The 1,153,433-nt window shown below is 43.7% G+C and overlaps 4 protein-coding genes and 2 non-coding genes across 18 annotated transcripts; 4 read left to right on the top strand and 2 right to left on the bottom strand.

Annotated features, from left to right (window-relative positions):
• The first annotated feature begins 10,290 nt into the window (after positions 1-10,290).
• CCK (cholecystokinin) lies at positions 10,291-15,835 on the top strand. Of its 2 annotated transcripts, XM_005891072.3 has the most exons (3): positions 10,291-10,323; positions 11,376-11,591; positions 15,442-15,835. In XM_005891072.3, exons 2-3 carry the CDS (start codon positions 11,378-11,380, stop codon positions 15,573-15,575), a joined length of 348 nt encoding a protein of 115 aa, XP_005891134.1. In that variant the 5' UTR covers positions 10,291-10,323; positions 11,376-11,377; the 3' UTR covers positions 15,576-15,835. The 2 variants fall into 2 exon arrangements, with proteins under 2 accessions (XP_005891134.1, XP_070216215.1); XM_070360114.1 differs by lacking the exon at positions 10,291-10,323 and having other exon boundaries at positions 11,282-11,591.
• Positions 15,836-27,195: 11,360 nt separating this feature from the next.
• On the bottom strand, positions 27,196-128,366 carry TRAK1 (trafficking kinesin protein 1). Of its 7 annotated transcripts, none has more exons than XM_070359275.1 (17): positions 124,406-124,618; positions 101,023-101,217; positions 67,184-67,260; positions 60,781-60,897; positions 57,961-58,061; positions 57,031-57,139; positions 55,107-55,185; positions 54,004-54,134; positions 53,054-53,128; positions 52,382-52,519; positions 49,823-49,899; positions 48,150-48,386; positions 46,302-46,618; positions 40,446-40,787; positions 33,045-33,147; positions 32,162-32,252; positions 31,152-31,924 (listed from the first exon to the last, which is right to left on the bottom strand). In XM_070359275.1, the coding sequence occupies exons 1-17, from the start codon at positions 124,494-124,496 to the stop codon at positions 31,859-31,861; spliced, it is 2,346 nt and encodes a 781-aa protein (XP_070215376.1). In that variant the 5' UTR covers positions 124,497-124,618; the 3' UTR covers positions 31,152-31,858. The 7 variants fall into 7 exon arrangements, with proteins under 7 accessions (XP_070215375.1, XP_070215371.1, XP_070215372.1 ...); XM_070359276.1 differs by having other exon boundaries at positions 31,158-31,924; positions 40,569-40,787; positions 124,406-124,616; XM_070359274.1 differs by lacking the exons at positions 31,152-31,924; positions 32,162-32,252; positions 124,406-124,618 and adding exons at positions 27,196-30,034; positions 128,104-128,366.
• An 83,033-nt stretch (positions 128,367-211,399) lies between these two features.
• ULK4 (unc-51 like kinase 4) lies at positions 211,400-713,563 on the top strand. 3 transcript variants are annotated; one of them, XM_070359559.1, is made up of 37 exons: positions 211,401-211,579; positions 217,257-217,450; positions 221,120-221,219; positions 222,831-222,970; positions 226,266-226,428; positions 229,360-229,461; positions 230,027-230,110; positions 231,721-231,796; positions 233,992-234,084; positions 236,343-236,458; positions 236,611-236,680; positions 238,297-238,393; positions 245,457-245,561; positions 247,338-247,398; positions 248,740-248,921; positions 249,789-249,835; positions 259,134-259,212; positions 296,137-296,244; positions 304,705-304,788; positions 315,667-315,828; positions 325,071-325,253; positions 336,963-337,090; positions 360,786-360,919; positions 362,304-362,425; positions 362,541-362,597; positions 368,030-368,081; positions 368,183-368,277; positions 377,397-377,448; positions 377,546-377,690; positions 397,275-397,373; positions 434,155-434,203; positions 489,848-489,953; positions 552,885-553,051; positions 563,600-563,698; positions 596,060-596,245; positions 711,919-712,004; positions 713,393-713,563. In XM_070359559.1, the coding sequence occupies exons 2-37, from the start codon at positions 217,313-217,315 to the stop codon at positions 713,454-713,456; spliced, it is 3,831 nt and encodes a 1,276-aa protein (XP_070215660.1). In that variant the 5' UTR covers positions 211,401-211,579; positions 217,257-217,312; the 3' UTR covers positions 713,457-713,563. The 3 variants fall into 3 exon arrangements, 1 of the variants encoding a protein (XP_070215660.1); XR_011461930.1 differs by lacking the exons at positions 563,600-563,698; positions 596,060-596,245; positions 711,919-712,004; positions 713,393-713,563 and having other exon boundaries at positions 211,400-211,579; positions 230,048-230,110; positions 397,275-397,368; positions 552,885-552,916; XR_011461929.1 differs by lacking the exons at positions 563,600-563,698; positions 596,060-596,245; positions 711,919-712,004; positions 713,393-713,563 and having other exon boundaries at positions 211,400-211,579; positions 397,275-397,368; positions 552,885-552,916.
• Positions 536,715-536,787, top strand: TRNAG-CCC (transfer RNA glycine (anticodon CCC)). Its single transcript has one exon. It is a non-coding gene; the product is annotated as a tRNA-Gly (tRNA).
• Positions 713,564-718,281: 4,718 nt separating the features above from the next.
• Positions 718,282-765,886, bottom strand: CTNNB1 (catenin beta 1). 4 transcript variants are annotated; one of them, XM_070359563.1, is made up of 16 exons: positions 765,736-765,886; positions 732,627-732,687; positions 731,953-732,180; positions 731,506-731,759; positions 731,136-731,374; positions 730,845-731,046; positions 729,571-729,715; positions 726,510-726,613; positions 726,092-726,430; positions 725,676-725,834; positions 723,337-723,456; positions 722,590-722,740; positions 722,381-722,502; positions 721,358-721,418; positions 720,263-720,483; positions 718,282-718,678 (listed from the first exon to the last, which is right to left on the bottom strand). In XM_070359563.1, the coding sequence occupies exons 2-15, from the start codon at positions 732,637-732,639 to the stop codon at positions 720,275-720,277; spliced, it is 2,346 nt and encodes a 781-aa protein (XP_070215664.1). In that variant the 5' UTR covers positions 732,640-732,687; positions 765,736-765,886; the 3' UTR covers positions 718,282-718,678; positions 720,263-720,274. The 4 variants fall into 4 exon arrangements, with proteins under 4 accessions (XP_070215664.1, XP_070215662.1, XP_070215663.1 ...); XM_070359561.1 differs by lacking the exon at positions 718,282-718,678 and adding an exon at positions 719,200-719,960; XM_070359562.1 differs by lacking the exon at positions 718,282-718,678 and adding an exon at positions 719,200-719,801.
• A 51,011-nt stretch (positions 765,887-816,897) lies between these two features.
• LOC138984818 (U6 spliceosomal RNA) lies at positions 816,898-817,004 on the top strand. The gene has a single exon (XR_011462102.1). It is a non-coding gene; the product is annotated as a U6 spliceosomal RNA (small nuclear RNA).
• The last annotated feature ends 336,429 nt before the right edge of the window (positions 817,005-1,153,433 follow it).

The raw sequence follows: 1,153,433 nt of genomic DNA, 5'->3' as shown, positions 1-1,153,433 counted from the left end.
GTAGTTAATTTTGGGAGATGACCCCAGGAACCACAGGGATGGAAATAAGGAAGTGAGACAGGGCAGGGAAGACACGCAATAAAGGTTGCATTACTGAGCATGACACCACCAAAGGCTATTATGACTGGACTGTGCTGGGAACCTATGAAGCCGGTGTGAAACATGGCTCAGTATCAGAGAGCTGGGGAATATGGTCACCACTTCCTGCCAGTTGCTGGTTGAGGGCTGCTCCTCTGGGCAGTCATTCCTCAGCCCTTGAAGCAGGCTCCCCTTGATCAGAGAGGACATTCTGGCAAAAAGTCACAAGGGCTGGGAGCTGGAAGTCAGAACAACCCACATAAAAGTGGGAAAAGTAAGTGCTAAACAGACTTGGGCAAGGCACCCTTGGCATCTGATAAAGTAGCTACAGTAACACTTGAGAGCCTGGTCCATGAAGGCAAGTTCTTTCCAATCACAGTGCTGATCACCTGGGCCTTTTTAAAGCACGAAAGCAAATTTTTATGGGCAGAAGAAAAAGAAACACAACCATTGCCAAGAAACCAGCAGCATTTCTCTAGGCAAATCCTTGAGACCCATCTGTACCTTTCCAAGGAGAGCAGATTGCCTTGTGAGTTCTAGGGTTTTGGCTGGTAACAAACCCAGCTCCTCGCCTCTGATTTCCCAGCTGTGTGTACAGCACAGGCGAATGCCTTTAGCAGCCTGGCAACGCTTGTAGCAATTAGGATCGCCAAGAAATAGCTACGCGTTCACTCCTGCTCTCTGAATCCATGATTTTCCATTAAAATTAGCATATTGTTATGCAAGGGGTCGTCCCCAGGGAGCCCCAAACAAGCCTTCTAAAACTTGAAGCTTTCAGTGGACTTGAGCCTTGAATGCTGTTCTCTGTCCGCTCTGACATCAGTGGAGCCACTGTTCTCAGAAAAGAGAGTGAGTGTTAAAACTCCAGAGCCTTGGATCTGGAAAAATGCCAAGACATCTTTCACCTCTGCTTTTTCCATCCCCAAGGACTATCTCCTCCCCAGTATCCCATTCTGAGATCAATATTTTTGTTCCAAGAATTGCTGATTGTGGAAAAGGGCTGGAGATGCCAGTTTCCTCATCCCCAAGCCCTCACCTCACACAGCTAAGGTTTATCCCATTGAGGGTTTACATCCTTCTAAGAAGTGGTTCTTGGCCAACTTGGATGCTTGTGCAAATGTAGGGTCATGAGACTGAAGTGGCTTGTTCTGCATGATACAAACGGTGGGTGTGAGACCTGAGACTGAGATCTAATATTATTTTCATTACAAAGTTCCCAGGGTCAGAGGAGAAAGGAAAAAGTGCCTGCCATGACAAAGAGGACAGGTTGCTTGAACATTTCTCCAGGTCAAAGTATTGGTACCTACAGGTGCCTATGTTCCCCAAAGAATAAGAACAAAATAGGGAGATTTGTGTGTCTTTACAGTTCGAAAAGGTAACGGGGTCTTTCCTGAGGTTTGCATTTAGGGGCTGCAAGAGCTGCTGTTAATGCTTCACCTGATATAACCTCCACCCCCCTGAATTCACCTGCAGCTACGGGGGGCACTTCCTGTATCCACTGATGGCTTCCCAGGCCAAATACCTGCATCTCTCTTCTCTGCCTGTTAGGGCCTCCTCTTTTCCACCTGCCAGGGTAACCCTCAAACAACAGGATATGGGAGTCATAGATAAATGGTCCAGTGGAAAATTCTGAAGTGTTTCTTATACAGTTCTCTGAACCCCAGTTGCCCCCAGCAGTAGCCTGTTCTTTAACCCACGTTGTAATCAGCTACTCTCTCTTTCCTGTCTTCTCAGATCGGTTGCCTGGAATGGTACAGCCCAGACACACCACCTGCATCTGGACTTGGTCCCAGGGTCTGTTTGCAGGGAGACCCAAACTAAGGGACCCCAAATATAAGGCAACATTCTTGACTGAAGATTGAGCCTCATTTTCCTCCCCACCTCAAGCTCTGGAAACTTACATAAGTAAACCAGCCTGGCAGCTACCGTCATATTCTCACCCTCTATGTCCTCAGTGCCCCTGGACCCAGCACCCTGATGCTCCCCACTCAGCTGGAGGCCTGTCTGTTGCCAGCATCTCTGGGGGAGTCTCAGAATCTGGTAAACAAACTCCTTCCTTCACTTGACATCATGGGTGCTAGGAAAATCTAGGCACGAATCCTTCATTTCCGGGCTGCCAATTTCTGCATATACTGCAGCTTTGTGCCATTCCTTAAGGACTGGATGTTGTGAAAAATCTAAGCATAACTTTTACTTTCATGGTAAAAAACCCTGCTGCTTTTTAGCACACAATGATTTTCTCTCTTCTTTTTGGCTCCCTTTCTTATCAACATGTCCTTCACACATTGCTCAGCATCATCCCTAGGCAAAGTAGCCCCAAACTTGCTGTTCCCAAAACCCTGAACCTCAAGAGCACTTCAGCTGGCTCTGCCCACCTCTGCACTGAAACTTGGCAGCTCCCTTTCCACCCTCAGGTCTCAGGCTTGTCTGAGAGAAGCTAGTGCAGATGCAATGGTGTTGTCAGGCCCAAGGGTCAGCAGCATGGTGAGATGGAAGAAGAGCTGTGTATTCAGTGCTGTTTGTGCATCATCTCTCTTTTTTTTTTTGGCAACCATGTCCTCACTCTCTGCCCTCTACACACTCCACCCCATCTTTCTGGAGTCCCTGCCTTCAATCCCTGCTCCCAGTGTTTCCCCAGATTCAGTTAGGAGAGCAAGAAACAGGTGGAGCAGGATTAAGCCTTAAACATCCATGTTCTGAAGACTTGGATTCCCAACCCCATCTGACCTGCTCTGAAATCAAAGATATTTCACATTCTCCCTTTATTGGCCTAACATACCATGTATAGTGCTTCCCTGTGGCTCAGATGGTACAGCATCTACCTGCAATGCAGGAGACCCAGGTTCGATTCCTGGGTTGGGAAGATCCCCTGGAGAAGGAAATGGCAACCCAGTCTAGTACTCTTGCCTGAAAAACTCCATGGACTGTCGCCTACCAGGCTCCTCAGGCGACAGTCCATGGAGTTGCAAAGAGTCGGACATGACTGAGTGACTTCACTTCACCTTGTATAAGTCTTATAACACACCTCTATGTGTGTGCATGCATGCTCAGCTGCTTAGTCGGCTCTTTGGGTCCCCATAGACTGTAGCCCATCAGGTTCTGCTGTCCATGGGATTCCCCTAGCAAGAATATTGGAATGTGCTGCCATGTCCTCCTCTAGGGGATCTTCCCGACCCAGGGCTCGAATCTGCTTTGACAGGTGAATTCTTTACCACTGAGCCACCTGGGAATTTCATAATACACTTCTACACACAATATTTTAAAAATCAATATAATGTTCTCTATATAAGATAATATAAAGTATATTCTCTAATATAAAAAGAAAGCCATTTAGAATACAATGATATGTATCTCAATATCTAAATGGTTAGGCACAGCTAACTAGAAGACAGTTGTCAGATGTTTATGTAAACTTAGAATGAATAAGTTTGGATTTAAAGTAAGCAACCCAGGATGCAACTGAATTTTACAGACATTTTCCCTTTACATTTGATAACTTGAAATAGAAGTTAAATAATATAAACACAGGATTTTGAGTGTGGGCCAATACATGGGCCAATAGAGGTGTGAACTCAAACATGATAAGCAACACTGGGGCTGGCAACACAAGTTTTCAGAATGGTGGCCATTTACTCTTAAAATCACAAACAAAACAAAGTACGATCCTTAGTGGATTTAACATTCTTGGAAAGTTCAGTTCAGTTCAGTTCAGTCGCTCAGTCATGTCCCACTCTTTGCGACCCCATGAATCGCAGCACGCCAGGCCTCCCTGTCCATCACCAACTCCTGGAGTTCACTCAGACTCACGTCCATCGAGTCAGCGATGCCATCCAGCCATCTCATCGTCTGTTGTCCCCTTCTCCTCCAGCCCCCAATCCCTCTCAGAATCAGAGTTTTTCCAATGAGTCAACTCTTCGCATGAGGTGGCCAAAGTACTGGAGTTTCAGCTTTAGCATCATTCCTTCCAAAGAAATCCCAGGGCTGATCTCCTTCAGAATGGACTGGTTGGATCTCCTTGCAGTCCAAGGGACTCTCAAGAGTCTTCTCCAACACCACAGTTCAAAAGCATCAATTCTTCAGCACTCAGCCTTCTTCACAGTCCAACTCTCACATCCATACATGACCACAGGAAAAACCATAGCCTTGACTAGACGGACCTTTGTTGGCAAAGTAATGTCTCTGCTTTTGAATATGCTATCTAGGTTGCTCATAACTTTCCTTCCAAAGAGTAAGCGTCTTTTAATTTCATGACTGCAATCACTATCTGCAGTGATTTTGGAGCCCCAAAAAATAAAGTCTGACACTGTTTCCACTGTTTCCCCATCTATTTCCCATGAAGTGATGGGACCGGATGCCATGATCTTTGTTTTCTGAATGTTGAGCTTTAAGCCAACTTTTTTACTCTTCACTTTCATTTTCATCAAGAGGCTCTTTAGTTCCTCTTCACTTTCTGCCATAAGGGTGGTGTCATCTGCATATCTGAGGTTATTGATATTTCTCCCAGCAATCTTGATTCCAGCTTGTGCTTCTTCCAGCCCAGCATTTCTCATGATGTACTCTGCATATAAGTTAAATAAGCAGGGTGACAATATACAGCCTTGATTAACTCCTTTTCCTATTTGGAACCAGTCTGTTGTTCCATGTCCAGTTCTAACTGTTGCTTCCTGATCTGCACAGACGTTTCTCAAGAGGCAGGTCAGGTGTTCTGGTATTCCCATCTCTTTCAGAATTTTCCACAGTTTATTGTGATCCACACAGTCAAAGGCTTTGGCATAGTCAACAAAGCAGAAATAGATGTTTTTCTGGAACTCTCTTGCTTTTTCGATGATCCAGCAGATGTTGGCAATTTTGATCTCTTGTTCCTCTGCCTTTTCTAAAACCAACTTGAACATCTGGAATTTCATGGTTCATGTATTGCTGAAGCCTGGCTTGGAGAATTTTGAGCATTACTTTACTAGCATGTGAGATGAGTGCAATTGTGCGGTAGTTTGAGCATTTTTGGTATTGCCTTTCTTTGGGATTGGAATGCAAACTGACCTTTTCCAGTCCTGTGGCTACTGCTGAGTTTTCCAAATTTGCTGGCATATTGAGTGCAGCACTTTCATAGCATCATCTTTCAGGATTTGAAATAGCTCAACTGGAATTCCATCACCTCCACTAGCTTTGTTCGTAGTGATGCTTTCTAAGGCCCACTTGACTTCACATTCCAGGATGTCTGGCTCTAGGTCAGTGATCACACCATCGTGATTATCTGGGTCGTGAAAATCTTTTTTGTACAGTTCTTCTGTGTGTCCTTGCCACCTCTTCTTAATATCAGTGGAAAAGTTAAGTTATGTTAAAACTGTGGCAAAATGCTTTTTACTTAAGTTACATGAAATTAGCTTCTAGTCTTGAATAACTAGAGACAAGCTTTTCACACATGTGAATACCCAGGGGGTCATCCCACATTATGTACTTGTCCATCTAGCAGGTGGCCAGACACTGCCTTCTGGCACCCTCCCACCAAATGCCAGCAGGCACCACTTGTTATTTTGCTCACCCCAAAATTCTTCATAAATGTCCAAAATGTCACCTAGAGAGCAGTGTCAGTCACACTGAGAAGTATCACCCACCCTTTGCTCTCTACACACACAGGCCACAGATTTAATCTTTGGTGACCCAAAGATTAAACTCAGTGGTTTATTAGGGTCAGCTCTCTACCACCTCAGAACTAATGTTCTCTGGTAGTGAGCTTAGCTAGGGAGCTGGCCAAGCATCTAGAGCTGAAGCATTAATAAACAAGAAAAGATATATATGCTGTCTTTGACAGCTGGGAACCATTGCCTGAAGGGTAACTTGGCAATATTTATCAAAATTTTAAGTCTACATACTCTTTCAGCAAGTCCACTTCTAGGAACCTGTGCATGAGCAGTATGATATATATCAAGGAGCCTCAGTTATAATTAGAACATATTGGAAACTATTTAACTTTTTATCAGTAGGGCACTGGTTAGATGAATTAAGACACATCCATCCACTGGAGTTTCTATAGACACTGAGGTAGAATTATGCCAATAGTACAAAGCGACCTCTAATACATATCTTAAATGAAAAAAGTAAAGCAGAAAACATTGTATATTTTGTACTTCCAAGTGGAAATTATTTGTGTGTGTTTGACACATTTGATTTGCTTGTGTGTTCATGGATTCTCTGTGGAAGAATTCACTAGAAACTAGAAGCACTCCTTGCCTCTGGGGAAAAACAGGGATGAGCTGGAGACTTCATTTTAACTACATACCCTTTTCTATCTTTAAATTAATAAATTTAATTTAAATTAATAAATTTTTGAATTATGTGCCCTTAGGCCTATTATTGAATTTAATAACCACTTGAATTGATAAAACTAAGAACCTTCCCTGATAAGGCTGTCCAGCAACAGCTGTGTCCTCTGGCATTAATTTAAAGGAGGGGAATTAATTTAAAGGAGCAACCAGGGTGGTAGGTAGGACATGTCTCCGCTGGAGGCTGGGATGTTGCAGGGACATATGCTTGTCCTTTGCTGCGAGAGGCCCCTCTTCAGAGGGAATCTGTATCAGCAGGACCACAAAGATTTCAGACTTCCCCTGAAAGAACTTAAGTCTCCCTGTTAACTTTTCCCAGTTATGGACAATAGAGGCTGCTCTTAATACTTCTACAAAGGAAAGTGATACTAAAGACAAATCTGAAGACACCGGTGAATGGTCTCCCTGACAACTGCCATTCCTGCCAGCTTTTCAGGATTGGTTTGAAAAGCAGTGGCTCATTCTGCATGTGAGGATCAATGGGCTGGCTGCTGACCTCTCCTCTTTCCTGTTACTTATTCAGGAGACGACCTTTCATTTCTGGTGGCTCTTACATCCCTGGCTAAAAGAGATTGTGTTAAAAACAATTCCTATGGTTATTTGAGAGCCCAAAACCCAAGCAGAGGCCAACAAATGGGTTTTTCACTTACTACTATACACCTAATCAATCCAGTCAACTGAACTAAGAGTTGTTTCCTTGGTGGACATGTATTGATCACTTAGCATGTGTCCAGGATAATTCTTGTATTGGGTGAGTAAATCATGGTTCCTATCCTCTGGCATGTTGGCAGATAAGATGTTGAAAGAGATAAAGAGTTCAGTCAACAAATATTTATTCAGGAGCTGTTGTCCTTCTAGGCTTGGGGGTGCTGGTTATGAGATGTGTCCCTTGGGTTATCTCACAGAGACCTCAGTGGGATTGAGTCCACAACAGTATCCCCCTCATTAACATGCACTTGATTTCCTTCTCTCTCTTCCCTGCTCCCTTACTCTTACTTCCTTGAGATCACTCCCAAGTAATCTCCCTGCACCCAGGTTGTCTCAGCCTTGCTTTTGTGAGCACTTCATCTTAAGAGATTCTGAGGGAACTCATCATTGGTAAGAGGAAATGGTTCACCACCACAGCTCCTTCTTTCTTTTCTGCTAAATTGCTCCATATAATGGCAGATGACATTGGCTATGCGGGCCTTTGGAAAATTCCAGGACAAATAATGGCATTTTCAATACAAGTTCAAGAGAGAAAAAAAAATTCAAGATCCCAAACACAAGACTTAAAGCACATTTCTAATCACAGCAAACAATCTCCTAACCTCCTTTAAATGGAGATCACTGTAACAAGTTTAAATTCCATGAAAAATAAAGTAGGAGGATCTAGTGTGTTCCTGGAAATTTCACTCAGTTTTCTACAAACGAAAAATGGACATATGTCTTTGAGATACTTCCCATGGCTTTAAAAAAATCCTGCATGGAAACTATCACATCCCTGTCTCAAGGGCTGCTTTGGGGGGATGCCTCTCCAACTCTGAATGGGATCTCATTAAATTATTTTCAGCACAATTAGATGGAAATTTCCAGATTCCAAATCAGAAAACAGTTACAGGTTTTCACTCACCTCTGCTGTCTACAGTGACACATCTGGATGTGGTTCCCACCCTTTCCATTTCCTGGATGAAAGTAGAGACCTTTCACATCATGTGGCATTTATTTTCTGTCTCCTGACTAGAATGGAAGCACCACGAATACCGGCATTTTGCCTGTTTTGCTCCCTATTGTGTCCCAATAGTGTCTGATAGACAGTTGGTGTCCTTGGTAGGATTATGCTGAAATTAGACAAAACCTTGGGGGCACGTGATTTATTAGGGAGATGATCCCAGATACCAGACTTGAGAAAATGAGAATACAGGAGGAAAAGCGTTCAATAAATATTAACTAAATGGATGGAGGGGAGGGAGTTCAGTAACTGGCTTAGGAAATTCTGTAGCAGTGGTTCTCAAAGTGTGGTCAGGAGACCATCACCACCAGCAGTAGCCTTAGGGAAATCATCAGAAATGCAGGTTTCTGGGCCCCATCTCAGACCTACTGAATTAGAAACTCTGGGAGGTGTTTGAGCAAGCCTCTTAGGTGATTATGCTCCATAACAACTTCATGTTCTCAGACATGCCTTGACCACAGTCACAAATAAAACTAGTTTCACCAAGTGAACTACACAGTAGCCTCCTGGGAAAATCACTGGGAAACATCTAACCTGAAACTCTGTTTCAAAAATGATGCCTATAGATTGCAGAAATGCAGCAGCCTCTAGGTGATGGCACCCCACTCTAGGACTCTTGCCTGGAAAATCCCGTGGACGGAGGAGCCTGGTAGGCTGCAGTCCATGGGTCGGTAAGAGTCAGACATGGCTGAGCGACTTCGCTTTCACTTTTCACTTTCCTGCATTGGAGAAGGAAATGGCGACCCACTCCAGTGTTCTTGCCTGGAGAATCCCAGGGACTGGGGAGCCTGGTGGGCTGCCGTCTATGGCGTCGCACAGAGTCGGACACGACTGAAGCGACTTAGCAGCAGCAGAAGCTAGAGTTTAGAAAGGGGACAACAACCAGAGGCATCTCCCCACTAAGCATCCCAGGCTCCCCACCCACCTCAACACCACAGTCCCACCAGATTCTGATTTGAAAGAATCAGGTCCAGATCTTTCTTCAGGAAGGGAAAAGGGGAGAGGGGCGGGTGGCTACCCTCAAGTCTCAGGCTGGAAGGTCTCAGTCCGCTGAGGCTCCAGGAACTGTGGAGAAGCCTTGGCCAGTTGCTGCTTCTGTTGGCTCCCCGGTTGCTGAAATGGGGTTGTCAATAATTTTGCAGCACCGGGAGAACTGGAGCACTAACTAGATGACTCTAACCCAAACGGCTTCAGGGCGGAGGTGGGTGTAGACCCCTGTGGCGCACTGGCCAGGAGCGCGACCCCACAGGGAAGGGCGCACAGCTGCCGCGGCCTCCCTTGTCCCCACTAGGGGGGTGAGTGACAAGAGCGAGGTCTTTATTTCAAAGACGGCGGGGACCGGCTCAAGTGTGAAAGCTGGGGAAGATGGGACTGGCAGATGCCGATGCCAGAGGGGAACGGCGATTGGGGGGCTTTTGGGGACACTCGCTGGCGTCGCTTGGCGACAGGAGCTGAGGGCGCCGCGGGCAGGACGTAGCTCCGCTTGGAAGAAAACACAGCCCTTTCCCAAACTCCGGGCAAAGCCCAATAGACTCATCCTCGTTTTACAACTACGTAAAGCAGGGTCCGCGACGCCCGCAGCCAGCCGTGGAGGAGCCCTTTCGCTGACCCAGGGACCCTTGCCCTCGGGATCCTGGGATCAAGGGGCTGAGAACAAAATTAAAAGACCAGAGCAGAGCAGTCTGGGACGCTCCAAGAGGGGCCGACACTGCCACCGTCTCAGAATTACACTTTGCTGACACCCAGCACTGTCCAGTGCCACTCCATCCTATCCCGGGTTTCTTTTCCGGCCCCTCTGGTCCCCAAAGCGAACTACAGGCGCGCGGGCAGCTTCTCCATCCCGCAGGAGAGTCCCATTCCTAGGTCTCCCATCCTGAAGACGGGGAGCTTCGCGCTGGAATGGGCAAGGGAGAGGGGGTGCACGGAGCTGGGGGAGGAAGTCCCCCCGACCGAGACGCGGCTGACGCCACCCACCCCGCCACCCACCCGGCTCCACATGGCCATTGCCCCCTCTCTCCCAGCAGCCACCTCAATCTATTGTCGCCCCGGCGGCCGCCCTCGGAGCACGTGCCGCTACCCCTCTGCGTCAGTACTGGGTAAACAGATGACTGGCCAACGACTCAGGCGGGGCTATTTAAGAGGCAGCCTTCTGCCCGCCTACCTTGAACTTCTGCTCTGGCTGGAACGCGAAGCCGGCTGCGTCCTATTCCGAAGGTAGGTTCCCGGCTCTCGGGGATCCAAGTGTCCTCGACGAATGGGTCTTCACTTCTGTTCCCCTTCCATTTCATTTTACCGTTTTCTGTTTCTTCTTTCCGACAGCTCGAAAGACACTTCTCCAAGTCACAAAGGACAGTGCGGTCTGGGTGGATAGGGCTGGTTTACAGACTTGTACTCGCTTGCTTTGTTCTCCAGCGCAGGCAACGCTGGAGCATCTATTTGCTCGGGTTAGCGGGCAAATTGCGATTCGCTAGATGTTACTACACAGCGGTCCAGTGTACTTTGCAATCTTTTCGAATAAACTACCGAGAGGTTTTCAATTTAAATTCATTTTCTGAATACTGCGGGAAAACTCAAGGTTTGGGGGATAGAACCATCCCAGTGTTTTATCTGCGCGGATCTAAAACGCAGCGGTGCTTGGCGGACGCCGGAGGACTGAGCGCAGATTTCTGATTTTTTTAAAACCCTGCCTGCGTTTTACATAGTTGTTCATTGCCAATTCCCATTAGCACCTTGAGGAAACTTGAAAAATACGGCGTTTATGTATTGGTCTCATATTTTAAACCGTGCTTCTCAGTTTTTCACCATTTATTTCCCTGTTTGAAGCGTCTGAGCTCTCTGGTAAGGTGCCTCTTTTCTTCAAGGTTCTTATTTTTCCTACAGAGTAGTCCCTTTCGGATAATTTTCACCTGTCTTTAATCTCTTGTTTTTCCAGTTAGGAGAAGAGAGACAACGCTGTAACACTTCCTCAAACTAAAGGAAAACAGAAGACATTCCTTCTGCTAAACAGGGCAGAGGACAGGGTCTCTCTCCGTCCCCCACACCACTCCCGGGCCCCGACTGCGGTTCACCCCAAAGAGGAACGCGGTGCGCCCGAACGCGCGTGCTGCGGTCACCGGCTCCCTAATGCTGGCACCTGCCTAGCGGATCCGGAGCCCCGCGCCTTTGGGCTGAGCCCCCTTCTCTGTACCTTGGGTGTCCGACCCTCCTCAAGAGCCCACGGATGCCCCACCTTTTCGTTCACGTCCCCTTCCCTCTGCTCCCCGCAGCCATGAACCGCGGCGTGTGCCTGTGCTTGCTGATGGCGGTCCTGGCGGCGGGCGCCCTGGCGCAGCCGATGCCTCACGCGGACCCCACGGGCCCTCGGGCGCAGCAGGCGGAGGAGGCGCCCCGGAGGCAGCTGAGGGCGGTGCCGAGGGTGGACGACGAGCCCCGAGCACACCTGGGCGCGCTGCTGGCCAGGTACATCCAGCAGGCTCGGAAAGGTACGCAGGCTGCCTCTCTGTCCCTCCCTTCTGTCTCCAGGCCTGACCCTCTTCTCTACCATTGGGCTGGTGAAGGCGGGTGACTCCTGGGGAGCCAGGGGGTACCTGGGCAACAGGATAAGGTGAAAGGTGTTTCACTTTCTTTTCTCTGATTCTGCTTGCCCCAGACAGTGCAGTTTTCTGTACCTCCTTTGTAGCAAACGGAGAGGGAAGGGGCAGGACTTAATTTAGTAAGAGAAAGCTTTCTTTAAACTAATTTTTGGTACTGTGTTTGCTGTTTAGGTTCAACATATTGTAAAGATATTAAAAGATGATTACTGAGCAAATTACTAACTCAGAAAGAGTTTGCAGATCCACTAAACACCCTCTACTGTGAATATAAAGGACAGGAGCTGCCCAGCTACTGCATTTGGAAACCCTCTAGCAGGCAATGGTCAGCGCTAAGAATACTTGAGAGCTGACAGCAACAGTCTAAGAAGTGACTATGTGTCGATTTTCATGGAAGTATGTAACAGGAAGAAAGAATCAGGAGCAGTTTTGAGTCCTCTTTTAGCAGTGGTTTAAGATGATGACCCAGCAAGAGATGTGTTTATTTTCACTTTGCTGTTGGAGACACAGACCCAACTGCCGCAGGAGCTAAACAAGTCACACTTTCCTCAGCATCAGAGTCTTTCTCTAGGAATAAAGTAATTCAGCAGCTCAGTAGCTGAGTGGCATACGGACAGCCCTGTCCCTTTCCGGGGCCTGACCGTCTCATCTGTAAAGAGGGCATGAGGTGGGGTTCCCCTCGGCTCTTTCTAGCTCTTCGTGAGGTTCAGAGGGAGGCTCGTTCATCTCTAGGGTCCTTGGAAATCATGATTTGAACTGGGACAGATTTTTTTTTCCTATCAACTTTATCTAAAGTGACACTAATGGTGAAGCCGTGTTTTAAATTGGACCAATATGGCTGGATGAAAAACTAGCAAATGCTGCTGGGAGAGGTGGGAGGTGGGCTCCTTTCCCACAAGTCTCTCTTAACGTTAACTGCTGGAGTTCCGGGGCCTGGATTTGAATTTTAACTTGTGGCTTGATAAAATGGGGAGAAAATAAAGGGTTTGGCTGTCCAGAGTCTCCTACAATTCCATAGGAAGGTGAGAAGGGACCTTTTTGACCAGGGCAATTCAGAAGGGAAAAAAATAGAAGATGATGCATTACATTTCATCCTCTTATTGGGGGATTGTCCCAACTACCATCTTCTATTTTGCTTTCCTCCTAATTATATTGAAAGATGTGGAAATATTAGACAGATGACAGAGAATGTCTGAAAATTTGGAGGTTCCTGCTGTCTGTCTGTCTGAAAGTAGTTTAAAATCTGTCCTTGGATATGGGTTGAATATCCTAGGTTTTTCGTTGACCATAATCTGGAAGCCCCTTCCTACCTTCAGGAAAGATCCACCAGAAACAGTTCTGGGAAAGAAGCCAGTTACCAAATGATTTCCCAACTCTTAGCTGGAAGGGCCTTCCTGCTGTCTTTTCTCAGCCCTTTGCCTTCAGCCTGCAGTGACAAACAAACCCATATGGGAAGAATCGTCACTTGAAACTTTAGCTGCCAACACCAAGGATCAGTGCTAGCTGGAAAAAAAAATCATTCTCTTCTATTTGACAAATATGAACTAGAAATAAGTATCTCCATCTATACAATTTCTTTGTTTTATACATTTTGAGATCACAGTGAATATTTACTCAACTGTAGTATATGCCATGCTTAAAGATTCTAAACAAGATAATGCACCCTTTGGGGAGAGCCCAAGAGTTTATCATTAAGAACTGTCTATGGAGATGTCAGTGATGTGAAGAGAAGGAATTCTATTAGTGTACACCTGCCCCAAGCCCAGCACAGTCCAGTGCTCCATCTGTGTTGTTTCTCTTTGTCCTCACAATAACCCTGTGCAGTAGGGTCTCATTGTGTCAGTGTGGAAGCTGGGATTCTGGAAGATTGGATGCCTAGATGGGTAGCACATCTCGGCAGCATAAGGGCTGGGAATTTACTCAAGTCCTGCCCTCTCCAGAGGGTCTGGAAGCCATTCAGCTTCCCAGCTGTACTGCTCATTACAAGTTTTAAAGTTTCAAGGAGCTAGGCCCTTCAATTGTGTGAGTTGGTTGTAAGTGCCTGCTCTGTGTACGCGATGGGGAAGCGAGTGAGGACTCTGGTAAATGCACAGAAACATGTGTGCAATGGGGAAATTATGGGTGATACAGACACAGCTTCCATACTGTACACGATGCCCCCGACCAAAACCACGGAGGTTGCTGCTCACACTGAAGCTGCCATGTTGCTTCCATTAGGTGGCATTTCCAGTGGTGCCCAGCCCTTGGAGGGGGCATTCAGCAGCAACAGGCAGGAGGACGAGGCATATTTTGGTGTGACTCTGTACAGATAACTGGGTCTGAGAGTTTTACTGAATGCAGGGACTAATAGTTCATCTGAAAGGTGTTGAACAGCAAAGGCTGATTTCCTCTGCATAGACTGGCAACCCCTGCAAAAGAGCTGGAATGTGCTGGGGTGATGCTTAGTCCCAAGGCTGAGAAGTAATGGGGAGGGGAAAGAGAGGGAACAGGAAGAAAGTGTGGGGACATTGCTCCATAGGGTTGTTTCTGATTTTAAATTTAGCTAGCTTTATTTGATTATCAGGATACCTGCTTCTGCAGTGTCATCAATAAATAAGCTGTGGTCCGACTTAATGCAGCTTGGGCAGCAGTTGGCAAGGTCAGCCTTGTACAGAAGGGCTCAATGCCAGCATTGTGAGCAGTGGGGACACAGTGGCCCCCAATATAATAGTAACCAATAAGTGAGCCTCTACCCCTCTGCTCTTGAAGCCACTTGGGCTTTGCCCAGTGAGATCCCTGAGGGACTGTTCTTGCCCCTTGGTTTGTACAACAGAAGGTATGATACTAATTTTATCCCCAGGATGCCAGTGTCTATGATCTGTGGGCCAGAACAGTCACATGCCTCATCATGGCCCTGCCCACTCAACATGAATCATACCTGGACTCCTGTTCCGAAGGACTCAACTCCCATCCCCATGGGCCCATTTCAGGTTCAATGATTGCATGTTGGTCAAAATGGCTGAACTAAACTACCTCTGTTCTGCCCACCCTTCTTTGAATGTTTCTGAGATGCTAAGATTTTAATCTGCTGGTGTGCCTTTTTCTCAATATAATTTTTTTTTTTTTTAGAAAAAGAAGGTACCTTTCAAATTAATAATTTTAAAACAGCATTTATCTAGCAGTGAGATTGGATTCCATTCTAGAAAAGCCATTCTAACATCAAAATATTTTCATCACATTGCCTTGACAAGAGTCAGGTAGGCTCAGGGATATTAAGGGGTAAATTTTATTTTTTTGCCCTGTAGGATCTTCGTTCCCCAACCAGAGAATGAATCATGTCCCCTACCTTGAGAGCATGGAGCCTGAACCACTTGACCACCAGGAAAGACCCTTAAAGGATAAACTTTAGAGATGGGTACTACTGGGGAAATCCTGCTACATAAGGGAAAACACCCAGAGCAGTAGGAAAACCTAGGCAGGTCTCAGCTATGAAAGGCGAGAATAAATTAATTAACCTAAATTCTTACAGATTGCAAACTACACCGCAACTAGAAAATACTACCCTCTCTCCAGTTACACAGACATGGGTCTTTCTTTTCTCTTAGGTTTTGGCCCAGCAATCTCACTCTCTCGATAACTCTTTGATACATTTAAGAGGGTGTATGTTACATATTGCCAGGCCTTTTCTATTATTTGCCTTTACAATAGGAACTAGTGATGCTCTTAGATATAATTATCCTGTTTCCTTCCTCTCTGCCCCTAGCTCCTTCTGGCCGAATGTCTGTGATCAAGAACCTGCAAAGCCTGGACCCCAGCCACAGGATAAGTGACCGGGACTACATGGGCTGGATGGATTTTGGCCGGCGCAGCGCTGAGGAGTTTGAATACACCTCCTAGAAGATCTGGCCTTCAGCAGTGTGATAGGAAGCAACCTTCTGACTCAAAGGAGGCAGAATAAGAAAACAATCACACTCATAACTCGTCTCTGATGTCTGACATTTAAAGTATCTATTTATTAAGTTTTCAATGTGAAAAATCTGTCTGTATCATTGTCCAACACAACCTCACACCTTGGCAGAAATGTATAAAAGGATGACAAAATGTTTTCCTTATCTGTGACCCCCAGTCCTAATGTGTTACAATGCTATTAAAGTGATTTTCTTCTGTTCCTCATTCTCTGTGTCTACAAATGGCAAAAAGTCCTTTAGTCTTCAGAAAGTTCAAGGAGGGATTCCTGATGTATGGGACCAAAGGATGAATCCCTGCAGTCGATGATCAGAGAAAAGGGACCTGGGTTTTATTCAGCAAAGGCCCCAGGTGGCCTGATGCAATAGGAAGCCCCAAAGGAGACAGACATTGGAAAGAACGGTGGTTAATTCACTTTACAAGGAACACTGCATTTTGGTTCCATATCAGTTGGACACCATCCAGTGACAGTCTGGGAAGTAGATGGTAGTCTACGTATTACTTTAGTTCTCAGTCTTTGATACGCCAATTAGGACCAGATCCGAGCATGCATGGCTTGAGGTTGAGGCCTGGAGTTCATGAATGACTATATGGGGTTGCCTTCCTGAGCTACTCTCTCTCTCTCTCTCCAATCTCCCCAGAACTTTCCAGTTTCCTGGGACTCTTCTTTTTGGTCCTCCACCCAAAAACTTGGCTCTGGTTATCCTGTTCTGCCATACACTCTCATACTTGGGCCCATGTTTGAGTCTGAGTAACGGAAGAACAGTGAGTGAAAAAAAGCAATAGGGGTTGATGAGACCCTCTTGAGATCATAACTCCTCCTATCTAAGAGCCAGTTGCCTCTTCCTCAGTTTTGGCCTTGGCCAGGCTCATGACTGACCTTTAACCACTGTGGCTATGTGTTTGCCAGGGGGCTGTGGCATGAAAGAGAAGAAAAGAAAAACAGGAAATATTTACGCTCTCTGGCCATTAGGAATTCCCTCTTTTACTCCTTGAGCCAGAACTAAGGGATGTCTCCTGGAGATGGGTTTGCTGTGCCCCAGATTGCACTTTTAGTCCTAGGTTATGTTAAGTTCAAGAAAAGTCCCCCACACAGTCTTCCAGGCCTACTCCTGCATCCTCTTTGACTATCAGGATCTGGTAGTTTCTAATGGAACCCTAGGATTTTGATGAAATATTATCTCAAGATGTGATGAAATTAAAAAACCCAAGTCACTCACGCCATCAAGGTATTCTCTAAGATTGGGTGGCTTATTTTATTATCTTAATTCTGAATACTATAACTCCCAAGAGCCTTCTGGTTTGGAAAAATCTCAAGACAGCACGAGAAGTTTCTGACAAGTGGGATATTATATCTAATTAAGCTCCAAGACTAGCAACTTTTCTACCTTTTCGTTCCCATGGCTCACATGCTGGTCTGGGCACATGGCAGGCAGAATTGGCACGAGTTCAAGCCTTTCCTGCCCTAACACTTCGGGACTGTAGCCAGAGTGACTCACATTGTTTGATCTTTTTCCAAGTTCCATTCTGAAAAGGATTCAACTGCTCTCTTTACCATCTTGTGTGTACTGTTATAAGCCCTTCGCTGGCCCAACAACATGCATGGAACACACTTGTATGTCAGGTACTATGCTGATGTGGCTGGTACAGCTACCAAGAGCTCCAGTGGGAGATTCACAAAATCACAGTACAGTGCTTCAGGAATTATGGCAGATACTAATAATATTCAAAGGAAGGGACAGAACAGAGCAGCAGAGCTGGCTGAATTAAGGGGCAGGACAGCTGGGCAGCTGCCCTTGGAGCCAGTCTCAAAGGGACATCTAATCAACGCAGCAGCAGATCAGGTGTCAGTGAATTTCTTTATACTTAGTAACTTAGTTAACTGAAGAAATGGGCATCCATTCCTCCCCTACAGAAGATTACAATGCCCTCAAGTGGACAGTTTTTTTTAAAAAAACCACTCCTGTGGTTGCCAGCTCCTCTTTGTAGAAAGTCACACTGAAATCTGCAGAATTCAGGCCCACTTCTTTGCCAACCTGCTGGTTAACCCTCCCAGTCAGCTGAAGTTTCAAAACTGGATAATTCAGGGCCCTGGACTGTTTATTCTAAGAATGGGTGATTTTTTTAAATCTTAATATTGGAACTTTTAATATGACTGCCAAATGGCTCCAGGGTTTGAAAAATCACTCAATGAAACTGAAAAGGGAACAAGAGCCACTAACAAATTCTTTTTGTAGAATTAAACTCAAGGAAAAAAAGGAACTCTTAAATGTATTTTTGAAGACAAGTTGGTAACTATGGTTACCTCTAATTAATGAGCAGCTCATGCTTTCCAGATTTGAGTGGAGGAAAACTGAAATGAAAAACAATTCCAAATTAGTAAAAATGCTAAGTTCCATTGAGTGCATGTAATGTACTTTAGAAATGTAATTTAATGTCTGTTGAGTCTAGTAATTAAGAAGTTGGTCTTGCATTTTCGATTATTTAATTTTATTTTTTTCTGTAAATTATCATTATTGCATGTTAGAAAAATATTGGCCCATGACAGATCAGTTTGAAAAATAAAACCAACCAACTGATCCTTCACCATTAAGGGTTGAGAAGTACCACAGTGCTGCTGCTACTGCTAAGTCACTTCAGTCGTGTCCGACTCTGTGTGACCCCATAGACGGCAGCCCACCAGGCTCCCCCATCCCTGGGATTCTCCAGGCAAGAACACTGGAGTGGGTTGCCATTTCCTTCTCCAATGCATGAAAGTGAAAAGTGAAAGTGAAGTTGCTCAGTTGTATCCGACTCTCTGCGACCCCATGGACTACAGCCTACCAGGCTCCTCCGTCCATGGGATTTTCCAGGCAGGAGTACTGGAGTGGGGTGCCATTGCCTTCTCCGAAGTACCACAATACATGTTCTTAAAGTCCCAGGGATTTGCCACCTGGCTAAGCCCCTTGTCTTCACCCCTGTGTAATCTGCTTGTCAGAGCTCTGGCCTTGACAGCAGCCTCAGAGGGGGCCAGAGATTGGGCATCAGCTGATGCAAATGAAGGGATCTTCCTACCCAGTTCCCGAGCCAAACAACCATTTCTGTGGTGGGTCAGCCAGTCATACAGCTGAGCACACAAGGCAATAGCTTCTCACAGACTAGTGACCCCAGGGTGATGAACACAGCCGGTGGCTAGAAGTTAGGTAACCAGGAGAGTGAGGAATCACATGCATGCTGTTGCTGTTATTCTGCTAGTCTACTTAGTGTCACAGGTGACAAACAGAAGTCTCTGGGAAGACCAAGGATTTATATACTGGGGGGCTTGGGAGAAAACACCTCTCTGGCTTTTCTCTTCTGAATAAGGTCGCTAAACATTGGCCTGCACTTGTGGGTCTCTGCTACCAATGGCCCCCAGTGCTGCAGTTGCCTGCCCCTAGAAAACCCTGTTGAATTCTGCCTTGCCCTGTGCCTTCCCTCAGACTGGGGGTCCCTAAGGGAGGGCTGTGTCTCCCCTTATTTTCTGGTTTTGTGAAGGGAGGCTGTTATCTCCTGCCCACTGTGGTTCTCAAGGACAGGGTTGTGTTTCTTCAGAGTGGGCTCTCTGAGGCAGGGCTGTATCTTGCCCTCAGACTGTGGCTCTTCAAGAACAGAGCTGTGTTTCTGTTTCCATCATAGGAAGCACCCTGAAACAAGGCTGTGTCTCTCCTCAGACTGTGCTGTTTTTTCTTCTTCTTCTTTTTTTAAATTAACTAATTGATTTATTATTATTATGTTGGCTGCACTGGGTCTTTGTTGCCGGGGCTTTCTCTAGTTGCAGAGAGCGGGGAGGCGGGGGGCGGGGTGGGGGGGTGCTACTCACTGTTGCGGACATGAGGCTTCCCATAGCAGAGCCGTGATTCTGGCGTAGGGAGGGAGGTGACGCTCAGTATTTGTGGCGCCTGACAGTGAGATCTTCCTGTGTCTCCTGAATTGGCAGGTGGATTTTAAACCATTGGACTACCAGGAAGTCCAAGAGCTGCGTGACTGTGAGTGGTTTCCAGAGGCAGGGCTGTTTCTGTTATCACACTGGGGTCCCAGCAGTCTTGGCGGTTTTTTTTTTTTTCTTTTCTTTTGGCCGTGCCCCTCGCATCTTGCGAGATCTTGGTTCCCGCACTACCGGTTGAACCCCTGTGAGGGCAGTGAAAGAGTGAAAGCAGCGAGCGACCCTGAGGGAATGCTGTATCTCCCCCCTTCCTGTGTCTCCTCAAGGGCAGAGCTGTGTTTCCTCAGACTGAAGCTTTCTAAGGCAGGGCTGTATCTTCCCTCAGACCGGGGCTTCCTGACAAACAGCTGCTCCCCTCAGACTTGGAGTTTCTGAGGCAGGGGTGTATCTCCTCAGAATGGCTCTTCAAGAGCGGGGCTGTTTTGCCTCATAGTGAGGCACCCTGAATGAAACAGGGTTATGTCTCTCCCTCAGACTGTCCTGTGTTCTTGTTTTAATTAACTAATTTATTTATTATTACTATTTTGGCTGTGTTAGATCTTCGTTGCTTGGGCTCAGGCTTTCTCCAGCTGCAGAGAGCCGGCCTGCTACTCTCCCTTGAGGAGCACCTGGCTTCTCATCGTCTGAGCGGCGGCTCTAGCGGGAGGGACCTGGGTAGGGGCGCTCAGTATCTGTGGCACACTGGCACGTGAGATCTTCCTGTGTTCCCTGCATTGGCAGGTGGATTCTTAACTACTGGACCACCAGGGAAGTCCAAGTGCTGTGTGACTGAGAGTGGTTTCCTGAGGCAGGGCTCTTTCTGTGATCACACTGGGCTGGAAGAAGTCTTGGTGGTATTTTCTCTTGGTCAAGTGCCTCACGACTGGCGTGATCTGAGTTCCTGTACTAACGGTTGAACCCCTGTGAAGGCAGTGAAAGAATGAAAGCAGCAAGTGACCCCTGTGGGGGCACGCTGTATCTCCCCCTCCCTGTGTCTCCTCAAGGGCAGAGCTGTGTTTCCTCAGACTAAAGCTCCCCGAGGCACTATTGCATCTTCCCTCCGACTGGGGCTTCCTGAAGAAGAGCTGCTCCCCTCAGATTTAGGATTTTGGAAGCAGGGCTGTATCTCCCCCTAAGACTGTGGCTCTTTGAGAGCAGGGCTGTGTTTCCTCAACGTGGGGTTCCCTGAGGGTAGGTGTGTGTTTCCCTCAATTTTGGGCTCTCTGAGGAAGAGCTGTATCTCCACTCAGAATGGGGCGCCCTGAAGGCAAGGCTGTTTTAACCCTCAGATTTGCCCTCCCTGAGGCAGAGCTATATATTCCACTAGACTGTGACTCTTGGAAAGCTGGGCTGAGTTTACCTCAGAGTGAAGCTCCCTGAGGTAAAGCGGTCTCTCCTCTCAGCTTGGGGCTCCCTGAAGGAAGAGTTGTGTTTCCCCTCAGATTTGGGCTCTTCGAGGAAGGGTTTTATCTCCCTTCAGAATGGGGCTTTCTGAAGGCAAGAATGTATCTCCCCTCAGATTCGAGTTCCCTCATGCAGGGCTGTCTCCCCTCAGACTGCGTGTCCCGGAAGGCAGCGCTATGTCTCACCTCAGATTCGGTTTCCCTGAAGGTGCACTCACTCCTTTCACTCCTCAAGCTCAGGGCTGTGTTTGGTCAGAGTGGGCTCCCTGAGGCAGGGCTGTTTCTGATCTCAGTATCAGGCTGTGTGGCAGGTCTATGTCTCCCTCCCAGATTTGGGTCTCTTTGAAAGCAGGACTATCTTTCACAACAGTTGGGCTCCTTGAGGTATGGCAGTGTCTCCCCTTCCAGTTTCCTGAAGGATCATTATATCTCCCCTCATTGTAGCTTCTCAAGGGCAGGGCTGAGTTTTCTCAGAGTGAGCTCCCTGAAGCAGGGCTTTATCTCACTCAGACTCTGTCTCTTGGAGAGCAGGGTGGAGATTTCCTCACAGTGAAACTCCCTGAGGTAAAGCAGTCTCTCCTCTCAGCGCTTGGAACTTCCTGAAGGAAGAGCTGTGTTTCTCTCAGATTTGGGCTCTCTGAGGAAGGGCTTTAACTCCCTTCAGAATGAGGCTCCCTGAAGACAGGATGTATCTCCCCTCAGATTCGAGTTCCCTCAGGCAGGTCTGTTTCTCCCCTCAGACTGGGGCTCCCTAAAGTCAAGGCTGTGTTTCCCTTAGATTCATCTTCCCTGAGGCAGGGCTGTATTTCCCCTCAGATTCCACGTCTCTGAGGGAATGCCATGTTTCCCCCTCACTGTGGCTCCTCAAGCTCAGGGCTCAGAGTGGGCTCCCTGGGGCAGGGCTGTTTCTGATCTCAGTATCGGGCTCTGTGTGGCATGTCTGTGTCTCTCTCCCAGACTGGGTCTCTTTGAGAGTAGGACTATCTTTTCTGCTAGTCACTGGGGCTCCCTGAGGTAGGGCATGTATCCCCTTCAGTGTCTCCCCTTCCAGTTTCCTGAAGGATTGCTATATCTCCCCTCACTGTGGCTTCTCAAGGATAGAGTTCTCTTCCCTCAGATGAGGACTCCCTGAGAGTAGGGCTGATTCACTTAGATTCCAATTGTGGAAGGGCTATATCCCCCCTCTTAATGGGGCTCCCTGAAAGCAAGGCTGTGTCTCCTCTCATTCTGGGGCTCCTTGAAGACAAGGTTGTGTCTCGCCTCATATTTGCGTTCCCTGATGGAGCTCAGTATCTCCCCCTCGCTGTGATCCTTAAGGGCAGAGCTGTATCTCTCCACAGATTGGAGCTCCTTGAAATCAGTGCTGTGTTTCCGCTTAGCATGGGGCACCCTGAGGGAGGGCCATATCTTCCTCTCAGGCTGTGGTTCTTCAAGAGCAGGGCTGTGTTTCCCCATAGTGAGGATCCCTGGGTAGGGAGGTGTCTCCCTTCAGACTAGGGCTCCCTAAAGACAGAAATGTCTCCCTTCTCAGACTCAGGTTCTCTAAAGGAGCTCTGTATCTCCCTTTCTTTGTGGATTCTCAAGGGCAGGGTCTCCATCTCTCTTGAGGCTTGTGCTCCCTGAAGTCAGGGCTGTATTTTCCTTCAGACTGGGGATCCCTCAGGCAGAGCTGTATCTCACTCAGGCTGTAGCTTTTGGAGAGCAGGGCTGAGTTTTCCCCACAGTGGAGCTCCCTGAGGTAAAGCTGTCTCTCCTCTCAGCTTGGGGCTCCCTGAGAAAGGGCTGTATCTCCCTTCAGAATTGGGGTCCCTGAAGGTAAAGCTGTATCTCCCTTTAGATTCAAGTTCACTCAGGCAGGGCTGTGTCTCCCCTCAGACGAGGGGTCCCTGAAGGCAGAGCTGTGTCTACACTCTAACTGCAGCTCCTTGAAGACAGGGTGATGTCTCACCTCAGAATCCTATTCACGGAGGGAGGGCTGTGTCTCCCCCTTACTATGGATCCTTAAGGGCAGGGCTGTGTTTCCTCAGAGTGGGCTCCCTGAGGCAGAACTGTTTCTAATCTCAGTATTGGGCTCTGTGTCTCCCTCTCAGACTGGGTTTCTTTGAGGTCAAGACTGTGCTTTTTCAGGGTGGGGCTCCTGAGGGCTGTATCTCCCCCCTCAGACTATGGCCCTTTGAGAGCAGGACTGTATTTCACGACAGTGGGGTTCCCTGAGGTGGGGCATGCTTTCCCTTCCAGTTTCCTGAAGGATTGCTAGATTTCCCCTCACTGTGGCTTCTCAAGGACAGAGTTGTCTCCCCTCAGATGTGGACTCCCTGAGGGTAGGGCTGTTTCACTCAGATTCTGGCTATGGAAGGGCTATATCCCGTCCTCTTAATGGGGCTCCCTAAAGGCAAGGCTGTGTATCCTCTCAGTCCGGGGTTGCTTGAAGAGAGGGTTGTGTCTCCCCTCAGATCTGAGTTCCCTGATGGAGATCTGTATCTTCCTCTCACTGTGATCCTCAAGGGCAGGGCTGTATCTCTCCACAGACTGGGTCTCCCTGAAGCTGGTGCTGTGTTTCCCCTCAGAGTGGGGCTCCCTGAGCCAGACTCTCCTCAGACTATGGTTCTTTGAGAGCAGGGCTGTGTTTTCTTTTAGCAGGGCTCCCTGCAGGCAGGACTGTGTCTGCCCGCAGATTTAGGCTCCCTGAAATCAGGATTACATTTCCCCTTAATATGGAGCTCCCTGAGCAAGACTGTATCTCCCCCTCGGACTGTGGTTCTTAGAGAGAGGACTGTATTTCCCCTCAGATTCTGGGTCCCTGAGGCAGTACTGTGTCTCCCACTCACTGCAGATTCTCAAGGGCAGGGTTGTATTTCCTCATAGTGGGGCTCCCTGAGGAACAACCGCATCATAGAATGGGGCTCCAATCTTAGAATGGGACTTCCTGAAGACAAGACTATTTTCCCCCTGCTTCACACTCCTTGCTGCAGGGCTGTCTCCCCTCAGATTTGGGTTCCCTGAAGGAGCTCTGTATCTCCCCCTCTCTGTGGGTCCTCAAGGGCAAGGCTGGGTTTCCTCAAAGTGGTCTCCTTGAGGCAGATCTGTGTCTCCCCTCAAACTTAGGCTCTTTGAGTCAGGGTTGTGTCTCCCTTCATTTTCGGTCTCCTCGAAGGAGTACTGTACTCCCCCTCACTGAGGTTCCTCAAGGGCAAGGCTCTGTTTCCTCAGTTTGGGGTTCCTATGTGCGGGTTCAGTTGCTGTTATGTCAGACTCTTTGTGACACCATGGACTGTAGCCAGCCATGGAATTTTCCAGGCAAGAATACTGGTGTGGGTTACCATCATCTACTCCACAGGGTCTTCCTGACCCAGAGATTAATCCTGCGTCTCCCTCATTAGCAGGTGCCACCAGGGAAGCCCCTGATGAAGGTCTATCCTCCTGTCAGACTTGACCTTCTGAAGTCAGGGCTGCCTTTTCCCTCAGAGTGGGTCTCCCTGAGGTGGGGCTGTGTCTCATCTCAAATTCAGGCTCCTTAAGGTAGCGCACTGTGTCCTCTCAGACTCGGCTTTCTCAGGTATCCATCTTGCTTTCTTTCCTGGGATCTTTCACTTCTGCTCCAGGCATTGCCGAGTCTCCATGTTGCTGGTTTAAGCTGAAGGCCCTGCTTTCCCTCTCTGGTTTTCAGTTCTTTGGAACTTTAGAGTTTGATCAGCCTGAACCTTGGGATTTCATGTGGTGAGATCCTCAGTACCACTGAAAAAGTACTTACCCCAACCCTGGATTCAATAACAAAGAATAAAAAATTATTTAAAAGAAAGATGTATTAAAAGGGGGTGGGTTTGTTTCAAAAGATGGAAATACCCTAATATAGAATAGTTTTTTGTAAACTGTTTTTTAAAATTGCTTTCCTGTGTCTCCTGGGAGTGGCAAGAGGCTATTTGGGGTGGTTTCTTCCCCATCCTATGCTCAATTTTTTCACTAATACCCTAAACCTGTGTGTATGCCATCCCCTGGTTTATGAATGCCTCCCTTCAGTTCGCCTGGCTTCATTACTTTCGTCAATATTTCTACTAGGACAGTTGCCTGCCTTGAATTATTGATAATTTTCAGGGAAACACATACCCATCTGATTTTAGGATTGGACCATCAGGACAGGTTCCATCGGGTCTTCTGCTGTCTCCAAGTGCCCTCTACAGGCCAAAGAAAATAAATCGTCCTAGGATATAGTGTTTTCCAGCCAGGAGCCCAAATGTGCAAAAATTTAATTAAAAAAAAATGTTTTTTTTACTTAATCCCTATTATGACCTCCCAGTCAGTTCAGGTAATTCATAACTTTCTACCTCCACCAATTTCTCCTCAGAAAGCATCTAAGTTCTGTGACCAGCTTTCATTCTAGCTTGTGGGAGGCATATGTCCTCCTGTCTTATTTATCCTGTCTTACCCAATGGTTTTAACATCCACTGTTGTCTGAATAAGTTAGTTCTGCAAAATAGTGGTTTCTCTAACTCTATTGTCCTTCTATTCACCTTTATACTTAGAAGTATGCATTCTAGGTTCCTTTTCCCATCTCTCCTCCATACCTTTACCCTCTGTTTGGAATGCCTTCCCCACTTGGCAAATCCTACTCATCCTGGAAACCCAGATACAGGGTCACCTTGTCTCAGAGGCTTCCTGTACCAGTCGGTAGAGTAACTCATTCGCTCTCTCTCCCCTTCAAGCATGGTGGCTGTAGCTACAGCTGCCTGGCTTCCCTGAACCTTTGAGACAGAGGCCCCTCCCATGGCAGGACACCCAATCAAACTCTGCCTGATCTGGCACAGTGGTTCTCAGAGCTTAGTGAGCCCCAGGATCACCTGGAGGGCTTAGTGAAACGTACCTGGGCCCTAGCTCCAGGGATTCTGATGAAGCACCCTAAAACTTCACTGGCTTAACGAAAGTTGGTTTCTCCTTCAGAGCATATGTCAAATGTTGGAGGGCAGGTCTCATGGGTCCTTGGAGACCCCGGATGATGATAGCTCCACCAACTTGTGACACTACCATTTCAATGCTTGAATTTAGAGCAAGAGAGGAAAAATCATGAATGGCCTTTTCTCTGCTCACAGCCCACTGGCCAGAAATAATCCTGTGCCCTGACCACTGCAAAGTGGCTGGGAAACATTGGCATCACATGGACAATTTGATGAACACTGGTTTCTCTACCATAACCACTCGCCCCTTATTTACTGGCACACACACACAGACCTGCTCTCTGATCCTCAAACACGCCAAGTGCGTTCCTACCTTTGAGCCTTTGTAGTAGCTGCTCTCTCTGCACTAATGCTCCTGTGCCAGAGCTCACATGGTCGATTCAAATACCACCTCCTTGGACAGGCCTTACCTGACTGCCCAAAGCAGCCACCTAGTCCCTCAGATCAGCCTATTTCAATTCTCTGTACAGCCCTTATTATGCCATGTTTGGTCATCTCTTCCCTGTTCAAAGACTGTATGTATGCTCCATGAGAGAAATCAACCACTTATCACCGTGTCCACACTACCTTGAACAGTGCCTGGTCCATCACAGATGTTCAAAATGTATTTCCTCAGCTCAGTAACCTAAGGGATTTCCCATTTACAGGTTGAAAAAATGGAAGACCCAAAGAGAAGTGGCTTACCCAAGGTCACAGCACTATTAAATGGTAGCACTTGACTGAAATCCATGCCACTGGAACCACCAACACTATGTTTGCTTGGGTCACTTCACTGCTTCCACACGTTTAAGTGGCAGTAAGTTTTGTCATTTTCTTCTCCATCTAGTGATCCTCCACTGTCCTTGGTTTTTAAATCTCAACCAAGTCCTATGGAAGGCAATTTGACAACATCTATTTGGGAATTTATTCTATAGGTAAGTTCATGTGTGTGGAAAATTACATATACGCAATATTTTTTCATTTCAGTGTTGTGATAGTGAAAGTTTAGAATTAATTTAAAGGTTCATGGGGGTGTACATGTATTCACAGTGGGCATGTACACGACAGAGTAGTATATAGCCCTGAAAAGTGAGAGAGTGCTTCCAGCTCTGACTAGAAGTTTGTCTAAGGGAAAGTATTACATTAAAAGAAAGGCGGGATACAACAGAAGTATATGTCTTTCATTTAAGTTCCCCCAAGAGCTGAATCCCTCATGTCTTTCAGAGATCAACTCCTCAATGCAAAGAACAAAATACAAATCAGTAGCAGTGTGGTTTCCATCATTTGATCTTATTTTATTGGTATTCATCAGCAAATAAAATTTTATTGTTGATTTTGGATGCATTACAACACACTTTTTGGTAGTGGTTGCACAATGTTGATCATTTATTAACTATACTAAATACTGCAACCTCTCAATTGCTGAATTTTACATGGGTATTTCCTTTGTGATGATGGGTGGCTCCTCTCTCTGAATACATAAAATGGTCCATTCCATCCATGGTTTTCATATTCCTTTGTTATTCTACCTACTGCTTTAAAATACATTCAAATAAAAAGATATAAGTTCCGTGCAGTGAGTGCACACATACCACAGAGAGGAGAGTTGAAAACATAATTAACCAACACCCTCGTGTTCAGAGAATAAATAGTCTGAAATCATGGGACTGAAGCTTGCTCCTGGGAACTTTCTCAAAGTATCTTCTGTGGACAAAAGTTCACACTCACTCAATTGAAGGATACATCTTTTGCCAAGGGGGTGGAAGAAAAAGGGAATGGGGGGTGCAAAATGATGATTTTACTTGCATATGATGTTATCCTTCCATAAACATCTGGAACAAATGGCCACAGAGCACCATGATGTACAGTCCCCAGCTCAGAATAAATAAATGGTCTGCTTGGACTGGAAAGCCACAGACACACTGTGACCAAGCTGGATAGGACAGAGAATGTTTAAAATATAGCACACACAAACAATAAATAAAAGTTTGAAACTTGGTGGATGACAGGGATGGGACCAGGCTCCCTGTTTGTTCATGGTTCTTCTCACAACACCTCTACCTTTTCCTAACGATAAAAAGTGGCACAAGGACACGAAGGGCTTTTCTGGGACCGCTCTTTTCTGAAACAAGAGGGCAAAACATGTGGATATTGAATGGCTGCAGCAGAAGACCACAGATGTGAGAATACGCTCAAGGGTGTCGGGTCTAGAGTAAAGACCAGAACTAGCGGACCTCCAAAGCCTTGTTTCTCTGTGAACTGGTTTGGTGTTACCTTTGGCCGTGTTTCTACTCTTTCACTGTTGACAAGTTTCATTCACCACCTTTCTCCTGACCCCTTTGCCTTAAGGTCCTATTGTTAAAGTCACGTTGGCTCTGGTTTTAATCAATTGGTTGTGACACTGGGTCCCAGAAATAAGCTGCTATCTCACTAGCTGCTTGGTGTGTCCGAAACTTGTATTTTGGTGTCACAGAACCATAGAGAGAACATTTTACTGCGACTTCCCATCTAGTACCATTACTTCCCTGCATATATTAAAAAAAAAAAAAAGGAAAAAGTAAATCACACAGAACACACAGGGGCTGCCAAACGGTGCAGCAGGAGTGTAAATACATTCTCTTTCAGGTCAGACATCTGGCCTGACAGTGGATTACAAAACATGGAAGGATGACTTCGCATTGAAGGCATGAGAAGAAAAAGTCACAGGTCAAAAAAAAGAAGCGACCGTCCGTTGGGGCCGAGCAGTGAAGGTCTTAAAGAAGCTGGGGCCCCAGAAGGAAAGAACAACTAACTCTTCCATCGTGAAAGCTACGGCAACTGCACGTGGCTGCGGACGGAGGCCCCTTACGCTCTTACGGGCGGGAGAGGCGAGGTGCCCAGTGACGCCAGCGCGGCAGAACCACTGTGCCACCTGACAGCTCAGGAAGTGTGGCTCTGGAAGGCAGCCACAAATTCACTGGTTTCCTATCCATGGGATAAGAACACACTTGGGGGTTTCAGTGCTTCTCAAAGGAAAGAAGGAAAGACACCCGGCTGCTCCTGCCCTCGGCCGCCAGCATAGGCTAGGTCCTCAAGAGTGATGTCGCTGCTGGGGCGCTTCCTGCAGGATCTGAAGGAAGGGCAGGGCAGATACAGGTTTCCAAGTCCTATGTACACATTTTACAGAGTCTCCACTCTGCCCCCATTAGGCACGAGGTTGATTTGTCTAGCTCAGGAGGGGATGGACAGAGGAGGGCAGAGGGAGCGTGCGCAGGGCAGGGGGAGGAGAGGGAGGCGGGAGCCAGCCTGGTCTCCTCTAGGGGAAGGGCCTCTTCCCAGCCTCACCGTAAGCTAGTTTGTTTGGGGAGCTTAGCACCCATCAAGATGCCCGAGGTGAGTGTCACAGGGGCTTTCATCTGCATGCTGGACCCCACCATGGTGGGGAAGCTGCGGTTCCGTCGGATGCCACTGTTGAGCTGGAGCCCACCGATGGCACTGGTGACAGTAGGGCATCCGAGGGGCAGGCCTTCGGGTACCAGGCCTCTGGGGACAAGGGCCTGCGCAGGGCCTGGGGGCCCACAGAGGAGAGGTCCCTGGTCCTCAGTCAAGGTGGGGACATGGGCTCGCCCTGAGTTCACCACTTTGGCCACGCCAAACCTCCTGACTTTGTCCACGAGGTTGAGGTTGGAGACAGACACGTCAGTCTGGCTTTCACTGCTCCGGACCACCTTCTTCTCCCTCACCTCCCTCAGGATGGAGCTGGCTGGCTTGGAAGCCAGGAAGTTGTCGTAGGGAGGGCTTGTGCACTTGAACTCGAAGGAAGGTGGAGAAGATGTGGGCGTCTGCATAGGCGAGTTGGGTGGTGTGGAGGGGATCACTGCCATCCTGGGGGTATAGGAGTGCAGGAGGGTGCCCCGACCGGCCCTGTCCCAGCTCTGGGGGTCATACACAGCCGCGGAAATGCCCCGCTCCTTCAGCAGCCACACCAGCCCCAGGGACGTGCTCATGGTGGTCGTGGACTCACGGACGTTAGTGAAGGATTCGGCCAGGCTCAGTCTCCGGGGAGTGCACGGCGTGGCCACTGGTGTGGATTTCAAGTGGCTGGCGCTGCCACAAGCCGGAGTCGGGGCCGAGTTAAGGCTGATAAGAAAACACAACAGGTCACTGATCAGAAAATGCCCAGGAAAACCAAGGAAAGGGTCCGGGCCAGCCTCCTGCAGGGGCGCAGGGCAGGCCTGGGACATACTGAGGGGACTCCTCCAACCCAGGTTCCCTGGATGCCTCTTTTCATGTCTGATCCTCCCTCTCATCTGTAGAGGCCGTGGAGTCTCTGAATTGGGGGGGCTGGTTTACATCAATAGGAAGCTGCACGTGATTCCCTTCTCTCAGCCCTAGAGGGTGAGTACAACTGTTGGCTTTGCAAGTGAGGAAATTAGGCTCAGATTAGGTGACTTACTCAACATCACACTCAGCTACTCAGTGGAAGATCCTGGATTCGAACCCAAGTCTGAGTGACCCCAAAGATAAGACAGGAAGCCCTGCAGCAGAGAGGCGCTCTGTCTCTACCAATTTCCTCAAATTTCTGCACTCCTTCCCAGTACCCATTTCCTTGAGGTAAGATGTTAACCAGGGCTCTGCGGTATGAGTTGATTCTGGGTGTGGCTGAAGCAGGTGGAGAGGGCCCCTGGGCAATGGGGAGACTGAGGCTTGAAGGTGCACATCAAGTCAGCAGCAGATCCCAGGCTCCTGACTCCCACTACAGTGCTGTTTCCTCTGCACCCTGCTGCCCTTCAGTACTCTTCCTGCGGGTGCTGAAGTCCACTTTGATGAGTGGAGATAGGGGGACAGATGATACATGTCATGTATCATCAGATCTTCATCTAAAGAGCCACCTAGAAAAAGGCCCACTGGGTGGTGAAACCTGGTTACTAAAGGGAAAGTGGAGAGATTCTTCTGTCCACTTACATATGACTGAGGGCCCACTAGATTCTAGAAGCTGGGATTCAGCAGTAAGGAGAATCAAGGCAGAAAGTGTAACAAAAGGGCAGCAGTGGGAAATGCATTGCTGTCTGCCTGGAAACCAGAAGGGTCCCTCTTTTCACAACTGCTACAGGGATGGAGTGAGGCACCCCCCGACCCCAGGCACAGAGCCCCTAAGCTGTTGCTGGATGAGCAACTGAGGGGCACAGAAACATCCCTTCTGACGGTCTCATAAGACCTGCCCTGGCACCTACCTAAGGACGCAGCAGGGGCTTCGGGTGCCCCTGGGAACAGGCAGCTGGGTGGTCCCCAGTAACTCGGGGATAGAGCCCTCTCTCCCCAGCCTGGCAAGGGACGGGCCACATACCCTGGACAAAGCACCAACTTAGGGAAAGGGGAGGGAGGGGACAGGCTCTGGGGCAGATCCCCAGAATGAGTAGAGCAGGGACTCCTCCTGTGGGAGGACAGGTCAAAAGCCAAGTACAAGTTGCAGCATCATTTGGCTCCACACTCAAGTGACCTCACTGCTGGTCAGTCTATACATGGTAAGGAACCCAGAATAGGCCCGTCTCACACAAGCTTAGGAGTGGGGATGCTGGTGGGTGGGGAGCACTCAGAGGAACATGGGATTAGAAACCACAGCAGATCCTGAAGCTTAAAAGGTGGGTCTTCAAAAGGCACAGGTGGATTTCCACAAAACTGATCTACAAGCAATCGAGGGTGGAAAAAATCTGTACTTGGTCACAGAACCACTTCTAGAGAGATTTTCCATTTTTGTTTCAGGCTGCCATTCTTTCAAACTCAGGCAAAAAGCCTTCTCCTGCTACTTACTTCTCAGGCTTTTTCATCCCTGATGAGGCCATAAGGACTTAGAGAAGAAGGCAGGGGTGCAGTGTTGAGTCCTACAGCTGCCATCAGAAGAGTGCCAGGGCACCAGCCTCTCCCAAGGGGAAGCTCTGTCCATTGCTTTTCAACACAATCTCTTCAAACATAAAGCTGGGGGATGGGGAAGCCAGGTTCTCCAGAGGCAGGAAGGGAGATGGAGACAAGCTAAAATTTAGAGATCCCCTTCTGGTAAGAACCTTGGTTAGACCTGTATTAGTGTTGGCACTTGGCTTGACTGGGGTGTTTAGACAGGTTAGGGGTATCTGCTGTCAAGGCCGAATTAGCCAGGCACAACCACAGAGACACATCCACGCCCACGTTGCGGGTTAGTGGCGGCCACACGTGCACACACAGCTCCTTCACAGGGCCCTGCCAGGCAGGCCCTGCTGGCGGTGTGCTCACCCCCTGCCTTGCCTGTGGGCTCACTCTCTGCCCTACATCTGCTCTCAGCTCAACAGGGCCTGGGGCTGCTTCGTCGTCCTCCTCACATGACCTGTGGAGAATTATTCATAGTTGAAGGTGCTCCTTGGGGTGGCTGCTCCCTCCGAGCTGGCCCAACTCGCCTCCCTCCTGTGAGATACTTTCCACTCATCCTGGCACCTCGCACCACAGAGAAAATGGCTGAGGGGGGTCACACCACCATGTTGTGGGAGACCATTTTCCCTTTCACCAGAAGCTCTGGGAAGCCTGAAATCCAGTCAAACAGACCCTTCCCCCAACCCTGCCAAGGCCACACAAATCCTCTCGTCAGATGGTGCTAACTTCTATCACTTCTTGGAGGCATCCAAGGGAAATGGACCACATCAAGCATGTGGTTCTGTTCAAGTTTTATCATTTCGGCTGTTACAGTGTGGCTGTGATGCATACATGGTTCCTGAGACCATTTCCAGGGGCATAAGGGCTACCACAGGGTTCAGTAACTCCATTCTGTGAAAGAACATGTTCTACTGGCAAATTTGGGGGCAAAAAGCCAACAGACTTGGCCTTAGAGCCTGCGGTAGTGCCCTGAACTTCAGCTGGTTGAGGCAGGGCCTAAGAATCTTTCATGGCCAATACGAAAGCAACTTAAAGTGGGTCCAGGTCTCTCTATTCTGTGCTGGCTATGAATCAATAGGGGTCTTGATTCAAAAAAAGAGATGGGACTTGAACAGGTGAGAGATGCTTCCACTGGCTGGAGTTGGTTTTGAACAACCCTCTTGCTACTTCAGCTTTCCTTGACATTAAGTCTCGCAGGGAGTGTTCCCACCTCACCCCACCCTGCCCACCCCACGGCTGGGTCCCTTACCTTGGTGTGACCCGCGTGAGCTCGTCTGAAGGATGCAGGATGCGACAGGTGGTGAAGGTGAAGGTGGAGTTGGTCTGTGACATGCACTTCCCAGGGTGGTGGGCTAAATTGGGGGGAGGGGAGGAACAAAATATAGTCCTTGCATCCAAGTACACCCACGAGAAAAGTCAGAGTCCCGCATGGCCCTCGACAGATGCAAGAAGCGATGAGCTACCTTGTAAACTGGATCTGGGCGAGGAAGGTGAAACACGAATGTTCTGGGTCGAAGGTGGTCCCTCAAAAACAACCACACTTTTGAGCACTGGCATGCAGAGCATCGAATTCCAGCTTCCAACCCAATCCAGACAGGGTTTCCCATCAGCGTTCTTTGGCCAGTAGTGGATCCAGTTTGAAGGGCCAAAGGGCCCTTGGGGCTAAATTTGGGTTCCCTCCTCAGAGATTTGAACCGGCTTTCTTCTTTTGTTGCTTTACTTTTCATTGGCAGATAGGTGCCAAGCTCTGCCAAGGGGAGGGGAGAGGTGCAGGGCAGGGAGAGGCACTTGCACCTAGAAACAGGGCAAGGCTCATGGGCTCCCTTTTCAGTTTACACAAAAAGGGGCTTGAGGAAGCTGGCTCCACTACTGCCTATCTGTGGTCGGCAGGGAGGGAGATGGGGCCTCAGCTGCCTCAGCAACAACGTTGCTGGCAAAAGTCCCAGGGCCCAGACTCTCTGCCAGGACTGGGCTGGTACACAGCACTATAAGCAGCACCAGTTCCCCTGAGCTGCTTTCTTGCCATTTCTAGGATGGCTGGTTTCTGATGAAAATGAGTATGTTGTCCTCAACTTATTTCCTTTGAAAGCTCCAAAGAGTTGTTAAGGCAGCTGAAGACTAGGATCTGGAGCAAAGTAAATCACAGAAGCTTTAGGACCATGCATCAGAAAACCGCAGGTAAGAAGTAGGAATAGAGTCTACAGGAGATATCATGATTGTAGAGGTCATCCTCATTCATAACTCAAATGCAAAAGAAAAAAAAAAAATGTTGCTCCCAATAGCATGCATGGTGAGGTCTAGGGTCATCCCCTCCTCCCCACCAACTCCACCCCTGCAGCCTCTCAGCCCCCAGAGACCTCCTGGGAGAAAAATGATTAGGATATTGGAGGCCATGAGCACGCTGAAGATTCAAAAGTCTGGAACTAGAATCTTCTAGCTCTTTATGGCAAGTTTTCTCTTGGATTTGACAAAAAGGAAATCAAACCAGAAGAGATCAGTGCCCCAAACCTACAGATCCACACACAGGTGACTGTGTCTTTAAAAAAGAAAAAGGAAAAACAAGAAACTAGATGAAATAAAAAAAATATTGGAGACACGCAAATTGAAGGCAGGCAGGACAAAGCCAAAGCACAAAAATGGTGGCAGTGACTCAGGAGCTGTGCAAGACTGGTTTGCCCTGATGACTGTGGTCCAAGTCATCTCTGTGTGTCAAGGAAGGCTCTGATAGCCGCTGGCATGGCAGCCAGCACCACAGCCACGAGAGCAAACTCTCAGCCTCAAGGAGCTCCAGGCAAAGCAGGAGGGGTGTGGGAAACACATGTAAAAATAGCCTTTATGCATCTTTGTTTCTCAATCAAAAAAGTAATGGTTTAGGAACTCAGATAACTGAAAAATGACTGTGAGCAAAACAAAAACGGAAGAAACTATGAAGAAAAGGCAACCGACCAATCACGATTCTCTGACTGCAATAAAGTCTGGAAACAAAAGCAACAGAAAACCTGAGAAAAGCATCCCAAATAACAGGCATGATGGGTTATTTGGGAGGGAGGGAAAAAAAATGCAGTAAGTAGAAGTAATTAGGACAGAACAGTTATAAGAGAGAGAACATTTTTAAAAAAATCAAACAAAAGCGAGGCTGGATTTAAACTTAGAAGCATACTCCATTTAAACGCATGGCCAGAATATCAAATCAAAAGGTCACACACATTCACCTCCTCCTCCACCCCATTACGTATTGGATCTTCAATCACAACAGCTAGTGTGAGATGGGACATTTTAGACACTGTTGCATCAGCAGAAGCAAAACCCATCTTATGCAAATGGGTTTTGGGAAGAGGAAAAGGCTGCTAAAATTCAGAGGTCATCATTCCCCCGAAGCGATGGACAGCTTGAGAAGACTGAGGTAAATCAACAAGAATCAAAAGTGCCAAAGCCAGAGGTTCAGCCCTTCTGCAATACCACTGGGACGCCTGGACCCGCCAGCTCTCTGAGTCACCACTGCCCGCCGGGCCGCTGCAGCGTCTCCCTTCCTTGGGACACAACACAGAGAGAGTGAGTCGCCACAGAGCCGTCAGGGGCTGATTCCTACAGTTCTGTGTACAGGAGAGAGCAAATTCCCAAAGCAGGAGGTGCTAACAGAGTCTTCAGGGCAGAGAGCAGGGGCTCAGGGAGAAGGCCCAGGCCCTATTGCACCCCAAAGCCCTGCCTTAGGTGCTGTGAGTTCACCTTGTGCTGTTCACATGAGGCCTCCAAGGACGGGGTTTCCTGGATTTAATGCTCTGACTTCCTACTTAAATCCTCCTTCTTTTTCTCAATCTGATTGGAGGACCGCAGTGTTGTGAGCTAGAAGTACAAACACTGACAAATACTTTCATCAAGTATTTTATTTAGGAATGAACTTGCATTTCTCCCCCTCTCCTCCCCCAAGCCCCTAATTCTTTATTATTTTTATTTGTTCTTCCTCCTCCAGGTTCTGAAACTGGTACAAAATCCTAATCTATTAAAGCGAACTTTTATACTTAGTTAATCCTTGATTATTCAAGATTGTCTCTGCATGAATTTTTCTGGGGAAAAAAAGTTCTGTGATGAGTCCATGTGGGAACAACTCCATAAACCTTTGTTTGCCCTGTGCTTCATCATTAACATAAATGCTGTTTGGGACTAATGTAGCTTTACCAGGTGTTTTTCTCTGAGGATTAGGGAAACAAAGGCAGTTTCAGATACAGCAGAACCGCTTTTTATCTTTTCTTTTTTTAAAAAAAGATGAAAGTGATTTTAAATTACACAGTGTTACAAGATGACATTTGAAAGCCCTTAGTACCAGGCTTAACATGGGCCTGTAACTCTCTTTCTCTGCTTCTTAAGCATTTCTTCTACACAACCCCATCTACAGTTTGAAAGACCCATGAGTCCCCAATGCAGACATTCAGCCCATTGGTTCTGGGAAGGTTTCTAGCACAGAGACTGAAAACCACATCACAAGATCTTATTCTGGCTTCTGTACAACTTTTGGTTCCTGCAAAACTTAAAAAAATGAAAAGTTAAGTTGACCCACCGCAACACGTTGTCTACTCTCTGTTTCATCTAAAGAGTGACTTAACAGAGGAATAATCTCATGGTGTGGCAGACAGAACCAGAAATTCTTTCAAGTGGCTTCTGGGGTATCTTCAGGAGATAAAGTGACTTTTTGGAATGCTATTAAAAAGTCAAAAGTGCAAATGTAAAAATCTCTTTGGAGTCTTAAGATGCCAACAGAGCTGGATCCCATTCCCTCTTGCCTTCTTGTCTGTCCTGTGGCAACCACCGACACGTGTGGGGAGCTGGCCTGGCTAAGTTGCCCCAAGTTCATCCAGCTGGTGCTCCTGGAGCCAGTTTAAAGGTGTACTTCTCCAGGGCATCACTAGGTGGTGCAACTGGACAACAAACCTGAAACTCAGTTCCCGCCCACGTGCTCCCTCAAGGGCCCTTCACTTTAGAAAAGGCTGAGTGCAAATATCCGCTCAGCAGTCCACGTGGGTGCCCCTCCCAGCACTAGAGCACCCTCCTGTGGTTTTCAGAGATGAGGATCCTAGAGAAAGCTTTCAGAGAGCAGGCTTATTCTGGAAATTTTAAGTAGGGTTGACTCCATGCTGTTTGAGACAAGTCAATAAAGCAATTCTTCATTCATTTTTCCATTTCAGGCTGCCCTGGCCTGTTTTGCTGTTGTGTAGTATATACTTTGATGCAAGAGCACAGGACTTCCTTAACATCTCCTAATACAGGGGTGCGAGCAGATCCTGGTTCTGTCCACCATGACCAAACTCCTCTAACTGCTATACACCAGAGCAAGGTTGAAAAGTCTGGCCATCTGAGTGGGAACTCCCTCAGCTCTCTAGGCAGAGACAAGAAGGAACATTCCCAGACCCAACGGTCTGTGAATTGAATGTACCAGACTTTTCCTTTCAGATTCCTCAGGTCTCAATGGCCAACGTTCCCTCACAAGCCCCTTTGGTTCCTGCTTCCCCAGTGGGACTGACCAGTGTGAGAGAATGCCCAATGGAGGCTTTGTTCACACCAGCCCCGCCCCAGAGGAGGCTGGAGTGACACTCAGTTCCTTAATCGTCTGCTTCTTTCAGCTGTTCCCTTCCCTTCAAGTAACTCGCCTGAGCAGAGCCTGTGCCTGTGTCACAAATAAGAAAGCTACAAAGGAAGCTAGTTCTTGGCTTTTGCTTCTGAGGGGCCGAAGACCTGTACCTTCAGGGATTTCCAAGGGTACTTTTGACCAAATGAGATTTTTACTTTCAACACTTACTTTAGGACCTCAGCCCCATAGATAATACAGCTCTACTGCAGAACCACTGCCAGGTAGGCTGCCATGATGTGTAGGAGTCTGTTTTAGGAATTTCTCCCACTGGAAATGGTCTCCATGTGTATGAGTATTAAATAAGCTGACCTTTACTTTCTTATATGTTGCTTTAATCCTGCCTCTGTCTTCCCTTTAAGAATCAAGGCATCCAGGTAATTCAACTGGACTGTCCATCCAAACCACCATCTGCTGACCTAACTGTGTGATTTTAAACTCTAATCTTTAACCTTTACCACATGCAGGCTCTTCGCTACACACAAATACCTAAAATTCGAAACACTGACGGTATGAGATTATTTCTGATAAAAGTACACTTTATGAATTAAAACAAAATATGTTACTGAAATAAAGTAAAACTAATAATCTAAAAGTTGTTTATCATAATCCATTTTAATCATCTAAATTATTTACATATATAACAAGGATTCATCCTTTTTAAAGACATGGGATTATAAAAATCAAATAATGATACAATAATACATTAAAATATATTAATAAATATTTTTCAGCACTCAAAATGTTTTCTCCATGAGAAAGCAGGCTCCAGACAAAACTGCCTAATACACAAGTTTTCCCAATTTCCTCCCATAATACCAGTTGTTAGAAAAGAAAGGTTAACCACCTTCTGTCTTCAAAGGTTCTGCCTACTAAGTCTTCCCAGGCAGATGGCAGCTCCTGGAATTGTGCTGTTTGGCAACAGGAAAGGGGAGACCAAGGCAGAGAGCAGGCCAGCCTGAGTACAAATCCCAAGACGGAGGATGCCCCAGGCCTCCCCGTGGAAGCTTATCTGTCTGCCCATGACTCCACGATTATGTGCATAATGTCACTCAGGGTCCCTGGGCTGATTTACACCGAGTGATGTGCTTCTTACGTTCCAAGAATCAAAATGGTCCCATCATTCCCCACAGGGGAAAAACAGCCAAATCATTAGCCAAGCCTTTCCCTCCTGCACAGAACTTTTGACACACCTTACTCTGAAAACAATCTCAGAAGAACCCTTGTCTAGATGATCAGACCTTCTCTAAATTCCCTTCAGCAATCTCATTCTTTTTGGCCGCACACTTCCAATGTGACCCCTCTACAGTTTCCACTGGCGGTTTGTGTGCTCTTCTCAAGAGGTGTTGGGATGGATTTGTTCCAGGTTTGAGGAAGGAGGGAAGAAGCAACAGACATGCCTTTGTGTGTGGTTAGGAAAGTGGTCAGGACTTAGCTCCTCATACCTGGTCCCCTTGCCCTCGCTGCTCTCAGAGGGATATTCTTAGCTGACTTGATAAGCTTTATTCCTTCTCTACAATTTTTCAAAGATGAACCTAATGGTGCTTCTTTAAACTCACAGCATTCACTTCTGTTTCACCTGTCAGGCTGCAGGGAGGGGTCACCACACTTGACACAATGCCTGCCACTTCAGTCACAGAATCAGCAGACACAGCGTCTCCTACACCACTGTCTGCTTTCCAGAAGGGCACCAATGCTGATGACAAAAGGAGGTAACAATACCTAAGCTGGTTTCCTCTTTGTGAGAAGATTCTAAATAATGAACATTTTCATTCCATTGCAAGCTTAATCTGGTAACTTAATGGCTAAAAGATAAAAATATACCTAGGTGTTAAACAATCTTTTTACTTGATGATACCTAAAGTTTATGTCAAAGGAAAAAAAAAATTTTAAAAAGAGTCCCTTGGCCACAGGTGTGTGAACTTACCCAGGGGATGGGAGACACCACCATGAACCTCAGCTCTCACCTGCTCTGTACTATAAGTGGAGTGTTGAACCTTCCATGAATGAAAATTGTCAGTCACAAAGATGAATGTGCTCTTCTCAAACCTGGTGACTTGGAAATGTCATTAGAATGATGACATTGGGTTAATTCTTCTTTATCTGGGTCTCTCCCCCTCAGCCCAAGCAATGAGGAGGTCCAGGAAGTCTGGGTAAATAGTAACCCATGTGATCCTGTGATCCCAGGGCCCCCGAGCACAAAGCTTTGCATCCCAGTGACCCCTAGGATGTGTAATTCTGCAAACTCATGGTCATAACTTTAATACTGGGGGTGGGGGAGTGGGTGGGGAGAACACAGAGATCAGGCACAGCTCTTTTTCCAGATTCATCTAGAATTCTCTCTCTAAAAAAGCTTACTAACATCCTCTTAGGGTTTGCTGGATTAAGGAGAATTGCTAAAGCACTTTTAAAAAATCCATTTTGAACACATGTATTAGCTGGAACGAAAACACACGTATCTTCACTACAGTTAGGAAATGGACAGGCTGATCTCTGAAGTGCTGTCTGAAATCCTGAACACTTTCTGGGCTTCTTCCAATTTTAATATATCATGCAGGTAACACATTCTCTCATTAACCTTTTGAACATTCCAGCACTCAAAATTTCCCCTAAAATTGCCCAGCTCAGCTCAGTTTGGAGGTCATCAGGGGACTCGAGAAGCTGCCCCTTAGACGTGGGAAGCAACCCAGAACAGAAATGGGGAGCTGATGCTCAGGACTGAGGGGGAATGACGGGGCAATAATCCACTTCTTTTTAGCAGCCTTTCCTGCTCCCCTTTAAGAGCCTGCTGGGCCATGCACCTCCAAGATGGGCGAGGAGCCGCACCCATTTGTTACAAAAGGAGGCATCAGACTCTATTAACAAACGGAACCCCACGATGGGAGTGCTTTCATCATCACCCACACAGACGAGCAGAAGCTACAGACAGAGAGCCACTACGGATGGTGCTCGGAACGGAAGTGAGAATGGCCTGGAACTCTGCCTCCGGTAGAGGTGCCAGGTTTACAGGACTGATGGCGGTGCCCTCACCAGACCCCTCCTCCTCCTCCTCCTCGGCCGCTGGCGGCTCCTGCATCTCCTCTGGGAAAGCCTGAGGCCGGCTTGGGTAACTTCTGCTGCCTGAGACAGTCACACGTGCTCGGGACCTCTCACCTGAGGTCTCTGGGTGCTGAACTGGCGTGGAGGTAGCTAGGCCTGGGAGGGAAATGTGGTCACCTGTGTCGTCTTCTTCAAAGTCGTTAAGGCAGTACACTTCGTCCAGGTCAACATCCAGTGTCCTGAAGCCCTTGGTGACCACACCAGGCCGGGGGTCCAGAATGCCCCCGAGGTGAGGCTGGGCCAACTGCTGCCAGTGGTGAAGGGTGGCAGAACCTTGCAAGGAGAAAGGGCGGGGGGAAGGGGGTGACAGGGAGAAGAGAGGATTAGGATGGGAGTCTAAGCTGATGGCTCTTCACCACCCTCCAGCATGGAGTGCGAGCCCAGGGGGCCCTGGGCGCTGCAGGTGGACTCAGGGAGGGACACCCACGGAATTGCCTTGCCCCTCTCCTGCTGTGTGTCAGGTGCCAACCCCCTTCCATGCCCAGAAGGAGCACCAATCCCAGGGTAAAAATCCATTTTTTTAACAAAGTAAAATTAACATCATACTATGTGTCAAGGATGTTGGGTGACAAACTCTTTATTTTAAGCAACTAATGTCAACCCCCAAATTCAACACAGAATCACTTTGGACATAGAAGAGGAAAAAATAAGCACGACAAGCACAGAAAGAGGGGCGGGGAGCGGGGGTGGATATGTGTGGATTCTACGCCAAGCACACAATGCTGGGAACAGGGAAGACAGCAGAAACAGAATAAGATGATGCCAAACCAATTCTAGGCACCCACAACAAGAGAAAAGCAAAAAGAAATGATCACAGCACACGGATAAATGGTGGGCACGGCCGTCACCTCCTTTACCTAAGTTTTCTGTACGCTGCCAGCAGCCCTCATGGGCTGCAGGTTTGGGGAGTGGGAATTGGCTTAAAGAGATGTGATTTAAGAACATGCAAGTCCACCCAGAGGTCTGAAGCAGAGAAGCCAATCTCCTCAATGACACCAGACCCTGAGACTCAGATGACATGGTGTAAGGTCTGTAATAACACCAGAGTATGTCCCTGAGGACCTTGAGGATGCCAGGTATTCACAGAGTAACAAGACCAAGCCTTCTTAGGAAGCCTGGGCTAAGAAGTGTATGTACTGAAGAACAACATCTCAGATCCTTTAGCATGTTGCTCTGTGCCAGGATTCTGCCCAATCCACCTGCCAGAACAACTGTTTCCCCCTTAGGACATTATTACCCCTCACATGGCTCTGAGTGCCCGGCCCATGAGGCTGGGCATGCTATCCCCATTCCACAGATGAAAAAGCTGGCCACACTGAAAACATGCCAAACTCAACAGAGAGACTTTGAAAGTGGTGCTCAAGCATGAAAATGTAAGAGTCTTCCTGCACAAATAACCTCTCAGACTGTCACTGATGGTTTCCTGAGGGCATCCTCTGTGAGGAGGGCAGGGATCCCTCCATGCTGCCCTGGGGAACATCAGAAAGGGGAACTAGGGAGGCCAGGAGCCAGCAGCTCAGGAGTCAAGATAAAAGAAGAGGGAAAGGCAGGCAGGCAGGCAGTGGGGCCAGGAAGCGGTCCAGGAATGTAACTGCGCTCTCCAACCCTCTGCTGTGCCCAGTTGAGTGCACTGCCTCCAAAACACTGCTACAAAATAATTTCTCATCGGATAGTCTCAGCCTAGGAGTCTTAAAAGGGTTTTGCAGATGGATGACTTGAAATCCACTTAAAACAGAAAAAAGTCATACACACTTTGGAGTTTATCCCGGCATTAAGTGTCACAAGTACAATAGCAACCTACTTAACTGGAATCTACTGAATAAAAATGGAAAATATTCTAAACGCAAAAAAGAAAAGAAAAAAGACCAAAGGTGCATATAATGAAATAAACCTGTCCATGGGATTCTAAGTCTTAGGTTCCATGGCACTATTTCTTAAAAAGATACCCTGTACAGAGACATGTCAGCAGGGCAGCTTGTTTTATATGTATCACCTCAACTCATTCCTCAAAACCACCCGTCATGGTTAAGTATTATGACCCGCACTTTCACAGACAGAGGTTCACTGAAGTTACCTAACTTCCAAAGTCACTGAGTTAGTTGTAGCATAGCCAGTGTTCAGTGCTAAAGGCCTAGTTCTTGCCACAAACTCACCCCACTTCCCTCCCCAAACCACAGGTCTGAAAACAAGCAAGGCCATCAGCATTCCAGCCAGGAACCTGGGCTCAATGAGAATCTGGAGGAATACACAGTGGGCAGTGGAACTTCCTCATGGGTGTCCAGGGCCTGCCAGGAGATGCAATGGGGTTTCCGGCCACTGGGGTTTCTCCTGCCACTCCTGGGGACCTCCATGCATAGTAATCCAAAATGGGCCCACTGTTTGTGTTCACTCTTCACACATCCACATTCCTGGTAACAAAATTGTACTGGGGAGAAATTTTAAACACAGAATTTTGATACCTAGCTTGGAGCAGCACAACCAGGGCTCAGAAGGAAGATGAGAAATCCCCAGGTGCAATGTGGCCACACCACCTCTACCTTTGGAAGGGGACAAAAGGCAAAGCAAACACACTGGAAAGTGAAGAACTGTGTCAAGGAAGTGTCGGGTCTCCCCATCCATCTGAAGAGGGTTCTAGACATTTACGATCCACCAGGAAAGAACCCAGTGGGGCTGGAGGTCTAGGCCCAGAAAAGAGTCCGGTGGGCCTCCATCTTCCATCTGTTTAACAGGCTGCCCCATTTTCCCCACCCCGTGCATGAGTCCAAGACACCAATGAGGCTACAGAGAGTTGCTATTTGGAGTTAAATAGCCTACAAAGTACACCGAGTTATTTGCATTCCCTGAAAATGCAGAGCAAGGAAATCTAGTGAGACTGCAGTGGAAAGATTATGCTGAAAGATGCATAATACTTGGCTTTTTACCCCACCTCCCATTACCATCACCTTCTCCCGCCCACATGTTAACGACGCTGGGGTCAGGCAGGCAAAAAGAGAAAATGTTGTGCTCCTAGTCAGCACCAAGATGAAGGCCTATGGAGCAGGGTGTGGATAGGGCAAAAACATAATTACAGTTACTACTCTTTTCCTTCTGTGTGCTTTCTTTCCACACCCCATTCTTTTAACTAAAAGGTTTTCATGTCACCAAAGGAGAAGAAGACTCAATCCATTTATGTCAGCAGGGCACCTGAGGCTTAAAAGTTAGAACTAAACTTGCTGGATAATGGACAGCTTGGAAGTGTGTGCTTTTCCCTAAACATATTAACTTGTTTATTTGGAAATGCTATCTGGTTATAATTAGAAAGGAAGAGCAAAATAGAGGGGAAAAAAATACTGTCCGACTCATCGTTTTAATGCAGATATATCTCTCTCTAGGTTGAATGTTTTGTTTGTTCTTCACCTACTTAAAACGTGTAAGGTAAGGTGAAGAGACAAAACACCTAGCCCATCTATTTTGGCTGACACCAATGAGCAGATAGCAAGATTAATTAAACAGGTAAGGAAGACGGAAGACATAGATTGGCTATCTGCTATGATCCCAGCCAACATTCTCCAGAGGCCTCACCCCAGGTACATTTACCTGGGTCACTGGAGAACATGGGAATCCTATCAGCTTCTTGGTGGTCCAATGAAAAAGGATGTAAGAACATGGCACCAGCACAATGCTGGTTGGTCTCAACACTGGTGAGGATAGCCTTTTTACCTGAGTTAACGGAACAGGGACAAGTTCGAGGCGCCTACAAGTTAATAAGTACCTAACAGATGCTGAGCATAATACAAAACACATCACGTTTATTCCTTGCCACAATCTTGTGTGGCAGATGTGAGCGCTATTTTACAGTATGTGAAACAGGGCTCAAAAAGGTGAAGTAACTTAGCCAGCACCACAGTTAGAGCTATAATGAACCCAGCATCAGGCATACTTCTATGTCATTACTCCATCATATCAAATTAAACACAGTAACACAAAAAGGTAATTGCAGAGGAAGAAAAAAAGTTGATTGTATTGTAAACAGTTAAGAAGTCAGAGGACTATAAAATGGAGCCAGAAGGATAGACTCTATCATGAGAATACCTTACAGCCCATATTGATAAGATACGACTTTTTAATGGTAGTAATACAGGTTCCTGGTGAACAGAGTTCTATAGATGAAATTTATCTTGCAAATCTAATGGGATTTCTTCTTATTCTATTAATTTATCATAGAAATACTGCTATCCATGTCACAAGACTAAAAGAGAAAAGAATGACTTGGTCAAAATAATTTCTTAAAAAAACTCTTCTAAAATATGCTTGGAAAACCAGTCAAAAACATATCCTTAGATGATCAATGAAACACAAAGTAAAATGTAGAAAGCAGACAAGATAGAGATGATAAATTCCAATGACCTTTGAGAGACAAAGGAGAAAAAAGAAAAGAAAGGCAAAAAGTAAAATTCCAGAAATGAAAAATTTTATTGAAAGAAAAACAGACATAATAGTGAATCAGAAAACAATCACCAAGCTTACAACTGAATAAATTAAATAAAAAAGGATGAGCTATCCCTCTTCTGAAATCTAAGAAGGACCTACATTATACAATTAGAAGTAATCATGAAAAAGAATGTTTGCCCACCCTCTTCCTTCCTTTTCAGAATAGGGGACCCAACATTTCTTGGATCTTTAACAAGTACAAGCTCATCTTACAGCATGCATCCTAACAGAGGTGACACTCCAGCCCCCACTCCAGGGCTGAAAACTGGTTCTTTTGGGGTGAATAACTGTACTCTTTTAAGGCACAGATACACGTATAATACATAAACAGTATATCTATCACATTAAATTTTCTGAGGGAATAGATTAGGAATTAATGTCTAAAATGGGTTCTTAAAGAAGTTGAGAAATACTGCCTTTACAGAAATTTTGATTTGGCTTTGCATTAGATATATAATACAGAATATAATACAGAATTAAAATATCTTCTCAAACTCCCATAGGTTTTCAAACTAAAGTAGGGGAAAAAATGAATATTACAAACACCTGATGGTTCTTAGCAGGGCAGTGATAAGTAAAGGGAACATACTTTATAATGCTGAAAGCAGAAAGAAAGAAAAGTGCTTCCATGAGTTTAATCATCTAGGGTGTTCCTGATACCTAAATCTGAATGGCCCCTGGAAAAGGTAGGCTTAAGGAGGTACAGAGCTCACTCTCCTTCACAGCCACCCCCTTCCCGGCCCCCAAACTGTGGAGGTCTAGAAGCCTTGCTCAGAACACTCTGCATCTGAAGAAAGCCACACCCTTTTTATTTGAAGATCAAAGCAGAACATGTGAGTCAACAAACAGGAAACTGCTTTCTCATGGCTACTGAATAAACAGCTTAAAACACCGTTTGCTTTGCACCCCCTCCCTGACACCTAATTTTCTGAAAAGTCAAAGCATCAATTCTCTACACTCCTCAGAGCCCTCTCACCTGACCTAACTGACTTCTGAGGATGTCAGGAGCGCCTCTGCCTTCCCTAACCGTTTGTATTTCAAAGATTCTGAATGCAAAAGAATTAGGAAACCAGGGCCAAACACGTTTTCTTTTCTTTGGCTTAGCTGATGGAGGTTAGTCTGGGCTGTATTTCCAAACCTGCAACGGGAGAGGTGGAGGCTGGGGCCCTCAGAGGAACTCAAACCAGCAGCGGGGGTGGCTATCGCGGAAGAAAAAGGAGTAGGCGTTACAGAGGTTGCCCGCTTTCCGGTGGTGGATCAGGGACCACAGGGAGTCGCTGAGGAGGGCAGAGAGGGGCCGAGGCCCCTTGTGATCACCTTCCAGCGGCTTGACGATCTGAAGCTTCTCCGGCAGGTAGGAGCGGCTGCTGAACGACATGCCGGAGAAACCGGTGAACTCAGAGAAGCGCGAGTGTGTGCCCAGGGACATGATGCTCTCGGTGGGCGTCAGGGAGCCGCTGAGCAGCTCGCCCTTCTCCGCCAGCTCCCTGAGCTTCCGCTCCTGCTCCTCCTCGAAGAACCTCCTCTCTGAGAGGTAGTTCTCCCGGCGGAGGGACAGCCGCCGCAGCGCCGTCTCCAGGTCGTGGGAGCCCGGGGTGCCCGGCGTGCCAGGCTTCTTACTCCGCTCCTCGTTTCTAGAAGGAGGGGAAACGGGGGTGAGCGCGGAGCAGCCAGCAGGGGGCGCTGGAAAAGCACTGTCCTTACTACTAGTTTCCCGGTGGCAGCTGGAACTTCTAAGGAAACCAAGGCAAGCGGCTGCTGCTGCTGCTGCTAAGTTGCTTCAGTCGTGTCTGACTCTATGCGACCCCACAGATGGCAGCCCACCAGGCTCCCCTGTCCCTGGGATTCTCCAGGCAAGAACACTGGAGTGGGTTGCCATGTCCTTCTCCAATGCATGAAAGTGAAAAGTGAAAGTGAAGTCGCGCAGTCGTGTCCGACCCTCAGCGACCCCATGGACTGCAGCCCACAAGGTTCCTCCGTCTGTGGGATTTTCCAGGCAAGAGTACTGGAGTGAGTTGCCATTGCCTTCTCCAAGGCAAGTGGCTAAAGGTAGGCAAAAATGGGGAAACGAATGCCTGTCCAGAAGAACAATTCCCTCTGTTGGTTTTTTCTTCCTCAGGGAGGTGAGGAGGGGCTACTAAGGTGCAAGGAAAACTTGCAAACACTACATAATAAACCCAGCCCCTACAAACATCTCCCTTGTGACACCTTGGGAAGAAACCTTCTTCAGGCTGCAATTCCTGGTCTCCAACAGGACAGTTGGCTCCAGGGATGCGCCTTTTTCTTCTTGAATTTAGGGATCTGAGAGCTCTAAGAGAGTTCTGATCTAAGCTAGTGGTTATCAGTGTGGAGGAGGCGATATACAGGCAGGGGATTAAGAGGTACCAGTACTTTGTATAAAATAAATAAGCTACAAGGATATATTATACAACACAGGGAATATAGCCAATATTTTATAATAACTATTAATGGATTATAATCTTTACAACTGTGAATCACTATATTGTACATCTATAACTTACATAACATTGTTCTGCAACTATACTTCAGTAAGAAAAATAATAATAATTAAGTCCAAAAAACCCTCAGAGTTCTGATCAAGAATTTTCCAACTATCTGACTCATAGGTCAGAAAAACCAATTTTGTTAAGTCATAGGAAAAGGATGGACAATGAGGGTTGGGGTGGGGCTCCTGCAGGGCTTGAGGAGCAGAGGGAGAGACCACCGCCAAGAAGGACCCACCCCAGGCATGCAGAGTGTGGTAGGCACTTGCCAGACACGCTGCACCCTGCTTTCTGAAGCAAACCAGAATTCTGGTCGTGAGACAGAGCCTGAGTCCTCCTCAGTCTTTCAGAATCCAAGCTACAAAGGGGTTCATGAAATAAATGCCTAGCAGATAGACATTAACATAAAAAAAAATATTCATTTAAACTCCCCTCCAACATTTTATAGAAAAGCTGACTTCTGGCGTGTCCTGTTACACCCCTTTAAACTGGTTAACATAACAGCATCAAGATAAGCATTAGCTCAGCCGGTTGGTGCAACAAATTTGAGAACTGAAAGGTCCACACTTTTCAGGCCTCCCTCTTCTGATGACTGGAACTGTGTTCACTCACCCCCTACCTATCCCCCAAACAGAAAGATAAAAGTCCCCGGCTGGCTCACCCCAGCTCGGCTGACTCTGTTTCCAGGATGATGCTGTTGGTCTTGTTGTCCAGGACCACGTTGCTGACGTCGCTGCCGTAGAAGCTGGACCGGGGGGTGCTGACGCAGCTGGACAGGAGGGAGTTCATGGCTGAGGACTGGTTGGAGCCAGGGATGTTCATGGGGGACGGGGTCAGAGACCGCTGCTTGACGACCTGGTTGATGTTTCTCACGGTCTCAAAGACTCGTTTCTGGTGACTAGGGAGAATGCACAACATCATCCAAGACTAAGCAGTTGTAGGAATGACCCTGGAGTTCAACCCTCCCAACCCTATTCACTGAGGACCCAACAGGCAGCAGGTCCACTGTGACCCCCAAGCAACCTGCCACCCTGTACCTTCCATATGTTTCTTAGGGTGTTGGGTGGAATTCAAGAGATTCAACGCCCACAGAATTCAAGGCTTCACTACATGGTTGTGTCCTAAAGGTGATGCTAGCAAGAGTGATACTGCCTCCTACTTCCCCTAAGCTTGACCTACAAACATATTTAACACTAACTTTTGTCTCCCACCTACTTTTCTTCTTGATAGTCTCTAGAATGCAAACTTCAGGAGGGCAGTGTTTACTGCTCAGCATATAGCAGGGCTCAGAACATTTTTATAGAATGAGTCTTTGTCAACCATTCATATTTTTTAAAAGAGTAAGACTTCAAGTTAGTCTTAAACGTCTATAATGAGATGATAAACACTAGACGAGTCTCTTTTCCGCCCCACCCCCCCACCGGAAACTGCCATCTCTAAGAGCAGAACTGCACTGATGTTCACTTGTTCCCTTTTAAGGAGAAAATGGTAGGTGTGTTTCTGTAATGGCTGCTTCTTTTTGGGTTGCAAAGGGCTTCAAACATGCACTGAGGTTTAGGGACACTGGTTGCTCCCGGGGTTCCAAGTTCTGTCTATGGCATTTGGATACAGAGAAAACTTGATTAAATCAAACTCCAGGTTTCTTACACCTCTAAGCAGGTCAAGTGCAAGGTCTCAAGTTAGCAAGAGAGATGATAAAGGCTGACACCCCTAAAGGTATGCAGAAAGGAAATGGAAGCCTTGCTCACACCTTCCCAAAGAGCCCTCTGTACCTCACACATACATGCATGTGTGCTCAGTCGTGCCCGACTCTTTGTGACCCCACGGACTGTAACCCACCAGACTCCTCTGTCTATGGGATTTTCCAGGCAAGAACACTGGAGTGGGTCGTCATTCCCTTCTCCAAGGGATCTTCCTGACCCAGGGATCGAATCCGAGTTTCCTGTGTCTCCTGCATTGGCAGGTGAATTCTTTACCACTGAGCCACCTGGGGAGCCCTTCTCTGTATCTCATACTGCATCTTATTTTTCTTTCCTTAACAGATGTTAAAAATATTTTAAAGTAATGTTTTCCATCAAAAAGAAAGATAAAAGTGAGTGGGGGTGTCAAGACAGAGCCTGTGTGACAAGAGATGGGAAATACATCTGTCCTTCCCCAACTTTCCACAAGTTCATAATATGTATTTAAAACCCAACCAGAGGAGCCAGTTGGAAGGAGGATGTTGTTGTTGGCTTCATTCTCTAACTTCCCTTAATATGGATCATCTGTGGAAGGACCACAGTGCACTTTGGTGCCCATCCCACAGCCCCTGGGAGCTGAGAACCAAGGCCTTACGCAATGTCTGGCGACTCCGACTCTTCCAGCTGCAACTCCTTGCGCATGGTTCCCTCGATCTCCGCCGCCAGGGAGTCCTGGGAAAAGCCGGGAGACACACAGCGAGTGAGCAATTCAAGTGCTCTGTCTCTGGAAAAGAATACGAGTGTGTGGCCCCTGCAAGGGTGGCCAGGGAAGAGACAGCAGCCAGGTGCTCCAGGGGAAGGGAGACCAGAGCAGGTAAGCACATGGGGAGCTCCGTCCAGCCCTTCAAAAGGGGACTTCAGAGTAAAGAGTCAGGAGATGAAGGAGAAAAAAAAAAGACAAGCTAGTGGGAAGGTCCAAGGGTGGAGGCAAGGAGGGGAGTGCTGGACGCTATGGATTAGGCGATGAAGCATCAGAATGATGTTTATAAATGAATGACATAATCAGGATTAAAGAGGAAGCCAGATATATTGAGTTAATTACTAAAATGTTAATAACAGAAAGTGTGATAGAGTAACTGGTAACAACTGTCGCTCTGAGCAGGAGATTAGCACAGGTGGTATTTTGGGACATCTGTGGCAACTGACAAGTGCTATTATGATAAGACCTGTGAATTTGATGGATGACAAAGTCCCAGAGATGACTGTGCTGCTGTGCTTGTTACCGCAGCTGCTGTGGTTTGTTACCTACCTTCATAAGGGAAGGAAACACCAAGTGCAATTAGGGATTAATGAACAGAAAAAATAAAATCTTCCTCTGAAGTTCACAGGCCCCCTGAATCCTGTCTGTAGATCCCAGATTAAGAACTATTGCCATAAGGTGAGAGAATTGGGGACATACTTGAGAAAAACTGCTACTCACTGTTTTATTCAGCAGTTAGAAGGGGCTGGGAGCAAGGGAAGCAGATCCGAGTGTTCTGCTCCAGAAGCATGGGCATGATGCAAGCTTTAGATTGCCTTAAATACTTTTCATGCATAATGCACTTTATAAATAGCCGTCTTCAAAAACTGAGCTCTGCCAACAGCAGAAAAAGGCAAACAAAAGCTCCACCTCAGCAAATAATACAAGCTGAAACTCAATCTCTCAAAAAGAAATTCATGTAGACCTTCAACTCAGCTTTTCTTGTGGCATGGTTTAGTTTTAAAATACATCTGTCCTTGAGAGCGGGGAACGCAGGAGGGTGAATCCCAGGAATACAGGAAACAAGATGGCCCCAGGAGACGAGAAGCCGGGAAGAAGGAGAAGCGAGGCAGGGGATATACAAAGCCACATGGGGTGTCTGTGAGCCGAGCGTAGTGAGTGCGAGATCAGCGGATTCGGGGGACAGAATGTCCTTGGCTGCCTTCACTGGGATCACTGAATCACCCATGTGCTCCTGGGAAAGGTGACTGCTGATGTTGTGTCTTTCTTTTTGGTTTTACTTAGATTTCAGTCAGGCTGAGAGAGAGTTCCAGCCTGACTTTATATGTGAAATCAGAGGAGAAAAAAGGAGACTATGATTTAGGAAAACTGGGCCAGACAGCAAGGGGTCGGGGTAACAACATCAGCAATGGGGTGGAGGTAGGGAGGAATAAGAGCCCCGAGTAAAGGCCAATTCAAAAGGGACCAAGTTTCACAAATATTTATACAGCCCTCCATGCCTGTCTCATTTTAGGGGGCTTTTCCTCAAAAGTTATTCTCAGAGAGAACTGGTATTTCATCAAACCATTGAAACAGAGCCTGGGAACTTCTTGGTGGTTGGTTTTTCGGTCTGTGATTCAGCCACCCAGATCTAATGTCTAGTGAGGACCTGTGACTCTACCACATGCCAAGCACTGTGCCAGGTGCAGAGTATTAAAGAGAGGGAAAGAGGAAACAGAAAATAAGACACGGGCCCCCACCTTCAAGGGGTCCTAGTTTGACAGAAGAAGATAAAATGAGAAAGTTCCCCAACCAAATATTACTGGGAAATGACCAGCAGAGGGGCTCTACCCTTTGCCACCCAACCACCCCTACCCAGGGAGAGGTCAGCCTCCTGGAAAGCCCTCTTCTCAACCACATTCCCCTAAGGAATAAACACGAAACAGATCAGGCCAGAGCTAAAAAAAATAAGATTGTGGGGAAATAATATAAAAAATATAAAAATACTGCACAGAGCACAAAGGGAAATATTTTTTCATATTACAGATACCAGAAGTAGTTGGGAGAGTTGTTAATAAGCATACAAAGAACTAGTAGAACCAGAAGGCAACTTAAGAATTCTGGAATGCACTTGGGGGCCCAAATAGCACATACTCTACAGAAAAAAATAACGTAGAAATAGCATCTTCCAAATATTTGAGGTGCCTACAAAATCCATTTCCTACTAAATTTATCTTCTAAGGGCAGGGGTAAAAAAGATAGATTCAGAGGGATGGAAAATAAAGAACCAACTTGTCTCATGTGGTTAAGAAGCTACTGGCTGGGCTCACAAGCCCTCAATTTGGATCCAGATCCAAGCTGTAAAAGGGAGAAGCCAGCCACCTGTAGACTCAGCTCCAGACCTGCCCTCCTCCCAGGAGCGCCTGCTAGCCTGAGGGTGGGAGGCGGGTGGCCAGGCGGCAGGCGGGCACTCACCATGGGAAACAGGCCCAGCGAGTGGTAGCGCCGGGACGTGGTGTTGGGCATGGTCTTGTTCCGGAGGTTCTTGAGCTCCTCCTGGGCCTCGTGGAGCATCTCCATGCACTCCGCGTACTTGTCCTCCAGCTCGCGCAGCTGCAGGAGACCAGGAAAGAGCAGAGAGGGCTGGAATGGTGAGACCAGGTACCTCCCACGAGCCCGGAAGACCCAGGATCACTAACAGATGTCCTGGCCCCCCAGCAGGACCAGCTGTCCTGTGGCCTGAGGCCAAACAGTCCTCAAGGCATGGTTTCTCTAGAACTTGGGGAAGGCTTGCAGACTCAGAAATCTCCTGAGACAAAACAAACAAGAGGGCAAACCATCACTCCCTCATTTCCTGCCACATCTTTGAATGGAGTTCCTTCTGCACACCATGTTCGGTGTCCTCTCCCTTATTGGAATGTTTGTCAGGAGCCCGTGCACGCCAGGCTCCAGGCTGGTGAACAGCCCAGCCTCCCAGGTGCTCGTGACCAGCGTCAGTGGAACTGGGAGCTGCCTTAGGAGTAAGAATGACATTCAATTCATAATCAAAACAGTCGCTAAGAAGGATGGGACCCACAGCCTGTCAGAGGGAGGCTGATGCGCCCCAACTGGGATGGGGGCCTTATGAAATGAGGGAGAGCCACTCACCTCGGCCGTGAGCTGCCGCTGAGCATCCTTGGCAGCCCCCAGGTGCTGGACGAGTTCTTCATTTTCCACTGCACACTAGAGTGTGGCAAAGGGAAGTCAGCTTCTCTTTTAAGACACTTAGCAAAGTCTAACATTTTCCCTCTTATTAACTGATCCATATGATCCTATCATATATCCACAAGGAGATTTTTATCTTATACTGGAGTAAAATTTTGTCTTTCAGTTTTGAAGGCAACGTCTTTCCTGTGTCTGTATTCATTCCCTATTGCCCACCTCCACATCCATAGTTGGGCTTCCCTGGTGGCTCTGGGAAGAATTCTGTAAAGAATCAGCCTGCCAATGCAGGAGATGCGGGTTTGATCTCGGGAAGATCCCCTGCAGAAGGAAATGGCAACCCACTCCAGTATTCTTGCCTGGGAAATCCCCTGAATAGAGGAGCCTTGGTGGGCTACAATCCCTGGGGTTGCAAAGAGTCAGAGATGACTTAGCGACTAAGCAAGAACTTCCATAATCACAGCTGCTTTTTGGAAGTCTTTCACCTTGGGGTTCTAGCAAAGGCCTGACGTGGGAAACAATTGGTTTTTTGCTGCTTCATCTTAAATCAAATGGGGACATTGTTCTGTGCAGAACATACAGGTGCCCTGTGTAAGGAGAAATGCTAACCTAGATGATTTATACCTTAAATTCCCAAACTCTCTATTTATAGCACCTTTACATGTCTTAATGAATTCTATTCATTTGCAGATTTTTCTTAGGAAAATAGATAGTGATAAATATAATCCCCTTGCCAATTCAGGGTAACCAGTTTTATGCTATTGAATCTGCTAAGCTTTAACAAAAGTTCTCAATGGACAGCACAATTTCCTAAAATATGAATCCAAAGGGCACTGTCTTTGGGGTAAATGGCCCCCTTCTTGATCTCAGAACTGTCAGAGAAACAGAAGCCTTACAGCTTTCGCCTTCTTCTGCAAATCAACTATTTGGGAGAGGAGGTGTGTGATCTCTTCCTGCTGGCGAGCAGCATCCTCTGTCTTCTTGGCCAGTTCCTCAGAGATGCTGGCAATCTGTACGTTGGCGTCCCCTTTGACCAAGAAACAACAATCACAAGAAACAGAGACAATGGTTTCTTTGTGGTTTGTACAAGGAAAAAAAAAAGTCATTATTACAAGACAGGGGGAGAAGTGGAGAGGGTACATGATGATGAGCTTGGAGGGAGAGTCCCCATCTTCCTCTATGGTTTGGTCTGTCCTGAGGAGGAACCAACCCCTAGCTGTGGCTCCTAGGGTCAGAATGGGAGCCTCACCTCACTACCTAGAGTTACCTCCCCAGAGAAAATCAGGCAGGCTTTGGCGGTCAGCCCGGAGGCACCACACCAAACAGAAGGCGACTCTGACCAATTCCACGTGTTCTATACAAACACATCACCAGTGACAGGGGCTCCTGCTGCACTTTGTTCTAGAAAGGAACTATTGTGTGCATAACGCAATTCCCCTGGGCGTTTTCAGCCCATATTCAGAGCCATAACTCATTTTACTAGATTTAAACATAGGGTGTGTTTCACTGATATTTTGCTGACGCTCAAAATATTCTGTTTGCCTTTTTGTCTGATCTTAATGTGTAAACTTATCATGGAGAGGGTGGGGGAAGGCACATAATATTTGCAAAGCTGAGAACTCTGCCTCAAGGTTCACACATCAAATGACTAGAAAGTTATTTTTCCACATCTCCAGTTCAGGACTCTAAAGCTGGACCTAATTTAGCCATTAAATAACCAAGATTCCTGCAGAAAGCCACAATGAAAATTAAATAGCCATTTTGGTGAGAGACTGAGAATGTATGGCTGACAACCTCTCACCCAGTTTGTTGTAAATGAAGGTGAGGAGTGTCACACAAGATCAGGGGAGGCCTCTAGTGTTCAGGAAAAAAATGCTAATGAACCCAGGCTGGCAGGAAGACCACATTCTGTCAAGTGATGCAAATCCATCCAGTCTTAACGACAGCCGATGGGAAAAGTAAAAGGTGGGGGACAGGAGAGGCAGGGGGTGGGCCATACTCAGCTCCTTCACACAGTCGTTGACCAGCTGCTGCTCTTTTTCTTCGTAGGTGATGGTCTCCGTCTTTAGCTGGCAGGCCTGTGGACAGGGCTCAGGTCAGAGGCCCCACAGTCACACCTGGACAGGCCAGGTGAGGCAGCAAGGGCTAACCTGGGTCTGGAATGCTGCCCTTCAGCATTTCCCCAGCTGTCACCATTGCGCCCTCAGATACAGAAAGTCAATCCCAACCACTAGAGGGCACCACGCAAAGCAGTTACTGAAACTGTGAGCCCCTCTATTAAGTCCACTTGTCTGTTCATGTGTGTCTGTCCGGGCTCACAGTCACGGATCCCTTTGTGACCCAAAACAGCCTATGACACATCCCTGCCTACAGTGGGCATTCTAAGGATAAGCCCCACAATAAGAAGCGTTAACAATTATCACACCTGCTATGTGCTAGGTATGGTCCTCTGAGGTTCACAAGTGGGAATCTGTCCTGTTGTTTTCAGGGGAGCCAAAACAAGATACAATATGAAAGCATTAATGTTCAGAGACCTAGGAGCTATGCTTGGACTCTGGATGGCTTTGCTCCTGGGTGTAAAGGTGGGAAGACAGAGATCTGAAGGCTCCAAGAAAATGCCCCAGGTAGAGAGGTATCTCTGAGCTCTCAGGTCCTGGCCCCAGAGACATCACCATCCTAAAAGCTAGGTGGAAGAGTCAGAATCTATGGCTGGGATCAGATTCCCTCTGCTTGCTTTACGTGACAACTCCAACAGAGGGCCCACGGACTGTGCCTGGGGCCAGAGCATTTACTTAGGGTGGATGCTGGAACTCAGAATGGGGAAAATTGGACTGGAGTCTTGGTTCAGCTGCTGGCTGGCAGAGAAAGCTTGGGTAACTCTCTTGATCACTCTGGGTTTATGTCTCTTATCAGTAAATGAGGGGCTGAAAGAGATGAGGGCTAAGAGACATGACCCTTTTCTCAGGCATAAGAGCATCTTGTTAAGCCCAGACATGAGGCTCTTTGCAACAAGTGAGGCAAGTTCAAGGTGACAGGTGGTCTGCCATTTTGAGGGACTTTGGGGAGCCCTGGGCCAGCTTAGGTGAGCTTGCAGCTCAAACTTGACAAACCAAGGGCCTGATAACAGGGCTGAACCAAACCTCTAGCTGGACAGCAAAAGCTCACTGATAATTAAACAAAAAACACTAAATCTCCACGTATCTGTGTTTCTGGATAGGGGCAGTGGGTAAAGGGAAATTATGTGGGTTTAGAGTCAGAGACGTATAAACTCTGGCTTTGTTGTTCACTAATTTGCAACATCTTGGGCAATCAAAATACCTAGCAGCCTGGGTCCTGGTTTTCCCAATGTTTTTCCAGCCTTGTTATGAAGACATTATTTTTTTAAAAGAAAGCAGGCAAAGTACCCACCACAGTGACTAGCCAATCAGAAATACTCAAAAGCATGAGTTCCCAAGTTGCTTCGGCTCAACCTTTTAAAGTTAGTTGTCTAAGAAATATGTCTCCAAGTTCCCAAGTACTATTTTCTTTGAGCACACCTGACCTGCAGTAGCATGAGAACAAGGCTCTCACACCAGGCCTCCGAGCTGCTTCTACATCCGAGCTGGAGACCACCAGAGCGAGGCCCCACCTTCCAGAAGCTTTTGCCCTAACCGTGAAGGAGGAGGGTCTGCCACTCTTACCCATCCTCACACTGCACAATTCACCTGTCCGTCTGCCGCAAGCAGGATGGTGTGTGCTGCCTGGCTCATAAATGAGGCACGCCCGCTGGGCACTTGGTGTGGCCGTGACCCCGGGCCAGGTGGCCCTTCCACAGACCGTCACCCTTGAGAACAGCAGGGCTGTAATTACGGCTCTACTTGCCAGATAAGCACGCAGGGCCACCACCCTTGCAGAGGGGGGACAGGGCAGGGACTGCACTTCACCTCGGATCGAAGTACAACGTTCTCTTCTTCAAGGTCCTTCAGCTTCTTTTGCAGAGAATCCAGGTGGAAGTAATTCTGGACGGAGGAGGACGACTCGTTCCTCTTCAACCTGGGGGAGAAAGTCCACTTTGTAGGGAGGGAGACACTGCCTCCCGCCACCTGGCAAACCACACGGCAGCACACAGAGGCGGCTTTCAAGGAAGGCTCGTGCGGGTGTGGGTGTGACAATGATCCATCAGGCCTCTCCCTCGCCCCCAGGGAAACAGCACAGCTCGCATCACTTCAGTCCCGCATCCCAACCCTTGGCTGCCACCTTGCCTCAGATTTCTGGGCAACCAACTCTATTTCAAGCCTGCATAACTCTGGGATGCCTTCTATCTGTCAGGAACTATTTTAAGTACTCTATATGTATGAACTCAATCAGTGCTCACAGCCCTAAGTACTAAGTTACTATTATTACCCCCATTTTACCAATGAGGGGGTAAAGCACAGAAAGGTTAAGTAACTTGGCCATGGGCACACAGCAGTGAGCCCCAGAGCCAAGATCTGAACTCGGGTCATTGGGCTCTAGAGTTCATGTTCCTTATAGGAGACTCTGCTGACAGAGAAGAGGACCCCAAGAAGCCCCCACAGCACTGCTGGCCTCCGTATTCCCTCCAACAGCAGAGCCCAGCCTGTTACTCATTCACAGCCAGGCCTGATCAATCCACACTGACAACTAAGCTGTGAAAGACCCAGGAAGAGGAAATCTAAAATCCCATCAGAAAAGCAAAATCAATCTGTCTGAGGCACTCAGATGCTTGGCCCGGAGAAGGCCAAGGGCAGCTGGCTTGTGCTGCCAGTGAAGGTGACCCTGTCTGGGCAACTCCAAGGTCATGGACCACAGCCAGCGGTGCTTTGGCCTTTGGAGACAGGCCCTCTGTGACTTACGGGGTGGAGCACACAGATTCCGGCTCACTCTCCTCCGCGGCGCTGGTGTAGAACTGAAGCAACTCATCCTTCATGGACAGTTCATGCCGGAGCTGTGACACCTGCACAGACCCAGTTGAGGCCCATCACACACTCTCCAAACAAGACATCATCCCCACTCATGCTTAAACACCTCCTGCCCAGTGACAGTATTTTAAAATTCCTCATTCAAAGTGAAGGCACATCATTGATTTTGTGCTATTCAAGGGAAACAAAGGGTTGAGTTTGATCCTATCTAAGAAACATATGATCAATTACTCTGTGGCAAAAAACCCCCTCACTTAAATTTGTAGTTTTTACTCTGGTATGGAGAAGAGGTGAGAGGGGACAAGAAGGTGCTAGAATGATGGATGGGGTCGGGGTGGGGAGATGAGACAGCATATGGGCTTTGCAAGTAAACAGATGACAACTGGGAAGATACCCAGAGAGGTGGACCGTGTTATCAAATGAAGGAAGTCATTTACTTCTGCCCAAACCAAATCCCACCTCAGATCAGGAACCTGGCGAGGCCAGCTCTGGGTGGGCAGCCAGCTAGGTGGGCAGCAAGCTGGTCGGCCCTTGTTCTTCCACCTGGAAAATCTCACAGCCCCATGTTGTGACCGCTACACCCTCATGGGAATTCTGGCCAAGCATAGCCAGATCTTGCTTTGCACTCAATGCTTACAAGATAGGAATTCCAGATACAGGAATAAAAGAGGCAACCATCAGGAACTGGCCATACCAAGTACTGCAGGCACGGTTCTACAAATCACACTTATTTATACTTCAGGTTTAAAGTAAACCTGAGTCATAAAATTGTTCACCTGCCCTTTCACTATTCAGCACTGATGAACAGGCAACCAGCAGGAGAATTGTAACTGTTTTCATTCTTTCTTGTTTCAAATTTGATTTGGGTTCTATAGCTTATTCCAACTTTTCCTACATAACACAGTAAATATATTTTATCTTCTGCGGTAAAGCCAGTTTTAGGTGCTTAAAGGCTTCAGCTTCAACACCTAGACATCATTTAATGATGTGCTAAAGGAAATCAGTTTTCAAAGTCCAGGGTTCCCCAAAGGAGAGAAAGGCACTTCCACCCTCATAGGGCAGGATGTGCTCTGTGGAAGGTGAGGAAGCCCCAAGCAAGGGCAGCAAAGTGGAGAAACAGCACGTGAGGGCAATGGGGAACCATTTCCTAGTTCCTGATGGCATGTCTCTCTGCTCAGAAGGGGCCAAGGAGGGGGGCAGGCTAACCTTCTCTCACACGTGGAAGACAGGGGATTCAGATCAAGGTGCTGGAGGCAGGGAAAGCAAGGGTTAACTTTATTTCTTATACCTTATCAGTATCCTACCTCATCATCTTTTCTTTTCATTTTTTCTATTTTTAAGAAATTTTTCATTGGGGGATAATTGCTTTACAACGTGGTGTTGGTTTCTGCCGTACAACAACACGAATCAGCTATGTGTATACATATATCCCCTCCCTCCTGAGCCTTCCTTCCACCCCACTCCCCACCCCACCCCTTTAGGTCACCACAGAGCACCGAACTGAGCTCCCTGTGCCACCAGCAGCTTCTCACTAGCTATCTGGTTTACACACGGTAGTATATACGTCTCAGTGCTACTCTCTCAGATCATCCCACCCTCTCCTGCCCTCACTGTGTCCGCAAGTTCATTTTCTAAGTCTGCGCCTCTATTCCTACCCTGCAGATAACCTACCTCATCATCTTTTAAAGAGAACCCAGGATTAAAACCTGTCTTTATACAGTGCTGTATGTCAATTGTATCTCAATAAAACTGGAAGAAGAAGAAAAATCAGTAAAAATGTCAGTAAACCCTTAAAAACCTTTTTCTTACCTAGTGGCTACTCTATTTCATCATACGAAATGATGATTAAACCAAGACAATAGCTGGGAATAGCTTTAATAAGGAATAGGTCTCAGTACATCTTAGGGACATGCATGAGAGCATCCCTTCCCACTAGGAAAGTTTCTGATAGAAAATAAGGTAGAAGAAATGAGAAGAAGGAAAGCAAATCAGAGTCCTCACAGTTCAAACGCCCTGTTCAAAGAACAGTCAAGATGATGGCAAAGACGCTACCAAATGGGACCTGGTTCTAAGTTTCTAACTCTTGCTGCAGCAACCCCACCTGACCCTGCAGCCTTCCTCCTCCATCGACACCACAATCCTGCTGGAAAACCAGGGCTGCTCTGCTGTGACCTCAGCCCCCAAGTTCCACATAAATTGTTCACAATGATGGGGGCTGATGACACCCACCGGGATCTGTATCATTGAAATGGTAGAGTTTCTACCATGAAAACAATGGGCCACTTTTCGTTTTGTCTTACAAACACAAAATTATACTGCTGTACTGACGAAGGGGCCATCACTGCCTTGCTCTGCGGCATGATTGGCCTCCGGCTGCGGTTCCTTTTCCTCCCACCCACACCCACCCCGGCTCAGGGAGCCCCACGCCTTGCTGGAATAGCCTGTGTGCGCTTTCGCCAAAGCTCTGAGTACCCTTCTCAGCCCACAGGGTGATCTGGACTCTTGGAGGATGGGGACTGCAACTGGTCCATACTGTGGGCCTACCGACCACACGAGGGCGGGTCCAACTTGGGCCATCCCGTCCTCATTGTCAGAAGGCACAAATGATCAGAAGAGGCGGCAGAAAGTCAGCCCTGTGTGTCCGGGCTGGACTTTCCCCAACAGGACCCTGTTCCATCATCACTTTCTTCAGCTGTACCCACGGCACCCAAGCCCCTGCAGACGGCTGTCCTGCGGAGGCCGCCAGGACCTCACCTCCTCCCTGATATGCTCCACCTGCTCCTCCAGCAGCTCGTTCCTCTCGGTTAGTGTCTTGTTCTTCTTCAACAACGACTGGCCAATCCGAGCAGCCAACTCTAGATCCCGCTCTTTCTGTGACAGACAGAAGCGAGGACAGAGATTGAGAAAACCCATGCATCCAGCAGGAGCCCATAGGACTCCGTGTCAATGAAAGAAAACAAGGGCGTTTAGCAATAATAATGGATTACTGATTCACCATCCAGGCACTGGCCTCTGATACATGTTCAAAGAGCAGTTCACTCAGTGACACGGACCCCAAACAATGAAAAGGAACCTTCCAATCTAATGAAAACAAGTCTCTCCCTGCAGGAAAAAAACGTGCTTCCCAAAACCTTTCTATGCAACTGCTTTTGGTCTTTGTGTAATCATTTGATAACCTGTCTTCCTACCTGTGGGCTGGGCTACAGTCTCATGAGTGCCCAGAGAGGGAAACACTTGGAAACTATTTACAGGATGAATGAGTGAATCCAGAAATTCCAAGTGTGCTAAAATAGCCAAGGCAGCCTCTTTGGCATACTTCAATTAAGATGGAATTTACTGAGTTCCTTAGATTCACTGCGTATGCAACAAAAATATTTAAAGTGACTCTAAAATAGAATACAGTTATTTTTTTTTTAACTTATGGTTACTTAGACTTTATTTTTTAAAGAAACAGTTCTAAGAATGGAGAAATAATGCATAAAATCACCCTACTTCAGAAACAAAGACTGTTGCAGACATAGAATTTTCTGTTAGCTCAGCGGCTGACATTTAGGGCACAGCAATGCAGAGGAAAATCTTTAGTGGCATATAAAGGTCCAGCTGGGTTTATGGGAGGAAAGCTGGCCCCAGACAGTGGAGACAGTGGGGTGGATGCCATCACCAAATGCAGACTTACTGATCCTTGCTGATGAAACCCCTGGCCACCAAGTGAAGATTCACTCGCTCACTTATAGGTTGGCACGGGGAGGAGAACTCTGGGAAGTGAAATCCTCTTAGAAGTCTATGCTAATTATTCTGCTCATTTGGTGTAAAAAAGCTGAAGACCAGGGACATGCAGTTTGAGCAGAAAAAAGCTGGGGAGGAGTCCTAGCTTCTGATAACCAAGTGACCTTATGGTTTATACTTAACAAGGATCCTCTAGATCCATTCTTTCCAAACACAGATTATAAATCATCAGTAGGTTGAGAATCATTCTAGTCAAGGCAACTGACATTTTGTTTTAAACAACATTCAACAGCACAGAACTGACATACCAAGGTGCATTCCACAAAGGAAAGTTATTATCTCATGTTTAAATGTCACTTGTCACGTATTTACCTACAACCTAAGAGGCATTTCTTAGAGTAGGTACCTGTCCAAAGTTTAACTGCTTCATGTGAACTGTTCTACTCTATAATTTGAGAGTCTGGGTTCCGGTTGAACATCCCTGGGGCCTGGTTCCCTTGTCTGTGAGAAGAGGTCGGGTGGAGGGGCAGACTAGCTGAACGACTCTTTCAAAGAATCTTCCAGCTTTATGATTCATTGAGTTGTAAGACTTTTCAAAAAGCAGCTTTTAATTCCAACTTTTTCATACCCACCAAATTATTTCATGCAATGGAATACGAACACACCTTCCTTCGCTCATCATGGGAGTTTCAATGAATTATGAGCAAAGCATAGTGTGGGGGGACTGGATGCAATCGTGATTTAACTCTCTGGAGCTCTTACGTGAACGATGGTCTCTGTCCCCTAAGTCTTTCATGGTCTTGAAACCTGTAACTGCTGCCACTACTGTCCCAGAAGGCAGCTGGGGGTCATGTCAAGTGAGCCATAAATTCTTCCAACTCCTTCCCCATCTGTGCCTCTGCCTCATGCCCTCCCAGGGAACAAAGGGGACCAGTGAGTTTGCCCAACCAACCGAGACGCCCCTCTCTGTGCATTCATCTGCACTGGCTTCCACGTCAAAGCAGAGTCCTTATCTCAGTGGCCCTTTATCATTTCTCAGATGCAACAGTTGTGCATAGTTGGTACTGGGAGGAAATGACCCACAGGGATTGTGTGAGGTCCCACTTCTCCAGAGGCTTTCCCCAAATTACCAACCAGTGCAGGTGGTTTCCACTGACTGCTGCTGTTTAGCTGCCAAGTCACATCTGACTCTTTTGCGACCCCATGGACTGCAGCATGCCAGGCTCCTCTGTCCCTGAGATTTCCCAGGCAAGAATACTGGGTTCCCATTTCCTTCTCCAGATAATCTTCCTGATCCAGGGATCAAACCCATGTCTCCTGCTTGGCAGGTGATTCTTTACTGCTGAGCCACCTGGGAAGCCCTTCAGCTGGCTACGTCTCAGTGAAAACTGTAGCCCCACTGTCCAAAAAAGCATGGTCTCCATAACTCTCACTCCAGTCTATTAAATCTCTCTACTAGAACAAGCCCTCAGACTGAATCCCCAGCAGGTGTTTTATGCTCTTCGGCTCACTGCCTACTGTTCTGTGAGCTGCTAAGATCCTGTGCACAAAGGCATTTCATACACAGATTTCAGTGCAAACAAATCACGCCAAAATCATAATAGATAAAGACAAGCTCAGCAAGGCACTGCTGAGCACATGAAGGACACTGAAGGCTTCCCACGGCACACAGAAGCCAGCACCCAAGAGGAATGGGGAGCAGGCAGGGGAAGGAAATAAGTGGGGGTGGGCTCAACCACAAGGCCCCCAGCCCTCCCAACCTATGCTGATACACCCCAAACCTCAGACCTCAGCCCTACTAAAGGGACGACTCTCACCTTGACTACACCCCAAATCTAATCTTCATAGTAACATAAATAAAATGCTCTGCTGGGGAAAAAAAAGGAAGTTACAACAAAAATATTCAGAGATGAAGTGAAAACCTTAAACAAAAAGGTTGTGAGAAGGTCTCTGGTTTTGCTCAGGCAAAAGGCTGGCTGGGCTTCTCTTTAAGAATTTCAGGAACGAAAAGAGTCTCATTTCTTACAACCAGCCAACACATGATAAATATTTACTTCTAAAACCAGGAAAGCAGGTAGGAAATGACCACTGGCCAAACTACAGTGAGAAAAATGAGACTGTACCACACTGTGACCCTTGGAAACAAGATATTAAAATAACTGGTTCTTCGATTCCGCAGGAGATGGCAGCCAGGTGGGGCTCAATCTGGCTCTCCCTACCCCTATCTACATCAAAGTTTTCCTGAAAATTTAAAAGACTGTGACTTGCGTCTCAGCCCTTTTTACCAATGAGCATTTGAGCTGCCTGGCATGGCCCTGGAGATGGAGAACCGCCGGCCTCCCACACTGAGCAGTTGACTCATCTCATTCACCCATTTAAGGATGAAAACCATGACTAAGAGGCCCCCAGAATAACCTTCTCCGTAACTGGGGAGGAGGCAGCTTTGCACAAAGGTAAATTCCAAGCAGCAGCAAGCCAGGGCAAGCCGTGGAATCCTCTTCCCCTTCAATGAGATGCAAACTCTTTGGGCCAGCTGAGGGCTGTGCGTGGCATCCGTGCAGATCCTGCTGGTACCCCATCTGCATGTGGCAGGCGTGCAAAACCAAAAGAAACAGAACCAAAGCCAGGAAGAGTACAGCCTGGGACAGCTGTCACGTGACTGGGGCAATCAGACTTTAACCAGGAAACCCTGCCTAGTTCCAAAGAAAGGCGGCAACTCAGACATGATTCTTATCAGGAGAAGGAGAGGAATGCCGTATACAATGTATACAGTGCTGTTGTATACAAAACACACAAAGGCACCCAGACCATGGCCATGGGGAGCTGCTAAAAATAAAACAAAGAGGGCAGAACAAAGAGTTACCTGAAGAAACTGCCCCACAGATATTCTTTTCAACAACCCAAACAATTTTTTAAAAAACATGACAACATACTTTTTATACAGTGACACTCATTTAGGAAATTAGCTGTGAATTGTTGATGACCAGAATCTAAATACTGGGCTGGAGTCCCAGTCTCCTCTGAACACAATCCTCAAATATCCAAGAAGAGATGGGTCTGGCCCTGTGAAAGCCTCACCCAGCCCTCCCAGCTCACACTCACCAGCAGCCAGGAACCCTGGGCCCTGGACACTCACTGAAACAGCATCCCATTAAAACAAAAAAGTCACCCAGTTCATGTTTTTAAAGTAAAAATGTCTCACTGACAATCAACTAACCATACTCTCCAGAACTAAATAAACAGAGCAATATACAACTATAGCCAAAAGCAACAGGGCCACAGCAGCTAAGGGCTCAGGCTAGAAAACAGCTGTACCACGTGGGCGGGCGTCTTCTGTTCCCTCAAGAGCAGGTCCCTCCACTGTCGGATGGGGCAGCAATGGCACCTACTTCTGAGAACTAACGTAGAATTAATGAGATGATGCACGACAACAGCTAATTCTCAAACTTTACTCTTATGAATCAGCATGACCACAGAGGCAGGCATTTATTGAAGGCCTGTCATTTCCAAGATTAAAATGGAGAAGGAAATCATCCAACAGGGTTCCCGCCTTGGAGAAACTTCTAACCAACCCAGTTGGAAGAGCAAAGCAAACAGAACAACAGGATGGCTTACAAACTCAGGGCTGGTGGGGGCATGGACTGCCTGTGGCTGGGGGTGTGTGGCAGCTTCAGAGGTCCCCAGTGAGCCCTGCAGTACGACATTCAGAGGCAGGAAGAGACAGAGGGGCCAAATGATGCAGAAGGTCCCAGGTAGGAGAGCAGGAGGAAGGTACCAGGGAAGAGGAAAGAAGAGGATTCAGGAATGGGGTTAAGTGGATGGCCTTGAATGCCACGCCAAGGAGTTCTGAGTGTCGGGTTTGGGGGTGGACCAGGTGATTACAGAGGGTTTGGGAGGGTGGCAGTTGCAGAGAAGAAAGGGAGAAAACTCAAAATCTCATGCCAGGGCTCCAGGAGCCGTGATAGTAGTCTTGGGAAAAAAATAATAAAGGCACAGACACAGGACCACCTTCAGAAGACTAACTGGATATGGGGTGAGGAGTGGATTCAGAAACAGGGCACTGTTGCGGAAAATGGACACAGCAGAAAGGGGCCTGTAAAAAGCATTTTCGAAAGTTGGTGATGTTAGCCAAGCTAGCGTACGAGGCGGCTAATGCCAGCTGCCCAGATGGATGTAACTGGAGAACCACCAAGAGGCCAGTGCCCCTAAAATGCCTCATCAAGGGCCCTGTCACACAGCCAGAAAATCTAATCTCACTTATTTGGGGCTGAGGAATTTGGGACTTTCCTGACATGCAGATGGTCAAGTGGGTCTCAGCTCCTGCCCTGTGTCAGCTCCAGTGGATCTACCAGGGGGTAGCCTTCAGGAGAATGAGAGGCAAGTGGGTAGCTGGGGAGGTGAGCCCTCAGGAATGGGGCATGCGGGTGGATCAGAAGGGTCCTGTCCTCAGAACAGGTAGGAGAAAACTGGGTGTACAGAAGGGAAGAGCACAGGGAAAGAGAGAGACATGAAAAATGGGGTGAAAAGACCCTCCCCAACCCAAGAACAAAACCTCAGGTCCCACACTTCTGCTTTGTCCTGCCACTGACTGAAAATGAGGATTTCTGTGTCCCTTGTATCTTTCTACTCTATTCCTCAAGAAGGGCTAATGAATAGTCACATGACTCATATCATGCTAGATTCTAGAGCACAAACCAGGATCTAAAAGTTAGCACCTCTGCATTTGAGGCCTGATTTTGTGGGGAGAGTGGAAGAAGTTTTAAAGATGGGCATTTATTCAGCAAATACTGAGAACTACCATGTTCTGGCCTATTCTAGGCATAGGGATACACACAGTATACTCATCTGCTTCTAGATACCATCAGAGCACCTTAATTTTCAAATGTCAACAGGATGCTGAGAAGAAATTGAGAAAACCATAGTCTCTAGTATGCCTGCAGCTTGTCTGATCCTAAGCAAGTTTCCTAAATTTTTCTTCCCATGCTTGTTTTGGTTATTTCCATGCTGACACTGCATAGTAACATTCCCTTAACTTAAGTAAAAACATCACACAACAAAACAAAAACATTACAAAGATATGGATAATGATGTCTTTTTTCTGAAATTTTTATATACATTTAATATATATCATTAGTATATATTTTAAGAGCTTATAAAGCTTCAACTGGGTATTCTATAGCAAGTATTTAAATGTTACCCTATTCCGTTATTAATACATTCCTTTTAAAATCCAAAATATCTTGTACAAAATTACAGTGACTAAAGCCAACATAGCTACCAGCTCAAAAAATAAAAAGCCACTGAATCATACTTTGAGAGGGCTCAATTTCTGACATTCTTCACCAAGAAAAATAGTAATGTCTGCTTTAATCAATATAAATTATAATCAGTCAATTATAAACGACTCTTTGCCTTTCCCCGAATCACTTACCTCCTCAAGAAGCCGAGTTACAGCATCTATGTCATTATATGTTTTAGTCATCTGGCCAACTCGTTCAGCACATAAAACTGCAAGAAATAAAAATGACCATGTCACTACTGATGCTACAAGTCTGCCAGACAAAGTCTGGCCAGGTTCAGCCTTACTGGGTTTGATTCCAGAGAAAAGCCCCAAGCTGTGTGGGGTGAGGGAACAGGGGTCTACTAATCACTGCAAAGTCTTGACACTGCATATGTGTGTGTGCATGTGTGCGTGCACATCCGCACGTGCACACTCGGGGGTGTTGCTGAGGGCAAGGCGCTGGAGTGGAAAGGGGTCTGGCTTCATATCCGGTCAGCAAACCGAAGTGGATCAGCAGCACAGAGAGTAATATATAAACCGCCAGAAAGAGCCCTAGGATCTAGACCCCACTTTCTGCACAGACCCAGTGGGTCCTTTCCAAAGCAGTTCTTGGTATTAATTATTAAACAGTCTTAAATTAACTGATAATTTCATAATGGCCCAGCCTCCTCTTCCCCAAATGGCCTAAATTCTAAGTCTCTGCAACTAGTTTCCAAACCATGAAAACCGAGGTGACAGATTTTTTTTTTTAATCCACACACACACAGTCATACACATGGTATTTCGTAACATATGCCATTTGCTTAAGAGATCTTAAGAGGCTGCCTCCAGGCCACTTCAGGACTATGTCTTTGTTTCTCCATTGGAGAAAAAGGGTGTGCACTGAAAGAAGGCTTTCATCTCCAGAAAAATCTCAGGGTTGTTTTATTTTAAATCAATGGCAAGGAAATGATTTGTAGTCCAAACACCGTGAGGTAGCGTGGCTTTCATTCTGAGGAGGAAGAAGTGAAAGCAAATGGATTTAGAGCCAGAGCATAAAATTTTTTGACACCAGCCATTTAGGGGCCAAATAATAACTTGTTAGTAATTCCTCATAACTAAGACTCTAACAAACAATTCTTTTAAGAGTAAAAGACTTAGTTCAGCTTTTGCAACAACCCACTTGCAGTCACAGCCCAGGCAAGGCCTTTGGGAATTGAAGTGTATTTCTAACCAAACTCAGTAGCATCACTAATGGCTAATTGCAGCTGGAAAGCAATAGGTCTCTAAATATTTTATAAATGCAAGCAGAGATCATCCTAGTGGGTGAGCTCAGAGAAACTGGATCTGTTGGAATGATTTTCTAGTTTAAGGAAGAGACCTAAAATCTGGTTCCAAATCTGAAACCCTCCCAACACAGGCCCTCGGAGCCAGGATGGGGGAGGGTTCTTCTGCCAGCCTCTCCGCCCAGAGCTTTATGGTAGAAACCCTCCGGGCGCTGGCTGGAGGAAAAGCAAGGGAAATGTACAGGGTTGGTGAAAACCAGAATTTAACTTGATGGAGATGGAGTCCAGCTCAAATTGCTCTAAGCAGTTCATCAGCTCGAGGTCACAAGAAACCTTAAGTGCAGAGTTCGAGGGTGCAGACAGGAGTTGGTTTTCATGCTGCACGGCTGTGATGCTCTGCAACGGTGCAGACAAGACCCAGAGGGCATCCAGCCAGCTCCCTCTAGCAGAGTATGGTGAGCCGGGGCATCAAAGGGCAAAAGGCCGCTATGCTGAAACCTATGCTGTGCTGACACCAGGGCCAGCTAACGCCCACCCTAGCTCTCTTCAAAGGACCGGGTCCTTGGCTTTTCTGGAAAGAAAGACAACCAGGCTACATTTTAAACTCATCTTGGCTCTATGTTACCCTAACGTAAGAGAATAAGACTCAGAGCAGCTTTTTGCTCTGGGATTGAATTAACTGAAAATTATATTTACATTTTAAAGCTATTTTTTTGAATTGAGATCACTGTAGTTAATTATGTGTAGATAATCATATGCAGATGTAAGAAATAACACAGAGATTCCATATACCCTTTATCAAAGTTTTACCCGATAGTAACATTTTGTAAAATAATATCACAACCAGAGTACTGACATTGCTATAATCTAGGAATCTTACTAAGATTTCTCCATTTTACCTGAACTTGTGTGTGTGTGTGTGCACGCACGCACGTGAGTGTGTGCACCTGCACATGTGAATATTAAGCTTTATATGATTTTATCGCTGGTGTAGGCTCATGTATCCACCACCACAAGGACCTGTTGTATTATTGCCCTTTTATAAAGCTATTTTTTAAAGATTTAACATGCTCTAACAACTGAACCCAATAAAACCTACACCTGGACCAGGGTTTTTTCCAGCATGAACCAGTCAGGCATATGTCATCACCACGTACATGGTGACAGGAGGCGAGGGGTACAGAACGATGCAGAGCCTTCCAGGAGGCTCTGAGGTCCCTGAGAGCCCAGCCACAGAAGTCAGAGGCAGAAATGAAAAGCTACTATGGAAGCATGTGCGCTGTTATTCCAGTTACGTTTTCAAAAATACATATAATCCCAATGGTGAGGGGGTAAGGGGGTAGATTTATAATAAAAAAATTGAATAGCCATTCAGTTCAGTTCAGTCGCTCAGTCATGTCCGACTCTTTGCGACCCCATGAACTGCAGCACGCCAGGCCTCCCTGTCCATCACCCAACTCCTGGAGTTCACCCAAACCCATGTCCATCAGTCGGTGATGCCATCCAGCCATCTCATCCTCTGTCATCCCCTTCTCCTCCTGCCCTCAATCTTTCCCAGCATCAGGGTCTTTTCCAATGAGTCAGCTCTTCGCATCAGGGGGCCAAAGTATTGGAGTTTCAGCTTCAGCATCAGTCCTTCCAATGAACACCCAGGACCGATCTCCTCTAGGATGGACTGGTTGGATCACTTTGCAGTCCAAGGGACTCTCAAGAGTCTTCTCCAACACCACAGTTCAAAAGCATCAATTCTTCAGCACTCACCTTTCTTTATAGTCCATACTCTCACATCCATACGTGACTACTGGAAAAACCATAGCCTTGACTAGACGGACTTTTGTTGACAAAGTAATGTCTTTGCTTTTTAATATGCTGTCTAGGTTGGTCATAACGTTCCTTCCAAGGAGTAAGCGTCTTTTAATTTCATGGCTGCAATCACCATCTGCAGTGATTTTGGAGCCCCAAAAAATAAAGTCTGACACTGTTTCCACTGTTTCCCCATCTATTTGCCATGAAGTGATGGGACCAGATGTCATGACCTTAGTTTTCTGAATGTTGAGCTTTAAGCCAACTTTTTCACTCTCCTCTTTCACTTTCATCAAGAGGCTCTTTATTTCTTCTTCACTTTCTGCCATTTGGAGAGAACTGCAAATTTTAATTTTCTTTTTTGTACTTTATTTTTTTGTAATGACCATGCCCTGATGGGAAAAACATTACTTAAAATATTTTCCAGGAAATATTTGACTACAATATACAGTACTCCTTGAGGTAACTTTTAAGAGTAATTCATAATGGCACCATCTTACATTTACCAAGCATGCTAACTACAGCCTGGCCTTGTTCCTAGCCCTCTAGGTGGATTACCTCATTTACTCCTCAGAGCAAAAAATACTACAGGGTAGGCACTGAGGCCTAGAGAGGTTAACTAACTCACCCAATGTCACACAGCTAGCAAATGGTGAATTTCAAAGTAAGAGGAGACTCCTAGCAGAGGCAGCAGCTAACACTTAAGGAGTCCCTGTTATGTCCAGGAATTTAATGTGCTTTTCTTGTTTACCCCTCAGAACAATCTTTCAGGGTAGGCACTATTATGATGAGTATTCTAGGATGAGGAAACTGAGGCTCAGAGAAGTTAAGGACCCGATCCAAGGTCACAGCAAACGAAGCTGCATGTGCTGGGGACTGAGCCAAGGCCAGTCTGGCTCCTGTACCAAATAGGGAGCCATAGAGGATTCCAGGGCATGGCTGAGGTCACACAAATCAACAATGTTTAAGAAGCATAAAGAAAGCAAAAAGTGCCCGTGCTTTAGGTCAGATCTGTGACCCTGGTGCCTCATGAGGCTCAGGTTTTCATAGGAAAATCTACCAAGGCCATGAGGTCCTGGGCAAACCCCGTAATTATGTCTCGGGCTTCCTCTTCCAAGAAATGAGGACTAACAAATGATGCTTTAAACAGTATAAGCAGTCTGCACTTTTCAAGCACCAATTTTCCAGATACTCAATCTACAATAAACCATCTCAAGTTTCTCTCTCCATGAGAACAGTATTTCAAACAGAAGTTCCACTTCTGAACAAGGAAGCTCTACCAAATAAATCTACTTCCCCCCAAAAGGTATTGAAAACAAATGAAAACTTTATGCTCAGTAGGAGCCAGACATAAAAGACCATATATTGTATGACTCCATTCATATTAAGTATCCAGTATAGGCAACTTATAGAGACAGGCAGCAGATCTGTGGTTCCCTGGGATGAGGAGTGGTGGTACTTTAGTCGATGAGTCATGTCTAACTGTTTGTGACCCCATGGACAGTAGCCAGGCTACAGTCTGTGGTCATGGGATTCTCTAGGCAAGAATACTGGAGTGGGTTGCCATTTTCTTCTCCAGGGGATCTTTCCGACCCAGGGATTAAACCGGGGTCTTCTGCATTACAGGCAAATTTCTTTGCCGACTGAGCCACCAGGGAAATCCAAGATGAGAAGTAGGAAAGGGAATTAATTATAAATAGACATGAAGGATCTTATGAGGCGGGATGGTAGAGGGCAAGATGTGAACGTTCTAAAACTGAATTATGGTGACTGTTGCCAACTCCGGAAATTTACTAAAAAACACTATAAATTGTTCACTTAAAATGGGTGAATTTTACAGTATGTAAATTATACGTCAATATTTTAAGTTATCATCAAATTATATGCAAACAAGCATCCCTGGGCTACATATGTCACAGCCAGTCATTTCAACAGAATATGACAAACGCATTCTTTCTTGATCTCATGATGGAGCCTTTCTCCAGCCAAAAGAATGTTCTCAAACAGCAAAAGTGTTTAGGAGTAGCAAATCAGTGATTAGAAAATCAGCACTGATAAATGGCACATAAATGAATGAATCCACATGGACTAGACTATTTTCAATTAGATAATTGTTCATAGCATTTGCTTAGATGGCAGAAGTTCATGATACATCCATAATGCCCACTCGTTCTAATTTTCACTTTTATACTTTCCTCAAGTCACAGCCACTTCTTGGAGATTCAGCCATGCCCTTCCCTTGGCTGTTGCCCTTTATTATCTATTTTCAAAATAATTTAGACTTGGCCCAGAAGCCCAAGTGTATTAACTACTAAGACCTATAAGACACACATGCTGCTGCTGCTAAGTCGCTTTAGTCGTGTCCGACTCTGTGCGACCCCAAAGACGGCAGCCCACCAGGCTCCCCGATCCCTGGATTCTCCAAGCAAGAACATTGGAGTGGGTTGCCATTGCCTTCTCCACACATGATTTGGCTTTAAAAAAAAAAAAAAAAAGTAAAACCTAACTATTTTCATGCAGCCCTTGATGTGTGTACAGGAATAGAGTGAGGTCCACAGTACTACAGTACTTGGTAATAAAAAACAATGCTCATTTGTCCGCAGTTAGAACAAAATGAAAAAAGAACAAATTCCTTGTTATTTCTGTTTAAATGGCTCCATGTCCAAAATGACAGAAGCATAATGAACCTAATTCTTACAAACCTACGTCCCTTCCCACCTGTACAAGTCACATGGTGGCCTACGTCCCTTCCCACCTGTACAAGTCACATGGTGGCCTACGTCCCTTCCCACCTGTACAAGTCACATGGTGGCCTACGTCCCTTCCCACCTGTACAAGTCACATGGTGGCCTACGTCCCTTCCCACCTGTACAAGTCACGTGGTGGCCCGACACATAGTTGACGCTCAAAAAAACGGAAGAGGTTGTTTTACTCCCAGACCAGTGTTTGCAAAGAAAGGCTCATTTCTAACCAACCAGAGGGCCCGGAGAGGGATGAAAACATGAAAGCCTGGTGTATATCTCATCACCTCCAGATGAACATGTATCTTAGAAAGAAATCCCCTCCCCACCAGGCTTCCTGCATAAAAAAAGAAGACGTCTGGAAACAGGCCAAGTTCAAGTCCAGTGTGATATGATGAGGCACAAAGCTGCTAAGAAAGAAGCTGCATTAACAGAAAGGCATCAACTAATAAGCAGTTGTGGTCCTAAGCCAGAAGCAAACAGGCAGACTGCTGGCCACGAGTCCTCACAGGTGAAAGGTGCTGGCTGATCACGACAGCTTTAGGGACAGTCTTGGAGATGGCATGGTGGCAAAGGCCAACCCAGAGCCCAGTTCATTGCTAACGGCAGTGTGTTTAGTCATGACCAGCATCTGCATGGTGCTGGGTCTATGCACTGGGAGGTGGGAGCGAGGTGTCACTTGCCAAGAGTAGAGACCTGACAGGGCAGTCTGGCTACATTTGCCTGCTCATCAGCATCACTATCAGTTGAGATCAGGGTGTGATGATTGTACTGGCTCACTTTCCTTTGCCAGGGTTGTCTGAGAGCAGGGCACCAGAGCAACTTACTGAAGAGACTGGGAAGAAAAAGAAAATTACTATCAAGTATTTACAACTGGCCCACTCCAGTACTCTTGGCTGGAAAATCCCATGGATGGAGGAGTCTGGTAGGCTGCTGTCCCATGGGGTCACTAAGAGTTGGACACAACTGAGTGACTCACTTTCACTTTTCACTTTCATGCATTGGAGAAGGAAATGGCAACCCACTCCTGTGTTCTTGCCTGGAGAATCCCAGGGACGGGGGAGCCTGGTGGGCTGACGTCTATGGGGTCACACAGAGTCGGACACGACTGAAGTGATGCAGCAGCAGCAGCAGCAGCAACAGCTACCAGGTGGAGAAGGCAATGGCACCTCACTCCAGTACTCTTGCCTGGAAAATCCCATGGGCAGAGGAGTCTGGTGGGTTGCAGTCCATGGGATCTCGAAGAGTCAGACATGACTGAGGGACTTCACTTTCACTTTTCACCTTCATGCACTGGAGAAGGAAATAGCAACCCACTCCAGTGTTCTTGCCTGGAGAATCCCAGGGATGGGGGAGCCTGGTGGGCTGCCGTCTATGGGATCGCACAGGGTTGGACATGACTGAAGCAACTTAGCAGCAGCAGCAACAGCTACCAGGAGCAGTTTACAAATACTATTTCACTTAAAACCAGTATAACACGGTGACTCAGATATGACCTCCATGAGACACTGTGAGGCAGAGAGAGGGTCCAAGTGACTTGTCCAAAGTCAGACAGGACATAAGTATGGACTTGAACCTGGTATGTTGGAATTACAATCATCCACCCTGCCCTAGACTGAAACACTCAGAGATGACCTATGGGGCCATTCATCACCAGGGTATTTAATGAAGGCATTGTTGGTGATAACCAAATGGCTCACTCATGGACTGCTCACCACGTGCCCAGCAATCTGCTAAAGTGCTGGATGTCTACCACCTCCTTCAATGTCTACATTTATCCTAGGAGGGAAGTGCTACCATAGCCCACATTTTAGACATGAAATTACACAAGGTCACAAAGCTATGAGAGGGTCTCATTCTATTTGACACCCAAATTGGGGCTCTTGGCAATGGCACCCTACTCCAGTACTCTTGCCTGGAAAATCCCATGGATGGAGGAGCCTGGTGGGCTGCAGTCCATGGGGTTGCTAAGAGTCCGACACGACCGAGCGACTTCACTTTCACTTTTCACTTTCATGCATTGGAGAAGGAAATGGCAACCCACTCCAGTATTCTTGCCTGGAAAATCCCAGGGACGGGAGAGCCTGGTGGGCTGCCGTCTATGGGGTCGCAGAGTCGGACACGACTGAAGTGACTTAGTAGCAAGCACAGCTGAGTAAACAAAATAAATCCTACCCTTGAGGAATTTAAGCCCTAATTGAGAAGGTTAAGACAAATTAGCACAATACAGAGGAATCAGCAGGAAGCGCCAGGCAAGAAAAGCTCTTAGGGAGTTCAGATGGCTAGGGACTGGGGAACAGGTACCACAAAATGCACAGCTTGCCCATTGCCAGCCCTGGGGTGCTGCTGGTACCTCCACCCTAGAAAGAGCCCTGAGCAAGGGACATGCATGGTGCATCCATGGATACTATCAAACAAACCCAGGCTGAAACCAAGGTGACAGAACCAATGGGCAGAGAGACCTTTGTAACAGAGGTGAGGTCAGTGCTGATAAGCTAGGCCAGCTCCTTTCTCTAATGTGACCCTACAGGGCAGAGTCCTATAAGCCACCCTGTATCAGTACAGACCCCAGAGCCAAGGCCTGATGGCGCTTTCTCTCTGGGGTGGACGTTCCCACCCCATAAGACATCACAACCACCAGCAGGCCACTGCACATCCCCCACACGGCCCAGCCCTCCTCCTCTAGCCCCAGAGATCCCTGGGGCTCTGAGAAATGAGGAATCCCTCTCAGACTGGAGGAATGAGCTCCACTGGTGCTGCTCCTGTGCTTCACCTTGGAATTCTTCACTAAAGAATCTGGACACCTGCCCGAGGCACTCCATCAAGCTCTGGGTTCCCACTGTCTAACAGCATCATTTGCATCTCGGCTTTTTGCAGATGATAATTACTGGGTAGTGCTCAGCCCCTGAAAACTGGCCTGTGTCCAAAAGACTGACTACTGACTGGCAGCAGCCACCTCTGATGAGGGGATGTGCACTCTCTCGGTCTCAGGGCTCAGTAAACCCCAGACCACGCCACATGCTCTTTTCAAACCCTGCCACCCGAAGGCCATCCTGAATATACCTGCCAGGAAATCAGTGACCAATCTGGTAATTGAGTGACAGCCACAGAAGCATCCAGGTGAGAAAACATGACAAAGACCCCTCCTCGAGAAAGCGGGAGGAAACTGCCCCACAACAAACCACAAGGATGTGATGAGAAAACTCCACTGTTCACCAGTGTCTTCCTGGAGCTGGTATCATAGCTCGGGCACAGAGGGGTGTGACCACTGCATCATCGCTCAGCAGCACTGTGACCACCCTGCTCCATCTCAGGGATTCGGGGAAAACAAGAAAGCCCACCTCAGAGAATACCGCTCAGCAAGAAATCACTTGAGATCAAGTCAGTTTCTGCACCACACAAGCCTCCAGGGACCAGAAGGACACAGAACCTAGACATTTTCTCTCCTGAAGACAAAAAGAGCCATGCTGCCTCTGACAGCTGTGTGATCCAAGCAAGCTGCTTCTCCGGGTGCCTCGTGGGTTAGGAAGATAATGTGAGATAATGCAAGGCAAGGGCCCACGGCTCTACTAGCTGAGAGCCAGGTGTGGTAGAGGGCAGACCCCACAGCAGGGTGAGGGCCCTGTTCTGTGCTTACAGTGCTGGGACTCTGGATAACCTATCTGAGTCTCAGTTGCTTTGAATGCAAAATGGAAATAATGCTTATTTCAAAGGCCGCTTTGAAGATGAAATGGGTGACATGAGGAAGTGCCTATCACTCCCACAAGATGACCTGGGGGGACCAACATATGTCTCCTGTATCCTTGGCTGCCAATATTAGTGTTGCTGTTCAGTCACCAAATTGTGTCCAACTTCTTGTGACCCCATGGATTGCAGCATGCCAAGCTTCCCTGAGCTTCTCTACCTCCTGGAGTTTGCTCAAACTCATGTCCATTGAGACAGTGATGCCATCAACCACCTCATCCTCTGTCACCCCTTCTCCTGCCTTCAATCTTTCTCAGCATCAGGGTCTTCTCCAATGGGTTGGCTCCTTGCATCAGGTGGCCAAAGCACTGGAGCTTCAGCTTCAGCATCGGTCCTTCCAATGAATATTCTGCTGCTGCTGCTGCTAAGTCGCTTCAGTCGTGTCCGACTCTGTGCGACCCCAGAGATGGCAGCCCACCAGGCTCCCCTGTCCCTGGGATTCTCCAGGCAAGAACACTGGAGTGGGTTGCCATTTCCTTCTCCAATGCATGAAAGTGAAAAAATAAAGTGAAGTCGCTCAGTCATGTCTGACTCCTAGTGACCCCATGGACTGCAGCCCACCAGGCCCCTCCGTCCATGGGATTTTCCAGGCAAGAGTACTGGAGTGGGTTGCCATTGCCTTCTTCGAATGAATATTCAGGGTTGATTTTACTTTAGGATTGACTGGTTTGATCTGTTACACCAAACTGATTTTATCTTTCAGTTTTCAATCAAAAGCATCTCTTTAGGAACTTTTAACAGTGTAGGAAACCACCTCAGAATCCAGGGAACACAGTTACATCTACATCAAGCACGTATTTTCACTATTCACAGAGACTTCTCTTGCACTTGTGGTAGTGTGACAGGATCAGAAGAAAACAGAGTTGTGCCCAGTGAACTCCTTGTTTCCAGCAAAAGTGGACACAGAAACCAAGCATTCCAAACCAAATCCCTATCTTCCTGATCTACACCACACACTTCTTTCAGGCTGGGAGCAAGTCTCGTGAATTTTATTTTCCAAAGAAAACTGAGCACATTGACAATGAAGTGTGCCTTCCATATCCATGGGCTCTACATATGCAGATTCAACTAACCCCAGATTGAAAATATTCAGAAACAAAGAAAATTCCAAGAAGTTACAAAAAGCATAACTTGAATTTGCCATCGCTGGCAACTATTTGCATAGCATTTACAAAGTATTAGTCATTGTATCAATAAGTAATCTAGAGATTTAATATATACAGAAGGATATGTGTAGGTTCTATGCAAATATTGTGCCATTTTATATGAGGGACTTGAGTATCCATGGGTTTTGGTACCTACAGTGGTCCTGGAACCAATCCCCTGTGGATACCGAGGATCAACTGTATCTTTCTTTTGCAGTTACTGTCTTGAAAATATTATTTTCACCTTCTGGAGAGCTAAAAGTTTTTTTTATTAGAGAAAAGAGGGAAATTGGATGGGAACAAATAAGAGCAGGAAGAGAACTATAACAGACTATCTTAAGAGGGCAAATACAGAGCAGGTCCCCAGTCCTCCCCTCCGTCAAATATGATCACAAAGTGGAGACCCTGGCATCTGTGAGACATGGATCAGCACGGGGCAAGGCACACCAGAATCATGCAGAGGGTACGTTACAACCCAGACTGCTGGGCCCCACCCCAGTATGTCTGATTCAGCAGATCTGGGGCTGGACCCAAGAATGTGCATTTGTAACATGTTCCTGGGTGATACTGATGCTGCCAGATGGGACCCCACCTTGAGAACTGCTAGCACAGTATTTAAGAGCAGTCTCTGTAGGGTCCTAGAGCCAGTTTACATAGGTTGAAATCATCTACGAGCTGTGTTACTTCAGATGAGTTGCTTACATTTCTTCTTATAAACCTATGAAATGGAAAATCACAACAGTCCTTAAACTCCTATGCTTATTTTAAAGATTAAATGCATGAATCTACTTAAAAGTACTTGGAATAGCGCCTGGAACATAGTAAATACATAATAAACAGAGGCTATCATCATCATTATCATCTGGCTGTCAGTTTTTTTTTAAAAGGTTCAAAATATATAGATATATGAAATATATATAAAATATGTGCAATATATTTTTCCTTCTCTTGACAAGGATATATGCTACTTTTCTAGAACGTATTATAACCTTTCATTTAGAACCATATAGCTCAATAATTGATTTGAAAAATCATCTTACTATGGTTTAAGACAGCAACTCATCTCATATTTTAATGTGCACAGGAATCCCCTGAAGGTATTGTTAAAATGTAGATCCTGACTCAGCAGGTCTGCGGTGCTGCCTGAGAGTCTGCATTTCTAACAAGCTCCCAGGTGACATGGGCACCCAGTCCACATGCTGAGTGGCCTGCCTTTAAGTGACACAAGCTGATATAGTGAGGTCTGGGCCAGCCCTGGTTCTGTTAGAACAGATAGATGCCTTTCTCCTGATCACCTCCAGGAACCCAATAAATGCACAGTCCCCATGGAGCTGTCACACCTCTCTCCTTTCACCTCCATCATCTCCTTCAGGGAAGGACTGGGTGGAGCTCGGGGCTTCAGCACTGCTCCCACCTAGTAGTAGTAGTGAAAGCCGCTCAGTCATGTCTCTTTGCGACCACATGGACTTTACAGTCCATGGAATTCTCTTGGCCAGAATACTGGAGTGGGCAGCCGTTCCCTTCTCCAGGGGATCTTACCAACCCAGGGATCGAACCCAGGTCTCCCACACTGCAGGTGGATTCTTTACCAGCTGAGCCACAAGGGAAGCCCCTGCTCCCCACTCCCCTTTGCCAATTAAACACTTTTAACTGTCCTATAATATTTTCAGGGTAGTAACCTCAAAAGACAAACACGTTCAGTATACAGCCAATTATAAACTCTTTAAAGAACAAAAGTTATTTTAAGACATGGAAACAGGCCATCAGAGAGCAGAATTTTGAAAAAAATCTTTTGATTGCTTTTACTCAAAACCTAAAGAACTTCCCACAGTTGCTCTTTAAACTTTCTGTTTTACCCCACCTCCCCACTCCCCTGCAAAATCTCTTTTTCTAGGCTCTGAGTGAAAACCCCAAAAGTCCGACTAAGAAGCTCACACTCAACATTTGGGTGTATCTTTATTTAATACCCTTCCTCTTCTCAAAAAGCAGCACCTCTTTGATATAGCCTGGTGGTTAGGTTCCCAGGTAATTCCAAAGTCAGCTCTTATATTTTTCTATTAGAAATATTTCTCTCTATACATATATTTTAAAAACCCCTATTTCAAATTGGCGATTAATCATTTTTTAAATAAACAATTTCCTAAAATAAACAAAAACATTTAATAATGACTCAAGTTTCTATTAACCCACCAAAACTCATTCTGTCAAACGAAAACAATGAAAACTCTTAAAACAGAGTGCTGCTGCTGCTGCTGCTGCTGCGTCACTTCAGTCGTGTCCAACTCTGTGCGACCCCAGAGATGGCAGCCCACCAGGCTCCCCGGTCCAGGCAAGAACACTGGAGTGGGTTGCCATTTCCTTCTCCAATGCATGAAAGTGAAAGTGAAGTCCCTCAGTCGTGTCCAACCCTCAGCGACCCCATGGACTGCAGCCTACCAGGCTCCTCCATCCATGGGATTTTCCAGGCAAGAGTATTGGAGTGGGGTGCTATTGCCTTCTCCGAAAACACAGTGCTAAGATGCCACAAAGAGGGAGGGCACTACTGATACTTACAACAAGTATGAATTTCAAAGATATTAGTTAAGCAACAGAAGCTAGACAAAATAATACACACTGTTGATTCCATTTACATAGTCGAGAACAGGCAAAACAAACCAAAGAGGATACAAGTTAAGACAGTGAGTGGTCTTCCAGGAGGGAGGTGTAAACTAGAAAGAAAAAAGGGGACAAGGGGATGTCCCAGGATGCTGGAAACACAGCTTCTCTCCTGGTGGCTTGACAGTCACCATGTAAGACATGCGTACTTGACCTTACACTCCGCTGAGGAAATAAAAGACTGCTGTGAGACCAGTAAAACAGCCAGTTTATATAGATGCTAACAGGGAAAGGATCAGACTGGAGCAAAGAACACAATTTACCCTCCTCCAAGAGGTCCAGGGTTTCCTGCTGCTCCAGGGTGGGCTTCCTCTCTTCATTCCGGCAGTCATACTCAAAACATTCTTCTTCTCCCACATCTCTTAGGGACATTGCTGAAGTCACCCCAAAGCCAAAACATCACCCTAAGGAGCTGTCCTTGAGGGAGCTCCTGGCTGCCTTCCTGGAGGAGGCATTGGGGCCGGGGCCCCTGGGGCGTACGCAGGGGCCTGGTGGGGGCCACAGACATGCCCGGGCTCAGCTGAAATGGAGGGTGTGCACAGGGCCACTGGCCCATCGTCATCCAGATGGACCCGGAAGGGGGTGGCTCCCAGAGCCAGGAGGTGGGGCGGAGGGGGTGAAGCACCTATCAGGAATGGGAAAGCCCCGCCCAGTCCTGGGGCGGGGCTGGACGGAGGTGGGGGGCGGGGTGGCTCTGACAGGTGCTATGGAGTCAGATGGGAGGGGAGTAGGCAGGTGCATGGTGTCAGGCCAGCTATCTGGATCCAGATTCTTCTCCCACTTTTCCTCCCCCAGAAGCAATGAGGAATGGTGACTTCCTGGAAGTTTCACGGAGCGACTGCAAAGGGTAATTTACCTATTATGCCTCAAGCAGATACATACACCTGTCCAAAGTTCGGGCTCTGGCAGAGGAGGTGCCCTGGTGACTGATTGCCCAATACTCTCCGATGAGAGAGCTTCTGTGGGTGTGCCTCAAAAGGGAAACAAATCTTGAGTGTGACAACAGTATGACACAGTGCTGGACAGGGAAGGAAAAGACCATTTGGGTTTCTAGCAAGAGGAAAAGGGTAAATTGCAGGAAACATTACTTGTGTTAAGCCTAATTCATCCCAGTCTTTTTTTGGTAATAATACATTACATTTGCTCTTTTTAAACTGCATTTTATAAATTCCACTCTTACTTAATTTATAAATATATTTTTTCTAATTGCAGGATAAAAAGGGAAAAATCTATAGCCTAAAAGTTTGCAAAGTTGCCTGAAAAAAAGAATCCAGTTTTATTGCATATCTCATAATCAATTCCTTTGCACTATATGATTTTGCCTGTAACGGTGAAATGGCAGGTCCTTCTATCAAATCCTCTGAAAGATAGCCTGAAGCACTGGTGTCTCAGAGAATCACAGCATATTCTACAATTCCTGGGCTTTAGCCACCTCCCCGCTACACTGTGGCAGTTCTCTCTGCTCCTAAAAGCTTTAGCAGGAGGCCTAAAATACCTCTCTGCCCAGTCACCTCCCTCAGGTAACCAAGAAGGCCTTTAGCAGAGGCAAGATTGTCAGCAAGAATTCTCTGCACAAGTTCAGGAACTTGGTCTTGTCCATCTTTGAATCCTTAAGGCTGCAGATCCTTCTTAGGCAGCTAAAAATGTACTCTACACTGAATCACTACCTCCATAAAAATGAATAGAAGACCATAGACCAGTGCCTATAGACAGAAAATGAAATAGAATAAAGATTTTATTAAAATTAATACCTAAAGACATATGCCTTGACAGGTTACTTTTCTGGAACCTGAAAAGAATTGCTACATTTTACAATGGTAAAAATGTGTTGTTTATAAAAATTTGGGTCAGTAGGAATTCAGTGGCAGGAAGCACAAAATCACATTTGAAAATCTTCATAAGTTTAAATACAATGTTTATAAAGGCATACACTCTGGGAAGGGGATACTTTCTTTCATCTCATTGACGTTATCAAATTGGGGCTTGTTAATTCAATTCAAATGACAGTGAGTCTTAAGGCCTGGGAAGGGAGGGAGGGAGAAATCTCCACTTTGTACATACTTAATTCGTGAGTATCAGATGGACTATGAGATGTGCAGGTTACTGGGTGGGGCTACAGTATATACAAATGAAAACAAGAGCTGATTTCATATATTTGAAAATACTATTAAGTGATTTTACTCATTACCAGTTGGTTATACTCATCTCTTAACTCAATCCTAGGCTACCCTTAGTAAATGATGTCCAAGTCTCTTTGTATTATGTAATTTAAAAAATATATATGCAAATTAAAAATACATCTAGGACATGGTGTCATGAACACAAGACCACTCTAGCCTGCCCGTGTCACCCCTGTTCTCTCACTTCCCTCATTCTTCAGGGTACTCCCCACCCCCACCTCAAACCCCTTCCCCTTCCTTTGCCCCACTTCCTCTGCAGGAATGTGAGGGAATTCTCCAACCTCATCCACCTCTGCATTCGCTTCAAGGTTAAAGGCAGAGATGGGCCAAAGTGCATCTTGTCTGAGAGAACAGTTTTTCCAAAAGTCAAAACACAATGACACTTAAAGGCCAGCAAGAAGGCCTGGCCATCCCTGTGCCAGGTGACAGATGGACCATGGGACATGGACGCGGGGTGTGGAGCTGAGGGTGGCCCAGCCCTCCCTCGGGAAGCTGCTCACCCCAGCAGTCAAGCAGCTACACTGTGTGCTGTCCAGCAGTGAGGACCAATGCAGGGGCTCAGAGCAAGCAGGAAGGGAGTGGTTCTGACCCAGGTGCAGGGAAGTTCAAGGCTATGGGAGAGAAGTGTCACTTGCCTCCCAGTGGGCAGAGGGACCTCTTCCTGTGAGGGTCCTCTCCAGCTCTGTTTCACATAACCTCCACGGATGCATCTCCCCGAAGCTCCATCCTCCTCTGTCCAAAGAGTGGTTGCAAGCCACTAGAGCTACCCACTTACATTGAAATCTCAGCTGATTAAAATGAAATGAAATCCAAAATTCAGTGACAGTAGCCACATTTCAGACACTCCACAGCCACAAGGGGCTAGTGGCTACCAAACTGGACAGCGCAGAATGCTTCCATCAATACAAAAAGTCCCATGGCACAGGCACACCCAAGGCTGCCCCTCGTCTTTAGACAGGAGCTTGGCACTCCTGGACCTGCATCTCCCGTGTAGCCTGTTCCTGCTACAGCTCCTCCTGCACAGTCAAGAGTCTCCTGCCCCTCTGTGTCCCGTGCACTTTGCTCCACTCTCCATGAGCCTCGCTGTCCTTTTACTTCCCTGACCACACAGAGCAGGTGGCCCATCGCTGAAGGTCACTTCCCCAAGGCCCTTGCTTATGCTATTTAAAAAACAGAGAGAGAAACACAGAGCTCTAAAAACTTGGTCTCTATGCTCCCTCTGACCCTCTCTCAGCTCTTGAGCCCTTTGCTTCTACATCTAAGGGAGGACATTATCTCTGCTTTACTAAAGTTGCTGATAAAAATGTACAGCTACATCATATATTTACATTTAACTCTTAAAAAAAAAATATCCTCTTAGCAGTCATTCAGAAGAGAGCTATGCCTGGAAAGGGAAAGTCAGTGTCTACCTCCAGGGGTACACTCCACAAGAAACATGAAAAATGGGGCCTGCTTACCTATGTTCGACACAAGCGCAGGAAAGTCAGAAAATCATCTCAAAAGCCTTTTAACAGTTTCTCAGTGAATGCTTAAAATATCTGACAAAACTTCACTCACAAACCAGTCACCCTGACTCTGGGTGACATTTTAGAGGTCACTGCAATCGCGGAACAGCGTATGTGCCACCTAAGTGTAATGCCATGGACTTTCATCATGGATAAGAAGTTGTAAGAACAATCACTGTGTAATCTGCCTGAGTGTTTCCATTTATAAAATCAATATGAACTACCCTCATCTCCCACCCCGACATTCAAATCTATAATGTTGCAAAAAGGGACACAAGGGTGGATGATTATAAAAGAGACTACAGCAAGAAACAGGGTAAAGACACTATACCTTGTTCAACAAACCAGTTACCTTTTCAGAGGAATTTTTAAAAAGAACTTAGTAACTAGTACTGTTTCTGAAAAGATAATATTAAGTACTGGCCTAGCACTTAGCTGATCACAAAGAGCTTTTACTTTATTTTCATGCTTTTACCATCCTATGAGATGGCCCAGGGGGGTTGTCCCCATTTTCCAGGTGGGAGAGTTGGGTTTGCTGGAGGCTTATGGGGTCCCAGGATGTGCCTAACTGCTGGCAAACAGAGACAACAGGCCTCCAATGGAGTCGCTTGTGCTAAGCCCCGGGGGCAGTCAACCAAGACTTAATACCTGACCTAATTGCAGCTTCAGCCTCTCCCAGGAATGAAGTCTTAGCCAGACAGTCTGGAATTTCCTGGTCAGCAGTAATGAGGTAATCGGCCTGAGAGACCCCACTCGTCCCCCAAAGAAAGATGAGATAATCCTTTTTCTTGTCCCCGCTGCCTTCTGTCTACAAAAGCCTTCCATTTCATACAGCTCCTCCAAGTTCTTTCTACTTGCTAGATGGGATGAGGCTCAATTCCTGAATGGTTGAAGAACGCCAGTTTTATCTTTATCAGTTGAGTTTTGTTTTTAAATACCACACAGCCACAGAGAATGCAACACGGGCCTCAAAGGCAGACTCCGGGCCCTGCTTTTCCAGCCATTCTGCCTATTTCTAGAATAATTACGAAAGTGCACTCCGTTTCTTTAACTCAGGGACATACAACCTAAGATTTCACGACAGACAGAAAGAATCATCTTCCAGACCCCTGGGCCCCAGGATGGTCTCCATGGCACTGTTCTCCAAGCATACCTGCTGCAAAGAATCACCTACAGCATGCACTAAAGATTCCGATTTCTCAGGGCCTCTCCTGGTCTGGAGTTAGTCTGGGAACATGCTTTTTAAATAATGGGGTGACTCATGATTTGCCAGGTTTTAGAAGTTCCTGCAATTAAGAGATGGGACACAGTTAATGTGGGTAACCAGGAACCTGTTTGATGCTAGAATTTTAAGCTATAAACGCTGAGTGCACATGTGCAAATTCTGCACAGGCCACTGCTGTACTACTGTGTTGATCATTGGTTATTTCAAACCTCTAAAAATCACTTTAGGGTACTGGGCAATCAACCTCTCCAACTGCTTACTATTCTAAGCTCCTGCACCATGCCCCTGTTATACCCTCTGGAGTCTGAATGTGTTTGGGGGGCTGAGGGGATGAGATAGAGTATTAAGACTTCACAACTAAAACTCATTATGGGGGCAGGATACAGTCGGTAGACTGAATAAACCTCAAAAGAGAACAGCAGCCGTTTCTTAAGTCCACATTTAATAGAGCAGTCCCTAATTGTCCTGCAGTCTATATTTCCACCCTTATGTATTACTTTTTCGGTGCTAACCTTGCAACTTAAGTGCAAGTCAGTAACTATGACATAAATGATGATTTTGCATCTTTTTTAAAACATTTGACTCATCTTTTGTTATTACTATGGAAAGCTCCCTGGAAGTTTCCCACATTAAAGATTGCAATGACAAATAATAAGAGAGACAAAGCAACACTCTGTGTGTCCAACTCCTACCTGGCCTCCTCACCAGGAAGTTCAGAACCAGGAGCTGAAAGGGCTATTCAAAGACTGCTTTGCAGTTCCAAAGCTGCATAAAAACAAAGGCGCACTGCCTCCATTTCCAGACTAACCTGGCGAGGTCAGGAAAGAACTAGTCAGACGTGTATAAACAAGCACCGTCAATATTAGCGTATCCCTGAATTCCCCACTCCCTTTGGGGCTTTCCTAAACCACATTAGTTCTGAGCTTCCATTCCTTTGATTCCCTGTTTTGCTAACTATCTTTAAAATGGGATTATGAAAATGTCAGTTGTCCCAGCAAATTCTGTCCCAGTGGCCTTTTCTATTTCATCCAAATTGGTACGGAGGAGAAAAGCAACTATTTCATTCAGCGTACACTTAGACAGTAACTGCTATCAACATTTATTTACCCTTGGACAGATGAGCTGCCTCTTTTTCAGTTTTCCTTTTCTTCTGGAAGAAGAGAGATCTGGCTGCCTGGGGCCAAAAGATTCAACCAAGACAGGGCTGGGTAAGAAAATCCTTCTGAGAGACACCCAGACAAGAGCAGGCCTCTTCTCACCCTTCAGATTGAGCACCTCGAGTGACTGCCTTCATTTCCTCAGACAAGGGTGTAAATAAAGCTGGACGGTGTCACAATTAGGGCAAGATAGTAAGAACCCTTCCCCCGTCACTTCCGGGACAGCTCCGGGGGAGCCATGGCCACACCCAACACGTCCCCTGGGAGGTGGAGGTGGCACAGGCCCTCCACTGTAACCAATGTGCCGTGCTCCAGTGGTCCACACTCTAAAAAGTTATGGAGGGTTCAGTGAGTCACAGATCACCAAGGAAAATTCAAGAGGTCAATGATGGAATCTGAAAAGAAGCACCCCTATAATTGCCGCCTGGAGTTGGGTAATAGGATAGGAACTTGCTTTAAGAATAATATACCCCAAAGAAAACAACTGAGTCATCTTTCCCCCTCACGACCCTGGGAGCTGCCCACCATCATCATCACTCAAGACGTTTACAGATGCACAGGGACGCGACATGGCAATGTCTGTATCTAACGCTCGGGGATGGTGGGGCTCAGCTGGGGAAGTTTCTCAGTGCGTTTAAATACCCACCCACCCCCTCCAACAAAAGCTTTTGGCCTTTCTTCTGTGGCTCACAGTCAAGGCTGAAATTAGCAAATACAGAGATAATTATGCAGTTCTTCGGCTTATTAATGAGGCCAGGTCCCAGCCAGTTACATCATTCAGGTTAATCAAATGTAGTCATGTTAGAGTGATCTGAAACTCCCAATTCAATTAAAAAGCAGTTACTTTACCTATTACTGGCTCGTGTGGGCTGAGAACATTATGATCACCAGGGAATGGACCCTTCAAGTATACAGATATTGGGTCCTCTTGTGTGTGTGTTTATGTAAAGGCATGTGATAGAGGGCCACTTTAAAGAAGAATTAAAGACGACAGGTTAACTGTGTCATATACAATTTGATGCCAACCCCACAGGCGCCCGAGGCCCCTCCCCTGTGGCCTGAGAATGCACCTGAGTGCCATTTCCTGGTGTCTGGAATCTCCCAAGGCTGCTCCAGCCACAGAAACTCTGCCTAGTCTCCTCTGGAATGAACCACACCCTCCCTGCCCAAACACGAAGGATTCAGACTCTTCCAGCCCCTCCCAACATCTCCCACCCCCATCTCTGTGGGATCCCGCAAGATAACTCGTTTGACTTGACTGCCAGGTGGGAAGCTGCTTCTGCCTTTTTTTCCAGCCTCCCCTGGGCTCCCAGGTCTGGGCCCAGGAAAGCTGGATTCTCCAAGGCCAGAGGACCACTTCCTGAAGACACTAGTCCCTGGACCATAGATGATGACATCTCCACTTGCACACACACACATGCACACACACACACGCATCACCCCAGAGAGAATTCAATCCCACTTAAGTGCAATGCTCACAAGCCCAGCACGCCAACACCATCTCCAGACTGCCAAGGAGCCTCCCCCCATCACGAGCCCTGCCCACCTGCTGTCCCCCTTCACCACGCCTTCGCAACGGTCAGAGCCATGTGGTGCCACTCCCGTGCCCCTCCCTCCTCCTGTCTGCCCAGGAAGGTTCCAGGACACCCCCTCCCCCGAAGGGACAATGGCCCTACACATCCCCGCTCTGTTTTGCAGGAGCCATAATTACCGTCTGAGCATTCTTCATAATACCAGTCTAGTTCATAATAATCCGCTTCGATAAATTTCTGCATAGTCAGTATTCTGGCAGAGGAAAGAATGGACTTCACGGCACCATCGACGTCAGGTGAAACGCTGCCATGCCCCCCTGCCCTTCCAGAATGCCGGGCAGAAGAGCATCTCCAAACATGCCAGAATTAAGCTGTGCATCCTTAATGACAGTCTGGAGCCAGGACGGAAAAGGGGCAGTGAAAAGGAAAATCATGGAGGGGGAAGAGGAGGAGCACAGCTATCAGAGACCCTGGCAGTCCTGCTAATAAAGCGGCAGCGGCCAGCAGCCCTGAATGGGAGTAGCCAGAGCCGTCCTATCCGGGAGCACAGAGGGTGACGTCAGGGACACACACCACCACCCTGAGGTCTCACTCCAGCCTCGCCGCCCAGCTCCCGCTCATCTTTCAATCTAACAGTTGCCATAGAAACAGGCCGGCTGGGGGAAAAAAAATGATGCAGAGATGGAGGAAATGTCTTCCAAGGATGCTGGTAGCGGGGCTGAGAGGTGCCACGTTAGGAGAAAGGAGGGCGTGCAGGCAGGGAAGGGGGTGGCGCCAGGAACATTATCACCATCATCTCTTCCAACAAATGTCAGGACAAGTTTATCTATCTGCTTAATTCTGGGTCACTATGGACTCTGCATTTGAAAAATAACCCCTTTAAAAATCTGCAACTTCTTTATTAAACATCTTTCCTTAAAAATTTTGACCGCCGCCTAAAGGAAATGTAAATTACTCAGAAAAGGGAACCATTTTCATACAGATACAGTCCTGTTCTCTGTTCATGCCTTGGCTCAAACTCCTGGAAAAACAGCCTGCAGCATACAAATAGAGGAGAAAGCCATCACAGAAGGGGCTTGTGCAATAAGATAGGCTGCTTTCACGGACACTAAAATGTGTTATCAAAGTACAAAAACATACACCAGAAGGAAACAGCCCACCCTCAGGAAGGTGGTTCCCTCTAGGAAAGGAGTGAGGGGATAGGACTTTGAAACTGTCCTTATAAATGCATTGTGAATGTTTTATTTGGGCTTCCCTGGTGGCTCAATGGTAAAGAATCCGTCTGTCAAGCAGGAGACAAGGGTTCTATCTCTGGGTCGGGAAGATCCCCTGGAGGAGGAAATGGCAACTCACTTCAGTATTCTTACCTGGAGAATCCCATGGACAGAGGAGCCTGGTTGGGCTATAGTCCATGGGGAAGCAGAGTCAGACACAACTCAGCGACTAAACAACAATGTTTTATTTCTTTCCAAAAAAAAAAAAAAAAAGTGAAGCTAACATTTATTAGTCCTAATTATTTAGCATGTTTGAAATATTTAAATGAGTAATGGATAATTAAAAAGATTTTAGACTTGCTATAAGTTAAACTCATCTGCTAAACAGGGTTGCTCAACCTCAGCACTACAGACGCACAATTAGGGTCAGATTGTTCTCTGTTGCAGGCGCTGTCCTGGGCATGGCCTCCACCCATTTAGGTGCTAGAAGCACTACCCTGTCTCTCTGTTGACGTGACATCCAAAAGCGTCTCCAGATGGTGCCAAATGACTCTTGGGAGCAAAATCTCCCTTGAAGACTGCTGCCCTCGAGCAAAACTACCTATGGAACCTCACCAGCCTGTTAGCTGGGTATTGTAACCATCTGTTGGTGTCAGTGGCAACAAATGTGCCAGCTTGGTCCAGCTTCCCTCTTAATTTTCTACTCAAGACTGTATAATGTGGGAATGAGTAATAGTAAAGGGACTTTTTTCCACTACTGGGAGGGCAAGCTTCTTTCCTTCCACAGTGATCAAACAGGGAGGCTTTCCCTCTATCCTTCCAAAGCCACATGATGCCCTAGTTAATGAACTTGGAGGAAAAGGCATCCCTCTAGGGCAGGGCTGCCCAGGCTTTAATGTGCATGTGAATTATCCAGAGCTCTTGCTAAAGTGCAGATTCTAATGCCTCAAGTCTGCAACTGTGCACAATTTTCTGCATTTCTAACAAGCTCTCACATGCTAGCAAGGCTGCTGGTCCCCAGATGACACTTCATGACAAGGCTCTTCAGTAGCAAAGATTTGGGGGTAGATTTTATAGTGTGTGTGTATGTATATGTATGTGTGTATCTGCCTAACTGTATGTATGAGTAGCAGGTAATTTAGAGGAAAACTATTTGAGTGTGTATGTTGAGGGGGTGGTGGTTTATATATGCCCTTCCCTCTCCCTGACCCCAACTTGGATACACATTTAAAATTTTCTAGGACATTCACCTATTTAAAGTCAGCAGCCAACAGTTTTAATTCCTGCTGTAACTGCCCCCATTATCTGAACACATCTCTCTTCCTTTGGTCCTTATCATGTCTCTCCACCATCGATGGCAGCTCTCAAGAACACCACAGCAAACCACCAGGCAGCCTCTCGGATGTCACTCCTCAAGACAAATGAGCTGAAGCTGGTGTCCTAAGGTTTTCTGAGGATTTTGTTTGTTTAAAGTGAATGGCACCCCACTCCAGTACTCTTGCCTGGAAAATCCCATGGACGGAGGAGCCTGGTAGGCTGCAGTCCATGGGGTTGCTAAGAGTTGGACATGACTGAGCGACTTCACTTTGACTTTTCACTTTCATGCATTGGAGAAGGAAATGGCAACCCACTCCAGTGTTCTTGCCTGGAGAATCCCAGGGACGGGGGTGCCTGGTGGGCTGTCATCTCTGGGGTCGCACAGAGTCGGACATGACTGAAGTGACTTAGCAGCAGCAAGGTGCTTCTGAAAGATGATTATAGGTCTCATAAATAAACTGATGGAAAGTTAACAGTTTCCTCAAAATCAGCATGTTTAACAGGTTCAATCCAGTACAGGGGGTGAGGTCTAGTATGAACTTTCAAAATGAAGATGGAATGAAGGAACAAAGAATGCAAACTCCATAAAGCATCGTAGAAAAGTCAGGTGCAGTTAGAAACCTCTTCAACAAAGGCTTATGGAGGAGACTTGGGTTTGATCCCTGGGTTGGAAAGATCCCCTGGAGAAGGGAATGGCAATCCACTCCAGCATCCTTGCCTGGAAAATTCCACGGACAGAGGAACCTGGAGGGCTACAGTCCATGGGGTCGCAAACAGTTGCACACGACTGAGTGACTAACACTTTTCAACAAAGGCTTGGCACATTTACCTCACAGTGCTATGAATTTTTAAAATATTTTATTTACATACCATATCACCCCAGAAGCAAAAACCAATGAATAGAGGGATGGATGGATACATAGATGGATGGAGTACTAATGGCAGGCAGTTTAATATCATAGCTCAGAGCAAGGGCTTTTGGAGTCGGACGGCCTGAAGTTTGGTTCAGGCTCCTCATTTGCCATCTGTGACCTTCTTAGACACCTGAGTCTTACCTGCTAAATGGCATGACTATTATACCTGCCGCACAGACAGGATGAGGCATTAATTAATGCACGGGAGAGCACTCAGCACAGTGCCCGGGACAAAGTGAGTCTACAACCAATGTTAGTTGCAATCATCTTCATCACTCTAATTCTTTAAAAAAGGAAACAAGCCAGTACGAGCAATTAAAAAGATAGCACAATTTTCTAAGCCATAATTAGGGAAATGAGGTAGAAACGTCATTTATTAGCTTTTTCCAGCAAAATAAAAGGCCTTGAGTTCACAGTAATGAGCAGGAGTGGTAATCTAGGGGTGGGAAGGTGCCATTTCTAAATAGCAACATATCACTGAATGTGACTTTTATCAAATCCAAAGACTGTATACATCTAATTTACTTTTTAAGAAAATGCAAAAGAAAGAAATGAGTAAAGAAACAGCATCATTTATGGGTGAATTTTATGGGCCTTGAGCAAGTTTTTTTTGTTTTGAGCAAGTTTTAAATCAAATGTCTATATCAAAATTGCTGTGTGATAGGCTCCAAAGGATAAAGTAATCCATTCACAACTCTGCAGAGATGGTTCCAAGGTGTGTATGCATGCTCAGTGGGGTCCGACTCGTTGCGACTCTGTGGACTATAGCCTGCCAGGCACCTCTGTCCATGGGATTTCTCATGCAAGTACACTGGAGTGGGTTGCCATTTCCTTCTCTGGGGATCTTCTTGACCCACCCCCGGATCAGGAATTGGGACAGGTCCCAGAAGCAGCCTGAGAGAAGCCCCTGTCCATTCACTCAACACTATTTAAGGAGTGCTGACTGCACATCAGGCCTCAGCCCTTTACCGCTCACTCACTCCTCAGACCCCTGCTACTTAAGACCCCCCTCGCTGGGCAGACGAGGGAAGGGGGCTCAGAGAGCTGAAGTCATTTGACCAGGATCGCTCAGCGAAAACCAAGAGCAACTGAATACAAACGAGGCACCAACCACCTCCAAAACTTTTTCTGTCAATAGCTGAGAAAACACTGAGGGAGTATTTACAAAATTTGAAAGAAAAAAGGGGGTTGGAATTAAAGGGATATTTCTCTACCCATCCCCAGCAGATCAGCCTTCTGATGCCAATTTTAACACGGCTTCTTGGAGAGTTGTTGATTCCATGTCTCGGGGCAGGAAAAATCAAGAGAGGCCTGCAATAGCATGCTGCACAAAAGTAAACAACCGCTCCAGAAGGTCCGGGGTAGGAGCGATCAGGCGTCAGGGCCCACTTAAAAGGACATCACACTGCCAGCTTGTGATAATTCCAACATCAAAAAGAAAATACAATCAATAACAGTTAAAGGTTGGATCTGTCAAGACCATGAATATCAATGAACATGAAAACAAAACGGGCAACCAAGTGAATAAGGCAACTGACATAAAAAGGAAAGTGGAATATAATAGGGAGATATTTTAAATTTATCTTAAGCAAGGGAGGGTAGGTGTGTGTGACTGTTCTATTTCTGTCACTAATATTTTTCATAAAGCACTGCATGAACATCATTCTAAGGAGGGTGGCTATGAATAAGCCAACCGGATATGGAATGAGGAGGCAGGAAAAAGAATAGGAAAACCTGATGCTGTGGCCATAACTACCCCCAGGTAGAAGGAGGATCAGCTCCTGAGCTGCAAAGTTAGTTACGTATCCTCTTTTGTAAGTATATAGGAGAATCTAATAGATTGGGTCTGCCAAATTGAGAATCTAATTACGAGAGGACTCATAATCAAACTTAAATGTTTGCTGTTCGGTCACTAAGTCTTGTCTGACTCTTTGTGACCCCGTGGACTGTAGCAGGCCAGGCTTCCCTGCCCTTCACCATTCTCCTGGAATTTGCTCAAACTCATATCCACTGAGTCAGTGATGCTATCCAACCATCTCATCCTTTGTTGCCCCCTTCTCCTCCTGGACTCAATCTTTCCCAGCATCTGGGTCTTTTCCAATGAGTTGACTCTTCATATCAGGTGGCCAACTTAAATGATTAAAAGAATATAATAAAATTTCTAAGTTTTAAACTATTAGCTGTGTAGTAATTCACGTACACATACATAATTTTATATACTCATATGCATACATATGTATGCAATAAGAATTCAAAATAAATTATTTACACATTTTAAAAATGAATATGTGCTAACAATTTTGGATTAAATTACAACTGATACAGTTATGAGTTTGCCTTGAAGTGTCTCAGATGTTACATGCCACATGCCACCTTCCTCTGTACTCCAGATGATGAGCACGGGCCACACCAGGGCCCCCGCGTGGCCAACCAGACAAGCAGGTGGGAGAAGGGTGGCTCCCTGTGTTCCTTCCTCTGGTTGGAAGCAGAACCACTCAGGGCCCCAATCCTCCTCTGCAACATGCCCCTGGTCTCCAGAGCTTTCCTCCCTTCAGGAAGTACTGCAAGCCTTCTACCTACATCCCAGGGCAGCCAGGACAGAAGAGGGGAGGGCTTCCTAATCCTCCATTCTTGACAGGGTCAGGGGGACTTGCATGAAATACAGGCTGACAAGCAGACCTTCCCTCTACCGGCTGCAGAAAATTAACTAACAGGATGCTTCTGCAGAGTTTTCTTTCTAATCTTTATTTTTTAAAACACTGCCATTGCCAGTCACCGAGCTCCCGCGGCAGAAGGCAGGCTGCTAACGAACAGCTTGCTGTCAACTACCCCCTCCCAAACCATCTCCACCTCATTTCAGGCACAGGAAAAGCAGGCACCCAGGCCACCTCCAGGGAGAAGGTGGGGACAGAACAAAGGAGGGAGACAGCACCCAACAAAGCACTACAGAGACAAAAAGTACCCCAGCTTGGAAGCAGTCCTCATTAAAATCACTCATACACCTGAGGAGGATACAGAGAAGAAACAGAGTTCTGATGTGTTGCTGGGGTTCCCAGTTTGCTTCCTGTACCCTGGGAGGGCTGCATGGCGCATCTCATTCGTGGGACCAGCAGGTCACGTAGCAGATGTTCCAGGGTTCAAAACATAAATCTGAAGTGCAGAACACAAACCATAACCCAGAATCACTATGGCCTGAGCCCATCACTGGTGGGCAGCGGGGTGTGGATGGGCTAACAAGCTGAGCTGTCATGTCAATTTCCCACCTGAGTCTGTTCCAGCTTTGTGTTAGACATGCTGGATTCCCTTGAAAAGGAAAACAGTCAACCCGTACAGGATTGCTTGCCAACCATTTTTGTTCTTAAAAGAAAAAGCGAAGACACACCAACACTGGAATCTGGATTGTTGAGAAAGAGTGGAAGCTGGCAGGCGCCAGGTGACAAAGCAGGCCTAAGGTCGCAGGGTAATCTGTCTCCTGGTATGAGCACCCAGCTGCCTTGCTCACCAGATCCTGGGGTTCCTGGTACCGTCGGCACCTGGTGTGGTATGGGTGCGGCTGCTCTGGACCTTCAGAGATAAGCATTTTCTATTCCCCCTCCGCACCGACGCCTGACACCCTGGCAGGGGGTGGGGAGTCGCTGTGTGTGTAGACTGGGTGTCACTGACACATGAGAAGTGACTGTGCAGCCAGAGCTTCTTTGTCTGCAGAAGTCCACTTGCAGACTTCTGCTAGAGCAATGAAAATGGGCCCAAGGAAGAACCTGCTCACATGAGGAGTGAGCGTAAGAGGGGAGAAGGCACAATTCCAGGGCTCCCTCAGGTCCTCACCTGCAAACAAAATGGCCTGAGGTCTTGAGAATGACAGAAAGGACCCAACTAGTGCCATAGCATTTACATGAGAAAACGCAAGGCAACTGTTTATAAATCTACCATAACGTATACATTTTAGTGTTATTTATTAGCAAAGGGTAATGAAACGCTTTCCCCAGTCATTAGATCCCTTCTCCATCCTCTGTACAACCTTCCCTGACACCCATCATTCATCTTGCCTTCCTTCTTTCAACCCCACCCACCACGATGTTTATCCGTGTTCCACACGCATCCCTCCTACACACACAAACACAAATGCACCATGTGTTCTCTTAGGTCACACCTCACATAACTTGTGATCCCTCCCTTTAGAAGGTCAGCATTGTGTGTAATTTAATTCAGTTTGCACAGGTTCAGTGCATACTGTGGAGTCTTTACTTTTGTTTCACTTAGGATTTTGGACTTCCCTGGTGGCTCAGATGGTAAAGAATCCACCTGCAATGTGGGAGACCTGGGTTCGATCCCTAGGTTGGGAAGATCCCTGGGTTGAGAAGGGAATGGCTACTCACTCCAGTATTCTTGCCTGGAGAACTCCACAGACAGAGGAGCCTGGTGGGCTACAGTCCCTGCAGTCACAAAGAGTCGTACAGGACTGAGCGACTTGCATCCAGTCCTACAGGACTGAGTGATTCACTGTCTTTCACTTCATTTAGGATTTGAGTTAGATGAAGGCAGTCTCTGGAAAGTGGCAACAAAGTGATCTTTCTATACTATACATTGTTTGTAATTTTGCTTTGTCTTTGCAAAAAAAAAGAGGGAGAAAAACTTGTTTTTTAACTTAAAAGATACTTTTGCATGTTATTTAATTAGCACTTGTTAAGTACCTATTTCATGCAAGGCACTAGGCGGACTTCAGCCTTTTTAAACATGAAGCAGACATGGGCTGTACAGTAAGAGTTGGACTAGATGAATGGTCTTTGATTCTTTGTTGTTGTTGTTTAAATTAAATTTTACAAAATTAAAATGGGACGGGGAGCTGGATTAACTGCAGTTGCCCAGACCCCATCCACTCCTTCCACACAAGCAAGGTAGACAACTCGGTACAGGATGCCAGCCAAGGGCCTTGAGAGCATCCTGTGTCGGCCCCACCCAGTGCAAAGTCCTAGGTTAGGTAGTGAAAGAAAATCAGTAATCAGATGTTTTCACTTCTTTAGCCAGAAAACATCAACTTGAACTCAAACAAAGTCAAGCTCATAAAAGATTACAGGTACATACTAGTCATTCAATAAATACTTGTTGACTGATTCATTAATAGTACTTTATGGCAAAAGGAAAAAATTAGGTGATGTCTTGAAACTCTCATCTGCTTTACAACCTCTTCTTGGCGTTTCCCTGGTTGCTCAGATGGTAAAGAATCTACATCTGCAATGCAGGAGACCTGGGATCAATCCCTGGATCAAGAAAATCCCCTGGAAAAGGGAACGGCTACCCACTCCAGTATTCTTGTCTGGAGAATCCCATGGACAGAGGAACCTGGTGGGCTACAGTCCATGGGGTCACCAAGAGCTGGACACGACTGAGAGACTAACAACACTTCTCTTCTTAGGGAAAGGATTGTTCTGTTGAAGTTGTCAGCAGATCACTTGCACTTGAGACACGGAGAGATTTCGTTTCTTAACAAATGCTCTTTAATCAAAAAGTTACCAAAACCATGGTCCTAGGAAAAGGAACCAGAAGAAGCCCATAGCTATCTACATACCAACATAGCAATCCTCATGGCTGGTGTCCACTGACTACTTTGTGACTAGAAAAATCTATAGCACACAGTCATTTCCACCTGAATTCAGGAAGCATGATCTAGAGACCACAGGATGCAGGGGGGAAAATTGCAGGAAAGAAGGAAACCTCATCTTGAAACTAAGCTATATCAGGCTAAGTGTCACTTGGGACAATGACCTTTTGAAAAAAAAAAATCAATTTTCAATATGTCAGACACATTTTTATGAACAAAATAAGCTACTGACATATTCTAAAACAGGGTTCGCATTTTTCATGTTTACTAAATGAACTTTATTCTTAAACTGAATTTTTTTCTTATTTAGCTTCTCTGAGAGATAAGACATAAAGTTAGACTAGACAATCCAGGTTGGAAACTCAGACTCCCATCATGACATATGTATACCTCTGACTGATTCATGTTGATATTTGACAGAAGAAAACAAAATTCTGTAAAGCAATTATCCTTCAATTAAAAAATAAATAAAATGGGGAAAAAAAGACCCCACCTTACTAGCTGTGTGATTTGGAGCAAACTTAACTTCCCTGGGCCTCAGTGTCCTCATCAGTAATATGGGGGACAGTGGGAGTTTTTATTTAGTGGTCTCTGTGGGAAGTAACCGAGGTATCTGTAAAGCATTAAAAAACTGTGCCTGGCACGCTAGTAAGACTATCCTTTCTTCTTGCTGGACCATCGAATCTTAATTGTCCCATGTTTATGGGTTGATTTGCTATGTAGGAAGTTTTCACTTTGTGTGTCCCTCAGAGGTGAGGGACAGGGGTGAACATCCACTGGACTGTTGAAATCTATCTGCAAAGATCATTCTACCACCAGGGAAAGGTGGATACCCAAAGCCTTCTTGCCCCTCCTTAACAAGCCAGGCAAGGGCCAGATTTAAAAAATGAAGCATAGCTTGTCTTCTTTGAAGGATGACATGTGGGCAAAGGAGATGAGTATTAGCCCATCTAATACTAATGGGTGTCCCATGAGTATTCTGATCTCTGAAGCAATGGTGTAGGTGAGCCTATTATCCAGGGAGTCTCACCTGGGGAGTGTATCAGAACCCCCTGGAGAACCCCTTACCCTGATTCCCACCCACTGCCCTGACTGATGCAGAAAATAAATCTAAAATGAAGCGACAGTTTATGTCGTCTTACGCTGGTGATGGCAGAAACCATCATAATATTGTAAAGTAATTATCCTCCAATTAAAAATAAAATAAAATTAAAAAAAAAAAAACAAAGAAAAACACATGGGTGAGTCACAGTGGTGTGAACCATGACATCTCCTGGGTTACACATGTAAACACACAGGTGAAATCCAGAAAGGATACCAAGTACAGAGCAGGGCTCTTAACCTGTGCTTCCACGGACCTCTGGCTCAGCAAGGCTCACAGACCCCTCCTCAGCAGAAAGATTTAAAGACATAAGATACAAAGGACTATAAAGAAAGCAACTGTATTACAATGCAGTTATTAAAACTTCGAGAAAAGGTCTGTGATAAAAATGCTTCTTTATCAATGCACATTAAATAACAAGATCAGCACATCTACTAATGAAAGTAATTTCAAAGCAGAGATGAGTAAAGATCTTATTTCTTCCGTATCTACTTCTTCTGTAGCATGACATGAAAATATTTGTGATTTCTACTGGTGACTAAGTCACAGGTCTTAGTAATACCACTTTCTTTTCCATGTTTATAATGAAAGTAAACGCTGCATTTCAGTTAGACGTTTATGAAATTAAGGATGTAAATTTTTTTTTCCTTTACAAGTTAATAGAACCCCCAATTTCTCTCTATAGATCTCTTGGAGGGTGGTTCTAGGACCTTGGGCTTCCCTGGTGGTTCAGACAGTAAAGACTCTGCCAGCAATGCAGGAGACCTGGGTTCGATCCCTGGGTTGGGAAGATCTAGGACCTCAGTTTGAAAGCCCTGCTCTATGGGTGCTGTATTTAAAAGTTAATGCTTGATCATTCAATTAACTGATATTTAGCAAATACCCACTTTACCCTCATCACATGTACCACAGAAGAAAATGTAGAGTTAAAGTAAGACTTAAATGCAACCATGCTCTAAAAATTTTCAGAATATCTGGTCAACATATATTTTCGGTTCTTGTAGTTTTATTATAATTTGTGTTATGCACTGCCAGATTCCACCAGGATGCTTTTTTCTCTCTCTCCTTTACATATATCACTAGAAGTAAAACAAATAACAACAAGTCACAATGTCTGTTCAAGTCTACTGAAAAGAATTTTAGAAGCTATAGATCAGTGCTATTGAATAAATACAATGAGACTTCGCACTTGAATTTCCTTGGTAATAAAATCAGCCTGGCCCAAACAAACTATAGACATTTTACAGGGATGAGAAGAGGCCATTCCTATGAAAGGTCTCTGACAACAGTGAAGTGTTACCCTTGGGTGGTGTTCCAATCACACTGTGATTATAAGTGATTAATCAGTGTGTATGTGAGGGACCTAGGAGCCTCCCTCAGCAAAAATGGCCAACCAGGATCCTATAAAATCATAGGAGAGTCTGTTAAAGAAGAGTAAGTAACAGGCAGGGATTTCTAGAAAAATAATTCTACTGTGAAGCAGTCTGAAGCAAACAAATACAAAACCTACCTGAGAGGTCACCCAGGACCCGGTTTTCCACAATACCACATCTCCTTGGGTGTACCCGTACCATGAGTAAACAAAAGTGACTTGTAACGGGCCTCCTCTAGGCTATAAGATATACTAGAAGTTCTAAAGCATCAGCTTGGACATTAGTGCAACTCTAATGTACTTCATACTGCCCTGGTGTAGATCATTCTATTTTTACTCCTATCGAATATGATTATCTGCAGTGCTCACAATGAGACTGCAGGATTTATACTAAGTATTAAAACACAGGCCAATTTAAACAAAATTCCTTTCTTATTAATATCTAATAGATAAAACGTGAAAACAGCCCAGATACATGCTAAAGGAGAAACTTACGAGCTCTCACTTGTTAATTATTAATGATTTCACAAGTTCAAGAATATTGGAAATTGGTTTGTATTAGAGAAAATAATTATAGAAAACTTTACAGATGCACAATAAGCTAGTTATTACTAAGTAGAAACAGGATTGTTGTATTTTTTTAAAAAAAGGTGATATGATGATACATGGATACATAAATAATGTCACACTACTTTAGACTGGGTTCAAATCAACTTGAATTTTAAGTCAAGAGTGTCAAAACAAAAGAGAACTGGTCTCACCAATCTTACAAAGCTGCCATGAATTTCTAAAGAGAAAAATTACATCAAAACTACCTCTTTTGATGTTCTGAATGAACATCAGAAATATTACTGGTATGTTGTAAATCAACGTCAGTTTAAAAAGAAAAAAAATATCATTGGTGTGAATTTTTTAAATTATCGTATATTTTTCAAGTCTGCAAAATCAGGTTTCACGCCCTTGTCATCACAAACACACTGAAAGAGTCCCACCTAGTATACTGCTCACCCTACCAGGCGTCAGCTCTGTAGCTCACAGCAGGACCAGTCTGCTGTTGCAGCAACATCTTGCCTCTCCAGACTAACCAGCTGAGTGGACTTCCACGCACAAATCAGCAGCCTTGGCATGTTGTGTTATGTCTTATAAACACTGAGCAGTCTTGAGGTTTCCAATACTTTGGGTTTTAAATGCAGATAAGCTCCTCCTCAATACAAGCTGCTAAGGACTCACATGGTACTTCTGGTAAGGAGGGAAATGGGAGCATCTTCTAATCTTCTGCATGGTTAAGAGAAAGTTGGTTCAAATGAAAACTCATACTTGTTCCCACTACTCCAACATTTCTCTCCAGAAGACTCAACGTCAAGTGAGGCCTTTTATGGGGCTAAACCCCACAGCCACATTTCTGCAAGAACTTTCCACATACAGCAGGCTAGAAGACACAGTAGCCAGGACACGCACACATGTGTGCCCGTGGCTAAGCAGGGAGGACAGGGCATTCCAAGAAAGGGGAATCACTCACGGAAGTACTTCAGCGTCTCCTCAATCTGCTCGGTCGTGAGGTCAATGTTGACATCTGGAGAAATGAGAGGGGTGTGAAGCCAGTCGTCGTGGTCATAACCGTAGATGGTGTCGGCTCTTAGCTTGTAATGGGGCAGCTGCTCCTCCAGGAGGCTGATGATCTCGACTTCCGGAAGGTCGGTGCTGTTGCACACGTCTGGAGGGAAGAAGACGGACAGATGAGAGCCAGGACCTGGTCATGGCCTTGCTGCCGCAGTGACCTAACCCTGGCACTTGTAGCCAGAGTCTTGGGCTACTTACGTGCAGCACAGAGAGGCCAGATCGGGCCATGTCAGAGATCTTTTTCCAATTTAAATTCTACTCTTGAAACTTAGAGTTAGGCATGTTTGTTGCCAGACCTACCTGAAATAGCTCCCGCTGGTTAGCTGCCCACTTTCTGTGAAGTAAAGCCAAAATTCTTGCGCCTTCATTATTTGGGCTTTCTTCCCAACCTTCTCTGGCCATTCTCTCTCAATCACCCTACACTTAGGTCAAACCAGTTATAAGTTCAGCAATATGCCAGATTCCTTCCTGCCACTATTTTACCATTCAAGCCATGTCCCTACACAGGTAGGACTTTGGCCTTCATTTAATTCATTCATTCACCTGTTTATCCTCCGACATTTCCTTCCTTCCATCCATCCATCATCATCCAACTATATCCTGAGTCCTACAGTCACAGGAGACACGACATAAACACAAGAGTCACACCGTTGCCTCTGTAATTCTTATATTCTCATGGGGATTCCAGCCACTAAACCAATAGGTACCCCTCCGTCAAGGCACAGTTTGAATACCACCTCTTCTCGACAGCATGGTGTTTTGAGCTCACCAGGCTGAATTAATCCGTCTTCCTCAGGGAGAATGTGGACACCTGTGCCCAGAAGAAAGGCTACACCATAGACATAGCATCTTCTTGTTTAACAGGAAGGCCACGCAGCAGACCAAGAAAAAAGGCATAGAATCGTAGGTAAACAAGAGTGTTCAGTGGGCAACTTCACCCCTTCTTGGGCAGGAGCCCATGGAAGGCACTTGCTAGCCCCTCAAATCTCCCACCATCCCATGCTTACCCCTTGTTACTTAAGTCAACATGCAAAGCTTCACTGTAGAAGGACATTATGACCCAAAAAGTCCGCATGGTGTTTCAAGTGCTGAGGAAAGAGTTATAAGTGGAAAGTGAAGACATTTCGAATTTTACTTGGAGCTCTGGGGACTGGAGAGGGAACACGTGAATGCTCTGGATTCTCTGTCTCATGTGGGAAATGTCACAGCTAGCACACTTGGCATTTCAGCCAGCCCCCACCAGGCCGGAGCTGCTCCGCCACCCTGCAAAGGTCTGCGGAGAACTGAGTGATGTTCCTTCCCTTCTCCTTGGCCACAGACAACAGCCCACCCTCAAGGCAGATGTCTCATATTTCTTTACCATCTCCCACTAGTGACAAAACCCCCTGTAAAAGCTCCAGATGGGCTCCTAACTAAGGAACTACTTGCCCATCTTGCAATCAAGTGGGGAGTAAGTTCCCACCAACCTCATCTCCAGGGGAGGCCTCAGAGCCATAAAATGACCACCATCTAGCTGAGGGCATTCGGGGCCAAGGAGGGCTGACGCCTGACCGATGGCAGCTCTTGACTAAACACAGACCTGCTGCACAAATGTTGAGCCAGCCTGGCTGCAGGAGGATGGGCAGGGTACCAACACATTCCTGCACGATGTCCCCACACAAGGGGCTAGAATCTTATGGTGTCACTGCCACTTGGTGGTGGGCAAGGCAACGGACTCCAACAAGAAATAAAAATAAAATCCCTTCTAAGAATACCGGGTCACTTGTGAGCACCCTGGCAGCTGCTCGGACCCTGAGACTCCCCTGTCCTTCCACATTCTCAGGGCTGAAGGTCAACATATTTACAGTGTGGGTCCTCATGCCCAGGAGGTATCGTTTTCCTTAAAGCATATGATGACCAGGAGATAAAGTATCAAAGGTGAGGCTGTGCCAAAAAGCCTTTTGAAAAACATTCTGTATATTTGACTTTTCCGTAATGTGACTTGCCATATAAACTTCAGCAAGTCTCATAGCTGCCCGGCAGGCCCAGAGAATTCGGAAGGGATGATAAAGACCACCCAGGGAGATCTCTGTGACCTTGGGTGCAGGGCCAGGTGCCCCAAGAACCTCCCAAGAAGGGAGACACCACCTCTGCCGCGTGGAGAAGACACATCTGAGGCCTCAGGTTGTGTAAACATGAGAGCCTTTGAGAATTCCCCAGGAATGCTTTCACAGTGCCAAGCACCCAGCCAGGAGCCTTCAGTGCATCCTCCCAGCAACCTGAGACGTAGATAATATTTGCTCTGACTTATATGTGAGAAAGCAGATTCACAGACGCTGTGGAGTACCTTGTAGGTCAAGGTCACACAGTTAAATAAGCAGCAGATCGTGTGTGAGAAGCCTCGGCCATCTGACTGTAAACTATATCCTTCCCTCTTCCATCTGCCTCCCCTCTCCCAGCAGGTGCGCTACAAATGCTGGAGGATTCCCAGGCTCTTCTCAACAGGAAGTTTTTGTTCTAAACAGGTAAAGATTTCACAAGCATGTTAAGTAGAGATGTTCAGCTCGACACACTGACAAATCAGCAAAGTGTCAGGATGATTTTCCCATCCAGAGTGCAGGAAGGAGAGCCAGGAACTGAAGCAGCTTGTCAACAGACCCGCCCTCTCTCTTGGTGCTGGTGTGTGTGTGTGCTTAGTCACTCAGTCGTGCACAGTTCTTCAAGACCCTTTGGGTTGCAGCCCACCAGGCTCCTCTGTCCATGGGATTTTTCAGGCAAGGATACTGGAGCGGGTTGCCATTTCCTCCTCCAGGGGATCTTCCCGGCCTAGGGATTGAACCCGCATCTCCTGAACTGAAGGCAGATTCTTTACCACTGAGTTACCAGGGAAGCCCCAGGAGGAAGCCCCGTGGTGCTTACTAAAGGTCAATGTGTGAAAGGGCACTGCTGGCCCCGCCTGGAGGAAAGGAAACATCAAGCTCTCTACAGTCCTCATTTCTCCACAGCTCCAACCACACTGTTAACCAGCTATAAGAAGGGTGGGAGGGACACTCAGCAGGGAGGGGATAAACATCTACACATGTCTGATTCACGTTGTTGTAGAGCAGAAACTAACACAACATTGTAAAGCAATTATACTCCAATTAAAAATAAATGATTAAAAAAAGAAGCTACAATATGCAGTCCTGGGAAGTCCCAGATGAAGGACATCCACTTCCTGATTGAACCCAGACCCTGACAGGTCCATCTATGGATTCCAGAAGATCTTCAGCAACAGCAGCCTGGCATCCACTGACCCTCAGCTGGTCAAACCATCCAAAGGCCAGGTTTATCCAGGCAGTCAGGTGGACTCACCCTCAACATCCTTCCCCTCATCAGTCACAGCAGCCCTGTGCTTGCTGGCCCCATCTGCAACAGACACATTTTTTGTCGTGTGGCATGTGGGATCTAGCTTCCTGACCAGGGATCGAACCTGCGCCCCCTGCATTGGAAGTGTGGACTCTTCACTACTGGACTGACAGGGAAGTCCCATGAAAGACACTTTTTAAATCACAGTATTGCTCTGCTTTAAAAACCTCCCCACTCCCTACAAAGTACTTCATGATTCAGCCCGTACCTTCCTAGGGCAGAGTCTACTGACTCCTTCCCAGTATCAAATTTCTGCTTCTTTCTTGTAGGAATGTAACCTCCAAGGTATGGACGGGCACACAGCCACACAGCTAAAAACTACATTTTCCAGCTTTCCTTGCAGTAAGGTCTGTTTATATGCCTGGTTAACAGGATGCAAACAGCACTTCCAAGTCAGACCCTATCCAACCGTCCAAATGCAGAGATGGGTCTGGTACTGGAGTCACCTTCAACTGTGAAAGTAAAGGCAGCACCTAGGGGGTTACCAGAGCAACCCTGGGTGCCAGGGACAAGCTGGCAGGGAGCACTCCTGGGCCATCCTCCATTTGGATTTTCAAGAGAGAAAGAAACACACATCTACCTTATTAATGCCACTTCTCCAATATCCCTTGTGAAGCCACATTAACTTTTCGCCATTCTCCAAACACATTTTTACACAAATATTGGTTTTGACACCAGCTGCTCTAGCTATCTGGAAGGCCCTTCCCTGCCAGCAAACTCCATCCTAAAATATCACTCAAATGTCACCTCATATCAGGCTTCCCTTGACCTCTCGCCTCTGGCTATGTATTTAGATTATTTCAGGACAATGTTACACACATTTTCTAAGTCTCTCCTCTACTATCACTGAGGCCCTCAGGAGGAGCTCTGAATTACTCCCTTAACATCCAATCCAGCCCTCAGCATCGAGTTCGGCAACAGGAAGTACTCAGGAAGTGCTGGATCAATCGTGGGACAAAGGGAGGAAGAACCAGCAATGGGTGGCAAGTCTAGCCTTCAGCACGGGGGAGGTAGAGCCCTGTAGTGCCAAGGTCTTTTTAAGCTCACTCTGTATCAACCAAGGTCTTAATCAGCAAGGAGTAAAGTCCCATGGGGGAACAAATGTCCCCTCAACCACTCAGCAAACGCTGATCTGATCTAACGTCCACCATTCTTAGAGTACCACCTGCCTGGTGGGTTACACTCCAAGGGGTCCTAAAGAGTCAGACCCGACTGAGCGACTAACTCTTTTTCTGGGAGCAGAACGTGAGAGTGCTTTTCACCTCTTCAGAACTATCACCCTTCCTAGGTTTCTCCATAAGGTTTGAAGTGGATCCTCCTGTCCAAGGATGAGGGCTGTGGGAGGTGGGAGAGGGTCCTGATGGCAGGGGCTACCGGTTCAGCTGTGTCCACTCTACAACTGCCTTGGGTTAGATCCATAACCCCAGAGAGGGGCTAGAAGGAGGCACTTCCTTCTAAGCATTTGCACTGATGCAAAGCTTCCCTGGTGGCTCATGGCAACAAATCCGCCTGCCAATGCTGGAGATGCAGAAGACATGGGTTTGATCCCTGGGTTGGGAAGATCCCCTGGATGAGGAAATGGCAACCCACTCCAGTATCCTTGCGTGGAAAATCCCATGGACAGAGGAGCCTGGTGGGCTACAGTTCACGGGGTCTCAAAGAATCAGACACAACTTAGCAACCCATCACCATGGGTCACATGCCAGGTTCATGAAACCTACTAGGGACCCCAGACGATGCCGACATTTTACAGCAGAGCTCATGGCTCTAAATACTAATTTATATTAAAATTACTATATACTAATATATATATATACTATATATATTAAAAATACTATATACTATAGTATATTAAAAATACTAATTTTATATTAAAAATATAAAAAATCAGAGAATCTCATGTAAAAATACAGATCTCTGGCCTCAGAAAAAGTCAGCATGTCTAAAAGGACACAGTTATAGACTCTGAGTGGTGGCTGCCCCAAATGCGAGGGGAAGGGAAGGTCCAGGGGGATTTCTGGGCATTCTGCCCACACCCTGGAGCAGAGGGCGCTGGGGCCAGGAGAACAGAGAGCTGCAAGGAAGTGGAAGACAGCCTCCTGAACACTCCCCCAGGCTCCAGAGAGCCTAAAGAAAACAGCGGTGTGGGGGAGAGGCAAGGATAAAATGGGGCAGAGAGCACAGTGCTGGACAAAGAGGAAAGGCCTGGCCAGAGAAATGTCTGGCAAAATCAAAACAAGAGAGGAACAGAAGGGCACAGGATGGGAGGAAGGAGGAAAGCCAGGACCCGAGGCAGGCTGGCCAGCAGGGCCACGGCTGCCACCTGCTGGCCGCACCGGAGGCCCGGGTTCCAGGCGCTGCTCCAAGAGTGTGGAAACCAGGCTCCCAGCCACGGCCCTGTCCCCAACTGCGCCATGACACCCAACAGTCACCTCGTGGTTTATCTGGTCTTTGTCCCTCCATCTGTAGAACAAAGGCATCAGGTTGCACAAAAGCTCTCTTTCTACCCAAAAAGTCTCTGGGCCACCACACCCAGCGCATCCCTCCTCCACAGAGCAGGCCTCTTAGCACCTGGAAATGAGAGGCCAGGGATCTGTTTTTTCACATGAGATGCCCTGATTATCAAATGTGGCACGATGGTTTAGAATTCTGTTAAATACCTGAGAGTCAGATCAAACATGTGTGAGTGCCTGCAGTTTGCATGTTGGGACTTCCCATCCTGGTGCCTCAGTATGGGCCTCGGGAGAAAGTTCTAGGCTATACCAAAGGTGACAGTCAAAGAACATGACCCCAGTTTGCGCTTGAGGAGGTTCTGGAAGGGGCAGTAAGCCCCTCTCATCACCCATGAACCTTGGCAGTGACAGCAAACCCAGAGCCACGTTCTAAAGTTTTCCCAAGACTGCTGGCCTATGAGCCGCTCACAAGTCATTCTGTACAGACTTGGAAACAAAGCCTTTTCCTTGAGTTATTGGGAATAAAGGGCATGGGCTCAGAGACTCACACACAGGCCATACTGGTGCTGGAGACACATGTGACACTTTGCAACTGGTACCTGTCATATATCCTTCTGGAAAGTTCTTCTCTATCGTGGGGTTACATAGTTTAGAGCCTTACCTAAGGAACTCAGTGTTAGTGATTACTCCCTAGAATGCCATGAAAGATGTGGTTTCAATAACTACAGAGGGACCTTTAGAACTAAAAATTACTGGCTCAATCACTTCATTTAATAGAAGAGGATGCTGCACACAGGGAGGTTGAGGAGGCAGCTGAACATCCCAGAGCTGCCTGTAACAGACGCGAGACCCTGTGTGCATGGCCCCCACACCATGAGCCATCCCGGAGGCTGACATGCTCCACTGTTGACCCAGAACCCTGCCTGGTAACCAGCAAGGGCTCAGTAAACATTTTGCTGAACGATGCAAACCGCTGGTATCTATTCCTACATTTCACTTACTCTCAGAAACCAGTGGGCAGTGCAGGGTGAAGATCAGGAACACATTTGCAAACCAGGAAACCAGGGTCCGAAGGTTATAAGAGGAATTCAAGGGGCTAGGAAGGGGCTGAGCCCACTGCACACGGCATCACCCGGTCCCTCCAACTCTAATCCACACACGACTCACTGCCGCTCTCTGTGGCCCCCTGAGAGGATCCCCTAGGGAAGGAACTTGCACAAGAGCATTTCTCCTGCCTTCACTTATTTGTGGGCATTTCAGCAGAACTGGGGGACTCTCCCGAGAACTGAGCCCGGGGTGCTGGTGCCCTGGGGCAGGCAGCAGCGCACTGCACACCCTGCGCTTCTGTACTGGGCTCCATAGATGCTTCTGTGGCTCCACCTCAGACCTCCTGCACCAGGAGCTACAAGGCTGGGACCCAGGAGCTGGCTTCTACAGCAAGTCCTTCAAGGGGGTCTTGCCCATCAACATTTGAGGGTTGACAGTCCCTTGTGATTATAATTAACTAAATTTGCTTTCTTTACAAAAAAAACACAAAAACACATAAATGTGGCTCAACACTCATACAGTCCAAAAGGGCAAGGTCCTTCCCCCGCCCCAGCCCCTCCCACACACCTGCCCTCTCCCTGCTTTCACCAGACACAGACTCCACCCCGGAGCTGATCCAGCCGCTCCCATCTTTTCTGCTTACAGAAGGGGACACTGAGGCCCTGCCGAAGTGCAGCAAACTGGGCGAGGTCTCATGCTGAGCAGTATTGGGACTGGACGCCAGGACCCCCGATCCTCTCCTGGGCCCCCATCCTGAGCCCACCTCCTGACACATACCCCCGCTCACATTCCAGCCCCACAGGGATGGGGACAAGCGCCAGACTTCTCTTCTCATCCTTGCTGCCTCGCTGTGGGCAGTAACCTCGGTCTCCAGGAGTGGGGAAGGACAAGCAGAGACACCCACACAGGAGCAGAAAGAAACTGCCAAAGAAACTAGGATTTGGAGACAGAAACAAAACTTGACACTGGAAGGGCCATGGCCTTACCTGCCCCCAGAAGCAGCTCTTTCTGAGAAAAAGGACAGACAATGACCCCGGTTCAATTCCATGCAGATGGGGTGTTAGGTTCTGAGCTGTTGCTTGATCACACAGGACACCAGCTCCTGTGACAGGAGCACAAGCAGAGATGGCTGAGCCGCCCGGCGGCCACCTTGACAGGCAGAGTCTCTGATGCGAGGTTAAAGTGCCACCTTGTGCAACTGAACGTGGCCCCGTCCACTCAGGCACGCCAGAGCGCTGTGCAAGCAGAGGGCAGGAAGAGGCGGGACAGAGCGAAGCCAGAAGGACCCTGCTATGGAGGCCCCAGGACGTCAAAACTAACTGCAGTGTTCTGCAGAAATAGTGACTCCAACAGGCTTGGCATAGAAATCCACAAAAACAGACGATAGCACATCCCAGGTTAGACTAATTCTAACACAAAGACATAAAGCTAGAACTGCACAGAAATTTTATCTTAAAAGAAAAAATTAATTTTAAGAGATAAACCTCCAAGAAAATGCTCAAAAAATGGGAAGGGGTGGGGGGTGGGGTGGATTACTATTCATTTGAATTTGTTTTAACTAGGTTTCCCAGGTGGCACTCTGCTGTCAATGCAGAAGACCCAAGAGACACAGGTTCGGTCCCTGGGTTGGGAAGATTCCCTGGAGCAGGAAATGGCAACTACTCCAGTATTTGTGCCTGGAAAATTTCCACGGACAGAGGAGCCTGGCGGGCTACAGGCCACGGGGCCGCAAAGAGTCGAACACAACTGAGTGACTGAGCACATATTAAGAAATTTAAAAAAAAAACACAAAACACTTTGGTATTCCAATTTTCTAGATATTTCTTCTTAAAAGTGTATATATTACATACAATTATTAAATCATCAGAGGAAAATTTTTTACATGAAAATAGCCAGTGTCATTGTGATTGTAATTAATGTGCTCACAGCTGAATTAGTATTTAGACAGATGGAGCTGGTGGAAATTGGAACAACACTTGGAGTAAACAGTTTGACAGCATGTTTGGAGAAGCAAAATTCTGTCATGACCCTCAAACCAGTAACCTCCCACATGGGATTAAATATAAGAGAGGAATCCAAAAAATCTGGAATGCAAAATACATAAGCATGTTTATAGTACATATCTGATAAAGCTAAAAACATGCATAGCCAGGTTCTTTGAAAAGTAAAACAAAATTACCACGTGTGTGTTAGTTGCTCAGTCATGTTCAACTCTTTGGGACCCCATGGACTGTAGCCCACCAGGCTCCTCTACCCATGGAATTTTCCAGGCAAGAACACTGGAGTGGGTTGCCATTTCCTTCTCCAGGGGGTTTTCCTGACCCAGGGATTGAACCCAGGTCTCCTGAATTGCAGGCAGATACTTTACCACCTGAGCTACCAGAGAAACTGGATCAAATTACCTTATGATCCAGCAGTTCCATTTCTGGGTATATACCCAAAAGAAGCGAAAGCAGGGACTTGACCAGATATTTGTACACCACGTTCACAGAGGCATTATTATAACAGCCAAAAAGCAGAAGCAACCCAAGTGTCCGCCAGTGGATAAACAGGTAACAAAATGTGGAGCTGCAATAACATTGGGATATTATTCAGCCTTAAAAAAAGAAGAAAATTCTGACATATATTAAAGTACGGATTATATGCCAACCAAAGTAAGCCAGTCACAAAAGAGCTGAAACTCTATGAATCCTGTTAGAGGAGGCTATTAGATTCAGATTCATAGAGACAGACTGTAGTAGGGTGATTGGCAGGGGATGGAGAGAGAGGGGAACAGGGAATGGGTGTTTAATGGGTACAGTTTCATTTGCAGAAGATGATAAAGTTGACGTAATTTATGGAGGTGATGTGTGTGCAACAAAGTGAATGCACCTAACACCAAAGAACTGTACACTTACTGATGGCTAAAATGGTAAACTTCATGTTATGTGTATTTCACTTTTTTTTTTTTTTGGGTACACGGCATGTGGGATCTTAGTTCCCCAAACAGGAATCAAACCTGCTTCCCCTGCAGTGAAATCACAAAGTCCTAACCACTGAACTGCCAGGGAGCGCATTCCTTTTATTTTTTTTTAATTAAAAGATGCTGCTGCTAAGTCGCTTCAGTCGTGTCCGACTCTGTGCGACCCCATAGACGGCAGCCCACCAGGCTCCCCCATCCCTGGGATTCTCCAGGCAAGAACACTGGAGTGGGTTGCCATTTCCTTCTCCAATGCATGAGAGTGAAAAGTGAAAGTGAAGTCACTCAGTCGTGTCCAACCCTCAGCGACCCCATGGACTGCAGCCTTCCAGACTCCTCCGTCCATGGGATTTTCCAGGCAAGAGTACTGGAGTGGGGTGCCATTGCCTTCTCCAAATAAAAAGATGACCACCCTACTATTGTTATCTCCCAATGTATGGCTTTCATTAGTGTTCCAGCTACAAAGTTGCATAACTCCTGTTATTTTTAGTGTCCAATTTTGCAGAACAGTAAGTTGTTCAGAAGCAAGTATTACTGTGTTACAGCAAGAATGCCTATATAAAGTTTAATTTTCAGGTAGTCAAGTTTTTTTTTCCACCAGGGTTACTGAGATATAATTGACTTACAGCACTGTATGTATTTAAAGTGTACAGCATATTGATCTGACCTACATATACCACTGAAATGATGACCACAATAAGTTTAGTGAACGCTCATCATCTCACACTGACAAAAAATTAAAGAAAGAGAAAAACTGTTTCCATGTGATAAAAACTCTTAGGACTTGCTCTCTTAACAACTTCCATATATAACATCAGTTCAGTTCAGTTCAGTCGCTCAGTCGTGTCCGACTCTATGACCCCATGAATTGCAGCACACCAGGCCTCCCAGTCCATCACCAACTCCCGGAGTTCACTCAGACTCACGTCCATACATGCAGCAGGGTTAATTCATCATGTTGTACAACATTTATGTATTTATACACATCATTCATGTTGTACATAAATAAGTACAGTACTTATTTATCTTATAACTGGAAGGCAGTTTTAACAGCCTTCATCCAGCTCCCCCCTTCCTTGACCCCTTTAATAACCACAAATCTGATCTCTTGTTCTATGCCTTTGTTTTTGAAAAATAACTGAACTATGACACTATGTTAGTTCCTGTTACACAACATAGTAATTCAATATTTCTATATATTTCAAAATGATCACCAGGATAGATCTAGTTAGAATCTGTAACCAACCAAAGAGACTACATAATTATTTACTATACTGCCCACATCATACATCTCATACTGTGACTCATTTGTTTTGCAACTAGAAGTCTGTACCACTTACTCTCCCCCTTGATCATTTTCTTTATAATCTTAAGTCTTTGTGTCATGCTTAGGATGGCCTTCCCCATCTCAAGATTATTAATTTAACCAGCAAAATTTACTTCCAGCACTTTTATGGCTTCATTCTTAACATTCTATCTTTGAACCACCTGGATTTTATTGGGTTTGAAGGAGCTGCTTCCTTGGTGCATCAGATGGTAAAGAATCTGCCTGCAACATAGGAAATGCAGGTTCAGTTTCTGGGTTGGGAAGATCCTCTGGAGAAGGGAATGGCTACCCACTCCAGTATTCTTGCCTGGAGAATTCCATGGACAGAGGAGCCTGGCAGACTACAGTCTACGGGGTTGCAAAGAGTCAGACACAATTGAGTGACTAACACATACACACTTTTTATAACGTATCAAGCTGTACTTTTTATAATGATAACAAACAGAAGCAATAATAATGGCAAATATTTACAGATGCTACTATCTTCAAGTATTTATTTCCACTGATGCATTTAAACCTCCTAAAAGCCCTAAGAGTAGAAATTATTATCATCCCCATTTTCCAGAAGGGGAAACCTAAGGCACAGAGAGGTTAAATAACTGAACCTACATCACACAGTAAGTATTAGACCTGGCTTTCTAACACAGAGTCTGGACCCAGTGGCCACAGCCACACCCGTGCTACCTCTGATCCTCTGGTCTCACTGATTAAATAATTCCTCTGTATACCTCTCTTTTCTCTAAATTGTCCTCCTCTTCCCAACTTCCACTCCCTGGAGTACTTTGCTTTGAAACTTCCTGAGACAGAGAACATCACTAAAGCTTTACTTGTGACCCATTCAGAGACGTTGTCTTTAAAAAGGAGCACGTCAGACATGACTGATCTTACTTTTGTCCTGCCTCCTGGTGGTTCTGCTCCCTTGAGGTTTCATTAGTTATCTGTCTTTTGTTTTATAGACTATGTGCTGCCAGATTTTTTTTTTTTGGTAATGATTTAGGGCAGAATTTTCTTCAAGTGTTGGAAATAGAGGGTGCCAAGCAATGTGCAGGGTGGCCTCCAACTCTGAGTTACCATCACCATTCACCCTTTGAGCTATGCAAACAGTATCATTTTCTTGTGGGGGGTCATGATGTGAAAGAGAAGGAAACACTGATTTGAAAGGTCCACATTCTGTCGCTAAAATATGACATCTTATGATGCCAGTGGTTTCCCAGCTACCCACACTCTCTGCTTTCCTTAGTATCAAAGACCTGGGAAGACTCATTTCTTAGCCTCCCTTATAGCAAGGTGTGACCAAGAATGTTAAGTTCTGGTCACTGAGATTTAAGCAGTCATGTGGTGAGGCTTTTCTAAAGGCTGCCTTTCTAGAGCCTGGAATTTGGACATGACAGCTGGAACTTCAGTAGCCTTCTGAGAACATGAGCTGCCTTTGAAGACAAAAAGCATGAGTGTGGTGGAACTGAAGGACCGGAGAAGCCTGGACCTTTGAGGACAGAAGGGTTATACCAGCACTGCAGAGCCTCCCTCTGAACTTCTTTTATATGAAAGAAAAAGAAATCCTGTGATGTGAAGGCACTGTTCTCTGCAGCAAAGCCTAAGCCTTATTGATGAAGGTAGTTTCCATTAAATTATTAATACTAAGAGATAAATCTGTATTTCTCTCATTATCCATAGCAAAAAACAGAATAATTTGCTTATACTTCATCTCACTATTCTTGCTCCTACCTCGGGTTTTGTTGCTCTAATCTAGGGGTTCAGATCCAATTTCCTGTTTTCAAATTAACTCTTTACACTTACATTTGCTTTCTGATTTCCAAATATGTTTACAAACTTGGTATCTATAGTTAAGACTCTCTCAGACCCTCACCCTGAGCAGCTGCCAGAGTTCACAGCCCAGGCCTTCTGTCTCTCTTCTCCTTCCCAAAGTCAGCCCTTTACCAGGGAACAGTGGAAGTCAGTTAGCATAGGTGATAAACTTTGAGATAAAGAATTATGTGCCAGATCACAGAGACTTTATTAATAGAACAAAAGTTTGTGATCCCAAAATACCTACAGTGCCTCTACCATTCAATGCAGTCAACTGTTTTATTGTTAATCTAAATTAACTTCCTGAACAGGAAATTCTGTTTATAAATGAACAATGGTTAGTTTTTCAAAACACCACATGAGATCATGGGGATATTAAAAGACTCCAAACTCATCCCTAAACAGTTCACTACAGCCTGATAATAAGCAAATAGACAAAACAATACAACCTAAGCATGAAACAATTCCATGTTACTTGAACCAGGTTTCAAACCAACACAAACATAAATTCAAAATGCATTAATAGAAAATTACAGAAGATAACTTTTTACAAAGCAGAATACAAATAAAGAAATATAAAGCTTTGATAAATATAATAAAGGAAAAAATTTTAAGTTATCTTATCAGGTGACGTTGGTATGATACACAAGTACCATGAGCAGTTAAAGTTTCTGTTAAGTGTGCACTTGAATAGCACAGATGACTGCTCAAGAAGATCTCTTGTTCTGCTCTCCAAGGCCAGGGATGAGCAAAGAAAAACAAGGACAGCAGAAACCAAGAAGTGACTTCCTGAAAGCTCATTAAAAATGCAGCCCCACTGGGGGACACGTGAGTGCATTGGTGGGTGACAGCTATAGGGCATGGAGTGTCTTTTTAGGGCGATGAAAATGTTCCAAAATTGACTGTGGTGATGACTGCACAACCCTGTGAACATACTAAAAACCATCAAATTATATGCTATAAATGGGTGAATTATATGGTATGTGAATTCTATCTCAATGAAGCGGTTACTCACATACAAAAAATGTAACCACAAAGAATGTTTAAAAAGGGCACTAGGCACACCTACCATCTTTGGACACATCTCCAAATCTTCTACCAAACACTGTTCATAAAAGATGCATCTGACTCTACCTAAAAGGTTAATCACCTTTCCCACCATTCTAGCAAAGCCCAAGGAATTTCTAATACCCTTCTAGCCATTTCTACTGAAAACGGGTCAAGTGAAATAAGAGCTCATGCTTAAAAACAATAAGCTCTGGCTGCCTGGAGAATCCAACCATATGGACCAACTGTTCGTGGCTTAACAATGCTGAGTGGGTGGGGTATTACTAGACCCACCAGAAGCCCTTTGAATTTATTTATTTGGCTTCTCAACTAAAAAGGGATATTTCTCTCTTGTTAAGTTGACATCCTGATACAGATCAGGGCATGAAGGTGTCGACCAGGAGTCCACCAAACCATGGTCCACTGAAAATTCAGTCCCCTGTCTGATTTTATAAATAAAAATTCCACTGGAACAGAGCTACACCCATTCCTTAAGGTACTGTCTGTGGCTGCTGTCAACTACAACAACAAAGACCACAGAACCAACAAACCTGAAACATTTACTCTCTGGCTGGCCCTTTAGGGAGAAGTGTGCCAACCCCTGGCTCTAGGCCATTGGGGTCTACAGCCTTCCCCTACCCACATCCACCCAGTTCCCTAGCCCAGCAGAGCTAAGAGACAACGCCAAGGGCCTAAAGGTCACTGATACCTTGGGGTTTTCCTGAAGACCACCTACATGCCTCTGCCATTCAAGGCCACTCCAGCTACCTGAGGATCTTCTAAAATCCAGGCTGATCTTCCCTCACTTCCCACCCTTGCTGTGGCTCATTGTGAATGGAGTATCATTTCCCAACTCTGTGACCTTGAGCTGGGCCATGGAACTTCCCTTGGCCAGTGGAATGTGAGTGGACATCACTTACTGCATATCCAATCAGAGGCTCTGAATATCCCTGTGTGGTTATATTTGTCCCCTTGAGCTCCTGTCCTCTGCCAGGAGAAGAATGTGGCCCTAGACAGCTGCCGCCCTAGGGCCAGACACGTGGAACAAACCTGAACTGAAGCCCAGGCGTGGAAACTTAAGACCAGGAGCAAGGAATAAGTGTTGCAGTAGCCACTGTAGAATTGGGAGTTGTTTGTTACCCAGCATTTCTACAGCAAAACCTGACTAATACACACCCAATTTAAAATCATGTAAAGTACGGCCACTGATAACTAGGAGGATGAAGTTTACTGCATAGGCCTGAAATTCCATCACCATCAAGATCTCCTAACAAGTAGTCTAAGCAAGAAAGATGTGGCCATACTTGGCTTTCATAATACCCTCTTGTACAAAAAATGACTTCTGGAACTAACTCTAGCAAAGAGCAGATGGGAAGAGAATACAGGTGGGACAGACCAAGGCAGAAGAAGGGATAGGGGAGGATTTCTTCTGTTCTACACATCTAAAGTTGCCATCCCTATCTGCCAGACTCTCAAGACAATTAACTCCTCTTTTTTCCAAACCCTTTCAAAAGGTGCAAACCCTGGACTGCTGCAGGTGGCTGGTCTCCAGATTAAGGCTGCCACTCCTGCTGCTAGTGCTTCCCTGACCCACTAGGTGGAGCTGCATCCGCACCCGGGCAGGCCTGCACCCTCTCTCAGGTCCCAGACAAAGGAAGGAGAGATCAGAATACTTTCAGGCTTCTTCAAACCTAGACTTGACCCTTCCCACTTCTACTCACCACAAACCCCTACTTAAATAGAAGTGAAAAAGCTTTGAGCCATGGAATTCAAACCTGAAGTTATGACAACCTGAGTTGTCTCTTGTGAGGTTTTTTTCAATACAGAAAAAAAAAATAGAGTAATATTTATCAGATTCACTGAAATCTAACATGTTGGACTGGGCGTGAGAACAGAATTTCTACCAAAAGAGAAGGGAAGTCAGGGTCCTCCTACCCACTGGCTTTGCCTCCTTATCATCTTTCTAACCATTAATCTGCAAGACCTTCCTTCTCTCCCGCCAAGAACATGAGCCAGGTGCATGGTCCACCACACAGATCAAAATCCAGCTAGGGCTGAAAACCGCCTGGAAGAGGACCATTTGAGTCTCACCCTGAGCAGACTCTCTGGGGGCCTGGGCTTTGTGTGGGCATCCTCTGGCTCCTCTAGCCACACTAGTTCATTTCCTTCCATCTGCTTTTCAAAGTCCTTGCTCATTTGCGACTCACACTATGCCTGGCGTGTGCTCACTTGTCTACTGTCCAGCCCGTGGCATCAGGTCCGCAGTCACCTTCCCCACCGTGCCCATCACCTCCCAGTCAGACACCATCCAACTCCCCGCTCTCCACTCCTGGACCATCCCCCTCCTGGATCACACGCCGGTCCTCCCAGCTCTCAAGCCCTCCACTCTTTGACTCCTCTACCACATTACCTCCAGTGCCTCTGCCCATCAGCTTTATTCTCACAGCCCTTCCTCCTTCTGTGGTAAGTTCGTGGCATCCACAGGACAAAACCCAATTCTGCACAAAATCAAATGGTCCACCTTACTCTGCCCTGCAGCTGGGCTGGGCGGGCCAGGTGGAGGAATTACAAGCACGCTGGGCAGACAGAGAGCCCTAGAACACTGTGGGCTCCCAGGCTCACCACCCCATGTCCCCCTCCAGCATGGTATCCACAGAGGCCTTCGGGCACCAGGGACAGAAGTGAGATGGGCTGGATAGGGTCTGAAACAGCCTCTCCCTGGACAGTGAACTAGGGTAACACAGCCTCTGCACAGCTTCCAGGTGCCCAGCGCAGGAGCTGGTTGGTCCTCTCTCTTTCCTCCTCTCCCAGAGGTTGGTCGTTCCCTCTTGAAGACGCCCAGAACTCCCGGCCTGCAGGCCTCTTCTTCACTCCATTCCCCTCTCTGCCCAATTTACCTCCATACAAGAATTCAGAGGGGTTCCTTGGTAGCTTAGCTGGTAAAGAATCCTCCTGCAATGCAGCAGACCCTGGTTCGATTCCTGGGTCAGGAAGATCCCCTGGGGAAGGGATAGACTACCCACTCCAGTATTCCTGGGCTTCCCTGGTGGCTCAGATGGTAAAGAATCCACCTGCAATGCAGGAGACCTGGGTTTGGTCCCTGGGTTGGGAAGATGCCCTGGTGGAGGGCATGGCAACCCACTCCAGTATTCTTGCTTGGAGAATCCCCAAGGATAGAGGAGCCTCGCGGCCTGCAGTCCATGGGATCGCAGAGTCAGATACAACCGAGCGACTAAGCACAGCACAGCATAGCACAAGAATTCAGAAGAGGTCCTGCATGGGCACTGCAGGCAGGGTGAACGGAGGCCCTCTCCACTCCATCCTCTCACCTCCAAGGTGTTTCTAGCTAAATCCCGGTGTTTCCCAATGAGCAGTCCAAAGCCCTTCATCATCACAGGAAACATGTTACCCAGCACAATAGGAAAAGGGGCCAGCTTTTTACAACAGGCCAACTTCACCCCCTCCACATGCTGGAAAACACCAAAGAACATTAACCCAGCATGGCCTGTAACCTGTTGTCTCTACCTAAGAGGTCTTGAGTCTTGGCCAACCTAGATCTATCTTGGTTGCAAAAACTTTCTACAAAGGGGGGAAAAAAAGAACTGTGTTTGTTTTTATGAAGTGGAGGATGGGAAGAACTGGGAAGGGAGAGGAGGAGAAGGGAGGAGAAACACGTGGCAAGGAGGAGAGAAGAGGGGTGGGAGGGAAAAGAGATGGAGGGAGGGAAGGGGATGAAGTGGGGAGAGGAAGAGAAGAAGAAAAGGGGGTAGAAAAAGAAAACTGAAAATGAAAGTTCTCCAAGAGCACCGTCTGGCACCAGAGAGCCCACTGACCCCAGTCTCTGTGGCATTCCCTGTTCTGCATATGAGACCTTTTATGCCTGGCTTCTTTTACCTCGCATGCTGCTTCCAAGTGCTATCCATGCTATATAGCACGTATCAGTACTTCACCCTTTTTTATCCCTGAATCCTACCCCATGGTATGAATATACTGCATTTTGTTTATCCAATCATCAACTGATAGACATTTGGGTCTCCTTTCTGGCTACTGTGAATAATGCTGCTTGGAACACACATATAAAGTTTTGTGTGGACTTATGTTTTCATTTCTCTTGGGTACATAACTTGGAGAAAAACTGTTACGTCATACAGCAGCTACTATGTTGAACCTGAGGAACCACCAGACTGCTTTCCATGGGGCAAGCTTTGGGGAAGTTTGTTACACAGTGAGAGATGACTAATACAAGAGAATTAAACAAAGTTAGACACAAGAGGCATTGAGGACCGTGTGAGGCACACAGCAAGCACTCTGTTGGTGCTAGCTACTATTATCAGAGCACCTTCCCCCTCACGGCCTTTGCTCATGCATTGAGGACCGTGAGAAGCACACAGTAGGCACTCTGTTGGTGCTAGCTACTATTATCAGAGCACCTTCCCCCCCAGGGCCTTTTCTCACGCATTGAGGACCGTGAGAAGCACACAGTAGGCACTCTGTCGGTGTTAGCTACTATTATCAGAGCACCTTCCCACCCCAGGGCCTTTGCTCACGCTATCCAACGTGTGGATTGCTCCTTCCCTCTCTCCTTCTCTGCCGACACCTACACAGCCTTCAGATTTCTGCCTAAATATGGCTTTCCTACAGGAGCCTTCTTAGAAATGCTACTTCAGAAATCCCCTTTACATAATCTCTAAGCACCCTGTACTTCTGTGAATTATGGACATAGTCATAGTTAAACAGTAATTTGTGTAACTATTTTCAAGACATTTTTTCCTCTTCTGAAATATAAAAGAATCTCACCCTGGCACACCACCCTACCCTCTGTACACACAACAGAATCTCCAGAATACCTCTTAAAGGCCAACAACCCACTAGAAAAATGAGCAAAGACAAAAAGCAGGCTGTTTGCAGAAAATGAGACAAAAGAGAAAGGAGGAACAGACTCATTCATAATTAAGAAGAAACAAAATAAGATGAAATACCGTTTTGTATGACTATCTGATTAACCATGATGAAAATGGTCGATTAAACCCAAAGACCCCTGCCTCCCCACATGGACGCTGGGCACTTAATAGGTGCAGGCTCTTTGGAGGGCTGTGCTGCGATGCACAGCAAATCCTAAATTATTAGCCCACAGACATGTGAAATAAGTGACCCAAAAGACATACATGCAAGAATGTTGTTCCTTGGGGCACTGTTAAAAAGCAAACACTGGGAACAAAGCAACTGTCAACAGGGGACTGACAAAAACAGTGGCTCATTCTTGGCCGCTGAGAGGCCAGTATGGTTAACTGCAACCCTATCCACAGGGGCAGCGCCTGCCTGCTCACTGCATACTCTAAGGAGGCCAGGTTTGTGAAGCTACAACCAGAACTCAGGCTCCATTATTTTACTTTAGTTTCTCCTTTACATTACAATAAGGCATTCCATTGTTATTTCTAAGATGATGTATTTAGAAGGATTCATTACCTATTAACCTGGTTAATAAAGGAGGAACTGCACAATGTTTGTTACAAAAAAAAACCCCATATGTCTGAGAACATAAATAAATGGAAGATGATAATGATACAACCAAACAACGAGCAACTATGAAGCCATTTCAAAGCATAAGGCAACATCCTATGTACTGCAATGAAGCAATCATAATATTGTTAATTTTTAAAATGCAGATTTGGGTATACAGCATGGTCCCGTTAGTGTATTTTCAGAAAAAAAGAATTAGTTGCATAAAAACTTACTGGAACGATTTTTTAATGGTTAAACTGTACAGATGGAAGGGTGATTGCTACTCACATTCACTATGCTTTGGTACACTTTTGAGTTTTACTATTTGCATGTGTAATTTTTATCATTAAAACTCTACTTAAATGAACTTAATAGAAGAGAAAAACACACAATGAAGGAGGTTAAATAAGGTCAGAAAGCAACACTGTTGGGTCCAGACCCCAAGGATGCCTGGTTTACAGGAGAGGACAGGCCTCCCCACTCTGCACCTCCTTAAAGATGAGGGGGATATCAGTCCTTGCCCGGCAGGGTTGTGCTGAGAACAAAGTGAGTTTCCAGAGCAGTGCCTGGAAGCCTGCCAGCCACAGAGCAACTACCCAGTAAGTGTCAGCCTTTGTTAGGATCTGTGATGGCTAATTGTCAACTAAACTGAGCCGTGGGGTACCCAGATATTTGGCCGAACATTACTCTGGGTTGTTTCTGTGAGGGTGTTTTTGGATAAGATTAAGATTTAAATCGGTAGACTGAGTAGAGCAGATTCCCCCTCCATGATGTGGGAGGGCCTCATCTAATCCATAGCAAGGTCTGAATAGAACAAAAAGGCTGACTCTCCCTAGGGTAAGACAGAATTCCTCCTGCCTGACTGCCCTCCAGCTGACATCAGCTTTTTCCTACCTTTGGACTCAAACTGAAACACTGGCTCTTTCTAGGCTGTTAGTGTTCGTTGCTCAGTCATATCTGACTTTTTGTGACCCCACGGACTGTAGCCGACCAGGCTCCTTTGTCCATGGAATTCTCCACGCAAGAATACTGGAGTGGGTTGCCATTCCCTTCACCAGGGGATCTCCCTAACCCAGGGATCGAACCTGGATCTCCTGCATTACAGGCAGATTCTTTACCGTCTGAGCCACTGAGCCTGCTAATTTCTGGACTGGAATTACACCACTGCCTCTCCTGGGTCTCCAGCTTGCCAACTGTATATCTTGGGACATGTCAGCTTCCATAATTGCATAAGCCAATTCCTTAGAATATGATATATAAACATATATAATATAATAAAAATATCCTGTTGGTTCTGTTTCTCAGAAAACCCCTAACACAGATCTATGAAATTTGATTTATTCCAAGTCCAATTACAGCTATAAAGTTCCTGTTCATGACAGTTTCTGCTTGATTTGCTCAAGTTTGTCTGAGATCAAGATCAGAGGTCAGAGAAGAAAGTCAAGGTTCTTGGGGCCATGAGTCCCAGAATCACCAGTGAACTGTGTGGCTGGGAGAACATTCAAACCCACCTGCAAGCCACACCCAGCACTCTCTCTTGCTGAATCCCTTTCAAGTCCCTACAGCAAACCTCAGCAGAGGGGCACAAAAGGATGCTGAGGACAAAGGCGCACGTCTGGCCCTTCCAGTCCCCCTAAGGAGCAGCTTGAACACAGCGTGTGTGAAGCGACAACTGCTCTGATACTTGCAAAACAAATCAAAGTAAATCCATTATGAAAACCTGGTACCTAAAGGAACACCCTTAGGAATGCTTTTTGTGGCTGGGGACTCAATGTACTGAAGCCCTTGCAAAGCACCCCTGATCAAATCTTTAATAACACTACTCTTTATTTTTTATTTTATTTTTAAATTTGGCCACGCCATGTAGCATGTGGGATCTTCATTACACCACAACTAGGGATCAAACCCGTGGGCCTTGCATTGGAAGTGCAGAGTCTTAACCACTGGAATGCCAGGGAGGTCCCTTTATTTTTTTATTTTAATTTATCATTTGCCAGCTTCCTAAAACAGTTTGAAACGGGCAAAGACTAACACCAATACATCAGATACATTAAAACTTGTCTCAAATTCAGAACAAAAATGAATTATGAAGATAAGAATATATCAGGCATCTGTAACTATAGCCTGTCAATCATATATCAGGACTCTTACTAATAATTTTAACTAAATTTTACAGTACATGTCAAAACCCTGTCTAATAAATATTCTACCCACTCACCTAAGGATGAGGAGTGGAGGAGAAGCAAGGTCAGCATGTTTAAAAGACAAAAGTGAGTGTTTTTGTGTTTTGCTGAAGATTAAGTGTTAGCCCTAAAACCAGCATAACAGGGCCCTCCTCCTGCACTGCACTTGCAAAAAAAAACCAACTGCTAAACCGGGGCCTTTCAACTGAGAGAAGCAAAGATCATTTCTAAGTTACGAATTCAGAAAAAGATGTGCGGTTCCCTAGACTCTAATTCACATTTTCCCACTCTGTAAAAGAAGGGGTGTTTCATCGTCCATTTTTTTCTGTTTCATTTAGCCAAGTAAACACCATTAACATTATACATTTTCAATGGAAAACACAATAAAAATTTTATACTAGACAGGAATTGATAAGCAAGACTTCACATTTAATCATAAAAGATGTCCATAATATTTTATTTGAGCATGTTTTCAGAGGATACGTCACCAAGTCTGATGGCTTAAATTGGTGACAGAAGAGGACCAAATCTGAAATGGTGGCCCTGCAATGACAAGGACAGTTCCCATGAGCATAGTGGGAGCAATCCTGGCTGGCTCACAGCGAGTCACTTCCGCCTCTGCCCACCTCCAGAGCTCTGGAAGGGGAGACCAGATCTCACCTGTGGACACCATCAAAAAGCTGGCCTCAGATAGATGCTAGTTGAACAGAATTACTGACCAAGCCTGAAGATATTTTAAGTACACACACACCACAGCATCTCTATAATCTCCCATCCAGAGTTCTCACATGTCTTGAAACCTATAACTGAATGGAACAAGAAGAGCTCGCGCTTCCGAGAAACTCACTGGTGTGTGGTCCCAGACAGACCATGAGTAACAGCATATAGACAACAGGACAGAAACTAGATGCACCAACCGTCGCACTCTGATCAGCTTAGAGGAAGTGAGCAGAAACGTTAGCCCCACAACATGAGACAAGCCAGAGCAGAACCGATTAGCAAGCGCACCATCACCGGGGTGTGGACGGGAGGGACAGGACCAAGCACATTTAATAGAGGGGAAAAAAAAAACAGGGTAGAAAAAGAGGAAAGGATGGGGGGAGACGCTGTCTGACTGTGTTCCTCACCTTCTGAAAAATCCCTTGCTGACCCAGACATCAGATGAGGCTTTAAGAAACCAGGATAAGACACAGGATCAGTAAAGTCACAGAGGAGGAGAGGTCAGAGAGGACCTTGGAGACCTTGCTCAGCCGCTTCAGAGATTTCAGAGGGCAAGGTGGTGGGAGTCCTGAAGCCTGGTCCCAACTCAGACATGCTGCTCACGGCCCCACGGGGGTCACCCACCTCTCCTGAGCCTGGATGAGGGACTAAGAGGGGTGTGAGCGGCTTCCAAGGTCCCTCCACTCTGCATGTCAACAAGTCAATACTGCAGTTTCCCATCCCAGGTCCAAGGACAACCTGCCAAGCTGAACAGAACAGGAGAGAAACAACTTCTCCTGCGGCCTTTCGCCTCTCTGGCCACAATCTTCACAAAGAAAAGCACAGTGGACACGCCGGGCAAACACACTCACCACATGAGCTTGTCCGAATGAGCCTGCCTGGGCAGAGTCCCGGCAGAGGCTGGGCCCTCACGGGCTGGCCGAACTGAAACACCAGGGCCATGTGCAGAAAGAGACTCCAGCGGCAGTTCAGAGCGAAGAGCGATCCCCCATTAGCACCCAGCCTGGGCAGCACCTCGGCCCAGCCACCTTCTGTACCTACTCAGCATTTCTCTGAGTTTGCTTGTCGGGGCAAATCCTAAGACTGTGCACTGCCCTGGAAGCACAATGGGTTACGTAACTCCAGGCAGCCTGGGCACCCTATCGGCTCATCTCGTTAAACCACCCCAAACCAAAAAATGACGCACCCCAAAATGTGATATCCCTGGGGAGGAGGAGGGAGAGGGGGAGCGGGGCTTTGTGCTGGGCAATTTGGCTTTGCCTAAAAATGAGAGAGGAACAAAAAGCCTGTTGTTCATCTCAGAGCTCCCTGGGAACCGGGGGTGGCATGGATTTATCTGAGGCTGGATGCCAAGCGGTCTCCCAGGACTGCGCTTGGGCAAAGCCCTTGGAGTCCACATACATGTTCTTGGGGATACTCAAGAGGGTTTTCTGGTTTGTGTCTTCCTCCCGAAGACCAACATATAAAGCTTTAACCTGAGCGTGTTCTGCACTGTCTGGCCGCCTTAAGCACATAACAATGGCTGTGTTTACACTCTTGTTTACCAAGCCGCTGCCAAACGTGACAGCACTGAGCTGTTTCTCAGCTGTCCCATGGCGCCTGCTACGGATGTTCCAGCAAAGAACCGCCAGCTACCACGCCCCATAGGGCTTGACGTTTCAGCACTGCCATTCTGCCATTACTCTGCGCTCGTTCGTCACGTTCAAAGTGAAACTACTTTAACAAGTGAAACGCTTCCTGGATTTCACTGGCAAAATGCCACTAGAATCCCAGTGGTGAGCTTATGTGTTCAGACAAATGAAAATGCAGCTGGGACACTGCCTCCTCGGAGAAGCCCTCCTGGTCTCCCCCATCCTCGCCTCTTCAAGGCTCAGCCAGGCACCCTCCGTGGTGTTCTTCCGTGTGCCAGTGCTTATCATTGGTCTAACCATGCCGCATAGCCTATTTCTACTCGCTTATCTGTCTCCCCACCTGGACTGTATTCCTGGCAGAGGTGGGGCAGGGAACACGTATCTTGGGGTCAGGATCTACATCAAGCCCCACCCCTTAGAGCTCAGGTATCTTAGGCAGGATGCTGAGCCTTTCCTGATTTAGTCCTTTTACTTGGAAAAAAAGGGACAACATTCCCCACTTCATGGGAATGCAGTAATAATTAAAGAACACATTTCATTCACTCAGCAAATAGTTACTGAGTAACGGCCACATCCAGGTGCTCTTATAGTCATGAGACTCAAGGACGCACAAAATCCGTGCCCTTGCCTTTGTGATTACCCTAGCAGTAGCTTCTATTTAACTGCAAGTTTGGTCAACAAAATGCAACCACGGTAGTGCATGGCTAAATCTGGGGAGGAAGCTAAAGCAGGTAAGGGAGATGGGGAAAGGGGTAGACCATTCTGTCTTCAGGGAACTCACTAAAGGCCTCCAAGGACTGCCATTTGGAGAAAGTACAGTAGGAATCAGGAGGCCACCTGCGGTTAAGGCCATCCAGGAGCTGGACAGCAGCAAGAACAAAGGCCCTGAGATGGGATGATGTTCTGGGTCTGTCCAAAAATTAGTGAGGAGGCCAGTGTATCCGGAATGGAGTGAGCTGAAGAGGAGATGGGTCAAATGGGCACAGGAAACCCTGTCACTTAAGCCATGGACAGAAGGGAGCCCAGGGGAGGTGTGGAGCAGAAGAGTTAAGCCATCCAACTTTGTATTTACTGAGTCACTCCTTTGGATAGGCAGAGACCGGACTGCACAGAGGCAAGCAAGGAAGCAGGAGGCCCAGTCAGGAGGCCACTGCAACAATCTGAGCGTGAGATGAAGGTGGCTTCGACCAGTTACTGTTGGGGCTGGCGAGAACCAGTCAAACTCTGGACACAGTGTGAACCATGAGTCACTAGACTTCCTAGTGAACCAGGATAGGAAAGAGATACAGAGGTCACGAGTGCCTCCAAGGCTTCTGGTCTGAGCAGCTGAAAGGGCAAAAGGACCATTTAGAAAGACTGCAAAGAAAGCAGGTGGAGGAGGAAACCAGGAGCTCACTAAAGGCCAGGGTAGTCATAGGCATCCACGTACAAATGCCGTGCTGTGGAGTCAGACCCTCACATCTGGCCTTCAGGGAAAGTCCAGCATGAGGGCAGGCACTGGTAGCAGTCAGCGCAGAGGCAGGTTCCAACTCCTGGAGCCTGGGAGAGATCACTTAGGGAGTCACAGACCCAGGAGAGAGAAGAGCTGAGCCCCGGGGCTTCCCAGTTCCTGGAGAGGAGCAGCCAGCTAGGTCAGGACCCAAAGCCAAGGGAGGACCACATTTTTAGGAGAAGGGGGTGGCCGGCAGTGTCAACTCCTGCCGAGAAGGCTGAGGATGGACTGCCGAACTGCACGAGGCCATCAGTACTAGGGGTACGGTGGGGCCCAAGCCTGTGCATAGTGGACACATGAGAAAACAGGAGAAAAACCAGAGTCAGCAAACCAAAGAGCAGAGACAGGGATGCTGGCTGTGGGGAAAAGAGCAAAGAAGGATTCCTTTTAAGAAGGAGAATGTGGTCACCTGTTTTTGTGCTAATAGGAGAGACACAGGAGCAAGGAGAAACGGATGGTGTGATAGAGACAGGACAGGTGCTGGACGCGTGTCCTCTGGGGGCCAGGCAAGTAGCAGGAAGATTCAGCTCACAAGTGGAGGAAGGGCTCGGCACCCAGGGGTTCGGCGGCATCTCCACGCCCCTTTTAGCCAGGAAGCTTTTGACGTGGGGTGGGGTGGGGTCCTCAATGCTTAACTGGTGAGAAAACGGTGAAAACCAACTGGAAGCCAAATCTGCATATCTGAAACTGTCAACGAACATTATTTCCAACAAGAGTGTGAAACCAAACGGCGCAGACAAGGTGAGAGCTGGGCAGAAACTTCGATAAAAACGCAACTAGATGCATTACGAGGCTCCTTGCTGCTGTTGCGCACACCAGCCCTCACCGTTCCCACTCGCAGCCCCTCCAGTGCCAGCTCCAAACACTTGTCCTGAGGATCCCTCAAGGAGAGAAACAAGCCAGAGCTCCGTTACAATGCGCCTGAAGAGCAGGTGCTACCAGTGCACTGGGTGGGTGGGGCGTGGATCCCCCTGTTCCCAGGACACTGGGAAGGTGTGACTGACACAGGTGTCTATGAGAACTTGAACTTGACGGTGTGCACAGGGCCCTGCGGGGAGTTCCCCGCTGCTGCAGCCCACAGCACCATGGCATGTTATTTTCATTACACCTGTTTTATGTCAGAAGAAACAGAGCCTCAGGGAGAGGGGCGAGGGACCAAACTACCCTGAGCATCGCTACGGGCCGGGCGCACGGCTCAAGACTCAGTGCTCCCATCTCTAACCTTCAGGACAATTCTATTACACAGTGTGTTCATCTCAGACAGTTCAGTCCTGGACGATAGGTCTCACAATCCCAAAGCTGCGACTCCTTGCCCTTTGGTGGTCTCTCCTCAACCTCCAGGTCCCTCCCCAGACCCCCTCCTGCAGCCCCACCATTCCCCAGTCCTCACTGACTCCCCCATCCCCGGCAGGGAGAGGCCCCTTACCGGTGATGGTGCAGGCATCTCGGTACCCTCTGCAGCTGGGCGCATCTTCCACGGCCTCGCTCACATAGTGCTCCTCGGGGATGCCCAGGCCGCAGGCTAGGACTGCATGGTTGCACGCCTCCGAAGGGGGCACAGAGTTGGCCAAAGCGTCGTCGTGCAGAGCTGTGGCGTCCAGCTTGGCAGGTTTCACGGGGAGGTGCCCACTGCCATCGGTGGCCCCGCTGCTGGAGTCTGGGGCAGTCGGGCAGACAGCCCCCAGGAGGTCGGGCACACTGGCAGCGGCTCCTCACGGGGAACCTAAGGGACAAGCCAGAGAGAGGAGCCCGGTGACTTAGAATCTCTGAAAAAAATGAACAAAATCTTCAGAAAATAAGAGCCCTGAGCTGATGAGTGATCACATTGCAAATTCTGTTTCCTTCGAGCCAAGGTATTTCCAATTGAATTCTTCAGTTCCGATAAAGAATTACAAGTGAAGTTCTACTCAACCACTCAGGGACCAGTACAGACTGAGATACAGGGCATGTGGCTTCATTTACTAACTGAAACCTGTCTGAAAGCAGCTCTAAGCAAATGGACAGACTGGACCACAGCTAAGATGAGGGCGCCTACGCTGATATGGGGCTCCCCAGGTGGCTCAGCAGTAAAGAAATGCCTGGCAGTGCAGGAGATGTGGGTTTGATCCCTGGGTCAGGAAGATCCCCTGGAGAAGGAAATGGCAACCCACTCTAGTATTCTTGACTGGGAAATCCCATGGAGAGAGGGGCCTGGTGGGCTACAATCCATGGAGTCACAAAGAGTTGAACACGACTTCGCAGCTACACAACAACAACCCTGAAATGACCATACCCAGGCCACTTGGCAGCCACACGGAGTGTGGGAAGAGCTGGGTGTGAGCATTCTGTACAAGACACAGATCCATCTCTCTGTGTTCGCTCAGTCACCCAGTGAGCATCTGACTCTTAGTCCACCTCATACCAGTCTCATTTTTACAGCTGAAGGACAGGGGTCCTCAGAGAGCTTCAGAAGTTTCCAAAGGTCACGGAGCCAGGTGTGAACTAAGAAAAGGGATAGGAACTCCGTGGGAAAATGATCCTAGGCACCTGGCCACTGCCCCTCACTCTAGTGTATGCAGACATTTCCAAGACTTCACACGGGGTTCAGGAACAAAACGGTCGCAGCCCTGGATGCTCTCTGGCTCCAGCCAACCCTGGCACACCAAGCAAAAGGCTTCTTTCAGGCAGAGGAAACAAACAAGGCTTAAGCAAAGTGAGGGTGGACAGCCCTGAGAGATGAAAGCGCCTCTGTCTTACTTGGTTCTACTTGGGGAGCCTGCGGGAAGCAGAGATTTTTCTTAGCAGAGGAGTGAGAAATCCTGCAACCGGGTCAAATTGTCAGCAAAAGAGGGGCCAGGAAAGGAAGCAGGGAAAAAGAACACAAGCAGGCCAGCGGTTTTGCATTTGAGCTGAGGGGGTTATCCTGCCTCTCGCTGGGGCCCGTGGCCCAGGTGCCTGCCTCACTCTTCTCCTCCACTCGTGGTCCACGATTCCAGCCCCCAGGCTGTCAGAGAAGACTGGAGTTGCTCAAGCCTAATCCAGTTTGCTGCCAACAGAAAACATGTATGCATCTGCCTACAGTTTCCTTCTTCTCCAGCATGGGATTTTTTTTGCAGCTCAGAACTTGAGCTAATACCCCCCAGAGCTGTGTGACACTGTGGGGATAGTGTTGCTCCTCCAGATCTCAGCTGCACCATCATGAACAAAGAAGGGACTGAATGAGCATCAGAAAACCAGTGGCCTTGCAGCTGAGCCACACCAGGAACCACAAATGCAGGTAGGCGGAGCTGCAGGAGGGCGTCTGTGTCCTCGTCAGCCCTTGCCCCAATCCCCAGTGATATTAGCATGAACCTTCTGCCACCCACGTGGAGGTGACCTCTGGCAGGAGAGTCAAGTGACACTGTGCAGACAGAGCTGCCCTCTGTGAACACGAATCACCGATTTCCCAAGAGATAAAGGAAGAAGTTCCTCAAGGATAAACTTCCTCCAGGCTGTCAGAAGGAAACCAGAACAGAACTTTGGGGCTGGAGGCCCAACAGGTGACAAGGATAAACCCATGCTGGAGGATGGGGGAACCCCTCCAGGATCAGCCAGGTTCCTGAGCTTTCAAGGTTTATGTTCTGTGGGGGGGCAGAGGCAGCCAATATATCCAGGGACTAACTTACCGTCACAGTTCAGCAATTCTGAACCAACAGGTCCCAGAACAGCAAAAGTTTTCATTAAGGGACAAATTGTTTACCAGGACCATATAGCCCTCTACTTCTACTGTGACAAACTGCCACAAATTTAGTGTTCTGAAATAGTCATTCATCAAGTCAAGACTGCTATAGGTTATAGCAGTCCAATAGGAGCCTTGCCAGGCGGGCTCCAGTCAAGGCATCAGCAAGGCTGAGCTCCTTCCTGGAGCTACAGGGAAGAACTCATATCCAGGCTTATTCAGATTGTTGGCAAAAATCAGCTACTTGTGGCTGCAGGACTGACGATCATATTTCCATGTTGGCTGTCAGCCTGGGGCTGGTCTTTGTTGCTTGGGGCTGCCTGTGTTCCTTCTCATGCTTTCCATTGGCTCCAAAAGGCCTGTCTCCAGTCCCTGCACGTGACCCCTACGTCTCAGAGCCAGCAAAGGCGTGTTGAGTCCACATGCTCTATCTGCTTCTGCTGCATCTTTCTAACCTCCTCTCCTGTTCTTTTCTGTTTTCAAAGGCTCATGTGATTACACTTACATAATCCAGGACAATCTCCCTATCTTAAAGTCATGTGATTAATAACCTTATTTCCATCTGCAAAGTCCGCTCATAGCAGTACCTAGATCACTGCTTGACTGATTAACCAGGGGATAGGAATCTTGATAGAACAACTTGAGATTCTGCCTCCCTCAAGGGCCTTTGGTTCTAAAAGAAACAGTGTGCTTTAGAAGCCCCCACATTTCCCCAAGGCAAACCAGTCAGCCCACAGCCACTCAGACCCTTTTGGTCCTAGAGGAAGATTTAGATCCAATGATGGGTACCACACAGGACTGGGTGTGGTACCCAACCATTCCCTACAGACTGCAGGGGTCAGGTCCTAGATAGACTCATCTATAAAACGTGGGTACCACCAACCAGTTGTCAAGTTGCTGGAAGAAGTATACACAACAAAAGCAGATAGTCTGCCAGGCCTAGGACAGCAGGCCTGAAACTGAATTAAAAGTTAGGAGACCTGCCCTAAGGATCATAAGCATTTAAGCACCTGAATGCACAGTGGAGGCATTTTTTCAATACTTATTTTTATCTTAGGAATAATAACATTAGGCCAGGGAACTTGCAGGCTGTGGATGGTCCTAAAGGAAAAGAGTCATTTGAAATCAGGGTGAACACTCCAGAACCTTGACACCTGCTTCAGGATGACTTGCTTACAACCTATTAATATCTTGACTATGGCATGACTGGCACCAGGGCTTCCCTCTCTCTGGCCAGGGCAATGTGCTTTGTTGCCATCTTCAACTACTTCTCTGAGCAAACTGCTGCCTGCTTCAAAGGTGGTAAGATGAACATGTGCTTTTTCTAAGTGCAGAGAGCCCCAGCATTCCTTGCAAAATGAGCTGCAGGTCTGGCACTGGGCTTGGTCTTTTATATACAGGACCTTGTTCAAGGTTCACAGCCTATAAAGTAATATCAGTATCTGCTTTTTACAGGAGAGAAAACAGGCTCAGAGAGATTAAATAACTTACCCAGGATTTGAACCTAGATTTTTTTTCCCTTTATCATATTTTTTCATTGAAGTTTAGTTGATTTACAATGTTATATTAATTTCTGATATACAGCAAAGTGATTCAGTAATACATATATACATTCTTTTTCATATTCTTCTCCATTATGGTTTATTACAGGATATTGAATATAGTTCCCTGTGCTACACAGTAGGACCCTGTTGTTTACCCATTCTATATATAAATGCTTACATCTGTTAACCCCAATGTCCCACTCCATTCCTCCCCCAACACCTTCCCCTTCGGCAACCATAAGTCTGTTCTCTATGTCTCTGAGTCCGTTTTGCAGATGTTTGCGTCACATTTTAGAGTCCAGATGTATGAACCTAGATTTAAATGGCTCCAAAGATGCTGCACTATTAGAGGTGTGAATATATCGTGCTTATGTGTTTAAAGTTGTTCTATGTCCAACGGAGAATCAGATGTTTCATGGGATCTTGACCAATGATCGTTCTCTTGCATCTGTCCACTGTCTTTAAAAACAAGGCTCTTGCCATAACAGAGGCAAAGGGACTCAAAACCCCATTGAGACCACTCAATTCCTTATAAGAAATACATATGCCTCAGATAGCCCAGAGATGGGGTCTGGCCTCCAGGGTCATGCCGAGCTGGCTCACAGCTGATGGGCGACCGTACTGGTTTGCTCCTCTTCTACCACCTCATCTGACCTTTCTGGCCAGCTCCTTAAATAACGGGACAGGGGGCTAAAGAGTGGAAAATATGATGTAAGAGTTGAACAGCTGGAGAGGGAGGAGATGAGCTGCAGTTTTGCAGCAATAGTGCAGAACTAGCCAAAAGCAGCCACTGGCCGTACAGGAGGATACTGCTCACTGAGGGCTTTCACATGGGCATAATGCCCTTTGTCCTGTAAAATAAATCTACAGCATAGCTTGGTAGATCTCCTCATTTTGTGAGGTAGGGGTGGGGAATGGGGGTAGGGAAAAGTTAAGTGACTTGCTCAAAGTTTTCTTCATATAACTGGCAAGAAGCAGGACTGGAAGCATTTCTTATTTACTCAAAAATTTCAACTACTGCTACACCATGACGCTGCACAAAGAAGGAGCAGTTTGGGAGAGGGCATATGTGACTACCCACAGAACGAGTAAGAAGACTTGGAGCAGCTAATATCAGCAACTACGGCTTCCCTGGTGGCTCAGAGGGTAAAACGTCTGTCTGCAATGCAGGAGACCTGGGTTCAATCCCTGGGGTTGGGACGATCCCCTGAAGAAGGAAATGGTAGCCCACTCCAGTACTCTTGCCTGGAAAATCCCATGAATGGAGGAGCCTGGTAGGCTACAGTCCATGGGATCGCAAAGAGTCGGACACGACTGAGCGACTTAACTTTCACAGCCAGAAAGTCGGAGCCATGTTGGGAACCAAAGGCACAGGAAAGGAGATGCCCTATGGTCTCCAGGAGGGCTATGGTGGCCTTCTGTGAAGTCCTATGAGACCCCTGAGGGTCCCTAGAAAAGGAGAGGCCGGGACAGCTGGAGACTAAGACTAGAATGACTGAAGGAAGAGCTTGAGCGTGGAATGGGGGCTGCACACTTGTACCCATCACATGTGACCACCGCCTGTGCTGTCACATGTACACAGCACTTGCACCTCACACACAAACCCAACAGGCATGCCCGACACATGTGCAGCTGCCGTCACGTGCCCTTGTCACGTGTCCCGCCACGTGTTGCTGACCCATGCAGCAGAGATGTGCGCCCATCACATGCCCCTGACCCATGCACGGGATAGGTGCACCCATCACGTGAGCGGCTCTTATATATGCACCTAGTATGTGTGGGATGCCTCTGTGTCTTTCCTCCCTTGCTCTCTCTCTCTCTTCCACACGTTCTCATGCCTAGGCACCCACATACACATGTGAAATAAATTTCATTCTTAAGGCTATACTGTTCTCCAGCTCTGAAGGTGAATCTCACCCCACCCCACCCACCCCACTATTTTTTTTAAATCAAGAATCACTCAAAGAAAACTTCCGTCACTCAAGGCAATGACTCTGACCAAGCTTAGTCCCATAACTCAATCTTCTCTTTCTAAACTGTGCTAAGGACAGAAACAAATCCACCAACAAAGCCACTGTCCCCTACAGATCCCTAAGAAGTAAGGAGAAATCTATTTCATCCATCAGGTCTCACTGAATGAAAACTGTCATGTGACCAAATTCCCTGGTTTCCAAAAATAATTCTGCTGCAACCCACAGAACAGAAGTGCCCAGCTACGCTGCCTTCTGCAAGCCCTGCCACATCTCCTGAAAAAAGGAGAATAAAAAGGCAGCACGCTCTAACAGTCTTACGTAACAGTCCCGGTCTATCTGGCTGGCGGCAGCAGATTTATAACGCACCATAAATAGCTCCCTCTCTGGGGAAAGGAGACCAAGTAGGGAGGCTGTGCTGTGGAGCCTCTCCTCTTTCGTCCCCAACGGAACCTTCATGTGTCTTCCAGCACAAAGCAAGTTCAGGGAGACCAGCTGGCCCACGTCCAGCACAGATATAAGTTACCTAAGAGACCCTAAAAGCTGAGCAAGATGTTAAGGGAGCACTGTCTCCCAAGTTAGCATAGGAACCACACGCTCCCCTGCAGACAGGCTCCCCAATACGCCTACAGGGCTGCTCTGTGCTTCCAAGCCAAACTGGGGGGATACAGTGCTCTCTGGACATTTCATTCTGCCAGCCAGGGAATGTAAGGCCAGCCTGATGGGTGGCAGGTAGGCTGGAGATGGTTCTTGGTGGAGCATCCCCACCCGTATGCTCCCTGCCCCAATTCTAACCCCCTGTCAGAAAATTCAGATCTGCAGAGGAGTCCTCTCCATATCTCCAAGTCCAGGGAGGAGTCCAGCCTTTGACTAGAGGCTGGTCAAAGTCAGACAGGGTAGCAAGAATGAGAACTTCATCCCAAGCCCCTGTAGGGTGGCTTGCTGGAAATCTCTGTGATTCCAGAATAGAAACATGTTGCTATGAAGAAAGAAAACATCCCCTGAGAAAACCTACACGTCCCAAACAAGGAAGCCCTGCAGTCAACATTGTGTGCGCCGCCACTTTGAAGGGGTGAGGGATATCTGGGGAGCAAGAAATGGGGAGAGAGAGAGTTGGGCTCCACGGGCAAGGCAAGTGCATGAGGCCAGAGTCAGTAATAAACCATGTACAGCTAGAACAGCAGCTGTGGTGCTGTCACGCTTGGGGATAAAGTTAATACAATAACCAGAGTGAGAAAGAGGCCCAGGAATGTGGGGCAAGGGTGGGAGAGGAAGAGGGAAGAGAACAGGTCTCTGTACATGACCCCTCCTTGGGTCCTGTCTCTCACTGCACTCACTCCCCAGGTGGAGTCTGGAGTTTAAAAACTCATAATGACTCCAACAAGGAAAAGAGCACGAACAGTTCCCATTTATTGCAGTGACTGTGGCTGTGAGCCCGGCCAGGCCTGGGTGCATTACCCCAGGGAATGCTGACCTAAAACTCACAAGACCTGCAGGCCGGCATCATGCCCCTCCTGCAGTTGTTGGCAGGGAAACTGGGGCTGGAGGTTTCTCCCCACAGTCCCAAGAACCTAGAGGTGGGGCTGGTGTTGAACCCAAGGGTGTTTCATGCCTTAGCACATGGCAAACATACCAATAAATACAAACATCAATTTAGTTCATGGTATCCTTCTCTTGGGCTTCCATGGTGGCGCTAGTGGTAAAAAAAAAAAAACACACAACCCACCTGCCAATGCAGGAGATGGGTTCAATCCCTGGGTCAGGAAGATCCCTTAGAGGAGGGCATGGCAATCCATTCCAGTTTTCTTGACTGGAAAATACTTGGACAGAGGAGCCTAGTGGGCCATAGTCCACAGGGTCACAAAGAGTCAGACACGACTGAAGCAACAGCACATTCAGCACATCCTTCTCTTACCACTTATATAGATCTGAAATTTTTCAAAAAACCAGGTGGGATATAAAAAAGCAATCCTACGTGAAAAATAAAAATTTAAGATTATAAGAGAATGTCAATAACAAGACAAATGCTTTCAAAGAAAGTATGAGGATTATTTTATACTGAAAAAATGTTAACTTCCCCAATAAAAATGCTCATGTAGGGAATCATTATGAGAGAAAATTCAAATAGTAGTTTTCAGGAGAAAAATCACAAGTAATCAGAGAAACAAAAATGAAAACAAGTATGAGACACTCTTTTGCCATCTATCCCGCTGCACTCTTTTTCCCCCTACTTATAATCTGTGCTGCTGATCATGCAGGTTATGAGGTGGTTCATGCTCAGGAGTGTGCATCAAAAGCAGTTCCAAATGCATTCTTTTTAATGGCTGAGTAATACTCCAATGTGTATATGTACCACAGCTTTCTTATCCATTCGTCTGCTGATGGACATCTAGGTTGCTTCCACGTCCTGGCTGTTATAAACAGTGCTGGGATGAACATTGGGGTACACATGTCTCTTTCAATTCTGGTTTCCTCAGTGTGTATGCCCAGCAGTGGGACTGCTGGGTTGTATATCAGTTCTATTTCCAGTTTTTTAAGGAATCTCCACACTGTTCTCCATAGTGGCTCTACTAGTTTGCATTCCCACCAACAGTGTAAAAGGATTCCCTTTTCTCCGCACCTTCTCCAGCATTTATTGTTTGTAGATTTTATGATAGCAGCCATTCTCACTGGCATGAGATGGTACCTCATTGTGGTTTTGATTTGCATTTCTCTGATAATGAGTGATGTTGAGCATCTTTTCATGTGTTTGTTAGCCATCTGTATGTCTTCTTTGGAGAAATGTCTGTTTAGTTCTTTGGTCCATTTTTTGATTGGGTCGTTTATTTTTCTGGAATTGAACTGCAGGAGCTGCTTGTATATTTTTGAGATTAATTCTTTGTACACCCATGGCTGATTCATGTGAATGTATAGCAAAAACCACTACAATATTATAAAGTAATTAGCCTCTAATTAAAATAAATAAATTAATTTACAAAAAAGAGCAGTTCCACTTCTGCAATAATTTCCTAAGGAAAAACCATAACTGTGTGCAGAGACTGACCTTTCCCCCTTCAGCACTAAGTCACAATGAGGAACCAGAAAACAAAGTTGTCTAATAATACAGATTTCAATAAAATAAAGCATGGTCCAACCATATAACAGGCCTGCACATGTCCCATTTCTAATGATACTGCAGAGAAACCCAGGCAAGCCAAGAAGAGATGCTCGGGATAAAATGAATGGGGGAAAAGGCAGGTCACAAAACAGTGTATAGAATATAGTGTCTCTGTTTTAATAAAAACAAGATGCATAAAATATAATTGAAGTGTATGTCCAGTAGAATTTTATCTCTGCAAGCAGCCTTTCCCCATCCACAGAACTACACCCAAACAATCTTGTCATCCCTCCTTATTAGGTCCTTGGCTGTCCTCCAGCACGACAGTCCAGCCCCGACCTCTCCATGCTTCAGCACTGACTGTGGCATCATCTGACCAGCCCACACATTTAAACAGCCTGGCTATGAGCACATTTCCTCACCCCAGCCACACAGGCGCAACTGCATTTCCTAAAACACACCCACTATAAGCTCAACCCCTCCGGGGACAGAAAGACACAGCTGCCATGAGTCACCATGGGATGTTAGACAAGTTAAAGTCAGTTAAGCCTCAGTTTTCTCATCTACAAAATGGGAAGTAATATTAATTCCTAACAGTGCAAGGCTCTCATGGGGATGAAAGGAGCTAATACCCTACAGTCAAAATGCCCTCTAGTGAAAGTGAAAGTTGCTCAGTCGTGTCCAACTCTTTGCAACCCCATGAACTATACAGTCCATGGAATTCTCCAGGCCAGAATACTGGAGTGGGTAGCCGTTCCCTTCTCCAGGGGATCTTTTCAACCGAGGGATCGACCCAGGTAGCCCTTAGTAAACGCTCAATAAATAATAGCTCTGCTCAGAAACCCTCTGAAAGTAGGGGTGAACCTGTTGAGGAAATGGGGACTCTATGTCAACAGGCATTTTCCACAATCAGGCTTTATAAAAAGTCCAAGGACACACAATTTGTATTCCATGCCTTGTATGGTTTGGGAAGAAATGAGTAAAAGAGAGACTTATTTCTAATTTTTCACTGTTGTGTCCCCAGTACCTGGGAAACAGTAAAAGCTGGGGTGTAGACTTAATTAAATGATGTGGCCTTTACGCTCAAACCTACTGAACATAACCAACCCAACTGTTCTGTCTTAGCCACAACTACACGACAGGCTACTCACAATGCTGATGACCAAAAAGTATAATGGCTTTCCACTGAGTCAGCCATTATATCAGGAAATGAGAAGGAAATGTTTGAGGGGCTTCCTGAGTGACAGAAATACCATCAACCAGGATCATCGCATGGTCAACCTCTGAAATTAACTCGTAAAACTTAAAGGGGGAAATTGCATCTAGATATCAAAGGAGGACAGGAAGTTTTTGTTTTAAATTGTGTCTTGAAGAAAGATTCTTTCCATTTCCATATCAGCTTCTCCATGTGCGCTGACCTACAGTGAAATCATAGCCTTGTGTTTTTGAAAACAGATTCCGCAGCTATGGAAACAGAAGTTGTCGCTTACGCTGACTTCACTGTAGGATCAAGTAAGAAGAAACATCTCAGCTTGGACACGGCTACTTAGCTGCAAATATTGTTCTTTGCAATAAAATGCGCTTAACTGTAATCAATAAATAAAGCCCTTAAATTCCTAATCCTCTAGATAAACTGTACCACATAAAAGTTCATTTGGCTAACAATTCATACTTCAGGCACATGTGTAGTCAAAAGGTGTCCCATTCCTAATTTTATTAATTCTAAATAATCCCCAAGAGGCAATTGGGCCCCACTTGGTCCACACTCAAAGTCAGATTCTAGACTCAAACCAGCTTGATGGCAAAGAACAAATTTTCCACATAGCACTGATGCAGGCATGTGGAAATTGCAAGAGAGAAATGGGGCATCTTAGCTCAATTTTCATCATCTTAGCTCAATTTTTAATATCCACTTTCAGTAAGTAACCCAAGCAGACCTTGCTATTACTCATGAAGTAGCAAAAAATAATTAGGAATGCATGGTATTGAGAGCAGAAGCCAAAAGTCTCTATATAAGAACATCCCAGGAAGCAATGAGGTCAGAGATCAGAGCCACCAAGGGGCTGAATCAGGAAACACACTCTCCCCTCCCAGAAAAAGGCACTCAATTAGTCTTTCTGACTGAAATTAACAAGGCTGTTACTAAGAAACTGGTCAAAACAGACAAGCAGTCACTGAGTGAATTTGACAGTTGTGCCTTCAGTCACAGAGCTTCATGGGATGGCAGGAGGTCCCTAGGGTGAGGGACCATGATAAGCACAATGTATAAATGCAGCAGCAAGACAGGAAGTGAAAAGAGGAAACACGCCCGCTAGGAACGGGATGGTGGGGGGCGGGGGATGGGGCCGGAGGTGGGAGGGGGGTGGGAGGGGCAGGAGCAGGGAGGACTGAGTCATCCCTAAGCAGAAGAGGGCTGGCGCCTCACTAGTCCCCACCAGACACCACCTTCCAAGGTGCAACTGCAGGAGGCCGCAGAGAGGCACCACTTCTGCCTGCTCAGGACCTTGCTCAGAGGGACCAATATCCACATGCAACTTTATTTATCAAGTCCGGTTCTCTTTCTGCCCCCATCATCTTTCCAACACAGAGCACGCAGCATCTCTCGACAGCTGTGGCGCGTCTAACACACCTCACAGCTTCTTCTTCACAAGTGAAAGTTGAACAGCAGACCCAGCTAAGATGTTTGATGCTCAACGTCAAAACGACACCACTTGCATGACCTCAGGAGAACTGATGGGGCCACACTTTTACAACTGTGTCACGTTTTGCCTACATTGTGCTTTCAATTTTTGAACTAATTGCCAAGTCTTAAAAATCATTAAGTGTTAACACCAAAAAACAATCTGGATTTCTCAGCTCCTCTTGATAAATCTGGAGAGCTGGCAACTTCAGGCTCACGTTCCTGAGATTTTACTGAGAAGGAACAGTTGGTTAGGAGCTAGAAAGTACCATGTACCGCTCCCTAGTACATGGTACCCAGTTGGTCTCATTCCTTTGTGTTATCTACCTGGCCTCTATTAGCATGTTCTATAGAAAAAAAGAGGGGCAGTGTCCTGGAATCTTTGCTTCCACTAAGACAGAATGACTTCCCTCTTTTATACATCATTTTGCAAAATTCCAGTTATCTCTGGAATACAGATAGGTTTTAGATAAAGTTGCAATTAGCTTATTGTTTATACTTACAATTATGACATATAACCCAACATACAAGATTTTTTAAAGAAATCCTTAAGCTTCACATAATGAGACTTTTCTCCAACTAATTTTACTGTTCAATTTACAGTCTGAATTTTACAGGAGAATTGTATTAGACCTTCAAACACTAGATAATTCCAATTATAGTTAAATTGTTTCAGAGTATAGGAAATAAAAAAAATCAATCTTATTAAGCAAATATAACACTGACATCTAAGCCAGATAAATATAGCACAAAACAGTGCTGCTATGGAACAATGGGGCATGTGTCCTTTTCAATTATGGTTTTCTCTGGGTATATGCACAGTAGTGGGATTGCTGGGTCAGATACTTTTATTCCTAGTTTTCTAACGAATCTCCATACTGTCTCTGTCAATTTACCTTCCCATCAACTGGGCAAGAAAATCCCTTTTCTCCACACCCTCTCCAGCACTTATTGTTTGTATATTTTTTGAGGATGGCCATTCTGACCAGTGCGAGGTGATACCTCATTGTTGTTTTGATCTGTATTTCTCTAATGAGCAATGTTGAGCATCTTCTCATGTGTTTGTTGGCCATTTGTATATCTTCTCTGGAGAAATGTTTAGATCTTCCTCCCATTTTTAGAAGATGCAATGGAAGATAAAATGCCAAGTAAGACAGCAAAGTATAATACTCAGAAGTACATGGAGCAAGGTATAGGTAAAACATAGGCAAACATTTTAAAAATCACACAAAGTTATTCATTATGACACAAATTAATTGTAAGAGTAAAATACTGGAAGCAATCTCAGTGTTTCTGTATAGGAGTTCGTTCAACCAAACAATGGAATACCATGCAGCAGTAAAGAAAAAATATAGCGGGAAAGTGAAAGTAAAGTCGCTCAGTTGTGTCCAACTCTTTGCAATCCCATGGACTGTAGTCTACCAGGCTCCTCCGTCCATGGGATGTTCCAGGCAAGAGTACTGGAGTGGGTTGCCATTTCCTTCTCCAGGGGATCTTCCTGACCTAGGGATCAAACCCAGGTCTCCTGCATTGCAGGCAGATGCTTTACCCTCTGAGCCACCAGGGAAGCCCAGAAAAAATATGGCAGGAAGAGCTCCATAAACACATTCTAGAACAGTTGCTGGAATATACTGTTAAGTGAAAAAGAAAAACATGAAAACATTATTACTTTTCTCTATAAGGAAAAAGGGAAACAAAATATTCACATATAAGTAACCATTTATTTTTACAAAAAGAAACACAGCATAAACTAACAACTGGAAATGGATTCCCTTTGGGAGAGGGTAGGAATACGGTGAAAGAATTAAGAATGTAATGAGCCACCTTTGGGTATAGCTTTTCCTATACTTTGGACTTTGGAGCATGCTAATGTTTTACATAAGCTAAAATTTTAATTAAGTCAATGAAGATGAAGGCTCTAATATTGCATGCAAACAGAAAGAGGTGAACATAACCATAGAACAAACAGTAGCAACCTTAGCACACAGAAGAAAAGAAAGCATTAATAAAAAAAAATCAGAAAAAAGAAGTGTCAGTGACACTCTTGCACACAATCCTCCATACTGGCTTGATGAGATACATCCTTTATGAGTAAAAAAAGAACTGCAAATAGTAAATTTTGAATTTTATTTAGAAGGTGTGTTGATGGTAGTGTTACTGTTGTTCAGTTCGCTAGGTTGTGTTCCTACTCTCCAACCCCATGGACTGTAGCACACCAGGCTTCCCTGTCCTTCACTATCTCCCACAATTTGCTCAGCCTCATGTCCACTGAACCAATGATGCCATTCAACCATCTCATCCTCTATCTCCCCCTTCTCCTGCCTTCAGTCTTTCCCAGCATCAGGGTCTTTTCCAATGATTCTGCTCTTCGCATCAGGTGGCCACTGTATTGGAGCTTCAGCATCAGTCCTTCCAAGAAATATTCATGTAGTAGAATGAGTACAGTCAATTTTTAAATTATTTGGGGGTACAATGTGTAAATATATTGGTGTTGTTTAGAACAAGATTTGAGGGTTGTTAGTTTAGTTGTAAGGGAAGGGAAGGAATTTTTGGCAGAAGCCACAAGAAAACCCTAAAAAAGTTCAACATGGGTGGAACTTAAGATTCAGAGGGTAAAGCTGGAGAGGAGGGGGCAGACACAGGGTACTTGAGCATACAGCTCCACACGGCTACTACTCACACTGTAATCTATGTAATTGTACGCTAAGGTGGCCCTGGTCTCGTACCTCATGCTAAAAAGAGCTTGGCCTTCATCCAGGAGGCAAATAATCCAGCATGGCAGACGTTGTCTCAGCTGCAAAGTTCACTGTGAGATACTCATGAGTTAAAGGAAACCATGGGCTCTGATATGAGCCCTTCATGGCCCGGAGGCCAGGAATTCTCAGTATAAACCAGCACCACCAACTGAGATCTGCAGAAAGGCACATGTTTTAAAATCTACTCCAGAACTTTCATAGTTCTGTGACCTCTGATTAGAATCAAACAGCAGTAAAATAAGCAGCCTTTACCCAAAAGAACTACTGAAAAAAATGTGGCTACTTAACCCATTGAAAATGTACCCATTAATATTCTAAGGTAAAATCAATTCATAGATCATTTTCAGAACAGCGTTTTCATTTCTAAACAGTCTAGCACAAATATTTTAATTTCAGTATTTTAGGAAACATTCTGAAAGCTTCTTAAACTGTTTATTTTTTGCTTTTGCATGATGAGTCCATAATAAAGCAAGATACATCCTGCCCTTATTAGTCTAGAATCACATGGTAGCTTCCCAGATTCCAGTTGATAACATCCTAAGAGTTCTTAGGAATTACATTTGGGTAATTCACCAAGTTCAGTGTTACAACTAAAAGTCTTCCTGCACTGACTTGGGTCTGACTGTGAGAGAACTCATTTTTTTCTGATGTACCACTACCCAGTCCAGAAGGGTTCTATGACATGTCCCCCAGGTCCTATCTCACCTTGGTCTGGGGTATTTCAGTTATCTATCATGAAACAGCAAACCAGTGCCAAACGTAGGTGCTAAAAATAAAAAAAACAGTGACTCTCACATTTCTGTGGGTGTGGCAGAGGCTCAATTGGACGGTCCTTCTGCTGGTCTCACTTGGGGTCCCTCATGAAGTCGATCAGGTAATAATAGGGTCAGAGCATTTTAAATGAGTTCCCTCACGTGTCCAGTAATGTGGCAGGGATGCCTGCAAGACTGGGACCTCTCTCAGGTGGAAACGTGTTGTTTGCATCACTGGGCGAGTCCTCCAGTGGAGGCGGGAGTGTTCAAACTATGAGGCAGAATTCGCAGATCTCTTTAAACTTGGTCTTGAGAGTTACTCTGTGTCACTTCTGCTACAATCTATTGGTAACAGTAAGTCTCAAGGCCACCCCAGATTCAAAGGGAAAAGATACAGACTCTACTTCTCCACCAGAGAACAATCTGTAGCCCAGCTCAGGGCAAGACATCAACCTTCCCCTTAGACAAAAAGGCACAGCTGTGTGGCTCCTGTCTGCCTTCTGTGTTCACCACATGGCTCACAGTCTTTCCAAAGAGCAAGAACTCACATCGCCACAGAGGCTCTCGCTCTCCTAGAAGAAAAGTCTGATAGCACAGAGAATCTGAATGCTTCTTCAGCTCATGGTCAAGGACAAGGGTTGACAAACTTTTTTTTGTAAAAGGAAAGGAAGTGAGTATCTCAGGTTTTGAAAGCAGTACGATCTCTGCACAACTACTCAACTCTGCCACAGCAGCAGGAAAGAAGCCAGCTGCTACTGCTGCTAAGTCGCTTCAGTCGTGTCTGAGTCTATGCGACCCCATCGATGGCAGCCCACCAGTGTCCTTTGTCCCTGGGATTCTCAAGGCAAGAATACTGGAGTGGGTTGCCATTTCTTTCTCCAGTGCATGCATGCATGTTAAATTGCTTCAGTCATGTCCAACTCTGTGCAACCCCATGGACAGCAGCCCACCAGGCTCCTCCGTCCACAGGATTCTCTAGGCAAGAATACTGGAGTGGGTTGCCATTTCCTTCTCCAAAAGAAGCCAGAGATAATACGCAAACAAATGGGTTTGGCTGTGTTCCAATAAAATTTTATTTACAACAGCAGATCAGAGGGATGGAGTTGGCCTACAGAACGTGATTTGAGCCCTGGTCTAAGAGAATGAGTGTTGGATTTGAAATTGGAAAATCAGGCCTGGAATTCTGACTTCACTACTCACTACCCATGTGACCTCAGTTGAGTTTCTTCAACTTTCTGAGGTTACATTCTACATCTAAAATGTAAAGATAATGCCATTTATCTTTCCGAGGTGTTTGTAGGCAGGGATACACAAGAAAGTGCAGAGCCCCCTCCCTCAGTAAGACAACCGTGCCTTAGTTCTAGCCCTCGGGGCCTGGAGAACAATTCCTTTGGAGGGGGCGGGTCCCAGGGAAACCTAGCTAGCAGGACAGAATGACCATCCACCACTATTCTCCAATGAAATGGAACCTTCACTGATGAAAATTATATTTCACAGAAGACTGAACAGTCTTTGTTAGAGACCTGGCCCTGTTCTGCCCTTTCTCAATAGCAAACTCTCTTGTTTTGAGCCATACAGACAATATGCACACAAATGGTTTTTCACAAACAAGGAGCATACGTGGTCAGTGAAAAAAAAAAAAAAAAACAAAATAAGCAAGCCTCAAAAGTGTGATGACTCAAACAGAAGTTTTTTCAGTGGCACAGCAGTAAAATCTTACTGTACACACATTTTTTTTTAATGCTAAAGGTATAACTGGAATTTTTTTTTAACATGGGAATGCAAGCTTTACCTTTTTAAAATTGACACTGATGGGGGGAAATATATTCAAAAATTCAAAAAAACAAAACAAAACTATCCTTAGCCCAAAGGAATTTAAAGCATTAAAGTATTTTGTTTGCATCTCCCCTAATGGGGCAGCACTTTGTAATACCCATAGTTCTTTAAGAAAGTAAGAGATTTTTACATCAATAGCTGGCAGCGGTCTACTCCCACTTTTGGAAAATTCCATTCACCCAGAGGAAAGTGGATATATCAGAAGGTGGGTGACTCGTCCACTGTCAAAACCTTGTCCACTGTAGGATTCTCCTGCAGCACCCACGAGAGCAGGATCCTGGCCACAGCTCCTCTCGCAACTTCAATGTCCTCTTCTCCCACGGCAGGGCGGCCCTCGCCAGGAGCAGCTGTCCCTAGTCTCAAGAAGAGACAGCTGCGCCCTGGAGGGATGGCGTTAGAAGGGTGCAGGTTCCCTCCTAAGCCCCGGAGTGAGTGCCAACGGCTGTCATCATCTGGATTGAATGTCCCCTTCCAAAGCAGTCTGGACCACTTCCAGAGTGAAATAAATAAAGCTAAAATCCAGGCAAACTGATAGAAGGGTCGTGGCTTGACGGATCGATGAACATGTTGCTTCTAATTCATAAATTAATAAGTGGATACAGATTGTGGGTCTCCTGACTCAGATATCAGAAGGGGAAGGAGTAAGATGACTTAGCCTGAGACAGGCAGAAGCAAACAGTCCCAAATTCCCTTGTACTTGTACTAGAGCAGAATGGAATTCTCACATGATAGCTGGGATGTCTATATTAAGGATCTCGGGCCAGGCCTCTACTAAATAAAGTTCAAGTGGCACTGAGTTCACATGCTACCCAGAGCGCTCCAGACAGCTGATTGTTCTCCCCGTATCTCCTGCTTTGGAACTTGAGCTTCAGAGTAGCTCCCCGCCTGCTCTTGCTGTGGCCAGAGTCCACAGTGTACCGGGAGGTGTGACTGTGATGAGCTATCAAAGGACCAACAGATAACAGAGCTGCCTCCCTCACACCCCATATGCGTGTGTGTGCATGCGTCTCTCTCTGCCTGCATATGTACACACAAACCCATCACTGGAGGTCAATGGTTATGTAAGATGCTATCATCAGGGGAGGCTGGATCAGGGTGTGTGGGAACTCTCTGAACTCTCTTTGCAATTTTTTTGTAAATCTAAAATTAAAGAGATTTAAAAAAAATAAATAAATAAACTTTAGGTCAACTTGAAGGGCTGAAGCAAATCATTCTAGTTTCCAAAGCCGCCTCCTGCATAAGTCATCAACTCCTCCAGAGGGTCAGTGTATTTAGCCCTGAAATGAGGCTGATCAGGTTCCCAAAGGACCGCAAGACATACCCGACATTCTGTGACTATTTAACATTAAGGTGCTTTCTCCTTCCAGGGTGATAGTCTGCAACTGTACACTGGTCAGACTGTGAAGTGGAGCCAGGCAGGACAGGCAGTCAGCTGCTGATTATGCTCCAAAGCCTTCTCACACTGTCACTGCGTCCCTGCCTCCACTCTCCCAAACGCAAAGGGACGACAAACACAGAGACGTGACGGTGCCCAGGGGAAGGAGAGGGACAGTCTCCACAAGTCTCCTTCTTACCTACAAGAGAAGAACCTTCCTCAGGAGACAGAAGCAGACTGGTCCTACCTGCAATGGCAGTGTCAAAATCAAGGCCCGGGTGGTAGGGAGTGAGTGGGGGGATGGGAAGTGGGAGGGTGATGGTCAGTGGGGGTGGGGGGGTGGGGTGACGGTCAGTGGAGGTGGTGGGGAGAGGGTGGGGGGGTGATGATCACTGAGGGTGGGAGATGAGATGAAGAGGTAGGGCTGGGGGGCTGGGTTGGCGTGAAGAGGTGGGGGATGGGGTGGGGTGGTGATGGTCAATAGGGGTGGAAGATGGGATGAAGAGGTAAGGATGGAGAGCTGGGGTGGGGTGAAGAGGTGGGGGGCTGGGGTGGGAGATGGGGGAATGGCAGTGAAGAGGTGAGGAGTAGGGTAGGGGGAGGTGGATGAAGAGGTAGGAAGGGATGGGACCACATGATGGGCCTGGACCAACCAATGCCAGCCCATGACTTCCCCTCCCACAGCCCCACACGTGGCTAAAGAGGAAGCTGAAGAGTGGGACAAAATCCGGATTCCATTAGGAAAAAGGTAGACGATGGATATGAGAGTTGGCAATCAGTTTTTGCTACTCCCATCATTCATTCACTCATTCATTTGTTCATTCATTCACATTCATTCAAGTAGTGAGTCTGCTGACAGTCCATGTATAGAAAACCCTTGCCCAGAACTGGATTCTAGCCGTCTTGGAACTTAGGGTACAGCCATATTTACAGAAGAATATTCCATTTCCCTGATTTTTCAAAGTAGCACCGGATATCCCAGTCTAAATACCAGAGAGTGAATTACAGTTTCAGAGTGATTTTAAAGTGCACCAGGGCCCCAGTTCCCTGGTCACTGCTGACAGGGAAACTGCTCTGTCCGAATCGGTTGAGGCAGTAGAAGGTGCCCTTCACCAGCCCGGTCCTAATAATAGCAGCTGTGCATGACTCAGGTTACAGGTTGGTTCAAATCCATATAAAACTTGCTCCTTTGACTGAGGCAATTTTGGTACTTAACTTTGTCTCTTACATGAGATAGTTATTTTTAAAACCTGAGTACTAGGAATAGAAAAGTCGATGTCGAAGTATGTTAGAAGGGATACAGAGCAGTCTATTATTATAATCAATGCCAGAAAAGATTAAGGACTTGTGATTTTTGGAAAAAAGAAATCCCAGGTACTCAATGTTATATCCTCACGTGGCACACATTTAAAGCTTAAGGTAATAGTGTGAAAAACGCATACTATTATGTTGCAACTGGGACATTAAAAAGCAGGATTTCTTACCTTGTTTCTACAAGATTTCTGAGTGAATGGAGCAAAAGAATGCTTTAGATTTTACAACTTCTAATACTCATCTGGGTGAAATACTCTATTTAATGTCAGTTAGTGAGTATACTAACTAATTTTTAAAATCAATAATATGAGATACAAGGGTATATTTCTACTTACCTTGAAATACTGTAAGCATGTATCACAGAATACTTAGCCCAAGATATATTTCAATTAAATAAAATAACTTCAGAAGTTTGCATGACACAAATGGCCAATAGGTGCATGGAAAAATGTCCAACGTCAGCAGCCATCAGGGAAAGCAAATCAAACCCACAGTGAGACACCAATTCACACCCACTATGATAATGCAAATAAAAAAGACATAATAACAAGTGCTGGTAAGGACATGGACAAATTGAAACCCTCATACAGTGCTTGTTGAAAAAAGTAAATGTGGACTGCCCTGGTGGTCCAGTGGCTAAGACTTCACAGTCCCAACGCAGGGTGCCCAGGTTCAATCCCTGGTCAGGGAACAAGACCCCACATACCGCGACTAAAGATTCCACATGCTGCAACTGAAGAACCCACACACTGCAGTGAAGATCAAAGATCCTGCATGCTGCAACTCAGATGCAGTGCAGCCAGATAAATACATATTAAAAAAAAAAGAGTAAAGGAGGGCAGCCACTTTGGAAAGCAGTGTGGCATTTCCTCAAAAGGTGATCATGTTATCCAGCAAATCCACTCCTTCCAATCTGACCAAGAGAAATGAAAACCTATGTCCACTCAAAACCTTGTCTATGAATGTTTGCAGCAGCATTATTTATAGGAGCCCCAAAGTGGAAACCATCCGAAAGTTCATTAGCTTATAAATGGATAAATAAACCGTGGTGTACATCCACATGTGGAATATGATATGCCAATAAAAAAGGAATGAAATGCTGATCCAGGCTAGGACACGGATGAACTCTGAAAACATCATGCCATGTGAAAGGAGCCAGACACAAAGGACCGCATGTTATACCATTCCACCTACATAAAAATGTCCAGAATAGGCAAATCCAAGGAAAGTAGATCACTGGTTGCCTGGGGCTGGAGGGTTGGGGGAAATATGGAGTAATGGTAATGGGTATGGGGTTTCTTTTTGGGGTGATGGAAACCGTTCAAAATTGATTATGGTGATGGCCACACAACTCTATGAATACACTAAAAACCAGTGAATTCTGTACTTCAAAGGGGTGAATTGTATGGTATATGAGTTATATCTCAATAGAGCCTTTTTTTGGAGAAGGCAATGGCATCCCACTCTAGTACTCTTGCCTGGAAAATCCCATGGATGGAGGAGCCTGGTGGGCTACAGTCCATGGGGTTGCTAAGAGTCGGACACGACTGAGCGACTTCACTTTCACTTTTCACTTTCATGCATTGGAGAAGGAAATGGCAACCCACTCCAGTGTTCTTGCCTGGAGAATCCCAGGGACGGGGGAGCCTGGTGGCCTGCCATCTATGGGGTCGCACAGAGTTGGACACGACTGAAGCGACTTAGCAGTAGCAGAGCCCTTTTTAAAAAGCTTTTTAAAAAGTCTATGGGAGGGATTTCTCTGGTGATCCAGTGGTTAACACTTCAAGTTTCAATACAGGGGGTGCACATTCGATCCCTGGTCAGGAAGCTAAGATCCACATGCCTCCTGGCCAAAAAAAACCCCAAAATATAAAACAGAAACAATACTGTAACAAATTCAATACAGATTTTTTTTTAAGTCTATGGGAAGGGGGTAACAGTAAAGAGACAGGCACAAGGACATTTCTTAGGAGTGACAGAACTATTATATTGGTGGTGGTCACACAACTCTATACGTAAATGGATGCAAAAAAAAAAAGCCTGTTACTCTGTATGAAAATATGAAAAATAAACATTTTCCCATAAGTCTATGGCTTTGAGTATCCACAGCTGATGTGTGATGGACGAATGTTCAAAGATAATCACATCAATGATTAATCTATGAGACAGGGAATGACTGACCTCTTGCTGACTTGGCTGTATTTGCATCAGTAAATAAAATAACCAAGTCACCTCCACCTAGCACCATGCATAAACTGTAACATCCTTTCAAATATTTTAACCATGCTGGGAACAGGTATGATGGTGATAAAAACAGCAGAAGGCCATTTTGATGGGGAATAATGGAGTCTTCCAGATAATGATGCTCTTCTTCCAGACACTAGGTGAGGAATGGGACTTGCTGATATAACTGGTGAGCAGGTGACCTGGGGCGAGTTATTTCAGACCCTGCTGCTGAAATCTTCCCACAGCTCCCCATCATTGCTAAAATAGAACCCAGACTCCTGATTCTGTCCTGCAAGGCTCTGCCTGTGAGCATGTTATCTGGCTGTACCAGGCTGCGGACCAGGACACGGCAGGACGGCAGGACGGGCCATGAAACCAGCAGCCTGACACTTCAGACAAAGGGCCAAGGAGGCCATTCACTCCAAGGGATTCATTGATGACACTGCCTTGGTACTCAGGACAGTAACTGGCACATACAAGCCCTCGATAAACAGCAGCTACTGTTCTTGTTATAGACACACACGTTCTATACAGAGACACGCACACACACATCAATGTCAGCTTCCTAAGCACAGGTCGTGGCCGCCTCTGTATCTTCAACACTCACAAAACCGATCTTAGAGGACAGAGGAAAGATTCAGGAAGAACCCGAGTGTTTGGAGAAAATTCTAAGAAAATGGAAAGCAGACCTTTCTGTGTCCCAGGAACTTTATCACGTCTTACCTAAGTGTCAGGGTAGGGCAGGCTGTCTGCAGGGAGAGAGTTTTTGGTTCCTACCTAGAGTGAGATGAGCAGTAAGTCCATCACTGGTCATTAAAAAGGCAAAGGGAACCCTTGGCAGAGTTTCATTTCACTCAGGGAAGACAATGAGGGATGCAAGGCAGTGTCCCTGGATTTGCAATACTTCTCTGCTCGGGCTCGTTCAGGCCTGCTTACCTGACCAGCCAGGTCAAGCCTGGTCAGTGTGAACCTGGCTCAGAGCAGGCCCTTGGCAGGGCTCCTCTGGGCCTAGATCCTGGGGGTGGTGGTGGGGAGGCAGTGGCTCCTCTGACAAGGATTTCTCCAGTTTTCCCCTGGGTCCAGGAAGAAAGGAGACTATTCCACAGAATGGGGGCCTAAGCACAGTACACCCAGCTCCCCCACGAAGAGGAGAAACTCCCCAGCTCCCCCCAAAGCAGCCAGTGGCCCCAAGGGTCCCCTTTTACCCTCTTCTTTTGCCACCAACAGAGTGATCCCTAATTCTGAATGGAACTGTGATATTTCCTGTCTCACAGAGTGTTTGGAGTTTTCTGGGTTTTTTTTTTTCCCAGGAATGATGAGCAAGGGGGGGTCATCACCCACTCTTTCTTTCTCTACATGCAAAGGATGAGTTCAGTTATCACACTACACAAACTGTAAACATTCACTAAAAGTCAATCAGACAGGGTCCATAAGGTCCACCAGCTTAAACAAATGGAAAAGAAAAGATTTCATTGTGTGGGGCATTGCCTGGGAGAAGCAAGAACTCATAAAAACGGCCATTGTTGGGGAGGAAAGAATCTGACAGCTTTATTCCGGGCAGCACATGAAAAAGCAACATTCAGCCGGCTTGCAGAGTCAGGGAATCTAAATGGCAGTGGAGTGGCTGGTCAGCCGGCTCCCCTGACTTTCCCCCTTGGCAGAAGGCTTGAAGGGAGCCAGGCCCACCGACAACTCCAAATGCCAAGGGAAAATGACTCCTTGAGGGCCAAGGAGTGCACCTAACCCCCAATTTTCTCATGGTGCAGGGATTTCTGATAACTGGAACTTAAATCCTGGGGCTCCTGGCCACCCAGTCCTTAGCACACTGGTGTCTGGGGCTCTTTTGTGATGGGGGAGGGTCAGAGGAAGACAATGGAGAACAATGCATACAGTGTGAACTCAGCTAGGTTAAACACACATCCCGTACCCATATGCACACAGAATAAAGACTGGAAGGAACCCCCGGAATGCCAGCCGCTGTTATCACTAGTATCCACATGCACAGGCCTTGTTAGTTCTTCACATAATGTACAATAAGACAAGTTATTTTTTCCTTCAAGATTTAATCATGCTTTGGGTCCACTTGGCTACTTTCCTAAATCAGAGGCTGAAGTTGCCAACAATGGCACAAGAAGCCTTAGGCAGTGATGTTCCAGGGCCATTTCCCTCATGAGTCCTCAGATGAGATTATGGCTACCTGCGGGGACAGCTTGCCAGGTTTTCTGGGACTAAACCCCAAACCAACAACAGCTGACTTCTCTGCGTGTCTACAAGATCATCTGAACCAGTTAGCATGCATTAGAAGCTTCTGGTGTGTGTGTGTGTGTGTGTGTGTGCGTGCACTCAGTCATGTCAGACTCTTTGCAACCCTATGTACTGAAGCCCAGCAGGCTCCTCTGTCCATGGAATTCTCCAGACAAAAATACTGGAGTGGGTTGCCATGTCCTACTCCAGAGAATCTTCCCGACCCAGACGTTGAAATTGTGTCTCTTGTGTCTCCTGCATCAGCAGCCAGGTTCTTTACTATTAGTGCCAAGTGGGAAGCCCCAGAAGCTTCTGAAGGGCGTGTGAAAATACAGTCTGCTGGGCCCCAAGCCTGAGCTTCTGTGGTCTGGAATAAGGTCCAAGAAAGAACATTTTAGACAAGCTCCCAGGTGAGGCTGATTCTGCTAGTTAGGGACCATTATGAAGCCATCATATGAAATCAACAGGTAATTTCAGGCCAAATGCATCCCTAAGACACCAACACACTGAACTCCAGCACAGGGCTGATGCCATGCCCCTTAGAGCCCTACCTGAGATAGGTGTTTCTGATTTGGAGCCTCCCTTTAATTCGTGTGAGTCTGGACGTCACTGATCACTCCCTGCTTCTGATGGAACCTACAGATTTAATCATCCAAAAATTGGTCACATCCTAAGTGGGCTATCATAACAGAGGCCACAGGGCAGCTGCAAATCACAAAAGGCTTCCAAATGAGCCACCGGGGTGTCGCCAGGCAGTAGAGAACACAGGGTTAGAAGGGGAAAAGGCAATCCTAATGAGCAAGAAACAGTTATTTTAAGGTCCTCAGAAAATACCAGAATTGATCACCAAAAAGTATACATTTACTGGAAAGGAGGAAGAAATCAATTAGCGCCAGAAATATGACTTAAGTGTTTTATGGATTTATGATGGGAAGTTAGTCTTTGGGCAATACATTTTTATTTCTTCTTCTTGAAACAAGTATTGAAATTCCAGCAGACACTGTACCTTTTAGCCTAAATCCAAAGTAACAACTCTGAACACATTGCTCCATCTTCCCCAGTCAGTCAGGCTCCAAGCAAGCAGCAGACATCCTCTGAATTCCATCTTCCTAGGAGTGGGAACCCCAGCAAGAGCTGGTTTATCCTCTGGGCCTGTTAGATGAGCTACAAACTCCTCTAAAGCAGGAAGGTCTTGTATAAGCAGCAGGACAAGGTAGCACAGAGGGAAGCAACCAGAACCTACATCAGCTGCTGGAGCTGGCTAACTCCACCCTGCCTTCCCAAGTTATAGCCTTCTGAGGGGCTCTCTTAGGAGTTCTGGATTGGTGCAAAATTATGTGATTTTTTTTTTTTTCCAAATGTGCTCTATGGCAGATCTGAATCTATAAAAAGAAACACAACTGTAATAGTTGCTCAATCAAAACACAACGCTTCCTGTGTCAAATTTGGCATATGCTACCCAACTGACGCCCCAGTGTTTTACCTGTTTGCCATTCAGTTTGGAGACCGCTGCCCCAGAACACACGTTACTGGCTTAGGTACTGGCCTGGCACGGAAGGGAGGGTGACAGGGAAAGAGGACTAGTCTCTGCAGGCTCGGAGACGGGGAAGCACAAGCGCTCCACTTACAGGATACACTAAATCGTTCAATTACCTGAAGTTCACACAACTGAAAAGCTCCAATGAACAGATTTTTTAAAATTACCTTTATACGTAATAGGCACTGAAAACGATGGCCCTGGAACACGGCGCTGATTCTGAAGAATGTCTGAATAAAGAGTACACTACGCAGTGTTTCAATTTATTAAACACAAAGGCCTGGGAATTCCCTGGTGGCCCAGTGGATAGGGTTCAGCGCTTTCACTGCAGTGGACCAGGGTTCAAACCCTGGTCAGGGAAACTAAGATCCCGCAAGCCAAGTGGTGCGGCCAAAAAATAAAAGTAAAAAAACATAATGGCCTGATTCCTAACCCTCCCAGGTGAAGGAGTCTTGACTGAGGGTGGAAGACACATGCCAAGGCCTTAGGATCACAAGACAAGCATAGGCTGGGCTGAGATGTGGGGCCCAGTGGGGCGTTGAACCAACCAAGGCAGTGAACTGAGAGGAACAGGGGCCTCAGAGGCCCTGTCCTCACTTTAAGCAACAGCATTAGGCAAAGGGTGTCTGGTCTCCCTTATCCCACATTAGGCCCACGGCTATTCTCAACCTCACAGAGAACCTTCAGATTTTGTTGAAATGAATTAAATGTGATTCCACCTTTAAAACTTCTACCCTGGAACAGTTTCCATGGTGGGTTTCCTGTAAACAAGCATGAGTATGGCTTCTAAATAAAATTATAAAATGAAAATGTATACATTTATAGAGATAAAATATACTGTTAAATGTGTCCTCATAAGCAGAAGTTTATGGTAGCAATAGGTTTCTGCTTCGAGAAATCTTAATCATCCTATTTCAAAACTGCCACCTCTTACAAGATTTTTTTTTTTTTAACAGAAATACACAGGTATCAGCTGGTAAAGATTTTATTTTCTCCAGGGAAAGTGGCTTTAGAACTCTTAATTTCTTAAACTAGACCAACTTAAAAATCCAGAGAAACCACGTAATTCAAGTGAAAAAACAGAGGGCCCAAAAAACTGGCAGCAGGCTCGAGGCTGCTTCATTGGCTGACCTTCACTACTAAGTATGTTTAATAGCCGATAAATAATATTTATTAATAAACACTTGGGCTTCCCAGGTGGCAGCAGTGATACACAACCGCCTGCCAACGCAGGAGACCTAAGAGACGCGGGTTTGATTCTTGGGTCACGAAGATCCCCTGGAGGAAGGCATGGCAACCCACACATTCTTGCCTGGAGAACCCCATGGACAGAGAAGCCTGGCGGGCTAGAGTCCATAGGGTCGTAAAGACTGAAGCGATTTAGCATGTGGCATGTCCCCTCACCCTCACCACCTGATGAAGGAAGCACCCCATCTCGCTCCTACCAAGGAGGAGCCTGCAACTTTAGAAGCTTAGGAAATGGCTGTACAGCTGGCAAGGCGCACAGAGGGGCAAGAATCTGGGCGGTCTGGCTGCAGAGCCCGAGCTCTTGGCATCACAAGACCAAACTTGTACTGGCAAATCCAATTTATTGACTCCACTTTCTAGGAAAGCTGCCCTCTTACACAGAGAAAACTCCTTCCACACAACACAAATGATATCCAAAGAGCTTTAAAAAAACAAACAAAAAAAACCCTGAAGAGTAGATGAGAATGAGGTAGGAATATACTGTAGAACTGAAAAAACAGTACTTTAAAATACCAACATCAGTTTTATTATAGTCCCCAATCTAAGACAATCCAGAATGTGGGGTCACCTGAAAGATGGGTTTGTACTCAGGCCAGGGGACAGGGGCATCTGGGCTCCAACAAGTGAAGAGAACTAGCTGGTCACGGGCCACCCTTTCCATCCCAAAGCAATCCACTTCCGGAGATCAGGACAAGGAACCACAACCGGAAGGCAACGAACATTCGAGATTCCATTTTCAAAATATTAAACTATGATCACAATCATCATTTTGCTTTATTTAAACTATACTGCCTCCTGCTAACCAAAGTTATTTTAAAGGGCCAGGAAGAAGGCTGTCCATATAGTCATCAAGAGCCCTAAGAGGTCAAAGCATTGTCCTCTTCCACATCCCAGTCCCCTGGGGACAGAGGGAGCAGGGCTCCTTCTCCCTAAACGCGCCATCGTGAGAACCGGGGACAGCAAGGAGCAAAGCCAGGGATTAGTTCAGAAATGGCCACGTCCTGCAGACACAGCCTATCTGAGCTCATGAATGCTGGGATCCCCTTTACTCCCCACCTCCATGGAGAAAATAGGACACGGGGTCTCAAGTTGGAGAAATCTACAGGCAAAAAGCCAAAGACAACATCCACCTAAAGCTGGATTCGCTCACAGGGCTGGGGGCTTGGGGCAGAAGAGGGGGGCTGGGTCACAGGACAAAGGATTTCCAAGCCAAGGGCGAAGGGGGAGGGCAGGGGTCAGGAGGAAGGGACTAGGGAGAGAAAAGAAGGGGCCAGGAGAGAAGTGGGGAGGGAAGGGGGGATGAGGGAAGGACCCGCAGGAGAGGCCATGGGGAGGGGACTAGACGGAGAGAAATGGGAGAAAAATAGGAGAGGGGCGAGGCGGAAGATGGGGGATGGGGTACAGGAGAGAGAAGAACAGGCAGGAGGAGCGCTAAGAGCAAAGACCAAACGAGACAGCCGAGTGCCATGAAACGGTTGCTAAGCTGCTGCCCATAAACCCAATAATAATGGTCACGGATACACTAATCCTTGCCCCAAAAGGGGGAGGAAAGGTCAGAAAGAACTCTAAAGCAGGGTTCCTGGGATCAAATTCCACAAAAGCATCCTTCCTAATGTATTCTTCACAAAGGAGACCACATCCTCTGGTAACAAGAACCCAGGATCATCATTCTTTTTAAAAGATGAGTCAAAGAGATCAGTATAACAAGCAGCACTTCCAGACCATGACTGGTCAGGGTCTACTTCAGTATCACAGATAGTAATCACAGCAGTAGCAATGATACATAATCAGCCCTAGAGAGTGGAACAGCCCTTTCGCCATCAAAATTAAGAATTGTATTCCTTGTCTGGGATGTATACGGGTGAAGTGATCACTTTCATGGGTTCATTTTCTAGAAGAAAAAAAAAGACAAAGAACTGTAGTTCAATGAAAAACAGTTTGCAAGCATAAGCAATTGTTACTGAGTCTGCTTCATTGAAAAGAAAAGATATTTTTACTTCATGGCAGTTCTGAAAAGTATGAGAAAGTAATGAAGTAATTTCTGAAAATCATGTATTATATCATATTAATAAAATAAAGGACTAAGAGTATATGATCAGCTCAAGAGATGCAGAAAATGCGTTTCACAGGATTTCAACCAACTTTCATGACAAAACATTCAACAAATGAGAAATAAAAAGAAACTTCCTCAAGCTGATAAATAGCACCTATGAAAAACTTACAGATAACATCAGACTTAATTGGGAAAGTGACTGTTTTCCTACATGATCAGGAACAAGACAAGGACATCCACTCTAGCTACCTCCACTGAACATTATCCTGCAAGTTCTAGTCAAAGAAAGTAGGCAAGAAACCTACTTGCCGGCTGGGCAACCTCTAACTGGTTTCCATTGTATATCTCCACTGGTATACTATATACTATACTATACTATACACCTCCTTATGGTATATCCATCACTGGGAGGATAAAATGCTATAATCCATTGTTGATTGGATTGATATTGATAATATTGATAAATATTATCCATTGTTATCATTAAGATAGAAGAGAAAGGTTAGTCCAGATCAGTTCAGTCGCTCAGTCGTGTCTGACTCTTTGTGACCCCGTGGACTGCAGCACGCCAGGCTTCCCCGTCCATCACCAACACCCGAAGCCTGCTCAAACTTATGTCCATTGACTCAGTGATACCATACAACCATCTCATTTTCTATAATCGCCTTCTCCTCTTGCCTTCAATCTTTCCCAGCATCAGGATCTTCTCTAATGAGTCAGCTCTCCGCATCAGATGGCCAAAGTATTGGAGTTTCAGCTTTAGCAATAGTCCTTCCAGTGAATATTCAGAATCTATTTCCTTTAGGATTGACTGGTTTGATCTCTTTGGTGTCTAAGGGACTCTCATATGTCTTCTCCACCACAGTTCAAAGGCATCAATTCTTCTGTGCTCAGCTTTTTTTATTGTCCACCTCTCACATCCATACAAGACTACTGCAAAAACCACAGCTTTGACTATAGAGACCTTTGTAGGCAAAGTAATGTCTCTGCTTTTTAATACGCTATCTAGGTTTGTCATAACTTTTCTTCCAAAGAACAAGCATCTTTTAATTTCATGGCTGCAGTCACCATCTGCAGTGATTTTGGAGCCCATGAAAATAAATTCTGTCACTGTTAGAGCCCAATTTTGGAGACTGAAAGAGATTATCTAGATCTTGCTTGGGTTGGTTCCTCTTGGTTACTCTCCCAACACAGATCACGCTGCTTCCTCTGCCTGAAGGGCCTTGACCCCTCCGTTTGGCTGGGTACTTCTCCTTTAGCTCTTGGGGCCTCAGGGGAGCCTTCCCAAACTCCCTAAGCCAAAATATCCTATGACAGCCTTCCAAGCACAGTGGCCTCTTGGTCACAGTTACAACTTTACATTTGTTTGTGAAACTGCATTATGTTCATCTACAAAACCATACTATAAATTCCAGGGGGCAGGACTATGTGCCCACTCACCATCCCCAGCAATCTGCCTGCCATTCACTCTACAAAAACACTGTGCCAGTTATCTAGAATAAACTTTACTTAAAACCGAGTATGGAATTTAATCAAATTTACAAAATCAGATCAGATCAGATCAGTCGCTCAGTCATGTCCGACTCTTTGCGACCCCATGAATCGCAGCACACCAGGCCTCCCTGTCCATCACCAACTCCTGGAGTTTACCCAGACTCACGTCCATCGAGTCAGTGATGCCATCCAGCCATCTCATCCTCTGTCGTCCCCTTCTCCTCCTGCCCCAATCCCTCCCAGCATCAGAGTCTTTTCCAATGAGTCAACTCTTCGCATGAGGTGGCCAAAGTACTGGAGTTTCAGCTTTAGCATCGTTCCTTCCAAAGAAATCCCGGGGCTGATCTCCTTCAGAATGGACTGGTTGGATCTCCTTGCAGTCCAAGGGACTACCTTTAGAATAACAGCTAGATTGACTGATTGCATAACTGAGGACTATAGCCTGGCCAAGTCGACACATTGAACTGTCTGTATTCCTAAAAAAATAGTCACAACCTAAAAGTTTATTTGGTGGGAATTTTTAGGACTTCAAGCCCAGGAGACAGCATCCCAAGTGACGCTGTGAGAACTGCTCTGAGGAGGCAAAGGGAGCAGCCAGGTTGTATAGAAGTTTGTAACAAAGGGCAGGTAGTCTGAACATCAAAACTATTTTTGTGAATTAAAGAAAACAAGATATCTCAAGTTAAGAAATTTAGTGCCTTTCTATGTATGGGAAGATGCAAGAGTCTGGGGTCACTGAAATAATTTCTTTAATAAACATCTGAGTTCTCTGGGGCTGGTTATCCCATGTTGTCCTTCAGGGCTCACTGAAGGGAGTGGCTGCAGCCTAATGGCTGCTGGATTGCAGGTGTTGGTCTCCTTCCTGGTTGCCCTGGAGGGCTGGAATTGGTGAGGACACTGACATCTTTGTTTATTTATATTGCAGGAAATAGTCCATTTCTCAGAACTGACTATCACATCCCCTAAGATCAGAAACCAGGCAAGTAAGTCCCATTTAACACAGTGCTGGAAATTTTAGCCAGGGCAATAAGGCAAGAAATGGAAATGAAAGGCCTATGGATGCTAAAGGAAAAATAAAACTGTCTCTATTTGAAAAAATAAACACTGTGCCAGGCACTCTGCTAGTTAGGTCCTCAGCATTCCCAGCACACATCATATATGATGTCCCTGACTTCCAACAGCTTCCATTCTGTTTAGGGGAAAGGCTGAAAACAGAACCCATAAACCAGTAAGATTGTAAAAGAGAATCAGCCCCCAAAATGGGCATGCCATAAGTATTTGTTCAACAAAAGAAAGACAAAAAACCTTCTTTAATTAGGTACTTGACTCTGAAAACTATCAAAGCAGCTTCCACTTGTATCAGAGCACAACAGCACAGCTCTGCTCCACAGTTCCGCAGGACTATCAACTGCGCTCTGCCAGGCTCACTTCAAAGGAGCTTAAACTCCCCCAGACGGTTAAAAGTCACTTCAATAGCCAGAGATAGATCTGGTCTGAAAGTGAGGAGACACTGCTTCTAATTCTCAGAACCAGAAACACATCAATTTTTCCCAGTGGTGCCATGAGTCAGAGCAGCCTCAGCTATCTCATGACCCAAGAATTCTGTTACACAGCTCTGGTGATTACAACTTGTGATTTTAAAAGGTGCGATAAAAGAGAGCACAGGGAGGCTGCAGGGAGTTGGCTCCTTTAAGGCTGGCTCCTGTTTCCAAGCCCACGCCCTTCTATCACCTGGCAGAGGGGCAGAGCACCATGAAAACTGACCAAGTTAAGATTGAAAAGCCCAGTTTTGCTCTGCAGGCATTCAGTAATATTTACTGAGCACTTATTTTCTGCCAGGCACTATTATGGCTCCTGCGTGCTCACTCAGTCATGTCCAACTCTTTGGGACCCTGAGGACTGTAGTCCACCAGGCTCCTCTGTCCATAGGATTTCCCAGCCAAGAATACTGGAGTGGGTTGCCATTTCCTTCTCCAGGGGATCTTCCCAACCCAGGGATTGAACCCAAGTCTCCTGCATTGGCAAGCAGATTCATTACCACTGTGTCACCGGAAGCCCCTCTATGCCTCCCTAGTACCGGTAATATAGCAGAAAATGAATCCAACAAAAAGCCCTGCCCTCATGGAACTGGCGATCTGTGAGGAGTAATTATCTCAACAAGCTCTCTCCCCTACACCACACAGACAAGAACAGCCCTTTGGGTCAAGAGCTGAATGCCAAGTCAGATGTCTGTATGCCCTCCACTGTCCAAGTGAAGCCTCTCAACGATCCTCTTTACCCTCACGGGGCCACAGACAAAAATATCAGCAGTGAGAGGCCACTGGGGAAAAAAAAACTGCTGATACAGATGGGTAACGTGGTGTCAAGAAAGGTTTCCGAGGCCAACCTCAGGCCAGAATGAAAAGGTGAGTGGAATCAGCCAGGATGCCATATCAGGGTGTGCAGGGATGGGAGAGGGGTGCTCTACAGGGGGTGTAACAACAGAGACAAAGTCCTGGAGGAGAAAGAAAGCACAGCTCAATTAGGGAGCTGAAAAAGCTCTGAATGACTTCAGCAAGGGAAGGAGGGGCAGCAGTCACTTTGGCCTCATGAGGAGTTCCTGAATGGTTTTAAGCAGGGCAATGATGGTATTCGATTTGCACTTTAGAAAGGTCACTTTAGCAGCAGAAAACATTGGAGCAGCCGAGCCCAGCAGGGTGTTCAGGGAAATCTGGGAGGCGACTGCCTGGAAAGGGGGGAAATGACAGAAATGTTGAGTCAGGAAAAGGTCCAAGTTCCTGCCAGAGTAGCTGGAAACAGTGGTCCATATAAGCTAGTAAGACCCTTTCTTTGCTGGGAGGAGGAGGGGGTGAGGGGGAGGATGTGGTGGTGTTCATGCGTCTTGAAACGAAGGTGTGCAGGGGGCAGGCAGGTAGGTAAAAGGGCACAGAGCTCAGGAAAAAGATTTGGGCAGTGGCGGCAACCAAGGCCATAGGCGTGGTGGCGTTCAGGGCAGAGAGCAAGGCAAGGTGCTCACCTGAGGTGACACCCTACCACTCAAAGGCTACTCGGGGACAGAGGCGGCTGCAGGCTGCCAAGGCAGGGTGGTGGAAGGAGGAGGAGGGAGGCCTTGCGGGTGTAGCCTTCCAGAAGACAAGGGGAAAGAGAATTTTAGATGCAGGTAATTTTAGTCTGTGCTGTCAAAGGTCAAGGACGCCAGGACTGGAAGGTGTGCACTGGACTTGGCACCAAATTCACTGTGCTGGTGGTGGAATCACGGGCTTGGGTGCCCGAGCGCAGTAGGGCCAGGGACAGGAGGAAAGGACGGTTCAGTGAGACTGGCAGCAAAGGAAAGGAAAGAATTAAGGCTAGAGGGAGAAGCGGGCTCTAGAAAGAGAGCAGAGAAGCGAGTATGATACAGGATAGTGGGTGGGATCCACGGAGAAGATGAAGCTCTCCTAAGAAACAGAAAGGAGGGCCAATCATCAAGAACCCACCCTGAGTAGGTGGGAGAGGATGGGGTCCAACAACAGAGTGCAGAGCAGCCTCGGGGATAAAGAGGGTCCTTCCCTCACTTGACAGAACAGAGGACAAGAGACGGGCACACCCACAGCTGGGCATGTGAAGGCTGGGGGGCAGTCAGTCTGCCGGCTTCAGCTCACTCTATTAAGAGGACCTACTAAAAGCAAGCAGTCAGGTGTTTGAGAAAGACATGGGAAGTCTAGAATAGTCACTGCGGCAAAAGACAGAGCAAGGAAACAAGGGAACCACTGAGCAGAACCCATGCCCCATCTGAAGGTGCCTTACAGAGTGACAGGTGATTATATAATTTCTTCAGCCATACCCAAAAGAGGCGGGCAGAGTTCTGCCAGGCGACACCAAGGAAGGGCAGCAGGTACTCAGTGATAACAAGCTGGGGTGAAGAGGAGAAGCCAGGACCATGGACGGGGCAAGGAATGCGGGCAAAAGACTAGGAGGACTGAAGTTCAGAGAGCAGAGAGGTTACACTTAGGATATCAGAGGTGGAACACGTCACCCCAGGAGATGACATAGCCTAGCTGTGACCGGGAAAGTGGGTGAAGCAGGGTGGAGAAGCCACTGCTGGAGAGGAGATAGGCAAGGTGCTAGGTGAGTCATCAGAACCCAGAATGATTCAGAAGTCAGCCAGGCCAAGATACGTGTGTGCGTGAGTGTGTGCGTGCTCATTCGCCAACTACAGCCTGCCAGGCTCGTCTGTCCATGGGATTTCCCAGGCAAGAATACTGGAGTGGGTTGCCATTTGCTCCTCCAGGGGATGTTCCCAACCTACGGATCGAACCCACGTCTCTGGTGTCTCCTGTACTGCAGGAGGATTCTTTACCTCTGAGCCACCTGTTCCACCCCTGGGGGAAAATGACCTTATGTCAAATGCTTAAGTCTTCCCCAGTAGAGGCAGAGAGGCTTGGAGTAGAAGGAGGAAGAAGGGGATAATACATTGAAATTCACCAGCTCCAAAGGAACAGGCTCAGAGCTCCTTTACACAGCAAGAATAAGGCAAACCTTTCTGTGCATCACCTTCTTTATTGCACAAGCACACTACACAGTCTTATTCTACAGATGGAAAAATAGAGGCTCATGGGCTAAGAATTTCCCTAAGGTCACAGAGCCTGAACATGCTGGACCCAGAATATGAGGTTCTGACTTCTGAACATCAAATCAGTTGGGCCTCATCACATTCACAGACAGACAGGGTAGATTGCATTATTTATGCCCCAGCAACCACTTATGCCCCTTCCAGGGCTCTCTAATTGTGCCTCACACCATCTTCAAGGAGGAGGGGTCAGGGGCCACCCGCTGGTGGCTAATAAGCGACCAGCTGTCTTCCTCAATGGCTCAGTGTACTGGCTGAGAAGGGAGGCCCCAGTAATTACCCAGAGCCCATTAAAAAGAGCCCAGAATGGGATGTGCTAACAGTTCCAGAATAAACACATCAAAATATCAGTTTTTAAGGAAACACTAGTCTGGAATTTATATTCCTAAAAGAGCTAACTTGATCCTACTCAACAAGAAAAATCCCTTCCTTCTCACATTTCCAAACAAAGCAGCCAGTGTTTTAATTCCATGACAGTGGAGTTTCATTTTTAGAAGGACAGCAGCCTACCTCACTTGTTTTAGGGAGGTAAGAAATATTGGTGTCATAGTCTCAGAGTGATTTAAAACAAAAAACTCTTCCAGAAGGCAGCATGCCTTTCTGTCCTCAAATACTTCAGATTCTAAGAGAATGCACCCTCCAAATTCTTTACCCATAACCTCAGCCTCTGACCCACTTGAAGCGCCAGCACCTGCTTTACAAGGTAACCTGTTAAGTGTTCTTAGCTCAGACCCACCAAGGCTGCACGTGGACCGCCAAGTCCCCTCGCTTCTCAGGAACTATGGTCGTGTTCGGTTTCTCTCCTATGCCACGCCTGAAGGCCAGTCTTGCGGGGAGGGAAATAATCTCAGACTGCTGAGGTGAGCGACAGTGATAATGATAAACCCTGGGATCAGCTGTTTAATCTTTTTAATCTCCCTGGTCCCTGAAATTGTGATCCTCCCTGGGGGGAAAATGCCATCATCCACATCCATCATAAGGAAATCGGAAAGGCACCTCAGCCATCCTCACTCTAATGTATGAGAGAAACATTTCCAAAGCCAATGGCAGCAACTTGTCTGGATCTAGAGATTATCATACTAAGTGAAGTGAGTCAGACAGAGAAAGATAAATGCCAGAGGTATCACTTATATGCAGAATCTAAAAATGGTACAAACTTATTTAAAAAACAGAAACAGACTCATAGACGTAGGGAGCAAACTTAAGGTTACCCCAGAGGAAAGGGTCAGGGGAGGGATAAATTAGTTTGGGATTAGCAGATACATACTACTAGATATAAAATGTATAAACAACAAGGTCCTACGGGATAGGAGAGGGAGCTGTATTCAATATCTTGATAAAGATGGAAATGGAAAAGAATTTGAAAAAGAATCTATATATTAAACGTATATATATATAAAATTGAGTCACTTTGTTGGACTTTAGAAACTAACACAACATTATAAATCAACTATACTTCAATTAAAAAAACATGAAAAATAAAATAGCAATTTCCAGGAGGGCACCGTTTCCAGACACAGGTTAAACAAAGATGCATAGTATACTGAGACAAAACTATCAAACCTTTAAAGAATCCTTGGAACTTTTTCAATCTTGAAAATCCGAACTCCTAAGGTTAACTAGCATCAGCTGTTAACTGATACTGTGCTCTGAGGGAAACTGCTCCTCTTTCTCTGTCATCTGTTCGTGTGGTTTCTTCATGCTCATTGGTCTGGGATGAAGTCTGAGATGTACCTTCTGACGCCTGCCATGAAGACTCATTTCCCAACCATAAAAGAAAATAGCACTCTGGTCCTTCTCCCTCTTTAGCTCCCATTTGAGATGAGGATGCCTCTGCTCACTTCCGTGGTGTCAGGAAAGCTTATACCCTGGTGTCCCTACCAAATACTTGACTAACAAGTTACATACAACGATTTTCAACACCAGGATTTTTTAATTGTGTAAATGCTTTAAGACGTTAAAAAAATCCCACTTAGAATACATGTAAGATGGAAGGCATCACACTAGACTTTCCTTGCTCACGGCTCCCCTCACCCACGGCCAGCTATCCCAAACTGCCAGCCTCGGGGCCACATCACATCCCTCCACTTCTCCGGAGCTGCCACCACTCTCCCTGGGCCTGTACCAACCTCTCCCCTCTCCCTGCTGTCACTCCTGCCCCCAAGCCCTGGCTCTCCACACAACAGCTGGGGGATCCCTGCAAGAAGTCCATCAATTCATGCGTGCATGCTAAGTTGCTTCAGTTGTGTCCGACTCTTTGTGACCCTATGGACTGTGGCCCATCAGGCTCCTCTGTCCATGTGATTCTCCAGGCAAGAATACTGGAGTCGGTTACCATGCCCTCCTCCAGGGGATCTTCCCAACCCAGGGACTGAACCTGTGTCTCTTTTGTCTCCTGCATCAGCAGGCAGATTCTGTACCATTAGCGTCACCCCAGCAGCTTTCTTCCAATCAAATTCGGATTAAAATTTCAATTCCTGACCAGGGTCTGGAAGGCCAGTGGAATGCAGGCCTGCCCTGACCATCCCCTTACCTGTGTCCACTTGCCCCAAGGAGGCCCTACCCTCCAGCCACACTGGGCTTTTTGCAGAGGCCTGGGCACTTGCATTCTGCCCTGCCTGGGACTGACTCTGTGTCTCTGTATTTTCCCATGGTTCAATCCCCTCCCTGCACTATTCCTGGGTCTCTGCTCATCACCTCTACTCCCTAACTGGCATTACATCTTGCGTCTATTTCTCCTTGATGTCTCTCTCCTCTCTCACCTGCCCCCAGGCGTACAGTGTCTCATTTACTGTCAAATCTCAATTCCTGGTCCAGGGAAACCAGTCAACACACACTTAGCAATCATTGTTCTAAGTAGACCACCAGTTCCCTCCTCTGCCAAGAATGCCCTCACTCCAACCAAAGGTGGCATTTACCTGCTAAAGACGGATGAAATCGCAACCAACCACCTTCCTGGAATAAGCATAAACCGCTCAGCAAAGACCTGGGATGCAGGCATGCACACATCTCTGCCCACAGTCCAGAGCTCCAGTACCTGTACCCACCATCTGTGAGATTCCTCTTCTCCAGATAAGGTTAGGAAAACGAAATAAGGCTGCTCCTGTTTTTCTTTCCCAGTCTCTCAATTAGCAGAGAAATCAATATGAATAATTAGTCACCCAGTTCAGTATCACTTTTCTTGTGATCTCACTCTATAGTTCGGGTTTGGGGTGGGGTTTTTAAAACTTTTTTTCACAACTAAATACTTTTTTACATTGAAAAGAAGTACTTTTCCAAAATAGTTATACTTACCCTCACTCAAAGAAAAATGCCTAGGTTACAGAAGGTTTTTCTTCAAATCTACTTCTGAAAGTTATAGCCATCATGAGAGTAAGAAATGATGCTCATGTATGTATGTATTATCTCATTATCTTTGAAATAAGAATACAATGTTGTGCCATAGCTACAAAATTAATGTAAATATTTCAAAATATCAGCACACAAACAGGAGGAAACTTCTGTAATGAAGCTTGCATGACTCTGAGCTTTAAAGAATACACACTGAAGTCATATCACATAAGAGCACATTTCCTATTGGAAATTCAGGCTCCTAGAACAATAATTCAACTCAATTTGATATTGATTCTACCCTGTGATTCCAAGCTGAGATGTAGGTTACTCTAAAGAGAAGGGGAGAGGGGAGGACCACGTGGAAGCCGACCGATAAAAGCTGGTCAATGAGATGCATGAGAGGTCCGTCAGCAGAAGCAACAAGGCACAAACTGTGTGCCAAAGAAAACAAAAACCTCCCGCGCTCCAGGCTGGCTCATCGATCTGTTCGGGTTTAGAGCAGCCCTGTAGCTACCACTGTGCCCCAGGAGTGAAGAAGGCGTTAAGCCAAACAAGCTCCAATGGAACATCACCCTCGGCCTTAAGGGCATTCATCATACTTTCTAGAAATGCCAAGGTTCACTTTAAACCTAAAACGGGCAAGTTTTCTTCCTATCCTACTGTGTCTTTTTTAAAGTCCACACAGGGTTAAATAAAAGGGCCTAGAAGTAGTAAAGAAGGAAGTATGGGAGGGAGGGACAGAGGGAGCGCCAGGCAAAACAACACAGAAATACAAAGAGGAGAGAGACAGAGGGAGGGGAAAAGACACAGACAGGGAACACACAGAGAAAACAGAGACAGAAGGAATAACAGAGAGAAAATGACACCGAGAGAGTAACAGAGAGAGAAAAGGAAAAGGTTCATGGGAAAAGGGAATAATGTGTTTCATGGAAAAGTTATTTGTTTCCAAGTCGCTCTTTTTCCATGTACTGTATTATGCCATATGTGGGAAGTGAGGGCGGCTGGAACTCGGCCCAAGAACATCTGCCACAGACCTTAAAAGCCCTAATAATAGCACAGCTGGTGTCCCCAGTCTAATGAGCTCATTGCCCACGTGACCCTCTCTCCTCCCGGATACCTCCTGGGAAACGAGGGGCCAAGGGCAGGCCCAGGCACGCCCCTGCCCTCCCCCACGTCCAGGCTCTCCCACCTCCTCTGCCTCCCTGCTCCCTTTCCTGAAACCACCCCCACCCAATTTCCTGAGCTAACTTACTCTCATCCAGCAGTTCCTCAGGACAAGACATGTTCTGAACATGAAAGGTAGATATCAGAAATAGCAGATGGGGACATCTCTACAGATCTTCTGGACATTAAGTGGGCAACGGTTATGCCAATAAATAATTCAACAGCTTAAATGAAATGGACACACTCCCTGAAATATGCATCTTGCCAAAACTAACACCAGAGGCAAATAAAAAGATCTGAAAAGCCTACTAAGGAAATGGGACTCCTAATAAGAAACCATTCCACATCCAAGGAACAACCAGGATGCCACCAAGTGGGCTTTCCTGCCAGGGTACAGGCCCCTTTAGGAGCCCTGGCAAGTCACTCTCTGGGACAGGGAGACTCTAAGCCAGCTTGACTTTCCCGAAACAGCAAAATCAGAAAGGTGGGTGCTGGGGGTGAGCAAAGAAATGAGGCTTTACAAGTTCAGCAAGTTTTAACCCTCTCTGGTATAATTTTTTGAAACTAATTCTCATCACGGTACACTTTCAAAAGCCCTCTCGCACTTGAACAAATGGCCCCTTAATATCAGGATGGACATGGATTTAAGTGCCCAAGGGGAAACCTATCTGAAATTGACAAAAGGAGACCTCAATAGCACTGACACAGTATCCATAGCAATTGGAAGAGAAGCTGAAAAATCTGGTATCTCTCTCAGTCCAAGCAACACATCCTGACCATAACAAAGAGCCAAATGAACATGATACATGGGGCTTCTTCAGCAGAAAAAGACAAAGAGGGCCACATTTCAGAAACCGCGCTTGGGGACACACAACAGCACGAATGTTTGTAAGCATGCAGCGCCAGGCTAGCAAATTACATGATTCTATCCCTGCCTACCAGGTAATTATATCAACAGCAATCACATGATTAGCTGAAAGGTGGGCAATCATTAACTTTTCCTACTGTTCAACACTGTTACACACCAAATTATACCTTGTTAATGCCATGAATAAGTTATCTAAGCCTTGACAGCTTCCTGTTTCGATTTAAAACACCAATGCCATGCCTGCTGTAAGTTAATACGGCAAAATCCACAAAACTTTAAATAATAATTGTGGTATTTTAAGGACTATCATAAGTACTTTTATACATTATTCTCTTTTGTTGAAATGTTTAATATACTGAGAATCCTTTCCAAAAATAAGAGTTGTTTCTATTCACAAAGCACTAAAAGCATTAACAGAATCAATTTAGTCTTCATCAACCTTGTTCTTTCACTTTCATACTTTTTATGTCATACAGCCAAGGTCAAGCCTATGGTTCTCAGGTCTTAGAGACTCCCCCGGCTCATCTTCAGGCCCACAACGGTACAGCTGGCCAAACCATATTAGGGCATCAGGCAAAACAAAACTCAGTAATACCAATTCTGTCTTTATTTAAATTTTTTATTTTTTTTAAAGATTTCTTTGCATTAGTTTTTTTTTTTTTTTAGAAATACTGCACTAAAATACTGTTTATCTTGATTACTTAGATTTTTGGCAACTACCTCATCCTTAAATGTGCTACCTGAGGCAAGCGCCTCAGTGACTTCACCTTAGCCCAGGTCCAAGCCCACAATAGTAACAATATACCCTGGGTGTACCAACCAAGAATAAACACTCAGGTTTCCCAACTACCTCACAGACTGCACAACAGCTGCCTGATGGCCCATCTACTAGGGTATGTGTGTATATGTTCTTCAAGGTTGGGAGGTTGGGTGGGGCGTGGATTGGGGAATGGTATAAAACCCACAAGTTTGAGCACAGTTAAATTCTATGGAGCAAATATTTTATACCATGTTGCATTAAAATCTAACAGTTGCCAAATCACCTAGAACCTTTAATTATCTTACACATTTGGCTCCATTAATTTTTACTCATATATATTTTATACAGTCAATACCTCCTCAAAAGTAACCACCACTATTCAGATCCCTGTTATAGGATAGTTTTGCCTACTTTTGACTCCACTGTGTTGTTTTGTGTTTTCTGGCCCCACCAAAGTGGCATGTGTGATCTCAGGTCCCCAACCAGGGAGAAAATCGGCACCCCTGCAGCAGAAGTGTGTAGTCTTAACCACTGGACTGCCAGAAAGTCTCTCTCTGGCTCAACATTTGCCTGTAACTCTCATCCATTCGTTGCATGGATTAGTATTTCATTCCTTCGCATTGCTGAGTAGCATGCCGTTGCATGGACATACCAATCTGTGTGCACAGTCAATGGACATTTGGGAGTTTTTCTACTTTGGAGCTACTGTGAGCAAAGCTGCTATGAACTAAGTCAAGAATACTGGTTTCTGTTGTGCACATATGGAGAAGTGAATCACTGGGTTGCAGTGGATATGCTCAGCTTTAGTAAATACTGTAAGTGTTCCCAGTGTTTGTTCTTCTTCAAATGTGGTGCATGAGGCTTCCAGCTCTTCCACGTTTTCACCAGTGGTTGATATTGTCAAATTTCTTTTTGTGTCCATTCTGATGGGACTGCAGAAGCATCTCTGCTAAAACAAGCAATTTCTAATTCCTTCCAATTTTATCACAATCCTATAGCTCCAATACCACAGACTGTAAAATCTCAAGTATGGTGTACGAAGATCACAAAGTGCAGAAAAATCTCTTGACTCAGAGCTGTTTCCGGACTTCATAAAAATACAGACACAAACAATATGTGACACAAACCCACATGATGTCTGGCAAAGAAACCTGCAAATGTTCACAAATACCAGAAGAATTCTTATAGTCGACGTGTTACTATAAGAGTACAAGGCTAAGCCAGCATCTCTTCTGAACCACAGAGAACCATAGAGTGACACAACTCTACAAATAAATGCACACCTATTATGTATAAACAAACACAAAGAACATTTTAGCCCTTAGCCTACTTGGCCTCTCACAGAAGGACTCATGAACCCCACCTACCGCCACAACAACACTTTCGCCCAGCACTTCCGGTCTCCTGGCCAACCTGTGTGAGTGCTTCTACACTTGATATCATCACTGTCCACACAGGGATGGCCATCAGACCCTTTGCTCATACTCAGATCTCTCTTCCAAGCATCAGCCCCAGATGTCCCCCAACCCAAAATCTCCCCTCGTAGCTCAGGGGGTGAAGAATCTGCCTGCAATGCAGGAGACCTGAGTTCATTTCCCGGGCCCGTTAGATTCCCTGGAGAAGGAAATGGCAACCCACTCCAGCATTCCTGCCTGGAGAATCCCATGGACAGAGGAGCCTGGTGGGCTACAGTCCATGGGGTCACAAGAGTCAGACATGACTTGGTAACTCAACCACCAATCTCACAAGCACACCACACACAGCACCTTCACAATAGCATCCTCCAGGTCTTCACCCCTGCATAACTGAGAGACGTTTATACAATTTGGAAATCTCAGCCCCATCCTTGACTTTGCCCCCTCCAACCCTACCGCCATCTCCTCAAAGTGAGAACAGGGCTCATCCTCCCAACATCACTCAAAGGAATCCACTTCTTTCCACCACAATATCATTTACAACCCCAGGTGAAGTCACCTCTCTCTCTCCTTGCGTAAAGCCAGAGTTTCACAGAAGGTCTCAGTCAACCCAGAGGTGGATGGGGCCTTGGACCACAGACTGCGCTGGGCACATTCACCAGGGCAAAGCCAGTCGCCTCCCCTACCTCACCCCTGCCCTGCCACAGCCTTCTCTTGGGAGAGTCTACAAACTGCATCCCTTTGGCGTCCTTGTGAACAAATGTTGCTGCAACTTCTGAGTTTGTGAGGGAATTTCTGAGACTTGATTATCTTGATCATTCTCTATCATGCTGTCTTTTGCCAAATAGAGAATTCAGTATCTCATAAATGATAAAGGTCTGACTAACAAGATGACCAAACTCCCAGGAATATTTACTTTATTCCCTTCCACATGAGTATCATTTCTCTTTTAGTATCAAGAGATTTAGTCCACCTAAAATTCTTTCATGTTAACATTTAATAGCTGCTATGACGTTCCTCTTGTACATCATAAAAAGTAGATCCTTCATCTAATCAGTTCAGTTCAGTTCAGTTGCTCAGTCGTGTCCGACTCCTTGCGACCCCATGAACCGCAGCATACCAGGCCTCCCTGTCCATCACCAACTCCCGGAGTTCACTCAAATTCACGTCCATCGAGTCAGTGATGCCATCCAGCCATCTCATCCTCTGTCGTCCCCTTCTCCTCCTGCCCCCAATCCTTCCCAGCATCAGAGTCTTTTCCAATGAGATAATACAAACTATTTCTTGTATTGCAAGTACAGTATAACTACATCCACTGCATTAGTCCACATTTTAGTCTATTTTGCCAATGATTTGCTTGTCATTCCTTATCTACTATGGTAGTAGAAAGAATATTCTGCTTATTTTCTCAAATAGAAAGGTATTTTCTCAGAATTTTAACACCAAACTACACTTCTCCCTTTAAGAGACCTTTGAAATGTCTTGATATTTGTTTCCAAATATCACATCCAAAGGGATTTCTCTGGGATCCTTGCAAAGTTAACCCCTCCTCCTCAAAGCCAAACGAGGGAAGATAAGCTGTCATTTGAACAAAAGCCATAGCCTCATCACTGCCTTAGGTCACTGGGGTCATTCCTGTTAGTACCACAAAAATGAAGGCCAGCATATACCCTTAGGGCATGGTACAGATATGTGTTCCAAAAGTATCTGTGGATGAATGGATCATAAGGAGTTCAATAACAGCAACAATAACAATGGCTAACACAAAATGCTTACTGAGTCAAGCTTACATATTAATCTATGTGATCTTCTTAATAACTATATGAGGTTATCATACAAGGTAATGATTCAGGAACTAGCTGTCACAAACAAGCCTGGGTTTAACATATCTGTCCCTGACAGAGCATCAACCTTAAAGGATGCTGGGAGGGGAAAACACATCAAGAGTATGCTAGGGAGTTCCTTGGTGGTCCAGTGGTTAGGACTCCCTGTTTCCAATGCAGGGGGCACAGGTCTGATTCCTGGTGGGGGAACTGAGATCTTGCATGCTGCATGGCATGGCAAAAAAAAAAAAAGAAAAGACAAGACAAAAAAGAGTGCAGGATGCCTATCTAGTATTCATAAAAATAGACAAACAAAATAGTATGTTAGTTTATCCAGACAGATTGTTACATCTGCACGTTTTTATTTTTTAACAAGTCAAAAAAACAAGGCTACATCCTACTTAGGTCCATAAAGCAGAACTGTATAATCCCCATAGTGCTCAGCATTGTATTTAAAACATTCTAGATGCAAAGGTTGGAATGAAATACTCGTCTGGATAGGACTCTTCTCCGCAATGAAAGCCTGCACCCGGATGTACCACTCACAGAGAGCCCGTGAGTCATACACGTAACAAATTGCTCATTTTCCTGCTCCCCATCTTTCCTCTAAATCATCATGCTGCCGTTCCAGAATCATAGGTTTGGATTTCTGTTTGTTTGTTGATGTTTTTAATCCCCCAGCATAAAGCTTACCAACTCCAACTTTGGTCCAACATTGTAACTTGACAAGAATCTGCCTGTCCCTTTAAGTAAACCTTCAATTTTCTTCCCAGGCTTGAAATTCTCCCGTGTAAGCAGGGCTGACGTCTTTGGACTCTTGTTTTAACTAGGAGAAAAATGCCCTTAACATTCTAACTGTGCTGCCAGATCTCTGTTGATGTCAGACCACCAACCCCCACCCCACCCCCACCCCCCACTCAAAGTCAAGCCAAATTAACTGTTGGAACCCTGTGTTCAGAATCACAAAATGTAACAGACTGTCTTACTGAGCTATCCTTCTATTTTCATCCTCTTTGGTCCCCAGCTCACACACAATTTCCATTCAAAATAAAAAACGTGAGGGAAGAACGGAAACAAAGATCATAAAGACACAGACGCTAAAGCACTAACAGCTTCTAGAAACCTTATTAACCTGAATCCCACTACACTCACTAAATAAATTAAATGTGACACCCCTCGAGTTAAACAGCAACTAGCAGCAAGGGTTGAAGCGAGAGCTCCTATTATCAACCACTTTTCAGGAATTCCCTGATCAAAGCAAGGCAAAGACCCTGGTTAGTGCTAGGAGGATAATAGAATGCAGGAAGAGTGACTTGAAATCACCATGCCGTGCCCAGGAAGATGGCGATTATCAAAAAAAAACCCCAGAAAACTGGACTTCCCTGGTGGTTCAGTGGTTAAGACTCTGCGCTTCCAATGCAGGGGTCTCAGGATCAATCTCTGGTTGGGGAACTAAGATCCCACATGCTATGTGGCCAAAAATAATAATAATTAATTTAATTAAATACACACAGCATAAAACTGTAAGAAACACAGAAAATCACAAGTGTTGGTGCAGATGTTGAAAAACTGGAACCCTTGTGCATTGCTGGTGGGCATACAAGATGCTGCACTCACTGAGAATGATGGTATGGTGATTCCTCAGAAATTAAACACAGAACCGCCACAGGATCCAGCAATTCCACCTCGGGATACATACTCAAAAGAAATGAAAGCAGGGGCTCAAACAGTGGTTTATACACCCACATTCAGAGTGGCATTATTCACAACAGTCAAAAGATGCAAGCAACATGAGTGTCCAAAGAGAGATGAATGGATAAAATATTTACATACACAGCAATGGAATAATATTCAGTCTCAAAAAGGAATGAAATTCTGGTCTATGATATAACATATTAAACCTTGAAGATATCAGGCCAAGTGAAATAAGCCAGATACAAAAAGACAAATACTGTATGATTCCATTCATATGAGATTCTTAGATACTCAAACTGATAAGAGACAGAAAGTAGAATGGTGTTTGCCACGGGCTGAGGGGAGTGGGAGGGTGGGGAGTTAGTGTTTACTCAATACCGAGCTTTTTTGGGGTAAAATATGAAAGTTCTGGAGGTAGATGGTCATGATATTTGCACAATATAAATGTACTTAATGCTACTGAACTGTGCATTTTCAAATGGCTAAAATGGTAAATTTTATGTGACATTTACTTTACTAAAATTTTTTTAAAGAACTAAAAATGGTCATTGCATTAGGGATTTCCCTTCATCTCTCAGACTGGGGGACTTGGGCACCTCTGGGGAAAAAACAGAATTTGGCAAAGATAGGTAACTTGCTCCCACCCCCGTAGGAGGTTATGAAAGGAGCATGGCAGCCCTACAGCCCTGTACCTGCTGGGGAAGCAGCAGGGAAGAAGGGAGGGTGGAGAAAGTTATCCTTACTGAGGTTAGATCCACTTACCTTCCATCTGGCTCCCACTCTGTCATCTTTGAGGTCTCCCGTGTTCACAGTGCACAGGACCTGACATTGAAGAGTTACTCTTCATGGGGTAGGTGGGTGGATAGATGGATGGATAGATACATGGACCTTTCAACTACTTGGCTAGAATTTGGGAAGAAAACCCAATTGACCACTCTGGCATATTTTTAAGAGCTCAAAACACCTCTCAATGTGAGGGTAAGGAGGGTAAATCACTAGCTAAGTTTTAGGATGCTTTTCCTCACTTCTGATCAGAATGCTAGTTTGTCCCTTCCCTCTTGGGTCCTCCAAGTTTAGGGCTCCTTGCATACAAATGAAGGAAGGGGAGAGGAGGGCACTGGGAAGGGAATGGGTTCAGCACTCTTCCGGCTTGGAGCACCAATCCTCCCCGGCAACATAGGGAGCAAGGCTGTGCTGGCCATTTACTCTTCCCAACATACTTGAAATCTGGCCTTGTGCTTCTAAAAAGAACACTCTGTGTAACTATGAAGGAATGTCTGACAAGTAACACCACCTCGGGAAGTGTTTACAAAGCAGATTCGGATTTAGCAGGTCTGGGCAGGGTCTCCCACTTTGAGGGCTTCACAAGCTCCCAGGTAATGCAGATGCTGAAGGCTGGCCCACCACACGTTGAATAATAAGGCTTTACACTCCTGCAAGTACATCATGAGTGGTTCATATGAAATGCCAGGATGGATGAAACACAAGCTGGAATCAAGATTGCCAGGAGAAATATCAATAACCTCAGATATGCAGATGACACCACCCTTATGGCAGAAAGCAAAGAGAAACTGAAGAGTCTCTTGATGAAAGTGAAAGAGGAGAGTGAAAAAGCTTAAAACTCAACATTCAAAAAACTAAGATCATGGCATCTGGTCCCATCACTTCATGGCAAATAGATGGGGAAACAATGGAAACAGTAACAGACTTTATTTTCTTGGGCTCCAAAATCACTGCAGATGGTGACTGCAGCCATGAAATTAAAAGACGCTTGCTCCTTGGAAGAAAAGCTATGACCAACCTAGACAGCATATTAAAAAGCAGAGACATTACTTTGCCGACAAAGGTCCATCTAGTCAAAGCTATGGTCTTTCCAGTAGTCATGTATGCATGTGAGAGTTGGACCATAAAGAAAGCTGAGCACCAAAGAATTGATGCTTTTGAACTGTGGTGTTGGAGAAGACTCTTGAGAGTCCTTTGGACTGCAAGGAGATCAAACCAGTCAACCCTAAAGGAAATCAGTCCTGAATATTCACTGGAAGGACTGATGCTGATGTTGAAGCTCCAATACTCTGGCCAACTGATGCAAAGAATTGACTCATTAGAAAAGACCCTGATGCTGGGAAAGATAGACAGCAGAAGGGGATGACAGAGGATAAGATGGTTGGATGGCATCACCAACTTGATGGACATGAGTTTAAGCAAGCTCTGGGAGTTGGTGAAGGACAGGGAAACCTGGTGTGCTGCAGTCCATGGGGTCACAAAGAGTCAGACACGACTGAGTGACTGAACTGAACTAAACACTCCTGCAATCAGCTGGGGCCATGACAGCAGTGACCAAGATCAGACAGAAACAACAACAGTCAAGATCTCCCTCTCATGAGCATCCCCCTCCTCCCACTGCCATTCTCCATCCAAGCCACAACCACTTTGTTCCACCATGAATCTGGACCCTTAGCCACTTTGGCATAATTAGCCAAGGCATCTACAGTGACACACTCCCAGCTTTTCTCATTACACTGAAGATAATCAATGCTCCTGAAAGTCAAAGAAATTTGTCCTCCCCAAGAAAAGTGGTCCTCGAACAGTAACTTGAAGACAGTGTCTGCACTCACTGCTTACCTGCTTCTCCTAGTTAAAATGCATAATTCAATACTACAAGTGAAGCCAAACCATTTCCAGCACCCTAGAGAGGCATTTTAGCTTTGGCCACGTCTCAAACTGGAAACTATTTGTTAAGGACCATAATAAAAGGGCTTCCCTTGTGGCTCAGCTGGTAAAGAATCCGCCTACAATGCAGGAGACCTGTTGGGAAGATCCCCTTGAGAAGGGAAAGGCTACCCACTCCAGTATTCTGGCCTGGAGAATTCCATGGACTGTACGGTCCATGGGGCCGCAAAGAGACTGAGTGACTGGCTGAGTGACTTTCACTTTCATAAAAAAAGGAGGTGAGCTGACACTCTACTAGATCATGCCTCCTCTACTTTTTGTGAAACTGACAGCTTGCAGAACACTACTATCCAAAAAAAAAAAAAATCCAGGCCCACCCAGAGCATATGCTGCTGATAATAAAGAACTGCCTGGAAGGACTTTGATTTTACTAGAACATCAGAGGAACTGATGGACATCTTATCTAAGTCCTTCAGTTCTCCACATGCATGGATGTTTCTTCTCTGCAAACCTGGAGAGAGAAAAATAAAATCTCATACTCTATTCTAATTAGTATCTATTTTAAGAGCTGCAGATACACCTGCATCTACGTTATCAAATGTAGAATTTACCAATAGCTAATCTGTGTAAACACAATCAGGAGACGGCGGCATTTTTTTCAGTCAACATATTCACTCTATCTACTAACTAAGCCCAGGCATTAGGAGGAGCACAATGACGAGGGGAGAGCTCTGAATGGTATGCTAAGGATGGGACATCCCTGGGCTCAGTCAGTATAAAGAATCAGCCTGCAAAGCAGGAGACCACCTGTAACACTCATCAGAAAGACAAACAACTTACTCCACGTTTGAAGTGATTTTCAACTAATTATTTAAAAACATTTTTTTTCAAAGTCCCCTGAACACCCAGAGCAGGGTGTTCCTTAACATTCAAATACAGATAATTCATATTCTAGTGGTTAATTTACTCATATACCTATTTCCCCCCCAAAATGGAGCATCCTTTTCAGATATCAGTACAAAATCCATTTCCTCTAGGAAGATTACCTTCTGCTTTTAAATGTCCTGGCATAGCATAAAACCTGCAACTTGAAAACAGCCTAGAAATAATTCAGCTCCAAGACTGTCACACTGGGGACTTCTCTTGTGGTCCAGTAGTTAGGATCACTTACTTCCACTGAAAGGGGCACAGATTTGATCTCTGGTGGGGGAAATAAGTCCCACAAACCACACAGCAGGGCCAAGGGGGAAAAAACCATCAAACTGGGGTACAAATGCTTACCCTGCAGGGAGCCCCCAAAGCCCCAAGGAAAATAAGCGCATCTTTTTGAGCGCTTTTTGACTCCAGGAAGCAATTTAAAGTCTTTTTATACTAAAACAAGATGAATTCTGCATTCTATTCTTCAAAGGAATATTGGAAATAACACCGAAAGTTCACTGGGAAGTGCTGGAAGCCTCAGGCTGAGCCCCCAATTCCCCTTCCAGGGTTCCTTCAGCCCTGAGGGTTATGAGGGTAAGTTTCAGACTCTCTGGGACTCTATGGACTGTAGCCTGCCAGGATCCTCTGTCCATGGGATTCTCCAGGTAAGAATATTGGATGAGGGTTGCCATTTCCTTCTCAAGGGACCTTCCTGACCCAGAGATCGAACCCGTGTCTCCTCTGTCAGCAGTCAGATACTCTACCTCTGAGCCACCTGGCAAAGTCCAGCTTCAGAAGCATCAGTAGAATCCTTTTCCTGTTGAGACCCCGAAGCCATAAGACATTCCCAAGGCTGTGAGTGGCTGCCTGAGAGGTCACTGCCCCGTTAGTCTTCAAAGAGATTTACAGTGCTTCTCACCATCACCCAGGCGAGGCTGGGAGCAGTCCTTCCTAGAGCACTGGACCAGAAGCCCAAACAGAGATTTTAAGAGCTCACCTTCCACCGTGTTCCACTCTCTTCTATTTCAGGTGGACTATTAACAAATACGTCATTAAAAATGCTTCTCCATGAATAATGAAGCCACGCAGTCCTTCATAAAACACATGTCAAATCCCTTCGTTAACCAGCTGCACACCATTTGGTATTGTATGTAGTTCAGAGGCACCCAGATTGACACACATGCGATTATTTTCTGTCTCTTCACTAAAACTTTGAACTTTGCAACAGTGCAGGTGGCCTCCATTTGGATATACCTAATAAAAAGGCGAGTCAAACTAGGGAAGATTTATTCAAAAAGAAGGAAAAAGAGCGGGGGAGGAACCAGAAGACCCATTCAACAGTGTTTCTGTATACAACGGACACTCACCCAGGTTAAAAATCTAAGAACCCACGGGAGCCCTGGCGTTGGTGGAAATAGTTGTTCCCTAACATCTTAATCACCTAAAAGGCCATCCCTTTGTCCTCCCACAGAAATCCAAATACATACCAAATACAGGTGAATTAAATACATCAGGGTTCACTGCCAAAACCAAAGGTCATGTGATCATACATTTGAAGAGGCTGGCTGTTGTAACATTATCCTCGTTTACTAAACTGAAAGACAGGTGAAAGACTTGATTTAATGTCAGCAACCCTCAGTCAGTTTAAATGACTCTTCACCCTCCAAGGCCTTTCCCACTGGAGCCCTGCAGGAGAAAAGAAGCGCCTCTTTCGGCAAAGCAGCCACCTGCCTTTCTCAGCTGTTTTCTAGGCTATATGGTGTAACAGAATAATCAAGTCTAGGAAAACACCAACAGCTGCTGGGCAGAGAAAGCGCAAGGTCGGCTCTCCACCTTGGGAGCAGACAGTCACGAGGGGAACCCAGAGGGTTAATTCCAGCCTCATCGAACAATTACAGAGACCTACTATGTGCAAGTTCAGGGATAGGAGCTCAGAAGGAAGTCCACATCACATGGAAAACAGTAAAATGCGGCTAATCTGGAAACAAAGTTTAGAAACTCCTCTCAATGTGAGCAATGCTGTTTCATTTTCAAAGTCCTTTTACAAAATCTGATTCAACCCTCCCAATAAACCTATAAGAAGGAAAGTAACTTCTATTATGTTTGCTATCTCATACCCATTAGGGCTCAAAAACCTTCAGTTCAGTTCAGTTCAGTCACTCAGTCGTGTCCGACTCTTTGCGACCCCATGAATTACAGCACGCCAGGCCTCCCTGTCCATCACCAACTCTCCGAGTTCACTCAGACTCACGTCCATCGAGTCGGTGATGCCATCCAGCCATCTCATCCTCTGTTATCCCCTTCTCCTCCTGCTCCTAATCCCTCCCAGCATCAGAGTCTTTTCCAAAGAGTCAACTCTTCACATGAGGTGGCCAAAGTACCAAGTCACAAATCTAGTCATTTTGGAAGAAGACCTGAAAACCCTCCCAGGTCATTCAAACTTTTACAGACACTTTCATTCACAGAACTCTTTAATCTTTACAACAGTCCAGGAAAGTTTGTTTGGGTTTTGTTTGTTTTGCAGGGGGGGGGGTGGGGGTGGGGGGGCGCGCAATCCCAAAGAGGGGAGAGCCTGGTCAAAGAGGTTAAATAAGCACCCAAGGTCACATAGCCAGCAAAGAGAGGAGCTGTAATCTGAATCCAGGTTCCCCCTTTCAAGTCCTTCTCTAACACACCAGAGAGAAGGGTTATGAGCAACAAACACAGCCAGAGTGGAGACACCCTCCACGGAGAGCTGGGGGTGGGAAACCAAATCCCACAGGTCCCTGGGGCATCAAACAGGAAACGGTTGGTGCTGGGACCAAGCTGAAACCCAATTCTGTTCTAACCTGCTGCCCATGGACATGCACTTTCTACCCAGCTCAGCATTGTCCCCAAGCCTGGGTCAACGTTCCAGGTGGCTCGGTGCACAACTGTCTGGGTACCTCTGTGATAAAGAGATCGAAGGGCACACACACATGATCTTTCCAAACCAAGAGGCAGGAGCCATCTGTCACTCCAGGTCCAACTCTGAACCTGCCAGCCGACCTGTCATCGTCCACTGGAACTTGGGACACCCTCCCTGGTGCAGACCGCCCAGAGCCCCCACCGCTCAGTCTGGCACCCTCCCTCTCTGCTTCTCTTGCAGTTGGAAACCGGAAAGGACACGGTTCCTAGCTTGTTTGCCTGGGGTGTGTATCTCCACCCTGCCCCATAACCAAAAGATGCTCCACTGGAAAGGGTACCCATCCTGCCTACCCAACCACAGACACTGACAACATTCACCCATTTGCTTGAAGCAAAGTTCTAGTGAGGCATATGGGGGGGAAATATTTTTTAATCAGAGGCCTAGACATACTTAGAAAGGGCCCAAAGTGGACGGCTGATTTCAGTTTCTGAACAGGCACAGCGAAGGGGTCTAAAACACGTAGACTTAAAGGGTAGGGGGCACCCAGGGACAACCCGGGAAGCAGGGAAGCGGGCTTTAGATTTGTGTTTTTCTGAACACAACTTTACAAAAGAGGAAGCAATATATTTTATTAAGTTTCTTTTAACTGCAGGAGGCTGACCTTGGAGATTCAAAAAGAACTGAAAAACTCGGGTCCAAAAAGTGACAAAGTTAACTTGTTAACTCTCGGGATGGAAAGGAGGGGGCCTAAAAGCCATTTGCCCCGTGCCAAACACTCTCAGAAGATGGAGTTTACATTGGTTTGGCGGGTGAGTAGGAATGGGGTGCCGCTCGCGCTCCGGCCTGGCTCAACTCGGGGCTCTTTGAAGGTCGCCTCATTGTCACTTCGAAGCGCCGGAGCCGGGAATCCAGGCCACGCGGCGTGACCGACACGATGCACTATGGGCACCTTTCTGTGCCCCATGGCCCTCCCGCAGGTGCGGCCGATGCCGGAGGGGGCTGCCCCCGCAGGGTCCCGGCCTCTCGCCTTTATCACTGCATGCACCCACACTCCCGAAACATCTTCCCCAACCCATCCCTGAGGGCCCGATGCGCTGAAGTCACCGGTCAGCGGTCCCCCGGCTTACCCTCGAGAGGCGCGCCGAGCGCGGCCCCGTAGCAGGCGCGATCCTGGGGGCCTCCGGCGCCGGGCTGCCCAAGCGATCGGCTCTCCTGGCCGCCTCCTCCTCGTTGTCCTCGGCCCAGTCCCTGCCGCCCGGCGGCTCCGGTTCCCTCCACAGCAGCCGGCCGGGCGGCACCGGGGCGCACGCGGCAGGCTCGGCTGGGGCGCCTCCTCCTCTTTCGGCTGCCCTCCCACCGACTCGGTGCTCCCGGGCTCCGGGTCCGGGATTCTGGGACGCGGGGTTCGTCGGGGCGCCCCGGCTTCCCCGCGCTCCCTCCTGCGCCGCCCTCCCGCGCGCGGCCCCTCTCCCGGGGAGCCTCACTCGTAGCGCGCGGCCGTCAGAGGCTCGGGGCACGCGGAGGCGGCGGCCTGGTGGGCCCCGGGGCGGCGGGCGGGGGCGCTGCTGTGGACCGGGGCACTGATGCGGGCGCCGCGGCGCGGCCTCTCGCCATGGCTCTCGGCGGGCGGGCGCTTCGCACCTCCCCTCCGCGCTGCCGTCACTGCCCGACGCGCGCCGAGCCCTCCCCTTCCCCCGCCCCGCCTGCAGGCCCGCGCCGCCACCTCCAGGACGCCCGCCGGGCGGAGCGCGTCGCTGCTGTCCCGTGCCGCGCCCCTCTAACCTCTCCGGCAGGTGGACGGCTCCTGCGGCTTTACCGGCGTCTGGCCTGGAGAAGTCCCGGCCGAAAATATCTGGATCGTGAAAGGTATCTCACGCTCCCAGTACCACCGCCTCTGCCCTGAGCGCGTCTAGCACTTCTCGATGTCAGTCCCGCCAGTCTATAGGGAGGATGAAACTCACCCTGACTGCCGTGAACGCAAGGGAAATCCAGGCGCTCGGTTCGTGCAGGCCAGGCTGTCCCCTAGGAAAGCAGTCCTTAGGCTTAAATGGGGGTGGGACAGAGCCGGGAGGTGGGGGGAATATGAATGAACAAAATGCCACCAAAGAGTAAGGGAGGGAGACAGGGGTATGGAGGATCAGGAAACGATCCAGGAAGTAAGTGCACACAGGCTACTCTATTATGCAAATCACCAGTGGACAGTTTAACGGGGAATAACACGCATGACCTCATTTCCAGTTAAGGCTGCTGAGTCTACAGCAGCGGCCTCATCCCTGCCCAAAGGTCATGGAGGACACTGGGAGGACATGGAGAAGACTCAGACCAGATCTGAAGACCCAAGGAAACTAAACCAGAGAAAAACCTGGTTTCCATTACTGGAAGGGGACTTGAAGAGATGGTGTATAGTAAAGATTGGTTCAAGCAGGAATCATCCATGGATGGTGGCTCTAGGGGGTTGTGGTTTATTGTGGGGCAGATATTTGCCTGGGTTAGTGTGTCTCCCCAATAGGTGGTTTAGGCTTATTAGTAGCAAGAGAAAAGTATTCAGTATACAAAGGAGCAGGGAGACAGCACCTTTACCAGGATCAAAACTGACATCACCGATGAAAGCAGACGAATAACATGTCTTCAGAACACATCACCTAGACAGTATTTCCAGGGAAAATGCAGAACCTAAATCTAATGATAATGAAACCCCAGACAAACCAAAATGAGGAATATCTATTTTAAAAGGAGGCAGGGACTGTATTCTTCAAACATGTCAATGTCGCAAAAGAAAGCTTGGGAAATGTTCTAGATTAAAGAGTGCTAAAAAGTCTTGACAACTAAATGTGATACCTGGTCCTAGACTGGATGTTTGGGGAGGGGAGATGCTATAAAGAACATTCCAATGGACAAAATTGGAATCCTGATAGTAAAGTATTGGCTCAATGTTAAATGTGCTGCTGTTGATACTTGTATTATGGTCGTGTACAAGGATATCCCTCTTCTTAGAAATACACTCTGAAGTATTTCGTAGGGAAGGCAATGGCACCCCACTCCAGTACTCTTGCCTGGAAAATCCCATGGATGGTGGAGCCTGGTGGGCTGCAGTCCATGGGGTTGCACAGAGTCTGACACGACTAAGCGACTTCACTTTCACTTTTCACTTTCATGCATTGGAGAAGGAAATGGCAACCCACTCCAGTGTTCTTGCCTGGAGAATCCCAGGGACGCGGAAGCCTGGTGGGCTGCTGTCTATGGGGTTGCACAGAGTTGGACATGACTGAAGTGACTTAGCAGCAGCAGCAGCAGTGGCCTTCAGAGAGTAACGAGTGATTCAAATGTTGTGCTCATGGAAGCATTGAGAACAATTTGTGCTGCTGTTGATTCTCATTTATTTTGCATTTTTCTTTAATAACGTGCAGTTAATCTGTATTTCTTATGACTGAATGTGAATCTACAATTATCTCATTAAAAATTTCAGTTACAAGGAGTTCCCTGTTGGCCTCATGCTTAGGATTCCAGGCTTTCATTGCCTGGAACTTGGTTCAGTCACTGGTTGGGGAACTGAGATCCCCACAAGCCACCCAGTGCAGTCGAAAAAAGAATTTTTTTCGGTTCCAAAAAAATAGAGATCATGTATGTGCCAGGTTATGGCTGCCTGGGAGTTCAAAGAGCAAACATGCGGAGCTCCTAGTGGGTTTAGAGCCGACATGGAGCTGTTACCAATAGCGAGGGTTTTTTTTAAGGACAAAAAGACTATGTGAAGTATAACTGACAGATCAGGTTCCTTCCAGTTCTGTAATTTAAGAATCCAAGAGCTGGGGGATCTTTGAGATCATCTAGTCCAACCTTCTCATTTTCAGGAAACTGCGGGCAGAAAAGTGGTACATGACCAGAGGAGCATCAAATTAGTGGTAGACCCGTAACTACAACTCTTGTCTGCTGAAATATGTCCAGTGCTCTTTGCACCTTTACCAGCTGCCTGTCACTCTCCATATCCATGAGATAGAGTCAAGGTTGGTACAGAATTTTGAAGTCATTCATTCAGCCATTTTGAGCCTTTGCCTGTGGCCTTGTGGGAGCAGGGTCCTGACGGTTGGTTCCCAGCACCAGATGACAGACGTGTGGATTCCGCTCCTGAGGAGGAGGGGCCAGTCTTCCTCTTACACTCACAGCTTGGAGGAAGCAGGTGGCAGACGGAACCCCTGGAGAGAGTCAGCCCCTCCAACCCCAGCTAAGGGCCATGAGCTACTTGAAGCTGCTGGTAGCCTGCTGCTGCTACAAGTCAAGAGTGCAGGGCCCTGGGAAGGATGCAGAATGGATACATGAAAGAGAAAATAGTCATTGCCCTGGCAGGTCCCAGCCTCAATATCAGGCAGAGATTCTGCACCAGAAGTGACTCTGGCCTCCCTTGGGTCATGGAAAGTCACTATTCTTTCCTTTTGTCAAATCGAATCAAAATCAACACATGGTTACAGATATTTGTCAGGCTCTGAATTAGTTACTGTAGGAAAATTCATACAAACAAACAAAAAATATCTGATCCTTGGCCTTCAGGAACCCAAAATATAGCAAGGGACCCAGGATGGAAATGTAGGAAATGACCCGACCAAAGAATTAAGATGCTAGCTTTGTTGGGTCAGGTTCCCCTCAAAAGCAGTGTTAGAGAAGGGCTTGAGGGGAGCGATCCCATGGAATAGAGGTGGGAAAAGGAATCAGGACCACACAGAAGAGGGAAGGAGAGAAAGCCCATCCAAGAGTGCTTGGTCTAGCTGGTAACCACTATGATCAACTGAGCTCAGTCCCACTGTGGTGGCCCTCTGAGGAACTGCAAAGAATGCAAGACAAAAGGAGGGCGCATCTATCCACCAGTTCCTGCCTCCCATTGGTCAAGTGGATGCTGAGCGAAAAAGTAAACCAAGCAGGTATGACACAGGACATACATACGTAAAATGATGCCTGACGTACCAGCAAAAAAGCAGCCTGAGGGCAGGGATTTTTGTCTGCTTTTATCACAGTGTTGCTTTCCCAGCACCAAAACCAGTGCCTAATTCATAATAGGTGTCTAATCAATAGATACAGAATGGATCTAGCTTAGGTTGAGGATAGAAGAAATTATAGAAAATAGATGCATAGTCATTTTCCAACAATTTGTATATGTATGTGCCTATTTGTGCCAGGTATTGGATGGATAGTCCAGGTATTGGATATGGTGACAGTATAGTGAATAAAACAGGTATCAGCTCGATTCAGTTCAGTCACTCAGTCTTGTCTGACTCTTTGCGACCCCATGAATTGCGGCACGCCAGGCCTCCCTGTCCATCACCAACTCCTGGAGTTCACTCAGACTCACGTCCATCGAGTCGGTGATGCCATCCAGCCATCTCATCCTCTGTCATCCCCTTCTCCTCCTGCCCCCAATCCCTCCCAGCATCAGAGTCTTTTCCAATGAGTCAACTCTTCAGATGAGGTGGCCAAAATATTGGAGTTTCAGCTTCAGCATCAGTCCTTCCAATGATCCTGGCCTTATTGGACATTGCAGTCTAGAAGATGAATCAGGTAATATGGTAAGTGAACACATATTCAACTAGCCTGTGACAAATGCTTTGAAGAAAAGGATGCAGGCACTAGAAGTAGGTAATATGTATATTTATGATAGTTGGTCTGGGAGGGCCTATCTAAGGAGGTAACCCTTAAGGTGAGATCCAGAGGAAGAACAGGAGCCAACCAAGCAAAGGGGAAGGGGACAGCATGAGATAAACAGAGGCAACAAAGACCCTCTATGGCTGGAGTCGTGGGGAAGAGCCAGACCATGGGTTTGTGATGGTTTTGGTAAGAAGAAAAGAGTTTTAGGTAAGAGAGTGATGTCATCAAGTATAGATTTTTAAAAAGTCCCCCCCCCCCACCCCTGCCCAGCTGCCGTGTGGAAGATGGACTCAAGTAGACAGCCATGAAGATCTCATGGCTTTGGAAGGTATAAAGAGGACCAGACCACTTCAGGGCCAGCCAGGGAGGCATGGCTTCCACGGCATCTGTCTCCACCACTTCTACTGCCCACCAGTCATACTTCAGTGATGTGCTGACACCCCACTGTAACATACGTGCCCCCCCCCAAATTGAACCAGTAGAGTGTAGGTTTGCATAACTGAAGGTTCATTATGGAAGCAACCTAGATGTCCATCAGCAGATGAATGGATAAGAAAACTACGGTACATATACACAATGGAGTATTACTCAGCCATTAAAAAGAATACATTGGAATCAATTCTAATGAGGTAGATGAAACTGGAGCCTATTATACAGAGTGAAGTAAGCCAGAAAGAAAAACACCAATACAGTATACTAATGCATATATATGGAATTTAGAAAGATGGTAACAATAACCCTGTATATGAGACAGCAAAAGAGACACTGATGTATAGAACAGTCTTTTGGACTCTGTGGGAGAGGGAGAGGGTGGGATGATTTGGGAGAATGGCATTGAAATATGTATAATATCATATATGAAACGAGTCACCAGTCCAGGTTCGATGCACGATACTGGATGCTTGGGGTTGGTGCACTGGGACGACCCAGCAGGATGGTATGGGGAGGGAGGTGGGAGGAGGGTTCAGGATGGGGAACACATGTATACCTGTGGCAGATTCATTTTGATATATGGCAAAACCAATACAATATTGTAAAGTTAAATAAAATAAAGTTTAAAAATAATAAATAAAATAAAATTTAAAAAAGAAATAACAAAGTTTTGTTCCAAAAATCAGTATTTCTCAGACAATCTTACAGTTACTATTTTTTTTAAAAAAAGGAAAAAATGTTTTCTATTCATTTTGTAGATATATAGGAAATAGGTCAATTATTACAAATAAAGCTTAAACTGACATGGAGCACCCTAAATGATTGTGGGGGTACTCATCTATAACCACCTCCCACACATACATCTTCCAAGAAAAGAACTTGAACCTGCCACCATTCTAGACCAAGAGCAAAAGTCCAACTACATTATACCCACTCTCACGTTATCACTGAATGTCTTATCCTAGGGTTTTAATCTAACATTTATCGAGCACATATATGTGCCAAGCACAGTACTAAGCGCTTTAATTATAACAGCTCAGTGAATCCTCCCAGCAACTCTGTGGGATAGCTATTAACATCTATAGTTTATAGATAAGAAAACTGAGCCTCAGAGAAGTTAATTAACTTACCCAAAGTCACATACTATGGAAAAGGTCAGAATCCAATCCAGGCTTCTAGCCTCATATGACTAATTAAATACATTGCTTTGGTTCTCCTGCAAATAAAGTAAAATCACTCAGTCTTGGAAGATGGGAAGGATAGAGAGGTGAGGATTGGGGTGGGAAAGTAATCTTATAATTAAGACATGTAGCCTTTATAATGCTGACCCATTGCTCCCAGATTCCTCAGAAGGGAAAAAACATGGATTAATACCAATAATCTCTTTGTTGCATCTGATATTAATCTTGAGATTTTAAACACCATTTTTGCATGGATAACTTCCAAATGTATACTTTTGGTCTTGACTTTCCCTCCTGAACTCCAGACTCATCAACAAACTTCCTGCTTGATGCTGCCATTTGGGTGTCTAATAGATATTTCAACCTTCTATGTCCTAACCTGAACTGCTGGTCTTTCCCCAGTTTCTACTCTTCCAGGCACCCAGATTTCAGAGGCTCAGGCCAAAAACCTTATAATTGTTTTTATCTTTTCTCCATTTTTTGCAATGATGGTATTTATATTTTTAATTAATTTTTATCAGAATACACTTGCTTTATAATGTTGTGTTAGTTTCTACCACACAGCAAAGTGAATCAGCTATATGTATACATATATCCCCTCATTTTGGGATTTCCTTCCCATTTAGGCTACCACAGAGCACTGAGTCGAGTCTCCTGTGCTATACAGTAGGTTCTAGTTAGTTATCTATTTTATCCATAGGATCAATAACGTATATAGCCAATCCCAATCTCCCAGTTCAGCAACCCTCCCCTGTCCCCTTTGGTGTCCACATGTTTGCTCTCTTTGTCTGTGTCTTTATATCTGTTTTGCAAATAACATCATCTATACCACTTTTCTAAATGCCACATATGAACATTGATATATGACATTTATTTTTCTCTTTCTGATTTACTTCACTGTGTGAAAATCTATAGGTCCATCCATGCTTCTACAAATGTCCGCATGCGTTCCTTTTTATGACTGAGTAATATTCTATCATGGGCTTCCCACGTAGTTCAGTGGTAAAGAATCTGCCTGCCAGTGCAGGAGATTCGGGTTCAGTCCCTGGGTCGGGAAAATTCCCTGGAGAAGGAAATGGCAATTGACTCCAATATTCTTGTCTGTGAAATCCCATGGACAGAGGATCCTGGTGGGCTACAGTCCATGGGATTTCAAAAGAGTTAGACACGACTTAGAGACTAAATAACAACAACAATATTCCATTATATATATGTACCATATCTTCTTTATTCCTTCTTCTGTTGATGGACATTTAGGTGTTTTCATGTCTTGGCTATTGTAAATAGTGCTGCAATGAACACTGGGGTGCATGTGTCTTTCTGAATTATGGTTTTCTCTGGGTATATGCCCAAGAGTGGAATTTTTTTCAACCCCACATACAATCTGTCAGCAAGTCTTTGCTTCTACCTTCAAAATATAAGCCAGAATCTACTTACCACTGTCACTATCTACAACTTACTCCAAACCACCATCATTTCTTCCAGATTCCTAAAGAACCTCCTAGTTTTCTGACGGCTCCCCTGGCCCCCACCTCCCCTATAGTCCATTGTCAAGTCCAGGAGCCAATGTTCTGGAAAATGTGAGTCATATCATGGCCTTCCTCTCTTAAAGCTCTCTAATGTCTCCCCAGTTCTCCCAGAATATAAGCAAAAGTCTTCCCAGTGGCCCATTAGACCTACACTATCTGCCCCCGACCTTATTTTCCTCTTTTCTCCAACTCCCTCACTCACCGCAGAGGCACGACGGTCTCCTCGCTGGTCCTTGAACATGCCAGGGACACTCACCTCAACACGTGTGCTCTGTTCCCTTTGCCTGGAATGCCCTTCCCCTCACCTTCTCAGTGAGACCTCCTTGAACCATCTCATTTAATAATGCCACTTCTTTCCCCCTGGCATCCCAATCTCCTTGCCTGCTCTATTTTTCCCTTATATAGCACATTTAAAAATATTACAAAGTGTATTTATTATTGTTGATTTTCATTTCCTCTTTCTGGACTCATGAGAGAGACATGCCCAGATGTATGTTCAGCACAATGTCCAGAACATAATAATTGCTCGATAAATATTTGTTGAATGATCAAGCCTTCAGAATCTAACCAATTATCAACATTTTATTGTTTAGGGTCTAAAAAAGGTAGTAATTATTGTTTTTTATAGCAAAGCTAAAAGATCTTGAGAATATGTCCTAAACATTCTAATCTGCCTTTTCACAGCCCATTGTGAAGTGAACATCTATCAAAAACCTGCTAGATCCTGTTTGTTTTCACAATCTTTATTATCCTTGGGGTAATGAAAGTCCCGTATTACTTTCTGATTATGGTATAAAAAGACTTCTTATCTCCAAGTTCTAGGACTTGGATGACTCTAAAGTGGACGCCAGCTAAACCTCAGGCATGGACTTTGAGCTCATTTAATCCTCTTTCTCGGAGAAGGTAATGGCACCTCACTCCAATACTCTTGCCTGGAAAAATCCCATGGATGGAGGAGCCTGGTGGGCTGCAGTCCATGGGGTCGCTAAGAGTCAGACACGACTGAGCGACTTCACTTTCACGTTCATGCATTGGAGAAGGAAATGGCAACCCACTCCGGTGTTCTTGCCTGGAGAATCCCAGGGACAGGGGAGCCTGGTGGGCTGCCATCTCTGCAGTCGCACAGAGTTGGACACGAATGAAGCGACTTAGCAGCAGCTGCAGCAGCAATCCTCTTTCTAAGCTAAAGATTCCTTATCGCAGTTTAGCCTAATAGAGAACTACCTTTGCTATTTTAATTCTCTAGTTGCTCCTATCTAAATCTTTTCAAATTTATATGCCTTTCTGAGTTTCGGGTGCATATTTTAAGTGTGGTTAATACTATCCTGGGCTTCCCTGGTGGCTCAGAGGTTAAAGCGTCTGCCTGCAATGCAGGAGACCCGGGGTTCGATTCCTGGGTCGGGAAGATCCCCTGGAGAAGGAAATGGCAACCTGTTCCAGTATTCTTGCCTGGAGAATCCCATGGAGGGAGGAGCCTGGTGGGCTGCAGTCCATGGGGTCGAAAAGAGCCGGACACGACTGAGCGACTTCACAATATTATCCTGGAGAAGAAAATAGCAACCCACTCCAGTACTCTTGCCTAGGAAATCCCATGGACAGAGGAGCCTGGAGGGCTACAGTCCCTGGGTGGCAAGAGTCGGACACGACTGAGTGACTGTCACAATATCGTCCTAGCTGCCTGTTTCCTAGTGTTGTCTGTATATGTTTTTTTTTTTTTTTTTTACTTTCCCCTGAGCAAGGGATTCTTCATCCAGGGTCCATGGGAGTCCCAGGATAGGTGTTGGGGTTTATTAATGAGAGTGGACTAAAGTGATGTAAGGGCTACCCTGGTGGCTTACGTGGTAATGCAGGAGACCTGAGTTCGATCCCTGGGTCAGAAAGATCCCCTGGAGGAGGAAATGGAAATCTCACTCCAGTATTCTTGCCTGGAGAATCCCATGGACAGAGGAGCCTGGCAGTCCATGAGGTCGCAAGAGTTGGACAGGACTTAATGACTAAACCACCACCAACAAAGTGATGTAATCAGCAACTCTAAGATATAATGGCTGAATACAATGGCTTATTGTTTGCTCAAGTAACAGCCTAGAGTAATTCCAAATTGTTTCACCCACTTACAAAAGAACTTCGGCTAATTTTGACTCTGCCATCTTAGGTCACTTTCATCAAGAGGCTTTTTAGTTCCTCTTCACTTTCTGCCATAAGGGTGGTGTCATCTGCATATCTGAGGTTATTGATATTTCTCCCGGCAATCTTGATTCCAGCTTGTGTTTCTTCCAGTCCAGTGTTTCTCATGATGTACTCTGCATATAAGTTAAATAAACAGGGTGACAATATACAGCCTTAACGAACTCCTTTTCCTATTTGGAACCAGTTTGTTGTTCCATGTCCAGTTCTAACTGTTGCTTCCTGACCTGCATACAGATTTCTCAAGAGGCAGATCAGGTGGTCTGGTATTCCCATCTCTTTCAGAATTTTCCACAGTTTATTGTGATCCACACAGTCAAAGGCTTTGGCATAGTCAATAAAGCAGAAATAGGTGTTTTTCTGGAACTCTCTTGCTTTTTCCATGATCCAGCAGATGTTGGCAATTTGATCTCTGGTTCCTCTGCCTTTTCTAAAACCAGCTTGAACATCAGGAAGTTCACGGTTCACATATTGCTGAAGCCTGGCTTGGAGAATTTTGAGCATTACTTTACTAGCGTGTGAGATGAGTGCAATTGTGTGGTAGTTTGAGCATTCTTTGGCATTGCCTTTCTTTGGGATTGGAATAAAAAGCCTCTTGATGAAAGTGAAAGTGGAGAGTGAAAAAGTTGGCTTAAAGCTCAACATTCAGAAAATGAAGATCATGGCATCCGGTCCCACCACTTCATGGGAAATAGATGGGGAAATGGTGGAAACAGTGTCAGACTTTATTTTTTTGGGCTCCAAAATCACTGCAGATGGTGACTGCAGCCATGAAATTAAAAGACGCTTACTCCTTGGAAGGAAAGTTATGACCAACCTAGATAGCATATTCAAAAGCAGAGACATTACTTTGCCAAGAAAGGTTCGTCTAGTCAAGGCTGTGGTTTTTCCTGTGGTCATATATGGATGTGAGAGTTGGACTGTGAAGAAGGCTGAGCACCGAAGAATTGATGCTTTTGAACTGTGGTGTTGGAGAAGACGCTTGAGAGTCCCTTGGACTGCAAGGAGATCCAACCAGTCCATTTTGAAGGAGATCAGCCCTGGGATTTCTTTGGAAGGAATGATGCTAAAGCTGCAACTCCAGTACTTTGGCCACCTCATGTGAAGAGTTGACTCATTGGAAAAGACTCTGATGCTGGGAGGGATTGGGGGCAGAAGGAGAAGGGGACGACAGAAGATGAGATGGCTGGATGGCATCACCGACTCGATGGACGTGAGTCTGAGTGAACTCCGGGAGTTGGTGATGGACAGGGAAGCCTGGCGTGCCGCAATTCATGGGGTCGCAAAGAGTCAGACACGACTGAGCGACTGATCTGATCTGATCTGATTTGATCTTAGGTCGCACTGGGCCTGGCCATCTCAATTAGGGGCTGCGGTAAACAGCACGGAGGAGGTTTTATGAGTCAGGCCTGGCAGGGACACACATATCACTTCCATTCAATTTTTACTGACCAAAGGTCCTAGTGACATGGCCACACTTAACTGCAAGGGAGGCTGGGAAATATAGGCTAGCTGGACAACCAAGAACGGGAAAACAGATTTTCATGCTCAGGTAGCATTTTCTGCCTAAAGGGATCTGGGAAACAGACACATACAGACCATGTTCTTTTGCTCCATTTATTTTGTGTTATTTTGAAAATTATCAAGATAATGTGCTTTATCAGTAAAAACTATAAGCTTACGGCTTTACTATCTATGCTTTATTGTTCGCCAGCATGTATGACGTTATATGATTGGCTCAGTTGGGTCACATGACTGTAAGGACTTAGGGTTACAGTCTATTACTAATGAAAGATACCAGTACATATGCTCTGGTAAGGTGCAAGCCATTATCATGCCATCATACCAGGTTCTGACATGTGTTAGTAAGCATTGAGCAAAACCTATTGTGAGGGGTACTCCATCGACATCTCCCATGGCCCTGTAGTTGTGTGCAGCCGTGCCAGCTGCCAGCCCTGCATCTCTCTCACTGACAGCCTCTTCTGGTCACTGAAGGCTGCTCTGCTTAGTGCAGTGGCCTGAAATTTCTGGGGAATCGATGACTTTGTACCAGAAGTTTCTCTGTCCCTTAGGGCCATGTATGTTTTATGCTGGCTGCCAGACTCCCTTCATGTGATTGTGAAAGTGAAAGTCATTCAGTTGTGTCCAACTCTTTGTGACTCCATGGATTATACAGTCCATGGAATTCTCTAGGCCAGAATACTAGAATGGGTAGCCTTTCCCTTCTCCCGGGTATCTTCCCAACCCAGGGATCAAACCCAGGTCTCCTGCATTGCAGGCAGATTCTTTACCAGCTGAGCCACAAGGGAAGACCTTGTGATTAAGTTCCAGTTATTTCTGCTTGATTAAACATTCTTCATTGGCCATCTTCCTTCCTGTCTCACTTCTCTGCTCTCCTGCCTGAGTTTCCTTGTTGTTGTTGTTTAGTCACTAAGTCGTGTCCATCTCTTTGCAACCCCATGGACTATAGCCTGCCAAGCTCCTTTGTCCATAGGCTTTTCCCAGGTAAGAATACCAGAGTGGGTTGCCATTTCCCACTCCAGGGGATCTTCCTGCTCAGGGATCGAACCTGAGTCTTCTGCATTGCAGGTGGATTCTTTACCGCTGAGCCACCAGGGAAGCCCTCTGTTTCCTGGGATCACCAAATAAATTGCTTGCATAGTTATGGTCTTCTTTTGGAGGACTCCAAACAAAGACACCTATCCTACCATGAGTATTACACATATTAGTCAGTGTTTATGCTCAGTACAGACTCTACTGGAAGCCATCAAGGCAAAGAGCCTCAGAGAAAATTCTCTAGACATGCTGTGATTATGTCACAATAGAAGAGCGGTAAGGAGAGATAGGGTCAGCTGTTTCTGAACTACAAGGGCTCCGAGAACAAAAGTAACTATCTGGCCCTGCTCAGCTCCAGCAAGTAGAACATTCTTCTCCTGGTGTTACTAAATTTATCGCCTTTAGCAGAATAAAGCAGTTGACCAGTATGAATAGATTCTTGTTTCTTTGACTGGGCCCCAGGGATAAAAAAACCAATAAGAAACAAACTCCATGTAGGGTATAATAACTTGGCAAACACGAAGCTGTTTTAGCTGATGGAATAAGGTGAGGAGGCACAGCGTACGTATTTCTCCCAAGCCCACCCCACATGAACCAATTAAATGGAGGATGCACCAGTGGCCTCTCAAAGGGAGATGCTAGGCCTATCTGTTACCTGAGTAGACAAAGAAGGACTTTCAGGAATGGGAACAAAGTGCTCATTCCTTTCCTTTTACTTGAATCACCCCATGCGACAGGACACAAAAGCCACCTCATCCCACGTGAGACAACCTTATTGCCAACAAAATCACAAAGCACAGGGCAACGTGCCAGAGCACCTATGTCTGACCATCTTGGGCATTCTGAAAAGGGTGGATCTTCTTCCTGGAAAGAATTCCAGTGTGAGTCAGCTGCCACTCAGAAGCCTTATTTGAAGCAGTCTTCAAGGTCATACATTCCAGTGCCAAGCAGGAAAAAAAAGGACACACACGAAAAGAAATGTAAGACATTGTTTTCCTTTTCCCCTCCATTTCAAAAGCTTGTTGAGCAGAACACATCGTATTGATTCTTTTCCTCCCCATCTCAATTAATTTGAAAGATTGGCACACTGTTTCTGTTTCTTTAATATTTACCCTTAAATTTTTAACAAATTTCTATTTCTTTAAGGAAAAGATATTGATCTTACTTGAGGATGTACTCTAGGAAAACAAGAATAAACTCAAATAAAGAACACAGTCCTTCACATGCAAAACACAATGGTAAAATACAATACGTGCCTGGAGCATCTGGGAGTACTAGGCAGTAAGAAGTGCTCAAAACACAAAAGCAAACCCAACCCAGAATGATGGGTATGTCATAGGGCACAGGAAAGAGTTTCCAACTGCCAAAGCTGAGAGAGCTTCCAATGGCCAAAGAGGTTCCAATGATCAAAACTCAAATAATTTGAACAACAAAATAAAGCAGTAGTGGATTTTAACGCCAAATACAAAATAAATAGCCATGGATCCACACTGATATGAATAACTGATTGAATGAATAAATACATGGATACATGGTGGACTTCCCTGACGGTCCAGTGGCTAAGACTCCACTGTCTCAATACAGGAGACCTCGGTTCAATCTCTGGAGAAGGCAATGGCACCCCACTCCAGTACTCTTGCCTGGAAAACCCCATGGACGGAGGAGCCTGGTAGGCTGCAGTCCATGGGGTCGCGAAGAGTCGGACACAACTGAGCGACTTCAGTTTCACTTTTCACTTTCATGCATTGGAGAAGGAAATGGCAACCCACTCCAGTGTTCTTGCCTGGAGAATCCCAGGGACGGGGGAGCCTGGTGGGCTGCTGTCTGTGGGGCTGCACAGAGTCGGACACGACTGAAGCGACTTAGCAGCAGCAGCAGGGTTCAATCTCTGGTCGGGGAACTAGATTCCAAATACCACAACTATAAGATCATGCAAGCAGCAACTAAGACCCAGTACAGCCAAAGAGATAAATAAAATACGGGCTTCCTTGGTGGTTCAGTGGCTAGGAATCCACCTGCCAATGCAGGGGAGGTGGTTCAATCCTTGTTTGGCGAAGATCCCACATGCCACAGAGCATCTAAGCCCATGCACTGCAACTACTGAAGTCCATGCGCCTAGAGCTCATGGTCCGCAACAAGAGAAGACTGCAGTGAGAAGCCCGCACACCGCAACTTGGACCCGGCTTGCCACAACTAGAGAAAGCCCGTGCAGAGCAAAGAAGACCCAGTACTGTCAAAAATAAATAAAGAAATATAAAAGTCACAATTTAAATATATGAATATATGGGGAAGCAGAGACAAATCTCTCACATAGAGGAATTTCAATTAAACTGTGTAGATCTCTACTCTCAAGTGGGTAGAGAATAACTCCGTATTCCACAAGTGTAGACTGCACCTAGTAACTTTCTTCCAAACAGTATGGTATAGAAAGGGAGAAGAAATCACTTGACAGTGGAGAAATGTGATAAACACCAGTTCAGCAAGGCAATCAAGGCTTTCAGTAGGGATAAGTCAGGTTGATGGTATGTACTTTTGAAATGATATGATGAGGATAGCAGTTTGCCACTGTGGGCAACCTCTCCCAAACCCACGACTCCAGTCTCATCATGAGAAATAGATCAGGAAAATCTCAGTTGAGGGACATTCTAAAAATATCTGACCAGTACTCTTCAAAACTATCATGTTCATCAAAAACAAGGAAAATCTGAGAAACTATCACAGCCAAGAGGAGCCTTAAGGAGACACACTAAGTGTCATGTGGTATTTATTCTGGATGAGATTCTGGAACCAAAAAAGAGCATTCAGTAGAAACTTAGGATATCCGAATGAAATATGGACTTTAGTTAATAAGGTATCAATATTTTTTCATCATCAATATTTGTAACAAATGTACCACATTAATGTAAGATATTAATAATAGAGAAATTGAGCGTAGGGCATATGAGAACTCTTCTACTATCTTTGCAATTTCTCAATAAATCTAAAACTATTCTAAAAAAGTTTATTTCAAAAATAGTGGTGAACATTGAAATTGGTATAATTTAAGGTCTAAATACGGAGAAGGCAATGGCACCCCACTCCAGTACTCTTGCCTGGAAAATCCCATGGATGGAGGAGCCTGGTAGGCTGCAGTCCATGGGGTCGCTAAGAGTCGGACACGACTGGGCGACTTCACTTTCACTTTTCACTTTCATGCATTGGAGGAGGAAATGGCAAGCCACTCCAGTGTTCTTGCCTGGAGAATCCCAGGGACAGTGGGGCCTGGTGGGCTGCCATCTATGGGGTCGTACAGAGTCGGACACGACTGAAGCGACTTAGCAGCAGCAGCAGCAAGGTATAAATAACTTTCAATAATATGATAAGAATGTTCAATGCATTGGTTATTAAAGAAAGTGAAAGTGTTAGTCAAGCTCCTCTGTCCATGAAATTCTCCAGGCAACAATACTGGGGTGGGTTGCCATTCCCTTCTCCAAGGGATCTTCCCAACCGAGGGATCAAACCCAGGTCTCCTGCATTTCAGGTAGCTTCTTTACCATCTGAGCCACCAGGAAAGCCCTACTAAAGTAAAGTATTATTTAAATGTTAACAAAATGAATGACAAATTAAAATATAATTTCTACTAAATCTGGACTGTTAAGGGAGAGGGAAGAAGATGGAGAAAGGAGATCAGTCTAATGGCTTCATCCTGTGTAGTGTATGGTGTTGATGAAGAAATATGTTTTTTGTGTTTTTTTTAGATATCAGGGGTTATTGCTAGAGAAACTGAATAAGCTGTTGAACATCCAAATCAATGGAGGGGAACACTGATAAAGTATAATAAAGTCAAAACAAAATATGGTAAGAATAAGGGTCAGAGGAAACACTGAGAGGTAAATTTTCCTTTAGAAAGAAAAGACTCTCAGAGTGAAAAAACAAAGTCTAGCTTTCTGGTGTTTGCAAAAGACAATGATTTCTTTTTAAAAGTTGGAAGTAATGGGAAGGGCAAGAATACAACAAAACAATGGACAATAAGTTCAAAGAAAAAATAAAAAGAAAGCATAATATGGGAGCAGTGTCCTCAACTTCTGTACACCTGCCTTGCCTCAGTCAGCTCACATACAGCCTGAGTCCATAACACGCAGAACTACAGGGAGTTCTGCCCTTTTCCCCAGTAAACCTGAGGATCTGAAGAAACATTTACATGTTACAAAAATTCCTCCTGTTATTCTTGTCACTTCTTGTGCTTGCCTCCAAATGAGTGTTGCAGACCCCTCACCTCTGCAGAGCTCATCAGCCAATACCACTCAGAGGTCCTCCAGCTGTCCGCCTGAGCACAGCTAATACAAGACTGTCATGTTTAATTAGATTTGGCTAAAACCTATGGATAGTAAGTACACGTTAGCACAGTTAATCAGATGGAAAGACTCGATGTTGTGATATGTCATTTATCCCCAAATGAATCTGTGAATTTTATGTAATTCCAATCAAATACCAAAGACATATATATGACAATATATCCTAAAGTTCACATGGGAGAAAAATACATAAGAAAATATAAGACAATTAAAAAAACAATCAAGGGGTATTAATTTTGACCACAGGCGACATATAACATAAAGTGACAGTAATTAAGGGGTTATTTCTGTCATAGGAATTGCACAGAACTGAGAGTTGAAAAGCAGAATTATGTATCTGTGAGATTTTAATTTCATGGCTAACAACCCACTATTTTCCCCTTGTTATAATAATCTAGATTCTTCCCTTGGGCTTCCCTTGTGGCTCAGCTGGTAAAGAATCGGCCTGCAATGCGGGAGACCTAGGTTCGATCCCTGGGTTGGGAAGTTCCCCTGGAGAAGGGAAAGGCTACCCACTCCAGTATTCTGGCCTGGAGAATTCCATGGACTACACAGTCCATGGGGTTGCAAAGAGTCGGACACAACTGAGCGACTTTCACATTTCAGATTCTTCATTGTTGTTCAGTCACTAAGCCACGTCCAACTTGGCAAGCCCGTGGACTGTAGCATGTCAGGCTTCCTTGTCCTTCACTGTCTCCTGAAGTTTGCTCAAACTCATGTCCATTGATTCAGTGATGCCACCCAACCATCTTATCCTCTCTTGGCCTCTTCTCTTCCTGTCTTCAATCTTTCCTAGCATCAGGGTCCTTTTCAGTGAGTCGGCTCTTCTCATCATGTGGCCACAGTATTGGATCCTTGGCTTCAGCATCAGTCTTTCCAATGTATATCCAGGGTTGATTTCCTTTGGGATTGACTGGTTTGGTCTCCTTGCTGTTCAAGAGACTCTCAAGAGTCTTTTCCAGCACCACAGTTCGAAAGCTTCAGTTCTTCAGCACTCTGCTTTCTTTATGGTCCATCTCTCACATACATGTATGATTACTGAAAAAACCATAGGTTGACTACTGGAAAAACCATAGGTTTGACTATATAGACCTTTGTTAGCAAAGTGATGTCTCTGCTTTCAAATACGGTGTTTAAGTTTGTCGTAGCTTTCCTTCCAAGGAGCAAGTGTCTTTTAATTTCATGGCTGCAGTCACTATCTGCAGTGATTTTGGAGCCCAAGAAAATAAAATCTGCCACTGTTTCCACTTTTTCTCCATCTATTTGCCATGAAGTGATGGGACCAGATGCCATGATCTTAGTTTTTGAATGTTGAGTTTTAAGCCAGCTTTTCACTCTCCTCTTTTCATCCTGGATAATCAAATAGAAATTGGGTTAGTGGAAGAAAACTGTAATAAGTTTAATTAACTCTATGGTGCCCATTGTGACACGGGTTTTAGGCAAAATCCTGCGACAAATCAGAGAAAGCACTTTTCAAAAAAATCACTTTTCTCTGAGTGTTCCAGTCAGTCTTCTCTAATTTCTTTTTAGTTTTTCTCCATTTTAAAAGAGATGGTTCTGGTAATATCTCCCTATGGGCCTTCCCTCATCCTTAGAAATTTCAAAATTAACAGCTACCACCAAAACATTCAGCAGTTTTTTTTTTAAGTTATGAAAAATCTAAAATGTAAAAATAGAATTGTATAGTGAGCTCTATGCATTCACTGACAGCTTCAACAGTTATCAATGCAGAACCAATCCATCTCTAGCCTCACCCAATCCCCTCATCTCTTGAATTACTTTGAAGCAAATCCCAATGTCAGACATCACATGATTTCCCCCATAAACATCAGGGTTACAACTGGGGCTAAGATTAGAGTCAGGGCTAAGGTTAGGTCTAGGGTTGCAACAGAGTGAGTTTTAGGGTTATGGCTTGGGCTTGGTTCAGGGCATTTGTTAACCTTAGGACAGAGAGAGCCCTAGGGCAGAGGTAGGCTACATCCACATCCAGGGTTATAATTACGATTAGGGTTAAGGCCAGTGGAATCCTCATATGATGAATGTAGCACCTGTTCTTGACTTCACATTCAGGTTTTCTTTACCTGGCTGTGGCTCATCCTCCATTCACTTCCCTCTCCTGAAATTTACTCTTAACTGCTATAACCCTAGTGCTGGAAACCAGGCTGCCCATCTCTTGTAGCCTGCAGTCACAGTTTGACTGCTGTAGGCATTCTCAAGTGACACCTTGCCTCGAAGTGGGACCAAAATCTGTGTGCAAGTTACGGTTCCAGCTCCCAGCAGGTACAGGCCAAATATAGTCTCCACTGCCTTGCTCTTCCCGTGCCCTGTGCTGTTGCCTTCACTGCCCTTGCCTACAGGCATTTTCCCAGTAAATCACATGCACAGAAATCCCCTTCTCAGCTTCATTTTCTGGGCAACTCAACCTAAGACAGTGATCAACAACCCAAACATAGGAAGAAAGGAGATGAATGTTCTGAGCTGTCAAAAATTGACAATCGCCTGCTTATCTTAATAAAAGGAAACAAGATGCATAACTTCCATTGACTACATTTTCCTACTCCAGGGACAATCTTTTTTTCTCTCTTCTTCCAGTAAGCTCAAGAAGTCAGAATCCTATTTTTTTGTTCACTGCTTTAGCCTCAGGAGCTAATGTAGCGCCTGACATATGGGGGCTCTCAATATACATCTGTTGATGTATGGACAGATGATAAGCATGACTCTTGTGATCTTGCTCGTAGATTACTGCCCACTCCAGACAGATGCCAGACTTTTTTCTCATCATTTGAGGTTCTACAGTGCAGAGAGTTGGACACGACTTAGTGAACAACAGCAGCCACAAGCCGCAGCCAGACCATGAGAGAGTTCAGTACCTTGACTCTGAGTGACTCTCAGTAACACACTGTCCTGTCTTAACCATTTCCCCTATCTTTTCATTGTCATCCCTGCCCCTTCATTCTTGGCCTATAATTTTTCTTTCTTCTGTATTAGAAAAATTTAATACCCAAATGATTAAGAACCATCTTTAACTTGTTCAAAACATGGAGAACTCAATGGAGCAACATTAATAAGCTAGCAACAAACCTCTATGTGCATATTAAAAAACTGGTCTGTATTGAAGGAGGCATCTCAAATTCATGAGGAAATGGAGAATTTTAGTGCTAGGATAATTGGTTAATTATTCTGAAGAGTAAGCAAATTATAACCTAGTTTATCAATATTCAGCAAAACAGATTACTGATGGACTAAGTAATCTGATACTGAAAACTGGGACAACTAGAAAGATAGGTAAATAGCTAATCTCTCTATGGGAAAGGCTTAAGATTGAAAATAATTTTTTTTTTTAATCACAAAGGAAGTGTTAAGCCTTTGACACTACCCTAAGAATAAAGGGAAAAAAATCAGAGATACTCATTGTTAACTGTATCAGGAAAGAGGAAAAGAAGGACTTCCCTGGTGGTCCAGTGGTTAAGACTCAGTTCTCCCAATGCAGGGGGCATGGGTTTGATACTGGGTCAGGGAACTAAGATCCAGCGTGGTGTAGTGGAAAAAAAAATAAGAGGAAAAGAAATTGACTTTTACTCTGGACAAGGACAGTTTTCCTCTCCTCTCCCCTGTCACAGACTCTTAGGGAGGCTGACCTAATAATCTGAGAAAATCTGAATAAGTGAAATATCTGAATTCAAATAATCTGAAGATTCTTTGCACTGCTAAAGGTAAAACTCAGGAGTGGGTGATATTTGTCTAGGCAAACTCCTCGATGAATTTTCTGATGATGAAAGGTTAGATAAGATCAGTTCTGTCTAGAGGGAGGTGAGTAATGGCTACAGAGTTCAGATGCTCCATCAGATCACATGCTAAGACTTACAGTTTTCCCCAGAGAACAAGGAAGAAAGGAGGGTAAAGAGGTAATAAGAGAAAACAGGCAGAGTCCAGGGAGGAGGGTGGTGCATGGTGTGTGGTTACTGGTGGGAGGACTTTCAGGCTATCACTGGGCCACATTCCATTTTGTCCACTTAAATTATAGACATATAAATAAAGTATACATGTATATAAAATATAAACGTATTCATTTAAATTACATGATGTACAGATAGAATACGTAGGACAGTTATGTGCTTCCACATTTGAACTGTACAAAATGCATCTCTCATACTCAGTCCTGCACCCACCTACCCACTTCCCCTCCACCCGGTCAGTACTTACCCGTTTCCTGTCCATCATTCAGCAGATGCTGAATCTATTTTTTTTTAACATATGAGCAAATAGTGACATATATTCTTGCCCCTCTTTTTTTCTCTCCACAAATGGTAGTCTACTACGCTCAGTGTTATGCACCTTGCTTTTTCCCTTTATTCATTAATCTTGGAGACATTTTCATATCCATACACAAAGAGCAGATTCATTTCTAATTTAATCAGTCTTCGGTTGATAGAAATTTGAGTTGATATCAATTTAAAAAAAATTACAAAGGAGGCTGTAACGAACACTTTTGTGCATATGTCATCTTGCAAATGTAAAGAATATATCTACTAGATAAATTTTTAGAATTAGAATTTCTGGGTCAATGGGGATGTGCATTTATTATTTTGACAGTTATTGACAAATTGCTCACCCATCATCAACGGGAAAGTGCCTGCTTTCTAACACTCTTACCAGCATTACATCTAACACTCACTTAAAATTTTTTTTATTAAAATTAGTTGTTTTCCAATGTTAGTATTAATTTCAGGTGTACAGCAAAGTGATTCAGTGATTCACACATATATTGTTTTTTAGGTTCTTTTCCATTATAGTTTGTTTCAAGGTATTGAGTGTAGTTACCTGTGCTATTATAGTAGGTCCTTGTTGGTTTTCTCTTTTATTTATACTGCTGCTGCTGCTTCGTCGCCTCAGTCGTGTCCGACTCTGTGCGACCCCATAGTCTTACCAGGCTCCCCCGTCCCTGGGATTCTCCAGGCAAGAACACTGGAGTGGGTTGCCATTTCCTTCTCCAATCCATGAAAGTGAAAAGTGAAAGTGAAGTCTCTCAGTCCTGTCCGACTCTTAGTGACCCCTTGGACTGCAGCCCACCAGGCTCCTCCATCCATGGGATTTTCCAGGCAAGAATACTGGAGTGGGGTGCCATTGCCTTCTCGGTTATTTATACTAGTGTACATATCACACGCTAGTAAAGTAATGCTCAAAATTCTCCAAGCCAGGCTTCAGCAATATGTGAACTGTGAACTTCCTGATGTTCAAGCTGGTTTTAGAAAAGGCAGAGGAACCAGAGATCAAATTGCCAACATCCGCTGGATCATGGAAAAAGCAAGAGAGTTCCAGAAAAACATTGATTTCTGCTTTATTGACTATGCCAAAGCCTTTGACTATGTGGATCACAATAAACTGTGGAAAATTCTGAAAGAGATGGGAATACCAGACCACCTGATCTGCCTCTTGAGAAATCTGTATGCAGGTCAGGAAGCAACAGTTAGAACTGGACATGGAACAACAGACTGGTTCCAAATAGGAAAAGGAGTACATCAAGGCAGTATATTGTCACCCTGTTTATTCAACTTATATGCAGAGTACATCATGAGAAACACTGGACTGGAAGAAACACAAGCTGGAATCAAGATTGCTGGCAGAAATATCAATAACCTCAGATATGCAGATGACACCACCCTTATGGAAGAAAGTGAAGAGGAACTCAAAAGCCTCTTGATGAAAGTGAAAGTGGAGAGTGAACAAGTTGGCTTAAAGCTCAACATTCAGAAAACGAAGATCATGGCATCCGGTCCCATCACTTCATGGGAAATAGATGGGGAAACAGTGGAAACAGTGTCAGACTTTAGTTTTCTGGGCTCCAAAATCACTGCAGATGGTGACTGCAGCCATGAAATTAAAAGACACTTACTCCTTGGAAGTAAAGTTATGACCAACCTAGATAGCATATTCAAAAGCAGAGACATCAGTTTGCCAACAAATGTTCGTCTAGTCAAGGCTATGGTTTTTCCTGTGGTCATGTATGGATGTGAGAGTTGGACTGTGAAGAAGGCTGAGTGCCGAAGAATTGATGCTTTTGAACTGTGGTGTTGGAGAAGACTCTTGAGAGTGCCTTGGACTGCAAGGAGATCCAACCAGTCCGTTCTGAAGGAGATCAGCCCTGGGATTTCTTTGGAAGGAATGATGCTAAAGCTGCAACTCCAGTACTTTGGCCACCTCATGTGAAGAGTTGACTCATTGGAAAAGACTCTGATGCTGGGAGGGATCGGGGCAGGAGGAGAAGGGGACGACAGAGGATGAGATGGCTGGATGGCATCACTGACTCGATGGACGTGAGTCTGAGTGAACTCCGGGAGTTGGTGATGGACAGGGAGGCCTGGCGTGCTGCGATTCATGGGGTCGCAAAGAGTCGGACATGACTGAGCGACTGATCTGATCTGATCTGATATATATATTAATATCAAACTCCTAACTTATCCATCTCACACTCTCCCCTTTGGTTATCAGAAGTTTGTTTTCTATATCTGTATCCATTTCTAACACTCAGTTTTCAGTTGTGTTGTAACCCTTCTCTGCTATTGCCACACCTTCAGTAAATTTTGTTTCACACAGTAATAGGAGCTTTGAGGAAGGAAGAAGAAGGAAGCAGCGTCAGGTAAAGGGGAGTCAGGGCCAGAAGTAAAGAGGATCTGGAAAGGGACCATTAAGAAATTTGTCACACGAAGTGGCCAAAAAATATACATATTTTCACTGGAAATCTAGTTCATCCTGGAGTTGCCACAGTACGTGTGATGCATGTTAGAATGAATAATTTTGTTATTAAAGGAGAAAGGGCATTTTACGGGCTATGAGTTATTAATAATATTATAAGGTGGGAAATCCCCCATCTAAGAGGGAGATGGTGTCCGGTTCTTCATTAAGAAGTTGATGCTGGAAGAACGATCATGCTTTCTCCCAGGCCTTCCAGAGTGACGAGGCGCAGCAAATCCTGGACTCCAGCCTCCAGCTTTCGTCCCCAGCAGGGTCTGTTCCCTGAGCTGGCCACCTGAGAGCAAAGCGTGTCGCATCTTAGGGAGGGCTAGAGACCCCGTGACACCATGGCCAACCTCTTTGTCCAGTTCTCTGGGGAAATGACAACCCGGAAGAACGTCATGGAAACCATCTCCTGCCCTCTCAAATTTACACCCCTGTTGAGTGGATTCCTACCCACTCTCCCTTCTGTTTCATTCATTTCTGTGTTTATCTTTACGGAGGCCTTTCGTTTCCATCAGCACAGTTTGTTGTTATTTTTCTAAGCTTGAATTAAATCTAATGACAAAGTATTGGCAAATCCATAACTGTAATGAGTAACTTCCAAAAATGGTTCTTAGGAACTGGCAGAGCAAGCAGGATAAAGCATCAGAAAAAGAGGATTTAAAAGATTTGAACATGTCAGTTACTAAGCTTGCAAGTAGGCATACGAAATTTTGAACCCAACAAATAAAAATATATCTTCTTTCCAAATGCCCGTGGAACATTTAATATTAATCACTTATTAGAGCACAGAGGAAATTTCAAAAAATCCCTCAAATCAAGTAGCATACAGGCCAACAACAACAGCAAAAATCTATCCAGTTGTTAATTAAAAATGAACAGAACCTAGTTCTTAAATATCTCTTAAAGAGAAAATAAAGTGGAAACTATGGATGCTATAAAACTTTATTTATAGAACTTTATAGCATTTATAAAGATACAAATTATAGTTTTGAAATTTCAGTTTTATGCAGTCTTTGTTTCCTTTGTTACTTTTATTCATTTGCTTATTTAAATCTTTGTCTTTAATGTTAGAGTCTTTTCTTATTTATCTTGATATTTCTATGTGTTCACATACAAGTGAAGTGAAAGTTGCTCAGCCATGTCCAACTTTTTGTGACCCCATGGACTATACAGTCCATGGAATTCTCCAGGCCAGAATACTGGAGTGGGTATCCTTTCCCTTCTCCAGGGGATCTTCCCAACCCAGGGATTGAACCCAGGTCTCCCACATTGCAGGCAGATTGTTTACCAGCTGAGCCACCAGGGAAGCCCTCACATGCAAGAGTAAGACACTAAAAGGCTCATTCAGTATTTATTGCATATTTTGAAGGTTTATTGATTAATAAACTTCATTTTGGGTCAAGGCACTGAGATAGGCTCTTTCACTGGGAGACCTTCACTAAGCTAGATGTCAATATTTTCTCTTGGGCAAATTCTTTCCCCAACAAGGAAACTTCCAATCTTTGCATCAAATATAAAAACACTAGCCATGCTATCTTTCTGGGCAGGAAGGGCCACAAGGTTCAGAAGACATTCCCCATCCTCCGGTGCTCTAGGTCCTTTGCTCACGTCACTAACAAAGTGATTTGAAGTTTTCATCTTGAAAGCAAAAGCCAGGGCCGACAGATGTTGCCCAGAGTGTCAAGCCAGCTGGTAAGGGAGGTGGAGTTCCTTTCATCTATTACCAAGATGAGGATTATATGCCTGGAGACTCAAATGTTAGTGGCTGAGTTGGGGCTACTTCTGCTATAGATGCTCTGCTTTTCCAAGTGTTTTCTGTGTTCCAGATGGAAAGGCCTTAGATTTTCCATCTGATGATGACTTCCTTCCTTGTTCTTTTAAAATTAATTTTTATTGGAGTATAGCTGCTTTACAATGTTTTGTTACTTTCTGCTGTACAGCAAAAACGGAATCAACCACACGTACACATATATCTTCTCTTTTTTGGGTTTCCTTCCCATTTAAATCACAGAGCATTGTGGAGAGTTTCCTGTGCTATACAGTAGGTTATCACTAGTTATCTATTTTATATACAGTAGTGTATCTATGGAGAAGGCAATGGCACCCCACTCCAGTACTCTTGCCTGGAAAATCCCATGGACGGAGGAGCCTGGTAGGCTACAGTCCATGGGGTCGTCAAGAGTCAGATGACTGAGAAGCAACTTCATTTTCGCTTTTCACTTTCATGCATTGGAAAAGGAAATGGCAACTCCCTCCAGTATTCTTGCCTGGAGAATCCCAGGGATAGAGGAGCCTGGTGGTCTGCCGTCTCTGGGGTCGCACAGAGTCAGACACGTCGCAACTTAGCAGTGGCAGCAGCAGTGTATCTATGTTAGTCCCAATCTCCCACTTCACATCACCCTCCCCTTTCCCTCTTGGTATCCTTAAGTTTGATCTTTATATCTGTGTCTTGATTTCTGTTTTGCAAATATTTTTTTGGGCTCCAAAATCACTGCAGATGGTGATTGCAGCCATGAAATTAAAAGACTCTTACTCCTTGGAAGGAAAGTTATGACCAACCTAGACAGCATATTCAAAAGCAGAGACATTACTTTGCCAACAAAGGTTTTGTCTAGTCAAGGCTATGGTTTTTCCTGTGGTCATGTATGGATGTGAGAGTTGGACTGTGAAGAAGGCTGAGCACTGAAGAATTGATGCTTTTGAACTGTGGTGTTGGAGAAGACTCTTGAGAGTCCCTTGGACTGCAAGGAGAGCCAACCAGTCCGTTCTGAAGGAGATCAGCCCTGGGATTTCTTTGGAAGGAATGATGCTAAAGCTGAAACTCCAGTACTTTGGCCACCTCATGTGAAGAGTTGACTCATTGGAAAAGACTCTGATGCTGGGAGGGATTGGGGGCAAGAGAAGGGGACGACAGAGGATGAGATGGCTGGATGGCATCACTGACTCGATGGACGTGAGTCTGGGTGAACTCTGGGAGTTGGTGATGGACAGGGAGGCCTGGGTGCTGCAATTCATGGGGTCACAAAGAGTCGGACACGACTGAGCGACTGAACTGAACTGTACTATTTTTTCAGGCTTCCCTGATAGCTCAGTTGGTAATGAATCCACCTGCAATGTAGGAGACTCCAGTTTGATTCCTGGTCGGGAAGATCTGCTGGAGAAGGGATAGGCTACCCACTCCAGAATTTTTGGGCTTCCCTTGTGGCTCAGATGGTAAAGGGACAGACCTGAGTTTGATCCCTGGGTTGGGAAGATCCCCTGGAGAAGGGAAAGGCTACCCACTCCAGTATTCTGGCCTAGAGAATTCCATGGACTATATAGTCCATGGGGTCAGAAAGAGTTAGACATGATCCAGCGACTTTCACTTTTCACTATTTTTTCTAGATTCCACATATAAGAGATGTTATATGACATTTTCTCCTTCTGACTTCACTGTATATGACAATCTCTAGATCTATCCACATCTCAGCAAATGAACTATTTTCTTTCCTTTTATGACTAATAGTCCATTGTACATACGTACCACATCTTTATCCATTCCTCTGTTGACGGACATTTAGGTTGTTCCCCATATCCTGGCTATTGTAAATAGTGCTGCAATAAACACTGGGTTGCATGTATCTTTTAAAATTACTATGGTTTTCTCTGGCTATATTATGCCCAGGAGTGGGATTGCTAGGTCATATGGCATTTTTAGTTTTTTGAGGATTCTCCATACTGTTCTTCACAGTGGGTGTACCAATTTACATTCCCTCCAACAGTGTAGGAGGGTTCCCTTTTCTGCATATATCCTAGCCAGGATTTATTGTTTGTATATATTTTGATGATGGCCATTCTGACTGGTGTGAGGTGATAACTCACTGAAGGTTTGATTTACATTTCTCTATAAGTAGTGATGTTGAGTAGCTTTTCATGTGCTTTTTGGCCATCTTTATGTCTTCTTTGGAGAAATGTCTACTTAGATCTTTAGCTCATGTTTTGATTTGTTTGATAGTGAGCTGCATGAGCTGTTTATATATTTTGGAGATTAATCCCTTGTTGGTTGCTTCATTTGCAAATATTTTCTCCCATTCCGAGGGTTATCTTTTCATTTTGTTTATGGTTTACTTTGCTATGCAAAAGTTTTTAAGGTTAGTTCGGTCCCATTTATTTTTGTTTTTATTTTCATTACTCTAGGTCGTGGGTCAAAAAAGATCTTGCTGAGATTTATGTCAAAGAATGTTCTGCCTATGTTTTCCTCTCAGGGTTTTATAGTGTCTAGCTTTACATTTGGAGAAGGCGACGGCACCCCACTGCAGTACTCTTGCCTGGAAAATCCCATGGATGGAGGAGCCTGGTAGGCTGCAGTCCACGGGGTCGCTAAGGGTCAGACACGACTGAGCGACTTGACTTTCACTTTTCATGCATTGGAGAAGGAAATGGCAACCCACTCTAGTGTTCTTGCCTGGAGAATCCCAGGGGTGGTGGAGCCTGGTGGGCTGCCGTCTATGGGGTCGCACAGAGTCGGACATGACTGAAGCGACTTAGCAGCAGCAGCAGCTTTACATTTAGGTCTTCAATCCATTTTATTTTTTTGTGTATGGAATTAGGGTGGAGAAGGAAATGGCAACCTACTCCAGTATCCTTGCCTGGAGAATCCCCATGGACAGGGGAACCTTGGGGCTACAGTCCATGGGTTGCAAGAGAGTTGGACAGGACTGAGTGACTCAACAACAACAAATGGTATTAGGGAGTGCTCTAATTTCATTCTTCCTTCCTTGTTAAGTGCCATTAGGGTTTAAGTCTTAGAATTTGGGAGGCTTTGTGGTAAATTGATGTGTTCAGTTCCTCGAATCATGAATCCAAATTATTTTGTGAGGACAGTTATAGCCTTTCCCAAATGACCTGGTTTGGCTCCTAAGTAGAAGTGGAACATCTTTTTTAGCTTCCCTAGTTGTTTCAAGAATATGGGAACTTCTTCAACACAGGTGATGTGTATTTAACCAGTTTTAAGGAAGAACTATATTCCAGATACTTATTTCTAACACTAAGGACGAGGCTGTCAAAACTCAGAATAAACTAGCTGATATTTCATTATATGTCTTGATTGATTAGGAAGTGAGTACTTTGGCCACCTCGTGCGAAGAGCTGACTCATTGGAAAAGACTCTGATGCTGGGAGGGATTGGGGGCAGGAGGAGAAGGGGACGACAGAGGATGAGATGGCTGGATGGCATCACTGACTCGATGGACTTGAGTCTGAGTGAACTCTGGGAGTTTGTGATGGACAGGGAGGCCTGGCGTGCTGCGATTCACGGGGTCACAAAGAGTCGGACACGACTGAGCGACTGAACTGAACTGAACTGATATATAAGGAAATTTTTTTCCAGATCAAATCTCCTAAATACAAAAAAACTGACAATCAAGGCCAATTTAAAACTCTTGGGAAGGCAAGAAGGGTTAGAAGTCAAAGAACAGGAGACATGATTAAACCTGAGATGAGAGACAGACACAGTTCCTACCCGTAAAGGTTTGCAGAGCGTGGTCCGTTATCCGCAACATTCACATCACCTTAATAGATATGAGAACTTTGGGGGCTCATCAGATTTACAGAATCAGAAGTTCTGTGGGTGGGTGGGCCCTGTTTTAACCAGAGCTTCAGATAATTCTGATGCCAAAGGTGATTATCTGTGAGCTAACTCCGTGTGGAAGAGAGGAGCTTGTGCTAACTTTTCTAGTAGTTGGAATTTGAGAGTTTGGAGCTTCGAAAGTCATAATCAACCAACTCGAGATCAGGTTTCTGGTCTTTTCTCATGTACAAGAAGGGAGATAATCCGTAACCTTCTCTTTTCTAAAGGAGTAGGAACCTGAGGAGCGATTGTTACAGACTAAGTTGCCCCTTTCACCTAAAAGGATGGAAGAAAACTGAAGACAGTGGAGAAAGGAAGAAATGATGAGGGCACAAGACTGCACTGCCACCAATTATGCAACTGCTACCCAGGAAGGGCCCCAACGACCAGCCCAAAGCCCCGATTCCCCCACCCACTGTCCGGATGGATCAACGCTGTAATACGGGCACCCAGCAGCTCCATTTCCCGGCCCCAGCCAATGGGAACCGAAAGTGCTCAGCCAATCAGCGCTGGGCGCTCAAAGCGGCGTTCTGCGTGCTGCCTTGGAGACGGGCTGGCCGAATCCAAACCCGGAGGGGTGCTTCACCTACACGGTTTCACGGATTCCTTTTGCGTCCCGCCTTGCTCCATTGCTTCGCCCCTGGCCTTTGGCCAGTGGACTCGTCTTCAGGCGTCGGGGCCGAGACGCTAGCACTCACGCTAGGTATCCCATGGACCTAAGGATTCTCACTAGCGAGTGAGCAGGTGAGCGGCAGTGGCGGTTTTAGGGGCCACGAATTTGTGTCCCTGTCTCTCTCAGCGTTCGCCGGTCTGGAGGGGTTCCGCCCACCACTCTCTCTCCCTCCGTGGACCCTTTGCCCCCAGCGCCCCCTCTCTGTTCTGGCTCCGCTTTTTTTGTGCTTGTGTTGAACTCTACAAAACTTTCGATTTAGGGTACGCGGAACACGTCTTCTAGGACCTGGGCTCTGGAGATGAGCTTTATAGACACCTCATATTCGGAGTTTTATCTCTTAAAACTCTGGTTTAGCTTTTCCCGGGTTCTAAGCTGGCCTCGCTGACTGATGTCGTTGGACGTGGGGAGGCAGTGAAAGCCTCCAGTTTGAGGGGGCGGGGGCGGGAAGAGAGGGTGTTAACGTAGCGACCTAGAGCCTACGCTTTCGAGGTCAGTCGAAGCTCAAAGCCTACAATTGATTTGGTCCGAAAAGTGCTGCGAGGAGGAGCACCAGTTTAGGGCTCAGTGTAGTGCCCGACTTCTCTTCTGCTCTCGGGAAAGGTTGACTTGGGTTTCTAAGGTAGCGTGCAACCGCAGGGCTAGTTAAAACGCAAATTGCTGGATCCCGCTTCCAGAGTTTTTGATTCAGTAAGGTCTGGGCCCCATGGTGGGGAATTTGCACTTCTCAGTTCCTGGGTGTTGCTAATGCTGCTAGAGAGCGAGTTTAAAGATTTGAAGGTGTGGATGATTAAGAGGAGGTTCTTGTCTTCACCTGCGTGCCCCTGCTGCCTGCCCTTGTTTCAGAGTTTGAGTATAGGCCCAGCCCGCTGAAATCATAAATGCTTCAACTGCTCATAGGTGTGAGTTGCTCTGATAATACCTGGGTGAACTTCCAGATTAAAAGAGACTTAAAAGACGCACAATGCTTTTTAGAAAATGTGCAAGACTAAACTGAGGTGTCTGGGAATGCGCACTTGAATGAGGAAACTATAAAGAAACGCATGGAAGTCAGGAGAGTGATTACTTTTGGGGGAGTATTGAGGAGTTGTGATTGTTGGAGGCTCGGGGAAGGACTTCTTGGCAAAGTGCTGTGGCTGGTCTGGGTGGTGATTACAAGGATGGCCTTCTTGTAATAATTCTTTATATGTTTATTTTGTGGGTTTTTCTGTATTTGTGTTTTGTTTTACAATTTAAGAAATTACAACATTTTAAAAATGTGCATTAGGAAGTCTGAGGTGAGGAACATCCTTGGACTGAGTAAAAAAAAAAATCTTACAGACAATGGTTTTCAAATCTGAAAGATAACTTATAAAATAGTCTGATTGAAAGGAAGTTGAGCCCATAGAGAGAGGAAATACTGCAGGTAATAAACCACCCTTGTCTAAGCCTACTCTGTAATTGATATGTTTTGTTAATTTCAGGTGGTGCCCTGCTCAGATGCCTCTATTCAGTGAAAGATTGAGGAAATGAACTTGGCCCGACTCAAATTCAAAATTTTAACATTTTTTTTTCTTGTGGCCTAAAAACTTGTTCTGAAGGAATCACTCATCTTATATAAGAACTTATTTTAACATCTTGTGCTGGTGTATCATAATATAACCAGTTTGTGAACATTTAAGATCTCAGGTTATTTTTCTTTGACACATAATTTCTCCTGTTAAGGCTGCATTTTGGCGGCTCAGGAACCAAACGACTGCCAGATATTTCTCCAGGAAAAATGGCCTTATTTGGCATCAGCAGGGAATTCCAATTCGGCGTGTGTAACCATGACAAGACATGGTGCAGTTCCGCAGCTTGGCAGGGGAGGAGAAAGATTTTATAAAGGGGAAGAGTAAGTTGGGAAGGCTGTAGTAAACAAAGACTCCATTGACGGAGTCCTTGGTAGGAAAGAAGAGGATTCATTCTTCTTCCAGTTGAGCTCGGCTATCATCACAGGGTATGAGAGCGCCCCACTTCTTGTCTCCCAACTTTATTTAATCGAGATTTTTGTTTAATATGTATATACATATTTTCTATTTCTCTCTTTTGATCAGGATCTTCCTCTGAAAGCATCGCTGATCAAGAGTCAGGTTTTGTAGTTGCAGAGGCTTTTTGTCCCTCTATGTCAGAAAGTATCTTTCCTGGGTGTAGTGTCTCAGGTGGAGGGGAAAGTGCAGAGTGGAAACCTATTAAGATAACAGTTACCAAGGAGGGGTAGGAGAGAGATCTACCAGGCACTTTTAATCTAAAATCTATATGTTATCAAGATCACAGACATTGGTGATCATATGAAGTCTTATTCCATAATCTAAGGTTTGGCGTTGGCGACCGAATGGTTAGCCCATTCAGGATGGCTGTTCTCTTGGTTTCTGTACATGCCTTGGTCAACCACACCCTACTTCACTCACAGGACTATCCAATCCTCTTCATTAGTCTCTGGTACCTGATGAGCCCACCTGGCATCAGTTGCCTTGTAAATGGTAGACTCCTCCTCCCTCAAGTAGTGAAGATTGCTGCCCTGTCCTGTTCTGCCTGCTGTCTGCCACAAACAGTGGATTGTCTCTCCAGCACCTTGCTTCAGGCATTTAAGACCCTGTGTCCAATAAGTCATTTATGTCTGTTGCTGACTCCAGGCTCTCTGTCTGAGACTGAGCAGTTACAAGGCTCGTGGGCCTTCAGGGTGCAGCCCCGCAGTGACAAACTTCCGCAGGCCAGATCTGCATACCTTGGGAAAGCTGTCTCATTGGATGTTGTCTGCTTTAATTCCACAGAATCTTTACTTTCAGATCCAGTCAGAAGGTAAAGTCAGGTCCAGTAGAGTTCTGCACTTTCTTTAGATGTGTCACATGAATCCAAAAGTTGTGTTCCTTGGAGTTCGGTGGCACAAGGGTTGGTTAGAAATACTCAGTAGGTACCTTTCTAGTGATGCTGAAGATGGTTCTTCCAGAAGTGTCTTTTCCAGTAAATGAACTCTCCAGGTTGCAAGGTGTGATGCTGGAGGTCTTTGTTTCCTGAGGGTGCCCTATAAAAAGACTGCCCTGCCAAAACATGGTTATTTTTCGTAGAAGCAATTAGGCCTTTCAATGTTGGAGTAACTCTCCGTTTATTAGTTGTGGATTGTAAGAAGCAGGAGCCCAGTGCATTGGATGTCCTGTGACTGTCTCAAGAGGTTGAGAGTTTCTGAATTACAGAAGGGGTGGATCTGAGATTTAGAAGGACCAACAGCCATGCTTTTGGTCGAGATATTTGGAGGGCCTCTGTATTTTGCCAGTTGAGTCTTAAAAATGCTGGTCCTTTAGCCCCATAAGAGGCAGTAGACTGTCTGCAAGCAAAGGATTCAGTCCAGTGTGACAACACACAGATCATGACTAAATCATACTTTGTCTGTTAGATGATGCAGTATGTAATCCATTTGCCACTAGTTGATGTTTCCCCAGTGGTATTGATTCATGAAGGCCGTATTTTGTTAGTAGACTGACAAAATGCATGTACAGGGATAAGGAGTGGGGATTTTAGTCTCTCATAGGGCAAGGCTGTTCCTTAGTCCAAACCAAAGCTTTTTCTCTTACCAAACCAACAGTTGTTGAATTTCTAATCTTGTTTTTCCTTTTCTGAGGCCAACTGTTGGCACTTTGTGCCAGTTTTTCTAAATTATCATTTTGGGAAATATCTCTTTGGACCATGACAGAGGTTTGGTTGCTGTTGGTCCGTTTAAGGGCAGCATTTCTTGCAGCAATATTAATAGCAGCCAGGTGATTTTGTTCTGCTTCTGGAATGTCAAGCTTAGAATGCCTCAGAATCTTAATAATAGTTCACCTGGCAGGTGAAAGTACTGCTTTTAATCATTTCTGAACATAGGAGCACTTAAAATTTTATTTCTCCTGGAAGTAAGGAAACCACGTTACTTCCTTAGCATTCCAAGATTTTGAGCTACTCTGAAAGCACATCATGAGAAATGCTGGGCTGGAGGAAGCACAAGCTGGAATCAAGATTGCCGGGAGAAATATCACTAACCTCAGATATGCAGGTGTCACCACCCTTATGACAGAAAGTGAAGAAGAACTAAAGAGCCTCTTGAAAGTGAAAGAGGAGAGTGAAAAAGTTGACTTAAAGCTCAGCATTCAGAAAACTAAGACCATGGCATCCGCTCCTATTGCTTCATGGCAGATAGATGGGGAAACAGTGGAAACAGTGTCAGACTTTATTTTTTTGGGCTCCAAAATCACTGTAGGTGGTGATTGCGGCCATGAAATTAAAAGACGCTTACTCCTTGGAAGGAAAGTTATGACCAACCTAGACAGCATATTCAAAAGCCGAGACATTACTTTGCCAACAAAGGTCCGTCTAGTCAAGGCTATGGTTTTTCCAGTGGTCATGTATGGATGTGAGAGTTGGACTGTAAAGAAAGGTGAGCACCGAAGAATTGATGCTTTTGAACTATGGTGTTGGAAAAGGGTCTTGGGAGTCCCTTGGACTGCAAGGAAATCCAACCAGTCCATCCTAAAGGAGATCAGTTCTGGGTGTTCATTGGAAGGACTGATGTTGAAGCTGAAACTCCAATACTTTGACCACCTGATGCAAAGACCTGAGTCATTGGAAAAGACCCTGATGCTGGGAAAGATTGAGGGCAGGAAGAGAAGGGACGACAGAGGATGAGATGTTGGATCGCATCATCGACTTGATGGACATGGGTTTGGGTGGACTCCGGGAGTTGGTGATGGACAGGGAGGCCTGGTGTGCTGTGGTTCATGGGGTCGCAAAGAGTCGGACACGACTGAGCAACTGAACTGAACTGAAAGCATATCTACTATCAGTATAAGTATTGACACTTCTGTTCTTGGCTAAAGTATAAGCCCCTGTTGTTTAGTTGCTAAGTTATGTCTGACTCTTTGCAACCGCATGGCCTCGTAAAAGACTACATCAGATTGTTATTCACTCATGAATATAAGGTGATTTTGTTGGCCAAGAAAATGAAGTTGTTTTAGTGGGTGGTTTAAAAAAAATAATTTGAAAGAGTTGGCAAACTTTCTTCAGTAAAGGGCCAGGTAGTAAATATTTTAGAGGGTGTGCAGATCATAGGGTCACTCTTACTACTACTCAACATTGCTGTCATAGCTGGAAAGCATCCTTAGACAGCATATAAATGACTGGACATGGCTGTGTTCCACTTATTTACAAAGGACTCAGCAGGCTGGATATGGCCCAGGAACCAGTAGTTTGCTGACCACTGACTTCAAATAATATTTGAATTGACTCTTAAAATCTCTGTGGGTTAGATAGAAATACTATCATTTCATATTTATTTGTATAGTGTTTTCACATGCATTGTCTCATTTCTCATAATTTATGGTTAGATGGAGCTTACTACCCCATTCATTACACAGTTACTGACACAAAGTGCTTTCCGGTGTAACAGAGTAAGAGCTGTGTCAAGATACATTGACTGAAATCTCATTCATTCCCTGGTTTTGTTCCATGTGTTCAAAATAGCTGTCATTTTCATTATTTTTGTTACGGTCTTGTCATTAGGGAGTTGAATATTGGTTTTTGAATTTTTTTTTCTTAGTTTTTTTTCATTTTACAAAAACAAAGATACTTGTATCAACATTTGTAGGTGGATTTTTGAATTGATAGAATTACTAGATTTATTGATTACATATTAAATAGCTTAGGCTAATCAATCATGCAGCTAGTTTGGGTTTTGAAGTGTCATATTTGTTTACTTTTTAGGAGTTAGAGATGCTATTAGGCTGTCATTTTACCGAAGGTGAGAAGTCAACCCAGAGATGGAAAACTTCATCCTGTATGAGGAGATTGGCCGAGGAAGCAAGACTGTGGTCTACAAGGGACGACGGAAGGGGACCATCAATTTTGTAGCTATTCTTTGTAGTGATAAGTGCAGGAGGCCTGAAATAACCAACTGGGTAAGTCAAGTATGTTTCTCTCCCTTTGGGAAGAGATGATCAGATGGAGTAAGTAGTATGTAAACAGAAGTCCCTGAACTCACTGTAGCAGACGGTCCATTTTCAGTCTGGAATGGGTGACCTTCTCTCTTTAGTGCCAGTAGTCCTGAATAATGGCTCCTAAACATACTCAAGTATCAATAATTAGCAACTTAGATTTCTGGTTTTTATTTTTTTTATGAGTCAGGGAAAATACAGTCTGTATCAGATCACTTAAGAATAAATTTATTTGAATGTGACAGGACTTAGCTGTGGCAGTTGGGATCTAGTTCCTTGACCAGGGATCAAACCCTGGCTCCTTGCATTGGGAGCTAGGAGTCTTAGCTACTGGAGCATCAGGGAAGTCCCTAGATCATTTACTTTTAAATTTAGTACATGATTATGAAGCTTTCCAAAGGAAGGACATTAGGTGAGAGTAACTTGGGTTTAAAATAGTTGTACCACTTTACATCCCAGACTCCTTGGACCAAACCTAGCTATTTTTTTTAATTGTGGAAAAATACACATAACAACGGAGAAGGCAATGGCGCCCCACTTCAGTACTCTTGCCTGGAAAATCCCATGGACAGAGGAGCCTGGTGGGCTGCAGTCCATGGGGTCACTAAGAGTCGGACACGACTGAGCAACTTCACTTTGACTTTTCATTTTCATGCATTGGAGAAGGAAATGGCAACCCACTCCAGTGTTCTTGCCTGGAGAATCCCAGGGACAGTGGAGCCTGGTTGGCTGCCATCTATGGGGTCGCACAGAGTGGGACACGACTGAAGTAACTTAGCAGCAGCACACATAACGAAGTTTATCATCTTAACCATTTTCAGTATGTAGTTTAATATTGTCAGTAAGTATATGCCTATTACTGTGCAGCCATCACCATCTTATATGAGGTACCTTTCAGAAACAAAGTACAATACAATGGTGATTGCCAGTGAAAGGGGAAATGGGGAGTTATTATTTAATGTGTAGAAATTTTCATTTTTGCAAGATGAAAAGAGTTCTGAATGAATAAGTACCACACTCTTGGTACTTAGCCAAAAGAGTTGAAAACTTAGGTCCACACAAAAACCTGCACACAGATGTTTACAGCAGCTTTATTTGTAATCAATAAACAAACTGGAACATATATACACTGGAATACTGTTCATTAATAAAAGGAAATGGGCAGTCAAGCCACAAGTAGACACAGAGGAACCTTAAATGGACATGGTTTGGTAAGAGAAGCCAGTCTGGAAAGGCTGCATAGTGTATGATTCCAACCATGTGACATTCTGGAAAAGGCAAAACTATGGAAACAGTAAAACGATCAGTAGTTGCCAGAGTTTGGGGGGTCGGGGAGAGTGGGAGGGATGAATAGGCGGAGCACAGAGGATTTTAGGGCAGTGAAACTCTTCTATATGATAGATGCTATAATAATACAAGTCATTACCGATTTTTCCAAACCCATGAAATACTCGGTTTTCCCCAGAGGCCCTACCATTATACGTTCCCACAGCAGTGTGCGAGGGATCTCATTTCTCCACACTGTGGCCAACACTTGTTATTTTTGTCATTATTGTTATTTATTATTATTTTAAACAGCCATCCTCACCTGTGTGAGGAGGTGCTGGCTTTTGAAAGGCATGTGAACAGTTGAGGGAAGACAGCTGTATGGGACAAGATGCTCTCTGGTTGGTTGATTCGGAACAGGAGGAATTTCTCTTCTGATTACGTTTTCACTGAGGTGAGAATCTTAAGTCTTCACTTAGGGGAAACGGGCAGGCAGTGTTCCAGAGAAAAGGAAAGAAAAGATGTGAATAGGTTTACCTGGAGGGCAGACTGGCTGGGGCCCTTTAGAGTGGGGACCATCAGAGGAAGGCAGAGCAATCAGCATGGTTTGTGTCTGCTTCAGTGCCTTAGGTGTATGCAGACTGTGGGGAGGGTTGGATTGAACCAGAATTGCAGTCCTGGAGCGAGTGAGCTGGAAAGTGAGTGAGTGGTGGTCATGGATTAGGATGTGTGGAAGAAATTTTGGAGAGAATAATGTTACCAGTTAAAAAAAAAAAATCTAGCAATGCTGTCCAATAGATATATAATGGGGATTATAAATCTAACTGTAAAGTACATAGTATCTACATTGAAAAAGGATAATAAATAGGTGAAATTCATCTTATTAATATATATTAATCTCATGAGATTAATAATACCATGTATTATTTTTTCAGCGTGTAACCATTGAGAGATTTTTCTAATTCTGATGTTGATTGTTGGGTGTCTGGTGTGTATTTTACACTTGAAGCTTATCCCGGCTGCCGCTCCAGAGCACAGTGGCCCTCTGTGGCGAGTGCTGGCCACACTGCCTCCTGCACTGGCCAGCGGCGGCCGCACGTGGGCGATGGAGGTCCGGGTGGAGGGTGAGATCGGCAGAGCGGTGTCTGGAAGAGTAGGTACTTGGCAAATATTGAGTGATGGGCAGGGTCAGGAGGAGTGTGCCGTGGCCTGAATTCTTTTGGGGTTTCTGTATCTCCTTTATTTTTTCGCTAGGACCTCCCCTTCCCGAGCCAGAATTAGCAAGGATCCCTTTAAACTTATTTACCCAGGGTTCTCCCCGTTCTCTAGTGGCCTTATATTGGGGATTTATTACAAGATGCTCCTCAAATTCTCGCTTGGTCACTCTGTTTGGTTTTCTCCTCATCTGTCTTCTAAGTCATGTAGATTAGTTTTCCTTTATTTTTGTTACAATATGAGCCCACCAAGTTGTTACTGGAGCATGCCAAATTCCATTTCTTAAACAGGGAGCTCTGTATTTCTACAAATTATGGGCTCATTAGCCTGTGTTGAGTGACAGTAGAATTTCTTTCTTTTTTTTTTTTTTATTAAGAAAATCAGAAAGCAAGGATCCAGTGCACTTTGATAGTCATCAGCAATTGAGTCTTGATGTTCTATACACATTTTTGTAGTCTTAGTTCCTATATTTAATGGGATTTTTAAATGGGGAAAGCCAAAAATCCCCAAAGCTACTTAATATTTTTTTTTTTTTTTAAAATTAATTTTATTTTATTTTTAAACCTTACATAATTGTATTAGTTTTGCCAAATATCAAAATGAATCCGCCACAGGTATACATGTGTTCCCCATCCTGAACCCTCCTCCCTCCTCCCTCAATGGACACGCTTTTGCATCTTTATTACTGAGTTTTTGAATTCACTCTTTTTTTTGGTATACAAGTATTCTTATAATCCATTGGAAATGTACATTTTAAGATCAGTATGTTCACATTAGGGCTTCCCTGAAGGCTCAGATGATAAAGAATCCACCTGCAATGCAGAAGATATGAGTTTGATCCCTGGGTCAGGAAGATCCCCTGGGGAAGGAAATGGCAACCCACTCTAGTATTCTTGTCTGGAGAATTCCATGGACAGAGAAGCCTGACAGGCTGTACAGTCCATGGGGTCGCAGAGTCAGACACGACTGAGCGAGTAAGCACATAACCATCATTCTTAATGTCTATATTTTAAATTATTTATTATTTTATTCCACTGAATAAGTTCCATTGTTTTCTTATGTATTTCCCAGGTGTGATATTTAGGTGTTTCTTAATAGATTCAAAGGTTTTAAGAATTTTTTTCTCAGTGTGAATGCTGTGTGTTTTTATAGGTCCGTCTCACCCATGAAATTAAACACAAGAACATTGTAACTTTTCATGAATGGTATGAAACCAGCAATCATCTCTGGCTAGTTGTGGAACTCTGCACAGGTAGGAGCCAAGAAGTGCTACGATTATAGTCACCGTGTATTGCTTTGAAAAAATATGTGATGTAGGTTTTGTTATTTTTCACTTTTCCTTCTATTATGAATAGAAGCATACTATTGACTACATTAACTTGAACATCTGTTGTTTGATATATTAGGGACAGGAAAAAGGCAAAGGTGTTTGGTAAGAGGAAGAGATGCAGTTTAGGGTTAACTTTATTTTGGTATAAAATAATACTAAATCATCTTCATAAAATTTAGACATAATTTTTAGTGATTGATCAAGTTTTTCCATTCAAGAAAAATAAAAGATTTGAAGTAAACTATCTATTGCCTAATTAGTTCTTATTTTTTTATTCTTATGCGAAGGATACTTGCATTAGTAAAACTTAAGCAATATAGAAAAATAAATGGATCAACAAATTCTACCACCTGGAAATAATTAGAGATAACATAGCTCTTGCTTGATAAAATTTTCCAAGACTGTATACAGAGAGAAAGGTGACTAAATACATAGGTATTGTCTGGACTTTTAGTTTCAGTGTGTTTAGGAAAAAATGTAAGAAGTACCACAGTTATACATTGAGTAATAATAAAGAATCATTAAATATTAAGATAAAATGTAATAACTTCTAGCTTTATGAGTCTCTTACCTATTGGCCCTTAGAATTTATAAAGCAATTATGAAAGAGCTTATCTGGAATTGTAAATTATTTGCATTTTGCATTTTATTTTTTGAATCAACGGGAGGAGACAGTGGTTTAATTTCTTTCATAAGATGTATACACTGTTGAGGTGATCAGGGGACTCCACCTGTGTTACTTTTTGTTTCAGCAGTTATTTCTGACCCCTGGCTGTTGTAACAACCTAACTCATTTATACCTGTGTTTGGAATGGTTCCTCACTCACCAAACAAAATGAACAGAACTCAGAATGCCTCCTACCTTCATCACAGGAATTCTGATTGAACTTTCAGCTGCCAGCTAAGACTTCCTTTTCTGTGAACTTGACTTCTGATTATAATCTTGATCCTAAAAAAAAAAAAAAAGTTTGTTTCTGCCACTTAGGTGGTAGAGTAGACAGGGACCTTGGAAGGATATAGACGTGGAATTCACAGTATGTCTGCCACTGACCTATTATTACATCAGAGTTTGTAATTTCCTAACACTTAAGGAAGAGCACCTTTTTGTGTCAGGCAGTACTTGCGGAATGTGACCTAGCTTTGCATGGGGGTAAACATGACTGTCCTTTGCACAGTGTGATTAAAGTGTACCGTTTATAGTAGCACTTAACACTAATTTCTGTAGCTGTTTCTTTCCCAAGGGGTCTGGAGTGAGAGATCACAGTGCCAGAGTGATTCTTCCTTCACTCCACTGGCATATTTATTGACTGTCCTTCCAGGCCGAGCAGCCACTCGCCCTTAGCTGGCTCTGGACTGTGGAGCTTCCTATTAGGGTTCCTGGACCAGTGTTCATTCACGAGTATGTTTCCCCGTCAGATTGTCCAGATGGACTGATTTGATCATGTTTTAATGCTCAGGTCCCAGCATGGAACCTTTCTAGAGGCACTGTGTAATGCTGGTGGGTTAAAGTGGGTGATTTTAATCAACTTGCAGGTGGTTCTTTAGAAATGGTTATTGCTCAAGATGAAAACCTCCCAGAAGATGTAGTGAGAGAATTTGGGATTGACCTGCTGACTGGATTACACCATCTTCATCAACTTGGCATTCTCTTTTGTGACATTTCTCCCAGGAAGGTAATTCATAAACGTTTTGATTCCCTGACTGTTCGTGTCTCAATTTATAATGCTTCCTCAAAGATATTTTTATTTTTAGATACAACTTTGATCTATTTAGAGCATCTTGAAATTTTTTAGTCAACATTTTTTTTTTAACAAAAGGAAGTACATAGTATTATATTTTAGGTTCCTATTTAGCTGCCTATTGAAGTACCTTTTAGAAAGTGAAATCTCCCCTCCTTTCAGGATTCTCGGAGTGAGTATCATTGCTCTTGAGGTATGTTGTGGTTGATGAGCCCAAGAAACCTATAGAATAAGACTCTTCGTTCTTAAATTATAGTTCACACTTATGAGCCATTATTTTAGTTTGATAATGACATTCTTGACAATGTGTGTTTGATTCCTGCTATTTTATATCAAACGTTTTTCTTTTCTGGTAGAAATAATTACCCATTGCTAGATGTGTTTCCGGAGAAGGCAATGGCACCCCACTCCAGTACTCTTGCCTGGAAAATCCCATGGATGGAGGAGCCTGGTAGGCAGCAGTCCACGGGGTCGCACAGAGTCGAACACGACTGAGCGACTGCACTTTCACTTTTCACTTTCATGCGTTGGAGAAGGACATGGCAACCCACTCCAGTGTTCTTGCCTGGAGAATCCCAGGGATGGGGGAGCCTGGTGGACTGCTGTCTATGGGGTCGCACAGAGTCGGACACGACTGAAGTGACTTAGCAGCAGCAGCAGATGTGTTTCAGTGTTGTAGAGTCACAGACCTCCTTAGTGTCTGAGTCACATCAACACTGACACTGAGATGCTGTGTGTCCTGGACCCGTTACCCTTTCTGTCTCTTTGTACCTTAGGTTTCTTGCCTGTGATGTGGCGGGGGGGGGGGTAGATATTTCAAGGAGATAGTGAGAATTACATATTATGTTTAGGTGAAATTCGCAGTCAGTGGCACCTGTTACCTTTACAAGTTCATACTCTGAGGGATTGTATGTGTTACTGGTCTTAGTTGCTACTACTTTTCCTTTGTTAATGGAATGAAAAGTTGAGTATGTTCTTGTTAAATGTTACTTTAGGCCATCTGTAGAAGAATGTAATGAAATCTACAAAAGAAAAACTCCATAAAAACTCTGTGTTAACAGACATTCTTATTTGAAATATTCATATACTTGTATGAAGACTATAACCACTTAATTGTGTTACAGCCCTGAAAGTAGCTGTGGACAATGTGTAAATGGATGGGTGTAACTTTGTTTCAAAAAAACCTCTATTTGTGGACATGGAAATGTCAGTTTCATGTAATTTTTACCTGTCAAGAAGTATTATTTTCATTTTTTTCAACCACTTAGAACCAGGCAATGGCACCCCACTCCAGTACTCTTGCCTGGAAAATCCCATGGACAGAGGAACCTGGTGGGCTGCAGTCCATGGGGTCACTAAGAGTCTGACACAATTGAGCGACTTCACTTTGACTTTTCACTTTCATGCATTGGAGAAGGAAATGGCAACCCACTCCAGTGTTCTTGCCTGGAGAATCCCAGGGACAGGGGAGCCTGGTGGGCTGCCGTCTATGGGGTCGCACAGAGTTGGACATGACTGAAGTGACTTAGTAGTAGTTAGTAGAACCATAAAAACCATGTTTAGCTCATGCTTGTACAAACATAGGCAGTAGCAGTATATGGCCCAGAGGCTATAATGTGCCAGCTCCTACACATGAGCTCTTTAATGAGGTCTCATATCAGCTGTTCATAATCTTGGAGCTTCAGGCTGATTTATAAGGTAACTTTTACTCTAGAACTAGGTTTGGAGCAGTTCCAGCAGGATGCTTATTTTTGTGAATGGAGTTCTGTTGGAACAGCCACGCCCTTTGATTTATGTATTGTCAGGGGTTGCAGACTTGAGAAGTCAGGGCAGAAACCGTATGGCTTGCAAAGTCCAAAATATTTACTAACTTAAAAAAAATTATCTGCCACCTACCGGTGGTTCTACAAGTGTGTTCCCTGGACCAGCAGCATCAACATTACCTGGAACTTGTTAGAAATGCAGGTTGTTGGGCCTCACCCCAGACCGGTTGAATCAGAAACTCAGGGTAGGGACTAGTTATTGTCAGTTATTGTCTTCACCTGAACAAGGCCTTCAGGTGCTCAAAAAAACCACAAAGTTTAAAAGTCACGGGGAGGGAGGAGGGTTCAGGATGGGGAACACATGTATACCTGCGGCGGATTCATTTTGATATTTGGCAAAACTAATACAATTATGTAAAGTTTTAAAATAAAAAAAAATTAAAAAAAAAGAAAAAAAAAGTCACTGTGGTAGACTTAACTGACATCCTTAATATTTGTGACTAGAAGTAAAGAGTAAACTTTAAATTGCTTTTGAGATCAAAAAGCCCCTTGCAAGGAAGGGAAAAGGTAAAGGTAAGAGAACACTGGTTCCTGGTATAGTTTCAATAATCAACAGATAACTTCTCATCACAAATTATATTAGCAGACTTGAGCACTTTCCATATGCCAGTCACGGTCAGAAGCCCTTTGCATCATGTGTAACCTCAATCCTTAAAACTATCTGAAGTATCACTTTCCCCATTTTATAGGTGAAGAGACTGAGATTTACAAAGGGTAAGTAATTTCTGCAGGTTAGACTGCCAGTAAGTGGTGAACCTAGGGGTCAAATCTAGGTCTGTAACTTCAGAACCCTTAGTCTGAACCCTAAATCACACTTCATCATTTAAATAAACAACGCCTAGGACTGGTGGGTTTCCAAATCCTCTTTCAGCTGTTACTGAGGGTTCGTGAGTAGATTGTTTCATGTACATTCTTCATCTTTCCCAAAAGACTGCTGTTTCCCTCTGTGGTTTTATGACACATTTTTCATCTGCATCTGAGAAGGGAGAATTTAATATTTGATTCTGGTAGTGTTGGATTTAAATTTCCGAAGCTGCTTTTTGGGGCTTCCCTGGTGGCTCAGTGGTAAAGAATCCTGCAGTGCAGAAGACCCAGGTTCAATCCGTGAGTTGGGAAGATCCCTTGGAGGAGGGCATGGCAACCCACTCCAGTATTCTTGCCTGGAGAATCCCATGAACAGAGGAGCCTGGTGGGCTCCAGTCCATAGGATTGCAAAGAGTTGGACATGACTGAAGCGATTGAGCATAGCATCTTCTTTTAAAAAAAATTGTGTTTAATTTTCTGAGTTGTGATGAAGCAACAAAGCCAATAGTCAGGGTTCTGTAGTGAGATTATAAGAGGTACGGATGGAAATGCAAATTACTTTGAATTTGTGTTTGAACACATTTGTTTCTTCACCTTTATAGATACTCTTGGAAGGGCCTGGAACACTGAAGTTTAGTAATTTTTCCTTGGCCAAAGTGGAAGGTGAAAATTTGGAAGAGTTCTTCACCTTGGTGGCAGCAGAAGAAGGAGGAGGTGACAGCGGGGAGAATGTAGTGAAGAAAAGCATGAAAAGTAGAGTGAAAGGTATGAGGCGAGCTTCAAGGTCCGAAGTCCAGTGGTGGGCCGCCCAAGTCCTGTGTTTTGGAGAAAGTGTCCACCTTTCATGTTGCCAGCCAAATGATGTATTGAAAATAAATAATAAGGACCAGGAGAAGCCTGGATTTATGGATGGCTTTGTCTAGGACCTAAGAGTTTCCATGTGGATCTAATGCCGTTTAAAGCACAGGGAACCTCTGACAAAGCCTTCTCATTCACTTCATCACTGACCGCTCGTTAGAACGTAAGGAAGGGGATTTTGTCTCCCTTCCTGCTGTATCCTCAGCACTTAACACTGGTGTCTGGCACACACCAGCAGCTCGGTACATATTCAGCATTGTTAAGGAGCTAATATTCTGCAAGTATGGAAGATTTTTAGGGGTGCATCCTTGGGAGGTGGTTTTGACAGATGGGGCCTAGGCTGTTACCTCGCTGTGCTTGAGGGGAGAGTGTGAAGTCAAATTTCTTTTTTTTTCCTACTTTTTTTTTCTTTTGACCATGCCATGTGACATGTGGGATCCTAGTTCCTTGACCAGGAAGTCATATTTCTTATATGAGAACTTTGGATAGAAGTGATAAAGATCTTTTTTCCTAAGTTCCTGGTGCAGTACTTGAGACTTTGGCCCAGTGAGACTCACCAGGAAGCAAAAGGCACTGGAGAGAGGGCGGCGTCCCTGGGCCTGGTGGTCACATGGCCTTGATGACAAGAAGGAGGTAACGTGATAGGGAGCAGCAGGTTAACCAGAGGCCCATAAATACGAGGAAAGAAATGTAACTTTCAGGGTTAGTGTTGAAGTAAAATTTCACGCCCAGGAAGAAGGCTCTTTAAATCCCCAAGTATTGCATGGGTGAAAATGAGTATTGTAGACTGTGCTTTTATTATAGAAAATGAGGGCGGTATGTTTCAGGAATGTACCTTTTGAAATAGTCCCTTCAAAAGGGGAAGAGGGCTGTGTTATAGAGAAATGTCAGTTTTTAGCAGTGATGCTTGGTCACTTCTGAGCTGAATCCAAGAACAGTCCCCATGAGGGGGGCATGTTAACCTCTTTTCTAGTGACTGGTGATTACTCACTTCATGGGAAGGACATTCTCATTGGAAGATAGGAAACCCTGAGTTTTGGCAGATGTTCTGTAACTGCCCAACTCTGTGGCTTAGAGCATGTGAGGGTACTTTCCAGGCCTCAGCTGTTCATGTCAGTAAGCAGGGGTGCTTTCTAACTCTGGAATTTGGTATTTCTGGGTAATACTGAATTCTATCCAGTGTACGTGGTAAACACTAGTACTGTTAACCAATGGCTGCCTGTTCCTCTTCTGGATACATGGTAGGTTTGCATCATCCCTGCCACAGCTCACCAGGTATGCACAGAAGTCTTTTCGAGTTGGGAGTTTTAAGAGCCCGTATTAAGTTAACCACATTCTTTGCCCCCACCTTGCTGACTTAGGAAGCATGTACTGAAATGTAGCCTGGGTCTTGGATGGACTGACTGTGAGGATCGAAGCCTGTTGGCTGACCTGTAGGCGATGTGTAGTTTCATAATGAAGAAACTTGTGCAGTTAAGCCAGTGAGAATTTGGAGTGCTGACTTCTATATAACTTAATCTGTCCTAATCAAGATATTGTTGATAACAATCAAAGGTTCTTTTCTTACAACTATTTGAATTGTTAATTTAAAAGAATGCACTTCAGTGTGCCACACCTCTTACTCAGGTGATTATTCAAAAGGTTTATATTTCAATACATTCTCACATATGCAGATAATACCACTTTAATGGTAGAAAGTGAAGAGAAACTAAAGAGCCTCTTAATGAGGTGAAAGAGGAGAGTGAAAAAGCTGGCATAAAACTCAGCATTCAAAAAACCAAGATCATGGCATCCAGTCCCATCAATTCATGGCAAATAGAAGAGGAAAGAATGGAAGCAGGGACAGATTTTATTTTCTTGGGCTCCAAAATCATGGCGGATGATGACTGCAGCCATGGAATTAAAGGATGCTTGCTTCTTGGAAGGAAGGCTATGATAAACCTAGACAACATATTAAAAAGCAGAGACATCACTTTGCCTATAAAGGTCTGTCTAGTCAAAGCTGTGGTTTTTCCAGTAGTTGTGTATGGATGTGAGAGTTGGACCATAAAGAAGGCTGAGCACCAAAGAATTGATGCTTTTGAACTGTAGTGCTGGAGAAGACTCTTGAGAGTCCCTTGGACAGCAAGGAGATCCAACCAGTCAATCCTAAAGGAAATCAGTTCTGAATATTCATTGGAAGGACTATTGCTGAAGCTGAAACTCTAATACTTTGGACCCTGATGTAAAGAGCCGATTTGTTGGAAAAAACCCTAATGCTGGGAAAGATTGAAGGTGAAAGAAGAGGGCAGCAGAGGATGAGATGGTTGGGTAGTATCACTGACTCAGTGGACTTGAATTTGAGCAAACCCTGGGAGATGATGGAGGACAGTGGAGCCTGTTGGGCTGCAGTCTGAGGGGTTGCAGAATCTGACATGACTTCGGGACTGAAAGCAAGTGCTTTCTTAGCAAGTGCTGTACTTAGTCCCTCAGTTATGTCTGCCTCTTTGCAATCCTGTGGACTGCAGCCCACTAGGCTCCTCTGTCTATGGAGATTTTCCAGGCAAGAATACTGGGGTGGGTTGCCAAGATCTCCTCCAAGGGGTCTTCCCAACCCAGGGATGGAACCCAGGTCTCCTGTGTTGCAGGTGAATTCTTTACTGACGGAGCCAAGGGAAGCCCTCTTGGCAAGTGGGACCTTAAAATTAGAAAACATATAAAAATGTGAAATATGCATGAAGATCTATTCATGTGCATGTTCTCCGATCTTTTTTCACTTCACCTAGTCTTTCCGAGGTGTATTTGTGTTGGCAGCAGTATGAATGTCTAACAAAACTGTCCTTTCACCTTTATTTTTAGGATCTCTTATCTATACAGCTCCAGAAATTGTGAGGGGTACCGACTTCTCCATCACCAGTGACCTCTGGTCCTTGGGCTGCCTGCTCTATGAAATGTTTTCAGGTGATTACATTCTGGTTCAGTTTAAAATCAGAGCTGGACACACATACATAATGGTTACATATGTAGTTTGCAACGAGTTTACCTGTAAGAGGTGAAAAAGCGGATTTTTCTAAGTTTTTCTATATACTAGTTTTTGCTGACTTGCTTGGTTGTCTCAGCACGTGCAGGTTTTTAGGAACTTTTGACAAGGATATTTTTCATGGTAATCAGTTGGAATGTTGAAATATGCCTAACTGTTGAAAACTGATTATTCGTAGAACATCTTGTAAAGGTACCTTTGACTATGAATTTTCAGATGTGTCCAGTGGCCCATGCAACTCTTGGAGTATGGTTATCCATAAGTGAATTTTGTATTTTTAGGATGATAAATTTTCAATTGTAGAAATATAAAAATATATAGACAGTGTGCCTGGTATATACCCAGCGTTCAGTAATTAATTATGCTATATATGTATACATTTCCTATAAATTATGTAGTTTTGAACTGTCTGTAGTTGAGATTCATTAAGAATTATTGGTGGTAGCAAACTGTTGTTTAATTTTGCAAGCTTTCGTTTGATTTAAGGAAAGCCTCCATTCTTCTCAGAATGTGTCTCAGAACTAATTGAAAAGATTTGTTATGAAGATCCTTTGCCACCTATTCCAAAAGGTAGGATTTCTTTTTTATTATAAATGTAGTCGATTTACTACACGGACCAACGGTGCACTTTTATCCCAAAGTGTTTCTGTCGATTCATAACCCCTCAAATTTGTGTTTTCTGAATAGTCACACATTGATATTTTTAGAAATGTTAGTATTCCCTTTGCCATTTTTAAAAAGATGCTGAAACGGAAAGCAGAGTACTATTAAGTTCCCTCATTTAAAAATACAAATTATTTTGTCCTCCTATCAAAAGAAGTCTGGTTTAAAGATTTAAAACTCAAACTTTTATGTCATTTTGGTGTGTTCATATGTCTATACCATTTACTTAATATGTACTCATGTCCCATGTAGTGTTTGAATAGGAACAAATCAAGCATTTCTCAGTCTTGTATCTTGAGAAATTAGAATGCTACTCTGATAAGCTCAAGCGTTTAAGCTCGATTTGGTTGCAGTGTTTTAAAAGTATTGAAAATTTACAAATTGTAATTAATGTGTTTACCATTAACAATTTTAAGGAAAGAAAAAGAAGGTACTAACATAATAAAACACTTTGCTACATACCTCAAAAGATGTGGATCTTAAGACCACATATGTGACTTTATATTCATTTTGAATATTCATTTTGAATTTGAAAAATAAGGTTGTGAGTTTTAAAAGAAAAAGAATCCTCAATAATTGATGGAAGAAATAGGAATGCAGAATGTTTTCAGTATTTTAAGACTCATCCTAGGTGAAAAAAAACAAAAAATCTTGATATTTTGAAAGGGGTCTGTATTTCTTAAAAAGTATTTCTTTCTTTCTTTTTTTTTAACTTCCGTTTTCATAGAAATCAGTCATTCCTAGTTCTTTAATGATGACTTCTGATTTTTAACTTGTATAAGTACTCATAGCATTAAGTATTGTTTTCTTGTATAAGTTAAAGATGTTTATGCAGCGTAAAGAAATCTGAAAATGAAGGTATCAAAGGTCTGGTCAAGAAAACCACTGGCGGCCCAAGGGTGATTATTTCACAGGGATCTTGTTCAGACTGTGCCCACAGTGCCTAATAGCACCATCTGTTTTGATGGCTTTGGCCATCATCTTCTGGGCCACTTCTTTTAATTATAGACTGATAATTTGACCAGGGTATACATCTGTCCAGTATAAAAAGACAGAACACTTGGAGATGAATGGAATTTGACAGTATCATAATATTGTGATGTTTATTCTTTTCCTGTTAAAAATCTTTGAAATAAAGTGGGATTACAAGTACTGTAGTCACAGTATATTATCAAGCAAAGCTGGTTAAGTTAAGAATGCCTCAGAAAATGAAACATAATTAATAGTTGAAGACAACGGTGTGAGCTCATGATCGTTACTGGGTTGTAAAGAGAAAGTTTAGAGGTTAGTCAGAACTTAGTTTTTGAGATACATGTTTTATTGTGGTCCAGGGACAAAGTTTAAAATTTTTGTTCCCTTCCTCCATTAAGTGGAGGCTTTATTGTTACTCATGTATTCTGTGTTCTCTTAAAAATAATTGATGTGCTTAAAATGCTGCTGTTATAATGTTGATGCAGGGTGTGTTTTCATTACTTAACCACTTTCCTTTCTTTTTTGGGTTGTTATTTTGTATCTAGATTCTTCTTGTCCTAAAGCTTCTTCAGATTTTATTAATCTGCTTGATGGTTTGCTTCAAAAAGACCCTCAGAAAAGGTATGTATGGGTAATATTTTAACATGAATGAGCAGTGGAATCTTTTTTTTTTCCTTTAGTGTACTTCTAAAATTGTACTGTTCTTATTTTAGAAAGAACTGTTCAAATGATCTCTCTTTTTTGGGGGAAAAAGAAATCTGAGTCTACATTGAGTGGCTGCTGTTTGCAGGTGTATTTAATCAGGAGACATTTTAAAAGTCAGTTTTTCTTCTAATGTAGCACGTAGTTGCCTCATAGGTTGACAGATTTCCTTGTAATTCCCCAGATCCAAGGAGTACACTTCTTTGTTTCCATTGTGGATTTCAGGCTAAAACTGTCTTAGACTACCCCACTGTGGATGTGCTGTCAAGATACTTAATGTAATAATGACTAACAGGGCCCTATTTTAATGTGAAGTGATTTATCAATATGATATTCCTGTCATACTGGGAATGTCAAGTGACGATCACAGGCACAGTGTGAATGCTCTGTGTAGCCGGGATGGCAGAAAGTTAGAAATCCTTACGATACAGAGTAGGGGAGGGCAGAGGGGAGTAGGGAATGAAGGTGAGGGTCTCCCTGGCCTGGAAGACAAGAGAAACTAGTTTCTGGTTCTCCCACTAGTTATCTTGAGATTTTCAACAAATGTTTGGGGTCTCTACTTCAGGGTGTAAAATGAATAAATTTAGTATAGCATGTAATGTATCAGCATTAAATATGAGAGAAACTATACAGAAGAAAATGTTTATACTTGAATAAATTGTAAGACACTGCTGTACTTGCAATAGCATGCTTTTAGGATAAGTGTTACTTTGGTGGATAATCTCCCAGATTTTTTGGATAAGATATAAATATGCTTAATTTAGCTAATTTAGGACCTTATTTAGGGTATATTTTTATGTATTTATATTCCATATGAAATACTTTTTTGCATAAATGGGACCACCCCACAACCTAGTTTCTTTATTCTATATATCTGCTTGGTCATTTTATTTTTTCACTTGGTCATTTTAAGTGGCTGCTGAATGTACATGCAATAATGTATGATAACAGTATTCAGAGTGCTTTTTTTTTTGAGAATGCTTCTTGATTTAGAATATCATATGTACTGACTGCTATAGTAAATATGTTTTTGTCTCTCTTTGTTTTTGTTCACTTAAGAAGTTATCTCCTTTGAATAAGTTTCTCAAGATGGGATTGCTGGCCAAGATTAATAAGAACATTAAAAATGTGGACACATTTGCTGATCCCAGGAACATGGGAAGGTTTATACTTCGAGCAATTTTAGAAAGCTCCTTCCCTCCAATTGTTAAATACAGTGGGCTTTGTTGATCTTATACATTTTTTGCTACTTTGGTAGATGAAAAAGAAATTCCATTTTATTGGCAATTTTAATTGTTAGTGAATTTAAGGAGCCATTTGTATAAAAGGGACATATACTTGCGGCTGCCAGATCTTTATCACTTGTATTTTAATTTCAACCAAGATAGTTTGAATTTCATTTCCTAAATTTTGAATAATCAGATATAAATTACTATCTTTTTTGAATTTTAGGGTTAATCATTTTGAATCTGAGTATACCTCAGGTATAATTGATAAGTAGTAAAACTTAATATTTTGAAAGTGAGTCTAGTTTTCAGATATGGCCTGAAGTCATCTTAATGTGGGTAATCTGATTAAATAATGTTTTGACTCCTAAACAGAGGTGTGACTGTATAGTCATGAGGTTGATAAGCTTGTTTATTTCTGAATGAACTTCTAAAAGTGAAGTTACAAAATTGGCAGGGCAGGAATAGAGATGCAGATACAGAGAACAGACTTTGGACCCAGCTAGGGAAGGAGAGGGTGGATGAATTGAGAGAGTAGCACTGAAACATGGGCGTTACCATGTGTAAAATAGATAGCTAATGGGAAGCTGCTGTATGACACAGGGAGTTCAGTGCTGTACTCTCTGACAACCTATAGGGGTGGGTTGGGGATAAGGGATTTCAGGAGGGAGGGGGCATGTGTGCTTATGACTGATGCACATTGTTATATGGCAGAAGCCGTCACAATATTATAAAGCAGTTATCCTCCAGTTAAGAAAAGAATTTAAAAAATAGATAATAAAAAGGAATATGTGAAACGGATCTGATATGTATAACTAGGACATGTCCTGGGAATTCTCCATGGTAAATCATATTAAAATGGATTTTAAACATTTCTGTTTTATAAAGACTGACTTGGGCAGACCTGCTGCAGCATTCATTTTGGAAGGATGCTTTTGCTAGAAATGATCAGGACTCAAGCACTGAGGATTCCAACGTCAGGTAGTACAAGCTGATCTTTGTGTGGGGGGCATGGTTATTAAGCACTTGGACATTGCTATGATTGCAGCCTCAATGATGTGAATTTCTGTGCTTTTCATAATAGAAAATCAGGCATTTGTTTAATTAAGGGTTGCTTAAAGAGTTTAGTCACGACATTTTGTGTGCTTGACTTTGCTCATTCTCTGGTCAGTTGTTTATTCTCCAGGCAGGGTTTTAGTCCTGTGGTCATTAGTCCTGTTCACCTGGACTCCCACCTTGTCAGCGCATGGTGGGATCTCGTTTCCCTCTTTGAAATTAGGTGCAGTCCTGTGACTTGCTGTGGCTGATGAAATGTGAGCAGAAGTGATGTGTTATTTCTGGGTAGAAACTCAAAGAGCCAGGGTGTGATTTGCTACCTTTCTTTCTCCTGATGAGAGTGATCAGGAAGAAAATGTCCAGATGGAGTTGCCTTCAGGCTGGGTCTTTAGTGACCGCGATGAGCACAGCTTTCCTGCCTGCCTGTGGTGGCTGTGTGCACGAGTGAGACATAAAGCTAGGAGAGTCTAAGTCACTAGTATTTTTGGATCATGTTAGCACAGCATAACCTAGCTCATCCTGACTAATATACTTCATTTTATTATTAAGTCTTCTTAGCCTGGGACACTTACAAAAGTGATGGTGTTTTGAAAAGAAAGGTGAAAAGTAGATGAGCCAAAGTCCAGATAATCGACTCCTCCTCTCTCCACTTCATTCAGTGATAATGGTTGTTTGATTCTTAATTTTAATCTTGTCAATTCAGTGTACTGGATAGAGAAATCTGAATTCTATATAAGGTCTCTCTCAGACTTTGGTTTCTGCGACCCACTGAGCTCAGCTGTTTCCACACTTCAGGCTCTATGAAGAGTACAGAAACTGGGCGTGGGTCCTTGTCTATCAGTGTCAGCAAGTCCTCGGCCACCTTGCACCTTAGTATGCCATCTTCCTTCTGATCTGTATGCCTTTTCTTTCTTATTGGCCTTGCAAGGACTTTTTTTTTAGCATGGTAATGAATGAGGTAATGAAGGAGTGGGACTCGACTGAGCAACTGAACTCAGTGTATGAGGGGTGATGACAATGAACACCATTGCCTGGTTTCTGAGTTTAGGATGCATTCAGCCTTTCTGCATTAAGTACAATGGGCTTCCCTGATGGCGCTAGTGGTAAAGAACCTGCCTGCCAGTGCAGGAGATGCAAGAGCCATGGGTTCGATCCCTGGTTCAGGAAGATCCCTTGGAGAAGGAAAATGGCAATCCACTCCAGTATTCTTGGCTGGAGAATCCCCATGGACAGAGGAGCCTGGTGGGCTATAGACCTCAGGGTCTCAAGAGTTGGGTACAACAGAGCATGCTCACATGTGCGAGTGTGTGTGCACACACACACGTACACACGATGAGCTGGAGGGTTTTGTAACTTCCCTTTGTCAGTTGGAAACGAATGTTATTAATAAACGTCAAATGCCTTTTTGTATCAGTAGATCCGATCATGTGGTTTCTCTCCTTTAGAGTCTCTTTATGGACTCTTACATAAATTGGTTTTCAAATTTTGAGGCAACCTTGCCTTCCCACTGTGAGCCACACTTCCTCGTGGTGTATGCTTTTATGTCTTGATGGATGTCTTTGGGACCAAGTGACAGGAGGATGATGAGAGAGGAAAAATAAGAGATCAGAGAGATTTGCCTCACCTTCTTGGGATCATAGCTCTCTGTTTAGATAAGAGGATGTTTCTCGCACAGGATTTTAGGCGTGGGCCAGAAGTGTGTGCTGCAAGATTACCTGGAGGCTGGGGCAGGACAAAAGGGAATAAGAAAAACCAAAAACCAAACAAAAAACTAGGGTATTTCCCCTGCTCTGACCCTTAGGGATTCCCTTTCCTGTTCCTTGGAACAGAAATAGAGGACTTCTCGTGGAGCTCCTTTGAGCCCAGGGCTGGCGACACTGGAAGGGCAGAAATGAAAGGGAGGCTCATTGCTGGCTCACTGATGCTTCGAGTGCTGGTTTACTTCTCCTGTTGGCCCGCTGCTATTTATTTTTCAGGGGTAGATTTTATAGGCGTCTTAGTACAGTGCCTTGCACACAGAGCTCATTTCAGTTACTCAATGAAAAATACTACCTTTCTAATTCCATAGTTTGGCCAAATGTCCTGTGCAACTTAAGTATCTTTGCCAGCCTCTTGTTCAACACAGAAAACTACAGAAAGCTCAGTAGTAAGCTTGATTGAGTTGAGTTTCTCTTGTTAAACAGCAGAAACATGGAATATTCTGGGTCCCAAGATGCCACAGAACTTCTGAAGAGCCCTCAAGGTGGACAAGCAAAGGGGGAGAAAAATGGGCAGCGACTCAGTCACTCCTTCAGGCTGGGTGAGCTTGCGTTTGACCATGGTCCTGCTGCTCCGAACACTGTTTCTGACAGTCCCTAATCTGTGTTATCTGTCTCTTCAAATCTCTGTCTACATCATGCCCTGCTCATATTTTTGTTCACTTATGGATATTGTTTTACCTTCCTGCCACAGAAAATCCATCTGACTTGCGGCCTAAAAGTACCCTTGGGGGTCAATTGAATGAGTCCATGTTTCTTCTCAGGTATGTAAAATAACAGAGTGGTAAGGAGTCTTTGGGGATGAAAGCTAAATCTTCTTAAAGTGTCTTGTCCCGGTGTGAACCATGTTGCACAGAAGTAAAGGCCAGGGATAAACGCCACATTCCCATTTTGCTCTCCTTGTAAGTTACTGTTCAGTGCTGGCCAGTGGAATGTAGACTTCCCTTTGTATTTTTAAAATTTCTAACCAAGCCACCTTATCTTTTCTGTTTATAAGGGTTAAAACTTCTTTATTTTGTACTTCTACTGCAAGTAAAATTGAATTTAAAATTTCAGAAGTCTGGCTCCTTTATTTGGATAAAGACTTATAGGAAAAAACAGGTTGTGTTTTTCTTTAAATGTAGTTTTATCTGGGAGGGAGGCTTAAACAATATTTGCAATCATTGAAATAATAAAATCAGGATGGTATTTAAAGTGATTAGGCCAATGTATTTAAAATTTTAATAATGTGTAAATATTAAGTGTTATAGTTTATAGGTTCAGCCTCATAGTTTAATTTCATGACATAGGAGTTATAATAATAAACTAAAATTTCCTGATTTGTTTTACCCATATTTAAATATAAAGGATGTTAAATTTGTCTGTACATCTTAGGCATTTTAAGTTCAGTTAAAAAAAAATTTGTACAGTCTCTGGTAAATTTTGTGACCTAAGTAAGTACTTGTTCAATGAATGAATACAAAGGCAGGTAAGTGGAGGAGAGGTGATATTTGGAAATTTGAAGGAATTCATCACCAAAAGACCATAATGATTTAAATGGAAGAATTTCTTAAAATGCCAAAAACTCAAACTCAGAGACCCGAATGTAGTGGAGTGGCCCCCAGAGTATGGCATCCATTGATAAGGGTGGGAGAAATCATTAAAAACAGATGAGATTTATAACTTGTTGCTTAAGTAGGTACCAAAGTAATTTACCAGTTCAAACATTTTATGAAATAAAGTTATAAACATTTTCCATGCTTTGTAGAATATCTCGGAGAAGGCAATGGCACCCCACTCCAGTACTCTTGCCTGGAAAATCCCATGGGCAGAGGAGCCTGGTAGGCTGCAGTCCATGGGGTCGCAAAGAGTCGGACACGACTGAGCGACTTCACTTTCACTTCTCACTTTCATGCATTGGAGAAGGAAATGGCAACCCACTCCAGTGTTCTTGCCTGGAGAATCCCAGGGACGGGGGAGCCTGGTGAGCTGCCTTCCATGGGGTCACACAGAGTCGGACATGACTGAAGTGACTTAGCAGTAGAATATCTGAGCTATTTTATTAATGTAAATCCTGCCTAGATCAGCACACATTAAAAAAATAATATTTTTTAAGCTTCTAGTTAAAATACTGTATATAGCATGCCATGCCATGCCCAGTTGATCAGCTGTGTCCAGCTCTTTGTGTCCCCATGAACTATAGCCCACCAGGCTCCTCTGTCCTTGGGATTTCCCAGGCAAGAATACTGGAGCAGGTTGCCATTTCCTACTCCAGAGGATCTTCCCAACCCAGGGATTGAACCAGGGTCTCTTGTGTCTCCTGCATTGGCAGGCGGACTCTTTACTGCTAGTGCCGCCTGGGAAGCCCCTTGAATAATGTTAACTGGTGTGCATTTTTCAGTTCTCGTCCTACTCCAAGAACCAGCACTGCAGTGGCATTAAGTCCTGGTGATGCTGTGACTCAGAGTTCACCACAGAAGACTTCTCCCTTGACCAAAGTAAGCAAAGATAGAATTTTTAATTTTTTTTCATATGCAAGATAACAGACTCACAAGAATAATTGCAAGTTAATCTGTGAACTATGTTTGTAATTGCAAGATTTACAATTAAGTCATCTTCCTTGATTATCACTGGTTTTTCTAGTAAGTATTCTTAAGAGAGAAGTGCTTCATAGGTGTTTTCTTGATAGCAGCTTTATTGAGATGTAATTGACACACCATGCAATTCACCCATTTAAAGTGTATAATTCAGAGGCTTTTAGCATACTCACAGAGTTATGCAGTCATCACCACAGTTAATCTCATCATCCCACAGAGAAGCCCTGTGTACCCATTAGCAGTCACTCCTGTTTTCTTCCAGTTTCTCTAACATTTTGCTGTAGGCAACCACTAATCTGCTTTCTGTCTTTATAAATATGCCTTTAAATGGATCATACAATATGGGATCCTTTGTGACTGTCTTTTTTTACTTAATGTAATGTTTTTTAAGATTCATCCAAGTTGTAGCATGTATCAATACTGTATTCCTTGTTATTGCCTGATATTCTGTTGTGTATACCACATTTTGTGTTTCCACTCATCAGTCTGTGGACATTTGGGTGGTTTTCTTTTGGCTCTTGTGAGTGATGCTGCTATGAACGGTTGTGTACATTTCTGTGTGGGTACGTATTCTATGCTACATCATATGGTAACTCTTTTTAACCTTGAAGAACTGCCGAATCGTTTTCCAAAGCAGCTGCACATTCTCAGCACCAGTGTGTGAGGGTTCCAGTTTTCCAATACTTACCAAAACTTGTTACTGCCTGCCAGTCAGTAGATTTTAAAATTGTGGTAAAATATACATTACATAAAATTGACCATTTTAACCATTTTTTAGTGTGAGTTCAGTGGTGTGTAGTGTTGATACAGTCACGTTGTTTTGTAACCGTCAGTACTACGCATTCCCCACATTCCCCCAGACCCTGACAACAACTCTTCTACTTCTGCTTCTGTGAATTTGCCTAGTAAACTTACATAAGTGAATCACACAATATTTAGTGTCTGGACTATTTCATTTAGCATAGTGTCGTCATGGTCCATGTATCTTCTAGCATGTATCAGGATTTCATTCCTTTTTCAGGCTGAGAAATATTCCATTGTGTGTTTGTACCAATTTATTCACTCATCTTTCGATAGACACTTGGGTTGCTTCAACCTTCTGGCTATTGTAAACAGTGCTACAATTGTCTCTCTGTTATTATAGCCACTCTCAGTTCAGTTCAGTCGCTCAGTCGTGTCTGACTCTCTGCGACCCCATGAATCGCAGCACACCAGGCCTCCCTGTCCATCACCAACTCCCAGAGTTCACTCAAACTCACGTCCATCGAGACGGTGATGCCATCCAGCCATCTCTTCCTCTGTCGTCCCCTTCTCCTCCTGCCCCCAATCCCTCCCACCATCAGAGTCTTTTCCAATGAGTCAACTCTTCACATGAGGTGGCCAAAGTACTGGAGTTGCAGCTTTAGCATCATTCCTTCCAAAGAAATCCCAGGGCTGATCTCCTTCAGAATGGACTGGTTGGATCTCCTTGCAGTCCAAGGCACTCTCAAGAGTCTTCTCCAACACCACAGTTCAAAAGCATCAATTCTTCGGTGCTCAGCCTTCTTCACAGTCCAACTCTCACATCCATACAAGACCACAGGAAAAACCATAGCCTTGACTAGACAGACCTTTGTTGGCAAAGTAATGTCTCTGCTTTTGAATATGCTATCTAGGTTGGTCATAACTTTCCTTCCAAGGAGTAAGCGTCTTTTAATTTCATGGCTGCAGTCACCATTTGCAGTGATTTTGGAGCCCTCCAAAATAAAGTCTCTCACTGTTTCCACTGTTTCCCCATCTATTTCCCATGAAGTGATGGGACCGGATGCCATGATCTTCGTTTTCTGAATGCTGAGCTTTAAGCCAACTTTTTCACTCTCCTCTTTCACTTTCATCAAGAGGCTTTTGAGTTCCTCTTCACTTTCTTCCATAAGGGTGGTGTCATCTGCATATCTGAGGTTATTGATATTTCTCCCGGCAATCTTGATTCCAGCTTGTGTTTCTTCCAGTCCAGCGTTTCTCGTGATGTGCTCTGCATAGAAGTTAAATAAGCAGGGGACAATACACAGCCTTGACGTACCCCGTTTTCTATTTGGAACCAGTCTGTTGTACCATGTCCAGTTCTAACTGTTGCTTCCTGACTTGCATACAGATTTCTCAAGAGGCAGGTCAGGTGGTCTGGTATTCCCATCTCTTTCAGAATTTTCCAGTTTATTGTGATCCACACAGTCAAAGGTATTGGCATAGTCAATAAAGCAGAAATAGATGCTTTTCTGGAACTCTCTTGCTTTTTCCATGATCCAGCGGCTGTTGGCGATTTGATCTCTGGATTCTCTGCCTTTTCTAAAACCAGCTTGAACATCAGGAAGTTCACGGTTCACATATTGCTGAAGCCTGGCTTGGAGAATTTTGAGCATTACTTTACTAGCGTGTGAGATGAGTGCAATTGTGCGATAGTTTGAGTATTCTTTGGCATTGACTTTCTTTGGGATTGGAAAGAAAAGTGACCTTTTCCAGTCCTGTGGCCACTGCTGAGTTTTCCAAATTTGCTGGCATATTGAGTGCAGCACTTTCACAGCAGCATCTTTCAGGATTTGAAATAGCTCCACTGGAATTCCATCACCTCCACTAGCTTTGTTCGTAGTGATGCTTTCTAAGGCCCACTTGACTTCACATTCCAGGATGTCTGGCTCTAGGTCAGTGATCACACCTTCGTGATTATCTGGGTCGTGAAGATCTTTTTTGTACAGTTCTTCTGTGTATTCTTGCCACCTCATCTTAATATCTTGTGCTTCTGTTAGGTCCATACCATTTCTGTCCTTTATCGAGCCCATCTTTGCGTGAAATGTTCCCTTGGTGTCTCTGATTTTCTTGAAGAGATCTCTAGTCTTTCCCATTCTATTGTTTTCCTCTATTTCTTTGCATTGATCGCTGAAGAAGGCTTTCTTGTCTCTTCTTGCTATTCTTTGGAACTCTGTATTCAGATGCTTATATCTTTCCTTTGCTCCTTTGCTTTTCGCTTCTCTTCTTCTCCCAGCTATTTGTAAGGCCTCCCCAGACAGCCATTTTGCTTTTTTGCATTTCTTTTGCATGGGGATGGTCTTGATCCCTGTCTCCTGTACAATGTCACGAACCTCATTCCATAGTTCATCAGGCACTCTGTCTATCAGATCTAGTCCCTTAAATCTATTTCTCACTTCCACTGTATAATCATAAGGGATTTGATTTAGGTCATACCTGAATGGTCTAGTGGTTTTCCCTACTTTCTTCAATTTCAGTCTGAATTTGGCAATAAGGAGTTCATGATTTGAGCCACAGTCAGCTCCTGGTCTATAACCACTCTGCTACTGCTGCTAAGTCGCTTCAGTCGTGTCCGACCCTGTGCGACCCCATAGACGGCAGCCCACCAGGCTCCCCCGTCCCTGGGATTCTCCAGGCAAGAACGCTGGAGTGGATTGCCATTTCCTTCTCCAGTGCATGAAAGTGAAAAGTGAAAGTGAAGGCGCTCAGTCGTGTCTGACTCTTTGTGACCCTGTGGACTGCAGCCCACCAAGCTCCTCCATCCATGGGATTTTCCAGGCAAGAGTACTGGAGTGGGGTGCCATTGCCTTCTCCTATAGCCACTCTAGTAGGTGTCAAATTAGATCTCACTGTAGTTTTGATTTCATTTCTTCGTTGGCTAATAATAGTGAGCATCTGTTTGAGTGCTGATTGGAAATTTATGTTTTCTTTGGAAGAATGTTTATGTAATCCTTTTGCCCATTATTGAGTTGTAGGAATTCTTTATATGTTTTAGATATATGATCATAAACGTTTTCTTCCATTCTGTGAATTGTTCTTTCCCTTTCTTGATGGTGTCCTTTGAACCAGAAATGTTTTTAATTTTGCAATAGACCAGATTATCTTTTTTGTGTTTGTTGTTGCCTGTACCCTTGGTGTCATAACTAAGAAACAGTTGCCAGCTCTCAGGTCATGAAGGTTTATGTCTGTGCTTGTCAGTCTGCAATCCATTTTGAGTTAGTTTTTGTATATGGCATGAGGTAAGGAGGTCCATCCAACTTCTTTGGTTTACATGTGGACATCCAGTTGCCTCAGCACCATTTGTTTAGAAGGCTTTTCCTTCCCCATTTAAATGTCTTGGAATTCTTGTTGAATATTGTGCTTAGTCACTCAGTCATATCTGACTCTTTCCAACCCCATGGATTGCAGCCCACCCTGTTCTTCTGTCCATGGAATTCTCCAGGCAAGAATACTGGAGTGGGTAGCCATTCCCTTCTCCAGGGGAACTTCCTAACCCAGAAATAGAACCAGGATCTTGTGAATTGCAGGCAGATTCTTTACCAGCTGAGCTAACAGGGAAGCCCAAGAATATTGGAGTGGGTGACCTATCCCTTCTCCAGGGGACCTTCCTGACCCAGGAATTGAACCGGCGTCTCCTGCATTGCAGGAGGATTTTTTCCCAGCTGACCTATCAGGGAAGCCCTGTTGAATATTAACTTAAATCAAAGGTTTGTTTCTGGACTCTCAGTTCTGTTCCACTGACTGATTCTTTCCTCACGCTAGTAGCACAGGGTCTTGGGTGCTGTGACTTTTTAGTAAGTTTTGAAATTAGGAAGTATGATTCTTGACTTTGTTCTTTTTCAAGGTTTTTTTTTTTTTTTTTTTCTTGGTCTATTCTGGGTCTCTTAAATTTCCATTGGAATTTTAGGATCAGTTCACCAGGTTTTGAAAAGAAAAGAAGCCATCTGGGATTGTGAGAACAATTATGTTGAATATCTAGGTCAATTTGGGGAGTATTGCCATGTTAGCAGTATAAAGTTTGCTTCCACGGATATGGGATCTCTTTCTACCTATTTAGGCCTTCTTTAGTTTATTTCAATCATAGTTGTTTTGAATGCAGAAATATTTTGAATTAAATATTTTTCCATGTTATCTTTTATTGTACCTTTTGCTTGGTAGATATAATTGCTTTTAATTCTTACTGTAATTTTTATGTAATGGGAAATGCATTTGAACTATGTGAAAGTTAATTTTGCATTGAAATGAAATGGTAAAAGGTTATAATAAAATCTTCCTGTGCTAATACATGTTTTGTTAAATGTGAGATATGGAATCAGTGTAAAAGTAAAAAGATGCATTCTGAAATGGGATAAATGTTGAATTTCTCTTGCCAGATGTTTGTTGTAGAGGAGTGTATGTAATCTTCTTATTGAGAATAGTCAAGCACTAATTATAGAATTACTATAAGGGAGCTTAGATTTTATAATTCTTTAAATGATACCTGATGCTTTTTATTCAATTACAAAAATTTTAGAAAACTTGAAAAATGTAGAAGAGGACAAAGAGAATAAAAAACTGCTTGTTATTTAATTACTACCTAGAGTAACCACTTGCAGGAGGAAATGGCAACCCACTCCAGTGTTCTTGCCTGGAGAATCCCATGGACGGAGAAGCCTGGTGGGCTTCAGTCCATGGGGTCGCACAGAGTCGGACACGACTGAAGTGACTTAGCAGCAGCAGCAGCAGAGTAACCACTGATTACATTTTGCTATAACTACTTTTGGTTCTATACATGTATGTTCATTTTTAAACAAAGGGACATAATTTTATATGTTTTTTTCATGTAATAAGTAGACCTGATTGCACCTTTTGATTAATTTATTCCTGAGCATTTTATTTGAGTTTATTTTTTGCTACTGTCATTGATATATGGTATTTTTATAACCTGTTTTTGTGCATACATTCACTGTATATGTATGAAATTAATTTTTACATATATAGTTTTCTAATTAGTCTACTTTACTAATTCTTAGATTATTTTAAAAGTTTTTCAGTTGACTTCATCTTGGCTTTTCTTTTGAGTTTTTCTGTTTTGAAAGTCTGTGTTCTTAAATTTTTTTTAAACATTTTCTACAAAAGTTCCTCCTAATTCTTCATGAGTCTCTAATATTCTGTCTTCTAAGTTGCAAAGTGGTTGTGGTTTCCAGGAACTTTATTAGCTAATTATTCTGTCTTTTACCTTAGTTTTGAATTGTTTATTTTTCTATATATTTTTCACTTTACTGATTTGATTTTCTGGTTATCAGTTTGTTGGTCAGAGTTTCAGTGGACATTCTTGATGCATAAATCCAATTTTTTTTTTTTCTGATGTGAAATACTTAAGGCAACAGCACTAGGAATAAAAATTGAATTTAAGAAGAGCACAAAGAAGCATCTCAAATAACTGAAGGGGAACATCTAGTTATTTGTTTTCATTATGTATCAATTCCACTTTGGGATTTATAAAGATATAGGCGTTTAATACCTACTTCAGCCTGGAATTTTTTTATACTGTAATTTAAGCTTTATACTGACTATTTGGTAAGGCAGAAATAGATTAATTTTTGGTGAATGAAAGATAAAAAACGTGCTGATAATTGTAACATCTTCATAGTTCTTCATAGATAATTGCCTCTTCATAGTTGAGCACATCAGACTATCGAAGATCTGTTTCGTAGTCCTAACCAACCTTTGTGGTGAACACAAGCAAGTCAGCTACTTGCTCTGAGCTTTGTTTTTTTCACCTGTAAAAACAGGAATAATAATGCAGTAGATATAGGGTTTTTGTGAAGATCAGATGAGACTGTCTGTGGAAGTGTTTTGAAGAGCAGTGGAGGTCCATCAATACAAGTGACCTTTTTCAGTGGAGTCTATTTAGCATGTTACTGACTCCGCCTCTTAAAACATGGGCTTCCCAGGTGGCACTAGTGGGAAAGAATCTGCTTGCCAGTGCAGGAGATGCAAGAGAGGAGGGTTCAATCCTTGGGTTGGGAAGATTGCTTGGAGAGGAGGAAACAGCAACCCACTCCAGTTTTCTTGTCTGGGAAATCCCATGGACAGAGGAACCTGGCAGGCTACAGTGCAAGGGTTGCAAAGAGTCAGACACGGCTGAAGCGACTGAGCACACGCAGTCACAGAAACTGTCTAATTCTTGTTACTGTTCCAGATTGCAAGTGGCCACATGAGTCAGCAGGATCTGGAGTCCCGGATGAGAGAGCTTATCTACACAGACTCAGATCTTGTCATCACCCCAATCATTGACAATCCGAAGGTGCGGAAAGACCCCAAAGACACCCTAACACCCTGGGGCTGGAATCTGGGTGACGTTTTCATTCCCCAGTCTTATCTTCTCCCCCGATTCTTGTGGTTGTCTGCTTTTCTTTCTTTCCTGCCACGTGCCCATACTTACTTAGATGAATGATTGCAGACACGCTCCCTGATGGTGTGTGGTGAAAGCACATGTCAATGAGCAGCGCTCCTCGGCTGGGGTGGGGGGCTAATCACAGAGAGACCATAGCTCTCATAGGTGGTCAGGATTGCAGGGCAGGTGATGGCGAGAGACGGGGAGCTTGTGTGCAGCTTCTCTTAGTGTTAATATTGTACAGGACCACGGCATGGTTAGTAGAGCTAGGGGACTGGCATTGGTACAGTGCGAGTAACCGCTGAACTTACTCGAATTTTATCACTTGGACCACCGGTGTCCCTTTTCTGTGCCAGGATCCCACGTTGCAGTTGGGATCTTTTGCCTCCAATTGGTCCTTGTACTCCATGGTCTTGTGGTAATTTCTTACTGTTTCCTTGTCTCTTAATGAGCTTGGGCTTCTCCGGTGGCTCAGACGGTAAAGCGTGCCTGTAGTGTGGGAAATCTGGGTTTGATCCCTGGGTCAGGAAGATCCCCTGGAGGAGGAAATAGCAACCCACTCCAGTACTCTTGCCTGGAAAATTCCATAGATGGAGGAGCCTGGTGGGCTACAGTCCATGGGGCCTCAAAGAGTTGGATACGACCGAGCGACTTCACTTATGATCTTGATACTTTGAAGAGTACAGTACTGGGTAGGTATTTTGTAGAATGTCCCTCCGTTTGGGTTTGCCTAAGCATTTCTCATGATTACAAATGATGTTATGCATTTTTTGGCGAGAATACTACCAGCAAAAATTTTAAAAATGCTCCCTAGGGAGTTTTTGGAAATGTTAGATATAGAAATGAGGGTTGAATTTTTAAATTAAAAGTGTCACAATGAAGTCCCCCAGCTAACCCAAACTCATGGATCCAACTGCTACGTGTAGTCTTCATTTTGCTTGAGAAAACCATATGGTCTTCTGTTCAAGACCTCAGCCCACCTTCCAGCTCTTCCGTAAATCCTGACCGCATCAAACCTAAAGTCCTTATTGATTCTCTAGTTTCTTAGAAACATTTCTCTGAAGTCTGTAATTATGTCCTGCCAGTTTTGCATCCTAATATAAATATTTCATGTTTTTTCTGCTGTTTAACAGATGTTTGTCGTATCTTTCCAACCAGAGTGTCAGCTCTCTGGCAGTTGGATCATGTCTTTGATGTGTTTCTCTCCCCCTTCCCACTTAGCACAGTGCTTTGCCTTGACAGGCAGCCAGTAAAGATTTATTGAATAACTAAATTTCTAACCTAGAAGTAAATTAGCTTAAGAGTAAGCCAAGATAGGGTGGACTGACTCTTTTCCATGAAGTTTTATTTTTTTGCAGACATCAATTGAAATGATTTTATTTTACGCCTTATCACTCATATTTGTGTATTAGTCTGAAAGGGTTCTGTTGAATGCTTGTTTTTTTTTGTGTTACATTTTACGTTGTTCTTCTCTGTCCTTGTTGATTTGTAATGGCATCACTGACTCAATGGACATGAGTCTGAGTGAACTCCGGGAGTCGGTGATGGACAGGGAAGCCTGGCGTGCTGCAGTCCCTGGGGTTGCAAAAGGGTGGACACCACCGAGCGACTGAATGGAACTGAATAGGAGATACATCGGGAGACAGATACCCATCTCAAAAGTTTTTTTTTTTTTTTTAACCACAGATTATGAAACAACCACCAATTAAATATGATCCAAAAATATTGCATCTACCAGCACATTCAGGTAGGATCCTAAAGGGCTTATCAAATGCATAGATTCATGGCAGACGGGTACAAATATAAAATTTAATTGTAAATGGAATATTTTATTTATGAATAGCTAAATTTTTATTTTCCTGCCAACTGCCTATTTTCCCTAGGCATTAAGAAACCAGCTATAATCCTCTTGTGCCAGCGTTTGCCTTACTCAGCTGGGTCCAGGCTGCCATGGACTCTTCAGGGCAGGAAAGTTTCTGTGAAGCTGGGTGGGTTTTCCTGTTGTGTGTGTGGGCCCTTCTCCCGCCCTGGACCTTAAAAGCCAGTTGAATTTCCAACATTAATCGTGCTGTTGTGGGTACAGAGAGTTGGAAACCATAAGGAAGAATCGAGATTTCTACCTGAGGGAGTGGGGCAGTTGAGATTGGAGTCAGATGGCTCATTTCTGGGGGGATAATGTAGGCCTGGAGAGACTTGAAGCATGATTGTTACTTTTCTTTTTTTCCTAATGGAAAGTCTTATTTAGGGTGAGTGTAAGAATTTTTTTAATACCTTGAATTTTGATGTATTTTGTTTGATAAATTATGTTTTAAACTAGACCTGGAAAGATTCTTCATCATAGTTGGAGTAGAATCTAAAAATTGAAATCAAAGTAAATGTAAAATAAAATATGTTCATGTTTTAAGTATTCCAAGTAGAGGCACAATTTATGAAAACTTAGAGGGGTTTATCTCGAAATATTCCTTCCCTTTTCCACTTTAGTTTGAATTATTTTAAGAAATTATTGTTAAAGCTTATTTTGTTTAAATATAGAGATTAGGTGAAATTATGTTAATTTTAGCTGGCGGTTCATTTCCCAGTTTCTGCCTTTTGTTTGTAGGCATTTGGAGGTGGTACTCCCAGATGGTTTCAGCTCTGTATTAACCTAGTTATATTTACTAGTCATTTCAGTGGGACTTCATAATAACTATAAAAATTTTGGCTTTTCCAATATCTTAAGGCTAGGTTGCTTTATTTATGCAAAGGCCATCTTGTTTTTTTCAGAGTACAGTTTTATTTAACTTAGTACTTTGTTATGCTCTTGGTTGCAAGAAAATTCTACTAAATTTAGGCATCTGCCTTGTTTTTTAAGCATAGTTTTCCATTGACATAGTTTACAACATCTCCATGGGTAGAAAAGTAGAAGAATATAGAAGAGTGACTAAAAGTGGTGGCATCTTTGGAGTGTTTTGGTTTTGATGGTGTAAAGTTAGGGTTTTCTTTGCCCTCACTTTAGCTATTGAAATTCTGTGTTGTTCTTTCTCTTGCAACATTTTTAGCAATCTCTTTTCACATAATCCCCACTTTTACTATTTTCTTTCTTCTGCAGTGGATAAATTAGTATTTCTAGAAGACCAGGATTGGAATGATTTTCTGCAACAAGTGTGCTCACAGATCGACTCCACTGAGAAGAGTACGGGGGCCTCGCGAGCCAAGCTGAATCTCCTCTGCTACCTGTGCGTGGTAGCTGGGCACAGGGAGGTGGCCACCAGGCTCCTCCACTCCCCCTTGGTGGGTTCCTAAATATTGGGAAGCAAATAACTCCTTTCACATCCTTGCAGTCTGCCTTCTGCACTTAACTTTATTTCTATAGTGAGAAAAGCAAGCACTAAAATACTAATTCAGTTTAATTAAAATGAAAAAAGGGATTTATCAGGATGACAGGTTTGCCAGTATTGTCCTCTGTTTAATGCTTGTATCTAAAAGCATATGAATCGACATTGACTTTGAAGAGCTTCTTTTTATGTTATGTTACGCTTGCATTTTATGTTAACTTGTAGTAATTGTAAGATTTATTTCATCCATGAAATCATAAGAGAGCAATCTTTTCATCAGCTGCTGGAGTGAGCTGCCCATGTGGAATAGGGGCTCTTTTCCTGGGTCTTCCTGGTGAATTCCAAGGTTTCTCATGTGACACTGAATGGGGAATTGAGTCTCTAAGCATTTTTCCTTCTTCCTCTGATAATATTATTTCTTGGGCTGTCTTGGCTCATCAATGAAACCATGGGAATTTGGTAGAGCTTTTGAAGTCATCCTCAGAAAGGAGCATTTTCCTTTCTGGGCCTTCATTGGGGAACTACCTTGAAAAAATTTAAGTTCATTTTCTTGCACAGTAGTGTTACAGTTCCTTATTTGGTACTTACGTTTGTGGGGTGAGGGGCAGTGGCATGTTTAGAGAATAGAATTGAGTTGGAGAAACTGGACGTACTTGTTTCTTAGTTTTTATCCAGTATATTCAGTGCTTTTGCATCTTTGTAAATAATTACTTCCTTGGTGTGGAATTTGCATTTCATTTGTATATAGGTTTGATTTGTTAATTTAGTGGTCAATTGCTGTCTCATTTCATGATTGAAATACATTTTAATTTTTATATTCTAGTTCCAGTTGCTAATCCAGCATTTGCGAATAGCTCCAAACTGGGATATGTAAGTAACATTTATATTTTAATAAATTATTCTTATTTTATTAAGTAGTTAAAACATGCATATTTATTAAAAGCACATACTCTTAAATACTTATTACGAACTATTCTAAAGTAATGATAACTCTGAATCATAGTCCTTTCTGTACCATTCCAATTGTCAGTTTAAAAATGAAAGTGAAATTGAAAGTCGTTTGGTCATGTCTGACACTTTGAGACCCCATGGACTATGCAATCCATGGAATTCTCCAGGCCAGAATATTGGAGTGGGTAGCCTTTCCCTTCTCCAGGGGATCTTCCAAACCCAGGGATCAAACCCAGGTCTCCTGCATTACAGGCGGATGCTTTATCAGCTGAGCCACAAGGGAAGCCCAAGAATACTGGAGTGAGTAGCCTATCCCTTCTTCAGTGGATCTTCCCTGACCCAGGAATCGGACCAGGGTTTCCTGCATTGCAGGTGGATTCTTTACCAACTGAGCTATCCTTATCCTAATATTGTAAATTCAATTCTAAGGTTATATAAACTACTTTAAAACTTTATTCATGGTTACTCTTTAGAATATTCTTTTTAAAATAATTTTAATTGGTTTATTTATTTTTGGCTGTGCTGGATCTCAATTGTGGCAGGCGGGCTTCTCATTGCAGTGGCTTCTCTTGCTGCAGAGCCTGGGCTCCAGGCATGTGGGCTTCAGGAGTTGCCCACATGGGCTGAGGAGTTGAGGTTCTCAGGTTTTAGAGCACAGGCCCAACAGTTGTGGAGCACAGGCTTAGTTGCTCCAAAGTATGTGGGATCTTCCCTGATCAGGGATCAAACCTGTGTCTCCTGGATTCTTTACCACTGAGCCACCAGGGAAGCCCTTTAATATTCTGAGTCAAATACTTTACACTTAACCCTGTGTTTTAATTTAGTTACACTAAGGTGTTCTCCTTTGCCACTATATCTTGCCTTAAGGTGATAGATAAGAGTGCCTGATGAACTATGGACTGAGGTTTGTGACATTGTACAGGAGACAGGGATCAAGACCATCCCCATGGAAAAGAAATGCAAAAAAGCAAAATGGCTGTCTGGGGAGGCCTTACAAATAGCTGTGAAAAGAAGAGAAGCGAAAAGCAAAGGAGCAAAGGAAAGATATAAGCATCTGAATGCAGAGTTCCAAAGAATAGCAAGAAGAGATAAGAAAGCCTTCTTCAGTGATCAATGCAAAGAAATAGAGGAAAACAACAGAATGGGAAAGACTAGAGATCTCTTCAAGAAAATTAGAGATACCAAGGGAACATTTCATGCAAAGATGGGCACAATAAAGGACAGAAATGGTATGGACCTAACAGAAGCAGAAGATATTAAGAAGAGATGGCAAGAATACACAGAAGAACTGTACAAAAAAGATCTTCACGACCCAGATAATCATGATGGTGTGATCACTGACCTAGAGCCAGACATCCTGGAATGTGAAGTCAAGTGGGCCTTAGAAAGCATCACTATGAACAAAGCTAGTGGAGGTGATGGAATTCCAGTGGAGCTATTCCAAATCCTGAAAGATGCTGCTGTGAAAGTGCTGCACTCAATATGCCAGCAAATTTGGAAAACTCAGCAGTGGCCACAGGACTGGAAAAGGTCAGTTTTCATTCCAATCCCAAAGAAAGGCAATGCCAAAGAATGCTCAAACTACCGCACAATTGTACTCATCTCACACGCTAGTAAAGTAATACTCAAAATTCTCCAAGCCAGGCTTCAGCAACATGTGAACCGTGAACTTCCTGATGTTCAAGCTGGTTTTAGAAAAGGCAGAGAAACCAGAGATCAAATTGCCAACATCTGGATCATGGAAAAAGCAAGAGAGTTCCAGAAAAGCATCTATTTCTGCTTTATTGACTATGCCAAAGCCTTTGACTGTGTGGATCACAATAAATTGTGGAAAATTCTGAAGGGAATACTAGACCACCTGATCTGCCTCTTGAGAAATTTGTATGCAGGTCAGGAAGCAACAGTTAGAACTGGACATGGAACAACAGACTGGTTCCAAATAGGAAAAGGAGTATGTCAAAGCTGTATATTGTCACCCTGCTTATTTAACTTCTATGCAGAGCACATCATGAGAAATGCTGGACTGGAAGAAACACAAGCTGGAATCAAGATTGCCCGGAGAAATATCAATAACCTCAGATATGCAGATGACACCACCCTTATGGCAGAAAGTGAAGAGGAACTAAAAAGCCTCTTGATGAAAGTGAAAGTAGAGAGTGAAAAAGTGGGCTTAAAGCTCAACATTCAGAAAATGAAGATCATGGCATCCGGTCCCATCACTTCATGGGAAATGGGGAAACAGTGGAAACAGTGTCAGACTTTATTTTTTTGGGCTCCAAAATCACTGCAGATGGTGACTGCAGCCATGAAATTAAAAGACGCTTACTTCTTGGAAGGAAAGTTATGACCAACCTAGATAGCATATTCAAAAGCAGAGACATTACTTTGCCAAGAAAGGTTCGTCTAGTCAAGGCTATGGTTTTTCCTGTGGTCATGTATGGATGTGAGAGTTGGACTGTGAAGGCTGAGTGCCAAAGAGTTGATGCTTTTGAACTGTGGTGTTGGAGAAGACTCTTGAGAGTGCCTTGGACTGCAAGGAGATCCAACCAGTCCATTCTGAAGGAGATCAGCCCTGGGATTTCTTTGGAAGGAATGATGCTAAAGTTGAAACTCCAGTACTTTGGTCACCTCATGCGAAGAGTTGACTCACTGGAAAAGACTCTGATGGTGGGAGGGATTGGGGGCAGGAGGAGAAGGGGACGACAGAGGATGAGATGGCTGGATGGCATCACTGACTCGATGGACGTGAGTCTGAGTGAACTCCGGGAATTGGTGATGGACAGGGAGGCCTGGTGTGCTGTGATTGATTGGGTCACAAAGAGTCGGACACGACTGAGCGACTGAACTGAACTGAAGGTGGTTCACAAAAAATAATGAGATTATGGTCTGTAAACTCGTGATGGAAGATGTGTACCTGCTTATATGGAGGCAGCATACTTGGTGAAAAGCACATTAGATGAAGTGTTAGCAGGCTTTGTGCTCTGGTCACCAGTGAGCCTCGATCAGATGATTGATTATTTCTTTCAGAGACTCTCAGCTTCTGAGGGAATCTCTGTGGGATGATGAAAGTGCTTTGGATTCAGACAGATGTTGGAGTGGATCACAGGTCTGCCCCTTGGGAAATTATTACAACAGCTGAATGTCAGTTTCCTTATCTGTAAAATGAGGATAGTGTACCAAGCTCATAGATTTTTGGTAACAATTACAATTAAAAAAAAAATTGAAATATAGTTGATTTGCAATGTTGTGTTAGTTTCAGCTGTACAGCAAAGTCATTCAGTTATACATGTATAAATTCTTTACATTAAATATTGAATGAAGTAGGTGTATGAAATACCTGTACGGTGCCTGGTTCTTAGTGGGTGCTTAGTATATTTTGGGGGTGTGGGAGCTGTAGTTGGTGCTGTCAAGCTTAGTTTACCGTTGAGAAGCACATGAAAACACGAAGGTGAAGGCGTTTTGTAAAATGGGCCAGTGGTAGGAGAGGAATTCTTCCCTGCTGGTGAAATATGGGGGAAGCAACAGGTGTCCACAGAATGCTTTCTTGAATAATTACTCTTACACATCTTCTAATATTACTCTCCCAAGGTAAATTCTGGCATTACAAAATAAGATTTTTACATCATTTTTGAGCCTAGTAAACTTTGAGAAGAGTTGTGGTATGCTCAGTGAAAAGAAAATGACATCTAACCCTTCGGTGAGCCTCAAATTACAGCTTTGAATGGGGTGCCCCCTGCTGACTTTTAAAAACAGACACTCTTAATCTTTTCCAGGTACTACTGTTACTTGTGAAATGGGCTTCCCTGATAGCTCAGTTGGTAAAGAATCTGCCTGCAATGCAGCAGACCCCAGTTTGATCTCTGGGTTGGGAAGATCTGCTGGAAAAGGGAAAGGCTACCCACTCCAGTATTCTTGGGCTTCCCCTGTGGCTCAGCTGGTAAAGCATCCACCTATAATGTGGGAGACCTGGGTTTGATCTGTTGGTTGGGAAGATCTCCTGGAGAAGGGAAAGGCTACCCACTCCAGTGTTCTGGCCTAGAGAATTCCATGGACTGTATAGTCCATGGGGTCGCTAAGAGCCGGACACAACTGAGCGACTTTCAGTTACTTGTAAAACAGTTTTAATTTGAGGAAAATGATGGCTAGTTGAGCCCTCTGCTTGGAGTCTTATTTTACTCTCATTGTCCATTCAAATACTACTTCTTCCAGTGAGGCTTTTTCTGATCCAGGTCTTATCACCTTGACAGCATATGATTAGGGTCTTTAACTCAGGGGATAATCACTGTGCAAGTAGGTATGCTCACTCCTTGGTGGTATTCTGTATATAGGAAAATGAAATGAAAAATAATGTGGTGTAATTTTGTAAGTTTCTCTTCCCTTTATATAACGTATTATATATTTTTCATGTCATTAATTTTTTTGCCCAGGATTTTTTTGTGTGGTATGCCTCTTTTTATAGGCTGTGAATATTTGATCATTTTATTTACCCTGCCCCTATTTTTGGATAGTATTATAATATTGTAAATAATACACTGGTGAACATTTTTGTGCTTAAATCTTTGTGCCTATCTGTTTTTTCTTTTTCCTCTCAGGGCAGATTCGTAGAATTAGAATGAACAGGTAGAGAGCAATAGATAATTTTTGTGACTTCTGATAAATTGCTGAAATTCTCTGTAGAAACATATCAGCCTGCGTTCCCAGTCACTTTGTATAAAAATGCCCTTTTGTTAGAACTCGTAATAGTGAACATTTATAAAATCTTACTGTTTGTTGTTCAGTTGCTAAGTCATGTTCTACTCTTTATGACCAGATGAACTGCAGCATGCCAGGCTTCCTTGTCTCTCACTGTCTCCCTGGGTTTGTTCAGACTCTTGTCTATTGAGTCCATAATGTCATCCAGTCATCGCATCCTCTCTTGCCCCCTTCTCCTCCTGCTCTCAGTCTTTCCCAGCATAACCTTTGTCAATCAACTTTACGGAGGTATACTTCACAGATAGTGCATAATATTGTAATTTAAGAAATTTTATTTATAAAATGTACATAACAAAATTTATCATTTAGCCATTTAAAGTGTATAACTCAATGGCATTATGTATATTGTAGTACTGATGCTGTGCAACCATGATCATTGTCAATTTCCAGAACTTTTTCAGTTCTAAACAGAAGCTCTTATCCAGTAATCATTAAATCCTGATCCCTCCTCTTCCAAGACCCTGATAATCTCAGTTCTTTTGTTTCTATGAATTTCCATCTTCTTGGTACTTAATAGAAGTGAGAGTATACATTTGTGCTTTGGTGTCTGCATTATTTCACTTACCTTAATGCTTTCAAAGTTCATCTGTCTTGCAGCATGGATTAGAAAGTCTTCCTTTTTAAGGGCTGAATAATATTCATATGTATATGCCACAGTTTGTCTTTTCATCTGTTGATGGACACTGGGGTTGCTTCTAATTCTGACTATTGCAGATAGTGTGGTTGTGAGCACTGGTGTGCAAATACCTGTCTGAGTCCCTGCTTTCAGTTCTTTTGGGTAATATGCCTGGGAGTGGAATTGCTGGATTATTTGATAATGTTTTGTTCAGTTTCTTGAGAATACCGTCAAACTCTTTTTACACAGCGTCTGCACTATTTTGCATTCCCACCACCAATGCGTGAGGGTTCTAGTTTGTCCTCATCCTCTTCAACCCTTAGTTTTTTCCATTTCTCTTTTCTTTTCGGTAGTAGCTCTTCTAATGGGTATGAAGTTATATACAGTGTGGTTTTGATTTGCATTTCACTAATGACTAGTAATGTCAAGCATCTTTTCATGTCCGTATTGGTCATTTGTTTGTCTTCTTTGGAGAGATGTCTTTTCAGGTCCTTTGCCCACTTTTGGTTGCCTTAGTTTATTTATAGGAGTTCTGTGTGTATTCTGGATATTAACCCTGTGTTGGGTACATGACTTATCTCCCATTCTGTGAGTTGCCTTTTTGTTCTGTTGATAGTCTTCTTTGATGCCTACGTTTAAAAATTTTGATGCAACCAGGTTTTTCATTTTTTTCTTTTGTTGTCTGTGATTTTAGTGTCATAGTCAAGAAATCATTGCCACATCCAATGCATAAAGCTTTTACATTCATATTTTTTTCTACTCTGCACTCTTTACTGGAATGTTTGTAAGTCTGAACAGGACTACCAGCCTCCATGTTTGGTGGGAAACCCAATTTCAGATTCCTCTGACCTCGGGGGTCACCACTGCCCGAAGTCACCCCTTGTTTCAGAGACAAGCCCCAGGACTCTGGTCTTCTCCAGGACAGACTTCTGTTCTGCCTGTACAGTGTCCATCAGTAGTGTGAGTGTTTCTACACTTCCTTATATAAAAGATTTTTATATGAAAGGTCCGTACACAGACACAAACTTATTTGCAAATGTACCAGAACCTCTATTCCACTCCAGTCAAATTGTCTTCATTTGCTAAGAAAAATATGATGCTGGGCTTGAAAATCATGACCATAAAGATTGGGGGCAGGAGGAGAAGGGGGTGACAGAGGACGAGATGGTTGGATGGCATTGACCGACTGAATGGACTTGAGTTTGAGCGAACTCCGGGAGATGGTGAAGGACAGGGAAGCCTGGCGTGCTCTAGTCCATGGGGTCACAAAGAGTTGGACATGACTGAGTGACTGAACTGAATTACGTTTTATAGTTTTAGCTCTTACATTTAGGTGTTTGATCTATTTTGAGTTTTTTGTTTTTTAATACAGTATTAGGTAAGAGTCCAGGTTTTTTTTTTTTTTTAATTATTTATTTTTGGCTGTTGCCACCTGGGCTTTTCTCTGGTTGCAGCAAGCAGGGGCTCCTGTCTAGTTGCGCACAAGCTTCTCACTGCGGTGGCTTCTCTCGTAGCAGAGCATAGGCTCCAGGGGTTGAGGGCTTCCGTAGTTGCAGCTGGCGGGTTTGAGAGCTCAGGCTCGGTAGCTGTGGTGCACAGGCGTAGGTGCCCTGAGGCATGTGGGATCTTCCTGAAAGCAGGGATCAAACTCCTGTGATCTGCATTGGCAGGTGGGTTCTTTACCAGCGAGCCACCAGGAAAGCCCCAGGTTCGTTCTTTTGTGTATGTATCTCCAGTTTCCAGCACTGTTTTTTGAAAGGACTGTCCTCTCCCCATTAAATGCTGTTGGCAGCCTCGCTGATAGTCATGTTGACCGCGTATGGTGAGGGTTTGTTTCCGGGCTCTCTGTTGTTTCATGGATCTATAAATCTGTCTTTCTGTGAGTACCGCAGCGTCTCAATCACCATAGTTTTGTAGTAAGTTTTGAAATCAGAAAATGTGACTTCAACTTTGTTCTTGTTTTTCAAGATTGTTTTTGGTTCCCTGGATGTTCTAGGAAGGAGTTTTCTAGTTTTTGGTACAGTTTGATACTTTAATAAAGTAAATGCTCATTGTCAGTTTTTTTTTTTTAAATACAGTTTCTCCATTTGTGAGTTACTTCACTTCTTGATGGATTGGATTTCATTTGGTCGGTTTCTTTCAGAATTAAAAAAAAAACTTCTTTTAAGAAGAATGTCTCTCAGAGGCTGTCCTTCTGAAGTTGCTCCTTCCTTTGAAACTTTCTGGCTGTGGTTCTGGGGCTCAGGCCCAGCGGGCTGAATGAGGCCTCCCAGGACCTTCAGACCACACCCATCCTTGAGCCCCGGCTTCTGTGTGCTCATTCGCTCGTGTGCTGACTGCAGTTTTGGAAGACTCAGGGCAGCCCACCTCTTTCTTCTTCCTCTTATATGTGACCAGCTTGATTGTGTTTTTCAGTGAAAAAAGAATTTTTCTTTATATTGCAGGCCTGCAACTTTTTACTAGGATGTATCTTTTTACAAATTTTCCTTGCCAGTCGGTCTCTTAAAGGCTTTAGCCTTTCTTTTACTTTTCTCTGTCCTTATGATTTCTTCATCTCTATTTCATCCTTTTTCTGCTCCTGAAACTCCTGTAGGATGGATGTGGGATTTTGTATCTCTTGACTGCATTTTCTTATGCTTTCTTACTCGCTTATTGAGATAAAATCCACCCTTTCTTGGTTTTTATTGAATTTATTTTTTAGAGCTGTCTTAGGCTTACTGCAAATTGAGGGCACGGTAAAGAGATTTCCCACGTGCATCTCCTTCCCATGCGTGTTGCCTCTCCAGGTATCAGTATCTCCCACCTGAACGGCACATTTGTTACAAATGAGGCTCCTAAAGGGACATGTCAAAATCATCCAAACTCTGTACTTTACAGTACAGTTCATTCTTAGTGTGTACAGTCTGTGGGTTTGGACACTGTTGAATGATGTGTCGCCATCATTATGGTATCATGCAGTATTTATTGGATAAGAAGCAAATTTGGGTTCTGCCTGTTCATACCTCTGACTTTTATTTAGCCACTGAACTTTTTATTGCCTCCATAGTTTTGCCTTTTCCAGAGTGTCATGTAGTTGGGATCATAAAGTACGTAGTTTTTTCCGATTGGCTTTTTTTCCTTAGTAACACACATTTAAGGTTCTTCCATGTCTTTTCATGGCTTGATAGCTCATTCTTTTTATTCCATTGTCAGATATTCCAGATATTCCATTGTCTGTATGTACCACGGTTTATTTAACCATTCACATACTGAAAGGGGTAATTACTATTTCTTTCCTTTCTTTGGCGAAGACCTTTGAAGAATTTTTACTTTCCATTGCAGTTATAAAGCACAACTTCAGTTTTTGTCACCATTACAAATGGACTTTCCAGGTAGCTCAGTGGTAAAGAATCCACTTGCCAGTGCTGCTGCTGCTAAGCCACTTCAGTCGTGTCCGACTCTGTGCGACCCCATAGAGCAGGAGACGCCAGATATGCAGGTTTGATCTGTGCATCGGGAAGGTCCCCTGGAGGTGGAAACGGCAGCCCACTCCAGTATTCTTGCCTGGAGAATCCCATGGACAGAGGAGCCTGGTGGGCTACAGTCCATGGGGTCACAAAGAGTTGGACACGGCTGAGCGACTGAGCACGCATGCACACAGATGGTGCTGCAGAGGGCGTTGTGTTCATGTTCCCTGTGTACACAAGGGAACGTTCCTCTGGGCCATACATGTGGGGGAATGTATGCTCACCCCATCCCATCCCACTTTTCTCCCATGTTGATGCTTACAGTTGTATAATGTAACTAAATGGGGTTGATTTCCTTGGTCCTAACTCTCCACTTCAGAACCCATTTTCTCTCTGTTTACAGAAGGGCCAAGATCGCTCGGATGATTGGTTTACTGGCCTCACACACATCTGAGCTCCAGGAAAATGCACCTGTTATTGAGGTAATTTGTTTTATTACTGAAATGCTATGAATGGAGAGAATGTTCTCAATTTTAGAACATACAGCTCTCGTGGGTGTTCACTTAAGTGTTTTTCGTGGAATGTGGCAGCCGCTATAAAGTAACCTCAGTAGACCGTCACACTTCAGCGCTGCTTCTCATTTTCAACACTGGCAGTTATTGAGGGTGGTGTGGTGGAGTTACATGGCTTCAGGGCTCTATTCATCGTGATTTTAACAATTTTTGGATAAAGCTTGTTTCATTAACTAGATTTCTTGGATGTCTGCCGCTGTTAATTTTAAAAAGTAATAGTGTGTATTTCGCTATCTAGGAAACTTTTGAATTAACATATACTATATTGTGAATTGTTTCTGTTGGATAAGGAGGGATTTTCAAAGTAACTTGAAATTGTGTCAGGTACTCCTTTCTAATGCCATCTGTTTAAAAATTTGTTACTGCTTACAAAATTTTTGTGTTGTGTTGTTCAGTCACTGAGTCGTGTCTGACTCTTTGAAATCCCGTGGACTGCAGCTTGCCAAGCCTCTCTGCCTCTCACTATCTCCTGAAATTTGCCCAAGTTCATGTCTATTGAATCCAACAAATTTTTTAGTTCTGTAACAATCGAAACAACCACTAGATGGCACTCAAACACAGGAAACAAAGTTTACAAGGTAGTCACCATTAAGACCAATTGACTGTAGCAATTGAGACAACCACTAGGGGACGCTCAAACACTGGAAACAAAGTTTTTACAAGTGAGAACTTGAAGAAGAAATAAGCTTGGCAGGTATAGGTCACTTTGTTTGTCGTTTCCCTGTTTTTTTTGGTTTATGCTGCATGAGATGTGATTCCGGTCCCATTTTAGATTAAGGAAAGTCATGACAGCCTCTTGAGAACAGTGCAGTCATTTCAGGAGATGAGGATTCCTGTGAGGCCCATCTATGACCTTAGGTTCAGAACTCTTGAGACGAGGTTTCTGTAGCACAATTGTGTGTTCATATGTAGTTTTCTCCAGTATGTTTCAATAAAACTCGTGGTTGAAGATCCTGTAGGCATTTTAAAGGCATAGACCTCATTTTATTTTATTAATTTTTAAAATTTTATTTTTTTATTGAAGTATAATTGATTTACAGTGTGTCACTTTCAGGTGTCCAGCAAAGTGATTCAGTTATACGTGTATCTGTCTATATCTCTTCTTTTTTCAGATTCTTTCCCCTTATAAGTTACTACAAAATACTAAGTATGGTTTTCTGTGCTACACAAGTAGGCCCTTGTTTGTTATCTATTTTATATGTATTACTGTGTGTATGTTAATCCCAAACTCTTAATTTATCCTCCTCCCCTTTCCCCTTTGGTAGCTATAAGGTTTTTTTCCCCTTTGTCTGTGGGTCTATTTCTGTTTTGTACATAGGTTGATGTGTATTATCTTTCTTTTGAAAAGATTCCATGTATAAGTGATATCATATGATACTTGTCTTTCTCTGTCTTACCTCACTTAGTATCATAATCTCTGTCTACCCCTGTTGCTGCAAATGGCACTGTTTCATTCTCTTTTTATAGAACCTCATTATTCATCACTGTAATCCATGGTGCCTAGCCAGCCAAGTAACGTGTGTACATCTGGTATTCAGTCCCTGTTAAAAGATTTAATAAACGATTACAAGAATGGTAGGAAAGTGTGGCAGTATAATTTGTTATCAGGAGACAGAAGAGATGGATGGAGAAAAATCTATTTTACTTTTCTTATGATACAATTTAAGTCCCTTCCATCTTATTCTGCCATCACTGGCTACAGAAAAGAGCTAGTTGTGGTCTCTTGTATATATTTAGAAGCATTTATTAACTTCTTCCTTATGTTTTCTACAGAAAAATATAGCCAGCTTCTTATACTTTTCCTCCTAGGCAACACATTTATCGCCCTGAGTTTGTTGTGGTTCTTATGTGTAATAATTTAAAATAAATATTATGATATTATGTTACGTATATTTAAATCTTAAACATGCAGTGGATATATTTTAGGAAATTAAATATAAAACCTTAAGATTCAGAACTGGAAAGAATATTAACAGATACTCTAGTCTGATCCCTTCATTAAACATTTTCATTATGGAAAATCTCAATATACATAAAAGTAGAGAGGCTGAAATACTGAGCTCACTTCCAGCAGTTACTGACATTTTACGAATATTGTCTGTCTGTCGTCTTACCCTCTCACTCCCCTCCCTGTCTCCTCCCTATGTCTCCCCTTCTCCCGTTACAGTTTTATTTTTGTTTGTTTTTTGGTGGTGCTGTGTGGCCTGCTTGTTGGATTTAGTTTCCTGATCAGGGATTGAACTCCAGCCCCCAGCAGAAAGTGTGGAATCCTAACCACTGGACTGCCAGGGAAATTCCCACCCCCCAACCCCTGGTATAGTATTAAAAAAAAAATCTTAGACCTCATACTGTGCTCATAAATGCTCTAGTATATATATCTAACAGAAAAGGCTTTAAAAAAATACAGCCACCACGCTGTTACCACGGCTAACACCATCGCCAGTGGTTGCCTAATACTGAATACTAGTCAGTGTTCCGATTTCCCTGATGTCTCACACATGTCATTGTGTATTTTTTCATTGAACCAGGACTGAAACAAGGTCTGGTACTGCATTTAGAGAACATTGACTATTAAGTCCCTGAATTTCAAACATTTTCCTGTTATTTTTTAGTGCCATTCATTTATCAAAGACAAATTGGCACTTGTTTTGACCGGAGCTGAATTCCATTAAGTTTTATTCTCTCCTTGGTGGTCTTCTCTCACCTGTGTTTCCCATGAACTGCTTAGATATGTAGACTTGCTTAGATTCAAGTTGTTTTATGGAGAAAGGGTAGGAATTCTTCCTCGTTGGTGCTCTGTGTTTCCTATTGACTCACAGGAAGATGCATATAATAGTGTCTGGCTAGTGATAGTGTGATTGGTCACTAGCTTCAAGTGTTGTCAACGCTACGATTTTGAACTTTTCCATCACTCTTCAAAGTTCTAGCCTCTATCGATGATCAGTGCCTAGTGGCATTAGTCCTTCAGGGTTCCCAAAATGATAATTTTTTTCTTTCTATAATTCCTTTCTCATTTACAGCTGGTATTAGAACTTTCCCATCTCGGCTAATTGGTTATCCAAAAATACAGTGTGTTTAGCAAAGGCAGGATGAATGATTGTCTACCTTTGTAGACCAATATTCAGAATAATACGTTGTGCATTAGTAGTCTTAATTCTGTCCAGTGAGGTTTTTTTTTTTTTGTATGAAGAAATTATGGATTTACATATATATGTTTGTATATTCAGTCTGCTGTAGGCATTAGTCTTGTGGACTGAGTTCCATCTCAGTCCAACAGGAGCCCGTTCGAGTTTGCTCCTTTCTCCTTTCTGCGTGAGCTGATCATTGTCTCTGATAACTTAGTTGCTTTCTGTCAAGAAGATTTCACTATTCTTGGGAATAGTCAGCCTTAGTTCCGAAGTCAGTTCTACAGGAAACCTTATTTAATTCTGGCTGACAGTGGTGCTTAGAGAACACAGTCTGGGTCTGGGTGTTACTGATGCTGGGATTGTCGTTTCTTCTAGCTAGGAAATTTTCCAAAAGAGAAAAATCACAAGTTCACTCGTACCCGTACTTTCAGTTCACAACTTTTCTATTTAAAAATTCAAGTGCTCTTGTTAGAGGCTGAAAACCTTCGTTGGTCATGATATCAATACACTTACCTTCTTTAACCGATAGTTAATAAGTGGTTTAAAAGTAATAACCATATTATTAGTAATAATAAAATTACAAAGTGCTGTTTAAGTTACTATTATTACTTTTTGGTCCTGGGGATACAATCTACTGTGTTTTCAGATCAATTCAAATAATCTTGTCACCAATTTGATATATAATTATATATATATTTCCTTTTGTGTTACATATTTTGGGATTATAGACTCAGGGATTGCTTTGTGTGTGCTTTTTGGATTAAAGATGGTAATACTCTTTTTACTGAAGTGTTACAAACATACAGAAATGTGCACTAAACATAAACTTCATGCTCAGTGAATTGTTGCAAAGTGGAAGCCCAGGAAACTGCTCCTGGTTCAAGAAACAGAGCATTGCCAGCTTGCCAGGACACCCTTCGGGCCTGATCATGATCACTGATCTCTCCCTCTGCCGTACCTTCTGATGCCACAATTACTTTGCCTGTCACTGAGTTATATTTAAATGGAATCACATGGCACGTGGTCTCTGGCTTCTTCTGTTGCATGTCATGTGTGTGAAATCCACCCTCATCTTAGGTGTCTGTCATTCCCTTTCGTTACACCGTCACATTGCTGGTGATGGACATTCAGGTTGTTTGCCATGTTTGGCTATTACAGGTAAATCTTTTAAAAACAGTTTGATGCACTTATGTGAGCCTTCTATTGGATAGACCTAGGAGTTAGCGTTGCTAGGTCATAGGATATGTGTATGTTCAACTTCACAGGGTCATCTAATCTGTTTTCTGAAACAGTTGTATAGCCTTAAACTCCTTTCACCAATGAAAGAGAGTTTTCAGTGCTCTGTGTTTTCATTAATTCTTGGCCTTGGTATAAAATCATGTTAAATTGGCATTTACCAAGTTCTTTATTTTTAGCCTATTTTTTTAACATGAATGAGTGTTGAATTTGATTCTGTGACATCTATAGAGGTGATTGTATGGGTTTTATTCCTATTTCTATTAATAGGTAGGTTATATCAATGGCAGTCCTAAAATTAAACCACCCTTGCATTTTTAGAAAGCCTTCCACTTGTGATGTATTAACATCTTTATAATGCTCTGTTGGATTCTTTTTGCTCGTATTCTGGATTTCTCCCCCCATGGTTTCCCCCCTGACACTAAGTTCTTGAAAAGCCCACGTGAGTTGCCTTGTGCGGTGTTTATAGTTGTCTGTTTGCTTTCTCTTGGTATCATTAAATTTGATTCTCTAGTCCCAACGTTTCTTATAAATTTTAAGTTAGGTCTAGAGACTTGATGGATTCAAGTTAAATTCTTTTTAGAAAAACTGTATCATAGATGATGCTGGGTCCTTCGTATTTCATCGTGTCAGGAAACATATGGAGTTGGAACGTACTTGGATCCTTCGATTAAAGAGGTGATGCCAGATATCTCCTTGGCAGTGTCACTGTCACTGCCAAGTTGGGGGTACAGTAAGAAAATAACTTGAAGAGTTACATGAATTGTAACTGTCCTGTTTTAACCTTTTAGTTCATGACACGCTAATCAATGTATTAACTGTCACTAATTCCCACTGTGTTTTCCTCTTATTTTCAGCAGACTGATTCACTTAGTCCATTGTGTATGCAACTGTTTTATTGCTGTTACTGTTTGAAAATTCATCTAGTTTTCACATTTATTTTCCTTTTTATGTCCTAATTTTTTTTGGTAGGATAATCAGTATCTTATGAAATCATAACTTACGGGTATTGACTCTCTGTTATTCAGCGTTCTACTGGATTGGTTTTAGACTTCTTTTTTAAAGCTTTTTGTTTTGTATTGGAGTATAGCTAATTAACAATGTTGTGATAGCTTGAGGTGGACAGCAGAGGGACTCAGCCAGACATATACATGTATCCATTCTCCCCCAAACTCCACTCCCATCCAGGCTGCCATATAACATAGAGCCGAATTCCCTGTGGTTTTAGATTTGAATTTTATGTTAAGTGGTAGATACATGGTGTTTTGAAGCATTATTCAGCTTAGGTCTCTCTGAACATTGTGTGCCTGTGGAACTCTAAACGCAGGACATGATGAACTGTATTTACAGACAATTGACTGTTCTGGCATGTATTTGAAAGGTTGTGGTATAGCGTGTCCACTTTGGGCTCTTGTTCTCTGTTACACTGCACAGTTGCACCGCTCCCCCGGTGCCTTGCATGCTGCAGCTTTTCATTACTGAAACAGCTGCACACAGCGAGCTCTGCCATGGTCCTTATTTCCCACAATCCTCATTTCCAACATATCACTTTTTGGAAGAACAAATGATACTTGTTCCACTTTGTGGGATGTACATGTTTCATGTACATAAATGAAATTATTTTTACCTAGAGTTTTCCCCATGTACTGTCTATTATACTTTTTTTTCTCTACTTATAAAATAGCATATGTTTTTTGAACTATGACAACTTAGCTACTTAGATTACTTGGAAATCCTCCTGAAGCAGCAAAAACAAAAAAATCTAGAAATACAGGATAAAATGTAACAAAGACTTTTAAAAGACTTAGTTGGATGTCCGGGAAAGTAGGGGAAATTCACACAAGTCAGAAACAGGGAGCTGAAATGTGAAATGGTAAGACTTTGAGGCTATCTGAGGCAGGGTAGGGTGGTGGTTATTGTCATTGAGTTTTGTGATCTGGTGGAACTTGAGAACAGAAGCTGAGGCCTTAGGTTGCCCAGCAGCAGTTAGTTGGAACTAAGGCTCTTGAAGAGCTACGCCTTTAGTTAAGAACGGGAATTTGCAGGAAGAATAAGAAAAGGAGCAGTCCACTTATCTACACTGGGAGGTATCAAGGAAGCTTGTTGATTTTATCTTTAGCTCTAGAAAAGTTTAAAGTTTTTATGGAAGTTTGTAACCAGACTTTTTTGGGTTTTATTACTGTTTGGAGTGTGCATTTACACTTCTTTCCAGGTGAGAAACTGACATAAAAATCAGACCTGGGTTGGAATTGTGGTTCTGGTAATGGATGAGAAGCTTCTGCCAATAATGATAAGGAATCTAGACAGAGTATAAAACAGAAGTAGGTAGAAGGTGGAGGGGACGCCCAACTTGGAAGAAAGGAAAGGAAGCTGACTGTGTGAGCTGTGTTTTCAGCTGGCTTATCCTCCGGCTGTTGCTCCAAGTAGAACCCAGCAGTCTTCCCAGGTCAAGGGACTGAGTCCCATTTCCTAACTTGGTGGGACTTGACTTCCAAACTCTTAGATCCCCAGCTCTGGGCAATTGTTGAAATTTCTGCTCCTCTTTGACCTCTCACCCTACTGCTTTCTGCGGGGCTCCAGGGAGTGTCACTCAACACAAACACACAAACACACAGCCTCCAAGTTAGCCGGAGACTTCAGAACACTTTGGAAAATTTCCAACAATTATCTCATCAAACATTTTTTTCTAGCTCATTCTATAGTTTATGTGTATATTATGTTGTATGTACACATTGTGTGTGTTTTTGCATTGTATGTGAAATAAGGTAATGCTGATGTAAGGTGAAATGTGATTACTTAACAGATGGTATCATAATCTCAAGAGTGTCCAGTAAAAAAGAAAGCAAACAGCTATAGCTAATTTGGTCAGTAGAAGAAATGCAATGCAATTCTGAACTCAATCAAAAGTAAGTTGGGAAAGGAGGATTAAAGGGAGAAAGATCAAATGGGGCAAATAGAAAGTGAATAATAGCAAGATGATAGACTTAAACCACGTCACGTTAATAATTACATTAAAGTTCAGTGGCCTAGATACTTCATTTAAAAGGCACAGGTTGTCATACTGGATTAAAAAGAGAAACCTAGCTATATGAAGTTTACATAAGACATATTTAAATATGAAGATAGACTAAAAACACGAAGAAAGATATACCATAGCAACACTATTAATAAGAAAGCTGCATGGCTATGTTTATAAAAAGATAGATACTGAGGGAGTAACACTAGAGATAGAGATAGGTGTTTCATAATAGAAGTTTCAATGAATTTTGTTGTTTAGTCGCAAAGTCGTGTCCCACTCTTTTGAGACCCCATGGACTGTAGCCTGCCAGGCTCCTCTGTCCATGGCATTTTCCTGGCAAAAATACTGGAGTGGGTTGCCGATTCCTTTTCCAGAGGGTCTTCCTGACTCAGGGATTGAACCTGTGTCTCCTGCATTGGCAGGCAGATTCTTTTTTAAAATAATTTTTAAAAATTTTGAATTGGAGGACAGCTACTTTACAATATTGTGATGGTTTCTGCCATACATCAGCATGAATCAGCCATAGGTATGCATATGTCCCCTCTCTCTTAAACCTCTTTCCCCATCCCACCCCTCTTGGTTGTCACAGAGCACTAACTTTGGGTTCCCTATGTCATACAGAAAATTCCCACTGTCTGTGTACTTTACATATGGTAATGTGTATGTTTCAGGGCTGCTCTCTCAAATCATCCCACCTTCTCTCTCCCTCACTGTGCCCATAAGTCTGTTCTCTTTGTCTGCATCTCCACTGCTGCCCTGTAGATGGGTTCATCAATACTATCTTTCTAGACTCCATATATAAGTGTTAATATACAATATTTGTTTTTCTGACTTACTGCACTTTGTATAATAGGCTCTAGGTTTGTCCACCTCATTAGAACCGACTCAAATGCATTCCTTTTTATACCTGAGTAATATTCCATTGTGTATATGTACTACAACTTCTTTATCCATTCATCTGTTGATGGATGTCTAGGTTGCTTCTGTGTCCTAGCTTACCAGGGTCCAGCCCCGGTTGGATCAGGGATTCCCTCAGGAGGACGGCGCTGGCGAAAGAATAGATAAAGAGAAAAAGAGAGAATTTTGCAGTTAAGAAAATAGAGGCGAGAAAAGAGGCTGATATTCCTTGGTTTACGCAGAAAGCCAATAAAGCCCCAGCACAGGACTTGCTCTGTTCACGTAGGCCGCAGGCACCCTCTCGAATCGTGGAAGGTGCCCCACCTTAGGCACCTTCTCGAGTGGGTCTTAGAAGCCCAGGCAGGAAAGTGAATGCAGAGAGCCCCTGCGCTCCAGGGGGTCACCCTGAAAAGGAAAAGGAAGGAGAAAGAATGACATGGGGAGAACAAGCTTCTGTGAGCAAGGCCCGCACTTTATTTTCCAAAGTAGTTTTTATACCTTAAGTTATGCATAGAGGATAATGGGGGAAGGGGTAGAGTCATGCAAGGACAGCAGTCCTTGATCCCTATTGAAGCCAGGCTTTCAAACTTATCATATGCAAAAGCTTTAGGTGATTTACATCATTTTCTGGCCAGGAAGCCTGTTAACATTTTATGACCCTTTTCCTCAGAAAACTTATTTTTCTCTAAAGGTGATTATTCTAAAGTCAGGCGCCACCCTCCAAAAGCATTAGATAAAGTTGCATACCTATAGGGCAAAAAGTGGTGGGATATAACAAGAAAAGAATTAACTCAGGGGTCCAAGGTTGCAAACATTAAAGCTACTACTTACATTTCTATACACCAACTATATCAATACACTCCCAGGGACACAGTAGGTAAGGGATATGGAAACTTGGCAGCAAGCATTAGCTCAACAAAGAAATCCTTTACTAGTTCTATTCTCTGAGAAGCTCTGCATTGTTAGAATATCTTAAGCTTCTCATGCCTCTTGTGGTTGGGAGGCTGTGAATCTGAACAAACTTGTCAGGCAAGCTAGAAAGTCATCAGAGGGGTTTGAATTGAAACATTCCTATCATGTCCAGGAGACTTATTAACTAGAGTTTTAAATTGATTTTCTTACCGGGGATAGCCCCCCGTTAATGTCAGAGGAGTTGGTGAAAGTCGTGAAATAGTAAAACAGACAGATTTTGGTTTGGGGGTAGACGCTCAGGCGGGTCCAGAGGGGCACCCCTCGAGTTCTGGCTCGCCTTGCCCACCAGAACTCTCCCACATGACCTTGTCATGGGTGGGGACTCCTGTGCTGGCTCCTGGCACTAGCTATTGTAAATAGTGCTGCAGTGAACACTGGAGTACGTTTCTTTTTCAGTTATGATTTCCTCAGGGTGTATGCCTAGTAGTGGGATTGCTGGGTCATATGTAAGTTTTCTTCCTAGTTTTTTAAGGAACCTCCGTACTGTTCTCCATAATGGCTGTATCAATTTATATTCCCACCAACAGTGTAAGAGGGTTCCGTCTTCTCCACCTCCTCTCCAACATTTATTGTTTGTAGATTTTTTGATGATGGCCATTCTGACCCATGTGAGGTGATATCTCATTGTCATTTTGATTTGTACTTCTCTAATAACATGACAAAGTATGAGATGGCTGGATGGCATCACTGACTCGATGGACATGAGTCTGAACTCCAGCAGTTGGTGATGGACAGGGAGGGCTGGCATGCTGTGATTCATGGGGTCACAAAGAGTCCGACATGACTGAGCAACTGAACTGAATAACAAGTGACGCTGGGCATCTTTTCATGTGTTTATTAGCCATCCATATGTCTGCTTTGGAGACATGTCTGTTTAGGTCTTCTGCTCATTTTCTGATTGGGTTGTTTTTTTTTCTGGTATTGAGCTTGTGTATTTTGGAGATTAGTTCTTTGTCAGTTGTTTCATTTGCTATTTTTGCCTCTCATTCTGAGGGTTGTCTTTTCACTTTGCTTATGGTTTCCTTAGTTGTGCAAAAGCTTTTAAGTTAAACTAGGTCCCATTTGTTTTTGTTTTTATTTCCGTCACTCTAGGAGGTGGGTCACAGAGGATCTTGCTGTGGTTTATGACAGGGAGTGTTGTGCCTATGTTTTCTCCTAAGTTTGATAGTTTCTGGTCTTACCTTCAGGTCTTTAGTCCGTTTTGAGTTTACTGTTTTTGTGTGTGGTGTTAGGACGTGCTCTAATTTTATTCTTTTACACGTAGTTGCCCTGTTCTCCCAGAATCACTCATTGAAGGATGGTCTTTTCTCCATTGTGTATCTTTGCCTCCTTTGTCAAAGGTAAGGTGACCGTAAGTGCGAGGATTTATCTCCAGGCTTTCTCTCTTGTTCCATTGGTCTATATTTCTGATTTCGTGCAAGTACCATACTGTCTTAATAACTGTAGCTTTGTAGTAAAGTCTGAAGTCAGAAAGATTGATTCTTCCAGCTCCATTCTTTCTCAGAATTGCTTTGGCCATTTGGGGTCTTTTGTGTTTCTATACAAATTGTGAAATTATTTGTTCTAGTTCTGTGAAAAATACCATTGGTAGTTTGATGGGGATTGCATTGAATCTACTGATTGCTTTGGATAGTGTAGTCATTTTCATAGTATTCATTCTTCCAATCCAAGAACATGGTATATCTCTTCATCTGTTTGTGTCATCTCTAATTTCTTTCATCAGTGTCTTATAAAAATCCTCAACAAAATCTAGCAAACAGAATCCAACAACACATTAAAAAGATCATACATCATGATCAAATGGGCTTTATCTCAGGGATGCAAGGATTCGTCAATATAGGCAAATCGGTCAGTGTAACATACCGTATCAACAAACTGAAAAATAAAAACCATACGGTCACCTCAATAGATGCAGATAAAGATTTTGGCAAAATGTAACACCCATTTATAATAAAAAGTTTCTCCAGAAAGTAGGCATAGAAGGAACATGTGTCAACACAATAAAGGCCATATATGACAAACCCATTTCAAACATTATTCTTAATTGTGAAAAATTGAAAGCATTTCCTCTAAAATCAGGACCAAGACAAGGGTGCCTACTTTCGCCACTGTTATTTAGCATAGTTTTCGAAGTTCTAGCCACAGCAATTGGATAAGAAAAAGAAGTAAAAGGAATCCAGTTTGGAAAAGAAGTAAAACTCTCACAGTTTGCAGATGACATGATTCTTTACATAGAAAACCCTAAAGATGCCACCAGAAGATTATTAGTGCTAATCAATGAATATAGTAAAATTGCAGGATATAAAATTTAACACAGAAATCCCATGCATTCCTATACATTAGCAGTGAAAAGTCAGAGAAACCAAGGAAACAATTCCTTTCACCATTGCAACAAAATTAAATACTCAGGAATGAACTAACCTGTGGAGACAAAGGACCTCTGTGGGAGGTGCATTCTTTACCATTGAGCCACCAGGGAGGCTCCTTCAGTGCATTAGGAAGTATTAACAACCCTGAATTTATATGTACCAACTATAAGCACTTTAAAATAAAGGGAAAATTGACAGAACTAAAAGGAGAAGTAGACAAATATGTTACTAAATATGTTAAAAATTGAATATTTTTTAAACAGGCAAGAAAAAAAGAACATATTGATAGAAGATTTGAATGATATGAATGAAATTGAATTAATTGACATTTACAGAATACTAATTCAAACAACTGTAAAATACATTTATTTAAAATGCACACTGAATATTCACTAAGACCTTATTGTCAGCCATAAAACTTATCTTAACAAAGGATTAAAATCACTTAGGATATGTTCTCTTACGATGATGGGATGAAATTAGAAGTTAATAAGAGGAAACCTAGAAAATTTCTCAAATGTTTAGAAATTAAGCAAATTACTTTTAAGTACTTGATGTTTGTTTTCTTTATTCATCAGTTTCATGATTTATTTAAATGAAGTATAGTCGGCCTAAAACGCTGTGCTAGTTTCAGATGTACAGGGCGGTGATTTAATTACACATGATACAGATCTATTCTTTGTCACACTCTTTTCTCTTATACAAGATACTGAGTATAGCTTCCTGTGCTGTATACTAGGGCTTTGTTGCTTATCTGTTTTTATAGGAGTGTATATATGCTAGTCCCAGATTCCTAAATTATCCCCTGCTCCTTTCCCCTTTGGTAACCGTAAGTTTGTTTTCTATTTCTATGGATCTGTTTCTATTTTGTAAGTAAGTTCATTTGTATCTTTTTTTTTAAAAGTTCCACACAGAAGTGGTATCCTATTTGTCTTTGGCTTACTTCATGTAGTATGATATTCTCTAGGTTCATCCATGTTGCTGCAAATGTCATTATTTCATTCTTTTTTTTATGGCTGAGCAGATTCCATTGCGTATATATTTAATCTACTGCATCTTCTTTATCCATTCATCTGTCGATGGGCATTTAGGTTGTCTTCATGTCTTGACTATTGTAAATAGTGCTGCAGTGAACACTGTGTATGTCTTCTCAAATTTGACTTTTCTCCAGATACATGCCCAGGAGTGGATCTTACTGGTAACTCTAATTTTAGTTTTTTAAGGAACCTTCATACTGTTCTTCTTAGTGCCTGTACCAATTTACATTCCCACCAACAGTAACTCATGTGTTAATGAAGATCTCCCAAGAGGATTTATGTAACATTTAAACTTAATGATGAAGGACACCTGACACATCAAGGTTTTTGTGATTCTGTTAAAATGGTACTAAGAGGGGAATAATCCACAGCTTTAAGTGCTTGTATGGTGAACATTAGCTGTGAAGAGCCTCATGCACATCAGAATTACTGGGAAGGTTTGTTAAAATGTGGATTGTTGGACCTCACTTCCAGCGTTTCTCATCCAGTAGGTCTGGAGGAGAGCATAAGTATTTGCATCTCAGTAAATTCCCAGATGACTTTTTAATGTTGCAGGTTCCAGGACTATAGTTTGAAAACCACTATATTGTAAATCAAAAATGTTTTAAGTTCCATTTTAAGGAACTTAGAAAAAAGAGCAAATTCAACCCAACTCTATTAAAATAAAGGAAATAATAAAAAATAAGAGCTGATATCAACGAACTGGAAAAGTAACTATATAAAAACCCAATAAAACCAATTGTTCATATTTTGTTAACTTAAAATTATTAAAACTTACAGTCAAAAGAAAATAAAGAGAAAATGCAAATAAACAATATCAGGACTGGAAGGAAGACAGCAGGGAGAAAACCAAATGTTCAAGGGACTGAGTAATTTCATGCCTACTTACTTGATGACTTAAATGGTCAAGTTGCCCAAATAACACAACTTTCTGGAACTGATGGAAGAAGACACAAATTTGGAGAACCCTGTGTCTGTGAATACATTAGTAAAAAACCTTCCTCCCAAAACAGCTCAGGGCTTGTATGAGTTCACTGGTATTCAACTCCCACCCCGACCCCCCATATAGTATAATGTACACACACACATTTGTATATAAGAGTACATACATTGATACATGTTTATTTATATTTACACAACATCAGGTTTATTTAGCTTTATGAGAAGGTGCAGGGCAGGCAATATAGTGTGAATGATATCAGGCTGATTGCCTTAAAGCAGAGAATGGATACAATTCACTGTCACAAGAAGAAAGGATTAATCAATGTAGATGGAGTGGGGGTAAGATTTGGTGGTGGAGAATGAGGGATCTTGTATCTAATGGCTTCTGATGATGGAGTACATCAAGGTCACCGCCACAGAAAGGCAGAGAAGATATGGAGCTGTCATCTCAGAATGTTAAGAAAAGAGGGCTCCATAGAAACCAAGTTTGATTTATTTCACCTTAAATTCTTCATCGCAGTCTGCTTAGTGGTTGTGTGATGTTCTGTGGAAGACAGTTGGGTTTTAATCAAGGGAAGGGTTGAGTCTATTGAGGGGAGGGAGTGGTCACTCCCAAGCCCTCTTGCCTGAGGCCTTACTGTTTTAAGTCTTTCTCCCCAGAACCCCGTCTGTAAAGCATGGAAAGACAGTGAGAAGGTGGTGGGCTCATGGGCTTGGATGTTTAAAGAAATATTGCTGAAGGGCTTTGGATAAAGAAGCTTGAGAGAAGCTCTGAGTGGCGGTGAGGGAGTGTTTGAATTGGAGAAGTATTGGGGATACCGTGAGGGGTCCGGGTGTGAGGGTGGGTCAGCAGCTGATTCAGGGTAGAGGAACAGGAAAGTGAGTGATGAGCTCAAGGGACTGTTGTGTGGTCAGGGTTCTGGTGTGTCCTTCACGGAGACGGCCACTTGGCTGAAGATGGGGGCAGGAGTACCTGTGGAGAGGACGGTGGTGAGCCAGGAGCCCGTGGCCTCAGTGGACAAGAAGTGTGAGCCGGGGGTCAGTAGCTGAGGGTGCTGAGCTCATGTCGTCATCATGACAGTGTGATGTCATGATGCAAGACTCAGAACCACAGGTCCTTGGTCAAGACCAAGGGTTTGAGATGGTCAGCTGGAGTGAGGAAGACACCAGCCTCACCTCGCCTCAAAGTACACACTTGGATTCTGGCTCAAGATGCTTGCTGCTCGGCAGGGCAACGTGAAGCACAGAGAGACATCGATTTTCCACCGAAATCTCGGAGAATGATCTCTGTCTCCTTTGGATAAAGTGCTATTGAAATCTGTCCCACGGTAAGGACTCCCTTAAGATCAGTGCTGTGTACATGAGGGTTTGTGTTGGAGCCCAGGATAGAGCCCTCAACAATGTATTGCTGGTGGGAAGAACTCTTGATACATTAACCATGTTTTTGTGAACTTTTTTCTAAAACCTGCCTTTGAGAAGGATTTTCTTGTTGATGGCAATCTGTAGAGATGGTGCTGTGTGTTTCCCTGAGAAACTACCCCTGCCTTGTGGAGTGTCTGTTCCCCTTCTTGTCAGAGTTATTCAGTGGCCCCGCAGGTGCTGTGTCCCTCACTTCAGCCTCCTCGGTAGTTCCTGTGTCGTAGGGCTGGAGGACACCATCTTTCACACCGGACACTGTGTGACCATTTCTGGCTTGTGCGAGGCCCCTAGCTGGGACTGGTATCATGTGTAGCCCTTCCCCATTGTTTGTTTCAGTGAATTTGCCCTTGTACCTCCCTGCTAAACAAACTTCTTCTCTTACCTTTCAGACATCATGAGAGATAAAATGTGTTGAAATTAACAAAGCAGGAGTTGAATCATGTTCATGCCTTTGTGTAGAATGATGTGAAATGTTCTGGGTTTGTTCTGTTAAGCCATGATGTTGAAGTTCCTATCATTTGGGGAATTGGCATATTTGAATCAACTTCTGCATACAAATTAAACATCTCACATCAAAGCATATTTAAAAGGTGTGTTTCCTAATTTCTTATAATGATAGAATTCATTTAATTTCTTACCTGACATCTTGTAGAATGATTTTTAGCTTCTATGTTTTCTGTCTGACTAATTTTTATGCTCATTTTACCTGGGCTTAATATTTTTAGAGCGGCCATTGTGAGGCTTATATATTTGAATGTGATGTAATTTAGTAATCCTTGGGAACTAGCAAACCATCACATTTAATTTTCTGTTAGATGAAAGAAACATGGGAAGAGAATTGGTGATGGAAAGAATTGCCGAGAATACAACTCATCAGAGCTGATCCCTGAAGCAGAAAAATGCAATTTAAAAATGAGCTTCCGTTGTATTTCTATCTGAGGAGTGTTGAAAAGATGATGTTAAGAATATAGTAACAAGTAAATAATACTAGTTATATATATATTTATATATATATATATGTAGATGTGAACTTTATATATATAGCCAGCTCCAAACTACAGTATTGAGCTATGTCTCTGTGCCATAGCTTTTAAATTATTATATATCAAAAAGATTCAATTTTATTATCAGATAATGGTAACTTGAGTTCTTAGGAAAACATTTATATAGTGAGCATGCATAATGTGTTCTGCTGTTTCCCAGAAAAAAAAGCCATTTAACCCTCAACAAATGTATATCTGCCAGTTGCACCACAGGAGATGCTTGCATCAGATGCAGAGGAGGGGACCTGCCACCGTGTGGCTGTGCCTGTGATAGACATCTGGCTTGGTTTCCTCTGCCTGGAGTGGCCTCTTCCCCTATCTGTGTCAGGATTAGTTTGTGGTCACCAGAGGAAAGTGAAGAAGAGTGGAAAGAAGGAGTATGCATCTTTTTCTGTTGTGGTTGCTAGGAGTCATGACAGTACCCCACGCTGGTAAAAAGACGTATTAGGACAGCATTCCTGTTCTCGTCATGGTGGGTAGATTCTCGGTGTTGACTTGGCCTTTCCCCCCTTAGCTGGTACCACATCGTTGCCATCCGTGTACATTGTTGCTTGACCGAGAAAGTGGGCTTCAGGGCCTCATTCTCTGATGCTGAGATGACATATGGATCCAGTGTCCCTGGTGACTCGAATAGTTTTTTCTTTTTTTTAAAAAATGAGTAAAACTAACTGAAAACTATAAAACCAATAGTTTGTGAAGGCCTAAGAGGCTCAAAGTGAAACCTGACAACGTATTCATTGGTCTAAGTGTACAGCATTGGTGTTCTGGTATTCTTTTCCAAGGAGGAGAGGATGAATCCAGCTATTGGGGTGGACCTGTCACTTTTTTTTTTTTTTTTTTTTTTCAGTCTTTACTTCATAATGACCATTAATAGGAGAATAGATAAACTATGGTATATTCATACAATGGAGTAGTATTCAGCAATAAAAAAGAATGAGTTACTGATATACACAACTATATGGGTGAATCTCAAAAACATTATGTTAAGCAAAAGAAGTCAGACAGAAAAGAATACATATTGTATGAAGTCCAAGAAGAGATACTACTGATGTATGTTGACAGAAATAAAGAAGTAGTTGCCTTGGAGGAGGGGCAGTGCAGTTCAGTTCAGTTGTTCAGTTGCATCCAACTCTTTGTGACCCCATGGACCGCACCACACCAGGCTTCAATGTCCATCACCAACTCCCAGAGTTTACTCAAACTCATGTCCATCGAGTCGGTGATGCCATCAAACCATCTCATCCTCTGTTGTCCTCTTCTGTTTCTGCCATCAGTCATTCACAGCATCAGGGTCTTTTCCAGTGAATCAGTTCTTCACATCAGGGGGCCAAAGTATTAGAGTTTCAGCTTCAACATCAGTTCTTCCAATGAACACCCAGGACTGATCTCCTTTAGGATGGACTGGTTGGATCTCCTTGCAGTCCAAGGGACTCTCAAGAGTCTTCTCCAACATCACAGTTCAAAAGCATCAATTCTTTGGTGCTTAGCTTTCTTTATGGTCCAACTCTCACATCTGTACATGACTACTGGAAAAACCATAGTGTTGACTTAGATGGACCTTTGTTGGCAAAGTAATGTCTCTCCTTTTTAATATGCTGTCTAGGTTGGTTATAGCTTTTCTTCCAAGGAGCAAGCATCTTTTAATTTCATGGCTATAGTCACCATCTGCAGTGATTTTGAAGCCCCCCAATCATCTCACTCTCTAGCAAAGTAAGGCTCAAAATTCTCCAAGCCATGCTTCAACAGTGCATGAACCGTGAACTTCCAGATGTTCAAGCTGGATTTAGAAAAGGCAGAGGAAGCAGAGATCAAATTGCCAACATTCATTGGATCATCAAAAAAGCTACAGTGTTCCAGAAAACCACCTACTTCTGCTTATTGACTATGCCAAAGCCTTTGGCTGTGTGGATCACAATAAACTGTGGAAAATTCTTCAAGACATGGGGGTATACCAGACAACCTTACCTGCCTCCTGAGAAATCTGTATGCAGGTCAAGAAGCAACAATTAGAACTGGACATGGAACAACAGACTGGTTCCAAAAAGGAAAAGGAGTACGTCAAGGCTGTATATTGTCACCCTGTTTATTTAACTTATATGCAGAGTACATCATGTGAAATGCTGGGTTGGATGAAACACAAGCTGGAATCAAGATTGCCAGGAGAGATATCAATCACCCTTATGGCAGAAAGTGAAGAACTAAAGAGCCTCTTGATGAAAGTGAAAGAGGAGAGTGAAAAGTTGGCTTAAAGCTCAACATTCAGAAAACTAAGATCATGACATCTGGTCCCATCACTTCATGGCAAATAGATGGAGAAACAGTGAAAACAGTGTCAGACTTTATTTTTTTGGGCTCCAGAATCACTGCAGATGGTGACTCCAGCCATGAAATTAAAAGACACTTGCTTCTTGGAAGAAAAGCTATGCCCAACCTGGACAGCATATTAAAAAGCAGAGATGTTACTTTGCCAACAAAGGTCTATCTAGTCAAGGCTATGGTTTTTCCAGTAGTCATGTATGGATGTGAGAGTTGGACCATAAAGGTAGCTGAGCGCTGAAGAATTGATGCTTTTGAACTGTGGTGTTGGAGAAGACTTGAGAGTGCCTTGGACTGCAAGGAGATCCAACCAGTCCATTCTAAAGGAAATCAGTCCTGAATATTCATTGGAAGGATTGATGCTGAAGCTGAAATTCCGATACTTTGGCCACCTGATACGAAGAACTGACTCACTGGAAAAGACCCTGATGCTGGGAAAGATCGAAAGGCGGGAGGAGAAGGGGACAACAGAGGATGAGATGGTTGGATGACATCACTGACTCAATGGACATGAGTTTGAGTAAGAGCTGGGAGCTGGTGCTGTACAGGGAAGCCTGGTGTGCTGCTGTCCATGGGTCGCAAAGACTCGGACACGACTGAGCAACTGAACTGAACTTTGGCCCCCAGAATAAAAAAAAAATGGAGTAAGTGGGTTGGGATGGATGTGGTTCCTGGAACCCAGAAGGAGGTGTGACTGGCAGACTGGTGGAAAGGGTCAAGACCATGGATAGTGGAGTGGGCGCAAGTGCTGGGGTGGGAAAGACTGACCCCTCCCTGCAAGGGCCTCTCTCCCAGGAGGGCACAGTGTGGTCCCCTCCATGATCAGAGGCTCCCAGCATAATCGGTCTGCTGCTGGCTTGCAGGCTGGGCCCTCCAGGGACCACAGCTCTCTCCTGGCTCCGTGTTGGCCTCTGTTCATGGCAGGTGACCCCTCAACCATGGCAGTAGTCAAGTTAGCCTTGGTGAGCAAAAGCCCATGTTGTTGAGCCCCTGTGCTGCCTCCATCCTTGCCTCCGTGTTCTTTGTACACAGCCTTGTTGAGTGAGGACCCGTGCTGGCGAATGACGCTGCCTGGTGTCCCCAGGATGGGTCTGATCCTCCAGCTGTTGGGTAAGGCCCTCTTGCGGCCATTTATGTGAATGGGTCATGAATGTCTCCACTCTGTTCCCATTCCAGGAGCCTGTCTGTACCTGTTTCCTCCAGACTTTTTTTAAAAATTTATTTTTAGTACAGTGGTTTTCTTTTCAAGTTTTTGACCCCCTGGCAAGCCTATTGAAAGTCACTCAGTTGTGCCCGACTCTTTGAGACCCCATAAACCATACAGTCCATGGAATTCTCCAGGCCAGAATACTGGAGCGGGTAGCCTTTCCCTTCTCCAGGGGATCTTCCCAACCCAGGGATCAAACCCAGGTCTCCCACATTGCGGGTGGATTCTTTACTTGCTGAGCCACAAGGGAAGCCCAAGAATACTGGAGTGGGTAGCCTGTCCCTTCTCCAGTGAATCTTTCTGACCCAGGGATCGAACCAGGGTCTCCTGCATTGCAGGTGAATTTGTTACCACCTGAGCTATCAGGTAAGCCCTGATAGCTCAGCTCCTTCTGGGTTGGTGTCGATCTGTGTCTGTCTGTCTCCAGGCCGTGCGTGTGCATTTACCATAAACAAAGCCCTGCCCACTGTGGATGGGGTTGCAGTGAAGTGGCCTTCTCTCTGCTGGTGCTGACGGGCCGTGGAGACCCATGTGTGCACCAGGTCTGTCTATGCTTTTCCTCCTGGAAAGAAGGAAACATAAAACTTGATAGGAAGTCACGGGCACGGGCTGAGGAAGGGAGAGGCGGCTGAGTGGTGACAGCAGATACCAGGGAGTCTGAGCCGCCTGCCTATCCAATGTGAGTAAGGGAATCTGTGTGGCTTGGACTCATGCACACCATTTCAATTTTAAAATGCTGTTGTGCATAACCAGTTTTATGGTGGCCTCTGATTCATGATGGCCAGATCAGGTACCATAGTCTTCTGGAGATGGGCGTTAAGTCTCAGCCAGGGCCCAGTAAGGAGCCAGGTGTTGCTTTTCAAATGGAGGTTGGCAGAGGGTAGGGTAAGACCTTATTCCAAAATCTGAGGGGTCTGGGTTCTGACTCTGCCACAGGCTTTTTGTAGTGTTCCTTTCTGCCACAGACTGTTCTGACAGCCTGTGCTGCATCTGGCAGACCAGCTTGGACCTGCTGCAGAATTCTTTCTTGGGCCCCTCTCAAAACTGGCAGCCTTGTCAGTGATCACTAAATGGATTGGCACCCCTAAATCCAGATAGGCCCACTAGTCATGGGACCTCCTAATCTTGGTGGGTAGTGCCAGGGACAGCAGATTCCCTCTCACTCTAGAAGGAACGTGATCATATGCTCCAAGAGGGCTCCTGGGAACTTCAGCAGTGTTAATAGACCGTGAACTTTTGAAGGCTTTATCTCCTACCCTTTGGCATGCAAATTCAGAGTGCTGCTCACCAGATCCAGTTAGCATCACGTCCTCAGTGTAACAGGCAGCATGGCGTCCTGCAGGGTATCAAAATGGTCAGAGTCTGTTTTGTGACGGAATGGGTGGCTTGACTTATGCAGGGGCAATTCAGCAAGTAGAAACTACTTCAGTTTTTTTTTTTTTTTTTTTACTGATTGGAATAAAAAAGAGAGCCGTACCAGGTGCCAGGAACTGTGTTGATATGCTTCTGTTGTTAGAAATCCCTGCCTTGGCTCCTTCCTTGTCTTCTGTGGCAGTGATCCCTAATCGTCGATCTCCATGGACATGATTTGCTTTGGGTTTACTGTGATTGAGTGGACAGGTGGGGTAGGTGTTTTTCCACTTTGGGCCTTCCTGCTCTAAATAGGGATCTGCTGTGAGCATCCTACTAATTACTTGGTATCTGTGGTCACTCTGTTCCCGGGCTGGGAAGGTAACCAGAGCTGGGTGCCTGGGATCACGGGACAGATGTAAGGTGGATTTGGCTAAGACTCCATGTTAGCCCCCAACCCTTGACTCCTGGACTGTAGTGGCAGCTTAGGTCTCCAGAGATCAGCCCTCATTCAGAAACAGTACCTAATACGGTCAGAGTCTGGGTGTTTTCCTTTCCCCAGTGCTCAGTCACATGGTCAATGGCTGTGGACCCTCTGGGGAACAGATTGACATCATTTACCTGTGGCCAGTTTGTAGGGGTCTCTTTCAAGGGGACCTTCAGCTTAGTCAAGGAGCTCTGGGTCTGTGACCCAGCTTGGCTGTGGGATCTGGATAAGAGGCTGTGAGTCCTTGATGCAGGGACTTCTGTTAGGTCTCCGCCCAATAGGCCTAGAAATGCTCTTATTCTATGTCAAGCATCAGTTTTTGTTGTTCAGTTGCTAAGTTGTGCCTGACTCTTTTGCAGCCCCATGGACGGTAGCCCACCAGGGATTTCCCAGGCAAGAAAATTGGAGGAGGTTGCCATTGCCTCCTCAAGGGGATCTTGCTGACTCGGGGACTGAACCTGTGTCTCCTGCATTGACAGGCAGCTTTTTTTTTTTTTTTTTTTAACTGCTGGGCCACCTGGGAAGCCCAAGCTTAGTAGGCTGATTTGATGGTCAGTTTACCATTGTCTTAGACTCTAGTGGGTCAGAATAGTCCGATCACCAAAATGCCCCATGACTCACTGGTATTTGTGTAGTTAAGAGCTGTCATTGGTCTTTGCTGTCCCTTAATTCCGTTGTTCCCTCTGTGATCAGAGAACTGAGCTCCATGGTCAGTGTTTCTCACTGTTGGCTCTGAGATGTCAAGAGTTCCACTGCAAGGCTGCTCAGGGGTGCTGGTGCCCCCCTCACAAGGCTTGTTTCTCAGATCCTCCCTGGAGGGGTGGTTTAGCGGGGTGGCTGGGCAGGTTAAGTTGCCCTTTGCAGAACCACTCCAGCATTTCCAGTTCCCTGAGCTTTTCCTGACTCTGTCCTCTGCAGCAGGGGTTCTCAACTTGGGTAGCACATTAGAATTCCAAGGGGCTTTAAAAATTCTGATGTCCAGGTCATACCCCAGACCAGTTAAACCAGAATCTCTGGAGTTGGATGCAGAAAGCTGTAGTTTTTAAAGCTTCACAGGTGATTTCAGTGTGCAGGCACTAGAGTTCCACAGTAGTAATTCTCAAAGCATGAAGCCATCAGCATCGCTTGGCAACTTGTTGGAGCTGCAAATTCTTAGGGCATGGCCCAACATTCTGTGTTTTTACAGATTCTTCAGTGATTCTGATGCATACTCAAATTTGAGAGCCACTACTCTGCTGTATGGGCTTCCCTGGTAGCTTAGCTGTTTAAGAAAACGCCTGTGTTGCAGGAGGCCTGGGTTTGATTCCTGGGTCAGGAAAATCCCCTGGAGAAGGGTTAGGCTACTCACTCCAGTATTCTTAGGCTTCCCTGATGATTCAGAGGGTAAAGAATCTACCTGCAGTGTGGGAGACCTGGGTTGGGAAGATCCCCTTGAGAAGGGCATGGCAACCCACTCCTGTCTTCTTGCCCGCAGAATTCCATGGACAGAGGAGCCTGGTGGGCTATAGTCCATGGGGTTGCAAAGGGTCAGACGCGACTGAGCAAATTTCACTTGCTGTATGCTGGCAAAATCCTAGTATTTTGACCTCATTAATTATAGGCCATCATTAAGGCCATGTTTTAATTGTCAGGCTAGCAAACTCCCAAGTGTTTGAATCTCTGGACTCCCTGGCAAGAAGCATTGTCAATGTGACCTGGATACCTGCTTTTGAGCCCTGGTTTGATTCTCAGGGAAGATTATTTTTTTCCTTTGCTTCATTCAGTGCAAGGTCTCAAGATTCCTTACTGCCTTCTCTTGCAGTTTGGTTCATTTCTTACTCATATATCATTGGGGTCCCAACTTAATGTGAATGATCTCCTAAGTGATACCGCACTCTGGGCAAGCCCTGGAGTTTGTCACTTGTTCCGTTTCAGAAGGTCATTTCAAGGTCATAAAGATTGATCACATGCCTGCCTGCAGGGTTAAAAGTATCTTGAATGCTTACCTATTTTCTTATTTTCCTGTGTTCTCTCTGCTGGCATATTTTCCAAGTTTCAGTCTTTGAGATTGCCATAACTGCCAGTTCAGCTGTGCAGTTTATAAAGACATTAAAAAATATTTTATCTAGCATTTTAAAATTATTTTCAGTGGGAGGAATATTTAGGACATCTTGTCTGCCATCTGCCAGAGACGGGCAAAAGAATTTTAATGATTAATCTGGTTTCAAACTGCAGATTTATTACAGATTTATGGCAATTTGACACCCAATTTCCTAACCTGCAGAGCAGGATTTATCAGTATACTTCTCATTCACAGCTTTTCTGGCTATTGGTGCTTCACAACTCTGGTGTCAGATCCATGATACAAGTGTTGATGGCAGATCTTAGCTGCGACACAAATGATCTTCTTCTCCCCTAAGATATGGGTGCAGTCGTTTACTGACTGTCTTGTTTTGTCAGTAATTATTTTAAGGTACAAAAACTTTGTCATTACTATGTATGACTAAAGTGGTCTGTCTGAATTGGATGATTAGAATTCTGTCTTAGTTGGGGTATGACTAGCTGATACTGTGGTAATGGCAACCATCAGAACCTCAGAGGCTTTAGAACTCTCTTGCTCTTGGCCTGGGCGCTCTGAGGGCAGCTGACGTCATCTCCATCCACCAGGTGTGCTCACGTTTCCTGGGACACGGGGATAGAGTAGAGAAAATTGCCTATGGATTCCTGGGTCGGAAAGATCCCCTGGAGGACGGCATGGCAACCCGCTCCAATAGTTTTGCCTAGAGAATTACATGGACAGAGAGGATCCTGGCAGGCTACAGTCTATAGGGTCGAAGAGAGTCGGACGCAACTGAAAAGATTTAGCACGCACACATGTACACGCATCATTTCTACTTTCAGCCAGTTGGTTAGAGTTATTAGCATGGTCCCATTCAACTTCAGGGGAGCTGGGAAATATTTTCATGTGTCCAGGAAGGGAGAGGAACTGCACAGCACAAGTACTGTTCACCGCTTCTGCAGGTTGACTGCCTAACTTGATCATAGAGGGTGTTGATTAGGGGAAATGAGCAAGGTCAGAGACCCCAAGAGAAGGATGAGAGCAGTCAGGGCCTGGCGGCTCCAGAGGGCCTTTGGAGCAGGGCCCTCTTGGAGTCTGTCTTGGAGCCACTGCTAGTAAACTTCAGCTCTTTGTTGATTCTGTGCCACTCCACTCCAGGTTCAGGTTTCTGAGCAGGAGCCTTGCTGGATGTTTAGGTTGTGACCTCGTCTTTTTTTTTTTTTTTTAATTTTGAATAAAACTCTGATTTATTATTTTATTTTTAAAGACCTCTGATTTTGAGGTAATTAACACAAAATTTTATTCTCTGATAAGATATAAAGAACAAAGAAAAATCCGCCAGTGATGTAGTTTATTTTTTAAACATTTTTATTGAAGTATAGTTGACTTACAACGTTGTGTTAGTTTTCAGGTGTATAGCAAAGTGAATCAGTTGTACACATACGTATATCTACTTTTTTAAAGGTTCTTTTTCCATACGGGTCATTACAGAGTATTGAGTAGAGTTTCTTGTGCTGTATAAGAGTTTCTTATTAGTTATCTGTTTTATATGTAGTAGTGTGTATATGTCAATCCCAGTCTCCCAATTTATAACTTTCCCTACCCCAGATCCCCTGGTAACCATAAGCTTGTTTTCTACATCTGTGTCTGTATTTCTGATTTAACTTTAATTGAACCAGACTAGGAGGGAAGATGGAGAAGGCAATGGCAACCCACTCCAGTACTCTTGCCTGGAAAATCCCATGGATGGAGGAGCCTGGTAGGCTGTAGCCCATGGGGTCGCTAAGAGTCGGACACAACTGAAGCGACTTAGCAGCAGCAGCAGGAGGGAAGATGTTTCTGGAGGGAAGATGTTTCTGAAGGGAGCCAGGACCCTTGCAGTTTCCATGTTTGGAGGGCCTGCTTTGTCATCTCACAGACAAGCACAGTACAGGAGAGGTTTTTCTTCAAAAGGAACTTGAGTGGTGTTAGGAAGAGGGATTGGGTGATTGGTGGCCAAAAAGCGACACATTCTTTGGCAGTTTTGAAGTTTGTTGACATCTAATTAAAAAAAAAATCAGGGAACTTGATAAAATTTGTGTACCAAGCGCTTCTAAACTGTTTTGATGGCTGTTAAAGAAATCTACTTATGCATTTATTTGCTTTTCCTGACAGTGCGTAATCTTTAAGAGAAAAAATTCCACCAGTTCCAGGTGGTTTGTTTACATTGAGGCCTCCGCAGGGTAGTGGCAACATAGCAGTACTGACTTTTTCTCCCTGATTATTTACTTTTAGGGGTTAGATGCCAATTTGAATGCAGTAACCCAGTTATCAATAATATGCAGAGCATTAGAGATGAAAGATTATATCCACTTTGATATCCAGAAGTCACTGAGGACAACTTCTTACAGCGTTGCAACATTGCAGTAATATTTCCAGTTATTAGATACAGCACAGATTTGTTTTCTCTTCAGATAAGTTTACCATCTTTCTGTTTCTGCCTTCTCTTATCTGTTTCTAGTGTGTTTTCTTTCTCTCACACTGTTTAAACCAACACTTTTGAAAATGAGAACTTGAAGTTTCAAGTCTACGGATCTGAAATGCAGTTCCCAGCGGAGTCTGAGATTTAATACAAATAAAATTAAAGCCAGGATTATGAAGTTCATGTTTTATGTGAGCAAGCTGTGTTTGGGACATTGAAAATGGTGTTCTAAGAAAGAAAAAGGTTGGGCTGAGTGGTATCCGTTGGAATTCTCTGTTCCTTTGAGATCGTGAAATGCTCCTGCTTGAGGGGTTGGGACTCCACAGGGAAGAATACTGAACAGTATCTAATTTAAAAGCTTATGTTGTTGTGATGTCTGCTGCTGTATTTCCCATTGGAAACAGTTATATGGGGCTTAAAAAATGTCCCTTTGGCCTAATAAAACACTCTAGTCTCTTTGGTCTGGAGTTTATTTCAATTTCTATTTGTAGCTGTTAATTGTATACCTGTTAACATGGACATTTAAAAACTATATTTTAGAGTCAGGAGCCAGCAAACTCTGTGCGAGTTCAGAATATGAGTTTTATAATTGCAGAACTTCTTCACCTTCTGTCTCTCTGCCTAAGAGACTCAGTTCGGGTATGTGAAATTGAAGCACATCCGACCTGATGTCAATCTGATAGTTTCAGATAAAGCTGAGAGAGGCCTGGCTTTCCCTTGTCACAGTTGTAAAAAGAGTTTAAGACCTCAGAGTAGTTTAAGATATAGGATTTTGTTGTTGTTCGGTCTCTCAGTTGTATCCTACTCTTTGCAACCCCATGGACTGCAGCATGCAAGGCTTCCCTGTCCTTCACCATCTCCTGGAGCTTGTCAAACTCATGTCCACTGAGTCAGTGATGCCATCCAACCCCCTCATCCTCTGTCTTCTCTTTCTCCTCCTGCTGTCAATCTTACCCAACTTTTCCAATGAATTGGCTTTTCTCATCAGGTGGCCAAAGTATTGGAACTTCAGCTTCAGCATCGGTCCTTCCAATGAATATTCAGGACTGATTTCCTTTAGGATGGACTGGTTGGATCTCCTTGAAGTCCAAGTTACTCTCAAGAGTCTTCTCCAGCACCATAGTTCAACAATTCTTGGCGCTTAGCCTTTTTATATTGTCCAGCTCTTACATTTATACAATTTCATCACCACATACATGACTACTGGAAAACCCATAGCTTTGACTATACGGGCCTAAGAAATAGGTTTACAATCCTATTATTGTATCTGGTTGTTATTATAATAATTATTATTATTTATAATTATAAATAATTATTGTTATTTGAAGTAATCAAGCAACCAGTCATGCCTATAGTTACAGAAGCATAGTTTCTTTTAGGGTAATAGAATCAGTGATTGTGTAGATATGCCTTAAAGCATAATAATCCTAGAAGTAAGACACCCTCCATTCTCCTCATTTTCCTTAGATTTTCCAAAAAATACATACAATAGTAGCATAATACATGAATATCCATCCCATTAAAAAAATCTATTTTAGCTTCATTGTTAAAAGGCCAGGTAAATTTTTATACACTATAGGAGAAACATGCCTAAGAACAATATCCACCTATTACTTGGATTTCTGAGTTGGAAGAACTAAACAATCTTGTTTACGGTTTTTGTTCTGTTTAGTATTGGCATATTTTAGTGTCATGCTTACATCAATAAAGTTATTTTTCCTGCTTGATGTTAGTCATTTATGTGTTTATTCTTATAGTTTTCCTTTTTAATATTAATGTTTCTTGAAATTTTTACGGAATGAGTTGAAAATCTATACAGTAATATCGCAGGGAAACTTATTTGTTGTGCATTGTAAAATGGTATCCAAGGTTAAGTTTTGCAAGTGAGATGTTGGGCTGCTGTGACTTTTCTAGCATAGGTCATATGATGTTTGTCTGTCTATAAGGCACTCAGTTTCAAAGCAGTTTCTGTTATGTTGGAGGCAGTTCAGACAGTTTTATATCTTTAAGGGTCTGTAGCATTAAAATGTTTTAATTTCCTGTGATGTTTACTGATACCAAATGGCCAGTGGATGATAAAATGGAACAGAGCTATATGTCCCTGCTATGAATATTGTGAAACAGAAAGTTGGATCTGGGTTTTGAATTTAGAATGAGGTTAACTTGAAAAAATTAAAATTTTATTTTGGGGTATTGTAGATTCACATTCAGTTGTAATAAATAGTGCAGAGAGATGCTGGGTATATATGGTACTTCATCTAATTTTCCCTGATGGTGACATCTTGGAGAACTGTCAGGCAGTATCACAGTCAGAATGTCGATGTTGAGATAGTTAATGAACAGAACAGTGTCATCACCACAAGGATCACCCTTATTGCCCTTTATAGCCATACCCACTTCCCTCTATCTCATGCTCTTCCTTCCCGCCCCTGGCGACTGACTAATCCGTTCTCCATTTCTGTACTTCTTTCATTTTGAAGATGTATATAACCTTTCAGAGCTGGCTTTTTCGTTTAACCTAATTCTCTGACTCTTCATTCTGGTTGTTGCCTGTGTTCACATTTTGTTACTTTTTATTGCTTATTAGTTCCAAAGAATAGCAAGAAGAGATAAGGAAGCCTTCTTCAGCGATCAATGCAAAGTAATAGAGGAAAACAACAGAATGGGAAAGACTAGGGATCTCTTCAAGAAAATCAGAGATACCAAAGGAACATTTCATGCAAAGATGGGCTCGATAAAGGACAGAAATGGTATGGTCCTAACAGAAGCAGAAGATATTAAGAAGAGATGGCAAGAATACACAGAAGAACTGTACAAAAAAGATCTTCATGACCCAGATAATCACGATGGTGTGATCACTGACCTAGAGCCAGACATCCTGGAATGTGAAGTCAAGTGGGCCTTAGAAAGCATCACTATGAACAAAGCTAGTGGAGGTGATGGAATTCCAGTTGAGCTATTCCAAATCCTAAAAGATGATGCTGTGAAAGTGCTGCACTCAATATGCCAGCAAATTTGGAAAACTCAGCAGTGGCCACAGGACTGGAAAAGGTCAGTTTTCATTCCAATCCCAAAGAAAGGCAATGCTCAAACTACTGCACAATTGCGCTCATCTCACATGCTAGTAAAGTAATGCTCAAAATTCTCCAAGCCAGGCTTCAGCAATATGTGAACCGTGAACTTCCTGATGTTCAAGCTGGTTTTAGAAAAGGCAGAGGAACCAGAAATCAAATCGCCAACATCCGCTGGATCATGGAAAAAGCAAGAGAGTTCCAGAAAAGCATCTATTTCTGCTTTATTGACTATGCCAAAGCCTTTGACTGTGTGGATCACAATAAACTGTGGAAAATTCTGAAAGAGAAGGGAATACCAGACCACCTGATCTGCCTCTTGAGAAACTTGTATGCAGGTCAGGAAGCAACAATTAGAACTGGACATGGAACAACAGACTGGTTCCAAATAGGAAAAGGAGTATGTCAAGGCTGTATATTGTCATCCTGTTTATTTAACTTCTATGCAGAGTACATCATGAGAAACACTGGACTTGAAGAAACACAAGCTGGAATCAAGATTGCTGGCAGAAATATCAATAACCTCAGATATGCAGATGACACCACCTTTATGGCAGAAAGTGAAGAGGAACTCAAAAGCCTCTTGATGAAAGTGAAAGTGGAGAGTGAAAAAGTTGGCTTAAAGCTCAACTTTCAGAAAACGAAGATCATGGCATCCGGTCCCATCACTTCATGGGAAATAGATGGGGAAACAGTGGAAACAGTGGCAGACTTTATTTTGGGGGGCTCCAAAATCACTGCAGATGGTGACTGCAGCCATGAAATTAAAAGACGCTTACTTCTTGGAAGGAAAGTTATGACTAACCTAGATAGCATATTCAAAAGCAGAGACGTTACTTTGCCAACAAAGGTCCGTCTAGTCAAGGCTATGGTTTTTCCTGTGGTCATGTATGGATGTGAGAGTTGGACTGTGAAGAAAACTGAGCACCGAAGAATTGATGCTTTTGAACTGTGGTGTTGGAGAAGACTCTTGAGAGTGCCTTGGACTGCAAGGAGATCCAACCAGTCCATTCTGAAGGAGATCAGCCCTGGGATTTCTTTGGAGGGAATGATGCTGAAGCTGAAACTCCAGTACTTTGACTACCTCATGCGAAGAGTTGACTCATTGGAAAAGACTCTGATGCTGGGAGGGATTGGGGGCAAGAGGAGAAGGGGACGACAGAGGATGAGATGGCTGGATGGCATCACTGACTTGATGGACCTGAGTCTGAGTGAACTCCGGGAGTTGGTGATGGACAGGGAGGCCTGGCGTGCTGTGATTCATGAGGTCGCAAAGAGTCAGACACGACTGAGCGACTGATCTGATCTGATCTGAATAGTATTCTGTATTCATTTACCTGTTGAAAGATAACCTGGATCATTTTCAGTTTTGACCGTTACAAATAAAGCTGCTGTAAAATTGAACAACAGGTTTTGTGTGGATGGAAGTACTGATTTCTCTGGGATAAATGCTGATGAGTGCAGTTTCTAGGTCCTGTGGCAGCTGCATGTTTAGTGGTTCATTTGTTGTGTTTTTATTGAGAAAGTGCCAAACTATTTTCCAGCATGGCTGTACCATTTTACATTCCCACCAGAGATGGTGTGAGCCATCCAGTTTCTCTCCATCCTTAGCAGCAATTGCTATCGTCACTCTGTTTTTGTTAGCGGTGTAGTGATAGCTCATTGTGGTTTTAATTTGCATTTCCTAACCATCAGTACTGTTGAACGTCTTTTCATATGCTTATTTTCGAGTTGTATAGCTTCTTTGGTACAATGTCTCTGTGCTTTTGGTATCAGATCTACTCTTTACCTAGTTTCTGAAGACTTTAATATATATATGTATTTTTTTTTTTTACTTCTATTTTTCTGTTTTACATTTAAGTCTGTGATCCATTTTGAGTTAATACTTCGTATAAAGTGTCAGACTTAGGCTGAGATTTACTTGTTTTTCCAGTGGAAAGCCTATTGCTCCAGCAACATTTGTTGAAAGATGGACTTTCCTCCATTATACTGCCTTTGCACATTTGTCAAAAATCTACTAGTGTGGAGCTAGTTCTGAATTCTGTGTTCTGGTTCATTGATCTGAGAGCCTGTCTCTCTGACACTGCCTCACAGTCTTGATTACTGTAACAATATACTGTATTGAAACCAGATAGAACAGTTTTCAACCACTTTATTGTCCTTTTTCAAAATTGTTTTGGCGATTCTGATACTTCTGTTTTTCTGCATAAATTGTAGGATAATCTTGTCAATATCTACAAAAAAATCTTGGTAGGATTTTGATAGGAATTTCGATAAACCAGGCTATCAGTTTGGGGGAAATTGACATCTTTACTGTGAGTCTTACTATCTATGAACCTAGTATATCTCCTTTTTGTATTGATTTATGAGATGGTCAGTCAGGATTGGCCACACGAGGAGAAAGAGCAGAGGCTCAGGAAAATAGAGTTGATTATGCTTAGTGCTCCTCGAGACAGGTGGCATACAGAGCCATGTGGAAAAACACCAAGGTGGTCAGGAGGCAGAAGACAGGAGTGCTTAGGCTTTGGCCTTTGTTGGGGTTTCCACGGGAAAGGCAGGGCAGGATAAATAGCTTAGAATTGGTTGGTCTGAATACTTTCAGCAGCCTGTGGGAATAATGACAGTCTCTAGTTGCCTGGTACCTGGCCTAGGATGATGAAGACGGAAGAGTATTGCCTTCTGAGGTATAAGGACCAGATAGAGGAGGTATGGTTCTGGATTTGCTGGTTAGCATATTGAAGACTTGCTTTCCTGGGGCTTCCCTGGTGGCTCACACTATAAAGTATCTGCCTGCAATGTGGGAGACCCATGTTCGATCCCTGGGTCAGGAAGGTCCCCTGGAAAAGGGAATGGCTACCCACTCCAGTATTCTTGTCTGGAGAATTGCACAGACAGAGGAGCCTAGTGGACTATAATCCACGCGGTTGCAAAGAGTCGGACATGACAGAGTGACTAACACTCATTTTTCCTGGGCCTTAGCTACCTCTAAGAATTGGCTGGCCCTAGGAAGGTCATTCTCTCCCCAGCCAGAATGGTTTGTTTAAGATGTCAAAACATCATATTGTATAGAAAATAGAATACACACACATACATAAAAATATACCTCTTCTTTTATTTAGATCATCTTTTTTTTTTTTAAACATTGCTTATATTTATAGTATATATAATTTAATCACAGTCTAGTGGTATCATCATTTCTCCCGTTCAAGTGAAGTATAGAAAACCTCCTTTTTCAACCATTTAACCTCCTTCAGTTTTATATAGTTAGCATATTATTGACCAAATATGTATTGATATGTCTTTTATTACCTTAATGTTATTGACCAGAGATGTTTCAGTGTTCACTTACATAGCACATTGCTGGCCATAGGCGTTAGTTTATGCAGAAATCCCCTGGTCAGTAATGAGTAAAATATATCCTCTAAATACATTTAGAACCAAATCAAGCATTTTTATAATGTTTGCTTCAAACATCAAAGATAATTTAGAAAGCTTAATAGGAGAAGGAAAGACTATTTACCTGTATTTTTGCCTATTATGTTCTTGTTTCTTTCCTCATATTCCTAGGTTTCTTTAAAAAAATCGTTTCCTTTCTTTTTAGAAAACTTGCCTTTATCCACTCTTTTATGGTAAGTGTGTGGTTTTCATAGGGTAAAAATGGCTGAGCATTGTTAATTTCAGATGGTTCAATGTAATATTAATGAATGATCAGTGGATGATAAATCCAGGATAAAGGAAAAGACATGCTGTGTGTGGAAATGACCTGCAAAGGCTAATGTGTTGTATATGATTGCTTTTTCCTCCTCAACCATTTTATATAGGGAGGAAGGCAGTAAGTGGTGGGGTTACATAAGATGTTATATCTATATGGAGGAAGAGTACTCAGCAATAAAAAAGAATGCATTATATATAAATAAAATAGCATGCTTTAATCTCAGATGCATTATGCTAAGTGAAAGAAGCCAGACAAATAAGGATACATGATATGTGATCCAACTGATATAAACTGTAGAAAATGCAAACTAACGACAGAAAGTAAATTGGTGGAAGAGAAAGGTAGTGGGATGGGGGTTACCAAGGGAACTTGGGGAAACACTTGAGGCTGTTGCTGTCTTGATTGTGGTGGTGGTTTCACATGGGATGTGTGTATGTCAAATGTATCTAATTATACACTGTAAACATGTACAACTGGGGGAATGCCATGGCGGTCCAGTGGTTACAGCTCGGAGCTTTCACTGCGGTGGCCCCAGGATCAATCCCTGTTTGGATTGATCAACACGGCACGGCAGAAAAACAAGAAAATGTAGCTCATTGTAGGTCAGTTATAAATCAAAACTGTCCCCACCGCAAGTGTTCCTCCCGTGCATGACTATCGTGCAGCGGCTTGATGTCCAGCTCCAGCTTGTCCACACTCTTGTTTACAAAGTGGAACCAGTGATCATGTGCTGGGATGTTGTATTATAACACTGTGAAATTGTTCTGAATTTTAAATTGCTCACTTTCAGTTTTTAAACTTTTAAATGAGTAAAGCGAGATATAATTGACATACAACATTGTGTTAGTTTTAGGTGTGCAACATTGTGTTTTGATATATGTTCAGTTTAAAAACCTCGGTCTTAATCACCATGAGAAATAGTCTTGTTTGTACACCATGTTTTGAGTTGCACTGTTTCAGAGCAATGTTTCCATACTACTTACATACATTTCCCCCCATCTCATTCTATATGTATCATTCTGAAACCATTCAACCCTAGTTTATGGTCCCAGTGTGATTTGATTAACCTTGTGTTCTGTGGTATAAATTCTGGCATGGAGCATGGGATTTTCTCTGCATGAGTCCCAGGAAATTAACTAGATCTGATAAAAATATGCTGCAGAATTTCAAAGTGAATTATACTGAAATGTTGTTATAATATTGCCCCTCTCATATTTTTGAAGGAATCACTTAAAAGTTTAATGCGGTATAAGAATTGCATGCAATATTTAATGCAGTATAAGCCTCCAAGTGGCATGGATGGTGTGTGGGGCAAGTTGTTTCCACTCTCTCAGCCTAGGTTTTCTGGCTTTAAAGACAGAGCCACAGTTGACTGGCAGATTATCGATATAGTGAAAGTGCTTGGTAACTGATAAATGCTGTAAGTGTTGTTTCTGTTCAGTCGCTCAGCTGTGTCTGACTCTTTATAACCCCGTGGACTACAGCATGGCCAGGCTTCTCTGTCCTTCACCATCTCCTGGAGCTTGCTCAAACTAATGTCCATTGAATCAGTGATTCCATCCAACCATCTCAGCCTCTCTCATCCCCTTCTCTTCCTGCCTTCAGTCTTTCAAAGCATCAGGGTCTATTCCAATGAGTCAGTTCTTTGCATCAGGTGGCCAAAGTATTAGAGCTTCAGCATCAGCATCAGCCCTTCCAATGAATGTTCAGGGTTGATTTCCATTAGGATTGACTGGTTTGATATCCTTGGTGTCCAAGGGACTATCAAGGGTCTTCTCCACCACAGTTTGAAGGTATCAGTTCTTCCACACTCAGCCTTTTTTGTCCAGCTCTCACATCCATACATGACTACTGGAAAAATCAGACCTTTGACTGTAGGGACCTTTGAAGACAAAGTAATATCTCTGCTTTTTAATATGCTGTCTAGGTTGGGCATAGCTTTTCTTTCAAGCAGCAAGCATCTTTTAATTTCATGGCTGCAGTCACCATCTGCAGTGATTTTAGAGCCTCCCAAAATAAAGTCTGTGACTGTTTCCATTGTTTTCCCATCTATTTCCCATGAAGTGATGGGACTGGATGCCATGATCTTTGTTTTTTGAATATTGAATTTTAAACCAGCTTTTTCACTCTCCTCTTTCATCTTCATCAAATGGTCCCTTAGTTTTTCTTCAGTTTCTGCCATAAGGGCAGTGTCATCTGCATACCTGAGGTTATTGATATTTCTCCTGGCAGTCTTGATTCCAGCTTGTGCTTCATCCAGCCTGACATTTCGCATGATGTACTCTGCATATAAGTTAAACAAGCAGGGTGACAATATACAGCCCTGACGTACTCCTTTCCCAATTTGGGACCAGTCTGTTGTTTCATGTCCAGTTCTCACTGTTGCTTCTTGACCTGCAAACAGTTTTCTTAGGAAGCAGGTAAGGTGGTCTGGTATTCCCGTCTCTTTAAGAATTTTCCACAGTTTGTTGTGATCCACACAGTCAAAGGTTTTAGCATAGTCAGTGAAGCAGAAGTAGATGTTTTTCTGGAATTCTCCTGCTTTTGCTATGGTCCAACGGATGTTGGCAGTTTAATCTCTGGTTCCTCTGCCTTTTGTAAATCCAGCTTGTACATCTGGAAGTTCTCAGATAACATACTGCTGAAGCCTAGCTTGAAGGATTTTGAGCATTACTTTGCTAGCGTGTGAGATGAGGGCAATCGTGTGGTAGTTTGAACATTCTTTGGCATTGCCCATCTTTGGGATTGAAATGAAAACTGACCTTTTCCAGTCCTGTGGCCAACGCTGAGTTTTCCAAATTTGCTGACATATTGAATGTAGCACTTGCACAGCATCATCATTTAGGATTTGAAATAGCTCAGCTGAAATTCTATCACCTCCACTGGCTTTGTTCTTAGTGATGCTTTCTAAGGCCCACTTGATTTCACATTCCAGGATGTCTGGCTCTAGGTGAGTGATCACACTGCAATGGATATCTGGGTCGTTCAGATCTTTTTTTGTATAGTTCTTCTGTGTCTTCTTGCCAACTCTTCTTAATATTTTCTGCTTCTGTTAGGCCCATCCCATTTCTGTCCTTTATTCTGCCCATCTTTGCGTGAAATGTTGCCTTGATATCTCTAATTTTCTTGAAGACATCTCTAGTCTTTCCCATTCTGTTGTTTTCCTCTATTTCTTTGCATTGATCACTGAGAAAGGCTTTCTTATCTCTCCTTGCTATTCTTTGGAACTCTTCATTCAAATGGATATATCTTTCCTTTTCTCCTTTGCCTTTCACTTCTCTTTTTCTCAGTGATTTGTAAGCCTTCTCAGACAGCCATTTTGCCTTTTTGCATTTCTTTTTCTTGGGGATGGTCTTGATCCCTGCCTCCTGTACAGTGTCATAAACCTCTGTTCATAGTTCTTCAGGCACTCTGTCTATCAGATCTAATCCCTTGAAACTATTTGTTACTTCCACTGTATAATCATAAGAGATTTGATTCACGTCATACCTGAATGGCCTCCTAGTTTTCCCTATGTTCTTCAGTTTAAGTCTGAATTTGGCAATAAGGAGTTCATGATCTGAGCCACAGTTAGCTCCCTGTCTTGTTTTTGCTGACTGTATAGAGCTTTTCCATCTTTGGCTGCAAAGAATATAATCAGTCTGATTTCAATATTGACCAGCTGGTGACATCTGTGTTTAGGGTTGTCTCTTGTGTTGTTGGAAGAGGGTGTTTGCTGTGACCAGTGCATTCTCTTTGCAAAACTCTGTGAGCCTTTGCCCTGCTTCATTTTGTACACCAAGGCCAAACTTGGTGCTATAAGTAGGTAAGTTATGTCACTGGGTATGTTTGTATCTGCTTTGGCAAACTCCAGGAGATGGTGAGGGACAGGGAAGCTGGCATGCTACAGTCCATGGGGTTGTGAAGAGTCGAATGTGACTTGGTGCCTGAACAACAACAAATTTACATCATCGTCTAGGAGAGTTCCTATTTTTTCTTCAGGAATAAGGTCCATATATTGAAAATCATTTGTAGACCAGTTGTTAAAAATGTCAAATGGATTTTGTGGAATGTCTTTCCTGTTACATATAGGGTAAAGAACTGAGAGGTATGCATGAAATAATATACATTTTCCCCCTTCTTTTCAGGCAATCACTCTTTTAACTGAATTAATCAGGGAAAATTTTAGGAACAGCAAATTAAAACAATGCCTTTTACCAACCCTGGGAGAGCTGATCTATCTTATAGCCACCGAGGTAAGACTGTCTGGTTAACTCTCTTGCTCTCTGATGTGTTCAGACATTTCCTGGCTGATAAGTGTTAATATCAAAGTGTTTTGATTTTGCCTCTTTGGGCATATGTAAGGAAACAGTGAAAATTTTGCCTGTGAAGGGGAGAGGCTCTTGGTGTCTTTCTGACTCTTCTCTCTCTCCTGGTCAGTCTTCCCTCTTTCCCAGTGCCTCTTTCTGTTTAAAGTGTAGGAGAGTCTCAAGCTGTATTTTGAAGCCAATGGACCAGATCCCCTCCCGCACCCCTCCCCACAACACTGTCCCCAGGTTGCTGCCATCTTTGACTCCTTTAGGCAAGAAGATTTCATTGGTTCTTCCAGTATAAAAACACCATTGATATTTAACACACTGTTTACACACAGTGGGGTGTGTGTATAGCATGCCAGGCTTCCCTGTCCCTCACCATCTCCTGAAGTTTGCCAAAGCAGATACAAACACACCCAGTGACATAAACTTACCTACTTATAGCACCAAGTTTGGCTGTGGAGTACAAAATGAAGCAGGGCAAAGGCTCACAGAGATTTGCAAAGAGAACACACTGCTCATAGCAAACACTCTCTTCCGACAACACAAGAGACGACCTTTTAACATGTGAGTGTGTGCGTGCTAAGTTGCTTCAGTCGTGTCTGACTCTCTACCATCCTATGGACCATAGTCCACCAGGCTCCTCTGTCCAGGGGATTCTCCAGGCACGAATACTGGAGTGGGTTGCCATATTCCCCTCCAGGGAATCTTCCTGACCCAGAGATTGAACCTGAGCCTCTTACTTTCACCTGCATTGACAGGCGAGTTCTTTACCACTAGTGCCACCTGGAAGCCTCCCTTATGGCTCAGATGGTAAAGAATCTGAAATGCAGGAGACCCGGGTTCAGTCCTTGGGTCAGGAAGATCCCCTGGAGAAGGAAATGGCAAGCCACCCCAGACTTCTTGCCTGGAGGATACCATGGACAGAGGAGCCATGGAGTCGCAAAGAGTTGGACACGACTGAGTCACTAATACACATGCTGTTATTAATAACATGGTGGTGAGAGTTTGTGGCTGCAGATTTTGACCTCTTTTGGGGGAATATCTTAAATAGATATAGATACATTATGAGTCATTCATTTCATGTGATGCTCTGTTTTAAATGAGTGCCAGTACGTTATAAATTAATCAAATGTTCTTTGTTTCCACTTGTTTTGGTTCTAGAACTTGCTTAAATGTTATATAACCTCAGTATCCTTAGTATCTTAAGTTGACTCTCTGGATAATCGTCATTTTAAGGCAATTAAAGTAATTGTTAGAAAACATCAGTATTTAAAATCACTTAGTTCCATATTTAGTATTGATAGCTGGTACAGCAAATCTCTCCTCCTCATTCTTCCTTTTCATAAATGTCTTGGCTCTTCTTGGTCATTTGCATGTCAGAAAAAATTTTAGAATCAGATTGTCCAATTATGAAATCATCTTTTGAAAACACCATTGACTATGCAGAAGTCCTGATATCTTTATGATTTTGAGTCTTCTAATACATGTTTGGAATTGTGCTGAGTGTGTTAGAGTATTAGTACATTTATGTACTATTACATAGTATTAGTACATTTAGTGCACAAAAACTGATGTTTCTGTGTATTTATATTACAAGTTTTTTTTCATGTAAGTGATTTAACTCATAAAGCTTTTTGTGTATTTCACTTAGTTGAGTTTATTCTCAGATAATTTTATATTTTGAAGAGATACCACATTCATGAAACTACAGACCTTGGAAGTATAGAAAGGTACACAGCCTATGGTCCCTTTTCTTTTTCTGTCCCCTTCTGTGTAGTTCCCCGGTAAATAACTATCGCAGTTGCTTTCTTGCTTATCCTTACAGAGTTATTTTTGCCTGTAATGAGAAAATGAGAAATGAGAAAGTAGAAATATAGATTCTTACTTTGTCTCATTTTATATAGCAGGTAGAACAATGTTTTTCATTTAATAGTTACACAGTATTAAAAAGTATATGGAGGTATATACACTGGAGCTAATTCTTAATAATTAATATGGATGTCTTCTTCAATTAGTATTTAGTGCTCCCTCCCTTCCTCCTCTTGCACTGGAACGTTCTCTTGTGTGCTAAGTTTTGTGAAAGACAGCTTTCCTTGTGGTTCCTTGAGGGTGCAGCTGGAGAGTTTATATCAACTTTACTCTTGCCTTGGGCCCTTGAGGCCTTGACATCAAAGCTCAAAGTTACCAAGTTCTGCAGGCTTAGAGAATGAAAGCAAACTTCAGTGGTCTGTTTATCCCTTCATCTTGCAGCTGATTTTTGGCTTGATTATTCTTTGTTTTTTTTTTTGTCAGCTCTCTGAGGCATTTTAAGGACGTAGAGTAAAACTGCTTTCCTTAGAAGAGTGATCAGGTATCTTGTCTGCCATCTTATCAGGGATGGGAGTCTGTCTAGTCCAGTTCTTTTTGTGAGTGTGTCTTTTTTTTTTTTTTTTTAACCTTTTCTGTCAGCTTAATTGAGGTATAGTTGGCATACCATAAACTGCACATGTTAAAAAATTGCAATTTGGTCAGTACTAATGGAAGATATTAAGAAGAGGTGGCAAGAATACACAGAAGAACTGTACAAAAAAGATCTTCACAAAGCAGATAATCACGATGGTGTGACCACTCACACTCAACTAGAGCCAGACATCCTGGAATGTGAAGTCAAGTGGGCTTTAGGAAGCATCACTACGAACAAAGCTGGTGGAGGTGATGGAATTCCAGTTGAGCTATTTCAAATCCTGAAAGATGATGCTATGAAAGTGCTGCACTCAATACATCAGCAAATTTGGAAAACTCAGCAGTGGCCACAGGACTGGAAAAGGTCAGTTTTCATTCCAATCCCAAAGAAAGGCAGTGCCAAAGAATGCTCAAACTACCGCATAGTTGCACTCATCTCACACGCTAGTAAGTAATGCTCAAAATTCTCCAAGCCAGGCTTCAGCAACACGTGAACCATGAACTTCCAGATGTTCAAGTTGGTTTTAGAAAAGGCAGAGGAACCAGAGATCAAATTGCAGACATCTGCTGGATCATGGAAAAAGCAAGAGGGTTCCAGAAAAACATCTATTTCTGTTTTATTGACTATGCCAAAGCCTTTGACTGTGTGGATCACAATAAACTGTAGAAAATTCTGAAAGAGATGGGAATACCAGACCACCTGATCTGCCTCTTGAGAAACCTCTATGCAGATCAGGAAGCAACAGTTAGAACTGGATATGGAACAACAGACTGGTTCCAAATAGGAAAAGGAGTATGTCAAGGCTTTATATTGTCACCCTGCTTATTTAACTTATATTCAGAGTACATCATGAGAAATGCTGGGCTGGAGGAAGCACAAGCTGGAATCAAGATTGCCGGGAGAAATACCAGTAACCTCAGGTATGCAGATGACATCACCCTATGGCAGAAAGTGAAGAAGAACTAAAGAGTCTCTGATGAAAGTGAAAGAAGAGAGTGAAAAAGTTGGCTTAAAGCTCAACATGATCTTAGAAAACAAAGATCATGGCATCCGGTCCCATCACTTCATGGCAAACAGATGGGGAAACAGTGGCTGACTTTATTTTTCTGGGCTCCAAAATCACTGCAGATGGTTACTGCAGCCATGAAATTAAAAGACGCTTACTCCTTGGAAGGAAAGGTATGACCAACCTAGACAGCATATTCAAAAGCACAGACATTACTTTGCCAACAAAGGTCCGTCTAGTCAAGGCTATGGTTTTTCCTGTAGTCATGTATGGATGTGAGAGTTGGACTATAAAGAAAGCTGAGCACTGAAGAATTGATGCTTTTGAACTGTGGTGTTGGAGAAGACTCTTGAGAGTCCTTTGGACTGCAAGGAGATCCAACCAGTTCATCCTAGAGGAGATTAGTCCTAGGTGTTCATTGGAAGGACTGATGTTGAAGCTGAAACTCTAATACTTTGGCCACCTGATGCAAAGAGCTGATTCATTTGAAGAGACCCTGATATTGGGAAAGATTGAGGGCACGAGGAGAATGGATGACAGGATGAGATGGTTGGATGGCATCACCGACTCAATGGACATGGGTTTGGGTGGACTCTGGGAGTTGATGGACAGGGAGGCCTGGCGTGCTGCGGTTCATGGGGTCGCAAAGAATTGGACATGACTGACCAATTGAACTGAATATATGTATACATCTGTGTAACCATCACCACAGTCAAGATAATGAAAATCTCCATCACCTCCAAAAGGTTTCCTTAGCACCCTCGGTAATTCCTTCATCCTTCCTCTGTCCCTGTCCCCAGGCAACCACTTACTTGCCTTTTGTCACATAGACTAGTTTGCATTTTTTAGTCTTCTATAAAGGGAATGTTACAGAATCACATTTATTTCTGAAAGTAGATCTGAAGAATCATTTCTCTTGCTACTTACTTTAATTGGATATAAGCTAGGCTATTTTAGTATAGGGATGATTCTGTGGCCATGACATTTGACCACATCTTAATGATATGGCAGAAAGTGAAGAAGAACTAAAGAGCCTCTTGATGAAAGTGAGAGAGGAGGGTCAAAAAGTTGGCTTAAAATTCAGCATTCAGAAAACTAAGATCATGGCATCCGGTCCCATCACTTCATGGCAAATAGATGGGGAAACAGTGAAAACAGTGACAGACTTTATTTTTTGGGCTCTAAAATCACTGCAGATGGTGACTGCAGCCATGAAATTAAAAGACATTTGCTCCTTGGAAGCAAAGCTATGATCAACCAAGCAGAGACATTACTTTGCCAACAAAGTTCCATCTAGTCAAAGCTATGGTTTTTCCAGTAGTCATGTATGGATATGAGAGTTGGACCATAAAGAAAGCTGAGCACCGAAGAACTGATGCTTTTGAACTGTGGTATTGGAGAAGACTCTTGAGAGTGCCTTGGACTGCAAGGAGATTATACCAGTCCATCCTAAAAGAAATCAGTCTTGAATATTCATTGCAGGGACTGATGCTGAAGCTGAAACTCCAATACTTTGACCACCTGATGCGAAGAACTAACTCATTGGAAAAGACCCTGATGCTGGGAAAGATTGAAGGTGGGAGGAGAAGGGGACAACAGAGGATGAGATGGTTGGATGGCATCACTGACTCAATGGACATGAATTTGAGTAAGCTCCGGGAATTGGTGATGGACAGGGAAGCCTGGCAGCCCATGGGGTTACAAAGAGTCGGATATGACTGAGCGACTGAACTGAACTAATGACAGGAAGTTATATCCACAAAAATCACTAATGTTTCATGCAATGAGGGTGTTTTGTGGCGTTGTAACTTTGAATGTAGGTAAACCTTAACATCTCAGGGCAGCGCTGACCTACTGGGACTGACCTGAAGTTACACACACACACACACACACCACCCACACACACACACACACACATCGTGTATAACAAAGAGACTGACGTCCTGACCTTTTGGCTCTCTGGCAACACTCCAAGGTTACAAGCTTGAGGACTGCAGTCCGGACTGTGATTCTATAGAGGAATGTGTGAGACAGCACATTTTAGTTTATGTATCTTTTTCTTCCTTTTGTCAAGGATGCATAATGAGCTAGAGTCAGGTGTTCCCATGTGTTGTCTCTCTTGGTGCAGCACGTCACCGTCTGTCACCTGGCCTGCTGAAAGAACTCCCAGGTGGTCTCGTTGCGTCACTCTGTGTGCACTGCAGTCCCCAGACCTAAGCTGGAGAGAGCCTGTGGAGGCAAGGCCCCTCCACCGTTGTCACTCCTAGGGCTCCCCCTGCTCCCTGTCTTCCTTTTGTCACCTCTGGGCCTTGGGGCTGCTCCTCAGTTCCCATATGACCTTTGTCCTCTCTACCCTCTTAGCCGCTTCCTCCTTCCAGCCTCGCTGGCCTCCCCATGGGACCTCGAAGCCCCCACACCCTGATCGTGCTGCCACACTTGTGCATTCGCTGTTCTTCCTGCTCACAGTGTTTACCTGCAGACATCTGCTGTTCATCTTCTCTTGCATGGATTTCTGCAGAGAGCCTCCTCCTGAACCTGAGAACTGTGAGATGAAGCCCTTTGCATACAGACTTCCTCTAACCCCTTGGCCAGCTGTGCTTTTCTTTATAGCTTGCATGACTGTCTTGCCTTGTTTATTTTGTTTAAGTAAAAAAAAATTTTTTTGTGCCCACCACTCCCTCCCCACCACCGCCCCACTGAACACCATTAAGACAGAACATTTGTCTGTCTTGTTCATAGCTGCATGACTGTTGTTTAGAAGAGTTCTTGGCACACAGTAGGTGCTTGTTTTCAGTCCTGAGCTGCAGCGTGGCCAGTGGGACAGGAGGGAAGTGAGCAAGAGGCAGGGCTGCAGGAGACAGGAATGCGACCGCGGAAGGCTCCTCAGCCAAGTCGGGGGCCTTGGTTTTGATCCTAAGAGCAAGAGGAAGCTGGTTAAGAGTTATAAGAAAGGTATGGATGTCATCTGACTTAAGTGCCACAAGGGTGACTGTGGTTTCAATGTGAAGAATAGATGGGAGGATTGTAAGAGAAGCTTCTGGTCCGTAACTGCGAGTACGTGAAGTAGGAGCAAAATCAGGAGAGGAGTGGGTATTTCAGAAAAGAGTTTATAGGGCTGAATGTGGAAGTTACCGTCCAAGAAAAAGGACTACAAAGAGTCCCCTGGGTTGAGTGGATACAAAAGTCAACCAGGAACCCAACAAGAGCTGTTTTATGTATTTATTTAACATGGAGTGGGAGGAAGAAGAAGTCAGACTGCTGTGTGTTGAGGATTTAGAGGGACGTGGGATCCTGAGGAAGTCAGTATGAGGTGAGCATCACCATAGGAAAGAGCAGAGGGGTGTGGGGTGGAGGGCTGTTTTGAAAATGGGAGATGACAGTGAGTCTGGTGGAAATAGGAAGGATCCCATGGAGACACCATGTTGAATACTTAGGAGCAGTAAGGGATAGTCCAGAAGCTGGTGACCCTGAAGGAAGAAGGGTGGGAGGGGACTTGTGAGCCCACATGGAAGGGGTGGAGGAACCTGTCTTACGATGACCCAGGGTATGAGCAGCAGCCAGCTGCAGGTGGAGGTGAGCGCATGGTTCCTCTCTTGTGACTTTCACGATCTTTCTGAAGAAGAAAAGCGAAGTTTTGGGAGGGCAGTGGGTTGAAATGCTGTAGTTTTTCAGGAGAGGGAATCTGTCAGAGAGAGAAGCAGGCCTGGTGAGTGACCTGGAAGGTCCCTGGGCTTCCCCATCCTACGTCACTCTGGAGTCTGTGTTTTTGGTGTCCCCCTCCCAGAGCCCAGCTGTCTGACCACAGGCCTAGAGAGAGCAAGCCACTGCCTTTGGGTAAGGCTGAGTTTCCCCAGACCTGAGACAGTGGAACTCCAAAGAATGAGCTCCTTCAGGCCTTTGTCAGGAGTGATTAAATTATAGGCCAGGAATCTCAGTGGCAGCCAAGGTGGGTAGGGGTAGACGGGGGTAAAGAAAAAGGGCGAGGAACATGGGGAGTAGGGTCCAGGGATGTTAAGGAAAGCCTGTGGTGAGTGTCGTGAATAAATGAGCTGGAAGGGAGGCACATTGTGTTTGAAAGTTAAATTGGGTGCTGAACTAGTGATTTTCGAGCTGGAGCAGCTCCGGTCGATAATGGCTAGATTATGACCATGTGTGGCAGTTCATGATTAAGGGTACAGTGTTAACGAGTCACAATTCCCATCATTGGTATTAAGTACTTTTGGATCAGTAAGGTACCACTTCTGACATTTGAACAGTCTTCAAACAGAAATATTCTGTCTAAGCAGAACCTACTTGCTTCTGCTATAACCAGAGTGTTTTATTTTTTTTTTCTCATCTTTCTCTGTGGCCCCTGATTGATTTTGTGACTTTATTTGTTAGATTCCAGGAGAGTTCTTGTGGTTATTTTTCTAACTTAGTTCTTTGTGAAAGAATTATTCCTGATATCCTTCCAAGCAGTGTACTCACTGATCCTAGTTACTTGCTTTTGTCGAGCTTCATCTTGCTAGGTAGCATACTGTGTTTTCCTTGTTCTTATGGATTATCCAGAGATGCTACTCCAAACTGCACGTTCTGTGCTTCCACGTCATTCCAGATGATGTCATACCTTTAGGTAGAAGTGTGTGTATCGTAATCTGTGGTTATCAGTGGCGTGGTTTCTCTATCAGCCAGGTCATGCTGTCATCCCTTGGTTCTTTCCATCGAGCTATTGCTGAGGGGAGCTTATCACCATCGTATATGACATACTGGGAAACAGAAGAAGTGCTTTGTATGTACACTGCAGTGAAGGACCCCTCATCAGGTCATGATTGGCAGGTTGTAAGCAGTACTTGCAGTAGAAAGTTAAAAGTTCGACGTCATTTGTGTATGTGAAACTTAGCCTTTTTTCTTGAAAGGGTTAACACCTTCTGTGCCGTTAGCCTCACTGCCTTTCCTTCTACTTCATTTTTAGGAAGAAAAAAAAAAGCACCCCCGAGAATGCTGGGCTGTTCCCTTGGCTGCATACACGGTGCTAATGAGGTGCCTTCGGGAAGGGGTAAGGCTGCTTTGTTGTCCTCTGTAGACGCCTGCAATTGTAATAACCCTTCAGGCACTGTGTGAGGATTGTAGCCTGCAGCGGTGCTCGAGCCTGTCAGCCAAGTACTGTACCGCTCCTGAATTTAAATAATCCCGACAAGCCACTGTGAGCCCGTGGCCTACAGGGGAGCAAGTGAAAAAACCAACTCACATTCACTTGTTTAAACGTCTTGCTTTTTAAGAGACGATAGCAAATATAAACAACCTAAGTAGCTCTCAATGACATATCCTTAATCCCCCGCTTCCAGTTACCAGTAACTCAGTTTAGTAAGCCAGGTGTATGCAGGGAATTTTCTGCCAGCCTCGATAGCCCAGTGATTATCTTGTCATATTGCCATTTTGTGGTTCAGAAACAAGGAAGCTGCCACCAGCATCCACTGATTTTAATATTAAGTAGTCGTTATTATGTGATGTGGTTTCTTCAGTTTATGCACATCCCTTCTCTTGCTATTCATGGCTGAAAACCAGCCGGCTGGCCAACCAGCCAACTTGCATAAGTAGCTCCTGTGTGTGACCGTGAGGAGGATTTATAACTGACCTCAAAGGCTGGCATTTTTGTTTGCTTTAAACCTTGACATTGTCTCACCCAAGGCAAAGCCATAGGCTAAAAGCATTCCTTAAGGAATGAAAAAAAAATGTCAAAACAAACATCTTCCTTTTGAGTTCATTACTTCATGCATGTTATGGTAATGGCATGATGTTCCAAGTACAGAAAAATCTCTGCAGTTTTCCCCTAGTGATCCAGAAAGGCATCGAGAGCACGTCCCAGCCTGTAGGGTGAATGTGTAGTCAGTTGTCCCTGTGGGGTGTGCATGAAGCCAGTGAACTGCGCTGTATCAACAATATGAGAATTAAGCTATCTTTATCTGTAGTCAAAAGACATGTTGGGGTTTATCATTCAGGGCCTCAAGCTAGGCATGCCCAGGGGGCACACGGATGAAGAAGGTGGACTCTATGTTCATGCACACATCTACCTGTTGTGGGAGATGAGATAAACTATAAAGTGGAATCTGTCAAGTACATTCACGCCGAAGAACAAAATACAGGAGCTCAAAGGAGAAAGGAGTCTTCCAGGGATTTTTTAAATGGTGTAAAGAAAGTTTTAGAACTTTGTATCTTTAATTTATAAAACTTAGATTAATGCTGAGTAAAAGATGGTCAGTTCTAACCCATGAGGTGGTGTCCTTTATTAGATATGTCCTCCCCAACCGCTCCTGTATTTGTCATCGAGTACATACTATGAAGAATGTTTGCTATGCATGTGCATTGTTAATTGTAACCTAATGATACAGCTAATGATAGAATGATAGAGTTAACTGTGAGTATACACACTTGTCTTTTCTTCTCTCTTCGTATGTGTGTCAGGTCTTGTCTATTTTTCATGAAGAGGGAAGACAGTCTAGAACTCTCTAATTTGTGAAAATTTTATACATTTGGAAGACGTTTTAGTGTATGCTTTGGCAGCATGTACACTAACACTGTCCCTACAAAATGACAAATTCAGAGGTGAACATTCCCCTGAAAAAAGGATTTGTCTTTTCAAAAATAATTTAATTGTAGCAGTTCTTGAGGCAATTTGTCTATTGTATTCAGGACATAGTTGAAGGTAAAATAATTTTTAAGTCACTTGTCTTCGATGATTTAATTTTTTTAATGTAGAAAACTGTTTTCCCAGCTCCTCCTGGTATTTCTGAATGTAGGTTCTTTCTTACAGAAGAGTATATGAATTGTATGGATATGGTTAAAAGCGCATACTCTGACTCACTCTGTTAAAAAGCAAAAGGCTGGTTGCTTAGAGAATTCTCTGTCTCTTTTGGATTGAAATTTGTACTTTCTTTCAAGGAGTAACCGCTATTCTGACTTTGGTGATAAACTTCACCAAGGTTTTCTTGTTTTTCTTAAATTTTTTTTTTCTTTTCACAAATGTTTCTTTATTTTGTTTCCCTTTTTGAGTGTATTGCTAAATACTAGATTGATTGATTCTGAATGGATTGGCATCATGTTCTTTTGAGACTTAATTTTTTTTTCTTTTGCTTAAAGTTAGGTTGAGGTTGATACACGTCGATTGTGTAAAGTGCAGCTCATCGGTCCCACTGAATAGTGTGTTGGTGTATGCCTCAATGCAGGAACACAGGCACACATGTGTATCAGTTTATATAGGAGTATCCATTAACCCACATCTTCTTGAACGTTTGATAGAGTCACAGTTTAAATTTTTGACAATCTCATGACCATTAAATTGTTTCCTCAGTGTCGTTTTAATATGTATTTTCTTGAGTACTAATGAGGATGACCATCTTTTTCTGTTTATCTTGGTTTTTGGAATTTCCTGTTTTGAAAATGATTATCAAGTCTTAAGCCAGTTTCTTCTCTTGCTTTGTAGGAATTCTGCATACCATCATCCTCCACCAGCTATTGCTATAAAATGTTTCAAGTATTAGAAAAGGAAAGAAAACTAATGGCTTTTATTTCCGTCAGCTGTTAATATATTTGCCTTCTTTGCTTTGTTGTAATATGTGTGTATGTATATATATCCATATATGTGTATTTATTATTTATTCATTTGTTTATTTTCTGAGATGTTTGAAAAAATTCAGATGTCATGGTACTCTACCCACAGGAATTTCTTTTATGTATTCTGGATATTAATCTTTTCTTGTTTACACGGGTCCCAGATACTTTTCTATTTTGTGTTTGATCTTTTCGTTTCCTTTACAGTGTCTGTTGCTAAGCAGAAGTTCTTAATTTTAATAGATATTTATCAATCCATAAGATGTTTGGTCTTTTCATTTTCTTTATAGTATCTGTGGCTAAGCAGAAGTTCTTAATTTTAATAGAATTTATCAATCCATGAGATGTTAATCTAACACTAAGATGTGCTATTACATATTCCTTTTTCGTGTGTATCAGTTCAGTTCAGTTGCTCATTCGTGTCCGACTCTTTGCAACCCCATGAACCACAGCACGCCAGGCCTCCCTGTCCATCACCAACTCCCAGAGTCCACCCAAACCCATGTCCGTTGAGTCAGTGATGCTATCAGGGAAGCCCAAAACTAAATAAAAGTTTTTGTGTATACTTTTATTTATTTTTGGGCTTCTCTTACAGCTCAGTTGGTAAAGAATCTGCCTGCAATGCAGGAGACCCCGGTTTGATTCCTGGGTCAGGAAGATCTGCTGGAGAAGGGATAGGCTACCCGCTCTAGTATTCTTGGGCTTCCCTTGTGGCTCAGCTGGTGAAGAATCCGCCTGCAATGTGGGAGACCTGGGTTTGATCCCTGGGTTGGGAAGATCCGCTGGAGAAGGGGAAAGGCTACCCACTGTAGTATTCTGGCCTGGAAAATTTGCAGAGTTGGACACGACTGAGTGACTTTCACTTTCACGTCATTTATTTTTGGCTGACTGGCTCCTCGCTGCTGCACAGGCTTTCTCTAGCTGTAGCGAGCGGGGCTACTCTCTGGGTGCGGTGTGCAGGCTTCTCACTGGGGCGGCTTCTCTTGTGGAGCACGGGCTCTCGAGCGTGCGGGCTCAGTTGCTGCGGCTCTGGGGCTCTAGAGCGCAGGCTCGGTAGTTGTGGCGCTTGGTCTCAGTTGCTCTGAGGCATGTGGGGTCTTCCCGGGTCCGGGATCCAACCTGTGTCTCCTGCACTGGCAGACGGATTCTTTACCATTCAGCCACGAGGGCTGCCCATGTTATTCTTCTAAAAGTTATTTTTTATTTTTTCCTTTTTTCTGTTTAGAAGTTTATTTGTAATTGTTTTGTGTGTCTGTGTGTGGCGATACGTGTGGGTTCAGTTCTGTTTTTAAAATAAATGTAATCAGTTATCCCAGCATCATCTAATGAAAAGTCTTCTCCCCACGACTCTGGTGTCACCTCGGTCATGCCTGTGTGCATGTCTCTTCCTGGGCTCTAATTAGTTCTGTTGGGCTGTTATCTGTGCCATGCTGTTTAAATTAATAGTCCTTACTTTTTAATAATTTTGAAAATATACACTGACATTTTTTGTTACCCTTGTAATCTTTTTCATGAGTTTCTGAGCTCCTTTTTAATTTTCTCTTTACTTGAAAAGTTGATTCTAAAAATTACATGTTCACCTGTTGGTACATTGATAGTATACATCTATGAATAAATTTAAGGAGGACTGATACTAGTGAAAATGGAAGGCATATTCAATGAGAAGACTAACAAGAGAATGTCATATTTGGTTTAAAAAACACTGAAATAAGATGATTGTAGTTCCTTTGAATTCTCCATGACATTCCGCTAATGTATTTAATTCACTGCTTAAGTCAACTCTCTCAGATACAGCTCCCATTCTTTAGAGGTAGCGTTTATGAAACATATTATGTACTGGCTGGATACAGGAGAGGCAAAGATGGTTAAGATACTGCCCTATCTTCATGTATTAGGAAAGTGATTTTTTTTTAAAGAAAGTGATTTTTTTTAACCTCTGGTTTAGTGTGCCGTTTCTTGCTGTTTTGTAACTACCTTTGCATTTTCTTCCCTTCTCTTAGGTAGTGACTAAGACCCTTAAGACTATCAACTTTCGTCTCAACCTAGTGTTAGCTGTGTCCCATTGTTTTGACATGTAGTGTTTCCATTATTGTTATTTTATAGATAATCCCTGCTGCTGCTGCTGCTAAGTCGCTTCAGTCGTGTCCGACTCTGTGCGACCCCATAGACGGCAGCCCACCAGGCTCCCCGGTCCCTGGGATTCTCCAGGCAAGAACACTGGAGTGGGTTGCCATTTCCTTCTCCAATGCATGAAAGTGAAAAGTGAAAGTGAAGTCGCTCAGTCGTGCCCGACTCTTAGCGACCCCATGGACTGTAGCCTACCAGGCTCCTCCGTCCATGGGATTTTCCAGGCAAGAGTACTGGAGTGGGTTGCAATTGCCTTCTCCACAGATAATCCCTAGTTAAATTTTTTTCTGGGTCCAGGCTTTTTTATGGGATGGTTTAAACTTTTTCAGGGGGGTGGAATTTTATTGCCTCTTTTTTCTTTTGTTACAATAACAAAGTTGTATTACTGTATAGATTAAGAATGTCTATTCTGTTTCTCTTGTATGTTTTTAAATTGTGGTAAAATATATATACTATTTGCCGTCTTAGCTATTAAGCATATAGTTCAGTGGCATGAAGAACATTTACATTGTTGTGCTGTTTCTGTTGTTCTTAAATATATTGATGTTTTCTGCCTAACTTATTGACCTTTTTATACTTTCAAAACTTAGTAATGTGCTTTATTGAACTTGGGCCATTGATTCTGATTTATACCCCTTATCCTTCTAATCTGTGCATTGAGAAAAATGTGGTATGGGAATTGTACTTTTTTGTTTTAATTCATATGTAAATTTCTTAGAAGACAATTTTAGTTTTAAATTATAAATTTTGTTCATGTTTCTGGTGCATAGATAACTAACTTTGCCAAGGGATTTTCCTACATGTTCTGTGATAAGGGTTTTCTAGTCAAATACTTGGGACATATCAGGTTAAACAAAGTTGAATGGTTTCGTTTGTATTTAGTACTTTTCAGAACTTTTAATTATGAATCCACATGGGAGCGTATTGTATATGATGTTTTCAAATTTATTTGCCCACAGACATATCTTATCCTGTGGCACATTGTAGCATGCACTTTGGGAGAGAAAGGTAGTCTTATTCTGGGACTGTTATGAGTTTATTTAAATAGTGTTCAGGAAACTTTCTCTTTTTCAAAAGATTACCTAAGAGATTATGACCTTGTTTTCGAAACAGGTCAACCTGTTATGATTTCTGTAATTTTAACAATGATAGTAGAAATGTGAGTCAAGTGATTTTGATCTTGTTACAGATGTAAATGCTCAGGTGGAAAGAGGGAAATATTTAGAGTGAGAGACTTCGGGTGGAACATGCCAAAAAAAAAAAAAATCTGGTATAACATTTTATGTTTGAAAATTGAAAATAGGTTCAATGCACGATGCTGGATGCTTGGGGCTGGTGCACTGGGACGACCCAGAGGGATGGTATGGGGAGGGAGGAGGGAGGAGGGAAAAAAAAAAAAAGAAAATTTTATTTGTTTTTATTTTGGCCGTGCTGGGCCTAGGTTGTGGCACTTGGACCTAGTTGCCCCATGGGATGTGAGATCTTAGTTCCATAGCCATGGATCGAATCCTTGTCCCCTGCATTGGAAGGCAGATTGTTTGTTAAGAATCCTGGAAGTCTCTGTGGTATAACTGTTTTAAAGAGAGTGTGGCAGTATAGAAGAAAAGGTGTCCATGATGACACTGAGCCATTGTTTCGACTTGGTGTTGGCATTTTGGAGACTTTGAGCTGGGAGTCAGGGGGTGTGGATTGGAGTCCCAGGTGTGCCACTCTGGAGTAGTTTGATAGTTGGAGCCCCACCTGATGTTTTGTATGAAAAAAGGTACCTTGCTGGCTGGTCTTCCACATGCTTCTGACTTGGGCTGTCTTTGACAGCTTTCCATTCCATTGCTTTTACCCTCATTTTTGTTTTTCAGTCGCTAAGTTGTGTCCAACTCTTTGCAACCCCATGAACTGCAGCCTGCCAGGCTTCCCTATCCTTCACTATTTCCCTGAGTTTGCTCAAACTCATATCCATTGAATCCGTGATGCCATCCAACCATCTCATCCTCTGTCTCCCCTTCTCCTCTTGCAGTCAGTCTTTCCCAGCAGCAGGGTCTTTTCCGGTGAAGGCACCAGCTCTTCATATCAGGTGGCCGAAGTATTGGAGCTTCAGCATGAGTCCTTCCAATGATTATACTAGCAAAGACAGATTATGTACTTGGTATCATCACTGTATTGATCCTGGGAACATTTGGCAATGAACTTACATGGCATATGTTCAGTATGTGCATGAAGTAGGGAGGCCGAGGAAGCTGACTTTCCTTGAAAGTAGTTATTTTCATCTGGGTAGGTAGCAACCTACTCTGCAGTGCGCACAGAAACTGAAAATAGCACCTAGAATGTTTCCACATGTTTAGAGGAGATTCATTGTATGCATTTGTATCTAATCAACCTCATCTTTTTTAAATAACTTGCATAGTAGTCTGTTTATAATTATGGGTGCTGAACTGACACCTGGCATATGTTAAAATGTGAGGCTCAAATAATAAATCCTTGGCCTAATTATTCATTTCTGAACAAAAGCTTATTAGACAATTTCGATGTAACAAATTTCTTTTAAGAGGAAATTGAATTTTTAGTTTTTAATTAGTGCTTTTAAAAAAAGAAAGCTAGTGGTAAATTGCTTATGAATTTAATTAGAAAAAGACAGGACTTGAATTAGAAAGTATAGAGATATTAGTCATTATGTGTATTATCTTTGAAGTGTTTTTGGACACTAGTTATCTAAAATGAGGATGGAGAAGTTAAATTCTCTTGATATTGGATAAAAGTGAAAATGTACAGCTACATTTTCTGTTTTTGTTACTGTCACAGTTTTAAGTTTAATTTTCCTAATGAAGAACATGTGTGCCATCAACTTCGGGTTCTCTATAGGTACGCACCTTTCTCCTTGCCTTTATATAGTGAAAGTGGGCAATGTGTATGGGGAATAGGAATGATACAGGCTTTTTTTGTGTGTGTTTTTCTCTTTAATATCACTATTCATAATATTTGGAATGCTAATATTAGTAGAATGCAGCAGGGCTTACCAAGTATGGAGTTGCCTAATGTGTCTTAAAGCGAACCTTTGAGAATGGCATAAAGAAGCAATCCTGAGTTTTTTTCTGAGTTTAGGGAGTAGATCAGTTAGTTTCCTGACTCTTGGTGAGGTCAGAGGCACAAAGTGTGGTGTGCTCGCTGCCAGAGTGAGGTCTGCACCTCCTCTTCTCCTGTGGCAGATAATCTTAGGGGGGAAGCTCCACAGGGCTGTACAGTTTACACTGGTTGGACTTCTGTGTAAATTTCCATGTTCCTTTAACTTTTATCCCATTATATGCTTTGTAGACTTAACAAATTCTATAGCTCTTCTGTGTCTTTCTCATTTAATACCTATTTTTTTTTTTTTTAATCTTTTTATTATTATGTTTAACTTCATGGCATTGTGGATAGAGGGAATGGTGTATGTATGATTTTAAGTCTTTGGAATTTGTTGAGACTTCTCCCATGACTCAGTATGTATGTATAATTAGGGGAAAAAAGTTCAGTTCTGCCATTGTTGAGTGATGTACTTTTTTTCTCAAAGTAGGTCAAGCTTGTTAATCTGATCGATACATACGGATGTAAATCTATGTTCATGCTGATTGTTTTTTGTCTCTTTTATCAGAGATAGATATTTAAATTGTTTTCAGTTTTATTGCGGTATAATTGACATGAAATTGTAAGATATTTAAAGTGTACAAAGTGATGATTTGATACATGCAATCATTGTGATAGATGCATACATTCCCCTATTGAGTCAACACATAAATCGTTTCATATTTTATCCTGTTACCTTTTTTGGGTGGTAGGAGTGAGAACATTTAAATTCTCCTCTTTTAGCAAATTTCAATTATACAATATAGTGTTATCAACTAGAGTCACATCGTTTTACATTAGACCTCCAGACCTTATTCATCTTATAGGTGAAAATTTGTACCTTTTACCAACCTGTTTTGAAAGATGTTATTGTTGGGTATACATTTATAGGTTGACAGTTCTTTTTCTTTTGGTACTTCAATGATATTGTTCCTCTGTGTTCTGGTTTGCATTATTTCTCATGAGAAGTCTCCCATCATCCTTATCTTTGTTAGGTAATGTGTTAGATAGTCTCTATATGTCCTTTTACTGTCACTGTTTCTACAAGTTTCTCTTTATTATTGCCTTTTAGCAGTCCGGTTATGATGTTCAGTTCAGTCACTCAGTCATATTGGACTCTCTGACCCTGTGGACTGCACACCAGGCTTCCCCGTCCATCACCAACTCCCAGAGCTTACTCAAACTCATGTCCATCGAGTTGGTGATGCCTTCCAACCATCTCATCCTCTGTTGTCCCCTTCTCCTCCTGCCTTCTGTCTTACCCAGCATCAGGGTCTTTTCCAGTGAGTCAGTTCTTCAGATCAGGTGGCCAAAGTATCAGAGCTTCAGCATCAGTCCTTCCAATGAATATTCAGGACTGATTTCCTTTAGGATTGACCAGTTTGATCTCCTTGCAGTCCAAGGGACTCTCAAATCTTCTCCAACACCACAGTTTAAAAGCATCAGTTCTTCGGCATTCAGCTTTCTTATTATGATGTACCTTGATGTTATTTTTCTTTCTTCCTCTTGAGGTTCATTGAGTTTTTTAGATTGGGCTTCCTAGGTGGCACCAAGGGGTAAAGCACCCGTTTGCCAGCCATAAGAGACGTGGTTTTGATCTTCGGGTTGGGAAGATAGGCTGGAGGCGGGCGTGGCAACCCGCTCCAGTATTCTAGCTTTTTGTTTGTTTTTGCTAATTGCTATGTCTTCACTAATCTTCTCTAGTCATTGAGTGTGCAGAGTCTGATGATATTCCAATTCAGTGTATTTTTCATATTAAACATTGTAGTCTTCTGACTTGGGTCATTTTTTAATCTATTTCTTTCATTCTTAACATGCTTCTTTCTTCTTCAGTATATGGACTGTATTTATAATAGCCATTTAAATGCTTTTTTCTTATTCTATCACTGAATTTTCTCTTATGAGTCATATTTTCCTGTTCTGTGTGTGAATTTAATCAGATGTCAAATATTGTGATTTTTGTGTTGTTGGGCATTTTGTTTTTAAGTCTTTTAAGAAGGCAGTGGCACCCCACTCTAGTACTCTTGCCTGGAAAACCCCATGGACAGAGGAGCCTGGTAGGCTGCAGTCCATGGGGTCGCTAAGAGTCTGACACGACTGAGCAACTTCACTTTCACTTTTCACTTTCATGCATTGGAGAAGGAAATGGCAACCCACTCCAGTGTTCTTGCCTGGAGAATCCAAGGGACGAGGGAACCTGGTGGGCTGCCATCTGTGGGGTCACACAGAGTTGGACACGACTGAAGTGACTTAGCAGCAGCAGCAAGTACTTTTGTGCCTTTTTTTAAAAAGTCTTTTAAGTGCTTTTGTGCTTTTTCTTGGACTCATTTAAGTTACCTGGAAATAGCTTGATCCTTTTTGAGACTTTTAAGCATTATCAGGACAATATAGTACAGCCTTTAGTTGAGGTTAATTTGGTCACACCACTGGAGCAGTTTCTTTCTTAGGACTTTCCTTGATGCCCTGTATTTAGGTGGTCTTTAGCTAATTATTTCCAGCCCAGAGTAACTTCTGATGATTTTTCTGCATACTCTTTATGGTTTTAAAATCATCATCAAGTTTTTGTTATACTATAAGTTATGTGTATTTTCTAGATTATTTCAACCTTTTTATGGAAATATGTGGAAAATTAGGGGCTTCCCTAGTGGCTCAGCAGTAAAGAATCTACCTGCAATGTAGGAGGTGTGGGATCGATCCCTGGGTCAGGAATATCCCCTGGGGACGAAAATGGCAACCCACTCCAGTATTCTTGCCTGGGAAATCCCATGGACAGAAAGGGGAGCCTGGCAAGCTACAGTCCGTGGGGTCACAAAAGAGTCGGACACAACTTAGCAACTAAACAACAGCAACAACAACAATATATGGAGAATTATGTTAAACTATGTTTAACGATCAACCAAATGTAATGGTTCTATAGAAGCCTGAGAAAATGGCCACACCTCCAGAAACACCCGATGCATCCAGGGGCAGGTGATGGTCTTGGTGTCACGTCTTTATTTATGAAGCAATGGTTGTGAAGAAATGACGTGTATATATTTGCCATCCTAAATATTAATAATACCTATTTAATTTTCTCCTTGTGTTCTTCTCTCTCTCTCTGTAGGAGGAACGTGTTGTGAATCACATGGCAGCAAAGATTATTGAAAATGTCTGCACTACGTTTTCTGCTCAGGCCCAGGGCTTTATAACTGGGGAAATTGGGCCTGTTTTATGGTACCTATTCAAACATTCCACAGTTGATTCTCTTAGGATAACAGCAATATCGGTAAGATGGAGCGTCTTTGGGGGATATATTTGCATGTATTTAAATACCGAGTTTGAAGAACTGTGCTAGAGATAGAGTGAATTTCATTGAATAGGTGGAAATCTCAAGAGTAGCAGTTGGTGAGAACAGTAATTTGATTTTTCTCCTGAGGCAAGAGGACCGTCGAGACATTCCAAAAGGATCTTGTGTGACCCTGACATTAGGATTCCAAAAACTATTTGGAGGTGATAGTGGAAAACTGCAGTAGTGGATAGGGTATAGCATTTGGTCGGGTATATTTTTAGTGCTCCTTGACTTTTCTTGTTAGCTCTGTCTTTCAGATTTTATGTTCATTGGGTTTGTCATATGGTTCAAATGAATTCATGTTAAAGTTCAGGCATCTATGATTTTGTAGTTTTTTTATCCCAGTTGTCTACTGCTTCACTTCCATGGTTATAATGACTTGGTGTAAAAGATAATTATGTATGCAGGTGTGTTAACCTGGTTGTATCAATATAAGCGTCAGTGAAAATGATTCAGGCCTTTCTCGTGATTTATTTAGATGCTCTTTTTGATCACCAGTCTTATTTGGGCTCTCAGTGTTATCTGGTAGCCTCTCTGTATTTCTCGAGCTGACTCATCCTTGTGCTTCTTGCTGTGCCAAGTTTCAGACTTATCTTTATTCCTTAAGCCTCCATTGCCACACTTTTCCCTCCTTCATTCTCAGTAAGTGACTTCCTCCATCCTTCCCAGATAACAATGGAGACATCCAATGGGAGTTATCCCTGTGTATGTCTTCCGCGTCTGTGGACCTGTTTGCCTCCATACCTGTCCTGCCTCAGTTCTTCCCTTCCTCCTACAACTGATGAGCTGCCCCTTCTCCTCTCAGAGAAACTTCTCCATTGTTCTTCTATTTGTTCTTGAGAATCTTCAGTCAAATGTTATTTTTGCTGTTTCCTAAATCTTTAACCTCTCCTTGTCTACTAAATCTTTCTAATTAGTGCTCATGTATTCTTTACCCCCCCAAAAAAAAAATCTCATATAAAAACATATCCAAAGTTTTCTAGGGTGTACATCCATTTGTTCCCCCATTACCCCAGCCATACCTCTTGAAAGGGTTTTTGCCACAAATTCTCCTTTTTGGCCTGTTTTCAGTTATCTGTCCTAAACATGTGAATGAATCTAGTCTTGCTGAAATTGCTAATGACTTGCATATTGCTAAATTGGGTATTGATGGACATATATATTTTTATAGTGTTATTTATTGATTTTGGGCTGTTGTCCAGGCCTGCTTTCTCTCACTGCAGCGAGCAGGGCTCCTCTCTAGTTGTGGTGCACAGGCTTCTCATTGCCGCAGTTTCTCTTGTTGTGCAGCACGGGCTCTACGGCGTGGGCTTCAGTAGCTGCAGTTCCTGGGCTCAATAGCTGCGGCACACGGGCTTAGTTGCTCCATGGGATGTGGCATCGTCCTGGATCAGGGATCGTACCTGTGTCTCCTGCATGGGCAAACGGACTCTTTACCACTGAGCCGTCAGCAGAGCCCCTGATGGATATTTTTGAGTTCTTTTATTTACCGTGTTATTTTGAAGATCAAGGGGTAACAATCCTGCTCACTGAATATCTTTAAACAAAGGACATCTGCTTCATGAGCTTCACATTGTTAGAATCCCTTCCCCAAGTTGTGATATTAGTAATTAGGAAGAAACTGTCAGAAAGAGTTACAGAGTATACCAGTGAACTTTCTCAAGGCATCTTTGAGTCATATCTTACTTAAGGCATTCATTTTAATCCTGGACTTAAAAAAAAAAAAAAAAACCTGTCTTGCTTTAATTGGGTTTATGTTATCATTTTTATCTTTATGCTCAGTATGGTTTCTTTTCTTGGCAAAGTTCTTTCTAGTTGTTTCCACCAAAGTCTCACACCTTCTAGCACTTTCTTCATCTGACATGGTAAGCTTCACTCTTTCATCTTGGGCTTCTTATATTTTGTTCTCAGCCTTCATCTACATTATTAATTTTTCACTGAAATTTTGCCAGTTACCCCCGAAATGTCTCTTTCTTCTTTTATGCCCCAGGATTATATTCAGTAATGTGTTAATATATTGTTTTCATATTTCTTTGGTCTCTTTCAGTTTGAAACATTTTCTCAGCCTTTCTGGGAACTTCATGTCATTTATGAGTTTAAAGGTTGTGGGGCTTGTAATTTTTAGGGTAAGGCTCAACCTGGGTCTGTCTAGTGTTTTCCCATTGAACCTCCTTAGCACCATCGAGGATCCTGCCTGGGCCAGATGCCTCTGTGATGGTTGCTGTATGATGGTTATCCAGTTGCTTCATCCCTTTTATATTAGAAGTTGGTGAATATTTTCTATAAAGGGCCAGATAGTATGTACCTTGGGTTTTGGTGGCCACATACAGTCTCTGTTCCATATTCTTTTTTTTTTTTTAAAGCTGTATGTTGTTACTGGAGTATAATTGCTTTATAATGTTGTGTTAATTTCTGATGTATGACAAATTGAGCTGTATGTATACATATATCGTCTCCCTCCTGGGCTTCATTTCTACCCTACCCGATCCCACCTCCCTAGGTCCCATATTCTTTTTGTTTTATTTTTCTTTTTGTTTCTATAACCCGTTAAACATGTAAAAACTGTTGCACATTGTACTTAAGAGCAGTGCAGAAATAGGCCTTTGGTATTGGTTGGAATTCTATCATAAGGATGCGCTGTCCCTTCTCTCTCATATATGTGCGTATTTGTTTCATTATGATCAGAGATGCCCGTTTTATTTGATAAAGTGCAATGTCATATTACTGTTACCACTGTTATTATGCATTGTTTGGATGCTCAGATCATACTAGAAGCCCTCCAAGCTGGCTTTTGTGTCCTGTTGATCTATTTCTGTCATTGTTTGATCACTTGATACCTTTCTGAAACCATGCAGTTTTTGGACTGCTTTTGTATTTTCACTCTGCCAACCCTGGAACCAATCATTTCTCCAAGGAAGCTTTGATGTTTAGAACCCACAGTCTGGGTGATGTGCTTACTGCTTTGGGGTTTTATTGTTTGCAGGCCTTCTAAGTATTCAGAGATAGAAAAAAAGTGTATGTACCCGTATATACATATGGAGCTTGCCAGGTGGCGCAGTAGTAAAGAATCTGCCTGCCAATGCAGGAGACGTGGGCTTGATCCCTGGGTCAGGAAGATCCCCTGGAGAAGGGTATGGCTACCCACTTCAGTATTCTAGCCTGGAAAATTCCATGGACAGAGGAGACTGGTGGACTACAATCCATGGGATCTCCAAGAGTCAGATACAACTGAGCGACTAAGCACACACGCATGCACATATTCACACATACATAGAATTATTCTTACATCTGTCATTGTAGGTATTTGGAACAAAACTCATGCATTCATACTGATACTTCCAATTTTAATCCAGTATATTAGAATTCTTTCTAGACCTCCCATTTTCTATATCTGTACATCCCTTCTCGGACAGAAACCTGGTTCCCACTATTCTCAGTACATTTATTGACCTGTTCAGCTCGTTTATTCAGCGTAGCAGACTCCGTCCCCTCTGGCCGTCTCCTCTGTGTCATCATCCTCCTGCCTTGCCACCGCCGCTCTACTTCCTGGGCCCCGTGAGTGGAGGCCCGCATTCCCGTGTCTGCCCCCTTTCCTCAGAATCTGATGTATTGTCTTTGGGAAGGGAAGGAAAGGGAAGATAGATGAAGGAAAACAAAGGCTAGATGTCATTTTGTTGCTTCATCTTCCGTATTTCGTTCCCCTTTGCTGTTTGCATCCAGCTAGTCAACCTGTCCTTTGACTGTGATTCACAAATACAGCCCAGGACTGTGTGCCTCTCTCTGCAGCTCTGTTACCCCTGAAATCCAGGCCACCACCACTTCTCACCCAGACTGGCCTAGTCATCTCTTGGCCCCATAGAGTCCCCTATACCAGTGTGGGCCTAAGATGAGCAGCATTAAATAACCTAGGAGTTTGTAAGAAACATGGGATTTTGGACCCTGACCCAGAGCTACTGTCTCAGAGCCTCTGAAGGGAGAGGCCCAGTAATCTGCATTCTAACAAGCACTTCTAATGCCTACTGAAGTTTGAGAACTGCTGCCCTAGGCCTTGAAGCTCTTGGAAAACACTGCCCTGGGTGTAGAGGGAAAGATGGCTAATTAGTCCTCCCCCCTCAGGAGTGGCATCCGTTGCTTAGGATGGACCTGAAGGGAGTGGACCTGACTTGGGAAATGTGTTGAATGGATAAGAGGATTTCTGAATTTATTAGGTTTGAAGGGAATCTCTATATGAACCACAGTGGTATCCAGAGAAACCGTTAGAGTTAGATTGAACAGAATGGCTCCAGTGAGGGAGGTGACTGGGCGGGCCATTTATGATCTCTGGAGGGCCGTGAGGAAGAGTGTGACAAAGTGATGAGTGCTCCAGGGTGGTGGTTCACCCCGGCGTTGTAGGAGAGCTCTTCAACAACACTGACTACTTCTCCTCTCTCTCCACCTGCTGCCCCTTTCCCATGTAGCTTAAGGTCTCAAAGGTCAGATGAGAGTGTGTAGAGTTTGAAGAAGTCCCCAAGGTAATTTTGATATAACATAAATCATTCAAGAGACAGAAAAGAAATGGTTCTTAAACTTATTCCACGGTGATTCTGTTCATGTCTAATAGGTATGCAGCCTTCACTTCCGAATTGAGTCTCTTTCTTAGACATTGCTTTAATAAATAGATGGTTAAAAATTCTGGAAAACATGGGTAAATCTATGGCTGATTCATGTTGATGTTTGGTAGAAACCAATACAATACTGTAAAGCAATTATCCTTAAAAAAAAGTTTATGAAAAAACTAGAGATAACAGTGTCCTTTTTAGGTAAATTTTGTAGTGAATTTTGAACTGAAAATGTTCTTTCCAGCTATAAAATGTAATTTCAAACTCTGTTTCAATAAGCAAATATTTTAAACACCAGATCACTGAAAATCATTCTTGAGATTTGATTTTTTTAAATTTGGGGACTACAAGTACTCATATGCTCTTAAGCCTCTGTGAACTCTCAACTGTGTTTTATATCCAGAGTGACGAATTAAAGGTTATTTCTTCCATGACTTTTTCCAAATGGAAGGTAAGTTAGGCATTTGAGCGCCTTTCTGAAGACCGGACCTTACAGTTGCCCTCATATTGCTTTGAATACACTTAGAAGTAATCTGGACAAATCTTGCATCAAGAAATAACCCATATGGTTGGGTAGATATTTTATATCAATAGCAAGTCAGTATTATTTTGAAAGCCTCTCCCAAGAATTGTTACAGTGCTGATGATAATTACTGTTCACTGTCTTTAAGTCACTTTAAGGGAGATCTCTAAATTTCCTTAAAAAATTCAAATTGTAGCATGATCTTTAGGGACTCCATTTAGAATGCTTTTTTTTTTTAATCCAGAATTGAATAATATTTGAGATGATACTGAAATAGTGGAACAATTCTGTTTTCTTAATTGAAGTATATTACAATGTTTTATCAGTTTTAGGCGTACAGCATAATGGGGCTTCCCAAGTAGTGCTAGTGGTTAAGAATCTGCCTGTCAGTGCAGGAAGCGTAAGAGATACGAGTTCTATCCCTGGGTTGGGAAGGTTCCCTGGAGGAGGGCATGGCAACCCACTCCAGTATTCTTGCCTGGAGAATCACATGGACGAAAGAACCTGGCAAAGAGTTGGACACAACTGAAGCAACTTACCATGCAGACATGCACGTACAGCATAGTGATTCAGTATTTTTACACATTATACTTCATTAAATGCTATTGCAAGATAATGGCTATAATTTCCTGTGCTCTACAGTGTGTCTTTATTGCTTATCTGTTTTATACATGACTTTGTGTCTCTTAATGTCATACCCCTAACTTACCCCTCATTTCTCTCTCCTCTCTGGCAACCAGTAGTTTGTTTTCAATATCTGTGAGTCTGTTTCTATTTTCCTGTACACAGTTGTTTGTATTACTCTAAAAAATTCTACATATAAGCAGTACTGTACAGTATTTGTCAAATATATTTCACTAGAAAATCCCATGGACGGAGGAGCCTGGTGGGCTGCAGTCCATGGGGTCTCGAAGAGTCGGACACGACTGAGCGACTTCACTTTCACTTTCCACTTTCATGCATTGGAGAAGGAAATGGCAACCCACTCCAGTGTTCTTGCCTGGAGAATCCCAGGGACGGGGGAGCCTGGTGGGCTGCCGTCTATGGGGTCGCACAGAGTTGGACACGACTGACGTGACTTAGCAGCAGCAGCAGCAGCAATATTCTCTAGATCCATCTACATTGCTGCAAATAGCAGAATTTCCTTCTTTTTTATGGCTGAGTAATACTCCATCGTGTGTGTGTGTGTGTGTGTGTGTGTGTACACCTTCTTTATCCACTTATCTTTTTTGGGGGGTTGCTTGCATATCTTGGGTGTTTTAAATAGTGCTGTTACAAACACTGGGGCTCATCTGTCTTTTCAAATTAATGTACTCATTTTTTTCAGATATATACCCAGGAGTGGAATTGCAGGGCCAAATAGTAATTCTATTTTTAGAATTTTGAGGAACTTCCATACTGTTTTCCACAGTGAATGCCCCAATTTACGTTTCTACTACCAGTGTACAAGGGTTCCTTTTTCGCTGCATTTTCTCCAACATTTGTTATTTGCAGACTTTTTGATGATAGACATTCTGATAGGTGTGAGCTGTTACCTCATTCTACAAGTCCACTTTAGCCTGATTCCAAAACCAGTCAAAAACACTACAGAAATAAAAATACCAGGCCAATACCTTTGATGAACCATTGATGCAGAAATTTTCAACAAAATATTTGCAAAACAAATCCAACAATATATAAAAAGGATCATACACCATAATCAAGTTAGATTTATTCTAGGGATCCAAGGATGGCTCAACATTTGCAAATCAGTCAGTCAGGTACATCATATTAACAAAAGGAATAATAAAAATCACATGATTATCTCAATAGATGCAGAAAAAGCACTTGACAAAATTCAGCAACCATTCATGCTAAAAGCTTTCATGAAAGTGGGTATAGGGCATACATATCTCAACATTATAAAGGCTATTTTTCACATATCCACACTAGCATCATCCTCAGTGGTGAAAAGCTGAAAGCTTTTCCTTTAAAAAACCTGGTTCCTTTCAGAAACCAGACAAGGATGCTCACTCTCATCACTTCTGTTTAACATTATATTGGAAGTCCTACCCTCAGCTGTCAGATAAGGAAAATAAAAGGCATCCAAATTGGAAAGGAAAAGGTAAACCGTCACTATTTGCAGATGACACAATGCTTCATATAGAAAAACCTAAAGTCTCCCCAAAAAACACCATTAGAACTGATAAATGAATTCAGCAAAGACGCAGGATACAAGATTAATAGGCAGAACTTTGTTGCGTTTCTATACACTAATGGTGAACTATCAGAAACAGAAATTTTAAAAAATCCTGTTTTAAATCACATCAAAAAGATTAAAATACCTTGGAATAAACTTAACTACAGAGGTGAAAAACCTCCACTCTGAAAACTATAAAACACTGATGAAGGAAATTGAAGAGGATTGGAAGACATGGAAAAGATATCCCATACTCTTGGATTAGAAGAATTAATATTATTCAAATGGCCATACTACTCAAAGCAATCCATAGATCTAATGTAATTCCTTTCAAAATACCCATGACATTTTTCAAAGAAGTTGAACAAATAATCCCCAAATTTGTGTGGAACTACAAAAGACTCCTCATTGCCAAAGCAATCTTGAGAAAAAAATAATGAAGCTGGAGGTATCACCCTCCTAGGCTTCAGACTATATTATAAAGCTACATTAATCAAAAAAGTGTGGTATTGGCAAAAAAACAAGACATACAAATCAGTGGAACACAGAGCCTGAAAGTAAACCTGTGCATCTGTGGTCAGTTAATCTTCAGCAAAGGAGGCAAGAATGGGAAAAGATGATCTCTTCAGCAGCTGAGTCATCATTTCCCCCTCTTTCCTACTCTCTCTGTCTCTTCTTTACCTGAGAGTTGCATCAGACAACCTGCCCTTCCTAGAACCTGCTCTGCATCTTCATGTCTCCAAGTGAATACTTGTTCTCTTCTCTCTGGCTAGAATTTTCTTATCTACTTTCCCGCCTGTCCATTTCCCACTCACCTTCAAAAACTGACTCAGTTATCATTCTCCTTCTGTAGCTTCTGTTGACTTAACTTTTCGTGCTTTTCCAAGCATAATTGAGCCCACTTCCATTACAGTATTTATTAAATTCTACTAGTTTGTTAATTGTAAATTTCATCTTTAATAGTCTGTGAGAACTTGAGAACTAGCTCAGGGGTCTTGATTACTTTCGTTTGACTTCTATCTTTGCCACTTGCTAGCAAATTATGCCTTTGAGCAAATTACTTAAATATGCTGTCCCTTAGTTTTATGATCTATAAAATGGGGCTAATAATAATACCTTTCAAATGTTATTTGGGAGAATTAAGTGAGATAGGCTTTAGATATTCTCAGATCGTGTTCTTCACATACTAAACAATAAATGTTAAATATTTACTTTTATGACAATTTCTTCAGCCTTTAACTTAGTGTCTACGTATGGAAGGCTTATCTTAATGTTTTCATTGCTTAAAATAATTGATGAGTCTATACAGAAAAACTTTTATCATTTCAGTTAACTCATAATGTACATAGGAGAAGGAAATGGCAACCCACTCCAGTATTCTTGCCTGGAGAATCCCAGGGACAGAGGAGCCTGGTGGGCTGCCGTCTGTGGGGTTGCACAGAGTCAGACACAACTGAAGTGACTCAGCAGCAGCAGCATAACGTACATGATACTTGTAGGATTTTCTAATGTTTTATGACTTAAATTTTTTAAATTTATTAATTTTCTATTTTAATTGAAGGATAAGTACCTTTCAATATTGTGATGGTTTTTGCCATGCATCGGTATGAATCAGCCATAGGTATACACATGTCCTCTCCATCCTAAACCCCCTTCCCACTTCCCTCTCTGCCCTGTGTTTCCCAACTTAAATTTTTATTGGAAGTTGGATTATTGTTTTAAATGTGTCTAAATTGTTCAAATTACTTATGCCAAGATAAGTGATGAAGGAGCAAGTTAAGCACCTTTTTCTCCTTTTCACAGAAGTATTTGCTCTCTTTCTGGGGGTTGGCTCGTGCCATTGGAGTCTTCTAACGTGTCTGTTTTCTTCTCGCTGCAGGCCTTGTGTAGAATCACCCGCCATTCACCTACTGCCTTCCAGAATGTTATTGAGAAGGTGGGACTGACCTCAGTAATAAACTCCCTGGCCTCTGCCATCTGCAAAGTCCAGCAGTACATGTTGACCTTATTCAGTGCAATGCTGTCCTGTGGGATTCATCTTCAGAGGCTAATACAAGAAAAGGTTTGACCTGTGATTCCACTTTAAAAATGGTTGTTTTCTCCTGCAATTTTAGTGGCTCCATAAGCAATATATCTCTGTGGAATTATTTATCATCTCAAGGGGACCCTTTTGAATTTTCCAAACCTCTGTACCACAGGCCATTCATCTGAAGATGTTATAAGAGTCTTTCAGTGATTAGAATAGAAATCCGGTAAATGGCTCTGCCGACTTGTCCCATTTTAGTAATGAAAAGTTAGAAAATTTATGAATCCTTCCCCCATGCTAATATTTCTCATGGCTCTTTGTCCTCATCCCCCATCTCTCTTCCCATGTCCTTTGCCTGCCTTTTGGAGGGGTCCCTTTATAGTCTCTGCTCACTCTGACTCATTTTTATTCCTTTCCTTGTCCTAATACTCCGCCAGCACACTGAACCTTCAGAGCACCCTTTCTCTTGTTTTTAACTTCGTCTCCTTCTAATCCTTTGATATACCTGTATTTTATGTACTGTAGAGTCTGTAAGTGTTCAGTTCCTATCACCAAACCACACAGCTGCAAAGAACTCTCTGCTGTAACTGTCCTCAGTATCTTCTCTAGCCGCCTACTGAGGAGCGATCCCTGAGCCAGAAACGTGGGCATCACCTGTGAGCGTTTCGGAAGTGCAGACCCTCAGGCTGAATCACAGCCGAATCAGGATGAATCAGACCCTGACCTGCCGAATCAGAGCTGACATTTTAAGGAGGTCTCTAGAGGATTGGTTGGAAGGTTATGGTTGGAGAAGTCCTGCCCTTGAACATTAGTGTCTAGTGAGGTGTTAGCAGATGAAAATAGTGGACCTTGGCTACATACACGCATTTGGAAAGCAGTGAGGCAGAGAGAGATTTTCAGTTGTACAACCTTCCCCAGTTTTTCAGTCGCTCATGTGTATTATGAATCTTCCTGAGGGTGATGTAGTATGCAGTGTTCTTTACACTTATTGGACCAATTATCTAATTTTTTCTGAGGGATAATAGCTGTCAAATTAGAGTGTTCTGAAACATTCTCAGCAGGTAACACTGCTAAGAAGCATGGAATGGGGCCACTTAAATATAGTGCTTGCCGTGGTTCTTATCCATGAAATGCAGTGTGTTAAATTTGATTTTTTATAAAGCTAAAAATTTCTATGGTTAATAATTGTTATGTTTACATAGTAAACTTGATCTTAAAAATCAAAATAGAGAGTAAACCAGTTCTTGGCTTTTATTAGTCTGATTTCGATTCTGCTAAGAAATTTGAGCCTCACGGAACATATAGTTTGTGTATCTAATTTTTGATATTTAATTTACCAAGTCACTGAAGGTTGTTATCATTGTATTAGAAAGAGTACCATTTGAGTAGTTTTGCTGTGTAAATTGTGGTAAGAGAGGCTGAGAGTTTTGCAGTTTATTTTTCTTCACACAGGTATGGATTGATTGAGTTTAAAACATGGTATTTCACAAAGGTAGTAAAATAATATGCATTAATTAAATGATTTTATATTTATTTTATGTTTAATATTTCATATATCTTAATGATTGAATAATTACCTGTGTTAATTGAGAAATAATCTTTTGCATTTAATTAGTATTGTTACTTAAAATTTTAAAATTGTGGTAAAAAACATAAAATTTACTCTTAACCATTCTTACGTGTAGTTAGTAGTGTTAAGTATATTTGCATTGTTGTGAAACAGAGCTCCAGAACTCTGTCATCTTGTTAAATGGAAGCTCTGTATCAACCGTATATTTTGGGTGTTATGTTTTAAGACTCTGGGTTTAATTGAAATCTCCCGTTTTGGCGGGTCTCCTCTGACACTGAACTGGCAGAGGAAGGATGGCGTTGCTTTGTTCCTCCCCTGTGGGTGTGGAAACCCAGATTGCCCTGTGGGCTTCTGCTGACACCCCAGGGACGTGGCAGAGCTCCTCCTTCCTGCTGGGCAGGGGTGGGAAGCCAGGCTTCCACCACCTTCTCTGATGCCTTCCTGGCTGGTGGGGGGAAGAGCTCCTCGTTGCTCTTCCACTGACACTGGTTGGGTACAGGTGGGCGCCCCATTCCTTGCGGAAGGTGGCAAAGGTGGAGGCCTCTCACTAGCCTCTCATGATGCCATCTCAGCAGGAATGGGGAGAGGAACATCACTGCTGCGAATATGGGTAGAGGTCTGGGCATCCCATCAGTATCTCTGCTGATACCATGGTTGGGGCCAGGGGGGCTTGTTGCTGCTGGGTTGGGATGAAAGTCGCAGCTCTCCTTGTGGTCCTTTCTGTCTCCCTGGCAGGGAGGGGTGTTGGATGCCTTGTTACAGTCACGTGAGGGTGGGAGTCTAGGCTCCCTTCTTGCCCTTTGCTGAAGGGGCCACGGTTTTTTCATTATGCTTGGCTGAAGTAAAGTAGCTATTGTCTGAATGTTTTTGGGCTTTCCAGGCTGTCCCTTTCCTGATCTTCTGGCTTGAGAGAGCCGATGTTTCCTTTGTATTTGTGTGTGTGTGTGTGTGTATGTGTGTGTGTGTATCTGTCTGTCTGGTTGAGAGAGCTGATGTTTCCCCTGTATTTGTGTGTGTGTGTGTGTGTGCACACCACATGCGCTATTGGTGTTTCTGGACTGCTGCATTATCCAGCACCCAGTATGGTATGTATGAGGTGGAGTAAAACCCCAGCAAACTCATTGACATACTGATCTTCAGGTGCCGAGGCCTCTAACCATTGTACATCTTTTCTGTCTTGTCCTGTAGTCTTTAAAATGTATCTCTGTCCATTTAAATACGGTGAATTGTCATTTAAAAGATAAGGTTCTATTTTTCATTAATTAAAACAATCTACCATCATATTGAACATTTATCATAGACTAGACACTTAATGACTTGTAACCCTGGGTTATTCTCAAATGAGACTTAGTGCCTTGAGTGATTTTGTCAAGTTGATGGAGGTTATAAATGTTAAAAGCTGATGCTTAGGCCAGAGAGTAAACCAAGAAACAGAATAATTTCTGATAGTGTTAGTGCTCTGAAGAACATTGAACAGGACGATGTTGATAAGATGTCTTGCAGGGGATGTGTGCAGGGGGTGGAGCCAGACACCATTTGCTGGGGGAGGGCAGGAGGAAGTCATGGAGAACCTCTCTGAGGAGGTGATGTTCCAACTGAGCCCTCAATGACAAGAAAGAGTGCGCTGTGTGAACATGTGCAGGAAGGACTCTGTACTTAGTTCAGCGTCCCTGAAATGTGAGAATTCTTGGTGAGACCCTGGAAGAGAAGGAAGAACAGCAGTGCTATCCACAGTGAGAAGTGGGGAAGGGATGCAGAAAGAGGCAGGGAAGTAGGAAGAAGATCCAGCTCATGGTAGGGCTGTGATACTGGCTTTCCTTAGGGGTTTTGACACAGTGGCCATAGTTTTATTTTTACTTAAAGAAAAATACAAATATTTGCATGTAGGTGTGTGTTTTAGGGTTTATTATTGGTAATTGTATTTTTTCCAGGCGTTCGTTGTTAATAGGCTAGAATGAGTGGAAGAGGAAGAGGCCCAGGAACAGATACCAGGCTTACCACTTCCAGCTGGATATGGGAAGAAAGAACCACACCTGTCTATTTGGGGGACTGGTGTCTATGTATTGTGGTAGATTTTTGTGTTGAAATTCAGCCCCCAAAGAGGCCCCTGCCATTCCTTTTAAGTGAGAGAAATTACTGTTTACTGCAGAAAATTTAGAAGAACCTAAAGAAGAAAACAAAATAGACTATAATCTCACTGCCCAGAGCTAATTACTGTTGCCATGTAGGTTTATCTCTTTTAGTCTTTGGTTCATATGTCTGTGTATTTTATGCACACATTTATAAACTTATGATTGAAATGTGTTGATTTATCATAGTTAGGCATATGTCTTTAAATATACCCCTAAGAACATTTTAAAAATAAGTTTTCATTTTGTGGCATATGGTAATTGAACCCTTCTCCCACTGTTGAGCTATTTGCCTCTGACTTTGTGGTTTGTACTCAGCCTGGTGCAGTGAGCATCCTATTTCCATGCATCTTTGTGTCCACTGCTAATCAGTCACCACAGGTGTTATGCATACTTCGAAGCCTGTGCATAAATAATGCTAAATTATTCTCTAGAAAGGTAGACAATGAGAGTACTGTTCACTTGTAATTTAACCAGCAGTCATTAAGACACGTGCTATATTTATCATACAATAAAACCTAGAATTTAGGATTACTTGATTAGCAGCATACTTTATGATTTATAGTTACTTGCAGTTTGTAGGGATTCCCGGGTGGCTCAGTGGTAAAGAATCTGCCTGCCAATGCAGGAGATGCAGGTTTGATCCCTGGGTTGGGAAGATCCCCTGAAGGAGGAAATGGCTACCCACTCCAGTATTCTTGCCTGGAAAGAAGGAGGAGCCTGGCAGGCTACAGTCCATGGGGTTACAGAGTCGGACATGACCGAACACGCATGTGTGTGGTTTGTAATTAATCTCTCTGATTCTCCATTTGAAATATGTAATTGTAGCCATGTTTTCATGTTACAGTAGATTCATTAGGTCGTATTGTTATTACCTTCTGAATAATGTTTATGTTCTTGAATGGACATTGGTGTGTTCAAAGAATTTAACTTCACGTACCACCTGCATTAGCTACATGGATATCATTGTCCTTGCTGCTGCTGCTGCTGCTAAGTCGCTTCAGTCGTGTCCGACTCTGTTTGACCCCATTGACTGCAGCCTACCAGGCTTCTCCGTCCATGGATTCTCCAGGCAAGAACACTGGAGTGGGTTGCCATTAGACGATCGTTATTCAGCAGCCATGTGCATCACAGTGCTTGATTTATTTTGTCATCATCTTCAAAAGGATCTGCTTGCCCATAATGTCTAAATGCAGAAGATTCCTTTATCGAAATGAGTGTTAGTTCTAGACTCTGTGATGTGAAAGTGAGTGTTCACAGCCATGGTACAAGGGGACTGTCTTTGTTACAAATCATGTATTCCACATATTCTAGTAATTAGAAAAATTGGGCAAAACAAAAAAAATGACAAACTGTTTTTCTACCCTGTTTTCAAAAAAGAAAAAGGACAACGAAACTCTTCATAGGATACTTTCAGAATCCTTGGTAGACAGTATTTTATATGTAATTCTTGCATCATCACTAGATGTAAGGAATTGATAACCTTTTCACAGTTCAGATGCTTGAGTGACTCTGGATGAGTAGCTTCCAGAAGGCATGACCAGGCATAAGAGAAAACCTTGTAAGTTATGTGTGAGCTTGTTTACCAGTCTTGTGCCATATAAACTGATTTTTAAAATACCTGGTATATTTTCTGGTTTTATTTTTCGGTCTCTTCCAAGCTCTTATGGCGTATAAATGTTTGATCTTAAAGATCTGGGGCTGGAGGAGTTTGAGGGTGCTGTAAACATGTTTCCTGATGTTTTACAAGGGAGAGAGATACTGGATGAGGGCATTGCAATTCTCCTTAATTATAGTATCTAGAAACTAAAAGTGGCTAATGTCACTTATATTTATTTGTATTAGGTTATGTTTATAACTCATGAATTTTAGGATTTAGTATTGAAAATCCAGAATATATGGAACATAGAGTACAGAAGAGTAAAGTGCTTAATGTTTCCAAAATAATCTCATCAAAATTTTTGTATATACTTTTCAAATGGATATTTATTGTGTGTTTGTATGTGTGTTAACACGTTGACATATTTCCTTTTCCCTGCTGCCACATGCACGTGCTATTTTAGAATCTTTTTACAGAAATTAGATCGATTGTTCATACTTTTCCTCTTTAGTGATGTTAGGAATGTGTGTGTAACTCAGTATAACTCTTCAGTATTGTTTCCAAAGGGTTATGGTGGTCTATGATGTGAAGGTACCCCAGTGCTTTCCAGCAGTTCACTGCTGCACATTTTAGAATCCCTCCCCTTTTTTTTTTTTGGCAAGAGAGAGCATTCTTATGGCTAAATTCTTTTGTGTGGACTTCTTTAATTATTCCTTTAGGAGAAACTCTTAAGTAAAATTATGCACTGTCTTAGCTGCTCCTCTGAGAGGCTGTCACCATGGATTTTATATTCAGTATCTTGGGTGTTCTGTTACAGGGACCACAGGTAGAGGTATGAGCATGGATGAGGTCAATTTCCTTGAGCTCTTCCTGAAGAATCTGTCAGAGAATGAGCTTCAGACAACTGAGCAATGTTTGAATCAGCTAAGAAGACCAAGTAATGTGAATCAGGATGATTGTTGGATACTAGATGTCATTGGGGTCGCACAGAGTTAGACACGACTGAAGCGACTTAGCAGCAGCAGCAGATGTCATTACAGGTTTAGAATGGCAGACTGCTTTCTTTCCCTTCTTTCTTCCTTCCTTCTTCCCTCCTTCCCCCTCTCCTTTCATGTACTTACCTATCTATATGCACACATATGCGTACATACATACATACGCATGCCTATAAATGCATACAGGGAGAAAGGGGAAAGCATATGAAAATTGTAGTAAACTGGTGTACTGTTTTGTACATGTGACTTAAAAAAATAAAAGCAGACATTAAAAATCTAGTGCCTCGTTCTTGATATTAGAAAACTGAAAGTATATAAAACTCTGGGAACCCTACTCTGCTCTATTTCAATTAATTGAGCTTAGTACACTCACATCAACTTGTTTACAAGTTACGCGGATTCAAACATCTGCCTCAGCGATGTATTTTTTCCCGTGAGGTGTGTGACCTTGAATGTGCCTCTTAGCTGCCCAATCAGTGATGCATACTTTGGCACTTCATATGCTTTGGGGTCACTTAACAATTTAAACATTACTTTTTAAGAGTCATACCGTGTTTCAAGGTGCATTTGCTCATGCTCGTTGGTAAGATGATTTCCTTCTGGGTGTTACTGCCTATGGATACCTTTGTAATTTGTGCCTGATTTGTTAATTTTAGCAGGAGCTGCTGTCCATTTTTATTTCAGCAATCTAGTTTGACTGAAGCTGTTTCAGGTTTCATATTTTGATGAAGTAGCACAACAGTGATTAATAGTAAACCAGAAGGTGCTTATGATGTTTGGATGTACTATGGAAGATCACTATGAAATTTCATGCATATAAAACTTTGAAAAATCTGAAAGCCAGTCAGCTCAGGGTTTGTTTGTTTGTTTGTTTCTCACAAAGACACTAAGCATTCTGACTTAAAGGTTGCTCATTTAAAATATGGTAATTAGTTAATGCATATTAATAACATGAGTTTGTAGTCACATTTTTCATCAGTCTACATTAATAAATGTGTTGTATAAAAGACATTTTACTTAGATATTTGGCTAAACTTCTTTAAGGAAAGTGTAATCCAAAATCAATTTTAGTACATTTTTCACTTCCATCAACATTAAATGGGAAAACTATGTCAGTGTAGTTATTCACACACATGATTTCTCTCTCTCTGTCTCTTTTTTTTTTTTTTTTTTTGAGGCTACTGTCATTTAATGGCCAGGCTGTACTAAATGATTTTTACCTACGACAGTTGATTGAAACAAATCGATTTTACCTTTGGAGATTTGCAGGAAATAAATAACTTTGACGTTCTCTACATCACTGTTTTTTTTTATTCATCTCATAATTTTGTCTTTATGATATGTACTGGAGGAATTTTTATCCTTTTGCTTAATTTCAATCAAGATACCACTTTGTGATGTAAGCTTCATATCTTTCAACCAATTCCTCACATGGTGAACATTTCATAACATCATCTTTATGTTATGTAGATATGTCTGTTCTGCAATCACTGCCAAGAACCATTTGACTGTTGGACAGAAGCTCTTCAATCTGTGGTTTGGGCTATAGACCTCAACAGCTTCTGCTTTTTTTCTTCCATGTGTAAAATTTAGTTGTGTTGAGCCAAATGGTGAGATGAATTTAAATCAAAGATGAATACATAGTGGATGGCAACCTACAGTGACCCGGGGTTATTTTGACTCTCTGAAGGTGGTTTTGATTATTCATCCTTGGCACTGGTCTTTGCCTGCAGCCTGTAATCTTGTTGTAAGATTAATACTGTTCTAGAAGTCTGGTGCACGTTGCTTAAGATTAACTATGGTGCCCTGGGCAGTTAGTTTTAGGGAGTCAGTCAGTACTGTTCATTTACTTTTTCTGAAATGACAAGATGAGAATTTATTTGGGGCATAAGGTGCTTTTAGGTATAGATCCAAAATTAGAGTCTGTAATATATTGCATCTTGTAAGGGACTGGGAATTATGGTGTTACAAACAAATCTTGTATGCAGTTTTTTATCTTTGTTATTTGCCATAGTTTTTCTAGTTTGTTTCACTCAAAATCATAAGCATTATTTTAGTTTTTCAAGATTGTTCGTAATGGCTGCATAACAATCCATCAATAAGGCATAGGGTAGACCTCATCATGACTTCTTAGTGACATTTCTGTGTTTTAAAATTATAACTGTTGCTGTACAAAACTTTCATTGCACCTGGAAAAATTTCCTCTTTCACTGTATACTTAAGCTATATTTCACTTATCTCTTGCTGTGTAACTACTCAAAATGTAGTGGCTTAAACAAGACCAGTAATTTACTTATTTCACTAATTGGTAATTTAGGCAAAGCTAGGAAAGACTGAGAAGAAACTTTCCAGAAGGCTCACTCAGATGACTGGCAAGCTGGTGCTTGCCATTCCCTGGGAACCCAACTGGGCTGTGGCTTGGGATCCTCAGTCGCATTCCGTGTAGGGTCCCCGAGGGCTAGTAGGGCTTCCTCACAGCATAGCAGCTGGGTTCCAAGAGAGAGAGTGTCTCAATAGAACCAGACAGAAGCCGCATGGCCTTTGCAAACCTGGCTTTGGAAATCATGCAATGTCACTTCTGTGATGGCTCTTTCCTACTCCACCTGCCCTCCTCACATGCATCATTACTGGATATAATGTTGCTGTTCAGTTGGTCAGTCGTGTCGGACTCTTTGTGACCCAATGGACGGCAGCACGCCAAGTTTCCGTATCCTTCACTATCTCCTGGAGTTTGTTCAAATTCATGTCCAGTGAGCTGGTGATGCTATCCATCCATCTCATCTTCTGCTGCCCTCTTCTCCTTTTGCCTTCCATCTTTCCCAGAATCTTATGATTTAACAAATTCCTTACTTTGGGATGTTAAGTTTGTTTACTGTTTTTGTCTATCTTGTGAACAGTACTGCCATGAGCATTCTTGTACTTAAAGCTCTTTTGATCATCACTTTGTTACACTAAAATTCTTGAGATACAACAACTGGGTCAGAAGAAAATAACATTTTTTTAAGGCTTGGGAGAAATGACAGCTCACTTTCCTACCAGTTAGAGGAAAGATTAAACACTTAAACTTTCATTTTTTTCTTGACTATGTATTAATTTGTCAGTCTGTCTAACTGTTCACCTGCCTGCCTGCCTGTGCCGGGTCTTACTTGTGGCATGTGGGATCTTCACTTGTGGCATGTGGACTTCTTAGCTGGGGCATGTGGAAGCTACTTCCCTGACCAGGGATTGAACCCAGACCCCCTGCATTGGGAGCATGCAGTCCTAGCCGCAGAACCACCAGGGAAGTCCCACAAAGCTGACATTTATTTAACATAGCTAATTTAGACCTTTTCAGATTTTGCAGTTGTCCCTGTAATGTTCTTTGATGTGAAACAGAACTTCCAGATACTGAATTGGCAGTCGGGTATCATGTCTCTCTAGTCTGCAGTAATCTGAAACCGTTTTTCAGTACATGGCTAGTGGATATTTTCATGGTTTTGCAGTTATGCACGCGTATGTGTGAGAGTGGTGTCAGTGTGGGAAACAGTTTGTTGTTTTGATCTATGGGCTTCACTGTATAAATTAGAACTGAGAGTTGACTGTGGGAAATGGGCTTTCTATTGTCAACTGGAAAGGTGAAAACAGGTCCATTACTCAAGGCCACCTTGGTGTTGATTCTGTTTTTCACGACCCAGTTGATGAATTAGTTTGATTATTCAGTTCAGGATCTAGGTGAGACTGGTGGATTTGTTCAGTCGCTTAGTTGCGTCTGACTATTTGCAGCCCCATGGCAGCATACCAGGTTTCCCTGTTCTTCACCATCTTGAGTTTGAGCAAGCTCAAACTCGTGTCTGTTGTCAGTGATGCCATCCAGTCATCTCACCCTCTGTCACCCCCTTTTCCTCCTGCCTTCAATCTTTCCCAGAATGGGGGTCTTTTCCAATGAGTCAGCTCTTTGTGTCAGGTGGCCAAAGTATTGGAGCATCAGCATCAGTCCTCCTAATGAGTATTCAGGGTTGATTTCCTTTAGGATTGACTGGTGTGATCTCCTTGCTGTTCAAGGGACCGCCATGCCCTGTAGGCATGCCATGTAGGGCCACGCAAGATGGATGGGTCTTGGTGGAGAGTTCTGACAAAATGTGGTCCACTGGAGAAGGGGATGGCAAACTGCTTCAGCATTCTTGCCTTCAGAACCCCATGAACAGTATGAAAAGGCAAAAAGACTGATGCATAGATATAGATATATCTCCACTTTAAAATAGAAGCCTGTACATGGCTGTGTAAGCGCTTCCTGCCCTCCAGTATAGCACCCAATGTAAAAGCACTTTGGCAAAAAAAATAATAATAATAAAAAAATTTGAACTGCTTACATCTCCTTGGACACACAATGTCATTCCTAGGTGCTTGCCTCTGCCAAGGACTCTCAGGAACTTAAAGTCCTGCCCTCTGTAATCATCTTTATAACAATCCCATTTCATATTTCTGCCTACTTATATCTGTTAACCCTGTGTGTATGTGTATTCCATTTTTTGCATATCCATAGGCTCCTGGAATGATGCAGTCTTTTTGTTACAAGAGAACATGACACTAACATTTGTCAACACTTATTCCTCTATGTCGTGTTAAACCTTTAAGTAAAGAATGTTATAGAAATAGTAGAGTAGGAAATGGCAACCCACTCCAGTATTCTTGCCTGGGAAATCCCATGGACAGAAGAGCCTGATGAACTACAGTCCATGGGGTTGCAGAGTCAGACGTGACTGAGCATGCGTACATCAGATCAGATGAGTCGTTCAGTCGTGTCTGACTCTTTGCGACCCCATGAATAGCAGCACACCAGGCCTCCCTGTCCATCACCAACTCCCGGAGTTCACTGAGACTCACGTCCATCGAGTCAGTGATGCCATCCAGCCATCTCATCCTCTGTCATCCCCTTCTCCTCCTGCCCCCAATCCCTCCCAGCATAGAAATTGAGGTTTTTTCCCGTGTCCCGTATTGGCTGTTGTTTTTACTTTATGTCTCTAGGACTTTAGTTGTATGGACTAGAGGTGTGATCTTTGTGTGTGAAGGTTTGCTCAAAAGTTCATGCAGACATGCAGTCGTGACTTTGAGTTCTGGTTATTGCCACACTTCCAGTCGTGTGATGGGTGGTTAAGAACCAGGCTTTATTGTCTGTCTGACCTGGATTTGAATCCAGTTTTGTGATTTGGGGCAAAGTGCTTAACTTTTCGAGATTTCCTTTTTTAAAACAGAGATAATATTGTTACCTTTTCCAGCTACTTTTCAGGTTTAAATGAGATCATACATTTTAATAACTTGGTATAGAGTATAGCACTAAAAAAGAGTTTCAAAACTGACAGGTGATGTTATTTTATTTTCTATTTGGTTATTATAATCTATTGACCTTCAGAGTTGACTCTTCTATTTATTTGTTTCATGCTTTCTCAAAAAATATTCTCATGTCTCCCACAGGACTTTGTATCTACAATTATCCGTTTACTGGACAGCCCTTCCACTTCCATTAGAGCCAAAGCCTTTCTGGTTCTTTTATATATTTTGATTCATAACCACGAGATGCTGCTGCTCAGCTGCCAAGCAAGGTAAGATTTTCTCTGATTTTGCCAATGACTTCAGTTTGGTGCCTGTTTCATTAGTAGTGTTTCTTGGCCCCTATGTACCTGGTTATTGAAAATTATTTTCCTAGATTTTTCCAAGGGTTTAATTTTTCACTTATGACCTCTGCTTGGAAACACTGATGTCGGCTGGTGGTTAAGTATTAGGAATTTCCTAGGTCTGAGTACAGTGTGTTAAAGGTGTTAAAGGTGGTTCTGGTTTGCATCTTTGTAAGGCATTATTGACGGGTGGTTTGGTCATAGTTCTCATTAGTATGAGGTTCTGGACCGAGTGGCTGAAAGCCCAGGGGAACCAGTGTACTGCAGCAGAGGAGGAGGCAGGATGGGGATCTGGTGTATGTGGACTGGTCCTCGACTGGGCAGATCTCTCATGGTTACTGAGTCTCGCCTCTTCTTTCCAAAAAGAGAAGCGTCTGATGTACCTCAGGTTCCCTCCAGCCTCTGATGCTTCTCAGTTAATGTCTTTGAAACTGTCTGGCCAGTGGTTACATCCCAGAGGAACCTTGAGCACAGGGTTTACTGTCTATTTCTTGACCTGGTTTTTTACTTAAAGTAGAATACTGGGAAGATTCTAGAATTGCTGAGATGGATCTTGATTAGGGATTGGAAAATTTTATCCTGCAAACAGAGAGTACATGTTTTAGGATTTACAAATCAAGAAGCAAAATTGTGAATGTTATGTATGTACTTCTATTACAAGAGAGAAGACAAATTTTCACAAATTTTTTGTTGACGTAATTAAAAGTACATTACTCGCAATCTATCCCTGGGATGGATTGGCAGATGCAAACTATGATATATAGAATGGATAAACAAGGTCCTACTCTATAGCACAGAGAGCTATATTCAGTAACCTGTGATAAATTGCAATGGAAAGAATATGAAAAATAATGTATGAATCACTTTGCTGTACAGCACAAATTAACACAATATTGTAAATCAACTACTTCACTCAAGTTAAAGAAAAAATATATACTGCTAATAATTGAGTATATCCTTTTTGTAACATAGGTCTAATAATGGGAAAGATAGAATTCTTTTGGGGAGAAGAGTTAACATTTTGCTTAATTAGGGGTCAAAGTGAGAGTCCTTATTATCAGATCTGATTGCAAATGTTCCTATTGGTGTTGACCCCTAATGCAGTTTTATGTTTCTTATCTTTGAAAATGTCTTTTCACACAGATGGGTTCTACCACATGTCAATATCAGTTCATGGGCACATGACTTTCATTGAGCATGTTCATCACTTCGAAGGTATTTGTAGTTTTCTGTTTGATTCTTCCTTATATCTGTCTTTAGCCTGTCATCACATCGCAGGTGAACCACTTCTTGGTGTGGGTCATGTGCAGGATCCTAAGAAATTTCCATTGATTCTCATCTCTCAGGGATCAACCCTTTGTTGTCTTATGTCCAGTTGAGAACTGATATCTCATATGTTTTGTCTATTTGTTAGTGGTTATAGATGAGAGGGTGTGCCCTGATCCTGTGAGCCCATCATGGCTGGAAGCAGTAGTTGCTCTTACCTATCAGTAAAGACCTCATCACTGTCTTTGCTGCCTCTCATCTCTCCTTGTATCTACCATCATTTTCCTCCAGAACAAGTAATATAGTTTCTCAACAGGTGTTCTTCCATCATTTCTTAGACTCATAGTCTGGTCTGTGTAGCAGCAAGAGTGTCTCTTACACAGTGTGAATCAGCTTTTGTTTCTTGCCTGTTCGCATTCTCCTCATAGCATCCTGTTGGGCTGAAATAATACCCCCCACTCTGACTGTGGGCTGACTTCATCTCATGCCTGCCCGCCTCTCAGCCCTTGTGTTCCGCAGCTCCTCCTGCGCCCCCTCCAGCCAGCCAGCTGCACAGTTCTTGCTGCTTCCTGCGCATGCTTGCTCATTACACCCCCCTCCGGTGTTCCCTGTGCCCACCATGCTCTCCCCGCAGCCGCGTGCTTGGCTGATTTCCTCAGCTCATTCAGCTTTCTGGTCAGTCTAGTGGTTACTGCTTCTGAGAGCCACTCTAATCATCCTATCTCAAATTCCGCTCCTCACCCCAACTCAGAGACTCTCTAACAGGAAAGAACTGTGAGAGCCTGAGTGGGACAGGCTTGGTCCTCCTAGGAAGTGACTGTGATTTCTGTGTCCCTGAGTGAATATTTAGAAACTTTGGCCATGGTGGACAGATGGTGGCCTGAATGCACACCCTAACCCTGACCCCTACTCTGTCCTCTCTGGAGGGTGAGGCTTAGCCTTGTGGGAGAGGTAAGCGTGAGCCCCATTCTTCCTGTGCTGTGGGTAGAGATGTGAACACTCTGTGCTCTAAGCCTGGGGGAATAGCAGACCTCAGGTCTTCTGTTGGGTGCAGAATGCAGGTGCTTTTGGTGTGGTTTTTGGGCCAGTAGTCCTGTCCCCAGGGGATCCACAGTGGAGCTGCCTTGGGGGCCAGTCTGCCCCTGACTGAGGCTGCAGGGGGGTGATCTCATTTTCCAGCACTTGGAGAGAACACGTCCCCTCCCCACCTGTATCTTTGCCACAACGTGGTCTGATCAGGTGCCGAGCTGGGGGAGGAAGTCTTGAGCAAGCAGAGCTTGGTCACAGTCCACTGACAGAGATGCTGGAAGTAATTGAAGGAGGACGAACAAGGGCAGGCAGCCCTCACGGAGGCAGAACTAATGGAATAGACAGAATGTTAACAAACAAGGAATGAAAACTCCATGGAGAAGCAGTTTTCTGAAATTCAGCGGAAGAACCAAAAGCAAATGGCCTCTGCTGGGGACGGCATTAGTGCTTTGAAAGGACACATTGACCCACGCAGAGCCAATGACAAAGACGTGGAGATTCATGTGGAGACAGTAGGAAAGTCGGAGTGTTGGTCCAGGAGACCTCACATGCAGAGCATGGGGAATGCCAGGAAGAGGAAAGGAACAGATGGAGGAGGGTTTCTAATGGAAGCAATCTCGTAGTCATCTTCTGCTCAAACATGCTCTCTCCTGGTGCCGTATTAAACTGAGGGTAAAGGAATCAAAAAGTCACAAAACCGCAAAGGGAAAGGTGACTGAGGCAGAGGAATGCTGTCACCTGTCCTGGTGTTTTGGAAGCTGGAAGGGTGAGAGATGAATGTTCACTGAGGTCCATTAATGTCTGCAGAGGGAGAAGCTGGGAGGAGACCTGGTCACCTCCTGGCAGAACTCAGGACAGGTTGAGAAAGGCAGGTGTAAAGGTACCTTTGAAGTCAGTGGTGAGAGGGAGGTGAGACTCAACATAGGAAGACTGATGGCAATTTGCATGCGGACTTGATTGCCAGGCCTGAGCATCCGGGATGCTCTGCCTCTTCTGCTGCACCGGGAGACTTGAGGTATATTCTGGATGGTTTGAACCGGTGAGGCTTCAGATGTGGGCTTTGAGACGTATCAGAGGGAGATGAGGTGCTTTGTGAGACCCTATAATGAGGATCGTAGAACAGCTGCTTAGTCTCGAGGGTGAGGACATCTGCCTTCTACCCCTCCTTGACTTGCAGTCTGTTGGCAGCCTGATTTCCATGCTCTTGACCAGAGTTTGGAGGTTAACCTCAGGGAAGCTGATCCCGTCTCCACAGGGGCTGGCCATTTGCCTGTCCCTCTACTGTAGCTCAAGAAACCTTGCCCCATGTTCCTGTATTGGAGCCCATCCATCATGAGCCCCACTCCTGCATGCAGACCTTCCAACAACGCTTCAGTGCATCCTCTTAAAATATAAATGGACAACCAAGAATCACCAGATACGTAAGGAAACATGGAACTCAGATGTCAAGACTCGCCAAGAGATGCTCAGCAGAAACAGACTTAATTAGAAACAGTTCATGGAAAAAAGAGTGAGGATGACTCCTCAACCTGTGAGTAAATGCTGAATCTTCCTTATTATTAGAGGAGAGCACCTCATACTCTTCGTTACAAGAGAAACTACACTGAGTGTTCTTTCTCACTCAGCACACTGATAGCGTCTGAAACATGTTCTGTGGGTGAGGCTGTGGGGCAGCTGGCACTGTCCTCTGCTGCTGGTGGGAATGGCAGAATACTGTGACTACTGTGAAGAAGAATTTGTCTGTATCTAGAGAAATTCCATGTTTTTACCCTTTGTCCCAGCCATCTCACTTCTCGGATACACTGTCCAAGGATCTGTTATTGGCAAGGACGTGAGATGACACATGCGTGAGGCATCATTTGTTAACGGTAAACTATATACAGCAGACTAGCTGGAGAATTGTGGTCACCCTTGTGTTAGTTTCTTCTTCCTGCCATCACGTTACAGAAAACTCAGTGGTTTAGGACAGCATGTATTCATCTAACAGTTCATGTGGGTCGGGAGGTCAGGCTCTTTGTAGCTGGACCCCTTGCTCATGTCTCACAGGGTCGAAGTACAGTTATTGGCTGGTGCTGCAGTCCTTGTCTGAGGCTGAGGTCTTCTCCAAGAGCACTGATTGTTGGTAGAGTTCATTTCCTTGCAGCTGTAAGACCAAGGTCCCCACTTTGTTGCTGGTTTATGGCTGGGGCTTGCTTTTGGCTTCTAGGGGCCGTCCTTCCTCTCCATTGGCATTTCACAGCAGAGCCATTTGCTTTTTTCCTGGACGCAGGTAGTTGCCCTTTTTATACCTTGAATCCCCTCCACCGACTCAAATGTCTTTCCTCACTCTTCTGCCACCAGGAGTAGAAAGCCCCATTTTTAAAGGTTTCAGCTGATTGGGTTGGGCTCATGCAGATAACCTACGTAATTTGAGGATAATCAAATTGGGACTTTATTTTTAAAAATTTTTTATTGAAGTATAGTTGCTTTACAATCATTGTGTTAGTTTCTGCTGTACAGCAAAATGAATCAGCCATACGTATACATATATGCCCTCCTTTTTGGATTTCCTTCCCATTTAGATCACCTTAGAGCACTGAGTAGAGTTCCCTATGCTATACAGTAGGTTCTCATTAGTTACCTGTTTTACTCGTAGCGGCGGATATGTGTCAACCCCAGTCTCCCAATTTGTTCCCACTCCTTTCCCCCCTTAGTGTTTATATGTTTGTTCTCTACATCTGTGTCTCTTTCTGCTTTGCAAATAGGTTCACCTCTATTATCTTTCTAGATTTCACATATGCATGCTAATATATGATCCTTGTTTTTCTCTTTCTGACTTGCTTCATTCTGTCTTGCAGTCTCTAAGCTCATCCATGTCTCTGCAAATGAAATAATTTTGTTCCTTTTTATCTTTAAAGTTCCTTCACTGTTGTACTCAGATTAGTGTTTTGAATAGTCAAGGGGTAGGAATCGTGGGAGAGACGTTTTTAGAATTCTTGTAGCCACAGTACCCATGATGGAGGACTCTACAGCTGTGAGAATGGACAAGTAGGATCTCTGTACACAGCCATGGACTGATCACCAGGACATATTATCCTGCTAGAAGCAAGGTGCAGAAGGGTACTTATTACATACTAACTTCTGTGTAAGAACGAGGGAGAAAACAGGAAAGACATATGCACTTATTAGTATTTCAAAAAGAACAGAAGGATAAATTAAGAATGAACAAAGTGGCATTTTATATGGAGTGAAAGACAGCCGGGGACAGGGGTAGGGGTGGCAGCTCTGCTTTGCATATAGCTGCTTTATGACTTGGATTTAAGTGTCAGGTGAATGTTTAATGAAAAATAAAATTAAATACAGCAGTCTCTAAAACTTGAAAAATAATTTGGTAGTGTGTGATGTAACTCCAAAGAAGAGATATTGAGGTGTATAAAGAACACTAATCGTTTGGCAGCGCAGTTGATTCTTAAAGAACACGGGATCGACCTTTGCAGGTTTACGTTCACGCAGGTATTTTCCCAATAAATCTAGACGGAACTACAGTCTGTGGTCGGTTGAGTCCTCAGATGTGAAACTGTGCGAACATTGAGAGCAGACTCGAGCGTCCACGGATTTTGGCATCAGCAGTGGGTCCTGGAACCAAACTGGTAGCTGCATACGAGACATCTTTCATTTCAGTTGCTGTTCCTCCAGTAGCCATGGATCATTTTTCTCTGCTGTCTTAAAGGCATTTTTCTTTGTCTTTAGGATTTAAAAAAGTTTAATTGTTATATATCTTTAGTGTGAGTTTCTTTGGGTTTCTCCTGTTTTGAGTTTGTTCCTTTAAGTCTTCTGCTAAATTTGGGTATTTTTCAGGCATTATTTCTTCAGATACTTTTTCAGTCCCATTGTTTCTCTCCTCCCTTTCTGGATCCTGATGATACAAATAGAAGGCATTTTGTTATTGTCTGGTAGGTCCCTGAGACGCTTTCTTTAATAAGCCTCTTTGTATCTGCTTTTCAGATATTGTAAATTCAGCTAATCTGTCCTTAAGTTTACTGATCATGTTTTCTTTTTTTTTTTCCTAATTTTATTTTATTTTTAAACTTTACATAATTGTATTAGTTTTGCCAAATATCAAAATGAATCTGCCACAGGTATACATGTGATCATGTTTTCTATTACCTGTGCTCTATTTCTTGAGCCGGTCCATTGACTTTTCAGTTTTGGTTAATGTAGTTTTCAAAAGTTCTGTAGCTTACATTGGTTATTTTAAAAACTTTTTTCTCCTGAAATTTTCAGTTTTCATTGGTCTTTCAGATCATTTGAAACATTTTTATGACGCCTGCTTAGAAATTGTTATTAGATCCTTCTAGCACCTGGTTCATATTGGTGTTAGCATCTGTTGATTGTGTTTTTTGATTCATGTTGTGATTTGCCTGGTTCTTGCTGTGGTTAGTGATTTTTAAGATTATATCCCTGACATTTTGCCTGTTACCTTGTGTAATAGGATGTGTCTTCATCTCGCTTGGTGTTAAGTCTTGTCACTGCTAGGGGAGGGATGAAGGTCCGGCTTGTCACTGGGCCCCATTGATAACTAACCTGCCGGGGAAATCAGATTGCTGTTTGCTTCTCCTTGGCCGTAGAACGGAAGATCAGCTTCTTGCTCAGACATGCTGTCACTGCCCCTGCAGGGAGACTGGAGAGTGGCTTGCTTGGCTGGGCAGGGAATGGAGGGCCCACTGCCTGCTGTCTGTTGGGTATTATGCCTGACAGGAGAATCAGGTCACTGTTGCCTGCTTCCACCAGGCAGAGGATGGAAGGTTAGCACCCTGTTTGGCCTTGCCCACACCTCCCAGCTGGGAGGTTGGTATGTGTTCCTTCTTGCTTTGATGCCCAGGTATTACACCAGTGTGCATATGAAATGCAACGTTGAATATAAATGTTTGCAAAAGGGAGGCAGGCTTCAGGTTAGAGAGATGTTAAAATTCTCTGTGATGAGTTCATAGAGAAAATTGTTCTCTCTTCCATACCTGTGCCTTGGAACTCTGTTAGCAGCTGGATGTTTGAGCTAACGGCAATGCTACCCGTCTGCCTGAGAACTGAAACTTCACATCAAGAGCCCACGATAACCTTTGCTATTTTATGTAGATATTTTTTCCTGCTTACCATCATCACCATCAGCCTTTTATGGATTAAATTTCAGTACATTTTCTATGATGTCAGCTCTCAAATCTATCTTGCATGACAGGCAGTGAAATTGAGCTGTCAGGATTAAATAAAAAGGATATGATAGCCCCCAAATGTCCACCTATTTCTCCAAATGGCTTCATACTCATATTGAAAATGACGGGAGATAAAATAGGGTCTTATGTTTCTCTAGAAATGATAACCCTTTTAGGGGATGAAGAGCCTTGTAAGTTCATTGTGTAGTTTGTTGTGAGCCTGAAATGTCAGTACCTCCTGATGGATCAGGTTCTTCTAGACTTTTTTTTCCCCTTCCCCATAGCATTGCTATTAATATGGAAATCAGCGGGGGGAAAAATCTGCTTTGATCTTAAAAGGAAGATTTAAAAAAATTTTACTCTGTATAATTGGTTAACTGTGTGGGAAAAATTATTTTCTCAGCTTACACCATACAAAAGTCAATTCCAGATGGATTAAAGAATTATATATGAGAAAGAAACTCTAAACAGTTGGAAGAAAATATGTTTAAATATGGGCAAGGAAAGCTTTTCTGAGCAGAAAAGCAATGAAATAAACCATAAAAGGAAATAATGATAGTTTGGCTATATATAGTTTAGAAACTTTTATATGCCCCACAAATCAGAAGTAAAATTTCATGCTAAGAAATTCTGTAAAGTTTTGCATTGTATGTAATAGAGTTAATCTATGTAAAGAGATTCATAAAGATAGTCAGTCTCAAGAGTAATCAGAGAAGTGCAAATTAAAATGATAATGTCAAATTAAGGAAAAAAACACCAACCACTATCTTATATCCTAAGTACAGTTAGAAGGGCAACATTTGACTAGTTGGTGAGATTACCTTTTGAGGGTATCTGAGCACGATGACAAATGTGTATCATGAATCCTGATGATTCAGAAGTTCCATCGTTATAAATAAACTTGAATCACAGAATTGTACTTTTGTCAAGTACTTGAAGGATATGACCCAGGTTTTTGTTGGTTGCTTAGTGTTTCCTTAACTTTAGCTATTAGATACAGAAGTATCTGTGCTTCCCAAGCAGTGCTAGTGGTAGACAATCTACCTGCCAATGCAGGAAGAGACAGAGATGTGAATTTGATCCTTGGGTTAGGAGGATCACCTGGAGAAGGAAATGGTGACCCACACCAGTATTCTTGCCTTGGGAAATCCCGTGGACAGAGGAGCTTGGGGGGCTATGGTCTGTGGAGGCTCAAAGAGTCGGACACGACTGAGCGACTGTGCATGTGGAAATCCTGCAGGCTCTTCAGAGACTCTCCAAGGTCCTTGTTGACCCTGTCCACACTGTTTGGCAGCAACGTAATATTTCTTTGGTGATTGTGATCACTCACTCTTCATCAGTAGAGTGATCCTCTCCATCCCCAGATGGAATTATTTTGTCCTCTGGTGGAAACCATTCTTGCTTGGAACCATTCCAGCAGAGCTCAGGGTCGTGGAAACTGTAGGTAAAAAAGCAGTGAGTGAGAGGTAGTCACTCCCACTTCTGCCTCTCAGTTACCACCAGACCTGTGTGTTTTGATGAATGGGAATGCTAAAGCCTATGTTTTGTTTGTTGATTCAAAACATTACACCTCATTGTTATAAGGCCCGGTGTTGTGTTGTTTCCCAGCTGGCAGCACCACTGAGCTTGCAGTTGGCCATTCTTCCTCTCAGTTACCCAGAAGTCTCTGGGTGATGGCTACTTGCTGAATAGTGAATTCAGTGGACCTGAGCATATTACCACACTTCTTTTGCTGTTAATAAGTTTCTTGATCAGATAGAGTGTTACTTTGATTATCATGGTGATAAAGAAGGTGTTTCTTTGTCTTTACTTAAAGGAGAGTTTACTGCCCCTTTCATGCACCAGTCTGTTGCTAGCTGACTGGCAGGTCTCCCCAGGTTATGGGCTAGACTGGGGGCACAGTGTTGGTTTCTCGTGTTGGCTGGATGGGCAGGATCTCGGTCATAATTGAAGAGGAGCATTCTTTTTGCTGAGCACATACATATCCTCTAATACTGCCACCAAGGCCCCTCTGGATGAGGGCCCATGAGCAAGCCCTGGGGTGACTGGAGAAATTGTGTTGACTGACATTTGCAGAAAGTGTCATCTTCTCTACCTGAGTGTAGAGAGGCTTCTGTAAAGTAGTTGTCCTTTAGTGGGCATCCACGTGGTACACAAATGTCATCATGCTTTGTACCCACTCTGAGATGTCCACTCACATAGACTTTTCCCAGAACCAGTTTTTAACTCTTTTTTTTTCATAGTCCCTGGCCATTAATAGAAGATTCAAGCTGATAGCCAGTGCCCACGAATCAGCAGGCATCAGTACCTTTAGCCATGTCTCAGTTTGAACATTAAGTAAAACAAAATGTGTTGGGTTTCCTTTTCAGGGACTCATTTGATTTCTTTTGTCATGCTGGCAGCAGTCTACTTTGATTTGCTGCCAGCGTATTGTAGTGAACCATTCACTAACCAGGCTCAGTGATTTTCTTGTTGGGTCAACTGCTTATAAATAATTCTTTATCAGGATCGAGAGAGGAGAGACAGTGGTAGAGGGACTGTGTCAAAGGACTCTGCACCACCTGCTCATTCAGCTTAGTAGTTCTTACTGGACCTGTTCAAGCTTCGCTCTTACAGTTACCAGTGCACTTGATGATGGGTTACTGCTGTGTGTGCCCAGCCTGGTGGCTTGGTGTGGCAGGTTAATGATACAGTTACTGATGGGTTACTCATATCATGTGATCATTTGATGTCACTCGTCACGTTCATCCTCTGTCAGGGGCTGTTTCTCAAAAGAACAGTGATCTGCAGAATATGACTTAACTCTAAAACTTGGCAGCTAAAACTGTTAGCTGCTCTAACAAAATATCAAAGATTGGTGGCTTATAAAGGGGCTTCCTTTGTGGCTCAGGTGGGTGGCTTATAAATGACATGTATATTTCTCATAGTTCTGGAGGCTGGAAGTCTGAGATCAGGATGCCGTTGTGGATTGGATGAAGGCCCTCCTCTAGGTTGCAGGTTTATCCTTGTGTCCACACATGGAGGAAGGGACTAGGGCCCTCTGAGGGCTCTCTTTTATGAAGGCAATGATTCCTTCATGAGCGCTCTACCCCCATGACCTAATCACCTCCTAACATCATAACACTGGGTGTTAGGATTCTAGTTAAATTTGGGGATGAACACAAACCTTCAGACGACAGCAACCCAAAGACCTGTGTTGTGATTCATTTATTGGTGTTTTCCTGGGGACCCATGTAAATATCACGTAAATATTCCCATAAGATAACCCACAAGATACTGAGAGTACCAGTAGATGTGCTGGGGTTATATGGCCCACGTGGAAGAACTGCTTACACTGCAGATGGGAATTACAACAGAGCCTTCGTTCATTCCAGCTCCATTAAAAACTAGTAGGTGCATGGGTCTCTCAGAAAATGAGTCAGAGGGACACAGTCTAATGTGGTATATATTGCCGCCTAGGTTCACAAAGCCCACCTTTTGGTCATAATCAGTAGAAGATGCGATAACTTGTCTTTGCTCTGGAGGGATAGCTCAACGTGTTCTAGATTGTTGAGCCCTAGAAACTTCACTGGGGCCTAGTGGACAATGGATTTTTATGGAGTTTATCTGTCTCTTAAATGTCTTACTAAGCCAACTGAAGCTCCTCAGGTCCAATAGCCTAATGTCTCACGTCATCAAAGTGCTAGTGTACAAGTACAAGTGTGATGCTGGTGGGACGTCAAGACAATGCAGATCTTTGCTGACTGATAACCAAGAGCAGGTTTGTTGGCAGAGCTCAAAGGCAAGGCCCTGAACATTTGCTGTTTGCCGTGATGAGTAAAAAGCAAACATGTGCTGATGGTTCTTCCATATTTACATGTAGAAAAAAGCCTTTGCCAGGTCAATAGCAACTATAAGATCCCGGGGCAGTGCTAATTTGCTGCAGTAGAGGTACCAAGCTGAAATCACAGCTGCAGTTGCAGTCACAACCTGTTTCTGTTTTGGGTAATCCACAAAGTCCATCACAGTCATTTTTCTGAAATTCTGCACAGACCAAATAGACAAATGGACATATAATAGATTTTTATCATCCCTATGCCTCTCTGTTTTTTTTTTTTCCGATGTTGCTATCAATTTCTGTGATTTGGTTTTCTATGGATATGAGTTAATATCTTTTTAGAGATGGGACATGTCAGGAACTGCTGTTTGTCCCTTTTTTTTCCAAATCATAATGACCCTTGCTGCAGAGATGATGTAGCCAGTGTGTGGATTCTGCTGATTACTAAGTATGTCTATTCCTAAATATCTATTACATTTTGAAACTGAAGAAATAAACCCAGAATAGATCTGTACGTGTGGTGTGTCCATGTAATTTAAATTCAGATCAAAACTATCACCTGAGCATCATAACCCAAGAGAGAACCGCTTCAATTACAAAGAAAAGTATTGGATGATGAGCTTGCTGAAGATCCTTTATTTTTTTTAATATATATATTTTATTGAAGTATGGCTGACTTATTATAGTTTTTCAGGTGTGCAGCAATGTGATTCAGTTCTACATATAAATGTATATTATTTTTGCAATTATTTTCCATTATAGGCTATTACAAGACGTTGACTGTAGTTCCCTGTGCTGTTCCTTTGTTGCTTACTGCATATCTTTTTTAATAATTAGAAATCTAGCATTTTATTCATACTAAGTCAAACAAGTGGAATCAAAACGTCATAAATTTTTTAATTAGGCAAAAATTCATAAGTTTTCTAAAAGGATCCCTTATTTATGTATTGAAGTATAGCTGATTTACAATGTTTCAGGTGTACAACAAGTAATTCAGGGATATATATATATATATATATATATCCCTGATTGGGGATTGGGGGCAGGAGGAGAAGGGGACGACAGAGGATGAGATGGCTGGATGGCATCACTGACTCGATGGACGTGAGTCTGAGTGAACTCCGGAGTTGGTGATGGACAGGGAGGCCTGGCGTGCTGCGATTCATGGGGTCGCAAAGAGTCAGACATGACTGAGCGACTGAACTGAACTGATATATACACACATACACATATATGTCTTTTTTTCAGACTCTTTTCCATTATAGGTTTTTATAAGATATTGAATATACTCATGTGCTATATAGTAGGTCCTTATTGTTTATTTTATACATAGTAATCTGTATCTATTAATTTTAAATTCCAAATTTTTCCTCCCCCCAAAATTCCATATTTAAAATACACATTTTCTCTGAAGGCAGAAAAGTTAGTTATAAAAAATGTACAGTAGATAGATACCAGTGGGTTTAGATTGAAGTGAAGCAAGGAAAAGTGTGGTGTTTTGATTTTCTGGAATAGTATATGGTCTCAACAAGGACCCATTTGTGAGGTGGTCCAAGGCGAATCCAAATGGGATGGATTAGTCACAGTTTGCATCGTATGCAGCATCCAACGACACGTGGTAAGGTCTGCAGCAGAAGTCGACAAGGGAGTGGTCCGTTGGTGGGCACAGTGAGTGCAGTAGGACCGGAACGGGAGGGAGGGGTTTCAGGGGGTAGGAATGGGGGTGGGGCAGGGGTGATGGCATCCTGGAGGATCCCGGACTAAGTTAAAGGAGCATGACTTCTCTGTTTAAAAAATCCGTATGATTGATTTCTCACAACGTGGATGTGCCCTTGTCTCTGAAAAAGACTACTTGGAGTCTTATCTCCTATTCACACCATTTCCAGGCAGTTTATTCTTGTCTCTCAAGTTCCTTTCTGTTTCTCCTCTTTACCTGCACACTCATAACTGCTAATGGCCTATCTGGCTTCCTTCCTCTCTCATCATTTGTCTGTGCCATACCAGATTCATGTTCTTCAAATGCTACTTTCATCAAGTCATTCCTTTGCTTTAAAAGTTTTCCTTCCTGCAGTCTTCCTGGGATCCCTCTCCTTGTAGTCACCATGGTCTTTGTGCCCGATTTGCTGGTCCTAGTTTCTTCAAAAACTGTCCTTAGGTGTGAGGAACTCGCCTCCTCTTATCAGTTCCAGTGCCTAAACATGTCTCCCTGCTGTTTGGAGCTGAGGGTGCTGCTGGGGTTCTCCTTGCTTCCCTGGCAGGTTTCTCCTTCATGGGCGCTTGCCTCTCTCCCCTTCCATCTGCACCGTCATCTTGACAAAATTCTTGGAAGGTTCTAGCTGTGAATGGTACAGCTTCCTCTTTTTAGGGATAATGTGGATTTCCTAAGGGGATGTGGAAAAGAGAGAAGTAAAATGCTTGGGTTCAGCTGGCCAACTTGAACCAGAATCTTCCTTTGTAGTGAAAGGGCTCATGGTAAGAGTTAACATGCATTCCTTGCTTTCTTCCCACCTTGGTCTCTTCTTCATTGGTTCTCCCTCTTCTGCATCTTCCTGGGCCCTCTTTGTTTCTCTTTCACCACTGTCCTAGGGTGATTTCATCCAATCCAGTGGCTTCAAATAGGTTGGTATGCATCTGTATGACCTCTCCAAACTCCAGGTTTGTATCATCTTTACATATTCAGTGGCATGCCCAAGAGGAATCTTCAAGTTGCCCCAAAGGAACCCAATCCACTCCCTATGTCTGTCTCAACTCCCAGGCTTCCCCATTTCAATAACACTTGGATTATTGTCAGCATGTTGATCTTTTCAGCTTGATACCCTTGTAGACCACTAAGAAATAACATTTGCAGTTTGGTTGTAGAAAAATTGTAAAGTGTTTATGGATACTGTACTCAAATGTCTCTACATTTTATTTCCTTCATAGAATGTGAGTTCTTTTAGTAGCTAATGTTCCCTTGTCCGTGAAGTCAATTTATTCTCTGATAGCCTGTGTAAACACATCCTGTAATGGGAAGGCATTGGAGAGGGCATGAAGAAATGGAGCATCATTCTAGAGTGAGTTTTATATTGTTATGGATCCCATCAGTCTTTTATTTCTCCAGTGGAGGTAATGGATATTTTCTTATGTTTTAACAGTCTGTGCTAGTGGCTGAAAGTGAGTAGTTTTTGCTTTAAAGAAATGGTATGTCATACTACATTAGTTAAGTAGCACAGTATTAAATTTTGTAATAGATAATTTAGATTTTAGAAAAAATTGACTCCTTAGACACAAGTATAAATTTACTTTTTCTTTTTTTAATATAAATTTATTTATTTTAATTGGAGGTTAATTACTTTAAAATATTGTTTTGGTTTTGCCATACATCAACATGAATCCACCACAGGTTTGATGGAAGTTCTTTTGCATTCTTCTATGTCCAAAAGATAAACATTTCCATTTTCCCTGCCCTCTGTTTCTGTTATTTATTTGGAGGATTTATTTATTTGGATCCCTGTTACTTATTTGGAGGATTTCCTGGAACAGGGAAAGAAGCCCACTTTTGAATCATCATCATCTCTGGTTGGATTAAGGTGATCCAGGGTTACATGTAAATCCAGTCTGGAGGAGTTTAACCCTCGGTCTCAAAGTAATCCTTCCACTTCTCACAGACTGTATATATACAGAAAGCAATTGAGCCTGCAAGAGGATAAGATGATATGATAAAAAAAACAAGTGAGATAAATTACAATATCCACAGAGGTTACAGAGAATGGAATTAATCACAAAGCTAACTTAAAATAACTATGATCAGTGTATTCAGGAATTTGGAAAATGGAGAATTTCAGTAGAGAACTAGAACTACAAGAACAGAGTGGGTATTCTATAACTGAAATGCAGAACTCGTGGGATTGGGTTAACTGCATATTAGAGCTGAATAATTAATATACTGTTATATTAATACCAGTATTAATAATAATATTAATAACAGTATTAATAACAGAGAATTAATATACGGTTCTGAATTCATCTGGGACCATTGAGGAGAGACAGAAGGATGGAAAATATGGAGAAGAGCAGAAGAGACATAGGATAAAACAGTGAGGAAGTGATGGTTTTTACAGCAAGTGGAAAATGGGTCATTTTGATATCAGTACAAGGAAAAAAAGCTCTAAATTACTCTGTGCATAGAAGTTAATTCATGTCGATTTAATTCATGTAAAAAGAGAAAACAAGTTTGCAGTAGCTAACACCTGAAAATTTCTTTATTACCTTGGAATAGACCAGGATTTTTTTTTTTTTAAGCAGGATACAAGAGCACTGTCATAAAATATTGATAAATTGGGTTACCTTAAAACTAAGATCTTCGATTCACCACAAGGGATCACTGAGAAAGTAACAAGTCCATAGCGTAGTGGAAAGTATTTGCTACACATATAATTGATGTGGGCCCTTAGCTAAAATGTATAAAGCACTGAAGAGCCCATAATACAAGAGAAAAATGAGCATAGACTTGAACAGGAACTTTATAAAACTGGTTATCTTCAAATGGCCAATTAACACATGAAAAAATTGTGGCAAGAATATAGAGCAAATGGAATTCTTACACCTACCTGTTGCAATGTAAATTGACTTCATCACTTTGGAAAACTGAATATCAGCAGTGCCTATTAATCTGAAGCCAGGCATACCTTATGATCCAGTGGTCTCACTTCCAAGTATATATCCAGCAGAAATGTTTCCATGGATCCAGCCTAAGTTATGCTTGGTAGTGTGCATGAGTTGAAACAGCCTCAATGTCCATCAACACTGAAATAAATTGTGGTATATTTACACCCTCAAATACTACTCAACATTGGGCATTTTTGACATGAACTTTAGCATCAGTATCTCTAGGATGTTTCTCTTGAGCCAGTTAGTTTCACCAAAGAGCATTTTTGCTGTCAGCCTGGGACGCAGGGACCTGGCTGCCTGGGTGTGGGGAGCCCCCTGGGAAGGGGGCTAGAAGTCCTGGTATTCGTTCAGAAATTCACCGAGACTCCCAGTTTTGTTTGTTGGCCCCTTCTTTGACTTGGTTTGCTTTCTCTTAGTCTACAACCTTTCTGCTTTACTTTCTATAGAGAATAAATCTTCAAACTTCTGCCTATGTACAACTCTGATAGCCATCACTTAGATTCATTGGGTAGAAAAGCTAATTTACAAATGAAACTGCTTTTTAGTCAGACTTTGCCAAAAATTTGTGCTTTTGCTCCTTTTCTTCCACCCTTAGTTTTAGAAGTACCTTTTTAATGCATAGTACCAGGGTAAGTGTGTCTGCCTGGAAAAGCAATGGGATTAGATTCCTTTTAAAATCCTTATGATAAAGCAGTTTCCAGTGGATTGAAGACTTCATTGTGAAAGACAAAAGGAGAAGACAGAAGAAGAGGGACAGTTCTAGACCATATAAATAATGCCTTCAAATCAATAACAAAAGACTAGTAACCCATGGGTGAATCAGCAGAAGATCTGAACAGGTATTGCACAAATGAGAAAATACGAACAACAGAGAAATATCAGAATATGCCTACCATAATAATTACTAAAGTTTGCATTAACACCACAAGATCACTTCAGTTCAGTCATTCATGTCTGACTCTTTGTGACCCCATGAACCGCAGCTTTCCAGGCCTCCCTGTGCATCACCAACTCCTGGAGTTTACCCAAACTCATGTCCATTGAGTCGGTGATGCCATCCAACCATCTCATCCTCTGTCGTCCCCTTCTCCTCCTGCCTTCAATCTCTCCCAACATCAGGGTCTTTTCAAATGAGTCAGCTCTTTGCATCAGGTGGCCAAAATATTGGAGTTTCAGTTTCAGCTTCAGTCCTTCCAATGAACACCCAGGACTGATTTCCTTTAGGATGGACTGGTTGGATCTCCTTGCAGTCCAAGGGACTCTCAAGAGTCTTCTCCAGCACCACAAGTCAAAGGCATCAGTTCTTCTGTGCTCAGCTTTCTTTATAGTCCAACTCTCAGGTCCATACATGACTACTAGAAAAACCACGGCCTTGATTAGGTGGATCTTTGTTGGTAAAGTAATGTCTCTGCTTTTGAATATGCTGTCTAGGTTGGTCAGAACTTGCCTTCCAAGGAGTAAGCGTCTTTTAATTTCATGGCTGCCATCACCATCTGCAGTGATTTTGGAGCCCAGAAAAATAAAGTCTGACACTGTTTCCACTGTTTCCCCATCTATTTGCCATGAAGTGATGGGACTGGATGCCATGATCTTAGTTTTATGAATGTTGAGTTTTAAGCCAGCTTTTTTACTGTCCTCTTTCACTTTCATCAAGAGGCTCTTTAGTTCCTCTTCACTTTCTGCAAGGGTGGTGTCATCTGCATATCTGAGGTTATTGATATTTCTCCCGGCAATCTTGATTCCAGCTTGTGCTTCCTCCAGCCCAGCATTTCTCATGATGTGCTTTGCATATAAGTTAAATAAGCAGGGTGACAATATATAGCCTTGACATACTCCTTTTCCTATTTGGAACCAGTCTGTTGTTCCATGTCCAGCTCTAACTATTGCTTCCTGACCTGCATACAGGTTTCTCAAGAGGCAGGTCAGGTGGTCTGGTATTCCCATCTCTTTCAGAATTTTCCACAGTTTAGTGTGATCCACACAGTCAAGGCTTTGGCATAGTCAATAAAGCAGAAATAGATGTTTTTCTGGAAGTCTCTCGCTTTTTTGATGATCCAGTGAATGTGGCAATTTGATCTCTGGTTCCTCTGCCTTTTCTAAAACCAGCTTGAACATCTGGAAGTTCACAGTTCACGTGTTGCTGAAGCCTGGCTTGGAGAATTTTGAGCATTACTTTACTAGCATGTGAGATAAGTGCAATTGTGCAGTAGTTTGAGCATTCTTTGGCATTGCCTTTCTTTGGGATTGGAATGAAAACTGACCTTTCCATTCCTGTGGCCACTACTGAGTTTCCAAATTTGCTGACATATTGAGTGCAGCACTTTCATAGCATCATCTTTTAGGATTTGAAATAGCTCAACTGGAATTCCATCACTAGCTTTGTTCATAGTGATCCTTTCTAACGCCCACTTGGCTTCACATTCCAGATGTCTGGCTCTAGGTGAGTGATCACACCATCATGATTATCTGGAGATGTCTGACAGAATGTAGTCCACTGGAGAAGGGAATGGCAAACCACTTCAGTATTCTTGTCTTGAGAACCCCATGAACAGGATGAAAAGGCAAAAAGATAGGACACTGAAAGATGAACTCCCCAGGTCGGTAGGTGCCCAGTGTGCTACTGGAGATCAGTGGAGAAATAACTCTAGAAAGAATGAAGGGATGGAGCCAAAGCAAAAACACCACCCAGTTGTGGATGTGACTGGTGGTAGAAGCAAGGTCCGATGCTGTAAAGAGCAGTATTGCATAGGAACCTGGAATGTTAGGTCCATGAATCAAGGCAAATTGGAAGTGGTCAAACAGGAGATGGCAAGAGTGAATGTTGACATTCTAGGAATCAGCAAACTAAGATGGACTGGAATGGGTGAATTAAACTCTGATGACCATTATATCTACTACTATGGGCAGGAATCCCTTAGAAGAAATGGAGTAGCCATCATAGTCAACAAAAGCGTCCAAAATGCAGTACTTGGATGCAGTCTCAAAAACAACAGAATGATCTCTGTTCGTTTCCAAGGCAAACCATTCAGTATCACAGTAATCCAAGTCTATGCCCTGACCAGTAATGCTGAAGAAGCTGAAGTTGAACAGTTCTATGAAGACCTACAAGACCTTTTAGAACTAACACCCCAAAAAGATGTCCTTTTCATTATAGGGGACTGGAATGCAAAAGTAGGAAGTCAAGAAATACCTGGAGTAACAGGCAAATTTGGCCTTGGAGTACAGAATGAAGTAGGGCAAAGGCTAATAGGGTTTTGCCAAGAGAACACCACAAGATAGAAATGAGCAAAAATTTGATACTACTAAATACTGGTGAGGTGTAACTCAGGGGGAACTTGTACGTCACTGGGACAACCATTTTGGGAAACCATTTGGCAGTGCTGTGAAGTGAAACATTTGAGGTTCCATTTCTTTGTTTTATTTTTTAAAAACTGAACTATAGTTGATTTACAATATTATGTTAGTTTCATGTGTACAGCAAAGTGACTTGATTATATATATAGGTATATATATCTATGTTTTCTAATTCTTTTCCATTATAGATTGTTGTAAGATACTGAATTATGTTTCCTTCTTGTGCTATATGGTAAAATCCTTGTTGTCTATCTATTTTTTATATAGTAGTGTGTATACCCCACTCCAGTACTCTTGCCTGGAAAATCCCATGGATGGAGGAGCCTGATAGGCTGCAGTCCATGGGGTCGTGAAGAGTCGGATATGACTGAGCGACTTAACTTTCACTTTTCACTTTCATGCATTGGAGAAGGAAATGGCGACCCACTCCAGTGTTCTTGCCTGGAAAATCCCAGGGACGGTGGAGCCTGATGGGCTGCTGTCTATGGGGTCACACAGAGTCGGACAGGACTGAAGCGACTTAGCAGCAGCAGCAGCAGTGTGTATCTGTTAATCCTTTACTCCCAGTTTACCCCTTCCTACCCTTCTGCCTTTGGTAACTGTAAGTTTATTTTGTAAATAAGTTCATGTGTGCTTTTTAGATTCCATATATAAGTGATACTGTATTTGTCTCTCTTTGTGTGACTCAGTGAGTTAGAGAATAGGATGAACAGCAGAGGTGGCCTTCCATGGGAGTGTTCTCTTAAGATCTGTTCACTCCAGAAAACAGTGTCTTCATTTTGGTGGTGGTCTAATAATTCATAGAAGCAACTATTATTAGTAATAAAAGCAGCTACCATTTCTTGAGTATGTACCTTGTGTTAGACCCCAGACGATTTTCTCATTCAGTCTTCACAGCAGTCCTGCAAGGTAGGAATTGTTATCCCATTTATAATGAGAAAACTGAAGGTATAAAGAGCTTCAGAAATTTGTCCAAGATCATGCTGTTAGAAGGTGGTAGGGCTCTGAGTTAGAGCCAAAGATTTATTGAAATCTTTGTCAGTATTGTCAAGTTGAAAAAGTGACCCTACTGAAAGAAAGGAGAAAAATAATTTAGAAATCATAATGGGCCACAGGTCGTAATAAAGTTTTGGGATACTCCTGTGATGTTGCCGTCGATTTACCGCTTGTTTAAAGTCACCGTGACTTGGCATAGTGAGAAATTGGAGGTCTACAGATCTTATGAAAAGGAGGTAATATTTTTGCGAAGACTCACCATTTATCATCTGGTAGGGCATGTTGTATAATTGAGTGTTACATCACCTAAAGTTTTTTTTTTTTTAATTGGCTGTGTAGAGCAATGATACTACTTCATGTTTTCAAAACACTTAAGTTTTGAATAGATGACTCCTACTCATGGTTCATAAACCAGAAAAATTCAAAAAGTAAGGAGGTTGTCATGTATGGATGTGATGGTTGGACCATAAAGAAGGCTGAGTGCCGGAAGACTGATGCTTTTGAACTGTGGTGTTGGGAAAGATTCTTGAGAGTCCCTTGGACTGCAAGGAGATCAAACCAGTCAATCCTAAAGGAAGTGAGTCCTGAATATTCATTGAAAGGACTGATGATGAAACTGAAGCTCCAGTACTTTGACCATCTGATGCAAAGAGCCGACTCATTAGAAAAGTGATGGGAATGAGAGCAGATTGTGGTGGGTGGAAGAAGTTAAGAGGAACAAAGGAGATATTGGATATAGATTGATTTCTTAAGAGGTTTGACTGAGGAAGGGAGGAGAGAGGCAATGGGGCAGTTGCTAGAAGGACAGGAAAAGCATTTTGTTAAATGGGAGAGAGTGAGTATACAAAATGAAAAAGAAGGAATTGGCTGTTTCAAGATTCTGAGAAAAGGGAAGGGAATGTGATCTAGACAGAGTTGCAAGGAGAGAGAGGTCAGTGGTTGTGATGGGAGGAAAGGAGGCCAGGGTAGGATACACACTAAGTTTAGATTTAGGAAGAATTTCTTCATGATGCTTTATGTTTTCTCTGTATAGTAGGAGGCAGAATCACTGAGAATCTCATAAGAGGATGGAAATTTCAGGGTTTAAAGAGAAGAACGTTTTGGAGATAGGGTCGGTGCTGGTGCTGTTCTGTGCCCTTGAATATTGGTGTGACCCTTTTACAGTGGGGCGACTCTGCTCCATGTTTGACTTCAGCAGCCTCTCTGCAGATGTACAGGAAGCGTATAGATCACTAGATTCATCTGGATCATTTGACTATGTTGATGTGGGAAAAAAAAGAGCACAAGGAAATGATAGATGGTGGGATGCAATCGAAGCAGGAAGTAAGTGAGGAAAGTGAGTGAGTGAGTGAAGTCGCTCAGTCGTGTCCGACTCTTTGCGACCCCGTAGACTGTAGCCCCTCAGGCTCCTCTGTCCATGGGATTCTCCAGGCAGGAATACTGGAGTGGGTTGCCATTTCCTTCTCCAAGTGAGAAAAAGGGAGTGCTTTTTGGGAGATGTCATGGATTGGGAGACGATGTCATGGATTTTGAAAGATGATGTCATGGGTTGGGAGGCAATGTCATAGATTCAATCAGTGGAAGTTCCTTGGAGGCTGAGGAACTGTCACAGTGGAAGAGTGTGCAAGCAGGAATAAGAGCAGATTATAGTCAGTATAGTCAGAGGGTATATTTGAAATACTTAGCTTGGAGGGGCTACAGTTAAATGCTGGAATCTTCAATGTTGGATAAAGCTTTTCAGCAGATGGTGAGACTGGGCAGGAGATACCAGACAATGCATCTTGGGGAACCAAAAACGAAGATGGTGTTTTCTGGTCCTGCTCCTTAGTTGGGCTGATGGAGTAGGTGTCAGCTGAGCAAGAGGTTCCTGGAGTGGCTGCTATTCGCTTGGAAGCTCCAGGCCACAGCGATAGTGTGTCCTGCTGTGGATTCCCTGGAGCTCCAGGCTGACTGGCTCCCCAGGCTGATCTCATTCATTTTATCACATCTTCTATCACACCCCATTTTATGGGAAGCTTTTGGATTCCACTTACCATGAAATAATTAGTGTCTCATTTCTTTGGTTTACCTATCATCATGGGGCTCTGTGCTCTCTGTTTCTTAAGTCATAGTGATATATTTCTATGGATTCATCAGGATTTACTCTACATTTTGAGCAGTGTCTTGTATTTGTTAGAGTGTGACTAGGGCTTTAATCAGCAACTGAAACAGAGATGCCAGCTGGCTTATATGGATCTTAAACTTTTGATTTGGTTTCATTCCCAGGTCTTTACTAATAGAGCTACAAATAATGACCAGTAAGAAGGCAAAAGGATGCACAAATCTACTAAGAGAACCACATAAATGCTGAGTGTTAAGATTTCAGTGTATGTTATGTATGTGTATTGTATCCAGAGCCATCCTTTTCTGGTTTACAGTGGGAGTTTTGGGAAGCAGAATTTGGGTGGAATGATGATTGCAACAGAGCTGGAGAGATGGTTGATGATGGCAAGGGGAGTCCAGCAAGGGGGATTGCAGTCAAGGGGCCTTTGAAGTCAGGGAACTCATTGCCCTTTAGAGAGTTGCAGGGACTGGGAACTTGGGTAGTGGGTCTAGCAAAGGGAAGGAAGTATGGGCCTAAGAGTTTTCAACAATATCCTTGGTACCCAGAGTGATGGTTCAACAAGTCCCCTGGTTCTGGGTTGGAGGCTATTGGTTCAGAGACGAATGATAACAAATGCCACTGGTTTGAAGAAGAAATAAGTTTATTAAGAGACAGATATCATTAAACCAGAGGACAAAAGGGCATGTGAAATCCAGATGTTCAGATGGTATCTGCTCTCTGTATTATATCCAGTGCTGAAATGAATCATTTTTTTTGGATTTATATACACAGTTTAGTGAAAGAACTGGAATTTTTATGACTTGCCTGGGATTCAGAGCAAGTTTAAGACTAATGTCCAACGAAGGTGCAGACAACTGGTGGTTCTACTTTGACTCTTCAAAATGCCAAAGCCCTCTTCTTTCCAGAGGCTTTTGTTTGCCTTTCATCTGTCATCTGAAGAACGCGGGGTTTCTTTTAATGGGCCAAAGGCAAATGAAGTCAGGGCGTCGTTTTGTAATAACACTGGCAGAGATATTCAGAGTTGCCTTATTTTCTCTCTGCATAAATGTCTCCATTTTTCTAAGGCAGCAATAGCCTGTGCTCGACAAGTTGCTCCGTATCTAAATGTCAACACGATGGGGACGGTGCCCCCTGGAAACACTTGCCATGGTGGTGTTTTCGGGCAGATGCTATCAACTGTTTTATCATGAGAGGTAATCTTTGGCACTTCTCTGTGTGTAGGCTGGTGATGTACATCGAGAGAGACAGCAGGAAGACCACTCCAGGCAAGGAGCAGCAAAGTGGCAATGAATACCTGTCCCGATGCCTTGACCTACTCATCCGTCACATGGTGCAGGAGCTGCCACGTATCCTGGGTAAATTGGAGTCTCGTCCATCCTTAGGCCCCTTCCTGCTTATCGTTTTGTGACTTGGCTTTTGGGCATCTCTTTTTGTTCTTGATGGTCTGTTTTTTACAGGCGAGCACAGTGACAATTCTTGAATGTGTAGTTTCAAAATTTCAATGTTCCCTAACTGTTATCATAAATATTTCGTATCAGTGACATGATTGAGGCTAAAGGGCTAAATTAGGCTATATTGAGGTGTCATCTTGCAGTCCTGGAAAAGAAAAGGAAAGCATTTTAATTGGTTAAAATTGGACTTAGGCTATCATTTTAGGAACTTTTCTCAAAATTTCTCTTTGCATAATTCAGAAGAAAAACATTTTTCCTTCAGGTTGTAACCACAAATTTATTTTTTCTTACAATAATTTAAAAATACATAGGCACCAAAATTTAATATTAAAGAATTTTGATATTAAAGTTTGAAAATTTCATTGGTTTGAAAAATTTAAGATGAAAGTAATAATGATCTCAAAGGATGTTTATTACAGCTAACAAAATCTGTTATTTCACTGTTATTTACAGATGCAAAAATTATCTAAGGAATGTGTATATTTAGTTTAAAATCGCATTCCATGCTTTCCCAGCAGATGTGGCTATAAACCAGAAATGTTTAAAATGTTAAATTTGATCCAGCCTGTTACTGTAAAAGATATTTAGACTCAGAAATTCAGAATATTAAAGTAATGAAAATATCTTCATGGCTGATTCACAGTAACCTTTTGCTCCTTACTAATAATGTGGGAGATTTTTGCCTGTTCATGACTGAAAATAGAGCTTTTCAAATTTATCTGGATTGTAACCCTTTTAAAATCTCCAGACCGAAGGCCACAATCTGGTCAATTGGTAGCTGACTTTCTTTTTACATGACCCATCTTGTCTTAGGAGATGATGATGAGATTCGTGTGTCTAGCAAGGCAAGGTTTATTTATTGTTGGACTTGGCTATCCAAGGAGAAGTTTTGGGAATTGATCTCTTACTTCTACCATCCTATTCTACTACCAGAGAAATCTAATCTATGACCTGTTAGCTTATAAATCTTAAAATAACTTTTTCCTGTTTACAAAAGTAATGGATACTCATGGTTGATATTTGTAAAGTACAAAAAAAGAAAAATCATTTTTATATTCTATTTTAAATTTCCAGATGAGAGATAAGTCTTATGTCCATCTTGTCCCCAGAGGCCACAGCTTCCTGTTGTAATGTCAAGAGTTGGGAATAAAACAGTGCATCTACTACCCACTTCTTTTATTTGGAGATTATTTCCCTTAGCAATCCCATTAATATTCAGCCTACAGCTAGTGGTCCCTAAGCATTTGTGGTCTCTAACCTCACGTGTGCTCTGGGATGTGCTTTGCAGGTGACATTCTTAACGCCCTGGCTAACGTTTCTGGCCGTAAACACCCATCCACAGTTCAAGCAAAGCAGCTGAAGATGTGTCTCCCCCTCATGCCTGTAGTGCTTCACCTGGTAACGTCTCAGGTATCATCTTTTGGGAAAAAGTGGAGCTGAGAAATGTCAACTCAGACGAAACATTATCATTTCTTTCTTATGTATGGCTTTCAGGATTTAATCTATGCAAACTCTCATCACACAGGTATTTCGACCTCAAGTTGTAACAGAAGAGTTCCTTTTCAGTTATGGAACTATTCTTGTGAGTAATGCTGAATTTTTCATGTTCCTAATAAAAATGTGGCTGTCCCTACTGTTTGTGGGATTTGGTGTCAGAATGAAGTAATTTAAAAATCTTAGTGGTATTTATTTGTCTCTAGGGAAGTGACCTTTCTGTATTTTTATCTGTTGACTGTAATAAAATTTGACATTTGGGGAAAAATACATTCTCTCCTGATAACGCATTTTGTTTAGAGACAGACCAGGTAGGGTAAATAAGTCCATTGAAAAGATTTTCATAGTGTTTGGTATTAAACATCATGAAAAAATTTAAAATAATGAAATTGGTAAAAATGGAATTCTGGAAACACAGTATTATAATTTCCTTTGGCTAACATTGTCCAGCTATGTGCCGTGTCTCTTTCTGTGATGACATTTCTCTAAGTGGAGCTCAATTTAACCTTATCTTTAATTTTAATGAGATGAGTAGCAGTGGAAAACAAATCACTGTATTATCTTTCACTTCGATTTTTGCTCACACACACAAAATAGTCTTTTTGTTAAGGTTGTGGCTCGTGAATTATGTTATCTTCTCCCCTTGCCTGGAACACTTACAGTATATACTGTTGATAAAACAGCGAGGTGTATAAAGGGAAAACGAAAACATTTGTCACGCAGCCTATTCTGTCTTCCTTTGATGTTAATAATAAATGCTGAGCTGAGATTTAAAAAATGCCATATCAGATAGGTGTCTCGTTAAAATGAAGTAAATATCTCAATTTTATTGCTGGTTTGGAGTAAACAAAAAAAGAAAAAATGATTACCATCCACAAATGAGGATGTAGTTTTCTAGAATGTTGATCGTACAGTAACATACGATGTTTTGAAGTATGACTGTTGAGTAGAGAGGTCACTGACTTTTATAAGCAGCGTGTTTAGTCAATGCAGTATAGGTTCTTTTGTACTTAACTTCAGATCATTATCATCCTCAAATCTTGAATTCTACAAAGCATATAATTTTTGTAGCACATTCATGAATTTGCAAATTGTGAGCATTTTGTCTGCCACCTTCCTTAATATGCTTTCTGATCTTTTTAAGGATAATATGGGTATCATTTTGAGCAGCACTGTAGTTCTGTGCTTATACCTCCACTGCGCTGACATGTTGAGCCTGATCATAGTAATTTTGCCCTTGCAGCCCTCCTTGGAATATTTTGGCCCAGTGTTTGTTTGTTTGGGCTAGGTAGAATTGTCCTGTGTTCATTCTATTTTTTCCTCATGTGTAGTACTTTGGTGTGCTTACATTAACTGAGTACAGTTTAGATTTTCAAGGAACTATTAAGCAACTCCAATATAAAAGTCTTTGTGGACTTCCATCTGTGTCTTTCAGGGAGACCTCCTCTGCTTCATGTAACCCATCTGCTCCCCGCGAGGAAGGGCCTCCTCACCTTCTCCCAGGAGGGAGTGCACCCTTTGAGGGGTGGGGGTGTTCAATAGGGCTCTGTATGGGTTTGCTTCACATAGGCACTTTCAGGGAATGGGAGATAACTTGCTTGGTTCAAAGGTAACTGTGATACTGAAAATTCTTTAGCAGTCTTTCCCTTGATAGTGTTGCTCAAGTAATAGGAGTTTACACACACAGTGGAAGAGGTCTCTTGGCTCTGTTTGGGGCATTTTCCTAGTTTGAGTTGCAGCCAGTTGCAGAGTTTTTCTGTTACTTTTCTTACCGCATCTGTTACTTGGCCTTAGCTGTGCGTCCATCTTTCTTGATTTAGTGTTGGCCGCACTGATGAAACACTAGTCCAGGGAGAGGAAGCGTTGACTGAAGTCATGGGCCTGGTTGTAGTTATCCACCCAATTCTGGTGTGTGTTTCTGTGAGCTGTTGCGAGTTGGCTGTTGCTTCTGCGAGTTGATCCACAGTCTGTCCAGAAGATGCCACAAATACCATTGTTAGTTACAGTGCCCTCCAGTGCCAGAGGCATGGTCTACTCCTCCCTTGGAAGGAGTAGAAGCCCTGGGAAGTTCACGGTGCAGAATCTGCACGTTGAAGTCCTTGAGTTTTCTGCTTGAGAACAATTACTTTAAATTTTGTCTAGGCAAAGCTTCCCTGGAGTTAAGAGGGTTGGTTTGGTTATTTGTGTGGGTTGTTTTCTTTTGGGCAGAAGATGGGGTATGGGCCCTTCTCCAGTGGATCTTCCTGACCTGGGAATCGAACTGGAGACTCCTGCATTGCAGGTGGATTCTTACCTACTGAGCTATCAGGGAAGCCCTTTATATTTTAAAAGTGCACACTGATTTGAGGTATTCAGACTTTGGGTCCACCATTAGTAGCTGTATCTAAGAACTTCTTGGGCTTCTGCTAAAGGAGCTCTCCAGGGGCTGCTGACCTGCCTCATGTGGGTGGAGACAACAGCCATACTTGGTGTGATCTTTGCTCATTAGAAGGGTCCTGAAGGCGCAGGCTGGAGGGGCTGTTGGAATTTTGCTTCCCATTGGTTTCTGTTTTCATACTGGTACCAGGCATGGTTTGCCTTTTGACCTATAGGTATCATTTTTTAAAAATTTATTTTGGTAGAAAAGTTCAGGATACTTTTTATATTTGGAGGCCTTGGCTTTAGCTTTCCGCCCCATCCCCCCCAAGCAAAAGGAAGTTTTGGGGTCTTTATGATTTAAAGAGGCACATGTTTGGAAGCAATTTAGTAGGACACTTTTAAACCATTATTAATCTTTCGAAGGGCCCAGGCCAAAGAGGACTACACAGCTGTTGATTGCTGTTTTTACTTCTTATTGGCAGAAGCAATGTGTCATTGTACCTGCCTCCATCTCCAGTAAGAGGGGGAAAAAAAGGTACCCAGGGACACTTACGCAGCAAGGCATCTGGGGAGGTGCTGTGGGGAAGTTCCAAGGTGAACTCACCTTAGTTCTTTTGTACCTTCACTGAATTAGGCTGGGAAACAGGAAGCAATGATATTAAGGAAATCTGTTTGAAAACTCGTGATGTTCACTGTGATTCTTGTGTCCTTCTGAAAATGCTCTTGACTAATGAGCTGAGGAAGAGGACTTAGTTGTGTTTATTCTCAAGTTCTGGCCTCATTAGTTTATGAAAGTTCAGTGATTATGTGGTGGTTATAGTTTTTTTTACAAAAAGAAAAATTCAGATTTTCAAATGAAAGAAATGATGAAATGATTCTGGTTTTCACACAAGAATGTGATTATAATATCCACCAGCAATAAATCAATAAATCTTTGCTAATCCTGGGCTTTGAGATAGTCAGAAAAGACTCTCTCCAGATTTTTATTTTAAGTGAGTGTTGGTCTGTTGATAGATTTTGACTTCAGCTGTAGAAGATAAAGCAGAGAGAGGGTACTCTTATATTTTTATTTATTATTTTTTGGCTGTCACACAGCTTGTGGGATCTTAGCTTCTGGCAATGAAAGTGCCAATTCTTAACCACTGGACTGCCAAAGAATTCCCTTATATTTAAAAAATATGATATTATATATTTATTCATTGCCACATGAGTGTTCTTGTTAGGAAGATTTTTCCTTTTCTTAAAAATTGTTTGTTTAAAAAAAATTTAACACACCCTGAAGTAATATACCCACCCACCTTGCTTAGAGAATTTACTCTCAGCTTCTCAGAAGGACTGAACAGTAATGAGGGGCACTGGTCTACCCTGGAGTCGTAGCTTTCTTTGCCTTTTTCCCCCTAGATGGGGCCGTACTTTTGCCCCACAGTCCTCCATCTAACGAGCCTAGTTGTGGAGTAGGTGCCCACCCTTTTTGCTCCCCTGCTGTACTCCCAGCTTGGAAGCTCACAGCCTCAGAAGATGCCCGGTGTAGTGTGGTCATCTACAGATTTTTCTGGGTCATTCCCCCTCACTCCCATGTTCTCTCAGCACCGGATTCGCGGTCATTGTTAGAGAATCAGGTATTTCTGCGGAGGTTCCTTCTAGCCCCTCATCCTCTCAGCTCCTCGACCACCTCTCTTCCCACGGGTGTGTCTTGCCCTCCCTCAGCTGCCTCCACCCATAGCCTTATTTTCAGCATCATACTATCTGGCTATGACACCTAATTTTCAGCTCACTACCCCTGCTCCTCATCTCCAACAGTCCTTTAATTCCTCTGGGACTTAAATTGGCCTCACCACTTTGCACTCACCACCCTGCCCTCCCTGGGCCCAGTGACTTGACGATTCTCTTTCTTGAGCTTTGAGTCCCTGGTTCAACCCCTATCCCTACCTAGCGTATACCCGTGATCCCTTTCCTGTCCCTTCCTCCATCGTCCTCCTCTGGCAAACCCAAGTGCTGGTTCACTTTAATTCTCTACCTCCCTCACCCCTGCTTTGAGTGACTAAGTGTGGCTCGAGAAAAACATGAGGAAAGCAGCTGGTCTCACTTTAAATTCATGACTGCTCACTTCAGGCGAGTCCTCTCTGCAGACTGGGGCATCAGGTTCCTCTTCCTAATTTATATACCTTCACGCTCACCTGGATGATTGTTCATACTTTCCCTCCTCTCCCTGAATCTCCAGGGTCTCCTGCTCTGTCCTCACTCTCACCTGATTAACTCCTGTTACACTGAGAATGAAGAGAAAGAAATCGACCCAGAGAGATTTAAATTGGCAAATCAATGAAACATTCAGTAGGGATTTTTAAAAAATTAAACAGGGGAAGCATAAGGAAGAAAATAAAAGAACCCTATAGTTTCACCATCTAGAAAACCCTTGTTGCTGTTAAACAAAGGAAAAAAAAAATTAATACATGTATATAGTTAGAAAATTCTAACAGTGCAGAAAGTGATTAGTGAACGTCTACCTCCTGATCCAGTGTTCTTCCTCACAGGGAGCCTCTGTGAGTGGTTCCTGTGATTTCCCCCTCAAAAAGTTTTGTCTCCATCTATGTTCATGTGTTATCTACATATTCTTTAAAAGTTATACAGAAAAATTGTAGTATAAACACTGTTTTGTCTCTTCTTTCTTAAGCTGTAGACATTTAAGTGGATTTATTGAAATCAAAAGATACTTTCTTTGAATTTTTTTTACATCAAATTGTGAAATTATTTCAGTCAAATTGTTGTTAAAATGCCTCTTTTTCTTATTTATTACGTATATAATTTGGCTGAAATAAATTCACCTGATTTCAAAATAGGGACATGACTTCTGCTGAATAAATAGAGATTTGATGTTGAAAAAAATTTCTAATGACTTGTGTGTGTTAACTCAATCAGAGACTTTCTAAGAATGTTATCTTTCGCCTTCTGGATAAAGAGATTAGTGCCTACTTATCACATGAAATTTAGAAAGTGTAGAAAAATGTAAAAAGAATATAAAAATCACTTGATTCCTACCACTGGAAGTAAATCATGATGAACACATAGGATCATATGTTCAGTTTTTTTTTTTCCCCCTCTGCATAGTGTTTACATCAGTTATTTTAAAATCTCCATTTATTAACATTTTTATATTTTTTTCAGAGTCATATTAAATCAATAGACTCAGGAGAAACTAACATAGATGGAGCTGTAGGTGAGTAGATCATGGGACATTTTACATCTTTGCTTGAAGATTTTGATCCTATGATTTTGGACATGTAAATAAACATCTATAATAATTAACTGTATTTCTAGGACTGATGGCATCAGAAGAATTTATCAAGATCACACTATCGGCTTTTGAAGCAGTGATACAGTATCCTATTTTATTGAAAGACTATTGCTCTACGGTCAGTTCTGGCTGCTTTTGAAAAAGATATTTTTTGGCTTACTTGGTAACTCTGTCTATAAAGAGATTAGTTTACATATACTTGGTCATACATGTTCCTCACATGAAATAACTGTTAAGAAAAGCTGCCCCCCAGACAGGATGAACCTGAGAAATCTCTCCCTACCTTGTTGACTTGTTTTGGGGTTTTTCTTTGCTTATTATTTTCTTTCCCTTCTGGTCCACACCTAACTCACAGTGTGCCCCTTGTTATTCCTGGCCTAGAGTTTCTCAGCCTTGACACTGGGCTTCCATGGTGGCTCAGATGGTAGAGTCTGCCTGTAATGCAGGAGACCCAGGTTTGATCCCTGGATTGGGAAGATCCCCTGGAGAAGTGAATGGCTACCCACTCCAGTATTCTTGCCTGGAGAACTCCATGGACAGAGGAGCCTGGTGGGCTACAGTCCATGGGGATCACAAACATGACCAAGTGACTAACAGTCTCACTTTCAACCCTGCCACTCTGGATGTTTGGAGATGGGCAGTTCCTTGTTGTGGAGGCTGTCCTGGGCATTGAGAGATGTTTAGCAGCATCACTGGCCTCTTCATAGTAGATTTGGAGGCTCCCCTCAGTTGCAGCAATCAAAAAGGTCTCTACACATTGCCAGATGCTTTCTGGGCATGGTTTTCCACTGTTGGTAGTAGTCCATCTGCCATTGACACATCTGCCGTATGTATCTGTTTGTAGGCTCTCTGTTCTGTTTCATGAATCTCTTTGTCTAGCCCTTTGCTTGTACCAGCTTATTTCTTCCTATCATAGTAAACCTGGAAACCTTGAGTGCTTCATGCTTTTTGACGTTTTTCCATTACTATTCTTTCCAAATACTTTATAGATCAGTGTGAGAAATTCACACAACCTCGTTGAAATATTTATGTGTTTTATATAGGAATTATAGATTAATTTTGCAATGAGGAGTTCATGATCTGAGCCACAGTTAGCTCCTGGTCTTGTTTTTGCTGACTGTATAGAGCTTCTCCATCTTCGGCTGCAAAGAATATAAACAGTCTGACTTCGGTATTGACCATCTGGTGATGTCCATGTGTAGAGTCTTCTCTTGTGTTGTTGGAAGAGGGTGTTTGCTATGACCACTGTGTTATCTTGGCCAAACTCTGTTAGCCTTTGCCCTGCTTCATTCTGTACTCCAAGGCCAAATTTGCCTATTACTTCAGGTATCTCTTGACTTCCTACTTTTGCATTCCAGTCACCTGTGATGAAAAGGACATCTTTTTTGGCTGTTAGTTCTAGAAGGTCTTGTAGGTCTTCGTAGAACCGTTCAGCTTCTTCAGCATTACTGGTCAGGGCATAGACTTGAATTATTGTGATATTGAATGGTTTGCCTTGGAAACGAATAGAGATCATTCTGTCGATTTTTGAGACTGCATCCAAGTACTGCATTTCGGACTCTTGTTGACTATGATGGCTACTCCATTTTTTCTAAGGTATTCCTGCCCACAGTAGTAGGTATAATGGTCATTTGAGTTAAATTCACCCATTCCAGTCCATTTTAGTTCACTGATTTCCTAAAATGTCAATGTTTACTCTTGCCATCTCCTGTTTGACCACTTCCAATTGCCCTGATTCGTGGTCCTAACATTCCAGGTTCCTATGCAGTATTGTTCTTTATAGCATTGGACTTCCATCACCAGTCACATCCACAACTGTGTGTTGTTGGTGGCTCAGACGGTAAAGCGTCTGCCTACAATGCGGGAGACCTGGATTCAATCCCTGGGTCAGGAAGATCTCCTGGAGAAGGAAATGGCAACCCACTCCAGTATTCTTGCCTGGAAAATCCCATGGATGGAGGAGCCTGGTGGGCTACAGTCCATGGGGTCGCAAAGAGTCGGACATGACTGATTGACTTCACTTTCATTTTCTTTGTTCTTTCTGGAGTTATTTCTCCACTGATCTCCAGTAGCATATTGGGCACCTAACCTACCTGGGGAGTTCATCTTTCAGTGTCCTATCCTTTTGCCTTTTCATACTGCTCATGGGGTTCTCAAGGCAAGAATACTGAAGTGGTTTGCCATTCCCTTCTCCAGTGGACCACATTTTGTCAAAACTCTCCACCATGACCTGTCTGTCTTGGGTAGCCCAACACGGCATGGCTCATAGTTTCATTGAGTTAGACAAGCTCTATACAGTCAGCAAAAACAAGACCGGGAGCTGACTGTGGCTCAGATCCTGAACTCCTTATTGCAAAATTCAGGCTTAAATTGAAGAAAGAAAGGAAAAGCACTAGACCATTCAGGTATGATCTAAATGAAATCCCTTACAATTATACAGTGGAAGTGACACATAGATTCAAGGGATTAGATCTGATAGAGTGCCTGAAGAGCTATGGACAGAGGTTCGTGATATTGTACAGGAGGCATGGATCAAGACCATCTCCAAGAAAAAGAAATGCAAAAAGGCAAAGTGGTTGTCTGAGGAGGCCTTAGCTGAGAAAAGAAGAGATGCTGAAAGCAAAGGAGAAAAGGAAAAATATACCCATTTGAATGCAGAGTTCCAAAGAATAGCAAAGAGAGATAAGAAAACCCTCCTCAGTGATCAATGCAAAGAAATAGAGGAAAACAATAGAATGGGAAAGACTAGAGATCTCTTCAAGAAATTTAGAGATACCAAGGGAAGATTTCACGCAAAGATGGGCACAATAAATGACAGAAATGAGATGGACCTAACAGAAGCAGGAGATATTAAGAAGAGGTGGCAAGAATACACAGAAGAAATATACAGAAAAGATCTTCATGGCCCAGATAACCACGATGATGTGATCACCTAGAGCCAGACATCCTGGAATGAGAAGGCAGGTGGACCTTAGGAAGCATTACTATGAACAAAACTAGTGGAGGTGATGGAATTCCAGCTGAGCTATTTCAAATCCTAAAAGATGATGCTGTTAAAGTGCTATGCTCAATATGCTGCAAATTTGGAAAACTCAGCAGTGGCCACAGGACTGGAACAGGTCAGTTTTCATTCCAATCCCAAAGAAAGGCAATGCCAAAGAATGCTCAAACTACCACAAAATTGCACTCATCTCACACGGCAGCAGAGTAATGCTTAAAATTTTCCAAGCCAAGCTTTCAACAGTATGTGAACCGTGAACTTCCAGATATTCAAGCTGGATTTAGAAAAGACAGAGGAACCAGAAATCAAGTTGCCATTGGATCTGTTGGATCATAGAAAAAGCAAGAGAATTCCAGAAAAACATCTACTTCTGCTTTATTGACTACACCAAAGCCTTGGACTGTGTAGATCACAACAAACTGAAAAATTGTTCAAGAGATGGGAATACCAGATCATCTGACCTGCCTCCTGAGAAATCTGTTTGTGGGTCAAGAAGCAACAATTAGAACTGGACATGGAACAATAGACTGGTTCCAAATTGGGAAAGGAGTATGTCAGGGCTGTATATTGTCACCCAACTTGTTTAACTTATATGCAGAGTACATCATTAGAAATGCCGTGCTGGATGAAGCACAAGCTGGAATCAAGATTGCCAGGAGAAATATCAATAACCTCAGATATGCAGATGACACCACCCTTATGGCAGAAAGTGAAGAAGAACTAAAGAGCCTCTTGATGAAAATAGGAGAGTGAAAAAGCTGGCTTGAAACTCAACATTCAAAAAATGAAGATCATGGTATCTTGTCCCATCACTTCATGGCAAATAGTGGACAAACAATGGAAAGAGTGAGAGACTTTAGTTTTTTGGGCTCCAAAATCACTGCAGATGGTGACTGCAGCCATGAAATTAAAAGACAATTGTTCCTTGGAAGAAAAGCTATGACCAATGTATACAGCATATTAAAAAGCAGAGACATTACTTGGCCAACAAAGGTCCATCTAGTCAGAGCTATGGTTTTTCCAGTAGTCACGTATGGATGTGAGAGTTGGACCATAAAGAAAGCTGAGCACTGAAGAATTGATGCTTTTGAACTCTGGTGGTGGTGAAGACTCTCGAGAGTCCCTTGGACTGCAAAGAGATCTAACCAGTCATTCCTAAAGGAAATCAATCCTGAATGTTCATTGTAAGGACTGATGCTGAAGCTGAAACTCCAGTACTTTGGCTACCTGATGTGAAGAACTGACTCATTGGAAGAGACCCTGATGCTGGAAAAGGTTGAAGGTGGGAGGAGAAGGGGATGACGGAGGATGAGATGGTTGGATGGCATCACTGACTTGATGGACATGAGTTTGAGTAAGCTCCAGGAGTCGGTGATGGACAGGGAAGCCTGGTGTGCTACTGTCCATGGGGGCGCAAAGAATAGGACATGACTGAGCTACTGAACTGAACTGATAGATTAATTTGCACAGAGTTGACTGCTTTGAAGCTTCTCATCAATGACTATATTTTTATCTTCATTTATTTTTTTCCCTAACATATAGATCGGTGTCTGACCCGTGTCATTTTCCTTTTTTCTAAGAAACTTGACATTTCTTACAAGGCAAGTCTACTGGCAAAACAATTCTTCAGTTATTGTTTGTGTGAGAAATTCTTTAGTTTTCCTTTTATTCCCGAGGGATAATTTCACTCAGAAGTCTAGGTTGGTGGTGTTTTTTCCTTCTCAGCACTACAAATATTTCATTCCAGCATGATATATCAGGTAAAATGACCTGAGATCAATGAGCTAGCTAGCTATTATTATGAAGTTTTATGTTTCTTTGGCTAGGAGCCGGGCTATGTTTACTGTTTGCTGTAAACAGGTTTCAGAGGCTAAAATTACCTGTAATGTCCTTGTCTCGTTTATCCTGTCATCTTCGGGTTTCCCTAGCAGCGCCTCTGGAATAAAGCCTATGCAGCTCTCTCGGTTGTAACCCCAGTTATTACACAGGAGCCCTGTTGGTGTGGTGAGGTGTGGTGGAGCAGGTAGAGATCCACAGCTGCTAGGTTTAGGGCACGCTCCTTTTCTGGGCCTGTGCGCCTGGGCTGTGACCCTCACACATACTTCTCAGCACCCCCACCCCCTGCCCCAGTTGGTGAGATGGGAAGGCTTACAGGGTGTTGGAATTGGATATTTTCCCCCCTAGCTCAGGTTTTGGTAAAACCCGAGTAGGTTCAGCTTTTGGTAGAATAGTGTCTCTTGAGTCCAGCCTATGTTAAGGAGAAAAGAATGCTCTAAACATATTTCAGAATGGTTAGTTTTTCCTTTCGTCTGCCAGAAACGTGAGACTTTTCTCTGATCTTCAGTCTGAGAATCTGGTGGGGCTCTGGGAAGTAAAACTTTTGGGAGGTGGGTAGCTGCACTAAGGCTGGGCCTCCAGGAGGTTTTATCATCTCAGACTCTAACTCTAGTCAAGTGCTGTTTAAGTTTTTGTGCCAGTTGCTGGCTCCAGTGGCAGTTTCTGCTCCTGTTAAGCTGTGATTTTCTGTCTTGGCCTTTGTCTTCAGTTCTAGTGGACAGTTGGTTTTCTTTGTGACCTTAATTCTCTGATTTATCTGAGATGAGTTGTTGATTTTCAGTTTGTTTAGCTGTTTTCTTCTTGTGAGCATGATTATGATAGCTTTCCAGCTTTTTTTTTTAACCAGTTATCAATGGTTATTACATTTATAAATATTTTATATATGTGTGTGTATTTATATTTTGTAAAAGTCATGATATCATAGACCCTTAGAATTTTATCACTGTTGTAAACGGTGTCTTTTTAAAATTATGTTGTTTGATTGGTTGTTGTAGAAACATTGGGAAGAGTATTGATTTTTGGATATTCATCTTCTGATAGTCTTGCTTTTTGGACCATGCTTAATTGTCAAACTTATAGAGTTGGACATGTAGATAATTTTATTTTAGTCCCACTCCTCTCTTAATATGCTCTCTTAAACCTTCAAAATGGGTGTTGAGCATGTTGATAGGGGTTGATGGTGAGATGTATTTCTCTTGTTTGCATAGTTTTTGCCTTTGACATAACTGAGAGTTTAGAGTTTTCAAAATTCGTTTGTGAAATTTGAGGTCTATTAAGTGACGTGACATCACTCAATGAATGAGGGTGAAAAAAAAAAAAAAACCTAGTCCTTGTATGGGTCTTGTACAACTGTCTAGATATATTGTCATGTGTAAATTTATTTTGTGAAGTTGCACTAGAACAGGGTGATACTGATGGGCCACTACCCATGTGTGGAGATCCTCACCTGTGCAGGGCATTCTTTCATTGGTTTGGACAACAGGAGGGTGATGTTGGGCTGTGGCCACTTCTGCTTTTTGTCTGTGGTGAGAACGAATACGTATCTTAGGATCAGGAATCAATGCAGGTATAAACAGTAGAGTTTTATTTATTGTCACCGAAATAGTTCACCAGCTGAGACAGTTGTTTTGAGAATTAGACAGTGGGAGTGATTTGTCCTTTCTTCATCACGCGTTTTCATCCCGGGGGTAAATTGTTACTGTGGAATCGATTTCAATCCGTATTTGATGGTGCTGTGTCTGATATAACAAGAAAATCATAGAGGTGGTATGTGTAATGGATTTAGATCTTTTGAATCTGCATCTCAAAACCACCAAGATCAACTTGTCATAGTGCTTTGATGTATTTGTGAAAACATGAGGATTATGTATCTCCTTTTTTCCCAACATTCTGATGATTGTTTAAACTTGATTAATGATCACCAGCTTAAATGTATATTAATTTGACAGTTCAATGTCAATGCATGCCAGGCATATTTTGTATTACATACTAACGTTCCTTTCATCAACTCTGAAGGTTTTGATAAACTACTGTCTTGATGATCACAGTTATTTTGACCTGAAGACTTTTTCAGGTTGAAATGAGCTTGGTTGTTTATTAAATGTCATGCAGAGTTTAGATGCTGGGTAAATTTAGCTGTTGATGTTTTTCACCCCTCTGACTAGTGATTTGTCAGTGAAAAACAGTGTGGGTAGTGGTTGATATTGTAACAGGGGCGGGGCAGGTGTGACTGACACTTAGCATGTGAACACGTGACCCTGGGGGGTGGGTGAGGACTGTGGCTAGAGGCCCACTTTGCCTATGGTCAGTGGGGCAGTGGTCCTCGTGGCAGAAAGTGCAGTGAGAGGTGGGTTGTGGCCTTCTTTCCCAGGACCTCCAGGCCCTCAGCCTAGGTGAGGTGGGGGCCCGGGGACAGGCAGGGGACTGTGCCCTGCAGGCTCCAGAGCTCTTGCCAGGCCCCCCACTGGCCAGGCCCAGGCTTTGAGGAGATGCAGGCTGCCGGGGTCCAGCCCCAGTGGATCCAGGGAATTTCAAGGGGAGACGGCTTTGGCGATCAGGATACGATAGAATTAAAGATATAAAGTGATCAAATAAGGATAGCTCAGTGAGAAAATTCAGAGGAGAAAAGAGGCTGAATACCTTGGTTTACGTGGAAAGCTAATAAAATTCCAAGATTAAGGAATTTGTGTCACCTATGTAGGCTTCAGGCGTCCTCCCATTCTCCCAAAGGAGAGGAGACACTAAGGCCTCCCGGTCAGATATTAGAAGCCCCAGCATAGTAGGCTTGATGAGCCTCAACGCTCCAGATGGGAATTCAGCCAGAAGGTAAGAGAAAGAACGACATGGGGAGACCAAGTTTCAGTGAACAAGGCCCGCACTTTATTTTCCAAAGTAGTTTTTATACCTTAAGTCGTGCATAGAGTATAATGGGGGACGGGGTAGAGTCAGCAGTAAGCCAGACTTTCTTCCTGCAAATTTATCATATGCAAAAGTTTAGGTGATTTACATCATCTTCTGGCCAAGAGGCCTGTTAACATTTTATGACCCTTTCTTCAGAAAACTTATTTTTCTCTAAAGGTGATTATTCTAAAGTCAGGCACCACCCTCTGAAAGCATTAGATAAAGTTGCATTCCTATAGGGCAAAGGTGTGGTGGGCTATAACAAGAAAAGAATTAACTCAAGGGTCCAAGGTTACAAACACTAAAGCTACTACTTACATTCCTATACACCAATTATATTAATCAATACACTCCCAGGGACACAGTAGGTAAGGGATATGGAAACTTAGCAGCAGTCATTGGCCCAACAAGTGAAAAACCCTTCACCAATACAATTTCTAATCAATCTTTTAACTGCTCAAAGGAATCTGTATTTAGACAGTTTAGAACATCTCATGCCTCTCACGGTTGGGAGGCTCTGAACAATCACATGTGGCCGGAAGAACCTTCAGAGGAGTTTGTAGGTTGAAACACTCTTGTCACTCCCACTGGAGCTGTAAGTTAACTCTTTTTCAGAGAGAGGTGGTGGGGGACAGCCCCCCGTAAAGTCAGAGGTGTAGGTGAGAGCACAAAGCAGTAAAGTAGGCAGACTCTGGTTTTGGGGGTAGATGCTCGAGAATTTCCAGGGGGACTCCTGAGGCTCCATCCCACCTTTGCATGTGTCGAGCCTCCTTCCTCATGACCTTTGCCACAGGCGGAGCTCCTCACGCCAGCTCCCAGCAGCAGGCCTCTCCCCCACCCCCACCTTCATGACCTAAAGGTGGTGGCGGTCATCCTGGATGTTGGTCCACAAAACTGCCCCTGTTAGGGCAGCCCGAGGGCCACGGCGTGCTGGGTGCCTGGCTCCCTCAGTGATGACAGCTGGGCGGAGTCGAGACCTGGCCCTGAGGATGCTGCCAGCTGAGATCCGCCTCCTCAGCTGGGCAGGGCACTGGTGGGAGGACTAGGCTGGGGGCTGTGCCAGCCTTCAGGGCAGGGGGACTGACCTGAATGGGGCCCCTTCCTCTTAGCCGGGCCTGGGCCTTGGAGGGTGAAAGGTGAGCCTGGTGACCTTGTCCTGTCTTATCAGAACAGAGAATAACATTTGTTTGGTGAAGGTTTATGGGAACATTGTGACCAGCTACAAGAACACAGGATCTGACACCTAGAAGTCTGCAACAACTAACCACACCCCTCCCTCACCTTTCTGATGAAAGGCTTGAACTGAAAGCTTTCAGGGAGTTTGGGGTTTTTTGGGCATGAACCACTCATCCCCTTGCAGGGCCCCGCACTAAACCATTCTCTGCTCCAAACTCCGACCTTTGAGTGTTGTTTGACCCCGCTGTGCATTGGGCACACAGACGGTATTCGTTTTTTGTTTGTTGGGATTTGAACGGAGTCTTTTACGTCTTGTCTTTTAGGTGGTTGATTATATCCTGCCCCCCTTGGTGTCATTGGTTCAAAGCCAGAATGGTAAGTGTGACCTCGTCAACAAGCACCAGCAGGTACACGTTCTGTTTTCCTTCCGACTCCACGTGGTCACGTTCTTGGCATCTCTCTGTCTTTCCAGTGGAGTGGAGACTCTTTAGCTTGCGGCTACTCTCAGAAACCACATCTCTGCTTGTGAACCAGGAGCCTGACGACGGCAAGGAGGTGGTGAATGTCGACTCTGACAACAATCTTCTGGCTCTAATTAGAGATGTCTTACTTCCCCAGTAAGTCCCATATGCTGCACTCAGGCAGGGAAGGGTGGGGTGCCCAGGATGCCGCCATCAAATCAGGTCCAGTAGTGGGCTTGGGGTCTCAGGGAGGGTCCTTGTATTTTCGTGTGTGTGCTCACGCACTCACTGTAGGAGGTCTAGAAAGAGAGGCAGTAACTACTACACTGCTTGGGACCGAGGAGAATCTCAGTCCATCTTCAGAAACATCTATTCAGAGCTTTATCTGTTTTTCATAAGGCACATGACTGAACTTTTGCAGATTCAAAGGTGTTTGTGGCCAGAAGGATAAGGTTTTTTATTCAAGGTCAGCATGATGAGACTTCTGAACTTGAAACTGGGACTTTTCCTGGACCTACTCAGAAATAATAGAGAAGGAAGGACATCTTCCTTCACTCCTCCCCAAACTCTTAGAGTGGAAATTGTTTAATTAAAAATAATATATTTGGGGGAGCTGAGGTGGGGAATAGTACCAGAACAGTTAATGAGTACTAATTAACAGAAGGGGTGTATTTTTTTCTTTTACTCCATTGCTTATGTAGCAGACACACAAGGGGATGACTGCTGAGAGTACCCAGTGCAAATATGTTAAGCTCTAAAATGGCATGTTATAATTCAAGCAACTCTGTAAATTTTATTAAACAAAAGAAATTGAAATTAAATAAGTGCATGCCATATATCACTATTAAATAATTTTTTTTTTTCCAAAATTAAACAAATGTTGGAAGGTGTGTCAGGCATTGATATACATGCCTGGTCCTGCTTCCTCAGGGCCTAGGCTGCAGTCTCAGTCAGGCCAGCAAGTTTCCAAGGATGGCCACTGCACCAACTGCTCCCTGACATTTGTTAAACCTCTCAAGATCTTTCTCATTAAAAAAACATTTTTTTTTCCACGATATAGAAACGAGATCTAATTATATTCTGAAGAGCTCAATCACTGCTTGTTGACTCAGGAAGATATATTTTACGAAATGTGTAGCCAGTGTGTGGCAACCCTACTCCCAGCTGAGAGAGCCTGTCTTGACTCATGGGAGCTTGACCCCTGATGGCTTGATGTATAAGGCCAGCCCCTTGGTTCTTTCTGCTCCCCATGCTTCTGCAGTTAGGTTCAGGGAGAGCCTTGGTAACATACAGTAAGGATACTTTTGATACCCCCATGTAAGAAAATGATAATCTATATGAAAAAAAAATTAAACCTTGTCATTTGTGCTTTTTCAGTGATAAACTATCAATGAATATATTTTTGGTTGCATTTGTTATGTATGCATATGTGCATATATGGTTTGTACTTAATGTGGATGAATATAAGATTCAAATCTTTTTTTAAAAAAATGATGGATTGCTTGCCATGCACTGTGTGGCACATGGGATCTTAGTTCACTGCTGCTGCTGCTAAGTCACTTCAGTCGTGTCCAACTCTGTGCCACCCCATAGATGGCAGCCACCAGGCTCCCCCGTCCCTGGGATTCTCCAGGCAAGAACACTGGTTCCCTGAGCAGGGATCAAATCCATGACCCCCTGTGTTGCAAGCGTGGAGTCTTAACCACTGGACTGCCAGGGAAGTCCAAAGATTCAGATTTGTCTCATGGAACCGATCAATATTTTCACTGCCGTCCTACATTTCCTAACTACTTACATATAATCATATGTATCTTTCTGACAACAAAATGCTTAAGTGTAGTTTTGTGCAAAATACGTGTTTTTAAAAAAATGTTATGTATTTATTCGTTTTTGGTTGCTTTGGGTCTTTGTGGCTGTGCATGGGCTCTCTGTAGTTGCCGCTTGCAGGCTGTAGGGCACGTGGGGTTGGTATTGTGGCACATAGGCTTTGTTGCCCCGAGGCAGGTGGGATATTCCCAGATTAGGGATTGAACCTGTGTCTACTGCAGGGGCAAGCAGATCCTTAACCACCGGACCACCACGGCAGTCCCAAGGGTTTCAAAAGATATACTTTGGATATCTGTTGCCTGACAACTTGTACTGAAATTGTACTGAAGCATTTTCCAGGACCTGAGATGTCCCCCAAGTATTTCCCCCAGTAAAACTTCTTGGCTTAACGTTAGTTTGTTAACACCTATGCACGTTTATCTAATTTCGTTTCTAAAGTCTGCCCACTTTTGGAACAGTTTTTAGTGTAGAAAGTATTGATTCTATAACTCAGTGCTCCTATTTTATTCATCTGAGCTGTAATGAATAATATGTATTTCCTTTCATGTGCATCTGTACCTTTTCCGGAGGTGAGGAATTAAAGAGGAAAACACACATGTAAATCACATGGCAATTCAAGAACAAATGTAACGTAGATGAGCTCAGGTCTTTGTTCAGCAATTTGAAACATACTTTGGATAATAGTATGGGATTTACTGGGATGTAATGTAGAAGGTTTTCAAAGCTTGTGGACTGATTCTGATGTGAAGTGTAGGTCTGGCTCTGCATTTCATTCTCTAAGCCTCAGTTTCCTCATCTATAAAAGGAGGGTGCTGCTGCTGCTGCTGCTAAGTCGCTTCAGTAGTGTCCGACTCTGTGTGACCCCATAGATGGCAGCCCACCAGGCTCCCCCATCCCTGGGATTCTCCAGGCAAGAACACTGGAGTGGGTTGCTATTTCCTTCTCCAATGCGTGAAAGTGAAAGTGAAGTCGCTGAGTCCTGTCCTAATCTTAGTGACCCCATGGACTGCAGCCTACCAGGCTCCTCCATCCATGGGATTTTCCAGGCAAGAGTACTGGAGTGGGATGCCATTACCTTCTCCATACAAGGAGGATAATAGTATCTAATTCAGAAGATTCAAAAATGGGGATTACATGGGATGCTTCTCTTAGAGCACCTAGTGCAGTATGTAGGACATAATACGCTCTAGACAAACATGGAGCTCCACTACTCTTTTTATTAGGAACATTATCACACTCTCTCATACTAAACTCTAAAATGAAGATTGTGCTGGTACAGTGGTGTTAGTCACTCAGTTGTGTCTGACTCTTTGTGACCACATGGACTGTAGCCCACCAGGCTCCTCTGTTCAGGGAATTCTCCAGGCAAGAATACTGGAGTGGGTTGCCATTTCCCTCTCCAGTGGTACAATAATAGTACATATTTCATAGGAGTGGCCATTAGATAGTTAATAATAATTGTGCCCACTTGTCATATATGGTAAGGGCTCAATAAGTAATCTGTACAAATTTTAAAAAATGAAATATAAGTGATGCATTCATTTAACTTATATAATGGAAAACTAGAAACCTAGACAAGGAATTTGGTTTCTGAAGATAGCTCTTGGTAATTATAAGTTTAGAAATGCTCATAATGGTATGTACATATAATGGCTTAAGAATAATGAAGTTTCTAGAATTTACAGGAGCTATATAGCACCTGCTTCAGTGTGCAAATAGACATATTAATGTTGATCCTTTTAATTTTGTTAAAGTTTTAATTATCTTTGAATGTAAACACTACTTTAGATACAGCCACTGTGACAATCTTTTTCAGTCTTTTCACCTGAAAGTGTTGTATTAGTTAGGACAGTTTTATTTGCAAACAGTAATACTTAACTCAGACTAACTTGCTAAGTAATCATTTTCTTACATAACTAAGAAGTCAGACTTGTGCTGGTGTCAAATACAGCTGAATTCGGGGGTTTGAATTATGTCCACAATACTGTGTGGACGTGTCCTCCTCACCGTCTCTACTCTGCCTGCATCTGTGCGGCTTTGTTCTCAGGGAGGCTCTTTCTGCTCAGTTAAGTGGCCCCTGGGTGATGATCCTAGGGGAAGAGTGGATGTCTCTTCTAAGAGCTGTTGTAAAATTTTCAGGGAGCACAGTAATTTAATCTTGTTAAGTACCATGTAATACCTGTGTTCCAGGTGGTTCTCAGAACTGTGATGTGATTTGAATGAAAACTCAGTTGTAAGAATAAATGCCATATTAAAATAAATATTAGTTATGATTCTCAGAGAAATGGAAGGAATAAGATGTATGTGAGTATGTGTGTGTGTGTATGTGTGTATATATATATATAGAGAGAGAGAGAGAGAGCGAGAGAGTGCGAGAGCAGAAGAGAGATTTGTTATAAGGAATTGGCTCACGTGATTATGGAGGTCAAGAAGTCCTAAGATTGGCAGTCTGTAAATGAGGACCCAGGTGAACCAATGGTATAGTTCCAGTTTGAGTGTGAAGGCCTGAGAACCAGGAGAGCTGAGAGTGTGCCAGTCTGAGAGCTGACAGGCTGGAGACTCAGGAAGAGTCAGTGTCTCCATTTCAGTTCAGAAGCAGTAGAAGATGCCATGTCCCAGCTCAGGGAAGCGGGGCAAGGGGAGTTCCTTCTGATTCAGTCTTTTTGTTCTCTTTCGGCCCTCATTTGATGAGACGAGGCCCACCCACGTTAGGGAGGGTAATCTGTGTTAGTCTATTGAGTGAATCTCACCTGGAAATACTCTCACTGATGCGCTGAGAATAATGGTGAGACATCAGTAATGAACCCTTCATGGCCTGTGGCCCCGTCAAGTTGGCACATAAAGTTAGCCATCGCCCCAGCTATCATAGATACCATGGGTAAACGACTTACTATATGAGCTGTAAATATCAAAATACCGTCAGCTCTAGTTACTGTCCATGCTCTGCTTTCTAAAGGGATGAACTTTGGTTTCACGTGTTTGTTTAGTGCCTTTTCGTATATGGAAGATTATATAATACGACTTATACAGAGTTGGTATTTGAGTCAGACTTTGAAACCTGAGAATGATTAGATAGAAGAGGAATGGATACCCTAGGCTGGAATGGGGTAAGCACAGGCCTGGAAGAGGCAGAGCAGTGGGCAGTAAGCAGACCAGGGATTGAACTGAGTCTCCTGTGTCTCCTGCATTGGCAGGTAGGTTGTTTACCACTGTGCTGGGAAGCCCCTCACTTAAATATACATTAAAGAAATATGGAAGCCACCTTTCTTAAATTGTGGGTCTGTACATGTTTATAAACGTGCTTTAGAACATGTGTTCTTCCTGAAATATTCTGTGTGCTTTTGATTTTTACCCATTTAACTTTTGTAAGCTTAGGATTTCTCGACATTATATGCCACACGACAGTACTTCCTACGGCTTACCTGTTAACATGGCCCAGAACACTGGATTCCTTTGATCACAGTCTAAATAGTATTCTGTTATGGACATTTCCATGTCAGGAGCAAGAAAGGGATGTTTCCATCACAACTTTAATTTTGTATAGAAGTATTAACTAACAATACAAGAAAATTAAACTCTAAACATTCTATTAGCTTTTCTATTGATACATAACACGTTAATGGCTTCCTCGTAGCTCAGTCGGTAAAGAATGTGCCTGCAATGCAGGAGACCTGGGTTCAATTCCTGGGTTGGGAAGATCCCAACCACTAGAATTCAGGACTTCCCTGCTGGCTCAGACAAGTAAAGAATCTGCCTGCCAATGCAGGAAACTCAGGTTCGATCCCAGGGTTGGGAAGATCCCCTGGAGAAGGAAATGGCAACCTACTCCAGTGTTCTTGCCTGGGAAATTTCATGGACAGAGGAACCTGGCGGGCTATAGTCCATGGGGTCACAAAGAGTCGGACACAGCTGAGTAACTCACATGCACAATACGATACTGGGCTTAGTCCTTGTCTGAAGACTCCAGGAAAATTCTGCTTCTGGGCTCATTCAGGCTACTGGCAGAATTGTTTCTCGTGGTTTGTATTAGTTTTTCAGGGCTGCTGTAACAAATTACCATACAGGGACCGGCTTAAAACAACAGAACTGTTTTCTTTCATGATTTAGGAGGCCAGAGGTCTGCCATCAAAGTGTCAGCAGGGTTCTTTCTTTGAGGGAGACTCTGAGGGAGAATTGAGCTATAGGCTTCGTGGGTTTATGGCAGTATCCCTCCAGTTCTGTCTGCATTCATGTGGCCTCCTCGCCTCCCAGCTTCGCAGTTTCCTCTGCCTCTCTTGTAAGGACATCAGTCATTATATTTAGGGCCTACCCTCCATTCAGGCCCATCTTACCTGGAAATACTCAACTATATCTGCAAAGACCCAAATAAGGTCACATTCCCAGGGCTAGGGTCAGGACTTGAACATGTCTTCTGGGGGCCATTATCTATACAGCTGTACACAGTTGCAGGACCAAAGCACCTATTTCTGTGCCTCCTCCTGGTATTTTAGTTGCCCAGAACTCCTTTCACATGGCCCCTCCATCTTCGAATCAGCAGCAGTTTGTCAAATCCCCTTCATGCTTGCCATTTCCCTGACTTCCTCCTTGGCCACCAGCTGGAGAAAACTGTCTACTTATTGAGCTTGGTAATGTCAGTCATTGGCAGTCTGGATCTTGTGATTAGAATATATTTGTATTCAGATCTCCGTCCTGCCATTGACTTGGTGTGTGTACCCTTACTTCCTCCTCCCTCCCCACCTCTTCTCTCCATTTTTGCCCTTTCTTCAAGACAGTTGGAATGCCAACTGTTATCTGTATGATTAATGAGAAAAAGTTTTTTTTTTTTTCTGAGAAGAAAGATAAACCACATGTACTCAGAAAATTGGCATGATTTTTTTCAGCAGAGACAAGATTTAATTTTGAAGGTTGCTGCAGAAGAAAAAGAGGCAATATTTAATGGAGCTTAAGCCCAGACTGACCTCATTAATTAAAATCATTACTGCTCAGAAGTTTTATATCAAAGTTATTATCAGTGAAATCTTAACACTGAAAAGTAGTCTTCTGACTGAAAATTTTTTTCTGTCGCTTGTTACATAAGGGGAAGGCATTGCTCTTTCAGTATTTAGCTGTAAATGGGACTACATCATCCGTTCAGGGAACATATCATTACTCTTCTTAGGGAAGAGGAAATTCTAATATTCATACAAACATAAATAATGTAATTTGAACTCCCTTGTGTGATCATTCATAGGAGGTTTAAAACCCTTCCTTCGCTTCTCTCTCTCCTTTCTTTCTTTATTCATTCAATAAATGATGTCAAGTGACTTCTGTGTCAGCCACTCAGGATATTATGGTGAGAAAGACTGAATCCCTGCCTCTTGGTGCTCTTACAGTCTAGTGGGTGAGACTAAACAAATGAACACGTAAGGTGATTTCAGTTCATTGTGAGCGCTGTGAAGAAAAACCAGAATGGTGTAAGTAGATAGAGAATGACACCTGCCGTATCCACAAGGGGTGGTGTGGCCATCAAGCTGTCCGCTGCTGCAGCCTCCCCAGACTGTGTACCCTGGGGGGATTCAGGATGGAGGAAAGAATAGGTCCTTGATAGCTAAGGTGTGTATCAAAGGAATGATTTCAGCAATCCCAGACTCTTGCATCTTCCCATACAGAGAAAAGTGCTAGATTGATTAACTTGAGATGTCTGATTTTTCTTTAATTAACAGTAATCCTTTGTTCCAACTATCTACCTATTTTTTGTTATAAAAGTGCCTATATATCCTGGCTCCTCTCTTTCCTCTTTGTGCAGTCCCTCAGAGCTATCTGAGAGGTTGCCTCTCAGGTTTAAGCCCCCAGCAAGTCTGCCAAATAAAAGGTGTCTCAAGTTTTAGTTTATGCTTTTTTCACCTCAGTTGACGCGGGGAATGGAGGGAGAGCTTATTTTATTTAGGTAGCATATCAAGGAAGGCTTTATGCCCGGTAGAAAGCCATGGGGGAAACTGTGCTATGAAATTTGCCTTTGGTAGATTGGAACCACTTTGCCAACATGTTTTTGTTCTATTTTCATATTTTCTTTTGGCTTTGAGTGTTTTGTGTTGAAAAGAGATCATGCTGATGTAAACGTGTTTACAGTGTTTTTAGGACAGTAGAGCATTCAGCATTTCTCTCCTGGGTAAAGTGAGTACTGTCTTTTTTTTTCCTTTCCTTCTGTTTTCTAATTCTCTTGTGACCTGTACAATCATCAGGACTATAATGACTTCATAAATTATTAAGACTTTGTTTTTCAGAATTTCAGAAAGGACTGTATCCTTGACAACTTAGAATTGTATTTCCTTTTAGAAATATGAATTTATAAATGGGTATTGTTGTGGCAACACACTGTAGAGCTTGTCTCTGAAATAACATCCAGCAAAGTCTTGAGTTTTACTACCAAATTTCTATGTTAGTGGCTCAAAAGACATCCAGATGGTTCTCTGTATTGCATCTTTATCTTCCTTAACTATGTATTCTGTGTTAAAATAGGCATGAACTTGACCAACTTTGATGGGAATCAGACTATGTAGGAGTATTTCATTTTCAGCCTTTCCTTAGATAAACTTTTTTTTTTTTGCAGAGAATATTTAAATATTTTTGTACCAAATGAAAGTTCCACTTTTTTCCTTCTACTTAAATCCTTTTATGTTTCTAAGTGTTTACCTAAGTCAGTGCATTTAGGTACAGTGATTTTTTTTTTCCCCCCTCCCTTGGGGGAACCACCTATGAGAATCTAAATTGGGATAATTTGAGAAGTAAGGATAAATACTCTTTCATTCCTCTGAATCAGAATAATTCTAGTGCTCCAGTTTTTTTGCATAGAATTTTGTAAACCTTGAGAATTACTTTATTGAAGTCATTTTTGTGTGTGTGTGTGTGTTTTTTTTTGGAGCCTTTTGGGCCTTTATAATTAAAATTTGTTGTTGATTTTATCCAAGAAGCCAGACATTAGGGCTTACTACCTGAAATTATATTTAATACTTATTTTGAAGTCTTACCTTTCTCTCAATTAAAAATGTAATATATATATAATATATATGTGTGTGTGTATATATATATATATATTCCCACCATTTGTTTATTTCTCCATCCACTTATGTGTCCAGGTTACTGTTGATATACTTGAGTATCTATGCATTCATACAAGACAAGAGAGTATTGCATAGAACTCAGGTCACGTGAAAACACAAGACTGGAAAGTCTTAGGATATAAACTTCAGTTCATAAAAGTTTTTCACTCAGTTCATAAAATTTTGGAGTTGACTCAGGATACCACCTAGTACAAAGTTTGGAAGAGCCTGTACAGAAAATGCCAAGAAGAGTTGGTTATCTACCCCTTTCTCATAGCAATCCAGAGTAAGTTCTCAGCCTTGTCTCAGGGTAGATTTCACCTCCATGTTTTGATGTTTGACAGTCCTCTCTTTATCTAATCCTACACATCTCTTTCCTTTAAGGTGTTTAAGCCTGAAATTCACGCTGCATTGTTACAAATGCATTTTAACATACTGCCTTCCTCATAGCTTTCCCTTGCTCAGAGACCTTGCAACATTCAGAATGCAGAAAAGAATATTAACAGTTCTTACCCAGCCATTCAAGATTCTCAGTGTTTTGCCTCTTGCTTCCAATTTTATGTTAACATCTGCCTCCTCTACTAATGGTTTCTTCATTCCTAATGTGATTTACTTAGTACTTTCTGAAATTTCCTCCTTGCAGCCTGTCTCTTCCTCCAGACATGAGACTATGAATATCTAAGGAGAAGGAAATGGCAACCCACTCCAGTATTCTTCCCTGGAGAATCCCACATACAGAGGAGCCTGGCAGGCTACAGTCCATGGGGTCGCAAGAGTCGGACACAGCTTAGTACACTGTCTCTGTGTCTCATACTTTTGCTAAGTCGCTTCAGTCGTGTCCGACTCTGTGCAGCCCCATAGACGGCCTCCCACCAGGCTCCCCAGTCCCTGGGATTCTCCAGGAAAGAACACTGGAGTGGGTTGCCATTTCCTTGTGAAAAGTGAAAGTGAAGTCGCTCAGTCGTGTGGACTCTTAGCGACCTCATGGACTGCAGCCTACCAGGTTCCTCCATCCATAGGATTTTCCAGGCAAGAGTTCTGGAGTGGGGTGCCATTGCCTTCTCCGGTGTCTCATATTTATTTAACACTAATTTATTGAATGTCTACACCCACGTTTATAAATGTTTTAAAATCATTGAACAGTTTCTGGTTAGTAAGTATCTAGGAGTTCCCCAGTTAGTTCAGTTCAGTCGTTCAGTCATGTCCGACTCTTTGCGACCCCATGAATCGCAGCAAACTAGGCCTCCCTGTCCATCACCAACTCCTGGAGTTCACTCAGACTCACGTCCATCGAGTCAGTGATGCCATCCAGCCATCTCATCCTCTGTTGTCCCCTTCTCCTCCTGCCCCCAATCCCTCCCAGCATCAGAGTCTTTTCCAATGAGTCAACTCTTCGCATGAGGTGGCCAAAATACTGGAGTTTCAGCTTCAGCATCATTCCTTCAAAGAAATCCCAGGGCTGATCTCCTTTAGAACGGACTGGTTGGATCTCCTTGCAGTCCAAGGGACTCTCAAGAGTCTTCCCCAACACCACAGTTCAAAAGCATCAGTTCTTCAATGCTCAGCCTTCTTCACAGTCCAACTCTCAAATCCATACACGACCACTGGAAAAACCATAGCCTTGACTAGACAAACCTTTGTTGGCAAAGTAATGTCTCTGCTTTTGAATATGCTATCTAGGTTGGTCATAACTTTCCTTCCAAGGAGTAAGCGTCTTTTAATTTCATGGCTGCAGTCACCATCTGCAGTGATTTTGGAGCCCAGAAAAATAAAGTCTGACACTGCTTCCACTGTTTCCCCATCTATTTCCCATGAAGTAATGGGACCGGATGCCATGATCTTCGTTTTCTGAATGTTGAGCTTTAAGCCAACTTTTTCAATCTCCACTTTCCTTTCATCAAGAGGCTTTTTAGTTCCTCTTCACTTTCTGCCATAAGGGTGGTGTCATCTGCATATCTGAGGTTATTGATATCTCTCCTGGCAATCTTGATTCCAGCTTGTGTTTCTTCCAGTCCAGCGTTTCTCATGATGTACTCTGCATATAAGTTAAATAAACAGGGTGACAATATATAGCCTTGACGTACCCCTTTTCCTATTTGGAACCAGTCTGTTGTTCCATGTCCAGTTCTAACTGTTGCTTCCTGACCTGCATACAAATTTCTCAAGAGGCAGGTCAGGTGGTCTGGTATTCCCATCTCTTTCAGAATTTTCCACAGTTTATTGTGATCCACACAGTCAAAGGCTTTGGCATAGTCAATAAAGCAGAAATAAATGTTTTTCTGGAACTCTCTTGCTTTTTCCATGATCCAGTGGATGTTGGCAATTTGATCTCTGGTTCCTCTGCCTTTTCTAAAACCAACTTGAACATCAGAAAGTTCACCGTTCACATATTGCTGAAGCCTGGCTTGGAGAATTTTGAGTATTTACTAGCATATGAGATGAGTGCAATTGTGCAGTAGTTTGAGCATTCTTTGGCATTGCCTTTCTTTGGGATTGGAATGAAAACTGACCTTTTCCAGTCCTGTGGCCACTGCTGAGTTTTCCAAATTTGCTGGCATATTGAGTGCAGCACTTTCACAGCAGCATCTTTCAGGATTTGAAATAGCTCAACTGGAATTCCATCACCTCCACTAGCTTTGTTCATAGTGATGCTTTCTAAGGCCCACTTGATTTCACATTCTAGGATGTCTGGCTCTAGGTGAGTGAGCTCACCATCGTGATTATCTGGGTCATGAAGATCTTTTTTGTACAGTTCTTCTGTGTATTCTTGCCATCTCTTCTTAATATCTTCTGCTTCTGTTAGGTCCATACCATTTTCTGTCCTTTATTGAGCCCATCTTTGCATGAAATGTTCCCTTGGTATCTCTAATTTTCTTGAAGAGATCTCTAGTCTTTCCCATTCTGTTGTTTTCCTCTGTTTCTTTACACTGATTGCTGAAGAAGGCTTTCTTATCTCTTCTTGCTATTCTTTGGAATTCTGCATTCAGATGCTTATATCTTTCCTTTTCTCCTTTGCTTTTCGCTTCTCTTTTTTTCTCAGCTATTTGTAAGGCCTCCCCAGACAGCCATTTTGGTTTTTTGCATTTCTTTTCCATGGGGATGGTCTTGATCCCTGTCTCCTGTACAGTGTCATGAACCTCCGTCCATAGTTCATCAGGCACTCTATATATCAGATCTAGGCCCTTAAATCTATTTCTCACTTCTACTATATAATCATAAGGGATTTGATTTAGGTCATACCTGAATGATCTAGTGGTTTTCCCTACTTTCTTCAATTTAAGTCTGAATTTGGTAATAAGGAGTTCATGATCTAAGCCACAGTCAGCTCCTGGTCTTGTTTTTGCTGACTGTATAGAGCTTCTCCATCTTTGGCTGCAAAGAATATAATCAATCTGATTTCGGTGTTGACCATCTGGTGATGTCCATGTATAGAGTCTTCTCTTGTATTGTTGGAAGAGGGTATTTGTTATGACCAGTGCATTTTCTTGGCAAAACTCTATTAGTCTTTGCCCTGCTTCATTCTGTACTCCAAGGCCAAATTTGCCTATTACTCCAGGTGTTTCTTGACTTCCTACTTTTGCATTCCAGTCCCCTATAATGAAAAGGACATCTTTTTGGGGTGTTAGTTCTAAAAGGTCTTGTAGGTCTTCATAGAACCATTCAACTTCAGCTTCTTCAGCACTACTGGTTGGGGCATAGACTTGGATTACTGTGATATTGAATGGTTTGCCTTGGAAACGAACAGAGATCCATTCTGTCGTTTTTGAGATTGCATCCAAGTACTGCATTTCGGACTCTTTTGTTGACCATCATGGCCACTCCATTTCTTCTGAGGGATTCCTGCCCGCAATAGTAGACATAATGGTCATCTGAGTTAAATTCACCCATTCCAGTCCATTTCAGTTCGCTGATTCCTAGAATGTCGACATTCACTCTTGCCATCTCTTGTTTGACCACTTCCAATTTGCCTTGATTCATGGACCTGACATTCCAGGTTCCTATGCAATATTGCTCTTTACAGCATCGGACCTTGCTTCTGTCACCAGTCACATCCACAGCTGGGTATTGTTTTTGCTTTGGCTCCATCCCTTCATTCTTTCTGGAGTTATTTCTCCACTGATCTCCAGTAGCATATTGGGCACCTACTGACCTGGGGAGTTCCTCTTTCAGTATCCTATCATTTTGCCTTTTCATACTGTTCATGGGGTTCTCAAGGCAAGAACACTGAAGTGGTTTGCCATTCCCTTCTCCAGCGGACCACATTCTGTCAAATCTCTCCACCATGACCCACCCGTCTTGGGTTGCCCCACGGGCATGGCTTAGTTTCATTGAGTTAGACAAGGCTGTGGTCCTAGTGTGATTAGATTGACTAGTTTTCTGTGATTATGGTTTCGATGTGTCTGCCCTCTGATGCCGCCTTGCAACACCTACCATTTTACTTGGGTTTCTCTTACCTTGGGCGTGGGGTATCTCTTCACGGCTGCTCCAGCAAAGCTTAGCCGCTACTCCTTACCTTGGACGAGGGGTATCTCCTCACCACCGCCCTTCCTGGCCTTCAAAGTGGGATAGCAGTGTTTCACTATTATATTTACCTGCTAGGCCATTTTCAGGGCTATATCTTTGGGGGCATGCTGATTTCTTTTTGTTGAATCTCCAGAGGTGGAAGCACTGTGTTAAAAACTACATACATTCATCATGTTTGGGCAGTTTTTTCCAAAGATAGCAAACGGTGTATATGACCAGTTTCCCTTTATGAAATTGCCTATTTTTCTGTACTCTTACTAGCTTCAGCTTGCATTCCTTCTGATACTCATGATGTTGACCATCCCCCCATGTTTGCTGGCCATTTATATTCTTCTTAGGTGGATTTTTTCCTCCCCTCCACCACTGTGGGATTGTTATTGGTTTGCAAATAGCTCTTCATATATTAAGAATATATAAAATATACAAAAATTCTGTAAATAAATTTTCCCTAATTTGTTTATGGTGATTTTGTCATTGGGAAATACTTACTACTTTAAAACTTGAAAGCTGTGAGATTTTGGGGTTCATTTCTCATTTGTTGTCATGCTGTGGAGGCCTTCTCACTCATGAATATGTGAATGTTAACTCATTTTAGTACTTCAACAACGTTAAAAAAATTTTTACTTGAATTTTTAATTTATTGGTGATATCTTTTCATAAGATATGGCCTGACTGTTCTGTCTTCCTTTCTGTGATGCCTCTTTCTTGTCCAGTGTTGCATCACCTTTCTTTCCTTTTAATTTGTGTCTATTCTTGATTCCACCCTACTAGAACTTAAGAGTACTAGTGGCTTTGTAAAGTGCTTCAGCTTTTCGTTTAGCAGGCTCTTCCTTATTGTATCCCTTAAAGTCCTTTGGATTTTCTGGAATCACTCTTTTCTCCCAAATTCTCCACTGACACGTGAAATGTGAGTTCAGGGTTTAATTCCAGCATAGTGGACTTCGTTATGACATTGTGCCTCCCCTTTGCCTCAATCAAATAGGCCCTTCTTTCCATTTGGCCAGTTCTTTGGTCACACTCCCAGAACAACTTCTCACAATAATCCATAGTTATTTAGCTAGTCTGTTTAAATGTTCTGCCAGACTGTCTCATTGGACACTGGTTTCTGCAGACACTTCACAAGGTAGGGAAGCGTCTGTCCCTTAAATCCCCAAATGTGATTTTAAAAGCTTTCTCTCCTCTCAGAGAATTTAGTATGAATGGCTTTCCTCCCTTGATTTCTAACTGTTTCGGACCTAGCAAAGACTCCTTATCTGGGGAGGATCCTAGAAGTAAAAGAGTGGGCCTGGTCTTGGGTTCCTATATGGACAGCATGCTTTTATGCTGATAACAATCTCAGTCTCTGGCTCATGGCACTCAGAGTGCTCCTTCCAGCCCCCGGCCATCCAGATGGGCCACTCCTCACTGGTCACTCTCCTTTATAGCCATTTCAGGAGTCTGGATTATCATTGTTTCTTTTGTTTGTTTGTTTTTGTTTTTTTCCGACAAGTGTCATTCAAAGGAGTGCAAAATCCATTTACTATCAGCTCGGTGGCTTTATCTCTCTTGAGAAGACAAGCTTAATATATCTCAGCATTTTGGGGGCTAATTTTTGCTGGCTATTACAGACCTATCTTTGATTAAACTAAAATATATTCAGCATATCAATATTTCTATTCTGAACAGATCCCTTATTTGTTTTGCCCTTCTTTTACAAGGGGAGAAAAACAGCAACGTTCTTGGGGAAAATTGTCACGCATAGGCTGGTGCAAGCTTCGTCCTTCTCTTCTGTTTCAAGGTTAGATAACCTCAGACAGCCTCAACACATTTGTATTGTATTTCAGACACTGAAAGTTTCATCGGTGTTTTGTTTTTAAATGTAGGCTCTACATGTTCAGTCCATTTAAAAATATTTCATATTTTTCAGTCCTCTTGAGATTGTTTTCTCTATTATATTTCTAACTATTTGCCTATTTTTCCTCCTGTACGTTCTGTACAAGCACATGAGTTACATCACATGGGAAGCTTTTTAAAATTCATAAGTTTGTAGTCCTTTCCTCAGTGATTCCAATAAGTCTGGGAGTGGGGGTGGGGAGGCTGTCCAGAGTAGGTGAGTGACTCATAAGAAGTTTGTTACCCCCTCGTCAGTTGAAAGTCTCTGGCCGACGATTTCCAAATACTAGTAACCAGTGGAAAGCTCATTGTTCTCTTACCTCTGACTCTACTGCCGCTCTCTAAACTCAGCAGTGCCTCTATTTCCCTGTTAAGTATATGTGCTATGAAGGCTTTGCTTAGCAGGCGGGGCATGGTTCAGATCCTGCACACGATGAAGAAACTGGCACTTGACTGCCTTGTGGAAGAGTAGTTCTGAGGCTTTGGAATATTCTTGCCAGATAAGAGAGTCTCTGTATCCCTGGGGCCTTGAGCCATGCCACATATTTCTGGATAGCAGTGTGAATTACAGTGGGGCATTTTGACTCTGACTCCCAAAGGGGCTGGAGACAGAGGTCAGTCACTAAGGTACTCTATGCCTAAGGAACTGACCCCTAATAAAACCCTGCATCCTGTTCTTTCCTGGCTGGGAGTTCTTTACATATGCTACCACACATTGCTGCTGGGAGGACCGAGCCCTGTCCACACAGCTGCACTGGGAGAGGACAACGAGAAGCTTGTGCCTGGTCCCCCTGGGCTCTACCCTATGTCTTTCATCTTTGCTGATTTTAACCCATTATCCTTTTTCTGTAAGAAACCATACTTAGGAATACAACAACTTTTCTGAGTTCTGTGAGCCCACCTAGCAAATCACTGAACCTAAAGGTAGGCTTGGGTGTCACCAATTTAGGATAAGAGCTTTTTATTTCATAAAACTATTAGAGAAAGGGATAATGCTGTGTTGTTCCTGTTTTGAAAAAATTCTGAATTGTAAGCTTCACAAATACATTTTTTTCACCTCCAAAAATGTTCCCTGATTTTTGTTTTTTTTCATATGATAGAATGTCTTACTCTCATCAGTTTGATTTTTTCATTCTTAAAGTTACTTATGTGTGTTTTTGCTGTATTTTTTTTAACATTCTCTTTATTACTGTTTTATTTATAATTTTATCATGAACAATTGGTGTTTTGTCTTCTGTCTTTATCATACACGGGCAAATCTCTAATTGCTACAATTTAAAAATATTTCATAAGAAAAATTACTAAAACATGGTAGTTTCTGACTCCTTAAACAGAGCAGTCTACCCAATTTAACATTTCCTTGATTCACTGCCCCCATGTTGAACACTATGGTGCATAATGGGCTCTCAGGTTCCACTGGGGACTGAGCGCCTGCTTCCCCTGTGTTAAATGCTCCCTGAACTGCTCTCTGCTAGGAGTTCTTGGGTTTGCTTTCTTTCGTGTTTCCTATGCTTTCAAGCTGCGCTTCTTTTAATTCTTGGGTTGCCTTTCTGTAATAGTCCCTTTCCTCCCTTTACTTGGCTCTTTTTTTAAAAATCATTGTGGGCTCAGAGGCTGCATAATTAAGCTTATTATGCAATGATTTCCAAAATGAGAGTAAATAGGCTCTGAGTAAGAGCCTGGGGCCCTGTTCTCTAGATGATAAAGCTTTCGCTCCACATCATGGAATTTTAAATACACATTTTGGATTTTTGGAGACGTTTTGCTTCCTTGTTAGTTGTTTCAGAGAGTTAAGTTGTAAAGTTGATGGGTTAGTTTGTCTATTTGTTCATTCATTCGTTCAGTGCTTATTAATTGAGCATCTGCATGGGGCTGTTTACTGCATAGCTCAACCTAAGTAGGCCAGACACAGTGTTTAGTCCAACTCTTTTTCTATTAATAGCAAATAACATGAGAGCACAGCCTGGCTTTGATGTGAAAACTTCTGATGATGGCATTTTGAGTTTTATGATCTCTGGTCATACTTTGCACTTCAGGCTCTAGGGTATAAATAAGCATGCAGTGCAGAAAACAGTTGACATGGCAGGCCTGAGACTGCTCTTCTGAGAAAGGTCTACTTGCAAGGGTGGCCCTTGGCTGCCATCCTGGAGCCAGGCTCCCAGAGAGCCGCCTGTCAGTGTTTAGCTAATGAGGGTATGTAGTCCACTGTGTCTAAACTGTCTGTGCAGATGACATGGTTTATGCCAGATGCCTGCTTCCATTTGGAAAGTCTAGGACTTTGATACATGTTACATTGCCTATGTAATCCAAGTCTATGTCCCAACCACTAATGCTGAAGAAGCTGAAGTTGAACGGTTTTATGATGACCTGCAAGACCTTCTAGAACTAACATCCAAAAAAGATGTCCTTTTCATCATGGGGGACTGGAATGCAAAAAGGAGGAAGTCAACAGATACCTGGAGTAACAGGAAATTTGGCCTTGGAGTACAAAATGAGGCAGGGCAAAGGCTGTCAGAGTTTTGCCAAGAGAATGCACTGGTCATAGCAAATACCCTCTTCCAGCAACACAAGAGAAGACTCTACACATGGACATCACCAGATGGTCAATACTGAAATCAGATTGATTATATTCTTTGCAGCCAAAGGTGGAGAAGCTCTATATAGTCAGCAAAAACAAGACTGGGAGCTGACTGTGGCTCAGATCATGAACTCCTTATTGCCAAATTCAGACTTAAATTGAAAAACATAGGGAAAACCACTAGGCTATTCAGGTATGACCTAAATAAAATGCCTTATGATTATACAGTGGAATGACAGACAGATTCAAGGGATTAGATCTGATAGATAGAGTGCCTGAAGAACTATGGATGGAGGTTCGTGACACTGTACAGGAGGCAGTGATCAAGACCATCACTTGAAACAAGGGAAACAGTGAGAGACTTTATTTTCTTGGGCTCCAAAATCACTGCAGATGGTGACTGCAGCCATGAAACTAAAAGACAGTTGTTCCTCGGAAGAAAAGCAATGACCAATGTAGACAGCATATTAAAAAGCAGAAATATTACTTTGCCAACAAAGGTCCGTCTAGTCAAAGCTATGGTTTTTCCAGTAGTCGTGTATGGATGTGGGTGTTGGACCGTAAAGAAAGCTGAGCACCGAAGAATTGATTCTTTTGAACTGTAGTGTTGGAGAAAACTCTTGAGCATGCCTTGGACTGCAAGGAGATCAAACCAGTCATCCCTAAAGAAAATCAGTCCTGAATATTCATTGGAAGGACTGATGCTGGATCTCCAATACTTTGGCCACTGGATGCGAAGAACTGATTTACTGGAAAAGACCCTGCTGCTGGGAGAGATTGAAGGCAGGAGGAGAAGGGGACAACCAAGGTTGCGATGGTTGAAAGGCATCACCGACTCGATGGACATAAATTTGAGTAAGCTCCAGGAGTCGGTGATGGACAGGGAAGCCTGATGTGCTACAGTCTATGGGATTACAAAGAGTCGGACATGACTAAGCGACTAAACTGAGGTTGCCTGTGTGACCAGCCCCACGCAATAATACCTTGAGTATTGAGTATTATCGAGGTCCCATGAGTCTGTAATGGACTTCCTTGGGTGGTAACATCACACATACATGCTGCAGTTTGATGGCTGGGAGAAAGAGCATGCTGTGTGACCCCTTGTGGAAGGGAGAGAGGTTGAGGAAGCTTGCACAGGGAATCTTCCAGCTCCACCCATGTCTGTCTCTCTTATGATTCAGCTCTGTGCCTTTGTTGTACTAAGTCTGTACTATGAGTACAACCATACATGGTTCTCATGAGTCCTCTAGAATCTCTGAATGTGAGGTAGTTTTGTGACACCCAAGACAAATGCTAAAATTTCTGAGTCTCTTCTTATGTGGGTAGACTGTACTGATCATTTTAGCTGAATTGTCTCATTGAATCTTTCCAGCACCCATGTCGGAGAAGGTGATGGCACCCCACTCCAGTACTCTTGCCTGGAAAATCCCATGGACGGAGCAGCCTGGTAGGCCGCAGTCCATGGGGTCACGAAGAGTCGGACACGACTGAGCGACTTCACTTTCACTTTTCAGTTTCATGCATTGGAGAAGGAAATGGCAACCCACTCCAGTGTTCTTGCCTGGAGAATCCCAGGGATGGGGGAGCCTGGTGGGCTGCCGTCTGTGGGGTCGCACAGAGTCGGACACAACTGAAGCGACTTAGCAGCAGCAGCACCCGCAGCAGCGCCCATGCTCTGAGTGGTAGGTGAGTGGCATCACTGACCACCACTGGCAAGTGCAGGTGTAGCTCATACATTTATTTCAGTATCTGCTTTTTTGGGAAACATGTTAGAAACTCTTGGAATATTGTTTCTGTTGATCAGAGGAAACCTACAATGAGAAAAGCACTGAGTGCTTTTTAATCATGTTGTCCTTTCAGATATGAACACATCCTCACGCAGCCGGACCCTGTACCAGCATATGCTCTGAAGCTGCTAGTTGCCATGACTGAGCACAACCCTGACTTTTACCAGGTACTGTCACTGCAGACTTTCATTTTTTGTTTCTCATCTATAAAGTGAATTTTATGTGTTCTGAAAAATGTTAAAGATGATGAGATTATACAAGAATCAAGTTTGGTTACCAAAGTGATAAATTTTCATGTTTTATGGCTTGTAATATCTGTGATCTATGGTGTTTTGGATTCTCTTCTCATATTTTTATTCTTTGCTGGAGTTTGCATATTGTGGAATCCATAATGCTCTAAGATGATAAATTCTTTGAAGAGAAAATACGAGCACATGTACTTTTTAAAAAGTGAGTTGTTAACTCATTGTACTGAACGGTTATTTATTAAGTCCCTGTCATATTTATTGACTGTAACTTTTCAACTATTTTAAGTTGACATACTTTCATTGAGTAGTTGAAAGCTTTTTGCCTTTATGGAAGACACCACCTCTGATGACACCAAATTAGTTGCTAGAGCAGCGGCAACTGCTTCAGTCTTGCAAGCAAGGACTGGTCAAAGAGCACCCAGGTCTGCAGAAGGGCAGAACAGTTGTCGCTTTCAAAGAGGAACAGCGATCTTGATTGTGTGGGTTGTGTGGGTGATGTCTGACCCTATGGGTTTGGATCCTGTACCTGTAGGTACAGTGCACCTGAAGAGCTGTCCTTCAGTCTTTCTTAAAGAACTAAACCACACAGTTGCAGCCACCTGGATTTCAGCCAGTCTGCTGTTTACCCGTCCTGCATAGTGGTGGTGGTGTTTTTGTTCAGTCACTCAGTCTTGTCTGACTCTTTGTGACCCCATGGACTGTAGCACACCAGGCTTCCCTTTTCTTTACCATCTCCCCAAATTTGCTCAAACTCATGTCCATTGAGTCAGTGGTGCCATCCAACCATTTCATCCTCTGTTGCCCCCTTCTCCTGCCCTCATTCTTTCCCAGCATCAGGGTCTTTTCCGATGAGTCAGCTCTTCTCATCAGGTGGCCAGAGTGTTGGATTTTGAGCATCTATACTTTCAATGAATATTCAGGGTTAATTTCCTTTAGGATTGACTTGTTTGATCTCATTGTTGTCCAAGGGACTCTCAAGAGTCTTCTCCAACACCACAGTTCAAAAGCATCAGTTCTTTGGTGCTCAGGCTTCTTTATGGTCCAACTCTCACATCTGTACATAGTGATGAACGACCATTAATGCTGGACAAGAAAGGCTCTTTGTAGAGTATCTGTATTGAGTGGCAGTCTGAACTAAGACAACCTTTGCAGGGGGTGTGCCATGCCTGGCATGTACCTTGACCCAGTCACAGGTCAGCCACAGTGCTGGCGCTATTGCAGAACTCAGGCCCGTGTCCTGTGGGTGGCCATGTTCATTTCCAGAGAGTGACATGTAAATGTGACCATGTAGTCTGGCTGTCACATTGCAAAAGAACTTGGAGAACACTTAAGTAACCCTTTTATGTCCTTGGCAGTTCTTGATCCTGTGTTTCTGTAGCCTTTCAAAACTCCAATGAGTCTTCCAAAATTTCTGATTTAGAAGGCACCATTTTCTCTTCCTACAGAAGAAATTTAAGTCTGAAGAGTGAATCTGTGTTAGAAATTAAAGCCAAATTCAGGTAGTTGTTTCTTTCCTGGACTCATTATGTACTAATTTTATCCCTTCATTAGATTGAATGGATTGTATTTCTTTTTTTTTAAGTTGACTCATGCTCTTTCATGAGACATGTTTTCGAGACTACTTCCTCTTCTTGCCAATTCTTTATTAAATACATTGGACTTTTTCATATTGAGGGGAAAAAGTATAGTGAAGTAGAAACAGATAATTGATGACCTAAAATCTTTTTATTTCAAAATGATTAGACCCTAGGTTTAGAAGTCAGTTTATTCTTTTGAAAAAAGATTTACAAGCAGAATTCAGTGGATTAATTTTTATAAACTTTTTTGTTTGTTTTCCTTGCGTAATTAATATTTGAGTATCTTATCTTTATATTAAATTCCAATAATATAACCAAGTGGTACCCTGGGCTTCCTTATTCCCCACCACTGATACACAAATCTTTGCCAAAATAATAATACTTATTATTATTTTGGTGGGTGTCCTTCTTGAACTTTTGAGGGGCTATTTAAATTCAATGTGAATATACTGAAATAGCTTCTCTTTGTAGTGGTCATATTTTAAACAATCATAGATAGTATCATTGGGTATGTGTTTTACTGAAATTTGCATTTTCATATATCAAAATTATTTGAAGATCTTTATCAGTATTTATTCATACTTCGGCGATCTTTGCCAACTTACGGATGGAAATGGGATTTTGTTTTATTTTGCTTTTACTTATCTACTGGTAATCTGGAACCTCTTAATATTTATTCACTATAATTAAACTGTGAAAAGTGCATAGCTTTCAGCCTTCAGTTCTACCTCTAAGTATCTATTCTAGAGAAAAATGCATATATGTGCAAAGATTTCAGCCTAAGCAAGTAAGTTTTAAAATGAGAACAATGATTTTAAAATTAAATTATGTTACAGCTGTAACAAACACAGCTGTGTAACAGTTTGACAGGACAAGATTCATTTTGAATGTTGTTCTACAAAAATATCCTAAAAATTTTGTAAACTGAAATTATTTATCACCCCCAAACCTCGTTTAATAATCACTTTTGCCTTTTGTAGAGTCTCTTTCTATATTCACTATTCTCTTCTGTTTGCCTTTTCTCTTGAAACAGGATATAAAAATAAGAGCTGTCCCATGTTGGTTTTGACTGAGGCTCCAGAGGTCAAGAGCAAAGCATTACAGGGCTATTACCACGCACCTGCTCTCTCCCTCTCCCCTCATCTTTCTAAATGGAGGTCCTAGATCCTGTGGGTCCTACCAACCTGTGTGCATCTTGCAAAAATCCATTCATACACCTTGAAGTGGGGGTAGGGGAAAGAAAGTTTTTATTTCCCTAACTAGATTTTCTTTCTTTTTTCTTTTTTTTCCAAAAAATAATTTGTCAGTCCAACATTTTGAAATGGATAATAAATTTCTATTTGGGGAAAAGATACAACATGCTGAGAAGAGCAGTTCCTTCCTCTGTCCACCACGTCCTTTCCTCATCTTCCTATTATATTGTGTGTGGTTGACTACTTTTACTCATTTTATGTCCGAAGGCAAATTAATAGCTCTGTGTATTTTCTCATTTCTCCCTTTCACACACAAATAGCGTATTAGGTATGTTTTTCTACTGTATGACTTTTCCCCCCAATTTTGTTTCTTTATGGATACATAGAGGGCTTCCACATTGAGTTTCACAGTTATAAAACCTTCCATTGTATGGATGTAGCATGCTTCATCTCGTTGATGTCTAATAGAGAGAGATGGGTTGTTCCACATTGTTTGCTCTATCAAAGGATTGATAGAATAATAATGAACAGTGAATAATCTTATCCATGCATCATTTTTTAGTATGCATGTACATCTTACAGGATAAATCTGTAGCTATGGTATTTGTGTATCAAAAAATAAATGCACTTAAATTTTTTTTTTCTTAAGATTTGGACACATTGCCCTATATGTGTCCTGGGCATGTACAGTTAGTCATATCCAACTCTTTGCTACCCCGTGGACTGTAGCCCACCAGGCTCCTCTGTCTGTGGGCTTTTCCAGGCAAGAATACTGCAGTGGGTTGTCATTTCCTCCTCCAGTGGATCTTCCTGACCCAGAGATCGAACTCGTTTCTCTTGCATCTCCTGCATTGGCAGGCGGATTCTTTACCAGCTGAGCCTCTGGGGAATCCCCTGCCCTATGTAGAGATTTTACCATTTTACATCTTCAAAGGATATGTTTGAGGATGCCTGGTTCCCTACAACCCTGCCATCAGAATTCGTTGTTAAATTTTGGAATGTGCCAATGTGATGAGATAGATTATTCCCTTGTAATTTTTATTTGCATTTTCCTTTTCATGAGTGAAGTTGAATATTTCTTTATATGGTTAAGGGCCATTGGTATTTTGCTTTTTGCTCATGCTCTTTGCCATCAGTTCTTGGTCTTGGCAATGCCACTCTTTAAAGGGAAGCTTCCTGCCTGGCTGTGCATTGCACAAATACACTACAGTTTGCTAATCCAGTTTTACTTGTAACAATGTCTGCACTGTTCCTATTTGTTTTTTTTTTTTTTTTTGCCATTGTGAGTACCATGACCATGAGTATTACTTTATGTTCTCCTTGGTGGATCTGTGTATGTGTCTCCATTGAGTATTCATTCTAGAGTGGAAGTACTGGCTCACAGAACTTGTGCTTGCCCTGATCCAGTAGATATTACCAAGCAGTTTTCCTTACTGGTTGTACCAATTTACATTCCTACTAGCATTGGTCAAGAGGTCTGGTTGTCACATAAGCTTTAAACATTTTTTTAACGTCAGGTTTTATTGAAGTATAAGTCTCTATACAGTAAAATATGTGCATTTTAGGTATGCAGGTCTCTGAGTTTTGAGAAACATACTCAATTGTGGAATTATCATCATGATCAAGATAGAGTATTTCCATCATTCCAGAATTTCCCTTTATGCCCCTTGGATTGTTAGCTGATGAAGATTCTGTTTGTGTGGAGAATAATATGACCAGACTGATTTTATGTTTCATTTTAACTTTTAAAATGTATTTTAAGAGGTAATACAGAATGCATTTCAAATTTTAGTATTTGAAAGAGTTTACACAGAAAAGCACATTTTCACCCCAAGAGACAGCCGCTTTTGGACCGGTGTGTGTACCTTTCACATAGATGGTGGATGCTGACTGCACCGTTCTTCACTTCTTCCAAAAATGAGTGTAACAGCTTTGTTGACATATAATTCTCATACCATCTGTGCTTTTTTAAAAAAACAGATACATAATATTACATTTTATGCATATGCCATATTTTGTCATCTTTTGGTGAACATTTATGTTTTTCTAATGTATTGGTATTATAAAACAAAGCTGCGATTGATGAAGTAGGTTATTTATCGTATTTGTGAACATACATACATAAGACAAATACTGAAAATGTAATTTTTTCACTACAGGGTACATAGTATCATCTGGGGATGTTTTAAAAAGTCTAAACCCCAGGCCTTATTCCAGGCCAATTAAATCACAGTCTCTAAAACTGGACACCAGCAACAGTAGCTTTGAAGCCCACCAGGTGATTACAGTGTGCAAACCAGGAACCCAGGTCTAAGCGTTTGTAATTTTAGGGGTGTTGCCAAATTACCCCCAGTCTAGGCTGTACCAAATGTGTGTGAGAGTGCCTATTTCTGCTAAAATTTTATTGAATTAGTGTATTTAAGTGTTTGATCTTTGCCTGTCTGATATGTGAAATTTGTCCATTATTTATTTCTAGTTTGCATTGTGACCAGATTGTATGAAGTGTTCTATTTCTAATTTTTATTATTTGATTTTATTTGTGATCTAATAGTAGATTAATTTTTGTGATTGTTCTATGTTTAATTGCTTACCGTCACCAAAGCAAAGTTAGGGCTAGGCCTGAAACAAGTTCACTCACCCATAATTTGGGCAAGTGCCTAAAACAGTAACTCATTAACCTAGAAAGTGAAAGTGAAAGTGAAGTCGCTTAGTCGTGTCCGACTCTTTGCGACCCTGTGTACTGTAGCCCACCAGGCTCCTCCATCCATGGGATTCTCCAGGCAAGAGTATTGGAGTGGGTTGCCATTTCCTTCTCCAGGGGATCTTCCCAACCCAGGGATTGAACCTAGGTCTCCCACATTGCAGGCAGACGCTTTACCGTCTGAGCCACCAGGGAAGTATTAACCTATAAAATCTTCCCCAATGACTTGGCAGTAGTGGTTTTTTTAGGCAAAATGCTTCGTTTTTCAGTACAATCAAGAGTAGATGCCTTAATTTTTTTTTAATATCTGTTTTTTAAAATTATTTATTTTAATTGGAGGCTAATTACAATATTATAGTGGTTTATGTGTAAGTAGGTTTCTAGTAATATAAAAATAAGTATGAACCATTTTTTATAAATTTATTAGATCCATTAGCATCATGTTCTTAAAAAGATAGTCAATTTAGATTGTACAATTTAGAGAACCAAGCAATAAGTATTGAAACATGAAATCATTTTATGTCAAGTGCAACATTTATTTTTTAATTGTTCTTATTTTATGGTATTCTTAGCAGATGAAGACTTCTTTAAAAGCTTAGCTGTAGTACATAGTACAATTGAGAGTTTATTGTTCCCCTTCAAATAAGGGCCAAGAGCATGATCAAAAAAAAAACAAACAAAAAAACCACAGGGCCCTGGTGAATCTAGCTTATTCCTGGGTTTATAGCAGAAAGGTAGATTGTTTGCATGAGTGTTGGTTTAGTTTTCCTGTCTGATGGAAGGTGTGAACTCCCCAGAGCTCTGTCCCCTTCTCTCACCTTAATTTTACAGTAGGGTGCACCAAGCCATTGCAAGCGTGTTTCCATTAAGAGCTAATCAGCTTTCAGCAAACCTTCCATAGCAGACAAATTAAATTTTAACTTCTTGAATTCTTTTGGAGCAACATTTAACTCTTTCCCTAAATTAGAAAAAATATGCTGTATAAGAATTATCGTTTTAGTTTGCTTAAAAATTGTTAGAGCCCTTTGTGTTATGGCAAGATTTTTTAAAAATGCCCTTTAGAAGAAAGGAACTTTAGTGGTTTCTTGGAGGAAGTTCTTGGTGACTTCTTACCGTATGGCACCAGTCTTCTTCTGACTTCCCTCACTGGTTTTTGGTTCTTTTGTTCGTTCATTCACTCACTCATCAAATATCTACTCAGCAACCATTGAATGATGCTAGGACAAGTGATAATTAAGGTAAAGTTCTTACCACCCTCTAGGTGCTTAGAGTTTAGTGGAGAAAACAGATTTATCAATAGACTTTCTTTTTATTTTTTAATTAAAAAAATATTTTTTTTAATTGAAGGATAATTGCTTTACAGAATTTTGTGATTTTCTGTCATATATCAACAAGAATCAGCCATAGGTACACCCGTATTCTTTCTTTATTAAGATTTTTTCTTTTTTTGATGTGGACCATTTTTAAAGTCTTTATTGAATTTTTACACTACTACTTCTGCTTTGTGTTTCGAGTTTTTGACGGTAAGTCATGTGGGATCTTAGCTTCCTGACCAGGGATCAAACACTCACCCCCTTCGTTGGAAGGCAAATTCTTAACCACTAGCTGCCAGGGCGGTCCCTAGCCATAGGCTTTCATAAGACAGTATAACAATTTCAGGGTATAGTCATATCCAGGAGGTTATGGGAGCACCTAAAGGAATTTAACCTAACTAGCTATATAATTTTGACACAGTTTCTTAACCTGACTGAACCTAAGTTCCCTCATCTGGAAAATGGGGGTGGTGTTAGTACCTGGTCAACAGAAAATGCAACGGAAGTGTCCTTCTTCCCCTCCCCTGTCTTTAATTTTTGCCATTTTAATTATGATATGTCTTCATTTGGGTCTGTTTGGGTTCCTCTTGCTTGGGACCCTCCTTGGTTCCTGTACCTGTGTATCTCTTTTCTTCTTCAAGTTTTCAGGTATAATTCCTCAAATACATTTTTGATTACCTTTTCTCTTTGTGAGACCTCTATAATGTGAATATCGGTGTGTTTAATGTTGTTCTACAAATCTGTTCAGCTGTTCCTTTTTGTTTTTTTGTTTTTTTTTGCCTTTCTGAGGGTGATTTCCATCATTCTGTATTCCAAATTACTTTTTGCCTTCTTTTGTATCGGACTGCTATTCACTCCTGGTGTTTTTTATTTCACTGATTTAATTCTTCATTTCTGGTTGCATCCTTCTTATATTTTCTAATTCTTTATTAAAATTCTCATTGTGTTCATCTATTCTTTTCCTTAATCTGGTTGACAGTTTTATTATTCGTTGAAAAAAACTCATTGCTTTGAATTTTTATCTGGTAAAGTATTTTTTTCAGGGGTGTCTTTTGATCTTTCATTTGAGACTTGTTCCTCTGCCTTTTCATTTTGCTTAACTTATTCTGCCTCTGTAAATTTAGGCGCAACATTTACAAATTGCCATCTTGAAGTGCTGTCCTTATGTGGGAGCCTCCCTAGGCAGACTGTGTGTGCCCAGGGCCTTTCGTGGGAGATCTGAATTTGACATGGACAGAAATTTTGCTGTGCTCACACCTCTGTCCTTGGCAGGGGTTGGGGCTGGAGATGGAGAGGCTAGAGCTGGAGCCAGGTGTGAGGTGGGACTTCCCCGCTGCTCAATGGCCATGGCCACCCTGACAGGGCCAGGGTCTGATCCCATGTTGTAGAGCTGAAGCCCTGATGGTCAGGCCGGAACTAGCTCTTTCCCTTTAAGTGTGTGCCTTCTGGGTTCCTGGCACTGGGACCCTTGTCCCAGAGAGGGGCAGTGCTTGAAGCTGGGGTCCTGTGGGGGCTCTTGGCTCCTGTCAGCTACGGAGAGAGGTCTGACCTTGAAGCACCACCTGTGGAGACTCCAGCAGTTGTTTCTCTTGCCTCTTCTCGGAAGCAGCCTCAAGTCCAGGTCCCCTCGGTCCTTTGTCTGCTCTCTTCATGCTGCTTCCGGGGCGGGCCAGCCCGTGCTTGTGCACGCTTGGAGGCCAGGCTTCCCACAGCCCTCCTGTTCATCCCAGTGATCCTCCAACTGGCCAGAGTCTTGTCTCCCCTGGGTAGGACCCCAGGGTTGGCGCACTCAGTCAGCAGCTCAGAGCCCTTCTTCCCCAGGGTGGGTCTCCACCTGTGGATCCTCCCTTACTCTGCATCCCCTCCCTTGGCACAGGTCCTGCCCTGATCACTTTTCTTCCGTCCCTACCCAATTACGTGTGGATCTTTATTGCAGCCTTGGTTGTACAGGAATCTTTTTGCCAGTTTCCAATTACCCTCCAGTGAGAATTGTTCCCCGTGTAGATGTATTTTTGATGTGTCTGTGAGGGAAGGCGAGCACCACACTCTCCTGCTCTGCCATCTTGAGTCTATCTCCCACTGCTGTTAGCTATTTTTTGAAAGTGAAACATACCTTCCATTCTTATGAAAGATTTTACACTTGCATGTGTTCATTTTATATTGTTTGGTTCTAGAGAAATCCACAGTGTATAAGTGTATTAGAATGTCTCTCTGCTTTCCTTGTAAACGATTTTTTTATTTTGTGACCCTGTGAAGTCTGTGACTCCTGGACTTTAGCCAGGATGGTTCTTTCAACACAGGAATCTTTTATTTCAATGCAAATGTGAATTCAGGGTTACATGATTACTATTTCATGATCAGAAGTGGATGGTTTCAGCTTACTTTTTTGGTGTGACATTTACAAGTCAACCACTTCTAAGTGGTTCTAAACTCTAGTTTATTGTACACCTTTAAAAGTGTGGTTCTCCGGTTGTGTACAATATAGAGTGGTGGTAAAACTGAGTAGGGGTTCAGTAAAACTTTTTGGGTTTCACAAGACATCCTTATTCGCAGGCTTCCCCTTGTTGTCTAAAGCAGAGACTCACAAGCTATGGCCCACGGGGCCAGAACCTGCGAAGTAAGAGTGGTGATTACATTTTTAAAGATTCGTGCAACTTACCAACACAGAAGAATAAGAGGCCCAGAGACCTTGTGTCTGGCAAAGCCTAAAATATATACTTTCTCGCCCTTTTGAGAAAATGTTTCCTGACCCCTGAACTGAGCGAATAGAACTTTTTTGTCTATATTATGTGAACCCTAACCTCTAGAAAGAAATATTAGAACATTAGTGCTGTATGGGACTTTGGGGAGAGCATCTGAATGTTTTAAAACGTATATCACATTTTTTTAACCTGAGAGTTTTTTTTATTATTCATGATATACTTTTTGAGGTGCCTAAAATTATTCTTGATTGGTGAGATCAGCAGACGAGATGACTGCCCTCAAAAAGTTAATGTTTTATGCTCACAGATTCCAAGAGGAGGGGGTACCCCACGCCACGGGCAGCCACGTGGGGAAGCAACAGAGGCAGTCAGGAGGCAGAGAGGGGAGAGGAAAACGTGGGCAAGAGCCTGTGTTGTAGTTCACGAGGGAAGGAGTGGGTGAGGTTTGGCTGCTTGACTAGCTTCACTGGGCTCTGAGGGGAGGGGTTTGTCTCTCCTTACCTGGTACCTGGCCCTGGGATGATAGGGCAGGGAAGTAGGGCCTGGAGTTTAAGAGCTTTGTATGAAGGGGGCCGGTGGGGGTTTGGTTGGTTTGCATTGGAAAGGCAAGCCCCTGGAGGGCCCTTCCCTCCAGAGTTAGCGAGATCTTGGGCTTCCCGGTGGCTCAGTCGGTAAAGAATCTGCCTGCTATGCGGGAAACCTGGGTTCAATCCCTGGGTCAGGAAGATTCCCTGGAGAAGGGAGTGACAGTCCACTCCAGTATTCTTGCCTGGAGAATCCCATGGACAGAGGAGCCTGGAGAGCTACAGTCCATGGGTGGCAGAGTCTCGAAAATTCAGAATAAAAAGACATGATTAGCATCCTGATGTCTTCATTTTACATATGAGGGAAGTGAGGCCCTGAGAGGGAATTTGGATGCCCCGGACCCCATAGTCAATTCAGAGATCAGATTTTGGATCTAGACCTTCTGGTCCACTGTCCTTTGTACTATCCAGCAGAACCACTTTTTAAAAGATACCTAAGTGAATACAACAGTGTACTTTGAAGTCAGGTTGTTTTAAGCTTCTCTGTGTCACATTACTGGTAAGATTGGTCCCGTTCCTCAGCATGATTGTCTTTGGTGTTGTGCAGATCTTATCGTGGCACCTGCAGGCTTTTTCTTTGTTTCCCTCTGCCATCACCACTAGGTTCTGGTTCTCTCTCTGTCTGTTTTTATCATTGAGGCAGCTCCTGGCACAATTCTGGTTAGTAATTTCCTGATTCCTGACCTCTTCCTTTCCTCTGCCTCCTGGATTGTAAACTCTCTTCTGCTTGTGACTTAAACCACTGCTACAGGGTTAGAATCCTTCCTCATGTTAATTATGAGATAGCTGATCATCCTATCTCCTACAGGAACTGATGCAAGTCTTTATGTAAACCCTCATGGAGTATTAAATTCTCTCTGTCCATCCCAGTATTCTGATAGAATTATGGAAGGATGTGTAAGTGTGTGTATGAGTGATAGAATTATAGAAGAATTATGATAGACTTATGGAAGGATTGTGTGTGTCTGTGTGTGCTCAGTCATGTCCAACTCTTTGTGACCCCATGGACTGCAACCCACCAGCCTCCTCTATCCATGGAATTTTCCAGGATATTGGAGCAGGTTGCCACTCTCCAGGGGATCTTCCCTACCTGGGGATTGAACCTGCCTCTCTTGCATCTCCTGCATTGGCAGGTGGGTTCTTTACCAGCTGAGCCACCAAGGAAAGATACCAGCCTAAAACTTCAGGAGTTTGATCCAAGGCCATCTATTTTCTTTAGTGATTTGTGAGGAAGCTCAGTCGTAATTGAAATCTGTTTTGACCTTTTAAAAACATCTTTCCTTTTCCTAGTGTAGGTAGTGGTAACACTTCTTATGTTCTTCCACTGCCCCTCATCACAGAGGTTTTCCCTGAGTTCCTGCTGACTTGGTGCACATTCCATTGCCTAACTTTATTGTATGGGGGTCAGCTCGGTCCACTGAGACTGTTCATCTCTGTCCTTAGAAACAGCTTAATCTTTTGACTCCATATTCCCATAGCAGCCCTGTGTGCTGGAGACGTGTGTTTTGTGTGCCCTCTGTCGCTCGGTGGTGTTTGACTCTTTTGTGACCCCATGGAGCCCGCCAGGCTCCTCTGTCCCAGGCAATCATACTGAAGTGGGTAGCCATTTCCTCCTGCAGGGAATCTGCCTGACCCAGGAATCGAACCTGCGTCTCCAGCATTGGCAGATGATTTTTCACCACTTGCACCACCTGGGAATCCACACTGGAGGCGCACTCACTTCAGTTATCCTCCTCTGGCTTGCATGGGTTCAGTGACAGTTTTCCTTACAGAGTGGCAACTGGGTCCTGACCAAGAACCCAACAGGCCGATGTGTCTGGTCACATGGTGTCTGACTTGAACCACACTTGTCATATTGGAAGCCAGCATTTAGTTGAAGTCTCTGATCAGGGCAATGCCTGAGGTTTTGTGGTCTGCAATCAACAATAACTCACAGTTCCTTCCTTCTTTATTTAAATAGATGTTCAGAGAGCTTTAACAAAAAGCTACCTAACATTTTCTCCTGAAGTAGTTCCTTACTTGCCCACAACAAAATTCATTTGTATCTTTTCTCTTCTTCACAAAGTCTCTTGAAGTTTTGCAGTTTATTTCCATTGTAGAATTATGGAACTTCGGGGCAGAATCTGCTCTGATATTTTTCTGTGTACAGGAATAGTTAATATTTTTCACTCACTGAGTCACCCTGCAAGTGGTTGTGTTCTCTGAGTTGGGTGAAACATACACGCTTCTGATTTTCATGGAGCTTATGAATGCCTGGAGGGTAACAGAATAAACAAGGAAATCAACTTAAAAACCTCATGTACAGAATAATAAAAAGCAGGGTTAGAGAGTGGAGAGTGATGAGTGGGGTCAGCTGTTTTTGAGAGGGTGGTCAGGGCTTCTTGGGAAGGTGACAGCATGTAAGAGTGAGGTGAGGGAGTTGAATAGCTGTGTTAATGCTAGCGTCCTAATGAAGGAAGTGAGCCTCTGTTTTTCTCGGACTTTCAGATGAAGGGAAAAACAACAGTGTCAGTGCTGCTGCAAGTGTCAATAAGATGAGGATGAGCTGGCAGCAGGAGTAATATTGTAGGGCTTATTTTTGGTGGCATTCAGGGGCAAAAGCCTGGCAGGGGGCGATTCACTGAGGAGGCAATGATGGTGGAAACAGGGAGCATCAGTAATTCTAAAAAGAGTTTTGCTATGAAGCAGAGCTGAAAAATGGGGAGCTGAAGGGAAATTTGGTGTCAAAGCAGTTTTTGGCTTGTTCTGAATATTTTAGTGATGTTTCTCTGTTGATGAGGATGATCTAAGTGCAGGAGTTGATAAACTACAGTTTAGGGGCCAAATCCAGCCCACCTGCTTTTGTAAATAAAATATTATTAATAAAAACCCTGACGCTGCGAAAGATTGAGGGCAGGAGGATAAGGAGGCGACAGAGGATGAGATGGTTGGATGACATCACCGACTCAATGAACATGAGGTTGAGCAGACTCGCAGAGATGGTGAAGGACAGGGAGGCCTGGCGCGCTGCAGTCCATGGGGTCGCAAAGAGTCGGACATGACGGTGCGACTGAATGACAACAACAACAATAGCAGAACACAGGCCGCACTTATCCATTTGTTTATTGTTTGTGGCTGCTTTTGTGCTACAGTGGCAGAGTTGGGAAGTTTTGAAAGTATTTGCTTGTGTCCCTTTACTAGAATAGTTTCCCAACCGTCGATCTCGTAGTAAGGATGAAGAGGGTGAAGCAACAGAGTAAGCAATGCCTTGCTGGACTGATACTTGCCTCCTAGGGGGTAGCCCCTGGAGTGCCCCCTCAGGGACAGGGGTTAGAATCTCGTGCACAGGTTAATTGAGCTGGGGAGTTGGGCAGTGATGCTCTGTCTTTGGGATGCTTAAAATGAGACTTGAAGTGGTGCAGTTATCTGTCTAGAAACTGGGTACCTGACGTGGGGAGATTAGAAAAGAGTTTGAAAGTGTTGAGATCAGTGAATTGAGAGCTGAAGGTATTGACTTCTTATTTGGATAACTGGAAACTATGTTCTGTATTCCTATTTCTAGAGTATTTATAAAAACAATAGTAACACTGTACTAAACCTCCATGCTGTTTACATATTTCTCTTTGGGGCTGTTGTCATTTGTAACTATCCCTTTTCCCCCTGATTTAAGATAGAGAGTAAAATGGTAAATATTACTGTGATTATTACAATTTTCATTTTTATGAGTTCCTCTTTTTATACTTGCTTGATTCCCAGGGATGCATTGATAAAGAATCCACCTACTAATTCAGGAAATGCGGGTTCAGTCCTTGGGTCGGGAAGATCCCCTGCAGAAGGAAAGAGCCCTCCACTCTAGTATTCTTGCCTGGAGAATCCTCATGGACAGAGGAGCCTGGCAGATTACAGCCCATGGGGTCACAGAGAGTTGGATATGACTGAACACACACACACAAACACACTTTTCACACTTGCCTTTGAAAAATTAAGACATTATTTTCCCTATGAAAAATGTGTTACGTTCCCCATAATAGACTGTTGAATCGTGTTCAGAATTATTTATTCTTAGCTCCTTCAGATAGAACGGAGCTCAGTCCTCTCTCAAAACCTGCTGAGAGGTGTTTTTTAGCCTGGGCCTTCTGTCTAGAACAGACATCTTCTGTCTAGAAACATATCTTACCATAGAATGTTGGTTGAATCTCAGGTGTACTGTGCCCTTGGCTATGTTTTATCACCTGCTCATGACTTGCTCAGACTTAAGCATTTGAGACCAGTTTGGACCTGTGATTCTCCATGTCTTTTCTGGTGCAGCTTGACGCAATCCTTTAGTGGTGAACGGTGCATGCAGCCCATGGGTCGCTGGTCATCTCCGCCTCAGCTCTGCACTGTCAAGAGCCCTAGGCTTCCTCGGCCCCTGCTGCTGCTGCTAAGTCGCTTCAGTCGTGTCCAACTCTGGGCGACGCCATAGATGGCAGCCCACCAGCCTCCGCCGTCCCTGGGATTCTCCAGGCAAGAACACTGGAGTGGGCTGCCATTTCCTTCCCCAATGCATGAAAGTGAAAAGTGAAAGTGAAGTTGTTCAGTCGTGTCCGACTCTTAGCAACCCCATGGACAGCAGCCTTCCAGGCTCCTCCGTCCATGGGAGTTTCCAGGCAAGAGTACTGGAGTGGGGTGCCATTGCCTTCTCCGCCTCGGCCCCTAGACACAGCCAAAGACTGTTCTGCAGACTCTGTGGCCATTGTGGAGACGACACGACACACTATGAAGAGAGCTCTGCTCACATACCGCAGTTCTTTTAGCACAGGAGTCTAGCCTGGGCTATCAGAGCATATGCGAATTCTGTGCATTCCCAGCCTCCCGAGCAGTTCAACCTTGGTTCAGTGGCAGCCTCCTCAGGTCCGCAGTCATTATTAGGGAGTGGCTCAGCTGCACAGAGAACCTTTTCTGTGGGGTTTGTGCAGACCCTTTTGTATGTGCGTGTCCACAGTGACCTGTTCCAGCCCATTCTGTGAGGAGGCAGAAGCTTGAAGTGGCCTGTGTGCCAGTGAAATGAGGCCTTCCCTGTGCGTGGTTCCAGGGTGAGTGTGTCAGTGCCCGTGACTAGACAGCAGTCGTGGGCGTGGGTACGACCTACATCTCCAGTAACTTTCATGAGCCGTTGCCATCTAAACATTGATGTTCTTTGGTGGAACACTTGATCTTTCATGTATATACAGGGTGTGCTGTCAAAGCAGTCTACTATATTCTTTACCATAATCAACATTTTTCCATTTCTTTATCCAGCCACCACAGGCTGGGAATATTCTTTAAATGATTTGTTTATTTAACATCTTCATTTTAACTGGTTTGTTCAGGAATGTGTCAACATGACAGTTAAATTAGTTGCGTCAGACCAGAGTATTAATGTGTGGCACATTTATTTTGACTGATGCATTTATTTATCTTAGCTTGGCGGGAGTTTCCAACTCTTCTTATTGGCATCTTGGAGTTTTGACTCAATTTAATGCCTTTTTGTCATTTTGCACTTGTAGAGCAAACTTGTCTTGCTTTGCTGCTGCTGCTGCTAAGTCGCTTCGGTCGTGTCCGACTCTGTGCAACCCCATAGACAGCAGCCCATTAGGCTCCTCTGTCCCTGGGATTCTCCAGGCAAGAACACTGGAGTGGGTTGCCATTTCCTTCTCCAATGCATGAAAGTAAAAAGTGAAAGTGAGGTCACTCAGTTGTGTCCGACTCTTAGCGATCCCATGGACTGCAGCTACCAGACTCCTCCATCCATGGATTTTCCAGGCAAGAGTACTGGAGTGGGTGCCATTGCCTTCTCCGCGTCTTGCTTTAGATGGTGTTAAAATGTGGGCACAGAAAATAATGCCAGAAGGAGAAGATAATGTGGTCTGGCAATGAAGCACCCTATGGTGCCCTTATATTGATATTTCATATTTATACAGTTACTCGTTGTCTTTACAAATCACAGTTCATTTAGAAACCTTTACCTGGTTATTACAGCCAGCCAACCTTCATGGCATCCTAACTGTAGAAATAACAGCTTAATAAAGTCTCTTGATATGATCAGTGTACCTTCTAAAGTCTGAGAGAATCAGTCCCTTGATAATTTGGGGCAAGATTTAGCCTCACATTTCTACTGTCGCGTTTGTACTCTCTTCTGATGATTTCCCTCGTCGATGGACCATTTTAGAATTAACAGCGAACTTAGGCTGCACGCTTCTGGTTGTTGTTAATCTATTCTGGACGAAGCCAGGCATTGTCTGTGATTCCATCGCATACACCTGTAGCTGTCAGTCAACTCTGTAGAACAAAGTGATGCCCCTCCAAATGGAATGTAACTTGAGGCACAAAACAGACTCCTAATTCAGTTCTCTTGTCTCCACACCAAACTCTCTCTCATGTCAAGCCTTCTGATTTTATGTGATGACAGTTATTGGTCAGAATGTATTAGAGTGTTTGCTGTACAGACGGGGCCTTTGTCGTATAATTGAAGAGCACAAGAGCTGCCAGACTAAACAGTGGTCTGGATTTCCAATAATGTTCTGTGACTTCCTTGGCATGTTTTATCACCATCTCAAACATGTGTTATTACTTAGCAGTCTATGCCACAGTAGATTACAGAGGAAACAAACCCATGCAGTGAAGGGGACTAACACTGGTTCTTTAAGGAGATAAATGCCTTGTACCCTCAGAGCACAGTTTCTGTGTGTGCATCTCTCTCCTCTGCTTGGACTCATAAAACCTGCTTAAGCTAGCTGTTTACAGAGTCAACATAATGGTCAGCTTTTAGGGACAGATATCATCAGGTATCTTGAAATTCTAAAGAAGGGTGGGCCCAAAGGGCAAATGGACGAAGAACTTGAAAAGGCCATTTCTAACAATAAACGTGAAAAAGAGTTGCGCTCATTAGTAATCAAAGAAAATTCCACCACAATAATAAAAACATCACGTTGATAGAGTTTTTTAAAAATGTTAATAGCCCCTGTTCACAGACTAGTGAAACATGGACTGTCAAAAACTGGGTACATCTTTTGTGGCAGGCAAACTCCCAGTATGTGTTAAACCTTAAGTATAGCCTTTGATTCCACTCCTAGGAATTCCTCCTAACAGAAAATAGTAAGAGAGACACACAAATTCTTACATATAAGAATGTCCATTAAAGCATGATTTAAAACAGCAGCAACACTAATAGTAAAGACAGTTGGTATCTATTTTGACAGAGAGCTTTCCATGTACCAGACAGTGCTGGGTGCTTCACAGGCACAGCCTTATTTGCTTCTCAGCATCAGGAAGGGAAGCAGGCGGTGGTATCACTTGGGAGAAAAGTAATGTTTGCGGTTTCACACTTTCCTGGGAGCACAGAGCTAGGAGGATTGAATGAGAAGTTGAACTCATTTGACACAATCCCTTAACCACATTTTCCCCCCTAATGAATACTACCAAAAAGTGGAAAACAGGGGTCCATCAATAGAGGAATTCTAACAAGTAGGTTAGAAGAATATACAATAGAATATTGCTCAGCTATTAAAAAGAATGAAATAATGCCATTTGCAGTAACATGGATGGACCTAGAGATCAATATGGGGCTTCCCCGGTGGCTCAGTGGTAGAGAATCCACCTGCCAATGCAGGAGATGCAGGTTTGCTCCCTGGGTCAGGAAGATCTGCTGGAGGAGGAAATGGCAACCCACTCCAGTATTCTTGCCTGGGAAATCCCGTGGACAGAGGAACCTGGCGGGCTACAGTACATGGGATTGCGAAGAGTTGGACATGACTGAGCAACTAAACAACAGCAACAGAGAAGATCATATGCGGGGTCCAGCCCCGGTGGATCCAGGGAATTCGAAGCGGGGACAGCGTTGGCGAGATCAGGAAACAACTGCTTAATTAAACTAAGGATATAAAGAGTGGTGAAATAAGGATAGCTCAGTGAAGAAATTCAGTGAAGAAAAGAGGCTGAATAAAATTCCAAAGCAGGGAATTTACGTCACCTACGAAGGCTGCAGGCGTCCTCCCATTCTCCCGAAGGAGAGGAGACACTAAGGCCTCCCTGGTCAGATCTTAGAAGCCCAGGCAAAGTTAGTAGGCTTGACGAGCTTCCCCGCCTCAGAGGAAAAATTCAGCCAGAAGGTGAAAGAAAGAACGACATGGGGAGACCACATTTCGGTGAACAAAAGGACGTACTTTATTTTCCAAAGTAGTTTTATACCTTAAGTTGTGCATAGAGGATCATGGGGGAAGAGGTAGAGTCATGCAAGGACAGCAGTTCCTGATCCTAATCGAAGCCAGGCTTTCAAACTTATCATATGCAAAAGTTTAGGTGATTTACATCATCTTCTGGCCAGGAGGCCTGTTAACATTTTAAGAAACTTACTTTTTTCTAAAGGTGATTATTCTAAAGTCAGGCGCCAGTCTCCAAAAAGCATTGGATAAAGTTACATTCCTATAGGGCAAAGGTGAGGTGGGCTCAATAAAGAAAAGAATTAACTCAAGGGTCCAAGGTTATAAACATTGAGGCTACTACTTACATTTCTATACACCAATTATATCAATCAATACACTGCCAAGGACACAGCAGGTAAGGGATATGGAGACTTAGCAGCAAACATTGGCCCAACAAGTGAAAAACCCTTCACCAATACAATTTCTAATCAATCTTTTAACTACTCAAAGGAATTTGTATTTAGACAGTTTAGAACATCTCCTGCCTCTCACAGTTGGGAGGCTCTGAACAATCACATGTGGCCGGAAAAACCTATTCAGGCAGGCTAGAGGATTTCCAAAGGAATTTGTAGGTTGAAACACTGTCACACCCAGGAATTATTAACTGGAGCTGTAAGCTAACTCTTTTTTCAGAGAGAGGTAGTGGGGGACAGCCCCCTGTAAAGTCAGAGGTGTAGGTGAAAGCACAAAGCAGAAAGTAGGCAGACTCTGGTTTTGAGGGTAGATGCTCGAGAATTTCCAGGGAGACTCCTGAGGCTCCGGGAGTTGGTGATGAACAGGGAGTCCTGGCGTGCTGTGAATCATGGGGTTGCAAAGAGTCAGACACGACTGAGAGACTGATCTGATCTGATCTGATCCTGAGGCTCGATCCCACCTTTGTGTATGCCGAGCCTCCTCTCTCATGACCTTTGCCACGGGTGGAGTTCCTCAGGCCAGCTCCCGGCAATCATACTAAGTAAGCCAGACAGAGTAGTATTGTATGATATCACTTACATGTGAAATCTAAAAAATTGATTCAGATTAACTTACTTACGAAACAGAAAGAAACCCACAGGCATAGAAAAAACTTACGGTTACCAAAGGGGAAAGGATGAAGGATAAATTAAGAGTTTGGGATTTATAAAAACACACAATTTTATGTAAAATAGATAACCAGCAAGGACCTACTGTGTAGCATAGGGAACTATCCTCAGTATTTTGTAATAACCTGTAAGGGAAAAGAGTCTAAAAAGAATATATGTATGTATATATATGTATGTATGTATGTATGTATATATATATAACTGAGTCATTTTGCTATACACTGGAAATTAACACAACATTGTAAATCAACTGTCAGTTCAGCTCAGTCGCTCAATCGTGTCCGACTCTTTGCAACCCCATGAATTGCAGCACGCCAGGCCTCCCTGTCCATCACCGACTCCCGGAGTTCTCTCAAACTCACGTCCATCGAGTCCGTGATGGGATCCAGCCATCTCACCCTCTGTCATCCCCTTCTCCTCCTACCCCCAACCCCTCCCAGCATCAGAGTCTTTTCCAATGAGTCAACTCTTCGGATGAGGTGGCCAAAGCACTGGAGTTTCAGCTTTAGCATCATTCCTTCCAAAGAAATCCCAGGGCTGATCTCCTTCAGGATGGACTGGTTGGATCTCCTTGCAGTCCAAGGGACTCTCAAGAGTCTTCCCCAACACCACAGTTGAAAAGCATCAATTCTTCGACGATCAGCTTTCTTCACAGTCCAACTCTCACATCCATACATGACTATTCATAGCCTTGACCTTTGTTGGCAAAGTAACGTCTCTGCTTTTGAATATGCTATCTAGGTTGGTCATAACTTTTCTTCCAAGGAGTAAGCATCTTTTAATTTCATGGCTGCAGTCACCATCTGCCGTGATTTTGGAGCCCCCCAAAATAAAGTCTGACACTGTTTCCACTGTTTCCCCATCTATTTCCCAGGAAGTGATGGGACCGGATGCCATGATCTTCGTTTTCTGAATGTTGAGCTTTAAGCCAGCTTTTTCACTCTCCACTTTCACTTTCATCAAGAGGCTTTTAAGTTCCACTTCACTTTCTGCCATAAGGGTGGTGTCATCTGCATATCTGAGGTTATTGATACTTCTCCCGGCAATCTTGATTCCAGCTTGTGCTTCTTCCAGCCCAGCGTTTCTCATGATGTACTCTGCATATAAGTTAAATAAGCAGAGTGACAAAATACAGCCTTGATGAACTCCTTTTCCTATTTGGAACTGGTCTGTTGTTCCATGTCCAGTTCTAACTGTTGCTTCCTGACCTGCATACAGATTTCTTGAGAGGCAGGTCAGGTGGTCTAGTATTCCCATCTCTTTCAGAATTTTCCAAAGTTTATTGTGATCCACACAGTCAAAGGCTTTGGCATAGTCAATAAAGAAGAAATAGATGTTTTTCTGGAACTCTCTTTTTCAATGATCCAGCAGATGTTGGCAATTTCATCTCTGGTTCCTCTGCCTTTTCTAAAACCAGCTTGAACATCTGGAAGTTCACAGTTCATGTGTTGCTGAAGCCAGGCTTGGAGAATTTTGAGCATTACTTTACTAGCATGTGAGATGAGTACAATTGTGCAGTAGTTTGAACATTCTTTGGCATTGCCTTTCTTTGGGATCGGAATGAAAACTGACCTTTTCCAGTCCTGTGGCCACTGCTGAGTTTTCCAAATTTGCTGGCATATTGAGTGCAGCACTTTTATAGCATCATCTTTCAGGATTTTGAAATAGCTCAACTGGAATTCCATCACTTCCACTAGCTTTGCTCGTAGTGATGCTTTCTAAGGGCCACTTGACTTCACATCCCTATGGACGTGAGTTTGAGTGAACTCCTGGAGTTGGTGATGGACAGGGAGGCCTGGCGTGCTGCAATTCATGGGGTCGCAAAGATTCAGACACGACTGACGACTGAACTGAACTGAACTGAACTGACTTCACATTCCAGGATGTCTGGCTCTAGGTAAGTGATCACTCCATTGTGATTATCTTGGTCGTGAAGCTCTTTTTTGTACAGTTCTTCTGTGTATTCTTGCCACCTCTTCTTAATATCTTCTGCTTTTGTTAGGTCCATATCATTTCTGTCCTTTATCGAGCCCATCTTTGCATGAAATGTTCCCTTGGTATCTCTAATTTTCTTGAAGAGATCTCTAGTCTTTCCCATTCTGTTGTTTTCCTGTTTCTTTGCATTGATCGCTGAGGAAGGCTTTCTTATCTCTTCTTGCTATTCTTTGGAACTCTGCATTCAGATGCTTATATCTTTCCTTTTCTCCTTTGTTTTTGCTTCTCTTCTTTTCACAGCTATTTGTAAGGCCTCCCCAGACAGCCATTTTGCTTTTTTGCATTTCTTTTCCACTGTACTTCAATTAAAAAGGAAAAAGTTGACTCTAATAACAAACAAAAAAGAAAGGTATGTATATATGAGAACTAATATTTAATTGAACATGTGATGACATGGGAAATCTTTTTAATACTTTTTTTTTTTTTTTTAAATACATATTTTCATATTTATTGGGTAAATACTCAGGCATGGAATTGCTAGGTTACATGGTAACTGCACATTTACTTTATTAAAAAAAAAAAAAACAACTGACTTTTGCTTTATAAAAGTGGTTTTACATGTATTTCTTTACTTTATCCTTATTTTAGCTTTAAAAAAACCCAATGTATGTAGTATGACTTGACTTTTTCTCTTACCCTGTATTATGATGTAATACACCTAATGGTTTGTAAGAATAGGCAGATTCCATTTCTAATCCCAGATCCATCCTTGGCTTTGTGAATGACTGTGGGCAGACTGTTTCACTAGCTTAAGTGTCAATGTTTTCTTCTGTAAAATGGAGTCAGCTATGGTTATTAGATATCAAACCAGCCATGGCTGTCCAAGCAACACAAAGAACATGCACAAGAAATGGTAACTATTATTTTAAAGATGAAGTTGGTCCCATGTCTTATATGAATCCAAAAACAAGGAAATAATACATTAAAACTTATTAACGATTTTCTTATAGTGCTAACATTAGAATATTTTATTTGTAATGCTTTGCTATTCTCCCCAGTAGAACATTCAATGAATATGTTTTATGCCTCTGTATTTATATATTTTATGGAAATAATTTAATATGAATAGCTATAATTATTAAGGCTCTTGGTCATTTTGTATAATCAAGAAAAAGCATACAGTTCTTAAGTACATAGACACAGACTGGTGGTTCTATATAATATGAGTGACAATCTATAACCCATCTTACAGTTTTTGTGGTCTTACAGTTTTTGTGGTCAGCAGGATAGCCTTTGGTTCAGTGGTTTTAAATTCTCTCTGTTTTCATCTGTTAGCACCGGTATCATGGATTGATCTTCAAAGTAGCTCCTGAAATGAGCTTGGGGATCCTAAAATTACTCAGTGTAATCAAAGTACAACTTATAGGAACTGAGACTGAACTGAAAATCTGAACACCAAGAAGATGAAGCTATTCTTTTTGACTGTTTTCCATTTCACTCCCTTTGACGTCCTTACTTCCTACATCTGGTGAACTTTCAAGACTTCCAGATTTTCTTTTTTTTTGCCAGCTCTTTACTTATTGACATATTGGTGTTCCCTGGATGTCTGTCCTCACTCTTTCCAAATTTAACTCATCTTCTTGTCCAGACTAGCCTTTCCCTGAAACATTGTCTTAATATTATATCTTAGAGCAGCTGAAAATCATGAACTCTGAAATTAATTAGCTGTGTACCTTGCATAAGGTTCAATTCTAATGTCCTCCTCTGTACGGTTACTCATGCCCATCTCAAAGTGAGGATTAAGTAAGAGGTGAAGCCCTAAGCTCAGTGAGTTGTTGTATAGGAGCTTCTGCAGATGCAATTCCTTGCTGTGATGTTTGTTGTTCTTGTGGCGGTCATGGCGGTGGCCCCCAGGACAAATGAAGTACTGGAGTCATTCTGAACTTCTTTCTTCTTCTCTCTCTCTCCTGCATCAGATAGATTTTCTTTTCTTTTTTTAAAAAAATATTTATTTCTGAGTCTTTGTTGTGACATGGGGAGTCTCGTTTCCCGATTAGGGATCAAACCTGAACCCCCTGCATTTGGGAGCATGGAGTCTTAGCCCTTGGACCACCAGGGAATCCCCTGTATTTGACAGATTTTCAGGTCATGTTGATACAGCCTTGTTAATCTTTTCCTGTTTACTCCTGCTTTGGTTCTTATCACCTCTTGCGAGTCATCACTGGCAGCTAACTGCTCTTCCTGTTCCCAGTTCTTTTTGTGCTCCGCCCATCCTCTCGCTGTAGCCTGAATGATCATTGTAAAGATGTAAAGCTGGTGATGGCATCCTGTTGCCTAGTCCTTCTCTTAGTGGCACCCAGTCACCCAGAGCAGGGACATGAGCTGACTCATCAAACTTCTGCGAAAGGCCAGATAGTAAGCATTTTAGGCATCACCCGCCATGTGGTCTCTGCTGCAGCCACTCAGCTGTCACTGTAGTGTAAAGGCTGCTGCAGACAGGGTATAAAGGGATGAGCACGGCTGTGTTCCAATAAAACGTTATGGGAGTTGAAATTTGAATTTCATGCAATTGTCATATGTCATAAAATCTTCTTCTGATTTTTTTCCAACCATTTCAAAACCTGACAAGTAATCGTAGCTCGTGGGCCACACAGATACTGGCAGGTGGCAGGGTTTGGTCTGCAGGCTGAAGTTTACCAAATAAGTTAAGCTCACCAGCACAGATAACAAGATCTGCAGTCAGCCCTGGTTTAGTCCTCCAGCCTGATCTTGCGCTGCCTTCTCTTTACTTCTTCCACTTATGCGGTAAACTTGCCTTTTCTGTGTCCTTAAGGAGCCATCCTGTTTTTGCTTTCTCTCATGCTATTCCCTTTGCCCAGGGCACAGCTCATTCTTGTCTGTCCTGTCTCCCCTTCTGCTCCATCCTTCATTCACTGTTGATCAATAACCTACTCCTTTTTCAGAGTTCAGCTGAAGCAGTCCTTACTCTGTGCAGTGCGGATACTGATCTAAGCTGCCGAGGTTTGTGTCTCAGCCCCACTTCTTGTCACTCGACCATTTCTTTGTGTCTTAGTTTCTCATTTTTTTAAAAAAAAGGATTTAGTCAACACCATCATCCCTATGGTTTCTCTTTGTTAGAATCCACTGAGCTAGCACATGGGAAGCACTGGAAATCATAGTTATTGAGCCGTCCACAATTACTCTGCACCTCAGATAGACGAGACGATTTCTCTGATCCCTTCTGTACCCTTTATAGCCATCTCTCATAGCACTTCTAACACTTGACGTAGCTCTTAGTGTGTTGTATTCAGTAATGATAGGCACTCAGTAATGTTTGTTGAGTGAGAGCAAGAAAAGGGAGAAATCTTAGCCTGACTTCAAGTAGATTCGAAAAAGATCTCTTGTTACTGAGTAACAGGACAAAAAGGAGCCATAGAAAATAAGCAGGTTTATGAAATTGAAAATAAAATTTAAAATATCTCATCTACAATTGGTGTTTTTAAAAAAATATTCATTTATTTGACTGCACCAGGTCTTAGTTTCCACACACGGAATCTTGCATGTGGCATGAGCGGTCTAATTTCCTGACCAGGGATCAAACCCAGGTCCCCTGCGTTGGGAGCACAGAGTCTTAGCTACTGGGCCACCAGGGAAGTCCCTGCAAGTGCTACTTTTAGTGTTGAGCTCATGTCCGTAAGAGGAAAGAAATGCTGTCCACATAACATACAGTCTAGTGATTCTGTTAGGAACTTGTGTCCCAGCCTGACCTCTTACTGACTGCGTTTCTTTCTGTTCATTGTATTTGCCAGTTTGGTGCAAGGATGAACATGCTTCTTAGCCGTAGCTTCAATATATGTGGAGCTGTGGGACCAATACAGAACTTTGTCTTGAGGAGAGTGCCAAGGATGCAGTGAATTATTAGATCAAGAAGGCCAGCTGCAGAGCCACGGAGTTCAGAAAGAAAGAGGGTGAGGGCTCAGGACCCAGCACAGGAAGCGCGGGGCTGTGTGGGGAGGCGGGGCCGAAGCCCTTGGCTGGTTAACAAGAGCATCATCGCCTGTGTAGGGACGGTTCCTGTAAGGCCACAGACGAAACGGGACTATGGCTAGAATTAGGAGAAGTTAGAGATGTCTTGTCAGTCATTCCATACACTGCATGGAGAGCCTCTGGACTGCTGCTTTTCCTTTTCACCTTTCGTACTATCTGTTATTGAAGCGTTCTGTGCCTAGATTCATTCAACAGGTGTGGATTTTCACAGGGCTGTATTGGGCATCTATTGAGATAATAGAAAAGCATTTTGCAAACTTGCTAATGTAGTGTTCTTCTTTTTCCACCTAAAATCTCCTTTCTGTTGGAAAACATTTGCTTTTTTACATAACCAAAGTGTCTCTTAACTGAACTTTGTGTCTTTCTCATGCTATTTTAGGCAATGGGAGATTTTGGTACTTCAGAGGCACATTCTGGTATGGCTTGTGTGCTCGTTTAATTCTCACACTTTCTCAGCAAATGAAGCAGTCGGCTTTATAACTTGGATTAAATTGTTTTTATATTGTATATGTTTTGGGATTGCTGGGGTGCAGATTTCTTCTGGGAAGAAGTGTGATGCCTGTTCCATGGAGGATTGTGACCAAGTCTGAAATTCTCTGTTGTAAAGCTGCTAAAATCTTAATCCTGCCTTTTTGGGTTGCTGGGGAAATAAGTCTTTATATATGTGTCCTTTTATTGGGAAGGCTTCTGCAGTTCTCTGTAAGGCAATTAGCAAGCATTGCAAGCAAGGGCAAACATTTCAAGGAGAAACATCATAAATTTTCTTGCTTTCAAGATAGACATAATATTATGCCATAACTAAATATTATGAAACCATTTCCTTTTGAAGGTGATTCACTGAACTGATAATTTGAAATTCAGCTAATGTTAGAGACTTTTTATTTAAAATGACTGTTGTTGGCCCACTTAGCTGGTAAATTATGTAAGCCATAAGAAACAAAAAAAGCTTTGTTTGTAGTCTCGTGCTCAGTTGTGAACAAATATGAAATCTAAAACTCGTACCCAGTGTTGTTGGAAAGCTAACCAATGTCCAGCATCTATTTTGAGGTTTGTACACAAGTTGGTCAGAAGCAGCTTATTCAAAGAACCAAATCTGAATTATGTTTTTTTAAAAAAAGGAGGTGGGGTAAGATGGAACTGAGGTGGAGGCAAGGTCAGGTCTGTAATGGGCAGAATTCTAAGATAAGCTTCAAGGCTCCAAGCCCATCTTCTCCCAGTTATTCAGTTAAAAGACTAATTTATTGCTGCTGTGAGGGGATATTGCAGATGTCATTAAGGTCCCAAACTAGTTGACCTTAAAATACGGAGATCATTTCTGGTGGACCTGACTAATCATATGAGCCATTTAAATCTGACCTAGAGGTCAGAGACATATCAGTTAGAGAAATCTGAAGCTTGAGAAGGATTTTACATGGAGGAGATTCCCCATTGCTGGTTTTAGAGATGGAAGGGGCCACATGACAAGAAATGAGAATGGCCTCAGGAACCTGAGAGGGATCCCTGGCTGATGGCCAACAAGGAAATAGGGACTTGGGTCCTACAACTGCAAGGAACTGAATTCTGTCAGTAGTAAGATTGAAATTGGACCCCTTCTACCCTCCAATTGAGAACTTAACCCAGTTGGCATCTTGATTCTAGACCTTTGATACCCTGAGTAGATAACCCAGCCATGCTGAACTAGACTTCTGACCTACAGACCTTTGAGCTAGTCAGTAGGTGTGTTTTAAGCCATGAATTTTATGGTAATATGTTATGCACCAACTGACAGCTAATCCGAGGCCTCAGTCATGTCTCCGTTGCATCACTGCAGTAGCGTATTAACTGGTCTGTCTGGTTCTGCATTGGTGTTACTCAAATTATCTGGTGAAGAAACAGGTTTTGAAATTTCAGCATGCTGCAGCCCCACACCACGCCCATGGCAGACTGTGTTTTATAAAGATGGCTGCACAAGCATCTCCTGCCCCGTGCTCTTCTGTTACATGACAGTGCCTCTCCTCCTCCAGATGGCTCTAGTTCCCTCCACCTGAATCTGGGCTGGACTTTTAACCTCTTACTGTTTTCAAGTGATGCTCTATGTTCCAAGGTTCAGCTACAAAAGGTCATGCAGTTTCAGCCTGGTTCTCTCGGAAGGCTCCTGCTTGGCACTCAGCTGCCACGCTGTGAGAGGCAACGCCACGTGGACAGGGCAGTACTGGGTGATCCAGTCAACAGAATTAACAGCCTTCCTTGAGTCATCCCAGCCCAGATACCAGACATGTGAATAGAGAAGCCTTCGGATAATTACAGTCTCTAAGCTGGTCTACTCAACCCCAGCCTTTGTGTCTCCCCAGCTGAGGCCTCAAACACTGGGGACAAAGATAGGTCATCCCCAGTGTGCCCTGTCCAGATTTCACCACCCACAGAAGCCATGGACGTGACAAAGTAGTCATTGCTTTCTGATGCTGCATTTGGGGTTGGTTTGTTCAGTAGCAGCAGATAGCTGGAATAAACATTTTTCTAAAATGCCATGAAAGTGAAATTTAAAAAAACCAACCCAGAATATGAGCAGAAATCAAATAGTGTCAGTTCTATGCTACTCTGTTGGTCTAAGCACTTTCAAACCTGCCAAGATTCAAAAAGAGAGGACACAGACCCCACTTTTAAGAGAGAGGAGACTGGAAGACTTCAGGAGCCATTAAAAAAGAAAAGCCTTTACATTTTGAGATAAATTTAGCCTTGTGGAAAAGTTACAAAAATGTTGCAGAAGATGTCCATATATCCTTCACCCGGCCTCCCCTAGTGGTAACATCTTATGGAGCCATAGTACAACTTTCAAGACCAGGAAATGAGCATTGATAGACTGTTGTTCAGTTGCTCAGGCGTGTCCGACTCTTTGTAACCCCATGGACTGCAGCATGCCAGGCTTCTCTGTCCTTCACCATCTCTGGAGCTTGCTCATACTTAATGTCCATTGAGTCGGTGATTAAATTGTTTTAATTTAATCCAACCATCGTGTCCTCTGTCGTCCCCTTCTCCTTCTGCCTTCAGTCTTTCCCAGCAGCAGGGTCTTTTAAATGAGTTGGCTCTTCGCATCAGGGGCCAAGTTTTGGAGCTTCAGCTTCAGTCCTTCCAGTGAATATTCAGGGTTGATTTCCTTTAGGATTGACTGGTTTGATCTCCTTGTAGTCCAAGGGACTCTCAAGAGTGTTCTCCAACACCACAGCTCAAAAACATCAGTTCTTCAGTACTCAACCTTCCTTGTTGTCCAACCCTCACATTCATACATGACTATTGGAAAAGCTACTGGAAAAACCAGTAGTTTTTTTTTTTTACTATGCTTTGACTATACGGACCTTTGTTGGCAAAGTGATGTCTCTGCTTTTTAATACACTGTCTAGGTTTGTCACAGCTTTTCTTCCAAGGAGAAACATCTTTCACTGTCAGCTAATCTGCAGATTTTACTCCAGTTTTGCCAGTTTTCCCAGTACTGTCCTTTCTCTGGTCCCAGGTCCAATCTAGGACCCCACACTGCATTTAGTTTTGACTTCTTCTTAGTCTGCTGCAATCTGGGGCAGTTCTCACCCTTCTGTTGTCTTTTTGAAAAAGATTTTTTTGTTTGTCTGTTTTAATTGTAGGATAATCACAACATTCTAATGGTTTTACCATACATCAGTATGAATCGGCCATAGGTATGCTTTTGTCCTCTCCCTCCTGAACCCCCCTCCCATCTCCCTCCCCACCCTGTCACTTCTGGTTGTCCCAGAGCACTGCCCTCCGTTATACATCAGACGTGCACTGGTTATCTGTTTTACTGTGAAGAGGAACTAAAAAGCCTCTTGATGAAAGTGAAAGAGGAGAGTGAAAAAAAATGGCTTAAAGCTCAACATTCAGAAAACGAAGATCATGGCATCTGGTCTCATCACTTCGTGGGAAATAGATGGGGAAACAGTGGAAACAGTGTCAGACTTTATTTTTTGGGGCTCCAAAATCACTGCAGATGGTGACTGCAGCCATGAAATTAAAAGACGCTTACTCCTTGGAAGGAAAGTTATGACCAACGTAGATAGCATATTGAAAAGCAGAGACATTACTTTGTCAACAAAGGTCCATCTAGTCAAGGCTATGGTTTTTCCACTGGTCATGTATGGATGTGAGAGTTGGACTGTGAAGAAAGCTGAGCAACGAAGAATTGATGCTTTTGAACTGTGGTGTTGGAGAAGACTCTTGAGAGTCCCTTGGACTGTAAGGAGATCCAACCAGTCCATCCTAAAGCAGATTAGTCCTGGGTGTTCTTTGGAAGGAATGATGCTAAAGCTGAAACTCCAGTACTTGGCCACCTCATGGGAAGAGTTGACTCATTGGAAAAGACTCTGATGCTGGGAGGGGTTGGGGGTAGGAGGAGAAGGGGACGATAGAGGATGAGATGGCTGGATGGCATCATGGACTTGATGGACGTGAGTTTGAGTGAACTCCGGGAGCTGGTGATGGACAGGGAGGCCTGGCTTGCTGCGATTCATGGGGTTGCAAAGAGTCAGACATGACTGAGTAACTGAACTGAACTGAGTCCATTTCTTTCAATGCTATTCTCTCAAATCATCCCATTGTCTCCTTCACACAGATGTATAGAGCAGACCTTCTGTTGTCTTTCATGACTAACACTTTCGACATATATGAGTGGTTATTTTGTAAGATGCCTCTCACATTTGCTTGAATTTTTCATGGTTAGATTAGTGTTGTGCATTTTTCACAAGCATACCCCAGAAGTGAGGCTGTGCCTTCCTTGATGCATGATACCAGGGTGTATATGACGTCGGTATGTCTGACTCCTGGTGATGTGAATGTGCTCCCTGGGGAAGGTGGTTTCTGCCAGGATGCCCCACTGTAAGCGTCTCATGGACAGGTCCTGTGATGCAGATGTTGTTTGTCATCATGTGCTGGTGGGGCCATGTTTTGAAACTGCCATAAAGTTTAAATTTATCATCAGGTCTAACATAAAAATGTAATCTTTCCAGTTTCTGTCACTATATTGTCATAGATCTGTGGCTGTTGGCAGGCTGGCTCTGGCCTGCAGACCATTCTTTGAGGAGCGATGTTCTAGCTTGCACTCCTTCACCAGTTCCTTTTTCCTGTTACTGTCAGATTGGAGTTTTAATAACAAATCCAACTGTGTCCTTCAGCTTAAAATCCGTTGGAGGCTTCCCATCCTTTCAGGGTGAAAGCCACACTTGCAAGCATGACAGTTATGTTGTTTCTTTACTGATTAGCCTTCTCTGATTCTCTTCACCACCATCTCCAGGTAAGCACACCAGTCTCCACACACTGTAACTGGCCACTCCCCTGTCTTTCAAGGCTCATGATCACCTGCTTTCAGTCGTCTGGGCTCCTCACTAAGTTCTCCCCATGTCTAGTCACCTGTACCCTGTGCATGTATCTCTGATGGAAGTTGAGTTTTGTTTTCTTGTTTGGTTATGTATCTGTCAAGCTGTTTACAATGTTTTCATTGAGATATAGTTGATTTACAATGTTGTGTTGCAGGTGTACAGCAAAGTGACTCAGTTTTACATATACATATAGTCAATTCTTTTAAGATTCTTTTCCCACATAGGTCAGTACAGAGTACTGAGTATAGTTCCCTGTGCCGTACAGTAGTTCCTTGTTATCTATTTTGTATGTAGTTGTGTGTATATGTCGATCCCAATTCCCAATTTACCCTCCCATTCCCCCCGTTAACCATAAGATTGTTTTCTACATCTGTAACTCAATTTCTGTTTTGTAAATAAGTGCATTTGTACCATTCTTGCAGATTCCACATTTAAGTGCTATTATACGATATCTGTTTGTCAGATATTTGTCAAGCCATTTGACTTGACTGAGCTTGAAGGCCTTGATTTTGAGCTGTAAGATTAGCTCATGACAAGGGTTCAAAAGTGTTAATCATAACCTGACATAGTATCCAGGAAGAAGAAACGTCCCCAGTACTAAGAGCTTTATGACTAGACAGATTCCAGAACTGCAGAGACGGCGGAGAAGCCTTTGGGGAGCACATTGTTCCTGAAGGGCGGGATTGACTGGTGAGGACTGTGGCTGTAGGCTCATGGCCCTTCTTCACATGTGCTGTCCCCACCCTGGGAGCAGATTAAAGCCTTCAAGTGAGGAAGTGAACTCAAGACAGTGTAACTCGATGGATAGACCCCCATGCTTCTGTAGACACGTGGTATCACTTTTGGAGGCCGCTTTTCTCACCTGTATAACTGAGCAAAAAGCAGGTGGAGATCCTCTGCCTGCTTTTATTCTTTAAAAAAGAAAAAAAAAAAGAAAAGCTTTTTTTTTTTTTTTTTAACAAAAAGCTAATAATAGTTTGAAATTCAACCCAACCTACTGCTGTATCTCTCTGAACAGAACTAGAGTGATCTCCCTGTACCAGTTTTCCCTACCTAAGTTGCCCCTAGTCTTTTGTATCTAAATATTGCTAGTTTATATTTAGCCCTCTTTTCAAAGTATATGAAAAGTAATTGTGCCAGAAAATAGAGAAAACCAAGGCCACCTTGACTCCATAGGTCACTCAATAACTTTACCTCAAAAGCCATTGTTTTTTCTTACATCAAAAGTGTTGACCTATTATTTAAAGTATGAATCCTTTTGGTTATCATTTAGCTTGGTTTGTGATAAAATTTTCTTGTAAATTTGTGCTTATGGCTTCCATAGTTCGATCTCAACCAAGTATTTTTCAGAATTTAAATATATGGTATTTTAAATGAGTCATCAAACATCAGTAAATACTTTAAAATTTTTATTGATACATAATTTATCAATTAATAAAATAATTCATTAATTAAAAATTAAAACATTTTCCCAACACCAATGGCAACATTTGCTTTAAGAACAGGGGGGGAGTTAGAATTCCAAATAATATAGCCTAAAGATTTTCACAAGTTCATTTAAAATTTTCTAATGCAAACAGTACCTGTTTTGTTAATAACATGAACCACAGATATACAAAAATCCCAGTGAATCTCCTGAAACAAACTTTGTAAGGAAAATTCTTTCATCATACACACTCTTATCATTAATTACACCATTAGGGGAAAAATATCCTCCCTCCCTAACTAAAAAAAAAAAAAACAAAAAACCCAGCGTAAAGTAGTCCCAGGAATGGAATTTAGAAATGGCAGTATATTCAACTTAATCATCTGGAATTACTTAAACACAGTGTGCTTAGATGGCTAACATAAAGAAAGAAAAGTTTACTACAGTTAATAACTTCACAATCCTTTGAAGATGTGGGATAATTTCAAAAAGATCTCTACTTTGTTTTTGGTTTAGAAAATTCAGATAAATCTTGCCCTTCCTGTCCTCAGGCTGTCCATAAGCCATAGCATTTTCATTCTTTTCAATTTTAGGAAATAACAGACTCATGTAGTAAAATGATCCTGGTCATTTAAATCATGGGGGTCAACCACAACAGAGCCCCCAAATAAGGTCGCCTTTTGCATCATGATTTTCCAAAGTCTAGTATAATGATTTAAGACTTTCTGCCTGAATAATTCCCTGAGAATCAGCCACATCCGTATTGTTCAGAGGTAAGCCTCATCCTCCCTGGTCTACAGAGGCCCGAGCCCTGGGGCTGCTCCCCGGAATACCAAGTCAGAGGAGGAGCAGTCCATTATTCAGAGCACATAAAGGGTTTGGTCATTTGAGAACTGAGCTACTAATTGGACCAGTGGTGATATGAAAGGAGATGCGTTAAGTAAGCAGACCCAGTTTTTAAAATCGAAATTTAAGAACATATTAAAAACTAAGGTCTCTGAAGCAGCCTGGAATCTGTGGATTTCAGATGTTTTTTATACAACTCACAATAAAACAAACTGTATTTTAGGTCACTACCCAGCCCACATATAAGTGAAATAAAAATGCCACAGAAACAATAGTATGTGTGATACCTTTAGATATCTGTTTTATTATTTTAAATGTAAGAAAATGCTAGTCAGTACTCATCGCCCACTTATCGGTCCCTTCCCACAGTCTGGAAAACTGATGCATTTTAGATAGTTGTAAGTGTTTGCAGCCATCCCTGTCCCGTACCTGTTTTAGCATTCTTTTGGGATTACATGTGAGGTTAGTTCATGGGTCACAGAAAATGTCATAGAAAAAAAATTTTTTTTCACTAAAAGTGATTTTTTTTTAACCTTGAGTTCGCTTTTAATTTTCCAGACGTGGCTCTAAATGATGTGTTAGTCAGATCAAAGAACAAAATTGTTCTGGTTGATTGTGTTCAGAAGAATGTAAGGATCGAACTGTTAGAACTTTAAAAGTCTTAAGAGGTAGTGGAGATCAGCCTGCTTGTTATGCAGAGACTTGGAGATGAACTAGTTTCAATTTTTAAGACTGAATTAAGGTCATTTGTGTAGTCATAGGACAGTAGTGGCAAAGAACCTGCCTGCTAATGCAGGAGATACAAGAGACAGGAATTTGATCGCTGGGTCTGGAAGATCCCCTGGAGGAGAGCATGGAAACCCACTCCAGTATTCTTGCCTGGCGAATACCATGGACAGAGGAGCCTGGAGGGCTACATAGGGTCTCAGAGAGTCGGACACGACTGAAGCAACGCAGCATGCACACATGTTGGTAATAGAAGGTATTTTAAAATACCATCATAAAAAGTCTGGCATTGTGAGTGTCTGCTTCTGGATCTGAATGTTAGAGTAGGGCTGTGATGCAGGGAGCTGTCCCTCCTTGGTACCACTGAGGAAGCAGTGGTACCTGTGTCCCTGTGACATTTTTGGCTTTTGGTTGCTAGGGCAACCAAACTCAGAAATGTATGTGCCTGGCTCTTTTAGGCCTGGGCCTGATAAGAGTATATATCACGAAAATTTCAGAAGACCAATTTAGGAAATGGTGAGGTTAATATCTAGGAAACAAGGAAGAGGAATAAGGATGTGTTGACCTCAAGTTGCATTTGGTCCTGAGTTTGTGCATTTCCTGTCCTACCCACTCATGGTATAAGGAGGTCCATCTTCATTCCTGAGCCTGCAGTTGCCCAGAAAAGTGAGAGAATGTCAATGAATTTAATCAGATCAGATCAGATCAGATCAGTCGCTCAGTCGTGTCCCCATGAATTTTTGTGACCCCATGAATCGCAGCACGCCAGGCCTCCCTGTCCATCACCATCTCCCGGAGTTCACCCTGACTCAACGTCCATCGAGTCAGTGATGCCATCCAGCCATCTCATCCTCTGTCGTCCCCTTCTCCTCCTACCCCCAATCCCTCCCAGCATCAGAGTCTTTTCCAATGAGTCAACTCTTCAAGTGAGGTGGCCAAAGTACTGGAGTTTCAGCTTTAGCATCATTCCTTCCAAAGAAATCCCAGGGCTGATCTCCTTCAGAATGGACTGGTTGGATCTCCTTGCAGTCCAAGGGACTCTCAACAGTCTTCTCCAACACCACACTTCAAAAGCATCAATTCTTCGGCGCTCAGCCTTCTTTACAGTCCAACTCTCACATCCATACATGACCACTGGAAAAACCATAGCCTTGACTAGACGAACATTTGTTGGCAAAGTAATGTCTCTGCTTTTGAATATGCTATCTAGGTTGGTCATAACTTTCCTTCCGAGGAGTAAGCGTCTTTTAATTTCATGGCTGCAATCACCATCTGCAGTGATTTTGGAGCCCAGAAAACTAAAGTCTGACACTGTTTCCACTGTTTCCCCATCTATTTCCCATGAAGTGATGGGACCGGATGCCATGATCTTCGTTTTCTGAATGTTGAGCTTTAAGCCAACTTTTTCATTCTCCTCTTTCACTTTCATCAAGAGGCTTTTGAGTTCCTCTTCACTTTCTGCCATAAGGGTGGTGTTATCTGCATATCTGAGGTTATTGATATTTCTCCCGGCAATCTTGATTCCAGCTTGTGCTTCTTCCAGCCCAGCATTTCTCATGATGTACTCTGCATATAAGTTAAATAAGCAGGGTGACAATATACAGCCTTGACGTACTCCTTTTCCTATTTGGAACCAGTCTGTTGTTCCATGTCCAGTTCTAACTCTTGTTTCCTGACCTGCATACAGATTCTCAAGAGGCAGGTCAGGTGGTCTGGTATTCCTATCTCTTTCAGAATTTTCCATAGTTTATTGTGATCCACACAGTCAAACTTTGCCCCTCTGATCTATCGAGACTATAGAAAATAATCACGTTTATTTTTGCTAGATACTGAGCTAGAGCTTTCTAAGTGTGTCTGTCTTTGGGGATTCACCCTGTAGCTCGCTTTTCCTTAACAGATATTTGTAAAACAGTGTGATTTTTTTTTTTTTTTGCTAGTCTCATAGGCTTTTCTTTTATCAATGTAGTATTATAGACAAACAAGCTCCAGGGAGGCCAGATGATAAATTCCCTTTCTATCCACCTGACATCCTCTGTGAAATAGACAAACAGCCCATACCTACAGCGAAAGGAATATGCTTGTCTTAAGCTCTGTGGTTTATCCTACAAAGTAAATTCTAGTCAAGTTAAGGAATTTTATTTTCTTTTCAAACTGAAGGAGGATCAACAAATTATAGTTTATGGGCCTAATATGGGAAACTGGCCGTTTTTGTAAATAAAATTTTATTGGAACACAGCCATGCTTATTAATTTATAGATTATTTATACCTACCTTTATAGTATTGTGACAGAGGTAATTGTTGCTATAGAGACTGTGTGGCCTGCGAAGCCTAGAATATTTACTATTTGGCCCTTTACAGAGAAAGTTCTCTGACCCTTGGACTAAAGGAATATTTAGAGATTGAAGTATTGTTCTTAAAAAACTATCCCTTTTGAATAAAGGCTATTTTCCCTTAAATTGCTTGGAGAAAGTCTTCTGTTACAAATAGATAACAGCTTATAACTAGGTTTGATGAAAGTGCCTAGAAGCTATTGTGTGATTGGTGTCTACTGTTTTTAAAGTTAAAGATCATTAAACATCACTGTACATTAAATCATTAATGTTGAGAAAATAACTAATGAGGTATATAGGAAAGATTACAGTGTGGCAAACTTATAATTTAACTACATGAAGGATAGGTTACATTATTTCAGCTGGCATTGCCTATTTTGATAGTCTTTGTAATAATTGTGAATTTTTAATACTTTTTTTTACAAATATATATATATCTGTTTGAGGTTTTGCCTGCTGCAGATCAGTGAGGCAAAGCTAATAGTCATTCGAAAAGAAGCCTCACATTTCTTGCGTTTAGAGGTAATTCAGTGTATTAAAATGAGTATTTAATCATACTATTCCTCAGTCACAGAATTTCAGCAGTAAAGCATGGGGCTGCAGTGCTCCATATCAGGGCAGCAGTTTAAATAATTTTAAAAATCATTATTAATAAATTATCTTTGCATTTTTTTTTAACAGACTTGTAGAAGACAGCAAACTGATCCCACGCATTTTTGAAGTAATTCTGGTAAGAGAAGAAATGTTTGTCTGAAATTCAAGTGACAAATTTAAACATTTTTAAAGTTTTGGGCACGTTGTTTGGTTGGGTGGCCTGCACAGCAGGATTGTATTTCCATGGTGTCACTTAACCTTATTGGGCCTCAGTTTCCTTGTCTGAGCTCTTGTCTAGCTCTGAGGATTGTACAGGGATATTGTTTAATTATCTGCCATCTTTCTGGAAATCCTTGACATTTTATTTCTATTAAGTTAAAAATTACATTATCTACTATAGAAAGATATATGTAGAAGTATGCTGGGAAGGATGAAGGCAGGAGGAGAAGGGGATGACAGAGGATGAGATGGTTGGATAGCATCACTGACTCAATGAACACGAGTTTGAGCAAGCTCCAGGCAATGGTGAATAACAGGGGAGCCTGGCGTGCTGCAGTCCATGGGGTTGCAAAGAGTCGGACATGAGTTAGAGACTGAACAACAACAAAATATACAAAGAATACTGTATCTGAGGTTGGTTTGTGGATGAAAGGGCAGAATGATAATCACTGTGCTTCAGTCTGCATGTTCTCATGTTCAGCTTGAAGCTCTCTGACTTTGTCATCACTGAGTCAGGTCAACAGTTTGATGCCTATGGGCAGGAAGTTGTCCTCTTCAGAATGTAGAGTAGCTTAGCTTCTATACACCATTCCCCGCCCCCCCCCCCGCCCCCCCCATTCATAGAACGCAGCTTAGTTGAAAACCGCCAGTTAAAGAAAACCTTTCCTCTCTGGTTATTCTGTGTAGAGAATAAAACAGGATATAGGGCTGGCTTTTCTCCTTCTGCTAAATCTCTGTTTATACTAAGCTTAAATCTGAGAATTACACTGAAAACCGAGTTGGTACTTACAGCAAGGGAGTGCCTTTAGACAAAGAAATGTTCTCTTGTATCTGGGTGGGTTGTCCCCCTTTACCAAAAACTTTCCCTCCGTGGCTAACTGTCAGTGCAAGCAACAAAGGAGGGGACCCATCCCTAGTTAGATCAGCGGAACCTGACTCGGTCATCCATAGAGCAATAGCTTGTATTGTCAGATAACCCTACACATGGAAAATTAGCTCTCTTTAATCATCTTAAAATATTAATCTGCATGTTACTTTTGCTCTGATAGGGCTGTATGGTGAAAACATTTTTCTTGGCCACAGATCGCCCTTGGAGGAGAGCTATGGGCTTTGCTGAACTATTTGAGTTAGGTGGGGAATAGACCTGGGCAAGGGTAGTATTCCCAAAGCATGCTCAGGTGACACCAAGATGACCCAGAGCTGCCATCCTAAGAGGATTGAACCACTTCCAGTGGTCAAAGGGGATTTTAAAGTGTCAGGAGAAGATAATGGCAACCTCCTTCAAAAGGTCCCGTGCCCGCACTGCCGCACTCTGTGCCCCTGACCCTGTAGCAAGCCACCACTGACCCACACCTCTGCCGGAGATTCCTGGACACTCACAGGCAAGTCTAGGTCAGTCTCTTGTGGGCATGCAAATTAGATGCAAAGCAGCATGCAGATGAAGGCTGTGGTTTTTGGTACTGCACTTGGGTCCTAAGCCCAGCAGAGCCACGCTCCCAATCCTCTGGCCCTGCTTCATGACGGGGCCTGAGAGCTGCACCCAGAGGGGCAGATCTGGACCGTGGGAGCTACAGTTATACAAGGCAGTTCGCCAGCTGGGTCAGGCACTTGGAGGGGCCAAGGGCTGCTGGGAAAGAAGGGGCAGTGAAGGTGGTCCAGGCCCAGGGCGTCCTCCACTCCACTTCATCCCCGCATGATACCAAAGGGTCTCTGTCCTCGTTATAGCCAGCAGGGAAGGGATCAGTGTGGTGGCTCCCCTACGTTCCCCAGTTTTGTCTGCAAGGGAAACATACTTGCTCGGTGGCTTTCCTCTCTCTCCTGGTCTCAACAGAGCCCGAGAACATAGCCAGAGGAACCGTGAGAATCTGCCCCCAGTCCGCAGGCGTTGCTCTAGTGCCCACTTGTTTCGCTTCCAGCAGAGCAACCTTTGGGCATTCAGGAGAAGAAATAGAGAAAATAGAGAAACAGCTGTCTAGTGGGGATTGTTAAGCTTCGCCCGGCAGTATATGCATCTCCCACCTTCCGCAGGACATACGTCACTTTCTAATTTGTTGTGGAGTTGGATTTGTGTTTGCAGGGCCATGGGTGCTGTAATGCTGGGTTCAGCCCATGGTTGGGCGGGGGGCAGGAGCCAAAGCTGTCCTCTCTCAGCCACATCTGGCTTGCGCTTGAAAAGAGACTTGGTATTGCAGACACAGAGAGCTGGAGCTTGACCAGACCTGAAACTCTTGGTGTTACTCACCCCCTTGCTGTGCCCAGGGGACTTCTGACCTGCTAAGATCACTATAGCTCCTTATGACTGATAGAAAGTTCTCATCCCAGCCTTTGGCACTCATCTCAAGGTCTGAAATCCCACATGTGGAAAATTCTCCCTTGTGGCTTACCAACCCCTGCCCCCTTCCCCCCAGTAACATGCTGAATCTTTGTATCACAGGCAACTAGCAAGTCTTCATATTGTGCAAATGTTTAATTGATCAGTGCCACCATTTAAACCCTTGTCATTGGGTTGTAGCTGTCCCAGGGAGTGGGTGGAGTTTACACACACTCTCCAGGTCAGCATTCCAGCTGGTCACATGTTGTGTGACTTCAGAGGCATTTTTAGGTGAGACTGTTTCTCCAGATGGAACAGCTCCATACTCGCGTTTCTTGTAGGCTCTTATTTTTTTTTTTAATGTATTTTAAATGTATTTAAAAGTGTATTTAAAAAAAAAATGTAAAGAAAAAACAGTTGGAAATCACTTTTTTGGGGACAGGACTTTTGATGTCCTTGAAGAATATTCTCGAATCCTTGTTCTGTTTTTGTCTTTCTTGAGTTGAATAATCTGAACTTTTTTCTCTGTATAAATACATTTTTAATCGATGCAGTGTCTTTTTTAGCATTTATCCTATGAACTACTGCCTTGTCCTTTCTAAATTTTTGTCACTGAGCTAGACATAATAGAGTGTTTTATTGATTCTATGCTGCACTTTTTTTTTTTTTAATTTTTAACATTTCTGAAACTGGACTGTACTTCCCAAACCAGTGACATTTAACAGTTGCCTTCAGACAGGTGACCTGGTTGTCCTTGCCTTATCCGATACATTTCAGTTTTTCCTTTTCTTTTTATTAGTGCCCAAGAATAATGTGTTATTAAAAATATGTCTAAGTTTAAAAGAACTTTCAATAAAAATAAAATGAAAATTCTTTAGTAGTAAGAAATGATGCCATAGTTTATTTAATTGGCAGCAATTTTCTTCTGTAGTGCTTGATAAAATAATGGTGCATCTTAGAACTGACAGATTCCTAGATTCAAGGAAACACAGTGTATACTTCAGTTGGTTTGGTTTCTAAGTTCAAGGGCCTAGGTGGTGTCTGGTGTATATATAACAGCTTCTCGTGGTGGTTTGATCAGAACAAAACATAATGAAAAGATTGTACTGAGACCCCTTGGCTACTGCTTGTGTCTTCTGGCCACTCATTAAAAAATAAAGCAGCATTTGACCTGTTCGGCTGGTGGTCCACCGTGATCTCTTGATGATTTTTTTCTTTACTCTCAGCCCATAACTGTTTTCCATCTTTGGTTTGAAGTACCTAAAGCCTGATAATGGAGTTTATAGCTTCCTTCTTGAGTTTCCCATATGATGTGCCCTTTTACCCATGATGTAAGGCATCCTGTCTGAGATGTTTTCCTTTAAGAAAGCAAAACGGTCTCATCTGGTGGGCAGGCATTGTAGTCGGCGTCTGTGTCTTTCCTGCAGGCCTAGAGGAAGGTGAAGATGAAGGCAGCAGAATTCTGCATGTGTTGTACTGTTTGGTAGGAGCTTTACCGAGAGAGAAAGACAGTACTGTGATTTCCAGGGAAGGGAGTGATGGGCTCTGCTCCATGTAGGGAAAGGAGTCTCACAGAAGTAACCTTTTAACAGGGGGTTGTTGTGAGGAGAAGGGCCTTGCAGCTAGGGTATGGTGAGTACTGAAATGTGCCTACACCAGTGCCGTGGAGAGATGGTAGGGAGTGAGTACTTTGGGACCAGATCCTGCGGGTCTTTATACTGTGGTTCTTCCTTATTTGTTGGCTTTGCAAATAATTTATACTCTTCAAAATCAAGATCCTCTAAACAAAGTAGTGGTTACCAGTGCAGAGAGGGAAGGGAGGAAGGGGCAATACAGGAGTTAGAGGACTAAGAGTATAATTATGTATAAAGTAAGCTACAAGGCTATATTGTACATGGGGAATATAGCCAGCATTTTATAATAACCATTAATGTAGTGTAATCTTTAAAAGATGTGAGTCAATATATTCTGCACCTGTAACATATATTATTGTACATAAACTATACTTCCACTTAAAAATTAAAAAGTCAGGATCCTCTACTTAAACAAAATCTTTTTGAGCCCCTTTGCAGCCGGGCAGCATGCAGTGAGGACACAGACTGCTTGGCCAGGGGGTTCTGTTGGGAGGAGAATCAGGCTTAGGGTCATGAACTTATATTGTAAACTTGAAACAGGTCGAAAGCTGAATTTTGGGAGCTGCCTGCAGTTTCCATCAGGGAGGCTTTTGAGATCAGCCAGAGGGACTCTGGGAAGGAAGCTTAAAAGACAGAACTGGTCTCAGAGGTCTGATCTAAGGGCCCAGGAGTTGTAGCATCACATTCAGGCCAGAGAGCAGGCAGGATATTTTTAATCCTGGGTTCCACCTGCAAGTGTCCCCAGTCTTGGCAGGCCAAGTGGTAGATAGAGCCAAGTAGCTGATGGCTTACAAAAAGGAGCTGCCACAGCAGCTGGGTGCTGCTTCCCTGGCAGGGCCCACCTGCGTGAGATGCTGCATTTCCCCTGACAGCACAAGGGCAGTGCTGGACAGAGCAGAGGCTCAGGCAGCCTGCCCTGAATTAAGCCAGACTCCCATACACAGGCTGCAGGGTCTGAGCCACTTAGGCAGTCTGGATCTGCTTAATAAATGGGGACTTCTGGGGAAAGTCAGTCACAGGAGAGCCTGATGGCTTGGATTTTGAGTGTCGAGTTGCTGGATGAGCAGGATGGAAAGCCTTTTCCCTTTCTCCTCCTTTCCTCGTTTTTCTTTCCTCATTGGAAAGTGTTCCAGAGAGTAAACGTTGTGTTTAAATGAGTCTTAAGTATGAATTTGGATAGATCAGCCTTTGGATTTTGTTATAACTCTGGTCTCTCCTCATTTTATTTCAGTGGTTTTTTCTTTTGGCCTACTTCCGTAAATCATTTTAATGCCAAGTAATATGAGCAACCTGTATTTTATTGGAAAAAATCTATATTCATAGCAGATTTTCCAATATGTGCCAAAATATCACTGTCATGATATTTTATGTCTATTCCAGAGCAAACAATTAAAGAGCAATTTCACTGGCAAATGTTAACAATAAAAATGGGATTAGCAATACACTAGTTTGACAATTATATTGTTTTAGCAGTTCTCAATGATAGCAGTTGAAGCAAGCTTGAATAAATCTTCCAAGTCAATGGTACCTTTAGGAAAGAATCTCTTTATGGACTTTTGGTGCTGCATTGCTTTAGTCCTGTTTAACCCCCAGTGGATGCCTGAAAACACAGGGTGCTATCAAACCCTGCATGCGTGTGTGCTAAGTCTCTTCAGTCATGTCCAACTCTTTGCGACACTATGGACCGTAGCCCACCAGGCTCCTCTATCCATATCATTCCCCAGGCAAGAATACTGGCGTAGGTTGCCGTTCCCTTCTCCAGGGGGTCTTCCCAACCCAGGGATCGGACCACATCTCTTAAGTCTCCTGCATTGGCAGGCGGGTTCTTTATCACCAGAACCACCTGGAAAGCCCTGTGGACCTTTGGAGCATAAAGGATTTAATCACTGAGATACTAAGGTAGTATACACTGGTAGCCACATCACACTTAAGAAATGTTTCTAATCCCGAGTATTCATCAGACTTTTAAAGTTACTTTGATCTGTTCTAGTTGCAGCCCATCTAATGTGAGTTGGTTCTTAGGGTTAAAATGACAAGTTCCTTATAAGCTAAGACTCTGTTTGTGTTCAATATGCCATTGATAAGCTTCTGCTATGCAGTTGAGCATGAATTTCTAAAACAGGAAACATGGTTTGATTCCAATTTCAAAATGCTTGACCTAGGAAAGTACTTTAAAAGTTACACAAAGAGTACTTACTGGATGCAGGGGGTGAATCTGATTCTTCAACCTACATGGATGCCAGTTGGGGATTCTGTGGATTGTAGGATGGACTGATAACCAATTCATGTTGTATATGAAGATGAGTTTATACACCGCTAACGTACTGCCGTTAAAGTGTGTACTTTGAAGTGTTTTATTTGGTGGGGATTGGGAAGGAGGTGGGTTTGCACAGATCTGTTCTTAGTAGCTTGTGTCATAAATGTATATTTGCAGGATAACTCTTTCAGGCAGAGGTGCAATGTATTGATACTGGCTTGAATGAAGTGAATTTGTTCACATAGCAACTGAACCAGTGGCTTTGATCTGATCAATACCATGTTACCTAGTTAGCTGAATAAATGGGTTGAAACTTAGTAAAATAAACCTATCAATAACTTGGGTAAAGCATGATTGGTTTCTGTAATCAGCTTATTATATAGCGTAATCAGCCCAATTGGGCTTTGAAAGAATATGGACTTTATTAAGTTAAAAGCTACAAGCTATACTCATTGAAAAAAATGCTGAAATAAGGCTTAGGATACCTTTGGCCAATCTCAGGGCACATAGTGAGAGTGTCACGTAGGGCTTCTCCCAAGCCACCGGGATCTTGAGTTTTATCATCATCCTTCTTGTTTCTTGGGCTTCCCTTGGTGTCTCAGACTGTAAAGAATCTGCCTGCAATGGAGGAGACCTGGGTTCAATCCCTGGGTTGGGAAGATCCCCTGGAAGGAGGGCATGGCCACCCACTCCAGTATTCTTGACTGGAGAATCCCCAAGGACAGAGGAGTCTAGCGGGCCACAGTCCATGGGGTCCCAAAGAGTTGGACACAGCTGAGCGACCAAGCACAAACACATTCTTGTTTCTAGTTCTGCTCCAATTCCTGGGCTTCACACTGAGGAAACATACTAATTCTTCCTTCTTTCTTCTCTGCAAGGAGGTGGCCTAGTTATAAAGCATAGAAGGAGAAGGTGATAAGCACTTACTTCCGTAGAGTGTAAGTTATTGTGTTTTGGTTTTTTAAAAATTCTTAGTTGATAGTGGAATGAGGCTTGTGAAGCAAGGGTAAAATTAGGGCACAGCAAGCAAGTGAAACCTCAAAGAGAATAAGTTACAGACAAGTGAAGAAAGATGTGGTCCAGTAAAGTGTCACGAGAGGGAATCGAGAGGAAAGAAACACTGCATTAAATTTTGAAAAGCAAAAGCGTTAGTATAATACTGGAGGAAGAGGCAGAACTCTTGGCTGAAGGTCCGTGAATCTTAGGTACTTATGTGCGCCTCTCCCCCTGCACTCATCTCATTGCCTGTGCTGTTGATTACATTTCTCGTGTAGACCTGCGCTTTCCAGCATGGTAGCCAGCAGCCACATAGAGCGCAGCAAGCATGCGAAACACGGCTGGTCTGAATTGAGATGCAGTCCAAGTGTCAAATACATATCAAATTTCCAAGGGAAAAATGAATGTAAAGTAGTTGAGTGATTTCCTTGTATTGATTACATGTTTAAATGGCAGCATTTGGAGCATATTGGGCTAAATGGACTATTATTAAAATTAATTTTGTTTCTTTCCCTTTTTTTTTTCCTGCAGCTTTTAGAATATTAAAAATATATTGCTTGCATTCTATTTCTGTTGGATTGTGCTGCAGTAGGTGATTTTCTATCTATTTTCTCCATTGCATTGTGAATTTCCCTTCAGGAGAAAGTCACCTTGAACACAGCCACGTTTGTCTCCAGCACATTGTCCTCCCTGCTTTTTGCTTTTCAGTACTTTTATGGGATGGTTAAATAGCATCACGGACTCAGTGGACATGAGTTTGAGCAAACTCTGGGAGATAGTGAAGGATAGGGAAGCCTGGGATGCTGCAGTCCATGAGGTCACAAAGAGTCAGACAGGATTTAGCGACTGAACAACAACAACAACGTTTTATTTTATTAGTGAAGAAGTGAGGGAGGCAAGGTATGGTTGTTCAGTTTAGACCCTTTCCTCCTAGAGTGCAATCACAGTTGACCTTTCTCCTTTGATGGTGGATTGGGAGATGAAACAGTAGGAAGGGCCACCATTCTTTAGTATAATACATTCACAAAAGGCAGTGTGGTTGGAGCTCCCCTGAATTTTGGCCTTGACTAGTGATATCACTCACTTTTACTTCTTTCCTAATGCTGCTTTATATGAGGATGCCCAGCCATTGGCCATTGGTCAACTTTGGGTTCAGGCTTGTGTTCAAATGCCCACTGTGTTCACGAGGCCTTGCCCATTCTCATAGCTCCAAAGTCCCATGTGTCTGGGGCTCTTTGATAGATGGATCCAAGTAAAATAGCTTGTGGTAAGTATAAAGAGTTACCTAAAGAGTCAAGTTTAAAAGCGATGATCATTCTTTCTCAATATATGGCCAGCGAATGGTACATTTTCTTGGAATTCTTCGGTAATGTAGGACCCCATGAGTTTATTCATGTGCTAAACTACTGAGAATGCCAATGTAGGAATGTGGGAATACCACTAAAAAGTCACTAGATTTGAAGAAAGCAGCAAGCATCTACTAGCATTTGCTTTTCATGCTCTTTGCATTTGTTTTCTTGGATGAGTAAGAGCAGAATTTATGTGCTTACGCAGCACTGCGAAGGGTTTTCAGGCTGAGCCAGGAAATCTGATGCACTAAAGTAGTTTACAAATTTATGGGAAAAGGAGAGCTTTTTAAATAGTTATAGCAAGTGAAATTGCATTTTGGATTTATTAGAGGTACCAAATTGGAGGAGGACTGTGATGAGCCAGTGAGGACAAGTTATTACAAAGGATTTTTTGGTTTATTTTTGCTGACAACAAAAACAGTACATGCTTGTAAAATGTTCAAACAGTACAGAAATGTCAAAGATAGAATGTGAAAGTCTTCCTAATAGTTTGACGCATATTTTCTTCACTATTTTCCATGTATGTATTATATCTCTCTTTTCTTTTAAAAAAAATGGGACCTCTCTTTTCTTTTAAAAATTTTTAAAATCTATCTTACATTGTAATGTTCATGGCAGCAGGGTGTGTGTGTATACACCCATATGCTGTGCTGTTGCTGTGCTTAATTGCTCAGTCATATCCAACTCTTTGCAGCCCCATGGACTGTACCTACCAGGCTCCTCTGTCCATGGGGATTCTCCAAGCAAGAATACTGGAGTGGGTTGCCATGTCCTCCTCCAGGGGATCGTCCCAATCCACAGATCAAACCCAGGTTGCATTGGAGGCAAATTCTTTACCGTCTGAGCCACCAGGGAAGCCCATGAATACTGGAGTGGGCAGCCTATCCCTTCGCCAGGGAATCTTCCCAACCCAGGAATCAAACCAAGGCTCCTGCATTGCAGGCGCATTCTTTTACCAGCCGAGCTACCAGGGAAGCCCCATGTACACCTGTAGGCATTATTTATTTCTATTATGTGTTAAATGTATAATTTGATGAGTTCTCACATATGTATTCAATCGAAATAATGAACACAACCGTCATCCTCCAAAGTTTCTTTGTGCTTATTTTTAATCTATTCCCCCGGCCCCACTCCTGTCCCAGGCAACTGTTAATTCACTTACAGTTTAGATTAGGTTGCATTTCTTAGAATTTTATATACATGAGTAGTAAAGGGGTGGACTCTTTTCTTTTTTAATGACTCCCTGGCTTCTTTTATTGAACATACTTTTTCCTAGGGAGAAAACATTAGGTCTGATGTGACCCATGGGGTTTTGTTAGAAGCCTTGAGAAGGTTGAGAAGTTCCCTTTCATTCCTAGTTTGCTGAGAGATTTCACTGTAATGGACTGTTTCTCTTCATCTATTAAAATGATCATGTAATTCTTTATTTTTTAAATAAACATGGTGAAATTATTGATTTGTGTGTGTGTGTGTTAAACCAGTCTGGCCACCTAGAGTTAAAACCCATCATGCTGTTTTTTTTTTAATATATAACGTTGGATTTGATTTAGTAGAAGTTCTAAGTATTTTTGTGACTGTGTCCATGAAGGATGTTGTTCTATAGTTTTCTTGGAGTCTTTTTCTGATTTTTGTATCAGGGGAATATTGGCCCCAGGGAATGAGTTGGAATATGTTCCCTTCACTTTAGTTTTTTGGAAAAAATTTCTTTCAGAGTTGGCATTTATCTTCTCCTTTAAATGTTTAGTAAAAATAACCAGTGAAGCCACTTGGGCTTGAAGTTATCTTTGTGGGAAAGTTGTAAAGTATAAATTTATTTTTATGAATGGATATACCGTTAATTCAGTTTATTTCTTCTTGATAACTTCAAGGAATTTGTATATTTCATTTAAGTTGTCAAATTTATTGGCATGAGGTTGTTATGATACCGCCTTATTATCCTTTTAGTGTTTGAGAATCTATAGTGATGCCTCCCTTTCATTTCTCATACCGCTTATTTGAATAGTAATGAGAAATTGACTATTTGCTCTCTCTCTTTCCTCCTCTGATTTAGTTAGCTAGAGGTTTACAGCCTTTATTTGCCTTCTGAAAGAAGAACTCACTTTTGGTTTTATTGATTTTCCCCCTGATTTGTTTTTTCATTAATTTCTGCTCTTTATTATACCATTTTCTCTATTTTCTTGGGGTTAGCTTTTTGCTTTTATTCTAATTTTTTAAGAAATACTGAGGTCATGAGTTTATGACTTCTGTCTTACTAATATGATCATTTAGTACTATAAATCTCCATCTAAGCACTGTCCTAGTTCCATCCTACAAAATTTAGATGTTTCATTTTCATTCAGTTCAGCATAATTTGTAATTTCCATTGTGATTTCTTTTTTGATTCATGGATTATTTAGAAGTCTGTTATTTAGTTTTCCCATATTTGAGGCTCACAGGTACATTTTTGTTGATTTTGGTTTAATTACACTGAGGTTAGAGAGCATACTGTGTATGTTTTCCATCCCATACAGTTTCCTCAGGCTTGTTTTGTCACCCAGTCTGTGGTCTGCTTTGGTAAGTGGTGAATGTCTCCCCTGTGCTTGTGGAGCAAGTGTAACTGCTGCTGTTGGTTGGAATGCCCTCCGAATGTCAGTGAAGTCAAGGTGGCTGTTACAGCCTGTTCAGATCTGTGTCTTTACTGGTATTGCGTCAACTTGTCTGTCACTTTTGAGAGAGGGGTAATGGTGTCTCTGACTATACTTGTGTCTTTGGCTATTTCTGTTTTGGTTATACCATTGTTGTTTTCTGCTTTGTAGCTCTGTTAGTCCATGTAAAAATTAAATTTGGGATTATGTGTTATCTTGAGGAGTGGAACTGTTGATCGTAATGAGATTCTCCTCTTTCTCCCTGGTCATATTTTTTGTCCTAAAATCCACTTTATCTGATGTTAGTATCACCACTGCAGCTTTCTTTGATTAGTAGACACATATTTTCCCATCACTTAAATTTTAGCCTATCTGTGTGTTTATATTTAAAAGTGTTTTCCTGGCAATAGATGTAGTTGAGTTTTACCTTTTTATTCAGTCTTACATAATTAGTCTTCTGTCTGAGGTGCTTAGAACATTTTCATTAAATGTAAATATTGATATTAACATATTTTAATCTGTTGTACCATCTCACTACTGGTTTTATATCACTTCTCCTGTTCTTTCTCCTTTATTTCTGTCTTTTCCAGCTGTCTTTTGTTCCAGTAGAGTACTTTGCCTTTCAGTGATTGGTGGAGGGTTTACAATATGCATCTTTAATTTACCTCAGTCTGCCCAGTGTCATGTAGGTAATTGCCCTGGTCTATGATCGCACAGAGTTGGACACGACTAAAGTGACTTAGCCTCAGCATGATCACCTCCAGATAAATTACCGGACAGAGCAGCCAAGGGCTCCCTGAGCACAAAGGATCACAGATCAAAAACAAAAACTCACATCACGTGTTTTAGAATCATTTACGTATGTACAATGAGAAGCAAGGTATAGGGTAGATTAACACATTTTAAATAGGGTGCAGGCAGGGTGACGTACACTCCATCTGAATCCTGGGTAACAGTATGTTAATATCCCCCGCCCTCATGAACCTTCCTCTGAGTTGAGTGTGAGGAGCACGGCCCACCAGTGGAAAGTGTCTCACACCAATAACACATACTTGGAGAGACATGTGTAGTTGGCCCTGTTTGTACTTGGTGGTGAACTGGCTCACCATCCTTGGGTTTTATTTGTGTTTCTTAACCAAAGAACACACCAGACCTGAATAGATGTCACTGATGTGTGAGTTAGTTAAAACTTCATGTATACTGAATGTTTTTGGTACTTGCTGTTATAGTATTCAGTTTAATATTTAGTGCATCTTGAGTACTTAGGGTCCAGCTGTCTTATGTATGGTTAGTGACTCATGGACACTAGGTTTCTTCTGGTCCTTTCATTTGGTTCTGTTCACGTCTAGCACACTTACACTCTGTATGTCATGTAATATAGGCATCACGCGTTCCATTTTTTCTTCCATCTCAGAATTAAATCCTCCTTGTAATATGGAAGTGTAGTTTATACCACTTCCTATTTCATGCGAGAATCTTTCAGCAGCACACTTCTATTTTTAGTGACTTCTCATCACATACATCCTGAAATCGAATTCCTGCCAAACCCCATGTGAGCCGACTGTGGCTCCTGCCGCACGTCCTCCTCACTTTTCTTTCCCAGCTGTGCTGTCACCGTGTTACCAGCTCAGTTTACTGAATAGACAATGCGTAGACCTGCCTTTCTTCTTCTCAGGACCTTTGCTTCTACCAGTCCCTCTCCCCAGAATATTCTTCTCCCATCTCCTTGCATGACTGAGTGCATCTCATCCTTCAGGTTTCAGAGAGACCTCTCTACCTCATCCAAACTATGAGCATGTGGGCCTGTGTCTCTCGCCTCACCTGCCGTCTGGCACAGAGTACCATTAAGTGGCCACCGTTACATATCGAACAGTTAAGGTGTCATGCATTATTACTTCTAATGTAGTGCTGGACTTAACATGCACGCTTTTGAAAGGACTTAGTTACAAACAAGTCCTTTTACTTTTTCAACAAATCATTGGCCACAGGCTTTAGTCTCTGAAAAACCCCTCAGTCGGTAATGTGTTAACTATAGTACATTATCAGAAGCAGAAAATCTACATTGGTATACCTTGTCTGCATCATTCAATCTATGTATATTTTTTGAGATTTGTTTTATAGCCAAGAACATGGCCTTTTGGTGTATGTTCTATGGACGCTTGAAAGGAATGTGTATTCTGCGGTTATTGGTTGAAGTGACTGTTGGATGGTGGTGCTGTTTAGTTCTATATTGCTGATTTCCTTTCTAATTATCTTATTAGTTGGGAAAGAGGGGTGTTTAAGTCTTTAATTATAATTATGAATTTGTTTCTGTCTCTTGTTTCCCAGTTTGTAGTTCCATGTGTTTGCATCTCTATTCTCGGTTCATAGATATTTAGGATTGTTGTGTCTTCTTAGTTATTTTAAGTCATTTTATCCTTATTTTGTCATTATGTAATATCTGTGTTCCTTTTAATTTTCTTTTCTCTAGAGTGTATGTTTTCTGGTACCAATATAACCACACTTGCTTTGTTTTGACTAATGTTTGATAAGTGTGTCTCTTTCTATCCTTTTAATGTTTGGCCTCCCTTTATCGTTATCGTTTATATGAGTTTCTTGTAGGCAGCATGTAGTTGGGTCATTTTTATTTCTTAATCCATTCTTCAAATCTGTCTTTTCAGTAGTTCATTTAGACCTTTTATATTTAATGTAATTATTGATATGTTAGATGTTAAATTTGCCATATTTTTTTTCCCTTTCCCCCCCGAGTTCTCTGCTTTCTTTTTCCTGTTTTCCTGTGGATTACTTCAATATTTAGTTATCATGTCTCCTTAATCTCCTCTAGGCTGTGGCATTTCTTCAGACATTACATGTTTTGAATGACCTTGGTAGTTTTGAATATTACTGGTGTTTTGAAGAATATTACGTGATTTGAATATGTCCATTTTTTCTTTCATGATGAGCTCGTTACGGGTTTGGGGGAGGAATAGCACAGGCTGAAGTACTGTTTTCATCACATCGTATCAAAGGTGTCTGCAGTCGACAAGACCTGTCACCGAGTGTGTCAAACCTCGATTAAGTGGCTGGCGGTCGTCAGTTTTCTAAAGGTTACTCCTCTCCAACCCCTCCATTTCTGTACTTTACTTTAGGAAGCAAGTCATTAGGCAAGTCTGGCACTCAAAGGGTGAGGATTATGTTCTAGCTTCTTGAGGATAGAGTATCTACACCGATTGTTTGAAATTCTCTATACAGATTTCTCTCTTTTCCCCATTTAGTTACTCTGACAACTTTAAAACTTCTCCCCTAGTTACTGACTCTTCAAGGTTTCTTTTCTTCTTTAATTTACATTGGAAATTTGAATTTTTCTAGAATATCTACTTCACTATTAAAGTACATTATGTAAATATTTATTTTCATATATGGACATTTACCCTTCTTCCTAATTTGGGGTATCTGTGACTTCTCTCATTTTGTCTGCATTAAGATAACTAGTGTTTAATGGTTCCCCCCTCCCCCTCCCCAATCTCCAGTTCTTGGATATTTACCAGTCGAACTGATTGTATTCTATTACATTAATGTAAGAAATCATTAATCGTTGCTTTTTCTCTTTTCACTAGAATTGTTTTGTTCTTGTCTTGGTCTCTTGGTGAAAGTGCTTTTATCCATTTATCAGTTTTCCTTCTGAGAAATAACAGGCATCAACCAGAACAACATCCATTTTCCCAGTGTGTGTCAGAGAGACAAGTGGAGAGTATTACTGTGTGGGGGTGTGGACTGTGGCCTGTGGTGATGTGATTATGGTTGTTCAGCCCATTGGCTGTCAGGCGCTTCTGGGCATAGGAAAATGGAGCACAGGTCTGGGCCTCAGTGAGCTCACGGTTCACTGTGGAGGCAGGCAGAGCTCTATAGCTGTAACATGGAACAGTGTAAATTATGACAGAGACACAGTGGGCCAACTCCCTGCTGGGGGAGATCAGCGCCCCTTCCAGGAGGGAAGCACCCTTGTGCTGGGGAGCGCATTGGACCATGTTCACCAGCAGAAGCGTGTGCTTGCTCTGCTCCGCTCCTCAGAGGGTGGCTGGCAGGCCTCTCCTTCCTGTGCTTAGGTGACTTTCTGCTCACCTGTCAACATCAGCTGCAAGTGGGTCCTCGTCTGTCTTCCCAGCTGTCTCTTTCAAGGGTTACCTGAAATGTCTCTGTCCCAGGTGCTCATAGCACCCTGTCCTCCTTAATAACACGTGTCAAAGTTTGTAGTTTTAGGGTTGTTTTGGGTGATTAGTTGATTAACAAAGTCTACTGCTAGATTTCTGACTTTGTGAAGTAGGGGCGATGTCATATTTGTTTGCCATTGTTTTCCCTGCTCTTGGATCACTGACTGGCACATAGTAGGTGCTCAGAGAGTGAGTGAGTAAGGGGATGAGTGAGTGAGTAAGGGGATGAGTGGGTGTGTAAGGGGATGAGTGGGTGTGTAAGGGGTGGTGGTTGACGATAAGGGAAGGTATTTGGGGTCCACACTGTGAAGGGTTTTATGTCCCTGCTGGGGAGTTCAGACTCTGCTTCCTGTCCTCTGTGAACCTTGGAAGAATGTTAACCAAGGATTTGACATGGTCAGCTTTACTTTAGAAAGATCTGCCTGGGAACCATTTGTGTGGAAAGCATATTTTCAAACTGTGAGTAAAACAAGCAATATTAAGTAGATACTTTTTATTTATTTTTTTGTTTTTAAAAAAAAATTTTTAACTTTATAATATTGTATTGGTTTTGCCATATATCAACATGAATCCGCCAGAGGTATACACGTGTTCCCCATCCTGAACCCTCCTCCCTTCTCCCTCCCCATACCATCCCTCTGGGTCATCCCAGTGCACCAGCCCCAAGCATCCAGTATCGTGCATCGAACCTGGACTGGTGACTCGTTTCATATATGATATTATACATATTTCAATGCCATTCTCCCAAATCATCCCACCCTCTCCCTCTCCCACAGAGTCCAAAAGACTGTTCTATACATCAGTATCTCTTTTGCTGTCTCATATACAGGGTTATTGTTACCATCTTTCTAAATTCTATATATATGCATTAGTATACTGTATTGGTGTTTTTCTTTCTGGCTTACTTCACTCTGTATAATAGACTCCAGTTTCATCCACCTCATTAGAACTGATTCAAATGTATTCTTTTTAATGGCTGAGTAATACTCCATTGTGTATATGTACCACAGCTTTCTTATCCATTCATCTGCTGATGGACATCTAGGTTGCTTCCATGTCCTGGCTATTATAAACAGTGCTGTGATGAACATTGGGGTACACGTGTCTCTCTCCCTTCTGGTTTCCTCAGTGTGTATGCCCAGCAGTGGGATTGCTGGATCATAAAGCAGTTCTATTTCCAGTTTTTTAAGGAATCTCCACACTGTTCTCCATAGTGGCTGTACTAGTTTGCATTCCCCACCAACAGTGTAAGAGGGTTCCCTTTTCTCCACACCCTCTCCAGCATTTATTGCTTGTAGACTTTTGGATCGCAGCCATTCTGACTGGCGTGAAATGGTACCTCATAGTGGTTTTGATTTGCATTTCTTTGATAATGAGTGATGTTGAGCATCTTTTCATGTGTTTGTTAGCCATCTGTATGTCCTCTTTGGAGAAATGTCTATTTAATTCTTTGGGCCATTTTTTGATTGGGTCATTTATTTTTCTGGAATTGAGCTGCAGGAGTTGCTTGTATATTTTTGAGATTAGTTGTTTGTCAGTTGCTTCATTTGCTATTATTTTCTGCCATTCTGAAGGTTGTCTTTTCACCTTGCTTATAGTTTCCTTTGTTGTGCAGAAGCATTTAAGTTTAATTAGGTCCCATTTGTTTATTTTTGCTTTTATTTCCAATATTCTGGGAGGTGGGTCATAGAGGATCCTGCTGTGATGTATGTCAGAGAGTGTTTTGCCTATGTTCTCCTCTAGGAGTTTTATAGTTTCTGGTCTTACGTTGAGATCTTTAATCCATTTTGAGTTTATTTTTGTGTATGGTGTTAGAAAGTGTTCTAGTTTCATTCTTCTACAAGTGGTTGACCAGTTTTCCCAGCACCACTTGTTAAAGAGATTGTCTTTAATCCATTGTATATTCTTGCCTCCTTTGTCAAAGATAAGGTGTCCATATGTGCGTGGATTTATCTCTGGGCTTTCTATTTTGTTCCATTGATCTATGTTTCTGTCTTTGTGCCAGTACCATACTGTCTTGATGACTGTGGCTTTGTAGTAGAGCCTGAAGTCAGGTAGGTTGATTCCTCCAGTTCCATTCTTCTTTCTCAAGATCGCTTTGGCTATTTGAGGTTTTTTGTATTTCCATACAAATTGTGAAATTATTTGTTCTAGCTCTGTGAAGAATACCGTTGGTAGCTTGATAGGGATTGCATTGAATCTATAAATTGCTTTGGGTAGTACACTCATTTTCACTATATTGATTCTTCCAATCCATGAACATGGTATATTTCTCCATTTATTAGTGTCCTCTTTGATTTCTTCCACCAGTGTTTTATAGTTTTCTATATATAGGTCTTTAGTTTCTTTAGGTAGATATATTCCTAAGTATTTTATTCTTTCCATTGCAATAGTGAATGGGAATTTTTCCTTAATTTCTCTTTCTGTTTTCTCATTATTAGTGTATAGGAATGCAAGGGATTTCTGTGTGTTGATTTTATATCCTGCAACTTTACTATAATCATTGATTAGTTCTAGTAATTTTCTGGTGGAGTCTTTAGGGTTTTCTATGTAGAGGATCATGTCATCTGCAAATAGTCAGAGTTTTACTTCTTCTTTTCCAATTTGGATTCCTTTTCTTTCTTTTTCTGGTCTGATTACTGTGGCCAAAACTTCCAAAACTATGTTGAATAGTAATGGTGAAAGTGGGCACCCTTGTCTTGTTCCTGACTTTAGAGGAAATGCTTTCAATTTTTCACCATTGAGGATAATGTTTGCTGTGGGTTTGTCATATATAGCTTTTATTATGTTGAGGTATGTTCCTTCTATTCCAGTTTTCTGGAGAGTTTTTATCATAAATGGGTGTTGAATTTTGTCAAAGGCTTTCTCTGCATCTATTGAGATAATCATATGGTTTTTATTTTTCAATTTGTTAATGTGGTGTATTACATTGATTGATTTGCGGATATTGAAGAATCCTTGCATCCCTGGGATAAAGCCCACTTGGTCATGGTGTATGATCTTTTTAATGTGTTGTTGGATTCTGATTGTTAGAATTTTGTTAAGGATTTTTGCATCTATGTTCATCAGTGATATTGGCCTGTAGTTTTCTTTTTTTGTGGGATCTTTGTCAGGTTTTGGTATTAGGGTGATGATGGCCTCATACAATGAGTTTGGAAGTTTACCTTCCTCTGCAATTTTCTGGAAGAGTTTGAGCAGGATAGGTGTTAGCTCTTCTCTAAATTTTTGGTAGAATTCAGCTGTGAGGCCGTCTGGACCTGGGCTTTTGTTTGCTGGAAGATTTTTGATTACAGTTTTAATTTCCGTGCTTGTGATGGGTCTGTTAAGATTTTCTATTTCTTCCTGGTTGAGTTTTGGAAAGTTGTACTTTTCTAAGAATTTGTCTTTTTCTTCCACGTTGTCCATTTTATTGGCATATAATTGTTGATAGTAGTCTCTTATGATCCTTTGTATTTCTGTGTTGTCTGTTTGTGATCTCTCCTTTTTCATTTCTAATTTTATTGATTTGATTTTTCTCCTTTGTTTCTTGATGAGTCTGGCTAATGGTCTGTCAATTTTATTTATCCTTTCAAAGAACCAGCTTTTGGCTTTGTTGATTTTTGCTATGGTCTCTTTTGTTTCTTTTGCATTTATTTCTGCCCTAATTTTTAAGATTTCTTTCCTTCTACTAACCCTGGGGTTCTTCATTTCTTCCTTTTCTAGTTGCTTTAGGTGTAGAGTTAGGTTATTTATTTGACTTTTTTCTTGTTTCTTGAGGTGTGCCTGTTTTGCTATGAGCTTTCCCCTTAGGACTGCTTTTACAGTGTCCCACAGGTTTTGGGTTGTTGTGTTTTCATTTTCATTTGTTTCTATGCAAATTTTGATTTCTTTTTTGATTTCTTCTGTGATTTGTTGGTTATTCAGCAGCGTGTTGTTCAGCCTCCATATGTTGGAATTTTTAATAGTTTTTCTCCTATAATTGAGATCTAATCTTACTGCATTGTGGTCAGAAAAGATGCTTGGAATGATTTGTATTTTTTTTAAATTACCAAGGCTAGATTTATGGCCCAGGATGTGATCTATCCTGGAGAAGGTTCCATGTGCGCTTGAGAAAAAGGTGAAATTCATTGTTTTGGGATGAAATGTCCTATAGATATCAATTAGGTCTAACTGGTCTATTGTATCGTTTAAAGTTTGTGTTTCCTTGTTAATTTTCTGTTTAGTTGATCTATCCATAGGTGTGAGTGGGGTATTAAAGTCTCCAACTATTATTGTGTTATTGTTAATTTCTCCTTTCATACTTGTTAGCATTTGTCTTACATATTGCGGTGCTCCCATGTTGGGTGCATATATATTTATAATTGTTATATCTTCTTCTTGGATTGATCCTTTGATCATTATGTAGTGACCATCTTTGTCTCTTTTCACAGCCTTTGTTTTAAAGTCAATTTTATCTGATATGAGTATTGCTACTCCTGCTTTCTTTTGGTCTCTATTTGCATGGAAAATCTTTTTCCAGCTCTTCACTTTCAGTCTGTATGTGTCCCCTGTTTTGAGGTGGGTCTCTTGTAGACAACATATATAGGGGTCTTGTTTTTGTATCCATTCAGCCAGTCTTTGTCTTTTGGTTGGGGCATTCAACCCATTTACGTTTAAGGTAATTACTGATAAGTATGATCCCGTTGCCATTTACTTTATTGTTTTGGGTTCAAATTTATACTCCCTTTTTGTGTTTCCTGTCTAGAGAATATCCTTTAGTATTTGTTGGAGAGCTGGTTTGGTGGTGCTGAATTCTCTCAGCTTTTGCTTGTCTGTAAAGCTTTTGATTTCTCCTTCATATTTGAATGAGATCCTTGCTGGGTACAGTAATCTGGGCTGTAGGTTATTTTCTTTCATCACTTTAAGTATGTCTTGCCATTCCTTCCTGGCTTGAAGAGTTTCTATTGAAAGATCAGCTGTTATCCTTATGGGAATTCCCTTGTGTGTTATTTGTTGTTTTTCCCTTGCTGCTTTTAATATTTGTTCTTTGTGTTTGATCTTTGTTAATTTGATTAATATGTGTCTTGGGGTGTTTCGCCTTGGGTTTATCCTGTTTTGGGACTCTCTGGGTTTCTTGGACTTGGGTGATTATTTCCTTCCCCATTTTAGGGAAGTTTTCAACTATTATCTCCTCAAGTATTTTTCTCATGGTCTTTCTTTTTGTCTTCTTCTTCTGGGACCCTATGATTTGAATGTTGTAGTGTTTAATATTGTCCTGGAGGTCTCTGAGATTGTCCTCATTTCTTTTAATTCGTTTTTCTTTTTTCCTCTCTGATTCATTTATTTCTACCATTCTATCTTCTAATTCACTAATCCTATCTTTTGCCTCTGTTATTCTACTATTTGTTGCCTCCAGAGTGTTTTTAATTTCATTTATTGCATTATTCATTATATATTGACTCTTTTTTATTTCTTCTAGGTCCTTGTTAAACCTTTCTTGCATCTTCTCAATCCTTGTCTCCAGGCTATTTATCTGTGATTCCATTTTGATTTCAAGACTTTGGATCATTTTCACTATCATTATTCGGAATTCTTTATCAGGTAGATTCCCTATCTCTTCCTCTTTTGTTTGGTTTGGTGGGAATTTATCCTATTCCTTTATCTGCTGGGTATCCCTCTGTCTCTTCATCTTGTTTAAATTGCTGATTTTGGAGTGTCCTTTCTGTATTCTGGCAGTTTGTGGAGTTCTCTTTATTGTGGCATTTCCTCGCTGTGTGTGGGTTTGTACAGGTGGCTTGTCAAGGTTTCCTGGTTAGGGAAGCTTGTGTCGGTGTTCTAGTGAGTGGAACTGGATTTCTTCTCTCTAGAGTGCAATGAACTGTCCAGTAATGAGTTATGAGATGTCTATGGTTTGGGGGTGACTTTGGGCAGCCTGTATCTTGAAGCTTAGGGCTGTGTTCCTTTGTTGCTGGAGAATTTGCTTGGTATGTCTTGCCCTGGAACTTGTTGGCCCTTGTGTGGTGCTTGGTTTCAGTGTAGGTATGGAGGCGTTTGATGAGCTCCTGTCAATTAATGTTCCTTGGAGTCAGGAGTTCCCTGGAGTCAGGGTTTGGACTTAAGCCTCCTGCTTCCAGTTATTGGTCTTATTTTTACAGTAGTTTCAAAACTTCTCCTTCTATACAGCACCATTGATAAAACATCTACGTTAAAGATGAAAAGTTTCTCCACAGTGAGGGACACCCAGAGAGGTTCACAGCATTACATGGAGAAGAGAAGAGAAGAGGGAGGAGGAAGTTAGAGGTGGCCCGAATGAGATAAGGTGGAGTCAATAGAGGAGAGAGTGGGCTAGCCAGTAATCACTTCCTTATGTGCACTCCACAGCTGGACCGCTCAGAGATGTTCACGGAATTATACAGAGAAGAGAAGGAGGAGGAAGGAGACAGAGGTGGCCGGGAGGATAAAGAGGGGAATGAAAAGGAGGGAGACAGATCCATCCAGTAATCAGTTCCCTAAGTGTTCTCCACTGTCTGGAAGACACAGAAATTCAGAGTTGGGTAGAGTAGAGAGGGGTTAGGGAGGAGACACAGGTGACCTGGTGGAAAAAAAGGAGAGTCCAAAGGGAGAGAGAGCAGTCAAGCCAGTAATCTCGCTCCCTAGTGAAAAATGGGTACTGAAGATTGGGTTCTTAGAGGTACAAAATTGGTAACAAATACATAAAAGCAAAAATTAAAAATCTAGAGTAGAGTTTGGAATTTCAAAAATACGATGTTAAAGAAAAGAAGAAGGAAAAGAAAGAGAGAAAGAACGAACAAACAAAACCAAACAAGGTCATGAAAATTATAAAGAAAATATAGGTACAAAATTGATAATTAATACCAAAAAGCAATAGTTAAAAATCTACAGTAGCGTTTGGAATTTCAAAAATAAAATGTTGAAAAAAAGAAGAAAAAGAAAGAGAGAAATAACAAACAAAAACAAAGTCGCAAAAATTATAAAGAAAATACAGGTACAAAATTGATATCAAATACCAAAAAGCATAAATTTAAAATCTAGAGTAGAGTTTGGAATTTCAGGTATACAATGCTATATAAATGAAGAAGAGAAAGAAACAGAGAAAAAAAAGTCACAGAAATGATAAAAAAAAACGATAGGTACAAAATTGATAACAAATACCAAAAAGCTAAAATTAAAAATCTAGAGTAGAGTTTGGAATTTCAAAAATCCAATGTTAAAAAAAAAGAAAAAAAAAAACAAGGTCAAAAAATTATAAAAAATATATATATGAAGTTTGCTGTAAAAAAAAAAAATAAGGTTTTTTTTTGCAAAGTAATAGGTTATAAAAGTGAAAATTAAAGGAATAATAGAGAACTTAAAATTTTTTTTAAAAATTTAAAGAAAAAAAGAATGATCGTAAAAATAGTAAAAATATATCTAGGACTTTCTCTGGTTTTGTTGTGAGTATTGTGGGTTCAGTTCATTTTTGGCTAGTTCCTTGGTCCGACTTATATTTCTCAAGATCTATAGGCCCCTTCCTATGTAGTTGGTAGTAACCACAGGGTTTTAATCTATTGCCTGTAGCTTCCGAGGCGGTTCCCTCTGTTATAGCTTCTTCTGTTTGCTGGTCTCTTCAGTGTCTGGTTTCCGCCCTGACACAAAGGGGATGGTGGAGGACACTTTTTTTTTTTTTAAGGCTCACTTGTTCAGTCGCGCTGTGGGGAGGGAGGGAGGGATGCTGCAAACAAATAACACTGGCGTGTGCTCGCAGTGCCTCAGCCACACTGGGTCTGCCCCCACTCACGGCGCGTGTAGCCTCCCTGCCCACACTGCTCAGGCTCTAGGTTGCTCTGCCGGGAACCATCCGTGGCCGGCCCTGGGCTGCCTGCACCTCCCAGGTCCAAGCCGCTCAGGTTCAGGCACTCGGGTAGTCCTCAGAGGCGCAGACTCGGTTGGGCCTGCGTTTTGTGCCCTTCCCAGGTCCGTGCAGCTCAGGTGACGTGTTTGGCGAGCGCAGTCAATGCGACTTACCGCCTCCCCCGTCCCTGCCGCTCAGTTTTCTGGGTGTACAACTGGCTTACCTTCTCAGGCGGATGTTGACCATCCAGAACCCCAAGAAGTCTCAGTTAGGAAAGAAGCCTGCTTGCAGTTTTGTAGATAATGTCTCTCTGGGGCTGTGATTGCCCCCTTCTGGCTCTGGCTGCCTGTCACCAGAGGGGGATGGTCTGCAGCCGGCTATCTCTGTTCAGTCCTTTGTTCTGTGCGCAGGCCTGGCGGTGTCTTAGGTTAGGGCTGGCTTTTCCTGTGGTAGTTATCTCACAGTCTGGTTTGCTAGCCCAAGTTAGTTCGCTCGGATAGCGCTCGGGGCCTTCAGGCCCGATCCTTACTCTAGGCAATGCAGCCCGGGCCTCCCTGCCCAGCCCCCGCTTGCTAGTGGCGGGTGCAGGCGTCTGTGCTGCTTCTCTGCTGGGGAGTTACCGTTGGGCTCATAATCTGTGGGTTTTAATTATTTATTTATTTTCCCTCCCTGTTATGTTGCCCTCTGTGCTTCAAAGGCTCCGCACAGACTCGGCAGTGAGAGTGTTTCGTGGTGTTTGGAAACTTCTCTTTTTTTAAGACTCCCTTCCCGGAACGGGGCTCCGTCCCTCCTTCTTTTGTCTCTTTTTTTGTCTTTTATATTTTTTCTACCTCCTTTCAAAGATAATGGGCTGCTTTTCTGGGTGCCTCATGTCCTCTGCCGGCATTTAGAAGTTGTTTTGTGGAATTTACTCAGCGTTTTAAATGTTCTTTTGATGAATTTTGGGGGGACAAAGTGGTTTCCCCGTCGTATTCCTCCGCCATCTTAGCTCCTCCTCCAATACTTTTTATTTTTGTAGGTAGTAACCAGTAGTTATTATTCACTGACTTTCCCATTTAAAGAATGCCTTCTCTGAGCAAGCTTTTTATGTGTTAATGTAGATTATCTCCTATGCTGTGGGTAGGATGGTGTTGAGAGAGTTTGCACTCATGGTGGAAAAATATTGCCTCCCCACTGAGATGTCCACATTCTAATTCCTAAAACCTGTGCACATGCAGTGGGTTTCTTGGCTTATCCAAGTGGGCCCTGTGTAATCACGGGATTCTTATCTGTTCAAGGAGGAGGCAGGAGGAGTTTTCAGAGTAACCTGATGAGATGTGTAGGCCCTGGGTAGCCCCTGCTGGCCCAGGGGCTCCAGGCCAAGGGATGCTGCAGCCTCCCAAAACTGGAAAATGGAAGGAGACGGCTTCCAGGAAGAAATGGAGCTCTGCTGACATCTTGACGTCATTTCAGGGAGACCTGCCTTGGAGTTCCGACCTCCAGAACTGCAAAATAACACTTCTGTGTTAACCTACTAAGTGTGTGGTCCTGCTAAGGGAATACTGTTCACCATAGTTTATAATAAGCCTGCCAGGTAAATGGTCATGAGGAACACCACAGAGCAGTCTTGGTAGACGCAGCAGATGAGACTGACTTGGACATCTGCCTGGATCTTTCCGTGTTTATGTATTTGGTAGGTGATACAGATATCCACAGATATTTGATGTTTTCTTACATTAAAATTCACATGGTGATTCTTGATCTAAATCGGTTGAAGCAGAAACTATGGTCTTGTTATCCTGATGGCTGGCCCTCATGACTCACATGTTAGTACTTCCTGTCGTGCCGTCATTACTCTGGCCATTTCTAGGTTTCATAGTAAAGATGATTCATTTTGCTCTCCATGACAGGCTTCTGTTAGAAATACATTACTCATGTGCTCCGGGAGATTGATCACATACATCTCTCTCCCCCTGTCTGGTCTCCTCAGATGCTCTGTATCTGTTGAATCACTGGGATTTTCTTTTACTTCACTATAAAATGTGTTATAGTTTTCCATAGCTCCAGTTGAGCTACAATTAATATTTTAGAGGGTTTAGTGTAGAAAGTGTGCAGTGCTGTAAAACTGTTGAGATGGATGGTGGGGGTTGCAGCTGAAGTGAAGCCAGCCCTTTCTCCCTGTGATGGAGGCAGCCCAGGGTGGGAGTGAGGTCACCTGGGACCTGGGTGAATCTTGATTGGTTTTGTATATTGAGGATTCCTGTCATGTTCAGCGGGTCCACTCAGCCCTCAGAGGCCTTGGGACTCTTAAGGTTCATTAACTTGAGTTCTTTGGGGAGTCAGGGATTGCCAGTAATGAAAATCATGCTTAGAAATGAGTTTTTTTTTTTTTTTTTAAGGAAGTTGTCATTATTTTTTTAATTTAGGAGTTTACATTTCAAGAAGCATGTTTTTTTTTTTGTTTTAATTTAAATTTATTTATTTTAATTGGAGGCTAATTACTTTACAATATTGGTTTTGCCATACATCATCATGAATCCACCATGGGTGTATACGTGTTCCCCATCCTGAATCCCCCTCCCACCTCCCTCCCCATACCATCCCTCTGGGTCATCCCAGTGCACCAGCCCCAAGCATCCTGTATCCTGCATCGAACCTGGACTGATGATTCATTTCTTATATTATACATGTTTCAATGCCATTCTCCCAAATCATCCCACCCTCTTCCTCTCCCACAGAGTCCAAAAGAGTGTTCTATACATCTGTGTCTCTTTTGCTGTCTTGCATACAGGGTTATTGTTACCATCTTTCTAAATTCCATATATATGCGTTAGTATACTGTATTGGTGTTTTTCTTTCTGGCTTACTTCACTCTATATAATCGGCTCCAGTTTCATCCACCTCATTAGAACTGATTCAAATGTATTCTTTTTAATGGCTGAGTAATATTCCATTGTGTATATGTACCACATCTTTCTTATCCATTCATCTGCTGATGGACATCTAGGTTGCTTCCAAGTCCTGGCTTTTATTTTTCCCTTTTTGCCACTCATTACATTATGAATTGCAGCCTTTACCTCTGTGGAGATCTTCTGCTCCCCTCCCCACAGATCTCTTCAGTTTGTGTTTTGAGGAGTGTGTTTCTTTTTCTGGTCCCGTTTCAGTGGTCTAGTGGTAAACTGGTGATCTAGGGAAGGTCACCAGAGTGGAATGTTTGCCTATGGGTGGTGCTGTCTTCTTACCTGCCCAGAAACCTCAGTGTCCGTGGCCTGGGCAGTGAAGGCAGAGGACAACACAAGTTGGCCGTGCATTGCGTTCATTGGTGGGTGTCACCAGGACTTGTCTATACGGGAGACTGGACTGTCTGTCTAAAGAACCCAGCCTGGGGTATGCTATGGAAGGAAGGGCAGGGAAAGGGAATTAAGTCTAGAAAACTACATTTTTCTTAAGCTATAAAAGATAGATGTACAGTTTGCCATGTTGACTGGTACAAAGCCCTGCAGGTTTTGATCCTAAGGAAGAAAAGCCCCCCTCTGTGGTCCACATGGAGAAAAGAAGCCTTGAACACTGTTCAATTGTCCCCAAGAGTCCTTCAGGACGGTCCAGCTACAGAAGAAGAGTGAGGTCTTGGGTTGTCAATGGATGGTGCGGGGACTTTAGTCCCTTAAGGCTTTTCCATGGTGCCTTACCACCGGGTTGGGGGAGACAGCAGAACCTCTGTGTGGGACACCCCTTCCCAGTCACCTCTGTGCTGCCTGAGAACAGGGGCACTCAGTGGATTTCACTCCCAAATCCTAATGGAGGAGTCTGCTTTTCTTAAGTCTGGCCACCAACTTGAGGGGCTGTGAGGCGGACTCGGGTGTGCAGCAGCCTCTGTCTTGAGGTGGAGTTCAGGGATGCTACTAGTAAGACGCAGGACAGGTCCCACAACACGGGGCTCCTTGGCTGCAAATGTCAGTAGTGCCCATGCTGAGCAAGCTTGTCCCGGGATCTAGCTCACTTGCTTTCTTCCTGTGGCTACCGCCATTAACATTTTTGGTGACTTTTGTTTTCAAGTGGCTAGCCACTCAGCACCTCGGCCGTCTTAGTTCTAACATTCTGTCCATCCCTTGTGCTCCCTCATGTGCCCAGCCTGTGGGCATCTGATCCCCTTGGCTTCAGGCTTCTTTTGGGTTCTGCCAGTAGTCGGTGCTGGCCTGATCAGGGTAAAGGGGACGGGAGGAGAGCAAGGTCAGGCACTCCCTTTCCTCATTGCCTCCCGCCTTAATGGCTGTCCTGGCAGTGGCTGAATTCCATTATAACTTCAGTTCCTGACTGGGGTCCCCTCCTCTGTGACTCCTGCTCCTCCTGGGCTGTGGCAACACGGTCCTGTCCCTTGTCACTTGGGGCCTCCGGGTGGTCTCTGCTGGCCCCTGGGTGCCTCACCGCCCTGCTGGCTGTCTGCAGCTTGCCTGCACACCTGTGACGAGTCCCTTCACTCGGTGTTTTCTGCTGAGTCCTTTTGAGTGTGCCCCTGTCATCTGACCTGATCAGCGTATCACACCTCATCTGATAGCACTCTCAGTATCCCCTGCAGACTTCCAGATCTTATGTCCAACTTTCATCTTTCCTTTGGAGTCAGAATCTGGTGTTCAACCGCACATTGGAAATCTCCATATAGGTGCCTTAGAAGTATCTCAGACTTCATGTAGCCAAAGAGGCCTTTACATTCTGAGCCCACTGCCCTTCCTTACCCATACCCCAACTCTTGCTTTTGTAGTTTTCTCCATCTCTGTACAGTTTACCTCTCTTCATCCATGTACGACGATCCCAGATTGTATTTTATTTTATTCTTCTCCCAGACATATCTCATTTGCCTACTTTTTCCATCTCTGTTACCACCACTGTATCCAGGTCACTGTCCTAGCTTACCTGGATGGCCAGTGTGTCCCAACTTATTTCTCTGCCTCAGCGTTTCTTTTTCTTAGCATCTGTGCTCCAAATAGCAGCTGGCTTTTACCTTCCTAGATGAAAATGATATATATCCGTCTCTAGTTTAAAACATGCCAGGGCGTCACATCCAACTGGAAATAAAACCAGACCTCTTTATTCAGACTCACCAAGGCCACATCATCTCTTCCTTGCACCTCTCGCCACCCACCCCATCATCTACTTCAACCATGGTGGTTGTCTTGTTTCTACATTGTCAAGCTAATATCCACTTGGGACCATTTCCCTGAAATGCTTTCCCCTCACCTTGATATGGCTGGTAAACCCATGCATCACTCAAGTTTAAATCTAATTTTGTGGGAGGTTCTTCTTCCCACCAACCTGGTATTTACTTAGTCACTGTCTCTCAGATCACATGATTTTAGTTCTTAATATAGCCCTTAACACTTTTTGAAATATTTCTTGATTCTTTATTAGTTTTGTGTCTTCACTCAGAAACATTTAAGCTCCATGAGAGTAGGAACACTCTCTCATCTTCAGCACTGAAACCCCAGCACCTGGAAGAATGGGTGACATTACTAGAAATTTTATTTATTTTTTCTGTTGATTGCCTATTCATAACCTTTGCCCATTTTTGGATATACATACTTACCATTTTCTTAGTATAAGAGCTCTTTATATGTTAATTACATTAATTTTGTCACATATGACCTAAATATTTGCTTAGTTTGTCATTTTATTTTCAGTTGTATTTGTTGATTTTTAGACAGATGTTTTAAATAATTTTGAAGTCATTTCTATATATTTTAAGAGTTTGATTTTGATTTTAGACTTTAAAATACTTTCTCACTTCTAATTTGAAAAACATTTCTCTCTCTCTGTCTTATGGTCGTGATTTTATTTTTTAACATTAGACTTTTGAATCTACTTAAAATTCGCTTAGGAGTGTGATTTGAAATAAAGATCTAAAATTGTTTTTCTCCAATATTGAATGATTTAACACATACTTAGGGTGTTTGGTATATACAAGGTACTTTATGCATGTTGACTTCAAATCCTCCTAACAACCTGATGAAGCAGCGTTCCTCATCCCTGCTCCCTGACTGTAGCAGTGAAGAACGAGGAGACACAGAGAGGTTAAGTACTTGTCCAGGATCACAGGCGAGTAAGACTTGGTTCCCTCTTGCTGCAGAGTCTGTACTGTTCACCATTAGTCTGCTGTCTCTGTTACTATTGAATATTCATTTCTGCCCTGTTTTGTAAGTAGCCCATCCATCTCCACGGTTTGGAAGAAGCCACTTTTAACATGATGTGAAGAGATATGCATATTCAGGTCTCGTCCCAAACTTTCTCACCCACTTAAATTTATTTAACCTCTATTTTAGTTAGTGAAAGTTCCACACTTAAAAATTTAGACTTTCACTTCATCTTTTCCTCATTCTTCCTCTTCAGCTGTTTTAGTACTGTTATATATTTTTACTAAAACTCAACTTTATAGAAAAGTAAAAACCTGGACCTTCTCTATTAACGTTGTTTAAGTTCTGTAAATTCTGGCTTTCTTAGGAAGAACAATGAATAGACTTTAGTGGCATATGAGGAATTAACTTTCTCACACTATGATGACTCAGCTCTACAGCCACTGTAGGTCAGGGCTTCCCTGGACATGAGATTATAGTATGAATATGGTTAGCACAAGAATAGAGTCTGGTGACAGAGTAGATGCTCAGTAATTATGTTATGAATGTAGAAGTGAGGATAATGTGTCAGTCTCTGCATTCTTTTTCTAATTTTCATTTGTATCCTTTCTGTCAGCCTTACGTATTTAATGAGTAATAATGGTTTTGCTCAAATGAGATGAGGCATTGAAATCTACCCTGTCGTGCCAGTTTCTGTTGGGGACAGAAGAATGTCACATTTCCAGGATTGCCCTTTCCTCCTCCATGATGATTATTATCACCACTGGAGTGGATTAAGAGAGGCACCAAGATGTCTGATTTCTCTGCAGGGACTTTTCAGAGATTTCCTTTTCAGAAAACTTTGCTCATTAGAGCCTAGGCAGTTGGGGTCTACAAGAAAAAGTTCAGTAACACAAGCCTGTTGTTTCTTCTAAGGGATTGTTATGTGACTCATTGTTTCTGAGAGAAATGGAAGCCTCCATTATATGAGACACTAGTTCGTGGAAATGAGGATGGGTAGGGAGACAAAAAGCATATCATTGGAGAACCTTTTGTTCTACTGAGATTGGCATTGCAAGTGGCCCCTTTCCAAAACCTATCTGTAAATAAAATTCATTACCTTTTATTATGCCAGCATACCTTTCTTTAGGTCAGCCTAGTTGCAGAATGGTTTATGACCTAGAGATGAATGATGTCTTCCCAGGAAGAATTTAATCTGTTCAGTATCTTCATAGAATGTTCCATATGTCAGTATTTGTAACGAATTCCTTATGATGAAGCCTTGGAATTGATGTGCTACCTAGAGGACCACATTGTTCACTAATAGATGAGACATTAAAATCCCACTTACATGGAGTCATTGTCAGTGCTAATGGTTAATTCTTGAGAAACACCCTCCCCCCCAAAAAAATTAAAAATGTCAACTGAGTCATGCACTTTGGCTTGTATCTTGCATGTATGACTTGGGTTTAGTTGAAGAGCAAAAACAAATTTGGACTTTAGTGGCCTATGGCAACATTCATGTTTTGCAGTGTGGATTTACGGTGCTGTATTACTCAGTGTCAACTGAATGTCCTTTTTTGTGTGTGGCTAGTTTGTCCATCATTAATGAAATTGGTGATATTAGTTGCTTAAGAAAAATACACTCACCAAAAAACTAGGGTGGGACTGTTAATGGGTCTACCAGAAAACAATTGTGTAAGTAGTCAACTTAATGGTAATATTATTTTGTACACTGTTATTTCTGCATGTATTTCCTCTTTTACATTTCAAATTGAGGGGCCATTCTAGAGTAAAACACTTGCCATGATCTGTGGATAGAGTTTGATAAACTCCTAAGCCAAGCCAAGGGTAGTACGAGTTTCTGTTTCTTTGTGTTGTTTTGTGCCTTGACCATGTGTGTACAAAGTACATACACGTTTGCATACTTGTTGACATGCACACATCCACAGTTTTCCTTTGATATTTTCTCAGGCAAACTCACTGCACTTGTATTATTGAGCAGAAATAATTTATGTCAGATAATTTTTATGATGTAAATATGTAGAGGAATGAGCAATGACTTCCTCCCCCCCTCGTTAAATGTTACAGTATATTTATGAAACCCATCACTGCTTTAGGAGTCAAAGAACTTGAAAGAGGAAGTAAATGTGATAGTCTGTTCACTGGAAAAGGAAATAAACTAGAACATATTTACTGGCATTAGATCAATTAGTCACTGTGACATTTAATCAGTATTTACCTAAGGAAAATCATGAAAAAAATCGTCATGTTCTGATCTCTGCTGGTTTGTAGGAGTTTAAAACTCTTGGGAGAATGGCATTGAAACATGTATAATACCATATATGAAACGAGTCGCCAGTCCAGGTTCGATGCACGATACTGGATGCTTGGGGCTGGTGCACTGGGACGACCCAGAGGGATGGTACGGGGAGGGAGGAGGGAGGAGGGTTCAGGATGGGGAACACGTGTATACCTGTGGCGGATTCATGTTGATAATATGGCAAAACCAATACAATATTGTAAAGTTAAAAAAAAAAAATCACCTTATCATATCTGAAAAAAAAACAAACTCTATGTGTTCTATACCAGAAAACGATAACATCCTAGATCACCAGTTTAAAAAACTTACTGTGTGTGCTAAGTTGCTTCGGTCATGTTCTACTCTTTGCAGTCCCATGGACTGTAGCCTGCCAGGCTCATCTGTCCATGAAATTTTCCAGGCAAGGATACTGGAGTGGATTGCTATTCCCTTCTCCAGGGGATCTTCTCCATGCAGGAATCGAACCTGTGTCTCTTATGTCATTGGCAGGCGGGTTCTTTACCACTAACACCACTTACTCTTGTCCTTTACATAAAATAATTGATTTTCCTTTTTGTACAAGTGTTACATTTAGATCTTCATTGTATAAAAACTAAAATACACAGAAAAGCCCAAAGAATAGAAATTAGCAGAAATAGAAATAACCGTGTACCCAGAGATAATTGGACTTAACATTTAGTGTATTCTGTGTTTGTTTCTGGGCTTCCCTGGTGGCTCAGATGATAAAGAATCCACCTGCAATGCGGGCGACCTGAGTTCAACCCCTGAGATGGGAAGATCCCCTGGAGAAGGTCAGGGTGTGTGTCTCTCTGTATCATTTCTGATTTAGATATGAAGTAAATTTCTTTGCATGATTCCAGTATGCATGAATGTTAATTACCATGGTTTAGTTAAGTAACTCCAGTTTCCTAGCAACAACTGAGATTTCACTTATGGTGGTATATAAACTGTGAGCAATTGCATTAAGTACACAATTCTCTGCTGGCTCTTTAATCAACACTTCGCTAAGTGAATAACAGATGCTACATGACGATGAGTGGCCTATCGCAAAGTCTGTTGGTGGTTTGTCACTGTATGTCAGTTCAGGCTTAGACGGCAAAATGTGTAGTTGTGTATCCTCATCATCGCCCAGTGATAAACCCACGGGATGTTTTATTAATACAAAAGTGGATGATCAGAAAAGAGATTGAAAAAGTTCAGCAGGGAAACACAAAGTGATAATTGTGGAAATAAAATTTTAATCAAATGTAAATAGAGTTAGAGAATAAAAGTCTGTGACTCGGTGAGGAGCACGTCTTATCAGTGCCATTTTTCCAGTAGCATTTATTTTTTCTTTTTGCTGACTTCACTGTCTTTGTGTCACATTTTGGTAATTCTCACACTATTTCAAACTGTTTTTGTTATTTTACTTGTTACAGTGATCAGTGATCTTTGCTGTTGCTGTTGTAATTGTTTTGGGATATCACCAGCCATGCAATGGAAGACCGTAAACTTGATTGATAAAATGTTGTGAGTCTTCCGACTGCTCCAGTGACCAGTGGCTCCCCCATCTCTTTCCCTCTCTTCAAGCCTCTCTGTTCCCTGAGAAAACAATATTGAAGTTAGGTCAGTTAATAATCTTACAGTGGCCTCTAAGTGTTCAGGTGGAAGGACGAGTCACACATCTCTCAACTTTAAATCAAAAGCTAGACATGACTGAGCTTGTGAGGAAAGTGTGCTGAACCCTGTGATGGGTTGAAAGTTGGGCCTCTTGTCAAACAGGTAGCCAAGTTGTGAATGCAAAGGAAATGTTCTTGAAGAATATTAGAAGTGCTACTCCACTGAACACATGAATGCTAAGAAAGTAAGCTGCTTAATTGCTGATGTGGAGAATGTATGAATGGTTTTGATGGAAGACAAAACTAACGACAACATTCCCTTAAGCCAGAGCCTAACCCAGAGTCATACCGAATGCTCCTGAGTTCAAGGAAGGCTGAAAGAGGTGAGAAAGCTGCAGAAGAAAAATTTGAAGCTAGCAGAGGTGGTTCATGGGGTTTAACATCTTTGTAACATAGAAGTGCAAGATGAAGCAGCAAGTGCTGGTGTAGAAGCTGCAGCAAGTTACCCAGAAGAATCAATAGATTTTCAACGTAGACAGAACAGCCTTCTCCTGGAAGAAGATGTCATCTAGGACTTTCATAACTAGAGAGAAGTCAGTGCCTGACTTGAAAGCTTCAAAGGACAGACGGACTATCTTGTTAGGAGCTGATGAAGCTGGTGACTTTAAGGCAAAGTCAGTGCTCATTACCATTTCAAAAATCCTAGGGCCCTTAAGGATTAGGCTGAGTCTTTGGCCTATGCTCTATAAATGCAACAGGAAAGCCTGGATGACAGCACATCTGTTTCCAGTGTGGTTTGCTAAATTTTTTTATGCCTACTGTTGAGACCTCAGGAAAAAGTTTTCATTTCAAAATACGTTACTGCTCATTGACAATGCACCTAGTCACCCAAGAGCTTTGATGGAGATGTACAACCAGATTAACATTGTTTTCATGCCTGTTAACACAACGTCGATTCTGCAGCCCATGGATCAAGGAGTAATTTCAACTTTTAAGTCTTTATTTATTTACTTTACTTTTTAGAAGACAATCTTTTTTTTCATAGTCAAATACAAAGAAAGCACTTGCTTTCCTTTCCTTTTTGACACTTGTAGAGGGGAGGGAATGAACCTGATGAGTGGTGGGGGAATATAGATAGAGGATGGCAAACTCTGATAGCTGCTGACCCATAGCTATTCCTCCCCTTCTCCTGTGGTTGGCAGTCATATTCCCCAGCCCCAAGGCATCCGCTTCCTAATCCTCAGGACCTGTGAATATATTACCCTTTATGACAAAAGTGGGGGCTTCCCAGGTGGCTCAGTGGTGAAGAATCTGCCTGCCAGTGTAGGAGACACAGGTTGGATCCCTGGGTGGGAAAGATCCACTGGAGGAGGAAATGGCAACCCACTCCAATATTCTTGCCTGGGAAAGCCCATGGACAGAGGAGCCTGGTGGGCTAACGTCCATGGTGTCACAAAGAGTTGGACATGACTCAGTGACTGAGCATGCGTGCGTGATAAAAAGGGACTTTGCAGATGGGGTTAAGGCTCTTGAGATGGAGAGACTATTGTGGAGTATCTGGGTGGTCCAGTGTAATCACAAAGGTTTTATAAGGGAAGAATGGAGGCAGTAGAGTCAGAAAAGGAGGTATGATTGTGAAAGGTTGAAGTGATGTGAAAAAGGGAATATAAACCAAGAAATGCAGGAGGCCTTTAGAACCTGGTTGGTACAAGGAAATTTTCCTCTTGAGCATCCAGAAGGAACTTGGCCCTCTCAACACCTTGACTGTAGCCCTGCTGAGACCCCCTGTGAACATCTGTTAAGTCTTATTCTTTGTAAAAGGCATTTCATAGGGCTGTAATTGCCATAGGTAGTGATCCTTCTGAAGGGTCTGGGCAAAAGTCATTTGAAAACCTGGAAAAGATTTACCACTCTGGATGCCATTAAGATGATTCATGATTCATGGGAAGAGGTCAAAATACCAATATGAACAGGAGTTTGAAAGAAGTTGGTTCCAACCCTCATGGATGACTAAGTTCATGACTCAGTGGGAAAAGTAACTGCTGATGTAGCGTAAACAGCAAGAGAAGTAGAAGTGGAGCTTGAAGATGTGATAGAATTGCTGCAGTCTCATAATTAAACTTCCATGGCTGAGAAGTTCCTTCTTGTGGGTGAGCAGAGAAAGTGGTTTCTTGAGATGGAATCTACTCCTGGTGAAGATGCTGAGAAGACTGTTCAATGACAACAGAGGACTTAGTTGATGAAGGAGTAGCAGGGTTTGAGAAGACTGACTCCAAGTTTGAAAGAACTTCTGTGGGTAAAATGCTCTCAAAACAGAATGGCAAGCCACAGAGAAATCGTTTGTGAATGGGAGAATCCAGTGATGCTGCAGAGCTTCATTGTCATTTTAAGAAATTGTCACAGCCACCCCGACCTTCAGCAACCACAGTCATGACCAGTCAGCAGCAATCAACATCAAGGCCACGCCCTCCACCAGCAAAATGATGACGACTTGCTGAAGGTTCAGATAGTGGTTAGCATTTTTTTGGTGATAAAGTATTTTAAAATTAAGGAAATGCATTGTTTTTTTTTTGTTTTTAGACATAATGCTTTGTACAATAGACTGTAGCATGAATGATTTCCACATGCCCTCTTACACCAAAAAAAATTGTGTGACCTTATTTATTGTGGTATTTCTATTTTTTTGTGATACAAACTGAACTTGAAATAGCTCTGAGTTATGCCTATACCACTGACTGTGGGAAATTTTGCTCAGTCTTTACAGACTTTCTGCTCAGCTTACTAGCCTTGTGCAGTTTCAGAATCCATCAGATGTCTTCTGGGGATATTGCTTTTGCATTTGAGGTCTCCCAATTTTCCCATTTGTCATTCCAGCCCTGTCAGTTCAGTTCAGTTCAGTCGCTCAGTCGTGTCCGACTCTTTGCGACCCCATGAATCGCAGCACTCCAGGCCTCCTTGTCCATCACCAACTCCCGGAGTTCACTCAGACTCACGTCCATTGAGTCAGTGATGCCATCCAGCCATCTCATCCTCTGTCATCCCCTTTTCCTCCTGCCCCCAGTCCCTCCCAGCATCAGAGTCTTTTCCAATGAGTCAACTCTTCGCATGAGGTGGCCAAAGTACTGGAGTTTCAGCTTTAGTATCATTCCTTCCAAAGAAATCCCAGGGCTGATCTCCTTCAGAATGGACTGGTTGGATCTCCTTGCAGTCCAAGGGACTCTCAAGAGTCTTCTCCAACACCACAGTTCAAAAGCATCAATTCTTCGGTGCTCAGCCTTCTTCACAGTCCAACTCTCACATCCATACATGACCACAGGAAAAACCATAGCCTTGACACAACCTTTAAAATTGTTGCTGGTTTCTAATGCCTTTAGTAGGTACTGAACTAACTTTCAGCCAGCATCCAGAACCAGCAAAGCCCCTGGGAGGAAAATATTTGGAAGCATCTGTTCATCCTGGAAAAGTTTTCTGCTTTCTGGAATTTTAGTTCACTTCTTGGTGCTCTTGTAGCTCTCTGTTATCTGTACAGATTTGATTTTGTAATTTTTCTGGAGTTTTCTAGTTGTTTTAAGGTGATATTTTTGGTCTGTGTGATGTATTATATCCTACTCGAGACAGAAGTAAATTCATTACATTAAATTCATTCATTAAATTCTTTTATCTTTTTGAATTTCATCCTTTGCTTTGTCTTGGTAACTTCATGTTTTCCTTAGCTTTTAAAATGGAGTATGTGTGTATCTTTTTTGTTGTAGGTATCTAATGCTGTGTATTTCCCTCTGATAAATTGAGCAGTATTCCATAGATACTAATATTTTATGTTTTCTTTACCATTATTTTAATAAAACTTTGCAGTTTGGGTCTATATTTCCCTCAAGGGTTTAAAAATGGCATTTAAGAAAAACTTGTTTGGTTTTGAAATTAATTAGTAGTATTGAATAATTGCACTGAAGAATTTTTATTGGGGGCAAAATTTATCGACGTTTTCTTTCTGCCTGCTATGGTGAATTTTCATGAATTCTCTTTGTATGCTTGAAAATTGTTCTCTCGTTCACTATAGAGTTTAGAATTTGACATTCAGCTCTAAGATACAGTTCATGGAGCGTGCTGTTGAGCACAGCCACACCGGTGTCCTAGCTTAGATGCAAGGAGGTGGTCTGTAGTAACATGTTATTAGTGTGTTTCCATGTGTTTGTCTTCATTTATCCTGATTTCTGGGAATTGTGGCTGTGTTATTGGGTATTTACGTATTTTTGAAAATATTTATTTTTGTGTATTTGTTTGGCTTTGCTGGGTTTTCGTTACGGCATGTAGGAACTTTAGTTGTGGCGTGTGGGATCTAGTTCTCTGACCAGGGATTGAACCCAGCCCCCTTGCACTGGGAGTGTGGCGTCGTAGCCACTGGACCACCAGGGAAGTCCCTTGGGTGTTTGCATGTTAGTAATCACTATGAACTTACTGCGTTTTATGATCTCTAGTTAAAATTGTTTCCTTGTTATCTTGTCTTTTATGTTTTTTTGTTCTTTCTCTTCAGACCTTAATACAAAGTTAGAATAGAAAACTGGTATAAATTTATGTCTGGTGATCATATACTGTTCCCCCAACCTCTTCTTCCATGGATACCATTCTTTCTAAATAAGAATTTTTCTTCCCAAATTCTTTATTTCTTGATCGTGTCCATCAGGATTTGGCCCCGAGACTCATTTAATTAGCAAGTTGTGATTCTAGTTAAGCTTTACATCTTTTTCATCATGACACATTGTGCAAGTAAACATGCTTTGGAAAGAATATTTGAAACCCCACCTGCCTATTTGGACAGGCACTTGTGTTCTCTGCAGATTCCAGAATGAACAGCCTCTCCCGTCTTCCTCTGCAGTGTCCCATGACAGGATGCATGATTGTTGATAGTCATTTGCGTGCCCCTCAACAGATCGTGTGATTGTTCACAACTCACACACTCAAGGGCTCACAACTAGATGGCTTGCAGGTGTGTTTCGCTGGAAGCAGACAGTCCTGCACGTCTGGTCATTAATAACACAAGACTCCAAACAGGATAGCAGCATATCACAGAGCAGGAGGGGGGCAGGCGTGGGGGCTGAAGGCCTGAGAGGGGGAAGTGGCCAGTAGCGTGGGAGCCACCAGCTCCTGATGGGGGATGACTGTGGCTCCCTTTCAAGTCTGGTCTAGGAGGAGCTGCCTGGCTGAACGTTGTCTAAGCAGGTAATACATTACTGTTGAATATGACTCTAATTAGAGTGTAACATTTTCCTCCCAAATAAATATAAAACAAAATATTCATCTCTCTGAATGGTTACTTCCTGATTGCTAGAATGGGTAAAATTTTAGATGATCCATCTCATCTTATTAATCCCACTGGGTTTCATAGTAGAAAATAAACGAGACTTGTTTATGCTTGCAAATCAAATTGCTGTAAAAGGTTGTTACAATAGACAGAGGCGAAATCATAATAAAATAATTTGGTAAAAATGGGAGCTAAGAGTATGCTTAATGGAACATGATTAGATTTAATTTTCTTACTGTTTCCATCATTAAAGCTCCATTATCTTTTCTGAGACCTCATTTAGGCTTCTGGCCACAGTGCAACTTTGAGGCATTTCTGGGGAGCACACAGAAGTGGGCAAGTTCCATTAAAAAACAAAAATAGCTAATAATATGTTCTTTCATTTCTGCTATTTGATATCAGCATCTCACATCCAGAATATATCCTCTTTCTAACCTCATCTCTTGAAAGCCGTATGTATCATTATCTGAGAGGTTTGGTGTTATAGTTGAAAACAAAAACTCAGACATACTGATGACTGTCCCTGAAGTGCAGAGGCTCTGAGAATTCATAAGAATCCTTCTGGTTATCCCTGTATCATCAACTGTATCCACGGCTAAATCATATTTGTAGATAGTAACAGAATCAGTAGTAGTGTTAGCCTTCTGCTCATGGTAGAAGGACAGTTAGGAATCTGTTTGCCTTAAAAAACCTCCAGAAGGAATTGCCCCCTCTGTTTCCTGTAACTAAAGGGTGAGAGTTGACCTTTCCAGCCAGAGAGGTAGAATGTAGTGAATTTAGACTTGGTCTGAAGTCAGGGGTCCACAGGGTGGAGGCCAGGTGATGAAGGATGATGAGCTGAGCTGAGCTGAGCTGAGCTCAGCTGGAGTGAGCCCTGTGAGCTGCCCATGAGGGTGACATGTCACCACTCCTCCCCACTGTGTGCAGAGATGATGTAACTCATATCCATGAGTCATCGTGACAGTGTATTTCTAGTTTGCTTTTAATTCCAGTGAATCCTCAAGAAATCAGTATCCTGGGCACTTCGTATAAAGCAAGATTTAGTGTGCATTGCAAAAGTCTAGGGGCTTCCCAGGTGGCTCAGTGGTAAAGAATGCACCTGCCAACGCAGGAGACATGGAACGCAGATTCAGTCCCTGAATCAGGAAGATCACCTGGAGGAGGAAATGGCAACCCACTCCAGTGTTCTTGCCTGGAAAACTCCATGGGCAGTGGAGCCTTGTGGGCTGCAGTCCAGGGGGTTACAAAGAATCAGGCAGGACTGAGCATGAGCGCATGTTACATGTGGCAACACTCTTAGCTGAGTGTTTAGAGTGATCGACCTCAGTGTGTGCTTGTAATATCTGATGTCTCTCAACTGCATGTTCCTAAGTCACAGGTCTCTGCTCTTCCTCAGGTTCTAGACCTTCCCAAGGCTGCTGTTTCTTCCTGCCCAGCTCCATTCTAAAATCTCCTTCCTAGGCTGGTGCACTGGGATGACCCAGAGGGATGGTATGGGGGAGGGAGGTGGGAGGGGGGTTCAGGATGGGGAATACGTGTACACCCGTGGCGGATGCATGTTGATGTATGGCAAAACCAATACAATATTGTAAAGTAAAAAAAAATAATAATAATAATAAAAAAATTAAATAAAATCTCCTTCCTAAAGTCTTCTCTCATCATCTCAGTGTTTCAAGGTCTCACTTCCTAGGATGCTAAGAGCAGGACTTACCTTTGACATGGTACACTTCCCTTTAGCCTGTTCTGTCTGCCCTGCCCACCCACTTGATGTGCAGCTACCCATTGGCAGGTGTCTTGGGGCACGTTTGGGGCGTTTCATCAGGATCCAGGGCGGGCCTTGTGTATACTGGTCTTCAGTACAGATTGTTGAAGGAGTGACATTCAGTTGTGTGTGGAGGAGATTTTCCATTTTTTACCTTCTTCAAAATAATATACTCTATTTCTGTAATACAGGAGGATATCAGTTGGGCAAACTACTTAAAATGATGAATAACCAACAAATTGTTCACATAGTACTTGGTAAACATAGTTTGTGTGTGTGTCTGTGTGAGTGTATGAATTTGTATGTTTTAAAATTTATGCAGTGTCACATTAAAACCTTTTTTTCTTCTGTGTGGTATCTTAGAATCATTTGTTTATTCTCTTCAAGTCAGTTTTGTTTTCTGTGTTATAAAACCCTGTGATTAAGAGGACAATAATTCATAAACATACTCTTTTCTCCCTCCCTTCCAACATTTATGTGTCAAAGTTGGTCTTCATAGTAACTCAGCTGGATTCTGCTCTGTGGGATCCTTTTAGGGGTCTAAAGAAAAGCAAGATTCTGAGGATTTTTCTTTTCACCTTATATCACAACTTTATGTTGTTCTTGGGTTGATCCGTGAGCATTCTGGGAATGGGTGGATGGGCGATGCCAGTCTAGCGCTAAAACTGATTGAGTGTTCTTTGCCATTTGTTGTTCAGTCACTCAGTCATGTTGACTGTTTGCGACCCCATGAACTGCAGCACGCCAGGCCTCCCTGTCCTTCACCATCTCCCAGAGCTTGCTCAGACTCGTGTCCATTGAGTTGGTGATGCCATCCAACCATCTCGTCCTCTGTTGTCCCCTTCTCCTCCTGCCGTCAGTTTTTCCCAGCCTCAAGGTCTTTTCTAATGAGTCGACTCTTCGCATCAGGTGGCCAGAGTATTGGAGCTTCAGCAAAAGTCCTTCCAATGAATATTCAGGGTTGATTTCCTTTAGGATTGACTGGTTTGATCTTTGCCATAAACCACTGAGAAATATTTGAGATGGTGCAGAATGGTTTTGGATTATAATCACAAAGCTTAGAAATTGTTATCACTTGACATTGTTTAACCTCTCATTCAAACTGTAAAGACATAGCATTGAGTTTAATGTCAGAGGATGTTAGGGACCAGAAAGACCTTAGCTCGAGTCTCCACGCAGATAATTTCTTCCCAGGAATCCATTTCTGCATCCGCAAAAGGCAGTGCTTGCCCGCCTTTCCCCAGCCCCTGCTGCTGCTGGCTTGCAGTGGCGCTCACAGCCCTGCACCTGATGAGGCAGCCGCTGGGCGCTCTGCCCCTCAGAGCCGCCCTAGGGGAAAGGCTCCCTGTCATCTGTATGGCTTTAGACAGCGTGTTTCCAGCTGCCTGAGGTTTTGCTTCTTTCTCTGCCCTTGTTGGATCTGGTGACAGTGACTTGGACGATGTGGCTCAGAGTCATTCCTCTCAGCCTCTCTGGTGGAAGGCAGAGCCCTGCTGGGAGCAGGGCCCACGTTTTGTTGAACTCCAGAGCATAGTTAATGTGAAATGTTTGAGAACTGGAGCTCCATGAATGATTTCTCCTGCCTTCTAAACAGTTGTGTTGGGTTGTTTGTTAGCTTAACCTGCTACTTGTGCTCTGAGAGATGAGATTCTGAGTTTAGCCAGTAAGCCTGGCAAATAATGAAATCCAGGCTTCCGAGAATGGGCTCCATGTGCCTCTGAAGCCCAGGGGCATCTCCCAAAGATAAGCACCCCTTCCTTGTTCACCCACACAAGTTCATGACATGCATCCCAACAGGAGTAAAGGGTTCTTGCAGGGACCAGAGCCGTGTCTCTGTGCTCCTCTCTCTGAAACGCTGGTCAGGGTTTACTGGGAGGCACCCAGAGGCTGGACTTGTGCTGGGCCTATGACTCACTTTTCATTCCAGGTGGAGGTGAGCAGCTGCCTGGTGATGCAGAGACTTCTCGATCTGACACTTGCAGACGAGGGCTTACACCCCCAGCTCAGCCCTCCTGGGTTCACTTTTCTTCTTGGGAAAATATTTTCTGACTCTCTTTTCTTCCTCCCCATCCTCTCTCCCTCCCTGGTCTGTCTCCCTTCTATCCACCCTCCCTCCCATCCTTCTACCCTCCTCTTGTTCTTAGGACTCATTCTGCTTTCTGTTTTTTTTTTCCCTCAGACTTGCATGAGAAAAATTTAATGATGCCAATTTGACATCTAAGCCCTTCAAGCTGAAGTTCGTTTATTGAGCTATAAGAGTTAAAAATACGAAAACACTATAGCTTTCCCTTTCCCCTCCTCATTTCTGAGCTCCAGGGACTTCTCCTGGACTGGTGGGACTGTTGCATTCATGCAGAAACAATGCCATGACCAAATGGGCACTCCGTGGATGAGGCTGGGATGCCTAGCATAGAGCCAGGGCTGCCAAGGGTGTTGTCCCAGAATAGATAATAAAGGGGAGGGTCAGCTGATGTCTCAAGGCTCTTAGACCTCCAGTCTGGCTTGGTGTATGGAATTAATTTAAGTTCTTATTCTCTTTTCGACTTCAGAAACGGACACTGACCCGTTTACCGTCACTTTCTCCCCTGTCAAGTTGGTCAATCTCCTGACACTTCCTGTTGCCCAGCCCATGCCCTGCTTATGTCCAGGGTCTGCTGGTTTATTGATCCTTTCTCTCAAACCTTTACCCAGCAAAAGACCCTTTGATCCCCCTATGGTGGTCCAGCATAACCCACATTAACATTGCCCAGTTTATGCTTGAATCTAGGGAATCTTCCAACTCCAGTTAATTTTTTTAAATGCCAATAAGGGCACAAAATCCCATCTAGGAGGTGAAAAATTCCTGAAATGATTTTATCCCATTTCATACTGCCAATTTATTCTCCAAGATGTTATAGTTTTTATCACTGTGTGGCCCAAAATGAGCTTATCGAATTTTTCAATGTGTTTATACAAGTATTGCTGTTATTAACTAGTGTCTAAGAAAAGGAAAACTGATTGCCCTCCATTATGGAGATTGATAACAGAAGTGTGATCATGCATAAAATACCCAGTGCAGCAAATTCTAGGGTGAGTGACAGAGATCTGGACTGCCTTATGCTGCTGATTTTTAAACATCACATATATATGTTTGCACTTTCCCTGGTGTCTGATTTGTTACATGCTCAGAATAACTTTTTGGGAAAAGGTGCTCCTTGTTGAACATTTATGCTATGTGAAGTGGCCTGGTTCTTCCATCTTCTCTTTAGAGACGGCCCTCTGCAACAAAAACTGGTTGAAAAATCCCATCAGATCAGGAAGTATTTGCTTTGGCGGCCTCGGGGTCACTAGGCATTTTGTTAAGGTTTCTCATAGCTCAGTGGTAGCCCACCTACCACTTGCTGTTCAAGGATAAGAGCTGACCTGTCAAAGAAGGTGTTAAGGGCAACTGGGTCTACAGCCCCCGGCAGCAACGCTTCAAGTATTACTTGTGCAGTGTGGACACAAATTTTATCCGTTTTAAAAGCTACCTCCTTGATTCTGCATACCCTGATGTGATCTTTATTATTTTTATTAAAGTATAGTTGATTTACAATGTTGTGCCAATTTTTTGCTGTACGACAAAGTGATTCAATTATATATACATTCTTTTTTGTATTCTTTCCCATTATGATTTATCATAATGGGACATTGAATTGAATTCAATTCAAGGACATTGAATATAGTTCCCTGTGCTGTACCTACTGTATGGGCCTTGTTGTTTCTCTAGTCTATATAAATAGTTTGCATATGCTAACCCCAAACTCTCCCTCTGTGCCTTCCCAGCCCCTGGCAGCTACAAGTCTGTCATCTGTGTCTGAGAGTCTGTTTCATAGGTAGGCTCATTTGTGTCATATTTTAGATTCTATAATTAAGTGATATATTTGTCTTTCTCTGACTTCTTCACTTAGTATGATGATCTCTGGTTGCATCCATGTTGCTGCAAATGACATGATTTCATTCTTTTCTATGGCTGAGTAGTATATGTACCACATCTTCCTCATCTGTTCCCTGGTTTGATTTTTCAAGTGATGAGGGCAAAATGAGGTAATGGGAAAGGAGGATGCGCTTCTGAGTTTAAGTCCAGGCTCTGTTCCTCTGTTCTTTTCTCAGGGCTTCTCTTTCTTTATGTTTAAAATCAAATGATTGACCTAGAAGATTCTCTAAGATTCTTCCAAAGTCTGGTAGTATGATTCTTGCTTTGTTCCAGGTTTGCCAGCTGGTGAATAATGGGGCAGCCAAGAAGCTCTTTTTTTTTTTTTTTTTTTTAAGCTCAGTTTTCTTTTTGCTTATTGCATTGTTCCTTTATGTGCCTCAAAACCGTAGGTTTAAATACGCTTCCAGTCAATTCCCACTAATTTCTTTTTCCTGTAGGACTTACTGGTACTACTTTGAGACAGGATCTATGAGTACCAACACATGGAAAACTCCCACAGTCAAGAGATCTATAGTTGAAAATTGTCTTTTGATAATTCTGTGTGCTGATCTTTTCATTCATTTTTGCCTTATGTAATATTTTCTTTCTTTCGAATGGGACACTTATTTGTTACCTTTAATGGAGGGTCCTATTAAAACTGTGTCAAGGTCTTTCAAAATTTCAGAGTGTACATTTTCCATGTGGATGCGAGTGTGAGAGATTCTTATGAATTTCATTTGAAGTCAAAAGATCTGAATGTTTCCCTTATTGCAAACATTATTCAAAAGTAAAAAGATACTGATTGAAAACATTTTGAGAGAGATCATTTTTTATCCTTGTATAGTTCTGTTTCACACCATTAAATAGCAAATTTTAGGTGCCCCATAAATATGTATTGATTGTTTGATTGAAGGCGGTTTCTAGTTGCTGACAAGTTCATTTCTCGAAGGAGCATCCCACAAGCCATATATCGCTTCCCCAGCTGTGTTCATCATATAAGTAACATGGAGCATTTCTGTAATTTACCAGAGGCCTCTGCATACCAGCCACCATACCTTGGCTCTGGAAACCTGGCTAAAAGTCCCAATTCTGCCCCCAGAGGGCTCAACGTTGATCCAGGAATGGATGAACAACAGTTAAGGGGTTGTGGCAGATGTTGTGATGAAGGCAGGCACAGGATGGTGGTGGAAATGTCATGTGACACAAGAAAGGTGGCCTCCCCTGCCACCCCCAGCCACAGCAGACGACATCTGGCCTGAATTTTTAAGAATAAATCTGTTTGCCAAACCTTTATTATTGTTTTTTATTACCATTATTGTTGTTTTCACTTTGGACTGTGGCAGGGATGCTAGAAGAAGGCAGGAAGGGTTTTGTGTCTGGACGCACACTTGTGTTTTTTCTTTCTCATCCGTCCCCCTGCTGCCAGCCTGTAGTTAGCTCAGCGAGCATGTTGTGGGTCAGGAGGGGCCTGTCTGTCAACACTGCAGGCAGACACACACAAAGGGGACACGATCCATCCCTGGGGGCATGGTCTTGGCCGCTTGCCTTTGGCTCCATGGCCGGGGTTCTCCTGCCTGAACAGCATCGGCCCTGGCCCACTACATCTGCCTTGAGGCCTTGGGCCCTACTGGGAGCCCAGAGGACGGAATCTTCCTGCTGGAAGCCTAAATAACGTGAGAGGGCACGGCCGCAGAAACTAAGTGACGTGTTCACCTGCTGGAGGGGCGTCCGCAGCGCACTGCCAGGGGTGTTACACAGACCAGGACCCTCGAGTCACGTGGGCACACCGATTGACAGATGGCTCCAGTTGACCCAGACCCCCGTCTGCACCGGCTGGAACGCATTGCTAATAACAACTTGTATTTGCTGCTAGAGGGCCTCCACCGTACCTGTCAGTCAAATTTAAAATCCATCTGAAGCTCTTCTCTCTCATGTCCCTAACCAGAAAGATGGAGGGAGAGCCAACTAAAAGAAGGGAGTTAATTTTATGCCTCCAGACTCTTAGGCGGAGAGCACCATATGGTTTTGTCTACAGATGAAAGAAGACCCTTTCCAGGTCCCCTCCCCCGACCCCACCGAGTCTCCTCGGAGCCTGCTAAGTCCCACGAAACCCTGACCACAGGGCAGAGGAGCTGGGTGACTGCTTCACAGCTGGCAAAGCGGAGGCTCAGCACCAGCTCCCTCACACCCCAGACAGGCCCACTTTGGACCCCCAAATCCTGTCCTTTCTTCCCAGGAAATCCCATATATATATTTATGAGGGAAAATTCCATGGACAGAGGAGCCTGGCGCAGGCTACAGTTCATGGGGTCCCAAAGAGTCAGACACAACTGAGCTACTAACACTCACACATATTTATGAGGTACACGAGTGAGTTCATTTTAAATTACTCTGTGCCCAAGGCCTTGGATCTGCCTTGCTCTGTCATCTCCTGGTTCTTGTGGTTTTCTCCCACTCTCAGGCCTTGGGATCCCGCCGGGACTTTGAACAAACTGGAGTGTGGGAATCACTGGCCCTCCCTCCGTCCTGGACCTACTGTAACCTCCAGCGCACTCACTCCCCAGACCCCACGGCCCCACATGTCAGCCCCGGGAGCGGAGACGAATCTCTGCCACTTTCGAAAGCAGCAGCTGTCAGCCGTCAGGACAGTGAGGCCAGGGATAGAGACACATTAAGAAATGGCAGTGGGGATGGAAAGCAGATTGAAGAAGGGCTCGGGAAACCCAGGGGCTGCTGTGGCTGGTTGGATGTGGGAGACAAGAGTAGAGGCAGTCGTCTCTGGTGATTCGAAGATGCATGGCTGGGTAGCCGGGCAGATTGGAGGGTTCATTAAAATGGAAAACAGAAAAGAGGAAGAGTAAGGGCAAAGGAGCCGATCTCAGTTTAGATTCCATCGAGTTAGCACTGCTGGTGAAACAGCCTTGTGGAAAACTCAGTAATATGAAAGTGTCCTTCTCCCCACACGTGACTCAATGTTGTTTGGGTGCTCTGCAGGCCGCTTTTTCCAAAAAAAGTTTTTAAAATTTTTAATTGGAGGGCAATTACGTTACAAATATTGTGTTGGTTTCTGCCATCCCTCACCATGAATCAGCCACAGGTATACATATGTCCCCTCCCTCTTGAATCTCCTCCCACCCTACCCCTCCAGCTTGCCACAGAGCTCCAGGTTTCAGCTCCCTGAGTCATACAGCGAATTCCCTCTGGCTATCTGTGTTATATATGGTAGTGTATACGGTTCCATGATGCAGGCTCCTTTCTGCAGGCTCCAGATCTCTAGGAGTCTGGCCATGCAGGAGAAGGTATGAAAAGGATCGTGGGTTGATGCCACCCTGTGTCCTGTGGCGACACCTCTGTACCAAGTGCAAGTGCCTGCACAGTCCAGGGACAAGTGGTACAGCAACATCAGCCTGCCCCCCACCCACCCCAAAATGTTATCTGAACATGTGCGCTGAACGGGGTATGCTGTGTGTTCATCTCAGAGAGATGGTGGATGTCGCGTCCATGTCATTTGCGTGTGCTTCTACTTCTCATTCTTTCAGTGGCTCCTTCCTAACCTCGCAGGATTGGTTCTTGTCTTCTGGTACGTTGTCTTTTGAGTTGCAGCCCACACCAAGGGCAGAAGAGAGTGACCATGGTTCACTGTTACTGTTGATCGTTAGAGGTATCTCCTACCTTGACTGTTGACACCCCAGCCCAACATTTTCATCTGAAGTCTTCCAGTGCCACTTCCACCTTCATATGTTGGAATGGAGTCTAATGCTGTGTTTACAAGTGAGAGCGCTTTGGGAAGGCTGATTGCTTTCCAGCGGCATTTCCTTGCTGTGCCCTTGGTGTTGCAGAGCTGTCCTCTTTAAGCACTGAAGCAATTAGTTTCAAGAAGGCTGATTCTTCAGGGTCCAGTGCTCTCCTGCCTTTCATTTGCTGAAGCTGTACATCTTAATGAAGTTGTTTCATCTATGTTGCCAAACACTAGAATTTTGCGGCTTCAATTCTAATTATCTCTACTGGCAAACGCTATGTTTTATTAGAACTCTCAAGTGCCCTGTTGATTAAATGTCCGTACACCATGGTGTTGGGCACACAAATTAGGTCAGCTCTCATTACTGGGTTCTGGACTGAGGGGTTGACGATTTTCATCATAATCCTCAAGTGCCGTAGGATCGTCTTGGGTGTCTTTGTGGGAGGGCAGTGCAGGCTTCTCCTTCTCCCGTGAGCACAGCTTCCATTCTTGCCCCTCAGCCAGTGCTGACGCTGAGTGTCTCAGTCCTGTGACTGTCGACTGTGGGGCCACTGTGTAACTTCATTCTTGGGTGTGGTATGCTCATTCTTTTCTGTCCTGTAGTTGCCAAATACCTACATCTTGCTTTCCGAGTTGCGTATCTCATGATAGGCTGTCCATATAAAGGGATCTTTTGAAGCCAGGAGGTCGCAGTGGTGGTAACACAGGGCTGGGCATATTGTAGCCGGAGAAGTTAGAGGGCAGTGTTAGAACAGCAGCTTCAAATCAGTCTTTCTGTCCTCTTTCCGCCCCCTGCTCCAGAGTCCTTTGCGTCCCTGGCCCTCATGTCGTGTTGGTTAACCTGGGATGGGCTGACGAGTGACCCTGAGGTCCTGCGCTCCGTCAGTGTTGTCACTAGGCAGCGTTGCTTGGTGATAAAAGGTCACCTTCCATCTCCTAGATTGAATCCCAGCCTCACAATCAAGAAGCTTGGTGATCTTTGGTGAGTGACACTTCACCTCCTTAACCTCAGAGCCCTTATCTGTGAGAAGGGCTCACAGATAGCCACTTTGGAGTTTTGGTGAGGATTAAATGAGATGATACAGGTAGAGGGCTTGAGGTACGGGCTATAGCATGTAGTCCCTTATCAGTATATTTTCACTTCTGCCTTGTCCGTGCTTGGGCTCATGTGGCTGCTCTGCCGCCATCAGCACAGAAGCTGCTGGTGTCCCGGGCCCTGACCCTGTGCCAGAGGCCCTGTTGTGGGTCATTAAATGTTTCCCTCTCCTTACACTGCTCTTACTGCATGTGTTGGGGCATCAGTGGTGTGGACCCCTTGTTTTTTAGTGAGCTATGGGACTCTTTTTAGGGAGAGGGGCTGTCTTAGAGGAACATCTAATGAAGACACAGCCTTTAATCAGCATTATCCCTCCCCTACATCTCTGGCCTGTAGTCTTTGACTCAAACTTGTGGTTTCTTTCCTCTTTACACTAATCTTCCAGGGTCCCCACATATTTACCCTGATGTCTTCCCCCTTCATATAATTCTCTACTCTGGCTTTGAAAGAAATACAATGTTTTTCGTAGCATAACTTATCCCCTGTGGGCTATGAATGTGGTTGTGAACTGTAGTAACAAATCTTATTAAAGTTGCTAAGAGAAGTGAAATAGCTCAACTTGATAGAAATTAATAGAAGTGTGCTTAATTCACGTTCACACCTTCTCATCTGCTCTTCTCGTGTCTTGAGCATTGTTTTTTGGGGAAATTAAGTTCCAGGCCACAGCCGTTACTCTCTGATTTCCCCTAGAGAACCACATCGTTGCCTTGAGCAGGCACGGTCACCATGGTCTATGGTTTCTCTCTTTCAAACTAAGCAAGAAGCATTCTTGTAGGTATAAGAAGGAAGAAGTGAATATAGTTTTAACAAAGCCCCTGTTTTATATCGAACAAAGTTCACGGTCTGTGAATGGTTTAAAAATCAATAGCAAAGAAATTAAAACAAAGTGTTTTGAATAATGCCTGAAATGGAAAAGGAGCCACGTCTCCCAGTCTGGTTATGGGTCTTTGGTCTCTATTCTCTGCGTCGGATATTGTGCCCTGAGTGTTTCCAGTGATAAGGTCAGTGGGGTCTCTTGGTGGGCAGAGTGCACCTTTGTGCCCTTCTGCAGATGCAGCACTGTGGGGCTGGCAGAGCCCCTCCTTCTTCAGTGACTGCAAACTCCAGGCCGGGAGTCTCAGGACTTAATTGGCTGGGGTACGGTCCTGGGCTCTTAGTATCCAGGGGTAATGGAGGTTTGAAAAGTTGGCTTTTGTACTTAAAGAAAATGCCTTTATCAACAAGTGACTCTCACTTTTGAGCACCAGGAAAAACTGAAGCATTGACTTTACAAGGAGCCAAAAATACTTCTGAGAGCATAGAAAAGTCATGTATAGTCACAAAAATATGTTTATGAAAGGAACAGTGGATTTATCTCTAGTAAAACTGACCTATGTTTTCCAACAGACTGGCCTTTGAACAAGGACTGGTATAATTTTACCAAATGGAAACAAAAGAAAAGATTTATTACTGTCTTTATTCTTCACAAGAATAAGTTTCCTTTGTATCGTTAGCTACTTTATCATGAATAACTTGTCATGTCATCTTGGTGCTTATTAATCACCCTTTCCCTCCAACCAGTTGTAAGAATAATTAGATGAAATTGGTGGTAGCCCATTGCTTCCACATTAATATTCTTAAGCTGGTGTCAGTGAAACAGTCAAACATGAACATCCACTTTAATACCTGTGTTTCTAAAGAATAGAACTTTCCAGGCATTGATATTTGGAAAGCAGACCTTTTATAGATGATTAGGCTCAAGAAATAGAGTGACTCCCATTGGTGGGATGTGTATGTCTGTTGACTGCAGTTTAGAGCCCGATGCTGTGTTGATTTTTTTTTTAAATTTATTTATTTTAATTGGAGGCTAATTACTTTACAATATTGTATTGGTTTTGCCATACATCAACATGAATCCACCATGGGAAGCAACCTAGATGTCCATCAGCAGATGAATGGATAAGAAAGCTGTGGTACATATACATAATGGAGTATTACTCAGCCATTAAAAAGAGTGCATTTGAATCAGTTCTAATGAGGTGGATGAAACTGGAGCCGATTATACAGAGTGAAGTAAGCCAGAAAGAAAAACACCAATACAGTATACTAACACATATATATGGAATTTAGAAAGATGGTAATGACAACCCTGTATGTGAGACAGCAAAAGAGACATAGATGTATAGAACAGTCTTTTGGATGCTGTAGGAGAGGGAGAGGGTGGGATGATTTGGGAGAATGGCATTGTAACATGTATAATATCATATAAGAAACAAATCGCCAGTCCAGGTTTGATGCAGGATACAGGATGCTTGGGGCTGGTGCACTGGGATGACCCAGAGGGATGGTATGGGGAGGGAAGTGGGAGGGGGGTTCAGGATGGGGAACACGTGTTGATTTTTTGTGTGTGTGTGAGCTTTTTGAAGCTGTGTGTTCATCAAGGGACTCCGAACAGCTCTGCTGAGTGTCCTCATTCTGAGGCCTGGGCTATTGGCGCATCTTCCCTCCAGACTGGTCACAAGGCAGAGGAAGGATAGGACAGTGAAGCCATCTCTAGCCTTTAAAACTTCTGCCCAAATGAGTTCAATTGGCCAAAGCCAGTCTTTGGGGCAATTCTAAGTATGAGTGGGCAGGAAAGGGCCATCCTCCTATATATCTAGGCGAGGGAAGTAGGAATTGTGTGCATTTGTAGTGACCAACTCAAAGTCACAAGTGTAGATTCTTGACTAAAATGGAAAGCTGGCTCCCGGAAAAGACCAGTAATATAGGCAAGGCTTTGGTGAGTCTGATCAAGAAGAGGGAGGAGATAGTGTAAAAGGTGATGTCAGTCAGCTCAGAGAATATAGGTGAAGATAGGAGAGAGAGTTCTGTATGATTCTATTACAGTATGTTTGAAAACTTGGGACATTTTAGATGATTTTCTTAGAAAATGGACATAAATTTGGATCAGTATAGATGCTAAGATGTTTTTGAAAAAAATATTTGAAGATTTACCAGTAAAATTACACTGATCCCAGTTGCTTTTATTAAATACTAGGGAGTTCTACCATCTCACCCAGAAGTAGATATTAGATGCACAATAAATGTTTGTGGAATAATATGAAGGGACAAAGGGTATCATCAAACTGATACTAAATTCAGATGAGGATGTCACTCATAGGCCACTAACACTGGACACACTGATGTCAATTCAATTCAGTCTCTCAGTCGTGTCCGACTCATTGTGACTCCATGGACTGCAGCACATCAGGCTTCCCTGTCCATCACCAACTCCCAGAGCCTACTCAAACTCATGTCCATCGCATCAGTGATGCCATCCAACCATCTCATCCTCTGTCATCCCTTTCTCCTCCTGACTTCAATCTTTCCCAGCATAAGGATCTTTTCCAATGAGTCGGTTCTTTGCATCATGTGGTCAAAGTACTAGAGTTTCAGCTTCAGCATCAGTCCTTCCAATGAATATTCAAGACTCATTTCCTTTAGGATGGACTGGTTTGATCTCCTTGGAGTCCAAGGGACTCTCAAGAGTCTTCTCCAACACCACAGTTTAAAAGCATCAATTCTTCGGTGCTCAGCTTTCTTTATGGTCCAACTCTCACATGCATACATGACTACTGGAAAAACCATAGCTTTGACTAGTCAGACCTTTGTTGGTAAAGTAATGTCTCTGCTTTCTAATATACTGTCTAGATTGGTCATAGCTTTTCTTCCAAGGAGCAAGCGTCTTTTAATTTCATGGCTGCAGTCACCATCTGCAGTGATTTTGGAGCCCTCAAAAATAGTCTCTCACTGTTTCCATTGTTTCCTCATCCATTTGCCATGAAGTGTTGGGACTGGATGCCATGATCTTAGTTTTCTGAATGTTGAGTTTTAAGCCAACACGCTCCTCTTTCACTTTCATCAAGAGGCTCTTTAGTTCTTCTTCACTTTCTGCCATAAGGATGATATCATCTGTGTATCTGAGGTTATTGATGACCTGATGGTCAAAACTGAAATCAGATTGGTTATATTCTTTGCAGCCAAAGATGGAGAAGCTCTATACAGTCAGCAAAAGCAAAACCAAGAGCTGACTGTGGCTCAGATCATGAACGCTTTATTGTCAAATTCAGACTTAAATTGAAGAAAGTAGGGAAAACTACTAAATCAAATCCCTTACAATTATACAGTGGGAGTGACAAAGAGATTCAAGGGATTAGATCTGATAGATAGTGTGCCTCAAGAACTATGGACAGAGGTTTGTGGCATTGTACAGGAGGTAATGATCAAGACCATCCCCAAGAAAAAGAAATGCAAAAAGGCAAGATGGTTTGATGAGGCTTTACAAATAGCCAAGAAGAGAAGAGAAGTTAAAGGCAAAGGAGGAAAAGGTATACCCATTTGAATACCAAATTCCAAAGAATAGCAAGGAGAGATAAGAATGCTTTCCTCAGCAATCAATGCAAAGAAATGAGGAAAACAATAGAGTGGGAAAGACTAGAGATCTCAATAAAATTAAAGATACCAAGGGAACATTTCATGCAAATATGAGTACAATAAAGGACCAAAATGGTATGGACCTAACAGAAGCAGAAGATATTAAGAAGAGGTAGCAAGAATACACAGAGGAACTATACAGAAAAGATCTTCATGACCCAGATAATCACGGGGTGATCACTCACATAGAGCCAGACATCCTGGAATGCAAAGTCAACTGGGCTTTAAGAAGCATCACTACAAACAAAGCTAGTGAAGGTGGTGGAATTCCAGTTAAGCTATTTCAGATCCTAAAGATGATGCTGTGAAAGTGCTGTACTCAATATGCCAGCAAATTTGAAAAGCCCAGAAGTGGCCACAGGATTGGAAAAGGTCAGTTTTCATTCCAATCCCAAAGAAAGGCAATGCCAGAGAATATTCAAACTACCACACAATTGCACTCATGTCACACACTAGCAAAGTAATGCTCAAAATTCTCCAAGCCAGACTTCAACAGTACATGAACCATGAACTTCCATGTATTCAAGCTGGATTCAAGAAAGGCAGAGAAACCAGAGATCAGCTTGCCAACATCTGCTAGATCATCAAAAAAGCAAGAGAGTTCCAGAAAAACATCTACTTCTGCTTTATTGACTATGCCAAAGCCTTTGACTGTGTGGATCATAACAAACCATGGAAAATTCTGAAAGAGATGGGAATACCAGACCACCTGACCTCCCTCCTGAGAAATCTGTATGTAGGTCAAGAAGCTACAGTTAGAACTGGACATGGAACAACAGACTGGTTCCAGATCGGAAAAGGAATATGTCAAGGCTGTATATTGTCATCCTGCTTATTTAACTTATATGCAGAGTACATCATACAGAATGCCACGCTGCATGAACATTGATGTGACTATTCTAAAACAAGCAAATAGAACCTGGCAGTATAATAAAAGTACAGTCCAGATGTCATCTTCTGAAGGAGGTGTCCCTTACTTGCTTTGTTTAAAGTTGTAACCTTCCCCTACAGCACCCCCAAACTGCTGTCCCCTGTTCTGTCTCCTCCTGCAGTGTGTTTCATCCTTTAACGTAGAATGTAATTATTGTCTTCCCCCACTGCTACATGTAAATTCCACAAGGGTGGGGCTGCTTTTTTGGAAATTTTTTAAAAATTTTGGTCTGTTTTTTTCACTGATATAAGCCAAGTGCCTAGAACAGTGGGCACTTTGTAAATAAAAGTTGTAAAAAAGACTTAATTCTCAGTGCAGCATGGGATCCTGGCCTGGATCCTGGAACAGAAAAGGATGTTAGCAGAAAATGTGACATTTGAATAGTCTTTAGTTTTGTTATTAGCACCATACCAGTGGTACCTTAGTTTCGATCAACGTGCATTGGTTGGATTATGCTAACGGGAAATTGAGTGAAGGGTGTATGGAGACTCTGTATGCTGTCTTTACAACTCTGCTGTGACTCTAAAAGTATTTCAAAAGAAAATCTTTGGGATCCCTTAAAAAGTTAGAAAGAAGTTATCTTTTGTATCTTCTCAATGAGAAATTGGACCAAAGTTGCGTCCTGCTATGAGCTGTGAAGCGTTAGGGAAAGCGGAGTTCACTCTTTCAGGCCCCTGTATAGTTCAGTGCACTGAAGCAGTGCGGCAGTAAGTCATATTCAACATCACCAGCCATGTGTAAGAGTGAGGAAGGAAAAAGCAGTCACGGTCGACTCTCAAAACTGCAGAAATGTTTCTGTAAGAAGTTTTTCTTTTGGATCTCAAAGTCACTTTCAGGTGTAGTTTCCTAAGTTCCACGTACTAGATCTCTAGTCAGAGAAGTTGCCCATCAGAAGCCCCGAGGGCAGAGTGGTTGTCCCTCAGCGCGTGGGCAGGGGACAGCATGCAACCATGCTGGTGCCCTGAGTGGTTCACGGTGCCTCCCAGCTTACCTGACTCATCGATGGGACCTTAACACAGAGAAATTTTGCCCCATCTGAGTGGAAAAAGATTATCACCCAACTTTGTGCCAAGAATGAAGGGAGGTCGGTCATGTGACCATTTGTCTGTTTTATGATGTAATGATGTTACTCTGTTTCTGTACAGTTATGATGAAAATGGTACTCTGTTGCAGGAACATCAGGAGAACATTCTGGGTAACACCATGCAAAGTGTGGTTGCATTGCTCAACAATCTGGTTGCCTGCAAAGATTCGAATATGAAGCTACTTTACGAACAAGGTAAATGCTTCTTAGAATTCATCTTTGATTATGTTGAATTTTGCCTATTTATAAGTTTCCTCATCTCACATAGTAGACAGTTAACAAGTACTACTTAGAGTTGATCAATCAAAATAGATGCTTAAAGGTCTACAAATAATGATAATATTACCAGCACAAATGGGAAATCTGGTTGGATTGTGATAGTATCTCAGAGTTAGTTCATTCTCGTTCATGGCACAAAATCAATAGGCACCCCACAGATGATAGATCAAGAAATGGAAATGCAAGCGTCCTATGTAGACTTTGCTGCCAATCAAAATATAAGCATATATGGTCAAAATTAGCTTGGAAGGTGAGACTGGGTGAGTTGAGGGTGGCTTTACTTTACATCTTATGCGTATCTATAATACTGAAAGGAAAAACTTTTAAAAGTTTTTAAAGAGCTCAATTGAAGAGTTCATTTTTTTTTGTTTGTTTTAGGTTTTGAAACCAAATTGGAAGGGCAGTACAGAAATTTCCCATATAACCCTGACCCCACACATGCAGAGCACACCCCATTATCAGTATGACTCATCAAAGTGGTATTTTTTTTTTTGCCAAAGATAAATGTACACTAATATCATAATCACCCAGAGTTCATAGTTTAGATTCAGGCTCACTCTTGATATTGTACTGTCTCTGTGTTTGGACAAATGTATAATGACATTTGGGGCTTCCCCAGTGACTCAATACTAAGGTACTCACCTCTGCAGTGCAGGGGCGCAGGAGACACAGGTTCAGTCCCTTGGTCAGGAACATCTCCTGGAGGGGGCAGAGCAACCCACTCTAGTATTCTTGCCGGGAAAACCCCATGGACACAGGAGCCTAGCAGGCTACTGTCCATGGGGTCGCAAAGAATCAGATGCAGCTGAAGTGCCTGAGCATGCATGCCTAATGACATATGTCCATCGTTATTATATTGTACAGCATATTTTCATTGCCTTAACAGTCCTCTATGCTCTACCTGTTCATCCCCACTGCCTTCTACAACCACTGATCTTTTCACTGTCTACATAGTTTTGCCCCTTCCAGAACGTCATAAAGGTAGAATCATACAGTATGTCACCTTTTCAGATTGGCTTCTTTCACTTAGTAATATTTATTTAAGGTTCTTCCATGTGTTTTCATGGTTTGATGGCTCGTTTCATTTTTGTACTGAATAAAATTCTCTATTGTCTGGAAGTACTGCAGCTTTGTTAATCCATTTACCTAATGAAGGACATCTTGGTTGCTCCCAGATTTTGGCAATTATGAGTAAAGCTGCTATAAATATATGTATTATGATTTTTGTGTGGACATAAATTGTGAACTCCTTTAGGTAAATACCAAAGAGTGCAGTTGCTAACAGTATGCTAACTGTTTCATTTTTTAAGGGATGCCAAACCATCTTCCAGTGTGGCTGTACCGCTGTGCATTCCCAACGTGAATGAGAGTTTCTGTTCCTCAGAACCCTTGCCAGCACTGGGTGTAGTCAGTGTTCTGAATTCTGGATGTTCTGTTAAATGTGTCATGGTAGCTCCTTGTTTTAATGTCCCTTTCCCTGATGGTGTATACAATATGAAGCATTTTCTTATATTCTTGTTTCCCATTTGTGTATCTTCTCTCGTGGAGGTCTCTGCTAAGATCTTTAACTTAATTTTTAATTGGATTATTTTTTCTTCTTGCTCTTGGGTTTCAAGGGTTCTTTGCATATATTGGATAAAATTCTTTATCAGATGTGTCTTTTTCAAATCTTTTCTCCCAATCTGTGGCTTGTGTTTTAATTCTTTTGGAAAGCCACAGTTTTAATTTTAGTTAAGTCCAGTTTGTGAATTTTTTTGTATGAATCGTGTCCATGGTGTTATTATCTCAAAAGTCTTCACCATACCCAATTACCCAATGTCATCTAAGTTTTCTCCTGCATTATCCTCTAAGAGTTTTGTAGTTCTGAATTTTTACAATTAGGCCTGTGACCCATTGTGAATTAATTTTTGTGAATGGTATAAGGTAGATTTTTTTTTTTTTTGGTATGTTGCTGTTCCAGCACTGTTGGGGAGACTGTCTTTGCTTCATTGTGTTGCCTTTGCTCTTTTGTCAAAGGTCATTTAACTGTATTTATCCAAGTCTGTTACTGGGCTCTCTCTTCTCTTCCATTGACCTGTTTGCTTTATACTTTCACCAGTACCCACTGTCTTGAAGACTGTAGCTTTAAGGTAAGTCTTGAAGTCAGGTGGCGTCAGTCCTTCACCTTGGTTCTTCTCCTGCATGTAAACTTTAGAGTCAGCTTGTTGATACTCATAAAATAACTTGCTTGGACGTTGATTGGGATTGGACACAGCAATGGCACCCCACTCCAGTACTCCTGCCTGGAAAATCCCATGGACGGAGGAGCCTGGTAGGCTGCAGTCCATGGGGTCGCTAAGAGTCGGACACGACTAAGCGACTTCACTTTCACTTTTCACTTTCATGCATTGGAGAAGGAAATGGCAAGCCACTCCAGGAGATTCACCCCTGGAGAATCCCAGGGACGGGGGAGCCTGGTGGGCTGCTGTCTATGGGGTCGCACAGAGTCAGACATGACTGAAGCGACTTAGCGGCATTCAATCTATAGGTCAAGTTGGTAATATTTTTACATCTTAAACACAGTGTTTACTACTTTTGTATAATTAAAATGTCTCATTTGAATGTTCATGAAAATAAAATTTGAATAGGATCAGTGAATAAAAAATGCAAGATCAGTGGATAAAATCTTTAAGGATCAGTGAATAAAAAAAAAAATCCAAAGATCAGTGGATAAAATCTTTAAGTCACAGTTCTGATTCCCGCCCCCCAACATTTAGAGTTGTGTTTCTATTGGTCACTATACCTAAATGTTGGAAATGTTTTTTTTCTACCTTAAGAGGAATGTGCATTTTCAACGATAATAAATATTGCCAAGAGTTGAGGGATTTTAGTACATTGAAACATTTATCCTTTTATATAGCAGCATCCTATTCTGTTTTATGGGTTCAGTTCAGTCGCTCAGTTGTGTCTGACTCTTTGTGACACCTTGAACTGCAGTGTGCCAGGCCTCCCTGTCCATCAGCAACTCCTGGAGTTTACTCAAACTCATGTCCATTGAGTCGGTGATGCCATCCAGCCATCTCATCCTCTGTCGTCCCCTTCTCCTCCCGCCTTCAATCTTTCCCAGCACAAGGTCTTTTCCATTGAGTAAGTTCTTCGCATCAGGTGGCCAAAGTATTGGAGTTTCAGCTTCAGCATCAGTCCTTCCAATGAACACTCAGGACTGATCTCCTTTAGAATGGACTGGTTGGATCTCCTTCCAGTCCAAGGGACTCTCAAGAGTCTTCTCCAACACCACAGTTCAAAAGCATCAATTCTTCGGTGCTCAGCTTTCTTTATAGTTCAACTCTCACATCCATACATGACTACTGGAAAAACCATAGCCTTGACTAGACGGATCTTTGTTGACAAAGTAATGTCTCTGCTTTTTAATACACTGTTTAGGTTGGTCATAACTTTGCTTCCAAGGAGTAAGTGTCTTTTAATTTCATGGCTGCAGTCACCATCTGCAGTGATTTTGGAGCCCAGAAAAATAAAGGCAGCCACTGTTTCCACTGTTTCTAAACCAGTAATCTAATGGATATGAGTAATTTCCAGTCTTTTGCTTTTGCAGACAGTTCTGCAATGAATAACCTTAAGCACACATACCTTCGCATGGGAGCAGGACTATCTACAGAGTAAATTCCTGGGGTTAGAATAACTAGATCAAGGGGTATCTGCTGCTGCTAAGTCACTTCAGCTGTGTCTGACTCTGTGCAACCCCATAGACGACCGCCCATCAGGTGCCCCCGTTCCCAGGATTCTCCAGGCAAGAACACTGGAGTGGGTTGCCATTTCCTTCTCAAAGGGTATATGCGTTTGTAATTTCCATGGGTAGTGACAGGTTGTTGTAAGCAGCCTGACAGTGTATACTTCCATCAGGGCACGTGAGATTACTTGTTTCTAGATCTAAGAGCATATTATGTTTTCCCATTTGTTTGACTTACTTTCTTTATAGTTTTCTTTATTTAGGCCATATGTATTTCTTCCTGTTTATCTCTCCCCATGTATTTTATCCTTTTTTACTTGCTATTGGAAATAAGGAATTTTCTACCAGTATAGTTCTCAATTATTTTTTTAAGTATGTGTTTGAAAGTTTTTTTTATTTCTGTTTATTAACTTTGTCCCTAGGTTTATTCTCTTATTACTTTCCATAGTGATGGCTTAGATGATTCTCTTTATTTTCTGGTTATGTAATAATAACGAATGCAAATAGAAACAGTCTTTAATTTTTATAGTTCTACTTTTTCTCTCTAGTCCAATTGCAAGATTCAATGAGAATGATATAGAGGATATCTTGGTATTGCCTCAGAATCTTTTTCTGGTTAAGGAAGTGTTTACATTTTATCTTTTGCAATCAAGAATTAATAATAATAAATAAATAATGATGACTTTTGACCCCTCTGGAAATGATCAACTGATTTTTCCTTGGATCTGTTCATGTCATGGATTATATTTAATAGAGTATCTAATATGCAACCACCCTAGTGTTTGGATCAGTAAGCAAAGTTAATTGTGATATAATATTCTTTAATTATGCTGCTTCAGGTTTTTGTTAATCTTTTATTCAGGATTTTCCATTGCTGTTCATAAGTGTGATTGATCTATAGTTTTGTTTCTTGTTTCTTTCTTTTTTGCTGGATTTTGGTGTTATTGCTGTATTGCTTCTTTTTGTAAGGAAGTTTTCTTTCTTCCTTGGGCTTTGGTACAGTTTAGATATCTTAGATACTATCTTTTAAAAGTTTGATAGAATTCCCTTGTGAAGCCATATGGCTGGTTCTCTTTCCTGAAGGTACGGTAGCTGTGATAGCTCTTTGACACCATTCTCTATTTCTACAGTGATAATAAATCTTTTTTCATTTCCCATCTTTTATAGAGTCATTTATAGGATATTATATTTTCCTAGAAGGTCTTCATTTCACACACACTTTCAAATCTATAGACTTGGACAGAATAGCTTCTCATAATTCTTTTATTTTCTTAGGTTTCAGAAGTTAACTTCCTGCTTCCATTTTTCATATATATTTTTATGTGTATTTAAATATATATATATATTTACATATACATATATATATATTATATATAATACATATACTCAAAAAAAATATATTATGTATGTATTTGCACTTTTGTAATTTTATTGATTAGTTAAGATAATGGTTTTAACTATTATGTGTGCATTTGTGTACATATAAAAATGTGCATATAATTTTTAGGCCAGTTTGGAAATTTGCATATTAGTCCTAGTTGAAAAAAAATTTTTTTTCTTTTATCTACTGATTCATTCCTTGTGAATGAAGTTGTTTTTTCATTCTTTTTCTGTCTTTTTGAATAAAATGCTTAACTCATTTATCTCCTTTTTGCTTAATCACTAAAATATTTAAAGCTATGAATCTGCTTTCAGTATTGGATTCTGCTCTGTAGTGCATCCATCCTTTTTGTTTTCTACATATATTTCAGTTTTGGTTTATGTTCCTTCATTGAGCCAATAATTGTTTAACAGTGAGGGCGTATTTTGTTTTATTAATTTTGTTCTTTCTAGTTTTATTGCATTATGGTCAGCAAGTTTCAGCAGTACTATTTTGTCTTTTTAGAATTTATTAAGGTTTTCTTGTAGCTAATATATGGTCAGTTTTCATGATTTAATAGGTATACTTGGGAGAGTGCATATAGGATTTCTGTCTTGACAGTAACTGATACTAACATGGCCTCCCACCCAAACAACAGGAAAATTCAACAAAACGTGTGTTGTTTTCAGTCATTGGAAAATAGGCAACATTGGGTTCTGAGCCTTGAGAAGGGAAACACGAGGTGAACCTCATAACACTCTTTGTTTTTGTTCTCTTTGTTTTTTGTCTGTTTATGGAAGCAAGGTCCAAGAAGAATACCAAGGTCTTGCCCAGTTAGGGAGAAAGAGTTCAGTGTTCAGGGATGAGAACCAGTGAAGGTTCACAAGGCAGAGTATAAGAGAAAGATGCAGAGAGGGCTCGGGCCCAGAAGTCTACATGGAGGTTTCACACAGGTCCTTTGTGAGGGCTGGACTGCAGTAGACATGCGCAGAACAGGATTCTGTTAGGCCTACAAAGAGGACAGAGCCGATGCCATAAGGTTGAGAGCTGGATTGATATAGCAGAGATTATGCTCATGGGGGATGTAAGAATAGCTACTGGGTGGTACCCTACTGTGGACCTAAGTAAAGTTACATCAGCCTGAAACCAGATGCTAGTCTAGACCTTCCATAGCATTTCAACCATGTCCTGTGCATGCTGTGCTAAGTCACCTCAGTTGTGTCCAGATCTTTGCAACCCCATGAACTGTGGTCTGCCATACTCCTCTGTCTATGGGATTTTTTTCAGGAGTGGGTTGCCATTTCCTGCTCCAGGGGATCTTCCTGACCCAGAGATTGAACCCATGTCTCTTATGTCTCCTGCATTGGCAGGCAGGTTCTTTGCCACTAGCACCACCTGGGAAGCTCTGGACTAATTCCTTGGGCTGTGAATTAAAAACTATAGACCTTTCCTACCAAAGAATAAGACTAAGCCCTTCAAGGTCAAAAGATTCACGAGGAAGTTTACTGCATGCTAGAACAAAATCATCAGGAGCCCAGGTGGTCTTAAGAAAGGTGGTTAGGCTGCAAGTGTGGTGGGGCGAGGAAGCAGATAAGTGTGGGATTCCAGGGGTACACTGAGGCTGGGCTCACTTTGCTGGCCCTTACTAGTGGTTAGTGGGAAGGAGAGGCGTGTGACTGTGAACGTCTGTTTCCATTCTCCAGAGATACACCAGGTCTGTCTTTTCATTATACTCTGTTGCTCTACAGACTTCTTGGCTACTCAGTGTGTGGCTGCTTTTTCAAAGCTGGGTAAGAGATCTGTTGAGTGTTTGCAAGCCCAGAGTGTGTGAAGATTCAGTGGGGTGTGGCCACATGAGGAGTCACTAATGATCTGTCACTGTATGGGCTTGAATGTTTGTGGTTGGTTTGAATAAAGTCTTCTTGTTAGTTTTTATTTTGGATCGATTCTGGCTCAGTCATTGATGTATATATTCATTACATTTCATACAGAATTAAATTCCCTATTCCAAACATTACAGTTACTTGTAACATTAATACTTTGAAAATCATCCTGTTATAAGTGAGCTGTAGTGCAGATGAAGTGGAAATGATTATTCCTGCCTTTAAGTGCTTCAGTATGGTGCTGTGTTAGGCGAGCGTCTGACTGAATTTCATTGTCGGACCACATACTAACAGTTAGTGGAGGGATGAATTCTAAAGCGTACGTTTTCCTGCCTCACCTTTTAGTATCTCTGCAATAAGTACATCAACACTGCTATCCCGATGGCAGTCCCAGTGTAGTTTCTGCTGCTGGCATGTGTGTGTTGAGCCTTGTGGAATGAGTATGAGTGTCCTGTAAATGAACCCAGACACCTCGGAAGTGATGCGTCATAGTACTGTCCTACATCTATGTTCTGATGGAGCAAAACTTAAATAGTACTGATGTTGGACGATTCCAGGTTGACAAATAAGAGGAGTCAGTCTCCAAATGGGAAGAACTTTTAAGAAAAACTCAACCAATTAAATGTACTTAGACATCCCTTTTTGTGTGTCATAAAGGCAATGTATGAGAAAGTCCATATCACAGTATGTCTCAGAGCACTCGCATTGAGTGCAAGATGCAGTTCTAAGTGATAACGTGTATGCCATGTAAGTGGCACCATTTTTTCTTTGTTAGTGGTACGTAAAATGATGTGGTCCCGTATGATCTCTGGCATCTTAGACTCCATGAGGTGTGGCGGGCAGTACAGGTGAGAACCCCAGCACAGCATCTGCGCACCCCACAGCACACAGACTCTGAGAGGCAGGGTCATCAACACATCACCAGTGTGCAGCTGCGTTGTATCATCCAGGTTTTTTGCTTTAACATTTTCATTTTTAAATGAAGTGTTTAGGGAAATAATTAAAAAACAAAGTAAGACCTTTTGTTTATATTTGAAAAAATGTTACTGTTATTAACATTGAAAATTGGATGCCAGCTCATTCCTGTGCAATGACCTTTTGATAATGGATATTAATTCCAGCTTCAGTCTTACTAGCAGAGCTGTCAGCATAATGGATTTACATGACACACTGCAGCAGCCAAAAAACTGTAGCACCTCCAAAGGACCGTGGAGGGAAATTACGTTTGTCCTCATGGGTTCATGGTGTGTCAGAAATCAAAACACTCATTTCTTGCTAGGTATATTATAAAACTGCCTAAGTTGGTGTTTCCTCAAGAGACCAGAAAATTACTGTGAGAGTTGTTTGGGCTTTGACAGTGTGCTTAATAGCTCTCTTCGATTCTTTTACGTTTAAGGATAATATTCAGAATGATGTTAAAGAGGTGAAGTTGGCAAACTTCTTGTGTAAAGGACCAGATAGTAAATATTTTAGGCTTGTAAGGCCATGTGATCTTTGCCACTACTGCTCAATACTGCCAGTATAGCAGGCAGCAGGACAGAGAATCCAGATGTCAGTGGTTATGGCCCTGTGTCCATAAGTTTTCTTTACAAAATTAGGTGGCCAACCCCCTGGCCATGGTTTTCCAGCCCCTCTTGTACAGTACCTAACTCAAATTCTCCCAAAACTGCTCTCAAATCTTCACATCAACATATTTGTAAAATTTAGTTGTTAAATTATGATTCAACTCAAGAAAAACTGAAAATTAAATTTAAATGAATATATTCAGAAGAGATTACTGCCTTCATAGTAGCGTGAAGATGCATGAAGAAAAAATGGAATATTTGCCCTAAGGGCTTAATCTAAAAATCATAATAAATACATACATCTTACTTGATTCTGCTCCTATAAGCACAAAAATTGCCATAGAGAATAAATACATAAAGGGATGAGCATGACTGTGTCTCTAAGATTTTATTTACAAAACAGATGATTTCCCACTCTTATCTAGTTCATTCAGTCTGTCAACAAATATTTATATACCAGGCCTTGTCCTTGGTGTGAGGAATGAACAATGAACAAAATGAACAAAACCAGCAAGATTTCTGCCTGCATGGTGCTTCCATTCTGATGGAAAAAAATAAACCACAAACAAAACAATGAACAAGAAAGTTTATGTTAGATAATGTTAAATGTCACATAATGATAAACACTAATTTAAAAGAAATAAGAAAAAGGGGGCTGGAGGTGTCTGCATGGAGGTGGGGTTGAAATCCTACCCTGGGGAGCCAAGGAAGGCATCACTGTGAAGGTGATGGTTAAGTAAAAGCTGGAAGGAAGTGAGGAAGCAGCCGTGCAGATGCCTGGGTGAAGGTGGGTGGAGAGAACAGTAGGTGTGAATCCAGGGTGGGAGCCTGCCTGGTGGGAGAGGAGCAGCAGGGAGGCCAGTGCAGCCGCAGCAGAGGAGACACTGAGCGAGGAGAGAGGAAACACCAGTAGAGCTGGTTGTGCGTTCGGGGAGCACAGGGTCAGTGTTGTCCAGAGCGATTTGGAAACATGGCCAGACTGCAGTTCAGTTTGAACCGAAGATGAGGAGACTGGTTGGTAATTACTGACTACCTACTTACTCTGGGTCAGGAAGATGCCCCGGAGGAGGGCATGGCAACCCACTCCAGTATTCTTGTCTGGAGAATTCCATGGGCAGAGGAGCCAGGCGGGCTGCAGCCTATTGGGTCTCAAGAGTTGGACACGACTGAGTGACTAACACTTTCACTTTTTCATCACATGTTTGAACTTTTCTTATTTCTCACTACCTTGGTATCACTAAAACTTTGCACTAACAAACTGCCCCTATTAGCTTCATATCTGTGTGAAGTTTTGAATCTAAAGTAAATTCTTATGCGATGAGTAGGTTTAACCCAGCTATTACTTTTAGAAATTGTTCTCATTTTAAATGAATATAGTGGGAATATATAAGATACGAATGCTGTCAAAAATATTGAACTTTAATTGAACAGAGAATGGGCATTGCTTGAATTTGGCAAGACACTGTTCAGTAAGGTGGTGATGTTCATTCGCTAAGTCCTGTCCAACTCTTTGTGACCCCAGGGACCGCAATATGCCAGGCTCCTCTGTCCTCCACTATTCTTCCAAAGTTTGCTGAAATTCTTGTCCATTGGGTCAGTGATGCCATCCAACCATCTCATCCTCTGTTGCCCCCTTCTCCTCTTGCCCTCAATCTTTCCCAGCATCAGGGTCTTTTCCAGTGAGTGGGCTCTTGGCATCAGGTGACCAAAGTATTGGAGCTTCAGTATCAGTCTTTCCAATGAATATTCAGAGTTGATTGCCTTTAGGATTGACTGATTTGATCTCCTTGCTGTCCAAAGGACTCTCAAGAGTCTTCTCCAGCATCAGTTTTGGAAAGCATCAGTTTTTTGGCACATGGCCTTCTTTATGGTCCAACTCTCTTATTTGTACATGACTACTAGAAGAACCATAGCTTTGACTGTATAGACATTTGTCAGCAAAGTGATGCCTCTGCTTTTTAATAGGCTGTCTAGGATTGTCAACCCACTCCAGTGTTCTTGCCTGGAGAATCCCAGGGACCGGGGAGCCTTGTGGGCTGCCGTCTGTGGGGTCACACAGATTCGGACACGACTGAAGCGACTTAGCAGCAGCAGCAGGATTGTCAGTTTTCCTTCCAAGGAGTCTTCTAATGTCATGGCTATTGTCACTGTCTGGAGTAAATTTGCAGCCAGCCCAGGAAAATAAAATCTGTCACTACTTTCACCTTTTCCCTTTCCATTTTCCCCATCACACTGTTTTCCAGAGTGGCTACGCCATTGTAAATTTCCACCAACAATGTTATGAGGATTCCAGTTTCTCCATGCCCTTTCCACTCTTTGTTATCTTGAGTCCTTTTTCATTATGGCTATCCTAATGGTGTGAAGTGATGTCTCACATGGTGTTGATTTGCAATTCCCCAAAAGTTAAGGACATTGAGCATAGGTTCATGATTTGTGTAGGACTGACCTTGGGAACAGGAGAATCTTGGAGAAGATGACAACCCTCTGATCTATTTTTCATGTAGCGACTGCCAGAATGATCATTTGAGAGGGCAAATCTTACCACATTACTCGCTCTGCTAGCTTTCTGCTGCTCCTGGGAGCAAGACTGGAATCATTACCATAACAAACAGCTCTTATTTCACCAGCTGCCTCTCGAGCCACCGCCTCCTCTTCTGTCTGCGCTGTGGCCACAGCCAGCTTGTCTCTGGTTCCGTCAGGCGCTGTGCTGCTCTCCGCTCTGTGCGGCCCCACCCACCGTTCCCCATCCTTCTTACTTTCTTCCTTCAGTCAGTGCTCAGTTCAAACACCATTTCCTCCAGAAAACCTTGTGTGATACCCCGTATTCTCCTTTGTTGCACACATTTCACTTTTAATGAAAACATGAGCTATAGAATTAGTTGGTTAATGTCCATGCCATCTCGTAGGATGAAAGCCGCCCAGAGACCGGAACCCGCCTTTCCCATTCACAACGGTGACTCCGGCGCAGTTGCTGAGGCATGGTAGTTGTTAGTAGATGTGCACCGACACCCAGAGAGGTGCTCACTTTCCGTGTCTGGAGAAGTGCTCTGCGTCTCTGCACCTGCTCCTGGTCTCACCCAGGAGAAGCGGGGCCGAATGTGTTGCCTGCGCTCCTATGCAGTGCGGTTTCACAGGTCTCTTCCCTCCATGTGTGTGTGTTGAGAACCGGATATCCACAAGGAAGTATTCGCTGGATTCTTCTTAGGCTGCTAAAGTGTGTGTAATTTGAGCTGCTCACTGATTTTTTTCATCAATTCTTCTCCATTTCTTCTCCACTTTTGGAATCCAGCTAAGTCATCTGCAAGGAGCAGATCCTGTTGCTTTGAAGCATGATAAAAGCCATTGGCAGAGACTGAGAACGTAATCTGGGCTTCTGCAGAGCCATTTTGGGAAGCTACAGACTTACAAGCAATGATTCTTTACTCGTTTCTTTTTATTTTATCTTACCTTAATCTTGAAATATGAAGAATTATGTGTTGGATAGATCGAACGGTCCACTTTTCCTTCTTTAGTATTCCATTAAGACTGATTGGCCTGCATGTCTTCACTCCCTTTTGTAAGAGTCTACTGACCAGCGCTCACTTAGGCTTCTTAATCTGAAATACTTTGAGATATGCAAGCCATATGATCACTTATCAGAAAAGTTTTTCAAGGAAAGAAAAGAAAAAGACATTTAACAAGCTCTTTGCAAGGTCAGATTAAAAACATGTTAAAAATAGGAAGGAGGGACACATTATAGCGGGTGCGAATCGATAATAGTGTCGGGAAATAGCATACAATGCGTTGAGCCTCCTATGAATTCTTAGAGGGCTACTGAAAGACTTTTAAAGTTATCTTCCAAGAAAAAAGGAAGGTTATGAATCCATTATTTAGGGAGAAAGTTAAGAAGTTAGCATGTGAGTGGAAGAAAGTAACATGGTGTGGTCATTGAAGTAGCTGGGTTTGAATCCTAGGTCTACAGTTTATTTGGTGAGTTCTCTTTAGGATAATGGCACCCATTTCATAGCTTTGATTTATTAAATGATAATATATGCAAGTTTGTCATGTATAATTAGTAAACTTAGCATAAGTATTTGAAAATAAGTACTAAAAATAGCTGAGCAGCCCTCTCATGGGGCCATATAAGCAGATCATTAGAGTAAGAAAAGTGAAGCCCAAGATAAGTTACTAGATTCTAAGGCAGCATCAGACATTTTAAATCATAACTTTCCCACTCCAGTAGGTTATAATACAGTGTACTGAAAAATTCACAAATATGATCTTAGAGCCCCCTTTTTAAAAACTGAAAGTATAGTTAATTTACAATGTTGTGTTAATTTCAGGTGTACAGCAAAGTGATTGTTATACACTTTGGGTTGACCAGAATGTTCATTTGGATTTTCCCATACAGCATATGGAAAGCCCGAGTGAACCTAATGGCCAATCCAATACATACACACACATGTACTTTTTCATATTCTTTTCCATTATAGTTTATTATAAGATATTGACTGTGTTCCTTGTGCCATGCAGTAGGACCTTGTTATTTGTTTTATACACAATAGCTTGCATCTTCCAATCCCAGACTCCTAATTCATCCCCTTACCCCTTTCTCCTCTGGTAACCATAAGTTTGTTTTCTATGTCTGTGAATGTTTCTATTTTGAACTTTGTTCATTTGTATCATACTTAGTTCATTTGTATACATACTTGTATACAAACTTAGTTCATTTGTATCATATTTCATATTCCACAGATAAGTGATGTGATATATTTATCTTTTGCCTGACTTACTTTACTTAGTATGACAGTCTCTATGTCATGTTGCTGCAAATGGCATTATTTCATTCTTTTTTTAATGACTGAGTAGTATTCGTGTGTGTGTGTGTGTGTGTACCTGTGTGTGCTGTATGTGTGTAACATACTGCTGCTTCTTTATTCATTTATATGTGGATGGTGTTTAGGTTGCTTCCATGTCTTGGCTGTTGTGAATAGTGTTGCTGTGAACTCTGGGGTGCATGTATCTGTTCAAATTAGAGTTTCCTCTGAATGTATCACTGGGGCTTCTCAGATGGTGCAGTGGTGAAGAATCTGCCTGCCAGTGCGGGAGATGCTAGAAACATGGGTTCAGTCCCTGGGTTGGGAAGATCCCCTGGAGGAGGAAATGGCAACCCAGTCTAGTAATCTTGCCTGGAAAATTCTATGAACAGAGGGGCCGGTGGACTACAGTCTATGGGGTCACAGAAGAGTCAGACACGACTGAGCGACCAAGCGCACACACATGGGATACATGCCTAAGAGGGGGATTGCTGGATGATATGGCAATCCTATTTTTAGTTTTTTTAAAGAATCTCCATAATGCTTTCCATAGTAGCTGTACCAGTCTACATTGTCACCAACAGTTTAGCAGGGTTCCCTTATCTCCACACACTTTCTCTTCTTTATTATTTTGTAGACTTTTTAATAATGGCCATTCTGAATGGCCATTGTTCTTTTTATTTATAAATGGATATTTATTTGTAGAATCCTTTTTTCCTTCTTTCTGTGCTCCCTCCATCCCACTCTTTCCTTTCTCTTTCTTTTTTATTGAGATATAGTTTACATATATACTATGTTGATTTGATACACAATTATATCACATGACATAATTACCATTTCCTTTTTGTGGCGAGAACATTTGACAGCAAAAAAACAAGCGGCCTAATTCAAAAGGAAGCAAAGGACTCATATAGATATTTCTAAAAACAAACAAAAAAACCAACCACATAGCCAATAAACACATGAAAGGATGCACAACATTATTTGTCACTGCTGCTGCTGCTGCTAAGTCGCGTCAGTCATGTCCAACTCTGTGGGACCCCATAGACGGACCCCATAGACAGCAGCCCACCAGGCTCCCCTGTCCCTGGGATTCTCCAGGCAGGAACACTGGAGTGGGTTGCCATTGCCTTCTCCATTACAGATATACAAATCAAAACTATAGTGAGATACTTCTTCACATTTATTAGGATCACAACTTTTTTTTTTATTAAGAAAAGAAAATAATGAGTGTTGGTGAGTTGTGGAGAAATTGGAACCCTCACACATTGCTGGTGGCCACGTGAAATAGTATGACTGCTATGGAAGACAATAGTGATTCCTCAGAAGTTAAGCATAGAATTACCATATGATCTGGCAATCCCCCTCCTAGGTATATGCCCAAAAGAAGTGGAATAGAGCCTTAAACAGATAAATTACACATGAATGTTCATTGCAGCATTATTCACAATAGCTGAAAGGCAAGCCCATCTCCAGATGAATGGATAGCAAATGTGAGATAGATGTATAGCAGAGTACTATTCAGTCATAAAAAGAAATAAAATTCTGATTCATGCTGCAATGTAGATGAACCTTGAAAATATTACACTAAATGTTAGAAGCCAGACACAAAAAGGACACATTGTGTATGATTTTACTTATGTGTGGTACCTGGAATAGACAAATTCATAGGAGCAGAGAGTGAAATAGCGGTTAGCACAGGCTGGGAGAAGCGGGAAGTGAGGACTTTTATTTAATGGGTACAGGGATTCTGTTTGTGATGGTGAAGGTGGTCTGGCAATTGTGGCATTGGTTACACAACGCTATGAATGTATTTAGTGTCACTGAATTGTATGGTTATAATAGTTTTATGTTAGATATTATTTTTACCAAAATTAACAAAAAAACCCAGCTGAAAATGACACATGTCCCTCTTGCTCACATTGATCAGTGACATCTGGTTTCTGGGCTATGTGAGGATGGAGTTTTGGGCATTGAAAAGTCTGACTGGGCAGCCACTTTTCAATAAAGATGCCACAGTTTTCAACAAAGAGCATGAATATTTTGAGAGTAGCAATTATTTTGGCAGCAAAGACTAAATTTAAAAAGAGTTTTTTTTTTTAATGTATGTATTTCACGAGATAGCAAGTTCACTTTGAAAGTAACTTCCTTGAAGCTGTAGAATCAGAAGATCCTGAAAATTTCCTATCAAACACAAGCCAGGGAAAAGAAATTCATATTAACGTTCCCACTTTACTCATTTTAAATGTATGGAGTGTTGAAAATGAGTAGAATGTTCTCTATATTTGTGTTTGTCCTGTATCTTACTGTTGAGGTTTCCATGAATTTAGTCTGATTTTCTTGTCTCTGTTTTCCCTCTATGTTCATATGCACTTCCAAGTTCTCGACCACAGTGCTTTCCAGAGGCAGGCTACTCTCTGATGGGCCAACTCTGGGGCATTGATGTCTCCTCTGTGTAAGGAGGGATGAGTTTACTTCTGGGGGAAATTTTAAAGAAATGTTGCAGATAAAACCAGAAGCTCCTTCGCTTAAGGCATCTGAGATGGAGAGGCCGATGGAAACCCTTCCTGCTAAGGAGCCGCAGAGGATGCTGGGAAGTGCGGCTTGTAAGCTAGATGGCCAAGGAGAGCTTCCAGCGCCGTCTTTGGGTGTGTCATGGGAAACAGGAGGAGATTCATGCTGTGAGCTATTCCAGTAGGCAGGACCTTGGATCTTAGGGAAAGTTCCACGGCAGTCACTTCTTGTTCAGCATAGGACAGTTCTTTCCAACAGTTTGAAGACTTAAGTAGGGAGAGGTCAACTTCAGGACAAAGTGAGTGCCATCAGTCTCCAAGGGAGACCAAACAGAGAAGTGATTCCAGTGCGGATGGGAGGTTGGCTTATGGCCTCTAGAGATCCTGACAGCCCTAGAAATTTTGTGATTCTCTTTATACTTGCCAATAGTTTGCAAATATTCCTGCAACCTCTAAGATGAACAGCAGAGGAGGAGTCGATGTAATGAAAGAAAGCTATTAAGATGTAAATTGTTTTCTCTGTTAAGTGCTTTCCCAATGTGCTGAACACACATTCACTTTTATTCCCTTCTGTCTAGGCTGCTGACACTCAGGAACTAAAGATGGAAATGTGGAATCAAGCAGGTTAGAGCCATACAAAGAGAGACAACTAACATCTGGCTCTTTCTGTTTTCTTTTAAATGATATAATCAGTGTTGCATAGTGTGTCTAACGCCTTCTCTTTTATATCCTTAGTTTTAGAGGAAAAATCTAATGCCAGGCAGCCATTATTGCAGCCTGCTGCTGGCATATTCCGCAAACAGTAGGACATTTAAAGTGAGGACAGTTATTAATGGGTTTAGAACAGTAATAAAACTTTATAGAGGAGTTTAATAAGTCATTTACAGACCATGAAACAAAGCTAATAGTCACCCTTCATGGGTGAAGTATTCTATTTGTCCTGTGGTCCACTGCTTTGACTTTTAGTCAAATGTCAAGAGATCGCTTAGATTTCAAATGTCTTTATATGCATTTTATTGTTAAAGCCTGTAGAATTTAGCATGCTTAAAAAAATGAGTCCCCAAAGAGCAATGATATGCTGTTATCATTTTCAGTAAAATGTAAACAATCAGCTCTTTCTGTCTTTCCATTTACAGATACATAAATCCACTAGTGATTGGCAGACAATATGATCTTCTGTCTATATAAACACTGAATTTTGGACTTAATCCAGTCTTTTTTTTCTAGATGTCTCTTGGATGTTAGCTGTACCTAGCTGAATAAATAACAGGGCTTTTATTTTTCATTCTGATAACATTTTCCACCACAGTTGAGTCTTTCTGGGCATTATAGTTTGCCCTTTCCTCGGAGCTCTCCTAAGAGCTCTTCCCCTGCACCATGCCCAGAAGACTTCCTTTCCTGTTGGAGACAGTTGTTCTGATTTAGGTTTAGTTTCTTTCCATGTCATTCAGTAACTTCTATATGAATCACAGAGGATTTAGAGTTGGACTGTTCCTAAAAATCATTTATTCAAACCTCTTCTATGTATGATGAAAGCAAGGCCAACAGGTGCAGAAACTTCACCTGGGCTCCCCCAGCTGGAAAACAACTGAGTGACCCTGAGATGTGAGGTTGCTAGCTGAGGCTCTCTGCTCTCTGTTCTGGCTCACTCTTGACTTCAGAGCTGCAAGTGTTTGGTCAGAGCGCTGTTGGGTGGTCTCTTCCACATCTCATTTGGAGCCAAGCTTTTGCTTAAGTTTCATTTGCTATTGATGAAATTGACTGGAACATTGTCTCTTTCTCTGAGGGTAATATTAGTTACTGATGGCTCACGGTCCTCTTTTGTAAACATCAGTCAGTATCTTCTCCTTTGATGTCCTTGGTAAACAGTGGCAGGGTATTTTATTTTTGAGACATCTGGCCAGTGTTGAGGCAGAGTGTCTCTCTGCCCAGAGAATAAAGCCGTGGAGTCTTTTCTTTTTTAAAGATATAAAAAAATTTATGGCAGTGGTGAGTCTTCATTGCTACATGTGGGCATTCTCTAGTTGCAGCAGGTGTGGTGCATGGGCTTCTTATCGTGGTGGCTTCTTTCTTATTTTGGAGCACAGGCTCTATGCACATAGGCTTCAGTATAGTTGCAGCTTGCAGGCTCTAGAGCACGAACTCGGTAGTTGTGACACATGGGCTTAGTTCCTCCACATCACGTGGGATCTTCCCAGATCAGGGATCAAACCCATGTCCCCTGCGTTGCAAGGTGGATTCTTAACTACTGGACCACCAGCCCAGCCATGCATTCTTTAATCCTGGGCTTCCACCAACTGAGCCCTCCGCCTGGGGATGGCATTCACCCTAGTGCTCTGATACATAAGTGATACGGAAAACCTGATACTTACTGTAAAGATGTTTCAAATAATAAAAAGATGAGGAGTTATTTTATTTGAAATAAAGAGTAATTTGGGATAGGTCCCTGTTGCAAAATTAAAGCAGTAATCAGATTGGTGGAGTGACCATACTATGCTTAGTTGTCGTAGTCATGTCAAGGTTGACAGCATGGTCCATCCAAAAGGTTTTTACTCAGCTTGATCAGGTATTTGTTATTGAATAAAAGGATATTCATTCAGATTTTTCTAGCATGTCATCTTTACTCAATAAATATTTATTAAATGAATCAGTAAAAGAATGAATGAGCAAATGCTCTTGAAAGTTACATTAAAGATAATTGCATGTGGTGTGTGCTTGTGAGAAGATGAGGTGAGAAGAGAGAGAGTAGGTCTGAGAAATTGAGTATTTCCTGTCATATCAGTGAACAAGGAGGTCACAGTCATCAGCACTTCCAGCCCTCCACTGTGAGCTCCTGAGCCGTAATGGCACTCAGGAAGGAAAAGAATACCTGGGATCTCACAGCATCAGACTGCAGCCACTCCCTAGGGTGAGCCTCGAGGAAGCGCAGGATGTGAAAAACTCAGGATACTGGCTCCAGATAGCTGAGATGCATATGAAAGGAATAATTTCAGTGAGCCCAGACTCTTGCATCTTCCCATACATAGAAAGCGCTAAATTCCTTAACTTGAAATATTTGGCTTCGTCTAATTAAGAATAATCTCTTGATATTCAGACTACTTGCCCTTTGTTGCAAAACTTCTGTATAACCTGGTTCCTCCCCTCAGGTCCTGGGAGCAGTTGTCTCAGGGTTACTTGAGATGCTGTCTCCAGGCTTGAAGTCCTGAAAATTCCCACCACATAAAACATAACCCTCAAGTTTTAAGTTGTAATTTTTTTTTTCAGTCGACAGTTTCAGTAATGAAAATAATGGCATTAATTACAATAATAAGATGTGAGACCCCAAGTGGCATGTTTTCTGAGAACCATGCTGTCTAGCCTTGAACAACTCTGAACCAGGGTCTCTGCCTGAAAACATGAATGTCCCTTGAGGAAAATGAGTCATCCGCATCCAGAGAGCCCATAGAGAGAGCTTTCAGAATGGCAACATGGAAGTGGAACTTGTTTTTGTTTTTTTAATTTGTTTTTTAATTGGAGTATAATTGCCTTTCAGTGCTGTGTTGGTTTCTACTGTACAACAATGTGAATCATCTTTAAGTATACATATTATCCCCTCTCTCTTGAGCCTTTCTTCCCCCCACCCTCATCCCACCGCTCTAGGTCATCAGTTCAGTTCAGTCACTCGGTCATGTGCAACCCCACGGACTGCAGCACACCAGGCCTCCCTGTCTATCACCAACTGCTGGAGTTTACTGAAACTCATGTCCATCATGTTGGTGATGCCATCCAACCATCTCATCCTCTCTTGTCCCTTTCTCCTCCCACCTTCAACCTTTCCCAGCATCACGGTCTTTTCCAATGAGTCAGTTCTTCGCATCAAGTGGCCAAAGTATTGGAGTTTCAGCTTTAGCATCAGTCCTTCCAAAGGATATTCAGAACTGATTTCCTTTAGGATGGACTGGTTGGATCTTCGTGCAGTCCAAGAGACTCTCAAGAGTCTTCTCCAAACCCACAGTTCAAAAGCATCATTTCTTCGGTTATCAGAGAGCACCAAGCTGAGCTCCCTGTGCTATACTGAAACTTCCCACTGGCTATATATCTTACGCATGGTAGTGTATATGTGGTCAATGCTTTCCCCATTCGTCCCACCCTCTTCTCCTCCCCCCACCCGCCACACAAGTCCATTCTATACATCTGTCTCTATTCCTGCTCTGCAAATAGGTTCATCAGTACCATTTTTCTAGATTCTGTATACATGTGTTAATATATGGTGTTTGTTTTTCTGACTTCACTCTGTATGACAGACTGTAGGCCTACCCACATCGCTGCAAATGACCTAATTCCGTTCCCTTAAATCTTTATCCATTCATCTCTCAGTGGACATCTAGGTTGCTTCTGTGTCCCAGCTATTGTAAATAGTGCTGCAGTGAACACTGGGGTGCGTGTACCTTTTCCAATTATGGTTTTCTTAGGGTGTATGCCAAATAGTGGGATTACTGGGCCATGTGGTAGTTTTACTCCTAGTTTCTTAAGGAACCCCCATATTGTTCTCCACATTGGTAGTATTATTTACACTCACACCAACAGTGAGAGAGGGTTTCCTTTTCTCCACACTCTCCCCAGCAGTTATTGTTGTAGATTTTTTGATGATGGCCATTCTGACTGGTGTGAGGTGATACCTCTTTATAGTTTTGGTTCACATTTCTCTAATAATGAGCATTGTTGAGCATCTTTTAATGTGTTTCTTAGCCATCTGTATGTCTTCTTGGAGAAATGTCCGTTTAGGTCTTCCACCCATTTTTTGATGGAATTTTTTTTTTTTTATACTGAGCTACATGAGCTGCTTATATATTCTGGAGATTAATCTTTTGTCAGTTGCTTTCTTTGTAAATGTTTTCCCGCATTCTAAGGGTTGTCTTTCATTTTACATTTACATGATGCTGCCTGTCTTCCTCTGAGAGTTTTATAGTGTCTGGCCTTGCATTCAGGTCTGTACACCATTTTTGTGTATGGTGCTAGCAAGTGTTCTAATCTGCCAACTGTTCAAAGTCTAGCTCCTTTAGAGGCAGTCTCTCCCCTCACGCTTCTCCCCAAAACAGTATGGATCTACAGGGGGTGCTTGTGTGTCCTCAGGTGGGGATTGGAGAGCCTCTCCTTACAATGAGCTTCAAATGAAATAGACATTATTTTAAACTCATATTATTCATTTTAATGGTATGAAATACCTTTTATATTTTAATCAAATGTGCTTTATTATTCTTGAAAATGTGATTTAGCCTTTTACAGTAGAGCAGTTTACAGATTGTATTGTACAATCTTATGTACTTTGTATTATACAGTTTTATGGGTTTTGCCAGGTATGTGTCACCATATTTCTACTATTACAGTGTCCTACAGAATAGTTTCACTGCTCTGAAAATCATTTGCTCCACCTATTCATCTCCCCATCACTCCCACCCCAAGCTCTGACTTTGTAATATCTTCCAACTTTTACCTTTTCCAGAAAGAATGTCATCTATTTGGAAGAATCCAAATGCAGCCTTTATCATACTGATTTGTTTTACCTAATGATACACATTTTAAGGTTCCTCCATGTCTTTTTTTAGCTTGATATAGCTCATTCCTTTTTATTGCTGAATAACATTCCATTGTGTTTACCATATATTGCCTTTTAGTATTACACTGGACTACCACAGTTTGTTTATGCACTTAGTTATTGAAAAATATCTTTGTTTCTTCTCAGTTTTGGTTATTATGAATGAGTCTGCTACAAATATCCAGGTGCAGGTTTTTGTGTGGCCCTACGTCTTCAGTTCATTCTAGTAAATACTAAGGAGAAAAATTGGGTCATCTGGGAAGCTTGTGTTTAATTTTGTAAGAAAGTGTCAAACTGTCTTCCCCAGTGGGTGTACTACTTTACATTCCTACCAGCCACGCAGGAGAATTGGTGCTCCGTGTTCTCACCAGCGGTTGGTGTCAGTGTTTTGAATTTTCACTATTCCAGTAAGTTTTTGGTGGTGTCTTGCTGTTTTAATTTGCAGTTCCCTAATGACACATGATGTGGAGCCTCTTTTCATATGCTTATTTGGCATCTGTGTGTATTTTCTTTGATGAAGTATGCGTTCAGATCTTTTGCCTGTTTTTTAATTGGGTTGTTTGTTGTCTTATTGTTGAGCTCTAAGGAGTCTTTCTGTATTTTGGATACAAGTCTTTTCTCAGATATGTGTTTTGCAAATATTTTCTCCCGGTCTGTGGCTTATCTTTTTTTTTTCTGCTTCTGGTTTGATTAGTTTTGATACTTGGTTTTAATGGCTGTTACAGCTGAAAAGTAAACCTCATCACAGTGCACAGATCTGCCTGGAGAAAATGCACCATTGACTCTGCTTCCTAAATTATACTTATTTTCAGAACCATATGCCAGTTATGCAAATATTTAAAACAATAATTTGTCTAGTAAAGTTTCATTTTTCCAGACCATTGCCTATTCTTACAAACTAATTGGGACCCATCACATTCTTCTATAAATTCAAGACCTGTTGAGGTTTATGTGGAAAACATTTAAGTAGGTGTGAAAATAGTCTCCATTTGGGGGTCATATTTCATTTACCTTTTACTGAGCTTTACCAGGTAGTAATAAACTATACTAATTTTTAAACATACCACTTAATGAATTTTTACATATGTATAAAGATGTAAAACCAACACAAGATCCAGATACAGAGCATTTTTACTACATCAGGAAATTCCTTCACATCCCTTCCCAGCCCGTGCCCATCCATATGCAGGGCTCATCAGCATTTTTATTCCTATCACCATTGATTAGTTTAGTCTGTAGTCTCATCAGCATTCTTATTCCTGTCACCAATGATTAGTTTAGTCTGCTCATGAACTTCATATAAAAGAAATACAGAGTATGTGCACTTCTGTGTCTGGCTACTTTCATGGCCAGATTTCAAACCAGTCAATCTTAAGGGAAATCCACCCTGAATTCTCACTGGAAGGACCAATGCTGAAGCTGAAGCTTCAGTATTCTGGTCATCCAATGCGAAAAGCTGACTCATTGAAAAGTCCCTGATGCTGGGAAAGATTGAAGGCAGGAGGATAAGGGGACGACAGAGGATGAGATGGTTGGATGGCATCACTGACTCGATGGACATGAGTTTGAGCAAGCTCAGGGAGATGGACAAGGACAGGGAAGCCTGGCGTGCTGCAGTCAATGGGGTTGCAAAGAGTCGGACACAACTGGGTGACTAAACAAAAACAACTTTCATGGTATAATTTCGATGAGACTCATCTGCATTGTTTGTTTCATACGCTTTTTTTTTTAACTTAAAAAATTTCTACTTAGTATCCCATTGTACTAATGCATTACAGTCTTTCTGTTCCTACTGATGAACATTAGGCTTACTTTCAGTTATGTCTGTTACAAATAAAGCTGCTGTGAACATTCTTGTATGTATCTTTTTGTGGACATATCTTTTTAAAAAATTTTTTTAATTTAATTTTATTTTTTAACTTTACAATATTGTATTGGCTGTGGATGTATCTTCTCATTTGTTTTGGATGCATACAGAGCCATGCTTGCCCACACACAGGCACACAGACATACATCCATGCGTCTAGAATCATTTTCTCAAGCGTTATGCTAATTTGTATGTTAACTGGCCATGTAAGAGAATTCCAGTTGCTCCATGTATTTGGTCTCTGTCTTTTAATTTTAGTCTTTCTGTTGGTGCGTAGTAGTATGTGTTTGATTTTGTAGTAGTGTTTGATTCTGTAATATTTTTATGTACCAATTGGCTGTTTGCATATCCACTCTTCTGTCTTGCATTATCTTTCACTTGGTTCTAATGTTGATTTGTGTTTTTCTTATTGAATTAGAGGTTTCTTTATATATTGTAAGTAAGAGTCCTTTGTTGGATGTGTGCATTGCAAATAGTTTCTTCAGTTTTGTAGTGTACCTTTATACCCCTAGGTGATGAACTTAATGAGCAAATGTTCTTTTTTTTTTTTTCTAATTTATTTATTTTTTATTGAAGGATAATTGCTTTACAGAATTTTGCTGTTTTCTGTCAAACCTCAGCATGAATCAGCCATAGGTATACATATATCCCCTCCCTTTTGAAATCCCCTCCCTTTTAAAACCCCCTCCCATCTCCCTGCCCACCCCACACCTCTAGGTTGATACAGAGCCCCTGTTTGAGTTTCCTGAGCCATTCAGCAGAATACAGCTATCTATTTTACATATGGTAATGTAAGTTTCCATGTTACTCTTTCCATGCATCTCACCCTCTCCTCCCCTCTCCCCATGTCCATAAGTCTGTTCTCCATGTCTGTTTCTCCACTGTTGTCCTGTAAATAAATTCTTCAGTACCGTTTTTCTAGATTCCGTATATATGCATTAGAATATAGTATTTATCTTTCTTTTTCTGACTCACTTCACTCTGTATAATAGATTCTAGGTTCATCCACCTCATTAGAACTGACTCAAGTGTGTTCCTTTTTATGGCTGAGTAATAGTCCATTGTGTATGTGTGCCACAACTTCTTTATCCATTCATCTGTCAGTGGGCATCTGGGTTGCTTCCATGTTCTAGCTATTGTAAATAGTGCTGCCAGTGAACAATGGGATACACATGTCTCCTTCAATTTTGGTTTCCTCAGGGTATATGCCTAGGCGTGGGATTGCTGGGTCATATGGTGGTTTTATTCCTAGTTTTTTAAGAAATCTCCATACCATCTTCCTTAGTGGCTGTATTAATGTACATTCCCACCAACAGTGCAGGAGCGTTCCCTTTTCTCCACACCCTCTCTTTGTAGAATTTCTGACGATGGCCATTCTGACCAGCGTGACGTGACCTCTCATTGTAGTTTTGATTTGCATTTCTCTAATAATGAGTGATGTTGAGCATCTTTTCATGTGTTTCTGAGCCATCAGTATGTCTTCTTTGGAGAAATGTCTATTTAGGTTTTTTCCCTACTTTTTTTATGGGGTTGTTTGTTTTTCTGGCATTGAGTTGTATGAGCTGCTTGTATATTTTGGAAATTAATCCTTTGTCAGTTGTTTAATTTGCTAGTATTTTCTCCCATTCTGAGGGTAGTCTTTGCACCTTGCTCATAGTTTCTTTTGCTGTGCAAAAGCTTTTAAGTTTAACCAGGCCCCACTTGTTTTTCTTTCCCTTACTCTAGGATGTGGGCATAGAGGATCTTGCTTTGATGTATGTCATTGAGTGTTCTGTCTATGTTTTCCTCTAAGAGTTTTATAGTAAATGTTCTTAATTTAATGAAATATAGTTCATATTTTTATAGTTACTGCTTTTTGTTGAAGTTAATGCTCTTTTTTGTATAGTTAATGCCTTGTTGAAAACATTTTCACCTGTGCCATAGTCAGGAAGACTTTTTTCTGTGCTTTCTTCCAAGTTTTATTATTTTCCCTCTATATGTAGATCTCAAGTATTTATTTGTGTATAGTGTGATAAAACGGTCATGGCTTATATTTTATATTCTGCATTTTTCATTTAAAGACCTTCTTTCTTCATGTAATTTTTCTTCTGGCATAGATTTGAGCTTTTCCAGCAAATATTAGGACAAATTATGGTATAGAAAAACTCCATCAGATGATGCTGGAGACTTTCTCAAACATCCTTTTTCAAAATGCTGTCTTTATAGTAGTTAATTTTTGTGCTCAGTTTTATACCTTCTCCTTGGGGAGTTTAGGATCAACCTGTACACACTGCTGTATTTAAAACAGATAGCAAACAAGGACCATCTGTATAGCAGAAGGAACTCTGCTCAATGTTATGTGGCAGCATGGATGCGAGGGTAGTTCATGGGAGAATGGATACCTATATATGTGTGGCTGAGTCCATTGCTCTCCACCTGAAATTATCGCAACATTGTTAATCAGCTAATGTTGTTGTTCAGTCACCAAGTTGTAGCACGCCAGGCTTCCCTGTCCCTTACCATCTCCCAGAGTTTGCCCAAGTTCATGTCCATTGCATCAGTGATGCCGTCCAACCATCTCATCCTCTGTTGCCCTCTTCTACTGCCTTCAATCTTTCCCAGTGTCGGGGTCTTTTCCAATGAGTCAGCTCTTCCCATGAGGTGGCCAAAGTATTGGAGCTTTAGTATCAGTCTTTCCAATGAGTATTGAGGGTTGATTTCCTTTAAGATTGACTGGTTTGATTTCCTTGCTGTCCAAGGGACTCTCGAGAGCCTTCTCCAGCACCATTGTTCGAAAGCATCAATTCTTCAGCACTCAGCCTTCCTTATGGTCCAGCTCTCACATCCGTACATGACTACTGGAAAGACCATAGTCTTGACTATATGGACCTCTGTTGGCAAAGTGGTGTCTTTGCATTTCAATACACTGTCTAGGTTTGTCATAACTTTGCTTCCTAGGAGCCATCATCTTCCAGTTTCATGGCTGTAGTTACTGTCTGCAGTGATTTTAGAGCCCAAGAAGAGGAACTGTCACTGCTGCTACCTTTTCCCTTTCTATTTGCCATGAAGTGATGGAGCTGGATGCCTAATCTTAGTTTTTTTTAGATTGAGTTTTTTTTTTTTTTATAATTTTATTTTATTTTTAAACTTTACATAATTGTATTAGTTTTGCCAAACATCAAAATGAATCTGCCACAGGTATAAGTTTTAAATCGACTTTATCACTCTCCTCTTTCATCCTCATCTTTAGTTCCTCTTCACTTTAGCTCCTCTTTACTAAAAGCTCCACTTTTAGGCTCTTTAGTTCCTCTTCAGTTTCTGCCATTAAAGTGATATTTTCTGCATATCTGAGGTTGTTGATATTTCTCCTACCAATCCTGATTCCAGCTTGTAACTCATCCATTCCAGCATTTCGCGTGATGTGCTCTGTGTATAAATTAAGTAAACAGGGTGACAATAGACAGCCTTGCCGTATTTTCTCAATTTTGAAACCAGTCATTTGTTCCATAAGGTTCTAACTGTTGCTTCTTGACCTGCATACAGGTTTCTCAGGAGAGAGGTGAGATGGTCTGGTATTCCCATCTCTTTAAGAGTTTTCCACAGTTTGTTATGATCTGCATTGTCAAAGACTTTAGCATAGTCAATGAAACAGAGGCAGTAGTTTTTCTGTAATTCCCTTGCTTTCTCTATGATCTGTGGAATGTTGGCAATTTAATCTCTGGCTCCTCTGTCTTTTCTAAACCTAGCTTGAACATCTGGAAGTTCTCAGTTCACATAATGCTGAAGCCTAGCTTGAAGGATTTTGAGCAAAAGCTTACTAGCATGGGAGATGGGTGCAATTGCCCGGTAGTTTGAACATTCTTTAGTACTGCCCTTCTTGGAAATTAGGATTAAGATTGAACTTTTCTAGTCCTGTGGCCACTGCTGACATAATTGAGTACAAATTTGCGGACATATTGGGTGCATCACTTTAATAGCATCATCTTTTAGGATTTTAAATACCTCTGCTGAAATTCCATCACCTTCACTATCTTTCATGGCAGCAGAGCTTCCTAAGGCCCACTTGATTTCACACTCCAGAATGTCTGGCTCTAGGTGAGTGATCATACCATCATGGTTATCTCGATCATTAAGGTCTCTTTTGTACAGTTCCTCTGTGTATTCTTGCCATCTCTTCTTCCCCTGTCTTCTGCTTCTATTAGGTCCATACCATTTCTATCCTTCACTGTGCCCTTCTGAATGAAATGTTCCTCTGATTTTTTCAGTTTTCTTAAAGAGATCTTTAGTCTTTCACTTTCTCTTGTTTTCCTCTATTTCTTTGCATTGTTCATTGAAGAAGGCCTTATCTTTCCTTGCTATTCTTTGGAACTCTGCATTTAGTTGGGTGTACCTTTCTCTATCTCCCTTGCTTTTTGCTTCTCTTCTTTTCTCAGCTATTGGTAAGGCCTCCTCAGACAATCACTGTGCCTTCTTGGGTTTCTTCTGCTTTGGGATGGCCTTGTTTGCTGCCTCCTGTGCAGTATTATTAACCTCTGTCCATAGTTCTTCAGGCACTCTGTTTACTAGATCTAATCCCTTGAATCTGTTTGTCTCCTCCACTGTGTATTCAGAGGGGATTTGGTTTAAGTCTTACCTTACTGGCCTAATGGTTTTCCCTGCTTTCTTTAGTTTAAGCCTGAATTTTGCCATAAGGAGCTGATGGTCTGAGCCTCAGTCAGCTCCAGGTCTTGTTTTTGCTGACTTATACAGCTTTTCCATCTTTGGCTACAAAGAATGTAATCAAAAACGTGATCCACAGGAGGAGGGAATGGCAAACCACTCCAGTATACTTGCCGTGAGAACCCCATGGACTATATGAGTAGGCAAAAAGTTCACATAACTAGGAATAAATTTAATGGATAGACTGTCTACACTGAAAGCTCTTAAGACATGACTGAGAGGCATGTACAAAGATGTTCATAGTACAATATTCATAACAAAAATGAAAAGCTACTCAAGTGCTCATCAGCTTTAGAATGCTTACATATACTTTGGCATATTCACACATTGTGATGCTGTGCAGCAGTGAGAATAATGAACTACAGCTACTATCAGTGCAGTATGAATGGGTCTCGTGTGATTCTAATTCTCTAGACTGCAAAACCAGGCAGGTAATCCTTGATTTTGGAAGTCAGCGCAGTAATGGCTTTTTGGGAGGAGGACGATGTCTGGAGGGCGAACAAGAGGATTCTGGGTGATGGTGATTCCCCGTTCTCAGGCTGTTTACATGGGTATTTTCAGATTGGGAAAATTTATCTAGGTGTGCACTTATGATATTTATACACTTTTTTGTCTAAAGCAATAAAAAGGTTTTCTAAAAAACTGTTTTTGTATATGCAGATGGTAGGTTAACATTGAGTATTGAGTGCCTTAGATTCAGTAAATCAGATTGGTTTGTCATTTGATGGTACTACATATTAGCAGTGTGACCTTGAGCACTCAGCTGGGGCACATGTGTGAACTGCTCCCTTATTTGTAAAATGTGGATAATATTATCATTTAGTTGTATCAAGAATTATTATGGCGCATAAGCGTCACTGAGAAAATGCTCATTTGCCTCCCATTAAGGGCTGTGTATGTGAATGTGTGTAAAAACTATATGTGTGTATATATATATAAAAATATATATATATATAAATAGGTGTACATGTACACATATATTTATAATAGCAACAACTCAGTGGATTTTATATTACAACTTGTGATTAGATTATCTTTCTACAAATGAAACAATCTCTAAATATATGTTTATAGTTTACATTTTGAGAGGAAAGTATAACTATGTATTTAGCTATGTTAAAACACAGCAGAGTTCATTCAAAATTTTTACAGTAAGATTGTGGCCATATATTTTTTTCCCTCTAAAAGCTTTTATGTATAATAAAATGAATCATTAGTTACATTTAGATTGTTATAGATGATAGGTTTGGGTCTAATAATGATTTTTCTCTCTTTGTAGCTTGTCAGATTTAATCAGTGGGTAATCAGACATTGATGGAAAATGAAATTCAGGGTTATACTTTACATTTTCATATTTGCATACATCAGTCTGAAGACCCGAGCCATTTTATAGTCCAAAGTAACAGAAATGTCTTTGATATCCATCCACATAGTCATTTACACATTCATTTATTTAAATATTGTTGAGAGTGGCTATTTCCCACTATTATTTTAGGCACTGGTCACATCATTGGTTCGGAGAAGGCAATGGCACCCCACTCCAGTACTCTTGCCTGGAAAATCCCATGGACGGAGGAGCCTGGTGGGCTGCTGTCTATGGGGTCGCGAAGAGTTGGACACGACTTCACTTTCACTTTTCACTTTCATGCATTGAAGAAGGAAATGGCAACCCACTCTAGTGTTCTTGCCTGGAGAATCCGAGGGACAGGGAGCCTGGTGGGCTGCCGTCTATGGGGTCGCACAGAGTCAGACACGACTGAAGCAACTTAGCATATCACTGGTTAAAACAAAGGCTTCTGGCTTAACAGAAGCCTTTCTAGAGGAGAGAGACAGTAAATAATTTATGTATCAAGTATATGTCAGATCATGACAGAATAAGGGGATAGTACATGGGAGATGGGGGTTCCCTACAAGATGATTGAGGAATGCTCCCCTTTTAAGATGATATTTGAGCAGAGATATTAGGGAAGGAAGAGGAGATCATATCATTGTGAAAGGGGTGAGCATTCTCTGCCTGACCAGCAGGATACCTGCTCAAATGACCCAAAATAAGAATTTTGAAAACATATCTCTACTTCAGTGGAGTGTTCTTCTTTTGTTTTGTTTGCCTTATTTTTGTCTAGTTTGACTCACCCCAAATGGCCTTTCATATTGCTGAAACCATAGCAATGATTCAAATGACTAGTTCTGAGTGTTGCGGTTCTGGATTCAGTATATCTAGTTCTAGCTCATGTTTTTGGAATCCTTGCTTTTAAAATGTATTTATATCATGAGCAAACTTCAGTTTTTTTTTGCCCCAGAAGAACATAGAGCTATTGTATGTCATTTTTAGAACTTTTCAGATGTCAGCTGTTAATCATTAAGTTTCTTCTTTTCTTAACAGACCGAAAACCCCAGATGATTCATAAAGCATGTGTACTAATTACATTTATATTATATTTTTAAGGTAAATATAATGTGAAAAAGAGACATCATTATTTAGGTTAGTTGTTCAGCAATTCAGAACTCAGTGTCTTTAATCTTTTTCAACATTCTAACCTAAATAGATAATTTCTTAAAAAAAAAAAAGTTATCCTGTGAGATTACCAGGAATTTTTGGAGAGAATTTTAGGGTGGACAGGACCTTTAGAGCTCTTCTAGACTGCTTCCTAAATGTTGGTGAGGAAGTCTTGAGAAAGGTGGGGTGCCTTGCAAAACTAGATCGGACAACCATGAACTGCAGGTTCTGAAACCAATGCCATCTTCCCTGTTCCTCAGGCCAGCTTTAGATCATGGTGTTCCCACAGTGTAAAGAAGAGCTGAAGTCATGATTATTTGTGCAAGTAATCTCTGAAATGTTTTATACATATGGAGTTTGTTCAAACAGCTAACCAGATTTATTGAGATATAATTTGCATGGGATAAAATGTACTAATTAAGCATGCAATGTGATGAGTGTACAGTTGTGAAACTGCCACCATAATCAAGATGTGGACCATTTTCATCACCCCAGTTTTGTTGTACTCCTTTGCAGTGAATTTGCACACTCACCCTTAGCTCCAGGCAATTGCTAATTTTTTATGTGTCTGTAGTTTTCTCTTTTAAAAAATATGCTGGATCGAGGGTTCTGGGCTATCACGAGCACTTCTGGGAATTTCTCAGTTGGCCTGATCCTGGAAATTGGCTGCAGGATGCATGCAGGCTCTCGCTCTGTCTCCCTGATTTCTGAAGAAATGTTTTCTACCTTCGCTCAGCTTGCTCTCTCCTTGCCCTCTATACCCACCTCAGCCCTCCTATCACCGGACATAGATGATAGGAACTCAGATATGGAAGCTGATACCCTGGCCCCACCTTAGACTAATGAAATTAGAGTTTTTGTATATTGGGACCCTGGCATTGATATTTTCTAGATATCAGGGTGTCAGCCAGGATTGAGAACCACTATTTTAAATGGTTTCAGTAGAGAAAAAGAGATAAGAGGAAAATTAATAAGCTAGGGTCCAACTCAAGTTATAAAAAGGAAAGAAAAAAATAACCCCAAGGGAAGGAGGTAATTAAAAGCAGCAGTTAATGAAGCCGGAAAGTTCCTTAATACAGTAGAGAACATCAGCCAAACCAACACATGGATCCTTGAAACGACTGATAAGATTGATCAAACTCAGGAAAGCCTCATCAGGGAAAAGGAGAGAATGTATAAATAAATAGTATTAAGAATAAAAGAGAGCAGCCACTGAAGAAACAATAAAACAATATTATGGAAATGTTATGCCAATAAGTTTGAAAACAGATGAACTCTCAGAAAAAGATAACTTACCAAACTTGATTCAAGATATGGAAAGTCTGAATTGTATTATAACTAGCCTAAATATATAATTTATCATCTAAATCTAGTACTTTTGAAAAATTTACTCAATATATGTAAATCAGTGGTGCTCCCTGTCTATAACTGTTTAAGAAATTAAAAAACCTTCCTAGAAGGGATAGGTCAAGCTCAGATGGTTTTAAATGGGAGTTCTACAGAAGTTCAAGTCCAGATAATTTCAATCTTACACTTTCACCATTGATAACAGTTAATTACCCCAACTCATTCTGTGAGGTCAGTATAACTTCATACTGAAACTAGCCTAGGACAGTACATTAACAAAAAAAATTACAGATCAATCTCATGTACGAATATAAATGGCAAACAGGATACAGTTCAGTTCAGTTCAGTCTCTCAGTCGTGTCCGACTCTTTGCGACCCCATGAATCGCAGCACGCCAGGCCTCCCTGTCTATCACCAACTCCCAGAGTTCACTCAGACTCACGTCCATCGAGTCAGTGATGCCATCCAGCCATCTCATCCTCTGTCGTCCCCTTTTCCTCCTGCCCCCAATCCCTCCCAGCATCAGAGTCTTTTCCAAAGAGTCAACTCTTCCCATGAGGTGGCCAAAGTACTGGAGTTTCAGCTTTAGCATCATTCCTTCCAAAGAAATCCCAGGGCTGATCTCCTTTAGAATGGACTGGTTGGATCTCCTTACAGTCCAAGGGACTCTGAAGAGTCTTCTCCAACACCACAGTTCAAAAGCATCAATTCTTCGGCGCTCAGCTTTCTTCACAGTCCAACTCTCACATCCATACATGACCACAGGAAAAACCACAGCCTTGACTAGACGGACCTTTGTTGGCAAAGTAATGTCTCTGCTTTTGAATATGCTATCTAGGTTGGTCATAACTTTCCTTCCAAGGAGTAAACGTCTTTTAATTTCATGGCTGCAGTCACCATCTGCAGTGATTTTGGAGCCCAGAAAACTAAAGTCTGACACTGTTTCCACTGTTTCCCCATCTATTTCCCATGAAATGATGGGACCAGATGCCATGATCTTCGTTTTCTGAATGCTGAGCTTTAAGCCCACTTTTTCACTCTCCAATTTCACTTTCATCAAGAGGCTTTTGAGTTCCTCTTCACTTTCTGCCATGAGGGTGGTGTCATCTGCGTATCTGAGGTTATTGATATTTCTCCTGGAAATCTTGATTCCAGCTTGTGTTTCTTCCAGTCCAGCATTTCTCATGATGTACTGTGCATATAAGTTAAATAAGCAGGGTGACAATATACAGCCTTGACGTACTCCTTTTCCTATTTGGAACCAGTCTGTTGTTACATGTCCAGTTCTAACTGTTGCTTCCTGACCTGCATACAGATTTCTCAAGAGGCAGATCAGGTGGTCTGGTATTCCCATGTCTTTCAGAATTTTCCACAGTTTATTGTGATCCACAAAGTCAAAGGCTTTGGCATAGTCAATAAAGCAGAAATAGATGTTTTTCTGGAACTCTTGCTTTTTTGATGATCCAGCAGATGTTGGCAATTTGATCTCTGGTTCCTCTGCCTTTTCTAAAACCAGCTTGAACATCAGACAGTTCACAGTTCACATATTGCTGAATCCTGGCTTGGAGAATTTTGAACGTTACTTTACTAGCGTGTGAGATGAGTGCAATTGTGCAGTAGTTTGAGTATTCTTTAGTTCAGATATGGTCAAATAAACCCATGGAACAGACAGATTGCTCAGAAATAGAGCCCTGCTTGTTCTGTGATAGAAGTGGCATTCTAAATCTTTGGAGAAATGATGTAAATATTCAATAAATGGTCGTATAATAATAGCTTTTTAAGATGAGGGATAAAAAGAAATTGGGTCTCTACTTCATACCATTCACAAAAATCAGGTCCATATGTTTTATATATTTAAATACAGAAGAGTAAACTTTAAAACTTCCAGAAGAAATGTTGAGTGCCATAAAGTTTTACAAATTTGTACTTTGTAAGACACCATGTACTGAAGTGAAAAGACAAAGCATAAACCGAGGGGAGCTGTTTCTGACACATGTAATTGACATAGGGTTAGTTTCCTGTGTATTTGAAGAACTCCCTCAGTTCAGTGGGAATCAAGAAAGACAAACAGCATACTAGGAAATTAAACAAAAGAAATGAATAAGTGTTTATTGAAGAGATAAATGGCAAATAAATGTGAAAATAGCAGTTTTTTTTTAGTAATCGTTGTTGTTCAGTTGCTAAGTGATATCCAACTCTTTGCGACTCCATGGACATGCCAGTCTCCTCTGTCCTTCACTGTCTCCTAGAGTTTGCTCTAATTCATGTCCATTGAGTCGATGATGCTATCTAACCATCTCCTCCTCTGTTGCCTTCTTCTCCTCCTGCCCTCAGTCTGAAAGCGTCAGTTTTCAGTTCTTTCGCAGTCAGCCTTCTTTAGGGTCCAGCTCTCAAATAGGTACGTGACTACTGACAAAATCATAGCTTTGACTGTATAGGGGCTTCCCAGGTGGCTCAGCTGGTAGAGAATCCACATGCAATGCAGATGTGGGTTCGATTCCTGGGTTGGGAAGATCAGCTGGAGAAGAAAGTGGCTACCCACTTCAGTATTCTGGCCTGGAGAATTCCATGGACTGTATAGTCCATGGCATCGCAAAGAGTCGGACATGACTGAGCAACTTTCACTCACTTGACTATATGGACCTTTGTCGACAAAGTGATGTCTCTGCTTTTTAATACGCTGTCTAGGTTTGTCATAGCTTTCCTTCTAAGGAGTGAGCATCTTTAATTTCACCATCTGCAGTGATTTTGGAGACCAAGAAAATAAAATCTGTCACGGCTTCTACTTTTTCCTCATCTATTTGCCAATGGGATTGTGATGGGATTGGAGGCCATGACCTTAGTTTTTTGAATGTTGAATTTTAAGCCAGCTTTTTCACTCTCCTCTTTAACCCTCATTTACTTCCTGTTCACTTTCTGCCATTAGGTCTAGTATCATCTGCATATCTGAGGTTGCTGATATTTCTCCCAGAAATCTTGATTCCAGCTTATTTAATAATAGGGAAATACAAGTTAAATTCTCAATGAGATACCATTTTTATGCTATTAGATTGACTCTAGGTTACTGCTAAAGTTATGGATCAGAATGAACACTGTGGATGACTATACACTCATAATTCCACTGTGGACAGTAGTTATACTATCTTATAAAATTGAACACTTGTATATCCTTTGAGCAGTTTCTCTTCTGCAAATATATCTTAGAGAAGTTCTTGCATATTTGAGTCAAAGGAAATGTACAGAAATATTCATAGCTTGGAACAACCCAAATGAATCTCAGTAGGTGAATGTGGTAAAACCATATACTGGAATATTTTCCAGCAATGAAATGAATGTCTCATAGCTATATGCACCAGCCCATATTAAATGAGAAAAAAAGCAGGCTGCACAATTCTATCTGTCATATAATAACCAATTTTATAAAGCTCAAAAACAAAAATAATACATTTAGGGATATGTATGTGTAATAGGACTGTGAAAGCAGAGCCAAAGGAATAAACCATTCAAAATCCAAAATACTGGGTATATCTAGCGAGGCTTATCGAGGCAGATTAAATTGAGTTAGTAATATCCTAATTTTTTAAGTTCAATATTACATTTATGTGTATATTTTATTGTAGTATTATGCTTCATAATTTACTTATATGCCAACAATCTTTTGATTACATCAAAATACAGCAAAATTTAATAATAAAATGTTTTAACTACAGTGGCAGAGTATTTAGAAAATAATGGCTCAGGGAAAACTATGTATTCACACCTTATTTTTCAGTTACTCTCTTCTCAGATTGAAGATAAGGGATTTGAACTGTTCTATTAATAAATAAGAAAAAGGAAGGTACATGGACTATGTATTCAACTCAGGGAGTTCAAATGAAAGCAGCATGGAATGGAAGAATTAATGTGTTCATAAAATTAGATGGCAGAACAAATTTCAGAGCTTAAACGTTTTTGCAGAGGCAGATGGAGCTATGCAACAAGATCAGGCAACTACACAATGTCCAGAGGATCTATGTCTGGAGGTATACTCCTGTGGGGAGCTGAATCCCCATGTAGGAAACTTCTAGGCAGAGAGATGGGTGAAACCTCTGAGACTCTGGGCCATGGCCTGTGGTCCACTGTGGTTACAGGGACTGGAGGGCTTGGTCCTTCAGCCTGAGTGTAGGTGGGTAGGATTCGGGTGGTGGGTTCCTAGGCAGGGAGTCTCTGGTCACAAACAACCTTATTCTTCATCCTTCAGTGCCGTGCACTTGTTATTTTGTTCTCCCCCATGAATGTGCCTTTGTCTTCAACATAAAGCTGGCAAGATTTTGTTGAATTAAACCATTAATTAAAATGTCGGTACATTCTCTTTTGTATGTGAAACTGGACAACTGAAAAGCTCAAGTTTTAACTACTTTACATAGAAGTTTAAATCTGAACTCCTACCCTTTGCGTCTTACAGTTTGTTGTATCCAGGCTATGAGCCCACTGCAAGAAAGTGAAAAGTGAAAGTGTTAGTCACTCAGTCGTGCCTGACTCTTTGCGACCCCATGGACTGCAGCCCACCAGGCTCCTCTGTCCTTGTGATTTTCCAGGCAGGATTCTGGCGTGGGTTGCCATTTTCTTCTCCAGGGGAATCTTCCCGACCCAGGGATTGAACCCAGGTCTCCTGCACTGCAGGCAGATTCTTTACTGACTGAGCTACAAGGGAAGCACGCTGCATATTCTGTTCAAATGAAGAAAAAATTGCCCAAGATGTCGTGCCTCAGCACTCTACAGACAGGAAAAAAGCTGCCGCTTGCCAGGAAATATTAGCATTCTGTTGTGATGCTTCAAAGGTTTTGCAGATATTTATTTTCTTTGGTCTTTGGTGTAGTCATCTTATGATTACCCAGACTACTGTAAGGGGAAGGTGCATGGTTGGAAGAGGGAATTTAAGGGTAGATCATAAGCAAGACAGCTTTCTTTCTCTTCTTTCCATGGAGCACCTCTGTTCTCATCTGTTTTGTATATTGAGGTTCCTTGTGATACTTCCCAACAGAAGTTTTCATCAATAAAAAAAAAAAATTTGAGGGAATTTCCTGGTGGCCCAGTGGTTAGGACTTTATGCTTTTATTGCCAAGGTCATGGGTTTGATCCCTGGTCAGGGAACTAAGATTCTGCAAATCATGTGGCATGGCCAAAAAATCTTTTTAAAAAACCACAAAAAAACAGTGTTCAATTGCACTTTACTCATATTTATTGAGTTCTAACTTAATAAAGGGCTTTCTTGGTGGCTCAGATAGTAAAGAGTCTGCCTGCAGTGTGTGACCCAGGTTCGATCCCTGGGTCAGGAAGATCCCCTGGAGAAGGAAATGGCAATCCACCCCAGTCCATGGGGTCGCAAAGAGTCAGACACGACTGAGAGACCTCATGCAAGAACACAAACTTAATAAATGTATTGGCAAGAGAATATCAGAATGAATGAGTGAAGTGATCCCGTGGTAAGAACATGTAATAGAGTCAGTTTTAATTAAGCTTGATATTTAAATTGTCATTAAATTTGATAATACAATATAATACAGAGGTGTGAAATTTACGGCAAATTTTTGTTGGGCTATATTTCCCATTTGAGCTTTTGGTTTCTAGAGATTTGTTTTTTTTTTTTTAACATTTCACATAAATGATACCATCCAAGATAGTATAAAGTTAGTATAGAGTTCCCTAGTGGCTCCGATGGTAAAGAATCTGCAGGAGTCACAGGTTCATTCCCTAGGTCGGGAAGATCCCCTGGAGAAGAGAATGACTACCCACTCCAGTATTCTTGCCTGCTGCTGCTGCTAAGTCGCTTCAGTCGTGTCCGACTCTGTGCGACCCCATAGACGGAAGCCCACCAGGCTCCCCCGTCCCTGGGATTCTCCAGACAAGAACTCTGGAGTGGGTTGCCATTTCCTTTTGGACAGAAGAGCCTAGCAGGCTACAGTTCGTAGGATCGCACAAAGTCGGACACAACCTGAAGCAACTTAGCACGTTCTCATATATGCCAAGATAGTATAGTATTTTGCATCTGGCTGTTTTTTTAACTGAACACTTTTTGAGGTTTATCAGTGTTGCGTTGTATGTCAGTATTGTGTTACTTCTCATTAAAGAATAGTGTTCCGTTGTGGTTTTAATTTGTGTTTTTTCTTTTCCTTCAATTTTGTTGGGTTTTTAATCAATTAACTAGTCTTTAAGAGAAGAAACTCTCTAATGTTTGTCTTTTGTTTCATTCATTTCGGCTTAATTGATGTTTTCCCCCCAAGATTCCTAAGATGGGAATTTATAGAATTGATTTTTAAAGCTTTCTTCTTTACTTGCATTTAGAGCTACAGATCTTTTCTAAACATTGTTGTGTTCCTTGAATCATTTTGACATATTTTCTAATTTCCCTCATTCCCTCTTTAATCCATGGGTATTTTAGAAGTATACTGTTTAATTTCCATATATTTGGGAGTTTTCTAAATATATTATTATTACTGATTTCTAGTTTATTTCCAATTGTGTTGAAAGAACACTCTGTAAGATTTCAGCTTTTTGAAATTTTTGAAGATTATTATTTTGAACTGGCACGTGGTCTGTCTTGAAGATTTCATGTGTATGTACTGTTAAGGAATGCATTTTCTGTGGTTGTTCGATATAGTAGTCTGTAAAAATCATTGACCTTAAGTTTAATTTTGTTTTTTTCTTTTTTTTTCAAATTGGATAATTTCTGTAGATCTATCTTATTGCTTACTGGTGTTTTTTGCTGCCGTTTCTGGTTTGCTTTTATGAAAGAATAGATTTATTTATTTTTGACCTTGCTATGCTTTTGTTGCTTCACGGGCTTTTCTCTGGTTGCAGTGCACGGGCTTCTCATTGTAGTGGCTTCTCCTTTTTCAGAGCATGAACGCCAGAGCACGCAGGCTTTCGTAGCTGCAGCTCCCAGGCTCTGGAGCACAGGCTCAAGAGTTGCGGTGCCTGACTTGAGTTGCTCTGCAGTATGTGGGATCTTCCTGGACCAGAGACCTTCTTGAACCCGTGTCTCCGGTTTTTGGCAGGTGGATTTGTGACCTCTGAGCCACGAGGGAAGCCCTCTAGTCTACTTTTGGTTGCACCTGATGAATGTTTCATTTCCAATAATGTACTTTTTAATTTTAGAATTTCCATTTGTTTTTAGGTTTTATTTCTTGAAGAATTGTGATTCTTAATTCATTATGATCATATGAATGATCTTTTATGTCTTTCAATATATTTTCATTTGCTGCTTTAAAACCCTGTGTACTCTTGGTATTTCTTTTTTGGTTATTGCTTACATTTCCATGATTTTTTGCATATATGATCATATATGCAAAAACAGCTATCATTGCCTGGTAGCTGTTCTGGAGGCTGTATCGTGAATCTGAATTTTGTTGTCTTCCTTTAGAGAACGTTGACTTCTTTATTGGCTATCATTGTATTTACTGCTGGTTCTGGTTGATTGTTTCAAGGCTTGTTTTAAATTTTTGTTACCAGAAGTTATCAGTAAGGTGTGGCTTTTCTGAGGTCTCAGTTGAATACTCACTCAGTCTGTTTGACAAGGCCTGTCTTCTCTGAATTGTCAGAATTCATGTTCTCCCAGCTCCATGCAATCTTCATACTCTCTATCAACCCCCAGCTTCCAGGGTGCTGTTCTCTATCACATTTCCTGGAATCTCATCCAGTGAACATGTCAGTATTTGGCCAAAAACTTCAGGGTACCACGATGCAGATTCCTGAAGCTTCTTTTCTGGGCAGCTCCACCCTCTTCAGTACTCTGCCAGGCAAGCTCTGGTTGCCTCAGCAAACCCTAGCTTTATTCTCCTGCTCCTCAGCAAAGTGAGTCTGCCATGCTCTCCTGGGGCCCTACCACCCTGTGCTTAGTTTGGAAAGTTTCTCTAGGTAGAATGCCAGGGTGACTACAGAGCTCATTTCATGCATTTTCCCTCTCTTCAGGAACCAGAGTCCTGTACTCCTTGTCGCACATCTGAAAAACAATTGTGTCATTCATTTTGTCTAGGCTTAACATTATTTATGGTAGAAGGACTAATTTGATACCAGTTACAGCATCATGACTGGATGTCAGAGTCCTCTCTGTTTAAATTTAGGAGTGTACTTATTACAAGTACCTCTTCCTTTATTCAAGAGTCATTTGTGTTTCTGTTTGAAAAGTGTATCTGTTTATTTCCTTTGACCTCTTTTCTTCTATGATTTTAACATTTTCTTACTGGCTTGTCAGTGTTCTTTACAAATAAATGAAGATTGACCCAGTGATGTGTTATGCATGTATTTGCTACTTTGTTGTTTGACTTTTCTTTTAATTTAAATTTATTTATTTTAATTGGAGGTAGTTACTTTACAATATTGTATTGGTTTTGCCATGCATCAATATGAATCCGCCACGGGTGTACATGTGTTGCCCATCCTGAACCCGCTCCCACCTCCCTCCCCATACCATCCCTCTGGGTCATCCCAGTGCACCAGCCCTGAGCATCCTGTATCATGCATCGAACCTGAACTGGTGATTCGTTTCTTATATGATATTATACATGTTTGACTTTTAATGTTGTTTGTTAATCTTATATTTTACTATGGAAATAAGAGATTTTTATATAGTTTATAGGCTTCCAAGTTTTGTGTTACATTAAATACTTTCTCAACTCTAAACTTACAAGTTCTGTTTTATTCTGTTATTTTTATGGATTTAGTTTTGGTTATTAAGTCATTGATTCACCTGGAATTTATTTGATTTTTAAAGTTCACTTTTATTCTGTTACATTTATGGATTTAGATTCGATTATTAAGTCATTGATCCACCTGGAATTTATTTGATTTTTAAATGGTGAAAGTAGGATTTATGACTACTCAGTAATGCCAGTACTATTAAGTGAATATTCCATCTTTTCTCCATTGATCTGAATTGATCTGAAATGAAGTCATATTGAATTTCTGTGTATTTTTGTGTTGATTTCAGACCTCTTTATTTTTGCCTTTAGGTTTATTTACTCAAATACCAATGCCAAACTTTTAATTTTTGTAGTATTTTTATGTATTTAAATATTTGATTGGGATAATTCTTGCTTCTAGTTATTTTACCTTTTTTAAAAGGTTCCTTGCTATTTTGTGTTTTTTTTTCCCCTCCATAATAACTTTGTAATTAGCCTGTCTAGTTTCAAAAAACACATTGATTGCTTATTCTTATTGCAGTTACTTTGAATTTATAGGTGAATTTAGGAAAAATCAACATTTTTATGATTTTGAGCTTTTCTGTCTAGAAACATGTTAGGACTCAGTTTGTCCATCTGTCAGATTCTGTGTCCTTTGATAGTGTTTTATGAGTTTGTTCATGTAGACCTTGCAAAGTCCTTGTTATATTTATTCCTAAATATCTTATCTTCTTTTGTTGCTGTTGTAAGCAGAATCATGTCTTCAATTCCATCTTCTAAGTGGCTATTAGTCTCTTACACTGAATGTTTTTCTTTTCTCAACAAATTCTAATCTGTTGATATTCGTAACCTTCACCTAAGTCTTGTTTCCTGCCTCTGTTTACTTACTTTTCTTACTGTCTTTCACACAGATGTTTATTAAATGCTGGTAGGTGTTAGTCACTGAAGTGGCCTCTGGGTAAAGTGATGCAGAAGATGTAGTCCATACCCTCAAGTGCCAGTGATTTTATTGTCCTCTTATCTAAATTAATTTACATATTCATTTATCTATGCAGTTTCTGAACAAGTAAGTATTTCCTGAAAACCTGTATTTCCAATGCCCTGATAGACATTATGGGACTCACAGAAAGCACTCTGTTCAATTCGACTATATACATTCCAATATTTTAAATGTACTTTTCATTCCATTGTAAGTTCTTTCTTTGAGGAATGTGCTGTCTAGTTGGGGAGAAGCACCTTATGCAAATAGATAAGTAGTACTGCAAGATGATATTGGAAGGGTGGTTGACATAATTGGAACTCCCAAAGGAGAAGGAAGTGTGAGTGCAAATGTGCCTGCTGAGTGAAGTGGAGGCTTTAGGTAGATGAGGATGGACCACCTTGGCTTGAAAGAACAATAGGAACAACGCTGAGGCAGGAGTGAAGGATGAGGGTGCCTCTGCAAAGTAATGGGTGGCCACGGAGGACTGGGGAAGATGTGTGTAAAGTGTATAAAATAGCACTGTGCTGAAAAATATGAAGTGTTCAAGAAAAAATTACTCTTAAATGCCTATAGTATATATACTATTATTCTGTATTATTTATTAACTGGGTGTTCCATATAATATGCCATAGACATATTTCTATGTCAGTATACAGAATTCTACTTAATGGTTTTAAATCTCATTAGTCTCTTCCCTATGCAGGCTTTTAAAGAAGCCTGTTAACTACCAAAGTAGTTAACTATTATTATTGTTACCTTGGCTAGATTATCCAATAGAATTTTTGTTTTTTAAATTGAAGTATAGTTTGTATACAATTACACACACACACACACACACACACAGAACTGAATCATTTTGCTCACACAAAATTGTATACAAACGTGAACGAACAATTTTGTGTTAGTTTCAGGTATAGAGCAAAATGATTCAGTTCTGTGTATGTGTGTGTATATTGTGTATATACATATGTATTTATTCTTTTAAAGATTCTTTTCCATTATAAATTGTTGTAAGATATTAAATATAGTTCCCTGTGCTATACAGTAGGTCCTTGTTGTTTCCCAACAGAATTTTTAATGAAAATTGTGAGTGTAGGCATCCTCTTGTTCCTGACCTGAATCCACATATCTCTACTGCTGACTGGGCAGTGATCAGATCCTATCTGAACATAGACTTCTGACTCACAACCTCTGCACCGTTCAGTCTCAAATGCCGAACCACCACCTCCGTATCCCAAATCAGTCAGGATTTAACTTCCTTAATTTTCCTCCCTGCTTCCATCTCAGGAGTAGTCATAGAAAGCCAAATATCCTCCCCCAAACAATAACAAGGGACCTTGCCACCCCCAGCCTCCCCATGCCAACAATGTCCAATCAGTGCACTCGCGAAGCCTTCCTGTCTTTTCATTATAAAGCTTTCCCTGACAAAGAGTTCATCTCAAAAATATACAAGCAGCTCCTACAGCTCAGTTCCAGAAAAATAAGCGACCCGATCAAAAAATGGGCCAAAGAACTAAGCAGACATTTCTCCAAAGAAGACATACAAATGGCTAACAAAGACATGAAAAGATGCTCAGCATCACTTATTATCAGAGAAATGCAAATTAAAACCACAATGAGGTACCATCTCACGCCAGTCAGAATGGCTGCTATCAAAAAGCCTACAAACAATAAATGCTGGAGAGGGTGTGGAAGAATTGGAACCTTCTTACACGGTGGGAATGCAGACTAGTACAGACACTATGGAGAACCATGTAGAGATTCCTTAAAAAGCTGGAAATAGAACTGCCATACGACCCAGTAATCCCACTGCTGGATATCACATCTGGGAAACCAGAATTGAAAGAGACATGTGTACCCCAGTGTTCATCGCAGCACTGTTTATAACAGCCAGGACATGGAAGCAACCTAGATGTCCATCAGCAGACGAATGGATAAGAAAGCTGTGGTACATATACACAATGGAATATTACTCAGCCATTAAAAATAATACATTTGAATCAGTTCTAATGAGGTGGATGAATTGGAGCCTATTATACAGAGTGAAGTAAGTCAGAAAAACATCAATACAGTATATTAATGCATATATATGGAATTTAGAAAGATGGTAACGACAACCCTATATGTGAGACGGCAAAAGAGACGTAGATGTAAAGAACAGACTGTTGGACTCTGTGGGAGAAGGTGAGGGTAGGATGATTTGAGAGAATAGCATCAATGCTATTAACATAGTAACATGCATATTAACCTATGTGAAATAGATCGCCAGTCCAGGTTTGATGCATGAGACAGAGGACTCAGGGCTGGTGCACTGGCATGACCCTGAGAGATGAGATAGGGAGGGAGGTGGGAGGGAGGGTCAGGATGGGGAACACATGTACACCCATGGCTTATTCATCTGAATGTATGGCAAAACCACCACAATATTGTAAATTAGCCTCCAATTAAAATTTTAAAAAAGAAACTTAAAAAAAAAAAAATAAAGCTTTTCCTCTCCCCTGCCTGTCTTTGCGTCTTTGCCAAATGCAACTGATGGTTGCTGACTCCTTTGCTTTAGCGGGTTCTGAATAGCTTCTGCTTGTTCTCACTGGGGTGGTATTTGTTTATTCCCACACACTGCTAAGTGCATCTTTTATTAATGGGTTTTCTAATGATTAATCAGCTCTGAATTTCTAGAATGAATCCTTCATCACTCGATTTTATTGTAATGCCAGTTACTCAACACATGTTTGTTGAGTGCCAAGTGTGAACCAGGGACTGTGTGAGGCTTAAGTGAGAGTGGAAGAGCCCAAATGGATGTCTCCTGCTCTTGGAGAATATATGGGCTAGTGGGGAAGACAGACTCCTCATCAGATAGGTACACGCCTTGATTGTGGGGAGAAGGAGAAAAACGCTTCAGGAAACTGAAAAGGAGTGGGTGGGGAGGAAACCCAGAAGAGTGGGGTGTCCTATAAACCAAGAAGAAAGCAGCTTTTTCAAAAGATCATTTGTGTCAAGAGCCATGAAGAGGTCAAGTGCAAGGGGGTAAAGAATGAGTAGTGTGTTCTATTTCTAACCAGTCTTTCTCATATATTTTTTTCCTATGGTTATTTCTTCCAGCCTCATCTTTTACATTCGTATTTGAGTCTTTACAAGTTCTCTTATATCTTGAATTGATTTCCAACATGACTTCAGATTTTTCAGAAATGTGATATATAAAAGCTGCATATCAGATTCTTCCCTAATGTTTATTTTCTCCACCAGAAAATGGAAAATGAAATGCATTCCCTACTGATTGTTGTCGTTTACTTGACAGCACTGGTGCTGAATGCATAATATTGCTCTGCATCTCTGCACTGTCAGCTAGAATGGGCTGGCTCTGTGAGTGGCACCTGTTAATTAACTAATGCGGAAAGATGTCACTGATGTGGAAGACTGTCATGGGATAATAGACCTGCTATATACAGATGCTGAAATAACTTTCACAAAATAAGATTTTAATGAAGCACATTGATTTTCAAGGCAGAGTGTCTTGGTGCCATGGCGATTTTCTCTCCCTTCTTTTTGTTTACTTATGCTATAGCCCTTTCTGTTTCTCTGTGGGAGAGATTCAACTTGGTATGTAAAACCCTCCCCATTAACTCTATCTTTATCTGTTCCTTTTGAAATAAATCTGGGTGTGTTTTTTTTCATTCATCTATTAGACTGAATAGTTGTATTTTCCTCTTTTTCCCTTTCCAGTCATTTCAGTTACGGAATAGCATTCTTTCATAGTAGTAGTGCAGACCATGCGACCAGATGGCCTTGGCAGAGGCACCTCATCTTTCTCATCCTCAGCTTCATCATCTGTGAAATGGGGCTGTTACAGAGCTTTTTGGTTAGATAACGTTTAAAGCACTAAGAACAGTACCTGGCACATGACTAAGAGCCATATAGGTTTTTGCTGTTTTTACTGTTTCTCTGGCTAGTTCTAATATCTAAATGTTAGTGTAGAGTTTTGATGTATTGATTTACTTATTGTACTAATAGTCACAGTTTGTTATCACGAGTCTTTATTGTAATGTATGAAAATAATTTTTCATGTAGAGTTTTAATAGGTTTAGAGAAAAACAATATTCATTTGCTACATTTGTGACTAATGATTACAAAGTATCAGAGCTAACAGAAACTTCAGATGTCACTTAGTGCTCCTTCGTCATCATTTTCTAATAAGGAAATTAAGGCCCGGTGAGAAGGAGTGGGTTGAGCACAGTCACTCTGTTAAATTCTGGAGGGCTGAGACCGGGATGCACGTCTCCAGGCTTCCAGTCAGTTGTGCTTTTTCTGCTATTACTTGAATGATAAGAGTTTTGCTCTCCATTTTTGACCAACCACAAATGAACCAGTTCATGAGCTTTCCCCCACGGAACAATGTACAGAATATAGAATATCTCTAATGTTCTCAAATTGGGTTCTCTGACATTTTGGTCTGTTGATGTGAGCTCAAAAGGGCATCTCATTGGTAGGCACAGTGGCTGAGGGCCTCTTGGTAAAGACGACAGACTAGCCAAGAGAAAGGAACTTTTGTTCCCTCTGGGTATTGGTTTCTTGTTGCCATAGTAACAAAGCTGTGGATTTTATGTTCTACAACAAGACAAAAACGTATTCTCTTACAGTTCTGGAGGCCAGAAGTCTAAAGTCATCTCTTGGCAGGGCTTTCCTCCTTCTGGAGGCTTCTGTTTCCCTCCCTTGAAAACCCAAGCTGAAGAGCTGCTGGAAGCTGCTGCATTCCTTGGCTTGTGGCCGCTCCCTCGTATCACTCCAGCCTCTCACTGCTGTTGTCACGTATCCTACTACTAGCTCCCATCTCCCTCCTGCCTCTTATGAAAACCGTTATGATTATGTTGGACCTGCTTGGATAATCCAGGATAATCTCCCCATCATGAGATCCTTAACTTAATCATGTCTACATAGTCCCTTTTGCCATTATAAGGTAACATTCACAGTTTGCAGGATTAGGGCATGGGTGTCTTTGGGGAGGGGGGGTATTGTTTCTCCTACCACATTTTCAGAATACCATCAAAATAAGAGTCAAATCTGTTAATTTATTAACTCCAGGGGAAATCAGAAGTTTCCCAGAAAAGGAAAAATAATCATAGTTTTCTTTATGATTTATTTAGGAATAATGTTTACAGTCATAGCAGTGTAATCACAGAACATAATTTGATTAAAAGTAAGAGATAGGGACTTTTCTGGTGGTCCAGTGGCTAAGACTCTGCACTCCCAATGCAGGCGGCCCAGGTTCAATCCCTGGTCAGGGAACTAGATGCCACATGCCTCAACTAAGAGATACCACATGTTGATAAATAAATAAATAATTTTTTATAAAAAAGTAAGAGATAATCATAGAGAGGGGAATTTTGTGCCTGTGAGGTGGGGGTGGGGAAAGACAGCTGCATTTATTTCATCACTGCATGGCAGGAAGTCATCAGATAATGTCTAAATTTTAAAAAATGCAAGTGTGTTATTTAGTAAGACAGAGATAAATAATAAAATGATCAAGTAAAAACAAAGCTAGTTGCCTCTGGGGAGAGAAGGATGACCTGGGAGTACAATGAGACTCTGATAAAAATAAAACTAAATAAATTGAAAGAAAGGGAAGCAGGACAGTGATAATGCATGGAGTCAAGAAAAGATGTTTTTGAACATCAAAAACCAGAGATCAAATTGCCAACATTCATTGGTTCATAGAAAAAGCAAGAGAGTTCCAGGAAAAACATCTACTTCTGCTTTGTTGACTATGCTAAAGCCTTTGTGTGGGTCACAGTAAACTGTGGAAAATTCTGAAAGAGATGGGAGTACCAGTCCACCTTACCTGCCTCCTGAGAAATCTGTATGCAGGGCAAGAAACAACAGTTAGAACTGGACATGGAACAACGGACTGTTTCCAGATTGGGAAAGGAGTATGTAAAGGCTGTATATTGTCACCCTGTTTATTTAACTCACATGCAGAGTACATCATGTGAAATGCCAGGCTGGATATAGCGCAAACTGGAATCAAGATTCCCAAGAGAAATATCAATAACCTCAGATATGCAGATGACACCACCCTTATGGCAGAAAGTGAAGAAGAACTGAAGAGCCTCTTGATGAAAGTGAAAGAGGAGAGTGAAAAAGTTGACTTGAAACTCAACATTCAGACAATGAAGATAATGGCATCTGGTCCTATCACTTCATGGCAAATAGGTGGAGAAACAATGGAAACAGTGACAGATTTTATTTCCTGTCTCCAGGATAAGTGCAGGTGATGACTGTAGCCATGAAATTAAAAGACGCTTGATCCTTGAAAGAAAAGCTTTGACAAACCTACAGAGCATATGAAAAAGCAGAGACATTACTTTACAGAGAAAGGTCTGTCCAGTCAAAGCTGTGGTTTTTCCAGTAGTCGTGTATGGATGTGAGAGTTGAACTACAAAGACAGCTAAGCCCTGAAGAACTGATGCTTTTGGAGTGTGATGTTGGAGGAGACTCTTGAGAGTCCCTTGGACTGCAAGAAGATCCAACCGGTCCACCCTAATGAAAATCAGTCCTGAATGTTCATTGGGAAGACTGATGCTGAAGCTGAAACTCCAATACTTTGGCCACCTGATGCGAAGAACTGACTCAGGAAAAGATCCTGATCCTGGGAAGCATTGAAGGCAGGAGGAGAAGACGACAACAGAGGATGAGATAGTTGGATGGCATCACAGACTCGATGGACATGAGTTTTAGCAAGCTCCAGGAGTTGGTAATGGACAGGGAAGCCTGGCATGCTGCAGTTCATGGGGTCGCAAAGAGTTGGACACGACTGAGCAACTGAACTGAGTAATGTGAAGGTTGACAATTGCAAGACTTCTAATGTATCCCATTAAAAGAAGACTTAAAAAGTCCCAGTCACTGTATTGGTTAGGACTCTTAACAGAGTATCAGAAACAACTCAAACTAGCCACAGGAAGAGTGAGAGGTCTGCAGGTGCGAGGGTGAGTGATGGAACTCAAGGCAAATCGTTCCTGGGCCCCAGAAACAGCTGGAGGAACCAGGGGCCCACAGGTGGCCCCGGAAGCCGTTCTCCTCCCGGTTTCTCTTTTCTGGCCATCGTTTTCCTTTCCTTTCTTGCTGTGGCCCTGCATCCTCGGTCCCTGAGATGACCCATCACCACTGCTATTCTCCTGTTTCAGATGTTAAAGTGCGTTCCCCCGAGAGATGAAGCTCTGTCCTTCCTTGCCCTGCCTCTAGAGCCCCAGGGGAAGAACACAGCGCCGGGACACAGTCACCTTGTGCAGAGTGCACCGCAGCCAGGCGATAGCCAAACCTCTCAGCTTCTCCTGCTTGGGATTGACTTTATTATGGAATTTTATTTTAAAATGAGATGCTGTCTGCATATTCTATTTAATAGAACAGGTTAGCACTTTGTATAATGTGGGGAGATGTCTCTGGTAGATTCTTCAGTGAAAAGCAACAGAATCTATTCCATGCATGTATGTATGTGTGTGTTTATAATTTCACATGCCTAGAAAGACTCTATAACAAGCTGTTAAGGAACATGAGTTTTGAGGAAATGGAATGTTTGGGAAGTTTTAATCATCTATGTCATACATTTTATGTACAAATACATATAGTTGTATTACTTGAATACTTACAGAGTATAAGAAAAACAAGAAAAATGTTAATTTGTCCGTAATGAGTATATATTGCTTTTATAATAACAAAACCAATGGCAGAAACCTGTGCCACTTTGGATTGCCTATAGGATAAAATCTAGGGTCTCCTGCCTTGGAAATCTGACTACAGCTTCTTTTTCACAGGCTCTATATTCTAGCCTCACATAATCTCTTGACTATGGCATGTTCAAATCGCAACTGGAAATCTTTCTTGTCTTTCTTGGCTGAAACTAGTGAGGTCCTCCTCCTCCCTCCTGCCTGTCCAAACCCTGCTGTCTTCCCAAGGTCACTTCCCATCCCTCCTTCCCTATAAATGCTTGCCCCATCCTTCCATTGATCCTTGCTCTCTAACTGGTAGCTACAAGCTAGTGTTTTATTCTCTCATGTGTTTCACATGTGGTTATCTTTTTTTCCCCTGTTATAAAATGATTTTATTAAATTGAATTGGACATACTGTAGATCAAATAATATTTTCCAAAGATAACAATTATGAACTTTAAATCTCGACATAAAATTAGTAGCTTCAAAACTGTTAGTCATATTTTCCAGAAACAGCGTGATAAAATAATTCTACTCTGTAGAAATACAAAAGTCTAGGACTAGCTGAAAACTTGAAAATCACATATGGATGTCTTTTTAATGGGCCTTGAAGGGAAGGAACTTTTTTTTTTTTGAGTTTTTTCCCCTCATTGTCTGGCACAATGAAATTTACATCACAAGTGCTCCAAGTACTGCAAATGACCCAGTGTTTGATTGACTGATGCATGTCACTCTTACCAGCTCGGAGATGGATGGCAGGGGAAGGAATCTTCTGGGCCCTCAAGAGCATATCTCTGGCTTAGGGTCCCACTCATAAAAGCCCCTCCATAATTCTGCAAATGCTGTGTTGTTATTGGAGCCAGGCTTTGCAGGAGGACCTTAGATCTCCCCACTCCCTCCCTGCTCCTCCATCCCACTCTCTTCCAACGCTTTCCTGGGTCTTGGAGCTGAATGATCCATTGTTCTTTTCCCATTAATTTCCTGATAAAACTTGGAAACTTTCTGCCCCTCTGAGTTAATAAAAGTTACTATTAGTATTAGTCATAAATGATATTGTATGATACTTTTCAGGAATGAAATTGGCATCCACTTCTGTATATTCTCACATTCCGAAATTGCTCCAGGTGTACTTGCTTAAATTAATCTAAGCTCTTTTAGCTGTCTCTCAGTAATCAAAATTCTCATGTGCCTCAGTGCATAAATCCCTTAAGTGTGTTAAACTTCTCCTTTCAGTAGTTTTTATAATTGAGTTCGTTCTGCCCAAAACTTTTACCTCTCAAGTATGCAACTAGACCCTCATTTTTGGCCACACAGAAAAATAGGTTTACCTGTTGCTGAAATTCAGCATCTCTGTTTAAATCAGAAAAGCACATTGTAGCCCATGAGACAGGTGGCCAGAATAAATCAGAAACTTCAGTTCAGTTCAGTCACTCAGTTGTGTCCGACTCTTTGCGACCCCATGAATTGCGTACGCCAGGCCTCCCTGTCCATCAGCATCTCCCGGAGTTCACTCAGACTCACGTCCATCGAATCAGTGATGCCATCCCACCATCTCATCCTTTGTCATCCCCTTTTCCTCCTGCCCCCAATCCCTCCCAGCATCAGAGTCTTTTCCAACAAGTCAACTCTTCGCATGAGGTGGCCAAAGTATTGGAGTTTCAGCTTTAACATCATTCCTTCCAAAGAACACCCAGGGCTGATCTCCTTTAGAATGGACTGGTTGGATCTCTTTGCAGTCCAAGGGACTCTCAAGAGCCTTCTCCAACACCACAGTTCAAAAGCATCAATTCTTTGGCACTCAGCTTTCTTCACAGTCCAACTCTCGCATCCATACGTGACCACTGGAAAAACAATAGCCTTGACTAAATGGACCTTTGTTGGCAAAGTAATGTCTCTGCTTTTGAATATGCTATCTAGGTTGGTCATAACTTTGCTTCCAAGGAGTAAGCATCTTTTAATTTCATGGTTGCAGTCACCATTTGCAGTGATTTTGGAGCCCCCCAAAATAAATTCTGACACTGTTTCCACTGTTTCCCCATCTATTTCCCATGAAGTGATGAGACCACATGCCATGATCTTCGAATCAGAAACTTGGAACAGTTCAATTCAGTCTTGTTTATCTGGGGAACTAAGTGATTCTATTGCTAATCACAGGAGGATCTAGGGATCACTGTGGACTCAGGGGAACTGGAGTGAGTTTTGTTTTTAAGATAGACTCTATAATATATAGAGTTTTCATAGGAAAGTAGTTCAAAATGAATGCCCTGACTAGAGTCCCTTCAGGTTTTCAGAAGAAAAAATGTCGTTTAAACATTAGTGTCCATCACGTTTGAGAGGTCCCAGCCTGTGAGGTACTTTGCATTTCAAGTTCAGTGAGGTAGTAATTTCAGAGCACAGGATTATGAATTGGCTAGTTGTCCTCATGAAGCAAGATGTTTCAGTATCCCTTTCCTGACTGGAGAAAGCCAGACTCTCAGGGGCCCTCAATGTTTGGAGTGACTGGTGTGGGGTGAGGGCTTAAGGTGAGAGTGGACTCCAAAGGTGAATGTGGACCAAAGCTCCCGGATGGAGGAGTCAGAATTGAGAGGGCCAACTCAGGGGGAGGATGGAGGCCGGGACCAGGCGTTGGACTGGCCCTGGGCCCAGTGTGGACCCCCAGGGCCTCTTAGGAAGCCCCTCTGCCAGCCTGTGTAGGCACATTGGACAAAGATTCACAGACTGGAATAACAGAGGCAAAGGCCAACTCTGAGATGGCTCAGCCATTCTTAACCTCAGAAAAGTTTGGACATATTTTCCTCTGGGGCTATTTCTGTGTGTGGGTGGCAGCTCCTTCACTTTGGCCTAGAACCTGCCCTTCACAGACATCTCCGTTTATCCTTCATTGTGTTCAGAACGACATCACCACTTTCACCCTCAATGTTTAAAAGAAGACTTTTAACTCCGCTGACGTGGTGTGACTCTGGTGGTTTTGGTGGTTAAGCATTGGTCAACTTGGGAAAAACGCAACCATTTCCCCACATTGAATTGCACAGATGTTTTTATACTCCTCTTCCAGATTGTCTATTCAGGTTGACTCTGATGGACCCTAGTGGAAATGACCTCATGTTTGTTTGATGTAAATGTGGGATTATCTGCAAGGAAGCCTCTATCTGGGGAGGTTACCCTTGGATTTAGAGTGTTGTTTTCAAATCATTAATGATAGAAAGGAAAAGTACTTTCAAAAGCTTGGAATTTCAAAGTGTACTCTCACATTTGTTCTCTGCTCCAACAGATTTTGAGAAAGTAATAGTATAATAAGGACAAAATGACCTTGGCTGGAGTGACCAAAGTTGGAAGCAGCTCATGCATGTTAATATCTCTGGAACATTAAATACTTGGAAAGAACTTATGGGGATGGCTCCTTTAGAGATCTGCTTATAATTCAGTTCAGTTGCTCAGTCGTGTCCAACTCTATGACCCCATGGACTGCAGCACGCCAGGCTTTCCTGTCCATCACCAACTCCCAGAGCCTGCTCAAACTCATATCTATCGAGTTGGTGATGCCGTCCAACCATCTTATCCTCTGTCATCCCCCTCACCTCCCACCTTCAGTCTTTCCCAGCATCAGGGTCTTTTCCAGTGAGTCAGTTCTTCGCATCAGGTGGCCAAAGTATTGGAGCTTCAGGACTGATTTCCTTTAGGATTGACTGGTTGGATCTCCTTGCAGTCCAAGGGACTCTCGAGTCTTCTCCAAAACCACAGTTTAGAAGCATCAGTTCTCCAGCACTCAGCTTTCTTTATAGTCCAGCTCTCACATCCATATATGACTACTAGAAAAACCATAGCTTTGACTAGATGGACCTTTGTTGGCAAAGTAGTGTCTCTGCTTTTTAATATGCTGTCTAGGTTGGTCATAGCTTTTCTTCCAAGGAGCAATTGTCTTTTAATTTCATGGCTGCGGTCACCATCTGCAGTGATTTTGGAGCCCAGAAAAATAAAGTCTGTCACTGTTTCCATTGTTTCCCCATCTATTTGCCATGAAGTGATGGGACCAGATGCCTTAATGCAGAATAATTCTTGGATTCTTTTTTTAAAGAGTTGGTTATGATCCATGTGAAATAGTTCTTGCATTTTTAACTTAATTTTTATTTCTTTCAGAGATGTTGGGATGGAATATTAAGATGTCATCTGGCCAGAGGACTGGGAAATGATAGAACGCTATCCTCAGTGTCTTTGTACAGGATCTCCAAGGGAGATGATAGGCGGGCAAGGCACAGAAACCTTGCTCTTAGCGCTGCCTACACTAGGTCTACCTGCTGCTCGAGAAACAGAGCTGACTGCAAGAAACAGAGTTGTCTGTGAGAAACAGTTGACTGTGGCTTTCCCTGTATATTTGCCTCTGTGTTGAAATTTCACTCTTGGATCTTAACCCCTTCATGCAGGAGTACCTTCTCTTCCTTGCACGGAGATGGAAGCCATCTAGCCTGAGGGGGATGGCAGGGGATACAGCAGGGGCCTGTGCATTTGCCCCAGGAGGTCTGAAGCAGAGCTGACCTAAGCCAGAGGTGGTGGTGGTTCTTGTTTAGTCACTAGGTCGTGTCCAACTCTTTGCAACCCCATGGACTGCAGTATGCCAGGCTTCCCTGTCCTTCTGTCTGCCAGAGTTTGTTCAGACTCATGTCCATTGAGTTAATGATGCCATCCAACCATCTCATCGTCTGCTGCCCCTTTATCCTCTTGCCCTGTCTTTCCCAGCATCAGGGTCTTTTCCAATGGGTCAGTTCTTTGCACCAGTTGGCCAGAGTGCTGAAGCTTCAGCTTCAGCATCAGTCCTTCCAATGAATTTTCAGGGTTGATTTCTTTTAGGATTGATTGGTTTAATCTTGCAGTCCAAGGGACTCTCAAGAGTTTTCTCCAGAACCACAGTTGGAAGGCATCAATTCATTGGTGCTCAGCCTTCTTTATGGTCCAACTCTCACATCCTTATATGACTACTGGAAAAATCATAGCTTTGACTATATGGACCTTTGTCAACAAAGTGATGTCTCTCATATGCTGTTTAGGTTTGTCATAAGTGTATCTCTGTCTGGTGCCTGAGTGAAAAGGAGAGGAAACCCCCTCCCAAGACAACAACAAAAGGCATGGCTAGGCCACTCCCAGGGGCTCAGGCCTCCGCCTCCACTGTATTGTCCTCAGCCTTCTTGGGAGGGAGGTAGACGAGAGAGTCAAACCCATGTGCCTGCTGATGGTGGCTCCCACCTCATTCTGGAGAACACAACTCTGGCAGTGTCCTGGGACTTTCATCTCTTTGGAGGCAGGGGATCTTTCTCTTGACTGGGGAGAAAGAAAGTGGAGACATAGGGAATGTCACTTTACTTTCCTTTCCTTCCCTTCACCACCTCCTTAGATGTATTCCTTCACTTTAGGAACATGTGTCCTGTGTGAGGTCGTTCACAGCGCTCTGCTAACAGTCTTATCCTTGGGTCCCGTGGGTCAGGCTTGGAGACTCAGGGGCTCCCTCCTCGGCCCTCACAGTGGTTGGGCAACTGGCGTGGTCAGCTTCATGCAAATCTAAGTCTACACTCCCCTTCCTTCCAAGAAACTCTATTTCCTAACTCCCTCTATGGGGAAATTCTGGATAGAATGGAAGCAAATATGTCAAAACCTATGTGGTATGTGGGGAGATGTAACACAAAAGCTTTGGCAACTTGAAGTCTGACTTCAGGGCATGGGACCCTACGGACTTTACCAACAAGTCATCAGGGACCTGGAAATGAGCCAATCGGTGAACTTTTCTCAGGCTTCGATCTGTGTCAACTCTACAGCCTTGACACCGTTTTCCTGATTGACTCTCCTCATTCATTGATACCTGTGGCCTTACGTTATCGTGGTTCTTGTTCTGTTATGCTGGCACCTTTGCCTCATTTCTCCTATGCATCCCTTTCCTGTCTAGGGTCTTCTCACCCTTGGAAACTTCCCACCCTCTCCGGTCATCTTCCACCTCTCTTTTTCCAGTCTGACTTCTACCCAGTTTCTGTGCCCTCATTTCAACTACCTTTGGACTCTGGCATCTGGACGTTATCTCAAAACTCGAAAACTAACTTATTGTTCCTAGAAAACTCACTTGCTCACTTCTGGTGAGAGTCTGGTTTTTCTCTTTCCGGAGCTTTTTGGCCACACTTCACTGTTGCCACAAAGTCACAAATCACACTTGTTAACTCACGTTTCTTCCTCCTCCTTGTTTCCCAGCACACCAGCACGTGGTCATGGCCAAATTGCAAAGGCCTCCTCTTTGACTTTCTGGTCTCAGTTCCCCACTGGCTGCTCCCGGAGGCTCTGTGGTATTTATAAAAGTCCGTGGACCTCAAGAGTTAAAATATATGCAGGTCCAGATCACTTGGTGACTTCTGCTTACTTGGTGACCTTGAACTGGTTACTTAAATGCCGTGAGATTTTGCTTTCTCTTATACAAAGTGGAGATAACAGCATCTGGATAAAAAGCTCTCCTGAAGCTCTTAGAGAATTCAGATGAAATGTGACATGTAAAAAGCCCGGTAAAGGCCCAGTGCCAGGCAGAAAGCCGGTGCTCAGTTAAACACTGCTCTCATCCCGGTGGGGCCACACCCGCTGCTTCCCGTGACTTCCTCCACCCTGCCCAGTTTATCCCAATCACTTTTATTTTTAGCTGTGTTAACTAGAGCCTGTTACACAGAGTGAAGCAAGTCAAAAGAGAAAAACAGATATTGTGTATCAATGCACATATACATGTGCTTTGTCGCTCAGTCCTGTCTGACTCTTTGCAACCTAGTAGTCTGTAGCCCACCAGGCTCCCCTGTCCATGGGGATCCTTCATGCAGGAGTACTGGAGTGGGGTGCCAGGCCCTTCTCCAGGGGATCTTCCCAACCCAGGGATCAAACCCAGGTCTCCCGCATTGCAGGTGGCTTCTTTACCATCTGAGCCACCAGGGAGGGAAGCCCATGCACATATATGGATCTAGGAAAGTGGTATATTGATGAATCTTCTGTGGGATAGGAATAGAAACACAGATGTGCAGAATGGACTTGTGGACATAGCAGGGGAAAGAGAGGGTAAGAGAGTAGCTTTGATGTATACACACACCACCATGTGTAAAGGGGACAGCGAAGGGGAGCTGCTGTAGAACACAGGGAGCTCAGAACAGTGCTCTGTGATGGCCCAGAGGGTGGGATGTGGGTGGGTAGAGGGAGGCTTAAGACAGAAGGGACACATGTATACTTAAAGCTGACTCACGTTGTTGTACAGCAGAAGCCAATACAGGCAATTATCCTCCAATTCAAAATAGATGTTAAAAACCTTCAGGTATGGTTTATATACAGTGAAACAAACATATTTATACCATATATATTATATATATCATATATATGCATTTCTAGAAATGCATACATTTCTGTAGCCAACACCTCATTAAAGTACAGAACATTACTGTCACCTTAGAAAGTTCTGTCCTGCCCCTCCCTCAGAAGCACCTGCTATTCTCTTTTCAATCAATATAGATGAGTTTTCCTTGAAACGTATTCTTACAACTGAATTTATACACCTCACTTGTTTCTGGTGTCTGTCTCTTGGCCCCATTTGTTTTTTGAGATTCAGCCATGTTGTGGGATTCAGTGGCTCATTCCTTTTTATTGCTGAGGAGTACTCCATTGTATGAATGGATCTCTGTTTGTTTATCTGTTCTCCTATTGGTGGACAGCTGGGCTATTTCCATCGTGGGGCTATTTTGACTACAGGTCTAATGAGTCTTTTTGTGAATATATGTTTTCATTTTATTTGGATAAACCCCTAAGAGTAGAATTGCTAGATAATATGGTAAAAAAATAAAAAATTTGTTTTTTTAAAAAAACTGTTAACTGTTTCCCAGTAGCCATGCCTGTGAGTTCTGGTCATTCTGCACTCACACCACCATTTAGTGTTGTCGGGTTTTGTTTTGTTTTGTTTTTCATTCTAATTATTTCTGTTTGTGTGGTGGTATCTCACTGTGACTTTCATTTTCATTTTCCAGATGACTAACGGTGTTGAACACTTTTCATGTGCTTTTTGACATTATCTTTTGTAAACTAAGTGTTCGAGGCTATTACCCATTTTAAAAATTGGATATTTCAGTTTTTTATTATTGAGTTTAGGAATTGTTTATATGTTCTGAATATAAGTTCTTAGATATGTAATTTATAAATTTTTCTCCTAGTCTTTGGCTTGTCTTTTTCTTAACTCTAGTGGTAAAGAATCCCCCTCCCAATTCAGAAGACAGAAAATGCAGGTTTCATCCCTGAGTTGGGAAGATCCCCTGGAGGAGGGCATGGCAACTCACTCCAGTAGTCCTGTGTAGAGGATCTCGTGGACAGAGGAGCCTGGTGGGCTAAGGTCCATAGCATTGCAAAGAGTTGGACACAACTGAAGCGACTTAGCATGCATTTCTTAATAGTGTCTCTTAATTTGCACAAGTTTTAATTTTTTATGCAGTGTAATTTATCCACTTTCAAATGATGAAAGGACTTTTTGAGTCCTAAAAAATCTTGCCTACCTCTTAGTTATGAAGATCTTCTATTTTCTTCTGAAACTTTAAAAATTTTAGCTTTTATGTTTAGATTTGAGGTTTGCCTGAGATTAATTTTTGAATACTATGTGAGATAGTGGTCAAGCACCTTTTTTTCTCTCAAACAGATCTATTCTCTTTGATTGAAAATATTTCATTTTTCTAAAGAATTCCCTTATTGAAAATCATTTAACCTCATAGATGAGGGTCCATTTCTGGAATCTGAAATTGGAAATATCTGCATGAACTCATTATTTTTTTCTCTGTCTAAAAGGTGTATATTTATCTCTGTCCACTTAATCAGTGGCCCAGTAGCAATGAGTGTTTCTCTCAGACCATGGTCTCTGAATACCCTTCTCATTAAAAGAAACCAGGATTCCTTGGAGAAGTAGCTAATGCCCAGTCTTAGGCAGTAATTCATAAGTTGAACTTGGGACATATTATCTTAGCAGAAGGTAGGACACTTTAAACGGCTCTCAGTGACCAAAGATGGAACAAGTTTACCATAAAAGAATGATGATTGAAATCAATTAATATTCATAAGATATGTTATTTAAAAATCTGTTACATTCACAATGATGCTCCATAGTGAACTGATTAGTAACTTCAGTAATCTCTAGCCACTTTGCTCACATTTGGGACCTCCAAACACCCCAAAATAACTTCTGGAAACAGGCTGTGCTTAGTCGCTCAGTTGTGTCCGACTCTTTGCAGTCCCATGGACTGCAGCCCACCAAGTTCCTCTGTCCTTGGGGATTCTCCAGGCAAGAATACTGGAGTGGGTTGCCATTGCCTAAACAGACAGATGATAACAAAGAAACATTTATCAAACATCTACCTTGCTCTTCCTTTACAAACCACATTTTATGATATCCAAATCAGTTAATGAAGGTTCTTTACAGAAGAAAACCAGCTAAAAAAATAAAGAAGGACTGATCAGTTCAGTTCAGTTCAGTCGCTCAGTCATGTCCGACTCTTTGCAACCCCATGAATCGCAGCACGCCAGGCCTTCCTGTCCATCACCAACTCCCAGAGTTCACTCAGACTCACGTCCATCGAGTCAGTGATGCCATCCAGCCATCTCATCCTCTGTCGTCCCCTTCTCCTCCTGCCCCCAATCCCTCCCAGCATCAGAGTCTTTTCCAATGAGTCAACTCTTCGCATGAGGTGGCCAAAGTACTGGAGTTTCAGCTTCAGCATCATTCTGTCCAGAGAAATCCCAGGGCTGATCGCCTTCAGAATGGACTAGTTGGATCTCCTTGCAATCCAAGGGACTCTCAAGAGTCTTCTCCAACACCACAGTTCAAAAGCATCAATTCTTCGGCGCTCAGCCTTCTTCACAGTCCAATTCTCACATCCATACACGACCACAGGAAAAACCATAGCCTTGACTAGACAGACCTTTGTTGGCAAACTAATGTCTCTGCTTTTGAATATGCTATTTAGGTTGGTCATAACTTTCCTTCCAAGGAGTAAGCGTCTTTTAATTTCATGGCTGCAATCACCATCTGCAGTGATTTTGGAGCCCAGAAAAATAAAGTCTGACACTGTTTCCACTGTTTCCCCATCTATTTCCCGTGAAGTGATGAGACCAGATGCCATGATCTTCGTTTTCTGAATGTTGAGCTTTAAGCCCACTTTTTCACTCTCCAATTTCACTTTCATCAAGAGGCTTTTGAGTTCCTCTTCACTTTCTGCCATAAGGATGGTGTCATCTGCATATCTGAGGTTATTGATATTTCTCCCGGCAATCTTGATTCCAGCTTGTGTTTCTTCCAGTCCAGCGTTTCTCATGATGTACTCTGCATATAAGTTAAATAAGCAGGGTGACAATATACAGCCTTGACGTACTCCTTTTCCTATTTGGAACCAGTCTGTTCCATGTCCAGTTCTAACTGTTGCTTCCTGACCTGCATACAGATTTCTCAAGAGGCAGATCAGGTGGTCTGGTATTCCCATCTCTTTCAGAATTTTCCACAGTTTATTGTGATCCACACAGTCAAAGGCTTTGGCATAGTCAATAAAGCAGAAATAGATGTTTTTCTGGAACTCTCTTGCTTTTTCCATGATCCAGCGGATGTTGGCAATTTGATCTCTGGTTCCTCTGCCTTTTCTAAAACCAGCTTGAACATCAGGAAGTTCACGGTTCACGTATTGCTGAAGCCTGGCTTGGAGAATTTTGAGCGTTACTTTACTAGTGTGTGAGATGAGTGCAATTGTGCGGTAGTTTGAGCATTCTTTGGCATTGCCTTTCTTTGGGATTGGAATGAAAACTGACCTTTTCCAGTCCTGTGGCCACTGTTGAGTTTTCCAAATTTGCTGGAATATTGAGTGCAGCACTTTAACAGCATCATCTTTCAGGACTGATAGAATTTGAAAATTCTGTATTGCCATGTCTAATGAAATAATGGGACTGGATATTGGACATTAGTAGATAATATTTGATGGGGAAGTTTATACTGCATGGCTTGGGCTAACAATCCCAGAACACCTAGGTCAATTTTAACATTATTAAGGGTGGAATAAACAGACAGTGTATCCCTCCAGATAGAATGCTACAGGGAATACAGAATGCCCAGCTCCAAGTATTATTGCCTAAATAATCAAACCTGAAGTAAGTCTAGTCTCTGGGTCTAATTACCAGTTTACAGGAAATGCACAGTTACAGGAGCAGTACTACAAGAACATCTATAGGAAAAATATCCTCATTTCTCCAACAAATAAATGGCATGAAAAATTGAAGGTAGGGAAAGGACTGTTAGAGGTTGAAGGAGACTTAAGACAATGGCAAACTGTTGATAATTATTGAAGAGCGTAATAAGAATTCATTTTTCTAAAATTTCTCATGGCTTTCTTTGTTTTCATAGTTCAAACAAGAAAAATGTGAGTTTTCATCTTCAGTGAAAGTTCTGTGAAGAGCACTGACTGAGATAGGCCTCTTACATCATATCAATGGGCTTTGCTGGCATTATCACGGTTGTGAAGAAATATTTAGGTCATGCTTCATTTCTAATCTCATATGAGCACCTTCCATGACAGGAGGTGACTTCTGTGTTTGTAGTCAGAGCTTGGTGTTCGTTGTCTTTTTTCCTTCACACAATAAGCTGGAGAGTGCAGCCCAGTAGGGATTTGATTGCATTCATTGTTTGCACTCCTTCCTTGAAGATGGAATGAAACTCAGGGAGAGCACAGTTGTTCATCATCTGTTTCATCTGAGTCAGGCAGCACGCTGATGGGTATCCGGCAGTCAGTGCCTCCTTCTGACGGTCTGTGTCCTTCTCTGCTGTTCACATCGCCGGGTTCCCTGCTCCTCTGACCATCAGCATGCTGTGTCACAGAGATTGGGAACTCCACAAAGGAAGACATCTTCTCCTGCAGCGTGTGTTTACTGAATACTGAACTGAACTCTCTTAAAAAACCTTTGTATTTTGTATTTGAGTAGTCCCGATTAACAATGGTGTGATAGTTTCTGGTGAACAATGAAGGGACTCAGGCATACATATACATGTATCCATTCTCCCCCAAAACCCCGCTCCCATCCAGGCTGCCACATTACATTGAGCAGAGCTCCCTGTGCTACACTGTAGGTCCTCCTTGGTTATCCATTTTAAATATAGGAGCATGTACATATCCATCCCAAACTCCCAAACTATCCCTTCCCCCAGTCTTTCTCCCCACCCCATCCCAGCAACCTCTTTTTAAAGCCCTTCTACTCTCCCTGCAGCTCACAAACGCCAAGAGCTGATTCATAGCCTGCCCTTGAGCAATGCCTTGTAACTCACTGGAGAATGCCTGCCAGTGTGATGCACGTGTCTTAACGATTGCTCTTCTTTACCATGTGTCTTTGATGACTTGTACTATCAAACCTTGTCTTTCAGTAGAGAAATTTTGCTATTAATTCATTAGCAGATTCCTTTCCCTTCAAATACATTTATTTTCAACTTTGTGACTGTGCCAGTTTTCACCACAAGGAGTACAACCTTGATTGATGCCCTGTAATTTCGGTTTCTCTCTGCCTTTAGTGACAGAATTAATTGCTTTGTAGTCTAATTACTTTGCACTTGTCTAGGAAAACCAGCTTGGCTTACTGGAAATGACAGTGTGCAGTGTTTGGGAAAGATAGCAGAGCTTGGATGGCTATGCTTGGCAGAGCTTCCGTCCAGTTGATCATCTGAGAAGTAGGGACAAATGGATTGCAGGTCCAATAAATGATTGCACGTCCAATAAATAAATGGATTGCAGGTCCAGCTTACAACACATGTCACATTTCCTTACCCTGTTTTCTTCCCAGTTTGCTTGTATAGAATAGTTATATTTGAAGATTCACTTTTTCTAGAACGTTCAGACGATGACGATCTCTTCAGACGGAAGGACCCCCTCACCATTTCGATTTATGACATTTCATGTTGTCTTTTCATCACTTTTGCATCTGAATCATCTGGGGAATTCAAAGTGTAATTTTACATAACAAAAATAATACAGAACACCAGCTTAAATGTATTTGTTGTAACAAGTACATCAAACTAAAAGTTGATGAAGACGAACCACACGGTAAATACGAAGTTTGCAGAGACAAAATGATAGAACCTGGCAATTTCTCAATTTCACATGGCTTGAAATCATTATGTTACATTTCATAATTTTTAGAATGCATGTGGAAAAAAGCACTTCATTGCTTTATCTTCTTGAGGTGACCCAGTTATTTGTCAATCCTGATAGATCCTCAGCTTCCCCTGTGTCACCGAGCCATCCCATGAAGAACTGTGCCTTTAAACAGAACCTGGGGACAGGATGTTCACACCCAACACGTTTTCTTCCAGTGTCAGCGACTCTTCTGTCCCTGTAGGATAGTGTTTTTCAAAGTGTAATTCGGGGGACCCTCCCATCAGAATCACCTGGGGTGCTTTTTAGCAAGTATATTCCTAGGCCTCAGGCTCTTAGGCAGTCTCTCTGGGAGTGGGGGCTGAGGACCTGCATTTTCAAAACCTTTCCCAGGTGTGTCTACAACAGATATAGTTGAGGGACTGTCCAGAGTTTATGGAATACATGTGCCTGTTCTGTTGGCTTCACGTGGCACGTTATTCTTATGTTCTATGATGACAGTTTTGCCCTTCTGTTTTACTCTCAGGACTGGTCCGTCACGTCTGCAGCCTGTTCACTGAGACTGCCACACTGTGTTTGGATGCGGACAACGAAAGCAACAACGACACTGCAGCCGCCTTGCTCTTCTCCCTGCTGGACATTCTGCACGGCATGCTGACCTACACCTCCGGGGTCGTGCGGCTGGCTCTGCAGGTAGAGGACCCCTTCCCCCGCCTTTCCAACAGCCCCGCCCCACGTCCCACATGCTCATCATTCTCTTTTCTCTCATCGTCCTCTAATGCGTCTTTCGGTTTGAAAAAGACATATGATTTGACAGTCATCTTTGGGTGATCAATGTCAGACAGCTAGTTTGAATATGAAAAGAAGCAGGAGGGGCCAAAGACAAGACTTAGTGAGCACTTACTAGGGAACTGCCAGCAACTCAAGAGGTTGTTCTCACTGTGGGGTTGGCCATGCACTATGCAGTCTTCGCTGTCCGGAGATGGTGCTCCCACCACCTCCAGCAGTACGAGTTAGCTAGTGAGGAGTAGTGGATTGAGTTATCAGGCATGCACACACATGCACATACGTGTAATATGAATATATGTGCATACACACACACATGTGCATGCATGTACCTCGCACTTACTTTCTCTTATGATCAATAATGTGAAATTGCAAGATGCTTTTGAGGACTAGAGATGTGTATTTAGTGGCCATGGAAAAGTCAGGTTGCCCCAGACTGTAACCTGGCATTGTGGTCTGAGACAGGAAGGGCGTATGAGTTCATCAGGTACTTTCTTGGCCAAGTGTTAGCTCTCACCACATGCCTGTCTCCTTTCATGCTTTCTCTAACCAGCTGAGTCAGCTGATACTTAGGCCGCATGTTAGGACACGGCCAATAGGAATTCATTGTTGTATTTGGAGTCCCAGTTAAGTCGCAAGTGCTGTGTGTCACGGTAGCATACCAGCCTGGATAGATGCAGAAGCTAAGGTTGGAAGCAGACCGTTCTGATACCTTGCCAAGAGTCATAGTAGCAAGAGCCAAGAATGAGTCCCTCAACCCTGGTTTAGTCTCTCTTATTCATCATTATGGTAAATGGCGTGTTGTGTCTGCAGTGAAGCTGGTGAAGTATTTAACTTGTTTCATGTGGCTTAATAAATTATTCCAAGAGCCCCTCAGCAAAGATGATAGTAAGTTTTAACCCAAACTTGTAAAGCCAGTAGATGAAATTGGCCTTTGAACTACCTACTTGTTTTTATTTGCTCATCTGTAATTGCTCTAAATGAACAGTAAAGCTTGGCTAAGTACTCACGGAATCCTGAATTATGGATTTCTCTTAGTTTTCCCTCTTTTTTCTATTAAGTGTCTCATCAGAGAGCATCATTTCTTGTTTCAGTTTCCACAGTGGTAGCTTTATGTAATTCTTCAAGGTGTAGATGTCTCTCAGAGGATACTCTGATGGTATCAATCTGTAAGAGATTGTGGATAAAAAGGATCAGACATTTTAAAAAATTTTTTTGAATTCTAGAACAATAGAAATCATTTATTTCAAGTCATCAGGTAGACATTCAAGGGTGTTTAAAACTCCTTAATGCAAATTACTTTCTAATTTTTTTTCAATTTGCTAGTATACCAATACATCACTGTTTCTTTTTCTTTTTTTTTTTTTTAGCACCAGTCTATGTTTTATTGCTGTCATTGTTCTAAGTCTTTCCCTGTAATAGCTGCCATGTATTGCTTTTGACCTTGACGACCGACTTTGATCTCCATGGTACCTGGTATCTGTCTGAAAGTGGTAGACTCCTTGAAATTGAATTAGGGAAAGAATTGGGTAAAGAAATGGAATTGGCATCAAAGACAGACACATCCTTCTATAATACTGAGCTGTAGGTTCTTTCGAAGCCTAAGTCACCTCTTCCATCTGTAAACATGCTCCACACATGGGATTCTTCTGCATTCTTAACACTAACCTCTTAAAACTAGAACTTGACTGTTGTCAGTGTTTAAAATGATAATGCTACTGCTAAGTCACTTCAGTCGTGTCCGACTCTGTGTGACCCCATAGATGGCAGCCCACCAGGCTCCCCCGTCCCTCGGATTCTCCAGGCAAGAATACTGGAGTGGGTTGCCATTTCCTTCTCCAATGCATGAAAGTGAAAAGTGAAAGTGAAGTCGCTCAGTCATGTCCGACTCTTAGCGACCCCGTGGACTGCAGCCTACCAGGCTCGTCCATCCATGGGATTTTCCAGGCAAGAGTACTGGAGTGGGGTGCCATTGCCTTCTCCAATTTTGAGGCACCTATCTCCTTTTCAGGGAGGAGAAGGATATGACATAGGCATGTGTACCGGGGAGGTGAGGAGTTGGGAGGGAGGTGTCAGAATGTCTCTTAGGAGCCCAGACTCTGCCCCCAGCTTGCCTTGAGGAGTACTATACCAAAGATACAGAAGCAGAGACAAATATGTGTGCCCAGCTCACCGGGGTGGGGTGAGGGGGGGGGGGCGTCCCATGGGCTTTGCAGGTGAGAATACCTTGGATTCAGATCCCAGCCACACCACTTTCACCTGTGAGATGCTGGGCATATTATTTCACCTGAGTGTCAGTTTCCTCATCTGTAAAGCATACATGGTGCCAACTACTCAGCAAGGGACTTAAATGAGAGAACACAATATATGTAAATATAAAGGACATATTTATTGCCAGGAGAAATATCAATAACCTCAAATACACAGACAACACCACCCTTAAGGCAGAAAGTGAAGAACTAAAGAGCCTCTTGATGAAAGTGAAAGAGGAGAGTAAAAAAGTTGGCTTAAAACTCAACATTCAGAAAACTAAGATCATGGTATCTAGTCCCCTCACTTCATGGCAAATAGGCAGGGAAACAATGGTGATAGTGAGAGACTTTTTTTTCTTGGGCTCCAAATTCACTGCAGATGGTGATTGCAGCCATGAAATTAAAAGACACTTGCTCCTTGGAAGAAAAGCTATGACCAACTTAGACAGCATATTAAAAAACAGAGATGTTACTTTGCAGACAAAGGTCCATCTAGTCAAAGCTATGGTATTTCCAATAGTCATGTATGGATGTGAGAGTTGGATATAAAGAAGTTGAGCGCTGAAGAATTGATGCTTTTGAAGTGTGGTGTCAGAGAAGACACTTGAGAGTCCCTTGGACTGCAGGGAGATCCAACCAGTCCATCCTAAAGGAAATCAGTCCTGAATATTCATTGGAAGGACTGATGCTGGAGCTGAAACTCCAATACTTTGGCCACCTGATGTGAAGAACTGATTCATTGGAAAAGACCCTGATGCTGGGAAAAACTGAAGACAGGAGGAGAAGGGGACAACAGAGGATGAGATGGTTGAATGGCATCACCAACTCGATGGACATGAGTTTGAACAGTTTCTGAGAGTTGATGATGGATAGGGAAGCCTGGTATGCTGCAGTCCACGGCGTCACAAAGAGTCGGACACGACTGAGCGACTGAACTGAACTGAAAGTACATATACTTGGCCCAGGGAAAGTAAGCCATGATTGGTTGCTATGTTATTAATAGCAATAAGAGGGAAGACACTCACCTCCCCTTCCTGTTTACAGAGGGTTCATGGGGGCTGTAATATTCTCATGTCTGTGTCCTAACACTAGGGAAGGCACTCAGTTTGTATTTATGGAGTAAACCAACTCCTAGCAGGCTTATGAGGTATTAATGTATGGTTTTATTTTGCATTTGTGAGCCTAGCCCAGGGCTTGGCCCCTGTGATCTTGGCACAGGCATCAAGAGAGGAAGGTTGTTGAGTGTCAGGGAGGTTCATTTTGGTAAGACCATCAGCATGCAGATAGTGGAGCAAATCATCACCTTGAACCGTGTCCAGGGTCCTGCAGAGGGAATGGGGGTGCAGGGAACTCACCGAGTTTGGGGGTTAAGGAAGGAAAATATTCAGTACCAAAATCCAGGTCACCTGACTTCCCAATCTGGCTCTTGTCTGTCATTTCTGGAGTGATGGGAGAAACTTCATGCATTACTTGAGAGGAGGGTGGTTAAACTGGTTTCCATTAGTAGATGTGTCAGTGTTGCCCTAAGACTGAAATGTGGCCCCTGAGTCCCCCTTCATCTCACACTCAAGTGAAGGCTGTTGGGATGGGGGCTTTACCCTATTTTAGTATCTCTTTCTCTGTAAGAAAGTCATTTTTATTTATTTTTGTTCATTCTGTGCCGCTTGTGGGATCTTAGCTTCCAGACCAGGAATCAAACCCATGCCCTCTGCATTGGAAGCATGGAGTCTTAACCACTGGATCACCAGGGAAGTCCCTCTATTTCGGTATCTCTTGAAGTTGCTGGTTCGACTCCTCCACGGCTTTCTCCCTGCTGTTTTCCCCATGAGCTTGCCCCGTCTGGTTGTTCAGTCACCAACTGAAGTTGTGTCCAACTCTTTGCAACCACATCAACGGCAGCACACCAGGATTCTCTGTCCTTCAAACTCATGTCTATTGAGTCAGTGATGCCATCCAACCGTCTCATCCTCTGTCACCCCCTTCTCTTCCTGTCCTCAATCTTTCCCAGTATCAGGGTCGTTTCCAGTGAGTCAGCTCTTTGCATTAGGTGGCCAAAGTGTTGGAGCTTCAGCTTCAGCATCAGTCCTTCCAATGAATATTTAAGGTTGATTTCCTTTAGGATTAACTGGTTTGATATCTTTGCTGTCCAAGGGCGTCTCAAGAGTCTTCTCCAGCACCACAATTCAAAAGCTTCAATTCTTCAGTGCTCTGCCTTCTTTATGGTTCAACTCTCACATTTGCACATGACTACTGGAAAAACCCATTGCTTTGACTATATGAATTTTTGTTGGCAAAGTGATGTCTCTTCTTTTTAATATGCTGTCTAGGTTTGTCATAGCTTTTCTTCCAAGGACCAAGCATCTTTTAATTCTGTGGCTGCAGTCACTGTCTGCGGTGATTTTGAAAACTCAAGAAAATAAGATTTGTCACTGCTTCTACTTACCCCCATCTATTTGTCAAGAAATGATGGGACTGGATGCCATGATCTTAGCTTTTTTAGTGTTGAGTTTTAAGCCAGCTTTTCACTCTCCTCTTTCACCCTCATCAAGAGGCTCTTTAGTTCCTCTTTTCTTTCTGCCTTTAGAGTGGTATCTTCATATCTGAGGTTGTTAATATTTCTCCCAGCATTCTTGATTCCAGCTTAGGATTCGTCCAGCACGACATTTTGCATAATGTATTCTACATAAAAGTTAAATACGCAGAGTGACTATATTATATAGCCTTGATGTACTTGTTTCCCAATTTTGAACCAGTCCATTGTTCCATGTCCAGTTCTAATTGTTACTTCTTGTGCTGCATACATTTGTGTCCTGGAGCTAGGTAAGGTGGTCTGGTAAATTCCCATCTCTAAAAATTTTCCACAGATTGTTATGATCCACCCTGTCAAAGGCTTTAGTATAGTCAATGAACGGGAGGTAGATGTCTTTTTTTAAAAAATCCCTTGCTTTTTCTTCTTTGAAGAAATGTCTGTTTAGTTCTATGGCCCATTTTTGATTGGATCATTTATTTTTCTGGAATTGTATATTTTTGAGTTTTCCTATGATCTAGCATATGTTGGCAATTTGATCTCTGGTTCCTCTGCCTTTTCTAAATCTAACTTGTACATATGGAAGTTCTTGGTTCACATACTGTTGAAGCCTAGGTTGAAGAATTTTGAGCATTACCTTGCTAGCATGTGAAATGAGTGCAATTATACAGTAGTTTGAACAGTCTTTGGTGTTGCCTTTCTTTGGGATTGGAGTGAAAACTGACCCTTTCCAGTCCTGTGGTGGCCACTGCTGAGTTTTCCAAAATTTCTGGCATATTGAGTATAGCACTTTCACAGCATCATCTTTTAGGATTTGAAATAGCTCAGCTGAATTCTATCATGTCCACTAGCTTTGTTCAGAGTAATGCTTCCTATGGCTCACTTGACTTCACGTTCCAGAATGTCTGGCTCTAGGTGAGTGACCACCCCATCGTGGTTATCTGGGTCATTAAAACCTTTTTTGTACAGTTCTTCGTATTCTTTCGACCTCTTCTGTCTCATGGTTGAATGCAAGTGAGATTTGTCTGTTGTAGCCCGTGGTCCTCAGCATGCGTCTCCCTCCCTTTGAAAACTGATGATATCTCTTCATCTCATCACAAGATCATTTGCTTGGCAAGACACTCCAGGCCTTGAATGATCAGCCCCAGGGTGATTTTCCAGCCTCGCCTGTCATTCATTTGTGCTTCCTGTACCTACACCAAACAGTCACCTTGGCCTTTTCCATGGGGCTCCTGCACCTCACCACTCTTTCCGCAGCAGATGCCAGCACCTGAAGCACGGGCTGTGCATGTCCTTCCCTGTAGACCTCACCCCACCGTCCAACGATGAAGTCCTGTCACCGTTCCCCAATCCCACCTCAGCTGTATTTCCACATCCACTGTAGCAGTTTCCACGTTCTGCCTTTAGTGCAGTGGAAAGCTTACCATTGGTTTTTTTTTTAAAGTATAGTTAATTTATAATACTGTGTTAATTTCTGCTATATAGCAGTGACTCAGTTATATATATTCCTTTACATTACAGTTTATCACTAGATGCTGAATATAGTTCCCTGTGCTATACACTAGGACCTTGCTGTTTATCCATTCTGTACGTAATAGTTTGCATCTGCTAATCCCACACTCCCCATCCATAACCACTCCCATCCTCCCCCATGGCAACCACCAGTCTGTTCTGTGTCCGTGATTCTATTTCTGTTTCATAGATAGGTTCACCCGTGTTGTAGTTTATATTTCAAATATAAACAATATCATGTATTTTGTATTTATCTTTCTTTTGGTGACTTCACTCAGTATGGTAATCTCTAGATCTATTCGTGTTGCTGCAAATGGCAATTTTTATTGCTGAATCAGTATCCCATCGTGTATATGTACCACATCTTCTTTAACCATTCATCTGTTGGTGGTCACTTAGATTGCTTCCATGTCTTGGCTGTTGTAAACAGTGCTGCTGTGAACATAGGGATGCATGTGTCTGTAGTTTCGTCTGGGTATATGTCTAGGAGTGGGATTGCTGGATTATGTGGCGACTCTAGTTTTTTGAAGAACCTCCATACTGTTTACCATAATAAAGCCTGCCATTCTTTTAATGAAATTGTGAGGTTCTACAGCCTGGGACTGAGTTGTATCATCTGTGCATGGCAAGCATGTGAGTGATGGTGTTTGGGAAGCACACTGAGGCCTGACTTGGGTTGGTCTGGCCACACCACTGCTGGTTGTGCTTAAATTAAACCTGTTTAGGACATCAGACAGCGACTGCCTGAAGAACTGACTGTCTCTTGTTCTCTACAAATGCTTTGTTGTGTCTCAAACACTCAGTTGCGTCTGACTCTTTGCAATACCATGGACTTGTAGCCCACCAAGCTCCTCTGTCCATGAAATTCTCCAGGCAAGAACACTGGAGTGGGTTGCCATTTTCTCTTCCTGGGGATCTTCCCGACCCAGGGGTCAAACCCATGTCTCTTACATCCCCTGCATTGGCAAGTGGGTTCTTACCTGCCCTCTGTGTGCTAGACTCATATAATATTAGATGTAATAGGTTTATATCCTCCCTGGCCTTTTTTAATGCCAATAAGTTAGTTGAATCCCTTCATCTCATTTTAGGTAATGCTATTAATATATTCCCATTTAATATTACCTATGGCTCACAAGTTGTCATTCCCACATTTTACATGTCTACAACCTAGGGATCTCATCTGAGATCTATTCTTAATATATCCAGTAGTTTCCTAAACAGGACCACTAGAATGTCCCATGGTCCCCTCAAATTCAGCATGTCCAAAGCAGAGCTCAGGATCCACCTCCCACACCATCCTCCTGCTCGCAAGCCCCACCACTCTCATCCTGCCATACTAGAAACCTGGGAGTTATTCTTAAAATTTCCCTTTTTCATATTCCTCCTCCAATCCTTCACCAAATCCAGTAGATTTTACTGGTAGCACCTGGCTCAGTCTGCCATCTCCTCTTGTTCAGGCTGTGACAGCTGGGGGGACCAAGAACCCAGGATGGCCAGGAGTGGGGTCAGTTGCCACCCAGCAGTGCCTGGAGCAGTGAGTTGTGGGCAGGGGTCAGGGGACCACAGGCAAAGGCCGAGCACTGCACAGGGAGAACAGCAGCGACATCGCAGCAGAGGCGGGGTGCTTCTTGCTGTTAAAAGAGCCCTCTGGGCATCCCTGATAGCTCAGTTGGTAAAGAATGCACCTGCAGTGCAGGAGACCCTGGTTTGATTCCTAGGCCGAGAAGGCCCACTGGAGAGGGGAGAGGCTACCCACTCCAGTATTCTTGAACTGCCCTTGTGGCTCAGCAGGTGAAGAATCCGCCTGCAGTGCAGGAGACCTGGGTTCGATCCCTGGGTTGGGAAGATCCCCTGGAGAAGGGAAAGGCTACCACTGCAGTATTCTGGCCTGGAGAATTCCATGGACTGTGGAGAATTCTATAGTCCATGGCGTCACAAAGAGTCGGACATGACTGAGTGACTTAGACTTCTGGGGACTTCCCTGGGAGTCCAATGGCTAAGTGCCATTGCACTCCCAATGAAAAGGGCCTGGACTCGATCCCTGGTCAGGGAAGTAGATCCCACATGCCGCAACCAAGCGTCCACATGCTGCAACTAAAGGTCCCACATGCCACAACTAAGACCCAGCATAGCCAAATATATAAATAAATGTTAAAAATAGATCCCTCTGTAACATGCACACAGAAGGCATCTGTGAATCGAAAGGCTGACCGAGAATGTGTGCTGTTGGGGAGCTAGAGAAACCCTGAGAGAGGCTAGCTGGGCCTCGGGTTTGTTGCTCAGCTCCCCGCATGTGATGCACTTAGCACACAAAGCTTCTGCTGTGAACCTGTACCTTGAGGGGAGAGTTGAATTTCAGGTGCGTCCCTGATGTGCACCTCCCTCTGTGTAGAGCTGTAGCAATCCCTTTCTGGAACCCTCGGCATCTCTGCAGGGAGTTGGTACCCAAATACTGGCAGGCAGGGTTGGGATGTTTCTTGGTGACAATAAGAAATGACTGTAGATTGTGGAGGGTCTGGAGGGCCACTGGCCATTCGGGTGGAAAGAGTCCCACAGTGTGTGCTTGTGTTTGTGGACGTGTCTCCTTGCTTACATGTGTTTGGAAAGGAAGCAGTGGCACGGTGCCCTTCGCTGTCTAGGTGCTGGCTCGCAGGACTACCTTATCTTTTCCAAGAGGCAGTCATCTTCTCTAAAGGCTAATGTGCTAATGTGAAAAGGTCAGTATTCTGCCTTACATCATGCTTCAGAAGGCAAGATCAACAGCCAAGCCTCACAAAGGTTCAGACCTAGGGTAGTGCTACAAATCTGTTTTCTGGGAGAAAGTCCCACCTTTCTGGTAGAGGCCAGGGGTTGAGATAGAGCTAGGGGAGAGGTGGGACGAAACTCCGAGCTACTGATTACTGTCATCCCCCTTGGCTGTAGAGCAGTGCAAGCTGTTAAAAGGCAGATGTCTGATTTTCCATAATGTCCTTTTGAACCAAGGAAAGCAGGCAACCCAGATTCCATCCATAGGCCTGGAGGCAGAAGGAGCCTTGACATTTATGAGAGGGGCCCTAGGGTCCAGAGTAAGGACCTGAGGTGGGGCAGCCTACTCAAAGGCTCTGGCAAAGGTCCTTACCTAGTAGTTTTGTTCTGAGTGAAATTAAAAACAGAGCGTATACGCAAATGAAATGTGTATATACTATAGCAAACACAATAATCAGTGACTTCTCTCAGTTTAAAATTACTCATCTCTCATAGAAATCTCCTCTAGAATGAGACAGTTTATAAAAAGCTCCTGGAAAAAGACATCCTTAAAGCCACTCCTTTCTCAATTCTTGTTTCATTGCATTCTTCCTAGGCACTGTAGACCCGTATCTGAGCCTCTTCATGCAGTAGTCCAAAGTCTTGTTGATGTTGTTAATCACTCAGTTGTGTCCAACTCTGCAATCCCATGGACTGTAGCCCACCAGGTTCCTCTGTCTATGGGATTTCCCAGGCCAGAATGTTGGAGTGGGTTGCCATTTCCTTCTGCAGGGGATCTTCCCGGCCCAGGGATCAAACCAGTGGCTCCTGCCACATCTCCTGCATTGCAGGTGGATTCTTTCCTACTGAGTCACCAGGGAAGCCCCAGTCCAAAGCCTATTCATTCGATAAATATTTTAGATGTTATTCAAGCAGATGTGTGCATATAGAGATGGAGAACACAGTAGAATGGATTTGGTTTGCATCATAAAAGGTGCATAGAAGTGCCCAGAAGAAGCGAGCTTGGGTTATCTGGAGTCATTTAGCCTGGATTCATACTCCAGCTAAGTCATTCATTATCTGTGGGACTTCAGACATACTACTCAACCTCTCTGAACTTCAGTTTTCTCCCCTGAAAAATGGGGATAACCTCACCATGTCTCAGGATGGTTCAGAAGAAAAAGTGCTTGCCCCCCAGGGTCTGTCAACATCAACATCATCCTGCCAGTGGCCGCCCTTGCTGTTGGTTTATCACCCACACCCCTCTGTGGCCTGAGCTGGTGGCAGCATGTGCTCTCTCTGCCACGTGGTGACCGCGCGAAACTTCTCCTGGGGGCCTGCGGTTAGAGGCCTCCCCGGCCGCCATCAGGTGTTGCACTGGTCTCCCGTAGCCAAGCTGACTAATCTCCAAGACCCTTCCCCTCTCCTCTACCTGTTCAGGCACAGAAATCCGGCTCAGGAGGGAGCACTCAGGCCGCGGAAGACCTGCTGCTACTCGGCAAGCCTCTCATAGACCTCGTCAGCCTGCTCATCCCGCTGGTAAGAGCTCACGCACCTGCTCGTGCATCTCTTGGGCCGTTGCTGAGGGTGATGTGATGTTAGTCTCATGATGTCTTGAGTTTCTCTGATATTTTGATTCCTTTCAAAACTGGAACCAAAAGAAATGTCAGAACAATGTTTAGCCTAGAAATACTAAATTTCTGCTTTAACTCTCAGTGACTTATGATCCGTTTAAGTGGATATCTAAGTAAGACTGAGTCTCAAATTCTTCTTCATGGGTATGAGGTTAAAAAAAAAATCAATGAATTCCAAGAAGGAAGAAGAAATCCATTGTGGGGATCAGTTCTCTTTCAGAAAGATATATTAGAGTTACTTGGCATGCAGGATTCCCCTAAAATGCAGAAGCACAGGCAGACTGCTGTCTCCATAGAAATAGAAGGAAATAAGTGAAATTACACAGGAGACTGCACAAGACTACAAAGTATGTGAAGAGAACCTAATGGAGACTTGGAGTTTGGAGCAAATGAATCTCATTATCTGTTTGACTTGCATTTCCCTGATAATTAGCAATGTTGAGCATCTTTTCTTGTGCCTGTCGGCCATCTGTATGTCTTTGGAGAAATGTGTATTTAGGTCTTCTGCCCATTTTTTGCTTGGGTTGTTTTTTGTTATTGAGTTGTGTGAGCTCTTTATATATTTTGGAAATACAAATGGGGCTCCAGTGAACAGAGGGAAGGCTAACCCAAATCATGCTCTCTTTATGGACGTATAAAAGATTCAGAACATCCTCGTTAAATATAACTGATGCAATATGTGATCTGTAGGATAATACTTATATCAATAGCATATAAGATTTAAACAATAAAAATAGTTCAAAGCAGATGAAGAATCTATTTCAGGTAAACTTCTAGGATTCTCTTTTTCACATATGTCTCTTATGGATGGATCTTGGTGTTTGCCACATTCTGAGATTTGCTTTAACAGTTGAATTTATTCCAACTAGATTTATTCTTAAGCTTATCTTTAGTCTTAATTTTATTGTCTTATTATGTATTTTCTTTCTAAATGTTTTCCTAAATTAGATGTAGGGTTTAATGCAAAGCAAAGGAAGCTTTATCAAGACAAAGAGAAGCACTCTACAATGGTAAAGAATAAAATGCACAGGAAGATATAATTATGAACTTTTTGTGTCAAATACAGAGCATAGAACTCTAAAAAGGGAGAAGAACCAGAACATACAGGGAAAAATATTTTTAAAACACAGTAGTGAGAGACTAACCTATCTCTTGGAGAAGGCAATGGCAACCCACTCCAGTACTCTTGCCTGGAAAATCCCATGGATGGAGGAGCCTGGTAGGCTGCAGTCCGTGGGGTCGTGAAGAGGCGGACGCGAGTGGGCGACTTCGCTTTCACTTTTCACTTTCATGCATTGGAGGAGGAAATGACAACCCACTCCAGTGTTCTTGCCTGGAGAATCCCAGGGACAGGGGAGCCTGGTGGGCTGCTGCCTATGGGGTCCTGCAGAGTCAGACACGACTGAAGTGACTTAGCAGCAGCAGCAACCTATCTCTCTCATTGCTTGATGAATCAAGTAGATAAAAATGATAATGTAGATCAGGGGTTGACAGATGAGGCAATGTGGGCTAACTCCACCCTCTTTTTGTAAGTCAAGTTCTATTGAATACAGCCACACAAACAGTTCATTTACGCATTGTCTGCAGCTGCTTTTGCATCTCAATGGTAGAGTTGAGGAGTTACAACCTGGACTCTGTAGCTCATAAGCCTGTGATGTTTACTGTCTGACTCTTTACAGAAAAAGTTAATTGACCCCTCACTCTTGCCTGGAAAATCCCATGGACGGAGGAGCCTGGTGGCTGCAGTCCATGGGGTCGCTAAGAGTCGGATACGACTGAGCGTCTTCACTTTCACTTTTCACTTTCCTGCATTGGAGAAGGAAATGGCAACCCACTCCAGTGTTCTTGCCTAGAGAATCCCAGGGACGGGGGAGCCTGGTGGGCTGCCGTCTCTGGGGTCGCACAGAGTCGGACAGGACTGAAGCGACTAAGCAGCAGCAGCATAGAGGATATGAAAACTTTAATAAGATTAATAGAAACATATCTGTCTCTCTACCCTGAAAATTGAGACTGTACCTCCTTTTCGAATTTCTGGAAACACCTTACCATGCATTAGGTTAAAAGAATATCAGTAAATATCAGAAGAATATCAATAAGGAGGAATTGTATAGACAACATATTTTAACCATAATACAGTTACACTAGAAGGAAAAATGAAAGCAATTAAAAATACACTGTTAACAAATATTCTCAATGAGCACAAAGATCTTATGATTGTATCTCTCTGGATCCCACCAAAAGACAAAAAACACATAGTGATTTAAACAGGAGAATTTCAATATAAAGACTTATTAAACAGTAATTGAGAGTAAATGTTAAGTTTTACAAAGAACCCTATAAGTTATTCAAAAGCTGAGAGAGAATAACCAAGGAAGGACAGACTTGAAGGGTCAAGAAGCAACAATTAGAACTGGACATGGAACAATAGACTGGTTCCAAATTGGGAAAGGAGTACTTCAAGGCTATATATTGTCACCCTGCTTATTTAACTGATGTGCAGAGTACATCATGCAAAATGCCAGGCTGGATGAAGCACAAGCTGGAATCAAGATTGCCAGGAGAAATATCAATAACCTCAGATATGCAGATGACACCACCCTTATGGCAGAAAGCGAAGAAGAACTAAAGAGCCTCTTCATGAACGTTAAAGACAAGAGTGAAAAATTTGGCTTTAAACTCAACATTCAGAAAACTAAGATCATGGCATCCGGTCCCATCATTTCATGGCAAATAGCTGGGAAAACAATGGAAACAGTGGCAGACTTTATATTTTTGGGCTCCAAAATCACTGCAGATGGTGACTGCAGCTATGTAATTAAAATACGCTTGCTCCTTAGACAGTATACTAAAAAGTAATATAAAAGTAAAAAAAAAAAAGTAATCCCAACAAAGGTCTGTCTGGTCGCTTCCATGTCCTGGCTATTGTAAATAGTGCTGCAATGACCATTGGGGTACATGTGTCTTTTTCAGTTATGGTTTTCTTAGGGCATATGCCTAGTAGTGGGATTGCTGGGTTATATGGTAGTTTTATTCCTACTTTTTGAGAGATCTCCATACTGCTCAATATCAGAAAAACAAACAACTATATCAAAAAATGGACAAAGACCTAAACAGACATTTCTTCAAAGAAGATATACCAGATGGCCAACAAACACATGCAAATATACTCAACATCTCTCATTATTAGAGAACTGCAAGTCAAAACTATAATCAGGTATCACCTCATACCAGTCTGAATGGCCATTATCTGAAAATCTATAAACAATAAATGCTGGAGAGGATGAAGAGGAAAGGGAACCCTCTTGTACTGTTGGTGGGAATGTAAATTGATACCATCCCTTCTTGCTGCAGTGTGTCCTCTGAGATATTTTCACCAGCCTTTGGAACTCTGAACTCTTATTACTAGTAACTTAATCACACTTAGGTTCTAGTACGTTGGCCAAACATTTACCCAAGGTATGTGAACTCTGTTGTATACATACATATTTATCACTGAAGTCATTAGCTTGAAAAATAGCCTGCAGCAAACATTCAATTTATCTTCTCTGGTAAAGATAATACACATTTATATCTATGTATAAAGTAAAGAAAAACAGACATAAAGCTATTGAGGGCCTCAACCGGAGCACGTACAGACCAAAGATAAATTTTACAATGGTTGTTAAAAAATGTAATAAGTTACAGAATGAGGTGTTGGAATTGCTTTCCCACAGGGAAAAATAAGCAGACTTTTAGTTTTCACTGGACTTGGGTAATTGTAGAGGTATTTTGCCTAAAGGAAGGAGAATGAACTTGTTAGCTTTTGAGGTTCTTTTCAGATAGGGTCCTGTGAACGTAAGCATACTTATCCTTCAGGGAATATGAAACCTGTCAAACCATACTTATACTGTACCCTATGGAATCATAATGAACTATGAGAATAAGACAGTGATTTTAAGTCTGGTTAGAGAATATGATGATTCTAGACTCTCTTCCCAGAAAAATGCATAGGCTTACCTATATTCTAAGTTTTCTACATAATGCATAATTTCAAGGGGATCTTTGAACCCTCAGTTGGTAACTATAGTATAAGATATGGCCAATCAGAGACGTAACAATTTGACTGTATCTCCTGAAGAAAAGATAAATCAAAGTAATTGCTTGACCTGAAATTTTTTTTTTTTAAATAGAAAGCCAGGCTGTACTTCCAGGATGAATTTTGTAAATAGGTAATTAATTGCTATTTAAGAATATATGCTACAGATTCCTTTTCCCTATATTAACATAGGTATTTTCAAATTTATAAGAGATAACTGGTCTTAAATTTTTCTTTATTATATGCCAAAGTTGCCAGTCTTTAGCCTGGCTTATACTTTTCATATTAGCTATGCCTTTCTCATCCGCTGCAACACTGACTCTGCCGCTTGGGTAGGATTGCAGTCCTCATCTAATATCTCCACTATTGAGCTCCTAAAATATTTGCTGGATTTTTTTTTTTTTAGTGACATGTCTGGCAGTTCTTTTTGTAAACTTGTAGCCTCCTGACAAAAAATTTTTTAATTACAGAGATCCAGCATATACTCTGCAGTTGATAATATACAAGATGCTCAACATCCCTTCATAAGCATCCTGCATAAGATCAAGGAGCGGCCATTGCATACACAAACACGCCAGCTTATCACACAGTGTTGTTGTTGCTGTGCAGTTGCTGAGTCGTACCCAACTCTTTGCGACCCTGTGGACTGCAGCGTGCCAGGCTTTCCTGTCCTTCACTATCTCCTGGGATTTGCTCAAACTCATGTCCGTTGAATCAGTGATGCCATCCAACCATCTCATCCTCTGTCATCCTCTTTCCTTGCCCTCAGTCTTTCCCAGATCGGAGTCTTTTCCTATGAGATGGCCAAAGCATTGGAGCTTCAGCTTCAACATCAGCCCTTCCAATGAATATTTAGGGTTGATTTCCTTTAGGATTGATTAGTTTGATCTCCTTGCTGTCCAGGGGACTTTCAGGAGTCTTCTCCAATACCACAATTCGAAAGCATCAGTTCTTTGGCACTGAGTTTTCTTTATAGTCCAACTCTCACATCCATACATGATTACTGGAAAAATCATAGCTTTGACTAGAAAGACCTTTGTCTGCAAAGTGATGTCTCTGCTTCTTAGTATGCAGAGGTTTGTCATAGCTTTTCTTCCAAAGAGCAAGTATCTTTTAATTTCATGGCTACAGTCATCGTCTGCAATGATTTTGGAGCCCAAGAAAATAAAATCTGTCACTGTCCCCACTTTTTCCTTATCTTTCATTAAGTGATGGGACTGCATGCCATGATACAATTTTTTGAATGTTGAGTCAGTGCAATGTGGAAAATTTTGTGCTATACTTCTAAGTTCCATGGGGCCTGTGGAGGGAATAACTAACTACATTATTTGGGGCAAGGAAGAAGGGCAAAATTTACCCTCTTAATCATTTTTAGTGCATAGTTCACTGGTATTAAATACGTTCATAATGTTGTTCAGTCATCACCACCTCTGTAATTCTTCTCATCTTTTAAACTTAAATTCTACCTACTAAAGAGTAACTGTCCAATCCCCACTCCTCACAGCCCTTATCAACCACCGTTCTATTTTCCGTCTCTGTGATTTTGACTGTTCTAATCACCTCATATAAGTAGAGTCATATAACATTTGTCAGTTTGTGAATGGCTTATTTCTTTTGTCATAATACCCTCGAAGTTCATCTGTATTAGCATACGTCAGAATTTCCTCCCTTTTTAAGGCTGAATAATATTCTGTTGTATGTCTAGGCCAAATTTTGCTTATTCATTCATCTGTTGCTGGACACATGTGGGTGGCTTTCCAGTTTTAGCTATTGTGAATAACGCTACTGCGAACATGGATGTACAAATATTTTTTGGAGACTCTGCACCAACTTTTTTGACTATAGCCAGAAATGAAATTATTAGATCCTATGGTTATTCTAATCAAGTTATTTGCCCAGTTTTTAATTATGTTGTTTGTTTTTTGTTGTTGAGTATTAGAAACTCCCTGTATATTCTGAATGTTAATCCATTATCAAATATGTTATGAAAATATTTTATGACATTCTGTGGGTTGCTTTTTTACTCTGCTGATAATGTCTTTTGATGGAGAGTTTTAAAAACTTGTCATAAATTTTTATGATTTGCCTAATTTCTCATTTGTTGCCTGTACATTTTGTGTCATATCCAAGAAATCATTGCCAAATCTGGTATCATGGTTTTTTCCCTATGTTTCTTCCCAGAATTTTACAGTTTTAGGTCTTACATTTAGGTGTTTCATTAACTTTGAGTTTATTTTTGTGTGTGGTGTTAGATAAGGGTCCAACTTCATTCTTTTTGAATGTGCATATCCAGTTTTCTCAGAACTATTTGTTGAAAAGATTGTTTTTTCCCATTAAATGGTCTTCATACCCTTGTTAAAAATTATTTAACTACGTATGTGGGGGTTTATTTCTGGAATCTCTCTTTTGTTGGTCTGTATGTCAGTCTTCATGCTGTTACCACATGTGTTTGATCATTGTAGAGTAAATTTCAAAATCTACAAGTCCAGCTATGTTCTCCATTTTCAAGATTGTTTTGGCTATTTTGGGTCATTTGAAGTTACATATGGATTTTTGGATGGGGTTTTCTATTTCTGCAAAAAACTTTGTTGGGATTTTGAGAAGGATTGCATTGAATCTGTAGATTGCTTTGGGTAATATTGCTGCGTATTATTTTGATTGATTTTCATATACCGACCTATCCTTTTTTCCAGGAGTAAAGCCCATTTGTTCATGGCATTTGATACTTTTAATATGCTGATAAGCTTGGTTTTCCAGAATTTTGTTGAAGAGTTTTGCATCAGGGGTCATTAGGGTTATTCATCTGTAGTTCTGTTTTTTATAATGTCTTTTTCTGGATTTAGAATCAGGATAATGTTGGACTCATGGAATATGTTAGATGTTCCCTTCTCTTCAAATTTTTGGGAAAGTTTGAGAAGAATTAGTATTAGTTCTTTTTAAAATGTTTGACATAATTCATTAGTGAAACTCTGAAGTGTTTGGGACACTAAGATCCTGCAGGCTGCAAGGTGTGGCCAAAAATATAAATAAATAAAAGGAAAAATAGACTTTTTAAAAATCACATTATCTCAGTTGGCATCTGGCATAGGCAGCTGAATTGGTGTTTGAGGTGTAGCTGAGGACCCTGGTGGCTCAGGCAGTAATGAATCTGCCTGCAATGTGGGCAAGCCGGGTTCAATCCCTGAGTCAGGAAGATCCCCTGGAGGAGAGAATGGCAACCTACTCCATTATTCTTGCCTGGAAAATCCCATGGACAGAGGAGCCTGGTGGGCTACGTTTCATGGGTCGCAGAGTCAGACATGATTGAGCAACTAACACTTTGACTTTGTGTGGCCAAGGATCCGGCCTTGTTTGTATGCCTTCACTTCCTCCTGTAGTGTCTCAGCTCTGTTGTGGTCTGCAGAGACTTAATACTGATTCAGTCTCCTTGTTTGTTACAGTTCTGTTCAATTTTCTGCTTCTTCATGATTCAGTCTTGGAAGATTTTGTGTTTCTGGGAATTTTTTCAGGAGAATTGTTTTTGTAGAAATTGTTTAATTTGTTCTAAAATGTTCATGGAATACAAAGAATCTTAGTATAGCCAAGGCAACTATGGAAGAAAATTAAGTTGAAGGGTTTAACACTACCTCAAGTCAAGATGTACGTGAACTTATTATAATCAAAATGGCGATGCATTGGTGGAAAGGTACTTTTGAGGTTTGTGGATATGTTTCTTATCTTGATTGCTATATGTTATAAATATGTACAGTTTTTTGGCCTGCTAATTATGCTTGAAGGAAACTTAAAAAAATAAAGTCCCTTTGAAGTTACTCTATTATTATCATTTCTTCCAGAGTGAATTCTGGTAGTCTTTGTGTTCAGTGGTCTTCATTTTAGGCTTCCTTCCTAGTCAGACTCATTAAGAGTAGAAGTTATTTGTACTGTATGAGGCTGCTGTTCCTTTTCTCTGTGCGAATGGTTTGCTGTGCTTACCTTGACTGCTCCGGGTCCCCAAATTCCCATATTATGGTGATACTGGATGTATCACAGATCTAGACACCAGGCCTGTCAAGGGTTTGGCACAGGTTCTGTTGCTGCTGTTTTCAGTAGAGCAGCTTCATTTGCTCACGGAAGCCCCAAGGCTGGCACAGCTACTTCAGCTTCCTTTGGTGGACAGGGAACGCCAGCCTCCACTTCACATTCTGGGCCTGACTTTTGTCCTAGCCCCACATGGGCTCTGGCCCCAGTTACATTGGTGCTCCTAGTTGCTGCTTCTAACAGCTTTGAACCTCGAGCTTCTGTGCGTTTGTTTCATTTGTGGTCCACAAAGATATTTCTCTGTATCTTAATTTTTTTTTCTTCTTTCAGTGGTTATGCAGTTTTTGGTGCAAAATTTGAAGTCATACACTGTTTTGACTAGAAGTCACTTGTCCACTTCCCAGCTTTATTACCAGCACGTTCAAAATGCTTGGCCACCACACGCTCTCAATAAATAACTGTGGAGTACATGGATAAGATATAACAAGTGCCGAAACCTAGTTAGGAAACAAAATTGTAGAAAGAGCTGATTTAAGTCATGCTGTATGCATGTGTATATAAAGGACACCAAAAGAAGGGTGGGGTGATTTATACCAAAGATTTAACGGGGTATTTCTCGAAAGTTTTTTTAATTAAAATTTTGGTTTAGGATGTGAGTCATAAAACAGGAAGGTTTAGTGTAGTGAAGAGGGACAAGGATCCTCCCGAGGGGGCACAGGACAGCAGACGTTCAGCCTTGGCCTCGGAAGCATTCTCCACTCAGGAGTGTCCAGAAGGTGGCCTTGGAGGGAGCTGTCACACTGCACCAGCGGGGACCAAAGGGTCTTCTTGCTCTGCCCAGAGTGTAGGCTGTGAGGCATGGAAGCTGAGCAAGGGAGCTGCTTGGTCTGGCTCTTTCCACTCTCCAGATCGCTGACATTCTCTCCATCAGATGGAGAATTGTACCTGGAGTGTAATTTTAGCTTCAGAATCTTGAGCGTTTTTCCTAACACACTGTATCATTTTTAGTAAACAGTGAGGTGTTTTTTACCCCCCTAAATTTAGGATTTGAAATCCGAGTCAGATCTGACAGGTAACTCCACCTTGAAGCAGGTATCTCTCCATCCTCTCTGCCAGCGGCCCGCTCAGTAGGAAAACTTCATAAATATTCACCAGCTCTGCAACTCCTAAGTTTCTCACAGTAGCTGCTACAACAGAATTCACTCTAATTCTGCCAGTAAAGGTCAACATACTGTTCTGTTCTGTGGAGGCGATGAGCAATTTTGTTGGATTTCCTGTGGCAATAAATTGACCCTGTACTGCTATAATAAACTGTATTTCAGTCCTCCAAAATAAGCAGCTAGGTATGTCTCAACAGAGCATAAAAGTTCATTTTGAATTTAAAAATACTGTTCTTCTGCTTTGAGACTCAGTAAGTTACATGTCTTGGCGCCTGTGTCGCATCCATGAATGGTAAGAATCGTGATTTATTTTAGGAAGAAAACAGGTGAAGATTTTTTTTTTTTTTTTGATGTACAGAAAGGTATTTTTGGGAAGGGGGGCATGATTTGCTAATCAATTAATTCTTTTTAAAGATATTGTTCCTTTTTTTATTGCAGTACAGTTGATTTACAGCATTGCATCAGTTTCAGGTGTACGGCACAGTGATTCATATATACATACACATATATTCCTTTTTCAGATTCTTTTCATCTATAGGTTGTTACAAAGTATTGAGTATAGTTCCCTGTGCTATACAGTAGATGCTTATTGTTTGCCTATTTAGTACTATGTACATGTTAATTCCAGATTCCTAATTTATCCCTCCCCTTGCCCTCTTTTCCCTTTGCTAACTGTAACTTTACTTTCTATGTCTGTGGATCTATTTCTGGTTTGTAAATAAGGTCATTTGTATCTTTTTCTTAGATTCCACATATGAGCAACAGCATGTGATATTTGTCTTTCTCTGTCTGACTTACTTTTCACCTAATAAGATAAGCTCTGGGTCTATCCAGTTTGCTACAAATGGCAATATTTCATTCCTTTTTTAGAGTTGAGTAATAATCCATTCTTGATGCCCTTTTGAGTAGACATGTCACAGGCAGCAGCCCCTGGGCCTGCTCTCTAATTACTGTCAAAGAGCATGACTCCCTGGTCCCCCTTCCCAAGCAGGACATTTTGGGCAGACAGGCTCTAACATGTCCTTATACAATGGCCCAGCACAGCCATTTGACACAATATGCAAAGGCACCTTTTTCATCCCGTTTATTTGAAAGATTCACCAGGGAGTTGAAATGACCATTTGTCACCTGCTGCTGTTGCTGCTAAGTCGCTTCAGTCGTGTCCCACTCTGTGCGACCCCATAGACGGCAGCCCACCAGGCTCCCCCGTCCCTCGGATTCTCCAGGCAAGAACACTGGAGTGGGTGGCCATTTCCTTCTCCAATGCATGAGAGTGAAAAGTGAAAGTGAAGTCTCGCAGTCGTGTCCGACTCTTCGCGACCCCATGGACTGCAGCCTACCAGGCTCCTCCATCCATGGGATTTTCCAGGCAAGAGTACTAGAGTGGGGTATACACACTACTGTATAAAAAATAGATAGACAACAAGGATTTTACCATATAGCACAAGAAGGAAACATAATTCAGTATCTTACAACAATCTATAATGGAAAAGAATTAGAAAACATAGATATATATATGACAATTCAATATATTCAACAATTCAATATATTCAATTGAATTGTCAACACAGACAATTCAATGTGTTACCCAGTTATCAGTTTCTCTTAATTTATCACTGAGAGAAAAACAAATTGAATATTTGATAGCTAACCTCATTTTTCCTGTACTAGTAATTGTTTAAAAATCAAGTTCAAAACACTTTGAGCATTAACACTGGGAAAATATAAAGTACCAAAATGTAAAATAATAATAAAATAAAATAATATGTTTTTTATGCTGGAACCTCACATACATGATGCCAAAAAGTATGAATGAAAAATTAAAAAAAAATTATTTGATAATCTTGATTTATGGGCAGAAGGTGAAACATTGTTTCTGCTGTGCCTTTGAGGGTGTTTCTGGAAGAGATTAGCATTTGAACAGTAAATTCAGTAAAGCAGATTGTCCTTACTGATGCAAATAGGCATCACTCAACTGTTTGATGGCCTGCAAAGAACAAAAAGGCAGAGGAAGACACATGTGCTGTGCATTTGAGCCGGGATGTTCATCTGCTGCCTTCATGCATTGGAACTCCTGGATCCTGGGTCTTCAGGCTCAGACTAGGGTTTGCACCGTTTGCTCCCCTGGTTTTCAGGGCCTTTGGATTTGGATAAGAATTATACCATCAACTTTCCTGGGCTTCGAGCTCTTGGATGGCAAATCCATGGAACTTTTCAGCCTCTATAATTATGGGAGCCAGTCCTTCATAATAAATCTCTTTCTGCATAATTATATATCTCTTGTTGGCTCTTTTTCTGGAGAATCCTGTCTAATATACTAGTTGAAAAGGCTGTAAATTTAAAATTTTAATATGTGTTGCCACATTGCCATCCTTAAAAGGTAGACTTTTTCATTCTCACTAAAAGAAAGGCTACCCATTTCCCCACAGCCTTGCTGATACTGTTTTATGAACTTACATCATTTTGCTTTTCTTGTAGATGACATTTTGTATGTCTTTGGTGTTTTGTATTTATTTAATTCTTAATGTAATTTAACATCTTTGGTGGGTTTGTTAGCCACTGGTGTATCTTTTTCTATAAATTCCTTTAGTGTATTCTTTGCTGATTTATTTTCTGTTTAGTTTACTCTTTTCTGTTGATTTTTAAGAATTCTTTGTCTAGTAAGATGTTTATTATTTTGTCATAACAAATATACCTTTTATTTTCTTTCTGTATTTCTAATTTTTTTGGTACTTTAGCTCTAAAGGTAGTTTTCATTTAGTAGTCACTTTTATGAGTTTTTCTTTATGACTTTTGGATTTTATGTCATCTTTTAAAAGGTCTTCCCATTCCAAGAATATAAATATATTCATCTGTATTTTCTTCTGGTACTGTCATGATTGATTGCTTTCTACCTTTCGGTATTTGGTTTAGTCAGGATTATTGGAGAAGGCAGTGGCACCCCACTTCAGTACTCTTGCCTGGAAAATCCCATGGATGGAGGAGCCTGGTAGGCTGCAGTCCATGGGGTCGTGAAGAGTCGGACACAACTGGGTGACTTCATTTTCACTTTTCACTTTCATGCTTTGGAGAAGGAAATGGCAACCCACTCCAGTGTTCTTGCCTGGAGAATCCGAGGGATGGGGGAGCCTCGTGGGCTGCCATCTATGGGGTCGCACAGAGTCAGACACGACTGAAGCAACTTAGCAGCAGCAGCAGGATTATTATTTTGTTGTTAGGAGTAGGGTGGACATCTATGTGATAGTATATTTGTAAAAGATTCCAAACATCACATACTATTAAGATTTTGTTTTTTATCCTTTGGCATATAATTGTTAGGTTAGTGGGGGTAGCACCTACATATATCTTATGAAAATACATTTCTTTGAATATAGTTGGTTCTATTTGTTCTTTGCACCACAATCATTACATAATTGGAAGTAGTTTGTGTTCTAAGAGACAATAGGAAAACACGTCCTGTGAAAATAGCATCTCTTTGACCTAATTGGATATCTTCCTAATAAAACTAAAGGGGATGAAACCATAGTGATTCTTCTATAGCACAGGAAAGAAGGTGAGTAGTAGCCGCCAAGCAGGAGAGCTGTTCTGATATGACCCACCGCCCCTCCCAACCCCGCCCAGGGATTACCAGAAGAGCCTTCCTTTTACATTGTGTGATCCTCCAGAGAAACTAGCATTTTCAGTGTGGAAAGACAGCTTTTCTCCACTGATTCATCAAGTAGAAATAGTCATGATCAAGACATTTGGGGTGATGATGAAAACTCCATTTAAAGTCAAGAGGTGTTGTGGATAACATAGCTTGACGTGTGTGTGTGTGTGTGTATGTGTATGTGTGTATATGTACTTTATATCTACTTCAGTGTCATACTGGTTGCATTTTACTTTGCCAATGTTGGTGTTTAATGTCTACACCTCCTACAGTGTATGCTAGATTTTTAAACTGTGGAAACCGCTATTGCTTTGTCTTCCAAGGGGCTAATAGCCTAGTGATACTGAACTCTGTATTTATAGGTGATAGCAATGGCACCCCACCCCAGTACTCTTGCCTGGAAAAGCCCATGGATGGAGGACCCTGGTGGGCCGCAGTCCATGGGGTCGCTAAGAGTCGGACACGACTGAGCAACTTCACTTTGACTTTTCATTTTCATGCATTGGAGAAGGAAATGGCAACCCACTCCAGTGTTCTTGCCTGGAGAATCTGAGGGACGGGGGAGCCTGGTGGGCTGCCGTCTATGGGGTTGTACAGAGTCGGACACGACTGAAGTGACTTAGCAGCAGCAGCAGCAACAAAAAGGGAAATGGTTACATCTCTTAAAGGGAGAAACAAAACTATATTAGCTGGTTGATTCGACAGTCCGTGTGAGGCTGTCTGGGGTGGCACAGTGGCAAAGAATGTGCCTGCCAATGCAGGAGAAGCAGGAGATCCGGGTTAGGTCCCTGAGTCAGGAAGATCTTCTGGAGGAGGAAATGGCAACCAACTCCGGGATTCTTGCCTGGAAAAATTCTATGAACAAAGGAGCCTGATGGAGTACAGTCCATAGCGTCCCAAAAGAGTCGGACACAGCTGAACACACATGCGCATGAGGCTGTTTGGCAAGATGCCTGGTAATTCCGTGATGCAGTTGGGTCATCTCTGAACACCCATTCATTTAGTTGTGGTTGAGTTGGCTTCATCAGTTACCAGATGAAAGGCTTTGGGCAAGTTAGTAAGTCTCCATTTCCATGTCAAAAAAAGGAGGAAATTTTAACACCTCATGGGGTTTTAGGAAAGCTAAAGGAACAATGTGTGAAGAACTCTTGTCACAGCACTTGGCACATAGTAACTGCCACCATCACTGTGTTCTTCTCTCTCTCTGTTGTGTCCGTTCTGATGGTGGTCTTGTCTTTATTACTAGTAATATATTAACATGCGGTGAAAAACCCTCATGGCTACCACCTCCAAATGTAATTCCCAGGTGCCTTTAGAAATGAACTGTATTTAAAAGATGAGCAGTAAACACTCTGAGTTTGTTTTATTTTTGCCACCCTGAAAAAAAAAAAAGTTTGATTTTATACAAATTCAGAAAGCCTGTCTGCACATCATTTTTGAAGCAGAAAAATAATGTTGATATTTAGTAGTATGGATATTTAGCCGTGACTGTGATGCAGTGAAGTTAACAGTTTTGATAACGATGTTTGGCTTTTTTGTTTTGTTTAATGCCTGCAAAATTATCCTGCCTACGGCTCCCAGAGGCCCTTCCCATACAGCATGTTCTGTAATCGTATCACTGATCTAATAAACATCTATCTCTTACTGTAATAAACTCTCTTTGTGAACAGCCTCATTAATGTGCTGAAATAATGGACCCCAGGGTGCTTCCAGCAATTTCCCCGTAGCTCCAAAGTGAGCTGGCCTGACGGCCCTGTTGGTGGGAAGCATACCACTTCAGCTCCGATGAGTGAGTCTCCTGCAGTGTCACAGGTCACAGGCGTGCAAGGGGCAGAGCCTCCCAGCAAAGCTGCTTTAGGGGCAACAGAATCCTACAGCGTGATACTTCAGACCAACGGGCTCATTTTAATTCTGGATCAGTCTCTTTGAATAAATGAACCATTAGTTTGTGAAGCTGAGACTTTGCCGTGTGGAATTTATGCACATTGTCTGGATAATAAAGCCATAACTATGATTAACCAGTTTTATGCAGAGAATGTTCTTCTTCCAGTTGTAAAAATTGCCTGGTTTGGTAAGGTTTTACTGTTAGGAAGTGGTTTTTTTAATTTTATTAGCTTGGTAATTTTACTATAAAATATCCGTTCATTTATTGAAAATAAAATCCATTTTTACAGATGAATGTATTATCGCCTATGTGTTTTCCTTTGGAGTATATTCTCTACCTCAAACCTCTACTATTTCAATACGAGCTTTGCAGAAAGGGATTATTTTAGCATAAAGAGGACTCCAGGTATTTTTCAATATCCTGGATTCAGCAAACAGTCATTTTTGCAGAATTCTAAACTATAATTCTATAATACATTTTTTAAAATTCAGGTCTCTTTCGGCATTATTTGATGGTCATAATAAATTATGACTGTCTGTTGCAGAAACTATTATATGCTACCTTAGTCCTTCTTACCTTCTCCAGCCATTGTCATTTGTTATAATGAGTCTTGTATTTGCCTTTTGTGAGTTAGTGAGGGTCATTACAGAGGGTACCCAGGAAATTGCCCCTCTTTAAAATTTTAGGGATATTTATCTTTCTCTTTCTGACTTCACTTTATATAAACAGTGTCTAGGTTCATCCATGTCTGTACAAATGACCAGTTCGTTCATTTTTATGGCTGAGTAATGTGTACCACATCTTCTTTATCCATTCCTTGGTTGATGGACATTTAGGTTGCTTCCATGTCTTGACTATTATAAACAGCGCTACTATGAACACTGAGGTGCTTGTATGTTTTTTGAAGTATGGTTTCTCTCAGTATATGATCAGGATTAATGCATATATGTGAAATCTAGAAAAATGCATAGATGATCTTATTTGTAGAGCAGATATAGAGACACAGATGTAGAGAGCAGGTACGTGGATACTGAGAGGGAACGGGGCGGTGGATTGGCAGACTGGAGTTGACACATATGCACTATTGATACTATGTATAAAATAAAATCCTGAGAATATACTGTATTGCACAGGGAGCTCTGCAACAGGTGCCTTGTGTGTGTCCTAACACATCACTCTACTAACGCCCCAAATTAGATGTAATTATTTCATATTGTTAGGTTAATTATGTTCCTCTTATGGCTTGCAGTTGTAATTATCTTTTATTTCTTGTCTGGCTATTCATTGTGAAAACTAATAAACATCTTTTACTATTGTGATTATGTAACTGTTATTCATTTTAATACCATTGCATCATGATCGGTCAACCAGAATATAATAGAATTCTGTAACATGAAACTACAATTTAATAGAACCTGTGATCACTTTTTAAAATTCAAATGCATATTAGAATTATCTTGTAACATTTCTGAAAAATATAAAATGCCAAGGTATTGTTTTTTGTTTCCTCCAAATCTCCAGATGTGATTTAGTTTATGTTTTCCAACTTCTCTCTGTTTTCAGTTTTTCTTTCTCAAGCCTTTATCAAGTGTAGTAAGCAGAAAAGCTTCTGTGTACATATATATAAATAATATGTATAATATACTTATTTTAGAAAACTTAGAATTTTTGCTCAGCTAAAAAATTTATGACATTTTGGTTCCACTTGTTTAACTAAGTATGACTAGAATGCTAGATTTCTAATTTGTATTCACTCAAAATTTTGATATAATTCCGTTTATTCTGGCCTCTAGTGTTACTACTAAAGTCTAGAAGGCTTATTATTTTAGGGATTAAAAAAAAATTTCAACAAAGCTTGAAACTTCTAATCTAATTCTGAAAATACAAGAAATATGTTGTAAAACAACAACAACAACAAAATTAACATGTGATACAGTACTAACTGAAGTACAGATTTTTCTTCAAATTTCACAAAATTTTATGCTAGTGTCCATTATTTGTTTTCATACCTTATTTAAGATTCCACATTGTATTTGGTTACATTGAGCAACTTTCAGTTCAGTTCAGTCGCTCAGTCGTGTCCGACTCTTTGTGACCCCATGAATCGCAGCACACCAGGCCTCCCGGTCCATCACCAACTCCTGGAGTTCATTCAAACTCATGTCCATCGAGTCGGTGATGCCATCCAGCCATCTCATCCTCTGCCGTCCCCTTCTCCTCCTGCCCCCAATCCCTCCCAGCATCAGAGTCTTTTCCAATGAGTCAACTCTTCGCATGAGGTGGCCAAAGTACTGGAGTTTCAGCTTTAACATCATTCCTTCCAAAGAACACCCAGGGCTGATCAGAATGGACTGGTTGGATCTCCTTGCAGTCCAGGGGGACTCTCAAGAGTCTTCTCCAACACCACAGTTCCAAAGCATCAATTCTTCAGCACTCAGCCTTCTTGACAGTCCAACTCTCACATCCATACATGACCACTGGAAAAACCATAGCCTTGAGCAACTTTCAGTTCAGTTCAGTTCAGTCGCTCAGTCGTGTCTGACTCTTTGCGACCCCATGAATCGCAGCACACCAGGCCTCCCTGTCTATCACCAACTCCCGGAGTTCACCCAGACTCACGTCCATCGAGTTAGTGATGCCATCCAACCATCTCATCCTCTGTCATCCCCTTCTCCTCCTGCCCCCAATCCCTCCCAGCATCAGAGTCTTTTCCAGTGAGTCAACTCTTCGCATGAGGTGGCCAAAGTACTAGAGTTTCAGCTTTAGCATCATTCCTTCCAAAGAAATCCCAGGGCTGATCTCCTTCAGAATGGACTGGTTGGCTCTCCTTGCAGTCCAAGGGACTCTCGAGAGTCTTCTCCAACACCACAGTTCAAAAGCATCAGTTCTTTGGTGCTCAGCCTTCTTCAGCATTCAACAAATTCTGATAAATTCTCTTTTCATTTTTATTCTGTTACACATTATTTTCTACTTTTCCTTGTTATGGTTTCTTAGATACTCCCATCATTTAAAAGTAGACATTTGATTTCCAAATACATGGGGTTAAGTATCTTTGATATTAATTGCTCATTTCAAAGCTTTCTTCTCTGTAGTTACCCTCTGTGTTTTTTCGGTTTTCTAACTTTATTGAGGCTTTTAATGGCTAAGTCAAGGATCTCTCTTGGTAAACGTCACATTGCACTTGAAAATATGTGGGTTATTTTCAAATATTGTTTGATATTGATTTCTACATAATTCCACTGTGATAAGAGAGCAGACTGTATAATTTCAATACCTTTAGACTGTGAAATTTTTGCACCTTGTTTTATGTCCCTGGTTGTATTCCAGTGTCTCCTGGTTTATAATCTATGAGAGTTTGAATAAAATTTGTATCCTCCTGGGTGTGTAAACATTGCATGCTGTGCTGTGCTTAGTTGCTCAGCTGTGTCTGACTCTTTGCAACCCCATGGACTGTAACCTGCCAGGCTCCTCTGTCTGTGGGGATTCTCCAGGCAAGAATACTGGAGTGGGTTGCCATGCCTGCCTCCAGGGGATCTTCCCAACCCAGGGATCAAACCCAGGTCTCCAGCATTGCATGGGGATTCTTTACCATCTGAGCCACCTAAGCCATCTGAGCCACAGGCAAGCCTGTGAAAATTGTATAAGTCTTAATAATGTTGAATTGGTTCATTGCTCTTTAGGTCTACTGTGTCCTTCTACTTTTCTGTCCATTCTATTAAGTTTTGAGAGTTCGATACTGAAACTTCAAATAAAAATCTGAATTTATCTACTTAAAAAATAATTGTAATATATAGTGGAACTATGTGTAACTTTGTTCTATGTTTACCAAGTCTCCCACAAATGTGTTATAATAATCTTTCAATAATTTAAAAAATCAAAAAGAAATATAATTTAGAAAAACAAAAATTCAGTCAAGGGTCAAGGATTGTAAAAATGCTCTAGGAGACATTCAAAGAACAAAAGTTCAAAAGGAAAAACACCAATACAGTATAATAACGCATATATATGGAATTTAGAAAGATGGTAACAATAACCCTATGTACGAGACAGCAAAAGAGACACTGATGTATAAAACAGTCTTATGGACTCTATGGGAGAGGGAGAGGGTGGGAAGATTTGGGAGAATGGCATTGAAACATGTAAAATATCATGTATGAAACGAGATGCCAGTCCAGGTTTGATGCACGATACTGGATGCTTGGGGCTAGTGCACTGGGACGACCCAGAGGGATGGTATGGGGAGGGAGGAGGGTGGAGGGTTCAGGATGGGGAACACATGTATACCTGTGGTGGATTCATTCTGATATTTGGCAAAACTAATACAATTATGTAAAGTTTAAAAATAATATAAAATTAAAAAAAAAAAAAAAAAAAAAGAAAACCATAATTATAGAATATAAAAATCCAATAAAAAGACAAAATAGCATATTGAGCAAAGCTAAATGGATAATGAAGACGATGAAGTCAAGGAAACTTTTTTTTACAAGGGTCAAAGAGAAAAGGCAGATTGTCAATCAACATTCCAGTCATTCTGACAGGGGATCATTCAGGAGTATTAATAGAAACCAGAAGATGATGGAGTGCTTTATAAAAGGTCTGAGAAATAATGATGAACTTTGAAGTATCTGTTAAACTAAATAATCATATTCACACACACACACACACACACACACACGCGCGCGCGACATTGTTACCAATAGACCTGCAACTTAAAAAACAGTTACTGATAAAGTCAGTATACTGGATAAATCAGGATTTGGAGGAGAGTTAAGGGTATGCAGAGGAGCTTAGAACTGCATTTGTTGGATCATCAGTAATTATCTTGCAATACTCCATAGATCTTTATGTTTGACAGACTTCATCGCAATTTAAAAAGTGATTATAGTATGAGAAAATAGATAATAAAAACACCACAGTGTTATTAATGACAATTTAAGAATACTGTCTAAGAATTTAAAGGAAGAACAAAAGGAAAAGAAAAGTAGATCAGGGGACTTCCCTGGCGGTCCCGTGACTAAGACTCGGCACTCCCAATGCAGGGTGCCCTGGTTCCATCCCTGCTTAGGGAACTAGACCCCCATGCTGCAGCTGAGGAGTCTGCATGCTGCAACTAGAGTGAAAGTGTTAGTCGCTCAGCTGTGTCCAACTCTTTGTGAGTCCACGGACCCCTGCTAGGCTTCTCTGTCGATGGCATTTCCCAGGCAAGCATACTGGAGTAGGTTGTCATTTCCTTATCCAGGGGATCGTCCCAACCCAGGGATCGAACCTGGGTCTCTTGCACTGAAGGCAGATTCTTTACCATCTGAGCCACCAGGGAAGCCCACAACTAAAATATCCCGAAACTAAAAAGATCCCACATGCCACAACTCAGACCCAGCACAGCCAAAGTAATTAATTATTTTTTTGATAAAGAAGGGAAGACTAGAGCGTTTACAAGGAAGGCGAGCTTGCACATCTTAAGTGGGGAAAGTGTTTCAGTGGTTGGAGAATATTAAGAGCCATAAAGGGAAGACAAAACAAGAATGAAGAGAACGTTCCAACTGATATATATGTATATAATATAAAAACTTAGAATTAACTTATTGATTTCTACCAAAACAAACAAACAAAAAACCCTATTGGGATTTCGACTCGGATTATGTTTAGTCTTAATTTGGAGAGAATGGCATTTTAACAAAATTGCCTTCCCACTCATGAATGTGGTGTATCCCTTCACTTATTTGGGTCCTCTTTAATTTATATCAACAATATTTTGTATTTTTAAGTGTATAGGTCTTTCATCTTTTTCAGACTTATCCCTGAATATTTCACTTTTTTGGATGTTATGGTACATGATATTATTTGTTTTTTTTGTGAGTACCAATTATATTTATCAGACACAACTGAGCGACTGATCTGATCTGATTATATTTATTGATGGACATTTAGGTGGTTTATAGTTTTTTCAGTTACAGCAATGCAGTGAATAACTTTGTACATGCAAATATACTCACATCTGATTATTTCCCTTAAATTTTTAAAAATTTTTTATTGTAGTTGCTATGCAGTATTATATTGATCTCATAGTATAGGTATACAGTATAGTGATTCATAATTTTTAAAGGTTGTACTCCATTTATATTTATTATAAAATATTGGTTATATTCCCCACATTGTAGAATATATCCTTGTAACTTATTTCATACAGAATACTTTGTACCTCTGAATTTCCCACTCATACATTGGCTCTCATCCCTACCCTTTCGCCATTGGTAAACACTAGTTTTTTCACTAGTTTCTCTCCATGTTTGTGAGTCTACTTCTTTTTTGTTGTATTGACTAGTCTGTTGTATTTTTAAGATTCCACATATAAGTGATGTCATACTATGTTTCCTTTCTCTGACTTATTTCACTGAGCATAATGCCCTCCAAGTCCATCCAGGTTGCTGCAAATGGCAAATGTCATTCTTTGTGTGGCCAAGTAGTATTCCATTGGCATATGTATGTGTGTATATCTGTGTGTGTGTGTCTATCTATATAGTGCATCTTCTTTATCCATTCATCTGTTGATGGACACGTAGGTTTCTTTTGTATCTTGGCAATAGCAAATATTGCTGCTATGAGCTTTGGGTTGCATTTATCTTTTCCATTTCATGTTTTTGCTTGTAACCTTTAAACTCATTTTTGGACTCTAGTGGGTTGTTTGTGAATTCCGCTGAATTTTCTACATCAAGAATCATGTCTTCTGCAAATAAGCAGTTAAGTCTTCTTTTCCAATCTGAGTTTCTTATATTTGTTTGTTTGTTTGTTTATTCATTTTGGCCCGGCTGCACTGGCCAGAACCTTCCCTGTTGATTGAAAGTGGTGAGAGCCGATGTTCCTCTCTGTCTTCCTGATCAGAGTGAGGCATTCAGTCTCTGACATGTTTTTATCACCTTCTACTCCTTGTTTGCCGAGTTTTTGTTAGAAACAGGTGTTGCATATTGAATACTTTTTCTATTGAGATGATTGTGGTTTTTATTTTTAAATTATTACTATGATATTATGGATTGACTGTATCCCTTAACAAAGATGTATTAAAACCCTCACCCCCCAGTACCTCAGAATATGACCTTAGTTGGAAGTAGGATCATGTACATAATTGGTTAAGATGAGGTCATCCTGGAATGGTGAGGGCTCCCTGACCCACTATTACTGGTGTCCTTGTAAGAAGACAGCCGTAAGAAGCCAGAGACACAAGGGAGAATACCGTGTGACAACGGAAGCAGAGACTGGATCTCCGCTGGCACAGGCGAGGCACATCTGGGGCTCTCAGAGGCTGGGGGAGGCAGGAAGGATTCAGAAGGGAAGCCTCCAGGCATGTCCCCTCCTTGATATGAGACTTCTAGTCTCCAGAACTACAAGAAGATCAGTTTTTGTTTTTTTAGCCTTCTCAGTTTGTGGTCCTTCATTATGATGGCAACCCTTGGAAATCAATACATATGATATGTTACATTGACTGATTTTTTTGAACGTTAAACTGACCTGTATTCCAGGGATACACCCCATTTTGTCAAGAGATATTATTTTATCATTATCTTTGTCATATTTTGTTGGCTTGGAGTTGCTATAATTTTATTTAGAATTTGTACATCTGTCTTCATGAGGGATGTTGTTTTGTAGTTTACTTTTTTATGTGGTTTTTGTCTTGTTTTGGTATCGGGGTAATGTTGATCTTAGCAGATGAATTGGGAAGTAAGTATTCCCTGCTCTTTGATATTCTTGAAGACTGTGCAGAGTTGTTACTGGTTTTTTGAAAAAGGTGTATCAAGAAATAACTCATAACTTAACCCCTCTAAAGTGTACAATTCACTGCTGGGTAGTGTATTTCAGAGTTGTGCATCATCACTGTTACCTGATCATAGAACACCTTTGTCATCCCAGCAAGGAATTTCATACTCATGAAAAGTCACTCCCCATACTCTCCCCTCCAAACCCTTGTCACTCACTGATTTGCTTTCTGTTCTTGTATTCTGTTCTGGTTATTTCTTATACATGGAACTATATAATATGTGGCCTTTCTCTGAGTATGGTGTTTTTTGAGGTCCACTCGTGTTTCTAGCTTGCAGTATAAGTACTTCTTTCTTTGTTGTGGTGAATAGTCTTCCACTGTATAGATATACAGTATTTGTCTATCCATTTATTGATGGACATTTGGGTTGTTTCCCCTTTTTGGCAATTTTGAATTAAGGCTGCTTTTAGCAATTGTGTACAAGCTTTTGTGTAAATATATGCTTTCTTTCTCTTGAGTGTGTATCTAGGAGTGGAAGTGCTCAGTCCTAAGGCCAGCCTATGTTTAACCTTTTGAGAAAATACAGTGCTTTCCAAAGCTGCCATTAGCACCAGCAGTGTATGAAGGTTCTAGTTTCCCCACACCCTCGCCAACACTTGTCATTATCTGTATTTTTAATTATAGCCATCATAGTGGGTGTGAAGTGGTATCTCAAGGTGGTTTTGATTTGCTTTTCCCTGATGGCTAATGATGTTGAATATCTTTTCCTGTGCTTATTGCCCATTTGTATACCTTTTGGGGAAAAACTGTCCTTTTTTCTTTGCCCTTTAAAAAATTAAGTTATTCGTCTTTTTATTACTGAGTTGTAAGATATTTTATATTTTGTGTGTATCAGTTCAGTTCAGTCACTCAGTCATGTCCGACTGTTTGTGATCCCATGAATCGCAGCATGCCAGGCCTCCCTGTCCATCACCAACTCCTGGAGTTCACTCAGACTCACGTCCATTGAGTCAGTGATGCCATCCAGCCATCTCATCCTCTCTTGTCCCCTTCTCCTCTTGCCCCCAATCCCTCCCAGCATCAGAGTCTTTTCCAATGAGTCAACTCTTCTCATGAGGTGGCCAAAGTACTGGAGTTTCAGCTTTAGCATCATTCCTTCCAAAGAAATCCCAGGGCTGATCTCCTTCAAAACGGACTGGTTGGATCTCCTTGCAGTCCAAGGGACTCTCAAGAGTCTTCTCCAACACCACAGTTCAAAAGCATCAATTCTTCGGCGCTCAGCTTTCTTCACAGTCCAACTCTCACATCCATACATGACCACAGGAAAAACCATAGCCTTGACTAGACGAACCTTTGTTGGCAAAGTAATGTCTCTGCTTTTGAATATGCTATCTAGGTTGGTCATAACTTTCCTTCCAAGGAGTAAGCGTCTTTTAATTTCATACACGTCCCGTATTATGTGTTAGATTTACAGTAATTTTCCCTTGTTCTGTGGGTGATCTTTTCACTTTCCTCATATATGGAGATGAAGTCATTTATCAGTTTTGTTGTTCTTGTGCTTCTGGTGTCATATACAAGAAATATTGCCTAACCCAAAGTCACAAAGGTGTAATTACTCTTTGCAACCCCATGGACTGCAGCCCGCCAGGATTCCCTGTCCATCACCAACTCCCAGAGCTTGCTCAGATTCATGTCCATCAAGTTGGTGATGCCATATGTCTGTATGTTTAGCTCTTATATTTAGATATTTGATCCATTTGGAGTCAGTTTTTGGATGAGGTGTGAGGTATGGGTCTAACTGCATTCTTCTGTGTGTGGAGACCTACTTGTCTCAACACAGTTTGTTTAAAAAGGCCATTTCCCCCCCATTAAATTGTCTTGGTATGTTTGTCAAAAATCAGTTTACCATAAATGTAAGTGTAGAATTTGGGACTCTAAATTCTATTCCACTAATCTTTTGTATATCCTTATGCCAGTACTACATTGACTGGATTATGGTAGCTTTGCAGCAGAATTTGAAATTGGGAAATGTGAGCCTTCCAAATTTATTCTTCTTTTTTAAGATCATTTTGGCTATTAGTCTCTTGCATTTCTAATGAATTTTAAGATCAGCTTATCAAATTTCTGCAAAAATAATCCAGCTGCAGCTCTGAATGCTTTTTATCAGCAGATCAGTGTGGGGCATATTGACAACCTAATAATATTAACTCTTCTGACCTTGAACATGACATGTTTTGCTGTTTATCTACCTTCTTTAACGTTTCCTAGAATGTTTCAGCTTTCAAGTCATGTACTTCTTTTAACTTCAATTTTAAATATTCTTTTTGATGCTATTGTAATGCAGTTGTTTTCTTTGTTGCCTTTTTACATTCTTCATTGCTAGTGTGCAGGCATACCATTGATTTTTGAATATTGATCTCGTATTCTGCCCCTTTGCTGAATTTGTTTATTTTTCATAGTTCTTTAGTGGATTCACTAGTATTTTCTGTGTGTAAGAGTATGTCATCTGCAAACAGAGTTTTCCTTTCTAGGTGATTTCTACTTCTTTCCTTGCTTAATTGCCATAACTAAAACTTCCAATAAAATGATGAATATAAATGGCAAGAATGTACATCTGTCTTGTTCTTAATCTTAAACCATGTAAGTATGGTGTCAGCTGTAAATTTTGCCCCAGATACCCTTTATCAATTTGAGAAAGTTCTCTTCTATTTTATAATTTGTTGAGTGTTTTTTTTTAATACTAAAAGGGTTTTTAATTTTGTCAAATGCTTATTCTGTGACCATTGAAAGGCTCATATAATTTTGTCCTTTATTCTATTTGTGTTGCACATAACATCGATTGATTTTTAGATGCTAAACTAGCCTTTCATTCCTATGATAAATTCCACTTGGTCATGATGTGTAATCCTTTAATATGTTGCTGAATTTGGTTTGTGAACACTTTGTTGAAGTTCTTGCATCTATATTCATAAGGGCTATTGGTCAGAAATTGTCTTTTCTTGGAATGTGTTTGTCTGAATTTGGCATCAGGGTAATACTGGCCACTAGACCATTCCAGTATGACCTAAATCAAATCCCTTACTATTATACAGTGGAAGTGACAAATAAATTCAGGGGATTAGATCTGATAGACAGAGTGCCTGAAGAACTATGGACAGAGGTTCGTGACATTGTACAAGAGGCAGTGGTCAAGATCATCCCCCAAAGAAAGAAATGCAAAAGGCAAAATGGTTGCCTGAGGAGGCCTTACAGATAGTTGAGAAAAGAAAAGAAATGAAAGGCAAAGGAGAAAAGGAAAGATATAACCATTTGAATACAGAGTTCCAAAGAATAGCAAGGAGAGATAAGAAAGCCTTCCTCAGTTACCGGTGCAACATTTCATACAAAGATGAGCACAATAAAGGACAGAAATGGTATGGACCTAAAAGAAGATACTAAAAAGAGGTGGCAAGAATACACAGAAGAACTGTACAAAAAAGATCTTCATGACCCAGATAATGATGGTGGTGTGATCACCCACCTAGAGCCAGACATCCTGGAGTGCAAAATCAAGTGGGCCTTAGGAAGCATCACACAAACAAAGCTAGTAGAGGTGATGGAATTACAGTTGAGCTATTTCAAATCCTAAAAGATGATGCTATGAAAATGCTGCACTCAATATGCCAGCAAATTTGGAAAACTCAGCAGTGGCCACAGGACTGGAAAGGGTCAGTTTTCATTCCAATCCAAAAGAAAGAAATGCCGAAAAATGTTCAAACTACCACACAATTGCACTCATCTCACACACTAGTAAAGTACTACTCAAAATTCTCCAAGCCAGGCTTCAACAGTATGTGAACCGTGAACTTCCATATGTTCAAGCTGGATTTAGAAAAGGCAGAGGAACCAGAAATCAAATTGCCAACATCCACTGGATAATCAAAAAAGCAAGAGAGTTCCAGAAAAACATCTACTTCTGCTTTATTAACTATGCCAAAGCCTTTGATTGTGTGGATCAAAACAAACTGTGGAAAATTCATAAAGAGATGGGAATACCAGACTACCTTACCTATCTCCTGAGAACTCTATATGCAGGTCAAGAAGCAACAGTTAGATCTGGACATGGAACAACAGACTGGTTCCAAATCAAGAAAGGAGTACATCAAGGCTGTATATTGTCACCCTGCTTATTTAACTTATATGCAGGGTACATCATGTGAAATGCCGGGCTCAATGAAGCACAAGCTGGAAACAAAATTACCTAGAGAAATATCAGTAGTAACCTCAGATATGCATATGACACCACCATTATGGCTGAAAGAAAATAAGAACTAAAGAGCCTCTTGATGAAAGTGAAAGAGGAGAGTGAAAAAGTTGACTTAAAACTAAACATTCAAAAGACTAAGATCATGGCATCCAGTTCCATCACTTCATGGAAAATACATGGGGAAACAATGGGAACAGTGAGAGACTTTATTTTGGGTGGCTCCAAAATCACTGCAGATGGTGACTGCAGCCATGAAATTAAAAGACACTTGCTTCCTTGGAAGAAAAGCTATGCCAACATAGATAGCATATTAAAAAAGCAGAGACATTTCTTTGCCGACAAAGGTCTGTCTACTCAAAGCTATGATTTTTCCAGTGGTCATGTATGGATGTGAGAGTTGGGCTACAAAGAAAGCTGAAGAAATGTTGCTTTTGAAGTGTGGTGTTGGAGAAGACTCTTGAGAGTCCCTTGGACTGCAAGGAGATCCAACCAGTCCATCCTAAGGGAAGTCAGTCCTGAATATTCCATTGGAAGGACTGATGTTGAAGCTGAAACTCCAATACTTTGGCCACCTGATGTGAAGAAATGACTCCTTGGAAAAGACCCTGCTGCTGGGAAGGATTGAATGTGGGAGGAGAAAGGGATGACAGAGGATGAGATGGTTGGATGGTGTCATTGACTCGATGGATACGAGCCTGAGAAAGCTCCAGGAGTTGGTGAAGGACCCGGAAGCCTAGCATGCTGCAGTCCATGGGGTTGCAAAGAGTAGGCCACGACTGAGCAACTGAACTGAAATACTGGCCACACAGAATGAGTTTGGAACTGTCCATTTTCTTTAGCTTTCTGAAAAAATGTGTATAGACTTGGTATTACATCTTCCTTGAATCTTTGGTAGAATTTGCCATCAATGCCATCTAAGCCTATAGTTGTCTTGGTAGAAAGGTTTTTAAGCAGAAATTCATTTTCTCTAATAGATAAAATACCTTCCAGGCTACCAGTTTCTTCAGTGTGAGCTTTCCCTTGCTCTCTTCTCTCTAGTACTTTGGCCTATGGACTCTAGCTTTGGTTTTCTGAGACTTTTCACTGTGTCTCCTCAGCTTAAAAAATCTGCTGGTCCCACCTCAGTTGCTGTCTCTCTTAGGCCTCGAGACCTCATAAGCCTCTAACCTGGGAGAGGAGTGGAGCTCACCTCTGTTATTTGGCATCACTTTCCTACATTGCCTCATGTCTGGTATCTTAAAAACCATTGTTTCATGTATTTTTCTACCAGTTTGTTTCTTCAGATAATTGGGTATATCCTTATTCTGTTATTCCAGGGAGATTTTATACCATCACCATCTTTTCTGTAGTGGTGGGGCAGGGCTCACACATATACAACACAAATGTCAAAACGTCTATTTTACAAGAATCCAACAAATAAGCCATCTTTGGAGTTACTACTTATGATAAGCATCCTCCCATCATTTCAACAATGAAGCTAAACTAACTCATAAATGAAGAGATGTTACAGTAGATTGAAGTAGAAGCGTAAATACCTGTCTCACTGGCTACCCAAAAGCTATGAAAATAGAGAAAGCCTCAAATATCTTATAATCATGGGAGAGCGGAAGAAGAAGCTGTTAATGGAAAAGAAATCTCATGCAGTTACTCAGTGATAGAAAGCAGATGGAACTGAATCAAAATCTAGTGAAGAAACCTATTACCCAGAACATACAGAGGAGAAAACTCACCAGAAGGTGGGAACAGATGCTGTTGATCTGTAAACTTCAAGTGGAAAACTGCTGGAGGCCCTAGACTCCTACCAGGCTATTGGAAGATGAGCTTTTAGAACTGGCAGGCCAGTCAAGCCCCTTGCTTTAGTCATTGTGCTCAGCTTTCTTCCAGCTTAGTATCTCAGGGTCTGCACTGTGAAAAGGATGAGCCAGCTATCTGATGTGATTTCTAAGATGGGGTCATTACTTAGAAAGAAGCATTTCAGAGTTTGAAGAAATCACAGAGAAGATTTGAAGAAGTCACAGGGAAAGCAGCATGAAGAAACAGATATACCCAAATGCAAAGGAAGTTGGAGCCATCTGCCTGTACTAATCTGCCCACTCTTTCATTCATAAAATAGGATGCCAGGGACCACCAGACATTTGGGGAAGCCTGATAGCCTGAAGCAGAGAAACCAAGGTGAACAAACAGCTGAGCCGAAGAGACAAAGTTGATAGGCAGTGTAACAGGTTGAATTGTGTCCCCCCCAAAAAATGAGATGCTGAAGTCCTAACTCCCAGCACCTCAGAATATTAAACCTTATCTGAAAACACTGACATTCCAGATGAGGCCAGACTCGAGTAAGAGTGCATCGTTACTCCAGTATGACTAGCGTTTTCATTAGAAGACAACCATGTGAAGACAAGAGACTCGGGAGAATCCCATGGGATGACGCGGGCAGAGATAGGAGTTATGCAGCCACAAGCTAAGCAATGCCTGGGTTTCCAGAAAATCATCAGATGCCAGAAAGAAGCAAGGGAATATTCTTCTTTGGGTTTCAGAGGCAGCAAGGTCCTGCTCTTTGATTTTTAAGCTTCTGGCTTCCAGAGCTGTGAGGTAATACATTTCTGTTGTTTATGCCACCCAGTTGGTGGTACTTTTTATGTCAGCCCTAAGGAACGAACACTGAGAGTAAAAGAGAATTTAATAATTCTTATCAAAAACATAAAATGTTCAGATAACCCACAGGAAGGTTTAAAAAAAAAAAGGGATCAGAAAAGTAAATGGGGAATAAATAGAAGACAAGCAATAAAATTGCATGTTAGACTTAAACCCTAGCATTTTTATGTTATCTTAAAAATTAAATGATCTAAAGGCACCAATTAAAAGATAGAGATGACTAGAGGGGATAACAAAACACGATCCAACAGTATGTTGTCTACAAAAATCTCACTTCAAATATAATGATACAGGCAGGTTGAAAGTAAAAGGTTGCAAAGTATATATGGTGAAAATATTAATTTTTAAAAAGCAGGAGTGGCTGTCTTAATGTGCAGGTTAATTTCCTGGTTGTGATCTTGTACTATAGTTATGCAAGATGTTTCCATTGGGGGAGGTCAGATGAAGTGTGTATGGTATCTCTCTGTATTATTTTTTTTTTTTTTTATAGTCAGGAGGATGGCACGCACGTCCGAGAGCAAGCCTGTGTTGCACTCCAGGGTCTCTCATTCCAGACGAGGAACCAAGGCCCTCCCCCAGCAGGAGAGATTCTTGACAGACCACAGCAGAAATCAACCTAATTTTACACTCTAGGGAGAGCAGGAGAAAAGAACCACAGGCTGGCTGCGGGGGTCAAGGGGAGGGAGAGAAAGGTCAGCGAGGCCCAGAGACCTCCTCCTAAGTAGTAACCCAGCGAATCCCCCAGAGAGGAGAGCGGGAGAGCAAGGGTATCTTTGTGTCCCCTTTTGTGGCACAAAAAGGCAGGAGTCCTTATGCTTTGCCTCCAAAGGGTCTGGAAAACAACCAGGATCTGGGGCTTAGGGTTCCCAGCATCTTTGGATCCTTCTGAAGCCTGTTATGACAGGATGAGTCGGGGACCACCAGGCCCAAGGGAATGCTCCTAAAGGCTGGAACGAGGTGTGAGAGAGCAGGGAGGTGGGTCAGGAGACCCTCAGGAGTGGGGTCTGGGGGTCACCACGTGTATTATTTCTTATAATGGCATATGAACCTGCCAGTGTCTCAAAATAAGATTCATTCACACGCAAAAGAATGAAGTCAGTTCTCTACTTATATGCAAAGATGAAAACGGAAAGACTTAAATGTAAAAGCTAAACTATAAAGTTCTTAGAAGGAAAAATGTAAGCGCTAACACAATAAAAATTCTTAGAAGTGTAAATCTCAGGACCTTGAAATAGGCAATGGTTTCTTAGGTTTGACACCAAAATCACAAGCAATAAAATGAATAGGTATTGGACTTTATCAAAATAAAAAATATTTTGTGCTTCAAAGGACACTGTCAAGAAAGTGAAAAGACAATCCACAGAATGGGAAAACAGTTTTGAAATGTGTATCTGCTGAGGGAATTATATCTAAAATATATAAAGGGAATTGTATTTAAAATATATAAAGAATACTTAAACTTAATTGTGATAAGACAAATGACCTAGTTTTAAAAATGAGAAAAGATCTGAGTAAACATTTCTCCAAAGAAGATTCGCAAATGACCAAAATGCACGTGAAAAGATGCTCAGCATCACTAACCATCAGGGAAGTACAGATGAAAGACCGCATGGGTGGCCGCTCCACACACACTAGGGTGTCTGTGATTGAGAAGATAGGTAATGACGAGTGTTGGTGAGGATGTGGGCAACCTGAAACTCGCATGCTTGGCTGGTGCTAATGGCGGCTTTGAAAAACAGTCTGGCGATTCCTCAGAAAGTGAAACATAGAGTTACTTATTGTGTGACTCAGCAATTTCACTTCCAAGTATATACCTGAGAAACAAAACATGTGTGCACAAAAATGTATACACACATGTTCACAGCAGTACTACTCATACTGGTCAAAAGTGAAAACAACTCAAACGTCCATCAGCTGATGAATGGATAAACAAAATGTGGCATATCCATTGCATGATAAAAAGAAATGAAATGCTGATACGTGCTACAGCATGGATGAATCCTGAAAACATGCTAAGAGAAAGAAGCCAGTCACAAAGGATCGTATTTTGTATGATTTCAAGTATCTGAAATGTCTAGAACAGGCAAATCCAAAGAAAGCAGGTTAGCACTGACTGGGTAGGGAGGAGGAGATGATACAGGGTTTCTTTTTCAGTTAAAATGAAAAAATTCTAAAATTGGTTCTGGTGGTGTTTGCACAACTCTGAATATACTAAAAAATCATTGAATGATGGATACACATGAAATCACTAAGTTGTATGACCTAGGAATTGTATCTCAACAAAGGTATTAGAAATAAAACTTTAAAAACTAAAAGATCAAAATGCTATGGTATGATTATTATTTCATAATATACCTTGTAATATAGAAACAGTACTTTCTCTACCACCTGTTTAGTCAATAATGATTTGGAAACAGTTCAAACCATTTCTTAATATCTTCTAGGAAGTGGATTTTCCTAAACAAGCTATGTCAACAAGAATGTAAGAGTTGTGCCTCGGAAAAATCAGTGTTTCCACACCCGTAGACACACACGCTCCTGTATGAACATATGCATGTGTAAATATGCATGTAATATATAATTGGTCCTTTGCTTGTCACAGGCCATTCATCACTATGGATTAAAGAAAAGACTGTAGAATTTCCTTCTGATTTTGTGCTGTTAGTCTTGTTTGAGTTACTCTTTACATTTTGAAAAAGATCCATTCACAAGAATATTCAATTAATTAAAGTTTGTACTCAGACTGACATTCTATCTTTTAAGCTGTAGTTCTTGAGGAATACCAACATCATTGTCAGTGAAGCTGATGAAGTCCTATTTGTTAATTTTCAGCTTCCTAACGAGGATCCTGAAATTTTTGAAGTTTCATCCAAGTGTCTGTCTATACTGGTTCAGTTGTATGGAGGGGAAAACCCAGAGAGCCTGTCTCCTGAAAATGCAGAGACTTTCGCTGATTTACTGACATCCAAAGAGGACCCGAAGGACCAGAAGCTTCTGTTGAGGATTCTCAGAAGAATGGTGAGTCCACACAGAAACTGGGCAGGTAGCCTTAGTGGTAGCCAGAAGACGGGGAGTAGTCAGGTTTTTTGACCTCCTTTTAAGAACTCATGATTACCTTTCCCTGTAGTCACCTACTGTTAACATTTATCATATTCCACATATCTATTTGTATGTACACAGAATTTTTGCTGAACTATGAGAGAGTTAGACATATTATTTGTGCTTATCCCTTAATATGTGAGTGTGTATTTCCTAATGAAATGAATGTTCTCTTAACTATGGGTTATCAAAGTCAGGAAATTTAACATTGATACAAATCTTTTACTAATCTGCCATCCATATTCCAACTTTGTCAACTGTCCCCGTAATGTCCTGTATAGCTTGTTTTCCAGTATAGATTCCAGTCTAGCATCATGCATTGTAGTAGACAGATGTGCTTAATTTGGGATAGTTCTGTAGCCATTCTTTGTCTTTCATGAGGTTTCTGAAGAATGGGCCAGGTATTTTGTAGCATTTCCCCTCCATTTAGGTCTCTCTGCTGTGTTCTGGACAACTCGATTCAGGTAAGTCCCAGAAGAAATCCATCAGATCCAGAAGCTCATGATGGTCTATTTGCCGTTTACTGGTGATGTTAGTTTCGATCATTTTGTTAAATCAATGTGTGGTTATTATTTTTTAAATTTTTTAGCAGCTGCAAAGTGGAGATTTTCAAACTCACAGTATTTCTAACTTCCAGTATTGTACTTTAGGGAAAAAATTCCCTTCTGCACCTTTTATGTTTTGTTTTTAAAAATGTGTACAGCTGATGTTTACCTGAAGGTCCTTTTGAAGACTTTTTACAACAAATCTTGTTCTGCCGGTTTTGAAGGCCACTGTTTACAGTAGCTGTTGGTGAAGTTAGCTGAGGAGTAGGCTCATTAGGTTGTGTCATGTTTTGGCTTGTCTGTGTGTGGTCACTTCTAGATCCAGTTGTTGTGAGGGAGCCTTTGGCAGCACAGGCTGTGAATGCTCCAGAGAGTTGTCCGCAAGACAGGTTTTGTGTTAATTTGATAAACAGCTGCAGTACAGGATGGAGCAGAATCTCCATGGCAGGTTATGGGTGACAGAACTAAAGAGAGAGAGAGAGTTACCCTTCTTGCTGCGACCTTTTACCTTTATGTAATAGGCAAGACCTCCCAACCCCGGCAGTGCTTCCTGTCTAGTGAAGTGGCTCCCTGCATAACACAGTTTAGGTAAGATTCCCAGCGTGTAGGATAAATATTTCTGGGCACAGTAGATCTTGGCATGGTAATCCAGCCCAGCACTAGATGACACTGAATCACATAATAAGGCAGTTATTTCCTCTTCCGTTTCATTTTGCTCTTTCTGATAATTTAAAGGTGAAACTCTTACTTTGGTACGACTGTGTCTTTAACACCTCTTGAATCTTCCTTTTTTAATAGAGAGTAAGCCTCTCAGATGACCAGCTTTTTCAGTAGAGAGACTTTTTTTTTTTTTTTTTCTGGCTCTTGCAAAGTTTATTTCTTTCTTTTTTTTTTTTTATTCAATTTTAATTAAAAAATTATTATACATGTGTTCTTTTTAAAATAGTTTTATTCAGTTAAAAAAGGCGCGTCAATGTGAAATCAAGTACTAGAAAATGTAGTAACATGAGTGATCTGTAGATGTGGCAAAATTGTGTATTTAGTGTTGAATTACAAAAGCTTGGGGAATATTGACCTCCTGTCTGATACGATTAATTTTATAGAGATCCACCATCTCTTATTTGAAAACCTTAGGATGAGGTTTAGCTTGGAATTTATAATTTTCAGATCTTCTTGGCATGGTTTCTTAGGCTATATATGACATGATCCTATAGGGGTCACCAGGGCAGCACTGTTGTCAAGCATGGTAATATTTCTGTCCCAAAATTTATGAACATTCCCACTAAGTGGGCAAATAAAAATTATATGTGACTCCATGGAAGTCAGGTTTTGCCACCAAATATGTTTTTAAACGAAACTTACAAAAAAAATTTATTTTCACAGCTTTCTAGATTTGCAGACAAGAGATTATGGACTTGTCTCTGAAATAAATTACATCATTTTCTAAAACCAGATTAATTTAATCATGTAGAAAACAATTAGATACCGACTTAGTCAAAGTAACCAGACTACACCATCTTTTAGTTAATTTCACAGTCTGAAATGATTTCCTTATAGTTTCTGACCTGCCCCCTATAGGATCAGGTAGGTTTTGTTTGTGGGAGAAAAGTTGAATCCTGGTGACTTTATCTGTGTGTGTGAAACTAAAAGTAATTTCTGGTGCTGCTTATCCTTTTTTTAATTTTTTATTTTTATTTATTTATTTATTTTTAATTTAATTTAATTCTTTTCCCCCATTGGTAAATCTTTTATTTATTTTATTTTTAAACTTTACATAATTGTATTAGTTTTGCCAAATATCAAAATGAATCCGCCACAGGTATACATGTGTTCCCCATCCTGAACCCTCCTCCCTCCCCATACCATCCCTCTGAGTCGTCCCAGTGCACTAGCCCCAAGCATCCAGTATCGTGCATCGAACCTGGACTGGCATCTCATTTCATACATGATATTTTACATGTTTCAATGCCATTCTCCCAAATCTTCCCACCCTCTCCCTCTCCCACAGAGTCCAAAAGACTGTTCTATACATCAGTGTCTCTTTTGCTGTCTCGTATACAGGGTTATTGTTACCATCTATCTAAATTCCATATATATGCTTTAGTATACTGTATTGGTGTTTTTCTTTCTGGCTTACTTCACTCTGTATAATAGGCTCCAGTTTCATCCACCTCATTAGAACTGACTCAAATGACTGTAGTAAACATAATATAAAGTTTGCCAGCCGTCTGTGATAAGTGCTTTATCATCTTCTGAAAACTTTCTAAATTATCCCTCAATCAATCAGTGTTGGATTCAGGTGATGCAAAATCAGGGATTCTGGGTCTTGAGCTTGCCTATCCTGAGGCTCAATTCTGCTTAAACTTGGTACTGAGTTCAGTATGTTTGGAGAGAAACAGCAGCAGATGACGCAAAGAGGCGTATGGTGCCAGCGCCCACTCCCCAGCTGATGTGAGCCTTCCTGCCCTCTCTCTCTCACTGCTTCCCGTCTTCACCTCTGTGGCTGCCGTGGATCTGTACTGTCAACTCACAGTTTATTCTCACCTTCATACCTTACCCTTGTTCAGGGTAGTGGTGTGGTCTTGTTCATTTTTGTATCTTCAGTGTGTTGCAGTGGTCAGCCGATTATGTTTCTAACTGTGATAAGAACTTTTGATGCATCACCTCATTTAATCTTCACAGCACTCTTAGAGACCAGCTCCAGTGATTGTTCCCATTTGTAGGTTAAAAACTAAGGCTCAGAGAACTTATATGACACTCCCTAGGCCACCAACTGGGAATCGGCAGGGCTGGCATCAACAGAGTTCAACTGAGCCTCACCTGTACCCTTGCCAAGTAGCTGACTGCTTTGCCACTGCCCTGCCCAGTACTGGTCTGGACTCTGAGGGCATTCAGTAAGCTGAGTCTGACTGAGTTTCTATCAGGAAGGCACCTAAGAGATTCATTCTTCATTGTGGGAAAATAAGAGTTACTACTCTGTGCCTGCACTACACTGGGGATACTAAGAGAGTAAAGAATGATCTTCCTGCTCCCTGTCCTCAAGGATCGCTAACTGGAGTGAGACAGAAACACGAGCTTCCTTATGAAGCAGAATCTGATTGGCGCTGTGTAGAGGAGCCAGCAGAGTTCCACAGAAACAGCCCCTTGGGGGAGGAAGTTGAGCAGGACATGGTGTTTGAGCTGAGTGTGGAGGATGTGTTGGTCATCCATGCATGGACCAGGAGCAAGCACATCCTGAATAATGGCCCCGAAACCCACAGGTCTAGACAGACAGACATGAGAAATGACCAAGATGGGCCAGAGGGGACCAGACATTCGGAGTTTAGACAAGTTGTTAGAATTAGGCAGTTCTAGTCTCTGAAACCAAAGGACAGTGGTAGCACCTCAATTGAGTTCAAATTACGTTTACTGTGAAATAAGGCTTTCTCATAGCACCTGGCCTGCGATTGGAATTTAATAAGCAGCCACTGAGCTGAGTAAGAAATGTCTATAAGATAATCTCTACTTTTGTTGTGGGCGAGTATTCATTTTTGCTCTTCATTGTATAGTGTCTGCTCGTTTGAGTGCTTTATAGATGCACAGGTGAGACTGAGTGGTACTTTGATAGGCATTCAGTTGGTCCCCAGCCTGACACTTCAGTCCCCTCCACTCTGTTGCCTCCAGGTTTCTGAGGAATGGATGAGACTAGATAGGCAGACGCATGGAAGATGGGAACCCGGGAGAAAGAAAGACTGTGACAGATTTCCTGTACTTAAATCCTTAAATCTTAAGGGGGCCGGCTTCTCAGGCTCTCCTACTTGGACTGGAGGAACCAGATTTGATAGAGACAGGGATCAGTCAAGATTTGTTACCTGATTCAGTAACTGGATTAAGGAGGCCTGTTAATTGCAGCCTTCTGTTTGTAAGAAGTTAAAAAGGAAAAGAAAAGCTCCTTAAGGACCTACCTTAAAGGACATTAAATGCACATTCCTTCCAAGAGCACTTCTCTTTTTGTTTTTCTTAATTGAGGCAAAACTGACATATAACATTAGATTAGTTTTAGGTATGTAAGATAGTGATTTGATATTTGTATATATCACAAAAGGATCACCATAATAAGTAGAGTTAACATGTGTCACACACATAGTTACACATTTTTCTTGTGATTAGAACTTTTAATGTTTACTATCTTAGCAATTTTCAAATATACAGTATAATATCATGAACTGTAGTCACTGTGCTATATATATTACATCCCCATGACTTACTTATTTCATAACTGGAAATTTGTACCTTTTAATCTCCTCAGCAGTTTTGACCCACTCCCCAGCCCTCACCACTTACCTCTTCTCTGATTCTATGAGTTTGGCCTTTTCTTTCTTTTTTTCTTTTAAGATTCCACATATAAGTGAGAGTGTGTGGAATTGGTCTTTCTATGCTTGACTTATTTAGCGTAATTCCCTCAAGGTCAGTCCATCCATGTGGTCACGAATGGCAAGATTTCATTCTTTTTTATGGCAATAATATTCCACTGTATATGTGTATGTATCACATCTTCTTCTATTCTTGGACATTTAGATTGTTTCCGTATCTTGGCTGTTGTAAATAATGCTGCTGTGAACACTGGGGTGTATATATCTTTTTGAACTAATGTTTTTGTTTTCTTTGGATGAATACCCAGAGGTAGAATTTCTGGATCTTAAGGAAGTTGTATTTTTAAATTTTTGAGGAACCTCCTCACTGTCTGCCAGGGTGGTTGCACCAAATTATATTCCCACCAACAGTGCACTAGTGTTCCATGTTTTCCATGTCTTTGCCAATACTTGTTGTTTTTCTTTTTGATAATACCCATTCTGACATGTGTGAGTTGATATCTCATTATAGTTTTGATTTGCATTTCCCTGATTTTTAATAATGGTGAGTATATTTTCATGTACCTGTTGGTTATCTGTATGTCTTCTGTGGAAAACTGTCTATGCAGATCTTCTGCCCATTTTTTAATTGTTTAATTTTTAATTGGATTGGTAAGGTTTTTTATTATTCACTTGTATGAATTCTTTCTATATTTTGGATATTAATCCCTTGTCAGACATATGATTTGCAGGTATTTTTTTCCCGTGAGGTAGGTTGCTCTTTCATTCTGTTGATGGTTCCCTTCATCGTGTGGAAGCTTTTTGGTTTGTCTTAGTCTCACTTGTTTGTTTTTGCTTTTGTTGCCTTCACTTTCCATATCAGATCCGAAACATCATCTCTAAGACCAGAGTCAAGGAGCTTACTGCTTATGTTTTCTCCCAAAAGTTTGATGGTTTTAGCTCTTATGTTCAAGTCTTTAATCCGTTTTGAGTTAGTTTTTGTGTATGGTGTAAGATAGTGGTTCAGTTTCATTCTTTTTCATGTGTCCAGTTTTCCCAGCACCATTTATTGAAGAGACTGATCTTTCTCTGCCTTATATTCTTGGCTCCTATGTCAAAAACTAATTCACCGTATAGGCATGGGTTTATTTCTGGGCTCTCTATTCTATTCCATTAATTTTTCTGCTAGTACCATACTGTCTTGATTGCTATATACTTGTAATATAGTTTGAAACCAGGGAGTGTGATGCCTCTAGCTTTGTTGCTCTTCTTCAAGATTTCTGTGGCTGCTTGGGGTCTTTCGTGGTTCCATACAAATTTTAGAGTTGTTTATATCTGTGAAAAATGCCATGGGAATTTTCATAGAGATTGCACTGAATCTGTAAAACACTTACGGAAAGTTCTACTCTGTGAGACCGTCTCCTTTTAAGCCCTGAGGAGTGCCCACTTTTCCCCAAGCCCAAGTGAGCCTGGAGGATTTCAGAAAGGGTGACTCCAAATACACTTGGCCCTGCCATTTCTAGGGCCCAGTAATGAGTGTGTCTCAGAGAAGGCAATGGCAACCCACTCCAGTACTCTCGCCTGGGAAATCCCATGGACCGAGAAGCCTCGTAGGCTACAGTCCATGGGGTTGTGAAGAGTCGGACACGACTGAGTGAATTCACTTTCACTTTTCACTTTCATGCATTGAAGAAGGAAATGGCAACCCACTCCAGTATTCCTGCCTGGAGAATCCCAGGGATGGCAGAGCCTGGTGGGCTGCCATCTATGGGGTCACACAGAGTCAGACACGACTGACATGACTTAGCAGCAGCAGCAGCAATGAGTGTGTCTGTAACAGGTACAATGTGGTTACTAGAGAGCTGTCTTGGGAATATTATGGCAGTTTCTTCCCTATGAGTTACACAAAAGGCCCTTTCTTGAAATATCTGTTTAAACTCCCAGTCTTGTGACTAGTAACTTTGTAAAAGCAGAATTTTCACTAACAGATGAAAGAAATAGGATGTTTAATTTGTACTGATGGCATTGGGATATGTTTTGCCCCCAGGGTGCTCTTCCTTATTTAGTCTGTATTTAGAACATTGAAAAAAAGTTGAGGAAACCTAAGGATTTAATTATGTAACTGTCATTTACCAGGAAGTTTGGTGGTTTTATAATTATACTTTGCACTCCAGCTTTACTGTGATAGAAACCCTTCAGATCTCTTCCAAGTTTCAGTCAGTTCAGTTCAGTTCAGTTGCTCAGTCGTGTTTGACTCTTTGCGACCCCATGAATCGCAGCATGCCAGACCTCCCTGTCCATCACCAACTCCCAAAGTTCACTCAAACTCATGTCCATCGAGTCAGTGATACCATCCAGCCATCTTATCCTCTGTTGTCCCCTTCTCCTTCCCCGAATCCCTCCCAGCATCCGAGTCTTTTCCAATGAGTCAGCTCTTCGCATGAGGTGGCCAAAGTATTGGAGTTTCAGCTTCAGCATCAGTCCTTCCAATGAACACACAGGACTGATCTCCTTTAGAATGGACTGGTTGGATCTCCTTGCAGTCCAAGGGACTCTCAAGAGTCTTCTCCAGCACCACAGTTCAAAAGCATCAATTTTTTGGCGCTCAGCTTTCTTCACAGTCCAACTCTCACATCCATACATGACCACTGGAAAAACCATGGCCTTGACTAGACGGACCTTTGTTGGCAAAGTAATGTCTCTGCTTTTCAATATGCTGTCTAGGTTGGTCATAACTTTCCTTCCAAGGAGTAAGCGTCTTTTAATTTCATGGCTGCAAGTTTACCTGTCCCCTAAACTTGATAATCAGTGGGAGTTTTTTCAGTGTAATGATTGCAAATTAAATACCTGTCTCTTAATTAAAGCTAGCTTACTCTAATGCTCAAAATGTTGACTACATACAAACCACCACAAGCTTGTTCTATAAAACTGGCTTAAATGTGTGCTGTTGACTACTCTGTGAAAGAAGAGGATGGTCCACAACAGGGTGATGGTGACATGCTGGGGCCACATTCACCTGCCCACCCACCCGTCTGCCTGGTGCAGCAGAGGTGGGACGAGTGGGACTTGGGATCACTCTCTGAAGATGATTAGTATTCAGTTCAGTTCAGTTGCTCAGTCGTGTCCAACTCTTTGTGACTCCATGGACTGCAGCACGCCAGGCCTCCCTGTCCATCACCATCTGCCGGCGTTTACTCAAACTCAAGTCCATTGAGTTGATGATGCCATCCAGCCTTCTCATCCTCTGTCATCCCTTTCTCCTCCCACCTTCAATCTTTCCCAGCATCAGGGTCTTTTCAAATGAGTCAGCTCTTTGCATCAAGTGGCCAAAATATTGGAGTTTCAGCTTCAGCATCCGTCATTCGAATGAATATTCAGGACTGATTTCCTTTAGGATGGACTGGTTGGATCTCCTTGCAGTCCAAGGGACTCTCAAGAGTCTTCTCCAACACCACAGTTCAAAAGCATCAATTCTTTGGCACTCAGCCTTCTTTATGGTCCAGCTCTCACATCCGTACATGACTACTGGAAATGACTAATTCATTTGTTCTAATCCAGTCTTGTAGTCATGAATGGATTAGTATTAAAGATTATTACAAATATCCACTCCTTGGGGACCCTTTCCCTGTGCCTTTCAGAAAATCTTGCTGTATGCTCACCATCATTTCTCTTCCAAATTCTCATGTGGGCCCCCTTGCCCTTTCATTTTCACCATAAGAACAGAGATGTTGTGTTGCTAAAAATCGGTGTAACAGTAGTATCTTCAAGTACAGAGTTTTCAAAGCTCTGAGGATACCAAATAAGAAAAGGAGGAATTCTGAAGCCGTTCGTTTTCTATTTCAGTAGCAGGATAAGTTGTAGATGTCGAATCAGAAGGGACCTAATTGCTATTAGAAAAGTGAAGAACTATTCCTTCAGGTGGAGCAAAAGGCAAAATGATACCTCTCTCTTTCTCGCCCTCGCCTAGCTAATTTTTCTCATGGTAAATCCTTCTTTTCTTGGCTTATTTCCTAAAGGAGAAAAACGTGGGGAGATTGTTGTGAAAATTTTTAGAGAAACACTATGTACCCAAAGGCATAAAAAGCCACTGTAATCCATTCTTGTGAAATCTCATCCCTTAGAACATTTTCCTGAGACTCTGAGAGGATTCTCTCAGGAGTTTCCAAGAGGGATCTTTCCCTGAATCCATACACACCATTCATGGTTGAGCATCTCTGCCCATGATTGCCATAGGACTCACAAGTCATTGAGAACTCTTTAATTTAGCTGTGTCTTTCCAACAAAGAAACATCTTGCCTAAAAAGTTTTTCCTTAGTTTCCTGAGATTTTGAGCAACACAGAATCAGGAAGCTTACGGCCAGTGGAATAAGGTTACCATTTACTGCCAGTCATTCTTAGGACCGAAACTTCTGTGTTTCTGAGAGTGAAACCACATCCACCTCAAAGAGCCCAAGGAAGTGTGTGGATCTTTGTTGTAGGTTTCCTGAGGATGTACAAGTAGCAGAGAAGGCATCTGTGAAACCCACTTGGAGCAGGTCTCATTCTCCTCCTGATTCCTACGCTCATCTCGCCCCCCACCCACTGCCCCCTTCCACTTGGAGGCTCCTCATGACCAGGCTGGGGTCCTTCCTGTCTTCTTTCTCCATCTGATGTCTCTGGGCCCTGGGCAGCATCACTTCCTTTCTTTTTTGACTTTTTTTATATCAGAAGATTCAGCTCTCTACTCACCAGCTGAAATTCTTCTGTCAAAATTCTTTCTCCAAGGGCCCTCTCCTCTTTCAAGTTCCCATTGCCATGGATATTTTTACTCACCTTTCTGTTATAAAAACCACACCAAAGTTGGGCGAGTAATATGATGAACACCTGCATGATCAAGAATTATCAGAATTGTCATTTAACCATATTTTTCAAGTTTCTGTGTATACTTTATTCACACAAAGGGGTGTCACGCTGATATTTCTGTGTGTGCCTTCCTCTGACTTTAATAAATGAACTCTGTCCACTGGAAGAATGGTTAATGTCTGTGTTGGATTCATAGGAATACCTTCCTTTATTCTAAAGGGTTGTTTTCAAGTTGTTAAGCTGTACATAACAGCTTAACAGAATCAGAATTGGGTTTTGGGTTTTCAGTTTTTATTTATTTATTTTTAATTTTATTTTATTTTTAAACTTTACATAATTGTATTAGTTTTGCCAAATATCAAAATGAATCCACCACAGGTATACATGTGTTCCCCATTCTGAACCCTCCTCCCTCCTCCCTCCCCATACCATCCCTCTGGGTCGTCCCAGTGCACTAGCCCCAAGCATCCAGTATCGTGCATCGAACCTAGACTGGCAACTCGTTTCTTACATAATATTTTACATGTTTCAATGCCATTCTCCCAAATCTTCCCACCCTCTCCCTCTCCCACAGAGTCCATAAGACTGTTCTATACATCAGTGTCTCTTTTGCTGTCTTGTACACCGGGTTATTGTTACCATCTTTCTAACTTCCATATATATGCGTTAGTATACTGTATTGGTGTTTTTCCTTCTGGCTTACTTCACTCTGTATAATAGGCTCCAGTTTCATCCACCTCATTAGAACTGATTCAAATGTATTCTTTTTAATGGCTGAGTAATACTCCATTGTGTATATGTACCATAGCTTTCTTATCCATTCATCTGCTGATGGACATCTAGGTTGCTTCCATGTCCTGGCTATTATAAACAGTGCTGTGTATCTCAATAGATGCAGAGAAAGCCTTTGACAAAATTCAACATCCATTTATGATAAAAACTCTCCAGAAAGCAGGAATAGAAGGAACATACCTCAACATAATAAAAGCTATATATGACAAACCCACAGCAAACATTATCCTCAATGGTGAAAAATTGAAAGCATTTCCTCTAAAGTCAGGAACAAGACAAGGGTGCCCACTTTCACCATTACTATTCAACATAGTTTTGGAAGTTTTGGCCACAGTAATCAGACCAGAAAAAGAAATAAAAGGAATCCAAATTGGAAAAGAAGAAGTAAAACTCTCACTATTTGCAGATGACATGATCCTCTACATAGAAAACCCTAAAGACTCCACCAGAAAATTACTAGAAATAATCAATGACTATAGTAAAGTTGCAGGATACAAAATCAACACACAGAAATCCCTTGCATTCCTATACACTAATAATGAGAAAACAGAAAGAGAAATTAAGGAAACAATTCCATTCACCATTGCAATGGAAAGAATAAAATACTTAGGAATATATCTACCTAAAGAAACTAAAGACCTATATATAGAAAACTATAAAACACTGGTGAAAGAAATCAAAGAGGACACTAATAAATGGAGAAATATACCATGTTCATGGATTGGAAGAATCAACATAGTGAAAATGAGTATACTACCCAAAGCAATTTATAGATTCAATGCAATCCCTATCAAGCTACCAACAGTATTCTTCACAGAGCTAGAACAAATAATTTCACAATTTGTATGGAAATACAAAAAACCTCGAATAGCCAAAGCGATCCTGAGAAAGAAGAATGGAACTGGAGGAATCAACCTACCTGACTTCAGGCTCTACTACAAAACCACAGTTATCAAGACAGTATGGTACTGGCACAAAGACAGAAACATAGATCAATGGAACAAAATAGAAAGCCCAGAGATAAATCCACGCACCTATGGACACCTTATCTTTGACAAAGGAGGCAAGAATATACAATGGATTAAAGACAATCTCTTTAACAAGTGGTGCTGGGAAATCTGGTCAACCACTTGTAAAAGAATGAAACTAGAACACTTTCTAACACCATACACAAAAATAAACTCAAAATGGATTAAAGATCTCAACGTAAGAGCAGAACCTATAAAACTCCTAGAGGAGAACATAGGCAAAACACTCTCCGACATACATCACAGCAGGATCCTCTATGACCCACCTCCCAGAATATTGGAAATAAAAGCAAAAATAAACAAATGGGGCCTAATTAACCTTAAAAGCTTCTGCACATCAAAGGAAACTCTAAGCAAGGTGAAAAGACAGCCTTCAGAATGGGAGAAAATAATAGCAAATGAAGCAACTGACAAACAACTAATCTCAAAAATATACAAGCAACTCCTACAGCTCAACTCCAGAAAAATAAATGACCCAATCAAAAAATGGCCCAAAGAACTAAATAGACATTTCTCCAAAGAAGACATACAGAGGGCTAACAAACACATGAAAAGATGCTCAACATCACTCATTATCAGAGAAATGCAAATCAAAACCACTATGAGGTACCATTTCACACCAGTCAGAATGGCTGCGATCCAAAAGTCTACAACTAATAAATGCTGGAGAGGGTGTGGAGAAAAGGGAACCCTCTTACACTGTTGGTGGGAATGCAAACTAGTACAGCCACTGTGGAGAACAGTGTGGAGATTCCTTAAAAAACTGGAAATAGAACTGCCTTATGATCCAGCAATCCCACTGCTGGGCATACACACTGAGGAAACCAGAAGGGAAAGAGACACATGTACCCCAATGTTTATCGGGTTTTCAGTTTTTAAATAATCATAGAAAAAACTGAAGATAAATTAATTTCAGTTGCTATTTAAAATATTTGTCTGAGAGAGTATCATATTTTTTTAAACTTCTTATTTTGTGTTGGGGTATAACTGATTAGCAATGTTGTGATAGTTTCAGGTGGACGGCAAAGGGACTCAGCCATACACATCCATGTATCCATTCTCCCCCGAACTCCCCTCCCATCCAGACTGCCACATAACACTGAGCAGAGTTCCCTGTGCTGTTGGTTATCCATTTGAAATACAGCAGTGTGTACGTGTCCATTTCCCTAACTACCCCTTCCGCCTGGCAACCATAAGTTCATTTTATAAGCCTGTGAGTCTCTTTCTATTTTGTAAATAAGTCCATTTTTGTATTGTTTCTTTGTGGATTCCTCATATAAGGGATGCCATGCGATATTTCTCCTTCCCTGACTTAGATCACTCAGTATGACACTCTCTAGGTCCATCCATGTTGCTGCAAATGACATTATTTCATTCTTTTTAATGGCTGAGTAATATTCCATTGTATATATGTACCCCGTCTTCGTTATCCATTTCTCTGCCAATGGACATTTAGGTTGCTTCTGTGTCTTGGCTATTGTAAACAATGCTGCAGTGAACACTGGGGTGCATGCATCCTTTCAGGTCATGTTTTTCTTCAGATATATGCCCCAGGAGTGGGATTACAGGGTCATACAGTAGTTCTGTTTTTATTTTTTTAAGGAACCTCCGTACTGTTCTTCATAGCGGCTGTACCAATTTACATTCCCAACAGTAGTGTAGGAGAGTTCCTTTGAGAGAGTATTTTAAATTCAGGCTGTTAGAAAGAAGTTGAATTTAAAGGTGAGTTATGAACTCTTATTGTTGTTTTGTATAAGCAGGTGTTTTTAAATTGATCACCAGAAATATTTGACCATGTTTAAGATAAATGATTTGCAACACAGGAGTTCCTTTTTGTTCTGGAGTAAGTAATTCTGGAAAACTAACCACTTCATGTAGCTTCATTTAAACTAGCCACCTGACAACTTTGGTAAATAATGACAAAGTGTTTGGGGCTTGATCTCAATAAATGAAACTGAAATTTATTTAAGTTAATTGATTTTGTCTTTTAACTACATTTTGAGGGCATTCTTATAAGGAGTTACATAGCCTTTTGTAATACTATACAGGAAGAGTCTTCACTAAGAGTGACCACTGAGTCAGCAACAAGTTATGAAGTGCCTGCTCAGTCTTGGGGATAGAACTGTGACCAGCACAGACTAGGAACACTGCCCTGCTGGAGCCTACTGGGGAGAGTGAGAGGATAACTGCAATCGCAAAATAAACTATTCATACTTTAGATAATAAAAGCACTAAGGAGAAGATCATTGAAGGAAAGGAAGAAAGTGCAGTGGGACATCTGCTACTCTAGTCGGTGTGACCAGGGAAGGTCTCAGTGAGATGACACCGCAGTAATGACCTAAAGGAAGTCAGGGGGCTAGTGGAGCAGGACACACTAGACAGGGGCCAGCATTTACTAAGTTTGCAGGACAGGTGCCTCCCCAGTGTGTGCTGGGAGCCCCAAAGTGGGCTGTGTGTCCAAAGCAAAATGAGCAAGGAATAGATTTATCAGGCAGGAGGGAGATGATGGGAAGGGCTTTAGTGGAGGGGGGAAGTTATCCTTGCAAAGATCATGACATATGCCCAGGAGTGGGATTACAGGGTCATACGGTAGATGTGTTCTCACTCAGGACTTTATCCTGAGTAGGCAGGGACCTGCGGAACGTTTGGGGCTGAGGGGGGCCACACCTGAGAGTAGTCATTGAAGCAAGTGAGGGGTGAGAGATGCTAGTGGGTTAGTGGCACCCAGGGAGTCCTGGTCAGGGCCGGGGCAGTTAGATTTTGGATAAAACTTGAAAGTAGAAACAATAGAATTTGCAGAAGATTGGATATGAGCTGTGAGGCAAAGAGAAAAGTCAAAGGTGATTTCAGTTTTAGCTTTAACTTAAAACCTCAATGGGCAAAACCCAAGAGGAGCTTATCTGGGGGATGGAGGGAAGTCGAGAGCAGAGTTTGGGACATGTTATGGTTGAGAACCCTACCAGACATCCAAGTGGGAATGTCCAGTTGGCTGTGGGGGCTCCAGGACTGGAATTCCAAGTGAGAGATGTTCGGACTGGGGGGAGAAATGGTGAAAGGTGGTGATCAGAGCGCGAGCTGCTTGTGTGTGGATTCTGGAGGGCTGCCAGGTAACTGCAAAGGTCAGGTCTCAGGTAAAACCACACGAGCAAGTGTCTGAGACGTGAAGGAAACAAGGTCATGAGAGGGAAAGCCAGAGACCTGAGTGGTACTAGAAGAACCCTCTTTACAAACAAAATGTTGCCAAGCACTGTGACACGCGTGGTGCTGGGGACAAGGACAGAGAGCTGGGGACGGAGTGATCCCCAGAGAGCTGCAACAGGGGAGAGTAGCAGGTGCCACGCTCTGGTGACATTAGATTTAAAGCTGGGGAATTCTGAAAGGAGGGTGGAAAATGGTCAGGAAGCAGCAGGGAGGACCACGGAGCCACCTCCAGGCTGGGGGTCAAGAGATGCCTGCAAGGGAGGTATGTCTTGGGGAAGAAGCTTGGTGTTTTCATTAGAGCCAGCAAGTGAAGGGAACATCCTGGAAGAGGTTGAGATGGTGCTGTTGACTGTCCAGAGGGCACGGTGGACAGAGGTCAAGAGGAGGGGTGAGCAGGGAGCCGGAGCAGGGGCTGCAGAGAGCCTTGTGAGTGTGCGTCCAGGGCAAGAGGGGTGACCAAGGCTCTGCTTAGTGGTCAGCGTAAACTAGGACGAAATGTGGGTGGTGAGATGGTGTGGACAGAGTGGGTGAGACTGAGCAAGAGGCAGGGACCTTGCTGGCACCTTTAGAGTTCTGGGTCTTCTCCTGACTCCAGCCGGGACACAGAGGGGACCCCTCAACCCCCTGCCCATGGGAGTCAGCAGAGCGTTGGTCTTTTTCTGAGTGTTCAGCTACCCCCCAGAATCTGTAGCTGGACGCTTTCACTCCATCACATTGAGCTGTACCAGCATTTCTAGGCATTTTCGTGTGTCATCTCACATTATTGACATTGCATGATGGTATAACAGCCTTCATATTTTTAACCTTCTCAGCATCCTCATAAAATGGTGTCTTTTTTTAATATATATACAGCTGGTTAAGGTCTTCATTTATTTTCCATTGCTACTCAAATTAGTATTTCCCTTTGAAGCTCCTGCCCTTTTTTCTCTTCTTTGGCTGGTGACCATCCAGTCTTGTTGATCTGTCAGACCTTCCCTCGTCCAAGGCTTTAGATGTGGTTTTTCCACCATTGCCAGCAATGATTTAATGAAGTCCCATATATTTTTGCAAGATTTGAATTTTCACTTTGCAGTTGACTTGTATATCACAGATATGCTAATAAAAAATTGTGCCTAAGCCTGGATGAAGCATGTGTGTGTGTATACACACACATGAGAGAGAACCACCAATCCAGTCTATCAGTAAAGATACCCGTGCTCCAAGATCCTGGGGGCTGGGTTTTGAAAACGAAAATTTGGGTCATAAGAACCCTAAGCCACTCTGTAACCGCCAGTTTAACTTAGCAAATCTGATGATTTCACGTGCTGGCATAGTTTCTGCTTAAGAATTTGCCTTTAAAATCAACCATCACAATAAATGACCCTTGTGATCTATGTCAGTACTTTGATCTTCCTGTGTTTTGATTTGTGGGATGGATAAGACTGACCAAACCACACAATCCCTTTCCACTATATATTTTTACTTAGAACTTCAGGAGATGGATGAGGAGGCTAGGTGGCCCCCCACGTGGGGTACAGAGACCAATTCTCATGAGCATCTTAGCGAGCTGAGCCGCAAATCCTAGACCAGCATCCCAGTGACCACACGTGGGACTGAGACCTGTCACAACTTTTCCTGTTTCAGGGATTGGCTTTTTCCGACACCATTGCTGAAGGAAATGTATGAAAAGTGTTCCTGAGAATTATTTCCTGTAGCATCTTACATTCCTATTTCAGTTGCAAACATGCCACTGTCATGACCCTGCTTGAAGCAGATAATGATTGGGACTCTCATTTCCTATTAACCTTGCCTCCCTTCCTGATTTATACCCAGAACATATTTATCCATTCTTCAAAGAAAGTCGCTAAGTTCTACACAGTACGATGTTTTCAGGATATGAACTACTTCATTCATTCTAAACTGATAGTACTTTATTTCTGTGAACCCCCAAGAAACAATGTAGGTTTCATTAATTGGGCCTCCAAAATATTTGGTTTTTAAGTCCCAGAAAAGTTTGATGCCATTTGCATTTTTTTATTTCTTCATTATTATGTTAAGAACTAAGTCTGTTTATAAACTCCACATGGACTTTCTGTATAATGGTTATGAGATTTTAATGAAATTTGAGAGTGTCTCTAGAGATCACAGATACTGGGGCCTTTAACATCGCAATGTTGCCTAGCAACCTGGATGTCATTACATTTCCAGGCTCTGTAATAACATGATATACTTTTCTTTGCCAGTCCCTGATGAAAATGTAATGGAAATAATCCCTTTCTAAAGGTTGCACTCCACGAGTGGGCGGCAAAATAGATTTTTTTCCCCTCTTTTTTCACGGTTTGGGTAGGTTTTAATTCAGCACACAAATATTGTTTTCTGGATCTTGTACGTGACAGAATGAAATATATTCTAAGATGATATTCTTAAAAGGAAGACCTACTTTTCTGATCTCATGAAATACCATAGAAGTTGTTAACTTCTATGCTAACAACTATGGTAAGAGATACCATAGAAGTTGTTCGCATACATCAGTGTACTCTTACCATGTTGAAATGAAGGTTAAATGTATTAGTTGACTACCAGTTAATGCAAGAATGTATGCTTACTTCTAGAAAATTTATTAAACCTAAGTATTTGCAGGTATTAGAAAGGTTTTAAATGTATGTGTGCAGGCTAAGTCACTTCAGTAGTCTCCAGCTCTCTGTGACCCTACGGACTGTAGCCTGCAAGTCTCCTCTGTCCAAGGGATTCTCTATAGTAAAATCAAATACTTTTGAGTAATAGGAGCAAAGCCAGTCTACATTAGTAAAAGGTTTGACTTACTATTTTTGAAAAGATACTTTGTAATTTTTCTAAAGTAGTATTTTTAAAATTATAAAAGTAATACACAGTTTGCACATGAAGTTCATAGCAGCATTGTTTGTAGTAGCCAAAAAGTGGAAACAATCTTTCAGCTGATGAATGGATAAATAAATGTGATATAGCCATGCAATGAAATATTACTCACCCGTGAAAAGGAAATACTGATACACACGACCACAGAGATGAACCCGGAAAACATTTTGCCAAGTAAGAGACGTTAGGTGAAAAATGCCACACACTGTATGATTTCCATTTTTGAGAAATACTAGAATAGACTAATCTAAAGAGACAGAAATGTTGGTGTTTGCCGGGGGCAGGAGAGAACAGGGAATGGAGAGTGACTGCTAACGGATATGGGTTTTGAAGGGAATGATGAAGGTGTTCTAAAATCAGTCATGGTGGTGGTGGTGATACTCCTTTGTGACTGTACTAGAAACCACCGAGTAGTAGACTTTAAAATGGTGACTTTTATGATATGTGAAATTGTTATAAAAAATTACAGTATCAAAGAAAGGGACTATGACTTGGGAAATATATAACAGTAAAAAGAAGAAAATAAGGGTGTCCTTAAACTTATCCATACATTACTGTAGTTGATGTTAAACGTATATGTGTCTATGTGTATACACATAGACACATAAACATACATGTATATTGACATACATTTTCTAAACAAGCTGAGATTTTAAATTACAACAGTGAGAAAATTCATGTGTTTACCTCGATTGCCTCTGCAAATCATTGAAATGATCAAAATAAGTATAAAATTAAGTGAAAACACAATCAATCTCACTGGAAACAAGGTAAGGTCTCAGTAATAGATGCCTAATTTGGGAAGTTTCTAGAAGACACAGTTAATTAACAGAAAAAGTATTCAGAATTTAGGAGACCAAAGCCCACCATGGGGAAAGAAGCGGGAATACTGAGATGCTCTGGAAGAATTCCAGGCTCAGAGGAAGGGCAGGGCCCAGACCCAACCCACACCTTGGAGCTGCTCATCACAGGATCTTCCCCAGGCTGCCTGTGTGGTGTGCGCACCAGTAACGGACTTCCAGGCCGGACTGCCCTGGTCTCTCTCTTTGGCTGCCCTCCACCAGAGTGGATGCTCCTCTCAAGTTAGGTCTTCATTCCTGTCTCTCTCACCCACCCCAGGGCAAGGCTGCCCACAGCTTTCCACAGCATCCTTCAGGAGCAGATCTCCCAAGGAACTCAAAGTGAGCTCCTAAAAATTCCTGAGGGCCCAGTACTCACTCATGAGGTCTTCATTTATGAAGACAGACAGAGAAAGAAGAATCGCTGGACATTTGAGGGGAGTCTTTGGCCCAAGAATGGCCCCAGGTGAACCTGATGAGCCGGTGGCCACAGGGGGGAAAATATATATAAGAAAGAAGACTTAAAAAAAAATTCTAATTGGTATTCTCACAAAGACTTCAAAGACTATTGCATCCATAAAACAAAAACATGACTTTCAAATTTTAAAACCCAGTAGAGGGATTGAATAACAGAATAAACTCTAACAAAAAGCCAAGTGAATTATTTATGAAACCAACTTGAAGAATTCTTTGTGCACACAGAGTGAGGGAAATGTTCAGAATTGTGGACAGGTCCAGGAAGCCCCACAGCTCTTCATGGGAGTGGTGTTTAGTAGGTCTGAGGATCCACCCACCTCAGTACCCTCCTGGCACAGAGGACAGGATGGGACGCTCAGCTGTAGTGTGGGGATGGGTTCCCCACACCCTTCAAGGACAGCAGTTTGCTTCTAGGGCCTCTGCATAAGTGTAAATTTATTTCCTTCTTTTCTCTCTTAAATGAGGCAAGTGTTACTGTTTGCTGTGAAGTGAAGATGTGTTCACTCGTGACAGGCCCTGATATAGGACAAACAGATTTTCCAGAACAGACACTGAGATGACTCAGCAGAGGGCACTTTAAAAAAAATTTTTTTTCACTTTTTAAAAATTGAAGTGTAGTTGGTAAACAGTGTTATGTAAGTATTGTACAGGTGTACAGTATAGTGATTCATCATTTTAAAGGTTATGCTCCATTTACAGTTATTTTAAAGTATTGGCTTTATTCCCTGTAGTTGTACAGTACATCCCTGTAGCTTGTTTTATACATCATGGGATGTAGCCCTTACTCCCCTGCTCCTCCCCTCTTCCCACTGGCAATGGCTACTTCTTTCTCTATATCTGTGAGTCTGTTTCTTTTTTGCTTCATTCACTAGGTCGTTGTATTTTTTAGATTCCACATATAAGTGGTATCATACAGTATTTGATTTATTTCACATAGTGTAGTACCCTACATATCCATCCATGTTGTTGCAAATGGCAAAATTTCATTCTTTTTTTTACGGCTGAGTGATATTCCATTGTGTGTGTGTATGTGTGTGTATCACATCTTCTTTATCCATTTTTCTGTTGATGGACACTTAGATTGCTTCCATACCTTGGCAAGTGTAAATAATGCTGCTATGAACATTGGGGTGCATGTGTCTTTCCCAATTAGTGTCTTGGATTTTTTTTTAATATATACCCCAGAGTGGAATTGCTGGATCCTCTGGTAGTTCTACTTTTAGTTCTTTTTTCCACAGTGTTTTCCACAGTGACTGCACCAATTTACATTCTCACCAACAGTGTATGAGGGTTTCCTTTTCTCTGCATCCTCAGCAACATTTGTTATTTGTGGGCTTTTTGATCTCCTTTTTTTGGTTTGCATTTCCCTGATAATTGGAGGTTTTGAGCTGCTTTTCATGTGCCTCTTAGCCATCTGCATGTCCTCTTTGGAAAAATGTCTATTCAGGTCTTCTGCCCATTTTTAAAACCAGGTTGCTTGTGTTTCAGATGTTGAGATGTATGAACTGTTTATGTATTTTTGAGAATTAACACCTTATTGGTCATGCGTGTGTATGTGTTCACTCGCCGAGTCATGTCTGACTCTTTGTGACCTCATGGACTGCGGCACACCAGGCCTGCCTGCCCCTTACCATCTCCCGGAGTCTGCCCGTGTTTGTATACATTGAATCAGTGATGCCATCCAACAACCATCTCATCCTCTGTTGCCTTCCTCCTTCTGCCCTCAATCTTTCCCAACATCAGGTTCTTTTCCAGTGAGTTCGCTGTTCAAATCAGGTGGCCAAAGTATTGAAGCTTCAGTGTCAGTCCTTTTAATGAGTTGATTTCCTTTAGGATTGACTGGTTTGATCTCCTTGCTGTTCAAGGGACTCTCAAGAGTCTTCTCCAGCACCACAGTTCAAAAACATCAGTTATTCTAGGCTCTCTGCCTTCTTTATGGTCATGTCATCTGCAGGTATTTTCTCCTGTACAGTAGATTATCTTTTCATTTCGTCAGTGGTTTTCTTTGCTGTGCAAAAAGCTTTTAAGTTTAATTGGGTCCCATTTGTTTATTTTGAAAAAGCGCTTTAGGAATCAGAATTGTGTCTAGTGAAAACACTCAAGAAGTGCTGTCTTGGGGATAGCTTGCTGGTGTGTGGTGTTGACAGGACCTCCAGCCCACTGCTACTCAGAACATGATCCCAGACCTTCAGCAGGTTCATTACCTGGAAGTTTATTTGAAATGCAGAATCTCAGACCCCACCCTGTGCCTGTTAAATTCAAGTTTGCACTTTGACGTGGTCCCCAGGGAGTTTTAGAGGTGATACTTACATGGTCTAGACGTGACTTCTAAAAACCCAGAATGGGTAGTTACCAGGACACAATTTGAGTCTGAGAGACTCCCTTTTCAGAACCTAGCCTGTCTTTGCCAATTCCACACTTTGGGTTATGCTTGCTGAGAAGGGGATTGGAACTCTTAATTCCTGTCTGTCTCTTTGTTTCTGGAAGACCTGCTGACAGATCTTTTTTAATTTTTCTTATATTTGAAGGTGATAATGACATTCAAAACTGACTCAACTGTTTAGGGTTTCTGTCTCTAAACGCTGTTTTATCTAGTAAAGAATTCACAAGAGAAGAGACTCTGAGCAGCACTAGAAGGGAAATATCAGGAAGAGAATACTGGTTAAAGAACACTATGAAACAGGCTAGTAGAAAGTAGGATAGTTGTTTTATTTGCTAACATGGTCATATCTGCCTGCTCACGCATTAATAATGCAGTACAAGGACGGAGGGCCCAGCTTGGGGTTTGGCGGAGGTCAGGGGCTCAGCAGGCTTGCTGCGCCATCAGTTCAGGCGCAGAGGCTGGCCTGTGGGGATGGGGGAGTGTCGAGTGAGCCTTTTAGACAGTCACAGCCCAGTGGCTGGCCTAAGGGAAGACACTGGAGCGTAGCTAGCAGCTTCAGACCTTCCTCTGTCACTTACCTGCTGTGTGTCCTTGGACAAGTCATGTAACACCTCAAAGCCGAGTGCTGACTTACCTGTTACGGTCCTTAAATGAGGATTACCGGTGATAGTTTTGCATGAGGTTTATCGTAGTGCACTGCATCCCTTGTCACAGCCCAGAGAAAGCCGTGGATAAAAGACACACCTACAGGCGCGCACACACACGGATATATATTTTGGAAACAGCAAGTGTCTATGTAAATATCCAGCACCCAGACGTACGTGCCTACCATATTCTACACTTACATCCTTCTTCTTTGCTCAGTCAAGGCTGTGTCTATCTGAGAACGCACATCCTTCTTGTCAGGGACCCACACCTTCTGCCGAGGTCTCCAGCGGCAGCCAAATCCGAACATACTCTGCAGGATGCCCGTGTTTTTATTGCCTGCCTCTGCAAGAGCCTGGGGCTCTGAAGTCAGTGTTCCTGCAGCCACAGTCAGATACTAGGAGGCAGCCCAGGCCCCAGCAGACTCCCAGCCCTGGGTGGGGTGGGGGGAGTCTCTGCTGCCTGCTTCCCCACGTCAGGGCCCGGCCTCTCTGTGTCTACCCCAGAGTGCATGGAGCAGTCAGCGGGGCCGCTCATGACTTATGCATGAAGCTGCTCCCATCTGGCCTCCCTCAAGGTCTTGACCCTTCCTGGGCCCCTCCCTGCCGCTGACGCATAATCCCCGGCCCCTGGGGAAGCCGAGGCCCACGGCCAATTACTGTGAGCACCTCCGTGTGCCCCCCGAGGAGCTCCTTGTGCCTTGTTAGGCTTAATTGCCAGGCCACTGAGAGCTGGAGCCTCTGGTATCATCTCATCAGTGGCCCCAGGGCATCCTGAGGCCCGATCCTGAGGATGGGCAACGAGGCTCCCAGAGTCCACTTCGAGGTGGCGCGCAGGCTGGCCGCCTCCGTCACCGTGACAAAGGCCTGAGGGTGGCGACTAGTGTCAGGGCCACAGCTGCAGCACCCTACACAGGAGACCCATCACCGCCCAGAAACTTCCCAGGGACAGTGCAGCCAGAGTCAGGCTTCGTTTTCCTGAGCTCCTGAGCCCTAGTGAAGCTGGAGTGCTCACTGCTGCTAAGTGTGGGGCCTTCTGGTGACTCCAAAGACTAGGAGACAGTTTTCTTCAAAGTTATTGTCTTGAAAACAGTGAAAGTGAAAGCCACTCAGTCGTGCCCAACTCTTTGCAACCCCATGGACCTGCCAGGCTCCTCTGTCCATGGAATTTTCCAGGCAAGAATATGGGAGTAGGTAACCATTCCCTTCTCCAGGGGATCTTCTCGACCCAGGGATTGAACCCAGGTCTCCTGCATCACAGGCAGATTCTTTACCATCTGAGCCACCAGGGAAGTTCTTGTTACTGTCTTGACCACCCTCTGAATAATGACACAGAAGCCAACAGTGTATTGGGTGTTTTCTCAGCTGACCACTAAGCTGAGTCGTTGACCTGGCCAAAGTTAGAGCCACCCTTGGAGGGGAGGTAGGAATACTGTATTTTCCCCAGGTGAGAAAACAGAGGCACAGGAAGCCAGGTGAGTACATGGGACATCCAGGATTTGAATCCAGATTTAACTTAACATCTTAACCGTTGTGAGTAGTGTCTATGGTATCACACTTATTCCAAATAAGGAAGACATTGTACACCTTAAATGATTAAGGTGGTAAATTGTGTCTTATGTGTATTTTAATCACCATTTTTAAAAAGTAAAAAGGAAGATTTGGCAAAATCCTCCAGGGACCTGTTTTATAAACCTGTTGCTGATGTGAGTGTCTAACTGATCTCGCTGTTTTATCAGTAGCCTGAATATGTCAGTCTCTAATTCAATCACAAATTCTAACTCTATCTTTTCTCTTAAAATTGCCTTTTCTCAAAACAAACAAAAAATGCCCATCTCAGAGGAAAACCCCAGCCTTTCCCTTACCTGCGAGGCCCCCAAAATTTGGTCTGCTCCACTCCTGGCACATCTCAGCACTTCCTGCCACTTTTCTTCTTGCTCGTTCCAATCCCGACACACCTGCTAGTCCTCAAACACAACCCAATCCCACATGGCCTTCTGCCTCCTTTAGGTCTTGACTCAGGAATCACCTGGTCAGAGGGGCCTCCCCTGGGTAGCCTCAGTGAACAAGATGCCCCTGTGCCCTCTGACGCCTGACCCAGCTCGCTTTCTCGCCATTACACTCATCGTCTTCGTGTGCCTTGTCTATATGCTTGTTTATTTTCTATTGAGTATCTCCCCCACTAACATATATGAACTATAAGGTCTGCTTTTCACACCTTTTCTGTGTCCCTAGGTGCATTAGGTGTGTGCATGATCAGTCGTGTCTGACTCTTTTTGACCCCGTGGACTGTAGCCCACCAGGCTCTGCTGTCCATGGGACTCTCCAGGCAAGAATACTGGGTTACCATTTTCTACCCCAGGGGATCTTCCCAACCCAGGGATGGAACCCACATCTCTTGTATCTCCTGCATTGGCAGGCGGATTCTTCACTACTGCGCCGCCTGGTAAGCCCGTAGCACCCAGAATTACACTGGACCTGTGGTTTGTCTGGGTAAATGAATGGTTTTTGTAAACTTTGCACCTGTTCCTCCCTGGACAGACTCAAGCCACAAGCTGTCCTGCAGAGCCCACTCCTTCGTGGTAGATTTGGCCCTGTGGCTAGAGATTGTGTAAGAGGCAGTGTGATGTAATGACAAACATCATGGGCCGCAGAGCCAAAATAGCTCATTTGCAAACTGGCTCCACTTACTAACCCTGTGACCTCAGGTGGCTTAACCAGCAGTGTCCTGGTGCCTTCATCTGTGATATGGGGGTCTAATAATGCTCTCTCCTTGTGTAGAGTTACTGTAAAGATCAGGTGAGTTACTGCTGCAAAAGCAGTCAGAACAGTGCCCAGCACGTGGGAGGTACTTGCTACCTGTCAGCTTTATGGTTTTTATTGATATTTATCTTTGGATCTGCCGTGACACCTGCTATAGCAGCCTCAACTAAGTCGGCATTAATTAGATTGATATATCCCCTGTTGGGGGGACAGCCTAAGTGAGAGTGGATAGAACATTGGATTGGCAGGCAGCAGACTGATTCCCAAGCCACCCCTATTTCCTGACCACATTCAGCAAACGTGCTGAGCCCTGCTTTGTGCCACTGTCTATGCTGGGCATTGGGCAAAGCCATTAGGAAGCATTCTACCTTGTACCCTACTTCCCAGCCTGCCCCCTTCTTTTTAGCTTCTGCTCCCCCTGGCTTGTCCCTTACTTAGGACTTGTACTAGCCACTGGAAGCTGCTCCCAAGCTCTTGGTTCTCATGGGTTTTGCCTGGTTTCACCTTCTACCCTGACCCTGTCTTCCTTGTGCACCGCCTAGACCAGAGGAGCATTCTTTTTTCAGAGCTAGCAAAATTAAATCTTTATTTTCCAGTTGTACAAATAACATCTGACCTTTAGTCATAATCATTCAAACATTGCAAAAATGCCTATGAAAGTTAAAAATCCCAGAAAGGGGAGTCCAGCTAAACATACTATCCTATAACTGCCCTTTTGCACTGCTGGTGTGGCATGGAGGTTTCAATCTGGTTCATCTACAATTCATAAATAAGAAGCATATGGTTTCCACTGCTGTGATCTGGAATACCACTGCATTCTCAGACTTCTGTTGAGTGATTGTATCAGAAAAGAAAGGCCAGAATCACTAAGAATTCAAAAGAGAGTATCAAGATAATAGGGCAGACCTGACAATAACAGGTCAGATGCATTCCTGCCAGACAGCTTCAGGTCTGGTCTGTATGTCAGACACACCCCAGTGCCTGTCACAGCCTCATCTCCCGTTAACAAGGCCTGACATGTTTAGAGTGATCCTCTTTCCTTTAGCATAGAAATTGTGTAAAGTCACAGTAGAACTCATAAACAGTTCAGCACAGAGAACACCAGGGGACAGGACCCCTCCATGGTGGCCTTCAGTAAGGACACAAATCTAATTCTGAGAGCCAGGTTAAGAGTGATTTTAAAATATTACCTGTATGGAAAAATGACTAGATAGTTAAATGCAGTATCCAGGTGTTTATCTAAAAGAGGCTGTGAGAGCTCCTCCAGGCTTGAAATCTGCCTTACCGAGACTATTTTGTTCATCATAAGTTTTCTGTTTTGAATTTGATGACATTTTTGTTTTTAAGCTAGCAGTTTCATTTTAGCATACCCGGTAATGAAATAAACAAAGTGTGAAATGTGAGACACTGCTAGTTAAACATTTATACCAGCCCTATCCTGTCATTTCTGGAAACTATTAAAATGTAATGTTTTTATATGAAATCATTATAAATTTATAACAAGTCTAATCTGTGGCAACACACTGTTCCATGGTCTGTGAGTTACTGCTCTAAATTTTGGGTGGCAGATGCTTTCCCTAAGAGAGACAGGGCTGGGATGACTAGGTCCTCTGATGTAGTATAAGAATATGTATTCTAATTTGCATAAAACATGAGTGCTGATTATGCAGTTTGATTTGAGACCTTCTAAAATATTTTTCCCAAACAACAGTCTTGACAATCAGCTCTCTTACAACAAGGAAGTGCTGATTGATTGTGACTATTTCCCTGAAGACTTTCTACCCCCAGTATCTCTATTAAGGATGTATCTGTAGAGATGATAACACACACACACAAATCACTGAATCTTCAAGATGGGTACAATAATTGGGCTGTTCGCAGATGTCAGGTTCTGCAGGACTTTTACTAAGCCCGAGGGCATTCTTGGGTTTGAAGATGGGGATTCAACCCAGAACTGGACTGGATCTGTCTTCCAGGGGTAGTGTAGATGTGGGTGGTCCAAAAGCTACCATGTTTGGGGGTGTTTGAAGCATATTGAGAATGCCTTTTCACCTCACAGTATCTCTGCCCTTCAGGGCCTCCCTGAAACTCATCATCATTTCCTAAAATTCCACTATGGGTTTCACTAGAGGTTTCTTTGGGAAATGAGCTCTCATTAATAGGCATGCAGTCTTGGAAACGTAATATCTTTACCCTTATCACAGTTAGTTCCTTGGGAAAATAGATTTCTAGCGTCTTTCCAAGATGACAGGGAGCTGAGAGCAACTCCTTGAAGAATGTGGAATGTAATAGGAGCATGGCAGAGCCTTGGTGCCATGGGGGTAAGGAATGATGGTGACCCAGATCACCAGGGGTGAAGGATTCACGAGGGAGGGGTGGGGTCAGCGAGCTACTGTGGATTTATTTCTGCAATATAATGGACAGCAAGTGTTTACCTGTACAAGAGAGCACAGTAGTCCTCGCCTGCAATTCCATATATCTGTGATTAATACGTGATACTGTAGTAAACACAGTTTCTTTGGTGAGCTGGCCTGAACCTGGCAGAGCTTTACTTCTCTGTCTCAAAGTAAGGCCCTTGTTTCCTGAGCTTCTAGGGCCTTTTTACAGGTTGGCCTCTGTTATGCTCCTTTCTGGTTCCCTCCTTTTAAAAGCAGATAAAGTTACAATAAAAGAGCATTCTATTGTGTCTTGACCTCAAAGAGCTCCCAGTCAGGAGGCCTATTACCACACATTGTTTGTAATTAGAAAGTAAAATTAAGAAGAAACTTGAACAGAAATGAGAATTACAGACAAACATGACCCATAAATGGGAGAGCTGGTTGAAAACCATTTTCCATGCACATGCCTCAAATGGCCAGAGAGGCTGGTTTGTGATGGAGGCAGTCTATGAAGATGGCTGACGGTAAAGCTTGAGAAAGGAGAAGCCCTGCCAAGTCCCTCAGGCCTTCAGTGAAAGGGGATTGGTCCTCATGGTCTCAGAAGGCCTCTGCCCATGAGATCGTGACCCCAGCACAGGCTGTGCTCACTCACAGTGGACTGATGGGAGGAGGAGGGTTATGGGGGTGCCTGTGAGGCGCTGACCATAGACTTCCTCTCACGTGCCTCATGGCTGGACTACATATCCCAGTGTGCCTTGTGCTCAGGTTCTAGCCAGTGGGGTGTAGGTAGCACATGTTTGTGGTCTGTGAGTTGGGGCTGCTTAGGAGACAGAGGCGTCTTTTCCACGCCCTCTTTGTTAGTTGGATACACAGGGCTGTGAGGCAGTTGAGCCACAAGATGGAAGGCGCATGTGCCTTGGAGGCATCAGGCCACCTTTGAAGCTGGCACTGAGCTGTCGGTTACAGAAGATGATTATAAACTTCCAGGGTGCTAAGCTCCCGAGATTTAGGTGGAGCCATGGTGGGGACTATCTGATAGTTCGTCTGGCATTATTTTCATTCATGTAATAGGTGTTACTCTATAGAAGTAAGATGGAAAGTTGTTTTACTCTAGTTATGATTGGCTTCATATTAACACTCTCTTACACCAGATTGTTAACCAAATACATCAGTACAGACACATGCCTATTTCATTGGCTCTCTGAGAGCCTTATCTGGTTTGTACTCAGTGAAGCAGGTTAGTGCTTAGTGAAGACAGACCCTGCTTGTTCTAGCCAGTGGGAACCTGTTGTCCAAAGAGGCTTCTGAGGTGGGGCGGTCCAGGAGCAACGGGTGCCACACTTAGAACTTCCCAGAGTAAGCGGGAGACGGGAGGCTTGGGGGAGGTTGAAGTCAGATGGTGTCTGAGATTCTTTAAGCCCAGAGGAGGCTGCTGGATACTATTAGCTTGGAAGGCAAGTCGGTTGAAGAAACGCATTGGAAGGAAAGAGCAGAAGGCAGATTTCGAGGCCCATGGGCACCATTCTGACTCATTGGGTGGAAGATGCTACAGATCTGTTTTGCTTGAGATTTGAAAACCGTATGCCTGCTCTTTCTGGTTCCCTCCGTTAAAAGCAGATAAAGTACAATAAAAGACCACTTTATTGCATCTTGACCTCAAAGAGCTCCCAGTCTAACAGGCAGGCCTTGTTAAGTGAGTGGGCCTTGTCTGACCTCAGGAGCTTTCTCATTCCCTGTCAAGTCACCTGCCTTCCTCCATGCCACACAGCTTCCTGTTTGGCTTTGGGGCTCTGCAGAGGCTGGGAACCTAGTCTAAAGGAGGAAGTTAAGCAAAGAGGAGCCAAGTTGCTCTGCTGGGCACATCAAAAGTGTGCTTTTCTGGGAGGGGAGGTTACCATGGTGTTAAGTGCTTTTGGCTTCCTCTTTGTGTCTGAAGAGTCCTGAGCCTGGAATCAGAGCCTGGGGAGAGCGAACTGCTACCTAAAAGAGGTCAGCAGGGGGTGGGGGTGGGGGTGGTGGTTGGGGCTTGTCCCAGCAATGTGACGGGGGGATGGGAAAGCGCTAGTTAGCAGGGACCAGCTAAAAGCCCTAGAGGGCCACCAGAACTTGATACAGACTTCTGAGTTGTCTTTTTTGAATGGCCAATCCCTTCTCATACTCTGAGTAAATACTGTTATAAATATTATTCAAGAAAGCATGAAGGGAGTGGGACCAGTGTGTGCCCTCACAGGGGCGGCGTAGGTGTGGCCTCACCATCCTCTGTGGCTACACTGACAATTGGAACACTCAACGGGATGGGAGTCAGTGGGCTCCGAGTCCAGGTGGTAGCCCAGAGCCGGGCTGGAGGATGCCTGTAGCTGAGTAAGAGTACGGGGCCACAGCTAGATATGGGAGCAGTCTGGAGACATCTTAGCACTCTCAAATACACTGCAGCAGTGTTTGTCCTTTTATTCTTATTTTGTACCCAAGGAAATGTAAGATGTTTTTCCTAGTTGCTTCTCCATATAAAATTTAAATGCCATAGATATATATATATATATATATATAATATATATATAAAATTGTGTATATTATAAGGGCTTCCCTGGTGGCTCAGATGGTAAAGAATCTGCCTGCAATGCAGAAGACCCAGGCTTGCTCCCTGGGCTGGGAGGATCCCCTGGAGAAGGGAATGGCTACCACTCCAGTATTCTTGCCTGGGAAATCCCATGGACAGAGGATCTGGCGGGCTATAGTCCATGGGGTCACGAAGAGTCACACACGACTGAGCAATACAATAATGTACATATGTCTGACTGTGTCCTTTATCAGTATATATGTAGCAGTCCTTGGGGGTGGACGGCAGACAGGAGATATCTACACCTTGTAACTGGAATAAGAAGAGAAAGAATGAAGCAGTGACTTGCCAAACACCTGAAATTTCAAATTATTTCAGAATACCTCTTTGCGAAATTGGCGGTTATCCCATTTTTCATCAGTTGCAACCGGGTGAAATCCCTGGTGTATTTCTGGGAGACCAGTCCATGGCTTTTGTCCATCAGAGGTGTGTGGTTTCCACCAGAGAGCCCCTCGTTTGACTGCTTTTGTGCAGCAGGAAGGACCCTTGGTCTCTGCCTCCATGTCCTCTGGTTCCCAGCCTTCTGCCAGCAATCCCACCGAAGTACTTCCCACAAGGCTTAGTTGTCACTTCGGAGAGCAGAGGCCTTGACTTACGAGCTTCTAAAGGGGGTGTCAGGTGGTGATGCAGGCTGTGAAGTTCCTCTCCAACTCAGAGGCTTGCTGGCTGTCCAGAAGATGACTCTCGGGAGGCTTAGCCAAAAGGGGTGGCCACTCTGAGAGCCAGCTGGGAGGGAAAAGTTTATCATGTGATGTCCTTAGAGGTTTTGTTTTTATTTTTGCCGGATGAATGAGGGAAATTTTTCATTATGAGATCCTACACTTGCCATGGAGTCACAAAGAGTGGTACGTGACTGAACACATGAGTGTGCGACGTGCGCACATACACACACACACACACACACACACACACACACACACGCCGCCACTGATGCTCCTGAGAAACCCTGAGTTCTCATGACTGGGCTTTCATCCTGGAAGAGCATGATGGAGGCAAATATCTAGTGAACCTCCCTGCTCTGGAGGAAGAGGCCCTGCAGAAAGAAATCACACACAGCTGGCAACAGTACCCAACACCTTTGAGACTTGGAAATTCGAACTTCTGGATCTTTTCTGTGATGACAGAGGCACCTCCATTGACGCAGACCTTGCCAAACACAAAGATACTTCTTGAAAGCCATAGTAAAGAGTGAGCCATGAATTTGTTGAAAAAGAATACTACACAGTTCTGGAGTTGCTTGATGCAGGCTTAACTTTCATTACTGTTAAAACCTAACTACACACACACACACACACACACACACACAAGCTATTTATAACAGTAAACCTTCAAACTGGAATTTATTCTGAAACAGGATTACTTTTTGGTTTATATGCACAGTAAACATGTAAAAAATAAAGTGGGTTGACCAAAAAGTTTGTTTTTATTTTTTCTAAAGTGTCTGTCTACAATGTGGGAGAACTGGGTTCGATCCCTGGGTTGGGAAGTTTCCTGGAGAAGGAAATGGCAACCCACTCCAGTATTCTTGCCTAGAGAATCCCATGGACGGAGGAGCCTGGTGTCCATGGGGTCGAAAAGAGTCGGACATGACTGAGCAACTTCACTTACTTACTTACTTACCATATTACAGAAAAACCCAAATGAGTATCTTGGCCAACCTAATATATAATTCTTTATACCAATTATTTCTACATTATATTCATCTTAAAGAAACAAAATTGCAGTGAAGTATCACTAGTTACATGAAAACTCTGGAGGATGGATCCATAACTTTTAGTCTTAAAAAGGCCCATGACTTGAAAAAGAAAAGAAAAAACAGAAGGTCAGGGACAGGCTGCCCCTCTGTAGGGGGAGAGAAATAGCTATGTTAGAATTTTATAAAATGAATCCTTCAGCTTACACTTTCATTATCTTTTTAGATTAAATATGAGGGCACTAAATATGATGAATAGTAAGTTTGCATAAAATATGGACAAGATCTGTGTTTGTGAAGGAATGACTCTTACCAATCACATTTATCATGATGTAATATGAAATTATAAAATATATATCATGTGCCTGGAAATATACCCATGAAATAGCATAGAGAATTTATGTCCATATTAATAATGGCATGATGGTCAAAATAATCGAGGACTTATTTTTCAGAAGGGTATCGTGACCTTGACAGGGGCGCCATGGTGATACTTCCTTTATTTCATGGAGGAAAACCTACATAAAGAAAAATTATTCTGTGTCATTGACAGTAGGAATGAGGTACCCTGGGCTCTACATTCCATAGAAGGCCCCATCTGAGGGAAAACTTACGTGCCCAGCGCTCCAAGGGGAAATTGGCTTTATGTTTGTATTTGATAAATGGGGTGAGGGTAGAAAAGGCCCCATTCCTGTTTGCCTGTTCTGAAGCCTGCTTTTGCCTTTCCTAGGCTTCAGTTCTACCTGAGGGACAGGACTTTGAAGCTGATTCTTATTATTACAGCTACTAGTAATACTACTACAGTACTATTATAGGTCCCTCTCAGCTGTCTGCTCAAGAAATGTTGGTTGTTGGCGAATGGGGAAGTTCCATGCTGACCTCTGAAGAAGACTCAGAGTTTGGCTTAGATCATCCCAAGCTGAATGGACTTAGAGGCTGGCTCCCAGGAACCAACCTGCATAGCCAAGGCTTCTTTGAGGATGACCCCAGAGACCTGCAGTTTCTGAGCATGCATTGTCTTTTGCCCCGGTCAAGTCACAAGAGCCTGTGACTGCCTTCCAGGAGCTGTATTAGGTATGGACAGAGAGACGGAAGGATGTTGTGGTGAGAAGACGAGGCTCTATAAATGATACAGTTGGGGTGGGGGGCGGTGTATGTGGTCCATTCAGGAGGAGTTCAGCCTTCCATCTTCTGTTGCCCTTGGCATGGCCTGACCCCCAGGGATCCTCTGGTCTCCCAGATATGCCCCATCTTTTTCTTCTTTTCACCTCCTTTTGATCCATTTAGTTAATTGAATCAGCAAATCTGCCTGTTCATAACTTTCCAATACCGTACTGCTCATGTAGGGAACAGATTCTAATGCCTGTTATAAATCAAGCTCTACACTAGGGATGACCTTGTATTTATGTTGCCCTCAGTGAGCCCAGAGTAGATGGCAGGAGCAGGGCAACATGTATGCACTGGGATGATTCCTTTGGAAGAAGGGCCTCCTTTTTTTCCTGGAGATACTAGGACTGCTTAGAGAACGTGGTATCAGAGATGAGTCTGATATATATGTGTATGGTATAGACATGCAGATATGGAAGGAGGAGCCTTCCAGAGACAGGAAGAGCATGAGCAAGAATGTGGAGGCAGAGAAGGGAGATCCATGTATACGGAAGAGAAGGAAGTTTTAGATGGAGGTTTTCTTAATGTTTTTATTGAAGTATAGTTGATTTACAGTGTTTCAAGTGTATAGCAAAGTGACTCAATTATATATACACACACACACACACACACACACTTTTTCAGATTCTTTTCCACTATATGTTATCACAAGATACTGCATAAGGTTCCCTATGCTATACAGTAGGCCCTTGTTTATCTGTTTATATATATATAAGTATTAGTATGTATCTGTTACTCCCAAATCCCTAATTTATCCCCCCTGCTCTCCCAGTCCCCTTTGGTAACCATAAGTTTGTTTTCTATGTCTGGGAGTCTATTTCTGTTTTGCAAATAAGTTCAAATCATAGCATTTGTATAAGTTCGTTTGTATCATTTGCACATGGTGTTGTTAGATTCTGTGTATAAGTGATATCTTATGCTATTTGTCTTTCCGTCTGAATTACTGCGCTTGGCATGATGATCTCTGGGTCCATCTGTGTTGCTGCAGATGGCATTAGTTCATTGTTTTTTTCTGTTGTGTGTGTGTGTGTATACATGCCCAGGTGTGGGACTGCAGGATCATGTGGCTTTTAAGGAACCTCCATACTGTTGGGCATAGTAGCTGCACCAATTTACATTTCCACCAACCGTGTAGGAGGGTTTCCCTTTCTAGATGAGTGTTGAATGCATGAAAGAGAAGAGGAAGAATGAAGTTGGCCAGATGAATCAGAGCCTCAGTTGGCAGCGGCTTGGCTGCCTCTTGACGTTTTGAGAGCCAGGGAAACTATCTGTGTTGTTTCCTGCAACGTTGTAGGCTGTCAAAGGATGTATGTTAGTCACTCAGTCGTGTCCAACTCTTTGCGACCCCATGGACTGTAGCCCGCCAAGCCTGCCAGGCTCCTCCATCCATGGGATTTTCCAGGCAAGAATACTGGAGCGGGTTGCCGTTTCCTTCTGTAGGGGATCTTCCCTACAGATCTTCTCCTGCATTACAGGCAGACTTTTTACCATCTGAGCCACCAGGGAAGCCAATATAGGCTGTTAGGGTCTCCCTTTTTCTTAGACCATGAACTCTAAACTAGAAATATGCACAGTTAGAAATATTTTTATTTTATGATTTGTCCAAAACTGAAGAAGCATTTAGTATGCTAAGGACTTGAAAGCAACAGACACGCAGCAAGTCTAGTTAGAACAAGTGTAACTTTGCGTCCATTCCTGGGATAAACTTTAAAGCTGGTACAGTGTGCCTTTGAACTCAGCTAGAGCTGCAGGGAATGGGACTTTTATTTAGCGCCTGTTCTATTCAAAAAAAAAGAAAAGTATAAATCTTGACTTGTGAATCCTATGATTTTTTATTTTTTTTGCCTAGATACTTGTTCCTATGTCTAAAAAGGGGGAGATTCCAGTGACTAAATTCTGTAATTGGAATTCTTTGAAGATAATCCCGAGTAATGACTCATGTATTATAGGTTATTTTTAAGCCATGAGAATAGTTGGAAGCTCATCAGAAAAGGCGATGAGTATACGTGACAGAGCCCCCAGTTCACACAACTGACTCACGCTCTTGTCATGTTCACTGCTGTGTACTCCAAAATCCTGGGGAAATGGCTTTTAAAGTGAATTATTTTAGAAGAGGAGAACTCAGGGATATAGCATCGCTGCTTGCTGTATTTTACCTGAGATTTATTTGCCACAGCATACATGAAAATGTTCTTATTCCTTATTCATTTTGCAGTTACTATGAAAAGTCATCCACGATGAAAATGAACATCAGCTTGAAAATACTAATCTAAGATTCAAGGCTTAGTTCAATTCAAGGCAAGATTCAGGCTTAGTTCAATCCCATTTCAGGCACCCTTGCTCCCTCCCCACGTCTGGTATAGAGGCGCCTCCTGCCCCGATGCTGGGAAAGATTGAGGGCAGGAGGAGAAGGGGACGATAGAGGAGGAGATGGTTGGATAGCATCACCGACTCAATAGACATGGGTTTGAGCAAACCCCGGGAGATGGTGAAGGTGGGAAGCCTGGTGTGCTGCAGTCGATGGGGTCACAAAGAGTTGGACACAACTGAGCGACTGAGGAACGGCTTGTTCTCCCCAGCCCCGTGTTCTGAGCACTCGTAGAAGCGCTGAGTGGGTGCTTGCAGAGTTCACCTCTTGGAGAGTAGGAGGACCAAGGACTTCAGTAGCCAGAAAGGATGGGATTAATGCTGTGAAACAGGAAATGTAGTGTTAATTGTGTGACAAGTACAAGAAAGAGACAATAGGAACTTTGAAGAGGCCGGTAAAATTAAATCCTGATGTCATAATGCGTTCAGACTTGAGTGGCGTGTCATGTTGAAGGTGACAAGGACCATCCCAGTGAAAGCATGTCCTTGGTGAATCAGATGACCCACTTGGTAAGCACTGGTTGATCATCTCATGAGAACACCTTCCTCCCCTGCTGAAAGCCCATAAGCAGGTCCCCAGTGTGCTCAGGATAAACTCTGGAGTCTTGAGCTTGGCTTGAGAAGTCCCTCTGAGTTCTGCCCTAACCCTCCTCGTACTCTCACTGAGGCTCTTCTGGACACAGATAGAGTGGCCAGACTCCTCGCTGGCCAGACTCTTGCTCACCCTTGAGGCGTTCCTATCCCTGGAGCTGTGTCCCCTCCCAGCCCCTGCTCCCATGCTCACCTTTTTCCCCTGGCAAATCTCTCCTGTCTCTGCAGGCTCAGTTTGCAGTCTTTTCTAACCAAGATCAGGAAACATCTTGGTCTTCCCCAGTGTAACATTTCATGGCATGATTGTGCTTTGTTTTGGCACATAGACTGGATGGTCTTTGATGAACTGTGCTATTCGCATCCACCAGCAGTTATCAGAGTGCGTGGACTGTACATAGCAGACACTCAGAGATCGAGAGGGAGGGAGGGCGGAAGCATGGAGGAAAGAATGAAGTGGGGAGGGAGAAGGAGAATTGAAAGTCTGCAAGAGAGTGAGCCAGGTACTAGGAATAAAACATCAGTTAAAAAAAAAAAAATCCCCTCACCCCCAAGGAGCTCACAGCCTGGTGGGGAAGAGAGCTTTGAACTGAGTTACGAAAACTACAGCATGAGAAAACATGACAGCGGTGCAAGTCACATGCAACCAAGTGTGCGAAACCCGCTCAGGGCAGCTCCTGAGCACAGATCGCAGGGTCAACGGGGAGCAGGGGCCTCCAGCAGGTGGAGCGAGGAGGCTGCCCTGGGTCACACGCGCCCTGGCTGAAGGGTTACCATCTGCAGACACAGGTGCCCACTGGACCCTCCTTGCTTCCTCTCGAGATGGTTGGATCAGGCCTGTGCTTTGTGTAGGGACACTGAGGGTCTCTGGGCTTCCCCAAATCACCGGAAAGCCCCAGGGCTGCCCTCCTGCGATTCCTGCAGGTTCTTCCCTCACCCCCACTCCCATCTCTCTCTTGCATGAACAGGAAAAGGGATACTTTCAGCATTAATATTGTTCTGATGAGCTGCTTGAAGTCAGGTTTACCCTGTACCCGAGCTTGCCCAACCTCAACAGTTGCTGCAGTGCTGTTATAATAAAGAATACACGTGGCAAAGTATATAGAAGCTTATCAGAATTGGACATTAACCAATATTATCTTGTTTAAAGTGTAAAAAATATATATATATATATATGTTTACATTCATATACATATATAAGCTAACCTAAAGATGCCCAAAGTGCAGTCTGAGTCACTGCTGCTGCTGCTGCTAAGTCGCTTCAGTCGTGTCCGACTCTGTGCGACCCCATGCACTGCAGCCTACCAGGCTTCTCCGTCCATGGGATTCTCCAGGCAAGAACATTGGAGTGGGTTGCCATTTCCTTCTCCAACGTCTGAGTCACTGTTTATCCCGTAAACTGTGTAAAAGTGAAGAGAAGGGCACGTGAGCCCTGCTGCGGCTCCTCGCTTCCCTTTTCCGTCCCATCAGTAATCTTCTCCTGGGGTTCCCAGTGGGAAAGAAAAAGATAATTAGCTCCTGGCTGTGGGAGAGGCTGCAAGGTGGCAGAAGCACATTCATTGTTATAGATGACTACAGTGCGACTGAAACTTGTAGGATGCAAATTGAAACAAGACCACAGCTTGTCGGTGGTTTGCTTTTTGTTCCTCTGCCTCTTTATTAGGCTGCTTGCGTATTTCTTATATGGCTTTAGCTCTAATCACAGTAGCAACATTCTAATTATCAGGGGCCTCTGAATCAGCTTTGATGGCAGCACAGACAAGGAAGGTCTGTTAGAAGCCTCAGCTCAGCAGCAAGTCGAAATGGAAGCTTTAGATTGCCGTGCAGGCATGCCAGTGTCCCAGGCGACCTTCTCCTCTCCACGCCCATCCCTTGCCCCTGGATAGGAGTGCCCTGTGGCTGTTTCTGATATGACTGGGTGCACTGGCCTGTCCCCATGCATGAAAATGCACATGGAAACTTGACTGTGAACTTTCACCTCGTTAACATCCACTCCTCCTACGGTCCTGTACTCAGCAGTGACCAAGAACCTAAATGGAGGCAGAGAAATGTATTAAACCATTCTGGCAGTTTCTTCTATTTCATCCACCATTTTAAAAAACAGGTTTGCATTTTTCCTCCAAAAATTACTTGATTTAACACATCTGCTCAATTTTTGTGCTTTCTTGGCTCTTAAGATAGTGAAACTTGTTTCTGAATGGCTTAGGGAATGTTCTTCTTTCAGATGATCTTATAGGTGCTTTAGGTCTTGGCCTTTTCCCGTTAGCCTCCACCTGAAGATGTAGCCCACTTCCTCCCATGACCCTCAGGAAGAGTAGCCTTGAGTCCAAGGGCAGAGATGAGAGGGGTGCCTGCCCCACTGGGAGCGGATCATGGAATGCAGGGCCAGCGAGGAGGGTGACTCGTGTCTGCCACTCATGCATTTCTTTGCACTTGTGATGCAATCCCTAGAATGTCTGATGGTAACATTGGTACAAGAGAAAAGAGGAAATGGGGATTTGAGGGATGAGGTTGTCTTCGAAGTTTCCCGCACCCTCTCAGGTATAAAGAATCCACGGTAGAGGCACGGAGTGTGCTCACTGAGGATGACCTAGGCACTTGTGTTTGTGCAATCGTGAAATCAGAGTCATGATACAGCACTGTGATGGTTCCAGCATCAGGGTTTCTCTCTGTAGAGTGCTGTTCTGAGTTGGGCAGGTTTCCATGGTGGAGGTAAACTTGTGGTTATCCACATTTCCCCCCTCTGTTTTCATCAGGGGTGCCGCTAGGCCAGCTTCTCCAAAGATTGCAGTTTGGAAACAAAGTCACAGTACTTTCTCTGTAGTACTTTTTCTGAACCAGGCCTAGCCCTCTGGTCACCATCTGTAATGGCCACCTATTAAGACAGTAACGCACAGGGCAATAATGCAACAAACCACTGCAGAACTCTGTAGCATTGCATCAAATAAGCATTTGTTTCTTGACCACGTGATTGCAAGTCATCTGGGTTTCTCTGATCTAGTTGAGACTCAGCTAGGTCTGGCCCAGCCCACAGTTTGGATCAGCCCCGCTCCATTCCTCACGGCCAGTGGACCAGTCTGAACAAGGCCTCCTCCTGGCAGTGGCAGAATCACGAAAGACCAAACACAACCATCTGAGTACATTCCCGGCCTCTGCCTCTGTCGTGTTCACCAACATCCCATCGGCCAAGTCAAGTCACATGGCCAAGGCCCAGTGAACAGTTGTTGAACATAATGTAACCTGTCACACCATCGCAGGGCCTGGCCACAGAAGACAATCACATATCAGTCTCCTCGTTCCTCTTTTGCTGCTTATTCTGAAACACAGCTGCCGATGCTGAAGGATCCTAACATCTTCATGGTATAACCATGGCACTCACAGCAGAATTAAGGGCTCACATGCTGGAGAACAGATAGGCTCTTAATCCAAAGGGAATGCCACACCAGTCTGGGATGTTCCCACGTAGGATGACTCAACAGCCAGACTTCCATCTGGAAATTTGAGGAGACTGGTCCTGTCCTCAGCTTAAGAACCACCCTCTTACCCCCATTTGCCGGATACTGTTTGTGCCTGTGTGTGTCTCCTCTCCTGGCTCTGATGTCCTTCAAGACGGGAAGCTTGTCCCTCTGTCTCCTATTTCCCCCTCAACCCACCCAGTTCTATAAAAGACTCCAGTGAACACCGAGAAAACAGCAGAAGCTCCAGTCTTGCATCACAAATGGTTACCACTATGAACTTGGGCTTATTTTCCCATCATTTTAATCAGAGAACATTTGAGATAAAAAGACATTGGTCTTGTAGTTCAGCAGCATCGAGTAGAATAACCTGCAATTGGAAAAGCTCTATATTATACTGCCCAATTGGAGAAGGAAATGGCAACCCACTCCAGTACCCTTGCCTGGAAAATCCCCTGGACGGAGGAGTGTGGTAGACTGCAGTCCATGGGGCCACAGAGTCGGACACGACTGAGCGACTTCACTTCACATACTGCCCACTACAGTAGCCACTAGTCACATGTAGCTCTGAGCACCTCAAGTGTGTCTAGTGGAACTGAGTTTTAGGTGTTATTTAATTTACTTAATTTAGATTTATACTTAAATAGCCACATATGGCTAGTCACTACTGTATTACAGTGTAGATCTAGTCAAACACATCAGTAGATTTTTTTTTTAATTTTTATTTTTGGCTGTGATGGGTGTTCGTTGCTGTGCACGGGCTTCCTCTAGTCGCAGTAAGCAGGGTTGCTCTGTAGTTGCGGTGGTCAGGCTTCTTGTGGTGGCTTCTCTTGTCTCAGAGCACGGGCTCCAGGGCACACAGACTTCAGTAGTTGCTGTGCTCAGACTTAGGTTGTCCCATGGCATGTGGGATCTTCCTGGACCAGGGATTGAACCAGTGTCCCCTGCGTTGCAAGGTGGATTCTCAACCACTAGACCACCAGGGAAGTCCCCCGTAGATATTTCTTGAATGGATGCATGAATGAATGAGAAAGAGAGAAATGACTCCTACTCCAAGGTCATACAGCTGACGCATGGCAAAACTGAAATAAGAGCCTGGGGAGTGGGCAGGCGGACCCAGGCACCGCCCCCAGCCCCAACACACACACTCTATCACCTTGAGGCCTGTTTGCCTTACTTTGGCCTTACTTCCGTGCTTGCAAGCTTCTAGCAGTATCTGAATACCTCATGGTCAAATAGGTTAGGGAAAGAAAAAAGAACAGAAGAACAAAACTATTTTTCTGCCTTTAGTAATTTGAAGAGTGAGCATTAAAAACTCACCCAAACATCAAATAATTTTTACACAGTAGAAATAATATATACTTTCCATCCAAATTAAAACACATGCTCCCAGCAATTTAATTATGCAAATATGATACAAGCAGCAGTGAAACAGTGTTAAAGGGGAGGAATGAAGATTGATAAGCTGAAATTTCTGGTGACATTTTCTTTTTTAATTTCCTCTTTTGGTTAATATTATGCTGATTTTCATGCACTGCTTAGGTGGAGACTTTGTGATAAGTGCCTCTACAAATTTATGCAAATAATATTAATCACCTTTGAGACAACAGCAGCCATTCCCAGCCCCATTGCCCACAAGAGTTAAGCAACCGCACTAGATGGATCTTGAGCTCTGAATGTGATTAAATTTGCTGGTAAGCAAAGCTGCTGTGTCGACAAAGCTGTTTTCCTTTAGCTGCTTGGAGAATTCTAAATTCAAAATATAATTCCCACCTTTATTCTAAAGGCGCTAGAGGTAAAGGACCTGCCTGCCAATCCAGGAGATGTAAGAGATGTGGGTTGGATCCCTGGGTTGGGAAGATCCCCTGCAGGAGGGGATGGCAACCCACTCCAGTATTCTTGCCTGGAGAAGAGGAGCCTGGCAGGCTACCGTCCATGGGGTCACAAAGAGTCAGACACGACTGAGCAGCTGAGCACGTTTGCTGTCAGGGGCAACTGAACTGGCGCCCAATCAAAAATTGAAGAGTGGGATTGGTTGTGTTGCCCTGTTCCACTAGTCCTTTGCAGTCAGGAACTCTGTCTTAGGGTGGGTCCTTCACAAGCTAGCTTTGAGGTGGGGATGCTGGTACAAGGAGTTCATTGAAAGTGCTCCCTGGAGAAACCTGTAAGGGGTTGGGAGGCCCGGGATGGGGAAGGGGAGAAAGGTGGACAACAGTGGGATCTCAGGCAGAGCTCTGATGGTAGGTAGGGTGGTCCATCCTCATTTCACAGGGACACCGAATGTTATTTATGCACCTGAATTTGTCCCCATCTGAGACTGGGGCACTGGGCTCTCATCCGTGGCCCTCCAGTCAGTCACTGGCAAGAGCCATCCTGTGGGACATGACTCCTAGGCACTCACCACCCTCTGGGAGTGCAGGCTGGGAGGGGCTCTGCAGAGCTGGGAAAAGAGCCCCCGGGGATTGGGTAGAGCACTGGCAGTGTCCCTTGGAGATACGCCAGCTGACTGCAGGCACCCCCAGCTTCTCCAGAGCACATGGTCTCTCTGCCCTGGAGTCCCCCTGGGCACTGCAGGGCTTCCTAATGTCCAGGCAACCGGGATTTCATTCATAATGGCTATTTATTATTCCATCAGGTCGCATTGGTATTTTAACAGCAGTCTTCAAGTTTTAAACAGAGAGGTGAGCTGTAGAGGGAATATGTAGCCAAGCTCATGAGGAACGTGTTCAGATCAAGACAGCTAGCCCTTCATGGGCAAGGCCAATCCTGAGGAGCCCATGTAATCCAGGAATTAAGATCTGGTGTTTTTTTGTGTTTTTTTTTCAATGTATTTATTTTTAATTGAAGGATAATTGCTCTGCAGTATTGTGTTGGTTCTGCCAGACAAGATCTGGTGTTTTTATTCAAGCATCTGGGAATTTCCATATACATCCTGGGGGTGCTATAATGGTTCTTTCCCCATCATGGCTAGAATGTTCAAAGCTCGATATCTGAGCAGCAGAATGTGTTCTGGTGCCCTCCTGCCACTTCTGCAGCCCTGGATGTAGTCAGGGGCAAGACACTGAAATTCCAGGGGCAGATACCCCTGATTCAAGGCACTCAGATTCTATTGGAGCAAAACCGGGGCCCCAGACACTGTCTCTCTTTTTGTTTACTTCCTCCCTTTCAAAGAAGGTGCTCCTCTGATGGGCTGTTTCTGGAGAAGCAGAAATGCTCTTTCGAAGGTGAACATAAAAGCTCTCTTGGCAAAGAAATTTCTTTGTTCCATTTGAGAAACCTCTCTGCCTCTGAGAGGAGGGAGGGTGGGGGACCGTGAATCCTCATCAGCTTTCCCCCAGGTTTTCAGAGATTCCCCTGTTCTCCCTGTGGCTCTCCATAACCCCTAGTAATCAGGCTCTCAGAGCTGCTAGAGATCCTAGGGTTTCTTTTAGGATGGCAAACTCAGGGGGCTGGGCCCGGAGCCCAGACAGCAGGAGAGGAACCAGATTTGGGTTGGCTCTCTGGGTTGAGACAGACTAGTGGCTTCGATACTTCCACCTTTATGAAATGAGGACATCATGTGAAGGGGGACTTGTCAACTGTAAAGTGCGGTGCAGTTTTCTCTGTCGGTGCTGATAATGGTGGTGAATTCTGGGTCTCAAGACCTCACAGTTCCATGCGTGTACACAGTGTGCTTGCATCTGTGCACGTGTATGTGTGTGTACTTTTTCCTGTCCTGGAAAGGGTGGTTGGTATTGCTCTGCCCTCAGATATCAGCCCTTCTCCCATCCCCACCCCCTGGAACAGGGAAAGTGAGGAGCCCCCTTCTTCACCCAGGCCCTACCAGCAGCAGAGCGGGGTGAACGCCACGCTTATTCCTGATCCCCTCCCCTGCCTCCAGCCTCTACAGAGAGTCTGTCAAAACAATGTCAGTTTTATTTTTTATTATGGACATAACATGCCTGAAAACCAGAAATTAGAGATGAGGAAAAAAATCACAATACAACAGAGGATGAGATGGTTGGATGGCATCATCCATGCAATGAACATGGGTTTGAGCAAACTCCAGGAAATGGTGAAGGATAGGGAAGGCTGGCGTGCTTCAGTCCACGGGGTTGCAAAGAGTCAGACACGACCTAGCGACTGAACAGCAGCAGCAATTCGGTTTGAAGGCTCCTTTAGCAAGGGTCATTATTCTCCAACCAACATGTTTCCTCCTCGTTTCAAATTCTGTAATGTTGATAATAATGTGAGAGACTGTATCCAGCCATCATTGTTCGGTACATATCAGGGTATAATTAATGCAGGACAACTTTTCATATGTAATAAAATGAGTAAGATCTTTAGAAAAAGCCCTCTAGTGGTCTGCCTGGAGACCCCACCCTGCCTGGCCCCACCCATCGCCAGGCTCTGTAAGTGCAAACGCTAGAAACCTACCTGGGGGAGTTAGCAGCCTGGCCAAAGAAGGGGGAGACCACAGGCATCTGTAGAGTGGCTTTGGGGTGCAACAGTTTCGCCTCCAGCCCCCCACCTGACTGTACCAGCAAGCTGACTTCTGAAACCTTCAGTGCATTGACTCCTTCTTGAGAGCTGGTAGAAGTGGCTTCTTGCTTGTTCAGAAGCAACAGGGGACCCACATCCATAGGACACTCCCCTGACAGCTCCATCAGCTGAACCCTAGGAACAGTGGAGAATGTTTTCTGGTATGTTTTCTTACCAGCTTTAAACTTAAGGAGGACCCCTTACTGCATGTTATTTTCCCAGAGCTCTTTTTCTTTTGGACAGAAAGTATCTTCCTCCAGAGGCAGTTTCCTTATTGTGGGGGTTTTCCTGGTACTGAGGTCCTGCTGGGAGTGCCTGAGGCTGGTACTCTGCGGGTTGCAGGGGAGGGAGCTGAGCCCTGATTCTCCCACTCGCCTTCCCTGCCTGGCCTCCCTGGAGAGCTGAGGGAGTCTGGGTGGAGGACAGGCTCACCTTTTTTGTGGCAAATGCTCTGCAGTCAGCTGGCAGAAGTGGTTCCCTCTTGTCTCCTTATAGCATCTCTTTCTCTCCTCAGCCTCTCTACCTCTCTCTCTCGCTTCCTCTCTCTCTCTCTGCCTTCCTGTCTCTTTCTCTTTCTCTGTCTGCCTTGTTCTAGAACAGGCTTACAGGGTGTTCCCCCTCCCCCTATTTTCTGGTGAAATATTTCTTTACAAGAATTAGACCATTTTTTATATGGGTCCCTTTTTTTCCCCATATTGCTTGAGAAGCCTTGAATGGACATTTAAAAAATATCTAAAATAAATAATTTCAGACAAGAAAGTTGTGTGCTATTCAAAGACCAAATCATCCTTTCTGTCCTTACATGTACGCTGTGCAGTTCTGCAGCTCAGCTGGTAAAGAATCCACCTGCAGTGCAGGAGACCCCAGTTTGATTCCTGGATTGGGAAGTTCCACTGGAGAAGGGATAGGCTACCCACTCCAGTACTCTTAGACTTCCGTGGTGGCTCACACGGTAAAGAATCTTCCTACAATGTGGGAGACCTGGGTTTGATCCCTGGGTTGGGAAGATCCCGTGGAGAAGGGAATGGCTACCCATTCCAGTATTCTGGCCTGGAAAATTCCATGGAGTGACTTTCACTTCCCTTCTGTCCTCACATGTGTGACATACAGCAGTCTTAGATCCCCTGCGCCTCCAGGACACGCCTAACTTCTGTGGTGTACACAGGTCAGCATTATGCACAGTACTCCTTAACAAAACAGTCCTTTGCTTATATACCTTACAGGCTGTAATTTTCTTACATTTTGTGTCATTAGTGGTTGTAACTTCTTTGCAGAAGGGAAAAAGTATTTCAGTTTACGATACTGTTTCTTGTATTTTTTAGTCTGTCCCCAAGAAACATCAGCTAACACTAAGAAATATTTTTGTAATTTCCAATCCCATTAAACTTAGTGATAATATGAAGATGAAGGTATTCTCATCTAACTACTTATTTATATAATAAATAAAAGAAATTTATTAACTTTCTTAAATAATTTATTTATTAAGTAAAATAGAGATTGATAAGTATTCAGAGTCACTGAAGGCATCAGTCCTACTGTGTCCCTGGTCATGAAATGTGACTCTTTACACTCAGATCATCTTACTGTGAAGGCAACCAGCATTATATGCCCCAAGCCTTGGTTCCTAACTCAAATTCAGCTAATTTAGAACTCCCTCGTACTTTATTTTCTTTGCTGTCTTTTAAAAAATTATTTTTTTTTACAAAGACATACATAATAATTGACCATATTCCCCTCATTGTACATATCATACCCCTGACTCATTTATCTTGCAACCGAAAGTTTGTACCTCTTAATTCCTAACCACCCTCCCCGCTAAGCCCCCCTCCCCTCTGGAAACTAACTCTTTGTTCTCTGTACCTATAAGTCTGTTTCTATTTTGTTAAGTCATTTTTTCCTTAGATTTTACATACAGGTGAAATCATAGAGTGTTTTCCTTTCTCTGCCTGACTTACTTCGGTTGGAATGATACCTTCTCAGTTCATACGTATTGTCACAAATGGCAGGATTTCATTCTTCTTACAGCTGAGTAATATCCCACTGTATGTCTGTGTGTGAGCACATGTGGGTGTGTGTATACGTATCACATCTTCTTTATTCATTTATCAGTGGGCATTTAGGGAGCCTGTGTATCTTGACTATTGTAAATAATGCTGTGGTGAACATAGGGATGCATATGTCTTTTGAAATTAGTGTTTTGGTTTTCTCTGGATAAAGACCCAGTAGTGAAATTGCTGGATTATATTGTATTTCTGTTTTTAGTTTTATTGAGGAATCTCCATTATGTTTTTCATAGTGGATGTACCAATTTACATTCCCACCAACAATGCATGAGGGTTCTCTTTTCTCCACATCCTTGCCAACACTTGTTATTGCCTGTCTTTTTGATAATAACCATTCTGACAGGTGTGAGATAGTATCTCATAGTTTTTATTTTCATTTCCCTGATGATGTTGATCTTTTCATGTACCTGCTGGCCATCTGTACGTCTTTTTTGGAAAAATGTCTATTCAGATCTAAAATTCAGATCTACCCATTTTTTATTGGAAGTTTTTTGGAGTGTTGAATTGTATGAGTTCTTTCTTTATTTTGGATATTAGCTCCTTATCAGATATATTCTTCACAAATATCTTCCTCCATTCAGTAGGCTGCCTTTTCACTTGTTGATAGTTTCCTTTGCTCTGCAAAAGCTTTTTAGTTTGACGTAATCCTATTTATCTATTTTTGCTTTTGTTTCCTTTGCCCAAGGAGACATTTCTAAAAAATATTGCTAAGACCAATGTCAGAGAGCATACTGCCTGTGTTTTTTTCTAAAAGTTTTATGGTTTCAGGTCTTATGTTTAAGTTTTTAATCCATTTTGAGTTTATTTTTGTATATAGTAAAGAAAAAATAGTCGAATTTGCTTCTTTTCATGTAGCTGTCCAGTTTTCTCAGCACTGTTTATTGAAGAGATTATGTTTTCCCCATTGTATATTCTTGCCTCCTTTGTTGTAGGCTAATTGCCCATGTAAGTGCAGGTTTATTTCTGAGCTATTATATTCCAATCATCTGTATGTCTGTTTTTGTGCCAGTGCCACACTGATTTGATGACTGTAGCTTTGTAGTGTAGTTTGAAATCAGGGAGCATGATGCCTCCAGCTTTATTCTTTCTCAAGATTGTTTTGGCTCTTCTGAGTCTTTTGTGTTTCCATATGTATTTCAGAATTATGTGTTCTAGTCCCGGAAAAATGTCATTGGTATTTTGATGGGGATTCCACTGAATCTGTAAGTTACCTTGTGTAGTACTAGCATTTCAACAATATTCTTCCAGTCAGTGATTGCGGCATACCTTTTCTTCTGTTTGTCTTTTTCAATCTCTTTCAGTAATGTCTGTTTTCAGAGTATAGGTCTTTAACCTCTTTAGTTAGATTTATTCATGGGTATTTTATTCTATTTGATGTGATTGTAAATGGGATTTTTTTGTTAATTTGTCTTTCTGATAGCTCCTCCTTAATGTAGAAATGCCACAGATTTATGTGTATTAATTTTGTACCCTGAAACTTTGCTGAATTCACTGATGACTTCTAGTATTTTTCTGGTAGGATCTTTAGGATTGTCTATATATACCCTCATATCATCTACAAGTAGGGACAGTTATACTTCTTCCTTTCTAATTTGGATTCTTTTTACTTGTCTGATTCTTAAGGCTTCCAGTTCTGTGTTGAATAAAAGTGACAAGAGTGGGAATCCTTGTCTTGTTCCTGATCTTAGAGGAAATGCTTTCAGTTTTCACAGTTGAGTATGATGTTAGCTGTGGGCTTATCATTCATAGCCTTTATTAATTTGACATATGTTTCTTCTATACCCACTTTATAGAGAGTCTTTATCATAAATGGATATTGAGTTTTGTCAAATGCTTTTTCTACATCTGTTGAGATGACCATATGGTTTTTATTCTTTGATTTGTTAATGTGTATTCACATTGATCAGTTTGCAGATTTTGAACTAGTATTGCATCCCTGGAATAAATCCCACTTGGTTGTGGTGTGTTATCCTTTTAATGTATTGTTGAGTTTGTTTTTCTCAAATTTGCTTGAGAATTTTTACATCTGTGTTCATCAGTGATTTTGGCCTGTAATTTTATTTTTTGTGATATCTTTGTCTGGTTTTGGTGTCTGGGTGATGATGGCCTCATAGGGTGAGCTCAGAAGCATTCCTTCTTCCCAAATATTACTCAGTAGTTTGAGGAGGAGACATGTTAACTCTTCTCTAAATGTTGTTAGAATGCACCTGTGAAGCCATCTGGTCCTGAACTTCTGTTAGCTGGGAGTAAAACTCCACTCTTAATAAGTATACTAACTACTATTTTTTTGTAACTTACTTGTACCACTTGCCTTGCAAAGAACACAATTATAAAGAATCTTGTGCCATTGTTAAAAGCATCTTTAAAGAAATCAGTTTAGAATTTATCAAAGTTTTGTTTCGCTCACGTGTATAACCATCAGTTTCATGTAAATAACAATTTACCTTTGTAGACCTTTCTCTGCTTCACTATCAACTTTATAAATTTTTGTCCTGCTTTAAAATCTCTGTCCTTAGGAAATGAGCTGTTGTTTTGACTCTCCCTTTCACCTACAGCTGTGACATTCCAGAGCCCCATTCAGTTTTTTCTTCCCCCTTTATTCAAATCTTCTTTCCTCATTCAAAGGGTGAATCAAAACATAAGTTAAGCATGAAACTTTAAAGAAACTATTTGTGGTTATTTCTTTTCCACAAAATTCAAATCCATTCTGATACTAATATATCCATCTCACATGTCTTTCTTCAAAGACCCAGGACTCTTCCTTTGTTTAAATGGCATGTAGCCACACAAGGGGACTCCCTGCCACCTATTTGGAGAGCGTGTGGAAGTTGAGCGAAAGAGTAGCAGAGAAGCACTCTCGGAGCCCGCATTAGTGTTGCTCTCCATAGCTCACGCTTACATGCATTTATAGACAAGCATGAAGCCTCCAAAGAGGCTTAAAGCAGGTGTACCAGGTAAAAAAGAATGTTTGTCTTTATTTATTTGTGCTTATATAAATATACAGTCCAAACAGAAAAACAGCCCATTAAAAAAAACCAAAACCCAGTCACCTTGAATGTCCAAGAATTTAGAACTGAAGGAAGCTAGGATATCAAATAGGACACCGTTTCCTTGTAGCCAAGGCTTTGGGCCCCTCCACTGTGCTGGGGGGAATAAAACACAGTGGCTAATAGAATGTTTAGTGGCTTGATAGACCTCCAAATGAGAGGAGAGCCTCTCAACCCAGTTCAGAGGGATCATTTCAACAAAGGTTTCTGTAGGTTAAGCCCTCTCCAATTTGCAACCCCTTTCACAAACCTCTAGTTCTGCCCTCTTCCCATCACCATGGCAACACTTCTAATAACGACTAGAGGGGAAGAAGCAATTTTGCAAATGTGACCATGTCCTACTCTCAGTTTTGCCACTTTGTGGTTATTTTCTTCAGTTAGCCTGTCCTATGGACTTCTGCTCTCCTCTCAGGGTCTTATTATGTTATAATGAATGGCACCTGGCCATTAAAATGGAAAGCCAGGCCTGAAAGCTTTGATAACTTGGCACTAAAGTATTTCACTTGGATCAGTGGTTCCCAAGGGCCAGCCCATGGCCCAGCAGCTTTAGAGTCAAGAGACCCCAGTCCAGACCAGGCGAATCCCAAGCTCTAGTCATGGTGCCCAGCAGCCTGCATTCTTAGTGCTCTCCACTGAGGTGCTACCAGATGTGCCGCTTACGATCAAAGAAAGGGTGTCCTGTCTGATATCCTTGGTTCCTTCAGCTCTAAATTATTATACCTCCGTAATGACTTTGGGGGATTTTTTATGGGCTGTTTTTCTCTTTGGACCATATATTTATATAAGCACAAATAAATATAGACAAACACATATTTTTTACTTGGTACGCCTGTCCTGAATAACCAGCATCCTGACTCTGTCTATATATCCTATATAGCAAATAGATGAAGAATAGATGCAGTTCAGTTCAGAGTGCAAGGATGATAAAAGGAAACTATAGGATCTGTTTTAGACAAAAAAAAGAAAAGGAAAATTTAATCGCAAGATGGCCCCACCCTTAGTTATCATTAGGTAAGATATGAAAGATTTCAGAATTTCAATCCCACTCCTAGGCATACCCGAAGAAAAACATAATTCAAAAATGCACATGCACCCCAATGTTCTCTGCAGCACTGTTTACAATAGTCAGGATATGGAAGCCACCTAAATGTCCATCAACAGGTAAGTGGATAAAGAAGATGTAATGTATATATATACAGTGGAATACTCAGCCATAAGAAGGAACAAAATTGGGTCATTTGTAGAGACATGGCTGGACCTAGAGACTGTCACACACAGTGAAGTAAGTCAGAAAGAGAAAAACAAATACCATATATTAATGTACATATGTGGAATCTGAAAAAATCGGCATAGATCATCTTATTTACCAAGCAGCACTAGAGACACAGCCATAGAGAAGGGACGCATAGATACCAAGGGGGAACAGAGGGGTGAATTTGAGAGACTGAGATTTTTATACTATGTGTAAAATGCTAATGAGATCTTACTAGAAAGCACAGGGAACTCTACTCGAAGCTCTGTGGTGACCTAAATGGGAAGGAAACCCAAAAGCTGGGGTGGGGGGAATATGTGTGTATATATAGCTGATTGACTTTGCCGTACAATAGAAGTTAACACAACATTATAAGGCAACTATAATTTTAAAAAAAAAGTCAGAATTTTAAAAATACTAGAACGAAAAGAAAGTGAAGTTGCTCAGTCGTGTCTGACTCTGTGCGACCCCATGGACTGTAGTTTACCAGCTTCTCTGTCCATGGGATTTTCCAGGCAAGAATACTGGAGTGGGTTGCTGTTTCCTTCTCCAGGGGATCTTCCCAGCCCAGGGATCGAACCCAGGTCTCCCACATTGCGGGCAGACGCTTTACCATCTGAGCCACCAGGGAAGCCCTAAAAAGAGAGTAATGCAGGCCAAGGTGGGTATGAAACATCTGCCGTTTTCAACTCTCTTTCCCTAGAGGCCCAGTATAGACCCCCCAGTGCTGATTGGCTGTCCAGCTTCTCAGCACTAATTTTTCCATGATTTATACTGCGTCTCCACTGAAAAGGATGTAAAAGCTGTCACAGTCACAAATAGAAATGAGTGGTGACTGTGTATCACCAGTTCCCATCTCTGAACGCAGGCCTGTTGCTGTGCCGTGTGCACCATCGGGTTTTACTCTTGTAACAGTAATTTCCATAGATGCCACTGGCAGCCAGTCTGCAGTTTGGAATTTTCCGGGTCACGCTTGTCTGCTTGTTTGTTTAGTGACTTGATCCGAAACGTTTCCAGGTGATATCCCCACCATTTATTCTGACTCTGATACAGTCTGCAATGGGACTTTCAGGAAAGATTCTCTGTCGTGTTGTCTAGATTCATCACAGTCATGTGAAACTCATCCAGAAGTGTGTTATTTGCCTGCCCTCTGGGTTTCAGTGCTTCAGTGCTTTGCTGAAGAAAAAAAAAAAAAAAGATTTGTTTCAGAAATTTCAGCTGAGATGACTAGCAAATGGTTTTGAAGATTGATTAAAGTTGGTTTAAAGGTTGGTACCAACCTCCTTAAAGAAAGGATCTTAAACTGTTCTTATCTTGCTTGCTACACCATCTGGCCTTCTAAGCAGCGCAGTGTAGGCTTGGTCTGTTGAGCAGCCGAGAGTTCTGGCTTCTGACCAGTACTGACATTGAAAAGGCACGAAGTTCTTCATACAGTCCTTTTATATCAGTGTCATTAATCATGATGAAATCAAATGGATTCTTGCTTGGACTTGACTATTTTCCAGAATTTTTCCTAAAATCACTTGAATATTTGATTGGAATAATTCATAAACATTGATGTGCCCCCCCGCATCGTCTTTGTCATTGGTGCTTCTGGAGATGATCAACTTTGAAATGGAAACGTTGGCTTGCTGGTTTGCATTTTATTTTTTCCCTCTTTGCCGGAAAAACTCTGCTTCCTAGAGGAATTGTCCCCATCCTCCAGGCCATACAGTGGTCCAGCTCAGATTTCCAGTAGGTGAGAAAGAAAGCCTCATGAGCTTTTAAGATCCAGCATCTCAAGATCTAAACCTGGACAGCATATTAAAAAGAGGAAGCTTCACTTTGCTGACAAAGGTCCATGTAGTCAAAGCTATGGTTTTTCTAGTAGTCAGTGTATGGATGTGAGAGTTTGACTGTACAGAAGGCTGAAGAATCGATGCTTTCAAACCGTGGTGCTGGAAAAGACTCTTGAGAGGACAGCAGGGAGATCAAACTAGTCAATCCTAAAGGAAATCAACCTTGAATATTCATTGGAAGGGCTGATGCTGAAGCTGAAGCTCCAATACTTTGGCCACCTGATGCAAAAAGCTGCCTCATTGGGAAAGATGCTGATGCTGGGAAAGATTGAGGGCAAGAGGAGAAGGGGCAACAGAGGTTGAGATGGTTGGATGGTATCACTGACTCGATGGACATGGGTTTTGAACAAATTCTGGGAGACAGGGAAGGCCAGGGAAGCCTGGCATGCTGCAGTCCATGAAGTCACAGAGTCAGACAAGACTGAGCGACTAAACAACAACAAAAATGATCTTGTATTGCTGCAGCATATATATTTTTACATTTCATTTTATCTTTAAAAGCTATTTTAGCTTATAGAAAACTTGGAAAGATGCTTAAGAGGAAAGAGAAATTATAGCATAGTCCCAGATAAATTGTTGGTTATAACTATGATGTGTTTCCTTCTAATCATATATCTACCCATTCCATATTAACAAATCCTTACCCATCACTTGCTCTTCATAAGGTACTAAAGAAGGCTCTGAAGTTATTGACAGTTAACCAGAGACCAGTTACATTATTAGGGAACTCTCATTAAATCCAAGGGGATAAAACAAAATGCTAAGAAATTTGTCTCAAATAACTTTAGAGATCCTCTGGTTTTGGCAAAGGTATTAATGATAAGGGAAGTGGCTTGCAGAGAAAAGGGTCATTTTCACCTTGATTCTATAAACTACATAAAGTGCGTAAGTTAATATAGAAAAAGGAGGAACAGAGGTACCCTAAATGATGTAGTGACACTTTTGTTAACCTTGGGTTAGAAATACGGAGAGCAAAGAAGAGCATGGGAATAACCTCAGGTAGACATTCTTTCTCAAGTTTTTACCTTCTCCTCTGGATCTAAAGGCAAGGAACTAATATTAAACAGTCGAGTTTTATTCTATAATGGCACCCATTATTATCCCAAGAACACTCCATTTTCTTCGGGTAATTGGAGTAGGTTAGCTGTCAGGAACCCTGGAGTAGATGCCCAGTTTGAATTGACTCACCCAAATGTTTCTGCTCCCTTGGTGAGTCCCTTACATGCATCACTGCTGTGCCATTTTCTCAACTATTGGCCCAGAGGAGCTCCCTGCCACCCTGGCACACAGTGTGGCCTAACACAGTCCAGACTGGCTAGATCTCTTACCCTAATGAATGGTTGCAGGCTGGACCTGCAGAACTAACAGCTACCTAAGTCAGACTGGCGGCAACTCCCTTCTTTCACACAAATGGCTGCTGTGCCTGAAAGAGTTCGTTAGCGAGTTTAGTAATAGCCCGTGTGTGTGTGTGTGTGTGTGTGTGTGTGTTGTGTATGACAGAGAAAATGAGCAGACTCCTTAGGCTTTGGGTAACTGCAGTGTGTGTGTGAGAGAGAGACAGAGACGGGCCACTCCTTCTGGCCTCCTCACCTCATCTCTCTATGACCTTTGTGAGCATAACAGCGTGGCTTAATAAAAGCCCAGGAGCCCAGACTACTTCCATGGCTGTGGCTGAACTGCTTTCATAGGCTTAGCTCTACTGAGACTATAGAGACTATAATGCCTTGAGATTGTAATGGAGCCCAAGTGAAGCTGTGGGCATGAAAGTCCTTTGAAGCCACACAGTGCTGGGGGTGGAGGGTTCTTGGGGGTTTTTAGATGACTTGAGGGTGAATTGGATCTCCCAGCCTGTGACTTGGCTCTGAGCCTCTAACTCTCCAGTCACCCCTCACCTTGATGATCCACTACTTGTAGGACCAAGTAGGCAAATAGTTAGACCTCACCTTACTGGTTGTGCCTATAAAAACTGCCTAGGTAAGCATTCCCTGGGTAATTGGGGTCCTGTGTGAGCAGTGGCTAGCCTTGGGAAAGGTCCCGATGTGTTCAATTGTCCGATAATTCATAAAACTCATTTTTAAAAAGTCAGTATAGGATCGATTTCCTTGGGAAGGCAAAATTAGTCCCAGGAGGCATGTGGGGAGAAGACAGAAGTTGACTGAATGGAACAAGGAGGAAATAGGCACGCAGGCCTTCAAGAGATGCTGAGCATCCTTGGGCTGGCAAAGTCTAACCTCTGGCATCGACTCTAATGCACCGAGTCCAGAAAGCTCAGTGACAGCAGGATTGTAAAATCGGTGGCAGGAAGCAGCTCTTAGCTTCAGGGGAGAAGCGCATTTAACTGTCTAAAGAGGAACCTCTGGGTCTGTGGCGAGGAGGCCAATTAAGGTGATATTAATCTGAAACATCTTCGTGCTCATACAAGTAGAGAACTTTAATTCTGGTGCTTATGTTTTAATAATCTCCTGTTTCTGTATTTTATTCCTTAATGAAATACCATTTTTCAAATCTAATGTGTTCTTCCAGTAAATACCCTTATGAAGAGCTTTATTTTTTCATTCAAACAGTTTTAAATCCTAAGATATATAAACAAAGGTGTTTATTGTTACATTGCATTAGTGAAAACTTCAAAATAATCTAATGTTCATCAATAGGGCATCTATTATGTAAATGGTTGGCCCATCTGTATAATAGAATACCATGCAGTACATAAAAATAATGAGATGGAACTACTTATAGTTAGGAAAAGATGTTTGTGGTATTGAATTATACAACTGTATTTTTAGTAAGATCCCATTTTTATAAATATCGAATATATATGACCAAATAAGCTTAGAAATGCTCTATAAAGAATAGTCATCAAACTGTTAATGGTGTGTTCCTCTAAAGGCGAAAGTTGTAGAGGAAAAATTTCATTTCCTTATCCATGTATATATGTACTGATCTGTAGCATATGGGTTTTTTACAGTTTTTTATTTTTCTAGAATTCAGTTTCCTTTAAAATTGAACACCAGCAGAAAGAAAAAAAGATTTCAGAAAGAAAAGATCACTAGAGGCACCAGGTACTATAATTTTCTTAAACCGGATTCACTGCGTCCCAGATTAAGGCAAGAAATTTGAAAAACCTGAAAAAAGCAGAAATTTCAAAGTAGGCAAAATAGGCAATGGATGTTCCCCAACATTGTCTGCTTAAGAATTTGAACTGGAGATATACAGAGCCTCTCACTTGGATGCAACTCAGAGACGTTGTCCTGAGAGAGAGAAGCCAATGTGTCTAAAGGTTCCGTAGAGTAGGACTCCGTTTATCTGACACTGTCAATATGGCAAAGCTATGGGGAAGCGATCAGTGGTTACCAGGGTTGGGGAAAAGGGATGGCAAAAGGAAATTGCCTTTGGTGAGGGATTCGCTCTGTATCTTGATTGTGGTGATGGTAAACATGCCACTTACACGCCAGAATTCCTAGAACTAGTCACAGGAAAGTGCGTTTTACTCTATGCTAATTTTTAAACAGTAAAGCAATCAAATAAAGAACAGGGAACCAAGGAAGACTGCGTCTGACCCGCACACAGAAGCATGGCTGTGGTCTCCCAGTTGTTCAGCGCCATCTAGCCATCCACTCTGCAGGCCTCATCTCCTTGACTGAACCCCAGAGGCAGCCTTACCCTCACCTCTGCCCACAATCAGTTCCTCCACCCACAAACCGTAAGGGATTGTTCAGTTTCCGTCTGAGTAAATCCCGTGTTCGGAAGCCTAGCATCTTTCAAGACTTTATGTTGGATTTGCATATGTACCTTCTATGCAGCTTCCTCTCTGTACCTTCCACCAGTGGAATCTTACCTAACTGGTAAGAAGATAAACTACGTCCAGCCTCTTAAAACAGCAGACACTTCTGTATACTGCAGTAACATCTCCGCTCTCTCAGCATCTCACGTCTCCTCTGAGCTGCCTCTCTGCTCATCCGGCCGCATGCTGGTTTCCAGACGCTCCACCTCTCCGGGCTCTTGTCTGCCGCCTCATTTACCAGCATCCCTCTGGAAACACAGGGGCTAGAGTGAATGTGCCTCTCTGTCTGTCTATGGTCTGACAGTAGAGCTGGCCCGGCTCTGTTGCTGATGCTAATGGTTTGTCATTTGCTGACACTGATAGTCGCTTTTCCATCTCCAGAAACCGTATCGCTCTGTGGACCTGAAGTGTGCATACACTTCCTGTTTACACATGCTGCTGTGAAACCTCAACTCTCATCTCGTTCTGCAGGAACAGGAGCTTTGTCTTTTACTGCAGGATGCCATGTGTATCCTGTTCAGTGGTGTCTTCCTGCAGTGACCATCCCAAACTATCCAGACCACTGTGCCTCCTGCAGGGTTCTGGCGTCTGGCATACCTACCTTTCCCTCCGGCCTCAGGCTCAGACATGCCACGTCTTCATCTCTGCCGTCTTTGTCTCCTAAAAGACTGGGAGAAGCGAGAAGTCTGAATTTTATGTCCGCCCCATCACTGCTGACTCACCAGGGGAGCCTTCTCCCCAGGAAAAGAAATGCCAGCCTGTCCCCGAGCTTTCCTCTGCCTGTGTTCCTTTCTGAAAAGATGGCTCTTGTGTTCTCAATGTTGTCACTCTTTATAGGTGACTGTTAATTGTACATAATTGAACACTGGTTTGGGTGGCTGGGGCAGAATGGCGCCGCCTAAATGCAAGTTATCACACTAATTAGCATCACTGCATACTCAAGCAGGTTGGAACCCTCCTGGCCTCCTCCAGTATGCCATAGGTGCCCAGTTACTCTGAAATTACCACACATCTGCGTGATTATTTCCATAATTGCTGCACTTGAAAGGTGACTGCCGGTCTCTTCCACAATGAAAAGGTGTTAATTATGTTAATGATCAGGAACTCTGAAGCAGCTTCTCTTAGTGGGTCCTGGAGGGGAGATGTGCTGGAGTAGACAGAGAAGGCAGGTGGCCGGGGACCTGGTGCCAACATGAGGGCAAATGGGCATGAAAGAAAGTAGAGTTTTTACAGAGAAAAGTGAGAAAAGTATCTAAAGGAAGAGCAAATTAGAAACGGTCATTGAAGCAGTTTGTTGGTGTGATTAGAAAGTGCCCTTGCTATAATGAGGTAAATAGGCCAGAGATTTGGTGCAGTTTGTTTCTGAACAATGTCCCCTGTGGTCATCATCTTTTAGCAGGTTGCTCAGGATGTAAGGATAAAGATGGAAGGTGCTAGCTTGCCCTTTTTCTTCCTTTTCTAGAAACCAGGCATTTAATTCTAAAGTTCTTTTCTTAATTTTCATTTCACCAAATATAAATAAACTCTCCCAAAAGCAGAACTTCTGTGCTGGTCCACCTTATCAAACGCTTGAAAACACCAAGAGAGCCTAATATATAAATGCAATGTTAACAAACACTGAGCTGTTTTATGTAGTTATTCCTAAATCAGTTGATCAAGAGCCTGCATTCATTTCAGAGCCCTTACCTAAAACATCAGGCTTTCATGATGGCTCAGCAGGTAAAGAGTCTGCCTGCCAATGCAGGAGACACAGGAGACGCAGGTTCGATCCCTAGGCCGGGAAGATCCCCTAGCATAGGAAATGGCAACCCACTTCAGTATTCTTGCCTGGAAAATCCCACAGACAGAGGAGCCTGGTGGGCTACAGTCCATGGGCTTGCAGAGGGACAAACAGGACTAAGTGACTAAACAACAATAGCAACAACAGTCCAATATATAAAGGACTCATACAACTCCTCAGCAAACAGAAACAACCCTGTTAACAAATGAGTAAAGCGTCAAAAGATTCAATTAGATATTTTCCCAAGGAAGATATGCAGATGGCCAAAAATAGTAGAAAGATGCTCAGCATTACTAATCATCAGGGAGAGACAAATCAAAACCACAGTATCACCTCATGCGTGTTAGGAGAGCTGTTATCCAGATGACATCAAATGCTGGCAAGGATGTGGACTAAGGGAGCCCTTGTGCATGTTTCTGGGAGTGTAGATTGGTGCTGCCATCCTGGGACATGTGCCCTGGGCTCTAAAGGCCTGGCTCTTGATGGGTGAGCAGGGCGGGGTGGGGACCTGGCCTCTGGGTTGGTGGTCCCTCTGGGTACTAGTCCGGCTCACAGTGCCCCTGTCCGTGGCCTTCCCTGTGTCCCTCCCAAAGCATCAGACGCTGTCACTGTGTCTAGTGACCTTGAAATAAAGCCTACCAGTCAGGGTGAAGCGACTTAGGGAGAAAGGAAAGAAGAGATGTCATTAAAAACAGCCTAAAACTTCTGTCAAATGGATTTTGCACGTGACCACCAAAATGCAGATTGCCGGTGAGCTTTTCTTTTATTCCAGAGTCCCCAAACTCGTACCCTGTTGACTGTGAGCTTCTTTTGCCTGAAGAAGCCTAGTATGTTTCTTCTTACCTTTGTTTCCAACAGAGGAGGAAGGATATAGTAATCTACTATATGCGTGTTCTTGTGTATATACAAGCACCCAAATGGAACTTCCTTTAACTTAAGGTTAATACATTTTCTAACAAATGCAGGGCAATCTAGTAGAAGAGGAGAATTGGGAATTGTAGCCGGCAGGCGTTTCAATCACAGATTCTAAATTGCACTTCAGTTAATAATGAAATTCTTGCAGGAATTAGCTTCAAACTTGTATTCAAGGATCGAATTTGAGGAGTTGTCCATATTAATTTGTGAGGTGTAATGGTACCTCCCGTGATCCGAATGCTGTGAATTTGCTGCCTGCAGAGAGAAGGAGAGCACAAATCAGAGCAGTCTGTTACTGGGGAGCCCCAACTGTGCTAAAGCAAACAGCCCCAACTAGTAAGGGGGATCCGGGAGCCTAGTCATTGTGTACAGTGATTTTTATTGCAGCATGAGAAAGACTCGGCTTTATTTTATTACACACATAAAAGCATTATTTTATATGTCTATATAAGCTTGTGCGTGCATGCCAAAGTTGCTTCAGTGGTATCTGATTCTTTGCAACCTATGGACTGTAGCCCTCCAGGCTCCTCTGTCCATGAGATTCTCTAGACAAGAATACAGGATTGGGTTGCCGTGCCCTCCTCCACGGTAATCTTCCCAACCCAGGGGTAGAGCCCACATCTCTTATGTCTCCTGCACTGGCAGGTTCTTTATCACTGGCGCCACCTGGAAAGCCCCTATGTAAAGATGTTGGACGTGAATTTGAGCAAACTTCAGGAGATGGTGAAGGACAGGAAAACCTGGCGTGCTGCAGCCCATGGGGTCAGAGTCGGACACAAGTGGGCGACTGAACAACAAATATAAACATATACATTTATCTGTATAGATACGTACTGACGTATATGCATGTATACAAGGCAATTATATGTATACACTCTGTGTAAAATAAAATGTATCATTTCATTAAAAACACCTCCTTCAGTGCCAGGAACCACTCCTCACATGCAGTTTGTGTCTCTCAAAATCATTTGTAACCAAGACTGTGACATAAATTCTAGAATTTGCTGAATGGATGAGTATTTGTATTGAAAGTGTCTGCTTTACATAACATAACATAAAATCTGATTTGTTTTTTATATTTAATTGGAGTTTAACTCTTAACCTTTCTTTTAAGAAACCAATGAATAATTTATATTTAAGTGTAAATATTTTTTGAAAAGTTTCTGCCTCTAACCCACATATAGTCCATCTTAATTCTTGCAACTTCCCGGGACATCCCGACCTCCTGAGCTTCTTCTAGATGTTCTCATTTTTCTGAGTGAACAAACTGACACTCACTTTTTGGAAAGAGGGTTCTACCTTGGGCATTCTTGGGAAAATCCTGCCATGATACCCATCTTACAGTCACCAGGGTCCAGCTGAGTACAGTGTCAAGCTGTATTTTAATGAAAAACATATCATTTAAACCATCAGAAGATTGTGGTTTATGCTGTGAAGAAAGGAGGGACATTCTTGCAACTGTAACAAACCCTACTGGTCGTTCCCTTTCTTCCTGCTAGTTAGGTGATCTCATTTGGCTGATTACCCTTTGGAAGGATGATGGTTTGTTTTTATTCTCGTGGTGCTAATGTTTTCCCAATCTATAGTTTTAGTACAAGGTTTCCTTCACACAAAAGGGAAACACGCAGTTTAACATGAGATGCTGGTTGGAAAACAGGAAACCCAAAGGTGACTCCTCTAAGATCATGATGCATGGGGTAAAGGAGGAAGAGGCCCTTATATTACTTTTGAGAAAGTGAAGAGAAAAATGCTACCCAGAGAGGGAGGGTACCTTTCACTTCACGCCTTTGCTTATAGATATTTCCTTATTTTTATTCATTTGGCTGCACTGAGTCCTGGTTGCAGTATACAGGACCTTCAGTCTTCCTTGTAGCACGTGGCATGTGGGAATCTAGTTCCCTGACTAGTGATCAAACCCAGGCCCCTTGCTTTGGGAACACAGAGTTTTAGCCACTGGACGACCAGGGAAGTCCCTCAAACCTTTGCTTTTGCTCACACTGTTCCCCCGTTGTTCTTTTCACTGGTCCGGTCTCAGCCATCCTTCACGACCCATAGCCCTTTCTGCTCTCTCACGAACCATCAGCAGCCCTCTGCTGTCTTCACACTGCGTGGTTGGTCCCCTAAATGACACTTAACCCTCTGTACCTGATGGTAGTTCTCTGTGCCCTGTTGCCTCCCGCTATTGAGTTCCTATTAAACCTTTCGTATCCACCCTCCTACATCTCATGCCTTTGCGTAACTCTGTGTGTGTGGAGCGGGCTTTCCTGGTGGCTCAGTGGTAGAGAATCTGCCTGTAGGGCAGGAGACCCAGGTTTGATCCCTGGGTTGGGAAGATCCCCTGGAGGAGGAAATGGCAACCCACACCAGTATTCTTGTCTAGAGAATTCCATGGACAGAGGAGCCTGGCGGGATACAGTCCATGGTGTCACGAAGTGCATGGAGTAGATACTCCATAAATGCACTAAATTTGGTGAAGGATCTCATAAGATGTTCTGTGGCGCCCCTGTTGCTCAGCTTAGCTTTCTGATCTACAGAGAATTGATGAGTGTTGAGTAATAATAGTTACAGTGGCGCTAACTAGATGCCGCCTCCCCAGCAGCCATGCCCCCATCTCTTTGTGTCCCCTTGCGTCTCGAGCACAGGCCACAGCGCCAGAGGTTCTCAGAACCCGCTCACTGAATTGAAAGAAAGAAAAAGGGCTGCCTTCCCGATGCTGTGGCCCCAGATGAAATAGCTGCAGTCTCAGAACCCAGGTCTCTGGTTGACCTGGCTTCCTGTGGGGCCAAACCCACACTGATAGCTATCGTTCCTGGAAGCAAAAGACCCGAAATGCTGCCGGATCGTGGAACAGCTTGAGAGAAGCAGGCACAGGCTTTGCTGTATTCCCCTCCTCAGGGACCCAGGAAGTAACTAACCTGCACCACCCACCAGAAAGGGGAAACCTTTCAAATCTTCTTTTTTGTCCCCCTATTTTTCTGTGTTTTAAATTCTGAAGTCTGTCCATTTTCTCTTGGAATTGTAGTTATTTTTCTTGTGACTTTTTTGGTGACTGAGTAAAAATAATCCTAACACAAAGCCCCTACATCATCATACCTGCCTTCTACAACGTCTCTGAGTGCTCATGGGAGTGAAATTGGGGAAGGGGTATCAGGGGATTCTTAGCACACCCGCACCCAGCCCTGCCTGGTGGGTGGTGAGGAGGCAGGGCCACAGGCTGCAGGATTCCAGCCAGCATCAGCCCCCCGCCAGGTGATGAAGGATTAACTTCCTGTAGTTCAGGAGTGCTGAGCCCACAAGAGTATTTAGTCAGTACTGTAAATCCTGATTAACAGCAATGTTCATTTTTGTCTTGGAGCTGAATTTAAAGTTTCTCTCTTTATTTTTTTTTTAAATTTAAATTTATTTATTTCAGTTGGAAGCTAATTACTTTACAATGTTGTATTGGTTTTGCCATACATCAGCATGAATCGCCACGGGTGTACACGTGTTCCGCATCCTGAACCCCCCTCCCACCTCCCTCTCCGTACCATCCCTCTGGGTCGTCCCAGCGCACCAGCCCCAAGCATCCTGTATCTTGGATCGAACCTGGACTGGCGCTTTAAATAGACTTACCTGGCCCATGTTTTGTTGTAGTTTGTTGTTATTCAGCCAGAAGTCAGGATTTAGTTTTTTCTTCTCCAATTTCCACTCATGCACAGAGAGCTCTTTTGGGTATATTTTTAACTTACACAGATGACACTGTACTGTTGATAGTACTCTTTTTTTATGCTTTTTTCCCCAACATTATAAAACATTATTCATGTTACTATATGTCCATGTAGTTCTTTGCCTCTGGAATATATTAACAGATCTCAGATGGACTTGCAGGACCACACTTAGGGCACAGGCAGGCTGTCTTTCAAGACGTACTGAAAGACAGCTTGACTTGATTTGACAGACTGGCTGCACCAGGTTCAACTCCCTCCAACAGTGTATTTTAGGACCCTTGGCTTCTGCACATCCTTGCAGGATTTGGTTTTACCCAACTTTCTGTTTGCCAGGCATTTATATCCATTTTAATGGGTGTCAGGTAATGACTTGTAAATGTAATGTGTGTTTCTCTGAAAATAAGTGCTTTTGTGAAATTTCTATTCCTGTCCTTTGCTCACTATTCTGTTGGCACACTTGGCCTTTTCTGGTTGATGTGCAGGGACCACTTATGTGTTCTAGATATTTAGATCTAAAGATGGCAAATATGATCTCTATACCCGTCATGCTTGTCAACTCTTCCTATGATGCACTGCATTAACCAGAAAAGTATCTGTTGTTTGTTTTTGGTGTGTACCTTTGGAACCTTGCTTAAGAATTCTTCCCCTTATCCCAGTATATAGATAGCCATCTACCATGTGTCCTTCCCACCTTAATTTTCAAAATGTCATCCTGTAAGTCTTTGGTATACATTGATTTCTGTTTCTTTTTGAGTGAAGTAAAATATCTCCACTCTGGTTTTCATATGGTTGCGATGTAGTCCAGCAGGTATGCTGAGCCCTGGGTGATACGGCCAGAAGGAAGCATCTGCCATGTCTTTCTCTGGTGGTTCCCAGACTTCAGTATTTGTGGGGATCACCCGGGAGCCTTGAAGAAATGCACATTCTTGATCCCTACCAGAGATTCTGGCTTATTAGGTCTGTGATCAGGCTCTGCTTTTTATCCAATTCAGAGCAGTTCTGATGCAGGTGGTCTGTAGCCAGTGCCTTGAGAGACACTGCCTTACAGTAGTAGCAGGTACCTCACTTTAAGAAACACTGTCCACAAAGATTCAAACAAGGGACTTAGAGCAAAGGGAATGCCATGGAAAACTTACCTGCAACACCCCCAACCCAGCTTTTAAAGTGGCGGAGGGGCGGGTCTCACTGGCTGTGAGGGAGCCAGGCTTCTATATGCAAGAGTTGTTAAATGTTTTATACCCAGCTCTCTGTACACAGATGCTGAATTTGTAAAAGATACAGGAGACTAGAAAAGGGTTTTTCAAGGCTGTTGTTGGTTTAGTCGCTAAGTCATGTCCAACTCTTGCAACCCCCATGGACTGTAACCCATCAGGCTCCTCCGTCTGTGGGATTTTCCAGGCAAGAATACTGGAGTGGGTTGCCATTTCCTTCTTCAGAAGGCTTTTACCACCCTGTTAATACCTCTGTTATTACCTGTTGCTTAATACCTGTAGCAGTAATACTGCTGTTAATACCTCTCATCTTATTGTATAGGAACCCCCTGAAGTAGTCATGGAAATGTGAAATCTTGGGAGGAAGAACCTTCTCAGGGTCCAAATTTGCTGTATTTTAAAGGGAAGAAGTGAGACCTGGCAGTTAAAGTTCATGGACTATTTCCAGACTTAAAAAAAAAATGGCAGTAAGATATAATTGCAGATATAAATTACTGAATCTCCAAATGTGTTTTGCCTCGATGCCTTATTTGAAGGACAGGCTTCTTAGGACCAATTCAGTAGCCTGTTCAAAACTGAGAAGCATTTTGGTCCAGGACCATGGCAGGTGACAGCTATTTGTAGTGCCTGGGTTGTGAGGCTGGGCAAGGTTAGTGGGGATCCCTTTGGTTCTACAGATGCAGAGGAATTTATGCTAGATGCATGAGGCTCCTGGGGACCCAACCACTCCTTGTTACTGAAAAATAAAAAATGCGCTGTGATTCCAAAAGTTGATGTGTATTATCACATTCATCGTCATCATCAGGGTAATAATAGTGATACCCTCTGGATTCATACAGCATGGTTTACATAGGACTTTGCACTAGATTATCTCATAGTCATTATGGCTACCTTTTGTTGAGTATCCACAATGAGATGGAGGTTTTATGTTTATTGCCCTTAAACCTCCCAAGAAATCTGTACTTTTATAGCTGGGGAAACAGAGGCTCAAAACCACTAGTAGAATCTCCTTTAAGTCTCATAACCAGTAAGATGCAGAGCAGGAATCAGAATTCAAACAGCAGATTTTCTAATCACTTGTGGCCCATTCTACAATATAAAGGAAATTCAAGTTTATTTTTGTTTAAACTCTGAAACATTTGAAATTTAACATATTTATATCACTACTGAATTTAATTAACAGTAAGTTATGAGAAAGTTTTGTGAGAACTGGACTGTAAAGAATGCAGAACGCCTTCAAACTGTGGTGCTAGAGAAGACTCCTGAAAGTCCCTTGGACAGCAAGGAGATCGAACCAGTCAATCTCAAGAGGGAGATCAACCCTGAATATTCACTGGAAGGGCTGATGCTGAAGCTGAAGCTCTAGTATTCTGGTCATCTGATGTGAACAGATGACTCATTGGAAAAGTCCCTCATGCTGGGAAAGATTGCAGGCAGAAGGAGAAGAGAGTATCAGAGGATGAGATGGCCGGACAGTATCACCGATGCAATGAACATGAACTTAGACAAACTCTGGGAGATGCTGAGGGACAGGGAGGCCTGGCATGCTGCAGTCCATGGAGTTGAAAAGAATTGGACATGACTGCATGACTGAACAGCAATATGAGAAAGTTTTGTATCTATATACATGAAGAAACCATTATGGAATCCACAGGTAAAAGCTTGAGATCTCCATTTATTCAGTGACTTAGGCTCCACCTCTTATCAATTCAGTGATTTAAGGAAACTTATTTGACCTCTCTGACCTCAGTTTCCAGATCTGTTACTTGGTTAATAGCAGTACCTATTTCATATAGCTCTTAGGAGGTTTGCATGACCTAATACATAGAAAGTATTTAGAAAAGCACCAGGTACCTGCTAGACAACAGATGTTTAAAAAATGAATTTGGTGATATGTTGGCATTTGTCTTGGCAGGTAGGAGATGTATGTGCTTTGACCACATACCAGAATATATTTAGTCTAGTAAAAGGATGTATCATGGGTTTCTTCTTGTTTAACAGAACCTGGATTTTGAGACAGCCACAGACCAGCAGCTTCTCTCTTTTGATCTGGGCTCTCCCCAGGTTGATAGCATTTAAACACCTAACTTGACTTAGCAACTGAACAACAGCAACAAAACACCTACCTCATTCCTGCTAAGTTACGATATGACCACGCATATATGCCGTGAAAAGCACTTTTAAATCCTTTGAGCCATTGAGACCTCAGCAGAAACAAGATGTCCTATAGCTCTTATGATGGAAATCGTCTGGTTTACAGTACAAATTGCAATCATGAGCACCCCCTTGTACTAGTCCACAGAGTCCCCCTCCCCACCAAAGAGATGCCTGTGAACACCTGAGAAAGAAACATAATGTGCAGCTCCATCCCAAAGGCTGCCTCAGTCTCCAGATGGCCACTTAAATGTCTCTGGGGCCATCCTGAACTAGTTTTAACATCACGTTCAAGTTAAAAAGGGGCCTATTTCTAGAAATCACACAATGAACATCTAAACTCATTTTCATAGAACTGTTTCAGCTACACATACCTTTTCAGACACAATCCTTTATTCCTCAGAATCCATCTTAATAGATCCAGTGGTACTGACCCCTCTGTCATTCTTTTTAGAACAAAATTAACACACTTGGAATTAAGTTTTCTAAATGAATCAGTCATCTGCCAGTTACGGGGACATCACTGATTAAGGCCTCTTCATTCCAAATGCTGCCTGTTTTCTTTGAAAGCTGTAATTGGACACAGTGTCAATCAACAATGTCCAAGTTGTTTTTCTAGATTTCTTCTGACCTCACAGACCACACTGCCAATTGCCTTCCGCCATCTCTCCGAGATGGCTCAGATGGCTGGCTGACCCTGTTCATCAAGATTTCCCTCAGGGCCTATCACAAACCCTCCCCAACTTTTCTTTCTACCAACATCGAGCACAATATCCTAACTAGTGTTAGGCAGCTACAAACAAATCTTCATTTGTGGCATTTCTCCCAGTACTATTTATAATATAAAGTTTTGAACTAAAAGCTAGATAAAACTATGCATACTTACTGCATACAAAACCAAACCCAAGTATTCATTTTTATGAAAATGTGCAAACAACCATTAAAAAAAAATAACCTAACAATCCAGTTCAAACAGATGTGGACTTCTTAAATTATAGCATCAAACTTACACTACAAACTGAAATTATGTTTTGAGACCCACATTTAAAAAATACCCTCTCAAGTCTCTGCTCCAGGAAAGCAAAACCCCGTCTACTACCACTTAGCATTTACCCACTCATGGAATGGAAGAACAGAGAACAGGAGGTTGTTTTTTCCTGTCTTGTTTTTTTCCACCTGTATTTTCCTTCATTAGAATTTTCTCAAGAGAGAAGATAAAGAGTTGTGAGCCATTTTTGCCTTAAAACACATTAATAATTTACCTCCGTCCCTGGGACATCAGCACAGGATATAGCCATTAGTTAAAGGGTCAATAAAGCTGCATCCACAGGAGAAGGGAGGTCCAGTGACTCATTCCCTGCAGCATGTGTGAGTTAACAGGAAACAGGTATCAGAGGAAAGGAGTCGGCAGCAACTTTCGCAACCGCAGGACCAGAAAGTAAGTCCTTCTTGTCCGTCATCACGGGAAGTTATTCTAGTTGGGTGGCAGAGCCGCAGTCTCTGGTTTAGATGGCAGTGGGTGATAAATCAGAACAGCCTCTGGAGTATTTTGGTACATTTCTTCATCAGAATTCCAATCCAGTTGAGCGTCAGCCATTTATCCTGAGGTTCCTACTATGATAAAATCAGTAATTTTTTGTTTAGAAGAATGTGTGTTTGACCAGGAAAAAAAATGGTGGTGGTGTCTTTGTCAGTGGCGAGGCGGGGGGACATTGGGCTGGAACTGGGCTGTGTCACCTTCTCTTCTGTCACAGAAGTTTAACAAGCCCTTGTGTGAGATTATTTACCTGTATAAATAACTAACTGGGCTTCCCTGGTGGCTCAGCTGGTAAAGAATCCGCCTGCAATGTGGGAGGCCTGGGTTCAATCCCTGGGTTGGGAAGATCCCCTGGAGAAGGAAAAGGCTACCCACTGCAGTACCCTGCCCTGGAGAATTCCATGGACTGTATAGTCCATGGGGTTGTAAAAAGTTGGACATAGCTGAGCAACTTTCACTAGCTCTAGGGCGACGGCTAAAAAGTGAAATGATAGTGTTTCAAAATCAGAAGTGAGTTTGGATTGCTGAGAGAGTAGATGTAATTGCTTACTTTACATTAAAATATTCAGCCATATAAACATGTAAATGTTTAAAGGGAGTATTAATTTTTTAGAAAATGTTTTTTAAATTTCATAGAAAAATATATGGGCCAAAGAGCAAAAGAAAAGAGAAATATCGCAAGATGTTAACTTACTCACTTAACAAAGATTTGAGTTGCCTGTTTATGTACAAGATTCTGTTGTAAATGCTGGCATCTGGTGATGAACCAGAAAAAGAAAGGTTCCTGCCTTCATGGAGCTTGTACATCCGTTGTGGGGAAAAGGAACACAATTCTAGTTTTGTTTTGTTTTATTGAAGTGTAGCTGGTTTACAATATTATGTTAGTTTTAGGTGTAGAAGTTTAAGTTATTAGAAGGTAGTGACTGTCATTTGCGGAGCTGTTCAGTATGTGCTTCTTGTTCATCTATTTTATATATAGTTTGTATCTCATCCCTACATTCATAATTTGTCCCTCCCATTTCCCTCTCCCTTTTGGTAACCACGAGTTTGTTTTCTGTATCTGTGAGTCTGATTCTGGGGTTTTTTTCTTAATTGAAGTGTAGTTGATATACGATATTATGTTTCAGGGGCACAACATAGTGATTCACAATTGTTAAAGGTTATGCTCCGTTTATAGTTGTTGTGAAAATATTGGCTGTATTCCTTGTGCTGTCCTGTATATCCCGTAGCATATTGCTTTTATACATAGTAGTTTATATCTCTTGATCCCCTCCCACCTGTTTTGCCCCTCACCCCTTCCCTGTCTCCAGTGATACCCACTAGTTTGTTCGCTGTATCTGAGTCTCTTTCTTTTTTGTCATATTCGCTAGTTTGTTTTATTGTTTAGATCCCACATGTAAGTGATACCATATAGTATTTGTCTTTGTCTAACTTATTTCGCTTAGCTTAATACCCTCCAAGTTCATCCACGTTGCTGCATTGCTGCAAATGACAAGATTTAGTTATTTTTTGTGGCTGAGTAGTATTCCAGTGTGTGTGTGTGTACCACATCTTCTTTATTCATTTATCTGTTGGTAGATACTTAGGTTTCTTGATTTTTGTAAATAATGGATATCGGGATGCATATAGCCTTTCAAATCAGTGTTCACGTTCTTTGGATATATAGCCAGGAGTAGAATTGCTGGGTCATATGGTAGTTCTACTTTTAATGTTTCAGAAACCTCCATACTGTTTATACAGTGGCTACACTAATTTACATTCCCACCAGCAGTGTGTAAGGGTTCCCTTATCTCCTCATCCTTACCAGTATTTGTGTTATTTGTGGTCTTTTTGATGGTAGTCGTTCATCATAGTGGTTTTGATTTGCATTTCTCTGATGATTAGTGATGTTGAGCATCTTCTCATATGCCTGTGGGCCATCTGGATGTCTTCTTTGGAAAAATGTCTTTTCAAATTTTCTGCCCATTTTTAATTGGGTTGGTTTTTTTATATTAACTTGTATGAGCTGTTTATATATTTTAGATATTAATCTCTTATAGGTCTTCAGTTCAGTTCAGTTCAGTTGCTCAGTCGTGTCCGACTCTGCGACCCCATGAATCGCAGCATGCCAGGCCTCCCTGTCCATCACCAACTCCCGGAGTTCACTCAGACTCACATCCATCGAGTCAGTAATGCCATCCAGCCATCTCATCCTCTGTCGTCCCCTTCTCCTCCTGCCCCCAATCCCTCCCAGCGTCAGAGTCTTTTCCAATGAGTCAGCTCTTCACATGAGGTGGCCAAAGTACTAAAGTTTCAGCTTCAGCATCATTCCCTCCAAAGAAATCCCAGGGCTGATTGCCTTCAGAATGGACTGGTTGGATCTCCTTGCAATCCAAGGGACTCTCAAGAATCTTCTCCAACACCACAGTTCAAAAGCATCAATTCTTCGGCACTCAGCCTTCACAGTCCAACTCTCACATCCATACGTGACCACAGGAAAAACCATAGCCTTGACTAGACAGACCTTTGTTGGCAAACTAATGTCTCTGCTTTTGAATATGCTATTTAGGTTGGTCATAACTTTCCTTCCAAGGAGTAAGCGTCTTTTAATTTCGTGGCTGCAATCACCATCTGCAGTGATTTTGGAGCCCAGAAAAATAAAGTCTGACACTGTTTCCACTGTTTCCCCATCTATTTCCCATGAAGTGATGGGACCAGATGCCATGATCTTCGTTTTCTGAATGTTGAGCTTTAAGCCAACTTTTTCACTCTCCTCTTTCACTTTCATCAAGCGGCTTTTGAGTTCCTCTTCACCTTCTGCTATAAGGGTGGTGTCATCTGCATATCTGAGGTTATTGATATTTCTCCCGGCAATCTTGATTCCAGCTTGTGTTTCTTCCAGTCCAGCGTTTCTCATGATGTACTCTGCATATAAGTTAAATAAACAGGATGACAATATACAGCCTTGATGTACTCCTTTTCCTATTTGGAACCAGTCTGTTGTTCCATGTCCAGTTCTAACTGTTGCTTCCTGACCTGCATACAAATTTCTCAAGAGGCAGGTCAGGTGGTCTGGTATTCCCATCTCTTTCAGAATTTTCCAGTTTATTGTGATCCACACAGTCAAAGGCTTTGGCATAGTCAATAAAGCAGAAATAGATGTTTTTTCTGGAACTCTCTTGCTTTTTCCATGATCAGTGGATGTTGGCAATTTGATCTCTGGTTCCTCTGCCTTTTCTAAAACCAGCTTGAACATCAGGAAGTTCACGGTTCACGTATTGCTGAAGCCTGGCTTGGAGAATTTTGAGCATTACTTTACTAGCATGTGAGATGAGTGCCATTTGCAAATATTTTCTCCCATGTATTAGGTTGTCTTTTCCCTTTGCTCATGGTATCCTGTGCTGTGCAAAATCTTTTAAGTTTAATTAGGTCCCAGTTATTTATTTTTGCTTGTTTCCTTTGCCTTAGGAGACAGATTAAAAAAAAAAATGTTGCTATGATTTGTGTCAGTGTTCTGCCTATGTTTTCTTCTAGGAGTTTTATGGGTTTGGGACTTATATTTAGGTGTTTAATCCATTTTGAGTTTATTTTTGTGTTGGTATTAGAAAATACTATAATTTCATTTTTATATATGGCTGTCTAGTTTTCCCAGTGCCACTTATTGAAGAGACTGTCTTTTTTCCATTGTGTATTCTTGCCTCCTTTGCCATAGAGTAATTATAAGTATATGGATTTATTTCTACTATACCGTTTTGATTACTGTAGCTTTGTAGTATAATCTGAAGTCAGGGGGTGGGAAACCTCCAGCTCTGTTATTTCTCAAGCTCATTTCAGCTATTCAGGGTCATTTGAGTTTTCATAGAAATTTTAACGGTATTTGTTCTAATTTTGTGGGTAATGTTCTGTGGAGCTGGGTTCAAGTCTCTGGCTGCAGGGCTCTGGGGGTCCTGGGTCCAGTGCCTTGACTGGTTTGTGGGGTCCAGTCCTGGACCCTCTCATTGGGCTGGCTACGGGCTTAGGGTGTCTCCAGGCAGGCTGCCTCCTGATGAGCTGGGGCCCTGTCTCCACCCAGTTAGTTGTTTGGTCTGAGAGATACTAGTTCTGGTGCCTGCGTACTGGGTGGAAATAGCGCTGGGTCCTGCAGCTACTAAGCTAAAGGGAGGATTCCAAAATGCCGCTTGTCAGCACCAGTGCCCGTGTGGTAGCATGAGCTCGCTAAGAACAGTGTGGAGATTCCTTAAAAAACTGGAAATAGAACTGCCTTATGATCCAGCAATCCCACTGCTAGGCATACACACTGAGGAAACCAGAAAGGAAAGAGACACGTGTACCCCAATGTTCATCGCAGCACTGTTTATAATAGCCAGGACATGGAAGCAACCTAGATGTCCATCAGCAGATGAATGGATAAGAAAGCTGTGGTACATATACACAATGGAGTATTACTCAGCCATTAAAAAGAATACATTTGAATCAGTTCTAATGAGGTGGATGAAACTGGAGCCTATTATACAGAGTGAAGTAAGCCAGAAGGAAAAACATCAATACAGTATACTAACGCATATATATGGAATTTAGAAAGATGGTAACAATAACCCGGTGTATGAGACAGCAAAAGAGACACTGATGTATAGAACAGTCTTATGGACTCTGTGGGAGAGGAGAGGGTGGGAAGATTTGGGAGAATGGCATTGAAACATGTAAAATATCATGTAAGAAACGAGTTGCCAGTCCAGGTTGAAGCACACGATACTGGATGCTTGGGGCTAGTGCACTGGGATGACCCAGAGGGATGGTATGGGGAGGGAGGAGGGAGGAGGGTTCAGGATGGGAACACATGTATACCTGTGGTGGATTCATTTTGATATTTGGCAAAACTAATACAATTATGTAAAGTTTAAAAATAAAATAAAAAAAATAAATATAAAATACACAGAAAATAATGTCATTAGCAAAAAAAAACATAAAGTGAGAAATGCATATTAAAATAATGTATAACATAACCACATTTATTTAAGAATGTATTCCAGTATTAGATGGCAGATTTCAACAGTGCAAAAACCACAGTACTTTTGTACCAATCAGAAAAACATCCATTTCTGTTTTATTGACTATGCCAAAGCCTTTGACAGTATGGATCACAATAAACTGTGGAAAATTCTGAAAAAGATGGAAATACCAGACCACCTGACCTGCCTCTTGAGAAATCTGTACACAGGTCAGGAAGCAACAGTTAGAACTGGACAACTGGAGCAACAGGGAAAGAAGTACATTCCAAATCAGGAAAGAAGTATGTCGAGACTCTATATTGTCACCCTGCTTATTTAACTCGTCTGCAGAGTACATCATGAGAAACACTGGGCTGAATGAAGCACAAGCTGAAATCAAGATTGCCGGAAGAAATATCAATAATCTCATATATACAGATAACATCACCCTTATGGCAGAAAGTGAAGAAGAACTAAAGAGCCTCTTGATGAAAAAGTTGGCTTAAAACTCAACATTCAGAAAACGAAGATCATGACATCCAGTCCCATCACTTCATGCAAATATATGGAGAAACAGTGGCTGACTTTATTTTTTTGGGCTCCAAAATCAGTGCAGATGGTGATTGCAGCCATGAAATTAAAAGATGCTTACTCCTTGGAAGGAAAGTTATGACCAACCTAGATAGCATATTCAAAAGCAGAGATATTACTTTGCCAACAGAGGTCCATCTAGTCAAGGGTATGGTTTTTCCATTAGTCATGTATGGATGTGAGAGTTGGACTATAAAGAAAGCTGAGCACTGAAGAACTGATGCCTTTGACCTGTGGTGTTGGAGAAGACTCTTGAGAGTCCCTTGGAATGCAAGGAGATCCAACCAGTCCATCCTAAAGGAGATCAGTTCTGGGTGTTCATTGGAAGGACTGATGCTGAGACTCAAACTCCAGTACTTTGGCCACCTCATGCGAAGAGCTGACTTATTGGAAAAGACCCTGATGCTGGGAAAGATTGAGGGCAGGAGGAGAAGAGGACAACAGAGGATGAGATGGTTGGATGGCATCACCGACTCAGTGGACATGAGTTTGTGTAAACTCCAGGAGTTAGTGATGGGCCGGGAGGCCTGGTGTGCTGCAGTCCATGGGGTCGCAAAGAGTTGGACACGACTGAGCGACTGAACTGAACTGCGTATTTATGTACTTTTGGCTGTACTGGGTCTTTGGTGTTGCGTACAGACTTTCTCTAGTTGTGGAGTGCATGCTTCTCACTTCAGTGGCTTCTCTTATTGTGGAGCATGGAGTCTAGGGTGCATGGGATTCAGTAGTTGGGGTGCATGGGCTTAGTTGCTCCATGGCATGTGGGATCTTCCTGGACCAGGGATTGTACCCATGTCCCCCGTTCTCTGCTTTGGCAGGTGGATTCTTAACCACTGAACCATCAGGGAAGTCCCATGTCTGTCACTTCTGAAAAGATCATTGACATATTTATTGTCACAGAGTGAGTTTTCAAGAAAAATTAGAATTTTAGAAATGAGTCATCACCGTTGAAGAGTTTGATAGCTTCTCAATATTTGAAGACTTTTTTGATGAGATCAGTTGTGGTATTCATGGATAAGACTTTTTCTTGGTATTAAATGATGAAATGTGTCAACACTTGTATACATCTTTTCAACTCAGTAGAACAATGTCTTCAAGATGACGAACACATGTTATTACAAAACTTTATGTAGTAAAAGACATATTTAAAGTATGTGGTAAGCCAAACAGTTTCAATGTAATAGAATATGAGAAGTTTACTGATATGATTTCCACTTCTTGTCACAGTTATCCTTAAGAAACTACCACCTGTTGTCTTTTGGTATGGTGTTAAAAAAGAATATTGACAGTTCCTTGGAAAGGCAACTATGATACTTCTCCATTTTCCAGTTTTGTATCTGTGTGAGGCTAAATTTTCTTCATGTTCTTCGACCAAAATAATATACCCAGCAGATTGAATGCAGAAGCAGATATCAAAGTCCAACTGTCTTTTTATACACCAGACATTAAAGAATTTTCAAAAGTACAGAACAGTGCCACTCTTGTTGCTAAACTTTCTTGTTTTGAAAAATGCGTTTTTTAAAAGTAAAACGTTTGCTAATATGCATGGTTTTATCATGATAATTTTAATGAATTTACAAATGTTTTAAATGTCTCAGCTTTAATTTACAGTATCATAAATATTAACAAATATTTTTTATTACAAAACATGGTCCACTGGAGAAGGGAATGGCAGACCACTTCAATATTCTTGCCTTGAGAAGCCCTTGAACAGTATGAAAAGGCAAAAAAGATACGACACCAGAAGATGAGCCCCCCATGTCGGTAGTAATATGCTACTGGGGAAGAGAGGAGAAATACCTGCTCCAGAAAGAATGAAGAGGCTGGACCAAAGCAGAAATGGCACCCAGCTGCGAATGGGTCCAGTGGTGAAAGTAAAGTCTGATGCTGTGAAGAACAGTGTTTCCTAGGCACCTGAAATATTAGGTTCATGAATCAGGGTAAATTGGATGTGATCAAGCAGGAGGTGGCAAGTGGGAACACGGACATTTTAGAAGTCAGTGAACTAAAATGGACAAGAATGGGCAAATTTAATTCAGATGACTATTATATCTACTACTGTGGGGAAAGATCCCTGACAAGAAATGGAGTTGCCCTCATAGTCAACAAGAGTCCAAAATGGCAGTACTTGGGTGCAGGCTCAAAAGTAACAGCATGATCTTGATTTGTTTCCAAGGCAAACCATTCAACATCACAGTAATCCAGGTCTATGCCCCAACCACTGATGCCAAAGAAACAGATGTTGAACAGTTCTCTGAAGATCTCCAAGACCTTCTAGAACTAACACCAAAAAAAGATGTCCTTTCATCATAGGGGATTGGAATGCAAAAGTAGAAAGTTAAGAGATACTTGGAGTAACAGGCAAATTTGGGAGTATAAAATGAAGCAGGGCAAAGGCTAACAGAGTTTTGTCAAGAGAACACACTGATCATTAATAAATATACCCCACATAAACAAAGTCTCCATTTTTAAAAATATTGTAAGGGGTCATGAGAACAAAAAGTTTGAAAACCACTTATCTAATGTTGACTTATATATAATTTCCATTAAATCTGTGTTTTCATATATATGTGTGTGTGTATTTGTACATATGTGTGTGATATATACATACATATTCATAATATATATGCACAAATACATATATTTATGAAAGCTTGCACTGACCAAAGATGTATTCTTTACAAGGACACATGGAACAATTAGGCTTACAGATTATTACAAAATTTCTTAACAAATTTAAATTATATACTCAGACCACATTTCTAACCACAGTCAAATTAAATTAGAAATGAATAATAAAGTAAACCATCCTGTCACCACCGCCACCACCCCCATGCTTTGTTTGGAAACTATGGAATACATATTCTTAAATAATTCATGGCTGTAAAATAATTTCATAATGTTAAAATTTTATTTTTTTTTTTTTTTTTTTTTTTTTTTTTTTAAATTTTACATAATGTTAAAATTTTAAATGGAACAGTTCTGGTTGTCTGTTGCCACAAAACAAACCACCCTGAAACTTGGTGGCCTAAAAATATAACATTTATTTTGTTGACCGGTCTATAGTTTGGCTTGGACTCTGTAGAGTCAACGTGTCTCTGCCCCTCTGTCCACGGGTCATCAGCTGGCACGTCTCCCAGGCTGGGATTGGAATCATCTGAAGGCCTGCTCTTGTGTCTGGCACTGGATAGTCACTGTCAGCAGCTGGAACACTGGGGCACAGCCTCTTCACATAGCTTGGGCTTCCCCAGTAGATGGCGGCTGATTCTAACAATGGTCGTCTCAGTAGAGCTTTGCAGTAACTGCACACCTGTTATGACCTAGCTTTAGGAGTCACTCACCGTAACTTCTTTCCACATAAGTTCAGTCAGTGAGGCTAAAGGAAGCAGGAAATTAGACACCACCTTTTGATAGGAGGATCATCAGAGAACTCCTGGGCTTGTTTTAAAACCACTATAGAACTGAAGTAATAAAATTATATAGCTTAACCTAAGCAGCACTTTGGTACCTTAACCTAGAAGCACATTTTTAGCATTAAGAACAAATTTTGAAAGCAAAAAGCACTGGAAACAAATGTGTTAAATGTTCAGTTAAAGAAGTTTGTAAAAATAACAGATTAAGCCTGAAGAAAGCAGAAGGAGGGAAATGCTAGATATAAGAGTATAAGTTAATGAAATAGGAAATAGTGCAGTTAAATAAGATCTACGGAATCAAAAGATGTTCCTACAAAATACTAAGAAAATAGTCCAACTGGCTAAGGGAAAATAACAAATAAGTGCCCCCAGTGGGAGCAACAGCTAACACGTGGGGAGCACTGGATGTGCTAGTTAATATCACATTTGTTGCCAAGGACTGAGCTAAGCGTTTTACATATCGTAACCAGTTTAATTTTCACAACAATCATGTGCGATTGGTACTTTAGATAAGGCTAATTTACAGATAATGAAACCAAAGCATTGTAGAGGTTGAATAATTTGCCCATGGGACACACAGCCACTGAGCGCCTTACTGCTTTTCATCTTTGCTGTGTCTGTAATTACGGACCTCTTTTGATTCCTAATGGTGTTTTTTGTCTTCTCTCATTTTCTCCTGAGGTTTGTCTACTCAGTTGGTCTTTAAGAACTGTCTCTTGACTTTGTGGATGTGTGTGTTTTTTCCCACACATCTTTGCTCCTACAGTTCTATTTTCTTTAGATTTATTATTTTTATTATTTATGTATTTGACTGTGTCAGGTCTTAGTTGCGGCGTGCACCGTCTTTAGCAGCGGCATGGGAACCCTTAGCTGCCGCCTGTGGGATCTAGTTCCCTAACCAGGAATCGAACTTGGGCCCCCTGCATTGGAAGTCCTGAGTCTTAGCCATGGACCACCAAAATTTCAATCGATTTCTCTATTACTTTACTGGGAGGTCTTTTCCCACATTTTCCCTGCAGCCTTTCCATATCCATGTTTGAGAAATGTCTCTTATAAAGAGCATGAAGCTGGATTTTGTTTGCTATTATTTGTGTAACTATTGCATTTTTAACTCAAATGTTTTCTTAGTTTAGCTCCTTTATTGTAAAATATCTTTTATACAGAAGGGAATATGAATAACTGCATGGTTTAAAGAGTAATAATACAAAACAGATGGGTAACTGTGATGCAGTGTAGGAAACCAACATTGTCAATCCCTCGTATAGCCTTCCCAATACATTCTGCTCTCTTCCTAAATGTAGCCTCTCTCCTCACTTAAAAAAAAACAATTGTTTATTTGGCTTCACCAGGTCTTAGTTGTGACATACAGGTTCTTCGTCGCACCATACGGCGTCTTTCGTTGTGGTGTGTGGACTCTCTAGTGGTGCTGGGTGTGCAGGCTCAGCAGTTGTGGCGTGTGGGTTCCAGAACACACGGGCTTCAGTAGTTGCAGAATGTGGGCTTAGCTGCTCCATGGTATGTGGGGTCCTAGTTCCCTGACCAGGGATCAAACCCGTGTACCCTGTACTGCAAGCGGGATCCTTAACCACTGGGAAAGTCCCACTCTCCTCACCTTTGTGATAATCTTCCCCTTTTCTTTATGATTTCATCTTTCACATTAATTTAAAATTTTATTTTCTAATAAAAGCACTGTGCTGGTTTAGTCGCTAAGTCATGTCCCACTCTTCCGACCCCGTGGACTGTAGCCTCCTAGGCGCCTTTGTCCATGGGATTCTCCAGGCAAGAATACTGGAGTGAGTTGCCATTTCCTTCTCCAGGGGATCTTCCCAACCCAGGAGTCTAACCCAGGTCTCCTGCATTGCAGGCAGATTCCTTACCAACTGAACTACAGGGGAAGCCAATAACAGCACTAAAGACTTTAAACTATCCTTTCAGTAGTCTTTAGTTAAAAACTGTGAATTCCAAATGTCGTCTTTCTATTCTTTTTTGAATCTAAATATGTTCTGTGTTCCATTAAATACACTCTGTGTTCTCTGTAGTCACCCTTGTGGCATTTAGCAGTATGTTTTGAATATTCCAAATTTATGCATTTTAAAAGTATCTTTACATTTTTTTCTATTTTAATTGTTTCATAGGTCAGAAAATACCATGTAGCTGATAATAGTCATTAGCTATTCCTTGAGACTATTTTCGTAGCCAGTATGTGGTCAATTTTTTTAAAGTTTTTTTCCACATGTTTGAAAACCAACTGTACATTTTTACCTATAGGGTACAGAATTTTATGGGCTTCCCTTGTGATTCAGCTGGTAAAGAATCTGCCCACAATGAGAGAGACCTCGGTTTGATCCCTGGGTTGGGAAGCTTCCCTAGAGAAGGGAAAGGTTACCCACTCCAGTATCCTGGCCTAGAGAATTCCATGGACTGTATAGTCCGTGGGGTCACAAAGAGTCAGACATGACTGAGCGACTTTCACCTTCACTTTTCACAGAATTTTATAGAAATCTGTATGTAGGTCAAGAAGCAATAGTTAGAACTGGACATGGAACAATGACTGGTTCCAAACTGGGAAAGGAGTCCGTCAAGGCTGTATATTGTCACCCTGCTTATTTAACCTATATGCAGAGTACATCATGAGAAACGCTGGACTGGATGAAGCACAAGCTGGAATCAAGATTGCCAGGAGAAATATCAATAACCTCAGATACACAGATGACACCACCCTTATGGCAGAAAGTGAAGAGGAACTGAAGAGCCTCTTGATGAAAGTGAAAGAGGAGAGTAGAATACCTGGCTTAGAACTCAACATTCAAGAAACAAAGATCATGGCATCTGGTCCCATCACTTCATGGCAAATAGATGGGGAAACAAGGGAAACAGTGACAAACTTTATTTTGGGGGGCTCCAAAATCACTGCAGATGGTGACTGCAGCCATGAAATTAAAAGACACTTGTTCCTTGAAAGAAAAGCTATGACCAACCTAGATAGCATATTAAAAAGCAGAGACATTACTTTGCCAACAAAGGTCCATCTAGTCAAAGCTATGGTTTTTCCAGTAGTCTTGTATGGATGTGAGAGTTGGGCTATATAGAAAGCTGAGCCCTGAAGAATTGATGCTTTTGAACTGTGGTGTTGGAGAAGAGTCTTGAGAGTTCCTTGGACTGCAAGGAGATCCAACCAGTCCATCCTAAAGGAAATCAGTTCTGAATATTCACTGGAAGGGCTGAGGTTGAAACTCCAATACTTGGGCCACCTGATGTGAAGAACTGACCTTCACATGAAAAGACCCTGATGCTGGAAAAGATTGAAGGTGGGAGAAGAAGGGGACAACAGAGGATGATAGATGGCATCACCAACTCAATGGACATGAGTTTGAGCAAGCTCTGGGAGTTGGTGATGGACAGGGAAGGCTGGTGTGCTACAGTCCATGGAGTCACAATTTGTCGGACACGACTGAGCGACTATTTATCTTGTTCATCCTGTTACTTTCCTATCTTTATCATCTTACAATGTTTTTGGCTTCCCAGTAGACATTTCTCACTGTGATTATAGATTTCAGTATCTTCTTACAGTTTAATCATTTCTACTTTGTATATTTAGGGTTGTAGTGTTCATGAGTATGCATATTCCAGTTGTTAAGTTCCTGGCAGATTTCCTAGAGAACTGGTCTTTTATCAGTATGTTCAGGCCTTCCTCATCCTCACGGCTTTTTTAAAAAAAGTTGTAGTTGCTATACAATACTACCCTGGTGGCTCAGATGGTAAAGAGTCCACCTGCAATGCGGGAGACCTGGGTTTCATCCCTGGGTTGGGAAGATCCCCTGCAGGAGGGCTGGCAACCCACTCCAGTATTCTTGCCTGGAGAATCCCCATGGACAGAGGAGTCTAGTGGGCTACAGTCCATAGGGTCGCAAAGAGCTGGACACTGAGGGACTAAGCACAGCACCCACAGCATTGGTGTATAATATAGTGATTCACAATTTTAAAGGTTATAATCAACTTATAGTTGTTATAAATTATCAGCTAGATTCCCCATGTTGTACAATGTAGCCTCATAGCTTACTTTATACCTAATAGTTGTCCCTCTACTCCCCTACCCTTATGTTGACCTTATGCTTTTTACCTTGAGGTCTGTTTTACCCTTCTTTTGCTCATTGTATTCGTCAGGGTTCTCCAGAGATATAGAACCAACAGTATGTGTATAGAGAGAGGTTTATTTTAAGTAATTGGCTTATGCAGTTTTGGAGATGTGGTGAGCCCCGTATGCAAGGAGGCTGGAGACCCAGGGAAGTTGCGTTTTGAATCCAGAGGCAGTCTGCTGGCAGAATCCTCTCTTCTTCTGGGGAATTCAGCCTTTTTCTTCTAAGGACTTCAGCTGGGGAGATGTGTCCTTCCCTCCTTCTGGAAGGTAATCTGCTTTACCCACAGTCTACTAATTTAAATATTAACCTCATCTAAAGAATGCCGTCACAGAAACATTGCGAGTAGTGTTTGACAAAATATCTGGGTTTCTGTGGCCTAGCCCAGTGGAAACATAATGTTGGCCATCCCACTTGTCATTCCATTTTTCCCTTTACTCTCAGCCTTATTCCGCTTTCTCTGCTCTTAGGTGAGTTTCATGTAAATAATTTAAAGTTAGATTTTGTTGTTATTTTTATCTGATCTGACAATATCTGTCTTATCCATTTATTCTATTTGCATTTATTGCAATCATGTTTAGAGTTAATTTTTTCTACCATTTTATTGAGTTGGCCAAAAAGTTCATTCAGGTATTTCATATACGATCTTACAGTAATACCTGAATGAACTTTTTGGCCAACCCAGTGTTTTTCTGATTTTGTGTTTTTCTGATTCTCCCCGACCCCTTTTTTCCTAGCTTCTAATAAATTGAAAAGTAAGTGTGAGTGACAAACACCTTTTTCTTCTGCTAGTTTGAAAGATAAATACATTCCGTTTGTTTTATTTAGTAATTATCTTTAAAAAGTTGGCAGGTATAATTGATTTAATGAAATCTAAATGCAGTGCTCCTCAAAGCATGAACTACAGATTGGTGCCAATCCAAGAACTTTTTTGTACAGTGAGATTTAGTTCACGATGAGGTTAATACAAGGTTGGGTTTCCTCAGCACATGAGGACAGAAAGTGGGACCTTGGCCTAGAATGACAAGGGAAGTGGAAACTCAAGCCTTTGGGTACCAAGATGAGCATGTCTGAAGCAGCTGCCACAGCTTCAGGTTCTAATTCCTTCTTTGTGTTTTCCCACTGGGAATTTCCCTAACTTCTTTGCTAGTTCTGCTATTCAGTTAAGAAAATGTGGATTATATTACCAGCACATCTAGGCTGTTACAGTGTGAGAATTTTCAGCTTAGGCTTTCACGTTAGAAATGGAAGTCTCTCCCAAGTCACCTTTATCATCAGGAAAAAATAATATATTTAAAAGAAACAAAGGAACCCACCTTTACAGAGGGCTGGCATTTCCCTCCCAAGGTGGAAATCTTCCCTCTCTGGGCCCAGCCCTGTGGTTTTGCTGTCCCAGCCTGTGTACCGCTCTCCATATTAGAGAATGTTGGACTTCCCGGGTGGCTCTAGTGGTAAAGAATCCACCTGCCAATGCCGGAGATGTAAGAGACACAGGTTCAATCCCTGGGTCGGGAAGATCCCCTGGAGGAGGGCATGGCAACCCACTCCAGTATTCTTGCCTGGACAGTGCCATGGACAGAGGAGCCTGGCAGGCTGCAGTCCATGGGGTCACAGATTGAAATACAACTGAGCATGCACACCTCACCTTGTAACTCTTGGCAGGAAGCTGCTAAGACTGCCCGAGTGGTGATAGGTTATTCTTCCGTTCTGGTGTCCCTTGCAACTGGGCTGCAGGCAGGGGTTTCAGCTCTACGTCTCAGATTCCCTCATGGCACAGTGATGTGGGGGCTAGTGACATGAGAAGCAAGGGGTGGCGAGTGTGCTCTCAGTGGAGAAGTGACGGGCTCCCAGTTGGTGGGACTGACTCCCTGGCTCTGCCGAACAGAAGCAGGGCTGCTGCCAGTCATGGCTGTGGGCTAGCGACCTTCCCAGTCAGCGGTGGCCCTGGTGCAGGCTGGGGTCCCTTGTAGCAGTGGTGGTAATTGTATGGACTTTGTCCCTGAAAGCTTAGCCTCACAGCTTTCAACTCCCTGCAAAACTGTGAGTTCCTAGTATCTTTCTCTGCTCACGTCAGTCAGGGTTGATCTTGGCGGCTTGCTGCTAAACACTAAGAATCCAAGTGTCACGTTTGTCCATGTTAAAAGTTCCTGTTTCTACTGAGCAAGCAAGTCCGTGTTCTGTCTCTCTTTTTAAGATATTTATTTATGTGTTTGGCTACACCTGATCTTAGCTGCGACATGTGGAATCTTCAGTCTTCATTGTGGGGTCTTTAGTTGCAGCATGAGAACTCAGTTAAGGCATGTAGGACCTAGTTCCCAGACCAGGGATTGAACCTGGGCCCCCTGCATTGGGAGCGCAGTGTCTTAGCCTCTGGAGAAGTCCAGAGGACCACCAGAGAAGTCCCCAAGTCAGTGTTCTTTTGAAGAGGAAAACCCCGGGCAGATTGTTTACGATTTTATACATCATACTGGGTGACCCTACTCACATGTTCCAGGCCTCAAAGGTGTCCCTCTCTTCAGTGACAAATACGAGCAGTGCATCCACTGGACATGCCTGCAGGATGTCCATCCCCCTTCCCAGTTCAGGGACAAGGTGGGTTCTTGGGGATTTTGAACACCTCTCAGCCGCAACCTCTCACTGTATCCTCTGCCGTGCACTGTATCCTCTGCCATCCACTGTATCCTCTACCAGATTCAGTCCCAGGTACTTCAGTAGGCTGCCTCCTCCCCAGCTTGACATATCTGGGAGCACAGGTGTAGCCACAGAGTTTGCTATTCAAGGTGACCCTGAGTTACAGACTTGAGCACATCAAAGAAACTGCACTGCAGGAAAGACGCTCTGGCAGCCGTGGTCGCGAAGGCCATCGCCGCTCCCTGCCCAGAGAGCCCCGCATCTCCCAGGACACCGCTAGACATGCGGGCAGAGACTCACTTCTGTTCGTGAATTGTTGGAAGTTGGTTGTCTGGATTTTACTGTGAAGAAATAAGTTAGGGAGAAATCAAGCTTGACACCTCCCTAACTTCACTGCCTCGCATTTGCATGTTACTCCAAATGTGCTCTAATATAAAGTGGGGTGGCATAATTCCACCATCACAGGATCTTAATTTGAATGACTACCACTTCTCTCTTTCTCTTTGGGAAGTGGAATTAACACTCCAGCATGAACTAGAAATGCTAAATTTTTAATAGCCTCCCTAGAGTTTTACTTCTTGGTATGCCATCTTCAATGATTTAATCTTGATTTAGGCAGAATGAAGTATCACAGTTGTAGGCTCCTGAACTGGAAGTTCTTTAAATGTTTTTCAAGAATAGGAAAATCTTTTCTCTCAAACCCCGAAGAGAAGACAGTGTCAAAACCAGTTATGAGCCAAACAATGATTATCAGAGCCGATGCTATCATTTTTAAAGATTATGACTTAAGAACAATAATAACACTTGCTCGTTTGTATTTGAATGTTTGCTGTTTTTGCAGATTATGAGCATGATATTGATTTTGGTCTTCTGACATAAATGCTTAATTCTGTCTTCTAATCTTTTGCTATAGACTGTTCTAGTATATTTCATTTCAAGAAAATGAATTCTTTAATATGAAATTCTCATGTCTATATAAAACCAGGTATAAATGATTTACATTTTTAATATTTAAATAAACGTGCTTATATAAAATTTGACATAGAGCCAAAGATAGCTGCTTTGTTAACAAAAATCACTGGAATGTTTCAGATTATCCACACTCCCCAACAGACATTCATCATGAATTTTTTTATTTGGAGTCATAGCTTTTTATTATTTGTCTTCATTTTAAATTTCTCTGTTCAGTTTAAATAAGGACTTTATTTTGGCAATTTGGAATCTGAACTTTTAGGAGAATAATTAGGAAGAAAATAACTCTATGTTAACAGCAAAGCAATATTCTAAGTATTTCAAGTACTTTGGAAATAGTTAAAGTAAGTGGCTTATCACAACATGGTAAGTTTTCATAAAACAACCTCTTTCAACCACAGGCTTGGTTATCAGAGAACAGCCTCACTGCATCATCCCCGCCAGCCCTCTGTCCTTTCATATTTGTTGTTTAGAGGCCCACCAGACATTTATAAACCACAATGGCAGCATGGCCTCCACCGGCCTCCCTGTTCCCTCTCTTATTATGGATTCGAGACACATGAAAAGCCCTGTCTACTAGCTTGCTGAAACAACTGAGCCCTGATTCAAATACCATTTTGTTTCCACTCAACCATGAACTGGAGAAAACTCTGTTTATCTCTGAGAGAAAAGCTAAACATATTTTAAACTGATAGTCAAACTCTTAAAGTACATCTGTTCACTTCTCCACTAGCCAAGCATTCTTCATAACACTTCTGTTCATAAAAGTAGCTTCTTGTGAGAACACGTGAAATGCCTACTTTCTTCATCCAAGTATTCGAATGATTATAAATTTCTCCTGTTCTTGCTGTGACTCTGACATCCTCTGCTCGACCATTCATTATGGTTAAGCCTGGGCTTCAGTGTGGATCTTAAATAGAAAATGTTAATGTGTTAATATTATAAAACTACTTGTTAATCAAGAAGCCAAGATTGTTTTCGATTATTAAACTGAGATTCCCTGTAGGTAGTCAGCATCAAGTAGCTCTTAGAAATAGAGTGCCCCTAGTCAGGTGGTGTTCCATTCATCGTGAATTCAAGCTTAGTTTTCACAGACATGCTTTGTACTTGTACATATTTTGATTGTGAGATCACTCAGTGATAACATACCTGACAGTGTCTACTAAGTGGCAGCCCATCTCTTGATTTTATGTTTTTTCACATTTCTTCATTTGTGTTATTAGATAGGTAAAGATGCATTTACCCAGATGCATTCCTTTGCAAGTACTCTGAACAGAGGACCCCTGTTTCTGCAGATCATGATCAACTGTTCTAGCCAGAGCTTGAGCTGTTGTCTGGCTAAAACGTAAATAAGTTAGGGTTGGTGTCAAGTCTTTTCAGCTGTCTCTGTGCCATTTATCAGTTAGTGATCACATGTTACACCAGTTCCTGATGGATAACTCAGAGCTAATTAGGAGGTATCTTGGGTTTGGGGGAAAGATGCACTCCACTCTGTTCTGTCATTATGTTGAAATGCACATCTCCCCTCATCTTAAGAGACTGAATAGCGTTTCACTTGAGAATGAAATAAAATGCCAGTCGGTTAAGAGAGAGAAAAAAATCTACTTAATATAACATTCTGCACATCAGCGGCACCATCCCTGTGGGTACTGATTTCTCCCCATTTCACTCAGCTCAGTCTCAACTATCAAAGGTAGCCAGCAGTGCAGATGATCCCTGATCAATCAGTGATTCCGAAATCACACCTTTTCCTTTTGGAGTGAAATACAGCCACCTTCTCGGACCCTTCCTGGGTCCTGTTCCATCCATATGGTGGTGTGATCTTAGACAAGTCCCTGAGTCCATCACACCAAACACTTCTATGGCCCTCCTTTTCAGTCTGGATTCAGTTACTTCCTCATTGTGACTTCAGATCCCTGCCATCCTAGGTCAGACAGAAGCCCCCAAAAATCCGGGAAATGGTCAAAATTTGATTACATTCAGTCTAGGAAGTGTTCAGTCGGTCTTGTGAGATCTGAACGCCAGAACCTTGCTGGGACTGATGTTCAGTTAGAGCATTCTGGTGCTTCCAGCTTTTCTGTTGTCCAGCCAAGGGCAGGAACACTGCTCCACACCCAGCCCTGGGTTGTGGTGCTGTTAACACCATCTTTAATTGCTTTGCAGCTGCAAATCGACATGACCTTTTTTGAAGTTGAGGGTTTCATAATTCCTCTCTTTCTTAGCCCTGATCCCAGGGTCTAAAATTAAAGGGTAGAAAAATAAGTCAATTCAACAAATACTTTTATCTACTATGTATTTGACTTTGTTCCAAGACCTGGAAATGCATCAGTGAAACAGAACGGACATAAATTCCCACTCTTGTAGACTTTACATTGTAGCAGAGGGAAGCTGACAGTCAGCAGCAAGTCCAGGGCATGGTATTCTACAGTGTACTGTGAATTCTGCAGTGTGGCAGAAACTACTCCGTGCTTGGGGAAAGTAAGAAAGAGGGATGGGAGTATAAGGTACGAAGCGGGTTGGCTGCAGTTGGAAAGGTGACATTTGTGTAAAGAATTGAAGGAGGTGGGGGAGTGATCTGTGTTGGTGTCTGGGAGAAGAACTCTGGGCAGAGGAAATGGCAGGTGCAGAGACCCTGAGATGAGAGTATACTGGACTCACTCAAAAACCAGGAGGTTCAAGGAACAGCAGGGCCAGCGTGGGCAAAGGAGAGATGATGAGGAGAACCCTGGAGGTGAGGTCAGGTCACTTATTACAGTCTTGAGGACAGACACCTGTGGCGTGGCCCAGGGTGCTGACAACGGGGCGGTGCCGTGTGGCCAGATTTTCAGTATGTTTTGGAGACAGAAATGGATTTCCTAACAGATTGGGCTTGGGGTGTGAGAAAAAGAAAGGAGTCAAAAATGACTGCAAGTAGAGTAGATTTGGAGGGCAACATGAGGTGTTCACTTGCTCAATATGTTAAAGCTGAGACGTCTATTAGATACACAAGTAGGTGTCCACCTGCATATTTTTAAATTTTATTTTTAATTAGAGGATAATTATCTTACACTATTGTGATGGTTTTTGCCATATGTCAGCATGAATCTCACACCCCTCCCCATCCCGCCCCTCTAGGTTGTCACACAGCACCGGCTTTGGGTTCCCTGAGTCATACAGCAAAGCCCCGCTAGCTATCTGCTTTCCATAAGGAAATGTGTATGTTTCAATGCTGTTCTCCCAAATCATCCCACCCTCTCCTTCCCCCACTGAGTCCAAAAGTCTGTTCTTTATGTCGGTGTCTCCTTTGCTGCCCTGCACAGAGGATCATCAGTACCATCTTTTGAGATTCCATATATGTGTGTTAATATATGATATTTGTCTTTCTCTTTCTGACTTACTTCACTCTATATAATAGCCTTTAGGTTCATGCACCTCATTAGAACTGACTCGGATGTGTTCCTTCTTACAGCTGAGTATTATTCTGGTGTGTACATGTACCAACACTTCCTTATGCATTCATCTGTCAGTGGGCATCTAGGTTGCTTCCATGTCCTAGCTATTGTAACCACCTCTGTATTTGACTTTTTCTTCCAGTCTTGATTTAGACTTGGTCTTGGTGTGGCATGTACACAGGCTCAGAATCTTCTGGGATTTCCTTGTTCTTGTGTGGATGTGATCAGCTGAAAGTTACACTGAGTTCCTGGAGCATTAGCTATAACCCACCCCTTAATTTGCCACGCACAGGAGCCTGCCAGCATGCAAGAAAGTGAACACAATGTTTCTTGGTGGTAACCTTGGATCTCAAATTTGTTTTCTAAGAAGAGAAGATTAATTCTTTTTATAAATGTCAGTGTTTTACGTACTGTTAGCCACGAATCACTTGTATCATGCCTGGGAAGATGTCACTGTAGCATTCTCCTAGCTGAGACCTACATGCGGCTTTCATGTCCCCCTCTGCGTGCGCTGTGGAAGTGATGTGGCCTCACCATGCTGTCTGGTGGCTGCATGTGGACATCCTTAGTTTAAGACAAAGCTTCTCCCAGCTGTGCTCCTGTTATCTGGGGAATGTTCTGCAATCACTAGTTAACTTTAATACAGAAATCAGTGAAAATTTATTGTAGATTCTATGTGATTATGTTAAGTAATGCCCATTGAAAACATACATTGACACATAGAGAGTGACACATACACAGGCAAATATTACATCTGTGATGAAGATTGCTCCTCTAAAAATTCATTTAGAAAAGCCAGTACCCACCAGTTTTCACAATTTAGAGATGTGTGATGAAGATTGCTCCTCTAAAAATTCATTTAGAAAAGCCAGTACCCACCAGTTTTCACAATTTAGAGCTGCTGTAAATGTCCGAGAAATAAATATCTGAGTAACACTTACCTCTTCCTTAATTCTCTGCATTTTCAAAGTTTTATGCCAACCTTGTTTATCCAATGATATATAAATCAGACAGCTCCATGGTTGCCCCAGGCTTTCATCCAGTCAAGGAAATGTAATCAAAGCTCCCATTTTTTCAGTTTTTCTTCTACTAAATTTGCACCTCCTAAAAATAAATCCAGTGGTGGCAAGTGTGTGATGACACTGGTGCTCAAACCCTGCTGCCGTCACTGAAAATTGGTTCAGTCCGCACGGAAAGTACCTGATGGCATGTTTCAAGGGCCACATTATTGTTAATAACCTTGACTTGGTAATTCTAAGAATCTACCCTAAAGAAATCATTTGGAACATGGGAAATGTTCTATGTATAAAATCATTTCTAATTATCAGAAATTATAAGCAATCTCAAAGCCTATCAACATGGGCACAATTAGGTAAATGATATACTCCTTCAGTGGAATATTTTATAGTCAGAAATTATTATAATAAATACAGATTAGCAGTGTGGGGAAAGTTGCAGGCTATGATGGTTGGAAGTAAAGCAGCACAAAAATAATACATTCACCGTGATTATAAACCATTCTTCCTGAGCAAAGAATCACAGAAGGTAAGAGCCTCCCCAACTAGGAGACCCTCCCAGTTGCATCAGTTAAATATGGCTGCATTAACCAGTCACCCCGAAACCTGACTTAAGAGCCACAGCCATAGCTCATGATTCTGCAAGTCAGCCCTTTAGGCTGGGAGGTGCGGGTGATTTCTTCGCTGGCCTTGCTTGGGTGTCTCGTGCACCCCTGCTCTGCTGCCCGTCAGGATGGTGGCACTGCAGGACCGCTGAATGGACTCATACATCTGGGGCCTTGGCTGGGACAGCGGGGCCTGTTCTGCCCCGTGCAGCCTCTTCTCCAGGAGGCTCACCTGGGCTTATTCTCTCAGAGGGCCAAGGGATGTGTGCAAAACCCCTCCAAGCCATCGCTTGGAACTGGTACAGTATGGGTTCCTTCACATCCCGTTGGCCAAAGCGAGTCACAGGGCCAGTCTGGAGTCACGAATGGAAAACAGACTCCACCTCTTGAGAGGAGCCGCAGCGCCACATAATCGGGGTGTAGATACAGAAGGGAGAACCATGGTAGCCATTTTTGTAAATGTTGGACCCCACCCACTCATCGAATTGTTGAGGTTCCTTGTACCCCACGGTGATTCTCTGAAAAGCTGGACTGATCCAAACCTGATGTTTCACCCCAGGCTGAGATCAAACCCAAACACCCAGACAAGCACCACTTGGCAGGGGCCATGGTGTGCATTCTGGCTCCCATGCCATGCCAGTTCTGAGATAGTTTGAATATTTTTTCCATCAGACCCTCTCTGATTAGAGGACTCCCATATGCCTGAAAATTTCCCTCCTCTAATGTACAGTTTGGAGAAGAAGAATCTGGTTGTTAAATGATTGAATCTTCAGTGACAGAGGGTGTAACTATGGAAGATGGGGCCTTTATTTCTTATGTCTAGACCAAAATCTTATTTTTTTTAATTTAAGAGGAGAAAATGAGAATAGGAAGATCCAAATATTTCTAAACAGCACTAATTCTGGAGAATTTATTTATGTTAAAGACAAGAAAATATGAGTGGACCAGGCATAACATTGAAGTTATCTCTCACTTCTGGAGACTGACCAACGTGGGCATGAATTGTTGTTCAGTTGCCAAGTTGTGTCTGACTCGCAGCCTCTTGGAGCGCAGCACACCAGGCTTCCCTATCCTTCACTATCTCCCAGAATTTGCTCAAGCTCGTGTCCATTAAGTCAGTGATGCCATCTAACCATCTCATCCTCTGTCTCCCTCTTCTCCTCCTGCCCAGTCTTTCCAAGCATCAGGGTCTTTTTCAGTGAGTCAGCTCTTTGCATCAGGTGGCCCAAGTATTGGAGATTCAGCTTCAGAATCAGTCTTCCAATAAATATTCAGAGTTGATTTCCTTTAGGATCGACTGGTTTGATCTCCCTGCAGTCCAAGGGACTCTCAAGCGTCTTCTCCAGCATCACAGTTCAAAAGCATCAGTTCTTCAGCACGCAGCCTTCTTTATGGTCCAACTCTCACGTTCGTACCTGACTACTGGAAAAACCATAGCTTTGTCTATCTGGACCTTTGTCGGCAAAGTGACAGCTTTTTAATACACTGTCTAGGTTTGTCATAGGTTTCTTCCAAGGAGCAAGCTTGTTTTAATTTTCTGGCTGCAGCAAAAACTACTACTTTTGTCCTTTGGGTCCCATTGTTCTCGCCCCTTACTGACAGAAAAACTGAAATAGTTCATCCATCAGAAACCCAAAAGCTAAATTTTGAAAGTATCCCAGTAGCTTTCTGGTTTGAGTTTATATATTAGCCTTCTAAACCAAATATTATTTTTAATCTCTTGCATTTTAAGCTGATTGTCAGCTGCTGTGTAAAGTCTGTGATACTCTTTGGGTGTCTGTTAGCAGAATCCAGTGTTAGATGTGATATCCTAAGTAGAGATGGGCAGATTTTTGCCTGCTGTAAACCCAGAAGGCAAAGTGCTGCCGAGTCAGTTGTTGACTGAGAGCCTATTGATTTGTCTTAGACCCTTGGCCCGTTTCTGCTATAGGCGTGGGCATTACATTGCCAGGAGAGCATCTTTCTTGTCCTTCACATCTGGGATAATGGGCTAAAGTTCATGCTCTTTTTCAGTATGATCATGCACTATGCCATCCAAAAACTTCTCACGGCCTGTCTGTCCTCAGCCTCTTGCAGTGAGAGGCCGTGCTTGGCAGGGCAGTTTGCTTTGGAAAGCAGCAGTGAACGGTCCATCAGAAAGCACCTCAGATGTTGGAGAAAGCACATCAGTTCCTAGTACGGGTTCATGCTTCAGCATCAGTCCTTCCAGTGAGTATTCATGGTTGATTTCTTCTAGGATTGACTGGTTTGAGCTCCTTGCAGTCCAAGGGACTCTCAAGAGTCTTCTCCAACACCACAATTCAAAAGCATCAATTCTTCAGCACTCAGCCTTCTTTATGGTCCAGCTCTCACATCCATACATGACTCCTGGAAGAACCATAGTTTAACTATATGGACCTTTGTCAGTGAACTAATGTCTTTGCTTTTTAATACACAGTCTTACTTGTGTACTGCCCCGCATTTCAGTGCATTTTCACAAAAGGAGGGACTTCTGCCATCGCTGCTGCTGATCCTATTAACCTGAAGTCACTTCCTTTCCCGTAATTCTCGTGATTCTCTGCTGCTCACAAAGTCAGGTGCACACTCCTTTGCATGGTGCACGAGGTCTGTCAGAGCTGGCCCCATGCAGTCTCCCCCTCGGCCTCTCAGCACCCCCTCTGTAGACCCCACCATCCATACCCCGACCCGTGCTGGGTCCTGGACTCACCACACCGTTCATGCCACCGTGCCTTGGTTCTGCTGTCCTCTCTATAGGGAGCCACTTTGCTTCCTCTCCAGCTCACAGAGTCCATCTCACCCTTCAAGCTACAGTCAGGAGTCACCTCCACCATGAAGCCTTCTCCACCCACCTCACACCTGCCAAATGCTAATCCCCAGGCATTTGCCTGAGCTGTTCCCAGTGAATCACGGCTTCTTTCTACCTGACTGATCTCACCAGCAAGATCGAATGCACCACCAGCTGGAAAGGGAGTCTGGGAATTGTAGTTCCTGGGTTCCTGCTGACAAGCAAGAGCTTAGAAGGGTATTGATAGTCCAGAGTATGAAGAAATAGCTTGAGTGTGCCACAGCCCTTCCCCACAGGAGCCGTGACCTCGAGGAGGTCGGATAGTCCTGGGCGGCACCCGGTTTGTATCATGTTGCCTCCCGGGCGCTCGGCAAGTCAGCCGTAGCACGTGGTCCAATTACTGGGGCCGCCCCCAGCCCTTCCCAGCGCAAGCCCATCCGTCACTGATACCACTGCCACGAATACCACCAGAAGGGCTTGTTGAGTGAGAGCCAGGGGAAGACGCGGAGCCTAGGAGAGAGGCAGTGTCACCGGAAACCACGCTGTGAGGGCACGCCCCAGGGCCTCCACTTCCCAGCAGGGCGGAAGTACTGGACTTCTGCCTCGGTTTCCCCGTCTGCTACATGGAGGTGATAATCACGCCCTGCTTAGGCTGTGGCCTGATGCAGTGAGTACGCACGTACAACGCGCCTGGTACAGAGTACATGTGCAGTGAGCACGGCAGTCACTGTGGTGACCACCACCGCCATCTTCATCGCCGCCCTCATCCCTGTGTTAACACGCAGCAGGCACTGTACCAGGGCTGGGGCCGCAGGGAGGTTGCGCTAATGGAGAAGGCGAGGGTCAGGGACCCGTCCCGAGCGTTAGACCCACCCGCTCCCCTCCTCGGGCTTCTGCCTGCCCCGAGCTCTGTTTCCTCTGTACAAGGAGGAGAGGTGGTTAAACATGCCCCCAGATTCCTCCTCTGTCGACTGTGGGGCCCGCCACCCCCTCAGCCTGAGGCTCTGAGAGAGGCGGCAGAGGTCCCACTCAGGCTCTCGTGCTTGCGATGTTAACCCCAGCCTTGGCCTCTTGTCAGTGTTGAGTCACCACGTCAAATTAAAGTCACTTTGTACTTTGTAGACATTTTCAATAAGCTAAATTTCTCAGGGAATTCTGTGGCTATATTTATGATCATTGCTATAGGTGTTGGGTACAGATGATTAGAAAAGCTAAGAATTCCCTGGGGATTTAATCATTGATTCCAGTCATTTCACTGTGTCTTCCCCTCACATACCTGAAACAGTATATTCAGTAAGCAGTAGCCATGATTTTTCAGTGGTCCTTGCACTCAGGTAACGGGTGTTATTACAAAATTAAGACCAGTTTAAGTATGTGGTTTATAATCGCTGTAACACCAGCAGTAAGGAAGGAAAGCAATTTAAATAGGTTAACTAAAAGCGTGTGTAAATGCGTGGGTGATCACCTAGAACAGCACAAGGTCAGAAGCCTCACAGGTGGCCCGGCTGCTGATGCCCCTGCCCTCGCAGCAGTGCTCCCTGACGCGGAGCCCCCTCCACGCCCAGGGTGCTTGGTGCTGTGGGTCCCTGGCAGTCAGATGGGGGCCCAGCTTGGGAGACCCTGCTCTCCCATGAACCAGAACGAAGGGGGACCCAAAGGTTCGTCAGGTCTGACCATCACATTTCAAGACTAGGTTGGCAGTGGTGGCCATTCAGACAATTACTCTGACGAGGCTTCTTAACCAGGTAAACACAGCCACAAGCAGTTCAAGGAGCAGGGCTAGCACTTCTCTGGCTGCGGTTACACGGGGGCATGACAAGTTGAGGTCCTCAAAGCATGCTCAGCGTCATATGCTAGGCACTAGTAGCTATGTTACCAGCAAATCACAAAAACCAGGAGCACACTGTGTAAGCGGGGAGGGAGGGTGCTGAGCCTCCTGGAAGGGAGCTCAGAGGTGCACGGGGTCCTGAGGCTCTGCGTGCTGCTTGGGCAGCTGCCCTCCTTCTGTGAGCTGCTTTCTTGGGCTGTAGACAGTGTGTTAAAAAGCAAAGACATCATTTTGCCAATTAACGTTCAGATAGTCAAAGTTATGATATTTCTGGTAGTCATGTACAGATGTGGGAGTTAGACCATAAAGAAGGCAGGGCTCAGAATTGATGCTTTCAAACTCTGGTGCTGGAGAAGGCTCTTGAGAGTCCCTTGGACTGCAAGGAAATCAAACCAGGCAATCCTAAAGGAAATCTAACCTGAATATTCACTGGAAGGACTGATGCTGAAGCTCCAATACTCTGGTCACCTGACGTGAAGAGCCGACACGTTGGCAAAGACCCTGATGCTGGGAAAGATTGAGGGCAGGAAGAGAAGGGGACGACAGAGGATGAGATGGTTGGATGGCATCACCAAGGCAAAGAACATGAGTTTGAGATGGTGAGGGAGAGGGAGGCCTGACGTGTTGCAGTCCATGAGGTCTCGAAGAGTCAGACACAGCTTAGCGACTGAACAACAACAACGAATCAGGGCATTCGCTGCAGTGCCGACCCTCCACGGTGTCTCCAAGTCCTGCCCAGGGACCTTTCCAAGAAGCTCCCAGCAGACGCACTCTGAAGTCTCAGTGAGCAGACTCAAGCCACTGGCTCAGACATGCAGAAACCACCTCCTGTTCTCCAAGGGCTCAGTTAGGAAGGAAGAAAAAACAAAAGATGGGCTGTTTATGATCACACACGCTGCGTTTCATTTTTTTTTTTTCTTTCCTTTCATGAAATCACTTGAAGTTGAGTTTTCCCACAAAACTAGGTGCAAAGAATAACCAGACGGGTTCAGGATGGGGAACACATGTATACTTGTGGCAGATTCATTTTGATATATGGCAAAACCAATACAATATTGTAAAGTTAAATAAAATAAAATTAAAAAAAAAAAAAGAATAACCAGACTCAGACTGGATTTTAGTATGATTCTTATCTTTGTCGAGGAATTCGCTGTGTTCTTATGGGTCTTTCCACACCCACTTCAGACTCAAGCACCCTGAAGGCAAAGGACCCTCAACTCAGTCACCTTATGTTACACAGGCTTATAGGACCAAGAACCAAAAGAAGGTTCAGTTCAGTTTAAGAAAACAAGGCTCGCACTCTCTGCCCTCAAGTGCTCCCACGTGTAGCCCTAATAAATATAAGATTCACTGGACCAAACTTTATGAGCAAACATGACTTTGGCTCCAGTGCAGGACTTGCTGATGACTCTCCTTGTTCCTATGTTTGGACTCCAGCAAATGTCAGTATCATCCTACGAAGGTTTGAGGCTCTTCCTGGGATGATTTGGTTAAGAGAAAAACTCTGATTTCATGAGACCCAGATCTCTAGCCAGAAGACCAGCTCTCTATCTGGAGATGCTCAGACCCCCAGAGAGCTCTGGCATCTGAGGGGTGAACCGAGACTCTAAAATGTGCCCCCGTCAGTCACAGCTCTGTGCCCTGTTCTCTGCAGAGTGAAACTGCACAAGCAGCTGTCACCCCCAAGCGACCCCAGCCGATCTTATTTTGTTTCTGAATTTTGGACGGAGAAAAATCAGTAGGAAGATAAGCATCATATACACAGCCAGTCACACCGCAGGGCAGAGCAACGGAGGAGGCCGTGTCGTCTTTTCTCTTCACGTCGTTTTGATTCTTGAGCCAGCAGGAAGTCATAGCCCTCTCCTCACCATTTAGTCCCTCTTTCCTTCCTTCCATCAAGTGAAACAGGAACCATTGCTTCCTACTTGATGGTCCCTAACCCTTTCCTTAGCCTTTCTCAGCCCCTGGCCTTGCCTGGGCAGTGACCCTCCCCAGCCCCCCTCCCTGCTCCCCTCCCCGCGCTCCTCCCCACTCCCCTCCCTGCCCCCCTCCTAAGCTCCCCTCTTCACTCCCCTCCAGTGCAGCCCCCACCCTAACCTTTTGGTATCCCCTGGAGATTTTGACGAGGCTCCACTGTGAGCTCCTCGGATGTGCAGGGAGCGCCTGGCACCTCAGCCTCTGCCAGCTTCTGTGGGTGGTTGGCACCAACAGTGAATAGGGGCATTACAGGACGGAATCGCGGCACCCTTCCCCCAAGACATACAGTCCAGGCCTTGCTGTCTTGGGCCCTAGAGAGACGCAGCTGGATAAAGATGTTGAACATCCCCGGGGAGCAGTGTGAACTGTGCCTCCCGGAAACCTGACCCTCCTAGAGTAAAGGTCTTCAGAGGGGCTGAAGGCACGAGGCAGGGAGAGCTGGGGTGGAGAGAGACAGTGGCCCCAAAGGTGAGAGAGCCTCAGTGTGGAGTAGAAGGAAGATGCCCTGCGGTTTGGGTGGGAAGCCGTGCCCCACACCTGTGTTCCTGCCCTGCTGTGAGTGGGCACTCAGGACCTGGCCCCAGCCGCCCTGCCTCCTTAACCATGGCTGAGGCCACAGCCTCAGGTGCTGCCGAGGCCCTGCCCCCTCTGCTGAAGGTCTGGACAGGCCTTGGAGCTGCACGCGAGTGGGGCCCTCCACTGCTCATCACAGCTCAACCTGCCAGCCGCCCCTGCTCACTGTCCCGTCCGCTTCCCCCACAACTTAGGGCAGGCTCACATGTAGAAATGCAACTTCCCCGAGGCTCGCACGTGAATTTCCGGCCACATCCAGGCTCGGGAACTTCGCTCTCTGAGCTGCACTCACTGCCTCCAAAAAGCCAAGATGGAAACAGTGCCCACCTCAGAGGGTTATTCAAGGATTCAGGAAGATAGCGTATGAAAGACCTTCACAAATGCACCGATCTGTTGTCTCTCTAAAGGAAATTGTTCCACACCGACCTCTGAAGACAATCTCTGGTTCAGTGTGGCATGTCAGTCCATCCGTCAAAACAAGGTCCCAGAAAAGCCCTTCTTTCCCTAGTCATTGGCAAAAGGAGTTCAGCCTTGAGGCCATTTCAGGTTCAAATTTCAGTTGATGAAAAGAATATGGAGTGAACATTCTCTTCCAGTCCTGGTTTCCAGTCTCCAAATTCTCCACTCTGGAGGCAGCCAGCGCAGTCACTGTTCTGGCCATCCCTGCAGAGATGCTCTGGAGGGATGTGTTGGCTGTCCACCTTCTCCACTTACTCCGCACACCCGGCCTTTCTTGTCTGCTCCCCCTCGGTTGTTTCATCTTTGCCAGAGGGGGTGGAAACGATATTTTGCCATAGTTTTCATTTGTATTCTGCTTCCTGTAAGTGAGACTAAGCACAGCTTCCTGTCTAGAAGCCATGTAAGTTTGCTTTCTTATGACCTGTGTTTTCATATGCTTTGCCCGTTGTTTAGAAGTTGACCCTATTACTGATTTCTTGGAGCTCTTTATTAGGGAAGGGAGCCCTTTGTGAAAGGTGTCGCAACTATTCTCCCAGTTTACCGGTTTTTACCTTTTGATTCTGTTCATATCAGTGGCTTCCGTGCAGAATTTGATTTTATGTAGTCAAGTTTGTGTCAAGATTGGATAAAAAAGGAGGACAAAGTGCTCTTCAGCTCTGACCTTCCAGGGAGTTTGTCTCGAGCCTTTATTCTTTCTCTGCCCCCTGATCTCCCCTGTCAGCCAAGGGAGGGTGCAGGGATGGGGCTTTGACCTGGGCTGGCCCACAGAAGCAAGGGAAGAGTCCAGAGCTTCGAGCCTTGCCTCAGTCCAGGTGGAGAGTGCGGATGAGAACCTGAAGTGAAGGGCTGGCTCGCGGTCAGGTCCTTGGAACATAGGGATTCCCTGGGGTTGTAGGAAGGGCTTCTTGGGTTCTCTTGGGGTTGGTTAAGCATTCCAAGCCTGCTCCACGTTTATCATCACCAGACATCTGTAGGAATATGAGAGGATGCAGCTAGTCAGTGAGCTGGAATCCACACAGTGTGGTCAGCCACTCGGGGAGGGTCTGCTGTTCACAGATAGCTTTTCTGTCTCACTTTCTCCCCCAGATGCTAAGCCAGGCCCTTGTTACATGTTCTGTCATTGTGGAATCCTGGACTCGGGGGCTGGGAAAGGGGCTGGTTCTAAGTCCTTTCTGCATTGGTGTTGCTTCCTGAATACAGCCATGGCAAAGCCCGCGGCCAACAAGGACAGCTCACTACCCACTTGCTCTGCTCGTAGGCTGGTGACAGAGCGACTGGGTCAGTCTTGGTCCGAGGACACCGCAGAGCCTCTTGTTTCCTGGGCAGATGGCGTCTCCACGGACCCCACCAATGTTACGAACAGTTCTGAGCAGGTCTGCCAGCACTGGGCTCTCTCTGGAGCTTTCCAGCATCTGCTGGATGCGCCAACTTGTCCAAACTAGCAGCCGGAAGCTTTGCTTTCAGTGCCATTCTTGCTTCTTCCCCACCCTTCCTCTCTCCACCCCTTGGCCTTCCCCTTAAAGCCAGTTTCTAATCTTTCTTTGAAAAGAGTATTTCTCCAAAGAAACATCTTTTCCCTCCACTAGACACTCCTGCAGCAAGAGACAATGAACAGGAGGCTTTGATCTTGTAGGCATTCTTTTTAAGTTTGATCTTTTGATCTCATGTTTTGTTTCTGTGTACTTAATGGTTTGCTTCAAAATCGCCTAAATATCAGGTCAAAGAAGACAAATGCTTTTCAAAGGCAGAAACCATGCCCGTGCTTTACTGTCACCCCAGACAAAGTGCTATTAAATTGTCCTTTGCAACCGGTACATTGTCTCTGCCCTGGCAGGAGGTGAAGGGAGGAGAGTCACCAACCTCGTGACTCCAAAGGCCAGATAGCAGATACAGGGCAGGCGGTCTTCTCTGTCACACACTGTCCTAGCAGCCTTCATAGGAAGCAGTAGATGAGTTCTCTTGCAGGCGTTCACCGAGCACCGCATGCTGTGCCGTGGGCCCGTGTCTTTCTCGTGAGGGTCATGGGATGACCTACTTCACCCTACTTAGGCCCATTGGATGTGGGTATGGCCTCCAAGCCAGTTTAGTGGGCAGCGCAGGGCACAGATGTCTCAGGCAGTTCCACACAGAACTATTAGGAGCTTCCCATAAAGAATCTGCCTGCCAATGCAAGTTCGATCCCTAGATTGGGAAGATCCCCTGGAGGAGAGCACGGCAACCCACTCCAGTATTCTTGCCTGGAGAATCCCATGGACAGAGGAGCTGGCAGGCTACAGTCCGTGGGGTCACAAAGAATCAGTCACGACTGGGCAACTAACACTTTCACATACATATGTACAGTTTAGCAAATTGTACAACTTCTGTCTGTGTAGTTTATCATGTCAATCAAGCCTCAGTAAAGCTGTTAAAATTTAATATGTGCAGACAGAATGCAAGTGATAAAGATATAGAAAAAGGATGTAGAAAAGGACTTTAAAAAACAGTTGTAAAAGTCCTATATCAACTAGGTAAAAGTTGCATGTGATAAGATGGTTAAAAAATTAGAAAGATGGTTATTCTACAAACTAAGAATTATTACAATAATTTTTGCAGTTGTCTTAATAATATAAAATGAGTAAATAGGAGACAAAAATGCACTCTCTTCTCAAAGTTTTGTCATTTTTATGGACTTGAATTTCAGTTCTCTAAGGTTTTTAATGACTTCCTCAGAAATATAAACTTTATGTGCCATCTCTTGGTGTATTAAATGGGAACTTGAATAGCCTTTCATTCATAGAATGAGCGAATTTGTTTCTAAGCTCTGAGAACAGCAGGACTGGGCACGGAGTAAATGCACAGTATGTGTTCGCTCCTGCCATGACCAGCTTCAGAGCATTGATTCCTCCACCTCTGTATACTCAGAGACAACAAAAGCTAGAAAAGAGATGATGGAGGGAAGGGAAAGGGTTCAAGATCTGTATTTGCACTTCCTGACTCCCAGGACTCAAGAGCTGACACAAGTGTGGAGCGATTCTTTGGGTTCAGTGGGAAGAGGAGTGGACAGCTTGGGTTGTGGAGCCCTCATGGGCTTGCTCCAAGGTCATGGGCCCTCGGCTGGGTGCAATATGATGAGGACAGTGAGTACCTTACCTGAATGTCCAGCCCCGGCCCTCAAACCCTCTCCTGGTTGGGCTTTGTATCCTCCCCCATCGGACTGCCTCATCCTCACCTCTTTCTCTGACCGCTGCCCCCCGCCCCCCCACACACACTCACATCTTTGCGGAGGTAGTTTTTTGTGTATTACAGATCAGTTTTTCTCTGAATGACCTTCTGGCCTCTGCGTTTGCTAAGAACCTGGTCTCTGATTATTCTGGGCTGCTTACAGTGATGCATGTATGTGTGTTTATTCTAATGTTTATTATATTCCCATGAGTTCAGAAAAGTCTATAGTTTTCACACACAACAGTTCAAACTAGAGGTAGTGTCATCAGGTTAGAAAAACGATGGGCCCCTGAAGAGTCAAGGGATTTCTCTGACACCCTTTCAACTAGAGTTATGTTGAAGAACTTGACTCCACACTTTTATTTATTAAGTCATTTAATGTTACAGGAAACCGTAACAGCTAATGCTTCCCATCTGAATAACTTTAAGAGGCATGGAGATTGTACTATTTAAAGGAATCCTATGAAGATCCAGTAGATAGGTATTCTGTGAAAGAATTTGTCAGAAACTTGCATTTCCTTAAAACAGTCCCAGAATCCCCATCATCTTAACTCATGTTTCATGATCATGAACCAGAGCATCTCATCAAGGTAACAGTGGATCATGCTGCCATTTTTGTCATGGAGTGAAACGGACTGTGGCTTCATAATGGCCTTAAAGTAAGGGAGCTTACATCCTCCTAAAGCTGTCTCATCCAGATATTAGAAGACCGCATTTGCAGAGGACCATCAGTTCCTAGGATTTTCTGCAGAAGGACATGTTGAGTGACATGTAAATTTCCTACAGCCCATGGTCTTTATTCATGAATTTGCATTGAAATTATTAGTTAAGTTAATGGAGGAGGATGGACTTATCCATTTCTAAGTGACACCTTGGAATGATGATCAAGTGATGATACTCTAAATACAGAATAAGAACATCATGCCCATCATAGATTTTTTTTCCGGAATCTCAAACTTTTCCAAAAATCATACAAAACGAATTTCAGAGGAATGTGATCAAGTTTGCTTAACTTAAATTCTCACTCATGTTGGTCTTATGGGTAAAAAAGAACTACCTATGACAGTTGAGGGCCAGCCTGGTCTGATATAAAACCTCTCCCCTGGCTGGATGAGTCAGTGTAACTGGTGAGCAATTTGGTCCAGAGAGCTGCTGAGGGGCTGGCCTCTGTGAGCTGCATACGAGGTCTTGCTCCTGGGCTGGCAGCAGCTACAGGGAAACGCTTTACTTCCTGGAGCCACATTCAGGGATGGTGGCATGTGGGGCATCGAGGATGCTCCCCCGGGGCTGCCTTGCATTAGGAAGCCTTGCAGGGAGGGGCCTGCAGTACAAATGCATCCTGGGTGGGATGCATCCCAGTGATGTCCACAGACCCGGGTACCACAGAAGGAAGGGCATCATGTACTGTGACAAAGGCCCATCCAGGACTCAATTTTGTATGTTTTTTTAAAAAGTGCAGTAACCTCCTGAATTTCCTCAAGCATCCTAGTATAGCATGAGAAGGCAGCATGATCTACCTCAGTCAGGATCCAGAAGCCGGGGTTTCTCAGCCCCAGTGCCGTTGACATTTGAGTCAGATGATTCTTTATGGCAGGGCAGTCCTGTGCACTGCATTCTGGCCTCTACCCATCAGATGCCCTGCAGCCCCCCACCCCCATGGGTAACAACAAAAATGTCTCCCAGCGTTGCCAGATGGCCTCTGGGGGACAGATCACCCCCCACGTAGACACACTGATGTGAAGGAAGGGACAGCGCCAGGGAGCCGGTGAGCCAGTCGCAGCAGCAGCTGTGGGACTCCTGCTGTCCAGCCTTTGGTGATCTTGTAGACAACTCGGCTCACAGCCCCGACCTGGCCCCTTCTTTCTCCCGCAGCGTCTCTTGATGATTGAGGTCAGGGGCTCTGAGTCAGGTAGACAGAGGCTAGCCACCTGGCCTCTTGGACGGGCAGTTTCCTCCTCTATGGAATGAGAGGCGCCAAAGGACCCCTGTTGCTCTGAGTCCGTCATAGCCGTGCAGGTAAAGGACTTCTCACACCGACTGCTGTCAAGACCTAAAAGTCACGCGGAAGCGGCTGTGTGAAGTACGCGGACTCTCTGCCATTTTGCCACCCGTCGTGTTCACCATTTCAGGATAAGGGACTCTAAGATTAATTTGTTTGGTTTTGTCTTTTTTAAAAAAGCCTTTTATTATAGTTTTAATTTGTATTGGAGCATGGCTGCTTTATGACATTCTGTTGTTTTCTGCTGTATAGCAGAGTGAATCAGCATACATATATCCCCTCTTTTGGGGGTTTCGAGTTCCCTGTGGTATACAGTAGGTTCTCACTAGTGAAGATTCGTTTTTAAAACCTTAGCTGCCCCGCCCCCCACACACACATGAGCACACGCATTCACTCAACACGCCTGGCACACCCTCTTCTCAGAAGGTGCCGAGGCAGCGCCACCCTGCCGCGGGCATCACCATGGCTCTGGGAGAGCGGGCTCTGGAGAGAGTGGTGCAGGGGACCGGGGCACGGGGGCACGTCTGGGGACAGGTGGGGCAGCACTTCATTTACGGGGCAGGAGCGCCTCGCCTCCTCTCCACGGCAAGTTTCCCCTTTCCCCACGTCAGTTTATTTTCCTGCCTCTGCCCAGTGAAAACCTCCTTAGGATACTTCTCCCTCTGAACCAGGGTCCATGAAGCACTTTAAGTCATGAATACCCCTCATCTGAGAGCTCCAAAAGGGTTCCTCTTGGGTGATGCTCTTCGGCTCCCAAGAGGCGTGACCTTGTCCTCGGTGCCCTTAAGCAAAATGGGGACAAACGGGTCCAGCCTGTGTCCAGCTGCCTGCTCCTGAGAACTGCCCCGTGGTCGCTCGCCTGGGTTGGGGGTGGAGTGGTCTCTCGGTCTCAGAGCTCGGGGACCCGACTCCACAAGGCCCTTTCTGTGTCCCCCGTCTGCTCTGCAGAGAAGCGTGGGAGAGTCGGAGGCTTTTCTTGTCCCCCTCCCCAGACTGGAGACTCACGGGGGCACAGGCTCTGACTCCCTGTGAAAGTGCCCAGGGCAGCCCAGAAGGAGGCCACGTGATGAGTGGTCACCCCTCCCTTGAGTCCAGGACCCTAACCCTGTCCTGTCACCAGCCCCAGCTCCCCCAGCTCCACCGGGGGCCCACGAGGATGAGGGCGGCGCCGGCCAGAGGTCATCCTGCCAAAGCCTTTTGTAGCAGAACATCCCGGCTCTTTGATGTTGGCCCAGAAGCCTCTGAGACCCGGCTTCAGTTAATTTTATCGCAAGGCAAGTTGGACGCTTGTCCTGGAAGTTGTTCCTGCACGTACCACCTCCGCCTGGCTCTGTGTGGTCCCTCGGGGTCGCCCAGAGTCGGGAGTGTTTGGGTCAGTGGACTTGTCCTGGGAGCTTTCCAAGCTTTCCCCTCCCACCATGCACACGCACACGCACACTCCGTCTCACACACACGCACACACACACACACACCTCCCTTCCTATCACCACTCCGCTGTGTAGAATGGATGCTTTGGGCTCAGCCGACAGCTGGCCTCTCTCTCTAAGGTGGAAATCTAGGAACTTCACCAGTTCTCCCTGCCACCCCCCACTTTGTGGGGCCAGCCTTTCTCAGAAGGCCTCACAGAGAACCACGGTGGTCTGGCCTGCCGGAGGGGAGGGCGAGATCTCAGCGGAGCGGTCATTAGTGGAATGCGTCCAGAGGGACTGTTTGATCACAGCCGTCCGCGAACGTAACAGCCACAGGGGAGTTTTCAGCTGTCCCCCAGTCAGTGTCTGGCCTAAATTTGGACTAATTGGTGCCTGATGGTTTTAATCATATCAGCCAAATGTGCTTTAATTTTCCTTCCCGTTTCATTTTCCTCCCAGTTTTCTCCACCTGAGGAAGTTTCAGCTGCCCCTAATGTGTCCTTAGAGAGTCCCAGAGCAGAAGGGAACATTTGGAGGGCAAGGACACAGGAGAGGAAGTGAAGTGGACTCTTGCTTTGCTCAGGTGTCTCCACAGCTCAGCCTGACTGCATCTGCCTTGTTCTGACGCCTGTCGAGGATGCTGCCGGGGTGACGGAGTCCCCCACAAAGCAGGGTGCTCCCTGAGGCCACACTCTTGCTGACTGCAGCTGCTGCTCTGCCCCCAGCCCGAGCGCCGCCCCCCACCTGCCTTCCTGGCTGCCTTGCCCCTCGAGCCCTGAGGCCGTCTGTCCACCTCCACACAAACCCCAACTTGATGCCTCTGGAACTGTTACTCATGGCTGTCCCCAGGGCCTGGGGGGACAAGGTACTCGGCCCAACCCCATGACACTCCCAAGTCTCCTTTTATCCTTGTGAATGCGGTGGGTTCACGGGAGCCAAGGGGTTCCTGCTCAGCACAGCCTGTAACTGTGAGCAGAGCTTACAGCCAGCGTGACCACTGGCCCTCCCCCGTTTGTGACGTGTGTTTTAGGAAAAGGTCAAAGACGTCACGCATTTAGGTGACAGTTTCATCCTGTGTTTAAAAAGTGCTCACTTACCAAAAAAATAAAACGCTCATCTACTAAGTCTGTTCACAAGCTGGGTAGTGATAGTAGTTTACTGATAAACTCAGCGCTCTGAGAATTACTGTGTAGTAATCCATGTTCCCCGTTTTCAGATCTAGCTCTCCAGGCCTGCCCTGTCCTCCTCCTCTTGGAAAAGTCTCTGAATTGCTTTCTTTTTTAAAAAAAGTTTATTCTTTATTTTTACTATTTTTGGCTGCACTGGGTCTTTGTTGCGACGCGTGGGCTTTCTCTAGCTGCAGCGAGCAGCGGGGGTTACCCTCTGGTTGCATTGCGTGAGCTTCTCATCACGACGGCTTCTCGTGGAGCGTGGGCTCTGGGGCACGTGGGCTTGGCTGCCTCAGTGCACGTGTGATCTTCCTGGACCAGGAACTGAACCCACGTCCTCTGCATTGGCAGGTGCATTCTTAACCACTGGACCACCAGGGAAGTCCCAAGAATGAATTCTTTTTTCTAAATATTTATTTATGACTGTAGCCTGCCAGGTTCCTCTGGCCATGGGATTCTCTAGGCAAGAATACTGGAGTGGGGTGCCATTTCTTTCTCCAGGGGATCTTCCCAACCCAGGGATTGAACCCAAGTCTCCCACATTGCAGGCAGATTCTTTACCATCTGAACCACCAGGGAAGCCATGAATTGCTTTATTTCTGATAGAAATCTCAAGGGCTCTGTTTCTATAGCTTGAAGTCCAAGGTACAGCCTTCCCTCTCATTTCCCTCAAAAGGGTCCGTGGGTCGCTGGTCCCCACCGCCTTCACCTGGACCGTTGTTGCAGCCCCTGCTCAGTAGCTCCCTGCTTCCTGAGGGTCTCTGTTTCTAACAGGTCCCTATTTCTTCTGCCTCCAGGTCCCCACCAGGGTCCTTCCCACCCCGGGACCCGTGTGACTGGTCTTCTTACCCCTTGGCAGAATACGAGCCCCCAGATTCTTGTGTCTGGTTCTTTCTTATTGCTGCGTCCTCAGGCGTTATCTCCTGTATCCTGCCCACCCCGCCACCCCCTGCCTCACTTTCTCCTTTCCCCTTTCCCCTTCTTGATTCTCCTTAACACCCACCACTGTCTCAGAGTATCCTGTCTGCTTTTTTCATTGAAGCGTATTTGATTTACAGTGTTTCAGGTGTACAGCAAAGTGATTCAGTTATATATGTGTGCATGTGTGTTATATATGTGTGCATGTGTGTTATATATGTGTGCATGTGTGTTATATATGTGTGTGTTATATATGTGTGCGTGTGTGTATGTGTATATACACACTGATATGCGAAAAGTCAAAGTGTTGGTCGCTCGGTCGTGTCCAACTCTTTGCGACCCTATGGACTGGAGCCTGCCAGGCTTCTCTGTCCCTGGATTCTCCAGGCAAGAATACTTCTCAGGGGATCTTTCTGACCCAGGAATCGAACCTGGATCTTCCACACTGCAGGCAGATTTTTTTTTATCATCCGAGCCAGCAGCAAAGCCCATGTATATACATACATATGTATTCTTTTCCAGTCTTTTCCGTCACTGGTCGTCACATAGCAGTGAACATAGTTCCCTGTGCTGTGCAGGCCCTTGCTGTTTGTCCGTTATGTGCAACAGTGTGACTCTCTGTTAAATTCCCCATTAACCCCTTCCTGCTCTTTCCCCTTTGGGAAGCATGCGTTTGTATTCTGTGTTTGTGAATCTATTTCTGTTTTATGAGTAAGTTCGTTTGTATCACTTTTTTAGATTCCACACAAGTGATACCATATGATGTTTGCTTACTTCACTCAGTGTGATCAACGAGAGGTCCATCTGTGTTGCGGCAGACAGCGTTGTCTCCTTCCTTTTTATGACGAATGTTCCACTACATGCACCACAGCTTCTTTGCCCATTTGTCTGCTGATGGACATTGAGGTTGCTTCCGTGTCTTGGCTGCTGTGAATAGGGCTGCTGCGAACACTGGGGTGGATATAGGCCTGGGGTGGGATTGCAGGATCAAATGGTAACTCAGTCTTTAGTTTCTGAAGGATTTTCTGTTTAGTCTTTCACTGTGTCTCTCACAGTGGCAGCTCTGCCTTGATGCACACCCAGCTGCATCCCCAGAATCTCACCAGGGCTTTGCACGTGGCAGGCGTTCAGGACACTGTCCGCCGAGCACAGTCACGCTCATGCTCATTGGACCCGTCACTGCTGCGGGGGCTCCCTGTGTCCTCAGCTCAGGTCGGACTGTGCTTTCTGTTCTGCCCACCTCTCAGCAGACTTGAGGACCTTGGGAGTCAGGTTTATAACACTGGAGGCTTCATGCTTACTGTGGCCCCTTGCTCATTTTGTAGAATCGCAGTCACGTTCCACTGTTTTTTATATTTTCTGCTTTTTACCCAACATTCCAGGGTGCACATTTTCCTGACTGTTCTTATTTATGATGGCTGGATCACAACAGAGCAGTTTAGGGGCTGACTGGGTCCTCACGTGGTGGAGTGAGGATTGGGGGAAGAAGCAAATTGGGGGGCCTATTAAGTCTTATTGATTTGCTATCATTCACTTTGCAACCCGCCCCCGCCTCCCATCTTCCCTGCCATCCTATAGGAAATTCAGAGAAAGGGCTGGAAACAGGCCCTCATTAAGTCACTCTGCCTACTCCTTCCCCACCTTAAAGCCCTGCCGTTAGCACACACACACACACACACACACACACACACACACACCACCCCACACTGTACACTCAGGGATTGCATCGTCAAAAGGACTCCCTCAGTGTGACCCCATGGAACATTCCTAAGGATCAGCTGCGATTCATTTGGGTCAAGTACAAACAGTGTCCACTCAAACGGTTACTCGCTTCTTACGACCCTCGTTCTCACTCCTCGTAACCCAGTCACGGCACAGTTCCTACCTGGTGAGTCTTCTCTCGTGAGGAACTGACTCCCGCCACGTCCCGTGACATCCCAGCGCCCCTGCCTCTGGTACCTGTTCTCCCGGGGTCGTGTGGGCAAAATGGTGTGTCCCGATCCTGTGTCTCACCAGAACTTTCTTTGGGCCAGTCTGTTAATGCCTGTACCCACAAGAAGCCCACAGTCCGGCCTATTTGCCAATTAAACCTGGCTTTTCCTCACTTATTTTGGACCTAGGCTGTTGTAGTTAGTTGAATCGGGTCTAAAAGTTTTCCCAAACCAGCTGTATTGCATTCAGCATTTTAAACTTACTGGATTTAATGGCCAGAAACTGATGTAATTATGACCAGTTTCCCAGCAATAAGGGCATTTTTACTGCCCTGGAGAGAGCTGAGAGAATTGGCTGGCCCACAACAAAGGGGGGTAGGTATGGATAATTTTCTTCGAGAAAACAGCCATGTCTTAAGGGGTGAAAAAGAAAAACATTCACGTCCTCAGCCTACCATCCTCACGGACTCTGGGCTTAGCAGGAGCCCACAGGTCCAGAGAGGAGCCTGGAGGGGAGAATGGAGGTGTCGGGCCAGGTTGGGGAGCCTACGGATCCCAGAGGAGGGTGCCCTCGACTTCCCTGAGATCATCCCGATGACTAAGCGCCATTCAGAAGGAGCCTCGCTTGCTTGTGTTGAGGAACATGACGTCACATTTCTGAGCAAACTCCAGAAAAGACACAGAGGCCACGAGGCAGCCGGAGGCCGCGTGTGAGAATCACTCCCTTGCGCTCCAGGTGCCCTCAGCGTCTCATGGAAGACACGGGGCACACAGGGGCCCGGGAACGGAGCAGCGAGTGTTCCCGTAGTCTCGCTTTAAACGTGGATGTGCAGGGCAGGTCAAGAAACTTCTGGAGCGATCCAGAATGAGTGTGCAACAGCAGGTGGAAAGCGGGGAGGGACGGCCAGACCGCACCACATTGACCCAGGGGCTCCTCGCAGATTCCGTCCCAGCGTCTGAAGGCCAGCGGGTAGCATGTCTCGATGTGCAAGGGGTGGACAGACATAGCTTTAAAGTAACTTAAAAACCTTCGCACTCCAAGAGGAGACAAAGTGTATGTTAAAAGTGCAAAATAAAGGGGCCGATGAAGAGGTTTATGTTTGAAACGGAAGCCCTCTGAAGTAGAGTTGTCAGTTTCCTACTTGTTTGGGCCCGTGCCTGTGAGATCTGAAGGCCGCGGAATTAGAATAACCCTCCCGTGTGTGCAGAGCACCTGGGCCGCGCGCGCTCCTCGGCGCCGTCTGCTGGGTTTTTTCTGGTCTGTCTGGGTTGCCTGGGCCTGTCTAGAGGAACTCACGAATAAGAAAATAAGGTTAACTTGGCTTCCCTTTGCCACACACATTCAGTCCCAGTGGAGAGACAGACATGCATTATTTCCCACTGGTAACAGAGGCCCGCGGCCTGCCCGTACCTGCGTCCTGGCGGCCACGGAGCTGCACACCTGAAACCACATCCAGGCAGGGAAGCCGCGCCCGAGCTTTTATGAGCTGCACGAGGGCGATGCTGTGAGTCAGGTCCACGAGCGTCAGTTCACACTGTATCACCAGGATGCAGCATGAAGTACGTTCTGACTTCCACGTTTTAAGGAAGGTTGTCAGCAGGCCGGGCTTTGTCACCTGGTGGCCACTCGGCCCAGGTGAGCCACTGTCCCCTCAGCTGCCCCCGCACACTGAGGAGGTTACCACTTCAGGCTCCTGCTGTTACCCAGGGCCAGAGATGGCTTCTTGTGTTGGTTTGCATTTGGGAAGCTGAAATCCAGAAAGGAAGCCAACACAAACTCTGTCCTGGAGGGTGAGTGTGCTAAGAAAAGAAGGGAAAAAAAAGCCCCTACCTTACAATTTGTGAGCCTGGTGGGGAACATGAGGGATGATTCTGTGGGATACAAGCCTCTCCTTTTGGTGTTTTGGTTACACCAAGTGATTCCTGAATGCTCTCTGACACAACTCATGTTCCAGGGACTGTAGCAGAAGGTTGAATAAAGTAGGGTGTTTACCCAGAGTCCATCATCTGCTTGTTTATATACTCTCAATTAAACTGATGTGGGGAATTGTCTTTCCAAGTTGATCTTCATTCTAAACTCAGATTCACAACTTTTTTATGATCTTTCCCTTTAAGACCCTATGTTTTGAATGGATGCCTGTCTGCCAGGTGAACTGCACATATTTAGTACATTCATGTCTCCACTTTGATGGATTTTAGCCGTCCAGCTACCAGTCAGACATCTTAGCAGCAGGAGAAATGTGAGGCAGGCATCCTTTGTTTGCAGGAAATGAACACCAGCCATTTGATGTTTCCAAATAAAATCTACTCTCTGCCATAGACAATTATTGCAAAATAAAATTGTTTCCTTGTCTTGGCTAATGGGCATTAACCGACTTCTAATGAAAATACTAACCGCAGGAGGAAGGCACTGTCTTGACACTCTTTGCAGTGTCTTCTTGCGTTACTCATTTCTTAAAGTCACTGCATTGCTCGCTCCTGACTGCAGTGATCAGACCCACGAGAAGTTGTCTAGCAGCTGCTCAGCCATGAATTCAGCATCTCTGTGGACAAGTATCACTTTCCCACCTGCCTTACTGAGTATGGGTCTCAGTGTGCCCAGAACGTCCCCTGCTAAGGTGGCTCGGAAGAGAACAAGGTGGGATGACCTCTAAGCAGACTCACAATTCACTTTTAACAAAGTTTAAGTACTGAGAACATACAAGGTTAAAGGCCACACTGCCTGATAAAGGCAGTGGAATGTTTTAAAAGAAGGTTGGTGCCCATCGTAATGGGCCTTCCCTGATAGGTCATCATAATTTATAACCTGTGGTGGCCAAAGAGAAAACCAAGCTCTTGGAGAAAGGAATCACTCATTTCTAGGCCACTTAAAATCCTAATATTTATTACAAATTAATTTAGCAAGGCAAATTAAAATTATCTTTTCAAAAAGTATCCAGACTTATCTTTACTATCATCTCATTCTAAGAATCCAATCAGACCTGGTACCTAGTAAGGCATGAAGGCTTGCCTAGTTGTTTTTCCATTTTTCTATTGAAGGTCATCTTGGTTCCTTTTTCTTTTTAGTGATTTTGAATAAAGCTGCCACAGACTTTGCACACGGGTTTTCCTGTGGACACACGTTTTCATTGCTCTTGAGTGAATACCTAAGAGTGCAGCTGCTGGATTGTATGGCAAAACTATCTTCAGTTTTATACACATCACCAAACTCTCTTCCATGACGGTTGTACCGTTTTGCAATCCTGCAGCAATGAATGAGAGTTTTTGTTACTCTACATCCTGGCTAGCATTGATTATTGTCAGTTTTTATGAATCTAGGTGTGTAGTGGTATACACTGCGGTTTGAATGTGCATTTCCCTAGTGACAACTGATGCCGAGTATCCCTTCACATGTTCATTTGTCATCTATAATACCTTCTGTGATGGAGTGTCTATTCAGATTTTCTGCCCATTTATAAAGTTCTCTTGTTGAACTTTAAGAATTCCTTTTACATGCTCTGGATAAAAGTCCTTTATCAGATATGTAATTTGCAAATATTTTCTCCTAGTCTTATGGCTTCCCTGGTGGCTCAGAGGGTAAAGCGTCTGCCTGCAATGCAGGAGACCTGGATTCGATCCCTGGGTTGGGAAGATCCCCAGAGAAGGAAATGGCAGCCCACTCCGGTGGTACTCTTGCCTGGAGAATCCCATGGATGGAGGAGCCTGGTGGGCTACAGTCCATGGGGTCGCAAAGAGTCGGACACAACTGAGCGACTTCACTTTCACTTTGCTTTCTTTGCTTTGTCTTAGGGGCTTCCCAAGCATCCGCCAGCAGCGCAGGAGACACAGGAGCCATGGGTTCAATCCCTGAGTTGGGAAGATCCCCTGGAGGAGGGCACGGCATCCCACTCCAGTATTCTTGCCTGGAGAATCCCATGGACAGAGGAGCCTGGAGGGCTACAGTCCATGGGGTCGCAAAGAGTCAGACACGACTGAAGCAATTGAGCAAAACACAGCACGTGTACTCTCTCATCAATCTTCTGCAAAGAGCAAAGGCTTTAAAAAAAAAATTTTTTTTAATTGAAGTTGATTTACCATATTGTGTTGGTTTCAGATATATAGCAAAGTGACTCAGTTATACGTGCATAAATCTGTATTTATTCTTTTCCATTATAGTGTATGTCAGGGTACTGAGTATATAGGTCCCTGTGCTATATAGTAGGACCTAGTTGGTTATCCATTCTCTATATACCAATTTGTATCTGCAAATCCCAAACTCCTAATTTATCCCACCCCATGCCTCCCATCCCCTCTGCTAACCATGTAGGCTTGTTTTCTTTCACTTGTATCTTTTAGGTTCTACATAGAAGCAACATCATACGATAGTCTTTCTCTGTCTGGCTTACTTCACTTAGTATGACCATCTCTAGGTCCATTCATTTTGTTGCAAATGGCAGTATTTCATTCTTTTTAGGTTCTACATAGAAGCAACATCATACGATAGTCTTTCTCTGTCTGGCTTACTTCACTTAGTATGACCATCTCTAGGTCCATTCATTTTGTTGCAAATGGCAGTATTTCATTCTTTTTAGATTCTACATAGAAGCAACATCATACGATAGTCTTTCTCTGTCTGGCTTACTTCACTTAGTATGACCATCTCTAGGTCCATTCATTTTGTTGCAAATGGCAGTATTTCATTCTTTTTATGGCTAAATAAAATTCCATTGTAAATATATAAAGGGCAAAGTTGTAAACACTGATAAAGTCCAATTTGTCAGTGTTTTTCTTTCTGGGACTGTAATTTTGTGTTGTGAAAACTCATCAGCAAACCTAAGGTCATATATGTATTCTCCTATATGTTCTTCAAGACGTTTTTTGTTTGTTTTACATTTTACATTCAGATCCATGATCCATTTTGAATCATTTCTGTTTTGGGCCATGCCACACAGCTTATGGAATTGTAGCTCCGACCAGAGATTGAACCCAGACCTCAGCAGTGAGAGTTTGGAGTCCTAACCACTGGACCACCAGGGAAGTCCCTTGATGACGTTTTATTTGAGGTGCAAGATAAATGCTTAGGGGCAGGTTTTTACATAGAGGTGTCCGTTTGTTCCAGCATTGTTTGTTAAAAATGTTCCCCCATTCAGGTTACCTTTGCACGCTTGTCAAAACTTTGATATTATTTGTGTGGGTCTGTAAAAATCCTGTTGGGATTATGATAGGAATTGCATTAAACCTGTATTTTGGGGAAATAAATATATGTACTATATTGTCTTCTAATTCATGAACATAGTAAATATATCCATTTATTTCATTTAAAAAATTTTTATCCGCATTTTGTAGGTTTTAACGTACAGATCCTGACATTTTGCTAGTTATACCTTTGAAATTTGTCAGAACTTGCTTTATGACAGTAAATATATTTTGAAGACTTTACATGTACATTTGAAAAGAACATACATTCTGCAGTTGTTAAATGAATTTTTCTTTATAGGTCTATAAGGTCAGGTTTGTTAATCTCGTTGTGTAAAACACCCACATCCCTTCTGATTTTCATGTACATGTTGGGAGAGATTGAGAATGTGCCACCGTAATTATGGATTTGCCTCATTCTCACTTTGGTTCTGTCCTTTATTTAAACATATTCTGAGGCTGTTATTAGGTACATTTAGAATTTAGACTTGGTATATCTTCCTGATCAGTTGATCTTTTTATAAATATATGTCTCTCTTTATTCTTAGTTATAATTATTGGCTTAAAGCTGACTTCGATATTATTATAACTACACCAGCTTTCTTTTGTTACAATTTGTGTGACATATCTTTTTTCATTCTTAAAACTTCAGTTGTTCTTTGCTCTTGTATTTAAGTATGTTGGTACGCATCACATGGTCGCGTTTTATTTTGGTTATATCCAGTCTAAAAATGTTAGTCTTTTATTTGTAGCACTTCGTAAATTACACTTAATATAGATGTTGATATATTTGGGCCTACATTTACGACATTACTCTTGATTTCTGCTCTTTTTTTCCTTCCGTCTTTGGGTTTGTTTTGCTCTTTTTCTAGCTTCTTAACATGAATGCCTGGATTATTGACTTGGACCTTTCTCTTTTATGTTAAGTATTTAGTACCATAAAGTTCTCTTTAAGCACTGCTTTAGCTGCACCCACCACCCCCCCCCGACTTTGATATATTGTATAGACATCTTTCAGCTCAGAATACTTTCTAATTTTCCTTGGGATGTCTTCTTTGATCCTTGGATTATTTAAGGGTGTGTTGTTTAATTTCCAAGTGACTGGAAATACTTTAGTTATCTTTGTTATTTACCCTAACTCTAACCCCTAACCCTCTGTCACCCTAACCCTAATAAACTCATGTCCATTGAGTCGATGATGCCATCCAACCCTCTCATCCTCTGTCACCCCCTTCTCCTCCTACCCTGAATCTTTCCCAGCATCAGGGTCTTTTCCGACAAGTCGGCTCTTGCATCAGGTGGCCAAAGTATTGGCGCTTCAGCTTTCTCAAGCTCTTCTTTGTCACCTCCCTAATACTTTCTGGTTCCCCGGGTCTCTCATTTTCTGTCTGGCCACTGACTACACATGTCCACACTTGTCATGTCTGGGCCAAACACTGGGAGAACAGAGGGGAGTTTTGGCTGATGGCTCCTGTTGCTGCCCCCACGGAACTGCCCGCTGCCTGGGGCGGAGGAGAACCAAGGGAAAGGAAAGAGGCTTTCATCTGCACTCTTGCAGCTTTTGGACACTTCCTTTCCCCTTCCTGAAGCCTGGCTTCTCCCGGAGCCCTCCCGTCTGCCCCTCAGTGCTCAGTCCGGGGTTTGGGTGTGCTGAGGTCGTGCTGAGGTCGAGGTGGGCTGCGCCAGAGGGAAAGCAGCAGTGGTGCTCTGGCCTCCGTCCCCACTGCTGGTGCTGCTAACTTTTCTGTAATCTCAAAGAGCTGCTCTGTGTATTCTGTTCCGGTTTTAAATGGATAAGAAGAGTGGCATGTGTTTTCTCTGTCTTTCCCAGAATTAGAACCTCTGACTGATATTATTTAAAATTTTATTTTCTAATTAACTCATCTTTATAGGTGGGATAAGAGTTGATGTGCTAGTAAGAGTTTAGGCAGCCAGATTGCATAGCTTTCAATTCTTTCGGCTTTATTTATGCTTGGCCTTTATGTCAGCTGCACATGATGCTATTTTGGCCTCTTCCTTTGATCATGTAATTTCCACCGTAGGTTTCTATTTGCACTTTCTAAGTAGCCTCATGAGTAAACGTACCCATGCTATTTCTTTGCGAGTGGGGCTCAGCCTCTTACACATGACGCGTGGCAGGGTTAGTAGAGTAGCGGGTTTGGATATAGCTCACCTGAACCGTATGAGGCACAGTTTTGAGAAAAATTAGATGGGAATCCTTGCTGAAGATCCTTTCCGACTAAGTTTGTGCTTGCTTCAGACCTACTGAACCACAGCAGCCTTCTGAACTCATCAAGCTGGGTGTAATTTCAGAACGGATTCGCACGCAGCTCTTTTAAGATGCGAATCTTTGCAGAAATTACACCTGATGCAGTTGAGCTGGCAGCTGGTGTCTACACACTCAGGAAGTGGGATAGGATCTCCACGGAGGCTCAGATTCATTCACATGCAACTCAGAGTCCACGTAAAGGTCTAATTACCCCCGTGACCTTCCTGTCTGCATCTGTGATTGGTTAAGAAATGGAGAGATGATACTCCAGCCCTGGTTGCTATGATCAGGTAGGAAGACAAAAGAACAGTGGGAGCAGCCAAGGTCAGCCTGGTTCCAGCCTCAGGTGGGATTAGGGGCCAGCTCCCTGTGTGCTGCCATCATGGCCCCTCGTCTCACTAAGCCTCTGTTACCTCATCTATAAAGCACAGTACGCGCTTACCTTGTGAGGTCAGGCTACTGAGAGGGAGGCATGAGAAAATGTACAGGAAACTGCAGTCTGCTGAATGTGAAGTGCCACCGAAGTGTTTATTAGAAAATATTTGAAGAATAACAGATAAAAATGGGACATGGATGATGAATCAACAGAAACAACTCTAATACTAGAGCCAGGGTTCATTCCTAAAGCCTTCTCTTCTCTGTCCGCAGGGCATGGACTCCAGGGTCTGGATCAGGAAGTCTCTGGGAGCAGGGCTGGGGCGGCCCCTCTCTGAGTCCCTTCCAGCCCTGAGGGTTTAGGATTCTGCCCGTGGTGCCGCAGGCTCAAGGGTGCCTGAGTGTGTCTCCTGTTTCTCCTAGGAAGTTGGCAAGGGCACATCTCCCAGGGTACCTGGGCAGGGGTGTTGCCCCGGTTCAGCTTGTTAGTGCCTCTTCCTTCTCCCAGCAACCCGCCCCCGCCCCCTGCCCCAAGATCACTGGGAACCCAGAATCACACTTCTGGCTGTAGGAAAGAGGCTATGTTGGGCTTGGGACACAAGGGCCAGCAGGGTCGTGGAACTGAGAGCTGGCAAGTTTGTTCACCCATGATTTGCTTTCCCTGAAGTGTTCAGGCTCCCAGAACACACAGCCTCCTGAGGGGCCAACAGGAAGCACCCCATCCTGACCTGGCATTTGTCCAACTGCAGTGGACTCCCTCCTGCTCACCCCCAAGGGTGCCTCTGTGATCAGCAGCACCCCGGGGCTCACTGCCCAGTAACATGGGCAGCCAGAGACTCAGGATACCCAGCGAACAGTCGTGGGCCCGGGGCTCACTGCCCAGTAACATGGGCAGCCAGAGACTCAGGATACCCAGCGAACAGTCGTGGGTCAGGATGGAGCCGCTGACTGCTCTTCTTTCCTCCCTTGCAGATCACCTCCAACGAGAAGCACCTGGAGAGTCTCAAGAGCACAGGGAACCTTCTGCGGGCTCTGGAGGGGCTGGCCCCAGCCGGGGGGTGAGTAGGCTTGGCAAACACTCTCCCATTTCTTTTTCCTCTCCTCCTCGTTTCCCCTACACACCAGGGACCATCACCCTCCCACCTGACACTGCCCACTGTGCGCCCTCCCTCCTGGTGGATGGGCCACCCAGGCCCCACCTGCTAAGGGGCGCCCAGCCTTTGCTGGTAGCTTTTCTTCAGAATCACGAGGTTGTATGGAACCTGCTTCCTGGTGTTTTGAGTATTGCATTCATTGGAGAACACGTGGTTGAGGTACTGGGGAGATGGTGATTCTATGGAGGAGGCTCGGCTCCAACCAGCACTGCTGCATTAATCCTGGGTGGGGCAGCACCTCCTGGCCTCCCCCACCTTTCTTGTGCTTTCTGTGAGCTGACGGAAGGGACAGACTGACCTTGATGGGAGTGGCCCTTCTTGCCTGGCGGCCCCTGTGGTGTAAGGTGTGGACAGTGGCTCCTGGGCCAGGTGGGTCCATCCCCAGGGACGGCAGCGTCCTCAGCCCTGATGGGGTCCTGACGGTGGGTGCGTCTCCCTTGCTGGTCACTGGCACTCAGTGCCGCTCTGGTGGGTGGGATGGGCTCATGGCTCCACTGGAGTAGCCTGGCCTGAGCCAAGAGCAGTTCAAGTGCATTCCTTCCTTTCAGAGAGACCCCTGATATGCAGAGCAGGAATACTGGAGCACAGGAGGAATACCCCATTCCCCTGCACCCCACCTCTTCTTTGCAGCCCCCAGTGCCACTGCTAGGCAGCAGCTCGCCTACCATGTAGTCAGGAGTGTGCCACCAGCTAATTTTACACTTCTGGGGGCACTGCCAAGCGCCATTCTCTGCTTTGGTGACAGTTGTTAAGGCACAAGTGTGTGTGTCAGACAATCTGCTCCAGTAACAAAGATTCCACGTTAAGGTCTTAATTGCACATCCACACCTATGAGAATGAGAAATCCAGAGTTGCTGGCTGATTGGCCAGGAAGGAGCACCATGGAGCGTCTGGGATCTCTGCTGGTTGACACAAGTCAGCTGCAGGCTGGCGCCAGGCAGGCTCTTTGTGGGCTCTGGGCTGACAGGCTCTGGCTGCCGTCTGCCTGACTCGCTCTCGCAGCTCGGCATCTGGTGCAATCTGTCCAAAGCAGCTCAATGCCAAGTGGTGGCAGGGCCAGGAGCTCAGGCATAGCTTAGGGGGCTTGCTATGGTGGGACTGGGGGCTTTGGGGTTCTCACCTCCCACCCCTAGAGCCTGGGGATCCTGTCTGTGTTTTTCAAAATGATGCTCAGGGCAGCTTTGGGAAGCAGCTGTTTCATCAGGTACTCAGGTGAAAAGGCCAGCCCCTTTGGAAGATGGGGGCATTTAACCTTGGAAATGCCTAAATGTTTACTTCTGTTTTTCTCACAGGTCATCAGCCAACAGCTCAGTGGCGTCCTTGGCCCTGGAGATCCTCCAAGCTGCTGGACACTAGGCAAGAAGGCACTCGGCACAGTACTCTGCGGCTGCCACCCCCGGCTACACACACTCCACAGGTCACCCACAGCTCTGTGTGGATCCAATAAAGTCAGCTGAATCCAGAACCTCTGGTTGAGATGCTCTGACTCCAGCCCTAGAAAACCCACTCAGAACGAGCCCTCTCGGTGCCTGTTGGCTGCATCTGGGAACCCAGGTTTGCTCGACGTTCTCAGAATGCTCTTCCCGTGTGTGGGCCACGTAGGCCTCTGCTCAAGCCGGCGCTACCTGCGCTCATCAAAGTGGAGGGAAGCTGCGGGCATCTCCCAGCCTGTCTCCTCCAGAGATTTACCAGGCGGGATGAGACAGGAATGCTCTTCCAGCTGCAGATCTAGAGCAAGCCTTTGGAAGCTTGTTTTATTTCACCTGCCTGGCTTTTCATTTCAGGGATGAACTGATTCTGAGAATCCTGGGGAGAAATGGGCAAGACTCCACTCACAGGAGCAGGTAGTTGACACTTTGCCTAAAGGAATGCAGCATGCTCAAGGAATGCTGGCTTCCTTGCAGGTCTGTCTGCTCACCTAAGTGGGATGAAGGCATCAAGGTTGACTCCTTCCCCCCACCTTCTACCAGTGACCACCACCTCCCAGCCTCAACACCTTTCCAGCTTCTTCCTCACACATACACCCTTAAGGCCCCTGGTACTGCGGAGGGGTGCTAGGACCGTGGCACTGGGGGGCGGGGGTCCTGGGTGGCTGGAACCAGGTGAGCAAATTGAGAACATTCCTTGGCCTCCTCTCTGGGATCTGTTTCCTCAAACTGCAGAATGAAAGGGCTAGACTGGATCAGCAGCGGCAGTGCTCCAGACTTCTCAGACAGAGGAGCCCCGTCCCCTGACGGGCTTGTCCCCGGCCACAGCCCCTACGCAGGCAGGATGGGCGGGGCAGGCAGGGGTAGGAGCTACACGGGCATGGGATTCTCCAGGCAAGAATACTGGAGTGGGTAGCCATTCCCTTCTCCAAGGGATCTTGGTGACCCAGGTCTCCTGCATTGCAGGAGGAGTCTTAACCATCAGAGCCACCAGGGAGGCCCCATCTACTGTGTCATGGGCAGCTGGCCACACTGTCACCACCAGCCTCATCTGCCACTGTGATACGGGCAGTGTGCCAGCTTCCATGTGGCTTTGCAGTGAACAGCTGCTCTGCGCCCCCCTCCACAAAGGCATGGATGTAACTCACCGTATTTAAACCCCACCACCTGCCAAGCACACCACCTTATCTCCATCTCATAGCAGAGGAAACCAAAGCTCAGAGCCAGTCCACCTGCCCAAGGCCCCGCTGTCAGGTTGAACTTAGGACTCTGACTCCAGAGCCTGTTTGTCCAGCAGTGGGATATCCAGAGCCGAGCTGTGAGTAGCTGGGGTGTAAGGGGGACCTGCACCCCGGAGCAGGCAGTTTCTTTTGCTTCAGCCTCCCTAGTGCCCACATGAGGAGGCCCCACAGGAAGTCTTGCTGGGCAGCATACCCATCACCCGGCTGTGCACCCCAGGGGCCCTGGCCTGCCTGGATGTGCCTGTGCTCCAAGGGTGAGGGAGTCGATGGAGGCCTGGCCTTCAGCTCCTGTTGCTTTGCCCCTCTGCTGCAGGGAACAGGCACAGTTCTGTTTGCCCAGGCAATCTGTTCTCTCATTTCACTCAGATCTTGAGGGAACCACCCTGGAGTTCTGGGCCGAGTCCTCCCAGAAGGTATTTCAGAGCAATGGAATCTTCTTAACGTTTCTGCGTTGAGCAGGGACTCTCTGCTGCTTAAGGTGAAACAGGAGAGCTTTAACATTCCAAAACCATGCTAAGTGGACCATGCGTGGCTGCAAGTCCCCAGCCTTGCTTCTCTGAGGAAAGGCGTATCAGAAAGGCACAGGGGGAGAAGACAGTCCCTAGCAGGGCTTCTGTCCACCAAGAGTTAGAGGATCCTTTATGTCCCTTCTCACAAGGGCACTTATGCAAAGCCAGAGCCCCGATACTGCTGAGCTGAGGTAGGGGACATGAACTGTCTGGGTGGGCAAGGATGTCGAGGGCGGTAACCCTTCCTGCCCCGCATGGGAGGCCCACACCCCTTTGTGGCTTCCCAGGCTCTGAGAACTGGCTGCTGGCCACCCATCAGGGCCCTTAGGATTCTGGCAACATCCCAGGTGCCTCTGGTCCTCCCCTTCCTATCCCCTCCGAGCTTCAGCTATTTGCTAATTGACTACAGTCCACTGGCTGAGCGCCCCAGGGAGGAAAGGCATGACAGAGCTAACTGCAAAGGCATCAGCAGCACGCTGTGCGTGGAGCGGACTTGCGAGGCCACAGGCTGCCTTCTCTCCACTCACGGCAGGCCCGAGCTTTGAGACCTCGCCTCAGCTTACAGCCTGAGCACACACCCAAGGAGCTGGCCCTCTGGGAACATCTGGGGTGACTTTGGCCTGGGAGGTCTCCTGGGCAGAATCTGGCAGCTAAGCAGCAGCAGTAGGATTTACTTCTTATGGTTCTTGGTACTTGTCTAGCTGTTCATGTCTCCCGTATTACTGTGAGGTCACCATGTCACCTCATGAGGTTCTCAAGTCAGTTCTGGGATTGCAGGGCAGGTGTCAGCCCTGTGGCACAGGTCAGAAAGTGGGGGCTCTGCTGGCCAAGGCTCTTGTCAAAGGTCTGGGTCTCTTCTGCCCCCACTTGAAGCAAAATGCCGTTTTCTCCTTACTCAAACCTCAGAAAACTATGTAGCAGTCAGTGTCTCTGATACGGGGACTTAGGCTGAGTGAGGTAGGAGCCTCAGGAAGGAACTGGAGGGAGGGGGAGGCTTGGTCCCTGGGGAGAGCTCTGGAGCTGGGGGACAAGACTCACCAAACGTGAGGCGGCTTTGGCCCCAACAGCCTCAAGCTTGGATAAGCAGAGGCAGGGAAGTGGCAACCACAGCAGCCTCGGCCCAGAATCAGGACATGGGCAGGGTGAGGGTCTTGATGTGACCTGGAAGAAGGCTGGCCTTTTTCACCCGACCTCCACCTCTCAGAGGCATGATGTTGAGGTGGCAGAGGAGGCCTGTCACCCCTCCCTCTAGCTTCCTCACCAGATGGGGCGGTGGCATGGACACCACATCTGACGCTAAGAAAAAGGACACACTACCTTTAGTGCCCTGCACCCCCGCCGCCATTGTTTTCTAACCGCATTTGCCAGGTGTTCACTCAAGCAAGGCAGTAGGTTCTCACCTACCAGGACAGAACACCTGCAGTGCGCGACTCCGCTTTCTGTTGGCTTATGAACTATACAGCACGGGGCAGATCTTCTGCTTTTACTGCACTAATCAAGACAAAAATGCAAGAGCATATTTACCTCAAGATCTTTCACTATCAAGGATTCAAATAACCAGATCAAAGCCTCAGGTCTCAAACACCTCCTCCAACATGGAAAAAGCTTTATTTTTCAGCTCAGTGGCGGTCACTACAATGGGATCAAACGTCCCATGCACCTCCATCTCCAGGTAATAAATCACTATTCTGATTTTTTTGGTAATTATTTTTTTGCTTTTTCATTTTACCATCTGTGGATGGTTTGCTTAAGATAGTTGACCCTTTTTTGTACCTATACGCTTCTACAGCAAGCCTTGGTGACCTGCTTTTGCTTAGTATCAATCTGAGATATACCCATACTGTTAATGTTGTATTTTACTGCATTGTGGCTGTTCTCTTGCAATTACCAGACACATGGGCATCTGGTGTGGGCTTTTATACTTTGTTGATTATGGATTTTCTTCCTGCATTAACTTCAATTTTATCCAAATGGCTGCATACCTGTTCCACACTTTACTGAAAAGTCCCTTTTTCACATGACCTCCAGTGCTACCTTCCAAGTGTCTATTGTCTTCATCTTATTCTGCTCCCTTAGTGTACACTTCTATTCATGTGCCAATAACAGTAGTAACTCATTACTGACCACGTGATTTTTTTTCAGAAACTCAAAACCACTCATGGCTGGCAATTTTTCTTTTGACTGGCTAAAAATTCTGTTGTTGCACTAACATTTTGTAGGTTATTACATTCAGTAGTTACACCTGACACATCTTTAGTCTTCTGATTTTTGTGAAATGTTGTCTTCAAACCATTTTTCTGCAGAAGCAAAGAAGCATTCTCCAGAATCTTGACTTTTCTTTTTTCTTTCTGTATTAGAATCACTAAGGTTTTTTGTTGGTATGATATTTACATTGTCTGAATCAGAACTATATTCTGAAGAACTCTCATCTTCTGAGACACTAGTATATATGTTGCTCAAAATTTTGAAAATTTTACATTTATAATACACACAGAGTTGGAACAAAAAGTGAACAGAACAAAATGTGAATAATGACAATCTTAAGTTGTATGCTCTAACAGTTTCTGACAGTGATGTTAATTCTATCCGTCTCTCAAAATGTGTTGATACATCTCGTCAATAATGTTAATTACCTCTAGCTTTACCTCAAGTTTTACAGTCATGCCTCAACAGCTTATAGAACACGTCCTCTTATCTCCTTTTTCACAAGTGTCCTGGCTGTTCTCGTCCCTTTGTCCTTTTCAGTACACTGCAGAGCTACTTTGCTGAATCAGATTAACCTTCATATTAAGTTTCTACATGGAACTTCAAAACTATGATGATTTTAGGCAGAGCTGTGGTTCTTGATGTTAGAGGCTGAGCTCACTACGGAGATCTTCACTCTGACCTGCAAACAGCTCGTGCGGTGCTGCCTTTGTTCTCTGTGTCACGCACTGGAAGCAGAACTGCCCCGTCACCAAATACACACACGTTTTCCCTCTCATCCCAATTAGACCACAGGGAAGAATTTATAAAGCTTTTATACAGGGTCCTCATCCAACAATAAGGAACTAAGTACATGTTTAAATACATAGTCAATTAGAAACGGCTCTCTCGGTACAAACACTTTCACTCTTTTTAAAGCCCCAAACACAAGTTCTAACAGGTATACTGACTCTGCCCTCAGGGATGAACTAAAAACTTGTCAGACCTACCACCAGGATGACAGGCTCAGCTGGCAGAGAGCAATGGAGGAAGGCCCGTTCTAGTTCGCTCTGATTATGTTCAGATAAACAGCGACAGGTAAAGCATCGTAATTATCAGTTCAAAGTGGAGTTGAAGGAATTCCCCGCTCCAAATGAGTCACACTTCTGTGAAGGTGCTTGAAGTCCAAATCCATGTGGGTAATTCTTCATTATTACCTTAAAGGAATGAGACCACGTGATGGAGTTTGGGGTTGGGGGTGGGACGCTTATTTGGAGTTCAGAACCCCATGGACAGAGGAGCCTGGTGGGCTACAGTCCACAGGGTTGCAGAGAGTCAGACAGAACTGACTAACACACTTTGTTCTATGTCGCGAAGAACGAGATGCCTTTGAACCGTGAGGCCTCTAGTCACTCGGACAGAATTATATACATACCTGCAGCCAGGCTGAAGGAGTCTTGGCCACAGGCTGTAAGCCCAGAGTCCTTCAGTTAGAGATGGTGGACACTCTCCTCCTACACAGCTAAATGTGCAAAGCTAAAACATTTTGGTGCACTTTAAAAACCCAGGACCAGTGTAAAGAAATTTGACAGAGCAACTCCATCTATTAGCAGTAAGGTCTTCCACCATTACAGCTTAAATCATGTCACTATCTGTTTACTCAGTTCAACTTCATCCTGAGGAAAACTTATTACCCTCACAGACCGCTTAATGACAAGGAAAAAAAGGTGACACGATCGAATGAATTAAAAGTTTAATTCTGAACCATTTTTATAACCGCATTTTCTCTTGAAGCATTGTATCACAGCAGGTTACAACAACTTTGGGATAAAAGGCAACTGGTAAACTGTCCAAAACAAGGTTCCAAATAACACCTCTTACTGACTTACCTACCCATACATATCCCAAATAAAGTTTTTGATCAAAAACGTGAAATAGATCCACCTGCTTATTTTAAGCATATTAAAAAGGAAACTAATTGGACCATTTCTATTTGTCTATTTTATACAAAAAGGCTACACAATGTTACACTTTATCAGATTACAATTAGAGTGATTATGAATTAGTGTTTCTACACCATTACTCGATTCTTAAAAATTAGAAATTGCTGTAGCAGTATTCACTATAACTTAACACTACGAGACTTAAAAAACTAACAGTTACTGCAAAAAAAAAAAAAAAAGCTACTTCAAAGCAAGCAAAGTCAGTACCATTACAGATATTAAAAAAAAAAAAAATTTAACAAGCAAGGCTAGAGTTTGATAAATTCCATCTTGTGATCCATTCTTGTGCATTCTTCACTTCTTGAGTCACTCCCAAAATCCATTTGTATTGTAACTCCTCGACCAAAAAGGACCAGAACAAAAAGTTTACTTCAATTGTTCCCATAGGAAACTCAGCTTGGTTAGTGTGTCAGGCACTTTCTGAGATACCAGCCCACCCCTCGAGCCCTCTCAGCAACTCTACAGGCCAATCACAATGCAAGTTCAGACAATACAGCTGTATAAAGAGAGAAAGGCTGCTATTAATGTTTAAAACAGCAAATGTTACTCATCTGAGTATTAAGTTGCAAAAGCTGTGGCAAAAAACATTAAAGTTAATAACTTCCACACATGACCACCTAACAACCAGAAATCTGAGAACATTCAAATGTTCCAAGACATCTTTCAAAGTACGTATCTTTTTTTGTGGCAGATTTACAAATAGGCCTAAACCACTCCCACCCTACCAACCAAGTCTTTCTGAAGTTCTGTAGGCAGAGTAAAAGTATTTTACCCAAACTGGCTTGTTTAACTTCTTACCTAAAGGATGATTTACAGGTCAGTATCAAACCAGGCCAGCTGATTGCTGTCGCCCGGGGGCAGCCCATCCATGAGGTCCTGGGCATGCCCCAGATCTGGCAGCCCGTCAACTGGATAGTCAGCACCAGGGTGGTGGCCGCCCATCTCATGTTCCATCATGGGGTCCATCCCCAAGGCGTCCTGGCCGTACCCACCAGAGTGAAAAGAACGATAGCTGGGATCTGGGAGTTGGGGCAGTGACATGGTGGGTGAGGGGGGGGAGAGAGAGAGAAGACATGACGTGAGCACAGAGTTAGGGGGATCCCAGGATAGCAAATGTGTCAGAAAGCATTCCTTCTAGCCTCTCCACCTTCTTGCTTTCTTAAGCTGAGTAACTACCCAGTGTCAGGCCACACAAGGAGGCACACGGTCTGTTTCCACCAAAGGCAGATCAGCAGGTTCCAGTCCTGGACGTCTGGCCTTTTCCTGGGCAGAGACCGGTTGCTGAGCAGTGGCAACAGCTATGTATTTGTTATATAAAGTCTAGGTGATACCCACAGAAGTACTAAGAAAGCGTGCCACTTTCCTATGAAACCTTTGTATGTTTTTATCCAAAGGCTTAATATTTGTATACCTGTCAAGGTAAGAAGCTTATGAGCTTTAAGTGTATTAACTAGGAAAAAACAGGTAAGATTGTAAGATAAACAGTATATACCCAAATCTGAATTACTTAGATTTTCAGAGTTTTCTGAAAAGCTATGTAAATACACATCCCAGATCTGAGTCTAGAATTATAGACACAGGTATTATATAAGGGTTCTCTGAACGAAAAATTGAATAGAAAGCCAGGCAACGTGTAACACACGTACTGCAGAGGTCTGGCAGCAGTGACACACATTTACTGGTATGATCCAGTGCTTGCTTGGTGTGTGGCTGAGAATTCCCTGTGCACAAATAAAGAAATTACTGCTGACTCTAGAATTTAAGAACTGCCTTTAATTGCTACCACTACTTTCCTGCCAACAGGTCCTCCCAAGACAAGCAAAACAGCTCTTCTGACAAAGCTCTGGACCTTTAGCTTGATCTGGAGATAATCAAGAAATATGAGATACATACCATCCTGGCGATATCCAAGAGGTTCTCCCTGGGCACCAATATCAAGTCCAAGATCAGCAGTCTAGATGAACAGGTACAGGCAAGGAAGCAAAATGGAAATTCTCAACTCAAAGGATACTCTGATATTTTGAAAACATACTTATTCTCAGATTACAAAAGGAATAAAGAACTCAAAACACTGTAGAACTACTTACAAAGTGCAGAATTACTTCAAAATACAGATGTACACAATCACAGAAATACTTTGTAATTTACTCTTTCTGCAAATATATTACCAAGTACTTATTAAGTGCTAGAAATATAACAGGAAACAAAATAGGTGTTTTGTTTCTACCCTCAATAGGAGTTGCTGACAGGATGTGTTATGAAAAGATCCCTAGAGCCTGCACAGCTAGAAGAACTAAGTTGCCATTAACTGTGTGGAACAGGTCTGGAGAAAGGGCTGGGTGAGGATGTTCAGAGCTCAAGTTGGAATGGTTGAGATTATCTATTCAACAGCCAATTAATATATTACTATTACTGTTTAGCAGTTTGCTTCTCTTTTCCTAACAGTATATAGCCTCTCTCTTTATAATCCACCTTATGATTATGTACAATGACTGTATCAACTTTCAGGGTGGTTTGACTATTTCAATTTGTATCAAGGACAAATACTGAACAAATTAATAGAAATTCAAGTAGAAAAGTAGGTGAAAAACAGTATTTTTTAAAAGTACTGATAAACTGACCTCCAACTAACAACGTTTAATCGACTGCCCCTTTCCTAACAACTTTCAAAAGTGTTTTTTAATCTGTTAACTTTTTCATCTATCTCCCTTACAAATTCTAACTTGTTTGTTCTAAACAGGCTGTATAAAGCTGTAGTTTTTCCTTACAGCAGTTGCTAAGCTAGTGTAAAGAATGAATATTCAAGCCAAGGACATAGTCAATGCAAATGAATGTGCACCGAGTCGTTCGAGAGGAAACCATAAACTGCCTTGGTGCTCTAGCGAACCATCAAATAAACGTGCTCACACTGCCTACCTCATTCCAAGCCATTGGCTCCGTTCTGAAGAGAGAACTGGTCAGCTCAACTGAAAGCCGTTTCTTATAATCCTGTGGCTTGTCCTCAGACATTCGGAACAAAACAGCAGCTGCATATGTTGCTGGGAGAGGAAGGAAAAATGGTCTTTGAGGAAAAGCTGAGGCTTCAGTGTACACAAGCTAAAGGCTCTGATTCCTTTCCTACTTACCCACACCTTCATTCCTAGAATGAAGTAATTCTGTCAGAGGAGCTGTGGCTCCCTCGGCTTCAATAGCTTCTGCAGCTTCCTTGTCCTGAGCAAGTTCACAGAGGACCCCTGCAGCTACTCTTTGGATATTTTCAATAGGAGAATAAAGCAGCTGAGGAGAAAACACACATGAAACCTAATCAAATCCAAAGGTAAAACATGGTGAGCACCCCACTGTGGTATCTGCACCACTTGTATTAAATAGGAAGCCTGCATTAAATCATACACTCTTGAGTTTATGTTCCTGAGTGTTTGATGCTTGGCAGCAATGGTTTTCTGGAGCATTTTTAGCTCAAGCCTCTTCTCCTGAGTATTATTCAAATTAAGATTTAGAAAACCCAGAGGTGACGAGGGGTTTGTGCTGCGGCAGCCCAGGCAGCTTCCATCCCTTCTAACCGAGCACACCTGAAAGCAGAGTGGAACCCTCCTCCTCCTGAGGCTCTAGTCCCAGTGCTTCTCCCTCTCTACTTCCCAAGAAAAATGAAGGGTGTTTTCATAAATGGATTCAACTAAAAGGACATGACACACTTTCTATTTTTTGTACTTGAAAAATAGCATGAGCAGCACAGCCATTTTATAAACGGTGATAGTAGATGAAATAATATCTACTATTTTGGCCCCTAATTTCCTTATACTTTGCTTATCTTTAAAATCCTGAAATTTTACTGACATACAGATTCTAGAACACCTCACTTAAAACAAACATACCTGCACAAACAATGGAATGGTATTTAGTCCTCTGATAACGATTCGGTTGTGAACATCCCGAGCTAGGATGTGAAGGGCTCCAGTACAACCTTCAACTATTTCTTCCATGCGGACTCCCTCCTACCAAAAGAAACATCGTTAATAGGGGATTGTGCTCTCTAAAGTTTATATGCTTGAAAGGCTTTCCTGTTCTGAGTAGTAATCACTAGTTATTCACCAGAATTTGCAAGTAAGTTCAGGAATGAAGATGGATCCACTAATTGAGGGTCACTTTGTGAAAGTGGCCTCTTGTCAGCACTAATTCCAAGCAGCACCTCCAAAACTGTGCACGGCAAAGCACAGCTTCAATGTACCTCTGACTCCCAAAGATCACTCTCTTCCCAACAAGGCACCCAGCACTCTGGGTAAAGGGAAGAAAGCAGACACCAAGATGGGAAAGTGATGTGCACACACTGTCAGTGTTTTCCTTCAGGTACTCCCTAGATCTTTGTATACCTATGTGTATTTGGTGAAAATTTAGCAAAGTTTTACCACCTACTGCTAAAAGTCTACCGAGTTGGCAGGAGAAAATCCACTCACCTCCTCCAAGACTACTCAACTGATAGCCTATAATATGGGATAAGGAAGTTAGCTTTTGCAAAACATAGCTACAGTCTGCTTTCCCTCTTTCTGAGTTTTAAGAAAGGTTATAACTTTGCTACAGCTTTTATATCCAACTTTACTTTTATTATAACACAAAAGCTCCTTTCTTCCCAGAGAAGAGATTAAAAGGTACCCTTTGCATTCTGTTAAGCCACCTCATGGAGACTGGCCGATATCCAAAGTACTGAGTGGAGAAAGCCCAAGCGCCCTATGAGTGCATCCTAATCGTAACTAGCGACGTCTCAAGATCTATTGTGTAAAGTCTTGTTTTCTAACCTGATTAAGTAAGAGACTCTGAGTCTTAAAACACATGCTGGGGAATCATAAGTATCTTTACTTAATAATGAAGCTACTTTTAAGACTGAAAACTTGACATCAAAGTTTCAGACTATTAAAAATTTCAGGCTAAGATTACAAGTAAAGATCCCAGAAATACTACCACGTATTCTTGTTGATATTCTTGTAAGTCCATGGAAACAGTTTAAACCACTCTTGGAAGAGACAGTAAAAGATGTGTTAAATATTTATAGGTATCTACAAACAATAAATGCTGGAGAGGATATGGAGAAAAGGGAATCTTCCTGCACGGTTTGTGGAAACATAAATTGATACAACCATTGTGGAAAAGAGTATGGAGATTCATTTTATTTATTTATTTAATTTTTTTGGAGATTCATTTTAAAAATATGATTACTACCGTATGACCCAGCAATCCCACTACTGGGCATATACCCTGAAAAAACCATAATTCAAAAGGACACTTGTATCCCAATGTTCATAGAAGCACTATTTACAACAGCCAGGACATGCAAGCAACCTAGATGTCCATCAATAGATGAATGGATAAAACAGCTGTGGTAGACATATACGGTGAAATATTAGCCTTAAAAGGAATGAAACTGAATCAGTTGTAGTGAGGTGGATGAACCTAGAGTCTGTCATACAGAGTGAAAGAAGTCAGAAAAACATCGTATATTAATGCATATATAGAATCTAGAAAAGTGGTACTGATGAACATATCTGCAGGGCAAGAACAGAGGTAGAGAAGAACTCGTGGACCTAACGGGAAGGAGCAGGTGGGATGAACTGAGAAAGTAGCACTGACGTATATACGCTACCACATGTAAAACAGCTAACTAGTGGGAAGATGCCTGAATACCATAGGGAGCTCAGCCTGAGGGCTGGGGATGAGGGGGCTCAAGAGGGAGGGGATGTGGGTATACTCATAGCTGATCCATGCTACTGGACAACAGAAATCACAACATTGTACAGAAATTATACTCCCATTAAAAATAAATTTTTAACAATGTATGTTTATAGGTAGAACTTCAGTGGGGGATAACAGGCTCTGAAATCAGACAGACTTGGATTCAAATTAATGCCTCTGCTACTTCGGACAGGTGAACCTTTTGTATGGACAAGATGAGACCCCATAGCAGTAAATCACACCCTACACTCCCTTTGTAAGATTGAGGAGGCAGCGATGTGAAGGATATGTCAAGGGAGGTATCACCAGGGGCCATGTTACTCCTTTCATTCTCCGCAGCCACAGAGACATGGTGGTTCTTTAAGCCAGTAGCAAGCAGCCCTTCAGGAAGCTAGAGAATGGAGGAAGCCAATGACTGAAGTAGTTCAGGAGCCTATGGATTTATGCATTCCTTTTAAAAGGCCAGGGGTCACTACTAAGATTTACCTACCACAAACTGCTGCTGTGTTCCACCCATAGATGTACGACGCTGGGTATCCTGATGTGCACGAACCAGCAACTGAACTAGTCGTGGAATGGCACCCTGCTCACGCAAAGGTGCATGATTTGCTGGACAAAGGGCAAGATTTCGAATCAATCCAACAGTAGCCTGCAGATAAGAAGAAAGAATAAAGAACTGGCATACAACAAAATCATGTTCTTAGTCTAAAATGCCTACCACACTGCATCTGTCACCATCACCTGGAAGTAAACTGACGACACAACACTTCACCCCCACCCTCATCCCACCCATACTTCCTATTTACAGCTCCTTGTCAGCCAGTCCCCAGTGCAGAGATGGGCTGCTAGTCATAGTCGGAAGTAGTCTGTTTTCAATTCTGCAACCTTCAACGTTTGACAGTTTACCTTGATCAGAGGCCAGTGGGATGGTGGATGTAGGAGTTTAACCACCACAGGTAGCCCGTAGTGAAGGCGAACAGCGTTCTGGGCCATCTCAGCCTCCTGGTGCCGGCTGGTCAGATGACGAAGGGCACAGATGGCAGGCTCAGTGATGTCTTCCCTGTCCCCAGCACGGAGGACCGTGCGCACAAGGGCCTCTATGCCACCCACTTGGCACACCATCATCTTGTTCTTATAATTATTGCAAGTGAGATTAGAAAGAATTCCAGCTGCACAGGTGACCACATTGATATCATCTGAGCCCAGAAGCTGAACAAGAGTCCCAAGAAGACCTTCCATCCCTTCCTGTGGAGATGAAAACAGACACTCAGTACATATTCAGCTTGACACTTACCAGTAAGGCACCAATTTACTCTGAATGTACCTGTTTAGTTGCAGCATCTGAAAGATTCCTTAGAGTCCAAAGGCAGTTCTGAACAAGGCGCTGACTTGGATCTGTCAGGTGAAGTCCTAAAGCTTGCATTCCACCTAAAAAGATTAAAAAGCATCTAAGGTGATGGCCATTAGCTCACAATTTCTATCAGTACTAAGTGTCTTCTTTAGTCTCAGAGGGTATCCTTCTTTGTTGCCAAAGCTTATCCCCTCCATCTAAGTCCTTTATTTTCTTTCATTTTCTAGAATGCTGCTCAGTTTCCCTCTTTTCTAGTTCACCTCAGCTAGTGACAACTTGTGTTATGTATCTATTGTTTCTTCCCTGTGTGGAAAAGCCATCATTATCTCCACAGTCTCCCTGTAAGTAATAGTCCTATTACTTATTTCCTTTCATCCAGTCATTTCAAGATTATTTAATACCAGGCCCTGTTTTGCATTGGAGCTGTATCAGTGAGGCAAACAGTCTAAAAATCATACTTTCATAGAGCTTGTGGTCTAGTTGCAAGCACAAAATAAACAAATATACTATTAGAAAGCTAAAACTATATGTCAAATGGTGTTAGTGTACAAACAACAAAGACAAAAGAGGGGGCTACAATTTAAAGTAGGGTAACCAGGACACCTGACTGTGAAGGTGCCATCCGAGCAAATCCCTGAAGGAGCTAATGTAAACTCACAGGGTGGAAACAGTCTAAAAAGGCAGCACCAGAATGCTTACTCTGGGGACTGTATTAAAGGCAAAAGATGCTCTTCAAAGATTCACAACCTCCTATTGTTTAGGACCCTAATGAAGGACGTTTACACTGTAGAGGAGTCTAAATGGAAGCTCGATTCCCCACACACTGGCTAGCTTAACTTCACCATCTCTCTCCCATTGAAATCACTTCTAAATGCAGTGGGATATGCTTTCCCTTGTCTCCTTGTTTATCTTTTCAGATCTGTTTTATTTCCTCAATTAGGTTAGGTCAGCCATGCAATGCTATGCATGCTAAGTCACTTGAGTTGTGTCCAACTCTTTGCAACTCTATGAACTGTAGCCCACCAGGCTCCTCCATCCATGGAATTCCCCAGGCAAGAATACTGGAGTAGGCTGCCATTTCCTTCTTCAGAGGATCTTCCCCACTCAGGAATCGAACCTGTGTCTCATGTCTCCTGCACTGGCAGGCAGGTTCTTTACCCAAATGCACTGGGATGTAGTTCCCTTGTCTCCTTGTTTATCTTTTCAGGTCTGTTTTATTTCCTCAATTAGACTGGGTCAACTTGCTGCTATTCTCACACACTTTGTACTTTTCCTTCACAGCATTTTCCACAGCTATAATGGAGCCCACCACTCAGACCAGACCCTCCCTATCTGGTGCCTTCCTCATAGTAGCTCCAGCTGCTAACAGAGTGCACAAGGCTGATGCTCAGTAGTTTCAAAACGACTTGGTTCCTGTCTCCCTTCTCTCCCTCTACTAGAACCATCAACTCTAAGAGAGTGGATCTTAATTCCAGATGCCTCTCAGAACTGCCTGCAGAGACTTAAACACACACATATTCTGATTGAGCATGCCCAGGGTGAAGATGGCTTTGAGGCAGCCCCCTGACTTCCCTACAGCCCTTACCCGCATCCACTAAGAAAGGAACTCCCTAATCTCTGTCCCCACCCAGTCTTCCCTAGCATTCCAGAAGCAAACATTTCCAGCTACCTACTGACCTTTTAGTCACTTCACAGATATCAACTCCCTAAATAACATTCATCCTTTGCTACATATTTTTAATATCAAATGATTTCATTCCTAAAAGTGTGTAACACATCCCAGAAGCCTGGTCTGCTTGCCTTTGGTCAAACTGTCACATGATGCTAATATTAATATTCCAAACACCTCACTGTGATGCTGTAGCCAACAACAGCTTCTCATTATAAGATAAAGACTGAATTCTTTAGCATAACCTTCAGGAACCCTTTAGGATTTGCACTTCATCTCAAATGGACCTAAGCATTCAACACCTGTGTTTCCAAAGCTGCAATAAAGCACGAATAAACATCATCCAGGGACCTAGAAAGTCTGGCACAACACAAGCCTGCCTGGCTCTGGCCCATCACCGTCATCCTGAGCTATTCATCCCACTACTCACTAGGTTCTAGTTACACAGACTTCCTCTTCAGCACCTAGAACGCAGTGATTTCTTTCCTACCTTTAGGACCATCTGGATTGCACTTACTCCTTACTTCTCATACACATGAAGCCTTCTCATTCTGTGATTTCATTTAACATCCGCCTCTTACAGAAGGACATTCCTGCCCCATTAACTCTGTATCACTATTTGCTGTTCATTCCTCTCGTAACACATTCCAGTTTGTAATCACCCCATCTTTTTGCATATTTCTGTCTCCTTCACCAGCCTGATTTTATTATACAAGAATAAATACGGGGACCATACCTATTTTGTTGCCCACTGCATACCAGCTTGAAACACAGGGGCTGAATATTTTCAGAATAAATGAGCATCAGAATAACCTGGGAAATTTTTTTTAATTTAATTTGAGGCTAATTAACTTTACAATATTATAGTGGTTTTCACCATATACTGACATGAATCAGCCATGGGTGCACATGTGTTCCCCATCCTGAAACCCCTCCCACCTCCCTCCCCAATGGGAAACTTCTTATAATCGAGATTCCTAGGCCTCCAGTCCCATGCATTTCCAGCTATTATTGACTCTCTTGTCACTTCAATACTCCAGGAATTCTGATTAAGTAAGCCTAAAAATCTGTATTTTTTTTAAACAAATACATTTCAGGTATTTCTGGAATAGCTGTTATCAAGCCTATTATCAGCCATTGTTTTTGGTAATATGATCTCTGCCTGAACTAGGCTTGAACAGCACCAAAGAAGGTGTCAAGCAGAACACGTCCTTTGTCTGAATGCAACTTTGGCTTCAAGCTGAATACAACCATTACTTTCAGCCTGTGAAGGTCAGTTTGATCACCCTTTTCCTAAGAAAGGCAATCTAATGAGAACTACATATGCTGCACGCATGAGAACTCAGAATAGCCAAGTACACTTACCAGCTTCTACAATAGCCGGCTTGTTACTGGAGCAGACAGACAGCACCTTCAGCACTCTGCTTGTGGTCCACAGTAGCTTCTCGTAAGTGTAGGTCCTCATTATATTCACTAGAGCTTGAGGTCCACCACTAGCCAGGATGATGAGCTAGAAAGATGTGTATATATTGTTAATCATGGAATCTTGATCAAATGCCCGAGAAAAGCCTTTATTACCAACTGATTTTATTATACAAGAATCTCAGCAGCGTAGTGACATAAATGTACACCTGGTCGTCATTAACTAGACCCCCAGACTGGGGTCATATTTAAGCCCTGCTGCTACAAAATTTCACTCACATTCGTGTACCTCAGTTCTCCCAAAAATATATAAACTGGCCCAGTATTATTCTTCCCACACTGATCATAGTAAAAGGAAAAAAAAAACAAAATCCATGTTGTTGTGAACAGTAATGCCCAGATATGAAAGTTATGTCACGGCTGATTTGTTGCATGGAAATCTGAACCAGAATGGGCACTTATTAATAAACACTCCTAATATATGTTTTGTCTCTTTGCCTTTCCTCATCATATCCACCTCAAAAAGAGACAGCATTAAATATTTATCCCCACCTTTCCTTCCCTGCATACCCCACCTCCTGACTCTACCCCGATTTCCAAAGACAAATCTTTTCACTGTGTGCTTCTGCTAAGAACTGTTTCCCATTATTCTTTTAACATGTTCCACTAAGCCCTGCAGGATCTGCCCTATCTCAACAGTCTTATCTCACACCCCTTCTCTTCCTTACTCTCTGTATTTCCTGAATTTCCAAACCTCACCTGGTCCTCCCTCCCTCAGGAGAACTGTCACAGATGCCATTTCCTCTCCCTAACCTTCATTCACCTTAGTCAATCCCTTTTCATCCATAAGAGCTGAACTCATCCATCACTTTCTCCAAGAAATCTGCATAAACCCTCAAAAAAGGGTCTGGTTCATTTACATGCTCTCATATAGCCCTTCTACTTCCTCCTAAAACTTGAACTAAATAAAGCAGCTTATTATTTCAATGTCTCTCTTCCACCCGACAATGAAAGCTTTAAGAACAGCCTGCATGCTATGTCCCTATCACCTAGTACAGTGTACACACCAACTCAAACAGTAAAACAGAGATGTCCAACTTCTCTGAGATACATACAGAGTATAAGGCATACAATAAATCTGCAAAAATCTGTAGAAGGACATGACACTGGGGGTCTCCAAGGCTCCTTGACAACCACATTCAGAATAATTCTTTTACCTTGCTTTCTTGATTGCCGTAAGCTAGAATCTGAAGACAATCTGTTGTAATAGCCAAGAATTTAACATTCGTTTTGTTGAGCAAGGCAACCATTTTCTGCAGCCCGCCAGCTAAACGCACGGCCATTTTAGCTCCTTCCTGATGCAATAAAAGGTTGTGGAGAGTTGTAATGGCATAAAACAATACAGAATCCACTGGTGAACTGGGAAGAAGGAAAAAAGTCTCATCAGAAATGGTGTGATTGCACTCTCCTCCTCCTGAGCTTGGAGCATTCTGACCATGTTTTCTTACCCGAGCATCTTCACCAGGGCAGGAATGCCCCCAGATTTAAAGATGGCCAGCAAGCCCTCACGATGGTGGGAAAGATTGTGCAAGGTCCCAGCAGTGCAGCGAGCTGTCTCCACGTCATTTGTGTTCTGCATGGTGCGTACGATAGCAGACACCATCTGAGGAGAACGCATGATGGCGTGTCTCGAAGCTTCCTTTTTAGAAAGCTGATGGACCATAACTGCAGCCTTATTAACCACCACCTATAATATACAAGAATTAAGAAACATTAGTTTTCAGTTTTCAAATACTGAAGTAAGGTAGACATTTTAAGACTATTTCCTTGGGAGTTTCCTTCAAAGCAGATTAAAAAGTTGGCCATGTCTCTACTTACCTGGTCCTCATCATTCAGCAGTTTTGTCAATTCAGGGATTGCACGTGTGGCAAGTTCTGCATCATCTTGATAGTTAATTAAGTTTACAACTGCATGTTTCAGCATCTGTGATGGTTCAGCCAGACGCTGGACGTTAGTGGGATGAGCGGCATCAAACTGTGTAGATGGGATCTGCATGCCCTCATCTAGCGTCTCAGGGAACATAGCAGCTCTCACCCTCTGAGCTCGAGTCATTGCATACTGTCCATCAATATCTGGAAAAGGTGAATTCAACAGTCAGATCTCCATAGCTCAGCATTAACCCCAACAGTCAAGCTGATGCTGCAATCACTCCCTTTTCTTTACCACGCTGTTTTATTTAAGCTGTTGCATGCTAACTTTTATAAGAGTAACTATGCAGTTCTCAAAACTGCACTCTAACTTTGAGTAAGGTAATAATATTCTTACCAGCTACTTGTTCTTGAGTGAAGGACTGAGAAAACCCCTGTTCCCACTCATACAGGACTTGGGTGGTATCCACATCCTCTTCCTCAGGATTGCCTTTACCGCTCAGAGAAGGAGCTGTGGTGGTGGCACCAGAATGGATTCCAGAGTCCAGGTAAGACTGCTGCTGCCAGTGACTGACGGCTGCTTTTCTGTCTGGCTCCATGGCCATGTCCAGCTCCATCAAATCAGCTATAAAAAAAAAAAAATCAAACAGCATCAATATTACTACCAGGAAAATATTATCTCAATTTGAAAATAAAAATCTGTGATATGACCCACTGAAATCTTTTCAGAAATAAAGTCTGAAAGACAGCGAAGGATAACAGAATGATGGCCATCAGATCAGCTCAGGGATGAAAAATCTATACTCTTAGGAGACCACCTAACAGTTACTCACTGAATCAGTGAAGAATGGTACTGCATCCAGGCTCCAGAAGCAGTCATCCAGACTAGATTCCTGCTGGTGGCTTGTTTGCTATTTCACCAAGCCATTAGGAGAAGTGGGCAGAAAATGGAGCAAAAGGTAGCCTGACAAGTAAGCAGGGAGAGAGGAAAGCAGGGGAATCTGAGCCAGACTGGGTTAATGGCAACAAAGCAGAGCCCCAGTTTCAGTACCTGAAGACTACAATACAAACCTTGGGTAGCCATTGTCCACGCAAGATTTTCAAAAAGGTAGTATGGTGTACTTCAGAGACCCTAAAAGAGTTAATCAAAGTCATTAGTATTTAAAATTGTTTATTTTAATACTTATAAGTCACTAGGACAGTCTGTCAAACATCACGGACTACATCCACAAAAAGCCCCAAATCCTCTTTTACCATGTGATATAGTGAAACACAGACATTATGATCTCCTCTACATACTTCAACCACAGCTCTATCACTGCCAAACTTTTAAGTTTTCACTTAAACTGTAATAAGCACCTCTTTTTCAGTATAAATACAAAGAAAGTATAAGCACTCTAGTAATGAAAGCCAGGGGGAAAAGGCTATTCAAAATCAACCCTTCCTTGGGTTTCAAAAGTCCTCTCCTCTCCCTTTTTAACTTCTTTCACAAAAAAAAAAATCATAGGTCATCTTTGGACAACAGAGGTCCAATGGGATTTTTAAAACACCAAATTTCACTGAACAAGTCAACTGTTACTGTCTCCTGATATAATACAATGTCATCTAAAATAGCATCATAAAGCAGACTGTGGTGACTGGATCAGAACAGATTTCAGATGGTTTACTAAGAAGTAACATTACTTTTCAAATTAGTCTGTAACACAAAATTAGAAGCACCATTTTCTAAACTTTTCTAAGTTCAAATTTATAGCAACAATTTATTATAAACACAAGTATTACTGTCTGGAATACTTTCATCAATATAAAAATCATTCACATATATATTAAAAATCTTAGCATCTAATTTTATGTTTGCATTTTGGCTTTTTTGTGTAATATTCAGGAAAATGCTGAATTACGCAGCTATTTGCAAATGAGACCAGTTTAAGAGCTCATGGTCTCCAGATATTCCTAACAAAATTTCCTTCATTACAAAGTCTGTCCCTTAACAAGTTCACTTTGTACTACAAATTAAATATTAGATGTAAATTACCAATGTGGACTAGATATTTAAATGTGAACTGTGTTTTTTATCAATGTACAAAAAGTTTAAATGTGTTTAATGCAGTTGGAAACTTACTTTAAAGTCCTATTTTCTGTCTTAGGTAAAGGAAGTATGTGTTGATTATCCTGGAATTGCTCTTCCAAAACTGGATTTTTATAACCACAAAGATTACTTGACACCTAAAGGTGACAAGAGCTGTGGATACAATTGTTTTTATCATCCACAGTAGAAACAATCGACAGTTTACTTAGAAGGCAAAATGAAGGTCAGAAATTAACAAAGTTATTCCTGTCAATAAGAAACCTATATTTTAAAATCAAGTACTAAGCAGGATTGTGTGTTCCATGTTTCCATTCAATAGGATGGGACTGGGGTGTAGAAACTTGCATTTTTAATGAACATTCTAGTATGCAGAAAGCAATCTGTAAACCACATGGTAAGAAATACAATGATGGAAGAAACCTAGGTTCTTTGTCCACTTCTGGCTGTATTTTAGCTCCTTATCTTTTGCCTATCTGAGACTGGTTATTTAACCATTTCTTTCCCACCCCTTGGAAAAAATGGGTTCCCCATTCTAGCTCCCAATATATTACTAGGGAAGGGGACTTATATGTTCCACACTGAGCTCCTCCTCTGGCCAATGCCACAGGGCTCAGAAACCAACTACTCAAATCTACAGTTGCCACAGTTTAAGAAGTGCTTTGATATATCTGGCATTAAGAAAAACATTTTATAGTGTTTTTTTTCTTGATACAAAAGCAAAACATATTAGCCATGTTACTGGGTAAAATGTATGTGGGCTGACCTAGTAACCTGACCATGATTTCCAATGTCATTATGGAAAAGACATTTTCATGTCTTTGTTCCAAACTTACAATATATGAGTTTGTATGTTGGGAACCTCTTAGTACAATTTTATTCTAGCACTTTCAAACTTACACAGTATGCAACACACATAAACATTATTTTTACTCTTTATGGCAGCCCTCTGAAGTGTGGGAGGCCAAGTGTCAATCAGAAAGTAGAGAAGTAAAAAGTAGAAGTAGGAATGAAAACAAGTATATACATAAGCAGCAGTATATACTAATTCACCCTCACACTATTCTTCAGACAAATCTAGACTTACCTAAAACCTGAGAATCATTTACTAAACAACTGAATATACTGACCAGAAAACTAGGGCAGAATCTTGCCTCAACAAAAAGCTTTCCTTATTCTTCCTCTAGGCAGAGCTTTCAGCCAAGGGTTGGCTTGCCTCCACTACACCCTGCCAATCATTAAGGGCCTAGAGTGCCTAATCAACTAAGGCTTAGCAAAGACTTCCTGAAAAAAAGACTCCAGAGAAACAGAACTTTAAAACTGGCGTAAAGTGGGGAGGGAAACAATGTTTCACTTTATTACCCCATAAAGATGGCAGAGAATAAATAAGAATGAAAAGTTCAGGGAGAGCGGATACATGTACATGCTATGGCTGAGTCCCTTTGCTGTCCACATGAAACTATCACGACATTGCTAATCGGCTATATTCAAATATAAAATTAAAAAAAAAATTTAAGTTCAGTAAAAAACTGAAATTGTGAAAAACTATAGAGCATAAAGGAAAAACACAGAATATAAGGAAAGAAGCAAGAGAATCAACTTGGGATCAAGGCTTCAACTGACATGCACTTCAAAAAGAAATATGAGTAAGAAAAATGGGGAAAAGCCCACTGTGTACCGATCAAGATAAAGGGAGTATGATGCTTTTCAAAAAGAAAAAAATGAAGTACTAAATGTTCCTAGATGCAAGTGACCTCTAACTATAGCCTACATTTAGAATGCTTCATTTCCTGCCAGCTTTATCACCACCAAGAGTGCTCTGACAAAGAAAGAGGGTGCCAGGGGATCACCAACTTACCCAGTCTAATGGCGTAGTGGACACACGCATTCTTTTTTTTATTTTTCTCTTTTTGCTTAATATATGTTCTTTTTCTAACGATACATTTTATAAAGAACATCTCAAAATTCATCTTATATCTAATACATATAATTTCAATCTAAGGATAAAGTTCATTCTGAACCATACCTTATTCAAAGTATTACTATTAAATACTTAGCAATCCGATAAGTACTGAATTACTTATTGATTCAATACTTCAACTGAATTTTTTCTTCAGTTTTTCTAACAAGGGCACCTAAGCATGCTAGGTTTTTCTTTTTTTTATTATCAAGATTTTCAAATATGCACTAAGGCAGACCCAACTTTCTACTGCACAAAATACCTATACTTAACAACTGTTCGTATCAGGCCATATTGGTGTCTTCCTACAGGATGATTTTAAAGCAAATTACATACATCAGTACGTTATGAAGCTATAAAAAACAAGGCTATTTTCTTATATATCACAGTCTAAATACGAAAGATTAGCCTTAAAGCTTAACTTCAAAATGATGGTTGGAGGCTCCACTTCACCTTCTGTACTAAAAGTGGTCCTCGGTCAAAACCTAGACCAAGGAAATTGTAACACAATACAGATTTCATCTATCAATACAAAATTATCTTGATTACCTTGGATTTCAAAAAGTTTGAGTACTACTTATTTAAAGTAACTTGGCTACGCAAAAATAAAACATCTATTATAAAATCAGTACACTAAATTACTGGCAGTTCATGCTAACAATTCGCTTCTCCAATAATCTAGTAAGAAAGTTGATAAACTTTTCATATATTTTCGGGGATTTAATATAGTTTGTAGTAAAATCTATTTTGTAAATCTAAAAGCACATACATATGCATTTTTATTAACTGTCACCAATACCTTGCCATTTAAAAATTTATACAGTCTCCTCAAATCTTCCTGTTTAAGCACTTTTTATTCAACACTAAAATGTTTAAATCACAACTTACTCTAGTTTCCTTTCTGCTTTTACTCCCAGAAGTGGGGGGTGGTGGTGGTGTGTGTTTGTCCATCCATCCATCCTGGGAGGGAGGGAGGGGGGTGTGTGTGTGTGTGTGTGTGTGTGTGTGTCTGTGTGTGTGTGTGTGTGTGTGTGTGTCTGTGTGTGTGTGTGTCTGTGTGTGTGTGTGTGTGTCTGTCTGTGTGTGTGTGTGTGTGTGTGTCTGTGTGTGTGTGTCTGTGTGTGTGTGTCCTGGGAGGGGCCTTTTCAAAATGGGCAATAAAAAACTTAACATTTAATGAGACTTTCGCTCCTTCCTCTGAAACACCTACATTAATGTCATGGTACAAAAATCGCTATTATAAATCTGAACTGTGGCAAGGGGAAATCAGGATATTCCTGATTATTTTCCTGTCTTCTCTATCTCATCCATAAAATAATACATGTGTGTGCAAAGTCACTTTCAGTTCAGTTCAGTCACTCAGTCGTGTCCGACTCTTTGCGACCCCATGAATTGCAGCACGCCAGGCCTCCCTGTCCATCACCAACTCCCAGAGTTCACTCAGACTCACATCCCTCGAGTCGGTGATGCCATCCAGCCATCTCATCCTCTGTCGTCCCTTTCTCCTCTTGCCCCCAATCCCTCCCAGCATCAGAGTCTTTTCCAATGAGTCAACTCTTCGCATGAGGTGGCCAAAGTACTGGAGTTTCAGCTTTAGCATCAGTCCTTCCAAAGAAATCCCAGGGCTGATCTCCTTCAGAACGGACTGGTTGGATCTCCTTGCAGTCCAAGGGACTCTCAAGAGTCTTCTCCAACACCACAGTTCAAAAGCATCAATTCTTTGGTGCTCAGCTTTCTTCACAGTCCAACTCTCACATCCATACATGACCACTGGATAAACCATAGCCTTGACTAGACGGATCTTTGTTGGCAAAGTAATGTCTCTGCTTTTCAATATGCTACCTAGGTTGGTCGTAACTTTTCTTCCAAGGAGTAAGCTTGACTACTTAACTTGACTAAAGTCACTTTAGTCATGTCCAACTCTTTGTGACCCCATGGACTGCAGCCCACCAGGTTCCTCTGTCCATGGGATTCTCCAGGCAAGAATACTGGAGTGGGCTGCCATTTCCTTCTCCAGGGGATGTTCCCGACCCAAGGATCAAACCCATGGCTTGTGCGGCTCCTGCACTGCACGCGCGATCTTTACCACTGAGCCACCAAGGAAGCCAAACAGTATTTTTCTTTGGTGTTCCTATAATAATGACATTTTGTTATATTTGGTTTTCTATTAAATTTACTATTAGGTGTTTTTAACAAAAATAGAAAAGTCAGTTCCTTTTGTTGTAGACTCTTTACTAAATATTATCTGTACTTTATCATAAGTCTATATTATAACCACACCTCCAGATTCCTGAATATCTAGTTTGTGTTTCCTATTTACCTTGCTATTCAAACAAAGTTGAAAAAATGTCTTTGCATATAAATTCATTCTCTTATTTTCATTTCCGTTCCACCTAAGGATTGCTTCAACTACTGGGTTAAATAAGAAGTTTTAAAGTTTTGATACATAGCTTGAAAATATTGATGCAGCATAAACTGATAGTCACCAAAGAAGGCACTGTACTAGTGACCAGCTTACCCCAAGGGCCTACCAAGCACCGGCTGCTTTCTCAGACAACTTTTAAGCTACATCCACCTATCTCATGTATACCCCACCCCCCTCAAGTTCTAAGTTCTGAGATTAAAATTAAATGCTTCATTTCCCTCCCTACATGTAGCCATTTGTCTTGCTAGACTTTTATGTAGTTCTTTTGCATTTTTATGCACTACATGTGTATGTTATGTGTAAGGAGTCACTGGGATAATCACTGATATAGCAAGTTAAACCAACTATGTGTGTCTGAGAATATGAATTTACTACTTGAAACAATTCAATTTTGGCTTTTATCCTTTACATGTATATGTTGTTAGTCTCAATGATGACTAACTTCACACAGAATCTTTGGTCAGTAACACAATCCTAGTACAGTCCTGATCCTCTAGGGGAGAAAAAAATGTTTTTCAAGACAAATTTTCACTTTATCTACTCTAAGAACAAACTACTACATAAAGTAGAAACTTTTTCTCCAGCTTATACTAAAATATAAGCTACCAAAGAGACTGATTTTTTCAATTTTGTTTTTATTTTCATTTTTATTAATTTTATCTCAATTTTATTTGTTTTTGAATTTAAAAACTTTATTATTATACTTGATTTAAAATATGTTCATTTCAGGCATACAGTTTCAGATTCTTTTCCATTATAGGTTATAAGATACTGAATATAGTTGTACTATATAGTAAATTCTTATTGTTTACCTATTTTATATACAGCAGTGTATATATGTTAATCCCATTATTTCTAACTATTCCCTCCCTCTCCCCTTTCCCCTTTGGTAACCAGTTTTCTTTTCTATGCCTGTGAGTCTGCTTCTGTTTTATAAATAAGTTGATTTGTATCAAATCATTTTTCTTTAATTTACTTAGTATGATAATCTCTAAATCCATCCATGTTGCAGCAAATGACATTATTTCATTCTTTTTTATGGTTAAGTAGTCCATGGGGTTGCTAGGAGTTGGACACGACTGAGCGACTTCACTTTCACTTTTCACTTTCATGCACTGGAGAAGGAAATGGCAACCCACTCCAGTGTTCTTGCCTGGAGAATCCCAGGGACCGCGGAGCCTGGTGGGCTGCCATCTATGGGGTCGCACAGAGTCGGACAGGACTGAAGCAACTTAGCAGCAGCAGCAGCCCGCTGTGTGTGTGTGTGTCTCTGTCAGTGGACACTTCCGTGTCTTGACTGTTGTGCACAGTGCTGCTGCAAACACTGGTGTGCATTCAAGATTGATATTTTAAAATACAGCTATTTCAAAATGCATACAGAATAGCTTTATCTACAATAGTACATTTTACAATTTCCAAGTATAATCTTGTGCAAGTTAAAATAACTGTTTATGTAGTAAAAGTATAAAGAATATACACGAGTCCAGGTTCGATGCACGGTACTGGATGCTTGGGGCTGGTGCACTGGGACGACCCAGAGGGAGGGTAGGGGAGGGAGGAGGGTTCAGGATGGGGAACGCGGGTATACCTGTGGTGGATTCATTTTGATATTTGGCAAAACTAATACAATATTGTAAAGTTTAAAAATAAAATAAAAAAAAAAAAAAAAAGAATATACACCAGTTTCTTAATACCCAGGGGTAAAAGGAATAGGAAAGGAAAGGATATTAAAAATGGCTTCAACTCATTAGCAGTGTGTGTGTGTTTAATCAAACACAGCAAAATTACATCTGTTAATCTGGGTAGTGAGTTCATGGTATTTACTATATTACTCTCCACACTTTACATAGCAAAAATAACTAAATAAAACAAGAACAAGCTATACATCAGCATTTCAGATGATATGATTTAAACTCCAAATATGATTTTAAAATAAGACTACCTCTGTTTATAAACAGAATCTCACAGACATAGAGAATGAACTTATGGTTACTAGAGGGAAGGATTCCCAGGGGAAGGGATAGGGAGTTTGGGATGGATATGTACACACTGCTGTATTTAAAATGGATAACTAAGGAGGACCTAGTGCATAGCACAGGGAACTCTGCTCAATGTTATGTAGCAGCCTGGATGGGAGGGGACTTTAGGGGAGAATGGATACTTTTATGAATGGCTGAGTCCTTTCGCTGTTCACCTGAGATACCACAACATTGTTAATCAGCTGTACTCCAATATAAATCAAAACATTTTTTTTAAAAAAAAAGAATAACTTTGTATGTTAACCTTTTAAAATTCATTAAAATGGAATTACCAAAGATAGGCACAATAAAGGACAAAAACAGTGAGGACCTAACAGAAGTAGAAGAGATTAAGAAGAGGTGGCAAGAATACACAGAAGACCTGTAAAAAGCTCTTAATGACCCAGATAACCACGATGGTGCAGTCACTCACCTAGAGCCAGACATCTTGCAGCATGAAATCAAGTGGGCCTTATGAAGCATTGCTATGAAGAAAGCTAGTGGAGGTGATGGAATTCCAGTAAGCTATTTCAAATCCTAAAAGATGATGATGTTAAAGTGTTGCACTCAATATGCCAGCAAATTTGGAAAACTCAGCAGTGGTCACAGGACTGGGAAAGGTCTGCTTTCCTTTGGAAATTGGAATGAAAACTATGTCAAAGAATGTTCAAACTACTGGATAATTGCACTCATTTCACATGCTAGCAAGATTATGCTCAAAATCTTTCAGGCTAGGCTTCAGCAGTATATGAACTAAGAACTTCCAGATGTTCAAGCTGGATTTAGAAAAGGCAGAGAACCAGAGATCAAATTGCCAACATCCAATGGATCATAGAAAAAGCAAGGGAATACCAAAAAATAAAATCTGCTTCATTGACTATGCTAAAGCCTTTGACAGTGTAGATCAAAACAAACTGGAATATTCTTCAAGAGATGGGAATACCAGACCACCTCACCTGCCTCCTGAGAAAGCTGTATGCAGGTCAAGAAGCAACATTTAGAACTGGACATGGAACAAAAACTGGGAAAGGAGTATGTCAAGGCTGTATATTGTCAGTCTGTTTATTTAACTTATATGCAGAATACATCATACGAAATGCTGGGTTGGGTGACTCACAAGCTGGAATCAAGATTGCTGGGAGAAATGTCAACAACCTTAGATATCCAGATGATAACCACTTTGAAGGCAGGAAGTGAAGAGGAACTAAAGAGCCTCTTGATGAGGGTGAAAGAGGAGAGTGAAAAAGCCTGCTTGAAACTCAAGATTCAAAAAACTAAGGTAACAGCATCTGGTCCTATCACTTTATGGCAAATAGATGGGGAAAAAGGGGAAACAGTATCAGACCTCATTTTCTTGGGCTCCAATATCACTGTGGGTGGTAACTGCAGCCATGAAAGTAAAAGACACTCACTCCTTGGAGGAAAAGCTATGACAAACATAGTGCATTAAAAAGCAGAGACATCACTTTGCCAACAAAGGTCCATAGTCAAAGCTATTTCCAGTAGTCGTGTATGGACGTGAGAGCTGGACCATAAAGAAGGCTGAGTGCCAAAGAACTAATGCTTTTGAACTGTGGTGCTGGAAAAGACTCTTGAAGAGTCCCTTGGACTGCAAGGAGAACAATCAATCCTAAAGTAAATCAACCCTGAATACTCATTGGAAGGACTGGTGCTGAAGCTGAACCTCTAATATTTTGGCCATCTGATGTGGAAAGCCAACTTACCTGAGAAAGACCCTGATGCTGGGAAAGACTGAGGGCCAAGAGAAGAAGAGGGCAACAGAGGATGAGACGGTTGGATGGCATCTCTGACTCAATAGACATGAGTTTGAGCAAACTCAGGAAGATAGTGAAGGTCAGGGAAGCCTGGCCTTGCAGTTCATGGGGTTGCAAAGAGTCAGACACGACTTAGTGACTGAAAAACACCCAAAAAAGATACAAGTATTTTACAGAAACTCTTGTTAAATCAGCTGAGCTTTACAAACTCAAGTCTCAAATATAAGGATAAGATAACCATGTCCATCTACCTGCAACGGTAGCTGTCACAAAAGCTAAACAAGGCTATAAGTCATTTTAAAAGGCTAGAGACTGTACGTATGTGGGAAATCTGTGGGAAAATGTTTGCATTACATCCTGAAACTGAAAATTCTGTTTCTCAAAGTTCACAAAATGACTGCCTAATACTTTTATACTAAGGACACTCTTTGCTAACATTCTAGAGACACTTTTATACCCATTTTAAGTGAATTTCAGAGTCTGATAAAGCTGCACAGAAAACATTATTCAATTAAATTTTTAGTGAAAGTTACTAAATTATATGCAAACTATATTTCTATATACATTTAGGATAGTCAGAAAAACATATCACAGAAAGAGTTCACTCATAAGTGCAACAATAAAAAACATAAAAAAGTACATAAAAATCAAATGGAAAGCTGCCTTATTCCTAACTAGAATTTTTTTGTACTGTATAAACAGGCCAGTTTTCTCGTAGTTCATAAAGTCAGCGTATTTCCAACAAAACAATGATTTCTTTAGGAGTGAAAATGATTCCTAAATTCATTTGAAATGGAAGTATGAAGGTAATTAAAAAAAAAAAGACTGAAATAATGATAAAAAAGAACCAATTCTATCAGATACTAAAACTCAATATAAATCAACAGCCACAGCAATTAAACAATGTATATTATTGGCAGCAGGAATGGTTAAGAGACTACAGTAATCAGAAAACATCCAGACATAATGTGGTAATTTAATAAATGTAAAAGGCAATATTTCAACTGTGGGAGACAGCTGGACTATTTGATTAATAATACTAGGAGAAAAGGACATTTTTTCCTTGTAAAAAAAATACTACTTTTAAATCCTTACTTGGCTATATTAAATCTACACAAGACAAATATTTACATTCAAAAAAAAAAAATCAATGAGACAAAATATGGTATACATGAAGGGTGGTATACATGGAAATAAAACTATGGTAAGAAGCCCAATATGGTAAGAAGCATGACTCTGAACTCTGAAATCAAAAAGTAAAGACAGGATTGTATGTGTCTGTTTGTGTGAAAAACTTTAAAATTCCAAGCCCCCCCCCCAAAATAAACAACCATGCATGAAGTACTTTTAAAAATGATATATTGAACACCATAAGTGAAACATGATTATAGGCTAATACCCACAGCACACAAAGAACTGAGGAGAAATCAATAAATATAGCAGAGGAAGGGCAGGAACCACCACTGAAGGAAAAATAAACAGCAAAAAATATACACAAAAGAGCTTAAATTCATTTTTTTTCTGCTTATCAGATTGTTAAGAGCAAAAAGATTAATAATACTGATGATATGGATATATTTAAACTGGCAGAAGGTTTTTGGACAGTAAGTTGGCACTATTCATTAAATATAAGTGTAAACACTCTTTCACATAAAAATACCACTTTATAATAGAAATGTATTCTGCAGAATATTCACAGAAGCATGCCAAAAGGTCTGCACAGTGAAGCATTCATAAAGCTGGAAATTAACCAAATGCTCACTAACAAGGGAGTGAATAATGTATCCATTGGACAGAATGTACATTCATCTACTGAACAAATATTTAAGTACCTTTTATGTTACTAGCATTGCATAACAGTGAATAAGAGTCAGAGTCAAGGTTATAGTCTAGGAAAGCCTGCATTCTATTAGAGAGTTAAGCAACAAAAACAAAACAATTTAAAGACTGAGAACTGCTGTGAAGACAATAAACAAGGTAAGACTAGAGTAACTAGCGAGTGGCTGGTGACTAGTTAAGAAAGAGTGCTGAGAGAGGAAGTGACAGGAATACAGGAGGAGCTAGCCAGGTGAAGATGGGGCAGAACACTCCTATGCAGAAAGCCAGTGCAAAAAAAGGAAAGACCTGTAAAGAAACAGCACTGAAAGGTCCCCTGTGGAATCCTGACAAGAGGTAGGGGCCAGGTCGATAAAAGGTATACTGGGAAGCCAATAGAGTAACTAACACCTATGATTCCAGATTTTTTTTTAAGTTCACTCTAGTGTCTATATTGGAGAAGGCACTGGCGACCCACTCCAGTATTCTTGCCCGGAAAATCCCATGGACGGAGGAGCCTGGTGGGCTGCAGTCCATGGGGCTGCTAAGAGTCGGACACGACTTCACTTTCACGCACTGGAAAAGGAAATGGCAACCCACTCCAGTGTTCTTGCCTGGAGAATTCCAGGGACGGCGGAGCCTGGTGGGTTGCCATCTATGGGGTCACACAGAGTCGGACACGACTGACGTGACTTAGCAGTAGCAGCAGCAGCGTCTATATGGAAAAGAAAAGATCATGAGGGGCAAAAGAAAAGCTGAAAGAAGAGTTAGGAGACTACCGTGAATCGTCCAGGTGAGAGGGATAGAGGATTACTACGAAGCCATTAAAAAAACATAGAAAAAATACAACATGTATCTAATACACAAGCTATTTACATACTTTTAGACAGACTTCTCACACACACTCGCAAAAGAAAATGTTTAGAAATAATATATTGGTATTAGAAATGATACTTTGTCCAAGAAAACAGCTATCATTTAGCACACTATGTTAGCCAAACCCTAAGTATATGTTTCTAAACATAAAAACTAAGGGATCTATAAAATGGACTTTCTGAAAAAGAAATGTGGAAACTACTCAGCCGATCATTAGCACCTCAAGACACAAACTGCTTTTTAAAGAAGACATTATTGAGGTGGATAAACCTAGAACCTATTATAGTGAAGTGAGTCATAAAGAGAAAGATAAATATTGTAGTCTAGCACACATATATAGAATCTAGAAAAATGATGCTGAAGAATTTATTTACAGGGCAGCAATGGAGAAACAGACATAGAGAATAGACTTCTGGACATGGGAAGAGGGGAGGAGAGAGTGAGATGTATGGAAACTTATATTATCATATGTAAGATAGATAGCTGACAGGAATTTGCTTTATGGCTCAAGAAACTCAAATAGGGGCTCTGTATCAACCTAGAGGGGTGGGATGGGGGAGAGATGGGAGAGAGGTTCAAAACGAAGGGGATATATGTGTACCTATGGCTGATTCATGTTAAGGTTGATAGAAAACAACAAAATTCTGTAAAGCAATTGTCTGTCAACAAAAATAAATTTAATTTTTTTAAAAGACATTATTTTTTTATCTTAGGAAAAATAAACATTTTCTAAAAGAAAGGAAATCAAACACAGCAATTTTAAAAATTATTTAGCCAAATGTCATTTTTATTGTATCAATAAATTTCTATTTTTAGTAAATTAATCTGAGTTTTTTCAATTATTCTACTAAAGTGGAGATACTCTAAAAATCAACTTCATCACAAAATAATGTCAGATACTTGATTAAATTATTTACATTACCTTTAAAAGTATCTTTTACAGCTTTAGTGTGTTTCCTTATAGTATCATGTAAACATCTAACTCTGCCCTAGAAATATTTAATAAGGTAGCATAATTAAATGACTAGCAACTTCAGTTCTCAGACAAGTTGTCATCTCACGAACTCTTCCCAGCAATCGCATAAAGTAGGTAACATTCCGCCAACCATCAGATGAAAAAAAATGACTAGCAGCAGTTAATAAGAGTATAGCTAGTAAACTGCTCAGTTAAAACTCAAATCCAGGGGGCTTCCCTAGCAGTCCAGTGGTTAAGAATCCACCACACAAGGCAGGGGACATGGGTTCGATCCCCTGTTGGGGCACTAAGATCCCACATGCCGTGGAGCTACTAAGCCAGTGAGACCATAAGTCTCAACTACTGAGCCCGAATTCTGGAGCCTGCACACTTCGACTAAGACCCAAGGAAGACCAATAAAGAAATAAAACTATTGAGAAAAAAAAAAAAAACCTCAAATTCAAGTTTGTTTAGCTCAGTCACATCCCTTTTCAATCAAATCATGCATCCCATCCCCACCCCAAAAGTTGTAAAAATTAGTATTTAACAATTACTGCTGCAGTTAAGAGCAAGGGTTAACAATTTTTAAATAAAAGTATCATAAGTAAGACTAAAGAACTACAATCTTTGCACAGTAACCACAGCATCACTGCATACTCCATACTTTGTGCCTAGAACAAATGCTGACAAGAAAAATGCAGGATCATCAAATATGACTATATTATACTAAGAAAATGGAAGATTTTACTTCAAGAAAATTTCCAGATGTTAATCTCTAAATTCAGGCTACCAGCAGAGTAAATGGCAAGTACTCAATGGCTTCCATAGGCAATTTGATGCATTGCTTTATATCCCGTAACCTTCCTCTTCTCCAACTTGTTACAAGAGTTTCCCTTCCCCACCATACCAGCACATTGATCTTTAAAAATAAATAAATGAAATTAAAAAAAAAAAAGCAAGCTCAGGAAGTGAACTTTGAGAGGGCCTGGGACTCTTCCATGAGTTTCTCACTGTTTCTAAAATGCTTAGCACAGATCAAGCTCTTACTTAATGGACTGAATATGCTAAAAATAAGAAAAATGTTCTAAAAGTAGGCAGGATAACAACTAAAATGTAAAATAGAGGCTCTAAGCCAACAACAATTATATATAATCTAAGAGACTTAATGCTTTTAGGAACATGAAGGATTCACTTGTGAACAATCTATCTTACCTAGAACAGAAGTCAGCAAACTTTTTCTGTTAAAGGCCAGACAGTGAATACTTTAGGGTTCTGTAGGCCAGAAGCTCTCTGTAGCAACTATTAAACTCTGTTACTGCAGTAAGAAAGCAACCACAGACAATATGCACACTAACAAGCAAGGCTGCTGCTGCTGCTGCTAAGTCGCTTCAGTCGTGTCCGACTCTGTGTGACCCCATGGACTGCAGCCCACCAGGCTTCTCCGTCCATGGGATTCTCCAGGCAAGAACACTGGAGTGGGTTGCCATTTCCTTCTCCATTGCATGAAAGTTGAAAGTGAAAGTGAAGTCGCTCAGTCCTGTCTGACTCTTAGCGACCCCATGGACTGCAGCCCACCAGGCTCCTCTGTCCATGGGATTTTCCAGGCAACAGTACTGGAGTGGGGTGCCAATGCCTTCTCCCAACAAACAAGGCTAGGTTCCAATAAAACTTTATTCATGGAAAGTGCAAATTTGAATTTTGTAAATTTCATGTGTCATGAGATATTATCACCTGAGATATTATCTTTAGGCATTAAAAAGTGTAAAAATCATTCTTAGTTCGCAGGCCCTGAAAGCCAGGTGAGGTGGCAGGCAATAACTGACCAACCCCATTTATTACTTACTTTCACTGAGAACAAACCAGGGGGCAAGTGAGTTTACTTCTGAATTAAACCTAAATGTGAAGAACAGCAGCAGAAAGGGTTTCTAAAAAGTATCTTCAAAAATAAGTATTACTTTAAAAAATGAAACTGGACCAAATGACATGAAAGCCACATCAAGACCATCTGTTTTAGAAAAACCATTTCAGGCCATTAAGAGCAGGAACATGCTAAAACCGAAATACAGTTCAACATATGCATGCATTTTTCTTCAATGTTAGCCACTGTTATTAATTAATGATGGTCATTATTAATATATCACTTAGACCCACATGTTTGGCCAATGGTGACAGTGTCTGAAGAGGATGTGATGATAATACATAAATTATGTGTTACCTAGAATTATTTTTTAACTCTCTAGAAACAATTTCTAGTGCTATCAACATAGACAGAATGATTTATTTTTTCATTTACTTTTCCCCCAATAGTGTGTATTTATTTCTCATTATAAGTTAATAAACATCTTTATACAGAGGAATGTTAAGAATATTACTGTCTTAATAATTCCAACTTTCTATGCCATTTAGTTTAATTTTTCAACAGTTACGCACCTGGTACTTTCAGAAAATGTTCAATGAACATTTTTGAAAACATTAAGAGGTGGGGGTTAGGGAACCAATCTCCACATGGTGGAAAATATGAATATTGTTATCTCTACACCTCAGAAACACAGGAATTGATAAGTGACTCATCCAAAGATGAGACAGAATCAAGGTTCAAACACTAGTCTTTTTTAATTCCACATATTGTGATCTCTAATCTGACAGAAACTTTTCCTCACATTTTATTCAAAAATCTGTAAAATCAAAATATAGGCACTATATTTACTGGCGGAAAAAAGTTTTTAAGTTGATGCATGTGATTCAAACCCGTGTTCTTCAAAGTCACCTGTATTATGTATGTTCATACCAAATGTGTTTCCTAAAGCATTTTTAAACAATGTACCACAGAGATAAAAATGTAGACGTAAGCATACAGATCAAATAAATTCCTTATAGCGAGCTGACTTTGATACAAATACTGTAACTTTTGTTTTTTATTATTTTTATTATTGTTTGATATATATTTCTGCTAATTCTTTTACCTTTTGACTCTTTTAATTAATTGCCTCATATATTGAATATTCACTGGAAGGACTGATGCTGAAGATGAAGCTCTAATACTTTGGGGCAAGAACCAAGCCATCAGAGGGGACCCTGATTCTGAGAAAGATTGAGGGCAAGAGGAGAAGGGGGTGACAGAGAATGAGATGGTGGGATGGCATCACTGACTTAATGGGCATGACTTTGAGCAAACTCAGGGAGAAAAGTGAAGGACAGGGAAGCCTTCACTATGAACTGTGCTGCAGTTCATGGGGTCACAAAGAGTCAGGCACGACTTGGCGACTGAACAACAACATACACCAAATACAACCTTTTTAAAAATATTTTATTTCATTTATAGCTTTTACAAATTGTATGTTGGTCTTATCCCTCATCTTATTTTTGTCTGCAAATTCTAACATCTGGTTTATTTCAGCATTCTTTTTTCCTCTTGATCTTTAGTGATTTTTTTCCCCCTTAATTTTTCACATGTCTAGTAACTACAGATTGTATATTATATATCTGATATTGTGTATTGGATATATTGTGGAAACTCTGGTTTCTGGAGTCTTCTTTTAAACATTCTTTAAGGCAGTCAAATCATCTTAATTTTATAGAGCTTGGTTTCACACATTATTAGAAGTGATCTATCTCAGATTTTACCCTTAGACTTAGGGTGAATTACCTTAATCCTGGGAAACATCTTTAGTCCTCAAGTGTGATTGTTCTCTGGTTTCAAATGAAAAGCATGAAGTATTTACCAAGACCCCCTAATTTGGCAGGATTCAAACTCCAAACTCTTCTTCACAGTGAGGGTGGAAGCTGAAATCTCTGCTCATACTTCTCAGTGTTCCATGTACTGCTTTAAAATGAGCTCCTTGGAATCGCCCCCACTCCACACACACACAAGTTTACACACAGATTCTGAAGCTTCCCTTTGGGACTGCCTTCACTCTCAATCTACCTATCCCTACCCTCAATTTCCAGCCATCCTGGCAACCCTGAGCGCCATCGTCTGATACCACATGAGCCCTAGACCTCACTAGAAATGCTGGTCGTAGCTCTCACCAGGGAAGCCTTAGAAACACGGATGGCACCGAGTGAGCGTGTCCTTCTTTCATGGTCACGTCTCCTCAAAATTCCGTCTTCTTTTGACCATTCTCCGGTACCTTCAAACAGCTATTTTTATATTTTCTCCCAAAGTTTCTAATTTTTTTCTTCTAGTTTTATTGATATAACTGATACATACTGTGTAAGATACACAGTATGATTTCATTTACACACATCATGAAAGGATTATTACAGTATATTTAGCAAACATCCATCACCTCATATATAGATACAGAATTAATAGAAAAAAATTTCTTCTGGTGATGAGAACCTAGGATTTACTCTCTTAACAACTTCCATATATAACATACAGCAGAGTTAATCATGTCGTACATTACATCCCCAGCACTTATTTATAACTGCAAGTCAGTACCTTTTTTAACTGCCTTCATCCAATTTCCCTCTTTAAAATTGTTTTTTTAACCAAAAAGATCTCCAGTCTTGCTTGCAGAACCGTTTAAACTGGTCCTCCCAAAGGTTCTAACCTGGAACTTTAAAAAACACAGATTACCTGGCTCCAGCCCCATGGTTTTCTATCAGTTGGGCTGGAAAGGACGCTGCGCTGTATCACTTTTTAAGTGCCATATATGTTGCCAATGCTGCTACTCCCAGAGCAAAGAGCTACAGATAGAGACAAACTATGATTCAACTCCATGTGTAACAGTAACCCAAGCTAAAAAAAAAACCCGCAAAAACAAAACATAAACCTGACTCCACAGAGTAACCCTAGCAGCAGTTCCTTGAGAACCATCTATTCATTAAGACAGCACATACTCTGACTTAATCTTTAGCCAACTTTTGCCCCCCACCATGCACAGCAACAGCATGGCACTCTTCCAAGCAGAAGGACCTCCTGCTGCCTTCGACAGCCTTACCATAATATTAGGTCGCCTAATTATGAGGTTTTCATACATTTAGGAAGAAGAGAATATTATATAGAAGAATAAGCTAGGAAGCATTTACTTTCAATATGTTACTCTGATACCTCAATACAAAGAACTTCAAGGAACTCTAAACTGCTGTTCTATTGTGAGTCCAAAAATATACTGGTGAGTGAGTCAAAACCTGGAGCTATATACAAATGCCCAATCGGTATATTATGTTCTTTGTCTTCTCAATTTACCAAATTGTGAGGTTAAGAGATTTTCTGTCCCACAAGAAATCTTTTCCATAATTCTTTCGTTTACTCAATAGTTCTAGCATACAGCAATACCAATAGCATAAATGCAGTGAATGGAGAGATTTCATATATTCAACAAATTTGTTATGCAACTGCTATATGCCAAGAAGAATAACAGATTCTGAGGATACAGCAGCGATATAAAACAGACATCGTCCTTACATTCTTGACAGACACACAGACAACTGAATAAACAATTACAAGGAGTGTAACAAGTGTGTAACAAGTGTAACAAGTATGTAACCTGTAACAATCACAAGTGTGTAGCTGAGTGACAAGTGGGAGAAGGCAATGGAAACCACACTGGGACAAGCGAAGGCCCTGCGTGAGGAGCAGCCACAGGCTTCTGTGGCGGCCTTCAAGGGAGCCTTCAAGCTGAGACCTAAAGATGTACAGGAGCCAGCACATAAGGAGCAGAGCAGGAACATTCCAGAAATCAGAAATAACGTGCACAATTCCAGAATTGTTAGGACTATCTTTTAAGACCACAGTAGTTTGATAATAGTGGGAAAGAGTAATTACAATGAGATGAGGTTGAAAGTAGCCAGACCATGTAGAACTTTTCAGCCCTTAAAAAAAAAAAAAGGATTTCTTATTCTAAATGCCATTGGAAATCCATGAAGGGTTATAAAGCAAGTGAATAACAAGATCGTATTTGAGTTTTTCAAAACTGACCTTGGCTATAATGAAAAAAACTGAAAGGTTAACAGAAAAAAGGTAAACCAGTAAAGCAATGCCCAGTGACAGATGGTGGCTTAGGCTAGGCTACCACTGGGCACAAACAGTAGCTAGATTAGAGAAATACTTTGGAGACAGAAAAAAGAGGCTCTACTGATGGACTGACTGCAGTAGATGAGAGGAATTAAAGATGACTCCTAATAAACAAGATGAAAAGACAATCCTCAGAAAGAAAGAAAATATTTGCAAACAAAGCCAACTGACAAAGGATTAATCTCCAAAATACACAAACAGGTCATGTAGCTCAATAAAAAAAAACAAAAAAAAACAGGGCTTCCTTGGTGGCTCAGTGGTAAATAATCTCCCTGTCAATGCAAGAGACGTGTGTCCGATCCCTAGTCCAGGAATATCTCATATGCCATGAAGCAACTAAGCCCATGTGTTACAACTACTGAGCCTGTTCTCAAGAGCCTGAGAGACACAACTATTAAAGCTTATGTGCCCTAAAGCCCACGCTCCACAACAAGAGAAACCCCAGCAATGAGAAGTCCACATGCAGCAACAAAGACCCAGCACAAGCAAAAACAAGCAAAAAGGTTAAATTTAAAATTATATATATAAACAATCAAAAAGTGAGCAAAAGACCTAAATAGACATTTCTCCAAAGAAGACATACAGATGGCCAAGAAGTGAATGGAAAGATGCTTGACATCACGAATGATTAGAGAAATGCAAATAAAAACTACAAGGAGGTATTCACCTCACACCAGTCAGAATGGCCATCATCAAAAAGGCTACCAACACTGAAGAGGGTGTGGAGACAAGGGAACCATGCTGCACTGTTGGTGGGAATGGAAACTGACATAGGCACCATGGAGAACAGTATGGTGGTCCCTTTAAAAACTAAAAAACACAACCAACATATGACTCCAACAATCCCACTCCTGGGCATATACCCTGAAAAAATATTTACACTAGTCAGGACATGCAAACAACCCAAATGGCCAATGACAGATTAATGGAGAAAGAAGATGTGTTACATATATGCAGTGGAATATGACTCAGCCACTGAAAGGAATGCAATAGTCATTTGTAGAGATGTAGATGAACCTAGAGTCTGTCATACAGAGGGAAGTCAGAAAATCAATACTGTACATTAACACATAAATGTGTAATCTACAAAAAAGGTACAGATGAACCTATTTCCAAGGCAGGAATAGAGGTGCAGACATAAGAGAACGGAAGTGTGAACACAGGGACGAAAGGGGAGAGTGAGACGAATTGGGAGACTAGGACTGACATATATACATAGCACCATGTGTAAAACACATGTTGCTGTTTAGTCTCTAAGCCATGTCTCTTTGTGACCCCCGTGGACTGTAGCTCACCATGCTCCTCTGTCCAAGGCATTTCCCAGGCAAAAATACTGAACTGGGTTGCTATTTTCTTCTCCAGGGCATCTTTCCAAACTGGGAATTGAACTCAGGTCTCCTACATTGGCAAGCAGATTCTTTACCACTAAGTCACCAGGGAAGCCCGTAAAATAGCAAGCTAGTGGGAATCTGCTATAAAGCACAAAAAGCTTGGCTTGGTGCTAGCTCTGTGATGACCTAGAAGGAAGAGATGAGGGGTTTGAAGGAAGTTGGGGGAGAGGAGATATATTCATACATATAGCTGATCCACTTCACTGTACAGGAGACACTAACACAACATTGTAAAGCAATTACATTCCAATAAAAAAAGACAAATGTACCCCAACGTTCACTGCAGCACTATTTACAATAGCCAGGACATGGAAACAACCAAAATGTCCATCGACAGATGAATGGATAAAGAAGTTGTGGTACATTTATACAGTAGAATATTACTTAGCCATAAAAATGAAAAAAATTGGGAAATTTGTAGAGAAGAGGATGGACCTAGGAGTCTAACATACAGAGTGAAGCAAGTCAGGAAGAAAAAAACAAATGCTATATTTTAATGCATATATGTGGCACCTAGAAAAATGGTACAGACTGCAGAGCAGGAATAGACACACCCATGTAGATAATGAACATGTAGACACAGGGGGTTGGGGGTGGGATGAAAAAAAAATTACTCCTAGGTATGTGGATTGCGCAATTAGGCTGTGATACTTCCTGAGCTTGGAGTATGTGAGAAAAAATAGCCATTAGTCACACACGGCTATTTAAATTTTTATTAAAATTTAGCTCAGTCACATTACCACATTTCAAGTGCTCAAGAGTCACATGTAGCTGGTGGCTACCATATCAACCTCACAGATGTAGAACATTTCCATTATCACAGAAAGTTCTACTGGACACTCCTGTTCCAAAGGCAAGTTCAAAAACAAAAATGCACCAAATGCTAAAGTGACCCAGCAAGACTAAAGGTAAAAAGTATCTCTTTCATTGGTCAACATGGAGGTCCAATAATGAGTTCAGCAAAAGGAGGTTCACTGATAATAAAAGCCAAACACAAACTGAAATAGGAGATGAAAGATGAAGACCATATCCACAGGATATGTCTTTCAGAGTGTGAAAGGGAGCAGAGAAATTAAAGGGGCATTAGCTGCAAAGAAACAAAAGTCATCCAATTCCAGAATATTCACCTATTCAACCAATATTTATTAGCATCTAGAACTTCCACACACTGTTCTGAGTACCAGGCATACAAACCAGAACAAGACTGTGAAAGGAGAAAAGAAGCAAGTAAACACAGGTTACTTCAGAATATGATGAAGTGCAACAAACCAAGTAAAAGAAGATGGTAAAGTGAAAATGCGTGAACTGGGAAGAACTCAATCTAATGGGAGCCATAAATGACAGGAAGGAACCACCTCTGCAAAGATGGAAAATACTTATGTGCTACTGGGAAAGATCCAAAGTGAGGTGAAAAGATTTAAAAGTCATTCACTCAACACATATTCACTAATCAACTAGTGTACATTATGATTCTAGGCACTGGGAAGAAAGCAAAAAGTGAGGAAATAGACAATAATCCCTGTCTTTCTAGAGCTTATGTTCTAGGAGGTTAAAAAAAAAAAAAAGGAGGAAAAAAATGGTAAAATATCTATGATGTTAGACAGTGTTGAAGGCTAAAGTAAAACAAGCAAGAAAGGAGGTAGGAAATTAATGAAGAACTGGGTTTACAGAGCCGGCACCTCCAAAGCATTCCTCCAACCTAGCTCTTCTGTGCCCAGTGCTACCTGACCTAAGTCACCACCACCTGTGTCACCGGCATGACTGCTGTAGTTATTTTCCTGGTTTCCACTCCTTTCTTAAATCCTTTCAGTTTTATTTCTTTGATGAGTGACAGGAGGAAAGAAGTAGGTGATAGAGAGAATAGTCTAAACACACAGGAGAGTGTGCTTTTACAGAATGAGACCATAAGCCCCTGGAGGTTTTTGAACAGAAAAGTTCTATGATCATTGCTTTAAAAGGATTATTCTGGTCACTGTGTTGAGATTACATTTAAAGGGAACAAATGTAAGCAGGAAGACCAGTTAGAAGACCTCTTCAGTAACCCTAGGATGGCATGGCTATGAAATGGCATAGTAAGAAATGGCTGAATTTTGCATCTATATTAGAAGAACAGACAATTTTCAGACAGGGTACAGTGACAGAAAGACAGTCAAGAACGGCAAGGTTTTTGGTGTAACTAAAAAGGTGCATTTTAGGACATACTAAGACAAGCAGCCTTAGGAGAAATTGGGAGCTCAGTTTTAGATATATTACATTTGAGATGCTTCTTAAGACATCCAAAATGTTGGGGGAAACGTTGGCTATCATGACCTATAGTTCAGGGCAGAAACTCAGGCTAAGGATATTAAATCTGGAAACCGTCAGCAAACAGGTTAAATACTATGTTTAAAGCTATGAGACTCGAGTGTATTTCAACAATGAAAAACGAGAGATCCAAGTGCTAAAGTTTCAGCCATTCCAATGTACAGATGAGACATAACATAAAAAGCAAAGAGTAAGGAGGAACCACCAGTAAGGCAGGGAAAAAACCTGCTATCAGATGTGGTGGCCTTGAAGCCAAGCGAAATGTGTCTCAAGCAACTGTGCCAAGTGCTACTGAGAGGTCAAGTGCGATGAGGATTAGAGATTTATACTGTAGTGGTCACTGGGAGAAGTTGAAAAGGGGTGAGAGTGTATCCAAGCAATTGTTTCAAGGTGTCTTATTCAAAAGAGAAGCAGACTGGGTGCATGAAAGGGGAAACAAGAAGAAAAGATTTTTTTAAAACGGGGACAAAGATCATGCAAACTCACAGAAGGAAAAATCAAGGATGCAAGAGAAGGTAGAAAGAGTTAAATTCTTGAGAGCAAGAGGGCATGGGATCTAGTATAGAAGTGAGCTGGTTGTCCTCATCTCTGAACACTACAGTTTGTCCATAAATGACAGAGAAGGTGAATGGCACAGTCATAGATGTGAGAGCATACAGGAAATCTTCCAATTATTCGACATGCTTTGTGAAACAGAAAGCAAGGGAGACATATGGGGAGGAAGTATTGGGAGGTTTGAGACGGAAAAGACACAGTCATAAGGAAAGATGAACTCAGAGACCAAAGACCACTGGGCATGAAGTCAGGGAGAGACAAGGTTGTTGAGAGTTGAGTAGAAGTGAGGGTGAGGGATACCGAAAAGCTTTGACAGAGTGAAGTTATCTGTCACTGAAGAGCTGTTGGAATTAGGGTGGCTGAATCAGACAGAAAAATAAGGTTACTGGAGGAGAGGAAACCAAGGAACTAAGAGGTCAGAATATTGGAGGCATCCTCTGTATCAATGTTACTCAAAGTACCAGACCACAACACCCTATGGAGCTTGTGTCAGATTATATAAACCAACACACTGCTTCTTTCATCAAAAAAATTTTGGTACCAAAAAAAAAAGTCAGGTGAACTAAACACTGAACTTAGTGACATAGTCGAGTTACTTTCTGGCACAAACTACTTACTGCAATTCATACTGTAACAGTTCTCAGAGCGTGGGACATTTTGAGTAGCACTTGTCTACACAAACGTTGGTATCACCAAGAATTATAACAGAAATAAAGATGACAGTAAGCCAGGAGACAAGTGTTCAAGGAAGTAGGGGAATGAACCAGGAAAGTTGGTAATGACTAAGATAACGAAAGTAGCAGGTGGTAATAATTTGATGGCATGAGAGTCAAAGCTGAAAGTTTTGGAAAAGAATGGTCAAGAAGTGACAATGAGGAACAAAGAGGACACTTCCTCCACCTTCTGGTTCACCAATAAAAGGTGCACAGGAAGAGCAAACACTCACCACCTGAGAGAGCTGCAAGGTCAGTAGCATTATGGGGAGAAGCTAGGCTATAGCTGGAGCAAGAAAAAGTAAACATTCTCAGAAAAGACTGACAATAAAAAGGATGTGCTGAAGACTATGAGTTCTAGACAATGAATGGATTCCAAGAGATGATAAAATGTGGGAAATGGAGAGCCAAAACAGCAATGGGATCCAAACCTGGGAAGATAAGGGTAATACATACAGAACAGAAGCATAACTAAAGGAACCAAGTCCTAAAAAAGTCATGTGTCAGGACTGGCCTCTGACTAGAATATAACGCTTCATTATAACGATGGACCCTCCATGCAGACTGATAATAAAAGGCGAAGCAATTCCTGCTTACTTAGTTTCTCGTGGGGGAATGGGGGTTAGTTTGAGGAGCAAAGAAAAGGTTAAACAGTCTTCCTATCTTCGCACTTTGAAGAGAAATGTAGTATGATCTGGTGTATAATGGCAATAAGGAGAAGCCTAAGGCCCTTCAGCATACAGTCAGGGCATTCTTCAAGCATGATTCAAGAATGTAAGTATTCTTACAAAAGAAAATATCTATTTCAGTATTTTAATTATCATTACTCTGCCTTATGAATGACTCCCAGATTTCTCATCTCCTAATCTAGCCTCTTTTCATTCTATGGGGAATAGACTGGCTGGCACTCTGATTTAGGACCTATGAAAAAATGACAGCAGAATTAAGGCAGAAAATAGTGACCTAGGGACAACTATTATATATAACATGAATTTTACCTTGTAAATGGATCACAGAGGACATTTATAACTAAAAGTCAGAACAATATAAACCTCATTTCATATCATGTGGCTTTTCCAACTAAACGAACTCTAAATGAAACAACTTTAAAATAAAGTGAAGTACCAGAAAGACTAAATTTATGAATGTATCTAGAGAGTAGTACATCAACTTACTATGTTCCCTATGTAACATTTATTGTCTACTTTCCCTTGTGGCTCAGCTGGTAAAGAATCCACCTGCAATGTGGGAAATCTGGGTTCAATTCCTAGGTTGGGAAGATCCCCTGGAGAAGGGAAAGGCTACCCACCCAGTATTGGGGCCTGGAGAATTCCATGGATTATATACGCAAAAAGTAGGACAAGACTGAGCGACTTCCACTTTGTATCTAAATGAACTGTTGAATATAAAGTAATGTTTGACATTGCTACATTCTTTCAGTGGCTCAGAAAGATTTTAAGTGTCTACCTCAGCACTTCTACACAACAGAAAGGATACCACTTAGAAACATCCAGAGTTAACTGGATTGAGAAATGTTTCCAAGAAACCCGTGTTCCTCAGGTACACCCGTCATTCATCTAATACACAGATAACTCCAAAGACGTACTCACTCACTACACCCTTCTCTGCAAACCACTGAATTATACTTCAGGGTTGGGGGTAGGGGGGAGGCTTTTACAACAGCCACCCCTCCATGAAGCAAATGAAAATCATTAAGATCACCGTCAAATTGCATTTAAGAAAGTTTGCAGTAAATCTAACTTCTCACATTTTTATACAGATAACGTACAATAAAGTATGAAAAAATACATGTCAAGTATTTCAGTCATCATAAACCTGTTCAGAGCAACTTAGCAGGCACCCTGTAGCACGTGCACATCTTTTACTTCCAAGTCAGATCAGCTGCCAGCATGAAAGACAAGATTTACCACAGCTATCACCTGTGTGCCATGTGGACTGATGAACTTCAAATTAAACAGGTTAAAAATATCTCCCCAACCCCCAGATTTTTTAACTAACACACCTGTTAAATCAGTTAACAGGAAAATCAGTCCAGCAACAAGAGAGTTATGAAATTACAAGCAAAACAATGGGAATATTAATGAAGAAATAGATGGAAGTAAATAGGGGAGCAAATTGGCATTGCTATGAAGCAGCTTCACCTTAACAGCATCCATCCATATATCACACTTTTCAAACTATCTGGGGGTTGGGGACTCTTCAACAAGTTCAAAAGAAATCAGAGGCCGCAAATTTCTGGACTGTTACAAGAGAAACTTTACAGTGGCTCTGTAAAGTTATATGGGGATTGTGGAACAGGCCAAGGGGTGAGCACCTGGGACAAACGTGTTCTGAAAAGTCCACTGCTCAGTTTGGCTTGCATTCTATACCATATCATATAAACACAACTGCAGTCAGCAGCACTATTTTCAGATGATACTTTTTAAAACCAATGTTGGCTTATGGTTTGTATTTTCAGTACAAACATAGTAGGCCACTTAAACATGTAATCTAAAGACTAAATATACAACTTTTCAAACTCTGGAAATGAAGAATCTTGCCCTAGCAGCAAAAGACTTTACCAATATCTATTTGACTGCCTGCCTAAATTTATTCTGACCAGGGGATGGAATGGATTGGGAGATTGGGACTGCACTGCTGCTGCTGCTAAGTCGCTTCAGTCGTGTCTGAATCTGTGCGATGCCATAGACGGCAGCCCACCAGGCTCCCCCGTCCCTGGGATTCTCCAGGCAAGAACACTGGAGTGGGTTGCCATTTCCTTCTCCAATGCATGAAAGTGGAAAGTGAAGTCTCTCAGTCATGTCCGACTCTTAGCGACCCCATTGACTGCAGCCTACCAGGCTCCTCCATCCATGGGATTTTCCAGGCAAGAGTACTGGAGTGGGGTGCCATTGCCTTCTCCTACTATGTACAAAATAGATAATACTACTATGTATAGAATGGATAACTAATGAGAACAGACTATACAGCTCAGGGAGCTCTACTTAATGCTCTGTGGTGACCTAAATGGGAAAGAAATCCAAAAACAGAGGGGATATACGTGTACGTACGGCTGATTCACTCCACGGTACACAACACGGTATAGCAACTATACTCATAAAAAGTTTTTAAATATATTCTGATCAAATAGGAGTAAGCTATTACTTTAAAAAAAAAAAACTAACATTCAATTAATTTTTCATTATCTAAACTTTGTTTTTCAGTTTTAAATCTAGTCTGAAAAATAGATTATCACAGAAATGCAGACTTTAGCTGAAAACCAGGATGTGATTTAAAGACATCAATAAAACTTCAGGCTGATATGACTATTTACAGACAGCCAGAATTTGTCCAGCATTTTAAGCACCTTCAATGTTAAGTTTTAAGACCAAGAAAACACTTTAAAAACTATACTTAAGATGATCAAGTGATGAACAAGTTTGTTCTTTCTCCTCTTTTTCCTTGATCCAATCCATCTTAATTCTTAAGCTTTTTAAGTGCAGGTTTCACAGAGTTAATGATATGAACCTGCTTTAAGTTCCTAATCTGTTTATATAGTCAATTGATACAAGGCATTCTTAAAATGCCAAATATGAACCTAATGGTTTATCAAATCTTTATTTACTAAGTTATGAAAGTAAAAATGTTACTCAGTTGTGTCAATATGTATATATAGAGACAAAGATACAGAATTGTACTACTTCAGTCACTTAATAGAATCATCATTAAAAAAACAAACACTGTACTCCAAATGGTTCACTGCAGATGTCACAAACTGGCAGATCCTGCCAATAGGTGTATTTAATTTGTGTTAAAATGTCTTAAAACATGAATTTCACCTACCAACATGTGCAAATCATGTGTGTGCTACATTGCTTCAGTAGTGTCAGACTCTTTGTGACCCTATGGACTTTAGCCAACCAGTCTCCTCTGTCCATGGGATTCTCCAGGCAAGAATAACGGAGTGGGTTACCATTTCCTCCTCCAGGAGATCTTCCCAACTCAGGGATCAAACCCACAGCTTGTGCAACTCCTGCATCCCAGGCAGATTCTTTACTGCTGAGCCACCAAGCCCCATTGGTGCAAATCATGAGATGCACATTAATCCATATTTCCTGCTTCTCTTAGAAGAAAGAAAAAATTCAGATGATGTGGAAACCTAAACTGCTTTCCACACAATGGCTGCAGCTAAAGATTGGCTTAGATGGGACATATGTTCTCTTAATTTGTTGTAGTTCACAGGGGCCCAGTGAGCCCATACCTGCTTGGAGATACTGAGTAGCTACTCCCACTGGGATGCAAGATCAATCCTATATGGTTTGTGACAGAGATCTTAGTCACTTATATTGTTTGTCAAATTGTTGCATGAAGATAAGTGGCCGATTTCAAGAGATAAATTAGGTCCCTAACAGGCAGAACTTTTTTAAAGATGTACACAGTTTTCAAGAGAACTTTCAAATCTACTCTGTTCTCATAAAAATCTTTGAAACTGGAACACAAGCTATTTGACCTTGATTTAGTAAATGATGAAAATAATAGTTACGGACTTGGACATTACTTATTCCATACATGATCCTTTATGAAGGATCACAACACATTCTGAAATATAAAACAGCTGAGGCATTCTTGCCTTATGTTTTTAAAAAGATACAACAATAATACATTATTTAAATAGTCGAAAATCATCATCAATGTTTCCACAAAATTATACTAAATTTCAGAGCAAAATGGAGCAGTAAGTGATATGGTCATTTTCCCTCCCTACTCAATTAACTTTTAAACTTCATTTCAACCACCTATTTATGGAAAACATACAAAGGTAAAAACATTTTTTCTAAGCTGAGCATTTTCCATAAAAATGACCATTTGACTTCTAAAAGCTATTTTTAAATGGGTTTTATTCCTGTTATTAATCAGAATCTGATTTGAAATAAGCATTTTCATAAAATAATGCTACTAGCAGAAATAGCAAGAACTGTACACAGGAGTGTGGAGGAGTTTTTATTGGAGAATTTAAAGGTCAAAATATGGGAACAGTGCATCAAAGCACTATACAAATGTATACTCTACACAAATGCCTGCAGTCACTAGGCATTATACTCTGGAGTTCACATAAGTTGACTCAACCAGCTTTGTTGATAACCAATTCTTAACAGACATAATATTCTTTGTTGATAACCAATTCTTAACAGACATAATATTCTTTGTTGATAACCAATTCTTAACAGACATAATATTGAAAATGTAACCAAGTTGAAGACTTACTTCAGTTTTATTGTATAAGAAATTTTAGACAAATTGATAATTCACTTTTTTGTTAACTTTATCTGAGAATCTTAGTTTCTAAAATTCATTAATATGGCTCAGTTTTAGGATCTAGGTGTAAGTGTGGTCACTCAGCCATGTCTGACTCTTTTTGACCCTATGGGTTGCAGCGCGCCAGGCTCCTCTGTCCATGGGATTCTCCAGGCGAGAGCACTGGAGTGGATAGCCATTCTCTTCTACAGGGTATCTTTCCAACCCAAGCACTGAACCTGGGTCTCCTGCATCGCAGGTGGATTCTTTACCATCTGAGCCATCAGGGAAGCCCAGACACTAGGATGTTTAGATTAAGTTTTTGGTTTATAATTATATTTAAGCAGAACTTCCTACAAAAAGTGACAGAATTTAACTCCTGATTTAACTTTGACCTTTCTCCTGCAAATAATGGCTGAAATGACATGTTCTAAAGCCAATCTTTTAACTAACAATAATAATATGAACATCCTATTCTAGAATTGAAAAGTTTTCTTGACTGATGCTTTCTCACCAAAACTATTCATAAATATATTTCACACAAATTTTATGGGGGGGAAAAAAAATCACCAGCATTACATTATATCCACTGGAGGGCACTCAATGTGACCAAAGCATGCAATGAAAACATGCCCTGACGCTATTGTCACTCAGCTGCATCAGGTTTGAGGAGACTTTGAGGCTGGAGAATAGTATCTTTTAAAAGAAAAGATGCTCACAATTAGCAAGATAGTTAATCTCTAAAAAGGGTTGCTAACATGACTGATTCTTTTATAAGAGCTTCTTTTTCCTTAGGGAGCAGATTTAAATACATGCTTCAGGGATACAGGGTTCAGGCCTCAACAGAAGTATCTAGATTTCAAACCTGGTCAAGCTCAGACTTGCATACAACACAAAAGCAGCATTCTTAAGTAAACAGAGGAAATAAAGAACTTTCTCCAGAGTTTAAGTGATTAAGAACTACACAAGGTAACTCCTACTCATTTTCAAGCAATACAACAAATCACATATTTTCCTTTCCTGGAACTTACAAAATATATATTTATTTTAGCCCATTAGCCTGGTTATCTATCAAGACACAATTAGAACAGTATTACATAAACAATAATCTGTTAAAAGAATGAAGACTGATTTTGCAAATCAGTCTTCTCTCAATGAGGGTCCAAGAGGCAAAAGATACAAGCTCTGGACTAACACAAGTAGCTACTAGTCTATGTTTTACTACTTACTTTTAAGATACAAAAATGCTTTTACTCAAACTGTTTCAACAAAAGATATCATATTCCCAACAAAAAGAGAGCTACAAGAATACAGCTAAGTTAATACAACTAGTGTTTTCACAACCAAAGTCACAAGTCAACATGCAGCACGAAAGAGTTGTTATTACTTTTTATTACAAGTTTGTCCTGCTCTAAAAGCATTCATCCTTTCTGCCCTGGGCTGGCAATCAAGCATGCTTCCAACCAAGCTCAAAGTACATACTTAAAATTTACCACCTACTCCTCTGCAGTTATTATCAGCAACTAGTAAACCATAAAAGAGAAACAAAATCTCATTATAACTGGATGCTGTATTGTTTCATTTCAATAACACAAAAGTTTCATTTGGCTGAAGATACTACAAACAACCTATCTCTGGGATTTTAATTTCACTGCTACTTACAAGAATAAAAGAGTGAGATTCAAATTTTTGAATTCTCCATGTCCCTAGTTTCAACAATACTTACACTCTTTCCACTCCTCCCAACAATGAAACAGGCTGTCTGCATATAGCTTTCGCAAGAACCAAATCTCAAAACACTCTTAGAGAAATTAGCCTACTTCAGGTTTTCTCTTCCTATTTGGGGAGTGGAGGAGGGAAGTGTATATGAAAAGAAAAATATACAACTTCATTTATATGGATAATTTTATTCCATTTATCACTAGTAACAGTAAGAAGCTCAATCTGGTTTCAGTTTTAATATTGGAATCTACATAATTATCTTGGTAAAGAATATGTTTAAAAAGAAAACTTCTGGACACTTACTGTCACTTGAACACTACTAAATGTTTTACTTTTTTTAAGTCACCTTTTAAAATTTGGTTTTTCTTGAAAGCAATTTTAAATGACTGCTCTAGCTTCTGGGAAAATCAGCCCAGAACTCCGCAAGGACTCTAAGTTACATGCTATACTAACTAAACTTTGCAGCACAGTTTTTTAATTTCCCCCTCAAGGACTTCAGACTTGAATAGTCTCAGCATTCCTTTAATCCTATAGAATAGTCTCCTGGAAGTTTTTCAAGTTACTGTTGCAATCACTTTAGGGCCTTGTACATGGCCTTCAGAACAAAGACTAGGTCAAAGTAATGAATATTGGACGCAAATTAATCAAATTTCATGAAAAGATATTCGCAAACAAAATGTAGCAGCCGCCTTAGTTCAGACCGAAAAAAATGCCTCCCAAACAAAAGTTTGTCACTAATCTAAGCAGATATTAAACAGAAACATTAACAAACAAAAAAAAAGTCAAGCTATGTCCAGTATCTCTTAAGACAACACGTTAACAGGAAGATAGCCGAAGGTACTGAATGTACACCAAGAGACAGAATGAAACGGCTTCCCAAGTTCCAGACAAAACACTTATAACTTAGCCATCTGAAAAACAGCAGCCCAGACTTTATCAAAGGCGAGCCGTCTCTTCAAGCTGCTGTCTAGTCTAAGCCACCACTATTCACGACACAAAGCTCTCGTTTCACTAAAACCACTCCTCGATTTCCTTTTGCCGACCTCTGCATACCAGCAGACCAGTCTCCCTTCATTCACCACTCACAAACCCGGGGTGGGGGTGGGGGGAGACCACAGATGTCTGGAAGATACAAAGTAGGAGACAATGTTCCCTCCAACACCGAAAAGAAAACGAAGCAAACAGCTACACCCGACTGGCAAAGCTTTCAAGTTTAGTGGACTCAGGAAAAGGCTGTGAAAAGCGAACTTTGAAAGTCTCAGTTCCAAGTCCTCTCTCCAGACAAAACACGGAACGAAGTTGCAACGCTTGAATTTCCTGCGGGCCATTTCGTAGCGAAGGGAAAATTCACCCCGCTGGAAAGTGCTCTCAAAATCAAGCTTAGTTGCCGTGAAACTATTTGAATAAAGAATCTCCAGGAACACAATTCTCGAAGCAGTCGCAGGCTGAGTCCTATGGGTCACTTGATAAGAGACAGTAAGCCAGCCGCCCTCGCCCTTATTTTTCCCAGGACCTCCCTAGCACGCCTGCTTTCACTCACCTGCACCGTACAAGAAAATGTAGGTGCAAGATATGTATTTTTATCTGTGCAAATCCTCCTGGCGCATCGCACCTTCTGCACTAACAGTTTGGATCCTCTAAGGTTTAAAGTTGCTCCGATTTAAACGAGCGCACTCACACCGGCAGGCCATTAAAAATCACTAACCTCTTATTAACCCTCGAAAAAATTTGTCCTTAAGCACGAAAGAAGGAACCTGGAGATAGGACCTCACGTGGCGTCCCAGGCCCAGCGCCCGCACCCCAACTCCCCGCGGAGGCCGGGAAGGCGGAGTCCCCAGTCCCCACCCCGCCCCCCACCCCGGCCCCGGCGCATCCCGAGGCGCAGGGTCCCTCCCCCAAACTCAGCCGCGGCCTGAGCCCGGGACGGAAACCACAGCCCCCTCCACCCACCCGCCCACCCCGCTGGCCACCCGACCTCTCGGACGCGCCCTCGCGGCGCCCCCTCCCCAAAAGCGGCACCCCCACGGCCCCCGAAGGAGCCGCGCGACCGGAACCGGGCCCGGCCGCCGCCCTCCGCCCCCCGGGCGCGGTCCGCCTCTGCCGGCGACCCCAGCCCACACGCCCCTCCCCGCTCCCCACCCCGGGGCCTCGGGCTGCGCCGGGTCCGGCTCCCAGCCGCCGCCGGGACCGCGCTCCCGCGACGAAGTTTGGTTCCGAAGCGGGAACGGGAGCAGCCCCAGACGGGTAAGGAAAGGAGCGCCCAAGCACCTCAGGGGAACAGGTTCCTCCCGCGGCGGGAGTCCGACCGTCCTCGGCCTGCGTTGGCGGCTTGACGGGGACCGGAGCTGCTCCTCGGACCTTGCTCCGTCTCCGCCTCCCCTCGCTCTTCGCTCTCGGGGCCGGGCTAGCGCGGCTGCCACAGACCGAGAGGCTTAAAATGGCGCCGCACAAGGAGCTCTTATAAGTCGCGCAGGATTCAGTGTATCCTGCCGCCAGCGGCGCAGCGCGGAGCGTTCCGCCGCGCGGGGACAAGGGGCGGGGCGCGGGCGCGCGGCGGAAAGTAGTCCCCGCACCGCGGAGCCGCCCGCCGCCGCCGCCGCCGCCGCCGCCGTCCGCCAGCCCGGGGCAGGGGCGGGGCGCCCGCGCTCTGCGGGCGCTCTCCCAGGTTGAGGCTGGCGCTGCCCCGCCGCGCGGGACTGGAGGGCGGCCCGCCAGGGCGCGGTAGTCCGAGTCAGGGAGGCGCGGGTCTCCGCGAGCCGGGGTGGGCTGGAGGGAGGGCGACACCGGTATTCTCCACTGTCCCAAGCCCGACGCCCCGGCCTCGCGCACTCCCCGGGCCATGAGAACAGATGCGGGGCTGGCAGCGCGCTGCCGGCTACCCGCGGGAGGCGGCATCGGGACCCCGGCCCTGCAGGGCAGGCGGCACACGTCCCGGGAGGGTGAAAGTTCAGGGCCAGGGTGGCGGCGGCGATGCCGGAGCTGAGGTCTGGGCCCACCCGCTCTGGACTCTGCCGGGCGCCGCCGCCGCCGTGCTCCCGGTCAGGGGACCCCGGCGCGTTCGTGCTTCCGCTGCCGTTGCAGTCTGGGCCCCAAGCTCTCTGCAGGACTTGGCTGGCAGCCGAGCCGCACATCACCTCAGAGCCCCCCACGGTCCGGATCGTGGATCTCGCATCCCTACCGGCTGTTCATCTTGAATCTGGGAATGAAGCACCCGGCCGAGCCGCCGGCTTTCCCCGCTCGTGAAGGCTGCGAACTCTCGTTAGAATAGGCGCCTAGCCCGCAATTCAACAAGTCCTTAGGAGTCCCTAACTGAACAAATGACTGATAGGCATGGACGAGCTTCACAACCCTGCCAACTAGGTTAATTCTTAGTTTCCATTTTTAACTGGTTCCACTTTGCTACTAAGTATCAGTATTTGGGGGGGGGGGTGGATTTTTCTTTCATTCTAAGTTCATTTCTAGGGTATTACTTATTTGAGAAATCCACGTTCGTTGTTTATGTAAAGAGCTATCCATTAGGCAGCTTCTAATTTTTTAAAACTCATTTTCTATCCTTCAAAAAATTTTCTCATTCGTTTGAATAGGCTGGAGTTGGGTCTTCTTTTCCCTTGGAAATGTCTCCATTGTAATCAGCAGGTTTGGTGTTTGTCAAAGCTGAAACAATTATGATCGATTCACTTTCTCTAGTCTATTGTTAGATGCTTATTTTTCCTCCAAAACAATGGAGAGAGTACAAAAAGCAACAGTGAAAGTCATCTTGAGGCTTTTATCCTTGTAATTAATGCAGGCAAACAATAGGTCTTTATACATAGGTACAGCAGGAAACCCTCTCATTCAATTGTGGAGTAGCTTGTGCAGTTTTAGGTATAGCTAATGCTTCAGGGCCAACATGTTCTTTAAAAATTCCATTTTCCCCCTATCTTAATGATATTTTATTATATACCAGTGATAATGTTAACTGCTGTCTAGCTGTAGTGGGCCCCTGCAGTGGAAAAAGTCCGCAGACTCAAATGATGTACAATGAGATCCATTGTCTACAATGACTTTCTCATTTGTGTCTTTGCTAGTAGTTCTGTAGAATTAAGAGTAGAGGATGGTTGTTAATCATCTGGTCACAATTTGAACTGATTGAGCAGAAAAAGATACTTTATCAAAGCAGTGTTTCTAATATAAACTTAAAAGTATCAATGGCATTTTTCAGGTACTGATCCCCAATGTTAATCTTCATATATGGAGTTAAAGAATATGCAGTTGATTAAAGTCATATATGTACAATCAGATGACTAATAAATACTAATTTTTTAACAGAGGTTTCCCTTTTCTGTGTTCAGTTTTTGCTCTTTGTTTTGCTGAACAAGGCACACCATTAAAACTGATTAAGAAATATTTACACCATTAGAACATCTAAAAGATAAAAACTCTCCTATATTCGTATTTCTCTTTTTAGATGACAAAATAATTGAAGCATTTCTCTATAATTTAGATATCTTAATCTAAATTTATAATTAATATTTAAAATCCCTAGTAATACTTCAAGCAAACACATGTTAGTAAAGGAAATGTAAAATTTTGCAACAATGCAACAAGCTATTTTTCACATCACATTTAAGTCTACTGAAGAACTACTGGGTAACTAGCACTCAGACAAATTAGTTGAATTTAACAAATTGCTCTGAATTTTTATTTGCTTCCCCCCCCCAAATAAAAATTGTTCCAATTGTCTCACCAAAAATATGAGATGAATAGCTTCTCTGAAATGAAGACAAATATTATCATTAAACCAAGAAGAAATACAAGCATCAAAATAGCTGAGGAGTTGGTGAAATGATTTTGTAAAAATGATGTTTAACAGCTGAACTTGGGTCATACATTCATAAAAAATACTTGGTTATCTTCTTACACATTTTCCTTCCAAAGCCAGCCACTTGAGTTTGACGTAAGTTAATCCATTTTGTGAAACTGCAGAGGACAAATGGTCCTAAATTTCAGGCTGTGTTCCTAGAAACCAAAAGGGTCTCCAGCTGGTTTAACAGAGAAAGTATTGCTTGTCATGATACCAGACGGTTGGCACACCCAGCAGTGGCTCCATGGAAGCTGAAGGAAGGCACAGCGTCCCTTCACTAAAATGTATGCCTTTGAATCACCTTTTAGGCAAAGAAATAAATGCCCAGATTGTTTTTGCACTTCGGACAGAAACGCTGATCAAGGCGACATTGTCAAGAAGGCCCGTTTACTTTTCAAGATGGTTAAATCTATCAGATCCACTAATTAAACATTTATTGAACGCTAAAACAATGAGCTTCCTTTAGAGAGAAAGAAATGGATGCTTGGCTCCTTTTGATGAGGACCCCTAAATGAATGTATAACTGTGATTGTTAATAAGCCCTCCTTGAAAAGAAACAGAAACAGTAGAAAACAGTGAAATGAGGATGTGGTCTCTTCTGGACAATCTGAATCTCCTTGGGAAGAATCCTCTCCCCGCAGAAAGGTAAGACGAAATAATATTGATATGCTTATAAACAATGAACGCCAACTCTCTAAGAAGGCTGGCTCAAAAATTTTGCTTTTCAGACAACCTGCAAAGACTGGAGAGAAATTAGAATCAGCCTTTTCATTTAGCAATTCATCAAGTGGGCTCTTTATGGATTGGGGCTTTTGATTTGCAATCCATCATCTCAGGGTTCAGTGTTATCTTTTGATTTCTTTCCAGCTGAACAGGCTAAGTAGTTGTAAATACCTCATGTCAGACTACATGGTTGGCTATTCTCGCACACAGAAGTCATCTAGGAACCCACTGGGCAAATTCGGCAGAAAGTCACTGTGGAAAGCTTGTGTCTGGTGTGCACTGCGGAACGAGGGAGGGGCAGTGAAGGTGGTGGGAGGCGATGGCCATGGTGGTGGCGTGGCAGCAGCCGTGGTAGTTATGTTCATGGCCGCTTCAGATGTGCCAGGAACACTTTTCGTGCTTGGAGTTATGTGTTCTGCAGGCCTTCACTAGTTTGACACAACAGTCTTTGCCATACTAAGGAAGTACTTTCTAATGCTACCATAGATAGAAAGTGTAAGGAGAAGTAATGGAGACATCATCCATGATATTCAAAGAGCACAAAGGTATGTTTCTCAATGTTTCTAAGAACTAAGACAAATACCGCTGCATTGCTATAAAATCATGCTTTGGAGACATAAACCGCCCCCCTCCCCACAAACACACACATATACACACACCCTCCTCTATTAAAAATTTCAAAATGGTTGCAGATATTTCATTCACGAGAAGGTTAAAGGCGTTTCCCATCGAAAGAAGGATTAACTTACCGGAGGATTCTGGGACTGCAGATGTATACTGCGGCAAAATCCTAAATTCATCGAAAAAAATCATTTCTGGACTCCAGCTGCTAAAAATAATGGAATTATAGTAAATCATGGATAAGATTATAACATGCCATTTGCACATTCCAAACTGTTCAGGAAAAAGAAAACAATTCTTTTCTTTTAACTCATTTCTTAAACAATGCAAATTTTAAAGTAGCTTTTCCTTTCCAGAGCACGCAGCGCCATGAAATCGATAATTTTTGATCTTTCGGTTAGTAGGCAACATGGTGAGCTATTGCAGAGGCTGCAGGCAGCAGACATGTTCTTGTCAGCTAAAAAAATTTTCATATTGTTTTTGAATCCATTGAGATTTGTAGATGTGATACCACCGGGTTTTTTGTTTTAGCTTGCACTTAGGCTATAGGGACGCAAACCCTCAGTTTATCGACATATCCAGGTCTATCGCTTTATATATATTAAAAACAGGGAGTCTTACTGGATCTTAAACAAAAAATTATGTAAAAGGAGTGGCTGGTGTGATTATAATCCCATCATGCAGGGTCCACGGTTCCCATTTAGTGAAATTTCGCAGAGGGCAACTTCTTAAGAACATCCCTGCTGTGCAGAGTGAAAAGCATGAACAAACCAAAGACAGAATTCATCTGTGTTTATATTTTACAAACAATGAAAAACCTACTCTTTGTATGCCTTTTTTTCCCCCACCTTATTATTTCATGAAAACTGCAGCATTTTCCCCGCCCCCATCCAAACACTCACCACCCCAGCACTGCAGTATTCCGCCCCTCTGTTGCTTCTCCTTCGTCTTCTTTTTCGCTTTCACAAATTCTGCACGCGCCATCTTTGTGTGGGGTGATCCTTTGCTAATTTCAGTTACCCATTCTCTCACAAATCGGTTCAGAGATAGAAAATTATAGTGTGCTGTGGGGCTTAATTTGCCTAAATTTCTTCCAGCCTTCCCTTCTGACACAGAAACAGGGAAACAACGGGGGGGGGGAGGTGGTGGCAAAAAAAAATAGAGATTTCTATTATTGCCATAACCTGTTGTATACAGTGGTGATAAAAAATATTATGAACATAATAGCAACAGCTGCAGCCTAAATAGAAGCTATGAGATAATTAATGTGCTACAACAAATTAATTTGCTGCAGGTGCCTCTGCTGTGAACTGAGTAACCCATGCCATAGAAAGTCTAAATAAAATGATTCCCCCCCAGATAAAAAAAAATACAGAGCCAAATGTCTTGTTCAGTAAATATTATGCGTGCCTATTGTAAAAAAAAAAAAAATGCTCCCCAGCCTCTTTCCCCCATCCCCTACCAACATATCTCAAATGGTTTAGTCATCTGTGGGTAAGGGTGCAGTTGGATCTGTGTGTATGTTTATAAGTGTGTATGTATACAGGTATATATAGCTTTCTTAAACATGTGGAGGTTTGATGCTATGTCTTAGTTGGAAAATGTATGGACCAGCTATAGATTTCTTTTTAAAAATCAGCAATAGTTCATATAGTTAAGAACTCCATTGGTTTTAAAACAAAAATTAGTGTATTCATGTGTATAGCCAGAAGGAAAATAACAGGGATGAGCTGTACCCCATCTTTTAAAAATAATTAATCTCTTTTTTAAAATCATCTTACAAAAAAAAGGAAATGTGTTTGTAGTGTGGCACTCTTCATTGATGAGAGACTTTTTTTTTTTTTTTAACTCTCATTTGCTGTCAAGTTGAGTGTTTATGGAGAACGGTTGCTGGTTATATCACAAGTATGTTCCAGAAATACACTGAATCAGAGAGGGCAGTGTGGACAGGGCCTGGAGAAGGTCACAGTGCCAGAAGCAAATGTCCATTTTCCCTTTTGCACCACTCAGCAAAAAATAACTTTAAGCCTAGAAAAGTGGGAAAACATATAGATTGATTTTTTTAACCACTTGACAAAAAAAAAAAATTCTCTTTGAGTAAGGATACAGTCATTTCTGAGTTTTCTCCCAATAATGCTACCGAAAGAAATGACATTTCTGTTTTCACTGCAGGCTTAGTTTGTTGTTTGTTTAAAAGCCAAAAAAAATATAAATGTTATCACTGATATAAATTTTCAAGGTTGTTATTCAAATTTATTTTATTGGATGATCTTAAATTTTAATTCTAAATCTTACAATAAAGTAGATTAGTTTCTTAAACAAGGCATAGATCTTTTAAATAGCATTTTGATTTAGCTTCGCAGAAGTTTTATTTCTAGGAGAGGATATAAAATTATTGGAACAGAACAGTGTTCCAGGTATATCCAGAAGGGACACAGCATTTGCATGGGTTTTTGTTTAAATATAATTTTACTTTACACATTCTTTCAGGTGGACCACGATACTCTGAGTCACCACCATTCTCTAGACAAAAGTACTGTGTATTTGTCACACCATTTCTCATGCAGCGACGGACATGCATTTTACTCCATCTTCCTTTTGTTTATGCGAAAGCATTTTCTTCATAATCCATTTTCAAATCTGCCCATATTTTACATTTACATTTATAGAATTTGAATTGGAAGGGGGGTAGAAATAGAAACAAAGACTGTATTGTTTCTCTCATAAAAAGAGGAGAAAGAAATAGCCAATTCTCATAAAAATAAGAAAAGTTGATAAGTATGAAATAAATCCATCTCCTCTGGGATTTTCCAGTAATTCTTCTGTTAGCCGACTGTGTCATTACACACAAATGGACCTCTCTGAAATCATATAGTTCTGTATTTGTAAAATCAACTGGAGAAAGAAAAAACATGCTTTAATTTCTGTTGCTTCAAGGGATCATCCATTCAAAATATTTTTCCTTCCACTATAAACTGTATTAGAATCTAAGCTATAAGAAATCAAGATTGTAAGTGTCTCACACACATATTCCTCTTTCCTGTGAAAGTTCTCTTTGCGTAGCATCACGACCCCGATTCTTTCAACCTTTGCTCATACGACTTAGCTTTCAGAACCCGTATTCTTACATTAGAATGAGGAACATTGTGCAGGTTCTAAAATTTAAAAAAAATGGTTGTTGTAAACCAACTCATTTGGGGGTGGTTTGTTAAGGAGAAAAGCTAATACAGCTAAGATGATTCCATATTTGTCTTATTTTTAATAATCACATCATATTGCAGGTTAGCCTGAGCTTGTCTTCTAAAATAAAAATGTCTAAATATTTTAAATTATGCCATCTGATTAGGAAAATAATTTGGGGGCATAAGCTCTCTAGATGTTTATTTATTTAAAATATATAATGTACTGCTGTCAATACATATATTAAATATCAATGAAGCTTGGTTTCTTTTTTAGGATAAAAAGTCAATATAGTATATGCAGTCAATGCAGTTATTTTATTTTCTCATCCCAGTAGATCCTCACAGGCACCATTTGGGTTATATTCACACTATTGAGGGCCACTCTTCTAAAACTCTGAAATCTTTTTCAGAATCTGCCTGAAAGCTTTGCTTTACCTATTCTGAATGTGTGTGATTTGTTTTTAAAACTAAACTCAGCTTTATTACTCATAGTTGCTGATTGTTACAGAATCTTTTCAGGAATTATACATTGATCTTTTCTAGTAACTGAGTTTAAATAAACCCCATTTGGTCAAAACCACCATTCATGTGGTTTTTTTCCTAGCAAATGTACCTGGAATATATTCTGATTTATGAGGTCTCTTGCATCACTGTTTTCTCTAGATACTAGATTCTTTTGTGGGTATGTATCCCATGTCTTTCTTTTCTTTATGTTTTAAGAAGCAGGTGCTAATGACATTTTCAACAAAGAGGATGAGGATGGCTTTTCAATGTCAAAGAATTCTAAGATACCTCACGTGAGAGTAGCTGTACTTTTAGTATCTGTTGATTAAGAATCTACATAATAATAAAAAGCTACTATAATATCAGTAATGTTTTTAAACAAATGTATGTTTTATTAACCACTGTGGAATCTATGTGAATGTGAATACTAGTCACAAACATTTGCAGAGGACTCATTTCTCAATGGACAGATGATTCTTCCTGCCCTTCTGGGGTATTCAGGCCCTTGCTTAACTTGGTAATAAGAAAGGCCCCGCGGGAAGGAAAATAGGAGATGCAGATCCCACTCCATGGTGCACCAGTGCGGCAACCTGGACAGACCCTGCAGCCTCTCTGAGTCCTGGCATCCTCTTAACAGTGGCAGTAAAAACAGTGGTGGTGAGAGTCAGTCATCCAAATGGTAACTTCATTGACTCAGTGTATAAGCTAGATCAACAGAGCTGGAATTTGAACTCTGTACTGTCCATTGCAGTAGCCATTCACTGTGGGTGGCTATTTAGATTTAAGTGAATTAAAGTTAAAGTAAAATTAAATTTTAATTCCTCAGTCTCGTTAGCACATTACAAGCACTCAGTAGCCATATGCAGCTACCATATTGTGCAGCACAGATCAAGAGCCATCACCAGTTCCATTGGTCAGTGCTGAACCAGACTGACAACTGCAAAGCCTGTACTTTTGCCACAGTTTGGATTTCATTCTTCCTTCCCCATCCATTCCTTTACTCATCCATCCATTTAGCAAATGTTTATCAAATACCTACTACATGCCAGCCACCACGGTGAAGACTGGGGAGTTTTCTCACAGTGCCGTTGTCAACGGCAAATGTAATAGACATAAAAGAGCTTTTTAAGCGATTAAGTTTTAGATGAAAGGTACTTTTAGGCTGTAGGTGCTATAATAGTAGGGCTCTACTTCACTGAGGGCAGGGTCTATGTTACTCTTCTTGGAATCCTCTCTTCTCACCCCCACTCAGCAGGGTCTAGTACCCATCAGAAGTGAATGCAGAGCCTCCAATCATAGTACATATGTGTCCATTTTTGTCCATCACTTTCTGAACCCTTTTCCTCAATCAGGGGCATTCATCAGGTAGTGTATTGTGGGCAACGTGGGCCATGGCAGCCCGATCATGTGCATGATGCCAGCGCTCGGCCAATCAGATTCTCTGCTTGGGAATTTGAAACTAGAGCAAATGACGTGAAGAAACAGGTTAAAATATTTTAGGGACTGCAGCAGGAAAGTCCACTTTCTACTCAACTCAGCTTAACTGGGTCTCCAGTGGTGAAGCTTAAAAGCAAACTTTTTGTCTACCCCTACCCGACACCCCCTTAAGCCTCCTTCATGGGGTTGGTTCCACTGTTACCACTGGATTCCGCATGAAGTGAGTACCCATGACCTTCCTGGTCTTTGTCATCTTAACAAAGTCTTCTTGTCACTAAGTTGCAAAACACGGTCTCAATTTCTTCTATCTTCAGTCAAAGGCCAAAATGTCCCAGCTGGGGCTGCAAGGAGGGTGGCTTGATTCCTTCCTTGCACCGAGGAGCGTAAGGGGAATGTGATATTTCTTAACAGATTGGTTACTGTCATCACCTGGCTTTTGCTCTCCGGGTCCTGTCAGTGATTAAAGGTGGCCCTGTTGTGGACATTTCTGAGGAGTTTTGTAGCAACTCACCTGCCAGAGCACTCCACCTAGGGTATAGAGCGACTCCAGCCCCTCTGGCCTCCTCTCCAAGGATCTGCCTCCAGTCTCAAGCTCTCATCCCTTTCATGTTCTCACCTGGCCCAGTTCTGGGTCATCAGCTTTGACATTTCTGCCTGGTGACCTGCCCCATATCTTACGATAACATCTAAACACTGTCCTATCTTTGTGGTTCAACTGAACTTTCTGGCCTGACTTCCGGCTCCCCCAGGGACAGCAGAGGAAACCAGGTCCAGTGGGGGCCATGGCAAGTGTCCTCATCAGATGCGTCTGTAAGTAATGGTTCCCCACCTCCTTGGGCTTCAGCTTTTATTTTGAACCTGTTGCTTCTGCCTTCTCCGTGATATTGAGAACTATCCAATAGCCTTCAAATAAGTTCTTTTTCTAGAGATGGAACACATGAACTTACTTACAAAACAGAAAGAGACTATCAGACTTAGAGAATGAATTTATGGTTGCTGGGGGAAAGGATGGGAGAAAGGGATAGTTAGGGAGTGGATAATGGACAAGGGCCTACTGTGTAGCACAGGGAACTCTGCTCCATGTTATGTGGCAGCCTGGGTGGCAGGGGACTTTGGGGGAGAATAGATACATGTATATGTATGGCTGAGACCCTTTGCTGGCCACCTGAAACTCTCACAACATTGTGAATCGTTTATACCCAAGTACAAAATTAAAAGGTTTTTAAAAAAATATGTTCTTTCTCTGCTTTAGCCAGCCAGTCATTTTCTATTCCTTTTAGTTCAACACCTGCTCTGATCAGTGTTGCCACTGCAGTGCATCTTTGGCTGTTGTCTGTCTCCCTAGTTTGCACCGAGTCATTGTACCGCTACTGCCTTTCACATGGCAAAGCAACGCATGCACCATGCAAAACATTCAGACAAATCAGAAATCCGTAACATAATTATGCAAAAGTGCCACATAGTTCCATGCCTCTCAGATATCCGTGTTCATCAGCATTGCTAAATTTAACTTTTGAATAATAGATTCACGTGTTTGAAATATATTTCACCCTGTCCACCAGTCACCATCACCACAACCCTCACCTTCACTCTCTTTTTAAAAATGTATTTATTTTTGGCCACACCAGGCAGTATGTGGGATCTTAGTTCCCTGACCAGGGATCGAACCCATGCCCCCTGCAGCAGAAGCACAGAGCCTTAACCACGGTACCACCAGGGAAGTCCCTTAACTCTCTCATTAATCTCTGCTGCATCCTACCAGTTTCTCTACACATATATAAACAGATACAAGTTGGTGTTATTTGTCTTCTACCTCCCTTTTTACACAAAAGGTATATCGTCTTCTTGCACTTTCCCTTTGTCACTTAACAATCCATCTTGGAAATGTCACCACATCCACTACTCAGAGAACTGCCTCAATTGGTTTTAAAGCTACAGAAAGACACATACTGTAGGATATCACTTATATGTGGAATCTGAAAAGAGACAAGAAACTAGTGAATATAACAAAAAAGAATCAGGTTTCACAAATATAGAGAACAAACCAGTGGTGACTAGAAGGGCAAGGGAAAAGGGGAGGGGCAACACAGAGTTGGGGGAGTAAGAGGTTCAACTGAAATTAGCTACAAGGATGCACTGTACAACACAGGGAGTATAGTCAGTATTTTATAATTACTGTAAGTGGAGTATAACCTTTAAAAAATTGTGAATCACTCTATTGTACACCTGTAGCTTATATAATATTGTACAGCAACTGTACTTTGAAAAAAAAGCTGCATTTTAACTCTCCCCTTCCCAGTGATGGAAATTAGATTGTGTCTAAATACACAAATTAGATTGTGTATTTGTCATTACAAATAGCGCTGCAGAAATCATCTTACACATGTGTCTTTCATGACAGCTGCAAACCTAAACTGTCAGCTAAGTTCCTGGAAGTGGGGCTGCTGAGTCAAAGGGTAAATGCACCAGGAGAGCAGTGTATGCATGCATGCTCAGTCGTGTCTGATTCTTGCGACCCCAAGGACTATAGCCAGCAGGCCGCCCCTGTCCATGGGGTTCTCCAGGCTAGAATACTGGAGTGGGGTGCCATTTCCTTCTCCAGGGGATCTTCCCGACTCAGGGATTGAACCCGCATCTCCCGCATCTCCTGCATCAGCAGGCGGATTCTTTTATCACTGTGCCACCTAGGAAGCCTAAATATTGTGAGGTTTCCAATAACTAACTGGCACTCCCAGTGTTGGAACAGTGTCCAGTCTGTTCTCACCAGCAATGGGAATGCCTGTAACCTGGCAGCTTCACTGATGGATGGTCTGGGAAAGATGCTGCTGTACCCTACCCACACCCTCTGGGAGGTCTTCTCTAGACCTGCAGCTGCAACTCTGCCTCGGGGCTTTTTTCTGGCCCCAGGAAAGAGGCTTGACCTGTGTGCAAGCCTCGGGGGTGGACAGGGCAGAAATTCCTGAGAGTTCCTTCTCCACGAGCAGTCATCAGCCAGTGACAGGGAGTTGATGTATAAACACCCCAGCTTCTCATTCTTAGGGCTTCCCTGATAGCTCAGTTGATAAAGAATCCGCCTGCAATGCAGGAGACCCTAGTTCGATTCCTGGGTTAGACCCCAGTTCAATTCCTGGGTTGGGAAGATCTGCTGGAGAAGGGAGAGGCTGCCCACTCCAGTGTTCTTGGGCTTCCCTTGTGGCTCAGCTGGTAAAGAATCTGCCTGCAATGTGGGAGACCAGGGTTCAATCCCTGGGTTGGGAAGATCTCCTGGAGAAGGGAAAGGCTACCTACTCCAATATTGTGGCCTGGAGAATTCCATGGACTGTATAGCCCATGGGGTCGCAAAGAGTCGGACATGACTGAGCGACTTTAACTTCACTTCACTTCTCATTCAGAGGGGACAAGCCTGGAGGGTGTTCTGCACCATCTCCATGGCTCTCCAACTGAGTTCCGGGCTTGCCTTCAGGACACACCATTCATAACATCCTTCTCTTTGCTCCTTACCTCCCTACAGGTGTTTTCTGCCCTCGCCTCCCAAATGAACTACCTACATTACAATATTTGTCTTAGGGTCTGCTTCTGGGAGAAACCAGTTGGACAGTCTGTCATCAGAATTTTGGAAATGTATAAACGATATCTCAATATCTTTTGGATTTGCATTTCACTTGTGAGTGAAGTCGAACATACATTCATACATTTGAGCTATTTTATTTATATTTCTGTGAATTGACGGTCATATCTTTTGCCTATTAGTCTCAATTTCTATAAAAATCACTCTGTAATAGGAAGATTAGCTCTTTGTGATATGAATATTTTTCCAGTCATCTTTTTTTCCCCTGTTTTTGTGTTTTCTTCTTTCCATGTCTTCCTACTCCTTTTGGGGGGGGCACCATTCAGAAGTTTTAATTTTTATATAGACAAATTCATCAATCTTCTCTTTTGTCCTGTCTGAATTTTGAGTCATGGTGAGAAATGCTTTTCTCCATTCCAAGATATAGAAGAAGAATTACATGTTTTCTGATAATTCTTTTAAAAAATCTTGGGGCTTCCCTGGTGGTCCAGTGGTTAAGAATCCACCTGCCAAAGCAGGGGACATGGGTTCCATCCCTGACCAGGAAGATCCCACAAGTCTCAGAGAAACTAGACCCACGTGCCACAACTACTGTGCTCAGACGCTGCAACTGCTGAGCCCAAGCACCTAGAGCCTGTGTTCTGCAACGAGAAGCCACCAAAATGAGAAGCCACTGCAAAAAAAGTAGCCAGCCCCCACTTGCTGCAACTAGAGAAAGCCCTCTTGCAGCAACAAAGACCCAGGGCAGCCGTAAATAAACAAATCTTTTTTAAAAAAAATCATTAGTTTGCATCTTTAACCCACTAGAATTTATCCTAGTGGATATACTTTTTTTGTAAAAAAAAAATTATTTATCTGGTTGCACCAGGTCTCAGTTGTAGTGCATGGGATCTTTAGTTAGGTTATTTAGTCACAGCATATGGGATCTAGTTCCCTGACCAGGGACTGAACACAGGCTCTCTGCCTCGGGAGTGCAGTCTTAGCTACTGGACCACCAGGAAGTCCCTATCCTAGTGGCTATTCATCAACTTTTACCTTTTACCTTCATCGTGCTTTTCCTACACTGTGACCTCTCCCAGAATCACCCTGACACTGAAACTGCCCTCAGGTTACTCTGAGTGAGGTGTTGTGTTTCACTGACCCAACCTGTTTCCTCTTGGGAGACTACCACGGGTCTCTTGGCTTCCCTCTTAACTCAGCCTTTACCTCCCTTATGAGCAGAAGAGTTTCCTGCTGCAGCATCTATCTGCAATAGCCTCCTGTATCTTTTTTCCTTACTTAGCCCATAGTTTATCTCAGCTCAGAGTGTCTATGTTCTTCCTTTCTCACAGCTCTTCATGTTTTCCCTTTTGTTCTGTTCCAAATGGCAGAGGAACTTGTGTGCCGTTTTCTTGTGGACTTTGACCCAATCTCTCAAGAGTGCGGTGAGTTTTTCATTGCAGCCTCGAGTAATGAAAAAGATCGAGAGAGCCACAAACAATTTCATAAATCTGTGGGGTCCTTCTGCAACTCAGCACATTGCAGTGTGCATTTTCAGTTTGTTTTTGTCTTGATAGTTGCTCACTCTTAGGGAGAAAAATACAAAGATAGATAGGTGGATATATAGATAGGTGGAGAGACAGTTATAAATATAGGTAGATAGATGGATAGAAACCTGATATACATAGATAGTTGGATAGATAGAAATAGATATAAATATAGATAGACATGATCTATAGTCATCCATAGAGTGCTAAATATGTCACAAAATTCACATCTGCACATGAACTTGATTCAATTCTGTTGTCTTGGCCAAAGTAGATAAACTAGAAGAATTCGACCTTTTTTGATTTGTTGCTGTATTTCTGTTTGGCATCCCTCAGATTTGTTTCTAAAAATATTGCTCTTGCACTTCTGTCCTTTTCTATGATATTCTAGGCCCATTCTGTCCCCTAAATGTGGGTGAAGCATACTCCATGATCTTTAACCTTCTTTTAATTAAGTAACAGCCACGGAGGGCCAGCCTCTTCTTGGCATGAAAGATACTCATCATGTTCCATCGGCCTGGTTAACTGTCCTACCATTGAATCAGAGACTGTTCAGTGAGAGAAAAGGAAATCAGCTATCATTCTTTCCTCCCAGGGGCCTTTTGGGCTCCTTCTGCCCACATATGTCACAAAGAAAAGGTATCACCTCTGTTTACTCATCTGCCTCTGTGTACTCCAAACTCTGACGCTTCTACCTGAGAGGCAAATATTCCTGCCTGCTGCCACTAAAACCAGGCAGGGGCCGCTTTCATGGATCCTGTCCGTGGCCTTGCTCTCTTTTTTCTTGCCCGAGACCAGGGGAGGGCAATCGGGTGGTGAGACACTCATCTCCCCCACGAGTCCTTCCTTCTTCCTGCCTGTCTGCCGAGTCGTCTCTGTGGAAGCTTCCATCACAGACGGCTCCTCCGGGCACCCCCACCCTCCTCATCAGAATACTCCTCCCCTGGGTGTCACCAGCCGTGGGATTGTAAGACTCCATTATAATAAAGGTGACGATGAGAGATCTCAAGGAAGTCGAGCTCCAAAGTGAGGGAGGGAGGCACATCAGAGGGAACGGGTTCCCGGAGCCTGGTAATGAGATGGAGACGACTTTTTCTGCTTATGGGTGAAAAAGACCGGGAAGTCTCTGAAGACAAAGCACATAATAATGTGATCACAGGGGCCTCCTAATGGGGCCGATGTGATGTGCAGAATACGTCTTCTTTTTGCTGCCTGACTCTCAGGTTCCAGTGGAAAGGGCTCCACATGGGTGTTTACTCAGAGGACCTCGTTTGGTCACACCACACTCCAGCTGAGATCTTTATTCCACCACAGTTACATGCAGGTGTATGATTAATTGACTTAATAACCTTGAGTCTCATAGGTAATTTTTTCTAAATTCTTTGTCTCAGAAGAATAAAAAAAAATGTTTGATCAGACGCACATTCCTTAGTAATGCTGTTTATTTCTTAAAGATTTGGTAACATGCTTAGCTGGATGCTCCTTTGCCCCTTTGCTTCTCCTAAAAGGTGGCTTTTTTCCCCCCTTTTCTTCTTTCTTTTAAATAGAAGCGTATAAATTGGTTCAGCCAGCACGGCCAGCTGCCTATGTAAGGAGTGCCTGGTTTTGTCCAAGCTGGAATTTGGAGATGCAGGACCTCGTTAGGAATGACCTGAGGTCCCCTTGGTGATGAGGAAGGAAACTGGCCACACCTTTGCCCCGTGTGCTCTGGAGATAGCCGGGGATGCAAATGCTCACGTTTCTCTTGGACTGTGACCGGCACCTGACTTACTGCCATGGCCTGACTGGGTTAATAGAGTCTTTCCCTTTTTTTTTTTTTCCTGTCGATGTGCCTGTCACTGAGTCTGATGATCAGAAAGGCAATTAAGTGCACCTCCCTAGTAGCCCAGTGGCTAAGACTCCACACTCCCAATGCAGAGGGGGCCCAGGTTCGATCCCTGGTCAGGGAACTAGCTCCCACATTCCCCAACTAGGAGTTCACATGCCACAACTGAAGATCCCATGTGCAGCAACTAAGACCTGGCACAGCAAATAAATAAATATTAAAAAAAGAAAGGCACTCCAAGTCATAATTCTCCCAACCGCATTTAAATAATGGGGGACTTTCTAGAGCTATTCTTTCCCAGAGGGTTTTCTGGATGTTTCCTGAAATTAGGAACTAGAGGGATGGTCCACCAGTCCTAAACATTTTTTGCTTAGGACTAAGGATTTTCAAATCCCTAACTGGGCATAAAGAATACTAATGGGTCTGGGGTTTCTTTTTTGACAGAAGTTTTATCTTTTTGATGAAAACTTTTCTAAAGTTGACTGTGGCAGTCATTGCCCAATTTTACTAAATAGACTAAAAGTTACTGAATTCTACCTTTTAAATAGGGAAAGTGTATGGTATGTGAATTGTACTTCAACAAGTCTGTTATTAAAATGCATTCATAAATTTCCTTGTTAATAATTAATCCTATTCTTCTAGGACCCTGTCCTTAATAAATCTAATGATATGCACCTCTCAAGACCCATCCATAGTCACCTATGACGAAGTGCAGTTGTCAGAAGAGATGAGCAGAGTCTGTACAAAGATTTTTCCAGTGACAGACTCAGAAGCTCACAGAGTTCTTACAAAACACTGTTATGCAATTCATTCATTTCAAAAGAGGGAATCTGAGTTTTGCATTACTTAGGTAGGCTAAGATTAATTTTTTAAATGTCAGGGTAATATGCATAATCTTCTAGTCCCCACTGTCCCATCACCTGGTATTTCCTGACTCCCCAGCATGAACATTCCCAGTGGAAATGTGGGGTCTCTCACATCAGCATTTTCTCAGGGCCACTTCAGGTAGGTCCAGGACTCTGCAATGTCCTTAAATCCAGGGCTTTAGACTTCCTGTACCACTCCAGGACCCCTCCCTTCACTTCAGTGTTGACCTCCAGGAGTACACCCCTGCGTGTCTTTTACAGAAGCTGTTCCTTAGTCTAGGGGACCCACGATGTCCACGTGCACAGAAAGTCTGGGAAGACATGTGCCCGCCCACACGGGGCGTGGCCCTTCATCAGCGCCTGCGGGGCGCACACAGGGAGTGTTAAAGAGCCAGCCTCCCTGTTCCAGGTGCAGGCAGCTCCGAGGTATCACTCATGCTCTGGAGCCCCTCCGAGGGCCTCTGTGAGGGATCCCACCTTTGCTTCATTTCCTCCCCTCCCCTGCTTCCCCACAGGTCTCCCCTGGGAGCACGTCCTCTAGAAATCCCCCGCACACCCATCCTCCCCGCGGAGGCTGGGAGCCCGAGCTAAGACCACAGTCCGCATACCGGGCCCATCAGTGCAATGGTGGTAAGCGTGCCTGGACATGCTGCAGATGCAACTGGGCTCTGAGCCTTAACTGTGAGAATCCAGCCGTCCCCTCTGGAACTCTGGAGTGCGTGGGCGGGCAACGGGTCAGATGGGACTTGACAGAACCAAGAAGGAGGATGAGAAAGACACAGGCGTCCTGGAGCAGAGCCAGCATTGTGGGCATGCTGTCTGTGCCGTCACAAAGAGCTCTGCACTTAGAAGGACCCTGTACCTGGCTTCATGCTCTTACACTGTCATCTTGAAATTCTCAGCACTCTTTGGAAAAGGGTCTTGAACTTTGATTTTGTGCTGGGCCTTGCAAATTTCCTAGGCTTCCCTGGTGGCTACAGTAAAGAAGTCACCTGCCAGTGCAGGAGATGTTAGAGGTGTGGGTTCAATCCCTGGGTCAAGAAGATCGCTTAGAGTAGGAAATGGCAACCCACTCCAGTATTCTTGCCTGGAGAATTCCATGGACAGAGGAGCCTGGCAGGCTACCGTCCGTGGGGTCACAGTCGGACACAAATGAGCAACTGGCAGTTTTATTTTCTTTTGCAAATTATGCAGCTAGTCCTAGTCCCTGTCTGACCATATCTGAGACTACAGACTCCTGGGGGTTTTAGGTTTCACAAACCAACAAATGCCCTTTGGGCGTCTGACGTTTGCAGTGTATAGAGCTATGAGTACATGGGTTCCCAGATGCAAATGCCAGAAACCCATTTGAGCCAGTTTCAGCAGAAAATGCATTTGTTCAGGTGTATCAACAACCCAGAGATTCTGAGAGGCCCAGAGGAACAAACCTGAATGCCCAGTAGCAAAGAAGAGTGGCCAGATTCTACCACAGATAGAAGACATCCCTGGACACAAAACATCACGTTCACGTACCTGAGTGCAGGGCTCGGAGGCGCCTTGGAACCTTGGTCACTGGGAGCTAGCTGGCTACTTGGCTGCTATGCTCAGCAGAATGGGTTCCATGTCTTTATGACATTAGCTTCCCAATCAAAGTCTCCAGTGGGTGTCACATTGGTGAAGGCTGCCTCTTACCTGCACCTGAGAAGCAAGAGGCATTCTAAATAGCTTCTCTCTTAAGGAGGCCTTGGTGGGGGCGGGAGGGGAGGGGTGGGAATGTGCAATCATGAGCCAGGGGATTTCCCCAAACACAGGAAGGGAATTTAAAGATGTTAGGAGGCATCCAGGTGTATCCACCACCCACTACTTACATACACTGGAATTCTGCTGCTGGCCGTGCACATAGGAAGTGCTGGTGGCTCAGATGGTAAAGAATCCACCTACAACGTGGGAAGATCCAGAATCGATCCCTGAGTCAGGAAGAGCCCCTGGAGAAGGAAATGGCAACCCACTCTAGTATTCTTGCCTGGAGAATTCCACAGAGGGGCCTGGTAGGCTACAGTCCATAGGATCTTAAAGTGTCGGACACGACTGAGCAAATAACACTCTCTCATAAACATGGAATGAATGCACACACTCAGTGATTTGGTGGTTTCCCAGTGTGCTCCCCCTCACCTAGCTCTTAGGACATCCTATACCTTATCGCCTTCTTGGGGCTGCCCCAGGCCCGGTTTTCAACCCCATGTCCCTGGTACTCTACTATTTCCCACCCACCTGGAACCCCAAACCAGGACAACATGGGTACATTTCTGCAAAGCAAAACAGAACCCTTAGGTTATAACCCTTAGGTTATAAGATGTTTCTTTACCTGGAGGCAGGTGGAAAGGTGCTTGCTGAATGCTACCACAAAGCCAATCTCACACACTCACTGCAGGTGGCAGGTAATAAACCTATTTCTATGCAAAAAAGGATCTCTTTGTTGCTAATAATTTTTATGCCGGTTCAGAGGGAGTATTTTTCAGAATCAGGTGTTAACAAAGTAATGAACCAAATAAAATGTACAGTGAGCAATTATCAGTTTCCTTTGATGCGCCCGCCCTAGACTTTGTTATTGCCGATGCAATGTAAAAATTAAACAGGAGAACAAAAGAGTGCCTTTGGGAGGGGCATGAAATCAGCATTTAAAAACAACTGTTTCATCCATTTTGTACCTTCAGATGGAATACATTTATTTCAAAGGAGAGACTGGGGTAGACAAAGTGGAAATGGGAGGAGGGCCTGCGGTGGACACCAAGCTCCTCAAGGCGGGGCTTTTCAGCTGTTCTGGAGGAGGTTCCGGGTGGCCTGGGGGCTTCCCTGGTGGCTCAGACAGTAAAGAATCTGACTGCAGTGTAGGAGACCTGGGTTCGATCCCCGGGTCGGAAGATGACCCAGAGAAAGGAATGGCAGCCTGCTCTAGTGTTCTTGCCATGGGCAGAGGAGCCTGGCGGGCTACCGTCCATGGGGTCGCAAGGACTGAGTGACTAACGCTTTCATTTTCCAGGTGGCCTACGGGGAGAACACCTTGGTGTCAGAGGGATGAAGTCGGGCAGCCATCAGCAGAGTCAGAAACATGTCTTACCCTTGAGGACACACGGGGGTTAGACAGGATAGAATAAAAGGGCAGTGCCTGGTCTCTCCCCACCCTGGGTTAGCTCACGGGCTGGTTTTTCTGAAGCTTTACTACTGGTCGGGGAGGGGTTGGCATGAACCGGAGCTCCTCTGAGACGTTACTCTCTGCCCCCCAGTTGGAAGGACTGCCAACGTTCATCCTCCCAGGGAGGGCAGGCATTGCTAGAGCTTTCAGGGTCCTTTAAGGGGGTGTGGCTCTGACCTCTGCCTCCCTGGGAATAAGCGAGGAGGGCAAGAGCTTCCCAGGTGGTGCTGGTGGTAAAGAACCCACCTGCCAATGCAGAAGCCATAAGAACCATGGGTTTGACCCTTGGTCAGGAAGATCCCTTGGAGGAGAGCATGGAAACCCACTCCAGTATTCTTTCCTGGAGAATCCCACAGACAGAGGAGCCTGGAGGGTTCTAGTTCATAGGGTCGCAAAGAGTCAGACATGACTGAAGCGACTTAGCGCGCATAGCATACATGGTAGGTGCTCAGTAGACACTCGCTCATCAAGGTGTTTTTCCTGTTAAACCTTCATCTGGGCTGTTTCCTAGCGCTTTCTGCCCCTCTCCGTGCTACCCACCCGTCACTATGGCTTCTTAGAATTTTGACAGAAAGCATTAAAACAAAATGAAGTCATAAATCTTGAGGAAGAGGCGTTCCCTGGAATGTCAGGAATACATAGTCACCACGCACGGACTGCCTGGCAGTCGGGATCCACTCCTGCACATCCCCAGTCCTCAGTCCTGCTCCTCTGGGCTGCCCAGGATGGGAGAAGAACGCAGGTCAGATTCCATGTGTCCACCGTGAAGGAAGCAGCCGCGTCCATACAGGTAGTTTCTGAATAACCTGTGCTGTGTGTTTCCACTGACATTAAATCTGAAGCTAGACAGACAAAGAGGAGCCACAGGGTTGAGATAGGCAGCTGGAGAGGTTCACTTTTTAAGGCATCACTTGCGTCTAGGAACTCACATCTCTGCTCCCATGTGCTGGTCTTCACGTCTAACACAGCGCTTCCTACTCAACCCTTCCCACAACTCTCCTTGTGCAGCATCCTTTGGGCTCTGGTCTCACCTCCTATTGTCCTGAGGAGATGACGAGGCTTTCTTCACATTGAAGGGGAGACACAGGATCCCACATCTCAGCTGCCATCCCTGAGATGTGGAACACACTCTTTCCCGCCCCTGGTGGAACCCTGGAAGTGGCCGTAAATTCACAGTGGAATTCATTTCTGGGCATGTGGGAGGTGATTTTCTGAACTGAGATTCCTTGCCTGCAGCCTCTGAGATCAGAGTGACCAAACAGAGCAATCCTAAAGAGAAATCAACGCTGAATGTTCACTGGAAGGACTGATGCTGAAGCTGAAGCTCCAATACTTTGGCCACCTGATGAGCCAATTCATTAGAAAAGACCCTGATGCTGGGAAAGATTCAGGATAGGAGGAGAAGAGGGTGACAGAGGATGAGAGGGTTGGATGACATCACCGACTCAATGGACATGAGTTTGAGCAAGCTCCAGGAGTTGGTGATGGACAGGGAAGCCTGGTGTGCTGCAGTCCATGGGGTCACAAAGAGTCAGACATGACTGAGTGACTGAACAACAGCAATAAGTTGAGCTTCCTTTTTTTCTCCCCAGATTTGGTCAAGACAGGTTCTTCTAGTGGGCCAAGCTGCAACTCACCACCAAAATATTTCTGAATCTTTTCTCTTCAGTAGGATGCCTACATCCTCAAAGTGGGCAGAGGGGATGCAAATCAGCTGCTCCTTACACGTGCTAGAAGTACACACGGAAGAACAAAAGCCACACTGTGGAGAGCCCTCCTCACGCTGCACTTGGAAGGGCTTTGGCCTCTGAAACCTAAGAAATATCACTGGCCCAGTGGTGTAGGGCACATCCACGGTTCCATATCCCAGCTCTGCCCCTCTCCGTCTGTGTGACTTTGAGCAAGCAACTTGACTTCTGAGACTCCAGCAGGTGCATTGTAAAATGAGGGTAATGATTGCACTGCCTTATAGGGGCGCTGCAAAGATCAAATGGGACAGGGCATAGCCTGGTACCTGGATCACACAGTAGGAGTTTAGTGAACATCATTCATTACTCCATTACTCAGATTGGGTGGAGGAGAGAGAGAGGACCTTCCCGTGAGCCTGGAATCCTGAAAGGTGCTCTCCTGAGGGGTGTATGAACAGGGGCTTGGGGCATACGCTGTTGCCCTTTACAGCAGCAGCAAGGAGCCTTCCATTTTGACTGGCCTCCCTGACACGGATGGCAGCATCTGCCTGGATGATCTTTAAAAAACAGCTGTGGGCCCAGAAGTTATTGCTCTCCCTGTGACTGTTCTGCCTAACTGCCCTTCTCCCTGGGATTTGACTGACCAGAGGTGAGCTCAAGAGAAAAGGAGGGACCAGATTTCAATAAGACCTTCTGCCCAGCACAGGGGAACTTGTGGAGTTTTGGAGAACTTGGGCAAACCTTCCAAAGACTTTGAGCAGGAGGGTGATAGAAAACTACGTTTCTGGAAAATCACCAGGGAAAATGTTGCACACCGACAGGTAGACATCTGGTCATAGCGTCAGGCAGGAGCCAGCAGGTGGGGGAGACCAGTAGCGGACTCCCTAGCCAGATAAGAGGTGACCCACCTAGACCAAAGCGGGCAATGGGGATGGAGGGAGGGGGGAGTGAGGTGAGGATGGGTCTGAGTAGGTCAAGATGTAGCACTACAATGTTACGTGGCAGCCTGGACGGGAGGGGGTTTTGTAGAGAATGGATATAGATGTATACGTGTGGCTGAGTCCCTTCGCCACTCACCTGAAACTCACACCATTGATAATCAGCTATACCCCAATACAAAATAAAAAGTTTAAAGTTTGTTGGGGGTGGGAGGAAAGCATTAGCTGTGCTTTGTGAATGGCTGGGTGCAGCAGTGGGCTGCGAGGAGGGTGGCCATCACGGTTCCGGCTGGAACACAACACTGCCCGAGGGAGCATGAAGACCAGGGGTGGGGGAAGATGAGCTTTGGGACAGGCTGAGTTTGGGGTGCTTGTGCGAGGCCCCTGGGACAGCTCCTCCCTGAAGATGTAGGCTCGGAGCGAGGTAAGATCTGCACTGGGGATGAGCTGCCCAGGGAGAGAAAACAGGCGAGCCACAACCATGCCTCTGATATCAACCCAGCGGAGCTGCAAATCAGCACGGCCTCAACATGGCTGGGCACTGCCTACCCTGTGGTCCTGGGGGAGGGGGAGGGGACCGCTGCTTCTAGAGAACTTGGAGGAGAAGCAAATCAGATATTCCATGCAGGGCTGGGGAGCAGCACAGTCTCAGGGGAGCCCTCCTCTGGGCTAACACTGGCACATGGCATCCCACCCTCTCCCCATCCCCTGCTCAGAGCCACCATCAAGTGGGAGGGAAGCCAGCCCAGAGACAATCCTCTGCCTGCCCTGGATCCCCGGGGATGCCTGCCAGGGAGCAGGGGGCCTCTGAGGAGCTTTGCTTTCTTGCCTCTGGGGCTCTGCAGAGCCCTGGCTGTTACCAGGAGACAGGAGGGCAGCGTTCCCCAAGGCTCGGCACTACTGCGGGGGCAGCATGCCAGCTCCAGGAGCCTCTGCTCTGGCAGAGGAGGGGGAAGGAGTGGTGATCATGCCTGGTGGCAGCTCACAGGTGCGCACTGGGGGTGTGGTCCATGGCTGCTGAGGGAAGAGTCAGGGCCCCGTACAACCAAGTCAAGCAGAGATGGACAAAGTGACTCAGGCTCCTTGAGAACCTAGCTGAGGCTCAAGATTGACCATGGGGTCCTCTGTAGTCAGGGACGTTATTTTCTCACTTATCATCATTTACTCACTTATTGTAAGTCTAATGGAAATGCCACATCAAAATGGCCTGAATCACTAGCACATCCTTAGGCTCTCATACTCGTGAATCACCTACCCTCTCAACATCAAGAGGAATTTCATCATCCATCTGTCCATCCTTCCACCCATCCATCCATCCATCCCAGAGACCGCCACTGTGCCACACCCTCAGATGCATGTAGAGAACACAGAGGTGATTCAGACACAAACCTAAGAAACCCACAGCCTGGAAGGAAGGGAGAGATTAACAAACATGGCCCCCATTACCCCCACCATGACAGTCTTCCTGTTATGACTGGTGGACTTCAGAACAATGGTAGGGAACATAAGTGGACGTGATCAGTTCCACTTAGGTTGGAATGGGTGGCTGGTCAGAGAGAACATGGCTTTTGAGATCCGTCTTGCAAAAGCAAGGGGGAAGTTTAGAAATATGCTATTCTGTACATCTCTAAAGTTCCTGAAGTTCTAGTAGTTAATCTTTGCTACCTTGAATGAACTCGAGGAGGAAATGGCAATCCACTCCAGTAATCTTGCCTGGAAAATCTCATGGACAGAGGAGGCTGGCTGGCTGAAGTCTGTGGGGTCATAAAGATTCTGACATGACTGAGGGACAGCATACATACACCTTGAACTAAAGACCAAACCAGAGGTCTCTGGGGGGTATGGGATGGATTGAGGAGCAATTGATTCTTTTTAATGTCCTGGTTAGATATTGGAATATGACTTAAATTTAAATTTTCCAAATATTTTAAAATATGAATAACTGCAAAATTTCACTGAAAAAGAGAATTCGTCTTTTCTAAGAGCCCTGGCTATTGTCAAAAGAAAGAACAAGGAAAAAGGCAAGAGGTGTTTTTTTGTTTTTTGTTTTTTAACAAATGGGCCTTTATAACTTTTAGGGAAGAGGAAGCTAAAATATGGACATTTCTATCACTAGTTTTTATTTTGTTTCATAATCACCTGATTCTGTTAAAAGGGGCTTTTAAAACTCTCATAAGATTTAAACTACCTTTTAAAAGTAAGTGGAGGGCTTCTCTGGTGGCACAGTGAATAACAACCCACCTTACAATGCAAGGGACACTGGTTCAATCCCCAGCCCCGGAAGGGCCCACGTGCTGTGGAGCAGCTAAGCCCAAGCGCCACAGCACCTGAGCCCACGCGCTGCAACTACTGAAGCCCTCAGGTCAAGAGCCTATGCTTCACAACAAGAGAAGCCAGTGCAGTGAGAAGCCTGCACACCACAAGGAAGGATAGCCCCTGCTTGCCACAAAGAGAAAGCCCAAGCACAGCAATGAACACCCAGCACAGCCAAAAGTGAGTAAGGAAATAAAGCTGAAGTTCCAATCCTTGGGCCACCTGATGCAGAGTCGACTCACTGGGAAAGACCCTGATGCTGGGAAAGATTGAGGGCAGGAGGAGAAGGGGGTGACGGAGGATGAGATGGTTGGATGGCATCACCGACTCAATGGACATGAGTCTGAGCAAACTCCGAGAGATAGTGAAGGACAGGGAAGCCTGGCGTGCTGCAGTCCATGGCGTCGCAAAGAGTCGGACATGACTGAGTGACTGGACAACAGCAATAACAAAAAATAAATCTAAAAGTAAGTGGAGAGGAATTCCAAGACATCAGAAGAGTGGAAGCGGTGCTTACTGCAGATGCCCCTTGGCATCACGTGAGCCCTCTACAGTACTTTGTTTCCGGCATGCCCCAGCCTTACTCTGGGGACTTGCACATCCCCAACTCCAAACACATGACCTGGGAGGGGGTACGACAGTCACGAGACTCTGACCCCTTACTGGGGGATCATGTGACCCAAACAAGACCAATCAGGGTCCGTCTCTGAGATTTTTTGGTTGGAGCTGGAGAAGGACCCTGTCCCAGGGGTTATGGATCAGAAAAGAGTTGAAGTTGAAGAAGAAGGTGGCCTAATTCTCAGCCACCCAGAGAAAGCCTGTCTGCTGTAGGAGAGGATGAGCCAAGGAGACACAGGCAAAGCGGTGAGAGAAACTGAGAGCTCTGGTTTTGTTACTTGTCAGTAAAAGGATACAGAAAAATTAGCTTCGAATGGCTCAAAAGGATTAGGGAAAATAGGTCAACTAAGAGAATCCAAATGTAAGTGGTTCATTGGGAGCACTCAGTGTGGTAGAGACAGAAAGACAAGACAGTTTTTTCGTTACTCATTGCTGTGCCATTACTCATTGCTTTTCTTGATCTTTAACTGATCTTAGCAGAGTCCATAACTTTCTGGTCAGTTTCAAGGATTAAACACAGCTGGGCCCTGATAGAACACCAGCCTTCTATCCAATGTGGTGATTTCTCCTCTGCCACTGCTGCCTAGACTTGTGGCTCAAAGGACCTGAATGGACAGAAAAGATGGTCTTCCTTTGCCTGACTCCCCCCGCCCCGCCTTGTGTTTCCAACCGGTCTACACTGGGGCAGTCAGGGAGGGATGGGAAGAAGGGATCAACTTACCTGAGTCTCATATGGTGAGGCGGCCTTGATTTCTCCTCTCTGGTTCAGGACAGTCTGCCGGGTGGCGCAAGTTCTAATGGCTCCCAATGTGCTTTGCTTAGATAAGTGACCGGTGGACTCTTCTGTCTCATCTGGTAGGCTGAGAGGAAATTGAGCTGCCAAGCCCTGTGAAGCCCTGGCTAGAGATTTGAAGGAAGATGAATGGTGCTTAAGTAACAAGAAGACCGTGAAATCAAACCATTAAAAAACAATTTCAAGACCAGTCAACTTCCCTCGCCTTCTTTTCAGTGTGATGAAGCCCCTCAAAGTCATCTGAGGGCTCTTTTGATCTTGCGCAAGTTGCTGTGTTGACTGTCTCACCACATTCCACCAGGGCAGAGGGGTGCTCCCTGCTTTGGGGAGAGGCCGCCTCTAGGAGAAGATGGAGGAAGGCGAGACTCCCACCTCCTTCCCCCACCTCTGCCCAGCCGAAGTCACTAAGATTGCCTGTAGGCGCACCTCAGAGAGAGAGACTGAGAGAGACTCACTAGGGTCACCTTCCTCTTATTTTTAAAAACTTCTTGCATCCAATCTGAGCTCTCAGTCCCTCTGCACTCCCTCAAATGAGTTCAGTATTGAGATCTAGGGCTTCCCCGATGGTTTAGCAAAAAAGGATACCCTTGCAATGCAGGAGACTCAGGAGATTCAGGTTCAATCCCTGGGTCAGGAAGATCTCCTGGAGGAGGAAATGGCAATCCACTCCACTATTCTTGCCTGAAAAATCCCACAGACAGAGGAGCCTGGAGGGCTACAGTCCAGAGGGTCGCAAGGAGTTGGACACGACTTAGTGACTGAGCACACATCAAGGTCTAGAGAAGACTGGTGTGGGGTTTTTGGCTCATGGAGCAAGATGCTTTAAATCTACTAGTGATGGAGGTGTGGGTGTCACCAAGGAGGACATATATTTCTTCTTCTGTCTCAAAAACCCACCTTCCCATTTTTTTTTTTAATTTAAAAGTTAATGGTACAAATTATAGAGACATGCATTCTCCTTTGAAACGTTAAATCAAAACACTTTGGATGAGATTAAAGTTCATTTTGACACACTGTTCCCTCTTCCCGCCGAAGAAGTAAAGAGTTGTTGCAGGAAGATGTGTGCCCTCCCCAGTCTTTTTTCTACTCATTAACGTGCTCAGTATGTATGTATGTCCTCATAGAAAATATAAAGAATGTGTGTTCAAATTTATCACAGGCATTCTCTTCGGCACACTATTCTACAACTTGTTTTTCCATTTGATGTGGTCGTTCAGGTTGGAAAGACTGAACTCAGAGCCATCTCGTTGGTTTCACAGCCCAGAAGGCATGAGGGAGGCTGAAACTCAGTCCATCTCTGCTGACTTAGCACAAAGGAAGGGCTCCCTTTCTCTGACTGGTCTACCCAAGGGGGACTATCTTTTTCTAATTCATTCAAAGATGGGGTGTGTCTGCTATATTTAAAATGGATAACCAACAAGGACCTACTGTACAGCGCATGGAACTCTGCTCAGTGTTACGTGGCAGCCTGGATGGGAGGGGGGCTTGGGGGAGAATGGATACCTGTATATATGATGGCTGAGTCCCTTTGCTGTCCACCTGAAGCTATCGCAATATTATTAATCAGCTATATCCCAATACAAAATAAAAAGGTTTTAAAAAAACAAAGATATGGTGTGTGATGTGGTGGCCCTGAATGGATCCTCTATGCTCTACTTAATTGCTTTGTAGTATTCCCTAATGTAGATACATTGCTTTTTTTCTCTTTTTGATTTTTTTATTGAAGGATATTGCTTTATAGAACTTTGTTTTCTGTCAAACCTCAACATGAATCAGCCATAGGTACACATATATCCCCTCCCTTTTGAACCTCCCTCCCATCTCCCTCCCAGTCCCACCCCTCTAGATTGTTACAGAGCCCCCTGTTGAGTTTCCTGAGCTAAACAGCAAATTCCCGTTGGCTATCTATTTTACATATGGTAATGTAAGTTTCCGTGTTACTCTTTCGATACATCTCACCCTCTCCTCCCCTCTCCCTGTGTCCATAAGTCTATTCTCTATGTCTGTTTTTCCACTGCTGTCTTGTAAATAAATTCTTCAGTACCATTTTTCTAGATTCCATATATGTGCATTAGAATACGATATTTACCTTTCTCTTTCTGACTCACTTCACTCTGTATAATGGGTTCCAGGTTCGTCCACCTCATCAGAACTGACTCAAATGTGTTCCTTTTTATAGCTGAGTAATACTGCTTCTTTACCTATCATCTGTTGATAGACATCTAGGTTGCTTACATGTTCCAGCTATTGTAAATAGTGCTGCAGTGAACAGTGGGATACATGTGTCTTCTTCAATTTTGGTTTCCTCAAGGCATGTATCTAGGAGTGGGGTTGCTGGGTCATATGGTGGTTTTATTCCTAGTTTGATATACTGCTTTTGATGGATCTATCTCTGTGGTTGGACATTTACATTTTTGCTAGTTTCTCATGATCGTAGGAAATACTGCCATGAAGTTTTGTATGTGTCTCTGTGCACAGGTGCAGATAGTTCTCTAGAGAAGTAGTGAGATTTCTGAGTCATGAGGATGCTTACTTTAAATTCTACTGCTAAGTTGCTTCAGTCGTGTCTGATTCTTTGAGACTCCAGGGACTGTAACCTGCCAGGTTCTTGTGTCCATGGGATTCTCCAGGCAAGAATACTGGAGTGGGTTGCCATTTCCTTCTCCAGGGGAATCTTCCTGACCCAGGGATCGAACACACATCTCTTACATCTCCAGCACTGGCTAGTGGGTTCTTTACCACCAGCACCACTAGACAATGTTAAAGTGTCCTCTGACCAATATGCAGTCTCATCAGCAGTGTGCAAGAGTGACTGTTCCCATTATCCTCTCCAACAGGGGAGGCTGCAGACTTGGCTCTTCCTTCCAATTGCCATCCCCTTCTTAATGTGCACTGGTCGACCCTCCTGCTCTGGGGTTGTCCCCAACTGACTGTCTTATTTTGTCCTTGGTTTCTTCATCTACTTGATCTCAACCTTGGCTCTTGAGCCACCTGAGCTTCTTGCTCCTTGGTCCTGACAGGGAGTGTCTGCTCTCATGCTGGCCTAAATTCCAGGTGGCAAGTGGGCAGGAGAATAGCTTTGCCTCTGCCTAGCTGTGTGACCACAGACCAAGCCCCAGTTTCCCCATCAGCACCATAAAGGAACCGAGTTCCAGGAACTCCAGGATCCTAGCTCTCACTTTAACAGGTGCTTTTGCCTGCATCAGAGCTAAGCACTCTTTGGTCCAGTTGAAATCCTTTATTGCAAGTGCACATGGGCAGACATGAGTCATTGGAAGCAGTGATGGGTAGGTATGGACTTTATTGCTCCAATAAACTATATCACCATTCATTTCTGTGTTTTCATGGGTGGGGATGGGTGATGAAGGAAGGACCTTTCGGTCTGCCCAAGCTCTCCATCATGTAGTGAACGTTTCTTGATTAAATCAGGCTTACTTTCACTACTGCAGTCACTTCCTTCTTGCTCCTTGGACCAGATCCTCATCATTTATTTCAGAAATATTTATTGAGCACCTGCCACGTCCTCTACTCCATGGCCACTTTTGGAAGGGATGAGAGGAGAAGATGCAGGGGGTGGCAAAGTGCTTTTATGAGCGGCCTGCTGCTCACTGCTTAGTTCACTGCTGTTTAATAGGGCTGTCTGAGATGATGGACACGTCCTCTAAAACCTGTGCTGTCCAGTATGGGGAAACAGAAGTGCCTCGGACCACGTGCTACAGAAGGCATGCTTGGGAGCCGTGTGCTAATGTTTAATGAATGCAAGGAAGCAAAGCGGTGCTGGGGGCCTCACGGCGGACACTTCAGAACTCAGTCCTCTCCACCCTCTCTTTAAAGCTTCGGTCTCTTAATCTGTAAAGAACTGTATTGAAGATCAAAGAACACTGCGTGTGTAGGCCTTGGCATAGGGCCTGGCCCGCTGTAGATGGTCAACAACTGGAGTGTTTCTGTCCCCTCTGCTGGGCCGTCTGGGTTCTCAGGGCTACTGCAGGCTTCCACCAGGTAAAAGCTTCGCCGTGAGGAGGCGGGACTCAGGGAGCAGAGCCTCCGCTTCAGGGAGGGGCGGGCTGGAGAGGCTACCTCCCCCTTCTAAGGCTCCAGATCCTCCAGTTCTGAGTCACCCAGGTGAGTTGCACAACTTTATGGATGCCACCAGTCAGACAGCACTCCCACTGTAGGGATTGTCAAGGGTGGGAATTTGCCTCTCCCACTGCTGCCTACCAAGACAGGTGCCGGAGCATAATAGATGCTTAGTGAATGGGGGTGCGTGGGTGGGTCACCCAAAGTCATGTGGTTTGAGCGGCAGCCAGGAGCTAGGAGTTCTAGACACCTTTCTGCCCCACCTCCAGCTGTGTTCCAGGAAAATGCAGACTTCAAGTTAGGATTCGAGTCTCTGACCTTGTCACAGGGCTCTATGATCTCATCAAGTGCTGACTCTGCTTGGGGTCTTAGTTTCCCCATCTGGCCTCCGGTATCCTTCAATGCTAGGACCTGAACACGTACGGGCAGCTTTTGCTGGGCAAGTCCTGAAGCTGGTCTAGCTGTGGAGGGCACACTTTCCCCAGGCTGGGGTTTGTTCTCCCACCCCTCGCATCCCCACCCCCTCTCACCGAGCGGAGCTCGCAGCTGGCTTCCTGCGGCTCCGACAACAGGCGGGCGGTGTTCTCCTTCCCTTCCCTGACCTCACTGGGCAAACACTCCAGAGGCGGTCAAAGCAAACAGGACTTGTGAGACCCGGCCAGGAAGTCCAGAACAAAGGAGGGCTTCTTTTATCAGCTGCTTCCTTTTGTCAGATGATAAATTGTGAGAGTAATTACCTTTAAAAAAAAAAAAACTAGAACAGAAGAGAAATAAAATCGGTTATACGCTACTTTGACAAATTTGAGCAATCCATTTATTTTTCATTCAATGAGGATGTGATTATTATGTGTCAGGTACGTGGAGCCGTGGCTGTTTCACGGTGTACAAGACATGGAAACATTCGGGCTCTGGTAGAGGAGATGAGCAAGAAGAAACCGACAGGACTGTACTATGACTAAGGGTCACTGACTTTGTCATTACCGTGTCCCTACTGCCTGGCATTCGGTGGGCATGTAATTGGTGCTTAATAATGATTTGTTGAGCGACTGAATGAGTGAATGAGGATAGATGCTTGGGAAGCTCAGAGGAGGGGTGCTTAATTCAGAATCCAAAGCTTCTTGGAAGAAACGACAGACTGGAAGACTTGAAGAAAGGGCAGTTATTTAGTAAGGCAGAAGGGGTGAGTCGAGGCAGGGAAAGATGGGAGTAGACAGCAGATAGGTTTTGCAGGCCAAGGGGGCAGCATCTGGTTGAGGATGAGGGTCCTGGGTGAACTCAAGCACATAAAGTTGCCCATAACGGACCATCTTCAACTAAGAAAAACTGCACCGTCATATGATTCAACCAAACATTTAAAATGTTCCTAACTCGTCAGGGACAAGATCACATGGGGCCTTATGAACTGCGAAGAGAAACTGAATTTTTCTCCTGAGGGCAGGGAGAAGCAACAAGGTTTTATCTTCTCTTCCCCTCTCTAAAATAAAGCTAACTGTTAAATATATAATTTTAAAAATTCATGTTCTAAGAGTGTAAAGAAAAAAGATAGCACAGTGGCCAGTTTGAACCAACCTAGTCACACAGCGTGGTGATTGTTGTTCCAGACTTTTCTCTCGAGTCCTATCTGCGAAGAGGAGCAGAGCACGAAGCTGCTAGTTATTTAAGAGTTGCCAGTGTGGCCTCTGCGTCTAACTGAGGAGGCTGGAGGTTACCATGGAAAAATTCATTTTTGTTTTGTGAGCAGTCAGAGTGGGAGAAAGACACAGCAGGACTTTTTCAGACTCAGCGGCTGTGCCTCCTCACACATGGTTGACATGAGGTTGCTTGGGACAAGGTGGGTATGTTTGTACAAGGTCAAGGAACCCCCCTGGGAGACAGGGCATTGAGATCTAACATCTTCTCTAAGAAAACTGAAACAAAACCCAGGACATTGGAAGTTTGAGAAATTCACAAAAAGAAAAGGATTCCCTGTAGTCCAACCTTGCAGAATCCCATTAATGACATTTTGGGTATAATTGCTCCCAGTCCTTTTTCTCTATATACTGTGTTCACATATATAGTGATAAATCAAACTGAATCAATGTTCAGCAAATATTCACTCTTTTGTATTTGCATATGCATGCATTCATACGTGTACAGCCATACCCCCGTATATACCCACGGAAAAGAAGTAGGAATGTCGTGGGTCCCTCTCCCTTTTGCCATTTCATTTTAGAACTCTAGCTTGGAAGTTCATGAAGGCATTTTGTTAGCCTGAGCTAATCCCTCACAACTCTTTGATGATATGCCCTTAACCCCAAGAAGGTCTCTTATTCCCTAAAATGGGCGGGTTGAAGCCACTGTTGGTATCTCTTCAGCCCCAGAGCCTCTGCCTTCTTTGGCGTTCTGTTAATCACCGAATTTTACCAAGGGTGGGCATAACTGACATTTATAGAGCAGCAAGTCAAGTCCTGCAGCTTCGAAAACTGGTATGAATAAGTGGGCCACAGATACTTCTCTGCCTCTGTGGTTGGTTCCCATGGAGTGTGGGTGGAGGGCAAGGCTGTCCACGCCGAGCCCAGAGCTGCCACCCCGAGTGGAGAGGCACTCCTGAGACTGATCAAGCAGATGCTTGTTCATTACACAACCCCTGAACCCTTCCTGCTTCAGACCCACCACCAGCGCCTCCCTCTTCCTTGAGTCCCCTCAGCAGGGTTCCAGCCTGACTATCTCTCCATGATGGGGGGAAGCTTCAGACCACAGGCCCTGGCCCTCCCATCCCCAACCCTGGATGGGCTGGCCATGGAGAGGCAAAAATTATAGAGACTGCGACATCTCACTGACGCACTCCATCTTTGCTTCTGCTTTTCTCTTGGGGAAAGTGCTAAGACCACTCCAGGGCAAGAGGCAGATGCCTCAGGTCTCTGTTCCCTTTTAACACCTTTCAGTCTTCTGACTTTTTCTACGTGCCTTTAAGTTTTGCAGTTTTAAATAAAAATTCTCTTTCCAAACTTTTTCTTTCTGCATATGCTCTTCCCCTCTTAATGACTTGCCCTAAGCCACCAGCATGTCCCTGGGTCAGGGGTTTTGCATCTGCAGGTTAAGGGCTCACTGCCCAGCCCTCCAGAGTCCTGGGGGAGGGTTTCCTTGCAGTCCCCAGAGTTGCCGTGTATCTTGGGACTCAGCCTCTTTCTCTGCATCATCTCATATTCATTTTATTAACCAGAAGAAAGGAGAGATTCTGTGTGGTCTGGCAATCAGAATTCCAGCCTTGACCCCTTCTTTGTTTCTTGTTCTCTCCTCTACTGCTTTCCCTAGCGAGCTTTCGGGCTCCTGATCAAAGACATGTTTATTCTTCATCTAGTATAATATTAATAACCATTCAAAGTAATAATAAAACAGCAACTGCAGCAGCTTGCATTTACTGAGTCCGTGCTACACAGTCAGCACTGTTTCTTGGACCTTACCCATATGATCTCTTTGACCCTAATAACCATCTCCACTCTACAGATGAGAAAAGTATGGGAAATTTAAATAGCTTTACCGAAGTGCTAGAACCAAAGTACGAACCCAGGTAGGACCCCCAGATTAAGAGCCATGAAAATATGCTGTTTTTAGAAATACCTGCACATCCTGTTGGTTCACTTCTCAAAGCCAGCTCCCGTGGTCTGGGGAGATCAGATACTGTTTGTCCTGAGGACATGGATGATTGCATATGTCTTCTGGAAGGCTCTGCATCAAGACTGTTTGTTGTTGCTGTTGCTGTCTACACTGGTGGCAGCTGCATGTTCTCAGGGATGTGCTTTATCAGGATTCAGATGGCCCTTCCCCAGGCCCAGGAGGCGCCTCTGGGACGCAGCCCCGATGGCAGCCCCTGCACTTGTATTCCGATACCTCGGCCTAGCCTGCAGTGATTCCATGATGGGCTCAGGACTTGGGGGAGGTGGGAATCGGCGTGCATCAGCCCGGAGCTGTTTCTCAGCTTCGAAGGTATATGAGTGAGGCAGGCAAAGCCATTAGCTCTGAAACGCCCAAGGCAACAATGACAATCCCTGGTCCTGGAGATCTTGTTCCTGCTGGTATCTCTTGTTCCCAGTACTCCCCACCCCCAGGGACTCCCTGGAGTCAGTCTCCTGGGTTTCCTATAGCCTTCTTGACCCCAGGGATACCAGGTGCTGGGATCAATCTCCCTAAATGGCTCTGTCGGCTTCCCTGGTGGCTCAGCTGGTAAAGAATCCATCTGCAATGTGGGAGACCTGGGTTTGATCCCTGGGTTGGGAAAATACCCGGGAGGAGGGCATGGCAACCCACTCCAGTATTCTTGCCTGGAGAATCCCATGAACAGAGAAGCCTGGTGGGCTACAGTACATGGGGTCGCAAAGAGTCGGACATGACCGAGTCACTAAGCACACACGGCTCTATGTACAATTCCACGGTCATTTTGACTGGTGTAAATGACAGTGGGAGAGAATATAACCCCATGGGCAGAATGACTCTGGTAAGGAGGGTTGACCTCAGTGGCAGAGGCGTGGGTTATGATCAGAGTGAGGCTTCACTAGAATCTACAGGGGCCCAGCAACCCCATCAGAGACCCAGGCCTCATGGAAACGAGGGATTTTCCTGGAGTAACCCTGGTGTTACCAGGGGTCCCATTTCTCTGCCGTAGGATTACTCCTCCAACTGATGACTGGATGAGTTAGCTGAGAATGGTGTCCCTTCTTGCCTGCAGGAAGTAATACCCAGAGACCAGGAAGGAGGCTGAGGGTGAAAAAATTCCCATAAAGGCAGAGGAAGTGCTGATGTGGGGCATTTGGGCCAGTAGTCCCTGAGAGGGTGTGGAGAGGTGTCAGCAGCACGGATAAACACGGGAAAATGATGCATAATCCAAACCTAGAAGCAGCCCTGGTTAGTGCGTATGTCCTCTTCCAAGTTTCACTACGCAAATAAGATGCTTAAATTTGCCTTAAAATAATATATCATGCACTTCTTTCCAAGTCACTAAACAAACATTATATACATATTTTTAAAATTATTCTATTTATTTGTCTTAGTTGTGGCCCGCGGGATCTTTTGTTGCAGGGCATGGACTCTCTAGCTGTGGCTCTCAGACTTAGTTGCTCTGCCCCATGTGGGGTCTTTTTCCCCGATCAGGGATAGAACCTGTGTCCCTGCATTGCATGGCAGATTCCTAACCACTGCAGCACCGTGTGTGTGTGTGTGCTAATTTGCTTCAGTTCAGTTCAGTTCAGTTCTGTCGCTCAGTCGTGTCCGACTCTGCGACCCCATGAATCGCAGCACGCCAGGCCTCCCTGTCCATCACCAACTCCCAGAGTTCACTCAGACTCATGTCCATTAAGTCGGTGATGCCATCCAACCACCTTATCCTCTGTCATCCCCTTCTCCTCCTGCCCCTAAGCCCTCCCAGCATCAGGGTCCTTTCCAATGAATCAACTCTTTGCATGAGGTGGCCAAAGTATTGGAGTTTGAGCCTCAGCGTCAGTCCTTCCAATGAACACCCAGAACTGATCTCCTTTAGGAGGGACTGGTTGGATCTCCTTGAAGTCCAAGGGACTCTCGAGAGTCTTCTCCAACACCACAGTTCAAAAGCATCAATTCTTCGGTGCTCAGCTTTCTTCACAGTCCAACTCTCACATCCATACATGACCACTGAAAAAACCATAGCCCTGACTAGATGGACTTTTGTTGGCAAAGTAATGTCTCTACTTTTTAATATGTTATCTAGGTTGGTCATAACTTTCCTTCCAAGGAGTAAGCATCTTTTAATTTCATGGCTGCAGTCACCATCTGCAGTGATTTTGGAGCCCAAAATATTTGCTTCAGTTGTGTCCAACTCTTTGTGTCCCTATGGACTGTAGACCACCAGGCTCCTCTGTCCATGGGATTCTCCAGGAAGGAATGTTGGAGTGGGTTGCCATGCCCTCCTCTAGGGGATCTTCCCAACCCAGGGATTTAGCCCATGTCTCTCAGGTCTCCTGCGTTGGCAGGCAGGTTCTTTATCACTGGTGCCACCTGGGAATTTCGCACCACCAAGGAAGTCCCTCAAACACTGTATTTTTAAGGTGCAGAGGCCCAAGGCCTCACCAAGGGGTGCTGCTGGAGCCAATGTACTCAAAACTATAGACAGCAGCTTACAGGCTAAGTGAAAGTGAAAGAAAGTGAAGTCGCTCAGTCGTGTCCGCCTCTTTGAGATCCCATGGACTGCTGTCTACCAGGCTTCTCTGTCCATGGGATTTTCCAGGCAAGAGTACTGGAGTGGGTTGCCATTTCCTTCTCCAGGGGATCTTCCTGACCCAGGGATCAAACACAGGTCTCCTGCATTGCAGGCAGACGCTTTACCCTCTGAGCCACCAGGGAAGCCCACAGGCTAAGTGAGGAGGCATCCAAACGGCCAGATCACTTGGAAGAAGTGCCCCACCTCGTTTCTGTTTGTTAAAAATCAGGTTGGCAAAGATGAAAACAACTTGTAAAATTGAGTATTGGTGAGCACAAGAAGAAAACAGCACTGCCGGGGGAGCATAAATTAACATCGGTCCATAATCCATTACCAGAAACCCTTGGGGACAGGAATGTGTTGGAATTTAGAATTTTCCAGATTTTTGAAAGGCAACACGATGTATAAATTGTACATCATATAACACTCTCTGTAGGAACCAGGGCAATACACACATTTATGTGCCTGCATGAAATGTATAAATACTCATACTATGTGGGATAAATGAAAGGCTTTAAATGGCCTTGTGTCCATGCAGGTCAGGGTCTGCCACCAAATGAGTTTAGTTGTTAAACTTAGTAAAGCATTTTCAGTTTTCAGAGTTTTGTGGATAAGGAATTATAGACCTTGCGACCTTTCTGGAGGGTGATTTTACCATAAGCGTTAAGAACCTTAAAATACACCTACCCTTTAACCCAATAATTTTACTTCTAGGAATTAGTTCTGAGGACATAACTGTGATTATGCGCAATGATCTAGTATTAAGTAGGCTCATTACTGCATTGTTTTTGTTTGAAAGAGAAAGAAAGAAAGAAATTAGAAGCAACCTAAATGCCTACTAATAAGAAATTGTTTAAATAGGCAGTGATTTAGAAGGCGGTCCTTAAAAACGCAATGTTTGCTTATTGACTTGGAAAGTAATGCATATTATTTTAAGGCAAATTTAAGCTATGAAGACAATCTTATTTGTGTAGTGAAACCTGGAAGAGGACCTGTATACTCAATAGGGTTATTTCTAGGTTTGTATTATACACAGTTTTTCTTTATTTATTGCTAATGTGGGTTTTCTCATTTTCTTTATTTTGAGTTAGAAAACTAAGACTTCCAAAGAATTCAGATGTACATAAGTTAAAACAAAGGCCTCCACTTCTCTCACCCTTCCCTAGCTCCTCCTTGGGGTAATACATATCCATTGAGTGGGTTTCTTTCCAGACTCTTTTTCTCTGTAAATGCATGAAACTTTGTAATTTTTCCATACGTGGAGTTTTAAGCAGCTTTTCCGTACCATGTATATTGTCCTATGTCTGACTCTAGCACTAAGTTGTTCTCCATGCCACAAAAGTGAACCTTTGTTTACGCAACCCTTTCCACATTGCTGGACGTTTAAGTAGCTTCTGTTTGCTTGCTACTCAAACGATGTTGCAGAGAACATTCTTGGGCATGTGCCTTTGTGGACCTGTGTGTCATTTATGTGCAAGAGTTATTTTTCATCTTCTTACCATGAACATGTGTTCCTTAGATTACTAAAAATCTTATTAAACACATTAAAAGATTCCATTAGATTGTTTCAAATTGCCTGAAGCCACTCAGTTGGCCCACTTTTTTCTCAGGATAAATGAGCTATTCAATAGCACCGCCTTGTAAAGAAATAACCACATATTTTTGAGCCACATATATTTTTACAGATTCATCGTCCCCAAGGAGGTCCAGGGCCACAGATGGGAATCTTGGTTGCAGTTGCCAAATCCTCGGTTGGGGTGGGGGGGCGTGGAATGGAAGTGAGGATTGTCCTTGGATGCCTGTCAACTTTTCACCATCAGGTGACCTGGGGGCCTTTCCTTGGCAGTTGCTGGTTGCTGATCACTCCTGGGAAGGCATCATTGCTGATTCCAGAGGGTAATGGTCTCCCAGGGTGTGGGCTGGCTCCTCTGGAGCTGGGGCCTGAAGGGTTTTCTGGGGGGTACACAGGGTTCCTGGATACAGAGAGGGGCTCCTGGGGTTGTGAGCCAGGCAGAATGGGTCGTCGTCCTGGGCCCAAGCTCTGGGTTTCCAAGCCCCCTAGCCTTTCTCTTCCTCGTGCGTGCAAAGTAGATTTGCACGCACACTTCCTTAGCTTTCAGATGACCACTTCTCTTCTGTGCAGCAATGCACCCATGATGGGAAGTGGACACTGATTGTGGGGATGATCTTCCCCTGGCTCTTCCTGAAGCTGTTCTTAAAAAGGGGATGCTTCGGACAGTTGGTGGGTCCTAGGGTCAGGAACATAGATGCTCTTTATTTCTCTTCACCTCCAGCCCAGGTGGCGCTAGTGGTAAAGATCACGCCTTGCAATGCAGGAAACTTAAAAGATGCAGGTTCAATCCCTAGGTTGGGAAGATCTCCTGGAGAAGGGAATAACAACCCACTCCAGTATTCTTGTCTGGAGAATCCCATGGACAGAGGAACCTGGCAGGCCACAGTCCATGGGGTCACAAAGAGTGGGACACGACTGAAGTGACTGAACACCAGCCCCACCACACAAGCAGTTCCGCTGGCCCACCAGACCAGGGGCTGGACAATCCCATCCCTTGCAGGTAGAGGATGGGGGAAAGTCTTTCCTGGAATTCAGACTGGACTCGAGTGCGAGGCAAAAGCCGAACTCATCACTCCTTTCTCTGGCTGCTCAGTTGCCCATCCCTTCCTATAATGCTGCCAGAACCCTCCTGTGTAATTACTAGGTGCATAATTAATACATGAGAGGCGTCTTCCTAACATATCTGAGCCAGTGCACTGTCTTAAAATGGGATGGGAAGCAGTCCTACAGGCTTCTACATGTCAACCGAAAACGTCCAGTCAGACATTCGCATTGTCAGCCCCGGCCATGCACGTTTATATGCTTCTTGGACGCACTGGCCCCATGGAGGGAAGCCAAGAGGTGAGGGAGGGTTCTGAGCTAAGGATGGGAGAGGGTGGGCTTACAGAGGCGGGAAAACCATGAGCTGGGTTCCAGTAAGAGCATCTTCAGAAGGCAGAGGTAGAGTGGGTAGGGAGGCAGACTGGGGATGTCACAAAGAAGCAAATGTTTGTGACGCACCTACTGCATGCCAGGCATTGAGATGCTGTCCCATTTCACACCTGAGATAAATGTCAAGATCTCCCCTCTTACAGGTAGCAACGGGGAGTCCTGCGGTGGTGATGTGATCTGCTGAAGGCCACAGTTAGGGACTCAGTTTCTTCTGACGCCCAAGGCTTAAAGGAAAATCACTCTTGCTGCCATCTTTCTTCAGTGGTTTTCCCATCAGTCCATCCAGCACACCGTTGCTAGGATGAGCATTCCAGAATCTTGGTTCAGCTCATTCCCTCCAGAGCCTGGCTGGTCTCTACCTCTGCAACCTCACTACCTGTGGCTGGAAACATATGCCAGTGAAGATACTGGCTCAGACGCTCTCTGAAGTCTCTTCCAGGCCTATGGGTCAGGATTTATGGTTGCAACATATTTATAAAATTCATAAATATTTGTTAATTTATTCTACAGGTTTCTGACTGCCAGTCGGCACAAGTGGCACCCTTGTCCCCAACTGTGACTTTCCACCACTTGGCTGACCAAGCAGGGCCTTCGTGCTCCTTTCCCCGCTCACGGCCTTAATCAGTCGAGCACTAATCATTAACAAAGCCTAAATAGACTCTAACCCACCCCTATCTTTCCATTTCCCTTACCTCCAGACCTTTCCACCTGCTCGTCTTTCAGCCTTGAATCCTCTCTCTTCCTCTCTTGGTTGGTGGATTCCCACTCATCTTTCAGGATCTCAATTTGGAAGCCCCTCTTTCAAGATGCCTTGGAGCCATTTTCGTCCCCAGGTTGGGGTTGGGAGCCCCTCCGACGTCTTCCTATGGCTGGATGACCTGGCCTACCATTCTCCCGTGGTGTGCTGCTGCTGCTGTTAAGTCGCTTCAGTCATGTCCGACTCTGTGCGACCCCATAGACGGCAACCCACCAGGCTCCCCCATCCCTGGGATTCTCCAGGCAAGAACACTGGAGTAGGTTGCCATTTCCTTCTCCAAAGCCTGAAAGTGAAAAGTGAAAGTGAAGTCGTTCAGTCAGGTCCGACTCTTAGCGACCCCATGGACTGCAGCCTACCAGGCTCCTCCATCCATGGGATTTTCCAGGCAAGAGTACTGGAGCGGGGTGCCATTGCCCGTGGCGTGCACCAGTGAACATATGTGAAGGTGACTTTAAACTATAAAGTGCCATTCAAGCGTTCCTTCTTCTTGTCCTCTTTTCTCTCTTCTTCTTGTTCCTTCTTACTTCCACCCATCTTCCTCTTCCTTGTTTAGCAGAGGTGCTTCGTCTGAGGGCTTGTGGAAGGGTGGGTGGCACTCCCCACGTTTGGGTAAATGTGTATGTTTCTGGGGATGAGGTCCAGAGCTTTCCTCCGCACCTCAGGTGTCCTTGACCCAAAAAAGGTTAAGCATCACCATAAATTTTCTTGATACAAATGGGGAGCGAGATGAAGCAGGCTTATTCTTTAGTTCATTACCATTCTCTCTGTCCTGCTTTGTCTTTCTAGAACATGGACACGGACTTCAAACTTTTAAATCTGGACTGAAGCCATACTGGAAGCACTAAAGTTCAACCTCAAAGCAACTTCTTGCTTCAGTGCTGTTTGTCCCCAGGAAGGCAGTTCCAAGAAACAGTGCTTCCTTTAGAGGCCAGGGAGGGACTTCCCTGGTGGGCCAGGGGCTAAGATTCCTCACTCCCAATGCAGGGGACACAGGTTCGATCCCTGGCCAGGGAGCTAGATCCTGCATGCTGCAACTCAGATCCCACATAGTTGTTGGTGTTAAGTTGTGTTCAGTCACTACGGCGTGTCTCTTTGCAACCCCAGGGACTGTAGCCCACCAGGCTCCTCTGTCCATGGGGTTTCCCAGGCAAGAATACTGGAGTGGGTTGCCATTTCCTTCTCCAGGGGATCTTCCTGACTCAGGGATCGAACCTGAGTCTCCTGCATTGGCAGGATTCTTTACCACTGAGCCACCAGGGAAGCCCCAAGGCCCCACACACTGCAGTGAAGCTCAAAGACCCGGTGTGCCACAACTAAGACCCGGAGCAGCCAAATAAATAAACAATAAATAAAAGAAATATTTTTTAAAAATAAATAAATGCTGGGTAGAGTGAGGCCTGAAAGGCCAGGTTCCCTGTGTGGCTTGATTTTCCAAGGGCTCAGTCGAGACAAGCAGGTGATGAGCAGGACTGGCCCCAAGGAAGGACCAGAGTTACAGCCCCTAGTGCCCCTGGGGAGAGCTGCCTTCCTGCCTCATGGGCCCAGCATTACCAACTGCTTCCTCCCAACGAGACCTGAGGCTCTTGTGAGAAGCGATCACTATCACTCAGTTTAATGCCCATTTAATATATATTTCAAGATAAAGACTGAGGATTCATGGGTTCGGCCTGTGAAGGTGCAGCATAAATGTGTGAAAATAAAATATCTCCTGACCTCGCCATCAGAGACATAGATTTTATTTATTTTCTTAGGAGTGTCTGGTGAGGTTTCTTTCTTTCTTCCTTTCCCTTTTTTCTTTTTTCTTGGTGGTGGTGGTTGTTGTCATAGCTCAGCAGGGCATTAAATTTAGGGAGCAGTCTGATCTGTCATAGCCAGAGCCGGCAGGAGAGGGGAAGATGTGACCTGGAGATACAGGCCTCTGTGTTTCGTAATAAATCCCTTGATCTGCAGCTGGAGCCCTGTGGGAAGGCTCAGGCATTAGCCTGCCCTGAACAGAAGCGTGGAGTCATAGAAACAGCGTCATTGGAACACTCTCAGGGAGCTCACAGAGGCTCCCTTAGTGTAGGGTCCCCCAAAGCAGATTGAGCTAGGAGAGGTTTTGGGAAGTGGGACAGGGGAGGGAAGGAAGCTCATCTAGGGTGAGTTCACTTGAGCAGGTTGCCTCTGTGGGCAAGGGAGACGCCACCCACTTGAGGAGGAAGTCGGGGCATTTATTCATGGACTCCTGTTCCCACTGGTGAAGGACCACGCTCCAGGGTGTTTTTTGGCTTCTGGGACACAACACCCTGCTACCTCCAATGGTTTTCCGTCTACTTTTGGGGATCCTCTTACTGTTGCTGTTCAGTCCCTCAGTCGAGTCCTACTCTTTGTGACCCCATGGACTGCAGCACGCCAGGCTTCCCTGTCTATCACCAACTCCCAGAGTTTGCACAAATTGAGTGAGTGATGCCATCCAATCACCTCTTCCTCTGTCACCCCCTTCTCCTTTTGCCTTGAATCTTTCCCAGCATCAAGGTCTTTTCCGATGAGTCAGCTCTTTGCATCAGGTGGCCAAAGTATTGGAGCTTCAGCTCCAGCACCAGTTCTTCCAATGTATATTCAGGACCGATTTCCTTTAGGATTGATTGGTTTCACCTCCTTGTAGTCCAAGGGACTCTCAAGAGTCTTCTCCAACACCACAATTCAAAAGCATCAATTTCGGTGCTCAGCCTTCTTTATGGTCCAACTCTCGCATCCATACTTTATGGTCCATTTCTCCGATTCTCTTACTCTGCCCATCATTAAATGTAGAAGTACCCGAGGACTCGGTCGCATCCCTGTTTCTTTGGTTGTCTACACAATCATCTTACACTATTTATCTCATCTGCTCCCTTGGCTTTAGTTCACCTATGTACTCCTGACTCTGTCATTGCCAGCTTGCACAGACTCCGAGTTGTGCCCCCAAATGTCACCTGCATCCCTAGATATTTGTCAAACACCACCCCCGGCTCTGGAGCCTGAGGAAGGGGGAGGGATCGCATCAGAGGATGAGCTCAGGGAAGGGTCTGCTTAAAATAGAGAAGACTGACAGCAAAGGAACCCGTGGCTCATCCTTTTCAGTTACTTCCTTGTAAACAGCGATGAGCACCTTGCCTTTTTTTTGGCAGTCTAATCACTACGAACTCCCCTCTGGTGGGTACTTTTTTTAGAGCATAATAGAAGGTGTGATATCTTGTGAGAGGCGCCAGAAACACTCGGAGCACGGCAGCTCTGGGACTGAAGGAGGAGGTGACAAGTTCCTGGGAATATTAAAGATTAACACCAAATACTTTGTTGCTATTTAACTCTCTGACGATTCATGTTGCTGGCGTGGAAAGAGAACATTTCTTTCCCTCCCTTCTGTTTATGCCTTCCCTTCTCTGTTCTGGGGATCCAGAAGCTGTGGATGTCAGATGCCAACTCCTTAAGGGCTGAAATGGTTTTATATAATACCAGAGAGGGGGAGCCTACAAAATGAAGAAAGAATCTAATTCAGCGCTTGGCCTGCGATGGAACTGGAAGGGAGGGTGGGGGGAAGAGCGGTCTTAAAAATAGCTCATTCGGAGAGAAGAATGCGGCTTGTCTCCCAGCGGCAGGCAGGCGCAACCCTTGGGTGAATTATAGGAACGTACTGTAGGGCTGAGCGATCGCTTTTGAAATGTTGATCATGGCTAAAAGGAGATGCGTGAAGGGAAGGCTGCCGGTGTCTGAGTGCCTGACGCGGGGAGCGACCTTTGGCAACGGTTGGGGCTCTCAGGCCCAGTTCCACTGCCTCCACAGGCAGCATGCCACTTGGATATGTACGCCCGGTGCCCTGAGGCCAGTTCTTTATGCAGCTCCCTGCACGGAAACTCCAAGCCTTCCCGCAGGGGTACCCAGGTCTCCTAAGGAGATGAGGGAGAGGTGAAGAGAGAGAAGGAAGAGAGAAGGTGGAGACAGGAGGTGATGGTGAGCATCTCAGACACACACAGAATCAAGGGACAGAAGTCCACAGGGAGAAGCAGAGAGAAACCAGACAGACACAGAGACAGAGGGAAGAAGGACGATCGGCAGTGGCTCTGCTGCCCAGTGATGAGAAGGCACGTGACACAGCCCTGTTCCCCCTCTCCCCCCGCCCCAAGTCTGCAAGGATGCCGTCTTCCTTCTCATGCTCCGGCGCCTCACTGAGCTTGCAAGAGAAGCCACGGCTGATTGTGCCTCGTGGTCATCTCCGCTTCTAGTGGCCCACTCCCACTGAAGAGACTGCAGTCCCTAGGATCACTGCAGGCGTTCATTGCAGACCTCTCCCTCTGCGGGCGGGCCACCAAGGTCTTAGCTTCTGTGCCTAGTGCATTGAGGCATCTCTGGGTCAGTCCCCTTTGTTTTCCCTTCAACTGATGACGACCCCAAGTGCCTCATCTATACCTCCCTCAGGCTTCCCCAAACTGGGAAGTGACCCTGATTCCTTCTTCCCTGGCCCAAGAAGGCATGTATGCAAACAGACCAGGTGACCAAGAGCTCCTCTGATAGCATCGTGCCCATCTAAACCCATAAGGAAGAGGAGGGGGAGAGGCCAAGCGCCCTGGGCTGCATCCTGGGTGTCTGGCATGGAACCACTATGGTGGCCCCCTGCCCACACTCCCTCAGCACTCATCAGTCAACAGATGCAGGTTCTGATCCCAGGCATGCCTGGCTCTGCCTGAGGACTTTGACCCCAAGTGCATTTGGCTTCGGGAGCAGACCTGAGCCAACGGCTGCAGATAAATCCTCCATCCACCTCATCTCCTGGATGGCACAACTCTGAGGTCTGTCGACACAGCTTCCCAGAGCACCCCAAGTGCCCACGTCAGTGCCCTGCCCGTCAACACCCCTGTGTCGTTTTACCTATCCCGTCCCACTTCTCCCACTGCTCGCCTGTAGCTTTCTAGGGGTGGCCTTCCAGTGACCCAGGTGGTCTCCGATTCCAATCCTTAGGGCAACACCCACCCCCAAGAAAGGGTCTGTACAGTTACAGCCGTTTTCTCCCAGGGCTGTGAACAGGCTGGACTCCGTCACTGCCATGGAAGGCGTCACACCTCATTCTCGTCTGGGTTGCCCAGAGACCACCCAGGGACCTTACTGGAGTCAAAATGTGTCTCTACGAGTGCCGAGCAGGAGCTGCCGTAATCGATAAATAGAAGCCCCTATCTTTCTCATTTGGGGCATCATGGGACACCGAACTGAGTTCCCTGCACTGGGGCAGAGGGCTCCTGCAAGTTATTATTTTCATCAACAGATGAATGGATCAAAGAGATGTGGTACATATATACAATGGGATATTATTCAGACAGAAAAAGGAACAAAATTGGATCATTTGTGGAGACGTGGATGGACCTAGCATCTGTCATACAGAGTGAAGTGAGCCAGAAATAGAAAAACAAATACCATGTATTAATGCATGTATGTGGAATCCAGGAAAACAGTACTGATGAACCCGTCTGTAGGAATAGAGACTCAAATGTAGAGCATGGACTTGTGGACACAGCAAGGGAAGGAGAAGGGGTGATGAACGGGGAGATTAGAACTGACATGTACACACTATTTTCTTTCTTTTTTTTCTTGCTGAAAGAGCAAATAAATATAAGCTTTGGAGTCAGACCAAAGAAACAAATAATAATACAGTAGAGAAATAAGAAAATCGCGGGAAAAGAGTAATCACGGTTATTTCTGTAGTTTGACAGACATACCATGAGAACTAACAACTCAAATTAAGACAAACGCCCTTGAAGCAAACCCTGAACTTGGAGTGAGCAGACCTGGCCTATCTCGGTTCTTCTCAAACTCTGGATGCCAGTGGTCATGTGCGAGGCGGGTGCAGGCAGTAGAAATGTGGGGAGTGACGGCCGCCACCTCCACGTTTAAGGAGGCAGATTCTGGAAAGAGCGATCCTCCTAAGAGACATGGCTGTGTCTGGGCAGAGCCTGGTTGCTGAGGGAGACGGGCTGGAGTTGAGTCTCTGCTCCACCATGCCCGGGCTGTGCTGCTCCGCACCAGAGATGTAACCTCTCTGAGCCTCAGTTTCCCCACCTGTAAAATGGGGGCCATAGCAGCTCAGGAAATTGTCATGAAGTTAAAAATAACTTCATGCAAAGTTCAGCAGCTGATATCAAGTATAGCCCACCGCCCCCCACTTTCGTCTTCTTTGTCCTCCTCCTCCGAGGGAACCACCCCCTGACGGAGGGCAGGTTGAGGGTAAAAGGAAGTGTGTCCAGCCACACAGCCAGGGCTCAGGGCCGCCGGACACCATGGCTCCCACACACAGCCCGTCTGCATCCGTGGGTGTGGGAAAGAGACATAAACGCAGACGGGCATCAAACACGAGTTAGACATGCCATTCCGCGCCACCGACACATTTCAAAAGTGCACATCACAAGGCTCTTGTGGAAGTCCTGGCGGGCAGCCAGGGTCAGACCACAAAAGGAAGCTGGTTCCCCGCCGGGAGCAGCCGGGTGGCCAGGCGTGGCCAGGGCTCCACGTCACCGCAGAGTGCGGGGCTCAGCTGGGCTTTCCTGCCCTCCCTTCCGCCCTTTCTCCCGTGGGCCCTGCCACCAACAGCTCAGGTGCTGGTGCTCTGGCCAGCAAGGAAAGTCAGCTTTCCCCAGACCCTTCCCCATGCCCCCGGGGTGGGGGTTGCCAAGCCCGGGTGGTGTACACAGGGCTCTCCACGAGGCCCTGCAGCCCTCGGGACACCAGCCTGGCGCCTCCTCCCCTCATGGTACCAAGGAGAGGCTTCTTCTGTCCACAGTTGGTAGAAGTCACATCCTGTCTGTGGCCTCAAGGTCTGAGAGGCAGCCACAGGCCGAGAGGTGGCAGGAGGTCTCTTGAGGCGGTTGGCCTACGTCAAACCTCATTCCCGGCAGACAATCTGCAAATATTTACTGAGGGGCTGCTCTGTAGCTGCTCTGTGCCCCCGTCTGCAGGGCAGACAGAGATGCCCTGTAACAGACAAGGGGCTTGTGTTCCAGCTGGGGAGGCCAGACTGACACTCGGAAACCAGGGGTCCTGTTGATCCCGAGCTATGCTTGTAACACTCCAGTGTGTGGGGAGGTGCAGACCAAACTCAGAGATGCTGGGCTTACTCTTGGGGCCCCAAGGAGGCTGGAGAAGAGTCCTGGTTTGGCCCGAGGACTGTCCTCCACGCAGCACTAAACGCATGGAGTTCGCAGATGGGCCCCCTGTGGTCTCTGGCTTCCTGCCTTACTCTCACTGGACATTTTACCCCATTTCTTCATCCCCACATAAGTTTGATCCTTTCCAACTAAGCACAAAAATATCCTTGCAAGTGAGGTCCTGCTATTCGGGTTTTGCCAAGGAGAAAGCTGGGGCTTATGCAGTCAGGATGCAAACAGGATGCATGCGTGTGTGTTAGTCACTCAGTCGCATCTGCCTCTTTGCGACCCCATGAACTGTAGCCTGCCACGTTCCTCTGTCCCTGGGATTCTCCAGGCAAGTGGGTTGCCATGCCCTCCCCTCCAGGGGATCTTCCCCACCCAAGGGTTGAACCCGCATCTCCTACGTCTCCTGCATTGGCAGGCATGTTCTTTACCACTAGCGCCACCTGGGAAGCCCCATCAAACAGGATACCTTCCACCAATAGCACTGTGCTTTTGTGGAGCCCCTCAGCTCCATTTTCTTATGCGTCCAGTGACAGCTTGGCTCCCATCTAACTCTCCCTCATCCAGGGGCCCTGAACATGGTTGGCCACACAGTAGCTTCTGGGTGAATTAATTTCACCAGTGAGTTTCCTTCTGACTCAGAGCTGAGCTCCCTGTACTGAGGGATCGAGTATTTGTGCCAGGGAAACAGAAGGGGGCGGTCACTGCGAGGCTGAGGTGCAGACGTGGGGGTGGGGAGAACCTGGGGCCTTGGAGGCTGGAAAGGGGGTCCTAGGAGGTCAGAGATGGACATAGAAAAGGAGAGGGAGGCAGGCAGAGACAGGCTTCTGCTGGGCCTCCTCTGTGCTCCATGCAGAGGGAACTCCTAAGATCTAGGGGAAGGCAAACCCTGACCATGTTGTGATGTTCTTTTTGACAAAACTGCCTTTTAGGTAAATACGTTTTTGGGCCAGTCTCACTGAATTAACTATCTAGGTCATTTGAATTTCTTCTCCAGGAAATAATTACGGCCTTTGGGAAATGTAAAGTGTACGGCAGCCCTGTGAGCGGACAGGAAGCGCCAGCCTCTCTCTCTCTGCCTGCGCCACCGCCTTCCCTTTCTGTGTGACCCAGGGAACTGAATTAGCAGTGGCTCCCGTCTCCGGGGTCCAGCGTGGCTTTGGATCCCTCTGTGGGGGGAAGTCCCTGGGGCGTTCGAGGTAGCTCTCTGCTCATGAGGGAAAGGAGATGCATGTTCTTTTCCGTCTATGAGGGCAGTGACTACCTTCCAGGCAGCAAATTTTTTTATTTTTTGGGGAAAATAACATCCTGTAGATACCCTCTCCAATTCTAGAAGGTGAAACAAAGCAGCGAGGAGTGTCGTTACCCTGCTACGGCATTAGGGGGACTCACGCTGCGGCTTCATGGCGCAAGACAAGACAAAAGCTCTCAGGCCAGAGTTGGGGAGTGGGATGCTGGTGGGGGCAGCTGCGTAGCTTTGATTACAGAAATGAAATGTTGTAGGCGAGCAGCTGCCAGCCCCTTTTCTGGCTGGGGGATGTGGGAAGCCACTGAGAACATGAGAATGGTTCCTCTTCATCACGAAGTGTCAGATGAGGAGGCGGTGTTGTCCGAGGGGAAAAACAACCACCTTTTGCATCAGAACAAGGCTGGCCTTTCCCCAAACCTCTGGGGAGGCAGAGAGGGGAGATGGTGGCAAAGTTCGCAAGGGGCTTTCTGTTCCTCTGCTAGGACAGCCCTAACAAAGCACTGCAGGGTGGGTGGCCTGAACAACAGAAATTAATTAATTTCACAGTTTTCCTCACCATTCTGGAGGCCAGAAGTCCAAGAGAAAGGTGTCAGCTGGGTTGCCTTCTCTCTCTCCGCGTTTGTAGTTGGCCACCCTCTGCCTCTGTTCTCACACGGCTTTTCCTGTCCAGGTCTATGGTCTAACCACTTCCTGTTATAAGGATGCCACCAGTCAAGCTAAAGTAGGGCCCACTATATGCCTTACTTTCACCTTCATTACATCTTTCAAGGGCCGATCTCCATAAAAGGTCGCAGCTGGGCTTCCCTGGTGGTCCCGTAGCTAAAACTCTGAGCTCCCAATGCAGGGGGCCTGGGTGTGATCCCTGGTCATGGGACAGATCCCACATGTCGCAAGTAAGTGTTTGCATGCCAGCAATTAAAGATCCCACGTGCTGCAAAGAAGATCAAAGATCTTCTAAGATCTCTACTAAGACCAGGCACAGGCAAATAGATAAATATTTTAGAAACAAACAAAATCCCTCAAAAAGGTCAAAGTGTGGGGAACTAGAGATTACAATTTCAACATATAAATTCTGAGGAAGACAAAATTCAGTCTCAGGTTTCCTGAGTGCCGAAGAATTGATGCTTTTGAACTGACTGTGGTGTTGGAAAAGACTCTCAAGAGTCCCTTGCACTGCAAGGAGATGAAACCAGTCAACCCTAAAGGAAACCAGTCCTGAATATTCATTGAAAGGACTGATGCTGAAGCTGAAGCTCCAATACGACGTGAAGAACCGACTCATTGGAAAAGACCCTGATGCTGGGAAAAACTGAAGGCAAAAGGAGGAGAAGGGGAAGACAGAGGATGAGAAGGTTGGATGGCATCACCGACTTCATAGACATGAGTTTGAGCAAGCTCCGGGAGATGGTGAAGGACAGGGAAGCCTGACATGCTGCAGCCAATGGGGTCGCAAAGAGTCGGACATGACTGAGTGACTGAACGACAGGCTTCCTAGGTGGGAAGGTGGAAGCCAAGTGACTGGGGAGTCGAGGGGAGATGACTGCTGATGCTCAGAGAGGTTAGGACCTCCTGGGGGACTGGGTCATACTGACTGAGCTCCTTGACCAGAAGACACCCAGGGGCCCAAGGGTGAGCTCACCACGAGGAAGGGAGGCCTGAGCTGGTGAGCCTGGCTCACCAGCATTGGAGTCTAGAGGCTGGTGAGTGTGGGGGGAGAGGAGCAGGGCGGGTAGGAAGGCAGGGTGGGAGCTGCGGTTGGATGTTCCTCTCACTGCACACACAGAGCAGGCTAAACATATGTGAATGTGCATCAAAGAACTGCCACCCTGGAGCCCAAGCTGAGGCATCCCAGCTGTGGGGAGGTTTGTGTGAGCCAGGCTGCTGTGCACAGCTGAACCAGCTGCAGACGGCATGTTTGTATTCTAGGGCCACATGGCTGTGTGTGAGCACTGCATTTCTGGAGCCGGGGGGCAGCCTGCACAGTAGGGCAGTGTGGCTCTGACCCCGAGTCTGCCCACCTCTTCAGGACCAGTCTTCCGTGATGATACCATGTGGCAGCTGCAGACGCAATTACCAGGAACAAGACTGGGCAGACTCTCGCTCTCTTTCCACCAGGCATTTCAAGGCAAGACTGACCTCTTAAATCTGTAAGGCCCAAGGATACTGGGAGATGGGGATAGAGAATGTCCAGGGAAGGAATTTTCTTCCAGATGATGTGGAAAGGCGGGAGCTGGGTGATCAAAGAAAAGAAGAGAGACGACTGGTTTGTATCCCAAGTTGGGTGAGTGGGACGTACCAGTTGTGTTAAGATCCCTCTGGGAAGAGGGGACACCTTTTATGGGTGAGGTTTTAAAAATGTGCACTTTTGTGCTTGCTTTCGCAGCACATATACTAAAATTGGAGCAATACAGAGAAGATTAGCATGGGCCCTGTGCAACAATGACACGCAGATTCGTGAAGTCGTCCATATTTTTTGATATATGGCAGAAATCAACACAATATTGTAAAGCAATTATCCTCCAATTAAAAATAAATGAATTTATTTTGAAAAATCTGCACTTCTGACACCATAAAACTCCTAGAAGAGCTCATAGGCAAAACATTCTCTGACATAAAACATACCAATGTTTTCTTAGGTCAGTCTCCCAAGGCAATAGAAATAAAAACACAAATAAACAAATGGGACCTAAGCAAACTTACAAGCTTTTGCACAGCAAAGGAAACCATAAACAAAACAAAAAGACAACCTAAGGAATGAGAGAAAATATTTGCAAAGTGACCGACAAGGGCTTAGTTTCCAAAATAAATAAGCAGCTCATACAACTGAACAACAACAAAAACTCAATTGAAAAATGAGCAGAAGACCTGAATAGACATTTCTTCAAAGAAAACATACAGATGGCCAAAAGCACATGAAAAGATGTTCAATGTTGCTAATTATTAGAGAAATGCAGATAAAAACTAGAATGAGGAGCTACCTCACAGTGGTCAGAATGGCCATCATCAAGAAGTCTACAAACAATGATAAAAGATGGAGAGCATATGGAGAAAAGGGAACTCTCTTACACTGTTGGCTGGAGTATACCTTGGTATAGCCACTATGGAAAACAGTATGGAGTTTCCTCAAAAAACTAAAAGTAGAATTACCATATGATCCAGCAATCCCACTCCTGTGCATACATCCAGACAAAAGCAAAATTCCAAAAAGATACATGTACCTTTGTGTTCACTGCAGTACTATTTACAACAGCCAAGACATGGCAACAACTAAGCGTCCACCGACAGAGGAATGAATAAAGAAGATGCTGTACATACATACAATAGAATATTACTGAGCCATAAAAAGAATGAAATAATGGCCTTTGCAGCAACCTGGATGGAACTAGAGATTATCATACTAAGTAAAGTTAAGTCAGAAAGAGAAAGACAAATGCCAGATGCTATTACTTGTATGTACAATCTGAAATATCACACAAATGAACTTCTCTACAAAACAGACTCACAGACATAGAGAGTAGACTTATTGTTGCCAAGGGATGGACTGGGAATTTGAGATCACCAGATGCAAATTAGGATCGATAAACAACAAGATCCTACTGTATAGCACAGGGAACCATAATGGAGAAGAATGTGAAAAAGAATGTGTGCGCTGTGCTCAGTCACTTCAGTCGTGTCTGACTCTTTGCGACGCTGTGGACTGTAACCCCCCAGGCTCCTCTGTCCATGGGATTCTCCAGGCAATGATACTGGAGTGGGTTGCCATGCCCTCCTCCAGGGGATCTTCCTGACTCAGGGACTGAACCCACGTGTCCTGCATCTCCTGCATTGCAGGTGGATTCTTTATCCACTGAGCCACCTGGGAAGCTCATATATATGTATAACTGAGTCACTTTGCTGTACAGCAGAAATTAACACATTATAAATCACCTATGCTTCAATAAAAGAGAAAAAATCTGCATTTATGGATCTTGGTTCAAATTATGACTCATCATACATCCAAAGGCACAGGTTTTTACCAGTGTGCACTCATCAACAGGCAAAGATTCTTGTGCAGGCACTGTGGTGGGCACAGAGAAGTCCTGGCCCCCAGTGACTTATTAATGAAGGAAGAGAGACCTGAATCATTCTGTCAACTCTGCCCCAGATCCGAGTCAGCCGTCTTCAGGGAGAAAACCCTCTGACTTAGGGTGAGTTTCTCAGAAGCAGGCTCAGAGACAGGGATCGTGGGAAATGGATTTATTTGGGTGGTGCTCCCAGAGGGAGAGGGCTGAGGGAGCAGGGCTGTGAACCCAGGCACAGCTCTGCAAGATCACACCTCAGAGTTTATGGGCTTTCCTCGTTCCCAGTCAGTCAGTCCTTGGCTAAGGGACTCCTGGGAGGTCAGAAACTTCCAGGCACGCAGAGCTTTTTGCTCTTGTGGGCAGAGGGCTGTGGCAGCCCGTAGACTGTCCTCCCAAGTGAGTGGTGGGTGTGGACCTGGAGGAACCCACTGCTGGGGGAGGCATGCACAGAAAGGGTCGAAGGACCGCCTCTGGGGGTGGGTAGAGCTCTGTCTACCGTCCCTCTTCAGGCTGAACAGCTCCCATACCTCACGTTGACTCTTCCCCCAGAACTGTTTTAAGATCTGATTCAGTGGAGGGGGGTGACACGGGTCAGAATCACCCAGGCTGAGGGTGACTCCTTAATCCCCCAGCTTTGTGACCTTGAGCAAATGACTCTGACCTTCACTTTCCTCCTTGGCAAGAGGGGAACAGTAATTCCTGCCTCCCAGGGTGGCTGTAGAGATAAACGAGGCAGAGCCTGCTAAGCACCTGCCCCCTGCTTGGCGGGCAGCAGGAACCTGGGAGATGCCAACTTCCTGCCATCCCTTCCCCTCCCTCCTTTGGTGAAGAACCTATTTCCCGGTGAGTGCCAGGTCTGCTGAAAAGTCCCAGCAACCTGCTCGTTTTATGTACCGCTCTGTGGAAGGTAACAATTTAGATGGCAAATTGCACTGCCAGACTCAGGGAGTTGGTGTATTAATTCCTGACTATTTACTGTGACAGGTTTAAAGCGCAATATGTCAGGGAGCGCTGGGGCTCCCGCTCCACGGCACATGGAATTGCAAAGCCAGACAAACTTCCTGCTTCCTGGGAGCATCAAGCATCTCAGAGTGCTGCAAGTCTCCTCTGCTCAGGGGGCTGGGAGCGCCCAAGCGGGCAGATTTCATCCCGGTTCCTCTCCCAGCCACTCCCAGGCTTATGGGTGCAGCGGTGGGAGAAACCATACTTTCTTTCTTGGAGGGGCACAGACAAGCCCCTCCCCAACCTGGGCAGCTCTGTAGAGTTTGGGTGTGGAGTGAAAGTGCCACCTAGGTAGCTCTGTTTGGTGCCTGTGTCAGTCAGGCCATGGAGGCACTGGTGGCCTGGGAGAAGGCACTAATGGGGTTCCCCCTCTCTCCCTCCGTGCTGACCTCAAGCAAACATCTGTGTTAGCTGGCGCTGGCCCCATTCTGCAGGTCAGAACACTGAGGCTTAAGCAACCTCTCACAGCCCACGAGAGGCAGAATCCAGCACTGAGCTGCTATCTTCCTGGCTTCCTTTCTGGGAGACCCCAGGTCACCCTGCAAGTCCTGCCTCCCTGCACTGATGCCCCCAGGCCTATACGTGAGGGTCCTTCCTACATCACATAGGTTTCCTAAAGAGACAGAGGAGGGACTTCCCTGGTGGTCCAGTGGTTAAGAACTCGCCTTGCAATGCAGGGGACATGGGTTCGATCCCTGGTTAGGGAAGTAAGATCCCACACGCCACAGGGTGACTATGTTCACACGCTTCAGTGAAGATCCCATGTGCCTCAACTAAGACCTGATGTAGCCAAAAACATAAATAAATGTTAAAATAAAATAAAGAGATTGAGGAGCTCCATGTGTGCCTCCTGCTTCCACCCTCCTGATGCTGCCTTTTTCTGTCCTCTGCCCGCTCCCCCACAGGGGGAAAAAAAATCATTATAGAGTAATTTGATGAATGCCTTTTACTCCTTGGGCATGAGCTTGGAGCGTCAGCCTTTACCTTGAGCAGCGTATTAAAGCATTTCTTCCCAACACATTACTTAATAATGAAGGGGAGAACATTCTCGTCACCAGAATTTCTCATTATGCTTAAAAGCACGCTCACACCTTGGAGTCGTGGGGAAGTGACTGTGTAGGAGAGTACCGGGCACCTAGTCAATCCACAGTTGCTGTTCATGACTATCGACTCTGTAGGGAGAGAGGGGTGCTATTTGGTGTCTTCGCTGACTTGGAGGATATACTTCATGATAAACTGGGACTCACTTGTGGAAATGTAACAGCACACAAAGGTTCTCTCTGTCCAAAGAGGAGTAGTTTGGGAAACACCCACGAGAACTTTCTGCCATTATAGGAGATTTCTCTAACATGCACTATCTGACACAGCAGCCACGGACACATGTGGCTGCTAAGCTCTTGATGCGTGATGAGTACAGACAAGAATCTGCATTTGTAACCCTAGTTTAGATAAGGACCTTAAGTTTAGATAGGCACGCGTGGCAGGTGGCTACTGATTCACAGAGTACAGAGGTAGTCTCCTTTTGTTGTGACTTATGGGTGGGCTTCCCTGGTGGCTCAGACGGCAAAGAATCTGCCTGCAATGTGGCAGATGGGAATGGAGAGAGGAATGGCTATTCACTCCATGCCTGGAGAATCCCATGGACAGAGGAGCCCGGTGGGCTACAGTCACTGGGGTTGAAAGAGTCAGACACGACTGAATGACTTCCACAGCACACATGGGTAGTGCATGTGAATAACCATGAAGAGCACACATGAATGCTCTGCAGTGAGTTACTGCTAGAACATACATCTTAGTGAAGTTAAGAAACACAGCGGGAGAGGGGGTTCGTGAAGATATTGTGGATCATTCCTTGGAGGTGACGTGCCTAAGACACAAATACTCCTAAGTGGCTCCTGCCTTCCAAATTAAGGAAGGATTTCTGCCTGAAGGACCATGATGATCACCTCTGTTTAAGTGAAGCTGGTGATCTCAGCCTCAAACCGAAACAGGAAATGAAGGCATTTTGGCCCCATGGAATCCAAATGGGCAAGTCTCCACTGATGTTCCTGGCTGCTTTCCAGGGATGAATTATTTCAAGAGAGGCAAGTATCCTGGGGTAGATGGAATAGGCCAACTCCTATCTCTTTTCTTGAAGCTTCTGTGTCAAACCCTATTAAAATATGAAGAGGACCTTTCTGCCAGAAGGCCAGATGTCTACCCTAAAATAAACCTGCAAGGGGAGCCTTTCAGAAATGTGAATAGCCAGTGACACTTTTAGACGCAAGCTCTCAGAATGTGGTGTGTTTGATAACACAGGGACAGATGACTCAGAAGAGTGACCTGCATCGTCGAAACTGCAGGTGCTGTGAACACTGTCCTTTATCATGTGGTCAGAGAGGGTGGACCAACTGGCCCAGGGAGTGATCCCGCAGAAGAGAGTCAGGAGGTGCAGGGAGGGGAGGGGGTGGAGTGCGATGGGAAGCAGGGACTGAGGGCTGCACAAGGACAGCAGAGACCAGTCAAGGCCAGGGTACCCGAGGGCGACCCAACCCAGCCAGTTATATTTTCCAATTCTCCCAGTCTCTTGAAAGAACAACTACCCTCTATGCTAAGAGGAGGTTGCCCCTGTGGATCATTTAGGGAAATTGTGACAGTTACAGTCTCCTTGGGAAGGGATTACAAGTACAAACTCAACCTTGTATGTAGGAACACAAGAATCAGGGCCAATGGAAGGCTTGATTTCAGAGCAGTCAGAGACAGTCCGCTGCATTCCAGGTACCATCACTCCAGATCATTTCCTGGATCACTTGTCCTTGAGTCACTTAGCACACAGCATTCTGTGCCTCACCTTCCAAAAATATCTACTGTCATCTAGATTTCTAAAAACTTCCTCTTATTCATTACATTACCTACAGATTTAAGAATCCTCCCCATATGGTCACAGGACTTGACTCAAGAGCCTCGAGGAAAGGAGGTAGGAAGGGGTGTGAGAGATAAGGACGAGAGAGGCGTGGCTGTCTTCCGGTTGCTCCTGCTAGAGTAAGGGAGATGGGATGGCAACCAACAATTATAACATCATGCAGTGAAGGTTTAAACAAAACTAACACGGTGTATCCTGGAGCTCAAAGGAAAGGATGACTAACTGGGGAGCAGGAAGCAGAAGGTGAGATAAGAGAAGAGAGCTACAGAGGTGTAGCAGCTTAGTAGGTCTTGAAAATAAGTAGTAGGCCAGAAAAAGGCAAGGCGGCCTTTCTGGTGAGGGTGCAGAGGGTGCGGAGGGCGCAGGCACAGAGATGGCGGCTAAACGGAGTACTGTGGCCTGCGGTGGGGGGTGCAGTCCTCATGAGCCGAGGCTGGGGAAGGAGACGCAGTGGACCAGACAGGGCTCTGGGTGGGAAGTGGGGGGACCACAGCCTGATCTCCCAGTTACTGGGAAACAGCAGAGGTCTTTGAACAGGAAATTTTATGGTTTTGTTTTTGGGGACTGGAACTGGGTATTCTTCCTTCTTTACCTGCCCGTGGTTATAAGTGTAAGTTACAGTGAAAGTAAGACCCGTGTATCACTCCCATAATTTCATATCCCCCTTCCACCTGCTGAAGGGAAAGACCCCACCCCAAATGTAAGTTGGTACAGCCTCTAGGGAAAACAGTTCCTCATAAAACTAAAAACAAAGTAACCATATGATCCAGCTATCCCACCCCTGGGCACATACCCAGGCAAAACTATAATTCAAAAAGATACAGGCACTCCTATGTTCATGGCAGCACTGTCCACAAAGCCAAGATGTGGAAGCCACGTAAATGTCCATTGGCAAATTAATGGATAAAGAGGATGTGGTAACATACATACTTTGGAAAACTACTCAGCTGTAGAAAAGAATGAAATAATGCCATTTGCAGCAACATGGATGCAACTAGAGATGATCGCAGTAAGTGCAGTAAGTCAGAGAGAGAAAGACAAATAAATACCAAATGCTATCACTTTTATGGGGAATGTAAAATATAACACAAATGGCCTGTCTATGAAACAGAAAGAGATTCACATACATAGAGAACAGACTTGCGGGTGCCAAGGGGGAGGAGTTGGGGGAGGGATGGAGTGGGAGGTTGGGGGTGGCAGATGTTAAGTTTTTATACATAGAATGGATAAACAACAAAGTCCTACTATACTATATGTAATATCCTTTGATATAACAGAACATTGTAAAGTAATTATATTCCAATAAGAAATACCCTATGATAAACCATAGTGGAAGAGAATATTTTTTTTAAAATGTACATGTACGTATAACTGAATCACTTTCCTGTAGAGTAGAAATTAACACAACATTGTAAATCAGCTATACTCCAATAAAAATATTAAAACTGAAGGTCTTAATTTTTTAAAAGAAGTTTAAGGAGTTCCCTGGTGGTCCAGTCGCTAAGACTCCATGCTCCCGATGCAGGGGGCCTGGGTTCGATCCCTGGCCAGGGAACTAGATCCCACCTGCTGCAACCAAGACCTGATGCAAGCAAATAAATAAATATTAAAAAAGAAAGAAGTTTAATGTTCACAGCCAAACTTCTCTTTCAGTTTCAGACCCCCCCCCCCGCCCCCACTTTCTTCTCAGAGCATGGGACTAGATTTGAGACTATTAACCAAAAACTTTGCTGGGCTGAAACATTGCGGGAAGCTTGTTTCGCCTCCCCTGAAGCAGGCAGATCATCAGTGGGACTTAATGGCTTGTGCTTAAGTGAATTCTCCACAACTCAGAAATACTTTAGAAGGCAAACTGAATTCTGGAGGCTTGTCTATCCTGAAAGCTGTGCTCTTCCTCTGGAGTGTCAGTAATTCTGTGGAGGAAGGCAGGGAAGTAGTGATGTGGGCAGTTCCCCGAAGGGAACCCAAGTAGTGCAAAGCCCAGTTCTGCCAGTTGCAGTGGGACCTTGGCCCAGTTACTCAGTTGGCTCTGCCTCAGTTTTCTCATCTGTTAAATGGGGATCATAGCAGTATCTCCTACATAGAACTGTTGTGAAGATTAAATGGGTGGGTGGACTTTAAGGCTCAGGCAATGGTGATACATGATTACTTTCTGCTTCGGTTAACAGGTAGAATGGAAGGTTGGATGGTAAAACAGCAGTGTTGTAGAAAACCATTAAACTAGTAGGAATTTCAGGTGGCTCAAGCTGTGGGACACCACTTTGCTTTTCAGATGAGCATGATTGCAGGAGGTCAGAGAGTATTTTTCTGTGGAGAAGATTCAGACAAATGCTGACAGCTATTTGTATGGCTGCTGCTGCTGAGAAAGTCACTCAATCGTGTCCGACTCTTTGTGACCCCATGGACGATACAGTCCACGGAATTCTCCAGGCCAGAATACTGGAGTGGGTAGCCTTTTCCTTCTCCAGGGGATCTTTGACCAGGGATCAAATCCAGGTCTCTTGCATTGCAGGCAGATTCTTTACCAGTTGAGCCACCAGGGAAGTCAATGTAGCTTTGCCCAGAGTCAAGGCAACAGATGATCTGACCTGGATGAGTGTTGTCTCTGTGAGACAATGTGGCTCTCATTGCGGGCTGTGGAGGAGTCTGGAAAAGTGAGCTATTAAAGAAGACAAGTTGTAAAAGGCAGACAGGACGCCCCTTTGGCTCTTACACTATGGTCGAACTGAGAGCAAGGTGCCTGCGGGCTCGGAGACTAATTAAATGACTGCTACCAGCTCTCCTCTGGTGGCAGAAGGTTACTCAGCTGCTAACTCAGGAAGGCTGGGTCTTTCCCACCCTGGCCTTCAAGCCTGGGGCTGCTGCTCAGTGTTTAGCCAGGAAGGCAGGAAGCATCCTCGTGAAGTCCATGTCTCCAGCAAGTCTCCTTGGTCACAGGCAGGAAATGCAGAACAACCACAGGAACCCCAAGCGGGCATCCACACTCAGCATCCCAATGGTTCTCTGCCCTAGACCCAGTAGGTAAGACTGGCCAAGCGCTCACTGTGGCCGGGCTGGACGGTGCTCTGGACAGAAGACTGCCTCTCCAAGTTCTTCAGTGACGCCTGGCTCTAGTGGATTCCACGGGACAGGAGTAGTTGGCTGGCCACCAAGAGAAGTGTCTTCCCTCCACTTTTATGTAAAAGTGATTTCCTTTCATCAAAAGCTTATTAGTATCAAATTATAGTAATTAAAGTCAGCTTTAGTGAAAGAATAAAATCCTCTTTCCATCAACACAATTATTTTTGCATATTCTCCTTCAGTCTTAGCCATGCTGTTCATATAGTTCCAAAGATCTGCAACCAGTAGTCTGCAACTTGTAGTTTGGTTTTTACTTGACATTGTCATGAGCGTCATTAGTGTGGCTCTATGATTTCATAATTAATTTTTAGAGCTTTACGACAGATATTCCACCGAGTTACTAGACCATCATTTATTTAGTCATTCCCTCTTAATGAGCACTTGGATCATTTTCAGTGTTTGGCTATGATGGTGACTGCTGTGTGAATGTCTTTGTATTTATAGTTAGTTTCTTCTATTAAATTCTTCTTTAGATAAAATACAGGAGATGCATCTACTGGAATGAAAGGTATACACTTTTTTTTTTCTTCTTGATACATATCATCTTCCAAAAGGATTGAACTAATTTATGTCACCAGCCGTATGTGATGGTACCACTTCCTTTCCGATTTCTCTCACACTGGCGACTGCAATACAAATTTGTGTTATTCATTTTTACAGCACCCTAAATCTGCTTCAGTTACATTTCTTGAGTTGTTATCGTCTTCCTCTCTGCGACCCTTCAGTCCAAGATCTAGCAATCCACCATGCCCTGTTGGCCTTAACCTTCTAAGACATCCCTACAGCCCCCAACTTAACCCTGAATCTGTTGTCACTGATTCTCTCCTTTTTTTATTTAATATTTTATTTATTTATTTTTGGCTGTGCTGGCTCTTTGGTGCTGTGAGGGCTTTTCTCTAGTTGCATGAAGAGGGCCTCCTCTCTAGCAGTAGCAGCGTGGGCTTCTCATCGCGGTGGCTTCTCTTGTTGCGGAGTGCAGGCTCTAGGGCATGAGGGCTCAGTAGCTGCCGTTCCCTGGCCCTAGGGCTCGGGCTCAATAGTTGTGGCACATGGGCTTAGTTGCTCTGCAGCATGTGGGGTCTTCCCCAATCAGGGATCAAACCCTTGTCTCCTGCATTGACAGGCAGATTCTTTACCCCTGAGCCACCAGGGAAGCCCTTGTTTTCACTGATTTTTACAGCTGGGTAGAATCTCCTTGCCTGCCCCTGGCACCTGCCAGATTTGATTCTCTTCCAGAACCTCCTAGCATGGCACGTTTTCTGTCTCGTCAACCCCTCCAATTGTTTCAATTAAGGAGTTACTGTTCCATGCTGTCTGGACAGCATCCCACCCTCTCCTGATAGTAAGCACTGATGTAGACAATTAGTGCAAGTGGTAAGGAACATTTACCCATACGCTTGATTATGATGTGCTTTTTCTTGTGGGAGTTGTCTACATCCTTTGCCATTTCATTTATCCACCCATTCATTCACATTCATTCATACCTTAGTGAGTGCTTAAGGTATTCTGGATGGTAGAGATATGACAGTGAAAATGTGCACCCTCATCTCACTCACAGTTTACTGGGGCACACACACTATTAACAAGCAAGCAAGTAACAAGTAATATATCAGGTAGTGATAAAAGCTAAAGAAACAAAAACTAAAGTACAGTAAAAAAAAAAAAAAAGAAAAGAAAGTGAAATTGCTCAGTCGTGTCCGATTCTTTGTGACCCCATGGACTGTAGCATACCAGGCTCCTCAATACATGGGATTCTCCAGGCAAGAATCCTGGAGTGGGTTGCCATTTCCTTCTCCAGGGGATCTTCCCACCCCAGGGATCGAACCCGGGTCTCCAGCATTGCAGGCAGATGCTTTACCCTCTGAGCCACCAGGGAAGTAAAGGTAAAGCCACAGTAAAGGGCTAAACTTTTCTCAGCACAAAACTGGAGATGGTGTTGCCATTCTGTGTGGGTTAGTCAGGGGAAGATCTCACTGAGAAGGTGACATTGGTCCTGCAGGAGCTGAGGGAGGAGCCCAGTGTATCCCTGGGGGAAAGGCAACCAGGCAGAGGGAAGAGCCGAGTGCAAAGGTGTGCAAAGAGCCGGACACAAGGTGTGGTCGGCATGTCTTAGAAACAGCAAGGAAGCCAGTGAAGCTGAAACAGACCTGGAGGGTCTGGGCAGCAGCAGAAGGGTGGGGCAGACTGGTGAGAGATAAGATCAGATGTTGGCCTTGTAGGTCACTATAAATATTTTGGCTTTTACTCCTGATTCGAGATGGGAGTCACTGGATAATTTTGAGCTGAGATGTGACCTGTTCTGATTTGTTTCAAAAGGACCACTCTGGCTGCTATGTTGATTGTATAAATGCAGAATTCCAATCATTAGTAGGCTCTATATATCATCCAGGAGAGAGTTGATGGTTGGACTGGTAGTGGAGGTGAAGGAAGGTGTATTATATTCCAAACACACAGTCCAGGAAGAATCCACAGTATCTGTTGATGGTTCAGGTCTGCTGTAGGTGAGAAAGAAGCCAAGCATGGTCTCTTTCTATGAAGGTCATGTCCTATGTTAACTTTAAGGAAAGTGTTTCAGTTTAGGAAGATTTGAGGCATGGTGGCAGAGACCACCGCTCAGCTCTTTGGTTTTTACTTCTTTCTTCTTCATGTGTCTTATTCTGAGGAAAGGTTTGTTTCAACCATGTTTGATTGGGGCAACCACGCATAGATGTAGGGGAGAGCACCGGAGACACACAAGCGTTCACTGTCTCCCATTCTCACACACAATAGCAGAATTCACAGCAGGTGTGGGGCAGCTTGATGCATCTCTGGGATGAGTATGGGCAGAGGGGAGATGAGTGGAAGTATCTCCTTCAGGTGAGGGCCAGTCACAAGAGACGACATCTTCCCTCTTTCCTAGCCCACAAGCTCAAACATTGATGTCAGATATGCCGATGACCTGGCTGTTCCCGTGAGCCAAGAACTGTGAAGGGAATGACAGAGGACGCTGAGGTTCTGAGATGACCGGGGGAGCAGATCTGCCCCCTGCCACTTCCCCAGGACTGTTATTTGAGACAGAAAACAATCTTTTTTTAAGCCACAGTTTCTTGGGAGTGTTTTTGGTACAACAGCTTAACCTTTACCCTAATATAAGAGCCAATTCCAGGGACTGCCCTGGTGGTCCAGTGGTTAAGAAACCACCTTCCAATGTAGGGAATATGGGTTTGATCCCTGGTTGGGGAACTAAGATCCCACAGGCCCTAGGGCAACTAAGCCTACATGTCACAACTACTGAGTCCACAAACCACAAGTAAGACCCGACGGACAAATAAATAAAATAACAACAATAAAAAGAGCTAATTCCAAACAAATCAATGAACCAGTGGAAAATGAGAAGGTAGAAAGTGACATATTCCAACCGAGGGAGGAAGCCTGAAGGATCAGATCCTTTGGACGAGTACAGAAAGGAGGAAGACCAAGGCTGAAGCGTCATCCAGTAGCTGGGCACACCAAAAGAAAAGAAAGCTAGCCGCGATTTCCGGTGAGCACGGTGGCAACAGGTTGGCAGTGGTTAACAGAGGGTGGAAAGACATTGGGTGGAGGAGACAAAGAATTCTGGAGTTTTAAGGCAGAGAGATTTTCCCAGCATGAGGCCAATAGGTATTGGGAAGTGCGGCTTGAGGTCAAAAGACTGGAGGGTAAGTCACTTCACTGTGAAGAAGGCAAAACATGAGAAACCATCCTGGGAGAACACATTCTTGCAGTCACTGGGGAGGTGGGTAGAAAGGACCAAGTAGGTCTCTTGAAAAAATATGTCTTTTATTAGCCACGCACTAACCTTGATCTATGCTAAGGGAGGGGGGAGAAGACATCTAACAACCTTTCCCATTAAAGTTAATGGGGAATCTCCTATAAAGTCTAAGGGCAGAGTACGGCATGATGAATCTGTATGATTATTTCATGAAGCTTCCCAAAGATAAATAAGGCTCTTAAGAGACATGTTTATTGGTGAACAATTTATATCGCTGTATGTACCATCAGCTAGAATGTAATACACAATTGCTGAGGAAACGATGACCAAGTTTGGCTCCAGCTGGCGCTGCACCCGTGGGAATGCGGTAAATAACTCCTGAATCTCAATGAAGATAAATGGGCGTGCTGGGTGAACACTGCCAGGGAGCCAACGCGCACCTCCTTACTCTCTTTCAGTGTGTTAGTCACTCAGTCATGTCTGACTCTTTGTGACCCTATGGACTGTAGCCCGCCAGGCTCCTCTGTCCATGGGATCCTCCAGGCAAGAATACTGGAGTGGGTTGCCATGCCCTCCTTCAGGGGATCTTTCCAACCCAGGGATCAAACCTGTACCTCCTGCATTGCAGGCAGATTCTTTACTGCCTGAACCATCATTGAAGCTCATATATATATACACATATATATACATAAGAGTATATGTATGTACATACACACATATGTTGGACAAAGAAATGGCAACCCACTCCAGTATTCTTGCCTGGAGAAATGCATGGACAGAGGAGCCTGGTGGGCTACAGTCCATGGGGTTACATGACTTAGTGACTAAACCACCACCACTATACATATGCATTTCAGATTATTTTCCATTATAGATTATTAAAAGATTTTAAATATACTTCCCTGTGTTAATAGTAAATCCTCATTGCTTATTTATTTTATGTAAAATAAATAAAAATACTATATTTTGTGTCTGTTAATCCATAACATCTTATGGAAAAACCTGAATGAACTTTTTGGCCAACCCAATAGATTGGGATCCAACTGAGGTCAGGTCCTTCAAAGCAGAGGCAATGGGTTTTCTGACCCTAATCAGTTGGGTGTGTATGTAGAGGGCTAAAGTTTCTGGAAGAATTGAAGCAGCCAATTAGATACAGGGTGCAGAAAATGGGATGAGGACTGGCTGTCATCATCTCCCTGGTCAGGCTGTGTATGGCAACCTGAGTTGGATGGGGAGGGCAGTGGTGAGAACCGTCTTGGGGAAGCATGACATGGATACTAACTGGGCTGGTGTTAAGCTGGCTGTGCTATATTATTTGCCATAACAATCTTCTCTCACTATAACCATATACCTCTTTGCAGTGATCCTGTAGCTCTTGCCTTCAGGAGATGAAGCCTTTCCCCTACCTCCTGTATCTGGGTTGACCTCATGACCTGTTTTAGCCAACAGAAAGTGGCAGACATGGCATCGTCCCAGGTCTGAGCCTAGGACTCAAGAGGCTGTGTAGATTTTTCTCTCTTGGAAACCAGTCCAGTCCTATGAACAAGCCCAGGCTAGGCTTCTGGATGATAAGAGACTAAGTGGACCGGAGCAGAGTCAGACCAGTGGTCCAGGGCAGGCCTCAGAAATGCGAGAGCACAGTGACCATCAGCAAAGCCACTAGACAAATACCGCTGTAGCCAGGAGCAGGGGGAAATTTCTGCCTGATGTGTAGGTCAGTGGCACAGCTGATAAACTGGATGGTCAGTCTAGATCCTGTCTCAGAAGGATGACTTCCAGAGCCCCACTCACCTGCGGTCATCATCCCCCAGGAGAACCAGCAGCAATGGCTACACCGCCCACCACACCACCATCTGAGCTGCTTCTGCGAGGTGTGTGCCATGATGGGGGAGCATGGGAAGCTAAGGACCATGGCACAGGCAAGTCTAGATCTGACACCTGACATGGGCTCACTGAGGGACTTAGCCTCCTCGGGCCTCAGTTTCTTCGTCAGTAAAATGGGGCTCCAGGGCTGCATTCAGATTATTTTACAGCCATCAGAGGACACCTGAGGCAGGTGGGGCTTTCCCTCTGTCTCGGAAATCCTGTGCCTGGTCCCGTTCTTAACTACTCAGCTGCCGTCCAGGTCAGGACAGGGCTGGGCTCTTGGCAAACCTTCTCCGCTCCTTGTGCTGGTGATGTCGTGTTTAGTGAATTTCTTCCTCTTTTGGAGCCCAGAAAGGATTGTCCTGGTGGCCCGAGCCATGCGTTTTTCCTCATAGAAGAGCGAGCGGGTGGGGAATGGTTTGCTTGTTTGCAGCCAGGTTGCCCCTCCCCCCCACCAGTCTGCACCCCCACCACCCACAACATTGTTCCAATTCCTGTGGGCCAGGAGGCCGTGCCCAGGGGTGTGGACTGACGTCCATCAGAAGTCTGATTGAGGGTTAGGAAAAATTATTTGGGACGTGATGACAATCGCAGGCACAGACCCTACACTTGTGGCTGCTGTTTCTTTTCATAGACTATTCCCAGGGGACCTCTGTCCTGAGCAGTTGCCAATCTCTGTTAAAAAGCTCCACATTTCCCCATAGCTCTAGAAAATCTTAAAGGGGAAAATCCTTAAGCTTTGAGTCATCTACTCCTTTTGCTACCCTCCATCTCATTCCATACTCTTCCAGAAGTTTTGCACATGCACACATATATATTATATGTATATAATATGCGAAAGTACCTCTCTCCATATATGTGTAGAGATAACACACGTATATGTGTGTGTGTACACACACATACATGTATGTGTCTGTGTAAAATGAAATCATACTAATTAGCAGTCTTTTGTTGTCACTTAGTATATCATAAACAGCTTTTCTGATCACTGAGATTTTTATTAAAAGGCCACAGTCTCAAGACCACAAGCCAAATTCAATGCCTAAAAGGTCTTATTTGATGGTGTCTCTTAAAGAGTGGGACTTCCCTATAGCTCAGATGGTAAAGAATCTGCCTGCAATGCAGGAGACCCAGGTTCGATCCCTGGGTCAGGAAGATCCCCTGGAGAAGGAAATAGCAACCCATTCCAGTATTCTTGCCTGGAGAATTCCATGGACAGAGGAGCCTGGTGGGCTCTAATCCATGAGGTTGCAAAGAGTTGGACACAACTAAGTGACTGACACACACACACAGGAAGGGGCATAAATCCTTCAATCCTTTACTGGCCCTGGAGGCATCTGAGATTGTCACCCTGAGTTTTCTATTATAATTTAAAATTATTATTATCCCACCATCAGTTCAGTTCAATCGCTCAGTCATGTCCAACTCTTTGCGACCCCATGGACTGCAGCATGCCAAGCTTCCCTGTCCATCACCAACTCTCAGAGCTTGCTCAAACTCATGCCTATAGAGTCAGTGATGCCATTCAACCATCTCATCCTCTGTCGTCCCCTTCTCCACCGCCTTCAGTCTTCCCCAGCATCAGGGTCTTTTCCAGTCAGTCAGTTCTTTGCATCAGGTGGCCAAAGTATTGGAGCTTCAGCTTCAGCATCAGTCCTTCCAGTGAATATTCAGGGCTGATTTCCTTTAGGATTGACTGCTTTGATCCCACCATATCAATCAATATTTCTCAGTAGTAATTGGCATTTGGGACCAGATACTTTCTGTTTTCTGAGACTCTTTTGTACATTGGAGGCAGAGTATCTCTGGTCCCACTCACTCAATGCCAGGATGCCCCAGGTCCACGTGACAACCAAAACCAACATGCATGGCCAACCTGGGCCATCTGTGAAGGGTGAATGACGAGAACATCGCAGACTCTCTTCATTGATACGTCTCAGTAAGATGCCCTAGTTCACCTGGGGCAGTCCCAGGAACTCCAGGGTCCAGATGTATTTATTAACAGCACCCACTCTCACTCTCCGAAGTAACCTTGATTGGATGATAAATGGCTACCCTCAAGTGCAAGGCTCTACTTCAGAACTGGTTGGACTTGACAGACTTCTGCCTGGGAGAGACTAGATGCTAAAGGCACTCAGCGTGTCTTCCCGGAGTTAACCTGTCTGTCTGACGGTGGACACTTCTGCTGGGCACTGCCGTGGACAGATCCCATTCCCAACTTCAAGGCTAAAGTCATGGCATTCAGTGACCTGGGCACATTTTTCTTTTTTTAAGTGAGCAGAGGAATGGCTTAAGGATAAGGCTTGGCAGAAAAGTCTGAATGTCTGGTGACCTCTTAGATTAAAGAAGACCTGGGGCTTTACAAAGAGGGAGAACCTCTTTTATCCACCCTCTGAGGGACCCCAAGCAACAAAACAGGCTGCATGTGTATGTAGTATTAACATTTATTCTATGTATTGCATATCTATTTCCATGCTGCGTGTAGAAATGTGCTTTGTGTGTGTGCTTGGTCGCTTCAGTAATGTCTGACTCTGCAACCCCATGGACTGTAGCCCCCAGGCTCCTCTGTCCATGGGATTCTCCAGGCAAGAATACTAGAGTGGGTTGCCATTTCCTCCTCCAGGGGATCTTCCTGACCCAGGGAGGGAGCCTGTGTCTCTTAAGTCAGCCGGGTTCTTTAGCGCCACCTGGGAAGCCATCTGTGCTTTATATCTAAAGATTAAGAATTTTTTTAAGACCCTCTTCATTTTTTGCCCGCTTAGGGGTAACAGCTCTCCTGTTGAGACTGTGTGACCAGGAGAGGTCTGCTGGGCTCCACATTTAACAGATGGAGCCCAGGGGAGAGAAGGGAAGCAGAAGCTTAGGGTATGAAGGGCTTCTGGGTTATCTCACCCTCCCTAGCTTGGAAACTTGCATTCCCCCTGAGCATACCCACAGGCGGAGGGTCAGCTTGGCTTCGAAACCCTAGCCCTAAGCTTCACCCTGACTGGCTGGTGGATGGTGGGTCATGGATATCACTATGGCAAGAGGCAGAACCAGGACTTGGGCCTCCCAGTCTTGGGTCAGAATTCTTTCTTGGGTCCTTTACGTCTCCCTTTGGATTTCCTCCTAAGATGTTTAAACCTTCACTCTCCCATTTACATCTAAAAGATGCAATAGGTTAGGAGGGACCAGATGTCTCAGAGAGAAGGCTCCCCAAGGCTACAGGGATGCAAGCTCAATAGTCACTTAGAAACCAAGCCCAATGGACTGAGACTCTTCTCTTCTGTGGGCTGGTTGGAGAAGTGGGTTCCGTCAAGAACCTTCTAGGTAACCTTTCACGTGTGGACATTTCATTCACTCAGGGCTGGGGAGAGATTCTCCCCCAGGAACTAGGCCCAGGTAGCAGCTGGTTATCTGGGCCATGGAAGAAGATTCATCCCAAACTTCTCACTGCAAAGGGGCTGGGCTGAGGGTAACTTTGCTGCTGCTGCTGCTGCTAAGTTGCTTCAGTCCTGTCCGACTCTGTGCGACCCCATGGACTGCAGCCTTCCAGGCTCCTCCATCCATGGGATTTTCCAGGCAAAAGTACTGGAGTGGGTTGACATTTCCTTCTCCGAGGGTAACTTTAGCCTAACGCTATCTTCACGTGAACCCTAAGTGTTTACAGCAGGCCTGTGCAGGAAATGTGTCCTCTGTTGAAAGCCAAGGTTCTTGCTACAATTCATTCTCAATTTATGGCCTTTTATGGATTGGCGCTCCTTTAAAGAGACCTCTCAACTATTCTTGTGGGCATCTCTGTGTATTGACACACGATTCACTCTGTGTCAGTTATGCATGAATCACAGGCATTGCTACCATCTGGAAGACCACAGAAATGTTTCACAAGGTGCTACCTTTCCTGCCATCAGACTTCTGCAATGTCCTTCCTGATCTTGCTCATCTGACCTCAGCTCCGATTCATACTTTCCACTAGGAATGATGTATTGCTGCTGCTGCTAAGTCATGTCAGTCGTGTCCGACTCTGTGTGACCCCATAGATGGCAGCCCACCAGGCTCCCCCGTCCCTGGGATTCTCCAGGCAAGAACACTGGAGTGGGCTGCCATTTCCTTCTGCAATGCATGAAAGTGAAAGCGAAAGGGAAGTCACTCAGTCATTTCTGACTCTTCGCAACCCCATGGACTGTAGCCCACCAGGCTCCTCCGTCCATGGGATTTTCCAGCCAAGAGTACTGGAGTGGGTTGCCATTGCATTCTACAATGTATTGCTACTAGATTTTAAAAATTAAAAATATTCAGACCTATGTAGCAAGAAGCACTTTGTGGGAATCAGTATGTACTAATATCAATATTAATTTAAATAATAATATTATTTACTGGGTTCTGTGTACCAGGTCTGTGCTGAGCCCTTCAATGGACTAACTCATGTAATTCTCATGAATACACTGTGATATGTATGTTAGTCACTCAGTCCTGTTCGACTCTCTGCGACCCCACGGTCTGTAGCCAGCCAGTTTCCTCTGTCCCTGGAATTCTCCAGGCAAGAATACTGGAGTGGGTAGTTATTCCCTTCTCCAGGAGATTTTTCTGACCCAGGGATCGAACCCGGGTCTCCCGCATTGCAGGCAGATTCTTTATTGTCTGAGCCACCAGGGAAGTCCACATTGTATATATATATATATATATTATTAATTTCCTCATGTCCCAGAGGATAAGACTCAGGCTCAGAAAGGTTAAGCAACTTGATGTCACCATTCAGAACAGCCATCATCAAAAAGTCTACAAATAATAAGTGGTAGGGAAGGTAAGGTGAAAAAGCAACCCTCGACACACTGTTGGTGGGAATTTAAACTGGTGTGCCACTACGGAAAACAATATGGAGGTTCCTCACAAAACTAAAAATGGAACTACTATGTGACCAGCAATGCCATTCCTGGGCGTATATCTGGAGAAAACCATAATTTGAGAAGGCACATGCACCTCAGTGTTCCCAGAACTATTTACAATAACCAGGACATGGAAGCAACCTAAACGTCCATTGACAGATGAATGGATGAAGAAGACGTGGTCCATATAGACAATGGATTAGTACTCAGCTATAAAATGGAATGAAATAATGCCATTTGGAGCAACACGGATGGATCCAGAGATGATCATACAAAGTGAAGTCAGACAGAGAAAGACAAATAAGAATCACTTATACGTGCAATGTAAAATGTGACTGAGATTTCCCTTGTGGTCCAGTGGTTGAGAATCTGCCTGTTGACGCAGAGGATACAGGTTTGATCCCTGGTCTGGGAAGATCGAACATGCTGCGGGCTAACTCAGCGAAGGTCGCGTGCTCTAGAGCCCATGCTCCACAATAAAAGAAGCCACGATAGAGACGGCTGAGCATTGCAACCAGAAAGTAGCTCCTGCTCGCTGCAACTAGAGAAAGCCTGTGCACAGCAACAAGACCCTGCACAGCCAAAAATAAGTATTTTTTTAAAAGGATAAAAAATGACACAATGAACTTATCTACAAAACAGACTCTCAGACATAGGAAAAAACTTGTGGTTACCAAAGGGAAGTGGGCACAGAGGGATAAACTAGGCGTTTGGGATCAGCATATACATGGTGAAAGTGAAGTTGCTCAGTCGTGTCCGACTCTTTGAGACCCCATGGACCCCAGGCTCCTTTGTCCATGGGACTTTCTAGGCAAGAGTACTGGAGTGGGTTGCCATTGCCTCCAGGGAGTCTTCCTGACCCAGGGATTGAACCCAGGTCTCCCGCATTGTAGACAGACGCTTTACCGTCTGAGCCACCTGGGAAGTGCATATACATGGTGCTATATATAAAATAGGCAAAAAACAAGGACAGGCATAGCCCAGGGAACTACAGTCACCCTCTTATAATAACCTATAAAGGGAAAGAATCTGAAAGGCATATTGTATGTACATAACTGAATCACTTTCCTGTACACCTGAATCTATCACAACATTGTAAATTAACCATAGTTCAAGTTAAAAAATAAGAGTACACAGCCACTGAACAGCCGAGCTGAGATGCAAATTCGGATCGGATGATGCAGAGCCTGAGTTCTTAACCACAGGGATATATGGGCTCAGAGAACTTGTGGGAAGAGAACCCCACTTACCTGTTCTCTGAGCGGCACAACACTCCCAGTGCCTCTGCTTACCAGGCACGCAGGTGAGGTCACAGAGACATCACCGCCCCAATGTCAGAAGGCCAGGATGTGAGTAGCTACAACGGCCCACCTGTATTCAGTTCATCATAAAGACTGAATGCTACAATGTGCATGACCAAGGTTTATATAATTGTAGGTTGTGAAGGCTTTCATAAGAGGGCTGTTACGCGTATGCACGCACCTGTCTCTACACGCTTATACACGACACACACATAGACACGCATACAAGAGTAACCAGAAGGGGCCTGAGATCGTCTGTACTTTACCAGTGAGGACGGTGAGGTTTGGTAAGAGACTTCTTTGTACTTTTCTTGGGGCTGGCAAAATGATGCCCAGGCTTAGGGAACAAATGACTGGAGGGTAGGCAGGGGCCACAGAATTGTAACACTGAAAGGGAACACTGGAAAGCCTGGCTCCCTGGGGGGTAGGAACCCCAGTCCAAACCGGGAGGAGCCGACTGGAACCAGAGAGACCATCAAGATGATGGGGTGATGATGGAGTGGGCAAAGGGGAGGTTCCAGGTGGCAGGACAATGCTATCTGCTTTTAGGGGAGAGTCTTCAGAAAAGCTTTACCCTGAGGTGACCTGATACTGTTTCTTCCTTACGTGTCCTCATACTGTTCATTGCAAATTGGGAGTTTGGGTTTAACAAAGACACACTACTATGTACAAGAGATCAACAAAGACCTACCTACTACATAGCACAGGGAAACGTATTCAATGTCTTGCAATAGTCTATAATGAAAAGAATCTGAAATATACATATATACATATGAATATATACATAAAATGGAATTGCTTTGCTGTACACCTGAAACATTGTAAATCAACTATATTTCAATAATAAAAAGTAGGATAATTTGAGAAAGCCGTGGGTGTCAGGAAGAATCAAGCAGGAGAGAGGGGAGAGGAGAAAGTGCGGTGGGGGGAGGCCAGGGGGGCAGCATACAGTCTCCAGAAGATGGTGCCTGAGGATGCAGCGATAAGAAAGAACCAGAGGAGTTTGGGAACCCATATTCTGCCACTTTCCTCAGAGGTCCAGCTGACCCCACACTCATCGAGAGCAGTAGGGAACAGTGTTCCACAGCTGCCCACCGAGGGGTAACCGGGCTTCACTATGCTCAGGGAGGCTGGTCTGAGAGTTTATACTTGACATCTGACCAGGAGGCTGGACTTGGCAGTGTCCTGAGGGCGGCCTGGCAGTCGAGTCAGCTCCCAAGACTAGGAAGTGGTTGAGGAGGGAGCCGGAACTGAGTCCACCGGTCTCAGGTTGGAAAGACCAAGGTGAGGGGTTTGATTACTAAAAGGGTTGGGAGCCATCTGGTCCTTACAGAAGTGACTCCTTGGCCACATTCCATGCAAGTCTTATCCACGATGCCCCCAGACTCCACATCTGCCCATTCCTTCTTCAGAGGTCCAGTGGACCCCACACTCATCTTACCCTACCTTCCTGCCAATGCCTGGTCCCAGACCAAACAAGATGAGAAGGCACCGACAAGCAATCCAAGTCCACAGCTGGCAAAACAACCCACGGCACATGTCCTGTGCCCAGATGGATGGGGGACCGGGGGTCAACTGTGTCATCTGTCCCCACGAAGAGAGCATGTTATTACACTAATTACAGGGTCCTAGGCTTTACTGGGAACCAAAAATAGACATGTGTGGCTTCTGGGGACAGGCACCAACATTCCTTTGGCTTCCTTTGCTATGTGATTTTTTTTTGGACAAATCATTGCCATGATTAGTGAAAAAAAGTGTGTGTGTTGGGGGTTGGGGGGGCAGGCTGCCAAAGGCTGTGCTGCCTCAGGGCATTTCTGGAAGGGCGTGTGCATTGACCTGAGCTACTGTTACACACGTCCTGTTCACGGTGCTGTTCTCCATGGTCACGTGTGACCACAAAGGACTCGGAAGAGGCAGCCCTGCTGTGTCCTCTGTGCCAGCTTTTTTGATCTCCAGGCTCTCTGCATCTCCTAATGAGGCACTGCACATGCCAGCCCAGCCTGGTGGGCCCACGAGGCCTTTTCCCTGGAGGAGAAATTGGTGAGAGGTTCAGGCTGACTCGGCACCAGGAGGAGAGCAGGAATTAGCATTTACTGAGCTCCTGCGGTGTGCTCCCCTGAGCCAGATGCTTTTGCTGACACGTGGCGAAATCTGTGGAAGGTAAATGAAGAACCGAAGGCTCTGCAGAAAGAAGTCAAGCAGGGAGCTGGAATCTGGGCTCAAGTCTTTTCATTCCAAGCCCATGTTCTTCCAGCATCATCTCAGGATAGAATTAATCCAAGGCCAATCAAAGGATGAGTAGCACTTTGTGTTTGGCAGGTGCCTTGAGATACAAGTGGGGGGACATGGTGTGTCTGGGGGGACATGGTGTGTCTGGGGGGACGTGGTGTGTCTGGGGGGATGTGGTGGGACATGGGGCATTGTGTCTGTCTGGGCATTGAGAGAGGGTGAGTGGTGGGAGGAGATGGAACAGGGAAGTGGTCAGAACAGTACTGGGTGCCGTCAGTACTTGGAACATTCAGAGGAGCCGGTGAGGAAGGGGTGTTGGGTCCAGATCTGTGTCCTACAAGCACTGCTCTGACGGTAGTGTGGGGGCTGGGCTGAGGGGAGAACTGTCTCAGTAACACAGGCAAGAAGTCATCAGGGCTTCGTGAGTTATGGCTTGTGTTGGCTTCGGGTTTAGAAATACAGGACTGCTGGTGACTCAGCGAGGCATGGACAGGGACAGGCGCTGTGAGCCCGGGCGGGGGCAATGGTGCCGAGTCCCGTGCATCAGAGGCCAGCCTTCATCAATGGGAGCAGAAGAGAGTTTGATGGAAAGAATCCTGAGCAGCTAGAAAATCGGTTGGAAGGCAGATGCCTGAGCTGGGGGATAAGCAGCCTGGAGCAACACCCAGAATCACGTGGCAGGAGGAGGCTGGGGGAACTCCTGCTGCCCCCACTGAACCCTGGGTGGCATCGCTGCCACCTCCATGTCACAAACTTCAACCTGCAGCAGAGAGGGAGAGGAGGAACCAAACCGTTCCTGCTTCCAGCGCCGGAGTCAAGGCCCAGCTCGGGCACAGCACTGGGGGCTCCTGCAGGTGGCTTGTGCCCCGGCTGCAAAGGCTGCTGGAAGCTCCAGTTTTTGTTATCCTCTACAATGGGCGCCAGGGATCCAGGACAATGAGAGCTCAAAGTAGCGGACTCCTCAAATTAAAAAGGCGGTTGAGATGCTGGATGGCCAGATACCATGATTGAAATTCACTAGCATAGCTTTAGTCCAGAATTGAGAAAAGGGGATAAAATGGAGAAATTGGGTGCCGATGATAAAATATTCTCTAACAGGTATTGAGTGATTGCTCTGTGTGCTAAGTGCTCTAAACGCAGAATCTCACTTAATCATGACAAATCCCCTGGCAATCATGAATATTATATCAATTTTACAAAAGAGCCAAATATATTACAGAAACGTCCCTGCACATGCCTAGCAGGTGGCCAGATTGAGATTCTAGCTCGGGCCGCCCATCTTCAGAAACTGTAGTCATACTCCCGTCAGAGGGCAGCGTGAGGAACTCAAGGTGTGTTTCCTTAAGTCAGAGCATTGTAACCAGCTTGTCCCTAAGTCTCATTATTCACAGGGGAAATTATGCCACATAAATTGCTCACCAGAATTCCAGTCTTTTGCAAGCCCTATCTCAAGGTTCTCCTGGGAGATAAGAAGAGTTCAGTGGGCTTATGAGTCAGACCAGGATATTGGTGGTGACTGGGTTGTCAGCATCCTTTGCCAAGCTCGGACCTGCTATGGGCACTGCTGGCCACACGTAGAAATTCCAGTGCTCCCATCCAGGCCTATGATGAGTGGACACTCTCCGGAAGCCTCTCATTTAAAAAAAAATTGAAGTGTACTCGCTTTACAACTTGTGTTACTTTCAGGTGTACAGCAAAGTGATTCAGTTATACATATATTGTTGTTTAATCACTAAGTCTTATCTGACTCTCTGTGATCCCATCGACTGCAGCACACCAGGCTTCCCTGTCCATCACCAACTCCCAGAGTTTGCTCAAACTCATGTCCATCGAGTCGGTGATGCCATCCAGCCATCTCATCCTCTGTCGTCCCCTTCTCCTCCTGCCTTCAATCTTTCCCAGCATCAGGGTCTTTTCCAGTAAGTCAGCTCTTGGCATCATGTGGCCAAAGTATTGGCGCTTCAGCTTTAGCATCAGTCCTCCCAATAAAATAATCCAGGTTGATTTCCTTTAGGATGGACTGATTTGATCTCCTTGCTGTCCAAGGGACTCTCACACATATATATGTGTATCTATTCTTTTTCAGATTCTTTTCCATTACAGGTTATTATAAGATATTGAATGTAGCTCCCAGTGCTCTACAGCAGCCCAGGAAAGGACTTCAGAAGCAGATGTCTGCAGCTCACTCTGGCCCTTGCAGCCCCAGCCTGTGTGAAGAGAGAAGAGGATCAGCTCCCTGGGCTGTCCTCTGTGACAGGGGACATGGGGATGTGCAGCAAGGCTACTTCCTCTAATTTTAGTGGTGGTGGTGGTAGGTGGGGGTGGCAAGTTTAGTGACTCCTCTGTCACAGCCACCTCAAGTCATTCTCCTCCCCTCCCAACCTCACGTTCATTCATTCAATCAGTCAGCAACAAATATTCATTGTGGACTGATTATCTATAAAATAATCATATCTATGGAATCTCTTTATCTTGGTTTGGGTCTCCCTGCAAGCAGGGTTGAGACAGGGACTTAGATGTGGGTCGTTAATTTGCAAAGTGACCCCAGGAAGTCACTTTTGGCCACCTGATGCCAAGAGCTGATTCATTGGAAAAGACCCTGACGCTGGGAAAGACTGAAGACAGGAGAAGGGGGCAACAGAGGATGAGATGGTTGGATGGCATTATCAACTCAATGGACATGAGTTTGAGCAACCCCGTCCCCCCTTATTGGAGAGCTTCCCGTGGTGAAGGACAGGGAAGCCTGGCATGCTGCAGTCCATGGGGTCGCAAAGAGTCAGACACAACTGAGCAACGGAACAACCAAAGCAATCCAGGAGGCAGGGGCGGAGGGGCAGGAAGATGAGCTGGGAAGGAGGGAAGGCCCAACACGAGGGTATGTTATCAGGGTCTGAGAAGTGTGCAGAACATACCACCACCCCGCCGGAACTGTCTTCCTGAAGGGGCAGGGGCAGGAGCATTTATCCACAGCTGCAAGCCTGCCCCGCCCCTCTTATTGGAGAGCTGTCCAGAGCGGGAGCCAGGTACTAGGGGCCACCTGCCCTGCCCTGCCCTGCCCTTCAGAAGGCTGAGTTGGGGTCTGCAGCTTCAGTGGGTCTCAGGGGCAGAGAGGGTCAAATCTGGGCACACAGCTGAAGGGTCTCATCCAAGAAGAAAATCCCCCACTACAGTGGACTAAAATCTGGGGTGAGACAAGGGGCCTTGATGTGGCACCCAAAACATATGCTACACTTCCCTATGAGGTTGTTACTGGTTAACTTGAGTTGACTTACGTATGATGCCTAGAACAATACCTGGTCCCAGGAAGGCTGTGTATGGGATTATTCTTTTGTGTGATAATTGCAACATGCTTGGCACTTCTCTTGCCTCTGTGGATAAGCCTTATGGGACTTACCTTCAAGTCACAAAACATGCCTTGTTTATGTATCAGAACTCTGGCATTGTTCAAATTCCTTTACCAGGAGGTTCTTAGCCCCCAGGTAAACGGGTCACTTGAGGATGGTGGGATGACATGGCCCCACCTGCCTGTTTGTCTTATGTATCTATGTTCTATCTCCCCCCACCACCTGCCCTGGCTTTACAGAGGCCTGTGCTTCACGCCCTGCTCTTCATGCTCAGGATTTGAACAAGGATTTGAGAGCTAAAAGTTTGAATCCTGGATGTAAAATAATCAAACCCAAGTTGTCCACCTTCTGAATTATATCCTGATGGGAAGAGAAGACAGCTGGAGATGAAAGTCACTTAGCTTTTTAATAATTGATGGATAAGAGATTGCAGTGTGTGTAAAAACATACTAAGAGCGGTTCAGGCAGGAGACACCACTTCCTGACCCCTGAGGCCAGCCTGCCCTTAGCTAATCCGATGACCTAATCCTTCTACTAAGGGCTTCCCAGGAGGCGCCAGTGGTAAATAACCCACCTGCCAACACAGGAGACATAAGAGATGGGGGTTTGATCCCTGGGTCGGGAAGATCCTCTGGAGGAGGGTATTGTGACCCACTCCAGTATTCTTGCCTAGAGAATCCCATGGACAGAGGAGCCTGGCGGGCTATAGTCCATAGGGTCGTGAAGAGTCAGACCCGACTGAAGTGACTTAGCACACACGTGCAATCCTTTCACACGGGGGAGGACCAGGGACTGTGCTACCAGGCCAACAAATGCACCATTTCCCTGGAGCCTTCTGAAGGCCAATCCGGTTTAGCCAGTGCTCACCCACCCAAGCGAGCTGACCTGCCTCCAGACCCAAATAGGAACGTCCAGTCCTCCTCCTCCTGCTTGTTTCCCACCTGAAAAGTTAAAGTGAAGTCACTCAGTCATGTCCGACTCCTTGTGACCCCATGGGCTGGAGCCTACCAGGCTCCTCAGTCCATGGGATTTTCCAGGCAAGAGTACTGGAGTGGGGTGCCATCGCCTTCTCCAGGGGATACTCCCGACCCAGGGATCAAACCCGGGTCTCCCGCATTGTAGGCAGATGCTTTTACCGTCTGAGCCACCCCATATGAGTCCCTAAGATACAACCCTCAATATGGCTCCTTGAGGACTGTCTTGGCCACCTTCCTGCTGGCTGCCTCCTCGGGTTGCTGCAGTTTCTGGCTTCGAAGGGCTCCCCCTTCCCCTGAGCCCTGTAACAACACAGCCAGTCATGATTCCTGCAGTCCTGGCTGCAGCCTTCTCTAGCTCCATCTCAGCTCTCACACGGAGGAGCTGGTGAGGGCTCGCCCATGGCAAGAGCCAGAATTCACTTACCTTCCCAATGTTAATATATGGCTATGAAAACTTGCTTCTATCAGTCTATAATTTTCTAGTCACAATCTCAAGATCCAGAAAGCTCTGTAAAGCAAAAGCTGAGTATAATCCCTGGATGAGGGGATGCATGTTTTCAAGGGTAAGGCCCCAGTTACGTACTGATAAGAAAGTGCCCAAGTCTCCTAGTTCACTTCCAGGCTGTTTATAATGTCCTTCTCCAGACATGGTCAAACTCAATGGGCTGGGCTCTAGGAATTAACTATACCTCCAGGGTACTTCTCTAATGGTCCAGTGGGTAAAACTCTGTGCTCCCAACGCACAGGGCCCAGCTTCGATTCCTGGTCAAGGAACTAGATCTCACATGCCTCACCTAAAGACCCCACAAGCCGCAATGAAGAGCAAGGAGCCCTCGAGCCTCAAATAAGACCTGTCAGCCAAATAGATAAATAAATATTTAAGAAAAATAACAAGTAACTTCCATTCAGTGGTGAACTAGTAAATGTTTAACACATGGCTCTCAGGGGGAAAAAAAAAAGTCTTGATATGTAGCATTTGCCAAGGGCCACAGCAACGGACTGACTTCAAGCTAGCAGCGGGCAGAGCTATGCACAGAGGTCCTCCTGACCACCGTGGGGTCTCCTGAACTCTGTGCCATCATGCCACACCCTGCCTCTCCGAGACTACGTCCAGATGTCCTGATGGGAGCTGTGGGCTGTTCTCAGACTTCTTAGTAGCACATTTACCAGGTTAGTCACTGCCATCGAACATGAACTTTTTCAGTTAAATTCTTGGGGAAAGGTCTCATTTTTTGATTTCTTAAAGAACACTTCATTTTTACCCCCAGCCACCACCAACGAGGGGCTTCCAGACGGTACTAGTGGTAAAGAACCTGCCTGCCAGTGCAGGCAAACCTAAGAGATGTGGGTTGGATCCCTGGGTCGGGAAGATCCCCTAGAGGAGGGCATGGCAACCCACTCCATTATTCTTGCCTGGAGAACCCCCATGGACAGAGGAGCCTGCGGTCACAAAGAGTAGGACATAACTGAGTGACTTAGCAGGCACGTAGCACCACCAACTAACACAGCGGTCAAGTGCCCATTATAGCGACTAGGAACCTGATGGGCTCAAGAAACCAAAAATGAATTTTCTTTTCATAGTGTCTTAAGTCTGGAGTTTTGTGCGGAAAAAAAAAAATTATAGAGTGAGTTATAGGGTCTGCGGTGGACTGAGAAACACCATGGAGAGCAACCAATATATTAGTACGGAAGAATCTTCTGGAACACCCTCCTCCCCTGCCCCTGCGTCGATTTGCTGTCTTGCCCAATATAAAATGACAGGGGAAAGGAAAAAAAAAAAATCTGTGTTGCTTAGTTGTTACTAGGCATTCCCCCCAGGACGCAGGGGGAGATAGGTCAATACAACTCTGAATTAGGGCAACAACAACCCACGGAAACTCCATCTTGAGGATTTATAGGAAAACTGAAGCACACTTGTAGTCACACTGGCTGGTGGGGGAGTCCCATTAGTTCCCAGCACTGGGCTATTTAAGATGAAATGTCTGGGATATGGATGTTGTTTTCTGGGAAGAATAATCTACTCTGAGGTCGTCAAAATCAATAGGGCACTTTGAAGGCTGGCTCGAGCCATTATTGGTAATGCTTTGGTTGTGTTTGCGAATCAACCATTCAACAGAAATAGGACCATTTAGCAGTTCCCATGGAGGGCCCTGTCAGTCCCGCAGTGAAGCCTCTCCATTCACTGAAAGTACTGGCGTCTCCCAGGGGCTTGGGGAGCCTGAGGGAGCCTTGCAGGCGAAACCAGCACAAAAGATGGAGCCTGAAGCTTCCAGGGTGCCCAGTGTTCTGAGTTTGCCTGGGATTGAGGGGTTTCCTGGGATGCTGAACTTGTAATGCTAAAACCAGGACGAGGAGAAGATGGGACAGATGGAGAGAGTAGCATAGAAACATATACATGAAATAGGCAGTGGGGACTTGTATGTGAAATAGACAGTCAGTGGAAATCTGCAGTGTGACACAGGGAGCTCAATCCAGTACTCTGCGACATCCTAGAGGAGTAGGATGGGGTGGGAGACGGGAGGGAGGCTCAGGAGGGAGGGGGCATGTGTATACCTGTGGCTGATTCATGCTGATGTATGACAACAGAAACCAACACAATATTGTAAAGCAAGTATCCTCTAAAAAAAAAAAAAAAAAAAAGACAGTCCTAGTCAAACCAAGTCCCGTTGGTTACCCTAAGCAGTAGTTCTCAACTGGAGCTGATGCTGCCCCCCACATAGGGTTCCCAGATAAAACCCAGGATTCCCTATTACATCTGGACTTCACATAAGCAACGAATACTTTTGTAAAGACACATGTATCCCAGCGTTCACTGCAGCACTATTTACAATAGCCAGGACACGGAAGCAACTTAAAAGTCCATCGACAGATGAATGGATAAAGATGTGGTACATATATACAATGGAATGTTACTCAGCCATAAAAAGGAAAGAAATTGGGTCATTTGCAGTGATGTGGATGAACCCAGAGTCTGTCACACAGAGTGAAGAAAGTCAGAAAAAGACAAACAATATCATATATTAACACATGCATGGGGAATCTAGGAAAATGGTACCGATGAATCTATTTGCAGGGCAGGAACAGAGAACAGACTTGTGGAGCCAGTGGGGGAAGGAGTGGGTGGGATGAATAGAGAGAGTAGCCTGGACATATATTCACCACCCTGTGCAAAACAGATAGCTAGTGGGAAGCCGCTGTGCAGCACAGGGCGCTCAGCTTGGACGGAGCTCTGTGATGACCAGAGGGGTAGGGTCGGGTGAGTGGTAAGGAGGCTCAAAAGGGAGGGCTGCTGCTGCTGCTGCTAAGTCGCTTCAGTCATGTCCAACTCTATGTGACCCCATAGATGGCAGCCCACCAGGGTCCGCCATCCCTGGGATTCTCCAGGCAAGAACACTGGAGTGGGTTGCCATTTCCTTCTCCAGTGCATGAAAGTGAAAAGTGAAAGTGAAGTCACTCAGTCAGGTCCGACTCTTAGCGACCCCATGGACTGCAGCCCACCAGGCTCCTCCGTCCATGGGATTTTCCAGGCGAGAGTACTGGAGTGGGTTGCCACTGCCTTCTCCAAAAGGGAGGGCATATGTGCATATTTATAGCTGATTCACTTCATTGTACAGCAGAAGCTAACTCAACGTTGTAAAGCAACTACATTCCAATTTTTAAAAAATTTTACTGAATACCTTTTTAGTATAAGTATGTCCCAAATATTAAAATAAAATGAGTCCTTGCTTAGCTGAAATTCACATATAACTAGGCATCCTTTTGTTTCTTTTCTTCTTCTGTCCTTTCCTCCCTCCTTCCTCCCTTCTTCCCATCCTCTTTCCTAAAGCCGGCAAGCCCACTCACAGGGCACACGTGGCAACCACTGGAGATGTTTTTGGTTGTGATAAGCACAAGTTGTGGGTGGGGGCACTGCCACCAGTATCGAGTAGTGAGGGGTGCTGCTAACCTTCCTACAGGGCAGGCGGCAGCTCCTGGTTACAAGGAATTATCCGGCTCCAAGTGTGAGGAGTGCAGAAACTGAGAAAGGCAACCTCACTTCAGCTGAGCACCCACGTCTTCTCGGGAGAATACTGAAGGAATGATACAGGCGCCTCTGCTTCACACACACAGACAAACGGAATAAAAGTTCCTGACTTTGAATGCTTTCAGCCCAACAGTCACGCAGCCATTGACGGCTAAGAAGTGACCAGAAAAAGGCTCTTCCCTTGCAAGGGACCCCCCCTTCCATAAGGATAGCCAGGCAGGGTGCTCGTGACACAACAGCACCGATAAAAGCTCTGTCGGTGTGGTCTCCAGGACGCTTCCATCTCCTCGGACTTTTATGGTGACATTTCCTGGCACTCCTGAAGCTTGTTCTTGGCTTTGAAAATAAGGCTTCAGAATGTCTTCATTGTTTTACCTACACCGGTACTGGCAGCGCCTGGAGTTTTCCTGAAGGAAACTGTAGCAGCAGGAATTTTCTGTAACACTGTAATAAGGGGGCTTTATCCTTTCAAAAATACATCCTTTCTCCTTGTTGCCAGCTCTCCCACAGCCCTGTGAAAAATGTAGCTGAGGAGTTACTGAGGCGTTTTTATGTTTCTCCTGTCTCCCTGTAGTTCATAGCAAGCAACAGAAGGCAATTATTCTGGAGTTCGCGCTTAGGCTCGCTGGCTGGAAGGAATGAATGAATGAACCAAAATGGCACCTCTGTGTTCATTTCCCTATTGTGAGACGTGAAATGTAAACAGGGATATCTGCTCAAGAGGAACTGGTGAATCTGACCACCCCCGGGGACCTCAAGTTAGAGGAATTACTGTTTTATGGGTACAGAACTTGGGGAAGATGAAGAGGTTCTGAAGATGGATGGTTGTACAACAGTATGATTGTACTTAATGCCACAAAACTGTATGCTCCCAAGTGGTGAAGATGCTGAACTCTGTGTTATATATGGTGGTGGTGGTGGTTTAGTGGTTCAGTCATGTCCAACTCTTTTGTGACCCCATGACTATAGCCTGCCAGGCTCCTCTGTCCATGGGATTTCCCAGGCAAGCATACTGGAGTAGGTTGCCATTCCCTTCTCCAGGGGATCTTCCTGACCCTGCTTCTCCTGCATTGCAGGTGGATTCTTTACCACTGAGCCACCCAGGAAGCCCTGTGTTATATACATCCAACCACAATTTTATAAAAGGAATTGTTGGTATGGTATTCAGCTAAGCATAGAGTAAGTCTTCAGTAACGCCTGCTGACTGACTATTAGTCTAAGGTTGATCTGGGTGTAACCTAACTGCATATTTTCTCCCAATAAGCTTGTCAGGTGCCTCGTCATCCAGCATCATTATCCTTAAAGGAAAGTGGACGTGGCCTACTCTTCACTCCAGCAATCATATGAAGATAAGTCTCTACCCTCTTGGAGGAGCGTGCTAAGTCAATTCAGTCACGTCTGACTCTTTGCAACCCTATGGACTGTAGATCACCAGGCTCCTCTGTCCATGGGATTCTCCAAGGCAAGGATACTAGAGTTACCACACCCTCCTCCAGGGGATCTTCCTAACCCAGGGATCGAACCTGCATCTCTTATGTTTCCCTTCATTGGCAGGTGGGTTCTTTACCACTAGCGCCACCTGGGAAGCCCACTGGAGGAGCAGCAACCACGTTTAAGGCCTTGATTTGACTCCAGGGGCAGACTAGATTGGACTAGAAGGAATCCCAGTGGCCTCGCCTGTGATCCGCTTTGGACTCGTGAGTGATCTATTCTAGACCAGTGATACCCAAGGAGAAGGTGGCTGCAGGTTCTGTGAAAGTTCCTAGAGGAGGCGGACAGCCATGTGGCTACTGACAGCCACCTCCAGAACAGAGGGGGTCCAAGCATAGAACAGAGCTGATTTGTAGGGGGCAGACAGCAAAGGCACATGGGCCTGGGCCAGCTCCTCCCCGACATGCACTGCTGTTTCCACTCCTCCAGCCACCCACTTCTGACTTCCAGTCTGTACGCAGGGGAGGTTTCTTGTATTTTGTAGCCAATTGGAGCTGTATTCCTGTCACATGCAGCTGGAAGCAGGGCTGATCCCCATGAAGCTAAATAAACATAAGCTTATATTTCTCTGCTTACACGGGCCCTTCCAATGTCCCCAGAGGTTCCCAACAAAGCATCCCCATGCTTCTGTAAAATTTGCTAAGGTCAGATATTTTAAGAAAGAAAGTGTAAGAAAGTGTTAGTTGTTCAGTCATGTCTGACTCTTTGCGACCCCGTGGACTGTAGCCCGCCAGACTCCCCTGTCCATGGGGATTCTCCAGGCAAGAATACTGGAGTGGGTTGCTACGCTTTCTTCTTCCAGGGGATCTTCCCAACTCAGGGATCAAATCCAGGTCTCCCACATTGTGGGCAGATTCTTTACCAACTGAGCCACAAGGGAAGCCCAAGAATACTCGAGTGGGTTGCCATTCCCTTCTCCAGGGCATCTTCCTGACCCAGGGATCCAACCCAGGTCTCCTGCATGACAGGCAGATTCTTTACCAACTGAGCCACCAGGAAAGTCCTTTTATAATTTACCTGCAATGCTTTAGACCATGGCCTCTCTGCCTGGACGTCCCTGTGTCAGGTTGCTTGGGACGGTTGGTGCTATTGAGGCAGCCTGGGGAGTTCAGGGATCTGAGAAGGGGGGATGGAAGGCCTTGGTTCAGGGTTACTTTGTGGTTTAGCCAAGAATTCTCTAACCTTCCCGGGAGCTGACTCACCTGGTTTAACACCTTGCAACCCTCTATGTGTACCTATGTGAAGCTAAGCCTACAGCCAAGGGGTCTTCCGGATGCACCTTTATGTCCTGGCTCTGAGGTCTGTGTGGTTTGGAGCCACAGATACACCCCTTTTCTCATCCATAAAACAGGACTCACTTCACAGAACCATGGTAAGGATAAAATCATCCAAAGGATAATTTTATCATCATGCAAAGACCTTGGCATAACCTAAGTGCTCACATAGTGAGAGACATTAAGGTACTGGATCTGGCCCTTAAAAGGATGACTCAGTACATTCAAAACCTCATTCCATGGATTACAGCGTCAAAGTCTTTCTCAAATACCCTAGTGTCTTCTGTTTTTTTTCCAGGTATCAGTTAAGGAGAGGCCAGGAAGATAATGGTTGAGGCCAAACAAGGACATGTGTGGGTGAAGCGTGACCAGAGGGGAGGGTGTGGTCTGTGACAAAGCAGAGAGGGGAGGCCCTGCCAGGGAGCAGCCATCTCTGCTCCAGCCAAGTGTTGCCAGGCAGTGGGAGTTGCAGGATGCCAGTATTTTTAAGAAAAGTCAGAAAATCAGATTTTTTTTTTTCCCTGAAATTCTCCAGATTTTTTAAACTCTTCAAGTAATTAAAAAAATAAAGTTAAACCCTGTCCAGCCCAAACGAAATAGAAGTCAGGGCTGAATTTGGCACAGCTCCCCAGGTGTTACACTTGCTTTGAAGTCTGGAGGTCAGTCTGTGAGTTCCAAATGCCAAGGCCACCTGGCCTCTGTCCCTGCTCTCTGTCCCTGCATGTCTCCATCCAGCCTCTTGACCCTCAAAAGGCAGGGGAAAATACTTTTATGTGTGGACAGCTGAAGATTCGATGTGAAAACCATCAGAGGGAAGAAATGGACATTTCTGCAACTCCCTCCCCACCGTGCAGACATTATGTTTCCTTGGAGGCCAAAAGTCAACCTGCTTCAGCTGAATTCATTTCAACCAAATTTCCTAAATACCGCAGGCCAAGCACTAAGCTAGGCCTTGGGTATGTCTTTTTTTTTTTTTTTTTTTTTGCATGCCTACTGTGTGCTTGGCATGGAGTTAGAAGTTTTAACTACTTCATCTCACAACAACCTTGTGAGGTAGAAAGGATTGTTGCAGTCAAAATCTTGGCTGTCTCTGCTCACCGAAGTTGAATAAAAAAATACAGAGACAGAGTTTGGAGGAAATAGAAAGGTGGCCTTAACTCTCAGCAGGTGGAAGCGGGGAACACAGTACTCTCATGCCTCAAGGGGCTTCCCAGCTGGCGCTAGTGGGAAAGAACTGATCTGCCAATGCAGGAAACATGCAAGACACGGGTTCGATCCCTGGGTAGGGAAGATCCGCTGCAGGAGGGCATGGCAACCCACTCTGATATTCTTGCCTCAAGAACTGTGCCCCCACCCCTTTTTCATGAGGAATCTGGTGGATTATACAGATGAGGGCTCACAGTCAGGGGTCGATGATGAGGAACAAAAAGTCTAAGGATCTTGTATTCTTTTTCCTCTTCAGTTCAGTTCAGCTGCTCAGTTGTGTCTGACTCTTCGTGACCCCATGGACTGTAGCATGCCAGGCTTCCCTGTCCATCACTCCTGGAGCTTGCTCAAACTCATGTGCATCGAGTCAGTGATGCCATCCACCATCTCATCCTCTGCCGTCCCCTTCTCCTCCTGCCTTCAATTTTTCCCAGCATCAGGGTCTTTTCCAATGAGTCAGTTCTTCCCATCAGGTGGCCAAAGTATTGGAGTTTCAGCTTCAGCATCAGTCCTTCCAATGAATATTCAGGACATATTTCCTTTAGGTTGGACTGGTTGGATCTCCTTGCAGTCCAGGGGACTCTCAAGAGCCTTCTCCAACACCACAGTTCAAAAGCATCAATTCTTCAGCACTCAGCTTTCTTTATAGTCCAACTCTCACATCCATACATGACTACCAGAAAAACGATAGCTTGGACTAGACAGACCTTCATTTCCTCTTGCATTGTTTCAAAAACAGTTATAGGCTGGTGTCAGGTACCCTATTTGAATTTGTACTGTGATCTCCTTTCTGTGATGCAAAAAGGAGAACTTCAAGATGTGGTCTGCAAAGACAGTGCTGTAATTTCGAGCACTAAACATGGGATGTGATTATCATAGAGTTAAAAGATAATAGGTGCAGAAGTAGCTCATGCTACTTTGAGGGGGATAGGTACAGGATGTAATTTACATATCAGGTTAGTCTTGATTACCGACTAGTGAGCAGGAACAGCTGAAGTAAGAAAGAACTCTGGAAAGGGCAAGAGAAAAAAGACAACTTTTCCCTCTTTTTCACTGCAACAGGATCCTTTACATTACGGAAAAATAAAGACTCAAGAGAGGTGAAGCTCAGACATAAAGAGCAGACCTGCGGTTGCCAAGGGGGAGGCGGCTAAAGGAGAGTTGGAGTGGGAGGCTGGGGTTAGCAGACGTAAGCTTTTCTATATAGAGCAGAAAAACAACAAGGCCCTAAGTAGAGCACAGGGCACTACAGCCAATATCCCGTAATAAACCGTAATGGAAAAGAAGATGAAAAAGAATGTATATATTATGTATAATTGAATCACTTTGCTGTACAGTGAAAATTAATACAACATTGTAAATCAACTAAACTTCAAAAAAAAAAAAAAAGAGCAGTGAAGCTACTTGCCTAAGGTCCCCTCACTAGTCAGCAACACAGCTGGGCTCGAGCCCAATCTGTGATCTGGGCACCTCCAGGTCCCTTGCAGGCTTCAGGCTGCCATTCTTTTCTTTTGTTAGATGCAAACAAGTGAAGTGTAAAACTTGCTGCAAATGTGCTAAGCATTCCAATGTGCTAAAGCATTCCAGAGAACGTGCTGGGGAAGACAGGAAGGGGAAGGGCCTCCCCCAGCGATTCTCCTGCACAGGGATCGCCTGGAGCTTTTCAGACCCGGAGGTTCTGAGTCAGAGGTCAGGGGCGGGGCTCCAGAGTCTGCAATCCTAAGAAGTGCCCAGGTGAAGTCCTGGCTGCTGTTCTGTCTGCCACACCTTGAGAAGCAAGGCTCTATCCCATTGATAGGGACAGAATGAAGGGGCAAAATAGGTGATTAAACAGTTAATCCCACTAGGGGATTGTAAGTAGAAAAATTTGGGAGACCCCTGTAAGTTAATGATTACTCGAGAAAGCAGGTTTGCTTAACCACACCAAGCAGGCTGGCTTAGCAACAGAGCCACATAACAGAAGCACAAGACAGGCCCCCAAACAATAAGACAGCGGTGCCATGAGCCCCACACCCTGCCCAATGGGCCCAGTGAGTTAACAACCCTCAAAACGTCTTCTTTGGCCCCTGAGACGTGTTCTTTGCACAACGCCCCCCGAATAATAAAACGATAGAAGAAAATAAGGCCTACACCCTGCCCAGTGGTATCATCAAGTTAATAAACCCCCGAACAAGCTCTGGGTACAGAAAAAAACCAATAATTTATGTAAGGGTGATTCAAAATGAAAGACCCTCACTGTACTTAGACCTGAAAATATTTTTCCAAAGTGCTATGACGATCCTTATGTAGAGTCGTCTCTTGTGCTGTTGAAAGAGGGTGTTTGCTATAACCAGTGCGTTCTCTTGGCAAAACTCTATTAGCCTTTGCCCTGCTTCATTTTGTACTCCAAGGCCAAACTTGCCTCTTACTCCAGAGATCTCTTGGCTCTACAACATGGATATCACCAGGCGGTCAATACCAAAATCAGTTGATTACATTCTTTGCAGCCGAAGATGGAGAAGCTCTATACAGTCAGCAAAAACAAGACCTGGAGCTGACTGGGGCTCAGATCATAAGCTCCTTATTGCAAAATTGAGACTTAAGTTGAAGAAATTAGGGAAAGCCACTAGGCCATTCAGGTATGACGTAAATCAAATCCTTTATGATTATACAGTGGAGGTGACAAATAGATTCAAGGAATTAGATCTGGTAGACACAGTGCCTGAAGTACTATGGATGGAGGTTCATAACATTGTACAGGAGGCAGTGACCAAAACCATCCCCAAGAAAAAGAAATGCAAGAAGGCAAAGTGGTTGTCTGAGGAGGCTCTACGAATAGCTGAGAAGAGAAGTGAGCGGCAAGGGAGATATCCAAAGATATACCCAACTGAATGCAGAGTTGCAGAGAATAGCAAGGAGAGATTAAAAAAAAAGAAAAGAAAAAGAAACCCTTCTTAAGTAACCAATGCAAAGAAATAGAGGAAAACAATAGAATGGGAAAAACTAGAGACCTCTTCAAGAAAATTGGGAATATCAAGGGAGTATTTCATGCAAGGATGGGCATGATAAAGGACAGAAATGGTAAGGACCTAACAGAAGCAGAAGAGATTAAGAAGAGGTGGCAAGAATACAAAGAGGAACTATACAAAAGAACGTCTTACTGACCTGGATAACCACAATAGTGTGATCACTCACCTAGAGCCAGGCACCCTGGAGTGTGAAGTTGAGGCGGCCTTAGGAAGCAAAACTACAAACGAAGCTAGTGAAGGTGATGGAATTCCAGCTGAGCTATTTCAAATCCTTAAAGATGATGCTGTTAAAGTGCTGCACACAAAATGCTAGCCAATTCGGAAAATTCAGCAGTGGCCATAGGACTAGAAAAGGTCAGTTTTCATTCCAATCCCAAAGATTTTCATTCCAGTGCCAAAGAATTCACATGCTAGCAAGGTAATGCTCAAAATTCTCCAAGCAAGTCTTCAGCAGTACATGAACCGAGACCTTCCAGGTGTTCAAGCTGGGTTTAAAAAAGGCAAAGGAACCAGAGATCAAATTTCCAACATTCATTTGATCATAAAGAAAGCAAGAGAATTCCAGAAAAACATCTATTTCTGGTTCATTGACTACACAAAAGCCTCTGACTGTGTGGATCACAACAAACTGTGGAAAATTCTTAAAGAGATGGGAATACCAGACCACCTTACCTGTCTCCTGAGAAACCTATATGTGGGTCAAAAAGCAACAGTTAGAATCGGACATGGAACAATGGATTGGTTCAAAATTGGGAAAGGAGTATGTCAAGCTTGCATACTGTCACCCTGCTTATTTAACTTATATGCAGAGTATATCATACAAAATTCTGGGCTGGATGAATCACAAGCTGGAACCAAGATTGCCGAGAGAAATAGCAACAACTTCAGACATGCAGATGATACCACTCTAATGGCAGAAAGTGAAGAGGAAATAAAGAGCCTCTTGAGGAGGGTGAAAGAGAAGAGTGAAAAAGCTGACTTGAAACTCAACATTCAAAAAATTAAGAGCATAGCAACTGGTCCCATCAAAGAAAATTAGAGATACCAAGGGAACATTTCATGCAAAGATGGGCTCGATAAAGGACAGAAATGGTATGGACTTAACAGAAGCAGAAGATATTAAGAAGAGATGGCAAGAATACACAGAAGAATTGTACAAAAAAGATCTTCACGACCCAGATAATCACGATGGTATGATCACTCACCTAGAGCCAGACATCCTGGAATGTGAAGTCAAGTGGGCCTTAGAAAGCATCACTACAAACAAAGCTAGTGGAGCTGATGGAATTCCAGTTGAGCTCTTTCAAATCCTGAAAGATGATGCTGTGAAAGTGCTGCACTCAATATGCCAGCAAATTTGGAAAACTCAGCAGTGGCCACAGGACTGGAAAAGGTCAGTTTGCATTCCAATCCCAAAGAAAGGCAATGCCAAAGAATGCTCAAACTACCGCGCAATTGCACTCACCTCACACGCTAGTAAACTAATGCTCAAAATTCTCCAAGCCAGGCTTCAGCAATACGTAAACCGTGAACTTCCAGATGTTCAAGCTGATTTTAGAAAAGGCAGAGGAACCAGAGATCAAATTGCCAACATCTGCTGGATCATTGAAAAAGCGAGAGTGCCAGAAAAACATCTATTTCTGCTTTATTGACTATGCCAAAGCCTTTGACTGTGTAGATCACAATAAACTGTGGGAAATTCTGAAAGAGATGGGAATACCAGACCATCTGACCTGCCTCTTGAGAAACCTATATGCAAGTCAGGAAGCAACAGTTAGAACTGGACATGGAACAACTGACTGGTTCCAAACAGGAAAAGGAGTACATCAAGGCTGTATATTGTCACCCTGTTTAATTAACTTACATGCAGAGTTGCTGCTGCTAAGTCACTTCAGTCGTGTCTGACTCTGTGCGACCCCATAGACGGCAGCCCACCAGGCTCCGCCGTCCCTAGGATTCTCCAGGCAAGAACACTGGAGTGGGTTGCCATTTCCTTCTCCAATGCATGAAAGTGAAAAGTGAAAGTGAAGTTGCTCAGTCATGTCCAACTCTTGGCGACCCCATGGACTGCAGCCTTCCAGGCTTCTCCGTCCATGGGATTTTCCAGGCAAGAGTACTGGAGTGGGTTGCAGAGTACATCATGAGAAATGCTGGGCTGGAAGAAGCACAAGCTGGAATCAAGATTGCTGGGAGAAATATCAATAACCTCAGATATGCAGATGACACCACCCTTATAGCAGAAAGTGAAAAGGAACTAAAAAGCCTCTTGATGAAAGTGAAAGAGGAGAGTAAAAAGTTGGCTTAAAGCTCAACATTCAGAAAACGAAGATCATGGCATCTGGTCCCATCACTTCATGGGAAATAGATGGGTAAACAGTGGAAACAGTGTCAGACTTTATTTTTTGGGCTCCATAACCCAACAACCCCACTCCTGGGCATATACCCAGAGAAAACCATAATCCAAAAAGATACATGCACTCCTGTGTTCATAGCAGCTCTGTTCACATTAGCCAAGACATGGAAATAACCTGAATGTTTATCAACAGACAGATGGATAAAGAAGATATAGTATATATACACAATGGACTATTCAGTTCAGTTCAGTTGCTCAGTCATGTCCGACTCTTTGCGACCCCATGAACAGCAGCACGCCAGGCCTCCCTGTCCATCACCAACACCCGGAGTTCACTGAGACTCATGTCCATCAAGTCAGTGATGCCATCCAGCCATCTCATCCTCTGTCATCCCCTTCTCCTCCTGCCCCCGATCCCTCCCAGCGTCCGTCTTTTCCAATGAGTCAACTCTTCACATGAGGTGGCCAAATGAAATACCGCCATTTGCAGCAACATAGACGGACCTAGAGATGACCATACTAAGTGAAACAAGTCAGAAATAGAAAGACAAACGCTATGGGATACCACTTATATGCGGAATCTAAGGTAAGACACAAATGAACGTATCTACAAAACAGAAACACACTCACAGACATAAAGGACAGACTCACGGTTGGGGGAGGGGCAGGAAGTGGGGATGGGAAGGGTTGTTGTTATTTTTAGTTGCTAAGTTGTATCGGACTCTTGTGATCCCAGGAACTGTAGCCCACAGACTCCTCTGTTCATGGGATTTCCCAGGCAAGAATACTGGAGTGGGTTGCCATTTCCTCCTGCAAGGGGATCTTCCTGACCTAAGGGTCAAACCCGAGTCTTCTGCTTGGCAGGCAGATTCTTTACCACTGAGCCACCAGGGAAACCCATGGGAAGGATTAGGAGTTTGGAATTAGCAGATACAAACTATTATTATATATAGGATGGAAAAACAAGGTTCCAGTATAGCACAGGGAACTATATTCAGTATCCTGCGATAAACCACAATGAAAAAGAATATATATATGTGTGTGTGTATATATATGTATGTGTGTATATATATATATTTGTATAACTGAGTTACTTCGCAGTACAGAGGAAATCAACATACTATAAATCAGCTATACTTCAACAAAATTTAAAAAATAAAGTAAACTAAAATAAAAACACACCCTGAAGACAGGCCCATTCTGCAACCCTGGTTACTAACAACAGCAGCAGATCTCACAGTGTGGTCCCAGGACCAGGCACATCAGCATTTCATGGAATCTTGTTAGAAAAGCAACTTTCAGGCTCTGGTCCAGAACTGCTGACTCAGAGAGTCTGGTGCTGGAGCCCAGCGAGCTCTGTGTTTCACCACGTGCTGTGACAGACTGTAACGCTTACTTAAGCTGGAGAACCACTGTTTTGCATCAGACAACAGGAGTGGATCCACCAGTAGATATATTTGTAACTGACCAGTATGGTGTTTGAAATTTTCTGATTTCCAGTGTTTCAAAACAGACATTTCTATATGAAAATTTATGTTTCTGGCTTTTCTTGGGAAAAAAAATCAGAAGGTCTAGCCACAGGGGACTCTCACAACTGCCTGGCAATAATTGGCTGGTGCTGAGAAGAGGCGGCTGCTCTTAGAAAGGGCGTGAGCCCTCCTGGGAGTGGCGGCCCCTCATTACCCGCCTCACTGGCTGGCTGCTCTCACTTCCACTGGGGGCCTCTGAGCCACTGGCTCGTGGCCTGTGTAATGGCTAGTGTCACCTTGAATTGAAGTTTATTCATAAATTCCTGTTTGCTGAACACGTGCGAGAGAGGATGGGCTTTCTGCTACCCTCGCAGGTTTCTTTTCTCCCTGACCCGTATCATTCCTATCCTCAACTCCTTCCACTTTTGGCTGAGATGGGAAAAAAAGGACAATCTTGGTTAGGGCCATACCCAGAGTTCAGGCATGGAAGTCGCTCAATAACCAGAAGAAAGAGGTTCATTTGTTTTGCCTAGGTTCCCCTCTGACCTCTCAGTCTTGAGAAAGTGAATCATTATCACGTTCAGAGGGAAGGGTCACTGCCCTTCTTTCGCGCTTGGGCAGGCTTTTATCCGTGGTTTGAGGGTGCTCAGGGTAGACAAGTTCGTTCACCAGCTCATGCCCCCCGAGCCTGGGATGGTCTGGGACAGTCACTCCGCTCTGTGTGACACTCGGCTGGGCTGCAAGGACATAGAAGGTGATAGAGATCCTTCTTCTCTCCCTTTTGGGGATGGTTGGCAGGGTCAGCAGGTAAAAGTCACTTTGCACTGTTAATGCTAACTACACAGTCCTAAACATTCCCTTGCTGGTGGCAGACACTCTACCCTTTACATCATTCCATGAGTCCCTTTCTGTGTCCCTTTTTACAGAAGTAAAATCCCTCTTTATAGAGGCAGGGTCTCCCATGGTGCTTTCATCCATTAGGTCAACTGGTCAGCAAGCGAGGGGTAGATTCTGGGGAAGGAATGCAAATAAAAGCTGGGGAATGAGAGGGAAGAGAGGATGGCTGTGTGTGGAAAGGGAGGGGATGCTGACAAAGATACACTTGGCTTTTCTAGAGCACCTGTGACCTGACACCCCAAGGCACCCTCTACTGAAGATAAACTTTCTCCTTTCTGAACATACATCCATGGAGGCAGCTGGTGTGCCCGCTGGGGCCTCACTCTCCACCGGGACCCAGTGGCGCTGGGTGGTAATCAGCCAACAAAATAGCGTTTCTCTGATGGGTGGGTACACACAGATGCTGACTACTTCCTGGGGCCTGCTGGTTCAGGGATGTAGGGCCGAAAGAGGGGATGTGGGTCCTGGGGATCAAGTTAGCAACAGGGGATGGTGAGTGTTAACGGGAGGCTCAGTGAGGATTTTTTGGTGGGAGGCTGAAGTAAGAGCCAAGGTCAGGCAGCAGAGGGGCGGAGGCGGGAATAGATGGATAAGTTTGTTCAAGAGAAGTGAAGCGGAGTGAGGACTGGGGAATGAGGCAGAGCAACGGGAGGCTCACTCCTGTGGCCACCATGGTAAACCTGGAGCTCATCTTGACTTCATTGGCTCGGGGCAGGTCTTGAATAATGCTTACTATCAGTAGGACCCATCTTCGAAAAGAATGGGAGGTGGGAGAGAGGGAAGGGGGCAGTTAGACTCAGGAAATGTAGTCGTTAAACATAAGCCTCACCGTAACCCTGCCAAGGATGGAGTTTTGTTCCCATGGAGCACAGCTATCAGCTGTCCTGTTTATCCTTTGACATCTAAACAGAGACGGTTCTGCCCCCGAGACAGGCCACAGCCCACACTGAGATGTCCATGATGCTCCCTCATGTGACTTCTCAACCCCTGTTTTCACCCCCATTTGCCTTCCAGGGCCACATCCCCTCTGCTCTGGCCTCACCTTCCTCCTTGTCCCACGCCTGGCCTCTCTCCTTAAACCACCTTTCGTGTGAGTGGCAGACCTTATCCAAGTTTGGAAGCGGCAGAAAGCTTTTCATTACAAACAACATAAGATGATACTAGATTTTCTTGACCTTAAAACCTTGTCTTCACCAGCCCAGCCCTGACATTGCTCTCTCCCCCTCCAGATCCCATCTCCATTGCTTACGTGGTTCTCTCCCATCCCCATACATCTCTGATACCCTTTCAGTCCAGGGTGTGTTAGCTGCCACCTTGCCTCACTATCTCCATGCAGACCACTTTCTGGGGTTCTCTCCCTCCCTACCGAGGGTGACCCATCACAGTGTTTCCTGAAAAAATACGTAATAGAGATGCTGTGCGTGCTAAGTCACTTATGTCCTACTCTTTGCAACCCCATGGACTATAACCCCCCCGGCTCCTCTGTCCCTGGGATTCTCCAGGCAAGAATACTGGAGTGGGCTGTCATGCCCTTATTTGGAGGATCTTCCCGACCCAGGGCTTGAACCCATGTCTCTTACGTCTCCTGTATTAGCAGCCAGGTTCTTTACTACCAACCGCCACTTCAGAAGCCCAAAAGGGATGCTACAGCAGTCAAAATAACATTTTTTCACACTGCTACAACCGTTTTACAGTTGAAGACTCTAAGCCTCCAAGAAATTAAGCAGCCTGTCCAGGACACATGGCTTCTGGGCCACCTGGGGAGATATCTGAAGGCGCTTCCTGCCTCACCACCCCCAAGCTGCTGGACACTCAGAGGGCTTCAGCTGGTGGGAGTCTTGTCCTGCTGTTTCCTCTGTGTCACGAGTCCTGTGCTCCCAGGGCACCGTCTCTTACAGCAAGGTCGTGGAGAGAAGGCTGTGATGGGGCCAACATTCCATCATTCCCCTCTCTAAGGGGGAAGAGCCATGGATGCTGGGTCAGGCCAGAGTGCTGTGCTGTCAGCAAGTTCCATCCTTCAGCTGTAGCCAGCCCAGCACACTTGTCTCAGTTTAACACACCGCCAGGTACATTGTACCTCGTAGCTCAGAATCAATAAAGTCAAGGCAATTTCCTTAACATGCCATCAATAAGAGATTATGGGAGGGGGAGGATTTTCTTTAGAAGCTAATGCCTTACTAAAGTTCAAATGAGGCAATATATAGTAAAATAAATTCAATCTCTATTTTCACTCCTTGCAATTTTAGTGGAGACTAAATGAAATGGAACTGTGTTGATCCTAACCCGTTCAATATATCTTCACTTCCTAAGAACCAAGGTCATTTTTACCTTCACGGGAAGGGAGGCAAAATATAAAATACTCACCCATACCGAACAGAAATGCATTTGCAGGGTTTTGAAAGCTAGGTAGATGGCTGATATATTATGTAATTCATTTCAAGGCATAGCTGAATGTGTTTTATAGATAGTGTTTAACCTTGCCAATTCTGCTCTGAGATAATCCCCCTTCTGAGGATAAAAATCATATATTTAACATAAAAGGAAAGGCTGGCAGGGAAAAGTAACATAATGTGTTCTGTACAACAGATAACCAGAAGTTGCTTACACAGAAAGATGATCAGAGCAAGTTCATTGCTATTTTGCCTTATTAGCTAATCAGCATGTTAATATTAATCAGAAGTGAGGTGATAACCACTTGAGTGGCACTGTGCTACTGAATGACAAAATATATCCAGCACTGTTCTGCAGGGTGGCGTGTGGGCCACGACACAGACCCTACATGGATCCTCTGTTCTATCACATAACTGTTCTGTGACCTTGCGTAATTTACTTAACTCTGTTGAGGTTCAGTTTTTTTGTTTTTGTTTTTTTTTGTCTGTGAGTGGCCATTGCTACAATCACTGTAGTAGCTAATACTAATTATTTATTCATCATTCATTCCTCTTCTTCCTCCTTTCGAACAAATCCCCAATTTTGCTCAAGTTTTCCCAACCCCTAATTCCATAGAGGAATCTTGATTCATCTCAAGCAGTACATACAGCCTCTGGCATCTATTATTGATCCAGGGAAGGGCACGTGGCCCCAGTTGGTCTAATGAGATTAGAAGAAGTATTTTATTGTCAAAATGACTATACTACCCAAGGTCATCAACAGATTCAAATGAAATTTATCAAATTACCATTGGTATTTTTCACAGAACTAGAACAAAAAAAAATTTTTTTTAATTTGTATGGAAACACAAAAGACCCCTACCAGCCAAAGCAATCTTGAGAAAGAAAAAGGAAGGTGGAGGAATTGGGTTCCCTGACTTCAGACTATACTACAAAGCAACGGTAATCAAAACAGTATGGTTCTGGCACAAAATCAGAAATATAGATCAGTGGAATAGGATACAAAGGCCAGAAATAAATCCACACACACCTATGGTCAGTTAATCTATGACAAAGGATGCGAGACTATACAATGGAGGACAGTCTCTTCAGCAAGTGGTGCTGGGAAAGTTACATGTAAAAAATGAAATTAGAACATTTTCTAACACCATACACAAAAATAAACTCAAAATACATTAAAGACCTAAATATAAGACCAGATACCATAAAACTCCTAGAGGAAAACATAGGCAGGACACTTTAATATAAATCGCAGCAGTATCTTCCTGGATCTGTCACCTGCAGCAATGGAAACAAGAACAAAAATAAACCAAATGGGATCTATCTAAACTTACAGGTTTTTGCACAGCAAAGCAAACCTAAACAAAATGAAAAGACAACCCACAGAATGGAAGAAAATATTTGCAAATGATGCAATGGATAAGGAATTAATCCCCAACATATACAGCTTAGGAGAAGGAAATGGCAACCCACTCCAGTATTCCTGCCTCCAGTATTCCATGGGCAGAGGAGCCTCGTGGGCTGCTGTCCATGGGGTTGCACAGAGTCGGACATGACTGAAGTGACTTAGCAGCAGCAGCTGCAGCAGCATATACAGCTTATACAACTCAATACCAAAAAAACAAACAACCCAATTTAAAAAAAAAATGGACAGAAGACCTAAATAGACATTTCTCCAAAGAAGATACACAGATGACCAAACACATGAAAAGATACGTGGCATCACTAACTATTAAAGAAATGCAAATCAAAACTACAATGAAGTATCATCTCTTACTAGTCAGAACAGCCATCATCAAAAAGTCTATAAATAATAAATATTGGAGAGGGTGTGGAGAAAAAGGAACCCACACTATTGGTGGTATTGCAAGTCAGTACAGCCACGATGGAGAACAGTATGGAGGTTCGTCAGAAAACTAAAACTAGAGCCACCGTATGATCTGGAAATCTCATTCCTGGGCATATATCTGGAGAAAATCATACTGTGAAAAAATACACGCACCACTGTTTACAACAGATAAGACACGGAAGCAGCCTAAATGTCCATCAACAGACAAATGGGTCGGGAAGACGTGTAACATTACTCAGCCACAGAAAGAATGAAATAATGCCATTTGCAGCAACATGGATGAACCTAGAGATTATCATATTAAGTAAGCCAGACAAAAAGATAAATATCATTTGATATAGTTTGTATATGGAATCTAAAAAAAATTATACAAATGAATTTATTTACAGAACAGAAAGAGACTCACAGAGATAAAAAATAAACCTATGGTTTCCAAAGGGGAAAGGTGTTAGAGGGATAAATTAGGAGGTTGGGATTAACATACACATACTACTATATATAAAATACATAACCAATAAGGACTTACTGCATAGTACAGGGAACCATCCTCAATATTTTGTAATAAGGTATAAGGGAAAATAATCTGAAAAATATATATATATATATAAAACACATGCAGCTCTTATACAACATTCAACTTCCGTGATACAGTGATATCCACACCCTTGGTATGAAGGAAGATTTACTTGGTTAGTGCACTTAAATAATGTAAATATTTATAACCAATCAGGTTGGTGATACATGTCATTTCAACAAGATTTTGATAAGTTACAACCTTGCATTTAAGGAAATTTCCATATACACATGAAATGATTTATCCCAGTTTTGGATGGCATCATTTATAGCTGTAAAATCAATAAATTCACCCTAATTTTACTATATTTGTATATATATATACACATATATATATGAGTCACTGTGCTGTATACCTGAAACTAACACAGTTCTATAAATCAACTATACTTCAATTAAAAAGTTACAAAAATAAATAAATAAATTTTGAAGCAAAAAAGAAACACCAGATATTTTCACCCTCTCCTGGTGGGTATGAACAAGGAAGCAGATCGCCTCAAAGGGCAGCAGTCGTCATCTTGCAGCCACGTGGGGAGCTAGACTTGATGTGAAGGCAGCAGTGAGCATGACAAAGCACACGACCCAGAAAATTATCTAACGGCTCTACAGAATAGTTCCAAAGAAGTCAGGGAATTTGATAAAGATAAAAGGAGAAATTAAAGGCTAGAAAATGAAAGAACGAATAGCCAATAAAGCTTAAACTTCTTCTTTGAAAAGACCAACAAAAAGATAAACCTCTGGCAAATCTGATCAAGAAAAAAAAAATGGACAAGATAAAAATCTGAAATACACAATTACAAACTTTGTCCTGCCCTCTTATTTTAGTTTTATATTTTAACATCGTATGTGGTCTCTTTTCCCCTGATTCTGGTTTTTAGTGGACTGACTGCATTTCCTTTGATCCTTTTCCAATTTAATGATTTGAGAACTTATATATTACTTCTCATCTTCTAGTGGTTACCTTTACTTTTCAAGTAAAAATATTCAATCATATTTTTTTCTATCCATATTTAAAGTTAAAAAATGTTTATATCCTCTTTCAAATAAGAACATAACTTGGGCATGTTTTTATTTCTCTAGTCTCTGTGCTATCTCCCTTCCATCCCACTGCAGTAACCTCCCATGCTGAGATCATTTCGCATTTTATCTTGAATTTTGATTGTTTCTATTAAGTCCATGCCTTTTCAGACAGCTGTGAATTTTGTTGATTTCTTTGTCACTAAACCTCAGCCACCCAACTCACAGGGTCTTTTTCTAGTCTGGAATTTGTATTCCATAACAAAAGAATCGTGACCAAATTCTCCACGGTGATTACCCAACTATCTGATCAGCATCACCTTCCCTTCTGTCTCATTGTTCTGGTTCTCTCGCGGCAGAAAATATCTGACTTTCCTGAAACTTCTAAGTCTTTGCCTTTACCTTCTGTCACCATCCTTCGCTCCTGACCCACTTAGGTGACAGGGACAGCACAGTATGATCACCCCCTGTAAACTCCTTGTCCCTCTCTCCCTTCATAATGACTCCTGGAAAACAATCTGGTGAAGCCCAGTTTTCTGCTTAAGCTATGTTTGCACCCAAGAAGCTCAATATTACTGGAGAAAATTATATCACTTTAAATTTACGACCTTAGACCTCACAACGGCACGCCACCCTTCCAGACACTTCTACTACTCTTCCCCAGTAAATGTACCTTTCCACCCTCACAAACAGACACTTTACTTCTCGAGACTCCAGAAGCTACTCACCCCTAAGCCTCAGGCAGAACCTCAATTCCGACTTCATGGACGAAAACTTTAGCGCTAAAGGACCTTGTCTTTCCACCTTTTGGTCTGCCACGTTGTATTGTTTGTACCTCATTGTGATATCGGAAAGCTTGTGTCCTTTTCTAAGTCCTGAATTTAACCTTGCATCCCATCCCCCTCTGGGGCTTTCCTGATAGCTCAGTTGGTAAAGAATCCACCTGCAATGCAGGGGACTCCGGTTCGATTCCTGGGTCGGGAAGATCCACTGGAGAAGGATAGGCTACCCACTCCAGTATTCTGGCCTGGAGAATTCCATGGACTGCATAGTTTCCACGGGGTTGCAAACAGTTGGATGCGGCTGAGCAACTTTCACTTTCACTTCCCCATCTCTCTCTAAACTCAAGGATTTGCATACTGGGATTATCCCCATTCTGTCCTGCACTGACACTCTCTCCCTTTCAATTAGGCATCGCATGTATTCTATCTTAAAATCTCCCTCCTTGAATAAACCCCTCTTGATCTGGCATGTTTTTTCAGCTTTCCTATTTCTCTGTTCCCAGTCACAGCTAAAGTCCCTGAAATATCTGAGTATAAACAAATCTTTCAAATTCCTCCCTTCCATTTTCACCTCAGTCACACCAGCCACATTTTAGTCTCATCTGCCCTCACCAACAGCACTTTTACTAAGGCTGCCGTTGACCTACATCTTGCCAACGCTGAAGGTCAATTTTCTGTCCTCACCCAACCTCTTGGTGGCACCTGATCCAACTCACTGCTCCCCTCCCTGACAGAGGACTTCTGATACTGAGATAACACGCTCTTCTTCTTTTCTTATTCTACCACCCACACTTTCCCAGTCTCCTTAATTGGCTGCCTGCTTCTTTCCTGATCTCTAAAAGTTGGAGTGACCAAGGCTCTTTCTTTGATCCCTCTCTATTGGTGGTCTCCTCCAGCTTCAAGTGTGTAAATAAAATGCATGTGTTGACAACATGCACATTTTAATCAACAGACCTGATATTTCCTCTGAGTTTTAGACTCATATATTCAACCATCTTAATACCTCCACATCCTTGTCTATTAGACATCTCAAACTTCACATGTTCAAAGACAACCAGAGGTGACCCCCCCATCCTACTCACAACTATCCCTTCTAAGTCATAGCCATGGTGAGACCATTTACCTCAGATTGAGACTTGAACCCACATGCTGGGACTCAAACCCAGCCACAACCCAGTTTGGGACTCAAACCCACGTGGCTGGGACTCAAACCCGGCCAAAACCCTGCTTGGGACGCAAACCCCCATGGCCAGGACTCAAACCCGGCCAAAACCCAGTTTGGGACTTGAACCCACAATCTTTAATTAGAATCACGCACCTGATGTCCGGACTTACTGAGGCTCAGGTTCTTTGTGTCTCAGAGCAGAAGGAATTCAGCGAGACGCAAGGTGATAGGCAAGAAGCAGATTTATTAATATAGGACGCTTGTAAGAGATGCAAATAGGCAGGCAAGGCAGCTCTGCCCTGAAGATTGAGTGGGCTACAATTTATGATGGAAAACAGGGGAGGGGAAAAGACCGCCTTCTTCAGGTAGGTGTAGACCCAGACCTTAAGGCACACATCGTTAACACCTCCTTCACTAGCTCCTCCTTTATATTAGGTAGGAAATAGACCTGGGTTCGACCCCTGGTCGGGAAGATCCCCTGGAGAAGGAAATGGCAACCCACTCCAGTATTCTTGCCTGGAAAATCCCATGGACGGAGGAGCCTGGTGGGCTACAGTCCACGGGGTCGCAAAGGGTCAGACACAACTGAGCGACTTCACTTTTCACTTTCATGAGGTCAAACTAGGATTTTCATATTAGTAGAAGGGTGGTGACTTTTCCCCCATCTAGTGGCATATCTTGTGGTTTTGTTTATGGTTTTATAATTCAGCAAGACTGCTTCATTGAATAATGTTCCAATAGCTTTCTTGCACTATCATTGACTTACAAAGGCCTCCCAAAGTTTCCTAGGTTTCCTTCTCTACCTATAGTCCCCTACTGGGACTTCTACAACTGTGTGTATAATTATCCTATTCTATCCCTATCAATGGTACTCCATGTCACCACCCTCCATGGGGTTTATGATGCCAAGAACGTGGTTAATTTCAGTTCTTCTTTTTCCCTCATACGCAACACACAATTCATTGGCAGGTCTCACTGGCTTTCCCTCAAATTCATAACTCAAATCTGTCCACTTCCTTTATAACAACACCATCTTCAATTTAGTTCAATTTTCCTTTGACCTCAGATATCTGGATCCAAATTCATGCAATTTGCATAGGGCCTATCAACTGCGCTGGACCTTTGGACTCTCACTGTGTGCACTGATCCACTTGCTGGTGCTTCTGATTTCTCCCTTTGTCTCACTGACATTATTTGAAATTGTGTATATATTTATGCAAGTTGCTGTAAAACATTTTCTTATAACTGGGCAAGGCTCAGGTCAATAAATAAATATGTGAATTTGACACCTCCTAAAAGAAAGAGGAGAGTTTGATATAGATCCTTGCATGGCTGTGACGGTAAGCCCTTTTAAAAAAAAAAATTATTTATTTTTATGCATTCAGGATTCTGTGCTACAACTGACCAGGTCACCTTGTACTGTCCCAGAGGCTAATCTGATGTTTTAATAACATTTTAGGATTAGCTGCATTATTCAGAACTGTACTGTAAAGGACCATGAACTACAAGCCAGCTGCTCAGACACCTAACCACACAATGTCATCATAACGATATCCCACGTCTCCATTTGCATTGGACTGTAGCGGTGGAATAAGGACATAGGAAGTCCTCTCCGAATTCATATTTATGATATAATATATTTAAGATCACCTCCATTAAACTGTCTACTTCTTTGAGACAATTCTAGCATTGAGTTTCAAGGAGAGGCTGGTACCGTGGTAGGTTATTGTGTCTTTAGAAGAAAGTAAGTCTAGAATAACAGAGAACACAGCAGTTGCCATCAGACATGAAAAAGGTGACCAGAGGGCTGGGGTTTTCCTGCGTAGCCCCAAGAGTTAGAACCAGGTCAAAGGGTTTAGTTCAGTAACAGAAAGAAACTTTCTCAGGGTCGAAGCTGGCAGAAGATGGAGTAGTTTAAGCTGGCTGTTATTATTTTAGGTATCGAGACGAGTGAAAAATGAGAAGAGTGGATAAGGTCAGCTGTGTCCTCTGGTTGATAAAAGTGAAGTCTCCGTTAGCTGTGACACAAAACGACACTGCTCATTCCTAAAAAGTTTACAGATATTCCTATGACACAACCATGAATTGAAGATGATGAATTCTAAGTGTTTAAGAATGTCACCCAATCATGATAAAAATGTGGGCGTTTGAGGGAAGGGCTGTGACTTCTCTATGGGAGTTTCATTTATTCTGTATAGACGTTTCCCAAGGTGATGGTGAGAGAGGATCCTTAACCCAATGAGGAGGGCTAGGAGCTGAGAAAGCTAGAGGACTTGCAGAACTCTGCCGGGGCTCACTTCGGCTATTAGCCCCGTACCCCGAGCGATCAGTTAAAAGAATGAGAAAGGGACTTCCCTGGTGGTCCAATGGTTGGGAATCTGCTTGCCAATACAGGGGACACATGGATTCCTGGTCGGGGAAGATTCCACATGCTGCCGAGTAGCTGAGCCTATGGACAGAGACTACTGAGCCTATGCTCTAGAGTCTCCGCTCCTCAATAACGAGAAGCCTGCACACCACAGCTGAAGAGTAGCCCCCACTCGCAACTGGAGAAGGCCTGCATGCAGCAAATAAGACCCAGCACAGCCAAAATAAAGAAAAAACTAGCAGCTCCAGGGCATTCGAATAGTTTTTTAAAAAATAAGACAGAAAAAAAAAGAATAAAAAGGGATTGCTCTGTCTTGGCATGCGAAGTGTTAACCCTGGGCAGTGTGCCCAGCAAGTGAGCAGCAGTGAGTAGACAGATATGTGAGATACTGAGTGAGTCAGGGCTGAAATTGTCCATTTTGATTTTCTTGTGTATTGTTAACATGCGTACGCTGTCTTTCCATAGTCTGGAATTCTGGCAGTCCTATTTGAAAAGCAGTATTTCACAACAAGCATTAATGCTTGTGCATTTGAATTCCATATTCTAAGCTGCCTTTCACCCTATGCACAAGGCCTCTGCATCGGTCAGTGATGGTCAGAAACGCTGGGGCACCTCACCAGCAGGACAGCAATGGGGTCCATCCCACCTGCCTGTCCTGGGTCAGCTGCTCTGCTGCCCACAGCCAGGAGTACAGGGAGTGAGCCTCCCACGGTGAAACCCTTGACCACTAGGGACAGACGCTGGCATCCTTCCCTTTTCCCAGCACTCCACTCCTGTTCCTTAGGACCAATCTCCCAAATCATGCAGTTGCCAAGCAAGCCCAGGTCCCAGGCTCTGCTTCAGGGAGTAAACTTGGCTGAGACACACACCAATTTGTTTTACTTTGTGCACGTTCCTTTCTCTCCCCGGGCTTCTGTTTCCTCTTCCTCGAAATGAAAGAAGCAAGCGTGTTCATTCCTCCCAGAACTAACACTCTATACAATAGAGGAAAATTGTCAAGAATTCCAGGAAATCCCATCTTTCTCACTAGTTCCTTTATCAACATTCAAGTGAGTTAACTACAGTTCAGATAAGGCTTCCATAGCTTGAAACACTTCCATTCCCCCTTGCTGGGCTTCCCCAGTGGCTGAAGAGTAAAGAATCTGCCTGCAGAGCGGGAGACAAGGGTTGAATTCCTGGGTTGGGAAGATCACCTGGAGGAGGAACCCATTCCAGTATTCTTGCCTGGGAAATCCCACGGACAGAGAAGCTTAGAGGGCTATGGTCCGTGTGGTCGCAAAGTGTCTTACATGACTGAGTGACCAAACAACAACAAAAACTCCCCCTTGTGTGGGTGCCACAATTCTGTTTTAGAGTTTCTGTTATTTCCCTGGCCCTTTAGAATTCATCCTGAAGTAGCAGAGAATGTAGTAATCAAGTGGTCACAGGCCCACTCCCTTACAACTTACATTCATGATGAATGCCTCACCCAGGGAAACCTGGAATGGGGTTTGGTCTCTGTAAATGACAGTGGCATCGCTGAGCCCAGTGGTCACAAAGGGCAGGGACACAGATGACGTGCTGTCGGCAAACACTGGTGCAATAAAGGAATAAAGACAGTCAAGCAGCTCTCCACTCAGAAACTTCACCTTGAGGGTCCAGACCTGGAAACACTGGACTGAATACATTTTGGGAAGTAGCAGGCTCCCATTCAGCTCCAAACTTTAAGGCAGTTGAAGATGGAGACAAAATATTTAGTGAAAATAAAGTGTGAAAGTGAAAGTGTTAGTTGCTCAGTTGTGTCCGACTCTGCAACCCCACGGACTGAAGCCCACCAGGCTCCTCAGTCCGTGGAATTCTCCAGCCAAGAATACTGGAGTGGGTAGCCGTTCCCTTCTCCAGGGGATCTCCAACCCAGGGGCTGAACCTGCATCTCCTGCATTGCAGGCGGATTCTTTACTGTCTGAGTTACCAGGGAAGTCCCGCAAACAAAGCACATCGAGGCTTATTTATTGGTTGTTCCTGATCTGAGTAGCAGAAGTCAGTAGAAAGGTGCCTTGTGGCCAGAGGTTGGAATTTTTGCACTCAGATGGTGGGGACAGTCTCATGGAGCCAGAGTGCTAGGAGAAGCTTCCAGCTTCTAGGGAGCCTGGGTCTAGGGCTGATAACTTCCTGCACTTGGGCATCTTTGCAGAGTTTGTAGGGGGTAGGGTGGTAAAGCTGCCACCCAGTGGAGGTTCCATTGAGGTTCTTTGTCCACATTTCTAACTCCAGCCACTTCCCTTTCTTCAAGCTGCCATCAGATCTCCCGTGAATGGCCCTCTGATTGGTTTTTGTGCCCCGCCATCTCTGTTCTTCCTGCATAAGACAGCCAGTGTGTTCTTTAAAACATTAAGTCCCATCATGTTTCCCCCAACCTAAATACCCCTGGGGATTCTCACTGCATTAGAGAAGACCACAAGGTCCTACTTGATGCGTTGTTCCTGGCTCTTCAGACCCACCTCCCTCACTCCCACGCTCCAACCCTGCTGCTCTTCTCTCTCATCCTTGAGGATTCAAAGTGTCTTCCCACCTCTTCCTTCCCTTGGTTGGTGACACGCTCTGTTTTGCATCCAGGGGTCTGCGTGGCTGGCTCCTCACTGTTTGGGTACTGATTCAAACGTCACCTCTTCATGAAGGGGTCCCCTGGCCCCCTAAAGTCCCTGTGTTGCATCTCCTTGTTTGTCTCTGCAGCTTTGTTACCATCTGAATATATCTTGATTATTTATTGACTTGTTTGTTTCCTTTCCTGGCCCAGGAGAACATCTGCTCTAGGAGAGCAGGGGCGTCTGTGTTTTGTGGACCACCGTAGCCTCAGCAGTATGGCTGTCCTTGGGACTTGTGTTGTTGCTTTTCAGTCGCTAAGTTGTGTCCAACTATTTGTGGACTGTGGCCCATCAGGCTTCCCCTGTCTTTCACTATCTCCTATAGCCCAAATTCATGTCCACTGAGTCGTGGTGCTGTCTAACCATCTAATCCTCTGCTACCCGCTTCTCCTTTCCCCTTCAATCTTTCCCAGCATCAGGGTCTTTTCTAATGAGTTATTAGGTGCTCAATAAATATGAGTTGAATTGCTGACTCCAAATGTCCTCAGGAATTCTCAGTTGTGTTCAGAGGGCACCAAAGTCCTCCAGAAAGAGAACACTCCCCATACCCAGGAGAATGCAGCAGAGGGAACTTGGAAGGTGAAACTCTGGCCAATGCTAGAGATGAGAAGGTGTCCTCAGCCTCAGCAGTTGCTTCTGATGAAGGCTCTTGTGCAGAGAGAAGCCATGGAAACAGGAGGCCAAGCCTTTAATTCATGTCTGATTCAACTCCACCGGCTTCCCTGGTAGCTCAGCTGGTAAAGAATCTGTCTGCAATGGAGAAAACCCCAGTTCAATTTCTGGGTCGGGAAGATCCCCTGGAGAAGGGATAGGCTATCCACTCCAGTATTCTTGCCTGAAGAATTCCATGGACAGAGGGGCCTGGCAGGCTACAGTCCATGGGGTCGCAAAGATTAGGACATGACTGTCTAAGCACAGCACAGCATGACTCCACAGGTAACATATCCCATCACCAGGGACTGGGAACAGAACGTGTGCCAGGAGGCCACCCTGAGACTGACCACCTGGCAGGCAGTGGGCTGCCCAGCACACCTGAGGATGCACGGGGTCCTCCCCCTCCCATTCCCAGACACTCCCCGTGCAGCGCCAGGGGTCTCAGGAAGGGAATGACAGTCGCCTAGACACTGAGTGGCTCCCAGAGGGAAGAAGTGACCACTGGGCTGGTCCTACCACCTTTCCTCGGGACAGCAGAGCTGGCCATGGGGTCAGCTATGAACCAGAATTTGTTGCAGTGAGAGCTGGGTTTGAAAGCCTGGCTTTTAACCTGGATCGATGAAAGGGTGGGAGTGATTGATGTTGAGGAAGTGGAGCTGGAGGAGTGGGGTGTCACCCAGGTGTGCCGGTCCTTTCATCTTCACATCAAATGCTACCTGGTGAGTTATGGGGCACAGGCTGGGGGTGGGGGGAGCCAGGGGCAGGCCACTGCTGCCCAGAAGCAGAGATGGGACCACGTGGCTGAAGACACCGATCCTGGCTTCTGGTCGGACAGCTGGCTGTAAGTAACAGATGGCAATTTCCTGGGAGGGGCAGACAGGTAAGAGTCTCCTAGTAGATGAAAGACCTGGGGCTGATGATGGACACGACAGAAATCCAATAAATCATGCTCGTCATGTATTCTTTCATTAATTTAACAAGGATATGTAGCCTTGATCAGCAAAGTGGGGGCCATGACCCAGCAGTCTCATCAGTCTCTGGGGAGCTTGTCAGAAATGCCCGATCTCAGGCCCTGCCCCAACCCTCTGAACCAGGATCTGCCTTTCGATAAAACTGCTAGGGAACTCTTACTCATGGCCACGTTAGGAGGCCTGATGTGCAGGGTAATGTAATGGCCTGCTACTGAGGGTGGCGGGCAGCCACTGCAGAGATGCTGAGGGGGTACATCTGGCAAACATCATACCCCCCACAGTGGGGTGCTTAGAGGAGGGGCCCAGTGTGCCTCTTGCAGGGTTACTTCTGAGAAGACACATTTCACACATGGGTGTGTACATGTTCAGTTGCTTCAGTCATGTCCAATTCTTTGCAACCAAGTAGACTGCAGCCCTCCAGGCTCCTCTGACCACGGAATTCTCCAGGCAAGAAGACTGGAGTGGGTTGCCACATCCTACTCCAGGGGATCTTTCCGACCCAGGGATCAAACCCACGTCTCTTGAGTCTCCTGCATTGCAGGCAGATTCTTTACCCATTCAGCCACCTAGTGTATTCCTCTCCAAAGTTCAGGCAACACCTGCCCACTTCAAGGAGGCAGGAACACAAATGACAATCACCTGCAGCAGTGACAGTCAACAAAGGAGGCACGAGTGTCCTTTCTGATGGGTCTGACACAAAGCCACTGAAGGCCCCAGTCCCCTTTCTGTGTCCTCTCTCTACCCCACTGAAAACCCCAGTGTCCTCCCACCAAAGAAAGCCTGTTCTCTTTGTAGGAACGGAGGGTGTCCTGAATCACTTACCCCTCTGCATGCATTTAAATCTATGACCATTTGCACTTTGACACTCTTGATGATGGTTACAGCTATGCTAGAGCTGACAAACAGATGGGAGAGGCATTCAAGGACAGAGAATTTATACCATTCAGGTTAGCTGTGTCATCTGAGAATGAAAGTCCTGAAAATGACCCTCCCAACAAAGAAACCTGAAAAAGCACTTGACAGTTAATAAAAGTATGTCTTTCCTCAGCCACCTATTCTGTAGATAATGAGACGTCCATGGTTGCATAAATAGTGCTAAGTGGTGAAACTGAGATTTTAACCTAGCTCTCAACTGGAGAATGTGTTCTTCATATACACTGTTCATCTGCTTCTACAGTAGGAGTGTGTATGCTAAGTTGCTAAGTTGTAGCCTGCAGCCCCATGGACCATAGCCCTCCAGGCTCCTCTGTCCATGGGATTTCCCAGGCAAGAATACTGGAGTGGGTTGTCCTGCCGTCCTTTGGGGATCTTCCCAACCCAGGGATCAAACCTGCGTCTTCTGCATTGCCAGGCGGATTCTTTACCACTAGCGCCACCTGCGAAGAGCTCTGGGTTATCCAAAATATCCCAAGTCCCTCATCTTTTTCAATTTTCCATTAATTCATGCACAGAGAAATGTATTGAGTATCTTCTTCATGCTGAGAATTGAGAAAATAGAGGGCAGTTACAAGGATAACTGATCTATCTGCCCATCCATCTTTCCATCTATCCACCATCCAGCCATCCATCCATCCACTGATCCATACAGCCAGTTGCTGCCTTCAACCTCAAGAAACTGATAGAACAATAAAGGAGAAAAGACCCACTGAGACAACTGCATTATGCCCAGGCCCCAGTGGTAGGAACTAAACTTGCTTCAACACCCACTTTCGTGGCCGCATACAGTCGGCGTCCTCCCAGAGACGAACGCTCAATCTAGAATTCACTCTCGGATCTCTTTACTGCCAGCTCCTGAACCATGTGTACTTTCCACATTTCATCGTGTCAGTAGACACCTGGAACTAAGCCACTTTACCACAGCCCCAAAAAATACCTGCCCCTGCACCCTCCAGCTCAGACAATGCATTGAGAGCTGCGAGTTGCTGGGTAGCAGTGACATCGTGGGGTTAGAGCTGCTCCCCAGCCAGCCTTCCACCTCTCCTCCCCACCACGCCCTCTCCACTCAAGGAAGCACCAGCACGTCTCTTCCTTTTTCAAGGCAAACCAGTGACCCATCTCCTAACCCCAAAGTTGTACAACGAAATGTACCCCAGTTCCTGGCAGAAAAAAGACTTTCCCTTTGCCAGAAGGACTTTGGACTTTTGATATTTTATCTTTAAACACACTCTCTTGTTGACATCCAGCATACAGGCAGACAGTGTACACGCTGGATGCCTACTGTAAGCTTCACAAAGTGAACACAGGTGAGGAGCCAGTACCCAGACCAAGAAACAAAGGCAGAGCAGCCCCCCAAAGCCTCTGTCTAACATAGCTGGTAACTGAGTGAGCAGATACTTCTTCCTGTTACAAATGTGACAGGGACACGGAAAGGGTCATGAAGGAGGAAGAGTATCCTATACAGAAAAATGGAGGAGACTTTAGTGCAGCAAGAAGGACAAAGGAGGCTTCAGAACAGAGCCCTGCAGGATGGCTGGTGTTCGGTCAAACAGGGAAGGAAGTGGTGCACCAAGCTGGCGGGGATGGCTTTAGCTTTTGCAAGGACAAAAAGGATTTCAGTCTGTGACTGGGGGCTGGAGAGAACGCTGGAGAACCTAAAACTGCATTGTGAAAGATCTGCAATGTTCACTGGCTGTTGTAGGACTTTAGCTGTATCTATTAGACTCAGTGTTGCAACAGACGCACACGCAAAATTAGATTTGTTTAAGCAAAACATAAAACATAAAACTACACATCGCTTCAGGCAGTGCTTGATGGAGAGTTCAAATGATGATGAAGAATCAGTTTTCCCCCACTTCTGTCATTGTATGTCTATTTTTGGAGGTGTCACCTTTTAATTTGGGTTCTCCCAAAGCAGACCCCAAGGCAGGGATCTGAAAGTCATTTGGGAAATGCAGGAAGTACCAGTAGGGGTGTGAGGAAGCGAGCAGAGAAGGGAAGACAGCAAGACAATGGTTCGGCTCGGAACCGCTCTCCCTGAAGGCATCAGTCTGGAACCGTGGGGAGCACACACTCCAGTGCTACCCTGCTCGAGGGGCGAGGGCACAATTCCACTGGTCTTTGGAGGAAGGCTGCTCATAGGGAGCATTAATTCTCTGGCACTCAGGGAACGTAGCCTGCTGAGATTTTTGAGAAAGCCCCTAGGCAGAGATGCAGTGGTGAGTGGCTGGTGCCCAAGAAGAGGTGACACCCACACCTATAACAGTGGGGCCCTAATGGCATCAGCCATTCTTAGCGGGACCCGCCTTTACATCCACAAAAGGCAGCCAGCATTTCTTGCAGCTGGAAAGGAGAGAGCTTTCTCCCCCAATACATGAGTAAAAGGCCCGATTCTGGTTTTCATTTTATCCAAACTGGGTCACTGGAGTTAAGCTCTCAGGAGGAGGTGACAGTCTAGAAAAGACCCTCCATGCCATTATTTGACTTGTCAGATGCAGGCGGAGAAGTTCGTTCCTACAGTAAGATGTGGAGTCTGGTCGGGGTGTGATGGGGTGTTGTGGGGGTACCTGGTGTGTGGAACGGAAGCATGAGAGAGGGCCTGGACTGAAAATGTTGACGCAGGTGTCTGTCATCATTTGGGTCTCCCCAGATCAGATCCCAAGGCAAAAACCTGGGTGCTGGTGGCTTATGTGGGCGAGGGTCCCCGGAAGCAGGAAAGAGGGATGGGGGAAGTGAGACAGAGAAGGAAAAGAAGACAATTCAGGAGGTGTTGACTGCATGTCGCCTCTGTGAGTGAGTGGGACTCAATCACGTTGGGACCTCTGGGAACCAGTACAGAACATACCTCAGAATTTCTCACTGAGGCAGAGAACACTGAAGTTTCTGTTCACTAGCTCCTATCCCTCCTGGGCTGAGAGACTTTCTGGGGTACTTTCTACTCCCCAATTCCTTCCTGCCTGACCTCTCTGTGGAGTCAGCCTGTGCCTGTGGACAGAGGGTGCCCTCAGGCCGAGAGGCACTGGAAGCCATCAGCAGCATGGCCATCCACTGGCTGCAGGAATCCTCCGGGGCAGACAGATGAGCCATGACTGGAACACCATCACCATCTGCTGCGGGTCCTTCTGTCCTCTCGTCACTGCGGCAGAGCCTCTCCCCAACCCAGTTCACACCTTTTCCAGTCTTTAAATGCTTCCCTTTCTGTCCCTGAGTGACCCCAGAGCCCCCCGTCTCCTCTTATCCCACCATCTATACCTCCACTGGCCCTGGATGCTGGTGTACTAGATGAAAAGTGTAGTTCTTTGATAAAATTCCACATTAAAAGGAATCAAGGAATAAAAGTTTGCAGAGGGGAGGGTCCGGTGTTAATCCAAAATTGTCCCTGGGAAGGGAAATGGCAGTTATGTAGGCAGAAATTATGCCACCCTGGCTACTGGCTTAACTGAATCAGTGCTTCTCAAGTGGCTTGGAGGACAGTTGAGAATTTCTGGGGAGCTTCAACGAGGCATGCATCCCCTCCTAAATCTGACAGGTGGGCCTCCCTGCAGAGGGGTGCAGAGGTGGGGACATGGCCCCCTCTCAGCCTCTCGGGTGAGGAATCCTCATGTGAAATCTGGGGAGTTACTGATGGGCTAGCCTTGGAATGCAGACAATGTGGCAGCACGGGGAAGGCTGAGAACCGCCGCTCTGAAATGTAACTCTGCAGTCCGCGTGCGCAGTAGAATGGGAGGAACTTGTGGAAGGAGGATGTGAATCTGAATTCAAAACTTAGCCTCTGAGCTTCTCTGCACCCCAGTTTCATCATCTGTAAAATGGAGGCAATAATACAAACTTCAGAGGGCTGCTGTGGAATTTACAGAGTTTCTGCACGACGTTAGGATCTCACACTTATGTATTATTGTTAACTTTTATAATCTTTAATGCAGAGCCCTACCCAGCCTGGTCATGAAACAGCTGTCTCCTGGGCCCCTCCCTTCCACCCATATCACTGACTCCCCTGCAGAGCTCCTGATCGGTGTCTGTCTCACAGCTCAGGCTCCCTCCACTGATGCCAGAGGGGTCCTGGAAGCAAGGGGTCATGGCGACGTCCCTTTACCTCATGGTCACCTCTCTCTGTCTTGTAGGCTTGGAGAGTGGGGGCTCTGTGACGGGTTCAGATGTTCCAAGGGCTATGGCAGAGTGAAGATGAGGTCTGCTTGGCAGTCTTGCAACAAAGGGTGATATTTACCAGGAAAGGGTTTGCTCAGGCAGGAAATGGAGGGTGAGCATCCTTCCTGGCAGGGACAGAGGAAGTGAGAACCATGACCAGGTCACCTCTCCAGAGCCCTCTTCCTGACCTCACCCCTCTCCTCCTCCTGATGTGAATTGGAAGATGTTTGCTCCCTCCCCCTTGAGGCCTGACAGGACACATTTTCACGGAAGCACAACCAGTCTCATCAATTACACGCATTTGTCTGCAAGACTATTTCTCCCTTCTTTATATATCTGCAGTTAGTACTGAGTCATGGCCCTCAAATCTTTAACACGGTTATTTTTTTTTAAAATACAACAACAATAAAACAGCACACACACACACACAGAGCACATACAAGGAAATTTAACTTGCATTCCTAAAAAGATGCTGATGGCTGTGGATTCTCCAAGAAGCCTGGGTAAGTTAACAAGGTATCCTAAACCCAAATGCAAACACAGATGCCGTCAGAGTGAAAAGCCTCTTGCAGCCATTTGGAGGAGAGGAAGTGGGTGGAAATTCCCAGGAATTCCCTGGGTGAATCCTGCAGAGGCATTGCCTCCAGGAGACTGACCCCAAATACAGCAGGTGCAGCTGGCCCCGGGGCAGGAAGGCATTTCCGGGCTGTTCTCTGCCCTCGGGTGGGAGGGGCTCTGCCTCACTCTGCTCTTTTTCTTTTCTGCCTCCTGGATCCTGTGACATGCTCTGAGCTTTTTTCCCTCCTTAAAGCCCCATGTGGCAAAATGAAAAGGAAACTGCTGAGCCTCTCTCCTCCCCCTACTGGCTTCACCCAATGACAGTCAAGGACATATTTTAGCTCTTTTCCTGTGACTGCTTCCATGCTCTCACTGCATACACCAGGAAGCCAAGCAGAGAGCCCTGCAACGAGGGCCTGTCCAGGTCAAGTCCCCCCAAGGCAGGACCCGACACACAAGAGCTCGGTTGAGGGACAGAGGTGATGCAAACTAAGCCCAGCTAGCACTCTACTGCACTGGCTACTTCTAAGGCAAACCCTGCACACAATCCTTTCTGGAACAAGGTGGGAAACAGGTGAAGAAATAACTACATAATGTTTGTTACATATCAATATATTTAGCTTTGTATAGGGAGTGCATTTTCAGAGTAGTCTGCAAGGGACTATAGTCTACATTCAGGGACTCACTGTGTGCAGTGTCTACTCGTATTTGAATCTTTCTGTGATAACATTTGCTAAAAAGTGGAGAAGAGACTGGACCATTCAATAAAGGTGTTGGAAAGAAACAATATTACACTCCTACACCACACCATGCACAGAAATATAACTGAAGAGGATTAAGAACTTAAATCTTAGCAACAAAAAAGTAATGGTATTAGAATAAGGCACAGGTCCATTCATCTTCAGAAGAAATCATTGGATGAAGGCCTCATAAGCAAGAAACAAACTTCAAAGGGCCACAGTGATGGGAGATTAAGAAAATTCATCTGATAAAAATGAAAACTTTCTGAACAATAAAAAATACCAAAAACAAAGTTAGATGGCAAAAATTACAGGCAGAAGAAATATTTGCAATATATTGAACACAAAAGGGATTATTAGCCAGAGTAGACATGTGTGTGCGTATGTGTGTTTTAGATCAATAAGAAATAGTTGTTGTTATAGAAAAGTGGACAAGATACCTAAATGGGCATGTAAGATTTTGCGTTAATCTGGGGGGAATCAAATTAAGACAACTGGGTCCTGCCGGAAGGAAGGAATTGGTGGCATCACCCTTGAATGACTTCCTGATCAGTGAGCATCAACAAAGGGACCAGACAAGAGGAAAGGACACCCATCCCAGAGCATACGTATGACCCCTGCAGCTCGGAGGAGCAGGGTGTGGACATAGTTTTGGCTTCCCAGATGGCACTAGTGGTAAAGAACCCACGTTGGAGTAAAGAACTTCAACGCAGGAGACCTAAGAGACGTGGGTTCAATCCCTGGGTCAGAAAGATCCCCTGGAGGAGGGTATGGCAATCCACTCCAGTATTTTTGCCTGGAGAATCACATGACAGAGGAGCCTGGCGGGCTACAGTCCATGGGGTCACAAAGAGTCGGACACGACTGCGCGCCTGAGCATGCACGCACGCAGGCTTGTGCTGCTGAAATGTAATTGCTGGTGTTGGGATCCCTACTTTGCTTACATTGCCATCAGGGGGACAAAACACATGCCATGTGAGAATTTCTCACAGACCCTGCTGTAAATAAGACAGGGACAGCTGGACTTGTGGGATTACCGAAGGTGCACTTTTCCCAGCACCAGCAGTCGCTGCTCAGAGATTTAAATTTCACACATGGAATCTGTAGCCTGTGAATGGCTGCTCCTTAAGTTGGACATTAATAATTTGTGCTCCTTCTACGACCAAGAAAAAGTTTTGAGAAATTACTGCTTATGTCATGAATTTTAGAACATCCTGAGTCAATTCATCTTCGAAAGTTAACTGGTTGAAACAGCTACTGTTCACAATTATCAAAGATTACATTTTCACAATCCACTGTGGGCTGGCTCCAAAGACTCGGCAAAAGTGTCCAGCTTCCCTGGGGATGTTCGGTTTGAATCTTTTTCTTCCACATACAGCCATCATTGTTGAATCAGTTCAAGCCAACTGGATTTATAAAGATCATCCTTTCTGGAAGGTGATATAAAGTCAAGATAGCCCTCAAAGGTACTTCTGAGTCTCTGCAAGTGCGTCGTGCTGTGGGTGCTGTTCAGCAGCTAAGTCAGCTCCAACTCTTTGAAACGCCATGGAATGCAGTACGCCAGGCTTCCCTGTCCTTCACAATCTCCCTGCGTTTGCTCAGACTCATGTCCATTGAGTCAATGATGTTATCCCACCATCTCATCCTCTGCCACCCCCTTCTCCTGCCCTCGATCTTTTCCAGCATCAGGGTCTTTTCCAATGAGTCAGTTTGCATCAGATGACCAAAGTATTGGAGCTTCAGCTTCAGCATCAGTCCTTCCAATGAATATTCAGGGTTGATTTCTTTTCGGATTGACTGGTTTGATCTCCCTACTGTCCAAGGGACTGTCAAGAGTCTCTGTAGCACCCGTTGCGTTGTTACTACTGGCTATATCAGAGTGGAAGGCATAGTAGAGGTCAACGAGCTCATGCCAGCTCAGATGTGCCTGAGCCACCTGCCATCCTGCTCTCACATTACACTGGGCTTAGCTTCTCCGAGATATAGCCTACGGAATGATCAATTAATACCAGTAACTGTGTGGCTTGACAGTGTAGACTGTGCTGGTTGACAGGTGCCTGTATAGGTACAGGTGAGTGGCAATAACAAACATTTCAGCAATTCAGTTTATTCATAAGCCATAGAAATACCCTGTCTTCTTAAAAATGACATATAAGAGAAAACTCTGTATTACTATAGAAGATAATTTTTGTGATATGTTGACTCTATAACTCATTCAGGTATTGCTCATTTGATAAAATGCCAGGTGGTTTGGAAAAGAGTTTAACATTTAGCATGACTGGTCAAAAGATTTTGATGCTAAATCCATATAGATTTTGGCAAAATGAGTACAAAGGAAAAATTACTTGACATAAATCTATCTTGATGGAAATCAATAGCTATTTATCCATCTATTTAGTCTGAGTAAAAATGTGCTTGTCAACAGTAGTCTCAAGCAAATATTGGAGTTATAAAATTTCAAGGTTAGGGTTACGTTTATGAATTACATAAACCAAACTTTCAGAAAGACCCAGACCTTTAAGAAAGGTCTCATTCAGCAGCTGGGTCTCCTGGGACAGAGGGAGGCACATGACTGCCCAATCTTAGTAACATGTCTTTGAAAAAATAACCTTGTATTTCCATCTAATTACAAGTTTCTTTGCTTATAAAAGATCTGGATGTGATTTTGTTCCCTTTTATCACCCAGCCTGGATGCACAGCAGGGTGAGGGGTGGGCTGTAAAAATGCAGACGGGCTTGGAGTGGGACACAATAAGACCTCAGAAACACAGGCTTACGGGAGACAGAGAAGGCATGGGAAGAATGGGAGAATGAGGGCTGTGGTGAAGGACAGGACTGTAGATCAGAGGACTGCCGGGACGACCCAGACTCTGGTAGACCTTAGAAGAGTCCAGAGCAGCAGAGGCCGTAGGTGGTGCTCTAAGCTGGAGAGGGCTGAGCCCACGGGGAGATGAGTCCACTAACCAGGCTACCTAGCCCTGCTGCAGCCACAGTGCGCAGGATCATATGGGCCCGCAAGGGTGTGGTGGGCCCTGAGCAGTTTCAGGGCTCAGGCCAAGAAGCCCGAAGCTCAGCATGAGGCTATGGACAACAGAAGGTGGGCGCCTGGCCCAACACAATGCTATGAGTGAAAGGCTGACATGGGGGGCAGGGAGCCCTTTGGTAGCCAGAGGATTTATCACAGGCTTGTAGCTCAGCAGGAGTAATTCCAACCCCACATGCTGGGGCTGGGCTGCTGCTGCTGCTGCTAAGTCGTTTCAGTCGTGTCCAACTCTGTGCGACCCCATAGATGGCCTCCTACCAGGCTCCTCTGTCCCTGGGATTCTCCAGGCAAGACTGAGACGCTATTTCCTAGAAGGCATGTTGGAAGGACTGATGCTGAAGCTCCAATACTTCGGCCACCTGATAAGAAGAGCTGACCCACTGGAGAAGACCCTGATGCTGGGAAAGACTGAGGGCAGAAGGAGAAGGGGATGACAAAGGATGAGATGATTGGATGACATCATCGACTTAATGGACATGAGTTTGAACAAATTTCAGGAGATGGTGAAGGACAGGGAAGCCTGGTGTGCTGCAGTCCATGGGGCTGCAAAGAGTCAGACACAACTGAGCGACTAAACAACAACAAATGTCCCTGATTGGTCAAGAGCTATGCCTTGCATCTTGAGGGATGCAGCTGTCTCATGAGAAGCCCAAGGATGGTCCAGATGCATGCAGGACTGTCTAATAAAGCAAGTACCATGTAGCACGCTGACCGCACCACTCGTCCCTGCCCTGCTGTGTTCCCACACGCAGTCTCGGCCACACTGGTCTCCTTGTTTTCCTTTAGGAGCCCCATGGCTTTCCTGCCTCAGGGCCTTTGCACTTGCTGTTCCCTCCACCTGGACCACTCCTCCCCCAGACATCCTCTGGACTCACTTCCTCACTTTACTCCAGTTGCTGCTCAAGGTCTTTCCAGATCATCCTCACTAAAACAGTACTTTTTCTTTCTCAAGATGTTTACGCTTGGATTTCTTTTTTCATAGTATTTATAATTCTTTGCTATTTTATTGTTTTATTTATATTTTCATATAGTCATATAAATTAATAAACAATATATTAGAATGCTATAATTTATTTTATATTTTATTATTTTATTTTTATTATTTATTTTATTTTTATTAATTATTATTTTATAATTTATTTATTTTATTTATAAATACATATAATTTCTATTTTATTAATATATAGTTAATATATTTTTATAAAAATATACATTATATATTTATATTTATTTATATATACTTATAGTTAACTGTTAGTGTTAGTCACTCAGTCATGTCCAACTCTTTGTGAGCCCATGGACTGTAGCCTGCTAGGCTCCTCTGTCCATGTGGATTCTCCAGGCAAGACTACTGGAGCAGGTTGCCCTGGAGCAGGGCAGAAGATGCCCTTCTCCAGGGATCTTCCCAACCCAGGGATCAAACTCAGGTCTTCTGCATTGCAGGCAGATTTGTTACTGTCTGAGCCACTAAGAAATAGAAATATATATTATATATCTTTATGTATAAATATATACATACATGTATGTATAAATATATATTTATATATACTTATATATAAATATATATTATACTATGATATCTCTTGTACAGTCTATCACCCCACTCTAATAAAAGCACTGTGGGCAGAGAACCAACTTTGCCATCATAATACTTTCAGTGTGTAGAACCAGACTTGGTACAAAGAGGTGCTCAGTGAGTATTTACTGAATGAATGAATGTCTGAGCAAACCACCAGTGCTCACCACCTGGAGCGAGTGGCTGTGGGGTGCGCCACCCGCCCTCGTGTGCTTTGATCGGCACAGTTAAGCAAACAGGATTGTCTAGGTTGTCAGTGATCCTAAGGGGAGACTGGAGGACTCTGGGAAACTTGGGGTTGCTGGGTGTTGTGAAGAGAAGGTTTCCACTCACAGTGAACTTCCCACCTCATCCGTCTCTCCCCAGTTGGCCTTCCCCATTTCCTGGGCACAATGGCAGCCACGACTTACACAAGCATCTCCAGACCTCCTGCAGGGGCTGGAGGCGCACAGACGTGCAGACAAGTCACAGCCCGAGCATAGCATCTCCCGGAGACAAAACCCTCTAATTTGTACGCTCAGTAAGAGTCAAGAGGACACTGCGCTGTGCAAAGCTGGGAAAACTGAAATCAGGATAGATTACTTTCTGACAAAAAACACGCATTCCTTAGAAAACCATCCCAGACAGCATGAATAGCACAGTGGATAAGGCAGAAAAGAGACTCACTGATTCTGAAAGATGGTTTGATAAATTATCTGATTACTCAGAAAGGTAAAAAGATTTCCTGTAGAAAGATTGAGATAGTGAGCAAAAAGATAAATGTCATGAAAAATTGATTCAGGATATATAATAAAAGCTATTTTCCTGAGCTGGAAAGACTAGAATCTTCAGAATAAAAGAGCTTACCAAGTGTCAGAGAAATTAATATAAAGAAACAAAACACATAGAAATATCTTAGAACATTTTTTTTTTAATTTAAGAGTAAGAAAAATAATCTTACAAGGAACCATGTAGAAAAAAACAAAACGATCACATTGACAACTCACTTCTTTTCACTTTTTTGATCAGAAGCAAATGAAGTAATGTGACAGATGGCAGTTAAACAATTCTGGGGGCAAGGCAAAGGGAAGAGGAATTCCCACACAGACAAGGTCTCAGGAAGAATGCAACTCACTTCTCTTTCTTCGTTCTGTTTTCTCAAAAAAGTAGTCCAGTGATTTTAGAAACAAATCACAATACAGAACTCAAGCACGAGGAACATAAACCCGAAAGACATGGGGTGAGCACTGACAGAGTTAAAAGATGTGGTAGTTGTTGTTCAGTCGCTAAGTCATGTCCAAATATTTTATATATAATTATTCAACCATAAAAAAAGAATGAAATAATGCCATTTGCAGCAACATGGATGGATCTAGAGATGATCACACTAAGTGAAGTAAGTCAAAGACAAGTGTCATATGATATCGCTTATATGTGGCATCTAAAACAAAATGATTCAAATGAATTTATTTATAATACAGAAATAGACGTACACACAAAGAAAAGAAGCTTATGGATACCAAAGGGGGACAGGGATAAATTAGGAGTTTGGGATTAGCAGATACACATTACTCTATAGAAAATAGATAAGCACTGCAGTAGAGCATAGGGAACTACATTCAATATCTTGTAATAACCTATAATGGAAAAAAAAAAAGCTTCCTTGGTAGTCCAGTGGTTAAGAATCCGCCTACTGATGCGGGGAACATGAGTTCAGTCCCAGGTCTGGAACAATCCCTTATGCTTCAGAGCAACTAAGCCCGTGCACCACAAGAGAAGCCACTGCAGTGAGAAACCCACACATCACAGTGAGCCCCTGCTCACTGCAACTAGAGAGAGCCCGCATGCAGCAACAAAGACCCAGGGCAGCCAAAAATAAACACACATTTTAAAAAGAAGCTCGCTTAATAGAAGAAAGTTAAATTATTGTTTAAATAATTGTTTAAATACAATATTAAATACAATTAAATCAATATTTAATTTTGCAAGGAAGCTATGCAAATATGAAAATAATTGTAAAAAGAAAAAGATTGATAATTAAATGGTATCGTTAGCTTAGATTTGAAAGCCAAAACTGTATCAAAAAAATCTTGGGAATTGGGAGGTGGACATGAGTGGGAAGGATCAGTTCAGTTCAGTTCAGTCGCTCAGTCGTGTCCGACTCTTTGCGACCCCATGAATCACAGCACGCCAGGCCTCCCTGTCCATCACCAACTCCCGGAGTTCACTCAGACTCACATCCATTGAGTCAGGGATGCCATCCAGCCATCTCATCCTCTGTCGTCCCCTTCTCCTCCTGCCCCCAATCCCTCCCAGCATCAGGGTCTTTTTCAATGAGTCAACTCTTCACATAGGCAAGAGTATTAGGTCTGTCACTTTCCCTGGAGAGGCTCATCAGAGCTGGTGGCATTCTTGACACTGGTGTAAGGACATAGGAGTGATCACTTTTTGAAATATAATGATAACCATTAACCCAGTAAAAACAGAATTCACAGCTTTTCAAATCACTTGGGTAAAAAGAACAAATACACAAAACATTTGGCCAAAGTTTGGAAGAAAAAAAGGGCTTCCCAATGCAAGAGACCTAAGAGATGCGGGTTTGATCCCTGGGTCGGGAAGATCCCCTGGAGAAGGGCAGGGCAACCCACTCCAGTATTCTTGCCTGGAGAATCCCTATGGACAGAAGAGCCTGGAAGGCTACAGTCCATGGGGTTGCACAGAGTCCAACACAACTGAAGTGACTTAGCGTGCATGCGCACAGCAAGAAAAACAGCCAAGAGGCCTAAAAATGCCAAATGGATTGCATAAACCAAGATGAAAGAAATAAGACCCACAATGTCCATCTTCATAACAAATACAATAACAAATACAAGCAAAGAACCCACGTTGATTCCAAACATAAGTGATTTATAAGAGACACATCTAGAACAATGACAGAGAAATAAAAATATGTTAGTAAGTAAATAAACACATTCATATATAATGTTGATGGGGCAAGAATCTACAGGTAAGATACACAATGGAGATCAAACCAGTCAATCCTAAGGGAAATCGACCCTGAATATTCATTGCAAGGATTGATGCTGAAGCTGAAGATCCAATACTTTGGCCACCTTGATGCGAAGAGCCGACTCATTGGAAAAAACCCTGTTGCCGGGAAAGATTGAAGGCAAAAGGAGAAAGGGGCAACAGAGGATAGATGGTTGGATGGCATCACTGACTCAGCAGACATGAGTTTGAGCAAATTCAGGGAAATAGTGAAGGACAGAGAAGCCTGGTGTGCTGCAGTTCATGGGGTTGCAAAGAGTCAGAGACGACTGAGTGACTGAACAACAAAGACACACGGAGGAGAAAAAAGGAATCTGTTTAAAAAGCAGGCTTGTGAAGGGAGCTTGATATTCCCCATAATTCTCCTAGCAGGAGCATCATATTTATGTGGAAGAGCTATCCTGATGGGCCACTGGAGTGGTGCTGGGAGCCCAGGGGCAAGCTTAAGCCTCAGGATATGTGGTGCAAGGCCCAAGAGAGGACTGAACCGTGATCCCCAGAGGGAAGCAGAGAAAGAAGAAAAGGAAGTGGCCGGATGCTAATGGGCTGCGCTCTGCACCATGGCATCAGCTAGGTCGGCTGAACCCCAGCTGAGCCCTGAGTATCAGTGGGCTCTTTGTGGAAATGGGCAAAGGAGCTGGGCTCGTCATCCGAGCTGATGAAGGCGGAAATATTTCAAGCAGACTCCAGGGGCAGTAGGACCCTAAGGAGGTCCTCAGCGGTGGCAGCAACACAGAGGAGGCCTGCTGAGCTTTTCTGGGGCTGCGGGTTTAGGGTCTGATGCTGATTTGCTGACAGTGAGATCACACCCGTAAACACACTCTAATGAAGATTCGGGGAACACACAAACCAGAGCAGAGGCTGAGTGCTGGAATGTAACAGAGGCAGGTGCTGAGCTTGCTGACAACATCCACACCAGGGCTGGGGGAAAGAGCCCAAGGTGAGGAGCTTGTGTCCCCAGCATTTGTGCTTGGTCAGGGGAGGCCGTCTGTAAGTCTGAGCCTGTGTCCTCTGCTGAAATAAGTGCACGTGGACCACGTCAATGCTCGGTCCACAAACTCTGAGACTCCTGTCTCCCACCCTCGGGTGCTCCCTGTCCGCCTCGTATTGTCATGGCCAACAGCCAGTGCCTCCAGTGTTCTTCTGGAGGGCTCCTTGGGCTGCTGGAACCCTCGAGGCCTGACATAAAGAAAGGCTGGGAGTTCCTGGGAGTTCACTTCTCCACCACAGCCCTTTGCTGATGATTAGTGAAACGAGTGGGTAGATTCAAGCCTATTTCCTTTTCTGAGGCCTTCCTTCCACTCTGGGCTTCCCAGGTGGTACCTTGGTAAACAATCCACCTGCCAATGCAGGAGACATAAGATACTTGGGTTTGGTCCCTGGGTCAGGAAGATCCCCTGGAGAAGGAAATGCCAACCCACTCCAGGATTCTTGCCTGGAGAATCCTACGGACAGAGGAGCCTGGTCGACTACAGTCCACAGGGTCACAAACAGTTGGACATGACTGAGTACACACACACAGACAGACACACGCACACACACACACGCACGCACACACAAGCCCCCTACGCCCATGTCAGATTCTCATCTCTTGGGGAATCCAACTACAACAAATGTGCCAGCCTCATGCGGTTCTATTTCTACCATCTACTCTCTTCCCTTAGCTCTGGCCTGCTGCCAGAAGCAGTCTCATGACTTGTTTCTCTTTCACAAGGAATGAGTGAGTTGAACTCCAAACACCAGCCTCAGGGCGTGCTCTCACTTTACACCTTGCTCTCGGAGGGCCTGTTAAAGAATATCCCCATCTAGATTTTGGAAAACCTGTAAAGTGGCCGTGGAAACTTTGAGTTGTTGGAGTCCCTCTCTGTTTATACCAGGTTTCTTCTCTCTGAGACATCAGGTCTGGGATGCCAGGAAAACAAAGATACGTGGAAGATAGTCTGTATGGCAACGCTAACTTAAGTAGGGAGTGTAGAGAGTCAAGTTCTACCTAGAAAAGAAATCAGGATTGGATATAACACATCAATGCAGGATATCACCTGCAATGTAGGTGATAAGGGTTCAATCCCTGGGTCAGGAAGATCCCCTGAAGAAGGAAATGGCAACCCACCCATGTATTTTTGCCTGGGAAATCCCACGGACAGAGGAGCCTGGTGGGCTACAGCCCATGGGGTCACAAAAGTCAGACGTGACTTAGCAACTAAACTACCACCACCCCCACCACCACCACAACAGATCATGGGTGGAGTCAAATCAAATACCCGGAGATGGACAATGACTAAGGAGGGGTTAAGAGAGGAAAGACAAGAGCTAAAGTGAGCATCCAGGGCTGAAAAAGAGCTAGAGACGTCTGAGCAGGCAAGAAAATCTGCTCTCACAACTTTTACTCAACACTGTACTAGAGGTCTCAGTCAATGTAAAAATGCAGAAAGGAGGAATAAAACAGATACAAATTGAAAAGGAAAAAATAAATTATCTTTACTTATAATGACATGATTGTTTCCATAGGTTACCCAAAACAATGCAAGAAAAAGCTACTTTAACTAATAAGTGGATTTAGCAAATTTACACTGTATAATATCAAAGTAAAAAATCAACTGTAAATCTATATACTAGCAACAAATAATTGGAAACTGAAGCAAAAATGCCACGTACAACAGCACCAGAAAGTATGAAATACTTAGGGACAACTCTGACAAAAGATATGAAGGTCTGCATGCTGAAAACTATAAATAACATTGCTAAAAAAATTAAAGAATTTCAAAATAAATGGAGAGCTGAACTTTATTCATGGGTTGGAAGACTCTACATTGTCAAGATTAATACTATTCCTAGACTGATCTACAGGTTTAACATAATCTCTATTAATATGCTGGCAGACTTTTTATAGAAAATGACATCCTGATTCAAAATTCTCGTGGAAATGCAGAAAACCTAGAATAGCCAAAAAAACTTTGGAAAAGAACAAAATAGATGTGCTTTTCTGGAGGCTCAATGGTAAAGAACCTGCCTGCCAGTGCAGGAAATGTAGGTTTGATCCCTGGGCTGGGAAAATCCCCTGAAGAAGAAAATGGCAACCCACTTCCATATTCTTGCCTGGGAAATCCCATGGACAGAGGAGCCTGGCGGGCTACAGCCCATGGGATTGCAAAAGAGTTGGACGTGACTTAGCAACTAAACAACAGCAAGAAAGGTGGTAAGCACTATCAGACTTCAAGAGTTAATAGAGCTAGTTATCAAGATAATGTGGCACTGGTCTCAAATTAGACAAATAAATCAATGAAACAGAAGAGAGAGCCCAGAAACTGACCCAAACATAGGTGGATCACTGATTTCTAACTAGAGATACATGCAGTGTGGAGAAAGATTAGTCTTTTCAATGGAAGGTACTTAACAATTAGAAAACACACACACATACACACAAATGATGAACCTGAATCCATACCTTCTATCATATACAAATATGAACTCAAAAGGGGTGATAGATATAAATGCAAAACTTAAAAATATTAAAGTTCTAGAAGAAAACATAAACCATTTTTTGATCATGAGATAGATATGTCTTAGATATGACACTAAAAAATAAAAGTTAATAAAATTAACATCTAAATCAAAAATTTCTTCTCTTAGAAGGACACTATTGGAAGAATAAAAATACAACCCAAAGACTGATATAAAGTACTTGCAAAACATTTTTTCTAATAAGTAACTTATATGCCGTATATATATGTATAAGTCTCATAATTTAATAAGAAGACAAAGTGGGTAAAAGATTTTAAAGTGGGTAACAGATCTGAATTGGGCTTCCCTGGTGGCTTAGACAGTAAAGAATCTGCCTGCAATGCAGGAGACCCAGGTTGATCTAAACAGGGACTTCATGAAAGACAGATACATCGATCTCAAATGAGCACCTCAGAGGATTCTCAACATCATTAGTCACTACGGAAATTCAAATGAAACCATGATGACATATAGCTACACATCTATTAAAACACATCCAATTAAAAAACCTACCCTATGAGGTGTTGGTGAGGGTGTGAAGGAACTCGGATCCTGCTGTTGGATATGTTAATTGGTCCAATCGCTTTTGAAAACAGTTGGGCTACTCCATTTCTAAGCATTTATCCAAGACAAAAGAAGTGTATATTCATACAAAAACTTGTACATGAATGTGTACTTTATTTGTAATAGTCAAATATTGGAAAAAACTCAAAAGTCTATTAACTGGTAGATGGATAAACAAGTTGTGGCATATCCACCCAATGGAACACTATTCAGCAATCAAAAGGAATGAACTATTTATACAGCAACAAGAAATTCTAGAATAATTATGCTCAGAGAAACAAGTCAAAGAAAATATATATATATATTCCATTTGTATAAAACTCTTGAAAATGCAACCTTATCTTCAGTGAGAGCTTGCTCAGGGAGGGAGTGTAGAGATGTGAGAAAAGAGCTTATGAAGGTCAGCAGGGAACCTTCAGGAGTGGTTGCCATGTTCATTGTCTTGATTGTGGGATGGTTTCACTGCAGGATCTAGATATCAGAATGTATCAACCTGCCTTTTTGATACATGCTGTTTACTGTGCCTCAATCATACTTTAATAAAGGAACATCACTTTCTGTTTTCTTTTCACTGGGGGAAGGAGCTGGATAAAATCTGAGTGAGCCCACTGGCCTCACATTCAGCCTCCGGCTCTCCGTTGCAAATCCAGAGGTGGCCTGCCCATTGCTCCTCTCAGTGATCGGGCTTGATGGGTAGCATTGCAAAGCACGTCTGGGGCTCTGCTGGAAGATGAGCACCATTTTCAGGGGAGAGGAATTTAATCTCATTACCACTAGCAGTCCGGTTAGGGAGGATGGCCTTAAGACTGCAGACCCGATCAACAAGATAAGGTGCATCCATTCTGGGAGATGTAGGGTTGTCACTGCAAGATTATTTTTAGGAAGCTGCTTTTCTGTCCAGAACATCCACCTGAAAATAGCTCTGAGCGCTGGGGAGGCAGCACTCTGCAGCATCCTGAGCTGAAAGCTGAAACCTAAAGATTTATGGAGCGGATTTTACCTCTAATTCCAGATTTTGTAACGATACAGAACGTATTGATAATAAATAGCTGCTCTAAGAAGCTTGAGAATATGATCCAAATTCAATTTACTCCTTGCCTTTTAGCCAGGAATAACTGAACTGTTATGTTTCTAGAGGCAGGGGGAAACAATTAATATTTCACTCTCTTCCAGATAATAGAGCGTTGTAGTTGTTGTGATTTAGCTGCTCATTGTTTCTGACTCTTTGCGAACCCATGGACCATAGCCTGCCAGGCTCTGTCCATGGGACTCTCCAGGCAAGAAAACTAAAGTGGGTTGCCATTTCCTTCTACAGGTGATCTTCCTGACCCAGGGACGGAACCTGTGTCTCCTGCATTGGCAGGCAGATTCTTTACCACTGAGCTACCTGGAAAGCCCCAATAGTGGGTTGATCGAATGCATTTCCACTCACAACTCATTTCCTTTTTCTTCCCTGCTATCAGGCCCTAATTTTGTTCAGATAGCAAGTCATGTGAGCCAATCACGGCAACCCTGTTTCATTTTGCTGGTGACTAATCTAGAGGTGGGCATGAAAACCAGGACTGGCAAAGGAGATGGAAGGGGAAGCTTCTAGGAACTTCTGGGGAAATACTAGATTGCCCCCAGAAGTTCCTTCAGGTTTTTTCATAACATCTTATGGGATGAACTTTTTGGCCAACCCAATACAAGAACTCCACCACAGGAAGGAAGCCCTCTCCACCAGCTCTTCCCTCCTAGATTTGGGGCTGGGTATAAAGGATCTGCAGCAGCCGACTTGTCACCAGAACAAGTCCAGAGGTGGTCTGCCCGCTGCTCTTCTCAGTTATTGGGCCCAGTGGGTAGTAAAACCAGGGGAAGTAAAGCCAGCACACTGCAGAGGCAGAGCCTCACTTCGTGGGTGCTTCGTGACATGGTGAACTATTGGGGCAAACCTTAAACCAGCTACCTTGGATTTCTTGATAATTAAAGGATAAAAGTCTTAGCAGCTTCAACCACTGAAGACTGGGCTTTGGCTATTTATAGCTAAAGCTATCCTAAGGGACTCACATCCACTTGTTTTCCTCCAGTATCTGTTCTCTCCATTCTCCTTAGTAAAAAGAACCCCTCAATTTTCATCTGGGCATATAGCCACATGGATTAATGCTCCACTTCCCAGCCTCCCTTACAACTAAGCATGCCTGTGTGACCAACCAGAGCAACTGTGTCCAGTGGCAGCTGCTGGGAACTGTCCTTAAAAAGAATGGTTGCACACGCTTTGCTCCTTTATCTTTATCCTGTTCTTTTTCCAGCTACTTGGAATGAGAATGTGATGGCTGGAACTTTGGCCACCGTCTTGGACTGTGAGAAGGAAGATCTCCTTGTAGGGAAAGTGGCAAGATAAGAGAGCCCAGGTCCCTGAGTCTTTTGAATCTAGGTTCGAACAGCCCTGGATTGCCTATCTTCAGACTTTTATATGAGAGATAAATCAGCTTCTACCATGTTTAAGCCATTATAATTTTTTTTAATGTAGCAGAATTTAATCCCAACTGATACATTAAATAACCAGCTGCTGATGGTACCCCATAACCATCATGGCTATAATGCCCTGGGTCTACAACAGCCCTCTAGCTTCTAGATGAAAACAAAGGAATTGATAGGAAGGTGCAGCCACTGAACTCTGCTGCTATGGCATGAAAGCAGCCAACAGAGAATATGTAAATGCATGGGTGTATCTGTGTCCTAATAAAACTTTATTTATAAAAACAGGTAGGACCTCCCTAGTGGAGTAGTGGGTAAAAATCTACCTGCCAATGCAGGGGTCATGGGTTGGATCCCTTGGCTGGGAAGGCTCCATGTGCCGTGGAGCAACTAAGCTCCTGTACCACAACTACTGAGCTTGTGCTCTAGAGTTTGCAAGCCACAACTACTGAGCCTGCGTGCTGCGACTACTGAAGCCCGAGCGCCTAGAGCCCATGCTCCGCAACAAGAGAAGCCACCGCAATGGGAAGCCTGTGCACCCCAACCAGACAGGAGCCCCCACTTGCTGCAACCAGAGAAAGCCCTCAAGCAACAAAGACCCAGCACAGACAAAAATAAACACATAAAAAATAATTTAAAAAAAAGAGGTGGTGGGCTAGACTGGACCTGTGGGCTAGGTGTTTCCAATGCCAAGCGCTATGTTAGATGCTCATTTATCAAGCATTTTCAACATGATTGACCTCTGAAATCCATGCCCACTCATGCTATTTTCTGCACATGAAATTTATCTTCTAACAACTGTGTGAGCTGTGCCTGTAACATGGTCAACAGGCGCACCTGACCACATTTCCAACACTCCCCAAGGACCAGAAGAGAAGAGCATGCTGGCAAAGCCCTGGAATGAGGCGTGAACACAAACATTGTCTCATTTAACACACTTCCTGCAGACAGAACAGTCAGCTTCAAACCGTGGGTGGGAAAGGAAGGGAGAGACAATGGAAGGAAAAAAGAGAGGCATGAGGCGCTGAGGAATTCCACAGCAGAATAGCCTAATTATAGTGTCTCCTCTCTGGGGCCTGAGAACCCAGTGGGCAGGATGTTAGAAATACCAAGCCTCCCGACAGGGATCTACCACGTGCTGACCCTTGAATGAGGGGCTTTCTTTCTGTGATTTTATTTAATCTCCACAAAATCCCCATGAAGTGGATACCAGGACCCCTGTTCTTAGTGGCACCAGAGACTCAGAGAGTTGAGTAGATTGTACAAGGCCACCCCTCATAAGGGGCAGAGCTGGGAATTAAAGGACACCTTTCTCATTTAGAAGCCCAAATCCTCTCTCCATCCCCTGGCTTTCCAGGGTCACTTTTTTTTTTTTAACTTTTTATTTTATACTGGAATTTAGCTGATCAGGTGGCACTAGCCATCTGCCAATGCAGGAGACATAAGAGACATGGGTTCAATCCCTGGGTTGGGAAGATCCCCTGCAGGAGGGCATGGTAACCCACTCCAGCATTCTTGCCTGGAGAATGCCATGGACAGAGGGGCCTGGTGGGGTACAGTTTGTGGGGTCGCACAGAGTCAGACATGACAAAGCGATTTAGTTGATCAACAATGTTGAGACAGTTTCAGGTAGACAGCAAAGGGACTCAGCCATACATATATATGTATCCATTGTCCCCCAAACTCCCCTCCAAGCTGCCACATAAGGAGCAGAGCTCCCTGTGCTGTACAGTAGGTCCTTGTTGGTTCTCTATTTTAAATATAGCAGTGTGTACATGTCCATCCCGAAATCCCTAACTATCCCTTCCCCTCCAGGGTCACTCTTGAGATGAAGGAGCCATGAAGGCTTCTTTGGGAATGGTTTATCCCAAAGGCAACACCACTGATCAGACTGTTTGCCTGTCCAATCCTGGTCTTCCCTACTCACTTCCCTGTGGCTGAGGCAACAAAATACGCAGTGACAGAGGGCACTCGGCTCCGGGTCGTTCCAGCTGCTCTGTGACAACAAAGCACTAAGTGTAAGGTGTCGATGATCCAAGTGGGAGCTAGGACCACGGACGTGGACTTGAAGGGACGTGGACTTGAAGGTGGAAAGAAATAGATTTGGGAGCGCAATAGGACAAGGTCATGGACTCAATGGGGGAGCCAGGAGGAAAGAGAAACCCAGGGATAATGTTCCAAGTCTGGTCTGAGTCAGCAATTTGAGACAAATGGGTTACGAGTTCCATTCTAAATCAATTAAGTTTGAGATTTCTATGACATATCTAAGTGCATGATGTCACCTAGTAAGTCTAAACTAGGAAGTGAGGTCTGGGCTGAAAATAAGACATTTGAGAGTCGTTGGCACTCGCCTGTGTGGAGCCAGGGTCCTGCTCAGTGTCCCAGGCTCTAACAGACACCTCAGACTTATGCTCTTCCCTGTGCTGACCGGCCCAGCATCTTGGGAGAGCCCTGCTGACCCCAGCACACCTTCACACTGCCTCTGCAGTGGCCTTGGAGCACATGGGGCCTCTTCTTCTCTGAACAATCCTGTGTGAGCAGGGGCGGCCCCACCTGGGGCACTGGGTCCTGAGCACTCTGTCCTCCTTCAATGCCCCATGGTACCCACACTCTCCAGGACTGGGAGGCCAGGCGCCGGGTACCCAGTGCAGCACATGGAGCTTTTTGTTAAGATGTCTTCGGGCTTCCTCGTTCCTGGATCCTTGCATCTTTGGTCCTGGTCTCTTCCTAGCTTGGAAAGAGCCCCCATCTCCATTGTTAAGCTGTCTTCTCCCAATTTTAGCACTATGTGCTCCATGAAATTTAAGAAATACTCATATACTCCAAAGTTCTTTCTAGAGTCTTTTATATATTCACCTAAAATGTTCACTCTCTTTGCTCTAGATGTTAACAGAATTATCAGAACCAGGCTCTCTTAGTGGCTGCAAGGGGTGTTTCTCCATGTTTCATATTACCTGCTATCATCATGGATGTGCTGGGATTCAGGTATAAATACCATGGCTCAGGAGGCAGAGGTGAGGCAAGGGATGCTATCTCAGGTAAAGGGCATCCCAGGTGACGCTAGTGGTAAAGAATCCACCTGCCAATATAGGAGATGTAAGAGATGAGGGTTTGATCCCTGGGTCAGGAAGATACCCTGGAGGCGGGCATGGCAACCCACTCCAGTATTCTTGCCTGGGAAATCCTATGGACAGAGGGAGCCTGGTGGGCTACAGTCCATAGGGTAGTTGGTGGGAATCTGCTGTATGGTCCAGAGAACAGTTCTTGTGATGGACCCAGACAACCTGAGTTCAATGCCAGGATCCACCTGGTGACAGCTGTGTGAATGAGGGCATGTCACTTAACCTCTCTGTGTCTCAGTTTCTGCGTCTTAAACAGTAATAACAACTGCAGGCTTGTTAGATTATGAGGTTATGTGGGGAAATTGCTTTGTACGCTTTGCACAGAATCACAAAGGTGATGTGTTACTTCCTGTGAACAGCATTCAGCAATCTGTGTCATCCAGAGTCCCTTAATGTTTCTGCTCTCCCACTTGCTTTAGACAGTATACATCTGAGGGCCACAGGTCACCCGAGCCCAGACGGCTGCGGGGGCCCAGTGAGCAGGGGACCAGGCTTATGGCAGCTTCTTCTGTTCAAAGTTGCCTCTGTCTTTGAGCCCTTGCACTTTGGCCGACTTTTTCTTTCTCTCCATTCACACAGTGATGTCAACCGGTTCATATTCGGCAAATATCAGGATTGCCATGAGAAAGGACGCAGGGCACGTGAGTAGGAGGGAGAATCCAGAGATTATGAAGCTATCAGGGCTCATGTCTTGTTTTTTCTCTTTACCTGGACAAATAAATGGGAAGCAGCCCACCGAAAGTGGCCATAACCCCAGGACCTTTATAACCCGTCCTCCTGGGCAGCTACCTGAGGGGAACCTTCCAGCTGAAGGGGTCTCAGCCACATCTCCTTGTCCGTGAGTGTCTAGGGGTTCCCTGTGTGCCCTCCAGCCCGGGAGAGCTGCGGGAAGCCTCCTCGACGTCTGTCTTGACTCTGCTTCTCTGGCTTTTCTCGGCCTGTTTCCTGTTCACCTCTGTCCTCTACTGTCGGGTAAGTCTGACTCATAAGAAACCACAGCCAAGTCACCTGGAGGTCTGAGTCATTGGCTCTTGGAGTATCTCTTTCTCAAAAAAATAATAGAGGCAAAATCAAGTGCCTAAGTCAGGACTGTATTTTGTAATAGATTTCAGCCAAGTATTGCTTTAAATGGTTAGTTCTGGGAATTCCCCGCATGGGTCAGATGACTTAACTCTGGCAACTGGGACACAAGTGAATCATTTCATTTCGTCTCCTAGCAACGGACTTCCCTCCTCCTCCCCACCCGCTGTCTCTCCTTTGCCTCTACAAGGGTTTGCAAAGAACCCCTGTGTCCTGAGCATGACACTAGGTCTTAGGTGCGGAAACGAGACACATGGTGATGACGCAGAGACACACGGGACAAGTTCGCCAGTCGGGGCAGCACAGGGGCACTGAGCTCAGCCTGCGAGTGTCCTAACCCAGGGTCGGGTGTGGCCCAGCCTGGACAGGGGAGCAGTGGAGCTATCCTAGGATGGTCGCCGGAAATGCTCTCTTACACAGCAGCTCTCTTCTATGCCCGGGGCCAGGCGAGCTTGACCACTCACCTCCATCACATGGGAGCGCTCTGCAGGAGGGGGGATATGACAAAGACCGAGGCCAGAAGGGAGATGGAAGAGGGTGGTCCTTTTCTCAAGGAGCCCCAAGAAAGGCAGTACCTTCCAAGCCAGTGTCCTTTGGGCTAGACCCATTAATCAATCTTCTGCAGCGAGCCTGCAGGGGAATGGCAGACACAGAGCAACACGGTGGTAGTTGAAGCCCGTGGTACCCCACGACACATCCTCTCGGCCCACCTACATTTCCAGCCACAGCTCTGATGGAAACTCGAGTGGCGATGTCCACCTCAAACTAGAGACGAATCTTCCTGCTTCCCCGCCACAGAGCTAGCTACCTCTGAAGCAGGGAGCCTCACACAAGCACAGCCTGGAAGTGAGAAGAGGAAACAGCCCAGGAGCCACCACCAGCCCACAGAGCATGAAAGCCAGTCGACAGAGTCTCATCCTCTGGGCGGGATGTTCCTTGGGTGTGTTTACAGTCCAACAAGAATCCAGAGGAGTGAAGGTGTGAGTGCAGGTCCGCTCCGTCGCTGTGACTACCAACAACTTCTCCAGGTGGCCACGGGCGTGGCTTTCTACCCTCTGGCCACATCCCACCTCCTGCTCTGGGGAACTGTCTCATAGGTACAGCTTGTTCCGGGCACTAGCGCACCACGTTTCTCCCTCGGCCCTAGGGAGCCACACCCTCTCATCTGGGAGATCTGCGGCCTTGGCTGACTAATCAGTTGGTCGAGCCACGTTGGTTAAAGGGTACTCTATGATTGAAGACCTTTGACTGGAAAGGAGAAGAGGTTGAGATTCGTGGAGCTAGTGCTCTTAACGGGCTTCCCTGATGTCTCAGCGGAAAAGGACCTGCCTGCAATGCAGGAGACATGGGTTCAATCTCTGGGTCGGGAAAATCTCCCTGGAGGAGGAAATGACAACCCCCTCCAGTATTTTTGCCTGGAGAATCCCATGGATGGAGAAGTCTAGCGGGCTACAGTCCACGGGGTCGCAAAGAGTCAGACAGGACTGAGCACACATGCCCGGATGGTGCTCTTGATATCTAAGATATTCTCCTCCCTTCAGCCCCATGCCAGCAGGCCCTGTGCTGGGCACGGGGGTTACAGCGGCAAAGCACAAGCTGTCCCTGCCTTCATGGAGCTTGCGGGGGAAACAGACATGGAACAAATCAGCGCTGAACTCCCTGCCAAGAGACCGGGGGCCGGAAAACCAAGCCGGGAAGTCCCAAGGAGATCAGGACAAGCTCCTCTGTGGTGTCCCTTCAGCTGAGTGAGGCGGGCTGGGGGCAGGAGGCTGGCAGGGTGCTCCAGGAGGAGAAGCAAAGAATGCAAAACAAGGGGCCCAGAGTCGCTTGAAGCAGTTCAAAATTGGAAGGGGGCTGGTCCAGCTGCAGAGTGGGCTGCCGACAGGCTGTGGTGAGATCCAGCCACGGCCAGCAATGAACAACGACGGCACAGCCTCCGCTCCTTCCAGCGGTCGGCCTGGGAAGACCCCAGGGGCTGAGGTGCACTTTGTGGGGTGCAGAATAATGTCTGGGCCCTGCCCTTAAGGGATTTCCAAGCCACAAATGAAAAGAGACGTGTACTTCAAGGAGATGTGTTGTTTTTCAGTCTACGAAAGGGTGAGCTGGCATTGGCAGCCTGAAAATATCACCAAAAGGTCTGACCAGCCTCTGCAGCTGTTATACATTACTGGGGTCCAAAGGTCTGGCCTTGAATGTCTGATTTTTTCTCTCCCAATATGCTTGCTTTAAAATAGGAAAAAAAAAAAAAACCCAACCAACTTAAAAACAGTCTTGTTTACTTTATCCAAGATTAAAGAGCTTGAACCGACTTGGATGGTCTAAATGGATTTTTAAGTGCTTTATGGACAAGTACCCCTAATTGCTGAAATGCTAGACTGGGCTTCCGTGACTCTCTGCAGTGCTTGTTTTGTCTGGGTTTGCTTATTTACTCTCCTTGTTAGAGGTCAAAAGCTAAGTCTCAGATTAGAAGATTTTAATTTTTGAAGCTGAGGACTGAGACAAGTTCGGTGGAGCCATGTCACACAGTGGGCAGTGGCCTTCAATTGTCTTCCCTGGGTAGGACTGTCCAAGGTCTAACAGCGCCTCTAATCCAATGGTCTGCACAGGAGAACCCAGTGAAGTGGTGAAGCGCCCGAGGGGTGTGTGTTGCAATCCGTGTGTTTTGGAAATTCAGAACCACCACAGAGAAGGGTAGGGAGGGCAGAACTAGAGTCTCTGGCTTCTCCTCTCCTCTTCTTTTCACTCATCAGGGAAGCAGCCCGGGATGGTAGAAAAGAGCCCAGAATATGGAGCCCCAGGTTCTGAGCGTCAACTCTCAGTCCCTGGGAGGCGACACCTGCCCTCTCTGAGTCTCCGGTTCTTTGTTTGTTAAGTGGGGATGGTAATACCTGCCTCGGGGATTGGTTACTGGATCCAAATCATGAAGCACAATCTCAGGCAACCCCAAAGTCATGAGACTCCACAGAGTTCTTCTGCGAGAGTCCCTCCCCAAGAGAGACAAGTCCTAAAAGTTTTCCAGAACCGGTCCTCCTGGCATCAAATGAGATTATATACTTAGATTTTTCCAGGGACTGGGGACATTTCTTAGATACTTTGTAAAGCTCTATTGCAATATTCATGGGAGAGGCCAAGGTGGGGCAGGGCAGTGTTTATATAATTTTTTTGGAATTGATTATCTAACTGAGTTTATTATTAGTCAAAGGTGTGGCCCTTCTCTTTCTGCTGCGTCACCTCAGCCCTTGCCTTTCTCATGATCTCAGAGGGACGGTGGGCAGGAGGTGAGCTCTGCAGTGTGGACTCACCGAGCTGGTAGAGGAGACCCAGTCAGTCTGGTTTTTACAGGCCAATAAGATGAGTCTGTGGGTCTCCAGACCCCCAAGGTCTGAGACCTGGGGGCCCCTGGCTCTGTGGGATGCTGGAGTGCCCCGCAGGGTGGGGCGGCATTCCTGAGCAGTTTTCACGGACAGATGACTGAATATCCCTTGTGTCCCTTATGCTCTGGAGAACAGGGCCAAGCCCCATACTAGAAACCTGCTCAGGAAACAAAGGGAGATAAAGGCCAACCTATGAAGCAAGCCTGGCTTTGTCAGGGACCAGCCAGCGGGTGTGCGTTTCCGCCGGGCGGTGCTACCTGCCCGGAGGAGACACTCCCAGTCCAACACTAATCACAGCGTGGCGTGCAGCAAGGGGAAGGGGACCGGCAAGAGGCTGATCCCAATCAGGGGAAGAGAGAGGGGGCTCGCTGAAGGTATAGTCTGAGCCAGGCCTTTAAGGAGAAGATTAGAAGAGGGGTGGCGAGGAGGTGTGAGCCGAGGCAGCTGCAGTTTCAGACGTACAGAGGTGTGAACACAGGTATGGTGTTTGGAGCTGCGACTTCAGTGTACAACAGCTGTCGAGTACTGCAGGGGGCTCACCAGCCTGGATTCTCAGCCGAGGCTCTGGCTGGATGTTTGCTGTCATGCAGGTAACTCAGATAAGTTGACAAGTTGCATGTTAGTATGAGTCTCTTTTCAATCATCTACCATGTGGTGTGGGAAGCTCTTTCAGTGTCCTATCCAAGAAGAATTCATGATTATACAGAGTGAAGTAAACCAGAAAGAAAAACACCAATACAGTATACTAACGCATATACATGGAATTTAGAAAGATGGTAACGATAACCCTGTATGCGAGACAGCAAGAGAGACACAGATGTATAGAACAGTCTTTTGGACTCTATGGGAGAGGGCGAGGGCGGGATGATTTGGGAGAATGGCATTGAAACATGTATAATATCATATGTGAAACGAATCGCCAGTCCAGGTTCGATGCATGATACAGGATGCTCGGGGCTGGTGCACTGGGACGACCCAGAGGGATGGTACGGGGAGGGAGGTGGGAGGGGGGTTCAGGATGGGGACCTGTGGCGGATTCATGTTGATGTATGGCAAAACCAATACAATATTGTAAAGTAATTAGCCTCCAATTAAAATAAATAAATTTATATTAAAAAAACAAGAATTCATGGTGGAAGAAGTAAACCATTAAAGAAAGTCAAATGAGTGGAATCTTAAAAAATGGTACAAATGAACCTATTCACAAAACAGAAATAAAGTCACAGATGTAGAAAACAAACTTACGGTTACTAAGGGAGAAGCAGGGGGATAACCTGGGAGATTGGACTGACATATACACACCAGTATATATAAAATAGATAACTAATAAGGACCTACTGTCTAGCACAGGGAATTCTACTCAATACTCTGTAATGACCTATATGGAAAAGAACCTAAAAAAGGGTGGATACATGTTTGTGTATCACTGATGCACTTTGCTGTACACCTGAAACTAACATAACATTGTAAATCAACTATGCTCCAATAAAGATTAATTTTTAAAAAGAGAAGGGAAATGAGATCAATGATCTGAAGAGAGAGTTACAAAGAAGAGGAAAAAAACCCACAAGGTCAAAGGAACAGGGGAGGAAACAGCAACCGATGAAAAGTCTGCAATAGAGGCTTGGAAACCAAAATGTGGGTGAAGCATGGTGGAGCCAATTCATTCTACAGAACCTGGACTCAAAAGACAGGGACCTCCCTGGTGTTCCAGTGGCTAAGACTCCGCGGCCCCAATGCAAGCGGCCTGGGTTCGATTCCTGATTGGGGAACTAGAGCCCACAGGCTGCAACTAAAGACTCCACATGCCACAGAGAAGCTCCCACATGCTAAAATACATTTTTGTTTCTTCAGAGCACCAAGGTCAGCAAAGGGCGGCCCTAGAGGGGGCCAGGGAGCCAGTTAAAGATGGCTGTGCCTTCGCTATACTTTTCTGCAGGCCAGTGCCAGGGAACCTCCCCCCTCAGAGGGAATCTGTCTCCTCCTGTGTAGCTTGACTGAGAAGGACTCAGAATGCCGAGGACACAAGACACCGTCAGGGATGGTATGGAATTCAGGGAACGTGTGTGTGCTGAGCAGGGGAAACACTCCACGATGTTCCTCTCCCAAGCCTCCCAGGAGGCTGACAGCCAAGCGTGGACAGCAGCCAGGGAAGACTGAAGCAATAACCTCTGGAGAGGATAGATATCTCTGGACTAAAAACCTGATGTGAAAGTGACCAGGACAGAATACATTGTCTATTGAATCCCATTACTCACTCTGCTATCATATTGGTTATTATTGATTCATTTACCGTACCAATAAAGAATACAGAAATTGTGCATACCCTGAAGTTAGAAGGTATTGTTTGACCCTTGGTCAGGGGATAAGGAAAGTCCAATGACCTCCTAAAAAGTGACTTTCTAAAGATGGCTCGAGATCACTCAAACGCCATTTTAGATATATGGAAGAAGACTGTGACCTGGAGAATTAGGTGATAAGAGCTGTAACGGTGCTGCTTGTGCTTTGAAGCCCACGACATGTTTTCATTAAGTTGAACTAATATCCAAACATCTTTGACACCTTGCCAATCGCACATGGTTCAAACCAGTAAAGAGGGATTCAATATGACAGGTGGAGAGGGATTGCTCTGGGTTTTGTGGCTCTGGGTATCATGTCCTAGCAAAAAATCTCTAGTAAGAAATCTCTAATAAGAAATTACCTGGAGCAGAATTTAACTTCTTTAACAGGTAGGCATCTTTAAACCACAGTAAGATTTAGAATTAAGGATACAAAGGTATAAGAAATAAAAATCATTCTACTGATTTTTTTGTTGTTGTTAACAGGGAATCATTTTTGGTATTTTATTGGAATTATATTTTATTTGGAATTATATTTGGTATTTTAGGTATGTATAAGAATTTGGCTAATTATAATTGAAAACCTTGAATTCAAATTTAAAATGTGGGTTAACATTTTCTGTTTATATATATATCCATGTATGTATCTCTATCTCTATTTATCTGTCTGTCTATCTATCTGGTCCACTACTTGTTTTTATAAATAAAGTTTTATTGGAACTCAACAATAAAGATAAAATGTGCATTAAATATTTCTTTCAAATTTGTGATTTTAGGTTAAATTAGAACATTTAAGATAACATTAGATTCAGCATAATTATGAATATAATATTTCATATTACACATAATAATAAACATAAAATTATTGAAAATGTAAAATTATTTACATTCTTAGGAAACTTCTGTTTGTTAGTTCATAAAAATGAAGTATTTAAGAAGAAAGTTGAAAATACATAGAACAAAAATGCCTAGAAATATAGGGAGAACTTAACAAAATCACAATGAGAGTAAATTTTATTACATCTCTGTCATTATTTGGTATATCAAAGACCTAGAAATAAGCAATGTAAAAAGGATTTAAATATCACAACCAACAATTTAATAGCTCTATATGATTTTTTTTTAATCATATGTTTAAAACCTAGCATTTACTTGACCATGAAGAAAATATCAATCCTCTTCAATAAGAGACTTTTCTAGGACTTCCCTGGTCGTCCGGTGGCTAAGACTCTGTGTTCCCAAAGCAGGGGGCCCGGGTTCAATTCCTGGTTAGGGGACTAGACCTCACATGCTGCAACTAAGTGTTTGTATGCCTTGACTAAAGACCCTGCATGCCCCAACTAAGACCTGGAGCAGCCAAATAAATAAATACATAAATATTGAAAAAAAAAACAAGGGATTTTTCATGTCTCGTTTTCAGAACACACACATCACAGAAGCAGGCTATTTTGGCATCCCCTTTCCACAGTCCACTCCAAGGGAGATTAAATCAAGCTTCCTCGGGTTAGTAATGAGGGGGGCAGAGAGTGGGGGATGGGGCAGAGGGAACTGGGGCTGTCAGTGCCTGCTGTATGCCTATGCGTCTGTGTACCATGTGTCTTGGCTGTATTTTCTCAGTTTCCAACATAGTCCTGTCGAGGCAGCACCCCCCGTTTCACAGGTGATGGAGAGTTATTCTCACTGTTCACGATTTGGACCATCAGATCCCCATCATCTCCATCCAACAAAGTTCCTGCCTTTAACTGGCAGAAAGAGCTTTCCCCTCGGCCCCCAGATTCAAGTCCTCTTTCCCGTCTCTGGGTGGCTCCCCTCCACCTCTGCCGTGAAACGGTGACTGTCACACTGACCCACTTCCCAGCAGGAGTGTGAAATGTAACAACTAATTACGAAGGCTAATAAAATATTTACAGAGCCTATAGCACACTCTGGAAGTGCAAGGGCTAACTTAATAAAAACACAATGACAGCACTGGATAAACAGCACACGGAGCCTAGTGCCGCTCTGGAGAAGGGTAAACAACTTGCCAGGGTAATTTCAGGCTCTATTAGATGCTTGCAGCAAATATCACTGTTATCCAAGAGGAGAGAAAAGCTGCCGCACAGGAAATCCTGACCTAAGGCCACAGCCTAGCCATGCAGATCAACGCGCACTGATTAAAATGAGCAGTGACCTTTCACGCGAGTGCTGGTGTCTCTGGGCTTTTTCAGAATTCAGGAAGATAGATGTCAGCTGGCTCCCTGTAACCTTGGGCTCAAGCCCCAGGGCCTTGCCTGCTTGGGAAAGAAACCCCTCTCCAGGATCTGAAGCAGAGACAGCTCTGGGCTGGCCAGGCTTGAGAAAGGAGGGATGGTCTTGATGAAACGTGGAGTGAATTTGGATCTTTGCAGGGGACAACAGAAGGAGCAAGGAGCATGGCCATTCAAGAAATAAAAAGAAGGCCAGTGTATCAGAAGGGTCCAACCAGGAAGACAGGTCCTATGCCAGGAGTTTGGTGCAGCGACTAGAGCGAAGGGAAAAGCTGAGAGGTCACGAGGCAGACACTGAGGCCATCCATGGACCACGGACAGAGAGAAGCCGCTCTCACCCCAGGGGCTGGAGGAACAAGGGTTGGGGAGGTGTGGCCAGAGCAAAGATGTGAGTGGAGCCCATGGAGAAGATGTAGTTGATGCAGAGACATGCCTCAAGGCAGAGCAAAGAGGGGACAAATCCTATGTACCCATTGATTGCACAGTGGGTTCTTGTGACACTGAGCAGGGCAGGGGAGGGCTGGCAGGGCCAAGGTCAGATGTTCAGCTCACAGCAAGACAGTGGAAGGCAGGGCTGAGCCAGTTCGGCTAAGAGACAGGATGTTAGGCTCCCACTGAAGCACAATGGGAAATAGCCTTTGGTTTTCTTTTTTTTTTTTTTTTTGGGGGGGGCGTTAATACTCAGCTCTTAATTTCTCTCTTCTACTCCCCCAACACCCCTAACCATCCCCTTTGGAAACTATCATTTGTCTTCTATGTCTGTGAATCTATTTCTGTTTTGTAAATAAGTACCATTTCTTTAGAGTCCACATGTAAGTGATACCATATGATGTTTGAACACATACAGGTTTTTAAACCAGGGGTGACCCTCCCACCCCATGTGCTAGATCAAGAGAAGGTCAGGAGCAGTGCTCTGGACACCTAGTTCAGCTCCTGAGCCACCTCCTGGGCAGCCTGTTACCTGCTGCACACACTGCCCATCAGAACAAGCCTTTGGGTGAAGGAAGATGATTTTGGTCACTTAACACGAGTTTTGAGAACCGCGAGGCTGGCAGTCCCCTGGAGTGTGTGAGCTGTCTCTCCCTGAATCTGAGTTCCAGTCTTTCACTGCTTCAAAGACGCAGTGCAAGGGGCAACCTCATTCTAACTGGGTCACCAAATTCTCATACCAAGTGGGCGTGGAATTCCAGTTATAGAAAGTCACCTTCACTTTCACCACGAGTTACTAAGCCTGACAACAGGGTCAGTGAACGGAGCAATGTGTGAGAGACATCAGAGTATGTGCACTAGCCAGGTGACCCCAGAAAGCAATCTAGAAAGTTCCAGACAAGCCCTGCTTTAGTTTCCCTCCCCAAGAATGGTGTTCAAAATTGTAAACTGTCTCATGAATCAAGTGAAGAGTGTAAGTTCATGGGGTGTTAATTTAATGGCTCACCTGGGCGTTAACTAATTTTGTTCTTGTGACAGTGTGATAATTTTGGAAACTCTACGCTGGGAGGTGACACTAATTCATTTCCACTCACTCTGTGTTCACAGAACTGAACTGCTGGGAATGGAATTGTTGCGTTCCTGTAGGTGGGCAAGGAGATGAGGGGCATCTCATAAAGTCACAGAGTCAGGGAAATAATTGGCTGAAAGTTGTCTAATTTGTTAGGGGCAGAACTGGAGCCTAGAATTCAGGACTCCAGGCCAGGGGCTGTGTCAGTGACATGAGGACAGCCATTTGGTTAATACCATCCCCCCACATCTCGTATTCTGTTCAGAGGCACATTTATCTTTCAAACAGCAGCACAAGAATACGTACTACCACCTCCCATGGACATGGGGCCTCCCTGGTGGCTCAGTGTTAAGAATTCACCTGCAATGCAGGAGCCGCAGGCAACGGTGGGTTCGATCCCTGGGTGGGGAGGATCGCATGGAGGAGGGCATGGCAACCCACTCCAGTGTTCTTGCCTGGAGAATCCCATAGACAGAGGAACCAGGTGGGCTGCAGTCTATGGAACTGCAAAGAATCAGACACAACTGAAGTGACTTAGCACACACAAGTACAACCATGGACATAACACTTTGTTCTGGAGCTCCAAGACTTATAAGAGTTGATTCTTACCCATGAGCTGTGAGGAGAACCCCACGGGACTCAACCACTGGATCAGAGAATAAAATGAGGGAATGCATTTTCTGGTGCCTCGCACAGAGCCTGGCATGCTGCAAGAACTCCAGCAAGGCGAGTGTCTTCCGTGATGGCACTGTTTATCAGCGAGTGTGTCTCACTGCCTTTGCCAGCAGCCCAAGCCTGAGCGCAGGATTTCCATCACCCCATCTTCTGTTCAGTGTTGTGTGGGAGGCACTGGAGGATGAAGGAGGGTACATTCAAGGACTGCGCTCCTCTTCCAAAGGCTCTCATGCAGGTCTTTGCCCTTCCCTGCCCCACCTCAGGACTAGGGATGCAAAGGCCCGCATGAGTGCTAGCCTCAACCAGCCCTTGCTGGCTTCCTAATCCTGTGCACATCCTCAAAATTCATCCTTCCTTACACTCTTCTCCTTTGTGTGTGCCCTCCTTTTCTTTTCTAGATTCTGTTTAATCTTGCAGTTGTCGTCACTCCGTTGCTAAGTCATGTCCGACTCTTTGCAATCCCATGGACTGCAACACACCAGGATCCCTTGTCCTTCACCATCTCTTGGAGTTTGCGCAAATCCATGTCCATTAAGGTGGTGATGTCCATTAATGATGGTGAAAATTCTCTGCTGCCCCCTTCTTTTGCCTTCAATCTTTCCCAGCACCAGGGTCTTTTCCAATGAGTTGACTCTTCACATCAGGTGGCCAAAGTACTGGAGCTTCAGCATCAGTCCTTCCAATGAATAGTCAAGGTTGATTTCCTTTAGGATTGATTGGTTTGATCTCCTTGCAGTCCAAGGGGCTCTCAAGAGTCTTCTCCAGCACTCCAATTAGAAAGCATCACTTCTCCAGCGCTCAGCCTTCTTTATGGTCCAAATCTCACATCTGTACATGACTATTGGAAAAACCATAGCTTTGATGATACAAACTTTTGTCAGCAAAGTGATGTCTCTGCTTTTTAATATGCTGTCTAGGTTTGTCATGGCTTTCTTTCCAAGGAGCAAGTGTCTTTTAATTTCATGGCTGCAGGCACCATCCACAGTGATTTTGGAGCCCAAGAAAAAAAAAATCTGTCACTGTTTCCATTTTCCCCCATCTATTTGCCATGAAGTGATGGGTCCAGATGCCATGATCTTAGTTTTTTGAATGTTGGGTTTTAAGTCAGCTTTTTCACTCTCTTCTTTCACCCTCAAGAGGCTCTTTAGTTCCTCTTCACTTTCTGCCATTAGAGTGGTATCATCTATGTATCTGAGGTTGTTGATATTTCTCCTGGCAATCTTGGTTCCAGCTTGTGACTCATCCAGCCTGGATTTTGCATGATGTACTCTGTACAGAAGTTAAATAAGCAGGATGACAACATACAGCCTTGTCATACTCCTTTCCCAATTTGGAACCAGTCCACTGTTCCATGTAAAATTCTAATTGTTGCTTCTTGACCTGCATATAGGTTTCTCAGGAGACAGGTAAGGTGATCTTATTCCCATCTATTTAAGAATTTTCCAGTTTCTTGTGATCCATACAGTCATAGGCTTTCTCATAGTCAATGAAGCTGAAATAGATGTTTCTCTGGAATTCCCTTGCTTTCTCTATGATCCAACAAATGTTGGCAATTTGACCTCTGGTTCCTCTGCCTTTTAATCTAGTAGTTCAGTAAACTATATTTCACAGTAAAAAAAAAACAAACAAACAATCAGTTTGAAAACTCTCAGGGCCTGTTGTAGGCTCTTTGCCCAGCTGTGATCTGGGTACACCTGTGTCTTTGTTACTTCATCCTTTCAAAACTCCTCATTGGGCAGGTTATGGGAGAGGAAATTAGGGGAACTTGGACCTAAGAGGTTGATCGGACATTTGACGTATGGCCTATGCATACAGATTTCTGAATAGTGGCGATCGAAAGTATTCTGCCCCACTGTAACCACAAGTGGGACTGGGTACCAGTGCCAAGCTCATGAGTCCTATACACCTTTCTTCTGTATGGGCTAGAGATTCTTTATTTTTAGCTGATTTTTAAATTGTAGGGTAACTGCTTTACAAAGTTGTGTCACTTTCTGCCATACGACAACCCAAATCAGCCACAGTTCTAAAAAACACACGTACCCCAAGGTTCACTGCAGCGCTATTTACAACAGCCAGGACATGGAACAGACAGTCTTAAAAGAAGGATGATATCTAGACCATTTAGTGTGATTCAGGTAACACTGAGTGTCAAATTCTAGCACCTAGAGAAGTTTTAGGCACACCACAGGGGACTCAATACCTGTTTATGGACTAACGATTGAATTCTGAGATCTACCGCATCCTACCACGGTTGGCATATGGGGTAAAGCTATAGAAGTGTGACTTCTTGAGTGGTATTATGCCCCTGTGTCTCCATGCCTACATGTTCAGGCAATATCTGTAGAATGCAATGGAAGGAGCATTGCTAGGTCCCAGCAGAAGCCTGCAATAGGGTCCCTGATTTTCAGCTGTCTTTTGTAAGGGAATATACCTTGCTTCTTGAGGCTGGCATTTCATTGCAAGCCACTGATTTTAGCTTCTTAATGGACTAAAAGAAAAAAGGAGGAAAGTGATGCTGGGAGATAACCAACAGCAAAGATTGTCTATGTGAACATTTCTAAAAACAAGAGCATCAGCTCCCAGAATGCAATTGCCAGAAACTGCAGGTATGAGTCCCTAACCCTTTGCGTTGCAGATTGCCAGTGTCTGCTAAGAACAACACAAGGGGGAAAATGCAACCTGTCCCATAAATAGAGCATGAATAAATGCTATGGAGGAGAAAATAATGGGAAAAAAGAACAAAGGATGAGAAGACTAAATCTCTGCAGCTATCTCTACCAACTCAAGGTTGCAGAACCTGGAGCACATGTTGCCAACAGGAAGCGTGAGGGCTTAGTCATTCAGTTGTGTCTGCCCGCCAGGCTCCTCTGTCCCTGGGATTCTCCAGGCAAGAATACTGGAGTGGGTTGCCGTGCCCTCCTCCAGGGAATCTTCCCGACCCAGGGATCAAACCCGAGTCTCCTCCATTGGCAGGTGGGTTCTCCATTGCTGAGCCACCTGGTAAAGACTCAGACTAAAATACTGCTTGTACGCCACAGGTACTTCTCTCTTTGCGGTTTGGTAGTATTTTTCTGCCCCTGAGTCAGTGCCTCTTTTCTTCACTAACCCTGGGGCTCCAGGGAAATCCTGATAGAGAATCGGATTTGTTTGGCCTCCTAGCCCTCAGGCCTCAGTGGCTAAGCCTATACTTGTTTATTAGTTGCTTTTCTGAATGGTCACACTTCACAGAAAAAGGTCCTGTTAGAATGTGTACTTCCTGGAATATGAAAGACATGGATGGGAGAGTTTTTGTGGGTGAGGGGGTGGGAATATAGAAATACCTAAATTTGACTAGAACATATTTAAATACGAAGAGAAAAAAGAAACTCACATTACAGCACCTGTCTACACAGAAAGAAAGAAAATAGAGCTGAGAGGTCAGGAAGTGGGCTAAGAGCCCAGGCCCTAAAGCAGTGTGCTTGATCTGAACTTCCTACTGGTCAAATTTTCTTCTTTAGAGAGAGGCACTCTCTCTAAAACCCTAGAGAGCCTTCTGCTTTAAGACCTGGTAGTGTGGGCAGGAACTCAGCCTTTGCCACATGTTGGCTATTGGAAGTGCAGGAAAATGCTTAGGAACTATGAGCTTCAGATTCTTCATAGAGAAATTAGTTAAAGACACTCGTCTTTAAAAGTTGGTCTGAGGATGAAATTAGATAACGTGAGTAAGGATTTCAGATTAGCTAAGGGATGGCATATGATCAATGCTAAACAAATACATGATTACTCTGCCTTCTTTTTTATTAATAATATGTATTATGTATTCTGCTGCTCCAGGGCTTAGTTGCAGCATGTGGGATCTAGTTCCCTGACAAGGGATCAAATCTGGGCCCCCTGCATTGGAAGTGCTGAATCTTAGTTACTGGCCCCCCAGGAAAGTCTCTACCCTGTCTTCTGAACTTAATTAATTTAATTTCATGTTTCTGAAAACAAGGCAATATAATCACTCATTCATACATCCATTCATTCAACCAACAGTTACGGCAGTGACTTGGGTCTTGGGTACATAACCCAAGCATAACCTAAGTGATGAACAAATCTAACAGGTTCTTACTCTGAGGGAGTCCCACAGGAGAAAATGAGCATTAATGAAGCTCCACACGAAGAAAGGCTTAGCTACATGTGCTTTAGAAAGAGAAAGAATATGGCCCACGAGACACTATTTTAGACAGATATAAGTTTGTATGTGGAGGAGGTCAGAAAACGCCTCTCTGAAGACGATACATTTACATTGAAACTAAAGGAATTGTTAAGAGTTTGTTCAGCAAAATCAGAAGGGTGGGTGTAGAAGGAAGAAGAAAACTCTGCAGTAGATCAAGATGTATGAAGACCCTAAGGCAGGAAGATGGATGGTGTGCTCAAGAAACTGTAAAGAGGGCGTCATGGCGGGAGAGCTTTGAGGGACCTAGAGAAGGGGGTCCAGTGACAAGGAGAAGAGCAGCCACTGATCGCGCAAGGTATGCTGGTGGCCTCAAACGCAGCCGGAAAGGCAGACCAGAGGATTCGTGGCCCTGTGTGCCCCACATTGAGAGATGGCCAGCTCCCACCAAAGATCATGCTTCCAGAGCACAGACTTGTTCCTAGGAAAAGTCTGTCCAGTCCAGACACCACTGGATTCCCAAGTCCCTTATTTTTAGATGTGGCCATGTAACTATAAGGGCTTCCCTGGTGGCTCAGTGGTAAAGAATCTGCCTGCAAAGCAGGAGACATAAGTTTGATCTGGGCTGGGAAGACCCCCTGGAGGAGGGCATGGCACCCCACTCCCATATTCTTGCCTGGAGAATCCCCACGGACAGAGGAGCCTGGAGGGCTACAGTCTATGGCGACTCAGAGTAGGACACAACTTATCGACTAAACAAGAACAATGTGACTATAAATCAGAATGACGCATGTTAACTCTAAGCCGAGCCTTTGAAGAAGCAGGCCCACCTTTTCCATATGCCCTCCTTTCCATCCTTCCAGCTAGAAGTAGATGTCTATGACAGGAAGATGCTGGAGGGCAAAACAGAAGAAACTCTGGTCCCTAAACCCTGGGGGGGATAGCTGCTGGCTGACTAGGGCCATTCTCATGGACTGTTCTGGTGCTGTGAAGTACATTTCTCTTGTGTTTCAACTGTTACATAATCTTTTGTTCCATTTATTATGGCACTTAAGCATTACTCTAACTTAGACATTGTACTAAGGAGTTTTTATTTTATCCTCAAAATGTTATCTTGAGTTCTAAGTGTAATGGGAAGTCACTGAAGGATTCTCAGCAAGGAGCAGGCATGACCTGCTTCCATAAAATGATTATTCTGGTTGAACAAGTGGGGAGGGGGTTGGGAGGTTAGAACTGTATAATGAACAAGGCAAGAGATGATGATGGCTAAAATAGTGGCAGCAGCTGAGAGAGAAGTTCTGGTGTGCAGGGCTACTCGGACTCAGTGATGGGGAGTAGGTGGGTGAATATAACCATCATGTTCTGATGGAAGCATCTGGCTTCCATGATAGATGGTGGACTCAGGGAAAGAGTCCTGGCTGGGGGGGAATGCAGTGAGGGTCAGAATGAGCAGGGCAGAAGCAGGGCACTTCTGCATCACACTTCTCTGCCAGTCTTTGCGATGGAGCTCACCTCCGTGGGATCCTGCAGTCATGTGACCAGACAGCCTTTGGTCTGGTTAGCATGGGATGCCTTTGCCATACTAAGCAGAAAACCAATTTTCTATTCATTCATTTGCTTGTTCGTTCACTCAACCAGGCACTGGCCTAGAGACTGGTAGTCGGGGTGGGGGTGGTCAGCACACAGTCCGCCTCTTGAGGAGCTCACGGTCCTCATCCTCTCCTCCTTGAACTGTTCACATCAATCTATCCCAGAGGGATCAGTAACCAGAAACACGTGGCCAGAGGAATGGACAATTCATGAAAATGGTTTCTGACACAGAGAGGGTGTTATGAGGGGCAAGGGTGGAAAGGGAGGAGGTTGAGAAATAGAAAGGGCAAAGAAGGACTGTTTTCTCTAAAAATTTACAGTGTTTCCTCCCACACAACTTTCTAGGACACTTAACATGTGCAAGAAAAAAATCAGGCCCCAGATGCTATGGGACCTCCCCGAGGTGTGACAACCAGAATAGTCTCGGACTCAAGGTCCGCACCTCCGTCACCGCACACCATGGGATGCCTCCCTGGAGGGGGAAAGTGCTGTTTGTAAATGAGTCTGGAGGAAAACAGGTGCATGCGGGGCCTAAGGAGAGGCTGCGCTGCAGAGGGGCAGAGTGATGGCCTCACCTGGCCAGGTGCCCAGGGCTGCCTGGCCATCCACCCTGGCTGAGGTCCCAGGGCTTGGAACTGGTCTGATTGGATTTCCAGTACGGAGGCAGAGGGAAACTACAGGCTGTGACCTGCGGAGCCTGGGGGAATTCTGTCTCCTGGTCGGGTAGGAGGGTGCTGGGCTGGAAAGGAGGACACGCTGACATGGTCAGTGTGGGCAGGCACTGGACCATAGGGTCTAGACCTCAGGGCCCCGATGGATGTATTACTGGGGGTGCTGTTGAAATCTAATCAGAAACAGTGTCATTTCCTTAGAGCCAGGAGAGTTTGGAAGGATAACCCTGGCATACGTGTGTGTGTGTGTGCACACCCACAAGTACACGTGCATGCTCACATACTTCTACACATATGTGCTCAGGGCGTGCTCCATGCTGGTGTGGAGCTGGATATGGGTAGAGTGCGGCTTCCCAGGTGGCGCTCGTGGTAAAGAACCTGCCTGCCAATGCGGGAGATATAATGAGACACAGATTTGATCCCTGGGTCAGGAAGATCACTTGGAGGAGGGCATGGCAACCCGCTCAAGTGTTCTTGCCTGGAGAATCCCATGGACAGAGGAGCCTGGAGGGTTACAGTCCATGGGGTCCCAAAGTGAAGGACAGGACTGAAGCAGAAGTGTACAGTCTAGAGTTGGATGCAGGGGAACTTTAGGACAGGAAGCTGGCTACCTGGAAGCTGAGAAAGTCAGCCTGGAAGGGCACTGGTTTCCGCCCATGTGGACTCTCTCTGCAACACTGAGTCTCCCAGTTTTGTTCCCAAGAATCACCACACACAGTTCTTTCTTACATGATTCTTACTTACAACTAGGGAGGTATGCTGCAGATCCGCAGGTGCTTCTAGCTCTCCCGAAGATGGAAGAGTCTTTGCTAGAAAGAATCAAGGGCAAAACAGACGCTGTGCTATTATTAAACACTTGGATTCCATCTGTGAAAGGTGATCTGTCAAATACAAATACACTTTAACGCTTCCACCTTCTGTAGGACTTTTCGAGAATATATGCTTATAAATAGTGAAAGCTCTGCCTTGATTTTCAGCTTGGAAAAAGTGGTTTCTGTCTCAGCCTATAATGACCATGGATTCCCTGAGGATTATAGCCAAGTTAACACCAAAGTGCTTACGTGATGTGCCAAACACTCTAAAAATACTCTTTTAATCCTCTAACATCCCCACGAGGTAGGTACTCTTATTGTCTTCAGCTTACAGATGCAAGCCACTGAGGCTCTGTGAGGTCAGATAAGTTGTCCAAGGTCACACGACTAGGCAGGATTTGGATCCAGGCTGTCAGGCTTCAGAGGCCATGCTCCCTTTTTGTTTCTTAATTTATTTATTTTTAGTTGAAGGATAATTGCAATATTGTGTTGATTTCTGCCATACATCAACATGGATCAGCCATAGGTATGCATATGTCCCCTCGCTCTTGAGTCTCCCTCCACTTCCCACCCCATGTCACCCCTCTGTTGTCACAGAGCCCCAGTTTGAGGTCCCCGAATCACACAGCAAATTCCCGCTGGCTGTCTATCTGATATATGTTAGTGCATATGCGTCCACGCTACTTTCTCCATTTGTCTCACCCTCTCCTTCTTTCCCCTCCACCCACGTCCGTAAGTCTGTTCTCTATGTCTGTGGTCTCCATTGCTGCCCGGCAAACAGGATCATCAGTACCATCTTTCTAGATTCCACAGATGTGCATTAATATATGATATTTGCTTTTCTCTTTCTGACTGACTTGCCTCTGTGTAACAGGCTTTAGGTTCATCCAGAGAAGCCCTGCTCTTGACCATGCGCTTCTGCTTCCGTGGACAAGAGCAGCCTCTGCTCTGCCGTGCTGCACGGGACGGTTACCAGGCTGTGTCCTGTGCTAAACAGAACCTTCCGGGAGGTGCTGTTTCCAGTTTCTCGTCACTCCTCCAGCTGGAGGCCCAGGAGCTGGCATGCGGGAGAGCCCACGAGGGCTTGCTACATGTCTGCTGTTGGGACTGGTGAGGCCGGCCAAGGTCTCACCCGTCACTTCCCCTGCCCCAGCAGCAGCACTTGGGACTCTGCGCATGGCGACCTCATCCACAGCGCCTCGCCCCGTGACGGCTTTCCCTCCACAGGCTAATCCCTTCTCGACAAGCTCCGCTGGCAGACCAAATCCTGGTGCACCACCGTGGGCATCTGTCACCACTCTGCCAGGCCAACAGGAAATGTGCCTGTGGCCCCGAACAGTAAACACATCATCTGGGCTGGGCACCAGAGCCGGCTGTGGGCGCTTGTTACCTCCACCACAAAACGAGGGGTTTAGCCAGCGAGCCTGCGGCCAGTTTCACTGTGTTCCTTTCGTTCCGGGAGCACAAGAGGTAAAACCCATCGGTGTGGCAGATACCAGATTCAATTTAGAGATTCAGACGCAGACACTTTCCTAAGTGGGGAACAAAGAGTCCACGTGGCTTGGATTAGCTCCAGAATGTTGCCCTGAGGCCAAATAGGAATGAGAGGAATAGACGGGCCTTTTCCATTTTGCTGGTAGACTTGGAAGAGAAGGGAATTCAATTTTAGAGATTTTAAAGTCCTAACCACATTTTCAAAATGGTGGATCTTTTCCTTCAATTTTAATTTTTTTAATTGAAGTTTAGTTCATTTACAATGTTGTGCTAGCTTCAAGTGTAAGGCAAAGTGATTCATGATACATATATATTCAGTGACACACACAGATACATATTCTTTTTCAGATGCTTTTCCATTAGAGGTTGTTATAAGATACTGAGTAGAGTTCCCTGTGCCATACAGTAGGTCCCCGTTGTTCACCTATTGTATATATAGTCATGTGTATCCGCTGGGCTTCCCAGGTGGCGCTAATGGTAAAGAACCCACCTGTCGATGCAGGAGATGTAAGAGCCATGGGTTTGATCCCTGGGTCGGGAAGATCCCCTGGAGGAGGGCATGCCAACCCACTTCAGTATTCTTGCCTACAAAATCCCATGGACAGAGGAGCCTTGTGGGCTACAGTCCACGGTCGCAAAGAGTCAGACATGACTTAAGTGACTCAGCATGCACACAGGCATGAGTGTATCTGTTAATCCCAAACTCCTACAGAAATGGTGGCTCCTGATGCAACAAGAAAGCTAAAAGAGGCAGAAGGGTGAGTTACATCTGCTGGTCTCCTGCTCTGTATCAGGTTTTTTCACAGGTTCCTTTAAAAGTCCCAATCCGTTTACAAAGTGACTATTTTGAGGTGCACACAGATGAGCAGGAGATTCAGAGGTTACGTGACCCACCCGGTGCTGCACGACCAGTGGGTCACGGAACAGGAATATGAACCAAAGTGCATGTGACCCCAAAGCTCACAGTGTTCCCAGCACACAGCACAGCCACGGACCTTTTCTTCACTGAGCTACCTACAAAGAATGACTGAAATTAGTTTCAAAAAACATTTTTTTCTATATCGCTGCAAGAGATGTCTCTAACCTTTCAAAACCCCACAAGCATATAAAGAAAAGTCTTCTATTTTGAACACATAACACCTGTTCTGAGATTTATATGGTAAACAGCATAGTGGTGTGTTATATTTTTGGAAATAGCATCGTTTTGAAAAGCTCTCCTGAACTAATTCAACAGAAATAAACTGTACCAAGTAAAAGTGAAGGAAGTTACAGCTGTTCCATTTGGTGTTTCAAAATTTTTCTTTCTGACCGAAGCTAACAAGCCACAGAGTCAAACAAGGAGACGTTAACTATTAACTTCGGGGTGAAAAGTCAATGGTTAGCACATTCTCGGTACTACCCTGCCCACACTCCAGCAAACATACACGGGCAAGGACACTTTCCTGTAACTGGCCAAGGGGGCAGTAGACATTTGAAAAACACCAGCAGTGAAGGCTAGGCGCTGGTGTCACAGAGGCCCAGCAAAGGGGCCTGCTTCAAGTTAGGTGGCCAGTTAGAACTGGGATCCCAGAGGAAAGCGATCCCTGGCACCCTGCTTTTGTGTGATGGTTGGATGGTTTTGTCCTGCTTGGACAGAACTACAGCGCCTGGCATGACTGCTTCCATGTACAAAACAATGATGAGCTCATTATCCTCTTAGAACGAATATCCCATCTGAAAGGAAAAACAAATTCACAGCCCCACTCTGACCTTTTACCTCAGTAGTACCTACGGTCTGGGGCTAACGTGACTATTGATATCATAACTTTCTCGCTTGAGTTTGTGGACTGATCTTCTAGAAGGAGATTGCTACTTAGTAGAGAATGCAAGGAATGGTGTCAGACTGAGCTGAGTCCACAACTTAGCACTGCCCGTGGGCGGCTGAGTGCCAGGGCAAGTAGTGTATCTCCTTTCGGATCTCAGCTTTCCTGCTGATGAAAAAATGATGATGTGTAATAACCCCCATGTGTAGAGGGTTGAACACTGTCCCTCCCTAATTCATGTCCACTGGGACCCTCAGGATGTAACTAATCTCAACTTGGAAACAGGACCTTCGCAGAAGCAATTAGCTAACAAGATGAAACAGACGGGATTCAGGTGGACCCTAAATCCAATGACAGGCTTACGAGAAGAGGACAGGATGCAGAGAGGCAAGACCATGTGAAGACAGAGGCAGTGACTGGAATTATACTGCCACGAGCAAAGGAACGCCAAGAACCATCAGAAGCTGGAAGAATCAAGGGAGGATCCTCCCCAGAGCCTTCAGAGGGAGCATGCCCCACCAACACCCTCATCTTGGACCTCTGGCCTCCTCAATTGTGAGAGGAGAAAATTCTGTTGTTGAAACCACCACTTTGTGATAATTTGTTCTGGATCCCAAGGAGACTCAGACACTATGTAAAGGGCTCAGTAGGGTGCCCATCATGGGGAGAGTAACGGATAAATAATGGATAAATGCCTGTGCTAAGTTGGAAGATAGAAGATGTTGCAGGTGAAGTTTGGGGCAAGCCCAAAAGGATCTCTAGGCAGAATGTTGAAAGTGTCCGCTGGCTCTTAGTGCTATACATGGTTAAGTTACCACAAGAAAGAAATGGACTCAAAAGAGAACTGGCCGGTCTGAAAGTCAATTTTAGACGGAATATAGAAAGGCTTGACTTGAAAAATTAAAATTCTCTGGCCTCTTGAGTAAGGAAAAGATGATCAAATTAACACACCACCTCAAGGTAAGATCAAATCAAGGATGTGATTATGAAACATTGAAAGAATTAAGGTATTCCTGGTAAGTCCACTCAGCCAGACAGAAGGGCTTTCAGAAATTTTAAGGACAATGTCCCACAGTGAATCACGTATTCAAAACGGCAGTGATTAAATCTGTTGAGAGAGACTTGTTTTACAAAGGATCGTGGATTTGACCCTGTCTGGTCAGAATGGGGTCTGGAACACAATCTACATTTGTTCAGTGAATGGGTATATTAATGTATGGGCTAGAAGGAAAACAAATCTAGAATAAAGTGATATATCTGGAGCTTGCATTCTAAATGGGGGACACAGACATATACAAGTAAATAGAAAAAACAAAACCAAAAAAGATTTCTTATAGTTGCAGATGCTATGAAGAAAACAGATAAAGGGACAGAAAGTGGCCAGATCTGGGGGGCTGATGAGAGGCTGTATTAGACTGGCTAGTCAGGAAAGGCTTCTCTGAGGAGCTGACACTTTGTGACCTGAATAACGAGAAGGAACAAGGCTCTCCGAGGGGAGAATCTCCCAGGTAGAGGGACTGACAGGTATAAATGTCTGAGGTGGGATGAAGGGTGGGTTTTACAGTTTATGTTGGCAGTGGAGGAAAACTCAGTTCTAGATGACGATATTTCTTGGAATTCGATGGGGATCGGCTTGTTATCTGAATACCCTTGGAGACATTTTTTTGGTGGCCTCTGACAGTAGAGGCGGCGGTGCTGGGATAAGGAGGGAATTTAGGGGGACAGAGGAACAGAGAAAGGCAGTGTATGCATTTGAATTCGCAATTCCAATATGAATAGCTGAGTTGTTGTTAGATTATCCAATTGGTTTTTAGATTAACGAGCTTCAAGCCCTCCCACTACAGCAGACATTTGAGAGTGGCTGGTTCACGTCTTCAAGAATCTGTTCTTCCCTGTTAGGCTGAGCAGCCTCCCTGTGGACCTATTCTCTCTCTACCCAGGCTCCTCCTCCTCTGAGCTGTGCGGTCAGGGTTGACCTCTGCTGGCCAGGGAGCTTCTGCAGTGTGGAAGAGAGAGAGAGCGAGAGAGAGAGAGAGTGTGTGTGTGTGTGTGTGTCTCCTGGGCACCTGCCCTCCTCAGTACAAGCGGGTAGCTATGTGACCCATTGCTGTTCCTTCTACTTTGGCAGAAATCTCTGGGGCTCAGAATGGTGACCAGCTTTGTCAAGGTCACAGGGCATGACCAATGGTAGCCGCTTGGATCTCAACGCCTCCCTTTTGTGTCTGCAGTGACCCAAGAGCACTGGGTCCCTTCCTTCCCTGGGAGGCGCCTCTCCACCCAGAACCAAGCCCCACCCCCTAAACCCTGCCCTAAAGCTGCTCCAGGTGCTTCTGCTGCGGATTCTCCAGCCCTTGAACCCACCACCACTGGCCTTCCTGGAGCTGGGACCCCCCCACTCCGGAACTTCATCTTGGGGTGTGTGGCCATGTCAGTCAGGCAAATGGCTGTAACTCAGAGTCTGTTTGAGGGTCCCTCATGAGGCCCACCTGGCTTTAGCCACAGGTGGGAACAAAGGTGGAGGGGTGGGGTCTCCCCTCCTTCCACCAGAGCCGGAGCCTCAGCTGGAGGCATAGAAAGCCCTGCCTTTGGTAGATTGATACAATTCCTCTGTAATCACTGTGGCGACAGCCGTGGTTCTATTTTTACAGTCCTTGTTTTGGATCTCTTTGGGGCAAGGCTTCCCTGGGAGCCTGCTAAGACAGACAGCGCCCAAGGGAATCCGGGGGAAGCCTGCCAGGCAGAGCCACCAGGATGGAACCTTCCCAGTGAGCCCTGCAACACCCACTCCTCCTCCTCCACACCTCTCAGAGTCCTGGGGAGTGCAGCTGTGGGACCCAGCAGTGCCATGGTCAAAAAACTCTGACCCTCCAGTGACCATGGATTTGGCTAAATCTACATGTCGAAGGGCTTCCCAGGTGGCTCAGCAGTAAAGAACCCACCTGCCAATGCAGGAGACATAAGAGACACAGGTTTGATCCCTAAGTCAGGAAGATCCCCTGGAGGAAGGCATGGCCACACACTCTGGTACTCTTGCCTGGAGAATCCCACTGACAGAGGAGCCTGCCGGGCTACAGCCCATGGGGTTGAAGAGTCGAACATGACTAACATGACTTAGCACGCCAGCACGCACATGTTAAAGCCTGGAGCATCTCCTGTGGGCCAGGACTTTGAGGAGCTGGTACAAGCCCTGCGGTGACAGGTGAGGACACTGACCTGGACAGAGGCCAGCTCTCTGCTGGAAGAGCTTTCCTTCCTGCCTCACAGCATCCCTGCATGAAGCCCATGGTTCTTCCTGAACCAGCTCCTTCCTCTCTTCCTCCGTTTCAACCTCCCTTTGTTGTTTTTTGGTAAAGAGATGATGTGGCCCCAAACTCCACTGGCCTCGTTTAATCTGTGATCTGTTCATGTGAAAAGGTGCCGTGGCTGTGCAACCTAGAGAAGCATTCTGGCCCTGGTCCTTCTCAGGACCCACTCCTGTTAGCAGCTGCTTTCTGCCCGAGAAGCAGGGAGCTACCGCACCAGGCGTGCTGGGGTGAGTGGGCCTCGGGTGTGGACTGAATTCTCTGAGGCTCAAGGGTCTGTGGACTAAACCAAGGACAGGTTTTGGGGATGGTCTCAGAACAGGGAGACACCACTCCCAGGTCACCAGGCACCCATCCCATCCCATCCTATAGGGCGTAATTGCTGCTGCCTGGCGCAGAGTGTTAGATGCTCAGTCATTCTGACGCCATGGACTCTTTGTTAGATGCTCAACTCTTTGTGACCCCATTGACTGTAGCCCACCAGGCTCCTCTGTTCATGGGATTCTCCAGGCAAGAACACTGGAGTGGGTTGCTTTGCCCTCCTCCAGAGGATCTTTCCGATAAGTGATTGAACCCAATCTCCTACACTGCAGGCAGATTCTTTACTGTCCAAGCCTTTGCCCTGGTGCAAAGAGCAGTGTTAACTGAAGCAAACCATCAGGTTGGTGTGAACAGCTCACAAACTACAACAGGAAGTGCCTCACACCACTGGGAACAAACTGTGGGAATTTCCTTGAAAAAAAGGAAGGGAGAATGTTAACATTGTACCAGACATTTGTACCAAACGGCTAGATGTAAAAATCATAAGCAAAGTTATTTCTTTCTAGTTTGTTTCCCATTTATTCTGATGCAATTCTCCTTAGTATAACGGTGCGGCGCGCACATACACACGTGTCCTCAGGCCTGCAGTTGAGGAGGAGACCCACCCTCAGCGGTTTTCGTTTGGTTGTGCACCCGGCAGGCAGCACTGTACCCACCATCCCTTGTGACTCTCTGGCCTCACTCCAGGATCCCATCAGGCCCCTCACTGCTGAAAGAGCGTGAACCCAGCGCCTGGCATAGGGACCTGCTTGGACAATCTCGATGCCATTTTCACAGCCAAGCACATTGAATTTACATTTCTTTTTTTTGTTTGTTTGTTTGCATAAGGCTGTTTCATTTAGCATATTCTAAAATCGGGGTTAAAAAGCCCAGGTTGGTATGGGTGGCGGGTGGGGGATGGGGGTGGTGGTGGTGATGGTTAATTTATTTATCTCTGAGTTTGGGTTCTCCGAAAAATGAAGAACAAAGTCTGACACAAAGTGTTACATGCTAGCAGCTTTCAAAAGGTGGTTTCAGGAAGTAGAAAGAAATGGGGAGGCTGAGACATGAGGAAGAAAAAGGTAAGGGACTTGGGCTTCCCTGGCAGCTCAGTGGAAAGGAATCTGCCTCCCAGTGTGGGAGACATGGGTTTGATCCCAGTTCCGGGAAGATTCCACACACAGTGGAACAACTAAGCCTGTGGCCACATGTACTGAGCCTGTGCTCCAGAGCCCAGGAGCCACAACTACTGAGCCCACATGTCACAAATACTGAAGCCCACACACCTTACAGGTCATGCTCTGCAACAGGAGAAGCCACTTAAATGAGAAGCCTGAGCACCGCAACTAGAGAAAAGCCCAAGCAGCAACTAAGACCCAGCACAGCCAAAAATAAATAAATATATATTTTTTAAAGATGAGGGACTGAAGCAAATGAAAACTGGTGATTTCATGGGTACCTGGAGCAGTCTTTCTGGGGACCATCTATAGAATCATGTAGAATGCACCTTAGAACTGGCCACTTGACCAACAGGGCGTTGGGACATTTTTGTACCAATTCCCACCCTCCTTTGATTAAAGGTTTCTCCTGGGAATGTCTACCCATGCCCCCCACCCCAACTGGGTTGTGCTTGTGTGGACTGCGTAAACTCTGGTGGCTCTTGGAGAAACTCCAAGATAGAAAAACCAAGAGAAGCTCAGGAGGTTGGGATGTTCTTGCCTGCAAAGAACAGTCCACTACAGCCTCAAGATGAAGCTGGAGAGTACAAATGCATCAACTTTTCTCATTCAAAAGAAAAATAAAGGAAAATAAACAACAGATTTGCTGTGGCATACACAAATACCTACAGTACACGGCATCAAAGATGTGAAGAAACTGGGCACTGAAGGGGGAAAAAAAAAAAACAGAACAAAATTTCCCTCTGGTCTTCCTAGCAACCAGTGCAAGGAGAATGTGACTGTATTTGGAGATGGGGTCTTTAAAGAGGTAATTAAATTACAGTGGGGATCATTAGTTTAGTTCAGTCGCTCGGTCGTGTCCGACTCTTTGCGACCCCATGAATTGCAGCACACCAGGCCTCCCTGTCTATCACCAACTCCCGGAGTTTACTCAAACTCATGTCCATCCAGTCGGTGATGTCTGTCGTCCCCTTCTCCTCCTGCCCCCAATCCCTCCCAGCATCAGAGTCTTTTCCAATGAGTCAACTCTTCGCATGAGGTGGCCAAAGTACTGGAGTTTCAACTTTAGCATCAGTCCTTCCAAAGAACACCCAGGACTGATCTCCTTTAGAATGGACTGGTTGGATCTCCTTGCAGTCCAGGGGACTCTCAAGAGTCTTCTCCAACACCACAGTTCAAAAGCATCAATTCTTCGGTGCTCAGTTTTCTTCACAGTCCAATTCTCACATCCATATATGACCACTGGAAAAACCATAGCCTTGACTAGATGGACCTTTGTTGGCAAAGTAATGTCTCTGCTTTTTAGTATGCTAAGTTGGTCATAACTTTCCTTCCAAGGAGTAAGTGTCTTTTAATTTCATGGCTGCAATCATCATCTGCAGTGATTTTGGAGCCCCAAAAAATAAAGTCTGACACTGTTTCCACTGTTTCCCCATCTATTTCCCATGAAGTGATGGGACCAGATGCCATGATCTTCGTTTCCTGAATGTTGAGCTTTAAGCCAACTTTTTCACTCTCCTCTTTCACTTTCATCAAGAGGCTTTTGAGTTCCTCTTCACTTTATGCCATAAGGGTGGTGTCATCTATACATCTGAGGTTATTAATATTTCTCCCAGCAATCTTGATTCCAGCTTGTGCTTCTTCCAGCCCAGCGTTTCTCATGATGTACTCTGCATGTAAGTTAAATAAGCAGGGTGACAATATATAGCCTTGACGGACTCCTTTTCCTATTTGGAACCCGTCTGTTGTTCCATGTCCAGTTCTAACTGTTGCTTCCTGACCTGCATATAGGTTTCTCAAGAGGCAGGTCAGGTGGTCTGGTATTCCCATCTCTTTCAGAATTTTCCACAGTTTATTGTGATCCACACAGTCAAAGGCTTTGGCATAGGCAATAAAGCAGAAATAGATGTTTTTCTGGAACTCTCTTGCTTTTTCCATGATCCAGCGGATGTTGGCAATTTGATCTCTGGTTCCTCTGCCTTTTCTAAAACCAGCCCTAATCCAATATAACTGGTGTCCTCACAGGAAGAAGAGACTGGGACAGAGACAGAGGCATGACCACGAGAACACGGTGAGAAGGCAGCCAAGTGCAGGCCAAGGAGAGAGGCTTCAGGAGAAACAAACCTGCAGGCCTGGACGTCTAGTCTCCAAAGCTGTAAGAAACCAGATTTTAGATGTTCAAGCCACTGAGTCTATGTGAGGTTGTTATGTGTCACTGAGCTGACTCAGACATAGTATGTGCTGTGGAGCGCGCTGGGTCATGGGATCTTAACCTCCCTGATTGAGCTGTTTGCTGGAGGCCACCGAGGGTACCTGACCCTACTGAGGCCTGACTGCAGGTTCACCATCGACCCACAGAGCTGAGTCACCAAAGCCTCTACTCTGGGGAGGGGGACCAAAAGACATGGAGAGGTGAACACTGTTTATGCGTGCTGGTACTAGGAGTTCCAACAGACTTGGGACTAGAGGGGACATTTGGGGGCCACGAGAAAGTTAATCCGTTGGTAAAAGAAGCTGAGGTGCAGAGAGAAGAGGGAGAAGATGGGTAGAAGGAAGCAGAGATGAAACACAGTCCCTAAGATATGGAGAGAGATAAGACAGAAGATATCCCTGACTCCTTCAGTGGGGAGAGGTTGGGAGGGGGGACGGACTGGGAGTTTGGGATTCGCAGATGCAAACTATTATATACAGAATAACAAGGTCCCACTGTATAGCACACGGAACTATATTCAATATTTTGTGATAAACCATAATGGAAAAGAATATGAAAAAGAATGCATATATATGTATAATGGACTCACTTTGCTATACAGCAGAAATTAACACAACACTGTAAATCAACTACATGTCAATAAACTGACTTTTTAAAAAAGATATTCATGACTCCTAAAGACTTCACTTCCCACATGCCTAGATTAGTTTCCTGTTTCTGGAATACCACTGATGTACAGATTTTTGTTTGCAATGTTTAAAGTCCATTTTATTATAAGCTTTCGAACTCTTAATTCCATCATGGCTGGTTAATTTTGTGGAGAAATTAGAAGCTACAACCCTACACATGTTTGTTTGTTTTTTAATTTAATTTTATTTAACTTTACAATATTGTATTGGTTTTGCCATATATCAAAGTGAATCTGCCACAGGTATACATGTGTTCCCCATCCTGAACCCTCCTCCCTCCTCCCTCCCCATACCATCCCTCTGGGTCGTCCCAGTGCACCAGCCCCAAGCATCCAATATCATGTATCGAACCTGGAACTGGTGACTCGTTTCATATATGATATTATACATATTTCAATGCCATTCTCCCAAATCATCCCACCCTCTCCCTCTCCCACAGAGTCCAAAAGACTGTCCTATACATCAGTGTCTCTTTTGCTGTCTCGTACACAGGGTTATTGTTACCATCTTTCTAAATTCCATATATATGCGTTAGTATATTGTATTGGTGTTTTTCTTTCTGGCTTACTTCACTCTGTATAATCGGCTCCAGTTTCATCCACCTCATTAGAACTGATTCAAATGTATTCTTTTTAATGGCTGAGTAATACTCCATTGTGTATATGTACCACAGCTTTCTTATCCATTCATCTGCTGATGGACATCTAGGTTGCTTCCATGTCCTGGCTATTATAAACAGTGCTGCGATGAACATTGGGGTACATGTGTCTCTTTCCCTTCTGGTTTCTGGAGTGGGAGTAGCTGAGTGACACATTTTCCCTATCAACCCAACCGGCTCTGTACATCTAGGCATGATAATGTTCCATTAGCCCATAATCAATCCAACATGCTAATAACCCTTACAAAGGTATTATTGTCTTACAGGACAAATCTTTTACTTCAAAAAAGACAAATCAGAAAGATATTTTGGAATTAAGTGTTTATTCAGTCTCAGAATCAGGCCACTGATACTGCCCTTTCTTCTAACCGTGGTATTCATCTTGTCTACACTTCCTGGAGCCAGTAAGCCCCCATCTAGTTGGTCTATATGGGTCCCTCCAATGTCCACTGAGCCATATCTTCCATCCTGCATGGCTGTTAATTACCTGGAAGGGGCTGAAGTTTTACCAGCATTGTGCGTGCATGTGTGTGAAGTCACTTCAGTCATGTCCGACTCTATGTGACCCCATGGACTGTAGCCCCCCAGGCTCCTCTGTCCATGGGATTCTCCAGGCAAGAATACTGGAGTGGGGTGCATTTCCTTCTCCACACCAGCATTGTGGCACAAGTCAAATGAAGGGGTACAGTGGTTGCTTCACACCCTCCAGTCTGGACGTCAGGGTGGGGTGCCATCCTCAGCACTCTTCTACTGCATGTATCATTTGCCATCATGGCATTAACACCTTCCTTAGGCTTTGTATTTTATAGCTTGCCTAACAGGACTTGCTCTATGACTAGCCTGCAAGCTCAGTGAGGGCAGGACTTGGCCTGAAGTCTGTGCTCCCTAAACATTTGTTGACTTAACACAGAGAGCTCTGTCCCCAGCTGTGAGCCAGAAGATAAGGGTGTCTGATTCCTCACTGGGAATACCACAGTTGTCAGAATGTCATTTCTGGGGCTTCCCTGGTGGCTCAGTGGTAAAGAATCTGCCTGCCAATGCAGGAGACACAGGTTCAATCCCCGATCTGGGAAGATTCCACATGCCGTGGAGCAACTAAGCCCATGCTCCATGCCCATGTGCCACAACTACAGAAGCCCGGGCACCCTAGAGCCCTCTGCAGCAAGAGAAGCCATCGCAGGGAGAAACCCTCACACAGCAACTGGAGAGTAGTCCCCGCTCACGGCAACTAGAGAAAAACCCACACAGCAATGAAGACCCAGCACTGCCCCAGATAAATACATAAAATTTGAAAAGAATGCCATGTCAGTACCCCTACATTGCATCCTCTCCTCCATTCAATGCATTTGCCTCAAGTCTTAAAGAATCCACACAGAGAGAGCAGCAACCACAGTTCGTTTATCGGCTCTGAAACATGAAGGTACTTTGCGGTTATGAGGCAGTAACTCTGCCATCGTTCTGATTGGAAATGGTGACAAGAAGGCAGTGATTAGTTCTCCTTGCTGCCCCAGGATTTCCTTCATGATCAGTGGTGTGGCCACTTTCCCTGTCAGCACCAAATGTTGTGTGGCCCTTTTGCTGTGGGAGTTATTCCAGTAGGAAGTGGAGGAGGGGCATATTTGAGCCCACCTGGATTTATCAACCTGGATTTCCAGTAGAAAACAGGTCAGGTTTCATGCCATTGAGAGACTATTTTCCCTGTAGCCCCTGCTGCGTTCAGGTGGCTTCTTGCCGTCTGTCCTTGACCTGGGCAGGCACGGTGAGCCACCAGGGCAGGCCATAATGGAAAGCGGTCTGATTGGTGGTACTGAACATCCACTTGGGGATAAAGATTGACTACAGAAAATGTAATCATCTTTAAATTCCCCAGTTCTGTAATTATGTATAAAATCCCACAGGACTGGGCTGGTTTGTCTTCATGAGAGCTATGGAGGAAAGGTTTGCTAACAAAACAGATTAAACAAAAATGCAGGCGGCATGTTCAGACATCTGAGGGAAACCTTTTTTAGGCCTTTTAGAAAAGGCTGTATGTAAGTCAACAATGAGTTAGAATATTTACCTACTGAACTTTGTTTTGTTAGACTAGGAAAAAAAAATCTTTTTTGGTCTTAGTCGTAGCGGAAGAAAAGGGAGTTCTTTTAGGTGAAGGTGGGCTGTGGGACTCTGCAAGCTCAAATGTCCTCTTACCTTCTACTCTCTCCAGGGCCAGTGTTGGCCCCTCAAGCATGTCTGCAGAGACCTAGGAGACCAGGGAGACCAGTTTGAAAGCCACCAGTCTGACAGGTGTGAGCTCTATTTAGAGCGATTTCATGAGAAGGTAGAGGTACTGTGCATGCTTTGTAGAACAAGATTGTTTCTGAATGAAACATATTCTCTAACCAAGGCTTTTCTTTCACCAGAGACTTATCCTCATTCAAGTATCCTTTGCAATTAGACCAAACAATCGCTTGGAGCGCTTCAAATAAACCAATTACAGAGAACGTGTCATAGAGACAATGCTAAGCTGGGCTGCAAGTGATCGAAAGTTCTTGGAAGCGCAGCAAACGGAAGGATGGAGTTTACCCAGGTCTGTGCCCCAGTCAGGAAGGGAGGCCAGAGTTAGGAGGTTTGAAATGGTTATTCCCGGGAGCCACCATGAATCCATTTTCAAAGGCACTCCGCCAACCAGGAGTATGAAGCAGCGCCACAAGGGACAGCTGCTGCCAGCACGCCTGTGCCGTGGGCCCCCTGGAGGTTTTTCCAGATGACATAGTCCCCGGACTGGAGGCTGAAGTCCAGCAGAGTAGTGCATCTAGCCAAGAAGCTCACGCACACCCATTCCTGGCTCAGCCACCCAAGCTGGAGCGCCCGGCAGCACAGACCACGGACCCAGGTCTGGTTGCTCTGATCCTGGCTTAAGGGTCAGAAGCAGCACTGAGAGGGAGAGCCTGGCCAGCATTCCCAAGCAGCTGCTGTGGTCAAGGACCCTTCCATCCTCCCGTCTCCATGTGACCACTAGGAGTTACCATTAATCTGCTCTGGAAGATCGGTGGGTTTAAGTGGGCAAGGATGCTCAGGGGTTGGTATTATTTAACGAATTCTCCCATTCTCTGTGTATTAGGATGTCTGCTCCTTAAAAGCAGGGCATGTGCCTTCTTCCTTCTGTTCCCCCAGGAAACACTGTGTTGGGTGTTCAGTGTATGTTTGAGGATAAGTGGAAGGGTGGGTGAGAAGTAGGGCAGGAATGTGGGCAGGGACACCAATGACTCTAGATTTGTGATTTCAGTCCTTCAGCAGAGATCAGCCTTTCAGGCCACCTTCGGAAGCAGATGGCCCAGTGTCTCAGGAGCCAGCAGCCCTCATCTGCCTTGGTCTTCGTGCTCACTCTGCTGCTTTGAACACCCACTGCTCCCATCACAAAGAAAGGCAGCAGCAAGCCTTCCAGATTCCCTTGCTGGTGAGCTGCAACTCCTGCAGCCCTCTCTTTCTGTCTATAAATAAGGCCATCTGTGTCATGTTTTAGATCTCACCCATAATTGATATCATATGACATTTGTCTTTCTCTGTCTGATTTATCTCACTTAGCAATAACCTCTAGCTCTATCCATGTTGCTGCAAATGGCACTATTTCGTTCTTTCTTTTATGACTAATATTCCACGGACCACTTTTTTATCCATTCCTCTGTCGATGGACATGTAGGTTTTCTCCATGTCTTGGCTATTGTGAATAGTGCTGTTATGAACACTGAGGTGCATGAGTCTTTTCTAATTAGAGTTTTCTCCAGATACACACCCAGAAGGAGAATTGCTGGATCATAAATATGTTTCTTAAGTTTCTATTAAGCTATTGAAGTTTCTCATCTCTCATGTTCTGAATCTCATTTATAGGTTGGAAAAATCCACTCCTTTGTCCCATAGAATTTCCCATTTAAAAAAAAAATTGGGCTTCTTTCTTCTTTATTAATGTTGTTTCATTCATTTGTGCTCGGTTCCTCAGTTGTGTTGGACTCATTGTGACCCCATGGACTGTAGCCCACTAGGCGTCTTTGTCCATGGGATTTTCCAGGCAAGAATATTGGAATGGGTTGCCATTTCCTCCTCCAGAGGATCTTCCCAAGCCAGGGATTGACTCCACGTCTTCTGCATCAGTAGGCAGGCTCTTTACCTCTGAGTCACCTGGGAAGTCCCTAATGTTGTTCAGTATGTTCATCTATCTCTTGAATTTCCTGTAAACTGGTAGTTATGTCCAGATGCTTGATTAAATCCAGCTTTAATTATTTCTGACAGTAATACTTCTACAGAAATGTTCTTGTATATTTCCAACTGCATTATATAAGGAAATACATCATGCCATGGCAACTTTTTAGCTCACATCCTTACTAAGTAAATAAAGTTTCTTCAACTTTATATACTTTTCTTGAATCAGCATCTGGTCCTACTTGTAGGTTCTTACCATTGACTTTTAAGTTTTTACCCCAGACCCATGATAAACCACTGGGGACTCCCAGCAGCTGAACCACCTTGAGATCAGCAGGTATAACACAGGACTTGTCCTTAAGTTTCATTTATTGTCCATGTTGCTATTCAGTCACCCACTCGTGTCCGACTCTTTGCAACCCCATGGACTGCAACACACCAGGCCTCCCTGTCCCTCACCATCTCCTGAGGTTTGCCCAAGCTCATGTCCATTGCATTAGTGATGCCATCCAGCCATCTCATCCTCTAATGCTCTCTTCTCCTTCTTCCCTCAATCTTTCCCAGCATCAGGGACTTTTCCAATGAGTCCAGTGAAGCTCCAGAATACTGACTGGTTTGATCTCCTTGCTGTCCAAGGGACTCTCAAGAGTCTTCTCCAGCACCACAGTTTAAGGGCATCAATTCTTTGGCTCTCTGCTTTCTTTAAGGTCCAGCTCTCACAACCATACAAAACCACGGCCTTGACTATATGCACTCTTGTTGGCAGAGTGATTTCTCTGCTTTTCAACACACCATCTAGAGTCCATATTTATCACTATAACCATGCTTTGATTTTTAACCTCTGGAGCCATGACAAAGTTCTGCTTGGAATGAAATAGTGCATGGCATTGAACCAGGTGCTTATGTTACACACTCATCTTCAGAGCAGTAAGGAGCCAGCCACATTCTTATAAACAAAGCAAAGCAACCACATTCACAAATGTAAGTTACTGATACCAATAAACGACTTGTAAGCCTGCATGCTTTGCTTAAAAATTCCCTGCTATATCTAAACAAGTGTGCTTAACTTGATTAACAGAATTCCTAGTTGCACTTGTTGTTGTTCAGTTGTTCAGTGGTGTCTGACTCTTTGTGACCCCACGAACTGTAACACGCCAGGCTTCCTGGTTCCTCACCATCTCCAGGAGTTTGCTCAAATTCATGTCCATTGAATCAGTGATGCCATCCACCCATCTCATCCTCTGTCTTCCCCTTCTCCTCTTGCCCTCAGTCCTTCCCAGCATCAGGGTATTTTCCAATGAGTTGGCTCTTCACATTGGGTGGCCAAAATATTGGAGTTTCAGCTTCAGCATCAGTCCTTCCAATGAATATTCAGGGTTGATTTCCTTTAGGATTGACTAGTTTGATCTCTTCGCTGTCCATGGGACTCTGAATAATCTTCTCTAACACAGTTGCACTAATAAATACTTACTTACTGTCTTGGAACTCACAACTATAGTTTTGGGAACTAGATCCAAAAATGTCGTTCATCCTGCTAAGACTTTGGTTGGAGTCTCCAGATATTCAGGCAGATTCTTAAGGACTTGGGCTTCCCTTGTAGATCAGCTGGTAAAGAATCTGCCTGCAATGAAGGAGCAGAGAAGGCAATGGCACCCCACTCCAGTACTCTTGCCTGGAAAATCCCATGGACAGAGGAGCCTGGTGGGCTGCAGTCCATGGGGTCGCTAGGAGTCAGACACGACTGAGCAACTTCACTTTCACTTTTCACTTTCATGCATTGGAGAAGGAAATGGCAACCCACTCCAGTGTTCTTGCCTGGAGAATCCCAGGGACGGGGGAGCCTGGTGGGCTGCCGTCTATGGGGTTGCACGGGGTCGGACACGACTGAAGTGACGTAGCAGCAGCAGCAGCAATGAAGGAGACCCTGATTCGATTCCTGGGTTGGGAAGATCCCCTGGAGAAGGGAATGGCTACCCACTCCAGTATTCTGGTTCTGGAGAATTCCATAGCCTGTATATCCACGGGGTCACAAAGAGTCAGACACGACTGAGCAACTAACACTTTAACTCTCAAGGACTCCATTGGGAATCTGGAGCCCCTAAGGGAATGGGCTATCAGGCACTGAAAGGGAATGCTTGCCAATAACTCCCAAGTCAGATCACTTTTGCAGAAGAAACTGGTGCTGTTTATCATACTGAGATTGGCACTGCTAGAGTCATCCCTGATTTGGGCCCTGGACTTGGCTCCAGGGGCTAAGTGGGAGGTTGAATCCAGAGCAAACTTCTGGAGCAGGGCCACGCTGTCCCAATCCACTGATGAGTCCACCAGCAGGTTTCCAGGGCCCTGCCCCAGGTCCTGGGGCAAGTAATCTCCACGTCTCAGTTTTTCCATTATCACGGGGATACAGCAGTCCACACTGGAGAAGAAAAGGATTTTTAGAGCAACACCAGAGTGTTTACCAACACAGTACTCAAAATTCCCTGAGCCCAGATGCTCCCGTCCACCATGGAGAAGTCTTCTCTCCTGATCTCAGGTCAGGAAAACACTCACTCCTCAATGGCTTCATCAGCTCCCCTAGCTTCCAGACTGAGAGAAACGGAGTCGATGGGAAACTGCTGGGGAGGCCAGCTGTGCAACAGTGAGCAACTGTCTTTGTGAGACAGGAAGGCTGTGCAGGGCAGTGGCTGATGGGCCTGTGCGGTGGAATTCTTCTCTTTTGAACCAGACTGAGCCTTGCTCCTTTCTGGCAGGCGGATGGCCCCCCTCTTCCAAGTACGCAGGAAAGTTCTGTTTGGACAAGCACACACATTCTTTTTTCAAAAGCCACAGAGGCAAACGCCTTTGTTGCAGACAGACCAACTCCCTTCCAGCCTGGGAGGTGAAAACCCTTTCATGAGCCACACAATGGGAGCAGCCCTGAGCTGGCTGATGCAGGCCCCCGAAAAGTACATAACTTCCATTCTGTGGCTTCCACATACAGAATGTCCTTCCCCTCCCCAGTCCAAAGACTGGAGGGGCTGTTTGTCCAGCACTGGGCCTGGAGGGAGCAGGGGGTTGGCAGGAGTCATGAGGCATTTTTCTGTGGGCTTTGGTTTCCTGGCCAGTTGAACTCGGTCCAGTGACTGTCCCGAGGTTCTGCCAGATAAAACAAGGAGAGAGCTTTTCTAGATGCTGGTGACTGGGGCAGGCAGGGGGAGGGGAGGGAAGACACAAGCAGAACGGGGGAAGGGGTGGCCAAGTCCCTGCCAGGGCCAGGGCTCAGGAGACCCCTCACTGAGCAAGGGCTCTGGCTCTGCCCCCTGGAATGGCCTCCAGAGACCTTGCCCTCCAGACGAATGCCTGGCACTCAGGCCATACTTCACCCTGGCACAGGGCCCTGATCTTAGCACCCCTTGTGACTGAAAGTCAAACTAGCCTTTTCAGTGAACTAATCCTGCTTGCGATACTCAGTACTCTGAGAGGTCGGCCCTACGCAGGAGCAGTCTGAAGGCTGCTGCTTCCCTGAGGGGTATTAGGGATGGTCTAAGACACTACCCACTTCCAGAGTATCTGTCTGAACTGCCCATCCACTGTGCTTGAACTTCCTATACATGGAACCACTGATCAGAAGCCACTGAAGCATCATCGTGGGGTAAGGAGGAGAGGGTGGGATGAATGGAGAGAGTAGCAAGGAAACATATACACTAACATATATAAAATAGATAGCCAGTGGGAATTTGCTGTATGATTCAGGGAACTCAAACCAGGGCTCTGTGACAACCTAGAGGGGTGAGATGGGGTGGGAGGTGGGAGAGAGGCTCAAGAGGGAGGGGACATATGTATACCTATGGCTGATTCATGTTGATGCATGGCAGAAAAACCAACACAATACTGCAATTATCCTTCAATTAAAAATGAATGAATTTAAAAAATCATCTTCAAAAATTCTATTTAATATTTGCAAACAATGCAACTGACAAGGGCTTAATCTCCAAAATATACAAACAGCTCGAGCAACTCAATAACAAAGAAACAAACAACCCAATCAAAAAATAGGCAGAAGATCTCTGAGGTAGACATATACATAGCCAACAGGCACATGAAGAGATGTTCAACACTGCTAATTTCAGAGGAATGCAAATCAAAACTAGAATGAGGTATTTGCCTCACACTGGTCAGACTTGCCATCATCAAGAAGTCTACAAATAAATGCCGGAGAATGTGTAGAGAAAAGGGAACTCTCCTACACTGTTGGTGGGGATGTAAATCAATACAGCCACCTTGAGGAAACAATATGGAGGTTCCTTAAAAAACTAAAATGGAGTTACTATTTGATCCTACAATCTCACCCCTGGGCATATATCTGGAGAAAATTATAACTTGAAATGATACATGCACTCCAATGCTCATTGTAGCAGTATTTACAATAGCCAAGATATGGAAGTAACCTAAATGTCCATTGACAGATGAATAAAGAATATGTGATACTCTCACACACACACACACACACACACATATATATATATATATATATATATATATATATATATATATCTACAATGGAATATTACTTAGCCAGCAAAAAAAAGAATGAAATAATGCCATTTGCAGCGACATAGATCAACCTGGAGATTATTATAGTAAGTAAAGTAAGACAGACAAAGACAAATATGATGTGGTATCACTTATATATAGAATCTGGGAATTCCTAATAGCTCAAGAGGTGAAGAATCCACCTGCAGTGCAAGAGATACAATTTCAATCCCTGAATCAGGTAGAGCCCCTGGAGAAGGAAATGATAACCTACTCCAGTATTCTTGCCTGGGAAATCCCACAGACAGAGGAGCCTGGCAGGCTACAGTCCTTGGGGTTGCAAAGTGTCAGACATGACTGAGCACGCAAGTTCATTATATAAATGAACTTATTTACAAGACAGAGACTCATAGAAACAGAAAACAAACTTATAGATACCAAAGGGGAAAGGAGAGGTGGGGTGGGATAAATTAAGAGGTTGAGATTACTATATATACACTACAATATATAAAACAGACAATCATCAAGGTCCCACTGTACAGCACAGGGAACTATATTCACTGTCTTGTAATAACCTATTATATAAAGGAAAGGACTGTGAAAAAGAATAGACATATAATGTATAACTGGATCACTTTGCTCTACACCTGAAACTAACACCACATTTAAATCAACTCTATTTCAATGTTTTTTAAAGTTCTATTTGAGAGGCACGTATAAAGTTCACTATTATGCTGTAATTAAAATATATAAATAGGGATTTCCCTGGTTCAGTGGTTAAGAATTCACCTGCCGGCGCAATTCACCTGCCAGAGACGTGGGTTTGATCCCTGATCCAGGAAGATCCCACCTGCAGTGGGGCAACTGAGCCCCTGCACCACCACTACAGAAGCCCTCTCAGACTAGAGACCATGCTCTGCAACAGAGAAGCCACCGCCATGAAGAGTACACCCCTGCTCATCACAACTAGAGAAAGCCCAGGTACAGCAATGAAGACCCAGGGCAGCCAAAACGAAATGATTTAATTAAGTACTTTCTAAAAAGTACTTATAAAAAATACATAAATAGATGCAGGCAAATTACAAAATATATGTAGTCGAACTCCCCTGGGAGTTAAGTGGCTCCTAAACTAGTGGCTAGTTAAGTGGTTCCTCCTCTTAACCGAGTGGCTCCTCCTCACCCCTTTTCTTAAGGAGAAGCTGCATCTGTTTGAGAGGGAAGCCAAGGTCTGCTCTGGGACCTCCTCCTCCTCGACTGCCCTGGTTCTGTGTTCCTCTCACTTCCTCAAAGTGAAGACCCTGCTTCCACATCTGTCTCAACACACCCACACTGGATTGACCATTTCCTCGTATCTGAGCTGAGGAATTACAGGCAGAAGTTGTTCAGTGTCCAGTATTTAAAGCATGGAGACTTTCTGTCTTGGTTACAATTCAGCACTTCTATTTCCATTGCTCTGTTATTTTGGTACCTTAAGTGTGATTGCATAGATCTGTGAAATGTTGACAAACCAGGAGGAACTCTTTTCTCCTGAAATATAAGGGCTCTGTGTTACTTCTTTTTTTGCAAAAATGTCTTTGAGGTCTTCCTGGGCCTGTGTTCAGCCCTGCAGAGGTGAGCAGGGCGAGGGTTCCTGCTGGGCAGGAAGAGGACTGTTATGAAGGCTCTTGGCTGCCAAACGGATTCTGATCACTCGCGCCCTTTCCCCTGTGGTCACTGGAGGTCTCCCACTATCAAATGCCCTTTGGGCTCTTAGAGTTTTTCTCTGACCACAAAATGTGGCTTTGCCAATGCTCTCTGTTTCATTACTTCAATTTCATTAAGTCTAAGTCACGCAGATTGTCCTCTTGTCTTCCAGGTCTTTCAAGCCCACACTGCAGAGGATTTGAGATCCAGGGCATAGGATCAATGGAGAGAGGAAGATCCAGGCTTCTAAGCCATTCCTATCTCTAAGTAAATGCATAAAATGAATGAAACAAACCAACCTATATAGTAGGAAGCTTAAGGTTTCCCACTGATTTTTACTTTCCTTTTTTTTTTTAATGAAGGAAGGGTAAGGAGGGAAGAAGTATGAGGTGCACCAGAGGAAACAGACAGAAGGCAGGGTGGTACCACTTTGGGCCAGAACCACTGGTGCAGACGGCCTGGCAGGAGCAGTGATGGACAAGAACCACACTGGCCAGAGTGCCGCCCGAGCCTCCGGACACTTGGTAAACCACGCCGGCAGCCCCAGCCAGCTTCACCCGTGAGACCAGGCCAAAGGTGACCTCAGGGCATGATCAAGTTCAAGGTGAGGCTTCTTAGTGTGGGCACAAGTCCCAGAGACAGGAAGAGAGAGCCAAAATCACAGATAGAGGCAAGGGCTAGGAGCCTGGAAGCTGGAGCCAAAACCAGGCAAGAAGGACCCTGGTTACATGGGCATTCTCAGTGGAACTTTCTCCTTAACAGACAGCCCAGACTGTGGATGGGGAGAGCTGGATTCAAGGAAGGGAGAGAGAAAGCATATTCTAGTAGATAGGGTTGGGCACAAGGAGGGTTTCAGGTCATGCTTTATGAATGATTTAACGTTCAAAGCCTAAAATTTTTAGCCTCTTGTGGCTTTCTAGGAGCATGTGCCCTGTATTCTGTAGCTGTACCATGACTACTTGGCCCAGACCCATGCTTGAGTTGGATAAAGACAGTGACTGTCAGTGTGACAGCACATGAGCTAGTGGCACACATCCTGCCTCCCAAGTGCCCACGCAGGACCAGGGCACTATTCCCCTAACCAAGGTCTGTCTTGCTCTTCCTCTGCCATGTTTCCAAACCTCATTTATTTATTCACTAAATAATTATTAAACAAATCATGCTTCCAAGGTGAGGCAGTGGTAAAGAATCCACCTGCCAATGCAGGAGATGCAAGAGATGCCAGTTCACCTCTTACACTGTTGGTGGGAATGCAAACTAGTACAGCCACTATGGAGAACAGTGTGGAGATTCCTTAAAAAACTGGAAATAGAACTGCCATATGACCCAGCAATCCCACTGCTGGGCATACACACTGAGGAAACCAGAATTGAAAGAGACACGTGTACCCCAATGTTCACTGCAGACTGTTTACAATAGCCAGGATATGGAAGTAACCTAGATGGCCATCAGCAGACGAATGGATAAGAAAGTTGTGGCATATATACACAACGGAATATTACTCAGTTATAAAAAAGAACACATTTGAGTCAGTTCTAATGAAGTGGATGAAAGTGGAGCCTATTACACAGAGTGAAGTAAGTCAGAATGAAAAACACCAATACAGCATATTAATGCATATATATGGAATTCAGAAAGATGGTAACGACAACCCTATATGCAAGACAGTAAAAGAGACACAGATATAAAGAAAAGATTTTTGGATTCTGTGGGAAAAGGCGAGGGTGGGATAATTTGAGAGAATAGCATTGAAACATGTATATTACCATATGTGAAATAGATGACCAGTCCAAGTTTGATGCATGAAGCAGGGCACTCAAAGCCGGTGCACTGGGACAACCCCGAAGGAAGGGATGGGGGACATTCAGGATGAGAGCATATGTACGCCCGTGGCTGATTCATGTCAATGTATGGCAAAAACCACCAAAATATTGTAAAGTAATTACCTTCCAATTAAAATAAATAAATAATTTTCTTTTAAAAAGAGAGATGCCAGTTCGATCTCTGGGCTGGGAACATCCCCTGGAGTAGGAAGGGCACCCCACTCCAGTATTCTTGCCTGGAGAATGCCATGCAGAGGAGCCTGGTGGGCTAGTCAATGGGGTTGCAAAGAGTCAGACACGACGGAGAATACACACAAACGCCTACAGTATGCCTTGCGCCAGGCTAGAGAGGATTGGTTCCTTAGAGTCTGGTGGGGATTTCAGAAGTAGGGAGGCAAAAAATAATTACACATTATTACCAATTACCATCATGGCTTTGAAGATTAAAAACAACAGATGCCATAAGAAGAAAAAGTGGGGTTATCCGCTTCGGAATGAGAAATCCATGAAGATTTCCCTGGAGGAGTGGCATTGAAGCTGTGCCCTGAATGAAGAACAGGAGTGGGAGAGAACTCATGTGGGCAGAAGGAAGAGCATATATGGAGGTGGTGAGTCAGGAAGGAGCTGGAGGCATCACAGAACCCAAGCAGGCTAGCCTGGGCACGTTGGCACGGTGGTGACAAAAGGCAGGAGCAGAAATGCAAATGGAAACTCGTAGGTGCTCTGTCAGGCGTCCGTTAGTCACCTCTGCTAACATCCCATTGGATAAAGCAAGTCCCATGGCTGGGTGCAGACAAAGTGGGAGGCCATCAGAGGCCACAGCAAAGTGTGTGACTACAGCAAAGAGTGAGGAACTCAAGCCATGCAATTCGCCCCACGGATGGGCCCGCTTTACCACACCTGCCTTCTTCTTTTTTTGCTTTTTGGTAAAGGAGGAGAGCTCATCTCATTAGGAATTTAGTCTCATCTAATGTTTGAGGATCACTGATGATTTTTCCCTTGTGCATTTTAAATTTACACACCAGAATTTCACTTTTGCAGTACAGTTCTATGATCTTTAACATGTGCATGGACTTGTGTAACCACTACCACAAAAAATATACAGAATGGTTCCATCACCCTTGAAAATTTCCTGAAATCACTGCTCTTTGGAGAGCTCAGCTCTGGATGCTACATCCCAAAGAAAACTGGTGGTTTTGGATGAAGAAAGTTAAAGCTTTGACAGTACCTCTGGAGTGTTCTGGAGCTTCTCTGCTAGTTCGGATAGTAAAGAATTTGCCTGTAGTGCAAGAGACCCGGGTTTGATCCGTGGGTTGGGAAGATCCCCTGAAGAAGGGAATGGCAATCCACTCCATATTCTTGCCTGGAGAATGCCCATGGACAGAGGAGCCTGAAAGACTACAGTCAAAGGGGTTGCAAAGAGTCAGACATGACTGAGTGACTAACACTTAATGGAGTATTTTGTAGTAAAAAATGGAGATTTAGCAGAGAAAATGCCCTGGTTGAAAGGGTAAGCCAAGTCAGAGGGATCTCGGCTGGAAGAGCTCTCCATTCCACCAATTTACAAAAGATACTAAATCCCTGATGGGTTTGAGTGCATTTTCAAAGGGAGAGAAAGAGAGAGCAAGCTAGGACAAGAACCCAAGTCTCTTGCTCAGTTCAGTATTCTTTCTGTTGCTCTAAGTTTCTTTGGCCATTGGCCACTCACCTCCTTTATCGTGTTCATCTCTACCTTTTGTGTTTATTCTCTTATCATCTGGCCCAGTGGGAATGGGCTGGTCTCTCGTTGCTTTGTTTCCTTAATTTCTAAGGGCATTGTTTTTCTCCAAGGAACCCTATTTGGTGCTGAGTGACTTGAGGTGCCTCCCCTAGGCTTTGCAGAGGGAACAGTGTTTTAGTTCCTGGAAAATGTAATGCACAATTTGATCTTTGCTACTCTACTGAACTCCTACTGAGTTTGCATTTCCTTATCGCCTAGCTCTCCCAGCTGCCAGGTAATTTGATCTGGATTTGTCTTATCAGGCTGAGGCCAGCAAGCAGGTGATGAATGAGGGGCCAGGGCTGCAGCTGTCTCTTCTTTGAAGCCATGGCATTTTTGGAAAGGACTGTATGTGTGTATTCGTGCATGTGCGCACGCGCTTGTGTGTGTGTAGCAGTTGCTAGAAATGGAGGTGAAACTCACTCCTACCCTTCTTAGCCCAGGGACTGTAGTGTTCTTTGTCTGCCTTCCTTCCAACTCACTTAGGGTGACGCTTTCATCCTGAGGGTTCTTGGTGTTCGTGGGCTTCTGTGGTAGCCTGGTCATTGTGGCTGTCTTCCCAGAGGACAGAATTTCCCTGGCCTGACTTTGCTTGACATTAAAACAATCACTCACACTTCATAAACTGTGGTCAGACGCTCAAACCGAGTGTGGAATGGCACAGCAGGTGGATTATTCAACCTCCCTGAAGACAAGCCCTGCTGCTACCATGGGGGTGCTGCCCCAGGTAAGCTGGCTAGGTCTTGGGCTTCAGATGTGAGATTAAAGGATCAAGGAGAAGCTGTTGAGTCATGGCATCTGACCCACTTAAACCTGTTATACTCTCTTCATGAATCTGATATGGCCTTTGAGAGGCATCGCCTCTGCATTCTATCTCTCCCACATGATGGCAGGGAGAAAGCCCTCTATTTCTGCTGGAATAAAAAACTAAGCAGTCGATGCACGATACTGGATGCTTGGGGCTGGTGCAATGGGACAACTCTGAGGGATGGTATGGGGAGGGAGGAGGGAGGAGGGTTCAGGATGGGGAACACATGTATACCTGTGGCGGATTCATTTCGATATATGGCAAAACCAATACAGTATTGTAAAGTTAAAAAATAAAATTAAAAAAAAAAAAAACTAAGCCGTGAAAATGGTATCTAGACTAATGGATATCCAGACCCAGCTACACAAAGCCCAGTGATGATGAAGCCACCAGGGCAACTCTACAATACTATTGCTCCCCCAGACCACCTAGCAAGGTACCCAGTCCACCTACTTGACACCTCAGCATCCGTGTGCCTTGGGGGTGTGATGCCATAAAACAAGTCAACCATCATTTAGGGGAGTCATTTCAAGGTTTCCCATCCCTGATCTCTGGCTCACTTTCCTTCAGCTGCTGTCACCAGGATGTCAGCACCCAAATTAATGCAAGGGCCCAAACCCAAGCCAGCATCAACTGGACTGTCAGCCCAGCAAGTGACCTACCCTGGGGGACCTGCTGTTAGAGCCCTGCCTCAGCTGTCACCTTCCTGTGGCCATCTACTTTCCCCAGACATGCAGAGCTGCCGAAAACAGCAGTCAGCTTCTCCCTGAGGAAGGAAAAGCAGAGGGCAAGGTCAGGTAAACACAGTGCCTGAAAAAGCTCTCCACTCCCCAACTCACATACATTGCTGTTATCTTATCCTGGCTTCAAGCTAAGGACCTCTAAATCCAGCCACAACAGTAATACTGGGATGGCAGGGGAGAAATGTTCAGCCTGGAAGCCACATCCTCTGCAGTGCCTCAGCCAGCAACCGGGTGAAGGACACGGCGTTAAACGGAAAAGAAATCTGAATGACGAAGTGACACGATGTCCGTCTCAGCTAATGATGGGCCAAGCAGGTTTTCCATCACCGGCAAGGCAAAACTGCCAGGCCCAGGTCTGTATTTAAAAGCTATTTCGCATGGCTTTAAGTCACCATCTCAGCTCAATATCTAAAACAAAGAGAATGAATTATGGAACAGGATGGAGGGAGCTTGTTAATTTTCTCACTGATGCACTGTGAAATGAAACCTTTATTCTAAGAATGGGATATCCTCAGGGCTCTCTCTGGAGAGACGCTGACAAATCCAAACGTCCTTACTGTTTCCTTTATTGCCCCACCCCCCGCCCCCACCCCACCTCTTTATGGCTTTTTCAATACACATTTATAAAATATGTATATTTCATGGTATGTCTGTATCTATAGGGCTCTGGGAATTCAAGTTTGTGATTCTCTTTAGGGCTTCCTCGCCCATAAACTGTGCTTAGGTGATATTACTGATGAACACACACATACTGGATGTGTACAGCCTGTGTGTATCACCGAGACATTTGCACAGGCTGCTTGCTATTGTCCATGCTGGGGAGCTCCAGCCCATCTCCAATTGGAACCCAGTGAAATAATCATGATAATTTTGCCTTCATGTATCACCTTTCATCAGGAAGGATGAAAGGACTTCACAAACTCTGGGTTCCTCTTTGATCCAGGCTCGTATCTGGTGCACCAGTCTCTATTGTGCATTCTGCCCCCACCCCCCCAGATAGGCCTCCGGGACCATAACTGAACTTCCATGTGCACAGCACCGAGAGGCTGGCCTGGCCTGAGAGCCTCCTGCAGGCTCCCAGGAAGGAGAGCGCAGCTTCCAGAGGGGCTGGGTGGCTGTTCTGCATTTGCAATGGGGCAGGGACTACAAACATGGGGAAACGGGGGAAGGAATTCTCAACTGCAACTTTAGTGCTGAGACAGGGATGCTTAATGGCAGGTGGAAGAACATTCTAGGCAGCGGTAAAGCGAATCTCCAGAAGGTAGGTGTTGCCTAAGGCTCTGCTCTGAGCTGTCTTCTCATCCACACCCAGGACTTTAGCTATTAGCTTTATGAGAAGGACTTCGAAATATATATCCCAGGCTCAAACTCTCCCCTGGGTCTAGCCAGGCATCTCCAGCTGTCTCCTGGGCATTTCCATCCACATATTTCACTGGAACTTCAAACTCAACTTCTACCAAATATTATGCATGATTTCTTCCTACTTTGCTCTCATAATAAATAGCTCCCTTCCCTGACTTTCCTATATGTAGTTGCTGGAGTTAAGAGTGAGCCGTGCATGAGTAAGTTAGTCAAGATCTTTGTTCCCATGGAGCTTGCATTTTGGAGAGAGAATGGGGAGGGGAGAAAGCAACAAACAAATGATATATATGATAATAAATGAAGATAAGAAACGCTAGGAAGTGGTGGGTCAGGTGATGATAGGTTACGGGTATGGACCACCTTGGACAGCGATCAACAATGGCCTGTCTGGGGAAAGGATCACAGAGAAAAGCATTCCACGTGGAGGGAAGAGCAAGCACTGAGACCCCGAGGCAGTGATGAGATTTGCCACTTTGTGGAACAGACAAGATGCTGGGCTGCTGGGGCGTGATTGCAGATAAACTGGAGGAGATGAGATAGGAGATGAGATGGGAGAAGTGGGCAGGGAGCAGAAGAGGCAGGGTTGGCCACGTGGAGTTTGGATTTTGATCTGAGTGCCATTCCAAGCCAGAGGAGGGTTTCAGCACAGGCGCTGGGAGCTGACGCCCGTTTGCTGCTGGCATCTCTCAGCTGAGCCTGTAAGTCACTTTGACTTTTCTCTGCATTGCACGCCTCTTGCTTTCCACATGGGCCGTGTCTGGCCGGGAAGGAGGATAAGGTTTTGGTAATCCTCCAGCTCCCCGCATCTCCCCTCAGGGGCTTGGACAGAGTCCTCTGTGTTCAAAAGGACTGGCAGCCAAACGGAAAACAAAGCATCCCTTTTGTGATCACTGGGAAAGCACCAGATACCCCTCCGGCTGTGAATGCGGCTTAGCCTAGCGGACCAAAGCATAGTTTTCTCGTATTCTGTTAATTCAAACCTTGGGACCCACCTGCTCGGGCATGCCCACTGGAGGAGGGGGTGAGTGAGCGTGGGGTGGTAGGATGGAGACTGGCTGGTGCACCACCTCCCAGTGGCCGTCAGTGTTGGCTGCTAAAGAATCGCAGCTGTTTCCTCTGGCCAAAGGATTCCCTCAGGAGGTTACACCTCCCCATGGGGGCAGTGGGCAAGCCCGTTACCTGCTGGCACGGGGTACAAAAAGCTGGTCCCTTATCTCGAGGTGAGACAGGTCTGTTGTGCCGTTCATGTTCTAGAGCTTCCCCAGGGATCTGAGTACAGCAGCCTGCAGTAGCCCACCCACTTGCTCTGTCCGGCTCCCTCTCCCCCTTCCCCTGGCAGAATCCTCTCAGCAAGCCACATGCCCTCGATCACTTTTTTATGCTCTGCTTCCCAGGAAGATAACTCAAGACAAGTGGTGATACAAGCCAGACCTTTTAGGAATCCAGGACTTAAGCGCTCTGCCAGATTCTTCATTCACCTATCTGCTTTAAATCCAGCAGATGATCGCAAAGAGTTGGACACAACTGAAGTGACTTAGCACGCACATACGCACAACAAACGCTGAATCAGATTGAGACAGGTTCATATACTCAGGAACGTGAGAAACTCAACGGGCACACCCCATGCCCTAGTGGAGCGTACTAACGGGGAAAGGTTGATGTTAGACACACAAATGCATGCATGGGGTACATGGCAGCCAGGCGGGTCTTCCTAGTAGTAATGAGACTGTTTGCCTCCAAGATCATATTTCCAGGATGACGGAGGAGTGGGAGGAACATTGCTAACAGCCACCAGCATTTCTTTCGCTTTGGAAGCTGCTGGGATGTAACTGGGACTAGTGGCCGAAATGGCATTATTTAAGGCTCACCATCTCCCTTGAGCTGACTCTTTTCAGTGAATCCACATGGGGAGGCGTGGTTAAAGGTGAGAGGACACTGCAGGAGGCCCCTGAGTCACTCACATCTTGTTTTCCTAGTTCTTTTACATTCTTAAAAGACTTGCTCTTTCCGGCCTCTCAGGAGTGTCGTTGACCCATAGCAGATATGGCTGCGTCCCAAAACAATCTGGCCAGGATTTGAACCACCAGTCCACAAAATGCCAAACAGTTTATGCCCAGCAGCTCATGCTGTGAGCGGAGATTCATGCTGCAGTTCCCATGATCGAAGGAGAACATTCCAGCCATCCCTGGGCTCTTCTACGGCGGCTGTACCCTGCCAATGAATTCTCTTTGCCCTGGGATCCATGGCCACGTTGCTGGGTTGAGACTTTCCCGTGTCCATAGGGTCCTCCTGCTCCCAGTGGGTCTAGTCATCTCCTGGACCTCAGTTTACCACCTGGAGGAGGCAGAGGTGAGCTGTCAGCTGATGCTTACTCAGGTCACTGAGAGGTGCAGCCTAGGGAAGATCTCCATGAATGGCAGTCTGATCCCAGGATTCTGTTAGTACTTGCTAATAGGAGAGATCCCTTAAGGCCAGTGACAGCATCATCCTGTGTGCTCTGGGCTCCCACTCAGACGGGTCTCGTGCTTGGCTTCATGCTCTTGGTTTAACAGTCAGCAGTGGGAGAGGAGGGGACTAGGGGCAGAGGAAATCCTGCTTGCTTGCCAACAGGACCAGCTCTGTCTTCTCTGCTCTGGCAGATGCTTGGAGCTGATCATTTTTCTCAGAGAGCTCTTGCGGGCTCCTTGGAGGTTCCCTACTAGCCCTTCACTGGGAGTTGCCTTCCTCCAAACAGATGTTTCTCTCTTCCAAAAGTCAGCTGAGGCTCTTTCTACAGCCCTGAGAGATACAGCCCTCCATCCTCAAGCACACCCCACTCTTCCTGTCTTGCAGGGTCCTTCTCCACCCGACTCTGTCTCCTCAGTCTTGCCGCCCTGGACCACTTTGTCTCTGCCAGCTCTGTAGTAAGACACTGATCTTTCCTTTCACATTTCCCAACACAGGCCACACATGTCACAGCCTTCTGAGTGGCCCCATGGAAAACCCTCTCACTAAATCTGAGGCGAAGGTAGTACTTCCTACCATTTCTCCCTTAAGTGGAGTGAGACATCTCATGTCACGGCAACAGCTTTCTCCAAAAATAAACACACACACACCTTCAAAATTCTCTCTCCTTACTCTCTACTATTTTCTGTATTATCTATACAAAATATAGTTGAATGGTGATGGTGGGTGAAAGAGGACTCAGGAGTTATCAAGAAACCAGTTCTTGACAAATCATCTCTTAATAATTTTTTTTGACCACACCAAATGTCATGCAGGATCTTAGTTCCCTGACCTGGAATTGAATTTGAGTCCTCAGCAGTGAAAGCGCAGAATCCTAACCACTGGAGCACCAGGGAATTCCCTTCTTGGCAATTTTTATATGAGGGATCTGGCTTTGAAATTCCACACTATCGTGTTTCATTGTCTCTGGAGAGATTCAATATTAAGACCTTGCTACATGCAAGGCCCTGGATTAAGCACCATCAGTGAAATAACAGATTATTTACTCAGCCCTCTGAAGTTTATGAAGCATCTCACATACCCTATTGCAACTGATTCTTCCAACAGCTCTGTGATAGACATTATTACATCCCTGCTTTACAGGTAAATCAGTTGGCTGTGTGGCTGGCCCTTGTCACTTAGCTAATACACAGGATGGCTGGGGTGGAGACCTCCTCCCAGGTTTTCTTACTCCCAACTGCCAGCTCTACCTTGGCATCTCTGCCTAGGAAACAAGTGTGGATGGTGGTGACCATGACAACAGCTTCCAGGGAGCACTCTACGGGGTATGGAAGTAATGGATATGAACATGCTCTGCAAACCGTACAACAAAGGGCCAATAGCATGTGTCACCATTTTTATGATGACTACTTTTAGCTTCTGGGTCAGCTGGGTTGACTCTTTAGGACGCCAAAGTTCATAGTCACCTGAACAGTCATCCTACTGCTGGACTCTGGACGGATCTGAACACAGTCTATACTTGTCTTTGCCTCATGTGCCCTATTTTGTGTATTTGGGGGGGTCCCTGTCCACAAGTGAAGTTTACTTTTCCTGCCGCTCAGTACTTCAGGTCTCTACTTAATCTCTCACCTAATTATCTTGCTTTCAGAAAGGTGAGAAAGTTGAGACAAAACTTCAAATCCCAACTGGGATATCAGTTTTCATCCCTTCACTGCCCTTTCAGAGACCATAGCTTCTGACCTGATCAAATCCCACCCTAGTCATGCCATCCCAAAGAGTGTCTGATGGGTGGGTAATGAATCAGGCTTCTGGGAGGAGTTTACATGTGGGCAAGATCTTATACCTTCAGACTTTATACCAGTTGGTCATCTACAGAGGAGTACCCTGGCCTTGAGTGGAAGCAGCTTTGTATTCACTGAGAACATTGTAAATGATCTAAGGAAACACTGGATAAAAACAAGAAACAAAAGATAATCATATTTAGTACATTAAGTATTTAATACCTGCTAAGCACTTTCAGGGGCTTCCCAGGTGGCAGTGGCCGACAGTAATGAATCTGCCTATCAATGCAGGAGATGTTAGAGATGCAGGTTCGATTCCTGGGTCAGGAAGTTCCCCTGGAGGAGGGCACAGCAACCCACTCCAGTATTCTTGCCTGGAGAATCCCATGGACAGAGGAGCCTGGCAGGCTACAGTCCATAGGATCACAGAGTCAGACATGACTGAAGCGACTTAGCACGCACACAAGCTCATCAGCCTATGGGGTAGGTATAATTATTTCCACTCTTCAAATCAGGAAGCTGGGGTATAGAGAGGTTAAGCAACTAGTCCAAGGTCACGTAAAAGTGATATAGACTCAGGATTCAAACCTGGGTCTTTCTGAGTTTGACGCTCATGCTGTAAATCATCACATGTGTGATCTGACTCCTTAGGGACACTGGAGAGGAAAACAGTAGATGTGCCAAATGTGGGGGAAACCATAAGAGTTATTTTAAATAAAGAATCAAGCACATTTGTTCCACTAGTGAATATGCTAGGAAAATGTGTACGAATTCTTCTAGATTCCTCTCTCTCAAAGTTTCCCAAATTCTCTGCCTTGGCTCATAATGTAAATAATGGCTCTACAGTGGAACTTTTGCAAGCTAAAGCATCTTTAAAAGGACTCTGGATGTGTTACAGAAAAGTGATTTTCCAAAAACATACATTCCTTTAAAATTTCTTTCTGAGGGGCAGACATGAGGCCTCCTGCCCCTGTGGCCAAATCCACCACATTAAAGTAAATGAAAACATAACTCACATGGTTAATATGAATTAGCCTTTCCATAACCCTTCATACCATCAAAGTACTCTGCCCTGCTGTTGCTGGTTTATATAAACTAAGTGATTCAGTCAGCCAAGCACTAGGAAGAAAGATTTCACCAGGCTTTGATTGAATTAAATGCTCCATCATTCTCTGGCCAATGCTAAAGGTTTTATATGAAATTGAAACAAGAGAAAATGCCTGGCCTAAGACAGTCTGATGACCAAGAAAACATCTTGAATAATATCCTCACTACAGCCAACCAGGAAAATATTCAAGGCCTACCCTTCAGGTAGTTCTGAAGAAAATAATTGGCAGGTCTTTGTTCTTCCCCTCTCTGTGGAGTGAAAGAACCATCCCTTTGCATTTTGTGGCAAGGCTGGTATGTTAGTGAGTTTTGTCCCCGAGTACAAGCTACCCTGAAGAGCAGTGTCTCAATTTGGGTTCTCTCATCAGCAGACCCTGAGACAAAAATTTGAGTGTGAATGGCTTATTTGGGAGCACATGCCAGGAAGCTCTGGTAAGACAGTAGAGAATTAAAATAGGGAAGACAAGCAACCAATAAAAGGCCCATATTCAAACAGGCAGCCACTGTGGAGACCAGAGCTTAATCCTGCTTAGGTCGTCAGTGCCTCTGAGTTTCCAGCCTGATGGGTAAAGAGCTGGGGTATCTACATACCACCTCCCATTATTTACTGGTTAAGTAAGTGAAAGTATCAGTCACTCCGGCGTGTCTGACTCTATGTGGTCCCTCCATCGTGTCTGACTCTATGTGATCCCATGGACTCTAACCCACCAGGCTCCTCTGTCTATTGGGGATTCTCCAGGCAAGAATACTGGAGTGGGTAATCATTCCCTTCTCCAGGGAATCTTCCCGACCCAGGGATCGAACCCAGGTCTCCTGCATTGCAGGCAGATTCTTTACCATCTGAGCCACCAGCTTATTGGTTAAGAGCTGCTGCATAAGGATGTCAAATCCCCAGCAATTTTAGCCTTTCTTCTTGCAGTCAGAGAGAATCCTAGGACAAAGTGCCCCAGGTGCTTGGATCAACCTGCACAGAAATGGTAAATGCAACACAAGCTTCATCTTGGGGAAGAGTGGTGAGGAAGAAGGGGAGAAAAGGGCAGCGGCAGAGCTGACTCATATACTATGCCACTGTCTGGGGCCTATGAAAATGTTTTAAGATTAGAAAAAGGGATGAACATAATCATTAAAAAGATATAATAAAAATCCAGCTTGTATTATATTTGTCTTTATACCAGCACTGTCACAAAATATAATTTTTAATATTTTTTAATGGGGGAAGGGGTCCATGGAGACTCACAAAAGTCATAGACTGTCCTTGGGCAGAGGAAAAGCTTCAGTTATTTTTCTTGATTTTTGACATATTCTGCCATTTCAAATGGCTCACACTGGTCCAAACCACCCACCTCTCCTGCTCCACTTCTTTCCTCTTTTCTTTCTTTCTCGTCTGCTTCCAGGCTCCTGTGTCCCTCCTGCTGTATTTCCCTTTGTGTATCTGTAGTAGACATCAGTTATTTTTGTCTTCCCAGCATCTATTCCCAAATCTTTTGATAAAAACTTCTGAAATTACTTTTGAGAAGCCAGTATGCCCTACCTGCTCCTGGCCAAGAGATAGATAGACACTCGGCATAAATGAGATACTGCTCCTTGGAATTCAACTTCTGAACAGAGTAATGCAAAAATGGAGATATTACTTCCTGCTCCCCAGGCCCCTGGAGTGTCCTAGCGCCTGTCCTCTCTGAAATGTCATTCTACAGCTCTTCCTTCCATTCTGTAATGTATAGGATAGACGATGTATATGAGAGGCATATATATATTAATATATATAGGCATACGCAATATACACATATGTATAAGGCAGGCATACCATGTTCATAGATTAGAAGACTCAGGATCATAAAAGCCATAAATTCTTTTTGAGTTCATATACCAAAAAAAATATGAATGGCTTTTCTTTCCATGAAAATCAACAAGTTCTTTCTAGAATTTCTATTGAAATGCAAAGAGCAGAGAAGAACCAAGCCACTCTTGAAGAAAAAAATAAATAAATCAGGATGATTTGCTCTGCCAGATAACCAGAATTATTATAAAGCTTTAATTATTGAGGTATAGACAGCTAAGGTAAAGAGCTAGACAAAACCACCAGTTCAGTTCAGTCACTCAGTTGTGTCCAACTCTTTGCCACTCCATGGACTGCAGCATGTCAGGCCTCCCTGTCCATTGCCAACTCCCGGAGACAAAAACACCAATGATACAGAAAAGAGAAGCAGGAAAAAAGCCTATATGTGTATGCATACTTGATTTATGACAAAGATGGCACTGCAGGGAATTCGTAAAACGACTTTTTAGTAAATGGCACTGGGACAATGAGATGTGTGTCGTGCTTAGTTGCTCAGTCATGTCTGACTCTTTGAGACCCTGTGGACTGTAGCCCTCCAGGCTCCTCTGTCCACGTGGATTCTCCAGGCAAGAATACTGGAGTGGGTTGCCATTCCCTCCTCCAAGGGATCTTCACAACCCACAGATTGAACCCAGGTCTCCGGCATTGCAGGCGGGTTCTTTACCATCTGAGCTACCAGGGAAGCCCACAGGGACAATAAAACAATGAAGTGGATCCCTACTTCATACTCTACATAAAAATCAATTCCAGATGGATTTAAACCTAAACGTGAAAGGCAAAGCAATACGTTCTTTAGAAGTTAACATAGGAAAATATCTTTATTATTGTGGAGAAGGGAAATAATAAACACACAGTAATTAATGAAATAGAAATTTGTTAAGGTAGATCTTCTGTTAAATGTTCTTATCACAAAAAGTAGTAGGAAATTTTTAGAGGTGAAGGTTACATTTTTGGTAGTGGTTATGGTGACATTTTCACAGATGTATACTTATCTTCAAACCTAAGTTTCAAAACTCAAAACCAAGTTGTGGGAAAGTCTGTGCCTCTTTGGTCTTTCCACTCACCCTTTTCTTGTGAACTTTTTGCATTTCTTGGGTTAAACAAGGCATTAAAAAAAAAAAAAAAAACCACTGACAATAAAAGAAAAGATGACTAAACAGGACTCAAAATTAAGAACTTCTGTTTATAAAAATCACCTTTAAAAGCATGAAATTATCTTGAAAGATATGGAAATGTAAGCCACTAAGTGGGAGAAAACCCATTTGGAACACATAGACTGACAGAGGACTTGTATCTGGAATATAAAGTCCTATAAATGAATAAGAAAAAGACAAAAAACCAATAAAAAGCTGGCAAGGGACTTGAGCAAGTCATTTAGAGAAGAGGATGGCCAAATGGCCAAAAATATATGAAGAAGTGATTAATTTCACTGCAATGAGGGCAGTGGAAATTGCAACCACAATGAGATGCCAATGGATGTCTCTGATGAGGAAGATCCAGTGCCTTCAGGTCAAGAGAAATTTACTCTTTATTGTATACTTTTTTGCATTAAGTATATTTTACATCACCCTTTTATTTCTTCAGGTTTAAAGAAGGAAATAAAATTACACTGAAATTTGAAGACTGGAATAGAGCAAAAAAACAAGGAAGCCAAGAATAGACGTAACAAAGACAAATCCTATTTCCTTGCTGTGGAACAGTGACAGGCACCAGCTGATTTATGTTCTTGAGCTCTGACAACCACACAAAGACAAACTAATGGCTGACAGGTCAATTGACCGGGTTTCCAACAGGTAATTCAGGCTCCCAGACCACTTTTCCTTTTCTAAAAGAAGACTGGTTTAGTGGGAAAATCTGGTTCCCCTTAGCTCGCAGAGGGTCCTGTTGCCTGGGATGATACCTCACTGACTTGAAATAAACCACTCTGAAATACACGTATGTTTTAACTCTAGTATTTATGGAGGGGCTAAATTTTTCTATCCTGATGGACCATTCATTCACCGAAAATTGACTATGTTTGCCATGTGCCAGGTATGGAGGGGTGAACAAATCAAATTCTCTGCCCTCTTGAAGCTAACCTCCTAGAAGGAGAAACACAAAATAAACAAGTATCCAGAATAACACCAGAAATAATGTAGGCTGTGAAGAGAATGCAAGTAGAGTTAGAAACAACTGAGAGGGGTCCTGCAAGACCTCTTTAAGGAGCTGAGATTTCAGCAGACAGAGGAATGCAATGAGAGCAGGAATCATACACGCTTCATAAAGGGAGCAGCAAGTGCAACGGGCCTGAGGTGCTCTGTGTACTGACAGGCTCAGTGCGGTGGTGGTTGTTTCGTGGGATTCGATGCTATTTTGCTGTGCTGCTTCCTTTAAAGAGGTAAAGTTACAAGTGGGTTTCATGTCTGTTGTTTGTGTGATGCATTCCTCTAGACAAGCCTCTGTTGAAAGCGGATGTCATCAGCAAACTGCTATGAAAGAACACACCGTCTCCCCTGGTGTCATAGTCATGTCATTCATATCCTGGAATGGCTAACGAGGTGTCTTCTCGTATAAAACTAGTGTCTGGGGATTGTCAGACTAATTCTGGAATGTCTCCAAAGTAAAGAGGTCATCACTAACCACCATCACAAACTGAGGGTCTTCAGCTCCCTCCCATCTCTCCTCTGGGTGTTCAGAAGGTGTATCTTGAAGCTTCAAGACCCCATCCAGGATCACCTGCTGCTCCTATTCCCACAGGGTTCCTCTGGGTTCTGACCTACGCTTTTGTTGCTTCCATACAAAAGCCCTATTTTCTTTTCTTTCACAATGAAACGTTGGCTCATTAAAATCTGGAGCTCAAACATTTAGCAACCAAAAAACTGGTTCCCCTTTCCTTCAGGGCAGGGAGGGCTTGCTCTTCAAACTCTGCCAGCAAGTGCTGAGACACTTGCTTTCCATCCTGGAGGTGGGAAGTGTCCTCCCCTCCCAGAGCAGATTGTGTACCACTAATGGGACAAAGGAAAGGGAGGAGAAATAGTTGTCAACATGTAAAAGCAGGTGGAATGATCAGCTCCTGCTACCTATTCTGCTCATGGTCTGTGTGTGTCTCCAGTATCCTGAGGACAGAATTCCTTTCAGTAGGTAGACACACCCCCACCACTGGGGGAGGGACTCCCTGACTCCTTGGGTGTGTGCATTAGCCTGGGCCCCAGGTGAATTGCTCACCCTCTTTGTACTTTGCTTCCCAGGGTGTGATTTCCTTATTATTCTGTCACTTGTTCACCTCTGGGCCACCCTGTGTGTGTTGTGAGGCTCCAACATCACCACACAGGTGTTAACTCAGAATGTGGGAAAATCTTTTCCTCCCAAGCTCCCCAACCCACCCATCTCTCGTAGCTGCTTCTGTCTTCCTTCAGATCATATCTGACTTTCTTGCTATCATCCCTGGGGAGTTCATCATCAGACCCACCTTCTCAGAAAACCATTCCCATCCCCCACCCCTCCCAAGCCAAATGAGCCCGTCTACATGGGCTTTGAACTATGCCCATATGGAGACAGGATTCCCATCATCCTCCCTAAGAGAAGTAACCAGGTTATTTCGAACCTGAACCACCTTGGTGTTCCCTCTTCCATTTCTTCTCCATATTTTGTTGAAGGGTTAGGACTTACACGGGAGACTTTCAGTAATGACCATTTTCCTCTTGCCATACTGTCCTCAGGCTTCCCCAGTAGCTCAGCAGTAAAGAATTCGCTACAGTCCATGGGGTCGCAAAGAGTCGGATATGACTGACTGAATTGAACTGAAAGAATTTGCCTGCAATGCAGGAGATGCAAGAGACACGGGTTCAATCCCTAGGTTGGGAAGATCCCCTGAAGGAGGGCATGGTAACCCACTCCAGGATTCTTGCCTGAGGAACCTGGCGGGCTACAGTCCATAGGGTCACAAAGAGTCAGAAGTGACTGAAGCAACTGAGCACGCATGCACATACAGTCCTCATATTTGTACCTCAATCGGTCCCCTTCTTGCAGCTCCAGGCACCGTACTATGGCAACATGATTTAGTCAGAACCCTGCTGTACTAAACAGCAGTGGTGATTAACTGCTACTCTTCCTGGAGCTTGGGTCTAAGGCCACTTGTGCCCTTGATCCAGTAGCTCACCTTTGCTTTGCTTATTTATCCTCAAGAACAGATGGCTGGTAACCAAGGTTCCCCATCAAACCTAATGGCATCTCTCCTGGTGGCATTGAGCAAACAGTAAAAGCATCACACTGAGTCTCTTGCTACTTCTACTCACGGGAAGGTGTTTCTACCTGTTGTACATGGTAAGAGGAGAGTGGGGCAGGCAATGGAAAGGATGACCCTCCTTCCTGAAGGCAGAATATGTGATGTCCTATGAAGTTCCTGATTCAGTGTGACTAGGGTAGTGAGTCTCAAGAAAGAATATGCATTAGAACTTTTTGGTGGTGGTGTTTTAGTCACTAAGTCGTGTCCGACTTTTTGTGACCCCATGGACTATAGCCTGCCAGGCTTCTCTGTCCATGGGATTGCCCAGGCAAGAAGATTAGAGTGGGTTGACATTTCCTTCTCCAGGGGATCTTACCGACCAGAGATCAAACCCATGTTTCCTGCTTGACAGGCAGACTCTGTTCCACTGAGCCCCCTGGGAAGCCAGAACTCTTTGGAATCTGGTAAAAATGCAGATTTCAGGGATCTACCGACAGATTATGAAACTCAAGCATAGAGATTAAATAATTTCCCCACACTTTACAGTGACTGTGGTTTTCATTCTGTCTGCCCTCTGTCTGATGTGAAGACCTGACTCATTGGAAAAGACCCTGATGCTGGGAAAGATTGAAGGCAGGAGGAGAAGAGGATGACAGAAGATGAGATGGTTGGATGGCATCACTGACTCGATGGACATAAGTTTGAGCAAGTTCTGGGAGTTGGTGATGGACAGGGAAGCCTGGCGTGCTGCAGTCCATGGGTCGCAAAGAGTTGGACAAAACTGAGCAATTGAACTGAACTGAAACTTTACAGTAAGTTAACAGTATAATACTACTATCTCATCATCGACTTGATGGACATGGGTTTGGGTGGACTCCGGGAGTTGGTGATGGACAGGGAGGCCTGGCATGCTGCAATTCATGGGGTCACAAAGAGTCAGACACGACTGAGCAACTGAACTGAACTGAATACTATCTCTATTTAATTATTTTAAACATATTTATTTTATATTCTAAATTTGATGCTTTCATTGTCTGAAGTTTTTAAGAGACCATATCTGCTGTTGGTTGATTCTCCTGACTATGGCTCATGGAGATTTTTTTGAGCACTTGTTTTATAATTTGAAATTATGAGTTCATACTGTGTGGGCTACATCTGTGGGTGTACTGTAAGGCTTTAAGTTGGGGTAGGAGGAATCATCTTCAAAAGGGTTTTAGTTTTGCTTCTTTCCAGATGTCTCAGAGATGTTTCCTACCAAGGATCACTTTTTATTAATTTCTTGATTGGAGTCTCCTGGGATAAATTTTAACCTGGGACCTTTTATGTAGAAACCCCAGGGATGCAAATTCCCCAAGGAGACTATTTTCCATTCAGAGGAGAGTTGAGAGAGATTTAAGCTTATTGGTAGGCTTCCCTCGTGGCTCAGCTAGTAAAGAATCCTCCTGCAATGTGGGATACCCGGGTTCGATCCCTGGGTTAGGAAGATGCCCTGCAGAAGGGAACAGCTATCTGCTCCAGTATTCTGGCCTGGAGAATTCCATACAGTTCATGGGGTCACAAAGGGTCGGACATGACTAAGCAACTTTCACTTTCACTTTTAAGCTTGTTGGTCACTTTCCTTTGGTGCTAAATAGACTTTCTATTTCACTGTTTGTATTAGGGTTCTCCAAAGAAGCAGAACCAACAGAATGTGTATATATGTAGAGAGAGATTTATTTTAAGGAGTTGGTTCATGTGATTTTGGAAGCTTGGGAAGCCCAGAATCTGCAGGGTAGGCTGGCAGACCCAGGGACCCAGAGACAGGTTGCAGTTCAAGTCCAAAGGTGACCTGCTGGCAGAATTCCTTCTTGCTTACTGAGATCAACCTTTGTCCTTAAATTAAGGTCATCAACTGATTGGACAAGGCTCACTCATATTATTCTTTACTCAATATCCGCTGCTTTAAATGTTGATCTCATCCAAAAAGCATCTGCACAGACTCATCCAGAATCATATTTGACTGCATATCTTGGCACTGTGACCCAGCCAAGCTGACACATAAAATTAACCATCAAATCATTTCAGTAAGTGTGGGATATCTCAGGATCCTGACTTTATGCAAGGGTCTCACTTCTAACTTACTGTCTCACACAGGCCCCAAAACTTCATCTCTTACCCCGCAGAGAATTAGTCTATTTTTAGGCCCAGGTTTCTGAGTTCCATTTAGGATGACCTAATTCTCAAAACTTGAATTTTCATCTGGAAGCCTATTATTGCTCTCATTAACTTACTCTTCTCACTTGATGTTCTTGAGAAAACCAGTTCTTTAATGATGTGTGGGGATTGTGGTAGTGTATTCCCTTGGCCCACAGATCTCAGACCGAGTGATTTGGTAATGGATTTTAGCACCTGCAATTCACACAGTCTTCACTTGATATACTAAAAGAAATTCAAGTTAAAATGTTGTCAGCTCAGAGAGCAATATGATCTGAGCCCACTTGATTTGGGTATCATGCGAGCTCTAGCTTTATGAAACCATGACCACAGATTAATCCAGAACTCACTGCAGAGTGTGTATACCATAGTCATTTGAAATGACCCAATGGGTAAATCTTGTATTAGTGCTACTGATGCTGATAAAGCCACCATTTATGAAGCATGTACTGTTGGGCACTGTGCTAGGCACTGTGCTTACCATTTTTACAAAAGTTACTTCCTTTGAAACTCATGGATCTAGGAGCTCCAAGGAACCAGCATCTGTTAGAAATAGGTACTGCTGTTACCACCTTACAGATGGAAAATAACCAAAGCTTGGAGAGGTGGCCTTAATAGTTAACCTTATATTGCAAATTTGCTATGTAACAAACAATTCCACAATCTCAGTGGATTTCAACAACAAGCACAGGTTGTTATAGATATGTTTTCTGTTTAGTAAACTATACTTACTTCAACCTACAGTGTGGATTCAGTTCTCATGAATTAACCCCTTTGAAACCCCAGGTGTCTTAATTCCAGTTCCCTAGAAGCAGAGCCTGAGATGGGGATTCTTGCACAAGTTACTAACTGGGGAAAGCCTTCAAGAAAAGGAGAGTGAAGGAAGAAGGCGGAGAACTAATCTGAGATGGGGTCTCAGTTGGAGTTCACTCTAATCTGATCCCCTGATCTTTGATCTGGAAAGTGAACTGAAACACAGAATTTGCCTCACCTGGCAATAAGGGGGCTGGGGTTTTGTAACTCTCTGGTCAGCCAATGGCTGTAAACTGCCCAAGAGTTGTGGTGGTAGGGATCTATAACTTCCACTGGCCTGTAGAACCCTATCAAAATGATCTGCAGTCCTCCTGCAGCCACACTGTATCCAAGAGAAAGTTAACGTGCTTCCACTATGCAGGGAGAGCATCAGAACATCTGCAACCTGTGGCTGTGAGACACTGAAGCCCTCTAGAGAGGTGAGAGAACATCAAGGATAAAAAGTTGTGTCTGAGATAACTTGAGTGAAGCTTTGCCTGAAGGTGGAGGAGATTTTATACCAAAAGGTTTCTTTCTGAAGATTTGAAATGTTTTAATAAAGTATATTACTATGATAAATCCCCTTCCTTATTACCCAATCAAAAGCCATGTGCTACGTGCTATTTCTGAGATTTCTGCTTCCACCTCTCTCTCTCAACTCCTTGTAAGAAAACCTTAGTTCTCTGACAATAAAAGGTAAGAAAGAGAAATTAAGAAAACAATTTCATTCACCATCACTTCAAAAAGAATAAAATACCCAAGAATAAACCTACCTAAGGAGGAAAAAGATCTGTATTCCAAACTATAAGATGCTGATGAGAGAAACTGAAGAAGACACAAACAGATGGCAAGGTATACTGTGTTCTTGGATTAGAAGAATCAATATTGCCCAAATGACTCTCCTACCCCAGGCTATCTACAGATTCAATGCAATCCCTATCAAATTACCAATGATATGTTTCACAGAAGTAGAACAAACATTTTTTAAAAATTTGTATGGAAACACGAAAGACCCCAAACAGCCAAAGCAATCTTAAGAAAGAAAAATGAAGTTGGAGGAATCAGGCTCCCTGACTCCAGACTACACTACAAAGCTATAGTAATCAAAACTGTATGATACTGACACAAACATAGAAATAAAGATCAGAACAGGATAGAAAGCCCAGAAACAAACCCACAGACCTGAGATCAATTAATCTAAAACAAAGGAGGCATGACTATACAATGGAGAAAAGACAGTCTCTTCAATACGTGGTGCTGTGAAAACTGGATAGCTACATGGAAAAAAAAATGAAATTAGAGCATTCTTTCACATCATACCAAAAATAAACTCAAAATGGACTAAAGACCTAAATGTAAGATCAGATACTATAAAACTCCTAGAGGAAAAGATAGGCATGACACTCTTTGACATAAATTACAGCAATATCATTTTGGATCTGTCTCCTAGAGTAATATAAATAAAGACAAAGTCAACAAATGTGACCTAATTAAGCTTAAACACTTTTCCACAGCAAAGGAAACCATAAACAAAATGAAAAGACAATCCACAGAATGGGAAAAAATATTTGCAAATGATGCAACTGACAAGGGATTAATCTCTAAGATATACAAACAGTTTATATCAAAAAAAACAATTCAAATCAAATCAAACAAATAAAAAAAAAATGGGCAGAAGATCTAAATAGACATTTCTCCAAAGAAGACACACAGATGGTCAACAGGCACATGAAAAGATGTTCATCACTGCTAATTTTTAGAGAAATGCAAGATTGAGGGCAGGAAGAGAAGGGGACGACAGAGGATGAGATGGTTGGATGACATCATCGACTTGATGGAGATGGGTTTGGGTGGACTCCGCGAGCTGGTGATGGACAGGGAGGCATGGCATGCTGCGGTTCATGGGGTTGCAAAGAGTCAGACATGACTGAGTGACTGAACTGAACTGAACATCAAAACTACAATGAGATATCACCTCACACTAGTCTGAATGGCCATCAACAAAAAGTCTATAAACGATGCTGGAGAGAGTGTGGAGAAAAGGGAACCCTCCTGCACTGTTGGGAATGTAAACTGATGCAGACACTATGGAGAACAGAATGGAGGTTCCTTTAAAAACTAAAAATAGAGCCACCATGTGATCTAGAAATTCTACTTCTGGGCATATATCTGGAAAAAAAAAAACATAACTTGGAAAGATACATGGATCCCAGTTTTCACTGCAGCACTATTTACAATAGCCAAGACATGGAAGCAACCTATATGTCCATCAACTGATGAATGGATGAAGTAGACGGTGTATACATACACAATGGAATACTTCTCAGCCATAAAAAAGAATGAATGATGCCATTTGCAACAACATGAGTGGACCTAGAGATTATCCTACTAAGTGAAGTTAGCCAGACAGAGAAAAATAAGTATCATTCGATATAACTTATATGTGGAATCTAACAAAGTGGTACAAATGAACTTATTTCCAAAACAAAAAGAGACTCACAGACATAGAAAACAAACTTATGGTTACCAAAGGGGAAGGATGAGGGGAGGGATGAATTAGGAGGTTGAGATTAACATATACAAACTACTATACATAAAACAGACAACTAACAAGGACTGTATATATGACAAGTATAGTATAGGAAACTATATTCAATATTTTGTAATAACTATAAGGGAAGAGAATCTGAAGAATAAGTGTGTGTGTGTGTGTGTGTTCAGTCGTGTCTGACTCTGAAATCCCATGGACTGTAGCCCCCAAGGTTCCTCTGTCCATGGAATTCTCCAGACAAGAATACTGGAGTGGGTAGCCATTCCTTTTCCAGGGAATCTTCCTGACACAGGAATCGAACCCAGGTCTCCTACATTGCAAGCAAATTCTTTACTGTCTGAGCCACAAGGGAAGCCATACACACACACACACACACACACATATACATATTCACACACACATATACATATATATTCACACACACATGTACATATATATATGAACCACTGTGCTATACATTTGAAACTACCATGATATTATAAATCAACTACACTTCAATTAAAAATTTAAAAAAGAACAGCACTCAGATTCCAGCAGTGCAAAGAATTATTCTTGAATTATTCCTTCTATCACACCAAGTTAGCTGCACAGACAAAGGAAGGAGGCTACCTATCATGTGGGAGTTGTTGGCTATGATCCAAGAGATCTGGTGACACTGTTTAAATAAAATCAGCTGGAATCCACAAACTGGTGTGAGCTGGGTGGAGTCGAAGGTATCTGGATTAATTTAAAGCAAAACAGAAAACCTTAGTTCTGACCCACACGGTGACATTCTTGGGTTGCTATGTACCTTGCTTCATCATTCTCACACTTCCAATCTCTTCTCGCTTCCAGCCCAATCATGAAATACTAACACCATCACATCTTTAATAAAATCCTCCTGCTGAATATCTAAATCCCCTATCTGGCCTTTCTCGCGGTCTGTGGTTTGACCCAAGCTGCTCTCACCACTGTCTTTCCCTTTGAATCCCATCCCTTCCTCCTCTGCTTCACTGGTTCCTGATCACACTCACTGGTGTCTTCTCAGCCCAACTTAACGGCAGGCAGGAAGCCAGGGTATCTAGAAGCAGGCCAGTAAGTCCCAGGAGATACTGCTGCCCCCAGGTGAGACGTCCTATTTGTTGGGAGGGGACAGAAGGGTCACCCTGAAATGTGAGACAATACAGGGAAAGGGAAGAAGCAGTCCTCAAGGCAAACACGCTAGGCTACTTTTGAGGGTATGGAAAGGTGTGGGCTTTGGGAGATGAGCTCAGAGCCCAGCTAGGCTGGAGACAGAACAGAGCTGAATCCCAAGTGTTTCAACACTGCAGAGCCGAGCCAGGCAGGGAGACAAGCAGCAAGGTGAGTTCCCCTCAAGGGCCTGGAAGCAGGCAGCTCCCAGTCCAGTCCAGTTGGGCCAGTTATGCCAGCTGTTTGCACGAGGCGCATGCTGCTTTGCACTGACAGGTAGCTGCTCACTCCCCAAGTTGAAGCAGCATTCGTGATCTGGGCAGGCCAAGGCTGCCAGGTGTGTGCTGTCTCCGAGAGTAAGGTAGGGTCCTGTAAACCCTTCTGGTTGGCAACTCCAGCCTGAGCTCCAAGCCATTGAGGCTGAGGGACACTGAGCTCCAACAGTCTTTTCCTTCTCTAAGTTATTATTAATAGTTTCCATTTCTTGGGAATAACATTACTGAGTTCATAGATGGGATGTCTAACTGAGAAACCATATATGCTACATGCCTAGCACAACATTTAGCTCACAGTGGTGCTCAATTAGAGTTTAATCTTTTTGTATCTCTGTCACATTTTCTTCCATAAGAAGCACTTCTCCCCTTCCTCAGGGAGTGAACTTCTGTACTAGTTATGCCTCCCCAGGACCTCCTGGGCTGCCCCCACACCAACGATATTTTCTTAGCACCCACCCTACATGCCTAGTCTTATCACAAAATAACATGTAGCACCGATTCCAATAATTTCTTAACTGTAGTTTACATCTGCAACTTCTCCCTACCCTGTGGTGTTATGCTATTTATCAGTGATACAGAAATACTTCTTACATGATTTTTAAAAATATTTATTTATTAATTTATTTTTGGTTATGTGGGGTCTTAGTTGCCATGCCAGATCTTTTATTGCAGAAAATGGACTCTCTAGCTGTGGCGCATAAGCTCTCTGGTTGTGGGCCACAGGCTTAGTTGTTCCACTACATGTGGGATCCCACTTCCCCGACCACGGATTGAACATGTGTCCCCTGCATTGCAAGGCAGACTCAACCACTGACTGCCAGGGCAGCCCATTCTTGTCCAATTTGACCCCCTTAAATGTTAGAACTGATTCTTGGGCTGAACTAAACCAGCCCATCTTGATGTCTTGAGCTTGGAGAGTGGTTAATAACATCATTATTCTCTCAATAAAAGGAAAGAATTTGCACCCTCCTCTGAATTTTTGCAAATTGGAAATTTCAGACTATGCTGACTGAATATAGATTTGAAAAGTTTTTCTCTTTTATCTCAAGTCCAACTGTCAGAGCATGGTTGAAAGTTTCAGCCAACATGGTTTGTTTTTCCTAACGAAAGTGTGTCTTATGAGATGTTTGCCTGTTGGGAAGAAAAGTCATGAAAGCCCAAGAGTTAAACTCTGCCAGTGTGGCCACAGCTCCACGCAATATGCCTATGTTGCGTCTTCTTCTGTCCTTGAACAGTTGATAATATGAGTGGTGGGGGAAGAAAGGAAGATAACACAGTCACATTTTAAAAGTAAGCCTTGCTTTGGCAGTGAGAACTGAAAACTATGAAGATCAGAGCAAGTCCATATTCCAAGTCTTCAATGGATCATGTCCTTTGAACATGAAAGCCCCAACTTGGGCTCCCCAAGGCGTGGAATCACTTAAGCGATGGTCACCCTAGACCCAAGTCCAGCTGTGAATAAAGTCAAAGATTTCAAGGCTCAGATCTTTATGAGAATGGGACATTTGACTACACTGTGTATTTCCAAAAATACGATGAGGACTGGAAGTGGGAGGAGACCCAGTGGCTTGGTTTTCCTCCTTTGCCATCCAGGGCTGTGTCCCCTCCTTGCTGTCCACTGTAGGACTATCTGTGCAATGTCACTCCAATTAAAAAAAAAAAAAAGGCCCCAGCCATTAGATCTTTTGCCTCTACTTCTCAAATTTTTTTTTTAAAGAATGTGTTTTGGAAACAAGAGTTTTAGCAATATTTATGCATGGACTCATCTGCCTTTTGTCTCATTTCCTCACCTCTGGATGAAATAGGTTTGGGGTACAATTCACAGAAGAATGAGATCCATTTGCCTTCTCACCTTCTGCAGGCTTCTAGATTCCACGATTGGAGCTACTCCCTGGTGGCTCAGACAGTAAAGAATCTGCCTGCAATGCAGGAGACCTAGGTTCGATTCCTGGGCCAGGAAGATCCCCTGGAGAAAGGAATGGCTACCCACCCCAGTATTACTGCCTGGAGAATCCCATGGACAGAGGAGCCTGGCCGACTATAGTCCATGGGGTCGCCAAGGGTCAAACATAACTGAGCAACCAATACTTTCTTTTTTTTTTTTTTCACTATCACCTCCAGACTCAGAGACCAGTCCTTTCCAGATCCTAAGATATTTAAACGGGTTCTAGGCCAGGTGTTCTGCTCTACCCACATGAGACTTATGCTGGCCTTATACTCCATTCCTTGTCCTGGAGGCATCCCTTTGAGTTTTTGGGTTTTCTTTTTTTTTTTGAACCAGGCTGATTTTTTATACTCTACTTCTGGCTTTGGTTTTCTTTCTTCCCCAGCCTGCCTTAGTTCCTCGGGAACTTTCTTATTCTTATTCATCCTGTGCCACCTTTGTGACACCCTCCTGTCTTCCCACATTTCTCCCATTCAATCTCCTGCCAAGACACTTGCTACTCATTCATTCTCTGCCTGGATATCCTGTCCTTCTACCTCCTGTCTGAGCTATATGCTGCATGCTTTGGGGCCTTTCTAGCTCTCTGCCAGCCTTGTGATATATTTCCTGCCTACAGTGTCTCACTAGTCTGTCCTTCCAGACCCTGGGATCCAGCTGGATAAAGGCTATGACTGAGCCTCAGTGAATCAGCCATAGCTTGTTGTTCTGGATCAGGAACTATAACTATGGGTCTGGAATTCTAGTCATGTTTTGACAAATTACAGTCCTGCATTTACTGAAAATACAATGGTTATGAAGGACCTGGGTTTGTATCTTAGCTCCACCTTTCATCTTCCAGGGCCTTCTGGCCAAATCCCTTCCTCTTATTTTCCTTATCTATGAAATGGGACCCCAAAGGCTCTTCCAACTCTGAAGTGCCTTGATTCCTGTATACTTTCATCTGAGGTGGTTCTGTTTTCAAAGGTGAATGAGCTCCTCATGAGACTCATTAGTTTGGGTGAACAGAACTGATGTCCTATACTAGGTCTTACCTAAGCTTGATTTAAAACTTAACTATCTTCTTTTCCCAATGGCATTTTATTGTGTTGTTTTGCTTAGAGTCTCATCAAATAATTCGACAAGTACCTATTATATACTGGCATAGAGGAAAAATGACTTTGAGAATGAGATGAGACACTTGTACATGAGTGTCTTCCTCCTGAACGGAGATAAAGTGACCAAAACTGCATCTGGGGACCACCCTAAAGCAGCCAGGGCTTCCAGATGTTCCCGCCCCTGCTGTGCCTCTCTCAGACCTAGGGCAGGGAATTTTAAGAGCCTTCCTAGGGATGCATTTTCTCTCCTTACAGAAGAAGAAAATAAAATCAACCTATCCCTTGGGAAAGATCATAAACACCAGGGTCTTTAAAAGAGTAACTCTGAGCTGACCCAATCAAGACAGGCTCTTCTCCATGTTTATCCTGAGAATTCAGCATCTCATTTCTCTAGCAATTCAAAACCCATATATTGCTCTTATCTACCTTATTTGAACCTGAAAATAACAACTTCGTGAGATAGGCAAGGCAAATATATATATGTGTGTATATATATATATATTCCTGTTCCCATTTTTCATACAAGAAATCTGAAGCTCAGAAAGATTGTGTGACTTGTTCAAGTCACTTTCCCAACGCTTGACCCTATGTCGTCTCTCTTCCCTTCATTATCTTTTTAAACCTGAGAATGTGTGCCTGCCTGCTCAGCTGTAGCCTGAGCCTTGCTTTGCAGTGATGACCAAAGAACCTCTTCAGACAGTTCCATAGATCATTTTCAGGCAGCTGTGGAGAGGACAATAAACACGCTCTAACAGCTCAGGGTGCAGAGCAGCAAGCAAGATACGGTATTATATATGGCCATGGAGCCGGAAGCCCCAGATCCAATCCTCCTGGTGGTATGACAGATGACTTCATAGCTCCAAAAATATTTTCAGGCAGTTTCTCATAAGCTCCAGTTGTCTACAGCTTCCAGAAACATTTATGAGGTAGGGAGAGGGGCACCAATGGAGTGCTTATTGCTGCTCTGCTTTCAACAAAATTACAAAACGAGACTTTCAATTTGCTATTTCTCTAAGCAGCTTGACCAGAACATGTGGGTGGGTTGATAAGGTCTTCCTTTCCTTTCCTCTACTTTTTAACAGGAGAGTGATTCTGGGCAAGAACTAAATGCTGCAATTACCTGGCAAGAAAGAGGGGGCCAGCCATGTATCTAATGATTAAGCCTCACATGTATGCCTTCTTACTTTCTGATGTGTAAACAGCAAGAGAGTCCTGTGTATGGGAACAAAGTTCAGGTAAGCTCACAGACACGCCCATGCACTGCTCCTCTCAGGAGGACCCTGTGGTTGGCTCCCCAGATGAACACGGCAGGGCTGAGCCTTTAAGAGCTGGAGGGGGAGATGGTCCTCCACATCGTGGGAATCTGCTGATGGGAAAAAGACTCTCTGCTCCTGGCATGTCAGAGGAGAGACGGCCCCTCAGGAGATCTGCTGCAGCCTCCTGGTCGTAGCGAGAGCAAACCAGAGACCAGAGAGAGGTGCGCGGGGCACCAGGGTCAGACACAGCCTTTGGGTGGCTGGTCTTGCTTTTCCTCCCAAGGCAAGGCCACCAAGGCAGCACAGGTCTCCAGAACCTCCACACCTGCTGGGTGTCTGAGTGAGGGGGAGCATTCCATGGATGCCTGAGTCCCTCGAGTGCCGAGATCTCAGGCAGGAGGAAAAGGAATGCAGGCACAGACAGGGCAGACTGTGCAGAACACAAACAACACTCAGCTGATCCCCACAGCCCCTATTCTGAGAGAGAGAGAGAGAGAGAGAGAGAGAGAGAGAGAGAGAGAAACAGAGAGAGCACTAGCTGGCTATCCCAGCTGACTCCTAAGTAACTAGGAAACCCAAAAGAATTAGGACAGTACTTGGCTTGCTGACAGGGGTAGCATGCTGTGAGCCCTGTCAGGTGAGAAAGAGAGGGAGGGAGGGAGAGGGAGAGAGAGAGAGAGAGGGAGGGAGGGAGAGAGAGAGAGAGAACCTTCACAAAAGCAGACAAAGTCCCAAGATGTGGTGACAACCTTCCTTTAAGTGGGCAGAAACTCCAGGTGATTCCACAGGGCCATGGATGCTCTGGGGGACACTGGAATCTTTGCGACTATACTTTGAAGGGGCCATAAGGGTATGGGGAAAATTTCAGAGGTGGTTTTGACTTCATGAAGCATTTAAAAGTTCCTTAGAAACCCACCACAGCAATAAGCTGCTGCTGCTGCTGCTAAGTCGTTTCAGTCGTGTCCGACTCTGTGCGACCCCAGAGACGGCAGCCCACCAGGCTCCCCCGTCCCTGGGATTCTCCAGGCAAGAACACTGGAGTGCGTTGCCATTTCCTTCTCCAATGCATGAAAGTGAAAGTGAAAGTGAAGTTGCTCAGTCGTGTCCAACTCCTAGCGACCCCATAGACTGCAGCCTACCAGGCTCCTCCGTCCATGGGATTTTCCAGGCAAGAGCAATGAGCAGTCTCTGCTAAAGATGTTTTTGAAAAATGGAGTATTTCCTACCATATCAACAAATGAGGAGGTCACAGTCATCAGCGATTCCAGCCCCCCAGGGCAAGCAGGAAGAACAATACCTGCCATCCAGAAGCCACTGGGCTGCAGCCACTCCCTAAGGCGAGCACTGAGGGGAAATGCAGGATGCTGGCCCAGGATAGCTGAGACGCACAGGAAAGGAATGATTTCCGTGAGCCCAGGCTCTTGCACCTTATACATAGAAAAGTGCTAAATTCCTTAACTTGAGATACCTGGTTTTCTTTAATTCACAAAAATACTTTTGATATTCAGACTACCTGCCCTTTGTTACAAACTACTATATAACCTGACTCCTCACCCCACCCCCAGCCCCCGCCGCCTCAGAGCAATTCCCTCAGGGTCACCTGAGATGCTGTTTCCAGGCTTGAAGTCCTAAAAGTTCCCACCGAATAACACGTAACTCTCAACTTCCAGGTTGGACTGTGTTTCAAGTTGACATTCTGTAGAGAGAAATGTGTGCACCCAAGTCCTCGGACCTCACTGCCACATCTGTCCAGCTGTCTAGCGTCAGCCCCAGCTCAGCACTCCTGAGCTGTACTTGGTTATCTTGGGAGGCTGCACCAAGAGGTTTTTCTGTTTTGTTTTGCTTTCCTGAATATGTTGGTATTTCGATTAATTCTCATTTGTCTCTCTTTGAAATGCACCATTGCTTTTCCTCTGTTTTTACCCTCTGAGTTGACTTCTGGCTTTGGCAAAAGCAAGACACTGAAAAATAAATCATAAAAGCTGGAAAATCTCTCAGCTCCAACATTAAAAATCTTAAAGTTGTACATACGGGATAAGCCTGGGTCTTTAGTTTTAATTAGATCAGAAAGCCTGCAGACTCTGGAGCTGGACAGATGTGCAGGCAAATCCTGTGTTTGATATTTATATCCAGGTTCCTTTGGGCAGGTTCCCTCGCCTCTCTGCCCCTCAGTTTTCTCATCTGTAGAGCAGAGATCGCTGTGCCATCCTTATTAGGTTGCCTGAGGATTAGATCAGGCAGTCATGTACAGCAGGCAGCACATGGTAGCTATTTAACAAATGCCACTTCCTCCTCCAGCTGCCCTCTTGTCCTCCGCATCCCTGTCAGCAGCTGCCACCCCAGACACGGTTCACATGGCTGCCATCCATCTTCATAAAAAGCCCGACGATGGGGGTTCTTTTAGGGAAACATGAAGGGAAGCGGGAGTCAGGAGCTATGAGCATCTGTTAATCCAAGCATTTTAACAGATTTCCTTTGAACAGAGAACACCCCTATCATATACCACATACAAGGGACTTTTCATTTTCCGTGGAGAGGCATTTCGGTTAAATGTGAGCCTCTGGAATCAAGCAAGCCTGAGATCCTGTGCCAGCTCAGTCATTTACTAGCTGTGTGACATGGGGAGGTTACGTAACTCTCAAAACCTCAGTCCCCTCATTTGTGAAAGAGAGTAAGCAAACCGTACCTCACAAGACTGGTTATTATATTGATTACATGAAATAATACTTACTGGGCACTGTTTCCATCATCTGCTACTACACAGCACACCTTCCCAAAACTGAGTGACTTAAAAAAAAAAAACAGTTTACGATGTCTCATGGTTCTGCAACCTAAGCTGGGCTCAGTTGGGTGGCTCTTCTGTTCCAGGTCACGTCCATGGGGCTGAAACATCCAAAATGGCTCCTTCACGCCCACGTCTCACACCCCACGGTGGCTGCAACAGCTGCGGGCGATCCAGCAGCCCGCTAGCTAGCGAGTACTCTTTCTCTCTCTCTTTCTCTCTCTCTCTCTGCCCCTCCCCCTGCCATTTGGAAACCTGGGCTTTCTTTCCACATAGCAGTCTCGGAGCAGATGGACTTCCCATTTGGCAGCTGGCTCCCGAGAGAGAAGCAAAAACTGCCAGACGTCCTAAAAGTTAGGTCTATCACTGGCACAGGGTCATTTCCATTACATTGTGTTGGTCACAGCAACTCAAAGGGCCAGTACAGATTCAGTGGGAGGGGGAATGAGCCCCATCTCATCCAGGGAACAACATGCGCCTACAGGATGGAGAGGACTTGATGGTCGCCATATTTGGGGACCAGCTGCAACAAGCCTGTAGTCCAGTGCCTGGAACAGAATTCAGTTTTAAAAATGCTCTCTTGAGATCTCTGCACATATCAGAAAATGAAACATAGTCTCCACATCTAAAATTTCAGGAGATCTTGGGTCCTTCAGATGGATGAACAAGAAATAATTCCAAGCAGGCACTCCCATCTGAAGCCTCAAGAATGCCAGATTCCTCTTCACTCGTCACATGTATGCCTTGGGCTTTATGTAAATAGGCTTCTCAGAGTGCTGTAAGCAGTGCAGAGGTCCTATTAATGGGGATTAACACAAATTAATGCAACCAATCCTAGGGAAAAGGTGGTTCTTGCAACACAGAGCAGAAGGTGAAAACCCATTTTAAAGGAGACTTATGGCCAGAGATGTTTCATAGTAACTATTAAAAAAAAAAAAAAAAACACTTGAGAGAGACTTCTACTATAATAAGGAATAGTTTCATGTCTTCGTGATCCTATGAACCATCAGACAGTGATGGATATGGAAGAGAATACTGTTGCACCAAGGCGGAGGTGAGGAGAATACGGATATTTTCATTAATCGGACTTCATAGCAAAGGCAAAAAGGCATGAAGGCAGAGCCTTCACAAATGCCAGGTCAAGTATTTCTCATGAAAGATTAGGTTTTCTCCACCACCGTCCCCTACCTGACACAAGTTAGCAAAATTATATGATATTCTTCTTAAATAAGAATGGAATAGAGGACAAAGCAAGGAAAGAAACGGTTGGTGTGGATGTTCAGGCCCAAAGATGGAGACTAAGAAAAATTTCACTAATTCTGGAGAAATTCAGAAAACAGACATACCCACCAGATGAAATTACCAGGTTTTTCTCCCATAGCTTGAAAGTGTTACTCACTCAGTTGTGTCCGATTCTTTGTGATCCTGTGGACTGTAGCCCACCAGGCTCCTCTGTCCATGGAATTCTCCACGCAAGAATACTGAAGTGGGTTGCCATTTCCTACTCCAGGGGATCTTCCCAACCCAGGGATCAAACCCGGGTCTCCCGCATTGCAGGCAGATTCTTTACCATCTGAGCCACCAGGGAAGCCATAAAGCTTATACCAGTATATTTAATTACAGGAGGAAAGAAGGCATCAAAACACTATAAAATCCTGCCTTTTGAAGTTAGGCAAAGTTTGCAGTTTGTAGAGTCAGGGAGGAGATTATATCTGTTATATGTTCTGTGTTTGGACTCTGGGCAGATTTAAATGCATCTGGTCACATAGACTGTGTTCAGGGTGCAACTGAAGTAGGCAAACTTTGCTTAGATTCTTTTTGCTCCTTTTAATCACCCATCATGCTTCTGAGTTGCCCGTTTATCTCCCTATTCCCGAATGCCGTCACGGTGCAGGGTCTCTTCTCTCATATCACAACAATTTATACCAGAAGAGGAAAAAATATTTATTTTTTTTAATCTGCTGGGAAAAGAATTTCTTTTAGGGAGGAAACTGTCCTTATGCAGGAAATACCTTGACAGGTTGTTGAAGGATGGAAGGGCATACCCTGAGGACATGGTCTGGGAGGGGGTACCGAAACAAGAAAAGAAGGCTGAAGTGACCCATGCTGGAAACCCACAGGAACTAGAAATAGGGACGGAGCCCAGAACAGAGTGTGGCCAGCAGCTGGCACTTACGATGGCAGAAATGGCCCGGTGACATTTTTCAACAGTGTTAACTACTACAACATCAGTTCCCAAACTTTCTTGGCTCACAGCACCCTTACTCTCCCTATAATTTCTGCTGGTGCCCCTCCCCACCCCCACCAAGGGACAAAAGAAATGTAATCACTGTTTTATTAAGCAGTAAACCCAGACAGCTTAATATATCCAAACATAGTGTCTCCTGTTCCATGTTGATTTCCACAAGGCACTTGCTTTTTTATCTCATCAACCCTGAACATCCAAGATTCACAAAGATAAGATATCATTGAAAGGAATGCAGCACAATCTACTGTTGAAACAGGGAACTACTTTGAGCTCGTAGCCTGTGCAGGGCCCAACAGATTTTGAATATTGCTTTGTTTCTTTTGAAAATGTAGACGAGCCTACAGCACAAATGTGAGTTTGCTGCAGCCCCTGGGGGTGCTTGGTATTACTGTGTTGGGAAGCATGGACTACAGAAGTCACTTCTCCATTGCCAGCACTGACTGCCATATTGTCCTGCGGTCTCTCCCACTTGCAGCAAGTTCTAATACACCTGAAGAGGCCTTGTGTCAGTGTCTAAATGGATGAGTACTGAAGACAGTTCACTGAGGTAAGCTGGGGACAGCAGACACAGCTCAGAAGAAGAGCAGAAAGCAGAGCTAGTTCAGTAGAGGCAGGAAGTCAATGTGAGAAGTGCACCCTCGGATGTGACCTCTGGGTCTCTTAGAAACACCAGAGTGGCATTTCACTTTCTGTAAGATTTGGAATGGAATTTGAGTCAATCTTTGGACAGAACGACTCTAGTTGGCATTTCTTAAGAATTGAACATGCATCGAACCTGGACTGGCGATTTAACCTTCAACTAAAATAAATAAATTTATATTAAATAAATAAATAATAAAAAAGAAAAGAGTTGAACATCTATTATCTATCGGCAAGGTTTGTAGAATATTTAATATAAATTACCTTGATTGCTTAACCTAAAATTGGAAAAGTGTGTTACAGGGACAAAAAAAAAAGTCCTCCCATGGAATATATTTTTTGACAACAAAAATGTGAAGGTGGAGGCCAGCCTTAAAGACTGTCATTTTACATCAATCACCCAATAGTGTCATGCCTAACTGGTAATCTGCGCTTTCATTTAAATGCAGAACATAAGATTTAACACTGCAACTATTTCTAAGTATACAATTCAGTAAAGTATATCTAATGTATTGTGCATCCAAACTCCACAACTTTTTCATCGCAAAACTAAAACTCTGTACCCTTTAAACCACTTCCCTCCTTCCCCCAGCCTCTGGTAAGCACCGTTTTATTTCTGTTTCTACAAATTTGACTATTTTAGATACAGCATATGAGTGCAATCATACTCATATGATTGCATACAAATATTTGCATACAAGTATTTGTCCTTCTGTGTCTGACTTATTTCATTTAACATAATGTCCTTAAGGGTCATCCTTATGGATGATACATGACATCCATGGCTTTTCACTGATAGCTCAGTTGGTAAAGAATCCGCCTGCAATGCAGGAGACCCCAGTTTGATCCTGTGTCAGGAAGATCCCCTGGAGATGGGATAGGCTCCCCACTCCAGTATTCTTGGGCTTCCCTTGTGGCTCAGCTGGTAAAGAATCTGCCTGTAATGCGGGAGACCAGGGTTCGATCTCTGGGTTAGGAAGATCCTCTGGAGAATTCTGGAAAGGCTACCCACACCAGTATTCTGGCCTGGAGAATTACATGGAGTGTATATAATCCATGGGGTTGAAAACAGTCTGATACGACTGAGTGGCTATCACTTTCACTTTTCATGACATCCACACTGTAGCAGGTGTCAGAACGTCCTTACCTTTTCAGTCTGAACGATATTTCATTGTCTGTATCTACCACATCTTGTTTATCTAGTCATTTATCAATGACACTCGGGTTGTTTCCACCTCTTGACTACTGTGACTAGTGCTGATATGAACATGAGTGTGGACTCTCCTCTATTTTTTCCATTGTACTTCCCACTTTATACCATATTATATAATTTGTATATTTAATGCTTATTGTTACTGTCTCCCCCCTCTAGCATGGAAGCTCCATAAGAGTAGGGATTTTTGTCTGGTTTCTTCCCTGATGTACCCCAAGCAAAACAGGGTCTGACATATAATAGAAACTCACTAAATAGTGCTTGTTAATAAAATTAGTATCAAACGCTGACCACACACCAGGCTCTGTGCTAGGCTGGAGGAAGCACCCGCAAATAAGACGTGGAACTTACAGTTCAGTGGGGGAGTGAAGTAAAATTAACTGGTGGGTTCAAATTTGATAAAACAAGCTTCCTCACAAGAAAGTTGTTAGTTCTGCAGCTGACCTTTTCCTTCACGTGGCTCCTCTTGCTTGAGTATCACTACCTCTGTTACTTACGTGTCCTAATGACGAGAGTAAGTTATTTCTATCTATGCACTTAAATTCCACTTGATGTGAAGACATTTGAATAATTTAAATTGTGATTGAAAGACGATTCTATTTTTATGTTATCTCTGCTGGAACATTTCCACCCACCGATCTGGCTTAATTGGAGAGTATATTGCAGGATTCTCCTAAACATTTTTCATTTAAGATTAATATCCACGTGAAGAAAAGCTTTAAATGTTTTTCTCATCATACCCCCATAGAATTACTTGGAATATCTCTAAAAAGGAGTTATCTGATTTCCAAAACCCAGGTGATAGCTGGTTTTTTTAATCAGTATTTTTACTTGAACAAAATTCCAGTGTTTATTAAAATAGCTAAGCATCCTCTTGGGTTGGTGTCCCAGGAGTTTATCTACGAAGAGCTCGGAAATTCTGTTCTGTTCTCTGGGTGTACGTGGTTAGTGTGCTTCATTCTCTCTCCTGCTTCTACCTGAGCTCATATTAAAATTATTCTTTGTACCCCCTTCTCTCAGTAAATAGAACACTTTGTGTTTTTCTTCCTATGAAATAAAAAGGAATATATGATTATTCCAGAAAGCACAATCACAGAAAGAACATACAGGACACCAACTCTTTCAACTGCTATTCAAACCTGGTGAATAGGATTCAAATTTGTGTATTCAGATTTGGTAGCCAATGGGCCCAGGTGGCGACTGAGTGCTTGGCGTGTGGCCAGACTGAACTGAGATGTGTTTACGGTGAAAACACACATCAGATTTACAGATTTCACACACACACAAGGAGATGTAAAATGTCTTCATAATTTTTATATTGATTACATGTCGAAATTACAGTGTTGTTGATATACTGGTTAAACAAAATATATTATCAGTTATATGAGTTTCTTTTCACCTTCTTCTTTAATGCGACTACTAGAAAACGTAGAATTACAGGGCTTGCATTGTATTTCTACTGGACAGTGCTGCTCAGATAATCATTTTCTGTGTGTCTGTACATATACACATATTGTAAGAGCAAAATCATGATACTTTCCATCTCATAACCCACATTCTTCACTTATTAATATATTATTGGCATATTTCCATGTCTACAGATACAGTTCTCCAAAATTATTTGTAATAGCCACAATGTTCTAATGTAAAATTACACTGTAATTTCTTGAACCAATATCCTGTTATTAAACAGTGGAATGTTCCCATTCTCCACTGTTTAAAAAAAGCATTCTAAATAGATAACTAATGAGAACCTACTGCAAAGCACAGGGAACTCTACTCGGTGCTCTGTCGTGACCTAAATGGAAGTAAATCTAAAAAAGAGGGGATATGTGTATACATATAACTGATTCGCTTTGCTGTACAGCAGAAACTAACACAACATTCTAAAGCAACAATGAAAATTCAATGAAAATTCTAAAAAACAAACAAAAACCAAATATTCTTGGACTCACAACTGTGCTTATGTGAATGATTATTTCATTAGACTAATTTTCCAAAAGTGAAATTGCTAAATCAAAAAACATACATTTTTAGGATTTTTGTTACTAACTGAAAACCATCACAGTAATCCAAGTCTATGCCCCAACCAGTAACACTGAAGAAGCTGAAGTTGAACGGTTCTATGAAGACCTCCAAGACCTTTTAGAACTAACACCCAAAAAAGATGTCCTTTTCATTATAGAGGACTGGAATGCAAAAGTAGGAAATCAAGAAACACCTGGAGTAACAGGCAAATTTGGCCTTGGAATACGGAATGAAGCAGGGCAAAGACTGATAGAGTTTTGCCAAGAAAATGCACTGGTCATAACAAACACCCTCTTCCAACAACACAAGAGAAGACTCTACACATGGACATCTTCAGATGGTCAACACCGAAATCAGATTGATTGATTATATTCTTTGCAGCCAAAGATGGAGAAGCTCTATACAGTCAACAAAAACAAGACTGGGAGCTGACTGTGGCTCAGATCATGAACCTTATTGCCAAATTCAGACTTAAATTGAAGAAAGTACAGAAAACCACCAGACCATTCAGGTATGACCTAAATCAAATCCCTTATGATTATACAGTGGAAGTGACAAATAGATTTAAGGGACTAGATCTGATAGATAGAGTGCCTGATGAACTATGGATGGAGGTTTGTGACACTGTACAGGAGACAAGGATCAAGACCATCCCCATTGAAAAGAAATGCAAAAAAGCAAAATGGCTGTCTGAGGAGGCCTTACAAATAGCTGTGAAAAGAAGAGAAGTGAAAAGCAAAGGAGAAAAGGAAAGATACAAGCATCTGAATGCAGAGTTCCAAAAAATAGCAAGAAGAGATAAGAAAGCCTTTCTCAGCGATCAATGCAAAGAAACAGAGGAAGACAACAGAATGGGAAAGACTAGAGATCTCTTCCAGAGAAGGCGATGGCACCCACTCCAGTACTCTTGCGTGGAAAATCCCATGGATGGAGGAGCCTGGTAGGCTGCAGCCCATGGGGTCACTAAGAGTTGGACACGACTCAGCGACTTCACTTTCACTTTTCACTTTCATGCATTGGAGAAGGAAATGGCAACCCACTCCAGTGTTCTTACCTGGAGAATCCCAGGGATGGGGGAGCCTGGTGGGCTACTGTCTATGGGGTCACACAGAGTTGGACACGACTTAAGCGACTTAGCAGCAGCAGCAGCAGAGATCTCTTCAAGAAAATTAGAGATACCAAGGGAACATTTCATGCAAAGATGGGCTTGATAAAGGACAGAGATGGTATAGACCTAACAGAAGCAGAAGGTATTAAGAAGAGGTGGCAAGAATACACAGAAGAACTGTACAAAAAAGATCTTGATGACCCAGATAATCATGATAGTATGATCACCCACCTAGAGCCAGACATCCTGGAATGTGAAGTCAAGTGGGCCTTAGAAAGCATCACTATGAACAAAACTAGTGGAAGTGATGGAATTCCAGTTGAGCTATTTCAAATCCTGAAAGATGATGCTGTGAAAGTGCTGCACTCAATATGCCAGCAAATTTGGAAAACTCAGCAGTGGCCACAGGACTGGAAAAGGTCAGTTTTCATTCCAATCCCAAAGAAAGGCAATGCCAAAGAATGCTCAAACTACCGCACAATTGCACTCATCTCACATGCTAGTAAAGTAATGCTCAAAATTCTCCAAGCCAGGCTTCAGCAGTATGTGAACCGGGAACTTCCAGATGTTCAAGCTGGTTTTAGAAAAGGCAGAGGAACCAGAGATCAAATTGCCAACATCCGCTGGATCATGGAAAAAGCAAGAGAGTTCCAGAAAAACATCTATTTCTGCTTTATTGACTATGCCAAAGCCTTTGACTGTGTGGATCACAATAAACTATGGAAAATTCTGAAAGAGATGGGAATACCAGACCACCTGACCTGCCTGTTTAGAAACCTGTATGCAGGTCAGGAGGTAACAGTTAGAACTGGACATGGAACAACAGACTGGTTCCAAATAGGAAAAGGAGCCCGTAAAGGCTATATATTGTCACCCTGCTTATTTAACTTATATGCAGTGTACATCATGAGAAACGCTGGACTGGAAGAAACACAAGCTGGAATCAAGATTGCCGGGAGAAATATCAATAACCTCAGATATGCAGATGACACCACCCTTATGGCAGAAAGTGAAGAGGAACTAAAAAGCCTCTTGATGAAAGTGAAAGTGGAGAGTGAAAAAGTTGGCTTAAAGCTCAACATTCAGAAAACGAAGATCACGGCATCTGGTCCCATCACTTCATGGCAAATAGATGGGGAAACAGTGGAAACAGTGGCAGACTTTATTTTGGGGGGCTCCAAAATCACTGCAGATGGTGACTGCAGCCGTGAAATTAAAAGACGCTTACTCCTTGGAAGGAAAGTTATGACCAACCTAGATAGCATATTCAAAAGCAGAGACATTACTTTGCCAACAAAGGTCCATCTAGTCAAGGCTATGCTTTTTCCAGTGGTCATGTATGGATGTGAGAGTTGGACTGTGAAGAAAGCTGAGTGCTGAAGAATTGATGCTTTTGAACTGTGGTGTTGGAGAAGACTCTTGAGAGTCCCTTGGACTGCAAGGAGATCCAACCTGTCCATTCTAAAGGAGATCAGCCCTGGGATTTCTTTGGAAGGAATGATGCTAAAGCTGAAACTCCAATACTTTGGCCACCTCATACGAAGAGTTGACTCATTAGAAAAGACCCTGATGCTGGGAGGGATTGGGGGCAGGAGGAGAAGGGGATGACAGAGGATGACATGGCTGGATGGCATCACCGACTCGATGGACATGAGTTTGAGTGAACTCCGGGAGTTGGTGATAGACAGGGAGGTCTGGCGTGCTGCAATTCATGGGGTCGCAAAGAGTTGGACACGGCTGAGCGACTGAACTGAAATGAACTGAAAAACAATCAAGTCCCCTCTCTAAAAATGCGGTACTAGTTTAAGCACATCAGCAGGTATTTTTGGGTTCATTTCTTTATAGCGTTCCCTTACTGATTGTTAGGGTTTTAAGAAAAATCCCATTGTCTTCATTTTACTTCTTCTATCATAAGTAAAATGGAAGTGTTCCCCATTTTTATTAGCACTTTGTGATTCATCTTTTGTTAAACTAACTTCATGTCTGTAGCCCATTTGTTTTTTGGAGAATTCCTCTTTTGTCGTTGACTTACAAGGCTTTTTAATATAGATTAATTATATTACTCCTTGGTCACACATGTTTCATGTGTTTTTATTAGTTTATTTGCCCTTTAATCTTCTGTTATTTTTTGATGTCCAGAGATTTTAATCCTTACATAAATTTTTAAGATAACTGTCCTTGAGCTGGTATTTAGGAATTCCTTTCATATTTTAAAATGATGTCATTATTCAAGTATAACATCTTCTAGTATATTCTTGCTGACATATTTTACATTTATTCCCTTACACCATATGGAATCTATTTTTTTGTGTAGAAATTATGAGGGCTATCTTTTCAAAATGTTTAGCTAGATATCCCAATTCTATTTATTAACCAGCTGTCCTTCTCTTCATTTGTTTAAAAAATAAGCTAATGTGGAAGAATTCGGTCCATACAAGGTCAAGTCCATGGAACGTCATAGAAGTAGGCTGGAAAAGACATGCATTTGAGTCCAGGATACATGTGGGCAGGGATCGGGGTAAATCAGAGTGGAAGATCAGGAAGAAGGGCACAGGCTACCAGTCTTCTGCACTGATCCTAGTCATGAGTGACCTTAGTTGATTTATGGTTTTAACTTACTCAGAATCATGTGCCACTTACAAAATCTGAGTAAATTTAAACTGTATTGCCCCAGAAATATGTGCATACACATCTTTGTACATAATTGCATTAGGTTTACAGATCCTCTGAAGTCTGTGCAGGAGACTTACTGGGATACACAGACCTCAAGAGGGCTGTTTTCCTCGTGGAAGAGATCAAAGACCTAGAGGTAAGTCATACTCCAGGTAAAGGCAGGTACAGGGTTCTCCTCCTTTATGCAGTCATATTGAATACTCACTCGCCACTCCCCAAACTAAGACTACACTTCTCAGCCTCAGGCCTCTGTTCCTACTGACATCTTGTTTAAAATGGCATTTTCTGCTACAGTGGCTATTCCTGGTTGCCACCCCAGCATCCATTCTCCACCCTGAAATTTCTATCAGAATCCTAAATTTTCTTCTGTTATATTTTCACTCTAGGAATAGACTCCTCCCACTAAGCACCAGGGGTGGATCCTGGCTGACTCAGATCAGCCAGGACACTATGTTCTTTGACCACAGTCACTGGTCCAGGAGTGGACATGTGACCTAAGCCATCCACGTGATGGAAATGGAGGCCTCTTGCTTGGGAAAAAGCTGGAGCAGAAGCACTCTCTCTGCCACTAGACCCAAAAGAGGAAGCAAAGGCACGCCCTGCTGCTGTCAGCCATCAACCAACCAGCTTTAGAACAAAGACAGCACCTTGGAAGGCCATGTGAGGAGTAGAGGATATTCCTTAATGAGATACTGAGCCACCAGATCCATCAACCTTGAGGGCTGCCCCAACTCAGACTTCTGTTACTTGAATCAATAACTTACCCTGCTGTTGATGTTGAGTATGTTTTTCATTTCATGTAATGTAAGCTTCCTAACTGACACATGCTGGCCTAGGGAAACCCAGTCGAGACACTACCTTCTCTGCACCTTCCACAGTTAAGCCAGCTAGAAGGGATGCCTCCCTCCAGTGCATTTCTCCAGCCCTTTGTTCCTGCCTGCCATATTCATGAATACCCCTTACTACACTGGACACAAATTCTAGGTGAGGAACCACAGCTTGGGACATTTCATATCTTCACAACACCTAGCTGGTGTTCAATGATTTTTTTTTTTTTTTAATTACACTAGGAATGCCTTAGTCCATGACTGGGTCTGGGTCTTCCATTATCACCAAGATAAACGAACAGGGACTTCCCTGATGGTCCAGTAGGTAAGTACGCTCCCAATGTAGGGGGCCTGGGTTTGATTCCTGGTTGGGGCACTAGATCTCACATGCTGCAACTAAGACCCAGTGTAGCCAATAAATAAATATTAATTAATAAATAAATGATAGCCACTTTAAAAAATGAACAATATGCTTGGATGTCTGATGAAAGTGCTGCATCTTAGACCTTGATTCTTTCTGTCTTAACATTGAGGAACACTGAGTGTGTGGCTTGATAACGTAGAGAGGAGATAAAAGAGAACTAGACCTGCATCTTCTGAAGTGAGAGGATGATAAACACCAAAAAGGTGAGAAGCATGTGTGTGTGTATTATATGTAACTTAGTATATGGAGGTAACTACCAAAAGAATCAGCTAAAAGAATTGAAAGCAGTTGACCCCAAGGAGAGCAAAATGAGAAGGGGGCTTCTGTTGTTTGTAATGAATTTTTTTGAACAATTCATTGTCTACCTATAAAACCATAATCATTTTTTTAATTGTTGAATTAACAATAAAAAGTTATACACCACCAGGTGAAAACAAATAGCTAAAAGTAGTCACCCTTGGAGAAGAGGATGATGATGGAGGGGGCTAAATGAAGCACAGAAATATTTTCATACCTTTAAATACCATTTGAGCTTTTATCTCCATGTGTGTTCAATAACCATCTCTCTCTCTTTCTTTCTCTTTGGCAAATAGATGGGTTACAAAAATGGTCACAGTAGTTGTTCTCCTGGTATCCACGCCCCTGTGTAGCACCTTCTGGGTTAGTCTCTGGCTTTGGCCACTTGACTTACAATGGCCAGCGGGACAGCAGAAATGGGACACAAATGTGACAGAAGCTTGAAGAGTGCTTGTGCCTTGGGTCTGTCCTCTCCTGCTGCTCTTAGGACTCTTGACACTGTAGCCCAGCAAGACCAGCAGAAGAGCCACCCAGCAGAGGCCAGTCCAAATTCCCCACTCACTGGATCATGAGCTACTGAACACTTACATGTATACGAATGGAATGAGAACATCCTCTAACACCATACACCAAAATAAACTCAAAATGGATCAAAGACCTAAATTTGAGGCCAGACACTATAAAACTCTTGGAGGAAAACATAAGCAGAACACTCTTTGACAAAAAATCTCAGCAAGGTTTTTTTTGATCCATTTTCTACAGTAATGAAAACAAAACCAAAAATAAACAAAGCGAACCTATTTAAACTTAAAAGCTTTTCTATAGCAAAGGAAACCATAAATAAAACAAAAAAGACAACCCTCAGAAGGAAAAAAAATATTTGCAAATGAAGTGACCAACAACAGATTAATCTCCAAAACACACAAACAGCTCACATAGCTCAATATCAAAACAACAAACAACCCAATCAAAAAATGAGCAGAGGATCCAAATAAAAAAAAAATTCTACAAAGAAGACATACAGATGGCCAAAAAGCACATGAAAAGATGCTCGATATCACTAATTATTAGAGAAATGCGAATCAAACCTACAATGAGGTATCACCTAACACCAGTCAGAAAGGCCATCATCAAAAAATCTACAAACAATAAATGCTGGAGAAGGTGTGAAGAAAAGAGAACCCTCCTACACTGTTGGTGAGAATGTAAATTGGTGCAGTCACTGTGGAGAACAGTACTGGGGTTCTCTAAAAAGCTAAAAATAGAATTACCATAAGATCCAACAATCCCACTACTGGGCACACACCTGGAGAAAACCAAAATTTGAAAAGAGAGGTGCACCCCAATATTCATTGCAGCACTGTTTACAATAGTTAAGACATGGATGCAACCTACATGTTCATTAGCAGATGAACAGATAGAGAAGATGTGGTACATATATACAATGGAACATTACTCAGCCACAAAAAAGAATGAAATCATGCCATTTGCAGCAACATGGACGGGCCTAGTAAGTGAAGTAAGTCAGACAAAGACAAATATCATATGATACCACTCACACAGAAAATTAGTTTTAAAAATCATAAAAATGAACTTATTTGCAAAACAAAAACAGACTTCCAGATTTTGAAAACAAATGTATGGTTACCAAAGAGGAAATGTGTGCGGTGGGAATAAATTAGAAGCTTGGGGTTCATATACATACTTTACCATATATAAAACAGATAACCAGTGAGGACCTACTATACTACTGTATAGGACAGGAAACTCTATGCAATATTCTTTAACAACCTAAATGGGTAAAAACCTGAAAAAGAATGAAGACATGTATGTGTTAACAGAATCACTTGGCTGTACACCTGAAACTAGCAAAACATTAAAAATCAAGTATACGCCAATAAAATTAAATAAACAAATAAATGCTTTTCAAAAGAACCACTACCTAAATAAAAGTTTGCATTAAACTTTTAAATTTGGGGCAAGTTTATATGTGTCAAATGTTAACTGATAGATGCTGATACAGATATAGACACAGAAATAAAACAGAAATTATATATTTCTAGGACTCAACCCAGATTTCTGGATTTCCAGATCCTGACCTAGATTTATGAGATCATACTAGAGGGTGAATCCTAAGAATTTGTATTTTAAAATCTCTATAATGACTCTAACACAATCTGGGCAAGCATTTGAGAACGACAGGTATACAATGAAGATCAAAGGGTTTGGAGATCTGAGTTCGAAGCCAGGTATTTCTACTTAGCATGAAATCTTGGGCAAGTGAAGTTAAACTTCTCTGAGCTTCCATTTTATCCTTGGGAAAATAGTGGAAGTTGTTATGGTGATGAAATAGGCTGGTATATGGAAAAAGGTCCAGCATTATACATGGAATTTCTTCCCCTACCTCCTCTAGCAAACCTGAATGGATCCTTACAGAGGAAGCCAATTCAGTGTATAATTCTGGAAAGCCTGTGGGTGGTTTGGCTATGATATTGGATTCTTATTGTCCTTTCTATCTTTAACAAAGCACGGGACAGAGAGAGGTTGATGGAAAACCACCCTCGGAAGGGTTTTGTTTCCCTCATTTGTCAGGGTAACTTTAAGGAAAATGTTATAGTGTGAAATAAGAAACTTTCATGATAGAATGGAAGAGACCATAAGGGAAAAACAGGGCTGTTATCAGATTCATGATTTTGAACGAATGATTTGGAAAATCTCAAACGCAGGACAAGAGGTTTCCAATGAGGGAACAAGAAATCTTAGATGTAGGGCAAATAGCATGACAGCAACTTCAGAAGGTCAAATTGCCTCCACTTTGTTTTGAGTCTATAGATGAAAGTGAAAGAAGAGAGTGAAAAGTTGGCTTAAAGCTCAACATTCACAAAACTAAGATCATGGCATCTGGTCCCATCACTTCATGGCAAATAGATGGGGAAACAGTGGAGACAGTGTCAGACTTTATTTTTGGGGGCTCCAAAAATCACTGCAGATGGTGACTGCAGCCATGAAATTAAAAGACGCTTACTCCTTGGAAGGAAAGTTATGACCAACCTAGAGAGTATATTCAAAAGCAGAGACATTACTTTGCCAACAAAGGTCCATCTAGTCAAGGCTATGGTTTTTCCAGTGGCCATGTATGGATGTGAGAGTTGGACTGTGAAGAAAGCTGAGTGCCGGAGAATTGATGCTTTTGAACTGTGGTGTTGGAGAAGACTCTTGAGAGTCCCTTGGACTGCAAGGAGATCCAACCAGTCCATCCTAAAGGAGATGAGTCGGGGTGTTCATTGGAAGGACTGATGCTAAAGCTGAAACTCCAATACTTTGGCCACCTCGTGCGAAGAGTTGACTCACTGGAAAAGACCCTGATTCTGGGAGGGATTGGGGTCAGGAGAAGGGGACGACAGAGGATGAAATGGCTGGGTAGCATCACTGACTCAATGGACATGAGTTTGGGTAAACTCTGGGAGTTGGTGATGGACAGGGAGGCCTGGCGTGCTGCGATTCATGGGGTCGCAGAGAGTCGGACACGACTGAGCGACTGAACTGAACTGAACTGAGAGCAACTGGGCTTCCAGGTGGCGCCAGTGGTAAAGAACCCACCTGCCAATGCACGAGACTTAAGAGACACTGGTTTGATCCTTGGGTCAGAAAGTTCCCCTCAAGGAGGAAATGGCAACCCACTCCAGAATTTTTGCCTGAGAAACCCATGGACAGAGGAGCATGGTGGTCTAAGGTTCATAGGGTTGCAAAGAGTCAGACATGATTGAAGTGACTATGGGCTTAGAAAGCAAATTAGATTGACTGGGAGCAAGCTTTGTAGAAGTTTGGAAGTCATAAGCCTCAGTTTTCCCATTTGTAAAATAACAGAGTTGAATTAATTGCTCTCTGAGGTCCCTCTGAACACTGACATGCTACTAATTTACAGCCAGAAAGTTTCTCCTCCTTGTCTAATTTACCTGTGCTTTCAACTATCCATTTTGAAAAGAAACTGGGCAACCATTTCTTAAACATTTATTAAAAAAATAAACAACGGTTTCTCTAGGTGTTGACCTGATGCCTAATTTTGATTCATTTTCATCCAAAGAGAAAGATACGCACATTTGTGGCCAATTATCTATGTCTGTGCTTTTTACCTTTTTTTTTTTTTTCATTTTGGAGCACTGCCCTATCCAAGAAGACCTCTAAGCATTGCCTCAGTTTCCCCCAGCTCACCAACATTTGTAAGGAGAAAAATAAAATGGCTTGGTGACATTAAAAACAAACAAAGGAACAAACAGAATGACTGGCCACCCTTGTTCATAAATGCCTGATTTGCTCCCATATTAGCCAAAAAATCAGCACAAACTCAGAACAGTCATTTTACTGTATACAAACTGCACCCACGTGGCTCAGTAGGTAAAGAATCCACCTACAGTGCAGGAGTCAGAGAGAATGAGGGTTTGATCCCTGGGTTGGCAGGATCCCCTGGAGAAGGCAATGGCAACCCACTCCAGGATTCTTGCCTGGAGAATGCCATGGACAGAGGAGCCTGGCGGGCTACAGTCCATGAGGTTGCAAACAGTTAGACACGACAGAAGCAACAAGCACAGCAAAAACCATACCATTAGTTTCTGTTGGAAAGAGAACACATACTCTGTGTGGGCTACTAGTGACCAGAGTCCCAGGCTTTCTGTTACCCTAGCATCTGTCCCTGAGCCCGGGAGCCCTGCCTGAGACAGTCTTAAGCGCAGTCCCTGTAGGGAAAGAAGTTATTAACGCCAGAAAATTGGAACTGAATACAATCAGACAAGTTTTACCCATTCTGGACTCAAAAACCATCTATCTAGTCAAAGCAATCTGTTCTCATAATACATGAAATATAAAACTAAAACCTTTAAAAAATCCTATCAAAGAGATTGACGGTATTTTTCACAAAGTGAACATTTTAATATTACCATTTGGTGATCTTTCCTGATGTGATCACAAAACCATGCTCGTAATACACAGACATGGCCGCAGACACTTTCATTGGCTTCATATTCCAAACAAAAGGCACAGCGCGGGGCTTTCTACCCTTAGAAGAACCAGGACATTATCAGCAGGCCAGTGATAGTCCCGCTTAGCAGAAAAAAGGGAGTGAATGCTATCCCACATCATTATTAGACACTGGCTGCTCTCAGTATATTCTGTGGCGCAGTGGCAGCAGCATCCCCAGAGATCTTATTAGAAGGATGAAAACTCAGGCCCCCACACCAGGGAGAAGTATTGACAACCTCAGATATGCAGATGATACCACCCTAATGGCAGAAAGCAAAGAGGAACTAAAGAGCCTCTTGATGAAGGTGAAAGAGGAGAGTCAAAAAGCTGGCTTAAAACTCAACGTTCAAAAAACTAAGATCATGGCATGTGGTGCCATCACTACGTGGCAAATAGAAGGGGGAAAAGTGGAAGCAGTGACAGGTTTTATTTTCATGGACTCCAAGATCACTCTGGACAGTGATTGCAGCCAAGAAATTAAAAGGTGCTTGCTACTTGGAAGGAAAGCTATGACAAACCTAGATAGCATATTAAAAAAGCAAAGATACCACTTTGCCGACAAAGGTTCATATGGTCGAAGCTATGGTTTTCCTAGTAGTCATGTACAGATGTGAGAGTTGGACCATAAAGAAGGCTGAGCACCAAGGAATTGATGCTTTCAAACTGTGGTTCTAGAGAAGACTCTTGAGAGTCCCTTGGACTGCAAGCAGAGCAAACCAGTCAGTCCTAAAGGAAATCAACCTTAAATATTCATTGGAAGGACTGGGGCTGAAGCTGAAGCTCCAATACTTTGGCTCTCTGATGCAAAGAACCAACTCACTGGAAAAGACCCTGAGGCTGGGAAAGACTGACGACAAGGAGAAGTGGGCAACAGAGGACGAGATGGTTGGATGGCATCATCGATTCAACGGACATGAATTTGGGCAAACTCTGGGAGACAGTGAAGGGCAGGCAAGCCTGGTGTGCTGCAGTCCATGGGGTCACAAAGAGTTGGACACGACTTAGCAACTGAACAACAAAAAGCTGCCACACCAGACCCAGTAAGTCAGAATCTACATGTTAAAAGACCCCCAGGGGATTCATGTACCTGTCCAAGTTTGCCGAGCACTGGAGAAGAACATCCTCCTTATCCAGGTGGGGTTATTTGCTCACTGGGAGAGATTGTAAAAACTGGCCGTAGATTTCTCCCACTTCTGTTAGCCTGCCCCTATGCTCCCCATCAAGAGACGGAGTCTTTTTCTCTGCCTCTTTGAATCTGGGTACTTTGTATCTTGCTTTAACAGTAGACTTCAGTACAAGTGATGATGTTGGAGGTCCAAGCGTGGGTCTCAAGTGGCCTTGCAGCTACCGATTTCACCGTCTTGAAACCCTGAGAGCATAAATGAAGACGCTCAAACAAGCTGGCTGGAGGGTGAAAAACCTGCGGTGAGTGAGGCCCAGTCAAGAGCCACAACCATTCATCTGACACGTGAGGGAGTTGCGTTGGATCATCCTGCCCCATTGAGCTGCCCCATTGAGTAGCTGCCTGGATAGTGTCCTCTGGAAGACCAGCAGAACAACAAACAAGTCCAAATCCACCTTGGTGGAAAAATCATTTTGCTGATATAAAACTAAGGGTTGCCTAAGTTTATTCCTGGGGAAGCCCCTTTGGTGACAGGTTCACAAATGATGGAATGATGGAACTGTTTATGCTGGGTGGTTAAAACAAGCTCTTCAACCAGTGTTACCCTCTCCACAGCTCCCTGGATGGATGCTATGAAGAAACAATACATAGAATAAAAACCATGATCAAAATCTGATATCTGGCTCACAGATTTATGCAGATACCTCTGGCCTGTCTGGCTGCTCCGTCCCCCATGCCTTAACTCAGGCTCCTGATAGTTTCTGCTCAAATCCAGCTACCAGCCAAGGCAGTGAACTGAATCTTTAGTAAACAGTGCTGAACGGGAAAGACTAAGCTTTGGGCTCACCAGAACTGAGCTTCAATCCTGGCCCTGCCACTTGCTAGCTAGGCGACTGGGGAAATCACCTAACTTCTCTGAGGTTCAGCTTTTCCATCTGTCAACTGAGATTAAGAATCCCTGTCCATCGAGATTGTTGAGATTATGTGTAAGAAAGATGGCATATTATGAATGCTCTCTAAGTATAATCTACATAAATGAGGCTAGAGGTGTGAAAGCCATAAAATCCCTGACACGTGTAATTTTGAAAAGACAAACCCACCAGCCCCCACCCCACCCCCAGCCTTTGAGAACACCAGACTTTTAAATGCCTGGACACTCTGACTGCAGTCTGGCTGTTTATCTGCTGACTGCTTGGCAGTGATTCCATTAAGGAGGGGGAATGGGTGATCAGCATTCGTCCCTGGGTCACCAGGTCAAGTGGGTACTAATCAGGAAAAATGTTTGGCTATCAAATGCTCCATTGAGTGCTTTAAATATCACTTGATGTGTCATAAATTTGGATTAGCTGTAGAAAATCAATCTTTACCATATGCAAATTAAAGATGAAATGAGATTGTCCTTGTGAGCCACTGCGCTCCCTCAGCACACTGGTTCTTCAGTTGTACTTAACTGATTTGAATTTTCTTACATTTTGCTTCAGTTTGTGACTTGAAATTCATTATCCCTTAGACAGCTTATGGTCAGAGAGCTCTGATCCCAAAGACAGCCTTGAGAGGGATTCTTTAAGCGGCTACTGGCTTTGTTTCCTCATCTCCCCGAGACAGACTCAGCCGCCACGAGGAGTGAACTTGGCTGTGCTGGCCGTGGCCGCCGTAACCATCTCCTGAAAACTGGATGGTAATCTTGATTGTGATGCACATGGAGCAGACGTGTGTGTGCCTGCGGGGGTAGACGTATATTCCAGGAGTATTTTCAGGAAGTTAGATTTTTCCCTTAAAAATAAGAAACCATCTTTGTTAGTCACTCTTCCTGATTCCACAGAGAAGTAAAACCTTGGGATCAGACTTCTCAGAGCTGGACTGAATCGCTGGGCTTGGAAAGTCAGAAAATAGGCGAGCTTTTGACCACTCCCTCAGATGGCTCTGTTTCAGCCCATACAAATCTCTGTAGCAAAAAACCTCAGGTAGGGAAATGGAGCAAAAGCAGTGATGACCTCCCAGGGGAATGAGATGCTAGTTTTAAGTCCCAGGAGCTGCCAGCTACCCAGGAACTTATTAAAGTTCTTTCTTTGTATTCAGCAAGCTTGGAATAGGATCAGCTAATTAGCCTGCCTAGGAACCAACTGGCGCGGACTGGAACGGGTGGAATGGAAAGATGATAGTACTATAGGACAGTACTCTGTGTACTGCTGCATAGTTTGCTAAAATCTCGCAATAAATTATCTTACTTAATCCTCTCAACAGTCATGCAAGGTTGGTCTTATTACTATTTCAAGTTAAAATATGGACACTGAGACACAAAGAGTAAGTTAACTTATGAAAAATCTTAAAAACATGCATGCCTTCTGGCTAATAACTCCATTTCTAGGAATTTACATTGGGAAAATAATAAGAAATCCAAAAAAAAGAGATTTATTGGTAGGTATCTATAAGGAAGGTACTTATAATAGTGAAAAACTGAAAGCAAACTACATGTCCAAAAATTAAAAATCAACTGAATAAATTACAAATATTCAATATAGGAGATGCTCGATAGTCTCTAAAAATTAGGTTTCTGAACATGATTTAAGGAATTAAGTAGACTATAACTTAAGGAAATAATATGACTTAAGGAAATAAGTTGACTGTTGTTAAAATAAGGAAAATTTTAAAAGGAGAATTACCTCCTTAAACATAGAGTATAATCCCAATTTTGCAGTATATCTGTGTATATGAATCAAAAAGGTGAAAGAAATATCCTAAAACTTAGTAATAGTTGTGTGTGTTCCAAGGGTGCATTAACATTTTCCCCTCTTTTTATGTTTATTTTCATGATTCTCTAAATTATACAAATATAATTAAAAGCAAATGACAATAAATAAATAATATACAAAAAGAAATGTGTCAGTGTTGGCTTACTCATGAGGAACTAGTGAAAATCAGGAAACTAAAAGATACGAGATATTCCAAGTGCTTTTGAAGGTCACAGTAAACATATGCTGAATACAGTTATTTTATCAAAACCCTTTTGCCCATTTCTAACTCATTTATCTTTAACAAGATAAACAAGATTTCACAAGGGTCTGGTAATGATCCATCTGTGAAATCACGGGATGTTTGGTTCATCCCTGCAATTTTCTATACTTATCTTCCTTATGCTTCACAAAGTACTGTCAGTGTTTGGGAAAATGGTTTTGTGAAACTTGGTAAATTGCTAGGTAAAATAGTTCCTTGGATAATGGTGTGTCTGACACTTTAAACATCTGAAAACTCTCCAAGTTATTAGATGTGGGGTAGAGGAGGTCAGATAATGTCTCTAGAGATGGCTCCTATTAGGGGAGCTTTGGGTGATATAAAGTATGAGGCAGGGGTGGAGGGAAATGGCAGGCTGCAACTGCAGAATTCTAAACAGACATTTAGGAGGAATTTCCAAACAAGAGGCACGGGACCTGCTGCTATCAGAGTGGAGGAAAGCAAATTGATTCTGCAAGGGAAAAATCTGGCCTTCGTGAGAAGACTTCTAATGATGCCCAAATTCCACTTCTTAACATTTATTTTTTGGTTAAATTGCTTTGAAAGCTATAATTTTAGCAGTTTTTGATTTGGGGACACTGAACTATCAATGTATAGATTTTACAAAATTATTAAATTCATTTGGATTGCAGTGACAGTTTTTTACATGTAATTCTTTAATTCACCTGGAATACAGGTACTTTCTCTTTTTTACATAAAATCTTTAACCACCAAGAACGAGTATTAGTAATTTTACTAATAGTAATCATCCCCCTGCCCCGCACCGAGTACCACTGATCAGCACCTGTTTTCTGCTCTGAATTGTACCAAGTCCTTTGACACACAGCAGACATCACTTGCTTTGAAATTCACAACACTCTGCAGATCTGGGAACTGAGCCTCAGAGAGGTTGATGTCATTTGCATCACAGACCAAAGCGTTACATCAGGCATGGTCCCTTTCCGAAGTTTTTGTTTGGCTCCATTACTCTGTCCACCCAGTCTTGTACCTTATTATTTAAATAGCTGTGAAGTTTACCCTGCTAAGTCTATACAATCAAAATTAATCTATGGCTATTCTTACCCATACATCCTCCCAAAAGATTTTTAAAATAATGTTTATACTTTAATTATCCAAGTAATACATACTCATTATTGAATGCTTAGGGAGTACACATAAAAAGGAATAACAAAAAGGAAAGTCACTTATGAACTTGCCCATCCAGTGATGATCACTGTGACAGGATTTCCATGTTCATCCTGTGTGTTTATGATCTGTCTACCTCCATTAGAATACAATTCCATGAAGCAGGGGTTTTTCTCATGATCGCTGTTGGACCTCTGGGGTCTATATAACAAGTTACACAGTCTGCTGCCCAGACCATAAGTTCAGCTCACAGTTCAAGGTGCTCACAACTCAGTCTTCTCAGAGAGTTGGCTTACAGATCAGCCCTTCTCTAGGGATAGCCTTCAGCCAAGGGGAACGCCTCTTTCAAGGTTACATCTCCTCCACAGAGGTAGCCCACATCAATGACCTGTAGGTTTGAGGGTATAAAGGCCCAGCCCTCTTGTCCCAACCTGGAATAACTCCAAAGGGCCATTTCATTGCAGAGCTCCCTGCGAACTGCTGGGACCTATGAGTGACTGGATCACTGTTCACCTCCCTCTGCCCAGTCTTGCTTCCATAACTCCCCTACTGATGTTACTTCTGAGAATACTCCCAGTTACCTTCCTGAAGGTGAACTTTTGTTACACAGCCTGTTTCCAGTAACCATGAGCCAAGTTAATAGACAACTATGCCAGACGTAGGGCCGGCTTTATAGTATTTGTTGAATGAGTCTATGCAAAACTTTTTAGGGGTACCTCCTTCACTCCTGGTGATTCTCACTCCTCAGCAATGAAGCAGAAGCTCCATCATGCCCCATGGAGTCAGAAGAAGCCAGCCATTCCTGTGCAGCCGTCAACATGACTGCAGCTTCTTCCCATTACTGCCACCTCGACTTTTCATGATGTCCCAGGGGCCCCATTCTCTGCTTGTTAATGACAGTGACTAGGACAAGATCCCAACTTGGCTGCCAGTCCTGGGTAGCTCTGGAGCCAGCCGCCACTGTTCTCCCCAAATCCTGAGGCTTACTGTCACTGCTTGCTGAAGCCAGGGAATCTGCAGAGACCCCTATTCTGAGCCTGCATCCCTGGGCTCCACCCAGGTGACAGTGGTCCGGGAGGGTGAGAAGGATGCTTCCACTTCAGTGTCTTACTCAGATAAGGGCACTCCATGATGGAAGCGGCCTGGGCTTTAAACATTCAGATCTTGGGTCCATTAACATTTCCACTTCTCCAGAGTATGACCCAACCAAGATGACTGTGTTGGGACAAACTGGACAAATCTGGAAACCAACACGTGCCCCAACTCTTGGTCCAGTTGTCACATACTCTTTGGATGAAATCTCCCTCTGGGTCTATCTGTGGTCAGGATACTGAGACACAGAACCTGAACCTGGGTATTCTTGACCAATTAATTTATTGAGGAATAGACACTAGTGGTAAAGAACCCACCTGCCAATGCAGGAGACACAAGAGATGTGAGTTCAATCCCTGGGTTGGGAGGATCCCCTGGAGAAGAAAATGGCAACCCACTCTAGTATTCTTCCCTGGAGAATCCCACGGACAGGAGCCTGGGGGGCTATAGTCCACAGGGTCACAAAGAATCGGACACAACTGAGTGACTGAGCGAGAGCACCCAGGACAAGGGAAGAAAGCACCACAGGGAAGGGGCAGGAGCTAAAAACATGGGGTCTCAGCTGAGTCAGCTTCAGCCTGATCCCACAGGGAGCTTTGGAACACAAGTTGTACCACACATTTCTGAAGAGCTGGAAGCTAATTTCTGTAAGTCGTTGTCATCGTTCTTTTTTGCAATAAGATACATCATTTGATACACTATAGAAAGTATGTCAATAGGATCTGACAGAATCCACATTATAGTGTAAGGGGCCAATATATCTGTTATCGAAATTTCCCCTTTTGTTCCCCCACAGAACATTTTCACTGCAACCTCTGAATCAAGAAATGAAGCTCCATTCAATTTCACAGACAATTAAGTGGGAAAAAAATTGATGGTTCAATATCCACAAAGCAATCAATGTGATAAACCACATTAACAAAATGAAGAATGAATATCAAATGATAATCTCAATAGATGCAGAAAAAGCTTTTGATAAAATTCAATGTTGATTTATGATAAAAAATCTTTTTAAAAAGTTGGTATATTGGGAACATTTCAACATAATAAAGGCCATTTATGACAAACCCAGCTAACATCATCCTTAAAGGTGAAAAAAATGAAAGCTTTTCCTCTAAAAGCAGCAATAAGACAAACATGTCCACTCTCACCACTTATATTTAACATAGGGCTTCCCTGTTGGCTCAGTGGTAAAGAATTCAGGAGACACAGGTTCCATTTCTGGTCCAGGAAGATCCCAAATGCCACGGGACAACCAAGCCTGTGTACCACAACTGCTAAAGCCTGTGCACCTAGAGGCCGTGCTCGGCAACAAGAGAAGTCACTGCAATGAGAAGCCTGCACACCTCGACCAGAAAGTAGCCCCCACTTGACACAACTAGAAAAAAAGCTGGAGTAGCACAGTCAAAAATAAATATAATTATATTTAACATAGTATTGGAAGTCCTAACCATAGAAATCAGACAAAAAAAAAAAAATCATTCAAATTGGATGGGAAGAAATAAAGCTGTCACCATTTGCAGATGACATGATACCATATTTAGAAGTCTCTAAAATCTCCACTCCCAGGTGAAATGAAATCTACACACAAGGGAAATGAAAACAGGTGTCCACAGAAAATTCTGTACACAAATAGCAGCATTCACAGCAACATTACTAATAATGGCCAAAAAGTAGAAATGACACTAATCAACATCAACTAATGAGTGGCTAAATAAAATGTGATATATCCATAGAATGGAACATTATTCAGTATAAAAAGGACTGACATACTGATAAATGCTAGAAAATGAATGAACTTTGGAAATATTATGCAAAATCAAAGAAGGAAATCACAAAAGACCACACATTGTTTATGATTCAATTTAAAGAAATGTCCAGAAGAGACAAATCTATAGACAGAAGTGGATTAGTGGTTGCCTAGAGTACATAAGAAGGCAATGGCACCCCACTCCAGTACTCTTGCCTGGGAAATCCCATGGACGGAGGAGCCTGGTAGGCTGCAGTCCACGGGGTCGCTGAGGGTCAGACACGACTGAGCGACTTCACTTTCACTTTTCACTTTCATGTATTGGAGAAGGAAATGGCAACCCACTCCAGTGTTCTTGCCTGGAGAATCCCAGGGACGGGGGAGCCTGGTGGGCTGCCATCTATGGGGTTGCACAGAGTTGGACACAACTGAAGCGACTTAGCAGCAGCAGCAGAATACATGAGTTTGTTTGGGGTTTGGGGTGGGAAAGTGACTCTAATGAGTAAGGGTTGATAATAAGTTTCCAAAACTAGACTGTGCTGATGGATGCCCAACTATGAACACACCAAAATGCACCAATTGTACGTGCATGCACAGGTCAATTCAATGGTGTGAATTATTACTCTTCACAAAGCTGTTTAAATAAAACCAGCACTATCTCCCTACACACCCCAAGAGATAATCCACAAACAAATTAAAGACAAACTGTTAACACCCACAATTACAATGCCCAAACATTGCACAAAGTCCCACCATCTAGAGGGTTGCAATAATATATTTTACGTCACTATGGATTCAGCAAATCATGGCTGCCAACACAAGCATGTAGGGAGAAAAATAGCAACAGCAAATTCAGAAATATGTATCCATTTGACACTAAGACACCACCCTTATGGCAGAAAGTGAAGAGGAACTAAAAGGTTTCTTGATGAAAGTGGAGAGGAGAGTGAAAAAGTTGGCTTAAAGCTCAACATTCAGAAAACGAAGATCATGGCATCTGGTCCCATCACTTCATGAGAAATAGATGGGGAAACAGTGGAAACAGTGGCAGACTTTATTTTGGGGGGCTCCAAAATCACTGCAGATGGTGACTGCAGCCATGAAATTAAAAGACGTTTACTCCTTGGAAGGAAAGTTATGACCAACCTAGATAGCATTTTCAAAAGCAGAGACATTACTTTGCCAACAAAGGTCCGTCTAGTCAAGGCTATGGTTTTCCCACTGGTCATGTATGGACATGAGAGTTGGACTGTGAAGAAGGCCTGAGCACCGAAGAATTGATGCTTTTGAACTGTGGTGTTGGAGAAGACTCTTGAGAGTCCCTTGGACTGCAAGGAGATCCAACCAGTTCATTCTGAAGGAGATCAGCCCTGGGATTTCTTTGGAAGGAATGATGCTAAAGCTGAAACTCCAGTACTTTGGCCACCTCATGCGAAGAGTTGACTCATTGGAAAAGACTCTGATGCTGGGAGGGATTGGGGGCAGGAGGAGAAGGGGATGACAGAGGATGAGATGGCTGGATGGCATCACTGACTCGATGGACGTGAGTCTGAGTGAACTTCGGGAGTTGGTGATGGACAGGGAGGCCTGGTGTGCTGCGATTCACGGGGTCGCAAAGAGTCGGACACGACTGAGCAACTGAACTGAACTGAGTGTTGGTTTCAGTCCCTATTTTGGGTGTTGCCACATAGTTTTTGCATTTTTTTCCTCCAACCTTTACATCCATTGCCAAAATCAGGACATTTGACGTCTTCAGGAGGGGTTTATTGATAAATGAGAAGAGTCTCAGACACACTAGGACAGTTGATTTTTCATGCACAAGAGAGGAGGAAAAGGGTCCTTCCTTTCCTGTGTCATGTTCCATGTGAGGACATCAGACTGGACTATTTGAACCCCAGTGTCTTGCAGAGGTTTTATTCCTAACACATTAATATTTCATCTTTGTTGCCCTTATGAATGAAAAACATTTTCTTTTATATTACATCTACTGTTTGTGTAAAGAAAGCCTGTTGACTTTATATATTAAATTTCTAACTACTTTACTGAATCTTCTTATTGTCTCTAATAGTTTTTCACTTGATTTTTCTGGGTTATTCAAGGTTTATAATCATGGTATCAGGACATAACTATAATATTGCTTCCCTCCACCCATCCATTATTTTAATCCCTTACTTTTAAACCACTTTATTTGTAAAGGCTAAAACTTCCAGAAAATCCAAATGCTCAGTTCAGAAGGCACATTTTGTCACTTGTTTTAATGGCAATACTGCTGTTAAATACTTCATTATTAACCTGACGTTTTGATAGAGATGAGCATTTGGAGCAGATATCTATATATTTCTATTTTATCTTTTTTCAAATGAGTTTTTTAATCCATGAAATGAACATACAGCTTTTCTCCTTTGGGGTGAACTGTACTGAGGATTTCATAATTTTGAACGAGGATTTCATAATTTTGAACCACCTTTGACTTTATTGAACCTGGATTTTGCTGAGCCATGGTTCAAAATTTTGCTAACACAATGCTCAGTTCTAGTTACTGATTTTTCTTACAGTTTTTACATCAATATTCACGAATGAGCCTGGAGGTCTTCTCTGCGCTCTGATTTGAAAGCTGCTATTACTTTTGGCTTCCTTTTTTACCACGTGCTTGGAGACAGCTTATGTGTTGGATTTCTCTGTTCCTTGAACGTTTGAAATTATTTACCTGAGAAACCATCTGGGCCTGGTGATTAGAGAATGATGCATTTTCAACTTCTTCTCTGATTATTGGCCTGTTTAGAATTCTTGTCTCTTCTAAAGTAAATTTTGGTGATTTCTATATTTTCTAAACAATTAATCACTTCATCCATGTTTCAGTCTAATTTGCACCTAGGGTTGCCAGTCATTTCTTGAAACTCCTTTTAATTTCATCTATTTGTATGTTAGTTTCTCAGTTGTGTCTGACTCTTTGCTACCCCATAGACTGTAGCCTGCCAGGCTCCTCTGTTCATGGGATTTTCCAGGCAACAATACTGGAGGGGGCTGCCATGTCCTTCCCCAGAAGATCCTCTCGACCCAGGGAGACCTAGGTTTGATTCCCCCAACACTGCAAGTCTTTACCATTTGAGCCATCAGGGAAGCCCCAAGAACACTGTATAATTCTCCATTCTAATTTTTAATTGTATTTGTAATATAAGTGGTTTTGTCAAAGAAATTAAAACCAGATTTTTAATTTACTGATTCCTCTTTTTCTGCTTTGTAATTTATTAATTCCAGGTCTCCATTTATTACCCTTGATGGTTTTTCCTAACCTTCTGAATGCATTTTTAAATTTTTTCTTTTATAGTTTCTAATATATATGTTTATGGCTTTATTTCCCAGGGAACCCAGCTTTGACTACCTTCCATTAATTTTGATACTCTGTATTTTATTATTGTTTATTTCTACCATCTGTGATTTCAAATTCAATTTTCTCATTGACCCAAAAACTGTCTAAAAAGAAAATTAAGAGCTTCCCCCCGTTATTGCACTACCAAATAACGTAATTACACTAATAAATATGATGCTGCTTATAGGTTTACAATAAATATTATTCATCATGCTAAATTAGTCAAGACCTGGCAGGAAGCAGATGGCACACTGAAAGGAATTTAACTAAACAGACGTGGACGAGGACACTAAGTATAGAAGCGTGAGCAGGGCTGAGGGAACAGACAAAAGATGCTGGAGGCACCCAGGACCTAGCAACGGTGGAAATCCATTACCACCCCCGGGCCTGAAGAGACAAGGGCAGGGGAAATATCGCTGCAGCCACAAAGGAACACCACCACCCCTGAGACTCCAGGAGCTGGGGAGGGATGCAGAGAATAATTATCCGACCCCTCTCTCTTCCAGGCTTCTGCCCACATCCAACAGCCAAACACAGATGACCCAGCGGATACAGTCTGTAGAAGTCAACCTCAGAACAACAGCCTCAGGTGGGGTAGAAAAGGGAAGAGAAAAGAATAAAAAAAAAAAAAAACTCTGAGAACAAAAACTGGGAATAACCAGCACCTCGAATAAATATCATTCTCCTCCTAGTCAAACACCAGAAACAGATATAAATTTCATTAACTCTGTGATCCGCTGGTGAATTCTATTTATTGTTTATCTGATTTCAAAGCATCCTTGAATTCCGAGAACCCTTGACATATTCTTTTCACTATATTTTTCAGTTGCTGTAATCATTTATTAAGAATTTTTACATCTATGCTCATAAATGAGATTGGCCTGTAATTTTCTTTGTTGAATGGTAATCAGGGTTATGCTTCTCTTGTGAAATGAATCGGAGGCTCTTTTCCCACTTTTTAGTTCTGCAATAATTTATATAACAAAAGAATAATGCATTTCTTACAAGTTAAAAAAGTTATTCAATCGTATTCCTGCTAGGAACTGGTGGTTTTCTTTCAGGTAATTCTTGGATAAGTTTTAGAGTTTTCCAAAACTATTAGTTTGTATAGATTTTATGCTTTTTGAGTCCATTTGGGCCATTTACACTTTTCTTAACAATGGCTGCCTTCCTGGAGGTTTCTACTGCTCAGTCATTTCAGTCGTGTCCTACTCTGTGCAACCCCATAGATTGTACTCCACCAGGTTCCTCTGTTCATGGGATTTCCCAGGCAAGAATACTGGAGTGGGTTGTCATTTCCTTCTCCAGGGGATCTTCCCAACCCAGGGATGAAACTCAGGTCTGCGGCATTGCAGACAGGTTCTTTACCACTGAGCCACCGGGGAATGGTTTGCTCCAATAAGCCCATTTTTCCCCAAACTTGGAGTTAAGTAGTCCCAGTAAAGGGCTTCTGCATCTCCCAGGGCAGCCCACGGCGTTGTCATGGCTGCAGCACAGCAAGATTGCCAAAGGTAAGTTAAATAAAAACAAGTTAAAACTCACAGGAGGGGTTTTAATCTTGAGACAGGATCAGTCAGGTTTCTCCACAGCTGTTGACAAAGGCCGCACCCCGTGGAGCTGACCACAGGAGGACGAGCTTAAGGTGACCTTCCATCCAGATGATTCACTGCGCGGCTGGGTGACCTCAGCACCAGCCCACTCTGGAACGTGACCTCTCAGAACCATGGCTCTGATTTAGCCTCCTGCTTAGCAAAGGCGACAAGCAAGTGGGTGAGAGGAAAAAGAAGGGGAGGGAGGGAGCCCAGCTCTAATGACAATGTGCCTTCCCTACAGTGCTTTCCTCCTGGTCGTGACTCGGCCACTGTGGATGTCTCATTGTGACGAACCCTGCTGGGGTTCAGTTGCCTGATCAGTGAATTGAGAAGCTCTGAGGCCTTCACAGATTTATGATTCTATCAACAGATCCCCCCAGGAGTAAGCATAATACAGTTTCATGCCTCACTTCCAGCTCTCTCTAATAAAAAAAGGATGCTTCTCCCTAAGGAATGGTGTCTGAGATCTGCTTGAAGAAGGACCAGAGGGTGCTGCTGCTCCCCCTATACCTCTCCCCTCCAGCCTAACCTTCTTGGGATCAAAGTTCTCCCATGTTGGGTTCTAGGCATCAACAGCCTGAGTGACAACACTGTCCTGGACAAATAACCTTTGGAGTAACTGACACCTTCGGATGCACTGAGGCATCGAGTTGGCAAGGTTCCCAGGCAGCAGAAGGGGCTGATGCGGATGGTGAGGGCTAGTGCTGGGATGCTGCTGGGGCGGCGGGGGCGGGGGCAGCCTGGAATGACAACCACAATCGCACGAGATGGATGGGAAGGGGCGCTACTGGCAGACAGGGGACAACTTGGTGGCTTCGGGGCCACTAAAGGTGGAAGGGGACTGCAGCACATATTAGCCTACAAGGGTCTGAGGAAGAAAGGGCCTCAAAGACTCTGGCAATTTAGTATCTTCGGAAGCCAACCCAGCTGGGTGTCCACCCCAGTACTGTCACTCAGTACTGAGCTACTAAACCTCTCACTCTCTTTCTCCATCTACAAAATGAGAATAATGATGCCTATCTTTATGGCTGATAGGAGTTAGATGAGATGATACATAAAAAGTACTTAAGCGTGGTGACTGATGGGAGTCACAATTCAACCCAAATATTATTATAATAACTCTCAGTTTTGCCACCATCATTCTCCAGAGGCCAACTTTAATTTATTACAAGCACCTTTGTGCTCCTGCTAAGAACCACGCTGGTCACTGCTGGGTTACAAGGCAGACTGTGGCGTATTCTCTGCCCTCTGATAGCTTCCAATCCAGTGGATTAGAGAGATTTGTGCACAATCAAGTAAAGGACAGAGCAAAACAAGCATGAGAGCCACACAGAGGTGCCCCAGCACACTGTGGGGCATGTAGGAAGAAGCCATGGGCTTTAGGGTGGCAGTGGAGAGTGTGCTGAGGAAGGATCCTTGCATATGAGTTAGGCAGTAGAATCTGACAAGGTCCTCTAGCCCAACACCCTGGCTATGCAGTTAAGGACCCAGGCAGGTCAAAAACTCCAGGCTTGGGGACTTCCCTGGTGGTCCAGTGATCAAGACTTCTCACTCTCACTGCCAAGGGCTTGGATTCAATATCTGGTTGGGGAACTAAGCTCCCAAAAGCTGCATGGTGTGACCAAAAAAAATTAAATACAAACTCCAGGGTTAGAAATCACTTAGACACTGAGCCCAGACCATGTGCCAGTTATTGTCAAGACTGATTTTTCAAACCTCTCAACAACCCTAGGAGATGGGCATTTTTGCATCACTCTTTCACAGAAGAAACTGAGGCATGGAGAAGTGAAGCAACCTGTCCAAGGTCACAAAGACTGCAGGTGGTAGGAAAAGATTTGATCCATGCTAAATGAACCATGTGTTGGAGAACTCTTGAGAGTCCCTTGGACTGCAAGGAGATCCAACCAGTCCATCCTAAAGGAGATCCGTCCTGAATATTCATCAGAAGGACTGATGCTGAAGTTGAAGCTCCAATACTTTGGCCACTTGAGAAAAAGAGCTGACTTATTTGAAAAGACGCTGATGCTAGGAGAGATTGAGAGCAGGAGGAGAAGGGGATGGCAGAGGATGAGATGGTTGGATGGCATCACCGACTTGAGGGACATGAGTTTGAGTAAACTCCAGGAGTTGGTGATGGACAGGGAGGCCTGGCGTGCTACGGTTCATGGGGTCGCAAAGAGTCAGACATGACTGAGTGACTGAACTGATACGTGGAATCTCTTTTTGTAAAAGGGTACAGATGAACTTATCTACAAAACAGAAATAGAGTTTCAGATATAGAAAGTACACTTGTGGTTGCCATGAGATATGGGGAGGGGGAGAGATAAATTGAGAATTCGGGATTGACATATACACACTACTATATATTTATAAAATAGATAACTAATAACAACCTAATGCATAGCACAGGGAATTCCACTTGATGCTCTGTAACGGCCTATGTGGGAAAATTAAAAGAGTGGCTATATGTATATTTATAACTGGTTCATTTAGTTACATTCCTGAAAGTAACATATTATAGATCAACTATACTCCAATAAAATTTTTTTAAAAGAAAATATACATGCACCCCAATGTTCACTGCAGCACTGTTCACGATAGCCACAACCTAAACGTCCATCAGCAGAATGAATAAAGAAGATGTGGTAAATATATTAGTGGAATATTACTCAGCCATAAAGAAAGAATGCCATTTGTAGCAACATGGGTGGACCTAGAGATTATGCTGCTGCTGCTAAGTCGCTTCAGTCGTGTCCGACTCTGTGGGACCCCAGAGACGGCAGCCCACCAGGCTCCCCCGTCCCTGGGATTCTCCAGGCAAGAACACTGGAGTGGGTTGCCATTTCCTTCTCCAATGCACGAAAGTGAAAAGTGAAAGTGAAGTTGCTCAGTCGTGTCCGACTCCTAGCAACCCCATGGACTGCAGCCCACCAGGTTCCTCCATCCATGGGATTTTCCAGGCAAGAGCACTGGAGTGGGGTGCCATTGCCTTCTGCATAAGTAAAGCAAAAGACAGATAAGTATCAAATGACCCGGTCCACTCATATGGAAGCTAATTTTTTCTGAATGATACAAAAGACCTTATTTGCAAAACAGAAACAAACTTACAGATATCAAAAACAAACTTACTTGGTTACCAAAGGGGAAATATGGAGGGATAAATCAGGAGTTTGGGATTAACATACACACAGTATTCTACATAATAAGATAGATAACCAACAAGGACCTACTGTATAGCGCAGGGAACTCTACTCAATATTCTGTGATGACATACATGAGAAAAGAATCTGAAAATGAATGAATATATGTGCATGTATAACAATCACTTTGCTGTACACTTGAAACTAGCACAGCATTGTAAATCAACTCTACTCTTAATAAATTTTTTTTTTTAATAAATAAATCTCAATTCTAAACCCACTCCTCATTTTAGGTTCTCTAGCTCTGCCAGTGCTTCCTCCACTGCTGGTCAGAAGACCAGGAGGCATCGAAAACTCATCTTTCTCCCTTGTTCCTTTGTCAAGTCTATTTTTTAGACATCTAACATTTTTTAAAATTTGACATTGTCTCCTGTGTTAGTCCAGGTTCTCCAAGAAGCAGACGCCAAGCATGTGTAAACATGCAAAGATTCTGATTAGGGAAATGCCTATAAGAAAGCATGTGGAGGATGCCAGCAAGGCAGGAAGATCCATCAGCTCACGATGCAGTGTGACCCTGGGCAAGTAGGAGGGGAGGAAGGCTGGGCAGACGTGTCCTTACTGCTGTGTAGTGTAAAGGAAGTTTCCACAAAGCCATCCGGGAGCTCTGGAGCCAAAACCAGCCATCAGAGGAGTCCATGGTCTCCTGGGAATATTCCTGAATCGGTATTACTGGCACCCTCCATAACTGGCCATCAGAGGAGTCCATGGTCTCCTGGGAATATTCCTGAATCGGTATTACTGGCACCCTCCATAACTGGCGGAGAGCAGAGTCCACGGGAAGCATGGCTTTGACACAGCATGCTGCTGGATTGCCCAGCACGAGCGCAGAGCCCGTGGTCAATTATGGTCCCCATCACAGGAGATCTGTGAGGCTGGACGCATGATCACCACCGTGTGAGGCTAGACTTCTGGCTCCTCACCAACCTTACCACGCCTGGTCCAGTTCAGACCCTTCTAGAGGACTGCAGCAGAACCCCCAACTGGTCTTCCTGCTGCTGATCTTTATCCCCTTAAATGTTTTTCCACACCACAGTGAGAAAGACCTTTCTAAAACAAATCTAACATGTCAGTCCTCTGATTAGAGCCTTCAATAATGATTTTACCAATTCCCTTGAAATCTATAAATGGAGCTCTTGTTTTGCATAAGAGATTGATTGAATGTTTAATCAAACAAGATATCCTTGAACTAGTCACCCATGCATTATTTCAGCACTCAGCCTCTGGGTGAGGTAAGACCCTATGGAGACTAAAAATACAATTTAGCCGAGACACTTAAGCATTATCTCTACTGAAAGTCAATAAATCTGTTGATCTTGTTGGGGAATTAAAACTTTTGTAAAATGTGACTTTGCTAAGCTTATCAACAGAAGATTATCACAGGAAAACACAAACTCAAGAAATGATACTCTGAGTTCTTCATTTGGAATTTCCTGGATGTTGGGATTTTTCCAATACTTAATGGACACCCTGCCATCTAGGACTCAGGGGTGGTACTATCTTTTGGAAACTGTATTAACTAACTATGAGGTAAACCAATCATCAGCAGTGGAAAGACTGGAAGAAGTTATTGCCACAAAACAGGAGAATCACAGTGTGGCTTCCTAGGAATACAATGTAAACATTGGCTTTCATCTCAGTAATTAAAAATGTCTGTAACTCCTGGGACAACTGGACCATTACAGGCAGCCTTGATCACTAGCTTTTATCTAAGGATGAGACCATAATTTTTATTTTTACTCTCACCAATGTAATGCTAAAAAGCTTTGATGTAGCAATATACCTAGAGGAGAAATACCTAATAGGAAAATCGAAATACCACTGAACACTGTCAGGGTGATCAGTTAATTGTGTGAAACCTGAAATTGGTTCATAATGTAAACTGAATATTACTTCTAATACAAAGCAGTCTGAATCATTCCTGAGAATCAGGACCTGTTCATATCTGCCTGAGAAGCACCACTGTTTTTCCAAAGACACTCATTGGTTGCATTTAGTTATTATGTGAGCAGGCCTTCTAGGAATTAACCTCATGAGAGTTTGAAAAACTCCTAGGCTTGATGGCTAAGTATTAATACCAGTATTGCCAGCATGCACAAAAAAATCATACACTAGCAAACTATGATACTGGCTTCTAATGTCTTCCATGATCAAGAACTCATAACAATCATTGCATGTAAATGGTTTCTTGATTGTGGTAGCCTCTTTTTCTAAATGCCTCCAAGCAGCTGAAGAGTGAGGGTGAGAGGACCAACACTCAAAATCCTCCAGTCTTTGACCACGTGCCTGCACCTCTGGCAGGTTCCTGGGAAAGAGACAGGAAGAAGCCAGGGCCAGGGGAACACTATGCTCTTGCTTTAGCCCCAGAACTGCACAGGAAGAGCCCAGCCTTGGTTGTTCCACGGCACCACAGGAGGTGACAGATGACCTTGTGACTCTGGTCAACAACTACACTAAAAAATGTGATGGCTATATGCCCTAACTTGGCTGGGCCATGGTACCCAGATGGTTGGTCAAGCATTATTCTGGATGTTTCTGTGAGGGTGTTTTTGGATGACAGTAACATTTTTATTGGTTGGTTGAGTAAAGCAGATTGACCTCCAAAATGTGGGTGGGCCTCATCCAATTAGCTGAAGATCTGAGTAGAACAAAAGACTGACCTCCCCTGAGCAATAAGGAATTCTGTATGTGTATCTACATATATATGTTTTATACATATATATGAAAATTGGAATGCCACTGATCATTGTTTTTATATATATATTATTTTATATATAAATCATTGTTTTATACATATATATATTTATGTATAAAACAATCATTGGAAAAGACCCTGATGCTGGGAAAGATTGAAGGCAGGAGGAGAAGGGGAGAACAGAGGATGAGATGGTTGGATGGTATACCAACTCAATGGACATGAGTTTGAGCAAGCTCCAGGAGATGGTGATGGACAGAGAAGCCTGGCACGCTCCAGTCCATGGGGTTGCAAAGAGTCAGGCACGATTGAGCAACTGAACAACAAATATAAAACAATCATATAGACAGATATAGATCCTGTTGGTTCTGTTTCTTTGGAGAACCCCAATACATAGGCCAGGAGGGTTCCTTGAACTTTCTCTTACTTGCCGTTGGGAAGGAGAAAGAAAGACAAACCCAGGAAAAACTGACCACAGAGTGGGTGTCTGCCTCTCACTAGGGACGGCAGTCCATCTGCCCAAGCTCACACACTGACAGTCTCCCAGGACAGAAGGAACCCCCCAGAGAGGCCTGCGACAGTGAAGTATGAGCTCCCAGTGTCAGAGCCTGTTGCACAGTAGACCCACATCGCATGAATGCCCGGAGTCACCAAGATGCCCTCTGCTGGATGTTTGCCACTTGAGCCTTTCCGTCTCATCTCTGCCTGTCCACACTAGCCCCAGAAAGCTGATTTGTGAGCCACATCAACAGACTCTCTCACCTCCAGGCCTCCAGTTGGGTTCAGCCTCTCCCCCAAACATCACTGCTCTCATTTGCATCCCTCCCCTGAGGCCTCCTTTAGCATTGCCAGATATAACAAAATAAAACTACAGATGCTCAGGTTAAGTTGAATTTCAGAGAAATAACAATTTTTTTTAGTATAAGTAGGTGTCATTCTGGAGAAGGAAATGGCAACCCACTCCAGTACTCTTGCCTGGAAAATCCCATGGACGGAGAAGCCTGGTAGGCTACAGTCCATGGGATCACAAGGAGTCGGACATGACTGAGGTGTCATTAGTCATTGCTTATTAAAAAAATTCAAATTTAACTGGGCATCCTCTATTTTAATATTTTAACTGGCAACTCTAGCCTTCACCATCAACTAGGAAAATATCTTAGGAATTTTAGTGAACTTCAGCTGATCCCTGAAATAAACAAGGTTAATGACAGACTCTGAATCTTAACACTCATGATGTAGATATGGTCCTAATTTGCAGGATTGTTCTCTAAATTGTATACGTGTGTGTGTGTGTGTGTAGATATGTGCATATACATTGAGAGAGAAAAGAGAAGAATGTGAATAAACATGACAGAAGGAGAAAATAGTGGGACATAAGCGTGGAAAGGAAGGACAGAGCTGGTTATTCAAGAACTTAAATCCAGTAATGACAACCTGGGCCTATCCACTCTCTATGACTTTCTCAAACTGTGGGATACACAGTAAGAGTTCTGACCCTCCTCTGCATTATCCAGATTTTCTTACTTATCTTTTATGATTGATTCCAATGAAGTTGGCTCTCCAAGTTTGCTTTGTCTTAAAAAAAAAAAAAAATCTCCCGAGAGTTATATCAAAGGATAAAATTGGACTCTAGGAACCCTGCTGGTCCTACTAACTTCAAGCCGCCTTTGGATATCATTTCATGTTCAATTTGTAGAACAGAATCTTGATAATAAGATGAGATGAAAAGACTCAATTTAATTCCCCTTTTCTGGTATTTTTCTTGCAAAGACAGAAAGAAAGAAAGAATAAGAAAGTGAGGATAAGGAGCTTTGATAGCTAAAATTAAGTGTGCTGGAAAAAGCTGAAAAGTTGTGGCTCTAGTAATCTATAGTGAAAAAATAGAAACATTATGTGATCACCAAATAAGTTATTATTTTTCACAGCCTCCAGCGATTATAATTCACTGGATACTTAATAAGCTTTTATTGTTCTGGGAGATACTCCAAGGCTTGCTCTAGGATTTCAAAAAGAAAAGTTTGCCACAGGTCTAGAAAGTGTTTGATGAAGTATAATTTGCAAGTGCCTTTTCAGCAACATGGTGGGGTGAAGCAGGAAGGGGGGGCTTCTTTCTTAAGATGATAGAAATTGAGATCATTTTTTTTTTGAAGGATGAGAAGTGACACAGAGCTCCTTTGAGAAGATATACACATTGTAATGACTCTAGGAGCTGAAACTTTTGAGATGAGTATCAGAGCAAGAAAGTAACAGTGAATGTGAAGGAGAGAAGGAAAAAAGAGGAGGAGGAGGAGGAGGAGGATGAAATGGGACATGAGCTAAAAGGAAAACAATAAAGGAAAAGTCTAGGATAGAAATTCCTATACCATAGTCTTTAAGCAATTTCTATTAATTTGTGTGTTAGGGAAGCAATTCAAAATAACACAAATACATTCTTTTTTTTTCTCCCTAACTCAATTGTTACAGTACAAATATTTATCAGTGGATAGCAAATTAAAATCTTCCTTAAAACCCCCCCTCCAAAAATCTTTCTGCCCCCCAAAAAATGTTTCTGCTCTAAATGAATTTATCCAGTACAGTAGTGGTTCCATTATTCCTTAAGAGTCTTAATAAATTCACCATATTGGATCCGCCTTGTTAGGATGAAAGATCCCAAAGTCATGAAAGAAACAGATATGAATAGGTGGGCCCCACAAAATTTCTAAGATGCAAGTGTTAATCAGCAAAATGTCATTTAGGTGTGATCTCTAGATGCAGAACCTGAAACAGAAATGTAAAAGGCAGATGATTTACTGAAGGCAGGTCTTGGGAGAAGGATGATGGAGGGAGCAGGAGGAAGCAAGGAGGAAGCTAAGCTTGGGTGTGGTCCCCGCTGGAGACAAGCCTCAGCCTGATCTCCTGGGCTGTTCCTGAGGCTAAACTGCAGCATAACTTTAGTCCCAGTTTAAAGCCCGGAGCTGACCTTCTGTCCCCATGTATCAGTTACAGGCTGCCTCTCAAGATAAGATGTGTAACCTCAGGCTCAGCCAAGGGCAATCCTCTGGAGAAGGAAAAAGACAGTGAGCCATCAATAGCCCACACTCACAGCAGCTGGGAGCTGGGTGCACCTGCAGGTAAAGGGCATCGGGGGTGGGGGGATGCCTAACTCCAGCTGTGGGCAGGATTTGAGTCTTCTTCCCTGGGAGTTCCCCAGCCCCAAGCAAAATCAGATGGTCGAGATGGGGTCACACAACTCTGTATGCCAGAAGCATCCAGGTAGCCAACCCAGCCAGGATGCTAAGTGACACGTTCTCAGCTTGACTTTTTGGCTGTCCATCCCTTCCTAGAGTCACAATTGACATAGTCCCGGCCACTGACTCTTGTGATTTACCATCAACTCCCAGCCCTCTCTACCATCTCAATACTGGCTTAGTGGCTCTTGGCTACCAGTTTACCCCAAGGTGGGCACCCTGTCTCGGTGAATCTTCATCCCTGCTGAGATTTGATCTGAGAGACTACAGGAGGCTCTAGGCTTAGGAAAGACATGGGGCACTGGAGCCTGAAGGACTTTAGAGACTCATGTAGTCCTCATGCAGGCCACAGGGTCCATGTTGGGGAAGGACCTGGCCACATGACTGATCTAGTCTCTCACCATAGAGCCCTAAAGTTTTTTTAATACAAGCACTAACCAGCTTAGATGTTCACTCCCGGTCCAAGTACCTCTGGTCAGAGTTTTAAAGTACATAGGTCATTCTCTTGGAGGCAGGGACTGCAGATAGAGCATGCAATGAGCATCCATTCGTCTGGTCCAAAGACAACTTATCAACTGGCTGGCCAAGAACCAATCAGATTTTCCCCCTCAAAAATGTAAAATGGGATGCTGCTGCTGCTGTTCAGTCGTGTCTAACTTTTTGCGACCCCAGGGACCATAGCCCTCCAGGCTCCTCTGTCCATGGGATTTCCCAGGCAAGAATACTGGAGTGAGTTGCCATTTCCTTCTCCAGGGGATCTTCCTGACTCAGGAATTGAACCTGCGTCTCCTGCCCTGGCAGGTGGATTCTATGCTACTGAGCCACTGAGTCCTTGCCAAGACTGGCATTTTGGTAAGGTTTTTTGTTTTTGCCACACTCCACAGCTTGCAGGATCTTAGATCCCCAAGCAGGGATCAAACCCGGGCCCAAGGCAGTGGAAGCACGGAGTCCCAAACCACCGGACCATCAGGAAATTCCCTTAGTAAGGTACTTGAAATTCTGCTGTGTCCAAATGACAATTAACTAGCTTCTCAGTTTCAAAAATCTAGCCTGCCTGTGAACTGGGTGAGAAATGGTAGAATTTGTCTAAGGAGCTCGACAATTTAATTCATTTTGCTATGGAGATTACAGCGTGGGGACAGGGGCTGGCTTGGGGGGGAAATGAGTGCTCATTGAGCATTCTGCTCAGGTCACTGCCCATTATCCAGGGGGTGGATGATCCAGTTTGGGGATTTTCCATGCCTCTGGCTTCTCCTCCCTTCTACTGTCTGCCCTTTGGCCACATTACAGATCAAATTAGAATGTCTTTGAGAGGATAGAAGGGGAAGGGACAGGTAGAATTCAAATTGGTCAATTTTGCAGCTTGTTCGCAGTTTTAATGCACGAGATCAAAACCAGAGGCTAACGTGGGGTTTTGGATTATCAGTGGATTATATTGAATCTATAACAGACCTCCCCTCCATTCCTAGAGAAAATTGGAGTCTGATGAGGATTCACTGTATTTCACATGGACGCCAGGGCTCAGCACCCAGAGGCTTGTGCAGAATCCCAAACACTAGTGTGTTAGAAGTTTTGAGCTGGAAGGGGCCTGAGAGATGATCCAGCCTTGGAAAATTGAGGCCCTGAGATCGGAAGCGAAGTGTCCAAAGTCAAAACTACGAGATGACTGCCGGTGGCTAGTGGACAGCTTGAGAGGGGAGTTGAAACTGGTTAATTCAAAAATTACATATCTGTGGCAGGTTGATACATGACATATTAATTAAATGTGCCCTTTTTTGATCCCCTGTGGCTTCTTGTTGGGACTCTCCACCACCTGGGAACTAAAATCAAAATCATCCACTGAGGCACAGATGCCTCCAGCACTGGCAATAGAACCCCAGACCCCAAAGGACACAGCTCTAAGGATGTGGGGGCCATCTGGCTGGCTAGGGGGGTGTCCCCTTCCTCCCTCACTGCTCCATGTACCTCCCTCCTGAAGCTGTGTGCTTGGTCAAAGAGGACAACCTTCCCAAGAGAAGAGAATCGGTCTCCAGTCAAGGGTGTATGAGCAGCGGCGCTCCCTGGCTAGAAGCTCCAAACTAGAACACGGCTCTGAGACGGAGACTGGACAGATGGATGCAAACGGGTGTCAGGGGGCAAAGATCAGATTTTCCTTCTGCCTGACTGGAGGAGAGCAGAGCTTAAAGATGAGAATGAGAATCCACGTGTTTCACTGCACACACACACAGCATCACCATTATCCTCATCATCACCTTCTCCACCATCACCCTTCACCACCATCATCCTCGGAGAGAAGAGAAATAGAAACAGGCTCTTCGGGAGGTCTGGGGAGAGCTGAGAGAGAGAGAAGAAACACCTTTTGCTTTCCTTCTGGGGATTCCCCAAGGTGGCGATTTCACCCAGGTACCTCGCTGGAGCCAACAGGGTGTAAGGGGAGCTGGTACAGAGGAAAGGGGAGAGGTGGACAGCATTCTCCATGGCCATGGCATCGTGAGGAGGCTCCAATGTTTCCAACAACCCACCACCATGGAAAGAGCCACACGCTGCCTTGGGAACTGCCAGGTGAAGGAGGTAATTCAAGGTGACACACCTAATGGGAGCAAACAGTTTATGTATTGAGGGTCAAAGGGAGGCATGACTGATTTGGTTCCAGGGGAGCCTTTTGGAGATCAGACCACCCACAGGCCACCCCCAGCGTATGAATGACATGAGCAACATGCCTCAGCTAGGCTGTCAGCATCCTGTCTCCTTGTATGGGGGAAGCCACCCTCGCCCCCCAGGCAGCAGCCAAAGCAGTGGGTGCTCCCTCCTCACCCACGCGGGTCCCTGCAGATCATCACTCACTCACGGACTGCTCCCAAAGCCCAGCAGTTTAGGAGAACCAGGAGGAGAGGCACAAAGTCCCACCCTGGCACTCTGGGCTGCACCCGGCGCACTGTAAGCTGTACATCCTGAACTGACCCCAGGAATGCCTGGAATCACGATGCTGACCTGGATGCAGCTTCCTGCCACCCAGGGGGGGCTGGAGTTTATCATTCCATGGAGGAAAAGAAAAGGTTCCTTTGCTGTACTTGGGGTCTAGAGGGCTGTCTGGACTGTGAAGTCCACTATCCGAAACATTCGCCGTTGAAGGGGTGGCTGTCCTTCGTCTCCTGAAAGCAAAGGGAGCGCATGTGGCCTCAGACTGCGGCTGAAGAGACCATTGAAACCACCCAGCGGGCCTCCAAGGACAAACTGGCGAAAGGAATGGGCACCCAGTGAGCAGCCGTGATGCCCACCTCAGCGGTCAGTGCCTGCACCATCCTCAGCACCCCTCCTTGGAAGGTCGCCACAAGGAGGACGTGCTAGAAAAACAGCTGGCATGTGCCAGCATGGGCACTTCTAGATCTCTGAGACGCCAAAGCCCTTTCCTCCTAAGCCAGGGGCCTCCCAGAGACGGTTAATTAGAGAAGCCGAGAACCATGCTCAACCCCTGGCCTCACCCCCACCCCCATAACTGCCCTCCCACCAGGCACTGAAAGAGCAGGACCGTCAGCAGCTGCACACACTAATACAGCCCTGCCTAGGAACAGGGAACCTGAGGGACACAGCGATGGCCTCTGGAGGGGTGACAACTGAGTTATCATGGGAGTCCCTAGTCCCCTCAAATGCCCACCCTCCCCTTGAACCATGCACGAGCCCCCCAGAGGGGCTGGATTGTGTCTTCTCCTTGACACATCACATCAGCCCCTTGGGAGGACAACGTGCTGAGCATGGCAGTGTTGACACAGCAGTCGCTGGACACGTCCCGGGGAAAGCAGGCCCCAGCACGTGAGAGGAATTTTCTCCCAACCGCGCGGTTTCCAATGTGTCAGAAAAACAAACGTGGAGAAGTCGGTCTGGCTTGTGTGCCTATGCACACCCCTCTTCCGGAGCTGAAAATGCAAGCTGGCCGGAGCCCCCTCTTGCTTTTAAAACAAATAAACAGAGTCAGACCTTGCCTCCTTGAATCTGGTTCTTTGAAACCTGAAGCGTGGACAATGGGGGCTCTTTCAAGCGGCAGCCCCCGGGGCCATGTGACCGGGCCTGGAGGAGGCTGGTGGGGGCTGCCTCTGCTCTGAGCTGCCAGCCCCCTCCTCGGCCGGCCTGCCTCCAGGCCCTTGGCTTGTCCTCTTCCACCCAAACGTCTGAGTTCCTGTTCCCAAAATAGCTGTGCGGAGGAAACCGCTGAGACTCAGGGCTTGGGCAGTGAGCAATCCTCAGGCCGGCAGGAGTGCCAGGAACAGGCAGGGCCTTGGGGGAGGGCACAGGAGACAGCGAGGGCCCATCACTCCTGCAATTCACTAGTCAGGGCTGCAGTTCACCAGCTGGGGGGACGCCAGGAGGGCCCTGAGCACCCGCTCCCCGAGCTCTGCCCACCAGGACTTCTGTTTTCCCCATAGGAGCAAGGCGAGGCAACAGCCAAGCCTAAAGCCCTTCTCTGCTTTCCCATCCTGCAGGAAGGAAGTCCTCCTTTCTCTCTGTGGCAAAGGCAAGCACCCTACTGCTCCCCACCTCCCACTTTTCCAGAAAATGATGCCATAGAGGCCCCCTTTGTCTGTGGCAAAAGAGAAGGTTGTCTGCGCCTTTTGGGCTGGGAGTGAGGACGAGGAGGAGATGGGCTTAAGTCAGAGTCCTGCAAAGGGTGCAGTCTTGGCGCCCCTGTGCTAGAACTCAGGCAAGGGGACTACTCCTCTCATTTCCATTCACGGAATGAGGAGTGGGTATCACCCAGTTCTCTAAGGCAGGGGTTCCCAGCCTCAGGGGCACACTGAGATGCCCTGAGGACCTCTTAATAACGCCTTACCTGAACCACCTCCTGACCAAGGAAAGGAGCAGCTCCGGGAAGTGGGACCAGTAAGTGGGTATTTTGGGAAATTCCCCTGGTGTGCAGCCAAGTTTGAGAACCACCAGTTTTGCAGTCCTTCTCAAACTCTAATATCCTGGGATCTTGTTAAAAATCTAAGTCCGAAGTTCAGCAGATGAGGGCTGGGCCTGAATTTCTGGAGGTCAAACAAGGAATGCTGACACCACTGGTCCATGGAACACACTTTACACACTTCGAGTGGCCAAGCTCCAGGAGACCTTAAGAGTCTCTAATAACACCCTGTACTTCTTCCTGATTTGATGGGAGCAATAAAGAGAGGAGATGAGAGATCAGATTTCTATGTCTGGAAGGGACTGCTAGGCTAGAAGCCATGTCCATGCATCTGGAAATTCTCTTCAACGGAGGAGAGATTTGACAGAGGAACCAGCACTGACTTCAGGGTGGAGTGCAACAGGAAGGCCAGCCTCAGCCTACAAAGCCTGGATGAGAAGGACCACCGCCCACAAGCCAGCTCCACACCTGGGGCTCACGGTGGCGGCACCTATCTTAATGCTGGCAGAACTGAGCGACACAAAGCCCCATTTGGGATTGTCAGAAGCCATCCAGCTCGACAGGGTGACGGGATCCCAGTTTGGTTAAGCAATGAGAAGGATGAAGCATTTACTTGTCTCCGGTGGGCGGCAGGGTGCGGCGGGTAGGGGGTGGTCCGAGCATCTCAAGTAGAGCTGACATGCTCTGCCTACAATAGGGAAAGCCTTTTTGCTGCCTCTTCTTTTTCTGTTTCAGAGTCAGTCATTGTCTTAGAGAATAAGAGTAGCATCAGCATCTCATCATTACAGGTTTCTCAAGGTTATACAGATACAGCACACACAGTCTTTGAGCCACGATAGCCAAGCATTCCCTACTTCAACACGCAGGTCAGACGACATGAGCAAGACAAGGTCAAGTGTTGATACAGTGGGATTTGCACCCATTACTCTCCCCAAAGCTTTCTCACTGATAAGATGGGAGGAACGAAGCAACCTACCTCACTGGATTATTGTGAAAATTAAATGTTTACGCAGTATGTGTAGGGCTCGTAGCACAATACTTGGTGCATAGTAAATGCTCAATAAGTGCTAGTTGCTATTATAATTATCATAATAGTACACAAGACTGCTGGGAGAAACATCAATAACCTCAGATATGCAGATGACACCACCCCGTGGCAGAAAGTGAAGAGGAACTAAAGAGCCTCTTGATGAAAGTGAAAGAGGAGGGTGAAAAAGTTGGCTTAAAACTCAACATTCAGAAAACTAAGATCATGGCATCCGGTCCCATCACTTCATGGCAAATAGATGGGGAAACGATGAGAGACTTTATTTTTGGGGGCTCCAAGTCACTGCAGATGGTGACTGCAGCCATGAAATTAAAAGACACTTGCTCCTTGGAAGGAAAGTTATGACCAACCTAGACAGCATATTAAAAGCAGAGACATTAACTTTGCCAACAAAGGTCCATCTAGTCAAAGCTATGGTTTTTCCAGTGGTCATGTATGGATGTGAGAGTTGGACTATAAAGAAAGCTGAGTGCTGAAGAATTGATGGTTTTGAACTGTGGTGTTGGAGAAGACTCTTGAGAGTCCCCTGGACTGCAAGGAGATCAAACCAGTCAATCCTAAAGGACATGAGTCCTGAATATTCATTGGAAGGACTGATGTTGAAGCTGAAACTCCAATATTTTGGCCACCTGATGCGAAGAGCTGACTCATTGGAAAAGACCCTGATGCTGGGAAAGATTGAAGATGGGAGGAGAAGGGGACAACAGAAGATGAGATGGTTAGATGGTATCACTGACTCAATGGACATGAGTTTGAGTAAACTCTGGGAGTTGGTGATGGACACAGAGGCCTGGCATGCTGCAGTCCATGGGGTTACAAAGAGTCGGACACAACTGAGCAACTGAACTGAACACATGATTACTATTAAAATAATAATATTCATCTCACAGGATATCAAAACACCTACCTTAATGCTTAATCAGCCTTTAGCTGCCTTCTATCTACCTCTCAGCCCGATCTCTTGACCTCAGCCCTAAACATGCTCCCGAGCCCCATTCAAAAGCACAGAGGTTTAGAATGCAAATTCCACTGGGAGAAGCCAGCCAGACCTGACTACTTTTCTGAGAAGAGATCTTCCTGGTGGAAAGGAAAAGGAGAAGATCAGGCTTGGGGAAAGAATGCTATTGAGAGACCCCACAAGTGAAGGGCTTAGGACCCCGTGCCATGCAGGTGCTCCTCAGCCATGGCCAGCATCCCTGCCCCCTGGAAGAAGAGGAGTCCCCCACACCTAAGAGACAAAACATGTGCCTTTGCACCAGGGCACCCTTTGCACACATGTGCATGCTAGGAGAATGGCTTCAGAAATCATTTCTACATCACTGGAGGAGAGGGCATTAGGAAGGGACATGGGAAGGGGTGTGGTGTGAAGAATTTGAGGCTTGGGGGAGAGAGAGCAGCCCAGTTCCGCCTCTCCTCTGCCTCCTGTGAGCCAGAGTGGAGAGATGCCTTCCTCTCCTCCACGGAGTACTTGGTTACACACTGGGCTCGAGCATTTTCATTGGTCAAGCCAGCAGCTCCTGGTGTGGGTAACCACAACCTGGCAGAAGAAGCACCGTGAGTAGGCATGGCAGTGCCCAGGACAGGCCACAGTGCCCAGTGAGACGGAAGGATGGAGGGAGGTGCCCATACTCCCCAGGCCAAGCCCTTAATGCCTGCCACACAACAGGCCAACAGTCTAGAGAGTGTTGGGGCGGGGCAAGGAATAGCCTCTGTATTTGGAAAGCCAGCAGACCAAGGAGATGGTGGACTAGTGTCCCAAACAACCATCTTGCCTGGGTTGGAAGCTAATTTTTTTTTTTTTAATAGAACAAAGAGGGGGAGGTGAGGAAGTAAAGTAAACAGCAATAAGTCATTGCAAATATTTCCTGGTTCCGGCCCAACAGAGGCAACAATCTAGGCCAAGGGGCAGCGAAAGAGGTGGGAGAGCTGGGGACACGATGTGGTTGCTGACTGGACTTGGGTTTGAGCTTCCAGAGGGCTCCCAGGAAACCTGTACAGGAGGTTTTGCCAGGAACCACTGGCTGGCGATGGGTCCAGTGATTACTGTCCGTATCATCTGAGTTTTCACCCAAGCCTGGGAGGGCCCGAGGAACCCTGGGCCATTTGTCAATATGTCAGCGCCACTGGGGTGAAGCCCGCTCTTTGCATGTTGGCCTGGAGCATGCACCCCCTCCTCTCTCTTCTCTTTGCCTCTCTGGGTTTCTGTCTGCTTCTGCCCTCCCTCCTCCTCTCCATCTCCACATCTGTCTTTGTTTTGTTCACTGTCTCTCTCATTCCCCACACAATGCCTGACCCAGGACAAGCATTCAACGAATATTTTTTAACTTCATACTATGGAAAAAGTCAAACACACAGAAGTAGCAGAATCAGGAACCTCTGTGTTCCCATCATCCATCTTCAACAATACATACACCTGCGGCTGATTCATGTTGATACATGGCAGAAACCAATACAATACTGTAAAGCAATTATCCTCGAATTATAAATAAAGTTTAAAAAATAACCTATGGAAACAACCGTGGATGTCCCCTCCCACCCGCTCCCCCCACACGATCTTGAAGCAGGCTCAGACACTGAATCACTTGACTCATAAATATTTCAGATGTCTCTAAATGACGAGCACTCTGTGAAAACCACAACTCTGATCCCATTAACACACTCAAAAATGATCAAACGTCAAGTTAATATCATCAAACACTGAGTTATTGTTCAAATGTCTCCAACTGTCTGATTAATTTTTAACAGTTTCTTAATTCAAATTGCCTACATACAATCCACTAATGGTTCTGCTAACAAGTGTCTGAACTCTTCCAAGTCCCTTTTAAGCTGTATTCAACAAATGTTTCAACTGATCCCATCACTTTCGTTTCTCTGTGACTTCCTATTTTTCTATCTCCCCTGTACCCACATCTATCTTCCTGTTCGCCACTTTGGTTTCTGCCTGTCTTTATGTGTTTGTTTCTATGTAACTGTATCTCTCTATGGACATTTTTCTCTCTGGACCTTTATCTATACCTTGCTCTCTCTCTGCCTCCTTCCCAAGCCCTGTCTCTCTCTCTCTCTCTCTCTCTCTCTCTCACACACACACACACACACACACACACACAGGAAAGTCACTAGGGGAACCCTGAACCCACCTTTGACTGAAAGTGTATGAAGAGTTGGGTCCCTGCCTGAACTGTTGGTGCACCTTTACGGAGGCACCTTCTGCTTTTTTGCGTTAAGCCGATTCCTCTGGCTCTCTCCGCTTATTGAGCGCCCCTGGATGATCTACATGCAGGAGACAGCTGGGAACGAAACAGAATAACCAGCGTGAAGGCTAAGAGTGCTGCACAGATGTCCATGGCGTTTGTTACTTTATCTGTTGCTCCAAATAAAATGTCTGAAAGCTCACCTGTCAGTGAAATCCTAAAAGGAAGACTCTTAAAAAAAAAGCTGTAGAAAGCTTGTCAACCAAGTGCTATTTTGTATCAATCATAGGGATGGGGCTTGCTTTTGAAAGCAATTTTTTACAACGTCTTAAATTATTTGCTAGAGCTGGAGGCAACCAACCCAGTCTTCTTCCATTCTTTTCAGCAGTGGAATTCGTTTCGGAATAAAATCTTACATAAAACCCAAATATATAAAGGGAATAAACCCAGAACATGGTATGTGCTAGGTGGAGAGGTGGAAGGACAGGCTGCAGAAAATAACTTAGAACACTTACCAGACCAAACTTATTTTGCAAAAGGGTAAACTCCCTGGCGGAATGGGGAAGGGGACCCACAGGGGCCCTTGTCTGCCTTCATCATGGAATCAAGGGCAGACCCCAGCTCCCCACTCTGTGCCTCCTACCTGACGAGGCAAGCGCAGAGTCTCAGGGAGGGGCCTGGGGCTTTCTGCAGCTAATCATTTCGGCAAATACGCTGAGCTGAGTATTGACTGTGGAGGTTTTAAGTCCCAGACATGGCTGGAGCTGTGGCTGGCTCCTTTGTGCTCAGGACAAATGACTCTCTGGCAAATGACTAATGGCAGGATGACTTTAGTATCTGGTCCCCAAGGTCAGGGTTGGAGAAAGTGGGCCCGGCCTCTGATGGGAGTGGCCCAGCATTCACGGGAAGGTGAGTGCAGAGTGATTGGCTAACAGAGCTGGAGAGGATCCCACCTTGATGAAGAGTAGGTGCATGAACAAGTCTGGGGGGGGAAGGACTGAGTGATGGGAAGGTGCGTGCTGGAGGAGGGGTAACTTAGATGCCTGGCCCACAGTTGCTCACCTGGGCATGCAGGGAAGCCACAGACAGTAGAGCTGAGCATCTGGAAGAGACTCCTGGTTCTCACTGCCTGGCTGCACCCGCAGTGGGGCCTGCTGGGGAAAGCTGCTAGGGGCCACAGGGAGCAGAATTTTGGTTCAAAATGAAGGTCAACAATATATAAGCCCAGCAGAGAATTATGTTCCTCTGTCTACCTCAGAGAACTATGAAACACCTGAGCTTCAGGACCAGAAACACTGTGCATAGACTCCAGCCTCACCCCTTTCTAGGTAAACTTCCCTTTCCTCACCTCTGAGTCAGGATGATGCCACCTACTAAGTTCTCAGTGTATTTTCACATCACTTATCTCTCAGCAATTTTGCAAAGCTATTATAATGCTAGCTTTATTGATGAAGAAGCTAAGCCCCAAGAGGACTCACCCACCCCTCGCACATAATGGGGGAGTGTCCCAGCTGAGCTGATCTTCTCGTGGCTCCTGGTCCACACCTTTTCCATCGTCCCGTGATCATGCTACCTCTTGTTGAGTCTCCAGTTGGGCAAATGAGAACACAGGAGCTGAGAAATATTGCGTCTTAAAATGGCCAAGGTTCAAATTTATAGAGAAAGAAAGTAGACTACTTGTTGCCTGGGGCCGGGGTGGGGATGGAGATTAACAGTAAGTTGGCACAAGAGATCTTATTGGGGGATGAAAATGCTGTAAAACTGATTAATGGTGATAGTTGCACAAGTCTGTAAATTTCCTAAAAAGCATTAAATTGTACCCTTGAAATGGGTGAGTTTCATAATACATAAAATATACCTCAAACAAGCGGTTAAAAAAAAGCCAAGATTATAAAATATGTATTTTCTTAGAAAGAACTGTTTTACCGATCATATTTGGAAGCAATTAGTATGTTTATTTCCTTTAAAATGTGTTCCTTGTCATTATTGATTTGAGAAAACAGAAATATCTACTTGGATCTACAGTAACCATTAACAATGAGGTTAATATCTGCTTCACTGTTCTCACTGTGAGAACAGGCTGGCAACCATGAGATTGGTCAATATTAGACGTGATATAGATACAGAGGGAACAGTGGTGCCAGAGAAGACTCTTGAGAGTCCCTTAAACTGCAAGGAGATCAAATGATGCTAAAGCAGAAGCTCCAATAATTTGGCCACCTGATGCAAAGAGCTGACTCACTGGAAAAAACCCAGTTGCTGGGAAAGACTGAGGGCAGAAGGAAAAAGGGGGCGACAGAGCATGAGATGGTTGGATGGGATCACTGACTCAATGGACATGAGTTTGAGCAAGCTCCATGAGACGGTGAAGGACAGGGATGCCTGGTGTGCTGCAGTCCAGGGGATCATAAAGAGTCAGACATGACTTAGTGACTGAAAAACAACAACACATAAACAGCTGGCATGGAGTGGAGGCAGGGGTGGCAAATGGTGGTGGTAGTTTAGTCACTAAGTCATGTCTGACACTTGTGACCCCAGACTGTAGCCCACCAGGCTCCTCTGTCCACTGTATTTCCCAGGCAAGAATACTGCAGCCATTTTCTCTTCAAGGGATCTTCCTGACCCAGGGATCAAACCTGGGTCTCCTGCATTGCAGGCAATCTCTTGCATTGCCACCAGATTCTTTACCACTGATGGGCTTCCCTGGTGGCTCAGACGGTAGAGTCTGCCGGCAGTGCGGGAAACCCGGGTTCGATCCCTGGGTCGGGAAGATCCCCTGGAGAAGGAAACGGCAACCCATTCCAGTATTCTCGCCTGGAAAATATCATGGACGGAGGAGCCTGACAGGCTACAGTCCATGGGGTCACAAAGGGTCAAGCACAACTGAGCGACTTCACTTCACTTCTTTACCACTGAGTCACCAGGGAAGCAAATGGTGAGCTTTTACAAATGGCAGGGTTAGAGCCTGGAAAACCTTGATACCCAACCATCATAGGGTGACTCACTGGTGCCACGCAAGGCTGTTGTGACAATTAGCAATACCACGGGAAAGCATCTCCTCCCTACTGGTACTCAATTAATCAAGGCAGTAAGCATCTTATTTCTACCCAGGCCCACCAAGCCCCAGGACCTCAGCTGTGCAGCAGAAACTCTCCTCCTCAGGAGACCCCACCCAGGCCCCCTGCCCCCGGTCCAGCTAGACACATCCTGGCCTTTTAGAGGCTCCACTCCTGCCCACCGTGCTGTCAGGTACATGGGAGGGTGTACCTGATTCACGAAGGACCAGGAGCAGGTAATTCCAGCAAGGCTTTGTTTTAAGAACAGTGCCTGCAGGGCTGCCAGCGTGCAGCTTACAGTCAGTGTTTCGTGATGGCTGACTCTGCTCCTCCACTGGATTAGAGCTGCAAAGCTGAAAATGCAGCTCTTAGTCGCTCTTTTACAAAGGAAGTGATTCCCGAGGTTGGATGACGTGTACATTTTTCAGAGTGCTGGGGCTGCACGTTGGTGCTGATTGGCCCCTGGGTAGGAAGCACCAGCTTCCCTGTTGGCAGATGGACGGGACTTATCACAAGCTATGCATCACCTCACATTGTGTCCAGAACCAACTGTGATTGTAAGAAAGAGAAAAGGAACCTCAGGGGTGTTTGCGGCCCTTTGTACCACCTGTTTTAACTGGATCCCCCTGGAAGCAAGGGAACAGGGATTCAAGTGCAAGTACTTTCTTCGAGAGATGATCTCGGAAAGCATCGGCAGTGGCGGGGGAGTGGGCAGAGAAGCAAAGAGAGACCAAGCGGGGTGCAATACTGAGCAGGTTACCCCAGAGCAACCAGGGCTCTGGGGAAGGACTCTAAGAGGCTGTGTAGACGAGATTCTCAAACTTAAGCATTACCAGAATCACCTAGAAGGCCTATGAGAACAGTCAGGTGGGCCCACCTTCAGGGTTTCTGATTCAGTAGGTCCGAAGTGGGTGGGGCTGAGAGTTTACATTTCTATCAAGTTCCCAGGTGATGCTGAGGCTGCTAGTTCTGGGAGCACTTTTTGAGAAAAGGAGTGAAGAAGTGGTTGGTCCAAAGGGTAAAGAGATGAGGTATGTATACAGCGATCCCCATCTCTCATTGGCCGAAGGCTGCCCCGGGGTGGTTAACTCCCTGGTGCCCTGTGTACTGGTCTTGCATGGCCCTGCAGCCAAAGTCCTTAGGTTGAGAGTAACAAGCGCCTGCTGTAAGGAGCCATAGGGCTAACTGGACCGGAGTGCTGGGCCTCCCAGAGGCGGGCCACACCAGCTTCAGGAACAGCGCATCTCTCCATAAAACGCCACCCCTGAGTTAATGAAAAGAGCACTAAAACAACAGTGGCCCCACAAAGGGTAAGTGCCCCCGCTGCTCTTCACTCACAGCTGCATGCCTTCACACACATCTCTCACCCTCTCTGGACCCCTAGCTGGGAGAGTTCCAAGGCCCCACCTGTCTCAAGATTCCCTGATTCTGTGGCATCTAGATCCAAAATACCATGCTCAACCCCCGCCTATGCAAAGGTCCAGCTGAGCAGAGCTCCAAGAAAGCACAGACGCTTACATGTGCTGCCCTGCCCAGTCCTTCCCCCAGGATGTGACCAGGTAAATGCCACCCAAGAGTGCCAGGCAGTGCTCTCAAAACCCTCAGGCTCCCTGGGGGTGGGCATCAGTTGCCAAGGGGTCCTCAGGCCCTAGTCCCCAAGTGCCAGGCTCACCACCTCCCCTTCACAGCCTTGACAGGTGTGTCAAGCATCAATGAAGCACTCAGTCTCAATCAAAGAGGACATAAGACTATGCATTTGCTTTTAATGGGTTATGCAGTTAAAGCAATAAGCTGCTTAAATCTTTCCATTTGGGGTAAAATGATGTACTACAGGAGAGTCGATTGTTCTGGGGCTTCCCAAGTGGTACTAGTGGTAAAGAACCTGCCTGCCAATGTAGGAGACATAAAAGACCTGGGTTCCATCCCTGGGTTGGGAAGATGCCCTGGAGGAGGGCATGGCAACCCACTCCCATGGACAGAGGAGCCTGGTGGGCTACAGTCCATGGGGTCACAAAGATTCGGACACAACTGAAGCAACTTAGCATGTCTGTACAATTGTTTCACCACCACTTCCTGCCCTTTCCCTAGGCAGCCTGACAACGACCACTGCGTGTTGGCTGAGCTTTCTGGGCCCCTGTGTGTAAAGGCAAGCCCGGAGGTCTCCAGGGCACTAGAAAGGGCAGTGTGGCCTTCCCAGCGTCAGGGAAGCTCACAGCTCCTGCAGCCGGTGTAAAGAAACATGTGGGACTTCACACGGACCGACAGAGTGGGCATCTATGAGTTTTATCTTTCAAACAGACAGATGCCCTTTTGTCAGAAACTGTTGCCTAAAGCCCACACTTCCCCAGTCTTAATCCCAGTGGTTTGGGATGACAAAAGCCACCTGGCCCCAGATGAGACTCACCAGCCTATTTCATAATATTGATCAAGTGAGGATCAGTCCGGTGATAGCTAGTGAGGACGCCAGTCCACTAAGGGAGTTTCTGCTCTAAGACTCAGAAAATCCCAGGACCAAGCCTCTGGGTTTGCTTACGATTTCCTGAGTTAGATGGAAAGAGCACCAAAATATAGTGCCCCTTCCCAGGTGTTCCTGCTCACACAGCTCTGTGACCTCAAACAAATCTCTCACCCTCTCTGGGCCCCCAGCTGGGAGACTTCCAAGACCCCACCTATCTTGAAAATTCCCTAATTCCTTTTTCCCAAAGGTCCTGCAGTCTGACAAGTAGATCCGAGTTACCACGCTCAGTGATAGCTTGGGAAATGTGACGGTTTATAAAGCATGCTGTAAGTCCAGGGGTGGTAGCTTTGGCAGAAGCGTGAGTACAGGGAAGGCAAATCTGTATCTAGAGTAAGAGTCAAGACCAGGAAGGACAAAACGCAGCTCCTTCCCTGACAGAAGCAGCCCAGTGCGGTCAAACATCCTTTCACACAGGGCTCTAGCCCAGTTACCCTGGGGTTGGGAGGAGTGTCCACCAGCCGAGGTCAGTAAGCAGGGTTAGCCAATGCACAAGTCTACACATGCATGCTCAGCCATGTCTGACTCTTTGCAATCCCAGGGACTGTAGCCTGCCAGGCTCCTCTGTCCATGGGATTCTCCAGGCAAGAATACTGGAGTGGGTTGCCATGCCCTCCTCCAGGGTATCTTCCCGACCCAGGGGTCAAATCCAGGCCTCCTATATTGCAGGTGGATTCTTTACTGCTGAGTCACCTGGGAAGCCAGTGTAGAAGCCCAGGACTCTCCTGATCTCTAAGCTTCACTTGCCCAGAGACCCAGCAAGTATTTAGTTAATCTGATCCAAGGAGATAGATAGATTTGATAATGCAACCCAAGAGTCACCCAGATCTGGGTTTGGAACCCCTCCAAGGGCAATAAACTGCCTGTGATTTTTAGAGACATTTCTGGAGGAGCCCGAGGATAAGCAGGGGAATGAGAAGAATCCTGGGCTGTGAACATTATTGCTTCCTCAGAAGAAAAGTCAAAAGATACTCCCTCCATCCACTCTACTTTCCACTTAGTTATTCCAACTGCTTTGGAGATCTTCAGCAGGAAATCAAATGCCTAAGCACTTACGTGTGTCATGCCTACTTGCTACAATGGACTCGAAAGAATGTACAATAAAAACACACGTGGTAGTTAGGGAAAACTGCAATGAAGATGAGAAAGAGATGGCGAACTACATAGAGAAAAAAGAAAATTGCTGTTTCACTTCCCAAGAAAGAGAGTTCATTTAACAGAAGTGAGCTCTGAGCATCCTGGGATGGAGGAGCTGTCCCCGTCCATGCATGTGAAGGAAGAGGCAACAGCCTTTCTCCAGGCAGAGGCAGGACAGGACGGTGTCCCCTTCCTGTGAACAGAGTTCCTCGAGTTGTCTTGGTACAGGTATCCGGGCTTCCCTGACCTGGTGACCTTGGGGGGCGAGGGGGGTGAGGTCAGATCAGGGATCGAGGGAATCCCCTCCCAGAGCACCACAGTGTATGGTTTATGCACCCTCAGGCAGCTACCAAGTTAAACAGCCACAGTGGCCTGTCCTCCGAGCCTGGCCAGATGTCCTGTCTCAACCCTACGCCTGGGTTTCCTTGCTTTCCAAACGGAGGAGTTTTAGCTCTAAAGTCCCTCCCAAACTCAGCAGTCTGAGCTCAGACCAGGAGTGGAGTCTCTCGGGGGATGTCTTAGGTGAGTCTCCCTGGAAGCAGAGCCTGAGGCAGTGATTCTGTGCAGAGAAGAGAGGGAAGCAGGGCAAGGATAGGGAGGAGCTGAAGTATCTGGTCTCTCTTGAGTTTATCCTGAGCCCAGTGGGGTGAGGAGGCCGGAAGTGTGCTCTGAAGCAGAAGTTCTACTCCAGAGTCACCCCCTAAAGCAATTAAGGGCTTTGTACCCCTTGTCAGTCAGTCTTCATGGACTGCCTTGGATGGGGTGTTCATACCTTCTGGGCAAGGTGGGCTCTCAAGGCAATTCTCCAGAGAAGGAGGGCTTCTGTGAGCCATAGCAGCCTTTATAGCAGCTAGGGGAGGGGTGAACCACAGCCACCAATGCCTGGGACATGCAAATAAATGTTCCTTCTTAGACCTCTACAGAGAAGAGACTTGCTGGGCATGGAAAAGACATCCAGCATTCTATAAAGCGCTCCCCTTTCATTCAACTAATATGACTGAGCCACCTGCCAGGCACCATTGTAGGTGATGGAATTATGAGGCCTGGCTTCCCAAAAATTATAACAAAGATTCTGTTTACCATAAACAAAGATTCCCCCTCTCAAGAAGGGCTGGACCCCTGCTCCAGGGAAAACCAGGGGAGAGTTGGTCACCAGCTGCCACCAGGCACCTGCTGGGCAGGGAGGATGGGAGGCACATGTTAGATTCTGAAACACCTGTGGCGCATTCAAGCAGAGATATGGTAGCTGCACTGGTCCCATCTGGAAGTGAGCCTGGCTCCACTCTCCAGCAGTTTCTGGCCAGGAAGCTGGCTATGCAGTGAACTGTAGCCTCCATATGTTCGAAAAAATTTCACTTGGCAGCTGGACGGGGAGCATTTGCTGGGCAGTCCTTTGCCTTCACAGCCTTATGCACTACTCTCTCACCTTTTAACTTTGTCTGTGCTCAGCTCTGCAGCCCACCTTCCATAGGATCCCCTCCCGAGGGCCTGGGCACTCACCCTTGGCCAGCCCAGGATCCGCTCTCACACCCCCAGAGATCCACAGTGGGGGCTGGGGGGATGTGCGGTGAGGAATGTGAACCTAAGAAGCATGACCAGATCTGGGCTTGGCTGGGTGGTCCACGGCAGGCAGGCAGTGAGGGAAGAGCCACATAGAAGCCAAGGGAAATTACAATAGGTTGTTTAATATCCCTTCTTCAAGCTCAAAGTCCTTCCTGTTCATGGAATTACAAGAGGGACGTTTGAGGCGTAGGAGAAAGGGGCCTAAAGCCAGCATCGAGCTAATGAGAGGGAGCAGGCTTGGGGATGCTGGAGAGAGGTCCCTCACAGAGCACCCATTAACACACTGGGAAAGCCAGGCAGTGTCTGGGGCCTCATGCACGGCCACAGCACCAACTGCAGCCTCAATCTGTTGATGACTCCAAGCCAAAGCATCAATCACAGGCAACCACTGTGGGGCTCACATTACTGTCTCTCCTTCTGTCTCTCTCTCTTTCTGAATCTATCTATATATACACACATATATATCATGCTGCTGCTAAGTCACTTCAATCATGTCCGACTCTGTGCAACCCCATAGACGGCAGCCCATCAGGCTCCCCCGTCCCTGGGATTCTCCAGGCAAGAATACTGGAGCGGGTTGCCATTTCCTTCTCCAATGCATGACAGTGGAAAGTGAAAGTGAAGTCGCTCAGTCATGTCCAACTTTTAGCGACCCCATGGACTGCAGCCTACCAGGCTCCTCCATCCATGGGATTTTCCAGGCAAGAGTACTGGAGTGGGGTGCCATTGCCTTCTCCGATATATATATCATATATATGCCTATATGCTTATATATGAGATGGTTGGATGGCATCACCAACTCTATGGACTTGAGTTTGAGCACTGTATCAGTTTGCCTCACTCTGGGAGACACTGAAGGACAGGGAAGCCTGGCATGCTGCAGTCCATAGAGTTTCAAAGAGATGGACACAACTGAGCAACTAACACTTTCATATATATATATATATATATATATACACACACACACACACATTTCTCTAAAATATGGACCAGACCACTTTCTGTCTTTCAGAGAAAAGTCCAACAGCAAGCCATTTGGTGGCCACTAGTCTGTAATTCACATGGTCGTAACTGAGGACTGCTGTGTCATTCCAGAGAAAAATAAAAGATGTGACAGGAACAAAAAAGAGATTGACCACAACGCTAAGATTCATTGGGCACTTCATGCGTGCCAAGCTCTGTGCAAGCCCTTTCCCTGCGTGATCGCTATTCCCCACAGCAAGCCCTGGTGTGAGAGTCGTTAGCACCCACGGTCTGCAGATGAGGAACCTGGACTTGGAGTAGAGAAGAGAACCAGCTAGTCCAAGCGCACAGAGCCAATGGGGGGGCTGCCCGGCCCAGCCCCTCACCACCTGACTGCAGACCCACACAGACCCCAGCACAGCCTGACCGCTTGCAAAAAGGCTACGAAAGCTGTGTCCAAAATCAACTTCCACAAATGAAGTCCAGTAATAAATAGAAGAGAAGGACTGGTGAAGAGAAGGGGCAAGGATGGGGAGGGAGGAGAGGGAAAGTCACCACACGGAAGAACGAAGCCAGGGTGAGGGATTGCACTAGGGCCAGACAGCCGAGCCTGAGGCATCCTGGTAAGTCAGGCCAAGGACACAAGAGGGTGGCAAGGTCTCACCCGGGACAGCTCAATCCACTTTGTCAGAAAAGACACCTTCCCAGCCCTAAGTCCTGAAACGGATTTGTCCCAGAGTTTTTCTTTTTTTCAAGAACAAAATTCAGGGACTTCCCTGAAGGTCCAGTGGCTGAGACTCTGTGCTCCCAATGCAGGAGGCCTAGGTTCAATGCCTGGTCAGGGAACTGGATCCCGTATGCCGCAAGGAAGACCTGGTGCAGCCAAATAAACAAATATCTTTAAAAAAGACAGACAGACTTTCCTGGTGGTTTAGCAGTTAGGACTTCGCCTTCCAATGCAGGGCATGTGGGGTAGGGTGGGTGCTGCTTCCATCCCTGGTTCTGGTCAGGGGAACTAAGATCCCACATTGGCCTGGTGGCCAAAAAAACAAAACATAAAGTAGAAACAACCCTGTAACAAATTTAGTAGAGACTTTTACAAAATGGTCCACATCTCTCCCTCTGGAAAAAAAAAAAAAAAACTAAATAAAAAAGAACAAAATTCACAGACTTATTTCTGAGAAGGATAAGGATCTTTGACATTTGGTTGGTACTCATTGAGAAAAATTCTCTGAAAGGAACCCCTTCTATCCTGTTGGTAAGATTGTAAACTGACACAGCCACTATAGAGAACAGTGAAGAAGTTCCTTTAAAAGTTAAAACTAGAGTTTCCATATGATCAAGCAATCCCACTCTTAGGCATATATTCAATCAAAACTCTAATTTGAGAAGATGTATGTATTCTATGGGGGCTTCCCTTGTGGCTCAGCTGGTAAAGAATCCTCCTGCAATGCGGGAGACCTGGGTTCAATCCGTGGGTTGAGAAGATCCCCTGGAGAAGGGAAAGGCGACCCACTCCAGGATTTGGGCCTAGAGAATTCCATGGACTGTATAGGCCATCAGGTCACAAAGCGTCAGACACGACTGAACGACTTTCACTTTCACTATGTACGCTATGTTCCTAGCAGCGCTATTTATAATAGACAAGACATGCAAGCAACCTAAATGTCCACTGACAGATGAATGATACAGACGATGTGGCATACACACGATGGAATATTAGTCAGCCATAAAAAAGAATGAATCGAGACTATCATACTAAGGGAAGTCAGAAAGAGAAAGCCAAACACCTTATGGTATCACGTACATGTGGAGCCTAAAATGACACAGATGAACTTCTCTCTGAGACAGTAACAGACTCACAGACACAGAGAACTGACTTGTGGTTGCCGGGGGTGGGGAGGGAGGTAGACAGATGGACTGGGAGTTTGGGGTTAGCAGCTGCAAACTATTATACACAGGGTGGATGAACAACAAGGTCCTACTGTGTAGCTTAGGGAATTATATTCAGTATCCTGTGATAAACCATGATGAAAAAGAATATGAAAAAGAGCACATATCTGTATAACTGAGTCGCTTTGCTACACAGAAGAACCTAACACAAGGCTGAAAATTAACTATACTTCAATTTTAAAAAAAGAAAACCTCCTCTGCCTCTGGTGCCTCTGTGAAGGGCTGGGCAGTGGGAAGTGGCCACGACCAAGGCTGAACTCCTGAGTTCTGAAAAACAGAACATCATGCCCACGTGTGTCCCCCGCCTGACGCTCTCCATCCCCTCTCATCTCTCCCTGCTCTGCACCCCACCAATGCCCTGCAATGCTGAGAGGGCCTGACACTCCAGTCCTGCAACTGATGGCCACGCACTTCAAGCTGTTACTCACTGAGGTGATAATTAACTGGACTCAGTTATGTGTTCGCTCTTATTGCCCCCAGTTCTCATTCCCCCTCCTGGAAACTCCTAAAAGGGACTGTGTGCAGCATGTGTGTGTGATGGCACAGGCTCTATCTTATTCAGATGAAGGACACACAGGTGGACATGGACGTTCTTTTATTAGAACTCATGAGTTTGGGCTTGGCCCATGGCCACTCACCACTCCCAACCCCTCACAAGGCACCCGAGGCAGAGCAGGCTTTCTCAACCGCTACCAACCATAACTCCTCCTCAACAATGACCACCTCTGAGGACCCCTTTTTTTCCTATTCACATTTAAATAACTTTGAAAGGCACACAATTTCAGGTAGGAAGATTCCTTGCATGCTCTGCAGACATCACACCATCATCTCCCAACCTCCCACGAGGAAGTGGAGAAGCTGGACTCTCTTGTAGGGGTCTGCCTTCTGTCTCTGGACGCGTTCCTCGGGCTCTGATGTATTTATTAGATGGCTGGACGGCATTACTGACTCCAGTGGATGTGACTTTGAGCAAACTCTGGGAGACAGTGAAGGACAGGGCAGGCTGGCGTGCTGCAGTCCGTGGGGCTACAAAGAGACACTCCTTTACGACTGAACAACAATTGTGTGTGTGTGTTTGTGTGTGTGTGTGTAGTATGTGTGTGTGAACCTATCCTGTTTGGTATTCCAGGCATCCATCAAATCAGAGGGTTTAATGATCTCATAAAATCTTCAGTCATTAGTTCTTCAAACATTTATTTTCTCTCCTCCATTTACTCACTCCCCTCTTTGTGAGCTTTATGGATTAAAAAAAACAGCAACCCTTCTAATTCTAGCCTCCACATCGTTTTCCGTCATTCTTTCCACCTCTTTACCTCTCTGATACCTCCTGGAAGAAGGAGGACCCAAACATCCCTCTCCACAAGTGCTCTCAAGCTGACTCTTCTGAGTTCTTCAACCCACACACTGGGTGCTCTATTTTAATTCTACTTTTCATACCTATTATCTCTAATTAGTTTTCTTCATAAACATTTATTCCTGCTTCCTGATCTCCCCAAGGATATTTATTCTGCCTATTTAAACTAATTGATCTATTTGTTCCATCGGTTCTGCTCCTCCCACCCAGGTTGCTCCATTTGTTGGCCTTCTTAAGAGCACACGCACTCCTTGGATGTCTTAGAATTGTTCTCCCTGAGAGCTCTCACCCTGCTCCCACCCTCCCCAGTCTCCTCGGCATTCAACTGACAGAGCCAGACCTTCCACTTGCTGGGGGATGGCAAGCTCCTCCTAAGGCAGAGCCCCTGGGGAGCGCTCTGGGCTCACCCCGAGGCAAGCCTGCCCCTCAGGGTGGGACTGGGGAGGAAGACTGCCAGCCCACCTGCAGGAGTTGCCTCCTCTGTCCGTCGGCACTGGGGGACTCCTCTCCAGCCATACTGCGTCCTGCCCCGTGGAAGACCGACCCAGAAGGCAATCAACCAGCCAAGGCAACGTGGGAGAGAAGACGCCCATGTGGAAGCCCCCAGCCCCGTCACTGTTCCCCAAGGGGGACCCCACCACCTTCCCTGTTCCAAGGTTCTCTCCCAGCTTTCTGTGTTGGTTCTGGAGACCCAGCCACCATTCTTGTTTCAGAGGCATTTCGATGTTTGAAAACAAGCACGCAGCAGCCCATGTGGGTGGCCGCCTTGCTCAGAAACCTGCCCACCAGGCCCTTCTCAGGGAGCAGGGCCTCCAAGTGCCCCCTGCTGCCTGACCCAGGGCGCTCCAGAGCAAGAGACAAACGTTACAAGGAGGCCAGCCAGGATGTGTTCAGGGCTTCTGGCATCTGTGAGTGAAGCCGGGCCACCAGAGGCTGGTCTTGCCCTCACCTCCCATTTGCCTCCAAAGAATGCTCTGAGAAGCTACCGTCCACCCAGGAGTGCAGGGCGCCTCTGGAATCTTGCACCCGAGGCATTTCTTAGAGTCGAGTACTAAAACCTTTACTTCTCCTGAGGAACAGATAGGTGTTTTCTCTGCTGATGAGGAATATATTCACTGGCTCCTTTCCCCTTCCTTTTTCTTTAAACTGTTAATTTTATATTGAAGTACAGGCGGTTAACAATGTTGTGGCAGTTCCAGGCGGACAGCAAAGGCACTCAGTCCTACATATACATGTATCCATTCTCCCCAAAACTCCCCTCTCATCCAGGCTGCCAGATAACATTGAACAGAGTTCCCTGTGCTGCACAGCGCATCCTTGTTGCTTATCCATTTTAAATATACAGCAGTGTGCACATGTCCATCCCGAATGCCCTAACTATCCCTTCCCCCCACACCCTTACCCCTGGCGACTATGACTTTGTTCTCTAAGTCTGTGAGTCTTTTTCTGTTTTGTAAGTAAGTTCATTTGTATCACTTCTTTTTAGATTCCATGTGTAAGTGATAGCATATGATATGTGTCTTTGACTGACTTCACTCACTCTGACCATCTCTAGTTGCTGCAAACAGCATTATTTCATTCTTTTTAATGACTCCTTTCCCTTTTCGTTCAGAGCCAAGACTGAGCTGCAATCCCAGCACATACCTAGAGAGACTTGTAGCCTGCATATCCTGATTTACTATTAGGAATTATTTACCTTTTTACCTGCCTATTTTTCTAGGTCCTGATTAGATGATTGTTAAAAAAAAAAAAAAAAAGCAAGCCTCTTTTGGAGATCCATGAAATAGGAAAGGAAAAGAAGAATAAACAAAGGAATTCACTGTCTGTACTTCTCTGGACCTGCATTCTAATTTTAAGCTATATTTTACCATTTTATTTTATCTTCTTCTGTTGTATGTCAACTCAGTTCCACTGTGGAATGAGGTTGGCTATATAGAAACGTACAAAAAATAAAACACATAATAAAGTCTGTGAACTGTAACTTTGGGAGTAATTCTATAAAACACCAGGACATATACTTATGGCTGATTCATACTATATGGAAGAAACCAACACAACATTGTAAAGCAATTATCCCCCAATTAAAAAAAAATTAAATCTATTCATTTTGAACTATCTATTCATAGTTCAAAAAACACCAAGACATTCTACACATGACCATTCATTACATTCAGCCTTAATGAAAGTCAAGGCCCATCAGTCAATGAAAGCATCCTGATTTGCTGATCTAGAAGCTGATCATGTATGGATGTGAGAGTTGGACCATACAGAAGGCTGAGCACCAAAGAATTGATGCTTTTGAACTGTGGTGCTGGAGAAGACTCTTGAGAGTCCCTTGGACTGCAAGGAGATAAACCAGTCAGTCCTAAAGGAAATCAACCTTGAATATTCATTGGAAGCACTGATGATGAAGCTGAAGCTCCAATACTTTGGCCACCTGATGCAAAGAGCGGACTCACTGAAACAGATTCTAATGCTGGGAAAGACTGAAGGCAAAAGGAGAGGATGAGATGGTTAGGTAGCATCACTGACTCAATGAACGTGAGTTTGAGCAAACTCAGGAAGAGAGTGAAGGACAGGGAAGCCTGGTGTGCTGCAGTCCATGGGGCTGCAAAGAGTCAGTCATGACTGAGCAACTGAACAACAAGAAGGTTTTGTTAGAATAACGACAGCACCCACCATAACCCAGGCTGGTGCCTGAGCATATTCATTTCACAGGAGGGAAGGTACCCCACCCCAATCTACTTTCTTATTCAGCGAGGATGCCACCAAGCCTTCATGAATGAGGGACATACACACTTGTAAGCAGATGAATTCACACCGAGCCTTCATGCTGTTGGCAGCAATGGCTTCCCAGTATGTTAACTGGCCCCTGGAAGGGGCCCGTGAGCACATGGGCATTGATGGGGAAGCACTCTCAAAGCTTCGGGAGAATTCCAAGCACCAGGTAGAGCTCTGCGATTTTCCAGGCCATGGGTGGACATGTTGAGAAGCCTGGCTGACTCACAACTGGCACCTAAAAGCTCACTTTCTCCTGCAGCAGGCATGGAAACACCGGGGGGCCGCCTGAAAGCATGCTGTATTCTCGCCTCTATCAAGGCTCCGTGGCAATGCAAGTAGGTGAAAGGCTGTGTGGAAATGGGTAAGAAACAAATGCCCTTGGGCACTAGAAAAATCACTTTTCAGGGAGCTTAACAGGACCAGGCAGCTGCTGCACATTTACTGTGCAGACTCTCCAGGAACTTTTTCAAATGAAGAGTCTTCCTCCACAAGCAAGGCGTAGGTTTCTGAAGGCACCACAGAGCACTCACGGATGCTTGGGCAGGAGTGCGGGGTCTGTGTTCAGGAGTGCAGGCCCAGATCGGTCGCCATTCAGCACCCTTGGTCTGATCCTTCCCTTCCCCTGCGCCTTTCTTCCTCCCATCAGTGAAATACGAATTGTAACCCTTGCATAGAAGGCTTTAGGATCTGGGGAGAAATGGTGAAGGATTCTACACTTCTCAGAAAGGATCCATAAATATAAACCATCCTACTGCTTTGAATGAGTAATGGTGTTGTTGTTATTTAGCCGCTCAGTCATGTCCAACTCTTTTGTGACCCCATGGACTGTAGCACACCAGGCTCCTCTGTCCATGGGATTTCCCAGGCAAGAATACTGGAGTGGGTTGCCATTTCCTTCTCCAGCGGATCTTCCTGACCCAGGGACCCAAACCTGTGTCTCCTGCATCATAGGCAGATTCTTTACTGCTGAACCACCAGGGAAGCCCCAAATGAGTAACAGGGTGGTATAAATACAACGCCAAGGAAACAGACAGCACATCAAATTCTGAACTAACTTAGTACCCAAGGAGAGCTCCTGCTGTGGGAATTACTCCATGAACGGATGAATCCGTTCAAAATACAATCATTCCCTCTTATATTGGCTCTGTTACACTGGCTTATAATTTGGCACTCTGCTTATGCTTGAAGAGAGGCAGATGGGTTGCACATTGTATGACAACTTGAATTTGCAGAGTATTGCAGGAACACAGCATGCTGTAGGTCCATGCGCTTTGGTGGTTAAATGCCCAGAATCTGACATCAAATAGATCCAGGCTCAAACTTCAGTTCTATCTTGCTCTAGATGAGCTTCAGTTCTCATGGGTGTAAAATGCAAATAATATCTACCACATAGGGCTGTTACGAGGATTATAATGCAAGAAAAGCACTTCAGAGAGTGTCCAGCCCACAGTAAATGCCCTGCAAATGACAGGAGTAGGTATCATCGACAGATTGTGAAGGGACCACCATCACTCTCTGTTTCTGTCTCTCTTATGTACATACACACACGCGTGCACACACACACACACACACACACACACACACACACACATATCAAGCAAGAAAACTGATGCCTAAAGGGATTTCAGGAACCTGAATCTCATAACGTCTGCTGGGGATTTCAAGCTAGAGCTTCCTGCTCCCTTTTGTCATGCTCCATCCTCTAGGTCTGAGTGGAGATACTCAGAAAGAAGGCAACAACCCCAAGTAACCTGGGCAACATCCTGTGTCCGGAAAAAGCTTTAACCCACCTGAAGTCTTTTCCCACTGCTCATGAATGATGCCGACCTAGCTTTGAAAACTGAACCAATCTGACCTGAGCAGGACTGGGGCCTCGTAGAAGAGCCTTAAGAAGGGATATGCTGATCTCTCAGCGTCTGACTGGCTGTAAAATATTTCAATATTAACTTGTATAAAAAGAGGTTTCCAGAGTCCGCAGAGGAATGACTTGCTCTTAAAAAGGTCACAAAGTCCAACTCAACAGGTAAAGTTGTCTCACCATCTTTACAGCCCCTTAGATCCTCTGTTATTGACTCAAACCCACAATCCTACTCTCTTGCTCATTCCCACTTCCCATCCTAGAAAACCTATCTGTTCAGCTACAGCCCTTTGGAGAAGCTAGGGTCCAAGGGTGCTTGGTGCCAGTGTCTCCAGCTCTGTTTGACAACAGGCCAGAGGGTCTCACCGCCAGCTACAGGTGAGCCCTCACCAAGGTGGGGCGTATGAGAAACTCAGACCACAGCTGGCAGCATCAGGAATTAGTCTTGTTCCCCAAGGTCTACAAACCCCAACCCTCCTCTAACCAAAACCTTGACTGCCAGGCCCTAGCTAGCTTTCTGCCTTTTTCCTGAGAATACTTCCATCACAAGGTTAGGACTGAGTTCAGTTCTGAGCAGCCTTTCCCCAGAGGGCCCTTCCTCCTCCCCACGAGGCACATAGAGGGCCCTGGCTCTTGTCAATTCCCTTTCCTCAACACTGGACTTTGATTTCAGACTCCGGCTGGCTCTACTCAAAGTCGATGTCTTGCTTTCCCTTCTGCCGAAAGCTGACCCTGCCAGGAATACCTGGGGGAAGATTGTTTGTTCGGGGAATATCTAAAGAAACACAGTGAGAGAGTAAGAAAAGGTGGCAATAAGAGAAGGGATTAACTTCCAGATAAACTTCCATTAAAACAAGTTCTGCTACTTAAAAAGAGGTTTAATTGGACCTTACCTGGTGGTCCAGCAGTTAGGAATCCACCTTCCAATGCAGGGGATGCTGGTTTGATCCTTGGGCGGGGAACTAAGATCCCACACGCCACGGCGCAAGAAGCCCTCGTGCCACGACTGCTAAGCCCATACCCTCTAGAGCCTGCATGTCATGGTGAAAGATGCTGCACACCCCAACTAAGATCCCACACAGCCAAAAATAAAAGAAATCAACAAGGAAATAAAATAAAAGAGATTTAATAACCTGGACTAGAGGATCTCTTGAGAGGTTTTTTTTTAATTTGGCTTTTATTTACCTCCCAGCTCTGAAAGTCTACAGCTCTTCAACACAGCTGCAGAGCACAAGGTTTAGGAGACTGGGTGCTAAATTATCCCATTAGGATTGGAAATAGTTCCTAAAGCACACCCTAAGACTGCCTGAAGCAAAGGCCCAAACATAGCTGGCACCAGCGATTTTCAGCTCGGAAAAATCTAGTCACAAAAATATAAGACTTACTGAATCCTACCCATCAGAGATGACACAGCGAAGAGGGCATTCAGCTCTCCCCCACCCGCTTCCCGGTCCCTCTCCTTCTCCTCTGAAGGTTTTGGCTAATGATAGAAATCGGCCTGGTGCTGATTCTCAAGTTGCAAATTTTTCTCCATTGATAATATATAATTTTACTTCATTTCTATTCAGTAATTCTTTGGAATACACTTTAGGATATGCAAAATGAGAAAGGAAGATGAAATTGTGAGATGTTAAAACTATCTTGGAAAAGATATTTCTCACCCTTTCTCACTCTGAGCATGACTTTGACGTTGGGGAAATTTTCTTGATTCTTAAAAAAATTAATTATAAAAGAATGTATGAGGGAGTTCTCTAAACTATCAAAATATTTACCTTAAAATTTAAAATATTCAGTGTATTCATCTTCTCAAACATGTTTATACCTACAATACTGTTATATCCCGTGACACAGCCATATTTCCTGAGAAAAAAAGCAGCTTCAGAGACTATGTGGGAAATATGTTTTTCATTCTTTGGAAATATTTCACCACTGGCAAATAAAATGATGTTAGAGGAGTTTGTTCATTTTGATTGTGCATTAGAAGATAAACCTGTTCTTTCTTAATTGTCAGCAAGAGAAAATACATAAAACTTCTAATGGGATATCTAAACAAATTAAATTCTTGCAACAGCCTGTAAATACTTTGTGTAAGCAACAGCTTATACAGCTTGAGAGATCAAAGGAACATTTCCTGCAAAGACAGGCACAATAAAGGACAGAAACGGTATGGACCCAAGAGAAGCAGAAGATATTAAGAAGAGGTGGCAAGAATACACAGAAGAATATACAAAAAATGTCTTAATGACCTGGATAACCATGATGTGGTCACTCACCTAGAGCTGGACATCCTGGAGTGTGAAGTCAAGTGGGCCTCAGGAAGCATCACTATGAACAAAGCTAGTGGAAGTAACAGAATATCAGCTGAGCTATTTCAAATCCTAAAAGATGATGATGTGAAAGTGCTGCACTCAATATGTCAGCAAATTTGGAAAACTCAACAACAGCCACAGGACCGGAAAAGGAGTTTTCATTCCAATCCTGAAAGAGGGCAATGCCAAAGAGTGTTCTAACTACCGTATAGTTGTACTCATTTTGCATGCTAGTAAGGTTATGCTCAAAATCCTTCAAGCTAGGCTTCAACAATATGTGAACCAAGAACTGTCAGATGTACAAGCCAGATTTAGAAAAGGCAGAGGAACCAGAGATCAAATTGCCAACATTCGTTGGATCATAGAGAAAGCAAGGGAATTCCACGAAAACATGCACTTCTGCTCCATTGACTATGCAAAAGCCTTTTGACTGTGTGGATCACAACAAACTGTGGAAAATTCTTAAAGAGATAAGAATACCAGAGCATCTTACCTGTCTCCTGAGAAACCTACATGTGGGTCAAGAAGCAATAGTTAGAACCTTAGATGGAGCAAATGACTGGTTCAAAATTGGGAAAGGAGTAAGACAAGGCTGTATATACTGCTATCCTGTTTAACTTATATGCAGAGTATATCATGCAAAATATCAGGCTGGATGAGTCACAAGCTGGAATCAAGACCGCCAGGAGAAATATCAACAACCTCAGCTATGTAGATGATAGCACTCTAATGGCAGAAAGTGAAGAGGAATTATAAAGTCTCTAAATGAGGGTGAAAGAAGAGAGTGGAAAAGCTGTTTTAAAGCCTAACATTCAAAACACTAAGATCATGGCATCTCATCATTTCATGGCAAATAGATGGGGTAACAATGGAAATAGTGGCAGATTTTCTTTTTGCGGGCTCCAAAATCACTGGAGATGGTGACTGCAGCCATGAAATTAAAAGACACTTGCTCCTTGGGAAGAAAGCTATGACAAACCTAGGCAGTATATTAAAAAGCAGAGACATCACTTTGCCAACAAAGGTCTGTCTAGTCAAAGCTATGGTTTTTCCAGTAGTCATATACACATGTGAGAGTTGGACCATAAACAAGGTTGAGCACCAAAGAATTGATGCATTTGAATTGTGGTGCTGGAGAAAATTCTTGAAAGTCCCTCGACAGAATGATAGAGTGAACATCGCTCAGTAGCATCTAACTTTGCAAACCCATGGGCTGTAGCTGCCAGACTCCTTTGTCCATGGAATTCTCCAGGCCAGGATACTGAAATGGGTAGCTGTTCCCTTCTCCAGGGGATCTTCCCAACCCAGGGATCAAACCCAGGTCTCTGGCATTGCAGGCAGATTCTTTACCATCTGAGCTACTAGGGAAGCCTTGGACAGCACGGAGATCAAACCAGTCAATCCTAAAGGAAATCGACCCTGAATATTCATTGGAAGGATAGTTGCTGGAGCTGTAGCTCCAATACGTTGGCAACCTGATGCGAAGAGCTGAATCACTGGGAAAGACGCTGATCCCGGGAAAGATTGAGGGCAAGAGGAGAAAGGGGCCATAGAAAATGAGATGGTTGGAGAGCATCACCAGTTCAAGAGACATAAATCTGAGCAAACTTTGAGAGACAGTGAAGGACATGGAAGCCGGCTGTGCTGAAGTACATGGGGTTGCAAAGAGTCCGACAGAACTTAGCGACTGAACAACAAAACAGCAGCCAAAACCCGTGAAGAGTGAGATCTGGGCAATACTAATTCCAGTCATCTACTCAACAATACCAAGGGTCTTCTATGTACCAGCATTGCTGGGGACATGACAGTGAATGAATCTCCAAGATGCCTCCAAATGTTGAAATATTAGTCCCATCTTTTTTGAACTTGGCTTATGTATTGGAAAGATGCTTCCATTTAAAAATCCCTGTCTGCTGCTCTGATAAATAATGTTCCCCCAAGTTCCCAGAAGGAGAATTAATCTGGTGAGACAAATCAGTTGTTGTTCCACTCATTGTTATGGTAACAGAGAAATTAGGTTTTTAATTAAGGCTGAGGGAAGATGGAAGAGCAGTCGGCAAACAAACACCCACACAGTTTGATGCAGAAGGGTCATGACGGACAATTCTCCTTTTTTTCTATGGGGTTGAAAATGCTCCTTGTTAGAGCAGAAGGCATTTTATCTATGAGGCCCCAGCTACGTGCATTTTCTGTCTTGTGAGTATGTCAGCACCCACTAACTTGGCATGAGGATTTAGTATGAGCCACTTTAGGGAAATACACTGCAGATATCAGGTTTGAAAATGAGTTAGCTAAAGCTTCAAGAAGGTAAGCAACACACTCTAGGTCACACAAATGTGGGATGGTGAGAGGATTCAAATTCAGGCAGTTTGATTTCAGGATACTCTGACCTTTTAAGCTGTATTGACTTTTTAAAATTTTACTTTTATCTTTGTTCCCTAACAAGGAATTGAACCCATACCACTTGCGTTGGAACCATGAAGTCTTAACCACTGGACCACCAGAGAAGCCTCTGTATTGACTTTTAATACATAAAGAAGAGGTCTTGAAGTATCTAGTACGTTTATCACCCATATTTATTTTTTGTAACCACTATGCACTTTCATTTTTCACTTTCATGCATTGGAGAAGGAAATGGCAACCCACTCCAGTGTTCTTGCCTGGAGAATCCCAGGGACAGGGAGCCTGGTGGGCTGCCGTCTCTGGGGTTGCACAGAGTTGGACACGACTGAAGCAACTTAGCAGCAGCAGCAGCAGCATGCTATTTTAAATTACAGAAGGAACGCATGCTAATCGGAAGAAGGAAAGGAAGGAGAAGAGCAAGAAATAAGGTGGGAAGTACAAGAAAATGCAAAAGAAACGCAAACAGATATCTGCTATATTTCTACTATTTGTAGACTGGGCACACTCAATGGGGATGGTATGGCCCCTAAGGGGTCAAAAGTTGGTCCTAGTGGGGAGAAAAACTTACTTTTTACATATATAAAGTACAGATAGTTGTACAATGCATAACCAGCTAGACATACACTATATCTGTGATATTAAAATCTCATTTGAGGGCAAAATTTTGGGGGGAAAAGGCTTGGAGGAGGTGTGATGATTTTTTTAAAAGTTAAGCACACTGACATAGATATCAGTTTTAACATATTAGTAGCCATCTGTACAGATTTTTCTATCTATACTGTTTTGTTTTTACAAAAATGGGATCATGTGTACATACTATGCCTTTCCATGTCAATAAAAAATCCTTCATAATAATATATCATTAACAAAGCACTTCAATTATATATTATTTGATCCTTACAATAACTTGCAAAGATAGATATTTTTATTTTTATGTCCATTTTACAATTGAAGACACTGAAGTTTAAGGAGGTGAATTAACTCTCCTCAGTCTCTTAGCCAGTATGAAGAGCAGAGCCAAGATTTGAATCCTATTTCTTAAGAACTTTGGGTTTATCTTGCTATTTTTTCCCAGCCCCTTGAATAGAAAGCTTAGTTCCTTTCTTTTTAATCTTTTTTAGCTTTCTGATAAAAGGTATAAATTTTCCTGTAATGTCACTTAGGCTTTATCACAAGGTTTATACCGTTTCTCCATCAGACAGATACAAGAAGATCTTCCCTATCCTTGTAAACATGTTTCCAATGAAATAACTGTCGAGGGAAAAAGACTTTGTGAAGCTTGAAAAGCTTTCCTTATCATGCAATCTTGTATCTTCTTAGAGGATGCTATCTGTCCCTAAACAGGGCTTAAATAGATTTCTGGCATCGGGGGCCTATAATAGGCATGCTGTCTCGAGTGAACTCCCCACCTTCACCTTATTCTAGACCTCATGCCCAGTCCCCACACTTGGGGTTCTGTTCACAGAATGACTGCAGTGGGAGCTGAGGAACTATTGGTTTAAATCAACAGCAGGCAACTGGCAGCAAACAGGCCAATAAGAAGTACTGGTTGACATTTAACCATGAATTTTTTTTTTTATTTTTTTTTCTAATTTTATTTTATTTTTAAACTTTACATAATTGTATTAGTTTTGCCAAATATCAAAATGAATCCGCCACAGGTATACATGTGTTCCCCATCCCGAACCGTCCTCCCTCCTCCCTCCCCATACCATCCCTCTGGGCCGTCCCAGTGCACCAGCCCCAAGCATCCAGCATTATGCATCAAACCTGGACTGGCAACTCGTTTCCTACATGATATTTTACATGTTTCATTGCCATTCTCCCAAATCTTCCCACCCTCTCCCTCTCCCACAGAGTCCATAAGACTGTTCTATACATCAGTGTCTCTTTTGCTGTTTCATACACCAGGTTATTGTTACCATCTTTCTAAATTCCATATATATGCGTTAGTATACTGTATTTATGTTTTTCCTTCTGGCTTACTTCACTCTGTATAATAGGCTCCAGTTTCATCCACCTCATTAGAACTGATTCAAATGTATTCTTTTTAATGGCTGAGTAATACTCCATTGTGTATATGTACCACAGCTTTCTTATCCATTCATCTGATGATGGACATCTAGGTTGCTTCCATGTCTTGGCTATTATAAACAGTGCTGCGATGAACATTGGGGTACACGTGTCTCTTTCCCTTCTGGTTTCCTCAGTGTGTATGCCCAGCAGTGGGATTGCTGGATCATAAGGCAGTTCTATTTCCAGTTTTTTAAGGAATCTCCACACTGTTCTCCATAGTGGCTGTACTAGTTTGCATTCCCACCAACAGTGTAAGAGGGTTCCCTTTTCTCCACACCCTCTCCAGCATTTATTATTTGTAGACTTTTGGATCGCAGCCATTCTGACTGGTGTGAAATGGTACCTCATAGTGGTTTTGATTTGCATTTCTCTGATAATGAGTGATGTTGAGCATCTTTTCATGTGTTTGTTAGCCCTCTGTATGTCTTCTTTGGAGAAATGTCTATTTAGTTCTTTGGCCCATTTTTTGATTGGGTCGTTTATTTTTCTGGAGTTGAGCTGTAGGAGTTGCTTGTATATTTTTGAGATTAGTTGTTTGTCGGTTGCTTCATTTGCTATTATTTTCTCCCATTCTGAAGGCTGTCTTTTCACCTTGCTAATAGTTTCCTTTGATGTGCAGAAGCTTTTAAGGTTAATTAGGTCCCATTTGTTTATTTTTGCTTTTATTTCCAATATTCTGGGAGGTGGGTCATAGAGGATCCTGCTGTGATGTATGTCGGAGAGTGTTTTGCCTATGTTCTCCTCTAGGAATTTTATAGTTTCTGGTCTTACGTTTAGATCTTTAATCCATTTTGAGTTTATTTTTGTGTATGGTGTTAGAAAGTGGTCCAGTTTCATTCTTTTACAAGTGGTTGACCAGATTTCCCAGCACCACTTGTTAAAGAGATTGTCTTTAATAACCATGAATTTTTTAGGAGTTTTTTTGTTTTGATTTCTTGAGAAAGAGAAGAGATGGAACTTTCTGTCCAGCTCAAATCCTGCTAGTCATAAGGCAGAAAGAGAGTATGGGTTTGCAGGCAGGCTCTTGGGCACCAGCAGATGAGCCTCTTTATAAAGACGTCCTTACCTCCTGGGACCCAGAATCCTACAGAGAGGATCCCATGTGTAATCTGACCCTTTGCTGGTAAGTCACCCCAAATACATGGGCAGTCTTCCTCCACTATGTCTCCACCTAGAATTGGTGTGGTGTATGTATTTTCAGGGTCTTTTCCACTGTCCTCATCTCAGGCCACTCTGAGCCAGCTAAGCCCAATTCAGACTCTGCTCTTCCAGTGAGAGCAGTGCAGGAAAATATTCTGGTGTCTTGTGAAACTTGTTCAGCTGGAAACTTGGCTACAAGGGTTTCTATGGCAACCTGAGCAGAAGATGATTAGGGGGAAAGCTGTGCTTCCTACTGGGATGTGGGATGTATGTTTGTGTGTGCACACGAGCATGTGGAGTATGGAGGAAAGGAATGATGACGAAGAAAACGACCTTCTTCCTAGTCAAACGGATACTGGACTCAATTGCTATTGTAATTTCAAGACAGCATAAAACCAATTTTTTCAAATTGGTTAGATTAGTTCTTTCTGTGCTTATGGAAATCTTCCCCCTCAAAGTGTGTTTCTAGCAAATTTTATTGAGGAATAGTTTCTTTACAATGGGCAAGTATCCACAGATGGATGGATACTATGCTTATCAACTTGAAAATGTTGTTTACTAGCAGATGACAGGTATGCCAAGACTGCTTATAAGAATCGTATGCATCTCTGAATGCTAATTTACTTAATCTTTTTGAAATTATATCTAGAATTTCTGCAAGGTATATCATCAAACATGACTTGCAGATTCTGAATCTCATGTAGTACACTCAATGTGTGTGTAAAGTTCTGCATCCTCGGTACCTATTTATGTAATTAAAGAGTTTTATACACTTTGCATATTTATTTCATAAAATATTTTAAATTCTCAAGTGTAAAACATCTGAGTCACATGTAACTGAAAAAAGGTGGAAGATATGCTATAATTGAAGCTTTCAAAAATTAAAGATAAAAGGAAACTATATTGCTCCCTCTCCTCTCAGATACGGGTAACAACAAGACTTACGGGGTGCTTATCATGTACCAGGTGCTTATCATATACCGGGTATAAAAACTGTATATGCTTCTATTCATTAAAGCCCAACAATAACAATACACAGTAGATATTATTATTATTTCTGTCTTAAAGAAAAGGAAATTCAGACACAGAGAGAAGCTGCCCAAATCAGAAGGCAGAAAACGGCAAAACTGGGATGTGAACTGGGTGACCTGGCTCCACCACCCTTCTGATAACCATCTCCAGACCAGGATCCACCCGAGCGTGTGGGAGACAATGGAGAGCCCTGCTCAAAAGCCCACCCTGGCACTTTTCTATAATTTTCCCTCTCCAGCTCTCTGACTCTTGAGCTGGAGTCAGATCCAGTAAGATCCAGCCTACAGATCTTATTTCCTTTTGGGTAGGAAAACAAGTTCTTTCATCATCATACTCTTCTTCAGAAACTTTTGTTAAGAGCATAAACGTTGGGCTTCTGATATCCCAGGGGTCTAAAATTTTAAAAGTCTTTTATCTCTCAAAGTTACTGCCTCTGTCATGAGCTTTAAAACCCAAAGTTGAGCACTGGCTCATTTCTATCGCCCATTTCAGTCCACTCCTGAGGAGATAAACCTCAGCCTCATTGTCCAGTTTTAGCTGAAGAAGGGCTGTAGATCAAAATGAATTAGTAAGAATGAAGATACTTCTACTGAAATTTTTAACTATTAATCCTCTACTTGTTGTATCTAGGAATAATAAAACTATTTTAATTGCATCTGTGAAAAGCATTATGAATCAATAAAAAATGTTAATATTTTAACTGTTCAGAGGGGCTGCAATGCGTTATGTTATTGAAAGTAAAGCTGGTAGATTTACAAGGACTCTGAGTCAGAGTGTCTGTTGCTCAATATTCATTAAACCTTTTGGAACAAAATCACCCCAAACTTTAGCCACCTAGAGATGAAATTTCCCAGGCCTCCCTTGAGCTAGGTGTGGCCATGTGACCAAATTCAGGTTTAGGACCCTTCTGCTTGCTGGCCTTGTGAGTGTGAATAAGCCACCGAGTCTCCATCACAGAACTTAACCCCAGAAAGAAGCATGGAGATAAACCACCTACAAGCAGGGCAGGGATGAAAGACCAGCGCTGGGAAGTGCGGCTCTCAGCCTCCCCATGAGCCAGTGGGAGGGCTGCGTCTTGAGCCCACTTGTTTGCTGGCTGTGGAGAAGTCTTTACACGACCCCACACTCCCTCTCTTTCTCTTCCCTAAAATTTAGTTTCCTGATCTGCAATGTGAGGGCAATAATAGCACATAGGCAGTAGACACAGTGGCTGACCACCCAAATTCCATTCCACTCCTGGCCCATTGAGTAGTGGCAATGAGGTTTGAAAAGCTGACCCCTCACTCCAGAGGGAGACCTTGATTAGTCTCAGCCGATTATAATTTGCCCTACTTCCCCTGCCAGTGATTGATTCACAGGCCTCAGCTAATCAGCATTTAACCTTCCCATGGTAGTGTTATTGGATAAGGCAGGCAGATACGACCTAAGTTGGTCCAATCTAAATTAAGGAAAGATTTTTACTTACTGGCAAGAAAGAAGTGCCCTCTCCTCCTTCCTTTCCCTCCCCTTCTCTTTAGTTGCTTTGGTCAGTAAGGTTTGGGGAAAGTGACAGCGTGCCAGTGCTGAGTGAATGCTTTTCTCTTCCTCTGAGCACCCTGCCTACCTACCATGAAAATAAGCCTGTGCTAAGCTGCTGGAAGATGAGAGATCATGTGGAGGAGAGACAAGCCACCCAGTGACTGCAGATGCATGAGTGAGCCCAGGTGATAGGAACAGAGTTTGGGCAAGATCCGCAGACCTGCCCAGCCAAACCATACATTCATGACCTGAAATATTTATTGATGTGTGCCACCGAGGTTTTTCTGGTTGGTTTTTTCATAAAGTGACTGTTCAGTTCAGTTCAGTTCAGTCACAGTTCGAATCTGACTCTTTTCGACCCCATGAATTGCAGCATGCCAGGCCTCCCTGTCCATCACCAACTCCTGGAGTTCACTCAAACTCATGTCCGTCGAGTCGGTGATGCCATCCAGCCATCTCATCCTCTGTCGTCCCCTTTTCCTCCTGCCCCAATCTCTCCCAGCAGCAGAGTCTTTTCCAATGAGTCAGCTCTTCGCATCAGGTGGCCAAAGGATTGGAGTTTCAGCTTCAGCAACAGTCCTTCCAAAGAACACCCAGGACTGATCTTTAGAATGGACTGGTTGGATCTCCTTGCAGTCCAAGGGACTCTCAAGAGTCTTCTCCAACACCAAAGTTCAAAAGCATCAATTCTTCAGCCCTCAGCTTTCTTCACAGTCCAACTCTCACACCTATACATGACTACTGGTAAAACCATAGCCTTGACTAGACAGACCTTTGTTGGCAAAGTAATGTCTTTGCTTTTGAATATGCTATCTAGGTTGGTCATAACTTTCCTTCCAAGGAGTAAGCATCTTTTAATTTCATGGCTGCAATCACCATCTTCAGTGATTTTGGAGCCGAGAAAAATAAAGTCTGACACTGTTCCCACTGTTTCCCCATCTATTACCCATGAAATGATGGGACCAGAAGCCATGATCTTAGTTTTCTGAACGTTGAGCTTTAAACTAACTTTTTCACTCTCCTCTTTCACTTTCATCAAGAGGCTTTTGAGTTCCTCTTCACTTTCTGCCTAGCTAACTAATGTTTTGTTTATTATTGCTGCTGCTGCTGCTAAGTCGCTTCAGTTGTGTCCGACTCTGTGCGACCCCATAGACTGAAGCCCACTAGGCTCCCCCGTCCCTGGGATTCTCCAAGCAAGAACACTGGAGTGGGTTGCCATTTCCTTCTCCAATGCATGAAAGCAAAAAGTGAAAGTGAGGTCGCTCAGTCCTGCCCGACTCTTAGCAACCCCATGGACTGCAGCCTACCAGGCTCCTCTGTCCATGGGATTTTTGTTTATTACTACTACTTTTATTATTATTACTTTCAACTAGCAGTTGGCTGGAAAGAGCAATTCTGTGGGCAGGTTAGCCTAAAGTTACTCAGGCAGATGGATCCCATGGTCAAGTTGGCCATGGACTGGGAAGGTACACTGGGCAGAACCAAGAAGGGGAAGACAGGACGGCCTGTTTCTTTGCAGCAGTGACCTTCCTACAATTCCACGGTCATCACTTTTTTGCTTACATGCATGTCTCAAAAAGAATTTTGAAAAACTATGTACCCCACTGCATATTTTTAAGTTCACATCTAAAAGTTTCATCCTAAGTTTAGTGACTGCAAGGGATATCATTTTCTCTCGCAGCAAAGATTGACATTTAAACATAAAACTATCAGTCTTTGAAAATATTAAAGGGAACCTGGGCTCATGATCATTTCATGCTCACTACTACCCAATTTAAAATATATGAATGATCTCTTCTTCACTGTTGAGAAATTTTACATCTTTCATTTTTCTCCTGGAATTCATATTTTTTGCTATTCCTTCACAAACCTTTAATATAATTTAATATACTTTTAAAATCTGAGAATTTTTTATTGATCACCCTATAAAGTGAAGTCACTTAGTCGTGTCCAACTCTTTGTGACCCCATCGACTGTAGCCTGCCAGGCTTCTCTGTCGATGGGATTTTCCAGGCGAGAATACTGGAGTGGGTTGCCATTCTTTTCTCCAGGGGATCTTCCCAACCCAGGGATCAAACCTGGGTCTCCCGCATTGCACGCAGACTCTTTACTGTTTGAGCTACCAGGGAATTGCCATTATACATTAAAGGTACATTATATATTGTAATACATTAAAATGTATTTTTATTCTTATGAATATAAGGCTCTTCATGTCTTAAAAAATACTTCTGGGTTGAACTGTCACACAACGGACCAAAACTACAAAAAATATATACACATTACAAATTTTGATAATTTTTAAACATAAAAAGTTAAATATAATTGGAAAGCCATCTTCTAATGAGTTGAAATATGACCTAGCTTTTCATATGCATTTAATGAAAGACAAAGGTACATTCTGCTGAAAATTAATCAGTCCAGAAGCTAGAATAACATTATTCTTGTTAATAGGAGGTGGAAAAGATTAAATATTTTATATGGTAAAATAAAATGAGCACTAACTATCTTTGGATTATTTCATGATATGATTTCATAAAAAGAATTTTAAAATACCTCACTGAATAGCATACACTACATCCAAAACAAGTGGCCTAAAGTTTTTAATCTGTGGGTGTATCTGATGTATCTTGAATGTCTTAGCAAGCCTTTCAGCTATATTTAAATGAATCAGTGTCACTAAGTTACATGCTTGGGCTGTGGTGTGGTGCTATTTCCTTCAGCTGAAGACCTGACCTGGGTTTAGTACTGAGTGTAGTTGGAAAGTATTGCTTGCATTTAAATACATTTTAAAAATCTTTACAAACCCTTTCTTCTTTAGAATTCAGTGTTTCTGACTGATGCTCTTTTCGCTTTGCTGTCATTGGACTCCCCTTCAAGAAGCAAAATTATCTTGACTCCCCTTACGGAGGCTATTTAGAACATCCTAACATGGCCAAAACACTGTTTCTTAGACCATTTGTCCTCTACACACAAAATGTATAAGATAGGGAGATGAGAGAGCTCAGGAGTTAATGGAATCTTGGGCAATAAAGCAGGGGTCCCCAACCTCCAGGTCGCAGACCAGTACCTCCTGTCAGATCAGTGGCGGCATAAGATTGGAAGTGAAGCACACAACAAATGCAATGTGTTTGAATCATCCCGAAAACCACTCCCTCCCTGGTCTGTGGAAAAGCTGTCTTCCACGAACCTGGTCCCTGGCACCGAAAGTTTGGGGACCACTGTGTAAAGGCTCCTTCTCTTATTTTTCTCCATTCTCCCTGAGGTTTTTCACACCTGGCAGCAACATATTAATATCTTAGTCAGATTAGGGTTAAGTGAGGGGTATGCCCTTTTTTAATATAAAAATTCAAATGTATTCTCATTCAAATCAAACTGGAGTTTTTCTTTCTGGCTTACTTCACTCTGTATAATAGGCTCCAGTTTCATCCACCTCATTAGAACTAACTCAAATGCATTCTTTTTAATGGCTGAAACACCAATACAGTATACTAACGCATATATATGGAATTTAGAAAGATGGTAACAATAACCCTATATACGAGACAGCAAAAGAGACACTGATGTATAGATCAGTCTTATGGACTCTGTGGGAGAGGGAGAGGGTGGGATGATTTGGGAGAATGGCATTGAAACATGTATAATAACATATATGAAACGAGTCACCAGTCCAGGTTCAATGCACGATACTGGATGCTTGGAGCTGGTGCACTGGGACGACCCAGAGGGATGGTAGGAGGAGGGAGGAGGGAGGAGGGTTCAGGATGGGGAACACATGTATACCTGTGGCGGATTCATTTTGATATATGGCAAAACCAATACAACATTGTAAAGTTAAAAAATAAAATTAAATTAAAAAAAAATCAAATCAAACTGGAAAAATGTGTGTACAGGGATTAAGGATTTAGACAATGATTCCCTTAAAACAGCCCACGCTCAGGACCCCTTGGAACTTTTTCACAGGCCTCTAACTGCCTTTGCTGTCTAGGTGCTTTTTTATTTAATTGACTGATGATTGCTTTACAATATTGGTTTGATTTCTGTCATACATCAACATGAATTAACCATAGGTACATATGTCCCCTCCCTCTTGAGTCTCCCTCCCACATCCTGCCCATTCACGCCCCTCTAGGTTATTACACAGCCCTAGTTTGAGTTCCCTGAGTCAAACAGCAAATTCCCATTTATCTAAGTTACATAATAAATACAATCTATTTACATAACTTATTTACATATTTACAATATGTAAGTTATTTACAAATCTATTTACATAAGTTAGTGTATATGCTTCCAATGTACTCTCTCCATTCATCTCACCCTCTCCCTCCCCTCCCCAATCCCTGTCCGTAAGTCTGTTCTCTGTGTCTACATCTCTATTGCTGCTCTGTGAATAGGTTCCTATTTGTACAAAAGGCTCTTATATCCATTGTCTCATCTGACCCTGCAGGACTCGGTATCCACCTGACAGATGGACAGACAGAAGCTCGGGAACATGAGGTGATCGTCCCAGGCCACATGTGCAGTCAGGGATGGTGTCAGCATCCCCAACCCAGTGCCCAGACCTCTCAGCCTTTAGAGGAGGACCTGGACGCTTCTTCTACTGGCTAAATGCCCACTGTGTGTCAGGCACTGGGCCAGGCTGGAGGAGGCATCCGTAGCCCTCCAACAGCGGTTGAAATAGTATTGATAAACTATTCATAAAGAAATATATCTATGTCAATCAATCAATCCACAAAGAGATGGATAGATAAGGACAGAGAGAGGATGAGTAGTTATGTAATTCTTGTTAAGACTAATGATTTTCAGCAAAAGAAAAAAGAGACAACTATGAAATTTTTAAACTGAATCATAAACCATATAAACTTAAATTTAAATTGGAAATGACAATATACACAGATGATTTCTCTTTCTAAAAAAATATCTGCTTCCCACATATATTGCCATATATAAAACAGGTAGCCAGTGGGAATTTGCCATATGATGCAGGGAGCTCAAACCGGGGCCCTGTGACCACCTAGTGTGGTGGGATGGGGTGGGACCTGGGAGGGAGGTTCACGAGGGAGGAGACATATGTATACCTATGGCTGATTCATAGTAATGGCTGGCAGAACCAACACAATATTGTAAAGCAATTATCTTCCAATTAAAAATAAGTTATTTTTCTAAATGTCTGCTTCCTACCACGGTCCACTAGAAAAGCCTAGAGGTAACAATAATTCAGTAGCAGCAGGCACCCTGAATGCCCCTCATTTGCCAGTTTACTGGAAGAACAGAGGACAGAGGAACACGCTAAACAGCACAGCGGAAACGTGATGCTCAGACCAGAATGTGGACATCCTCCCAGCCATGTGCCCCGACTTACCCAACAAATAAAAGGCATAAGAAAGAGGAGAGAAGGGTACTAGGGATGGACGGTCACCCAAATATGACGTGGGGTCCTTGTCTGAATGCTGCTTTAGACAAAAACATCTAAAAAGATATATCTGAGACATTTGGTGGATCTAAACACAGACTGGGTATAAAATAATATGAAGAAAATACTGTTCTATTAGGTGTCATGTTATTACGATTATGAAAAGTACTTTCAAATATTCAAGCTATACATATTAGTATTTATGGACAAAACGATGTTTGGGATCACCTTTGAAATACCACATTGGTCTGGGTGGGAGGCAAATAAGGGGAGGATAGAAGAAAGAGTAATTAAGTAAACATCATTTTAAAGTGCTCAGAAAAGAGTGTTCTCCTAAAGATACCTACCCAAAGCAGTACTGGACACTGTGGCTGTCCTGCCCAGGCTCCCACCTGTCTCCCTACCGCTGCAAGTTATGCCCGGGGGCCCTTCTCTGCAAAACCGTCCCTGACCAACTGAACGGCAGCAGTCTTGCCAAATGAACGGAGGTAAAGCACGACCAGGCCCCATAAGCCATCAGTCAAAGACTCATCATACTTCCTTCCCTTCCTTTGTCCTGAGAAAGTGAAAGTATTAGTGCTCAGTCGTGTCTGATTCTTTGCAACCCCATGGACGGTAAGCCCGCCAGGCTCCTTGGCCAATGGAATTCTCTAGGCAAGAATGCTGGAGTGAGTAGACATTCCCTTCTCCAAGGGATCTTGCCGACCCAGGGATCGAATCCAGGTCTCCCGATTTGCAGGCAGATTGTTTACCATCTGAGCCACAGAGGAGGCCCTTGTCCTGAGAACTCTCTCCCAATCAAACATGTGAAAACAAACAAACAAATCCATCTCACGTTCTGCTTTGTGACAGGCTCGCTGTGAAGAAGAGGGCAAGACTGTCCTCAATGAGAAAATAGAGGATGAGGGCAAGGACCCACCAAGCTAGATTGAAAGGATTACAGAGAAGTTGCTAGGTGTGTGTAGTTGAGCCACACAGTAAGATTGATTACACCAGTAAAACAGAAGGACTGGGGATAAGGATGTCCACAGCAGGAGACTCCTTATACCTCCAAAATATCCCTTTAGAGAGCTCCCCCATCCAAGCCAAAAAGGAGCTTCTGGAGGGCCAGGCAGGTGAGGGTGGGGAGAGCAGTGGGCTAGCCTGGCAGCACTGGGACCAGACCTCACCTGGGGCTCCAGAGACCCTCGGGGCCCAGAGAGTCCTCGGCTCTGGGGTTCCCTGTGCTCTGGCTAGAAGCAACACTGTACTTACATCTGCTCAGAACAGCACTTCTCTTCTGGGAAACGTTCCTCCAACCTCATTCTAGTGAAGGTTGCCAAAAACAGGACCTCACCCTAGACATAATGACTGGGCCAGAGACAGGCATATTACCCGGCCAAGACAAACAGGAGTAGATTTTTCAACTTAAAAAAAAAATCACAGCATTTCATATCCTAACTAGGCAATACATTTATATAGTTCAAAAATCAGAAAGCCTAGAAAGGAATAAAGGGTAGCCTTTTCCTCCTACAACTGGGTACTTTGGATACAAATACTGAATACAAACAAATGCAAATTTATCATCCCCTTTTATTGTTACCAAAGTGCAGCATGAAGTACGCATTTTCTGCTCCTGGATTTTTCCCCTAATGTTGCATTTTGGTAGTGATCTTTCCATATCACTATGAGAAGTACTTCCTCACCTGTATTTTTCTAATCACAGTGCCACAAAGTATTCTGTTGAATATATGCACCATGCTTTATTTAATTGGGCTTCCCTTGTGGCTCAGCTGGGAAAGAATCTGCCTGCAACGCAAGAGTCCCCAGTTTGATTCCTGGGTCAGGAAGATCCACTAGAGAAGGGATAGGCTACCCACTCCAGTACTCTTGGGCTTCCCTGGTGGCTCAGCTGGTAAAGAATCCGCCTGCAATGTGGGAGACCTGGGTTCAATCCCTGGGTTGGGAAGATCCCCTGGAGAAGGGAAAGGCTACTCACTCCAGTATTCTGACCTGGAGAATTCTATGGACTGTATAGTCCATGGGGTCTCAAAGAGTTGGACATGACTGAGCCACTTTCACTTTCACACTTACTTAATCAGTGCCTTCTCAAGGGATATTTATAATAGGTTATTTCCTATCATAGAGCTTCCCAGGTAGTGTAGTGGCAAAGAATCCGCCTGCCAATGCAGGTGACTCAAGAGACTCAGGTTCAATTCCTGGGTCAGGAAGATCCCCTGGAGGAGGAAATGGCAACCCATTCCAGTATTCTTGCTGGAAAATTCCATGGACAGAGAAGCCTGGGTGTGATCCATGGGGGTCACAAAGAGTTGGACATGACTGAGCACACACACAATGTTAAATATTCAACTTCCTATCACAGCTGTTTCAAACAACACAGGAATGACTACCTTTATACATATATCATTTTACACGTCTAAGAATACGTATGACAAATTCTTAGAAGTGAAGTTGCTCGACTTGCTATACATGGGCTAATACAGGAGTTGCACCGATTTTTCACTCTCATCTTTAATGTACAGAAATGTCCATTTCCCCACAACCATTGCAGGTGGTGCTAGTGGTAAAGAATCTGCCTGCCAATGCAGGAGACGCAAGAGACGCGGGTTTGATCCTTGGGTCGGGAAGATCCCTTGGAGGAGGAAATGACAATCCACTCCAGTGTTCTTACCTGGAGAAGCCCGTGGACAGAGGAGCCTGGTGGGTTACAGTCCATGGGGTCGCAAAGAGACAGACATGACTGGACTGAAGCACACACACACACGTCAGTAGAGAACCATGGAACTTTTACGGGAAGTTATTTTAAGGATTATTTTATAAAAATATTAATATTCCCAACAAGATTTGGAAGGGATAGCCAGCAACTATCTAGTTTAGTTGGTTTAATTTAATACAACCTGTTTTGATGGTTTAACTGGTTTGAGCCACTCCACAAATGCATGTCGAACCTCTTTACTTTCCCTAATTACCTACTTGAGTACACAGAAGCCTCATTAACAGTTGGCTGAGTATATCCCTCTTGAGGCTTGCCATCCACCCAAAGTGCATTACCCAAAACTCCCAGGAGGTTACTTAGTCACAAAGGAAGCAGCCTCGTCTTGTTCAGTAATTCAGAAGAGAACCAGGATCCCGGTATCCTGGGACAAACACAGCCCCTCACACCAGACTGTGGCTGCTGGACCCACACTTTCCCTTGCATGTTCGTGCCCAGGGATAGATCCTGTGCGAGCACCAAGGGTCACAAGCTCAGGCACCAAGGTGGTAGCTCTGCTAGTCCGCATTCACACCCGTAGTCTCTTCCACAGGGTGGAAAGGGGCTAACTGGCCTAAAAAGTGCCCAGGGAGTTTCTCTTTCTAGCACCTGCCACATTACAGATGATCAGGGAGAAAGAAAACTTTTTCTCTACCCTCTTATGCTTAGTCCTTGGGGATGTGCAAGTTAAAGTCCTTGGGGATGTACAGATTAGCAAGAAAAAAGACAGGTATTTATTCATGGCTGTACACAGGAGTTCACAGGGGGAAAAAACGTGACTCACAGGGGGATAAAACGTGACTCACGGTTAGAATTGGGTCTTATGTAACATCTTAACAGGGGATGAGGAGGGCAGAAGGGCACTAATGGAAAAACAAATGACTTTTTAGAAAGATAAATGGACCCTTAGGAGAACAGATAGGAATATGATAATTTTGTGACAAGGAAGGTCTGATGGAGCATGGTACCAACTTCTTGTCTCTTGAGATTAGAGTTGTTCCTGGGGAGGGTATGGCTGACCACTGAGTTTGGGGAAGGTTCTGCTTTTAGACAGATAGAGGGTTTTAGGTAATCAAATGCCTTGAACTCAAAATAATTTTTATGCCAAAGGGGTATATTTAGGGTGGCATATCCCGATCCCCTTGACAACTCAGAACCACTACCTACCCATCCAGCTCCCCATGGGTAATGCCTATTTCTTTTCAAGCCTTTAAAAAGCAACACATTTTGAAAAACACTTTTCCCTTGACAGTGGAGGCCACTCTCCTTATACCAACCTTTTTGAGAAAGTTGCCCTGAAAGGTACCAAGATAACTCTCTCAGCAGCTACAACGTGACATAGAGGATGACTCCTCTCACTAAGAAGACAGAGAGAGCAAAGTACACTTGGCAGCAAGGTGCTCTGATGCTGAGCCATCTTCCCACGGAGCTACTTGACGCAGTTCTGACATAGTGACATGACGGGGGCCCTCATATTTGGGGACTACAGGGACAGAAGGCTCAAAAAGTAAAAGAGTGGCAGATTTCAGTTTGATACTGGGAAGAAATTTATAATGATGAAAGCTGGTCTAAGAAAACTAGGTCCAGAGTTATCAGGACCTGTGCAAATAAATGCACAGCTGTGCACAGATTATGGGGCTCATAAACTAAGAAGGAGACATGGATTATTGAGCAAATGGTACTGGGGAGAATGGCCATTTCTGAAGGAGGGCGGGTAGTTAGATTCCATTCAGACTTCACAATAAACAAAAAATTCATCTGTGTTAAATATGGGCTAAGTATTTTTTAAAAATGTAAAAATATAGACTAAAATGTAAGTGATAGCTTTTTCTAGAATGAAGGTGTTTCTATGGATAAAAGATTTCAGAGAGAAAGATACAAGTCCATAAAATTAAAAATATCTTTCCATCAGGCTCTGTATCAACCTAGGTGGGTAGGGTGGGGAGGGAGGTGGGAGGGAAGTTCAAGAGGGAGGGGATACATGTATACCTATGGCTGATTCATGTTGAGGTCTGACAGAAAACAACTCTGTAAAACAATTACCCTTCAATTAAACAATAAATTTAAAAAAATATCTTTCCATCAAAATCAACAATAGCAAAAAGGCAAATTATAACTTAGGAAAGAAATATTAAAAATAACTATGAAAATATAAAGGCTACTGTTTTAAGTCAGAGAGTTCTTTGAAGTTAATTTTTAAAACAATATCATCCAGCAATCCCACTCTTTTCCATCAATGGAAACAACCTAAATCTCCACTGGTAAATGAATGGATAAAAAAGATGTGGTTTCATATACACACACACACACACACACACACACACACACACGCAATTGAAATGGCCATAAAAAAGAACAAAATAATGCCATTTGCAGCAGCATGGACAGAGCTAGAGATGATCCAACTAAGTGAAGTTAAGTGAGAGAAAGACAAATATCATATGATATCACTTTTATGTGGAATATTAAAAAAAATGAACTTTGTATTTACAAAACAGAGACTCACAGACATAGAAAACAAACCTATGGTTACCAAAAAGAAAGGGGGGAGGGATAAATTTATGAGACTGAGATTAACAGATACACACTGTTAAGTGTTAGCTGCTCGGTTGTGTCCGACTCTTTGCAGCCCCATGGACTGTAGCCCACCAGGCTCCTCTGTCCATGGAATTCTCTAGGCATCAATACTGGAGTGGGTTGCCATTTCCTTGTCCAGGGGATCTTCCCCACCCAGGGACTGAACCCACATCTCCTGCACTGCAGGCAGACTCTTTACAATCTGAGCCACCAAGGAATACACACTGCTATATATAAAATAGAAAACCAACAAGGACCTACCGTAGAGCACAGGGAACTGTATTCAATATCTCGTAATAATCTATAATGGAAAAGAGTCTAAAAAAGAATATATATATAACTGAGTCACTTTGCTATACACCTGAAACTAAGGTAACATTGTAAATCAACCATATTTCAATTAAAAAAATAACTAAAAACAATATCACATCAATAGAAAAAATGAGCAGAGGAAAGATAGAATTACAACACAGCACCATAAGTATCTATTGTAAGCGTATGAAAAGAGCCATTCACTATCTCTAGATCCAAGAAACACGAAATAAAACACTGGCGGGTGTCATTTTTTTTTTTTTTACTATAAAATTGACAGGGCTTTAAAATGATAAAGCAGGCAAACTTTTATTGCACTTGAAAAAAAATAAATAAGAGGGGCAGGGCTGGTTTTACAGTGGGAAGCTCCCCACCCTTGAAGAGACTAAAGAGAAACTGGCTACTAACCCATAGCGACTTCCCTGGTGGTTCAGACGGTAAAGCGTCTGCCTACAATGCGGGAGACCCCGGTTCGATCCCTGGGTTGGGAAGATCCCCTGGAGAAGGAAATGGCACCCCACTCCAGTACTCTTGCCTGGAAAATCCCATGGACACAGGAGCCTGGTTGGCTACTGTTCATGGCGTCACAGAGAGTCGGACACGACTGAGCGACTTCACTATCGATCTATCTAACCCATAGCGAAGAGGACACTGAGGACTCTGGGCTGCAGGGAGAGGCGGGGGCTGACAACTGACAAGCACCCGCTCTGCTTCTGTGGGCTTTCAGTGCCGTCCCAGGGTTGGATTGCCACACCACAGACTTTCACAGCAGAGACCTTCCAGAAAAACAGGTTCTCCACGACCTTATTGTCTACATTTCTAAGTTAATGTATCCAGTGCTTATATCCTCCAAGAAGTGGCTTGCGGCGGGGGGCCAAGATAAGCAGTCAAATTAAGGACAAGCTCAGTTTGTCCAAGGTAATGTGATACAGTATGTATCAAAAAAAAAAAAAAGTCTGCCTACATGTGTCTGGCAGCTCTTTTGTCAGTGATGAGTTATTGAATGCCGCCCAGCACAAGGGCACTCCAGAGGCCCAGTTGAGCTGGCACGGCATGACAGCTTCCTGCGTTCCCCTGGGGAAGCAGCCTCAGTAAGTAGCAGCTACTGCTGCAAACCAGAAGCCTGTGACCAGCAGGTTCACTGCACAAAGTATTGATCCTTAATTATTGATCCTCCCTTAAAAAGAAGACGAGTCTTCCTCTCTCTGGCCTGCTTCCTCTCCCTCTCTCCCTCTGTCTCTTTCTCCATTAATACACCTACGCAAGGAGGTATGTCAGGGCGAAAATATTCAAAATGGGTGCTCTCTAATAATTCCCGTTGAGGCCATCACTGAACCGTGGGGGCTGGCTGACGCACTGTTAGGCTCATCCCCAATAATGTTAACCTTGCCTCCTCCAGCTCAAGGTCAACTTTGCTCTTCAACTGCATCTAAAAATATTATCGTTTTGAATGTCCTAGAAATTAGCTGCCACCTTGGCTACTGTGTTAGTGCCAGTCCCTGTAGGATTCTGCACCTCCTGAGAGGCAGGGCACACTTTTCTTTGAGCTACAGGACAATCCAAACCCTTATGAGTACTGCAGATCTCAGTAGGGTAGGTGGATGCTCTGTATCCCCTGTTAGGGGGCTGGGCCTACAGGGACAGGAGACCTGGGACCAGCCCTCTTTCTCTTACAGGCTCAGCCCCCAGGCTCATCTCTGCTCTTAAACATGTCAGCCAACAGACACACACCAGGAGCCCCATACAACAGGGCCAGTCTGCAGTGCTACCCAACTCCTTGCTGCAAACAAGCCCTGCTTAAGTCCCCGGTGGCCCAGATGGTAAAGAATCTGCCTGCAATGCAGGAGACCTGGGTTCGATCCCTGGGTTGGGAAGATCCCCTGGAGGAGGGCATGGCACCCCACTCCAGCATTCTTGCCTGGAGAATCCCCATGGACAGAGGAGCCTGGTGGGCTGCAGTCCATGGGGTCACAGAGAGTCAGACTCGACTAAGAGACTAAGCACACAAGCACCAAAACTATTATCAAAAATAGTAAACAATACAATAAACATTAAAAGATTTAATGAAGTTCTGATTTTTTCCATGTAACTTCTTCAGGTTTTTTTTTTTTTTTGAGGTACAGTTGACTAAAATATATTAGTTTCAGGTGTACAACATAATCATTCAGTATTTGTATCTATCACAAAATGACCACCACAATAAGTCTAGTTAGTTAACTTCCATCCCCACACAGAGTTACAAAGAAATTTCTTCTTGTGATGGGAACACTTTTGTGTGTGTTCTTTTCAGTATCTACTCCCTCAGCAAACTTTCAAATATGCAGTGCAGTATTAGTCACTGTAGTCACCATGCTGTATGTTTTACGCCCAGGATTTATCTTATAACTGGGTGGTTGCACCTCTTGCCTTCCTTCACCCATTTCGCCTACCCACACTCCCACCTCAGGCAGCCAACAATCTGTTCTCCGCCTCTGTGCACTTACTTGTTTGTTTTTAAGATTTCACAGATAAGTGGTATCAAACAGCCTTTGTCTTTCTCTGCCTGATTTATTTCACACAGCAATATGCCCTCCAGATCCATCCATGTTGTTGTAAATAGAAAGATTTCCTTCTTTTTTATAACTGAGTAATATTCCATTGTATATATATTCCACATCTTTAACCATTGATCAACTGATAGACACTTAGGTTTTGAGGGTTTTTTAAAACATAAATATATTTTTCAGTTTTTTTTTCCTTATGGAAAAGTTAGTCGCTCAGTCGTGTCCGACTCTTTGTGACCCCATGGACTGTAGCCCACCAGGCTCGTCTGTCCACACACTTTTCCAGGCAAGAATACTGGAGTAGGTTGCCATTCCCTTCTCCAGGGGATCTTCCTGACCCAGGGATAAGTTATTACAAAACACTGAGACTAGTTCCCTGTGCTGTACAGAGAGGCCAGGTCGTCTGCCCAAGTCATGTAGCTAGTATGTAATGGAGATGGTGTCTAGACATCTTCTCTGAACTGCCTGGAAGCCACGGCCACTGGCAAAATGGAGGAGGGACCTCACCATCTGGCTCTGATTTTCAAATGAGAGCCTGTGGCTGGAGGTCTCTCTGCCCTCTCTGATCTGCAGGATGTCCTTCCTGGTCCCTGGAGGGCAGCCTCTCTCTGCAGGAGCAACAGGCTCCACGAGGGCTGGGGGAAGTGAGAGAAGAGGAAGAGGCACCTCCCAAATGGACTCATCTTTCCCGACCTTTCTAGGACATCTGGTTCCTGAGCAATAGGAACTCATCATCCAGCTGATTCTGCACACTCAGGTGTTCACCCAGGTGGCATCCACGCGGTCAACAACCGCTTGTTCCTCCAAGGCAACAGCTGGCTCTCGGGGGCTGGAGAACCTCTGGCCGGGCAGCCGCCCTCATTCCTACTGCCCACAGCCGTCCGCCTCCTCCTGTGCCTTCCAGCCCTGAGTGCCTGTTTCTTCCTTTCCCAGGCATCACCAGCGGCAGGCTGGCATGGGAAGAGGACAACGTTTGCTTCCAACCATCAGTGGTTGGTCCCGGGGCCCGCCCCGAGCTGTGGATTCTGGGCCCAGCCCTCTCTTCTGAAAGGTGGTGGTTTGACTTGGATGGAGATGTGCAGGCACCTGCCAAGTTCAACACACAGTGGAGACAAACACGGCTCTATCCCTGAGAGCCTCCACCTAAGACCAGGCACAGACAGGGCAGTTCATCTGGGGAACAAGGCGAGGGGTGGATGTGGGGGGGGGATGTTGAGGGGTGCCAGGCTCCAGGGCAGCCAGATGGAGGGGGGAGAGGGTGCCTGGAGGGCTGCACCCCCGAGGCTCTGGGGGAGGAGCGGCGGGTTGATCTTTCCACCGCTGCCCACCTCCTTCTTCCATCTAGACACTTTCCCTTTGGCTGCAAGAGCACCCCATAAGGTTTGATTGATGTCTCTGGTGGTTGTTTTAACCGGTCCTCCTCAGAGATGGTTTTCAGCCTGTCCAGGAGCTGGCGCAGCCTCAGAGCAAAGCAGGCTCTCCCACACCCACTCCCTTCTTCCCCGAGCATTGGGGCCCCCCACCCCACCCCCAGGGTGACAAACCTCCTCCCCCGCACCCAGCTCCAGCCCCTTCTCTGTCACCATTGCACCCAGGGAGAAAATGCACCATGTGTAAAACAGATTCAGACCAAACAGCCCTGGAATGTAGAAGAAAGCCTTGCTAGGATGCCCAACAGCTCTGTGTTATGTGTCCTGGGCAGAGAGGAAGGACAGGGCAGACCACAGAATTACCACTTCCGGATGGTTCCCACCTCCTTCCTATAATCAATTGCTTTGGCCTCCTTGAAGAGCTCTTTAAGAGTCTCCACATTAGCTGATCTGAGTTTTAGTCGTTGTTCTCCAATGGAAATGAATTTTTTTAAAAAAGGTAACCGCCCACCCTGATAACCAGGGTGTAACCAGATAACAGACAGAGTCTGTAAGTTTCTAGATAGAGTTGACCCTGATCTGACACACTAAGTGACTTCATAGCTACAGCTGAACTTCACTCATTACTACAAAATTACTAGTTATACCAGTCCTCCCACTTTTAATAGCAACTTAATGGCTGTTTATTAAACTCTCCCCAGTTATGCCACAGCACTGGAAAAGGTCAGTTTTCATTCCAATCCCAAAGAAAGGCAATGCCAAAGAATGCTCAAACTACCACACAATTGCACTCATCTCACATGCTAGTAAAGTAATGCTCAAAATTCTCCAAGCCAGGCTTCAGCAATATGTGAACCGTGAACTTCCTGATGTTCAAGATGGTTTTAGAAAAGGCAGAGGAACCAGAGATCAAATTGCCAACATCTGCTGGATCATCGAAAAAGCAAGAGAGTTCCAGAAAAACATCTATTTCTGCTTTATTGACTATGCCAAAGCCTTTGATTGTGTGGATCACAATAAACTGTGGAAAATTCTAAAAGAGATGGGAATACCAGACCACCTGACCTGCCTCTTGAGAAACCTATATGCAGGTCAGGAAGTAACAGTTAGAACTGGACATGAACAACAGACTGGTTCCAAATAGGAAAAGGAGTACATCAAGGCTGTATATTGTCACCCTGCTTATTTAACTTATATGCAGAGTATATCATGAGAAATGCTGGGCTGGAAGAAACACAAGCTGGAATCAAGATTGCCGGGAGAAATATCAATAACCTCAGATATGCAGATGACACCACCCTTATGGCAGAAAGTGAAGAAGAACTAAAGAGCCTCTTGATGAAAGTGAAAGAGGAGAGTGAAAAAGTTGGCTTAAAGCTCAACATTCAGAAAACTAAGATCATGGCATCCAGACCCATCACCTCATGGTAAATAGATGGCGAAACAGTGGAAACAGTGGCTGACTTATTTTTGGGGGGGCTCCAAAATCACTGCAGACGGTGACTGCAGCCATGAAATTAAAAGACGCTTACTCCTTGGAAGGAAAGTTATGACCAACCTAGACAGCATACTAAAAGCAGAGACATTACTTTGTCAACAAAGGTCCGTCTAGTCAAGGCTATGGTTTTTCCAGTGGTCATGTATGGATGTGAGAGTTGGACTATAAAGAAAGCTGAGCGCTGAAGAATTGATGCTTTGGAACTGTGGTGTTGGAGAAGACTCTTGAGAGTCCCTTGGACTGCAAGGAGATCCAATGAGTCCATCTTAAAGGGGATCAGTCCTGGGTGTTCAATGGAAGGACTGATGTTGAAGCTGAAACTCCAATACTTTGGCCACCTGATGCGAAGAGTTGACTCATTGGAAAAGACCCTGATGCTGGGAAAGATTGAGGGCAGGAGGAGAAGGGGACGACAGAGGATGAGATGGTTGGATGGCATTACTGACTCAATAGACATGAGTTTGGGTAGACTCTGGGAGTTGGTGATGGACAGGGAGGCCTGGCGTGCTTCGGTTCATGGGGTCACAAAGAGTCGGACATGACTGAGTGACTGAACTGAACTGAACTGAACTGAACTGAATTACGGCTGCTTAGCATATCAAAGGGCTTGGGGAAATACCCGCCAGATAACCTTGGGAAGAAAGACTGACCCAAGTATAATGGCTTAACATGGACCTCAGGAAAACAGCAAGAAAGAAGGTCAAAGTCATCCTTTAAAAAAAACAAACCATGAATTGAAAAGTGATAATACACATACATAGGAGCCTGATGTACAATATTCAACAACTCCCTCCCGCTTTTAAGTAATTTAAAATACAGTGACATGCTTTACACTTGGACTCAGCATGATACAATTCCCATTGTGATGACAAATACAGCTCTCATATGTACATACTGTATATAAACACAAACCCTGGTACCCCCTGGGCAGGTTAAGTGATTCTAATCCCTCATGTTCACCAAGCTTGATTTCTACCTTGTGCTGTCTCTAGACTTTAACAGCTGAGTGGGATCCCCCTGTGCTACCAGCAATACCTACATTGAGATTTTTCTGCACATCAGGCACTTCCCATATTCATTTAATTTAACCCTTAGGACAGCTCTTAGGTTTTGCTATCATTCCCATTTTACAGATGAGGCACTGAGGTTCAGAATGACTTATGTTAAAACTAAAAAGTGCCCAAAGCCAAGATATAATCAATGATTAGCAAATTCCAGAACCCCTAGCTTAATCACTATGCCATACTTCCCTAGCTTGATACTACTTCATTAACTGTTACCTTAACATCTTATTAAAGGGAGTAGGTGTCACTGGGGTACCCCTTCTCCCTTGTTCAACAAACCTTTGCCTTTGTATTAGTTTCCTATTGCTTCTGTAACAAATTGCCACAGACTTAGTGACCTAAGACATCATATACTGGGCTTCCCTGATGGCTCAGTGGTAAAGAATCCGCCCGCCAATGCAGAAGACACGGGTTTGATCCTTGGTCTGGGAAGATTCCCACACGCCACAGAACAACTAAGCCCGTGTGCCACAACTATTGAACCTGTGCTCTAGAGCCTGGGAGCCACAACCACCGAAGCCGGAGCACCCAGGAGCCCACCTCCACAATAAGAGAAACCACCTCAATGAGCAGCCCAAGCACACAACCAGAGAATAGTCCCCACTCGCTGCATCTAGAGAAATCCCACACAGAAACAAAGACCCAGCACACCCAAAAATAAATAAGACAAAAACATCATATACTTATCTTGCAGTTCTAGAAATGAGAAATACAAAATAGGTCTCATGGGGCTAAAATCAGCATCACATGGTTATAGTCCTTTGGGAGATGCTAGAAGAGAATCCATCTGCCTTTCCAACTTCCAGAGGCTGACTGCATTCCTTGGCTTGCGGCTCTACCTGCAAAGCCAGCAACGGCATCGTTCTGATCTCACTTCTGTCATCACATCTCCTCCGACTCTCCTGCCTCCCTCTTCCACTTCCAAGGATCCTGGTGGTTATACTGGGCCCACTTGGATAATCCAGCATAATCTCTCCAGCTCAAGATCCTTAATTTAATCACATCTGCGAAGTCCCTTCTGTCATCTAAGATAAAGTAGTCACAGGTTCTGGGGATTAGGATGTGGACACCTTGCGGGGAGGGGCATCATTCTGCCCACCCTGCCTCTAATGACTGTGACTCTTCCAAGGACCTCCTTTGGGTTACTGGAGTCACTCTTCCTGCAAGCAGAGAGAGCTGGAAGCATCTGTTAGTGCTGCCAACTATCCTCATTCCTGGGAATGAGACTTTTCATGCTAACACCAGGATAGTCCTGAATCAACTAGGGTGGTTGGTTGCCTCATCCCAGGACAGACCTTAGCCCGTTGGGTTATAAAAACCCAGCTCTCTTGCCTCAAGTTTGGACAAACTCTGAGGAACATTAACCTTCCAGGGTTCGCCTAAAGGAATGGGCAGAGGCTGTTATTAATTAATTTTGCCTAAAATTATATTCTTGCCTCATTTCTCTCCCCTTCCTGTCCCGCTTTCCCCTCTTTTAGTGAATTCTACTAGGAGCAGTTCTTTAACAAACCATACTTTGAGGTGACAAGCCTAAGAAAGAAAGGTTACAGTCGCTTTGTTTACATCTATTCAACAAACGTTGAGTTCCTCGAACGTTTCAGGATGAAAAGCTAACAGAAGCCCGTCCCCGCCCTCAGGAAGCTCCGTGAAAAGAGTAGAGACAACTGAGTGGAACCCATGCAGTGTCATCAGCATTGAGAGAGGCACTCAAAGCACCTCACGGAGGGAGTTTCTCTGGTGGTCAAGGGATTAAGAACCTGCCTCGCAAGATAGAGGATGTGGATTCGATCCTCCATCCAGGAACTAAGATCCCGCAGGCTGTGGAGCAAATAGCTCAAGCCCACATGCCGCAGTTAGAGAGTCTGCGTTCTGCAGTGAAAGATCCCGCAGGCTGCAACTAAGACCTGACACAGCCAAATAAAGAAATATTTTTGAAAAAAGCAAAAACAAACACATCATGGAAAAGCAAAGGAAGGGTGCAGACCTTGAGGGAAAAGCTACAGGCAGAGTTGATCATTAAAGAAGCTCAGAGTATATTCTGAAAGCCACACAGTGCCATTAAAGAAGACACACATTTCAAGCAATTTGTGCGGGTCAAGGTCAAATCTCTCTGGAGGTACAGCAACAGGGAAATGTCCTCACCAACACTTGTTAGTTGTCGTTTTGATAATAGCCATTCTAACAGGTGTGACAGGCTATCTCACTGTGGTTTTGATTCAAAGCTTTTTTGATTTAAAAAAATGCAGAATAGTAAGTGTAGACTTGTATTTCATATTTTCAACTAAACATATATATATAGCACTTGGATAAACAATCAAAATCATTTTTTAAAAGATCACTCTGGCAGAATGGGAGGAGACCTGATGAACGAGAGCACACCAGGGGAAAAGACTGCAATAAGAGACTGATGAAAAGCTTAATGCCATAGTGAAGTGACCAGTTTTAAGGACCTGGAGTGAGGCAGCAATGATGAGAGAGAAAGAGATGAATTCGAGAGATACCGTCAATGTATCAAATGAGAGAGCTAAGCTCAAGTTCTTGCTTTGAGAAACTGAGTGGGTGGAGGGGCCATTAACAGAATGAAGAACACCAAAGGGAAGGACGTTTGAAGGGCAAAGAGACAGGGAGAACTGGGCCTGTGGGATTTTCTTTGGGAGATGTTTAAGAGGCATTTGAAAACATTTGGTTAATATCGATTTTTACATACCCAGTGACAAGGCCCCTAGGGGGAGGGGACAGGGAGGGCAAAATAGGGACAGGATTTAAGCAGCCAGCCCTCCCCCTGTTTTTTGCCTCTTCTAAATGAAGTTTCGTCCTGGAGGAGGTGGAGGCGGGTGGTGACCAAGTCCTCAAGTTGGTACACTGAGCTCCCATCCCCCAAACCTGGGAGGCAGCTAATACAGCTGCAGATGCCCCTGGGCGTCCTCTTGTAAGAAAAGGAAATCGCCTCCCGGAAAAGCCAATTCTAGGTTCCCTTAATAGCTAAAGTGTTCACAGACGACTCCCTTTGATAAGAGAAGCTGAAAATAATTCACTTTCTCCTATCTACACAGATCAAACTGGGGAAATTGTCAGAAACTACTCCACAAAAAAAGTGACAGTTTTAAACTGTTTCAGGAATAAGTTATTTCAAAATCAAACCTCATATGCTACTTGTAGTGGGGCGGGGTGGGGGGACCTTCCCCGATGGCTCAGTGGGTAAAGAATCCACCTGCAGTACAGGAGACACAAAACACCCAGATTCGATCCCTGGGTTGGGATGATCCCCTGGAGAAGGAAATGGCAACCCACCCCAGTACTCTTGCCTGGAGAATTCCATGGATGGAGGAGCCTGGCGGGCTGCAGTCCACGGGGTCACAAAGAGTCAGACACCACTGAGCGACTGAGCTCACACAGAGCACATGCTATCTAGGACACACCAGAGAAGAAGGAAAGGAAGAAAATGTCTTCACTCTGTTAAAGACATTGACATAGTGCTGACATCAGAATTCGTCCATGATATTAAAAAAAAAAAAAAAATCACTCCAATATTTATAAATATATATATGAAAAGTCAGAATATAATAGCAATAGACTCTTAGGATATTTTAGAAAATAATTCAAGTGGGATTTATTCCAGGAAGGTAAGCACAATACAAAATAGGAAATTTAATATTGTATCTCTTCATATGAATGAATCAGAGGAAATCATGTGATAATCATGAGAGGTTTCCAAAAAGCACAACATCCAGATTTTTTTAGAAATTCAATAGAATTAATGACATATACATACACAAAGCCAATAACTTATAACACAAGAAAATCAATTGAAAAACTTTTGGAAATAATAAGCAAATTCAATAAAGCGATTGATTATAAAATAAGTGCAGAAAATCAGTAGGCTTCTTTTTCACCAAGAAAAAAATTCACTTAGAAATCACAATATAAAAACAGATCCCATCACATTAATGTAAGGTACATATGAGTAAATCCAAAAAACCAGTACATGACCTATCAGGTTAAAACTATAAAATTGTACTAAAGGATCTTAAAAAAAAAAAAAACCATAGGAATATGGAGAGGGATGTTATGTTCTTCTACAGGAAGATTAAAAAATTTTAAATGTCACTTCTCTACATCTATAATTGAACTACTGCTCAATCAAAGTCCCTAACTTTTCTAGAAACTCGATAAAAATGATTATAAAGTTCATCTGGAAAAACAAAGGTGTAAGCATAGCCAGAATATTCCCAAAATGACAATAATGAAGGGGATTAATTTCATCATATTAAATGTGCTATATAAATCTACAGTTATTAAAACAATGATGAATGGAAACAAAATAAAGGGTTAGTTATATATTTAAAGGATGGAATTTCAAATCAGTGAGGCACTGAGGAAAATAAATATCTATAACTGCCTCTCTTCTTACATAAAAACAATCTTTTTCCTAAGTCTCCTCCCTAATAAATCATTTCACATGAATCCTCAACCCAGTCTGCGACTGGAGAATTCAATTGAACCTGCATCCCCTTATTTAATTCTCAAATACAAACTTATGAAGCAGGTTTTATTCTATGTTACAAATAAAGAAAACTGAAACTTAGAATATTAAGAAACATGGCCAAGTTAAGTAGAGACCTAGGAATAAAACCCAGGTCGGGAAGTTTCGAAGCTTATTTCTTCGGCCACTTTTAAGGCCTATTCCCCTCCCAGTCTCTCACCAGCCCCACCAGGTCGAGGTCTGGAATACCCCTTCTGAGGTTGACCCCAGTGAGTAAGGCTGGTGTGTCATGGACAAAGCTAAGTCCTTGCCTAACCATTGCTCCAAGAGTCACAAGATAAAAACTGCAGATAAAAATACCTGAAATATTTACAAGTTCTGCTCACTATAAAGCAGTCTACCACCACATCACACCATTTTCAAAGAGCACCACCTATAAAATTCTCTCTCTGGTTACACATTCTACACCTGAGAAGATCAGGAGTATTCAACTGAAAATATTTCTATTTGTCCTCTCTGCCTACCCACACTCACCCAGTGACTCGCCACTGAGCAAATGGGACAAGCTCAGAGTTCTTGATTCCACCCAAGAGCTCCAGCAGATCAGTTACCTTCCAAGAAATCTTTAAAGATTTAACACCAAGGCCTCTCGTACATACACACCCCTAACAGTGTACTAGTCACCCTAGTTTCTAAGGCTCTCTCTCCCTGTTTACGTATGGACTTTCTGAAAACAGAAACTCATTCATATCCTTAAAACCTACAAAGGTGCCTGACATTTAGTACATATTTAATGTTCATGAATGAATGATGGATGGATGAATGATGATTGACAAGTGGATAAAGGCATTCCTCTTCAGACTAGATCAGAACAAATCTCAGAGAGGACACTGATGGTCTGACTGTGTGTGTGGCCACTTGTCTAAGGTACTTTTTTGTTCATAGAGGAGTTCTGGGAATCTTGGTTAAACTGATTGAAAAGGGGGCTGCCATGGCGGACCTGGCCCAGGTAACATGTTGTTTAGTCACTAAGTCGCATTTGACTCTTTTCAACCCCATGGACTCTGTCAAACCCCTCTATCCATGGGATTTCCCAAGCAAGAATACTGCCATTTCTTTCTCCAGGGGATCTTCCCAACCCAGGAATCAAACCTGCGTCTCCTGCATTAGTAGGTGGGTTCTTTACTCAGAACATACTCAAAATATAATTTGTGTCCCATTGGTCATTCAGGATTGCAGCCAACAAAGGAAATAATGCTGTGCTGAAAGGAAAAACAAATTAAAAGGAAACAAAGCTTAAGCATGCAACCTAGCTGCAAGCCAAGAATACTTCCTTCTTAAACAGGACGCTGGAGTAATAGGCATGACCCCAAACTTCGGAGGCTGCAGATGCTATATCAGAGTGGCCATCTGGAAGGAGAGTTCTCCATTTCAAACTCAGCTGTCAGTCAGAGGAGGCCAGAGAGTTCAACCAGAAGCTGGGAGACAATTATTATTGAGCCTCTAGGAGAAATTCAACATTATAATTATAGTAACTATTGCTATTATTTAATCTTAAGAGGTCTAACACTGTCCTAGGTCATTTTTAGTCCTTTGAGAAACACAGTCTTCCTTTGTTAATAATAACCTAAGACATCTGTGGAATTTATATGTAGTTATATTCTGTTCACATTTTTCTTTATCTGCATAAAATTCCCCAAGAAATTCATTAACCAGAATTTTTTATTATAACAAACTAACCCATATTTTAAAAAAAATAAACCCAAGGAAAGGTTACCCCTCGACTTTTCTCTGTAACCTGGCAAGCAGGTAACAACTTAAGACAGTCTCAAGAAATCTTTGTTTATAACTAATTTAAATCCCTTGTATCAGATAGAAAGTCCTTTGGAACAGATTCAACCTCAAACTACCAGAGTCCACTCACTCATCTGCAGTAGTAATGAAGATGCGTCTACACCCAAATCAATGTCAACATGACTCGATATGTATAAGGCTATTTGTGTGTATAAACACACACACACACTTTTTCTATCACCATAATATTATCAATTTGTTCTAAAGGTTTTTTTCTTCTAATATCTGCTACTACTGGATCTTTTTACATTTTAGCATTTTATAGGTATTTTCCAACTCATTGATCAGCATGCTGCTGCTTCAGTCGTGTCCGACTCTGTGCGACCCCATAGATGTCAGCCCACCAGGCTCCCCTGTCCCTGGGATTCTCCAGGCAAGAACACTGGAGTGGGTTGCCATTTCCTTCTCCAATGCATGAAAGTGAAAAGTGAAAGTGAAGTCGCTCAGTCGTGCCCGACTCTTAGCGACCCCATGGACTGCAGTCTACCAGGCTCCTCCGTCCATGGGGGTTTTCCAGGCAAGAGTACTGGAGTGGGGTGCCATTGCCTTCTCCTATTAATTTCCCCTAAACCAATAACAAGTTCTCCTTAAACCTGTAACTACAAAACCTGACCCTGAAGAATAACCAAACCATTTGCTATGGCAACAAATACAAAGGGAGAGGCAAGATCACTGGATATTTACCGACTCAGGACTTTTATCAATACTTTGAAAACATGTAAAATGTTTACTCATACCGACCATCAGCTCTAAGTGTCTCCTCCTCAAGGCATGAGATATCACTATAAATGAAATCTTGTCTTAATTTTTTGTCTAATATGAGCCCTGACTCTTTTTTTCTACTAGGACTTTCACTGAACAATTTTGGATCCATCTTTCTTCGCCAAGATACATAAAAATGAGCAAGATGGTGACTTTGCACTCCAGAAGTCAAAGGGGGAGAAGTGAAGTGAAGTGAAAGTAGCTCAGTTGTGTCCGACTCATTGCAACCCCATGGACTATACAATCCGTGGAATTCTCCAGGCCAGTACACTAGAGTGGGTAGCCTTTCCCTTCTCCAGGGGATCTTCCCAAACCAGGGATCGAACCCAGGTCTCCCACATTGCAGGCGGATTCTTTACCAGCTGAACCACAGGGGAATCCACAAAGGAAGGGGAGAACAGACATGCAAATAAAAAGATTAAACGCTGTAGTATGAGAAGCAATAATTACTATTAGTATTTACCATATGCTGGTCATGAAGCTAAACGTATCTCCTACAGCCTTCCACCACAATCCTACAATGCAGACCCTAGAATTATTCCCATCTCACAGATGAGGGCCTTAGAGAGACCAGTCACATACTCAGAGTCCTATAACTACACAGTGGGAAGACGAGGCAGCTCAGGCTTCGTAATGCACAAAAGACTTCAAGGAGCAGGAAGTCCCCAGGCTGAGTCTTGAAGAATGAGTGGAAGGAAGGAAGGATAAGAGGGAGGAAGGAAGAGAAAAAGAAAGGGAAAGAAGGAAAGAGAAAAAGGAAGGAATATATATATATATATAAAATTCACTCTGCTGTACACCTAAAACGAACACAACATTGTAAATCAACTATGGTGGTGGTTTAGTGGCTCAGTTGTGTCCAACTCTTGCAACCCCATGGACTGTAGTCCACCAGGCTCCTTTGTTCATGGAATTCTCCAGGCAAGAACACTGGAGTGGGTTGCCATTTCCTTCTCCAGGGGATCTTCCCAATCCAGGGATTGAACCTGGGTCTTCTGCACTGCAGGCAGATTCTTTACCAACTGAGCTACCAGGGAAATTTGCCTTGTAGCAAAGCAACTATATTTATATTTTTTAAAAAATGAGGAGGAGGCTTCTGGGTCAACAATTGCCTGGCTAGGGATTTAAAATAGACAATGTAGGAGGTCAAATTTCTAAAAGGGCTTATAGAGTCACCAACTGAAATTTCTTTTTGGTTTCTTTTCTCATTTAACCAAAGTAACAAGATCACTAAAAAATTGAGTGCTGTGAAATGGGGTATACACAGAAGATCCTCTTCTAATTTTCCCCACCCAGCTTGATCTTCCTCTCTTACTAAAGACATTAAGATCAGAAGTTCCTTCTTTTGGGTTAAGGTGTCTTGTCTGTTCTCTAGCAGTTCCCTATTAAATGCACAGATTAGACACATGCGACTTATTACCCATTAACACTCCAGCATGAACCAGTATATCAGATCAATGCTAGCCCTGGGATGTGATTGACAGCTACTGACTGCCTAGGTGACCTGGAGCAACTCTCTGAAATATAAGATGAGGATGATTTATCTACCAAATAGGGTTGTTGCAAGGATAGGAGATGATACATGCAAAGCGCTTAATACAGTGCCTAGCATACTGTAAGCACTCAATAAATGTTAGCTCACCTAATAATTAACAAGACCTCGATGAAGAGTGAATTAGAGGGGTTAGTCTCTAGATGAGGGGAACACCACCAGTTAGGGCAGATTTGGAAGAGAACATAACGGTATCCAGAGGGTTAGCTCCAGAGAGATACAGAGGAACAAGAAGTCAGAGAATGGGCAAGGGGAGTCAGAGACTCGAGGGTCCCCTCCACAGTAAGGAACTGGTTAAGTCTCATACAGTTACACTTTGGTTTCCCCATGAAACTTATCAGTCTTATTCATCACTGTATCCTCAGTACCCGGTACCTCCCAAGTGCTCAATGGAATGACTAAATGAGGAATTACCTTTTGTATTTAAAAAGACACAGTCATGCCTAGAACAAAGGTAGGAGGCACACACTGTAAAATGTTCATTGTAGTTAAGTTCACAAGATTACAGATGACTATCTTTTCCTTTGTATTTCTCTGTTTTGTTTCAAATTTTCTGCATCCATCTTTAGTTTTATAATTTGGAGAGGGGCAGAAATTCCCACCGTCCTCAGTTTTCTGGACTATTAGAACTTGATGAAACAGAGCTTCTCAAGCTCTCATGTGTGTGTTAGCTGCTCAGTCATGTCCGACTCTTTCGATCCCATGGACTGTAGTCACCACCGCCCCACCCCACGACCCCCCCCCCTGCCCCCAGGCTCCTCTGTCCATGGGAATCTCCAGGCAAGAATACTGGAGCAGGTGGCCATTTCCTCCTCCAGGGGATCTTCCCCACCCTGGCATTGAACCTGGGTCTCCCACATTGCAGGCAGATTCTTTACCGTCTGAGCCACCAGGAAAGCCCTCTCAAGCTCTAATGTGCTTACAAATCGTCCGGAATCTGGTTAAAATGTAGATTCAAATTCAGCAGGTGTTGGGCTGCGCCTGAGAGTCTGCATTCCTAACAGCTCTCAGGGGATGCTGCTAATGTTGGCCTGTGGACCACACAGTGACAAGGCAGGTTACAGTCTCGTGTAAAACAAACCCCTCCCCAAGCATATACACAAAGAAAACAAACGCGGAAGAGAAGATGCAGCCACAACAGACGGCATCTCCTCCTGAAACCATGGCGACTTCAGGACGGTTTTCTCCTAGATCGTGCCTTCTTCAGGATTCTGTTTTGCTCACTCGGTCTGTTTGGAGGCCGTATTGTTTAAAAGAAGGGATTAGAGTCTATGAAAGCCCTGGGGATACTCATATTTTCTCAACAAAAGGAAGTGCTGTGGCAGGCCTGGCTCATTTGTTCACTCTGTCTTCCATTAAACACCACCACTGCTGCTGTCAGTCGAGTTCTCTTTAGATTAATGTCTCAGAAATTAATTTTGTGTTCAATAAACCTCCATAAATATGTTTGTTCAGCAGACCAAATTGGACCCTTCGATTTAACTAAGGCTGAGAGCGCAGCCACACAACACTCGTCCCCGTTCCTTCATTACTCACCGTCACCAGTGGTATTCACTGGTCCCTGCTAAGCTCCTCCATATAATCAAATATTGCTTCTATTGAAATATAATCCTCCCCGAGCACAGAGAGGCATTTCCTAAATTGGCTGAAGAGGATTACAAAGCACTGGAGAAGAAAATAAGGAAAAGTGGAAGCAACCCTTAATTTAAAATTCCCTGACAGCAGTGCATCTTCACTTTGCTTCTAATCCTCATTTTCTCATAGAAATCTTAATATACTCCCCTCCAACCCACCTTGTCCCACTGCATTCCCACAGTCTGCTCCCACCCTTCTAAATCCTAATATGATAGACTCTGGAGTTGGTTCAAACTCCTCAGTGTACAGATGAGGAGTCTGAAGCCCAGGGAGGCTCGACAACTTTCCCAAACTCTCCAGTTTTTACCCCAGACACCAGGGCTTCCGCCAGGACATCCACTGTGGTCCTGACTTTAATTGCTTGAGACCATAGACTCGGGAGTGAACAAGCCAGGTTTGTTGTTGTTTTGCCAGCAGGGTACTCCTGGTAAACAGCTTCAAAAATCAAGTGGTGGGACTTCCCTGCTGGTCCAGTGGCTGAGACTCTGTGCTCCCAATGCCGGAGGCCATTCAACTCCTAGTCAGAGAACTAGATCTCATATGCCACAGCTTTTAAAATAAACAAACAAACAAACCTGAATGCTGCAACTAAAGATTCCATATGCTTAAGATTCCACATGCCTAAGACTCAGTGCAAACAAACAAATAAACATATATATGTAGGTATGTATGAGCGCTCAGTCACTTCAGTAATGTCCAACTCTTTGTGACCCCACAGACCATTCCACCAGGCTCCTTTGTCCATGGGATTTTCCAGGCAAGAATACTGGAGTGGGTTGCCATGTCCTGACCTCCAGGGTATCTTGCCAACCCAGATGCAAACCTACGTCTCCTGCATGGGAGGAAAGTTCTTTACCCGCTAGGCCACTGGGGAAGCCACATGTATCTATGTATCAGATCAGATCAGATCAGATCAGTCGCTCAGTCGTGTCCGACTCTTTGCGACCCATGAATCGCAGCACGCCAGGCCTCCCTGTCCATCACCAACTGAGACTCACGTCCATCGAGTCAGTGATGCCATCCAGCCATCTCATCCTCTGTCGTCCCCTTCTCCTCCTGCCCCCAATCCCTCCCAGCATCAGAGTCTTTTCCAATGAGTCAACTCTTCGCATGAGGTGGCCAAAGTACTGGAGTTTCAGCTTTAGCATCATTCCTTCCAAAGAAAGCCCAGAGCTGATCTCCTTCAGAATGGACTGGTTGGATCTCCTGGCAGTCCAAGGGACTCTCAAGAGTCTTCTCCAACACCACAGTTCAAAACCATCAATTCTTTGGCGCTCAGCCTTCTTCACAGTCCAACTCTCACATCCATACATGACCACAGGAAAAACCATAGCCTTGACTAGACGAACCTTTGTTGGCAAAGTAATGTCTCTGCTTTTGAATATGCTACCTAGGTTGGTCATAACTTTCCTTCCAAGAAGTAAGCGTCTTTTAATTTCATGGCTGCAGTCACCATCTGCAGTGATTTTGGAGCCCAGAAAAATAAAGTCTGACACTGTTTCCACTGTTTCCCCATCTATTTCCCATGAAGTGGTGGGACCGGATGCCATGATCTTCGTTTTCTGAATGTTGAGCTTTAAGCCAACTTTTTCACTCTCCACTTTCACTTTCATCAAGAGGCTTTTTAATTCCTTTTCACTTTCTGCCATAAGGGTGGTGTCATCTGCATATCTGAGGTTATTGATATTTCTCCCGGCAATCTTGATTCCAACTTGTGTTTCTCCCAGTCCAGCGTTTCTCATGATGTACTCTGCATATAAGTTAAATAAACAGGGTGACAATATACAGCCTTGACGAACTCCTTTTCCTATTTGGAACCAGTCTGTTGTTCCATGTCCAGTTCTAACTCTTGCTTCCTGACCTGCGTACAGATTTCTCAAGAGGCAGTTCAGGTGGTCTGGTATTCCCATCTCTTTCAGAATTTTCCACAGTTTATTGTGATCCACACAGCCAAAGGCTTTGGCATAGTCAATAAAGCAGAAATAGATGTTTTTCTGGAACTCTTGCTTTTTCAATGATCCAGCAGATGTTGGCAATTTGATCTCTGGTTCCTCTGCCTTTTCTAAAACCAGCTTGAACATCAGGAAGTTCCCGGTTCACATATTGCTGAAGCCTGGCTTGGAGAATTTTGAGCATTACTTTACTAGTGTGTGAGATGAGTGCAACTGTGCGGTAGTTTGAGCATTCTTTGGCATTGCCTTTCTTTGGGATTGGAATGAAAACTGACCTTTTCCAGTCCTGTGGCCACTGCTGAGTTTTCCAAATTTGCTGGCATATTGAGTGCAGCACTTTCACAGCATCATCTTTCAGGATTTGGAATAGCTCAACTGGAATTCCATCAGCTCCACTAGCTTTGTTTGTAGTGATGCTTTCTAAGGCCCACTTGACTTCACATTCCAGGATGTCTGGCTCTAGGTCAGTGATCACACCATCGTGATTATCTGGGTCGTGAAGATCTTTTTTGTACAGTTCTTCTGTGTATTCTTGCCATCTCTTCTTAATATCTTCTGCTTCTGTTAGGTCCATATCATTTCTGTCCTTTATCAAGCTCATCTTTGCATGAAATGTTCCTTTGGTATCTCTGATTTTCTTGAAGAGATCCCTAGTCTTTCCCATTCTGTTGTTTTCCTCTATTTCTTTGCATTGATCGCTGAAGAAGACTTTCTTATCTCTTCTTGCTATTCTTTGGAACTCTGCATTCAGATGTTTATATCTTTCCTTTTCTCCTTTGCTTTTCGCTTCTCTTCTTTTCACAGCTATTTGTAATGCCTCCCCAGTCAGCCAATTTGCTTTTTTGCATTTCTTTTCCATGGAAATGGTCTTGATCCCTGTCTCCTGTACAATGTCACGAACCTCATTCCATAGTTCATCAGGCACTCTATCTATCAGATCTAGGCCCTTAAATCTATTTCTCACTTCCACTGTATAATCATAAGGGATTTGATTTAGGTCATACCTGAATGGTCTAGTGGTTTTCCCTAGTTTCTTCAATTTAAGTGTGAATTTGGCAATAAGGAGTTCATGGTCTGAGCCACAGTCAGCTCCTGGTCTTGTTTTTGCTGACTGTATAGAGCTTCTCCATTTTTGGCTGCAAAGAATATAATCAATCTGATTTCAGTGTTGACCATCTGGTGATGTCCATGTATAGAGTCTTCTCTTGTGTTGTTGGAAGAGGGTGTTTGTTATGACCAGTGCATTTTCTTGGCAAAACTCATTTCATCTTTGCCCTGCTTCATTCTGTATTCCAAGGCCAAATTTGCCTGTTACTCCAGGTGTTTCTTGACTTTCTACTTTTGCATTCCAGTCCCCTATAATGAAAAGGACATCTTTTGGGGGTGTTAGTTCTAAAAGGTCTTGTAGGTCTTCATAGAACCATTCAACTTCAGCTTCTTCAGCGTTACTGGTTGAGGCATAGACTTGGATTACTGTGATACTGAATGGTTTGCCTTGGAAACGAACAGAGATCATTCTGTCGTTTTTGAGATTGCATCCAAGTACTGCATTTCGGACTTTCTTGTTGACCATGATGGCCACTCCATTTCTTCTGAGGGATTCCTGCCCGCAGTAGTAGATATAATGGTCATCTGAGTTAAATTCACCCATTCCAGTCCATTTCAGTTCGCTGATTCCTAGAATGTCGACATTCACTCTTGCCATCTCTTGTTTGACCACTTCCAATTTGCCTTGATTCATGGACCTGACATTCCAGGTTCCTATGCAAAATTGCTCTTTACAGCATCGGACCTTGCTTCTATCACCAGTCACATCCACAGCTGGGTATTGTTTTTGCTTTGGCTCCATCCCTTCATTCTTTCTGGAGTTATTTCTCCACTGATCTCCAGTAGCATATTGGGCACCTACTGACCTGGGGAGTTTCTCTTTCAGTATCCTATCATTTTGCCTTTTCATACTGTTCATGGGGTTCTCAAGGCAAGAATACTGAAGTGGTTTGCCATTCCCTTCTCCAGTGGACCACATTCTGTCAGACCTCTCCACTATGACCCGCCCGTCTTATGTATATATGTATATAAAATTCAAGTGGTGCTTCCCTCTGTGTTTTTTCAATCTTCTAACTTTATTGAGGTTTTCAATGGCTAAGTCAAAGATTTCTCTTGGTAAATGTCACATTGCACTTGAAAATATGTGTGTTATTTTCAAGTATCTTTGATATTAATTTCTAACATAATTATACTGAAGGAGGAAACAGAACAGGCTCCATCTTGAAAGCAGGACTCCATCTTGGGCTGGACTATGGACTTTTGAGCTATATGCCCAGTATCTGTGGAAACGACATGCCACCTGGAAAACCAGGACCCTGGAAGGAAGAGCTCCAGGGCTCTCCATCGCCTAAAAGAATACTCTAATTATCTGTGTAACCGAATAGAATCATACATTCTATTAGGCTTATTGGAGTATGACCACACGCCTATTGATAATTGTTCACTGTTAACTACCTAGGCTTAAGGCATATGATCATGGATTAACTTTGATTGTATCTTTCTTTTTCCTTTGTTCAGACTAGTTTCAGGGAAACTTATACACTTAGAGTATATAAGGTTTTCACAAAAACTGGTCAGGGTCGTTGGCTAAGAGGAGACTCTGCCTTGACTCTGCAGGTGTAATAAACTGCACTCTGCTATCTGCATTGTCCTTCTGGGTGAGTTTATTTCCCAGAATGTGTGGCTACAACAATACAATGAGAGAACAGATTTTGTAAGATTTCAATTCCTTTAGACAATGAAATTTTTGCACCTTGCTTTATGCCCTGGATATGTTCCAGTGTCTCCTAGTTTATAGTCTAAAGGAACTTGAATAGAATTTGTATCCTACTGTTTTGGGAAAACTATAAATCTTAATTATGCTGAATTGGTTCATAGTGGTTTTCAGGTCTACTATATCCTTTTACTTTTCTGTATACTCATTCTATTACTTTTTGAGAGTTTGATATTGAAATAGCAACTAAAAATCTTAATTTATCAACATAAAAATAATTGTAATATATAACTATATGTAACTTTGTTCTATATTTTCCAAGTCTCCTGTAACTGTGTTATCATACTTTCATAATTTAAAAAATAAAAAGAAAAATAGTCAAGTGGTGCTTTAATAATAATGATTAAAAGTGGCCCTTGGTTTTATAATTTTTAATTAGAGAAATTTTCAAACATACACAAAAATAGAGAGAATGGTACGATGAATCTCCAAGTACTTGTTACACAGTTTCAATGATTATTGACATTTGCCCATTCTTATTTCATCTATCTCCCATTTTATCATTTATATATTTATTTATGTTTGCTGCTACTAAGTCACTTCAGTTGTGTCTGACTCTGTGTGACCCATAGACGGCAGCCCACCAGGCTCCCCTGTCCCTGGGATACTCCAGGCAAGAACACTGGAGTAGGTTGCCATTTCCTTCTCCAATGCATGAAAGTGAAAAGTGAAAGTGAAGTTGCTCAGTCGTGTTCAACTCCTCGCGACCCCATGGACTGCAGCCTACCAGGCTCCTCCATCCATGGGATTTTCCAGGCAAGAGTACTGGAGTGGGGTGCCATTGCCTTCTCCATTATTTCTGTTTAAGCAATCATTTTTAACATCTTGGGTTATTTTTTACTGCTATGCCTCCAAATGATACACATTTGCTGTTCTCTCTAGATTTATCAATTTTACATATCACCTACTGATTTCCTGTTAAGGCAAATCAAGACACAGCTGTCTTTCCCAGCCCTGCATCTTATCCCCTCTGATTCAGTTTCTCTGAAGATTAAATTCTAGGTCCCTTGCAGAAATGGGATGAGAATCAAATACCTAAGTGCTTCTTACATCAGCTTTCAAATAAGCACTGTCTTCAGTGTCCCACCTCACCCAGCATTTTGGGGGGATGGGGTGACCACACGACATTGCTTGGGGGATCCCTGCTCAATCAGGAATTGATCATAAGCAGTGGAAACCCAGAGTCTGAACTACTGGACAACCAGGGAAGTCCCCTCATCGAGCATTTTGAGGCTCCTATGCTATCCATATGTGAGTCTTTCCTGTATTCTGCATGACAAAAGCAAGAAGCAGAGCTATGTGCAGACTCAAATGCACACTCACCCAAATGCTCACACACACCTTGCAGCCACTCAGTTTTGAGCTTCATCCTCTCGGCAAAGCCATGAATCATTTTTCTGGGTTCCAAATGCATCATAATTCCCTATTTCTTGTTCTCTCTGTTGATAATAATTGGAGAAATTGGATAATATATGGAGAAAAGTACTAGGAAACACCTTCACTCCATCATCCTGCAGAATATTTTACTGACCAATATTTGAAGCTGGCTCCACCACTTATTAGCTATTGCATTTTGAGAGCTTTCTTGAATCTCAGTTTTCTCAGCTTTCCTAATAATCTTCTCTTCCTGGGATGTAGGGACTGAATGAGCATGATGCCTGGGACACACAAGAGTCTTGTTACATCAAGCGATGGATAATGGGAAATTCCTTGTGTTGGTCCACTGGTTAAGACTCCAGGCTACCACTGCAGAGGGCATGATTCAATCCCTGGTCAGAGAACTAAGATCTCTCAAGGTGCATAGCGTGGCCAAAAGAGAGAGAGAGATGGATAGTGGCTGGTACAAAAAGTGCTAGAACTTCAATGGGGCTGGAGAGGAGAGCAGGTCCCATCCCCTTGGTGGAGCATCCCGCTACCCTGAGGAAGAACCCAGAGGTCAAAATTCACAGTCATCCCCCTAGAATTGAAATTCTGCTTTCCACTTCAGTGTTCAATCTGTGCATCTATAAAAATTATGATTTGGCCCAGCAACTGCACTTCTACAAATTTATTCCAGAGACACACTGGCAAAAATAAGGAATGATATGTTCATATGACTATTTGCTGCCATGTTATCTGTAATGGTAGAGAACTAGAAAAAATTTAAATGCCCATGAGCAGAAAATGATTGAATAAAGAATGGTATATCTACACATTGGAGTGCTGTACATCTGTCAAAGTAAGTATTGTGTCAGGAACTAGCCGCCAGGAAAAATAGCTAAGTAAAGATTTCGATGTGGTGGAGTTTGTATACAACTCTTAAAAGGGGTAGATATGAAGATATGCATGTATATGCAAATACATATTTTAAAACAGAATGAACCATACAATTTTTTAGTGGTTTCCTATAAAAAGAGGGAAGTAAGATAAAATCCAGGCTTCTCAGAATATACCCAGTTTTGATGACTTTACCTGAAATGATGCACATAATTTACATAAGTTCAAAATGAAATTAAATTTTAAAAATGCAATTCCTAAAATCAAAAACAAAGTTAAGCAAGTGAACATAGATATATATATCCTTTGACAGCCTAGTCCCAAAGGCAAAGTATTCTAAGAGATTCTAAAATAATTATCTGTACATCCCTAGAAAGACACACCTTGAAGATGGAAATTCAAAATCCTTGTTTTCAGTAATCACATTGACGGGAGTGTTGGTATTATTATCCAAGAGTTTGTTATATGTGTACTATTTTTTTAAAATGTGTACTTGTGATGGTGTCATTGAGAATAAGGCTACTCAGTGTGAGGAAAAAGAGACACAGATGTCAGATCATTGAGGTTTGCTTTGTAATCCTAAATTTGAATCAATTGCATCAATACAAACATATAAGGTTTTTTAGCTTCTTTTGGGTTTTATCATTCTTTTAACTTTTTATTTTGAAATAATTAAAAATTCACAGGAACTTGCAGAAATAGAAAGATCTTGTGAATCCTTCCAGTTTCCCCCAATAGTTACTTGCTATTTGTAACTATAGTACAATATCAAAGCCAGGAAGCTGACATTGGAACGTGTGTATATAGCTCTATGTCATTTTATCACATGTATGAATATTTGTAACCACCACTACACTCAAACTACAAAATTATTGTCATCACAAAAATCTCCCTCATGCTAATCCTTCATGATTGTACTGACCTCCTCCCACTCATCCCTAACTCCTGGCAAACACTAATCTATTTTCCATTATCTATAATTTTGGCATGCCAAAAATGTTATATAAATGGAATCATGCAGTATGTGACCTTTTGAGATTGGCTTTTTTCATTCAGCACAATGCCTCTGAGATCCACCCAGTTCAGTTCAGTTCAGTTCAGTCGCTCAGTCGTGTCTGACTCTTTGCGACCCCATGAATCGCAGCACGCCAGGCCTCCCTGTCCATCACCAACTCCCAGAGTTCACTCAGACTCACGTCCATCGAGTCAGTGATGCCATCCAGCCATCTCATCCTCTGTCGTCCCCTTCTCCTCCTGCCCCCAATCCCTCCCAGCATCAGAGTCTTTTCCAATGAGTCAACTCTTCGCATGAGGTGGCCAAAGTACTGGAGTTTCAGCTTTAGCATCATTCCTTCCAAAGAACACCCAGGGCTGATCTCCTTCAGGATGGACTGGTTGGATCTCCTGGCAGTCCAAGGGACTCTCAAGACCACCCAAGTTATATCAATTGTTTGTTCCTTTCTACTTATGGGTAGTAATGCAGGAGACCCAGGTTGGATCCCCGGGTCTGAAAGATCCCCTGGAGAAGGCAATGGCTACCCACTCCAGTATTCTCGCCTGGAGAATCCCATGGACGGAGGAACCTGGCAGGCTACAATCCATGGGGTCACAAAGAGTCAGACACAGCTGAGTGACTAAACACTCATTCCATGATATGGATGTACCCCAGTTTGTTTAGCCATTCACCCACTTGAAAAATATTTTGGCTCCTAGGGGCTATTAACAAAAAAGCTGCCCTAAACATTCACATTATGGTATTTGTATGGACATAAGATTCAGTTCTCAGGGGTAAATGGTCGGGAGTAGGGCTGCTGCGTTGTTATATAGGTGTATGTTTCCTTTGTAAGAAACTGCCAAACCACTTTCCAGAGTGGGAATTTTAAATTCCCAGCAGTCATTTATGAAAGAACCAGATTCTCTGCATCCCTGCCAGTGTTTGATATCGTCACTATTTTTTATTTTGGCTATTCAACAATAAGACAGTGATATCTCTTCGTGGTCTTAATTTGCATTTCCCTAGCAGCCCGTGATATTGAATATCTTTTCAGGTGTCTATTTTCCATCTGTAATACCTTTTAGTAAAATATCTCTTCATGGTTTTGCCCATTTTCTAATTGGATTGTGATTTTGCCATTGAGTGTTGAGACTTCTTTAATATGCTTGATTCATATCCTTTGTCATATATATTATTTGCAAAACTTTTCTCCAAGTATACAACTTGTCTTTTCATCCTCTTAACAGGGTCTTCTGCAGAGCAAAAGCTTAAATTTTGATGAAGTCTAATTTATCAGCTTTTTTCTTTTGTGAATCACATATTGGGTATTTTGTCTAAGAACTTTTCACCCAGTTACAGCTCCCAAATATTTTCTCCTATGTTGTTCAGTCTCCAAATCATGTCTGACACTTCGCAACCCCAAGGACTGCAGGGTGCCAGGCTTCCCTGTCCCTCACCATCTCTCGGAGTTTGCCTACGTTCATGTCCATTGAATCAGTGATGCCATCCAACCATCTCATCTTCTATCGCCCTCTTCTCCTTCTGCCTTCACTATTTCCCAGCATCAGGGTTTTTTTCCAATGAGTTAGCTGTTCACAACACATGGCCCAAGTATTGGAGCTCCAGCTTCAGCTTCGTTCCTGCCAAAGAGTACTCAGGGTTGATTTCCTTTAAGATTGACTGGTTTGATCTCCTTGCTTTCCAAGAGACTTTCAAGAGTGTTCTGCCACACCACAGTTCAAAAGCATCCATTTTTCAGTGCTCTGCCTTCTTTATTGTCCAGCTCTCACATCAGTACATGACTACAGCCTTGACTACAGGGACCTTTGTCAGTGAAGTGATATCTTTGCTTTTTAACACACTGTCTAGGTTTGTCATAGCTTCCCACTTGCTGCTTAGAGCCCTTGGGACTCACCACCCCCTCCCTGTCTCACCGGGTCAGTGAAAAACTTATCAGAGTAGTGATATTTCAATGGTGGCCTGCAAGGCCAGGGGACCCCACTGCACCCCCTCACAGTGGGCAGGGGGGGCACTGGGAGACTGCTGAGGTTTCCCCTTTATCTTCTTCTAAAAATGTTATAGTTTAGCCATATTGTGTCTAAAAATCAGGTGGATTGATTCCTCTTACTTTTTTAAAAGATTTCTTTAGCTATTCTTATTTCACTATCTTTCCATAAAAAATTTAGAATAAACATGTCCATTTCTACAAAAAATCTTGCTGGGATTTAAATAGCAATCATGTTGACTTATACATAAATAAATTTGGGGAGAAATTAATTTTCTGTTTAGTCTTTCAATCCATGAACATGGTATATATATCTCTCCACTTATTTAGATCTTCAATTTCTTTCATTAAAATTTTGCAGTTTTCAGCATACAATTTATGTATGAGTTCTGCTGGATTTATAACTAAATATTTTTAAGTGATCATAAATGGTATGTTTATTATTTCAGTTTCCATGCATACATTGCTAGTGTATAGAACTACAATTTTCTTTTTCATGTTGCTCTTTTATCCTGAAAGTTTACTCAGCTCATGTATTAGTTCTGGAAGTTTTTTGGTAGATTTATGAGGATTTTCTATATGGGTTATCATGTCCTCTATGAATACTTTTGTTCTTTTCTAATCTGTATACCTGTTATTTCCTTTTCTTGCCTACTGCACTATAACCTTCAACTGCTATGCTGAATAAGAGTGGTGAGAGTACTAGGTGAGTTACTCTGAGTGGGGTCTCAGCTCCCCACTCAGCCATTGCTGATGGGGATAAGGAAAATGTATGTCTAGTTTAACTGGATGAGATAATAATCTGTAATAATCATCAAATCATTTTTCTATCCTTCCAAGCTGTAACTTTCATGGTCCTTTGGCTAAAGAGAGGTTTTTCTTGCCCTATTTTTGCCTTTACCCATCAACATTTCTGGATTGCCAGCTTCTGGAAAGGTGGACTGGGTTGTATCCAGTCTGGGATATAAGGAGGCAAAAAGAAAGACCAGGGAACTAACAACTGTGCGGTCCCTCAAGCTCTGAAGTTTCTGGCTGATTCACTTCTTCATATCTTCCAGAATCTTCTGTTTATAATGTCCAGTTTTTCTATTAAGTAGGAAGAGTAAGAAGAAATGCATCTACTCCATCTCATTTGGAACTGGAAGTACAAGATATTTGCTTTTCAAGTAGATACAAATATTTCCAATTTTCCTTCTTTGGAAAACTCATAGAAAGGTTTTCTGAATATGTTCCTTCATTGATATGTCAATTGGTAGTCTTCAGCTGCAGTCCATGGGGTTGCAAAGAGTTGGACATGACTGAATGACTGAACTGAACTGAGTCTTCAGCTGAAAACAAAGAGAGGAAAAGTCTCAGACCTACAAACAGGTGCTCCATCAAATAGAATTCTTCACCCTGACAGAAAGAGGGCTCTGGCATATCTTCATAGGCTTTCAGAAATTCAATATCGCTCTTTAGAGAGTCACTAACACAAAGGAAACACTTATACCAGAGACATCTAATATAGGCAGCTGGTGAGTAAGTGCTGGAGCACACTATTCTCCTTCAGGTCTTTGGAATTCCCTCAATCTAATCCATGGCCATTGAATCACTGGGATTTTATGCTGAAATCCTCAATAAGATCCAGAAAGAAGGCCTGTAAGCTTAAAATGTAAACCCCAATCTTCATTCTAACCCCTTCCCACATAATCATTTTATTCTCTTCTATATACAGATCTCAGAAGTCTCTCAATCCTCAGAGAACTACAAAGACAGAAAGAAGGAGAGGAAAATCAAAAGTCAATCTCTTGGGACCTAGGCTTTAACTCCTTTACCTAACTGATGTCTCCTGATGTATCCTGAAGATTCATGGCAATTGTCTCCTCTATAGGAAGAAGAATGATAAAACAGAGGAGCCCAACTGCACAAAAGAAATAAAAATGGACTCAAAGCTCATTAAGTTTCTCCAGAAAAAGGAGATGGGTGTCCATCATCTCACGCACACTGCTGCCTCAGGCAATGGGCACTGAGATGCGTGATGTATTCTGCACACATTCCAGGATGGGTGCTGTATTCCAGAGTCCTACAGATGTGCACTGTATTCTAGAAGGGGATGGAGCAGTCACAAAGGGGCTCCCACCCCTACCACTCAGCCAAAGAGGCTCACCACTCCTGGGCCTCTAGATCCCTCTCTCCTCTGGGACTTTCTATGTCAGCCCAGTCCTCATATCACATCTATACCTCGGTGTGATTTTCTACTTATTCTACCTATAATCCAGATAAGTTGGAAAGCTCTTTACCCCTTGGAGATCTGGCTTGGACACTGCCAATTCCATAGCCTTTGAAAGTCTGGAGTTTTCCCAGGAATTTTGCTAATTTCTAGGTACTAATAAAAAGAAGACACCATTCTGAGGGTGTGACATAGATGGAGAAAATGCACACAGCTTCAGCACACAGCTCCATAAGCTTCCGCAATCTGAACATGTCTAAAATCAGCACCCAGGTCATGAAATAAGTTATTCCCACTGCTACTGATTAGCAGAGCTGAGATTCAGCACACCTATCTGGCTCCAAAGCCCCAGTCCAGAACCACTAAACTGTGCTGCCAAAAACACGAAGATTGGAAAAAGAGTCTAAATCAAAGTTCTGAAGAATCACTTCCACGTGGCTCTTTGTATGTAATTTCCATGTGCTCTTCTGTTCACGTCTTCCTGCTTGCTGCTCAGAGCCCAGAGAGAGGGTGTGAGGCATAGAGCCACCGGAGCCGGGCTCAAGGGCCACAGCTGGAAGGGCAGAGTGGGGTTCGAGTCCAGACTAAATCGATGTCTTCTCACTTCACATGGGGGAAATTGAGGCCTGGAGAGGTTGAGTTACCTCGCCCCTTCCTTCAGTAAACCTGGCACAGGATTTTGCTCACGGGTGGGCTGATTTGTCTTTAGAGTCCATGTCTAGATTGAATGATAAGGTCACCTGACCCTTTAGACTCCCTGGTAGAGCCTGGAGCCTTGGCTGCACTTGTGCTAGTGACAGGAGATCACTAGATACTTAGGCAAATGGCACCCCACTCCAGTACTCTTGCCTGGAGAATCCCATGGAGGGAGGGGCCTGGTGGGCTACAGTCCATGCGGTCGCAAAGAGTCGGACACGACTGAGCGACTTCATGACGTCACTATGACGACGTAGGTGGAAGGGAAGAAGATAAGAGGACTTGTGCAACAGAGGGTGAGCAGGGCAGAGGCCTTTGTACATTAGGGGCCCGGCAGGGATGACTTGTAGGCTTGACAAACAGGGACAGCCCATAACAGCCTTGGCACTTCCTGTACTTTCCCATCGTAATATTTATCACACATCATTGTGGGTGCAAAAAGCTCCTTGAACAAAGACACAGTCATGGCCATCATCTGTTCTTCCTCTGAGCCTTCAGTGCAGCCTTTCGCAGCAGTGGGTAAACTATGTCCTTCCAGAAGTGGTAACTGGCTGAGTGTCCCAGAGGCAATTCCTTACTAGATCTACCATAAGAGGCACCATGAGCACTGAATTCCCTCAGGAACAAAGACACAGTCACTAGGACTTGAGCAGAGAGATTTTTCTCCAAATGAAATATGATTTTAATTTGCACAATATGCACATTTATAATAATAATAGCTTCATGAGAAGTGCAATAATAAGTCCCTAATGCTAACCTGGGGCAAAAATCTAATACACACTAAATTGGCTCTGTTCCTAGGAATTTTAGTATATTGCATGGTGATGTTTTAGCCAAAATTGTGTAGAGTGTAGCTGATTAATACTCTAATTAAGATCGGAATGGGACAATAGCAAATTGTTGGTATTCCCCCAGTAATGAATAAACAAATGCCTTCCCAATAAAAGTAGGCTTCCAACAGACATCTGAATGAACGATGCTCTATCTTCTGTGGAACCAGGGAGTAGGCCTACCCAAAAGGCTGTGAAGCCTTAAAATGCTGATGTCTCCAAAATCTACCCCATGAATGCCCTTTTGACTACAGAAGCATTTTTGGCCTTTGAAAGAAACCTAGGTAAGTGTAATCATTTTCTTCTCTATTGTACCACAACATGGAGAAACTCTCCCACTCACAGTCCTGAACAGGCAGCCAACTATAAGATTGTGCCTTTGGTCACAGACAGTTGAAACAGATGTGGATACTTGTACCAAAATGGGTCAATCCCAAGGGGACACAAACCTAGGGAGCTGAGCTAGGAGGACAAGTGGTCCCTGGGTCTGAGGGAACCCCTTGAGGGCAGCCATGATGCTCACTGAACCTTGAACGGGCAGAACCCCAAGCCTGCAGGGCCGGCAACTGTAACAGGCACCACGGCAGAAGTCCGAAACCAGAGTACCCAAATGGCAGAGAGAAATCAAAGCACATACCATCTCCCACAGTGCCAAAATAAACCCTCCTTTTCGTGATCTAGCTCGAGCCAGTTTCTATTCTTTGCTATCCAACAACTCCAAGAGAAAAGGAGGTGGTCATGTGATTTCTCACCAAGACTCTTGCCTTCACTCCCAGTTAAGAACTGAACCGATGCCTTGGATGAGGACAGAGGTGAGGGACAGCCTGAGGGAGGCTGTGGAGACTGTGAGGGTGACAGGATCAACAAGGATAAAGTAGAAGAATCAGCAGCCAAATAACTGGAAACACAACAAGTCACAGGAAAACGATCAATAGGGGTGAAGGTAAAGACCCATGCTTGGACTGCAGAAAAGGAAAAGAATTAAGCGGACAGTTCAGAATGAGTAGTAGAAGGAGATAACGGATGTAAGAGTAATGCACTTTGAAATAACTGAGGGGGCTTAGTCGAAAAACATATCTAACACATTCAGGCTCATGAATTCAGCAACCACTATCCACACCTACTGTATTAGGTGCTATATAGCCATACATCAAAATTTTACTATGGCCTTCCCATATCTAATCAACAGAGAAGCCCTCCTGTTCAGCCAAGTGCTCCACAACTGTGCTCTTTGGGCTTGGTGTAAGGATCAAAAGAGGGGCTGATTCTTTCATAGCAAGCAGAAGATGGCAGAATCTGGAGTCTAAAGAAAAGGAAGAGGATAGCTAGTGTACTGTACAAAGTTCTTGCCACCATGTGGCAGGAGAAACATGTCTGGCAGAATCCTAAGGTATATCTATTCACGAAACGTGCACAAGGGGATTTCCCTGGCAGTCCAGCGGCTAAGACTCCACACATTTCCAATGCAGGGTGCCCAAGTTTGATCCCTGACCAGGGAACTAGATCCCACAACCCACAACTAAGAGTTTGCCTGCCCCAGCTAAAGATCCCATGTGCCACAACTATGACCCAGAGCAGGAAAATCAATATTTTTTAAGTAAAATAAAGCATGCACATGAGTGTCCCAGTGTCTGACCATCTAAAACTCCCTTCACAGCAGCAAATTCTAAGGAGACCGTTCATTTTCTAATGTGACCCAGTTAGTCAACAGGGCCCTGAGATGCTGAAAAAGTTGGATGAAAGTGAAATTCTTTCTTTCTTCATAAAGCCCTTGACTTCGTTCTCTTTCACAGTTGAAAACAGAGAATTATGACAAACTCATTCACAATAAGGAAAGTATATGGTTTCACGGGAGAGGCACGGGGCTTCCCAGGAGGATCAGTAGTAAAGAATCCTTCTGCCAATGTAGAAGCCACAGGAGGCGCAGGTTCAACCCATGGGCACCCTGCATGGGGCGGGAAGATTCCCCTGGGAAAGGAAATGGCAACTCCCTCCAGCATTCTTGCCTAGGAAATCACATGAAGACAGGAGCCTGGAGGCCACAGTCCATGGGGGTCACAAGAGTCAGACGCAACTGAGCATGTGTACATAAGACCTAACAAGAAGCTCAGAACCAGATGGAAAAATCAGAGATGAACTAGTGCACCCCCTTTATTTGGCCCTAAGGTGTCCAGACTCAAAGTACTTAACACAGCTTAGAATTGTTGAGCTGGCTCCAGAACACTCTAGAACACGTCTCCTGCCTCATCACCCTTCATCCCCCAACCCCCTACCTTCTCCTCCACCACGACCACCCCATACAACATACCTTCCGTTACTCACAGAGAAACCTAGAACAAGGGTATGAAACGCTTAATGGCTGAGGGGCCAGGCAGAGGATATCCATGCATAAAGAGCGCCAAACGGGGGCTTGGGGTTCCAGGGAAGGGTCCCCCTACATGGGAGAAGTTGCCACTCAGGCAGTTCTACCACGCAGGTGTGCGGTCTGCTGTGGCCAGATGTTCTTCAAGAGACACCCTTTTTATGTGAAATGTCCTGGCTTGTAAATGAAGCAAATTAACTTGGATTCTTTTTAAGCACCATATACAAAGCAAAGCCAGATCTGGCCCACAGGCTGAGTCTCTGCATTGGGTGACAGACCCCGTGAAGGAATGATAAGACCCCCTATCACTCACCACTAGGTGGTCTATGATGAGTCAGTGTCTCTGAGCCTTGGGTTCTTTATTTATAAAAAGGCTCTTGTAAGAACTAAGTTTATATTGAGTACACAGCACGGTGGCTGGCCCAGGCAATGCTCTGAGAGACAGCTGCTCACTGCCCTGCGCCGTGGGGACACGTGCATGTGGGTGTTGGGAGAATTCTGTAGCGCTTTCCACCTGCCCCTTTCCCTACCGTTACGAAAAAGTGCCTGCTGCTCAAGGCAATGGGCGGGGGCAGGGGGGTGTCTTTAACTGAACATCTTTACCCTAAATCAGGATTTCTGTAAATAAACCATGTTGGTTTTACATGTTTCTTGGCCTAAGGACAATAAGAATAAACAAATACATAATAAAAATAAACAAATAAAACTCTATTCTTACAAGTAGCATTTAAACAGAAAACATCATAGCTTTGGACAATGAAGGCAGGGTGCTCACTTCAGGCCACAGCTGCGAAGGTCATGCTAGAACACACAGGCTCAGATCCAATTTACCACATCCTGCTGGGTGGCCGAGGGCAGAAAGCAGCTGGAAACTGAGAACACACTCATGTCTCCTATGCAAAGGTGAGTGGGTCACTGCCTTCAAAAGGACTGAGCGGGGCTGCATTTAGCTGTTGACAACGTAATAGCAGGAAGTGGGGCTAGGGCTTAGGGGGAGGTCAGAGGCCACTGGAACTGGGAGAGTTCTTGGAGCATCAGGCTTGTTCACAGGTGCCCTGCTTGTCCCCTCCCCAGTCGTTATGTGGGGTGCTTGACAGCAGTGGGATGCTTGAGGTCAGATTCAGGCCCCGCTTATTATTGCTCAAATTTTGTGTTTCATTCTCATTTATATTTGGTGACGATTTTCATACCTCAATCATAATAGGCAGAAGATACTCAAAGCTACATTTTCCAAAGTTAGTAAGAAATCGGGTGCAAAGTCATTAGAGTCAAATAACTGGGGACATGTCAATTCATGCCAGGTGAAAACACTGTCTAATTTAAACTTTAATAAATGACACAGAGAATTGATGACCCTTATAGGCCCAAAAGCCCCAAGCATTAGGTCTTCACACAGCAAGCTCTCTCTCCATAGTGGTTACTGAATAAAATTCTTGACCAGAGAAAATAGTGATCCATGAAATATTAATAGAATGAAAATTGAAACTCTTCAAAAGCATGAATTTACTCCTGTATTCTATTTCTTATTCATCAACGGTCTTTCTCCATTGGCTCATTCACTCGTTCATTTATTCAGTAAATGTTTATTGAATACTATCCTTCAAGCACACTGCTAAAGCCTTAGTATAAAAAAACATCTTCTACCTGCACCCCAACATTCACTGCCAAACAACTCACAGTTGCCAAGACATGGAAATCACCAAAATGTCCAGATGAATGGATAAAGAAGATGCAGTATATATACACAATGGAATATTACTCAGCCATAAAAAAAAAAGAATGAAATAATGCCATTTAAAGCAACATGGATGGAACCTAGGGATGATCATACTAAGTAAGTCAGACAGAGAAAGATAAATATCGTATGATATCATATATACGTGGAACCTAAAAAGATGATACAAATAAACTTATTTACAAAACAGAAACAGATTCACAGACAGAGAGAACAAACTTACGGTTACCCAAGAGAACAGTGGGTTTGGGGGAGGTAAATTAGGAGTTTGAGATTAACAGATAGATACTACTATATATAAAACAGATGAATGACAAGGATCTAATGTATAGCCCAGGGAACTATATTTAGTATACTGTAATAACCTATAATGGAAAAGAATCTGAAAAACAATACATAGAGAGATACATACATATGTATAACTGAATCACTCTGCTGTACACCTGAAACTAACAAAACACTGTAAATTAGCTATACTTCAATTTTCAAAATAGTTTGAAAAATGTTGATTGGGAGAAAGAAAAGATGATCTTCAATTACATCATTATAGCTCCTATGTGAAAATGACGTGGCAGCCGGATCATCCACTGTGGACGTCAATCCATGAAGTCCATCTGTTTAAAGCAGCAGGTGTGCGAGAACCTATCTTGCTCTCAGGTTTCCTCTGCACTGACACAGCATAAACATCACTTGGCCAAACTGAAAAAAGCTTAAAAGAGGGAGGGAGCATTTGCTTATGAATTTATCCTCCTTTTGGATTCTGAGTTTATTTCACATCTGAGCTGATAACTCTTGAACCAAAAGCCTTCACGTGAAATACACCAATATTGTCCCAGATCAGTCTGTCACCATGAAGAATGAATCAGAGGAGTAAATGTGACAAACACCAGGAACTTTCAGGTGTACCATAAATACCACTGAACCACAGCTTGCATAAAGAGAGTTACAATTAGAAGAACCAATAACATTTGCTGACTCATGCAGATCAATGAACACTCCCATTTACCTGGAGTACTCTGTGCCATTCACTGTGATAAATGTTCATTTATATTATCTTTTATATTTCCCGTAACAACTTTTTCATTACCTCTCCCTTCTTATAGCTGAGGAAACTAAGATCTTTCCAAGGGACTAAACACCTGCCCAGGGTCACAAAGTTAAGAAAAGATGAAGCCAGAAATCCAAGCCCAAATGGTCTGAGTCTAGAGCCCCAGTTCTGAAGCACACAGTTTCTGAGGCTCTGCCATATACATCACTTCCCTTGAGAGTCACTACCCATCCGTGTCAGTCAGAAAGCCTCTATTCCCACAGGGAATGACAACTCAGATCTCACAGCTCTCAGGCATACTGTATTACAAGAGAACAGAGCAGAGACACACCACGTTTGGCTTCAGAGACTTGAAGAATCTGGAAAGACCAGTGCTCCTCCCTTGAGGTGTTTTAAGATACTGCAACCAAGACTGAGCTCTGCTCACAGGCTTCTGTTTAACTGAGTGCTTTGCCTGGTGGTGGCAACCTCTGGAAAAATTATATACCGAGAACTAGCTTGAATGTGTGCTGGACCTTCCCAGGAACCAGATTCAAATAGCTGCAGGAGCAGATATCCATGAAAATTATAAATACATTTTACATCCTGACCAAATCATCCCATGTTTAGACATGTGTCCTACTGATATTCCTGCACTCAAGATTACTCTTTGTTCACTGTCTGTAACAACAAGGGTGGAAACAATTCAAGCATCCATCAAGAAAGAACAGGTTAAATTAATTATGACAGTCATTTGATGGAATACTACATAGCTCTGAAAAAATGAAGAAGTCATGTATTGATATGAAAAGGTGTCTTAGGCTTATTGTTAAACAAAGAATATAAAATGAAGCAATCTGCATATACATGCTTATACTTATATACTAAATATGATTATTCATATAAATATAAATAAAATTTATGTTTATATAAACTCTAGAAGAATACAAAAGAAGCTAACAAAAATAGTGACCCCTTTGTGTGTTAAACGAGGCACAGATATAGGATAGATAGGGCAAAGTTGAGATGCAGCACTGTCTGTCTTTTCATAACATTTTACTTTTTGAACCATGACTGGATCACCTACTCAAAAAGGATGACCACATTGAGCCCAACTAACGATTATTTGGATGTTTTTGGAGATTCAGCTGCTGAGTCTGGTCGTGAACAAGAGTGTGCCAGAATCTATGTACACAGATTCGGGGACCATCTTTGACCATCTTCTCTGCCCTGCACTCCTCTGGCTCAGACTGGGAGTATTCTGTTTCTCAGTGTAAACCCAGAGGCTGTGATAAAGAGATCCATATGTGTAATGTTCTGACACAGTAAAAGTGTGTTCTTCTGCTCTCGTACCCAGAAGGGCATTCGAGCCTGCCGGTGGCTCCCCTCTCCGTGGTCATTCAGACACCAGAACTTTTCCACCTGCCGCGTTCCCTGAGGCCTCAGCATCACACATCCAACTGGCAGAAGGGGAACGAGTGTGGAGGGGGCACTATGTGCCCATGCTTCTTTTATTAAAAGCCTTGGCCCAGCAGCAACACATATCACTTCCTCGCATATTCTATTGGTGAGAGCAAGTCACATGACTACAAATGAGTACAAGGTGGGCTGGGAAATACTCTTTATCTGGGCAACCTCTTTCCAACTCAGCATCTTCCTATGGAAGTGGAGAGCAGACCATAATGCATCTTGGACGCTATCTCTTTCTCCATTACTGAAGGGATTCTGAGAGTTCCTAGATGTCATTCACCCTTCAAAACTTTCCCAGGAACCCCTGCTTCAGTCCTGCTGATAAAAAGATAACTTTGATGGGGCTTGTGGAGATGAAGAAGCTTATCTCCAGTCAGAATGGTAAAGACAGCCACAAGAACTAGTTGGAGACCCCGCTTACCCTGAGCCTCTACATGGCACAGTATAGAAACCAGAGTCACTGTCTTTCCCCATCCTGAATCCCTGATTCTCTCATCAATGTCTTCTTGCTCTCCTCTGATTTCTTCTGCTTAGTTTTTCAGCTCCTCAACGGCAGGAGGACCCTTCAATGACCCACTGTGTGTTATTCTTCTTGATCCACCTGACTCCAGTTTCAGCCCTCATTTTCAGCAGAGTGGCTTCTTTGTTTTCCTGGAGATGCCCCTCCCAGCCCTGTCTGCCCAGTGCCTGACACATGCCTACAAGCATGGGCACACAGGTGCATGCATTGAGGTTGGGAGACAGCTGTTACTGTGCCCAGACCCAAGGAAGCATAAGCAAGACAGCCCAGGGGATAACGCTACCCACAGCCTGTAGAAAGGAAGAGAGAAACATACAGACAGGTATCTGATGGATTTTGAGCTGAAATCCCTCTGCCAAGAACCTAAAGTAACACAGATGTGATCCAGTCCATGGAATTCAGCAGGTGGGAGCAACAGATGCAGACTGCGAAGGCTGCTGCGTTAAAACCAGAGCGAATGAAAGCAAAATTCAACCAGATCGTGCATCTCTAGGAGTTACTCACTTTTTCACCACCAAGGGCCCATTTAATTATTTCTCTACATCACATGAGCTCATGTTTGCAAAGATTTTTCCTCCCAGAGAAATTACATTTATTAAAGAAAGATGTCTTCCTTTCCCCTGTGTCTTATTAAGCAAAGACATATGCAACTACTGAGCAGAGTTTCTGATCATTCATTTGTTCATTCAGCAAATATTTACTAAAACTTCACCGGATGCCAAGCACTGGGGATACAGTGGAGAACACAGCAGACAAGGTCCCTGCCTTCCAATTCTTACTGCAGGGGCAAATGTTCATCAAATAATCACACACAAGTAAGCACAAATTAGAAAGGAGAATAAAGGAGATAGCGTGAGGTGAGATTTGCATGAAGTGGGGCTTCAGAGAAGACATCTTTGCCTAAGGGACACGGGAGTTGGGACCAAGAGGTGTGATGGCCCTAAATTCAGTAATTCCCTCTAAAAGAGATGAAAACACAACATCAGAAGGAAGCCGATACTACACATCCACACATGGTCTGCGTATCTCCGCTGTGCCAGGTACCGGGCCGGGCCATTTCTCAGCACCATTTCATCTCCTCCTCTGCCCAGTATGTCCAGGTAGGTGAAATGCTCCCTAATTTTTACAGATTAAGAACCAAGACTCCAAAATGTCAGTATCCTGACTGCATCTCCTGGTTAGTAGGAGGCGAATCAGAGAGTCCAATCTGGATCCAAGGTTCTGAGGAAGCAGTGAGGAGGGATGTTTAAGGGGACTCCGCTCCAGTGCTGGAAGGAAAGACACGAAGAGGCACCTGCGTCTGCTATGAAGGAAGGGTGGACGCTCCCAGGTGACACTCAGGTGCTTAAACCCCTAGAGAGGGCGTGTCAAGAAACCATCACCACACAGCTTCTTGGCACCACCACATCTCATTCCCAGGCTGTGCAAACAGGTCCCCCGTGAGAACAGCCCTGCCAATAAGACAGGGTCATCCTTTTGTACAGATTTCTACAAATGAAATCTGTGATTTGACAGAATTTGACCTCTCAAGCTGAGTCTTTTACAGGGTCCCATCACCATTCCTGGCAGGACTCCCAATCTCCCATAAAAAGGAACGTGTGACCTATTTTAAAATTCCTCCAGGGAAAGAGTCAGCATGTTGCCTTGGCAACTGAGGCACCCTCTAGGAGTCCTGCGTGGTTCTTCCTTCAGTCTAACCTACTTCCACCCCGACGTAATTCAAAGCCCGCTCACCCTGTGCTGGACTCCCGGAGGTGGAGGAGCAGACAAAAGGATTCCCACCAAAACACCCTCCCCACCTCTGCCCTGCTCTGTGAGAGTCTGGGGGCGGACAGAGAAAAAAGGAGTGTGAAAACGAGGGGGACTGGAGGCCCACAGGAGGGCCCTCTCACCCAGAAATGGAGGCTCTCTGAGTTTTGCTCACTCTGTCCTTCTGCCTTCCCCTCCACTGACCACTCTCAGCCCTGGACCCAACAGCGTTAAGAAGCCTGCCTCTCTACCAGCTGCTCTACCCTTCATGAGCTCCTACAACCCTGACTGTCCATGTCTCCCCGCAGGGCTTGTCTTCAGCTTTACCTGCACGTGCATCTGTCACCCTTTCCCAAAACCAAAGTTCCTGGAAGGGAGGTTCAAGAGGGAGGGGACATACATACACCTATGGCTAATTCATGTTGCTATATGGCAGAAATAAAACCAATAAAGCAAATATCCTTCCATTAAAAATAAATAATTAAAAAAAAAAACCAAAGTTCTTGGAGTCAACAGCCCATATCTGAGGTCTCTCTGCAGCCACCACATCCTGGCATGTATTATTAACACACATTTCTACTGACTTCAAAGACAGTTTCAAGGCTTCTTTCCCCTGGTCCAGGCTCCCGAGCACATAGCCAACTCCCCTTCACCCGCTGTCCACATGGAGAAGAAATTACGGAACCTATTGGTATCAGGACCTTAGTGGGACTCCCCATAAGGCAAAGTCTTCTGTCCTGGCTCTGTTTAGACGGTGGGAAGCAGATCTTTGGTGGACAGAGTTAAGGAACTGGCACAATTGCTTTCCAGGACTATTTTGGCTGCTGATGACAAAAGCCCAAGTCAAAGTGGGTAAAGCAAAAACAGAGGAGGAGAGAAGAAACAGATTCACTTCATTGAAAAGGCTGGATCCAGGAGCTCCAATAACGTGATCTCCATCTCTTAACGTCATCCTCTCTATTTTCGCTGCATTCCCAGTGGGTCTTCCCCACATGACGACCATGAGGACCACAAAGAGAACCGCTTGTCTACCCTACCAGGCTTGTGATTTCAGCACGAAGAAAATGCCACCTTGCCAGATTTTCATCCGAGTCCCAGGACTGATGCTCCCAGGGTCCTGTTGAGTACTGAACTATCCCCCCAGGCCAAGCCTGAGCCCTGTGTCTGCCCCTGGCAGCTGGGTGGAATCACCCTCACGAGCCTTGTCACCTTGAGCAGGGGAGTGGTGGTATCCCAATGCAAAATCCAAGTGGTGTTAGCAGAAGAAGGGGACATGGAGGCAGGGCTGACAAGCACAGCAGAAGGCCACGGCCATTTGCACGTTCTTTTTTCTTCTTTTGTCATGTTCAGAATAGTAAGACCTGGACTTGAAGTATCTACCCCTAAAGTAACATCTTTATTTTTGAAGGAATGGGCAGAGCCAGAGAAGAACCGAACTGAGGAAAAAAAAAAAAAGTGAGTCTCCTAAAATTGGCACTCACCCTAAGTTTACAGAGAGAGGAGTGAATGGGCATCTCATTGAAATCCCCAGTTCTGCTCCACCTGGAGGCCCGTCTCGCTGGCTGTTCACTGCCAGCCGGACTTCGCAGCCATCAGAATGTTTTTCTTAATTACACGTCTGTATTTAAAGAACAAATCATGGTGCTTATCATGCTGCCTGCACACAGGGACCTGGATGAGCCTGCTGACACAAAGCAGTTTCTAAGCAACTTGTGGAGCTGGTGCCTAATGCAACAGCCACAAGACTTGGAGGAAAAAGAAAATAAAGCCCAAGGAAACTCAGTGTGGAACCAACTGTGACTGGTTCTTCAAGGCTGCACAGGATCCTAGGGGAGGTTAATTCCATCTCAGGCTGATGGAAACGGGTTTGTTTCCAGAGACCCAGGACCTCTCTGGTGTGGGATGCTTGATAAGCAGGCTTCTGGAAAATTCCAATAAGCACTCTGTCTCAGTGAGACCTGATGCTGATAATATGTGATAACAGAAATGCTGATGTTCGGAACTATGAGAGGCTCTGGGCATTGTAGGCAACTCCAGGGAAGAGGCGAGGAAAGAGGGGCAGGTCAGGTCAAGGCTTCCAGCGCTTCTTCTGCCCTTATCCTCATGTGGCATCACTGCCCCAAAGAGGGGATGCGCATCCCGACTGAAAGAAGTAAAGGTTCCCACCTACTGGACTGACCTGACGGCATACAAAGAGAGTAGACAATCGCAAGCAAACTGGCGTCTTGAAAAAGATCATGGACTTTCACATCAATGAGGTCAACATCTGCAAATGGCTACAACTCACCATCTGTATGACTCTGGAAGCATCATTTAACTCCTCTTTGTCTAGCCTGTCTCGCTTTTCTAATGGGAATCCTAAGAGGATCACCATGAGCATTAAACAAAATGATGATGACAAAGCTCCCTGTTCCCTGGAGGCGCTTAGCAGACACCTATTTGTTCCCTTTAGGTCTTTCCCAGTACAGACTCACTCCATGTGTCCTCCACCTGCCTCTTGTCTATAGAAAACTTTAACTCCTAGGCCTTCCTTGAGTTCCGAAGAGTAAATTTAATCAGAAGTGAGACAATGCACCATGCAAGGAAAACAGTCAAGCACGACAAAATAATAATAGTTAAGGCATTAAATAAAGTCAAGGACCTTTAGGTCCTCCTCAAGGACTATAGATAATATTCTGAGCCCTGTCCTTTGAGCTGTTTTGCAGACACTGAAACCCCCACCATGTGGAAGACGTGAACTGTATGCTGCCCACACACACATAGATCCTGACTGGTTGGAACCAGAAAGTTAATGATGGGTGACTCCCAATTACCTCACCACCAACCAATCAGAAAAACATCCATGAACTGATCACACACCCTGCAACCCTCCTCCCTCGCCCTGTCTTTAAAAGCCTTTCCCTGAAAGCCTTCAGGGAGTTTGGTCTTTTGAACACTAGCTGCCTGGACTCCTTGCTTGGCACCCTGCAATAAATGCTGCACTTTCCTTCAATGCAACTCAGTATCAGTAGATTGGCTTTAGTGCATGTTAGCAAGCAGACTCAAGTATGGTTTGGTAAGAGTAGATGCTTAGCAAATACCTATTTCTTCCCTTTCCCTCAAAATCTTCTTACCTGCTCTTGATGCTTTTCTTTCCATCATTTAAATCTGTGTGTCCATTCTATAGGCAGCACTTGAGGGCCAGTAGCACACCAGCTGCCAGGACTGTGCATAGAGAAGCCATATGGGCCTTCCTGGCCCTAGAGGTGCTCACAGCAGCTGGAGTGACCCAGAGACCAGACGAAGTAGTCAGAGAATCACAGGTTGACGGATGAGTACCCGACAGCCCAGTGCAACAGGAAACAATGTCAGGCAGGTAAGGGCAGTGAAGGGGCGAATGGGGGCCACAGGAGCATCAGGTTTGAAACTTTCAGGGCTAGGGGGCACTTGTGAGCCACCAGCCTGGAGAGCTGGAGCACCCCGGAGCTTGTGAGCCTTGCTAAGTGGTTGGTGCTTTATCTTACGTATAGAAAAGCGAATGGATCAGATTTTCATTTTACAAAGGTCACTCTGGCTGTTGGGAGGAATATGACTTAGAGGAATAGGGTGGGTCCGACTGGACACGAGGCTACAGTAGAAATAGATATCAGTGCCCTCACCCCAAAACCTGGAGTACCCACTGGCCTTTCTCTCCACTGCCAAGGCTGGCATCTCTTTGCTAGAGGACCTTCCTTGCCCTGGTTTTGCCCTTACTTTGCAAACTCCACAGTAGGTCAAAAGTGATGACTGGTTGGAGTTAGGTTATGGACAATTTGGCTTTCTCACCCTGTGGGTAGGATAAGCTCTGAGATGTGTCTACTGCGGCTTCTTCAATGGGGTGAAGAGCCAGTTTCCCACAGCAGTCGCTGGAGTGTGGCACACTCTACGTTGGCCTCCTCCCTTCTTTGACTCACTTTCCTTCTTGCCCATCTCACTTTCCAAATAAATAGGTTATATATGAATCCTTGTCTCAGAGTCAGCTGCTGGAGAAACCCAAACCAAGGTTACCAACAGCAAAACCTTTCCTAAAAAGTGATTTTGACATCAGGGAAGAGAAAAAAGGCACTGGCATTCACAGGAGAACAGGCTTGGGGCATAAAGTTTGCCTGTACCTCCTGTTTCACTCCATTCTGCTACAGTAATATGAGGGATCAAGTGGGAATTGAGAGGTTACATCTTGGACACATCATCATTTAGCTCTACATGGAATCCCAAAGCCCTGGGATTGTGGGGAGGGTCTTTGGCTCTTTCTTAAGCATCCCCTGGCATTCTCCTCCAGCTGATGTAACAGAAGAATACTTAATGCCTATTTTACACACCCAAGACCCTGCCATGGAACCATCTGCAGAAGCAGAAACCAAGTTCTGGAAGGAATTCAGTGTCAGAGAAACAAAACAAGCTCCAGCATTTGGCAATCATTCATTTGTTAATTAGAAATTCAGTAAATATTTATTAAGCACTTCTTGTGTGCCAGCCCTGATGGTAGGTTCTATGGATTTGACCTTGAACAAAGATAGAGTTTCCTTTGTTCTCCTTGTGACCAGATGGATTGTCAATGGTCACTTTCCTGTTTGAGCGCTCTGAGTTATATGCTTAGTTGAGGGCACTAAAGACAGATTCCCTCTTCTTCTCAACATGAATGTAATCTATTCCAACAACTCAAAGTAATGGAAAAACACTAATGACCCAATAGCATATAAAAATGCACAAATGTCAGAGACAGTTCACCAAAACAAAATCAGTAACTCTTAAGCACATGAAAAGATTCGCAATGTACTCACAGTAGGAAAGTTTTCAGCTCATCAAAGATCAAAACATTGATTAGCATACTGTATTGGAAACGATGTAGAAAAATAGGCATTTCATATATTGCTGATAGAGGCATAAACTATAAAATCTCTGTGACGGAAATTTGGAAACCTCCTGCAATAGTACAAATGCATAATGCTATTTCATTCCAATTCATTTTTCTTTAAGGTAAACTCACACTTTTGTGAGCAATGGCATATGTATAAGGACGGGGTCATTGCAGCATTTGACAAAATGGTAATCAACTTAAATTAATTATAATATGTCCATCTATGTTGGGGAAAAAAGAAGCTGTTTGTGTACTATAAGGAAAGTTCTCCAAAATTGTGTTAAATTTTTTTTAAGTAAGGAAACAACAATATGCAAAATATGCTACCATTTGCAAAATACATATGTATATATGTATGTACTAGACATTTGGAATATATATATTCACTTATTTGCCCATGCACAAAATAGTTCTGGACGAAACACAGGAACTATCTAACACTGCCTTGAAAGAAAAGATTCAATGGCTAGAGAATAGATGAAAAGATTGTTTTTTCATTCCAAACCTTATTACATATTTTTAATTTTGAAGCACGTAGATGTAGTACCTAATTTGAATTTATATTGTAGTATTTACAATAATAATATAATTAATCTCTTGAAAATAAATTTCGTCAGAGCACTAAAGCATTAACTGTGCCTTGTCTCTGACTAGGTATTAGTCAGGGTAAACAATGCCAGCTGCTGTAACAAACAATTCCAAATCTCAGTAGCTTCAAAAAACATAAAATGACTTACATCAAAGCTGGATACCGCTGAGGCATCCTGTTCAAAGCAGTCTGATTCCATCTCATGGTCTTTGATGTCACCCTGGTTTCATCCAGCTGGCAAATGAAGTAAAGAAAGACTCTGAGGAAAGTGCACTGAACATTCAATGACTCCAGTGCAGAAAGGAAACTCATTACTTCTGCTCACATTACATTTGGAAGGAGACTGGGAGATTTAGTACTCCTGTATGGCCAGGAGGAAAATGAAATGGCTTACAGAGCACAAAGCATTCTCTCTGCCACAAAGGGTCATACTGAACCTCCATGGCAACTACACTGGATTCTGGAGATTCTATTGGGCATTTCTCTAATCAACTCTTTATATCTGTTAATTAAAAAAAAAAAAAGATCTTTCTTTTAGGGTGGTTATACGTTTACACCAAAACTGAGAGGAAGGTACAGCGATTTCCCATATACTCCCTGCCCCTATGAATGCAGAGACTCTCCCATTATTAACATCCTCCACCAAAGTGATATTGTCATTGCAACTGGTGAACCTACAGCAACAAGTCACAATCACCCAAAGTGCATATTTTCCAGCAGTGTTTACTCCTGGCTTTGTACAGTCTACAGATTTTATCTGTTAACTTTTGCTATGTAACGAATCATCAGAAATGTAACAACTTAAAACGCCCATGATTCTTTAACGATTTGAACTGGTCTCAGATGATGGTTCTTCTGGTCTCACCTCATTCATGCCTCTGCAGACAGCTGCCAGGTCAGCTGGGAACTGACTGACTGAGAACAGCCTCAGCCAAGATGGCTTGTCTCTATTCAACATGACTGTCATTCTCTAGCTTGCTAGCCTGGGATGTCACATGATGGCTGATCATGCACAGAACAGGCACTGTGTCACCGCCACCACTTTGTAGTGGTCAAATTAAGTTACAGAGCCGTCTCAGACTGAGAGTGTACGTAAATGAACTCCATGTTGTGATGAGAAGAGTTGCAAAGTCACATTGTAAATACGGGAAGGACAGTAATCACGCCCATGTTTGCCATCTACCACGGTTCTGTTCAGAGCTTCCCTGGTGGCTCAGATGATAAAGAATCTGCCCGCAATGTGGGAAAGCCAGGTTCGTTCAATCCCTGGGTCAAGAAGATCCCCTGGTGAAGGGAAGGGCAACCCACTCCAGTATTCTTGCCTGGAAAATTCCATGGATAGAGAAGACTCTCAGGCTACAGTCCAAGAGGTTGCAAAAAGTCGGACACGACTGAGCGACTAACACTTTCCCCTTCACTTTTATAGTTCTATACAAAGACCTCTGAGGGGGAAAAAAAAAATTGGTTCACATCCATGCCAAGGCATCCCTGGGAATAGTTCTTGCCGAAGTTGTCAACCAAGGTCAGTCTTCTGCTAGAAAAGGCCATGGAACTGCCTTTACATAACCCCTGACATCAAAACCTACACAGGTATCAACAGAGTTAGGTGCTAAAGTAAATCAAGGAGAACTCCAAGATGACAAAAACACAGGATAATTTATGGAGAAATTTGTTAATAATACAAATCATTCACTCAGAGTTAGAACTGGCCTTAGAGATCATTTATCCTACTGTTTTTTAAATGTATGACATGAAACCAAGGGAGTTCCAGAAAGGTGATTCATAAGTTCACTAAGGAGAAAATCATATACCAAATACGATTGGAAAGGAACTCTGGGTCTTTGCACCCCTGCTTTTACAAAGGTTACCACAATTTTTATAATGAAGAAGCCATTAGCATCCTTATTGCAAAGATCCTTCTATTCACTATACAGATGTTCGCCTAGAATTGCCCTGAGGTTATCTGGATTCATTTGATTTTTACTATGCAACATCTTTTGATGTTGAAGGAGCCAATATATGTTGAAGGCCTACTACACAGAAAGCATTGTGTTAAATCCTTCAGTATAGAGTCTGTTTCTCTCTGCCTTAAGACTTAAGAGTCTTTCAAATGTCTTCTCTATGTCTGTTTTTATTCTAGACAGATGCCTGTCAATTCACTTTCCAAGTCAAGTCTTTATTCCAAGCCAAGTTTCCAGTCTCCCTCACTGTCCCATTCAAGGGTCCTTTCCTGCTGCAGTGAACATCAACCTGATTTTTTATATATATAAATGTTATTATTTTTTTGGCTGTGCTGGGTCTTTGTTGCTACAAGTGGGCTTTCTCCAGTTACGGTGAAGGGGGCTCCTCTCCAGTTGCAGTGTGTGGGCTTCTCAATGCGGGGGCTCCTCTTGCTGCAGAGCCCGGGCTCTAGAACGTACAGGCTCAGTAACTGCAGCACACAGGCTCAGGTGCTCCATGGCACAAGGGATCTTCCTAGACCAGGGGTCAAACCCACGTCCCCTGCATTGGCAGGCAGATTCCTAACCACTGGACCACCAGGGAAGTCGTCAACCCGCTTTTTACATCCACCAGTTTTATGCTGCCTCTCGTCAGCTCTAGCCCACCCAGGTCTCCAATTGCTCTCTCAGTCTGAGTAGCAGGAGGTCCTCACTAGCCCCCCACACTCCCACTTTCCATCTATAGCCATGGCCCTTCTTTGAAAACACCTGCTTCATGTCCATCTGGTATTAAAATCATACAGCAAACCAGGAATCATTTTTCCACTTCTCTTCAAGCCTGGTCCTCTTTGACTCTCATGATATCATCTCATTTCTGGAAACTCCATTGCTACATGATAAATAATAAAAAGATTAATAGGAAATGACTGAAATCTTTATTTTGAAATAAGAATCCCACATGGCAACAAGAGGTCAGTTGCTATGAGACAAATCTCTGACATCTGATCACGTAAAAATTCTATTCTTGGCTCTGCCATCTATTCTTGGCCCAGCCAGGAGAGTTAATTGAGTCACTCTATCTCTCTGGGCCTTTTTTTCCTCCTCTCCCTCCTGTTGGTAAGAGGGCCACTGACTGCCTACCATCTCCCTAAATTTCCAGCTCCCAGAAGAGCTGGTTGGAAGTGCTGGTGAACAAGGATGCTAAGAGTTAATGGGAATGTCCCCATCTCCCCATCCCAAGAGAATTCTGGGACGGCTTGGCTAACTCCATCTGTTGAGGTTCCATAAATGTCAGAAGTTAGCAGGGAAGTTGTGTCTAGCTGGTCAATGAATTGGAATTTCCTGTGTGCATTAGGAGCATACCATTTAGGAGGTAGATTAAGAATATCTACCTCCGGGCTTCCCTGATGGCTCAGCTGGTAAAGAATCTGCCTGCAATGTGGGAGACCTGGGTTCAATCCCTGGGTTGGGAAGATCCCCTGGAGAAAGGAACAGCAGATTACCCCATCTGGCCATCATCCCTGAGGGAGCCAGGCACCCAGCACCCAGCAGACCTCAGGCTCCTCACGCTGAGCAAATTGGTCATAGCAGTGCTGACCGCTGGTGAAGTGGTATGGGCCAGGTGTTAATGGGCCCGTGCCCACCCCACCCCTATTACAAAAGCTCCTCAAAAAACTTAGAACTACCACATATAATCCAGCAATCCCTCTTCTATGTATTTATCCAAGAGAACTGAAATCAGGATCTCAAAAAGATATTTGGACTCCTATGTTTATTGCAGCCCTATTCACAATAACCAAACGATGGGAACTACCTAAACGGTCCACCAGTAGAATGAATGAAGAAAATGTGGCATCTGCACACAGTGGAAAATTATTCAGCCAGTCACGGAAGGACAAACACATGAATCCAATCATAGGAGGTATTTAAAGCAGTCAAACTCACAGAAACACAAAGTAGAATGTGCTTGACTGACTGTGGGGAGAGGGACATGGGGAGCTGCTCAATGGGTACAGAGTGGAAAGTTCTAGAGAAATTCTACACAACACTGTGTCCACAGCTGACAATATTGCACTGTGTACTTAAAACTCTGTGAAGAGGATATACTTATGTTATATGGTCTTTACCACAATACAAAAATGATAATAGTAATATCTATCCCCACCTTCCTATTGATCTATGATAGAAAAATTAAAAATGGTCAGAAGTGGGTAAGAGCTATACAAATGTAAGAGATCATTACTTTGGTTATTACCCCATCTTGTTTTTTATCTATTTCAGAAAGCAAGATTATTCTCTAATTAAGTCTAAATTGGTGGGGGGGAGGCTATGTTTTACCCCCGATCCACTAGGACTCCTCTGGTGCCAAAGAGCAGACAGGGCAGCAACACAAATGAGCCGAAGCCAGTAAGACTCCTTAACCACAGACAGAGAGGAGCTGATAGTGTGAAGCTGAGAAAACACTGCCTTACAGAGCTTTCCTCAGCTCATGTGTACATCCAAAGGCAGAGCTATGCTCTTCAGCCAGGAAAGCAAGGGTATTTTTCATACCCTGGTCAGAGATGTTTCAGAGTCCTGGAGAGTCAGAGGCAGGAGCATACAAATAAAAATGCCACTGCATGCCCAGCTTAGAAGGAAAAAAGTACCAATTGATCTCCAGAAGCTAGCCCAGAGCATAGTACTCATCAGTCTAAATACACAGAAAATATTGGTTGTATGGGGGATGGATGGATGGATGGATGGATAGAAGAGGGGAGTGGGAATGAATGAACAAGCAAAAAAATGTTTCCAAGTTGGGCTTCTATCTTTAGGAAGAGATGTCTCTCTGCCAAAATGATCGTAAACTGCTATTTCAACAAGTACCCAGTCAGACTTGGCTCATGAAAAGTTTTTCATGACACTATGTTCACCCCAATGCCCCTGCAGACTTAAAGGATGACTTTTTACAAAATTATAAAAAGTATTCCTTCTTATCATACACCACTACCAAGGGGATGTATTCCAGAGACGCAAGGATGGTTCATATTCTGCAAATCAGTGTGATACACCACATGAACAAAAGGAAGGATAAAAATCATATGATCATGTCAATAGAGGCACAAAAGTACAAAACGCAGTTGACAAAGTTCAACATCCATTTATGATTTAAAACTTTCAATAGAGTAGTAGAGAGGAAACATACAGCACCACAGAGGAGGCCACATATGACAAACCAATCACTGAAATCATTCTCCATGCGGAAAAGCTGAAAGCTTCTCCTCTCGGGTCAAAAACAAAACGAGGATGCCACTCTCGCCATCCTCATTCCACACAGTATTGGAAGTCCTGAGACAGGAGACAGACGGGCTCCAGGGTGAACAGCGGGAGTCTGTTCCCTGTGGACCCACACTCCGAGATGAAGATTATAGAATAACAGGAGAGGCTGAGCCTTCCCATAGGAGATAAAAGACCACATATTCCCCATTCCCAAAGTCAAGAAGACCTTCCTGACTACTAAGACCCTTGGAGGTCAAAAGTGGAATGATATCAACCTTCCCATAGGCCTCTTCACTAGAATCCAACTTGGCTGAGAGATGTGCACACACATATTGGAGGACCCCAAGATATACCAAATACAGATTCATAACCAGCTAAATCAAAATGATTGGCCAAAGGACACCCACAAGAAACACTGTGTTAAACTGCTTAGTATCACAAATGTGCAAGTCTCCGAGTCCCCGCCTGTGTCTATCCACATATTGTATTCTTTTCCTTCTAAGAAACACTTTGTTTCACTACTTGCTGTCTTTGTGGGAATTCTTTTCTGCAAAGCCAAAGGGCCAGGGCCTTGTCACTGACCAATGGTCTAGAAGCTAGGATTCAGCGCTCTCTGCTGTGGCCCAACCTTAATCTCTGGCCAGGAACCGAAACCCTGCTTCAGGCTGAGGCTACCCGAGATCAGTCCCAACCACGATAATTAGGCAAGAAAAAGAAATATTAATACAAGGCACCCAAATTGAAAAAGAAGAAGTAAACCTATTAGTATGGTTTGCTCTATGATGCTCTGTAGGGAAAACCCTGACTAGACCAAGAAATTAAGAACTAATCATTGAATTCAGTCAAGTTACAGGACACAAAATCATATAGTATGTTCTCCTTTTTGTCTGGCTTCTTTAACATAATGTGTTTGAAATTAGTCGGTTATTGTGAACAGCAGAAGCTCATTCCTTTGCGCGCTGAGGAAGATATTCCAATGGCCAGATCACATATGGAAAAGTGTTCAAAGTCACTGATCGCCGAGGGAAGGAAAATCAGGACCACAATGCAAGACGTCTACAGACTCACTAGAACAGCTACAAACAAATGCGGACAACACCAGTGCCAGTGAGGATAAGTGGGAACTGGAACTCCTGGACACCACGGCGAAGGAGTGTAAGCTAGGAAAGTCACTGTGGAAGACTGCTCGGCTTTCTAGTGAAACTGAAACATTCACCTCTTCCATGAACTAGCGATCTCACCCCTTGATATTTATTTACTCAAGAGAAATGAAAACATAAATCCACAAGACCTGCACAAGAATATTCATAGCAGCTTTACTTATAAAAGTCCCAAGTGGAAACAGCTTTGTGTGTGAGTTGCTCAGTGGTGCTTGACTCTTTGAGACCTCATGAACTATCACCCTCCAGGCTCCGCTGTCCACGGGATTCTCCAGGCAAGAATACCAGAGTGGGCTGCCATTCCCTTCTCCAAGGGATCTTCCTGACCCAGGGATTGAACCTGGGTCTCCCACATTGTGGGCAGATTCTCTGCCATCCAGGGGAACAGCTTTAATGTCCACCAATAAGAGAGTGGATAAATAAACTGCAGTGTATCGATACAATGGGCATAATGCTCTGGGGCTTCAGTTTATGCAAAGAATAAAGTTTATCCCTCTAACAATTTTGTGTACAGCATAATGTGGGCACTGGCTTACAAATATGAGATTTTTGTTTTTGCTGTTACATAAATAAGAAACAAAGAAAAGTAGGTGAAAAAAGACATAAATCAACATGCTGACTGCCAACTCCTCAGTCAGTTCAGTTCAGTTCAGTCGCTCAGTCGTGTCCCTAAGCCTACTTAAATTCTCATCCCCCTGGATCTAGCTGCCATTACTCTGACTTACTACAAGTGGGAAGTAGTCAGGAAATAAAACCATTTTTGCAACAACAAAAAAAGTAACCATAAAGCTTTGTTTTAGAGCCTTAACTTTCATAAAAGAGCCAAATTTCCTGCACATGTTTAATCTGTTCAACTCAGACATTTTAAAGTACCTACTTCTGCATCCTTTGCATAATCTTTATTCCATTTTATTAGCAAATGATTCATTTCCTAGTCTGTTTTCATCTTCAAACCACCTCAAAACTCTTTGGAAAGAATCAGGAAAATAATCACATGCACTCATACAGAAACATAGATGTTTATACACACACACGCATTCAAAACCGGACATGCACACATGTTGCCTTCACCTACGGACATAGGGAAGTCTTCATGTTTTCTACATGGATGTACAGTAAGCATCATATCAAACAATGAGCCACTTGATAGCAAATATGCCAGATGATACATCCAAGTGAGGTTCCCTGAAGGGCAGACTCTCTATCCTGATGCTGACAATGCTATTCTTGCTCAAAACATTTTTGGATTTTTGGAAGCTACATAACATAGCGAAGAAATGCAAAAATATTATAGCAGAGCCTGGAGGAGAAAACCTACCCTAAAATATTTGAAGAGCCACTGTTCAAAAGAAGAATTACATTTATCATCTCCAATTTATAGATGAGGAAACTGAAGCTACACCACTTGTCCAAGGTCACTTGCCAATAAGGAGTGATGGCCAGTCCGTCCATGATCTGTTTTATCACTGGTCCCCTTAGAACAGAATGGGACAGACTAGGGACGAAGAATGATAAAGATGGAAGCAGATGTTTCCCACTCTGGTGGGAGAGTACTGGTGTACAGTGGGTGCTTCAAGGGGAAAATGTTCAATCAAGCCCGGGGTGGGGGATGGGGGAGTGGTAGGTATCAGTGGTAGGACTTCACGGAAGAGCTACCACTCACAGGAAGGGGCTTTAAAAAGCTGATTCAGCTCTTTGCATATGATGGGTTTTTATTTGCTCACCTTTTTCCAAGGTCATTTCAGAAAAAAGCCAGGAGGGACTTGGAACATCCTTAATACAATTGTCTGGTCCTCAAAAGGTGTCTAACCCCTCTAGTGTGGATAGGACAAGGAGACAGTCTTGGAAAATGGGACCATTGTGGGCATTTAGGGCTTCCCTGGCAGCTCAGAGGGTAAAGAATCTCCTTGAAATGCAGGAGACTTGGGTTCAATCACTGGGTCAGGAAGATCTCCTGGAAGAGGTCATGGCAATCCACTCCAGTATTCATGTCTGGAGAATCCCATGGACAGAGGAGTCTGGCAGGCTACAGTCCATGAGGTCGCAAAGACTTGGACACGATTGAGCAACTAACACTTTCACACGTTCATGGGGATTTAAGTGGGCTCCCAATGCCTTCTCCCCTCTGCCTCTCAGACTCCAGAAATCCATGCTCAGATCTTCTTTAGCAGTCATGTTGTAATCCAAGAAGTGTAGGTGCACGCGCACACGTGTGCGTGTGCGTGTGCATGTGTGTGTGCTGGGCGGGCAGAGAAAAGGGCCCAAGGCCTGGGGCCGTCTCTCCCTCAGCTCAGAGCATCCAGCTCTCGCACACAGAAAGCTGAAGCTGCCTGGCCCTTTGATCGGGACCCCATGCTGTGCCTGGTTCAGGGAATTTTTAAATTCTCTTTCATTTTATTGAGCGGCTTCCCATCCCACCTCCCATCCCCGAGCCAGGTCTCAAGATTATTGGGTCCTTCTTCTCATTGATTTGTTTTTCTGACCTTCGTAGTAGATGCAGAAATATATGGATGGAAGAAAGAGAAGGGGAGGAAGCCGGGGCAGCCTCGGAAGGGAGGGCGCATGGCGAGGGCCTTGCATCTGCCCACATTTCACAGAAAAGAGGCAAGCAGGATGGCAGTGCCTGGTGCCCGGGAAGGGGAAGCCCCTGGCTCGTGGGGGCAGCCACTGAAGACCAGGCCAGGCCACCATTCCGTGTCCCCCACAGCACCAGAGACTGACACCGCCCTCTGTTTCTCTGTATACCTGCTTCCTGAGCCTGCTCCGTGAGCACACACTCCCTGCCAAACTGCACTGGGAGCAGGAATGCGCCCGTTCTTTTCTTTCCCTCCCTCCATGAGTCCCGTTTTTGCATTAAACCCATGTCCTCTGGCCAACCACACTGGTGCATGTCCCATCCTTGACATGGAGGAGGAGGAAAGTGAGGATTTGTGGAGGATGCGTTGCATCGGCACTGAGAAAGGGGTTTTATTATATGACCGAGCGCTGGGCAAGACTGTTCCTCCAGAAACAGAAGCTGGAGCCCACGGTGCAGCCAACTGGAAGGCCACGCTGGATATGAGTGTGATTCTTGTCCCTGACCTCTCCTCAAAGCCAAGGAAGAAGGCTTCAAGTTGAGGATCTGGGATTCCTACAAGAGGGTTCCTACAAGTCTGGCCCCTCAAGTCCCAGGCATGAGCTGTGCCTACGTTAGCAGGGACATGCCTAGAGAGGTGGGGCATGGCAGAAGAGGAGCACCTGGGACAGCCTGTCCGCTGAGGACGGTGCTGTTAAGTCCCCGACAGGTCAAGCAGACATCACAGACTGGACTGGACTCGTCTTTCTGGGCTGCATGCCAGGCAGGGGAGGGCAGCAGCAGGAGGCTGAGAGGTAGGCTCCACGGTGAAAGCTGAGTGGGGTGTGGGAGCGGTCAGTCTCCATCAGGGAGTGACCGCAGGGCCCTTGTAGACCTAAACCCTTCACAAGCAAGCCTGGCCTTTGGACTCGGGTCACAGAGAGCATCAATAACCGGTCAGAGTCGGCCCAAGAAACACCATCACTGGGACTTACCTGGTGGTCCAGTGGCTAAGACTTTGCGCTCCCAATGCTGGGGGCCTGGGTTCTACCCCTGGTTGAGGAACTAGATCCCATATGCTGCAATTAAGACCTGGCACAACAAAATAAGTAAATAAAAATAATTTTTTATTTTTTTAAAAAGAAACACCAACGCCCATCAAAGGGAGCACCCAAGAAAGGACTATCATAGAAAGAGATGCTTGACTTCTCTCCCCTTTACCAGGGACGACATCCTGCAGGAACCAGGCTCTAAAAAGAAAGTAGGGGCTCCAAGCTTGCCTGGGGGAATGGAAGTAATAGACGTGAGATTTCAATTGAGTTTGAGAGTTAGCAGGCTCTGGGAAGCCCCCCAACTCCTATCTCCTCACCGCACACACAGGCTTGACTTCCAACTGCCAGAACCTGCATCTCTATACCTGCAGGCTCCCTCTGAGGTAAACACCTCTCCGCACTCAGGGGGGTGAATCAACACCCCTGGGAAGCAGCCCACATCCACTGACACATGGGCATCTCTCATTTGGGCAGAATAGACCCTGAGTCACTTGTTCTACACTGTATTCATTATCTTTGAGTGCATAAGAACTCACTCCCAAAACCTAGCAGCTTGAGATTGGCTGGTCTGGCTCCAGGTCACCCATGAGCTTGTAACCAAGATGTCGGCTGGGGCTGCGGTCAGTCCCAGGCTTGACTGGGCCTGCATGATCTGCTTCCAAGGTGGCTCATCCACATATCTGGCCACTGGCAGGAGGCCTCAGTCCATCATCACACACGCTTGCCTTCTTGAGTGTCCTCACAACCTGCGGCTAGCTTTCCCCAGGGCTATAATCCAAGAGAGACCAAAGTATAAAGGGGAAAGTCTGTTGTGACCCTGCCTCAAAAATCAGATCCTGTGTTAATTATCTACAGCTGCGTAACTAATGACCCCAAGATTTATCAGCTTAAAAATGTATTAAGTCACAGTTTCTATGGAATCTGGGAACAGCTTAGTCGGGGGAAGGGGGTACCTTTTGGTGTCTCTGACTGGGAGTCTCTCTCAAGGCTGCAGCCAGGGCTAAAGTCATCGCAAGGCTCGACTGGGGAAGGATCCCCTTCCAGGTTCCCTTGCGTGGCTAGTGGCAGATCACAGGGCCTTGGCGGCTGTTTTCTGGAGACACTAGTCCTCACCACATGGGTCCCTCCATAGAGTAGCTCACAGCACAGAGGCTGGTTTGTTCTCAGAGCCAGTGGAGAAAAGAGCAAGAGGGCATAACCAAGGCAAAAGCCAGAGTCTTTCTGGGACCTAATCTTGGAAGTGAGAACTACCATCTTTGTTATATTCCTTTGGTTAGAACAGAGTTACTTCTTACTGGTTACAAGTTCTACTCCTCCAGGAAAGGGACTTCCACAGGGCATGGACTCAGGAGGTGGAGATAACTGAGGCCATCTCAGAGGTTGCCCATCATGGATGGCATCACTCCTTTCTGCCATGTCTTTCTGGACACATGGGCCATATGCACAGCTCACTGTGGGAGGGAGTTACACAGGGGACATGAACTTGGGGGGCCAGGATCACTGGGGGCCAACTTGAAGATGGCTCCCACAAAAACTGTTGCCAGAGAGCCTGAATGAGGTTAAGCACCTCTTGATAATACATTCTCAAATGTCCCTCCTCCTTTCCCTAGCCACTTCCCCACTCGCCTGCTGGTCTTTCCTGGCATCACCTCCCACATAAACCACCTGCACATGAGCCCTTATCTTGAGGTCTACTTTTGGGGGGACCCAGGTGAAGACAAAGAGTGAAACTTTAAACTAAACTCATACAAAAGCCGTGTGTGTGTGTTAGGAACTGATGCAAAATTGATTTCTTACTATTTAGACTTAACATTTTGAAAGCCATTGCAGTAAGTGTAAGATTTCCGAGCATGAGAGGCTTCATTTAACCCTGATGAAATCTAGAGGACTAGGCCTTAGAGAAGATTCAAAGCTGATAGAAAGAAGCTGAAGAAATATGAAAAGTCGGAAAGTACACTGAATATCCAGAAACAATAACATGAGAAACGGGACTATTCCCTTGAGCTCATCTCCCCTTGTGTTTTGGAGTTATGCCCTCATGCCTGCCTGCTTATCACCTTCCTTCAATAGGGGCCTTGTGTCAAGGCGTCCGTATTCTGCTTGGGCTCCAGTCAAGCCTTGTGCCCAGCAAATATTTCATACATTCATGAGGGAGACTTGCTCGGTAACCAAAATGTAAAGATGAAATGCAAAACACTTCAGAGCATGTTGGGGGATGGGGGTGGCGGTGGGGAGTTTCCCAGGAGGAACCTAAGTCACTTGAAACAACTGTACGTTTTCATACATTTTTCAAAACTCACTGTGAGACTGACTGTAGATAGACAGGTATCAAATGACTCTTGACCTCTAAGTACCCAAAAAATGCCCAGGAGAAATCAAGGCCTTCCAATGCACTCAGTTGTGGTTCTATCAAGGGCTGGCTGAAGGAGCTTAAATCCAAATTAATTACCCAGACGTCTCTAGTTCAGAAGTTGGGCCACAGACAAACTCATCAGCATGCAACGGCAGTACCATTCCCACGGTGAGAAGAAAAGGGAGCAGGATAATGAGGGCAGCAGATAAAAGGGAGGCCACGGAGGAGGATCTTAATTGTATCTTAATTGAGTCACACACTTTCTCCTTCAGGCAGATCTCAGCCCTCAAGTCAAAAAAGAGAGTGGCCTTTCTGCTGGGGTGCTTCCTGTGTCCCAGCCACATCCGGTGTCCAAGGTCAATATACTGTGGCATTCGATTAGGAAACAAGCAAATCCGTGAACTGCTGCTGCAATAATGCTAGACAGCAAACCACCGCAGGTCTTAGCAACAATCACCCGTTTCCACTCATGCTTCAGTGGGTCCCCAGGTCATCTGGGGTTGCCAGATCCAGGCTGGGCTTGGCTGAGTGTTTCTGCCCCAAGCTTTGGCCCATCTCTGCTTCACATGTGTTCATTCCAGCGCCCAGACTCAATGGGATGCAGATACCGAGAAGGTCTTCACTGAGCATAAGAGAAAGATTTGATGCGTCTGAGACCTCTCCAGGCCTGGGCTTAGAAGTGGTACCCACTCATTTCTGTCCATAGACCACCAGCCCAAAGAAGTCATATGGCCAAGCCCAAAGTTAAGAGGTGGAGACAACACTGCACCCACAATGGATGAGGATGAGGATGAGGATGTCAGGCAGTTTAAGGATGCAGACTGGTAATGCCATCTGCCAAAGCCTGAGTCTCCCTCCACAATGGAATTCCAATCATTTTGTGTTGTTTCTGGTAATCAGGAAGTATAAAGGTGGGCATGGCATGTGCACACCCCTGGCCCCCACGAATCCTGGAGGACACCCCCTACTTCACTTGCACTGCAGGGCTGGTTAGGGTGGACCTCAGCACTCGGGAGACTGTACTGTCAGAACCGGTTATCACTGTGTTATCCAGAGAGTGTGACGTGGCCTCTGGCTTTGGAATGTGAGGGTAATTGTGGGTTATGCGGTCATTCCCAGGGAAAGAAGAAGAAGGCCTTTCTTCAAAGACAGATGGGCTACTCTACAATTACGAATGTTCTACAACCATATTGTCCCTTTTACACTGGGTTTGGCCTATGTGGTTGGCTGGCAAGGCTATTTCTGGGAAAGAAAAGGCTTCATTTATTTTCTGAAGGTAGGGTCAAAAAAGGGGGGAAAAAACCACACATTTTTGGGCTTGGGTTGACAACTACAGAAAACTACCCCCAGACCGCACCAATGTGCATAGCTTGAACTCAGTTGTGACAAAAGTACTTCCTCAGGTCCTGTGAGTTACCCCCTGGCTATGCCCAGGGTCACAAGGCACAGACCTACCTGCAGGCTGACCTGGCTCCAGGGTGCCTGCCCAAGGAGTGAGTGGCGACTGGATTCCAGCCCATCCTCCACTTGGCAAGCCAACCCCCCAGACTAGGGCTGTATCATCCCACAGGAAGGAGTACCTTTGATTGTCCATCTGCCCACAAGGGGCAGCTTTTGGTAATTCACAGAAAGACAACTCGCCACCAAAGGGGCATGAATCTCCTTGGAAGTCAGATGCTCAGCTCTAGCAGATGGCCAAGGGCTGCCTGGCACAAGGTGGCACACTGGACTGCTGTTTCCTACTCCTCAGCACCCACATCCTTTGCCACATGACTCTGCAGGGCCCCCCACTAGACAAGGAGGGCCGCACACCTCCATCTACTCACAGGGGTCTTGGCTGCACGACTTGCTTTGCTTGGTGGAATGTCAGTGGAGCTGTGGTGAGCAGTGGCTTTCAAATGCACTTACTTCATCAAACCTGGCCCCCTGAGCCTCTGCCACCTGCCACGGGAAGGGCATGCTCCCAACAGCCACTGGTACTAGGTGAAGGAGCCCCATGGAGACCCACAGCCACCTTCAAGGTCCCACAGATCAATAAGCAAAAGTAATAAATGTGTGCTCTTTGTTATGCTGCACTATTGCAACAAAAACTGACTAATACACACGGTGATTCACAGAGTGAGATAAACTCCCTCAGAGCAAGAAGCCTGGGTAGTGCAGCTAAGACAAAGCAGCCGGGGGTGAAAGAAAACAGAAAAACCAAGCTGATATTCTGCCAAAGGACTGAGCAGGGAGGCCGACTCCAGCTGGAATGGAACCTGAGGACATCAGGTGAAAGCTAATGAATTCAAAAGAGGAGCTGGAAGTGACGCCCTGCCAGATTCAGGAACTGAACTCCTGGGACTTCACAGAAGCACGCCTGAGGCTTCCACTGTGGCTGAGGAGGGGCTACCAAGAGTTCTGAGTGTGCCCAGATATTTATGATGTTAATCAAGGTGGCCCCAAAGTGAGTGCCACTCAAGGGAGCAAAGGCTCACCATGCTGGGCATCATGGGGGATGGGGGGACAAGGATGCCCAGAACACCCTGCTTTCAGCACAAGGGCCACAACGCACTCCCAGGGCAGCCCTTCTGAGGACGGCAGACATTCTGTCTGCAAGAGTCTTTCCACGGAGTCAGCCAGTTTTTAACGAGGGCTGTACACCAGGAAGTGCAGCCACCTCACTGCCCATTTTTCCCGCCTTGACCACAGTCCATCCAGCTGCAGTCGCTTTGGCTTTTGCTAATCCAGACGCACGTCTCACCACTTGCAGCAGTGAACTACAGAACGTTCAGGTCTTACTGGCTTGTGGGGAGAGATGCTGGAAAGGAGAAAGGAAGGGAATTCCTCTGCCACACGGCTTCCAAGCCAAAACCAAATACCCAAGTCAAATGCTTAATACCCAAAGGTCACCCGGGAAAACAAGCCCAAGCGTAACATGCATCTAACTTGGACAGAAAGGACACAGTGGCCACTCTCCAAGTGTCCTGCTTCCCTGGTGTGACTGTGCCAGACTCCAGGGCCATGAGGACAATGACCCCGGGGTTCACTCCTTTAAACTGTTTACAACAGTACCCAGAAAGAATCGCTTTGCTAAGAACTTTTTCAATAACAAGAAGATTCTAGGAGAAAAACAGCAGGTAAAGGAGATTTAATAAAAAGTAAAACTGTAAACTACTTTCATGTAAAACTGAGCTTCAGTAAAATGATACCAATTGAAAACCAATCACTGGGGCTTTCACATGAGCCACTGCTAATCCCCTCAAAACCTGCTGGTTTGACACATGCAGGAGTGAAGCTTAGAACCGTAACATGACCAACTGACAGTTACCCAGCCACTAAGTGACAGAACCTGGATTCGAATCCACTGCTGATTTAACTCTGAAATTTATTTTCTTTCCATGATACTAGACTGACATTAACCCTATATTTCATATAAAAGCAGATATAAAATCTCAATGTCTAACAGATGTAATTTTCTTGAGTTTCCTAGGACCCAACTTAATGTCTCTCTCCAGTTCAGTCCACCAGGGCGATGGTAACCCAAACTCAGGCAACTGCTGGGCCCTGTCCTCCCCAGGCTGCACAGCGGGCACTCGAGATGCTCCGCAGCACGTCTCCCCAGACACGTGGTTTTAGCCCAGTGGCAGGTGACATGTCCACAATGATCCCCATATGCTGCCAGCACCCAAGTCGAGCAGGAACTGCCACACCTCTCTGTTCTGCTGCTTCAGTGGGGGGGCGCCCTGGCCTCCAGGTCATTTAGGAAGACAATTTTGAGACCCAACCATCCCAGGGTCCCCAGAGAAACTGAGCCCCAGCTCCTGTGGGGCTAACCTGCTCATCACTGCCCCTTCCATTGGCTTCTCCTCCTTCCCTGACTCACTCCTCCCATCCCCTCACTTCTACTTCCTGGAATCTCCTCCCAAATAAACTACTTATACTCCCTGATGGCTCCGGCAGTAAAGAACCCACCTGCAATGCAGGAGCCACAAAAGACTCAAGTTCCACCCCTGGGTCGGGAAGATCCCCTAGAAGAGGTCATGGCAACCCACTCCAGTATTCTTGCCCGGATAATCCCAAGGACAGAGGAGCCTGGCGGGCTACAGTCCACGGGGTCGCACAGAGTCAGACATGACTGAAGCGACTCAGCATGCATGCACAGGTGAATCCTTGTCTCGGGATCTGTTTCCAGAGAAACTCACACTAACGTGGTTTAGGTCCAGGTTCTTGGGGACTTCTGCAGGGTGAAGGCATAGCAAGGACAGATGGATGGATACGGTTTAACCAATGGGCCCGTCACTTGCCCCCTGAGGTGTCAGCAGGGACATCCCCACCCCAACATCCCGGCCACCAGGCTACGGAGCTGTGGCTGAGTTGCCCTGTGTTCTGTCCTCTGGCTCACTCAGGCCCTCTTTTCTGTTTCTGCGCCAGACCACACGGGGGTTACAGAATCCTCTGAAACACTCCATATAGCCATCCCCACCTCCCTAGGGCTCCACCCAGGGAAGAACACAGAGGCCTCCTCTCAGGTCTCATCAACTGGTGTTGGCTTTGGCTGCTTCCCCGATGCTACACCGAGAAACCAGAGCTGGGGTCCCTCTCTCTAGGACCACCAGAGTCCATCCTTGCATCACTTTGCTTCTGGTTCCCTTTATCCCCACCCAGGGAGAAGCCGTCTCCCCTGAAACATCCCCCTCCCTCATGCTATGTCCCCTCAGCGTTTCGTCTATGCCCGAGTCCCCGCCATCCCCCGAGGGCCCCGGTTTGCGGAGCCCAAAGTCAGGAAGAAACCAGCAGGCTATGTTCTGCTTTCTGCTTGTCACTTCTGTCCCTGAAACAATTATTTCAGGCTGGTCCCCTAAAATCCTTGGAAGGTTTGGGGGTAGAGGGGGGACCACTGTGGTAAAAATGAGGGGACTAAAAATACAAATATCCATTTCCATTGTTTTAATATCATCCTTCCACCTTTACGGGCTTCCCAGGTAGCTCAGATGGTAAAGAATCCACCTGCAACTCAGGAGACCCAAGTTCAATCCCTGGGTCAGGAAGATTCCCTGGAGAAGGGAATGGCAAACCACTCCAGTATTTTTGCCTGGAGAATCCCATGGACAGAGGAGCCTGGTGGGCATGGGGTCACAATGAATCGGACACGACTGAGTGACTAACACTTTCTTCACTTCTATTCTTTTCCACCTTTATGAGACACATTAAAAATAATCCCTCGTACAATGCAGTCCTAATGTGAAATCCCACTGTTTCTTCCCCAAGTGACTGGAGGAGAGTCCCTCGTTTCCTCCAGATCTTTCCTGTGCCCTCGCCTTCTGGACTGGCTTCCTCATTTCCTGACACCAGGGTTTCTGCACTTTGAGAAGGGCTGCCCAGCCCCTCTGCTCACACTCTGAGTTCAGGTTTGACTACGATTCGGGAGACGCTGGCTTTCCTTCTCATCAGCCTTTCTGTACAATGACTGCTGTGACTGGCAGTTGCCCAAGAAGCACTGCTCCTGCTTTTCTGTCCCCACCCCCACGGTGGTGCTGTGCTGGGAAAGGCACTTTCTGCTCCTGTGGCATCTGACTGCACACCCACCAAGGCCCCGCCTCATCCAGGTCCCGTGAGGGCATGGCTGGCCCAGGTTTGTGTCCAAACCCAGGAGACAACCATGCCATCAGCTCTCAGGAGAAAATGAGGTCCTGATAGAGATGGCTTCTGACACTCACAGAATCACCGTGAGGCCCACGTTTTTAACTGTCTCAGAAAGGAGAATCCCCTGGTCAAAAGGAAATAGCCCTCTGCGGCTTCCCCAGGTGCCCTGACCTTACCGCCCAGTGTGGGGCTCAGTGGGTGGCTTGTGGCTGCCACTTTTAAATATCAGCTCAAACTCTCTTTAAGAACCATTTCTAACTCTGGTTTTGAGACAAGAAATAGCACCAAAACCCATAAAACATCCCATACAAAATGTACCGTACCACCATTTTTTTTTAATGAGGAAGATCTCAATATGTTGATATGAAACCATAACCAAGATACATCGCATGGGGAAGCAAGCAAGTGACAGAACAATGTATTACGGATTTTTAAGCAGTTTATATAAATATTTACTGCTTCCCTGCTGGATCAGTGGTAAAGAATCCTCCTAGCAATGCAGGGGACATGGGTTCAATCCCTGGGTTGGGATGATCCCCTGGAGGAGGGCATGGTAACCACTCCAGTATTTTCGCCTGGGAAATCCCACGGACAGAGGAGCCTGGTGGGTACAGTCCGTGAGGTCGCAGAGAGTCGGACACGACCTATCAATTAAACAACAACAATATAACAATATGTAAAGAATGTCTCTTAAAAGAAGTATTTTTAAAAACCGAAAATGTCAGGAGTTCCTGAGGAGGGAGCCTGGCAACTCAGGATTATTTCTCCTTTTCACTGAACCAGCTTCACCATCTCCCTATATTACTTTTAAAAGGAGGCAAAGAAAAAGGAAGCACACTGTTAAATTGAACAGAGGCTCATAAAAAACAATCTATGGGCATCATATTTACTCAAGGAACTTGTTGAAAATGGCAATTCCAGTTGGTCAGGGAACTCTAGGATCTGCATTTCTAATCAGACCCCGGGTGATCCTCACGTCAGTGGACTGTGCTCTGAAAAAAACCTACCACAAAATGCTAGCCTCGCAGGGCTGCAGGGCAGGCTGCTGAAGGCTCTGGAAGAACTGGTGGACTGGAGACAGGCAGTGTTGAGGGCACCTGGGCATCCCGAGGGCCGTCCCTGGGAGGGCAGCAACTCTGCTCACCATGATACCGAGTAAAGTAAGGGACAAGCCGCTTCCTTTCTGCACTCACCTCTAAGATCCGTGACAACCATCTCACTGCATGGTGTACTTGGCAGCAGCTTACTTTGTTCGCTTGCTCCTTTTCCTTTGTAGAAAATGCTCCCCTAACCTAAATGGTGAGCAAAATTAAAAACAGCATAATTATAAAAGAAAAGGGAAGCTGAGATTCACAAGTAGCATGAAATCTAAACTCGAACCCAACAGACCTTTGTAACAATCTACCAAAAAAAAAAAAAAAAAAACAGAGAAAGCAAAGGCAAACAATTCCAAAATGATTTAAAATTAACTGACACCTGGTTATAAAGGAAAGAGTCATCAGGCACCCAAACTTGAGGTGATGGTGGACTTCTAATGAATCTTAAAAATTTACAAAATTGCAGTGACCACTGGGAAGTAAAGATGTCCCCACTAAATGGTGGCAGTGATACAAAAAGCACTAGCTGGTCCTTTAGGTTGATTTCCTGGGGCTGTGAAGGCAAGAGAAACAGGTGCAGAAGAAAAGCAGAGCAATCAGCTGTTTGCAGGCCAATCTGAAATTTTAATTCACGCAGGCTCCAGGTGCCTGGGCCAACACAGTTCTCAGCCGCTCTTAAGTGCTTCACAAACTCTAGCAGGCACTGGTGATAGGACGAGCCCTAGCCAGAGGTTCCAGGAGCCCTGTCTAGTCCCGGCATCCTGCATATGTCCCCGAGAAGAGCAGGCAAGAAGGACAGGGTAATCAAACAAAAGATGCATGCTGGGACTCCGTGGTCCAGCATAGAGCTGAACCTGGACCCCTTTGGACCCCAGCCCCCCGCCCCACCCCACCCCCAGCAAAAAGGAGAGAAAAGCCTATTTTGCCTCAACCTGATAATGAGGCAGCTTCATTATAAGATTAGCTGCTGGGATGAACAACACTCTCTTAATAATGCACACATCGCTATGACAACCATCTGCTTCGGCACCTAAAGATAACTTCACGGTATGGCCATGCTTCTGAGACAGGAAGGAAGGAGGCAGGGCACAACCATTAAAAGTATGACACAACCATTAAAGACCAGATACAACCGAAACTGGTTAGGACCTACTAGGCCCAAGACGGCAGACAACTTGACTTCCGGGAGACTTTGAGCCTTATTATGTGCTCACTGTATTATATTAGCAAACACTAAATGGCACATCCCTGGGCGCCATGACAGATCCAAGGCCAACCATAAAAGGCCCGAAAGTGGGCTGTGGCCCACCTCTTAGAATCCCCTCTGCTTCTCCAAGACAGCTAGAACTTCCTCCCGTTCCTTAGCCTATGAAATTATCCAGCCCCTAAAAATTAACCACCCCCACACTTCAGGGCCTGTTCTCACCTTTGTGAGCTCTGTCTGTGGAGCGTGTATCTCCCGGGGCCGCTCCTGCCTTCTGAGAGGATCCCCACTCTGCCAGTGTCTCTCTCTAAATAAACCTCTTTTACTTTACTACCACTTGCTCTTGAACGCTTTCCTGCCCAAAGCCGAGGACCCTGCCTTGGCGACTGTCTAGGCACTGAAGGAAACCCGAGACTTGACCATCCTCTTGTGCCCCATTTTTTCCTACAATATGGCCTACTTTGAGAAGAAACGCGGTTTCCCGTGGGCTCCAACATTCTGCTCCTCACTAGTGGCTCCCGCTCAGTGCAGAGCCTGTGCCTGGAAGTGCCGTACAAGCCGGCGCGCGTTCACGTGTGTGCTTGCACGTGTGTGCGCGCGCCAAGGGGTAAGCAAGGAGTTCAGGCCTTCTCTGCGGTCCTGGGCGCAGGGATACCGTCCAGTGCTCAAAGTTGGTCGCATTTCTGTTTGGCCCAGACACCGGAGCGCGTTGACACAATTATTCAGGAAGACAAGCTTGGCCAGGATTAATACTGTGATTAATTACGGCGGGAGCCCCAACAAGCGAGGGCGTGCAAGGGAGGGACGTGACAGCCCCCGGCGAGCTGGCCAGCTCGCCGGCAGGACGGCCGAGGGGAGTGTTGAGTGCGGAGCCGCATGGGCCTGACTGTAATGAGAAATGAGAAAAGTGCTGAAAAATTGATGGCGCCTGCAGATCGCACAGGCTGGCGCGCAGCAGGGTCCCTGCAGCCCGCGCCGGGCTCCGTATGCTAATGCGGGCGCCCGGGCCGCAGACGGGGAGGAAGAAAAGCCGCACAAAAGAGAGAAATGCAAATGACAGACGCGGAGATCAGTGCCGAGAATCCGGGATTAACTGCGTGGAGCTGGTGCTCGCCTGAGTTTAACCCTTTCTGGACTATATTGGGACTTCAGAGGGTGGGGTGGTGCTGCTGGGAGCTCGGATGTGGACCTGGGTCCAGGCCGAAGCGGAGATTCAGGAAAATGGAGATGGGAAGAACTAAGAAGCTAGCTGGTTCTTCAAGGGCGGTGACTTCTTTGGAGAAGGTCGGGGGTGAGGGTCGGGGTGGTGAGGAAGTGACCCCTGGGGTAAGAAATGCACTGGCCCAGATATGCGCTTCCTGGTACTGTTGGCCCCACAGGCAGCCAGAAGAGATTCTCCCATGTAGGCAGTGGTAAAAGAGGCCAGGAGGAGATAGCACCCAGGAGGCTGCTATGACTAGCGCCTCCACCTGGGCAGTGGATATACCGATGGTTCCAATACGATTTATGGGTTATTGTAAATATCAGATGTGTGCACTTTCCTGCATCTCTGTTATACTCCAATCAAAAATGAAACGAGGAAGAAAAAAAACGAAGTCTGAGCAGAAGAGCAGAGATCTGGTTTAAAGCTTTGCAGACTTGCCTTCTCTGGGAGTGGACAGCAGAGGAAATATTTCATGGATAGGTGCAGGCTCAAAACACAAGTCAGGGTTGTAACGATGTGGGTGCCCTCCTAACTGGGGGTATGGCAACCCACTCCAGTATTCTTGCCTGGAAAATCCTGTCGACAGAGGAGCCTGGAGGGCTACAGCCCAGGGGGTTGCAGAGTCAGACACGACTTAGCAAGTAAACAAACAATACCTGTTTCACTGCAGTCAGTACTCATGGAGAGGAAAGCATGTGACCACAGAGACAGACTCATTCCAGCCCTCCTTCCTGGGAAAACTTGTCAGGATGAGAAGCTGGCAAGAATGCCCCAGGCAGTCCGAAGGTGTGTGGCGTCAGGGCCTTAGACCAGCTAGGAGGGAAAAGGGGGTCCAGAATTCCAGACAGCATAATTCCATGTAAATACAGGCCAACCTGGGAAGAGGCTGGTGACACAGGGTCACACAGACATAAATATATACATTTCAAGAGAGAACAGAATCAGAGATTACATATATGTAATAGAACTTCAGTTACATTTCTATATCCAGCTATTAATAGTATTTCCCTCCATGGGATAGAAGGACTTGGACTTTCTCTGTAGTGTTTGAATTTTTCATACTCTTTTACTATTAGGGGGAAATGCATAAATGTAGCTTCATTTTGAAAGGAAAAAATGGCACAGCCAGTGGGAAACATGGGAGTAATAAGCTCCGCCGTTCCGGTGGCCTCATTCCCTGAGCTAGGCTTCTGGGTGAAGTCTTCCCCAGATTCTTCCCATTCATGAGCAGCAGCTGAAGTCCCTGCCTGTGAGTCTAGGGAATTCCCATCTGCTTCCCCAGGAAGCACTGCTCTTGATCCCCGCCATTTTACAGATGGAGGCACAGAACTGCAGGTCCAGAGGAGATTGGGGGATTGCCATTGTGGGAGACAGGGTGAGTTTATCGACCGCCTGTTGGATGCCCACATTGTGAGGACACTGCCACACGGGACTTCTGCCAAGCTGCACCCTGTCGTTTCCCTGATGAGAAAACCCTTTGTGAACAATTTGCCTTGCCTAAAGAAAGTCTCTCGGGGGAGAGTATGGAAATCACTGTCCACCCCGAAATGTGGCCACACTCTTTGTGTCTAGCCCAGGGTCGGGAACAGCAGAGGGCCCACAGCTGTGTTGAGAGAGAAATGAAATCTACAGCCAAGGAGAGGCAGGCGAATGTATACACACACCAAGAAAGGAGTCCAGTTTGGGTGGTGGTTATATTTTTTCCCCGGGACAATCAAAATAAGGCAGATTGTCTATGCCAGAGTTCCTTTGAACCAGAAATTACAATCTTTGCTTGAAGAGACAAGAGGATTCCAAAACAGTTTAAATGTCCTCCTTTTCTCCTTTTACTGCAAAGCTCCAGTGAACTCCAAGCCCAGGGGTATTCACTGCAACACAACAAATTAACCAAATAGGACTGGAGAATCATTAGGGATCTTTCTTTCCCTTTAATTCAAGCCCCCATGTGAGGACAGGGCTGGGGAGGGGAGGGGAGTTCAGGGAGGAGGACACCTTTGCTAAGGTAGACACGGCTTTGCTGGGCAGAGCAATTATCCTAAAAACATCTGGAGCATGAAATTTTAAAATGCCCAAATGACAGTGGGTCGAGCTGGTGCTAAGGGTATTCTTTGTGAGATGCCACAGGATGGGGCGAGAAGCTTTCCCAGGAGGTGAGGTCTGTTCCCTTTCTCTACCTGTCCTGAAGCAGAGGCTTAGGATTTGAATGTCAGTGCAGGACTCTCCGTGTCCTTCTGATCCTCAGACAGGAAGGAATCCGGATGTCACAGCGGATTGCTTCTGCATCAGCCACATGGAAGGGTAGCCAGGTGTTTTTCTGCTTTATATTTCTTTTGTGGTGGCTCTGATGGTAAAGAATCTGCCTGCAATGCAGGAGACATGGGTTCACGCCCTGGGTCAGGCAGGTCCCTGGAGAAGAGAATAGCTACCCACTCCAGTATGCTTGCCTGGAGAATCCCATGGACAGAGGAGCCTGGTAAGCTACAGTCCATGGGGTCGCAAAAGAGTAGGACATGAGTGAGTAACACTTTCACTTTCACAAATATAATGCATTCAACTGACATTTAAAAACAAAACAGCTGAAAAAAAAGACCTGACCTGTGATTCTTTCACCAACTCCTTATTCTGAAAGTTGTTAAAAGAGAAGAAATAAGCAACCCTCTGCTTTTCAGGAGTAGCAGTTTACACCTAATGATTAAAAAAAAAATCTTTACAGAAGAATGCCAGCTAAAAGACGTAGAAGGAGTGAAAAGATTTAAAAATAGCCAGTTTGCAGCCCTGAATGAAATGATTCAGACAATGATTAATCAATGAGAGTTAAAGCCATTAGGAATTAGAATGAAGAGTCATTTTTCAGTTATGTGAAAGTGAGAAAATTTACTTCCCATCTGTTAGGAATTCACTAAGATGTTAACCCCCCAAATAAGGGAGTGGACATGGCTCCCACAAAACAGAGCAGAAAGAGTAAGGGGAAGTCAGAGAGATGGGCAAGCAGCTCAGACAGCAACAGAGGTTGGAAGGCTGGAGTCTGGAGATGAGATTTAAGAGAGCGTATACCACCCAGAATTTGGACCAAAGGCAAGTAATTTAAAAACAAAAGAAAAGATCTTTTTAACTCCAGGAAAATATAAAAGCAGCCTGTTCAAAGAAGGTACTGTGATCACAACACACTAGTCGTCTCTGCAAGGAACAGTGTTTACGTAGTCACAACAGTGCTACGTAAACCATTTTCCACTTAAAACATTTACCTGGAGTCAAGCAAGAAGACTCAGGGTGAAGGAATACAACACACGCATCTTCCACCTTGACGATGTGGACATTTAAGTACAGATAATGGAATGGAAACGGGGTAGGAGATCTGTAGGGATGTTAACACCTTCATCTCACCAAATGAGGAGCAGAAGACGCTATTACTGACCTAACAAGAAACAGTTTGGGGAGTTCCCTGGTGGTCTAGTGGTTAGTCCTTTCGATGCTGATTGTCCCAGATCCAATCCATGGTCAGGGAACTGAGATCCCACCACTGAGTGATGCAGCCAAAAAAAAAGTGTAAGTGTATTTCCGAAAGTGATCAATGTAACCCATAGAAACCATAAAGAGTGATATAATTATATTAGGCCATTGGAGAGAGATGGAGAGGTAGTGGAAGGGAGCTAGGTCCCCATGTGTCAGGAGGTCAACAATGAATGTCCAAAACTGATCAATATCTATTTTAAAATATGAAGTAACTTTCAAAAGAAATAGCTAAACGTATGAATAAGATTCATCTCAGAAGAGTGGGGGTTGGTGGGAAGGATGAAGTAAGAAACAGTTTATAAACCTTTCTGTACAATTTGATTTTTTAATCAAGAACACATATTAACTCTCTTGAAAGATCTATATTAAAAATACAGGGAATCCCCTGGTGGTCCAGTGGTTAGGACTCAGCACTTTGACTGCCATGGGCCTGGGTTCAATCCCTGGTCAGGGAAATAAGATCCCACAAGGTACACAGTGTGGCCAAAGGGGAAAATACATACATATATATATATATTTAAAAGAGGAGTATGAAACCATTGATTTGGAAATTACTGTCATCCCATGCATAAGTATTATATCAATTACAATAACATACTGACATAGAATTAACAGAATTGCAACTCAGCAATTATTATGGGAATTACTGACATCCATAATTATTGGGTCTTCCCGCTCTTAAGTTGGCATGCCTCTTAAATTATTCATGCTTTTATGTCTCTGAGTAAAACTTTTGTCCTCTGTTTATATATTGTTTCTGTGTTTTTCTTGGTTGAGTTTATCCCTAAGATTTTTATATTTGTATTCCTATTTTGAATGGGATTTTTAAAGTAAAATCTACAAGTGATTATTGCTAACATAGAAAAATAATCAATTCTGATATTTGAAAATATGACCCTCATACTATAATCTTATATTATCCTAAATGGTTTTTCAATTGAGTCTGTTGGGTTTTTCTTTTAATAGGTGATAATAATATCATCTGTAATGATGAGCTCAGCTTTAATTCTGTTTATTCCTTTGCTCTCTTTCCTCTGTTTTGTAAGTTGTTAACAGTAGCAATGTTGAGCATCCTTGTTTCCTCCCTGATGGTAACGGGAGCCCATCTAATCGTTCTACCCAAGCAAGTTTATAGTAGTCAAGGGGATGGGATTTCAGATCAGACTACCTGGGTCCTGGGTCAGATTGGATCCACTGTTTACTTAGCATCAGTTCAGTTCTGTCGCTCAGCCGTGTCTGACTCTTTGCGACCCCATGAACCGCAGCACGCCAGGCCTCCCTGTCCATCACCAACTCCCGGAGTTCACCCAAACTCATGTCCACTGAGGCGGTGATGCCATCCAACCATCTCACCCTCTGTCGTCCCCTTCTCCTCCTGCCTTCAATCCTTCCCAGCATCAGAGTCTTTTCAAATGAGTCAGCTCTTCTTAGTAGTGTGACCTTAATCAATTACTTACCCTCTCTACACCTGGGTTGTTTTTGGTTTTTTGACTATAAATGGTATAACAGTGTCTACTTCATTGGATGTGTGCATGCATGCTCAGTCATTAAGTCATGTCCAACTTTTTGTGACCCCATGGATTGCAGCCTGCCAGGCTCCTCTGTCCATGGGATTTTCCAGGCAAGAACACTGGAGTGGGTTGCCATTTCCTCCACCAGAGGATCTTCCCAACCCAGGGATCTAACCCGAGTCTCCAGCATTGGGAGGCAGATTCTTTACCACTGAACCACCTGGGAAGCCCCTCATTGGGTAGCAGTGCTCATTAAATGAGATTTTATGTGTACAGTGCCTATACAATGCATCAGCTGGTCTAGTCCATGGTACTTTCAAGAATCTAATATATAACACTTGTGCTATATCATCCTGTTAGATCTGGCCTTTTATTAGTACTTTGAGGTTATTTGGGGCCCAACTCTGCCCTTAGTTTTCATGGTTTCCATTGGTTCAGCAGTTTGAATCTTGCTTATTATCCCCTGGGAATAGAGTAGAACTTTGAGGTGCTGTATCCATTTTACACAAGGAATCCTCACTGACACTCTAGTTGCCTGTGGATCTTGTCCTCTCTTCTTTGCATCTGATTGAGAAAAGAGCATGGGCTTTAATATCAGACAGCCCTGCGGGGAGATCACAGCTCTGGACTTACGATGGAGTCCTAGACAGGGTCTTAGCATCTGTTGCTTTCCAGATCCTCGTCTCTAAGTGGAATGAAAGTCTCCCTCATGGGGCTATTTTGAACATTAAAGATGAGCAAAAGCTCACACCTAGCCTGGCGCCTGGACCAACACACCCTCTTTGTGGCTTTCCGTCCCTCCATCCAGGACCTCTTTGTCCACAATCCGAAGCAGTGAGTGGCCTGGGGAGGTGGGAGCAAACGGAGCTCCCAGGGATGATGCCCAGCTCCACCTCAGGTGCATGCATCAACAGTTGGGTCTTTCCCGGCTCAGCTCTGGCGGGAGTCAGAGCACTGGCCCCTACCCCTGGTACAGCAGCCAGGCATCTTGGGAGATGCCCCACCTCTGGAAGAACCATGAGAGGCCTCTCGCTTCACCAGCAGCAGCTCTAAAACCCTCCGCCGAGGGGCTTGGTGTGCAGCACAGAGACACAGCTTCTTCCCCGGGAGAGATCAAGTCTCCCTCAGCCGGACCCCGCTCAAAGCCCTTAGACCTTCCAGGAAGGCTCCCAGCAGCTTGATGCAAAATATTTATTAATATTTGGACAAGACAAAGGAATGCATTACCATGCAGCCGCATCGGCAAGCAGCAAAGAGACATTCGAATCGCTCTGAGTCACCCCAAGCAAATGCCACAAAACACAAAGGCCCTCCTGCCGCCTGTCTCAGTTGACAGAATACCAATTATCGCATCTGTGGACTCGTCCACTTGGCACCCGTGTGAGCCTCTGCTGTGCCCTGTTTGCCGAGCCGTCTTCACCAAGGACGCAGAGAGGAGCACAGAGATTCTGAGCAACGGTGACGCTTCAGCCTCGAATCCAGATTTTCATGAAAGCCATCCTTGGGAGGTTTTCCTGAGTGGCATCTGGATCCATCAGACCCCTGTTGTGTGTTCAGCATCATAGAGTTGGTTCTTCCTCCTCCCTTTCCTGTCTCTCTGGCTCCAGGCACTAACCCAAACCAGAGACCTGGTGACACCCTGGGGTCCCTCTCCATCACCCCACTATCCAGTTGGTCACCAAGCCCTGTGGATTTGATTTCCCAAATCAAACCCAAATATCTCCATCTCTCTTCCCCCTCCTCATGACTGTTGGCTGAATTACTGCACAGCCTTCTCCTTGGTCTCAGGGCTCCAGTCTCTCCCTCTTCAATCCATTTCCACAAAGCAGCTAAGTTGATTGTAGGTTTCCATGCCGCCACTAAGGGCTTGCTGTTGGGTAAGTCCCCAGTCCTTAGCATGGCATACAAGGCCCTGTGGGGCCTGCCACCACCCACCTCTCCCTGCCCTCCAGGGCGCCCAGTGCCACACCCCAGCCAGGAGGAACATGGTCCGGTTCTGTGATGCTCATCGTTGTCTCCCTGACTGTCCCCACTGCCTCTGCCCACCTCCTCCTGGTTAGCTCCCTTTCCCCCTCAGACTCAGCTCCGATGTCCTGGCCTCGGGACACCTTTCTTGGTCCCACTCACACTGACTTCGCTGCCCTCCACCAAGCTCCACAGAGTGCTGGGCTGGCATATCTAATAACACTTATTGCACATCCTTGGTCACATCCATTGTCCCTAGTTAGACTGTGAACTCCACACTGACCTCTAACCCTGGGTTCTGCAATAGTGGATGCTCAGTGAACATTTCCTGAAAATATTAATTCATTCTTCAAAGCAAGGCTCTGATGAAACACCCAGCTACTACCACCCATTTGAAGAATACGTTACTGTTGACAGACCACATCCGCTGCCTTTTTACGCATGAGACACAAAATAACCAACAAGGGGCAAGAAGAGAGAAGATGGTACATTTCCCTTTTGTAGGTAAGATCAGTCATACTCTTTGATTCCAAAATTGAAACTCAAGGAAATTGTCCAAGACCACTGATAAACACACCAGTGTGGAAGTCATGATGGTGCTCATGGTGCCAATGGTGGACACTGTTTATTCAGCAACAACTACATGCCAGGCTCTGGCTAAGTCCCTCACAGGTAGAATTCTGTTTATTCTTTTGAACTCTAGTCCAGTGTTCTTACTATGAACCTACTGAGTTTGTTTCAGTCATCCAGAAACATTTTTTGGAATGACAAACATCATAAGGATCTTTTTCTGAATAGAATTCACCCACTGCCACAGTATCAAGTGTCTACCCATAGTTCCATTTCAAGTTAAAAATACAGAATTTCCATGTTAAGATAGAATAGTAGCTCACAGATCCATTTCTCCCACTGTAGCGAAGCACACACCAGGCCAGCTACATAGTTAGCTCTAGTTGGTAGCCTGTTGGGCCCCAAAAGACAAGGACAAAGGAGTTGGTGGTGAGCCATGGCAGTGCTGCTAGGGTAAGGAGAGAGGCCCCGTCTGGAGACATAATGGTCATGACAGAGTCTATCACCTTTAAGGTCAACTGAGCCCATTAAAAAGAGGTGAGAGGACACCAGAAACTGTGCACATCACAGCCTTCCTCACTCTAAAGAGTAGTTTGTTCCTTCTCCTCCTCTGGAATACAGAAGGAAAGCCTGGAGCAGCTGCAACTATATTAGCACCATGAGGGAAGCCCATCTGAGGATGAAGCCCACATAGAGAAAGATCTAGCCAGAGTTATCTCAGAGACACAGTACCAGAGCCACCATGACGACACCTACCTTCCTCTCTGATACCCACCTCCTCTGGACTATTGTCCAAGAGTGTGAGGCAACGTATTTCCTGATGACTTAAGTTAGATGGAGACCTGACTAAGGTATTTGCTGCAGAAAGCATTCTAACAGATATAATCCCTTTACCAAGTCAAGGATTGGGAATGTCATGGGGCCCCAAACATGAGAGAAACATAATGAAACCTTCACATCTTGGTTAAAGACATTGACTCAAACTGTATTCAAATACGGCTATGATATTCACCAGCTCTGCTGCTGGACACATTGCTTAACCTTTTGAAATTTCAACTGTTTCATTTGAGAAATAGGGATAATAAGTCTTACCTTGTTGCATGGTTTGGAAGATTAAGTGAGATAATGCACAAAAGAGAAGTTTGTACTGTGCCTGGTGCATAGCAACAGTAGTAAGAGCAGTAGAAGGTGAGCGGTAGAGATGGTGGAGAGTAGGAATAATCATTCCATGCAGGTAAAGTGCCCCATGAGACCTTCAAATCATCCCCAGCATGGCTCTGCCCCAGAGGTGCTGATGAAATTTAGAGTGTCTGTGACTCAGAGTTGGAGCTCATTGCACCTAACTGTTGAAAATTCAGCTCTTTGCAAATAGATATTAATCTCCAATGAAATATTGGAGAGCTTTAATTAAGGTGATCGAGCTGATTAATGATTCCCTCCAGGCAAACGCTGAGGCACCCAGAAGTGGAGCAAAGGCTTTCTGAATCACAGGCAGAGCAAATCCATCCACCAATTTACAATGTACTCTTCTCAGGCTGCGGGCTCTCAAGGCTGTACCCCAATCCAGGATTCCCGTAGCTGCTTTCTCAGGGGTAAACACTGCTGCCCATCAAAAGGAAAGACTGGGTCACCAAGCCTGGGTTAGGCTTTTTTAAATTCTACTCTTAATACTTCTCTGCAAGAATTGAGTACACCAAGATGAGCAGTGGCTGTGGAGCTTTGGGGTGAGAAACTCCAGATGCTTGCTCCATTCCACTGCTAACTTGAATTAGATAAAGGCCCAAGACATACATCGTGCTTCTACTGCAGGGGCACAGGTTTGATCCCTTGGTGAGGATCTAAAGGTAGGCGACGGTTCAGATGGTAAAGAATCTACCTGCAATGCAGGGGACCCAGGTTTGATCCCTGGGTTGGGAAGATCCCCTGGAGGAGAAAATGGCAACCCACTCCAGTATTCTCATCTGGGAAATCCCTCAAACAGAGGAGCCTCGAGGGCTATGGTCCATGGGGTTGAAAAGAGTTGGACACAACTGAGCAACTAACACTTTCACTACTTCCGCTTTTGGGGATCTAAAATCCCACAAGCTGCACGTGGCCAAATAAATAAAAATGTTTTAAAGCCGTGGGAATATTTATTTCATATTCTGTATGGATCTAATAATTCTGATCTCTGAAATTTTACTGCATCTTTTTCTAAAGTATAGTATGATAACATTGTGATTTATAAGAAATACATTTAGCTTTTATCCCTTCCTAGCGCAGAATTCCTAAAACCCTTTGAATGTCCTCAGTGATAAGAATTAGCTTCTAGTATCTTGTGTTGTTGTTTAACAAGTCCCTTTCAACCACACCCAAGTTTATGTTAATGGAATGACTTTTAGAAAGCCTGGAGGATGGGAGCAGGGTGCCAGAGGAACCACGAGACCAAAAGGTTGGCATTTTCATTTATATCCCCTCTCCTCCCCTCCTGACCTCCAACCTCCAGGGAGGGGAGAAGAATTGAATTAGTCGCCAACGGCCATGACTTAGTCAATGGTGACTACGCGATGAGGCCTCAATAGAAAACCCTCAGGAGGGCTTCCCTGGTGGCTCAGTGGTAAAGAATCTGTCTGCCAAGGCAGGAGATCCAGGTCTGATCCCTGGTCTGGGAAGTTCCTACGTGTTACGGAGCAGCTAAGGCCCTGGGCCACAGCTGTCGAGCCTGCGTTCCAGAGCCCACGCGCCACAACTGCTGAAGCCCATGCACCCTAGAGCCTGCGCTCGGCAGGAAGAGAAGCCACCACAGTGAGGTGCTCACGCGGCGCAACAAAGAGCAGCCCCTGCTCACCGCAACTAAAGAAAAGCACACAGCAACAAAGACCCAGCACAGCCAAAGATAAATAAATGATTTAAAAAGAAAGAAAGAAAACCCTCACCAAAGGAGCAAGAGAGCTTCTGGGATGGTGAACACGTGGAGGTTCTGCAAGGTGGCGGCCCTGGAGAGGGCAGGATATGCCACTCCCCTCTCCATACGCCTGACCCTACGCATCCCTTCCATCTTGCTGTTGCTGAGTCCTATTCTTTGGTAATAAACCAGTGATGGCGTGAGTAGCCTGTTCTCCTGAGTTCTGTTCTCCTGAGTTCTCCTGAGCCACTCTAACACTTTATTGAAGCCAAGGAAGGGGTTGTGGGAACCTCCAATTCATAGTCCGACTGTCGGAAGCACAGGGAACAGCCTGCACTTCCGTTTGGCAGCTGAAGTGGGGCCAGTCTTGTGGGACTGAGCCCTTCACTTGTGGGATCTGATGCTGTCTCCAAGTAATAGGGTTAGAATTGAGTTAAACTGTAGGACACCCAGGTGGTGTCAGAGAATTGCTAAGTAGAGGTGGGGAAACTCACATTTGATGACAAGAAGTGAAATACTGGGAGCACTAACAGTACAGAGAAAAAGAAGAGGTTTTCCTGGACAGTGGCGCCTACTGACTCTCTCAAGCTGCCTTGTTTCCTGCTAAGTTTTATAATATATGTGTGTGTGAGCCCTTAATCATTAGAATTCCATTAGAGGGACTTCTCTGAGTTTAGAAAGGATCTCCATTTGCTTCTTCAATGTATTGGGAGGGATAGCCATCCTGGGCCCACATTAAATTAAAATTCTCAGCTCATTTATTTCAAATCTTACAAATAACCTACCCTTCCCAAGGGCCAGCCTGGGTCCATAGATTCCCAGGGGGTAATTTTCCCCTCTTACTCAGAATAAAGACGATGCTGAGACAGCTGTGTTTCCTTGCATTTTTCCTTGGCAAGGAGGGTTTTTCCTGGTTTACTTTTTACTAAAAGTGTAGCCCTGGTACTTCCCCGGTGGTCCGGTGGCTAAGACTCCACACTCCCAATGCAGGGGGCCCGGGTTCGATCCCTGGTTGGGGAACTAGATCCCATGTGCCACAACTAAGAATTTGCATGCCACAACTAAAGGTCCCATGAGCTTCAACTCAAGCTAAGACTCGATGCAGACAAATAATTTTATTTTAAAGTGTAGCCCTTTGTGAATCCTAACTCTGTATTGAGTGGAGAGAAGACCCTCTGACTCTTTCCAGGCCTGAAGTCTCATCCACCTCCTGTCTGTGGCTGCAGGGGCCTCTGGGCAGCCAGCAATGTCAACTGTCACTCAACACCCCTGCCCTCCCTCCCACATCCACTTCGTCCCTGGTCTCTGATGACTCCCTTCATTTTCTTCCAAGGTCATCCCTGCATGTAAAATCGTGTTTCTTACATAAGCATTTTTATCTAGTATTTTCAGTTGTTTCACAAGAGAAGGGTTTTAGAATTTCTAATCTTCCATTTTGCCAGAAACAGAAATCTCATCTTTTCCTGAACTCACATTGCTTAGTAAAGATGATAAAGCATCACGTACAGCCCACAGCAAGCAAACTAGCAAGATTGTTTACCTCTTAAAAGGGAATAAGAGGTTGGATATTATCCACATTACAGTGTCTTGGGAATAATATTGCTCTGGAGGGCTTTGCCAATAAACACCTGCAGGAAAACCGCCTCATTAGGGAAAGATTCCGTAAACTACATTCCTGGGAGAATTTTCTCCTTGGAACAGTGACAAGAACTTGCATCCAACTGTCAGGGGGAGATTTCTCTATATACTCTATTGGAGATGAATAAAGATGCTCAAAGAGCAATGTAATGATAGTCATTCTTACAACAGCTAGAAGTTTCTTAAAGGGCATTGTTTAACAGAGTCCTTCTGTGATACTTCTTACGTGCTCTTCTTGACAGATGTTCCAAAAAGGCCCAAGGGTTAAAGAGCTATAGGTGGGAGCACTAGGGCACCTCCTCTGGGGTCAGAAACCCCTCACCAGCAGTAAATGAAGCCTTTTTGAGGAAGGCTTTGACAAGCCACCTGGAATCCAAAAAGCTCCACCTTCTCCCTTCTCTAGGATTAGCTGCATCAGGTACACTGAGCTCTATATATGGGGATATTGGGACCCTATCGAGGTCACTGATATCTGCTAACCTCAGAGTCCCCATGGTCCTGACCACCCAGTGTATCGGCAGAAGTCCATCAGAGTTCAGGTTCAGCACCCTCCCACTCCCAATAACAGCCCATCCCCCAGGCTCTTACAGCAGAAGCGGGTGGTCAGCAGACATCACCCAACAGGGAATGCTGTGAACCTCCCCCGACCCCACCATAATCCCACCCACCAGTGGAGGACTCCTCAAATTGCAGGCTCTCCACAGCCTCCATGCCTCTGGTGCAGGGACGATGGCCTTGCTGGATGAAACTCTAGCTGAAGGCAGAGTGAGGTACTTGGCCACCAGTGGCCTCCACTGTCGCTCTTTCTGAGGAGGGCAAAAGCAGAGGAACAAGTTTGGGTTGAATTAAGATTTGCAAGATTGCGGAGAATGATCTATGATGCTGCACGCTCAACATGGCATGGGATCTTTTTTTTTTAATTTAACTATGCCTGTATGCTAAGTCACTTCAGTCATGTCTGACTCTTTGCAGCTCTGTGGACTGTAGGCCGCCAGGCTCCTCTGTCCATGGGATTCTCCAGGCAAGAATACTGGAGTCGGTTGCCATGCCCTCCTCCAGGGGATCTTCCCGACCCAGAGATCAAATCCGCATCTCTTATGTATCCTGCATTGGCAGGTGGGTTCTTTCTCACTAGCGCCACCTGGGAAGCTCAAATCGAAATATAGTTGATTTACATAATGTGTTAGCTGCTGGTGTACATCAGAGTGATTCAGTCACGCATATTCTTCTCCATTATGGATTATCACAGGATAGTGACTATAGTTCCCTGCGCTATAGAGCAGGACCTTGTTGTTTATCCATTCCATATACAATAGTTTGCATATGCTAATCCCAAAGTCCCAACCCATCCCTCCCCCAGCACACTCGCCCTGGGCAACCACAACTCTGTTCTCTACGTCTGCAAGTGTTTCTGCTTTGTAGATAGGTTCATTTTGTGTCATATTTTGGATTCCACATATAAGTGACATCATATGGTAGCTGTCTTTCTTTTTCTGACTCACTTTGCTTGATCTGATCATCTCTAGGTCCATCCATGTTGCTGTAAATGGCATTATGTCATTCTTTTTATGGCTGAGTAGTATTCCATTCTTTATCCATTCATCTGTTGATGGACATGTAGGTTGCTTCCATGTCTTGGCTATTGTGAATAATGCTGCTATGAACAATGAGGTACATGTATCTTTTTGAATTAAAGTTTTCTCCAAATATATGCTCAGGAGTAATTAGGATTGGTGGGTCACATGGTAACTATTTCTAGCTTTTTAGGATCTTTATTCCTTCAGTGCTCTGCTTCTTGACATCAAAAATGAGACATTCATTTATCTTGTTTTCTTCAAAATCTTCACTTCTTCTCAATCCTGCCCAGTATAATAAAACCTTGGGGAATTTTTGCCCTTTTTCCTGATACCCTGACATGATCCAGAGGGGGATATACTCCAAGGCATGATTATAAATGATCATTTAAAATTTGATGTTCAGTTCTTATTTACTTTCTAAAATCACAACTCCAGTTTTGAACAGAACACAAATATTGCAAAAAGTGAGGCATATACAAAAAGTAAGCAAACCAACAGATACACACAACTATATATAAAACAGAAAAGTAAAAAAGATTACTGTATAGCACAGGGAACTATATTCAGTATCTTATAATAACCTGTAATGGAAAGGAATCTGAAAACATGTATACACAAACACGCATCAGTTCAGTTCAGTCACTCAGTCGTGTCCGACTCTTTGTGACCCCATGGACTGCAGCACACCCTTCCCTGTCCATCACCAACTCCTGGAGTTTACTCAGACTCATGTCCATTAAGTCAGTGATGCCATCCAACCGTCTCATCCTCTGTCATCCCTTTCTCCTCCTGCCTTCAATCTTTCCCAGCATCAGGGTCTTTTTCAATGAGTCAACTCTTCGCATGAGGTGGCCAAAGTATTGGAGTTTCAGCTTTAGCATCAGGCCTTCCAATGAATATTCAGGAATGATTTTCTTTAGGATGGACTGGTTTGATCTCCTCCAGTCCAAGAGACTCTCAAGAGTCTTCACCAATACCACAGTTCAAAAGCATCAATTCTTCAGCGCTCAGCTTTCTTTATAGTCCAACTCTCACATCCATATATGACTACTGGAAAAACCATAGCTTTGATTAGATGGACCTTTGTTGGCAAAGTAATGTCTCTGCTTTTTAATAAGCTTTCTAGGTTGGTCATAACTTTTCTTCCAAGGAGCAAGCATCTTTTAATTTCATGGCTACAGTCACCATCTGCAGTGATTTTGGAGCCCCAAAAAACAAAGTCTGTCACTGTTTCCACTGTTTCCCCATCTATTTCCCATGAAGTGATGGGACTGGATGCCATGATCTTAGTTTTCTGAATGTTGAGTTTTAAGCCAACTTTTTCACTCTCGTCTTTCACTTTCATCAAGAGGCTCATTAGTTCTTCTTTGCTGTCTGCCATAAGGGTGGTGTCATCTACATATCTGAGGTTATTGATATTTCTCCCAGAAATCTTGATTCCAGCTTGTGCTTCACCCAGTCCAGCTTTTCTCCTGATGTACTCTGCATATAAGTTAAATAATCAAGGTGACAATATACAGCCTTGATGTACTCCTTTCCCAATTTGCAATCAGTCTGTTGTTCTATGTCCAGTTCTAACTGTTGCTTCTTGACCTGCATACAGATTTCTCAAGAGGCAGGTCAGGTGGTCTGGTATTCCCATCTCTTGAAGAATTTTCCAGTTTGTTGTGATCCACACAGTCAAAGGTTTTGGCATAGTCAATAAAACAGAAGTAGATGTTTTTCTGGAACTCTCTTGCTTTTTCAATGATCCAATGGATGTTGGCAATTTGATCTCTGGTTCCTCTGCCTTTTCTAAATCCAGCTTGAACATCTGGAAGTTCATGGTTCATGTGCAGCTGACGCCTGGCTTGGAGAATTTTGAGCATTACTTTGCTAGCGTGTGAGATGAGTGCAGTTGTGTGGTAGTTTGAACATTCTTTGGCATTGCCTTTCTTTGGGGTTGAAATGAAAACTGACCTTTTCCAGTCCTGTGGTCACTGCTGAGTTTTCCAAATTTGCTGGCATATTGAGTGCAGCACTTTCACAGCATCATCTTTCAGGATTTGAAATAGCTCCACTGGAATTCCATCACCTCCACTAGCTTTGTTCACAGTGATGCTTTCTAAGGCCCACTTGACTTCACATTCCAGGATATCTGGCTCTAGGTGAGTGATCACACCATTGTGATTATCTGGGTCATGAAGACCTTTTTTGTACAGTTCTTCTGTGTGTTCTTGCCCCTCTTCTTAATACCTTCTGCTTCTGCTGGTCCACACCATTTCTGCCCTTTATTGTGCCCATCTTTTATATATATCTGAATCACTTTGCTATACACTTGAAACTAACAGAATGTTGTAAATCAACTATACTTCAGTTCAAAAAGACAGGAATAAAGTGAAACCAACCTAAATGTCCACCAACTCATGAATGACTAAATAAAATATGGTATATCCATACAATGGAATGCTACCCAGCAATGAAAAGGAATAAAGTACTGATACACACTACAGCATGGACGAAACCTGAAAACTTTATGCTAAATGAAAAGACCACATATTCTATGATTCTGTTTATATGGCATGTCCAGAATAGATAATGAGACAGAAAATGGTTGTGGCTCTAGTGGTTGCCTAGGGCCAGGGGATGGGGGAGGGTAGGAATGGGGAGTGACTGTTAACCAGTCTTTTCTTTGAGGGTGGTGGAAATGTTCTAAAATTATAATATTATGATGATTGTACAGCTCTTAAATATACTTAAAACCACTGAATTGTGCACATTAAATAGATGAACTTTATGGTATGTAAATTATATCTCAAGAAAGCTGTTTAAAAATAAAAAATTTTTTTTTTTTAAAGTAAGCCAACCGAGATCTTTTATACATATGAGGAAACTAGGGCTCGAGGCAGGTGAATAATTTACTCCAGGTCACAAGGTCACACAGCCCCAGAGTCACGGGTCAGGACACAAGCTCAGGCCAACTGTACTCAAAGCCCCTACTTTGCCAGTACCATGCTGCTATCTCACCTTGGGTAACCCAGTTCTTTCATATAACTTCACCCTTCGAGGAAAAATGACCCTGATCTAACCTTCATGGATAGTATGGAAAGGCCAAGGTTTTACCATGATGCAACAGCTGGGGTTAACATCGAGTTTATCAAAAGAAAGAAGAGATGGGTGGGGGCAGAGGAGAGGTCTCTTTGTGGAGTGATTGTTTGATTCATTTTTCTTTTGGAGTTTTTCACCTTGCAGACCTCCTATTAATCTATATTAAGACACACACACACTCCTGAATAATGTAAGAGAAATGTGTCCTATGGAGGCCAGAGAAGTTGCTCTAAGCAGAGCCACAGCCTCTCAGGGGTCAGTGCCAGTTCTGCGGAGTATGTGGGAGAGGCACAGGAAGCCCCGCTGAGGACTCTGTCCAGAGAAACTCACAGCCCAGATAAGTAGAGGCAAAGAGCCAATTCATTAGAGAAGACCCTGATTCTGGGAAAGATTGAAGGCAGGAGGAGAAGGGGCAACAGAAGATGAGATGGTTGGATGGCATCACTGACTCAACAGACATGAGTTTGAGCAAGCTCTGGGAGTTGGTGAAGGACAGGGAAGCCTGGCGTGCTGCAGTCCATGGGGTTGCAAAGAGTCAACATGACTGAGCGACTGAACAACAGGATAAACCAGGATATTCCCTGTGCTCAGCTGCCTCCCCCAGGCAAGGTGGCCATGGGTCAGAGAACAAAACCCACACCTGTCCCCAGGGCTCATCTGGTTCCTCCAACCATACAGGCAATGGCTTATCAAGAATCAGGCCCTTTAATTAGACTGAGCCTCCTTGATAGCTCACTTGGTAAAGAATCTGCCTGCAATGCAGGAGACCCTGGTTCAATTCCTGGGTTGGGAAGATCCATTGGAGAAGGGATAGGCTACCCACTCCAATATTCTTGGGCTTCCCTTGTGACTCAGCTGGTAAAGAATAAGCCTGCGGGAGTATTCTAGCCTGGAGAATTCCATGGACTGTATAGGACTTGCAAAGAGTCAGACATGACTGAGCGACTTTCACTTCACTTCACTTCCTCGACCAGGAGCCAAGAATTTCACTCTCCACCGTCCACTGACCCATCACAGGGACTCCTCCCTCTGTCTCCCTTCTCCACAGCCCTCCCAGAAAGTAGAGATGTGCCCGGGGGCCTTCCTCACAGGGCGACAATCAGGCATGTGATAAAAATAAAAGAAACAGCTTATGAAGACCTACTGTGTGCCATGTTTTTCACAGTCATGATCTTCAGTTCAGTTCAGTTCAGTTCAATCACTCAGTCGTGTCCGACTCTTTGCAACCCCATGAATTGCAGCACACCAGGCCTCCCTATCCATCACCAACTCCCGGAGTTCACTCAAACTCATGTCCATCGAGTCGGTGATGCCATCCAGCCATCTCATCCTCTGTCGTCCCCTTCTCCTACCCCCAATCCCTCCCAGCATCAGAGTCTTTTCCAATGAGTCAACTCTTCACATGAGGTGGCCAAAGTACTGGAGTTTCAGCTTTAGCATCAGTCTCCAATGAACACCCAGGACTGATCTCCTTTAGAATGGACTGGTTAGATCTCCTTGCAGTCCAAGAGACTCTCAGGAGTCTTCTCCAACACCACAGTTCAAAAGCATCAATTCTTTGGTGCTCAGCTTTCTTCACAGTCCAACTCTCACATCCATACATGACCACAGAAAAAACCATAGCCTTGACTAGACGAACCTTTGTTGGCAAAGTAATGTCTCTACTTTTGAATATGCTATCTAGGTTGGTCATAACTTTCCTTCCAAGGAGTAAGTGTCTTTTAATTTCATGGCTGCAGTCACCATCTGCAGTGATTTTGGAGCCCCCTGCAGTGATTTTTAAAGCCTGACACTGTTTCCACTGTTTCCCCATCTATTTCCCTTGAAGTGATGGGACTGGATGCCATGATCTTAGTTTTCTGAATGTTGAGCTTTAAGCCAACTTTTTCACTCTCCTCTTTCACTTTCACCAAGAGGCTTTTTAGTTCCTCTTCACTTTCTGCCATAAGGGTGGTGTCATCTGCATATCTGAGGTTATTGATATTTCTCCTGGCAATCTTGATTCCAGCTTGTGCTTCTTACAGCCCAGCATTTCTCATGATGTACTCTGCATATAAGTTAAATAAGCAGGGTGACAATATACAGCCTTGACGTACTCCTTTTCCTATTTGGAACCAGTCTGTTGGTCCATGTCCAGTTCTAACTGTTGCTTCCTGACCTGCATACAAATTTCTCAAGAGGCAGGTCAGGTGGTCTGGTATTCCCATCTCTTTCAGAATTTTCCACAGTTTATTGTGATCCACACAGTCAAAGGCTTTGGCATAGTCAATAAAGCAGAAATAGATGTTTTTCTGGAACTCTCTTGCTTTTTCCATGATCCAGCAGATGTTGGCAATTTGATCTCTGGTTCCTCTGCCTTTTCTAAAACCAGCTTGACCATCTGGAAGTTCCCGGTTCACATATTGCTGAAGCCTGGCTTGGATAATTTTGAGCATTACTTTACTAGCGTGTGAGATGAGTGCAATTGTGTGGTAGGTTGAGCATTCTTTGGCATTGCCTTCCCTGGTGGCTCAGATGGTAAAGCATTTGCCTACAATGCAGGAGACCAAGGTTCGATCCCTGGGTCAGAAAGATCATGATCTTAGCCTGCCAATAAGTCTCCAAGGTAGTAAGCTATTACAGTCTTTATATGAGTAAGGAAGCTAAGGCTCAGGGTGACTTGCCTCTGGTAACACAGATGGCAAGCAGTAAGGCTTGAATTTGAACCCAGGTATGCTTGACTCAAAAACTTCTATGCTGTGGTGGCTCTTATTCCCACCTTCCTCACATCAGTCTCTTTCCCCAGAGAAGAGCTGGTGCTCTGCTGGTGACTGGCTTTCTCTTTTTTCTCTCCTTCTGCTCACCCCTCCACTCTTCCCCCAACTAGTGGGCTTTTAATGTTGGAATCCAGGGTTGAGACCCAAATGAGAGAGTCAAGCCCATCAGTCCCTCGTTCATCCCACTGTGGGTATGGGAGATCACGTGATTATTTTTCAGATGACGCCTGTGTTCTCTGCAGAGGCACAGATTGAAAAGAATTCATAAGAGGGTTTTCAGAGCGTGTGTTTGTGATGTGTTTGGTTGTATGCACAGCGTGCAGAATTTATGAGCATTTAGAAATCAGCCCCCACTGGAAAGCACCTTCAGTGCTTCTCCCGGATGCCAGTTCCCGTGATGCCAAGGTGCCTCTGCCAAATCAAAGGACGTTTAGAACAAACACTCCATGGAATATCTGCAGAATAATGTGATAGGAAGAGGAGCAGCCCAGCCTCTGCCGCTGAACACAGAATCTAGATTGCCTGCTGTGCCCTCTCTTCCTCTCCTTTTCTGAGTCTGGCTACTGAGATCTTTCTCGTGTGTGCTCAGGGATCCTGGAGGATGAGTGCGGCCCGTGTGTCAGTGGTGCCATTTGTACAAAACTCAGAATATCCAAGACACACAGAGCCTCCCAATTTTGAGACTCAGAGACTTGAGTATAAATTCTGGTAAATTCGTGGGGACTTCCTTGGTGGTCCAGTGGTTAAGACTCCAGGTTTCCAATGCACAGCGGGGTGGATTCAATCCCTGAAAGGGAACTAAGATCCTATGTGCTTCACAGCCAAAACTAAATAGCTTAATTCTAGTGGGTTCAATGAGACAAAATGGCTCAATGTAGTCTTATGGCTGCACCATCCCTTTTATTGGGTTTGGTCTAATGGAACCTGCCTTGGAACCCAGGACAGTTTCTGAAAATAAATAGTGCTTAGGGAAGGTCTAAATCTTTGAGGGGTATAACTACAAAGAGCCTCTAAAGGTTTGTGGCAGGGTGAAAAGACTTCTTTTACATCAGTCCTACTCTCTCACCAGGAGAAACCCTGGGAGTTACAGAGCACTGTGCTGAGACCCCACATTGTCAGTTAATTCCAGATATCTCCAGAGTGCAACACGGAACGAGAAGGGATGGAATCCTAAGAATAGAATTGTAATAGACAAGAAATGAAGGCAGCTTTTTGTTTATGTGAGGAATAGTCATCTGTTCATATAAAGCTGAAGGAAAAGAAGTCTCACAGTGGGGAAGTATATTTGTTCTTAAGCTGCCTTAGAAGGAAACAAGCAACAACCCAGGCTGAAGCCCTTCCCCCGCTAACATTCTGCATTAGTCAGAGAAACAGAAGCAGCAGGGTGTGTGTGTGTACAGAGAGACAGACTTAAGAAATTAGGTCATGTGTATGTTAATATATACAATGGACTATTACTCAGCCACTAAAAGGAATGAAATAAGGTCATTTGTAGACACGTGGATGGACCTAGAGTCTGACACAGAATGAAGTCAGAGAAAAAGAAACATCACGTATTAATGCATATATATGGAATCGAGAAAAATGGTACAGCTGAACCCACTTCTAAGGCAGGAATAGAGATGCAGACGTAGAGAACAGACAAGTGGGCACAGTGGGGGAAGGGGAGAGCAAGACGAATTGCGAAACTAGGTTTGACATGTGTAAAAAGAATAGCTAGTGGGAACCTGCTATAAAGCACAGGGAGCTCTGCTTGGTGCTCTGTGACGACCTAGAGGGATGGGATGAGGGTTGGGGGAGGGGTTGGGAGGGAAGTCCAGGAGGAAAGGGATGTATGTGTACATGTGGCTGATTCACGTCACTGTACAGCAGAAACTAACACAACGTTGTAAAGCAATTATATTCCAATAATAGAAAGAAAGAAAGAAATTGGTTCGTGCAATTGTGGAGGCTTGGAAAGTCCAGAATCTGCAGGGCGGGCCCGCAGGCTGAAGACCCAGGGAAGAGCTGCAGTCTCAGTCCAGACGTGGTCAGATAGGAATCCCTCTCCCCCAGGAGCTCAGTCTTCTTCTCGTCAGCTCAACATTGCTACTGCTGTCCTCCTGCCCTACCGCATGGTTCAGCAGACGAGACCACGTTCCTGTCTCTGACAGAGCCAAAGGACCTGGTAGAAGCAAAAGTCCTTACTGACAGCGAGCAGACGTCTGAGGCTAGAGTGCTGGGGGTAGGTCATCAGGGGACGAGGCACCCAGGGAACAACAGGACACATGGCTCTAAGGGGGACATAGCCCCCCAGAAACCTAGCAGTGAGGGCACCTGCATGAGTGGCATCTGGACAAAGAGCACATCACCCAGTACACACTATGCTCTACATTTATGGGATCACACTCTGTGTATGGCTCTATAACCATACAGTCAAAAATCATCTGGATCAGTTGACAGCTAACCAACCCTCAGACACATGAGTGAGCCCAGCTAACGTCAGCACAGCCACCCAGCCAACCACCCCAGAGGCAGGGCAACAAATGCTCAGTGTGATAGAGGCCACCACAGTTCTGTGACTGTGATGCTCATGATGCCGCATTTTCTGGCAACAGATAACTGTTAGACCTATTTTTCAAGTCAAGGGATGGGCTGACAGATTCAAACACTGACAGGGAAAGGCAGGTCCTATAATCCAGTGAGAGGCAGAGTGGAGTTTGTATTAAACTAGGAACCACACGGCCATCTAACTTGGACAGCTGGACTCAGTCCCAACCAGTCACCCCAGCTGGAAATGTTGATTTGGTGCAGCTACATTAACTTTTTAAGAAAGAAGGAGATTAGGGTTTTTACGAAATGTATTATTTTATATGTTACCAATACATTGTATTTTCCTCCAAAAAGTTGGGCAATAATAACAGAAATGCAAATTATACCGAGATACGATTTCTTACCTCTCCAAAAGATGAGCAAAACTCGAAAAGTTCAACAGTACACTCTGTTGATGAGGCTTTGGAAGAACCAGCACCTTTACATATCGCTAGAAGGAATGTAAAGGGAACAACCTCTATGGAAGAAAATGTGAAGATATTTAGCAAGATTACATATTCATTTACTCTTTGATCTAATAATCATACTTCTTGGAATCTATTTCAAATATATACTGGCAAAACTATAAAAAAAGATATGTGGGGCTTCCCTGGTGGCTCAGTGGTAAAGAATCCACCTACCAACGCAGGGGACACAGGTTCGATCCCTGGTCTGGGAGGATCCCACACGCCGCAGGACAGCTAAGCCTGCGTGCCAGAGCTACTGGCTACTAATGAGCCAGCATTCTAGAGCTGGGAGCCGCAACCACCGAAGCCCGTGCTCCCTAGAGCCCGTGCTCTGCAGCAAGGGAAACCACGGCAATGAGACGTCTGCACGCCGTCGCTAGAGAGTAGCCCCTGCTCACGGCAGCTAGAGAACCCTGTGCAGCAACAAAGAACCAGTGAAGCCAAATAAATAAATCTTAAAAAAAATCCCAGTGCAGTTGTAAATAAATATTAAAAAGAGAGAGAGAGATGTTCAAGGACACAAATTATAATAGCTGAAACAGAAAACAACTAAAATGCCACAGTCTGGGACTGGTTGAATAAATTATATACATCCTTATGATAGAGTAATAGAGTAATATATAACTATATTGTAATAATGAGGAACGTCTCTATCTCCTACTATGGAATAATTTCCAAGATACATTGTTAAAGTGATTTTTAAATGCAGAAAAATGCCGTAATCTACTATTTCTATAATAAAGGAAGAAATATATAGATATAAATAATAAAGGAAGAAATATACAGATATAAATATATTCCGATTTAATTCTATTTTTCCATGGACAAATAAACCACAAAAAGGTTTTTAGGGTTCTCTATAGGATAAAGAAAGGTATAGAGTAAATGAGACAGGGATAGATAGAAGCTAGATTTACTTACACATATTTTGCTTTTTAGATATGTCTTTGATGCTGTGTAAATCTTTTACATCTATTAAGACAACATTAAATTTTAAAATATGAATCCCAAAACATTAAAAATGAAATAAATGAACCTAACTGTGTATCCATTTTGGTAGCAAAACTACACAGAGATAAGCTATAAGCATTTGACTGCACACTCCCAGTGGGATATGCATCCAAAGTACAAAAAGGACTGTAGATGGTACCGATGAACCTGTTTGCAGGCCAGCAGTGGAGACACAGATGGAGAACAGAATTGTGGACACAGTGGGGGAGGAGGGACGGATTGAGAGAGCAGCACGGAAACATATACATGACTGTACGTAAAACAGAGCCAGGGGGAATTTGGTGTACGAAGCAGGGAGCTTACATCAGGTGCTCTGTGACAACCTACAAGCTTGGGACGGGTGGGAGGTGGGAGGAAGGTTCAAGAGAGAGGGGACATGTGTATGCCTATGGCTTATTCATGCTGATGTATTCAGTTCAGTCAGTTCAATCGCTGGTCGTGTCTGACTCTTTGCGACCCCATGAATCGCAGCACGTCAGGCCTCCCTGTCCATCACCAACTCCCAGAGTTCACCCAAACTCATGTCCATCGAGTCGGTGATGCCATCCAGCCATCTCATCCTCTGTCGTCCCCTTCTGTGGCAGAGACCAATACAATATTGTAAAGCAATTATCCACCCGTGAAACATAAATTTTAAAAAACAGCAACAAAGTAACTGTTTTCAGTAATGATATTACTGTGGTTCTGCTGTTTTAGACCAGTCGTATGGGTAATGCAATGTCAGATAAAACTATTGAATAATCGTATGATATTTTCTCATTCATGTTGTTTTTGAGAACACAGATTCTGGGCATGGGAAGAAGGAAACGCAACTATTAGAAGAGCTGAGTAAAATCCAGAAACTGAAAGGAAGCATAGGTTCAAATTCATCATTATTTCATGATTGATGAGATAGGTAGACAGATACATAGACAGACAGGTACTTCCTGTGTTTCCCAGTTGAAACTGGCAGTGCTGATAGCAGTGAGCATCCGCAGCACTCCCATCAGGGTCCCAGTGGACCATTGCTCACGAAAAGGAGCCAATGCTGCGGAGAAATAGCTAATTCTGGGTCTGGAACAGGAAATAAGTAAAAGGATCCTAAATATCAGATTGTATCAGAAAGAAAATTATCAAAGCCTACTGGGGTTATGCCAGCTTGAAAAAAGTCCCACTGGCCAAAGATGGGATGATCTGAGCATGGGTAATAATAATATTAAAGATAAATAATAAAATGAACCATAATAATCTTTGCAAATGAATTCAAACATGTCAGCTATGATTAAATCCATAGATTCATAATGATGCTTTAATAAGACAATTGGGAAAATGTGAATTTTGATGGCTATTCCATAATGTTAAGGAGTCTAAGAGCAAAGATGGTAATTGAGGTTATGTTTTTAAAAGAGGTCTTATATTTCACAGATGCATATAGCCAATCCTTAATATTCACAGGTTCTCTATTTGTGGATTGCTGTACTCACTAAAATTCACTGACCCTGAGTGTTTTTGTGGTCATTCACAGATGTGTCAAGAATGGTAAAAGCCTTGAGTCACCCACCCTACAAATTCCTAGATGAGGTTCATCAAGGGGAACTCTGCCTTCTTGATTCATCCTTCAGGCTATACACAAATGCCCTTTCTGTGGTCTATTTAATGTCACTCTGTTCACACTTTTGTGCCACTTTTTGTTGGTAAGTTCACTGATTAGGTTGGCTCCGGAGTTATGTCCTGAAGTGCAATCTAGTGTTCCTAACAGCAAGAAGGCTGTGATGCGTCTTATGGAGAAAATACATCTGTTAGATAAACTTTGTTCAGGCATGAGTTATGATACTGTTGGCTGTGAGTTCAGTATTAATGAATCAATAATGACCATTAAATAATTTATCTCTAAACAAAGCACACACAAAACAAAGCTATGAATTTACTGGTTGACAAAACTGGCTCACAGAAACCTACTCCTGTATTTTCCCTGCGAGTAAGTGTTCCATATTCCCTAATTCAGTGTTCACAGTGACTTTATGGAACCTAACTACCACAAATAACAAGAATAGACTCTACTAAAACAGTTGCAGATTATATGGAGCAAAAATACTGTGCAACGTGAATAGAATGTGTCTGCTGGCCTGGATTTGGCTCACAGGATCCACTTTTCAGATGCTGGTCTGTTTCACCCTCTTGAACTACTGCACAGGACAGAAATGTTTTCAATCACATTCCCCTGTTGGACATTTGAGTTGCTTTCGATTTTGCACTCAAGATCAGTGCTGCAGTGAACATCTGCACATGTGCAACGGTTTCTCTTGAGAAGATGTGGAGAACTGTAATTGCTGAATCACAGGGTATGCACATTTTACATGTTAACAGATGCTGCCAAACCACCTCCAAAGTGGCTGTACCAATTAATACTCCCACCAAGTGTGTGCGAGTCTGGATTTCCCACCCTCTTGCCAATGCTTAATTCCACAAGTATTTTTGGAATCTGGATCCTGTGCGAGCCACTAATGAGGTGATGGGGTGGAGAAGAAGCAAAGGAAGATGTGAGCTTCATAAGACATGGCGTCACAGCCCAAAGACAAGGCACTCATCCCCTCCAGAGAGTCAACAGAGATTCACAGGACTGGATGGCGGGAATAAACAGCAAGCAGAGGATTTTCCAACCTCATCCAGGGCCTCACTTCTTTTAAACAAGAATCCATAAAAATGAACTAATTAGCTTCGGAGTGCTAACGTGTGCTATGTCTAGCCTAAGACTGTGTCAAGGACAAATCTATTTTGTTTTTAAAGTAAATTACATTTTTTCTTATTATACATGGTTATCTATTTGGCTATGTGTATCCAAAAATAAAGGGGGGATGGAGAATCCTTTAAACATGCATGCTACTTAGCCAAGTAATTCTTTTCTGCATATATCTTAGGAAAATTATTTGAAAAACTGCAAACATTTAAGTGCAAGGATCTTCACTCATAGCATTGTTTAATATCCTCCCAAGATACTAACTGGGCTTCCCTGGTGACTCAGTGGTAAAGAATCAGCCTGCTAATAAGGGGGACATGTGATCAATCCCCGGAGAAGGCAATGGCACCCCACTCCAGTACTCTTGCCTGGAAAATCCCATGGATGGAGGAGCCTGGTAGGCTGCAGTCCATGGGGTCGCTAAGAGTCGGACACGACTGAGCGACTTCACTTTCACTTTTCACTTTCATGCATTGGAGAAGGAAATGGCAACCCACTCCAGTGTTCTTGCCTGGAGAATCCCAGGGATGGGGGAGCCTGGTGGGCTGCCATCTCTGGGGTCGCACAGAGTCAGACACTACTGAAATGACTTAGCAGCAGCAGCAGCAGTGATCAATCCCTGGGCTGGGAAGAGTCCCTGGAGAAGGAAATGGCAACCCACTCCAGTATTCTTGCCTGGGAAGATCTCATGGACAGGGGAGCCTGGCAGGCTATAGTCCATGGGGTCACAAAGATGACGGACATGACTGAACAAATAAATGAAAATAAAGATATAAACTATCCAACTGTTCAAAAACAGGGAATTCAATAGTTAAATATATCAAACGCTTTAGAACTGTCAGTTCAATCAAGTGTTAAATGGACCTGTTAGTAACTATTATGTAGCCAGTAGAAATGATTTCTTTATCAGCATGGAAAGACATTTGCAAAGTAACATTGTTTTTTTTTTTTTTAAGGGCCAACATGCACCCATTTGTTCATTCACCCACCAGGTGAGTGCTGAGCACCTACTGTGTGGCAGGCTGGGTGCTGGACACAAAGTCATAATACATGCAGGCAGAGTCCTTGCTCTTGGGAGACCAGCTGTCTGGTTCTTCCTGCCTGCACTGTGAACTACACAGATCGGCTTCTCCAGCCTGCTCTGAACACACAACGAATTCTTTGCTATTAAGCTCTCTGTCATTTCATGGGCACTGATGGTTTGCTTGTGATTCTTACACTATGTGTATATAACTCTGCCCCTTAAAGTTTCTCCTTTCCGATATCAAGGTACTTGGACTCATGGGAAGATGGGTTATCTTAACCACAGAACCAGAAGAGCACACACCCCTTTTCTGACACCATTCTCCAAGGGCGCATGCATGCTACGTTACTTCAATCAAGTCTGACTCTTTGCAACCCCATTCATGGACCGTAGTCCACCAGACTCCTCTGTCAGTGGGATTCTCCAGGCAAGAATACTGGAGTGGATTGCCGTGCCCTCCTCCAGGGATCTTCCCAACCCAGGGATCGAACCCAAGTCTCTTACATCTCCTGCATTGGCAGGCAGGTTCTTTACCACTAGCACCACCTGGGAAGCCCATTCTCTGAGACAAAGCTTCCAAACTAGTGACAACACCGTGGCTGAGGGGTGAAAACAGCCCAGGCTCAGAATTTCTATCTTGATTTCTCAGCACCTGACTTAACATCTCCCCATTTCTGTGTCTGCCCATCAGTAAGAGGAGCAGGTGGGGTTCGTGTTAAATGAATCCCAACCACACAGGGCTAAGATGTTGCCTAGCACAGTAGTTAATCTCCAGATACGAGCCCTCTTCTCACCTTCTATTTTCCCATCAAAGACTGGTTTCATCCACAGGAATCATGAGTGTGAAAAGCAGATGCAGTATTTCAGATGTGATGTTCTTTTCTTTCTCTCTCATAACTTTGAGGAAAATGGCGGCCTGGCTTACCCACAGATTCTCTGAAAATGGGTCACCAATACTGTCCGATGGTAATTAGCAAGTCTAGTCTAGAGGGTTGGAGAAGGAAATGGCAACCCACTCCAGTGTTCTTGCCTGGAGAATCCCAGGGATGGGGAGCCTGGTGGGCTGCCGTCTATGGGGTCGCACAGAGTCAGACACGACTGAAGTGACTTAGCAGCAGCAGCAGTCTAGAGGGACAGGTACATTCAAGGCTTCTCCGTTCTACAAACAAACATCAGCAGGTTGACAGGTAAGTGTCTGCCCTCGTTTACTTCCAAAACACAAGTCCCTGGTCCCTGCTTCTGATCTCTCCAGTGTATAAGGTGCTGTGGGTGGGGGAAGGAGAAGGGGAGTGGATAAAGAAGGCCTGACAGAGAGCCACAGGCAGCTGACTCGGGACTGGGCAATCAGGCCATTCCATGCGCCTGGCCTCAGTGCTGGCTCAGAGACTGCAAGCCAGACCAGTGGTTCTCAGTTCTGAGATTTGCTTGGGGGACTTGCCTGGCAGTCCCCACTCGGAATGCAGGGAGCCTGGGTTCCATCCCTGGTGGGGGAACTAGATCTCACACGCCCCAACTAAAGAGCCCACAAGCCGCAGTGAAGACCAAAGATCCCACCTGCTGCATCTAAGACCCAGCGCAGCCAAATTAAATAAATAAGTAAAGAAAAATAAGATTTGCTTGGAGTTTCTTCTTTCTGCTAGAGTGGTTTAGTTGGGAGAATATAAGCCTGCTAGGAACCAGCATGTTGAGAAATTCTGCCTGGGAAGCAAGCAGAACCAAGTAATGGGAGGAGAGAGAGCAAGTTCTAATGAGCCTCTGGATCCTACCCTACCTGAAGCCAAATCTATGCTTGGGCTCCAGTTACACGAGGCTGAATCAATCTCTCTCTTTCAGTTGAGGCGCCTTCTAAAAGGATGCATATGCCAAGAGTTTATTTCACAGTCATCCCAGAACACATCACTAGGAGACTGGGAAAGTAAGACAGGAAAAGAAGATATATTACTGAGCAGGTAACTGCTAAAGGCCAACTTGAGCTCAGTCCCATTCAGGCACCGTGGGAGACTTTGTGGAGTACACACTTCAGGGCCATCCTGCCCGAGGGGCAAGACAGCTGAGGTGCTGACCCACCTCTCTTCCTGCTGCTGTGTCAGGCTGCTCCTTTGAGGGGCTTGGTACCCTTCACTGCTGACCCACCATAAGAATGGGCAAAGCAGGCTCCTTGGGCAGCCGTAGGGGCTTGTAGTGGGCAGTCAAGATGTCTGCCTTGTCCCAGGGTCTGGTCAGAACCCTCTTGCTTTGTTGCATATCCTTTTGGTACATAGGGAGGGAAGAGCAGGTCAAGCTAGGCTTTCTGCCCCTTACAAAGGAAAGTCACCCTGACTGATGTATGTAACTGGCTTCCCCGGTGGCTCAGCAGTAAGGAATCTGCCTGCCAATGCAGGAGACAAGGATTCAATTCCTGGGTTGGGAGGATCCCCTGGAGGCAGAAACTGACAACACATTCCAGTAGTCTTGCCTGGAAAATCCCATGGACGGAGGAGCCTGGCGGGCTAAAGTCCATGGGGTAGCAAAGAGTTGGACACAACTTGCCGACTAAGCAACAACAACAGTGTATGTGACACTTCCACCCAAGTCAGAAACTGGCTTAGAATGTTTCTGGGATTTCTTCCTTGACCTCACTCCATCCCAGACAAGACACCAGTCTGGTTACAAGGAAGGGCTCCTTCCAATGATCACTTTTGTGCTGCGCACCTATGGTGGCTCAGCCAGCTTGATCACTGAGACCTCCCTGAGTGGGAGCAGTGGTCAGCCCTGTTCCTGTCTAAGTCAACCAGCCCTCCAGGAAACAGCATCCGTCCAATGGCTCCCTGGTCCAGGCCAGGCCCTGGGCTCGGGTGACCACACACGGTGACCACATCGGGCAACCAGCAGGCCCAGCCGCCCTTTGGCAGCTACCCAGAGCAGCTGTCATGAGCTTATATCTTCAAAATGCCTCCAAAGAGACAAAAACCTCCCACCAAGAGAGCCAAGGAAACGCTGACCTGCTATTCTCTGAGGGGTAGGGGCCAGGAAACCAAGCTCATAGTTATATAACAATTGTCTCTCCCACCACGGTGGGGTGGCTGGGGCAGAGAGCGAAGGTTCAGGATGTGTGTCTTCTACAAGTTTGCTTCGAGGTGATAAATGTTTTTTGTTTCTATTGTGAGCGAGATCTTTCTTTTCCATTATTTTTTTTCTAAGTGGTTACTGTGGGAAATAGGAAAGCTATTGATTTTTGTACATTTATATTGTGACTGGCTGCCTTACTGAACTCTCATTATTTCTAATAGCTTTTCAGTTCAA

The sequence above is a fragment of the Bos mutus genome, chromosome 22, assembly GCF_027580195.1.
Source record: "Bos mutus isolate GX-2022 chromosome 22, NWIPB_WYAK_1.1, whole genome shotgun sequence".
In the NCBI taxonomy this organism is placed as follows: Eukaryota; Metazoa; Chordata; class Mammalia; order Artiodactyla; family Bovidae; genus Bos; species Bos mutus.
This window is presented reverse-complemented; position numbering and strand designations above follow the sequence as displayed.

Coding starts and splice junctions, on each gene's coding strand:
- ULK4 (XM_070359559.1), top strand. CDS start 217,313: ATGGAAAACTTCATCCTGTATGAGGAGATTGGCCGAGGAAGCAAGACT. Junction 238,394..245,456: donor AGACTTCTCCCTTGACCAAA/GTAAGCAAAGAT, acceptor TTACTGTTCCAG/ATTGCAAGTGGCCACATGAG. Junction 248,922..249,788: donor GGCTCCTCCACTCCCCCTTG/GTGGGTTCCTAA, acceptor TTTATATTCTAG/TTCCAGTTGCTAATCCAGCA.
- CCK (XM_070360114.1), top strand. CDS start 11,330: ATGCCCCACCTTTTCGTTCACGTCCCCTTCCCTCTGCTCCCCGCAGCC. Junction 11,592..15,441: donor CATCCAGCAGGCTCGGAAAG/GTACGCAGGCTG, acceptor CTCTGCCCCTAG/CTCCTTCTGGCCGAATGTCT.
- CTNNB1 (XM_070359563.1), bottom strand. Junction 731,375..731,505: donor TGCTGAATGATGAGGACCAG/GTAAGTAGAGAC, acceptor TGTATATTATAG/GTGGTGGTTAATAAGGCTGC. Junction 720,484..721,357: donor TCTTGGATATCGCCAGGATG/GTATGTATCTCA, acceptor CCCAACTCCCAG/ATCCCAGCTATCGTTCTTTT.
- TRAK1 (XM_070359270.1), bottom strand. CDS start 124,496: ATGGCCCTGGTGTTTCAGTTCGGCCAGCCCGTGAGGGCCCAGCCTCTG. Junction 46,619..48,149: donor ACAGAGTCAGCCGAGCTGGG/GTGAGCCAGCCG, acceptor CCCTCCTTCTAG/AAACGAGGAGCGGAGTAAGA. Junction 30,035..33,044: donor CTCACGCGGGTCACACCAAG/GTAAGGGACCCA, acceptor TTTTCTTATCAG/CCTTAACTCGGCCCCGACTC.